Raw genomic sequence first — 1,153,433 nt, forward strand, 5'->3', positions numbered from 1 at the left:
CACACAGCTGTCGCAGCAGATCAACCGCCTCAGCACTAAGGGCAATTTGTGTCACAGGGGCAGGGTCAGCGGTGCCTGCACCAAAGGCACCCTGTTCCCCCTACTCTCGCGAGCACGAGTAGTACTTTTTGCAGTTGGTGGCAGTGTGGGGCCAGTGTGCTGTGTACCGATTGAAGGTGTAGATTGTCCACTCCCTGTGTCTACCAACAGTGCAGACTCACCACCGCTGTCTGAAGATGAGGACGATGGTGTCTCCACATGTGAGTCCTCAGGGATAGCTCTGTCCCCCTCTCCGGGGCTGCTCTCTTCCATCTCAGTCTGTGTTTGTGTGGTCTCTGATCCGGATGCATTGCCACCACTTCCCTCCGTCGTTTGTCTGTCAGTGCATTCGTCCAAAGCTGAAGGAGAGAGATCAGAGGTATACCTAAGTGCCACACTCACTAACTGCAAATTACAAAATCCAAACTTCCTTGACTGCTGGACAACATGTTGCACCCATCCTGCACATGAACCACCCCTCCCAGACATCCTCCTGTCAAAGAATTAGTGGGCCCTGTGACACATGTACATGAAACAAACAGGGCAAGTGCATGCAGACCACCACACATGTGATGCCATGGGACCACAGACATGAATGGCATGTCCTGGGCCCCTGCACTACAATGCAACTGGTATATCCAGCTGGCTGACATGGATGCTGACTCTCACTCCGCTAATGCCACCAACATGCAATAGCAGCACACCATATACACCATGGATGTCACTACTGTGTCTGACCAGCAGTACATGCATACACTCCCAAGTCACAAACCCATTCAGTGTGCTCACCGCTAGTTTGCTGCTGCTCCCCTCTCAACCGTGCGGACAGGTCAGGATGAGTCACAGCTATGATACATAGCATTAGAAGGGTCATGGTACGTCGTGCAAGCTGGCCTGATCGATCCATCAACCCCAGTGTCATCTCTGCCACACTCTTGCTGAGCCTGGAGATGTCGTCCCACCGCTTGTGGCAGTGTGTGTGTCGCCTGTTGCACACCCCCACTGCCCGTACATCACGTGCTATGGCCCTCCACACGGCCTTGCAATGGTGCAGCTTGACCTACCATAATGGGAGACAAGAGGGGGCAAGTCAGTGAACAGTTGGCCGTTCACACATATAGAAGGTACAGGTATCTGTCAGCAGCCATGCACAGTACACCATATGTGACTGACAGGACAATATGGCAGTACTCCCTCATGGAAACCAGGTGAGGCACACACCCACAAGATAGCTGTGATCGGTCGTGACCCAGCACAGCCACAAGACTACACATGTCATGTTTGTAACCCCTCAAAGATAACATTGCGCAGCATAGAGGTCAATCAGTCAGTGACAGAACCAGGAACATATCACAACGTGCCTGGCCTGCTGGGGCATACCCACAGTGCCTCCCACAGAACACACCCCAGATTGCAGACACCAGGAGTCAGGGACCACCTCATGCACAGCAACATGTCCCCCACTGCACTTACCACCTGTCCTGGGGCACCGCAGAGCCGTTCATAGTGGCTGAGCACACCGTCCACAAGGACCTCCAGCTCCTCTGCACTGAAGGGACGGGACCGGATCTGTCCAACTCCTGGCATGGCAAGGTCCAGGACACTGGCACAACAGCAGCAGTTGGTGAAGTGGACAGCAGCAGCAGGTAGAGGTGATGGGTGCAGGCAGCAGTGGCTGGAAGGGGCCCTGAGCTGATATCAGTGGCACACGTCTGCAGCAATTGGTGTTCCTGGGCTGCCTCATTCAAAATGAGCCAATGACTGGCCCCGCTGTGGCTTTGCACGGCTTCCGCATTTTTTAAATTTGCTTACGCGTCCCGCGGTACCTGTTTCATTTGGCTACATGTGCAAGGACCATCACGGTCACACACCGCCAACCGCATATGCGCGCTATCGCGATGGTGCATCATTTGAAAATCATCACTCGCTGGCATCGCAATGGCGGAGCACGCATTCCGCGGGGTTGTCGGGCAGGCTGAGAGATACATTTGAATGTGCGAGTGGCAATGGCAGTTGGTATCCCCCCATTCAGTCACATAGCGACACCCACCGCCCTGACCCGGCGGTGGGTGCCGCTATGTGTCTTGATGTTACCGTGGCATGGATGGCCATGGGCGGTTACCCACCGCCCGGACCCGGCGGTGGGTAACCGCCCATGGCCATCCAAGCCACAGTAACATCAAGACACATAGTGACACCCACCGCCGTTCCCCGGCGGTGACTCAACACCCATGCCCATTCAGTCTAGGGGCCCGCCATGCAGATAGCGGTACCCACCGCCGTTCCCCGGCGGTGAGTCACCACCCATGGCCATTCAGTCTAGGGGCCCGCCATGCAGAAAGCGGTACCCACCGCCGTTCCCCGGCGGTGACTCACCGCCAATGCCCATTCAGTCCAGGGGCCCGCCATGCAGATAGCGGTAACCACCGCTGTTCCACGGCGGTGAGTCACTGCCCGTGCTCATTTAGTCTAGGGGCCCGCCATGCAGATAGCAGTACCCACGGCGGTGACTCACGGTACAGCTATCTGCATGGAGGGACATACCAACTGCCATTTCACAATGTAGATTTAAATGTTGCGGAAAGCCTGCCCCGCCCCCGCGGTATGCGTGAACCTCCATCGCAGTGCCGGTAACTGGATGCATTTGAAAGATGCACCCTAGCGGCAGCACACGCATGACCGCGCCGGTGTGTCCCCGCCATGGCGCCCTATTCAACAGCCAATGGGAAACGCATTCATGGAGGCTGAATGCAAGTTTTGTATTGCGGCAGGTGTGCACTGCCAACGCGAGGCCAATTACTGCATGGTCAGGCACACCTACCGTGTTGGCAAGGGGACATGGGTGGCTGAGCAGGTACATGGTACCTGCCAACACATCATGCTGTGGCAAGGGCGCTGTCCAAGGGTGTCCATTGGCCACCATGATCATGCAATAGGGCAGTGCAAACATTGCAAGCTACCCACCCAGACCAGTGCTGAGTGCACATGCCAGGCAAGTGCACATCTGTGACAATGTAGTGATGTGGTGGCTCACATGTGACATGGGTTGTTGGTTAACATTTACACAGTTCAGTGTTACCATGGACCTGCAGATTGTGTTACATATGAGTCTGTGCCTGTTGCCTCACCTGGGTCCTAGCCCGGATACTCTCCCTGCTCTCCTGGGATGTGGAGGGTGTTTCATTGTCCAATGGGGCTGGGAGGGTGGCACAGGGAAGACTTGTTGCAGTGGTGGTGGTGGTGGTAGTGGCAGTACAGGTCCCAATGGCAGGGGCCACTGTTGGTGTTGTGGTCAAGGTGGTGGTGACAGCAATGTCCTGGGACCGTGAAGGCACTGGCGACACTGGTGTACTGGCTTCATCCACAGCATCCGAGGCGTCAAGGTCATCTGCTCCAGAGAGTCCATGGTCTGAGGGGGGTGCCTGGTATTGCCGGTTGCTGACATTTCCTGCCAGTTCACGATCACCTGTTGTACAAAGGATAGAGAGTCATTGATGTGTACTGCACAGGTTGGTTGTTGTGACAATTGGGATGTCATGTCATGCAGCACAAGATTGGCGAACTCATCACATTGTTGTGGTACGGGTTAGGGTGGCATACGCCACTTGGCTAGGTGTCATACTGTGCTGGTCCCTCAACCAGGTACACCCCTCCCTGTGAAGATGGCTACCTACCTGTTACTTTGGTGAGAGGGGTTGCATTGCTCGCACATGGTGGAGGGACTCCATCTTGCTGGGCTGTGGGTGAAGGGGGCCTGTTGGGAGTTGTAGTGCTGGCCCCTCAACCAGGTACACCCCTCCCTGTGAAGATGGCTACCTACCTGTTACTTTGGGGGGGTTGCATTGCTAGCACATGGTGGAGGGACTCCATCTTGCGGGCTGTGGGTAAAGGGGGCCTGTTGGGAGTTGTCGTGCTGGCCCCTCAACCAGGTACAGCTCTCCCTGTGAAGATGGCTACCTACCTGTTACTTTGGTTAGAGGGGTTGCATTGCTAGCACATGGTGGAGGGACTCCATCTTGCTGGGCTATGGGTGAAGGGGGCCTTTTGGGAGTTGTAGTGCTGGCCCCTCAACCAGGTACACCCCTCCCTGTGAAGATGGCTACCTACCTGTTACTTTGGTGAGAGGGGTTGCATTGCTCGCATATGGTGGAGGGACTCCATCTTGCTGGGCTGTGGGTGAAGGGGACCTGTTGGGAGTTGTAGTGCTGGCTGCTTAGCCACATGTGACCCAGGAAATGGTGGTTGCTCCGTGTGTGGGTGGTCATGGTGGATGCATTTTGGCCCTGGCATTCACACATTTGGATGTATTTGTGCTCAACATGCATGGTTTGAGGCCTAGGCGGAGTATCTTAGCAGTTGTGCAAGGCAGTACTTGGCATTGTGATTGTGGTCATTAGGTTGTACTTACCAGCCTCCATTCCCTCAGCTATTCCTTCCAGGCTCTCCGGGTGCAGTATTCCAATCACCTTCTCCTCCCATTCAGTGTATGGTATTGGCTGGATGGGACTGCCGGCGCCAGTACGCTCGGCCCGCTCGAGGTTCTTGGCTCTGATTGACTTCACCTTTGCCTTGAGGTCGTGCCACCGCCTCTGGATGTCTCTTTTGTTGCGTGGCGCGGTCCCTGATGCGTTCACTCTGGTGACTATCCTTTCCCACATTCTGGTTTTGTTGGCCAGTGTGGTCTGTTGTACAAGGGTTCCAAACAGGTTGGGTTCTACACGTATAATCTCATCCACCATGACTTTCAGCTCACTCTCTGTGCATTTAGGCTGTTTCTTGTGGGCCATGGTGTGTGCTGGGCAGGGTGTTGGGGGTGAAGGTGTATGATTTGTTGGGATGGTGTTGTGGTGGATGGTGAGGTGTGTGTGTTGATGTGCAGGTTGTTGTGTGGCTATTGGTGTATGTGGTGCTGTGCTCTGCTGTGTGCCTCTTCCTGTCAGTTCTGCTGTGATGCAAAGGATTGTGGGGATGGGAGGGGCTCCTTTTATTTTCTTTTTTGTGGCTGTGTCCCAATGGTATCTTGCGGTCAGGTATGTTGTGGGTGTGGACCCTTGCCTGTCAGGTGTTCCACCATGGGGGTGTGTTTTTGATGTGGGTTATTGGGGGAGGGGTGTGTTCATGGTAGGTTTGTGTCCTGATTTGCTGGATTGCATGGTACCTTGCAGCCGTCATTTTTTTGGGGGTCAGACCGTCGAAGGGAATTAGCTTTGGCCCTTCCGCTGTTACTTACATTTGTCGATGTTATTTTCCGCGACGTTCATGGAGAGGGAATCTTTACGTTGCCCTGGAGGTGTTATCCTAATTGTGCGGCCAGTCACTCCGCTGCACTGTCGGTTGGGCCTGTTACCGCGGACACTACGTCCGCGGCGGTCGTTTTTTTCAATGGTTCCGTCCGCGGTCGGCGGTCTTTGGTGGCATCCCTCTGCCGCGGACGGGTTTTCTATGCTTCCGTCCGTGTTTGGCGGTATTTGGTGACATCTGTCCGCCGTGGTCGGGTTTTGCTGGAGGGGAATCCTAATTGCACCGCCGGTTTCCCCACGGTGCGGTCAATTCCCGCGGGACTGGCGGTCAGGACGCTTTCCGTCTGCCATCCTAATCTGCCCCAAAGTTTGTGCAGGTGGTCGGAATTTCCCAGCCCGCTTGTAGTAAAAGGACTTTAGATCTTGAGATTCTGATTCAAGAAAGTGAACATTTCACTAACAATTAATGAGCCTTGCTTTGAACTTGGATTTTTAATATTTCAACCTGTGAGAACATGTAAGTCGCAAATGACCTACTTTTTCGAGAAAAAGTGGATTTAAGCCTTGTGAACAAATAAAGCGATATGCATCCGCCTGTTAAGAGGTGTAAAAGCTTGTAATGTATAGTGTGCTTCCTTATTTTACAGTAAGGAGTTCTAAATTGTTCAAGCGACATTCAGATAATGACTCTTCATTCTCAAAATACAATATGGCTGTGGATTTGCTACAGAGTAACATTTCTAAGGATGTAGTTGAATTTGAATTCTCTCAAACTGTCTCATCACAAAGGAAGAGGAGGATTCTGTGTATCCAAGGCACAAGAAATAATATACAATTATTAATAGCAATGAAAAATGCTGCTTGTCATCAGAAAGGTTGTATTTCTCAAATGGTTGTCTACATTGCACAGCATTTATCTTTAAATGTAAGCTATGCAACCTAGAGTTTAAAATTGTACAATGAGATATTACTGGTCTCTACCAAATGATCTATGTGTTTTATTGTTCAATACAACATGAACAAAATATTGTGTTTAATGTACAAAGCCTTTATTCATGTCAAGGTGTCCGTGCCCACAAAAAGGCAATTTAGGATTCACAAAATAAGTTCAATTTATAAAAGTAAACAGGCATTCATAACTACTCTGTATGTACATGCCGAAGAAGGAGTTAGTATTGCAAATGCACCTCATTTTGCAGATAAAAAATGGAGAGGCTACGAGTGGTTACTGCAACCCAGCACAGCAACCAGAAGTCATTGTGTACTGTCTAGCATTGGATTTGCACTGGAAGAATACCCTTCCAATAAAACGTCCTATACTTAGACAGCACACAGCCAGTGTGTGTGGTGTTTTTGAGAAATGAAAGCATTTCTCTTTGTTAGCATCTGATTCTAAGAGGCATTAGGTTTTGACCCAAAGCCTGGTCTGGCTTTTTTAGTTGATCAGGCTTAGTGTCAAACGCTATCAGTTTTCCCCCTTGATGCAAAGCAAAGCAGAGCTGCGCAAAGCACTTTTTGTGGTGATAAAAGTGCATTTCTCCAGCACAAAATCCCTTTTGCACTGCAAAGTACATACCAATGCATTGCTGTTTGCCTTTGTGTGACTTTGCATCACTTTCCAACGGCACCAAGAATGACTAAATCTGGGCCAAAATGTAACAAATCCCAGAAAATTGTTTACTGAGTCACATTACAGAAGAAAAAAAATGTCACCATGTTTTCCAAGGTTGTCAGTTGATTTTCATTATTCCAATCATTTGGTAAATGTTAAAACCATGTTATGTTATGAAAGGCAGTGCTTAATTTGTAAAGGAAAGAGTCCCAGTGCCCAAAGCTCTGCTTAGAAGCCTGCAGCTGTGCAATTAAATGTTGGTGCGTTGAATACCATGATTGATAGATTTAAACCAGCTCATGCTTCTTTAACCCAGTTACAGAAACTCCCTGACCGTTTATCTCTCTCTTGCAGGTTTCATGCTTTCTCCATTTGGGACAGTTTTCCCATCTTTCTCTTCCTACATCTTTCCAATTTGTATCTTCTCGCCCCTCTTTCTCTTGATAAATAGCTGATGAGGAAAAATAAGCAATGGTCCCCAAAACTAAGTGCCAGTGGCCCCCGCTGGCATCCACCGGCTCATATTAGGTACTGTGAAAGTATTGACATCCATACGATCCTGGTGCAAATTTCTCGAAGGGTGAAACAATCAGGCAGATTTTTAGGTTATTCTTTCTGAATACCATAAGATTTTCCTCCACTTTCAAAGTTTATGATAGAATATTACAGAACTGTACTCCTGGGCAATGTTCACTGTAATTTTCTTCCTCTATGTGGAGCAATAGAGTTGCTCCGTGCATTGCAGCTAAGGCTGCCTGTGCTGAAGGCAAGCAACAACTTAATAAGCAAGCATGTGCGGAATGCAAGCTACCAAAATTAGCGCTTAGTAAGGGTGCTATGGTCCCTAATGCAAACAAGAAAAAATGCTCCCCTTACCCCAGGGTTGCTACCAAAGGGGCACAGTGGGCTTCTCACACCCCTGGCCATGGATGCCAAAGCAACTTTTGCCCTAATTGATCTACCTACAAGTCCTCTCTATTTGATATCTCCATGTCGATCTTATCTCCTCCTTGCACCTTTCCTTATCCCTATCCACTACCACTCAACCTCTCTCGCATGTCCTTATCTCTTTTTTTGTTTTTTCTTTCCTTCTTGCTCCTCTTTAGCTTGCCCAGTTTTCTTTCTCTATTTCTGTTCTGCTGTACTTCTCCCTCCGCCTGTCCCTCTCTTCCATCTACGTCCTCCTCTTCTCTCTCCCACAGACTCCCTCTAATATCCGTTTGCTCTCATTCCAACCTTACTCTATGAAGTCTATATCTTGAATATGTTTCTCTCTCACGTACCTCATTCGTTTTCTTGTCTCCAACCTCCGTCTGTTCACCTCTTGGTCTACCTATCCCTTTTTTGTTGTTTTATCGTACTTTGCTTCCTTATTCCTTTTTCTCCCTTTTTTCTTTCTTTTCTACATTGAACTCCACTTTTTTCCCTCCATATCTTGCTTATTCACGTGTTCCTTTTTCTATCTCGCTTCCATAGCTCATCCTCTCCATATATGCCTTCTTTTCTCTTTACCCTAACGCTGTCTCTCCTCTTCCTTTATTCTCTCTACTTCATATTGTAATCTTGCCCCTCCATTATTTCTCTCCTTAATATCTAACCTCTGCAGGTGCCTTCCTCCTTCTAATCTCATTCTATCCACCTCAATTTAATCTCACCCTTTCTTCATTTCTGCTGCCTGTTCACCTCATTCATCAGCTTCCACCATGTCTACTTGTCCTCTTTTCGACACGCTCCTGCACTAGTCATTGAATGAATGTTTGGTCTCTGCCCCACTGTATCCCTTATTTTTAGTTTTACCAGTGCCTGCCTGGGACCGGGTTCATTCTCTTTTTGAACAACTCTTCCTCAACCCCTCCCAGAGGAAGAGATCACACAAAGCTAAACCCAGGGGGACACTTCAGAAAAGTCTTAGCAAAATCAGGGCAGTCTTTGGCAGCTTGTGTTCATGTTCAGGGAGAACTTGGCCTGGCAGTTTGGCTGGACTGTTCCTATTGGAACAGAGTCACAACAGATTTGCATATGGCTGGGTCCAATCTAAGGGGCCGATTATGATAGCGGTTTTCCCGCATCCTCTGGGCCAGCGGAAGCCACCGCCGGCCCGGAGGATGCGGGAAAACCGCTGCGGAGCCTCGAAAGACCCATCGCCATATTAGGATGGCGGTGGGTCTTGAAATCTGTCCGCAGCTTTTCCGCCGCGGTCGCCTTCTGACCGCGGCGGAAAAGCTTTAACATGGCTGGCGGTGTCTATCAGACACCGCCAGCCATATTAGGATGGTGTAAAATGTATGCTTTTCCGCGGTGGCTTTTCCGCCGAGGAAAAGCATACGGACCGTCACTTCGGGGGCCCGTTGCGGGCCCCCTGGGTGAAGGGGGCGTGGGAGGTGCACATGGGGGGTACCTCTGGTACCCCCCTGCATTTGCGTGCATGCGATGCATGGTTTTTAACATTGCGGCGGGTGCAGCTTGAAGCTTCACCCGCCGCAATGTTAAATATAGAGGATGTGACCGCCACCCTGGCGGTCACATCCTAATCTGAACGGAGGGAACGCCGCAGCCCATGCGGACGTTCCCTCCTCCACTTGAGTCCATCCGCGATCCTAATCTACCCCTAGGTTGGCATGGTGGGCAAAAGAACGATGGTTTGGAATGCTACCCCAAGTGATTGCCAGTGGTTAGACAGGGATGTGAGCCAAAATATTATGTCTCCTGAGGCAGACATAGCAGTGGAAAAAATCTTAAAAGTCTCCATATTTTTCAAACTTTGCATGTGTGTTGCACTGTGCTGCACACATATAGTGGGACAAGTTATAAAGGATATTTTTGCCACTAGAAGGATCCCCTTCCAGTACAAAACCTATACTTTACAGAACCCTTACACCCCTATACTAAGGTCAGGACCACAGGAATTATGCAAGGTCATGGCATTTTCCACATAACTTTGGATTTGCCAAATGTGCCACATTCCATCATCTAGTGTATGAGCTGCAGATTTTAAATCCATAAAATTGTTTGTAGCTTTAATGGATCGAAAGGTATTAAAACCATGACTACCTTTATTGCTGCGAAGTGGATGATCCTTCTCAAAGGTTAACTGATCACCTTTCTGTTGCTAATTGTTGTATTTGGGTGTTAAATTGGGACTAACGAGATGTAACATTTGTCCAGACAGTGTTAGCATATGTGAAAATGCCAAAATAATACAGTAATACGATCACAAAATATGCCACATCGCACTACAAAATTTGAATTTTCTTGCAGCGTAATTAAACCCTGATGCATAATTTGGTCCTCTCCAGCTGCATAATTCCTGTGGCTCTCACTTTGGTGGAAGGTACAAGTGGGCGAGACAACAAATTAACAGGGACAGCTGAGCCAAGGGTTGGCTCTAGCTCTTAAAAGCCCATGCCCAATCCAAGCCTTGAAAATATCTGGCATGTCAATCATGCAGCACAAATCATGTAAGAATATGGTATGTTGTTTTCAAAATGTAAAAATTAATATGTGGAATCGTTTCATGTTAGTCAGGGCCACTAGAATTATTTGATTCAGCGGCAGTGGCTTTTTTCTCATAATTATGGATTTGCTGTACTTGCCACATAAACCATCATCTGCTGCATCACCCGCAGATTTTGACAAAAAACAAAATTGCTTCTAGGTTAATTGGATCAAAGGTTACTAAAATGTGGCCATGTGTGTTTGTATGCAGTGGAAGGCGCTTATCAAATGATAACTGGTAATCTTTCAGTAGATTATTTCTGCATTTGGGTGTTAAACTGGTATTCATGTGTAAAAATGACAAAACAATGAAGTACTACAATAAAAAAAGACTGCATTATGCTTTGTAATTTGCCTTTTCTTGCAGCATAATTTAGTCAAACCTGCTGCATTATTTGGTGCTACTTTATAGCACAATTCTTCTGCCCATGACCTTAGCACCTGAGATTGTGTGCTGAAGGATTTATTAAAAGTGAGTTTTTAAAATAAACTGAGAAAAATCCTTAAAGGTTTTATTTGTTGTTGCAGTTTGATGTAGCAAACACGGCCAAAAAGTATTGGAGCGCTTTACCTGAGATTCAGACTGGTACATGTTTGCCCAGTTCCAAAGTCAGCAGCTCTGGCAGTAATTCTTTATACTCACCCTCTCTTTGGCATGTGAAACACAATCACACATGTTTATTTCACACTGCCTGCTGCCCCTCTCATAAAACGCTCCAAAGTTAAATGAAAGAAACATTCCCTTTTGTCACAGATGCATTTGCTGAGCCTACTGGTGCGCCTGCCATGAAAAGAGATTAGAGGAGTTTTCCCACCTCTGTTCACTATTACGTCTGGCAATGACTGGCACGCTCCCTGCGAGAGTCTGTGCGCTCCAAGTTGAAAGGCTGCGTGTGCGTGCAAGCGCGCAACCTTCAGGGAACATAGCTCCTGGGACCGATAATGATCTTCCACTACAAGTGGACCTTTCACTCCTCAAGCCACTACTTGGTACTTTATTTATATATTACAGACATTTATATAGAAGGTGCCTTGCCAAACTGGCAGCGCAGCACTTCACAGAACACATAATACGTTTTTTTTTTTTACCTTATCTGGAAATTCACCAAATTCAATTAGAATCTGAGATGTTCAGGAAGATTATTCCAGGTTCTGTAATCATGGCATGAGTAGACCTGATTGAGAGTTCTCAATTGTTTAGTCTTTGGGTATCCCTTAGAAAGCTTTATTTGACTCCAGTATTGCCCTCAACAGCCACTGTGCATAGATTATTTTTGAGATTATTTTTGAGGCAGCTGGTCAGTTCGAGGTTGAGAGCTTTATGTGTAATGCAGGCCATTTTGAAATTTATTTTGGCCTTGACTGGAAGCTGGTGAATTTCTTACTAATTGGTTGTGGTGTGCTCAGATTTTTTTCACACCTTGGATGAGGCAAATGGCTTACGAAATTGATGGATCAGAAAGAATTTGATTGAGGAGTAGAGAAAATAACCACTATACCCCTCCCCGAGCCACTTGCATCCCCGGGGACCCCATACCCTGGGATCTGATGTGTTTTATAGAGGATAGGGGGCCCACCCGGTTCCCCTTTCTGAGCCAATATTGCCTCCAGGGACCACATCCCCCGGAACCGGCTCACATGCTGTGTCCTTGAAAGCCCACTCCATGACACAGCAGTTTCCCTGCCAGCATGTGGACTGAAACCTCTGTTTGCTCCCAAACGGCGGGAGTATTTTCAAATCTCCCACCATGCAGGGGAAAACACAAAGACTGCTCCCAGTTGGTGGGAGCTTTAAAAATGCTCCTGCTGGCTGGGAGCAGACTTTTGATCTGTTTCCTTGCTTGCTCTGATGCGGGCAGGGCAACAGATCTAAATATTGCTCCTATTTGGAGGGCACTAGTAGCTTCTCCCTGCAGATTGGTGCAATGCGGGCTCCCACTGCATGTGGGGAGACGGATGGGGCTGCAGGAGCCTTGGGACTCTGCCTGTGGAACCCAACAACTGTATGGTGGGTGCCCTGGGTGGGCACTAGGGCACCCACCTTTATTGTAGCAGACACCAAGGGACGGGGTCCCCAGGGCAGATAACGGCTCATGGAGGGTGGAGGGGGACTGTGTGGATCCCCTTCCCTTATTTTAGAGTGGCCCTTTGTAATGGGTTCCTAGGGCCTAACAAAGCTTGGGTTGGGAGGTTGCGTGGCCACCCTACACGTTATTTTAAGGAGTGGCCTTGGGAGATGGGGTCCCCAGGGCCTAACAAGGCTCGGAGAGGGGGCCACGAGGCCCCCGTCCCTTTTATTGAAAAAAATGGCCCTGGGGATGGGGTCCCCAGTACCTAAAAAGCCTCTGCAAGGGGTAGGGTGCAAACCATAGTTACCTTGGGTCCTGAGTTATAGTTACTTGAGACAACTATAACTATATTCTCACCAACAGTTCGCAAAGAACTAAAAGGCACTCAACAGGTTTCCAGTGAAAATATATATATTATAATATTATCTTAACTTTTATGCATATATTTGCACAGTCAAGATATGAATTCCGCAGTACAAGATGTCTCAGGGACACAACAAGGTTTTTTACCCAGAGATAATTGAAAATCTACCCTTTTTTTTGTACTAGCAGACACTATTTTATGCACAAGAATGAGGTTTCATATCTTGCTTATTTTTAATGTCATGGATGGTATTTTACCGATATTTATTCTGACATTATGTTGACTCCGCTCTATATTTGCACATTTGCGTATTTGTACAAACATGTAAAAATTACAAAAAATGCAAACATTGGCGATACGATAAGCCAGAGTATGTTGTCTATTTCCATTGAGGTATATGTCAGTTGAGGGATTTGAAATGTGCACTTTCACTTTAAAAATGCCTTCCATTGATCATTCATTGTCGAGTGAACAAGCGGCGGGAGCCGCGAAACGCGTCTCTGACTTTGGGCAAATAAACAACGTAAAGAAGGAATTTGGGTCCGTGTCCTGTTTTCTGGTTAATGCGCGATTAAGGCGTATACGCTAGTCCTTTCAGGAGTCTAAAATATATATATATATATTCACTGAAAAAACCATAGGTTTCAGCCATGTAATAGTTAGGAATTAGCATTTAAAAAACCTTAGGAATTCACTGAAAAAACCATAGGTTTCACACATGTTATAGTTAGCTGGACATTTCACTCATACAAAACCATTGAAATTCCCCCGTTATAGCTAGTTCATCAGTGATGTCATTTGAGATGTCATGAGTGAAGTCATGAGTGATGTCACTGACCATGTCATGAGTGATGTAATATGTGTCGTCATCAGCAGTGCATTCCGGGCACGCGAGTTATAGTTAGCTGAACTAACTATAACGGGGGAATTTGAATGGTTTTGTATGAGTGAAATGTCCAGTGAACTATAACATGTGTGAAACCTATGGTTTTTTCAGTGAATTTTTAAGGTTTTTTAAATGCTAATTCTTAATTATAATGTGGCTGAAACATATAGTTTTTTCAGTGAATTTGTAAGGTTTTTTTAAATGCTAATTCCTAACTATAACGTGGCTGAAACCTATGGTTTTTTCAGTAAATTACAAAGGTTTTGTAAAGGATAATTTTTAAATGTATTAATTGTTATATTTTTTTAGACTGATTTACTACATTGTTTTAAACTATTTATTTTTAGATATTTTATTTTTTAAATTACATTACATATTTTTTATATAAATTGAAAAAAAAGTGTTTTAAAATATTGAAATTGTAATATATTTTTATTTTTTTATTTTTTACATTTATATATATATTTTATATAGCAGGCAATTATATCCTATGGAAGGAAATTCAAGTTACTGCTAAGTACAGTTAAAATTACTTTTGAGGATCAGTACTGGGCTGAAAGATGCAGCACTGAGGTCTCTCCTGATAACAGGTGAGTAAATTGGAATTCGTAGTTCTGCTGATTTTAGAGGAATTTTTTAAAGTTCCAAAACTCCACACTTAGAAGAATTTCCAAGTGAAACCAGTCAATGTTTGCCTATGGAAGAATTTCAAGTTACTGTAAATACGGTTAGAATTACTTTTCAGGATCAGTAGTGGGCTGAAAGATGCAGCACTGAGGTCTCTCCTGATAACAGGTGAGTAAATAGTTATTTGTTGTTCGGCTGATTTTAGGTGAATATTTTAAAGTTCCAAAACTCCACACTTAGAAGAATTTCCAAGTGAAACCAGTCAATGTTACCCTATGGAAGGAAATTCACTTAGCAGGTAAGTAGTGTTATCGTTACTTTGTCTTACTCAGTGGTGGATCCTAGATCCAGCACGGGTGCATCTCCTGTAAACAGTTGAAAGAATGCCTTTAAGTCATACAGGCAATTTTTAGGAATGCTTGTAGTTTGTGAAAATAGACACTTAGAAACTTTTCTGGTGATAACCAGACAATGGATTCCTATGGAAGGAAATACAAGTTACTGGTAAGTATGGTTAGAATTACTTTTCAGGGTCAGTGCTGGGCTAAAAGATGCAGCATTGGGTTATCTCCTGATAACAGGTGAGTAAATCGGAATTCGTTGTTCCGATGATTTTAGGTGAATATTTTTAATTTGCAAAATTCAACACTAAGAAGAATTTCCAAGTGATACCAGTCAATGTTAGCCTAGGGAAGGAAATTCAAATTATTGGTAAGTATGGTTAGAATTACTTTTCAGGATCAGTACTAGGCTCAAAGATGCTGCACTGAGGTCTCTCCTGATAACAGGTGAGTAAATCGGAATTCGTAGTATATCCAGTAAGCGCCACAGAGCTGCGTAGCAGAAAGATGTAAAAAGGGGCACGGCCTGCACCACCTATCTGCAACGCAGCACAGTGGGCTTCCTGGAAGCACCTGGTGGGCTACTTGGCCCCCATGGTCCCTCAGGTTTGAAGTGGAATTTTTTCCCCAACTTAAAGCGCGGCACAGGGTGTGTTTGCACACACCACATCAGGCCCCTCCCCTTCCTTCTCCACTGTGTAAAGGCGCCCTGTCACCGTTCTAAGTTGAGAGATTAAGTCCCCTTCAATCCTAAGGGTCCCTAGGGTCAAACTAGCCCACTAGGTACCTCCAGTAAGCGCCACAGAGCTGCATTGCAGTGAGGTTTAAAAAGGGGAGTGGCCTCTGAACACCTGTCTGCAACGCAGCTCCCTGACGCATACCGGAGATACCTGTTGGCCTATTTGCCCCTCAGGGACCCTCAGTGTTGAAAGACAATTAATTCCCCAAGTTAAAAGGTGCCCATGGGCGCGTTTGCACAGTGGTGAAGGAAGGAGGCGTGGCCTATGGTGATATGTCTGCATGCACACCCTGTGGCGCGTTTTAAGTTAGAGAATTAATTCCTCCTCAATCCTGTGGGTCCCTGGGCGCCAACTAGCCCACCAGGTCCTTCCAGTATGCGCCAGGAGGCTGCGTTGCAGAGAGGTGTTCAGAGGCCATGCCCCTTTTTACAACACTCTGCAATGCAGCTCCGTGGTGCTTACTAGAGGTACCTGGTGGGCTGGTAAGCGCCACAGAGCTGCATTGCAGTGAGGTTTAAAAAGGGGAGTGGCCTCTGAACACCTGTCTGCAACGCAGCTCCCTGACGCATACCAGAGATACCTGTTGGCCTATTTGCCCCTCAGGGACCCTCAGTGTTGAAAGACAATTAATTCCCCAAGTTAAAAGGTGCCCATGGGCGCGTTTGCACAGTGGTGAAGGAAGGAGGCGTGGCCTATGGTGATATGTCTGCATGCACACCCTGTGGCGCGTTTTAAGTTAGAGAATTAATTCCTCCTCAATCCTGTGGGTCCCTGGGCGCCAACTAGCCCACCAGGTCCTTCCAGTATGCGCCAGGAGGCTGCGTTGCAGAGAGGTGTTCAGAGGCCATGCCCCTTTTTACAACACTCTGCAATGCAGCTCCGTGGTGCTTACTAGAGGTACCTGGTGGGCTAGTTGGTCCCCAGGGACCCCCTTGAAAGTATTCAAGGGGAATTCTTTCCCCCTCTGCAAACGTGCCAGGGGGCGCGTTTGCAGAGTGGTGCAATGAGGGGGCATGGCCTCCAGCGCAATGCCGGTCTTTTTTTATTTTTCAGTTTTAAGAAGGGGGCTGTGTAGCCCCCCTACTTTTTTAATTTTTTGGGCCCTGGGGACCCCATCCCCCAGGGCCTGCCCCCAATTTTTTATTTTTTTTAAAACAAATCGGGAAGGGGGTGCCATAGTCTGCCCTGGGGACCCCATCCCCCGAGGTCGGCCATTTTATTTTTTATAAACTTTTTTTGGAGGGGGGCCACGTGGCCTCCACCCGGGCCACTTGCAGCCCCGGGGCTGTCCCACTCCATTGGGGACCGTGGGTCCCATCCTGCGGAAGCCGTTATTGCTTTTCTACATGGGGAGCAGCTAACATGCTTCTCCCCATATAGAAAAGCAATTGTCTTTGGTTTTTGGAAGAGAGAGCAGGTCTCCTGCTCTCTCTTCCAAAAACCAAAGCAGTTTTCTGCGAGTCTCCCACCCTACCATAGCAAACTACAGTGGCCCAGCGGTGGGCACCCCGAGACACTGCAGGAGCGGGCCGTGGGGGGTGGCGGTTCCCAGGGCCACCACAAGGCTCCAGGGGGGGCCCCCTCCCAACATTGAAAAGCCCCGGGGGTGGTGGTCCCCGGGCTGGGGGGTCCATCCCGGACCCCTCAATTTAAAAATGTAGTGCCCCGGGGAGGTGGCAGTCCCCTAGGCCTGTGGGGGGACTTGAGCCCCCCTCCCCCTCCCCCCCCCCCCCACACAGGTGTTTAAAATTTTTTTTTAAAGAAGCCCCTGGGGGTGGTCCCCGGGGCTGGGGGCTCCCGGGGGTGGCAGTCCTTGGGGCTGCAGGGCGGCCGTGAGCCCCCCCGAATAAATAACATTAAAGCCCCGGGGGTGGCAGTCTCCAAGGCTGGGGAGACACAAGATGGCGGCCAACACTTCCTGGTTTGGAGTGTTGACAGACAGTTGACAGCCAATTAGCATGCAGCTCGTGCTCGCAAGGGTACGCGTACCATAAGCGCCCATAGATATATCTATGATTTTACTTTTGTTTTTCTCACGGATTTACACCATTTAACAAAAAGCGTGAACTGTGAGCCAAACTCTACCCTTTTGGCAAATTTGGTGTAATTCCGTTCAGCAGTTCGGGCTGTAGCCGCGGCTAAATGTCCCTATGGACAATTGCAGAGGGAAAACAAGTTTTGGGACCCCCCTTTTTTCTCGGCCCCCACTTGACGAATCACCCCGAAACTTTCAGGATAGGAGCGGAACGGAGCGCCCCATCTTCTTGGAGAATTACGCGAAGATTGGTCAACCGGCGCTAAAGTTATTATAAATAGAATGTTGCGGATTTCCTATGGAAACTAGGTCCTAACTATAACTAGCTACTGGCGACCGCCAGTAGGTAATACACACACACACACACATATATATGTATATATTCTAGAACATCAGCCACAGTTGCAAAGTGTGTGAAATAATTTAGGAAGAATTTTGCCTACTGTTACACCACCCTCCCCAATCCTCCAATGGCCCTTACCTGACATCCTGCTCTCCCATTGCCCCACAATCAACCCATCCCTCCATCAACAGCCAATAAATGCTGTCTTGCCACTCCCTCAAAACAGATTTAATACATGGATTCCTACTACTCTCCAAAACAGATCATCATACGTAGAATTTCCTACATCCTAAAAAATACTGACATATACCACACTCCAAACCAGATGGTGTCCTATCACTTACATTCTCTCCTCCATAATGTCCCAACCTGACATCCTCCTAGCCACTGTCCTTCAAAAACAAAACCCATACTAGGTGATACACTACAGCCACTACTGCAGACAATCAATACCTGCCTTCTTTTTCCTGATATTTAAAGCTGGCACCTTTAACCATCCACCTCTCTCAAATTGCCTTTGACTTTTGTACCACTCAATAACTAAAGTAAACTCACATAATCTCTATACTATCATCCCTCCACCTCATATCTGGTGGTCCCCATAATAGGTTTCTCGTCATCCCCAGCTGTCCCATTACCGCCTAAATTTGATATCTTGCCACCCCTTAAAGCAGACCACTTACCTGGTGTTGTGCAATCGCCAAATAGCCATTATACCTGGAGTTCTGCATCCCCACCCAAACATGTCCCTAGTCTTGATATCCTGTCACCCAAGACCATAACTGCTTGGCACCATCCAAAAGCAGACAACTGTGTTCGCACCATCTTTTCTAAACCTGGATCTACATCTGCTAGAACACTTCAGCTATGTAACCCTCAGTGTTCTTTTCGTACCAACTTCAAAAAGCCTGTAAACTGCATCCAAGTTCTTACTGCAAATATGCAAATATCTAAAGCCAGAATCCCTACATTTGATGACAGCATACTTCATTGCCTCACCTGGGACTATGAATTCCCTGCTGCTGCATCGCCACTAAGAAGTTTGTCTTATTTAGTTTAAGAAAATGATGAAAAGTTAACTTGTTTTTTTAACCAGTAACCTACAAGCCAGTTCTATTGACCCCCTTGTAATTGATTTTTATGTTTTAACTAAAGTTATGAAGTTGAGTTTCTAAATTGCCTAAAGAGCCTTTGAGAACGTATGCTACATAAATAAATTTAACATAGCATAACTTACCTGGGGGAATGGTACCCCCACCCAAAGCAAACGCCAATATCCACACTCCCATATATTCGCCTCAAACATACATTTTGACAGTCCCATAATAGATTCCCATATCAGATTTCTTGTCACCCTTCTCCCAAAAATAGACTTGCTTACCATCAACCAAAAATACAGATTGCTAAATATGGCATCCTTCCAACAGACAGTCGCGGCCCGTGCAGGTAAGAGTGGTGGAGCCTTGTGGGGTGGGTTTTGACGAATGACGACGAGGGGAAATTAATTATTTATTTCATTTTCCCTCGTCGTTTTCATCTGTCGAAATCTCTCCCCACCCGGCCCCACCGCTCCTACCTGCATGGACCGAGGCTGCCAACAGACCACTTAAAGTTTGTGTCTGTCAACACCCAAAGCCACACAACAAAGCGTTATACTTAGCGCCATGTTGATAGTTTTGTTGGGACTAATGTTGAATAAATGCACCGATATTGTTAATGACATGTCCTATGTAATAGTTTGGAAATGCGTAGGATTTATGACTGTGATTGAAGTCTTTGAAAATCAATAAAATATGGTTGCAAAAAATATACTTATCGCCATGTTTCAGCTCTCATATAGAACAGAACCACACACCTGAGATCCTGCTACCCCCAACCTCAAAACAGTCCTATAGATCTTGTATCCTGTCACCAACCTTTACTCAAAGCAACAACTGTCTTTTTTTAACTTTATTTGTTCAATTAATCACAGACCCATAATACAAAAAAACAAACTCACAAATTCCTAGTTCTAATACAATAAATAGTAAAGTTCAACATGATTCTTGGTTGCTTAAAAAGGATGTCTATATCAGAATAGTGAAATACATAGAATAGACAAATTGTAATGAGAAATATAATATACTAAAGTTGTTCTATCTACCACTAGTTATCCTAATTTATTAGCTACAGTACCTATAGATTTTATTTTTTTTATCTTTCCCCCAGATTTGTTAAAATTTCTGAATAGCTCCTATGCTAAGGGAATATAGTTCTTCTCTCTCTTTCGTACTTCTCATTTGACTACCCAATGTGCGAATTTTGGTGGATCCGGTGATTTCCAGTTTGGTAAAATCAGGGACCTGGCTATTAAAAAAGCATTAAAAACAAACTGTTTTTGTCACATACTTAAAGTTAGATTAGAGATCCCAAATAAAATAGACATAGGATGGGGATCTAGGCTATGATTAAGTTGCCTACTGACAGACTGGAAGATCCTAGTACAATAATCTTAGGGCAAGAGAAGCAAATATGAAGCCAGTCCCCTCTTAGAGGAGGATGTTAAGTTGGTTGCAGAAGCAGTCCACCTACTGTGGATGCGGCTTGCGGCCAGCTCATGTTAGCTCCCACATTCCCCCTTACTAAATAGTCATGATAAGCAGTAACGTCTACTCAATGAAGCGCATATCAAGAGATCCTACAGCAACAAAAAAGCGCATCACAAGGAGGAAGAAATCTCATTTAAAGCAAAATATTGAAGGAAGTGAATTACACTCCTCCAATCATTCAACTCCCTCTCCATCTCCAGATACAGCTGGACACAGAGCCTTGTGGACCAGTAGAACGAATATGGATCCGGTAAAAAAATTATAAACAAGGTCAGATCGTCTTCTGTGGATATGACACTCAAAGCAGGAGCCAATCCCAATTTAGGGGCCCATTAGGATGGCGGGCGGATTGCCCCCGCCAGGCTGGCGGTAGCCACCGCCGGCCCGGCGGGGGCAATCTGCCCGCCATCCTCACTGAAATGACCCCCCTGCCACATTAGGATGGCTGGGGGGTCCGCGGCGGACAGGAAGACCGGCTGCTGCTTTTCGCTGGTCGCCTTTGCGACCGGCAGAAAAAGTGCATACATATAGTTGCGGTGTCTGCGAGACACGGCCAACCATATTATGATGCCTGCGGTCCTATGCCTTTCCACGGCGGCATTGTCGCCGTGGAAAGGCATACGGTCTTTGCTTTGGGGGCCCGTTGCGGGCCCCCAGGTGAAGGGGAGGGTGGGGGGTGCACATGGGGGTACCTATGGTACCCCCCTGCGTTTCAAAGTACAACATGGCAGGCATTGCGCGGTGCCTGTCATGTTGTTCTTTGAAACGCACAACATGCATTTTTAGCATTGCGGCAGGCGTTGCTTTCAGCACTGCCCGCCGCAATGTTAAAAATGGGGGATGCACCCGCCACTGTGGCGAGTGCATCCTAACTCCACGCACGGGACCCCCGCCCTTATGGCGGACGGTCCCTCCATCCTAATGGGCCCCTAGGTGTCCATGGAGTAGCCGACTCTCAGCAATCAAGACAAGCCACAGGATATACCTCAGGAGATAAGAAAATTAACATACCCTCTCTACTCTGTGGGAGGGCCAAAGGGGGTGCACAATCCCAATCGCCTAGTGCCAGCCACCATACAATCGACAGCTATTGGAGACGTCTCCCATGTCACAGCCATAGAATCAGGTCTACCTCATAATAATACACCTGCGGTCACAATAGAATGAATTGCGCCAGAGGGAGATACGACAGAGGCACCTGCCCATTTTTTACCATCCACACCTATTAAACCCATGCTAAATCAGATACTACGCAAATTATGAGAAATTAAGCTTTCTCAATAACTGACGCACCAGAAAACCAATGAACAATTGGGCCAGCTTAATGAAAACTTTCAGCTTTCAATTCGTCTGACACAGGCCAAACAGAAGGTCTCCTCTTTAAAAAATAAAACATAATGATTACTGAAGTAATCTGATTAAATTGCAACAGGAATTTGAAGATCTCCAGCTAAAATTGGACAATATTGAAAACTGTGCTCGCCATACTAGCTTAAGGTTTATCAGCATACCCAAAGATTGGGAAGCAGGCAAAACGGTACACACACAAAATATTGAGTTTTTAATATCGAGTTACATTAATATCGGTTAAAAATATAGAATGGACACAATATCGAATAGACAGAATATAGACTACAAAAATATCGAATAGAATAGCATTAATATTGAATCAAAAATATAGAATGAACAAAATATCGAATGGACAGAATATAGACAACACAAATATAGAATGACAGAATATAGACAACAAAAATATAGAATGGACAGAATATAGACAGCAAAAATATCGAATTTGAGGTAAGTAAGTTAATATAAATCTTTTAAAGTTTTTTTATGTTAGTATATGTGTGCAAAGTGTATATTTATTTTATAATTATTTTAATTAATTAATTTTATGGTATTTAATTTTTGCGTAATATAATTCTGTAGCGGGTTGTGGGTTTATAGCGGAATAAGGTGGAAGTAATTTAATTATAATTAATTAAATATGTTAATTTATTTATTGGTATTTATTTTGAATTAATTGTTAATTAATAATTAATTGGTAATTAATTAAAATATAATTGGTAATTATTTTAATTAATTGAGTCATTGATAATTATGTTAATTTTATTAATGTATTTTCTGTAGCAGGTTGTGGGTTTATAGGGGAATAGGGTGGGAAGTAATTTAATTATAATTAATTAAATATGTTAATTTATTTATTGGTATTTATTTTGAATTAATTGTTAATGAATAATTAATTGGTATTTAATGAAAATATAATTGGTAATTATTTTAATTAATTGATTAATTGATAATTATGTTAATTTTATGAATGTATTTTCTGTAGCGGGTTGTGGGTTTATAGGGGAATAGGGTGGGAAGTAATTTAATTGTAAATAATTAAATATTGTTATTTATTTATTGTTTTGTTTTGTTGTAATTTTTAATAATTTTATAATTGTTAATTAATTAATTGTTAATTGGTAAATAATTTGTATTAATAGGTAATTATTTGTAATAATTATTTTATTTTTGTATTTTTAATTTATCAATTATTATATTATATAAAATTGTTAATTACTTTTAATTAATTTGTATTTGGTATTAATATTTAATGTATTTGCATTCATATATGAATTATTTACTTTCCTTACTGTTGCACTCTCTGGAGTGTGAATAGTAATTTTTACCCCTACGCTATCCAACCCTTTCCCTACTATTGCACTCACTGGAGTGGGAATAGTAATTTTTACCCCTACGCTATCCAATGCTTTCCCTACTGTTGCACTCTTTGGAGTGGGAATAGTGGTGTTTACCCCTATGCTATCCAACACTTTCCCTACTGTTGCACTCTCTGGAGTGGGAATAGTAATTTTTACCCCTACGCTATCCAATGCTTTCCCTACTGTTGCACTCTTTGGAGTGGGAATACTAATTTTAACTCTCCTGCTATCCAACGCTTTCCCTACTGTTGCACTCCCTGGAGTGGGAATAGTAATTTTTACCCCTACGCTATCCAACACTTTCCGTACTGTGGCACGGTTTGGAGTGGGAATAGTAATTTTTACCCCTACGCTATCCAACGCTTTCCCTACTGTTGCACTCTCTGGAGTGCGAACAGTAATTTTTACCCCTACGCTATCCAACACTTTCTCTACTGTTGCACTCTCTGGAGTGGGAATAGTAATTTTTACCCCTACGCTATCCAACGCTTTCTCTACTGTTGCACTCTCTGGAGTTGGAATAGTACATTTTTACCTCTACGCTATCCAACGCTTTCTCTACTGTTGCACTTTCTGGAATGGGAATAGTAATTTTTACCCCTACGCTATCCAACGCTTTCCCTACTGTTGCACTCCCTGGAGTTGGAATAGTAATTTTAACCCCTACGCTATCCAACGCTTTCCCTACTGTTGCACTCACTGGAGTTGTTATAGTAAATTTTACCCTTTCCGCTATCCTACGGTAAAAATATTGTACATTTTTTATTAATATTACGTTTATATATATATATATATATATATATGTATTAACAAATCAATTTGTATTTTTTTTTACTTACATTAATTATTTATTAATTTTAAGGATATTTAAGTATTTTAAGTAATTATATATTTTTTTCCATTAATTTTTAATTAATTTAAAGTATTTTAAAAAATTCGATATTTTGACTAACTATATTTTTTACATCGATATTGTTGATTCGACATTTTTGTGCTTACCTGTTTGGAGATAGGAGGTCGATATTTTGGTATTCTATATTTTTACCTGGATATTTTTGTAACTCGATATTCTTGACATCGATATTGTTACTGTGATCCAGGCAAAACGCCAGGCCAAATCATAAATGAACTGATATAAAAAGTAGTTCGTCCAGATAAAACAAAAGATATAGGGGATTTGACCATCAATAGAACACATCGAGTAACAGCGACTCGCTGAACTGTCTACATGTCCTTTAACCCAAGTAGACTGGCCACCTCTGCACTTCTACTTCAGAATAAGGAAGAAATACTGAGGGACCTGCAGCACAACATTGAGGAGGAGAAGGAAATGTCAGAAATGAATGTTGTCCGCCATTGAGGCCTTAATGGGACCACTTAAAACTCATATCTGGCTGATTCCTGTCTCCACAAATGTGGGTGGGTCATTGTCCACCACATTTACCACCCTTTTGGGTGGTGTGAGCAGGCTAGACATTGTGCAGTGTGGAGATCAGGAGAAATAAACAACTTTAGGATCCTGGTTTTCTTTCTTTCCTTGAGCCCCTCAACAATTTTGCCTGGCCAACACTAGTGAGTCAGATGACAAATTATGTGGAAGGATTTGGGTTTCTTCTCATTCACTACGTTAGAAACTAAGCCACCATATCCTGAGCGAAGGGTCTGCATGTTTCCTTCCAATCTGCTGATGACACAATAGGGTGCGCCTGGTACATCCCTGTGTAATCTTTAATTTACAGTCTCAACCAGATTTATTTTCCAATTCCCTTCTCACAACCATTTTAAACACACCTTTGTGCCATGTCACATTCTCGCTATACAAGGCTGCATTTGCATCTTTAAAACAACGTTCTTGCTGCTCATTTGTGAAGCTTCTTTTTGCATTCTCTGTGTATTGAATAAATGCGCACCTAGACATCCTGAATGATATAGAATTCAATTCTTCATATATTCAGTCATTCACTTTTTTCCTCCCTTTTTGGCAAAATGCTTTGGATACGAACACCCCCACCAATCTTCAGGCTTTCAACAGATTTGGTTAGGAAAGAAACCCTGGACCCACCCATCCTTGGGCGAACTGGAGCACAGAACTGATCTGGCATGCAGGCACATCAGTATTTTGTAGGGCTGATTCCATCCCTAGCTTCACGCTCCTAACCAAGGCACACGGATTTCGCCTCTGTTAACCTACACACAGACAGTAAAAAGCAGTGCACTCTGTGACACAGGGCAATCTGCAGCTTTCTGGCAGGCTCGCGCTAAAGGTTAGTTCGTCCTGAGCACAGATCTGGTGCACTTCTATGAGGTATGTATGAGGGTCCTCGGAGCCTGCTTTCAGGCCGCAGCTGCCTTTCATCTACTCATCGCACTCAGCAGAGAGAGAAGTAAACAACTCTCCTTCCATTTACTGTTACCTAGGTCAGGACAGGCACCAATAAAAGACACGGGTAGCATGGGGGCTGTTGTACCTTTCACAGGCCCTTTTGTGAAAAGAGCGGCTTCTTTCACAAAAAGTGACGATTTTACGATTTTAACGAATCCTTACTTCGAAAAATTCTGGAGGTGAAGCTGTGCTTTACCAACTGTTCATGGACGAATTACATGGTCTACTGATGTGTTTGCCATGCAGCTAACTGAAACCATATCTTTTAATCATACACTTGTTATCGTATATTAAGGCTATGTGTGTGTTCAATGACAAATATAAAAACATTCTTTCTTTTTCCCCATTAACCTTCAGACTCATCCTGGGATCTTGATCTATTTTTAGATCTGATGTTACAGCACAGCTGTCTGCAAGGCCTATTGATACCAATGTTTTTAAACATACATTGATTGGGCTTTGGTTTCACCTCACTCTATTGGCAATTTGATGTATCATTCCTCTTCCTATTGAGGGCCTATATATCATTGTATGTGAACGCATTTTACATCTCAAAATTACACTGAAATATCCTACATTAAATTATTTATCTCATATATTTATTTTATACACAAAGCAATCATTTAGAATAATATTTTAGCAGAGACTGAAAATGCAAGTCAGATTATTAGCTTTGCCAATGCTTATTCGATATGCACTCTTGTAAATACACAGAGGACTATTTTTAGGTCTACTTAAAAAAATGATAAGTTTGATTTGACTATAAGAAATGGCGCACAGAAAAAACAGCTGTTTTTAACTGGGGGCCTAGATTGATTGAAATTAATGGAAGAAATGTTTCACCGTTGCCAGAGCCATCCACAGCAACTGAGCTGCACATACAGTTGCAATACGTTTCAAAATCGGCTTGTTAGGAACAATGTTTTTAAATGGATTTGTTTTCAAAGTGAATATTCTTTTAGTCATTAATTCGGCATTTTATATTCCATGATTTTAGAGATTTCATAAAGAAACAGTCAATGTTAAATAGTCCTTGTTTACCAAAATAAAACAATTAACTTCTTCGGTGCTCATGGTGGCTCCCGGCTGTCATGAGCCACTGTAGGCTTGTGCTCATGATGGCCGGGAGCCGTCCAAACTTTTCCGCTCCTCCCACACGATGGTAATTCCCCGCTTGTGTGGGAGAAATAATCTGTGGGGGAGTTCGACTGCTCCAGGCCGTCATGAGCACACGCCCACCATGATTTATGATGGCCGGGAGCCGTCATGAGCACCGCAGCGCCATGCCCACCCTCTAGCCCCCTCACACTGAGACGGAATACGCGCCGTGGCGAAGGGGTTAAAGGAGTATACCCCGAAGAAAGAAGGAATCAACGAGATATGGAGAGGACGAAAAAAGGTCAAATTTTTCCTTTTTAAGAAGACTCCTCCTCACCAACCTAGTTGGTGACATGCTTCTTCATTGGGGCCCACCGGAGTAGCCGAATGCCACCCGAGTGTGCTTTAACACCTGATTACAGTGGAGTGGGTTTTTATTTCCAACAATTGTGCGACTGAAAAGTGAATTAAAAATGTCTTCATTGTTCTCCCTAAAGTTTAATATGGAGCAATAAGACAAGATTAAAAACAAGGTGTGACACCTAGACAGGTTAAATTGACCTGAGGTATCTATATAAAGTGGTGGTCGTGGCGGTCTACATGTTTCAACCTTTCAAGAATATTACTAGGTTTTCTTCAGGACCTATGCAAAGACCCAAGCGGTATGCACGCTCTAAGGTACACCTGTCCCTGGGCCACACATGAACCATGCCGTGTACGTACGGTATGGTAACCTTTCAGCCTTCTCTGAAAGGTAAGCAATCTTAAAGACAAATAAACAATCACACACAGCTCTATTATTAATGAGTGCTGGCCAATTCATTCCTCTCGTTCATGTCTTCATTGTGAAGTCTTTAACGTGGTATGTATAGTGTTACACACACACCATGCACGACGTACAATTTGTGCGCTGTGAATTCACATAACAATAGTGATTATTATTCAGAGACAAACCGGAGTGCAAATTCACCCCTATTCCATATAATATTAGCCAGTAACCACTATGTTGTTTATGCTTTATGTTTCATCCAGTCCTTTTGCAATAGACGGTCCCCTGATGAAGGCAGTAGTGCCGAAACGCGCGTAGTTCCTATTCTGCCGCCATCATCAAGTTGTCATCTTCTGCATGTCCGAGTAAACAAACTAAGGATTACTACTTATTATTATTCTATGGTCTAATTGGAGAGTATTGAGATGAAATTTCCTTTGTATATAATTATATTACCTTTAGTATAGTAATATTTATAACAATCTTGATTATGGTGTGATCAAAATGTATTCAGTAAAATGAGCCAATCAAGCTTTATATATAAAAAATTAAGAAAATAAATTAAAAACAGAATTTCCTAAAACTATTGTGGGTATTTCAAATTTTTTATTGTGGTTACTGTGTTGCACCTAGATTATGCTTTTTTGAAAATAGAAGCTTGCTATTGGTATTTTTACACAAAGTCATACCCACAACCCACAGTAAGCATATTTCCAAGTGGGTGTCACAATGCTCACCAAAAAGTGAGCATACTCTGCGGTCTGAGCTAAAACACACATGTGCACTACTCGTGCCAATGTGAACAGACTAACAAACATATAGGAGGAGAACCAGGAATCAAGCTTACTAGAGACTAACTTCTGTTTCGCCTCATGGAGACCGTGGGAGAGTGGCCGGTTATAGTCATACACTGTCAGGGGTCTTCTTAAAGAGGAATCATTTTTCCTTTTTTTCGTCCTCTCTATATCTCGTTGATTCCTTCTTTCTTCGGGGTATACTCTTTAACTGTTTATTGCCATTATCCCAAGGGGACTGGGAGATTCCCTCTAAACCATTTCTCTCTATTTGTTGAATATACCAAAATAAAGTTCCAAATACGATTGGTCCGTTTTTCAAGTTCACCCATCCTTTTTTGGGGTTCAAACAGGGATGTGCTGCGCAAGCTTCAGGTGGTGCAGAATTCTGCAGCCAGATTGCTGTGCAGACTTCCTAGAATGTCCAGCATGTCTAATGCCCTGAGAGAATTGCACTGGCTCAGGGTGAGAAACCGTACAAAATTCAAAGCCCTGTGCTATATGTTTAGAATCAAGAATGGCTCATCACCCAAATACTTGCAAGATCTGGTACGCCCCTATCATCCCGAGAAATGTGAAATTCCCAGGATTAAATAGGTGAAAATGGGAGGTCGCTCCTTCTCTTTTCTTGGACCAACCCTGTGGAACTCTTTACCTGATGTGATGCGGAAAGAGAATTTGTACCCCAATTTTCGCAAGCAACTAAAAACTTGGCTATTTAACCAATTATTCTAATCTAGGTTTTTGGAGTTTCTTTCAGGGCCTGCGCTGGGAAACCCTTGTTGGGTAGCTGTGCGCATTAGAAAAATAAATTAACATAACATAATATAACACTTGATTGGTGTCTTATGTCATTTAGATATCAAGAAGTGACCATGGAATAACACATGAGGATATATGGCATTATAGAAATTATTGAAATATAGAAAGTAATAAAGGGGCCTTCCAGTGAAAACCTTATCCAATCTTACGTTTCCAACAATGACCAGCAATGAGGAGTCTGGAATGTCTCTCTGTTTGGTGATATCTGGGTTGTAGACCTAATGTGGTATTATTCACCTGATGGCCCTTTCAATTGTTTTCAGTAGATTTGGGTGATTTTAATGTCAAATTTAGTAATCAAAGAATGTGTCAATTTCCAATCACAATATGTTCTAGAGGGTATTTTGCTTTTGTTACTTTGACGCATTTAGAAGCTTGGTGGTGAATCTGTCTGACGTACGCACAAAAATATGGACTCTGGTGTCCATAGAAGGTGCCACAAATGTGAAGATGAGGCATTTCTTCTCAGGAAATGGGAAGCACAACTGGGTAAGCTGATGCCCCACCAAAGAGAATGGAAGAAGAAAAGCGAAAAATGTACCTGGATCTTAGAATCTTGACCATATCTAGGAGCATTGAATTTCCTTTATTAAGGAGAGTGGTGTGGTTGAATGATTATGGGCCCAGATGGGGAGACAGGCCATGAGACTTCCAGCCCTAGTCAGAGAGGATTTTGAAAACCAAAGCCACAAATTTTGCCCATCTAACCCCCTCTAACTGCAGCTTGACCCATGCAGCAGGGTCCACTCTAATTATTCGTCTCCTGCGGAAGCCAAGGGAAGTATTGCAACTGGATAATTGTGAAGTGGAAGGAAACATTGGTACTTGGGTATATAGGACCAGTCAGACAAAAAAGAGGGAATTCGTGAGAAAATGGGTGATAGGACTAAGCGTGGATAGTAAACTCCGCTCCACGGCAGAGTTCAAGGAGTTTTTATCACTCCGCACTCTGCTTGGAGGGCGGAGCTTGGCAGAAACTCTGCCCAGGCTGCGTAGCACAGTTTAGCGGCACCAATACGAGCCCACACACTAATCTGTGCACTTGTAAGTCGCCGACACCCGCAAGTCACACTCACCCCATTCGTATCTCCTCCAGGTGGCAGCCTGGTGCATACATACAGACACTCAGAAGGGAGACAGTCCAGGCGGAAGTCAGCAGGAACACTATCTGCACTCAGCAGCTGTATGGGCTGGAGCGCAAGCAGCAGATCAGGTGGCTTGTGGCGGTTGTTTGCACCACCAAAGCTGCTGCAGGGCTGAGTAAATGGGATGATCTCGGGCAGGAGCACCGCCCCAGTGAAGCTGCTCTTTCTTCACCTTCTGGAAGAGCTATACACTGGACAGTGGGATGACGCTAGACCGCAGCACTAACTGTTCTCCAGGGCGGATGGCAGAGCAAGGAGCCGAAGGTGCATTACCTGTAGTGGGACTAGGGCCCATCTTCGTTCAGTAAGTACTAGTCTGTCTTCCTTTATTTGCGGCTCATCGTCCTGCCCTGTACCGGGTAGGCAGGCACCAGGCTGACACAGCTTCTTTGGTTCATGCAGTGTGAGCGCCCAGGAGTATGGCCTTCAGCAAGTGTGCTGGGCAACCCCTCCCCCCCGGCAGGGCTCATAAAGTTCACCCCCATACTATTCCTTTATTGAACACCACACAGACAGTTGGGTCGATGCCGCACAGCCAGTGGCTATAATAGCAATCTTTCGGTCTGGTTGAATAATGGTCTCCCACTCACACATTGACTAGAGGCTTGATATGATTGTAGCAGCATCTCATGAATCGATCCTTTCCCGAATGTTGTAGGACCAAACTCTTGTTGTTGTTGTGCTCACCAAAGAGACTAGAGAGCAGTAGAAACCGGGCTCTCCCAGGGACGGACTGCTGTTGTATGGTGTCAGAGAGAACAGTTAAAACTCCTGCTCTAGAGCCAGAAAGTGGAGACAGTGAAGAGAGGAGGGTATCTGCAGAGAACTGTGGGGGGGCTGCCAGAGAGGGCCCCCCGCCTCTGGCTCCTAGACAGCAGTTGTCGAGGTCTAAAGGGCAGCGTTTGCTCGGCTCAGCACTAGGGGTGGGCGAGTGGAGCAACTCCGCCCGCTCGTTGAATTCCATGGAATTCTACAGAGCTTTTATGCTACTCTGTGGAATTCAATGTAGTGCAACACTGCGAGCTCTGCCCACTCCTAGATAGGACACACATCCGAGTGGTTTGTACAATGCTTCCACAAGGTGTTGTATGTACCTAATAGTGATGCCTCACCTTGGAACACAGAACCTTTTGATACAAGCATAGATATTCCACCTGTTGTAAGACCCAACAGGAGGAAACCATATCAAGACCTTCCATTAACCTCAATTAAAATCGATTTTTCTGCACTTACTGATGTGTGCTCCCTCAGTCAGTATTGTCTAGAAGTCAATAAACTTATTTTTGAGAATACTTTAAACTGTCTTTTGTAACGTAAACTTGGCTTCATGGAGATTACTCAACCAATATTCAAAAAGCCATACCATTAAGTTAGCCAATAAAACATATGGATCGCCAAAAGCAGTGTGTTTTTTAAAAGACATTTTGAATATCTCCACTTGTAATGTTCCACTTATCACTACTATAGACTATTTTAGTCCTTACAATTAAAATCTCAGAACAGAAATCTTTCATATACATTTTCATCGACGGAGCACCAGGGCCTATACATAACTTGATTCCATCGCTCTGAGCAACACTGGTTAAATACAGACCACCTAGTAGTCCAGAGGGACTACAACATTCATGCAGATGATCTATCTAACAAAGAAGCACAATACTAAGTTGACTCCTATACCATAATGAGTATGTTACTAATTCTAAACGGCCCTACACATTGGCTTTTTAGCCCTCCCACTATAATACAACCGAAAAGTATGACACCCGTTATATGGTCTGATGCAGTTTACAATCAGTTTCAAGGAGAAAATCCTGCAAGATAAACCACAACTTTCAGTCCTAGGTAGAACTTGGAGAAAATTGAACTTTTGCAGGCCTGATATATAACTTCATAATTCCAGCCCTCACTTTATAGCTTCAAATCCAGTAATCCACTAGGAAAAGGTGAATTTCATCTTCTAAATTACTAAATTTGCAAAAATATTCTCTCTTTCAGCACTTGTGTCATGCCTGCAGCTGCTTACCCCAACTTCTTTAAGATAAATGTATTTCCGTAAGCTCTGCAAAGAACCACCAGCATCGGCTTGATGATGGCACCGGGTGACTTTGGACACTCCTTATGGTAATAATATCTTACTTTACATTAAACACACCTCAGAAATGCACAGAAAAAACTAAAGGTTAAAGTGACGTTACAGTTAGGTAAAAATGCCATTTAAAATAGAACATTTTAAACAAAAAAAAACACTGAAAGTTAACAGTTATAGTTTATTGAGCTAAATAGAACTTATCCCCCATGACTAGTGCTGTAAAAAATGATATAATTTGAGACGTTATCAGTGATGTCATTGAACATGTATGAGTGAATCAATTTGTGAGGCCATAAACAGAGCATGGTGGGGATATTCACTTAATCACCAAAACTGATCGCCCTGTTAGCGATAGTTTTAGGTAGCCGTGGTGAAAGTCGCCGCTAACCCTAGCGTGAAGGTGATACAAATTATGAATAGAGAAGGCGGAAACTGACGAAAGACCCATTAGCGGCAAAAAAACCTCATGTTAGTCAGCCCAACGTGACTTTTTTGCCTCTGTAGGCAAAAAATAGCCTATAAGTCCAGCTGCAATGAAAAATAGGAAATAAAACCAATGCAATGCAGAATTGAGCAGCCAGGGCCAAGTGCAGCACAGATCAACAATCTCCCCAAACACCCCTACAGCCAAGATGATGAGCCAGAGGCCCAGGGTAAGAGGAAATTCAGGAATACATACCAAAAAAGAGGCGCATCGCTGGGCAAAAGCAGTGAAGCGTCACTTGTCATTGAGCACTCCTTGCAAAACTATGGCATCCAAAACCTTGAAAGCGCAGACAGTCCTCGGGACCTGGAGGCCTCGCTGGGCCTGCTTCCGGGACCTAGAGTGGGATGAGGCAGTCCTGTGAAGTTGCTGGGCTGTGGTGGTAGACATTGGGGCGTCGGCAATCACCCTTACCTGGTGATGCCAGGTCACATGGAGACACGTTGCTGACCTGTGTGAGAAGACCGCCTGGCACCCCTTGGAGCTGTGAATGGTAGAGGCGCTCCTGCACACCAAAGTAGGGAGGTCTGCATCGCATACCATGCTCCATCACTACACCGGGGTGCACAGAGAAGATTACCAATGGTGGGCCGCGCCTCTCTGCATCACAAGCTGGAGGATGTTACGCTGGCTGGACGCTGTGGAGGGTGGGGCCCCTTAGCTGTGCCAAACTTGTGTGGCGGGAGCGCTGCAACTTCAAGCCTAAGGGGGCCCTGTTGCATCACATGCATCTGGAGGTTCCCCAGCAGACTTGGTGGCTACTGCTGTACCCAGGCTTGTGGAATCCCGCCATGCTGAGGCTCCTGCTGCCTGAGTCACAGTTTTGGAGAGAGTGCAGCGGATTGCGCCACAGTGTCAATGTTCAGGTGAGGAGAAGGTGATACACGTAGCGGAGGACGTCCGGGGGGCGAATCGTCCCCCAGCTTAGCACCTGTGGGTGATGCGCACCCCCAGTGGCGGCTCTTCCGCTATGGCTGTAGAGCATAGCCCCACTGCTGTCAAGCAGTGCAAGAAGAGGAAACATACCATGATGATAACTTTCTGATGTACTCATGCTATGTTTCCTTTGCGTTGGGAGGGTGGGCGGGGCTGCTCCACTCGCGTAGCAGGGCAGGAGCGTAGTGGTATGACAGTCAAGTACGCAGTAACTGTTTGGTCGGCCCTCTCAGGCACCCCAAAGCAGTCATGCGCACATCCCTGTTCGCAATGCAGGTTCATTACAGCCTGCATGGAGAGCATGCCCACCCCTCCAGCTACTGGCTGAACACCTCACGGTGCTCAAGAACAATCACAACGTTCCTGGAAGCAGACAAAGGATAGCAGGAGCACAGAATATGCATGACCGGGCCTCGAGGTAAGAATTTAAAAAAAAGTATTAACAACTTCTGCTCCCCCCACGTCCCGCCCCTTCCAGTGTCCTTTCCCGTGTTTCCTGTCTCCCAACTGTCCAGTCCCCCCACAGCACTACATAATGGCAGCCCCTGTGCGGCTATGTACAGCGGGTGTGCCACTAGTGCGCCAAAGGTAAGCCCTTCTACGTCTGTCTGCCCCTGGACTGCACCCAGCACCAAGGACCCTTCCTCTCGGACACTCCACCACTATGATGCCAGCACCCTCCTCACCATCAACCTTGGACGCCATACTGCCTGTCATCTAGCAACCCTGTAGAATTCTCTGGCATCCTACGCCTGTCCAAACTGCATACACCTTCTGCCACATCAGCACACCAGCGCCTCCTGCCGCCTAGCTGACCAACAGCTCATCCGACCGGCTTAACTGCATTTTCCTCAACATGCAGTCCCTCCACAAACACACAACAGAAATATGGAACCTCCTTGAGACACTGCCTTCTTCACAGAAACCTGGGACTAATCTCCACTCCCGGACCAGACATTGCCATCACCATCTCGACGGCTACAAATTCAGCCGCCTGGAATACCCCGAGCGGCCGGGAGGAGGCATTGCCATTCTCTGAAAAAGCACACTCTGACTGACTATGTACTCTGATGACCCGATGGTGAGGATGAAACACTTCCACCTCCAGATCTGGACCAAACCCAACACCGCTCTCTATGGCACCCTCATCTACAGGCCCCCCGGACCACAAACCCCCATTTACTGATGGCATTGTAAACCTCATCGCATCCCCAGGCTCTACCAACTACCGACTAAATCCTAATTGGAGACCTCAAATTCCACTGGACAACCCCAGTGACCTGAACACCACCCTCTCCTGGGGAACCCTGCCAACATCGGACTCATGAAGCTAGTCACACCACCAACCTACATAGCCTGACACACGCTCAAGCCCGTCTTCTCCACCAGCGGGAACTTCAACTACAGCCACACCACAGGACTTTCTTGTACTGACCATCATTGTTTACATCACGCCTTCACCATGCCCAGCGTACACCATCCCCATCATTACCGACCCCCCTAGCAGCTGGATCAAGGCCACTGAAGAACTTCCCGTAAACTCCCTCAGCACCACCACTCCCCCAACGTTTACAGATGCCAGCACTGCACTGCGCAACTTCCACCGATGGATCTATGCCTACACCCTGGCACCCCTCAAGAAAAGTGCAAACAAGCAGCACTCCTCGAAGGCCAACTGGTTCTCTCCCTCCCTCCATTAGTCCAGCCCCACCTGCAGACATCTCCAGAAGAGATGGAGCCACAACATCAATCAACTCAGCAACACAGTCACCCTTGCACCATAGCACAAGGGGGCCTGTGTTGGCGCATGGCAGCCATTGTGTGCCAACATAGGGGAAAAAGACAGGGGGCTTCTTAATGAGCCCCTTCTGACAGTTTCACCCCGCCGTGGGTCATTTTCTTAATGTACTTGCAGCGTGATTCTTGCTCCACGATGCGCCCTATTTGCAGTGTAATGCAGCTAGGCATATGCGTGACCTTGTGAAGCCCTGTGCCACATTATTCTCGTGTGTCTTCATCCACAAATCTGTGACAACATAAGTACTTGTATAGAGAAGACGACGAGACTGCAAAGTGGTGCATCACCAAACAAGGGTACTTCCTCCTAACTATATGAAGCAAGTATTTCTTTGTTTGGGGGAGATGTCCTCATAGTTCTTGGCATAAAATATGTGTCACCAAAATCGGTAAGAAGCACGCTAGGGGAGCCTTTTGGGAAGCTGTCCATCTACCTGGGAAAAGGTGAGAAGTCCTTTGCACACTACCAAGGTGGATAGGGTGAGGCCAAATGGACGGAGCTTCTAGGTGATTTTGCACATTTGCATACTCGTAGTAATTTAAAAGGAGAACCATTGATTCCGTTCTCTCTAGGAGATGACAAGGATTCATTCATCGCAGTCAATACAGATTGCGCTCCAATAGATCAACGATGCATTCACCTCCATCAAGGATGTTAGATTGTTTTTAGGTCTTGGATAGAAAGCGAATGTCAAAGAGTCATTTTGTGTTTAATCTGTGGGCTTCAGCCCATGCACAGGCTCCCATTTGCTTCCTCCATCATCTGTCTCATATTCTTTGCCACCATTTACCACTCGCATACATGGTCATGCCTCTGCTTGTGTTTAGCCCTCCCCCCAGAGCATGGACCAAGTGCTTGCAAACATCCACTGCTCCCGTTTTTACAACCATTTTAAGACCTTTCTTTTTCAGCACTCCACACAGTGCTTCTGCTTTTACCAGCTCCATCTCCTTCCACCCAACCTCATGCCCTGTCCACAGATCATCCCTTCCCCCTACCCATTACAGCTTTTCCCTTCATTGCTGCTTTCTGTTCCCCCCACCTTCTCCCTCCCATCTCTGCTTGCTCTCTCGAACCTCCCAGTGCTTGGCCCATCCACAAATCACACCTGTCCCTGACCTCATCACTGCCTTACACCCCCATTGCAATCTGTTTTGTTCTAGTGAGTAGTGGTGTTCTGCCTTTTAATGTCCTGTTAGTGTATAGCCCACGTGCTGATTGGAGCATGTATGCACGGCTGCCATTACTTGGCACATGGGTAGCCTTTCTTTATTTTCCACGCATGTGGGTACTAGGTGTTTGTGTGTTTACTCCATATGTGGTTGTTCGGCAATGATGTTTATAGCTAGAAAATCACACCTCAAGTGAATCAGGTGTGCATTGTCACAAGGCATGTCATAGCTTGTAATGTACCTGGTCTTCTGCTGTAATTGCACAGCTATGTTTCTCCTGTGCGAAATGATTACATTTTCATGTCTCACCTTGTTGCTTCTGATTTCATGGGGTTGCTTCTGATTTCATGGGGTGGGACTCTATTTCTTGAATTTTCCCGTCAGGACACTTTCTTACTTTTTGCACATTCGCCGGTGAAGGGTTTCCCTGCGCCATTATTGCGTACCTTGAATTATCTCCAAAAGGGCCAGGCTGAGTCTTGATGTCATCAAGGTCTGCTTGCCCCTCAGTGTCCATGGCAAAAGTAGTCCTTTTAATGTGGTTGTTGATGTGATGTATTCCCTCATGCTCACAACTGTAAACCAGCCTAACACTGTGATTCTTTCAGTTTTTTGTGTGCAGTTTAATATAGCCCCAACACCACCCAAAGGTAGTGGAGCGCTTTTCATTAGCACCAGTTGCTTTATTTGTGCAGTTTTACATAGTGCCAACACCACGGCAGGTATTGGAGCTCTTTACATTAACACCGGTTACTTTTTACGAGGACACTGTAAATGTAGGCAAATCACTTATTCTCCCCATGGCAGCCCGTCCCGGCAAGCTCTTAGTGGGACCCCACTACCAGGTCCAGGGAGTCAGGGTATTCCTATCTGCCCCTTTATTGTTTTTTGTGCATTTTTTCCCTGGGACTTAGATGAGCTCAAGTCCCAAAATGGCTGCCAACACTTCCTGGTTGATGTGATCTCTCATATCCAGGGTGGATTCTCGTCCCTATATATGCAAATATATTTTTTCTTAAATAACTCCGAAACTACTGAAGGAGTTTACATCAAAGTACAAATTTTTCTGGACCAAGAGCTAGCTTGCTGCCAAATTTGGTGTAATTCTGTCCAGCGGTTTGTGCTGTGTTCAAAATCCCGATTGGGAAATTGCATGGGGAAAATGCATTTTGGGACCCACCCATTTTTTAAGCCCCTGCTTTATGAATCACCCCAAAACTTTCCGCACAGCACATGAAGCGAGTGGTAAAATAGTTTTGAAACTTTTGCGGAGATTCGTCACAAGGTGCCAAAAGTTATTAGCAAAACAAAAATGCTTTTCTCATGGAAACTAGGTCCTAACTGTCACTACTTACTAGCAGTCTAGATTACAATTGTGGCTGAAGTGGAAAAAATATAATGTAACCTGTAGTAAAGTGAATATATTTTAGAAATATTCAGGAACTAGCTTTGCATTAAGTAGTTACATAGACAAAAGATTTAGGCTTCCACCCAGTTAAGAATTCTTTGGGTTTTTTGTTGTTGTTGATTATTTTATGTTTTCTTCTTTCTTTCTAATAATAATAATATGTTTTCTATTTCTTCTAATTTTTTTAATTTGTGGTGTTTTTTTCACCGGTGTTAGGTCATAAAATGCTAAAGAAGCAGATATACCTATTTAGAGAATCAGTACAATACGTGGTTTGGATTTCCTCATGAGTATAATTAAATTACCCACTTGAGTAAGATTGTAGATGTAGTACTTTGCTCTAGATCAGTCTTCTCCAACAAGTAGCTCACAAGCACTGGTAGCTCTCAGATTCCCTGTGAGTATCTCTCCTGTGTGCTGCCTGATGAACTAAATTAAAAGATTTTGCTTGGCTGAATTAATATATGTATGCCAAAATTGGAAAGTGTGATTTCAAGATAAAAGTGTGAAATTTCAGAAAACATTTTTCCCAAAATGTATTTAAAGCTGATATTTGAATGATTAATCTTGCAGCATTGGTATGTTTATTAATAATACAATTACATTGGTGCCACTAGCATTGCAGCTGTGGCTGCTGTGTATTACCTTTTAAGAGGCATTGCAAATTGACAAAGCTTTTTTTAGGTTTCACCTGCACAGTTGTGAAATCAATTGTTTTTAATATATCTTGAAAATGGGCTTACATCTAGCCTTCACTTTTTATTGGTCTGTATGCTTGCCACTTTACTTTGTTCTGTTTCTATTGGTTGTAGTCTGTTGTGTGTCTCTCTAATCAGTTTCCTGTGGCCTAACAGGTCATTCCCATCTGTGTTGGTGGTTAAAGATTTTTTTCTTTTGGTTAAAGCTAGATACCCTTTAATGTTTACATTTTGTCATCTTTCCCTCTAAACACCAATTATTGCTATATTTTACTCCTAAACAAGCAGTCACAATTGCAGTTACCTGGCAGCTAAAAGGGATTTGGTTTGAATGGTGCAGAAGGGGCAGTGGCACCGGGGCGGAAAACTCTACGGGCCCCACTAAACACAGATTATTGTGACATTTAACCATCAAACAAAAAACTACAAGTGCAGTTATCTAGCAGTCACTATGGTTATGATTAGAATGATGCAGCAAGTGCAGTGACACTGGAACCAAAAGCTCTAGGCACACCACTTAAACACTTAATATTGCCATATTTTTCAACTAAACAGGCAGTCACAAGTTCAGTTACCGTGCCGGAAATAGGGTCATGATTGAAATGGTGCAGCAGGTACAGTGGCACTGGAGCAATAGTTGTCATAACGCCTCCAAACACCAAATATTGCTATATTTTACTACTAGGCAGGCAGTCACAAATACAGTTATCTTCCATGCACTGGGGTATGAGTTGAATGGTGCAGCAGGGGCAGTAGCACTGAGCCAAAAGTTGTCAGAACTCCTCTAAACATCTAATATTGCTATATTTCACTACTAAACAGGCAGTCACAATCGCAGTTACCTTGCAGTTAAAAGGGGCCTTATTTAAATGGTGCTGCCAGTTCGGTGGCACTGTGGTCAAAAGCTCTAGGAACCCTACCAAACCCAGATTATTGCTAAATGTTACTTCTAAACAGGCAGTCAGAAGTGCAGTTATCTAGCAGGCTCTAGGGTCATGATTTCAATGGTGCAGCAGGTGCAGTGGCACTGGGACCAACTTCTCCATGAACCCCACTAAACACCAATTATTGCTATATTTTACAGCTAACCAGGCAGTCACAAATGCAGTTATCTTGCAGGCACTAAGGTCAAGATTTCAAGGGTGCAGCAGGTCCAGTTACACTGGGCCAAAGCTCTAGCATTCCTTCTAAACACCAAATATTGCTATGTTTTACTTCTAACCAGGGAGTCAAAAATGCAGTTGTCTTGCAGGCAACAGAATCATGTTTTGAATAGTGTAGCAGGTGCAGTGGAACCATGCCCAAGAGTTATCAGAACTCCTCCAAACAACAAATATTGCTATATTTTACTACTAAACAAGCAGACACAAATGCAGTTATCTTGCAGGCACTAGGGGCATGATTTGAATGGTGCAGCAGGATCAGTGCCACTGTGATCAAAAAGTCAAGGGACCCCGTTAAACACAGATTATCACTAAATGTTACTACTAAACAGACAGTCACACATACAGTTATCTATCAGGCACTAGGGTCATGATTACAGTGGTGCAGCAGGTGCGGTAGCACCAAGACCAAAAGCACTAGACACATCACTAAACACTGATTATAGCTATATTTTACAAAAGAAAAGCAGGCAGTCACAAGTGCAGTTATCTTGCAGGCTCTAGGGCCATGATTGGAACGGTGCAGCAGGGGCAGTGGCACCGGAACCAAAAGTTTTCATAACTCTTCTAAACACCAAATAATGCTATATTCAGGGCCACTCGAATTATACAGCAGGGGAGGGTCAAAATATCCTGCAGGGTTGAGTAAATTATGCAGCAAGAAAAGGTTAAATATGTGGCATTATGCAGCACATTTTGCCATTGTATTACTTAATTATTTTGTCTTGTTTAAGCTTGTTAACACTGTCTATTCATAAGTTGTACCTCATTAGTACCAGTTTAACATCCAAATATAGCAATACGCTACAGAAAGCTGATCAGTCAACCTTTGCAAAGGGCCTTCCACTGCGCGGAAACACATGTTGGTGCATTTTTACCAACTTTTGAACCATTTGAGCTAGGTAAAACACATTTTTGGGTTGAAATATGCAGATTATGCAGCAGATAAACAATTAAGTGGCAAATGCTGCAAATCTACAATTATGCGAAAATCACTGTAACTGCACAATCATAATTTCAGTAGCCCTGGCTAGATTTTATTAATAAACAGACAGTCACAAATGCAGTTATCTTGCAGGCACTAGGTTCATGATTACAAGAGAGCAGCAGCTGCAGTGACACCAATACCAAAAGTTATAGGCACACCACTAAACACCTAATATTGCTATATTTTGCTACTAAACAGGCAGTCAGAAGCGCAGTTACCTTGCAGGGTCATGATTGAAATGGTATAGCAGGTGCAGTGGCACCCAGCCCAAAAGTTGTCAGAACTCCTCTAAATACCTAATATTGCTATGTTTTACAACAGGCAGTCATAAATGCAGTTATCTTGCAGGCACTAGGTTCATGATTTGAATGGTGCAGTAGGTACAGTGGCACCGGGTCCAAAAGTTGTTAGAACTCCTCTAGACACCTAATATTGCAATATATTACTACTAAACAGGTAGTCACAGTTGCAGTTACCATGCTGTTAAAGGGGGCTTGATGTAAATGGCATAGCAGGTGTCAGGCTCTGCTTTTCTGGCCTCTTCGGGGCTGTGCTGAATTACCTGTAACCTCCCCCTGTGAACGTCCTCAGAGTCTGAAGTATAAACACAGACTATTAAGTTAGTCCACCCGGGTAGGGAAAGGAAGGGGACAGCAGGGAGGGAGATCTGCAATGACAAATGAGAGATAGTTAGAAAACACCCCCCGTAACTCTCAATACCAACCCAACCGCTTTTGTCCCTTATGATCAAAACAACTCAAAAGAGCCCTCTATTACCTGTAAAGGAAAATACAAAGGACTACTTCTTAGGAGACACAAAGCGAGGTGGTACTAGAGATTCTACCCAGCTGCAGGAAAACAGAAAGACATACAATGAAACATGAAACTTAGTGTGGGCTGTGCTATTGCTAAGGAGGAGCTCCTCACATACCAAAGTTAAGAAAGAACACACTTCAATGGGGTAGATTTAATCCCTCTGAGTAGTACCTCTCATGTCTCCTGCTTAGGATGAAAAGAAAAACAACATTGTGGAAAATAGCAGACGGGGTTAATGTATTCTCAACACAGGCTGCTTGAGTAGTTGTGCAATATCCATGGGTGTTACTGTCACACCTCTAAAGTCATAGCGTAGTCAGCCTGTGACTGAAATCCGCCTTCGTTTGCATGCAGCTTAAAGCAAACGCGGGAGCGCCAGGGTAAGGCCAAAGTTAAGGGGCACTCTTCTATAGCAGGAAGAGCCTCGCTATAAAGATACCACAATGTCCGCATTCACTTGCGGCTTCCCAAAATCCCTCTCAGCCGAAAGGAAACACAGTAACCCAGAGCGCCACACAGGAAACGTGTAACAACACTCCAGCAACTAGAAGATCGAAAGCGAGACCTCAACAGAGTATCGCTGCTCCCTATGGGTAAGAACCCTTTCTCTTACCGCTTGTCCATGATACCAACCGACAGCAAGGCACAGGAAGAATTATCGGCACTGCCGATACCTTAGGCGTCTCTTTATTTCCGGGAATGCGCACGTGCCTTGCGTCACATGCGTCGCATGCGTGATGTGTCTCCCGGCATGCTGGTAGTTGTAGTTTGTGGCCCTTCCAATGTCTTCTAGGAGCACGCTGACCGGGTCGACGCGCTATACCCATGCAGGACTTGACAGTACATCTCCCTTCACAAAGGGCGGAAACCGGCAGGGGGCTTGGCCTGACACAAACGATGGTACCTGGCAACCAACCTGGGAGCATGCACCGCGCCCGCAGGCTCCCAGGAATTCTCCTCCGGACCATAATCCTTCCGGGAAATCAGGTAGTGCAGACGCCCCTCACCCACTTGGAATCAAGTATATCCTGCACCTCGTACTCCCTATCCTGCTGTACCCAGATAGGCAAGGGTGCACGGCAAACCGGGCACCTAGAGGGCTTCAAGAGCGATACATGGAAAACAGGGTGGATTCTAAAATGCGCAGGAAGGCGCAGCTGGACGGCCACAGGGTTAATGTGCCGCAACACCCTGTAGGGCCCTATTAACCGGGGATTGAACATGCTATACCTCTTGAACTTGATGTGTTTGGTGGACAGCCACACAAAGTCCCCCTTCTTATACACTGGGCTCGGCCTGCGGTACTTGTCAGCCTGTGTCTTGTAGCGGGCCTGGCTCGCACCAGGTTCTTGCGTGTGGCAAGGAGCACCTTGCATACACGCAACAATCTCTCCCTGACGTCTGGCAGCTTGATACTGGTGTTTGGTAACAACATAGGGTTGAACCGGGGATGATGCCCGTACGAACAAAAGAAGGGTGTGTGAAGAGTGGAAGAGTGTTGTGTACTGTTGTAGGCTATTTCTGCTACCCACAGCCAATTCACCCAAGAATCGGAGTTGTCTTGAACGTAACAACGGGATATTGTTTCGTGTTTGGTTTAGCCTCTCTGTCTGGCCATCAGTCTGCGGGTGGAAACTGGTTGACAAGGATGATGTGATCTGTAGCTCTGAGCATCACGTTCTCCAAAATCGTGCAGTGAATTGGGCCCCTCTGTCTGACACTATATCTCTCTGGAGACCGTGTAGTCTAACTATATTCACTAGAAGAAGGTGAGCCAGCTGCCCTGCCGTGGGGACCTGATCGCACGCTATAAAATGCCCCATCTTCGTTAAATATTCAACCACCACTATTATAGCTGTTTTCCCCTGATCTTTCGGGAGACCCACTATGAAGTCCACCGAGAACCTTTCTCACGGGAGTTCAGGTGTGGGCATGGTTTGTAACAGCCCCTGAGGTTGTTGCCGATCAGTTTTCATTTGATTGCACTTCGTACATTCGGTCACCCATCGACGTATGTCAGGCCTGATGGAAGGCCACCAAAACTGTCTTAGCGCCTTCTCGAGAGTTTTTACGTATCCCATGTGCCCGGCGCAGGGGACGTCGTGACACCAGGAAAACACAGCCTTACGCAACAGAGTCGTAGGGATGAGGGCTTGCGTTCCTCTCATAGGTATTCCCTGCTTTACTTTCCATTCAGGATGGTGTCGAAGCCAGGTTCTCCACACACAGGTCTGTACTCCGTTCCTCACTCTCATCAAGAAATCACTGGTTTGGGTAATACATACGACCTTGGAGGGTTCGATGATGGCCCTAACTGGTTTTGATGTATGTAGTGTTGGATTTTCTTGTCTTGTTAGAGCATCCGCGTTCCTGTTAAATGTTCCGGGTCTGAAAGTAACTATAAACCGGAATTCCTCAAAAAATAGCATCCAGCGTAGTTGTCGAGGTGTAAGATGTCTTGCGGCCCGCATGAACTGCAGATTTCTGTGGTCGGAGTATACAGTGACTTGGTGTTTCGCTCCCAACAGCCAATGCCTCCATTCCAAAAAAGCATCTCGAATGGCCAGTAGCTCCTTCTCTGCGATTGTATAATTGAATTCCGCCGGACTGAGTTTCCTAGACATGAAGGCAATAGGATGTAACATACCAGATGTTTCTTCTCTCTGTGACAACACTGCGCCCAACGCAGCTTCGGATGCATCGGCCTCCACTATAAAAGGCAGTTCGAGATTAGCGTGGGTTAGCACCGGCGCCGTGGAAAATGAAACTTTCAACTGGTCGAAGGCTTCTTGTGCTTCGTTGTTCCACACAAAAGGTTCATTCTTCCTTGTGAGCCTGGTCAGAGGGGACACCATACCAGAAAATCCATCAATAAAACGCCTGTGAAAGTTGGCGACCCCCAACAGGCTCTGGATATCCTTGACGCTACAGGGGCGGGGCCACTCTTTTATTGCCTGGACCTTTCGTTCCGTTATCACCTGTCCAGAGGGGGTGAGCATCACTCCAAGGAATTCTACCGTTGTCACATGGAATTCACACTTGGTGATTTTGCAATATAAGTGATGCCTCTGTAACGCTTGTAGCACTACACTTATGTGTTCCACATGTTCTTCGGTTGAATTGGAATAGACAAGTATATCGTCTATGTATACAACAACGTGATGGTCAATAAACTCCCTCAATACCTCATTTAGGAAGAATTGAAATGCGGCCGGGGCATTGCATAATCCGAAGGGCATCACCAAGTACTCATGAAGCCCATACCGCGTCTTGAATGCCGTCTTCCATTCATCACCTCGACGTACACGAACAAGGTGATACGCGCCTCTCAGGTCCAGCTTAGTGTATATTTTAGCTGCTCGTACCTGTTCCAACAAAACAGGGATTAATGGCAAGGGGTATTGATTCTTAACAGTGATCGTATTCAATGCTCTGTAATCGATACAGCATCTCTTCTCTCCATTGGCCTTCGGGATAAAAAAAACGGTGAGGCGGCTGGAGACCTAGAAGGCTGTATGTATCCGATGGCAAGGTATTTATCCAGATAGGCCTGTAATGTTTCGTTCTCAGGTATTGTGAGAGCATAAATTCGACCGTTGGGTATCTCCGCCCCTGGCAGAAGGTCAATCCGGCAATCATATGCCCTGTGGGGAGGAAGTACCTCAGCTTTCGTATCGCTGAACACAGCTTCATACGCCTTGTAGCATAGAGGAAGAGACATATCCTTTTCTGCGGCCGTGGCTATCCGCTGTGTCGAGGCCAAAACTTGCGAAGGGTTAGGTAACTCCGGGAGGCAATGTTCCAGGCAGTAGGGAGACTAAAACTGCACTGTTTTGTTAGTCCATTGTATGGATGGATCGTGCTTTTGTAACCAAGGAAGCCCCAAAATAATCCCATATTGAGGTGTTTGGATTATGTTGAACATCATTTGCTCATGATGGGTTCCATTGTAGGAGAGCTTATATTCTGCAGTGTGTTACTTAATAGGCCCAGCTTCTAGTTCCTTCCCGTCGACTGCATATACAGTTTCTGGATGAGTCTTGGTAACCAGACGCACCCCCAGCCGCCGGGCTTCTGTGTGGTCCATAAAACAACCGGTAGCCCCTGAATCCACCATTGCACGAATACCTTTTTCCTCGGAACCTATCACCAGAGTCATGCCCAGAAATAAGTGATTTCGCTCCTGGTCGTTCCCAGGCGTTATGGAAGGGATGATGTTCTTGCTTGATGGTTCCCCTTCTTTCACCTTCAAGCTTTGGAGTTTTCCGGCTCCTTTCCAGCAACTCCTGCTGTGGTTTGTCCAACTCGAAACCTACCAGGTTTGGGTTTCACAGGGCATTCCCTTAGGAAATACCCCTTCTTGCCGCAATACAGGCAGAGTCCCTGTTTGCGACGGTAGTCCTTTTCGCCCAATAATAAGGAAGCCCGCACTGTACCTATTTTCATTAGTTCTGGCACTGCGGATGGTCTTTCCCCAAGGCTCGGGTGTTCGTAGGGCCTAACCGCCCATTCTTTCTTCTCGTAATCCCCCTTCCGTTCCTTCATCCTATGATCCAAGCGTAGGGTGAGTTCGATAAGCGTCGAACAAGTACAGGGTTGGGGGTCAATGTGTGCCAATACGTCCTTCAGCTCGTCGTTCAGCCCTTGGTAGAATAAGGCCGTTTGTTTGGCTTCTGGCCAATCCGTTTCCGCCACCAACCGACGAAAACTATTCAGGTATGTTTCTAAATCCTAGTCACCCTGTTTGAGTCTCAGCAATTCCCTGTCCGCGGTGAACATTTCGGCCCTTCTATCGAAGGTCTTTTCGAACTCTGCACGAAAGTCATCCCATTCATAGAGAAGATGGTCATCTCTCCTGACAACCGGAACTGCCCATTGCGCTGCTTCACCCCCCAGGTATGAGACTAGAAAGGCTACCCTAGCTTGGTTGGTGGCAAAATCTTTTGGCTTACACATAAAGTGTAGCAACACTTGTGTCATGAACACCTGCACCTTTTTATTATCCCCGTAAAACCGTTCAGGAGGAGCCACGGGTATCTGAGAGGGCATTTCTACCACAACTGAGGTAGAGGGAGCCTGACTACCACCTGCCCCTGTTGGAGGCGCGGGCAACCTATCCACCCTGGCTCGCAATTGTGCATTCTCAGCTCTAGATGCTGCCACTTCTCTATTGGATGCTGCTAGTTCGACCTGTGCTAACGCTGCCAGTACGTCATCTAAGGTCGCCATTGCAGATTTCAGTCCAGCCAAGAAGTGGATAAAATTCTTGGGCCTATAATTCTGTCAGGCTCCGCTTTTTTTCTGGCCTCTTCGGGCTGTGCTGAATTACCTGTAACCTCCCCCTGTGAACGTCCTCAGAGTCTGAAGTATAAACACAGACTATTAAGTTAGTCCACCCGGGGAGGGAAAGGAAGGGGACAGCAGGGAGGGAGATCTGCAATGACAAATGACAGATAGTTAGAAAACACCCCCCCCGTAACTCTCAATCCCAACCCACCCGCTTTTGTCCCTTATTATCAAAACAACTCAAAAGAGCCCTCTATTACCTGTAAAGGAAAATACAAAGCACTACTTCTTAGGAGACACGAAGCAAGGTGGTACTAGAGATTCTACCCAGCTGCAGGAAAACAGAAAGACATACAATGAAACATGAAACTTAGTGTGGGCTGTGCTATTGCTAAGGAGGAGCTCCTCACATACCAAAGTTATGAACAAACACACTTCAATGGGGTAGATTTAATCCCTCTGAGTAGTACCCCTCATGTCTCCTGCTTAGGATGAAAAGAAAAACAACGTTGTGGAAAATAGCAGACGGGGTTAATGTATTCTCAACACAGTCTGCTTGAGTAGTTGTGCAATATCCATGGGTGTTACTGTCACACCTCTAAAGTCATAGCGTAGTCAGCCTGTAACTGAAATCCCCCTTCGTTTGCATGCAGCTTAAAGCAAACGCGGCAGCACCAGGGTAAGGCTAAAGTTAAGGGGCACTCTTCTATAGCAGGAAGAGCCTCGCTATAAAGATACCACAATGTCCGCGTTCACTTGTGGCTTTCCAAAATCCCTCTCAGCCGAGAGGAAACACAGTAACCCAGAGCGCCACACAGGAAACGTGTAACAACACTCCAGCAACTAGAAGATCCAAAGCGAGACCTCAACAGAGTATCGCTGCTCCGTATGGGTAAGAACCCTTTCTCTTACCGCTTGTCCATGATACCAACCGACAACAAGGCACAGGAAGAATTATCGGCACTGCCGATACCTTAGGCGTCTCTTTATTTCCGGGAATGCGCGCGTTCCTTGCGTCACATGCGCCGCATGCGTGATGTGTCTCCCAGCATGCTGGGAGTTGTAGTTTGTGGCCCTTCCAATGTCTTCTAGGAGTGCGCTGACCGCGTCGACGCGCTATACCCATGCAGGACTTGACAGCAGGTGCAGTGACACTGTGGCAAAAAGCTCTAGGGACCCCTCTAAACATAAAGTATTGCTACATTTAGCTACTAAACAGACAGTCACATGTGTAGTTATCTAGCACGCACTAGGGTCATGATTTGAATGGTGCAGCAGGTGCAGTGGCACTGGGGCATAAAGTTGTCACAACTCCTGTAAACACTAAATATTGCTAAACTTTACTACTAAACAGGCAGTTATAAGTGCATTCATCGAGCAGGCTCTATGGCCATTATTTTAATAGTGCACCAAGTGCAGTGGCACTTGGACCAAATGCTCTAGGCACCCCACTAAACACTGATTATTGCTATATTTTACAACTAAACAGGCAGTCACAAGTGCAGTTATCTTGCAGGCACTGGGTTCATGATTACAAGAGAGCAGCAGCTGCAGTGACACCAATACAAAAAGTTATAGGCACACCACTAAACACCTAATATTGCTATATTTTGCTACTAAACAGGCAGCCACAAGCGCAGTTACCTTGCAGGCAATAGGGTCATGATTTAAATGGTGTAGCAGGTGCATTGGCACCCAGCCCAAAATTTGTCAGAACTCCTCTAAATACCTAATATTGCTATGTTTTACTGCTAAACAGGCTGTCACAAATGCATTTATCTTGCAGGCACTAGGGTCATGCTTTGAATGGTGCAGCAGGAGCAATGGCACCGGGCCCAAAAGTGTGGAACTTTTTTCTTACATAAAGGCTGTACAGCATTTACTATTTACCGATACTTATCTTCCCCTGACTTCACACATTTTAAACATGCTTGTTTAACTCTGCTTTAGTGGGTGAAAGTTTTATCTTATTTTCACATTCTTTATGATATTGTTCTGCTAATAAAATTGCATTTTTTTTGTGGCATGTGTTTGTCGCTAAATCGTTTTTTGTTCTGTCATGTGTTTGTTGTTAGTGCATTATGTAGCGTAACCCCAGTTGCCTAAAGTAATTTAAGCAGCCTCCTATATTTCTGTTGTTATATAATATAAAGAAAACAAACTGCACCAACTGCCATTCCTAAAGAGGCAAAATGTTGTTATCTAGCAGACACTAGGGTCATGATTGTAATGGTGCAGCAGGTGCAGTGGCACCAGGGTGTATTATAACAAATGCCTTGAAGAAAATTCTGTGTTTGTTACAACATACAAACTTCAAAGTATAGAGCACAATAATTGAAAATATCACAGTGTACTGTTTAAATAAAGAAAAATTGTAAACCATAAGTAACATAGTGCCAATGACAATGCAAGTGCAAATATTTACTATATGCCTATTATTATTTCAGAGTTTATGTTCATGTTTAAGTTTTTCGCAGTAACAAAAAAAGAAATGGGCAGTGCAACATAAAAAAAGATTTTGCAAGAGACATCTGTAATAAAATAAAAAACGTGCCCGTCTCAATAAAACAATAATCTCACTTGGTGTGTTTCTTTCACTTATATTGCACAACTTCTCAAATGCTCATTTGAAAATTGTAAAGTTAATTTTCACGTGTTTATCTTGACAATGGACAATAATCAAACTTGGGGAGGGTGGGAGGGAGGTATATAGTTACTAGATTGTAAACAATCACCTAAGCCCTGCCGGACACACAGGGGAAAAGATTTTCTGTTTTACTCAGGCACAACAGCATTGTATATTTGGACATTATTGTTATGATATTATGTTCTCTTCTCTTCCATCATCACCCACTAATTCTGCCTTTCTTTCATAATGCTCAACGCAATGTCACATTTGAAGACAATGGGGCCCATTTGGATCACGGGCGGATCGCCACCGCCCGCATGGCGGCGGCTATCCGCCTGTGATCCGACCCCGCCTGCCACCCATTTCCTCCCCGCCTTTATACCATGGCGTGGGGGACGACGGCAGACGGAAAGACTGTCCACCGGTTTTCCGCCCGGTCAACTCGTTGACCGGGCGGAAAAGGGTTTAATATGGTGGCGGTGTCTGTTAGACACTGCCAGCCATATTACCATGGGGGCGGTAACATGCCTTTCCGTGGCAGTATTGTCGCCACGGAAAGGCATGCAGGAATAGTCCTCTGGGGGTGCACATGGGGGTACCTATGGTACCCCTCGCAGTTCCATGCACAACATGGCAGGCACGCGCGGAGCCTGCCATGTTGTGCATGGAAGTGCACGACATGCCTTCCTGGCATTGTGGCGGGCGGTGCTAAGTGCACCGCCAGCCACAATGACAGGAATGCAGGATGCGCCCGCCACTGTGGTGGGCGCATCCTAATTGCCCCCACGGGACCCCCGCCCTTATGGCGGGTGGTCCCGTTTCCCGATAGGATGGCAGGCGGACAAAGTCCGCCCACCATCCTAATGACACCCAATGTTTGGTTGTAGATGACAAAAATGGCAATAAAGTTTGTTTAAAAAATGGAGAAGAACCAAACTACACCTTTTCATCTAGTTTTTGTAATCTTGTTTTTATGCAAAAACAGCACTAACGCTGTACAGGTATGGTTTTTCATCCCCCCTTTACCTATTCTCCCCATAGCTGCACCACTTTCAAGCCTACAATCAGGTACATGTTTTTTTTATATTTGTCCCCCAACATTTATGTAATCTCCTCACTTCATAATACCACTAGTAGGAGCACAATACATTGCCCTTTTGTACATAAACAAGTCATATCACTTTAACACACTTTCTGTAACTTACATTGTTCAGTACTCAGCAAGCTACAATGTACAACAAAAAAGCTTACTATTAATCACATAGAAGAAACCTAATGTATTTACTAATGCTGTTACATTACTGCTGGTAATCCTGCACTGAGGTTATCACGGCTGGTAATCTTAGCATAGGGAGCCACTAAAGTAATCTTGTCTAGTGGGTACAACACAACTAATATTAGTAGCTTAGGATGATTTTCATTGATTATAAGTAGTTCCTAGTACTGAAAAGGTTGATGTAAGTAACTTTTTCTTCTAGGAATACCAAACATGATGCATAGTTATTTTAGGGTCTGTGGCATGTGGAGGGGAAGTTTTGTGTCATTGTGAATTGTCATCTGCAGTCCAAAATTGATACCCTTTGCAGAAGTACAGACAGTGGAACAACAGCTGGTGTGCTTTCCTGAATAGTGAGCTTACTGCTGGCTGTTATAAAGCATTTGAGTTGACTGGACCTTGCCCCGTAGGAGGCTGTGCCAGTCTGATAATGAGTTCACACCTTCCCTATCAATAAAAAGCATCAGCACAACCGTATTTTTGCAATTACTTTTTTTCTGTGAAAGATTTGTTTGCAAAAGGTGCTAGATTTGCAACATGTACATTTGTCCGAAATACAACGATGCGTAGGTTTACTTAAACACTACTTCTGAGAGCAGGGTACCCTGCGGGTTACCTTGGCATCGATTCCAGTCTGGGACAAGCACCTTTTTTTGACAAAGATAAGAGATTGGCATGATGTACCGTACATAGAATTGCCCGGTGTGGTTTGCTGCTGTGCTTTCCTTTCCTTTCATCAAATGAGCGCGAGAGACAGAGTCAATGTGTGAACCTGTCTTCAGGCAAACTGTCAGAAAGGTAAAACAGAAACATCGATTCTCTAGAAAGAAGGAAAAACAGCTGAATAAAATGAAATAAAAAAGATTGCTCTCTGCACTACTCGATGAGTGCAGCTGCAAGAGAGGAATCTGTTTGCACCCGAGCGAGTGTTTGCAGATAAATAGAAACCCAGCCAGTTTATAAAGAAAGATTTTTTTTATCTGTCAGGTAAAATCTTACTTCGATAATGAGCTATGCATAGTGCTGGCACCGCCCAGAGGTTAGTTCAGGTCCCAATTATATCACATTAACAGTGGCAAGCCGAACGGAGAGCAGAAACCGCGCATTTCTTCCCTTCTGCTTCCAGCATCTGTGCAGTCCCTGCGCCTTTAAACACGGGGAGGGGAGGCTGTGAGAGGTGGGCTCGGCTCCGCTGGGGAGCAGCTCTCAGAGAGAATCCACTCTGCCTGCCAGAGCTGCACTGTTCTTCCCGGGAGTAGTGCAAGAGGCTGCCTAGAATTTAACACCGGTTGATTCAAAGGGGAAAAAGAAAAAAAAGAACAATATCCAAGCACAATGTGTGTGAAGGAGAGAAGTAGAACGCATCAGCTTCCAACCTGCTCTTGTTTTCACTTTTATCTTTGACCTGGCACTCTTCTTTTTTTGTTCTAAAGACTTTTCCCCAGATCCTCTACTCAACCAGTAGACCTTACTTAGGGGGACGCTCTGAAGCCCCCAGAGGACCAGCAATGAATGAAAAGTTCAACTATTCGGTGGACCCTGAGGATTTTTACTGTGAAAATGTCAGCAGGGAATGCGTCCAGTCGGGAATGGATGGCGGCGTAGCGGTGGTGATTGTTCCTGTGATCTTCGGGTTGATATTTCTGCTCGGGATTATCGGCAACACGTTGGTCATGATAGTCATTGGGCGGATCAAATCCAGGCGATCGCGGAGCACCACCAACATTTTCATCCTGAACCTTAGCATCGCAGACCTGCTCTTCCTCCTCTTCTGCGTCCCGTTCCAAGCGACCATCTACTCTTTGCCAGAGTGGATCTTTGGAGCTTTCTTCTGTAAATTTGTGCATTACTTTGTGATGGTCAGCATGCTGGTGAGCATTTTCACCCTAGTGGCCATGTCTGTTGACAGGTACATCGCTGTTGTCCATTCCAAGCGATCCCCATGCATCCGAAACAAGAGGAATGCCTCCATCGGGGTGAGCATCATCTGGATTCTCTCTTCGGTGATTGCCATTCCAGTGGCCCAACACCAATCAATCATGAGTGAACAGAAGGAGGCTCCCAACAGCTCTTTTTGCTGGGAGTACTGGGGCGACAATATATCAGCCAAGCAGACCTACAAAGTGACTATCCTCCTCATCGGCTACCTCCTGCCTTTGATGATCATCACCTGTTGCTACGCCAAGGTAAAAAAAAGAGGAACCCTACATTATGAAAGTTGCATTCCCCAAAGCCCCTCAGACATATTTATCCACCACTCCTCTATCCTTCTGCTATCATTCCAAATCCAAATAACTGACTAACCTAACCACCACTTAAAATGTACTTGCATGTTTCACTCTACTAATTCAACACTATTCCTCTATGGGTCCCGGAGTAGAGTGCTACTCACCGAAAAAGAGCTTTGATGCCTCGTCAGGGGTAGTAAGCACTATATAAATGCAATTACAATACAATACAATACAATATTTAGTTATTATATGCCGAAAGGTTATACCTCCTTTTTTTAGTCTATTTTCTGAGTTATTTTTTAAAAACAAACACAAATAGCATTTTGATATGTAAAAATGCTGTTGACTTTTATGTTTTAAACTTTGTATTTTAATGTATAATGTTGGAGAGTAATTTATTTGTGTCATTCCACTACTCATTTTTTTGTAATCTAGAAGTACTGCTTGTGAGTTTAATGTGCAAATACTCCACACACACTTTACTTAATTTTTTCTCTTGGCGAATAACCACTTGCCACCCTCTTCCAGTTTGCCCGAAAATTCACTGTCCTACGTTTTTGCCTTCTAATTTGCTGAGGTTTTACTGGTGAACTTCACAGAATAAAAACTTCAGTGAATATTAATATTTTGTTTTTGTTCTGTGTAGTTTAGCTGTCATTGACAAGACTGTATACTGTTTTACTAATCACTGCATACAATGTCAGTGAGTGGGGTGAAAGTAGAACTATGTTCTTGTTGATTGATGGGGTCTTAAATGTACATTTTAATATAAGGCACCTACATAAGCACTTTGGGAGAGAATATCATCTTGAAGATTAGTGAACTGGTGAACAACTGGTAAAAACCTGTCTCAGAAACCCTAATTAGCATATTGTCAAACATACAAAGCATTTTAGTCTAATTACATCCAAAATGTAGCACTGCTTGACCAGGTTTCTCTCATGTCTTGCGTGAACTGTCCCAAAGACCTTTGAAGAAGCAATAACTGGAGCCTGAGAGGCGGGGCTGCTCTCAGTATTGATTTAAAAAGCTGACGGAGATACTGATTTTATTTTAAAGATGGCTTGACTCCAGTGCTTTATTTGAGCCGGTAATTTCTGGTGCTCAGCACTGGCACTTCATCATCAACACCGGTGCTTTTCATGATGCCGGTTCATTTAAGGTAGGCACGGGGAGATTAAGTGATTTGCCTAGAATCACAGGATGTTGCGCCAACGCCGAGACGCGGACTTGGTTCCCGAGCTTCAAATATGGCAGCTCTGGCCATTATACCACATCCTCTCCCTACTTTCATGGTTAGTAGTTGGCTCTGTGTTCGACAGCGCCTCACAGGTGAAATGGGCTGGTGCAAGCTGCCTCCTGACAAGAGCCCCAGCACTTATTTATTAACAAATTAACCACTGCTCGACTCATTTGCAGCCTGGGTTGAACAGCGGCCACCAATATAATGAGAGTAGAGGGTTGCAGCGACTTAGTTACTTCGACACTTAAAAGCGGTTTTCTCTTATCCAGTGGAGAATAATGTTTGTCATTCATTTAACTGGATGTTTCTAGGTATTTTTGCTTATCACAGACGTGCAAGGGTAGTTAAAGAAATGTAAGTGAATGAGGGTCAAAGACACTGAATATTTCAACTAGTTTCCTACCTACACATTGACGAACACTTAGAAATGTGAATGGCCATTTTGATATAATTTTTACAGATTTTCTGGATTTTCTCTGCATATGTAAAAATATAAATGAAAAAACAGACATTCCCATTTTAATCTACAGACATAGGCTATCTAGAGACATCAGATTTCAGATAGTGTCTGTTGTGTTGTTTTTCTGTAATAGTCTTGGTGCATCCATCCCTTAGTGGCTTGGTGTGTTCTATACATTATTGACATGATGGATAGAGGAATTATTTTGGAATACTGTGCACTACATGCCTTTTGGTACTAGGTACCAAGTTGCGTCAAAGTTGCAGAGGATAGATGGGTGGCAAGTAATAGATAACTTAAAAAATAGACTTTCGAAGGAGGAGCAGAATTCTAATAGTGGCCCTCCAATCACATATTATTGGGAGGTCATTACAGTACCAGGTCCCTAGGATCAAGAAGATTCTTCCAGCCATTTTTGCCTCTGGAAGCTAATCATGTGCAGACAGTTATTGTTCTGGTTGATTGAAGTCTTCTGGATTTATAAATCCTGGAGCAACACTTTATATACTATTATGCGGCAAGTAAAGGATTTCAAATTTGATACGACCCTCTATTTTCAACCAGTGTAGGGAAAGGTGTTCCTGGGATATAAGATCATACTTTCTGAGTTAGCACTGGCCCAGCATTTCAAGGCAACCATACATTATCTTCAAGAAGGTTGGTATCATAAACTAGCCTTAAGATGATTACTGCTTCTTTCACAGTAGAGTAATATTGAAAGGGGATGAAATGTATAATTTCAGGTAAAAGGGACAATTGGAAGAAAATGCTCAGTGGAAGTTCTACTACCTTCTGTCTTAAGGTCAGTTCACTAACCAACTTGATGCTCAAATTTATCATAAAGGGCCTGGATTCGGGAATCCGGCCGAGTAGTCTGGGGTTATGTCCCTTGATAGACTGTCTAGAAATCTTGAAGCTTAAACCCCCCCCCACAAACTATTGTCTGCCGTGGCTTCATTCAACTGAAGCCAACAAGAGTTCACCCGTCAACTGCATTTTAGAGTGGCCCTTGGTTAAGTTTCCATTCTGTCTGTAATCTCCATTGAGTTTGGCTAACATCTGTGGATCATCAGCTTCGGTCTAGAAGCTTAAACGCCTTTGTGTGATCATATCTAATAGAGGGTAGTTATAAACATTAAGCAGTATAGGGATAGAAATGGGAATAGATGTGAGCCCTATGACACCATACAGCTTAGACCTCTCTGCTTAACTTTCAAAGAACCCTGTTTGTCCAGCCCATTAGGAATGACTGGATTCAGGAGTGCCCAGGACCAATCATCTGCCTCACTTTTCCATCGGAGGCCTCATCAGGACCCATTGTGTGAAAGGCTGCTGAGAGATCAAAGAGGAGTTCCAGGGCACCACCATCAGCTGTTTTCTCTAATGAAGCAACAATGTACAAGACCACAGTTTCAGCCCTCTGTCTAGGGCAGAAACCATGGTGGTATCATCGCGGAGTCCATGCTAACCTCCTGAATCTGTAAAGTAACTGTTTTATTCAAGGATTATACATAAACTGGGAAAATCCATGGTGGTGCTACAGTTAGGCACTTCATATAGACCAAAAGGGTCTTTCTTCAAGAAATGAAAAACAATGGCATTTTTCTAACTAGCAGAGGAGTCCAATGCTGTAGGGAGGCAATCACTAAGTATTTTGACGCTGTGTACAAAAAGGTCTGGTCATCACCTACCTGGGGAGACCATCATATTTCTTATCTGTGAGCTTGATCTTACCCATGAGGTTTAGAATTAGGGGGTCTCCCGGAAATAAAACTGGAGTATATTTGTACATTCTGCTTAATTATTAAGTGTGCTTTTACTACCCAAGAATCTACTCTTTGTGGTTGTGGATAGTGCATTTAAGGTGGCACTGATGTTAGTAGTCGCCTGATTACCAGACTTGTTAATCTCATTATTGTTGGCAAAACTTGCACCAGTTTATTTGCAACTATTTAACGATCACTGCTTGTGTTCATTATGTCTGGAAGGGTTGATGAGATCTAAAACCTTTGTAGAGAGTGTCTGTTTCTGGCCGAATTGATAGTTTTGGCCGATAAAAAAGTGTTTGCACCCAGAAAAGAATTATCATAGGGGACTACTGTTAAACAATATTGAACTATTTGCTAAAGGTTGCAATTGTGTCTCCATTTGGTTACTTCTCACCTGATGCTCTTTACGACTCGTTCTAGTCTGGGGAAACCCAGTGAGTGCTGTGTGTTTGAATATGTTTCTATTTTAAGGGTGCTAGACGGCTAATCATTGTAGAAACCTACCCTTCCATGTTGTTAGCATGTCCCTTGTCTGCAAGGATATTTGTATAGCATTAGCTATTTCTGCCAGTACATTAGATGTATTAGATATATTTCATTCGCTGCCAATGTTTATATTTTTTTTAAAATTACATTAATTGTTGGAGCTCTGTACAAAAATGTCAAACATTGAAGGACCATGGAACAGGAATCAAACATTCATCTTCTCTTTGAGATTTTTAGAAGTTTATGAACCTGCAGCTCATGGAATCTTGTGCTTCGGCAATAGATGCTCTGCCTGATCTGTGATTAGAAAAATGACGTCACTTCCCAGCCTTCGTAAATTTAAAAATATTTATTTTGAACATTTTAAGAAATGTTTATTAAAGAGCCATCAGCACGTCTGTTGCTCATATCATATTCATAGGGAGAAGTGTTATCTAGCGTGTAAGACATCATTAGATCCTCTGTCTCGGACCTCAGTTTAATAACTGTGCTCAGGCAGGGCCGGCTGGAGAGGGCACTCACCTCGGTCGGGGTTGTAGGGGTGTGGGGGGGGGCTATGTTTAGCAATAACTTACAATTTAAAAGCACCTGCTGAAGAGTTCCCTGTGCAGCCAGCTTGCAGGCAGAAATACAGATGTCAAGATAACGCTGCTTGTGAGTAATGCTTCTGCTAGAGAGAGACTGGAGTTTTGTCTAGTGGCAGTTTTGACTTGCCATAAAGTAGCACAGAGGGTTAATATGCCTGCTGCAAAGAGCAGATCTATATTTTATGTGGGTAGGTGAGTGAGTTAGTAAAACCAGCCTTTACCAGTGCTTTAAAACAAATGAAATGTATGTGAGATGAGGGGCACTTTTGCCGGCAGGTGGTGAGGGAATCTGATGAGGAGGTCATGCTGGCAAGGGTGCAAATAAAGGTTGTGGCACCAGGCGCTACCAGTGCTAAAGCCGGCTCTGAATGTGCTCATAATGATATCACGCAAGGGTGTGACCTCCCCGTCCTTCAACTGTATATCTGGAGTACTAAAAGGAAAAGCTTTCTTGTGTGAAGTGGGACACAAAGTTAACAAAGTAGTACATGGCATCTCTCCAGATTATCCCCACCAAGGTTCTCCAGTGCTGCCATCTGCCCAGAAACCCTAGGCTTGTCTCAGAGAATGTACTCCCCATGCCCAAAGCCAGGTATAAAAAGTTGATGTTATTTCTAAGGTTTCTCACGCTCCTGAGGACTAAAGACTCACCTTTTCCCAACCACATTTCTTTAATGATTCATTGGTTTTCCACACTCTACCACTATTGATAATCACTTTCACTGAACCTGAATGCCCTTGTCTAGCTCAAAGACCCATTCAGCACCAGGCGCCATAAAAACTCTTGACTTCTCCCCACCTACCAAGGCTTTACCACCTCATCAGAAGACTTCAAGGCATTAAGTACTATAGAAGACACTACATGGAACGGCTTGCAGTCCTTGGATTCACACAACAGTACACATGAACAATCATCATGCACTGCATATTCTGAGCAGTAACGTACTGCGTTCCACCATCTTTTAGAGCCATCTGAGGCACCTTTCAGACGAGACTGATCTTTTCAAAAAAGCCAAAATAACAGATAATAACTAAAATATCTGCTAGCACACTTAGCTGAGAAACAGAAAAATAGATTGTGAGCACTGAATAGTCTTCAATATAAGAACTCTTTTAGGAACTTAATCAGATTTCTATTTCAAACACCAGTGAGTGAATTAGGTGGACATTTTCTAAAGGGTGGGAATCCTTTTTGCCATAGATGAGGGTGACTTGGGAACAGTTCTGTAAAAAGAGGGAACAAGCCAGATCCGAAATCCAGACGCTATTATGGATAGGATCTGGGATCAGCAGGCCCTTGGAAAATGTGCTGACTTTGTCCTGGTGCAGTTTCTTGACCCTGGGATGGATTCAGCAGAGCCTAAACTTAGCCTTGTGTTCAGTTTCAGCTCAGCCCAACACACATGGCTCCTATAATGGGTGATCAGTACTCCTTTTGTTCGTCTGTTATCCTGGTTGGATGCCAATTCGAGCTTAACAGCTTGCTGTCGATGCCATTGAAGAAACAAACCCACTCAGCTTGTCACTTCACAAGTACTTAAGAGATAAAATATGATTTGGAGGCAATTTTTTATGTTTACAAATACTTTGCAAGAGATTATCTTTAATTGTGAGGAGATCAGACATATCTGTCATTATGAGTAATGAAATTAATGATCATTTATATAGCACTTACACTTACTTTTTATTTACTATCAGCAACCTTAGGATATCGAAAGATTAAGATAAACATTATGATGCTAAGCTAGTGTCTTGCCTCTCCTTGATGCAGGTTCATAACTAACTAAGCCATGTTACAAGAGTTGTAGACTATGACCTGCAGGTAACACAAGAATCTCCTTGGCAAAAACAGTAACTCGCTGAGCTTTTTGCATGAAATACAGACATGTGAACTGCATGTTAAGCACTGTGCCTTGCAGCAGGCACCCTGACCATCTTTGTAATTTGTTGTTCAGTTTCCGGCCTGCACACAGTTCTTTTCAGCAAGTACATTAACCACCATATGTATGTCCTTGTTATTAGATAGTGGAATTTGCTGGCTACACAAATACCTCTGTAACAGGTACCTTAGTGACATAAGATATTTTAAAAAGTAACCTTTTGTGCATGAATGTCGATTCACTAAAATTCCAGGGGTAATGGAAGTGACACCACACACCCTGTGACCTTAATGACAACACAGGTAGTAACATCAAATGATTTTTTACCCTGAATTTTCCTGTGAGGTCATATCACATTACCTTAACCCTGAAGGCATCACAATAAGTAACATCACTGAAGTTCCATATTAATTGCATGATTGCTTCGACAACAGCACACACACGTCTATTCTAGTTACCACCTATATTGCGCTGATGACATGATCTTTGATAGTTCTGGGAAGTACTTCTAGCATGGAATTGCAGCAAGCAAAAATGAGCCACGCCTGTTCTAAGAGGGCCTGGGGGGTCCTACCCCAGAGAAGACTTTAGAAAATGGGGTAAAATAGTGCACTTTGAAACATGAATTTCACATAAATTTGGTACCACGCCAATGGCACTGAAAGTGCACTCCTTAAATATTCAAGTCCTTTAATGGGGTACCAAACCAATCAGCGGTGGCCAGTGTAGGTAATCGCGCTGGTGCCAAGTGGGCGGATTTTGGCAGAAAACGATAAGGGAAAATGTATAATTTATTTTTCTCTCATGGTCATCCGTTGAATCCCCCCTCATACCGCCCCACCGCTCTTACCTGCGTGGGCCATGGCTGAAACCAATGAGTTCTGACACTCCCCAGGTGTGGACCACATTTTTTCCAGAATATGGTATGGGAGCACTTATATGTCAAAAGTGACCTCCATTGTGCCAGGGCCTGCATTTAGTCATGCATACCTTCTTAGACAAAAAATTATATACAATTTACCACAGCCAGATTTTTGCCATTAATACCATCCATATACCATGGATGACCCTCATGTATAAAAGCAGCTTGATATGTGAGGGCCAGCATGTTGTCATGGTTGCCCCCCTCTCATATGTGACAGTTGACCTCCTTCAAAGAAATTATCAGGTCAAATCTGCTACTGTCAGCATTATGCTATGTGTGCCCCATGCCAATAGCATTTTTCCACATGTACCCTATATGCAAATGCATAGGTCTAGTATGCAAGTACCTGCATTTTACAATTATGGTAAGAATAACCTCCAGTACTAATTACCTCCAGTATGCTAGTACCAGTATTTTATCATTATGCCCCAAAAATGTCTTTAAGTCTGCCCCTATTTTGTCACAAGTGCCTTTCAGGCTAAGGATTGCCATTGCCAGTATTTTGCCATGGGGCCTTCATAAGATAGGAATTACCTTCTTTTGGAAAACGAGGCAGCATCTGTGAGGCCTGCACAAATAACATGACTACATTTGTCCTTCACTGGGTACCAAACACCCAATTGTAGTGCCTGACTCTCAGAGGGTAGCGTTGCAGAGCAGTCTGAGGCTTACTCAAGGGAAGTGGTGTGGGCTAGGAATCGCCATTTGCAAGTGCGCAGAAATAACACTCAATAATTGATTGTCCAGTCTGTACTTTGCTTTATAAAAGTAAGAGTACATTTATTAAACACACACACTACTCAATACTATGCACCAATTTACAAATATACATAAGCTGTAGGAATTCCTTTGTGACATTGCATAACATCTCCACCCCTCCCGCAAGGGGGGGTTGGGTCTAGTACCACCACTCCCATGTATGCACATCATCTTGCCCCCAATGCAGTTAGTGGATAATAACCTGGAGCAAGGGCCCTGCGCACAGGCACCATCCCAGTGGCGACCAACCCCAGTACTTCAACCAGCATTTAAAATAGGTAACCCTGCCTTGGTGACACACAACCCTGACCGAGTATTTCCTACTGACCATAAGGTATGCACCTCTATATCTTAAGGGCTAACAGTCTGGGTTCTTCACCTAAGCGCAGCAGCAAGAATACATGTTTAAGCATCACTTTAGAATGATTGGACTCATAACATTTGGATATCATTAAAAATGCATTACAATTACAGCCTCTTAAGGCATCACAGATGATCACAGGATTAAGTAAATACGGTCAGACACCCTAGCAAGAGTGTCTAGCCACTTAAATCCACTTTGCTTATGACATCACCTTACACCAGTACTTCACATTACACATGTAACCTTCAGTCCCTCTAAAAGAGATAACATTAGTAAAAGCATTTCCAGTGCAATTACACCTCTTCACCTCCAGGGGATGCCCTTCTCCTGACATCCCCAACTCAGCCCTTCACCCCACGCTCACTCTATGATGCACTTCTAAATCCTCCTCCAGCTGTAGAACAAAAGTTCCAGCCCAAGAGAAGTTAACATGTTGGCTGAGCCCTTGAGGGGTTATTCTTTTTAAGTCCCCATGTGATTTAGAGAGGGACTTCCAGTTTCGTGCTGGGGGAGACTGCACTTCTCAAGCAGCTCCCCCTGCACCTTAGCACAAATTTGGCGGCGACCCCATTCTCCTGGGGCCACCACAAGTACTAAAATGATGTTTTCCTCATGCCTTGCAAGGCATTAAGGGGCGCTTCAGGCTCCTTCCCTGCGCATATATAGTAGCGGCTCCCCCTCTGCTTCGGAGGGAGCCGTGATTGCACTGTGGCCTTCGCCGCATCTCTCGTTCTCGATGGGGGGCCCGGTCCCACCCGGACCCCCAGGTGACGGGCTGCAGCTGGGCCCGGTCCCACCTGGACCCCCAGGGGTTTCCTTGCAGCTCGGGGAGCCCACCCCCGGCTGCTCCTACGAGGGATTGCCTTCCTCTCTACTTCAGGGAGGTTCGGTCCAACCCGGACCTCCCGCGAGGCCAGCGCGCAGACAAGCAGCCCGGGGAGCCCACCCCCGGCTACTCCGGCCGTCTCCTCGCGCTGCCCGCACCTCTGTGTGAGGCCACGGGAGCCGATACCTTCATTCTGGTCTGCCCGCTCCGGCCGGCAGACATGGAGGTTCCCGCTGGTGCCAGTGAACCTCGGGGGAGTGCGACAGCACTCCCAATGCCTCCCTCCAGCTTCGGCCGGTCTTCGGTCCCGGGGATGGGGTCCGGGGCCCCCTCCGTGACTTTGGGGAAGGGATCCCGGACCCCCGGACATCTTCGTGGGGCACGATGGCGCTCCCCCGCATCCGCATCAGCGGGGGGCCAGGGTGGGCTCCGGGCGCCCCCTTGGGGCCATTTTCATGAGGGGGGCATGACGGCGCTCCCCCGTCGCTCTCCTCCACATCGACGGGGGCCAGGGTGGGCTCCTGGCCCCCTTCTGGCATCTTCACGGGGGCGCGATGGCGCCCCCGACTTTGCTTCCTCCTGGCGCAGCCCCCCGGGACCTGACCCACCCTGGGGGCATGATTGCAACTGGCGTGGAGTCCCATGCACTTCACCGTTGGTCCCAGGTGGGGTCAAAGGTCGCCTACCTTCTCAGGGGCATATCTCGGCCCTCTGGAGTCCGATTTGCGATTTTAAAGTAATAAAATTTGCCCTGTGTAGCACTTATTGCCCAGCGTGCAAGATATTTAAAAGTGGGGCATGTAGAAATTATTGTTGAACATGTCCGTACAGTGAAATATTCCCAAAACCGATTTTCAGTGTAGCAAGGCTGCTGCAGCCATAGGTAATCATTGGGTTACCTTGTTATATTTAATAAATGCTAAATTCTGATTGGTAACAGCTACAAAAATACTTCCACTCTTTTGAATTGTATTCAAACCCCTTTTTATTAGTGGGATCATATTTAATATATATCTTTTTAGAAATGCCACTTTTACAAAGATAAGCAAAGAAAGTAACGGGCACCACAAGAAGCCCTTGCAGGTTTGGGTCGAAGTACACAGTAACAGCAAAAACTGCAAACAAAGGGATACTTTAACAACAATCTACACAAATACAAGGTTTTTTTTAAGATAGAGATGATCATTCATAACAAAACTCAATCACATCTTGTCATCATTATTTATTGAGTCAATTGAGTAAGGAAGCTATATCTAGAGGCGTAGATATGAAATACATTAATTTACTATTTTTTAACAAATACATTAACTAGTTATATTGATAACTCCAACCCAGTCAATGATGAAGGGCCTATGTTTTCCAGCACTCGTCACTCCGATGTCCCTAAAGGAGTTCTTTAAAACAGTTTACTGCACAGGAGTCAAGTGACTGCTGCTCCACTCTTGCCAAACCAGAATCCATCTTTATGACAACTCGTTGGTAACATCCACAGATTATGTCAGTTTGGTTGGCGCTTTGAGGTGGCAAGTAGTGGAAACACGCTGACGTGTTTCGGTCTCTTGGTTAATTAATCGGTGAGACTATTCTCAGGACTATACTTACATCATAATTAAGCACCCTGTGGAGTATGATTCATAGATTACTTCACATCTGGGGGTGGAGATATGCGGCCAAGAGCTATCCAAAGACATCAATCAATGCTAAATTGTGATCGAGAATAGATCCAGTGAATCTGAGTTAGTGCCATCAGCAATTGTTCAAAGTTCAGTTTGGCACTGATCAGGGACCGAAGTACCCCTCCAAAAGAAAAGAAAACACTAGGCTATCCCAGACACAGTGAGAAAGCTACTAATAAAATACTCCCTGCTCCGGCTGGAGCGCCCCATATTGTGCTGCAATGGCTTAACTATCACACCTTCTTCTTCTTGTGGTTGACCGAGAAGAGCAGGGAAATCACCAATGTGATTTTATAAATATATGGAGGTCGCAGGAGCTTAGCAGCCCCCACCCCTTGAGAAATCTTAGAAAATTAACCCTGTGTCTCTTCGGTCCCAAAGTGCATGACCTGGGGAGACATTACATAATTTTTGTAAGCATTTCTAAGACTTGAACTAGTGTTCTACAGCCTGGACATGTAGGGACTTCTAATAGTTGATTCTATAGTTGCATTCTTTGTGGCTTAAAGTAGGACAAGAAAAAATCAGACACCTTATATTAATTTTAAATGCTGTATTGACTGTATGCTGCTGACAGTGTTTTTTTTATAAACACTGCAATGCTTTATTGGCAATCATGATTGCAGGTTACAGATTTACAGACATGATGGTGCTTTTTAACATTTGGTCTTTTAATGTGGTGACCACTTGACAATGCCAATAGGTTTCTCACATATTATAGTGCTGTGACCCCCTTTACAGAGCTAATTGGCTTGCCTTATATTTTGATGTGGTGACTGCCTATAGGCTTGCTCATAAAATTGTTCTCATGAACCCTTGACAAAGCCAATAGGCTTACCTTATATTGTAATGTTGTGATCCCATGATAAAGCCAATAGGCCTGCTTATTTTAACCCCTTGTGCGAGAGGGGGTAGGGCTGGGTGTGGCACTGCCATACTGAGAACGGCTCCCGGCCGTCATGAGTCACAGTAGGCGTGTGCTCATGACAGCCGGGAGTCGTCCAAACTCCGCCCACAAATTAATTCAACCGCACAGGCGGGAAATTACTCACACGTGGGCGGAGCTGCAACGGTCGGACAGCTCCCGGCAGTCATGAGCACACGACAACCGCGACTCATGACGGCCGGGAGCCGTCCTGAGCATCGATGAGGTTAAAGTGATAACCCCATATATTGTGATGTTCTATCTGGTGTAGGTGGGGGTTACTGTTATTTTGGGGATCAAATCTAATTTTAGAATTTCACCAAAGGTATTTCAATCTGTCTGATGTACATATTTTCATATTAATTCATAGTATTTAAAAAAAAAGCAGTGACTGGACAATCATTCCTTGAGTATTATTTCTACATGCCAGCAAATGACGATTATTAGCCCACACCACCTCCTCTGAGAAGCCTTTTGACTGCTCTGCTTTGCTTCACTGAGAGAGTCAAGTGCTGCAATGGAGTGTTTTGTTCCCACAAAGGAGACAATTGTGGACCTATTACTTGTGTAGGCCTTGCATCCTCCACAACTAATGATCCGATTTCTTGCACCAGAATAAATGGCAGATTCACAAGCATAATACCACATTCTCACTCACGCTCACTAACATTCACTCACTCAGTTGCACTCGCTCACTCTCACGTATTCATGTTCACTAACTTTCACTTATTCATTCTTACTCACTCTCTTGCCTTCGCTTTTACTCTCATTCGGTAATTCTGACTCACTCTCACTATTATCACTCACTCTGATTCACACGTTCTCATTCATTCACATTCACTCAAATTCACTCGTACTCTGACTCACCATACTTTCTGACTCACACTCACTTGCACTCACTCTTACTTTCACTAACTCTTTTTCCTCAGTCATTCACATTTACATTATCTGTCACTCCCTCAAACTCATTCATTTTCACTTTCACTCTTACTTTCACTTAGTCTTATTCACCATGACTCACTCATATTCAGTTACTGACACTCAATCTCACACATTATCAGTTACTAAATGTCACTGATGCTTACTCACTTTCACACAAATGGTGTTACACACAGACATACACTCTCACACTTACCTGCAAGCACACACACAGCATTAATATAAAAGTATTTTTTAACTTACTTTAGCTTTCAGCAAAGGTCACATTCCACCTAGTGTACTACATCGTTTATGTCACTAGAGTGAAAAACATAGTATTATTCACTATTAGTGTAAATAAAAAATGGCAGAAAACAAGGAGAGTGCATGCACAAACTCACATCCATAAGGAGGAGCTGTCCCTGAGTTCCTGGCACTGATTTTGCCACCTCTGAAGGCAGAGGTCTCAAAGGTTGTCTTTACTATCACATGTGTCCTTGTTGCTTCTTTGGGGCACAGCTTTCAAAAATATAAATGTTTAAGTTGCCTGCAATACTCTGGTATTCCACCCCTCGTGTTCTACCCCCATTTCTGTTGTTACGCCTTAACCCCACTTATGGGATGTCGCAGTGGTTAATTTGAGCCGGTGGTTTCCGGTGCTCAGTACCAGCACATAATTGTCAGCACCGGCACTTATGACAGGCTGCCACATAGCGGCGATGTTTGTCTAATTTAGAGAAGAACACAACAACTGCTGGTTATTATTTCAATATACATTCAAAATTACTAATACCGGCCTCCCAAGGCATTCTTATAGTTTTGGGGTCCTGGCATGGTCAGAATTGTTACACTAGTAGCAGTGTGATGGTCAGTTGTAGTGTTGGTACTGTCATTGGCAGTGCTGGCTGGGGCAATGGGTGGTACATGCAGCAGTGGCCTCCTGACGAGGGCCCTGGCACTTATTGTTTTACAAATTAAGCACTGGGATGTCGGGGTATTTATGGTATACTTCCAGGACTGCTTTGGAATGAATCCTGCCTGTACCACACTTTTCCTCCCAAGGCAATCGCGTTGATTCCAGGTGACTTCATGTATACTGGGAGACAGCAGTTTACAGGAAGGGTGCACGTCGAGTTCAGTGAAAGGAATCAGCCCTAATCACTGAAGCATAATAGCACTTGATGGGTTTTGCTGTAATTAATTGGCGTAGGTGATTAGGTTACCTAGCACGTGCGCTGAAAGCATATGGAGGCGGGTCACCTGGTTACACACCGCCTCACTTCGGAGAAGAGGCAGCAGATGAGAACAGCGCCTGCCATGCTTGTCTGGGCTCACATTTTGCTTTCTGAATTAGCAATGAGAAATATTTTGAGCATTAGGATTCTAATGCCGTCTTTCTGTTTTTAAAGAAAAGAACAGATACAAGAAAAGTTTTTTAAAACATGTGGCGTTCTAAAATCCGGTAGGAAAATTGATGGCCAGGGAAATACTGTTTAAGCACAGTATCAGGGTCACTTTTTCGCCTAATTCCAACTTTCGCCCTTAACGATGGGGAATAACGAGTGAAGAGGTCTTTCTGCATGCTATTCCCCTACTTCGCACTGATTGGCAAATGTAATAACCCACAGCCAGGACCAGGCCGAAATACTTTTTATATTTAGGCTGGCACGTGGGCCATATTGACCTTTTCGGGTGTTTCAACATTTATATGTAAAATCTTTCCATAGCCAAAAGGGGAACTGTATGGATGCATCAGTTTACATGGTGAAGTCTGAAATTTGGTTTTACGGATTTATTTAAGATTTGGAGAAGAAAAATAAACAAAGCGTCAGAACCTGATTAATACTGTATGCAATAGGTGAATACAATGTACAGCGAGCAGGTGTCATGTGCCTCTGTAGTGTTTTGCATCACAGTACAGCTTGTACTGTCGACATTTTATTAAAGGCATAATTAGTGATTTGGAGCTTAACAATTACACGTTGGGAATAATACCCACTGCCACGCAGTTGTAGATTTTATTTAAATGGCACCAAAATAGTGAACATCACAGTTTATCTCTTTTGAGGTTTGATTTTTTTCCCTCATTTTCAGAAAAAGAGGCAGGAACGATGTTAGATCTGGGGGTCTCTAGTTGCCAGAGGTATGTACCAATGTCCAAATAGGGACCCTTGCTTCTAGTTAGGGTAAGGAGGATACAATCTTTGGATAACCCCTGCTCATCCCCTTGGTATCTTGGCACGAGCAGACAGGCTTATCAAAGGCAATGTGTAAAGTATTTGTACCAACACTCACAGTAACACAGTGAAAACACCACAAATGGACTCCACACCAGTTTAGAAAACTAAAGTATTTTTATCTAGACTACACAAAACCAAAACAACAAAAATCCAACATGCATGTTCAAAAATAATACTTTAAAAAGAGTTCAAGGGTTTGCACCGAAATAATCCACAGGTGCGTCACTTTCAGCCCAAAGCACCTGTAGATGCGACAAAAGTTCCAAGCTGCAGCTGCAGCATCAGAAAAGAAGCAATGCGTCACTCCTGAGTCCCTGGGGAGGCGATGCGACAACCCCCCTGCACGCAGTGGGCGGGTTGCGTTGAATCCGCTCTGTATGGGGGCAATGTGATACCTTGTACCGATTCCAGTTTGCAGGTTCTCCTGTAGGAAGCGTCTCACACAGGTACGATGAGATTATCTCAGGGGCGGTGATGATCTTCGGTGTAGCGGCGATGCGTGGCGTACGTTTGATCCTCTTCTGTCGCGGCCCATCGTTGCGTCGGTTCTCGCAGCGACGGCAGGTTCTGCAACGATGTTCGCAGTGACAGGAATCTTCCTGCACCGGGGCGATGCACTCCGTAAGCGAGCGACACGTCGGGTCTTGCAGCGACAACAGGCGCTGCGGCGATCATCGCGGCAATGGGAATTTTCTCGCACTGTCGCCAATGCGTGCAAAATTGTAGATCCCCAAACAGCAGGTAACAACCTCCAGAGGCCCCAAAACTGGATCAAGCACTTTAGGCAGGTCAGAACTCACACAGAGAGTTCAGGGGGGAAGCTGGGGGTGAAGTCTTTTTTTTCCTGGGACTCTTAACAGGAGGCCAGCTCTCCTCAGGCCCTTGGAGATCTCTTCAAGCTGGGGACGCAGCAACAGCAAATGTCCTTCCCCTCTCCTTGGCAGAATAGCAACTGCAGGACAGCCCACAAACACACAGCAGGTCAGTCCTTTCTCTTTAGTCTTCCAGCTTTTCTCCTTGGCAGAGGTTCCTTCTTGATTCCAGGATGATCTAAAGTTCAGGGGTTTGGGGCCCTGTAGTTATACCCCAAAAAGTATTTGATCCCTTTTGCAGGAGGGCTCTGAGCCCTGTCCAAACCATTTCTGGGCGCTTCCTGCCAGTGGACACCTTCTTCCTTTAAGAGAGAGGTGCAGGTTCATCAGACGCCGAGCATGAGGTGGAGCCAGCATTGTGGAAGGCAGGCACAGCCCTATTCAGGGCCACGTGCTATCCCCTCCCCCCACTCAAGATGCAGATGGAGCTTTTCAGCCTAGCGCTGACTCACCAAGCCTCCTGGAGCCACCCCAGTCCCTATCACTCACAAACCAGACAGGCAATTCACAAACAGGCAGAGGCACACAGAAAGGTCAGATAAGAAAACAGCCACTTTTAAAAAGTGCTGTTTTCAAACACAGGATTTGAAAATCATCCTTCCTAAAAGATGGGTTATTAAATTCTGAGTTCAGGGATACCACACTTCAATTTTCTATCTTGCTCCTACGGGAAGATATGCAGGTAACCATTATACACAGCATTCCCCATTCTAGCCTATGGGCAAGATAGCCTTTCAATAGTGAAAAACAAAATTGGCAGTATTTCACTACCAGAGCATGTCACCCACACTAGTACATGCTCTACCTTTCACATACACTGCACCCTGCCCAGGTGGTTATTTGGGCCTTCCAGAGGGGTATCACATGTGCACAGAAAGGGAAGGGTTAAGCCTGGCAAGTGGGGACACTGGCCAGGTCAGGATGGCAGTTAGCAACTGCACACAGGCACTGTGGTAGCAGGCCTGAGACACCATTTTAGGGCTACTTGTGTGGGTGGCACAATCAGTGCTGCAGGCCCACTAGTAGCATTTGAATCACCAGCCCTGGCACACTCAGTGCACTTTACTAGGGACCTACTGATGAAACAAATCTGCCAATCATGGATAACCAATCATAATAGCAATTTACACAGAGAGCATTTGCACTTTAGCACTTATCCGCAGTGGTAAAGTGCCCGGAGTCCTATTGCCAACAACCACAGGTCAGGAAAAACAAGGGTGAAAGAAGCAACAAATTTGGGGATAACCTTGCAAAAAGGGCCATTGCCAACAAACGACAACAGTTTTTTAAAATTTAAATGTGATAGTTTGATGACTGAAAAAAATTGAAACAATTGACAAAATCTATTCTGTAACATTGAACATAGAACACGGAAATATTTATCATTGGATGTTAGAGTATGAACCTCCTAACAATAACGGTAATCTGATTTATAAAGTGCATGGTTATGTCCAAATGGCATGTCCCCGCACTGGAGAAAAACCCAGAAACAGAAACCTACAGCTCAACAGTCCTCACCTATAAATAAATACGAAGCCTGTGAACTGGTACAACCTGTACCTTACCCAACATGACCTTCTTCCAGAGCAAACTGAAAGAGCCATGTTTTGAACTTTTTACAAAAGTCCTTTTCCGAAGGTTTCCTCCTTAGGATTAAAGGCAGAGAATTCCACAACTTCGCTGCTAAGAAACCAAAAGAGCAACCACCCATCCTGGCCCTCTTCACCCGAGGAACAACCGTCCGGTTGGTACACGATGACCTGAGACTGCAACTCGACAAATGGCATTTCATCATTGATACCAAGTATCGTGGGCACCTGTCATTAAAAATTCTGTGGCAGAAGCTCAAAGCTTTAAACGAGGTTCTCTCACTGAGAACCAGCCAGTGCAAGATTGCAAGAGCTGGCACGTCTCAAGGCATGCCGCTGCATTTTGAATCCTCTGCAATTTCTGCAGTCTCCCCTTCATTGCCCCCAAACAGAGGACATTACAGTAATCTAACTGTGCAGGCACCAATGCCTGCACAATGGTTTTCCTAGCAGTTAAAGGGAGTAGGTCCATGATCTTTCTTAACATTTTGAGAATATTAAAACATTTTCCTGCGACACGGGCCATCTGGTGCCCAAAAGACATTTTAGAGTCAAACCAGAGTCCCAGGTTCCTAACCTTTTCTCTAGACACTGGGATTAAGCCTAATACATCAGCCCACCAGGCTGATGTCCAGCTGGAGGGAGACTTACCAACAATGAGGACCTCGGTTTTGCTGGCATTCAATCTGAATATTAAACAACACAAATGCCAATACTGTTCCTTGATTTATAATCAAAATCAATGCAGCCATATTGCAACTCTGAACAACATGTGCCGAAGACTACTAATTCTGTCTGAATGAATCTATTTTATTATTTTTTCTATCAACATAAGAATTTTTTGATTTTGGAGAACATTTACATTTTTACATCATAATTCAAATTTGGTTTAAATATTCTTATGGCTAGAAACAATGGTCTACGCTTAGAACTCTTGATGGGTGTTTAGTACTCTTCAGGACCAAAAAGCTTCTCTTGAAAAATGCTCAAATCAAACCGACGTTGGAACAATCATTTGTTTGGACCAACGTCCTCTTCAGACTCTTTGATTTTTGCCTGCTGCACTTGTATCTGTAAGATGCGTGCCTCGCAGGTCTTTTCTTTCTTATATTAAGTAAGCCACTTTTGGGGAAACCTGAGAACAAGATCGGGAGCCACCGTTAATCTATTCCGGCGTTCAGCGCGTCGCAATGATTGCGACGCGCTGAACGCCGGACTTGTTCTCAGAATATTTAAACCGAATTTGAATTATGTATAAAAAAATGAAGTGCTGATATTGGTTATTGGATATTGGTGCTTAAAATAGGTGATTTTTGAGGAGTGACAGAGTATTAAGAGAGATTGAGTGTTTGCATGGAGATACCAGGAATTTGTACATGTGGATGTTTTAATGTGATATTTGTGTTGCAATTATGATGTAAAAATTTAAATGTTCTTTAAAATCAAAAAATTCTTATGTTGATATAAAAAATATTAAAATAGATATATTCAGACAGAATTAGTAGTCTTCAGCACATGTTGTTCAGAGTTGCAATATGGCTGCATTGATTTGATTATAAATCAAGGAACAGTATTGGCATTTGTGTTGTTTAATATAGGTCAGTGGCTTGGCCTTACTGTTGGGAGCCCAAACCCAGTAGTGGTATTAGGCATTCAATCTGAGGCAACTGCTGGTCATCTAGTGAGCCACCTCTGCTAGACACAGCTTAAACTGGGCAGCCGCATTTCCAACCTCCTGGGATAGAGTGATAATCAGTTGAGTGTCATCGGCATAAGACGCGATAATCACATTGTGTCGCTCAATGATATCTGCAAGGGGGCGCATGTATAGATTGAAAAGCGTAGGGCTCAAAGTGGAGTACTGGAGTTCCCCCTGAAGCAGAGGAGAAAGGCGTTTGTACTAGATGGAAGGTGAGGTCTTGAAAAAAAGGATGCCAGGCACCTCAGAGCATGGCTCAACAACACAGTCCCCAATCCGATCTAAAAGAAGGCTATGAGACACGGTGTTGAATGCCGCGCTCGGGTCCAACATTATTAGCACTGCCATTTGTCCTCCATTGGTACAGCATCTATGGTAATCAGAAGCCAGCAATAAAACTGACTCTGTGGATGATATACCCGGAAGCCTCACTGAGATGTGTGTAACAGGTTCTTGGCCTCTATACATTTAATTAACTGTCTTTCTACAGGCCTTTCCGCCACTTTAGCAAAAAGGGGCTGTAGCAAGATGTGTCTTAAATTTTCCAGCTGCGAGGAATTTAAAGAAGGTTCAGCATGGGCACAACAATAGCATGTTTCCATTTCAAAGGCACTTGGCCCAGACTAAAGGGCATGAAGATCAGATTGCTCAAATGGAGCAGGATGGATTCCATTCCCTGCCCTACGATTTTAGAGGGGGCAGGGTCCAAAAGGAACCCGGACTATATTTTATCCAAAAAAAACCTAAGTGTATCCCAGGAAGGAACATTAAAACTAAAAAGACCATCTGCTAGGGGAGGAGCGTCAAATCAAGCTTCAGGAAAGGGAAAATATCTGACTTCCAAAGGAAAGGATTCATAGATTTTAGACACTTTATTCGCAAAGAAGTGCGCAATCACATTGCAACTTTTGATCAAAGGATTATTGCAGACCACTTCATACTCCAAAGAGGACATGGAATTAATTATAGAGAAAAGATCTCTTGTAGAGTTTGTTGAGGCCTCAATTTTCTGAGCGTAAAATGCCCTGCATGTGTTGCGTATCTGCTTATGATGGTGTTTGAGTGCCGCTTTATACTTAGCCTTACCTTCGGCTCTGTACCGCTTCCAACATACCCGTTCCAGGCATTTAGAGACTTCTCAGATCGTGGCAATAGATGCCACTCTAGCCAGGGCCGCAGTGATCCAACCCTCAATACAAGAGGTTACTTCATCCACATCTTCTCCTGCCACACGGACGGATTGTAAAAGTGCATTCAGCAGAGCCTCAGTTGCTAAATTGGCCCATTTACGAGATTCAAAAGATAAAATGCCTTTAGACACAGTAGCAGGCTTTGGTAGAAGTACCTGAAAAGGTATGATAAAATGATCTCACCAGATGACCAGAACTTAGTCTTTCACAGTGATTAAGGTAGAGTTTGAGAAAATCAGCTTTAAAGTATGCCCTAATCGATGTGTAGGTCCAATAATTATCTCTTTCAATTGCAATATTTTAAAATCCTCAATCAGAGAATTAACCATACTACGCGCTTTATCATAAAAGTGCAAGTTAAAATCACCTAGCACTAACAGGTGTTTGTAGCACGGTGAAGAAGATGGTAAGAAATCCGCCAGTGCCGAAATAAGTTGATCTGGGAGGGCAATATACTAAAAAAACAGCTAATGTAAGATTACAAGACAGGGTAAGAGTTGAAAAAGTTGCTTCACAGTCGGCTATGACCATATCCATAAGTGAACACTGGAAAGACTGCTTAAAAATAATAACAAAAACAAACCAGAGCCCAGCAACCCCACATCAATCAAGAAACCTACACTTTTTGAATGGCGATACTGGCGAATGCAAAATAGTTAAAATATCAACACAAATTAAAAGGCGAAATCAAACATATAAAATAAAGGGAGCCAGGCACCTCCCCTCACCATGCGGCACTATAAGGAAACCCAATAGTGTGCCAGACACACACAACAGTCGTGAGAATATAGGCTCCTTACCGGCCTTACCGGCCTTCCGATGCGCGTCTCTGCATCGAACATCCGTAAATACCTGCCTTGTTTAGGGTGGGATTGAAAGGTACTCCCCAGTCTGAAGAAAAAGTAGGCTTGACAAATCAAAACAAACCAGAGCCCAGCAACCCTGTGCCAAACAAGAGGCTAACCTTTTAAGTGTCGATACTGGTGAAAGTGGATTTTCATTTAGTGATGGATGTTGTCATGCCCTTACATGACATCTAGTGTAGGAAGACACAAGAACCAATGATTCGAAAGTCACATGCTGATCGCTTCTACCACATTAAACTTAATGGAACTGTGCTGGGTTATACAAGATGTAGGATAAAGCAGACCCCCCAGTTTCTGGGATATTCTGTGAAATTTCTGGAATACACCGAATATCAGTGGAACAGCTATTGATCTTTCTCCTTTGTACCAGGCAAGCTTCTGAAGTGAAGAAAAGAAATTCTGGCTCTGCCCTATTACACATTAACTCTTTCAGTGGCATCTTCACAGGAATGCATTCCAAAACTTTGTGCTAGCTTTCCAGAGCACAGGACTAGTCTGCCGGTCCCAAATTAGGATTGAAAAAGATGGCGCATACTAAGTCAGCTCTACGGTCACTCAATGAGTTGTGACTTAATCAAGGGGTGGAGTTTTAAATCTTATACCTTGACTTACAAGTGCCACAGACCAGACTACTTTTCCCAGCCGGTCAGATGTCTGAGGATAACCTCAAGGAAACAACTTTTACCACAATCGATTTTCAGTCTCACAACTCCTCACTCTGGAACTCTCTTTGTCCCTTGTCCTAGAGGCAGACTTGCAAAATGTCAAAAAGTGTTGAATGACCAACTCTTCCCAGAAGCATTGGAGCGAAGTGAAGTCTATGCCTCCCTCCTTCTTCTGTTCCACAGCTCAGATGTAACCAATAGCATGCATACAACAGTGGTTTACAATGATATTATTAACAACGAAATTGAAGAATTTTGAGATACAATGAACTATCCATAAGTAATGAATGAATCATTGGCCTGTAAGTAAAGTGTTTTTTAATGAATGTTTCAATAGGTACATTAAAAAAGCCAAAGAGTTCAAGTCAATACACAGGGATAGCTCATGTAGTAAAGAACAATTGCGTAAACAGTTGAGGTAATCAGATACATTAAAATTAACAATGAGGGGGAAGTCCTTACTACATAATCATGGCTTTTCAGACTTAGTTCGTTATCCAAATAACCCCATGTCTCATCAGCGTTTTGATGTTATAAAAAAATATAAAGGTCATCATCAGGATGACTAATAATTTAGAATCCAAGCACCTTGGTCTGCAAAACTGAAGAATTTCAAATAACCCACAAGAGCCAGATTATGACAGGAGTGATCCAAATTATAAGGGTTGGTATGGAGTACTTGGTGAGATGAAGGGTAGGGTACTTACCGGTCACACTTTGACCTAAATATCAGGGCAAATGTAATTAATATAGGTGCAGAATAATGTGAGGAAGTGCAAAATGAGCCACTTCACACAAACAAAAAGACTCACACAAGTGAAATAAAAAGTGAATCTGTATTTTATTTTCGAAAATGTACTAGACTAACACATGGATGACTACAAATAGGAGTAAATTGTATGATTAATAACGGGTCAGTCATAAAAGTGTCCACTTAGGGCTGTGCTTACTACAGAAGGTAGTTTATCAGCCTGCAAAAAAACATGAAAGACACGCAGTTGATGGATGGAATGTAGAACAAATCAAAACATTCACCCCCGCTCAAGAGATCTGAGGTAAATCCATCATTCTTTTGCTCACCATGCCATCCCAGTTTAGACTTGGCTATATGCAAATCAGTCTCGCCACTGAGCCTCATGGGACCAGTACAGGCCAAACTGCCAAGCCAGGTCCTCCCTGGAGCAGAAACAAGCATCCTAGGACCGGTTTTGGGGTTTCACTCCTCATCAGCCAGGATAGCTTGAATCCAGTGGCACAGTGAGCCCAGGACCTATATCTGGGAATACCCGCCGCACTTAGGACGAGAAAGCAAAAGACACACAGTTGATGACTGAATGCAGAACAAATCAAAATATTCACCCCCAGTCAAGAGATCTGGTTTAAATCAATCATTCTTTTGCTCACCGTGCTGCTCCAGTTTAGACCTGGCTATATGCAAATCTGTCTCGACCCTGTGCCTCATGGGAACAATCCAGCCCGAACTGCCAAGCCAGGTCCTCCCTGGACAGGAAACAAGCATCCTAGGACCGGCTTCTGGGTTTCACCCCTCATCAGCCATCTTTGCTTTGGAATATTTATTATCTTATAAATACCTCAGTTTCTTTATAAATAATACCATTGTAAGTCACTGGCATATGGTCACTTCAAATGCTCCCGCCTTCTGTTTGTTTTGATGGGCAGCTCCTGTTTTATTTACACATTTATTTACACATATGTAGCCAATAGGCAGTATGGATACCATATGAATATGCTAATAAATAAGTAAATATTATACAATAATAATCTCAACACTTGTGTGTCATACAGTTCCTACTATTTCAGTAAGACTGTGCGTTTGGGCAACATAAGCATCAAAACTATGTGGGATTGAGTCCACGCGTATCATGAAACGATGTTGACATAACTCCTGGCAAGTTCACAGTGCACCATCTGACTGCTGAATCTTTCAAGGTACCGAATGGTGTCTGCAACCTCAGAACATGACACACCCTAGTTCCTCAAGGATAGAGTGAAAACAGATCTACCCTTTCATTGTTAACTCAGGCATGCCCAAAGGGGAGACGCAAGATGTACACCAATTGGCCTTTCAAATATTTATTGAAGCAATTGGACCCATGTGTAAAATATGTGCGCTTTAATGATTAATAGAATGAAGCAAAACAAGGTTACAGGCATTACAAGAATGGTAAACAGAATAAACAATTCAACCATTGTACATTTGCATTGGATTATACAAATACATGTAACTGTACTCCTACCTGGCGCTGGTTATCCTCTAAAGCACAGAATATGCAGATCTGCCAGAATACCTTGGAGTGGTGTAACTCCCCATTTACCTGCGGGTGTGTGTCATCTGGTAGCCGTCTCAGGACAGGGACAGGATTCAGCTTGGCCAGAATTCTGTCATGTGGTGACCTCAACAACCCATCAAACTGTTCCTCTGTCTAAACAAAGGCTTGGTACTATTTATAGAATGAACTGGAACCATTTGTTCTGTACTGGGGTGAATGTATGACATTGTTCTGCATTCTGTCCATCGACTGTTGTTTTTGCATTTGTCACCCTGAGTGGGACGGGTATGCTCAGACGTGAGTCCCGTGCTCTCCACACCACTGGAGTCAAGCTATCCTGGCTGAAGACGGCTGATAGCCAGAAACCGGTCCTAGGATGCTTGATTCCAGTCCAGGGAAGACATGGCTTGGCAGTTCAGGCTGGACTGTTCCCATGAGGCACAGGGTCAGGGCTGATTTGCATATGGCCATGTTTGAACTGGGGTGGTATGGTGAGCAAAATAACGATGGATTTAGGCCCAGATCTCTGTACTGGGGTGAATGTATGACATTGTTCTGGATTCTGTCCATCAACTGTTGTTTTTCCATTTGTCACCCCGAGTGGGACGGGTATGCTCAGACGTGAGTCCCGTGCTCTCCACACCACTGGAGTCAAGCTATCCTGACTGAAGACGGCTGATAGCCAGAAACCGGTCCTAGGATGCTTGATTCCGGTCCAGGGAAGACATGGCTTGACAGTTCGGGCTGGACTGTTCCCATGAGGCACAGGGACAAGGCTGATTTGCATATGGCCATGTTTGAACTAGGGTGGTGTGGTGAGCATAAAAACGATGGATTTAGGCCCATATCTCTGTACAGGGGTGAATGTATGACATTGTTCTGCATTCTGTCCATCAACTGTTGTTTTTGCATTTGTCACCCCGAGTGGGACAGGTATGCTCAGACGTGAGTCCCGTGCTCTCCACACCACTGGAGTCAAGCTATCCTGGCTGAAGACGGCTGATAGCCAGAAACCGGTCCTAGGATGCTTGATTCCGGTCCAGGGAAGACATGGCTTGGCAGTTCGGGCTGGACTGTTCCCATGAGGCACAGGGACAAGGCTGATTTGCATATGGCCATGTTTGAACTGGGGTGGTGTGGTGAGCAAAGAAACAATGGATTTAGGCCCATATCTCTGTACTGGGGTGAATGTATGACATTGTTCTGCATTCTGTCCATCAACTGTTGTTTTTGCATTTGTCACCCCGAGTGTGACAGGTATGCTCAGACGTGAGTCCCGTGCTCTCCACACCACTGGAGTCAAGCTATCCTGGCTGAAGACGGCTGATAGCCAGAAACCGGTCCTAGGATGCTTGATTCCGGTCCAGGGAAGACATGGCTTGGCAGTTCGGGCTGGACTGTTCCCATGAGGCACAGGGACAAGGCTGATTTGCATATGGCTATGTTTGAACTGGGGTGGTGTGGTAAGCAAAAAAACGATGGATTTAGGCCCAGATCTCTGTACTGGGGTGAATGTATGACATTGTTCTGCATTCTGTCCATCAACTGTTGTTTTTCCATTTGTTCTGTGCCTGAGCTCTGGTCCGGCTGTTATTGTTGATTCTACCCACCCAGAGCTGTCGCCAGACACACAACAGCAAACAATAACATGCGGATTTTGGTGTTTTAACACACCAAAATCAGCACTCTCCAGTAAATATATTATGATTTTCCCCCATTAAATTTCAGCCAGTTTGACCTGCTCAAAATTAATGAAGGTTGGGGTATATGACACATCCAGTAATTCTTGGATGTGTTAAATACCTACCAACTCTTACTTCCAACCCATGCACAAACAGGGGTTTATGCAGAGGTTGGACTAAATTGACCGAAGTCATAATCAGGGGAATAAGCCCTGATTGCAATTTTTGGTGTTATGTATCGCACATGATAAATAACAATACCACATGGTATGTTATTTATTGTGTGTGGTAAATAACACATTACAAGTTTGTGGGGAATAACAAGCAGATTTTGCTGTTTAACGCACTAAAATCCATGTGGTACTGTAAATACCATGCAATTTTCCTTGTTAAATTTCACCAGGTTTGACCTGCTGAAATTTAATGAAGTTTGAGTCATTTAAAGCATCTCATCAAATGCGCTAAATAAAACAAAACTTGTAATTCCAATACTTGCGTAAACAGGAGTTTATGCACAGGTCGGAATTAACTGACCCATTTGTAATCAGGCCCTTTGAAGGAAGACACCAGCATGATACCCCTCAGAATTGGGATGTTCTAAGGGTCAATAAAACACAACGTGTTGGTGCCTTTTTCTTTCAGAGGATGGAGATCCTCACTTTCCAACACCTTCGCACAGCTGTTGTAAGGTTCCTGCTTACCACTGCAACAACCCATATCAGAACAAGTACATAGCTCCTATTCTTAGGTCATGGATTTTGGTTTTAAGGAGATCTGGGTTGTTATGCCACACATGGCTGGATCTAGTTGTTTATTTATTTAACAAGCCTGTATGTATGGAACATCTCTTCACAAGTGTTTCATTTTAGGCAGTGAGTTACTTTGCTAGAACACTTGAATCACCATAGCAAGGCAGAGGCACGTTATAACTTATTTTTTCCCAAGCTTGTGCTCTGTCTGACTAAAAACGACCAACAACAACAAACAAGCATTTGCAATGCAATAGGTCTAGCATTACAGAAAGGTTAAGCTAATGGCGCTACATTATTATTTACAATACAAATAGCTTATGCTTTTAGTATTGCAAGACTTATTAAATGGTGAAGGCTTGGTTTGTAAAAGCCCCCTATGCCGCATTTTAATGGCAGCCACGCGCCTTTCTTGATACAGGGCTTATTTAAAGAAAGGGGTGCGGCTGCTAGTAAAGTGAAAGTGTGGCACGGGGTGCTTTTATAAAAAAAATCTTTTGTTTTTCAACTTGATAAAAGAAATGCATTTTTTTAACGCGCCCCATTCCACGCTGTCACTTTAATAGTGCCTGTGCACCTTTCATTAGAGGTGCCATGTCTAAAGAAAGTGCCCCCGTCGTCATTAAAGGTAAAGCGCTGAATGAGGCGCTTGTAAGAAAACAAAATAGTCCAGCTAAAGCCTACAGTGTAAGCAAACTGTAATTGCCTGGTGCTCCTGGTTTAAAAATGGAAGTGATGAATTGGGAGCACTGGCCAATAAGGAGCAGCGATGGAGTTGTCAGCCAATGGCAAGCAGCAGCTGTAATTTCACTCCTATGGAGTGATTACAGCAGGTTTTGCAGACAGCGTACGCGCAGTGATGCTCGCCCTAAAAATAGGACCCACATGGTGCACCAACCACACTGCTAAATAGTTTGGGGTCCCCAACGTTTTCTTAGGATTGCACTGGCATTTCCTACCTCCACTGTCTTCCACTGCATCAAGAAACTACTAAAAATGTTGGACTTTCTACATCTGATGGACCTGGCCCTTTTTAAAGGGTTTCCGTCAGAGTTTTTCATTCTGTTGGTTACACAGCCATAAGCCTCTTCCCTGTATGTAAAATTATATTTTTCTATATACAATAAAGAATTTCTGAAATAAAAAAAAAAAATAATAAAAAAAAAAAAAAAAAAGAACTAGTAAGGAGAAATTAAGCATTAAGTTTGTATTGTGATTGCATGTAAACTCAAAGCCGAGAAGGAAAGTGTACGCACATTACATGTAAAATATTTATTTACAAAGTCTTCTGTGGACACTACTTCATGGTGTTGTTTAATTATTATCTCTGCATAGTCCTGTTGGTGCTCTCACGTATTTCCTGAGTGCTCCAAACATCAACGTATGTCACAGGAATAGGGTACAATCAGATTTATTTCATCTGCAAATTTCTTTATGTTCACCACCAAAGGACTTTGCTTTGGCATTCGCGGATCAGCACTCCCCTGACTTTTGAAGAACTGTTTCTTATAGAAATTTCTTAGGGCCATCTAAATGTGTGTGACAGAACACATAACTCTCTCATCATCTACTGAATTGGAAACAGGTCATGCAACTTCACTTGTTTAAGTTTTTGTTCCTTTGTTATATTCATTGTAATCTGTAAAACGGTGTATTTTACATGTACGTTTCTGGGTACACTCTCCTTCTCTTAATTGAATTTACATGCAATCATAACAAGAACTGAATGAGTGATAGATGCTTAATTTTGTCTTAATAGTTATTCATATGTGTTGTTTTGAATATTCCCCTTGTTTGCATCTTCTGTTTTTTCTGTGTATACAGACTCAAGTTCACGCGGGGTTATTGGGCTGTCCCTTACTTCTTTAACCCATTTTTGTTGGCATACGGACTCTTTGAACTTAACCAGTAATAAAATGTGTGTGCCCTCTTCTTCAATCATGATCACATTGGCTTAAACCTAATTGGCATATTCAATTTACTAATAAGTGCCTAGTAAATAGTACTACATGTGTTCATAACTTGTAAATTAAATGATACTAGTGTTTTTCCAGTACTCATTGGGTCACCCGCTAAAGTATCCTTTAAACACATGTCTCAGGCCTGCCACTGCAGCATGTAGTGAAGTTCAAAACTGCCATTTTGACCTGGCAAAATAAATCTTCTTTTTTTATTACTAGTTACCCCTAAGATAGGCCCCAAAGGCCCATAGTGATTTGTATTTCAAAAGTAGGACCGTTGTTTTTAAGTTTAACAGGTCAAAGCAATGAAAAACTTAACGTTATTTTTCACTACTGTAAGGCCTATCTCTCCCATTCACTAACACAGGATTGACCTTATTATATTTAATAAGTGATAACTTTTATTTAGTAGCAGATTGAAATATGGTGTCTACCCTCAATTGCAATTTAAACTCCTCCTTAATGGTACAGTCAGAACTTAAATCACAATTCTAAAAATGCCACTATTAGAAATCTGGCATTTTCTAGTCCTAACCAGTTGTACCTTCTACCAGTATCATGGGTTCACATGATTGTGAATCGCTCTGCTGTTGAGGTTTGTGTATACATCCCAGTCAGTGACACAAAATGGACTAGCTATGGGCAGGATGGGCCATCCTGCCAGGATAGCTGGGGTTAAAGTTGTACCTCACCCCAGTCTTTTGTTACCCCAGACTTCTTGGAGCCTTGATGGGGGAAATAAAGAAATTTCCCGAACCAGAGGTGGGGGAGGTATGGTGAATCCCCACCACTTCACACTTCAAAGGCGTGTACCAGCTACACATATTGGCAATCCAGAGCCACTCTTCTGTACACTCCTGGATCTGTGGACATTACATGTGCTGCTATCAGAGGATCACCCTGCTGCTTAAGGACAGCCTTGTTCTCTGAGAAGGAAGGCTAGATGTGCTCCTTTCATCCCAGGCTAACCTGATTGACTCCAAGGGTCAGTTTGCTGACCTCTTTTTTGAGCTATTGGGACACAACAAGCTCCAGAGGCTTCCTTGCAGCTGCTAAATTACCCTGCTGCACTAGACCTGCTTGGGTCGTGCTAGCCTCTAATGTAGTGCATTACTGATACCCAAGAGGAGCCTCCTCAGGGTCCTTGATCCTTGTCTGCATCAGTTGAGCGACTCCTGTAAAAAAAGGTGTAATCCTGAAGTTTTGGGCTTGTTGCCACTGTGAACAGGCCCCTTTGTGCCAAGGCTCTGCTGCCGTAATGACTGCCAACTTGAAGCTCAAGTGAACCCAACTCTTCAATTTATAGTAACTGCAAGTGACAACTGTCAATGCAAGATCTGCTCTTCGGGCTACAGCAATGGCAGCCCACGGTGATCAGCAAAGTGAAGCTCCAGCAATAACTGCCTGCGACACCCAACCAGCTCCCTGCACTACGATGATGGTGGGTCATGCTGCCCAGCATGCTATTTGAACTACAACAACTACCATCCATGATGCTCTCCTGCTCCTCATGGCCTCCTCCATCATGAACAGACCTCTTTATTCCGGGCTTTGAGAAGGTAACGTACTCAGTGAAACTAACCTAGTCCATGTATCCAGCTTGCACTCCTTCGTGATTGACCTGAACTTGTGAATTTCCCCCATCTACCAGGACCAGATGACCACAAGTGGCGCTTTGTGCTTAAACCCCTTCGGTGCTCATGACGAGCTCAGCTCGTCATGCAGTACAGTGCTCCTGTGCTCATGACGAGCTGAGCTCGTCATGACCACACCCATTTTTATTATGCCCCAGCACAGGAGAGGAATGATACCAGCAGCGATGGTGTTAAGGCACTATATTTACCTAAAACGTTTTAACTGAATATCTTCGATTTTACTTACATGATTTGTGTTGTTTTGGTATACATTTTTTTAATAAGATCTACTTTGTTTTTCTAAATTGGTTTGGGATTTTTCCTATGTGGTGTTTTCACTTTATTACTGTTTCTGTAGTGCATAAGTACTTTACAGCGGTGCCTCTAAGCTAAGCCTTACTGCTTTTATGCCAAGCTACGAGAGTGCTAATCAAAGGTTAATTTAATGGCTTTTGTGGCTCATCCTGACAAGGACATATTGGACAACAGTGGATATATTGTGTAGAAGGTACAAAAGGGCACCAGATCACATGTGCAAAGTCACATGGTAAAATTATTTAAAGTCTGTATCTAAATGATAGCTCAGGATTTGTTATGATAAGTGGGAGCCTGGCTGCAGACCTAACGTGACTCAAAGAGAGACCATGTACCTCAAAAGCTGGGTGTCCAGTACAGACCCCACCAGAAAACCCTGGAGGTAGGCAGGCAACTAAAATGTGGCAGCAGGTATGGAATGACTTCACTGCCATTTGTACACTGCCTGAAAATTGTAACTATATGTACTGTTCATGCTCACTGTACATCTTAGTGTGACAATTTGATGAACAAATCTAGGGCAATTGTGGCGCATTGCATGCTAAATTGACTTGTTTGAACGTGTTGATTAAATATAATACAACCATATGCTGAAATGGGAATTAGTCAGAGTTCAAGTGGCTTAAAAGATCTGTTTGCATATCTTTTAGGACTATTTAAAGTAGGTGGAGTATATTTGAAAGGACGATGACATATATGGAACATATAGGCATACGTCAAGAACTTTATCATAGACATGAACATGTACACTTAGCAACAATATAGGCTCCTTGCTGCTGTACTACTGAGTCCAGTTATGTAAATTCTAAAGGAGGAGGACTTACTATAGGTGCTTGCATCATAAGTCACCAATGGGGTGGACATGCTCTCATTAGTACCTGCATGGAGCCTTACAAAGAATACATCAGGACTAGCATCAGCATTTGTGGCTTTAATCTTACATGCAGGAAATCCTGTGCTTAGGTGCTTTATTCACTGTAGAAAGGCTTTAATCTTGAGGGACCAAAAGGCCATCAAATCGTAGGCTCTCATCTGCGGCTCTGTACATTCCTCTCTCTATCCGATGTACAGTCTTCAGTACCAAAGTAGAAAAATAGTTGCTGCTCCCCTACACTTTGCCCTCTATTGGGTCTTTTCGCTCTCTTTTCTGTGACTTCTATCAGGAACTGAGCGCAGCACACTCTCAGCAGCAGATAGGGCTCTCAGAAGTTTTGTTCATGTACAATCAATGACTGCAACCCACAGAGGGAGGAGCACACCATTGTTATGTGTGCGGTCAGCAGCAACGACCATAGCCAACACAACTTATTATTGCCTACATCACCACATCATCAGTGGAGACAGTACTTAATTTGTTAAGAAATAAGTGCCAGGGCCTTCGTCAGGAGTTCACTGCAGCTTGTACCACCTATTGCCATTGTCAGCACTGCCAATGACAGTACCTACACAACTACTAGCCACCCCGCTGCAAAAAGTGTGATAGTTCAGACTGTTCGAGGCCCCAAAGCTATAAAATGGTTTAGGCAACAGGTATTAATTCTTATAATATATATTGAATTTATAAAGAACTGTTGTTCTGCTCATCTCTAAATTACATAAATAACACCACCATAAGGCAGCTGTCATAAGTGCCGCTGCTGACAAGTAAGTGCCAGTGCTGAGTTCCGGAAACCACAGACTCAAATTAAGCACTGAGTGGAGAAGATTCCATGCGCAGATGGACTCAGACTGATGTACTGCTGTAGTGAGGTGGGAGGGCGGCTATGGCTTCAGTCAGAAGGCAAGTGGTATCTGGACTGGGCTGTGCCATGCCAATCTGAGGCAGGGCACATGCAGTTACAGTGGCAGGTAGGACAGGCAGGACAGGTTGAGTCAGCCCATTAGGGGCCGGCTGAATATTATTAGCACTGCGGGTCCTCAGCAATTGCATGGTGTCCGTTATCTGATGATGTGAAGGTCTGTTGACAAACTAACTACTTTGTGATAGGATCACATTTTCCATTCATCCAGACTGCCAAGTATCCTCGCCTCCTAACAAGTAATGTTAATGGTGTGCACTAATAACCACCTGAAAAACATTAAGCACTGTCTATACCTTGTTCTAAAACGTCACTTTAGGTGAACCAGCAGGAAGGCTTGGCATGTTTGTCTGTTTACAAAGTCTTTTTTTCTTGCTACCTTTCCCACCACTACACTGCTGTGTCATTGTACGCTTTGGGTTAAAGACGCCTATCTGTGGTCATGCCATGGCCCTTGCTCCACCATGGAAACCATTTGTGTGAATAGCCGGTCGGAATCTGGGAACTCACTACTTTGATGTCACCATAGTGGTTAACATCTCTCAGGGGGAGCACTCGATTCCCTTTGTTCTGCTGCCTTGCCTGGTTCTCCATAGACCAGAACATGGTGGGTATATAGCAGTTGGCCATCTTTTCTGGCTTCTACTGTCTTTTCCAAGTATTTACAACCTGAGGGAGGCGGAAGAAAACAGGCCGAATTGTCCCTCTGCTAACTGCTTTCTCCCCAGGGCCGGACTGGGAACCACATCCGGCCCTGGCAAAGTGCTCGGCGGGCCCCCCCGCCCACTCGGGGAGGTTGGAGGTGCCGCCGAACTCTTTGCCAGGGCCAGTTTTCGGCCTATTTTGGTACAGGGCGGATTTTGCAGCTATACTGTAAAAACAGCCCTGTAACAAGAACGGCCCCCAGGAGCCCAAAACCGGCCCCCACCCGTGCGGCGCAATGGGGGATTGCCCGTGCCCGCTATGGCCAGTCCGGGCCTGTTTCTCCCCTATCAGCAAAGGTCTCTTCGGACCCTCGCTGAGAGGGGAAAATAAAAGCCGCACTGACACGTCGGCACAGTGCTGGCTTTCCACTCTCAATGTGAGAGCAGAGAGTGTGGCTTTGGGCTGTGGGGTTGGGAGTGCACAGAGTGGTTCTGGGTAACATGCTAAACAACATGAGATACCCTCTAATTGTTTTTTTGATGTCATACAAGACCCCACACTGCAAAAATGGGGATTTCCATGTAGGTAATAGGGGTGGGTCTAACTCGCATAATTTGCTGTGGCATAATTACATAAAATTACAATATAGGTATGTAAGTTTATGCAGAATTATGCAATGGTCTTAGTTCTGCGCTTAGTGCGATATTCGTGGTGCAAAATGCACCCTTGAGTCCATAACGCTACGGGTAATGCATTTTCCACTGCGAAAATAGGTCTAAATGATCAGAAAATGAAGAGAAACAGTCGCTCGTACTCTGTTCCTGTGCTCTTGCAGTAGGCATTTTTGCCCAAATTACGCAAGTTCATTTGCAGAATATTTGTTAATTTTGCACCATAAAAGTAATACAAAATTACTCCAACTACGCCAGTCCTACTAATCACAAGAAACCAAGTGCAAAAGACAAACATAAGTAGGGCCAGACTGCGTTACAGGGGTGGCTCCTCCGCAATAGCGGAAGAGCATCTCCCCACTGCTCAGAGCCAGCAGATGATAAATAAAATGAAAATAAAACAATATTATTATCATTTTATTTATCACTGTCTGACTGAGCTGAAAGATGGAGTCTAGGGCAGAACAGGCCATGACAAGGGGGAGGAGTGATGGGCACTGTAAGTGCGCATGTCGGTTTGGCTGGCCGTCTTAGGGCAGCTAAACTGACATGCGCATTTATGTTTCTCCAAACCAGCTGTGTTGCTGGAGAAAAGGAATAGGCTCCCTGCGCCTGAGGGAGCATCAGACCAGCCCGCTCTGGGCAATCCCGGCACTTCTCTCATGCTACGTATCGCATGACAGCAGCGTGTGGATTGGGTGGGGTACTTGTACTTTGTGGCCCATGGATTGTCAGACCGAGAGGAACACCAAGGCAGCCGGCAGCGTCAGTGGGAGCAGCAGGTAAGTCTTTTTATTTTATTTTTATTCCCCAACTCCCCTTCCCCCCTGCTCTGCCCTACCACTTTACATTTGCAGCAGCTGCCACTGTTGGGGTCCCAAAAGCAGCCCTTGCCAAAGTGTGCAAACCAGGCCTATCAGTACCAGTGTCTGATCTATCACTTTCTTACCATCCATCGATTGTCTCTGTCTTTCTCTCCTCCTCTCTTATCTCTCACTCTCTCCATCCTTCTATCCCCCTCTCCCTCTCCTCTCTGTCTTGAACCCTCTGGCCTCCTGTAGTTAACCACAGTGACCTGGGCGAAGTGACACACACACCAGCAGCAGCGCTGAGCTTCCATAAATAGAAGGCTGGAACAAAAGGCAAGTTCAGCTCTAAATATAAACACAATACATTATTGAATTTGTGAAAAATAACATGAAAAAGATGTTGGATTTTTGCATGTTATTGTTCACTATACAACAATGGAGGCAAATAAATTTCACTCATGCCTAGTGTGTTTTTAGATGGAACAGGCTAAGAATTTTGCAGCCTGAGCAAATAAAGAAGAATGTGAAAAGGAGAGCTGGTTGGGCAATGGATTTTTTATTATTTCATAGAAATCGTGTCTCAGAAGCTCTGCTGCTTTGAGTCCTGGAGGTTTCGTGATTATGTTTCATGGTCGTTTTTTGTCACGCTTGCTAGGGCAGTTAAGTGAAGAACTCCCTATTAAAAACATCATGCATGTGGATATATTTCATATTGGTGGCTGGCAGTGCTTAATTTGTAAAATAATAAGTGCCAGGACCCTGACCAGGAGACCACTGCAGCTTGCACCACCTGATGCCCCCTCATCGCTGTCAATGATGGTACCAAAAGAACTAATAGACATCTCTCTCGACAGTTTAGATGATTCCAGGTCCCCAAAGCTAAAGGAATGTCTGGGATGGCAGGTGTTAATATTCTTTATTGTAAATTGTATTCGTAAACAACTGTTACACTGCTCATCTCTAAATTAGATGAGCAGCGCCACCATGTGCAAGAGTGTCATAATTGTGGTGATGACAATTAAGTGCTGGTGCCGAGCACCTGAAACTACCGGCTCAAATTAAGCACTGGTGACACTATATGAATATAGTGCATTCCTGTACTGTGCTCACTCTCACCAACAAGCCTTGCTGTCCACTATTGATATGTTCAAGAAGTGTTTTTCAAACTAAAGCATTTGACTATGACAAATAGCTCCATTCCTACGAGGAGATTGGATTTCTCATTACGAACTGGAAACTCAAGACCACCAGAGGACCTTTTGTTGGTACATGCTCCACAATCCAGCCTTTTCAAAATACTTAGCTCATCAGACAATCACAAATAGTAGCAGGAGAGTCTCACCCACTGTTTTCTACAAGTGAATGATTTATTACTTTGACTAACTGAAAGTAATGGGGTTTATCATTTTATTATCGCCAAGAATTGAAAAGTAGAAAGCGTTGTCAAAGGATGATCTTTGCTACTATTACTTTATACTACTGAATTTGCTGGATGTCCGTCTGCAAGCATTGCAACAGCAAGAGCAGTCCAGTACTGCTGAGTACTCAGAGGACCTGAGAGAAAAGACAAAGCAAACCGTGTAGTGCTCTAACTTCCACACCCTGACACACAGTGCCCTCAGCGACTCAAGGTATCAGGGGGAGAATACAGAAACCCTGTGTTTCTGTGCAGGAGAGACACAGTAATTGGGTATCTTCTGTAACCCTTCCGACCCCATGCTGCTGCCTGCCTGTCGGGGCAGTGTGCGGGCCTGCAGGGACGACATCTCACACCTCCTAGCCAATGGTGACATCAGTGTTGTGTTGTTTATTGCAAGAAATAGCATGAGAGCAGAGCCAGGATTGGCCGGGCAGACAAAGCGAGCATTTCATCAGCAATCAGAGGCTGTGTCCCTGTTCTCACCTGGTTCCCTGAGAGAGAGCTGGTTGAGAAGGGCTGACACATGCATGTTGGGCTCACCATGTCAAAACACCTGTCAGCTCAACATGCACATCTCAATTCAGTGCCTTGCCTGACTCTGTTTTTTCAACGCACATGATCCCAAGTAGGATCACTGCAGACCTCCCCCTAGCCAGCATTAAATGGAATGTGGTACTGAGGGAACAGTTATATTAAAGAAACAACACTGAAGGAACAATAATGTCTGTGGGATGTGGAAGCTTGTGGGTGGCCAATGCCCTAACACCCCTATGAATGAATCACCAATGGAAATTGACTCCCACCTGCTCTTTCTGTCTCTGCTTATAGATTGGATCCCTGAACACAGGGCAGGTAATTTATTGCTATTATTTTTCGCAGGTGCTATCAACTACTCTTTACTACCATTGCATACTTTGGAACATACTTGAATGTATTATCTTTTTTAATGGAGTCTTGTTTTATACTCCTTTCCATTGTGCTGCTGTCATGATTTGGCATGGGCTCCTGAGATACAAGGGCATTCCTTCTGGCAAAAATCCTAGAGTGCCATATTTCAGAGTCCATGAAAAGATGTTGCCACCCTATATATTTTGGCACAAAATCCACAATGAGCACCGATTTTTAGCAGAGAAATATATATGATATGTACAATTGCCTGTGACTCTTCAGCACAAATCCTATTCTGGCGATATTCACTTTCCACACTAGTTGAAGTAATTTTTGGTGTTTCATATTCTTTTAAAGGTTTTGTACCATCTTCACAAAAAAGTAAAGAACATGTCGAAGAAATCAGAGCGATCCAAGAAGAAGGTAAGAAAAAATCCTTAAAACTCACGGGGTAAAAAATATAGATAGATAGATAGATAGATAGATAGATAGATAGATAGATAGATAGATAGATAGATAGATAGATAGATAGATAGATAGACAGACAGACATATATATATATATATATAGCGAGTATATATGCAGATGCACATAGTGTAGTATGCTATTTATTGCAAAAGTGCGGGGAGAGAGCATGATTCAGGAGAGGCGAAGCTTCAAGTGAGCTATGATGCCTCTCCCCTTCCTCAACAATGATAAGAAATAGCATGCTATACTCAGCACATCTAAATATGTGGTCTATGCCATGGTGTTTTATTTAAGCAAAAGATATTTAACCAAAAACAGGATGAAAGGGGTTAAATCTGTGCAGTATGATAAATTCACATTGAAGAGACCTCGTGGTTATTAGGGGAGTTGTTTCCCCTGTAAAGTAATTGTTACATGCAATCTGTCGAAGAGTAAAAAGTGTTTTTCTCATGTGAATGTTACTCTATTGAGGTAATGAACATGGATTTGATCTTTGCACTGAAGTAAGAAAGATGTGAATCTACGATTATTAATGCAGTTGTTACATATTAGTATGATATACCTGTACAGTATATCAGTGATGGTGTGTGTGTTTGTGTATATATATGTAGGAAGCCGAAACGCATCGGTCCTGGTCACTTGTTGTATTTGGTGTAGACCACATGAATTTGCAATGTTCATTTACAAGTACAAAAGAAAATAAAAATACTGGATGGTTAAATATCCTGAAGAGTCTCCGATCACCTTTATCCGTCTGTGCCGCTGCCTGGTGGACTTTCTAAAACGTGCCGCTATTGAGTGAACATATATATATATATACATATCCGCATCGTACCTTCTCTGCCTGCCTGCTGGATTTCTGAACCAACGAGGAAGTCCAAGTCCCAGCCGCCTGAGTGCCGCAACCGCCCTCATCTGTGCCTGCACTCAGCGGGGGCTATATCACGCCTCGCCGCTCCCGCTCCGTGGTACGCGTGCAGGCGCGCAGGCACATGCCGGGCAAAGACCGGGCCAAGGGCGGACCCGTCTGAGCCCGTCAGAGACCGGAAGAGGTCAGGCCGACCCCCCCCCCTCTAAGTCTGTTCATCACGCAAGGTCAGTTTTCTCCACATTTGTTAGTCCTTGGGAGACCTTTATATTTGCTAGTTGACTTTTTGGGACTAGTTTCTATAGTCACATCAAGATGAGCAGACATGAAGGAAAGAGGTTAGGCACCCTCCAGGGTGGGAGTGTGACGGGGACGCTCGACCCGTTTATATTAAGGGCCCGCATCTTTCTGCAATTTCAGTGATTTCTTGGAATATTGCAGGTTTACTCCACAAAACTACGTCCTCTGATTGGTCTTGTTTGGTTGAGGGGTATAACTTTATTGCCTTCCAGGAGACCTGGTCATTAGACACAATTTGTCGTCCAGGGTATCTGGCCTTTGCCAAAGCGGCAACCGCAAAAAGGAAGGGAAGACCTAGTGGGGATTGACAATATGGGTAAAGCAGCAGACATCCCTCCAAATAAAGGAACTACCCATAGATAACCCTGATATCCTTCCCATCAAGACCTGCTCTGAGGGTGAGCCGGACTTGATACTAATCAATGTCTATGCAAGAGGGATACCGAGTGGGAAAGGCTCATCAACCATCGCCCTCCTAGACACGTTTATGGATGGCCTACCTGGCTCGGGTGTTGTGGTTATTGTGGGTGACTTTAACTGCACTTTTGAGCCTCTAGGCCTGGATGGCTGTAGCCTTAGCATGGAGGAGGATCAAAACTGGGGGATACCGTCCCTTTCGTTGGCACCAATTAACAAATGGACAGAGGCAGCGCTCCAATTGAAAAGCCTATCCTTAGGACGGGGGATTAGGGCTTCCAATGGGAGAACTCCCTCAGATATGGAACGTTGTGCCACATTTTCTAATGGGATCAGGAGTAGTAGGATCGATTACATATTTATAAGTTTAGAGCTCTGGTCTAGATTAGTGGATATGGTGGTACTCCATAGACCGGAGAGTGATCATGATCATTTACTACTGACCCTAACTAGTGTTAACGCGGGGTTTCTGGTCTCTAGTTACCTTACCAGATCCCTAATCATGTCGACTGAATCTTTGGTACCTGTCATTGAGTAAAAGACAATCTACTACTAGGTTAGTCAATTAGGAACTTAAACCACTCTAAAGAACCACTTACCACTGGGAAAGGTTAAAAAGTTTTAATTCAAAGTCAAAAGTATCTGGAGATACAAACATCTCAGAATAAGATTCAAAAGGTATACAGGTATTAATACAAAAAGGTACTCTCTAAATATTCTCAATCGGCAAAAGGAAATTATCAAAACTATCTCAAAAAACATAAGTGTTGCAAGAATCGCTGTGAGTTGCAACCTGAGAGTCATTTACAGAAAGGAAAAGTACAAGTTAAATCTGTCCCTACACTAGACTAAGTGACATCCCTACTTAACAAGATCTTTACCTAAAAAGGTGTCAGCAGTGGTGACTTCCAAAGAAGATCACACACTTCCCTTAGTCTTTGTTTCCAAATTGAAGTCTGTTAGTTCTCTATCTGCCTACCCATCCGCTCTCTTAGGCTCCTCAGATCATCTGCTCTAACTCCACCCCGGGGTGCTATCCCTAATACCAAATCACATTTCCAATAGGAACGCCCATGTCGACGCCTCTCACGTGGTGCAGTTTTGAGCGGCAAATTCCGTCCTGGTGCTCCTCTGGACTCTTCATTAAAGTTGACCTTGCTTTCCAGGCTTCTCTCCGTCCAAGCGGTACCCCCTAAAATTCCTGAAGACTCCTACAGGCCTGTGCCTGGCACTTCTGAACAAGGGCCTATTCATTATTTCTGATTTAAGTTCCCCTTGCACCTGCAAACAGACACTCTCTCGGTAGGCCCCAAATTCCAATCTCTACCATATCTAAGAGTCATAAAACATCTTGTACAGACCTATCGTTCGTGCTCTGTGCGACTTCTCCTTAACGAGCTCTGGCAGATCAAAGAAGCAACTTTCTCTATTCAGGCCTACTAAAATTACATGAAACGGGCCTCTGCAATATGCACATTTAATTTCTTTGTTTAAACGATATTTAACTAACACACATATACTAAAATATAACACATCTATGTAAAACATATATTTCAATACTATGCCTAATAATACATTTGCACTCAAATGACATTAGAATCCACGTCACTAAAAGTGTAGCAGCATCTTTCGTTTCCTGTGAAATGCCATGTGGCCTACACATTTTCATGGTTTGCAGAATTACATTTTGTTTTCACTTAGTCATCTAACGTGTGACTCCAACATCATTTTAACATTTCTACAACCTCTACATTAGTTTTCCACACTTATATATGCATCTATTCTAATTAAAACAAACACTCATATTTTTTCACTATATAAGTTGACACTCTTGTGCAATACAATTTAAACTAACACTACGTGCTTGTAAATATGGTGTACTTATACATTTTTCAGATTTGTGCTCTCTCAGTCCCCCTTTGATGACTTTCAGGAGTCATCACCATCAAAACACCATCTCTAAAATGTAGGATCTTTCAGACTGAAGTTGTTGCAATACCCCCACGTTTCATTGTCTCTAGAGCCTTCAGACTCTTATATTGTGTATCCTGCATCGCAGTCAGTCTTTTCTCCTGTTCCCTCATGGATCTCTGCAACCTGTTTGCTCTATACCATTGGTACAGTCGCACCAATCCCCACAAAGTGATCACACAAATCACAATTATGATGATGGGTTTCAATATGTACCAAATGATACCCTTTCCTAGGTTGGCAAACCAACCTCCAACATTACCCATTCCTTGGCCTACTTTTTCCCACACATTTATCTTTGTCAGATCCTCAATTTCATGATGAATCGCAGTAATATTTCGTATGTATTTCTCTAGAGGTTTTGAATTGTCTGGAATGTAAGTGCAACATTCCTGGACCTTCAAAGCCTTACAGACTCCGCCCTCCTTGGCTAACAGAACATCTAAAGCAAGTTGGTTCTGAAGAACCATTGCTCTTATCGATTGCATCTCTCCCTCCACCAGCATTAAGGATCTAGCAGTACTGGCAGATAACCTATCTACGACTGTAGCCAATCTTCTAATTTTTATGTCATTCAGTATCAATCCCAAGAGAGGGAATGCAGCACCAAATACATCCCCAACTACCTCTTCAGCACCTAGATCTCTCCTCCCTCTTGTCGGTATTCCTCTCTTTGTCGTTTCTAGATTCTCAACATGGTATATTTTGGGGAAGACAATTGCTAAATAGCATGATCCGTACCAATTATCTGGTAACTTCACATATGCATTTCTTCCACATACAAAATATACATTTGGAATTGCTTGCATCTCCTTCAAAAAATCTTTGGAGTAGTACTCCAATTGGAAAGCATGTTCACAACTGACTTACATACATATTCTCATAATAGGAGTAACTCCTGTGAATGCACAGTTTCCCCCGTTTCTCCTTGTCTAAAGCAATTGGACCAAGGCTACCCTTTCTTTGATGTATCCTTTCTTCCTTAGTCCATTCTGTTTCCCACTGTCCTGAAGCTTTTAGAATCTTTTGCCTCCTGTATCTAGTATCCACCTGCCCTATAAACTTTTTCTCAATTTCTGACACTTGACAAGTCAGATTATTTCTTCGGGCATGTGAAGTATCTAACGTTTTCCATGGAATGAAAAATTTCTGTAACCTGTCTTCGCACTTGTAGTAGTCCCATTTATTCAGATGCTTATAATTTGGGACCTCTGGCAATGTCGAGTCAAAATTCGAGAAATAATACTCGAACCCATCTCGTCCATAGAATATGCTCAACAACAAACTACATGTGATTCCATACGTCAATGGAAGATGATGGTATCTGATACCCTCATCCACAGAAGCTGGCAATTGCATACAAACGTAGCAATTCTTCGCCTCCATGACATCAATGTATTCGTAGAGCAACTTGGCATAAGCATTTGACCTAAAGTTCCCCTGTGATTCGTCAACATGTAATCTTTTGATCTCAGCATCTAGCAAAGCCTTTTCTTTCTCAGTGTTTTCTCCTTTTACCTCAGCCACAGTGATAGGCTTTTGTGTTGATGCTTTCTTTGTTTCTGATCTTGTCTTTGTTTCGTTCTCATGTCCCACTATATATGATACAGTAACTACTAAAACTATAAGGGAAATCACTACCACTAAAAGTGTGCCTACTATGCATTTTGCCCTGCGGTTCGGGTTGCCAGTCTCCATGATCTCAAACAGTGTAGCTCTGTTTGTCGTTCTCAGCAATGTCTCCTACTTCTTCTCAATGTCTTTGTTGCTTTGCACAAAGACTCTCTTCATTTGAACCACAATGTCTTTCTTTGAACCACACTTGGAAGCTGACAATTCTCTCCCGCAAGAACAGTCATTAAGTTCTGTAGCAATAGACAACTCTAGCCCTTCTTCATTCACTAAAATGGAAGTCCATAGTTTCTGTCTTCTTACATTTGGCACTAGGTTATCCTTTTGATCTGTATTAACAAATGTTCTTTATCAAAGTCTTTTTAGCAATCTGAAACTATGCGTGTTCCCAGAAGTTCCACCACTAGCTCAAATATTTCCATACGGAGAAGGACTCCCTCCAGTATTGGACTCCTTGAACAGCAACACGGAAACTCAACAGTCTCAAATATCAATTTTCTTATTCCACTCAGGAGAGGAGGATAGACGATGTTGAGTGTCAGCAGTCTTTCGACCTCCAATCCTGGCAACAGGAATCTTATTTCCACTGTGATGATTGGGTCAGTTCTGGTCAGTGTCACTTCCCTCACCCTCCCAGCTCTGCGTCCCTCGGACATCTGCAGCGAGGTAGGTCCACTCAGGTGTAGAGTATCTTCTGCTAGGCACTCGTACTCTCCTTGATCTCCTAGACCCTCCTGCTCTTGGTCCGATACACCTTCTTCCAGATCCGAATCTTCGGATATAGGAGCAAGAGTTTCTTCTCGAGCTAGCTTCAGGCTCGGCCTCCTTCTTCTTTCAGGCCAAGTAGCTGCCCCACTTCTTGTTCTCCTATTGCTTTCCCTCTTGCTCGGTTCCTGATCACTCTGTTCCTGATCTGTTTCCAAATCACATTCACAACTGCTCTCTCCTTCTGTTGCAGCTTCAGTTTCGCTACCGCCTTGCCCTTCTTCTTCTGGATCTGCAACGCTCCCAACTTCTTCAGACACCCCCACGGCTTGACTGATCCCCTCTAATGGTTCACTGTCTTCAGCTGGATTCTCATCTGTGAGAGGAGCTGTTTCTTCCAGGGGTGCTGGAACTCTTCGGATGTGGGAAGCGTGTATCCAATTCGGCAGGCCTCCACACTTGATAGCCGTATTCGTGGTCAGCATGACCTGAAAAGGTCCTCTCCAGCGCACGTCTAGGCAGTTTTTCCGGACATGTTTCTTCACCAGCACCCACTCTCCTGGGCACAGGTCATGACACAACTCTCTTGAAGATGGGACCTCAGCAGCCTGCACCTGGAAGGACACAGAATGAATGGCGTCAGACAGTCCTTTGCAGTAATCCAGGATCAGGTCATCTGTAATGTTTAATAGTGTCGCAGTTGGTACAGAAGGAAGCCTCATTGCCCTCCCCATCAGCACCTCGTGTGGAGAGAGACCTGTCCTCCGGTCGGGTGTGCTACGCATGCTCATCAACACTAAAGGCAAAGCATCTGGCCAACTCAAGGAAGTTGAAGAACACACTTTGGCAATTCGACACTTTAGTGTCCCATTTATCTGCTCCACAATTCCTGAAGCCTCTGGTCGATAGCTACAGTGCAACTTCTGATCAATGTTCAATGCGGCACAGAGCATCTTCACAATTTCACTGTTAAAATGTGTTCCTCGATCAGATTCCAGAGAGCCTGGCACCCCGTAGCGCGGGATTAATTCTCTAAGTAACAGTTTTGCTACGGTGAGTGTATCGCACCTACGTATAGGGTATGCCTCGACCCACCTGGAAAATATGCATACGACCACCAACACATACCTAAGGCGGTTGACTCTAGGCATTTCAATGAAATCTAATTGCATTCTGTTGAAAGGCCCCCCAGACCTCCCAATGTGACTCATGGTAACTGGTGTTCTTTTCCCTACATTCAGTTGCTGACATGTGACACATCTCCTACAGACTGCTTCTGCTGCAATCCTGAACTTTGGGTAATACCAAGTTTGCCTAAATACTCTCAGCATGGCATCCCTTCCTAAGTGTGTTGGACCATGTATTTGTCGTGCCATTGGACTCACTAATTCCTCTGGTAACACTGCTCTTCCATCTGCTGAAACCCAAAAATCCATTTCACTTCTCACATAACCTGCTGCTTCCCAGGACCTTTTCTCTGACTCAGGTGCATTTTCTTGCATTTGTTTCAGATCTTCCCATGTATCTACGGTCTCTAACATCATATTGACTTCTGTTTTTTCCTTTGCCCCGCCTACTTCCACCTCCGTGAAAGTATACCCTTGCTCCGCACAATAGCGGGCAACTTCATCTGCATATCTGTTTCCTTGTGACACAAAATCTGTATTTTTAGTGTGAGCTGTACACTTGACCACTGCAATTTCAGCTGGTCCTTGCAATGCTTCTAACAGCAGTCGTACAAATTCCCCATTTCTGATTGGCGAACCAGAGGAGGTCATGTAACCCCTCTGAGACCACAATTGCCCGAAATCATGAACTACACCGAAACCATATTGGCTATCGGTATAGATGGTGACTCTCTTTTTGCTACCTACTATACAGGCACGTGTCAATGCAATGATTTCTGCTACCTGAGCGGAGTGTACTCCTTCCAGGCAAGCGGCTTCCACAACTCCAGTAATGGTGCAAACAGCATAAGCTGCTCTCAACCGACCAGTATCGTTTCTTAAACATGAGCCATCAACAAAGTAAATTTCATCAGGGTCGATCAATGGCTCATTCACAATATCTGGTCTGGGCTTCGTGCATAGTTCAGTCACATCTAGGCAATCGTGATCTTCACATTCTTCGCCTTCTATATCATTAGGAAGTGGCATCAATGTAGCAGGATTCAAGACCGAGCACCTCTTAAGGGTCACGTTCTCTGCAGCAAGAATAACTTGCTCATAGCGCGTGAGCCTACTATTGGTCAAGTGCTGCGTCTTGGTCCTTGTCATTAACAATTCTACAGAATGCGGTACATACACCACTAATTGATGTCCCATTACTATGTTCTCACACCTCTCAATGCTGACACCTGTTGCAGCAACGGATTTGAGACATCCGGGCAACGCTGCGGCTACCGGATCTAATGTAGCCGAAAAATATGCAACTGGTCTACGGGCATTTCCGTGTACTTGCACCAACACTGATAACGCACATCCTTCTCTTTCACAGCAGTATAATGAGAAAGTCCTCTCATAATCTGGCATTCCCAAAGCCGGAGCACGACACAAATCCTCTCTCAGTTGTAGGAACGCCATTAGGCACTCGTTGTCCCATGGTCCCGGATCACTCACCTCCTTGTGCGTCAGTTTCTGTAAAGGTTTTGCTTTCAGTGAAAAGTTAGCTATCCACTGTCGGCAGTAACCAACCATTCCTAAGAACATCCTAACTTCTCTCTGTGTCGTTGGCGCATTCATTTTCATGATGGCCTCTATCCTGTCTGGAGACACCTTGCGCTTCCCCTTCTCTATTCGGTGACCCAGATACTGTACTTCTGTCAGACAGTACTGTAATTTGTTCGGAGATACCTTATGTCCATTCTCAGATAAATGATTCAGTAAAGCAATGGTGTCTTCCTTACAAGCTTCCTCTGTTTCTGACGCAACAAGTAGGTCGTCTATGTACTGGACCAGAACCGAGTTCTGTGGCAATACCAGACTTTCAAGGTTCTTCTTCAACAGCTGACTGAAGATCGAAGGGCTATCTGTGAACCCTTGTGGAATTCGACACCATGTTAAGGCGCGATCTTCCATTTTAAATGCGAAAAGATACTGACTGTCCTCATCTAATGGGATGGAAAAGAAGGCTTGACAAAGGTCTATCACTGTAAACCACTCAGCTTGGAATGGTATTTAAAACAGTATCACTGATGGATTCGGTACCACTGGACAACATGAAACCACAATGTTGTTAATCTTTCGAAGGTCCTGAACTATTCTGAACTTCCCACTAGGTTTCTGCAAACCCATAATCGGGGAGTTACATGGACTACCCATGATTTCTTTCAGTATTCCCTGTTGAATCATTGAGTCAATCACTGGTTTTATTCCTGTAATCGTTTCCTGGGACAGTTTATACTGAGGCGTTCTTGGAAATTCAGCGTTTGGTTTTATCATGATCTTCACTGGTTCCACCCCTTTGATCAGTCCTATCTCTTCCCCAGTAAAATCCCATACTTCAGCTGAGACAGCATCTCTTAGGTCACAAGGAAGGTCTTCCACAGTCAGAGTAGGATACAGTTCTATACATGTTCTCTCATTGGCAATCTTAAAGGTAGCATCATCATCTGCGGTCTGTACCTCCACACCCTGAGGGGTGCAGTATATGGTGCAATTCAATTTGCACAACAAGTCCCTCCCTAACAGACATACAGGACTAGAATCACATACCACAAACTGATGTTCATTTGTGTAATTCCCTATTTTCACTGACACTGGTTCTGTCAAAGGACTAGTCATTCTTCTATTTGCGACTCCAACCACCTGAATTGTTTCCCCCGACATTGGTAGGTCAGGAACCACTGCTGATCTCAGAGTTGATCGAGTAGCTCCAGTATCCACCAAGAATGTCATCGGGCACCCTGCTACCTCTGCCTCAACAAATGGCCCTCTCTGATCTACTTCTAGAACTGCCCCGAGGGTACAGTCCTCTTCTCTGTTCACACGTTGACCGGTCATTGGGTCAATGTAATAACAATTTTCTTCTTCAATAAAAAGAGGCATTTGTTTATAGACTTTTCCCCCTGTCGCGATCTTTGGTGGCTGTGGAAACTGAGCTCGTGGAGCCGAAGTCCCCCCTTTGACCACCTTGCTTCCTGGGACTGTCGCCCTTTGAACTGGAACCTCCTGAACTTCCTGTTCTAATTCTAGTTCTCCACTTTCAGGGTTAAAGGGACACGCGCGTCTCCAATGTCCCACCTGGTGACACTGGTGGCACTTTGTCGTTTTCTTTAAAGTGGCAAAATCTATTCTAGGTCTCTGACTTTCTTCACTATCCTTGTTCTGACCATTCGACTTCCGTCCCATTGTCCCCGTTCCCTGTTTCTGCTGTCCGCCCTTTCCGGCTGACTGCATCTGTACCACCATCAGCTTCTCCTTCATTTTCTTTGTCTTGGAATCTATCTCATCGCTACAGTATCTGGCATACCTCAAAATTTCATCTAGTGGTTTGTTTTGCCAACAAATTAGATGTTGCTGAATCATCAAACAAATATCAGGTCTCAACCCCAAAACAAACTTTGACACAAACTGTCCTATATCTTTGGGATCCATTACATCGAGTCCACTGTATTGTTTGAATGTTTTCAACAACCTTTCATAGAACTCATGAACTGTCTCCTTTGGTTCTTGTCTTGTTCGGTCTATTTTTACCCAATCTATGTCCTGGGGTGGTACCTTATCTTTCAGCCAAGTTATTACCCTTTCATACTTTTGCATGACAATTTCAGACGGTCCATTTGTCTGAGCATCCCTCACTGGTTCAGTAGTTGGCCATTCAACACTAGTCTTGCACGATGTCCACAAGTCAGATGGGACCACAATGTCAAACAAAGTGTTCAAATCAATCCACAATACTTTCGAGATCTTTACAAACCTTTCTACCTGCTTATACCACTCTACTGGATTGTCCCTTAACTTCGGAAATGAGTTGGTAAATGCAGCTAAATCTCCTCTACTCCAGGGCACATGTACATAATTCCCATTTGATATTTCTCTCAAAGGGAATGCCTCCATCTGCATCACCCTTCCTTCCGGAGACATCACACTCATGCTCCGTCTGACAGTGCCCCTTTTGGACCACCTCTCTTCCCATTTGTCCAGATCCCTCCACGCTCTTATTCCTGCTATCAGTTCCCTTATGTGTGTTTTCAATCCGGTTGTCCTTTTTTCATCTAAATCCTGATCTGAGTATTGTAACCTATGGTTACTCTGTAGGGTCTTTGTTCTGGACAAATCTACCGTATACCTGTCTGCCAATTCAGACAGTTTCTCATGGGTTGCTCTTGCCTTCCGAGTAACATCTTTTGCTATGAACAGCAGCTCATCTTGCTCTTATAACTCAATCCTTTCTAATGGCAACGTACCATCTATAATCTCATCCAAATCAGATTTTAAACTGGTGACATCAAGTCTTTTCGCCTTTATTGTAGCTTTCAGTACGCTAGCTCTAGGGGGTCCATTCACATCTTTCCCATCCCAGCTCCGAGTCCTACGTCTGGGCTCAGGTGAGTTACGTGGAGTCCTCCCATGCTCCCACCCCTCCAGGTCCCATGCTGTTCCGTCCTCTCTAGGTGGATGATGAAACACTCCATTGTGCCTCATAGTCCCACCTTCCCCTTCATGCCTGGATTCTCTGGGTTCATGGTAAGACATTCCATTACTCCCCCTTTCTTCACAATTGGTCTGTGACCTCTGATCACCCGATGTATGGCAAGATCTTTCATTGTTCCCCCTATTCCAGTGTTGCACATTCTCCCCCGGCGCGTGATGAGTGCACCTAAACCTATCTCTGTATGCTAGTACCATTTGGTCTCCACCCTTTTCAAAGAGCCGAGACATCTCTTCACACTCCATGCTTCTACCATCTCGCTCCTGCTGGTCCCTCCCATCATTAGGACGTATTACTCCTCTGTTCTCCTGGCTTTGACCCTCACGTCCCTGACTGCTTTCGCTAGCCCCGCAGTGAGATACTGTCCCATTGCCTCGATTTCCCCACTCAGCTTCTGCTCTTGATCTACTGCTCTGCGTTTCTGCGGACCCATCCCATTCTCTCAAGTCGACTCTTAACTCTTTAAAGGATTTCGGACGTGGTCCCCTTAGGTCCATCAGTCCTCTTTGACCCCCCTGCTCTGTTGCTGGACTCACTGTTGAATCGAATGGGGTGTTCCACGTTACCAGTCCTGGCAATTGCTTCCAGGCATTTGTCGTGTTATTCCTCCTTTCCATCTCAACCTTCTCTCTGTCTAACCGTATCTGTTCTTCCTCTCTCCCATTCTCTGGGTTGTAAATCGATACTATGGGTCCTATGGTAACGGGTACTTGGAGAGCATCTGGCAATCTGCAAGGTTCCGCCCTCTCTGCGGTTGGCGTTTTCTGTACCACAAACCTTCCGACTACACTCTGTGCGGTACTATGTTGAGGTGTCTCCCCACCTTTGATAGGTGTCCATTCCGATATAGGAAGTGGTACATACCCCTCTATGGCAGCCCCATCTTCCCTTGCGAGTCCTCTACTTTCTATCTCCCCAACTCTCGGAGGCGGTCTATCTATCAATAATCTATTTATCAAGTTGTCCTCCGAGTCGCTCTCCTCATCTTCTTCCATGAGTGTCTTTTCACCTGCCACCTCTCTCACTGTGTACAACTTATCCACCTCAATAGTCTGTACCCTCCACCTCTTGGCGTCCTCATCCCATTTGGAATCTCTCACTGCTCTTACTGATCGCGTCAGCCTTTCTTGACGCCTATTCAGATTCCTATCGTGCGCCGCCCTTATCCATGCGTTAAGGGCCTCAAACTGGGTCGGTCTAGGCGGAGGTTTCAATGCAGACATGGTTGCTTTTAGCCGATGTAACACCTCTAACTTAAACGTCCCATACTTTGGGAACGACATTTCCTCATTCCCTTCTGTAAGCTTGTTCCAATCCCCAATCCATAATATAGTGTGTAGCCCAACATTCGCTGCCATATAATGAGCTGGTGTACCCTCCGGCGGTGCCTCCTGCCCGTAAAAAGACTCTCTCCTTTTTTTTTTTAAAATATCCTTCAAGCATTTAAAACACTTCATTTTCAATCTACTAGTTTCTGTTTTCTCCGGTTTGTTTACTTCCTGATGACAATCCACCAATCTCAGCTCGGTTCTCGCCAACTGGCCTATCAGAACGCGACTTCTCACTGACGTCGCACCAGCCGCCCAATCCCGTCGCGGCTCTTGCCGACGTCACACCAACCGTCCTATCGCGTCGCGGCTCTTCACTATCCACCCTATCTCAGCGCGGCTCTTGCCGACGTCACTCGTCCCCCTTTGCAGCAGTTCCCCTCCTTTTTCAGCTCGTCTCCGCGTTTATGCATGCGTCCCATTCATACTTCGAAAAATGATTACTTCCGTCCAAGCGATCACTTTTCTTTGACTGTACGCCCACAGTCAATCTGTAATTGTCACCTTAACTGGCGAAATGTCTTTCCGTTTACGTCCAGACAATCGCCTTCTCTGATAGGTTACTTACACACAGTAACTTTCGACCAGCGTCCGTTACTCACACACTCACTCTTGCACTCCCCCTATCTCGGTTCTGCGGCGGTCAATGGTACCTCATGACCTCCTTACTCTGGTCGACAATTACTCTGGATGTTCGATACACCCGAACCACTTAAGCTCTACCCCGAACTTAAGATTTTTCAAGGTTGCGCGCTCACAACCTTCTCACACTCACGCTACAGGCATTCAACTCCGCAAGACATTACAATACAAATACAACACAAAACACCGCAATCTGTTCACGCATGACCCTTGTTATACTCACTCTCCTCCGATACTGCTGCTTTTCTCCCACCGTCAGCACCCTCTTCGGCACGCGATTCTTCCGCTGCTCATCTCTCGATGTCTAGCTCTAGGGGCCTTGGGGTAAGCTAACGTAGTCTAGATTACCTTCCTCAAGAAGATAACCATCCTACTCTGCTACCAACTGTTAACGCGGGGTTTCTGGTCTCTAGTTACCTCACCAGATCCCTAATCATGTCGACTGAATCTTTGGTACCTGTCATTGAGTAAAAGACAATCTACTACTAGGTTAGTCAATTAGGAACTTAAACCACTCTAAAGAACCACTTACCACTGGGAAAGGTTAAAAAGTTTTAATTCAAAGTCAAAAGTATCTGGAGATACAAACATCTCAGAATAAGATTCAAAAGGTATACAGGTATTAATACAAAAAGGTACTCTCTAAATTTTCTCAATCGGCAAAAGGAAATTATCAAAACTATCTCAAAAAACATAAGTGTTGCAAGAATCGCTGTGAGTTGCAACCTGAGAGTCATTTACAGAAAGGAAAAGTACAAGTTAAATCTGTCCCTACACTAGACTAAGTGACATCCCTACTTAACAAGATCTTTACCTAAAAAGGTGTCAGCAGTGGTGACTTCCAAAGAAGATCACACACTTCCCTTAGTCTTTGTTTCCAAATTGAAGTCTGTTAGTTCTCTATCTGCCTACCCATCCGCTCTCTTAGGCTCCTCAGATCATCTGCTCTAACTCCACCCCGGGGTGCTATCCCTAATACCAAATCACATTTCCAATAGGAACGCCCATGTCGACGCCTCTCACGTGGTGCAGTTTTGAGCGGCAAATTCCGTCCTGGTGCTCCTCTGGACTCTTCATTAAAGTTGACCTTGCTGCCCAGGCTTCTCTCCGTCCAAGCGGTACCCCCTAAAATTCCTCAAGACTCCTACAGGCCTGTGCCTGGCACTTCTGAACAAGGGCCTATTCATTATTTCTGATTTAAGTTCCCCTTGCACCTGCAAACAGACACTCTCTCGGTAGGCCCCAAATTCCAATCTCTACCATATCTAAGAGTCATAAACCATCTTGTACAGACCTATCGTTCGTGCTCTGTGCGACTTCTCCTTAACGAGCTCTGGCAGATCAAAGAAGCAACTTTCTCTATTCAGGCCTACTAAAATTACATGAAACGGGCCTCTGCAATAAGCACATTTAATTTCTTTGTTTAAACGATATTTAACTAACACACATATACTAAAATATAACACATCTATGTAAAACATATATTTCAATACTATGCCTAATAATACATTTGCACTCAAATGACATTAGAATCCACGTCACTAAAAGTGTAGCAGCATCTTTCGTTTCCTGTGAAATGCCATGTGGCCTACACATTTTCATGGTTTGCAGAATTACATTTCGTTTTCACTTAGTCATCTAACGTGTGACTCCAACATCATTTTAACATTTCTACAACCTCTACATTAGTTTTCCACACTTATATATGCATCTATTCTAATTAAAACAAACACTCATATTTTTTCACTATATAAGTTGACACTCTTGTGCAATACAATTTAAACTAACACTACGTGCTTGTAAATATGGTGTACTTATACATTTTTCAGATTTGTGCTCTCTCACTAGGATTGGTCTAGATCCCCCAACGGTTGACATCGCCTCTACGATAGGAGAGGTGATCATGTCTCAAGACTGCCGCCGGTTAAAATTGGCAGTGATCTTAGAGGACAAAGATCTTCTAAAGCAGATTAAGTCAACCACGGAAGAGACTCTAGCACTGATGGGTTTTTTTAGAGACAAATTGCAATGGTCCCTCAGATCTTATGAAGGCTCATGAGGATCATTATGCTAAATTGAAGCTACTATTTACAAAAATTGAAAGCCGCATAAGCCCCTTCTCGAAAAATAGGCTGAGGGCTATAATGAGGAATGTGGAGTTGCGTTCCGGCACCTCTCAAATTCAATTAGGTTGGGAGTCCCCTAGAGGTGAAATCACCAAGGGCAAATTACAAGAAAGTCCAACTAAAGGTGAAAAAAGATTTTGATGAAGACAGATGGGCTAGCCTAGCTAATGCCAGTAATGGGAAGAACTGGACTCAATTTTGGCAATTGGCCAAATGAGGTAGCAGTCCGACTGGAACTTCACTAGTTAATAACGTTCCTCCCAAAATCTGGGTCCAGCATTTCGAAGGCCAATTATCTTGCCCTCATAGTTTATGTACTAAGTAACCTGAGGTTAATACTGAGGCAGTTTTACTATCTAGCAAAGGAGAGATTGATAGAGTGTTAGACGGGGTCCCTGCAGGGAGGGCGCCTGGTCCAGATTGCATTCCAGTCAACCTGTATAAAAAGGATAGGAAGACCTGGATTGAATATATTTTTATCATCGTAAATGCTATAGCCAGTGGTGCGCCAATAACTGAAACTTGGCGAGGGGCTGAAATTATTCCCATATATAAAAAGGGAGACTGTGCCAGTCCCAGCAGTTATAGGCCGATAAGCCTAATAGATACCTTACAAAAGTAGTTGTGAGACTTGTGCTAGGTAGAGTTAATGAATGGATTATAGACCAGGTTGTCTTATCTACCTATCAAGCGGGTTTTCAACCCCACGTCAGCACCATTGACCAAGTTTTTAGATTTTTGATGATCTATTGGTCCACAGTGATTTTAGCAGGGGGAACCCTCTATGCATCATTTGTTGATTTCAAATCGGCATTTGATTTAGTACCCCGCCATAGGCTGGGGGACTTGTTAAAGGTGGACGGGATGCCCAAAGAAATCCTTGGCTTCATTATTTAACTGCATGAGGCAAATTATGCTCCACTAAGGTGGGGGCAGCAGGATGAATTAACTGATTCCTTCCCAGTTAATAAGGGTGTGCGGCAAGGGTGCATCCTTGCCCCCACCCTATTCTCCCTATATATAAATAAGGTCATCACATATTATTCCAATTTCACCCGATGCACCATTTCTTGGCGGTTCAAGGGTACCATTATTAATGTTTGCAGACGACACGTTAATTCTATCCAAAACCCAGTCGGGTCTGCAACGTGCCCTTGGTCGATTTGTAGTTTTCTGCAATGACCATGAGCTTGTGGTAAACGTCGATAACAACCAAGTTCATGGTATTGCATAGGTACAAATGTGTCAAGGGTTGGGTAGTATTGGATAACGCACTATTGTAACAGACCGATACATTTACCAACCTAGGAGTAACTATAGGTAGGAAGATAAATTGGGTTTCCCAATTAGATGTCTTAGTTCTCAGGCGTAATCAGTTGGCTGGAGCCCTAATAAAGGAACATCGACTGTCACATACAAAACCTATAGGGCCAGCAGTAGCTATCTATAATGGGAAAATTAAAGCTTCCATTATTTACGGTGCCGATCTCTGGGGAGGTTCGAAAATCTATTACCCCTAGTACAAGCACAAAATAAATTCCTGTGATATCTGACTGCCCTCCCACAATCTACACCTATGAAGCCTTTGCTCTTAGATTTGGGCTGTACCACCCTTGATGAGATCGCAGGTTTTAGACCCCTAGCTTATTGGAGGAGGCTTTGGACCACCCCAGAATTGGCACCGTATGCTAGTGCATTAATGCACATCAGGAGTGCTGATTTATCTTCTAAAATTAAATGGCTGCAGAAGATCAAGTACAATCTGAAGAAAATGTGGCTTAGTCACTTGTGGGACGACCCAATAGAAAACACTTTTCTCACTAAAAATGATTTTAAAGTGCTCTATTGGGATATGATTACTAGAAAGACCCTGTCAGTGGTGGGTAGTACCTCGCTTACAGGTATCTTCTTAGATCAAAAGTTTGCAACAAAAGCAGAACCATACTGGAATTTGATCACAAAAACTAGTGATAGGAAATGATATCACCAATTCCAAGTGGGTATTCTTCCCCTAAGATATTTCGTTGCTAAATGGAAAAAGACCATGAATGTCAATTGCCCTTTTTGTTATACCCAGGAAGAGTCAATAACTCACGTACTCTTCGTCTGTCCGGCTTATAAAGGCCCCTGTTGTAGGTGGCTTAAGCCATTGTGTTCCAATCTTGGCACTAGATATTGTATTACAGCCATGCACATCCTGATAACGAACACGCGTGCACACATTGTTTTTGCCATGGCGAAATTCTTGAGTTGGTCCTCAGCACTGAGGAGGAAAAAATTGGAGGCTGTTGGGGAATTAAATTTAGTGCCTGAGTGTCTAATGTAAATTGGCCTTCCCCCAGAGACTAATTGTAGGGAAACCTTATATCTGATTGATTTTATTTATTTTAACTATTATCGATTAGTTAGGACTTCGATAATGTTTGGTATTATTTTGTATGAAATGTATGTTTTTAGGGTGTAACCCCTTTTATTGACACTTTTATGTATGTATTGTGTCTTTTATGATTGTAAATTATCGAATAAAGACTAACTGATGATGATGATGAAATACACTAGTCACTTTATGAATTCGATGAATAAAATTAGAATGTAATCCAATAAGTGTTGGGTATTGAGAACAAAAGCTAAAAAGTACTTTACAGTGAAAGGTTCACATACACATTGCCTGAGACCATAAGAACACGTGTCTATTCAAATCTAAACAGTCAATGCCTGATGTAATAGATCGTAAGACACATACTGAGAAAATTGGAACAACACATAATAAGAATTCTCCCGTAATCGGGACTCACTATTCCTAACTCACACTTTAAAGTAAACAAAATGAATCTACTTGGTTGCCTCAATTTATAAATGATGGATTATTGTATTTATCAAATCTTCATTTTAAGAATAGAATTGATTCCTGTCTAGTCGGTCTTCACTTGTATTATGGGTAATTGCACTAGCACTTTAAAAGAGACACTCTGGGCTCCAGGACTCTATGGTCCAGTAGAAGGCTGGGAGCCAAAACGCGTAGACCGTCTTCTACCGTTCATGTTTGCACTAAAAAAGCACTGTTTTGGGGAAATACTTAACAGTTGTGGTGCTGTGATCCTTCGCCGAAGCTCCAGGATTGGGAAGGTGGCTTGGAGGAATATCGAATATATATATATATATATATATATATATATATATATATATATATATATATATATATATATATATATATATATATATATATATATATATATATATATATTTATATATTTAAAGCAAAGTAAGCCAATTATTGTAAGATTTGTGGAAACATAATGTCTCATACAGCACAAGACGACTTCAGGGTGCTTCATGACAGAGCTTTCGAAGACTAGTAGCAGCCACCATTGTCATATTTGGAATTGTGATATATATATCCACAGTTCCGGCGTGTTTCCTAGCAGCAGCCTAAATGCCGGTGGTGCTTGGAATGCAGCGTTTCACTGAGCGCTGTGTAAAATTGTAAAAATGGCTTCTCAACGTATGAAGAAGAAACCCCCAGCACTCCAAGCTGTTGAGTAACTTTTATTGTTACTTAGCCACAAGCATTAGCGCCAACACATTGGTCACGGACATTTAGAATTGTGATTTATGTATGTGTGTGTGTATGTGTGTCTGGGTGTGTGTATATGTGTGTGTCTCATGCAGCACAAGACAACTTTACGGTGCTTCGTGACATAGCTTTCGAAGAAAAGTAGCAGGCGTAATGGGTAAATTGTAAACACTTTCTTGAAAAGCTCCTGCTGAAGTGCCTTTCAGAACCATGCAGGCGGTTACTGGTCCTCAGGGAAGGAAGTCAGCATTTCCGAGCAATAGGATGTGTTTTGGAAGACACTGGCTACCATATTATGCTTGTTGATGTAGAGTTCTATTAAAGGATTACTACTTGTTGATCGCGAGCTCTTGAATATTTCAGAACGTCTGCGTATGACTAAGCTGTGAAACTCCCATCTCCACAATTGTTTCTTTGTTTCCCCATCGACATACTTACTTTTGAACTAGTCGCCAGCAGATGTGAATAGTCAACAGAGAAACCTGAATTCTATATCACTGTCAAATAGCCAAATTACTGAAGCTGGGGCATAGAGCTGCTTGATATGGGTGTGTTCTTATTTTTATTACAGGTTTATTCAAAACAGGTGAATGCCATAATACTTGGTTAGCACAACCTTTTCAGCTAAATTAAGTTTTCTAGATATTAATAGTTTATCGCAAGGAATAAACCAGATTGGAAAACTGTGCTATTCCAGTCGAGACAAGCATCTTTTATGTGAACATAAGAGTAGTTGAAATTAGCTTTCACACTACGTAGATCTGCTAGAATGTTTTCTATATATTGCTTCTTTAGTAGAAATCTGCTTAGATAAGCATGACTAACTATGAAATTTACGCAGCAAAACTCCAGGGTGAGAGCATTACAGATGGCTGCTTTCATCCATAGAGGGCGAAGGACAGATTAACAAGTGAGCCTGTGTTTTAGTCACAACAGATTAGGGTTGACAGTCAGTCAGCATGACAGAGAAGCGTGGGAGGGATACAGAATTTATTGAACATGGGTAGAATGACCCAGAAGGTCGGCTAGAGCTTTGTGTGGATATTAGCCAGAATACAACAATTTCTGAGCTCTCAGTTGTGTATGGTGTATGGCACAGCATTGTACAAGGAGAGGTGCTGGAATCAGAGCTTAATTTGAGCTGGTGGTTTTTGGTGCTAGGCACCAGCACTTAATCATCAACACTGGTGCTTATAGCATGAACTCACCTCAAAGGTATTGGAGCACTTTTCATGAGCACCAGTTAAGGACACATTCTTTTTTTGTAAGCACCTGGAGATTAAGTGATTTACCCAGAATAACAGGATGGTGAGCCTATGCCGAGACTCGTACCTGGTTCTCCAGGACCAAAGTCAGCAGCTCTGGCCATTATGCCACACCTTCTCCCCACTCGTAAGGTTTCATGGTAAGTAGTAAGTTTGGTTATAGACTGAGCTCATAGGACCAAAGAAATGGTGCAAGTTGCCTCCTGACGAGAGCCTCGCTACATATTTTTTTCACAAATTAACCACTGACTGGAATACCCAGAGGAACCCCTGTACTTTTTCCCTCTCCATCTGTAATAAGGGCTGGCAGGCAGTGCAAAGTTGGAGAGCAAGTAGCGCAAACACTGGTAAAGTTACGCCACATCCTGCAGAACCAGGTTCTGACCTCCTATGCAGTAATTGCCTATGTCAAGTAACAGGACAACCTATTCATGACATGTAATAGATTTCCCTATTCAAAACGTCTACCGGTCACACAATAGCCAACCAAACCAAGATGGCGATTGATCACATGATAGCAAACTGATCCAAAAAGGATAGTGATAACGTGACAGGCAATCAAAGCAAGATGGCTGTCCCATGAGAGACAGCATGGACTCTTCCATCCCAAAATGGACACTCCCACGCATTAATACAGCTAAATTTGTAATTTTTTATTGTGTTTCCACCTTTCTCTTGTAACGTAACTAGCTCTATTGTACAGCGCTCTGACACCTTCGGGCAATGTCCGCGCTTTGAAAAAATGCATAAAATGAAAAATAAGTAAATTCACTTTATTAGGAACATAAAAACCAACTTTTGACTCTGTTCTGAGAATTTGCAACTCGTGTTATTAGTAGCTCAAAGCACTGCCTGATTAATTGTTTGTGGTTTGTTCTGGACTGTGTGAATTACCAATCATTTAAGATTTTTGGGAAAGGTTACGGGAGGCAGGTTCTTTCGTGACACCAGGGTGTATACATCTTCTGTCCAGTTATTTTCTTCAGGGCATGATACCACATCTCACCTACTTACTTATTTCATTATTTCAGAGCTGTGGAGATTGGCCACCATGACTCATCTTTACCCTGTTCCTCCTTCCGATTTTTGGATTGGCCTTGTTTCTAGTGGTCACTGCACCTCATTGTTTGTTACTGCAAGACAATAAGGTGAAACAAATTGCAAATCACAACACTTTACATGAGTCTACTTACTTTCCACTTCTATTTTTGAGAATGAGGCCTCCAGAGAGGGCACAACAGTTCTTTTCAAACAACGCTATCCGGACCGGCCATTACCAAAATTCGAAGCCCTATTCTGGAACCCTTTCCTTGGTATATCATAAAATAGCAAACAATGATCAGACAGATTTTAATAAAAAAAAAAAAAATTCCAAAAACGCTTCAAGATGCTGGTCTTCAGAATGGCAGAGATAGCAACTCAGCCATATATAGCATAGCTGGCCAGAACAGCAAGATCAGTGGTAACCAAGACAACAATGTTATCAAACGTATCTGGAATTAATGTTCAAACTTATATACATGAGCCTGTATTATTGAGAAAGTTCCTCTGTAAATCAATCAGAGCAAAATACATGTTGACTGTTTGCATTCCTATTGAAAAAAGAAGCATTTGCAACAACTATTTGGATTGAATTTTGTTGATTTCAGCACATGTGCGGGCACATGCATCAACGATAATTGCATTAGCAAACAGTGCGAATTGCAATTTTCGGCCGTTTGCAAATGCAATTATCAAAAATGCAATGCATCATGTATTGCGCAATTTTAGGAATCGCAATCATGTTGCGATTTCTAAAATTGCGATTGCATTTCAGAAATCGCAATTTCAGATTTCTGAAATGCAATGCATGAACATTTTGAAATTGCGAATTTTCAATTTGGAAGGGGTAAATTAGCATGAGGTTGAACCTCGTGCTAATTTACCGAAAACCTTCAAACATGCAAAAAAAATAATTTTTGAAAGTTGCATTTTACACACACACATGGCCTTGGGACATGTGTGTGTGTAAATTGCAGGTAAGTTTAATTTCAGGGGTGCAGGGAGGGGTTCTTTGGACCCCCCCTGCACCCTTGAAATTGCATTTTCAATTTGCGATTCGCAAATTGAAAATCGCAAATTGTAAATGCCTTCCCATTGATTCCTATGGGCCTCTTGGCCCATGAGAATCAATGGGAAGGGTTTTCCTTAATTGCGATTCGCAATTTGTGAATCGCAAATAAGGAAAAATAAGAAATCGCTAAAAAAATGAGATTTTTTAATGCATACCAATTTGCTATTTCTTAATTGCAATTCCTTAATTTTCGCAATTAAGAAATCGCAAATGGGCACTTTGATGCATTTGGCCGGTGATGCTCAGAGGGGTTTGCCAAGTTTTCAACTTCTGCATGATAGAAATGCAGAATACATTGTGTTTTGGACTCAGTCTGAACCAATTACCTAGATAAAAGTAGATAGTTACCAGGGCTGACTTGGTCAGAGGAGACCTAGGCGGTGGTGCCCACTGTCTCGTTTTTTTCTCTATTAATAGAGCCGCAGTTATGAAATCCCTCTTCTCTGAACTAAATCGAAATTGATGGACTTTCTCAAGTCATATCGCTTAAAGCTCATGATATTTAACAATGTGATCTCGAAGGCTTGCCTTCCATCAAATGCCTGAATGGAGTTCAAATTACAGAAATTAGATATAATCTTTATTGTACTGGCTACCAACTGTGATATATCTAATGTGAGGAACACTAGAGTACATTTTCCGACATCCCATGAATTACAAACAGTACTAAAGTTGTGGTGCAAGCTACATAATATGCAAGCTAAGTCTTCACATGCAGGTTTAAAAAAGGGACCGCAGGAGAATAAGCCTATTAGAAGCCATGGAAAGTATATGGCTGAATAACTGATCTCAAAACACGGGGGCATATTATTAAGGGTGGCGATAGGCAATTATCGCCGGCTTAGCGGCTGTTTTCGGCCGCTAAGCGGCGATAATTCTATCGCTCTATTAGCAATCTGTCGCTAACTGATGTTAGCGACAGCTTTTAGGCGATAGCGAACGGTTTGGGGCCCACTTTGCACGTTAGCAATATTTATCGCTAATGACATGCAAATTGGGCGTACCCAACCTGTTAGCGACTGAAATCAGTCGCTAACGTCGCAATCGCCTATTAGCAAGGCAGGCGTAGCGATGAAAATATTCCCGCTATCGCCAAAAAACAACGCCTGCTCAGACCAGTTCTTAGCCATGTTATCCAATGGGCAGTGGATAACATGGCTAAGAGCATGTCGTCGCTAATGCGTGAATATCGCTGTATTCTCAGCGATATTCACGCATTTCGCCGCTATTGCTGGATATTTTAGCACAATGGAGAAAAACGTTGCTAATAGCATGTTTTCTCTGCTAACATATCCAGCGATAGGCAGCGATAAAAAAATCGTCGCTAAGCCTATTTAGCCATAAATATCGCTACTTGTTGGTAATATGCCCCATGGTTTTAGAAATATATTCACTAAAAAGAAGGTAAATACAAACATAATGCATTTTTCTTTAGGTATACCACGATACCAAACAGCTTTAGACTGAAAAGTAGAGGAAACATGCAATTACCCATCAAAAACCTAAAGTGCTCATAAAAAATAAAAAAACACTTAATATCCACAAAAAATATTTTGTGCCATTTAAGAAATCAACCACATCTGACATGAGTTCCCTGCTCTTTCTCCCATGGGATGCTGACAGAACTCAAAAGTACTCATACCCTTTGCCCTGCTGACACTGCAGACTCAGAAGATAGCTCAGTAGATAACTGAAAAACAAATCATGAAAGAGCCAATATAAATCATAAGAACATTGGATAATCTAATCAGCATAATTAGGGAATATACAAGTCAAATGTGGTCATAAAGCTTAAGAGGTTTGGCTTTAGGACCTAATGTCACTGTCTTAAAATTGACATGTCTCAATAGATATAATGCAACTTTCAATATAGGTCTCAAACTTCTCCTACCTGGCAGCCAAGACATGGAACTCCCTCCCCACTCACCTACGGCTGACCCTGGACCATCTCTCCTTCAGGAAACAACTCAAGACCTGGCTGTTCGAGCAGTAGCGACCCCCCCCCCTCCTCAGCGCCTTGAGACCCTAACGGGTGAGTAGCGCGCTATACAAATTCTATTGATTGATTGATTGATTGAAACTAAACCAGGCCAGTGCAAGTGCTTAAGCTGCTGTGTAATGGCATAGTCTCTGGATTAGATTTGAACTCACTGAAGCTTTCACTTCAAATGGGATGGCTTTGCATCGGTATCCAAGGCCTTGAACAGTTGCTGTGTTGCAATATATTCCAACGTTACTTTTGGAGAGCTCTTGGGTTAACTCATAGAAATTATATTTAATACTTTGAGTTCACAGGAGCTACATGTTGGTCATCATCTCAAAAGGCAAAGTATAGAGGCCTGTGACCAATTAAAGTACTGCATAGAATACGCTTCTGAGCATCTAAAATAAAGGATGTGGTAGGATAATCCTCCTTGAGATGCTACTCGGAGCAGCACTGTACACCATAATGGAATACAAATCAATATTGTCTTCCAGGAGTAGTACAAGAGTTTGACCTCCATTGGCCATTTGTAGTAAGTAGGCACAAGTTTGGGTTTCAAAGCTTTGAATAAAAAGGGGAGAGGATGTGGCCCAATGGCTACAACGGTCGACCTCAAAGCTGGGCAACCAGCTTTGAGTCTCGGCAGGGATGCTCAACAGCCTGTGATTCTGGGCAAATCACTTAATCACCCCGTGCCTAACAAAATGAAAGTGTCCATCTGTAACACAACTGGTGCTCATGTAAAGCACTCTGATATCTTCAGTTTGAGTTTGCGCTATATAAAACAAAAAATAAAAAAGTGGAAAATTGAGAAAAGTCGCTTCCTCGCACATTCAAGGGTAGCAGCTGAAGTGTGGAAGGCATAGCCCAAGATTCTGATGAGACAAGAAGGGCATGATGTTTATGAAACTATTCATTTCTGGGCAGGAGTTTGAACATGCATCTGTGCATTTCCCCTAAGTGGATGCATCGATGCAGTGATCCATTTGTGGCTGAATAACTAATAAGGAATAGATAAAAACCTGCTTGGACACGCACGTAGGCCCGCACACATAAGAGAGTATCTGGGAAAGATTAATTTAAATTATATTTCAAATCGCACAAAATTAATCTTCCTGATTGTCTGTCATATGCAGTGGTGGTGCTCCTGTTTGTTCTTATATTTAAACAGCATCCTTTAGTCTAGAGCATGGGTACTCACAAACTTTCTCTTGGGGGCCACATTTACAGTGTGGTTTGAGTCCGAGGGCCACACCGGTGGGGGGGGTCAGTGGAGGAGGGGGCGGGGCTAGAGCAACAATAAAAAACTGTGACCATGAGGTTGATTACAGGTTCCCTGCAGCGGACGCCTACATCCACTGAGCCACCAGACCCGGCAAACACACATCTCTCTCTCTCTCTCTTCTCTCTCTCTCTCTCTCTCTCTCTCTCTCTCTCTCTCTCTCTCTCTCTCTCTCTCTCTCTCTCCCTCTCTCTCCCTCTCTCTCCCTCTCTCTCCCTCTCTCAACCTCTCTCAACCTCTCTCTCCCTCTCTCTCTCTCTCGCTACCACTCTCCCTCCATCTCTCCCTATTTCTCCCTCTGTCTCACTCAGACTGTCTCACTCCCTCTCACTCCCTCTCTCTCCCTCTCTCTCTCCCTGACTCCCTCTGTCTCACTCACTCTGACTGTCTCACTCTCTCTCGCTCTCTCCTCTCTGTCTCTCTCTCTGTCTCTCTCTCTCTCTCTCTCTCTCTGTCTCCCTCTCTCTCTCTCTCTGTCTCCCTCTCTCTCTCTGTCTCCCGCTCTCCCCTTCCCTCTCCCTCTCTGTCTCCCTCTCTCTCCTTCTCTCTCCCTGTCTTCCTCACTCTGTCGCCCTCCTCACTCTGTCGCCCTCCTCACTCTGTCGCCCTCCTCACTCTGTCGCCCTTCTCCCTCCCTCTGTCTGTCACCCTCCTCCCTCCCTTTGTCTGTCACCCTCCCTCCTCCATCCCTCTGTCTGTCACCCTCCTCCCTCTGTCTGTCACCCTTCTCCCTCCCTCCCTCCTCCCTCCCTCTGTCACCCTCCCTCCTCCCTCCCGCCCTCTGTCCCCCTCCTCCCTCTGTCAGTCACTCTTCGCGCTCCCTCCTCCCTCCCTCTGCCGGTCACCCTCCTCCCTCCCTCTGTCTGTCACTCTCTGTCTCCCTCCTCCCTCCCTCCTCCCTCCGTCTGTCACCCTCTGTCTCCCTCCTCCCTCCCTCTGTCTGTCACCCTCTGTCTCCCTCCCTCTCCCTTTCTCTGTCTCCCTCACTCTCCCTTTCTCTGTCTCCCTTCGTCTCCCTCTCTTTGTCTCCCTCTGTCTGTCTCCCTCTGTTTCCCTCTCTCTCCCTCTCTTTGTCTCCCTCTGTCTGTCTCCCTCTGTCTCCCTCCATCTCCCTCTTTGTCTCCCTCTGCCTGTCTCCCTCTGTCTGTCTCCCTCTCTTTGACTCCCTCCCTCTGTCTCGCTCCTCCCTCTGTCTCCCTCCTCCCTCTGTCTCCCTCCTCCCTTCATCTCCCTCCTCCCTCTGCCTCTCTCCACCCTCTGTCTGTCTCCCTCTCTGTCTCCATCTGTCTGTCTCCCTCCCTCTGTCTCCCTCTCCCTCCCTCTATTTGTCTCCCTCTGGATGTCTCCCTCCCTCTGTCTGTCTCCCTCCCTCTGTCTCCCTCTGTCACCTTCTCCCTCCCTCTGTCTGTATCCCTCCCTCTGTCTCCCTCCCTCCCTCTGTCTGTCTCGCTCCCTCTGTCTCCCTCGCTCTCCCTCCCTCTCCCTTTCTCTGTCTCCCTCGCTCTGTCTCCCTTTCCCTCCCTCCCTTGTTTTCCCTCTCCCTCCCTTTCCCTCCCTCCCTCCCTCTCCCTCCCTTTCCTTCCCTCCCTCGCTTTCCCTCTGTCTGCCTCCCTTTCCCTCCCTCCCTCGCTCTCCCTCTGTCTTACTCCCTTTCCCTCCCTCGCTCTCCCTCTGTCTGGCTCCCTTTCCCTACCTCGCTCTCCCTCGCTCTCCCTCCCTCTCCCTCCCATGCCCTCCCTTCCCCTCCCTTTCCCTCCCTCTCTGTCCCTCTCCCTCCCTCTCCCTCCCTCACTCTCCCAATGTCTGCCTCCCTTTCTCTCCCTCCCTCGCTCTCCCTCCCTCTCCTCCCTTTCCTTCCCTCCCTCGCTCTCCCTCTGTTTGCCTCCCTTTCCCTCCCTTGCTCTCCCTCCCTTTCCCTCCCTGTCTCCCTCCCTCTACCTCCATCCCTTGCTCTCCTCTGTCTGCCTCCCTGTCCCTCCCTTCTCTCTACCTCCCTTTCCTTCCTTCCCTCGCTCTCCCTCTGTCTGCCTCCATTTCCTTCCCTCGGTCTCCCTTGCTCTACCTCCCTCTCCCTCCCTTGCTCTCCCTTCCCCTCCTTTTCTCTCCCTCTCTGTCCCCCTCCCTCCCTCTCCCTCCCTCGCACTCCCTCTGTCTGCCCCCCTTTCTCTCCCTCCCTTGATCTCCCTCTGTCTGCCTTCCTTTCCCTCCCTCCCTCGCTCTCCCTCCCTTTCCTTCCCTCCCTCGCTCTCCCTCTGTCTGCCTCCCTTTCCTCCCTCCCTCGTTCTCCCTCCCTCTCCCTCCCTTTCCTTCCCTCCCTCGCTCTCGATCTGTCTGCCTCCCTTTCCCACCCTCCCTCGTTCTCCCTCCCTCTCCCTCCCTTTCCCTCCCTCCCTCGCTCTCCCTCCCTCTCCCTCCCTCCCTCTCCCTCTGCCTGCCTCCCTTTCCTTCCCTCCCTCCCTCTCCCTCTGTCTGCCTCCCTTTCCTTCCCTCCTTTCCCTCCCTCCCTCGCTCTCCCTCTGTCTACCTCCCTTTCCTTCCCTCGCTCTCCCTCGCTCTACCTCCCTCTCCCTCCCTTGCTCTCCCTTCCCCTCCTTTTCCCTTCCTCTCTTCCCTCTCCCTCCCTCGCACTCCCTCTGTCTGCCCCCTTTCTCTCCCTCCCTCGATCTCCCTCTGTCTGCCTTCCTTTCCCTCCCTCTCCCTCCCTTTCCTTCCCTCCCTCGCTCTCCCTCTGTCTGCCTCCCTTTCCATCCTCCCTCGTTCTCCCTCCGTCTCCCTCCTTTTCCTTTCCTCCCTCACTCTCCCTCTGTCTGCCTCCCTTTCCCTCCCTCCCTCGTTCTCCCTCCCTCTCCCTCCCTCCCTCGCTCTCCCTCCCTCTCCCTCCCTCCCTCTCCCTCTGTCTGCCTCCCTTTCCCTCCCTCCCTTGCTCTCCCTCCCTCTCCCTCCCTCCTTCGCTCTCCCTCCCTCTCCCTCCCTTTCCTTCCCTCGCTCGCTCTTCCTCTGTCTGCCTCACTTTGCTTCCCTCCCTCGCTCTCCCTCCCTCACCCTCCCTTTCCTTCCCTGCCTCGCTCTCCCTCTCTGTCTGCCTCCCTTTCCCTCCCTCCCTTGCTCTTCCTCCCTTTCCCTCCCTCCCTCATTCTCTCTCCCTCTCCCTCCCTTTCCCTCCCTCCCTCGCTCTCCACCCTCTCTCTCCCTCCCTCGCTCTCACTCCCTCTCCCTCCCTTTCCCTCCCTCCCTCGTTCTCCCTCCCTTTCCCTCCCTAGTTCTCCCTCCCTCTCCCTCCCTTTTCCTCCCTCTCCCTCCCTTTCCCTCCCTCCCTCGCTCTCCCTCCCTCTTCCTCCCTTTGACTCCCTCCCACGCTCTCCTTCTGTCTCCCTCCCTTTCCCTCCCTCCCTCTGTCTCCCTCCTCTACCTACCTCTGTCACCCTCTTCATCTGCCTGTGTGTGCCTGGGCTGAGACAGCTTCCGGGCACACACACACACACAGCCGCACCGAGCACTTCACTGGTCTTTAAAAGACCATTTGTATGTTAATGAGGCTTTTGTATTTCACCTCTTAGCGCCCCTGCAGCTCGACTCTGACTATGACTGGAATGCCCGGGCCCCCACAGAGCAGCAGAGTCTGTCAGAGTCCCGTGCAGTGTTTGCTGACACTGTTTAAAAAAAATTTTTAAACCCAGGTAAGATGCCTCAAGGTCCGCGGGCCACCAGGGAAGGCTTGCCGGGCCGCTAGCGGCCCGCGGGCCGTACTATGAGTACCCGTGGTCTAGAGAAACATTTTGGTGAAGCTTTGTACTGGCTCTAGGCTAATCCCTTAGCAAAAGTAGACCAACAAGAAGAACTGGATGTTCCACTAGTAAAACAACAAATGGCTCTAAACTCACGGTTAACATTTGAAGTTTAGGTCTAATTTCTGGATTTAGTCAAATGGTCCTGAGCTGAGAGATGCATACTTATTTAGGATGGTGTTGGAGATGTGTTGTAGACAAAATGGGCCATTTTTCTCAACACCGTAAAATATCTGTGAGTCAATATATAGTCATATTTTCTTTCAACACTGTAAAGCAGTTGATCTTATTTTTGATCGTCCTTTACAAATACTTCACTGCTTTAATCAAGCAACCTGCATGTTTATAGAAAGAACGCACTTCTAAAGTCAGTAGGTAGTAGCAAAGGAAGTGTTTCATCTATGGCAATTGGTTAGGAGCAGCAGTCCATTCTGTTCAACATAGACTTGCATCAGAGTCACATCCAAGGGCCTTCCCAGTCCACAACTGCTACCAACAGTACTGGAAATAATGCCAGGCTAGGTAAGATCACCAAACAAGTAGAAAGAAGTACTGAGGATGGAAAGCAGAACAGTTTCCTCGCATGCTAACTTTATGAAAGAGAAATTGCTGCAAGTGGGACATTTCTCAGTGGTGAAGCTCACATCTTCAGTTATGACTCTAATTACTGGCTTTTATAATTACGAATTAAGAGGAATCTTTTCGGAGAAAACAGGTAAAGGTAAAGTCAAGAAGAACTAATTTGGGTACCTTCTGTTATTTACAAGGTATGACAGTCAACTGCTTTTTAATACTTGTATTTTTACTGTTATTATTATTATTTGTAGTAGTTGTAGTAGTAGTAATGGTGGTGGTGGAAATATTGGCAGTAATAGAGGTTGTTAAATTAGTATTAACAGTAGTGCTATTGTTACTCCAATTGTTAAAGTAACTACAATACTTTTCATTCTTGTTGACGTGTTATGTTTTAGTTCATGTTTTCCCCTCATTATCCCTGTTGTTTCAGCTGATGGAACTGTTGTTGTTGTTCTTGTTAAGAACAACCTTGACCTGGATGATCTTATGCAACTGTAGATGTCTTGGCATTGCTGAAAACAGTCTGCAATACATGTTGTGTCTTTGAGGATAACAGCTCTGTATGAAAACAGATTTTATGTACCATTACAGGGAACATAGGTATATTTAAAAGCAACCGGTTTGAACCGCGTTATTGTTGTTTAGTGGAATTAACTTTACAGTATCTTAATAGCATCACCAGAAGTTGAGGACAATTAAGAAGATATTTAGCCATGATGCAGCTAACTTCAAAATCCATAAAAGCGCGATTAGCAAGACTGTAAACAAAGCATTGTGGTCAATGAAATGAAATGAAATGTGCCTGGTACTCAATAATTAGCACAACAAAATTCCAAATGTCCCTCAGCATATTGTTTATAAACCCTTTAATTGTTCCTTGTATTTATTTATGCATGAATGCATTTATGCAAGAATGTATATATGAATGTATATAAGAATGTATTTCTGGATGTTTGTGGTACTCATACAGTACACACCCATATGCAAAGCAGTGCACCACTGTACAGGGTCCAAGGTAGGCACAGTCAACATGTGATTGGAGGAGTAACTGGTTTCTGAGAGTGAAAATGGACTTGCATCGGGTGTAGTGTTGTTCAAGGGTTGCATTTTCAGCTCCTTTTTAAATCACGGAATTGCAGCCATGAGGGATAGGGTAATTTTGTTTCAGATCCTGGGAATATAGATGGAAAAGGTCTGCTGTCTTGCTTTTTTGCTTTTTTCACTCTTTGTTTCCATCCGGATCGTGTCTTTGCTGCGCATTTGCTGATACGCACCAGCGACAGTGAGCTTGTCAGACAGGCAGGAGTGTTGGCTACGTGAGCTTTGTAGATGATGCAGCTAGTTTTAAAGATGGTGCAGGATGACAAGGGCAACCAGGGGAGTTCCATGAAGGTGTGTATGACATGGTTATGTTTTCAGGCTTATGATGAGGCATGCAGATTCATGTACAGGCCTAGTGGGAGTTTGTGGAACAAGGTTTTGCCCCACATAGATGTCAGAGTAAGAGAGTTTCAACAGGAATTATAAAGTTGCTTTCTGGGAGAAAGCATATTACTTTCTTTAGAAGAAAGATCTGGTACTAGGTCATTTTTTATTTTTTTTTATTTTTAAAGACCTTTATTGTTCCAGACAATCCGTGTTACATTCACACAGCATGTAGCCTACAACCCACTGGGGCCGGCTGCGTCGGTTGTTAAACATGGAGTATTAGGCAAGATGACACAGCCATTCAGCCGACAACCCGGGGGTCCGGCGGCGTAGGTTGAGTAGAGCACACAGTCATAATATCACATCTAGTACGAGTATTAAGCAGGTTCATAGATTTTCCCATTTTCTACAACCATTCTTGTAGGCTCGTCAGCGCGTCTACGACATTCGTGTTAGCTGGGCAACAGCCTATATCCACGATGGGTGTGTAGCGATAGAAGGGAATGCGAGGTATAGTGTGGATAGGTTACCGAGGGATTAAAGACACTATGCGTGTGAAGACGCTATGAAATGAGCGCCTGGTTATGAGTATAGCTCACTAATGCAAGGAAGTGAGCTCTTGTCGCCGGTGACGGCAGAGCATGTCCATTACAGTTAAGATTGAGATACTCGGCAGCCTAATACCCATGGTGTCCCTCAGTGTCAGCCATGTGGGTGCACACAGCAGAGGTGATTGGTTGTTCTCGCGCTTGGTCCCCCAGCAGCAGAAAGGGGGATCCTTCCTCGCCGCAGTTCGCAGTGTGCGTGTGCAGGGGATGACCAGATGGCATCGCTTCGGGAGTGTATCATGTCATGAGGCGTGTGTTGTCCTGTAGCAATATCACTGCGTGTGGAGTGTCGTCATCTGCAGCAAGATAGGGTTCGGTCGGGGAACATGACCGATGCGTAAACAAAGGTAGATACAAACGCAACAGTGGAATAATAGCGGGGCGGGAGTGGGAAGGCGGCAGTGTTGTCAGCGTGGTATGTGATGAGAGGTCAGTAGAAGATTTGGTACTAGGTCATGTTTCTTTTCTTGGTGATGTATTTCTGTGAGAGTGAAATCACCATTAATAGTGAATTAAAAAATCTTGGCTTTTGGATGAAAGTCGGAGTTAGATCACTCAAGTCATTGAACCAGGTTTGACTAATAGACTAGTGCTAGTACAAAGTATGTATTTGTGGGTTTAAAAGTCCGGTAGGTGTTGGACATCCAGCTCTGGGTGAGCTGCACAAGATGCCTGGTGCAGAGGAGATCAACAGAGTATATTGATGAACATTGCTGTTATTTGTGAGTTGAGCACCAAAGGGCTATATGTAGAGGTTGAAGATAACAGGGGACAATGTGGAACCCTCAAGAATGCTGTAGGTTGTAAGGACCATCTGGGACCCAGAGGTCCCTATGTGAATGAACTGGTGTTTGTTGGCTAGGTAGGAGGAGAACCAGCAAATAGTGTGAGGCAGGACTCACCTTCATATATTGTGAGGAGGGTATCAGCTATAATTTGTAAGGTAGCTGTCTGCATGCTGCAGCATGTTCTGAAGCCACAGTGATAGTTATGCATGAGATGATTGGTGCTGGTGAGATGTTGGGACTATGCACAAACTGATTTTTCAATGACCTTGCCAATAAAGGTCAGATGTACGATGGGGCAGAAATTGGCATGGTCGTCGGATTCTAATGTGGGCTTATACAGGAGTGTAAAGGTCTGTAGTGTACTGAGTACTTCGAGGAAATGTCTTGAGTGAAGGAAACATTGATGATGCTGAGTAAGAATGAGAGAGACTCTCCAGTAAGAGCTGTGTTGATGCACAAGAGTAAGGGCACATCTTCATAGGTGGTGGCCTTTAGGGAGTCGAGGATGTCAGTGAAGATGTTAAGAGGCAGAACGTTGAATGATAACATTGCGGGATACAGCGAGAAGGTGTGAGTGTTGCTATGCTGTTGGATATTCCCATGGACAAAGTGGTTGATGGCATTGCACTTGTCAGTAGAATATTAGAAGGGTCAAGTAATGGGTTGATTCAATAGTTGGTTGTTTTTTGAAAAATAATTCTGCTTATGTTTGTAGCTTCATTCTTGGTTTTAGTATAGTAGTTGGCTTTGGATCATATTATAAGTTGTGTGTGTGTTACTCAGAGGGACCCCGGTAGCACAAGATAGTTGAGGGATGTTTTCTACTATTTTTTTTGTGATCTGCAGTTGGAGTGTTTATTGTCTACAAAAACCTTGGAGTACCATTGTGCCGAAGGTTTCAGCTTGCACATTTGTGTGTTAGTTGGACCATAAGTATTGAGATGGGTTTCCAGAAATGTGCTGAAGGTTTTTAGCAGGGTATTGAAATCATACCTGGAGGTGCAAGCATGAGAAATTAGTTCAATCTTTAGCTTGTCTCTGGAGAAGTCTTTGAAGGATCGTAGAGTGTGTTCTCTTTTAGTTGATTTCGGTGTGATGGTTAGATGAGGTGCCAGATGATGGGGCTGGAGAGGTGGTGAGACTAATATGAGGGTCTGGGAGGCACTGGATGGTTTGTTGTGTTTTGAAGAAGACGTTCATGATTTGGTCTTTGGAAAATGTTGATTGTCTAAGGTAACAACCGTTTGCAAAGCCAAAAGGACTGATTTGCATTTTGAGTCTTGTCTAAAATATATTTTAAAAAATCTAAAAAAAAGTCTGCATTCATGTAAAAACATAATTGTTTTCTGTACACAACACACGTATGAGAGAAATAATTTAGTGTGTGATGATTCATACTACTTTTGAGATGTACACAGTTCCTCATGTATTACAATGCAATCACTCCATAGACGGAGGAATGATACTCTAAGCATTTAATAGCATTAGGTTAAAGAAAATGTCCATATGATCGCAGCCAAAGTCCTCTCTATTGATATGTTATCTATTAAGTAACAATAGGTCTTGCACACAGCTGTGCTGTCGACCAGACCACACAATTGTTCTGTATGTGGGTTGCTCGCACAATTGCAAACAAAATAGTGTTTTTTGAGATTGACAACATAAAAATTTACGAGAATCTTCCAATTACTAGCAACATATGCTGTTTATGACCACGCATAGAATAAAACGAAATGTCTGATATGTCCCCAGAAGATTAGACAAAATGACAGTGTTACAGTTTGTTCTTGCACAACCTGCACCATTACAGTATTGTTATACAAGTTTCATTAAAGTGCATCATGTTTACAATGTCCATAGAAAATCTCTGAATAACTTTTCATTACAAGAAATAGTCCATTTTGTTATGGAGCTCGGCGTTGCATCGCTTGCTTACCGCAAGACAGGTAGCGAATTTCCATTTGGCGGAGAGGTGTATTACAATCATTTATCGTTGAATAAAGCATATGTGTTTTTATTGACAAACATCTCAGTTATAAATTTGGAAAGGTTATGCATGATACTCATCACTACGTTACTCAGTGTGCTGGTGTCTAGGCAGGTGTGTGTGTGTGTGTGTAGCCTCAGCCATGGATTTAGTGTGGTAGACATGTTAGAGGAATCAGTCAGCTACAAGGGATCTTCTAACTTTCACTTATGACATTGAACAAGATGTGAGATGTGGTGAGAACATATTCTGTGAACATAACCAACTGTCTTCAAGACAGCGCACTATCTCTTATCTTTTGATCAACCACTCAGGATAATGACCTAGACTCCACTGTGGATACTTGTCTCTTGAGCTGATTTAGTAGCTCAGAAAAAACTAAATATGGGGCTAATTGTAATAACTTAGAGATGCTCCTGGATATGCATAGCATTGCTATGCTATGGAAGACGCCGGCGGCTCCCAACATCATTAAATGGCGTAGAGAAATGCAAAAATGGAGTACTGTCAAGATAAATGTTATATCACTATTGCAACAATGAAGGCAGTTAGGAGTATCAGTTACAGAGTGGGACACTATCTTGTTGGAGCTACAGGCTAAGACTGATGCCGCCATAACAGACGAAACAATTTCTTCTTAATAATTGTTCTGATTGTTCAGTGATGATGATACTTCTGAATAATCTATGTAGTTGTGGAGTTATGGTGACTGACTATGATGCTTAAGCAGCCAAAAGCAGGAATAGGGGGAGATGCACAATGGTGGTTGCACATAGCGTTTTCTGTTAGTTTAAGTGACTACACTGTTTGACCTGAACGGTAATGGTGGTGGAGGGTGGTGGTAAAAATCATCACAGACAACTGTTAAAATGCATAATTGTGTTTTATTCATTAGTTTGTTACACGCAATGAATTGTTCTACTAGTTCCACTTTCTGAGGGCAGGAGGATACAAGCATATGGAAAATAAGAGTTTTAATTCTTTTTTGTACCTATTGGTGGTATTCATATGTATTACTTTTATGCTGACTTAAAAATATGCAATAAAGAGCTTTTATTAAAAAAAACACTTTGGCTGATGTACCAACCTATTCTGCAGTCACAATCCTGGTGATTTGCAAAACAAGTGTGTTTGCTACCCTAAAATATGTTTTTACTATATACTAAACCCATTTTCGGATTCAGTAAACTTTTACTGATTCTTATAATGAGATTACAAATGGATTTGTGAGGTGTCAATGTTGTGCGACATGAACATTCTTACAAAACATTGAAAAATTGCTTAATCCAGAGTAGGAGAGGATGGATTTACGCATGTGCAAGCTGCTTGCCACACAAAAAGCCCACGCGAACACATTTTACTGCGACTCAAGTCTGTTAATTTGGAAATTGTAGCACCTGAACTTAAAGATGGATGGTACCTAATTTAATAGGAGGTAAACTCACAAGCCTTCGAAGTTTCCCCTCACAGCAGACCTGCAAAAACGTGTAAAGTGAATTATCTGGGCCTTGTTAACAATCCATGACGATTCTGAGCGCATGACGCCTTAGATGGATGAAGAGCACATTGTGCCCATTCCATTATTGAATGCTATCTGTCCAGGAGCTATTTAGGAGCCTTTTTGAATTGAATAACATTTTCGCAAATTGGATTCCTTTGGAACCATACTATTTAGGCCACACACAGTCTAGTTTCACTTATCCTGAAGAAGACCCCCGTTTGAAGCTTCTATCTAGCACAGATACACAGGGGTCGAAACATCAACACAAAATTAGAAGCTTTGTATTTCATTGTGACCAGTAAAAATGATAATGAATAATTTCTAGGTCATTCTGAGAATAATTACTTGTTTTCCTAAATTTGTCCAAATGTGTTTTTTCATCATGGCCTAATGTCAATGTTGTTTATGTATGTATGTTATGAATCTGATACACTTTGTTTCACATTGTCTCACCTTTTGCACTGGACAATGATGTATGTATGATCTGCTTTTAGGAAAATACATAAATTCTTCCTTTTTTTGCTTAACATAAATTAATGATTAACATAATTAGTTTGTGCTATTTACTTTGAATATGTGTTTAGACTAATATGTATAGCATTTACTGATATCCCAACAGTTATCTAACTTCATAAAGAGGTATGTGGCAGAACCGCTGTTCGTTTCATGTAATTGTCCCCAAGTTCTGCCCTATACTGGGTATCCCCATTGCCGGAGTTGGGGCGGGAATGTATTTCCAAAAGGGAAGGGGTCTTCACGGGAACCCTTCCGCACTGTGAATTAAAAGTTGATTGGGGAGCAGGCGGTGGTCCAGGCGGTGGTCCAGGGGACCAATTTTCAAATGCTGCCCTGTTTTAATTTAAAGAAAATGGATGCATTTAAAATTAAAAGCTCACATTTTTCAAATTTGATCACAGCCTTCGTGGCCTGCTGACCTCAGAAGTAGTCTGCTGAGCCCAGAAGGTCACCATTCCTGTGATGGCATCCAATTGGAGTAAGTTACAATTTGCATCCTGCCTAATTAATATTCATGAAGTACATTAGATTGCGACCCACTCCAAATGGGAATTTTGCAAATCAACCTAATAATATTTAATGTTGGTTTGCAAAATTCAGCTCTGCTCGTAAACATACTGATCGAAATTTGTGACCAGTGTGTTGTGACCAGTGTTTTATACATTAGGCCCATTGAGTGGTGTCTCATGTTATTGTACATCTATGTCTAAAGCACAAATTCTGCAAAGAATCATAGCATGATGACCAGATTCAGAAACGCTTTGTCTTCTAAATAGATGGTACAACAATAAAATCATCATATCAGGACATGCTAGCTGGATTCTTTCACATGGTTCTGGAAATCTCAGTTACTCTTCTTGTAAAATTAGTAAAACTGAGCAAATATTTTCTTGGTTACAGAATTTCATCTACATGATCAAATATCACTGAACCATGGTTTCTGGCACAAACAACAGTCATTGTCTGATGGAAAATCTATTCAAATGATGACAATTGGTGATTATAATGTTAAAAAGCGAAACATGTGAAGGTATAGTTCCTCTAGGACTTTACACACCTTCTTGTAGTGCCATGCATAACAATCAATGTTTTTATATTTGGGAAAGCCATCACCATAGCACATTATCTAGGAGCACATGATTACACTGCTTATTGGTGGGTTTGTTGTGTCTAGCCCCATGTTTCACATCTGACTTAAACAGACCTGTTTGGAAAGCCAAGTATGAATTCATTGTGGTGCGGAGGGAATGAGGGGATAGGTTCTAATGGCTAATTTGCAGCATGGGAATCAAGAGTGGCAAGTTCTAGTTAAGGTCTACTTGACTTATTGTGTGATGCTGGTCAAATCAATTTCTACTTTTTCAGTCCTCTTATCAGCCAAAACTATGTGCAATAAGAAACGTGGTCACACTGTGAACTGTATGTCACAATGTAGAGGTCAATAATATTGATCTCACAAATATCAACTTCACAATATGGACTAAAAACATATCAGGGTTAGCATACATAGGGAAGAATAGATTTACTAATCTGATCTCTGTTCTGAGCGGACTCAGTGAGAGAATTAATGAACCATTTGGGGAGGTGTTCAGGTGTGGTTATTAATGGTTGGGAAATATTGAGAAGTTCAGTTGAATATTGTACACTGATGAATAAAGACGTAAGCTACGGGCTCTGTGTGTGGCGTGTTCATTCTGGGCTGGGGAGCTCCAGATCTACTTACCTTGACCACACATTACATTGAACATTGAATAAATGGAGCAGGAAGAAGGGGAGGACCTTGGGTCTCTGTAGGAAAATAAATTATAGCCCAAGGGAAGGATGCCTTTAGAAACAATGAACTATGGATAAAATCACTCAGCTTTACACATCACCTTATTTTAGAGTTGTAGAATTCTAAATTGGCCAACAACATGTAGCCTTTAGAAGCTCTGGCTTCCACCAAGATATTGTTTACCCAGTCAATGCATTTTCAGCATCTCAGTGCCAGGATACCCTCCCGGGTGAGTTGTGCGCTGTACAAGTACACATACCATAACAAAACAATTCACTGGTCCTGCTGTCTTGTGACTAATCAATCAATCAATCAGAGGTTTGTAAAGTGCGTAACTCACCCGTGAGGGGCTCAAGGCGCTGGGGTGGGGTGGGGGGTGCAGCTCCAGATTAGTCGAAGAGCTAGGTTTTGAGGCTTTTAATGAAGATGTGCAGAGTGGGAGAGCATCTGATTTTGACTGGGAGCTCGTTCCAGGTCTTTGCTGCGACGTAGGAGACGGCTCTTCCTCCTGCTCTGGTTTTGCGGATGCGTGGGGTCTCTGCCGGGCCGAGATCGGCAGAAGGGAGGTTCCTTTTGGGTACGTGGAAAGAGACTCTTTCATTGAGGTATTTGGGTCTGATGTTGTGGAGGGATTTGCAGATGTGGGTAAGTAGCTTGAAGGTTACTCTCTTCTCAATGGGGAGTCAGTGGAGGTCTCGTAGGTGCTGGGTCATGCACTTGTGACGTGGGGTTCTGAGGACGTCCCAGGTAGAAACCTACCCTCTGTTCATCTTAATCATGTCTCCTTGCCTATGGTTCACAAGAAAAGATGGGGTGGTAGAGCGTGCTCAACAGTGGTGGCTGGCATGGCTCGCGAGAGGCAGGGTCTCACAGGGGGGCGGGGTGTGTGAAAGAATGTGCATAAAAAAATTACTTACCTTCCCGCCGGGTCTCACGTCTCTGCTTTAGGATTGGGGGGCACCCAGGCTCACCTGACTAATCACAACACTGCAATGCAGCGTTGTGATTGTTTTTGAGCATCCTGGTTTGACACTCAACCAGGCAATGGGGACCTTGGCATGTTCTCCATGCAGGCTGTAATGCAGCCTACATGGAGAATGAGGAAAGTGTGCATGACTGGTTTGGGCGGCCGCAAAGGGCAGATCAAACAGTCATTGCACACTACGGAGTGCAAACCACTCCTGCCCTCCTCCAAGAGGAGTTCAGCCCCGCACACCCGCAAAACAGCAGAAACATAAAATGATAATAACTGAAAGTTATTATAATTTTATGTTTGTTCTTCTCGCACTGCTTGGCCAGAGCGGAGGAGCCGCCACAGGTTCTCAGTTGTGGCAGCCTGCATATGGAATTCGCTTCTCTTTCCCTTTCGGCGATCATGCTGCTCTCTCTTTTTAGAAAGGCTCTAAAGACATGGCTGTTTATTTTATAAAGTTCCCTTGCACTTTAATAATGTTATCGATCTCTAGGTTCTTCTATACCTCGGGACTTCAGCGCCTTGATGCCTTCGGCATTTGCTGTGCTTTACAAATCAGGCTCAAATCGATTCAAATCACTTGCAACTGTTTGTCCTCCAACCTTATCATGGTCTGGTTCTAAAATCCAAGTACGGTAAACCTTCCCTGTACAAACTTGTGTTCCTTGATCTATTATACATTATTTTGTCACCCACTCTGCCTCGTTCTCTAATAACTTGAAAGCCAAGCACCAGTATTATTATTCACACACTTAAACTAACTCACCTCTGCAGGGAGCTGGCAAGTGACTCGATTAGAGATGGAAAATTACAGGAGCAGGCAAGCACCCTCCTCTAAATAGGAACAAAAACACATTTTCTGTGTTGCGTCTGTGTTTATTGCAGTTATGCAGCACTGCCCCCACACCAAATCAGCAATTAAGAATAATTGTGACAACACATGAAACTGTGCTGTAGTTCTGTGTGTGCCTCTAAAGTTCAAATGTGATATTTTCTGAACAAAGGGGAAAGACAAGAAGCAATTAAATTAAACCTGTCAGCAAACAGAAGCATAATTCAGACTCGCATTGTGAGGTTATTAGTAGCTAGATTCTCTTGTTTACAAGAAACACTGTGCCTGCCAAGCAGGTTGTCATTTTGTAGAACCTTCGGAAGCATTCAAAGGGAGTGAATAGGGCAATTAAGTGAAGATTTGAATGCACACAGAGTGCCCCTGCATGAGACTGAGGTGAAGAACTGGATCACATGTGGTTTCATGGAGACTGGGAAAAGAGGTTGGCATGTGTTTGTTTGTAACAGGCGATACACTTAGGGAGAGGATGTCTTCTCTTAGATACCAGCCGCTGACATAAATCACTTGTTGGATTTATGGACAAACTGGGAACCCCTATAGGCTGGCTTCTACCTTGCTGCAATTCACAAGGACACTGAAGGGATATCTATTCAAAGTACACTACGACTCCACACCACAGGAACTTATAAAGAAGGTTTGTAAAAGCTCTTGAAACATATCTCAGGGCTAAAGCCTTAGGCCGGACCACTATGTCCATCTAGGCATTTCCCCCGTGAGCTGGAGCTCCTGGAAGCCGATTTTGAAAACCCAAGGCCCTTTCTGATGTCTCTGTCACTTTCTCCATCTCCCCGAGGTTAATTGCAGCAGGCGCAGGGAGGCTGAAAGAGAGACGAATGAGAGGGAGAGAGGGTGGGGGTAGAGAGACAGAAATTTTAGAGGGAAAAGAGGTAAAGAAGGAAAGATCAAGGAATGGATGGTTGGAAAGAATAAGATTATTCGAGGAGATGAGGGAGCAGGGCTGGCTGTAGCATTTGTGCTAGAGTTTCTTTTGGTTTCCCAGTCCAGCCCTGGCTAAAGCCAGCAATTCAATACTTTGTTGCCCCCAGCATGGTTTCTGCTATATAAGTACGACTACATTCATAAATATGACATGTCTCCGTTTTTTGAGACACTAAAGTACACAAAAAGGGATGCATGGAATGCGTGAGGTAATCTCAGCCACTGGTAATTACTTGGGCCGCAACCCAGCCTATCGTTATTTTGCACACCATGCCACCTCATCCAGACCTTATGTAAATCAATCTTAACCCTGCTGCAATGGCTACAGTTCTGCCTGAATTGCCCAGCCAGGTCCCGTCTGAACTTGAATACAAGCAACCCAGGACCTTTTTTATGGACTCTTCAGCTGGGTATAGCTTGGTTCCAACTGACACATTGTGCACGGGATCCACATTTGGGCACACCCATCACACTTACGGCATCAACTGCAACAGCAATAAGGTGATGGATGGAATGCTTGAGTTCATCTCAGCCACTGGCAATCACTCGGGCCACATTCCAATCTATCCTTTTTCGCCCGTCATTCCACCTCAGCTTAACTGTTCCATGAGGAGCAGTGTCAAGATCGAAATCAGAATGGGATGCGGCCCAGAACTGTGCCACTTGATTCAAGGTATACCTGGCTAATGAGGACTTATAAGGGCAAATCTAGCCCCAGGTTGCTTGCATTCCCGTTCATGGAGGACCTGGCTTGACAATTTGGGCTGGACTGTTCCCATGAGGAGCAGGGTCAAGGCTGATTTTCGTATGGCAGAATCCAAACTGAGGTGGCTTAGTGGGCAAAAAACGATGGATTGGGATGCAGCCTGAGCCATTGCCAGTGGCTGAGATTAATTCTGTTATTGTTTCAGTTTAACAAGACATTCTCAGCCATCTGTCATCTTGATATCGAACGGGCGGGTGACTCTCAGCAGCAGTGTCTACACTCGTCCTTCTTGATTTGACTCAGTTGACCATAATATTTGGTTCATTGGCAGGGCCAAGATGGGTTTGATGATAGGTTACTTCACCGGTTGAGTTCTTAGTTCTCAAACCTCTCGAAGCCGGGGCTTTATTGTCCTATTCCTTCCAGTTTCATCCTCTGACACGTCAAGCACATCTCTTGTTACCTCCTTCTAACTTATTCTGTTTCAACGTATTTGGGATCTTCCTGCTAATAGATAAAAAACGTTTGACTTTCACTTTTGTACTTATATACACGATTTTGGTTGGGCTATGGAAATCTTTGATGTTAGGCCAGCCACTAACCTCAAAGGGTCTGGGCCACAAAAGGATTGGGAATCCTCTGTGCAAGACTTGTATTTAGAAAAAGTTTCATTGCCAAATTATATTGGAAGGGAATCAATGATGCTCTATTAGGGAAAGGGAAATGTTTACGTATGACGTATCACCTAGTGGGTGAGTGATGGTTCTGAAAGGTGAGCCCACTAGAATTATAATAAAAAATAATAACTTGATTTATATGTCGTGCATGATACCGCACTTCTACTGTTTGTAAGTACTAAACGCTGCCATTTCTACTGCCCAATATAGTGTGAGCATTCCCTTGTAAACAGGAATTGACAAATTAGTTCACTTCAACATTATTTATTTATTTTATTTATTTATTTAATGGTTTTATAAAGCGCGTAGTAACTCAATGAGCATCCCAGCGCTGACCTGTTTCTCCTGGGGCTTTAACATTTATGTTTATTTAAAGGATATGTCTCTTAAACATTAAATATAAACTGGTCGTAAATACATTATAATACCTCTCACATTCACAATTTAAAATATTTTAAAGCCATAGAAATCTAGCTAAACTACTAGTAAGATCCATGTACTGCACTAAATTTCAAAATGCCACAGCTAACAATCTAAATCTTATGTTATACTTTAAAAGAATTGGTTTTAAAAATGTGCGTTGCAATCCTAAAAAAAAAAGGCAGTCTAACACAATATGAACTTGTGAACACTGCTGTTGCAAACCACAGCCGCACAACCCATCCAACTTCTTTCAAGAGCTTAAACCAGTCTAGTGTGCATAGAGGGGATGAAGCCCTATTCTAAATTTTGGAATATGTAAAGTAATACACACAGAGCCCAAGGAGAGAATGCGAGCATCCCACGATGGCCACAAGCAACAACGGAGCTTACAGCCAGATTCATCAAACAAAAATCCGCTCGCAAAGGGCCAGATTCTGAGAATCTGGCCCTTTGCGAGCGGTATTTTTGCATTTGGGATGCATCATCCCAAATGCAAAAATCGCTAATAAGAATTCGCTAAATTGCGATTCTTTGCATTTAAGGAATCTCAAATTGAGATTCCTTAAATGCAATGCATGAAAGTGAAAAAAAGCGAATTCGCTATTAGGGCACGCAAATTACCATGAAGTACAACTTCATGGTTATTTGCAAAAACTTTGAAAAAGTTTCATGTTGCGCACACACATGCCCTAAGGGCATGTGTGTGCGCAACATATGTGCACACATCATTTCAGGGGTGCAACAGGGTGTCCTTTGGACACCCCTGCATCCTTGAAATCGCAATCTCAATTTGCGAATCGCTAATTGCGATTAGGAAATTGAGATTGTCTTCCCATTCATTCCTATGGGCCTCTAGGCCCATAGTAATGAATGGAGAGATATTCCTTAATTGCGACTCGCAATTTGAGAGTCGCAATTAAGGAATTATTAGAAATCGCTATTTTTTTAGTGATTTCTTGATGCATAGCATTTTGCTATTCCTTAATAGCAATTCGGTATTTTTCGCTATTAAGGATTAGCAAAATGTGTTCTTGATGAATCTGGGGGTAAATCTCAGCGGTCACATTTATCACCAATGCCCATGGAGAATGGAAAGAGCGAACCTTAGTTACAAAAAAATCTTATTTATTAACTGTCGGTGCTGACCGGGTTCAGAGTGAAGAGATGGGGCACACTGGCGCCCTACTGTGGGACATCAATGGGCTTTCTGGAGCGAGGTGCAGTCAGAAATGGAGAAACAAAGGGTAAGAAGTGCCTTCCTGCTTGAGGCAACAGGGATGCTCTGCCCAGGATCAAACAATTGGGGCAAAGGCAGCACAGCTCTCGCCCATTCTCAAAAGCAGCCAGCTACCTAAAGTTAAGAAATGGACACAATTACCAAGTAAAAGCCAATACTTTGAGTATTCCAAATCACTTGCGAAGGGTGTTTTCGCCTTAAGCTTTCTGACTTAAAAAAAAACAAAATGTAAAATTACTATTGAACACAATTTTAATGAAACAATACCTATGCTTCCAGGCAGGGATGTGTAGTTAAATCAGGTAAAGAAACCCTAGCTTTAAAGCACATCACAGGAAAATATGATTCTAATTGGTGGAAAGAATAGGTAAAATTGGCTTTAAATTATGATTTTGTTTGGCTAATTGAGGCTGGAGACACAACTTATGCAGTCCCTAAGCCAGACCTAAAAATAGTTGTAAATCCATGGGAAAACAATAAGTGTGACAAAAAAAAAAGCACACCACATTGTACAGTCAGTTTCATCTGTTTAGTTAAGTCGTACACATTAATACAGCACCCACTTTACCATTAATATGGCCTGCCAGCATTAGTGCGGTTGCGTTATAGGGCCTTTAAGGAAAAATAAGGTGACGAAGAATTCGCATGTTATGTTGAGGATTTAAGGACTGGCACATTTTGAAAATTACTTGAAAGATTTACCGAATTTGAAATGACTTTTTCTAACATAGTTTTTATATATATAGGTTTAATGTAGAATTAATTCTTCTGCTAGAACGGCGTGAAAGAGTTATGCCAATGTGCTGTGCTAGTGAAGGCCTAAAGCTTGAACAGTGTTTTATAATTACATGTTATCACAGCACCCTCCAGATGCCTTAGGATAGTATCTCAGCTAAAATCAATAAATGGTGCATCAATCACGCTAGATTACCGGAGAGCCCGCTGCCAAAAACAAATATAGAAGGTTTCCCAGCCTTAGATTTCGGATAAACAGGAAAATATTTTTCTTTGATGCTCTTCTTCTGACAGGCTACTGAGATGGAGGGTCGATGACGGCATTTGTTCTCCCGCCATCTTCTTTCCTAAAGATGGCAGAGCACGGGGTGCGTAGAGAAAGGGTAGAAATGGAAATGTATCTTCGACAACAGATGTGTAACATAAGACGACAATTCACCCAAAAAATCCACCTTTGTGAAAATGCTGGGCTTCACCAAGGTGAGGCTAGTAAATCTTCCCAGCTGATGCTGCAAAAAATCACTGTTATTCCCCACCCCCATGATACAAACTTTATTGACCTTTCCCAGTGGATGCATCTCCGGGAGAAGGCAGCAGTTTCTCTTCTGAGAAACTATTTTCGAGCCTGTACCTCCAATTGGTCGAGGTCTCCTCCGGCCCATTTCATGAATCACCGTGGCGCCAGCGTAGACATGAAAGAAGCTGAAAGTAAAAACTAGTGAGGTGTTCACTGAGTTTTTGGATTTAAAATCTGGTACTCCTAGTTCTGTGTTTTTTTAATTAAAAGCACAACTGCAAATATCAGACTAAAACAGAAACACAGTTGTTTGATGATTCAAATTACAGCCAGGGTTTATGTTGCAGATTAGTACCTCACCTGGGGTCATTTTATGACAGTGCCTTGGGGGCGCAACAAGCATTTGCACTTGCTTTGCGCGTCCCCGGGCCAATTTGGTACTATAGAAGGGGCTGCATATGCTTATGTGTCCCCTTCTGTAATACTGAATGTGCTGGTGCACATACAGAGCAGGTGCTTTCTCAAGAATGCCTTCCCTCATTTTCAGTGGGTGTGGCCCCATGCAAATGAGGTTATCCCTTTACCTCTGCTCCTGTGCCACCTCTGGTAAGGCTGCTAACACCACCACAGCCTGCCGCTGCCCAGAAATTGTTTTTAAAAAAGACGACTAGGGACTTTTTTAAAATTGCACTTACCCCCACTGTACCTCCTGCACTGCCTCGCTTCCCTCGCTTTCCTCGCCCCGTTCCACCGTGGCTATGTGCCGTTTGTGTGGAGGGCGTTCCAGGAAGCAGGCAGGCGAATCACCACACACCTCCAATCGGGAGGGCGGAGCCAGGCTCACTCGATCGCCGGTATTTGAGACCTGAGCAACATTGAGCGACAACGCTACCTCTGGTAAGGCTGCTAACACCACCACAGCCTGCCGCTGCCCAGAAATTGTTTTTAAAAAAAGACGACTAGGGATTTTTTTTAAATTGCACTTACCCCCACTGTACTACCTGCACTGCCTCGCTTCCCTCGCTCCGTTCCACCACGGCTGTGTGCCGTTTGTGTGGAGGGCATTCCAGGAAGCAGGCAGGCCAATCACCACACACCTCCAATCCGGAGGGCGGAGCCAGGCTCACTCGATCGCCGGTATTTGAGACCTGAGCAACATTGAGCGACAACGCTACCTCTGGTAAGGCTGCTACACCACCACAGCCTGCCGCTGCCCAGAAATTGTTTTTAAAAAAGACGACTAGGGACTTTTTTAAAATTGCACTTACCCCCACAGTACCTCCTGCACTGCCTCGCTTCCCTCGTCCCGTTCCACCGCGGCTGTGTGCCGTTTGTGTGGAGGGCGTTCCAGGAAGCAGGCAGGCCAATCACCACACACCTCCAATCGGGAGGGCGGAGCCAGGCTCACTCGATCGCCGGTATTTGAGACCTGAGCAACATTGAGCGACAATGCTACCTCTGGTAAGGCTGCTAACACCACCACAGCCTGCCGCTGCCCAGAAATTGTTTTTAAAAAAGACGACTAGGGACTTTTTTAAAATTGCACTTACCCCCACTGTACCTCCTGCACTGCCTCGCTTCCCTCGCTTTCCTCGCCCCGTTCCACCGTGGCTATGTGCCGTTTGTGTGGAGGGCGTTCCAGGAAGCAGGCAGGCGAATCACCACACACCTCTAATCGGGAGGGCGGAGCCAGGCTCACTCGATCGCCGGTATTTGAGACGAGAGCAACATTGAGCGACAACGCTACCTCTGGTAAGGCTGCTAACACCACCACAGCCTGCCGCTGCCCAGAAATTGTTTTTAAAAAAAGACAACTAGGGATTTCTTTTAAATTGCACTTACCCTCACTGTATTTCCTGCACTGCCTCGCTTCCCTCGCTCCGTTCCACTGCGGCTGTGTGCCGTTTGTGTGGAGGGCATTCCAGGAAGCAGGCAGGCCAATCACCACACACCTCCAATCCGGAGGGCGGAGCCAGGCTCACTCGATCGCCGGTATTTGAGACCAGAGCAACATTGAGCGACAACGCTACCTCTGGTAAGGCTGCTACACCACCACAGCCTGCCACTGCCCAGAAATTGTTTTTAAAAAAGACGACTAGGGACTTTTTTTAAATTGCACTTACCCCCACAGTACCTCCTGCACTGCCTCGCTTCCCTCGCTTCCCTCGCCCCGTTCCACCGCGGCTGTGTGCCGTTTGTGTGGAGGGCGTTCCAGGAAGCAGGCAGGCCAATCACCACACACCTCCAATCGGGAGGGCGGAGCCAGGCTCACTCGATCGCCGGTATTTCAGACCTGAGCAACATTGAGCGACAATTCTACCTCTGGTAAGGCTGCTAACACCACCACAGCCTGCCGCTTCCCAGAAATTGTTTTTAAAAAAGACGACTAGGGACTTTTAAAAAATTGCACTTACCCCCACTGTACCTCCTGCACTGCCTCGCTTCCCTCGCCCCGTTCCACCGCGGCTGTGTGCCGTTTGTGTGGAGGGTGTTCCAGGAAGCAGGCAGGCCAATCACCACACACCTCCAATCGGGAGGGCTGAGCCAGGCTCACTCGATCGCCGGTATTTTAGCCAATGTGTCAGCAACCGCGCAGCGGACGCGCGCAGCGGTCGCGCCGCTGTCGTGCCGAAATTGAGCCAAAAACTAGCCCGTCTGCGCCCGTCCGCGGCCGGCAGGGGCCAGAGGCCACAACCCCTGCACATTTTTCCAACTCAATCAGGAGCTATAGCCCCAACTCTCTCCTTAAAATACGAACAACCACACAGACCGCCAGCCTCCTTTCCTGCCACCCACTGGACCTACCCACCATTTGCCCCCAGTGCAATCTCGGGCTTAGCTCAATTCACTCCAATAAAATAGGGTCGGAAATAAAAATGTACCTTCTGAATTGCAGATCACTACCCAAACATTATATAGAAATCGCCATACTCCTCGAAGAACTCTGCCCAGATGCCCTCTTTCTAACAGAAACATGTCTAACTACAGAATCGGAACCAGACCTGGTGCAAGCCCTCCCTCAAGGGTACCAGATTCTGCGGAAGGACCACTCGCACGGGAAGGGGGGTGGCTTGGCAATTATTTGTAAAGACCATTATACCTGCCGCTGCTCCTCTGACCCAATTCCAGATTGCGAAAGTCTGTCCTTCTCTATTGACTTCTCCCCTAACAGCAGCTTCTCCCGGACACTTATTTATCTCCCACCCGGAATCTTAAAACTATTCCACAATGTTTTACCTTACATCATTGCTGACTTAGCCACCAGTCCAGCCAATTACACTCTACTGGGGGACCTCAACATTCATTTTGACGATAATTTAGATCATCCCGCATAGGAATTGACAGCCAGTCTTTCCGCCCTACAATTAAAACAACTTGTTCTCACCCCCACCCATTCCAAAGGTCACCTTCTTGACCCCGTCTTTAGTAACCGCACAAAACTCACGGTGGGCTCCCCTTCCCCGCTCCCTTGGACCAATCATTTCCTGATCCCCCTCATCTGGAACACCCATATCTACCCTCTCTCAAACACAGCCACACCAAAATCGTGCAACTGGTCAAAACTTCCTCTGGAGGACTGGATAACAGCTCTAGAGACCTCCAGACCCCGAAAATTCAGGACCCAACCGTAGCTAAGGAAAACTATAACAACTGGATCTCAAACTCCCTAGACTCCAAACTTCCTATACGCTGTACCAAATCCAAACGACATTTCAAAACTGCACCATGGTACTCCCCCGAACTTCGGGAAAGGAAACACCAGTGCAAAAAACTGGAAAGGAAGTGGCAATTAGACTACTCCCCCTCAAACAAAATCATTAAAGGGAAGCGATAAGGTCTTATAAAAACGAGATCAAAACCACACAATCCTCCTTCTACACGGAAAAAATCAGTGCAGCCTCTTCCAAGTCAAAAGAAATATATCAGATTGTTAAAACCCTTACTAAGCTCCCTCACAACTCTTCTCCCACTCATAACGCACAAAGCCATTGCAACGACCTGGCGGAATTCTTTTTTCAAAAGATTTACACCTCCTTTTCCCCACCGACACTGATCCCGACTGTACACCTATGTGCCTACCGGAACACGATCGGCATTCTCCAAACACTCTGGAGAACTTCCCACCTCTGGACTCAGGGATGCTCGACCTCATTATGCAACAAGTAAAGTCCAGCTCCCCCTGTGACCCTGTACCCCCACGTACCTTGGTGTTTGCCACTCATAGTATCCTCCCTATCATTTTAGACGTGCTCAATGCTTCCCTCTCCACAGGCATCGTTCCAACTCCTTGGAAACAGGCAATGGTCAGAGCACTTATGAAGAAACGAAATCTGGACCCTAACAACCCCACTAACTATCGCCCCATCTCTCTGCTTCCCTGGATGAGTAAAATCTTGGAGAAACATGTCAATAAGGTCTTGACTGAGTTTCTCAAGACTAACCACCTACTCGATCCATCTAAGATGGGTTTCCGCCCCAAGCATGGGACAGAGACCGCTTTGGTTGCTGTGACAGAAGAAGCAAGGGGGATCTTGGATCGGGGAGGATCAGTGGCAGTCATCCTCCTCGATCTAAGCACCGCCTTTGACACGGTGAACCACAGAATACTATTACATCGACTCCTCAGTCTGGGAGTCTCAGGGACAGCTATTTTCTGGGCAACCGGTCATTTCAAGTCTTCGAGGGTGACACCATCTCCCCCAGCAAACCCCTGGGCTGTGGGGTGCCGCTGGGCTCCTCTTTGAGCCCGACACTATTTAATGTGTATATGAGCCCATTAGCTGAGATAGTCCGTCCGTTCGGGATAAAGATCATAACATATGCCAACGACACTCAGCTAGTGGTATCTTTCAACCAGCTCGATTCTCATAATGCACAGGCCAACCTAAGGGGTTGCTTAGAAGAAGTCAACAGCTGGATGACCTCTTCTTGCCTGAAACTGAATGGAGACAAGTCAGAGCTGATGCTCCTCGGCAACTCCCCTGCCTCCTCGATCAATTCAATCTGGCCTGTCTGCCTTGGCCCCTCCCCTACACCTAAGGACACAATAAAAAGCCTCGGTATTTGGCTGGACAAATCACTCAGCTTCAATTGTCAGGCAACAAAACTTTCAGCTGCCTGCTTTGGGATTCTCAGGCTCATTCGGAAGATTCTCCCCCTGCTGCCCTTAGGGGCAAGACAGATTGTAGTCCAAGGCCTGGATTTTGGTAATGCCCTCTTAATAGGAGCCCCTGAAAACACCCTACGAAAGCTTCCGATAATACAAAACTGTGCAGCACGTACTCTGCTGCAGCTTCCCGGTCGTCTCTCAGTTAAATCTGGCCTCAGAAATCTTCACTGGCTTCCGGTCAGGGAGAGAATCAATTTCAAGACCCTCTGTATTTCCCACCAAGCGTTCTGGAGAACAGGTGCGGCTATTAATCACTCCTTATTTACCCCCTACCACCCTACTAAACAGCTCCATTCTGCTCAGTCCTTCCTTGCTACAGTCCCCAGGATTAAAAGATCAAGATGCGGGGGTCGATCTTTTTCATACAACGCGGCTAAACTGTGGAATTCCCTCCTCCTCCATCTGAGATCCCAGCCCAACCTACTCCTGTTCCGCAAACACTTAAAAACTTTCCTCTTCACAAAAGTCTGATAATCTTTCCTGTTAACAGTTTGACCAGAAGGCACAGCTTTTCTAGCGCTAGGACGCCTCAGGGCAGCTACCGCGCTTTATACATTTTCTTTTCATTTCACTTTTCATTTCATATTACAGACGTGGGTGCAGAGGAAAAGAAGTTGTCAGGAGGCGCACTGACAGCGCGCCTCCTATAAGGTAGTGCGATTTCAGCGTGCCCCTTTAAGGCAGCCCTCAGGAGGGGGGAAAGGTTGTCCCATGGACCCCCCAGACATCCCCTTGGAGGCGGGTGCAGTCACTCACTGCACCCGCCTGCAAGGGGATCACTAATTCCCTTTAAAAGTGCAGATGGGTTACTGCCTGCATAGTGAAACACGGAGCGGCCTTTTCACCTGAATGCGCTAGCCCCAGAGCAGCACGATTTCACGCCGGCCCTGGCGGCAGTGCATTCACCATAAAGTGGTGCATTTTCCTCGTTAGCGCTGGATGCATCTTTTAAAAGATGCACCCAGCGCTAGCCAAGAAAGTCCAATGCATATGCAATAAAGCCCCTGGTGGCGTCCCACTTCCTTCAGACACTGTGGTAAGGACTCAGTTAACTAATGAGCAGTGCTTAATTTGTGCCGGTGCTTCTCGGTGCTTAGCACCAGCACTTTTTTCTCAGGGCCGGGTCTATTAAATTTTTCTTCCCCGAGCGGTGGGCCCAGTAATTGTTAAAAAAGGATCCTAAGAACAAAGCATGCTTTGCTACTCTAACGCAATTCAGTGTGGTGCTAAATGCATTTTCACGCATATTAATGCATATTTCACCTATCAAAATACAAGCGCTGTTGCTGAAACTGATTCCGTGTGGCCTGCGTGGCTGAGGCTTGGGGTGCTCGGGGGCAGCAGCTGCGGGCTCAGAGTGCTGCAATGTATTATTTAGTATTTAATTTCCTCAGCGCTGCTGAGTCACCACATAGCCTGAGGTCACGGCCCGCCTGACGGTAGTACATTAATACACACACTACATGTGCAAACATTGTGGCTGCGCAATGCATTACACGGCACTACTTTAAGTGAAAAGGCAGCTCTGTGTGCTGAAGCTGGGCCTTCTAAGCCACGCACGCCCGCTGCCTAGCAACCAGGCCCCTTCCCGAAGCATCTCTTTTGAGGAGTCACAACTGACTGCTAGGAGAGATAACGGGATGCACGGAACAAGGGTTAATGAGGGGGAAAGGGCCCGTTCCAAAAACACATTCACGCAACCTGGTCAAATCCACAGTCTCAGTAAACAAGAAAGGACAAAACAGCCTACGAGAATCAGTACAAACACGATGAACCGGAAATGACGTATGACTTCTGGGCAAGGCGATCTCGGTCAGGCTAGACAGTGGGGCCACAGCGTTGCACTCTATGGTATGGTCAACCTTCAACCCATAAGAATGGCTCCTAACACACAATCCTCTCTGATGGTAACCAGGGCCGTCAAGGTGACCCATGTATCCAATAGCTACTATTGAAACCCGGGTGGACCTGCCCCAGTCAGGTTGTGTGTTATTGCAGCGCCGCTTGGGCGAGACGAAAGTGACTTCACATCCTGCTGCCTACCAGTCTAGAGCGCATAAGAAGCAGAGGTCAAGTCTTGTGCTTACTGCCAGTTGGGGTGGCGCCAGCTGCGGCAATAATGGTGTTCTGTGCTCGGAGGTGCTTCGCCAGCACTGAGAATGTGCTCGCACCTGCAGCTCGGCCAGACATCCCACACTGTGGGGATCTTACGTTGCAGTCACTGTGACTGAAGTAGAGAACACAGCTGGCCGCAGCTTCGTCTGCACTGACCGGCAGAAAAATGCCGGGGGAGTCACTGGCGGCCAGCTTCTTGACTTAGCAGAGTTGCAGGCTTGAGTCCGATCGCCCACGCGCCAGACCACACTGCAGCTGGCTGGTTCTGAAGATGATTGAAGTCTGCCCACTGAACCCGGCCTGCCTCTTCACTTCAAGTACATGTCACAACTTTTTGAATTTTCATTATACACAAATAATGCTATTAATGTCGATTACATTTTGATGTTGTTGTGTAAGAGCGCGCAATCTCGTTAAGGCGGTCCGCCGCCTATTGGGGAACTTTAAGCCGTCAGCCTACACAGCCCCCTCCCTCTGTGCATTTCTTCCTTCTTCCTTCATTTGTTCCTTAGTATTTTTTCCTGCTGCTCCCTTCATCCTTTCTTCCTTTCTTATCCTCAACCCTTCCTTCTGCTTTTGTTCTCTGTGTTCATTCATCCTACAGAGTTTACTTCCTTCCTTCCTCTATACGTTCATTTCTCCCTTTTACATTCTTTTATTTCCTCCTTCATTCATCCATTACTTCTATTTTTTCTCACTCCAGTACTCCCCTTCCTGTTTGCATTTGTTGCTACGTTCTTTAATATATTCATTCCTTCATCCTTTCCTTTCTTTCAAACAGCGCAGTACAAACACATTCTCTTCAGTTTGCAAAGCTGCCTCAAGTCCTCAAATAACCTTTCCTAAAGCTGCATTTTGAGATATACACACATTCTCTAATTTGCGTTCACTTTTAAGTTGTGGTCATACTAGCTTCCCATATGTTATGTTATATTGATTTGATTAGCGCACTAATGACCTGAGAGGGTGTCCAGGTGCATCGGCAGGTGTGAGTACCCCTAAGTGCTTATGCGAAGAGCCAAGTCTTCAGCTTCTTGCAGACCTCAAGGAGTTAGGAGGTGGCTCTGATGTGTTGAGGCTTGTGGGTGTGGGCGGAGCTGATAACAGAAGTGGGTGGAGCCACTGGAGGAAGTGGGCAGAGCCATGGAGAGTGGGTGTGGCATCCTAAAAAATTGAGAGCACCTGCACTTAATATTTTACAAATTAAGCACTGCTAATGAGTATAACATGAACCCTGCTGCCTTCTCAGTATACCGCACTCACTCATCACTCTCTCATCCCTTGGTGATTTGTGGACCCCGGCGCATGTACGTAGTCTATTAAAAGACCTGAGGAGAGACTAGTGCAGAGCCACAATGTTCCTGACATTGGGGCAGTACTCTCTCCATGGAATGGGTCCTCAGTACGGATTCTGCTGTCATTTTTGAAAATGTCTAGACAGTACAGAGCCACAACCATTTGCAGTAGGGAGAGGTGACCCACCCTCTATAGGTCCTCTGCTGTCAACTCTTCTGACTGTTTACAGTGCAGGTACATGATCCATCCTCAATAACCTTGATAGGTTATCTTTATGGAACAAAGAGAACAACATTATTTCTGAGTAGCAATATGGGTTCAAGCCTGGCCTCAGTTCCATTGACCAATCACTGAGCCTTTAACTCTTAACTCAGAAATGTACCATAGCCAAGTGTAGTGTAGTTCCTATATTCCCACTAGGCTGTGCACATTGGAATAATATACACTATAGATTGGACATAGGACTGAGGTCAGTATGTCTCTATCGATCATACTAAACTTAATTGTGTGTGCCAGCTAGCTCAGAGGTTACTAGAAACTTTCTTGAATACACAAGAAGGGATTAGTTCCTGACAACAGCAAAAACATGACAACTTTGTTTCCCCAAGAATCGAAACATATCTTCAGAGTCGTGGAAACAATAGATAACTATTTCACTCAGTCAATCGTGCATGCTTCGTTTCTACAGAGCTGCACAAAAATAGAGAGACAGGCGTTTCAATAAAAGGGGTTTATTGAACAGTCTTCTTTCTCATGCAAGAGAGGTGAACTGCTACAATCGTTAGACAGAATGCAAAGTATAATGCGTACATCGAGAACAGTCATATAAAATAATACTGTAATAGCATTGTCTGTTGCTATGACATGTAAAAATACATACATAAATAACACAGGCTAAAATACTCACCTTGTGCTTCTAAAATACGCCTACCCCAGTGTACCTAACCTAGGTTTAGTACCAGGGAAGAAGTAGGTGTTTGTTTTTGAGCATAGGTTTAGTTCTGTCAAGAATTGCCAAAGATTTCTCTAGGTTCTAATCAGCTCCATACCTCAGAATGAGAGAGGTTGTTATCTCTTTCAGGGACTCGATTTCCCAACACCCCGCAAGGGGAGTCAGAAACACTGGAGCTGGATTTCTCGGCAGGAGATGACAGCTTCTGGTCAGTGCCTCAGCTGGAGAGTTGGCTTCCTTCGGCATTTGCTGTAGCGAGCTGCTTCGTGCAAGTAGGTAATCGAACTGCACCGAACAACACCGTGCTTTGCTATAGCAAGTGAAGGTATATTTATTCGCAACAATGGAGAGAGAGAGGGATAATAATAATGACAGGCACTATGTGAGGTGGGAACTCCTGGTCCCCCAATTAATATGAAAAAACAATAGAGGAGTAACCCCTCGTGGGTAGAGAGAAATAACTCTCTAACAATGAGCACAAGTGCTCTGGTCAGCACATTTTGCCCCAACCTGTTGCTGGATAATACATATCCTTATAGAAGACCCCTCACTCACCAACCTGGTTGGTGACATGCTTCATCATCGGGGTCCCACCCCATAGGCCGAGTGCCTACAGGGTGTGCTGCGACACCTGATTACAGTGGAGCTGGTTTCGTTTTTATGTGTTCAAGACTATCAAAATTGTGTTTAAAAAGGGCCAACACTACTCACTTCAAGTATTTTATTCTTGAGTGCTTGAACCCTTGGTAAAATTAAAGTGTGGCACCTTTGCCTAATTAGGAAGGCTTTGGTGTCAAAAGTCGTATTTAAAATATATAAAAATAGCGAAAGTGTGCTATGTGAATGTGAATATACAAAACTATTGTTTAAAAAGGTCTACATGTTTCAACCCATATATGGATTCAAGGGTTTTCGTCAGGACCGTGGTGATTTGAACTGGGTGGTCCGCCCACGCTAAGGAGCGTCCTGCCCTAGTTCAAGTTAGAGACCATAAATAGTGATCTCGTGAAAAAAAGTGCGTTTTTCTTTTTTGAAAAAACCTGTGAAAAGACAGGGAAACAAAGAACAGGAAGGGGTCACACACTGGGGTAGACAGATTGGATTATACCACATATAACACATACGTTCATGGTCAGTAGCACAATCGTAACATCCACATGTGGAGTCATGCCAGCATATCAATATCGTGAGTAGAACATATCTATTGCGTGGATGGCAACAGAACTACAGTGATAAGTTGCCGGGTAGTGCCTTTCAATCGAAGGGCAGGCGCCAAAATGAGGGGTGTCGAGATGGTTTTGGCGTCTGGAATATGTGAAAATCAGGGGTCGGTAAATGGGAGGGTGACCTATTAGCGTGCTGCGATGTGAACGGCTGCCAAACATTTGTGAGCAGTCGTGCAAAAAAAACGTCTCAATTGCATGGAGGCGGCTAGTTTTTTAGTGCTTACGCTTAGAAGCGGAACTATCGCTTCATGGGCACCAGCGTTACCAAGTTGACAGGATTCCGTCTCCTGTAGGTAGAAAAACATGTATCTAGTGTCAGCTCTGTGATCACTGAGCGCTGACAATCGAATATTGCCTCAAGAGAAAATGCGGTCAATCGTTACCGCATTACGATCCATCAAGTGTACTTACTTGTCGCTTCTGCTCATCAGACCGAAAAACCTACTTGGTTCTTGCTCGGCGTGCCCCGTGGAGTGTCTCCGGTACCTGAATGCTGCCGGTAATGTGAGCACTTCCTAGTTGGGCGTGGCCGGGTCACGTGTGTTAAGCACGTGGTCCAGTGATAGCCATTCACGGTGTTTTGGTTAACATAGTTAAAGGACTACACTTGCCCAAAAGAGTCATTGTGTACATCGCTATGGTAACGATGTATTTAGATCTCGGGCGAGCAGCGCTTTGTGAGCGCATAGACAGTTTGAGCTGAGGCATAATTCTAGGGTTTTTTTAGCGTTTGTGGGGACACAAACACAAAATCAGATTGGGACATAATTACAAGGTATTATTTTACAGAGAATACTGAGAATACTTCAGGACAGAAAAAGCGGGCAGGATTGCCGCTTTTTTGAATATGAATTAAAACAGAAACGGGCACATAATGATTCAGTGCGGTGGAGTCTGGATTCTGATGAACCCTCTTATGTCAACACATTATTCCACGGTATATTGTCGTTTAAACCGGTTTTATGCGTGGAAAGTCTGTAGACCCACCTCTGTTCCTTTTCAAATAAACGTTTGTTCAAGTTTGTACCTGGTTGGACTTGTTCAATAATTGTCCATTTAATGTCATCGGCAGTGTGACCTATGGACAAAAAATGTTCAGTGAGCTTTGTATTTGTCTTCCTGCACCTGATGGTGCTCCTATGCTCTCCGATGCGTAGTTTTATCTTCCTACTGGTCATTCCTACATAATGTAGGTCACAAGGGCATGTCAATCTGTAGATGACATTTTCGCTATTGCAATTGGTCTGCCCTCTGATTGTCCACACTTTATTGGGTTCCAGCAGTAATGTTTTTGTATTTGTGGTAAAGGGGCAAACACTGCAACTTCCGCATTTGTAGTGGCCAGTTACCTTCGGTAGACCCCATAGGTTTGTTTGTGTTTCTTTCCTTGGGGATACCGCTAGGGGTCTGGTATTGACCACTGCATCCTTTATGCTTCGTGCCCTTTTAAAAGAAAATAAGGGTTTGTTCCATCTGAGGTTGCCTGTGTTCAGAATGTTCCAGTGCTTTTTTATTATCCTTGCAAAAAACAACAAGTGATGGACTGAATGTGGATCAATGTCACACACTCCCCCAGTCAAAAGATCTGGGCCCAAATCCATCGTTTTTTTGCACTCCACACCACCCTGGGTCAGATAATGGCTTTATGCAAATCAGCTCTGACCCTGTTGCCCCATGGGAACAGTCCAGTCCGAACTACAACAGCCATATCTTCCCCAGACCGGAATCAAGCATCCGAGGACCGGACCGGTTTCGAGGTAACACCTCTCTTCAGCCCGGCTAGCTTGACTCCAAGTGGTGTGGAGTGGCTGGGACCCACGTCTGGGCATCCCCAGCGCACTTAGGGCGGCAATTGCAAAAAACAACAAGTGATGGACTGAATGTGGATCAATGTCACACACTCCCCCAGTCAAAAGATCTGGGCCCAAATCCATCGTTTTTTTGCACTCCACACCACCCTGGGTCAGATAATGGCTTTATGCAAATCAGCTCTGACCCTGTTGCCCCATGGGAACAGTCCAGTCCGAACTACAACAGCCATATCTTCCCCAGACCGGAATCAAGCATCCGAGGACCGGACCGGTTTCGAGGTAACACCTCTCTTCAGCCCGGCTAGCTTGACTCCAAGTGGTGTGGAGTGCCTGGGACCCACGTCTGGGCATCCCCAGCGCACTTAGGGCGGCAATTGCAAAAAACAACAAGTGATGGACTGAATGTGGATCAATGTCACACACTCCCCCAGTCAAAAGATCTGGGCCCAAATCCATCGTTTTTTTGCACTCCACACCACCCTGGGTCAGATAATGGCTTTATGCAAATCAGCTCTGACCCTGTTGCCCCATGGGAACAGTCCAGTCCGAACTACAACAGCCATATCTTCCCCAGACCGGAATCAAGCATCCGAGGACCGGACCGGTTTCGAGGTAACACCTCTCTTCAGCCCGGCTAGCTTGACTCCAAGTGGTGTGGAGTGCCTGGGACCCACGTCTGGGCATCCCCAGCGCACTTATTATCCTTGACACATCATTGGATATTGTGTTATATGTTGTAACACACGTCAAGGGAATCTCTTCCGGGACCCTTTCTTTCGGTTCCAATAAAGCTGTGCGAGGTTGATTACGAGCTCGCTTCTGGCTTTTCTGGAGGATTCTGTTTGGGTAGCCTCGGTTTTGAAGTTTTTGGGAGAGATCATTGGCTTGTCTCTTGTAGTCTTCTAGTTCACTACAGTTCCTACGGATTCTAAGGTATTGCCCGTATGGTACATTTTCGCGTAGGGGTCTGGGGTGGAAGCTTTCAAAGCGGAGGAGGTTGTTTTTCGCAGTTGGTTTGTAATGGGTAATAGTAGTCAGTTTCCCATCTTTTTTTGTGATTTTTACGTCTAGGAAGACCAGAGTGTCACTGTTTTTTTCATATGTGAACTTCAAATGATTGTCTCAGGTATTTATCCAGTTGAAGAAAGAGGTTAGCGATTCCTCTGAACCTTTCCAAATGGTTAGCACATCGTCGATGTACCTACGCCATATTAGGAGATTGGAGCTATAGGGGTTTGTATCACTGAGAATGTATTTCTCTTCAAAATCAAATACGTACAAACCCGCTATGCTTGGAGCAAAAGAACTGCCCATGGATGTCCCACCCGTCTGTAGGAATATTTGGCCTTCAAACTCAAAATAATTCCTTTTGAGTGCTAGTCTCGCACACTCGAGGACAAAATTTTTCGGTGTTCTTGATGTCCATGTTTCTTTTTCTAGAGCTCTTTCTAGTACTTCTAGTGTTGCATCTTGGGGGATGCTGGTGTACAAGCTCTCAATGTCAAAACTCACCAGGATGGTGTCACTATCCACGGTGAGTTGATCTAGAATTTGTAAAAGGCTCTTTGTGTCCTGTAGGTATGTGCTAGTTCTTTGCACCATGGCTTTGAAAAACACGTCGCAAAATTGCAACAGTGGTTCGAGGACTGATCCCAGACCAGAGACAATTGGCCTACCTGGCGGTGGTGTCCTGTTTTTATGTATTTTGGGGAGGGTATAGAAGTAGGGGATTTTCCCTTCACTGTTGCAAAGGAAATTTGCCTCCTGTTTAGATATAAAACCCTCGGTTTCTCCGTATTCCACTAGCGATGTTATCTCGCTTTTCAGATCTTCTGTTGGATCCACCGGTAATCTGCGATAGCTGTTGTCATCTGCTAGAAGTCGAAGACATTCGTTTTGATAGGCTGTGCGATCTTGCACAACAATTCCTCCACCTTTATCCGCAGGTTTGATCACAATGGTTTCACAATTCCGCAGAGTTTCGAGGGCGACCCTTTCCTGGTTGGTCAGGTTCATGAATTGTTTCTTTAGTTTTGTGTTCTCGATTTCATTGAATACCGCCTGCTCGAATGTGGAAATTTCCACAGGAATCAGGTGTGGCGGAGGAGTGAAAGTGGCTTTGTTCCTCAGACCTGTTTCGTTAGGGTCTGGGTTCTCCACTGTGATTGGTCTTTTTTCGAAGAAGGCTTTTAACCTGAGTTTTCTAAAGAAAGACGAGAGTTCGCAGTGAAGTCTGAATTTGTCCAGATTCGCTGTGGGTACAAATCCTAAGCCTTTATTCAGGACTGATTCTTCGTCTGTGCTCAGTGGTCTAGTTGCGAGGTTAGTTATCAGGTTCTCCGGTTGCTCGGTCCTGCTTGTTGTGGTCTGGGCTTGTTCTGGTTCGCACTCGGATCTTCCGGTGCCCAGTGTACATGAGCTCCCTGATTTTGATTTCTTCTTTTTCCCCTTCCCCTTCCGCCCCGGTATAAAAAAGGCGGTGTGTAGGGGTTTGGTTGGAAAAATTGCTGCTGAAATGGTGGTTGCCAGCCATACATTGGCATATTTTGTAGGTGGTAGTATGGATCAGGTGGTCCTTGCATTGGTACTGGTGCGTAGTGTGACCAATTCCCTTGACCTCTACCCCGTCCTCTCCCTCTTGGTTTGGAGTTGCTTCCACCAGAATTCATACTTGAATTAGAGGTATTGCTTGAGGCATTACTGGAGGCATCTGAGTTGTCTTCTCCTTTAGATTGAGGAGTAAACTCTGAATCAGAGTATGGGTATGCCTTGGTATAGGAGAATTTCTTTAAATCTTTCTGGAACTTTTGTACTTTCTGCTGGGTCAAATTATCTTTGTAGTCTGTCATTTCCTTGTTTAATTCATCAAGCTTTTTCTTAAAGCCTGTAATCGTAGTTTTCATATGACCTTCTGTCACCTGGATCTCTACTTGGATTTTTTCTGACAGTCTTAAGGCTGTCTTTAATATCAGTACTATCCAATCGTGCGTGCAGTGCCATGCTATGGCTGCCCAGTCTTTTCGAAAAGCTTCGTCTTCTAGGAAAATGCGGGGTGCATTTGAAACCAATAGCCCTTTTGGTGCCATGCTGTTACTCAAATATTCTTTTAGAATTGTCCCATGCAGGATAGTCCTGATTCTGCTTCTCTTCATCTCTGTAAGATTTTCCCAATCTTTTGTTGTTGAAATACTTTGTGCTATATTTGCATCTGCGAACGCAGATAGGTCACTCATGATCTCATCAACCTCTGCAGAGGTATATGATAGACCCTGGTTTTCGGCCATGTTGACAAAGGGTTTGACCAATGTTGTGTGGTGTCTTACGTGTTTTATACAACTCTTGCAGCTGTGCGCTGCCTAAATCTTCGCAACAATGGAGAGAGAGAGGGATAATAATAATGACAGGCACTATGTGAGGTGGGAACTCCTGGTCCCCCAATTAATATGAAAAAACAATAGAGGAGTAACCCCTCGTGGGTAGAGAGAAATAACTCTCTAACAATGAGCACAAGTGCTCTGGTCAGCACATTTTGCCCCAACCTGTTGCTGGATAATACATATCCTTATAGAAGACCCCTCACTCACCAACTTGGTTGGTGACATGCTTCATCATCGGGGTCCCACCCCATAGGCCGAGTGCCTACAGGGTGTGCTGCGACACCTGATTACAGTGGAGATGGTTTCGTTTTTATGTGTTCAAGACTATCAAAATTGTGTTTAAAAAGGGCCAACACTACTCACTTCAAGTATTTTATTCTTGAGTGCTTGAACCCTTGGTAAAATTAAAGTGTGGCACCTTTGCCTAATTAGGAAGGCTTTGGTGTCAAAAGTCGTATTTAAAATATATAAAAATAGCGAAAGTGTGCTATGTGAATGTGAATATACAAAACTATTGTTTAAAAAGGTCTACATGTTTCAACCCATATATGGATTCAAGGGTTTTCGTCAGGACCGTGGTGATTTGAACTGGGTGGTCCGCCCACGCTAAGGAGCGTCCTGCCCTAGTTCAAGTTAGAGACCATAAATAGTGATCTCGTGAAAAAAAGTGCGTTTTTCTTTTTTGAAAAAACCTGTGAAAAGACAGGGAAACAAAGAACAGGAAGGGGTCACACACTGGGGTAGACAGATTGGATTATACCACATATAACACATACGTTCATGGTCAGTAGCACAATCGTAACATCCACATGTGGAGTCATGCCAGCATATCAATATCGTGAGTAGAACATATCTATTGCGTGGATGGCAACAGAACTACAGTGATAAGTTGCCGGGTAGTGCCTTTCAATCGAAGGGCAGGCGCCAAAATGAGGGGTGTCGAGATGGTTTTGGCGTCTGGAATATGTGAAAATCAGGGGTCGGTAAATGGGAGGGTGACCTATTAGCGTGCTGCGATGTGAACGGCTGCCAAACATTTGTGAGCAGTCGTGCAAAAAAACCGTCTCAATTGCATGGAGGCGGCTAGTTTTTTAGTGCTTACGCTTAGAAGCGGAACTATCGCTTCATGGGCACCAGCGTTACCAAGTTGACAGGATTCTGTCTCCTGTAGGTAGAAAAACATGTATCTAGTGTCAGCTCTGTGATCACTGAGCGCTGACAATCGAATATTGCCTCAAGAGAAAATGCGGTCAATCGTTACCGCATTACGATCCATCAAGTGTACTTACTTGTCGCTTCTACCTTGAAGGTGTTTAGGAATGCCAGCTTTGATGTAAAGTCGGGCATATGAACGTCATGAATGAACCCCGAAGGAATAGTTGTTCATGCATAATAATGAGTTTATTGGAGAAATCAAAATCCATGATAGGGTAAGTCCCTTCTGCTTAAGAGTCTGGTTTTCCAAGAAATCGTTGTGACATAGATGATTGGATGGAAGTACCCATGCCTGTATTTGGGTTGCATGTGCTATGCCTAAATAAGGACTGGATTTCCATGCCTATATATGGACAATGTGAATTATGCCTATAGAAGGGCATGAATCGGGAAAAATGCAGACGGAATCTAAATCGATACACAACACCCACTCCACTTTCTTATGTACGGCGTTACTAAATTATGAACATGTTACACATATCTATAACATAGCTACACAAGAAGTGTGAAAAAACCCACCCGAAATACATAAAAATGCATTTGAACTTGGTTGTACACATAAAAGATGCATTGGTGCTGTACGCATTAAAGCAATGTTTCTTTCGAAGCATATATTCACATTTTGAATGCTAAATGAATGAATCTTGAAAATATACATTTATGAAATGGCTCGTGAATACAGAAGAAAAAAGGCCAAAACCATTTTATGTCAGATTACATAAAACTGCTTGTATGTGGACAAGGTCAAATATTGTCTCTTGGAAGTATTCAAATAATTCTTGTTCTCTATGAGTAGTTCTACTATAAGCAGATTACTTTGTGCCAAAAAATGAAAAATACAAATTTGGAGAAAAAAAAATTAATCATAGGAAAAGTTCTTTGTTTTTTAAAAAGGAAGGTCAAATTCAAAGTTTCTCAGAACACTGTGTGCCAAAATCAAATGTCAGTGTTAGTGCTTAGAGAAAACATGAAATCTTCTAAGTCTGTAAAAAGTCGTCTATCATTGTAGGTGACAGTTGGATTACCTTGTTTAGAAGATTAACTGCACATAGATGTGAAGCATTGCCTTCAGTATTGGTCGCATTAGCAATGCTCAAATCGGATGGTACCTGTGTGCCTGAAGTTTCCTCTCATACCTCAGCATCAGCATTTTGCGTCTGTGGGATCTCAATGAATGCCGTCATCAGAATTGGTAGCCGCTGGGGACAACACTGAGCATGGGCTGTTGGCATGGCTGATGGGAGTGTTAGACAGATGTCTAGCCCGCATTCTTCTCCGCGTAGAACAGGTAAGATGCAATCGTGCCAGATTGGTCTGTATGATAGAAACCATGTGGTATTTAATTCTCATAAATGAGTTAATCCCAAAATGTGGACGATGCGCTCACAACACTTCATCTCCAATAGAGCTCTCTCTATGGTGCTTGGAGTGGCGCTGGTGATTTGGCTTGCCATATCGTAGCAGTAGGAGCAAAAGTAGTATCCCCACAACGAGTCCCAAAAGGAGAGGCGGTCCCCCAAACACAGAGTGCACGAAGTTTGGAAATATTCCTAGGAACGCTTAAAAAGGTGCTAATAGTCCGGAACATACGTTCTTAAATAGATGTACTATACCGCTCGTATCAGACATGTTTGAGATACGACTTAACATTTCCGAGAAATGTATAGGGCAGTTTGTAGTTAAGAGGGCATGTATCTCAGCAGAAGTCCTTGCGACGTGCAGATCATAGGTCTCTTTGGCCGAGGTCAGTGGCACAGTTTTTTGCAAAAGAATGGCTTTCATTCGTCTTAAAGTATCAATTCATATATTTATTTATTTATTTTATTTTATTTTGAAAGTTTTATATAGCGCGAACAAGATCTTTGCAGATATCAGAGCGCTTTACAAAGCGGGGAATACAAACATGAGGGTGCAAACAGGCCATTCGGTATAGCGCAATTGTAGACAATAGGTAGGTATATGAGGGAGCATGGTAAAGCCGGTACATTAATAAGGCAAATAATACATAAGTGTGAGCATAGACAGTCAGGTGAGTAAATAAAAAGTAATACAAATCATCGAAGGGATCGAGAAAATAATACAGATCGGTGCAGAGACTTTAAGAATCACGTTAATAGATCAAGTGTATTTGGCTATGAGGATAGCTTTTACTTCTTTCTTAAAGAGTGCGACGGAGGAGATGAGTCTGGTTTCAGGAGGGAGTGAGTTCCATATCCTGGGTGCCATTCCTGAGAAGGAGCGTTTATACGTTTTTTCCTTCCTGAATCTTTGAGGTTTTAGCAGAAGATTTTTTGTGCCTCTAGTGTTTCTAGAACCGCCAGAGATTGTCAGCTTCTGGGTGAGGTATCCGGGTGAGCTCAGGTGTAAATAAATAAATAAATCCACATTTGTAAAGCGCACAATCACCCGCAAGGGTCTCTAGGCGCTGGGGGCCGTCGGGAAGATTAAGCAAGCTATTGCCCAGAGTCACATGGTGCTGGGCTAACCTGCCACCGGCGCCGGGGATCGAACCGTGATCCCCAGATTCCAGCGTCAGTCGCCCTGGCCGCGGCGCCACACCTCTTCTAGAGGTGTACAGCCTTGTGAGTCATGCAGGCGATTTTCAAATGTATTCTGGCTTCAAAAGGCAGCCAGTTCAGAGATTTAAAGTCAGGGAAGATATGCGAGTGCTTTTTTGACCCAGTGATGAGTCTCGCTGCAGCGTTTAGAGAAGCTCTTAGGGGTGCGGTAGAAGTTAGCGGGAGCCCGCAGAGGGCTGTGCTGCCGTATTCTATTCGAGGGAGGACTAGTGCTTGTACTGCAGTTTGGAAGTCTTTGGGAGGAAGGGTTTAAGTTTCCTCAGGGTATTGATTTGGTAGTTCGCTCCTTTAGTTGCCTTGCTGATATGTTGCTGCATGTTGAGGTTGGTGTCGAGTGTTATGCCTAATGATTTTGCTGAGTCCACGATGGTGGGTTGGACATTGAGTGCAGTTAGGTGATTTAGCCAAGTTTGAGTGGTGGAGATCTTCTCGGGAGGTGAGATCAGAAGGAACTCTGTTTTCTGAGCATTAAGTTTGAGATGATTATCTGCGAGCCAGGATTGGGTGTTTCTGATTGTTGAGTTCAGGAGTACAATGTCTTTGGGGGATTGTAATTTGAGATATAGTTGGGTGTCATCGGCATACATGTGAAAGAGTACATTGGATGCTTGTAGCAAGGTGGTGAGAGGTTCCATGACTAGGTTGAACAAAGTTGGGGATAGGGAGGATCCTTGGGGGACGCCTAACGATACAGGTATTGGCGAGGACATCAGGTTGTTGTTCTTGAATTTCTGCGTCCTGTTGTGTAGAAAGGAAGTGAACCAATTGAGAACAGTGTCAGATAGACCCATTCTTGTGTTTAAAAGTTCAAGTAGCTTCTCATGTTTAACGGTGTCGAATGCTGAGGAGAGATCAAGAAGGATGAGGAGGCAGGTGTCGTTTTGATCTAGGATTTGTAGGGCGTCGTCAATAATATACAAGAGATGTTCAGTGAAGGTCATAAAGGCGACTCCCTATCTTTCTTAGCTTTAGGAAACAATACTTGCATACAGCAAGTGACCCTGGCTGACACAGTTACTAGATATGGTAAACCTGGCAACATGCCACAGCAGCTGTGATCGTTCAACATGAAGTAACTTCCATTTGAAAGTTGTCCAAAAATTGGATCAATCACTGCAGCTGGTGAACCTTGCAGGTGGCAAGATAGGTTGTTAGAGGAACCATCACGGGCCATGTGTAAGTTTATACCCTGACAAAGGAGGGAACCGCTTAGTGCGTTTTCACAGTATTTACTGCTAAGAAACACTTCACGTCCCCCACTCCAACATCTATGTGTGTACGGTAATTCCCAGGATATCTTGATGTATTCTTTACCCAACCTTTCATATGTGCCTGCTGGTATGTGTTTTAGGCAATACTGAAAATGGAAATTTGTAACAGGCAGAGTGATTGTTCCATGTATCATCCATTCAATAGCTGTTTTTTCTGCTACCGTAAATGGCAATCTTTTCAGTTTTTCAATGCTCAGCACCATATAGTCTGCTCCCCTCTGTGCCAGTTTGATCTGTTCATCAGTGAGATTGAATTCTAAAAACAGTGTTGTAGTATTGATTAAACGCCTAGGCACATAGCCTGAACGAAGGTTTTGCAACGTCCAGCCTAATAGCACGATAGAACGTAATTGTGACTGACCATGTTGCAACATGACCAAGTCTTGTTCCATGATGTCTATGGCAGAAGACACTATGCTGTCCAATGAATATATCCTGAATGACAGAGTCGTTAACCTATTGTCGCAAAAACAGTTTAGGAGGACCCTTACTTATCCAATACGGGACAAGGGGAATTAAACTACAATACAAAATGTCCCAGTTTGAAACAATCATCAGAAATGCCTACCACATTAGTAAAATTTATACACATTTATTGCATCAATACATTATATTATTTGTTCGATATCTCAGATATGTACAAGCATGGTGTATTACATTACAATCATCACAATATAATTTAAAAAAAGATAAAAACAAGTTTAATAAATTCAGCTAAAAACAAGTGTTGACGCAGCGTTTCGGTTAACTTGAAGATAAAACACCTTTTTCAGGACAGTTTCTTTTAGCATCAATACAACAACATCCTATGATCTCCTACTCGTGGTTTATAAAATCACCATGGGCCAGCTGAAATGGTACGGCTCCTATGTAGAGTAGTCACTCTTTGTTGACCTGTGAATATATTATGGAGATTCTTCAACGTGAAGGGGTAAATGTCCCCTTTTTAAATTTGGGTTTTTTGTCCTCGAACCTGGGAAGCAGGCGGTAGAGTCCAGAAAGAATTTGTTAAAAGCATTCTTAATACTGCTGCTTAACTGGACTGACGATATGCGGGGGATGTCCTCCCGGTGTTCGTCGTGTTTCTAATTGCAGTCTCTGTCTCAAAAAGAATTCAGCCTTCCTGCTTCTTTCGATCGCACGTCTGGTGGCGTCTTGCGTCACCCCTTCGAGATTAAGGTTGCTTTTAACAAATTCTCCTTTCAGAGGGCTCCTTTTGAGGAGACCTACCTCTAGAATGAGAACGCTTCTCTTTAGAAGTTTGTTTGCTATTTTCCCACTTCTTTTTAGAAGAAGTAGGAGTGTTTTTAGTAAAGACCTTTTCAGGACTTTCAGATAGTTGTGGTTTAACTGGTTTCCCACCCAAACTGTCTCTGCCTAATTTTTCATAGGGTTTTTCAATTATTCTGGCTAGTTCTTGTGTTTGTTCTGTTACATCAAATTCCCTCAACTTCTGGCAGATCGCCACTGATGCTGCTTCTCCTTTAATATTAGCTAATATTATTGCTGAGGCCTGTTTGAAATCTTTCAGTAGTTTCATACCCAAATTTAAAGCAGGCTCTGCCCCATATTTGTTTTGAATCTGTTACAGGTCATCAGGTATTACCGCCATGGACGGCACACCATGTGTTTTAGTGTAGATTGCAGCGAAGGCTGTACCCCAAGTGGTGCAGTCCTCCAGATGTGGTGTGATCCCCATTGGTAAGCAGATCGTTAAAATTCTGTGTTTCTCATGAGGGCTAGTATTAGGAAATACTGCTTCGATTTGAGTAATTTTTTGGGCTATCCAGAATGGAATTTATTCCCTCTTTGCAGGTAACTTACCAATGACTGAGTGTAAAGTCTGTGGTGTCATTTTTAGTGCATTCCCCTGGTGTGATGTATGTTGTGGAATCACTATTGCAGGTTGGACTCTGACAGTCCGCAGGACATATTGAACCAATGGTCTATAGATTTTGATTAACTCTTTGAGTTGAGCTAGTAAGTTTATATCTGACATTTCATTAATGCCAGGATGTGGTGTACAGCTGGCTAAAACCGGCCATGTTGTTCCTGGTCTACCTAGTAGACCAAGCCTGGTAATGTGATTTAAATGTTTTAGGGCGCCTTTAAACCAGAGCTCATGCTCCTGGTATGTGAGTGGAATTTCTATATCCTCGAAAGGAATGTATTCCTCCGGTGGTTCATCTTCTTTGTAGAAGTGAAACACATGTGTTACTGGATTTGCTTCAGGGAAGACTATCCAAGAATAGAATACCTCTTTCGGGTGATATTCATGTGCCTCTATCACAAAAACTGCCCTACCACCTCTCGATGTTAGGCCATGTTTTGTAAGTTTTATAGTGATGGCTTTCCTTAAATTTAGAGGAATGCATATAGCATCCTCGTCGGTTTCTTGGAAACCTGTGAAGTTAAAAGTTGCATCGGCTGGATCAGCCGCAGCTGCACCAGTTTCGGTGTTGTTGCCGTTATTCGACATTGTTTAATGAAAAATTGCAGAGCAAGTTTCAAGGAAACAAAGGAAAGGTGCACAATATTTTGGAAGACTGTATCCCTCAACGTTGAACAAACCAAAAACTATAGGATTTTCGTCCTACTCAGCTATGGCGGATATTATCCTTTTACCCACTCCAGACGTCTATGGGAGTATTTACGGGAAAAAGGGTCTCTGAGAAATGCATGACTGAGTTACTTTAGTATCTAGCGTTAAATTAGTGCCTTACCAAACGTTGGGCGCCATGTAGTGTAGTTCCTATATTCCCAATATGCTCTGCACATTGGAATAATATACACTATAGATTTGACATAGGACTGAGGTCAGTATGTCTCTATCGAGTATACTAAACTTAATTGTGTGTGCCAGCTAGCTCAGAGATCACTAGAAACGTTCTCGAAAACACAAGAAGGGATTAGTTCCTGACAACCGCAAAAACATGACAACTTTGTTTACCCAAGAATCGAAACATATCTTCAGAGTCGTGGAAACAATAGATAACTATTTTCCTCAGTCAATCGTGCATGCTTCATTTCTACAGAGTTGCACAGAAATAGAGAGACAGGCGTTTCAATAAAAGGGGTTTATTGAACAGTCTTCTTTCTCATGCAAGAGAGGTGAACTGCTACAATCGTCAGACAGAATGCAAAGTATAATGCGTACAGCGAGAACAGTCATATAAAATAATACTGTAATAGCATTGTCTGTTGCTATGACATGTAAAAATACATATATAAATAACACAGGCTAAAATACTCAACTTGTGCTTCTAAAAAACGCCTACCCAAGTGTACCTAACCTAGGTCTACTACCAGGGAAGAAGTAGGTGTTTGTCTTTTAGCATAGGTTTACTTCTGCCAAGAAATACCAAAGATTTCTCTAGGTTCTAATCAGGTCCATACCTTAGAATGAGAGAGGTTGGTATCTCTTTCACAGACTCGATTTCCCAACACCTGCAAGGGGAGTCAAAAACACTGGAGCTGGATTTCTCAGCAGGAGATGACAGCTTCTGGTCAGTGCGTCAGCTGGAGAGTTGGCTTCCTTCGGCACTTGCTGTAGCGAGCTGCTTCGTGCAAGTAGGTAGTCGAACTGCACCGAACTACACCGTGCTTTGCTATAGCAAGTGAAGGTATATTTATACCTTGAAGGTGTTTAGGAATGCCAGCTTTGACGTAAAACCGGGTATTTGAGTTTCCTGGAGAAATTAATATCCAGGCTAGGGGAAGTCCCTTCTGCCTAAGAGTCTGGTTTTCCAAGAAATCGTTGTGACGTAGATGAACGGATGGAAGTAGCCATGCCTGTATTTGGGTAGCATGGGCTATGCCTAAATAAGGACTGGATTTCTATCTATGCCTATATAAGGGCAATGTGAATTATACCTATATAAGGGCATGAATCCGTAAAAATGCATACGGAATCTAAATCGATACACAACACAAGAAGAGTATTCTGTTCCTCAGTTTCATGGACCTTACCTCCCCATTCAACCATTTTATCCATTCTAATCTATGGGCGCTGATGTTGTCCTTAGGGGTCTTTTCTGGGGGCTTTACTCAGAGACTTGTCAGGATCCATCAGGTTTGGTGCTGACAGCCGCTGTACAATGTCCTTTCCTTTTATGCCGGGTGTCAGGCAGGGATGAATATTGGCCTCTTTTTTGTTTACCATTCCTATCAAACGCCTCAAGGAGGTAGACAAATGGAAGTATTCTAGACATGTGTTGGAGACAGACACACATAGCTGAACTGGAATTGGAGACTGATGAAAGTGGGTTTTTTGTTACCACATTAGAAAAATTAAGAAATAGTAAGAGAAATTTACCAGCCGAGATGTCCCTACTTTTTAGACAGATGTGCACATGTGAGCAAGCACATGTGAGCATGATGTCAGTCATAGTACAAGAGACCCAATATATGAAGTAGGCTAAGCTAATGCCCCATTCCATATGCAGTAGTAGGCAGGATTAAAACGGGAATGATAGTTGAAGAAACCAATATATGAAAAAGGCTGGTAATCCTTCTATGTTTAAATATATGTATGTATTTTTTTAATCTATTTTATTGATTAAAAGAGGATGGCGAGACATCTAAAGTCATCTGTAGACCAGACTCAAGAAAATGGCTGTTCTCGGGATCGGGTCTGGCCTCATTTCGGTGTATATATCTCCTATGTGAAGGGATGCACTGGCTTTTCAAACCCATACATCAAAATTAGATGTGGGCCAATTTTGGTTTGCACAAGTGAGAGTGTTCATTCACTACACCCGAGTACACCGTTCAGCCTCACGGGGGCATGGCACTCTTAGATCACATGAGCGATGGACCACAGTTTTTATTAGTTTTACTTCTTTGGATTTTCCTACACCCATCCATTTTCATGATGAAGTCTTTCTTTCTCTTTCATCAGGGAATTTCTCCAGCAGGCCACTGTGCCATCTAGCAGAGCTAACTGAAATGTAGTAGTGGACTATGTGCCCGGCTCTTGCATTGCATATTTGTTATGCACAAAATAAGCATTGCCGCACAGTGTTGCATGCTTACTCAAAAGTACCCTTTATTCGCCTCTGACTTGTGCATATTGCTGGTGCAATGCATACTTATATCAATGTCATTTTTTTCCTTTTTAAATGGTTCTAAACTATTCTGCCCCGAAGAACAAAAAAAAAAGCCTGTTTTGGTACAAAGCTCACCTAGAAACCAAACAAGCTAGTCCACTCTAGTAAATGCCATTTGTCGTTGTGCATACTCACACAAGGATCACAGCTGCATCTGTAAAGTCTGCAAGATTTTAGTGTGAAATAAAGTACCAAAGGTTTTACAACCTTAAATAAAAAAATGTGGCCTTCACAGTGATGCTTATGGCAGTAAAATAAGCTTCCCTTTTCTGCTCTGTATGCCTCTCCATACACATCCAACACTCCTTTTGCCCCCAGGTCCACAGGGACCTGTGACATTATCTATAAGGCTCACAAGCAAAATTGCAGTGTGTTGTTCGCTTGAGCCTACACTTTCAGTGGTTTAGCGGTCTTTATTACAGGAGCAGGAGGTGTTTATTTGCAATTACAGTGCCATCAGGATCCCTCTAACACGAAGGCTCTTCCATAAATAATAATTTGCGCTGCATCTAAGTGTTTATTACAGAGCGGCTGCACACCGTCAGAGCCTGAGATGGACAGATGATGGCCTGCTGTCATAAAGCGCTCTTACACCAAACGATGGCGCAGGCAGGGTCCAAGATTAAATGAGAAAGGACAGCAGAATCCAAAAAATAAATCATCCATAGAAACAAAGAAGCCTCCCTCGAGAAACACCATATGAAGACGCTTTTCAATCATACTTGCCAGATGACGTACTACTGCAGCGACTGAGTACTCATGTGCTGTGTTGTTATTTTACAAATCTCTGGTCATATGTGTGCTAGTTCAGATAGATCCACCTAAGAGATCCCAGACTGCACGTGCCAGAATATATTAGCTTGTTAAGCAACTACCGAAATCAGAATCAACGACTACTTGTTGACATGGGAGTCACCTGATATCCTTAATTTCAATATGTTGTCAAAATACACTATTTTCATACTAGAGTGTCCAGTGCCAGATTAAACACCCTGGGGGCCCCTAGGCAGTCGATTATTCGGAGGGCCCCCTCGCAAATTATCTCCTAATACGTTTTGAATTTTACCAAACAATTTTAATAAACCCATTTTATTACACAATTATTCCTAAATAAAATTTAAACAAATTTTAATAAACGGACAAAACTTTAAATATTCACTTTCCTCGTTTGTTTGTGATGAAATCTTTCAGGATAACTTGGAAGTTTACCTTTTGCAAAACGTCGATTTCAGTGGCTATAATGGCAATTGAGTTCACTCGTTGTTGTGTCATTAACGATTGGAGACATTGTTCAGTAGTTTAACATATTAAGAAAGCTTGATTGTAATTCTCTTTCAAGATCAAATCAATATAAATTTGATCCATTGTTGCGTGCCACTAAAAGGAGTGGGGCCCATAGGTTGGTGCCTACTTTGCCTATTTGGTCATCCGGAACTGAGAGTGTCTGCTTCATTGGTCTGGTATCGCATGGGTTTGCACCGCCTGTGGCTCTCTTCTGAGGCTCCCACGGTAATCCCCAGGCAACAATATAAATAATGAACCTCAGTACAATATATTCTGAAGGGTCTCTTCCAAAATTGGTTGGGTCAACCTTAATCCAAGTCAAGCCGGATAAATCCTTTGTTGTGCACTACGCAGCGACATCAGATCTTGAAATGCTTCCGTTGAAAATTGATGAAAGGAAAATGTAACTCTACGCCTTTTACACTATGCAGAGCATGGCAAGGCTTTCATCTGATGGCGGGAAGCAGCCTATTTCCTTAACTGGATCTGAAGGGTGATCAGTCTCCTTGGTGACGTTGAGGTTGAAGGCTCTTGAGAGGAAGAGGACAAATTGATTGCCTAGTAATCATGGCGGTGTGTGTCATTGTTCTGTTATGGAGCAGCATTGTGCACCATTCAGTGTGTCTGATTTACAGCTCTGCCAGGCAGAAAATTGTTTTGCAATAAATTAAATGATCAGCCTGCTGATTGAAATGAGCGCCTCCTGCAAGCGGGCAGCACAAGCAAAGGCAGAAACATGCCCAAACCATGAGGATCATACAGTGTCGCTCTTCAGTCAAGAGATACTACTATCACATAGCAACACGTCTGACTGCCCCACTTCGCCATAATCACCTTCATTCAGTTATGACTTTTTAGTTTAAGAACATGGATACTGGGTGGAGGAGAAGGAACCACCATCTCTGCTCAGGGGGATTGGGAAAGGGAGAACAAGGGAAACATGAGACATGGAGCAGTGGCCGCGCAGCTGACACGTATATCATCATGTTTGCAATATAGGTAGAAAACATTTTCCCTCTGCTCAGCTGTTAGTAGTATGTCAGGTCACCTGCTTTATTGCAGCATGATGTGGAGGAGGTCGTAGAGCAGCAAACAGCTGGACATTGGAGACCAGTGGACCCTCGTGGCACCATGTGATGAAGGTGTGTCCAAACAGGCGGTATCACTGGCGTTCTCGAAGTGGGTTTGGCCTGCAAACTCCTCCCCCCACCCATGATGTGCGGATGGGCTCAGGGAATCAGAGATTGCACCTACTGGAAGAAAGTACAGAAAAGGTATTGAAAAGAGGAGCCATTCAGAAGCTCAGTGTCAGAGGCACAAGGTTAAGGGCCCGATGTAGGTAATTTAATTTTACCACTTCTTAAATACCGAATCATACCGATTCGGTATTTAAGAAGTGGTAAAATGGAGGGGGGGGATGTAGGTATTTCAGAATCGGTAAATACCGAATCGTTGAGATTCGGTATTTACCGATTCTGTAAATACCGATTCGGTAATGCCCATTGATTCCTATGGGCATTGAAGCCCATAGGAATCAATGGGCATTACCGAATCGGTATTTACCGATTCGGTAAATACCGATTGCAGCAAGGGTGCAGGGGGTGTCACTTTGACACCCTCTAGCACCCGAAATACAGGCATGTGTGCCATGTGGCACACTGACATGCCCTAAGGGCATGTCTGTCTGTCACATGGCACAGGTGTACATGCGCAGATGTGCATGTACACCTGTATTCGGTATTTTATCACCCAATAGGATTGGGTGGTAAAATACCGAATTCTGAAGGCCTGTAGCACTGTAAACAGTGCTACCTACATCTGGAATTTACCGAATCGGTAAAATTACCGATTCGGTATTTTACAGAATCGGTAAATTTACCGATTCGGTAAATTTACAGATTGTGCAAAATATTGCCTCCCACATCTCAATCACCAAATACCGGTCGGTAACGGCCGAATTCGGCCGTTACCGACCGATATTTGGTGACCTACATCGGGCCCTAAATGTGCACCTAAGTGAGAAAGGGACTCTGGCTATCATTGGCACTGGCTGCGTTACTGAAAGTGACACCTCAGAAGGCAAAAGGTCATCTAGAGTATTGCACTCCATATCACAGAAAGGACAAGGATACAAGATAGCCCAGGGACCCTCTGCCACACAAAGGAGACAGGGATGTCACAGTTAGATGATACTGCTGGGCAAGAATCGACTCCTTTGATGCCGTTGCCTCCTGGGAAAGAGTTAGTGAGCATAAGTAATTGAGATGGCACCTCAGAAATGGAGTGTTGAGGCTTTCCGTCCGGGGTCCCACATTTGGAAGGTTACGTGGTGTGTGTACATCCTTAGCGCTGTAGACACCGTTGGTTAGCAGGGGTCATCAACTTCTAAGGGACAGAGAGGGCGGAGGCATTGGGCACCCCCTGCCACAACAATACTGGTGTAATAGATCAAAGAAGGCACTGGACAACAGAGTTAGGGAAGCGGGTTGAGGGGCCTGGTGTTGCATTTAAATATTCTGTGGTCATGGTACACAAAATGGACCTTGCACAGAACAGATTCATAAAGCAGAAGAAGACTGTGGGACAGCAGAGTTTCTGCCTGCTAAGTGACACTGGGGAACTGCAGGTAGATGGTGAGGTGACTATAGACAATGAATACTTGGTGAATAGCAAGCTGGCTAGAACAGGAGGTGGAAACAGAGGGAGGCAAACAGGCAATATAGTAGCAGTTACATCTCATTGTGGGCAAGGGGCCAATGGAACATCAGTGGAAAGAAGGAGCAATCAAAGTTCTGAAGATGGGATGTCACTGTCAGACAGAGGACTCTGAGATACAGCCAACTGATGGGCATGAATGAGATGGTGCGAGGCAAGCAGCAGCTCTCTACCAAGAGAGATGTAGCTCAGGAAAAGAGACGCAGAGAGTTAGTTCCAGAATAGGGAGGAACCTGAAAGTGAGTATGCAGGTGTGTGGTGGGACACGTGACATGAACAAGATAGACCTGGAGAAATTAGAGCAAGGACTGTGTGGGTAACAACCAATAGGTCGAAAGACTGAAATCTGAGTGGCGGTTTTGAGTGATTTCAAAGGGCATGTTTGCTCTCCTGGAACAAGTTCTTAGAGAAAGGGGTCAGTCCAACATTGTAGTTGTCTCCACATTCCAACTCAGTGAGACAAGTCATAGGAGAATGGTTGAGCCCGAACAAGAGTGCCGGAACTGGCCCTGAAGCAGAAGTGGTAATGGGGATAGTACTTCTGGGGCACAGGGACCGAGGAATAAACAACATTTGAGGCAATTGCAGTGGGGACAATAATCAAGAAAGGGGGGGGGGCTTGCTCAGTGAGGTCTAGCTTCCTTACATTGAAGTGGGGATCCCTTCACGAGATCATGTGAAGTTGAGTACCAAGGAGACAATATGGGCAAACATGTATATCTACATACTTAAGTTCTTACTAAGTGAAAATAGGGAACTAATGCAAAGGAGAGAGAACTGGCTTAGAACCCCAGGGCTCCCACTAACATAGGCACCTGGGGACTGTCCTGCTTCCCACTCCCAAACAGAGGCACACACATGGCGAAGCAAGAAAACACCTGGAAAGAGGTTTCAGTCTCATAAAATGAGGGACATCAAAAGACAGTTTTCAGAATAAAGCGTGGGGTTTTATTTTTACAACAATCTCTAGCAGAAAGGTTTTCCCAGATGTCAAATGAAATCTCTTATATATATATATATATATATATATATATATATATATATATATATATATATATATATATATATATATATGTGTGTGTGTGTGTGTGTAGTCCAACACAGAGGTCATGAAGTAAACTGGCTTGTTGTGACTTTTGTATCTGAGGGACCGAATTTTCACGACCTGCCTACTCACCTGAGGGAACCGAGTACCGGCCTCTGCTATGTGGGCCAACATTGTGTGGAGAGGCGCTTCTATTCAATGGTGTCTCCAGTCTTGGTGCCGACGTGTGGTGAGGAGGCTATGAAGAAGGGGACACAAGGAAGTTTGTTCCCAGTAATTCTGACGGATTTTCCTACTGTGGCTCGAGGTATTCCAAAGCATTGCATGGTGGTATTGGTGGTTCGTGGCATGGAATTAGTGGCGCATCAGCACTTCTACGAGTTGCAGCTGGGCCCTTCACTATTATGGTGGAAGGAGCTCTATAAACATTTTTGCAGGCTACTCTGGGATGGACTGAGGCATTTGAGGAAGGCTGATTGCCGAAACTGGTCATGCCGAGTTCTCTAATAAACGTCTAGTGAAGCCCCGCAGTGTCCCTTTCTTCTGTTCGGAGCGGAATGAAGGTGTTTGTCATGTTGTTGTGCACAGCCCGTGGTCCTCTTAAAGGGACCCTTCTCATCAAGAGGTCGTGAAGTACACTGGCTTGTTGTGACTTTTGTATCTGAGGGATCGGATTTTCAAGACCTGCCTACTCACCTGAGGAAACCGAGCATCTGCCGCCGCTATGTGGTCCAACGCTGTGTGGAGAGGCGCTTCTATTCAATGGTGTCTCCAGCCTTGGTGCCGACGTGTGAGGAGGCTACGTAGTAGGGGACGCAAGGACGTTTGTTCCCAGTAATTCTGCCAGATTTTCCTACTGAGGCTCGAGGTATTCCAGCGCAGTGCATGGTGGTATCGGTGGTTCGTGGCATGGAACTACTGACGCATCGGCACTTCTACGAGTTGCAGCTGGGCCCTTCACTATTACGGTGAGAGGAGCTCTATAAATATTTTTGCAGGCTACTCTGGGACGGACTGAGGCATTTGAGGAAGGCTGATTGTCGTAACCGGTCATGCTGAGTTCTCTAATAAACATTTAGTGAAGCCCAACAGTGTCCCTTTCTTCTGTTCGGAGTGGAATGAACGTGTTATATATATATATACATATATATATATCACCCAAAAATGCACCAGCAAGAACAAAGCCGCACTCCAACTGCAGTTAAGAAAACATCCTTTATTTTATGGTAGCAAGCAGCTTCTCATTCCGTTACTCGTGTCCCCTGGCCTTACGCGTTTCGAGGAGTCTGTCCTCTTCATCACAAGCCTTTGAAGTGAATCGGTACGTTCTGTGCATGTCCCATATTACCCTGCGCGCTTTTCATTTTGAAATCACGGCCTCAGGTGTGCCTTTAGTATTTATCTTTCCAAATGCACGCTGGTAATTGTGGTCCTTTTTCCGCACTCTTTGCACCCTCCAGTGGGCCCCAAACAAAACAATTCTTTAGGGACCATTAACAACCCACATTGGGCTCACGAATAGGACACTGCTCACTAAATTGAAAGTTCCTGCAGCGCCATAACATGAGGAGAAGGTTCGCCCCACATGGCCCCTTTTGATGTTGCAGTGGGGGGTGTGTCGCTTTCACGGCCTGGAGCGCACCGTGTTTATAAATCACCCAAAATTGCACCAGCAAGAACAAAGCCGCACTCCAACTGCAGGTAAGGAAACATCCTTTATTTTATGGTAGCAAGCAGCTTCTCATTCCGCTACTCGTGTCCCCTGGCCTTACGCGTTTCGAGGAGTCTGTCCTCTTCATCACAAGCCTTTGAAGTGAATCGGTACGTTCTGTGCATGTCCCAAATTACCCTGCGCGCTTTTCATTTTGAAATCACGGCCTCAGGTGTGCCTTTAGTATTTATCCTTCCAAATGCACGCTGGTAATTGTGGTCCTTTTTCCGCACTCTTTGCGCCCTCCAGTGGGCCCGAAACAAAACAATTCTTTAGGGACCATTAGCAAACCCACATTGGGCTCACGAATAGGACTCTGCTCACTAAATAGAAAGTTCCTGCAGCGCCATAACATGAGGAGAAGGTTCGCCCCACATGGCCCCTTTTGATGTTGCAGTAGGGGGTGCATAGCTTTCACGGCCAGGAGCGCGCCGTGTTTATAAATCACCCAAAATTGCACCTGCAAGAACAAAGCCGCACTCCAACTGCAGGTAAGGAAACATCCTTTATTTTATGGTAGTAAGCAGCTTCTCATTGCGTTACTCGTGTCCCCTGGCCTTACGCGTTTCGAGGAGTCTGTCCTTTTCATCAGAAGCCTTTGAAGTGAATCGGTACGTTCTGTGCATGTCCCATATTACCCTGCGCGCATTTCATTTTGAAATCACGGCCTCAGGTGTGCCTTTAGTATTTATCCTTCCAAATGCATGCTGGTAATTGTGGTCCTTTTTCCGCACTCTTTGCGCCCTCCAGTGGGCCCGAAACAAAACAATTCTTTAGGGACCATTAAGAACCCACATTGGGCTCACGAATAGGACTCTGCTCACTAAATTGAAAGTTCCTGCAGCGCCATAACATGAGGAGAAGGTTCGCCCCACATGGCCCCTTTTGATGTTGCAGTGGGGGGTGCGTCGCTTTCACGGCCTGGAGCGCGCCGTGTTTATAAATCACCCAAAATTGCACCAGCAAGAACAAAGCCGCACTCCAACTGCAGGTAAGGAAACATCCTTTATTTTATGGTAGCAAGCAGCTTCTCATTCCGTTACTCGTGTCCCCTGACCTTGCGCGTTTCGAGGAGTCTGTTCTCTTCATCAGAAGCCTTTGAAGTGAATCGGTACGTTCTGTGCATGTCCCATATTACCCTGCGCGCTTTTCATTTTGAAATCACGGCCTCAGGTATGCCTTTAGTATTTATCCTTCCAAATGCACGCTGGTAATTGTGGTCCTTTTTCCACACTCTTTGCGCCCTCCAGTGGGCCCGAAACAAAACAATTCTTTAGGGACCATTATCAACACACATTAGGCTCAAGAATAGGACTCTGCTCACTAAATTGAAAGTTCCTGCATCGCCATAACATGAGGAGAAGGTTTGCCCCACATGGCCCCTTTTGATGTTGCAGTGGGGGGTGCGTCGCTTTCACGGCCTGGATCGCGCCGTGTTTATAAATCACTCAAAATTGCACCAGCAAGAACAAAACCGCACTCCAACTGCAGGTAAGGAAACATTCTTTATTTTATGGTAGCAAGCAGCTTCTCATTCTGAAGCCCATAGGAATGAATGGGGCATTACCGGTCGGTATTTACCGAATCGGTAAATACCGATTTTGACAAGGGTGCAGGGGGTGTCACTTTGACACCCTCTAGCACCCCCAAAAAAGGGTCGGGCCATATGGCAGGCATACCTGCCCTAAGGGCAGGTCTGCCTGTCATATGGCACAGGTGTGCATGCACACATGTGCATGCACACCTGAATCGGTATTTCACCATCAAATTGAATTTGATGGTAAAATACCGATTTCTTAGGCCTTGTGGGACTCATAAGAGTCCCACCTACATATCAATTTTACCGATTCTGTAAAAATACCGGTCGGTAAATTTACCGACCGGTATATTTACAGAATCGGTAAAATTACCGATCGGTAAATTTACCGAACGGTAAATTTACCGATTCTTCCCCCTACATGTCAAAATCCTTTTACCGGTCGGTAACGCCGAATTCGGCCGTTACCGACCGGTAAAACCCTACCTACATCTGGCCCTGAGTCTCTACTTGTTACTCCAAATGCACATAAAGCTCCTCGTCGAAGTTCATGCCTCTCGGAATTTTGGTTCTTACTCTTATAATGTACCTTGATTCCAGCTGTCGGAGTTTCTTTTTTCGATCTCCCATCCTCTCATGTTCTTCCACACAGTCAATTGCAAAATAAGTCATTTTTCTCCAGTCTCCCCCTTGGCAAGTTGAAAGATGTTTCACTGTTGCATATGCCATATCTTTATTTTTGACCGCCCTGATGTGCTTCAGGATTTGTTTTTTCAAATTGCAGATTGTGCTGCCTATATAAAGCATTCCGCATTTGCACTGGATGGCATATACCACAAATTGCGTCGAACACGTGATCTTTTTCTGAATTTCGATTAATCTTCCTTCTGGGTCTCTGATGTTTTTCTTATTAATGCCAATTTTACATGCTTTGCAGACTTGACATTTGGTAAAGCCATTTTGTTGTTTCTTCAGCCAGTTCGAATTTTTATTCTTTTGTTGTTTTCTTTGGCTAAAGTGGCTCTGAACAATTGTGTCTTTTATAGATGGTGCCTTTCTGAACGTAATCAGAGGATTGGGACCCATTAGGTTAGCCATGTCTTTATCTTGTTTGAGGATGGGCCAGTATTTTTGTACTGCTTGACGTATTTTGTGAGACTCCTTACTGTATGCCAGTATTAATCTTGGAATTTGTTGGGTTTTTTCCTCTTCTTTTTGTTTCCTGGTTTTATTTACTAGGATTTCTGTTCGTGATATTCTCTCGATCTTGTTTGCACATTTTTTTAGGTCACGTTCTCGATATCCTCTTCCTCTTAATCTTTTGGTGCTTGCTGCAATTTCTTTTTTCACGTTCTCATCATCTGAACAGTTTCGTTTCATCCTCACGAACTCCCCATAAGGAATGTTCCGAATTACTGATTGGGGGTGAAAGCTTTTAGCATGTAAGATGCTGTTCGTTGCAGTTTTTTTCCTATATAAGGTTGTTTGGATTTGGTCTTGTTCTATGTATACGCAGATGTCCAGGAAGTCAATTTTTTGGCGACTCATTTTGTAGGTGAAAGACAACCCAATGTCATTGCTGTTTAGCTGATCAAAGTATTTGACAAAGTCTTCCTTGGTTCCATTCCAGATTAGGAAAAGATCGTCTATGTATCTGGTTCATAGTACGATTTTTTCTAAAGCGTCGTTGTGCTCTGTGTTCCAGGCTATCTCCTTCTCCCACCAATCCATGGTTAAATTGGCGTAGTTGGGGGAAAAAGCCATCCCCATGGCACATCCGCATATTTGATGGTAAATTTCATGGTTAAAGAAAAAGATGTTATTGTTTAGGCACATTTTTATCATAGTTAGCAACATCGCAGAATGTTCCAATTCAGTAATGCTCCTCTGTTTTAAAAAGTACGCACAAGCATTTAAGCCGATTGAATGTTCAATAGACGTATATAGAGAAATAACGTCAATTGTGACCATTAAATACGATGGATTCCATGATGCATTTGAGAGAGTTCGTAGGAAGTCCCCCGTGTCTTGAATGTACGAGCTAAGTGTCGCTACCATGGGAGCTAGGTAGTGATCCACATAGGATGCGATATTTTCATATGCAGAATCGCATGAAGACAAAATAGGTCTGCCCGGTGGGTTTATCATAGTCTTATGAATTTTAGGCAAGAAGTAGATGGTTGGAATGGTAGGATTCTCCTTGAGTAGAAATTTATATTCGTCTGTATTGAGCAGTTTGTGATTGTGCCATTCATCAAGATTTTTCTGAATGTCAAATAGCATCTTGTGTATTGGATTAGACGTCATTTTTCTGTATTTTGTTTCATCCTGAAGTTGACGATAGGCCTCTTTTTTGTAATTTTCCGTGTTCTGTATCACAATGTTGCCGCCTTTGTCCGCGGGCTTTATTATTATTTTGGTGTTATTTACAAGATCTTGAAGTGCTTTATTCTCACAGGTCGACAGATTTTCTCTTGTTTTACACGAGTTTCTTACTTTTTCCATTTTGCTTATTTCATCCATGATGGCGTCGGAGAAGGAGTCAATTTTATTTCCAGGGTTTAATTGTGGACAGTATTTAGGTTTCTTTTTGTATCCGCTGCTTGTGTGTTTTTTGGTGTTTATGCCTTCATCTTCCAATATAGAGATTGCTGTGCTTTCATAATCTGATATATCATTTGCTAAGTCATACAAATTCTTCAAGTGTGGTATCATTTCTATTGTTTGGCCTTCATTTTCATTTGTTAATGTTCCTTCAGTTGTGCCAGCTTCTGTGCTTGGTGTTTTTTTTGTTTTGATTGGCAAAAACCTTAGCAAGCTTTAATTTGCGAACATATTTGTAAATGTCAATTTTGGTGTCCACATAATTGAAATGTTTTTGTGGGCAGAAAGAGAGGCCCTTATTTAGTACTTGATGTTCTGTTGTTGTTAACATATGGTCTGATAAGTTTATTACCAGGTCCTCAAACATTATGTCCTCTTGGTGCGGTTTCTCATAGGGTAAAATCTTTTTACGCTTTGATCGTCTGGTTTTCCGGTGGCTTCTAAAGATTTTGTAACGTTTGTTCCAAACCCTCTGCCTCGGCCCCTGTTTTGTCCCCGGTTCCGTGACATACTCTGGTCCAAATTGACCAGTTCCATCTCCTCTAAAAAAGAAAGAGAAAAAGTAGATGCTGAGGTTGATGTTCCTCCCCTTTGGCTTTTGCTGGTATCGCCCTCTGTTACGCTTACATCAGATTCACTCCCAGATTCCGGTTGGCACATTCCCTTTGCATAGTTTCTTTTTAGAGCATCGAATCTCCTCGCAAAAGTTAAGATTTGACCATTTTTATAGTCTGATTGGTCTCTAAGGAATTTTTTGCTGTTTGCGCTGTTGAATTTCATCCTCATATTTTTCCAACCGCTCTTCCATTTCCTTACGTAGCTTATCTGAATCATTTTTTTCTTTTTTTGATGTTATTTTCTATTTCCTTTATTAGGGTATGTATTTCTTCTAAATCCTTCTCAGCGTGTTTTATCAAAATGCGCATCATGTTCTTGCTGCATTCCATGTTGTTTATTCCCCATTCCTCCAGTAGATCCCTTCTTGTGTCTGGGTGTGTTGGCATTATGAATATTCGTAGCCCTCGTGGGACTCTATCCACTTCTAAATACTTTTGTAATGTCAGGATTTCCCAGCTTTTATTTATTTCCCTTTTGTATTGTTTCTCTGCTTGGAAATACAATTGTTTTAAATTGGGATCTGAGGTTGTTTGCTCCACACTTTCTGTGTTCCTCACTGCCTGGCTCTCACTTCCTGGCAAGAACATCGCTGCAGCCTTCTGCGCACGTTTCACTTTGCGAGCCTCCATTATTTCAAAATGCACAGCCCTTGTTTTCTCTCGTTTCCACTTTGTTTATATAATTGCAGAGTCCGTGTTTATTATCCCATTCAGAACCCAGGGCACACTGTATCAGTTCGTGAAAGTCAGAGGTCGCTACTTTCGTGGACAGGGAAAACGGCAATGACACGCTCTCGTTTGGTGCGGCGTTCAAAAATGCTCGATCTCCTTTTGTCACCCAAGTCGCTTCGAGGAGAATTTTACTGCCAATCACAAATCACACGTATGTCAATACACACGCCGTCTCACACTTACCCGGAGGGGAGACTCCTGTCCGAGCGGCGCTTTCTGCCCCGATCTCCAGCGCTCAACCCTGCCCGGATGTCAGTGCTTGCTCGGCGTTTGTTTTCCAATGGCGAATATTCTCACTCGGGCGCCTCCCGTGTATAATCCAAATTCATTCAATGTGGTCTGCTCACAGGATCGCTCCACAGCGGGTGCTGGCGTTGGGCCAGACCAATGGCCAAAAAGACAAATTCTTGTACAAAGGACCCCGCACACAGCAACTTCTTTTTACAGGTTTATTTCAGTGCCCAGTCTAACACCAACGCGTTTCAGCCTGACGGCCTTGCTCACGGTAAGTGCAATTACTCTCTTGCAACTGTTTATACTTTCTTTGATTTCTACTATTCCCATAGACTTCTGGGATATGTAGTCATTGTTTGCATACAAGAATCCACTTTCTGTTAGACAGTGTTCTCAAATGTTTCTTGGGATACATTTTATCTTTTATCGCAATGTATATCAAAGGTGTGCATTTGGTCAGACATGTTTGCATGTTTATCAAAATTCGATATTTAAATGCTATTAGTGACATTTACATTGAATATAGCAATGTTGCATTTATACATTTTCAAAAATTTTTATGTATATGAGGCAAACTCATTGCACCTTGCATTCGTATATATGTCCTGCGTACTGGTATAGTACCCATGTCGGATTAGTTTTACATGATAATTCCATGCTGCATATTCTTATCCCTTGTGAGGGCAGATATTGTTAAGGCCTTATGTCTCTACTTGTTACTCCAAATGCACATAAAGCTCCTCGTCGAAGTTCATGCCTCTCGGAATTTTGGTTCTTAGTCTTATAATGTACCTTGATTCCAGCTGTCGGAGTTTCTTTTTTCGATATATCAATGCACCCTCCTCAGCAACCAAGGAATGACGACGACATGTCTTGACAAATCCTTAAGTTTTTATTTGTCGGCTGATCGGACGCGTTTCACATGAACCACATGGCTTGCTCACCAGCCTGCTGGTTCAGGCGATATGCGTCCGATCAGCCAACAAATAAAAGCTTAAGGATTTGTCAAGACATAGCGTCGTCATTCCTTGGCTTCTGAGGAGGGTGCATTGATTTTACGGACTGAACTTGGGTGGTCTGTTTGACGACACGCCGGCTGTTCAGGAGATCGCGGCGGCTGTACACAAGCATTTTGGAGTATATACATATATATATATTCACAGAAAACAATAGGTTTCAGGCAGGTTATAGTTAGGAATTATCATTTAAAAAACCTTAGATATTCACTGAAAAAACTGTAGGTTTTAGGGGTGTTATAGTTAGCTGGACATTTCACTCATACACAACCATTGAAATTCCTCCGTTATAGTTAGTTGTACTAAATGTAACTCTTGCGCCCGCAATCCATTGGTGATGATGTCACATATTACATAATTCATGACATGGTCAGTGACATCACTGATGACATCATTGATGACATCTCAAATGACATCACTGATGACATCATCCAGTGAATGTGGTTTGGATCCATATGTCAATTTGTATTATATATATAGCAATCTGCATTTTAGAATAAGTGGATGTATGAGTGTCTGAATGGACAATTTAGTAGCAGTGTGATTGACAGTTTACTTGACTAATTTATAGTGTCTCACTAAATATATTGAGTATTGACTGAATTGTGTGAATATCTGAATTACTTTCTCAGTTGTTGTATAAACTACTGCACCATTTGGTTACTAGCTATGTGAAAGTCTATATTAGTTATTAATTAGTTAGCTGATTCTTTGTATGGGAGAGTGAATGTGTGTGTGTGATTCGGTGGGGGGTGTGTGACTGCCCAAAGATGTGTCAATAGTTGATTCAGTAGGTATATGACGTTAAGACTACATGTTATAATAATTGTTTGGGTGAATGAATATGTATATGGATGTGCTGATGAGCAAATAGCTCTCTCAATGGTACATGTTCAACAAACTAGAATAAAAAAAGGCAGTGTATGTGACATTTATTCTATATAAATAAGTATACATGAGTCTCAGTGATTGCATGAGTGACTGTATGGATTTCTGTATACTTGTAATAGTGATTTTATAACACACTAAGTATGACTTACTATCTATATGAACAAAAGAAGTGGTGTTTGTATAAGTGTGTAGCTCAGTAAATATAAGTAGGATCCATTGTTTGCATAAGTGAGTAGGATGACTGCATAAGTAAATAGGATGTGTGCCGGTGTGTAATGTCAATATAGGTGTATAAGTGTATCTGATAGTGTTCTAATGATCATTGACAGCATGTATGAGTGAATCTATAGGTAATTTTAGCAGAAAAAGTAAAAGTCGCGCACCCACTGCAGCGATCAGTGCGGCACTCTGGAGTGCACGCGCTGGATGCAACACTCATAATCTGTAGGGTGCGCGACTCCAGCACCTCTGGTGCACAACTTCTACACATTTGGGAGCCGGCATTACTTTTCCACATTGGGAGCGACTAACATGCAGCTCCCCATGTGGAAAAGCAATCTGATTCAGATTTGTAAAGAGAGAACAGATTTCCTTGCTATGGGATGGACACCCCGGGACACTGCAGGTGCCGGCCCTCCCACATTGCATAAAGCTCCCGGGGAGTGGTGGTCCCCGGGGCTTTGGAGACCTTACAGCCCCCCGCCCATGTTTTTTTTTGCAGCCCTGGGGGTAACGGGCCCTCAAGTGCTCCAGGAGGGGGCCATGCAGTCCCCCTCCCACAATACATAAAGCCCCTGGGGGTGATGGTCCCCGCATCTTTGAGGACCTTCGACCCCTCCCCCCACCATTTGTTTCTTTTTAGCCCCTGGGGGTGACTATCCCCGAGGCTGGGGGACCCCTCTGGGCCCCACATAAAATGTAATAATTTTTCCCCCAGTATTTAACCCCCAGGGGACTAATTATTAAAAAAAACCTCTGCTTTATTTTATTTATTTTACGGCACAGTCCACGCACCCTAAACGCACCTGCCGGGTTTTTAAAAAACAAACAATTGTGGGCCCTGGGGGTCCTTCTGGGACCCCCTAAGCAGGTCTTGAGGGTAAAATTAATAGGTCTAGAGGGTAAAATTGACCTACAAAGTGACTCATTAGAGGGCGTTCTCTCATTTGCATGGGGGTATGGCGCCACGCAAATGAGGAATTTATTCGCCTCTGCACCCGCGCTGTATTACCTACCTGACCGCAGAGACAAACATGCCTTTGGGAGGTGCACTGCAAGTGTGTCACAAAAAAAAGGTGGTGCAGTCTCAGTGCACCTCCTAAAGGCAGCCTTCTGAAGAGATGAAAGGGAGTCCCATGAACCCCAAAGGCGTCCCCTAGCAGGCGGGTGCAGTCACCTACTACACCTGCCGGCATGGGGATCTCTAACCCCCACTGGGCAAAAATGCCCCCCATCTCTCCAATCACGAGTTATTGCTAAACACAGAAATCCACATATTCCTTTATCACGCATGCCTTTACAATGCAATTTTGTTGTAAAGGTATGTGAGGGGAAGATCACCACTACCCCGACCCCACCCTCCCTAACTAAAGTCCTAAAATGATATCCCCTTACCTCACCCCCCACCCTGAGGCCTAGACCCTGCCCTTAAAACTAACCCTGCCATGAGGTCTAAAACACTTCCCCCTACCATAAACTACCCTGACTCCAACCCCCCTCCCTGAGCCCTAAAACTCTCCCCTGCGCTGTCCCTGAAACTATCCCAACCCCTTCCACTGCCCTGAGGCCTAAAACCCTGCCCCCAGTTAAAAAAGTACCCCAAACCCCCCCACACTGAGTCTTCAAACTGCCCCACTCCTGAAAACTCCCCCCAAACCCAGCCCCAGCCCTTAAAACGACCCCACCCTGTGTCCTAAAATTCTGCCCTCATCCCAAAAGCACCCCGACCCCCCTGACCTGAGCCCTAAAAATGACCCCACCTCCTCCCAGACCATCCCCACTTACCTGTCCACGTCCAGAGATTTCTGTTCCGATGCATCCTTCTCTTCTCCCCACCCATCCTGAATACTAGACCGCTATCTGCCTTAATCTAAATTACTTTCTCAGTTGTTGTATAAACTGCTGCACCATTTGGTTACTAGCTACTTGAAAGTCTATATTAGTTTTTGATTAGTTAACTGATTGTTTGTATGGGAGAGCCTAGTTAAGGCAGATGCATTGTTCAGGCAAGCGGGGTTGCGCTTGTGTTGGAACGGCATGCGAGGCTTTGCGTGCATTGTTCCAGCTGTTTCCCACTTTACACAAGCCGTGAGTTCCATTTCTTGTGTGTGATGAGAGGTAGAGGAAGAGAGATGGCACTCAATTTAAAAAGCAATACTGCAGCATGTGTGCATAGTCCTAAGGGTGACATTATATGCCGTCTTCCCCCTTTTCACCTAAACACCTATAATTGGGAAGTAAAACAGGAGAGAGGAGGTGAAGTGTTTGTTTACGGAGGACAAGGTAATATCATTGCAGTGTACATTGTGTGTTTGCAATGTGCTAATGTAATTCGCCTCCCAATCACTTTCACAGTGCCACAAATTAAAATAAGGAAACAATATTTATAGTGCTTCTGTTTCACTTATTTGTAAGCACCTATTTGTGCTGGGTTAAGGTGGTGAATTAGTGATTCGGCAAACATGATGCCGAATGTGCAGCACAGAATCACTAGACAGTGGCTGTCTCAAAGCTTCCAAGTGTGTGCAGGGAGCACCCGATCATTAGGGGACAAGCCTTTATTGGACCACATATATTTACAACAAGGGGTGGTGAGGGACAGAGTCTCTGAATTAAGCAGAATACTCTCACCCAGTCAAAAGATCAGGGCTAGATCCAACACCGTTTTTTAACTCATTGCACCATCCCAGTTTCAGAACCTGGCTGTATGCAAATTAGTCTGTTCCTGTCCCAGTGCATGATGGGAACAGGGCAAACCAAACTACAAAAGCCAATTCTTACACTGGGAAGGAAACAAGCTTCCGGGGACCGGTTTCTGGCATTACAGCCGTCTTCGGCCCGGCTTGCTTGAATCCTGATGGTGCAATGAGCAAGGGACTCATGTCTGAGTATACCCTTCCACGCTTAGGGTGGACAAAAATATTTATTGGACCACAGCATATGAGAAACACCCACGAGACGAGCTGCGCGGCTGGTTATGCCGTTAGTCGGGATCAGCCTGGGGCTCCCTTTGCGTGAGGAGCTCTCTTCTTGAATATTGGCAATCAGCCTCGTTGGTTTTGTCCCCATGATTTTTCCCCCATCTTCACGAGGATGAACACTGGAGACAGAACGCGGAGGAACCCATATGTGGGCATTCAATAAATTGAGATCAATCACTTCCACTGTACTGTCGCTGAAGTCTGGGCGACTTTGGACAGCTGCGCTGAGGCTGCCAGTTGGCTGTGAGGAGCGCTACTTTTTGAGGCCGTTTTTCATCCCCTCGACGTTCTCCTCGGAGATGGTGCCTGACCCCAAAATGGCAGCGAAACGAGGACTACTCAGAGCATCTCATCTTCTCCTGGGTGCTGTGCTAGGAGACCTGGGCATGCAGGATGAGTGTTGCTGTACCTGTGCCCACTGTTTGGGAGATGCCTATCATTGTGGGGCCACTTTTGTTCTCCAAGACAATCTATATATAGCAAATGGCTCTAATTGTCTCTGCCCTAGCGTTTTCAACCGAATCTTAAGATGGCTGCCCTAACACTTAGAGATCCATGGGGACTGACTGTATCTGAACTTGCAATGTCACGTAACCACTGCCTGAGATCTTGATGGCCGACTCAGAGAATCTGCAATGGGTTTTTTTTAGGTTTTTTTTCCTCCCCTGGTCTTTAATCACTGATCACTGTCGGGACCTCAACCAGCCTTCGCCCGTGCCTCTCCCCGCCCACCCACCAGGACCTTTACCCTGCTTACTTCCCTAGACAGCTGTGACCTAGCTACTTTTGTCTGATGCCTGGTGGAGCTACCTCGCTAGCTAAAGGGGAGATGGACTTTGGACTCCTTCCTTGACCATCACCTACCCAGTCGGACTTTGGGCAAACGCTCCTGCGTCTCTCCTGCCCTTATCTCCCCCTTCCCTTCCCCCACCCTTCACCCTATGTTGTTTTTATGGAGATTTCTTTCTTTCTTTCAAAACATACAACGCCAGCCGACACGTGTTTCGTCAACAGGAGAGATCCTGTGATTCTTCAGGGCTGCAAGGGCGTGATGTGGATCTATAAACCGGTGATAGTTCCAACCCGGTCAACGGGTAAACTTAAGGCTGTGTCGCGTCGAGGCTCGTCTCTAGGGTAATTACCCTAGAGACGAGCCTCGGTGCGACTTGAGAACCCCAGGTCCTTCATGCACAGACGCACCCGTCTGTTGCCGCATCTCCACCCTGGCCTGACCGTACCTACGGCCTTAAGTTTACCCGTTGACCGGGTTGGAACTATCACCGGTTTATAGATCCGCATCACGCCCTTGCAGCCCTGAAGAGTCACAGGATCTCTCCTGTTGACGAAGCACGTGTCGGCTGGTGTTGTATGTTTTGAAAGAAAGAAAGAAATCTCCATAAAAACAACATATATTTCACACCACCGGTGTCAACCTAATTCTTATGTGTTAAACGTCATAGTATCTGTACTATTTATCTTACACGTGTGCCCAGTATCTGCCTAATGTGTTTTCTAGTTCCAAGGTCTTGACTTTGGCTCCTGTGTGAGGTTTAGGGTTTTCCTCAATACTGGTTGCACCGTGAGACATTTGTCTATCCTATCATTCACCGACCTACCATTCACACTACTGTTTGAGCGCCAAAGTCATGTTTTCCCTTTAACCCTTCGCAGGCCTTCAATCCAGTAAGAGAGAGACTGAGGTACAGAGTAGTATGTTCATATTCTCAGGCACAATATTCTCTCACATATGATGCAGTACAGTAGTTGCTTTGTATTGTACAAGTATTTACACTTAATAGTCAGAATTTTCAGCACACTTTAGTATCTCTAGAGAGTAATACCCTTTTCTGCTAATGAAAATGTAAACCTGGGCACCAAGTATGGTATGCCATTTCAGATCTGGCAGGGAAACAAGATCTCAACGGAGAAAGAAGGAATATGCTAAGAATGATATGAGTAAGAATACAAATAAGGAAAAGGATAATATGTTAAAAGTCTGCTCCTTTCAAGCCATGTCAGTGGTGTTATAGCATTAACGTGTTAGGCCTTGAAAATATGTTTATTTTCTCTTGTTGTCAAATAAATTCAGCTACCATTTCAAATCTACAAGGTCCTCCGATGGATCTTGTTCTGTGCTGAAAGGGACAGGAATATCTTAGGGGATAAGCAATTATCATATGAGGACCTGAAATAGATAATTGCTAATATTCAATAACAGGAATAATGTTCATGTAAAACCTACTATCAATTAGTTAATCATGAAATCAAATTTACAATTTGACTCAACTAAAATAATGAAGCAGAATCAGCAGAGAATTTACCATAATATATTTCGATTTAAGTATAGAATGATAAGCATACTGTCAAGTAAGCTCAGGTTTAATAAGCATTTGGAGGATCCGTGAGATTCAATAGCAAGAGAACTATCTTCCTCAGCTGGGGAAGAATGTCCTAAGGAAAATCAATGTGTAGGAAATCAATCAAATCTCATACCAACCCTTTAGAAAAGTTATGCAATTTTCGAATGACCAGTTTCAGTTCATAGACAGAATTGTCTGCATTGCAGCATCATTGACACACTGCACTGTTATGAACCCTTTCAGCCGAAAAGTTTCCACTACAATAGCATACCAGCCGGCAGAAAATGCATTATTTAGTCTGGAAGTCTCACATCTTCAGTCTCTGTACCACAAGATGGGTAAAGGAGATACATCCCTTAGTTCGAAATTGATGCCAGGTTTACACCCCTTGACACTCTTGATAGGATAAGATGATGTAGTAAGTAAAAGTATACATATCCGCAAGAATTAAGTAATCCATTACTCCCTATTTCCTTAGGACCACTGTGGTATTGTCAAATGATCATTTGTTGCATTTAGAAAGTAGGTGAGTTCATGCTCTCATCTCTTGTCAGTCCATTCTCAAGCATTGCTCTGGGAAGTAACATTTTTGTTGCTCGTATAGTCAAGCAAGCTACAAACTGAAAAGAGATGATTGAGTGTTAGAACACAAGTGGAAACTTCACAAAAGTTCCCATAGGCTTCAGACTATTCAATTCATAAGTTCATACTAGGAAAAGAAGCAAAGTTAAAGGCCATCATGAAGTACAATTTGTGCACGATGAATTTGAGCTAAAATATAAATCACACATACATTAATTCCCCAATTAAGCATATTAATGTCACTTCCATATATTTTGCAATTAATTCATGTAAGTAAGGTACTCATAAAATGTTTAATATCCACTATCATCTCACATTTAATTTTGTAAATCTCTTTTGCATGCTATACGCTAAAACATCATAAACCACATCAGAAATAAACTTCTACTAAGTGCAAATCATAACATAACCTCGTGTAGCACCTACTTTCTTGTCAATGTAAGGGCCCACGTTATACATTCTGGTGTTATTATCTGTTTTCTAACACATTAAGTCATTTTTACTTTTACATAGAAATTCCCTGTGTTATCATTTATTTGTCACGTTTATTTAAGCATAGGAACACTTATCAATAAAATGTCAAATTTCACATCTGCTCATTGACTGCCAGGTGTTATCCAAAATCTACTTCTAACATTCTGCATGTTTTCACAATGCAATATCTAAATCAGAACTTTATTGGTGTGTTTCTTGGTACATGGAACCTAACACACATTTTGTAATCATCAGGTAATATAGCATGACAATCTATTTCTGTTGAAAATTGTTGTAAATAGATGAATGATAACATCTCTGCTTCATCAGTGGCATTTTTCCAATTTCGATGCATTGTAAATAATAGGTGTTACTGTTCCACATCTCAATGGATCTACAAATATTTATATATTGTCCTGTTCTGTCTATCTTGTTTCAGTAACAACATAGACACATGATCTAATTATCTCAGCATTAATGCCAGGAATCATAGGAGGAGAAAACACCAAGCTATAGTTTTGCACCACCGGCCACCTAGATGACTCACTTAAACATTTATGAAACACAATATGCAGGCCAAAATATGGCTTATAACTATGGTCCAAATTAAACAACTGAAGTACAAAATTAAAGAGACATTAGGGATTGGGAAGATCTCTGGTAAACTATGTGACAGTTCACATCTAATTTCCAGCCTGATGCATATGGCCATCATGCTCAACCACAAGTCTGACAGAGAGAGAGAGAAAAGGTTCAGCCTTTGTGACTGGCTTCCCCACAGCCAATCAACTTGCCCTAAATGTAGTGCAAATTCTGACTGTTAAAGAAAAGTCTATGAAATGGGCTAAATCTCTTTTTCAGCTAACCTGATTGGGTTACCTACAATCAATTAGATTTCGCTCTGACTTCAGGCCTCTCTAGTTGACCTCCGAGTGTCCAAACAGAATGGCTGAAACCCTTTACAATCTGCCTCAGCATATCAAGATGACCATGAGGTGTCCTAAGCGGGATGGTACACTCATGGGACAAAGGATTACAGTGATCTTTGTTTTTCCTCTGTAAACATAAATCTTGGAAATTGGGGCTTTTTACTTGTTGTATCCGCTTCCACCTTCCACAGATTAGAAAAAAGCTTCAGGGAACTGCTTACTTACTTGGTGGCATCTCCATGGCTTCAGGAACCTTTGGAGACCAGGCGTATTTAAAATTTGTTTCATAAAGGATGTTTTTACACAGATAGACTGAGAAATTATTTTTTTAAAACACTTATATTTAGCCTCAATTGATGTACCTTCTAATTGGAAAAAAGATACAAGCGCTTCTCAGGTGTGTAAAAATAATACAGTTTTCTTTTGGTTCCCATTGGTCAATTATACTTTTTTTTTCCTTTTTTGTTATGCAGGATCAGAGTTAGCTTACCTATCATGCTTCCTTTCGTTTGAACTGTCTTTAATACATCAGAACCTGTTGTTTACATTCAAGCATTACTTAATTTTAACCCCACTGCTGCTGGCCTGATTCCCCTGCTGTCTGGGGGGAGGGGGGTGCGTACAGCGCCCCGGTGCTCATGACGAGCTCAGCTCGTCAAGAGCCACGGTTCTCGTGTGCTCATGACGAGCGGAGCTCGTCACGGCCACGCCCGTTTCAATAGAACGCTCAGCACAGCAGGGGAATTATCCCCGCGTGTGAGCGTTCTAACGGCAGTGACGAGCTCAGCTCGTCATGAGCACACGAGAACCGTAGCTCATGACGAGCTGAGCTCATCATGAGCATGGGAGGGGTTAAAATAGTTTTATTAATGACCAAAAACATCTAACAATACAATTATGACGTGTGCAGCATATGCTCAAACAATATTCTTCGTAATATCCATGCAGGGGGTCCACAGCAGATATTTTTATCTTTATAGCTTTATATGGTATATTTATACAATTCAACCTGACGAAATCGGTGGTACAGAATTGCACATCTGGGGCTGTTAACCTCTCCAGGTTTCTGCTGATCTGCACACGTTTTACGTGGATGATGCTTAAAGTGGTCTGTCATCAGTGGTGCATGGCGACCTCTGTTTATATGTCCCATACTTGTCTGGAAGTCTCACAGCCTCATTAAGTGCTTTATTTTTAATAAATGTCATTTGGAGTTTCTTTCAGACATGCTCTGTCTCATTTCAAAGTGCTTAGCCGTCATAAAAAATACCTTTAGGGCTAGAAAAAGACTATCACACTAACTATCACACAAGCTATTTGGCCAATGCCCGATGGAGCTACCTGATAGCTATAGAGGAGATGGGTCTTGGGACTTCCCCTCGACCGTCACCTACCCAGCCGGACCTTGGACAGACTTTCCTTTCGTCTCTCTGGCGCTTCTCCCTCCCACCCCTTTACCCTTACCACTTCCCCTCTACACCTCAATTATCTTGTCTCCTATGCTCTTGTTATTGTTTGTCTAGCAACTGATGTAAATTGGAACTGATTTAATCTTGTAATGTCATTTTTGTGGAACCTCATGGAAAGCGCTCTGATACCTCTGGGTCTAGCCAGCGCTATATAAAACTCTTGAATAAATAAATAAATAAATTAATTAATTAATTAATTCTACCTTTGCATATATAACCTTTTCATTTGATTAGTGTAACTTACATCTCTGCATTATCTTTCAATAAAAATGCCATATCTTTTTTATTTTGGTATATACACCAGCACATACGTTTCTTCTATATCAGCATTGTTGCTTCTATTAACTGCTTCAGCGCTACCGCGTTTACCTGCTGTGCGCTGAAAAAGTAGTAAATGGCTTGTTTGTGACAAAGCCAGCTCGTCATGAGCGCAGGGCAGGTAACGCCCATGACGAGCTGGCTTTGTCATTAGCGTCGAAGTGGTTAAGGTGAAATATGTGCTCTGATTTATGCCACTAGCTTCAACATTTTCTGCTTTTTTTAAGATGTTATAATTTTTAGAGTTATTTCTTTTATGCGTGTCCTCTCTGTGTTTCATACAAATGTGTATCATACTGCCATACCACCCTTTACTCAAAAAGCCACCCCATACCAACATGTTTACGCAGTTTTTAGGTCTCGCTGAGTCCGCACGCATGCGCTGCCCGGAGAGACATTTAGTAGGGGAGTTTTGAAAGTCTCGGAGAGACATTTAGTAGGGGAGTTTTGAAAGTGCTGCTGGCTGGCCTAGTGCTTGCGTTCACGCGAGCATGCACGTGCGAACCGCCAGCTTTCAGTGCCATCTGTCTTTCCTCTCGCTTACTCCCTGCCTCCGCCCCTCCGCGCTCCATTTTCTCTCGCTTCCATGCCTCCTACCACGATCCACACTAGCTGCGTGGAGATCACAATAGCAACCTTGCTAATACTTTGATGATTGCCAACAAAACACAACCACACACACACACAACCACACATACACACACAACCACACACACAACCACACACAACCACAACCACACAACCACAACCAGACAAACAACCACACACACAACCACACACACAACCACACACAACCACACACACAACCACTCACAACCACACACACAACCACACCCACAACCACTCACAACTACACACAAACACACAACCACACACACAACCACACAAACAACCACACACAACCACACCCAAAACCACACACACAAACACATACACACACAACCACACACAACCATACAACCACACACACAACCATACTCACAACCACACACACAACCACACAGACACACAACAGCACACACAAACACACACACAACCACAAACACACACAACCACATACACAAACACACACAGGCACACACACACAAACACAACACACACACAACCATACACACACAACCACACACACAACCACACACACACAACCACAACCACACACACAAACAACCACACAATCACACACACAACCACAAACACAACACACACACAACCACATGCACACACACAACCACACACACCCACAACCACACACAAAACCACAGCCACACACACAACCACAACCACACACACAATCGCACACACAACCAGACAACCACACACACAACCACAAACACACAACAACACACACAACCACACACACAACCACACAACCACACACACAACCACACACATACAACCACACACACACAACCACACACACAACCACACACCCACCCACACAACAAAACAAACACACACAGCCGCACACATAACCACACACACAACCACACACACACAACCACACACAGCCACACAACCACACCCACAACCACACACAAACACACAACCACACACAACCATACATACAACCACACACACAAACACACACAACCACACAACTACATACACCCACAACCACACACACAACCACACACACACAACCACACATACACAGCCACACATACACACACACACACAACCACACACACACACATTCACACACACAACCACACAGCAAGCTTGCACGCGTGAACCACCAGCTTTCAGCGCCATCTGTCTTTCCTCTCGCTTACTCCCTGCCTCCGCCCCTCCTCGCTCACTTTTCTCTCGCTTCCATGCCTCCTCCCACGATCCACACTAGCTGCGCGTACATCACAATAGCAACCTCGCTAATACTTTGATGATTGCCAACAAAACACAACCACACATACACACAACCACACAACCACAACCAGACAAACAACCACACACATAACCACACACACAACCACACACACACACAACCACACACACAACCACACACACAACCACTCACAACCACACACACAACCACTCACAACCACACACACAACCACACACAACCACACACACAACCACTCACAACTACACACAAACACACAACCAAACACAACCACACACACAATCACACACAACCACACACACAAAACCACACACAAAACCACACACACAAACACATACACACACACCACCACACGCAACCATACAACCACACAACCACACACACAACCACACCCACAACCACACACAACCACACAGACACACAACCGCACACACAAACACACACACACACAACCACACACACACAACCACACACACACACACACAAACAAACACAACACACACACACAACCATACACACACTACCACACACACAACGACAACCACACCCACAACCACACACACACAAACAACCACACAATCACACACACAAACACAACACACACACAACCACATGCACACACACAACCACACACACCCACAACCACACACACAACCACAGCCACACACACTACCACAACCACACACACAACCACACACACAACCAGACAACCACACACAACCACAAACACACAACCACACACACAACCACACACACAACCACACAACCACACACACAACCACACACACACAAACACACACATACAACCACACACACACAACCACACACACAACCACCCACACAACAACACAACCACACACACAACCGCACACACAACCACACACACAACCACACACACACAACCACACACAACCATACAACCACACACACAACCACACCCACAACCACACACACACACAACCGCACACAACCATACATACAACCACACCCACAAACACACACAACCACACAACTACACACACCCACAACCACACACACAACCACACACACAACCACACACACAACCACACACAACCAAACAACCACACACACAACCACACCCACAACCACATGCAACAACAGACACACACAACCACACACACAAGTTCAACCACACATACACAGCCACACACACAACCACACACACACACACAACCACACACACAACCACACACACACACAACCACACACACAACCACATACACACAAGTACACACACAACCACACACAACCATACACACCACACCCACGCCCACCCACACACACAACCACACACAACCCCACAACCAACCACAAACACACACAATCACACACACACACACCCCACCCCCAGACACTCACTGCCTATCAGCCTCCTCTCAGCCAGGTAGCCCAATCGCGATCAGCTTCACTTTCACGCTATTGCGATCAGTTTCACTTTCACGTTTGCCATGAAAGTGTACGCGTTTCTACTTTTATACTGCGTTCACTCTTGTTTCCTAATGCTTGACAATCCAATCTCTACAATATTTAAGCAGCCTGCACATCTCCTGTCAGCCATACCACTCCATGCATTTTCTCCGAACCACATAGATATCAGTGGCACAGACAAAGGTAACAAGGTTTCTTATCCTTCCTTCAAGCAATAACCAGAATATTAAACGGCATTCGTGCCCCACTTACTTTTAAATAGCAAACAGTTATTCTAATCGGTTTGTTTCACAGAGGTAGTGTCTTAGGAGAAGGGCAGTGGCACTCGCATGGTACTATACGCAAGCATGTTCAAAAGACCTGTTTAAAAAAACAATTATGAAAAATTTACTCTTTTACAAATTCTGATTCGACCAGAATCCGAGTCCTCCACAACACCCTGTTTTTATGGCTGCCAGCTGTGAAAAGGAGACCAATATTGCCCACATTTTTATTATTCTGTATCCTCGGTTCAATTCTGGGATGCTTTTTCAACTTGTTGCTAGTTCATTGCGAATCTTACCATTACTAATTCAAATTGTGTTACCTTTGGCTTATTTGCAATGCAAATTTCATCTCAATAAGTAGCTGTAAGAAGCTGCAAGTGCGCTACATAAGCCCATTTTTTTGCTAATTATTTTCCACATAAGGTTGCAAGACCATAAAGTGGAGTTTTCAGGATTTTGAATAGTTTCTTGTTTGAAGATGTTACTCTCTCCTGCGCAGCCCACTCCTGTACTAAGGTTACGAGTGACTTGGCACCCGCCTTTCAGAGGTTCTTGCATCCACCCAAGTCTGGCCTGGCACTGGTGTGTCCCAGCCTGGCACACACCGGGTGATGATCTCCACACCTCCTTCTAGACCCCAACTCACTACTGCTTGCAGTCTGTCACTCACCCCTCACCTCCCTGGCACTCACCCTTCACTCCTCAGGCCTGGCAGTCACTCCTCGCTCCTGGCACTCACCCTTGACTCTCGGTGACACTCAACTCTCACCTCCCTGGCACTTACCCTCGACCCTCCTGGTACTCATACTTCCCCTCCCTGGCACATATCCTTCACCCCTGACACTCACCAATGTCACTCCTGGCGTTCACTACTCGTCCCCTTGGCACTCACCCTTCACCTCCATGGCCCTAGCCCTTCATCCCCCTGTCCTGGCAGGTATCCTTCACCCCTTGCACTCACCCTTCCCCTCCCTGGCACTCGCCTTTGACCCTCCAGACTCTTACATCCCACCTCCATGGCACTCAACCTTTATCTCCCTGGCACTCGCCCTTCATTCCCCTGGCCAGGCGCTCAACGTTCACCTCTGTGGCACTAGCCCTTCACCCCCTTGGTCTGGCAGCTACCAATCACCCCTGGCACTCACCCTTCCCCTCCCTGGCACTCACCCTTGACCCTCCAGACTCTTACGTCTCTTCTCCCTGGCACTCACTCCTCACCTCTCTGGCACTCACTGTTCACCCCATGGCCTGACAGTCACCCTTGTCCCTCCTGGCATTCACTCCTCACCATGCTGCCACTCACCCTTGACCCTCCTGGTTTCTGTCCATCTCCTGTCTCTCTCTTTGTGTCTGCCTCTACGCTCGATTGCCTTTCTTCTCTCTGCTCCTTGCATCTCTCTCATTCTTTTTATGACTCTGTACCTTTCCTTTCCCTCCCTTCGTCTGGGCGCCCCTCTCTGTACATCGTTCTGTATCGCTTTCTACCCTTCTTTCAATTATATTGCTCCCTGTTGACCTGTTTATTCAACCTCCCCGGTGCCTGTCTCCAGTGTCTACCCAGGTTCCCCCATTAATGCCCCCTCATAAACCTGTGAATCTCACCCTCTGCTACTTCTCTTACTCACACTGCCGTTTCTCCTCCCTACCCAGATGTTTGACTTATTCTTTCATTTTCCCTACTCGAAGGTGATCTTATCTCTGCCGTTTCTCTTACTCATCTCGATGTGTCATTTCCTATGCTCTTTAAAGGGGATCTTCCACCCGCCGGTTTCTCGCACTCTCTTGCTCGAGCCCATGTTTCTCTTAGCTCTTCTGCAGCCAGATGGTTTGCTTATTCTCCTATTTTCTTTACTCAAAAGTGATTGTACCCCTACCCCCTGTTGTTTTCCTTATCATCCTTTAATACTTTTCCGCCTCTCGCTGCCCCCTTTAACATGATCTTTCTAGTGCCTATTTCTGCCTTTTCGTTATTTTTGTCTCTGCCTCAGTTGGCATTGCTAATAATAATGCAACACTAGCACCTGACTGCCTCAAACTAACTACACAACATAAAACAGACCACAGTTCTTCAAATCAGCCACAATACCTGAAACTGATCTCAATCCTTGAAACAAGCATATGTGGTACTGAGGTGTATTATGTTGAGTGTAGTTATGGTGTATTGAGTAGAGTGTAAATATGTTTTGTAAATAATTGTTGTGTACTTATGTGGTATTGAGTGTTATGATGTGGAGAGTATTTATGTTGCATTGATTAGTGTGTAAATATGTGGTTTGTAATTGTATGGTACTGAGTGGTATGAGGGGTGTATTTATGTTGCATCCAGTAGAGTACAAACTACACTCAACATAATACCACTCAGTACCACATAATTAAACATCACATAATTACACTGTATTCAATACAACATAAATACACTCAACATACCACTCAGCACTACATAATTGCATGTCACATAATTACTGTCTACTTAATGCAAGATAAATACACTCCGCACAATACCATTCTGTGTCACATAATAACACAACACATAATTACACCGTACTCAATGCAACATAAATACACACCTTTCACTCAAGTTCGTGCTATACAAAAAAAACACACAAAAAAACAATTGCAATGCAATAGGTCTCATATTACTGAAGATTTGAGCTGCTAGTGTTGCATTATTATTAGAAATGCCAAAAGCTCAAACTTTTATAATGCGAGACCTATTGCATTTCAAATGCTTGTTGTAACAGAGATGTGCAGCTCATATTTGGGTGTCGCTTCCTGTGTGTGCAGCGCCTTCTATATAAAAGGGGGTGTATGTATTCTTTTGACACTTTCCGTGCAGCATGTAACAGTTAAACTTGTTTCTGTGCTCTGATGCTTTTACTCGTTCCTGGTGGCGTTTACCTTCAATAAATGTGGGCATCTGGTTGTTTTGGCAGTGTTTCCGGTAATAACAATGTTCACCCCTGGAATGCTCATGACATTGTTAATACAGCACAAAGATTATTGTCTCAGATCAAGTTTCCATTTTATTTAACACTTTCAGTGTTTTCCTTTGGTACACAAAAGTAAAAAAGTTACGAGAAGAGATACGTATACAAGGATCAGGCTGCATAGTACATAAAAGGTGCAATACTTGCAGTTTGGAGGAGTAGTTGTCGACCGTGTTGCAGGAAGGTGGGATGGCGATTATGGTAGTATGTAAGAGGGTGCGTTGTAGAGTTTGAGAGTGACGCTAAAGTTAAGGGAGCTGATGAAGTTGTGGGATTAGTTTTGGAGGGAATGACAGGGTGGATGTTTTTGTCTTATGTGGCCTTTACCTGATCTACAAGAGGTAGAGATTTTGCAGAGGCATAGCTTCAGGAGGAGTGCAGGGTTCGACCCCCCCCCCGCACACACACACATTAAATGAATGCATTCTTAGTTTGGTATTTTGGACTGGGGGCCCAGAATTGGCTCTGGTGCACTTGTGTTGGTTTTCCCCCACTTGTTTAGTTGGGAATAGTAAGATTCACACCCGCTAAATCTCACCGACTAAGCTATGCCCCTGCGATTTTTATGGTTCACCCATTTAGCGGAGACAGTTGCAGATGGGTAGTGTGTGTACATAGTGGTGAGCTTGCTGCAAGGTTGTGTTTAGCAGCTGCTGTTCTTAGGGTTTGTCTGCAGCATGCTTGTGTTGCCACATGGTCTAGCTGTGCAGCAATGGTGGTTTAAGGGTTTCTGTATGGTACACAGCTCGATGCTCTTTTAGAGTTGTGTTTTAGAGGGGTCCTGTAGTAAGGCGGGGATTGTATTTGGGTGATTTGGTGAGTAGTCAAGTAATTGGTCTGTGCTGAGGTTTGTCAGTGCCCCGCACAGCTGAAGTATGATGGGATTCTTAGATAGGAAGGCTTCATTCGAAGAGGTGCCTTTCAGGTAGTTGCTCATGCTGGACTTCCTTTTGATGATGTATTACAGTGGAGTGCTTGCAGTTTTCTTTTCTATGGAGGCATATTTATTTCCAGTATGTTGTGGTTGTTGATTGAGGAACAATAAGTGCTTTTTCAATTTACTTCTCACTAGTCCACCAATAGCTGACAAAATCAATTGAGGATCCCCATATCCCTGCACTGTTGCATACGTTGTCACCAACTTTGGGCTGCAGAGCTGCTTCTAGACTTTTAGGTTCCACGTTAAAGTATTTTACGAGAACCTTTGTACGCTGTTGGGCTGTTGCTACTGCACGTCCAGGTGGTTTTTGCAGTACAGCTGGTTGGATATTTTCAGGTCAAGATTTCTGAAGATATTAACTACTTTAGTGGGCTGGTTTCCCTGGGTTGGAGGAATAGTAAAAATCTTCCCTGACCTGGGTCCCCAAAACATGGCATTATTTTGTTCACAGCAGTAAGCTTCCACTACAGTCAGTTGGAGTTGTAAAGTGTTTTTGTTGCATGCTAAAAAGATGGAGTTATTGGCATACAGAAGCAGTAGATTCTGGATATTGTTGCTACTCGGGACAAATTTGGAGGTCTCCTGATTTGCTTTCTACATATAATTTGGGTACAGATTGAATACGTATGGGTCCAGAGTGCTTGTTGCTAGAACCCTATTTTGGTTCCGAAGCATCTGCTTCTTGCTCCATTTAGGCATTCCATGACTTGAACTTTGGTGCCTGTGTAGAGACCGATATTATCCTTAACATGGCTGGTGGAAGGCCCATGTTTTTCAGTTTGGTCCTGAGTGGCAGTTCAAAGGGACTGAAACAAGCCCAGAAAAGCTGCAAAGGAGGCCTTCTTCTCTTCAATGAGTAATCATAGATGATGTGCTGGAAGTTAATAGTGTGTTCTATGGTGGAGATATTGTGCCTGTAACCTCCCTATATATGGTTCAAGATGTCGTTTTTTCAGGCCATGAGTCCACATGTTCCAGTATGATTTTGATGAATATATTTATTTTGATGCAAATAGGAATTATTGGTATATAGGAGTTTGGGGAGGAGTCCTTTCCCTTTTTTGTTCAGTGGTATGAGCAAGCATGTTTTCCGTGATTCAGGAAAACATATGTTGTGCCTATGTATGCTTTAGTGAGGAGCAGTGACCACTCCTGTACATAATGTCAGAAACATTCTGGTGGTATCATATTGGAACCTGATGCTTTGCTCTCTTTTAGCTTGTGTTATGTCAGCATCCTTGTCAGGTATAAACAAGTTAATTGGTTTATCTCAGCTTCCTCTGGTGGGCCTCAGTTACTCTTTTTTGCTCATTGAGGAGCTGTCATGTAGCATGTGCTGTATTAAGAGAGGAATGACACTAGATTAGTTCTCACGTGGAAGGATGCCCATGTTAAATGATTGGGTGCCCCATGCTCTCCTGGCCTGTATGAAGTTTATACTATCCCAATCCACTTACCAAGTTTTGCATTTAGATCTCCACTGATGATAGTAAGGTGTCTTGCATAATCAGTGGGCTCATCCGGGAGTGCTTCATGGAACAGGTTTCTCTGAACTACTATTTGTTTTTGGATGGAGCACAGATGTTTCATACTATGATGTACTTGTCAGACTATGTTCTTATCCATATAGAATTGTGTGGCGTGCTGATTGAGATCCATTAGGATGAAGTCCCAGCACAACTCCATTCTGCAGCTCATCTATAGCCTGCTTGAATGTGTCCCACTCCTGCTCATGGTGGCTTTAGTTGTGAGGGCCAGGTTTCTTGTAGGGTGATGATTGCATGTGTTGTCTCGAGGAAAACTAATTGAGGATCTCTGGGTTTGTTGCGGATGCCTGTGATGAGCCCTGAGATCAGGCACCTTGTTTTGGAAGCTGTCCCATTTTTCCACTTCATTTCCACTCTCGTTGCTAGTAAGGAACTGGTTGCATTGCTTGGAAAATTTAGGCTTGGTGACTGGGCACTTGCTCCATACTGAGTTTTGGTGAAAATGGTCATTGTGGGTTCACGCTGCTCATTGTTCATGGCATGCTGGCTGGGCATGCAGTGTTTTGCCTTTCATATTTGTTTTGCCCCAATCCTTTTTGATATTAATGTCTTGAGTGCAGCAGTTTGCTTGTATATTATTTCAAAAGGTGTGGTTGATCTTCCAGGTATGTTGGACATTCCTTGGCTGCAGGGCCCTTTCCCAAGTGACGCTTCTTGACTAAAGTAGTCTCCTGTTGATTTAGGTCTCTCTAGGGTGTGCTTGTGAACTCCTCCACTGGTTCACTTTTGTGTTGGGGTTTTATACCCTTTTTTTGCGAATGTGGAACTAAGTGATTCCTTACTTAATAGCCCTGTTTTTCAATTTTGTTTATGGTTTGGGAATAATGTGCATAGCATAACTATTCTGGTTTCTGATGATGGGTGAAAGTGTGTTTGCTTCATGTAGTAGGTATGATAGGCATGGAGCCTGTTCCTATCATAATGACAGAGCAAGAGGACGGAAATAAGGACAGTCTTCTTTGCTGCCCTGCACAGGAGGCACTTCATTCTTGAACTGTCCCTGGATCCAGGAGGGAACAGTTGCAATACCGGACTAACACAGTCCCTAAACCTTCTTCTACCTTTTATAAAGACCTACTACCTTAGTAGTCTTTCTTCATTTTTCAAGCCCTGATGAAGTCCACACCAGTTGAACGAAACGCATCGGCTGTTTGGCTGTTGTTTTGTTAAACAAGAAGAATAAAGGAACAACTTGTGTAATATCAACAGTGGATGGACAAAATAATGTTTTGGTTATGGTGGTGCACTGCACATTTCGGTTAAAATTGACATTGGTCTTGGAGACTTCTCCTTGGAAATTGCGAGAGCAGTGGAGATGCACACCGTTTGAGATGTAAGACTCACAATTTTGGACTATTTTGGGAGATTGTTTTGTGGGGACGTGCATCACAATCACACAGTCTGCTTGTTTGGCTTGCTGTTTCAAGTTTTGGAGTTTCCCATCATAATGTTGTTGTTGTTTTTGCTGCATTCATAGTTGGCTACACTGGGTATCATTTTGAGAACTTTCACAAGGGCGATGTCGTCAGCAAGTTCCATGTTTAGCCAGTTATGTAGCTTGTTTCGGAAGGACTACTTACTTTCTGTAGCTTTATTTTTCAGTGAAGATGAAGTTTCTCGGATCATTTTTGTTTACGATTTTATTCATGTTTATAGTGGTGAATGAGCTAGCAAGCTCTTCCCATATCAAGATTAATCTTAAGTCTTTCATGTTCTGATGAATCCTCAGAATTCATTTTCACATTGTTTAACCTTCTGTGTGAATAAGTGACTGCAGGGGTTGTACATTCCTGTCTCTGGTCTTTGATCCATCTTCCTCCCATGGGGTATGTTTGCTACCATTGGCTGGTTGGCCTAACTGGTATTTTAATTTGTGCAATCATGTGTAGTTTTGACTGCAGCATGTAGTTTGTGTGTTTGCCTCAAGTGCCTCTAAATCGGGATGTTGCATTTTATTGGGTTCGCTTCTTATGTTTCCAATACATCTTCAAGGATTGTGCGAGGTTTGATAGTTCAGCAATGGAAGGTTCAAGCCAATCTCTTAATTTTCAGTAGTTTGTCCGAGATGTGCTTTGCGTTATTTTCAGGTCATCTGGGGCCAGTTGCACTATGATAGGATTATTAAAAAATGGTCGCAATTTGAGTACTAACTATTTGCGAATATCTGTTGTTTTTTTTAACCAACCTATGTACTAATAGGTCAATTTACAAACATACTGAATTAGAGTGGGTCGCAATTTGACCATGCTCATGAATATTAATGAGGTACATCAGAAATTGCAACATACAAGGATTCACTGCACTCCCCCGGGTGGTGACATGCTGCAGTCAACAGCCCACCATGCCTGTGATTGCTTTTAAATAAAGTAAACTTTTATTTTAAATGCAGCTAGTTTTCTTTAAATAAACATAGGATGTGTTTGAAAAAACAAAACTATTTTGTAGGAGTAGGCTGTAGTCCCATGGACCACCTCCTACTTCCCAAACATTATTTTGACCATTCACGAAGGGGAAGGGATCCGTTGGGGGGTCCCTTTCCGTTTTTGGGTGGCTTACCTCTACCTTTCTATAGTCAGTAAAATATTAATGTTTTGCGACCGAATTTCATTTGGAAAACATTATTGAGTACCATAAAGAATCATTATTTATAAGGGACGCCCTAAACACAACCCTTCCAAATAGCAATTCCTAAAGGTTTCTTTAACACCTTCCATGCTCATGACGAGCTCAGCTCGTCATGAGCCGTGGAACGCTCACACGTGGGGATAATTCCCCTGCTGTGCTGAGCGTTCCACGGGAAAGGGTGCAGCTGTGACAAGCTCAGCTCGTCATGAGCACCGGAGCGCTGTGCCTCATGACGAGCTGAGCTCGTCATGAGCATGGGGGCGCTGTGCGTGCCCCACCACCCCACAGCACAGCAGGGGAATTACCCCCCGCAGCGAAGGGGTTAACCCATATAGTGATTCAGTAACATGCTACTGAATCACTGAATGGGTTTAGCACACTTGAAAACATATTTTCTTGTCACAAACACTGTGATTTACCGAATTGAAAGGTTTGGAACCAGAAAATGCATTCGTAAATTTGGCCCTTAGTCTCTTGTGGATAGTGAGGAGTAGATTTTGTATGTTTTGCATTCTGAGTGGATGCTCCCTTCTGCTGAGTGTTTGCTGTGTAGCTGCTTTTTCTACTATTATCAGGTAGTCCTCAAGTGTGGGAGTGGAAGTTGGGGCAGTGTGAAATCAAAACTCGCTATGTTGTAGTATGTTTCTATATTTGCTGCAAGTGTATGGGTTTCTGATGAGGTTCTTCAGTTTGGACGGCAATCATCCTGTTGAAGCCCGATGTGTCTAGCAGATCTAGTTGTTCCCGAATCCATCTTTCCTGTGATGAATTGGGCCATATATTTTTAGTGCTGGTATCCACAGCTGAGGTTGAATAGGATATTATTTTATAATTGCCACTAGTGGTACTGTTGAACTCAATGGTCTATGGATTCTTACAAATTTCTGGGCTTGCCTGGGTATTTGCCTCCTCTTTTTGAGCTGCTTTGGAGGTGATGTGAGGTACTCCCACTTGCTTAATTGCTGGGCAAGTTCTGTTTGGTTACTTGTTCACTTTGCTTCCTCAGAAATGCTCCTTTTCAGGCAAAAGTCTTGATCCTTGTTCCATAGGATCTAATGGTTCACTGTCATCCAAGGTTATGTTACATTACTACTGCGTGGAACTATTTGTGCCAGTGATATCCAGTTTTGTTTCTGGATGGTGGAGTTGTGTTGTAGTTGCTGCTGGAAGGCATATGTGATCTCTGTCTTTCATCTGAGCAATTTTCTGGTCCTGGTATGATTGATCCCAGGCAGAATTCCTTCCGTGTTTTTGACTACGTGATTGCTTATCCATGCACCTTCACTGTGGTCATTGTTTTGTTCATCGTGGAGTTTTTCCCTCTTGCTGTTGTGCTCTGTGCTAATTTCTGAAATGGGAAGGAGTGTGTCCACATGTGCCATCCCGTACTGGTCTGTGTCTTCCTTCAAAATATTTTCCCCAGACTGGCTGACTGAAATTCTTCTGCTACTACAATGGTACACTGACTTTCTCTGTCCTCAGTCAATGATCGGGTGAGTGTTGCTGCTGGTCTTTTCCTTCCTGCTGATATATGTTCTCTAATGCTGCCTGTGTGGCCACTGACACTTGTGCAGGCAGCGTTCAGTCAAACAAGGGCCACCCTACTCACATGGAACCAGGCTTTCGATTATATATCAAGGAACAATGGCTCCTGCGGACAATGTATGGGATACGTAATAATAGTTATGCACAATGGCAATAGTCATGGGTAAAAGTATGCCAAAAGAGAAAAACAATCATACAGAACATATATTAGAGCCCAAATGCTGTTCATGTAAGTAATACAACTGTATTATGATGTAAATAGAAAGTTCTTGGTGTCCCAAGTGAACTTACTACCTACATATCAAAGAGTGACAATTTGTGACATACAGTAAGGTTTCATAATGTACAAAAATGACCATCCAGTAAGTATACACTAATTATTAACAGCCTTCTGGCATATTGTTAGGGGCTGAAAAAGGTTCCATTTAAGTGCCTGTATAATTCTGTTTCTCTTTTGGCATACTTTTACCCATGACTATTGCCATTGTGCATAACTATTATTGAGTATCCCATACATTGTCCACAGGAACCATTGTTCCTTGATATACACTTGTGCAGGCAGGTCCTGTCTGTATCTTTGGATATGTTTTAGAGTGTGCTCTGCTATTGATTTAGCATCTTTTAGTCTGGATTGATTATTAGTCTGCAAGTTTGCTCTTGTGTGACCTCTCAGGAACATTGTTGGTTTTTCTCCATACGCCTCATGGTCCTCCATGGTTCACAGGCTAATGGCACACATTGGGGCCTGCCTTTCCCCCTGATTTCCACTTTTACTGATGGCAGCTTCACTGCAGGTCCAGGGCCCTCTGCAAGGTGGATGGGACCAAGGGACAGAATGCACATCCTCCTCCTCCATCATCTTGGCTCCTCCTGATCTGTCAGCAGACATGCCCTCCAATACAACCTATGATATCATCACCATTGTTAAGGGCTGAGGGCACCATCAATTTTGGTTAAACTCAGACTCCTGCTTGCTGATGTCTAGTCTCTGGGCTCTAGAGGGATTCATCTCTTTGTCTCCATTAGGGCAGTGCAGGCCCCACCCGAGGCCAGAGGTGAGCCCCGAGCTAAGGATGGCATGTTGGAGGCAGATATGTGAACATGAGGGTTACCCTGGCCCTTGTGGTCCACTAGTTTGCTTTTCAGCCACTTTTGTGTCTGTTGCTTGTACTCTTCCCAACTGAAGTCCCTGTGCTCGGGGCTGGGTGAGAAACCTTTCAGTATCTGAGAGGGAAGAGTGGTCTCAATGCTGGAGCTGCTGTGGGAACAGCCCTGGTCACCCACTGAGGAGCACCGGTTTTTAAAGTGTTACATTTTAGTGAGTTGATTATGACGTCATGTGTATTTAATGTATGATTTTATGGTGAAAGCTGCTTAGTCTACCCGTTCCCCAGACTGCTGCAGCACCAAGGAATCTACTCACTGCTCAGGAGTGCCATGATCCTATCACCACACTAGGTATTTGAAGGAAACTGAAAATTGATACTGAAGGAGCATTGAATCTTATGGACTCCTTTGAACTGCCCATTGGGACTCAGAATAACAGGTGCACACTCCTTTGCTGCGGATAACAATAGTGCTGCGTGTTAATTGTGTTTTTCGCCTGATTGTGACAGTAGGTTTGAGCACTATCTTGACTGGACTGAGCCTAAAGACCTTGGTATTTTCTTCTGATCAAAGTGTACTTGGCCAAACGGATAAGGACCTCTAAAACGCAAGGATTTGTGAAACTGAATGCAGGAGCGGTCCGTGCAGGTAAGAGCGGTGAGACGGGGTTAAGGGGGGGGCCTCAAAAGGCGACGACCAAGGAAAATAATTATTTATTTAATTTTCCGTCGTCTGTTGAGTCCCCCCACCCCACCCCGCCCTGCACGGGCTGCTGCTAACTGAATGTGGAGGTTGAGATACAACAGTGCATTTCATGCTTTTCTGTTCTAAAACATTAACTCCTCAACCTAAATGGCTCATACATATATATTTTTTTTTTAAAACAACGTTTATCAATGCATTAAGTCTCTGCTAGAGGACAAATGATCATTTAATATATTTTTATGTATCCAGATTTATTTGGGTAGCTAAATTTTAAAAAGTAGCTCACATGGATGCACTTCCTGCGAAAATCCAGAAGTGATAGGCAGTGATGAATTTTAGTGTCGAGAGGCTGTAATTAGTATATAGCTCCTTCCTATTAGGCATCTTCACATTTGTTTTTTTAATTATTCATTAGATTAAGTGGTATTTGGAAGTGATGAATCCGAGAATGGAAGTTTGTAATTAGTGTTTTTGCTGTTAAGTATTTTTAGCAATTATACTGCATTTACCTCACTTGGATTGGTTTATGAAATGCTCATATCTTATATATAATTTGCAGATCTGCCATTTTAAATGCGAATGATATGGCTTATGCCAAAAACAATAAACCTTGTTATAACCTTGGTGGTAAGTAAAGCTGAAGTAGGCAGCTCTGGCCATTACGCCACATCATACCAACCCTTCTCCCCATTTTCATGGTTAGTAGTTGGCTCTATTTTAGATGGCGCTAACAGGAGAAATGGGTTGCTGCAAGCGGCTCCTGACTCTTATTTTAACAAAATTAACTACTGTCAATAATAGACTAGTAAATAAAGTTGCAAATTTGCATTTTCTCTTGTATTTAAAACATAGGACAAAATGTAATAATAAAAATGCTCGCACTATGCCGCTTGTGTCCTGGCTGTCCATCTTACTGCCAAGCCCATAGCTGCACAATTCTACCACTCATCTTAATCCCAACCCCTGGTGCTCTGGCTGCTCCATCCTACCACCTGCTCTAATCACAACTGAGCCTTTCCATGGTATGCACTACCCTACTATCCACCCTAAACCTACCCCCTACCCCCAATGCTGCAGCAGCTCCATAGTACAGCCTAACCTAAACTCAGCTACCCCTTTCCCTAGATGCACTATCTTATCACTTGTCCACCCTAAACTGGCCCTTTCCCTGGACGGTGGATCACTCCACGCCATCTCTTCTTTTGGACGCCATCTCTTCTTTTGGCATATGGTTTACCTGGTGTGTTTGGCAATTGGGCATCAAGGGTCATTTGCCTCTGTAAACCTATGACTAGTACTACATCTATTCAAATACCGCTTTGCACCAGCCATGTTGCTACGAAACCACATTTATAATGTTTTCCGATGTTATACTAAGATGAGCAGGCCTTCTCTTCTGTCAGGCCAAACCCCCTGTTTTCATCTTGACACATGTGAGTGAGAAAGTTAGATTCTTGTTAGCTCAGTAGGCAAACGTTTGTTGTGTATTTTATTTCGAAGATCTTTCAGCTTGTTCTCATGATAACCAGAGAGGCACCTGCTCCAGCTCCTATTATCAGTAGTTTCTCTTTCTATCATGTGATTACTTCCTTTGTCTATGTGAAGAATATGTATGAAGTTAAAAGCGAAATTGAGATGTATTAGCATCAGATTTTAATTAGCATTGTGAGGGTGTAGCTACATTGGTTTGTTTTGCAATTACTACCTTCTTTGCTTTTTGTTAATAACATGTTCCAGATTTGGAGTAGGCTGTGAAAGAGATTTTTATTTTACTTCTCCATTATCCTGGACTCTAAAACTAGAGGCATCATCTACCTCTACCTATCAATGAACTTGATATGGCCTCCAAAACCTGCAGCAATCATGTTGTCAGTAGAGATATCTTCTGTGTCTCCATATCTACCACCCGCTGTGCCAGTTCCGGGGGTGATTCTGCCACAGGGACACCCGCTACACCATAATAGGTGCAACAAATGTGTTTGCATGGGCTTATTGTCGAGGGACTTTCAAGCCCTCCATTTTCAGCTAAATCTTGAGCAGTGACATCCCACACTATTGTCCCGCTCCTGGTGGCCTCAAAAGCAGATGGTTCATCCCCATCTCCACACATTGATTTCCACTACAGAGGGGGGCATAGGCAGAGGTAGTGGTTGCACCTGAGGCGGTGACAGCTTTGTTGTGGTCAGGCTACTTGCTGCACTTTCAAGGGCCACAGGTGGCTAACAGGTGAAAGGTCCCCCATCCCCATTGTGTCCTCTTGACTTGAATCACCTCAAGGGGTGGGGCAGAAATTAGTCTGCACCATATGTGCACTCATGCCCTTCACACTGAGTCCTACTTATCAGTCTGGTCTGTCAGCACCACAGGATATGCCTTTCTACCCTTGACCCTGCTCCAGGCAGGTTGCTCCCCACACTGCAAAGCTCCACCTAACCGTGCCCGTCTCCCTGCTCCCTGATCTCACTGCTGCCGCTAGTTTGAGGCCCTCCTCCACCTGCAGGCTCCCGCCTGCACCTCATCCCTGGTGGCCCAGTGGTGAGCCATATCTGTCTGCTCTCTCTGTTCCTTTTCAGCCTGCTTTTACTTGTCTGCTGTTTTATTCTATTTTCTTGTATTCTGCTCTTTCTGTCCGTTTTTCTCTCTGTAGCCCTTCCAGCGTTCCAGCCTTTGCCTTCCCTTTACCGCCTCTGCATCCCCTGCGGCCCTGCCCCCCCTCACTCACCCATCTGTTCCCACTCCCGCCTCCGACCTGTTCCTCCCTCCCACCTCCTCTTTTTATGGCCGTCGCGCCTAGCGGGCGTGCCGCTGACGCACCGAAGGCTCGCCAAAGGCAAGCCTGTCAGCGCCCGTCCGCGCCTGGACTGTGCCCAGTGCCAGACCACCTGGTCCCCGTGAATGCCACGACACCCACCACCGTTTCGATGCCAGCACCCTCCACGAACTCAATGCCGGTCGATCATCAACCTGCTACCTGGCCACCTCGAAGCGCTCCCACACACCCTTCTCCTGCCGGAGCTGCAGCTTCACCAGCCTCCAAGCCACCACCCGCCCACCTGGGTAGGATGCAACCACCTCAGATGCATACTACTCAACACCCGTTCCACCCACAAGCACGCCATCAAACTCTGGGACCTACTGGACTCATCCTCCCTGGACGTCGCCTTGCTGACGGAGACCTGAATGAACCCCTCCTCGGCACCCGACATCGCCATAGCCATCCCGGACTGCAACAAGATCACCCGCAGGGATCGCACCAATGGAGCAGGAGGAGGAATCGTTATTGTCCACATGAATACCCTCAGAATGTCGACCAGCACCGAAGACACCCTCAGCGCTGTCGAACACCTGCAGTTCCAGATTCACATCAATCCCAACACCACCCTCAGCGGAACCCTCATCTACAGACCCCTCAGACATGGGCCACAATGCAGTGACTCCATCGCTGACTTCGTCAGCAAGCAGGCCTTGCATCCACGGACTAAATCCTCCTCGGAGACCTAAACTTCCACCTCGAGAATGCCAACGACAGCAACTCCACCACCCTGCTCGACAACCTCGACAACCTATGACTCAAACAGCCCGTCACGACTCCCACCCACTCCACCGTACACATGCCCAACTCCATCTTTTCCACCAGCAACCACGTCACCTTCAGCCACACCACTGAACTCTACTGGACTGACCACTGCTGCATCCACTTCACCTTCGAGAAACCCACCACGCACCACCACCCACAACGGACCTCCCACCGCAGCTGGGACAAAAGTCACCGAAGACCAGCTAATCACCAACCTTGCCCGAAACCCACCAACAGATACCGCCGACACTGACACTGCCACCCGCAACCTCAGGCAATGGATCGACGACTGCACCAACACTCTCGCCCCGATCAAGAAACCCTCAAACAGACACACCGACAGAAGAGCCATCTGGTTCACCGCAGACCTCCAGGCTTCCAAGCAGACCTTCCGATGACTCGAGAAGAAGTGACACCACGAACAGACACTGGACAACAATGCAGCCCACAAGAACGCCATCCGCAGGCACCACCAACTCCTCCGAACTGCCAAAAGGACCTCCTTCAAGGAACGCATCGAGAACAACGTACACAATGACAAAGAGCTTTTCAACATTGTGAAGGAACTCTCCAACCCCAGCTCCAACTCCAACGACATCCTGCCGTCGCAAGACCTCTGCGACTCACTAGCGATCTTCTTTCACTGCTAGATCGCAGACATCCACGACAGCTTCAACAACCAGGCCCCCCGACAACCGCCGACACCTTAGACCCACCGCTCCCCAGCCACACCGACCTCCTGCGCTCCTGGACGCATGTCAATGACAAAACACCATCAAAATCATGAACACCATCCACTCCGGCTCTCTATTCGAAACCCTGCCTGCACCACATCTTCAACAAAGCAAGCTCCATCATCGCACCCCATCTCCGGAAGATCGCCAAAAACTCCTTTGAGACCGCCACCTTCCCGGAGAGTTGGAAGCACGCCGAGATCAACGCTTTATTCAAGAAACCCAAGGCAGACACTAAAGACCTCAAGAACTTCCGGCTCATCTCCCTGCTCCCGTTCACGGCAAAAGTCATCAGGAAGATTGTCAATAGGCAACTGACCCGCTTCCTCGAGGAGAACAATGCTCTGGACCCGTCCCAATCTGGATTCCGCAGCAAGCACCGCACTGAAACTGCCCTCATCGCCGCCAACGACGACATCAGGGCCCTGTTGGACAATGACGAAGACGCGGCCCTCATCCTCCTGTACCTTTAAGCCGCCTTCGACACCATCTGCCACCATACCCTACGCACCACCTCCACAACGGAGAGATCCGCAACAAAGCCCTGGACTGGACCACCTCCTTCTTGACCGGCAGAACTCAGATTGTCCGCCTCCCTCCATTCCAATCTGAAACCACCAAGATCATCTGTGGCATACCCCAAAGATCATCCCTCAGCCCAACCCTTTTCAACATCTACATGGCACCGCTCACCAACATCATCTAATCGCACAACCTCAACATCATCTCATACGGCGATGACACCCAGCTGATCCTCTCCCTCACCAAGGCCCCCACCACCGCCAAAACCAACCTCCACGAAGGAATGAAGGCCATCGCCGGATGGATGAAGAACAGCCGTCTGAAACTGAACCCAGACAAAATGGAGGTCCTCATACTCGGCTCCACCCCCTCCGCCTGGGACGGCTCCTGGTGGCCGCCACACTGGGAGCTGCACTGACACCCACCGACCATGCACACAACCTGGGGTTCATCTTAGACTCATCGCTATCAATGACCCAGCAAGTCAACGCAGTCTCCTCCTCCTGCTTCAACCCCCTCCGCATGCTCCGCAAGATCTACAGATGTATTCCCACTGGAACCAGAAGGACGGTCACCCAGGCCCTCGTCAGTAGCACACTGGACTATGGCAACGCCCTCTCCGTGGAAACCACGGCCAAACTCCAGAAACGACTACAACTCATACAGAACGCCTCCGCACGCCTCATCCTCGACATCCCCCGCCACAGTCACTTCACAGCCCACCTGAGAGACCTGAACTGGCTCCCCGTCAACAAGAGGATCACCTTCAAGCTCCTCATCCACGCTCACAGGGCACTCCACAACACAGGACCAGCATACCTAAAAAAACTACTCATCTTCTACACCCCGAATCGCCAGCTTCGCTCCGCTGACCTCGCCCTCATTCCACACATCCACAGAACGACCGCCGGCGGCAGGTCATTCACCCACCTCGTGGCCAAGACATGGAACACCCTCCCCTTCCACCTGGGGCAGACCCAGGACCTGCTGACCTTCAGGAGACATCTCAAGACCTGGCTATTAGAGCAGTAGCAGCACCCCCCAGCGACTTGAGACCCTCACGGGTGAGTAGTGCGCTTTACAAATGTTCATTGATCAATTGATTGATTGATTGATTTCACACTATGTTTAGGTGACATCTAAATTACACCAAGCATATTTTGCATAATTATGCACATTTTGTGCTACTCATGTTAGGTGAAATTCCTGAAATTACGCAACTTTGTACACTTACGTGCCATTCATTGTAATTTTGTGAACATGACATTCATAGTAAAAATTTGCCGCAAATGCACAGGAACAAGAGAACATGGGTGGCTGTTACTTGCTCAACTTTTTTTTTTGTTTGCACTATTATTTTAGTACACTATGCATTTGAATGACTGAATGAATAATTTTAATAAGTAATTACTTAAATCGCTGCAAATTGCACCTCACTATCACAAAATGAAAATTAAAAGACAAGGCACAATTCTTTTGTAAACAATAATTATGTCCTAAAATACATGACTTAAAATTACAATACAAAATTGACTGTGCACCTTTTGTAAGCAATGACTGTGTGCAAAGAGTCGACATGCTACACATCAATGTGTCCTATGACCCCCGTACCCCAGCTTCTGAGAGAGAAGCCTTGGTGTTCATGCCCCACTATGCCAGCAATATTCCTGACTTGTGTTGTTTTCCAGCTTGCTATTGTCAGTTATGTTCTGCAACCTCCAATCCTCTTACTGACCAGGCTTTGCCATACATGTCCAGCGTATCATGATCTGAGTTTGATCTGTTTCGGCAGCACAGGTTGCATCTGGTTTTATTTTATTTAGACCCCTTCGAGCAGTTCCCATGAATTTGCCAAATTTAGCCTGATCCGAAGGCCCTGTGCAGAACAAGAGCAAGGCAACTGCGTCCGCGCATCTGCTGACCCCATACCTTATAAACATTGGTTTTAGCAACTTGCATTGTGCCATCCAAATTTAACATGAGAACGCATTTCCTACAAAAATGTAGCACCAAATGATGAATTTGCCGTTTGCATAAACATGTCGAAATGTTATGTAATTACTGGAAAGCAAATGCAGCTAATTTCGCCCACTTTTTCTAGTTTTCAGCATGTCATAGTCTAACCCATAGAGGTGCAAACTGCCCAGTTACTGCTTAAACCCCTGAGAATGTGATATTCAGTGACCTTTACGTCTTACATACATGCGTTTTCTGGGTATTTGCTCAGGTGCTGCAAGTGTGCAGTAATGCTGAGCTGGCCTCGGACTACTACACTGGCAAGTCATTTTACAGAAATGGCTCGTTTGGTCTTTGTTATGTGTTTTATTCTTGCTTCCTCACTTTAAAATGGGTAATTCAATGCCAAAACCTCTGCACAAGAGGTAAGAATTGAGGAAAAAAATCATCAAAGCTGAGATGTTAAAAGATGACGTTAGAAAGTTGCTACCAAATAACGGCAATAGTTTCTACCCTCTTGTTTTAATTGTGTCTCTCTGGGCCATGATAAGCAAGTTGATGCGCTTTTTTCGAATAAACACCAAAGAGGAAATCTATTTTTGTTTTTCAAATTAAAGATCATATGCAAGGCTTTGAAAAATAAATACAAGCTTTAATAAATCATCTATTTGTTTCTCCTTCCAGTGAGACATGGATGTTTTTTGCAGTTTTATCCAGGGCGAATTTAGACACTTTACAAGAGAACCAGGCTACATAATCATTACACATTTTTGTAGGGACGGGGAGATTAAGAACCCTATTCACAAATATAAATTTACATGTGTAGATTAATTTACATGTACATTTTCTCTTGTACCTAGGTGTAAATTGATACGTTTACGCTCTTCGTCATGTGTTAGTGTAGATTGACACCTACGTGTAGACATGCATGTCTCCACCTCTGAAGAGCCTCATATTCTCTGGCTTCATGTTACAGGACAGCTCCCACATGACCAAGTGCTGCCTCCTATACCTATGTGCAGCCTCCTATGCAGACCTACCTTGATCATATTCCTGAAAATTGTGTAAAATGCATCCTCCCATGCCCCATACTCACCCTTCTGCCAGTAGATCTACTTCTGTTACAAATAGTAGCAAACCTATGTAAGTGGTTGACAGACAGACTGCTGTGTGATGCTGCCAGCAGTATTCACCTGGGCTCTAGTACACTGAAAGAGTATACCTCTTTATGGTGTCAATAAATCAATGGAAACCGGCAGCTGTGTCAGCCAGGATAACAATGGGACGGGCATGCCACCAGCAAGGACCTTGCCCAAGATGGAGAAAAGTCAGTGAAATGCCATCATGGGGCTCTTTATCTTCTGAAAGCGACTGCTTTGAGGGTCTGTGAGCCATCCTTTGGAAGATCCTCCTACCACCCACACGTTCACACCTTCTCCAGTAGACTGATTCTACTAAATAGAGAAAATGTCCTGGAAAAGGGATGTGCTTAGCTGATTTTGACCAAACCTGTTTGCAAGTGATTGTGGTATAGAAATGCACCATTGCACTGGGAAATCCGTAGCACAAGTCAATGGTTTGTATTTTAATCTCTGCCTTTACACACATGCAGGGTGCATATGTAGTTGGACATATCTTAAGGTATGACACACCGAAAACAGGAGACTTTTCAATTGTGATGCTTGGATCCCAAAGAAGAGAACCCTGGCAGACTGTAAGTAGCTAAGCTGATTTCCTAAAATGAGGTCGAACAATCAGTTTAGTTACTTATTCTACATTCCATTTGCTTCAGTATGGTGCTCACATGGTCTTAATATTTATACATTTGTGTCAGATATGGAAAACAAAAACCATTTGCTGGTTCATTATAGATACATTGGCTGAAGAGATGCAAATACCTTCCTTTTGATGTCATTGTTACAATTATGCAGATTCAATATTGTAGGCCAAAAACATTACTGAACACAAAAACAGGACAAGCCAGAATGGGCCTCGTCAATTTCTCAGTGCCACAAAATAACTTGCATATGTCTCTGTAGGTTAGTGTTAGGACTCGTGTACGTAAAGAACCATTTGGTTATAGAACATGAGGAGTCCAACATGCAAAGCTTTCTGCTGAATGTTGTACTAGGGCTCCTGACAACACTGATTCACTGCTTCATAGCATTTGGGAAGAGAGAGAAAAAGGGTTCACTGGCACATCCTCCAAATTAGAATATATATAACACAAGTACAGTGGCATGGCTTCAACCAATATCGGAAGCTCTTACTGGCAGATGCATCAACGTAGCCTTTTGCTATTCCTAAATAGCGATTTTTAAGGAATCGCTATTTAGGAATAGCAAAAGCCTATGCATGTAGGAATCGCTATTAAAATAGCGATTCCTAAACATTCCTTAATTGCTACTCACTAATTGCTAGTCGCAATTAAGGAATGCTGTACCATTCATTCCTATGGGCCTACAGGCCCATAGGAATGAATTGAAGATTGCATGAGCAATTTGCGAGTACCAGTAGGTACTCGCAACTAGCTCATGCAATTTCAAGGGTGCAGGGGTGTCAAAATGACACCCTGTTGCACCCCTGAAATTGATATCTGCACACATGTTGCACACACACATGCCCTAAGTGTTTTTTTCAAAGTTTTAATAAATTACCATGAAATTCAACTTCATGGTAATTTGCTCCCCCTATTAGCGAATTCGCTATTTTTTGGACTTTCATGCATTGCATTTAAGGAATCTCAATTTTGGATTCCTTAAATGCAATCGCAATTTAAGGAATCTTAATTTAGAGATTCCTTAAATTGCGATTTTTGCATTTGGGATGATGCATCCCAAATGCAAAAATACCGGGAGCAAAGGAGAATCTGCCACTTTGCTCCCGGTATTTAGTTTGATGCATATGCCTGTTAGTATGATATAAAGGGATCCACGATTCACACAGAGAAAGAAATAGGAATGTTTAAAAGGACACCCCAGACTGTCTTTATTCAGGATACCTCCAGGAAGATTAAAAATCAAGGTCAGATGCCAAAGGATTATTATTATACTTGCATCCTTTAGTCAACATGTTTCAGCAAACGATTAAGCTGCTCATTGTCAGTGTTCTTCATTCAGACTTTCAGATCCCTAAAAATACTCTCTGCTAGAAATTAGGTTTCTGGTTGACAGAGAGATGCACCCTGTCCAAGCAGGAATAACAATCCTAGTCAGGGTATGTGTAGTCTACAGTAAAAGCTTACCTCTGCCCACACTCTGGTCGCTTGGCACAGAGCAGCCAGTCTAAACTAAAGAGGAAATGTGTAAATGATTTGAGCACACACATACATTAACACAATGAAAACACCACAAACATACTCCACACCAGTTTAGAAAAATAGACAACATTTATTGGAGTAAAACACGACCAAAACCATATAAATCCAACATACACATATTAACCACTTGGATGCTAAGGCATGTCCAGCGATATGCATGTAATTTCCATTGAAATGAATGGCAACTCCATGACGAGTTACCCTTGTCATTAGCACCGAAGGGGTTAAGTTATGAATTTTGCAAGATTAAACAAAAATGCAGTGGTTAGAAATCAATAGTTTCAACTGGGGCTATCTGGTTGTGCTTGACAGGGGTCAATCCAAAAGTTCAGTTCGTCCTCAATGGAGCACGGGCCTGTTTCAGGAGTCACGCAGACCCACTGACAGTACCTTGGTTGCATTGAAGCCCGGGGCGATGTGTTGAGCAAAGGAGGGGATGCCTCGTTGTCAAAGGCAGTGCGCCATTTCCGAAGTCAGTCAATGTCGTAGATGCATTGATGTCTTGCAGCGATGTGCACCGGGCTGATGCCTCGATGTTGAACCACTGGGCTGTTGGTGATGTGGGCAGCACACAAGCGATGTGTTGGCATGAATCCGCACAGGACTGGGAATGCATCAAAGTCCGGGGAGGGTGCTTCACATACGCCAGCAATGCGGTTTCTAAGGCTCATGCAGCAGCTGATATGCCGAAGCGCTGCATTGAAAGTTGTGGTTGTTGCGTTGCACATTTGACGATCGGTGTCCATGGCTTCGGTGCAGGCAGCAGTGATGCATCAATATTGCAAAGAAATCTGCTGGTTCCGAACGATGCGGGGCGATGCATTCGTTTCTTGGGTTGCAGCACCAAACACTCACTTCCAAGGGCTAAAAACTGGATTTTGCAGCCCTTCGCAGAGCAAGACTCACAGCAGAGGAGCCTAGTTGCTCATAGCAAGATGCAGGTGAAGCCTTTGATATCCCTGAGACTTCAGAAACAGGAGACAAGCCCAATCAGCCCTTCCAGAACCTTTAGAGATGCAGTATGTAGAGAGTCAGGTCCAGTCCTCTCACTCACAGGCAAGAAGCAGCAGTCCAACACAGCAAACCAAGCAGCAAAGTGGCAGTGCCTTTTGGTACCATCCCACAGATTCGCAGAACCACCACCGGAGGAAGATCTTTCTCCTACCTGGCGGCCAAGACGTGGAACTCCCTCCCCACCCACCTACGGCTGACCCAGGACCATTTCTCCTTCAGGAAGCAACTCAAGACCTGGCTCTTCGAGCAGTAGCAGCACCCCCCCCCCCCCTTTTTCCCCCAGCGCCTTGAGATCCTAGTGGGTGAGTAGCGCACTCTATAAATGTTGTTGATTGATTGATTGATGGTAGCACAACAGCGCGTCTTTCTGGTACAATATCCTCAGTTCTGGAAGTTTTCTGAGTAGGTGGTGTCAAAGGCCCAGTACTTATACCCATTTTAGCCTTTGAAGTAGGGAGACTTCAAAGAAAGGTCTTTGTAGTACACAAGACCCTGACCTTCCTGCCCTGGATCCAGAGTCACCAAAGGGGGTTATGCAAAAACAAATGTAAACAGTATTTCACTACTAGGACATGTAACACTTAAACAGTACATGTCCTACCATTGAAGTACAATGCGCCCTGCTCATGGGCTATCCAGGGCCTATTCTAGGAGAGACCTCTGTGTAATGATAAGGAAGGTTTAGGCCTGACATTTAGGTTATCTTGTCAGGTCAAAATAGCAGTTTAAAACTGTACACACAGGTTCTGCAGTGGCAAGCCTGAGAAATGTTTGAAGCTCTAATCATGAGGGTGGGACAATCTGTTTTGCAGGCCCAGCATTAGCATTTGATGTACCAGGGACTTATCAGTAAATCAAATATGCCAATCACAGAGAAACCAAATTACATTACATTTTAGACACAGAGCACATGCACTTTAGCACTGGTCATCAGTCAGTGAAAAGGTGCACAGAGCACTAAAGCCAGCATACGGGAAGTTCAGCACAGTCAAAAACAGGAGGTCAGAAGGCAAAAAGTCAGGGGAAACCATGCCAAAAGAAGCCTGGTCTAACACTCTCCTTAACTGACCCCACTCTTTATGCTACCAAAATGGACAACACATTCATATAATTGCAGTTTTTTGTGAATCATAGAATTTTCCTAAGGAAAAAGATGCAAATGACGATTATCATCCTCATAAAATATATTGAGTGAATGGGCACAGTCATTCCATGAAGAACTTACCGACAAAGTCGATCCTTATATTTCTGACAACTGACACTGCTAAAACGTTTGGCGAAGGTAAGAGATTGTGATTGCACAGTCAGCCATAGCTGCAATAATTCAGTTCTTGAGCAGTTAATAGTCAGTTTGTTCTTCTTCATTTACTTAAAAACATCTAAGAAGCAATCCTGGATGAGCACCCTAGTATAATTACCGTTCTTCAGCTGCACTGGTAGTGGGCGCTCATAAGCATCCTTCGAGATCTCCAGCTGGTACATTCTCTTCACACCCTGCCCCAAAGAGTAACTTGTATTGTATTATATTATTTTGTACTGACTTGTAATTACATCTATATAGTGCTTACTACCCATGATGAGGCATTGAAGCTCTTTACGCTGGGCAGTAGGCAGTCCTGGAAGCCAAAGTTAGTAGTTCATTCAATGGTTATCAATTATTGGAGGTTATTGAGCTTAGTCTTCTACTCTCAAGGAAACCATTCTATTCATTTGATCCACTGTCTTTGTGGTGGATCAAATTGGAAGGTGTTAGGTGTGATCATTAGTGGGGGCAGGTGAGTTCATGCAGCTGATTGGTGGGATTCGTAGAAATACCAGGGGAAATTGAGTATTGCTAGGTTGCAGGGTATAACATCCAAAAAAAGACAGGTTAAGACCTTTGATATGACGTGTGAGCATATTGCAGAAATATAATAATGGAGTTGAAGGCAGCCATGCAGTCAGCTGTACTGAGAGACAGGAGGCATGCAGTGGATGAAAAGTAAGGGTAGGGGCATTCAAAGAAAAAAGAGAAGCGGCATTACGAAGGTTTAAGCGCTTAAAAGCAGGAAAGGCTCGTGGGGATCTTAGATTGCTACCATTCACTCCTGAGGCTTGAGCCGGGAAGTTATCATTTTAAAATTGTGATTCGATCTTTTTAACCTTTTCCCTGTGTGTCCGCTCCCTCCCCCCTACAATGACTTACAATTGTTCTGCTTTGCCACATTAGCGCAGATTTGACGAAAATAACTGTCAGACTTACATTATTGTCAGGCTTCCTACTTGCTTGCCCTGGGAGCACGGTCGATTCAATGACCGGTTAAAGGCAGGTCTAGGCTAACTCGAGAGTCAGGCAGCGGCCATATTACTGTGGGCTCACGCTGCACGTCGCGCTACCGAGCGCTTAAAAGCAGGAAAGGCTCGTGGGGATCTTAGATTGCTACCATTCACTCCTGAGGCTTGAGCCGGGAGGTTATCATTTTAAAATTGTGATTCGATCTTTTTAACCTTTTCCCTGTGTGTCCGCTCCCTCCCCCCTACAATGACTTACAATTGTTCTGCTTTGCCACATTAGCGCAGATTTGACGAAAATAACTGTCAGACTTACATTATTGTCAGGCTTCCTACTTGCTTGCCCTGGGAGCACGGTCGATTCAATGACCGGTTAAAGGCAGGTCTAGGCTAACTCGAGAGTCAGGCAGCGGCCATATTACTGTGGGCTCACGCTGCACGTCGCGCTACCGAGCGCTTAAAAGCAGGAAAGGCTCGTGGGGATCTTAGATTGCTACCATTCACTCCTGAGGCTTGAGCCGGGAGGTTATCATTTTAAAATTGTGATTCGATCTTTTTAACCTTTTCCCTGTGTGTCCGCTCCCTCCCCCCTACAATGACTTACAATTGTTCTGCTTTGCCACATTAGCGCAGATTTGACGAAAATAACTGTCAGACTTACATTATTGTCAGGCTTCCTACTTGCTTGCCCTGGGAGCACGGTCGATTCAATGACCGGTTAAAGGCAGGTCTAGGCTAACTCGAGAGTCAGGCAGCGGCCATATTACTGTGGGCTCACGCTGCACGTCGCGCTACCGAGCGCTTAAAAGCATTCGTCCATGGCTCCGCGCAGCGGACGCGCACTGCGAGCGCGCCGGTCGCGCGCCGGAGTCAAGCCAGAGTCCTGCCCGTCTGCGCCCGTCCGCGATCGACCGGGGCGCGGGGCAGGACACTCTGGCTCCTCCATCATCGATATAGGCTCTGCTGAGATAGTGGACCAGCCGAGATTCCACTATTCTAGCGCGACTCTACGCAATTTGGGTAAGACCGCCAACAAACCTTGTGTACATTCCATCGACCCCAACTGTATTCCGTTATACTGTCATATATGTAACTACTCCTTCAGCAAGGCTCCTCTATACAAGGCCCCTACACCCAAACTAAGAATGCTGCTGCTAAATTGTAGATCGATGGTAAAACACAAGACGGAATTACGAGAGATATTACAGTCACGAGAATATGATGTGCTGTTTCTCACAGAAACATGGTTAGACGAATCCTCAGCCCCTGACATTGTAGAGGCGATACCTTTGAGTTATAGCCTCTTAAGAATTGACAGACCTAAACAACGTGGAGGTGGAATCGCACTAATTTGTAAAAAAGATTTGCAATGCACACTCACTGATACAGCCAATACTCACAGTGAATGTGGGACCTTCTCAATAAAAGTGACTCCATTGATGACCATTACCGGTCTCCTCATATACCGTCCCCCTGGAAATGCAACCTCTTTCTGTAATCAGCTTATAGAATTAGCTACTCAATTAGCGATAAAACATCACAATTTCATGATTTTAGGTGATCTGAACCTTCATTTAGAAGATAACAATGCTAAAGAAGCTCAAATATTCAGAACTGCTTTACATGCGATAGGAGTTACTTTGCTGTCAAACTCCCCCACGCATCAACAGGGACATCTTCTTGACCCGGTCTTTTCTACCTGGGAGGACATTGAAATGCTCCCCCCAACACCCATCATATGGTCTGACCACCACCTGATCACTTTTAATATTCTCACTAACAAGAGTAAGCCAGCCACTAACAAACCTTTGTTTACTACACGACGAAATTGGAAAAACTACACCCCTGAACGCATGGTCAACGAATTACAGAAACACACCCCGCCCATAGGATATTCCTTACAAGATACCTGGAAGAATTATGAAACATGGCTGAGCAAGGCACTAGATACTATTGCACCGTGGACTTCCAAACCCCCTGTTAGAAGAACCAAATCTGAACCCTGGTACACGGAAAAATTAAAACTTGCGAAAACACACTGTAAAGCAACAGAACGCAAGTGGAGGAAAAACTACTCTCCTGAACTTAAGGAACTATATAAACTAGAGTTAAAATCTTATCAGAAAATGGTTAGAGAGGAGAAAAGTTCCTTTTTCCAGACAAGAATAGAAGAGGCAACGAACCCCACGAAAGAACTTTTTAGCATTTATAAGGAACTTACAAACACCACCACCTTAGATATGCAGGACACATATTCTGATGATATATGCGACCAGATAGCTGACTTCTTTGTCCATAAAGTCGAGAAAATACATGCCACTTTTTCAAAACCTGTCATAGAAGGAAAAGAACCATTCCTTACCCAAAAAACTATTCTCACACACTTTATCACTCCTGACAAAGAAAATTTGGTCAGCATTATCAATAGTATCCACTCAGGCTCCCCTAATGATGTGTGCCCTTTAGTTAAAATTAAAGACATTATGAACAACGGTCTCATTGATCAAATTAGACACCTGATCACTATGTCCTTCCAAGAATGCTATGTCCCAGAGGCATGGAAGACAGCACAAGTTATCCCTCTCAAAAAAAAAACTAACATTCCGGTTACTCAATATCAAAATCTTAGACCGATCTCCCTCTTGCCACAATGCGCTAAGATTATAGAAAAAATAGTCAATAAACAACTGATGACCTTTCTAGAAGAAGGAAACATACTTCATCCGACACAATCAGGTTTTAGACCTGGATACTCCACGGAGTCCGCGGTTCTTTACTCCACGGAGTGCATTCGCAAGATGGTAGATGAGGGGGAGACAGCTGCACTTGTCATGCTTGACTTAAGTGCAGCTTTCGACACTGTGCTTCATGACACTCTGATATCCCGACTATCAGACATTGGAGTAAGGGATCATGCCCTTGCCTGGCTCAAATCTTTTCTCTTTAAAAGATCATTCCAAATACATTGCCCACCCTTCAAGTCATCATCTCGCGACATCAGCTATGGGGTCCCTCAGGGCTCTAGTTTGAGCCCTACCTTATTCAACATCTATATGGAACCCCTAGCTCGAGTCGTAGAGAATTTTGGGGTGGGCATTGTCAGCTATGCTGACGACACCCAGCTCATGTTCAAGCTCACTCCAGACAGCGAAAAATTTTCCATCAATTTTTCTAGCTGCATGGCGGCGGTCGCCACCTGGATGGATAATAACTGCCTCCGTTTAAATGGTGACAAAACGGAGGTGCTAGTGGTAGGGAATAAAACCTCAATATGGTCCCAGGCTTGGTGGCCTACTACACTGGGCGAATGCCCCCACCCAGTCGAAAAGGTCAAAAACCTAGGAATAATGATTGATTCAGATCTGTCGGGAAGATCACAAGTTAATAAAACAATCAGCAAATGTATGGGCACGTTAAAAATCTTGCGTAAAACTATGGATCTTATTCCCATGGAAGCAAGGAAAACGTTAGTGCATGCATTAATAACGCCCCACCTGGACTACGGAAACGTTCTCCTTTTGGGTGTGAACCAAAAACAACTGCACCAGCTCCAATGCATTCAAAATGCGGCTGCCCGCATGGTATTGGGTCTACCAAAAAGAACATCCGCTACAGCAATCTTGTCCAAGCTACACTGGCTGCCAGTCAGAGAAAGAATTAGATTTAAGAGTCTTTGCTATGCTCATAAAATTGCACACAACAAAGGACCTACCTATTTGAGAAATCTTCTAACTATCCATCGCCCTACCAGAAACCTCAGATCCTTGGGTATGTCACAATTCAAACTTCCCCGGATCAATAGAGCAAAACTGGGTGGCCGCTCCTTTCGTTTCCTTGGAGCAAAACATTGGAATGCCCTCCCAGTCCATCTGAGAATGGAACCATCAGAAATCCTTTTTAGAGCTAAACTAAAAACTCATCTCTTTCCCCATTAACATTTGTCTGTTTCTCTGTCTCGGTGAGCTGTAAGGAGTTTTTGTCAGCAATTAGCGCGGGGATACACAGTTGTGCAGCCATGCGCTTTATAAAATGTTTTATTATTATTATTATTAAGTCAAGTCTACATTTTTAGGTAGGATTTTAGGAGCATAGAGTACACTTTTGAGAGACAGCATATACTGTTAGGATGTTAAACTGTGGTAAGAAACATCATTATTTGCAAGTGAGGTAGTGCTATATTCAGTACTTTAACAAAGACTGTTCACCCCTAAGCTTCTTCTAGATCAACTCACCAATTCAGCAAGGATAGCTCATCATCCCAGGGGTTGGTAGCATATATACTAGCTAAATCTATATATTTGAAAATACTGAGAGCTTAAGGTTGCACTCATAGGAAGCCGTAGCATCATGATCATAGCAAAATGAGAGAATATACAGGATAAGAAATGCAAACATTGAATAGGAGATTCTGCAAATGCTATAGGGATATCTGATGTTTATCCTTAAAGTTGGACACACAGTATTAGTTAGAAACGCTATCTGTGATCCCTTTGGATGCCTCTGGCTTACTACGTTTCAAGAACGAGGTTGAGGAAAGCTTCCACAGACAATAGGTAGTATATTTCCTGCATTCCTGTAGTTGGAGGGAGGAGTCCCAGGCACTGAAGTGAGGATGGAGAGACCAGGTTGTCTCTGGAAATTCAATGAGGCATAGTGTTTAACTAGGATATTCAGACTAGTCTTGCTGAGCTCTGCGATTTGGTGGATGGTAGAATGAAGGGAGAGCAGTAGTTTCTGCTGTTCAAGGTCAGTAAGTTTCTAGACTGGGTGTACCCTTTTCACTGTTTTTATTGCTTCTTCAGGAAGGATGATGACAGCCAGGTGCTGAGCACACACTTCAATGTGCTCATGTTGTCAGTGCTCCAGCTTGGAGCCCGCCTAGTGCTTAATTTGTAAAAGAATAGGTGCTGGGGGTCACATTTGCTTCAGAAGCTTGCCGCTTCTGAAATCCTGGGTTGTTTCTTTACTGGTCGATGTATGTTTGCGGAGAACCATGTTTTTGCTTTATGTATGCAACCACAGATGATAATATAATCAGAGCTACACTTTTTATTGTCTAGGTTTATGGAAAAATGAAATGCGATTCAGATGTGCACTCAAAGAAAGTGTCCCTCCCCGTCCCATTTAGGTAGTAAAATACTGGCATAATTTGGGTGCTGAGGCCCTAAAGAATCCTGGGCCTCAGTGTCACTGTACCTTGTAATTGTGAAGGGTGATGGAAACAAAGATTTTAATAGGATCAAATCAGTGCACTTGGTGATGCACACATGCAACAGTCACATTATCGTTTGTGCGCTGCATAGTTTTATAAGTAAAACTGTATGTCTGTGCAAATTTAGTGCCCATTTCTATAGAAAAAGCTACTGTTTGCTGATGACCACCCAACAGTTTAGTAATATATTTGTTACAGTGCGCCACAACTACGCTCTCCTGCAGAATGCATTTGCCACACTTGTTCTTTATGTCACAACCACTATGACTTTAGTGACTTAATATTGATAGTAGAACCCCCCCCCCCACCACCACACACACCCTCTGTAAAATGGCCCATCATCACTGTTGGCAATGGACTCAGCACATAAGGAAAAATACCATTTGTTTGGAGTTACTCAGCTGTCTAGCGAATAAATGACAATGTGAGATTTACTGAATCAAATATCAGAGTACATGTCACCCTTCACATCCCACAGTCTCACTAAACACTTGACATATTCGTCCCATGTGTACTGTACCAGTATAACCACTCTTGTTAAATATATCCTGACCTGTCACTGCAGCCCATAATTGGCATATTTTCTGTGCATTCACCCATATCCACCACTTGTTCCCGCATTTACCTTGTCGCTGTTGCTTTGCCCTCCCAAAGCAAGCCCTGAGCCCACATGCAGTAGGTGGACAGACTGTCTGCTTAACAATCCTACCGTGTTCATCATTCTGCCAGAATGATACCACCCTTTGCTCTTGAATGCGTTCCTTACTGTAATTGTTGACATTCGTGAAATATTTGATGAGGGAAGGGGAATCATAGATGAAATGGAATTGCAAATTACTTTCGGAACAGTGCTTACACTTGACAGCTATCTGCACCCTCCTTTGATGTAAACAGCCAGTGGAGAGGAGCTAATGTAGTTTCAAAAGAAATGTATATTATTTTTTATTCTCTGCAGGAAAGGCTCCTGATGTTCTAACTGTGACATAAATACATTAAAAGGAAGCATTACTGTCTTCGTTGAAAAGAACTCAGGGCCCAATATTTTTGGGAGCTTGCGAAAGGCCCAATTTGCAGAGCTGGGCTGTTTGCACCACAGAAAAACATTTTGAAATGTACAAAAGTCAAATTGCGATTGGTTAACTTTATACCGAAACGCAATTTTGTTTTGCAGTTTAGTATTTGGAAAGGGTGTGTTTACGGCGTCCCTTCCAAATACCGAATCTCAGTGGTATGTATTAATATTTTGTAACAGAATTACGATTGCAAAACATTACGTTTTTTACCAACTATAGAAAGGGAATGACAAACATTTGCAATTGGGAAGGTGTCCCCATGGGACCTTTTCCCCTTTGAGAATGTTTACCAATATATTTTTCAAGTACAGGCAGTGGCCCTATGGACCATTTGTCTACTCTTAAAACATTAAGCTTAGTGAAAATTAAACTTAAACATTTCATTTTTTGCCTTGAAAAGTATCCTGTTTCCCTATAAGGAAAACGGGCTGCATTAAAAAAAAATGTTGGTTTATTAACCCTATCAGTGCTGCCGTCGACCGCTGAACGTTTAGAGCACTACCTGGCTGGTCCTGCGAATGTTCAACTGCCGACGCGGCCCCGCCCACTCTCTAGAACACCCGCACTGCGCCGTAATAACGGCCGCAGTAAACGGGTTAAAAAGACATGGTTGTCTGCTGACCCAAGCAGCCCACCATCCCTGCGATGGCTATCATTCCTAATGGTTCACAAACTGCGATCCACCTCATTAATATTCATGATGTAGGTCGATTTCCAACCCACTAGTAATTGTGAAGTTAATTGTTCAAGGTTTCTTACAATAGGAATTGCTTTTTTCTAATTGCGATTCGGTAAGAATCGCACTTTGGAAATCACAATTCCTAATTTTGTCTGTCTAACCCCTTTGTCTATTTATTATGAATGAGTTACAGCTATTTACAGTGAAATAGCGTGAACTGCTGAAAATCACACAGGACCTTTGTGGATGAATTAAAATTCTAACTCCGGCATTTCTACCTAGTGGTTCTGTCATTGGTCTCACTTGTCAACACCTGGGGAATAACAGACTGCACTGGCTCAGCGCAAGGCAGAGCACTTGTTTTTATGCACCATGAGATTGTAAAGTCAATTATTTTAGTCAGATATTTCTCTAACTTAGTGCATTTGAGACAGCACGGCTCAGAAGCAAAGATAGGCAGATCATGCTTATTGTTTCCCAGCCGTACTGTCTTTAGATGAAACCTTACCTCAGAGAAACATCGGATTATATGAATGACCTTTACAAGCACATGCAGCTTGTCACTGCACTGAGCCGGGGCAGCCTGTCATGAAATAACTACTGGACGCATACTATGTTATTTGACGTAAAGCTCTGGTCTTCATCACAGCAGCAGAGCGGCCAGTGTGACCAATTACAATTAAAAACATGCACTATCCCCATCTCATGCATGAACTTGTCTACACTTAGACAGTGCTTTAGTGAAAGAAGACACTACTTTTTCAAACTACCTCACTGTTTCTCACAGTGCGCATGATGCACACTAGCTTGATTTTAAATAGAGGTATACGTCACTGGCATAATTCGCTCTAGTGTAATTACTCATAATTACTGCAACATTATTTGTAGTTACATGAGAAGCATAAACTATACGATAAATACTGGAGTGTGTTTGAATCCTAGTCTAATTTTCTTGGATATTTATTTTTAACCACTTCTTCTAATATTAGTCTGCTAGATTGTTATTGGATTATCATTTTGCACACTGCACTTTATAAGTAAGTTTTAAACCGTTGAAATTCTGAACACATTTCTGTATTTAAAATAAATTCAGTGTAAGTTGGGATTGGTTTTTGATTTTTCATTTTCTTTAATGTAATGTAATGTCTTTCTTTGTAATCATGCATATGCACTTTACTCCGTACTGTATTAATTCAGCTGCTAAATGTGTCATGTAATGCTTATTTTGTGTCCATGAACTCTCGATAAAAATATTTGGGGAAAAAAAAACTGCACATTCGCATCCAAAATGGGCCAGTAGATTTATTTGTGCACCAAGAAAACTGCGCTAAATGCTAAAGGACAGGAACAGCAGCAGCCAGCAGCCCCTAGCTCTCGCTTAGTTTGTTGTTCCTGTGCTCCTGCAGTAGGATTTTTGCCCCAAATTACCCTTAATTCCTCAAGATTGCATAACTGCATATTTTCGACAATTTCACATTACAAGAGTAGTAATGTAAATTTTTCCCAGGCCTTATTTTAAAGAGGTGGCAGAGACCTTCCCACACACAGAAGCTATGGAGAACACCAGAGACCTGTAGGGGCTGTTCCTGGGGTCCCTAGGACACCTGTAACTCATGCCAAAAGTCACCTTAGGTCAGTGCCGCTGGGTTTATGCGATTTTTGCAGCTGAAGCATTTTATGCATAATTATGGGTTTGCCGCATTTGCCGCATAATTCATCTGCTGTATAATCTGTAGAATTCAGAAAATAAAAAATGTTTCTAGTTTAAACAGATCAAACTTTACGAAAAACACAGCAACATGTATGACCGTGCACTGAAAGGCCCTTGAGAACGGTTAGCTAGTCCCCTTTCTGTTGCTTATTTCTGTATTTGGATGCCAAAGTCATCTTAATGAGGTGAAACCTTTGCCCTAAAATGTCAAAATAATGAGGTAATACTAACACAAAATATGCCACATTTCGTCGTATAATGTGCCTTTTCTAGCTGCATAATTTACTCAACCTTGCCATATAATTCCAATTGCCTTGCCTTACGTCCTAGAATACAGAGATGCCCCTGGAGGTAAAAAGCAGAGGCATTGCCCACTGGACCCCTGAGACGTTTATGTAATTTGACCGCTGGATTCTGTTTTTGCTTCTGAGACTTTCGCCTCACACCCGGTTAATTGCCTACAAGGAGAAGAGGCTTTGCCTTCACTTCTTTAAGCAATGAAGACCGTACAAAGGCAATAATTACTATTAAGTTCACAGTTTCTATGTCACAAGTTACAAGATGGCCTTGTTCTTCTGTTTGAGTCAATCATTTTAATCTCTATGCTGGAAATTAAGTCTATGGACCAGGAGCACTGTAACTATTAAATGAAAAGTCTTGCTGTAGAAGCCTAATTGACATAATAGCAATCAGCATATATGATAAAGTAAATTTATTATAGAACACAAGATAATACAAATATGTGCAGCACGGAGACAGTCAGCATAGCCACTGAGTGTCCGAAGAGGTGACAGCTTTTATTGGTACAAACCACAGAGGAAAGAGCGTCAAAATACATATAACACAAATATTCCAGCAACGAAGACCGCAGAAAGGCAATAGTTAATATGAAGTTCACATTTAATACCACAAGTTACAAGATGGCCTGGTTCTTCTATTTGAGTTATTAATTTTAATCTCTATGCTGGCAATTAAGTAGGGTGACCAGGCGTCCCTGACTTGCCCGGACGGTCACGTTTTTTCACGAGCTGTCCCGGAAAATTTCAAGAAATTAAGCTCATGTCCCGGGTTTGAGAGAGGGACAGCTGAAAACGCTGGGAGGTATATTTTTAAATGTTGCAACGCAGGGATAGTTAGCTCCTGTTATAAGAAGTCAATTTAATTAACAGGCATGCTACTGGCTTAACAGGCATGCTACTGGCTTTTAAAATAGCTTTTTACGTACGTTCTTACTGCCTCTTCTGTAATTCTCTGTTAAGGAGCACTGCCACTCGGTGCGTTGTGTGGAAGTAAAATTGTAGTTCTTCTTCTATTTTTGGGAAATGTCCCGGTTTTTGCCTTTAAAATTCTGGTCACCCCACAATTAAGTATATGGACCAGGAGCACTGTAACTACGAAATGAAAACTATTGCCACCCACCATTTATGCTTCTTCTGTGCCCTTGAGAAGGTGAAACAAGGGGTCATGATAGCACAGCATCCTGTCATCAATGGTGCCTGGCTTCAGAAGAGCTGGCAGACAGCAGAAGGTCGGGAAGAACTAGCAGCCTGCAGCAATCAAGCTGTTGTTATGGTGATTGCCTCTTAATGTCCTGAGAGAGAGGCCAAGAAGAGGCCCAATGTTGTGCTTGGAGACGGATGTGCAGCTGTGGTCCAAGTGAACTTAACAAAAACGGCGAATTGGGTAAGCAACATTACTGGGTCATCCTGGGCAGGGTGTGGTGAGGATTCAGCTAATCACTGCACACAGTAACATCCTTTTACACTTGTATAGAGAATGAAGTTACGTTGTCTGTTGTGTTGTGTTGTCTGAATTGAAGTTACGTTTTCCATGTCCGCCATTTTTTTTTAAAATTAAATTGCGGATTTTTACTAAATAACCACAGGGCCCTGATAATGAAAGGCTTTTTTTCGGCGCAGGGCAGTGCCGAGAGCCTGTTATGTGCGGCTGCAGAGTAGGAAGTGAAGTCATTTAAACCTCTATTTCTTAGAGTTAATGCCTCGCTCTGAGCTGGGCGCTCTAAAATAATGCACTTACTCGGAGAAATACCTGGATAAATGCATTTACTTTTCACAGTGGAGGGGTCGCATCATTGTGGGCTTTGCTGGCGCAGTGCAGAGTGCCATTTTTACGCACCCGCAGGGGGTAAAGTGAATTCATTTAACCCTATGTTTCTCTGAGTTAGTGCTTTATTTTCAGATTGCGCAGCTCTGAAATGGAAAGTTCCAAACCTGCTCGCTGTTCTTGAGCTATTCTATCTGAAAATGCAGCATTAACTCGGAGAAATAACGGGATCAATTAATTCACTTTTGCAGACGCATAAAACATGCGCTCAGCTGTGCGCCAGAAAAGCCCATCATGGTAGGTCCCAGATCATTGAACCCTATGATGCCACAGTAATGACAAACGTGCGCCATAAAAATCACTCTGACGTATCACACGTTTTTATTGAGCATTTCTTCAACCGGCACTGACGTCATCAGCAAGAGTTTAATACTCACAGTTTATTAACCAGAGTTTTTATAGCTCAGGGCCTTTATGTCTCTCTGTGTTAACAAGTGCTGACAGGGCCGGTCCTAGGAATTGTGGGGCCCTGGGCGAAATGGAAGATGCGAGGCCCCTCTAATTTGCATGTGACATCACAAGAAGTGACATCATAGAAAACCGACATCCAGTGGCGGAGGAGGGTCGCTACATTATTATTTCATTTTCATTATTGCTGCAGCTGTAGAATTTGTCTTGTCTCACTATACAGCAGATTTGTACTCTTTAGTCTAATGCCAACTTTCTCATGCCTTAGACATTACAAATGATATAGCTGGTGTTTAGGCCTTAGACTAGGCATGAGGAAGATTCAAGGCCGGCGACGCTGGCGTCACGTCACCACCAGGGCACGCACCACCACCACCAACCAAGCTAGGTGGTGGGGGGTGCGTGCAGGCGTCTTTGTGTGCGTGCGCAGACAGTGTTGTTCCCTGTATTGTGCAGGAGGTGCTGACTTAAAAGTAGCAGCAGGCTCTGCTCAAAGATGGGACGCAGAGACCCTAGGTGAAGTAAGAGAGAAGAGGGGGCCCAGGGGGCAGTGATGCCTAATGAATAATGGCTGAATGAATACAGAGCTCTTAGAAGTCTCCTCTCGCACTTTCTTTGCAGCCAGCAGACACCACAGAAATGCCGATTGTAGGCACACCCGGGTCTCCCGGCCACGTGCAACAGAGTGTGGAGAACGAGGCCTGGTAACTGCAAAATAAACACACTCGATATTATTGGACGGAAGAATGCATTCATGTAGAAATAAATCTGAACCTTTGATACCAGAGCTGAAGCAGCCGGCCCTCTCTACCTTCAGCTCCAGCCATCGTTCATAAAGACTGGACTAGCCTGCCCTAGGGGCCTCGCATTCTATGCCCCTATCTTTAATACCAGAGCTGGACACGCCTCCTAGCACCTCGGATCACTGTTCTCCGGTCCCACTGCCTTCATAACCAGAACATTGACTTCTCCCAGGCCTCCTTCCCTGCCTTAGTTAGTTACTGCCTGCGGGGCCCCTGCGCGAGTGCTGTGCTCACTGCACTGGCAGCGCTTTTCCCCATAATCATTTATTTATTCCCGCAACTGCATGGCCGGCGGCGGGGCCCCCCTGAGCGCGAGGCCCTGGGCAGCTGCCCATACCGCCCATGGCTAGGACCGGCCCTGAGTGCTGACGAGGCCCAGCACACAAGAGGGACAACATTGCACGTGTATTTAAAAGGAACAGAGGCCTGGGAGTGAGTGCTGAGGCACGTACAGAGCCCTTAGTGCTCAGGGAGTGTTTTGTGAGAGGTTCCACTTAAGGGCAGAGGCACGATCAGAGGTCTTAGGCCTCCAGGAGTGTCTAGTTACAGAAGCACAGGAAGTCTGAGGCAAGTGCAGAGTAAGTAGTCTTCAGGTAGTTTAGACAAGCACATAAGGTCTAAGGCACAGCTTTCCAAACTTTTCATGTTGGTGACACACTTTTTGGAGATGTATCATTTTGGGACACAGTAAGGCAGTGTAGCGAGTGAGCGTAGCAAGCGAGCATGAACCACTTAAGGTGGGTTTGGGGGGTTCTCCCACAGGAAGCACATTTTGAAATAAAAGTAGGCAAATGGTGCATTTCCAAGCAAATTCGAGACCATGAGGTTGAACACAGGCCCCTGCAGTGGATACCGTTATCCACTGAGCCACCAGACCCGGCATACACACATCTCTCTCTCTCTCTCTCTCTCTCTCTCTCTCTCTCTCTCTCTCTCTCTCTCTCTCTCTCTCTCGCTCTCTCTCTCTCTCTCTCTCGCTCTCTCTCTCCCTCCCTCCCTCTGTCTGTCTCCCTTGCTCTCTCTCTCGAACTGTCTCCCTCTATCTGTCTCCCTCCCTCTGTCTACCTCTCTCTCCCTCTGTCTCCCTCCCTCCCTCCTTCTCCCTCTGTCTCCCTCCCTCTTTCTCCCTCTGTCTGTCTACCTCCCTCTGTCTCCCTCTTTCTGTCTATCTCCCTCCATCCGTCTCGCTCCCTCTGTTGCTTTTCTCCCTCTGTCTGTCTCCCTCTGTCTGTCTCCTTCCCTTTGTCTGTCTCCCTCTGTCTGTCACCATCTGTCTCCTGCTCTCTGTCTCCCTCTGTCTCCCTCTGTTTCCATCCCTCTGTCTCTCTCTCTCTCTCTCTCTCTCTCTCTCTCTGTCACCCTCCCTGTCTCTTTCTCTCCCTCCCTCTCTCTCTTGCTCTCTCTCCCTCCCTCCTTCTCTCTATCTCTCTCTCTCTCCCTCCCTCTCTCTGTCTCCCTCTGTCTCACTCACTCTGTCTTTCTCCCTTGCTCTCTCTCTCGAACTGTCAACCTCTCTCTGTCTCCCTCCCTCTGTCTCCCTCCCTCCCTCTCCCTCTGTCTCCCTCCCTCTGTCTCCCTCTGTCTGTCTACCTCCCTCCGTCTCCCTCCATCCGTCTCGCTCCCTCTGTCACTTTTCTCCCTCTGTCTGTCTCCCTCTGTTTGTCTCCCTCCCACTGTCTGTCTCCCTCCCTTTGTCTGTCTCCCTCTGTCTGTCACCATCTGTCTCCCGCTCTCTGTCTCCATCTCTCTGTCTCCCTCTGTTTCTGTCCCCCTGTCTCCCTCCCTCTATCTCCGTCCCTCTATCTCCCTCCATTTGTCTCCCTACCTCTCCCTCTCCCTTGCTCTCTCCCTCTCCCTCTCTCTCCCTTTGTCTCCCTCTCACTCTCCCTCTGTGTGTCTCCCTCTGTCTGTCTCTCTCTGTCTCCCTCTCTCTCTCTCCCTCCCCCTCTCTCTTGCTCTCTCTCCCTCCCTCCATCCCTGTCTCTATCTCTTTCTCCCTCTCTCTCCCTCCCTCTCTCTGTCTCCCTCTGACTCCCTCCCTCTGTCTCCCGCCCTCTGTCTCCCTCTCTCTCTCTGTCTCCCTCCCTCTGTCTGTCTCCTCTCATTTCCTCTATCTACCCCTGACTCCCTCCCTCTGCCTCCTTCTCTCTCTCTCCCTATGTCTCCCTCCGTCCCCCTTTCCGTCTCCCTCTCTGTCTTTCTGCCTCTCTGTCTCTGTCTGTCTTAATCTCTTCCTCTGTCTGTCCATGTCCCTGTCTCTGCCTCTGTCTGTCTCTCTCCCTGTCTCTGCCTCTGTATGTCCATCTCCCTCCCTCCGTCTCCCTCTCTGTCTCTCTGTCTGTGTCTGTCTCTGCTTCTATCTGTCTGCGTCTGTGTCAGTCTCTGCCTCTATCTGTCTCTGTCTGTCCCTGTCTCTGTCTGTTTTTGTCTCTATCTCTGTCTGTCTTTGTCTCCCTCCCTCTCTCTGTTTCTCTCTCTCTCTCTCTGTCTCGCTCCCCTCTCTCTCTGTCTCCCTTCCTCTCTCCCTCTCCCTCTCCCCCTCTCTCTCTCTTTCTCTCTCTCTCTATCTCCTTTACTCTGTCTCCCTCTCTCTCTGTCTCCCTCTCTCTGTCTCATTCCCTCTCTCTCTCTGTCTCTCGCCCTCCATCTGTCTCCCTCTATCTGTCTCCCTCTATCTGTCTCCCTTTATCTCTCTGCCTTTCTCTCTCTGTCTCCCTTCCTCTGTTTTCCTCCCTCTGTCTTCCACCTTCTGTCTCTCTCCCTCTATCTCCCTGCCTGTTGCCCTCTGTCTGTCGCCCTCTATCTCCCTCTCTCTCTGTCTCCCTCTCTCTATGTCTCCCACCCTCTGTCTCACTCCCTCTGTCTCCCTCTCTCTGTCTGTCTCCCTCTCCTTCCCTCTGTCTCCCCCTGACTCCCTCCCTCTGTCTCCCTGTGCCTCCCTCTCTCTGTGTTCCTCTCTCTGTCTCCATCTGTCTCCCTCTCTCTCTCTGTCTCCCTCCCTCTCTCTCCCTCTGAGACCCTCTCGCTCTCCCTCTGTGTGTCTCCCTCTGTCTGTCTCTCTCTCTCTTTGTCTCCCTCTCTCTCTCTATCTCTCCCTCCCCCTCTCGCTTGCTCTCTCTCCCTCCCTCCCTATCTCTATCTCTCTCCCTCTCCCTCCCTCTCTCTATCTCCCTCTGACTCCCTCTCTCTGTCTCCCTCCCTCTGTCTCCCTCTCTCTCTGTCTCCCTCCCTCTGTCACCCTCCCTCTGTCTGTCTCCCTCTCCTTCCCTCTATCTCCCCCTGACTCCCTCCCTCTGCCTCCCTCCCTCTGCCTCCTTCTCTCTCTCTCCCTCTGTCTCCCTCCGTCCCCCTTTCCGTCTCCCTCTCTGTCTTTCTGCCTCTCTGTCTCTGTCTGTCTCAATCTCTGCCTCTGTCTGTCCATGTCCCTGTCTCTGCCTCTGTCTGTCTGTCTCTCCCTGTCTCTGCCTCTGTATGTCCATCTCCCTCCCTCCGTCTCCCTCTCTGTCTCTCTGTCTGTGTCTGTCTCTGCTTCTATCTGTCTGCGTCTGTGTCTGTCTCTGCCTCTATCTGTCTCTGTCTGTCCCTGTCTCCTTCTGTTTTTGTCTCTATCTCTGTCTGTCTTTGTCTCCCTCCCCCTCTCTGTCTCTCTCTCTCTCTGTCTCCCTCCCCTCTCTCTCTGTCTCCCTTCCTCTCTCTCTCTCTCTCTCTCTCCCTCTCTCTCTCTCTCTCTCTCTCTCTCTCGCTCTCTCTCTCTCTCTCTCTCTCTCCCTTACTCTGTCTCCCTCTCTCTCTGTCTCCCTCTCTCTGTCTCATTCCCTCTCTCTCTGTCTCTCTCCCTCCATCTGCCTCCCTCTATCTGTCTCCCTCTATCTGTCTCCCTTTATCTCTCTGCCTTTCTCTCTCTGTCTCCCTTCCTCTGTTTTCCTCCCTCTGTCTCCCTCTCTCTGTCTGTCTCCCTCTCCTTCCCTCTGTCTCCCCCTGACTCCCTCCTTCTGTCTCCCTCTGCCTCCCTCTCTCTGTGTTCCTCTCTCTGTCTCCCTCTGTCTCCCTCTCTCTCTCTGTCTCCCTCCCTCTCTCTCCCTCTGCCACCCTCTGTTTCCCTCTCTGTCTCTCCCTCCGTCTCCCTCGCCCTCTCTGTCTCTCTGCCTCTTAGTCTCTGTCTGTTTCAGTCTCTGCCTCTATCTGTCTGTCCCTGTCTATGCCTCTATCTGTCTGTATGTTCCTGTCTCTGTCTGTCCCTGTCTTGCTCCCTCTGTCTCCGTCTCTCTGCCTCTATATGTCTGCCCCTGTCTCAGCCTCTATCTGTCTCTGTCTGTATCTGTCTCTGTCTCTATCTCTGTCTGTCTATCTCTCTCCCTCTCTCTGTCTCTCTCTCTCTGTCTCCCTCCCTCTCTCTCTCCCTCTCTCTACCTCTCTCTCCCTCTCTCTCTCTGTCTCTCTCTGCCTCACTCACTCTGTCTGTCTCCCTCGCTCTCTCTGTCTCCCACCCTCTCTCTCCCTCTGTCTCCGTCTGTCTCCCTCTCGTCTGCCTCCCTCTGTCTCCCTCTATCTGTCTCCCTCTGTCTCTATCCCTCTGTCACCCTCCTCCCTCTGTCTGTCTCCCTACCTCTGTCGCTCTCTGTCTGTTGCCCTCTGTCTCCCTCTCTCTGTCTCCGCCACTCTGTTTCGATCCCTCTGTCTCCGTCCCTCTGTCTCCTTCCCTCTGTCTGCCTCTCTCTATCTCTCCCTCTGTCTCCATCTCCATCCCTTTGTCTACCCCGGACTCCCTCCCTCTGTCTACCTCTCTCTCTCTTTCTCCAACGGTTTTCCTCTGTCTGTCTCCCTCCCTCTGTCTGTCTCCCTCTGTCTGTCTCCCTCTCTCCCTCTGTCTGTCTCCCTCCCTCTGTTGCCCTCCTCCTTCTGTCGCCCTCTGCCTCCCTCTCTGTCTCCCTCCCTCTCTCTGTCTCCCTCCCTCAGTCTCCCTCCCTCTGTCTGTCTGTCTGTTGCCCTCTCTTTGTCTCCCTCCCTCTGTTTCAATCCCTCTGTCGCCCTCCTGCCTCTGTCTGTCTCCCTCCCTTTGTCCCCCTCCTCCCTCTGTCTGTATCCCTTTGTCTGTTGCCCTCTGCCCCTCCCTCTGTCTCCCTCCCTCTGTCTCCTTCCCTCTGTTTCTCTCCCTCTGTTTCCCTCCCTCTGTCTACTTCCCTCTGTTTCTCTCCCTCTGTTTCCCTCCCTCTGTCTCCCTCCCTCTATCTCCTTCCCTCTGTCTTCCTCCCTCCGTCTCCCTCTGTCTGTCACCCTCTGTCACCTCACCCCAGCTTCCCAGGCACACACACAGCCGCACCCAAGCACTTCACAGGTCTTTAATAGACCATGTATTTATAAAAGAGACTTTGTTGTGAATCGTCCGTCCCCTATAGAGCAGAGTGTCTAGGAATGCCTCTTAATTAGCAGCAGTTATGTGCTAAGTGCCCGCGACACACCCACCATTTGCAGGCGACACAGTACTTTGTTGGGACACACAGTTTGGAAAGCTCTGGCCTAAGGCATGTCCAGAGCCCTGAGTAATAAGGGAGTGTCTTGTTAGAGAAGCTCAAGACTCCTAAGGCTCATGCAGAGCGCTTAGTACTTGGAGAGAGTCTGGTTAGAGAAACACATGAGGGCTGAAGCATGTGCAGAGTCTGTAGTCCTAAGGAAGTGTCTAGTTAGAGAAGCACCGCATCGGAAGTCCTCAGGGAGTTTAGAGAAGCACAGAAGGACTGAGGCATATGCAGAGTCGTTGTCCTCAGGGAGTGTCTAGTTTGAGAAGCAAAGGAAGGCTGAGACACCTACAGAGCCCTCAATATTCAGGGATCTTAGAGAAGTACAGGAAGACAGAGGCACATGCAGAGCCCTTAGTCCTCAGGGTGGGTCTATTTAGAGAAGCACAGGAAGGCTGAAGCACCTGCAGAACCCTTAGTCTTCAGGGAGATTCAAATACACTGCACATAAATGCAAACTATTTTGTGCCCTCTCAATAAGCATATGGAATTTGTACATAGAGACTTCAGCATTTTAGTCCTGAACTCTTGCTCCAATCACTAAGCATTTGCTCATTAAAAAGAAAAAAGCTTAGTTCATATGTGGCAAAGCTGATTGATTACCAAGTACAACAGGGGAGGGGCGTAGGTGAAGGGGACTATGGGTGAAGTACATCTTTATACAGAAGTCCAAGACCTTTTAATCCAAATGGCTGACTAAGTTATTTTCTTCCTAATGAGCTTTTTTTTTTTTTACATTTTATCAGGTTCCGAAGAATAGTTGATCTTGGGTAAGAGGAAGTCTGTTCATACCACCCACATCTATCTATATATATAAAAACGAATGTCTGTCTGTCTGTCTGTTTGTCCTTTATGCATTACTACAACATTCATCCGATCGCCATGAAACTTTGGGAAGTTGTTGAGTACACTCCCGAAAAAGGTTTCTGGCATCATTTTTTTAAAAATATCGAAGTAAGATTAGAAGCTGTTCGAATACAAACTGATCAAGCCCCTTCTTCTCAAAGGAACGCTCAGAAGGTGAATTCCTCTAATGTAACCCGGCCCTCCTCGAGCGCAGCTACGCGCATTGAGGGGGCCGGAGAAGCTGCTCAAACATGTCGAATCAGTCTTCATTGTGCCGAGACGGAGTGTTGGCGAGACGGTGCGGGATCGGGAATGAACTCGAGTCGTGATGGGGGCGAAAGGTATGAGGTGCAAGCACTGTGCTCTCGCACTCGCGTTCAAAAGTATATCTGAGCAGCAGCAAACATTCCTTAATTCTGAGATCGCAGCAACGCGCAACGGGTAAGCTAGTATATATAAAAACGAATGTATGTCTGTCTGTCTGTCTGTTTGTCCTTTATGCATTACTACAGCATTCATCCGATCACCATGAAACTTTGGAAAGTTGTTGAGTACAATCCCGCAAAGGTTTCTGGCATAATTTTTTTAAAAATATCGGCCCACCAACGCACTCATAATCTTTCAAATACTGATGTACGCACCAGACGGAAAAACAACAAATCGGATATCCACAAGCATGCAAATAAATAAATAGAATTAAAACACCATTCATCCGATCGCCATGAAACTTTTAGAAGTTGTTGAGTACACTCCAGTGAAGGTTTCTGGCATAACATTTTTTTAAATATCGGCCCCCCAGGGCCCTCATAAGCTTTCGAATACTGATGTACGCACAAGACGGAAAAACAAAAAATCGTGTATCCACAAGTTCTCGAATAAATAAATAGAATTAAAACAGCATTCATCCGATCGCCAGGAAACTTTGGTAAGTTGTTGAGTACACTCCCGCAAAGGTTTCTGGCATACATTTTTTAAAAAATATTGGCCCCCCAAGGCCCTTATAATCTTTCGAATACTGATGTATGCACCAGACGGAAAAACAAAAAATCGTGCATCCACAAGCACTTGAATAAATAAATAGAATTAAAACGACACTTTGGAATGTTTTCCATATTAAAACGAATACGTTTCAATAAAAATGACACAATGTAAATTGAATGTTATCATAATGAGTTTCCTTGAATTTCCTTTCTTCGGAGATCGCAGCAACATCCTAAATAAAAATATTGCCTTTGTGGCACTGACTATTTGGTGAAAAAATTCCTGTATTTCTTCAAGGACAGCACACTTTAGTATCCTATAGGAAAAATCATGAACCATATAATACTTGTCATCTTTAGTCTTGTTTATAATGGCACTCAATATTAGGCAGCCAATCAGGCTGTAGGAACATGTGCACTTTTTGAATATTGTTAGCTCACAGATGAGCCACAAATATCTGACATGTTTGGCCAGCATAAAAATGCCCTAATCCTATTTGTAAACATGGCAGATGTGCATTTTGAATATGGTATAACTCTGTCCATGACTACACTCCTATGTGGAAGGGCCACCAGGACCATCCAAACACCTTCCGAAAGGTGCCTTGCCTTGGGGCGCACTTCACCTCATTGATGGTGATCTTTCAGTGCGCCCCCATGTTCCTCTTAACACATGTCCTTGCTTCCTTCTAGCACAGCACCTATAAGGTAAATATAGATTCCTTCATTTACATGAGCACATATTACCATGCAAATAAAGGAAGCTTTTCTTTTGAAAGTGTTGCCCTTTCAGGATAAATAGGAAAAGATGCAGCACTAGTATTTTTCAGAGCAATCCCAGTGAATGCTCTTACTATATATTATTTGATTTCTACTTTTAATCATATTATTATTAACGTGCCCACTGTAAATTGCAGTGGCTGTATTTTAGACCTTTATTTAACTTTTTCTTCTATACAGTTTTTTTCTACTACTATGTTATATATTGTCTTAGCTCTAGATTTATAGATCTAGGATTGATTGTTGCGAAGCAACTAATAACCAAAAGATGGAAGCACACTTATCCGCCAGCAGCAAATAGCTGGAAAAAAATCCCTCTTGGTATGGGCACAAGCAGAAAGTACAACACCACATAAGGTGGGAACAGCCGGGCTGTGTAAATACCCAATAGTGCAATATTGCGACACTATCCTCACGGAATAGGGAAGATAGCAACATCTCTTCACAGGACTACGGTGGGGATGACAGGGCAGTGCACACATGGACACATTATACCCAAAACCAAAGACCAGAACCAGACGCCCACTAACGCATGATATGCATATATATGATGTGCTAAACGCCGTTGGCGGCAACTCACCACCTGCCGAACTAGATCCCTGATGACACAAATGTATCAGTAAGCCTTCCCAGTATGATAGCGGGTTAGACACATACATGTCATACATACCTTGACCCCGTTGTGATAAGTTGTTTATGGCATTTTTTAGTTAGTTTGACCAGTTTTAAGAACACATATATCTTATTTTGCATCTTCCACTAGCCACACAGCCACACTTAGATGCGGCCATCCATGGGTCATCCTTACAAAACACAGAAATAACCGTCCATACTGCAGTTGGAGACACATGCATCCCAAGCAACTGTGCGTCACAGTGACACTCCCACCCGGACATCATGAAGTGACATAAAACGGAATGGAGATTGTGTATACTTGTTCACTTTACTATGTTGTACGAATGTCAGCTTTAACGAGATAGGCAACTGTGATTTTGTCGTGAACCAACAGTGTGTACTTTATATGATAAACTAAGTATATCTACAGTTCAAGACGACCCTGGAAAATTAAAAAAATTGCAATAAAAAAAAAATATATATATATATATATATATTGTTTTTTTTTAATGATATACATTGTCTTGGGACATAGACATTAGCCATGAGAGCAGAATCATGTTCATTGATAGCAGCATTGCTGAGTCCTTTTCTTGGTATGACCTATGCCATCACACTCACTTATGAAATTGCATAATGCAATGGAGAGATCCTAAAGTTTTGTAGAAGGCTGAAACCACATCGTTTTTGGGCTGCCTATGACCTGGACAGGGGCGGCTCCTCCGCTATAGCGCTATGGCGGAGGAGCGTCGCCCCACTGCTTTTGAGCAGTGAAGTAAAGGAAATATAAAATGATAACTTTGAGGTATTATCATTATACATTTCCTTTGTGGGCGGGTGGGTGAGCGGGGCTGCTCTGCTCTCGGACCAGGATAGAGGAGGAGTGGTTTGACTATTCTTAAGTGTGCAATGACTGTTTGGGCAACCCTCTCTGGCCACCCAAACCAGTCATGCACTTTCCCAGTTCTCCATGCAGGCTGCATTACAGCCTGCATGGAGAACAGGCCCAGGCCCTCATCCCTGGTCGAGCGTCGCACCAGGATTCTCAAAACCAATTGGTTGTGATTGGTCAGGGGAGCCTGGGGGCTTAACAATCACAACGCTGCCATGTAGCATTGTGATTGGTCAGGGGAGCCTTTTCTCTGCTTCCTGTGCCTTTGTCTGAAGAGCAGAGCAGGAGCAGAGACGTGGGACCGGCGTGGCAAGGTAAGTGCTGCTTTTTTTTTAACCATTCCGCCTATCCCCCCTCCCCCGGCACCCGCATCTGTCCCGCTGCCCACGAATAATGCTAGCCGCCACTGGACCTTGTGGCCCAGGAACCATTGATGGCCCTCTCACCAAGACCTCAGATGAAAGACCCTGCCCCACCACATGTATGCACATGTGGCCAGTTAGACCTATAACCGACCCTACCACAGCCACTCAACTGTCAAGGGTATGATGCTAACTTCACAAAGCCTGTATCCTAAAACTCTTGCTACCTACTTATCGTTGTGGAAATTAAGAAAGCACCCCCACCTCTTCCTCATGAGCCTACCAGGGCATATGTCTACTCCCTGACAGCAGGTGTATGATTGGCAGGTTAACGTGAAGTTCCCATGGACATTTACCTGTGTCTGCTCAACTCGAATGTTTTTTACGTATTCCGACTCAAATCACTCCCTGAAGCAGCTACCAGCACTATGCAGGCTTTTACCAGATCCCCAGCACAACTAAATAAATATAAACATTATAGCCATAAGTTGGTGAATAAGAATCGATGGACACCCCCTGCCTAGCTGTAATTGTGTTGCCAGTTAGATATCCCGGTGAGTTAAGGTGCCCTCTGCTGATATCTGAATACAGGTTTACATCAGTTTTGCATGCCTTTGTCTCAAATAAAGTGAGTTAAATTGAACTGGACTTTATTAACACCTGCTATTTTTATGTGTCCCTATTTGTAAGTCTGCATAACGAAGTGCTTATGCTTAAAAAAAAGAACACAACCACTTTATCAAATTTCAAGCAAAGTAACAAGAACAAAGCGTGCTCATGGAAAAGCAGTGTACTCGAAGTCATAAAAGTAAAATGCAAAATGAAAACTGAAAGACTGTATCATATCCTTTCTGGGAGACAAGAATGTTCAAGGTCGTTAATGTTCTTCACATTGTGCTTCCAACTATCAGAGAAAATACCATGGAGCAGTGGGTAAGCCCACTTTACCATTGGCTCCTTTCACTTTGAGAGAATGCTCAAAGCTCGTGTCACATTGTTCAAAACCGCTTCAAAACAGTGCCTTCTTATTCAGTCACAAATCTCTTTCAACGTGTTGTTTTAATTTTACTTGTGCAAACTATCTTAAAAATAGCTGTGTATTTCTCTTACACATCAGGTGTCCAGTTAGACGGTGAATTATTCCGTCTCCTTTTTTTAAGTTACTAGTATGGTATAAAGAGTTTACATGACAATATAGCTGTCTTTAATTTAAGTGCTTTGTTGAATGATGAAATCTTGTCATCCTCATAGAAAATAATGGTAAAATGCATTTCACAACTAAATGGCTTGTTTAAAAAAATGCTACTTGTAAACTTGCCACATCAGTGGATGTTTTTAAATGTAACACTTTTTATTGCAAGCACTTGGTAGACACATTTAAGCGGCAAACTCTTTTTTCCCTCCCTTTCCATTTTTGGGCATATGCTTGTGTTAAAATTATAAACCAAAAAAAACCATTGCACAAGCATGCTGAGGCCATACATATTGCCTTTGCCAATGCTTGTTGGTTTTTCTATGGCTTGAATTTAATATGGTAATTCTCTGCCAGACTATGGGTTCTTTAAGCCTATGCATACTTTAAGCTACTCTTTTTCCTCACTTCATGAATTAAAGATATGTTTCTGGCATCAATTAGGGGTCCGGTTATTGGAATCGGGGTTCTAGGGAGTCTGCCACTCCCACAACATTACCGGTTAGAGGAGCTAAAGCAATTGTCTTGTTCACTTTGATCTATTGTAAAAGACTGATTACAATCGATAACTGCATGTTCTTATTGTTTTGATAGGCACATGTGTTTGGCAGCTCATTCCTGCATGGATTGCCATTGCATTATTTTTCTTATGCTTTGGTCTGGGGTTTTGCTCCCTTTCTGTTCCTGCTGTGCTAAGGTCTGATAGGATATGGTGGGAAAGAAGTGGATATGCATTGGCAAGCACAATATAGTCTTTGGATCCAAGAGTGTTTGTGATTGTAGCACGTGCATGCACTACACACAGTACTAGCTTGTACATAGAGGTGCAAGGGCCCCCATCACCCAACAAGCACATCCTTCCCTCTTAAGGGGTACAATACAAATGTCTGCATATGAGAAATGCTTACAGTAATAGCTCATGGGGTAACCCTGTATCCCTCAGAACCTGAACAAAATAAGGCTCACATTAGGCACTTGTATGTGTAAATGTCAGAAACCATGCAAACCATCAACTTACCAAACCTCAATAAAGTCTGGGTTCAACACATCCCTAAGGGCTTAAAAAATATAATAGACATTCAGAATTGCTTGACATGAATGCAAAAAAATCCATACAAGGGACTGAAATGTCACTTTTGCACCATGTAAAGTGGTACATGTTACGCAAGGGTCTCACTTCGCTTTATGAAGCCTTGCATGGCTTTGAGTGGCCTCATATATCATGAGCAAGGCGAGGCAGCGCAAATGGCTGTGCTCAGGGAGGCATTCCAGGGGCATTGCTGTGGGTTTTCCCCCGCAATGCCCACTGAAGTTGACACTGCCCTAGATTTACATACCCAAGTAAAAGTGGGGAAGCGCCAAATCCATACGTGTCCCCAGTTGAGATGTAACAAGGAGAAATATGGTTATTTCTCCTCGTTTTTTTCCTTTTTCCATGTGTGCTGCATTCTGCAGCAAACATAAAAGGAGACCCATTCCTGCACAAAAAAATCCTGCATGCAACAGAGGCACCCTTGTACCATGGTGCAAGAGTGCCTACATTGACGCTAGGCTGCTGAAATGACCCCAGTGCAGGGAGAAGGGACAGGAATGCACAGTATTGCTTAAAAATGGTGAATTCCTGCCCTTTTATTTGGGCATAGGGCAGCGCATCAAGGCACCCCTGAATGTGGAATAAGCTACATGAACTGCATCCATAAATAAAACCAGTCCAGAAGCCATGTCAGTGTGCATGCTACAGTTTCATTAAAGGCCATTAAAACTTGCCTGGCTCAAATAAAAATAAAGAGAAAAGGAGCTCGCCAATGCAAACATTTACATACCATTCAATGTGGAAAATATAATTAAATTATTAATTCCACCTCAAAGCTAAGATAGAATTAAAAAAAAGACTAATGGATAAATACTGCTCCATCAGTATAGGAAACTGGATTCTGTTGCAGTAGTCCCCCCACTTTTTTGCCTGGTATTTGATGCAAAGTTGACTAAAGTGCACTGGGTTCCTGCTAACCAGATCCCCAGTGCAAGTGTTCCTTCCCCAAAACAAGACAACTGGTCACGTGATCCCCAAGTTATTAGGCCTTTAGCACCCCTGTAAGTTCCTAGTAAGTGGTACCCTTGGTTTCTAGGGAAGCCATTTAAAATACATGTTCTGGACACTGGTCAAAAACGGGTTTCCCAGCTACATGATGGCTTCACTGAACGTAAAGATGTTTGGTATCAAACATCTCATATTAATAAGCCCACACTGATTCCAGTGTTGGGTTTGTTAATACATGCATGTAGAGGTGCTCCCCGAAAACCTACCAGCTTCTGGTGTGCTGTTTGACTGGTTTCTTGCCAGCCTGCACCCAGAGACAAGCTTCTGGCCCCCAAGGGTGAGGGCCTTTGCTCACAGGAGGTCAGAAACAAAGCCTGCTTGAGCAGAGGGTGTTTACACCTCCTCCCATGGGAGGATTTGCTGATTTATTCCAAGGCAGGGAAGCTTCAAAGAACCCACCACCTTTGGTGCACAAATCTGGTTCCCTTACAGAAGCCAACCCCCTTTGTCCAAGGTGACCAGCAACTAATCAGTGAGATAAGAGTGACTGCCCTCAAACTTGTACCACCCTAAGGTGGGCTACCTGAAGTGGATACAACTTTTCAGAGTTGGCCATGTTGTTGATGGCAAACTTAGGAACTCTGGAACAGGGTTATGCCCATTTTCCATAGGAAGTGTTCATACAGGGGGCATGGTGACCCAAAGGGTATGTATCCCATTGGCTACTACCCTACACTCCACTAACACCCATAAATTCAGTATTTAGGGGAGTCCTGGCCAGGAAATCAGATCCTGCCAACCTGAAAGAAGAAGATGGACGTAAAAAGTCGCAGAGAGCAGGAACAAAAGATCCAGACACTGACTTGGTGCCAACCCTGCCAGCCTGCCTGCTGACTTCACCTATTGCACCAAAAGACAACTTGTCCTGACGCTGCTGTGTCTCGAATGCCGAAGAGACCTCCCAGCAATACACCTAGGAACCAAGAACTCCTGTGAAAAATCAGAATTGCTCCCCTGCATCTGGCAGTTACCAAAGCCTAAGCTGTGATGCTCCAAACCACAAAAACACATTGCCTGAAAGCCCCACTGCACCCGAGGCACCTATTCTGAGCTGAAGTGGGCTAGCTGTGTCAACGTGGTCCCCAGACCCCCAAGACTCGAAGCCCACCTTAAGTTTCCCCTCTGTGGACTTCTCGCCACCACCTGCAGCCTCTCCTGGTTACAAAGACCCGATGCTTAAGGACACCTCTGCACCCGTTTCCCCTGGCCCATGTAGAAGAGGACCAAAGATGTCCCCACTTCCCTGAACATCATGAGGCCTGAGCCCCTCGGTTGGTTAATTCCGACTGGCCTCCCATTCAAAATTTACAGCCTCTATTCCTGCAGACCGGTTCCCATTGACTAACATTGGGCACCCAATGCTGTCTTGTACCCCTGCACCCAGCCGGCCTAGTGCCCCTGGAGGTGACTTGCTGATGTTGCATTGAACCTTGCCCTATACTCACCTTAAGTCCAGGAGATTGGTCTCATAAGTCACTTACTGTACCTGAATGCCTTACTTGTTTTTCCTCCCATAGGATAATATTGCAGCTTCTAAAAAATGCACTGTCGACTTTTTAAATGTTCAAGTATTTCTCTTGCAAAACGTACTTACCCGGTTGTATTGATTCTGGTGCCTAAACATATATAACAATACGTGTTATTTTTATTAATTGTTGTGGATCTCCTTATTAAGTTGTATGCATCATTTATTGACCATTGTGTGTATTTGCAGATGGCTAACATTCCTCTCTGAAAAGCCTAAGACTGCTCGACCCCACTACACCCTAGAAGAGCACTTTGAGATTGCTAGAGCAAGCTCCTGCCCACTCACAAGGGAGCCCTGGGCTCTTTGCACAATATACCTCATTTTGGTATGTCATATAAAGAGCTAGTTTCCTACAAGCTGCAGCAATGACATAGAACTTACTGTTACAAGGAAAATCTTGATACAGAAAAAAGTCATAATATAGAAAAAATCTAGAGTGAGCTGTAAAAACTGCAAAGCTATCACAGTCACAAAAAGATAAGAGAGTAATTCTGGCTTATGTAATGTTATGTGGATTTGTAAAGTGCGCTTATCACCCAAGGAGTATCTAACTGCTGGAGTAGATGAACGGGCCGAGGTGGCTCCTAGTTGAATAGCCAGGTCTACGGTTTCTTGCAGAACTCAAGTAGGGGTGGAGAGGTCCTGATGTGGTGTGGAAGATGTTCCAGGATTTGGTGGTGATGTAGTAGAAGGAGCATCCTCCTGATTTGCAACTCCGTATGTGGGGTATTTGTGCGAGGTGGGGTGTGCTGACTGTATTTCCCTGGTGGGTTGGTTGAAGTTGAGGTGGTGGAGGTAGTCAGGTCCGACATTGCGCTTTGTATGCACTGATGAGCAGCTTGAATTGGCATTGATTCTGGAATGGTAGCCAGTGTACCTCTCGGTGGTGGAAAGCGATGTGTGCACTTGTGGTGGGGAGATGTTGAAGTTGAGTCTAACAATGGCATTCAGGGTGGTCTGGAGTCTTTGCATGCGTTGATTTGTTATATAGGCATAGAGTGCATTGCCATAGTCTAGTCTGCTGGTGATGAGGGCCTGGGTGACCGTGCATCTGGTATCAGTGGGGAGACATTGGAATATTTTGCGGAGCATACATAGGATGCAGGTGATAGCGTTCACTTGTTTGGCCATCGTAAGTATGTTGTTCCATCATGTTTGGGCTGTTTCCACAGATCTACTGTACAACACAAACTGCATTTTTTCCGACAGACACCTGCTTCACTCCTCATATCTATTCAGTCATTAGATCACAAGTGAACCATCAGGATCCCATTTTAGTAGCATTGTGGGAAGTGTGTTGTTCCCCAACACTCACAAGGAGAGTGCCAGGTAGGGCTGTATTAATGACTGAATGATAAGAGTGCACTGTCTGTAATAAGATCAGTTGCCTCCTTATTACTTCAGTGAGGAGAGCTAGGGAATAGTACTGATCACAGAAGAAACGACATTCTGGGCCCTATTACAAGTTTGGAAGGCCATGAACCGCCATACCTACAGTCGTGGTCCGACCGCCCCTATTACGAGTTGGACGGATTTCTATTGAAAACACTGTGGCTGAACCGCAAACACCGTCAGCAAACCACACACCGCCGGGGTCACGGTCAGGGAAAAGCAGATGCCATAGGGTGGTACAGAGGAGTTTAACCGCTGTTCGTATTACGAGTTGGCTTTCCGTCGAGCTGACCACAGCGTTGGGACTGCCAGCTTCAACTTGGTGGAAACTAAGGATTTGGAGTGGATACTCACCCCTTTCCTGTTCTTCAGAGTTCGACTTGCATCCCTTTTTTCAGGTCCCCATTTCATAGCAGCATCTTCACCCCGAAGATTACAACCCATTTTGTGGCATTATAGAGGGGAGTCCTTTTTGTGCCATATACCCATTGCCTGGACTGCCCACATACGGGCCAGTCTCTAGAAATGGGTAAAAGGTATTGTGCGACATTTATCATGCAGATGTGTGCATTTGACATATATGCAGCCAAAATGTTTATATAGGCATCGATACATATGGAAACATAATCAACACCAACGCAAGGTCTCCACAGCCACACAACCTGCATGTGGTAAACTTTTGATATCGGGAACTGAAGACCACCAGCGCTGTAGTCTTCTGGTGGCCGCGGATGTGGCATTCGGACCACAAAACACCTTAACCAGGCCTTCTGTGCACACATAAAAAGATTTCACTGAAATCCGATTGGGATATATACCAGAATTGGTTTCCGACTGTGATTTACACAAGTTTGTACTCAATTGAGAATAAATTGTCTTAATGTACTAATAGCACGCATTCATATACTGGATCACTATACCTGTGATTGCAGTGAATTCAAACCCAAACCAGATTCTTTATTTCAATGTGAATGTTTGCCGGAAAAGGGAACATTTTAATTATCATTACAAGGAGCTCATTCAGAGTGGGGATTACTTTATCACTTCGATACAGAAGTCTGTGGGATGCACTGAATGATCATACATATATTTTTATGAAGAGTTTCACTTTGAGGGCAATTCATTTAGGGATGATGTTCGTAAAAGTGTGGGACTAAATAGATTTTCACTCATCACAGGAATTTCATGTAGGGGTCTGAGTACTGCACTTTCATAAACTTTAACCTAGTTCAATGGAGCTGAATAGGCAGAAGCATATTCAAGAGACACAAAACTACGTACAGAAATTCACATCAAACAATTATATGGGCAAGACAAAAATATCATTGCAAGGCCTTGGCATAATGATGACAAATTCTGACATATTGTGGGGTAATTGCTGAGAATATGGTAGACATTCCTGGCAAATGGAGGACTTCGACCATTGTTTTAGCTGCCTCTATCATAATGGTGCCCAACCGTAACATATTTTGGCTACTCTTAGTGTTAAGTCTTCGTAAAGGTAACTATTCCCTACACAATGTTAAGCCTAACATAATCGTGACTACACCTTTTATACAAAGACAATACATGGCTACTGCTTGACACCCCTTATAGAAGATGTGCACCCCTGACATCTGATGACTACTATTTGTTTTTGTAGGGCATTTCTGGTACACAATGGTTCCGTAAGGATATCTGGACAAGAAATGACCAAGTGGAGGGGTCAAGTCTGTAACTTCTTGATGAAAATGGGAATCTAGTGGGGACCAAACTTGTATGTTTACTAACAATAAAATAGTTGATATTTGGGGAAAACAAAATATAGATTTTCAAAATGTCAAACTGGTGATTGGTGACAAAATTAATGCCTTTCGTTAATATGTTCATAACTTGTATTTGTGTGCATTCTCTTTTCTGTGTCCTTCTTTTGCTTAACAGTGCTGTCTAAGGTTACTATTCCAATCTTGTTCATTGAAGTTGACCAATACAAGGCTGTGGCTAGGATACTCCTGTTTTGTACACTTAGGGTCTGATTTAGATCTTGGTGGATTGCTACATCACAACGGTGACGGATATCCTGTCCCCTGAAATGTTAATCCCATTCTATCCTATAAGATTTATATTTTGGCGGACAGGCTATCCGTCACCGTTGTGACAGAGTGAAATATCCACCAAGACCTGAATCAGGCCCTAAGTCTTGTTTTTCTGAATTGGGAACACCTACAATTGTTGAGATTTGCTTGATGACAGAAGGCAGCAGCTGCTATTGTTTCTGTTTAATTAATCATGTAGCATTTCCTCGACTATATTGACGTATAAATGTATGTTGTACTCATTACTAATACTTTCTGAAGATAGAATTTGTAAGACTGGTGTGACCTAAGGACTATGGGCCTGCTTACGAGTCTGGCAGTCCTTCACGGGGCACGGCAGTGGTGGTCCAGCCATTGCTGCACAGGCAGTCCGACCGCCGTATTACAACTTTGGTGGTCAAACCACTATTGCACCGCAACAACCACCAGCAAACAACATTTCCTGGTGATCCTGCATTGGTCAGGGCTTACAACATGCTGGTGATGCTGCTCCGGCACCACTAAGCATATTACTAGTTTCAGTATTGCCAGTGATGTTGTGGCGGTCCTTCCTTCATGAAACTTCTGGCGGTCATGAAACAAAGGGGACCCTACGGGCCCCCTAGTGCCCCATGCATAGGGGTGCATACTGAGAGGCACATGTTTTGCCCCCCTGTGTGCATACACCCAAGTTTCAGCACGCTAGAAAAACTCGCAAACTGATGAGTGGGCAGCGGCCCTGTTTAGCGGTCCTGGAGTGGGGCAGTGGCATGGCGGCCCGCTCCAGGACCGCCTAGCTCATAATCGGGCCCTTTGTCTGCTCTCTAAACCTGTAAGGCCTCGATAACCCGAGTGAGAAATGCTTGCAACTGTGAAATGTAACATTTGATGTACTGTACTTAAAGTGGAATTGTGACATCTGAGTTACATTAAATTTCCCATCTAGCTCTTCCAAGTAGATTGTCAATCATATCATATGACTGAGAATCTACTTGGAAGAGGCAGTATGGAAAAAGGCATGTATGTGGAAGGGAAAAGTAAAAAATAACCTCACATGTATCTTGAAAAGTGGGGCCATATCAAAATAAATTTCCAGATTGCTTAACCTGTCTATAAAGTAAACAGCTTTTAGGTCAATTTGTTCAGCAATTAATTTGAAAAATGAACTGTTTTGCTACTATTGAGGTGTGTCAGCTTACTTGGCATTCCATGAAAATATTGGAATACACCATTGCTGCTTCTCCTTAAAGTCTGTGGAACCTATGGCTTTTTAACCAAAATATTTGTCAATTCTGTAGCAAAATTCACAACTTGGTCCCATTTTTTCAAAAATATTTTCAGTGAGATCATTCCCTCCATGGGTAAACACAAACTAGTTTGCTTTGTTCATTGCAGTTTGAGGCTGATGTTTACGGTCGGCAACCAACTGCCATTAATCATATTGACCTGTTACTGTAGAGCATAAATTCAGTTTCAGGTGGTTCTCCAATACTTGTCATTATTATGTTATTCTGTTTGCTAGAATCACTACTGGTTTGGAAGTTCCACAGTCTCAAAGATGGGATCTGGCAGTAGGGTAGTTTGTTAAGGTAAAGCTGTTTGCATACTGTTGCTGTGCATATGCTAGACAGCCCAAGTTTGCATACCGACCACTGAGTCTTCTTTACATATGTTCAGACAAATGCTACTATGACATTTGTGCACCTGAAGCTTGACACCTGTAGCAAATAGCTATGATAAACTATTTTAGCTATGATAAACAAACACTCGCCTCGGCAGCTAGAAGTTCTACCAATTGAGTTACATAAGCCCGTTGGTTGTATTGTACTGAAATTTGCATAGAACTTTCTGTATCCTTTGCGAGCCCTAAATCACTTTTTGCCCTATTAGTCTATAACTGAAAGTGTTTTGCCAAGGGTTTTGCATGGAGCTACAGGAGCCTGCCATGCAGGTACATACCACATATATATGTAGTATACTATATATGGTTTGCTGTAGATGGTATCTGTGTAGTTGGATCAGCATATTAATCCAGACACAGATGTATAACAGAGTCAGGATCCCACCAATAATTTTCTTGTCTATCAAGCGGCGCATTAGGCATAACACTGCAATATTTAATACCACCAAACAACATTTTGTTCTGTTTGATGTTAAAATAGCATGTGGTCTTCCGGAGCTTGTCATGTTTTGGGAAAAAGTCTAGCTTTTTATTGCTTTCCTAAAATATTTGTGGCTACTAGTCAGCCATATATTCTTAAGAAGGGTGTTCTACAGTTTGCATGCTTCTACTGAGAATGATTTTCCACCAATACTGTTCCTTTTTAACCCCTTCGGTGCTGATGACGGCTCCCGGCCGTCATGAGTCACGGTGGGCGTGTGCTGATGACGGCCGGGAGCCGTCATGACCAAGCCCGCGACCGGAATGTCCAGCACCAGCGCGGAATTCCAGCCGCGGCCAAGGTGTTAAAAGAGAGATGATCAGTGGTGGTGCTAGTCAAGATCTAAGGTTTCACTTTTGGGTGTAGGGTGGGTTTGGTTATTTACAATGGGTTTCTCTATACCATAAATCTGTTTATTTATAATAAGCACTAAATATTATGTAACCTTTACATAGAGGACTTTACTACATACTACTGTTGGAGCACAGGCTTTAGTTAAATAATATGGGTTAAATAATATGGTTTATGGTATCAATCTTACTAATTCATTCAGAGGGCGGTTAGACTTTTGTAGTATTTATTCATCACAGTTCAAATGTATTTCATAGGATTCAATGTTGAGAGTTTGTGTTAGTTCCAAAGCTTTATTAATGTCTCAAATCCGTTAATCTTTAGTAGAATTCTTAATAAATCTCTTCAATGTTACTCAGAGTCAGTAAGATAATCATAGACAATTAATATTCAGCAAAATAGAATTCAGGTTTCTATTCTAATATTGAGCAATACGTGAAAAGTGTTTAAAGGAACCCACAAAGAGCTCTAAATTGACAGGTGAAAGCATAAAGTTCTTAACATCAAATTTCACTCGGAGCAGAACTTCCCATAAAGAGAAATTAATAAAACTCAGTAGAATCTCAGAGCAGCATAAATTCAGGCAGGGAAAATAGATTGGGTCTCTTAGAGTAAATGTGAGAAGCATCAGCAAAGGACTCGGCAAGGAAGTCAGGATCATAAGAGCAGAAAATTAGGGTCTCTCTCTACTCTAGGAAACCCCATTTATATAAAATGTCTCATATCTATAGTTGTAACAATCTTCTTCATCTGGCACTTGAACATTCTGTTGGTTCATAATGTCTTCATGGTAACAGACAGTTTCCCTACTTTCAGCAGTCTAAAGGAGATATCAGCATTTCAAAAGCAACATTACATGAAACATTGGTAGGATTCTCATCATTGAGGTTCACTTAAGAAACTACGCGGGTCATTAGGATAGCGGGGGAATCGCCACCGCCCCTATGGCGGTGGCAATCCAGCTAAAAACAACCACCCGCATTGAAATATCCCCCACCACATTAGCACTGCGGGGGGGACCCCAGCGGACAGAAAGGCCGTCCGCCGGTTTTCCGCCCGGTCGAAGAGTCGACTGGGCGGAAAAGCTGTTAACATGGTGGCGATGTCTCACAGACATCGCCATCCATATTAGCATATCAGAGGGGACATGCCTTTTCGTGGCGGCAATGCCGCCACAGAAAGGCAGGCGGTTTTTGCATATCTAGGCCCGTGGTAGGCCCCCAGGGATTCTGGGGCATGGGCGGTGCACATGGGGGGTACTTATGGTAACCTACTGCAGTTCCATGCACAACATGGCAGGCACCGCACGGTGCCTGCCACGTTGTGCATGGAACTGCACGACATGCCTTGTTGGCAGTGTGGCGGGTGGTGCTGAGAGCACCGCCCGCCGCAATGTAAAGAATGCAGGATGCGCCCGCCAGTGTGGCGGGCGCATCCTAATGTCACCAACGGGACCCCCGCACCAATGGCGGACGGTCCAATTCAAATGGGAGTTCTGGGGATTTTCTCCTTCATATGAAATTGGAGATATATTTTTGGAGTGTGGGAATTTATGCAAGGAGTAATGCTGTTGTTATTTTTCTTTAAATTATATATGTTTTTGATTGGTTTAAAATGTAAAACATTTCTTTTTTATTTCTTGGTCTTTGGAGCAGGAAGCTAGGATTGGAGGTGACAAGGGTTTTAAAAAAAAAAAAGTTATTGTGGGGTATTTATTTTTTTAGGCATCACTTTTATTTAATTTTTGGGGTGTGGTTATATATTTTACAGGTTAAGCTGTTATTCTTTGCATCATAAGCATAATTTAAAGTAGCGGGATTCTAGAGTTTTAGGGGTTCAGGGTGGAGATTTTCTTATATTGTGGCCATTTATTTTTGCATTGTGCGTATTTATTTATTGGGGTTTGGTTATTTATTTTAGGTCTTATACTAGACTGTCATCTGCAATTATATTTTTTAAATATATTTTTATTATAAGAATATGTAGTTTTGGACATACGTTCTTAAAAGCAGAGTGCTGCGGTTTTAGGGGATAAGGGTGGTAAATGTTTTAAATTGTGGCCATATATTTGGGTTGTGTTTATTTATTTATTGGGGTTATTTTAGGGGTTATGATCTTACTTTTTTCTTTGCATTATAATTTGTGAAAATAGACTTTTATTAAAAAAAGTATTTTTAGACTTTAGAGGTGGAATTCTAAGGTTTTGGGAATATGGGTGAAGAGTTCTTTTCAACATTTTAGATACTATTTTTTTATGGATGGGGATTTGTTTTTTGGTGGTGTGGGTATTTATTTTACATGTTATACTGTTATTTTTTTCTTTGCATATTTGCTAAAATAGATTTTAATGTAAAAAATATTTTGGACTCAAGTTCTTAGCAGTATGATGCTAGAGTTTTGGGAATAAGGGCGGGGAATGCTTTAAACTGTAGGCATATGTTTTGGGGAAGTGGATGTATTTGTGGGTGTGAGTATTTATTTTACGGGTTATGCTGTTGTCTATTTAGTTTTTGAGATGTGTTCTTATTTTAAGGATCATTACTTTTTTAAATAATTTTAATATTCACATATGCATTTTTATTAAGCCTTATATAGTAATAATGCATGTATAATTCAAATAATCTTTGACAAATAATCACACAGTGTTTAATACAAATTAAGGAAATACTGTAATATGAACACTTAAAAATGTTATTAAATCAACATGTACATTATTTGCTAAATATATTCTTTATAAATCATTATTCACAACATGTTATTCAAATATTTAAACATTTGAAATCTGATTTCTGATTTTGATTCCTTCAATTTCCCATTCATTACTGCAGAAGAAATTTGCCTTTTTTCCATTTTTACTGTGTCCATTTTTTATGTCTTACAAGTTGTGTGTGTTTTCGCAGTAAGCAGTTGTTCGTGGTCGAAGATGAAGGGTTCTGGTAGTGATAGTCAGGTAAGAACTCTGGGCCTGATTATGACTAGGGTGGCCCAGTGGACCGCTGCAGCCACGGTAGCGGTGTGGGCACTGCCGCTCCGGTGGTCCGACCATTTTATTACAAGTTAGACGTTCAAACCACCATGGGACCGCTGCTAGACCACCAGGGATCGCGGATTCCTGGTGGTCTTATAGCGGTCTAAGGCCCGCAATATGCTGGCGGTGCCACTCCGTCACCAACAAACAAATTACAAGTTTTCTCATCATCACAGTTTTCATAGCGGTGAGCCCCCAATAAAAACTGTGGCGGTGAAAAAATTAAGGGGGCCCTAAAGATCACCTGGTGCCTCTGGGCCACAGAGATGCATGCAGGGGGGCACATGGTGTGTCCCTTGTCTGCATGAATGCCCAGTTCCTGCACGACATGGAATTAAAAGTCCATGCTGTGCAGGAACTTGCATTCGCATTTCAATTGCGGTGCCTTTCTAAGGCTCACTGCCTGGGACCACCAAAGCACCGCCTTCTCTAGCAGGCGGTGTCAGTGCACCTTTGGCGGTGTGGCAATGGGACACTGGCATGGCGGCCCACTGCCACATCACCAAAGTCATAATCAGGCATTTAGTTTGGTGGGTACATTTATTGTAAGGAGAGTCTGAGGGGAGTGTGTAGTGATATTGTTAGTTTCATGTTGTTAGTGCTAGTATTTCTTTGTGGTTTTAACCATTATGTAAGTTGGCAGGGATGGTAAATCCCCAGGACACTTTTCTTTTTATTAGACTAATTCCTACCTTTTGTAAAGGTAACATTACTCCAATATTTATGAATTTATTTTAGGGGTTTTTCAGCTTCTTTTTTTCAACTATTCCATATTGATTTCTTTTAGTCATTTCAGACAGGATGGCTATAGAGAGGTGTATGGGTTTTTTCCCGGCCTACTTGTACCTCCCTATATCATTATACCCATTTTGAATGTGCCAATTTTTTAATACATATTTGTTTTCACAAAAACTGTGGTTTTAGAATTTTTCTTGAACTTCTATTGGGTTTAAATTACGTTGGTTATGTAAACCAGTAAAATTTGTGAAGCTACTGCTTTGGGATTATGGGTATTCCGACTCTTAGGGGCCAATTACAATGGCAGAGAGACCGCCACCGACAGACCAACGCAGACAGGTTTCCCGCCTGCCATATTACAATGGCGGAGGGCCTCGCAATCCTTGCTATTGTGGCGGTGTATACTAGGCACTGCCATAGGGATTACGATGTCCCTCCCTGCCAGCCATTTCATGGCGGTTTACCCACCATGTAAAGGCTGGCGAAAAGGGACATCGGAGGCATGTAGCAGGCCCCCCTTCCTCCACTGGCCCCTTGATTTTGGATTAAGGATTTTGGATTTTGGATTTAGGGAGCACCAATGGTGCCCCCTACATATCCCTGCCCCATGTGGCAGGCACCACATGGTGCCTGCCGCGTAGTGCAGGGATTATGCTCCATGTCTCTTTCTTGTACTGAGGCATGTGCTGCAGCATGCAGCACCCGCCGCAGTACAAGAGATAGGGAGTGCAATGGTCTTGGAGGCAGTCGCATTGTAATACAGTTTACAAGATCGGCGAGAGCAAGTCGGGCGGTCCCGTTGTCTGGATTGCCACAGGGTGTTGGGGAAAGGATATAAAATGTTATCAACACCTAAAGAAAGAAGACAGGTCCAGGTTTGAATTATCTTCAATTATTACCTTTCAAGAAATATGGGAGAAAAAAAGTATTTTTAAAATGGAGGATCTAACCAGAGGGTATCTAATTTTTATTTTTAAGTATAATAATGTAAAACAGGTTGTTAGTGATTATTTCGTGTTAGAATTTTCAGTAACGTAGCATGTGTGCCATATTTTCCAGGTAGTCTGAGCATTCTACATTTTTTCCTTAACAAATTCATTCATCTCTTTGTGTTCTTTTTAGTGACTCTCACCTCCAGGCTAACTGTAAAAGCTTGTGTACATCTCACTTCTTGGAAACTTTGCTCCTTTTAAAAAGTTCAAGGGAATGTTAGAAATTAGAGCTGTGTTTTCCTATTCAACTAGAGAAAGAGTAATGCCAAAAATCAATAGCATTGTTAGTTTTGGCACCTCCTTCCAAAGAGGCTTTGTAGTAGTTCCTCCAATTAATGTTGTAACATGGTTTTCTTCTGGGATTCAATCTGTTTAGATGGCAAATGGCTATTTATTCAAGATAATTAAACAAGGGTGTTAATCGTTGTTCATTTATAGCTGTGTAGAATTCATCAATATGTTCCGGGGTTCAAAAGACAAGGCCACTTTATTTTTTATCCTCAAAATGTAGTTTGCTGTCAGACACTTAGTCCCAGCTAATGATGTGTTTTGCGTTTTTTTCCAAAATGCTAGGGAAAAGTGAAATAGCAATCCTTAAATTTGTGTCTCAGGATAAAGTTTTCTGATTACCCTGAAATCAGGTATTATTTTCCTAGAGCTTTTACCCAATGTTATTTTTTTATTGCTAATTAAAACACTGTAGTTCAAGATCTCCTTCTCTGGCAGCAAAGCATAGAAAAGAGGCTTTGTGTTATTGTTTATCTAACTATATATAGTATACACCTTGATGAACGGATGAGGGTGAATATTTTCTCATATAAATGTAACAGAAACACAATCCCACTTCAAGCTCTCCGTCCAAAGGCCTGGAGGGGTGGTAATGATTGAACCTTCCTCCCTCCCATCCCACCACGAAGAGCACTACACCTATGTCCTCCAGAAGAATCAATAAGAGACCATCCAGGTGATTATAACTCTCTACAGTAGATCACACACATCCCCCTCCTCAGTCTGTCATAACCCAGACCCTGAGGCCTGGTTCAATCACAATGCACAAAGCATTTTGGGCCAGATGGGCTGGTACTGAACTTTGTTGATGGTCAGTCATGGTCTATGTGGTCTTGAAATATTTCCACATGTTCTGCAGATCATGAGTTATCATTTCTAGTGCAATACGTGACCAAAGATTTCTGGCCCCCTGCGTGATGTCTTCTGAACTTTTTTTCCCAATCGACCGCTAGTTCTTGTTCAGGAGCCAGCAACATATGAAAGATGAAAATCCATAGAAGCAAGAAAAGGCCATCCTATTGTGAAGGCTGCATGCCTATAATTGTCACCAGTAGGTCATCAGGCATAGGGAACACCACAGCATCCCTGATGTGACAGAGATTTTCTTTTGAGCAAGATTTTTGGGGATGACCACCAAATATGTACCACTGTCCCCTCCATGCGACTCTCCTGTAGCGGTCATCAATAATGGGAACATGTTCTTGAGTCTGCTCAGTGTACTGTAACAACTGAACATCAATTTATTACATGTTTTCTTATTCTGTATTCTGCATGTCGTCTTTGGTATAACAGTCCACATGAATTCCCATTCACCACTAGAAATCCCCTCCCCCATCATTTTCTTTCAAATGTTTCATGTATGGGGGACTTATGGTTGTCCGAGGCTGTAACTAACGTATCATAAATTGCAGAGACCTGACCTTTAGTACATTTATATTGAGTAAAGAGTTTCTCAAAGTCTGCAAAATTGCTAATTCCTGCATTTTTACAATGGCGGTTCATTGCCAAATGTAGCAGATGGAAATATCTAAATCCTTCATCTTCATCCACAACAACTTCCTGTTTACATTCTTGGAACAACTTCATCATCTGTTTTTCAAACAAAATCGACCACATTGTAGAGTCACTCATCCGCCACGTAGCAAATTGCTTTTCATCTATGGCTGGCTTAATGTCCGAGTTACCATGGAGCAGAGTGAAAGGAAAAGGGAAATGTCATAGGTGCCCCTGTTTTAGTGACTGTATTTCATACATCTAGTGTTGATCGAAGTGCGTCTGAGACATACGTCACCACTGGATGAGCTCATTTAGGCAACTATTTTCCATTCTATAAAGGCCCAGTTTCACTGTTTCCCTAGGGGATCATTCAAAGGTCACTCTTTCCTGTGTGGGATGCAGTATTTCTCTATGTTTGGGATATCCAACCCCACCCCCGATCTAAGCCTGCTCTAGAGGACCTTTTTTGAGATCCATGGTTAGGTCCTTGTGCCACATACATTTGTGACACTCATTCTGCAGACAGTTTAGATCTAATTTAGGGAGTGCCACCAGTAATGCCTGTAATAACTACAACAGACACAGTAAGATATTCATTTTCAATGCAGTCGTTCTGCCCATCCATGAAATGAAAAGGATGGGCCTCACCTCTGTAGATCATCTCTGATAGCCTTAATGAGTTTAGAGTAGTAAGCCCAATAAAGAACACACAACTTTGGTGTTATTCAGATGCACAAATACTTGATAGTAACCTTTGCCCCCTCAAATGAAGTTATGGTGTTGAGTGCAAATTTGACTGCTTGACTAAGGTGGGTAGCCATCATCTCAGACTTAGCGAGATTAACTCAGAAGCCCAATACCTTCCCAAAACATGGCATTGCTGTGGGTATGGAGACTACGGGGTTTGTCAGCATTAGTAGAATATAATTTGCGAATAAGTGTATTTTATGTAAAAGTTACCCAAAGTCCATGCCTCTGACTTTCTGTATTTGTCTAAATGACTACATTAAAGAATTCATAGTGAACACATTCAGCAGGGAAAACAGTGGTCACCCGTGCCTCATTCTACAGGATAATTTGAATTCCTAAGATTTCTCACTGTTGACTACAATTCTTACCAAATGTGATCCATACCCCCGATCAGATGTAACATTGTATATAGAGGTCCATTCCAAAAAGATCCAGGACCTGACGAATAATAGCCCACTACACTTGGTAAAAAGAATTTTTAGCATCAAGCACACGATTTTGTAATGGTATTACCCGTCTCTTAGAAGAATCCACCTGATGCTATGGAGGATTGTTTTCAATGTTTTATCAATCAATCAGGTTTCAATACTTTCTGGAATTCTAGAATTGCATGTTATGAAGTATGGCAAACATTAGTATTCCTCTTTGAGCGTTTTGGTTATCTTAGTGAAGGAGAGATTCATGGCTGTAGGTTTCTGTTAGTTCAGGGGGAATTTTCATCTCGTTTATCTTTGTCTACTTATTATTCTTTTAAAATTTTGGAATGGTGAGCATATCTCCAGTTACATGCATGGAAAGATTTCATCCAACCTGCCTTAGCACTGAATCACAGGGCTCATTGCATGTGGCTCCCATAGCTTTTCTTTGTCTGACATTTTCCCTTACTTTCAGTTATGTTGCAGAGGCTGGGTGGTTCATTCAATAAAACCTCTTATTGTAACCTCTTTCCCTTCCTATGCAATGAGTTGAGAAGTAGTCTACACATCTCCAAAGAGCCGTTGTTTCAAAGAGTCTTGACTTATACTAAAGGTACCCTCTTGACAAGAGTTCAATTGTTACCTGCTTAAAATCAGAAATAGCTTTTTTACTGTTTTGTTTCACAATGTTTTGTTTGACATATACTTTGTTTTGGTATAATTCTTATTTCAGTCTCACCAAATTTCATTTGGCCTTTTTTGATTATGTGTTTCCTCTAATATTGGCAGGAAGAAATGTTATATTTTGTCTGAAATAGAAAGAGAATAGTGATATTGCATTATTTACCTATTTCTTTAATGTGTTAATTTGTGTCAGTTCTTCCTAGCTGCTTAAAACAAAAGAGAGAATTAGTAAGAGCTCTTAAAGGTATTACCTGATTTTGGCAGGAAAACTAGTGTTTTTATGTTCACACTATTTTTGTTTTTATTTATCTTGGCATTCTTTTAGTGATGATTCTGAATTTTTGTTGACTGTTCTTGTTCACTTCAACAGGTTATTCATGGTATCTTCGGTAGATTGCTTTCTTGGGTCCGTTAATGCTATTTATAGACGGTGTACTTTGGTGTACTTCCGCATAAAAGATTTTGAGAGCATTTTAACTTCGGAATGATTTTTAAATCATGTATCTTGTTCTATTTCATGTTGTATATTTATTTCATTGTCACGCTTACCCTTTTCGGCTCTTGGATGTTGAGGTACGTTTCTGTGCAACAGTATGCCATCAGTGTTATGTTGTCACTTCAGAAGTTGGCAGTAATTGACAACAAAATTGTAGACACACAAATATATAACTTTTATGCACAGTGATGTTTTTTAAAAACAACACGTCCCTTAATCTACGTTTCTTAAATATGTATTGTGTTACTGAACCATATTATTTGTGAAAACGCTATAAAAGTAAATTCTGACCTTCTCTGATCCAAACAAGTTGGTTCCATCTTTGTTCAGAATTTGTTTTCTCCTGGAAGTTGAGAAACATTTAATTTATTAATGTGCATTGTTACTTTTACCTAAGGTTTCGTTTAGGACTTTATTTTGTAAATAAGAAATAAGAAATGGTTACAAAATGTGTGATAAAGACATGTATGGTAAAGGTAATGTACAAGATTAATAATATATTGCATGTTAAAGATACGTTTGTCAAAGCACACATTGAAAAGTACTAGAACGTAAAGAAATGCGTGATATTCAGGGCCGGACTGGCTACCTGGCGTTTTGGTGTGCTGCCAAGCTGGGGGTTGATTTTGTTGATGGGGACCTGCGTGAGCTGAAAAACATTCGGTTTCCTTTGTTAATTTCGAAGCACACACAGGTCCCATCAACAAAATCAGCCCCCACCGCAGTGAAATTAGCCCCCAGCTCGGCAGCACACCGGCAGCCAGTCCAGCCCTGGTGATATTGCCAGATATTCACACTACATTCATATTTCAAGCTGGCATTGCTGTGATTGGTTCTTGAAGTAATCAATGGCTGCTGCTCAGGTTCCAGATTAGCAAACACAGGACATGCAGTTAGCTCTGCCTTGGCCAGAATGTGGTGTGATCCTTGTATCTTGATTCCTTCCTATAATGCAACAGTATGGGTGGTGGCTGGTGCATTGTATGTATACCATTGGATAATGGCATCACCTTCAGCAATAATCCTTGAAGCAGTTTATTTACTGTGGCTAGTTCAATGTTTTTTCAAAAGCATACGCAGTGTGAATTTCGTTTTTGCTTTATGAATGTTGGTCTCCTGGCTAACTCATTGTGGCCAATTACAGCACTGCCTGGCTTCAAGGTGACTGTTTAAACCCTTGAGATTTAATGAATGTGCTGCTACCTGCAATTGTTTGCACAATGACAGAATAATAACAAAATTACTTCAGTGTTTCAGAATATTAAAAGCTGCTTTTTTTTCTACGGCGCTTCCTACCACAGTTGTGTTGGCTATGAGTGCTGTAAATAAATATCTGCTTTTTTTTTTTATCGTGCTGTATTTTAGATAGAAATATCAGAGGAAATGAAAGGCAATTCCCATTTTCCTTTTTTAAACTGAAGCAATCATTATGCTCTGTGTCCTGTCTGTCACCCTGGCTACTGGCCCTGGCAGCAGGCAATGTGACGTCAGCAGTCAGCTGTAATGACCTATTATAGTTGAGCAACTATGCCATTTCTTTATTACAGTAGACTAGATGCATCACAACCAGCCTGGAATAAAGACATTAGAGACAGCCTTGAGACCGAGATTGCAGGCTCCCATGTATTATAGTGCAATTCAGCGTTGTGATAGTAACACCTGTTATTTACAGCACTCAGAACAGCAGAAGTGAGGTGTAAAGAGTTATATAAAAACAAGTTATTATCATTATCTGTTGGGTATGTTATTTCAGGCGTCGTTGGTCCTCGTTGGATCCACCAATCAAGGTTTCCTGGGAGACATCAGGTGCAAGGGTGGCAGTACTAATGTTTAGTCCTATAAGGGGCCATCCAGGTTCTGTGCCTTCTACAATACAGACACATGCTCAAAGAATAAGAATTTATCAGTGAAAAGTAAAAGATAAAATGATACAAATGAGCAGGAAGTCATTGATTCATTCATTCATACTAGGGCACTATGCCTATTTTACTGACATTCATATGGAATAGTTTATGTAGTTGTCTTATCATAATGATTGCACTGTAGCTTAATTCCTTTAAGTCATGAACCAGATTGGCATGTGACCTCCATCGGCAGGTGAGATTGTCATACAAGGCACTACCACTTTCCATGTTGCGCCCGTGATTTTATACACGCGAAACAGAAGAGGTTTAAACGTATGTCAATTATTGTATTAGTAATATCAGGAAAATACCCTTCCCCCTGTAGTGGACATTTCATTAACACACTTAGGGATTCTGTTAGCTCCCTAGTCACATAAGCAGGACAGCTATGTGACTGGTGGAATGTGTGAGATGACTCTCAGAGAGTTGACTACCCAAGAGTGAAATGGACAAGAAGAGAAAACGGTTGCCTTTTATAAAATAATTTAACTGCGGTATATTTACTAAAAGGATATCCCTCTAAAGTGGATCATTAGAAAATTCCTTATTCCAACCCCTATCATAGTTGTCAGTATTACTATAAATCGGCAGCACAAAATATTCTTATTTACCCATGAGACAATTTTGTGTTTAGTAGAAAGATTAATGCACAATAGAAGGGTACTTGCACACCCAGGAAATAGGTCCAGATGGGCAAAGAAAGAGGTCTCAATTAGTGTTAGCAATCTGCGCTTGGACTATTTGCGACCTTTTCGAAATTTTGGAATGTGATTTGTTTACTATTAAGTACTAGTAAGTCACATTACAAAATCTCCAGACAGAGAGGGTCACAGCGCAACCTGCTTAATGAACAGTAATTGGTCACCTCACAATTTGACTCCCCTCGTGATTAGGTAGAAACAAAGGAATGGCGGCCTGCAAGTAGATGCAATTCTAAACTGCTCTCAAAAAAGGAATGAGGCTTGTACTGATGGCAAGCTCCCCTTAATTACATAAATAGTCTTTTAGAGTTTAATGCGATGGGTGAAGACCTGGAAATTGGCAGATGTCCGAAACCATCAAACTTACAGTTCGACTCTATCATTTATAGATGGGAGAACCATTGATTTACATCCCGCAGAGCCATCGCTGTGGTGCCAGGAGTCACTCAATCTTGGTAGTCTGTCAGTCACGGCATCCCCATCTTTCATACACTGGGAGATCTATCCTACTTAGAGCTGTCCTCAAGATTTTCCCAGTTTGGATCCAGCATGCGGTGTAGGTGGAAACACTCGATGGCCCCCATGAACAGAAAGAAAATCCCTGTAGAGTTAATTCCATAGTTTTGAACTTTTTTGCTTCTCTGCGAGATATTCCATATGAAGACAAAGCAACACGGAGAACATATAAATGCATCCCTTCCTGTATTATGTAGAAAAACAGCCTACTCTTTTTCAAGGTTCTTGCAGTTATACCTAGGAGTTCGATGAGGTATAAAATTAACAAGAGGACCTACAATGTACCTGGAAAAAGGCATATCCTATTTGCAGAACCGTAGATCCCATAAGAAAACAATGCTGGAGGCTGAAACTAGAGGATGCCATATTCATCATCATGAGAAAATCAGCAACTGGGAACATATGTCTTCTATAATCAACACATATACCTCAACAGCCATGGTCACCCATTTGATGGGATTTTTTTGTCACATATCTACCCTCATATTTAGGGACGATTGCAATCACCTTAATCATCAATACACTATCAAAACAAATCATTGTGTACCATTTGTATGCCTGTTCTCAACCAAAGACTTAGCATATATTGCTTATTTTCACGACTGAATAAAAATACAACTGATAGTTGAACCCATTTTACCGCTTTGATTTGGAAGGAATTAAACAGTGTGGTAGACACACACTCAGATTAGACCACCACGTGGTCCCAAGTAGAGCGGCAAACAGAGTGACTTCAAAGAAATGTTCAGCAGTATATCTATGCTGCTATACCCATGAACAACAAGAATAGTGCAGGTCCCAACCTTACTTATAATTAAGGATGTTGCTTTATTCCTATGCCTACATCTCAGGTTTCCTTCCACATAACGTTTCTTTCTCAGACACACCAGGAGCTATTAGAGTACATTGTAGCAGTTTTATAGCACCTAATGCTCCTGATAGGTGTGCGCTTTGCTACTATTTGCATTGGGATCATTCACGCTCATTTCAGAGTGCGGGGTTGAGCAGATTGTTGGTTGTAGAATAACCTATGTGGAAGGTATTAGGTGATGCACATGCTCTAAACAATATGTGCCATCTTTGCTGTGTATAAGCATGAGGTGTTAAGGAATAGAATTAAAATAGATGTAGGTATAAATACATCTATTTGAACACTATTCCTCCTCTGATATCTACTTATTTAAGGCTAATTATAACATATTAGAAAATTTGAATTTTGGGAGCTCCGTTGACAACAATGCAGTGTTCCGGGCCTCTAAGGCTGGTAAAAGCATGGAGCTCCAACATTCCAATGTTTGTTCACAGCTCTTGGCTGTGAACAAAAGCCCCCTTATAGCCCAAGGGGATTTCAATCCCCTTGGGCTCCGTGAGGCCTTTGTTTTAAAATTTCGAACATTTTGACCTCTAGGGCAGAATTTTTTAATAGCCTTAGAGCCCTCGGTTGCGGGCTCTACTGGCTATTAAAGGCCCACTCCTTGTTAAATGCTGGAGCGGGCCTTTAATGGCTGGTACTGCTGGTTCTAAGGCTATAGTAGTTGTCACCGGTAAAGAGACAGGTGTTTAGCTGTTTGGCTGTGAAGGTGTTTACTCCTATATAATATTTGTTGAAGGCAGAGAAAGCATACAAGTGCAGTACGCAGGTAGGGCATCACTTGGCAATCAGAGCTAGACACAAAGCAGCACAGAACATAATACAAGGAATCAAAGATCCTGTGTGGGGTGTGGTTAAAGATCCTTATGGAATTAGAAATGCCTTCCGCGCATACTATCAAAAGCTATATCAAGAGGATTCACCCGGGGACCTTGGAGAGGCTAAGGCATATCTGATCTCAATCCCTGTGGAACGATTCTCCCAGGAAGAACAGCTACTGTTAGACAAACTCCCACAATGGGTTGAGATTTTAATATGTATCAATAGCCTCCCCAATGGTAAGGCTACAGGCCTGGATAGCATTCCTCTGGGGTTTTATCAAAAATTCTCGTTGAAACTCAAAGATTGTATGACACAGCTATTTTTACATATATTTTAGGGTGGAAGACCTCCAGATTCTTGGTCACATGCAAAAATTTTGATTTTCCTAAAAATAAAAATAAACCACCATACGAGCCTGGCTCATATCACCCCATAACACTGATTAACAGTGACAGTAAGATCTACTCAAAAATCCTTGCCAACCTTATGGCATCAATTATCCATAAGGTAATCTCTGTCCGACAGCATGAATTTATCCCAGGGCGGGGAACAACAGACCACACAAGGAGGGTTATCTTACTTTTAGGTGCCACTAGCATATACAAGGACCCAATGGCATTAATACTGCTAGACGCAGAAAAGGCCTTTGACCGGGTCTCCTGGTCTTTTCTATGGGAGACTCTGTCAAGGGTGAGAGTTGCAAAATGGTTACTGCAGGCTATTAAGATGCTGTATTTCCACCCTACGGCAAGGCTATTTTTAAGAGAGCACTTTCAGATCCCTTTATAATATCAAGAAGCACCCAACAAGGATGTCAATGCTCACCGTTGTTATTTGCAGTCTATATCAACCGTTTTCTTCCACAACTAGAAAATAACAAGGTTATCAGGCCCTTTGTAACACATGGCTGGGAAACTAAAGTTCTGGCATATGCCGACAACATTACCCTTGTGACCCCAACCCTGATACTGCTCTACATGAAATTGAACAAGGAGCATAGAGGTATGTGACATTTTTGGGATATACACTTAATCATAGCAAGACGCAACTAGTGGGCAATGAGAATGCAGTGATTAATGATACCAGAGTGGTCAAAAATACAACCTACTTAGGGATTGATATATCGGCAAACATGGATAACATTGTTAAAGATAATATTGATCCCCTATTAGTTAAAATCAAACAGGACCTATTGAGAATACCCAATCTTCATCTATCTATCATAGGCAGATGCAACATTATTAAAATGCTATTTTTTCCAAAGTTCTTATATTTTCTACGGGCAATTCCACTGGAATTTTCAGCTGATTGCATAAAGAAAATAGAAGATCTTTTTTCCTGGTTCATATGGGCTTACGCCAAACCAAGAAGGGCTTACAAATTCCTTATATTACCAAGGTAAAGAGGGGGATTAGCCTTCACCGAATATAAGATTCTACTACTCGGCTACTACACTGTTACACAACCTAGTATTAATACAAAAGAAGCCAAAAGATAGAGACATTGAAGAGGTTCTGGCCCCACTAGAACTTATAATGGGGTGGAAGCTTGGGGATGGCTTTGGCAGCACTTAAATGACAACCACTACAAAAAGTTTGCTTCAAAACACTACAAGGGGGGTTTAAAATCTAGAAGTCTGTTCGAAGACTGATAGGAGTCGGTCGACTTAAATTTTATACACCACTTTTTAATAATCCAAATCTGCCAGAAATCTTCAGAGGCCCTGTAGTTAAAAGGTGTGGCGAGGCAGGACTGACAAACCTTGGAGTTTTTTTTTCTCCCCTTGGTCTTGTCTCTTTCGAAAATCTTAAAGAGTGGTTTGAGATATATCGAAGGGATTTCTATAAATACCTCCAAATAAGGGACTTCCTAAACAAGAAAGCTAGCGGACCAATAGGATTCGCTAGCAGTGATATAATTGATACACTGATAGAAAATAAAGATCTGTCGATATTGGTAAGTAGGTGTTGACTCGGGGACCGAGCTTTACCCAAGTAAGTAGGGACTGTAAGGACTTGCTGACTCTCGAGGCCACGGGAGATCCTCTATTTGATCTCAAGGCGACTTCACTCACCTTTTTGTAAGTCTCCTCTTTAACTTAATAGAAGGCGTTTCTAAGCCGACTCCAATGCCGGATACTCATGAAGCTTTGCTCTCATAATCTCAAGAGTAAGCATTTATAATCTTTTAACAGTCCGCCGCCAATTCGGCAGCATGGCGTGATTCCGCTATTGATTATATGCACATATAGCTTTTACCACCGACCAACTACCACGTCACAGTCCGTACCGCGCCACTATTTTAGCATTATGGCTACTACACGGACACAACAGCATTTAAGCACATAAGATACATGTGCATCCTGGAAGGCTAATTTCCATTCATTTTATGTTTGTTTGTATTGTTTTATGTCCTTTCTTTTTACAGGTACAAAGCACAGAGGGAAGCACCCTCTTACCCAGTTTGCACCTTAGCAAGTGCAACACATAGCGGGGCACTTACACTCAATTCCTGACCCTGCCTTTTTTTAAATCACTTCACGAGCACTTCAGACATTCATAGGTCCTGAAGAAAGCCAGCTCATTACCATGGCCTGGCTATAACATGTTGACCACACAGGATGTGGGAGACCATAGACAACTCCACAACACATCCATTGACTTGTTTTTAACACTTCAAAGGGGCCGCTTATAAAATTACCTAGTATAGGAATTGGGACCCGAGGACAGTTTTTAATTCACACTCATACGCTATCCCTGCACACTCATTCACCACGAAACCAGCTCCGCTGTAAACAGGCATTGAAGCACGCGCGGGACACATTCAGTGTCACCGGGTGGAGCCCGATGATGAAGCATGCTACCAACTAGGTTGGTGGGTGGGGGCTTTCAAAATAAATAATATTTTTTTCTTCCTTACAAATACACTATCTCAAAGCCCTTTGAGGCTAGTTCCCATTGATAATACAAACTTTGGATTCCAGCCAGTTTTCTTTAGATTAGGTTCGATGCTTGCAAGGGTACGTTCTCCTGGGAATAGGCCAAACTCCAAGTAGCCGCTGATGATAGGTCTAGCTGGGAATACAGCTTTGTTTTCATTAGGATTACTTTAAATATATGGGCTGGACAAAGAGATGATTTAACAATTAGGGTTGCTGAACTACGAAGAAGGGCATCCTTCCCCATTACAAAGGTGAAAGATGGGAAATACTGAGAGGAAAACGGATTCAGAGAATAGACATGGAGAACAAGCATGGAGTGGCTCAACATATTAAATTGCTGCATAAGCAAGACAAATTCCTCCCAAAATGTGTTTGCCTATGAACCATTGTCAGTGAAGGTGTGCACGTGGGAATTAAACTTGCCCTACCCTTTCAATGGAAGAGCCTCCATTTCCTCATGCCTCTCCTAATACTAGTTCAGAAAAGTGTTGAAAAATCTATGCCCCATCCTCCTCTAGAATTTTTGGTTCTCACTTTATCTATCATGGCTTCTGAAGTCAGGACTACGACCCTGAAGACTGCACAAAAGAGATATGCCAATGATAGCAAAGTGTGTGCTTTCTACATGTATCCTTCTAAGCTCGCCTTTGCTGGGTCCATTCAGACATTTCCTGCACCCTGCCATGAGCACTATTGTCTCTTCATGATGAATCTTTAGCTCTTTCTGGAAGCATGTGGTATCTAACCATGAAAGGTTACATGTTGCCCAGAAAATGGGACGAGATACAGCAGAATACACGCATAAACACGGTATACAAATTGCCACGGATTGTGCCGTTGGGGGTCTTATGATTGAAAGATACCCCGTAAATTGTGGGGAGCCAGTATAACTACTGTGAGCTACCACCTGTCCCCCATGGTCTAAACTTGAAATCCAGTGAGGTGAAGTCTGGCCCGAGCCCTGATGAAATTGCCGTAATGGAAGCTTAGCAAAGAAACATGTTGGCCCTTCTTAAAGTAGTCTTAAACATGCAATTTGTTTTTAACCTTGAGTAGGCTCACTCCATGGAATAAAATTAGGATCTTATACATGTGAGTCAAAACTCGATTTTAGTTTAAGAAAAGTGTTTTTTTTATCTCACATTACGGGGTCTTGTTTGACACAAACACGCTTTGTGCATATTCTTATTTAAATGTTTCTTCACCTCTTGTGTTTTACACTGGATATTTCTTCCTTTTTTTCTTTTCACGGGTAAGAAAGTTACAGATGATGAGAAACGTGGGCAAACTGGCGAGTACCTACCAGCAGCTCCTCCGGTGATGAGTATTTGAGGTACATTCTCCCCTCCACACATTTTTTTGTATACACCTTTCAAGAGGGGGTACATATACACGGGTGGACTGATAAACGTGTTTTTGGAAGATTTCTTGTGGGACATTTAGGACTGGATACGACTGGCAATTGACTAAAGCCAGCGGTTGGGTGGAGAGAGTAGTACCCTACCCCCGGTTCAGAAGACATTTTTAATATGTCTTAACCAGTCAGGTCTATTTTGTTGATTGTCGCCCAGAAAATGGAAACAGCTCTATGGGAAGGGATACACACTGGTCAATGCTGCAACAAAATGATCAATCAATCAATCAATAATATAATTTGTAAAGCGTACTACTCACCCGTGAGGGTCTCAAGGCGCTGGGGTGGTGAATGCTGCTACTGCTGGAAAAGCCAGGTCTTGAGGAGTTTTCTGAAGGTCAGCAGGTCTTGGGTCTGCCGTAGGTGGATGGGGAGGGTGTTCCAGGTCTTGGCGGCGAGGTGGGAGAACGATCTGCCGCCTGAGGTCGCTCTTTGGAAGCGGAGGACTGTAGCGAGGGCGAGGGCGGCGGAGCGGAGCTGGCGGGTGGGGGTGTAGAAGCTGAGTCGTCTGTTTAGGTACATTGGTCCGGTGTTGTGGAGTGCCATGTGTGCGTGGGTGAGGAGCTTGAAGGTTATAATCTTGTTGACCGGGAGCCAGTGCAGGTTTCTCAGGTGGGGTGTGATGTGGCTGCGGCGAGGGATGTCGAGGATCAGGCGTGCAGAGGCGTTCTGGATGCGTTGGAGCCGTCTCAGGAGTTTGGCCGAGGCTCCTGCGGAGAGGGCATTTCCATAGTCCAACCTGCTGCTGACAAGGGCCTGGGTGACTGTTCTTCTAGTTTCAGTGGGGATCCACTTGTAGATCCTACGGAGCATGCGGAGGGTGTTGAAACAGGAGGAGGAGACGGTGTTGACCTGTTTCGTCATGGAGAGGATGGAGTCGAGGATGACCCCTAGTCTGTGTGGATGGTCGGTGAGTGTTGGACCGGTTCCCAGTGCGGTTGGCCACCAGGAGTCGTCATCATGGTAGCCACCACATGCCTAGGATGCTTGATTCCGGTCCAGGGAAGACATGGCTTGGCGGTTTGGGCTGAACTGTTCCCATGAGGCACAGGGTCAAGACTGATTTGCATATGGCCATGTCTGAACTGGGGTGGCTTGGTGAGCAAAATAATGATGGATTAAACCCAAATCTGTGACTAGGGGTAAATGTTTTGCCATTGTGCAACATTCCGTCCATCATCTTGTGTGTTTTGCTGACCACATGGGTTGTAGCAGTTGTGAGGAGACAGAGGTATAGGGACTAGACTACACAGCTGTAGTAACCCATTGCACATGTGGAAACACAAACAAAAGATGTATTTTTACTTCTATGCTTCATGAACGAAAAGAGACTGAATGTGAGCTTCATGATCCACCGCTCTCACTTGTGTGCTTGGGCAGTATAGTAGACTGCTGTTCCAGTTTTTCATCATATAACAAAGCTGCCTACAACCTACCTCCTAATGCCAGCTGCCGGCAGCAGCTTTCTTTCACTGCCACATTCCAGTTTTAACGTATTTGAAATGCTCAAGTCTGTTTGACTTCTACAGTACTCACTATCAAGCATACAGTCAGGTCTACAGTCATCGTGCAGGACAATTGGCTTATATTTACAGAATCTTCTAGAAGCCTGTTCCTAAATGCTGATCATAAGGAGCCCTCAAACGTTTGTGTTGTCGTCAAGCACATGCACACCTACTAGACCTCAGGTAATCTGTTGTCACACTGTTTCACACCCAGACCACACAAAACGCCTGGGAGCAATCCAGTTTTACATGGTTAATGCTAAAGGTGGCAGAATACCACACACTAATTTGGGGTACCGGTCTCCTTCCGCTCTCCCATCTGTTACTCCCATTACCTTTGGGCTTGAAATTGGATGTTCTATGGTACAGGAGTCTGCTGTCTACTAATTCCCCAATGGGGAAAGAATCAAGGATGGCTAAGGGGAGGAGTGAAGCAGAGGCTCCTGTTAAGGTCTGTGGAGAGAGACTAATTAGGGTCCTTCAGCCACACTTCAACTGTGCTTCTACTGCCACCACCTCAATCTCCTGTTATGGTTTGGGAGAGATGACAATTCCCTGCCTCACACGCTGCCTTCAGTTCAGCAAGTAAGAGGCTAACTGATGGTGTTACAGTCAAGGAAAGTTGTGGGCACTGTCTGCACAGAGCAAGCATGGCCTTAAATAGACCGCGTGTGCTATAAGCTGCATTGGTTGCGCAAGGCCTTCTAGTATAACAATGCTCTACATTGACGTTTCTAGGCATCTCAAGGTGGGCATAAGGTTTACTGTTGTGACCCCTGCTGACTGATTAGAAATGCCTCTGTTGCAGGTATTGCTCCAACCCATCAGACCCTTCCTGGTTCCTATGAAAGGAGTGTGATATTTAACACACTAACACTTCTATTCCCATACTTACAAGTGACTTCGAAAGGAAGTCTCATCTGGAAGTGTTTGGCGCAGGTCAGGTGTACGGGTCATTAGGAAGAACTTAAGGGTATTTTATACAATCAAAAGGATGCTTAAGGGTTCCCAGAGAGGAAGGGATGGGATGAAGAGCACTTGTAAATCTAATAGATATGGCTTTTTGTTAGGAAAAGTGTTTGGTAATGGTTAGTTGACTTTGAGTGTCTGTGTTTCCCAAGTTCTTGTACAAATAAAATCCCACAATTAATTATCATCTTAATCTACAAAAATATTGAAGCGGGTGTAGCACCCCTCTGCTGTGCAATTCCTTAGCGGGGTTAAGATATACCCCCAAATGGAGTCAGAAGATGAAGATTGTATGAGTGGTGATCCTAAAAAAAGACACACAGCCTGGTGTAGAGCCCCTCTGCTGTGCAAACTCAATTAACAGAGTTAAGATATACTCTCAAGTGGGGTCTGTAGATGAACATGGTGTAAGAGGCGATCCTAAAAGAAACACAGAAAAATATTGAATAGTAGGCATTGTTAGTAGCGGGGCAATTTTTATGTTGCCCCTTTTAGAAATACAGTTTGTGTACACAGCTGTACATTGTGAACAAGCAAAGACCCTAAATCCAATAGAATGTTGTTATGACAGCAACGTATAAATAGTAAAGGTGGAAAGGCGCTTAGTGACTTGCACTGTTTGTTTATCACAAGCCAAGGCCTTCATACAGCACACACCTCTTGTACAAAAAAGCAACAAATCAGCAATTAAAATGTAGTTGTGATAGCACATCACACCACTGACTCCCAGTTGTAAGCCATATGTCATATTGAATCTTCAATCAAAGGATAACTTGATGGCCCAGACCCTCATCATAATAGGAGCATACTTCCACAAATTAATATGGCTTTTCTGAACACCCCATTCAATCACAGTAAAGCCTGGAAAACAGAGGAAAGCAAATGGCTGATAGGGACTGACCCAAGGGCCACACTCCTTCTTTCCGTACTTCTCTCTATTGTAAGTTTTTTTTTTAAATTGATGACAGGAGGTCCTTAGACAGCTAAAGATGCCTTTAGCGAGACCAACAAACCGGATAAAACTGCTGATGGAAAGCATTGCAACATGGATGAAAGAGAAATTAAAATGTATTTAAAAATCCATTTGTGAAATGAAATTAAATGAAATGTGAATTTATAAAGCGCACTACTGCTCGGAGGCGTCTAGGCGCTAGTGTGGCCATAGTCTGAAAGCTGTTTAAACAGCACGCCTGCTTTGATAGATTTTCTTTAAAATCCCTCATAAATTAAACAATTTTCATGTGCAAAAACCTGGTGAAGAACCTGTAAACACATTGCCTTCACCTGAATGACCCCCAGCCTTTGCAAAAAGGATGTACATTAACTGCCAATTACACGAGGCATCTGAGGGGGCGGCAGTCGCATAATTCTGCCTAATTCAATGATCCACTGCTACCGGGGGAAATGTGACTAATGAAATGCATTTATCTTTTATCTAATGAGAGAGCTTCTGAAATCTAGCTTACGACTTGGTAAATCCACATGAGCCAGGAATGTTGCTTTTGTCATCAAGCAAAGCAGATAATGGGGTTACTGGATAATTCATAATTATATGAACAGAGTTAAGAGTTCCAGGAACCCTCTCAGTTTAGAACAATTAAATTGTTTGCTGACTTAGAAAAGAGAACATTAAACATGGAGGGAGACAGCATCCCTCGTTGAGTTAATGACATCCATTTAATTAAGTGCTGCATGTCATGGTAGGTGAAATGTGCAACTGGCATTTATGTACTGAGCTTAGGAAAACAAGATGTGGAGCTGATGTCGATTAGGGGGGGGGTTGAAAATCGTCTGATACCTGGAGGAGGCCAAATCCACAAGAGAATACGGGGGTGGTCATCCTACAGGTTCAGCACTTCTGGAAGAAATCGCGAGATGCCATACACTTCTAAATCGAGCCCTCAATCAGGGTGCTTGGCAGCCGCGGTCGGTAGTAGGAGTTCCTGCAGGGTGGTGACGTGGGGAGGGGCAGGGTGGGGAGTAGTAATGTATGGATCACGGAGTTTAACAGGTAAGTAAACATATAAATAAATAAAACGAATTTCGTTGCGTGCACTGCATCACCAAATACAATGCAGTGTGCCCAACGAAATTCGTTTTATTTATTTATATGTTTACTTACCTGTTAAACTCCGTAATCCATACATTACTACCCACCACCCTGCCCCTCCCCCTCCCCACGTCACCGCCCTGCAGGAACTCCTACTACCGACCGCGGTTGCTGCTTGGCCCCTCCTCCAGCAACCATAAGAATTGAAATTGTGTAAGTAACACTGTGAGCGAGAACAACGAGTAATCCAAGAGAAATTGCAGAACCCTTTTCAACAGGATTTGGCAGTTTTCCTCCAAAGAAAATTTCAGAACACCTTAGGAGGAAGGATGCATTTTGCAGCACACTTTTTCAAATATATTGTACAAAATGTCAAGAATTCGAAGTCTGTTGCAATACCCATGAGCACTTCATCAAAAGTAGCACAAACATGCACATGGGATGGATTAAACCGAGGCCTTGTATGGAACCATTTTGTAGTAGCAAACCATACGATTTGCAAAATCACAGGGCCATGGGCGAAACCCCATTTATGATCAGGAAATGCTTTTCCGTGTTGCGACTTATCGCAATAAAGAGGGGGCATGGAAGAGATGTCAGTTCACAAGTTCAAGTCAGAAAGGCATGTGTCTATGGTTTGTGACCTAATTGTAAAGTTACTGATTACTTAAAGTAACTGGTAACTGGTTTGTAATGGAGAATCTGTACCTATGGGACAGCTGCACATTTGTGAATCCTGAGTACTAGGGAGTGCAATTCGTGGACCAGGACCCTTCATTGCTTCTCCAATGTCTTTCCAAAGCAGAAACACAGTGGCGGCTGGTGACATTTGAACGTGGTGGGCGGAAAATGATTTCTGCACTGTAGCTCACAAGCGCAGCGCGCATGCCCGAACACCCTTGAGAAAAAATGTGAAAATCGAGTGGTTCATCACAGTACCCTCTGGTTCACCACTGCCACCCTCTGGTTCATCACAGCACCTCTGGTTCATCACAGCACCCTCTGGTTCATCACTGCCACCCCCTGGTTCATCACTGTCGCCCTCTGGTTCATCACTGTCACCCTCTGGTTCATCACTGCCACCCTCTGGTTCATCACTGTCACCCTCTGGTTCATCACTGCCACCCTCTGGTTCATCACTGCCACCCTCTGGTTCATCACTGCCACCCTCTGGTTCATCACAGCACCCTCTGGTTCACCACTGCTTCACCATTGCCACCCTCTGGTTCATCACTGTCACCCTCTGGTTCACCATTGCCACCCTCTGGTTCTTTACTGCCACTCTCTGGTTCATCACAGCACCCTCTGGTTCATCACTGCCACTCTCTAGTTCATCACTGCCACCCTCTGGTTCATTACTGCCACCCTCTGGTTCACCACTGCCACCCTCTGGTTCACCACTGCCACCCTCTGGTTCACCACTGCCGCCCTCTGGTTCATCACTGTCACCCTCTGGTTCACCACTGCCACCCTCTGGTTCATCACAGCACCTCTGGTTCATCACAGCACCCTCTGGTTCACCATTGCCACCCTCTGGTTCACCACTGCCACCCCCTGGTTCACCACTGTCACCCTCTGGTTCATCACTGCCACTCTCTGGTTCATCACTGCCACCTCTGGTTCATCACTGCCACCCTCTAGTTCATTACTGCCACCCTCTGGTTCATCACTGTCACCCTCTAGTTCATCACTGCCACCCTCTGGTTCATGTCCCAAGGGGTTCAACTCTGGCACAATTATGTCCACTGATGACATACTGGCACAGTAATGGTCAATCTTGGCATATATAGGGCATCCTTGGGTGAATCATAGCATAAGGGTCGCACGGCTATCCTCATCAGAGCATGAGCACGCGGGGCTAATTGTGGCCTTTATGTCACATAACAGTGGCTGTCATTAGAATATTAACGTCCGTGACTGACACTGTGTGGTGTTTATGCACGAGGGTAGGCAGCCGCTGCACACTTGTGGCGCTGGTACAATGTTGACATCCTTGGCACGTCCTGGTAACACCTGTTCTGACGGCGCAGAATCAGACAATGTGATGCAATTGTCTATGGAAATTGAAAGCTGACATTTGGGGGAAAATAGATGAAATCGGATTTTTGAAACAAAAATGTACTTTTCTTCAGAAAAAGGAAAGATTTGTTTTTGTGCGTTCACCAAAAATGGAAAGTGCATAGTGGATAGAGCACGTGTATTTTGAGAATCTGTCATGCTGGTGTTTGAAAACAGAATGATAAATGAGCAATCCCCATTTACAGCTGCTCTTTGAAGGGTAGTTGGGGGGGATTTACAGCTGCTCGTGTTTCCTCTGTGCCAGGGGGCACTTGCTGCTGTCGTTGTTATTGCCTTGGTCGTGTGGGCGCATCCTATCCCCGCTCCATTAGGAGACCGGGGGCTGCGGCATGAGGCAACCCCCGGTCTCCCAAGGGGAAGGCAGATGCGCATGTCCGCGCCGGGCAGGAAAATGACCTGTCCGAAAGAGGACACGGCACTAGCGTGTCTGCACAGCCCCGCCTCCCCCTTTTCCTGATGGTTTCTGGTCCGGCATAGTAACCGGCCGGCCAGAAACTCGTTCCTGAATGTGTGATTTAGGCACACATTGGCAGTCCGGATGGCGGCGGTGTGCATTGGGAGGGCAACGCCCCAACGCCCCAATGGACGCACCGCCGCTGCAGAAACATTGTTTTAACACAGTATTTGTTCCTTTAGGGAAAGCAAGATGCTTACAAATGTTGTTTTCCTTTTTGGAAATGCAAACATCTGGATGGAGATGAGCACTCCCTGGAAGGCCGCTATTCCTGAGTTGGCACCCATTGCTGGGAGTTCACGCATAGCAACCTGGCTGATTAATATTCATTAGGAAAGTCATTTCACAGTCCCCTGAAATTGGGCTTTTTGTTGTAATGTGGCCTATTAGTACATAGGTCCCATTGCAAAGCGACAGTCAGGTCGCAAAAAGTCAGTGCCAATTTTCACCCACTAGTTGTGATGATCCTGTTTATAAGCCTGGCACTTGCTGGGCAGCAGGGAAATACATTTGTAGCACAGAAATGTTGGTGCACATCCTAAGCACTAGAACAAAACAAGGATCCTCAGAGTGAATGTCAGGACTGATTTTCATCTTGCACTGCTACCTCATTACTGAGGTTCCAGCGCAACATCTGATGTGTTCCTTCCCTGAACATCTTCAGGAAGACGTACATGACATGGCTCTTCGACTGAACGGAGTTGCTTACCCCCCCCCAGCGCGCTGAGACCCCCACGGGTGAGTAGTGCGCTTACAATTCCCCTGATTGATTGATTGATTGAGGCATCAGTAATCCTTTCACAGCACTCTTCTATTTCTTTGCACCATACACTGATATCTGAGTACTGAGACATTTTCAGAGCTCTATTAACACATAGTTGTCCTGCAATGGGCACTGCAAGCCTACGTATGGGACCAGGGCCGGACTGACTACTGGGCAGTTTGGAATGCTGCCGAGCTGGGGGCTGATTTCACTGCGGTGGGGGCTGATTTCGTTCATGGAGACATGCGTGTGCTTCGAAATAATTTAGCAAAACGAATTTCGTTTAGAACACGCAGGTCCCCATGAACGAAATCAGCCCCCAGCTCAGCAGCATTCCAAACTGTCCGGTAGCCAGTACGGCCCTGTATGAGACATCCACAGAGCTCACTAGATGCAGCAGTTGTGGCTGGTGAGTTGTAAAGGAAGTGCAATCAACATTCTATTGCAGTTGCATTGAGCAAGCCCGTGATGCAAATAAGCCCAGCTTGAAAAATATCAAAATATGCAATGTCACATAGCCAAATATTTCCCAAAAGGTTTATAGCACATTTTACTTACTCATACATTTCAATTTAGACTGCCAGTTCCAAGTAGATTCTCAGTCATAGTTCCAATGAAGATTCTCAGTTCTGGGTTCTGAATGAGAATCTACTTGGAAGGAAGAGGGTGGTAAATGTGTTTTTACAGTCTGAGGCCATAAACAACATAGCTAGGCAAATCAAGGAGACTCTTGGGGTAGTAATATGTTCCAGATTACTGGCTCACATATAGCAGATATGCTCACCAGTATTATAAGCTCAGGCCCATTATACATCGGAGTACTTTTCCTTAAAGCAGCAAAACTTCCATTTACCACCACCACCACTACAATCATGCGTCAGTTAAAAAACACTAGGGGCCTAGGGCTGATTCTAAAAGCGCCTCCACGCTCATGGCACAGACCCCGCACTCCTGGGGGCGTCTCCGTACTCGAGGTGAGGCCCCGCAGTTGTAGGGGAATCTCCGCATTCGAGGCAGAATCTCTGCAATGAGAATTCTCATTGTGAAGATTCCACCACGAATGTGGAGACTACCACACGACTGCAGGGCCTCTGCCACGATAGCGTAAGGCCTTTGTAAATCAGGCCCTGGGTATACAGAATGCAAATGCATGTGTGCCATAAGAAAAGATAATGGTGTAAAACATTCTCAATATACATAATAAAATCCCTACCAAGAGGTATGAAATAGCGCCAAGCTCTAAGAAGTACCTCAGTAATAAAGCACCAGAACTCATCACAAGTTATCACTAAAACATTAGCTTTAAATCTATTTTAGATAATCTTTTTCCTAAACACACATTGTCAGTTTATGGCCGACTTATGTTTAGCTGTTATATACAAGGCTTTCATTTTGCATAAAGTATCATTTGCATTGCCATGAGCTCCAGGTCGAGCACTGGGTGTCTCCCACCTGCTTAGGTCTAGAGCCAGCCCGTACTCAACGTAACCCCGGTTAATCTCAGAGGATACGACGCCTCTGAGTGCTCACAGGTCCAGGGTTGAACACCAGCTCCTCTATTTTTACAGAAACAAATAAGGGACTACCGCCCCTATAAGTCCATATTAGATGCTTTCTCACCACCAGGAATGATTTCTGCTGCTACACTTTAGTCATCCCTACCATGTGAATCAGCTCTTCTGCAATCCCAGCCTGTATGTATTCTCTCATTTACACCTTTAAATTCAATCCGGCTCCACCAGACCCTTAATCGATGCCATTCTTGCCTTCCCCAGACGCCAGGCAATTTCAGTATGGATGAGACCCTTTTATCCTTCCAAGGGTCAAAACGCTGTTGACACATGTACAAAGACATTCAATTCTGTATAATTGTGATACAATGATTAATTCCCTGTGTCTTAAAGTATACCGAATATAAATTACTGTCTTTTGATATGAAGCTACCAATACATCATATATGTTCATATCTTACTTCACTTTTTCTTCTTTGATTTCTGTTTTGGTTTGTCTTCAAACCTGGGGTCTACACATTCTTTCCTTTTTTGCCTTGAATAACACTTCCATATTGTCTATTTAAATAATTTATGTTTAATAAAACTCGGTTCTGCTCAACCGCAGTTACTCATAAATACTGGCTGTGCTGTAATTTTTGTCACAAATCCTTATCGAGATCAGTGTTGATTGAATCGAATATGCTGTTATAAAGATTGATTCTACACAGAAAGATCTGTGAAACTATAGCAAAACTTTCCAAGAATGAGTTCCATGTGAACGCTTGTTCCAAGGATAACCTGATACCCCTGTTCACATGGACATAAGGGTTGCTCCTGTTTTCGTTCAAACTTGTTTCAAGTATGTCCATGATCTGTGAAAGATGGTCACCATTATACCAAGCCTACCACATTGCCACAGATGGATTCCAGATATAGAGGATGTCCACATCATGCCAAGGAGATCCAACATTATTATAGGATAAGCTGCTATCAAGCAAAGAAAAGTAACACAATGTCAGAGTTTGCATAATGCTAAGGGTGGTGCCTACTATCTTCCAAGAATGTTGATCACATCAAAAAGGGGGACTCATCATGTCAAGAATATCTATTATGAAAGGACTTGATTTACAAAAAGAGTGAGCTGTATAATTCCAACAATGTGTTGGAATGCTACCCTCAGTAATTGTTAGTGGGTAGACTATCTGTAAGCATTGCTTCATCTTTTATGTTTTTATGTACCACCTTAAGTGGACAAGTACATTACCAAACATGGAACCTTGCTCACTGTGACATAGGATCTAAGCAATACCTCACTGGAGAGTCCTAAAAATGAGGAAACCAGTATGAAGTTGCTTGTGTTCCCTTCAGAGGGGGGAGTCACCTGGCAGTTCAGGATGGGCTGTTCCCATAGGGAGCAGGGTCAGTACTAATTCACATAAGTTGGCTCTCTGTCTACAGTGTCACAACAATGGGTTGGAGTGCTATACCGTGATTGCCAGTGATTAAACTACTTGCAAGCATTCCTCCCATCAACGTTTGTGTTTAATGCCAAGGATGCCCGCTATGTGCAAAGGATGGCTTTCATTATGGCAGCTGGCAAACCATCACACCAAGGATAGAGACAATATGCCAAAGAGAGACAACCATTTAGGTAATGGCAGCAATATGCAAGATATGGGCTTCAAAATGCCAATGAGTGACCACATTATGCCAAGTTTGAACCCTATTATACCATGACCAGCAGTATGCCAAAGGAGTACACCATTTTGCCAAAGATGCTTATAATATGCACTGAACAAATGAACACTATAATGCCAGGTGAGGGTCTCATCATTTTAGCGATGATTTTTTATTCCCAAATGGCATATGGTGACTCAGAATTTTTTTGTTAAAAAAGAAAATCGTGTGATGCAAGACTCCAGCCTTGGTTGGAACCGTTGCAATGGTGGTTCCCGGCAATGCTTTAGAAATGACCACCAGCTTGGTGGTCATTTCTGAAGTCCGTGAGAGGCATCTCCATCAGGGTGAAGGAGTAATTTACTCTATCATCCTGGTGGAGAAACTGGCCACCCACTGAAATATAAATGAGGCCCTACATCACTACCACCAATCTAGGTGGGTTTGTCAGACTTACACTGGCTTCATAGTCTCCAACTATATTCCATTGCTGAAGAAGTATGACATTTAGAGTGGTAACTAATGTCTTTCCTCTAATGGGAAACAAGATTTAGTTAGAGGAATGACCCTTACCAACCATCAAGACAGGTGAAGGCAGTACATCTATACATGGGCGGTTCCTGTATAGGGGCATGGGGGATTTGACCCCCTATTGGGAGCCCCCATAGTCAGACAGACTCATTTTTAACATATTTTTCCTGCCAAATACTTATGTACCATCATTTTTTCCTATCCATTGAGGGTAGAGCTCCATCTCTCTCTCCCGGTCTCTCTGATTCATTGGGACGATCAGGAACACCTCAGGCACATTTTACTGAACTGCGCATGTCAGATTGGCAGCTGTGTTTTTTTTTACTGTGGCCAGCCTAACATGCACAGTTCAGGCTTTCAGAAGCAATGCTACCAGCAAGCTGGAATAGCAGAGACACATCCCCATCAGTCTCCAATCGAGCATTGTGTCTGCCTGACCCAGCCATTCCTGGCAGTGCCCTTATGCTGTTTAGTATTATGGGCAACATGAGAGCAGTGCTTAGATTGGCTGGGAAGCTTGGGGCTTATAGTCTCTGGGACCAGCATGCTTTACAGCAAGGCAGCGTGATGCAGGAGAATTTAACCTCCGGTGTACTGCAAGCTGACTAAAGGTATCAAGATAAGACTATCTTTAATACTCAATGCTTACAATGGATGGTAAATGCTTTATATATAGAATGTGCCCTTATCACCTCTGCATTACAAATTCCATTTTACAGTTATGTTATGCTTTAAAATGGAATTCGTACAGTTGAGGTGATCCGGCCATATTCTATTTATAAAGCAATTACTGTCCGTTATCAGAATATTTACCTTTTACATGTCCTCTCCATTTTCAAAGGTCATCAGCCGCTACTGCATCTATAATTATTAGAATATGACTGGGCTATCAGAGTTTCCATTTCTTAAGGGCAGTAAAATCCCAGAGGATTGAATTTGCCTTTAGCCTACCTCCGGATTGCTCAATTGGTGAAATGGCCAGTCTGGAACTGGTCTTCACTAAGTGTCCTTTGATTTCATGTTACATTTACATTCTTGCGCTCATTAACAAGAACACTTGTAAATATATACCCATCCATATACTCCTGCATGGTTCATCTGAAAAGCTATGCCAGTCTGAGAATTCCAGGCTTACTCCTGGGAAAGTTACAGGACTTTTTATACATAGACATTACACCAATGTGGAATTGTGTGCACTGTACATTTCTGTGCATTGAGGAGAGGCAGCTGTCACATTTTCTTATACTTTTGTGGTTTTTCACCATGGGGAAAACATTTCTTCCTGTTGAGAAGTGCCTTCCACCACACAAGAGTGATTGAGATTGTTCTGTTCCCCTGCCCAACCTGGGAAGGGATGTAATCCTGCAGGTCGATGTGTAAATATATGACCACTGAAGGTGACACATGGTTGAAGAGTAGTTTATGAATCTTCACCAACTGAAGAGTTTTTGGACAAACCAAATTGCCACTTATTTCTTGCTCCTTGTTTGGAATTATATCCATTTAATGTTAGGTAACTGTGAGCCATATTACACAGTAGTAAATGGGTTTACACCTGCAGAGTCATCTTTGGCCAGGTATGCATAGATCCCATTTGTGTTGCCATTAAAACTTTTATGATGGGAAAATGCCATAGTAAACCGGTTTCCAGCAATGAACAAACTGATGCATGTCAGGAGCTATAGTAAGACATATGGCTTTCATGGACTGTTTTATCCAGGGATAGGCAAAAGTCTGACTGCCTTTGGTGAAGGTTTCAATCCTGTTTACACTTTCAATTTTTCCAAGCCTCTCTCTACCTCAGGGCTCATTTCCAGATATCATTTACTTCTACTTATTGTATGTTAAGAGTGCTGCATACTCAAAGCTTCATGAGCGTGATATGAACAAAACACATATCACACATTAAATATCATTTTTACCAGTTCAAGGTTAAAGATGTTTTCTTAGCCCACTTGTCAACCGCACTGGCAGATTTGTCTCAATAACCCTGGCTCATAGAAAGGGACTTCAATGCAGTACTGGACGTAAATCTGGACCACACACCCCTATCTCCCACTGTAACAAATGAAATACACCAAATTAAGGGACTGTGTTGATGGGTAGATGGGTGGGACCAGATAGATGTATGGTGGGATCATAACACAGTACTACGCGAATACTCCTTCCATTCATACCCCCACACATTACACTCTTGTTTGGACAGGTTCCCCTGTATAGAGCACCTACCCTCATCTGTCACTCACCAGGTATCTAAGAAAAACAATGTCTGATCATAACCCACTGGAACTTACACTTTCTTGGGGATGGGTCCCTTCTCCCATACCAATTGGCGCTTTCAGCCTCCACGACTTGAGGACTCAGTGTTTCGGGACATATTGGCTACAACCATCACCACATACTTTTACAAGAGCACAGCCACAGCTTCCCCACAATTGATGGAGTGGGAAGCCTTTAAGATGGTAGTTCGAGGTGCCTCAATTGGCACGTTGGTAAGTGCTAGACAGGAAGTCATCAGGGACCTCGCGAAACTGGAGGATATTACTTACGCAGCACTGGAAATCCTCTCAAGCTCCTGGTGGGGAGAGGTATTACATCGGGGTTTGGCAGAAGGTGAAGCACTGTGGCATGAAGAGTAGAGGGGCCTCCGAAAGATTGGAACGCGCTTCTTGAGCAGTTCTGCACACAAGTATTTGAGGTATAATAGATGAGGCGAGCAGTTTTTTGGATCACCACCCACGGTAGAGATTATAGTACAGACCCACGAGTAGAGGGTATCATAGCTAGACCATAACTGAGCCACAGCTAGAGCCTAGTTCTGATTCGGCTGCAGAAACATACCCTCCTATGGGGTACTCTGGCATCCCTGTCATTGAGACAACCCTAGATATTTCTACCAGAGGGCTCCAACTGCAACTGTTCGATACCTCCCAGGAAACATCCGCCCCCCTGCATACTCTACTGACTATGACTCTGCCAATACTATGACCATCCAACAATGTTTTGGGGGTGGATTAGGGCGCTTGGGGATTGTCACATCTCAATTTGTCATTACTAATCTGTGCTCTTGTTATCCATTTTATTGCAAAGCATGTACTGCTAGTCATTTGTATAACTACAAGTATAGTCGTATTACTCAAAATGCGCACTGTGGCACGTACATGTCATAACTTTATTGTTAGACGTGGCTTGCCCAGTGGGTTTATCCCCAGACTTTTTGCTTTTTGGCCTCCTGTTTTGGACCCTCTTCTTGTTGGTTTTATGACTCTGGGAACTTTACCACTGCTGATCAGTGCTAAAATGCATATGCTCTCCCTGTAAATTGTGTTTGTGGGTTGGTGATTCCATGATTGGCATATCTGATTTATTAGTATGTCCCTAGTACAGTGCACTGTGTGTGCTCAGGGCCTGTAAATCAAATGCTGCTAGTGGGCCGGCAGCACTGATTGTGCCAACCACATGAGCAGCCTGTAAATGTAACTCAGACCTGCCACTGCAGTGTCTGTTCGCAGTGTGATACTGCCATGTTGACCTGGCAAGTGCACCCAATTGCCAAGCCCTAACCTTCCCTTTTCTTACATATGAGTCACCCCTCAGGTAGGCCCAAGGTACCCAAGTGGGCAGGGTGCAGTGTATGTGAAAGGTAGGACATGGCCTGATGTGTGTGGAATGCCCTGATAGTGAAATATTGCAAATTACATTTTTCACTACTGACAGACTATTTGTCCCGTAGGATAGAATGGAGTTTATTTATAATATCTTATAAATATAACTTTGCATTGGGACAAGATGGCAAGTTGGAGTATAGTATGCCTGAACTCAGAATATAAAAATGCATCTTTTAGTAAAGATGATTTTTATATTGTGTGTTTGAAAATACCACTTGTAGAAAGTGTGTATTTTCTCTTCTAAGCCATCCTGTGTGGCTCTTCTGGTCTGTGTAATAACTGTCATGGCTTTGGAGTGACATGGGCAGGGAAGGTGCATTCTCTCAGACAGCCACCGGGGGGGGGGGTTGTTCACGTGTGTCCTGCCTTTCCTCAATGAATCAGGGCTCGGCTGAATAGACCTGGGCTGCATTCAGAGTAGAGGGAGGAGTTCTCATTAGCACCTGAATAGGCCGGGTCTGCATTTAGAGTGGTGGGAGGAGATTTCTTTTGCACCTGAATAGGCCCTGTCTGCCTTACACAATGCTGTCTCCACCTCCTGCTGGGCAGCTGCACCAGTGAAGACAGAACTGGTTTTGGCTGGGCAAAGAGCTTCTTTGCCATCAGAGAACAACTGAATTTGTGCTATAAAAAGTGGGGCCCAGACCCCTGAACTTTAGACTACTGCTAAACTAAAGAACCTGCCAGGAAGAAGAACCAGGAAAGCTGGAGGAGGAGTACTTCCCATGTGCTGTGTGCTGGTCTGCAGTGGTTGCTTCTGTCTTGGGCAGGGAAAAGGTTGAACTGTGCTTTTCATCATCCTGGTGTTCGATTTTTCTCCAAGGGCTTGAAGTAGAGCTTTTCACCTGTTGGAAGTCTCAGGGATAGAAAATACTTCAAAGATCACTTCTGGGAATCAAGAGGAACCTTTGCCAAGGAGAAAAGCTGGATAAACTAAGGAGGAATACTGCCCCTGTGCTGTTTGCTGTCTGTTGTCTGTGGTTGGCCTACAGTGGCTACTTTCTGCAAAGGAAAGGAGAAGGACTTTGCTGTGTGCTGTGTCCCCAGCTTGAGGAAGATCTCCAAGTGCTTGAAATTGATATTGCCTCCTGTTCTGACATCTCAGGGAAACAAACACTTCACCCCAGTCCCCTCTGAACTCCTTTGCTGGGGGTTTTGACCCGCTGAGTGGTGCATGCCAGTGTACTGGAACTCTGGAGGTTGTTTTGGGACTGGAAACTGCAAGAACTGTGAAAAATCGATGCAACGCCTGTTTCCGATGCATCGCAGGGGTGCGAGAAGAATTTTTCCAACGCATCGCCGCCAATGAAGAATCGACACAGTGCCTGCTCGAGGCTGAAGTGTCTGCTGTGCGACGAATCCCGTGCATCGATCTCTGACGTCCGAGATCACCACACCGATTCTGACGCAGGCCCTGTTGTGGAAGAACCGACGCATGGAGGGAACGCGGCTGAAATCAACACATCACATCCCGGGTGTTCACGCATCGCATCATACAGGATCGTGATGCATCGCATCGAAGCATCAAATCTGTTGCATCGTTGAGGGACGCAGTATGAAACCGGCGCATCACCTCCACATGCAGTAAGAAACCGACGCATCACCTCCACTCCAATAAGGAACAAAGGCATCACCTCCCCTGCGCAGCAGTAAGGAACCGATGCATCACCTCGCCCGGAGCAAGGAACCGATGCATCTCCTTCCCTGAGTTTAAGGAACCAACGCATCACCTTCCCTACGACCCTTTTTGCTTGCATTTTTCGAGGCATCCAAGGTACTTTATGTAAAAGTGTTTCATCCCACATTTTCTTAGAACAGAACTGTTTCTACCTCTTCTCATGCCAAGCTGCCAAAGCGGTGAGCAGGTAAGTGTCCCCCTTAACCTGACTAGGAAGAAGGGTCCCTACTTGGACAACGGTGAAACCATTGCCAACTAGAGACCCCTATTTCTAACATGTATCATCTAAAAACTGCAATAAAATATGTTTGAAAAAAAAGGTCAAAGATGTTTGAGCAATATTTAGGTACAGCAGCAGAGCATTCCGGACGCAAAAAAATTGTGCTGGAATACATATGTTGAAATGGTCCTAAAAATTGAAAATGGTCTCTTCGTCTCAGTATTAATGGACACTTATTGTACAAATTTGAAGCCAAGATGTGTCTGGAGCATGTAAAAGCTCTTGTGACTTCCTCAGTCCATGGATGTTACTTACTTGTGTTGGTGGTGTTTGACTTTTTTCTAGGACAGGGTTATCGGGGAGTAATACATTTGTCACTCTCAAATCCAAGCATCACTTCATGGTTCTCCCCCAAAAATCAGGAGAATTAGGTTCCAATTCCAGTGTAGCACCGATGTTCCACATTGTTTTCTGCTATGACATATGCAGGTTACTGTCTTCTGACATTGCCCTAATAAGGGGTGTGTGTGCAGCTCAGAGGTGGATTATGGCATGTCAAGTAGGGCTCTGCGTATGAATGATTGCCGCCCGGTATACCCCTATGGCTGGGTGTAGTTGTGTCCAAGGTGCATTTAAGGGCCTGCTAGATGCCCCTACATTCAGTTGCAAATTCAAACCATACACAGATGTGTTCCCTACATTGAGTTTTTGAGCTTGACATTGCAATTTACACGACCATTTTAGGGCCATAATGATAAAACTAAGTGGAGGATTTTGTTACGTTTTCGGGTTGTACTTTTTATTTCTATTAGTAATATAAAATATGTTACTGATATATATCTAAACATATGTCTATACACAACAGTAGCCACATCAACAACACGCTTGTGAATTTCAAAGTCAAGTGGAAATGTGTCAGACACCACAATTTATCATTCCACTACACAATAATCCGAGCTCCTGGTTTACGATACTTGTTGTAGTCTTGGACCTTTCCTCTAGCTGGCCGTGGCTCGTGCCAGTGATGCATCCCGACCCTGACACAAATCAAAACATATACATCCACCATTGTCCACATTGTTGTCCCTGCCCTGGTTTGTCCCACCAGGGCGAGGGAGCCATCCCCTGAGACATGCACAGGTATATGGTGAACAATGTGGGAGCAGTCAACTAGTACTTGATGGAGTGAGTTAAGATGTGGGGTGACTGCAACTGCTGAATAAAGAAGAGAGTCATGGGCACCAATTACCTGCATATCGAGATACGTGATGGTTGACCGGAATCACTTATCCTATCTGACTTATCCTGAGTGTAGGAATTTCACCTGCCCTTGTGGGAACTCCAAATATTTTACCGTTTTCTGTACTAAATTTTGAATTTCCAATGAGGATATGCCCTGAATATTGTTTCTGACCTTCTCATTAAGCAATCTGCAGGTCACTTAGATTATTAAAAGTATGGCCTGACTCCAACCAGTCTTAATGGTTGACATGTAGATATTCAATTTTTATTAATAGTGCGCCTATTGTTTGCTTTACTGGCCGCTGACTTCTCTTCCGTTGCTTTTAATAGAATTAGAGGGAAACAGTCCCTCAAACTTTTGTCTGCCTGTGTGTTGCTCCATGTAAGCACTTTACATACACAGTGAGACCTAGCATGCCTAAAGGTCAAGGAAGTGCTAAATCAGCAAAGTCCCTTAACAAACAACCCCTAATGTCAAGGGGAACAAACTCCCATAGAAACTCAATACCCATGCATTTTTCTAAAACAAATACATAACAGTATGATCAATACAAAGGCCTTTGATTGTCCACTCCTCAAACTCACAACATACATTTTGAACAACCCATTATTCATAACATACTCATGGAAAAGAAGAAAAAAGGGCATAATCTGACAGGTTCAGTCATGTTCAATATCTATGTGAAAGAGAATGGACAGTGTTGGTACCATTGGGGTTGAGGAGGAGAAACCTAAGATGAAACAACTTAAATCACAAGTCCACACGTAATCAACGTGCAGCCTTTCCTTCTACTATTTTTACTTCCTCCAATGTCATCCTACCCCAACATTCCAAAAACCTCTGCATTAAAGTAACCTGATTTATAGCTAGGGAATATTCTCTCTCATTCCTTCCAATTAGAATGATACTCTCATTGCACTCCATCCTCTGCATGGCTCAGTGCCTCTGAGGTTATCCTATCCTTGGACACGCCTGCCTTCTTACTTTATACTGATTTCAGTAAAATAACCAGACCCCTCCTTACAAGGCATACATGTATCTTCAGTAGCATAAACACCTAACCTACTTACTCATCCTGCTCCCATAAATCACAATATTTCATTCTATAAACTCTGTTATCTCACAATATTCAATCTTCTCCATCCTATTCCCCCACCCCTCTTTTTCATGTACATTATCTCTCTCTAATAATTGCACCTAACTCCTATGAACAAAATACAGTACCTTTTGAAAATTGTGGAAATGTTTCCTTTCCCTACAATACTAAAGCAACAACCAACAAATCTACAACAATAATTAATAACCACTGGATTAACCGAGTTTGGTATACGGAGTAGCATGCTACCTGTCATAAAGTGCTTCTATGTACCATCAGGGTTAGTAAGCGCTATATAAAGGCAATTACAACACACGACAAATTTGTTTTAATTAGATCTCCGTTTAAATGTACACATTTCGGAGCATCTTCCTATTGAAAGTTCTTATTTAAAATATTTCGATGTACATGTAAATGAACAAATCTAAAAAAAAATTGACAAGTTCTAGCTTCAAAATAATATTTTATCAAAGTAAGTTTGAGTCATCCATACCTTGCCTTCTTGTCTGAAGCAAGGGTATACAGCTGTACGCAGACTCATCTGTTTGAGAAGTTATACTGCCAACACGTTCATGCTTTATGAAGAAAGAAAAAGTTTACTTCAGCATCATTTTATTAAAGCCGTGATTAAGAAATGCCGCAACACTGTTTACTTTTGTTTAAAATAACGAATATATACGAACACTTAGGCCCAGATGCATGAAGCTAAAAACCGCTCGCAAAGGGGCAGATTCTCAGAATCGCAATTAAGGAATTTTAAGAAATCGCTATTTTTAAAGTGATTTCTTCTTGCATACCATTTTGCTATTCCTTATTAGCAATTCCTTATTTTTCGCTAATAAGGAATCGCAAAATGGATGCTTGATGCATCTGGGGGTATATTGTACAGCCATTTCTTTTTTAAATCTTGTATCTTAGAAGTTCGTGAGAAAAGATATTGGTTAATATATTTAGAGGAGCAGAAAAAGGGGATCCCTTCAACCTAGCTTTAGACGTCTGGTCAGCAAAAGATAGAAAAGACATTCTATATGGTGCAATATGTCAAAAGGAATTGTAAAAAGAATGTTGTGTTATGTTATGTTAAGTTATGTTGGGTTATGCTATGTCTAGGAAGGTTGCAAAAGGAGAATTGACGAGAGAAGCCCTCCATCACAGTGGTTGGCAACCAAAATATTTTGCTTCTTGTACTTTTTAAAAACCTTTGTTTCTTTTTCACCACTGCGACGACCAACCAATCGACTTCATGGAATTCTCCTACGGTAGGACCCATCCCAGTGGTGACATCTATGTTACAAAAAAGAACACTTAGATTCACACGTGCTCTGTTGGGACGGGAATGTCCCCTCCATGATGTGCAGTTGTGTTCCCCTGCCCTGAAGGCCTGTCCGTGAGTATTTAGTATCCTGTCTTTGTTTTATTGGCCATAGCCACACACTTATGCACTGTGTACATAGGACTAAGCCTGTACCTTGACAGGAGGGAGGTCCAGGACCTGTCTTGTGACCTGCAGAGGCTCGACAAGCATGCCCTCATAACATTGATAGTGGACTACTGTCCCTGTCATGGGTTTAGCATGCGGAGAGTGATGGTGGCAGTGAACTGAGTTTTGTGAATCCATGGTTGTGACGTGAACTGTCTGTGTCACAGGGGTGGAGCCCTACTAGCCTACTCCTGTAAAGTTCTGCTTCTATGCACTAACCCGAGCCTGGCACCAACATCCCAATTGTATGTTGTTACATGTTAGCATATGTGGCCTGCATGGTACACACATAATGGAGGTCTGTGGGACCCATTTCGATGCACCTGGCTTGGCCATGTGCAAAAGATCGGGGTTAAATGTTTTCCCAGACTTTGGAAATGTATTGCTGATGTTCCTGAATCTAGAAGGAGGAGACCTAGATGCTGGAATGGTGATAGAGTAGACAAGACTCCTATAGTAATTCAATTGAACCTTTTGTTGAGAGGAACTTTGGATTATTCTTCCTGTAGCTCTACCATTTGGAAGATATTGTGTAGGGCGGTACTGCCATCTCTGTTGTTCAAAACGAAAAGAGCCCCTTACTTGAGGTCAACCAGTTGTCTTTACCCTGATTTCTGCACAGTGTGGCTGATGAAAACCAGCTACAGAAAGTTCACATCTTTGTTGGAGGGGCTTCTGACTGGAGGCTATACTGCTGTTAGGACAACTACAAAAAGTGATTCTGGAAAGCAGCCTGGAAAAGACACATGAAAGGAGACCCACTCTAAACTGGTTCTGAAAATGCAGACAGTGTATCAACATCTGCAGTCTGCTTTTACTGCATTAAAATGGGAGCTATTGAAACATTTGTTGTTCTGGTTCCAAGGGTGTGCTCTGCATGGTGTATAGAGGTCTGCTGTGCAACCAGAGCAGGTGTCTGCCTCACAGCCAGCTTCCCATGGGTGAAGGGCCGTTCACTGGAAATCTTGCACTTGCTGGAAAAACCTGCCCATCTGACTTGAAGTGCCTAGAAGCCACTCTGCCTGTTGAGAGATGTAAGGAGCCCACCATTCCTGCAGGATGAGTGGCTATCCAGAAAGAGCCAGAAGCAGCGAGATTCCAATTCGAGTGGAATCTGTCAGACGAAGTAGGTTGGAGGAGAGCAGTTGGTATGCTCAAGGTGTCAGTCTGTATTAGACTTTCCTGAGCCATGGTTTTGGGCTGGAACTGCAGATCTTCGGCTGCCTAAACTAGTACAACCAAAGGAGGGTGCACAGATGTCCACTTGACTCTGACTAAGAGAAATGCATACACAGCTGTCCATGTCAACGTGGCCAGAAGAACTGCTCCCAAAGCTGCCCAGACTTCTGTGATCAGAGAAATGGACCAAAGGGTTGTGTAACCCTGTTCCATTGCACAACACTGACAGTGCCCATAATTGGGCAAGAAATCAACCGGGATCTGCCTTGTGCCCTGGTGCCAGCTCAGTGATGTCCTATATCCCAACCTCTCATGTAGGCTGCACCAGCATGAAGAGCATGCCATCATCCAGAAGGGGAAGTGAGAGACTGAGCATTTTCCCAAGATTAGTCAAAGGACCTGAATTATGCCTTTCCCCTTTTGCAACGATCCCCAGGGTAGCGACTCAGATTAAGTGACAAGTAGCAGAGGTGGGGCTTATCTCCCCAGTGTGAAAAGTTCAACCTTGGTTCCCATTCCTCTTGGAGTAGACATACAATCCCCTCTCCTTCTTTCTTGGTCTCAGAAGATACTCCAAGGGCCCTAAGAGGGAACTATATGCAGTGATGGTATCGGAGTAGTTGTCCCTGTTGACCTGGAGGCTTTCTGGCAACAGTGGAGTTTGGCAGGCATTTGGGATGCGTCTTCAGAGTTCATTGAACAGGCCTGGGCCCACTCCACCAAGAAGAGGTTTTCTTCAGCATGGAGATGCAGGATGGGTTGGTGCTTGGAACGGCATGTGGATCCAGTGGCAGCAGAGTTATCTCACATAGTGAATTTTTTGTTCATACAGCAACTGAGGGTTTATCATACAGGTTGGTGAACAATTTTTGTTCTGCTATTTCAGCAGTACATGTGCATGTTAATATTAATTAGGTATGGATGCATCCTGTTATCTGTAAAGTTCTTATAGTTACCAGGGTTACCAATCCTCCCAAGCCTAAGTATTCCTTTTTATGAGACCTGAATTTGATCTCAAGTCTTTTTGAAAGCTGGCCGGTAATGATCAATTGCTTAGGAATCAATTGTGGGCTAAACTAGCCATGCTCTTATGTCTCACCACATGTAGAAGGACTTCAGATGTGAGAGTTCTGGACATTGCAGGTAGAGTATTTACTCCTGAAGGTGTTTCCTTTACAATTACTGGCAGGACAAAAACTTTTTCGAAGTGTTTTGAGTATCATGCATTTCCTAATAATAATGCATTGTGTGTGGAAATATTCTTGAAAGCTTATGAGGAATGTATTAGGACATTGAGAAATTATACCTCTGGTGATTGCTGATTTACAGCAACCTTTTAAACCAGTGTAAAATATTTTGGGAATTCACACTTTTATCTCCAAACATCATCTTATTAGTTCTGACAATACACACATTTTCATCTCAAATACACTCTTTTCAATTTTGGTATACATGTGTTCAGCAAAGTAAAGCTCCTCATTTAGTAGGGTGGGGCGCACTCAGTAGAGCTACTCACAGGTACCTGAAGATCTACCAGTAGCTCTCAAGCTACTAGTTGAAGAAGCCTGGTTTGGTTTATAATTAAGGGAGGTGGGTGGACCTGCCTGCACCACAGTTATGCACCAACAGAAAAAACTAATTAGACTTTTTGGGTATCTGAGTTTGTTCTGCACATGCGGAATTCATGGTCAGGCCCACTGTCTGCGTCCCGACCAGCTAGGTGCCCCCGAGAGGTGCACAACGTTGTCATTTCGCTATGAACTCTGGTCTGAATCTGAATGCTGTGATTTCTGTGTGCAGTGTTTGGATAAAGCACAAAGAGATGGCTGAAAGGTTTGCCGCGTGCACCAGGGGATGAAAGTCCTGGGTCATGGAGCTCCAGACAGGGCCCTCATGTTTCCATAAGTGCATGAACTGAGGTTTTAGTGGGATTAAGTACTTTAGTAGGTTATAATGACACCGCGAATGAAGACAGAGTTCCGCGGCTCATGAACAGTGGGAGCTCATATTAATCTCCTTTAAAGAGCAGCCTTGACATTTCTAAATTGTGGTTGCAGTCTGAGAGCTTTTCATTACTGAACCCTTTGTGCAGGTAATGCTGCCTCTTCCATCTAGTGCATGGTGCAGAAAGAGATAGATTTACTTCAACCAGCCATGTGTTAAATGGCCCAGTTTAGTCTGTATGAAAGGAAGACACTCGCTGCATAGGCTTCTGTTATCATGCAGAAGCTCGTTAGAAAAGCAAAGTAGGTTAATGCACATGCCGTGGAGCCCTGTGCGCAACATGATATTCAATGGTTTGACTCATGGTGGGTTGACACAATTCTGCCAATGTCAATAAAATAAATACCAGTGAATTGTATAATAACATCTGTTACATGTGCCCTTGAAATATAACTTTTCATACCTATATAGTAGTGGTCACTACCATTATTGTCTCATTATATTAAAACTACATTACCGATTCATAAAAAGTTAGCAAAGGTCTTTTTCCCATTTTGAGTACCATTGTGATCCCATTGCATGCAGGTCTTTTGGTTTAAGGATGAAATATTTTCTTTCTATCCAAGTGAAAGACTTGTGCTACGAATAGAGGTCATGATGTAAGGCTAAAGAAGGGAGGTTGAGAAATATAAGTGTTTTACCTCAATGGTATTGGTTTCAAAAAGCATGGAAGGACCTCTGAAGTCAAATGGCTTCCACACAATCCCCAAACAGGATGTCTTCAGATATGGGCTCTTGTGGTAGAGCCAATGAAAATCTCAACAAATGTACAGCAGAGTTTTCACGCTGTTGAGTGAGTGGGTTCATGTCTCTGAGAAGAGTTTGCAACTGCACGTGGTAGTGGCTGCTACATTTGTGCGCCTTGAGAAAATAAAAAACCTAAAGCCCCCGCTTAGGCAAGCCACCGTGCTGTATTTAGGGAGGGCAGCATGGTGGGTGAGTCCCAAGCCAAGAATTATTGATGCCTCATCTATACTCTGCAGAATGTGAGTTTTGTCCATTAATGGGATTTCCACTATCCAAAGAACTCCAAATAGAATGTAAGGTTGTTGAAATTTAGTGTGAAGTATCTGTTTTTGGCAGTTTTATTGTTACCATCCTCCTCTAAGACAGGCCGCTTGTCTTTTTTAAGATATAGTTTTAACAAAACATTGATTTTATTGTGAGTGACATATTGTAGCTGAGTATGAAATTTACGACCAGCTTCTAGAGTAACCTGACTGGCCGACTTACCTACAGATCTTGGGGCTGGGGAGTAAGTGGTGTATTTATTCAAAAACATTGAGGTGCAACAGCATCTAAACTGAAGTGATGTAAATGGTACCCACCATGGGCACTGCCCCAGGATCCTGAGAAAATGCCTCACACTAATGACATTCTATGTGAAGAACCAGAGAACCCATGGGGAAATGTCTACCGAGTATAGACCATAGCTAAGTAGCAATCCAAAGCACTGTACCTCAAATAGAACCAGAAGCGTTTTGGGCACTGTGGTTCAAGATGGACAACAGGATGTATATTGGAGGTTAGTGGCATCCAAAGAGATGGCCAAGTGAAATCTGCAGAACATTTCAAACTGTTGAAGGTCTTCTCAGGAGGATGATATTGTAATGTTCAAGTGTAGAGAGGCAGAAATGTTGAGCGGTGGAAGGAAATATCCTGCAAAACTGATTGTGCTATCATTTTTAAATAAGCAGATAATGACGTTTGTTGACATTCCTCCAGCGTGAGATGTGTACAAATATAAGGATTGGAATACTATATCACAATTATAGACAGAGTTCTGGTTGAGCAATATGGGAAGTATAGCAATCCTAGTGTGCTTAACTCACGTGTGTGCAAGGAAGAAAATACTGGAAGCACTACTTTGAACTGGGTGGCTCAAAACACTGTTGATAACCTTCAATAAACACTGCATTGAGTGTTTTTGTAGTGCTCATACTTATTTCTGCACCCCAAATTGTGTATGTCTTATCCCACCAGTCATAAATGTCAATTAGAGGACGTAGCTTTAGCTAACTGCTGGTACTCCTAGCTTGCCTGTTGGTACCCTTGGCATGGCGTTTGCCACCTTTTGCATCATGGCCCTTAGCACAGAACAGAAAGAAAAGGGCCTCTGAGACCTGTTTACTTTCTGTACTTTGCAATACTGATCAATTATTACCCACTTAGTTGCACATATGAGCCTGTTTATTGGTTTCTTACTCCTGGAATGGATCTGTAAATGGGCAGAAAGTTTAAAATTGATTTAAATATATAAATATGATCATTTCATGTCATTGTTTATTAGGTCAAAATGAAAAGCCATATTGTATTTTTGGGTCTTGTGAATCCTTTTAAGCAGTAATCATTTTTTTAAAACTATTGTAGACACTATCATAGTGGGGTTTTATACAAGTGATTAAAGCGATGTGGCATACCAACCATAAACTCGGTTTCTTGTTTTATCTGGTGTATTTTTCATTTATCATCTTTTCTCTCTTAACCCCTTCCATGCTCCCGTTGGCCGTTGGCCGGGTGAGCACTCCCTCCCCAGTGCTGCCGACAGCCAATGACCGACGCAGCCCCGCCCACCCTTTAGAACTCCCGCACTGTGGCAGAAAAACCGCCGCGGTTAAGGCGTTATAGGCCACCGTACTGTTTAGGTTACAAACAAGGATTGCTTGTAGAGGACCTGGGCATGTGGGCACATTTATGTGTCCTGCTGGCGTGCCGCAGCCAGAGTTGCCGTTGAATTAAGACCCCCCCCCCCGCCAGAGTTGACTTGAGGCACCAGAGACAAAGCATGAGACATCATGAGCACTGCACTCCATGACATCCTTTGGTGACCCCAGGCATGTCAGACCCCACGGGGCCCGTGAGAGTTGCTGGTGCTGTCTCACCTGTGGGAGCAGTAAGTCACGTCTTGGGCAGAGACAAGACCCTCAGGGAGCAGCATGAGCGTCAATTCCCCAAAATGCAGAGCGTAGCAGAAGTGACATCACATGCCCTTTGACCTTCACTTTCACTCACACATACACATGCTTACTCATACACATACACGTTTTCACACATGCACCCACACTCACACATGCACACACACTGCCTACACATACACACATTCACACACTCACACACTCTCTTACATAAACACACTCAAAGCAGCAAGCACGCATACAACATACATACGTTTAAAAGCATTTTTATTTCTACAAACATTAGCTGCCAGGGTAAGTCATATACCAGCTACTTGTACTCCATTTTGTATTTAACTAATAGAGAATAATGTAATAATATTCACTATTAATTTAAGAAATAATTGACAAAAAATAAGGAGAGTGAAGCCCCCACTGGCGTCCATAGGGACGAGCTACTTCTGTTCCTAGCCACTGATGTTGTCACTGCTGATGCTAGGGGTCACAAAGGCATTGACAGGGGTCTCAGCAGCGACCCTTGGGGACTCCTAAATGATGTCCTTGGAGAGCAGCTGCAAAACAAGAGCCACTTGTGAGGTAATCAACTTAGTGGTGTACACCCACCTTATATGATCACTGGCACAGCCATAATGGTGGTGGGTGTTTTGATTTACCGACCCCCTGTACCAGATAATCAGGCAAGACGTTCTTCTCCCTCAGTACCCAGAGCGGACATCTTGGATTGGGATTACCGATCTTGAATGATGAATTGCAAACAGTGCAAATAACATTCAAACGCTGCCTGCTGGCATTTGGTACGGATTATAAGCAGCTGCTGATCAACAGCTTGGATTGTGTTCTCTATAGGGAAGCAAAAGCTGTCAGGAGGCAGAGACAAAACCTAAACCTCAGGTCCCCAAGTAGGTTCCATACTGGACATCTTTTCAGCCAGAGCTGTTGGGGTCATCACTGAAGAGATTGATCTGGCTGAAAGACAACTATCTATGGACCTAGATGCCCATCTGATTGTCTCACTACCATACTCCTCTTCCCAATGCCTCAGTGCAATTGGCACCCTAAGTACACCAGCAGATACTCGACCAGAATTATTATACTTACGAGCTCCCTACCGGAGATTTTTGATCCTGACTCCTCATATATCAGTGAAGGGGGTCCAACTGCTAAGCGAATACGCAAAGGTAAGGGTGCTTCCACTAACAGAACAGGGGCACCAAGGGATCTAACCAAGACCAAAGCATACCTCGTACACATTCTTATTAACTCAGACCTAGGACCAATATTTTGGACACGGTAAACAAAACTTTACAACAAACGGTTTCAATTGTATTCCATTGATGGAGGTGATTGAAGCTGTGGTTAATGCTTAAATCTCTCCCCTGGTGGAGGAATTGTCAACGTGGAAATGATGATTGTAAGGTTAATTGACCATATCAACACACTCCCTAAATGGGTAAGGGGCTGCTGGGAGAAAACATTACCCCCACACCAGTTGCACATTTGACGACTTGGGTACAGGAACAGTAACTATTCTGCCTCAAATTCCATCTATTTGTTTACTTGCCCACTTGAGCAGAATCCCATCTACTTGGGGTGGGGAAACCCAGCAAGCTGCTCCAGGATTCATGAATTTTTGCATGTCATTACAACAGGAGGGCCGCCTCTAATGGAGGATGCCTCTAATTTTCATCTTAACCTTCCGCCGGAGTGTTGCCCAAATGTGGCGATCTTGACGAATGATCCCTGTTTGGCTGAAACCTGCCCCTGAACTCGATAGTGATCTGAAAAATAAGGTGTGTCATTGGCTAGCACGCAACATTGACTTAAGTCTTTTTTTTTTTTTAAAGAATTTTTTATTGAGCGGAACAGAAACCAGGTACAGGACGGATAAAAACCAATCTTTACAAAAATGGAGAAGAAATCACAAGAAAAATACAGCTTCTTCTAAAAAACCACAAACAGTCAGGCAATCAATGTAGCTATTACTTCATAGAAAAAAGGTGCAAAGTCCATATTTTGCTTTTCCAATCTAAAGTGCAAGTATACAAACCATGAATACGTTTTTCACTTTCTAAAGTGCAAGTATAATACAGTACAATACAGTCGATCCAATAGAAGCAAGTTACAGGATGAGTAAAAAGGAGCCTCCTTTTTTAAAACCAAGAGCAATCAATATAGCTGTTAATTCACATACCAAACATATATGCACAACCCATATATTACTTTTCGATTCTAAAGTGCATGTGGAAAAACCATTCATTCATTTTCAATTACTACAGTGCTAATGCAATACAATACAGTACAGACCGTCGAATTAAACTAAACCTCTGCTATTTAAACCTGCAAATATAATACAGTACTATACTAATTTAATTTAACAGTCCTAAAGTGCAAATTCTGAAGAACCCTAAAGTGCTTAATACCCCAAAGTGCTAGTGCATACCGACCCATTACATTCAGCTTGCCCCAGCCTCGAGACTATTTAATACTCCTGGTTTAAGCTCGCAATTGAGACCCCCTTGCATCCTCCAAATAGTGCCAGTTCCTTTCAAATCTCCTAATAGCCCCTACTCTGCTTGAATATGCTTTTTCAAAATTTCGTGCCCTTCTCATTTTGTTATGCCATTTCAGGTGTGATGGGGCTTCTTTAGATTTCCAATTTTGTAGGATTAATGATCGTGCAACTGTGCAGGAAATAAAAATAAAGGTTTCCTCATCATCCTTGAACCACCCTCTATTATGACAAATCCCAAAAAGGGCCATTTCGGCTGAGGGCAAAAGTGCTTTCCCCAAAGCTGCCTCAATGTCTAGAAAGACCGTCTCCCAGAAACGATTCAAGTGGGGGCAGGTGTAAAAAATATGGAGCCAACCACCCTGGCCGTCGGCTAGACATCTAAAACACTTATTCCCTAACTCCGGAAACCTCTTTCCCAACGCCTCCGGAGTCCAATATGCTAGCCAACGAGACAAAAAGGACATTCTCTTAAAATTACCGGCACGCAATGACCTATTACCCAGCCGACTAATCGTTTCCCAATCTTTACGTGTTAGGTTGCATTGCGTTAGGTCATTAATTTTAACTAAATGGCTATCTATAATTGGGAGTTGTCCTTCACATGAAAGCTTCTTGTACCAGTTTCCTATCCCACAGCTTTTGGCTTCATACAACAATTTCATCATCCCATTTATTGAATCTAAATGATCACCTATATTATTCCGTAGAAAATGTGCAATTTGTAGATATTCAAGAAGCAGCGAAGACCCGGGGGTACTTGCTCTACACAGAACTTCTTGCCATGTAATTATTCTATCCTGGACAAAGAAGTGCCTTATCTCCCGAAATCCCATTCTTTCCCAGTTCATTATGTGGCTACTGCTATTTGGAGGCCCAAACCGCCACATTCTCGAATGCTTAGAAACTAAGAAGATGAGGAGCTAAGATTTTTTTAAAAAAAGACTGTAGTCGAAATGCATAATCTTTAATAGTCTTGTATCTTGTCCTTTTCGGTAGCTTTGCCACCTTTAAGAATACCTGGACTTGTGAGTCAGCCTCCTGTACCATTTTTACCAAAAAGAAGCTATCATGATTATTCTTTGATCCTATCAGGCCTGCCACTATGTCAAGAAAGGCCGCTTCATAGTATGTTTTTATATACGGAAGAGCAAGACCCCACTGTTCAGCTGAAAGTTGAATTACAGATAATTTGACCCTCGAAGCTTTCCCACCCCAGATGAAACTCCTAATCAATGATTCAATTTCTTTAAAAAAGCGGGAATTAAGTTTAATTGGAACGTTACTAAACAAAAATAATATTAAGGGTAAAATTGACATTTTTATCAGTGAGACTCTGCCGATCACTGTGAGGGGAAGAAGAACCCATTGGGCAAGGAGATTCTTAATTTTATTTTTCATCCTCTCATAGTTTAGCAGGAAAAGCTGATGGTAATCACTGGTTACATATATGCCTAAATACCTTACAGGATCTTGCTTTGAGGCCTGTACACGTAGCCAAGATGGAAGAGAACTAAGGCTGGTATTCAAAGCAAGAACCTCTGTTTTCTTGGCATTTATTTTATACCCTCCTATTTGTTCATAGGCTTTAAATTCCCTTAGAATATTTTCTATATTTCCTTTATCTGGTTTCAAATATAGGATGACATCATCTGCGAAAAGTTTGAGTTTCGCCATCCCTGGAATGGGGGGGGTGATAACAGGGCTGTTTCTAATCTTGATCACAAGGGGTTCAATAAAGAAAGTAAACAGTAACGGAGACAGCGGGCAGCCTTGCCTCGTCCCACGGTTAATTTTGATCGAGCCTGCCTTACTTGAGTTTATTATTACCTGTGCTGAGGCGTTTTGATAGATATTCCGCAACATTACAATTACCTGCTCCGGAAACCCGAACATAACCAAGGAGTGGAACAGCGTTGCCCAATTGACAAGGTCGAACGCTTTTTCCGCGTCAACCATTGAAATACATGCTGGGGTTGAATTTATGTTAAAGTAATCCAAAGCCTGAATCAAGAATTCCGTATTAGAAGCCATTGAGCGGCCTGCTATAAATCCTGACTGGTCATTGTGGATAACTTCTTGTGCAGCGCACACTAAACGGAGAGCCCAGATTTTCATAAGGATTTTATAGTCAGAATTTAGCAGGCTAATCGGTCGGTAGGAATAAATGTCCTCAGGATTTTTATCTTTTTTGACAAAGGATATAATTGTGGCTTCTTTGAATGATGAGGGTACCAATCCTCCTAGTTTTATATGATCATATACATTCTTTAAGGGAATTAAGAGATCTTTTAAAAACAATTTATAAAATTCGATTGGAAACCCATCTTGGCCACAGGCCTTCGCCCCAGCCATTGAATTAATAGCCAGTGCAATTTCCTCTATAGTTATTTTGCTTAAGTCTTGCAGAGTTTAAAGTTGTCCTCGTTGTCCGGAGAGTCAAGTGGATTGGTCCCGTAGCCAAACAAATCAGCGGGACTTTGTGGTGATTAACTGCAGGAATCCATATTTAGCCAGCCGGCTTATCTCACAATGTGCTCCATGGGCGCAAGTGAATCTCCAAAACGACCACATTATCAATGTACCACTGGGTTGCTTTTATAGACACCTTTCTCTCCTTCAGCCAATTTGGTCTGTTTTGCCCCCTTAACATTCTGAATTTGAATTAATATCCCACACAAATATCCCCACCACCAACAGCTTTTCACTCCTAACAAGCCTCAAGGATGTTGAATAACTATCTAGTATCTGTCCACCATCCATAGCAGAAGGCTCGCAGCAACCTGGAAGAGCACTTATGTGTGGGGTCTTACCCAACCAATAGGGCACAATATGGATTCAGAGAAGTTTTGGGGACACAGGAACAGTGCCTCAATTTGAGATTACTGATTGGAAAGTATACAATAGCAAAAAAGCTTCTCTCTTGCATGCATTTATGGACCTAAGTAGTGCTTTTGATTGTGTAATTCACTTCAAATTGTGGCATTGACTAGCTGAGATTGGTTTCTCTCAGCCTTTGATCGATTTCCTACGTGCACTACATTGCGGAGTATCGGCTAAGGTTAGGTATGGCATGGAGGTAGAGTCTACCAATACCTTTGGGTTGTCTCAAGGCGCTGTGTCTTGGCACCAATTTTGTTCCTTTTGAACAGAAACTTTCTGACACCCTTTTTATCAGCTAAGGAGATGGACCTCCCAAAGGTAAATTCGACCCCTGTTCCAGATGTGCTCTATACAGACGATGCAGTTCTACTTTCCCACACGCCCAGTGTTTTACGGGGCTAGTTAAGAACTTTGCCCTGTTTAAGGACAACTTGGTCCTCGAAACAAATATATCCAAAACCCACTGTGTGGTGTGTGAACAACAAATTATCAAGTTCAGAACCATATTCAACAAGGAAAATCTCATTTCAATTTCTTGAATTAACCTTTGATTCCGGAAGTAGTTTTTTATCCTGCATCTCAAATCTCTGCTTTCATTTTAACCACTCACTTGGGGCTTTGTATGATGTGTGTCGAAAAGTCGGTGGCAAACCCGTTTTACCCTTCCTAGAAATATATAAAATGAAATATTTTCCTATTCTGACTTACGGGACAGGAATATGCGGCTTCCAGGAATCTACTACACTGAAACAGGAAGAGAATCGTTTTGCAGGCACCTGCTGGGAGTAGGCCCAGGTTGACCACATTATTTTTTACATGAGGAACTGGGCCTGCCCTATAATGCTGACCTGGTGTGGACCGCCCCCCTCCTTATTTGGACTACTTCGATTTGGAGCAATGAGAAAGCATTGCTTAACCGTGAAGTTGTTACTGATTATTTTGCTTGTGATTTTGGGATTAGGAAGCCGTGGCTGAGATATGTCAAGAAAACTGTAGAAGCCCTAGGCAGGCCTGAACTGCATGCATCAGCATACACTACTACATGAGGATAGCGAATCACAGTGAGGGAGCTGTACTTGTGCTTAGGGCATCTAATAGAGAGAGCTGACCAAGTCTACTGTGAGAGCACTGAACCATACCGGTCTATTGTGAAAAATGCTTGTGAAGGGGGGCTTCTAGCCAAATTTTGCTCCGGCTGAATTAGATGCTACCTATACTTTCTGCTAGGTCTGTTTGGCATGAAATGTATCTTGATCTGCCAGTGTGATGAAATTTGGTCACTTCTATTTTTTCAGAAAATTTTATCAGAGAGCCAGGCATGAATAACTGGCACCTGTTTTAAAACATAAAATCATGGATTTTACCACTATAGACCTGCTTTTTCTTTTCTTCGTATGTTGTCTGATTCACAAGTTTGTTATGCTTGGGGAGAATCCTTGAAAATGGCTCTGCGCAGTAGAAAACTAATGGACATCCAATGATGCTTCTTAACTTGTCTGTGCCACTATCTTCTCTCTTGGAATTTGTTGTCAAACACATGATCTTATTGGTTGACATTTTAACTGTAGAAGGCTATGGCTTGATCAAATGCATCCTAGATGATGTATTTGTAATCAATTTTAGTCATGTTATTTTATAAGTATTCGAATATGTCTCGTGTTTTTAAACAGGTTCTTTTAGGAAAATGACCCATACGTAAGATACTTTTTCATATCTAACATGGATTTATCACAAGAGTTTGTGTCATATGTTTTATTCTTTCATGATTATAATTTACCTGTAAAAGGATTTTAGCATTGGACAACAACTGCCCCAAACAGCATGTACTTTCTTGAGTTCTTCTCACCCTTTCTCCAGAGACAGAACACACACAAAGAGTCTAGATCCGTAGCAGTATTTGAATCTTTTTGTAGGAGTCAGATTAGTGAATAACATTAAAGTAACAAATATCACAATTTCTGTTGCAGCGTAGAATGAACAGAACTCGAATAATTGGCTAAGAAGTAAATTGTAGTTTTTGATAATTTTCCTTCCTGGAGTCTCTACTAACAGTGGCGGCTGGTAGGGGACAGTGGCGGCGAGCGGGGGAAGGTAGTGGGGGGGTTAGGACATTTAAAAAAACTTACCTATTGGTCACTGTCGCCATCGCCAGCCGAAACCTCTCCTCGCAGGAACAGGAAGCACCAAGGCTTCCAGACTCCCCTGACCAATCAAGACGCTGCTGATGGCAGCATTGTATTTGGCCTGAGCGGCGTCGTTTGGTGCTCAGAGAGGAAAAGGGAGCCTGGGCATGTTCTCCACCCAGGCTGTAATACAGCCTGGGTGGAGAACATGCAAAGTGCACATGACTTTTTGGCCGGCCCGAGACGGCCGGCCAAACAGTCATGTACACTTTAGATGCAGCAGCAGCAACTCCCACGTCACGGGACCCTAGCCCCGCCCGCCCTAACCTGGCAACAAGTATACAAAAAAAGAAAAGATGAAACATCTTTTATTATCATTTTATTTTTTCAATTGCACTGCTTTAAAGCAGTGAGGCAATGCTCCTCTGCCTTAGCGGAGGAGCCGCCACTGTCTACTAATAAGAATTAGCATCTAAAAGACCTGCTACATCATTACACACCTGTCTGGTAAGGGCAGCAGTCCCTAGCTCGGTAGGTCAGATCAGACTTTGTGAGCCCACCTGCCTTATTAGATTGTGTCCTTGATATCCAAGCATATTAGTTTTTCTGCCTGAGACCGCACAAAGCATCGTATTTGTAATGTTTCACAAGACAGCCTTGAGAAGGTGCCTCTTGTGATACCTGATGCAGCATGTGACCAATAGAAAGGCAGTACAGTCTTCTGTGTGAATAAACATGAGAAAGCAATAAAACAAACAGTGTATCATGTGCAAATGTATGGAAATACTAACAAGAGATAGACTGGCATAATAGGCGAAACACAAGAATCACAAGCAATCCTTTGTTATAATAATTAGCATACTGTAATGAAATATTCTGCGTTATAAATAGAGGCTCAGGCTACAAGCAAATGGAGGGCAAGTGAATGGTGGATATTCGTGCAAAACATGTAGGGCCAGATGTAGGTAAATCTCATTTACCGATTCTTAAATACCGAATTTTACCGATTCGGTATTCATGAATCGGTAAATGAGATGTAGATAAAAAATCGGTATTTTTTACCGATTCTGTAAAACTCGGAATCGGACTTTCGGAATTTACCGATTCTGTATTTACCGAATCGGTACTTACCGAATCGGTATTTCCCATTCATTCCTATGGGCCAAAAGGGCCATAGGAATGAATGGGAAATACGATTCGGTAAATACCGATTCGGTAAATACCGAATCGGTAAAATCCGAATCGGAAAGCAAGCAAAAGTGAAACTTAAGAAAACAGCCAATAAGGTGCTACCACCCTCCCCCTCCCTACCAGGAAGTGGCTACCCAGGCAGCTGCAACTAATTAGAAGGTTCTGGAGAGGCAGTCGGAGCTGAGCAGCGACACAGTGCAGCAGGGAGAGTTTTTCTGAAACTTTACAAACTGAAAAATCGCAAGCAGCAGTGAAAGCCAGAAGGCAGACAGAAAGAGGAAAATAAAGTTCAGCAGCATGGAGCTGCAGGTACTTGTGGAGGAGGTAGTGAGAGTGCACATCAAACTTTTTGGCAGGCACTCCCTCACTGTTCCTGAGTCTGCCAAACAAAAAATCTGGCTGGCAATTGTTGAAAAGGTGAATGCTGTGGGAGTCACACCCAGGAATACTGAGGATCTCAAAAAAAGATTCTATGACCTCAGGAGCCTCACCAAGAAAGAAATGGCTGAAATCCACAAGCAGGCTGGCCTAACCGGTGGAGGCAGGAACCCAGCGCCCCCCTGACTGACCTTGAGGAGTTGGTGGCCTCAACCATTGAGGCAGACAGCGTCTGTGGACTGGGAGATGTGGACAGCTCAGCAACAAAAAAAGGTAAGACGCATGCGCTGCTTTACACCCCATACCAACCTGCTTCCCTTAACCCTTTGTGGACAAGCAAACCCCAGTCCAGTACTGCTATCACTACACAGGAGCAATGCATTATGGGAAATGTAGTCAGCAAATGTAAGACCATGTGTAACAGCGCAGACATCAGCAAGTTAGTGAAAGTAATGCAGATAAATGAAAGTTAAATGTGTAAAGCATTTATTGTAGTGATTGTGACACAGTAGCACTCAGTTGATATACGCTTTTTCATACCTAGGGGCTAAATCAGGCAGTCGACCCACTAACACAGAAGGGACTGCACCAGCGAGGGAGGAGAGTGAGGAAGCAGGTCCAAGCCAAGTGCAAGCCTCGCAGGAGGAAGGTGACACGACTGGCATCTCCCATGAAGATGACAATGTTCATACCCCAGTGTTACTGCACTCCCCACAGCTTTCCCAATCCCCTTCCTTGGTATTCTCACCAGAAACTTCACCAACACTGCTCCAGTCCACTCCTGCAACCCCACCAGCCAGGAGGCGTGTCGTGGCCCCACTGCCAGTAATGGAGTCAGCAGAGGGTGAGGGGGAGGCTCAAGTCACCGTAGATGTGAGTTCAGCAGCACTGCAGTCCACAAATGAGACAGTCACAGCTCGCAGGAGACAACGCAGACCCAGCAGTGCAGGTGGACGTGGTGATGGCACTGTGTTCCGTTGGCAGGAGGGCAGCATGGTGCGCATTCAAAGGATGCAGGGCAAATCCATCCAAGCCTGCCAACACCAATTCAGAACCCTGAATGTGCAAATAGGAGACATGGGGAAAGGCACGAGAGACATTGTGGAGGCAAATAAAGAGGCTTCAAAAAAATCAACTGACATGGCAGCAGGGATGCAGCAGATGAGCAACTCAATTACGCGGCTATGCTCAAAACTTGACAGTCTGTCACACACAAGGCGCAGGGATGCCCGTGCCCACAATACGGCCATCAATCGCTTGGCCACTGCCACATCCCTGCTATGCAGGAGGGGCATACATATGCAGGAGGCTTTGACACAGAATACAGCTGAGGTCACCAGGGGCATGGCAAGAATGACAAGTGCACTAGAGGCAATGTTGATTTCACAAACAGCACAGAATCCTGCCCTGGACGTGGCAGGGGCTGAAGACACTAGTAGCCGGGGCAGTCTATCAAGCACTATTGTGGAGACACGGAGAAGTACCAGGCGCCAAGCTGAGGCTGCAGGGCACGCTGAACAAAGCGAACAACATCCTAGTGGCTCAGGGAAGCGCGGGCGCAAGTGACATTACCGGTCATGGGTGAAGTAACCCGGGACATACAGTCCCAAAATGTATAATGTTTAGTTTGTTGCACTTAAGTGCTTGCACGTTGTGGCACCATTAAAATACGTTGGTCGCATACACAACCTGTCTGTGTCTCATTACTTACTCAGAAATAGTTGCGCGTAATCACCTCACGTCTGTATCTGCCATCACTTGGTGTTGACACTCCAGCAGGTTGTGGTTCAGGCACAGCAATCTCATCGTCATGATCATCAAAGTCTGACAACTCCACCTCAGTGCCCTTCTGCACAGCAAGGTTGTGCAACATAGCACAGGCAGCCATGATCTTACAACAGGTGATGGGGGTATACTGCCGTGCACCTCCACTTTTGTGCAGGCACCGGAACCTGCTTTTCCAGATACCAAAGGTACACTCTACCACATTACTGGTGCTCTTGTGGGCCCTGTTATACCTCCTTTGGCTGGGTGTTGAGGGGTTGAGGTAGGGGGTAGGTATGAAGGAGCAGAGGGCATATGCACTGTCTCCTAAAAGGAAATGGGAATACATTACTCACATGCATACATGTACTTCTTACTGCAATAGGTGTTAAAGGGGTCGCACACTGTGTCTTACCTAGGAGGTATCCTTCACCAAATTCCCCTGCTGTCAGCCGTGAATAGATTCCGCTGTTCTGGAATATAAAGGAGTCGTGGGTACTCCCAGGAAATTTTGCAACAAGGTCAGTGATGGCGCACTTGGCATTGCAGATCACCTGCACATTGATGGTGTGAGTGGACTTCCTATTTCTGTATATATACTCCATGGCAGCAAGGGGACAAATCAGAATGTGGGTGCCATCAATGCAGCCAATGATATGGGGGAAACGCGCCATCTGGTAAAAGTCATATTTTGTTTGGACCAGCTCTGCAGGGGTTGCAGGGAAAGATATATAGTGGTCCATCCTCTGTAACATGGCGTCAAGGAACTTGTGGAAGAACCGTGACAGGCTGCTCTGGGTCACCCCACCTACCGCAGCAACCACACTCTGGTAGCTCCCAGACGCAAGCAGGTGTAGGCTGCACAGCACCTGCACGTGGGGTGGAATAGCGTGTGCCCTTGGGGTAGTGTGCTCCAACAGTGGTTGGAGGTCCCTGATGAGGTCCAAGATGGTGTCTGGGGCCAACCTGCACCTCTGGAGTATCTCTGCCTCTGTGAGCATGAACAGGGTGATCCTCTGCATGTAGACCTGCTCCTGTCTCTGCCATTCCCTCTCTCCTTCCTCCTGTAGCCGTAGCCATCTTGCAATGACATAAAATGCTGCCATTGTGCAAGAAGAATTGCATTTTGGGTCCATTTTTATAGGTTGCACCTGGTTACCACCTGATTTCAATCCATGGTAAATACCGACTCTTAAATACCGAATTTGAAGCAAATTCTGTATTTAAGAGCGTACCTACATCTCAATATTCAATGTTACCACTTCATAATTACTGATTCAGTATTTTACCGATTTGGTAAATTTACCGATTCGGTAAATATACTGATTCAGTAAATTTACCAATTCGCAAACCGTTGCGATTCGGTAAATTTACCGATTCAGTAAATTATCCGATTCGGAATGATTACCGATTCGGTAACTTTACCGATTCGGTAACTTTACCGATTCGGTAAATTTACCGAATCGGACGATTTTCTGTCTCCTACATCCCGACTGCTCAATACCGGTCGGTATTTCGGCCGTTACCGACCGGTATTAGGCTACCTACATCTGGCCCGTAGTCGCAAAACATGGTTCCCCTGAGGAATGCATTTGGATTATTAATTGCGCTACAGTCCATTCACTTGGGTTTTTCAGAGGGATCCTCACTAAACCAGGCCTGCTGACCCTGCAACAGATGTTGAGGAGTCTAGAATTGATAAGATGTTGCAAGCTTTGGGGTTAATAAAAAGCAGAACTTCTGGAAAGATGGTAGGTTGTATGCTGCAAAATTTAGGGAGCGCATCTGCATATGTTCTTTGACATTCTAATTAAAAGGGAAAACATAAAGGTGTAAACCTGAGGTTCTAGTTATGTATAGCTCTTCCTAGAGAACTGTTGGAGCTTCTATTTCTATGGTAGAGTTGCAATGACCTATCACCAATTACTTTGCAGCACAGATGGTTAATGACTTTGTAAAATTGGATAGGCATGTTGGGCTTTGTAAGTATGGGTCAACAGTCTCAGGATGGAAGTTGAAGACTCATCAGCTAAAGAGATATGTTGTAGGATTATGTGCCGTGCTTGTTGATACACCAGATGAAGCTTCAGAGCTCAGGTTGTGGAGCTCCTGATGTCATATCTGCTTTTGATATGTACAGTGTTGTAAGCATGTGAAAATAATTGTACCTCTCTATTGAGAAGGCCAGGGCAGTCAGCTATTTCCCAGTCACAAGCCTTACCTTTCATAAGGGAGTACACTGGCAAGAAACTGTGGTCCATCTGAGCATTACGTCTGCATGCTCTGTGATCCAGAGTTCAATTGCAGCCAACACATTTTGGACGTAATCATCAATGAAATGTGTTCTCTTCTGAAGCTGGAACAAATCACTTAGCACACAAAGGCCCAGATTTATAACACTGTCTTGCAATGCAGCACAGCACCCAAATATGCTGTCCTGCATTGTGTGAGAGGGAGATAACAGTGAATCACTATATCAACTAAGATATAGCACCGTCCTGCTCTCTCCCTAGCGCTGGCACACAATCAGTCTGCCTAGAGCCATGCCCACACCTTTTTGACAATAGCGCAAAGGTTTCTGCATCACGTTTAGCCAGGGGCGGCTGGTGACATTTTACAGTGGTGGGGCACAAACTGATTTGCGAGTGCGGGCCCCAGGCCACTCAGGCCGGCGGCGACCCCCCCCCATCCACATACACAACACTCAAAGAAATGTATTCACACACGCATACACACAAACACACCCATTCACAACACTCTCCACCAAACATTCATGCATACGGTCACGCTCGCACCAAACACTTTAAAATAAAAGAAAAACACACACTCTTACCTTGCTGCCGGTCCCGGTCCGTGCCACCTCTGGGCTCTGCGACCCACACGTCACAGGCTCACAGCGCCCCTGGCCAATCCTGGCGCCAGGGGCACAGGTACCTTCTCGCCCGCAGCACGCCCATTAGGGCTCCTATTGGGCATGCGCAACGCCCCAAAAACACAAGTGCGCATTCGTGGGCACGGGTAAAAATTCACCCTCCGTCCCCACTCATGCGCACTTGTGTTGCCGCCTGTACAATCATGTCAATCAATCAACATGACGCCCGCCCGGCAGTCTGACGTCATGTTGATTCACTGTCATGATTGTCACAGTCTTAATTCAAAAACGCCGAGGGAGCTGCGGGCGGCGCTTCGGGCAGGGGGGGCTACGCCCCCACGCCCCAATGGACGAACCGCGCCTGTGGCTAGCATTGGTTTGGTATTGGAAGTGTGCCACTCTAGTACAAAATACTATGCCTAGACATGCTTTAAAACTTTTCCGACTTTGGATATTTGCCATGTACTGCAGCACATATGCAAAGTCAGAAATGTTTGGAGAAATAAAAGCATTTCTCCTTTTCATACCTGCCTCAAAGAGACATTAAATTATGGGGCAAAATTCTGTCGACTATTGTTAGTAGATTGGGTTTTGCATCAAAAACCATGGGTGGTTGCAAAAAAAATCCATGTGCCACCCACGGAGCGCCCCCTTTGACGCAAAGTAATTCAAAGCAGTGTAAAGCCCTTCTTTACATTACTTTCAGGCAGCTATTCAGCAGAAAACTCTTCTATAGAACAACTGTAACCAACACACTTATAACCATGACCCAGAAGGGCCCTCAGAAAGCAAAAGAGTGCTTTATTTGTCCTTCAAGAGCAATGTGAGACCATCTAAATAATACATACGGAGTAGCCACTTACTCAGCTTTCAGGTACCTCCAAATTATAGATGAAATCCACCAGGCCTTTGTTTGTCTTACCCTCTTTTGGAGACTCAGTATTAGCCCATATACAACATGTCTTCTTTTCCAAACTGCATTTCTACACCTACAACATGAGCCCAGCTCTCCTTATTCTCCTAAGATCCTCGTTCACTCTCTCATTATGTTATGACCAAGAGTACCGGTAGATATGAACATTATCCTGGAAACATTCCACACCATCCAAATTCACCAATACTGAATCCATAGCCCTCTGGAACATGAATGCCATGGATACAAAACCAAAAGGCATCCCTGGGAACTTATGTGGGTGCTTGAGGATAGCAGTGCAGTTTAATCTGATAGTATGTGGATGGTAAATCTAGCATTATAAAATACCTACCTCTGACAATGTGGACATCAGTTCTGCTTTGGTAGGCAGATGGAAGTTATCTACTCTACATCCCTATCCAATTCCCTGAGGAACATACCGAGTTGTATATCTCCATTCACATTTCAGGCCACATCAACTGGGGTAAAGCACTCTGTGAATTCCACTGGAGCAATCTTTCTCCCTGCGCCAACCTATCCAATTCAGCCGTGACCACCTCCTGCACATTCAATGGCATTGTTGTGTCCCTATCTGAAACAGCTACAGCATCCTTTTTCTGCTTAATCATGTGTGCATAATTCTTTAGACAGTCTAGATCAGTCTTGAATACATCCAGATAGCCACACGTAACATTATTTCATCCCTCCATCATCTGACATACTACACATACTTGAGGCTAAACATTTAGATAAAAAATACTCACAATTCATTTCGGTGAGGCCATCCCAATATGTATTTACCGTTCACAGACGCACAGACTTTACCTGCCACTGTTCTCCTTCTGAGGGCAATCAGAGCGGGAAAAATACCCTTTCAGATTTATGAATTCTCCTTGATAACCCTTAGTTCTGATGTCTGTGCTGCATAACTTAACACGGTTCTCTAAAAGTTGCTTAAACACTTCCACAGCGCATTACCTTCAAACTAAATACAAATCTAACATCATCTCCATTTAAGTGCCATCCACTAGTGCCATATCGGTGGGATTACCCACAGATTTTCCACCTTCTTGGAGTACTACTTCCCCACACACTTTTTAGGTCGAGCATCCGTGAACATGTACTGCTTCAAGACCTGCTGTAATCTATACTACTCCTCTATTCCCACCTGCTGCTTACCCATGTGCTCAGTGCAGCGTTGGTCTTCTTTCCTGCCTCCTAATTTGTTCCTGCAGCCCATACCTCACTTCTGTTTAAGGGTGGGGAGCACCGGCCAATTACAGTTCCCATACGCCATCTTTCTTCATGTGCTGTTTGCAAGAACTCTTTTTAAAGGCGTTGCTGTCTGCCGATTACTGCCTGCATAGCTTGCCTTCTCTGTTCCACATTGTGTTAAAAGCCCTCCCCCATTCGCCGCGTATCCAGAAGTGAGTGAATAAACAAATCCCTGTCCTTTCACTGCTTCACCCGTGCAATTTTCAGAAGCGAGTGTATAAACAAATCGCTGTCCTCTCACTGCTTCAGCCGTGCAATTTTTTTTCTTAACTTTAAAGTTGAGCGTTTCACACGCTCACTCATAGACTCTGCACACTTTTGCCTGTGCCTTCTTAATTTTTTTTTTTTACTTTTAAGTTGCGAGTGATCCAGCGCCCCTATAGAAAATATGTCATAAGCAATGCTACCCAACTCCACAATACTCACCATTAATCATAAAACACTCACAAGGCCCATAAACTAACTAAACATATTTTTGGGCAACTGAATCATGTGACCTAATTAATAAAACCTATTCATAAAATATATACACATTTATATACAACTGCAGTATACTGAATTCACCATGGTTTTTGTAAAACTTGCATTTAATTAAGCCACTTAGGCAAATGGATCTGCTGATGGTAACGAATGTGAAATAACAAGGCCAGCTTGTCTTTTCAGAATCTTATTTATTAACTAATTATTCAAGGAAAGTGCATTTTTAGAATCTTTTTATTATAGCAGCATTATTTGAGGATTGGCAAAAAATAGAACAAACAGTTTCAAGCTAAATTAATTAGCATGATTAAAGAAGAATAAACAGTTTTCCATCACCTAAACCCTAACTTCCCTGTCTAAAACTCACTTCACCTAAAAGAATAAAGTAAAAGTCATTTAGCCCTATTGATCCTTACGTGCTCCAAAGAAAGTCCGTCAGCACGTCACGCCTAACAGGTCTCAGGAGAAGATGAGCAGCAAGCGCCCCTCCCTCCCATGGGGACAGTTTTTATACCTTTTCTAACTAGCTAAAGTAACATTATCGGACGTTTTTTCGAAAATCTAAACTCACAATTGGCTGAACCACGTCAGCCCACTATTAGGTCATTGTCCTTTGACCAAGTCCGGGGCTTCATCACAGCCCTTATTGTTCTTAGTTTTACCATCCTCTTTGCTTCCCCAAAAAGTTACATTTCTGGAGGAGAAACCATCACTTCCTAATCTTGGCAGGTCCCACAGCATCCTGTCCTTGGCAAAGGCACCAAGTACACATTCAACTCGACCACGTTTGTCACTGCTTAAACGTTGTTTGTTCAGCAAAAAGATGACTCTTTCATCTGCGCGACTGCGCATGGGTAAGACTTTCACTCTGGTCAAGTGTTCACAGACTGCAGGACCGCCATCCATTTTGTCAGGCCCATTCGTAAAACTAATGCATAAACAAACACAAAACATTGATTAATGAAAGAAATAAAGTTCGTTCTGTTACCCACCCACCTTTGCTAATTATTAACCATTAATTTATGTTACCTAGCAGAAGCAAATAAAGCAACAAACAGAATTGTGCAACAAAGAGACAAAAAGACAAAATAAAAGCACACAGAAATAAGCACATACCATTAATAAAACAACCGCATTTAATTCTGACAAAACCAATAGACAAAATTAGTTTATTATTTTACACAAACATGCATTTGCAACATAAAGCACAAATATGAGCACACATATTAGTTTCCCGCGTGTAATGATTTGCAATTTTATTCTAGGTTGGTTAATAATTTTCACTTCAATCACATTAGTATAATTATTCATTATGGAAGTTTAACTTTGCGAGTTGAAATAAATATATTTCTAAATCTCGCTCCATCACGAGCGTATAACCAAATCCCTGTCCTTTAGCTGCTTCAGCGGTGCAATATGTTTTCTTCTTAACTTTAAAGTTGAGTGCGACACATGCTCACCCATTATCTCTGCCCACTTTTACACGTGCCTTCTCCTGCGCTTGTTCCGCTACCACATGGCGCCAAGCAGAGGGAACAGCTACACAGGGAACTCCGTGACTTAAGATGGGGCCTAAAAGCCCCCAGACGGCAGGTACTGCAGCATAGCTGGCCCGAGGCATGCTTAGAACAGCAGCACCATGCTCAGTCTTGATAACTTCAGTCGTCTCTGCCCTGCACCAAACTCCCTTCGGCTCACCTGACGCCCGCTTTTACTCCGTTTTCTGACTATGGTAATTGGAAATAGGCTGATTGATTTAGGGCTAATTGATTTGTTTCCTGACAGGTTTAGTCATATTTTAACCCCTTCGACGCTGATGACGAGCTGGGCTCGTCATGAGGTAGCCTCCTGCTACGCTGATGACGAGCCCAGCTCGTCATGGAACATGTGTTTTTGCATTTTCCAGCACACAACTGGAAAATGCACCGCATCGATGCGGTTAAATCCCTTTGTTTTTGCTCTGAGTGATAATATAAGGTTAGAAAAACTTGAAATCACTCTAAACTATCGGTTTTCAATGTTTTTATTTGTTATATTCTATCTTACCATGAACTCATGTATTTTGCAATTAATATTAATTCGTAATAAATATTAACTACAACTTCGTAACTGTCGTCTGTCTGTGTGCCTTTTCTTCCCCTCACATCCAAACCTTCCCCTGTCTTCCCTCTACCATGCCCCTCCACGACCCCTCCCGTAAACACCCTTCCCTTCTATCACAAAGATTTACTGACCAGCGAGGGCATATATAGGCAGACCCCCCAGGATATAGCCGCATGGATTAGCAAATTTAGTGGCACAAATATGAAAATTTAGCAGCACAAATATGGAAATTTAGCGGCATTTTTGCGCCACTTTATTTTACTCATAATCATTCATTCTCAGCCTTAAATCAATGGAAACTGTTTTAGCCCGGGCTGAGACACAAATGGGATTGGGGGAGGGGGCGGTTGGGGCTGGGAAGCCCTATGGGTGATCCGAGCCTGGTGAGTATGGCATTGGTGCCATCTTTCTGAGGAAAAGAAAATACCAGTCTGATGAAAATACGAACTGCGGGAAACTGAAAATAAACTGGTTAAAATCTAAGCATTTATTTATAAGTATTCTTCTTTTTGCTTTAATAACCATTTAGAATTACTTTAAATAGCTCTTCGAATACGCTTCATTTCTTCATGTACCTGGTACTTAAAGTTTATAAGCCAAAAATATAGACCAGAACGGTAAAATACAGGCCAGACAGCTAGTCTACTCTCTGCACCGCACCCCATCCACAGCTAACCTGATACAACCTGTTCAAAGGGAAGAAATGTTCAGCAAGGTAAGTTGGCAAGTTCCGAGTTCAAGGAGTTGCTACAGAGCTGAATCTGCTAGCGATCCGAATGAGCTGCCTGGGAAATCTGCTTCTTATCAACTCTGATATATTTAACAAGTCTTTTGGCAGTTTCGATGGCAGGGAGCCAAGTTATCAAGTTGTCAAGAATATGCATGACCTTGCTTTAACACTGGAGCCGTCAAGTGATACACTGAAGGAAATACTGCAGTGGGCAGATACTCACAGGTGTACTGAGTACCTGCACTGCTTTAATTTGAGAAAGGAGAGTACCAGCACTTCTCAGTGGGCGTCCAATACTATTAATGAGAGTGTACCAGCACTTCTCAAAAACCCACATCCAGGTAAGTTGTGAACCCAAGCTTTATCAGCTACAGCAGGGCTGGGTTCTTTAAGGGCCTCTTCTGTCTGCTACTTGGCAGACAAAAGGTCATAATTATGCTATAGAAGAATGCAGCCTCAATAGAAGAGCAAGGAAGAATGAAAGATGGGTACACAGGAAAGGGAAAGATGGAAGGAATATTGAATGGAAGGGAGGAAGGATGGATGGATAGATGAGTGGGTGGAAGAATGAGTGGGTGGGTGAAAGAACGAATGAAGGGATGGGAGAAAGCAAGGGGGCTGGCAGGGAGGAGTCAAAGTACACAGGACCACACGGAGGTGAGGGGAGACGGAAAGGATAGAAGGAGTGCAGAGCGGCAGGTAGGAAAGAAATTGGTTGCAAAGAGGAAAAGCAGAGCAAAGAAAGGGAAGCAGCCCTTTTCAACACTGAAGCTTGTCACACACTCGCATAAATAGGCCGCACACGAAACTGTAAAAGGCAAAATGTGGTGAATACATTTTTCGTAGTATCTGTTTTCGTATGTGTCTTTGGCTATTTTGTGTGTGTATTTGTTGGGCGTGTTTTATGCTTTCAGTGCGTCTGAAAATGTCAGCATGTTTGTGTGTGTTCATTTTAACAGCCTGTGAGTAAAAAAGTGTGTTTGGCAGCTCCAGTATGTGTTTTTGGAGGCCTGTATAGTTGTTATGAACGAGTGTGTAGGAGAGCGAAAGAGCGAATGTTTATGGCGTGTTTTTCCTCAGTGATAGTCCGTTAAAATTGCTTGTATGTCGTGTTTGTTTAAGTGCACGTGTTTACATTTGTTCTTCACTGTGATGCGGCGGGCATTTTACTTAATCACGTGTGTGTGTTTAAATACGCAACAGAGGCCCTAGATGCTTCAACAATAATGTATTCGAGCAGCGGTGCACGTGTTTATGTTCGAGTTTTCTACATGTCGCTTAAATGCTAGTTTCAACCTCGTGTAGAATATTTGCATAACAGAACGACACAGACTGCTCGAAGTCACACAGGATGGCGTGTTTTCAAGTAATGTAAGAATGTGTTAGAGTGGACAGACAGGTAGCAGTGAACGGTACCCCAGGGTCAAATCTTCCCTAGTCAACGGTGTCTCCTTCAGTGCCCTTCCGATTTCGTATGCACTTTTGTGAAAATACGCGGCATTTTTACAAAAGTGCCGATTTCGCAGCAAAAGAAATCCTGGAGGGTCTGTATAGCGCTTGAGATCTCTCTGCGCTTGCCCCATGGTCATGGAGGCTGCCAGAAGTCAGCATTTAAAGTTATGATCTGTTTTCAGGCAATGAAGGATATATGCCTGGCTTGTAGACAAATCACAAATTACGTATTGTAGGTAACCTCAAATAAATCAATGAATAAGCAAACATTTGCAGAACCCTCGCAGCCATTACCTATTCGTCTTTGCCATGTCATTGTTTTTATTTAAAATAGCTGCAACTGTTAGGCTTTATTCATCTTTCTATAGTAGTCATGCAAAGAAGCCTGATATTTTACAGACCCGCTCCCCCCCCACCCCCCCCCCCCCCACCCCCCGCATTACCTTCCGGTTCTTCCTAACAAGAACCTGTTCCTAGAATATGTAAACCTTCTGCCCTTTTAAGAGTTTATTTAATAGGCATTTTTTAACACAATTCATTGGTAACATTTTATTTTCGCCAGAAAACAATAACCATTAAAAATATGTTTAAGTAAAGTTGCTCTTATGTCCGGATACGACTTTTTTTAAAAAAGATTTGTTTATTTTCTACGCTCCAATCCTGTTATATTTGTAAAACATTACATGATGCGAATGATAAGTTGGAGCCCGCTTATTTTTGGCGATTAGGTGAAACAGCGGGCTGTATGTGCTCCAGTGTGTCGTTTTATTTTGCCCTTCCATTGCCCTCCATTGATGGGAAAGTGAAATATTGCGCCTGCACCAGCAGAAAACCCACGATCTGCAAATTGCACAAAATCGAATTTACAGTATCACCGTCATTTGTAAAATGACGTCGAAAATCGAGACTACAATGCAAAACGTTCAGGAATATAGACTAAAAATAAAGATAAAGCATAATCATCACAGCAAGCCTTTGCAATGCAACAGGCCTCACATTTACGCGAGATGGAGCTATTGGCATTGTAAATGACAATGCCTTTATTTTATGTTTTGGTTTTTAAAACATAAATAAAAGGCATTGTCATTTACAATGCCTATAGCTTAAATTCTCGCAAATGCAAGACCTATTGGATTTCAAACGCTTGTTTAATGTTTCCCATTCTTCCTCCTCTCCCTAGGTTTCTGCAACATTTAATGGATTTTTTTTTATGTCCTGCATTTATTGAATACAGGTTTGAGAGTAGGACAATCTTTGTGTGAGGCCAATGAGATCACATCAGAAGCATTAATCCTTAAAATTCACTACACTGTACTCCACCGCTTTTGTTTCTACCACACTCACATGATGTCTCCTCACTCCTTCTTTTCTGAATTCTTCCACACAATTTAACGTGTTCCACACTTTTTGCAGAACAATGATCTTGCTAAAAGGTGGCTTGTCCTTTCATATTAACGCTTCTCTTATTTTGATACTCTTACAGTTCAATAAAGAATTATCCCCCAATGTATTCATCTGTAGGGGCCCCAAACGTGCATGTAGCTGCCAGGTTCTGGAGTATTGTAATGTACTCTTTCATCATTTCACCTTCATTCTGCATCAGGAGCTCAAAATTATGTCTCTCCAGTATCATGTTTGATTGTGGTAGGATAACCAAATATAATCTCATATTAGTTTGTGGTTACTCTTTCAGGCTGATGTAGTAACCACACTTCAAGTTTAAAGATGTTTGCTGCACCTGCAGACATCTCTTATACTGGCAGGAGCTGCCACCACGGGGGTTTCTGGTAATGTCTTGAAAGTGTGCCATGGTGGTCCATCAACATGACGGAGTCATACGGAACACTTCCATTTTTTTTCTTTTCAAAATGAAAATACCAAAGTGAGATTTTCTTTCTGTAAATAAAAGAAACAATGGCCTCGCCATGGGAGTGTTCTCCCATGTTGTGGGACATTGAAATGTTTTCTCTTTCACTTACCGGCAAATTTTGCATGGCGCTAAGCAAAAGTAAAAACTTGCCATTTGTTTACCCACTCTAAATAGGGAGGTAGGGCAAATGGTCCAAACTCCAACGGTCCTTACTCGGTCGGACCATCTGAGGTGTATGTCAGAGGTGGAGATGGAATAGTCTCTGCTGCTGACATCCTGGATGTCTGCTCGACTCACAATGAGGTTGGTGGCCTTCAGTATGGCAGAAATGGTACTCAGCTGCCTTTGCTACAGAGTACCCTTTTCAATGCACTCTAAAATCAGGCCCTTAGTTTTTAATCACATCATATTATTTTCAACCGCATCCTTTGTATTGACTCAATTCTGGCAAATTCGCTAACTGTTCTGTCCCTTCGACCCCACATTATGTAATAGTGGTGAAATATTCATCCCTGTGCCCACGTTTGCAACTGTCCCTGTGCTTGGCTCTGGAAAATGAAGAAATGTAAAGATGGTTCCTTTGGATGAGTCAAGAAAAACAGTGGCAGGGTGACCCTCTGCATTTCACAGGCCAGGCTTTTATCCTCCATAAGAAAAAAAACTGTTGCTATAAAATACCCAGTTGCAATGGTATATTTGTCCAGAGGACCAATAGTGCCTCAGATAAGTAATCCTTGTTAGACCCCCCCTCAAAATGTAGTTACTGAAAATCAATGCAAATAGAAGATGAGCCAAGTTCAATGGTAACTCCCACAGTTAGGCACAGCTTATAGGAAGATGTTTGATTGTTCATTGAGGGGTGTATATCCAAAAAGAGTCTTCTTTAGGCGTGTCTGTCATTAATGTAAATAGGACTATAGACACAAAGGCAATAAAACATAACAATGACCAGAAATATTTCTAATTCAGAACACAGAATGGGCCTTAGTTGTAACCAGTTCCCTCAGAGGTGCCATGAACACCTCTCTGCTGATCCTCAAACATCACTGCCCATGGCGTGTGGGCCACCAGTAAAGAAACTGTTCTCTCTTTACAGAAAGCACTTCAATTGGCCATGCGCTCCACAAGCCACCTATTCACAGGCGTGGAACACATTACCTTTGTTCCAGTGAGACTGTTTTTCTGATGGCCTTGTTAAAAGTAGACATGAACTTCAACTGCTACTTTCCACTTGGGTTTGCCACAAGTTAGACCCCATTAATGTCACAGTGAACTCCCAAAGGACACCACGGCGGACCTGTTATGGAGGTCAAAGGACAACTAATAGACAGCGACTTCAGTAAGTCTGATCACCAGTTACATGTAGAGATTGACTTTCACAGACCAATCTGTCATTTCATCTAATTACAAAACTCATTTAGTCAATTCCATTTGCTTTCTTATTCAAGTAAATATTGCATGTATATTAAATTTGGCTTTCACATCAAGTCGATTTGTAATAGTCACATTTCTTTAACTTTTTAAAGTAAAACGGGGAATGTAAAACATGTCATTCTGTTTAGTAGTGCTACTACTAAAAACATTTAGTATTTTCCTACATTTACTTGCACAACTTTTTCTTGGGGACACCAAAATTACTTCAATTCACATTCTAATTATTAATTCACGTGCTGTTGATTGTACAATTGATAGTAGTGGTGCACAAGGAACTCCAGCTGGTTCTACTACTATATCTGTCCTCAATGTTACCACTGCTTATGGCCCTACTCCATGTTCTATGTCTATAAGTCGTACAACAAGTACTGTTAGTAGAATTATTACTACCACTGGGACTAGTATTATCACTACTTCTTCTTTTATTATTACTGGTATGTCTAAAATATGTCCTAATACCATGACTGTACTACTACCCCGCCGCAAGTAGTCCCAAAAGAGCTACTACTACTACCACTACATGCACTTGTGCTAAGCCAACTACTAATACTACTAACGCTCATTCTGATGAAATACTTTATTTCCCACTGCTATTTTTAGTACTACTGCATATGCTCTCAGTGAACTGCAACTACTGATAATACTTATACTGCTACAACTAATCATATGCTACATACACTAATATTTTAGCACTAATACTAGGAACTACTACCAGTAAGTTTTCAACTTTGCCTAAGCTAAACTTCCATGCTCAATCTTGTCCTCTTTCTGCTCTCATGATTCTCAAATTGCATGAAAAGGTAACTACATGAATATGTAGCTCAGTGAGTCAGTCTCTGTATGAAATTGACTCCATAGGCAGTTACTACCTTGTGAACCTAATGAGTTGATCCATTTCCCGCAGAGCAAATACCATAGCACGGTCAATGAACAGCAGTTCCCACAGGCCCGCATCTGGGATAATAGAAATAGCTGGAGGCGACTGGCGGCCCTTTTGTGTCAATTCTATTATTTTTTGTCCAGGATGAACTGAAGAATGTTCTTATTCATCGAATGAGAGGTCAGTGTTTGAGTTTATTGCAAGTGAAAGCTGAGGTGCTCATGGTGGCATGTGCTGTGTGAGTGTGTTAACTCTTCTGTGCTGTGTGAGTGTGTTAACTCTTCTGTGGTGTGCGAGTGTGTGAACTTTTCCTGTTACCTTCAAGTATGGAGACTAAAAGCAATTGAGGTGACCAGCTCAGTCCATTTTCTAGGAAGGCAGAAGCACCATAGTAAACGGACACTGTGGGTATAGAGGAGAGCTGTAATATACAGGTCAAGGGTCACAGAGGGCTGATTGCAATGTGGGATTGCAAGAAATGACGACGCTGCTATTTGACACCACTGAAACCTGCATCCCAGCACGTGCCAATGAACGTGATTTATTCTCCAAAGAGTTCATAAAAATCATTTCTTCTGGTACAACTTAGTCTTCAACCTGCAGATAAATTGAAAATACAAAACGACGGGTCGAGTAATGATTTTCTTGAAGAGATGACAACAATCAGTGCAGTCTGTTAAATCCTTTATACAGCCAAAGGTCTAATCCAATATCACATTTGCAGCTTAGAGTTGAGCAAATGAAAACAGACCTGAGAAATAGCTAATCAAGGATTTCACCATTCCGTGAATCAACAAGTCTAGATTGCATTATGGAGTCCAGCCGCCTGAGGGACTTGCAGTGGTAGGATAGCATCCAATGAGCTTGAAACAGTTATTCCACAGAGCAGGCTTCCTGCGGATTCTTGTTGTGTAGCCAGAGGAACATATTTAGATCTTAACGCAGTAGTTGAATTTAGAAAGGCTTGTTTGGGTGTGAAGTCTCCCAAATCGCGACTTTACATTTTTCAAATGTCCCAATCTTCGCAAGAAGCTTGCAAAGTTTAATCAAACATTGGCAAAGCCAATAGTTCTGGTCTTGGCAAGCTGGCATGAGGGTTAACATTCTTTTTGTATTTTTACGGTACTGTATGCCACAAAAAGATTACATTAATTCCTGTGACCATCTAAGCATGATCATCATATGCTTCCTATAAAAGGGCCGGATTCACAAAGGGCCTCCGCACTCATGGTGGAGGCCCCACAGTTGTGGGGGAGTCTCTACACTTGGGGCGGAATTTCCAACATGAGAATGCTCACTGAGGAGGTTACGCCCGAGTGCGAAGACTCCCCTATAACTCCGGGGTGTACACCACGAGTGTGGAGGCCCTGTGTGACTCATGCCCACAATGTTTAATTAAAAAAAAAACATTCAATGATATCACCGCTTTACCAGTTATATTTTTTAATGGAATCTTTTTCTTTTCAGTTTGTCCATGCTACATTAGAATATTTAATACATACCTTATAGTAGCACTTAATAAAAATACACAAAAAAGAAATCACTATAACCTGGGTACTTAACGATCAAGCAAAATAAATAGACGGTACTTAAATTTAACATAGGGGAATAAATACAATAGTCGCTTTGAACCTGATACAACTCTGAAGATTAGGTGGTTGGGGAAAATGTGCACAAGTTTTTTGAAGTCACTTAATGTAAAGGAAGCCAATGGTTAAGGCGAGCCGACCCATTGGCCCCATGCGGGATGCTGTGGTGGGTAGAAGCAAAATGTCAATGACAGTTGAACAGACCAATGAATAAAGTCTGCTGACAAAATGTCACTTTTTGTTAGTATCTTGAGTACGATTTTTTTTGAAATGACAATAGTCTGAAAGAATTACTAAAACTGTCTCCAATGCCAGACCTAAAAAAGGACCTCTTCAGTAGCCCATCTCTACAGCAGAAAACGGTTCCGAATTCTGGAAATAGATGCATACATAAGGCAGAAAGTGGACTGCCACCTTTTGGCATCAGTCCTTGGCCCCCTGTTTCACTCCAACATTTGGCATTTTTATCCCATCTAGGGGATCTCCACGAATACATGTTTCACATACCTAGAACAAATTCTCTAAACCCTGAGAGAGTAATCTTTGCAAAGAACGGGAATTTTGTCACGGAAACCCTCATAAGAGCGGAAATGGACTTGGATAATGAGGGTGTGTGTGTCTGGAGGTATATCAGTACATAAATGTGTCTCTTAACAAAACTGTTTTGTGGCCACCTTCCTCGCTACTCCAAATGTCCAGATTGAGATTCTAACATCCTCATATCATAAAAAGGACTGGAACTGGGTGTTTAATCGATATAGCACACAGACTTCACGAAAGATCTCTAGGTTTGTGGACAGCATACCTCATAAAGATTTATTTAAAAATGACTTACCTTGTTCATATTAAATGTCACGAAATGTATACTACTATTGCCACTGATACGGCGGGATTTCTGATATATTGCTATAGATCTAGATCCCAACTCAGGTCGACTGAACCGTTGATACCTGTCATAGAGTAAAAGGCAATCCACTACTAGGTCAATCAATAAGGACTTACACCACTCTAAAGAACCACTTACTACGAATAAGTTTAAAAGTTTATTACAAAGCCAAGGTTAACTGGAGATACAAACATCTCAAAATAAGGTTCAAAAGATATACTGGTATCAATACAAACATACATTTTCTGAATGCTCTGAGTTGGCAAAAGAATGTTACCAAAACCAATTCAAAAATAATCAGAGTTGCAAGAATAGACACAAGCTGTAACTTGTGAGTCATTTACAGAAAGGAAGAAAATCCAGATTAGACTGTCCCTACACTAGACTAAGTGACATCCCTACTTAGTAAAATCTTAACCTAAAAAGGTGTCAGCCGTGGTGACTTCCAAAGAAGATCACTCACTTCCCTTAGTCTTCGTTGTGAATCGGTGTCTCGCAGTTACCCTATCTGCCTACCCATCCGCTCTCTTAGGTTCCTCAGACCATCTGCCCTAACTCCACCCAGGGGTGCTGTCCCTAATACAAAATCACATTTACAATAGAAACGCCCTTTAGAGACGCTCCTCACGTGGTGTCGGGTCTGGCATTTTCCATGCTGATACTCCTCTGGGCCCATCGTTAGCGTTGACCTTGCTTCTCAGGTTCTTCTCCGGCAGGACGGTACCCCCCAGGAAATTCCTGAAGCCCCCTCCAGGCCTGTGCCTGGCTCCCTGAACAAAACTCTATTCATCACTCTCTTGATTGGAACCTCCTCACACCTGCAAACAGACACTTGTACAGTGGGCCCCAAATTCCGGCCTCCACCGTATCTTCTAAGTCGTAAACCTTTGAGCAGGCTCCGCAATTTATGCTTAACATGACATTCCTCTAACTAACACATGCAGATCAAAAGAAATGACCTTATCTATTCAGGCCTATTAGAATTACATGAAACAGGCCTGTGCACTCTGTAAACCTTTAATTTCTTAGTCTAAACAGTATTCTAACTTATTACACACAATGGTTATATGAAACACTTCTATAAAATATATATTTCAGTCTTATGATCAATAATACTTTGAATTACAACAACATTAAAATCCACATCATGTGAGAGTGTAACAACACCTTTCATTCTCTGTGAACTGCCATGTGGCCTACACGTTTCTTCGTTTAGCAGAATTACATTCTCCTCTACAACAGCCACATAACATGGGATTTCAACATCATTCTAACATCTCTATATTAGCTTTTTCACACTGATATATGCACTCTATTTAATTAAACACTCTTATGTATTTTCACTCTATAAATTCGACACTCTTCTATAATCTTTACTAAACTGATGAAACGTGCTTGTAAATATGGTGCACTTCTAATTTTTTTTCTTGATTTGCGCTCTCTCAGTTCCCCCCTTTGATGACTTTTAGTAGTCATCACCATCTCAACACCATCCCTGAGGTATGAATTGAATCAAACAGAACTCGCTGCAGTACTCCCTCGTTTCATCATCTCTAGAGCCCTCAGACTCCTGTACTGATTGTCCTGCATCGCAGCTAATCTCCTCTCCTGCTCTCTCATGGATCTCTGCAACCTATTTGATCTATACCATTGGTACAGCCGCACCAATCCCCACAAGGTGATTATACAAATCACTATTATGATAATAGGTTTCAGTATGTACCAAATGAAACTCTTTCCTAGGTTGGCAAACCAACCTCCAACTTTACCCATTCCGTGACCTACTTTTTCCCACATATTTACCTGTGTCAAATCCTCGATCTCATGATGAATTTCAGTGATGTTCTGTATATACTTTTCTAGAGATTTTGAATTGTCTGGAATGTAAGTACAACATTCCTGAACCTTCAAAGCCTTACAGACTCCTCCCTCTTTGGCTAACAGAACGTCTAGAGCAAGTCGGTTCTGAAGAACCATTGCCCTTATCGATTGCATCTCTCCCTCCACCAGCATTAATGATCTAGCAGTACTGGCGGACAACCTATCTACAACTGTTGCCAGTCTTCTAATCTTGACATCATTCAGTGCTATCCCTAAAAGAGGAAATACAGCACCAAATACGTCTCCAACTACCTCCTCATAGTTTACATCCCTTCTTCCTCTAGCTTGAGTTCCTCCCTCTATAATTTCTAAATCCTTAGCATGGTATATTTTGGGGAAGACAATTGCTAAATAACATGATCCATACCAATTATCCGGTAGTTTCACGTATGCATTTCTTCCACAAATAAAATATACATTCGGGATCACCTGCATTCCCTTCAAGAAATCTTTTGTATAATATTCTAATTGGAAAGCATGTTCACAATTAATTCTCCCACAAACACATTCTCATAATAGGTTTTACCCCTATATATACACAGTTTCCTCTTTTTCTCTCGATCTAAAGCTATTGGACCATTACTACCCTTTCTTTGGTGTGACCTTTCTTCCTCAGTCCAATCTGTTTTCCATTGGCCTGAAGCCTTTAAGATCTTCTGTCTCCTATACCGATCATCCACCTGCCCTATAAACCTTTTCTCAATTTCTGACACTTTACAAGTCAAATTATTTCTTCGGGCATGTGAAGTATCCAACGTTTTCCAAGGAATGAAACATTTCTTTAATCTATCTTCACTCTTATAATAATCCCACTTGTTCATGTGCTTGTAGTTTGGAACTTCTGGTAACACAGCATCAAAATTTGAAAAATAATACTCAAAACCATCACGTTCATAAAATATACTAAGCAACAAACTACATGTGATTCCATAAGTCAATGGAAGATGATGATATCTAATACCTTCGTCTACAGAGGCTGGCAATTGCATGCACACGTAGCAATTCTTTGCCTCCATAGCATCAACATATTCATAAAGCAATTTAGCATATGCATTTGATTTGAAATTTCCCTGTGATTCATCCACATGTAATCTACGAGTCTCTGCTGCTAGTAAAGCTTTATCTTTCTCTGTATTATCCCCCCTTTTACCAGCAGTAGTAGATTTCTGTATCGATACAATTTTTGCTTCCTTTGTTGCCTTCTCTTCATTTTCATGTCCCACTACATATGATATAGTAACTACTAAAACTATAAGAAGAATTACTCCCACTAAAAGTGTGCCTACTATGCATTTTGTCTTGCGGTTTGGGTTGCCGGCCTCCATGATCTCAAGACAGTGTAGTTCTGGTTTTCTTTCACAACACAAAGTCTCTTTTCTTTGCTCATTCAGTCTTTCCGAACCACACCTGGAAGCTGATAATCCCCTCTGCAAGATCAGTCTTTGAGTTCTATAGCAACAGACAACCCTAGCCCTTCTCCGTCCACTAAATGGGAATCCCTAAATTTCTTCTTCTTCCACTTGGCGCTAGGTTATCTTTCAATTTTGTTTATTTACAAAGTCTTTAGCAATCTGGAATGATACGTGTTCCAGCGGCTCTAATCACATATTCTAATATTTCCAAACGAAGAACGATCTCCTCATGTGTTGGCCTCATTGAACAAAAAGTCGGAAATTCTATTCTGTTTAAAACCAGTTCTCTTATCCTGCTCAGATAAGGAGGATTAGGGATAGTGAGTGTCAGCAACCCTTCGACCTCCACTCCGGGTATCAGCAACACTACTTCCAATGTTATGTTTGGGTCCGTACTGGTCAATGTCACTTCCCTCACCCTCCCGGATCTCCGTGCACTGGACATCTGCTGCTAGGTAGGTCCACTCAGGAGTAGCGTATCTTCTGCAGGGCACTCGCACCCTCCTCGATCTTTTCGGACCTTCCTGTTCCTGTCTTTGTGCACCTTCGTCCAGATCCGAGTCTTCAGATATAGGAGCAAGAGTTTTCTCTGGAGTTGGCTTCAAGCTTGGCCTCTTCTTTCTTTCAGGCCAACTAGCTTCTCCACGCCTTGTTCTCCTATTTCTTGTCCTCACACTCGGTTCTTGATCACTCTTGTCTTGATCTGTGTCTGAGCCGTATTCACAGCAACTTTCTCCTTCGGTGGCAACTTCAGTTTCACTGTCGTCCTGTCTTTCTTCTTCTGGATTTGTAGCACTCCCAACTTCTTCTGACACCCCCTCAGCTCTACTGATCCCCTCTAGTGGTTCACCGTCCACAGCTGGATTTTCATCTGTGAGAGGAGCTGTTTCTTCTAAGGGTGCTGGAACTCTTCGAGTATGGAAAGCGTGGATCCAGTTTGGCAGCCCTCCACACTTTACAGCAGTATTCGTTGTCAGGATTATTTAATAGGGCCCCTTCCAACGCACGTCTAGGCAGTTCTTCCGGACGTGTTTTTTCACAAGCACCCAATCACCAGGGCACAAGTCGTGACATAGGTCTCTTGAAGATGGAACTTCAGCAGCCTGCACCTGAAGAGACACAGAATGAATGACGTCAGAAAGTCCTTTGCAATAATCCAGGATCAGGTCATCTGTAATATTCAACAAAGCTGTAGTTGGAACAGACGGAAGTCTCATTGCCCTCCCCATTAAAACCTCATGTGGGGAGAGACCTGTCCTCCTGTCTGGTGTGCTACGCATACTCATGAGTACCAAGGGCAGAGCATCAGGCCAGCTTAAGGACGTCGATGAACATACTTTGGCTATTCGGGACTTTAGAGTTCCATTTATCTGCTCCACGATACCTGAAGCCTCTGGTTGATAGCTACAGTGCAACTTCTGATCAATGTTTAATGCAGAGCAAAGCATCTTCACAACTTTGCTGTTGAAATTAGTTCCTCTATCTGATTCCAAGGAGGTCGGCACCCCAAAGCGCGGGATCAACTCTCTAAGCAACAAGTTTGCTACTGTGAGTGTATCGCACCTGCGTGTAGGGTATGCTTCGACCCATCTGGAAAATATGCATACAACCACCAGAACATACCTGAGGCGGTTGATTTTTGGCATTTCAATGAAATCCAATTGCATTCGGTTGAAAGGCCCCCCAGACCTCCCAATGTGACTCATTGTAACTGGTGTTCTTTTCCCTACGTTTAATTGTTGACATGTAACACATCTTTGACACACTGCTTCTGCTGCAATCCTAAATTTAGGATTGTACCAAGTCTGCCTAAATAACCTCAGCATGGCATCTCTCCCTAAGTGTACTGGACCATGTATCTGTCGTGCCATTGGACTCACTAATTCATCAGGTAATACTGCCCTTCCATCTGCTGAAACCCACAAATCCATTTCGCTTTTCACACAACCTGCTGTTTCCCATGCCTTTTTCTCAGAATCAGGTGCGTTCTCTTGCATGTCTTTTAAATCCTCCCAAGTATCAACTGTTTCTAGCATCATGTTTAACTCTGTCTTTTCCTGAGTCCCACCTACTTCCACTTCCGTGAAAGAATATCCTTGCTCCGCACAATAGCGAGCGACTTCGTCTGCATATCGATTACCTTGCGACACAAAATCTGTATTTTTGGTGTGGGCTACACATTTAACAATTGCAATTGCTGCTGGACCTTGTAATTCTTCTAACAACAGTCGCACAAATTCCCCATTTCGAATAGGCGAACCAGAGGAGGTCATGTAACCTCTCTGAGACCACAATTGCCCAAAATCATGAACTACACCAAAACCATATTGGCTATCGGTATAAATGGTGACTCTAATTTTGCTACCTGCTAAACAGGCACGTGTCAATGCAATGATTTCGGCTACCTGTGCGGAGTGTACTCCTTCCAGGCAAGCGGCTTCCACAACTCCAGTAATGGTGCAAACAGCATAAGCTGCTCTCAACCGACCAGTATCGTCTCTTAAACATGAGCCATCAACAAAGAAAATTTCATCTGGGTCAGTCAACGGCTCATCCACAATATCTGGTCTTGGCTTGGTGCATAGTTCAGTCACATCAAGACAATCGTGATCTTCACATTCTTCGCCTTCTATATCATTAGGAAGTGGCATCAATGTAGCAGGATTCAAAACAGAGCACCTCTTAAGGGTCACGTTCTCCGCAGCAAGAATAACTTGCTCATAGCGCGTGAGCCTATTATTGGTTAAGTGCTGTGTCTTGGTCCTAGTCATTAACAGTTCTACAGAATGAGGTACATACACCACTAATTGGTGTCCCATTACTATGTTTTCACACTGTTCAATGCTGACACCTGTTGCCGCAACGGATTTGAGACATCCGGGCAACGCTGCGGCTACCGGATCTAAAGTAGCCGAAAAGTATGCAACTGGTCTACGGGCATTTCCATGAGTTTGTAATAACACTGACAAAGCACAACCCTCTCTTTCGCAGCAGTAAAGTGAAAATGGTTTTTCGTAATCAGGCATCCCCAAAGCTGGAGCACGGCACAAGTCCTCTCTCAGCTGTAGGAACGACATCAAACAATCCTTGTCCCATGGTACCGGATCACTCACCTCCTTGTGCGTCAGTTTTTGTAAGGGTTTTGCTTTCAGGGAAAAGTTAGCTATCCACTGTCGGCAATAACCAACCTTTCCTAGAAACATCCTGACTTCTCTCTGTGTCGTAGGCGCGTTCATCTTCATTATCGCCTCTATCCTATCTGGTGACACCTTGCGCTTTCTTTTTTCTATCCGGTGACCCAAGTACTGTACTTCTGTCAGACAGTACTGCAATTTGCTCGGAGATACCTTATGCCCATTTTCAGCTAAATGGTTCAGCAAGGCGATGGTATCTATCTTACAAGCTTCTTCCGTTCCTGACGCAACAAGTAGGTTGTCTATGTACTGGACCAGAACCGAGTTCTGTGGCAGTACTAGACTTTCAAGATTTGTCTTCAATAGCTGGTTGAAAATTGATGGGCTTTCTGTATACTCCTGTGGGATACGACACCATGTTAAGACACGATTTTCCAGCTTAAAAGCGAAAAGATACTGGCTCCCCTCATCTAATGGAATTGAAAAGAAAGCCTGGCAGAGATCTATCACTGTGAACCACTCAGCTTGGAATGGTATCTGAAACAATATCACTGATGGATTCGGTACCACTGGACAACATGAAACAACTATGTTATTAATCCTTCAAAGATCTTGTACTATTCTAAATTTCCCACTAGGTTTCTGCAAACCCATAATCGGGGAGTTGCATGGACTACCCACGATTTCCTTTAGTATTCCCTGTTGAATCATAGAGTCGATTACGGGTTTTATTCCTGCAATCGTCTCCGGGGTCAATTTGTATTGAGGCGTTCTTGGATATTCAGCATTTGGTTTTACCATGATCTTCACTGGTTCTACTCCTTTGATCAATCCTATCTCTTCTCCAGTAAAATCCCATACCTCTGATGACACTGTATCTCGTAAGCCCCAAGGAAGCTCCTCCACAGTCAGGGTAGGATACAGTTCTACGCATACTCTCGAATTTGCAACCTTAAAGGTGGCATCATTGTCTGTAGTCTGTATCTCAACTCCCTGAGGTGTGCAGTATATTGTGCAGTTCAGTTTGCACAATAAGTCTCTTCCTAACAGACACACAGGACTAGAATCACATACTACAAACTGATGTTCATCGCTGTAGTTTCCTATTCTCACTAGCACGGGTTCCGTCAAAGGGTTAGTCATTCTCCTATTTGCGACTCCTACCACTTGAATTGTTTCCCCCGACATTGGTAGATCTGGAACCACTGCCGATCTCAAAGTTGATCGAGTAGCTCCGGTATCTACTAAGAATGTTGTGGGACACCCTGCCACTTCAGCCTCAACAAACGGTCCTCTTTGATCCACCTCTAGGACTGCCCCGAGGGTACAGTCCTCCTCTCTACTTACACGTCGTCCCGTCAATGGATCAACGTAGTAACACTCTTCTTCGTCTATAAAAAGAGGCATTTGTCTATAGGTCTTTCCCCCTGTCGTAATCTTTGGTGGCTGTGGGAACTGAGCTCGTGGAGCCGAAGTCCCCCTTTGGCCACCTTACTCTTTGGCACTGTCACCCCTTGAACTGGAACTTCTTGAACTTCCTCCTCCTCTACTTCTAGTTCTCCGTTTTCAGGATTATAGGGACACTCGCGTTTCCAATGTCCCACCCGGTGACACTGGTGACACTTTGTCGTTTTTTTCAATGTAGCAATGTCTATTCTAGGTCTCGAGTTTTCCTCGCTGTCCTTATTCTGACTATTTGATTTCCGTCCCATTGTCCCTGTTCCCTGTTGCTGCTGTCCACCCCTTCCAGCCGACTGCATCTGCACCATCATCAGTTTCTCCTTTAGTTTCTTTGCTTTGGAATCTATTTCATCGCTGCAATACCTTGCGTATCTCAAAATTTCATCCAATGGTTTGTTTTGCCAACAAATTAAATGTTGCTGAATCATCAAACAAATATCAGGTCTCAACCCCAAAACGAACTTTGATACAAACTGTCCAACCCCTTGGGATCCATTACATCTAATCCACTGCATTGTTTGAACGTTTTCAACAATCGCTCATAAAACTCATGAACTGTCTCCTTGGGTTCCTGTCTTGTTACGTCTATTTTTACCCAGTCTATATCTTGTGGTGGCACCTTCTCCTTCAGCCATGTCATCACCCTTTCATATTTTAACATTACTATTTCTGACGGTCCATTAGTACTAGCATCCCTTTCTGGTTCTGCAGTTGGCCATTCGACACTAACCTTGCATGCTATCCACAAGTCTCCTGGGACCACAATGTCGAATAAGGTGTTCAAATCAATCCACAATACTTTTGAAATCTTGACAAACCTCTCCACCTGCTTGTACCACTCTACGGGATTTTCCCTTAACTTCAGAAATGAGTTGGTAAATGCAGCCAAATCTCCCCTACTCCAGGGCACGTGTACATAACTCCCATTCGGTATTTCTCGCAAAGGGAATGCCTCCATCTGCATTAGCCTTCCCTCCGGAGACATCACATTCGCGCTCCGCCTAACAGTTCCCTTTTTGGACCACCTCTCTTCCCATTTGTCCAGATCTCTCCATGCTCTTATTCCTGTGATTAGTTCCCTTATGTTTGTTTTTAATCCAGTTGTCCTTCTCTCATCTAAGTCCTGATCTGAATAATGCAACCTATGGTTACCCTGCAATGCCTTTGTTCTGGACAAATCTACCATATACCTGTCTGCCAGTTCAGACAGTTTCTCATGAGTTGCTCTTGCCTTTCGAGTAATATCCTTTGGTAAAAACAGCAGCTCATCTTGTTCGTACATGTCAATCCTTTCTAAAGGCAACGCACCATCTATTATCTCATCCAGATCAGATTTTAAGCTGGTCACATCGAGTCTTTTGGCTTTTATCACAGCTTTCAGTATGCTATCTCTAGAGAGTCCATTTACATCTCTCCCATCACAGCTCTGAGTCCTACGTCTGGGCTCAGGCGTGTTATGGGGAGTCCTCCCATGCTCCCATCTCTCCAGGTCCCATGCAGTTCCATCCTCTCTGGGTGTATAGTGAAACACTTCTCTATTTCCCATAGTCCCACATTTCCCATTCTGCCTGGTTTCTCTAGGTGCATGGTAAGACATTCCATTATTCCCCATGCCTTCACAATTCGCCTGTGACCTCTGATCACTCGACGCATGGCAAGATCCTTCGCGGTTCCCCATGTTCCCACGATTCCAGTGCTGTACGTTATCATCAGGTGCGTGGAGAGTACACTTAAACCTATCCCTGTACTCTTGTGTCCTTTGGTCTTCCTCACTTTGAATGAGACGAGACGTCTCTCCACACTCCGTACTTCTGTCTTTTTGCTCCTGCCCATTTCCACCGTCAATATGACGTGTAATTCCTCTACTCTCCTGACATTTACCGTCCCACTCCTGACTGCTTTCGCTAGCCCCGCAGTGAGATAATATCCCGTTGCCTCGACTTCCCCATTCAGCTTCTGCTCTTCACCTGTTGCTCGGTGTTTCTGTGGACCTATCCCATTCCTTCAAGTCAGCCCTCAACTCTTTATAGGATTTCGGCCGTGGTCCCCTCAGGTCCATCGGTCCTCTCTGACCCCCCTGTTCTGTTACGGGATCCACTGCTGAATCCAATGGGGTGCTCCACGTTATCGGTCCTGGCAATTGTCTCCAGGCTTTTGTCGTGTTATTCCTTCTTTCCATCTCAACTCTTTCTCTGTCTAACCGTACCTATTCTTCCTCTCTCCCTTTCTCTGGGTGATAAACCGATACTATAGGACCTATGGTGACAGGTACTTGAAGAGCATCTGGCAATCCATAAGACTCAACCCTCTCTGCTGCTGGCATCTTCTGCACCACAACCCTTCCGACTACTCTCTGTACAGGACTATGTTGAGGTGTCTCCTCACCTTTGGTAGGTACCCAATTCGTTATAGGGAGTGACCTATTCCCTTCTGTGTCAACCCTATCTTCCCTTGGGAGCTCAGTACCTTCTATCTCCCTATTGTCCGGCGGCGGTCTATCTATCAACAACCTATTTATTAGGCCATCCTCCGACTCGCTCTCGTCATCCTCTTCTATGGGTCTCTTTTCTCCTGTAACCTCTCTCACTGGGTACAACTTATCCACTTCAATCGTCTGTACCCTCCATTTCTTGGCTTCTGCATCCCATTTGGCATCTTGCACTGCCCTTACTGATCGCCTTACCCTTTCTTGGCGTCTGTTCAGATTCCTGTCGTGCGCCGCCCTAATCCACGCATTAAGGGCCTCAAACTGTGTTGGTCTAGGCAAAGGTCTCAATGAGGACATAACTGCTTTCAGCTGATGCAACACTTCTAGTCTAAACGTTCCGTATTTCGGGAAAGTCAGTTCCTCATTCCCTTCTGTAATCTTACTCCAAGTGTCAAGCCACAGTATAGTATGCAACCCAACATTCGTTGCCATATAGTGAGCTGGTGTACCCTCTGGCGGTGCCTCTTCCACGTAATAAGATTCTCTTCTTTTTCTTTTAAAGATCGCTCTTAAACATTTAAAACACTTCATGTTCAAATTCTACAAAATTTCTATTTTCTCCGCGTTCGTTTACTTCCTGATGACAATCCACCAATCCCAGCACGGTTCTCGCTAACCGGCCTATCACAGCGTGGCTCTCGCTGACGTCACACCAACCGGCCTATATCAGCGCGGCTTCACACCAACCGGCCTATCACAGCGCGGCTCTCGCTGACGTCACACCAACCGGCCTATCACAGCGTGGCTCTCGCTGACGTCACTCGTCTCCCCTTCGCAGCAGTTCCCCTCCTTTCTCAGCTCGTCTCCCGGTCATGCATGCGTCCCATTCATACTCTGAAAAATGATTACTTCCGACCAAGCGATCACTTTCCTTGACTGTACGCCCACAGTCTAACTGTAATTGTTACCTTAACTGACGAAATGTCCTTCCGTGTACGTCCAGACAATCGCCTTAACTGATAGGTTACTTACACACGGTAACTTTCGACCTGCGTCCGTTACCCACACACTCACTCTTGCGTTCCCCCTATCTCGGTCCTGCGGACGATCAATGGTACCTCATGACCCCCTTTACTCTGGTCGACAACTACTCTGGATGTTCGATACACCCGAACCACTTAAGCTCTTCCCCGAACTTAAGATTTTCCCCGTTTGCCAGGTTGCGCGCGCTCACAACCCTCTCTCAATCACACTACAGGCATTCAACTCCGCATGACATTACTATACAGATACAACACAAAACACCGCAATCTTTCGACGCATGACCCTTGTTATACTCACTCTCGTCCGGCCCGGCTGCTTTTCTCTCGCACCGTCAGCACCTTCTTCGGCAGGCGATTCTTCCGCTGCTCATCTCTCGATTTCTAGGGACCTTGGGGTAATCTTAACCTAGTCTAGATCACCTTCCTCTAGAAGGTAACCATGCTCTCTGCTACCAACTGATACGGCGGGATTTCTGATATATTGCTACAGATCTAGATCCCAACTCAGGTCGACTGAACCGTTGATACCTGTCATAGAGTAAAAGGCAATCCACTACTAGGTCAATCAATAAGGACTTACACCACTCTAAAGAACCACTTACTACGAATAAGTTTAAAAGTTTATTACAAAGCCATGGTTAACTGGAGATACAAACATCTCAAAATAAGGTTCAAAAGATATACTGGTATCAATACAAACATAAATTTTCTGAATGCTCTGAGTCGGCAAAAGAATGTTACCAAAACCAATTCAAAAATCATCAGAGTTGCAAGAATAGACACAAGCTGTAACTTGTGAGTCATTTACAGAAAGGAAGAAAATCCAGATTAGACTGTCCCTACACTAGACTAAGTGACATCCCTACTTAGTAAAATCTTAACCTAAAAAGGTGTCAGCCGTGGTGACTTCCAAAGAAAATCACTCACTTCCCTTAGTCTTCGTTGTGAATCGGTGTCTCGCAGTTACCCTATCTGCCTACCCATCCGCTCTCTTAGGTTCCTCAGACCATCTGCCCTAACTCCACCCAGGGGTGCTGTCCCTAATACAAAATCACATTTACAATAGAAACGCCCTTTAGAGACGCCCCTCACGTGGTGTCGGGTCTGGCATTTTCCATGCTGATACTCCTCTGGGCCCATCGTTAGCGTTGACCTTGCTTCTCAGGTTCTTCTCCGGCAGGACGGTACCCCCCAGGAAATTCCAGAAGCCTCCTCCAGGCCTGTGCCTGGCTCCCTGAACAAAACTCTATTCATCACTCTCTTGATTGGAACCTCCTCGCACCTGCAAACAGACACTTGTACAGTGGGCCCCAAATTCCGGCCTCCACCGTATCTTCTAAGTCGTAAACCTTTGACATTCCTCTAACTAACACATGCAGATCAAAAGAAATGACCTTATCTATTCAGGCCTATTAGAATTACATGAAACAGGCCTGTGCACTCTGTAAACCTTTAATTTCTTAGTCTAAACAGTATTCTAACTTATTACACACAATGGTTAAATGAAACACTTCTATAAAATATATATTTCAGTCTTATGATCAATAATACTTTGAATTACAACAACATTAAAATCCACATCATGTGAGAGTGTAACAACACCTTTCATTCTCTGTGAACTGCCATGTGGCCTACACGTTTCTTCGTTTAGCAGAATTACATTCTCCTCTACAACAGCCACATAACATGGGATTTCAACATCATTCTAACATCTCTATATTAGCTTTTTCACACTGCTATATGCACTCTATTTAATTAAACACTCATGTATTTTCACTCTATAAATTCGACACTCTTATATAATCTTTACTAAACTGATGCAACGTGCTTGTAAATATGGTGCACTTCTAATTTTTTTTCTTGATTTGCGCTCTCTCACCACCCTCAAACTCACACATGTTGGCCCTGAATAAATTGCCCTTTGACAATTTACCAAAAGGCTGTTTATTTTCCATAAACCTAGACTCCTGTTAGCAACCAATACTGAAGAGCATTTACCACAGTTTGTGATCTTTATAACAACTTTAGGTGAGAAGGACATGGGTCGGGAGGGACCTAATTGACACTTTTAAAGAGAAATTCTCTATAAAAACTCTCTGTGGTAGCTTTGTCTGATTGGAAAACAGCTTTTTTCAGCCATACAAAATCTCCTGGGGGGAAACTCCAGGCTGACACCCAGAATACTTACTTTCCTTCTCCTTCATGAGACCAGTTTTAAACGAAACACCACCATAATATTTAAATTCACATAAAGCTAATGAGTTGCTTATGTTTGGAAAAAGAATAACATTCACTTTCCAAGTATTTCAGTTTTCAACTGTGCATGAAATCTCAGCATCCGATGTAGCCTGCTACTCTTAAAGCAATGGCCCAGGCCCTTCCTCCCAGGGCCAGGGTATTAGCGGGTGTCCAATGGGGAAGACCACTTAGCACTTTAGTGTTAGCAAATTGGGGCAGGGCTGTCCCAAGATCAGGAAGAACTTGTGCCAGCCAGGTGGGCGTGTTGCCCCCAGGCAGAGGACGAATTGGCACCTACCCCCTGTGAAGTCGGGCCACTTTTTAGGTTGTTTGTAGCCTCCTTGGCAGGATGAAGGGGGAGGCAGAGGGCATGTAAACCCTCACCGCCTTGCTGGAGTTCCTCGTGGGATTCCAGAAAGCCGGCATAAATGGAAGAGGAAGACTGAACCCACTGTATGAGGAAGACAGAGACCCCCCTCAACTGCCAAGGAGAAAGTTGAAGGAGTGTCCAAGATGGGAGCAAAGGGTCGGGCAAGCTCTCCAAGTGGGACTAGGTAGGCAACCCGTACTGGAATGTTCTGGTCTGGGGGAGGCAGATAGAAGCTGGTTCTAACTGGCTTACTTCCATGCCATCTGGGAAAGGAAGCTGCTTGGGGGTAAGGAGTTCGTTTTAGGACCTGCTATTTTTAAAGCAATGTAAAGGCTTCACATGTGTTCCTTCTATGCTGATCCCATTTATGGCATGTCTAGGTAGAAATGGCACAGAAACCTCTTGTTGAGAGGGAAAAGCAGGGCAGTTCTTAAATTATGTCTTCAACTAGCTAAAATTCACTAGTTGAAAGACTGTTTAAGGAAAGGAATGATAGCATGTATGTTAAAGGTCTGGCACAAGCAAAGTTTCTAAAAAACTAAACTGCACAATGAATAACTGAAAAATGAGCAAAGATGGATGAAATCTTGTGATAACACCAATAAAAAGATCTCCGCTCGCTCAAATCAACTGGTACTGTGTTATCCTCAATAACTAAGGAAAATATACCCTTTGATGGGAATGAATTAAAATAATGGGAAAGGAGGAATATACGCTTGCAATCTTTGTTTACCTTCGTTCTTTAGAGGCTGGAGAGGTCCAGAGCCTTGAGCTAACTTTCCTCCAAGAACAAACTTCTTTGGTATTCATGTCCAGTCTCGGGATTCATGGGCCATTCTGTCTCTTCCCCCACAAGCAAAGTTTCAATTATTGAAGGTAAGAAAAATCCTCAGGAGCTGTTTTTTCTTATATTTTGGTCAATCCCTTTTCGCATAGTACCAGAATATCATGGTGTAAATAGCGTCTGACAAAAAATGTGTGTTCTAAATGTGGTTTGCAAAATGATTGCCCCTTGGATTAAAGAATAGAAAATCTACACCCAGTGAGTGATATATTTGTAAATGATTTTTAGACCATGAATTTTATATCAGAAGATACTTTCATTATTGACATTCTGACATGCAACCCCCTCCTTCATTCAATGGTTGTTTAATAAAAGGGCCACTTCCATCTTGGATCGGTCCAGTGGGGCATTTTGTGTTCACCAGCCGCCAGCTCATTTCTCTGGTGCCTTAGGTGAACCACCTACTGAGAAGTCAAGACCCGGAACAACAGATTAGAATTTAGAGGAAGTGCAGCACTCATTCTATTTTTTCAGCACTTGTCTTGTTGCCCCTGAAGATATAGTATACGAATGATAAACAAACAATGTCAAATGATGGCACAAAGCGACTGAAATACATAAACAGGCTAGAGTTTTTTTGTGATCTCTCCCCATTAGCTGTCAAATATTTTCATTGCATGCTCTTCCATTCCGTGTCCATAGGAGGCATTCTTTTTGAGCCCCAGTGAACACATGCCCTCACATATTAACCCCTTCACTCCTCTCAGGGCATATGTATATGCCATGAAAAACATTGGGATGCAAATTAATCACTCTAATGCTGTTTATCTTTTTCATGCTACGTTATTGTAGTGCACATTTAAACGTCAAGCGGTATGATGCAGAAGTGTGTTTTGTCATGCGGTGAGTGCACACCGCAAGTCAGATCCACGCGCCTCTACTCATTAGTTGTCGCCCCTGTTGATTGTTTGCTGGCATTGCCCTTGAGGCCACTTGGTCTCAGTACTAATTGACACCTTTTATGGCTGGCCATGTTGCTAGTTTGTGTTTGGAGTGTGAGCCTTAATTGTGGATGTCGCAAGATTTGTTGTCATTTTCTGACCCAATGAAAATAAAAATAGCAATATTTCTCTTGCAGAGAAAGGTCAGGGTCAGAGAAAGAAGGGGGCGGTCTACTCGTATAGATGGCATTTTAACAAGGTTGAATGTCGAAAAAATATTGACTGTTTTGCTTTACAGAGAAAGTATATAATATCCAACGTTTTAGAAGGCAGTGCACAAAGGCAATTGATTGGAAAATTATTTTTGTGACCTCTTTCCACTAGCAGCTTCAATGCAGGCCAGTTGGAAATAATGAAAACCGCATGATACTTGCTTTATAGTGCCTAGAATGTGGGTATTGAGTGTTTTCCAAACGTGCTAAAGTAGTCCATGTTCAAGTTTGCCTGGTGAATTATTTTATAAATTCTTTTTCATCGCCCATCAGGGGTGCTTAATCAATTAATGAGGATTTATTAAGCGTGGCTTATCACCCGATAGGGCATCCAGGCACTTCGAGGTCCCAGAGGCTTATTCGAACAGCAGGGTCTTTTGGGCCATTTGGAATTTGGGAAGTGAAGTGATAGTCTGGAGTTGTGTGGAGAAGCTGTTTCAGGTCTTTGTTGTGATGTGGGAAAAGGAGCTTCTCTCTTTTGGTAGAAGCGGGTAGGATGGGCAAGTGAAAGGGAGGTGGAGCATATCTTCTCGACGGTTGGTGGCAGTTGAGGGGGTGGGTAATGTAGGTGGGTCACTGATTGTATAGAGCCTTGTGTGTGCGGGTCAGCAGCTTGAATTGGTATCTTTTTTATACAGGGAGCCAATGGAGTTGCCTGAGGTGGGGTGTTATGTGATGTGAGTTTGTTGGATAAGGCAGAGGATGAGTCTGGCCTGAGCATTCTGTATGATCTGAAGCCTGTAGGAGGTGTGCAGTTATTCCTACATAGAGGGTGTTGTGATTGTCTAGCCAGCTGGTGATGAGGGCCTATGTCACGGTGTGTCTCATGTGCAGGGATAGCTGCTTAAAGGTCTTACATAGCATGCACGGAGTGAGGAAGCAGGCAAAGGAGACGGCGTTGATCTGTGATTTCATGGTGAGCTTTTAGTCATTGATGATTCCAAGGTTTCTGGCATGGTCGGAGGGTGTGGGTCCTCGGTCAGATAGCCACCAGTAGTCATTTCATGTGTTGCTGCCGTTGCTGAAGATCAGTACTTCCATCTTGTCTGTGTTCAGCTGCAGGACATTGTTCTTCATCCAGTTGGCTACGCTTGTCATGCATCTGTGGAAGTTGGTCCTGGTGGAGGTGGGGACATTGGTAAATGGGAGGATGTGTTGGCTGTCATCTGTGTAGGAAATTATGTTGACACCATGGCATCTGATGATGCTGGCCAGCGGGGTCATATATGCTTTGAAGAGAGTGAGGCTGAGGGATGAGCTCTGGGGGCCGCAGCGGGTGATCTGCTTGGGTTTGGAGGTGAAAGGTAAGAGGGGGATCTTCTGGGTTCTTCTGGTGAGGAAGAAGGTGATCCATCTGAGCGTGTCCCATTGGATGCAAATGTGGTTGAATCTTTCGATCAGCGTGTGGTGGGATACAGTGTTGAAGGCTTCCGAGAGGCTGAGGAGGATCAGAGCTTCTGTTTCTCCTTGGTCGAGGAGAGTTTGGATGTCGTCAGTTGCTGCGATCAGGATTGTTTTGGTGCTGTGATTGCTGCAGAAGCTGGATTAGGAGGCATTGAGTAGCTGGCTCTGCTCCAGATGTGCCACGAGTCACTTGTTGATGAACCTTTCAAGTACCTTTGCTAGTAATGGGATTAGGGAGATAGGCTGGTAGTTTTTGAATTCACTGGGTTCGGTGGAGGGTTTTTTGAGTAGTAGCCTGAGTTTGGCGCATTTCAAGGTATCGGTAAATGTTGCGGTGGTGATCGAGGTGTTGAGCAGGGTGGAACATTCCTGGCCGTTCCTTTTGTTTCCGAGGTTGAAGAGGTGGCGTGGGCATGGGACTGTGGGAGCTCCTGAGTGGATGGATTTCATGATGGAGGTGGTGTCATGGGTGGAGAGGAGGTTCCAGGTGGTCAGTCTGTGGTTTGTGGCGGTTGCAGTGGTTTTGTATCCCTCGAGGAAGTCCGTAGGTGTGGGTTAGGGTTCAAAGTTTCTGTATATGGTTGTGATCTTGTTGTGGGAGAAGTCAGTACGTTGTCACACAGCTCCTGTGAGCGTGTGATGTTGTTTTTGTTGGCAGATGGGTTGCAGAATTCCTTAAAGATATTGAAAAGTTCCTTGGTATTGTTAGTGCTGGTTTCAATGCATGCAGCTAGGGCTGTCTTCTTATTTGCCCTCTTCGGGTAATGGTAGAGGTTGAGGGAGGTCTTGAAGGCTTCCCTGTCATAGGTGTCCTTTTTGGTGCACCATCTCCTCTCCAGCTGTTTGCTGTCTCGTTTTACTGTTCTGAGTTCATGAGTTTTCCAGCTAGCCTTTTTTGGTGGATTTCCTCTGGATGTTGCACCTGATGGGGAAGATGCAGTCGGTGCAATTGGTGATCCAGGCGTTGAAATTCTTCACTCCCTGTTTGAGATTGGTGGCAGTAGCGGGGTTGGAGGTGTTGAGGGCATTCGTCCAGCTGGTCTCTGAGATTTTGTTCCACCTTGGGTGAGGGCACTGGTCATCTTGGGTGTGGTCGTGCGGGCGCTGGAGATACTGAAGTGGATGATGGAGTGATCAGTCCATGTGAGTTCTGTGACATGTTGTATTTGAAGCAGTTGCTGGAGGTGAGAAAGGGATTCAGCGTGTGTCCTGAGGTGTTTGTAGGGTCGTGGATGATCTGGGTCAATCTGAGGCTGCTCATACTGTTGAGGGGTGTGGTTTTGTTGTCGTTGGGGTTGTCGATGTGGAAATTCAGGTCACTGAAGAAGATGTAGTCCTTGGAGTCTAAGGCTAGGGGCGTAATGAAGTCTGCCATAGTGTTGCAGAACCTGAAGCATGGGCCTGGGGGTAGGTATGTAAGGGTGCCTCTGATTGTTGTCTTATCATCCGTGTAGAGCTTGAAGTTGAGATGTTCGATGGGGTGGAGTTGTTGTGCAGGTGGTGGAGCACTGTGTGATCTTTGTGGATGATGGCTGTTTCTTGTGCCAGCTTGTTGGTGTAGTCCTCTTGAGTGATTTTATATCCTTCGGGGATTGACATGATAATGTATGGTGCCTGTAAGAAATGGAGGTACCCAAATCTCCAAGGGGGTAGCATGGAACCAAGCAGGCAGGCCAAACTTCGAGGACATGTGAAGCACTCACGCAGTACCCACAGACGACACACCAGGCACACCACAAAAGAGGCAGGACACCAGTTTGAGTTGGAAAATTAAGAAGTTTAGTATCTCCAACCTGCAAAGCAAAAATGCATAACAGTGGTATCATCACATGGCGCCAACTGGCACCAGAGCCAAGTGTATCAAGGGGGGGATTATTTACATGGGAAGTAAGGGCTGAGTCTGTAAGTCCATACCTGGAAATAAAAATGTGACTAAATTAACATTGAACCTGGGGCCAATATGGCGGGGCCAACTCAGGCTCTCATCCTTAGTGATAGGCTGTAATGCAAAATACCATCAGCATGAGTACACACCGTTCACTAAAACTCCAGACCGACCCCTGTAAAGGAAACGTCAGGGCATCACAGTAAATCCCAACATACAGGAACACCTGCAATAAATCAGCATAGGGATATCAAACATCAGGCAGGAAGCATTAATATGCATTGGTATCAGTAACATTAACAACAGGGAGTACCGTTAAACATTTCCTATCACCTGGTCACTGTGCAGGAATAAACATTTCGTTTGGATGTCAGGCCTAACCATTTCAGGGAACATCAGGCAACAAGTAAAAAAATGTGCTTGTCATTAGTACCACCCTAAGCAGGAGTAAAACATTTCCTTAGGGCAAACCTAAATGTCTCCTCAGGCGAATAACACTCCCTCGGGAGGGGGGGGTACAACTTTTCCTTGGGGGGGCCCCTAGGACATCTTATATTTCCCCCTTCGCCTTCTTGATAAGCAGGGGTCTCTGTCGGCAGTTCCAAAGGGGCCTAAGTAGAATCCTGGCCCACTGCAAAGTACTTCTTAACACTGCCAAAGGCGGCCTTTACCCGGGCTCTGGGCACTCGGGCCATTGCCAGTTAACCGGGGGGGGGGCGGACACCGACCCTGTGTCCCGTTGCCCTCTCCACCCTTCACTCAGTATACTTAAGGCCCCACTCACAGGCTGCTCCTAGACTCTTTTTCTCTCGGGGACCTCAGCAGGCACGGAGCTTCACCAGAGGAAGGGCAGGCATCGACACTGTGCCTCGATGCCCCCTCCTCTCTCACTACAGCCGGGCAGCAACACACAGGGCACTCTGCGGTTTTGAAGCGAAGGGGGGCAGGCACCGGCAATGTGCCTCCAGGGCCCCCCTTTCCGCTACGTTACCCCGGCCCCTCCTCCTCACGGGGGCCCTGGGGGTTCAACACAGCCTCTGGGCGGCCACACTCGCCTCACTCGGGCCTCCCTCAGCACAATCGGGGCTCCCTCGTCTGCACGGGAGCCCTGCAGGCACTCGGCTCCTCCGGCCGCTTTGTTTTGGGGAGGCGGGGCTGGCACCGACAGTGTGCCCCGGCCCCGCCTATTCCACCGGCCCCTCACGCGGGGCACAGACCGACGGGGTGGGCTCTCGCTCCGGTCACTCCTGCTTCGGGGCTCCCCCCTCGACCACGGGGGCCCCGCACCGGCGCTTCACCCGGGTCCCCCTCCTACCTCACGGGGACCCGGGGCTTCAACTCGGCTTCTTCCTGCCTTCCCGGCCGACCGGGCCGGCAGCCAATCCCTGCGCGGGGTTGGCGGGGGCGGGCCGATGACGCGGCCAGGCGCCCCCGTCACGTGATGGGGGTGAGGAAGGCTTCAGGGCCTAGCGCGGCCCTATCTTCACTTTGGCGGCACTCTCCTGGCACCGGGGGCCGCCGCAACGGTGCCCACAGCAGTGGGGGGTCCCCACGACAGCGCCGGGCCGCGGCGGTGATTTTGCCTATTTACAACGAGCGCAAGGCAACGCCAACACTCCTCGGGCTGCGGCGGTGATATCGGCGGCAATAAGGGGTAGGCTCCCTTCTTAATTAATTAATTATTTGGCGGACAGAGCGCCAAAACGAGGGTAGGCTCCTCCTGCGCGATTCTCCTCAGCAGTATGGCGCTATTCACAGGGCACTGCTCCTCCTTCTGCCCACAACCTCAGCTCCTTCCTCAGGCCACGCAGAGGGGGCAGGAAATTAACTCTTCCTCAGCGCTTCGCAAGTATAGCGCTTGACAGGCAGGCTTTACAGCACTAGGGGGCCACAACAGTCCCAGGGCCCAGCGCTTTCACAGGGCCTCACAGCACCTCAGCCAGCAACAGTTCTTTTGGGGGCACAATCTTCCCCATGGTGCTTCAAAGGGGCCACAGCTTCTCAAGGGGGGTAGACAGTCCCACTCCTCACCTCCTGGGCGCTTCTTCCTCACAGCGCTGGCGTAATTCCCGGTCCCCACAGTGTCAGGGACCTGGGTAGGGGCCCTCCCTTGTCAGGGGCCCAGGGGACAGTAGAGTAGGGGGTTTTAGGGGTGCAGGGCCCAGCTCACAGGCCCATGTGGCGGTAGCTCCTCGCAGCATGTCCCCTCTCTTTCTTGTCCCAGCGCTGACTGACTCTCTGGTGGCACATCCCCCTTACTTATACCCTCCTCCCAGGCAGTGCCAGAACCTTCTAGAATGTTGGCAAAGCTGGCCTAAACTGGTTCAAGGGGAGGGGTTGAGCACCCTGGGTGCCAGGCTTTCCCTCCAAAAGCTAGGGGTAGCTGGGTAATATTATCAAGATCGCTGACCTATGGCAGTCCAGTGGCAAAACCCATGGCCATGGCATCCATTTTAAACATAGGACATTTCAGTCAGGTGCATTTTACAATGGGGGGTATTTACAAGTGCTCACCATTACATAGCATTACAATTTAACAAGGTGTCTCACACCACTCATGGCCTATACAGGTATAACCCCTTCCATGCGTCAGACGGCCGGCGGCCGTCCGACGTCACGGTGGGCATGTGCGGAGGACGGCCGGGGGCCGTCCGAACTACGCCCATGCCATAAATCACCCGCACCGCGGCGGAATTTTCGCCGCGGTCAAGGGGTTAATCCCATGGGGGAGACATTCCAAATTAGGGGGGCAAAAGCGAAAAATTTCAGGGGACAGGCCAAGTCTAACAGTGCCGATGTGGAGTTGAGACAGATCTCAGTGAGAAAGAGGACTTTGGGGGCAAGGATGGCGATGAGGTCTCATAATTCGGTGGAATGCTTGCATAGTGAGCGTGTGTTGAGAAGGGCACATGCAAGTTGGTGTTTTGGTTCAGGTCATGTCTGTGGTATGTTCGGGTTTGAGCTGGTTGGCAGGCTGGTGTGTGTGTGGTGGAGCAGGTGAAATGGCAATGGGTGCAGGTGAAAGGTCCTACCATGGAATAAGGGTCAGCATGGTGTCAGTTTGTTGCGGCGCCCGGGGTCGAGGATGTCGAGCTCGATGTATCTTCAGGGTGTGGGAGGTCCAGGGGTCGTGGCGCTTGGTGCGGTCCAGACATGCACGGGGCAGATGGGTGCAGATGCGCTTTTCTTTGGTGGGCGCATTGCAGGCATCCACACTGCATGATTGTGCTACTTGGTTGCGATGCACGGTCGCGCTGCATGGTCGTGCAGCACGGTCACACTGCACAGACGCCCTGCGGCCTGCATTAAGTAGGGACTGGGGTGGGCGGGGCTTCTGTTGGTGAGAAGAATGTGAGTGGAACAGTGAGTGGGGAAAAACCCAGCAGAAACCCCCAGCGGAAAACCCAGGCAGCGGAAGTGTTACTGTATCAGTCTGGAACAAGCAGGAAATGGAGGCCACAGGCAAGTAGCAGGCTAAGTGTCCAGTTGACTACAGATGCGGTACCGTTGTGGCCTACATTAAGGAGGTCCTAGGGGGGGCAGAGCTTCTGTTGGCATGAAGAACGCTGAGCGGGAAAAACCTGGGCAGAAAAACACTGACGAGAAATTCTGAGTGTCACTGGATCAGTCTGAACCCAGCATTAACTGGAGACCATAGGCAAGTGGCAGGCTGGGTGTCCAGGTTCCTACTCATGCAGTTGCACTGCGGCCTGCATTAAGTAGGTCCTGGGTGGGCGGGAATTCTGTTGGCGGGAAGAACGGTTAGTGGGAAAAACCCAGGCGGGAAAATCCCAAGAAGAAAACCTGTGCGCTGGCTTTTAATCCCTAGGAAATTAGTGCCATTGATTATTATACTCTTCTCTTTTACATTGTACTTTATTGTAGTAAACATGTCCCAGGCCTGCCATTGCAACATGAATTACATTCTAGAGTCCTATATCAACTTGACATATACACCCCCTTGCAAAGCCTTAAACTCCCCTTTTATTACATATAAGTCACCTCTTAGGTTGACCCTAAGTAGCCCATAGGGCAAAGTGCTGTTTAATGAAAAGGTTGAACATGTACTTTTAAGTTTTACATGTCCTGGTCGTTTTTCACTACTGTGATGCCTGCCTCTCCCATGGGATAACTTAGGAGGTACCTTATTACATTATATAAGTGTAATTTACAAATGGGACCAGGTAATCATTTCATGTTTGGTGTCTCTGGAATTCACTTATGGTGAAGTAGGGTTTTAAATTACAACTTTGAAAAAGCCACTTTTAAAAAGTTGATATTTTCCGAGCTTAGCCCTTTTGTGTCTGTAGCCTGTCTTGGGTCACATGAAAGGTGTAACTGACAGACTTTTTTAATTCCACCCAGACAGTTACACAATAGAGGGATTAGGTGTGCTTGGATGGCCTATCTGTTGACAGGATGGGGGGCGGGTCTTAGCACAACCCCACTTACAACTGAGTAGCCTTTGCTCTTCCTTCATAGTGCCTAAGTGCCCTGAATTGTTACTGCAGGCAGATTGGAGCCAAGGCAGGGGAAGCAAGGGTTTCCTTGCACTTCGAAGTCACTGTCTAGAAGCTTCTCCCACCTCCATTACCAGGGCACCAGGGTATTAAAGTAGGAACTCAGACATCAACTCTTCAGTAGACTTCTGAACCTGTGGATACTCTCCCAGGAAGAAGGATTTCTGTGCTGCTATAAGGACTGCCACTCTACTGGACTGCTGCTCTAAAAGACCTGCTGCCCACTGTGCTGACTGGCTGTCCTCTTGCCTGGGGAAGAAGACTGGACTTGGCATACCTGGAAAGGCGCAGTGGTGAGAGTGAACACATTTAACCCCTTTTTTAGGCATTGTCCATAGGGTCACGATTGGCTATCAAACGCCGCGGACCCCGCCCCTTGCCACACATCTTTCTGTCTCATTGAGGACAGAGAATTGGATTCCCCTTAATATACGGGTAGAATTTTGATCAGTGGTAAGTGGCTCTTTTATATCCTGTTGTATGCGAGCTTAAATTCATTGGTTGCATACGAGTAATTACCTGTTTTTTCCTCCCCCCCCCCTTTTTTTGCTTACGTACCGCAGTACCCGACCAGGGCACATTGTAAGTACTTTAATTCACTCAAGTTCACCCTCACCACTGCGCCTTCCCAGGTATGCCAAGTCCAAAACGTTTTGATACAATCAACGTTTGATACTATCCCTGTTTCACTGAATATTCCCTCACACTTACCCTGCTTCCTTCTCCACCCTTAGATGTCCCACACACTATCCCAGTCCTGAAGAGACCCGTTATCCACCCCCGGGTTGAAACGCCGTCGACGCCCCCAGGGAATGAACCAGTCCAGCCAGTGTCTATGAATTATAATAGCCACTGTGTGAATTATTATTGTATTGTTGTTGGTCATTTGTCCCTTTCTTTGTACATATTCCTCACAAAACCTTGTAAATATGTTGTCTATGTCACTATTCTTATGTTTTAGGTTCACAAATATCCACTTGGGACACAACTGCACCTTGTAATTATGACTATGTATACAATGTTATCAAATGACTATTACTTTGATTGAAAAAATACAACTTTATTAGTTTTGCAACAAACTCAGATGTGTAGAGATTTGTCTCTCTATTAGATATCCCTCAGTAATTCCTCAAATAGGTTTCATTGCTATTATGCTTAATTTTATTATATATTGTCGGTACATTTAAATGCTCCACTGGAACCATTGTTTTTGATATCATGTAATGATAAGGCATTGTTGCTAGTTTTCTAGGATTCATGCTTGGTTGGCAAGGTTAATTGTTCATTTTAATTACCTTGGATCAGTGAAGCAGTGACAGTGTCAGTTATAATGTGCTCAAAATGCAACTGTGTCCCACATTTATTTATCCAAACGCTAGAAGTCTTGTTTGTTTCTTTATAAAAGAAGACATCTCTTTTCAAGAAGATAAATCATTCCTTGTATAGTACTTACAAAGGGAAAACATAGCTGTCATTCTTAATGTAGTTTCATACCAAGCCATGTACCTTGCATTCTGTTATTCAGACATTCATCCATGGACCCCATCCATGGACCACCCATAGACTTTTACATTCTCCCATACACTCAGATATTAATTATCCATGGACTTGAACACTCACTACATCATTCGTGCACTAACTCATCTATCCCACTGTTGACTGATTTTTACATTCACCCACTCACATAACAAAACACTATAAGACAGTCAGACCTAATGGCATTGCCAAAGCTTGTTTCTTTTAGGAAAGAGGTGTCCAACGTAGGTCCTAGATGATTGCATCATGGTTAGAATTTGATAATATCTACAAAAAAGGAATTCTTATATAGTGAATCAAAGCGGAACATATTTACAACTTCAGTGGTTCTTCAGAAAGTCTGGCATAGACCAGACCACCAGGTACCGAATCTGGACATCCATATTTTAGAAAATAGTGAAAACTTCACTTAAGGCCTCTGTGAAAAAAAATAATAAAATAGTTCCCTGAGAATGGTTTATATTCCGTCCTCTTTCTTTACTTTAATGTGCCATAAGTGGATGATGGACGAAATGTTGCACAATGGCAAAACATTCAGCCCCAGTCACAGATCTGGGTTTAACACATCGTTATTTTGACTCCAGTGGCCTAGTGAGCACGGGACCCACGTCTGGGCATACCCTTCCCTTGCTCTCCAAGCCACTGGAGTCAAGCTATTCTGGCTGAAGACGGCTGATAGCCAGAAACCGGTCCTAGGATGCTTGATTCCGGTTCAGGAAAGACATGGCTTGGCAGTTTGGACTGGACTGTTCCCATGAGGCACAGGGTCAAGACTGATTTGCATATGGCCATGTCTGAACTGGGGTGGCTTGGTGAGCAAAATAACGATGGATTAAACCCAGATCTGTGACTGGGGTGAATGTTTTGCCATTGTGCAACATTCCGTCCATCATCTTGTGTGTTTTGCTGTTCACCCTATGTGGGAAGGGTATGCCCCGACGTGGGTTCCTTGCTCACTAAGCCTTTGGAGTCAAGCTATCCTGGCTGAAGACGGCTGATAGCCAGAAACCGGTCCTAGGATGCTTGATTCCGGTCCAGGAAAGACATGGCTTGGCAGTTCGGACTGGACTGTTCCCATGAGGCACAGGGTCAAGACTGATTTGCATATGGCCATGTCTGAACTGGGGTGGCTTGGTGAGCAAAATAACGATGGATTAAACCCAGATCTGTGACTGGGGGTGAATGTTTTGCCATTGTGCAACATTCCGTCCATCATCTTGTGTGTTTTGCTTCTTAGATTCTAGCCATAATGGCAGCCACGTGTTGAAGGGGCAATTAAGAAAAGTCAATGTTTCACACAAGTGTATAATCTAACAAGGCGTCAATGAGTGTGAGTCAAAAACTCTCTTTATTGTATAATTATTTAAAATAATTACAATATATGTGCAAAAAGCAAAATTCAAGCCTTAGCATAAAAAGAGTACTGTAAGTTTAAAGCTATTAGCATCAATGAGTGTCATAATTATTTCTGCTTTCGCTTGAATCAGGAAATTATGCTATTCTCAAAGTGACAGTGTACCTAATAATAAAACACAACATTTCAAGTTTTAAGGGGACCCTACTTCAGATTCATAAACATATTTATTAGCAGTAGTTTTAGCTCATTCATGGACACATTTTAAGGATGAACAGAGGCTCAGACGGAAGCTTTCAGAGAGGCTTTTGTAGGGCAGATCAATGTATTCGAACTTGTCAACTTTCCAGAATCTGTTCATACTTGGCAGCAACCCTGCAGGGTAACAGAGGTCTAAAGCACAAGATTATCCGGTTACAGTGGATGGTGCTTTTTTAACCATATTGTTGGCCTTCTTGGTGCATCCGCCTAAGGTGTGCCCTTAAATGCCAAGATCACTCCCTACCTAATGCTAAGCTTTATCTAGAAAACCTGACATTTTTGTTTTTTTAGGATTACATTTATGGAATCTCTCCATCTTTTGTCTAGTTGGCCTTGGACTGGAAAATCAGTAACAGACTGATTGCAAGAAATCCATGTCAGGCTAAGAGTCAGAGTGCCACATATACAAACAAGGGGGATGAGAGGTTGGCAAGTCTGGCATAAATCCTCTCAAATCCTGATGCATATAACCAAGGTAGGACGTTCTGGAACTGCATCTGTTTACAGGTTATTTTTTATTGAGCAGCCTTTTATAGGCTACTTAAAATGTGGTCCTTGATTTAGGGGCATCCCTTGTTAGGATGCAAGGACCCTCATCTACCAAAGTGGCATGATCCATCATTGGGTTCTGCTCCTCAATGGGTGGGAGTTCAGTACCCAATAGAGATCCTTTTGGAGCTCTTTATGGAGATCGTTTATCCTAAGTTCAACAAGTTATGGTGGCCATTAGAATTCCCACCATGTGAAGCGTCTCTTCTATACAGAGGACAGAGGGTTGGTGAAGGGTGAGTGGGCCAAATCAAGAGATGATGCTTAAAATTACCAAAGCAAATTTGTGAAAGGAGAGATTTATAATCAAATGGGTCCATGGTAAGGTTAAAAGCAAAAGAGGGACTCACGGAACATAATAATCCTTAGAGTCTCAATTGGTACGACATGTTTCTTGCCCTTGATGGCCCGTAGGGTCAGTGGCATTCAACAGGACCGATTCGAAGCCCTAATCTACAACTGGCAAAGGAATTTATTATAGTGTCAGTTCGAGACATGTGTAACATGTTAGTGCAAAACATAACTTACATGCAGTTCTGCGGTTGAGCATAGCCTGGTGAAAAGATAACAAACAAAAAGACATTACAACAATATACACAAGCTTATCTGTTCATATATACAGCCTGTAAGCAAATGTTTCTTTAAATAACCATGGGATATCATTGGTATCCATTGTGAGTTGTAGTTGCCACAGCACAGCAAACATAGCACTCATACCACATGCAATTTGTGTGCATTTTAGTTTAAAGAAAAATCTCTGAGCCATAAAGAGCAAATAAGTGTCTCATCCTAGCTAAAACTAACCAGGAACCAGGCGGTACGTGGGCCTGGTTATGTCTGTGTGGAGAATTCAGAATAAAGTAAACAGTAGTTATTGCTCTAGTGATGCCTTATGGATGTGGTTTACAACGAATATCTACTTCTCCTTTGCAACAGGCTGGTGTTTGCACCGGCTTCCGCGTTTGGTAAACATGGGAAAGTTTTTACCGGTCTTTGAAGGGGACCTGCCAACATTTATAATTTAGAAGCAGGATCTCACAAAACTGCGTTTTAAAGAAGAGCAGCATGTGCATTTATATTTGGTTATGTTGGGGTGCTACCTGGTTAACTTAATTAAGAGCACATAAGCAGGAGAGTGGCAATAACTAGCCTTATTGACCTGCTCTTCAGTCATTAGTGCTGTTAGCACAGTGTCAACCTGGGGGGTTAGGCCCATAAGGACAAGTGGGTAAGCTGGACCCTATTCAAATAAGAACAGGAAAATTGCCTACCCACCAATATTTTTGCACAAAATTCAAAAGGTCAAAAAAGCCTTTGTCAAGTTTGACGCGGTATTTATTAGTACCAGCTATTTATGTATATTTTACATTTTTATGAAAACATTTTTTCAACAAATAAGGGCACTATACATCCATATATTTACAGTATTGTACATTGTAATTTACAAACAAAAAATGACAAATGCAAAAAAACTTAGAAAGACATGAATGCTAACATCCTACATAAAACACAAAACAGTCAGACAAAACTGTGCATGATATAATTATGTATCTTGAAATTGAACACCCAATGAGGTATACTTAAATGAATTCAAAACAAAAAGGAGTTTGGTCAATAAATGACACCTATTTAGACCTGCGATTGCTGGTGTAATGCTTTGAATAACAAAACAAGTCCTCCTTGTGAAATGCCGCAAGGAGGACTTCTTTTGTTATTCAAAGCATTACACCAGCAATCGCTGGTCTAAATAGGTGTCATTTATTGACCAAACTCCTTTTTGTTTTGAATTCATTTAAGAAAAGAAATATATATCTAACAATTTAACATAAAATATATACACATATATTACATACCTATATCCATATAAATGTGTAATATTTATTTATAGTATATCCATGTGTATTCATATACATATGAACACACAGGGCCGGACTGGCTACCGGGCATTTTAGCATTCTGCAGAGCTGGGGGCTGTTGTCACTGCGGTGGGGGCTAATTTCGTAGAGGGAGACCTGCGTGTGCTTCGAAATCAACAATGCAAAACGAATTTCGTTTTGCACACGCAGGTCCCCATCAACGAAATCGGCCCCCAGCTCTGCAAAATGCTAAAATGCCCGGTAGCCAGTCCGGCCCTGTGAACACACACACACACATATAATGCCAAAGTAGTTTCATTAATTTAAAAACCACCCTATGAGATGTTATTTTATTTTCCTGCCTCCATTATTTTGTATGGGAATATTTTGCAGTACCAGTGGTTGACCAATATTCTTCAACCTCTGCATGCTTCATAACATATCAAATGGCTAGCCTGATGCTCAAGATGTACCATCACCCGGGCCCTCACCTCCAGCTGACTGGACTACGGCAAAGATCTCTACGCAGGAATCGCTGCTCACCTCTTCCGACTACAGACGATACAAAATGCACAGCCAGAATCGTCCTGGATCTCCCTAAATGAACCCACATTGCCCCCGTCACAGGTAACTTCACTGGCTCCCTGTACAGAAACAATGCCAGTTTAAGCTCTTGACCCATGCATACAAGGCCCTACACAACTGCCGCCTACTTGAACCACCACCTAAACTTCCATCAGCACACCAGACACCGGAGCTTCACGTCCATTTCTTTAATCCTCACCCCGCATATCAGACGAAGCAGATGCGGAGGCCTCTCCTTCTCCTACTGAGCAGCGAAAAAAGAGAATGAGCTTTCCTTTCATCAACGGACCTCCCCATCTCATCCAGAGTTCCAAAAGTCTCTGAAAATCTGGTCATTTAGTTAATCAACTGGATCCTGCCAGTGCCTGGATACCATCACAGGTGACAAGAATGGCTCAACAAATCTACTGATTGATTGATTGAGGTGTGATGCTTGAATTACTGCAACCCTGAGCTGGGTACATGTGCATCTCTTCTGACACTTTGAGTGCATTTAGAACTATAGTTTGTAAATAACAACGGTCTTACTCTTTTGTGGGTGTTGGGTGGATGTTTGTGTTAACATGGCTCTCCCAAAGACTTTCCTTAAATTTCCCTAAACTCCTCCACTTTAGTAGAAGATAATCCTCATTTCTCAAGCATTCCGCCGGTCCCTTTCACATTTACTAACAAGTAGTAAATGTTCATGTGCATAAAGCTCCACAGAGCAAAAAATATGAGATGCAGAGACGGAGAACTTCACCAGAAGGTTTGTGAATTGCATTTTGTCAGTGGCGGCTCTTTGAGGGAGTGCTGCGGGGCAGTGAGGCGGGGCGGGGGAGGGGCACGGTGGGGGGTTGTAAACTCCGGCATATGGCTGAATGGAGTTAAGTAAATAAATAAATAAAACAAATTACATTGTGCGTGCTGCAACGCCAAATGGCGAGGCAGCACGAGCAATGCAATTCGTTTTATTTATTTATTTATTTTCTTAACTCCGTTTGGCTGTATGCCAGAGTTTACTACCCCCCACCCTGCCCCTTTCCCTCCTTTCCCCACCGCCCCACAGCACTCCCTCGAGGAGCCGCCACTGCATTTTGTATTACTACTTTATGTACTACAAAATGGCATTTGTGAATCATGCCCTTAGGATAGATGCAGATACTATGCTGTTAATTACCATTGTTGAGTAGGAGGGTCCTGATAAAAGCTCAGAAATCAGGTAAGTTGTAGAAGGAGCTTTAATGTACAACCATCAACAGGTAGAAGTTACAGCAAACTGATTCTTCACAATTGGAATGTAATCATTCCATCAATGATGTAATCAAGTATGACACTCTTAAAGATACAGCAACATAACACATCCCCTATACATAATAAAAGAATAAAATGAAATCTTTTCTAAGAGATAGAAAAAACAACAACAGGAGAAGATAGTATAATAACAGAAAGATATTAATGCATCACATAATCATTGAACTTCTTGGGAAGTTGTAAAGACCTCCTAGGAGTATCTCTCTGGAAACTAGTAGAGGGAGAAATATCAGAACTACTGGAGAGACTGGAATTATCATTGAAGTGATTCCTGACATCATTGCATTTGGTTAGTTTAGACATGTTCCAAGTGCAACCATTGTCTAAGGTGAAAACATTTTTCCTAATGGAAACAATGGTGAAAGGACCAATGAAGTTCGAAACACCCTTGTGACCAAATTTCGGTTTTTTTACAAGAACGCTGTCACCTATGTTCCATTTCTTATGTTTGACAACCATTCTAGCATCATAACGTTGTTTATACTTCTCCTGATAATTTGTCAATACTTCTCTCCTCCTTATTTCTCCTTCAATGCTGTCACCACCAACTTTCTCCGGAAGCCAAGTAGGATTGAGTTTAGAACAAGCTAATCTACCTCTCAAGGCTTCAAAGGGAGACCTCTGCATGACAGCATTGGGAGTTGTGCGGTGTGCCCACCACGTCTCCCGTAAAACACTGCTAAACGAAATCTTGGACTCTAAAGCCCTCTGTGCGCAACTTTTCACAACCCTATTCATCCTCTCCGTGAGACCATTTGCTTGAGGAGAGTAAAGAGCTGTTTTCTGATGAATAATACCCAGACTTTTTAAGAAACTATCCATCTCACAAGAAGTAAATTGTACCCCATTGTCAGTGAGTAAAAACTTGGGAACTCCCTCCGATCCAAACACATCTTTTAAGAATTCAATTATAGTTCTGGAGTTGACTATACTCATGCATTTGGACACTACCCATTTGGAAATGTAATCGACCAATAATACAACATACCTCTCATGTGAGGGCATAAGCTCAAATGGACCTGCAATGTCTAAGCCTAATTTTGTCCAAACAGCAACAGGAACTTCAACAGGTGACAATGGAGATTGACTGGTGGTACGTGATTTGTCATTGACTGCACACAGATGACAATCTTTGACTACAGTTTCCACCATGCGATCCATTCCAGGCCACCAGTATCTTTCCCTGACGCGAGCCTTCGTAAGATTTCTACCCAAATGCCCTTCATGAGCGAGATTGACAACCCTCTCTCTCAAATCACTTGGAGGCACAACTCTGTCACCCCTCATTAAATTGTCTTGGAAGAAGGTTAAGTCATCTCTCACAGACCAAAAAGGCTTCAACACACTCTCAAGAGTATCATAATCTGGCCAACCGTTCCTGATAACATTCTTCAGCAATTGAAAAACAACATCATCATCAACTTTCCGTGACCATTCTTCCTCGGGAATGCTAGACTCCAAAACCCAATTTATACAGGTAGCAACATCTGTAACACAATCTCTATCAATGGGAAGACGTGATAAACAATCAGCAGGTTTATTATTCAACCCTGGAATATACTGTACAATAAAGTTGAACTCTTGCAAACCTTCACTCCATCTTTTCAACCTTGGTGTCATATGATCACTTTGATGACATAAAAAAATTGGAACAAGGGGACGATGATCAGATTTAACCACAAAGGGAATCCCCCATAGGTAAAATTTGAAGTGATATATAGACCAAAATACTGCCAACGCTTCTCTTTCGATACAAGAATAATTATGCTCAGCTTCCTTTAAGGCACTTGAAGCGAAAGCAACAACAACTTCTTCACCATTAACAACTTGGGAAAGCACAGCACCTAATCCTTTAAGGCTGGCATCAGTTGTTAAAATGGTTTTGAGTCTGGAGTCAAAATGACCTAGAGTTGGCATCTCACCTATCTCTTTCTTAACCATTTCAAAGGCTTTCTGGCAATCACTAGACCAAGAAAAATGTACTCCCTTTTTTTTAAAAGAGATCTAATGGGTTCAACAAGACTGGCAAAACCCTTAACAAACTTGGAATAAAATTCCGCCATTCCTAAAAATGACTTGACCTGATCTTTGTCAACTGGAGTTGGTGCCTTAACAATGCTCTCAGCTAACTCTAATTTGGGTTGAATTCCACTCCCAGAAATGACATGTCCCAAATATGTGACAGAATCTAAACCAATACGACACTTTTCCTTCTTCACTGTAAGCCCACTCTCATTTAACTTATCTAAGACAGATCTTAACACTTTGTCAGGCTCACACATGTCTACACCATGAATCAAAATATCGTCCTGAAAGAACATTACATTGGAGAGACTGCCCAAAACCATCTTCATCACTCTTTGGAAACACGCAGCTGCCGAAGCTAAACCAAAAGGCATTCTTAAAAATCGATAAGCACCCAAGGGTGTAACAAACGATGTTAAATGCCTGCAATCTTTATGCAGAACAATTTGGTGGTAAGCCGAAGAGAGATCAAGAACACTGAATATCTTTGCACCCTTCAACATACTAATACTCTCAGCTATGTTGGGCAATGGCTGTCGATCTACCCAGATCCATTCATTCAGTCCGCGAAGATCCACACACATCCTAATCGACTTCCCACCATCCTTGGGTGCAAGAACCACAGGACTCAACCACTCAGATGATTCAATCTCTTCGATCACTCCCAAGTTTAACAGTTTTTCAATCTCAAGTTTAAGTGGCTCCAGCATCATGTTAGGTACTTTCCTGACTTTGTGCACACATGGTTTGGCAGATTTTTTAAGGATGATTTTGTGCTCAAATCCCCTTAAACACCCCAAATTGTCAGAAAAGACATTTGGATAATCATCAAAATATTTGTCTGACCCACACACAAAATCTACTTGAGAGGGAAGAATACTAGAAAGAAAATCTTCCATCAGCATGACTTGATTTTTTGGATCTTCTGCTCCCGGATTAAGAATTATCCCTAAATCATGCTGATGTCGCCATCCAAGAAGATTGTCACCTCTGACGGCTACGTAAACCTTACCAGATATACTCTTACCATTGAAGGAAATGTTGGCTACAGTGTACCCCAAAATCTCTATTTTTGACTTATTATAGCTAAGAGGAGAGATATCAGGAGGTAACAGTTGAACATTTTCCAAACCAACCACTTCATCCCAAATCTTATTTCCAATTAAGGTAAAAGGAGACCCAGAGACTGCCATAAGTTTAAATACAAACTTGTCAATCCTTACTTCACAGAATGGCATAAAAATATGTTCTGTGTCAACCATTGCACCATTAACAATGGAAACAACAAGTGTACGTACAATATCAGAAGTAGGTTCACTGATTTCCCTCTTTTTACCAGACCTACATACACGTGCATAGTGTCCTTTGATACCACAGTTATTGCAAATACTGTCCTTAGCGAAACAATGAGGAAAATTTGAAGTGTGAGAGAAACTCCCACACCTAAAACAACACATTTTTTGGTTACCTAAAGAACGTTGTTGGCGAGAATCACGTTCTTTAGAGAAATTAGACTCTTTGGAAGAAGAGCGATTTTCAAGAGTGTTTTTCTGAGAAAATGTCTTTTGGATAGGTTTGCCCTTATAACTTACACTGACTTTAGCAACTTCCTCATGACACTCACCAAACAGCTCAACTTCCTCTATGTACAGAGTCAGGGACTTTCTTTTTATTATCACTGACAGTGTGACTATCATCTTCTTTATTTTTCCGTATCTCTTTGACCCATGTAGAGGTGTTCTCCATTCCTTCTACAATATCTAAAGCTTCTTTCAAAGAAGGATTTTTGGACAACAACTTCTCTTGGACCCTAGAACTGTTCGTGCATCGAACAAGTTGATCCCTAACAAGAGATTCAGATAAATCCCCAAAATCACAAGTACGTGAAAGAGTTTTCAGAGCAGCAACATATGTCCCGACACGTTCACGAGAACCTTGGACACGAGTAAAGAATCTATGTCGTTCTAAAACAACATTAATTCTTGGACCAAAATATTTTTCTAACATTGTCATAGACATCTCGAACACATCAGCAGGCTCACCATCAGCCCCACCCACTGGTATACTGTCCATACTATCATAAGTGTGTCTCCCTTCAACTCCTAAATTGTGTAAAAGGATGGCTTGTTTTCTAAAAGCTGAAAACTTTTCTCCACCAATAGCAACCAAGTATGAATCGAACAAGTTCCTCCATCTCTTCCAAGGAAGAATGGGTTCACCTTCCTCTGAAAGGAATGGTGGTGGTTGTAACATACTAGATGTAGTAGCCATAATGAAGAGTGATGCAGTATACTACAACTGTTGCTAACGTAACACAGAATGTAAATGTAAATGTAAATGTATTTCGATTTTATATAGCGCACGAATCACCCGGGGGTCTCAAGGCGCTTGCTTAGGGAACCCGTCCTGGTATTCCCCTGTGAGATACCCCGGCAGGGTATTCACAAGGTGAAAGCCAGGCATCCCGCCGCGAGGGGCCGTAGTGGAGATTAAGCAAGCTATTGCCCAGAGTCGCAGAGTGTGACCCCGTGAGTCGAGTAGGCACCGGAGCGAGAATTGTCAAGTCCGTGAAATTTTTGAGCCCGAGACCCGCCGAGGCGGGGAATCGAACCCTGGTCCATGGCTGATCTCAGCTTCCGGGTCTGCCGCCTCTAACCACTGAGCCACGCTTCTCCACATGAATGAATAACCTCAGATATAAATACCTCAACTATAAATAGGTTGCTACTGCTCCAAAATGCCTGAATTTCCAAAGTGTAATCCTGGAGAAGAGGACAATTTACTGATGTGTGAAGTACAATATAGGAAATAAGTAGTACATAAAGAAGTAGTACATCAGTATAGTCCAAACCTTAAGATTGAGAGTGTAATAATAATTAATAATCCAAAAAACAAAATGGCAAATAGCTGTGTGCATCAGCGTGAAATTAAGAATATGCTATTGATGCACAACCGTGTGCATCGGCGTATAAGAGAGTAATTGATGTGCAGCCGTGCGTTATGGAGACAGTTCTAAGTATAATAAAGTCGATAATCCCAACAACCTATGTTGCTGCACCTTGTGTATCCGCGTTGCAGTGAACACTTTTGTCAATAATTCAATATACCCTATTTTGCTGCACCATGTATATCCGCGTTGCTGCTGCACTTTGTATATCCGCGTTGCTGTAAACAAACATCCGTTTAAAAGAAAGTCAAGTGATCTGCGCTGCCGTGCGCATTAGCGTCGTTATGGTAACCAGGATAAACAAAATGGCCGCTGCTTGCGTCACGACGCTCCACGCGATTTGCGTGATGACGCTGAGGTCAAAGTTCTGTAGTGAGGGAAGAGCGAGCGAGAACAGAAATGCAGCGAGACACGCGCAATGGCATCCGCAGCTCAAGCCACACGCGATGGTACTCAGACAGGTTTAAAAACAAACAGCAGTATAACGGTAAGCGCCAGAAAGGCGGAAACGATACCTGTCTCTTCAATTTTTCCAATTCGATTTCCAGTACATGAGCACGATATTAAGAAATAAACTCAATGCTGTCCAAAGTAGAGTTGTTTAAACACAGCAAGATTTCCTAAGCTCTTCAATAAGCAGAAGAGAGTTTAATCAGTCAATCCAAAAAAGTGCAGGTTAATCTGACAAGGTGCAGATAAGAAAATAAAAGTAAATCCATGAATGAAATCCAGGTAGACCGAAACCAAGTGATTAAACCGAATTCAGGTTAATGTCCAAGGTGTAAAATCCAATCCAATGCTCAAGAAGATAATTCAAGCAATTCTAAGTCCCAAACGAAATTCCAATGGTAGGGGAGTTGATGGTTGTGAGTGCTTGTCCCCAATCAAGCCTTGGTCCTCGTCGCCAGTGATAAAAGCTCAGAAATCAGGTAAGTTGTAGAAGGAGCTTTAATGTACAACCATCAACAGGTAGAAGTTACAGCAAACTGATACTTCACAATTGGAATGTAATCATTCCATCAATGATGTAATCAAGTATGACACTCTTAAAGATACAGCAACATAACAGGTCCATAACTCAAGATAGGCACATTTCTGTGGGAGTCACAACGCCCCTCTCCTTCTCCTAACCCATGTGTTACAATATTGCTCTAAATCACAAACTAGCATCCACTAAGTTAATAAGGAAATATGAATTCCAGAAGCAGATGACAGATGTAATGGCCAATACTAGCATGTGGCTGGACATTTCCTGATTTAAATGTATTTACTTGGGCAGCCCAGTTAAAAAATTGTGATCAGTGATAGAGATCTCCACAGAATGTTTTGAGATGGCATACTTATGTCCATCCATATTATCATAAAAAAATCAAACTTCTAAATATTCCCGCTATATCTAGTATTAAATGACTTATTCATCCTCATAAATTAGATTGCTTCTCTGGTTCTTTTATAATAGAGACTGGCTTTGAATAACAATGGAGTGCTTGCACATCTTTTTATTCAAAATCACATATATTAGATTCCGTCTTTCTGGGAAAATAACATATTTATTAAAAGCTGGACCACAGCAAAGCAGTATTAAAGCAATCTTAATGATTTCGAAATTATTTCAGACCACAACCTGTTAAAGTTAAACCGTAAAAATCAGTGAGAAGAAACTTAGAGTGACACTTAAGGAAAAAGAGCGAAGCCGCATTAAATCGCTTTGCCCTCTCACTTCATTTAAAAAGTAACAATTTCCTCGGATGCTCAAGCCTGGGCTCGTTTGTATGAAGCTGGGATTGCCTCCTCCAGTGTTCATTGCCCTATGTTCCAGACATCCGTTTGTGAAGCGATGAAACTCAATTGAAAGCATGAAATATTATGTGGTCATTTTATGTAATTTTTATTTAATTATATAATGAACTCCTCTTCTGCATAATTTACTGGAAAAAGTAATTAAATGTAAAATAATGTTTTCCTCTAATTAATTAAGACATTAGCGAGATCATTCCAGTCGCTCTAATGAGAGTTCCCGGGTTCAGTTCACTGGGTTTAATGGGAAGAGAAACGTTGTTGTTTGCATTTGTATATAAATGAAGCTTCCAGACGATTCCTGACACCCGGGGGCATCTGTAAGGACTTCAGTGGCACAAAGAGTAGTAATGAGGTCTTCCAGATTGTATACTCTTACAGCATTCCGTGTTTTTTCAAAGACAAAGACAATCACAAGTCAGCAGACTTTAGGGAACAATGTCACCCCTCATGTTGCTGCTTATTCTTTGATTTACAAACCTGTGTTGACTTTTGTCTGCAAAGCAATGTGTGTGTAACTTGAAATTAATGACAATCTTGCTATGGCCAGGAAGAGTGTGAAAGAAGGATGCCATGTCAACGCAAAACACACGCATTCTTGTACTTACACAAATTCTAAACTTTACAAATGTTTCGAAACATTTGAACATAACGAGGAGTACAAATTGTTTGTTAGAGTCTAAGGGTGAAGAAAAATACAATGTATAATAATAGCTTTCTATTCAATTTGTCTGCTGTTTCTTAGCGCTGTAAATAATAGGTGGTCCTATTATGCAATTTAATGGTACTCAGTTGATCAACTTTCAGAAGGATGAAAGGCTGGGTGGGCATTGCTGGAGCTGACATTGTAACCTTGCAGATCACAGCATCAGGCGTAAATGTTCCACTCATTGAGCCATCCCACACACAAGGGCACAACCACTATAAGCAATCTTGCTTTAATTATCTAATTGTGTTCAATCAAAATGTATGCAATCATAGGATCCCTTCCTCGGGAAGTCCCATGCGTTAATTGGATCCAATGTCAATTATCTACACTCTCAGATGTTGGATTATCGTCTGTCTTGCTGATGTTGAAGCTTTTACATTTTCAATGCATTGTTGTTATGTTACACTTTAGTGTTCTCTTACACTGCATCCACCTTTTATCCCCGGTATTTACCCCACTTGTAGGCTCTTATGGGTGCTTGAACAGCAGGTCCATGAGCTCACTGATCCACTGTACCATTAATGAATGTTCACGCCTGGCTCCAGGTACTGGCTTACTGTCTGACAAACTGATTAAATGTATAGAGTACACACCACTGAAAAAAGGTCCCTCTGTATGTGTGTCTTATATGAGAGAAACAGAGTGCCAAGAATTGTACTGGGTCAAAGGTATGAGCTTGAGTGGAGTATAGGAACTATTGAGTTACTTACCCAAAATAAAGTTATACACATCCAGTAAAGTGAGAGCCTACACACACATAGGCAGCTGTATGTAGAGATTTGTGGGATTCGTGTCACAAATGTGGACCAAATGGATGAACATGCACACTGTGAGGTGCTACACACAGATGCTTCAGGTAGCACATACATGCACCTAAGGCTCAGTTAGCACCATAAAGGTAGCTGAAAAGAGTTTGTCTTGGTTTATGTTACACATATACATTAGCCTGCTCTGTGAGGATGAGTGCTCACAACAGGGTCCTGGTCAAATATGTGCACCAAATAATAAAATGTGGAGTTGCTCTACATAGATGCCCGCAGAAGCCAGGTTACCCTTTTACACCAAAGGGTGATTTTGCACCCTTGAAGTGGTTACACGCAATTCTATATCTGCATTACAAGATAAGCCTGTATCGTGGAGGTGGCTGCACCCAGAGGTTTGTGGGGGAAGTGGTCATATGTGTGCATCAAAAGGGGAGGCAGTATCCTGCAGTGGCTAAACACAAATACTTGGGTGGAGTCTAGTAAAAAATATGCAGAATCAGTCTTCATCCTTGAGAAATGTGCTCTCCAAGGCCATTAAGACTATAGTCACACACATATGTAGCCTTATAACTTGGGATGACCGCATATAGAAGCTTGAAGTAATACAGTTGCATTGTGTTTCTTATTAAATGTCTCGCAGTAGCTGAGCCTGCACCGTTGTGTTTTGGAAATAAAAATGCATGAGAGGCCAAACCTGTCCACTGAAGCTGGGTACACATTGATGGTATCATTAGACAAAGGATGGTGTAGTGCAAGTAGCAATTACATTTTTTATACTCCTTTGTGAGTTTTGGGCTGTCAGTATGACACTATGTTGACAGTCACTTGGTAAGTGATTGGTGACCCAAATAAACTGGTATAACACATGTGCTAGCGTTCATCAAATTATGTATATATATATGTGATCAAGGCCGCATGCCTGGCAGCCGAAACGCATCATTTGGACCTTGATGTGGGAATAAATCACAACAATATCATTGCCTTTGGAGTCTGTGCCCTGGGGTTGCGCCGCTGTGGTTTGGATGCTTTGGGATTTTCTTTTAGCAATATATATATCTATATATATATTGATGCCAATCCTGTTGAAACCAATGAATAACACAGGCGCTGACTCCGTGGGTATTATTGCAAGGATAAGTGTTTATTCCTTCGTGATGGAGGACGCATTTCTCACAACAGCTTTATTCACTACAGTGTGGTATAAATTAGAAACAAGGTGTAAACCAAAATCTGATTGTCATGGAAACTGACTTGACGACCACAGCAATGGAAAAGAAAAATACAGTTTAGAAAATGCATGGTCATGGTGAGTAGATGTAGTATTTCTTCTAGTTTTTAAAAATTAAATTTGGAGTAAATTATATGTTGTTTAAAATAAACATATAGAACTAATCACAATATGTTGTATAATCACAATTGGAAACTAAAGTAAAATAAGCCCTTTAAAACGAGTGTTGTAAAAGAGATTTATAAAAAGAATTTCCCACCATATTTATTTCATGTACCTCAACTTCTGCCTACAAAGTAGTGTAAATTGATAGCATCTTCTATTTGATGTGTTGTGCATAAACATGTTCACTGGCTGGTGATGATAAAACTCTAGGAGTGTATACCTAAGTGGTGATGGCAAGTATCATGTGGCGAACTGCAGCCGCTTCACTTCCTCTAACATGCCGGGACACTTAAACAGCGGTGCATCACAGGGTCTGAGGATTCCCTGTCCATATACTTTTCCACCGAGTATAAACAAATACGCTGATGCACTCCCTCCAAAGAGGGAGTGCATCGGCATATTTGTTTATACTCGGGGGATAAGTATATATGTACTGGTATTTACTTGTATCAACTAGTCTATAATGTATTGACAACAAAATTACGGAAGTAATACTTCTATGTTTATCATGACATGTGTTATGGCACTTGCACTTTAAATTGGGTGAGTCACTAAGTTAACGCTGTCATGTGATCAAGGCAGAAGGAGCTGCCGAAACGCGTCATGGCGGAGTGCTTATATCGGCAATAAATAAATCTTAAGCACCTACTTGGGTCCACGCTCGTTTGTTTGGTGATGAAGCGGGAGAACGAGGATTCTTTGTATATATATATATATATATATATATATATATATATATATATATATTGTGCAAGAAGACCTTCACAAATATCTAAAACAGATATGAATCAAATTTTAAAATCTACTAACTACGGCAAGATGTAGAAAAGTAAGGAATGGCAATTTCCTAATTACGATTTTTGGAGAATCGTAATTAGGAAATTGCTATTCCTCTTGTATGAAATTCTTGAGTTTCATTAGCAATTCATATTGGGTCACAAATAGACCTACCTCATGAATATTAATTTGGTAGGTCGCAATTTGTTACCCACTATGATTCGCTGCCATCACAGGGATGATGGCCTGCAGGGGTGGGGGATTACTTTTTAAAAAAGCAATCTTTTTTTTTTTTTTTTAAAACATAGCTCATTTTCCTCAAAGGAAAACGGGATGCATTTACAAAAAAAAATAAACTTTGAAGATTCAATTTTTATGAGTAGGCTGTCATATAGCTACTATATATCTTTATAATGCGTTAAGTTAGCATAGGCACATTACATGTTTAAACGCCATTTTTCCTTTTGCTGCTTCTGCACACAACACTTAATTGTTGATTTAGCTTTCAACCTAGTAGTTCGTTGTGATTTACATGAGAATAATATGTTATTACTCTGATATCAGCTTTGCTCAATAAACTAGGTCTGTACAGAGAGTGCTGAAGCTTCAGGAACAACAAGATACTGAATTGTTATGAGGTCTGATCTTCCCGCCTTCATAGACATAACATAAGTGCAGCTTCTGCCAACTTTGGCTTTAAGGCGGGTTTTATATTGCTTTGCTTGAGGCACACATAACACACTTGATGCTGTTCGCATGCAGAGAGAGCTGGTGTATGCTGATGTGATCCCTTCATTCTAGGACACTGAGGTATGGGCCCGCCCTAATTCAACCCAAAGAGACCTTCTTAGCTATTAATATAATATGCGAGTTAGGGTGGGTGAGAAATAAGTGTTGTTAACCCTTATTATTTTACAGCATGGTAACATGCTGTCACCGTTCGCTTTCTATGGACTAGTAACTATGCTTGTAGCTTTGTTGTTGATAATATGTTTACTTGTATTATCTAAGATACTGCGCCTGAGAAGACGGCATTAGTAAATAAACATTTCAAATGCTCACGTGTTCTTCTTTACTCCATGTTCTGGTTTGTAATGATTGTATAACGAAAGAGTGCTCATGTGTTCCACGTAACCTGAGGTTGGTGAGTTCATGTTCTGGTTTGTCTAAACATTGGGAGTTGGTTATGACCAATGAGACACTGTAGCTAGCTCGGTAAGGGGTTTGTTGGGTACTAAGGTGAGTTTTGGGTCACCCTAATTCGCTGAGGTTCCAATCCTCTGTGCACAGTTCTGTGGGAGAACAGAAACCCTGCTACATGGCGCCCGTACGTTGGTGGTCTTATATCATGGCACTCGAGTAGTATATCGTTCAAACCTTAACCCCTTCACTGTCGTTTCCGGAAAACGGTGGTGTCGGTGAAACCTACCTGTTTTTTGAAATAGGTCTTTTTTCAAGCTTGATTCTTTCTAAACGGTTTCCTTGAATTACTACCCAGTTGTGCTACAAAGTTCACTTTGTTTTTCAGTAGTTCCGGTGGAATAATGGCTGTGGCTGTGGCCATTGCGCAGCATAGTCGCATTGCGGTGCGCACCCATCTACAGACATACCAGGTCCCGTTGGAGGGCATGGCTGTGATTTTAGTGGTGTGTGCGGATCCGGCGTACGCATTCGAACTGTTTTACTCATGGGTAACGTTTCCGGCAGTGGACGCAACTTCTGGTTTGTTCCACGCCTACACACCCTCCCCTGTACCGGCTGAATATACACCGTACAGGGCACTGGAGATACCTATTGATCATTGGCAGCATCGCGTTTGGTTTGATGGCGCCCTCCCCCACTCTTTGTCCGCTGCGAGGTTAGGTCCACTGTCCATTCCAGGTACGAATTGGCCTGCATTGGGTGGCTTCACCCCGCACCCGAATCACGGCGCTTGTCCACTACTGGATATTCGCAGGCTACACGTTGTCTCAATTGCCGTGATTCGTGCATTAGTGCAATACATTGGTCGACATCTCCCGGGTGGTCCCCCGGGGGGTCCGGCCGTTCAAACGGAACGTGGTGGTTTACGGCTCAATCCGGTTATGGTAAATTCGGTTTTTGGTCAACGCCCTGATAATAAGGATGATTTTCCTTTTTGGCTGGCCGAGAAATTTGACCAACTGGAAGCCGTGTTTCCAAATTCTACTCCTGCTGATAAACATAGAATGTTGACGATTACTTTACCTAAGGATATCACTCCCGAACTCGTTGACTGTGAAAGTTGGGGTAAAACTTTTGCGGCTGTTTATGCGAGGTGTTTCGGCACCCCATCTATGGCTGTACTGCCTACGATCATAAAACGTGTTCAGGATGATCACGGTCCAGAGGCAGCGGTTGAATTGGGTATGCGCCTGTGTGGTTCTTTTGAGATTGTAAGTGATCTCATACTCTCCAACATCAAGGGAGATGCTGTGAACTTCCAGGTTTTTAATGCCTTGGCGGCGTTACCTGATGCCGAAAAGCCCCGCCAGTTGGCGAAGATTGTGGTGGCCGCTTATAAAACAATCGGTCGCACAAGTAAGGGTTTGAAGTACTTCGCGGTTAAGGAGAAGAAACAACCACAAGTGCAATCTGCTGCGGCAGATGTACAACCCAAGTCCAAAAAACAGAATTGGCCTCAGAAACAGAAACAGGGGAAGCAACAACAGCAGACTCAGGAATCATATCCTGCGTCACAGGTCCCTGCGCTGGCTGAGAAAGTTTATGATTTGCGCGATCGCGCGATGATTAAATCACCTGATCGATTTCAGGTTTCTGATCAACGCTCTCCTCGTTCCTTTCAGGACTCATCGGCCCCGAAGACCGGTGGAGGAGGAGGCCAACAAGGACGTGGCCAGCCCCGCCAGACAGAAGGCGCAGGGAAGCAGGAGGATTCTACGCCAAAGAGACCGCAGTTTGCGAAAAAGAAAGTCGCAGTCTTAACAGCGCATCGATATGCCACAGATAGTGAGAACGCGGCTTCGGAATCTGACGTGGGCTCTGACCTTGCTGGACAGCGCGGCGGAGATTACCATAGTCAGAGAGGCGCTGCGTCCACTACTGAGGGTGACAGCGACTGATGTCTACGTTGTAATAGAAACAGCAGATACGAGACTAGCTCCCCCTGAAAGACTTTATGAAATTGTCCTGTTAATTGAAGGTGACATATAGCGTACCGTAAAAGGGGTATTTTGGGAAAATCTGTCTTCTACGTATGATATTTTGCTTTCGGAGGCTGACTGGCCCCCACCTTTTGTGCTCGCGGCGCCGCGAGGGGAGGAGGTAATCCTCCCCAGTTTCGCGAACACTGTCTCGAAAGAGCATGCGCAGCATTTTGCAGAAGAGTGGGCTCGGGCTCTCGCGCCGGCTCTGTACCGTAACCAATGTGGTTGGGATAAATTGTCGCCTTGCCACGAAATTCCGTTGCGGTCTCAGCCGCAGCCTCAACCTCAATATCCCATTCGGCGTGAAGCCAAAGCTTCCGTCGCGGAAATCCTTGATCAATTAGAATATCAGGGAGTTATTGAAACTTGTGTGTCACCGATTAATAATCCTCTTTTTACTGTAACCAAGCCTGACGGATCATATCATTTGGTATTGGATTACCGGCATTTGAACTCGCATTGCCGTAACTGCGCAGTACAGAATACTCACGGCTCTGCCATTGTGGATAGTCTCGTGCGTAAGCGTTTTAAGACAACGCTTGACATATCCAACGGTTTCTATGCCCACAGATTGGACAGCTTTAGCTCCCAATGGACCAGTTTTACGTGCGCTGGGGTCCAAAAACAATTCCGGCGTCTCCCAATGGGCTATAAGAATAGGCCTGGTATATTTACCGCTCGCATTGTCTCTATTCTGGAGGCACTCGACCCAGATGCTTGTTTGTATGTGGATGACATATATCTCACAGATGACGATATTTGGGAGCATCTGTGTCGTGTAAATTCTGTTATTTGTAACTTTGCAGACATGGGTTACAAATTTAACTTTGCAAAATCGCACATTGCTGAGCACACAGTGTTGTTTTTGGGCTATGGGCTCAACAATGAAGGTAGAGGTTTGGCTCCTCACTTCTTGGAGAAGTGCGCACAGTTGCGCGCTCCTACTACACTGAAAAAATTACAGTCTTTGCAGGGTTTTTTAAATTTCGGGAGGACATACATTCCGGAATATGCCCAGCGTATCAAGCCTTTGTATGCTTTGATACAACCAAATTTTTCGAAATCATGCTGGCTGCCTGAGCATTCAGCCGTTTTGCAATCCTTGCAGGCTGATTTGCTCGCTTCTAAGTTCTTACTGACTCGTGACAACCATACCAACCTGGTGATAAGAATAATACCAGGGACAGTGGGTTTCACGTACCTCACTTTTAATGAAGGAGACACAGTACCTATTGCTTACAAGTCGCACTTGTACACTTCGGCTGAGATGCGGTTTCCCACTGTGGAAAAGGTTTTAACAGCTGTACAGATGGCTATTCTTAAAGAACGGGCTCTGTCACAAGGGAAACGCATGTTGGTTGTAACACCCTGTCCTCATTTGGAGGCAGTCACGAAAGCCAGTGTACCAAATTCAAAAGCTTTGCACCCTCGGTGGATTCAGTGGGCTGCGTCCTTGACGTCCACGGATGTCACGTTTATTTTTGACGCCTCGTTGCAGTCGCAGGAGTACTTGCAGTATGAGTTTGTTCACCCTGCTCCTCTAGCTATGCAACCTTTGGAGGACTTCCATTGCATCATTTACACTGATGGTTCGGCGCAGGTTGCGCACGGCTCTAAACATGCCTACGTTTCCGCATGCGCCATTGTGGTAGGTGCTATGTTGAACGATGAGTTCATATCCAGGGAAGTGCACACGTTGCCACTGGGAGATTGCACCGCACAATTGGCAGAGCTTCGTGCTCTCTTACTAGCGTTGGAGTACGCAGATCCTAGTGTTACTACTCTTATTGTAAGTGATTCTTATTACTGTGTCCAGTCTTACAATGAAAACTTGTTCTTTTGGATTCAGAATGAATTTCGTGATTCCAAGGGTAGCACAATAAAACACAAGATGATCTGGGTTCGAGTGGCGGAACTTAAGGTTAAGTTGCCGCTCGTTTATGTGATTCATACTCTTGGCCACCAGCGTATTGGGGTTCACGCTGTTGGTAACTCGCTTGCTGATGAAGCAGCGAAATCAGCAGTGTCTACATACTTAGTTGCAGCAGTTACACGGTCCAAAAGTAAGATTGATAGTGATATCTTGGCAGCAGTTGCTGCCACTGAGAAGGGAGGTAAAGATCCTTCGGGGTTCCCTTCGAAGTACACATACCACTTAAGTCCCGAAAAGGTTCCTTTTGTGAAAATACCTGATGTTGGTGAACGTTTGATTCCCAACGCGGATCGCAGGGCAGACTTGATTACTGCGGCTCATGTAGGTGTGGCGTCTGCGCATGCGGGCGTCTCAGCCACTGTAACTCAATTACAACAACGTTTCTGGTGGCGGGGACTGTACAAACAGACGCGTGATTATGTCCTTCTTTGTGACATATGTCAGCAGATTAAACCTTCGACTGCTGCGCGTCCGCCACAGACTCAGTTGTACATTTCTAATAAAACACTAGGTTGTGTTTATTTAGATCACTGCGGTCCTTTTTCCTCTGATACTGCGTATAAGTACATATTAGTAGCAGTTGATTCATGCACACGCTTTGTGTGGGTCTGGCCCCATCGCAGCGCTGATTCACGGACTGTCATTAGAGATTTGCGTGTCTTTTTAGGGATTTTTGCCTGTGGTACCTTCCATTCGGATCAGGGTCCGGCTTTCGCCTCTAAGGCGTATAAGGACGCCATGAATTGGATGGGGGTCCAAGTCAAGTTTTCGTCTCCCTACAGACCTGAGGGTAACAGTGTAGTGGAGCGAATGAACCGTGATTTAAAGCAATCTTTGACAGCTCGAGTTATAGGCACTGGCAGAAACTGGCGAGCCCACCTCTATGGCGGGCAGCGTGCTCTTAATAATCTCCCTAGAAGGTCTCTGGGTGGGCGGACCCCATACGAAATGCTCTTTGGCATCAAGATGTACGTCCCTGACTTTGACGGTCTAGACTGTGTGGTTCGCGCCACTTCCTTTGACGCAGATGAACATTGCAATGTTTTACAGAATCTACAAAAGACCAGAGACGGTCTTGCAAAGGAACATTTGCCCTCCACGTCGGATGTTGCATTGCAGATCCCGGTAGTCGGCTGGCTACCCCAAGTTGGAGAACTGGTTCGTGAGAAGATCGATAACAAAAAAGAATTTGGTCCGTCCTATCGAGCTCCGGTTCCAGTCCTTGGAGTGAAGGGCACGAGAACAGTAATTTTACCACCGCTTCCTGGTCGTAAGGAAAACAGGTTTATTTCAATTGACAATGTCAAGATACACAGAGTGGCCGATTCTTCTTAGTATGACACCAGCAGTTTCCTGTCCTTCCATTGTGAGAAATTCGGTTGTGCCCACTGCTTTTAATCATGAATCAGAAGTGGCCATTGAATTACCTGCAATTTCCAGTCCTTTATTGAGTACTTTGCCAGGTGCGGATCAAAATGAAATAAACTATACATATCCCACTGATTTGTCCATGCCTGACCTGCAAGCACGTTTAGCCACGGAATCCAGATTTTCATTTGACTCTGTTTCCCTTGCCTCGAAGAAACCCTCTCGTTTTGCAGTTTATGCTACCTTATTCAAAAAACATTTTTTGATTCCCCCTTGGACATATATCTGGCTGGTGCTTTTTTCGATATATCTTTTTATGTCAATTGGTTTTGTGTTTTATTTTTTCCGGTTGGTAAATGGACACTATGTCGAGGAAAGAACATGCATTCGCCATCTCAATGGAACTTTGGCTCCCCTTTCCTCATCACATTCTGCACATAGACTGAGAAGAGACTTAACATTTGTTAACATCACTGCTTGGCCTGTCCTTGATGGGATCGTGTGGGATGCCGTTCGATTTCAAATTCATGGCCCTACGGAAGTTGTTAATGTCCCTAACGTGCTTAGAGTTAATATAGGGGATGTGGTGAAACAAAACATACGTTCTGATGATTGGGATGTTCAGGCCGTAGAGTCTTTATTTTCTGATTTGAAATACTATGCTGCCTTTGATGCTGAAGATTTATATTTAGAATCTGCTAATTATGGTGATTTATTTTGCTTTCAACATTTTGGCAATCACTTCTTACATAAAACGACATCCAGAAGGAATACTGTGAATTATACACAATGGGAGCATTGCCCAGCTCCTATACAAGGCAGTTCTAGTACTATTTTGAAAAAGTACATTTATTTTACTGACTTCAATCAGTCTAATCCCAAGTCCTTTTATTTTAAAATGACACAGAAGCCTATGTCCAAGGTTAGACTTACCGATACCAAACTATAGTATTCGAAGTCCTTTCTAGATCAGCTGGCTATTGGCGGTTATGAAGTATGGAAGGAATTAATTGACCTAAAATCAGTTTGGGGTTCTAAGGACTGGCAGGTACAAGGCGCTGAGGCTTTGCACCGTGCATGTCTCATCCCTAATCAGATTTTGTTTTTGAATTCTACTATTTCACAAACGACATGCTTTGGATTGGCTACTGCTAAAAAATTCAATTTTCCTTCTATCCCCGAGTTAGAGGAATATTCAGGCTGGAGTAATCATACTCAATTTTCGATTAGAGAATTACAGACCCTGTTGCTGAATTCTTCCTTTAACATCTCCAGTATAGACCCTAAAGGTTGGCTAGTATGGCACAAGAGTGCTGATTCCTGCCAGCGCCGTTTTCTGGGTTTGTCTGACGGCTTTGCTCAGGTTAAACCAGATTCACGTTTTGAAACTGAGCATTCTGTCACAACTTACTCTGTGGGTAAATTATGTCAAACTTGGCTGAAACATTCTAAATTATCTGCAGTTAAATTACATCAGGCAAAACTAAATGATGATGTAGATTTAAATGATTTCATAAAAGGCCCGGCTAGTGGTAGGTCAAAAAGATGGATATATGCTGTCTACAATGAAATCTGGAAAACATCACAGATTGAGGCAGCAACACGCCTTAGGGCTATAGATCAAGCAAATCTAGAGAAAGTCCTTGCAGTGGTAGACAATAGTATTAACATGCTTTCTTCACGCATTTACACTTTAGATAACATTGTGTCTTCTGTAGTGGATATTGTGCATGATGAGGTATCTGTTTTGTACCATGGTCAGAATCAATTACGTTCTATCATGCAATTTGCATGGACCCTGCAAACGCTTAAATCTGGCAAGGTGCCATGGGGCTACATGAACGTGTCCTCTCTCTTTGCACCCTTTTAATTTGACTGACAAACAACGCTTGCTTTCTATGCGAGATGCTTCTTTTTCTATGTTACATATTGAGAAATTGGAATCCTTGCCTTTTTCTGTGGCAGAAGCCTCAGCTGCAACGTGGCTTATCCACGGTCTGTTAACATTACCTTTTGCTTTGTATAAATTTACTAACTGTATGAAATATGTTGCCATAGGTCGCTATGAGCCTTTGGGTAGTGGTTTTCTCCATGAAGTATGGTCCCTTCCTTTCACTTATAGATGTTTAAGGGACGGCCAAGAAGTTTATCTAAATGGGGAGGAATGTACAGAAACTCCAGATCATTCGTTAATGTGTAGACACATACAATTACACGGTTCTTGCAATCAGGACCGACCAAACTTGGCCTGTGTTTTAAAAGGCACTCCTGTACCAGCAATTACCCCGACTTTTACCTTGTTGGGGAATGGAAGTTATTTACTTTTGAATAATGAAGATTGTTGCGGGTTAATTAAAGGTGTAGCTTATGTGGTAACAGTAAGTGAACGTGTCGTTGGCTGCAGAAATGTCCTGTACCCACCCACACATGAAAATAGGGAGGTTTCCATTTGGCCACGCATACCAACCTTGAAGGCAGAGTTCAACGGCATGACTAGACTGAGGGCTCTATTGTCCCAGAAAGAAGTGGCCTTGAGTTCGGCTCGGGAAACTTTCGTGCTTCACATAGCTAACACCCGGACCGAGGTTCAGGCCCTTTTAAATACTGATTTACCGTTGCATTTTGGCGAAATGATACATTCTATCTTTAACGCGTCCTCGACATCTGGGCTAGCGCATTTTTTTAAAGCAGTTAGCAGCGGCCTTGTGACTTCATTTGAAAAAATATTTGGAGTAATCCCTAGTTTCTTTCATTCCATTTTCTCGAGTCTGTTTGGTGGATTCCCGGTTTTAATTGCGCTAGCGGCAGGCGTCCTAGTTGTTCTCTGCTTCCTTAAATATGGATGCCCCACATGTGGAAGAAGCCGCCCAGCCCCTGCTGCCGCTGTTTCGCAACCGGATGCTTGAATATTTTGGCACACTGCCGCTTGCGTTTTTGAGCACGGCATATGGATTATCGTTTCGATTCTCCTACTTCACCTGTGTCCAACCTGTGTTTCACTGCCTGAGTTGTGATTTTGATTGGGCCATTGATTTGTGTCTCTGCGGACCGGTTTCTCCTGACGTTGATTTTAATCAGCTGATGAGTCCTATCACTGCTCACGAGTTGGTTTGTTCTGACGAAAGGATTATGGCCTTAGCAGCGGTGCATGGACTAATGGGTCCCTGGGACTTATTCGCAGCAGCGCAGGATTTCTTGGAACTGAGCTTTCTTGAGAACCCACCGAGTTGTCCTCTGATGGTAATAGAGGCTCCAATACTTGAGGAACACGTATGTTCTTTTCCACTTTTGAATTGGATGGCTGAACTGTTTTCGGATGAAGACGGTGATTTCATGCTGGAGGCTGTTGCTGCATATTTTGCTTATACGGTCTTGTCCTAAAAACTTTTCCATGGTTTATTTCCGGCCATTTGACTTTCAGCTTACAAATTTTGCAATTTTTAGTACATTGATTAATTTCCCAGACCTATTGACTTGAGCAAAATATTAGAATTTTTAAAAGTATTTTCATGGCTCGCAGTTCTTGAACTCTGCTTTCATGAAGTTGCCCTTATCTTATCTTATCCGTCCTCGGATCATGGGGGGGTGTCATATAGCTACTATATATCTTTATAATGCATTAAGTTAGCATAGGCACATTACATGTTTAAACGCCATTTTTCCTTTTGCTGCTTCTGCACACGACACTTAATTGTTGATTTAGCTTTCAACCTAGTAGTTCGTTGTGATTTACATGAGAATAATATGTTATTACTCTGATATCAGCTTTGCTCAATAAACTATGTCTGTACAGAGAGTGCTGAAGCTTCAGGAACAACAAGATACTGAATTGTTATGAGGTCTGATCTTCGCGCCTTCATAGACATAACATAAGTGCAGCTTCTGCCAACTTTGGCTTTAAGGCGGGTTTTATGTTGCTTTGCTTGAGGTACACATAACACACTTGATGCTGTTCGCATGCAGAGAGAGCTGGTGTATGCTGATGTGATCCCTTCATTCTAGGACACTGAGGTATGGGCCCGCCCTAATTCAACCCAAAGAGACCTTCTTAGCTATTAATATAATATGCGAGTTAGGGAGGGTGAGAAATAAGTGTTGTTAACCCTTATTAATTTACAGCATGGTAACATGCTGTCACCGTTCGCTTTCTATGGACTAGTAACTATGCTTGTAGCTTTGTTGTTGATAATATGTTTACTTGTATTATCTAAGATACTGCGCCTGAAAAGACGGCATTAGTAAATAAACATTTCAAATGCTCACGTGTTCTTCTTTACTCCATGTTCTGGTTTGTAATGATTGTATAACGAAAGAGTGCTCATGTGTTCCACGTAACCTGAGGTTGGTGAGTTCATGTTCTGGTTTGTCTAAACATTGGGAGTTGGTTATGACCAATGAGACACTGTAGCTAGCTCGGTAAGGGGTTTGTTGGGTACTAAGGTGAGTTTTGGGTCACCCTAATTCGCTGAGGTTCCAATCCTCTGTGCACAGTTCTGTGGGAGAACAGAAACCCTGCTACAGGCAATGGTCCCTTGAACCACTATCTGCTCTTAAAAATATATTCACAACCATTCTCAATGGGGGAGGAGTCCCTTGGAAACCCCTTCCTATTTGCAATGGGGTACAACCAACTTTAAATTAGCAGTAAATTGCAAATGTATTTCAACTGCAGTTCAGTCGCAAAACATTTGTAAATACCGTGCCAATTCGATATTAGGAAGGGACGCCCTCAACACACCCCTTCCAAATACTGAATCGTAAAACTCAAATTGTGATTCAGTAACAACTTATTGAATCGCAAATTGGGCTTTGTACAACACAAAAAGCATTTTTGCGGTCACATATGCCCGATTCACAGAATCGGGACGTTTATGAATACAAAAATGCCTTGAACATTTAGACCTAAATCAGCTAAGTTTCAGCAAGGCAAGTTTCTCTGAGATCTGTCCATGAGAAAAAAGTTAAAGGGGGCAATTAAGTGTATAATTTTCCATTTTAGGTCCTACAGAAAATTTGCCAAAAGACAGAGCAAAATCTGCCGAACAGATTTACACTATATTTGACATAAACAAAGAACGTTACTCATAAGGTGGGAATTTTTTGATTTTGTGTAAATCCGTTCAGTAGTTTTGAGATGTTTGCATTTACAAAGGTGCTAGGCAGGAATCAAAGGGTTAACACTTTTGTAAATCTTGTCAGCTAAAAAACCATTTGTAAATGTGCTTTTAACTTTGAGACCGTTTGACGAATAGGCCTGAAATTTGAGCTACACTCAAAGTACTATTGGTATTTTCAAATTTATGAATATCCTTTAATGCGGACCTAGTTAAAAAAGTGGGACAAAACACAGTTTTTGCTAATAAGGTTGGCACTGTGGGATGAATCTGCACCGAATTTGACAGAAACTAGAAAGAAATAATTTTCTACTGGTATGGCAGGTTTTGTGACAGTCCGTAATGGAAGGCATAGCCAAAGGGGAGTTGTTAGAAATGGAGGATTATAGTTGGCAATGGTTTGCACCTTTGTCTAAGTGTGGATCCTTCTTCCTAGTTAGGATAAGGGGATACATTACTGATATAACCCCTGCTCAACCCCTTGGTAGCTTGGCACAAGCAGTTAGGCATATCTCAGAGGCAGTGTGTAACGCATTTGCACATAACCAACAGTAATACAGTGAAAACACTACAAAAGGACAACATAACAGTTTAGAAAAATATCCAATATTTTCATATATCCAAAAACAAGACCAAAACGATAAGAGCGCAACATACAGTACTTAAAAATATATACTTTGCAAGATATCCTTTAAAACAGCAGAAATATATAAAAAAACTCAGTTCTTCCGAGTCGGTAGCTCCGTCCAGGGTACTGCGATACTGAAAAAAAAACAGAATCCAACTGTTCTGTCCGGGGGTGTCAGCAGACTCGTAAACAGTACCTTTTTCATTGTGGCCGACACATTGGTGCAAGCCGGTTGTGGCAACTGTTGAGGTTGTGATGTGAAGTGAAGCGGTGCAGTCTGCAGTGTGCAGTGTCCTCAAGGCGCGGTGCAGGTAGCGGCTTGGTAACAATTGTCCAGGACACAGAGTCGGTTGCATTTCCCTTCTCTATGGCAACTGAAACAACGGTTTCAGAAACGGTACCCAGGGGTCGGGGAAGTCTTTGCAATGCCTGAGACTTCAGAACAGAAGGCCTGCTCTACTTCAATCCCTTAGAGATACTCAGCACAAGTAAAGAAAGTTCAATCCAGTCGTTTCAATGCCCAAGACAGAAGCCGCAACTGCAGGCCAACCCAACAAAGCGTCAACACAGCAAAGGGGCAGTACGGTTCCGGGCCGCTCTGCCAGCTCTTCTTCTTGGCTGGTTCTTTGATTCCAGCGAGTTCTCTGAAGTCTTGTATCTCCCTGAGACTTCAAATAGGAGGTAAGCTCTACTTCAGGCCCTTGGATAAAACTCTAACAGCAGGATGATGAAAGTACAAGCCAGTCCTTTCCCATACCAAGTCAGAAGCCGCAAGCTGCAGGCCAACACAGCAAAGCATGTGGCAAAGTGGTGGTTCCTCCTGACAGCTTTTCCAGCCCTTCTTCCTGGCAGGTTCCTTAGTTCAGCAATAATCTAAAGTTCTGGGGTCTCGTCCCCAATATTCATACTCAGTTTCTCTTTGTTCTTTTGGGCAGAGACTGTCTGTGCTCAACCCAAACCAATTCTGTCCGTTGTGGTCCAGCTTCCCGACAGGAGGTGGAGACAGCATTGGCCAAGGCAGACCTCCCACCACTCTAATGCACACCAGGCCTATTCAGGTGCAGTCAAACAATCCTCCCACTACTCTGAATCTAGCCCAGTTCTATTCAGCCCAGTCCTGATTCATTCAGGAAGGTAGGACACACATCAACCCCCCCAGTGGATGTCTGAGAGAATGCACATCTCCAGCCCCTGTCACTCCAAAGCCAGACAGTCAATCCACAAACCAGCAGAGGCACACAAGATGGCTAAGCAAGAAAATACCCACTTTCTAAAAGTGGTATTTTCAAACACAGAACATAAAAATCATCTTTACTAAAAGATGCATTACTACATTCTGAGTCCAGGCATACTAAACTCAATTTCACTATATTGTCCTAATGGGAAGATATGTTTATAAGATGTTATAAGTAAACTCCCATTCTATCCTATGGGACAGACAGCCTTTCCATAGTGAAAAACTAATTACACTGTAATTCACTACCAGGAACTGTCACACACACACACCAGTATATGTCCTACCTTTATTATATACATCACCCTACCCACAGGGGTACCTTGGACCTACCTTAGGGGTGAATTATATATAAGACAAGGAAAGATTAGGGCCTGGCAAGTGGGTGCACTTGCCAAGTCGACATGACAGTCACAACTGCGCACAGGCACTGCAGTGGCAGGTCTGAGTTACATTTACAGGCTGCTCATGTGGGTGGCACCGTGCACTGTACTAGGGACTTACCAGCATCCATGGCAGCTGCAGGTAAGAGCAGTGGGCCAGTGGTGCCAGGTGAGGGGGGGTTTTGAGAGATGAGGGAAAATTAATTATTTATTTAATTTTCCCTCTTGGTCGTCTCTCAAAAAGCCCCATCGCTTTTACCTGCAGCAGCTGTGGCTGCTTACCAGTAGATCAAATATGCCTATCATGGAATTGCCAATCCATAAACACAATGTACAGGGAGAGCATATACACTTTAGCACTGAATAGCAGTGGTAAAGTCCCCAGAGCCCTAAAACCAACAAAAACTGGGTCAAAAACAGGAGGCCAAAAAGCAAAGGGGCAGATTTATGATGACTGGCGCATCCCCAGGGATGCGCCAGTTATCTTGCGCCGCTGCTCCGCCACCCATGGTGCGCCGCATTTACAATGCGGCGCACCATGGGGCAAAAACGGCACAGATGCGTGACGCATCTGTGCCGTAAAGGCGGCGCATTGCTGGAGTTGCGTCGCAAGCACGACACAGCTCCAGCAAGGCTCGGGGGTGCCCTATCTGACCAATGCTGCATCAAGACCTACGCCTGCTTCAAGCAGGCGCAGGCTTTTGACGCAGCATTGGCCTGAAAGTGACTGAGTGAAATCTTATAGATTTCACTCAGCCAGTTTTGCGAGGCGCACCTGCCCCGGAACGCCCACCCTGCGCCGGAACACCCACAAGCGGCGCAGGGCTTTACAACGTGACGCATCTGCCTAGATGCGTCACGTTGTAAATCATTCGTAGGGATGCGCCACGTTTACGCCGCCTTGCGTGACGCAACAGCGGCGTAAACGTGGCGCAAGGGCCTCATAAATCTGCCCCAAAAAGTCTGGGAGTAAACCAGTTGAAAAAGCCAATAACATTTTTACTTGCCTATATCTTTGCTACTATTTGATCAATCTGTGTCAAGTGCGGTCAGTAGTGAGCAAGTGATGCCTAGTGCATGCATATTATGCTTTATAAAATTCCAATGAAGGTGTAAAATTAAAGGGGGGCATCAAAAGGGATTTACCAGTCATTTTTGCAACATTTGATAGATCTCTATGACATTTGACAGGCCCTTTACATGTTTACCCGTTTTTATTCTTATGTTCATGTAGATCCACGGGCAGGGGGAATTTGAGTTAAAAAAGGGGACACAAAGTGTTCATTTTCTAATAACATTGGCTCTGTGTGATGAATCAGCACAAAATTTGTCAGAAGTTTGAAAGGTGTGTTTGTCTGTCAAGCTTTGTGGAAATCTTTTAAGATGGGTCCCATTTAAAGAGGAAGCAATAAGATGGTGAATTGCTAATAACTTTAGCATTATTTGATGAATCTGCATCATATGTGGCAGGCAATTAGAAAGTGACACCCTGTGCAGAAATGTTTAGGTTTGGTGCTGATCTAGTGGGGGGAGGAGTTAAAGAGGGGGTTAAAAAAATGTGATTGGCAATTAACTTTAAGACCGCCTGATGGATCTGCACAAAATTGTCAGAGACTTGACATGTTTTGCCTACTCTTGATTTTCTTCAATTTCATGCAGACCCATCAATGCATGGGGAGATTTCAAGGGGGCTGAAAGGAGTGTTCCTTTAGCTCTGTTGATGAATCCGCACAACATTTGGCAGATGTTTAGAGGGTTTAGCTTATGGTTGGTTATGTCAAGTTTTGAGCTGGTCAGTTGGGGGCAAAGAGGCAATCAGAGTATCATTCACTGATAACTTTGGGTTTCAATTAATCTGCATTAAATTCAGCAGCTAGCAAAGTAAAACTAGTGCAAAGTCAGTCACGGTCACTCCCAAACCTCGCTTATATAATATATATATATATATGTGATCAAGGCTGTGGTGTCGCAGCTAAAACCCGTCATGCTGACTTAAGATGGTGGAATATAGCACTTTCAATAACGTATCCAGCGCGTCTTTGGTCTGCACCTGTTTCTTTGCTACAAGCTGAAGCTAGAGCACAGGATTATTGGAAACATATATATATATCAAGTCAAGTCAATAAGTCTTTATTGCGATTCTTCATCATAAAAGACAATCTAAAACAATAATACAAAATCCATTCAAGATAAAATTCATCAAATACAAACTAAGAGATTATATTCTATCTAAAATCCAGTAATACACTGGTACATAAATATTTAAAAAAATGCTAAAATAGAATTAAATGTGCAAATAGGCATAGACTTAGACATAGCTAAAATATCTCTAATTTAAAATCTCAGTGAGGGTCACAAGTCCTGTAGTAGTGCCCAACTATAGTTCCTACTTCGGATAGCCATAGAGTCAATCAATCCTACAGACTAAGCCCCACCCTTTTTGATCCGAAGGACCCATGCCCAACTCAGAAATTTTGCTACACCAATTACAACTGGGTCAGTGGTGTCATTTTTCAGTATTCTGCTTGCAACCTATGCTGATCTTGTTCCCATAAGCATACAAACAGGTTTTAACCATACACGCCTGGGTTGTTGGCACGCGGGGCAAACAAATAAAAAATGATCGATGGTTTCAATGTGATCTAAACAAAATACACATTTATCACTGCCAGCAGGATTCCATCTACTAGATAACCATCGTAGGGGTAGTGTGCCTACTCTGAGCTGATGATACAATTTGCAATCTAGAGGCTTCATAATAATATCCCAGTACTCTTCCATATACTCTTCTATATATATATATTTTTTTTTTTATTTTTTTTTTTTAGTGTTATACTTAGAAAAACAGCTTCATTGTAAGAATAAAGGATGTAATGTAAAATATGTAATTAATACATGCAAAGACACATATATCCTTTTAATTTCCCGAATCCTTTACGCTATATAATGCTGCACTACATGAAAAGAGAATAATAGGAATGTCCTATAGCAGCTAGCTTAGCTAGACATACACATACAACAATGAGCCCATTCAGGGCACAATTTTGCTACCGCAACAGGTTTTGCGACAACAAGAAATTGATCCAAATGTTTACAAATTGAGTAGATATTAATTTGATCTTTCTTTGTTCCTGTTGGGATTAAGATTAATAACAGAGAATGTGTATAGCAGGTAATGAATTTTTTCTGCTTGCAAAATTACACCTGTTTACAGAAAATGTTTTTAAATCCTTAATTTTGGTTTATATTTCCGTTAAAGTTTTCAGCACTTGCACTTTACAAATGAAATTGATATCTTTGCATTTTATTAACCCACTATAAGATGGCCACCACATAATTGTTATCGTTGGGGCTGGTGAAATGTCCATCTTCTGTTTTCATGGCTATGATGATGTATGGAGGGTTTAAAATGGTTGTGTCACTAAAGGGTAATCGACATTGAAAAAGCCGCGAGGCGAAACGCGTCTGTCGATAGGAGGGGAGAGGGCTCAAGCACCGAATAAAGCATTTCCAGCTTTATAATCAACTCCGAGTGTGCTTTTCATTGCTGAAAGCCAGAAAATTGTTTGCCAAGCGAAGTAATATATATATATATATATTTTTTTTTTTCACAGGAAAAAAACCAGAGGTTTCTGATACGCTATAGTTAGTTGGACATTTCACTCGTACAAAACCTGAGAAATTTGGCCCTTATAGTTAGTTCAGCTAACTATAACTCGCGCCCCCGCAATGCTGTTGACGTCACATATTACATCATACATGACATGGTCAGTGACATCACTGATGATATCACTGATGACATCTCAAATGACACCACTGATGACATCATCCAGTGACTGTGTGTTTCTCTAAATTTGTTATATGTTTTATATATATGAGAACCAACAGAGGAACAGAAAGTCCTCCTGTGCACCCAAATTTTTGCTGACAGGTACTGGTGGTAACTGACTCTAACTAACCAGGCCTAGAGCCAGTGCTATGCTAAAAGACACTTAAAATACAGTGAAAACACCTATATACATTAGGGAACACTATGCGTTGGGGTACCCCTGTGATTAGCATGACCTCCTCTGTAAGGCCTTAGTACATAATAGGGCAGGGGTATTAAAACTGCCCCTAAGTCAGAGGTGTAGAAAGATGCTTCTTTAAGTAGTAGGTAGTAGTCAGGTTTGCAGTGGTAGAGATAGGGTGGTGGTCCTCCAACCAGTGCTCAGCAATTCTGCTGAGTAGGACTTACAGGAGGTACCAGGAGGGCTTCTTGGCCCCCAACCTCCCTCAGGACTAAATTGGACTTCATGCCCATCCCGCAGTCTGCCAGGAGGCGCTTTTGCAGAGTGGTGGAGAAAGGGGGGCATTGCCTCCGTCGACGTCTTAGCAATCCCACTGTGTGGGACTTACTGGAGGTAACAAGAGGTGTAGTTGGCCCTCAAGGGCATCCTTGGGGGCCAACTTCCCCTCCTATTACCTCCAGTAAGTCCCACACAGCAGTATTGGTAAGTACTCGTACCAGGCCACTCCCCCTTTGCCCACCACTCTGCAAACGTGCTCCCTGGCGCGCTCTTGGATGGGGATTGAAGCCGCCTTTGCTGCTGGGAATCCTTTAAGAGCCATCTAGCCTACCTCTTACCTCCAGTAAGCCCCACACAGTGGGATTGCTGAGAGGTAGACAAAGGCCACAGGGTCCTCAGGACACAAGTGGACCTCATCGCCCCACCAACAGTGCACCAAGAAGCGTGATTGTAGAGTGGTGTAAAAAGGGGCGTGGCCTCGGACCACCTCTCTGCAACGCAGCTCTGTGGCGCATATTGGAGGTACCTGGTGGGCTAGTTGGCCCCCAGGGATCCTCAGTATTCAAGGGGAATTAATTCCCCATCTAACAACGCGGCAGGGGCGTGTTTGCAGAGTGGTGGAGAAAGGGGGCATGGCCTCCGGCGAGATGGCAGCTTTTTTTCCCATTTTTTTTTAAGAAGGAGGGCTGTGTGGCCCACTTTTTTAATACTTTTTTGGTGCCCAGGGGACCCCATCACCCAGGGCCTGACCCCTATTTTTTTTTTTTTATGGAAAGGGTGTCGCGTGGCCCCCCTCCCGAGGCAATTTCGACCCTGGGGACCCCATCCCCCGGGGCATGGCCAGACTTTTTTTTTATTTATTTATATGGAGGGGGCCGCATAACCCCCTCCTCAGGCCAATTATGGTCCTGGGGAACCCATCTCCCTGGCCGGCCTTTTCGTTTTATTTTTTTTATCAGAGGGGAGGGGGCCCTCTCCCTGGGCCTGGCCTATGTGATTGAGACTGTGGGGGGAGCCCCAATGCCCCCACGGTCCCACCGGCTACCCACCTCCTGCGGGAGTCGGAATTGCTTTTGAGCAAGGGGAGCTGCTGACATGCATCTCCCCTTGCTCAAAAGCAATTCTGCTTTGCTTCATTGAAGCGAGAGCAGGTTTTTCTGCTCTCGCCCTGGGGGGTGGTGGTCCTGAGGGCCATCGAGGGCTCGAGGAGGGAGGACGCCCTTCATTTTCAAAGCCCCAGGGAGGTGATGGTCACCAGTGCTGGGGGTCCGTAACGGACCACACTACTTCAATATTTAGTGCCCCGAGGAGGTGGTGGTCCCGGGGGCATGTGGGGGGGGGGCTCGAGCCCCTCCACACAACTATTTATTAAAAAAACAAAGCCACAGGGAGATGGCGGTCTGGGCTTGGGGTGGCCCACAAAGCCCCCCAACCTAATTATACAAAAGCCCCGTGGAGGTGGCTGTCCCCAGGGCTTGGGGGGCCTTGAGGTCCCCCCACACGTTTTGCACAATGCCCCGGGGAGGTGCCAGTCCCCGGAGCTGTGGGGGGACCGTGTGCCCCCGCACATCGTAAAAAAAGCCCCATGGAGGTGGCGGTCCCCGGGGCTGCAGGGGCCTCCGCGGGCCCCCACCACATAATTAGGCATGCTCCAGGGACCTGGCCCACCAGGGGGCTTAAATACAACAAAGCTCGGCCAAATTCGCGACCCCAGCACGAATTCAGACGATTTCTCATTTTTTTAAATGCTTTTTTAGGGGCCCTGAGCAGGCCTAGGGGGTCAGGGTGTTTGTACCCTGTCCCCTTTTCATGTTTTTTATCTTTGTTTCACCCTTTTTCTTGTGACTCGGTTACCGAATCACTAGAAGGCTGCCAACAGTTCCTGGTTTGAGTGTTGGCAGCCAATCAGAATTGAGCTCGCGCTCGGGAGGGTTCGCAACTCCTCCTTGGTGCTCAGATATCAATATTTAAATGTTTTTAATTTCTCAGGAACTACTGAACATATCACCATTTGACCATAAGAGCACAGTCTAAACCAAGACGTACCTTTTTGCCAATTTGGTGTAATTCCGTTCAGCAGGTCGTGCTGTAACCTGTAATACAGTTCCTATGGAAAATAACATGGAGAAAACGCGCTTGGGACCCCCCTTTTTTCTCGGCCTCCGCTTGATGAATCACCCCAAAACTTTCAACACACAAACTGAGCAGTCAAACCCTATTTTTTAGAAAATTTCGTGAAGATTCATCAAACGGCGCCCTGACTATAACTACCTACTGGCGGTCGTAGATGTGTGATGTTTGATTGGTCAGTCCATGGTAGATTTGGTACAAGTGTGCCTCTGCCCAGTTACATATCCATCCCTCATCTCTCTTGCTTCTTGGATTCGCCATGACTCAGAAGCTCTGGTACGGCCTTCTCTGTAGCTGGAGGCACCCACTCTGCTGGTGCGAATTCATGTCTCAGATGGCTGTAGAAAGCGTTCTTGCAGACAGGGATAGTTTTCCTCGCAGAAGTGTGGCTCACACCTAGAACAAGTTGGCAGGCGATAGGTGCAACCCGCTGAGGCCAAGTATGTCCTGGCCATACACAGGCTTCAATTTAAGGGCATTGTGGCCACACACAGGTTTATCTCAGCTGAACAACCAGGCCACTCACTGCCCTCACTACTCTGGAGCAAGGCGCCTCAGATCATGCCATCATATCTACTGTTATGGTGTGTAAGGTCAAGCTACAATTCTTCCGGCACATAGCCTAAAGCCAAGTTGCAATTTCTTGCAGCATGGTAGCTATGATCAAGCTGCAATTTCTACTTGTCATGGAAACTATGTACGTGCCACTCTTTGACTTGAATGACAGCGATATAGGACACACCAACTCAAATCTTAGCCGACTGGGCTTTGTTGATATTTGAGTCACATCATCACAGATCCCACTGGGAACCACAGGTGGAGAGTCAGCTATCTGCCGATAATGATGTAGGCAGATCCCTCTCTGCATTCCTCCTCTTCAGGCAGACTCCACCAGCATCGGGATCAAACAGCACGTTGCCATTCCTGACAGTCAGTCCTCCTTCAGAGACTCCTTCCCTTTCTCAGCAGGTAGGCTAGCTGGTAGGCACTTCTGGTCAGGTTAATAGCTCTTCCAGCAAAGGGTAGGCTCGATGAGGCCCCCTCCACTCTAGGAATCTGGCTGCCAGGAAGACACCAGCTCTGGTTGTGAGCGTGTGATCTGTAAGCAGATCGCAGCTGCAAACAACCATCATGCTGAGCCATCTTGCCAAGAAAAGAAAAGGAGGGTCATAAAGGTTTTAATCACTAAGTTTGCTTATTATTCATAAATCGTTTTTTTTGTCAAGACCCTGTATAAATGCATGGAAGATAAAGTAGTCATCACATGTTATTTTGCAATAAACGGCGCAACAATTAGAGTGAGAGAATTGTGACAAATTGTGCATAAGTGATACAAAATAGGTGATTTATATACAAGTGAGTGAAAGGGAAGGCTGTTTTCAAGGCCAGTTTTCCAACATTCAGTAATCATGTAGTTCAGTATGCCAAAATATTTAGCTTTAGTATGCTGGATTCTGTCCACTGGTCCTATAATCTAGGAGCGGGTCTTCCTCAGGACAGGTGAGGGGGGAAGGTTGTGGGCACCTAATAATCGCCGGTATATACCAGCCCGTTTGCCTCGAGGACGTAGCCTGGTTGCAGGCTACGTCCTCGAGGCAAACGGGCTGGTATATACCGGCGTCCCGACACCGGGATTCTTCATTGCAGCCAGATACCTTGACGGAGTTGGACCGCGAGTGGGCTCACTAGCGGACCTTGAAATTACCGGACTTAATCGCCGAAAACAATGCGGTCGAGCTCTGACTAATGATGAATCAAACATCAGCAGACACCGAGAAGGATTCGATCGCCTATTAACAAGCGACCGGCTCTTCATCACTAATTTTAAAGAACAAATCTCATTTGAAATATCCGGACAGGATTAATCGTCTGGCTTGATGACAACTTGATAGATACTTCTCTAATAATAACCCGCAAAGGAATATTAGGCGCCCACAACCTTCCCCCCTCACCTGTCCTGAGGAAGACCCGCTCTAGACCCACTAACTAAGCGTCAATAGGGTCGAAACGTCGACGATACTAGATTATAGGACCAGTGGACAGAATCCAGCATACTAAAGCTAAATAATTTGGCATACTGGACTACATGATTACTGAATTTTGGAAAACTGGCCTTGAAAACAGCCTTCCCTTTCACTCACTTGTATATAAATCACTTATTTTGTATCACTTATGCACAATTTGTCACAATTCTCTCACTCTAATTGTTGCGCCGTTTATTGCAAAATAACATGTGATGACTACTTTATCTTCCATGCATTTATACAGGGTCTTGACAAAAAAAAGTTTTATGAATAATAAGCAAACTTAGTGATTAAAACCTTTATGACCCTCCTTTGCTTTTCTTGTTTGGATTTGCGTGTGCTGATTTATCTTTTGTAAATAACCTCAATTAATGTAAATATGACGATGCACAGGTTGTAAGATTTGTAAGATGTATACATGATTTAAGGCAACTAGGTTCATACCCGACAGAACCAGTGTTTATTGAAAATATACCGCCCAGGTTCTGAGGGATACTGGGTTACCCCATAAGAAATTTGTTGAGCCATCTTGCCAGCTTTATGGGTGATGCATCAGAAAAGGTGTACTCTATTTTAACGGCCAATGCAACCACTTCTCAGTGTGCCTGCTGTAATTGTCAAGGACATTATTTATAATTCTCGCTGTTCTCTTTCGGACGTTATCCGCACTCCTTTGGAGGAGGTGGATAGTTTGTGAGTGATAAACAAGCAGTTGCATCTCCCCGCATCATACAAAACATAAAAAGGCAGAAACTGAGCCCTCTCTCTCTCCTCGCACTGCTGCACCAAGGCTCAAATTCAGTTGTATCATTCATTCTGAGCAGCCACATATGTTTTTAAGGGAGAAGTATAATAATACAAGTGGCCCAGGCCATAAGCATAGTGGGAGCAGGCAGTAGAATAACTGTTGAACTATCACTTTGGTATTATTGCTACACTAATAAGAAAAAGTGCCTAAGGGCCATATATATATGCAAACAGTTGTAACCTACATGATAAGTATGTTACACTAAAATGCATGGGTGTAAATTATGTCCGTGTTTAAAGTTATTTGTAAAAAGTTACTAAATTACGAATGAATGGGTGTTCAACACATATGCATCTGATTTTTGGCAGCTTTTCTGGCATACCATTGGGAACGCCTAAAGTGTAAGGGAAGCAAGAAAACTACGGCCTGTCAAACAACATGTTGTGCTCCAGATGGCAAAATGTGTCATCAGTAGGCATCAATTTCAAATAGTCAGACACCAAATTACAATTTGTAAACATTGGATGTGCAGATCGAAGTTATGGCAATAAAATTACTGTAAACTCTGAAACAAGCTAGGGGAAGTGTGCAAATATGGAACCTCAATTCCCCTAGCTTATTCATACTTTACGGTGGTGATAGATGAAGGATTTCTTCTCATGGAGGAATATTCTCCCTGTGCAGTTTATTTTTTTCAAAATTTCATTCGCAAATCCAATTTTGTGCAATTCTTCTGGCTCCACTTTCTGCAGACATTCCAAATAGGTAAGCAAACTAGAGATCGAAATATGTGACTTGCATAGATTTCTATGCATTCTACTCGGGTTTAGAGACTCCCATACAATGCAGCAATGTACGTAAAATGAACAAGGAAACATACAATGACTGCATTGGCACATTTTGTGAGGATCTGTGTGAATTGAGCCCAATTCTCATGGGCAAGTAAATTATGCACATGTGTGATGAATTCCTATGGTATGCTTGCGCAACTAGCACAATCTTACAGACGCAAGTAAAGGCTTTTTTACCTGTAAATGCTCTGAGGTAAATCATAAGGAAAGTGCATAAAAATACTTTGCACATGTGCAAAATATTATTATACTAACATGCTCACATTCCCTTCTCACCAGAATTTTAATGTGTGGCCAGGCAGTAGAAACGTTAAAATAGCCTTATAGTCTGCTAATGATTGCTACAGCGGTTAAAGGCCCTGAACCTGCGTTAGAGACCCAAGCCGAAGACAAGGCCCTATAATGAGGGAGAAGGCCATTAATAAATGATATTGCCTCAGGCAGAATACCTAGTTGAACATTCCATCCACTGAATGTTCTACATTTAAATGGGAGAAACAGAAAGACAAATATTGGAATGTTGGAGCAGAAGGCTTATACCAGCCACAGGGACATAACTCAGGCCCATGCTGCCCTGCAGCGCAAGGTGGCCCGAGCCCGTCAGAGGCCCTCCAACTCTTTTGGCGGCCCAGTCAGCCTGAGGCCAATGAACGTCTGAAAGATTTGGGAAACCCAGGTCTCCTTTTATCGTTCTGCTGGGTGGCCCCATTATTTTGCATTACACTACTTACCAGCCATTATGACCCCTGAGCACTTCATTGACTTCAATGGAGCTCCTGACATTCCAATGTTCTAAAAATTAATACACCATGCTAAAAGAAAGAGAAAAGGTTAATATCTTAGATAAATTTAATTCCCAGTTTGGGGATGTGCGGGCTCTGCAGGGCTACACTCATTCTGAGGAGTTTGCATCTTCGAACTGTTATTATTGCCTTCATTCTCGTTCCTCTAGTGGTCCACCCTGAAACATTTGGCTGGTCACACCCCTGGAGCCCCATCTCCCATGTCGCTATCCCTTGAGAGTGATAAACCTCAGCTGGAAGATCCTTCACTGTGAACATATCATGGTTCCCTTTTCTGAGCTGCGCAGACGCCAAAGAGATCAGTGCATTTTTTTACCATCTTTTGGATATTCCTTAACTCAAAAATTCTCCATGTTAATGCATGTTTTACTGCTTAAAGAGCTCAGAAACACATAAAGGCAATTATTGCCCTGTGATTCAGAGCTTTACTGTCAGCAAAACATGTGCTAACTCAGAGATCCTATGGGTCAATGTAGATGTAAAAGACGCCAAAAAGAAACACTCACAGATCCCTTCCATGTCGCGCAGAAAACAGGATCATGGTGCAGGATCCTTCTGTACTATTAACATGCCCTTCCAGGGATAGCTTTAGAGCTGTTGGAACCCAGTGCGAAATCCATTTTTAGCCCCCCCTTTGATCTCCTCCTCAGATTCCATCACTACCACCAGACAAAAGTGCCCCTCATCTTTCCATAGTCCTTCTCTCATATACATTTATTTTGTTTTAAAGCAATAGTAAAGGCTGACTTTGCTAATAAGAATGTATATCTACCCAAACAAACCCTTTTCACCAACATTAGGAGTAGATAATGAAAGACTGGGAAAAAAACATAAGTTCCTAACCTATTTCATACAGTTTGCATCCAGCTCTTTGATGACAGTTCGTAACAGTCACTGTTCTATATTAGGATTGTATCTCACGAACTGCTGTAACAAAAGGATCTCAGTGACAAAAGTAGTAATCCACTTAGTTATCCACATAAAAAACAGATCTGTGATCTACAAGGTACGCATTCTTTGCATCAGGCATATTAACCTTCTGCACTACTTCATGGCGAGTCCAACTACCACTAGTCAAAACTCTGACCTCTCTCTCTCTAGCAGGAACATTAATAATAAGTGCTAGGTTGACATTTGTAATGCTGCCCGTAAAACTGGGCATTCAAGGAACTCTGCCTCAGGTGTTTTTAAATCATAAGGTATTGCTAAACACAGAGTCACCCCTTGAGGGCAGAGCCCCTCTCCCCAGATCAGCGCCCAGTGCGGCCGCACCGGTCGTACCCCCTAAATCAGGCCCTGGGCCCTCTGGAGAAAACAAATCAGATTCAATTCTGCTGAAAAAGTCCACAGCCAAGGAGACTTGTCCGAAAAATGTTTAGCACAGGAGTTCACATTACCATTCATGTCAAAATCCATCCCTCAGAAGTTCACTTTCCACGCAGAAGGACAGCCAGGGAACTGCAGATTTCCCTGGCCATGGCTTCGTGGTGATAGTTAAAATAATTTCCCTTTGGATATAAAATACAGGGGCATATTTTCAAGGACCGGTGTTAAAATTATCGCTGTTTTATTGGCAGGAAACTGCTGATAAAACAGCGATAATGGGCTTGATAATACGCCCTTGCTAATTCCCAAAGAAGCCCATGTTCTGGTGTTAACATGCGATAATTTTAACACCGGTCCTTGATAATATGCCCCACAGACTTTTGTTACCAGTGCTGCCTGACAGTAAAGCAGACCTTCTTGAACTGCTAAATGAACGTGGCTAAAAATGGCCTCTCAAGGAGACCAGTTGCCGGTGAGGGCAGCCTGACACCTGTCATGAGTCATTGCTGCCTTGAACACTTGCATCTTTGTTCTACAATAGTCCCCAAGAAATTCACTCAGAAACTGCATTTCCTCTGCACAGGCAATTGAAGGGAAGTGGATTCGAGGGTCCGGCAGCACGACTCGGGCTTTGATGTTCTAGCTTTGGACATTTCTGATCTGATGCAGGCAAAAGAAGATACATCGCGACATGTCGTGACCCACGTAAGAGGAAGTAGCGGTCCGTGGCAAATATGTGGATTTACTGAAAAGCTACAGGAAGCAGAATTGTCATTTTCACCCTTTCACCGCCAAACTCTTTGGCCTCTTGACCAAAAGGGCCAAGGAAAGGACAACGAGGCAAAACTGCAGAAGATAAACACTGTATAGTTTCTGTTCCTGTCACTGCCATTATAGCCACTGAGATTAAGCATAGTAAGGAGAAGGCCAGATGCACAGGGACGTGCTCCAGGGCCTGTGTGGCCCTGTGCCTTCGATGCTCTGCTTCAATCCTTCTTGTGGTTGTCAGAGATAGGCCACAGCACTCATTTATGCGGACCCGGACTTTTTTTTTAATCATCAGAGTTTGATAGAGAGAGAAAGGCAGCACTGGGGGAAAGAACGAGGGACAGGAAGAGAGGAAAACAGGGATAAAGAAAGAAAGCAGGGATGAACAAGAATCTGACAGCAGTGAGATACAGAGACAGGAAGTATCAGGTGCTAGAAGGAAGAAAACCAAGATGAGGCACATTTGCTGTTCAGCAGCCCTAGTGGTTAATTTGTGCCGGTGGTGGGCACCAGCACTCATTTGTTGGTATTGAAGGTTAAAAAAAAAAGCTAAATGGGAAGCCACAAAAGGGAAAGAGGAAAGTTGGAAAACAGTGTTAAATGGAGAAAGCAGGGGTGAGCATGAACCCAACGAATGCGATGATGGGATAGGAAATGGTAAGCGGAAGAAGAAAGAGGCTTTATGTGGAATCAGGTCTTCGCAGTTGGCAGCTACGGCTTTATGCTGTTCTAGCGGCTGGCTGCTGAGTCAGACTGAGGGCCCCAGCACTTCTTTTCACAAGTTAAGCACTACTCAGTACCCATTCCTGGACGTGGTGTGTGCTCTGTTGCTAAGCTCCTAACCAAAGAAAGAAATTGCATCAAACCTCAGTGGCTTGGATGTTAATTTGTAAAACCATAAGTGCCAGGACCCCAAGTGTTGCTCAGAAGCCTGCAGTCGGTCTTACGAATATGTGGGTGCCCAATACCAGGGCTTTGTATTCTTTTTTTTAAGTTTCAAAAAAGGCTTTTCATTCTTGACTCTTCCTCATGCCTCTTTTTTCCAACACGCTTGCTCGTTTCTCTCAATCTTGCCGGTTCTTTTTCAACTTTCCTTTGTCTGTTTTGTTGCTATTTTTACGTTTTTTCTCTTTCTCTTGCTTTCTATTTCCACCTTTTGTGTTTTTCTCTCTCTTCCACTGAGTGAAAGTTTGATCTGGAAAAATAAGTGCCGGTCCGCGGTCCCCAAAACTGAGTCCCACCCCCACCAGCTCAAAATAAGTACTGACTCCACTTATCGAAAGCGCACCTACCACTGACACATTTACCCGTCGAGCTGCCTTGTCGTAAACGTACATAGGGCCAGGTATATGAAGGCCCTGTTTTGCGATATCCTAAATGCAAATCTTTGCAATTTGCAATTAGGAAATCGCAAAATGGAATGCATGAAAATGTGTTTAACACTTTCTGTGATTCATAGGGGATCGCAAATGACCTACCTCAAGATTTTTAAAAAGGTAGCTTGCAATTTGCGACCCCCTAGGAATCGCAAAAATCACAGGGATGATGCCCTGCTGGGCTTAGCAGACCACCATGTCTGTAATTGCTTTGAAATAAAGCAATTAAAAAAAAATGCAGCCTGTTTTCCTTAAAGGAAAATGGGATGCGTTTAAAAAAAAAATGAAAAGTTTTCTTTCCTTTTTTTAGGAGCAGGCAGTGGTCCGTGGGACCACTCCCTGCTCTTAAAAAAAATATTTTACTAACATTCACAAAGGGCATGGGTCCTTTGGGGACCCCTTTCCATTTGCAAATGGGTTACCGCCTACTTGAAGTAGGTGGTAATATGTAAATGTCCTGCAACTGCATTCACGGCCACAAAACATTGATACATAACGAAGCTATTTGGTATTAGGAAGGGATGCCCTAAACACGCCCCTTCCTAAAACCGAATGGCAACCCAAACTGCGATTCGATAACAGGTTACCGAATCGCAATTTGGGTTTGGTACATTAGAAAACCCTTTTTTCCGTTCGTAAACGGGCCGATTCTGCAAATCGGCCCATTTGCGAGCTAAAAAAAGGCACATACATCTGGCCCTTAGACAATCAGAAGGCTCAGACATGTGTGTGGTTAAAGCAGATGGCAAACCATCAATACTGGAAATACAGGCCTTCATTTTGAAAATGTCCAATCTTACTGTGCTGACACCTGCATTTAAGTATCAACGTGCCCCCCCCCCCCCCCATTCTTCGTTGCAATATGAATCTCATTCAAATTCACAATAGATTTGTATCAAATCTCACATTTCTTCACTTAGAGACACCTGTTTCTGCCGCTTTGGCTGCAATTGGGGTCGCAGGTGTTCAGAGCAAGAGCAGCAAATTAGGTGCAGACAGCAGAGGCCCCCACACAGATGGAGAACAGTCAAACCCTGGTTTCAAACAAAGCACCATCACGGCCACTGACGTCAAGGTAATGTTGGCTATCATTAAATAATAATTCATACTGGTTTACCCCAGTGGGTCTTAGCTGCTATAGAACACAAATGCAAATATGATTAAATTAACTAAAGCGTGTCGTGCGCCGCTGAGGTGGCTGTCTCACAGTTGTTCATACCCGCCTCAAGAGACATGTTTCAGACGTTATTAGTCCAGGCATGACGGGTGTCTGCGATTCCAAGTATAAATGTCCTGCAGGGAAAGAGAACACATAGTCCTAGTTATTCATACAGCACATGGCGCCTCCTAGTGGCGTTCCCTTGCCATCTTCATCATCATTGACAAAAACACATGAGACTTCCTTTTTAAATCTATATATTTTAAAGCAGAAGGGTGGGAGCCTTCAAAGCCACTGTGTCTACGGCACATGCCCCCTCTGACTCCGCCCCCTCTTGTGACATCCTGCATTGGGCCTCATATGGTGTGGGCTTCTTCTCTGCCCTGGTCAACTTGGTAATCAGTACTGACTGACTACATAATCTGAGCCAGCTGATTCTCTCTAATACTGGCATCAAAGGCATGCAGCAAGAGTTGGTGCAATGCTGTCGCTTGTTGTTTGGCTCTTTGTGAGTAAGTTGTTTCATCTGTAGTTTCCCAGAGTGCAGAGTAAGCTTCCTATTTCAAAGAAAAACACAACTCCCCAGGAAACCGAAAACGATTAAGTGTGTATCTTCTTATATTCTTTCATGTATACATTTATTTAGTTATGTGTTTGGTCTTTTATTCACTTATTTATCGAATAATAAACACACATTTACACAAGAAACATTTTTCATAGCAACAAAATAATATTACAAAAGGTTGTATAGTCTGTGTGGTGCCCAGCTGCGGCCTGTCCTTATGAGCGAGAGCGCCCCCATCTTTTTCCGGACAAGCATAGTGTCTGTCAGGCTGAGCAAAGGTCAGCCTGACACACACTGCTTTTGTTCATGTCAGGCAAGCAGGAGCTAGATATGTGCAAAATGTGCAGGCTTATGGCTGCTTGAGCTGGACTTTGACAGGCTTAGGATTTCACAGCTCTGTGGGCGTGACTTCCTCAGTTTCCAAAAGTGCCTTCAGGCCCTCCCCCTTGTGATGAGCATCAGGCCCGGACTGGCCATAGCGGGCACCGGGCAATCCCATGGTGCGCCGCAAGGGTGGGGGCTGGTTTTGAGCCCCTGGGGGCCGATTTTTTTACAGGGGCCGATTTCGGCCCTGCAACAAAATCGGCCGAAAACCGGCCCTAGCAAAGCGCTCAGCGGCACCTCCAACCCCCCCCAGGGGTGAGGGGGGGCCGGCTGAGCACTTTGCCAGGGCCGGTTTTGGTTCCCAGTCCGGCCCTGATGAGCATCACTGACGGCGTCGGACCTAGGTCCCTCTGGTTTCATCCCTGAACTGCACAGGGCCGACTGTCAACCAGTGACACCTCATCACAAAGTCTCACTGACCCCATCTCACTTTGTGACGGGTGAGGGACTGCTGCCGCAGCCCCAACCCTCTTAGGACCTCTGCGGCTTCTGTCTCCGGGAGCTGCATCGCAGGTAGGTTTTATGTTTCGGAATGTTTGGCGCATGCATGCGTGTATGTTTGAATGTATGAATTTGTTGTGAGTGAGTGTCGCGAGTGAGGGTGTGTGTGCGCGCTTGTGAATGCCTGGTTATGAGTGAGTGTATATGTGTCAGTGTGTGGGGCACCTGCCCAACTCTCTGATAAAATGACCAGCCGCCACTGGTAGAACCTCCAAACATTAGTAACCAGAGTATGCCATGAGAGGCAATGTGGCTTCTTTATCTATCCAAATCTTTCTGTGGAAACCAAATCCTAAAATGTGCAACGATTTTCAGTACTCCAGGTAAAATATATTCTGCCTCCTGTCTGATTCTTGCACACTGAAATAACACGTTTTGGGACATTTTGCAATAATTCAGCAGTACCACTGAGTGGCACTCAGTGGCTGCTATCTTACCTTATCTAATGGGAAGGCCCACCCTGGGTGTGACTTCCTTACTCTCAACATCTTGAACAAATGTGGCCTCTCTTTTCTTGAATGACCTGCTTTTAAACCCGAATCTGATGAAACACGCAAGTGAGTTCCTTTCATTCCAACTACAAATTCAAACCCACTGCAAAACATGTCTACCTTCTCTCTGCTCTCCTAGCATGATACAGAGGTGGTCTTTACTTTTTAAAGAAGTCTGTCCCTTTCAGGCAGCATCAGAGATTGTGTTGTTCCGATATAGCTGCATTTTAGAGCTTGTAGTGCAAAATGCCTCTTGTGTTTTCTCACCTATCGCACTAGGGTGCAGGGCTTCACATCTCTGGCTTGTCGCTTCTTTTTGTGCTGTTCTTTTTAGATTTCCACTTTGTAAACACCAAGCTCTCAAGATCTGTCTTTATTATGTATTTATGTCACTGGGGAGGCAGTCTTCACATCTGTAAGTCATGTGTGACTGGGCTTAGCAGTGGCTAATGTAAATAATTATTTGGTCTCGATCTTTTTACTTGAAATGATTAACTTTTAGCATGTGGTGATTGTTATTTGTTCTTTGGGCGCCTGGTGGTGAGTTAATGTCAGTTTTATTCAGAAGGACGGAACCCTTGCCTGTCAATATCCGGATGCTTTGCAGCAGATGTAGCTGTCACAGTCTTGTTTAGATGCCATTAACCAGAACATTTCTGTGCACCCTTTTGCAGAAACCATGCCAAGGATTTGGGTCACTGTAGTCCCCATTCTGTAAGTTTTATTCAGTAGAATGTGAATAGGTTTTGGTGGGGTGTCCAATGTGTCCAGTGGTTTAGGAATACTGTTGAATGCATGATTCACCCTTAATTATAGTAATATAGACCTTTGGCCCATCCAATTAAGCGCTAAACCTTTCTGCCATAGGACCTAACAATTGGCCAAAGAGAGTTGTTGTGTACCGCCCACTCTTACTCCTATCCACCCCTGATTTGCCCGAGGGCCAGACACAGTTTTATGCCCTTATTGAAGGTCGTGTTTTCCACCTGGCCTTGCCTAAGCGCAGGAAACAGTTGTCTTGCTTGTCTCTGTCCCATGTACAAATTCTCCTCCAGCTTTGTTGAAGAGCTAGGGTGGGCTGTGTCTCTAAAAATACCTTTCCTCACCTTGGCACTTAGCCATGCACTGTCATAAAATACATGCATTTCACCCCAGCCTTGACCCACCCCCCGTTGTCAAATACTCTCCGACATATGATGCCTTACTTTTCTTGCACAAAGGTTCTGATACTGGCCTTAGTACACCCCCGCAGCTTTGCCCAAGGGGATGGAAGGATTCCCTAACCAAACAACACTGGTGCATGTGACAGCTGTTCCATTTTCATGTTCACAATTGTGAACATGGCATGGGAGGAGCCCTGGCCATCCATCTCCTCATGCTTTTAAAAGAGAAGTAAGACCATGGAAGAAGGCCTTCATGGGTAACTAGATGTGAAGGCTGGTAGAGGCTGTATTATGACTATCAGGGTATGTGAGAGCTGAGATAATTGGCATGGTTTTCCCAGTCTTTTTGGCCTCTGCCTCCTGTATTTATTGGTGTGTACTGGATTTCGTTGTTGATGGTCTAGATGATTTGGACACTTTGCACTGCTGATCAATGCCAAAGTGCAAGTGGTCCCTATGTAAATGGTGGTTATGGATTAGTGTTTCCATAATTTACTTATTTGATTTACATTTAAATCGCTAGTGCACTGCACTGTGTGTGCCTAGGGCCTGTAAATCAAATGCTCCTAGTGAGCCTGCAGCACGTGCTGTGCCACTCACACAAGCAGCCCTTCAAAGGTTTCTCAGACCTGCCACTGCAGTGCCTGCACACAGTTGTGACTGCCATGTCGACCTGGCAAGTGTACCCACTTGCCAGGCCCTATCCTTCCATTTTCTTACATGTAAGGCACCACTCAGGTAGGCCCAGGGTACCCCCATGGGCAGGGTGCAGTGTTTTTGAAAGGGAAGGACACACACTAGCATATGTGACATGTCCTGGTAGTGTAATGCAATGTATTTCATTTTTCACTACTGAAGGGCTATCTGTTCCATAGGGTGGCATGGGAGATACTTTGTCACATCTTACAAGTATAACTTCCCATAGTGACAAGATAGAAAGACGGAGTTTAGTATGCCTGAACTCAGAATATAAAAATACATCTTTTAGTAAAGGTGATTTTTATATTGTGTGTTTGAAAACACCACTTTTAGAATGTGGCTATTTTCTTGCTTACAACATTACGAAGTGGGGTGCCATATCGTCCCAACCAATCGCACTGCTAACTTGCACCATTTTGGATGTAATTTTATCTCTACGATAATCCATGTAATCCATTTATTCAAACTCTTTCTTGCTTAGCCATCCCGTGTGCCTCTGCTGGTTTGTGGATTGACTGTGTGGTTTTGGGGTGACAGGGGCTGGGGATGTGCATTCACTGTAGACAGCCACTGGGGGGTTGAGGTGTGTCCTGCCTTTCCTGGATGAGTCAGGGCTTGGCTGAATAGACCTGGGCTGCATTTAGAGTAGAGGGAGGAGATTTCCTTGCACCTGACTAGGCCTGGTTTGCCTCATACAATGCTGTCTCCACCTCCTGCCAGGAAGCTGACCCAGGGAGGACAAAACTGGTTTGGACTGAGCGAAGAGACTTTCTATCACAAGAGAACAAAAAGAAATGCTGTATAAATATTGGGGCCTAGACCCCAGAACTTTAGATTACTTCTGGACTCAAGAGAAAACTCTGCCAAGGAGAAAAGCTGGGAAAGCTGAAGGAGAAGTACTGTCCCTTTGCTGTGTGCTGTTTAAGGTTTGCCTGCAGTGGCTGTTTCTGCCAAGGAGAGGAAATGTGTGTATATCCTGCTTGAAGAAGATATCCATGGGCTTGGTGTAGAGCTGACCTCCGGTCCTAAAGTCTTAGGGACACAAAGATGTCATCCCCTCTGTCTTCCTGCACCTGAACTACTGTTTCAGCTGCCACAGAGAGTGATGAAGCAACACTGATGCCTGCGAGTGATGCTGTGACCTGAACAGAAGCCGTGGGCACCGCTTGTGAAGTGCACATCGCACCACACCGACTTGCACCACAGCCTTGACTCCTGCCGACGCCACACCTTATCAACTCCGAAGCCATCACCAAGGCCGCCGCCTGCCCCAGAGCTGAGGACACTGCTCATGATGCTCACGACACACCGCCCGACTTCCACCACAGCCCCGACTTCATCGCCACCAGCGCTTTATCCTCGCTGAGCCGATACCTGACGTGGGCGACTTTCTGAATTCATTGACCCGCACCGTCATAAGGAACTGATGCCTCAGCGCCACTGAAATGTCACTTCCCCGGCAACAGTATGGAACCAACACCTCACCTCCCCTGCATCACAGTAAGGAACCAACGCTTCACTTCCCCTGTGGTCACAAGGAACAGACGTCGATCGGCGCCAATGAAGCATCACCTCCCCGACACTGTGCACCATCTTTGTATTCATCGCTTACCAAGGTGCTGTTCTTTGGGGGTCTGTGTGACTTCGGGCGCAACTCTGCGTACCTCGCGATCAGCTCCATACTTTGGGATGTTAATCTGTTATGACGTAATAGCACCAGGTGGAGTTATTTATTGCTACAAACTTTATTTGTGTGAATAATCTATTTTTGGTGATATCTGAATATATGTATTGTGGATTTTTATCATTTTAGTCTTGTTTGGTTTAGATAAAGAATTCTTATTTTTCTAAACTGGTGTGGTGTCCATTTGTAGTGTTTTCACTGTGTTACTGTATGTAGGCACTAATGCTTTACACACTGCCTCTGAGATAAGCCTGTCTGCTCCTGCCAAGCTACAAAGGGGATGAGCAGGGGTTGTCTAAGTGCATAACTCCCTTACCCTGACTCGAAGCAAGGATCCCTACGTGGACAAAGGTACAAGCTATTGCCAACTAGAGACCCCCATTCCTAACAGGACAATTCTTAGAAACTGGGTTACTTGCTGACTGGGGTGTGAGCCCTGGTCATGCAGCACCCATACAATCCTAATCAGGGTAAGGCACAAACAAACCACAAATTAACCTGTGCTCAACCCCCTGGTAGCTTGGCAAAGAGCAGGTAGGCTTAACTTAGACGCAACGTGTAATGTATTTGTGCTGCTATTTTGTTTGTACGCGCACAGCCAAAGTGTAATTGTAGTTTATCAGCTGTTTACATTTTCATGTGCAAATCACTTCCATGAACAGCATCACAAACTTAGTCAATTAAAATTTATAATCTTAGAAGTCATCACGAAGGTGGAGGGTCGTGATAATAATAAGCACTTATTACAACGAGAAAACATTTGGACACTGGAGACCTTGCAACCATTTGGTATGAACGAACGTATGGAATATTCATGTTATGTTTAAATTCTGACTGATTGAACTTTCGTTTCAAAGCTGTTCATCTTTAAAATGTCTGTTATCCTTTTTATTTTGTACTAGACATGCGTGTGCATCATCCTAGTGGAAAGCCTTAGCTATTCAAGTTTTATTTTTCACTTTTGCATTTTTCATTTCTCACTTCTGTATTCGCTACTCACCACGTAATCAAGTTACGTTCATTTTTTGACGAATTACTACCTATTTTAAGCAGGACTCATCTGTGTTAATATGGCCGCCACTCGGTCTTTTTATAACATGGCCACTGAACGTTTTGCGAGTTTATAGTCCTATTTCTATGTTTAATACCATTTCACATAGCAAGTTAAATTGCAGACACAGAACCGGCGTCTTTCACCTTCGGATTGTACAACACTGTTGTGAGCGACTGCACTCGTAATTAGCCTTATCATACACATTTGGGCTATCACTTGGCACATGTCTCCGAATAATGTGTATGAACCATACGCGAGCATGTTAACTCGATACTCCGTTATGACAATTTCACGTAACCGCCATTCACTTAGCTTTAAGATCATGCTGCACTCGGTTTTTCTTATTTAAACAGCACATCACCCACTGATATTTACAACCGACGTCACAGCCGTGTATCACGGATATTCATGTTTTAGATGGTTTGTGTTGGTGATAATGTTCAGGATCACAGTGTTTACCTTTAGATACATCACGTTTTTTTTAGATAAAACATGTTTTTACCAACACACCAGAGTAAACCATCATATCACCATCCACCACAAATTGTACATGAACTAATGTACAGATTTTCATTTAAGGAGATCTCCTCATAGTATATTATCATTAATTAATTTTCAGCCTGTTCCCCAACGAAGGGTACATTACCCAAAATGCATGGGAACATCAAAGGGATAGTCGCATAACTAATGTAATATGGAAGATTTGTGGATTGAGAACAATCTAATTTAACATAGAATAAAGTTTCATTTTCAAAGAACACAATCATTTTGTTCTCACTACTTTGGAAACTGAAAAGTTCAGATTTATCAACCTATAACAGGACCCATTAGTGCCCAGGGGGACTCATCCTATTGTAGGATACACAGTTCTAAAGTATTTGTGCAACACTGTGAAAACACCTCACAACAGGTTTAGAAAAATAGAGTAATTTTTAGTAAATGAAACAAGACCAAAGTGACAAAGATCCAATCAGTCAAACCAGAGATATTCAGTTTTAAAGTTTTAGGTAGAAATAGCTCCAAAAAGCAAAACTCGCTGAACAAAGTACCTTGGATCATCATTGCTGAACGTTGCATGGATCTGTGTCAAAGGTGTGCTGTGCAGCCAAAGCAATGCGTCAATTCCGAGATGCCGCAAGGCTCCAGTGTGAGGTCCTGTTGCGTTATCATTGAGGATCCCATCAACAGGGCTTGTGATACGACGTCCTGGCATCGGGGAAGCGATGCGCAGCTGGTGATGTATCAGTTCTGAGGAGCTACTATGAGGCTGCAATGCAATGCAGAGTCCGGCGACATCGAGTAATGTGAGGACCTGGGCGGAGATGTGCAGCGCCGTCATTGATTGGTCAGTTCTAAGTAAGGGCGAATTTTGCAAATTTCGCGAATTTGTGCGAATTTGCGGATTTTCTTATTTTTGTGTGTTCGCGGGGCGCTTTGCGTGTTCGCGGGGTGATTTGCATGTTCGCGGGGCGCTTTGCGTGTTCGCGGGGTTTTTTTTGTGCGAGACCGCTCGTTGTTGTGCCCTTCTACCCTCTGCCCCACTCGTTTTTGTGCCATTCTGCCCTCTGCCCCACTCGTTTTGTGCCCTTCTGCCCTCTGCCCCACTCGTTTTTGTGCCATTCTGCCCTCTGCCCCACTCGTTGTTGTGCCCTTCTGCCCCACTCGTTGTTGTGCCATTCTGCCCACTGCCCCACTTGTTGGTGTGCCCTTCTGCCCACTGCCCCACTCGTTGTTGTGCCCTTCTTCCCTCTGCCCCACTCGTTGTTGTGCTCTTCTGCCCTCTGCCCCACTCGTTGTTGTGCCATTCTGCCCTCTGCCCCACTCGTTGTTGTGCCCTTCTGCCCTCTGCCCCACTCGTTGTTGTGCCCTTCTGCCCTCTGTCACACTCGTTGTTGTGACCTTCTGCCCTCTGCCCCTCTCCTGTTTTATTTTAGAATGGCGCCGGCAAGCTGCCAGCGCCATTCTAAAATAGTTACTAAGTTAGCTTCATCAGGAAGCACTAATAGATAAAATAAAGCAGGTGCTCGAATTCAGTTAAACTCGAGCACCTACTTCTATTAGTGCTTCCTGTTGAAGCTAACTTAGTAACTATTTTAGAATGGCGCTGGCAGCTTGCCGGCGCCATTCTAAAATAGTTACAAGCTTGAAGCTTGAACTTTTGCCCCCCAGATCCGTTCCGCTCGCGGATTTGCGGATTTTCGGCAAATTCACGGGAATTCGCGGATTGCGAATTTGCCGAAACTCTGCAAAATCCACGAGCGGAACGGATTTTGCGCCCATGCCAGGTCAGTTCCAAGGACTGCAGGGGTGATGCAAGTCTTTGTGACAGGCCCAAACCACGTAATAGAAGCAATGCGTCGGTTCTGCTTGAGGATGCACCGCTCAGCTGAGGACATGCATTGGTTCTACTTAGGGATGCGCTGCTCAGCAGAGAAGTTGCATCAGTTTCGCTGGCAAGCCCCTTAGGCCCACTTCAGAGGGTCCAGGAATGTCAGCACTTGTCAGGATAGACTCACAGATGGCAGAGTTCAGGTACAGAAGCAAGGTTGTTGGAAAACGAAGTCCAGCAGGGCAAAGTAGGAGTCTGGCAGAGTGGCAGTCCACAGGTCCAGAAGTGTACTGAAGTGGTGTGTCTGAGGTCCTTCTATTAAGCACATTTGTGCCTTTGAAGTGGGGAGAAGCTTCTAGAGGCATGCCTTTGTATTGCACAGATGCCGTGCCTTCCCTGCCCTGGCCCCAGTCTAAATATGGGGGAGGCATGCAGCCCTTTGTATGGAAACAGGACTCAGTCTATTCAGTTGTAAGTGAGTGTAAGGAATGTTATTTTCGCTAAAAGAACACACCCTAACCCACCACCCCCAAAAGGCAAGGCAAGACTCAGGACTTCCTTAAGGCGGGGTAAGAAAACACACCTAAGTGTAGGTAAAATAACACGTACACGTTTATTAATGCAATATTTCAGAAAGGCAGGCCGAATATATCAATCATGGCAGACTCCCACATATCAAGTAAGTAATTAAAATAAACAATTGAAATGAAATGCAATATGTACACAGGTAGCAAAGAATAGAAAATATATACAAGAGAGAGAAAGAGAGAGTGTGTTTAGGAACACCTCACCGACTGATTCTGCAACATCCTTGCCAACTCTAGCTGTGGGAAGTCCTTTTCAACAGCCCAGGAAGGAGTTCGGTCGGGACCCAAGTTCCAGCACCAATCCACAGCAATACGTCTATTCTGTGGTGAATTTCCACCTGCCTCACGAAAGCTTCCAGCTTTAATACCATTATTCAACGTGGGACGAAGCTTCTAGAAATCCCTGCCACTTTCTCATTAGAAAAAACCGAGCTGGTTGGTACCAATCTGCGTCAAGGCCAAGACAGTGGCTGGCCAAGCCTCTGTATTTTGACTTTGAGGCAAAGTTGCACATTCTACACATAATATCCAGTTCACTCTGGTCGGTGAGGAGCCAAAAACAAGTGAGGAGCAGAAAAACATGCCCTCCCCACTTTGCAGCTACGTGCGAGCACAGAACATGGCGTCAGTTATGAAAATGGAGTCAGTTAGGCAAACGCTGCCATGCATACAGAGAAGCTTAAAGCAAGGTAGAATTAGGAAGCAAGATGACATGAGGCCATGTCAAAGCCAATAGTAAGCACTGCCGTGAAGCGCAGTAAAGTCAAAGAGCAAGAAGACATGAGGCCATGTCAAAGCCAATAGTAAGAACTCATAATATAATATACTGTTCTACTCTGTGACGGTTCCCACGAATACAAGGCTGTCCTACATTAAGGTTAGGATAAAATAACACACTAAAGGCAGTCAAAGATGGTGGTATTCGATGGTCATCATGGGATGCTCAACCACAAGAGTGGCTCTTTTACTACAGCGAGGCATGGCTCAGCTCCTCCCTCTATTCTGCCAATGATCGCCCACCAAGTCACACCTAAACTCCTATTTTGTGTGGCTGTCTAGGAGGAATACACAAAGCCCTATTGCCAACTACACCTAGTCATGTGACCAGAGACAGGCCGCAAGTACCAAATGACAAAGGCTAGAAATTGTCAACTTTGTGAAAGGGGCCTTTTCAGAATTGCAAATTAAAATCAGACATCACCATAAGTTAGGATTTTAAATTGTTATTCCAGAGACACAAACCTGAAGGGCTTATCTCTTCCCATTTGGAAATTACTCTTAAAAATGTAGTAAGGCAATCCCAATGTTATCCAACGGGAGAGATGGGCCTTGCCGTAGTTAAAAACAAATCAAAGAGTTTTTCACTATCAGGACATGTAAAACTTAAATGTACAAGTCCTGTTTTTTTTAATATATTGCACCCACACCTCTGGGCTGTCTAGGACCTAACCTGGGAGTGACTTAAATGTATGAAAAAGGAAGGTTTGGGCCTGGCAAATGGTTTATTTTGCCAGGTCAAAATGGCAGTTTAACTGCACACAGGCTCTGCAATGGCAGCCCTGAGACACGTTTAAAGGGCTACTTAAGTGGGTGGTACAACCAGTGTTGCAGGCCCACTTGTAGAAATTATTTCACAGGCCCTTGGCACGTGTAGTGCACTTTACTAGGGATGTATAAGTAAATGAAATATGCCAATTGGGTATAAGCCAATTCTACCATATTTTGAGGAGAGAGCATAAACACTTTAGCACTGGTAAGCAATGGTAAAATGCACGGAGTCCTACAGCCAAAAAAATGATGAATTCAGAAAAAAAGGGGAGGAGGGAGTGACCCTGCAGAGAGGGCCAATTCCATCAGTAATGCTTCACTATTTTCTCATAAAACTTGAGTGGTTTTTCACATTGTTACCAAGAATCTCTGTACCTGTTCAAAAACAGATTGACCAGCTTCTTAAACTTTAGATGCTGAGTGATATACACAACAAAGACATTCAAGATTATATAATTTATATATTTTCTCAGTGTGTGTTTGATAATGTACTCTGTAATTGTGGGGCTGTGGTTCTTACTCCCCATCTAAATAGGAACACACAGTAAAACTCCAGAACGATTTCAATTAAATTTGAACTTTCTTTGGCTATAAGCAGTAGCCATGGATCAGCATTTGATACAGCAAATAGGCAAAGACTGGAGTTTGATACAACAAATAAGCATGCTGTATTTCTGTATTGTAGACATGTCGGCCTCCTTTGAGCAAACTAATTTTAGACATTTAAATGTATTCACTTAACTGGTGTTAGACTGCATCACATTAGATTACCTATGTGGACATTTGATGAGCACTCAATTAAGGTTGCTTTAATTGGAACCTTTTTATTCTTCACTACAAACAACTACTATCCTTAATTTTGCCATTACTGCAGCTTGTTAAAAATATCCACCTTCAGTGATTTCCCTACGAAGCCTCTAGGTGAAGGATCTGCACTAAGCTACTAAACCTTACTAAGTGGTATGTGTATATATGTGCGTATAGGTTAATTTCAGTTTGTTAAAAAAGACTACAAATTATCTATTCCCTTCAACCTTTGTTCCATCCCTCCTCCATCACAAACCTTTCTGAATACTAAGAACTCCCAAGCGCCCTTTTCAAATGTCCCTCTCCTTTATAGCTAATTCACCCAACTAACAATTAAAAGTTGTACATTTCCACTACTCCCAAACATTATTTTCAGGCTTCCCTCCTTTTCAGGCAATTCACTCAGCTAGCAGGTGCACATCTTCACTACTCCCAATAAAAACTTGCAACTTCCCCTTTTCTAATCCATTCCATCATTGTATTTCTTCTCAAAACACTACTAAAACAAACAAGAACCCAAGAGCACAAACTTACTAAAACTAATCCATAAGGAAAAAAGAAAGCTCATATCACTAATCTACTAACACCTCACCAGGGGTCGTAAGCACTGGATAAATACAATTACATTGTCATGTTTACAATTCCTATCATGACTATGGGGCATCTGTCAGGAGTTTTGGTCATATGTCTCTAGCAAAACAATAGGAAGGGATGGGGAGGAAGACGTAGAAGCACGCTGAATACTGCCAAGGGACACCGGATGAGAGAGCAGAAAAATAGAGAAGGCAAGAGGTCGAGAAGGCAAGGAAGGGTAGAAGGGAGTAGTAATGTTTAAAGGGTGCAGAGCTCTCGCATGGGAAATTTAGCAAGGTGAGAGATAAGAAAGAAGATACGAATGTGCTCTACCAATGGCTGTTTAAAGTAACTTGTTATTGAAACCTAAAAATTAAAAATAGTTTCCTAACTCAGATAATCAGAAGGTTGTGGGACCAAAATGGCAGGGCAAACAGAAGAATAGGGAGGAAAGACATTACATTGAGAACAGATACGGAGATAGACATCAAACAATCCATTCATGAGCTAAGGGCTGACCCAGAGTCCACTCTAAGTACATGGTATGTATTGAAAACAGCAGGTCTGGGACAGATAGCTACAGCTGTCTGTAGTGGAGACCCAGGAAACACCGTTGAGAGTGCCAAACTGCAGCACACTCAATTGGGATAAGAGAACCACAACTGTGTCTCTTATACCTTTAGAGTTTATCAGTTCTAATAGATGTTCCTTTTTTCAATCGCTCTCGCTGGAAGGAGAGTAGAAGCAGCCTGAAAAGATGCCTTTAGTAAGACTATTAAGGAGTCTTTTAATAGTCTCTTCTAATAGTGCACTGACAGACAGGAATGGTCTATTTGTGGCTAGAAAGCAGAGTTTATCGTCTCCACTTCATCGCAATCTTTCTCCCAGTGACCCATTTATTCCTTTCAACTTATAATGAAAAGCCTTGGGAGTACTTTAAAAAATAAGTATGATCACGGATGCAACTTCTATCTATGGCCTACTGTGCATCATTTTAGACATAATATAACCGCGAAATCTAATGTAGGAAAGAAAAACCTGGAATTCCTTGAATTTTCTATTTCTTTACCTGCTTTACTCAGTTCGTCTATGAGTGATGAAGTGGTTAACACAGCTTCTTCAGGGAAAACACTAGAATAACTATTTGCAAATGACACGTATATAGGAAATTAGCTTCATGTATTCCATTGTGGCCAGATCGATTGTGACCAGAAGGTGACAGATCAATTAAGTCTAGTTTTCCTTTTATGGACTTGTACTCAACACTTCGGGGCAGATAAATCTAGATAGGAATGGCTCTGATAATCAGACATTAAATATGAACTCATTTGGAGGAAACTGATACCTGACATCTCTTTAGCGGGTTATGTACTGATCAATATTTAACATTCATCATGACACGGAACCTGGAAACCATCCAACTGGCACTAGTTTGGCTTGGGAAGATGATAATGGGAATTTGATAAGTTATTATATACAAGGGGCAGCAAATTAAAACAAGCATTGTCTTAGCCAATAGGTCTCGCCTTTGGGATCTTATAAGTGTTTAGCCATGCAGCACGTTATCCTGGGTTGGGTGCTGCCAGGGATTGAATAGCTATACAATCACTGCACACTGGATCATGCAATCTGATTCAGGAATACATGCTTGCCTGTACCGTGCACTTCTTCATCGTGGGCGGCATTATGATAACAAACACTGGGAAGGCTTGTGCGACGTCAGATGCAATGAGCACCAGAAGCCAATCTAACCAACATGTATATCTCTTTTCCAGTGTGGTCTTTGAATATCCATTGGCTTAGACCGGTGGTTCCCAAACTGTGCGCCGCGGCTCCCTGGTGCGCCGTTAGGAGTATCCAGGGGCGCCGTGCACAACGTGGGAAAGAGCTTGTATCGCGGCATCTTGTAATCATGTGACAGTGGTGTAGCAGTTTTAAAAAATGTGCAATGTGTCTCGAACTATGTTTTTGTTCGTACAAATATGAGTGTACATACTTGTGTATATGCGCCTGTGTGTTTGTGCACGTGTGTCTGTGCGGGTGTCTTCATGTGTTCCTGTGTGTCTGTCTGTGCATTTGCATGCATGTGTGTCAGTGTGTGTGAGTGAGTGTGCCTGTGCGTGTCAGCTCGTCCGTCTGCATGTCTCTGCACGTCAAGCCCCGAGAGGAGTGCATTATCCCGGGACATTTTCAAGTCATTAAAAAGATATTTAAAGTCCGCCATGTAGAAGCGCACCTTGCCGTCGGTGCTGGGGGAGCGGGGCTTAAACATTAACTGCAGCCCGGCACGGAAAGGCTTGTGGGGGAGGAGGCGACATAGGTCAGGCACTGAGGGAGCAAGAGCAAGCTTCACACAAGAAGAAGGCGCTTTCTCCCTTCACATGGACTTTTCCAGGCGCTGAAAGGAGCCGAGTTGTAACTACAGTAATCTCAGGAAGATTTGGGATGGTTTGGGGAACTAGAGGGCCGACTTAGCCATTCATCCTTAATGTGTTGACATTATGATTAATAAACTGGTTTCTCTATTACATGGCCTGGTCTCCTTATGAGAAGGGCCTGGTAGTTATGCACCGGGTCTAGTCCGCTTATGTCCTGGTATGGTAACCCTAAATGCAAGGTCAGATAAACTGTCTTACACAGAAGCTCATGCACCGCACACAAGCCTGGTCCCTGTTACCCTTCAGTCGGCTCACTCACTTCTAAAGTTAACACCAACTTATAACAATGTACAGGACGGTGAGGGGCAGAAAGACGAGGCTGGCAAGAGATGGACCAGCTGGGCCAGCGGGTAGAAGGTGGCGAATGGGAAGAGGTACTCTTCCCTCCCTCCCACTCTAGTCTGTATTTGTTTCCGTCTGCATTATATTTTTTCCTAATTTTATCTGCAGTTATCCGTATTTAGTGTTTTCTGAAACAATGAACCTGGAACTAGAATGTTTCCACTTTTCTTTCACCGAAAAAGGTACACTTGAAATTGGATGGCTGATGGGTTTTACAGATGCTATAAGAGGCCATATATAATGCATCACTCATAGTTAAAATATAGATATGCTACTAGAATTTTGGTACAAGCACACCTGCAACTGTTTAAAGCTTCACTGGAAAAACTGTCCCTTTTTTTAAATTAATTCCTCTCGTCTTCTCATTGGTCTGCACAGCTAATGGCATTGTGATGGGCAGCACAAAAGATCCGAATGTCTCTTTTCTGAGTTTGTTTTCATATGTCGCAATAACTGTAGACAGAGAAATTGTGTTCTCTCTGTATTTTCCGTTGAAGGGCGGTATTGTACTTCGAAGTGAATGACAGAATCACATCCGCCTTGTCTATTTTGGAACAGATGATTACATTTGCGGCAATCGCAGGGGTTACTTTTGGCCGGTGATTGAAGGTGGGGCCCATAGGCACACATATTTTTGGGGACTGGCGCCTGTTTTTCCTCAAACTTTTATACGGGGCAAGAGACAGAGAGAAAAACGTATCCGGGGCAAGAGACAGAGAGAAAAACGCAAAAGGGAGAAGAAAGTGAAATATGGAAAAGCCATAGCAAAGGGAGAAAGTAGGGATGAAAAATAACCTGCGAGTGTGAGCTAAAGGGGGAGCCACGGACAACTGCCAATTAGGTGGAGGGAGCCACAGGTCTAAAAAGTTTGGGAACCACTGGCTTAGACAACAGAGAGTTAGTGGAGATGAGGGGTGGATACCTAACCATGAGGGAAAGGTGGGGTGGTACACTGATTAAGGACATGCCTATAGGAAGGTGGGTCACTAGTCAATCGAGGGTCAATGCAACGAACAGGAGTCTCTTTTGAGGGAGGGGGTGAAAAGGAACACTGTGAATATAAATAGTGACTGGAATATTGGGTCACTGCTCACCTTTTTCAAAGCTCCTACTTAAGTCTGTAACCCTTGCCCTTTGCCCCGGATATGCCCTCAACTGCAACCTTCCCTCTGCGCCGTGAATCTTCTTCCTGGGCGGCATTATGCTTTGCCAATGCTTGTTTGCTCCTGACACGGATTTAGCAGCCTTTGCCATCAGAGGCCATGGAGGCAGGAACATGAATAGTGAGAGTCTAAGAGTGGGATAAGGGTTCATCTCAGTGATGTTATCAAGGCCAAGGGGAAACGATGTCACTTCCCTTACAACTTGCATTTTGTTGCATGAAAGATGGGAGACGTCACTGGGAGACGTCACTTTAGACAAGACTGGTGTGACGCAGCCGTACCCGGTGTGATGTTACTTGTGGTTGCATTCCAGGAGGAGTGGCTAACAGCAATGCTTTATTCAGTGATTTACCATATGATCATTTTAGCAACGCTTGCAATTTTCCTGGGTAACAAATGTTTGTTTGGGCATGTTTATACACGTGACATGAGCTTAACACGGGAGTGAAGCTCCGTTATGCCCTAGATGACTTCATTGGCGTGTCAGGCAATGACCACTTTTAAAGACCAAGGCCCTCCTTACACTTGGACTAGTAATCCTGACGGGTGTAAACGTGTGTTTGCACACTCAGGATTACTATAGGTGTACACAATCTGAACCCACCCTGGTTGCATATTTCGTCTGGTGAAACGCTGTGAAAAGTGTGTGCGAAAAAAAAGTGCAAGAACTGGAGAAATCGTTTGTTACCGCTTTGATACACGGTTCGACAGGCAGAACTATGGATGGGGAAGTAATTTATCACCTAGGAAAACTTGAACACTGCAATATTAACACACGTTATTTCACCGAATTAGACAATGAACATCCCTAATGAATGTTCCATTAATATTGCCTGGATATTGGCCAGTGGTTTCTGTGCAATGATTAATGCTGCTGCCCTGCACGTGTGGTTTGTGTTCTGTCTCTGGCCACATCTGTTTCACAGTTGGAATTTGGCAAGGCAGGATGATTGAAACCTTTAAAATGGACCATTTACTTTGTATCTAATTTAGGGGAAACCTCCTTTAAAGCCTTTTTGTAGGTCTCGCCTAGGATTGCAGCGCAAAGCACTGATCGCTTGGCAAGAGATTTTGTGGCTGAGGGGTTTTCAGAAAGAGACTCGAAGCCCGCCCCTCATTCCAATTGGCTTGCATCACTGTTTATGCTAAACAGTGGCCTGCCATTGGAAATGAGGTTTTGGAGCCGCTGCCTTTTTGCCTTTTTGTCCGGCCCATTCGGACTGTCTCGTCTGCTTTGCGGCTGTCCCAACAAACACTCAGCCCCATGTTATTTTTGCATTGCCCTTTCAGTGAAAGTGAAGGCGCAATGCAAATATAAACAAGCGGCTGGATGAAAACAGATGGCAAGCGCTTGTTTTTTATCTAAACAATGCGTGAATGTGCACATGCCCTTGGAAGCGTTTTTAGGGGATGTCCGTAACATTAGCATCCAGACGACGGACTCAGCATAAAAGTTAAGCTTTTGTGGATGAGGGCTCGGAATAAAAGGTAAGTGGATTATGCGTTTCGGGTTGGTCTATTTATGGCTTTTTTTTTGATATCGATTATGCTATTAAGGTGCGGTCTCTTGCGTGGGGGATGTATTTTATTTATTCTACTCTACTTGTTGCTATATCTTGTATGTTTTTATGCTACTTTGTTACGAAATGCTTAAGGTGTGGTTGATGTTTTCTTTATCTAAAGAATGGGTGAATGTGCACATGCCGCTGCTGACACACTGCTGCTGACGTACCACTGCTGACACACCACTGCTGACATGCCGCTGCTAACACACCAATGCTGACACACCCCTGCTGACACACCATTGCTGACACACCATTGCTGACACACCACTGCTGCTACACCACTGCTGCTACACCACTGCTGCTACACCACTGCTGACACACTGCTGACACACTGCTGCTGACACACCGCTGCTGACACACCATTGCTGACACACCATTGCTGACACGACGCTGCTGACACATCACTGCTGACACACCACTGCTGACACGACGCTACTGACACAATGCTGCTGACACCACTGCTGATACACCACTGCTAACACACCACTGCTGACACAGCACTGCTGACACACCACTGCTTACACGCCACTGCTGATACCCCGCTGCTGACACGCCACTGCAGACACCACCGCCGACACACCACTGCTGACACACTGCTGCTGACATACCACTGCTGACACACCACTGCTGACATGCCGCTGCTAACACACCACTGCTGACACACCCTTGCTGACACACCATTGCTGACACACCATTGCTGACACACCACTGCTGCTACACCACTGCTGCTACACCACAGCTGACACACCGCTGCTGACACACTGCTGCTGACACACCATTGCTGACACACCATTGCTGACACGACGCTGATGACACATCACTGCTGACACACCACTGCTGACACAACGCTACTGACACAATGCTGCTGACACCACTGCTGATACACCACTGATGACAGACAACTGCTGACACATTGCTGCTGACACGCCACTGCTAACACACCACTGCTGACACACCACTGCTGACACACCACTGCTTACACGCCACTGCTGATACCCCGCTGCTGACACGCTACTGCAGACACCACCACTGACACACCGATGCTGACACACCACTACTGACATGCTGCTGCTGACACACCGCTACTGACATGCTGCTGCTGACACACCGCTGCTGACACATCGCTGCTGACATATCGCTGTTGACACATCGCTGCTGATACATTGCTGCTGACACATTGCTGCTGACACTGCTGCTGACACTCCACTGCTGATACATCACTGCTGATACATCACTGCTGATACCACTGCTGAAACGCCACTGCTGACACGCCGCTTCTGACATGCAGCTGCTGACACGCCACTGCTTACATGCTGCTGCTGACAGGCTGCTGCGGACACACCTCTGCTGACATGCTGCTGCTGACATGCTGCTGCTGACACATCGCTGCAGACACATCACTGCTGGCACACTGCTGCTGACACACAGCTGCTGATGCACTGCTGCTGACACACAGCAGCTGACAACTCACTGCTGACACATCGCTGCTGACACACCGCTGCTGACACACCACTGCTGACGCCGCTGCTTACACATCACTGCTGACACTGCTGCTGCCACACCACTGCTGACACACCACTCCTGCTACATACCACTGCTGACAAACCACTGCTGACAAGATGCCACTGACACAATGCTGCTGACACATCACTGCTGACACACCGCTGCTGACACGCCGCTGCTGACACGCCACTCCTGACATACTGCTGCTGACACACCATTACTGACACACCATTGCTGACACACCACTGCTGCTACACCACTGCTGCTACACCACTGCTGCTACACCACTGCTGACACACTGCTGACACACTGCTGCTGACACACCGCTGCTGACAAACCATTGCTGACACACCATTGCTGACACAACGCTGCTGACACATCACTGCTGACACACCACTGCTGACACGACGCTACTGACACAATGCTGCTGACACCACTGCTGATACACCACTGCTAACACACCACTGCTGACACAGCACTGCTGACACACCACTGCTTACACGCCACTGCTGATACCCCGCTGCTGACACGCCACTGCAGACACCACCGCCGACACACCACTGCTGACACACTGCTGCTGACATACCACTGCTGACACACCACTGCTGACATGCCGCTGCTAACACACCACTGCTGACACACCCCTGCTGACACACCATTGCTGACACACCATTGCTGACACACCACTGCTGCTATACCACTGCTGCTACACCACAGCTGACACACCGCTGCTGACACACCGCTGCTGACACACCATTGCTGACAAACCATTGCTGACACGACGCTGATGACACATCACTGCTGACACACCACTGCTGACACAACGCTACTGACACAATGCTGCTGACACCACTGCTGATACACCACTGATGACAGACAACTGCTGACACGCCACTGCTAACACACCACTGCTGACACACCACTGCTGACACACCACTGCTTACACGCCACTGCTGATACCCCGCTGCTGACACGCTACTGCAGACACCACCACTGACACACCGATGCTGACACACCACTACTGACATGCTGCTGCTGACACACCGCTACTGACATGCTGCTGCTGACACACCGCTGCTGACACATCGCTGCTGACATATCGCTGTTGACACATCGCTGCTGACACATTGCTGCTGACACATTGCTGCTGACACTGCTGCTGACACTCCACTGCTGATACATCACTGCTGATACATCACTGCTGATACCACTGCTGAAACGCCACTGCTGACACGCCGCTTCTGACATGCAGCTGCTGACACGCCACTGCTTACATGCTGCTGCTGACAGGCTGCTGCGGACACACCTCTGCTGACATGCTGCTGCTGACACATTGCTGCAGACACATCACTGCTGGCACACTGCTGCTGACACACAGCTGCTGATGCACTGCTGCTGACACACAGCAGCTGACAACTCACTGCTGACACATCGCTGCTGACACACCGCTGCTGACACACCACTGCTGACGCCGCTGCTTACACATCACTGCTGACACCGCTGCTGCCACACCACTGCTGACACACCACTCCTGCTACATACCACTGCTAACAAACCACTGCTGACAAGATGCCACTGACACAACGCTGCTGACACATCACTCCTGACACACCGCTGCTGACACGCCGCTGCTGACACGCCACTCCTGACATACTGCTGTTGACACACCGCTGCTGACACACTGCAGCTGACACGCCACTGCTGATACCCCGCTGCTGATACGCCACAGCAGACACCACTGCTGACACACCACTGCTGACACACCACTGCTGACATGCTGCTGCTGACACACCGCTGCTGACACACTGCTGTTGACACACCGCTACTGACACACCGCTGCTGACACATCTCTGCAGACACATCGCTGCTGACATATAGCTGTTGACACATTGCTGCTGACACTGCTGCTGACACACCACTGCTGATACATCACTGCTGATACCGCTGCTGACACACCACTGCTGACACGCAGCTGCTGACACGCCACTGCTGACATGCTGCTGCTGACATGCTGCTGCTGACACATCGCTGCGGACACATCACTGCTGGCACACAACTGCTGACACACCGCACCGCTACTGACAAATCGCTGATGACACACTGCTGCTGACACACAGCTGCTGATGCACTGCTGCTGACACACAGCAGCTGACAACTCACTGCTGACACATCCCTGCTGACACACCCCTGCTGATACATCGCTGCTGGCGCCACTGCTTACACATCACTGCTGACACCGCTGCTGACACACCGCTGCTGACACACCACTGCTGCTACATACCACTGCTGACACACCACTGCTGACAAGATGCTACTGACACAACGCTGCTGAAACATCACTGCTGACACGCCGCTGCTGACACGCCACTGCTGACACATGGCTGCTGACACACCACTGTTGACACACCACTGCTGATACACCACTGTTGATTCACCACTGCTGACACACCACTGCTGATACGCTGCTACTGACATGCCACTGCAGACACCACTGCTGAAACATCCCCGCTGCTGACACGCCACTGCTGACACGCCATTGCTGACACACCGCTGCTGACACACCACTGCAGACGGCACTGCTGACACACCACTGCTAACACGCCGCTGCTGACATGCCGCTGCTGACCCACCGCTGCTGACACACCACTGCTGTTACATCACTGCTGAAGCCGCTGCTGACATGCTGCTGCTGACACACCACTGCTGACACACCGCTGCTGACACACAGCTGCTGACACACAGCTGCTGATGCACCAAAGCTGACACACAGCTGCTGACAACCCACTGCTGACACATCATTGCTGACACATCGCTGCTGACACTTCGCTGCTGACACCGTGCTGACACACCACTGCTGCTACACTACTGCTGACACCACTGCTGACACACCATTGCTGACACACCATTGCTGACACACTAATGCTGACACACCACTGCTGACACGACGCTGCTGACACATCCCTGCTGACACACCCCTGCTGACACATCGCTGCTGATGCTGCTGCTTACACATCACTGCTGACACCGCTGCTGCCACACCGCTGCTCCTTCACAACCACAGAGGCAACCCACCAACCTGAACCAGGGGCAGTAAATAGGTAATCCGAACAACAGTTCAGGAGACAAATAATAAATCACAATGTCAAAAACAATAAATTGCGATTTATAGAAAAAAGTCAGAAAATAAAGAGAAAAAGAGAAAGAAAGAATAAAAGACAGGGAGACACAAAATAAAAAATAGAAATTAAAACTGTCAACAAGGCATTAAAAAAGTTATCACAAATTTATTATAAATAGTGCGGTCAAAAGAATAAGGGCTGGTTTATACAACAATACATAACATACAAACAAAACCAAACATGTGGCAAACAATAAATATGTTCCAAAGAGAGGTACAACATATACAAAACTCCTGTGTCCACTACAATTTATGAGCCACAGATACGTCGACAGCGTTTCAACCGCTGTTAGAAGTTGCGGTCATCATCAGGACAGGAATAATTCATAGAGCGACAAGGTTCTGCAAATGTAATTACAATAATATTAGTTTTTTGGACTCCCTTAGAGAAACATAGGAAGGGAAAAAAGAAAAAAGAAAAAGGAAGAAAGATAAAGAAAAGAAAGAAATAGAGTGCTCACCACGTGATTAAATCAAGAACGAAAAAGCAAGGATAAATACCCGACTTTGTTCCAAAGAAAATTACAAAGAAAATTCCACGTGAAAGATGCTACCAACACCAGTTGAACAAACCAATATGTAACACCTACATTTAAAAATCCAGGCCAAAGCTATCACGTTCTAATCACGTATGCTTACAGAAATTCCAAGGTTGATTTACTGTGAAAAGAAGAACCTAGTTAGTGTCCTAGCACAGTCAAGAGGGGATTAAAATCTATTGGCTAATTGAAAGCCACTTACTTAAAAAGAGATTGCAACAACCCACAAGAATGTTTTGGGGGATTGTAACTTGAATGCTTCGTATAAAATATGTCAGGAGAAAAGGGAATTCAGTCCTCCTTCTGGGGCTTTTCAATCAGGAGCCTGTCTTAACGACCAGCGGCAGGTCTAGAAAGGTGGAGAACACATTTATAATGGGAGTCACCAGATGTACAAAGCGAGCCCCATATCACAGAAATAATTACTAACCGGCTCTGCTTATTACAAGATAACTGCTAGGGCGGCACAGACCGTGTGTAAAAATGACTGAGCAAGCCGTGTAACATGCTCAAGAGTAGTTACACATAATTCTATTCGAATAAATTGTAATAACTCGTGTCATTTCAGTTTAACAATTCGAGACAATCACCATCGGCATAGGAGCTCCAAGCAAAGAGGCACACCCACGAAGGCTTAAGCGTGGAGTATGTCAGTCTAATGACTGCAAGTCCAAAAGCTTCGCGGTGGGGTATGTTGGCATAAAAGCTACAAGCACTACGGCTTAGGTGTACAGTATGTCAAGTAATGACTTTAACCGTATTCGTGCAAAAAAATGCACAGAAAGACACTCATTAATGAAGTCTTCCGGTTCGCTGGTAGTGAACATATGAGTCTATAGAATGCCCCATAAGCTCCTAATTACGAGGGCACACGTAATATGCATGCTCCAACCAAGTATCTATTTTTGGCGAAATTATTGAACAAGGCAAATGCGGAAAGCTAGCCTGACAATTACCAACCGTGTGAAAGGACATGGAAACAGGCGTGCGGGCATCTCACCTGAAAAATCCTGCGGCGTGGTTACTTCAATGGAAAGAGCCGCTAGTGTCTGCACGCCGGTATTTGAAGAGCGTGCTGGCGACATAGTTGGAGGACTACATAGTCTCAAAAGACGTGGCCGCCATATTGAAAAAGTAAATAAGTTTGGCGGACCACCAACCATTACAAAAGAACGGACTGAACATTTAAAGCCCGTAGTCAATTTAAGACATAAATATAACATGTTGGGAACTACAATTCAATTACCAAAAGAGTCAAGCAAAATACAGGCTAAATTAATATAACGCAATAACGCGAAACTGAAATTATATTACCACAAGAATCAAGCACAGTGCAGGCTTAGTTGGTATAAAGCAATTGAAAAAAGGGGAGAAAAAATATTTTCTGTAGGAGAGTCCAATTATAAATAAGTAAATAATATACAAGGCAATCAGAATGTTACACATGGGTAATCATTACATTCTACAGTGCAGTCACAATATGATAAACATCACTTGTACAGTAATAGGGATCACAATACATTAAAGTCAGTCAATATCATAAAGGAGTGCAGTTTTTTTCAAAAGAAAGCCTGAATATATGCAATCGGTTCACCCATAAGTCAAGGAGTGGCACTCCTCTAATGAGTTCAGACCACAGTTTATGCTATTATAACGAAGCATCCAGCGGCATTCCGCTTTATTGAAAATCGCAGAAATGCTACCACCTCTCGCAGGGACATGTATAACCTCAATGACCTGCCAACGCAACTCAGAGGGAGCATGTTTACATTCCAGAAAATGAGACACCAGGGGTGCATTTTCAGTCTGGCAGCGGATACGGCTTTTATGTTGGGTCAAACGCGTCTTGATTTTTTGTGTCGTTTGCCCTATATAAATTAGATCACAGGGACACCAAATCGCGTATATAACATTTTGGGTGTTACAATTGGAGTAGTCTTTAAGATTGTGTACAATATTAGCATGCTTGAATTGTTTGGGGTTAAGACTAGAGTCACACATTTGGCAGCCGCCACATTTGTAGTGACCAAGTAATTTATTGAGACCCCAGAGAGATGTGAGACTAGGGTTCTCAGTTTTGGGAAGAGCAGCCCTTACAAGATGATCACGGAGGTTTTTTCCTCTCTTGTATGAGAACAGAGGGGCTTCCTGTGTAATGCCTGTTGCCATCACTAATGGCCAATGTTTTTTAATGATCGCAGTCACTTTATTGCTCTGTGTTCCAAAAGTTGTCACACAGGGAATACGGCTATTTTGCTTTTTGGCTTTCGGGGTTAGAAGGAACTCCCGATGATTGTACCACGCTCTCTTCATGGATCTCTTGACTAATTTGCGTGGATAACCACGCTGTCTTAGGTTCTCAGACAAAATTTCAGCCTCCTTAAAGTAATCCTCCTTAAAAAAACAGTTTCAGCGAATGCGCACAAACTACCCAAAGGGCAAGCCATCCCTTAGCCCCCTTGGGTGATTACTTGAGTAATCCAAAAGTGTATTACGGGCTGTAGGTTTAGTGAATAGTTTTGTGGTTAACTTCCCTTCATGAGGAAAGATTGTTAAATCAAGAAAATCAACATGAGTGTTGCTACAGGTCGATGTAAATTTCAGGTCAGGGGAACAAAGATTTAACCAGTCCAAAACAAAAGTAAATAAGTCTCAGTTCCAAAAAATATCGTCAATGTATCTCCGCCAATGACGTATAAAGTCAAAATGAGGGTTAACAGTCGGATCATAGATAAATCGTTTTTCAAAATCGTCCACATAAAGTATAGCAAAATTGGGGGCATAAGAAGCCCCCATGGAAGTACCTTTCACCTGTAAATAATATTCTCCATCAAACTAAAAATAATTAAGAGTCAAAGAAATAGTCAATAACTCAATAATAAAATCAGTGGGGACAGGAACAGGTGCTGGTCGGGTATCCAGGACAGTGCGAACCACCTTAATCCCTTCATCTTGTGGTATGTTGGTGTACAAGGATTCTAAATCCAAGCACACCAACAATTCGGAGGCGGGACAGAAGTCCATAGATTCAAGTTGTGAGATGATGTCACCACTATCCCGTACATAGCTGCGGGTGTTAATAGAAAAGTCCTTAATAAACACATCGATATATTTGCACAGGGGCTCCAGGACCGACCCACATCCAGAGACAATGGGTTGGCCTGGAGGATTATTTAAATTCTTGTGCACTTTGGGAAGTGTATAAAGGACCGGCGTCCTTGGGAATTTGCAGTTTAAATAAGCAAATTCTTTATCACTTAAATACCCAACAGTTTAAGCATTAGACGTCACATTGTTAATAGATGTTTGGATATCAACTAAAGGGTTTGTTCTCAAATTCAAATAGTGATTAGCATTACTGAGCTGTCGTTTTATCTCAGCTTTATAATTGTCCATAGATTGTACTACTATCCCACCGCCTTTGTCGGACGGTTTTATAATTACTTTCTGATTTTGTTTGAGAGTCTGTAAGGCCTTCCGCTCATTTAGAGAGATGTTATAGGGGATATATTCAAATTCTTTGAGTAATGCTGAAGATTCTTTTAAAACCAAAGATTCAAATGCCAGAAGTTCGACTGGCATTCTGCCTGTTGGTGGATTGAATAAAGAAGGTGGACGTAAACCAGAAATGTTGGACACAGTATGTGTGGTTTCTTTGAGAAAGAAGGCTTTCAAACGTAATTTGCGAAAAAATTGGAATAATTCCAATTGTATATCAAATAGACAAGTTTTTTCAGTGGGCACAAAACTAAGTCCCTTCGTCAAAAGTGAAACCTCAGCCGAGGACAACAAATGTTCTGACAGATTAAAAATAGGTATTGTTTCAGATGTCTCAGGACCCATATTGTCTATTGGGGAGGAGGGCCCCACTGATAAAATTGGCGTCGCGTCTGTCTCTCTCCCGATTGGAAGTTCCACGATTGAGGTGGTGTTTGGGGTGGCAAAGGTCGTGTTTTCCCTCTCCCCCTCCCTCGTCCGCGCTGGTCTAAAAAAGGAGGGTAATTATTATTTGATGGACCAGGGCGGGCGTTGGTGTTGGAATCAGCCTCGTCTCCAGAACTCATCGAAGAATCTGAGAAAGAAATTGCAGTGGTTTTTTTTAAACGTCCCCATGTGGGGTAGTTTTCAGAGTACTGTTGCCTAGGTTGGGTAAAAAACTCATCAACCAAATAAGGATGGAATTTAGTCTGGTCAAAATTAGATATATCTTTCTGTATCTTATTGTTTTTTTTATTTCGTTCAATTTTCTCAAATTCATCAATAGTTCTGCTCACTTTCTCGAGTGCTGCTTTGGCTTCAGAAACTATATTCCCTTCTGACAGCCGTTTCTCTAGGTCAGCAATAATTTCGAATTCCTTTTTGCTGTGTTCCATGGCCGTGTCAATACCATGGACGAGCCAATGGCGTGAACAAGTAACGCCTATATGACTAAAACCTTTTCTAAATTTTGGGTCGTTGGTAAATATAACAGGCACATTCCGCACCTGCAGACCCGTAGGTATTACATCTCTTTTCAGATATTCTGTCATCATTAGTGCATGTAGAGTCGTCCGTACATGTTTTTTACGGCATTGCTCAAGTTCATCCAGCAATGCTTGGGCTTCATTTACCACCGGCTGAGTAACTGCTGATCCCAGCAGTGACAGACCATTCTTTATCCTTTAGATATACTCCTCTGAATAAGTAGGGGCATCAACATGTGTCATTATGACTTAAACATAGTGTCAGGGCTTAACAAAGCCTTCACAGTCAAGCGACTGTACTCAAATCCTTCACAACCACAGAGGCAACCCACGGTTCCCACCAACCTGAACCAGGGGCAGTAAATAGGTAATCCGAACAACAGTTCAGGAGACAAATAATAAATCACAATGTCAAAAACAATAAATTGCGATTTATAGAAAAAAGTCAGAAAATAAAGAGAAAAAGAGAAAGAAAGAATAAAAGACAGGGAGACACAAAATAAAAAATAGAAATTAAAACTGTCAACAAGGCATTAAAAAAGTTATCACAAATTTATTATAAATAGTGCGCTCAAAAGAATAAGGGCTGGTTTATACAACAATACATAACATACAAACAAAACCAAACATGTGGCAAACAATAAATATGTTCCAAAGAGAGGTACAACATATACAAAACTCATGTGTCTACTACAATTTATGAGCCACAGATAGGTCGAAGGCGTTTCAACCGCTGTTAGAAGTTGCGGTCATCATCAGGACAGGAATAATTCATAGAGCGACAAGGTTCTGCAAATGTAATTACAATAATATTAGTTTTTTGAACTCCCTTAGAGAAAAATAGGAAGGGAAAAAAGAAAAAAGAAAAAGGAAGAAAGATAAAGAAAAGAAAGAAATAGAGTGCTCACCACGTGATTAAATCAAGAACAAAAAAGCAAGGATAAATACCCGACTTTGTTCCAAAGAAAATTACACACCACTGCTGCTACATACCACTGCTGACACACCACTGCTGATAAGACGCTACTGACACAACGCTGCTGAAACATCACTGCTGACACGCCGCTGCTGACACGCCACTGCTGACACATGACTTCTGACACACCACTGCTGACACACCACTGCTGACACACCACTGCTGACACCACTGCTGATACACCACTGCTGACACACCACTGCTGACACACCACTGCTGATACGCTGCTACTGACACGCCGCTGCAGACACAACTGCTGAAACACCCCCGCTGCTGACACGCCACTGCTGACACGCCGCTGCTGACACACCGCTGCTGACACACCGCTGCTGACACACCACTGTGGACGCCATTGCTGACACACCACTGCTACCACGCCGCTGTTGACACACCGCTGCTGACCCACCGCTGCTGACACACCACTGCTGATACATCACTGCTGACGCCGCTGCTGACACGCTGCTGCTGACACACGACTGCTGACACACAGCTACTGACACACAGCTGCTGACACACAGCTGCTGACACACAGCTGCTGACGCACCAAATCTGACACACAGCTGCTGACAACCCACTGCTGACACATCACTGCTGACACACCATTGCTGACACATCGCTGCTGACACCGCTGCTGACACATCACTGCAGACACATCGCTGCTGACATATAGCTGTTGACACATTGCTGCTGACACTGCTGCTGACACACCACTGCTGATACATCACTGCTGATACCGCTGCTGACACACCACTGCTGACACGCAGCGGCTGACACGCCACTGCTGACATGCTGCTGCTGACACACCTCTGCTGACATGCTGCTGCTGACATGCTGCTGCTGACACATCGCTGCGGACACATCACTGCTGGCACACAACTGCTGACACACCGCTACTGACAAATCGCTGATGACACACTGCTGCTGACGCACAGCTGCTGATGCACTGCTGCTGACACACAGCAGCTGACAACTCACTGCTGACACATCCCTGCTGACACACCCCTGCTGATACATCGCTGCTGGCGCCACTGCTTACACATCACTGCTGACACCGCTGCTGACACACCGCTGCTGACACACCACTGCTGCTACATACCACTGCTGACACACCACTGCTGACAAGATGCTACTGACACAACGCTGCTGAAACATCACTGCTGACACGCCGCTGCTGACACGCCACTGCTGACACATGGCTGCTGGCACACCACTGTTGACACACCACTGCTGACACACCACTGCTGACACCACTGCTGATACACCACTGTTGATACACCACTGCTGACACACCACTGCTGATATGCTGCTACGGACACGCCACTGCAGACACCACTGCTGAAACATCCCCGCTGCTGACACGCCACTGCTGACACGCCATTGCTGACACACCGCTGCTGACACACCACTGCAGACGCCACTGCTGACACACCACTGCTAACACACCGCTGCTGACACGCCGCTGCTGACCCACTGCTGCTGACACACCACTGCTGATACATCACTGCTGAAGCCGCTGCTGACATGCTGCTGCTGACACACCACTGCTGACACACCGCTGCTGACACACAGCTGCTGACACACAGCGGCTGATGCACCAAAGCTGACATACAGCTGCTGACAACCCACTACTGACACATCGCTGCTGACACATAATTGCTGACACATCGCTGCTGACACTTCGCTGCTGACACCGTGCTGACACACCACTGCTGCTACACTACTGCTGACACCACTGCTGACACACCATTGCTGACACACCATTGCTGACACACCAATGCTGACACACCACTGCTGACACGACGCTGCTGACACATCCCTGCTGACACACCCCTGCTGACACATCGCTGCTGATGCTGCTGCTTACACATCACTGCTGACACCGCTGCTGACACACCGCTGCTGACACACCACTGCTGCTACATACCACTGCTGACACACCACTGCTGATAAGATGCTACTGACACAATGCTGCTGAAACATCACTGCTGACACGCCGCTGCTGACACGCCACTGCTGACACATGACTTCTGACACACCACTGCTGACACACCACTGCTGACACACCACTGCTGACACACCACTGCTGACACCACTGCTGATACACCACTGCTGACACACCACTGCTGACACAACACTGCTGATACGTTGCTACTGACACGCCGCTGCAGACACCACTGCTGAAACACCCCCGCTGCTGACACGCCACTGCTGACACGCCGCTGCTGACACACCGCTGCTGACACACCACTGCGGACGCCATTGCTGACACACCACTGCTACCACGCCGCTGTTGACACACCGCTGCTGACCCACCGCTGCTGACACACCACTGCTGATACATCGCTGCTGACGCCGCTGCTGACACGCTGCTGCTGACACACCACTGCTGACACACAGCTACTCACACACAGCTGCTGACACACAGCTGCTGACGCACCAAATCTGACACACAGCTGCTGACAACCCACTGCTGACACATCACTGCTGACACACCATTGCTGACACATCGCTGCTGACACCGCTGCTGACACATCACTGCTGACACGCCGCTGCTCACACACCACTGCTGACACACCACTGCTGCTACACCACTGCTGACACCACTGCTGACACACCATTGCTGACACATCAATGCTGACACACCACTGCTGACATGACGCTGCTGCCACATCACTGCTGACACACCACTGCTGACAAACCTCTGCTGACGCACCACTGCTGACACGCCGATGCTGACATGCCGCTGCTGACACCCCACTGCTGACACGCCACTGCTGACACACCGCTGCTGACACGCCACTGCTGACACACCACTGCTGACACATCACTGCTGCTGACACACCACTACTGTGCACTTCACTGCTGACACAACACTGCTGACACACCCCTGCTGACACACCACAACTGTGCGCCCCAGTGTTGAAGGCAGAATTCAATGCAGTCAAATTTTGAAGAGGTGGGCATACACAGCACAGACCCACGTCATCTGAAGGAGTCAGGGCATGGCAGAGGGTGAAAAAAGCTGCCAGCACAGCTACGATAGGAGGAACATTAGACAGGTGCATGAAGGATAAGGACGAAATCCATTTGATCCAAAAGCGGAGTCACATGGGTGGGGGATAAGAAGGTGGGTGCAACTAAAAGAAGTGGAGTAGGAGGAGCCAAGAACTCTGTTGTAAAGAAACAACTAGCTCCATAGAGCAGTTGGATGACAAGGGGTGCTACCGGGTGGACGAGGCTTGACAGAGCAGATTAAGGCTGCTCGGCCCTCACTAAGGATAGTCGCAGGTGAAGGTAGAAGGGATGTTTGAAAAGGATTGTAGGGGGAGAGGACATGGGAGAGTTACACGAATAGAACAAGCTTTGAAAATACAATAGGTCTTGCCTTTGATTAAGTTAAAGCCATTTGCTTTGCTAATGGTATTGTTTAGCAAAGCAAATGGCTTTAACTTAATAAAAGGTGAGACCTATTGCATTTGTATTGCTTGTTTCTTTTTTAACGTTTGAAACATACTTAATGTATAGCTGAATGAATAGAAAACATGACCATACGAGTGCCTCGTTAGTGATGTTTTACACAAGGCGCTTAATTGATGAAAAGCTACACATTTTTTGTCAGTTAAAACCATAAAGTGTCAGCCCAATAAACAAATACGCACGTAAGAGGGGTTATTTGGCCCAACTGGCACAGTGCTGAAATATGATATTCCTGCAAGTTACCTTATACAAATTCTAGCAGTATAAACAATGTAACGAAACGTTTATGGCAGTGTGTGATCTTAAACATACTTAGTTTGAAAGGGAGCACCAATTTTTATTGTTGGTATGATACTTTAGTGAGTTATCCTGTCAGACAACCCCATGAACACTTCAGGCGATAGAGAAACATAGCCTTACACTTGAGTAGGATGTCATCAAATAAGCACATTTATGGGCTCTACTACTGTCTTTTCAACTGAGAAAAAGATATTCAAAATTCAAACAAGAGAGAAAATTAAGTGTTGTTTACATTATAGAGGGTAAATTTAATGTTTATTTGTGACCCTCCTTAAAAGGTTAGTTTGCGTTACACCATGGTTAAAAAGCAATGCACCTTGTTTGTATTTGTATTGCTGATAAGCAACATGTTATCTTCTTGGACCGCCCGTGCTCCCTACAAACCACATGAGTCCGAGAAAAAGCAACATTCTAATAAATTACACTGTGCTTAATCTGTTCATATGAGCTGTTCACAGGCACAGTCTGTAGTACAGTTCCCAAGAGTGGCAGCAGGCAAAGATTGGAGACCTTCAGCGAGTACTTGTCCCCTCACAGCCCAAACTCGACCCCAAGGGTATTGGAGCACCTTACATAAGCGACAGTTACGTTACAGACAGACACATTCACTTTTTGTAGTAACCGGTAGATTAAGTGATTTGCCCAGAATCACAGGATGTTGAGCCAATGTCAACCTCCGATGTCAACGTACCACTTTAACTAAACCACAGTCAACATAGTACTCTGGAACCGGAAGCACAACGACCCTAGAAATGGTACTAAGCGCTATAAAAATGCAAATTGTAGAACAGTTAAAACAGTGGGCAAAAATCCTTTATACCTAGGACCGTATATCCTCCCAGTACATATGGAGAGTCAACCCTTGGGATTCTTTTAGACTCACAACTCTCTATCCATGCTCAAATTGGTTCAGTTGTTTCCTCCTGTTTCTTCTCCCTAAGAACAATCAGGAAAGTTTCTCGTTTTTTTTCCCTCCCTGCTTTAAAAATTATTGTGCTGGCCATGGTACTGTCCCGCATCGATTACGGTAACGTAATTTACAACGGGGCCCACGCCTACGCAATCCACCGCTTGCAGCTGGTTCAGAATCAGGCTGCTCGCCTGATTCATGGCCTTCCCAAATATCATCGGGCTAGCCCACTGCTTAAAGCATTACACTGGCTGCCGGTGCGAGAGCGCGCCCTCTTCAAACTCGGCTGCCTCACTTTTCAGGCCAGGTCAGGCACTGCCCCTAAATTCATATGCTCTGCTGTCATGCCCTATCTCCCAGGCAGAGAGTTACGCTCCTCTCATAAGGCCCTCCTAGTTACTCCCCGATTTAAAAAACAGAAAGCTGGTGGAGCGAAGTTCGCTGTCCAGGCTCCTGTATTCTGGAACTCCCTTCCTGTTTCCCTCCGCACTTCGCCCTCCTACCCTCAGTTCCGGAAGGATCTTAAAACCTTCCTTTTTACGCAAGCTTACTCTGTCTAACCTCCTCCTACTGCTGCCGCTCACTGCAACACAAATAGCGCCATGAAACCGCTGGGTAAAAGTGCGCTGTACAAATGTTTTTAAATTCAAATTAAATTCAAATTTTGATTTGTACGAGGGCACAAAGGAGAAGACGTCGCTGGACATTTTATGCCACAACGAGATGGATTGTCCTGCAGTAGTGACAGCAGGACTGTACATAGCAGGCCGAGGCGCACCACAGAGTGGAGACTGACACAAAAGCGGTGGGGGCGGGGGTTTTACAGATGATGAGTTTGGGGGCTGTGGTGGTAAAACGGCCATGGCATAAGCTTGACCGGTAGGTGTTTGCCGCGCGGTTAGTGGAACTTAGACCTCAGCTTCCTATAGATATTGAGGAAGTGCATGCGTGCTTTCAGGACTGGCTGATTGCTGGTCTGGATAGCTGTATCCTGGCCAAGCAGGGAGGTAAGGGTCGTGGGCCATCAAATCCTTGGTTCACTGACCTTCTAACGCAGGCAAAGAAGGGGTGCAAGCAGTTGGAACATGTCTGGCCTCGCTCTTATGAGCCGTCGGCCAAAGCTGTATATCGCAAGGCAGTAAAGGATTATCACAAGCTTATCCGTAAATCACGGGCAGAGTTTGTCGCTGATCAAATCTTGACAAGCTCCAATCCCACAAAAACCATCTTTAAACTGCTTAAAAACATGAAGAGTGCTGGTCAGGCCAGGATTTCCCCGGTAGCATCTAATCATCACTGTGAGGCATTAGCACTCCACTTTGTGGAAAAAGTGGGGCAGATTTACCTGGGCCTCTCCACGGGGAATACCCACACTGAAAACGCTGGGCTAGTAGGGCCACACAATGGGATGAATAATGGCGTGTTGGCTCTGCCATTGCTGTTGCCTGATGAGTTTCAGATCTTAAGTGCTAAGATTAAGTCGGGTTCGCCGGATGACCCACTGGCGGCAAATCATTTTCGCCAGCTCTTACTTCTTATCCCCCCGGTGGCTTTAGAACTGGTTAATCTATCTTTGAAGTCAGCCTCCGTCCCTAGGGCGTGGAAGCATGCTAAGATTATTCCTTTGTTAAAAAAGCCATCACTTGACCCGGACGACCCAGGCAATTATCGCCCAATATCTCAGCTCCCTTTCATGGCGAAAGTGGTGGAGGCACATGTAAATTCCATCTTATCTAACTACATTGATGAGCACAACATCTTTGACCCATCCCAACACGGGTTTCGCCCCGCCATAGTACGGAATCCGCTCTTCTGGCGGTCACGGAGATCATCCGTAGTAGGTTGGATGTAGATGATTCTGCGGCCTTGATCCTATTGGATCTAAGTGCCGCATTTGATACGGTGTCCCATGACATTCTCCTTCATCGTCTTTGGACGATTGGCATTAGGGATGCTGCCCTGGAATAGTTTCGGTCCTTTCTGGCTGACCGATCGTTCCAAGTGTCCGTGCCGCCGTTCCATTCTCACGAACATGCCCCGGGCAGGGGGGTTCCTCAAGGTTCCATCCTGAGCCCACTTTTATTCAACCTGTATGTGGGACCTTTGGCGGAGGTGGCTAGAGGCCGGGGGTTGTCCTTGGTGTCGTATGCTGACGACACCCAGCTGGTGATCGGCTTTATCCAAAAAATGCAGTACTAACCTGGAGAACTTCAAGGAGGACCTATTGATTATCTCGGACTGGATGAAGGCTAATTGCCTTTAACTAAATGCCAGCAAGTCCGAGATTCTACTGTATGGGAAGGACCAGGGACTCTGGTCAGAGCAATGGTGTCCTGATCATCTGAAACCTGCGCCGTTGCCGAAGGAGACGGTGAAGAACCTGGGTGTTTGGTTCGATACCGGACTAACATTCGATAAGCAGACAAAAGCTGTAGCCGCAGCCTGCTTTGGGCTTCTGAGAGGACTTGCTTGGCTTCTTCCCTCCCAGAGTACGCCAGACCATCCTGCAGGTTTCTATCCTTGCGAGGCTTGATTATGGCAATGCCTTATATCTAGGTGCCAATAAAGCTAGCATCAAGCGCCTGCAGAGGGTCCAGAACGCAGCCGCACGTATGTTAGTGGCTCTCCCTAGATCTCATTCAGTGGCCCGGGTACTTTTGAAGCTACACTGGTTGCCAATCGAAGCCCGCATTCAGTTTAAGGCGCCATGCATTGCACACAAAATTCTGCGGCTCCAAGCCCCTGTGGGGTTATTGGGTCTACTGAAGCCATACTTGCCTAGTCGCGCTCTGCGTTTGGCTAATCAAGGTCTGGTCTGTGTCCCTCGAGTTAAGAAAGCGAGGGCAGGGGGTGGTTCGTTTGGCCTCTTGGCAGCCAAACTGTGGAACTCCCTTCCAGCAAGCATTCGAGCCACCCCCAACCTTCTGGAGTTTCGAAAATCCTTGAAGACCTGGCTTTTCTCTACTATGTGTTATCTGTCGCTCGTTGTGTTTCTCGCTGTTCTTGTCTGGTTTCTGGTTGCACTTGGACGCCTCGTCGCTGAGGCAGCCATGCGCATTACACATCCTGTAATAAATAAGAGTTCGGCTGGCTGAGTGGCATTAACCTAATTCCTATAAACCGAGGGTGGTGGCTGGGGACAATGCCTTCCTGCCCAGCACGTCAACAAACCAAGTTCTGCTCACAATTGAGCAATTCCATTAGGAGAAACACAACATTTGCCCCCCCACCCCCACCCTTCGCGACTACCTCTCCCAAGGGCTGCTTTCATTTCACCTTCCCTTCTAAGAAAATAAACCTGTGTTTAAACCAGTGCCAAGTCGTATCAATCAGTCTTTACTGCTGCTGGCAGGCTCTGGATCAGCGTACTGCCACCATTTGCCACTGCTAAAACATATTGACCAAAACTGTTGAAAAGTGACCGCAGTAAAAGCACTACAACAAAAATGAAGCGCCGTCATCTTATTAATCAGTCTTAACTGCTGCTAGACAGGCTCTGCAGCCGGATACTGCTTCCGTTCGCCACAGCTAAAACTTATTGATGACAACTGTGGAAAAGTGACCGGAGTAGATGCTCTACAAAAAAAATATGAAGCACCCATAACCATTCTTAAAGTGACCGCGGTATGGGTGAGCTGTTTTTTGGGGGGAGTACAAGATCCCCATGCCACGCTTTCTCTTTCTTTAGAAATGGCTTGTGTAAAGCAACAGAGTTGCAGGCTAAAGAAATAACAAGCATTTACAATGCAGCAATGCTTGTTATTTCATTGGCCGGCAACTCTGTTTCTTTAGACGCAGCTCATCTAAAGAAACAAGCATAGAAGCATGGAATTGGGCACTTATAAATAAAAAAAAGAAAAGCATCCATAACCCAGAAGATAAAAACCTGCAGTGTAAGGAAACTGTATTTGGCACCGACCAATAAGCAGTCAGGAAACAATAGCAATAGAGTTTTTAGCCAATGGCAAGTAACAGGTGTAATTACACCCCTTAGAGTGATTACAGCCGGTAAGGCAAACAGCGCACGGGTGCCGATGCTCGACCTAAATAGGCACTGATTTCATCCTTCTTGCCTCCTTGACATTTAGAATGAAAACAAGCTCCCTGTGATTACTGCTGTTGTCTTGAAACGATTAACACCAACCTGTTTACCCGTTCTCACAACTGTGTATCTCTGTCCAGACCAATGGTGTGCATGATCATGTAATCCCATGCGGAAAATTAATTTTATTTAGAATTTTAATGTTTAACATATGTTTCGATCACTTGACATAAACTGGCCACACTAGGCCACATTATTTAAAGTGCTTTTCTAAATGTTGTGCATCAGCATGGTTTTTCATCGCTTTTCAGAAAATCATTAACATTCAGCTTATGCCACGGTCTGTCTCGGTGCATGTAATGTAACATTTTTCTCGAGGTTCCTCGGTCAAACAGATGTTTTTTGAAACATTACAAGGGTATGTGCTGAATCTTGGGTGCCGATTCTGTCGCTATGGTTGTGCAGAAGAATCCAGCAATCATCAAAGCTTTATTTCGATATACAGAATATCATAAAAGCACATAAAAATATAAAATCACAATTCATTAGCAATACATTTTAAAAAGATTATAATAAAAATCATTTATGTTACAATAAATAATTTAAAAAAATATTAAACTTTAGCAGCTTTGTGTAGATTTGTAAATATAAAAGATTCAGCTAAAACTTAGATCATCTAATAGCCTTCAGCCTAATTAACCAGGCCCAACTAACAAATTTGGCCACCCCACACACTAAGGTTGTGCTAGCATCAGCCTTAAGTATTCTGAGTGCGGCGGAGTGGTCCCTGGTTCCAAGCAACAGGCACACAGGTTTAAGCCATTTCTGTCTAGGTTTGGCGTAGGCTGGGCATACAAAAAAGACATGAGGGATATTTTCAATGACACCTTCACAGAAAGGGCAGTCAGGAGAGGTTTGGTGCGGGGGCTTCCACTTGCTAGTATGATCACGAAGGGGGAGTGTTTCCAACCTAAACTGGATGAAAAGGGATCTATCTCTTGGTTTCTTAATAAAATCTAGGTAGGAGTCCAAACGAGGCTTTAATTTATGCTGTCGAAACTCCTCAGTCAGCCTACCTAGATTTGGGTCCCTCTGTTCTTGATCGTCAACCGATGACCAGTAGGCTCGCTTGGTTTCAGTCTTGGATAACGATACCCCAGGCTCCCAATCAGTTGGCAGGCCCGTAGCGAGCAGGAGCTTCTTTATATTTCTAATCCAACTAATTTTGTGGGGGCACTATAAAGGTTCATTACTTCTCTTAGACCATCTGCATACCTTGAGAGCTCCGGGGTCCGCCATAGCCGGGCCCAATATAAAAGAGGGCGTAAAGTGGCTGAATCCTTAATAGAGCGGCGACCCAGATCACTCAAAAGTGGTTTGGTGGGAGTACCGCTCGGGAGCGACACCAGCTCCTTAAAAAACGTATTCTCTGCAGTGACTAGGGCATCAACACAGTCAAAGCCCCAAAGCTCTGCGCTGTAAAGGGCGCAGCCTACAGCTTTCGCTGCGTAGATATCCAGAGCAGGAGCAATGGGCTTGGAGGTGAATGCACGATGTTCCCTCCCTAATACTCCAACTACCCTTTTGTGGCTTAATGCCATTTTATCTATGTGTGGCTGCCATTTCATTTTATCCGAAATTCTAATTCCCAAGTAGTCGAATTCTTTTACATGTTCCAATGGCAACCCATCCAGGGAAAGGGTGGATCTTGACGACCTACTTGGGTTAAAATAGAGGAGCTTGGTTTTTGAAGTATTTATTACAAGGCCCCTAAGCTTACAAAACAGGCACAAATGGTCCAACAGCTTCTGCAACCCTGCGGGAGTTTTTGATACCAACAGCGTATCGTCCGCAAAGAGAAGTGCGGGGATTCTATCGCCTGCCAAAACCGGGGCATCAGCATTGATTTCGAGCAGGAAAGAGACTACGCCATTCACGAATAACGTGAAGAGTGTTGGGGCAAGTACGCAGCCCTGGCGTAGCCCTCGGTTCACAGGGATTTTGTCCGTTTTTTGCTCCTGTGATCCCCATCTAATACGGGCATAAGTGCCGTCATGCATGCGTGCCAGAAGATTCACAATGGGTAAAGGAATCCCCATCTCCTCCAGGATCAACCATAGGCGGTCTCGGGGGACCAGGTCAAAGGCGGTCTTTAAATCAATAAAAGCCAAATAAAGACCGCCTTTGCCAATGGTAACCACCTTCCAGTGTAGGAGTACCAGCCTAAAAGCCTGGTCTATCGTGCCTGTGCAGGCCCTAAAGCCCGCCTGATAGGGTGAGATGATGTTGTTCTAATCAGCCCAGGAAAGAATCCTCTCCAAGAGTACCCTGCCAAGCAACTTCTGCCCCACATCTATAAGACTAATTGGACGGTAGTTGGCAGTGTCCTCCCTGGGGCCCTTCCTGTAGATAGGGAAGAATCCATTGTATTAATTTGACTTTCTTGTTGATTTCCTCTGTGCAACTAAATTGTGCGAATTAAAAGTCCATGAAAATTATGTGCAAGTAGGTGTTTTATGGTATGGCCTGGATGCTAGTAGTTTGATAGGTTTGCTGTGCAAGTAACAATTTTGTGCTGACTTTTTAGTACAAATTGTCATGCTATAAAATTGTGTGCTTTAGCTGGCTGAAACATTATAAAAGATGTGCTATTTGGAGAAGAGTTGATTCATTCCTTTATTCTGTCACTCTTACTTTGTCATTCTTCTGTTGTACTAGAAAGAATTGGATGTTATTTAGAGACGGTTAGATACTACATAGCTCTTTTGTATTAGGGCTTGTTACTATTAATTAAGCTATTGCCATATGTGCTGTTGCTACCTAATTTATTAAAGGCATGTTGTATTATAGCATTTATTGATGAATTTGGCTTCTAAATTAACTACCCATTTAATTTTGGTAATGATTAACAAGCCATTTGAATAAATCTACAAACTGAGAACTGGATAAAACCTCCTTGTGCACATTTTTTCTTAATGGCCTTGGATGATTATTTAAAAACAGGATTCTCCCTTTCCTGAGTATTGGCACTACATTATGCTTATTGAGTTTGAGCTTCAACACCCAGAAATGATCTAGTGTGCAAATACTACACTACTACTAATCATCAATCATCATCTACCATCACCATCAAGCTGCACATCAGCCCTCAAGGTCACAGTGATATGCCCAAAAAATATAACAGGGCAAGCCAATCTCGACATGGAAATAAAAGATTAAAATGAAAGATTGAAAAAAAACATATGTCCGGCTGAGTCATAGCTGAACAAAGAGGGTGAAAGTTAGATATTAAACGTGATGACTTCAGGGGCGGCTCCTCCGTTGGAGCAGAGGAGTGTCACCCCCCCCCCCCTTAAATTACCCCCAGAGAAAATAAAATGGTAATTTATTACCATTTTATTTTTCATGCCCGGTCCCAAACAGAACGTCAGGACAGGGGCGGGGCCGCTGCTGAGTGACAGCAGCATGTCACTCAGTACGGAGGAGGGTGGGCTGGCACAGCACTGTTTAATGGGTACATGTCTTTTCGACCAGCCGTCTTGTGATTTCCAGCCACACATGCGCACTGTAAACAGTTCTAACTGGGTTAGAGCAAGCCAAAGCCTCCACAGCACTATGAAGCGCAAAGTCAGGCCGCTCCCACCAATCTTAGCGCTGCTCTCATGCTGCATGAGATCAGTGCCAGGATTGGCCAAGGGAGTTTCCTGTTGGTCGGGCTGCAGTCTGAGAAAGAAGACGTTGGGTGCAGACGACGTAGTGTTCATCTTCAGGTAAGTTTTTAAAATTATTTTCACCCGAGCCTGCCCACCCCCCTCCCCCCACCCCCGGTTCCAGCCACCACTGAATGCCTATATGAAGGCAAATGATCAAAAGCAAAGAATCAGGTATGACTAAAGAGACATCGAATTTTTATAACCTCTTCATTAACAGAGATCTCAGAGATCTATCTCCTGGAAAAAAACGGAGGCAGTGCAGAGCTAAGAATCTGCTTTCATGTGCCTGCAGTGCATAAAGTCAATTCATTTAACCTGATATTTCTCAAAGCCAGTGCACTGTTTTATACAGCACAGAACCAGCAAGAGGAGAAAACCTTGCTCACTGTTTCTAAGATGCACTGTCTTAAAACCAAGCTCTTCCCCATATGGAAAATGAATTCAGTTTAAGCAATGCAGGTGCATAAAAACAGACAGCCAGCTTTGTGCTGAGCCAGCACAGCACACCATGTTCCACTTCGATTAGGTCCAGCCAGATTTACCAGCTCAGGTTCCTTTGGCGTTTTGCGGGCAGAGCTTGTTTGTTTAAAGGAATCGAATTCCTTCAGATTAGTATGCTAAGATTCTATTGGGTAATTTGATTGATTACTGATTACTCATTGGTCACTATAGATGAATTTTAAATGGTATTGCATTTGGAAATTCAAGTCTACAAATTAAAGGAAATGCCATAGGTCTGGCGAAAGAGTTAACCATATATGCGTATCTAAGAAATCTAAAGTTTGCAGCTTTTTTAATTGTTCTTGTTCTGCCATTTTCCATTAAAAAATCGGAATGTGTAGCATTTACTTCTAGAGTTGTGTTAAGCTATATCAACATCTTTCATTTAAGTCTACTGCCTATGATTGGTTGAGGATGAGGGCCTGCAACAACCGTCATAGCCCAAGGTAGAAGAGCAATATAGCAATTAGACCTTTCCATCAACTGGGAGTAATATGTTATACATTAAAAAAGTAGAAACAGAAAGGCAAACATTGAAATTTGGGGGAGATGGTCTATACCAGCCATGATGGGCCTGGTAGTATTTCATTGTCTTTATTGGAGCTCACAGTATATCAATGTTCTAATACAAACCAAGATGAACAGCTGAGTTTCAAACTCAAAACTTGCATGTAACATGGTAGTGTCTGCCGCAGAAGGTCAAGCCACTGATATTTCCATTAGGATTCATTTGGTGACTGAAATTCAACAAGTAATTTGTTACAAGACATAAATGTGTAGTGCATGGGACATTTTGTAAAGTTAGTGTTTGTAAAGTTAGTGTTTTTGCAGGGTCATCACTGAACTTTTTGCCTTCCTCCTCTAGTTTGTCTGACCTGTTTTTGTTGGTTTTATGACTGTGGGCATTTTACCAGTGCTAATCAGTGCTAAAGTGCATATGCTCTCCCTATTGTAAATTGATGTATGGATTAGTGATTCCATGATTAGCTGATTTGGTTTACTAACTGAGTGCACCCAGGGTATGTAAATCCTACCATCTTAAGTATAGTATTGTGGATTTTTGTCGTTTATGGTCTTGTGTTAAATCTATATAAATAATACTTATTTTTAATATACAACTGTGTGGTAGCCATCAGTAGTGTTGTCACTGGGTTACTGTATGTGGTCACAAATGCTTTACACACTGCCTCGGAGATAAGCCTGTCTGCTCATGCCAAGCTACCAAGGGGGTGAGTAGGGGTTATTTTAGGAGTGTACCCCCTTACCCTGATAGAGGCATGGGTCCCTATTTGTCACAAGTACCTACCTGTGCCAACTAGAGACCCCCAAGTCTAACAGTTACGTTTTAGGGAACAAAGTGGACTGACCCATGATCTCTATACAAAATGTTTTTTTACTAGATGCTCCTTTAGACCCTCAATACAAGAATCACCAATTCCAGCTAGTGTACCCACACAAAATATTGGGTTTGTCATATTGTTCCACTAGAATGGTGAACAACATTCTGACTCAGGAATACAGAATCCTTTTCCAAATAGAGTTCCACTTTCTGGGTCAAATAATGTTGGTACCTTTTCTGGTGCCATTTACCACCAGCTTTAAATGGTGGCAGGAGACGTCTGCTGGTTGGATGTTGCAGGTGGTGAAGGGGATTGGACTGCTCCCTGGAAAACCTAGGCAACAACAAACTACTCTGAGAATATTCCTCCCCTGATATCGCTCTGGGCTACTCATAATTAGGCCAATAGTGTGCTCATTCTTATAAATTGTCTTATATCTTTGATGTTCATGTTTCATAGCTTAATGGGGGCTCCCTAGTTAACTAACTGGAAGCAGAACCATCAGCGAGGCCCCCTGTGCTGTTCTCTCCCACTGTAATTCTCTGCAAGGGCCTCATCCAAGACCCATTCATTCCAAGTCACAGCTTTGAAACCCTGGTTGGTGCTAATAATCTCCTGATTAACTCATCAGTACCTCATCTTCCACCTGGGACAGTGTCAAAGTTATATTTAAGGAGATTTAATGTCTTCTGATATCATCATCGGAAGCTGCTAGCTCCTTTTTGTGGACTTTGAGTATGTGGAAAGCACAATTATTGCCACAGCAAGGCCATTGCTCTACATGCAGATACATTTGAGATCCAAGTTGGGCTACAGACTCTAACTATATATATGACAGCCATTGATTTTAAACTAGGTTGCTTGAATCCTCTGGTGTACTTGGCAAAGGGGGATGTGAACAGCTTAATGCATCATAGAAATATCTATCAGTCAGCTTTGGCCCTTTTATGTGGGATCCTCCTGCAGTCAAAAGGTGTAGGCTGCAAAGACGTTTGCATTAGCCAGGCTCCTAATATCAGCTTATCAACCACAACTGCAGATAGTTTGAGCGTCCAACAAGAACCAAGGCACCCCACTGAGTCCAGTACCCCCTTATCAAGAAAGAATAGTAAAATACTCAAACACCCTGTAAAAAGGAAACTAAAGTAGATTATTTAAAGTAGGTTGTGAGCAATCAATCAACTGTGATAAAGTTTTCCCAGTTTACGAGACTAGCAAAAAGGGTCCAAGAAGCTATTGCTTTTCCTAGACAATATTGGTTGTTAACATGAAACCCAAGACCAAGACAAAGAACCCAGAATGGTAGGGAAAGGGCAGTCCAATAGTAGATTTCGATTCAGAAACCATTAAGCAATGGTACTTGAGACCAGTATTCATATAAAGGACATTTCAAACCACTTTACCCCAAGCATCCCTACACCCAAGGAGGTTGATCTCCATCCCTTGCTCCCATTCCATGATTGGGTTCCTAAAGGACGCCAATCCTTGCGAAACCGCATAAAGGAATTAAACAGTACTGATATTTGTCCCCAAATGCCCCATAGTTCACCCCATGACCATAAATGTAATCAAATATGCCTCACTATATAATACTGGTTTAGATGGCCTTTTTAAAAAAGTTAGGGATTAAAAAAACTCAGAGCCCAACAGTCTTCCCACAACTAACACTCTGTTAAGGTCTATCGATGGCTGTAACCCCAACAAACTCCACGCTTGACTCACAGTAGCTTGAGAGCTTCAAAACTACTTACCCTGAGTTACATTCTCTATCGGCAAATGGGAATAATGCTTGCTCTAAACAAAAGATCAAATCAAATTAACAAATATTTCACCCCGAATATTTCTTTATAAAATATGTGGTCTTTCGAGTGTAGGTAACATAATTAGACTTTTGAAGGTTCACCCAAGTCTAGACTATTTGGAATTAAAATACATACTTTTGATTGTATTTAGATCATGAAATGATGGCAACAAATGGGAGTTAACAGATTATACCAGGGCAAATTCTACAATTGCTGACTTTAGGCCTGGTTTAGCATCAAGGTGGTGATGGACATTACCACCGCCATTCTGACAGACAATATGACAGACTATTGTCTGTCAAAATTAGACATGATTGCAGTCCCAGTACACTGCAAAGAACCCTCAATTCTAAGACCCAGTTTGACTGGAGCTGGTTAAGCCAGCTGTCAATAAAGCTAAAATAGCTTTTTGCACCTACCTTTAAAATACCTCCAAATCTGTCAAAGACGATGCCCAACCTCTTAACCACTGTTAATGGTGAATTAGTGGTGTGTAGAAGAGCATGAGAACCTCTCCTGCCTGTATTTCATCAGGTCCTGTGATATCAGTTATTTGCAAGAAACCTTAGCTACACAGAGATTGTCCCTCGGCCATACTAAAAATGATAAAACTATTAAAAAAAACGGTGTGGAAGGAGGTGTTAACTATTTACATCCTCAATTCATTAGATATCAAATTCAAGCACCTTGATGTCTCTTATTGGCAATAAGTCTAACCATGCCTACTGATAATGGAACACAAAGGATAGGCTGTTTATTGCTTAATGTTTATATCAACCTGCCAAGATTGTTAAGCCTTTCTGTGCCAACGACATAACGTTTATGTCCTCCACCAAGGTAGCCGTGTGCAGAGGACGTAACCATTCTGTCCTCTGCACACCTCCAGGAAATCCTTCTGCTGGTTTGCTGTTTACAGCAGGGGGATTTTTTTTTCAACCTTCGGAGCTGGGAAAGAGCATTTGCGGCCGCCAGAGGCATTTTTTGTTTGTTGGTGTAATACCAATCGGCACTCATGTTGCTCTGATATCATTACATTGGAAGTGAAATGAGCTGATTGCTTCATAGGGAAAAAGGTCAGTTTTCAGTGGAAAAAAGGGCTGGGTCCATGTTGCGTTTTGGGCCATTTCCTGCTCTTGCTATTACCAATTGTCCGGGCTCAGAGAAGCTTGCCTTGTGTGGCCGGGTCCAGGAGCTACGACCGGATCTGCTGCACCGCCAAGGGCTTGTGACACGGGTCATGAAGACTGTGCCCTTGGTCCTGGGTCCTGAAGCCTAGGACCCAGGTCCTGGGGCCTGGGTCCCAGGGCTAGGGTACCTGTCCTAGGGCCTGGGTCCCAGGTCCCGGGCCCAGGTCATGAGGGCTGGGTCCCAGGTTGTGGGCCCATGACCTGGTGCTTGAGTCTTGGGTCTCGGCGCCTGAGTCCTGGGTTCTTGGTCTTGGTGCCTGGGTCTTGGGGCCATCTGGTCCCCTGCTCTGCCTGTGCATTAGGGTGCCTGTGGGCCAGGGGTCGGTGCTTCGTCAGGGTGCCCCTTGCAGCCCCGTGCCTGAGGCCCAGCTGGGGCTCTGAGCCGCAGGTTCCCCTGAACCTGGCCATTTGGTTGCACACCATGCTTTCCACTGGGGCGATCAGCAGGCCGGGCTGCCCTGGAAGTTCCAATAAGGGCTAATGTGATGCCTTGAGCCCAGCCAGAGCTCCAAGAGGTCATGTGCATTCACATCTTTGGACCCCTCTGTCACTAGGTGCTCATGGATTACAAGAACGGGGGTATTTTTACTCTAGATTACTAGGGAAGGGTATTCGGGACCCCCATGTATTCTGGCGGTTCTCAGCCAGCTACCAGATGGCCCTGGACTGGGTCCTCCATCCTGATCTCCATCCTGATGCCTGCATGGCAGGGCCTGGGTCAGGGGGCTTGGGTCCTGGGCCAGGGACTTGGCTTCTGGTGCCTGTCTCGTGGGACCTGGTGACAGGGTCCTTAGTCCTGGAACCTGGATCCTTGGTCCTAGGTCCTTTTCCTGGGTTCTGGGGCCTAGGGCCTGGCACCAGGTCCCGGAACCTGGTGCATAGGTCCCCCCTCCTGGGGCCTGTGTCATGGGGTTGTGTCCCGGGACCTGGGTCCTGGTTCATGGGGCCTGGGTCTTGGGGCCTGGGTCTTGGGGCCTGGGTCTTGGGGCCTGGGTCATGGGTCATGGGGCCTGGGTCATGGGTTGTGGGGCCTGGGGCCTATTGCCTTTGTTGCTGTTCTTGTGACCCAGGCCCTGGGCTGGGGCCTTGGGTCATGGGTCCTGAGTCCTGGGTCCTGGAGCCTGGGTTCTAAGGCAGGGGGCCTGGGTCCTGGGTCCTTGGGTCAGAGCTTCTAACACACCGGTGGGACACGGCAGGGGGGCTAGACAGTGGGCAGTCACCCCAGGGGCACGTGATCAGAGGACGTGTGTTCCATTGTGAAGACGGTTGTAGGTACGAGGAGGCTTCGCAACCGCTAGGTTTTATGTGAATCTCGAGTGAAGTTGAGAATTGGAACCCCTAACAGCCCTGAAGAAGTTGCGTGATGATTCAGCAACGAAACATGTAGCCAGTACAGAATTGATTATGGTTTGATAAAAAAAAAAAGTTTTTTTTAAACAATTTTATGGCAGTGCATAGGTAACATGTCTGCATGGTATCCAGATAAACATTTCAACATTCTGTTTACGCTCTTTTTTACAATACTTCTGAAATAGAGTATTAGGCATTAACATCAGTCTGTGTATCCCTTGCTCCCGATAACCATACATTCGACACAGACCTATTGACCCCTCTTTTTCATATGCTAGCATCCGATTCGGAGTCCTCCACCTGGGGTGCATCACATATATCACCTCTATAGCTGTTCCAGCCTCCCCAAACCTTTGCCCATTTCTTCGGACATCCTCAAAAGATATATACTGATTTTTCCGCCATCATTGCCATATCCATATCCTTACACCATAGGCTGAGGGTAGGGCCATCCCTGGACCCCCAGCGTTGTGCGATGTTACGTTTTGCTATTGTCATGCCTAACGTCACCCAGTCTTGGGCCATCCCGGTGAGATCTGTGGGCTTCCAGATGTTGAGCAAGCAGCACCTCGGTTCTGGCAATACTGTGACATGTGTGACTTGTGAGAGTGTTTGCATCACCACCACCCAATAAGAAACAAACCTGGGACATTGCCAGATAGTATGGAAGAATGTACCTGCTTCCCCGCATTGTCTAAGGCAGAGTGGTGTGTCCGCGCGGTGAATTTTGTGGAGAAGGTTCCTCGTGTAATATGTGCGGTGTAGGATTTTAAGCTGCACTAGCATTAGTCTCGATGGGATTGCTACCTCTCTGGGAGACGCAAGCGCTTACAGCCAGTCAGCCTCCTCGATGTCTCCTAGATCCCGCTCCCATGTAACCTTCAGCATTGCTGTGGGATCCGAGAAATTGTTAATTATCTTATGGAGGTCAGTGAGATCGCTTTTGTGTGTAAGTGATCCGTTAAGAGTCTATCCTCTAGCGGCGAGGATTCTTCAGGTCGTGTCCCTGGCAGTAATAGGGATTGAAGTGCATGCTGATGAAAACCATTTTTAATTGGGGAAGCTTGCAGCATTCAATAAAGCTGTGTCAGGCTAGCAAGCTTCACCTGTTTTTAATGGTGAGAATGACATTTTCAGATCTCACAGGGGTCCAATTGGCACATATAAAAACACTAGGCACTGATAGTCTACTTCTATCTAAGTTTCACTATCACTCTTTACTATATTGGTTTGAGATTCTTCCAAAAGGAGAATACGCACTTATCTTTTCTCTACACAGAGAGAGAGTAATCTATGATGATAAGTGGGTATGCTGGCGAGTACCAGCCAGCATCCCCTTTGGTGTTACTACCGTGAGGTACTCTCTCTCTTCTCTCACACTTTTTTCACATTTCCTTTGCTCATCTTTAGGTGGGATTTAGCCTTGGATGGTTTTTATGATATTGATTTGATACACCATAACAATCTGAGTAGTGATAGGGAACACACTCTAGGGAATTGAGAAGAATATTGAAAACCCTTTAAATTGTCATATTTCGAGGATTGGGTGCAGTGTAGGTGAGTCCATTTGTTGTTTATAATACTTTGAGTGGGGGGCGGCCTTACCCTTTTTCTCCCCCTGTGACTCCTAGTGTGTCCTTGTGCCTGGGGCCTTGATCCTGGGTCCTTGGTCCTAGATCCAGGGGTCTGGGTCCCGGGGCCTGGGTTAAGTCTTGGGCCTGGGACCTGGGTCCTGGTACCTGGGTCTTGGTGCCTGTGTCCTTGGGCCTGGGGCCTTGGTCCTGGTTCCCAGCCCTGGGTCTCAGGGTCTGGGTCCCAGGCGCTGTGTCCCGAGTCCTGGGTCCTGGTGCCTGAGTCATGGATCCTGGGACCTGGATCCTGGGTACTGAGTCCCTGGTCCCGGTGCCTGGGCCCCATTGCCTTTGATTTAGTCCTTGTGGCCCAGGCCCTGGGCTGGGGACGTGGGTCCTGGGTCCCGAGTCCTGGGTCTTGGTGCCTGGGTCATGGATCCTGGGACCTGGGTCCTGGGAAGTGAGTCCTTGGTCCTGGTGCCTGGGGGCTTGCGTCCTGGTGCCTGGGTACTGGAGCCTGAGTACTAGACCAAGTGCCCGGGCCCAGGTCTTGGGTCCTGAGGCCTGGGTCCTGGGCCTGGGCCCTGGGCCCTGGTGCCGGAGTCTGGGTCTTGGGGCCTGGGTCCTTGGGCCTGGGACCTTGGTTCTGGGTCCTGAGACCTTGGGCCCTGACCTGGGTCCTGGTGCCTGTGTCCTTAGGCCTTGGGCTTTGTGCCTGGGGCCTTGGTGCTTGGGCCTGGGTCCTGGGGAATGATCCTGGTTAATGGGGCCTAGGGCTTAGGTCATGGGTCCTGGGTCCCGGGCTCTGAGCCTTGGTTGTGGTCCTTGGGGTCCAGGCCCTGGTCCTGGGCTGGGGACATGGGTCCTGGTGCCTGGGTCATGGATCCTGGGACCTGGGCCCTGGGAAGTGAGTCCTTGGTCCTGGTGCCTGGGACCCATTGCCTTTGTTGAAGTCCTTGTGGCCCAGCCCCTGGGCTGGGGATGTAGGTCCTTGGACCTGGGTCCTGAGTCCTGGCTCCTGAATCCTAGGTACCAAGGCCAGAGGCCTGGGTCCTGTGCCTGAGGCCCAGGTCCTGGGTCCTTGGGCCTGGGGCCTTGATCCTGGGTCCTTGGTCCCGGGTCCTGGGTTGGTTCCTGGGCCTGGGTCCTGGGTCTTGGGGCCTGCCTCCTTGGGCCTGGGGCCTTGGGTCTGGGTCCCGGCCATGTATCTCGTGGCCTGTGTCCGGGCCCTGTGACTCTGGTCCTTGGCCCTGTGTCTTGGGTCCTGGGTACTGAGTCCTGGTGCCTAGGTCATGGATCCTGGAACATAGGTGTTGGGTCCTGAGTCGCTGGTCCAAGTACCTGGGTCCTTGGATCTTGGGCCTGGGTGATGGGTCCTGGGGCCCGGATCCCATGTCCTGAATCCTGGTTCCTGGTGTCTGGGTCATGGGCCTGTGACCTTGGCCCTGGTGCCTGTTCCTGAGTCCTCGGGCCTTGGTCCTGGGACATGATGTCTGGGTCCTGGTGCCCGGGGTTTGGGTGATGGGGCCTGGGGTTTGGGTCCTGGGGCGTGGGTCCCGGATCCTGGGGCCTGGTGCCTGTTTCACTGGCCCTTGGGCCTGGGTCGTGGAGCTTGGGTCTTGGGACCTGGGTCCTGTGTCCTGTGGCCTTGGTCCCTGGTCCTGGTGATTGGGTCTTGGGACTCAGGTCCTGGGTCCTGGTGCCGGGGTCCTGAGTCCTAGGGCCTGGGACCTGGATCCTGGTTCCTGTGTCCTTGCATCTGGGGCCTTGGTCCTTGGACCCGGGTCCTGGCTAATGATCCTGGTTTATGGGGCCTGGATCCTGAGGCCTGGGGCCTGGGTCATGGGTCCGGGTTCCCTGGGCCTTGGTTGTGGTCCTTGGGGCCCAGGCCCTGGGCTGTGGACTTGCGTCCTGGTGCCTGGGTACTGGAGCCTGAGTACTAGACCAAGTGCCCGGGCCCAGGTCTTGGGTCCTGAGGCCTGGGGCCTGGGCCTGGGCCCTGGTGCCGGAGTCTGGGTCTTGGGGCCTGGGTCCTTGGGCCTGGGACCTTGGTTCTGGGTCCTGAGACCTTGGGCCCTGACCTGGGTCCTGGTGCCTGTGTCCTTGGGCCTTGGGCGTTGTGCCTGGGGCCTTGGTGCTTGGGCCTGGGTCCTGGGTAATGATCCTGGTTAATGGGGCCTAGGGCCTAGGTCATGGGTCCTGGTTCCTGGGCTCTGGGCCTTGGTTGTGGTCCTTGGGGTCCAGGCCCTGGTCCTGGGCTGGGGACATGGGTCCTGCTGCCTGGGTCCCGGAGCCTAAGTACTAGGACCAAGTGCCCGGGCTCAGGTCTTAGGTCCTGAGGCCTGGGTCCTGGGCCTGGGTCCTGGTGCCTGAGTCTGAGTCTTGGGGTCTGGGTACTTGGGCCTGGGATTTTGGTTCTGCGTCCTGAGACCTGGATCCTGTAGACCAGGTCCTGGGTCCTGAGTCCTTGGGCCCAGAACATGGGTCCTGGTGCTTGTGTCCTTGGGTCTTAGACCTGGGGATTTGGTCCTTGGGCCTGGGTCCTGGGTAATGTTCCTGGTTTATGGGGCCTGGGCCTGAGGCCTGGGGCCTAGGTCATGGGTCCTGGGTCCCAGGGCCTAGGTTGTGGTACTTGTGGCCCACGCCCTGGTCCAAGGCTGGGGACATGGGTCCTAGTGCCTAGGTCCTGGAGCCTAAGTACTAGGACCGGGGCACAGGTCCTGGGTCCTTGGGCCTGGGGCCTTGATCCTGGGTCCTTGATCCTGGATCCCTTGGCCCAGGTCCTGGGTCCTGGGCCTGGGTCCTGAGTTCTTGAGCCTGGGTCCTTGGGCCTGCGGCCTTGGTCCTGGGTCCTGTATTCCGTAGCCTTGTTCCCGGGTCCTGATTCCTAAGTGCTTGGGCTTGGGTCCTGGGGCATGGGTCATTGGGCCTAGGGCCTGAGTCCTAGGTCCTGGGTCCTGGGCCCACGGTCTGGGCCCTGTTGCCTGAGCCATCTGGTCCCCCGCTTTGCCTGCGCGTTAAGGTGACCGCGGGTCCCAGGTCGGAGCTCCATCAGGGCTGTGTCTGAGGCCCAGATGGTGCTCTGAGCACCGGGGTGGCAGGGTCCCCTGAGCCTGGCCATTTGGTTGCATGCCATGCTTTCCACTTGGGGGGGCAGATGGCTGGGCTCATTTGCTTCCTTGAGCCCAGCCAGGGTTCCAAGAGCTGCGGTCCACTATTCACTCAGACCGCATGGATTACAATAAAAGGGAGTAGCCTTCCTCTGGAATACTAGGGACAAGGTACTCTAGACCCCTCATGTCTGGAGGTTCTCAGCCAGCGACCAGATGGCCCTGGACCGGGCCTCCAATCTGATCTCAGTCCTCAGGCACTGCACCGGACATTGCAATGGTGTAACATTTTTTACTTCTTTTGTAGATTTTCAAACCACTTTTGATTGCATGTACCAGGCCAGACAATGATGAAAATTGGCAAGCTGGGGAATTTACTCCCACCCAAATGAAGTGATCGACATATTTTGGTCTGTAGAATGCTGAGGACGCAGTTTTATTAGATCAAATATCTGTTGGTTTGCAGAGGGCTCTTATGCATTCAAATCCCTACTGTAATATTATAATATTAACAAATTAGCTATTAACACGGATAAAACAAAGATAGTTGTTTCTGGGTATGCTCTAAAGAAAAATTAATGGAACCCAGAGGAACCTAAACGGGAGTGAGTAAATGCTCAGAAATATTTGGGTATTTGACTAAATGATGGTGGTGGTGCCAAATTAAGCTTAGTGCAAAGTCAAGGGCAATAGATTTTCCCTCCTCATTTTACAGGAATACTGAAGAGGAGGGCTTTTGGGGGCAGCACTGTTTCTCACAGCCAACTATGGGGAGGGATGAGAGAAACTATAGTGCATATTTTGAGCATTTGCCATAAAAAGGTAGATGACCGTAGCTATTTCTTACGGCCTGTTATCAACAGTTTAGGATGCAGGAAAGGCAACAAAGCTGTGTTGGGGGGGGTCGTGCGGGGGATAAAAACAAACTTACCTTGAGTCCGGGTCCCGCGTCTTTGCTCCTGCTCTCCTGCCACCAACTTCTGGAAAAGGAAGCAGGCAGCCAGGCTCTCTCCCCATAGCCAATCACAACGCTGCAATGCAGCGTTGTGATTGGTCTGAGCACCGTGCATGGCGCTCAGCCAGGGGCTGGAGGGATGGGCATGTTCTCCATGTAGGCTGTAATGAAGCCTGCATGAGGAACGGGGAAAGTGCGCATGACTGGTTTGGTGGCCCGTGAGCGCCAACCAGTCATTGCGTACGTAGGAGTAGGCAGACCACTACTCCCCTCCTGTGAGAGCAGAGCAGCTCTGTCCACCAGCTCGCCCTAAAAGCAGCAGGAGATGAAGTATAAAATGATAATAACTCCAAGTTACCATTTTATGTTTCTACTTGGCACTGCATAAAAGCAGTGGGGCGACACTCCTCCGCCATAGCAGAGGAGCCGCCGCTGAAAAAGTGTCCCTCCAATTGATGGTAAAATATATTCAATCCTCCCTCTAGGATTTGTGTCGCAAAATGCCAACAGAGGATCAGCCAGTGTCTTCGGGGTTCAGATGCCAGCCTCAAGATCATTTTCACTGTGTGATCATACAGAGAACAGGGCAAGACCTTGGCAAGAAAGAAGACGGTAACATGGTGAGTGCGGCTGTGGATGCCCTGCCCTGTCTAAATAGCCCCCTTTGACTCCACACTACAAGAATACATTCATCCAAAGCCACCTCTCACGTCCTGGAGAGGTTTTAAGGGGAACCCAACTGTGCAAAGCATTCCCACCTGAGCTGGAAACCTATACTATGAAAGGTTTTCCAATACTTAATGCTCTAGTGAAATATAGGCGAAGCCTACATGCAAGATGCACTGTTCCTAGGGAGAATGTTATTCTCACTGTTTCTTACATTTATATGTTAACAAATATGTAACCAAAACATTGACTCTTAAAAGAAACAAATTTTATTTCAACTAAACCATATTATGGTTTCTCACCATAGTTCTATAATTGATTATAGTTACAAGACTCTAATTTTATGATTTTTCACATCACATAAATTGATCAAGATATCTATATTCAGATCACCGTTCTGTTGACGCCGCAGCGTGAACAGAACGGAGATTGCTCTCAGAATAGGATTTTGCTTCATAGTCGTGTTTTAAGCCCCTGGTGAAGAACGACCAGCGCCGTTCTGGGTCGCGTGGATGCTGTTGAGACCCTTGAGTAATTGGGCTTCACCGTGAAGAATTCGAGCCATATGCGACTTTTTTAGGTCTCGGCTTATTTCCATTCCGCAGGAATGGAATAGGACGAGTCTATAGCAGTGAAACCAAGAGTTTCACCATGAGCCCAAAAAAGAGGTTTTTCACGAGTGCATGTGCTCTCGTGCACGAGCTTGCCCGAGCCTTCTGCCTGCCTCCTGCCTTGAAGGCAATCTGCTTCTCCGCCCCCTGCTGTTCCCTCCCACTCGCTCGCACATCAAAGGCTGCTCACTCAAACACCATATGCCTGCTCCCCACCCCCGCCCCCCACCAGACTTCATTGGAATGTGCTACGTGCATTCTCCCCTCCCTTTCAGCCCTTTTAGCCTCTTGAGAACTGCTCCGATGGCTTCTTCATACCAGGTTTCTAATGCAATTCGCAACTGTAGTTGGGCGTTTTGGCTATAGAATTAACACCTTTACAGACAGACTCTGGGCTAGAAAACGTCATTTTTTTCTGCCACCCGGCTTTCTTTCAATTTCGAATTGCGGAGACATGTAAAATGTACAGGAATTGCATTTTAATGAGTGGCTGATTTGTTAGCTTAGAAAAAGAACTGTCCATTTTAGAATGATTACACCGTTCCATGGTATTATAGATGGATGATTTTCCCAACCGATCTATTAAAAAATATTAAGGCTTAAAATTATCTTAACACTAGTGCGATGGACCTACTTATCAACCATGTCTTCTGAGGCAATAGAAAATGCTACCTTCTCTGCCTGCAAAGCGTCTCTTATTATAAATTGTATCTGAAATTATCCAGTTTCTATAAATCCACCCATTCACACTTTCATCCATCTCCGTGTGCTGCCACTTCTACCCATCCACCCTCGCATGCAGGCACGCCCATCCAACTATATATTCATCCAAGTATACACCTATCAACTATAAACGTATCCATGCATCCATTCACCCACCCATTCACATTTGCATCCATCCACGTGTGCATCCATCCACCATCACCTCCAAATCCACCTCCACATCCACCTCCACATCCACCTCCACATCCACCACCACATCCACCACCACATCCACCACCACATCCACCACCACATCCACCACCACATCCACAGCCACATCCACAGCCACATCCACCACACCCACCACCACTACATCCACCACCCCATCCACCACCACCACTGCATCCACCACCACCGCATCCACCACCACCACATCCACCGCATCCACCACCACATCCACCACCACCAAATCCACCACCACCACCACCTCCAAATCCACCTCCAAATCCACCTCCAAATCCACCTCCAAATCCACCTCCAAATCCACCGCCACATGCACCGCCACATGCACCCCCACATGCACCGCCACATGCACCGCCACATGCACCGCCACATCCACCACCACATCCACCGCCACATCCACTGCCACATCCACCGCCACATCCACTGCCACATCCACCGCCACATCCACCGCCACATCCACCGCCACATCCACCACCACCACATCCACCACCACCACATCCACCACCACCACATCCACCACCACCACATCCACCACCACCACCACATCCACCACCACCACTGCATCCACCACCACCACTGCATCCACCACCACCACTGCATCCACCACCACCACTGCATCCACCACCACCACTGCATCCACCACCACCACCGCATCCACCACCACATCCACCATCACCTCCACATCCACCATGACATCCACCGCCACATCCACCACCACATCCACCACATCCATATCCACCACATCCACATCCACCACCACTACATCCATCACCCCATCCACCGCCACCCCATCCACCACCACCACCCCATCCACCACCACCACCCCATCCACCACCACAACCGCATCCACCACCACCACTGCATCCACCACCACCAACGCATCCACCACCACATCCACCATCACCTCCACATCCACCATCACCTCCACATCCACCATGACATCCACCGCCACATCCACCACCACATCCACCACATCCACCGCATCCACATCCACCGCATCCACCACCACCACATCCACCACCACATCCACCACCACACCCACCACCACCACATCCACCACCACATCCAACACATCCACCACCACTTCCACCACCACCGCATCCAACACCACCACATCCACCACCGCATCCACCACCACCGCATCCACCACCACCGCATCCACCACCACCACATCCACCACCACCACCGCATCCACCACCACCACATCAACCCCCACCACCACATCCACCACCGCATCCACCACCACCACATCCACCACCACATCCACCACCACATCCACCACCACTTTCACCACATCCACCACCACCACCACCTCCACCACCACCACATCCACCACCTCCACCACCACCACATCCACCACCTCCACCACATCCACCACCACCACATCCACCACCTCCACAACCACCACCACCACATCCACCCCCACAGCCACCACCATCACCACCACATCCACCATCACCACCACCACATCCACCACCACATCCACCACCACCATATACCCCAGATCCACCACCACCACATCTATGTGTGTGTGTGTGTGTGTGTGTGTGTGTGTGTGTGTGGCTCTGTGTGTGTGTAGGTGCAAATGCAATGTTCTTGGATTTTCGTCACAATAAAATACACTGAACATAATCTTCACAAAAGTTATTTACAAACGTTTAAGCTATTGCCATTATAAATTACAATAACTTTTATTTAAGTATTAATTATTTACAAAATTAAAAGCCATTGTTATTTGTAATATCAATACATCTAAGTCACGTAAATACAACACACATTGCATTACAAATGCTATAGGTGTCACATTTGCGAAAGTTAAAACTATTAATTTTGCTATTTTCAAAACCAACACATAAATAAAACAAGCACTGGCGTTGCCAATAGGTCTCGCAGTAGGAAAGTTGGAGCTATTGGTTTTGTAAATGACAAAGCCCTTTATGTTTTTAAAATGAAAACAAAAATAAAAGGCATTGTTATTTGCAATTGTAATAGCTCCAACTTTCCTACTGCGAGACCTATTGGCAAAGCCAGTGCTTGTTTGAGATACTCGTGGTTGGGGCACTCTCCTTTAAAAAAGCCCCCGTAATTGGGTAGGTGCGGGACCTCCGGCTAATTTGTACAAACGATTCAGACTGCATTTGTATGTATTTGTGGGGAACACGCTATCTCTTGCACAGAAGTGCCTACCTGAACTTAATTGCGGAATCCTTCGTTGCTGGAGCCCTGAGCCTGTCCTCTCTGCCACGGACGCTGCTCCTTGCCGCACCTGCTGCGCGGGTGCCGCTGCGTGCTTCTCCCGTTGGGAGAGTGCGCCTGGCGGACCTTGGGGGCAGTGAGGCGGTGAGTCATCGACAGGGGTGAAGCGCGGCAGGGACTCGCTCTACCAGGAGTCCCTGCGTGGCCTACCAACATCCGGCCAGCGCCCCCTGCTAGCCCCGCCCCCCGCCCGGCAGAGCGAGTGGATAAAGAGCCTTCTACCCGGGGACCAAGTGGGAACACGCTATCTCTTGCACAGAAGTGCCTACCTGAACTTAATTGCGGAATCCTTCGTTGCTGGAGCCCTGAGCCTGTCCTCTCTGCCACGGACGCTGCGTGCTCCTCTCGTTGGGAGAGTGCGCCTGGCGGACCTTGGGGTCAGTGAGGCGGTGAGTCATCGACAGGGGTGAAGCGCGGCAGGGACTCGCTCTACCAGGAGTCCCTGCGTGGCCTACCAACATCCGGCCAGCGCCCCCTGCTAGCCCCGCCCCCCGCCCGGCAGAGCGAGTGGATAAAGAGCCTTCTACCCGGGGACCAAGTGGGAACACGCTATCTCTTGCACAGAAGTGCCTACCTGAACTTAATTGCGGAATCCTTCGTTGCTGGAGCCCTGAGCCTGTCCTCTCTGCCACAGACGCTGCGTGCTTCTCTCGTTGGGAGAGTGCGCCTGGCGGACCTTGGGGGCAGTGAGGCGGTGAGTCATCGACAGGGGTGAAGCGCGGCAGGGACTCGCTCTACCAGGAGTCCCTGCGTGGCCTACCAACATCCGGCCAGCGCCCCCTGCTAGCCCCGCCCCTCGCCCGGCAGAGCGAGTGGATAAAGAGCCTTCTACCCGGGGACCAAGTGGGAACACGCTATCTCTTGCACAGAAGTGCCTACCTGAACTTAATTGCGGAATCCTTCGTTGCTGGAGCCCTGAGCCTGTCCTCTCTGCCACGGACGCTGCTCCTTGCCGCACCTGCTGCGTGGGTGCCGCTGCGTGCTTCTCCCGTTGGGAGAGTGCGCCTGGCGGACCTTGGGGGCAGTGAGGCGGTGAGTCATCGACAGGGGTGAAGCGTGGCAGGGACTCGCTCTACCAGGAGTCCCTGCGTGGCCTACCAACATCCGGCCAGCGCCCCCTGCTAGCCCCGCCCCCGCCCGGCAGAGCGAGTGGATAAAGAGCCTTCTACCCGGGGACCAAGTGGGAACACGCTATCTCTTGCACAGAAGTGCCTACCTGAACTTAATTGCGGAATCCTTTGTTGCTGGAGCCCTGAGCCTGTCCTCTCTGCCACGGACGCTGCTCCTTGCCGCACCCGCTGCGCGGGTGCCGCTGCGTGCTTCTCTCGTTGGGAGAGTGCGCCTGGCGGACCTTGGGGGCAGTGAGGCGGTGAGTCATCGACAGGGGTGAAGTGCGGCAGGGACTCGCTCTACCAGGAGTCCGTGCGTGGCCTACCAACATCCGGCCAGCGCCCCCTGCTAGCCCCGCCCCCCGCCCGGCAGAGCGAGTGGATAAAGAGCCTTCTACCCGGGGACCAAGTGGGAACACGCTATCTCTTGCACAGAAGTGCCTACCTGAACTTAATTGCGGAATCCTTCGTTGCTGGAGCCCTGAGCCTGTCCTCTCTGCCACGGACGCTGCTCCTTGCCGCACCCGCTGCGCGGGTGCCGCTGCGTGCTTCTCTCGTTGGGAGAGTGCGCCTGGCGGACCTTGGGGGCAGTGAGGCGGTGAGTCATCGACAGGGGTGAAGCGCGGCAGGGACTCGCTCTACCAGGAGTCCCTGCGTGGCCTACCAACATCCGGCCAGCGCCCCCTGCTAGCCCCGCCCCTCGCCCGGCAGAGCGAGTGGATAAAGAGCCTTCTACCCGGGGACCAAGTGGGAACACGCTATCTCTTGCACAGAAGTGCCTACCTGAACTTAATTGCGGAATTCTTCGTTGCTGGAGCCCTGAGCCTGTCATCTCTGCCACGGACGCTGCTCCTTGCCGCACCCGCTGCGCGGGTGCCGCTGGGTGCTTCTCTCGTTGGGAGAGTGCGACTGGCGGACCTTGGGGGCAGTGAGGCGGTGAGTCATCGACAGGGGTGAAGCGCGGCAGGGACTCGCTCTACCAGGAGTCCCTGCGTGGCCTACCAACATCCGGCCAGCGCCCCCTGCTAGCCCCGCCCCCCGCCCGGCAGAGCGAGTGGATAAAGAGCCTTCTACCCGGGGACCAAGTGGGAACACGCTATCTCTTGCACAGAAGTGCCTACCTGAACTTAATTGCGGAATCCTTCGTTGCTGGAGCCCTGAGCCTGTCCTCTCTGCCACGGACGCTGCTCCTTGCCGCACCCGCTGCGCGGGTGCCGCTGCGTGCTTCTCTCGTTGGGAGAGTGCGCCTGGCGGACCTTGGGGGCAGTGAGGCGGTGAGTCATCGACAGGGGTGAAGCGCGGCAGGGACTCGCTCTACCAGGAGTCCCTGCGTGGCCTACCAACATCCGGCCAGCGCCCCCTGCTAGCCCTGCCCCCCGCCCGGCAGAGCGAGTGGATAAAGAGCCTTCTACCCGGGGACCAAGTGGGAACACGCTATCTCTTGCACAGAAGTGCCTACCTGAACTTAATTGCGGAATCCTTCGTTGCTGGAGCCCTGAGCCTGTCCTCTCTGCCACGGACGCTGCTCCTTGCCGCACACGCTGCGCGGGTGCCGCTGCGTGCTTCTCTCGTTGGGAGAGTGCGCCTGGCGGACCTTGGGGGCAGTGAGGCGGTGAGTTATCGACAGGGGTGAAGCGCGGCAGGGACTCGCTCTACCAGGAGTCCCTGCATGGCCTACCAACATCCGGCCAGAGCCCCCTGCTAGCCCCACCCACCGCCCTCTTTTTGGGCTACTTAAGAAGGAGCAGAGACCGCTCTGCAGGACGCGAGCGGGACGCCCGGAGCGAAGCCCGGGCAAAGGGCGGGCCCTCTGAGGCCCTCAGAGGCCAGACGAGGCCGGGCCACTTCTCTCACACCGGTCAGGTAACTAGCTAATTAGCTACTGCCCGTACAGTGCTCTCTATCCTTATACCTTATCTAGTGTCCATCTCTGCATCTACCCCAATACTGGTCTTGCCATTCTACCTGCATATTCTCTTCCTTGGCCAATTGATACAGTATGAGGAGGGGTTTGAAATCTGGAAGAATGCCTGTTCTTCGATCGAAAACCAAATTAAAGGAATCCAACCTTCAACCAGTCCCCACCCTTACTGCAATTGACATTATGTTACAACAGACTATAGGGGCAGTATCTTCTGCTATAGCCAGCACAGAAAGGAGGCTATCTCTACCTCCATCAATACTTGTGCACGATTCTCAGGAGGTAGCAGTCGACACTCTGGCTATATTTCTAGATGTTGCTGATGATCTGGACTTAAGCCTTGGAATCACTGCTTCTTTTGCTGAGCTCCCGTGCGGTCAGCCTTCTACCGAGCTCTCAGGGTCTTTTCATAATACCCTTCCTGATTTTAGCCCCACAAGGGATACTGAAATGTCAAATAATCCAACTGCAGGAAAAGAGAGCGCAGGCACCTCAAGTAGCGTCCACAAGAGCAAGAAAAAACCTAAAGCTAATGTACGCAATCATAATTTAGTGACTCCAACTTCCAACTCCTCACCAGGCATACCTTGTTGGGTTGCAAACATGGTATCCGACCTGAAAGCTGATCTTGAAGATACGATTATAGCACACATCAAGTCTCTTATGTCAAAAATTGACAGACTGACATCATTAGTCAACACTAAAGGGTTTGGGTCAAATAAGCAAAGTGGAAATGCGGGCATAATACCTCAAGAGGGCACCAAAGTGGGGTCTTCGGGGGGACCATCCAGCAAACCTGCAAAGGATGTTCTTTCTAAATCTAAACCAGCCCCAGTAAACTCAGCGCCAGCCACGCATCATTCGACCCACATTGGGAAGGAAGCTTCGAATGTTGTCTCAAATTCTATTACTGCCTCTAACCCACAGCCCCAGCAGGCTTCTGGCACAAGCAAACCTCCTAAACAGGGAGGCAAGGACGAACAAAGCACCAGGAAACATACAACATCAGTCTCTACACCTACTATAAATAAAGAGGCAAAGTCCAAACCAACTCGCTTCAGGACACTCAATCTACCACCAGAAGCATCACCCTTTGTGGTGGTTTTGACGGGTGTACCACCGCTGAAGGAAGGAAGAAGGGAATCCATTGCCGAGCTAAGAAATAAATGCGCTCAATGGTTACAGATAAATAGACCTTTACCCCCATACATGACTGGAGAAATACTAGCAGTCAGAAGAGGAGAGTGGATAGGTAGTAACATCAAAACAATAGCAGGGGATGTCATTACTATTAATTTTAAGAACCCAGTAGTAGTGAATTATATTTGCAACACACACAACAGTGGAGTTAGCACCGGAATCCACCCATTCCCCCTTTCTTACTTCTATACATTGGCTCCTAGACAACATACCCGAGGTCAGGTTTACCAATCAATAGAGCACACTTACAAGCTCCACACCATAGTTTCCTTCAATGGCAACTACCTTGGCAGGCCCCTCCTGTAGCCGACCCCTTTTTATCCCAGTTTGTACACTGGAATAGGTTTTGTGCCCTTGAAGATGTAGACTGACTTACTCCTGAAGCAACCAGCACCCTATCCTTGGACCCGAAAAGGGGGGAGGTGACATCCATGATAGTTAGCTCGCAATCCGAGTGCTCTAATCCTATAACCAGCACAGTTCCCAGTAACATCCAGCCAATTTTCCATAACCACAAAAATAATGGACTGGGAATACAATTTAATACTAATACCAAAAATAATTGCAACTTTGATAAGGACGCTATAAAAGTCCTTAGCTGGAACCTTGCAGGGATCCATAGGAAACTGGGTCTGCCAGAATGGAATGACTTGGTCGATGCGCACAAAATTTGCCTGTTTCAGGAGACTTGGAGCGTCGAACCACTCCATAGGTTAGGTTTTGTAACTCATTTCATACCCGCTGAGAAAGCAATACGGGGGAGGGGACGACCCTCGGGGGGGCTCCTTATCTGGGTAAGCATTTCTCTTAACTGCTGTATATCTTCTAAGCAGGGTAATAGCCCAGATATACTTGGAATCATACTGAGAAACCCCAGTAGGGGCTTAACCCTTGTCCTGTATAATGTCTATGCTAGAGGCACTAAAAATGGGGCCGCATCATTGGTAATAACTAACCTTGAGGCACAACTTAGAGACCATGCTGAAGGTGACCATACCCTAGTAGCGGGCGATTTTAACTGTACCTATGAGCCTCTTCCTATAGTTGATATTCCAGACCTAGATGAGGATGACACTAAATGGGGTATTCCACCACTAACCATCCCTCCGATAAAAAGATGGTCCCGAAATGCTATCCAGTTAAACGCGATGACTTTAGAGTTCGGCCTAAGAGCTACCAATGGCCGCACTTTGTCAGATCGCCTGGGTGCTCCCACATTCAATCGAGTTAATCAAACCTCAAGGATTGATTATATCCTGTTGGATTTAAAACTTTGGGGACTGTTGCAAGATATGATAGTTATACCTACTGTCGAAAGCGACCACAACTCGCTATCCCTATCTCTATCTAATCCCTGGTCAAGTAAAACAATCATGGCCCCACCGAAATGTGCACATAGTACAATGGTTTCCTCCTGCAGTAGACGCCTAAAGTGGTGTAAAATCTCTGCTGACGTGCTTAAACTCTCCACCATAATTGATTTACTAAAGGCCTCACAAATGGAATTAGATACTACCAATTTGGATATGTCAGCTGAAAAAGCTACACCCATTTTTGAGGCGGTCGTAAAATCCATAGGGGAGGTATTTTTGGTAAAAGGCCCCGCAGGGAGGAATCTGCTCAATCACAAACCCAGGGGAAAGCATGACTGGTACACGTCTTCATGTAGACGGGCAAAATCTCTTTTAATAGAGTCCGTTAAGAGTAAATTTCAACCCCTAATCCAGTTGGCTAGAAAAGATCACAAGAGAATACTAACACTTGCAAAAAGAGAATGTGAAGAAGAGTACTGGCGTGTACTTAAAGAGGCCAGCTCTAAAAAAGATCCAAAATGTTTCTGGGACACAATCAGAGCCAGAAATAGACCAGACAGTGATCTTATAACATGTAGCACCCCAAGTCAGGCATGGGTTAGCCACTTCTCCAAATTATATACTCGTCAAGTTGACCCCACTGACATCTATGCCTCTAATGCTGTTGAATGGAAGGGAAGGGCCCTGAGTAGATGCCCATTGGTAGGGGAGCCCCAATTCGAAAGACTCGATTTTACACTAAAGGAGGTGGAGTATGCCATAAGTACCATCATTCCCCAAAAAGCTGCTGGTCCGGATGGCATTCCTGGGGATCTCTTAAGATCAGATATCCCGAGGTGGGGCAAACTTATCCACTGCTTACTTACTGCCATCTGCAGGGGAGCTCCGATTCCTTCATCTTGGAGGGGGGTGGAGGTTGTTCCCATCTATAAAAAAGGTGCCAGGGAAGATCCGTCTAACTATAGACCTATCAGTCTACTGGACGTTAGCCAAAAAGTAGTTGGTAAGGTACTATTGATCAGAATCTTAGACTGGATAGACGAAAACAAAATCCTTTCAGACTATCAGGCAGGATTTAGAGTGGGAACAGGCACAATTGAGCAAGCCTTCAGGTTGATGATGGTGTATTGGAAGGTTGTGGTCATAGGCAAAGGCAGTCTTTACCTCGCGTTTATCGATCTAAAGACTGCCTTTGACCTAGTACCGAGGGAAACCCTATGGAGAGTTCTTGATGATATGGGGATGCCGCCCAATGTTCTCTCGTTACTTGTTAGGCTACATGAAAAAAGTTTTGCTCAGATAAGGTGGGGAGCAGAAGGTGAAAAAACCAGCTGTATCCCGGTTGAGAGAGGAGTCCGCCAGGGATGTGTTCTAGCTCCCACCCTCTTTTCTCTTTACATAAATGGGGTGGTCGAGCATCTTCGAAAACATCCTTCAGACGAACCATCCCTGGCTGGAGTGCGTATACCGACCCTCCTCTTTGCGGATGATACGCTTTTAATATCTAAAACTCCAATGGGACTACTAAGACTATTAAACAACTTCCAATCCTTCTGCTCCAAGCGAGGCCTGGTAATCAACACTGACAAGACAAAATACCTTGTGTTGAACCCACCTTCGAAAACAGTACACCCGCCTACCCTGAATGCAGAACCTTTGGGGAGGGTAGAAGTTTTCGACTACTTGGGCATTCGTTTGTCTCACAAAATGCACTGGGGCCCACACCTTGACAAGATGTTGCTTAATCACAAGAGAATAACAGGAGCCCTGCTGAAAGAACAACGATCTTGTGTATCTAGACCGATAGCTGCTGTTCTTGAAATTTATACAGCCAAAGGGGTGAGCTCTGCTCTCTACGGGGCAGAGCTATGGGGTTCTTCTATCACCAATGAATTGCCCAAGTCCGAGAGGAAATTTTGCAGGGCAATTATGGCACTCCCGCAAGGCACTCCCATGGTCCTATTAATGTTGGATTTAGGCTCTCGTCCCATTGACGACCTAGCAAAATTACGCCCACTTTTGTTATGGGCACGTCTGTGGCGAGTTCAGGAACTTGGTAAATACGCGCAGGGCCTCTCAGAAATCATGTCTCTACCAGGGTGGCACAAAATCAAATGGCTGAGAGATATGAAGTCTTTGTTAACCAATTTGGGCTTGAAGGAAGCCTGGGTAGATAGATCTTCCCCCCCAAAAGCAACCCTCAAAACTCTTTATTGGAATTGGGTTACATTACAAAGGAACTCTAATGAATCCCTGGGCAGACTCACCGAGGATTTTTTGAAATTTAAGGACCTACCGAAACGGGAATTGTACCTGGACATTATTGAAAAACCTTTTGATAGGGCCCTTTATTTTAAATTTAGAGCTGGAACTCTCCCTCTGCATGCCTTTTCATCACGGTGGAAATCACCTGCTCAAACTACTGAATTTTGTCCAGTATGTATAAATAGACCTGAGACAGTGGCGCACTTTATGTTTGAGTGTGGAGAGTATGCTCTGCCTAGGAAGAAATGGCTCAAACATTTGTGTCGCCAGCTGGGCACTAGACGTCATGTGGAGGCCTTACGCATATTAATGTCTGATAGTCGCACCTTGTATGCTTGTGTTCTAGCCAAGTTTTTAGCATGGGCTTGGTCTATTAGAGCCAAAAGGCTTAAATTAACTGTTTAATTCTTTTTTAAATAATTTATGAAAAGCCTTTTTTAAGTGAATAGTTACATTTTTCTAAAGTATTTGCACACAAACTTTTTGCACATTTGTCTTCTTGTGTTGTTTTTAATGTAAAGCTTTTATGATAAATTTTATCGAAATAAAGCCTTTTTGACTTGACTTGACTTGACTAGCATTTGTATGCAGGAAATTCCCTCTCCTGTATAAAGTGCGCCACCGAAGAAAAACCCACCTGCACTGGCACTTCGATGGTCTGTCAGTCAGATTCAAATGCTTGCGTTTCCAAACTGACTCAAACTATAACTGATATCCGCCCCTGAAGAAGGGAACAGGGTTTCCCGAAATGCATTGGGCGAAATCTTTTCTCAAGTCTAGGAATTGTTTAATATAATGATGTAATGTCTTCGCACGATTATTCACATATGAATACCATGAGCTAATGCATTTTTTTAGAAAAACACTTGTGATCTGAATATAGATATCTTGATCAATTTATGTGATGTGAAAAATCATAAAATTAGAGTCTTGTAACTATAATCAATTATAGAACTATGGTGAGAAACCATAATATGGTTTAGTTGAAATACAATTTGTTTTCTTTTAAGAGTCAATGTTTTGGTTACATATTTGTTAACATATAAATGTAAGAAACAGTGAGAATAACATTCTCCCTAGGAACAGTGCATCTTGCATGTAGGCTTCGCCTATATTTCACTAGAGTATCACTCACACTGTGCAGCCAACACAGTTCGCAGATAGCACCCTTGTAAGACAAGAAGATTAAGTTTGGCACTATTGTATAGAGAGTGCTCCTCTTACCCCCTCTCTGGTTACCATTACTTAATGCGCCACTTTTCGGATCACTATGTGATGAGGAGTGTCACACGGTAGCACCGATAGCACCATGTGCGTTGACAGGCCTGGTTTTATGATACGGAAATAATTTGATATATTCACTTAAAAACGCGAAATCCAATTCCCTAGCAGGCGCCTTTGCAATCTGAAATTGTATATTCCTAACAACGCTCAAGGAAAAAGCTTAAGCTAAAAGACTGCATTTCGACCACATAATGTAAGTTTCTATCCTCCCCCCGCAGGGTGCTGTGGTTCATGTTTTTCAGTGTATCATTCTGTTTGCTTCCTGAAAAGCTTAACTAATGATCTCTGTAAAATAGTCGCTGTTAATGAAGAGAAAGGGAGCATGTGTAGGAGGAATTATAATGCATCTCCAGACAGCACGGTGGATGCTAATGTCTGCTGTTTGTTGCTGTAGAAACCAAGGCCCCTCATTCAAGTCATATAAAAGAGCATCGCTCGAGTGTATAAAGTAACAGGGGTAATGCTTTAATGCATGGGGGGTCTTACAAAGGGCACAAGCTAAGCCCACAAAAGAGTGATTGGCTATGCATGACTAGTCATGTTTTGGAAAATGTCAGAGCTGCAATTGACTCCCACTTGCTTAAACAAACCATCAGTTCATTTCTCCCATATTCTATGGCCACTTAAAGTGGCCCAGACAGGTTTGATCCTAGCGAGGGACACTGTGGGTCATGATTGCTGTTGTCGGTTTCCTTGGCTTCTGAGAGCCACTTGACATTCATTCCAATAAGGCTCAAACGAACAGTCAGCTTTCTTCCAATTCTGCTACCGTGATGCTGCCTAGGCCCCTTTAGGAGCATAAAAGAAGCACTGTCATTGCCATTAGGTTTGGCTTTCATGTGCTTACGCATGCAAACACAACAAAGGAGCACAGTTGCACACATACTGTTACACTAGGCGGGTCTATCTTGACAGCACAATGCCAGCAAACATCAGTTTGTGTGCTTCTTCCATTTTATATACTACTGACCCGAAAATTAAAAGGTCATGGCGTAAACTGCACGTGATGCTAGGGGATGCCGCCTCAGTAACAAATATTTGACCACAGCCACATTCTTTGTGCTTGCCTGGTATTGAAACACCTTAAGGTCAAATTAATTTGTCCTTTTAAGGATAGACTGCTTGCAGGACTATTGACTTAGCCGTAAGAGGGGCATATTTACATGGGGATTGCGCCACTAGAACGTCACTTTCACAGATGCTCCGGTGGCGCAATGCCCTGCGCCATATTTACAAAATGGCGTTAAACCACTTTTTGTGGCTTAACGCCGCTTTGTAAATATGGTACCCCTTTATGCAGGTATCTGTGTGAAATGGGCGTGCAATGGGTGTTGCTGTGGGCGTTCCACCTCAACACCCATTGCTTTTTGACGCTGAGCCAAATTTACAAAGATCTGTAAATCTGAGGCAGCGCTAAAAACGAACACCATGCAATAGCAGGCATTAGAATGGCGTAACAAGGAGAAATACCTTTATTTCGCCTCGATTTTGCTTTTTCTATGTGTCCTGCATTCTGCAGCGCACATGGAAAGAGCAAAACAATCATTAAATAATGGTGTTTTGCTACTTCTTTGTGTGCAGCAGAATCGCCATTATCGATTGTTTATGTGAAGGAAGGGACACCTTGCTGCACATAAACAATCATCCCTGCAACGCAGGCACCCTTGCACTATGGTGCAAGGGTGTCTGCATTGGCGCTAGGCAGCTATTTTTAGCACCAGCACGAGGGAACACACAAGGGTGCGCTGTATTCTTGTAAACATGGTGTATCCAAGCCTTTTGGAAACGGCGCAGCACGGCGCTGCAAAACTTCCCGCCATGCTACGCCATTTCCTTGTACATATGCTACAAAGTTTACATGAAGTGGCACTTGAACCGTGCTATTGGTTGTGTAGTAAAATATATTAAAGGGTGGTTTAACAGTTTGAGCAGAAATTGAGCTTAATAAGTGGGAATAGTTTATTACATGTTTAGAATATTAAAACAGACAATGGCTTCCAAACAAACTCTAAAATTGTAACTACCTGTGTTACTGTGATGTTAATTGAATATAAGTCAGCCAAGACTAACAGGGTTTTTATATTTTGTAACTTGAAGTGATCACCCTCAACTAGAAATGAAAGTAGAACTCAATTTGTTCATGTTCTTCTTGTCCACATACCGTCACCTTACATGCCTCTTAATACAGAATGTAAAATTGACACAGTCTCGATGCATTTAGGGGTTGCCACTCGCTCATTGTAAAATCACTTGTAATAATCCCATAGGCCAAACCTAGTGCATTTACCAATGCTTGTTTATATTGTTATTGTTAAGTGAAAGAGTGTCCTCCTTCTGTTATAATTATTGTAAATGATCCTGTTAGTCAATACAAAAATGTTTTAACTACGTACTTGCTTACATACTACAAGAACATTCGGGGCATATTACCAAGGAATAGCGATATTTATCGCAAAATGCGCTTAGCGCCTTTTTTTTTTATCGCTGGATATGTTAGCGGAGAAAACATGCTATTAACAAAGTTTTTCTCCATTGTGCTAAATTATCCAGCAATAGCGGCAAAATGCGTGAATATCGCTGAGAATACAGCGATATTCACGCATTAGCGATGAAATGCTCTTGGCCATATTATCCACCTCCCATTGGATAACATGGCTAGGAACTGTTCTGGGCAGGTTTTAGTATTTGGAGATATTCGCGCTTAGTGCAAATATTTCCATCGCTACGCCTGCCTTGGTAAAAGGTGATAGCGACGTTAGCGACTGCTTTCAGTCGCTAACAGTTTGGGTACGCCCACTTTGCATGTCATTAGCGATAAACATCGCTGACATGCAAAGCGGGCCCCAAACCGCTCGCTATCCCCTAAAAGCTGTCGCTAACATCAGTCAGTGACAGCTTGCTAATAGGGCGATAGAATTATCGCCGCTTAGCAGCCGAAAACGGCCGCTAAAGCGGCGATAATTGCCTTAATTAATTGGAAATGCTTTTGGAGGAACGGTTTACATAAAAGCATTTATCACAGTATGACACCTGTGGAAAGCAACTTTATGCAGAGTCTGAGTCAAAAACGTTATAGAAGGCAGAGCAAGGGGCCTAGGGAAGGGTGCCCCCTTCCAACTTCCCCCCACCAACCCTTCTCATGAAACTGCAGTTGAGATGATCATAGAGCTAGCAATGACCTTGGCACTGTGTCTTTGCAATAAATGAAAGTCCTTATTGAGGGGGGAGGGGGTGATATTGTGTGCAGATATCCCTCAATAGACATATTATTCAAATTCAAAAATAACCTGCCAGGGACTATAATCATCAAAATTTCTCCAAAAATACAGGGGTGCTTTCATTTGGTTTAAGTACTGTACAAATGCAATTTCACTGTGATTTGCTGAAGTTCATCTTGTATGGAAAAAAGAGATTGAGTCAAGAGGGTGAGATTTCTTTGGGATTTATTATATTTGAACATTTGGACATGGCTTGCATGCAGAATGCCCAGAGCATTTTACAAAGAGTTTTAATGGGTACGCATGGTCTCAAATATCTATTTTCAACCCCATCAATCTTTATAGAGAACTGATTGTGAGTATCAATATTTCCAAAGATAGCTTGAACCACAGGCTTTTGATTAACTTCTGACCACAAACAACGACACCATCACTAAACTGCCAATGTGCCCACTCTGCCCCAATCTCATCATTTTAGATAGGGGGTACCCCTATGTAAGAATTCTTATAAATGTATTAATCAAGACAAAGCACTCACAGGTTTTTCAAAGCCTAGTTGGAACCATGTTCAAGTTAGGACAATTCTGATAATCAGTATATCTTTTTTTTTTATTTATAATGTTTTATATAGCGCAAACATGACCCAAGTGGGTATCAGAGTGCTTTACAGGTGATACTAAGTAAGTCACATATAAGAAACAGTGGTACAAACTGTGAAATATAGCACATTGTGGAAAGTAACATAAATACATATGTTCAACAAGGCATATTATATACATATGGTAGGAACAAGAGTCCAGGACAATGTAATTAGGGTAGCCATTTGTTCATAAGAAGTGATTTCACTTCTTTTTTGAATGATGCAGTAGAAGGGATCAGACTGATTTCAGGTGGTAGAGAGTTCCAATTTAGGGGCAATACCTGAGAAGGCTCTGTTGCAAGTTTTCTTTTTTATAGAATATCTGTGGGTTTATCAGCAGGGAACTGTTACTTCTAGAGGATCTGTGTCAGCCTTATAGTTCTAATTTTTGTGCCTAGTATTTTGGTGTGTTGTAGTGTATGGCTGTGTAAGTTATGCAAGCAAGCAAGTTAGATTCTTGCCTCATAAGGTAGCCAGTTCAGGGATTTTAGATCAGGGGAGATGTGTTTGTTTCTTTTAGTTCCAGTGACAAGTCTGGCAGCTACAATAAGCGAGTCCTTTAGAGGCACCAGCATGGATCTAGGTAGTCCACAAAGAGTTGCACTTCCATAATCTATCTTGTAATGACTAAGCCTTGGACAACTGATTTGAGGTTGTCATAAGGGAGGAAATGTTTTAATTTCCTTAGAATGTTCATTTGGTAGTTTGCTCTTTTGGTGGCAGCACTGATGTGCTCCTGCATATTCAATTACTTGTCTAATGTTATCCCCGGTGATTACACAGACACGATAATGTGAGGAGAACAGTTGAGGGCCGTTACATGCTTCATCCATAAATCAGTCTTGGATTTGTGATTGAGTGGGGCTGCGAGGAGGAATTCTGTTTCGATAGCGTTTAGTTTGAGATGGTTTGTGTTAGCCAGTTTTGAGTATTTTGTAGAGTTGTATTGAGAGACCTGATGTCATCTTGGGGGGAGATTTTCAAATGTTGTCTGTGTACATGTGATATTGAATGCTGGAGACATTCAAGGAATCTGCTAGAGGCTCCATGAAGAGGTAAAAGAGAGCAGGTGAAAGAGAGGAAACTTGTGGAAACCCATGGTTGACCGATGTAGAGAAGGACAGGGATTAATTCACCTTAACTCTTTGGGATCTGTTGTGGAGAAATGAAGAGAACCAGTCTAGTACGGTTCCTGACAGCCCCATCCTGTTTTCAAGTAAATCTAGTAAACTGTCATGTTTCACAGTATTAAATGCAGAAAATAGGTCAAGGAGGGTAAGTAGGCATGCTTCATTTTTATCCATAATTTTTAGAACTTCATCAACTATGCGCGTGAGTACTGGTTCAGTGTTGTAGCCTTGGCGGAAGCCAGATGGGAATTTGTCTAGAAGATGAACTTGATTTATATAGTTGTAAAGTTGGATCTTAACACACTTATCTATCAGCTTTGCCAGGGTGGGAATGTTGGAGATGTGCCTGCAGCCATCTGTATCAGGTTTTTAGGATGGAGGTTACCTGCCCTGCTTTTAGGTAATCTGTGATAGTGCCTTGGCGGAGGGAGGCATTAACTATCTTTGTCCAGAATGGGAGTAAAGAAGATTTGATCTCCCTGAAGATATTCGGAGGTAACAGATCTATGAAGTGATTAGAGGGTTTTAATGCTGTAAGAAAGGTGTGGATGTCGCTTTCATTGAGGGAAGTGAAGCATGCCAGGAAGCATTGTTTTTGAGGGCCTGCAATGTGCATACCCCAGGTTCAATTAATGATAAAGGGTGCGGATTGGTGTGAGGCATGCTCGGAAGGAGAATCCTTGCTGTCTTCAGATCATCCTCGATTTTTTCAATTTGCTCTTAAAGAAGGAGGCAAAATAATTGCATTTTGGAAGAATGTTCGACCCATTGCAAAAAGGATTGGGATGATTGATCAGTAGTATGAGAAGTTCAAAAAGATTTTTAGGATGGTTTTTGGCTGGATCCAGTTGGGTTCTGAAGAAATTAGCTTTTGAACTTCTAATTTGTTTATTGTAGGTGTTCCTCACTGATCATAGGTTTTTTTAGGTGATCAATGGATGGCGAGGATCTCAAAGCTCTTTTTGCTAGTCTCAGGTTGTGTTTTCCTGCATTTAGGCTAATATTGAATCAAGGTTTATAGTCTTTGGTAGATATTCTTTTTAGTTGTAAGGGCACAAGTGAGTAAAGAATGTTCAAGATGGCAGTGTCATAGTGATCAATGAGAACGTTGACGTCTGCCATGTCCACTTGTGCGGGGGATTCGGGAAATTGTTACTGAGGGCAGTCAGGTCATTACGGTTTAGGTTCCGCAGACTTCTTTTCCATTGAATAAGCTTCTATAGTTCAGGCTTTTTTTAACTCACCAGTAATGAGGAAGGTAATTCAGTGGTGATCTGACCAATCACAAGGGGTGCCGCTCGTCAGAGGTGTTCCTGAATTGCCTGATACCGCCCTTCGCTACAGGAGTAGCTCTCCAGTCTTTCTGCATTCACAGAAACCCGTGCGGAGAACAGTCCATCCCCGTGGCCGCAGAGGAGGTGTGAGGCGTGGCCCCCGGGACTGCGAGGACCAGCATTCACCATCAACAGCTGGTTCCTCTTCCCGCCCGAGCCGCGCCCCCTCCCAGTGCCACGCCTCTACTCTTCCTCTGCGAATTTAAGCAAGTCCGAAAACGCACACCGCGGGACGCGCGCGGGTAGCAGCCCGGGGCGAAGCCCGGGCCAAGGGCGGGCCCGTTGTTGCCCGTTAGTGCCCGGGAGGGACCGGACCGGGCCAACCTCCTTGTCTGTTACCATCCATTTCGACACGCTCACGTACTTTGCTGTTGCTTTTATCCATTATGCCTGGAAGAACCAGGAGTAAAACAAAATCTGCACTAGCTGTAGCCCACATCACAGGCCCCATAGATCAATTCATCTCACGGACCAATGAGGCCATCGAGCATAGTATTTCGCTTCTGGAACGTAGAGTATCTTTGGACCTTATCAAAGCGAAATGCTCCTCCCTGGGCCTCTTGGCTACTGCGCCCTCTCCTATCCAACAAGCTCCTAACGCAGCGATTCTCTCACCATCTGTCGCTGTAGTTGATACTCACACAGTACCATGTTTAGTGGATCTATCCGTAACGGAATTAGAGTCTGACTCTCTTCTGGAAGCCGATTAAGAGATCACCCCGGATCTAGAGGCTTGCCAAACGCAGCTTACACCGGAATCTACTGTGGATAAACAAATTCGGGGACTGGGGGAAGGAGCCATTCCTAAACGAGGAAGCAGCAAGCCAAGCGGTAACGTAGTGGTGCCTGACACCCCTTTGGAATCTGGGAGGGATTGGTCTTTACAGCCCATTCAACCTAGCATCAATGCTCCAATCGCAAATAACTCTATACCTCCTACCACCACTGTAGAGGAGACAGATAATACATGCAGAGTTTGTAAATCCACCTCACAAATATTAACTATAATCAAAGACCTTTTTTCCGAACACTTAAAACCAATACAAATAAGTGTAAGGAACATAGAAGCCCAACTAGCAATCCTATCATGCACTCACCCTACCGTCTCGACCTTGCATCCATCTAACCAAGGGAAGGGAAACCCCATCCATCTCGCCAAAGTTTCACAACCTTCGCAATCTGGTGCAGGAACAAAACAGTCTTCCCTGCCCACCCTATCTCTATTAAAACCGACGGATATCGTTCCACCAGCAAAACAACAACAACACTTAGTGCCCGGCATGCAAAAGGCCAAATCATCTACTGACTTCCCCCAGACTGTGTCAGGATTAGAACCTGTAAAAATTCTAAAAGCAGCAAATATTACAAATACCACAATAGATACAAATATAAATCAAGTCGTAAAAAACACACCAACAGTCTTACCAAAAAACACAACGATTACACAATTCCCAACGGCACCTAAAAAACATACTAAGACCCAGACGACCAGTGCACCTCGCTCCGGAGGCAACCCCCTATACGGTCATTCTGACAGGTGTTCCCGAATTAACCGAAGGTATGGATGAAACTGCTCGGTCACTCAAGAATAAGGTCCTCCAGTGGCTAAGCCTAAACAGACCACTAGAGCCCTACCATTCTGGTGGGATTTCCACTGTCCGCAGAGTAATTTGGATAGGGAACGAGCCTAAATCGATCCACGGTGATTGTATTATAGTAAACTGTAGGGACCCAACCACCGTGGAACATATTTGCTCATGGCCCTCTCTGGAGAAAAAGGGCGTTATTGACGCCCAACATCTTTCTTTCTTTTATCCTCCAATGCATACACATCGACATCCTCCCATTTTAAACTGGCAGCATCCCCAGGAAGGACATTGGAACCAGGTGGGATACAGCCACAACTATGGGAACAAAAACAGGAACAGAGACTGGTATAACCAGCCCTGGCAACAAGGCAGATCCCACTACTCAATGGAGGGTTGGCAGGGTCTATCAACCAAAAACAGGTATGATTGCCTGGAAATGGTGGATTGACCGTTAAAGCCCAATAGAATCCAGATCCAGGCCTCAAAAACTATGGTCGCTCCACTAACGCCCGGCTCGCAATCATACCTGTCAAATTCTCAGGCCCAACCAGAACCAATCCCGCTCATCACCATCAGTTCCCACCTTGAGTCTCCCGCAGAAACTTGTAACACCATTCTGAATGAAAGGATGGTCAAATTTCCAGAAACCTTAATGGATGTAAGTGACCCCAACTTAAACCATCCTCATGACCTGAGTATCACTACTGTAGCCACCACGACTCTAACAGAGCGCTTACAATCTCAGCCTCCCGTCCCCCAGTCACTACCTGACTTAAACAGCTCGAGTTTATCAATAATGTACTGGAACGTTGCAGGCCTGCCCTCCAAGCTGACATCACAGACGTGGCTTGAAACAGTAAGGGAACACCAGATAATTTGCCTCCAGGAAACATGGTCCATTATCCCAAACCACCTAGTGGGTTATAGAACTTTCCATATTCCAGCAATTCAGGGAGCCATGGGTAGACCAAAGGGGGGTCTTGCCATTTATATTGCTAATACTGTCCCCTCAATATCCATTCGGAAGTTAAAAGAACATCTAACTTACCAAATCCTGCAATTAAAATTCGCAAAAGACTCTACTTACACTTTGATCAATTATTATAATAATTCAACTGCAACGGATTGTCTAACAACTTTAACTGAAATTTTTACCTTTTTAACATCCTTGCAAAATGATTCCCATTTTAACTTGGCATACATAATCTGGGGTGGTGATTTTAATCTTCCACTATGTTCCAACTATAAAAATGGTAATTGCGGCCTCCAGGATGAACATGGCAGTTCCCTGCCCCATTTCGCCCACTCTACCTGTGGCAATAAGTTAAACGAGTCTTTATTTTCTTTAGATCTGGACTTTGTAAATGATTTAGTGGAACCACAAAAAGATTTCTCTCCAACTTTCCATGGTAGAGGCTATCTAACCACGATAGACTTCATTCTGTCTTCCCAGAACCTCAAAGGCCAAGTGACTAATTTCACTACTGGGACTGATCCCAGCAGCGACCATTTTCCAATTAGTGTAAGAGTTAACCCAAAAATGGCTAAACCACATTCCTACATTTCGAGTCATCTAAAACAAAATACACTAACTATGAATAAATTAAATGGCTACACAGTCAAATGGGCCAAGGTAGACCCAGAGGAAGTAACAGAGAGGGTCCTCGGAAAAACTATACCATGGGTATTTGACTGCTTATCATCAGACGCCACTCCCCAGACAATTGTAAATAGCTTTCAGAACATCTTGCAGACAATTGAAAAGGAACTTTCTGGCAAACCTAGGAACAATAACTCCACCTCTCCGAGGTGGTTTGACACATCTTGCCGTAAGGCCCTCTCGTCCCTAAAAGAAGCCCTTCATAGACCTATGCGAGACCCAGTGGAAATTTCAAATTTAAGGAAACTTTATAATGCAGCTAGACGGGAACGAAGACTAGAAATTAAGAAAAACCTCTGGGCTCAACTTCATGATAGCTGCCAACTTAAGGACAGTGCTCTATTCTGGCAAGTCATAAGAGCCCCCTTTCTGGCCGATACTAACAAAGGGAATCACCTAGATGTTGCAATTACGGCAGACGATTGGGTCATGCATTTCTCTAAAATCTTTGGCCATTCTCAATCGGACAAAGGAGGAACAGAACATACTGGCGCCTACAATCTGGAAAACAACATTTACCCGATAAACATCCATTTCAATTGCACGGAAGTCATTAAAGCACTTAAGGAGTCAAAACCAGGTAAAGCTCCTGGGCCAGACGGAGTCCCATTGGACATTTTTCTTCATAACATCGAACAATGGTCACCAATAATCACACAGGTTCTGTCAGCAGTAACATCTGCTGGACTGCTTCAATCATGGTCAACGTCAATCCTCCTTCCCATCTTTAAAAAGGGCGACCGAAACGACCCGGCCTGCTACAGGCCAATCTCCCTTCTGGACTCTATGGGCAAAATTGCAGGTCGAGTGCTCTTGGACCGTTTACAACTCTGGGCCCGGGAAAAAAACATCATGACCGACCTGCAATATGGCTTCCAGAAGGGTCTTGGGACTGTTGAGCAGGCCCTGAACCTCGCCCTTCTGGTTGGAAAGTACGCAGGTGCAAAAGGGGGAAACATCTTTCTTGTCTATGTCGACTTGAGCGCGGCATTTGACTGTGTCCAGCATGCGAAACTTTGGTCAATACTTAGTGAACTAGGAGTGGACCCCCCCCCTTATAGTATTTTGACGGGAACTCTACTCCGACGCAACAGGCTGCGTCAGATTTGGCATCAACGGCGAGCTATCCCGCTCCTTTTCAATAGTGAAGGGAGTCCGACAGGGCTGTGTGCTGGCTCCCTTCCTGTTCAATCTCTATACAAATGGATTAGAGCAGGCCATGTTGGAAGGGAGCCAGGATCTACCCCAGATAAATCATCGTCCAATACCGACACTGCTATATGCAGATGATTCCATGATCCTAGCCCGAACGTTGAATCAACTACAAAAACAACTTAACAAATACAGTAGTTTTATGAGTTCTCTTGGCCTGAAAATCAACATAAAAAAGACATTCACCATGCATATTGGACCTAAGGTCAAGCATCCTAAACCGATATTGGTGAACAATGTAAGATTGGAGAAAACCTCTGTTTATCCATATCTGGGCATTCTCGTGGATGACTCCCTGGATTGGCGAAAGGCAACGGCCAATAGAAACCTTCTCTTTCAGCGAGCAACATCGGCCCTGGTCTCTTTTTCGAGGAAGCTAGGCAAACCCGCTTCACCTGAACTTTTGAAAATTTATTACGCTAAGTGCCATAGTGTGGCTACCTATGGTGCTGGCGTTTGGGGGTATGGCCACGTAGATCCCATACAGATAACAGAGAACAATTTTATCAAATACCTGCTGGTCCTTCCCCAAAGTGCTCCGAACTATGCTTCACATAAAGAACTTGGCATAGATTACATCATAGACACAATCCGCTCCCAACCAATTTTATTGTGGCAACGTATATGGTCTAAGCTAGAGTGCCACCTGTCACGATCTTTGATCACAGACTGTATCGCCCTAACCAACTGGCACAAGATCCCCTGGCTGGTTTACGTGCGGAACTTTCTCAACGACATTGGTCGCAGGTCTTATTTTGACGAACCACCTAGCATTGAAGACATCTCCAGCAAAGAGCTAAAGAAGATGTGCATGGTCCACCTGAGAGAACTGCGCAATCAGTCGGAGATTGTAAAAACTTCGAACACACAAATCTGTGCAATCCAAGTCACCAAAGGCATTCAACCCTATCTGACTTACTATCTGTCTAACTGTGAGAAATACCTCCTGACCAGGTTCCGTTTTAACACCTTTTTCCGCCTAGTTTCTTTCCCTGAAGTTCAAAACTGGTCCCGCACTCTCATGAACTGTCCATGTGATGGAGTTTCCATACAATCCACAATCCATATTACTTTTTTCTGCAAATACTATAGATCAATACGAAAACCCTGGATTCTTCCACTTCTTCAATCCTCAGGCCATAGATTATGTCACCCTGCATTTCTTTTCCTGCAGTTTCTGGACTCACCTCATGCTGCAAATTACATAGCCACTTTTTTAAAAGCTAGCATCAAAATACGGCAAACCTTGTGATGAATATGACATTTTTCTTTTAAGATTGATGTATTTTTCCTTTACGATTCTTTTATGTTTCAAAACGTTCAAATTTTTTTATGCCTACTGTATTTTATGTGTACTTTTCATGATTACAAACAAGTGGTAATCGAATAAATGTTTATGAACTGAACTGAACAAGGGACAAGGATTCAAGTTGGTTGTTGTTCCTTTTCACAATGATTAAGTCCAAGGTCTCGCCATTGATGTGAGTAGGGGTGTCACAGATTTGGAACAGCTCGAGGTCTGATAAAAAAGGTTTTGAAGCTGTTCACTGCATGGTCATTCAGATAATTCCAGTGCAGGTTGAAGTCTCCCAGGAAAGTCTCGGTAGCTTGCTGATCAGTGTTGGTTAAAATGATTTCCATGATTTGTTCAATAAAAGGGAGGTTGCCTCCAGGGGGATGGTAGAGCATGTGAAGTTTACAAAGTGGTTTGTTGTTACTAGCAGTATCGATGCCGAGGTATTCACAAGAGGGAAGAGTAGCGGTATTTGATTGCTCCTCGTCAAGGGTGTTATGGAAGATGTAGGTTACTCCACAACCTGGTCTGTTTGCTCTATCTAGCCTAATGATACCATGACTAGGGGGAACTAAGAGGTCTAGTTTAGGAGCAGGGGCATCATTAAGCCAGGTTTCTATAAGTATTAGGATGTCCAGCTCATGAGTGAAGATGAGGTCAGAAATATCTGGCACGTTCCTAACCGCTGATCTGCTGTTGAGGAGCATGCATTTAAGATAAGTAGAGGCATTAGCTAGGAGAGACTAAGTGATGCTAATGCGCTCAAGATTGTTTTTGTTTGGGAATTATGCCTAGGTTCACTGTGTGGTTTTGCAGAAATAGTTTGGATTTGGCCCCTTATACCAGTTTTGGAATTTTTGGGGAGGTTATAAGAGATGAGGAGGACTTTGATGTCAAAGTCAGTAAGTTGCTCAGCCAGTCTAAAAGGCTGAGAGGGGGCATTCGATAAGGGTATGGTTTTCCAAGGTATAAGAGGACTGTGAGGGAGGTGAGAGGATTGCTTAGAGCAGAAGTTAGCGGATTGTGCATGGGTAACCGTAGGGGTCAGTTGGAACCTGTTGGGCATTTGAATGCCCACCAACTCTGTGGTGATGGATGTGAGGTTTTAGAGCTCTGCCTTGAGTTGACAAAGGTTGAGTGAGATCTCATCTAGTCTGGATTCCAGAGAGGCGTGGAAAGGTGTGGTTTTGGTGGGAGGGCGAAGACCAGTAGTGGAAGAGAAGCCAAGGTTGGTGGTAAAGGAATTTTGCTGGGCAAGGATGTCCAGCAGAGGGTATGCCTGGTAGGACTTAGGTGGTAGTGGGCTAAAGGAGTGGTTCAAGAGCTGAGCGGGTGTCGTAAGCGACACAATGTTAGTTATGTTAGGGGACTCGGAATCCGAAATATTCGACACGTACCAAGGGAGATCTGTGGGGAGTGCAGACAGGAATCACTGCGGAGAATTCAGAAAAGCGTGGTATAGTCATGAGGGAGGGCTTAGAGTCAGGCCTCAGAGACTCTGTGCTCACTATTCTGGGAGCACAGACTGAATAAGGACCTGCTTGGGGCATCAGTGCCATTGTTGTATAAGGAGATGGTAGCATCTGCTCTGCAAGGGGAGAAGGGGCTACCAATAGTCTGGGACCATATGGCTTTTCCCTGGAATTATTGATCAAAAGCAAGGAAAATAGGGCTTTCCTCCATTGCACTCGTCGTTTAGTGAAGGAAACGAGGTCACTGATAATAGTCCCTTCATTAGAGCAGAAATATGAGTCGGAGATAAGAGTTTCTGGGTGAGATTTGAGGAACCTATGTTTTAGTCTTTTAGAGACATTTTTGGTAAGATTAGGAGGGTACATAATTATGTAGGCATTGCATCTTGTTTGTTCAACTTTAAAATCCATTACTCTTTGTGAATTGTGGCCCATATTACACGAAAAGATAGGTTAACCAGGGAGGAGGGTTCCAGAAATGAACCGTGCAGTATATCAGATAGAGCTTTGGCTGTGAAAAGTGAACAGTGTTAGTATTCTCGCCTGTTTATTCATTTTACCCTCTTTTCCTCTTTCCTTTTTTTTCCTTCCTTCTTTTCTTTTTCTTTCCTTCTTTTATATTTTCTCTAGTCAATTCTTCCTTCCTTTCTTCTCTTCTTCCTCCTTTTTTATTTTCCCTTTTTCCTTCACCTTTTTCTTCTCCTTTCTTCAGCTCTATCCCCCCGATGCATCAACAACCCAATTTGCAATTCCTTAATAGCGAAAAATACCGATTCGCTATTAAGGAATAGCAAAATGGAATGCATCAAGAAATCACTTAAAAAATAGCAAATTCTTAGAATTCCTTAATTGCGACTCGCAAATTGCTAGTCGCAATTAAGGAATACCTCCCCATTCATTCCTATGAGCCTAGAGGCCCATAGGAATGAATGGGAAGACAATCTCAATTTGCGAATCGCAATGAGCGATTCGCAAATTGAGATTGCGATTTCAAGGGTGCAGGGGTGTCCAAAGGACACCCTGTTGCACCCCGGAAATTGATATGTGCACATATGTTGCACAAGATTTAAGTTGCGGTGGGTGCACAGCCTTAGATTGTGACCAAAACTTGATCCTTTTTGTTCGTTTGATTAATGTTTAGTATTATATAGTTTGGGTGCTCCTTAGAGTGATGCGTCCATCCCTTCGCATCTAAGAAATGTAAGAACCTATAACGCGCCACCAACCATTTGGAAGCCTCCTCCTATAGGGCACACCTTGGGTTCCAATAATAGGACTCCACTCCTTTTAGTAACAATTATTTGTTTATTTCTTCTTTAACCGGTAATTGTAGTATTTTAATGTCGTTATTTTCACTTCATTTTTATACATTTGAATTCTCATCTCAATTTAAATTGCCCTTAGGGCATGTGTGTGCGCAACATGAAACTTTGAAAAATGCACTTTAGTGCATTTTTCAAAGTTTTTGCAAATTACCATGAAGTTGTACTTCATGGTAATTTGCGTGCCCTATTAGCGAATTCGCTATTTTAAAAACTTTCATGCATTGCATTTAAGGAATCTCAATTTGAGATTTCTTAAATGCAAATAATCACAATTTAGCGATTTCTAAAATTGCGATCTTTGAATTTGGGATGATGCATCCCAAATGCAAAAATACCGGTCGCAAAGGGGCAGATTCTGAGAATCTGCCCCTTTGCGAGCGGATTTTTGTTTGAGGAATCTGGGCCTTAGTGCCTTCCTTCTCACTTTATCCACCTTTTTTCCACCTTTCTCATCCTTTCCTTTTTTCTTTGTTTCTTTCCTGGGGTAGACCTTATCAAATGAAGTGAGATGTGGGTACTGCCAGAGCCACCATCTTAAGTTTGGTCCTCGAGTTTGGTCCTCGAGTCAGATGATGAAGAGGGAAAGCTAAAATGTCAAGAGAGAGTTACTACCGATAGCTTGTCCAAAACAAAGAAGGTATGAGTGGGTACAAAAAATCCAGTTAAAGCCAGTTATGAGAAAAAATGTTAAAGGTGCAACTAAATGTAGCTAGATCTGTTGTCATTGCCATTATAAATAGGAACTTATTTGAGATTTGAGGCCACTGATCAGCAAGCTGAGCTTTGTGGATTTTGAATATCCTTGTAGTACCCTCCAACTATTATCCCAGCACGCTCATGGTATGAAAGACATGAACACAGCTGAGCATGTTATTGGTTCTGCTACAGTGTTCTATTTGCCACATAAGTGGTCACCAATTTCAATCCTGAAACTGTCAATCTATCTTTTCATCTTTTTATGGTTGATGATATATCAATGAGTATGTGTCAGCTAGGCAAATCCTAATGATCAGTTTGTAGCTCAAAAATGTCAACATCTCGATAGCCTCAATTTCGAATGGTATAATAGCGCAGAATCTTGAGGTGATCAAGTGAGGGAAGGGAAGGAAGGGAACAGCGGGGAGGGAAATCTAAAAGGAAAAAGACTACATCAGTGTTTCTAATTTCTAGTCCCAAATAGATACTATTTCATTGTACTATGCATGATACCTTGAAAGTAAAATACAAATCCGGCCTCTTGGCTATGTAGGAAGGAGGTACAATGGGCTTTTCCAGAATCTTCTATGATGCTTCTCTGTAATATTATGATGTTGGGGAATAGCATTATTATACCTATCTGTCAATCTAGATGAGTGCTTAACATCAATGGTTTAGTGTGCTGGTTTTAATTCTGAAGCCCACTTGGAGGTCTGATAACATGTGATTCTCTGTAACCCAGTCAGAGAGTTTTCTCATTAATTGCTGATAGAATACCTTCTGAAGACCATCAATTAGGCTGAAAGGTCTATAATTGCAGGTGTCGTCCTGCTGGCACTTCTTGTATACAGGGACAATCTTGGTGCTTTGCCATGATTTTGGTGTAGGGCCGGCATTCAGGACTGCATGTGAGAGGACATTGAGACAAGGGACCCATATACCTGGCTCAGCTACGCATAGTTCACCCGAATAAAATCTGGGCCAGGAGCCTTCCTTGGGACTATGGTCTTCAAGGTCTCAAGAGACTCCTTATTGGATACCTCAACTGGCTCTAGTTATGAAATTTGGTGCTTAGGCAACATGCTTGTAGCTTCACTTCGCATGGTCCATTTTCAGAGTGCATCCCCTTAAAGTGCTCAATACCAGTGGTTGAATATGAAGGTCCAGTGGTAAAGCAGCTTGGCAGCTGCCATGTGCAATTATCCCCCAAAAGTTCTAGGAATTGCCTAATTTGGCTACATGCATAGGTAATTTCAAAACTCACTCTCACAGCTTAATTTACCAAGGGCAATCACCTCCTTGTTCTTACTCTACGCCATGGTGATCCCGCCATGGTTTTTATATTTTATGGACTTCACCAGCGTGCCCTTCGCAAGTCTGCACTGATCATTGAACCAGGAGTGTGAGGCAGCTTTATTATTTGGAATGTTGGTCTCCCTTGGTAGCAGGTCTCTCAAGGCTGAGAAAGTTCCTCATGGCTTGCTAGTATGTAATTGGGAGTCTAGACCATGGGTTATGAACTGCTAATAGTTTCCAGTGTTTTGGCTACCTTGTAATAGACCTATTCCATTAGGTTGGGGTGCCCAGATACATAATCCCATTTTAGTGCTTTTTTGTTGTTCGATCAGGTAGCATCACAAAGGAGCCTAGATTTTATTGCTACTGGATCAGGAGTCATTCACCCTTTCAGGTCTAGTTTGAGAGCATTATTGTAGCTGTCCTCCCTCTTGATGTCTGTCATCTCCCCCATATACGACCACAGCTGATGGGTAATAATATATAATCTATTCTGCTAGATTGGTTATAACTCCTTGGTCAGACAGGAATCTGCCAGTGCAGGTTCCAAGGCCCAAGCTCAGGCTCAGGAGTTGGTTTGATTAGACAGAACATCTTTTAACTAGGGGAATATCTAGCTTTGGGAGTCACCATATTGCATCTTCTTTATCAGTTAGGTCTACTCCTGAATTGTCAAGGGGTGTGACTGTTAGATTGAAGTTACCAGCTATTATTAATGGCTCGCCTGCTGGTAGGATGCCTATAGAGTGCTCAAATGTGGTAAGAATAGCTGATTCCTTATAATGCCCTAATGGCCTTTTCTATACATTAAATACATAAACATGCTGGTTGTCCCTAGATAGTGAGAGACCAAGTAAGTCAGGCAAGTTCACACAAAGCCTCCTGACTCTGTAGTTTAAAGCATTCTTCACCCATATGATCAGACCTCCAGTAGGACATCCTCTCCCTTGCATAGTAGATAGACAGCAACAATTTGTGAAGCCTGCCCTGAAGTGGGGCTCCGTGAACCAAGATTCCTTAAATAGGTAAGTATCAAATGTGTCTGTAAAGGTTCCACATGATGGATCAGAAATCTTGGATTTCAGCAGCGAGGGTGTTTCAGCAGTGGTGTCTGCAGTGGCGTGTCAGTAGCAGTGTGTGGTGTGTCAGCAGCGCTGTCATCAGCGATGTGTCAACAGCGATGTGTCAGCAGCAATCTCCAAGCTGCTGACACTGCTGGCATGACGGTGCTGACACACCGCTGCTGACACGCCGCTGCTGACACACCACTGCGGACACCATTGCTGACACACCACTGCTGACACACCACTGCTGACATGCCGCTGCTAACAAGCAGCTGCTGACACACCGCTGCTGACACACCACTGCTGATACATCGCTGCTGACAAGCTGCTGCTAACACACAGCTGCTGACACGCCACTGATGACAAGCCGCTGCTGGCACGCCGCTGCTGACATGCCGCTGCTGACACGCCGCTGCTGACACATCGCTGCAGACACACCACTGCTGGCACACTGCTGCTGACACACTGCTGCTGACACACCTCTACTGACACACAGTTGCTGACACACAGCTGCTGAGTCACCAATGCTGACACACAGCTGCTGACAACCCACTGCTGACACATCGCTGCTGACACACATCTGCTGACACACCGCTGCTAACACATCGCTGCACTTTGCTGCTGAAGCCACTGCTGACAGTACAGTATTATGTACTGGAAAACAGTTGTATGGGGAAGAGGCACTTGTATGTGTTTTTTGTTGATTTAAAATCAGCATTTGACTCGATTCCCCACTGCAAGTTATGGGAGGTCCTGGACTGCATTGGGGTCCTAAAACATATTCTAGCAATATTAGTCGGACACCATGAAGCCAACTATGCATGTGTTAGGTACTGGAACAAGGGAGAGCTATCTGATTCTTTTAGACTTGAAAAGGAGTCCAGCAGGGCTGTGTTTTGACCCACTTCTCTTTTCTTTATTTATTAGTGATCTAGTCCAGTTTCTAGACTTCCCCGTCAATGATGCCCCAAAAATAGGTGTTTCTAAAATCCCCATGCTCCTCTTCGCGGATGATACTCTCCTTATATCCAGAACTCCAGTAGGTCTTCAGGGTTTACTTGACAACTTTTTAGTGTTTTGTGCTAATAGAGGGCTTGAGTTAAATTTCAGAAAAACTATGTTTATATTGCTAAACCCATAAAAGGCTATGAGAACTAGCATTTTAGTGCAGAGTGCATCACACAAGCAAGTCCAAGACTTTCTTTACTTTGGAGTGAATCTGACACACACTCTTAGCTGGAGACCACACATAAAGAGCACACTAAAACTGCAACAGTATTCAGGGGCCATTCTTAAATTAGCAAAGAAAATGAAATCTAGAATTCTTTCCCCAGTCGTTGAAATATATAATGTCAAAGCTAAAAACTCAGCCTTACACGGCTCGGAACTGTGGGGCTGCATAAGAGATAATGGACTGGCAATGGTGGAAAATAAGTTCCTTAGGTCCTTATTTAACCTTCCACAGACCACTCCTCAAGTTCCATTGCTTTTAGATATATGACAGTATTCGATTTGCTTTACTGTGAAACTGAGACCTTTGCTGGTCTGTCATAGACTTAGGTCTGTAGAGGAATTAGAGGCCTATGGATTACCATTAAAGGAACTTCTAAGCATCAAGGGTCATCTAAGAATTCCTTGGTTAACCTACATTAAAAACATGCTATTCAGCTTTTCACTTCTTTTGAGATGCCCCAGAATAAGCTTTTGCAATATCCAAACAATTTATTAGGTAAAGGTTAAGAGAAAAGATCTGGGGGAGGAAGCTTAGAGCTGCAAGGTAGGCACCTTGACTGATAGATTTTTAGATCATATAAACACCACAGGACATGACGCATTCTTTGTCAGTATTCTTGGCCTCTTACCCAAGCAGCTGTATCTAAAATTCAGATATGGGGCTCTTCCTATCCACATCCAGGACACAAGTTGGAGTCCAAATCCTTGCAACGTCTTCTTTTCTTTTGTAGTGCATATACATCTCAATGCAAGAAGTAGAACCAAACCAGTGTGCCAATTACAAGGATTTAGATAATATGCGATTGCACTAAGAAATGTGAGTACTGATACTAGAGGTGTGATTGCTATTAGTGTTGCCAAACTACTACATGCTGCATGGCTCCCACAAAAAAGACACCTTGTGAGCACTTACGGCAGCTTCTCTAGTATCAATTGACACACTGGTGAGCCTTTTATGCAAATGGCCCAATTTTTTCAGGAACATACCTTGTTTGTATATTCTACATAGCTAAGCTATCCTATAGATATTTTCAGGTTTAGTTACACAAGGTAGTGCTCTGTTTTATGCTGACTGATTCACTTCCCCGAATTGTATCCCAATGCACTTTATCTTTTAATTTTTTTAATTGTTATCTTTAGTGCAATTTTGCCCTGTGTGAATTTATCAATTTTCTATTTTCCAAAGTACTCTGAAGTATCAATCATCGTCCAAATTTTAGATCTTTTTTTACTCTGTTAATGATTCACAACATGTGACGTTTTACCATTTTTAAAGATATTATGTTTTTTATTGCATGTTTTATGGATCGTGAATCCGAACTAAACAGATTTGATGATGATGAATATCAAGTCACCAATATCACTTTCATATATGCTTTAATCTCAAATAAACAAAGCAGTACCTACTTTGAACTCCTAAACTATATAAAACAACAACAAACAAATAACTGCTACCCCCCAAAAATAATCATTGACTTTGAACAAGCCATGATTTAAACAATACTTAAATATACCTCCACACATTCATAATAGGCTGTTACTATCACTTTAATCAATGAATATGGCGACACCACAAACAATCTACACTAAGGCCCACATTACAATGGATAATAACCGCAGAGGTCGGGGGGGTCAAAGATCTTGTTGAGATGGCGGTCGGATTCCTAAACCAACACTGGAGAGGGTGTTTGGAATGTCCCTTTCCGACTGCCTTTTCATGGCTATCCTACCTTTTCCTGGGCCACAGCATAAGCAGCAGTAGAAAAAGGCACTTTCTGACCAGCTACATGGTGGTCTTATTGTAATAGGGCAGGTGGATTTGATTCGTTGTCGGACGGTCACCTGCCATATATAATGGTGGTCCATGGTCCGGCCGACCACTATCATAATGAGGGTATAAGTGTAAAATATTCCACTAACAGCCAAATTGCCTTCGAAGTCGAAAAATGTATAGCACTAGCCTATGTCCCTGTCCCAGAGGTAGTCAAACACTATATCTAACTAATAGAAAGCCATTTCTACCAACAAAATGAAGACAAATTTACTCTCCTGATAGACTATTTCGAAGACACTTGGGTTGGCAGAAGGCATCGTCAGAACACAGATGACAAGCCAAATTCCAGATACTGTGGTGGAATGTCTATGACAGGGCCCAAGCACTGAAGGCAAAAACAAACAATACAGTGGAAGGATGGCACAATGCCTTCCAATCCACACTAGGCAGAACTCAATCTAGATTATACGTATTTATCGACGCAATGCAAAAAGAACGAAGCTACCAAGAACTGGGAATGGAAGAATCTGTTACCCAAATTTACCCTAAATTTAACAAAAAAAGCTAAACAATTTTACCGCAGCTACAATGTAAATTTAAAATCTTCATAAATAACAAAGGACTAGACAACATAACATATTAACCTACCAAAAACTACAACATACTCTAAACAGAACAAGCCAATGTTCTTTTTAATAATGATATGAATATTTTATTACATCAGTGAAAAAATTATATAAAATCAAAAAATGAATAATCACTGATACAATATAAATATAATACTAAACAGCTAACCCACTTAAAAAAAATTAAAGTCATTACATCAAATAAGTACACCATATAATGGAAACATTTCCATATAATAATATCTACTTAACATAAACAATACAATATCACATTTCCCACCCACAAAAAAAGTATATAAAACTTACTGTTTTGTAGCTGCAGATCTCTTGCAATCCCCACATAACAAAAAATGTTAATCCACCAAAAAATGAAGACAACAAATACAAAAAGCCCCCCAAAATGCTAAAATAATAACTATCCAATCGAAATCCCTCAAAGCAATCCATAGTCTGTAGATTCCATAAAAAAACTCTGAAAAAATGTTTTTTTAAAAAGCACTCCAGGAAACCCCAAAAAAGGAACTCTAAGTAAAAACATTTGGTTAATAATAAACCAAAACATATTTCCTTAAGAAAATAATTATAAACTCCACCTTCCCATCCAAACCATTTGTAGACAAAAACCACCTGTAGAAGAAACATTAAACACCCACCCATACAGTCCCAAATATACATTTTTCATTACACTTAGGGCCTGATTACAAGTTCAGCAGTCCTTGGGACTGCCGAACCCGTGGTGGATGTGCGGTGGTGGAGCATTTTGGGACCACCGCAACCACCAGGGATCCTCGATCCCTGGCAGTGATGTCACGGTCTGAGGAAGCAATATGCATAGAGGAGCAGGTGCAACAGTGCCATGCATATTACGAGCTTCCCCACCATCAGTCTATTCATAGAGGTGAGCCCGCCATGAAAAGGCTGGCGATGGGGAAACAAAAGGGGCACTACAGGGCCCCCTGTTGCCCCTGTGCATGGAGGGGCATGCAGGGGGGCACATGTTGTGCTCTGTTGTATGAATGCACCCCTGTTCCTGTACGGCATGGACTGCTCAGTCCATGCTGTGTAGGAGCGTTCATTGGCAGTCCCGCGGTGGTGCAGTTATAAGACTCACTATGAGACATTAAACTGTGCTGCCACGGGACAGCGAGAGACACACGCCCACAGACAATTACTTACTCGTAATCTGGTGGGTCAGTCAAGTTTGGCAGTCCTGGAGTGGGACGCTGGGCCCGTAATCTGGAAAATATTAGTAACATCACATGTTTTAAAATAACATAATCATGTATTAAAAATACAATGTGAAAATACGCGATGACAACATAGTGCAAAACACTAAAAAAAGCAACATTATAGCCAACTTTTAAACAACCATCCAAAATCCCCCCTTCTCTTAAAAACTCCCTAAAAACTAAACAGTAACACCTAACTGCAACTTGGCTCCTGGAAAAAAGACCTAAAATAACATTGGTAGCCTGCAAAATAGAAGCTAGTGGTAAAATAACATGGCCGCCAAATTAAACAAAAAAAAAGGACATCTCCCCATAGAAATTAAAGGGAACAATAGTATAAATGTTTATTAAATGCTAAAAAAATAAAACAAATATTTATCATGTAGAACATGTCAAACAATGTTGTACAAAATATTTGAAAAATTGTAAAGTATAAAATAAATAATTGTATAAAATATATATGAATAATTCTTTTATACTAATTATAAACGTTGAATTATGTTTAAAAATGTATATAAAAAATGTTAAAATCTTTAAAAAAACTATTAAAAATGTTAAACATGTCAAACAACATTGTAAAATATGTTCCAAAAATTGGTAAGTATAAATTAAATAATAGTATAAAATACATACAATTATTAAAAAAATATGTATACAAAGCTTAACAAAATTACAATAATATAATGAATGACAAATAACAGGTGAAAATGTTCATCATACAAATATGTATAAAATCTGATTTTTTTCTTTTTTACAGCTACAAAAAGAAAATATGTTATTTACTTCACTTCAAAATTGCTATTATATATATTTAAAATTGTCAAAAAATAAGATTTTAAAAATATGATTAACATCTTTTTATTATATAAAATAGGGGGAAAATCTTAGACACTAAATGGATAAAATTGACAATTCCCAGACCAATTTAAACCAACTACGGGAAGGTGATAGGCACTAAAGGGGTGACATTTACTATTCACACTACAATCTAAACCAAATTGGAGAATATGTAGGACACTAAGGGGCCCATTAGGATGGAGGGCGGACTTTGTCCGCCTGCCATCCTGTCGGTGAAAGAGACCGCCCGCCATAAGGGCGGGGGTCCCTTGGGCAGCATTAGGATGCGCCCGCCACAGTGGCGGGCGCATCATGCATTCCTATCATTGTGGCCGGCGGTACACACAGCACCGCCCACCACAATGGCAGGAAGGCATGCTTTGCACTTCTATGTACAGCATGGCAGGCACCGCGTGGTACCCCCCATGTGCACCCCCCACCCCCCCGGAGTCTCCGCATGCCTTTCCGTGGCGGCATTGTCTAAAGCCCATGCTAATATGGATGGCGGTGTCTGATAGACACCGCCACCATATAAACCATTTTCTGCCCCGGTTGCAAGGCGACCGGGGCGGAAAAGCGGCAGACGGTCTTTCCGTCTGCTGCGGACCCCCCAACCATACTAATATGGCGGGGGTCATTCCGGAGCGGATGGCAGGGGGATTGCCCCCGCCAGGCCTTCGGTGACCACCGCTGGCCTGGCGGAGGCAATCCTCCCGCCATCCTAATGGGCCCCTAAGGGCCTAATTACGATGTTGGGCAGACTTACATCCGCCTGACATTGTTTCGGTCGTGGGACCGCCCGACCGACCAATTAGTATGCAACCGAACAGTGTTTGGTAGCACTTGTATTCTTTACAATGGGAGCATGCATTCTGACCAGAATGCATGCTCTCATAGTAAAACAAGGAAGTGCAGTTCATCCCGGCACCCCGTGGCAAACATCTCAAGGTGCCTGCCAAGGGGTGCAAGGATCAACAGCTGCCACCAACCAGAGGATGTGCACCCATGGGGGCCCTACTGGGGGTCCCCAAAGTCGACTTCCGACAGCCTTTCTGTGTCGGAAAGGCCGGCAAAGAAAGGTTGTCAGAATCCAATATTGTAATCCCTCAGGTGGGAAGCCGAGCCCTTGGGATTACTGAGGTCATTAAGACTGGCAGAAGGGCTCTCCAAGCCCATCGGAGGCCAGTCGGAATGACCGGCTGGATTCCTTTCCGACAGACACCATCAAAATAGGTCTGTCGGAAAGGAATCCGACCGGCTGATTACGATGCGTTTCCTAACGCATTGTAATCAGGCTCTAAAGGGGTGAAACTTACTATTTCCACTCCAATCTTAACCAGCTTAGGGAAGGTGTTAGACACAAAAGGGGATGGCATTTACTATTCCCACTCCAGTTTAAACTTGGGGAAGATGTTGGACACTAAAGAGGTGAAATGTACCATTGCGAAGCCAATACAAACCAATTTGTGGAAGGTAATTAACTCTAAAGTAGAAACATTTACTAGTCCCACTCAAATCTAAACCAATTTGGGGAAGGTGTTGGACACTAAACGGGTGACATTTACTATTCCCAGTACAAAATAAACCAACTCAGGAAAGGTGTATTGAAACTGGAGGGGCAGCATTTACTCATCCCTGTCCACTATAAACAAACTTAGGGAAGTTGTTGGACTGTCTATTTCCACTACAAATATTAAGGGGGTGATATTCACTATGCCTATTCCAATCTAAACAAATGTGACGAAGGTGTTGGGCACTAAAACTGTGAAACTTACTATCTCAACTCCAATCTAAACTAACTCTGGGAAGATGTTGGACACAAAAGTGGTGGTATTTACTCTTTCCACTACAATCAAAACCAACTTGGGGAAGAGGATGGACACTAAAGGGGTGCAATATACTATTACCAAAACAATCTAAACCAAGTTGGGAATGTGTTTAACACTAAAGGAGGGACATTTACTATTCCCACTCAAATCTAAACCAATTTGAGGAAGATGTTAGACATTAAAAGGGTGGCATTTCCTATTCCCATGCTAATATAAACCAACTCAGGGAAAGTGTTGGACACTGTAGGGGTGACATTTACTATTTTCACTCCAATATAAACTAATTTTGGGAAGGTGGTGCACACTAAAGGGGTGTAATTTACTATTCATACTCCAATATAAACCAATTTGGGAAAGATGTCTGACACTAAAGGGGTAGCATTTACTATTCTCCCTCCCATCTAAACAAACTAGGGAAGGTGTTGGTCACTCAAGGGGTGACATTTACTATTCCCACTCCAATCTAACCATCTCAGGAAAAGTGTTGGATACTCAAGGGTGACATTTACTATTCCCACTCCAATCTAAAGCAACTTGGGGAAGGTGTTGGACACTAAAGGGGTGACATTTACTATTACCAATCCAATCTAAACCAATTTGGGGAAGGTGTTGAACACTAAAAGGGTGACATTTATCAATCACAATTCAATATAAACAAACTCAGGGAAGGTGTTGGACACTAAAGGGGTGACATTTACTAATCCCACTCCAATCTCAACAAACATGAGGATGGTGTAAAAAACTTAAAGATGCTAATTTATTCAATTCAATTTAAAATACAACTTTTTTCCTAGATTATTATAATTTAGAAAGACAAAATACACAATTAATACTACACATTATCACACTTTTGTAATATATAAAATAGTCAAAACATTAGATTAAAAAATAATATTTTAAACTACTATTATTTTTACAAAAAATCTAATTAAAAAAGTCAAATGTATATTTTATTTAGTAATATAATTTCCAAAATGTTAATTAATATTTTCTACCATTCATGAATTTAAAACAATACATTTTGGTTCAAATAAACAAACTTTCTAAATATGTTTTCATAAAGGTATTTAAGTTTTTTACATTATAACAATTCATAAACTATATTTTTCTTTCTTAATATTAGTTTTATGTTTTGATCTAATTACAACAATTTAATATAAAACATTTAATCATTTTAATTTAAACATCTATATAAAATCAAATCTAATCATAAAAATGTATGAAAATATTTTGAATATTTTTAACTATTTCATATTTTATCTTCAAAAACATGTTACAATATATCTTATTTTACATACATTTAAAAATAAAATAAAAAATGTAATACGATAAAATAAATTTTACAATTAATAAAAAAATAATCTCTTACAAATTATAAAATAAAAAATAAAATACACCTTTTTTAATAATCTCCTCACCCTTATCCCCTATTAGCCGAACAATCTGCTACTAAAAATAGTTTAATAATTAAAAGAAATAAAACAATGAAAAATTACAAGTTATAACAATTTGAATAAATAAAAAATCTACAATGAAAACATATAAAAAAGTAAACACATAGAACAATAAAAATACAATATATATTACATACTATGTAACACTAAAAACAATATTATATCCAATTATATTTACTACATCAATATTTTTGGAATTTTATATTTAAAATAGCACTCAAAACAATATTTTTACCTCTGCTATTCCTGTCCAGGATTTTTTTTGAATTCCCGATATTCTTGACACAATATTTCTGCTACACAATATTTTGTATTCAATATTTTCTCCAAACAGCCCTCTGGCAATAAAACTGAATGCATTTTGTGGATCAATACGGTGCTAACATCAAGCAGTTCAAAATGTACCACAGACAAATGTTATGTCATGTCATATTACATCATGTTATGTCATGTTAACTGGGTTCAGGGTTGGACTGGGACTGAAAATAGGCTCTGGCACAAAAATAAAAGTTGCGTCCTTTACCTGATAAGATAGTTGAAAAGGGTGGGACACATTTGAAAATTGGGGCAGTTTTAAACTTATAAAGACCCATTTTGTAAGTGCTTTTGGTACTATCATGGGAATCCACAGTAGAAACCAGCCCGCCATACCTAAAAACAGGTCCACACACATCCCAAAAACCAGCTCACACACTTCAGGCACTGCCTGATTGCCCTAATGGCTAGTCCGACCATGACAGGATTTATTCGCTCACCCTCTGCGTTATCCTAATGCTAAGATATAGCTGCCAGACTGAACTGAGATGGGGAACAGGGCTAGAATAGGAATCAGTCTTACATCCTTTGGGAGATTGTTCCAGCTGGTGGCTGTCAGATAATACAATGAAAAACCTCCAAGCCTGGTGAAATGAATTCTGGGGATAGCTGCCAGGTACTTCAGATAAGAGCAAAGGAGCTGAGTAGGTCAATGAAAGAAGATTCTTTTAGAGAGATATCATGGGCCAGTGTTGTGAGGTGCTTGATAAGCATTGCTTAGAAGCTTAAGAGGGTGCTTTCCCAAACAAGAAGCAAATGCGAGACTTTGAAATGAGATGTAGAGTTCCACGATGGCAGGTTGAGAACGGGTGCATTTTGGATAGTTTAAAGTCTTTTAGTGAGGTAAGATGAGAGGCCGACATATAGCGAATTGCTGTAATCAAGTCAGCTGGTGACAAGGGCCTGAGTTAATTTTACATGATTTGATGAGGATCCATCTGAAAACTTTACAGAGCATTCTCGTAATGCCAAAACAAAAAGCAGAGACCGAATTGAAGTTGTTTAGTACAATACTCAGATTTCTTGTGGTGTTGGCGAGACAAAGGGTGTCCTCTTGTCTTCAGCCCAATAGGATGTAGTTTTGCCAAACCGCAGCACTTCGATGTTATTACTGTTTAGCTTAAGGTAATTGTTTTGCATCTATTCTGAGACTTGAAACATGCAGTCATTGAAGAGGGTTTGGGTGGCCGCGATGTTGTCAGAGATGGATATAATAAGCTAGGTATCTTTGGCGTAAGAGATCATTTCAAAGCTGTAAGATGTGTCGACATCAGCGAGGGGTCTCATGTACACATAAAAGACTAATACAAAAATTATCAGCAGCTTTTACCACTGACAGGTTCAAATTACACCAGCAGCTTTTACTTCAGACAAATTCAAATACTGCTGGTACAAAATATTTACATATCCCATGGAAAAACAAATTAGAGACTTCTCACAAGAAAAGAAATTACTATTAATACATTTTTAATCAAGAAAAATAAATGGTCATTAATGGCTTCCCATTGTATTAAAATACTAACCATGTCTGCAACACTGAAACACAAATGTCTACAAAGAGTAATTGAGGATTTGTGAGCAAAAGGGGCTGTATTACATTAACGGCCCGATTACGATTTTCGGAGGTGCGAGGGCATGCGGTACTCCACTACCACGCCCCTGCACTGCCGAAACTCACTGCAGCCCACCAGGCAGATTACAAGTTATTTGTAGTCTGGTGGGTGGCGTTGTATTCCCAGCACGGTGCCTTTTTCAAAGGCTGTGGTGCCTTTGAAAAATGTACCGCAATGGGAACGCCTCACAAAGGTTCCTCCACGGCATGGACTGAAAATTCCATGCCTTGCAGGAACAGTTTTGCGTGCAGACAGGGGAGCATATTGCAGCCTCTGACCACCGTGCAACCTCCAGGGAACGGTGATTCCCTGGCGGTGGCAGCAATCTGACTGCCCAATTTGTAATGGGTTGGTCAGACTGCTGTTGCGGCAGTGGCTGAACGGCCACGCCATCACAAGTCTGGAGGTCCTCGGACCGTCAGACTAGTAATCAGGCCCTAAGTGAGCACTGGAAGTGCTAAGCTAAGAAAGGTTGCTGCCAATGGTTTTGTCCAAGTTAGTTGAAGAGCAGAAGCAGCGTGTTTATACCACCATAAACAGTGATAAATGATTGCTTCACCCATGCACTTTCAAGCCATGGGCTTCTTTCGGCTGAAAATCTATAGCATGTGTTAATATATATTCAAAGTACACAATGGAACATAGCAAAATAACATAAACAAAGCAGCATAGCACAATTACAGGGCACAGCTCAACAAAACAGCACAAATGGAACAAAACACAACTATAGTACAACCCATCACCTTGGAATTGCTGGAGCAGGAATCAGTTCACATAATACGGGCTAATTCCCACTCTGAATCCGGAGCAATGGATCTTTGCCATTGTTTTAGAGAAGAGCTGAACATTATATACATTAAAATCACAATATCTAATCCAAGTTCAGCTAATAAAGAGAGTTTGATATGTGTTAAGGCTTTTAATATAATGTTTTTGTAAGTCATCTTTATTTAGATTACAAGTCAATTCATCAGTTTTAGTCATTAGTCAATGATCAATTATCATCAATAAGCAATTAAATATATTCGAAAAAAGCAATAAACATGTTCCTTAAAGGAAAGAATCCCTATTCTAAGAATCGGGGGGCATGGTGTTGGTCAAAGCCCATAAAGGGTTCTAGTTTGAGAGAGTGGGAGTTTTAAGCATAACGCTCAGGTATATAAGCAGTTCAATAAATCAAACATACATCAAAGTCAAAGTCCCATAAAGAGAGGTTCAAGAAACTCAGTAAATCTCAGAGTAACATGGAATGATGCAAGGTAGAATGGATCTGGAAAAGTGTGTCTGGGTAAGTCATAAAGTCAAGTGGGTTGTGGAATAATGGTAACTTACTCCAGGAACACAAACTATAATAGGCATCACATTCTAAAGCTTTGCAATATGTTGCTTCTTCTTCGTTCATCAGTCAATCTGCGTTCAATGTTCTCCTGGGAAGAGGATCACTCCTCTTCTTCTCAGGAAAATACAATAGTCCACAGACAGCAATGTTAAGTTTGAAACTACGTTGTAACAATTCTACACTCCTGTGGGACATTTTCTCATACAAGACTGGTTTCCCACATAATAAACTAAGGGGCAAATTTATGAAAAAGTGGAGCAGCTCCACTGCATCATTGGAAAACGGCAGGAATGTGCCGTATTTAAGGCATACATCGCATTCCTGTCCTTTCCCCCTGTTCTGGCGCACAATGGGATGCTTAGTACCAACACTGGCACCCCTGCTCCATAGTTCAATGGGGCCTGCATTGCATGCAAGATTGTTTTTTGTGCAGGAAGGGGCACCTTCTTGCACAAAAACAATCATGAGAGGCTTTTTCCTCTTTGCATGTGTATACTCATAGGAAGAGGAAACAACAAGGAAAAATAAAGATATTTCTCTCCGTTGAGCCTCTCCTGGAGAGGCCTATCTTTTTAACGCATTCCCAGGTTTGCAAAACCTTGTAAATCTGGGAAAGGGTCAACAAACATCAGAGCTGTGTGGGAACACCCACACAACGCCCATGGAACACCTTACCAGGGCAGAATAACACAATTTGCACTGCGTTACTCCAGATTTTTCGAGGTATGGCTTCAAAAATCTGACTTAGAGGTTTGCGTCACATATGTACCATGTTGCTTGGTGCAAACGGGATGCAACCATCTCATAAATATGCCGCTACATCTCTAACCTTCTAAACATCAACTCATTCAAATGATTGAAAATGGTCTATGTAGAAATCGAAACATCTGATTAATGAAAAGAAAACATTCGGCATAAATCCATTCATCGGTAAAGTATAAGTAAGTTAAAAAGGTCAATTTCACATTTAAATGGTTCATTTTTATGTAAGCTTTTCTACATTCCTTCATTAGAGGATAATTTTGAATCATGTGCCAATAGTGTGCCTATGTAAGAGGTCACATTTAGCTGATTTTTAGATTTAAATATTTAGGCAACTATTATTTATTAAAAAAAAGTGTTCATCGAAAGGTGAAGAACTTAACACTTTATGTGCATTTTAGATATTATCTGGTCAAACAGCTTGGCAAGCAAGTTTGCTTTGCCATTTGAGGCCCAGTACACATGAATGTGACTGCATGCTACAAAATTTCGCATTTTTAAACACGTTTATTTTTATTAAAGATTGCATGTTAATTCTGCACATTTATTATAAACTATATTGCTGTGTGTTTTATTAAAAAGTCACCTACACAGTTATACAACATGAAAACACAGCAGCACAAAACCAACAGAACACATCACCACAATAGCAAAATGACTTAGAACAACTATGCACAAACATTCCTTTCTCAAAGTATCACCTCAAGAATTGACTTACCACCAAGGTCAGGAAACAGCTTGAGTCAAAAATGTCCCAGACCTAGGCTTTCAAATTTACTAATTAACTTTCTGATTTTTCAATGCCTAGTGTAACTTGAAAGGCAGGCTTTTTATACATATATTTTTTTTATTGTTTTTTTTAATCTAGTAGCATATAGCAACAAGACAAATTGAGTTTTTACGCAGGTGCATTACGTAATCCAAAAGTATGAGAATCATCGATATTCAAACACACAATAGGGATTCGAAGAACGAGAGGAGGGGAAGAAGAAAAGGAAGGGAAAGGGGGAAACTAGAAGGAGGGGATTCATCAGAGAGTAACCAATAACATCACCACTCAATGAAAGTCATATCTCACTATATTATAAGCTGCAATCCTTTTCAGGGGCACTGTTCACTTACCAAACACTGAATGCATGGGTCTGAAAGGTCCTTTGTCATTGTGTTATTTTGTTAGAAAATAAGATGATATGCAGACCTGCAATCACTGTGTGTCATGTCCACTGTGGAAGTCTTGGAGTTAACAGTTTTCACTATAAATCATCTCATATCAATTTACATTTTTAAGATTATGTTCAACTCTCAATTCATTACTCTTCCAACAGCAACGTATTGGGGATCAAATGATGAGCCTTCTCATATGCAATATACCTAGCAATGCATATTTGAGCAAACAGAGCATGTGAGTTTAACGCCTAGACCAAGCTAATGTTCCTCATTTACACAAGGGCCATGACCATTGTCAATTTCCTAATGCCCCCTAACTCACTAGAACATAATAATTAATCAACAGAAATCAAAAGTTGATAGTGAGTGGATCTCTGAATTGTGGCAAACCCCAAATGACCCAACTGGTTGTGGATACAGGACCCCTTAATTGGTACCTGCATGTATTTTTAGAAAATGTCAAACAAGCATCCCTGTCTGGGTGGAGGGGTGTGGCGGTAGGCTCGAGGTACTGATTTCAAAACTGTGGAACCACATTCGAGTAACAGCATCTGCTCAACATTCTCTAATTCCGGGCAAATCACTAAGGGCCAGGTGTACAAAGCTTTTTTGAGGTCGCCGTTTTATTTGGTAGCCTATTACCGAATCGCAAATTAAGTTCATGATTCAGTATTTGGACAGGACGTTAACCTGACTTTGTGTAATATCACTTTTGCTCATGTAAAGCTCCCCAATGCCTTTGGGTAAAGTATGCGTTATATAAAACGGCAAACAAATAAATAAATAAAACAGCTCAAGCACTACACAGCACCCATTTGAATAGGAAAGGACGAAAATGACACCCACACATTTATTTCCAATCCACATAGAATAAAAAAATGAGAAGCCTGAAAATGGTTACAGGCCACATGGAGTTTTATCTATGAACAATTTGCTATAAAAAATAGAGGCTTTGAAATAATGAAAATAATTTATGATTTGAACTGAAATTGGTGGGAGGAGGTTTCCCGGCATATCGTCCTCGACACATGCTTGACAGTGGCAACAGAGCTAGATATATTTCCATTGGAAAGATGAAGGTGGAGGTTTGTGTTTTCATTTAGGCTGTTGCTGTGAGCCACACAGTGGTTTACCTAAATACTTAGGTCAATATTGTTTAATCTGAGAACAAAAATAATTAGGCTCATAACGTGTCTATCCCAAAATCTTTCAGTTACTCGAGGTTGATGGTTTCTAATGGTATCATTACAACCCTTAAACTAAATTTGACAATTCATGACTATTTAGATTCCTTAACAAAAAAGCTCAAACCATGCGCCTACAGCCTCAGAAACTAAGACCATGGAAATTAAATAAATATATTTGTTCTTGACACCCATAGAGTTAGAATCTTGCAGCACACCAAGGGGCCGATTAGGATCGCGGACGGACTTGAGTCCGTCCGCGACCCCTGAGGAGGAGGGAACGTCCGCAGGGGCTGCGGCGTTCCCTCCGAGCAGATTAGGATGTGACCGCCAGGGTGGCGGTCACATCCTCTATCTTTAAAATTGCGGCGGGTGCAGCTTCAAGCTGCACCACCGCAATGTTAAAAATGCATGCATCGCATTTGCATGCACAAAGCGGCAGGCGCCGCGCGGTGCCTGCTGCTTTGTGCATGCAAATGCATGGGGGTACCATTGGTACCCCCCATGTGCACCCCCACCCCACCTTCACCCCTGGGTGCCCGCAACGGGCTCCCAAACAAAAGTATGTATGCCTTTCCACGGCGGAAATGCCGCCGTGGAAAGGCATAGAACTGCAGACATCCTAATATGCCTGGCGGTGTCTAATAGACACCGCCAGACATGTTAGAGCTTTTCCGCCGCGGTCGGAAGGCGACCGTAGTGGAAAAGCTGCTGACCCCCCAGCCATCCTAATCTGGCGGCCCGGAGGATGCGGAAAAACCGCAATCATAATCGGCTCCAAAGTTCTAACTGGTGACATCTTGGCTCTTGATATCATATTTCCTTTAAACTCAGAGACATCACCAGAAGTGATATCACCAAAAATGTACCCTTACACCATCACAGGCAAATATGTATAGGTATGTAGAAGACATTACCTGGTGAGTTTTGCACCATTAAAACTATAACAAAAGTAATATTATATGACATGATATTTTTATTATATTCAACAGACATAAATCTGACTATTTTTGACACTCGACGTGTAGGCAGGACTTCAAGTGTTTGTACATTAACCCCTTCGGCGCTGATGACAAAGCCAGCTCGTCATCAGCGTTACCTGCGCTGCGCGGATGACGAGCTGGCTTTGTCACGATCAAGCCATTTTTTAAATTCCTGCGCACAGCGGGAAAACGCGGTAGCGCGGTAGGGGTTAATTATAAGAAGTTTGGTAAAGTTTAAATCTGCAAATATTTTGGCAATGATTTTAGTTACATTCATGCCAAAATCTTGCCCCATCTCTGTTCAAGATAATGGACTTGCTGTACAAAGTCTTTTTAAGATCACAAGCCCAGCGATCCTCAAAATCATAAGTTTTGATACCAGAAGAGAGTTTTTCTTAATGTACAAAAGACCTTTTACGAGGTGGAAAATTCTTTTCAACTTTCAAAAGGGCATCAACCTTCTATTTCCAATTTGTAGAGGAATTTATCAATAGTCGATGACCAAAATTGCGGAGGGAAACCATTGTGTGAGTGAGGTGGTAACAGATTTACATATCTTCGGGGACCAAACAGGATTTTTTTTGTTTTAAAGCAGCATTGGTCATGCAGACCGATGTCTGTTGTCCCTTTCAGGCACCGCTTTCTGCATGTGTAGTGAATCACAAGGGGTCGCAAACTGTGATGTGCCTCATTAATATCTATTATACAGGTCGTTTCACAACCCCGCACAAATATACAAATAGTAGTGTAACCTGGTAGTACATTGGCCGCATTGCAAATTACATTCCCAATATTAAACCAATCGCATTGCAAATTGCACATCCTTGATTTGTGAATGGAAATAGATAATGAGGTCCTAAGAGTCATTGCTGTCTCAGGTACACATTGAAACTTCTGGGATTGAACATAATTGTAAAGTTTAAGTTTAGTTGTGGTTGAAATGGAAATGAATACTTTATTTGACCCTGTTTTTTTTTTATGTTACTGCAGTAATCTTCTCCTTTTACACCCCAGAACGTCCGTGGCAGTGTCACTAGGTTCAAGTTATAAAATTCCCCCACTTCACTGTCATAGAAAAATAACACTGATATTCATGTTAAAATAATTAGTGGCAGTTTGCAAAGAAACCGATATTTGAAACCTGTCTTCAAAAATACATCAAATTCTCTCAAAAGAAAAACACATGAAAGGCTTCTTAGTTGCTCTTTGTTCATCTCATCTCTTTCATGGTTAACTGTGATGCTGCGGGACCTCCCTCAATCCTAGATGCAGAACTACATTCGTCCATTGCTTTTTAAGGGCTCCAATAATGGACTTCAACTGTAGATAAATCAACCAGGATGATAAAATCTGATTCCTGGGGGACTCCAGAAGTCAGAACTCACCTGAAATTGATTAAATTAACGTGTTTGACACCAATCCATCACGATGGCCCACAGCTATGTCAATGCTTCACCATCAATCCCACCCCTTTGAAGCCCGTTGAAGAGGATGCACTCGTTGACTAGGTCCAACAGGACCAAAGTCATGGTGTCGTCTTCTAGCCCTGGCATCCCATGCTTGGATTCCCCTGATATTTTGACCTTCAGACTTGCTGGTTTTGCTGACTTCATTTTTGCTGTCCTTAGGACTCTGGACACTTTACCACTCCTAGCCAGTGCTAAAGTGCCTGTGCTCTCTGCTAAGAACATTCTTAAAACATGCTTAAAACATGCTTAGAACATGCTTAAAACATGGTAACATTTGCATATCAAAAATTGGCACACTTAATGTACTTACATGTTCCTAATAAAGTGCACTGCATGTGTCCAGGGCCGGCAAATTAAATGCTACTAGTGGGCCATCAGCGCTAATTGTGCCTCCACTTAAGTAGCACTTTAAACATGTCTCAAGCCTGCCATTGCAGAGCCTGTGTGCTGTTTTAAAATACCATGTCGACCTGTCAAGTTAACCCTCTTGTCAGGCCCAGACCTTCCTTTTTAATATGTGTAAGTCACACCTAAGGTAGGCCATGGGCAGCCCAAGAGCATGGTGTAGTGTGCTTAAAACGTAGGACATGTCCTACATGTTCTGGTAGTGAAACACTCTTACATTTGTTTTTCATAGGTTTCCGTCCAACTGCCGTATTATGATACTGGTAGTTGGAGGGAAACCCGCAGGGGAATTCTGCTCCAGTTCAGACTGGCTACATCGGGGAGGGGAGCGGAATCTTAATCCCAAAACAGCAGCTGAGTCAGCCTCAGCTCATCCGTTGTGATTACAATGTTGCTTTCCGCCTTCCCTTTCATGGTGTTCCGCCCACCGTGAAAAGGCAGGCAGAAAGTTACCTTGGGGATCCTTAGCAGGGCCCCCTTCTTCCCTGGCCCTCCACTATGGGGGTGCTCCCCTAAACATCCCGATACAAAAGGGGATGATCACCACCCCCCTTTTGTACTGCTTTTGGCCGCCATAAGTGTGGCAGGGTATGCTCAGACGTGAGTTCCTTGCTCACTTTGCCACTGGATTCAAGCAAGCCGGGCTGAAGACGGCTGGAATGCCAGAAACCGGTCCTCGGAAGCTTGTTTCCGGTCCAGGGAAGAAATGGCTTGGCAGTTCGGGCTGCACTGTTCCCATGAGGCACAGGGTCAGACTGATTTGCATATAGCCATGTCTGAACTGGGGTGGCAGAGTGGGCTAAAGAACGGTGATGGATTAAACCCAGATCTTTTGACTGGGTGTGAGTGTTTGATTGATTCAGATGCTCCGTCCATCACCACCCCCTTTTGTACCGCTTTTGGCCGCCATAAGTGTGGCAGGGTATGCTCAGACGTGAGTCCCTTGCTCACTTTGGCACTGGATTCAAGCAAGCCGGGCTGAAGACGGCTGGAATGCCAGAAACCGGTCCTCGGAAGCTTGTTTCCGGTCCAGGGAAGACATGGCTTGGCAGTTCGGGCTGCACTGTTCCCATGAGGCACAGGGTCAGACTGATTTGCATATAGCCATGTCTGAACTGGGGTGGCAGAGTGAGCTAAAGAACGGTGATGGATTAAACCCAGATCTTTTGACTGGGTGTGAGTGTTTGATTGATTCAGATGCTCCGTCCATCACCACCCCCTTTTGTACCGCTTTTGGCCGCCATAAGTGTGGCAGGGTATGCTCAGACGTGAGTCCCTTGCTCACTGCCTCTGGATTCAAGCAAGCCGGGCTGAAGACGGCTGGAAGGCCAGAAACCGGTCCTCGGAAGCTTGTTTCCGGTCCAGGGAAGACATGGCTTGGCAGTTCGGGCTGCACTGTTCCCATGAGGCACAGGGTCAGACTGATTTGCATATAGCCATGTCTGAACTGGGGTGGCAGAGTGGGCTAAAGAACGGTGATGGATTAAACCCAGATCTTTTGACTGGGTGTGAGTGTTTGATTGATTCAGATGCTCCGTCCATCGCCACCCCCTTTTGTACTGCTTTTGGCCGCGATAAGTGTGGCAGGGTATGCTCAGACGTGAGTCCCTTGCTCACTTTGTCACTGGATTCAAGCAAGCCGGGCTGAAGACGGCTGGAATGCCAGAAACCGGTCCTCGGAAGCTTGTTTCCGGTCCAGGGAAGACATGGCTTGGCAGTTCGGGCTGCACTGTTCCCATGAGGCACAGGGTCAGACTGATTTGCATATAGCCATGTCTGAACTGGGGTGGCAGAGTGGGCTAAAGAACGGTGATGGATTAAACCCAGATCTTTGGACTGGGTGTGAGTGTTTGATTGATTAAGATGCTCCGTCCATCACCACCCCCTTTTGTACCCCTAAACATCCCAGCACCATGTGGCAGGCCCTGCATGGTGCCTGCCCTACGATGAAGGGATGTTTGAAAACATACATTTTTCAATTGCAGCTTGTTTTGCGGTCTTTTTCCAGCCGCAATAGAAAAATTGATGTTTCGGACCGCCCTATCCTAATACTGCTGGTGGACCCGCCATCTAGTAGTCAGGTGGATTCCATCTACCTACGGTGTTGTTGGACGCTCGTCCGACTGACATCGTAATAGGGCCCACTGTTATTAATAGCACTAAGTTACATGTTTGTACACTATTTTGCCACATATTCTTACGATGTAACAATAAATATTGCAGGTATAATATATTCATATTTTTGAAACACTGTGAGAAAATATTTGTGTATTAGGTCTATGCATGTTTTTGCCTTCATTGATGTTTACAACAGTGTCACTGTTTGTTTTTCAGTTGCATGCACTTTGCAAAAAGGCAAAACCCAAAAGTGAAATATTTGACAATGAATAAGTGTAATTGAACTTGAAAAATGGGACTAAAAGTATTTAATACATGCTTGTTTCAGAGAGAAATATCCAGAAGCTCAAGCCACTCCTACCCCTCTAGTGAGAGTTCAAGGAAAATATAAATATAATTCATGTTTCTCAAAATGCTTTCAAAGGCTTCCATTTATACTGTAATTTTGTGTTTGTCTTTTTAGTTGTGTGGTAGAATAGTGAAGGTCCGAAATTAAACAGGGCGTTTACAAACCCCTGTGATACCTAATAGACACGTGTGTGATCCCCTGTCCTCTTTCTACAATTACTTAGAATCTATTCTGAATGGCCAGTTATTTTTCTAAGGCGACACTAAATCGACAGCATATTCCTAGTATTATCAGAAAACAATCATAATGATAATGTGTTTTCTGCTGTCTCTGAATGTATCTGGTATTTAGTTAAGCAACAGTTTAACATGGCAGAAGGCTGTAGAAGTGGTTAATAAAGTGAACTCGAATGGGCATTGATGATTCCTGAGAGAGTGACTGAAAAAGCTACAATTACGGTTGTGTATATAAGGTTTCTGAGACAGTACACCAAGATCCAATTTCATGCAGACAATCTATATCTCTACATGGGCCATTCTTAAATTCTGAAGGATTAGATAGTATTCAATCACCAATGAAAATCTGTCTTTTGCTGTAACCATTTGAGAAATCGTGGTGGAGGTTTATGAGGTTGTGAAAGTAACCAGGGTAGTTTTTGCATCTTAAAAAGAACTAGAAAAATCCCCGATTGTTGTATTTGTGAGAGGTTGACTGATAATACATGTTCATTGCTGATCATACTACACATTTATTGAGGTCTTTAAAAGCATATCAAGTATATAATGACTTAAACCTATACAGTATGGACAAGAAATTGTAGGTTAATTCAATAACGTGACTCTTGGGGAGAATTATATACATTTTTGGATTCCCTCATTGGCTCTTCACACTAACTAATGGGGACATTTTGCAATTATGATGATGATATGTGTTTTAAACCATATGGATGAGGGAATAATATACATTTGTCATGCCCTGAAGGAAAAGATTTTAAGAAGTAAATTTATGAGGCCACCAAAAGTTACATCATTGATCAGCACTGCACAATTGTATGTGAATGATCAACTCAAGATTGCAAAGTCACATAAATGTTGGTTTTGTATATTTTTTTAAAGCGTAATACACAAACTTGCATTTCAATATTTCTTCCTCGGGCAGATGGTGTTTGTTTTTATGTGATGTTTCATTGTGGCTAAAAGGTATATAGATGAGGATATTTGTGAACTAAAATAAATAATTAATGCATAATTTTATGTGGATTGTGTTCACAGTGCTTTTGAAATATATAGCCCTGTCAGTGTGGTACAAAAGGAGGAATATAATGTAAGGGTGAAGTAAGGTACATACGTTGATTTGTGATTGAATACTGTCTAAACCTGGGGGAAATTATTTTACTTCGGTTTTAAGAAAATCCTGTTCCTTTGGATTCATGAGGTGTTACTCTCATTGTTTACCTGTAGCATTTGTATAGTATGACCAACAGTATTTCACAGGCTGTGCCATGTGTGGATTCGACACAAGGTGCAGTTCTTAAGTTTACTAAAAACAAATTCAATAATCTTACTGTAAAATATAGAATTATAGCTTGCCAGCTATTAGTAATGGGTATGTTTTTCACCAAAGAGTCCTGAGTCACATTACAGGCAACAAGAGTGGAGCTTGGGTTGTCTATTTCACCTAGAACTCCTTTGGTTCTGCCCAATGGGAATACAATACTCTATTTACATTTTTAGAAAGAGGGTGACCACTTGCCTATGCCCGAGTTGCTGTTCTCCCCCAAACACCTTCCATGGTGCCTTGTGGGTAGATTGTTTCATGGAAATCACCCTTCTGATTTGATGCAGATGTGCTGAGATATGCCTTTGAGCAACAATCAAAGTTAAACCAGCCTGCACCTGTTCCTTTTTTCCTGCCATGGACGAACTGTTCATATCTACCATATTGTCAATGTACTGCGGTGGACATAAAGGATTGTTCCACTGCAGAAAATCGGTGAGGTGTAGGTTTTACTGTTGTTGATCTTGTTAGATTGTTTTCAGATATTCTGTTTAGAATGTTGGAAATATTGTTTTGTTTCATCTCTAACAACACTGAGTAGTTATTGCTACAGTGTAGGTTTGGTCCATTTCCTTTTCCCAGACTTTTAAAAACTTTTGATTTGCAACTATTGTTTGGGTCGTATTTCTGTAATAATTGTGTTTCTCTCTGCAGATGGTTTATGGATATTCTATGCCTATTACATTTCTGTCTATGCTACCTAATATACCTTTTATTATTGATTGTTCATATTCGTTCTATTTTGCTTTTTGAAGGTACAGTTAAAGTTTGATGTGAGTTCATCCAGCTGTTCAATGGTATGTCTTTTATGTTTCTTGTTGAAAATACTTTGCAATATTTTTATGTCAATTAGTTTTTAGGTCTCTCCTACCCAGCGTGTGCGCTGCATAGGAGGGCTTTTAGCCGTCGCTCTGCTCATTTTCAAGCACACACTTGTGCTTGTGGCGGCATACACCTTGTGGGAGCCAACAGGGGCACGCCATAAGCACGAGTGCAGTGCTTGAAAATGAGCAGACTGCTCTCCCGAGTGCACGCGTGCACCACTCGCGGGCTCACCTCCTGCTCCCTACCTCATCTCCCCTTCTCTTCTCGCCCACACGTCCCGGCCACTCACGCACTCCGCCCTCTCCGTCTCACACACCACCCACGGGCTCACCTCCTGCTCCCCCTCTCTTTAGCGACTCGTCACGTCAAGGCTCATCTTGTGTTGCTATCCTTTGATCTCTGACCATAGAGTCTGCAATCTGATCCTTTCTGCCCCTTCATTGTTTGGCTTCTCACCTTCCCACATCTCTTTTGTCATTCGCGCTCTTCATCTGCTGCATGTTGCTGCAGTCCACTCCAGGGACCTTACTGTGGCCTGTGCCGCCATTTGCACCTCGGATATGTCACAGATCAAGTGTTGAATCTGCCACAACACTTTAGAAGACGACGTTTGTTCAATGCTGCCCATTTCACCTATGGTTTTCACCGCTCGGTGCCGCTTGCACCTCGTTTCACCAGCTGCGGGAGTGAGTTCACAATGTGTGGCTTGAAACTTGTGAAATATTTTGCGCTGGTTTAAGTTTTTAAAAACACAACCAGTGCAAGCAATGTGTACGCCACAGGTATCACTTTTAATGTAGAATTATGTTTAGTTAGCCCGGAAAAAGTATTGTCAAGCGGACTTATGTACAGCTGTGGCTTTCAAAAATACCAAAATTAGCTGTACATAGTGCTGTCTGTTTGGTATCTAGGCACTGATATGTACATTGCTACCCAACTTAGTGTTACTTATTTTTTCGACCTCTGAAGGATGAAAGACTGAATTTGGAGCCCGTCGTTATTATTTTGAGATCTGTATGGATGTATGACATTACAACGCATACTTTTACCACGCATACCTTTACAACGCGGTTTTTATATCGCAAACCTTTACAACGCATAGCGCTTAGAGGTGCTGGATAGTGGTAAGTATAATTTTCTATTCCAACTCCAGTCCCCGTGGACACTAGGGAAGGTGTTGGATAGAAAATTAAACTTATTCCCTACCCTAGAGCGCCCCCCAGCGCAATGCGTTGTAATGGTATGCGTGGTAATGCCTGCGTTGTAATGGTAGTGCGTTGTAAAAATGTTGTTGTAAACATTGTTCACCATCTGTATAGTACTAGCTGGACCCGAAGGTATCGGAGCGCTTTACACGTTGTGATCGCATTTTTACTCTACAGTGGAATCATTAGTTCACTTGTCTCTCATCAGCTTCCAAGCTGAGAAAGAAATCACCTAGCTCTACAAACGTGCCTCAAAGAAGGATGCTAGTGTCTCCAGGCACTTTTGAATGAATCAGCTTTGTGTTCTGTAGCATTCTGAGATGGCCCCAGCTCACCACAGAAACAATGAGATTCGCAAACTTTCCTTTAAAAAACCGCCCATCTGCTACTTTCATCAAATTGCTCGGAATCCCACATCTCGTTTCGAAATAGTGCGGAACCAGCGCTGGGGCACAGCTATCCGAAGTGCAGCAGGTACAGTGGCACCAGGAACGACTGCATCCCTTATACGGCTGATTTTTATTTATTTTGTATTTTTAACTTCCGCACTATGGGATGGCTTTTTTTTTCCCTACTTGCATTAGGGCCGAGGGCACCCTTGTTAGGCTCCGGAATCACTGGTGACCCTAGCGTCACATGTTCTAGTTTCAAGGATGAGCAAAGATCATTCTCTGTGAATGGCTTTTCACACAGTAGTTAAATGAAGGGATTGGACTCCCCGCTGCCTTGTAGGTATGGTTTTTCCTGGGCTCTTTTCTGATGACAAACTGCTCGCCCCTTGTGCCTAGATCATTCTCTGTGAATTGCTTTTCACACAGTAGTTAAATGAAGGGGTGTTGGAAGGGGTGTTAAGGAGAAGCAACCATGATGCACTTTCAAATGATTGGCTGACTTTTCAAGGTGTTGTGTGTAATTTGACCCCAATAAACCTGGATTACAAGCTCCTGTGAGTGCTGTACTTTGTACTTTGCAGCTAAGACAAAAAATATATATATATATATATATGTATATATCGCATAACTCCCCTCCAAACAAGAAAGGGCAGAGGCCAGAGGGGATTCCAAAGAAAAACCGGCTTTATTCGGCAGACAAAGCAATGCAATGGTGGCGTATGCATTTCGGCGTTGTGCCTTCCTCAGCGTCTTGCATCGCGTGAACCGCTTTCACTTGAATAATCCCATTCCTGTGCCTTCTTGAAGTAAAAAGTCCGGATGCTCCTCCCCCTAGCTGAATTGGCTCACCTGTTGGTTACCGTGGCAACGTGGCAATGAACGGACTCCAACTCCCAGAATGCAAAGAGTGAGTGCATCTGGGTCAGCGGTGTGGGGAATGTGTGATAGACTCACAGGAGCAATGTCCAGTTGGTGCAGGAGTGAAGTGAGGCTGTGCACCAAAATCTGCCAAAGTTCACCAGCTCCTCCTTGGGTTCCCTCGGTCCGCTGCTACCTCGAAGTCCAGGTAGGCAATGTAGGCAGGGACAGCCGTAGGCTACAGCGTCCTGTTGGAGGTAAGATACCTCGCTCCACCCGTGCTGTCCTGAACTGGGAGGTGGACACTGGAGCTCTCGGCACCCCGAGTAATAATATGTATATATATAGATAGATATATATATATATATATATATATATATATATATAGAGAGAGAGAGAGAGAGAGAGAGAGAGAGATGATATAGATATGTATATATATCAGAAATTCCACCTATTTGAGCAACAAGAAACCCTAATTAGATCTTAAAAGTGCTACAAACACCAGAAATCGAAGGTTCTTATTGTCGTTGGTGAGACAAGTCTCTGCGAGTCACTGTCTGTCACACTCACTGGCTCAGCCGGCAGCAGACACTCTGTCTCATCAATCACTGGAACAGCAGTCAGTCTGTAGTCACGAGGGACGCAGGTGGGAGGACCTCTCAGTTGCTATAGTCTGCTCTTGACTCGTTTTTATCCTGCTGCAGCTCTCACTAGCACACACTGCAAGTTTTCAGAGGCAAGTCTGCTGGTGCTTTTTAACTCTACAGCAGCCGGGACCCCGGATGCAGCCAGATATATGAGCAGATGCATAGCTGGCAAGTTTTCAAACTGCTTATGTGTGACGTTCCTGTGGTTTCAGAGTGCTCATATCTGAATTCTACTGTGAAACGGGTGACTCTTTGAGTGACACTTTACCACAAGTAAATCATAGTAAATAACTACAATTTGGGAGCTTTTCTGTAAGTGTTCCATTATTTTATCTAGATATATCACAACAAATGAACATACAACTAAAATGTGCCAGATCTATTTGTGTTGCTAACGCTTGTTAATAGTATCATATAAAAGAGTAATAAAGATTTTGATGTGAATGATTAGAATCGAACATGCTTCTTTGAATTAATCTTTCAGCCACAGAGCTCCTGATCATTCTCCATTAAAAGGTGCATACGCATAACCTTTAAATTAACCAATCATGCATAAACGACTCAGTTCACGATATGTACTGCACAAAATTCATGTTTTTTGAAAATACTACAGAAATAACTTACAGCTAGATTCATGAAAGGGCCGTTTTGCGAGTCTTTAATAGCGATTCATAAGGAATCACTATTAAGGACTTGTAAAACAGGATTCATGTAGGAATTGCTAAATAAATTGCGATTCCTACACATTCCTTATTTGCGATTAGCAAATTGCTAATCGCAAATAAGGATGTGATTTCAAGGGTGCAGGGGTGTCCAAAGGACACCCTGTTGCACTCCTGAAATGTGAATTTAAACTGATGTTGTGCACACACATGTCCAAAGGACATGTGTGTGTGTAACATGCAACTTAGAAAAATGCATTTAAATGCATTTTTCTAAGTTTTAGCTATTTACCACGAGGTTTGACTTTGTGGTAAATAGCGGTCCTAAATTGCGATTTCGCAATTTCAAAATGGTTCATGAATTGCATTTAAGGAATCTCAAATAGAGATTCCTTAAATGCAATTCCTCGCAAATGTGCGAATTCTTTATTAGCGAATTTTGCATTTGGGATGATGAATCCCAAATGCAAAAATTGCACTCGCAAAGGGCCAGATTCTCAGAACATGGCCCTTTGCGAGCGCAATTAAGCTTGATGAATCTAGCTGTTAATCTGAAAAATGCTAATATTCTTAGGGAATGCATGATAGGGTCAATTGTTTTTCTACAGGTTTGCGTGTCCGATAATAACTAACTATGGGATGGCGCCTGTGATATTTAGTCCAGGAAAGGTTTGCACCACTGGCGTAACGAAACTTGAGGCCAGAGTACTGTGCTGAGAGGGGCCACTGGAGCTTGGGCCCCCCGCACTGCAGGGGCTGTGGGGGCCTGTGTTACGCCAATGGTTTGCACTGTGATATATCGATTTCTGTATGGCACCAAAACCCATTGCCAGCGGGTGTGAATGGTATGGGATGCCTCAAACAAGGGAAGAGTTAATATTGCCTGTCAGCGCATGTCTCAAACATCCCTCCGTCTTTGCCCACAGCAAACACATGCCTGTGCCTTGACAGGAACCTATGCACAGCAGCTTCAGCAGGGTGGCACAGGTGGCAAGGCAGAGTACCATGGAGAAAGCTGGCACCCATTGAACATTTAAATCTTTCTCGAGGATGCAAGATAAAGTAAAACATGATTGCATTTCTGAAACAGTACCTTGAGGCAGCTATTCCTTTTAACGAATGTCAGGCCCAAGAGCTGAGTGCAAACACATCACCATCACAGCCCACAACTGCCCTCTGAGCCGGTGATGCAAAGACAACACCCGCACAACCGTCTGATCACCGGGAACAGTAGAATATTCAAATTGTGCAAAATTGTTCACGTCATGGTTGATGCCTAGGTGTACACTGCAGCGATAAAAGACATTTGAAGTGAATCTGTCATGCAAAGCCGACCGGGGTCCCTTCATCAATGGATCGGTGAGTGAGACGAGGGTCAGGAGGCAGCTTCGTCCTTGATACTTTGTATTTAATTCAGCGGAAGCACCAATCACTAAAATAAACAAGTCAGACCCAGGCTGAGATGGCTTGGTAACCAAGGCAACCAGTCACCTCTCCTCAACCTGGGCCCGGTTCACACTCCAACTAATTGCACAGCAAGTGCATGCTATCCACATCCTCTCTTAGCCCTAGAGTGCGTTTTTGAAATTCTGAGGCACTTCATTAGGCGTGAGATAGCATTTTACTGTGGCGATGAGGGCACCAGCACAAAAATGCATCATACTAACCTGTGATGCGTGGCAGTTGGCAGAGCTGGCAACTAGGTTTTCAATTAACCTTTCAAACCTTGTCATCAGATGTTTTTGAAGAAGGTATACATTATTTGCCTTGCGTGATAGTCATGGAAGCGGCACATACAATGGCAGACAACGTGGCTTAAAGTAACGTGATTAACCTATAACACATCATAACTTGGGTAAGGAACTTTTGTAACCTGTTGTTGTGATGTGCTAACGCTATTCATGTTAACAATTGAGTATTTATTCTATATACAACAAACACTTTTCAACATTTTCATAACTGAGGAAGGAATAAAGATGGCTACATTGTTCAAATACAACTTACCACAACTGAGCTTCTACTCCCTCCAATACTTGCCTTTCTCATGGTGATGAAAGCTGTGGTTTTGAATTTAAGTGCGTGGCCTTGAAGTGAGTGATACTAATTATTTTTTTGTGGTTCAGGCCAGCGACCACTGTAACTGATTGACTTCGGTATTGTTGGTGGCAGAGGTTTTGGCCTTTCCATTTTATCTGTCCTACGCAGGCCAAGAAAGCTTGCAATTATTTTGCACATGTTATGTTATGTTATGTTATTGATTTTTATTATGCGCACAGCTGCTCCAGCGAAGGAGCGTCATGGCGCAGTGACAAGGTAGGACACAACATAACAGAAGCTAAACATTAAGACCACTGGAGAGCAGATTAAAACAAGAGAGTCTTGATAGCTTTCCGAAAAAGCATGAGGTCCTCCAACAGGCGAACTTCAACCGGGAGGGAATTCCAGATGGTTGCAGCTTTAACACTAAAAGAGCGTCCGCCCGCCCGGCAGAGCCTAAATCTGGGGACTACAGCAAGAGCCTGACCTTGAGAACGGGGGGTACGTGTAGGTACATAAAAAGACAGGAGGCTAGACATGATTTGAGGGCCTATGCCTTTCAAAATTTTAAAGGTCAAACAAAGGACCTTAAAATGAATTTGCTTCCTCACTGGAAGCCAGTGCAGGGAGCGGAGGACATTTGACACCGGGCAGAACCTAGGCAGGCCAACAATTGCTCTGGCCGCAGCATTTTGTACCCGTTGTAAACGGGTAATTTCTGCCAGGTTAGCCCCTACCAGGAGAGAGCTGGCATAATCCAGGCACGAGATGACAGTAGCCTGGATTACCAGCTGCCTAGGTGGGGCATCAAAAAACTTAAGGACAGGTCTTAAACCCCTAAGGAGTCCGAAACAGCATGCTGCTGTTTTCTTAGTGTGGCCCACAAAGGTAAGACCGGCATCCAGCCAGACTCCCAGATTTTTCAATTCCGATACCGGAGTTGGGGTTGGTCCCAACTCTGCCGGCCACCATTGATCGCCCCATAATTCCACTCTCTTTCCGATGATCATCACCTCAGTCTTGGTGGCGTTAAGCTGGAGACAGTTTCCTGTCAGCCAGGTGGCCACCGCCTTCAGTCCATTCTGGAACCTGGGGGCATCATGTTCCGCGTCCCCGCTGAGAGTGACCGCCAGCTGAGTGTCGTCGGCATATGAGACCAGGGTTAGGCCCCACTGCCTGACGACCTCAGCCAGCGGTCTCACGTATAGGTTGAATAACGTGGGACTCAGCGAGGATCCCTGCGGAACCCCCATGGCCAGCGGCTGAAAATTGGACTTGAAGGGAGGGATGGCCACACAGAAGGAACGACCATCAAGAAAGGAGCGGAACCACTGCAAAGCCTGGCCCCCGACACCAATCTCCTCGAGCCGGTGCAATAGGATGCTGTGGGACACCGTGTCAAAGGCGGCGCTGAGGTCTAATAATATCAGCGCCGCCGTCTGACCAGCATCCAACACCGCTCGCAGATGCTCTACCATCACGAGGAGGGCGGTTTCCGTGCTGTGCCCAGCACGGAAGCCGTTCTGTGTGGGGTCAAGGGCATTGGTCCGGACAAGATGTTCCGACAGGGCCAGATTGACATGAGCCTCCATTATCTTCGCCGGCCAGGGTAACAAAGAGATCGGGCGGTAACTTTCGGGCTTCGAGGGGTCTAGGGTGGGCTTCTTAATGATTGGGGAGACCACCGCCTGCTTCCATTTCGTTGGAACCACACCTGACTCCAGTGAAAGGTTGACTAAAGAACACACAATAGAGTGTCCCAGGAAGGCCTGATCTCTAAAAAGAGTAGATCTTACTGGATCCAACGGAGAGCCAGATTTGACCTTCGACGCAAGTTTGTCGAACCCTTCCGGGAGTAGGGGAGGGAAAGAATGCAAGGTAAGGTGGCTTAAAGCCCCATCTGAAACTCCCAGGTCAGTCCCTGTACTAGGGAATGTCCGATAAATAGCCTGGACCTTTCCCAAGAAGTAAGAGGCCAGGGACTCACAATGGGAGGTAGACCCCAAATCCACAGAGGAAGTCCGCTTCGCCAACAGATCTTTCACGGCCTTGAATATAGTCTTTGACGGATTTAAGCTGTTACGAAATTCCGCGGCATAAAATGCCACACGGGCCCGACAAATAGCCCGGTGGTAGATCTTGACGGAGGCAACATATGCGGCTTTCAAATCAGCCTCATAAGTCTTCCGCCATGCTCTTTCCATCCGTCTGCAGATTCCCTTCAAGGCACGCAAGGCACCGTCATACCAGGGGCTCGACTCTCTGGTACATCTCAGAATCATTCACTTTGCATGGTATGAATACTCAGTTTAGACCTTTTATGAGGGATTTCCTCTCTACCATTGTTATGCTATGTTACTGTATGTTACGTCATGTTATGTAATGTGGATTTGCATAGTACGTTGATCGCCCTTACGGTGTCCAGGTGCTTAAGCAGATGTGTAGGCACGAGTCCATGCAGAGTAAGTCGAAGAGGCAGCTCGTTAGTTTCTTGTGGAAATCCAGAAGCAAGATGGCGGCTCTTATGTGTTGTGGGATGTCGTTCCAGGTTTTGGATGCAATATAAGAACATGAGTGGCCTCCTGTTGTGTTTTTGTGAAAGCGGGGGTTGTGAGCAAGTGAGAGTGATGCTGAGCATTGGTGCCTGGCAGGCTAATGAAAGTTTGTTCGGCTATTCAGGTAAGTAGGTTCAATGTTGTGTATTGCTTTGTATGTGTGCAGGAGGAGTTTGAATTGGCTGCCTTTGTGAATAGGGAGTCAGTGGAGCTTTCTACGGTGTGGTGAGATGAGGGTGCAACATGGGTAGTTGAGGATGAGATGATTCTTGCGGCGGTGTTCTGGATGGTCTGGAGTCTGTGTAGGAGCTGTTTGGAGATCTCGGTGTAGAGTGTGTTGTTGTAGTTGAATCTACTTGTGATGAATATTTGCATGACGGTATGTCTGATGTTCTGGGGCAGTTATTTGAAGGTCTTTCATAACATGTGTAGGATGTGAATGCACTAGATTTTGTTTCTGAAGATCAGGACTTCTGTCTTGTTGGAGTTGAGCTTCAGTCATTTGGATCTTATCCAGTCTACTACCATGATCATGCAGTTAGTAAGGTTGATTCTGACAGTTATTGTCTTGGCCATCCGTCCGACTATTAACCTTGTAGTCTGTTAAATGCAATTAGGAACCTGCAAATACATGGTCCCACCCTTGGTAGTGAAGAGCTCGCTCCTATCAGTTGTTCCACCGTCATTGGAAGCCTTATACCATAATGAGAAAGTAATAAGGCACCTGCCAAAGGGATATACACGTTCATTTGCAATTATTTCAAGGGGGTCTTAAAAAGGAGAAGAATAGGGCTCTTCTATCAAGGAGCCATGAAGGCTAATGAGGTTCACTTTAAAAGCTAACTACTTTGGTGCAGGTTAAAATTTCTCATTTTCATTTGGCAAAATGCACAAACTTTATAACATTTAATTAAATAAGTTCAACAACTATGTTAAAATATAGAGATGAATGATCTCACAAAAAATGAATGCATTTATGGTAATTGTAAATAAGATCTGCAGATTACGAATCGCAACAGCAGTTGTCACAAACTTGTACAACTGCTATTTTTGCAACTTTGAGAATAAGCTCCTTTAGTAAATTGTGTTATTAGTTGTGTGGCCTGCACCAGAAATAGGTCCACAATCCTCTTACTAGGAACCAAGCACCCCATGGTAGCGCTTGACTCTCAGGGTAGCAAGCCAAAGCAGTCCATGGCCTACTTTGGGGAGGTGATGTGAGCTAATAATCACCATTCACTGGCACAGAATAATAACACTTAATAAATGAATGTCCAGTCAGTACTTTTCCTTTAGGAAAAAGAGACGTATGTTTATTGTACACACTACTAAATACTACGCAATAATTGGCAAATATGTACATTGGCAGATGAATAATACAATCAATGACATTGTATAACCCCCTTTGACCTCCTAACGGGGTCACACAAAAATGTCAAGTGAGTCTATTGGTTGTATTAAGGTTCAAGAGCAAGAATCCACATTAAAAACATAGGAGGAGGAGCTTCGCGCGCACCCAAGATGGTCGCGTGAGTACAGGGCTCCCGGACCCTCGCCACCTCCATCGACTATCCTGTCCTTTATCCTGGTTCAGACGACGGGTGTTTATTGGCACAGTTCTACTGCTCATTTATTTGTTTCAACGAACTTTTTTGGACTTCGGGGTCCAGAGCTACAGACTGTCGCAGTTTTCAGGCCTGCTCCATGGCGACGCCCCGCGCTCTCTTGTCTCGCTTGCCGTTCAGTAAGTGAACAACAACGGACTGCCAGACTTGTGTGGGCTGGCGATTGCTTTCGGTTTCGATTTCTGTCCGGAGCTCAACCTGACTTTGTCGGCTCCGTGGGCGGCCGGACACTCCTGCACCCTTGGTCTCTCCGTTCCTACTGCCGATCTGTAGCGGTTTCCAGATCTGAGACTGGCACCACCTTCGCCCTTTTGGTCCTACATTTGCCACCGCAGTCACCATTTTTACCCGTCAACGGGCGACCCGTGCGGGTCCAGGATCCAAGATGGCCACCAAGCCTGAGGGTGGGAAGCGCGGGCCTAAACCAGGCGTTCGAGGGAGTGCTCTGCAAACGAACATTATGGACCGGTATACCCAAGCTAAGGGATCGCCGGGAGCAGCAGCTAAAACCTCGACGACAATGCCGGAGGACTCATCGATTGAGGACGAGCCCTCGCTGCGAGATCTCATGGGCGCCATCACTGGTATGAAGGCCTCATTGGGGCAACAATATGAGGCCTTGACTCTCAAACTGGATACGGTGGCGATTGACGTCAATCTGATCAGGGCGGACTTGGCGAAGACAAACGAAAAGGTCAAATCCTTGGATCTTATGACCTCTAGCCTGGTCACCGACGTCTCTGATTTGCAGGCTGAAGTCGGGAATCTGAGGAAAGCCAATGATTATTACTCTGGGCGCCTAGAGGACTATGAAAGCCGTGCCAGGCGCAATAACATCCGCCTGATTGGGGTCCCGGAATCATCGACTGCTGCCTCGACGGACCTATTGGTGGAAGACCTGGTGCTGAATCACCTGGCGCCCAAGGGTCTCAGCAAGTTTTTCGCTGTCGAACGTGCACATAGGATCCCCGGCGGCACACCTAAATCGGGTGCTAACCCTCGACCTATCATTGCGAGGATTTTTCATTTCCGGGACAGAGACGCTATCCTGCAGGCTTCGCGGCAGTCAGGTCCCATTGCCTTTGAGAACTCCACTGTCAGCTTCTATCCGGACTTTACACAACAGGTCCAGAAACAGAGGCTGGGGTTTCAGGGGGTCAAGAAGAGACTCCGGGAAAGGTCAATGAAGTATGCCATGCTCTTTCCGGCCCGTCTGCGGGTGGTACATAAGGATCGTACTTTTTTCTTTGACCATCCTGGGGTTGTGAGTGACTGGCTTGACACGCTGCCTATGGATCATGAACCTTTTGAGGACTCTGGCAGGTCGGATCGGGCGGAAGATGGCCCGACGGAGCAAGAGTAACTGTTGACTTTGACCCCGTACCCTTCCCGTTGGCTTTGAACTGTGCTATGCTGTGTTCTTAATGTTTGCAAGTAATAGTCTCTTTTTTGGGGGTGGGTGGGGGGTGAACGGGTCCTTTCTCCTCCTGGGTTTTCTTTTCGTAGATTAGTTGGGTGGTTGGGCGACAGGCACACTGCGAGTTTATGGGGCTCTTTGGTCTTCAGCAGGGGTGCGGGGTGGGGGGTATAGTTGTTTTGACATTGTTGGGGGGGCTGGGTTGTTTGTTTGAATTTTCTTGTTACTTGCAAGGCGAAGGAAAGGCGCTCTACTGTTTTTTGCAGTTGCTCTGGGTGTGGGGCCGGGGAGGGGCTGGGCACGGGGATGGGGGGTAGGGGACTTCGGTTATTGTGTTGGAACGTGAACGGGTTGGGGGATGGGATTAAGAGGAGGGTGGTGTTACAATTGCTGAAACGTTTGACTCCAGATGTTGTCTTACTGCAGGAGACTCATTTGCTCGGCAACAAGTGCTACGCTTTGAATAGGCGTGGTTATCGCCTTGTGGCGCACTCGGGTTTCACTTCGGGCTCCAGGGGGGCGGGCATTCTGGTTCGGGCCTCCCTCCCCTTGGCCATTGATGATGTCATATTGGATGATAAGGGACGATATGCCGCCATTGTGGGGCGCTGGGAGGGGAAGGTTCTTATTCTGATTTCTGTCTACGTGCCCCCGGGCCTCTAGGCCACCACCTTTGCTGATCTGAGTGGACTTATCCTGGGCCTCCCCGAGGGTTTGCTTTTGGTTGGGGGTGACTTTAATGCGGTGGTCTCGGGAATGCATGATCGTCACCCTCCCAGGGAGCTGCCGAGGGCCCAGACTTGGTTGAGCGACTTCCTGGAGACGTTGGGGCTCACTGATTGCTGGTGGTTGCTTCACCCGGGACAGTTGCAATATACCTATCATTCTGGTGCTCATGGTAGTCTCTCGAGGCTAGATCACGTTTTACTGCCCTCGGCCCATGAATACCTCATACGGGAAGTTAAACATCTGGCACGGGGTATCTCGGACCATTCTCCGCTTTGGCTGGTGGTTGATGCACGGCAGGGTTCGGCGGGCCGAGTGGCCCCGATCAACCCCTGGTATTTGAAGGACCCCAGGGTCAGGGATGAGCTGGTTAAAGCACACGATTGTTATTTTGAGGAAAATGTGGGCTCTGTTTCCTCCCCTAGTGTACTTTGGGAAGCTTACAAGACTGTCATTCGTGGCCAGGCCCTCTCATTGATTGGTAGCGTGAAGTTGGCCAACCGTGCTGAGACGGTTCGACTTGAGGGGGAGGTCACGGCCCTGGAGGAGGGCTTGGAATCTGGGGTTACCGCTGAGGGGTTACATCTACTGGAGTTGAAACAATATGAATACAGAGCTCTGGTCACTGAAGCTGCTAAGGAAATGGGGCGGGAACAGCAGGGACGCCTGTATGATGTGGGTGATAAGGCTGGGAAACTGCTTGCTTGGTTGGATAAGAGGGAAAGTGCGAGTCGTGTCGTCCCTGTGATTGTTGCGGAGAATGGAGAGTGTTGTACGGACCCTGTTGATATTGTCGCATGTTTTGCCGATTATTTCCGCGAGGTGTACTCCCAGGTGTCTGATCGATCGGAGCAGGACTCCCACCTGTTATTGCGTGATATTGCACTTCCCCGATTGTCTGATATTGATAGGGATGCTCTGGATGCTCCGCCTACTGTGGACGAGATTGCCGCTGCTGTCCGTTCGGTCCGATCCGGCAAGGCCTCGGGCCCTAATGGGCTCCCCATTGAGCTATATAAATTGCGCCCGGATTCCCTAGCTCCTCATTTGCGCTCTATGTTTCTTGAGTCTTTGGAGGTGGGGTTTCTCCCGCCAGACCAGAGACTGGCCACTATTGTTGTCATCCACAAGGATGGTAAACCTCGGGATCGCTGCGCCTCTTTTCGACCCATTTCGTTGATTAATGCGGAACCTAAAATCTTGGCCAAGCTGCTGGCGACACGTTTGGCGTCCGTTATTGGGGACCTGGTTCACCCTGATCAATCCGGCTTTATACCGCATCGTAACACGGCGCTTAACCTCCGAAGGTTGCATGGAGTTCTGGCACGGGCTGAGACGCTGCGTGAGCCCGCCATCTTGGCGTCCTTGGACGCTACGATGGCGTTTGATACAATAGAATGGCCGTATTTGTGGGCGGTTCTTGCTAAGTTTGGTTTCGGTTCGGACTTCGTTCGATGGGTCAAATTGCTCTACGCCGGTCCCATGGCCCAGGTGGTGGTCAATGGTCGGGTCTCTGCGCCCTTTGCACTGAGCAGAGGGACGCGACAGGGCTGTCCCCTGTCCCCCTTGTTGTTTGCTCTTGCCTTGGAACCGCTGGCGGCCTGGTTGCGGTGGGAACCGTCCCTGAAGGGCATTAGATGGAATTCGGAGTTTGAGGACCGTGTATCTCTCTACGCTGATGATATTCTGCTTTATCTTACATCACCCCGTAAATCCCTCATTGTGCTGTTTGATGTCTTGACGTCCTTCCGCAAAAACTCAGGTCTTGTCATCAACTGGTCGAAGTCCTGTGTATACGTCCTGTCGGGTACCGCCCCCCTTCTGCCAAGCGGCTGTCCTATCGCGATTGTGGAAGATGGATTTAAATATCTGGGCATTTTTATCTAGCTGAGCCCTGCACTGCGGTTCGACCGTAATTTACTGCCCCCTCTTCAGCGCCTTCGGGCGGATGTGGTCGCCTGGGGGAAACTTCCTCTCTCTCCCCTGGGTAGAGCGGCATTGTTTAAGATGATGTCACTGCCCCGATTCCTCTACGCATTGCAAAACACGCTTGACGTTGTCCCGGCTACATATTTCCGTGAGGTCGAGAGTTTACAGAGACGACTGGTGTGGGGGGGTAGGCCCCGGATTGCCATTGCTAAATTGTCGCTCCCGTGGTACGACGGTGGAATTGCTTTGCCTGATATTCATCGCTATTATTGGGCGTCTCAACTGGGGGCAATAAATCATTGCATGTATGGCCCTTTGCCAAATCCGGCCTTCGCGATGGACAAATGGTTGTTACCGGGGGGCGACTACAATAGAGCCCTCTACTCGAAACTCACCCCTCGCAACGTGACGGGCCCCACTAGGACGGCCGTCCAGGTATGGCGACATGCTTCCATGGCGCTTGGGTGGACTGATAAATTGACTCGTGCCACCCCCCTGTACGCCTCTGATAGACTTGGCTCACTTTGGCAGTCCCGGGGGTTTGATAGGTGGGACTTGATTGGTATCAGCAGGATTGATGATGTTTGGAATAAGGGGAGAATGAAGACGTTTGAGGAATTGAAAACCGAGTACGCTTTGAGCGATCGCGAATTCTTTCGCTATGCACAGATCCGCCACGCGGTGCTTTCGGTCTTCCCTTCGGGTGTGGAGATTCCGGAGTCGTCCCCGCTTGAGGACAGGGTACTGGACGGACATGTTCCTGATAGTACGATTTCGCTTATTTATAAAAAGTTAATCAACTCCAGGTCTGACCTCCTGTCTCGACTTAGAGAGGTCTGGACTGGTGATGGGCTGGAGCTGGACGATGAGGACTGGCAGGCGGCGATCTCCTCCCCTAAAGAGGTGGCCATCCAGGCGCGCCTTAGATTTGTGCAACTTAAAATCCTGCATAGAGTGCATGTCACTGGTCCCCGTTTGGTGCATATGGGCTTCTCTGTGGATGGTTTGTGTCGGCGTGGCTGTGGTCTCCTGGGCACCTTTTTACATATCATCTGGGAGTGCCCTGAGATAGTGCGATTCTGGACCCGTGTGCACGAGGTGATGAGTGAGGTTACCGGGGTGCGATCGATGCCGGAAGCTAGGAGATGCCTGCTGAACGTATGGGAACCGAATGATTACTCCGTGTCGCAGCTTCGGTGGGTGACCTTGGGCAACATGATTGCCAAAAGAGACATTGCGCAATTGTGGGGCGCTCAGGGCCCGCCCAGACTTCAGAAATGGAAACAAAACATGGACTGGTGCATGTTCCGAGAAAAAACTGTGTATATTTCTCTTGGTACCCCCCGGAAATGGGGAAAGATATGGACTCAGTGGAACACTTATCGTGGTGATATATGTGCCTCTCCTCTCCCTGACCCTGATGTTGCACCTATGTCCCCGTAACCCGAGGGTTCCTCCACACACTATTGTATACTGACTGCAATTTGTTTCTTCTGCCCCCCCCCCCACTGTGTAACTCTTTCTCGATAGAACGAACGCTCATTGGATTGTCCTTCCCGCCCCAGCACCATGTAATGCAACGTTGTGTATATTGATGTCTCTTTTTCTTCTTCCTTGCAAGTTGTTTGTGTTTGTGTTATAAAATCAATAAAAAGTTTTCAAAAAAAAAACAAACATAATTTCGCACATAAATGCAATCATCAAACCAATAAGACTGTGTAAATGCACGTATTAATGCTAATAAAATATCTACACTATGTGCTGTAATCATTGTCATCATTGTGTAAAACCAGTAAAGGATTTATATTAAGCAAAACACGGATTTGTGTATTTTGCTTACATGTTTTTCAGCATAAAGCTGCAATTATAAAAGCTGCCCCTAGATGTCATCACATTGTAATGACATTGCATTGCAGCCATAGACTTGGGGCCAGATTCATCAAACCAAAATCTGCTCGCAAAGGGCCAGATTCTGAGAATCTGGCCCTTTGCGAGCGGTATTTTTGTATTTGGGATGCATCATCCCAAATGCAAAAATCGCAATTTTAGAAATCGCTACATTGCGATTATTTGCATTTAAGGAATCTCAATTCGAGATTCCTTAACCCCTTCCACGCTCATGACGAGCTGAGCTCGTCATGAGTTGTGCCGCTCGCATGCTCATGGCGAGCTCAGCTCGTCATGTAACGCGGCTTTTTCAAAACCGCCGCGCACAGTGGGAAAAGTGCAATGCATGAACCATTTCAAACTTGCGAATTCGCAATCTGGGGCCGCTATTTACCGCGAAGTCTAACTACATGGTAAATAGCAAAAACTTGGGACATGTGTGTGCGCAACACCAGTGTACATTACCATTTCAGGGGTGCATCAGGGTGTCCTTTGGACACCCTGGCACCCTTGAAATTGCTTCCTTATTTGCGATTCGCTAATTGCTAATCGCAAATAAGGAATGACTCCCCATTCATTCCTATGGGCCTTTAGGCCCATAGGAATGAATGGGAAAGCCATTCCTTATTTGCGATTCGCATTTAGCGAATCGCAAATAAGGAAGCAGTAGAAATCGCAAAAAATATTGCGATTTCTACATGCATCCCGATTTGCGAGTCTTTAATAGCGAATCCTTAAAATTCGCTATTAAGGACTCGCAAAACAGGACTTTGATGAATCTGGGGGTTGGTCCCTAGAGAGCACATCAAACATAGATTTACTTTAACCCCTTCCAGTCCTTTCAGGCCATAATAACCGCTATAATAAACACAACCTCTAGAGGGTGTAGCACTACCAGCTGTCGAGCAAAGGCTCCAGCCTTGGGAGGGCTTGAAAATATTAGGAGGGGTCATGGGTTTATTGGCCCTGCAAACTTAGGGTCAGTACTTTGAAAACATTGTTTAGGGGGATCTGCTGTGCTCCTTCAGCCCCCCCCCACACACACTTCCTGTAATTCATTGGTGTGGCCCCTGCTGTCCTGGGGCTACCACAAGGAGTGAAAATGTGTGTAATGGAAGAGCCCCAGAAGGTATTATTGGGCTCTCCTTTCCTTGGGCAGTGAATATTTTAGCAGCGGCTCTCCCTCTGTGCTAGGGGAGCTGCAGTGTTTTTCTTCTTTCATTTTTCTGGCAGAGTCTCGCACCACATGCCTCTTTCCTCTTCCTTTGGGGTGCCTAGATGCACCTGTGCTCCTCCCCATGCTCAGGTCATGGGGGATGCCCACTCCCCCCAGACACAGGCGCAGGGAACAGGAGCGAGGCCACCATTGGGGGTTGCAACGGTGCTCCCCCAGAATTGTTGCGTCAGTCACCGAGGACGATAGTGAGGATGGAGAGGGCGCTCCATGCATTCCCCCTTCTTGCTGAAATTAAATAAATATTTGGTGCGCTGACTCCCAGGCCCTGGCCTACCCTTGGGTAGAGTTAGAAACGGTGGAGGAGCCCCATGCACTTTATCACCAGTAAAAGGTACCCAAGCTTTAAAAGGCCATACCTCAGCCCAGTTGGGCCGATTGTGACAATCTAGGGCTCGCTTTACACCAGGGGCAGTTTCAGGAGACCTCTTGACCTTCAAAGCGGTGCAGTCCTCAGGGAGCTGGTACTCTTGGCTTCCTGCACCAGCCTTCGTCCAGTACAGGGATTTCCTCCAACTGGTCCTCAGGGAATTTGACGGGGCTAGCCTTACTGGCCCTTGAGGGAGACCCACAGGTCCTGGGGTCAACTGGGCAGAGTACTAAGTCCTGCCTGATCCTCAGGGGGCTCCATCTTACAGTTCTCCATGGTGACCCAAAGGTCCAGCAGTGAAGCGCAGAAAAATCACCTGGCAAGAGTGCAAGGGTTTTTAAAAGGGAGAGGAAGGTTCCAGAAGGCAGGCACCCCTGGCCAATCCTAGAGTGCCACATCATCCCAGTCCCAACCCTCCTGCACAGCATGCTGGGACAATTCAAAATGGTATCATCCAGGTATCAATGGTCACATCTGCTGCTGAGGTCTCAGCTCTGCCTCTCACTGGCATCACTGCCAGGATCCTGCACACCAAAGTTCAAAGAGAGTCCCCTCCTCAGTTGGCTCCAGTTGTCTGGGATCCCTCCTTTGTTCAGAGGGCTTGGGAAGACCCATCCCTAGTACAGTGTGACAGCTGATTGATTGAGGAAGATCATTCTGCCACACCCCTTCCCTCCTCAGGACCTATGTGAAGTACTGTTAAGTGGTCCCTTTGTGTGGGGAGGCTTTTTTTTCTGCTGCTGGAGAGAAATGAAATTTACTGGGCACAGCCGGGTGACAAAAGGCCTGGGCTCGGCTCTAATCCTGAGTTTAGCCAGAGAAATTCCGAATGGCCCATAAAGTGTACAGATATAATTTTGGGAATTACAGAATTGATTTTCCTGCCCAAGTTATATCCAAAATAAAGACGTTAATGGTCTCTGAAGGCCAAGAGAAGCAAAACTGCACTCTAAGACAGTTCTTTCCCAATTATGACTGCTGCGGGGGAGCGCGAGCAAGACCTTTGACCCTTGGTCTGAGATCTGCTCTTCCCCAGCAGCTCTGCTGTGCTCTGCTCTGCCTCCGAACCCCACCCAGGTAGGGTTCAAGACCCGTTGCAGCTATTACCATTTTTTCACAGCCATACTATATTTTAATTCCGCGTGCCGTGCTTGCCCATTGCTGTTTTGTTTTATTTTTCTACCTTGTGTTCTATGCCCATTGTTGATTTTATTTTATTTTTACTTCCTTGTGCTGCCTGTACTCTGTTGCCATTGTTGTTCAGGTTCCAGTGCCCATTCTATTGACTTGCTATTGACTATCTATCTTGCTATCTTGCCTGGGCCCTTCTGTTATTTTGCTGTTTGTTGTTGACTTTTTCTCCCCCAGTTCCCTCTGACACCTCTGCCACTGTGACCCCTCCCCCGCTCCCGCCTCCCAGCTGCACGTCACTCCACCCTCCCCTACTTAATGGCGGCTGCTGTGCGGTCGCTCCGCTGGCGCGGCAAAGGCGCGCCTAAGGCAAGGCCATCTGCGCTTATCTACGACCCGACAGCGGCCAGCACCAGGAACCCTGGATCGACAATCTTCCACCACTACAACTCTGCCGCTCTCCACGCACGCAACCCCAGGAGAACCAACGACTGCCAAAGCACTTCACCAAACACCACTCACGGCCAGTTCTCCTGCCGACACTGATGATAATCCTTCACCACCGACAGCGGCCCCACAATCGCGAACCAACGCCAGCACCACCGAAGCCCTGAAGTGCATCCTCCTCAACGTATGCTCCCTACACAACACGCCGTAGAGATCTGGAACCTGCTTGACATACTCTCTTCCAACGTTGCTTTTTTCACTGAAACCTGGACCAACACCACCTCCGCCCTGACATCGCCACCGCCATCCCTGACGCATACAAGATCCAGAGAAAGGACCGCCCCCACCATCCAGGAGGAGGACTCGCCATCGCACTCAAGAGCTCCCTCCGTCTCTCCACCTCCAGCACGAGCGAACCCCTCTCTAACACAGAGCACCTCCACTTCCAGATCCAAACCAGCACCAGAACCACACTGCGTGGGACCCTTGTATACAGACCCCCGGACCTTGTGCCTCCTTTGCCACCACCATAGCCAACCTCGTTGCACCCCACGCCATCGCCTCCATGGGCTACATTCTCATCGGAGACCTGAACTTCCACCTCGACAACCGCAGTGACCCAGACTCAACCACCCTCCTCGACAACCTTGCAAATCTCTGACTGAACCAGCTCGTCACCACCTCACCCACAGAGCCGGACACACCCTAGAGCCCATCTTCGCAGGAGAGACAAACATCATCTTCAGCCACACAATGCAGCCCCTCTGGACCGACCAACACTGCGTGCACTTCACCTTCAACACCACCATTGCACACAAACCGCCCCGTGCCTGCCGCGAAGAAACTGGAGCAAGATCACAGAGGAACACCTCAACGCCACTTTCCTCCATGACCCCCCTCCGCCACGGCCAACACCAACTCAGCGGCCAAAAAACTGCACCGCTGGATCGCTGGCTGCGCCAACAAGCTCGCACCCCTCCGCCACCCTGGCAAACAACGCTCCCTGAAGGCCGCCTGGTTTTCCACCAACATTCAAGAAGCCAGACGCTCCTGCAAACTCCTCGAGAAACTCTGGCGGAACAGGAAAACCAGCAAAGACCAGAACAACTACAGGAACGCAATGAACGAATACCACCAGTGCATAAGAGCCACTAAGTGGACCTTCAGACCAATGCAAGCAACTCAAAAGAACTTTTCAACATCATACAGCAGTTCACCAAACCCCCAGCGAAACCATGGACGTCGCCCCATTGCAGGACCTCTGGAACAAGCTCAGCTCCTACTTCCACCTGAAAATCAAGGCCCTCTATGACAACTTCAGTGAACAGACTTCGGACACCACCACCCTCTCCACAACTGACAACCAGCCGACCATCACCACCTGGAAACCTACCACCACTAAAGACACCACCACGACCATGAAGAACACCCACTCGGGAGCTCCCACGGACCCCTGCCCACCGCACATCTACCACAGAGCCACCACCATAGCACACAAACTAAGCCAGACCATCAACGCCTCCCTTGAATCCGGCACCTTCCCTGATGAAGTGGAAGCCGGCAGAGGTCATGCCCCTCCCCAAGAAACCCTCAACCGACCCGACGGACCGTAAAAACTACCGACCCATCTGCCTCCTTCCCTTCACAGCCAAAGTCACTGAAAGATTCATTAACGCTCAGCTCACCACCTTCATCGAAGAGAACACCATCCTCGACCCCTCTCAGTCTGGATTCCACAGCAACCTCAGCACTGAGACCGCCGTTCTCGCCGCCATCAACGACATCCGCATGCTACTCGACCAGGAACACACTGTGGCCCTCATCCTACTAGACCTCTCAGCAGCCTTCAACACCATCTGGCAGCCAGACTCCACAACGCTGGCATAAGAGGAAACGCCCTCAACTGGATCCGATCCTTTCTCGCCGGCACAACCCAAAGGATCCGACTCCATCCCTTCCTACCCGAACCTACAGAGATCAACTTTGGAGTACCCCAGCGATCCTCACTCAGCCCCACGCTCTTCAACATTTACATGGCCCCCCTCGCCGCCATCGTCAGACAGCACAGGCTCAGCATAGTATCCTATGCCGACAACACTCAGCTCATCCTCTCTCTCACAAAGAACCCAGAAGTCACCCGACTCAGCTTTCAAGAATGAATGAAAGACGTTGCAGCCTTGCTCCATCATTTTCACTGATTGACAGGTGCAAAAAGCATCTGCAACTGAAGGACTGATGCAACATGTAATATTTGCACTAATAGTTTGTGGGAAATATCAGTGCGCAATTGTCCAAAATCCGCACACTCTGGGTAATCCAATTATCAAAATTTACATAATTCAATATTTCTCTAAGGGTAGTTGTCTTAAGTCCATAATTAAAGCCTTCGCTTTGCTCATAAAAGTACCACATTGACATATTTAAGTTGTCTTTACTATCATTTGAATTGGGGAAAAGGACACGATCGTTTATGTAGTGCACCTATTTGCCTCTATTTAATTATACAATGTATGTCCAAGAACTGTTCCATTCAGCCAAAATTCTCCAAGAAACTCTTTAAAGGAATTTTGCTCCATTGTACTTGAAGTACAGAATTCACTGCCTTTTTGAACCTTTCATACAATGCTCCTTGCTTATACAGTTCCACACTGTAGGTAATTTCTGATGTAATTCCTGGAAAAAAAGAATGTATTACTTGGCAACTCGACTTCATTTCATCTTTTAAGGAGATTCGGGGCAGCCATTGTGTCCTCTGCTTTACACAATAGGAGAAAATGAATGTTCTTCTATACACTTTTGTCCCAGTAAGTATGACACTTGTCTGTTCTCGTCATATTTATGATTTCTCCTCCCCATATGGCAACCATCAAAATCACAGAATTTTATGAGTTCAGGTGACCTTAAAAAGGAACGACACCCTTCTTTTCTTCATGACAGCATGATTCTCGAATATGACCATTGTGAAAAGATAATTAACAAGTACTGGTAAAGCCAATAAGTCTGGCGTGTGGCTTGCCAGTGACTTTTTGCAAATATATGCAATAAGGATTAAAAGTGCAAATCAATAAAAAGTCAAAAATGCCACTGGTTAAAGGTGTTGTGCACATTATTGCAATAAAGAGAGTAAAAATGACCCCTCCTACAATAAATAAATAAATAAATAAAACTGAACTTGATGAAAAACATTTCTGTGGGTCCCGGGTAATGGCACCCCTTGCAGTTAACGGTGTTTGCAAAGGGAGATGCTGAATCTGAAAATATTGGCTGGTTTCTCCTCATCAGAGCATATCCAAGATGGGGGTGGGATCCATCAAATACACAACAGCAAAACCTTGGTGGAAGTGCAAGACCACCAGGGCTCATTGCCTGGACAGAATATGCATCTGAACCGGTAGCGCCGGAACCATATCCTCGCTAGGAAGTCTTGCAGCTGAATGTACCATGTGATCCCCAATCCATTGGAAGGTCTGCCATTTCGCCTCTGGGATGCAGGGCAGGCTGGCAGATTGAGCCTTCTAATAATTTCAGGGAAGTGCAGAAGAGGCCAGAATCATTGGTTGTTTAGAACACAAGAGGCTCAGTCCAGATGACAGCTTAGTTCCACAAAACTGGGGGTATGAAGGACAGTTCTGGAGCACAGGGCAGCGCACCAAATGGAGAGGTAGCTGATCTTTCCTGAGGCTAGAAGGTATCGATGACTTGCCTCGAGGCACTCAATACAATGATAGATGGTGTGAACATTAAGATGACACAATGAGGCAGTGTCTAGAGGGAGTATCCACCAGGTAGAAAATGTTGAATTAGCGACCAACACATTTGAGACCTGTATTAGTGAGCAAAAAGTAAAAAATAGTCAGGCTACTGAATTTCATCATTGTGTGATTGCCTCTGTGTTGAATAGGAGAATAGATTGGAAAACCTGTAGAATGTAATCAGAGCATCCAGTGTCTGCTTGCTAGACTGTTCCTGGGTATTTCCTGAAAGGGCTGCAGACTTGAAGGAGATTCACCTATCCACATCCCTATAATGTGCAGTAGGCTTACCTGCGAGAGGCAGGTTGGGCACCAGAGGCACAGTCTTGATGACTTTTAATGATGAATCACACTCAGTCAGGAAGCATGATGTACCTAAGTCAGGGACTGACATTTTTTCTGTGCGTCTGTCCCTCAACTCCTTAGTTAAGAATGAAGTTACCAGAGCTCCGTAAAGTGTTCATTACCTATGGTGCTCAAGTGGGCAACAGCCATTACAACGTAGTCATAATCACGCAGGTCCATTGCCCCAAATCATTTACCACGAATGTCTTTACCAGGCATTCCATTACAACGAAATTAGACATGTGTGGTAAAAGCATGTTCATTGTCAAGGATTCATGGTAATGAACATGTGTGGTTATGACTGCATTGTAATTTCTGTTTCGGTTTGTCATGCAACTTCTGTTCCCATCCTTGTTTCCCGTACTCTACTTTACTCTATCTTCATCTGAGGACTTTTTAACTATGCGGCTGGTTGGGCGAGAGGGCTCAACAGCTCTGTGTTGTAGCGTAGGTGTGTGTATTTGTGGCCTACAGAGGGGTTGCTCGTAGTCTGTGAGGCTTGCACATGGGTGATGTGATACTCTACTCCGGCCGTATTGCCTCACACGTGCCTCTGGATCAGCACTTTTTGTTGGGTTCACTGTACCAGCAAAGCACCTGATGTGGGTTTATGGGGGTTGCGTTTTCATCCAAAAAGGCTTAATTACTTGGAAGGACAGTCCTCCTGCTATCAGGGCCATGTAAGCCCCCTCTGCGACTCCTGGTCTCGAGGTTTCACCCTCCACTCTCCGGATGCCTGAGAACGCTTACATGATCCCTCTGGTCAGCATAATCTGCCCTCATGACATCAACATCCTCTACTACGCTGATGACATGCAACTTACCCTCTTCCTCAAGGATCCGACGGGCAGCACCCTGAACAAGTTTACAGCATGTATGACGAAAATTATTAATTGGATGAAGTCATACTGATACTGTCTGTAGGTTTCACTGACAAGACCAAAGTTTGTGAAGAGCTCCTCACCGTGGGCACCGTATCATAGCTGGGAACAATACCAACTCAATCACCGCCGCCAAGAACATCAGGTTCATCATCAACTCCAACCTCAACATGACCGCCCAAGACAATGCTGCCACTGTTTCATGCTCTCGTCACCAGCAAGCAGTACTATGGGAATGCCCTCTATGACGGGATCTACAATTAACTCCCCAGGAGCCTGGCGGGCATTCAGAATTTGGTGGCCAGATCAACCTCGGATGCCACACACACTTGACACCACACCTCAAGGAGTTACACAGGCTACCCCTACTTAACCAAGCATAATCCAAGCTCACCCACACTTTCAAAGCACTACATGACTCTGGCCCAGCAGACCTCAAATATCACATCTGCTTTCACAAACCCTCCAGACACCTCTTGTTTGCCAGACTCCTACTTGCACACATCTCACACATTCAGAAAACCAGATCTGATGCCACGCTTCTAATCCTTCCTACAGAATTAAACGAACTGCAGCTACACATCCAAACCACCCCCTAACATTTTGAATTCTATAATAACCTGAAGAACTCGCTCTTTGAGTAATTATATCAGGCCCTAGGCTTTAGTAGACTCATGCCTGCTCAGTGTCAAGATACCCTCCTGAGTGAGAGTGCTCTTAAAAATCAACATACCATAACATAACATAGCATAACATAACATAGCATAGCATAACATACATAACATAACATTACAAGCAAAATGTGACTGACATTTGGATAGATCAATGGATAAAGATGGCTGGCTGCAAGCCTCCGTATGTTTGTGTGCTCACTCATCCATACGTCCATTCACATAGACACTTAATCTACAATACAGCCCCTCACACACCACTTCACTTAACCAGCCACTTATGTAGCCAATAACTCACTCATACAGCCATTCGGACACCCACTCATTCAACCATACAGTCACTTACACACCCACTTACTCACCCAAAAAGCCACTGAGACACCCATTCACTCACCAATACAAACACTCACCAATACAGACCCACACACAGCTACTCACCCACCCACATATACACCCATATATTGAGCCACACACCTACTCACACACCCATACAGACACCCACTCACACATGGATACAAAGTCACACAGCCACTCACATATTCTATGTTAAAAAATTGAATCTATCATTAGCAGTACAGAAAGTATACTATATTAACTTTTGAGGTACCTTGGTATATATGTTTAACACTCATAAATCTTTAGAAAACACTCACACTGACTCGATGATGTCATCAGTGATCTCATATGAGATGTCATCAGCGATGTCACTGACCAGGTTATGAATGATGTAATATGTGAGGTCATAAGCAGGTCATTGTGGGCGGCATAAGTTATAGTTAGCTCAGCGAACTATAACCGCTGATTTTCACTGGTTTTGTACGGGTGTAATCTGAGCCTAACTATAATGTCCCTGTAACCTTTGTTTTATTCAGTGACATTCTAAGGTGTTTTATATTCTATTCCTTAATTAAAATGTCCCTGTAACCTTTGTTTTTTTCTGTGTATTTGTACATTTTTTAAAGCAAAAAGAGGTTGGCCTCAGGTCCTGGGCTAACGGCCCGTATACAGCCAACCCCACGCCACACATGGCCTTTGGCAATGCGTGGTGGGCGCTTGGGCATAGGGCCTCTGTGGCCAATCCTGCAAAGGTGGCCAGCCATTTAGGAGGGTATACAGCCCCCATCGCTGGCCTGATTTCAGCGCTATGGACCCCATTCCCCAGGGCCCACCACTATTTGTGAGGGGAAAGTGGTACGTGGCCCCCATCACTGGGCCGTATTTCAGCTCCAGGGACCACATCTCCAGGACCTAGCCTTATTGTGAATGGGGGGAGGAGCATGCAATCCCCCTCACTGAGCCATTTTGGCCCCAGGGACCACATTTCCTGGGACCATGCTAGGACGCACACCACCCCCTCCCCGGGGACAACATCCTCCATGGCCCGGCCAGTAAATGGTGGGTGCCCTGAAGCCCATTTAGGGCACCCACTGCATATTTAAAAGGGGGAAGGAGGCACGCAGTCCCCTCCCGGTGCTAATATTGGCCCTTGGGACCCCATCCACCAGGGCCTATGCAATTAGTATTTGAGGAGGGAGCCATGTGGTCTCTCTCCCTGGGCCGATTTTGGCTCCTGGACCCCGTCTTCTGGGGCCCGGCCATATTATCAATGAGGAGGGGTCATGTAGCCCCATCCCTGGACCAATATTGGCCCTCTGCACCCCATCCCTGGGGGCCTGGGCAATTATAAATGATGAGGTAGAAATCCCCTCCGGGCTGATTTCGGCCCTGGGGACCCAATTAACTGGGGCCCGGCCAGTAACGGGTGGGTGCCCTGAAGACCACCTAGGACACCCACTTCCTTTTTATTTGGCAAACAAAGCAAACACAAGGGAGATGATAGACGGAACCCAACCCAGATCTGTGACTGGGGTGAGTGTCTGGAAAGTTTCAGCGCTCTGTCCATCATCTCCTAGTGTTTGCTGTGTTTGCCCTAAGTTGGCAGGGTATGCCCAGACATGGGTCGCTTGCTCACTTAGCCACTGGATTCAAGCTAGCCTACTGATGAGGGGTGTTACCCCGAAACCGGTCCCATGATGCTTGTTTACGGTCCAGGGAAGACCTGGCTTAGCAGTTCGAGCTGGACTGTTCCCATAAGGCCCACAGTCAAGACTGATTTGTACATAGCTGGGTCTGAACTGGGGCGGCAAAGCGAGCCAAAGAACGATGATGGATTCAATACAGATCTGTGACTGTGGGTGAGTGTCTGAAAAGTTTCAGCACTCTGTCCATCATCTCCTGGGGTTTCCTTTGTTCCCCCTAAGTGGGCAGGGCAAGACCAGCTGTGGGTCCCTTGCTCATTTTGCCACTACATCAAGTTAGCCTGGCTGATGAGGGGTGTTACCCCGAAAACAGTCCCAGGATGCTTGTTTCTGGTCCAGGGAAGACCTGGCTTGGCAATTCGGGCTGGACTGTTCCCATGAGGCACAGGGTCAATACTGACTTGCATATAGCAGGGTCTGAACTGGGGTGGCTAAGTGAACTAAAGAACGATGATGGATACAACCCAGATCTGTGACTGTGGGTGAGTGTCTGAAAAGTTTCAGCACTCTGTCCATCATCTCCTTATCTTTGCTTTGGATCCTGCACAATAGCCCCTGGATCAAAGGAATTGGAAGGAAGGCAAAAAGAAGCTTCCGGGTCATTTCAAAGTTAGCCCATCCATAGCCCAAGCTCCCTCATCTAGGAACCTAGAGCAAAACCTTGCAAAAAGAGTGAGGAGTCTGGAGTCAAACAGATCCTGGAATGGAAGACCAAACCTCCTGCAAATGGCCTTGAATATGGACTTTTAAAGTTGTAGTATCTGGGATGGTGAAACCTCCGATTCAAAGTGCCTGCCACCACATTATCCAGACCCTTGATGTGCACAGCTGGCAAAGAGAGGAGACGAGTTTCCGCCCAAAGACCCAACTGCAATCCAATTTGTTCAGTGGTCAGGAACGGGTACTCCCTGATGGTGGATATATGCCACCGTCACTGCTTTGTCCGATTTTATCAACACATGGAGGTGGAATAGGTAAAGACTGAAATAATGAAGATCACGGAGAACTGGCATCAATTCTTTCCAATTTGATTACCTCCATCCTTCTGTTCCAGACCATTTTGCTTGAGCTGTCAGGGTTCCCAATGATGCTCTCCAACCCACAGGACTTGCATCTGTTGTAATAATTATTCGAGGATCTGAACACATAACTACACCCTTGCAAAGGTTATCCTTGCCCATCCACCACTGTAGAGAGAGTTTTACATCTAGATGGGAACCACAAAGTTCAGGTTCTTGATTGACAGGGCACCATGGAAAATAGGATGGTACAGCGAGGTCTCATATGAAGCTTGCCCATGGACCTGTAAAGAAAGCTCTTGCCATATGACCCTGTATCTTCAACCATTGGAACAGGGGGCATAATTGCTCACCAGAATCTTCCGCAAAACTCCTGGAGCTGGATCATCCTGTCAATAGGTAGAAACACCTTGCCCAGCTGAGTGTCAAACCATGCACCAATGAACTGAATCTCCCTGGAGGAATGAAGATGCCATTTTTGAAGGTTCAGGAGAAATCCATGATGGTTTATAGTAGCAATGATCAAGGATATATGATGTTTGAGGGTCGAAAGTGAAGGACCTTGGACCAGCTAGTAGGCTAGTTATGGGAATATCAACACCCCTTTGAGATGAAGATGCGCAACTGGGGGGCACCATCTTCTTGGAGCGGGCCAAAGTCGAAACTGAAGTACCCTGTACTGCCAATGCTTGCCCAAAACACAGAACCAGAGGAACCTCTGATGGCTGGTACACATCGGGATATGTAGATAGGCGTCCATCAACCAAGAGTGGCCAACCAGGCTTTCAGTTCCACCAAATTAACCATACTTTACAGAGTTTCCATTCTGAAGTGTTTTTTCTTCGCAGAATGTTCAATGATTTCAGATCTATGCCAGTCCCAAAACCTCCATAGGCCTTGGGGACTAGAAACACAATTGAGTATGTTCCTTCTCCCTCATCTGCTTTAGGAATGGGAACAATTGTGCTATAGCTCTCTTCTTGAACAGTGAAAGAATGCCTTCCTGCAAGGCCACTTTTTTCTCGAAGGATCCTGGAACAGGAGTGATGATGGTTCCTTATTGGGCTCGAGGGGAGATAAACTCGATATTCTATCCTCTCTGTAATACCTCTAGAACCCACTTGTCTGAGGTTGTCGAGCGCCATGCTTGCTGTAAATACTGATTTCTGTAACCAACCTCGTACACTGGCCATCTGCTACCCCCAACCTGAAATAGCCAGGTGCACTGATTGGCATTGTGTGGATCTGGTTCTCCCTGATGCTGAAACTTCATGAAGGAGAATCCGGGTTGGTACCCTGATCTCCGCTCCATATTCTGCTGTCTCCTCAAAGGCTGCCTGAAAGATCATGCCTTAAACAGGAAAGAGTTCCTCTAGACAGTTTGCATGCAAAAGGAATGCTTCCTTTCTTTAAATATCCTATGAAGCTTTTCCTCCAATAAAGAACCAAACAACGTATCACCTTTAAAGGGCTTTCTCAAGACCACAGACTTTGGAGCAGAGTCTGTATTCCAGTCCCTCAAAAACAAATTCCTTCTTGCAGCCATAGATGCTCCACACGAGAGTGGAACTGCACGGACAGTATCAAATGAGATATTGAATAAAAGCTCGGCCTACTCGTCCATTTTTTTCAACAGTTAGGGACCTTATACACTCTCCTGCATAGATCTGAAAAGTTATTTAAAGTCAAACAATAAAGACTGTGCTATGTAAGTTCCATATGCCTATGAATCCCACTACAAAGGGCCAAGTGGGAACCAGAGTAAACCTTCTCGTGGGCTCTATCAACCTTTTCTGTGGGAACCTTGTGAACACTATCCTCTGCCATCGAGAATCAACCTACAAGGCTAGCCATGACAGAATCCACATACATTGAGCCAGGAAGCTCCTCCTCCTCCATCCCTTCCAAAGGATACAATTGTGACGTAAAGTGAGGAAGATTAATCTTATCAGGGTCCTTCCACTCATTGAGGACACATCAAGGAGGTGCAGATGGATAGGAACTCCCATGTTCACAGGCTTCTTAAAATGATGTAGGACAGAATATTTGGAAGTCTCTGCCACATCCTCAGAAGGGAAACCCATGATGCTCCTTATGTGAGATGTTTATTCAGGTAACATCTCCTTCGAAACATACTTTCCCTTATGATCATCAGCAGGGGTAGAGGTAGATCCTCGATAGTTCTAAGTCCGAACGAACAGATTACAAGCCTTCCTCATCTTCTTGATGATTGGTCTCCTTTTTATGCTTTTTTAAGGATACCAGTGTTTTCATCAATTTTCTGATCCACTCAGCATCTGGATTGGGTTTTTTCTTCTTAGAAGGAAATGGAGAAGACGGACCCACTGGAAGAAGATCCATCAGGAGGAGGGGACACATGCCACCTCCTCATCAAGCATTTGCACATATCTATTTCCACCAATTCACTCAAATGTCTAATCTCACTATAAAGTCCCCATGAAAATTCACAAGAATTCTGGCCCTAGGCTCACCTTTTTAGGAAATGAGCAAATAACGAAAACTGTGCTAGCCCTAGGGTGTGGTGGAGCTGAAAGACAACTAGTTCTAACCTCTGTGCCTGCCAAGCAGATTGTGCACAGGTGCAAATTGAAAGTAATCTGGTAGAGAACATGCGCGGTAAACATGCTGCGCATGCCCAGAGAATGGCTTAATAAGCACAAGGCTCATAGAATACAAATTTGTACGAGCGCAACCCTGATCCTCTGTCTGCAACGAGTGCAGAGGTGATTTTCCCACTGATTCAGCCATCACTTACTCGGATAAGCTTAAGAAATATTAATGAGACCCAGAAGGCCCATACCTCACCATGAACCAACCACAATGCCCGAGGATCCGTTTCAGAAGTTCCTCATCAGTGTAGCATTAACAGGATCAACATCCACAAGCCAGGCAGGAAGAAATAGACCCCAGCAATGAAGGGAGCTAATCCCCAGCAAAAAAGCCATCGCATTCAGTATCCAAGTCTGAAGAACAGGAAACAAAACAGGAAGTATTAGGGGAGGGTTACACTCTTGGAGTTCCCAGTTGAGCGTGGGTGTGGCATAGTAGCATTTCCTGTTTTGTTTCCTGTCCTCATTGGGTAACTAACCGCAGGTAAGAACTGGGTCGAGGGCGAGGGAAATAGAGGTAATGGGTCTATGCATCAAAGATAACGTGTAGATCACAGTTTCCAATTTGCAGTTTGCTCCAATTATATCAATACTGAGCGTCTCTACAGGGGCATCAGAAAATATGACACTTAGGTTGACTTTTATTACCTTGGTATTAACTTCAAGTGACTGCATGAATTGCAGCAAATGGCAATGTCCCAGGATGCATACATGCTTTGTGGGTGTTATAAATTTCTAAATGTACTCAAGTGCTCCAAACTAGCTATTCATGAGAGTTAATTCATTTCACAGCATTAGGAAGATAATCCCGATAGTCTGGGAGGATTACAAAGCAAATGTCACAGACACAGAACACCATATGTTTGATAAAATGAAATGCTAAAGTTGTTACTGATGTATTATAAAAAATATCCATATTCCTTAATTAAATACCAAAATATTGTACGATAGATTGCACTGGGACAACAAAATGTTCCTTGATATAACTGAAGAATTGTGCTAATTGTATTTCATTTCCCTTCTAATAAGGTGAACCCTTATATATAGTCATCCGTTTATTTCCTCCCTTCCTGCACATAAACAATCTTTAAATGCCGTTTTGGAACTTCTATGTGAGCTGCTTAATGCAGCCAGTCTGGGAAACATTATGGGAACATGAATTGATGGATCATCTCCACAAAAACTGGAAGGGAGTGTCAACGTCAGATGTAGGTAAGCAGGAACTAGTTTGCAAAGCTACTGTGTATATGCAAAGCTTCATGGAGCGCTTTGAAACGTGGAATCTCACCATGTTTTCCATTTGTCTCTGAAGTTGTCCCACATTTTGCTATTTCAGAAAATGTAGTACAAGCCTGTTTAGTGTTTTGCTACAATGATCTAATAACTCATGGATGTGACAAAGAAATTTACAAATTGTGCAAATTGTATATTACGAATCATGAAGAAACTTGCATTGTTAAAGCCAATAGATGAGATGTTGGCCAGTAACCTTTGACATCCACAGACATCAGGAGAGGATTAATTTGAGCAAGATATGGTATATCAAATGTACTGGACAAACATAAAGAGCACATAGACTCTCATCAGATACACTTCAGCAGCAGCTACATCTGCCATGTAAGTGTTGCCGATTAATAAGATAGGTCATCACCTTAGTCAACTTGGCCGGGGTGGTGTCAATACATCTGGACCCAGAGTTACTAAGATATGACACAGTGGAAAGCAACATGACAACTTGCTGCGCTGCATCAAATGGAGGGAGCTGGAATGTGCCATAATTAATAACATATGGTGCAGTCTTGCTCTCTCTCTGCTCTGCCAAACTTTTGGCTGCCAAATGCCAAGATAGGCACTCTTGCTCCATTGCGCAAGTGTGCCTGCTTTACAGGTGGGATTACTTTTGTGCAGGATACTCCAGATTCACTCTGTCTCATGGGGTTCTGTACATATCAGATCTTGAAGATGCCCTTGTGGAAATCAATAGTCACCCACCATCGATTGTTAATGAGGAAATTAGGTGCCTTCAGTACGCCGATGATTTAGTACTCCTAAGTCAAACGCAAATTGGTTTACAAAGAGGAATGAATGCCTTAGCCATATATTTACCAGTACAAGGGCTAGAACTGAATTTATAAAAAACAATGGTCGTACGGCTAGTAGATGCCAAAAACAAAAACAAGAAATATACATGGTATATAGAGGGGAAGAAAGTCGAAATAGTTGCTTCCTACAAATATCTTAGATTTATAGTAGAACAAAAATTAACCCACAAATCACAGCTCATTTCAATGAAGTCAAAATCTCAAAATCTGATATATGGCTTCAATGTATTAAAAAAGAAATTAAGCTGTCCATCATATGGCAACTTATTAACAGTTATGCAGGCACAGTTAATGCCAACAGTAACCCATGGCACTGAAATAATGAAAGGATGTGAAATCACGGTTTTAAACAAAATACAAACAAAAGTATATAAAAAAGTTTTCCATATCCAGCAAAAGTGCATCGCCTGCTCAGGTGCGGCTAGAGTTTGGCTTATTAAGCCAGGAATTTCGCAGCAAAGGAGCTTTTATAAAACTGTGCTGGAGGTTGCGTGCTTCTGCAAGTGGAACTATAGATCACCTATGCTGGAAAGAAATAGAAAGACAAAAAGGAAAGAAAACCCAAGGATCCTGGGGTAGTTACTTAAACCAGGTGATAATGGACCTCTCCGCCCTAGATATTTGGAATCTTAGCATAGGAAAAGAAGGCATTCATCAAACTAATTAACATCACAATAAAATGTTTGTCTCACTCAAAGGATGAGAACACCATACTGCAAAGACAGCATGCCTGGACAGTTATTAATTCATATGGGAAAAGGAAGCCTCAGGAATATTTATCAGCGTATTTCTCATGTACTTTAAAACATTAATTTATGAGGTTGCGTCTGGGCATGTGGGAAATAAAAGACTTAATCCCAGCATGGAAGGATAAAAGGGAAAATCTAGTCAGCAGACCATGCGGATATAAAGACGAATCTATTCAACACATTTTTTGTGTATGCCCTATGTTACTAAATGAACGGAAAGCACTTTTAAAATCACTACTGAACAATTTGAATATACGCTCATGTAGAGAAGCGGTAACTACCTGGCTCGGCGGGACCTCAATCCCATTAGTATGTAGAGGGGTGAAACTTTTAAACGTGTATCTATGGGAAATCAGTTGAAACTTTGTTTAAAAAACGAAAATTTAAATATTAGACTCATAAAAGTAACTTATTGATAATTTTTGTATGATTAAGCAAACTATTCTATGTGTATAAATGTAGTAGTATTATTTTAAAACTGTTATTTGGTGTAATGGTTTTTGTTTTAAAAAAAAGACCGATAACCCAAAATAAAATCTTGAAATCTTGAAAATCTTGAGTCACACAAGGTGGCTCTGCGTTGCTTAGTAAATCCAATTTAAGGGCTTGCATTGCCTTGCACCACCTTGCATGATGCAATGGCAAGCCATTGATAAATGTGGGCCCTAGTGCGTGTCAGTCACATTAGTGAAATAATCCTTTGTATTACCTACCTGATAAAAAGAGTGCTTTTTTTAACATTGTCTTCAGAGTACTGTGTATCATGCCAATCAAAAGTGAAAACTATAATTTTATCTATGAAACACAAAACCGTTTTCATAGCCATTTGTTTGCAAAACCTCATCCTGACTCAGCATCTTTCACATGCTTAAAATGTTCTCAGTGCTACAAACATATCATGGGTACACGCGCCACATGTTTGCGTCAATGTGGCTTCAACCATGTGTACGTGTGGTTGAAAATAACCTGAGAAAATGTTATCCACCACTTCCTGCCTCAGTGCAATGCACACTGTGACAGTGCTGTCATCTTCAAGATGTGGGTGGTGGCTGGGGCTGTTACTCATCTGAAGAGTTACCACATTCCAAAAGCTCATGCAGAACCAGCACACGGCTATATTGTGCAACAGCTATAACTTTACAGCATGTGGTGGAACTGCACCATTTTATCTGTGAAGACATTTGGTGCATGGCTTCTGCTTGCTAAATGTTTATTTCCCAATAGCTTGCATGGATGGCGGGCCTTTTAGTGCATTCCTTCGATTGAGTTATTGGGGGTGTAAAGCCTAGTGATACTGGACTGAACGTGTGTCGTAGAATTGATGCCCTGTTGCAGAAGATTCCAATAACATGAAAATGGTGTACTTAAGTACAAGCAGTACTGCATGAGCTACACTCACTAAAGCAATCATCAATCTCCTAGAAACCCATTTGCAAGTCTGCAACTAATGTCACTGCATTGGCGAAAGTAAAATTCATCTGTATTTCCCTTGAATTTAGCTACTAAGTCAAGCATAACAAGTTTGGCATTGAACGTGACATACAAATTCATGGAATGGCGTCACTGTATTTATAGCACTTGGGGATAGTGGACACCTTGGATGCTTGTGCTACTTTTCATACTAACTTTGTTTTGGAAAATTGCAGTCTCCCGAAAATCTACTTTCATGTCCTGCTGTTCTTATATGTGTGGAAGAAGCATGACACAACACTTTCCGAGAGAGACACTCCTGCCTGAGCTGGTAGAATCCTGAGGAAATGACCACTTGAAACAAGCCAGCAAATTAAAAAGTAAACAAACAGATAGACAAACAGATAAATGGATGGATGGATGGATGGATGGACGGACGGACGGACGGACGGATGGATGGATGGATGGATGGATGGATGGAAGTAGTGACATGGCTCGGCTTGCCAGTCCAAAATTGGGATCAGGTCTAGATTCAGATCACACACAAAGTGTTTAGGAAAACTCGATTCTCAAAAATCTGCATTATTTCTGTGAAACAATGTCCTCTAAATATCATCTTTCTTCTCGGAAACCCCCCTCCCGCATGTGTCATCATTTCCATATATCAACAAACAATACTGTTTGACTACAACATTCTGTCCTGCCATTGTGGTCCCTACATTGCACTTAATCTTTGAATGCCTGTGTAGGCTAAGTGATTGAGTGAAGATAAAAAGGGTAAATTGTACTTTTAGGTTCCTGTTCTTTGCTGGTACTAAAAAATAAAATGTTAACTTACTATTCTATTGTATTTTTTTTTCCATGTGGGTTCATGCAAGCTATAATTTCCAGATTCAATGTCTGTTTGCAAACACTATTAATTAATAGTTACTACTTGATCGTTGCTGCCTCACTGCATACAAAAGGCACCTTTTCTGCTTTTAATTACACCTGAAATTGGTGTTTGTGCTTGCTCAGATATTACAAACGAACAATCCTGTTCATTTAACTGGCTGTAGATCATTTGTGGCTGAACACTTTTTGCATTTGGCTTCTTTCGTGCCTTCACAAAAGCTACTTAGGTGATTATAAAGAGACCTTAGAGAGCTTATTCACATCTTTGTCTATGAATAAATGAGTTTGGGCGCTCTGAAACTCCAGGCATAGGAAGTCCGGAGAAGGAATGAATACAAGTCAGATTCTAGAATATAGAATGACAGGAGGAAAGATAGAAGGAGACAAAGGGCAAAGAGTGGAAATAGAAAAGAAAGAAGGAGAAGAACAATATTACATTTTTACAACCTTACTTATCTGTAGTTTCAGCGACCTCCTTATAGCTTACTTTAAAGAATAAGAAAATCTTGATCATGATACATATTTCACAGTGGGATGGTTCTGAGAATTCACTTTCTGTTTCTAGCCCCTTCGAAATTAAGAGTCCTCGAATTGAGGCTCCATGGGAGGTTTATAATAATGGGCTCAGAAAAATATGTTTTGGGATGCCAAGAGGCTAACAACCATTTACAAGTAGTCGCCCCAGGAGGTAAGCTCTGCGATGATGAAGATAAGTTTGATGGCTGTCATATGATATACTGATATATCTTGAAATATGCTTTCTTGACACAAGCTCTGGCCTAAGTCTTCAGAATGAAGCCCATGATCCAGCAACTTGGAACGCACATACAAGAGAGAAGCGTGGATCAATGGTTAGAGCGGCAGACCCTGAAGCAGAGTTCTGGCTGGGACCAGGGTTCAATTCCCACCTCGGCGGCTCTTGGACTCAATTTCCCCGGACCTGATAATTCTCGCCTCGATCCCTGGTCTAATCATGGGTCCCATTCTGTGACTCTGGGCAATAGCTTGCTTAATCTCCACAACGGCCCCAGCAGCGCTTGGATGCCTGGCTTCACCTTGGGAGTGCCCAGGAGTGGACATTTCACAGGAAAGCCAGGATGGGTTCCACAGTGGTATGAATACAGAAGCTACGAGACCTCTGGGTATAAGTGCGCTATATAAATACAAACACATACAAGGGCCAGAAACAGGGCTGTCTGCTTCGGAAAGTTCTGAAGAGAATTCTTAGTCCAAAATTCATGAGAGTTGTTCTTACCCTTAATGGTTAATATACCCCATTAGGGAGACAGCTAAGATGGCAACACCCTCTCTCTTAATAAGGGTGAAACTGGTCCTGGGTTGCTTGTGTTCCGGTTCAGGGAGAACCTGGCCTGGCAGTTTGGGCTGGTCTGTTCCCATTGGAGCAGGGTCAAGACTGATTTGCATATGGCTGAGTGCAAACTGAGGCGATATGCTGGCAGATGCATCAACGTAGCCTTTCGCTATTCCTAAATAGCCGTTTTTAAGGAATCTCTATTAAGGAATAGCAAAAGCCTATGCATGTAGGAATCGCAATTAAAATAGTGATTCCTAAACATTCCTTAATTGCTACTCGCAAATTGCTAGTCGCAATTAAGGAAGGCTGTACCATTCATTCCTATGGGCCCGTAATTGGAGATTGCATGAGCAATTTGCGAGTACCAGTAGGTACTCGCAAATTGCTCATGCAATTTCAAGGGTGCAAGGGTGTCAAAATGACATCCTGTTGCACCCCTGAAATTGATCTCTGCACATATGTTGCACACACACATGCCCTAGGTGCATGTGTGTGCACAACATGAAACTTTAAAAAATGCACAAAAGTGCTTTTTTAAAGTTTTAGCAAATTACCATGAAGTTCAACTTCATGGTAATTTGCTACTCCTATTAGCGAATTCGCTGTTTTTTTGACTTTCATGCATTGCATTTATCCCCTTCGACGCTCATGACGAGCTGAGCTCGTCATGAGTTACGCCTCTCATACGCTCATGACGAGCTCAGCTCATCATGTAACGCGGGTTTTTAAAAACCGCGGCGCACAGCGGGAAAACCTCTAGCGCGCATGCGGTTAAGGAATCTCAATTTGGGATTCCTTAAATTCAATTGCAATTTAAGGAATCTCAATTTAGAGATTCCTTAAATTGCGATTTTTGCATTTGGAAAGATGCATCCCAAATGTAAAATACCGGTCGCAAATGGGCAGATTCTGAGAATCGGCCCATTTGCGACCGGTATTTACTTTGATGCATATGCCTGTATGTGTGCAAAATAATGATAGACTGGGATGCATCCAGGGTAATTGCCGGTGGCTGAGATTAAGACATGCATTCCATCCATCAATATGGCAGTGCAACAGACATTCCCCGGACAATTACAGACTCTCTCACTGGGCAATAGCATGTACGTGAATACAAGCAACACCTTCACAATGTTTGTTTCTTAATGCTATTGTACAGCATACAGAATACTGCAAGGTCATGTCTCAAGGGAGAACGTCTGCTTTTTAGGTCTCGACCTGGAATTAGCATCCAAAGGATGCGTCCAGGGTTGGAGACGTATAGTTAGCTGTCTCGAGGGAAGGACGGACGAGAAGGTGCACGAGTTTGTCCAGGCTGGATTCCGTCCTGCGCCGCCCTCCCATACTCCCAGCCTAACGCGCATGCATGCATGCACACAGACAGACACAGACACACACACACACACACACACACACACACACACACACAGGCGCGCACTCGCACTTACACAGACACGCAGGCACCCAGACAGGCAACCCCCTCCTCCTCCTCCCCCACAGTCACACACGCATACACACAGACTCCAAGACACATACACACACGCACGCTCACACACATACACAGCCCGCCGCCGCGCGCGCGCCCACACATGCCCCCCTCCCGCCCTCGCAGGCCAGCCACAAAGCGAAGCCCCACTCACCGGCAGCAGGACTCTTCCTCCATTCTTCGGCATCGGGGCGCAGGGTAGGCTCCTGCCTGCTCCGGTGCTGCAACCAATCGCGGCTTTTCCGGCTCTTCCGTGGGAGGCGGGGTAGGCTCCCGCCCTCCTACTTCCTGTTTCCTGTTGTCGCGCCGGCCTGCCTGACTTCCTGGTCGCAGGCCGGCAAAGTGACGGCGGTGATTTGCGTTATTTATATTTTTAGTTAGTTATGCATTTTTATATAGCGCGGACTTTACCCGAAGGCGCTATTTATTTATTTATGTATTTAAGCATTTTTATATAGGGCGGACATGTAACAGGCAGCAACCGTTGTAGTGCAACACCAGAGTAAAGCAAAGGATTATTTGTGACTCTCAGCTAAGATGAAAACTCCATCACGGCAGCACTTTAGTTGAGCAACATTCATCCTTCTGCCGTGTGCGTTTAGTTAACTTAGGTATAGAAATACCCGGTAAATGGTTTGCCACCATATAGAAATGTAGATAGCAACTTGCAAGGTTTTGCACTTGTATCTGCCGAAATGACCATTGAGGGAACGGTCTTGATGAACTGTAGTTTATTTTTTCCAATCAAAATTGGAACTCAAGGTGACAAACCTTAATGTACGAGGTCTCACCGAATCCCAGCACACGAGCAGCTGTTCTTTCCCTTTCAGAAAGGACGGGCATCCCATATGCCTCCTACAAAAGTCCCATCTACTCTCCAAATATGTTCCTAGGATGCAATCAAGATGGTTCCCACGACAGCTTTGGTCTTCAAGGTCCATGAAGCGGGCGGGGTGGTGATTCTTTTTTCCAGAGGCGTAAAAGTCGAGATCCTGTTTAAGGTAGATGAAGTTAGGAGATGACTCATGGCCATTAGCTTTCGGGTAGGCATTTTTCATTTTACTCTTGCCAACATTTATGCACTCAACAAACACCAAGAGGCATTTCTTTTTTTAAAGTATAGGTTTTATTGGTATTTATACATTACCAAGTCAAAATAGTAACACAGATCGGCATAAGCCAGAAAAGATACATAGAATAAATGTTGAGCATCAATATACCCATCCACCCCGCACTCCATCTCCTACCCCCAGTCTCTCTACGACATAATCAGAAGCTTGTTATATCAACTTTCCAAAACGAAACCCGCACGTCCTCCTTCCCAAACTCCTGGGGACTCATGCCCCTCCTCCTCGGGCTTGGGGCCCAAAAACCCACCCTTCTCCGCTCACAGAAGACGAGTATCCATGGGTCCAACAGCTTAGCCAGCATCACAGCCCAAACCTCCAAATCATCTGCTCGTTTATACTTTTTGGGGATTGCGCCTTAAGCACTATTTTATAGCCTTGCTGCTTTCACATGCATCCTTGCTGCTGCAGATTGCCCTCACAACTTCTATTGTGAACAACAGAATCTGCACTTACTCTTCCAAGTCACATTACTTGAATGATTTAAGGCAATACATTCAGGTTACATTATAATTTGTAGGTGTTGGTTTCAAATGCTCTTTCTGGCAGCATCTTCCAGTTCTATGTTAGTAAATATCATTTGAAACGCTGCAGAGGGTCTTGTCCAACCATTATGTATTTAACAATTTTATTCAGTTTCAAAAGCTGCTATTTACAATAGTTCGATTTCACTTTTCATTAAAAACAATCTTACTGCGGCTTATACAGATCATGCGTACTCTGCATAATTTTAAGAGGTGTGCCAGCGTAAAGTACTCAAACAACAATGACGTCTGTCTTATAAATGTCACAAAAAAATGTTAATATTTCACTTCTGTTCTTGGAGTTTCGTGAAAATACAACACATATTGCATTACAAATGCTATAGGTGTCACATTTGTGAAAGTTAAAACTATTGGCATTGTAAATGACAAAGCTATTACTTTAGCTATTTTCACAACCAACACATAAATAAAAAAAATGTAATTTACAATACCAATGGCTCAAACTTTCCTAATGCGAGACCTATTGCATTGCAAATGCTTGTTCTCTGTAGTCTCCCGGCTGTTTATTTTCTAATCACTGGCTGTTCTCCTGAGCAGGTGGCAGCCATGCTCCGTTCCGATCTGTCCTTCGATGACAGGCGATGATTAATAGTCTCATCTTTAGTATTCGGATCGCACAAATGGACCATTTTTAGTATGCTTAGCAAGGGAGGACAAAAAACCTAGGAGCAAACAGGGGCCATTTAAGGTAATGGCCTACTCAAAATAAACTTCATCCTGCTCTTAAAGATGGTGGCGGCACGGTGAAAAGTTTCCCAAGTTTCATCAAACTTCCTGTTTTTGGGAATTTGAATGTTTTAGGTACCTGAAAGCCATTTTGGTTGGTAACTAAACCTAAATAGATAAAATCCTGAGCTCTTTGCTAATGACTAGAATCGATGATGATTTAATGACAGATCAGAGGCTTATATGAAATTTACTTTACTTGCTTTAATAAAAGAGCAGTCGTGGAGGAGCAAAAACTACATGTCCCAGAAGGCTTTGAGTAGCTACTGGCAACCAGTCGTGGGAACCAATAACCGATTTTAATAGTCCATAGACTGTAAGAGGGTCCCCACCTGCTACTTGCCGTCAAGAATGAGTACTGCTTTCCCTTTCAAAGATCATTATCATTGCATTTTCAACAAAATCGTTGTGCTTACTGTATTGCTTTTAGAAGTTCTTTCTTTTCATGTCTATTTTTTAATTCAATCAGGGGTTTGTATAGCGCAAGCTACTCACCTGGAACGGGTCTCAAGGCACTGAGGTAGAAGGAGGTATGGGGGGTTCCATCAAAGAGCCAGGTCTTGAGGTCCTTTAGGAACGTGGGTAGCGATGCAGTCTGTCGGAGGTCGAGAGGGACATTCTGCAGTTTGTGGGTGAGGTTCTTGTTGATCCCGGCATAGAGTGTGTTGCTGTAGTCCAATCTGCTACTGATGAGGGCATGTGTGACTATTTTCCTGTGTTCGGGGGGGATCCACTTGAAGGTCTTGCGAAGTAGGCAGAGGGTGTTGTAGCAGGAGGACGGGATGGTGTTGATCGGGCGGTCCATTTTGAGTTCGGAGTCCAGGATAATTCCGAATTTGCGTGCGTAGTCCGTGGGGGCGAGATCCCCGATGGCATGGGGCCACCAGGTGTCGTTCCAGGCATCGGGTGTGGGCACATGATGAGTATCTCTGTTTTGTTCGTGTTGAGTTGATGGCAGCTGTTCTTCATCCATCTGGCGACGGCTTCATTCCATCTTGAAAGTTGCATTTGCTGATGTTGAATTCGTTGGACAGGGAGAGGATGAGTTGGGTGTCGTCTGCGTATGATGTGATGTTGAGTCTGTGTGCTATGACAATGGCCGCGAGCGGGGCAATGTAGATTTTGAACAGGGTCAGGCTGATGGAGGATCCTTGTGGGACTCCACAGGTGGTTGGAGTCGGAGCGACCTCTGACCCTGCCTTCAGACTAGGTCGCCCCCACGCCGCTGCCGCCTGCTCCCTGGTCTCCTTGCCGATTTTTGCCGATTTTCCAGCCGCTGCCTCCCTGCGGGCCCGCCCCCCTGCACACCTCGCTCCCCATTCGCCGCCCCGCTCCCGCCACCCAGCTGACCCTCCCTCCCGTCAGCACTCTTAAGGGGCTCGCACAGCAGCGCAGGGAGCGACCTCTGACCCTGCCTTCAGGCTAGGTTGCCCCCACGCCGCTGCCGCCTGCTCCCTGATCTCCTTGCCGATTTTTGCCGATTTTCCCGCTGCTGCCTCCCTGCGGCCCTGCACCCCGACGCACCTCGCTCCCCATTCGCCGCCCCGTTCCCGCCACCCAGCTGACCCTCCCTCCCGCCAACACTCTTATGCAGACCACGAAGCGCCAATGGCGTGCCAAAGGCAAGCCCGTCTGCGCCCGTCCGCGCCTGGACCGCACCCAGTGCCAGGACCTCTGGCCCTCGACGACGCCGCCCTCCACGCACTCAATGACGGCCAGAACCCCACCTACAAATACACCTGCCTCCGAACCTGCACCGCTCCCGCCAAGCCGAGCACTGGCAACAATCACCTCAAGTGCATCCTGCTCAACACCCGCTCCATCCACAGGCACGCCGTCCAACTCTGGAACCTCCTCGACAAAACAGCGCCGAACGTCGCCTTCCTCACAGAAACCTGGATGAACGCCTTCTCAGCCCCCGACATCGCCATAGCCATCCCTGATGGCTACAAGATCACCCGGAAGGACTGCGTCAACCAAACCGGAGGAGGCATCGCCATTGTCCACAGAAACACCATCCGCATCATGACCAACTCCGACGACACCCACACCGCCGCCGAGCACCTTCACTTCCAGATACACACCGACCCCAAGACCACCCTCAGAGGCACTCTCATCTACAGACCCCCGAGCCATCGCAGACTTCGTCAGTCCGCACGCCCTCACCTCCTCAGACTACATCCTCCTAGGAGACCTCAACTTCCACGTGGAGAACAACAATGACAGCAACACTGCCGCCCTACTGGCCAACCTCGCCAACCTCGGACTCAAGCAACTGGTGAACACCCCCACCCACTACGCCGGCCACACACTTGACCCCATCTTCTCCTCCAGCAAACACATCTCCTTCAGCCACTCCACCGGACTACACTGGACAGATCACAGCTGCGTCCACTTCAACTTCAAGAGAACCACGACCCACCACCACCCGCAACAGGTTCCCCGCAGAAGCTGGAGCAAGATCACCGCCGACCAGCTCACCACCTCTCTCAGCCAGAACCCTCCCACCAACACGACAGACTCCAACGAAGCAGCCCACAACCTCACTCAGTGGCTCACCAACTGCGCCAATGACCTTGCACCACTGAAGAACCCTCCCAGCAGACCCGGCAGCAAGAAAACCTCGTGGTTCACCAACGACCTCAAAAACTCCCAAGAAAACCTGCCGCACCCTCGAAAAAGCCTGGCGCCACAACCAGACAACAGAAAACATGACAGTCCTCAAGAACGCCACCCGCAAACACCACCAGCAGATCCGCACCACCAAGAGGACAACATTCAAAGAACGACTGGATAACAACACTGTAGTGTTGGCTTTCTAGTTGTTTGAAGAAGGTGATAACATTCCAAATGATGACTTATGTGAAACGGAGCTGAGGATTGAGCTGACTGGTGACAGCTCCTGGTGGGGATTTACTAGGGAATTTACTAAGGAATTTACCTGAGGATTATTCTTACTGTCTTATCCTATATGAACTACCACCTCATGTCAACTTAATTAATAAATACATCTTTCTACAAGAACCTACGTGACATGATCTTCATTTAACATCACTACAATTGGTGACGTTTTGGACTTCTTTCTTCATATTTACAAGCAACTGAAACATGAACTTTCTTCAAACAAGGTAACCAATTAAGTTTCTCCTTCTTCAAACAACTAGAAAGCCAACACTACAAACACCCACAAGAGCAAGGAACTCTTCAGCATCGTTAAAGAGCTCTCCAACCCCACCGCCTGCAACAACGACATCACACCCTCGCAAGACCTCTGCGACTCACTCGCCTCGTTCTTTCATCGCAAGATCGCCGACATACACAACAGCTTCGGCGCACAGACCACACACCCAACCACTGAACCAGCCCCCCCCACCACCACCCTCTGCACCTGGACCTCGGTCAGCACAGATGACACCACCCGCATGATGAACACCATCCACTCCGGCTCCCCAACCGACCCCATGTCCACACCACATCTTCAACAAAGCCGACTCCATCATCGCACCCCAACTCCGTGACATCATTAACAACTCCTTCGCATCTGTCACCTTCCCGGAGAGCTGGAAACATGCCGAGCTCAGCGCCATCCTGAAGAAATCCACCGCGGACCCCATGGACCTGAAGAACTTCCGCCCCATCTCGCTCCTCCCTTTTCCTGCCAAGGTCATCGAGAAGACCGTCAACAAACAACTCTCCGCCTTCCTCGAGACTAACGGATCCTTCGACCCCTCGCAGTCCGGCTTCCGAGCAAACCACAGCACCGAGACCGCCCTCATCGCAGCCACCGACGACATCCGGTCCCTGCTCGACAACGGGGAAACAGCTGCCCTCATCCTCCTGGATCTCTCAGCAGCCTTCGACACCGTATGCCACCGCACCCTGATACAGCGCCTCAGCAACACCGGAATCCAAGGAACGGCCCTGGAGTGGATCATCTCGTTCCTCTCCAGGAGAACCCAGAGAGTCCGCCTCCCCCCTTCCGATCCGCGGCCACCAAAGTCATCTACGGCGTTCCTCAAGGATCCTCACTCAGCCCCACCCTTTTCAACGTCTACATGAGCCCTCTCGCAGCCATCGCACACCAACACAACCTAAGCATCATCTCCTACGCTGACGACACCCAGCTGATCCTCACCCTCACCAACGACCCCGCCACCGCCAAAGCCAGCCTCCAGGAAGGAATGAAAGACGTCGCGGAATGGATGAAGCTCAGCCGCCTCAAACTGAACTCAGACAAAACGGAAGTCCTCGTCCTGGGACCAACCCCCTCTGCCTGGAACGACTCCTGGTGGCCCTCTGCGCTGGGCGCCGCACCCAAGCCCACGGACCATGCACGCAACCTGGGCATCATCCTGGACTCATCCCTCACGATGACCAAGCAAGTCAACGCCGTCTCGTCATCCTGTTTCAACACCCTACGCATGCTCCGAAAGATCTTCCGGTGGATCCCCACCGAAACCAGGAAGACGGTCACCCAGGCCCTCGTCACCAGCCAACTGGACTATAGGAAAACACTCTATGCTGGAGCCACGGCCAAACTCCTGAAGAGACTCCAGCGCATACAGAACGCTTCTGCACGACTCATCCTGGACATCCCTCGTCACAGCCACATCTCTGCCCATCTGAAAGACCTGCACTGGCTCCCCGTCAGCAAGAGGATCACGTTCAGACTCCTCGCCCACGCACACAAGGCTCTCCATGACATGGGCCCCAAATACCTCAACATCCGCCTCACATTCTACACTCCCACCCGCCAGCTCCGTTCCGCCTGCCTCGCCCTCGCCACCATCCCACGAATTCTCAAATACACCGCCGGAGGAAAATCCCTCTCCTACCTGGTGGCCAAGACTTGGAACTCCCTCCCCACCCACCTACGGCTGACCAACGACCATCTCTCCTTCAGGAAAAAACTCAAGACCTGGCTGTTCGAGCAGTAGCGACTCCCCCCCCCCAGCGCCTTGAGACCCTAGCGGGTGAGCAGTGCACTTTATAAAAAATAAATTTTGATTTGATTTTGATTTTTGGGGTTCTGAGAGGAATGGAGGGAGTCCGACTTGTTGCATTCTGCCGGAGAGGAACGAGAGGATCCAGCCGAGGGCCTTGTTCTGGATTCCCGCGTCATGGAGTGTCCGGGCTAGGGTGCGTTGAGAGACAGTGTCGAAGGCCGCGGAGAGGTCAAGGAGGATGAGGGCCACAGTCTCTTCTCTGTGAAGAAGGGCGCATATGTTGTCTGTTGCTGTGAGGAGTGTGGTTTTGTTGCTGTGGTTCTTCCTGATGCCTGATTAGGAGGAGTAGAGGATGTTGTTCTCTTTGATGATGGCAGCAAGTTGACTGGGGGCAGGGGTCCATGGGGACCCCGGAGTGGGTGGTCTTCATTATCCACAGAGTGTCTTCACTGCTGAGGGTGGTCCAATGGTTAAGTGTCGGTTGCGTGCCTCTGGTAGCAGTGTAAGGGGGTTCCTCGTGGGGGTTGCTGCCATTGAAGTTGTCATAGATGGTCTTGATTTTGTGATGGAGGAAAGCGCTGAGTCTGTCGCAGAGGTCCTGGGAGGGACAGATATCTGTGGACTAGCTGTTGGGTTGGGCAAACTCTTTGATGATGCTGAAGAGTTCCTTGCTGTTATGAGCGTTGGTGGAGATTCTGTCCTGAAGTGCTTTTTTCCTGGCGGGTCTGATGAGCTTGTGGTGGGCCGCAGTAGCTGTTTTGAAGTTGTCGAGATCAGTCGTGTTTTGGAGTTCCTCCACAGTTTTTTTAGTTGTCTGCAGGTGCGTCGACGTCTGGAGTCTCGGAGTTTGGTGGAGAACCAGCTGGCTTTCTTGGAATGGGCCTTGGAGGCTTTCTTGAGGGGAGTGATGGTGTTGGCACAGTCGGTGATCCAGTTGTTTAGAGTGCGGGCGGTGGTAGTGGGGTCATCGTCTGTGGTGGTGGGAGCGGAGCTGGCAAGGGTGGCGGCGAGCTGGTCGTCGGAGATCTTGTTCCAATTCCTGCGTTGGAGCTGATGTGGGCATTTGCGAGGGATGTTGTATTTGAAGTTGAAGTGAACACAGCGGTGGTCCGTCCATGGGAGTTTGGAGGTGTAGCTGACGGTGATGGAGTTCCCTGCTTTGAAAACGGGATTGAGGATGTGCCCAGCTGAGTGCGTTAGTTCGGGTATGATCTGCTTGAGTCCCATGGTGTGGGAGTTATCCGGGAGGGTGGCGGAGTTGGGGTCCCGGCAGTTGTCGAGGTGGAAGTTGAGGTTTCCTAGCACCGTGAAATCGGTGAAAGTGATGGCATGTGGCGCGTTGATGTTAGTGATGGAGTCGGAGAAAGGAGTGCGGGGTCCGGAGGGTCTGTAGATGAGTGCACCTCGGAGGGTGGAGGACGGGTTGGTCTGCATCTTGAAATGGAGGTGTTCCATCAGGTCTGTGGGCCCGTTGGAATAGGTGCTCAGCCAGAGATTGGTCTTGTGAGCGATGGCGATGCCTCCTCCAGGGCAGTTGGGGTGATGCTTCTGGGTGAACTTGTATCCTTCAGGGATGGCGATCGCGATTACTGGGCCGGAGGCGGCGTTCGTCCAGGTTTCGGTGAGGAAGGCGATGTACGGGCGGTGCTGTCTAGGAGGTCCCAGATTTCCATGCCGTGTCTGTGGAAGGAGCGGATGTTGAGGAGGATGCATCCCAGTGATTGGGGTGCGATGGAGTAGTTGCTGGAGGGAGGTGAAGGGCCAGAGTCTCGGCTAAGGTGAAGGAATGGTGGCAGTGACGGCAGGTGAAGGATCCATGGGTGTCAAAAGGTGAGGAGAGCTTGCAGTTGAGGTTCTTGCCAGCATTGAGATTGTGGCGAGCCGAGGAGCTGGAGCGCTGGCAGGCCGGAGGACCAGGGATCCTGGTGCAGGTCGTGGTTGGGTCGCAGATGGGCTTGCCTTTGGTGCGCCAGCGGCACGCCCACTGTTTGTGGCTTCAATTAAATAGGGGAGGAGGGAGGGAGACGCAGCTGGGAGGCGGGAGCGGGGAGGGGTCGCTGGGGCAGTAGCGGTGGGGAAAAAAGCGGGTAAGATACACGTGGCAAAACAAGCAGAGGGGCACCATACAAGTGCAGGAAGAAGGCAAAACAAAATACACAAGAAAAATAAATACTAAACAAATACCAAAAAATGCAAAAGGAATACAGTGCAAAATCAGGCAGAGATGCGAGGCAGGGCGGACGCCAGCCTCGAACTAGGGTCAGTGCAGAGCGGGAGAACATAGGCAATTCAGGTAGAGCTGCATGCCTGGGATAGGAGTGTCCTGGCCAAGGTCAGGGGACTTGCTCACTTGGGCGTGCAGGGGCCGCCATTAAATAGGGGAGGAGGGAGGGAGATGCAGCTGGGAGGTGAGAGTGGGAACCGGCAGGGGGAAGGGGCCATGGGGGCAGCAGCGTCGGGGAAAAAAGAGGGGAAGAGACGGGTGGCGAAACGGCCAGCGGAGCACCAGACAAGGGCAGGATCAAGGCAAAAGAAAATACACAAGCAAAATAAATACCAATAAATGCAAGAGGAATACAGAACAGAAGCAGGCAGAGATGCGAGGCAGGGCGGGCGCCGGCCGCGAACCAGGGTCAGCGCAGAGAGGGAGAATGGAGGCACTTAAGGTGGAGCTGCGCACCTGGGAGAGCATTGTCCTGGCCAAGGTCAGGGGACTTGCTCTGGTGAACATTTGCTTGTTAATGGTTTCTTCTGTAACACACAGCCCTCTGTGAGATGTCAGCATCCCATGAACACATGCATCTATTTAAGAGGAGTAGGACAAACAGTGGGCACCGGCTTACTTGACCAGTGTTTCATGTGGTTGTCTTTGCTACAGAACACTGCCTTCCTACTGCAACTTGATCTGTAAAGGGGTGGATGAGTCACTGAAGGTTCAAGCCAGGATCGAGTCTGATGCCTAGCTCTGGGTCAGCTGGAGATCCTTGTGGTCCCTCGAGCCCAAAATGAACTGAGTTTTCATGAGGTTCATTCCTGTCACCCACACTCTAACCTCGTGATCCAAGAGGAGAGAAAAAGCGATACCCATAAAGTGGCTGATCTGCACAACGTAAAAGCAGAAAACCTAAATTATTCCCGGATTCCTGATTGACCAAAGTGTGCGATCCTAGGTAAATAATATATTTTGCGATTATTTCATGAGAGCATCTTGAATACGTGAGTTTAGGATATGTACTCTACAAAAACATCTCTTGTGTTTGATGTATTAGACAATAAGTATGTCTTATGTATAATAAAAATCTAGGCCATGTAAAGAGTGCACATGCCAAATGACTTATAGCCAGTAGAACTGTAATCATTTTCGGAGTGGGAGTGCTTCCATCAATGTTAAATCAGTGAATTCATAGGGATTGTGAAAAATCCTAGCATCACACAAAATCATTTGTAGCAAATAAGCCAAGCTCATATAGCTGGAGAGTGGTATGGGTGTAATATGTAGCTGGTGGTGAATTTTGGAGGAAATTGTCAGGAATATATTATTAAAGCATGTTGTGGAAGGGCACTGTATTTTACAGAGAGAATATTTGCTGTTGAAATGGGCACTACATTTTCACTGACCTGCAGTTATATTGATAAAATCATATAGCACACAAACAATAATGTGTGGAAATCGGATTTCAGCTAATATTTATAGCAAGATAAAGTGCCTTGATTTATTCTGATCCTATTAAAAGTCTTGTTTCCATCACCCGTAAAAATGACAAACAAAAGCATTGCTTTGTTTGTGCTTTCCAAACCCTGGATATGTTTTGAAATATTTGTGTTATTCATTTACAGACATTTAATGTTGTTTGTCAGATAAAAAGACTAACAAAAAAAACGAACATGCTACAACCTTTTCTTTCAAACTCCTGGCTCCCCAGCAAAATGGTCAGATTGTCAAATAGTTCACTTTACAACATGCCCTAACTTTCCATTCAGAGAACGAAAGGTAAACACCCATCTCCATGTTAAAAAATAAGCAGCGGGCGTGGCCAAGATGGCGACGGAGTAGGACGTGTGTTAGAGTCCCTCCGGCGCCACGCTAATCTCAGCTTTGTGTAGCACCCTCTCGGGGCACCGTTTCCACGCGCGGCAGTGTCACCTGCGGTCGCGCTGCTGCGGACGCCCTACCGGTGGCCTTGGTTCTGCTCCCGGTGCCCGAGAGGCGGTGATTGGTGACGCGGCCTTTCCGCGGGCCGGCAGCCGCGTTGAGCCCTAAGCGAGCATTGGGGACGGCGGAGCCTGCGCCTGCGCCCGCTGATGAGCCCGTACGGACCCCGGCTGGGGCCTGAAAGGAGCAGACGCCAGCAAGCAGCATCTGTGGGGAGCCCGCCTATGGGAAGAGTGACCTCAGATCCGGCGGCTGAGCGGGAGCGCAGTGGTGAGCCACGAGAGACCGAGGCTTTGGGGCCTACCCGGAGCAAAATGAGGCGGGGCCGGGAGCAGGCGCTCCTTGCCGGCTCTGACCGCCGCAGTCCCGCCGGCTGTGCAGGCCTGCCCTGGGGCGCTGGATTGCCTTCTGGGGCTTTGACCCTGGGCGGGGTTCTGGAGTTGCTCTGAGGCCTTTGCTGTCTGGCCCGGAGGGGGCTCTCCCCCGGTCCCTGGGACCTTGAGGCCTACCAAGGAGTCGAGAGCCTGTTGAGGGCTGGCTGCCTCGTGAAGATCCCTCGCAGTGCGGATCCTGCTGCCTGGGCCCCCCCTCCCTGGACTGTGCTGCCTGTCCGTGAGGTGGCGGACGCAGCGTGGGGCCCTGTATAAATCGCCGAACTGGCGGCCTGCCTGCCGGGGTGAGTTGCTGGGCCCCGTTCCCCGGGGGTGTGTGGAGTGCACTGGTGTGTGGTGGTCGGGGGGCCTAATGCCCCGCTCCTATGGACTGCGGCTTGAGAGCCATTAGCGGCCACTGCTGCCTGCCTTTTGGGGGGGGGGGCCCGCACCTCTGCACTGAGGCCTGAGAGACACTTGCACCCACTGCTGCCTGCTTTGAGAGGTGACCCTGCCCCGGGGAGCTGACTGGAGAGCGCTTGAGGGGTGCGCTACACCTGGCACCTGGATTGGAGCGTGACCACAGATCTTGGCGCGATGGCTAACAGGCCCCGTAAGGAAAAAACAGGCAAAGAGGGAGTCCCGAAGGGGTCGCAGTTGGCCGCGTCGCCGGGTACCATTGCTTCCCCCAAGCGGAACGATGACGAAGCCCCCGCTACCAAGGCCTTTATGTTGGAGCTCTTCTCTGCCATCAAGGAGGACATCTCGGAACTCCGCTCCCAGCTGGCTTCGGATCTCAGAGAGGTGAGGAGAGACGTGGATGGCATAGGCGAGCGGGTGGCAACGCTGGAGGAGCATGACCTAGGGCTGGCGGGGGATGTGCACCAGCTCCAGCAGGACGTGCTCAGGCTCACAGAGCAGAATTTGGACCTCCAGGCCCATGCGGAGGACTTAGAGAACCGGTCCTGCCAGAACAATATCCGCATTCGTGCTGTGCCTTGGGACGGTGAGGCAGGAGACCTGCGAGGCTATGTGGAAGCCCTCTTCTTGCAGGTTCTGGGAGAGGACGATGTTACCGAGATCCGGATGGACAGGGTCCATAGAGTGGGGCTGCCGAGAGGGGGGACTGCTCCACCTCCTGACATCTTGGTGTGTGTACACGACTTTCAGCTTAAGGACCGCATTCTTCAGAAGGCGAGAGGTATCACCGCCTTGCAGTTTCGGGATCATCACCCCCAACTCTTCCAAGATCTGGCGGCCTCCACGCTGCAGAAGAGACGCGACTTTAAACCAGTGACGACCTTTCTGCGCGATCGCAATGTGGCGTATTCCTGGGGCCTTCCCTTCCGCCTCATTTTCAGACGGCAGAATAGATTGGTCCAGCTTCGGTCCCTGCAGGCTGCCAAGGACCTTCTCGGAATGGACGACAAGGCCCCTTCTCCGAGTGCCGGGCGCTCGCCGGCACGGCGCAGGCGGCGTTCCTCTTCCTAATGGCAAAGGGTGGGGCGGCCCACAGCGCAGAATAGGCTGGACCCTGCGGCTAGCCTGCAGGAGAGAAGTGGGGCAGTGGCCTCTGTGGTAAGCGTGACTACAGCACCGTCGCAGGACAGCTCGTCTGCTGCTTGACTCCGGAGGGAAAAATCCTCACTCAGGTACCGAGGGTAACTATGTACTTTTTGGGAAGACGCCCCGGTCCGAGGAGCATATGGGGCACTAACTGTGACATCAGTCCCCGCTCCCTGAGGGTCCTAACGACAGCCCTCCTTGTGGAACTATTTCTATTTCAGAATTTTTCTGTTTGTTTTCGTTTTGGGGCTTTTCAAGTACGAGTCGGGAAGGTATTCCTGTTGAGGCTCCTGTGTCCTGGGTCTGGGGGGAGGTGGGGGGGATCGACTGGGGGATTTCCTTTTCTCCTTGTTGCCTCTCACTGTTCTATTGGTTCTAGAGCGGTACTTACTCTTCTTGGGGGGAGGAGGGTCTCAAGGGGGGTTGTTGGGGGTAGTGGGAGGGTTGGGTTTGGGGGGGAAGTGGTGGTGACCGGGCTATGAGGTTCGTTGCGACTATTAATATGTGGTGTGCTGTATGTATGTGTTCTGCCTGTTCCGATCTGGGCCCGTGGGCTCTAGGTGCTGTCTGGGCCCTTGGGGTCCCTTGCTGGGGGGTACTGACGCGGACTGTCCTGGGCGGCCCCGGGTGAAGGCGGTGGGGGGTTCCTTTGACAGTGTACATGTAGCGAGGGGGGAGTCACTATTTTGTAATGCCTCTTAGTATTGGCACGTGGAATGTGAAGGGCTTGAACTCCCCACAAAAGCGCCAAAAGGTTTGGAAATATCTGATTGATCACCAGCTCAATGTGGTGGGTCTCCAGGAGACTCACCTAGCACGCAGGGATGAGCTCCGCCTCAAACACAAGAATTTCCCCCTTATTTACAGATCTTCTGCTTCCACAAAACACAGGGGGTGGCCCTTCTCTTCCGTTCAACCCTTCATTTTCAGCCTATGGGGGTGCCAGCGATAAGAATGGCAGTTGGTTGATGGTTAAGGGTATGGTGTGTGGTAGGCTGTGCACCTTTGTGGTGCTGTATGCCCCGAATGCAGGACAAATGGGTTTCTCCAGGGCCTGCTGCGGGGAGTGGAAGATTTTGTTGAAGGAGTCCTGATCCTGATGGGGGACTTCAATCTGGTGTGGAACAGGGAAATGGATAGCTCTCACCTTCAGAGGTCTACTACTGGCTTGTACTCCTCTGAGACACAGCGACTGCTAGGTGACTTGGGGTTGGTTGATGGAATACAACTTTGAGGTTTTTTTAGGCTAATCCAGAATTACTGGGCGCACTGTCCTATTCTCCGCTTTGTTTGAGAGATGAAAGTCAATAGGTTGGGCAAAAAAGGCGAGCGGAAATTACCTCCTAACCGCTCAATGTCGACTAGTAAACTAGCCTGACTTTTGTTCTACATATGTATACAACGTGTTTTTTACCTTTCTCAAAAGAGTCTTCATCTGTTGTAACTGCTACATAAGATATTTGATTGTAAATTTGACTATACTTGAGATACTAAGTGTTGTAGTGCAGAGGCATTGTAGTTTGTTGGGGTTGGTTGATGGTTGGCGCTCCATGCACCCACATTCTTGGGATTACACCTTCTTCTCTCATGTCCACCACTCCTATTCACGTCTCGACCACATTTTCTTGAGTCAAGCCCTCAGAGGGGATGTCCGCGACTCCAGTATATTCCCGCTCTCTGTCTCTGATCACAGCTTGCTGGTGCTCGGACTGCATTGGTCTGCGCAAGATGTTGGCCAACGCAAGTGGTACTTTCTGGCCTCGCTTGTAAGGGATGAACCCTCATGCAAGGAACTGAGGCAGGCCATCCGGGACTTCTTTGCTCTTAACCCCGTATCTGACACGTCAGTTTTCACCATCTGGGACGCCTTCAAGGCGTCCCTGAGGGGCACCTGTTTGGCCCTCAACGCTCACCTCAACAAGTTGCGGCGGAAAGAACGTGAGGAGCTCGAGGAGGAACTCGCTGCTCTAGAACAAGCGCACAAGCTTAACCCCTCCAGATTGACCCTTCGCCCACTGACTGCTGTAAGGGGGAAACTTAGGGCTCATTACAACAACAGAGCGGAGTTTGCCCTGCTTAGACTTCGGCACGTCTCCTACTCCCAGGGGAACAAGGTGGGGAAGCACCTGGCCCGACAACTTAGGGATAAGAGGGAAAAGGACTACATAGGGGGTATCCGGGATGCGTCGGGGACACTGCAGCATCGGGATGAGACCAAAGCTACTCTATTCGGACGCTTCTATGCCGCACTTTATGCAGGAGAGTCCTTGGACTCTAGGGACCAGCAGGATTATTTAGGAGATCTGCCCTTACCTCAAGTGTCCAAGGAGTGGAACAAACTACTGGCTGCCCCTGTTACCAGAGTGGAAGTGCTAGATGGCATCAAGGCGTTGAAACTTCATAAGGCCCCTGGGCCGGATGGCTATACCGCTCTTTTCTATAAGACATTGGCGGCGGAGATATGCGACTATTTGGTCACTCTTTTTAACACCATGGCAGAGGCCGGGGAAACATCCGGCTCCATGGCAGAAGCCTTGGTTTCAATTATTCCGAGGGAAAGACCCGACTAAATGCTCCTCATATCGCCCGATAGCCCTCCTTAACATAGACGCCAATCTATACTCCTCCATCCTTGCAAGTCGGCTCCAAGACTTGCTACCAGCGATCATTCACCCAGACCAATCTGGGTTCATTAAGAGGCACCAGACCCACGACAATACGAGGAGGATTATCCACCTGACCGAGAAGGCCAACAGATTTCGTATACCAGCGGTCCTACTTGGTCTTGATGCGGAAAAAGCCTTTGATCGGGTGGACTGGGGCTTTATGTTCCACACCTTGGCCGCCTTCGAATTCTCGGCTAAGTTAATTTCAATGATCAGAGCGAATTACAACAGCCCCCGCTCTAGAGTGGTGGTAAATGGCCATGTATCAGAGTTTTTTTCGCACTCCCGGGGCACCAGACAGGGCTGCCCTCTCTCCCCCCTGCTCTTTGCTTTAAGTATTGAACCACTGGAACTGGCGGTGCGGGAGCATGAGGGGATAAGAGGTCTCCCCTTCTCTGGGGAACAACACAAAATTACCCTTTTTGCCGATGATGTCCTGCTATCTGTTGTTGATCTGGCTACCTCTCTTCCACACATCCAGGAGGTGCTACTGCGCTTTGAGGAAGTGGCCGGTTTCAAGGTCAATTACGATAAATCGTATGTTCTCAATCTAACACTCTCCTCGGCGGAGGTTGACAGAGTGCGGCCACTTATGCCACTCCCTTGGGCCTCCCACTCCATCCTATACCTAGGGGTCCGGCTGACACCACCGATGGGGAAATTATACTCTGCCAATTTCCCCCAGCTGCTGGCAAAGACCCGTGCAGAATTGGACCGATGAAAACCAAAGTATATCTCATGGCTGGGCAGAATTCACACGCTAAAAATGGTCCTTCTGCCCAAGTTTTTATATCTTTTCCAGGCCCTCCCTATACCGATGGACTTGGATTTCTTCCGGCGCCTCAAGACCCAGATGCTCCGCTTTATTTGGCAAGAGGGTCGGGCGCAGTTCTCCTTTGCTACTCTGCGTCGGCCGCGGAAGGAGGGAGGAGTGGGCTTCCCCGATATGCACCTATACTTCAAAGCCGCGCAGTTACGGGTTTTGGTGGAGTGGTCCCAGCAATTCTCGGAAAAACATTGGCTGCATATGGACAGGAGTGTAGCGGGGAGGTCGATCTGGGATTTGGCATGGAAGCCTAAGAAGGACAGGCCCAAAAACGCGTACATCAGTACCCCCACTGGCACCACCCTGAAGGTTTGGGACACAGTGTCGCGTGATGAACGCTGGACTACGTTCCCGTCCCCCTTTACGCCACTACACTTTAACCCGGCCTTCCCACCGGCGTTGCATGAAGGGCCTTTCGAGGTATGGAGGGAAGGAGGATGTAGGGCTCTCACGCACCTGTTTCATGGCCATACCCCGCTTCCCTTTGCCAATTGTATGCGGGACTACAGAGTCCCTGCTTCTGAGAGATTCCGCCACCTCTAACTACTTCATTGGGCAACGACGTCTCTGGTTAATGAGGCGGCCACAAGGCCCCGCTCTCCCTTTGAGGCCTTCATCTTGTGGACCACTGTCATGAGGGGTGCTATCTCCTTTCTCTATAGCTTGCTGCTTACCTCCGCCGTATCACCTCGCCCCAGGTATATGGGCCATTGGGAGGAAATCCTCGGACGAGATATCTCTGAGGTTGAGTGGTCGTCCCTGTGGCGGGACATCACAGCACATAACCAGTCGGTGGCGTTGACGGAGGCCCATCTCAAAACTCTCATGGACTAGTATCTGCACCCGGCCAAGTTACATCGCATCTTCCCATCTACGTCGGACAGATGCTGGAGGGGCTGTGGTTTGCTGGGAGATTTCCGCCATATCTGGTGGGACTGCCCGATCATCCGCCCATACTGGGAAGAGATCCTATCCCACATCAAAGAGATTCTTGGTTACCCAATAGCTGACTCGATGGCCCATGTACTACTGGGTCTACGAGACCCAGCTCTCGAACACCAGACCCGAGCAGACAAAAACATCTTGTGGCTATGTCTCGGGCCGCCAAACTTACTTTGGCAGCGGCCTGGAAAAAGCCAGAGGCCCCGGCCCTGTCCCGGTGGCATGCGAAGTTGTGGCAGCTTCTGAGCATGGAACGAGTAGCGGACATCTTCTAGGGCAATTTCAAGAACTTTATATTCCGTTGGGGACCCTTGGTCCGCTTCCTTTCACACGGGTTACCTTCTGCCGTGTACCCGTCTACGGCGCGGGCTCTCCATTTATTTCAGGTTTGAATGTGGAACTAGATTGAATGACTGATTGTGTGATGTCACCACCACCAGGGGGGATGGGAAGGGTGGGGTTAATTTCTTGTTAGTTCGTTCTTGCGGCGCCCTCGATGATAAATGCATACAAGTGACTTGTATTGTGGCGATGTGTATGGGTTCCACTGTTCCGACCTCTTGGAGCATCTCACCCATCGAGATCTTGAACTGTGGCCAGCGTTGTCCCGCGCTTCACTGCCCTATCGCCTCGATGAACTACCTGCTGGGCTACAAGGACTCCGCTCTTTGGGACTCATCATCTTTGCTTTTTGCCTCTGCTTATGCCCCCCTGTGTGGGAAGTTGTGCGGGATTGTCGCTTTTCTTCTTTCTGTTTTCTCCAATAAATCAAATAAAGATTTTAAAAAAAAAATAAGCAGCAATTTGTCTGAAGGCACAGCCTGACATTTGACCTCTGCCTTTGAAAGCACAGCAAATCTGAATTTTGAATAGTCTATCATATTTGTATATGATGTTTGTTATATGATTTGCATACCATACTTTTTCATGGCTCAACTCAGGCATGGGCTCCTCAAGCCGAACCAAATCTTTGGCTCAGATGTGGCTTGGCGATTCCATTAAATTTGATGGCTCACCGACATTTAGGTTGCACGCACATAATGCAACGAATTTTCAGATATCAACTGGTCAGCAAGCTAGACCGCACATGTGAAAATATGGTCTGTTGTTCTTTTTTGAAGGCGTGCATATCGATCTGTAGGCAGACAACCATTTCATTTGCTCTACAAAACACAGGGCGCAATTTACAAAGGCAAACTTAGACCTCAAGTCTAAGTTTAGATTTGAAGTCTAAGTTTAACCTAAAGTCTAACTTTACACCTGCAATATAACTTTGCACCTGCAGTCTAACTTTCAATATAACTTTGCACCTGCAGTCTAACTTTCAACATGAAGTATAAGTTCAGACCTGAAGTCTAACTTTACATATAGTCTAAGGATCTGATTCACAAAGTAAAGTTAAACCAAAAGTCTAACTTTACTATTTTTCGGTATTCACAAAGGTAAGTTACTACTAGTAAACTAACTAGTAGTAAAGTTAATTGTAGTGAGGTTACTAGTAGTAACTTACCTTTGTGAATCCAGAAAAGTAGTAAAGTTAGAATTTTGGTCTTACACTTTTGTCGAACTTTACTTTGTGAATGGGGCCCCCCTTGTTTTCCTCAAGTACTGGTGTGAGTTCCTGGTAGGGCTCACATTTATTTCCACACCCCTGTAAGCGCTGGCACTGGAACTAAAGGTACAGAAGGTGCTGCAGCACCACAAGATAACCTAGTTAGTCTTTGATTACACAGCAATTGCTACCAGAAGAATGAAAAAGCACTACATAGGGCCTCTTGTTGGAGATTGAGCAATAATAAGTTCACTTGTATGTTTTTTTCTTTCTTCTTATACCATTCACTGTGTATTTAATGACAGACTGTCAATATCAGGTTACATTTGAGATCTTATCCTACCAAACAGTTTTGACTGCTTATAGGTGAAAGCCTACTGTGAACATCAACAAAAACCTACAGTGAGGTAAGAGCCTGCCCATGGCTTATCTTTGGTTGGCTTTATTGTTGTTGTTAGTTGCTTGCTTCTTATTTGATGGCTTGGTTTCACTTTCCTGTGTTTGTCTCTCCCTTCTTTACCATCCATTTTGATTGGCTGACGTGTATCCTTCCACTGCTCACAATTCGAAAAATACATTATTTTCTTTTCTCTTAAGTACTCCAAGAGAGTGCATGTATTTTCCAGCTCTCTCCCTCTTGCGTTTCTTCCCAGCAAAAACACTGCCCTGCGTGTTCCACTTTGCTCTCCCCCACACTTGCTCTTTCCTTCATCTGCTGCTGTCCCCATTAAGGGCATCTTGTTCATTTCTCCGCCCACCACCCTGGTCTTTTCATTTTTATACAATTCCCCAACAATTCAATGTTGCCCCCACCTGTTTCTTTAGCGATTCCCCACCTCTTGTGGTGGATTTTATTTTAACATTTTATGGTGGGTCCAGCAGCTCCCATTGGGTGATATGGTACTTCCCTTTCAGAGCTATGCCGTTGCACAAGTGAATTTTTTTATTTATTTTGACGTCCTACTGGAGTCTGTCATCTTAGATCATTGGTTTAAAAAATTAAATGACATGCACATCATTCAGTAGGTCCGCACATGCTTGGTAATGCACTAATCATCAAGCATTTGTTCACCTACAAAGCCGACCGCGGCGGAAAAGCGGCGGACGGAATTCCAGACCCACCAGCCATCCTAATTTGGCGGTGGGTCTTTGGAGTCTCCGCCGCGGTTTTTCCGCATCCTCCAGGCCGGCGGACACTTCCGCCGGCCCGGAGGATGCGGAAAAACCGCCATCCTAATCGGCCCCTATGTGTGAAATGAAAAGGATACAGACTGACCAATATTTTCCACATCAAATGTTAATGGAAACTGTTGCCTACAAACTAAACTTTGTAAGTATTACCAAATAATCAGGGAGCAAGATAAACATCAACTCATAGTCCTGAACTATACCACGATAAAATATTTTAGTATGGTAAAATCAAACCATTGTCCATTGATTTTTGTAGTGCAGAAAAGGTTTACAAATTTAAATTAAAATTAACCCAGTTATAAACCCACACATTAGCGTATTTTTAATATAACAAGTATATCCTTTATCTTGCTGGAATGCATTTCCATATGCCTTCCGTCATGTATATTGTCCCTTATTTATAGTGTCAAGCAATATGTGCATAGTCCAAATAACTGCACTTGTATTCATTCGCACCTAATATTCCATAATGAGTTTAATAAGTTCAAGTTCAGAAATTTATATAGCGCACTACTCACCCAGAGGGTCTCAAGGCGCTTGAGGGATGGTGGGGAGCTTTACTTATCGAATATCCAAGTTTTTAGATGCTTTCTGAAGGAGAGATGGTTCTGTGTAAGGCGGATGTGGGTGGGGAGGGAATTCCAGGTTTTGGCCGCTAGGTAGGAGAAGGATCTTCCTCCCATGGTGGATCTATGGATGCGCGGGATTGCGGCGAGGGCTTGGTTGGACGATCGTAATTGGCGAGTGGGGGTGTAAAAGGACAGTCGCGTGTTGAGGCATTCGGGTCCTAGGTCGTAGAGGGCTTTGTGCGCGTGGGTGAGGAGACGGAACGTTATTCTCTTGTTGACGGGGAGCCAGTGGAGGTCTTTCAGGTGAGCGGAAATGTGAGCTTGACGGGGGATCTCCAGTATGAGTCTGGCTGAGGCGTTTTGGATACGTTGGAGTTTTTTCTGTAATTTGGCTGTGGTTCCGGCGTAAAGGGTGTTTCCGTAATCCAGTCGGCTTGGGACTAGTGCGTGGGTGACCGTCTTTCTTGTTTCGGTGGGGATCCAACGGAAGATTTTTTTGAGCATGCGTAGGATGTTGAAGCATGATGATGAGACGGCGTTGACTTGTCTGGTCATCGAAAGGGAGGAGTCCAGGATGAAGCCCAGGTTGCGTGCGTGATCCGTGGGTATGGGTGCGGTTCCCAGGGCTGGAGGCCACCATGAGTCGTCCCAGGCAGAGGGGGATGAACCTAAGATGAGTACTTCCATTTTGTCCGAGTTTAGTTTTAGACGGCTGTTCTTCATCCACTCGGCTATTTCTTTCATTCCTTCGTGTAGGTTGGTTTTGGCGGTGTTTGGGTCTTTGGTGAGGGAGAGGATCAGTTGGGTGTCGTCTGCGTAGGAGATAATGTTGAGGTTGTGTTGGCGCGCGATGGATGCGAGGGGACTCATGTATACGTTGAAGAGGGTGGGACTGAGTGATGATCCTTGAGGTACTCCGCAGATGACTTCGGTGGCTTCTGATCTAAAAGGGGGGAGGCGGACTCTCTGGGTTCTTCCGGCGAGGAACGAGATGATCCAGTCCAGTGCTTTTCCTTGTATTCCGACATTGCTGAGGCGTTGTATTAGGGTGCTATGACAGACTGTGTCGAAGGCAGCGGAGAGGTCAAGTAGGATGAGGGCTGCTGTTTCTCCGTTGTCTAATAGAGTTTGAATGTCATCTGTTGCTGCGATGAGGGCGGTTTCGGTGCTGTGTTTGGCTCGGAAGCCGGACTATGAAGGGTCGAGGGATTTTTTGGATTCAAGGAAGGTGGCGAGCTGAATGTTGACGGCTTTCTCAATGACTTTGGCTGGGAATGGGAGGAGCGAGATGGGGCGGTAGTTCTTAAGTTCAGAGGGGTCTGCTGTGGGTTTCTTCAGAAGGGCGCTGAGTTTGGCGTGTTTCCAGCTTTCCGGGAAGGTGGCGGAGTTGAAGGAGCAATTGATGATGTCGCAGAGATGGGGTGCGATAATGGAGTCTGCTTTGTTGAAAATGTGGTGGGGACATGGGTCGGTTGGCGATCCTGAATGGATGGAGTTCATCAGACGGATGGTGTCTTCAGTGGTGATTGGGTTCCAGTCGCAAAGGTTGTTCGAGTGTGGTTTTGGTTCGGTGGTGGGTGGAGTGGGTTGGTCTTCGGACTGGTTTTTAAAGCTGTTATGTATGTCGGCGATTTTGTTGGGGAAGAAAGAGGATAGAGAGTCACAGAGGTCTTGGGAGGGAGTGATGTCGTTGTTACCGGTGGTTGGGTTTGAAAATTCTTTGATGATTTTGAATAGTTCCTTGCTGTTTTGGGCTTTGTTATTAAGGCGATCCTTGAATGCTGATTTCTTTGTGGATCGGATCAGTTGGTGGTGTTTGCGGGTGGCATTCTTGAAGGTGGTCATGTTGTCGGTGGATGGGTTTTTTCTCCAGGCTTTCTCGAGGGTGCGACAGAGCTTCTTGGATTTCTTAAGCTCATCGTTGAACCAGGGGGATTTTTTGCTGCCTTGCTTGGTTTGGTGGTTTTTCAGGGGTGCTAGTTCGTCGGCGGTGTTGGTGATCCATTGTGTGAGGTTGGTGGCTGCTTGGTTAGGGTCCGCTGATTTAGCAGGAGGGATCTGATGGAGCGATGTGAAGAGCTGGTCGGTGGTAATTTTGTTCCAATTTCTTCGGGGAATAGGGTGTGAGGGGTTGTGGGTCGTGGTCTTTTTGTAGTTGAAGTGAACGCAGCTGTGGTCCGTCCAATGGAGAGCTGTGGTGTGATCGAAGGAGATGTCCTTGCTGGAGGTGAAGATTGGGTCGAGCGTGTGTCCGGCAACGTGGGTGGGGGAGTCAACAAGTTGTTCGAGTCCGAGGTTGGCCAGGTTGTCTAGGAGGGTGGTGGTGTTGCTGTCGTTTTTCTTTTCCAGGTGGAAGTTGAGGTCTCCCAGTAGAATGTAGTCCTCGGAGGGGAGGGCGTGTGGGCTGATGAAGTCGGTGATGTCTTCGCTGAATTGTGTGCGGGGACCTGGTGGTCTGTAGATGAGGGTGCCTCTGAGTGTGGTCTTGGGGTCGGTGTGGATTTGGAAGTGAAGGTGTTCGGCGTTAGCGAGGTTATCGTCGGAACTGGTCGTGATGCGGATGGTGTTCTTATGGACGATGGCGATGCCTCCTCCTATTTGGTTGGTGCGATCCTTTTGGATGATCTTGTAGGCGTCCGGGATGGCTATGGCGATGTCTGGCGCTGATGAAGCGTTCATCCAGGTTTCTGTAAGGAAGGCGACGTCCGGTGACGTAGTGTCGAGTAGATCCCAGAGTTCTATGGAGTGTCTGAGACCGAACGGGTGTTGAGTAGGATGCACTTTAGGTGGTTGGTGTCGGCGTTCTGTTTGGAGTTCGTGAATTTGGTGTGGGGTCTGATGTAGTTGGACTTGCAGGAGTGGCAAGTGAAAGGGCCATGGGTTTGTCCTGGGGCGGCTAGGTAGCAGTTTTGGAGTCTGCCGGAATTAAGTGCTGATAGGGATGCGGCGTCGTACGTGCAACGGGGGGAGTGGGGTTTGCGGGGGCCAGGGGGTCTGGCGCTGGGCGCAGTCCAGGCGCGGACGGGCGTAGACGGGCTTACCTTAGGCGCACCTTCGGCGTGCATAGGGCGCGTCCGCTGCGCGTGGACGCTGCGCGTGGATGCTGCGCGCGGCGGCCTCTGTCATATGTGGATAGTGGAGGGGGGAGGGGCGAGGGAGGGTCAGCTGGGAGGCGGGAGGCGGGGTGGAGAGGCGGGCTGTGAGGCAACAAACAACAACAAAATGGCAGCAGATCTAGATCGAAGCATGACGAGATTGGGGCACAGGCAGAAATATTGCCAGCAATGCAAGCCTTCACACAAAGCGCCACAAAGTCACAGAGGCACAAACACACAGTGCGCGCGATGTGGGCTATGAGCTAACAGCGTTATAGAAAATACAATCAGGCAAATAAATGTTATTGATGCGATCAGATGTCGAAATCAGCAGAGAGCAGCAAGCGCTACGATACCACAGTGCAGAAAAGCGCCACGAAACCAGAGAGCAGCAAAGCGCTACGACACCAGTAGTGGAGCAGGGAGCGTGGGGAGCGACCGCCTCAGAGCAAGTCAGGACGGTCACAGCGTAGGTGCGGAGAGGTCAGCCCCTAACTTCCAGTGGGAGGGAGGGTCAGCTGGGAGGCGGGAGGCGGGGTGGAGAGGCGGGCTGTGAGGCAACAAACAACAACAAAATGGCAGCAGATCTAGATCGAAGCAGGACGAGATTGGGGCACAGGCAGAAATATTGCCAGCAATGCAAGCCTTCACACAAAGCGCCACGAAGTCACAGAGGCACAAACACACAGTGCGCGCGATGTGGGCTATGCGCTAACAGCGTTACAGAAAATACAATCAGGCAAATAAATGTTATTGATGCGATCAGATGTCGAAATCAGCAGAGAGCAGCAAAGCGCTACGATACCACAGTGCAGCAAAGCGCCACGAAACTAGAGAGCAGCAAATCGCCACGACACCAGTAGTGGAGCAGGGAGCATGGGGAGCGACCGCCTCAGAGCGAGTCAGGACGGTCAGTTTAATGGTAAAACTACTTGTGTAATGCCTCTTTAACAACATTAGTGGCAGGGTTAAACTGCAGCAAAGTACGCAAAAAGTGGGCCTTCGTTACCACATGCAAATACTTGTGGTAAATGTGGAGGTAAAAATGTGAGCTAACGGTGCTACCACGCGTCATGTCCTATTCTTACAACACAAATATTACAGTGGAGGGTAAATGCTATTTCTGCTATCACGCTTCACATAATATTTCAGCATTGTGCTCTACATGAGCACCAATGTATGTTTTTAAACTTTGTGATATGGATGTTGCCTATTGTCTATGTATTATGTATTAATTTTTTATTTCTGGTATCTGGTTTGTCCTCTATTTATGGTACTCTGCTCATTCTGCATTCTACTCATAAGGTGCATAAACCCACTAAACTATTCTACCATTCAAAAGGTGCATTATCCCACTAAACTATTATAACATTAATGTGCACTCATAGTCATTTTCTGGTCCATTAATCCTAAGCTTACATGACCTTAGTCCTTTGCTAGGGCTTACCAAACTCTGTACACTGTTAGGTGCTACAAAAACAAAACTAATTAGCACTACTATTTGACTATTGTTGTATAGAAATTTACAGAGATACTTCGTGACATAAAATATACTGTTTAATAAGGACCACATTCACACATACAATGTTTTGGTTACCACAATTTCCAATGCTTATTATAAATGAATACATATTATATAGCACACAACCAAGTATATATATTTCAACCTACAAAGCTGTATCAACCGTTTAACTTGCATTTAGCAAAACTCACATGAGAGATGGAAAGACCCCCTAAATTGATAAGTGACAGGCTTGGTGCAGCTTACTTTAGCAGCTTAGTGTTAGAAATTGGGTTACTGGTAGACTGGAGTATGATCCGTAGTCAAGCAGCAACCACAATCCTTGTCAGGGTAAAAGGTAGGTAAACCCTAAATAAACCTGCACTCACCATCTGGTGGATGTATGACTAAACAACTACTACCTAACCCACGACTTCCTGAACCACGAAAGCTAAACAACGATCAATGCTAATCCACTACTTGTTTTACAACTACTTCCTAAACCACAAAATAAAAACCACCTCGTAACAGGCCAATAGATGGCACTATTGTAAAAATAATACTTCTACAAAATATGTTTTAAATTGCTTTTTACCTATTTCATTTATTTTCTATTCTATGTATGTTTCGCAAGTCGATCCCTTGTTTTATTATTTCGGGTTGTTCAATACTTCTTTCGTCCATTTTCTACAGCTCCACTCGGTGCTAGGCTGTATTTCCCAGTGAAAACATAAACAACTAGCCTGGGCACTCGAAAATGATAGACCTGAAGGGGCGTCTCAAAAAGATAGTCATATACAATAAGGTACGAGTTGCCCATTAATGACATTCTATGTGGGTTTACCTGGGAGAGGTAATAGGGTGCCTCCTCACTGGGGGTTCACATAAAAAGACATAAAAAGACAAGCACGCACTGCTACAATTCAGCTGCCACAAACCCTCAGTTGTGTCACAGCAGTCACCGTTGTTTAAAGGCGTACCTCCTTGTGAATCTATCACTCTTCAGCTGAGCAGCTCACCACAGTAATGAAAAGCAATGCTCTGCAGATGTCTCGAATGGAATAATACTGGGTCTTCGTGAATGATGAAATGAGGAGCAAGTTGTCACGTGGACACTGCGCGAGGGACATGTGAACAAGGGCAACTGCAAATGAAACGCATTTAAAACGCATGGTTTACCAATGAATTAAGAATGAAAGAATTCTCTGAGTTGTCAACACAGCTGAGGAAATGATGCCGTTTAACAAGAGGCCATAAATGCAAGACGATCCATTCATGTCACCCTGCCTCATATCTACCTGGCACATTCTTTAAAGGAACATACATACACCCTCGAAGGCTAGGCCACACATGAAAACTATGAAGGTGGGATCTTATGAACTTAATACTCTGCCTCTTCCTCCGAGTACTATGCCCTGCCACTTTTCTACAATATTTCCCCTTCTCCTGAATACACGTATTTTTTGATTCAAGCTCTACTTTCACAGGAAGCTCTGATTCGTGTTTAAGAACGTCGTGGTTCAGGAATTCGTTGTTCGGAATTCCTCGTTGTTCCGACTTCGTTATTCAGGTAAGTCGTAATTTAGACTTCGTTGCTTAGGATGTTTCCCCCATCTGGTATCTTGGCACAGAGCAGTCCGGCTTAACTTATATGCAATGTGCAGAATATTTGTGCAAAACTTCAAACAGTAAAACAGTGAAACACCACACAAAAAGAACCCACACAGGTTAGAAAAATAGAACTGACTTTAATAAATAAAACAAGACCAAAACGACAAAAACTCCAATTAGTAGACCTGGAGTTATTGAGTTTTAAAGTTTATAGTAAAAAATAGCACTAAAAATGCACAAAGCGCTATGGAAGGATATCTGGTCATGCTGGACTGGGACAAAGTAACAAGTTCAGGCCAACTGCAATGGAGCACGGGCCGGCAACAGGGAACCAGTTAGGTCTGCTGAACAAAGTACCTTAAGTCCTGGTTGTAGAGCATTGCATGGATCTGCATCGAAGATGTGTCACGCAGCTGAGGTAATGCATCAGTTCCAAGATGCGTCAAGACTGCAGTGCGAGGTCCTGATGCATCAACATCAAGGACCCTGTTGATGGAACTTGTGATGCGAAGTCCGGTGTCGTGGATGCGAGGCGCAGCTGAGCGGATGCATCAGTTCCAATGAGTGGTGAAGCTTGGATGCGGAGTTTCGCCTGCAAGGCTGCGATCAATGAGGGATGCGGGGAGCTTGCGCCAGGAAAAGCATTGCGCAACTGCAGTTCCAAATGCGATGCTTCGGTCCCAAAATGCGGGTTGTGGCAGCAATACAAGTGTTTTGCGATAGGTTGTATCCATGCAGCGATGCATCAGTTCTGCTCAGGGATGTCTCGCTCAGCAGAGAAGATGCGTTGGTTCCACTGGCAAGTACTTAGGCCCACTTCCAAGGGTTCAGGACTGGAGAGGCACCATTTGACAGAGTGGACTGCCTACTGGCAGACTCCAGGTGTAGGGATTAGAAGTCTGTTATGTCCCTGAGGCTTCAGCCAACTAGCCCTTAAAGTAATTCTGGGTTCTGGGGTCAAGTGATGCAGGTCCAGTCCTTCTCACCCAGGCAGAATGGCAGCAGGCCAGCAGGTCAGCACAGCAAAGCAGGGGACAAGCAGAGCAGCAGTCCAACAGGGTGACAGGACTTCAGCAGCACAGCAGTCCTTCTTTCTGGGAGAGTATCCACAGGTCCAGAAGTGTGCTGTTATGGTGTTGTCTGAGGTCCAGTACTTATACCCAGTAGTGTCTTTGAAGTGGGGAAGACTTCAAAAACAGGCGTTTGAAGTGCACAGAGTTCCTCCCTTCTTAATCTAATTCCTGACCCACTACAGAAGGATATGAAGCCCTTTTTGTGTGGACAGGACATCACTTCAGTTGTACCCAGCTCTTCCTTCCCATCCTTCTAGAGATGGACCATTGAGACACACCTATGCTCGCATTGTGTGTGGCTGTCTAGGAGGAATACACACAGCCCAGCTGCCGACTACACCCAGTCACATGATCAAAGAGAAAGCTACAACACCAAATGACCAAAGCACGCAGTTGCAAACTTTCTAAAATTGGCATTTTCAGACCTGCAATTTAAAGTCTGACTTCAACAAAGTTTGGATTTTTAATTGTGATTCCAGAGACACCGGACTTCAAGGGTTTATCTCTTCCAAATTGCAAATTACAATTTAATAAGGTAACCCGAATGTTATCCTATGGGAGATATAGGCCTTGCAGTAGTGAAAAACGACTTTGAGAGTTTTTCACTACCAGGACTTGTAAAACTTAAAGGTACATGTCCTGCATTTTACATACATTGCACCCTGCCCTCTGAGTTGCCCAGGGCCTACCTTGGATGTAACTTATATGTATAAAAAGGGAAGGTGTGAGCCTGACAAAAGGGCTACTTAAATGGTTGGCACAAGCAGTGCTTCAGGCCCACTAGTAGCACTTAGTTTACAGGCCCTGGACACATGTAGTGTACTTTACTAGGGACTTTAGAACAAAATGAAATATGCCAATTGGGTTTGAGCCAATAATACCATGTTTAGGGAAGAACGCACAAGCACTTTAGCATTGGTTAGCAGTGCTGAAGTGTGCAGAGCCCTAATACTAGGAAAAACTAAGTCAGAAAAGTTGTAGAGAAAAGCAAAATGTTGGGGGAGACCACCCTAAGGCTGTCAGGTCTAACACTCACATTTAAAGCACATGAGTCTGCATCATCCTATACATGTACACTGACATTTGCAACTGCCAGCTCTTGTTAGTGTGGGAAAAAGTAAATGATTATGCTGCTGAGCAATTGTCATGTTTTGCAAATGCCTTGCCAATTCTGACAATTTTAAGGATACTTTTGTCAAATCACTTCATGTTGACAAGATACCATATTCAACGCCCTTAATCTTACATTTAAGATATCAGTATATTTCTTGATTTGTATTCAATATTTGCTTTCAGTGGAACCGCTCGGACAAACCAAACTAGGAATGAATTGTGAAAGGAAAAGACAGGAAATATGGTACCAAGCTAACATGGAGCAACAAGGCAAGCCGAGGCAGAAACCACAAAATGTCTTGGGTTGGCCAAATCTGCTTGGTCGGAACCTCCATCTGACACAATATTATGTATGCTAATTCTTGACCCAATATTCAGAGAATCTGAAATCCATGATATTGTGCTGCAGGTTGGTGCTATCTAAATTCATAGCAGCCCATGGGACACTAGTTTACTTAGAGATCAGTATTTCTAACAGCAGTATTTCTCTTGATCAAAGGAATTCTTATGTTTTATTTTCCAATAGCATATTTTTGATGTCCACTATTTCTCCTGACGCATTATTTCATTTTTGGTTCAATGTTTCCAGAATAATACAATATCTGAAGTAACACATCAAGTGAACAAAATGTTTCTAAAGCAAGTATAAATTATTGGTTTTGGGAACTATTGAAGGGTAATGTCACTTGACTATTGTTGGAATTGCGAAATGTTGATGGATAACTTGGAATCCCATCTTTTTCTACTTTTTGGGACCTTTGTGCTCCTTCTTACCATATCCCATATTACTGATAGGGTACACTCCCCTGATCTGTGCCTTGGAACACCTTTCACCGGGTACACCAGGTGCAAACCAGGTCACTGCAGCCTATCGTAATGAATGTACTGCTCCGAGCACAGTCATGAACTCATGCCTAGGGGCAGTGGAGTAGTGACATGTGGAACGGCTGTTTTTAGTTGCTGCTCTGTGTTTCACTTTGTAGACAGCAACTGGAGTATATTTCAAAGAAAGCAGAGATTGCTCTGCAGGAAGGTGCAATGAATGACTGCACCAAATGCAGGAGGATGTTCAGGGAGGCCCATTCCACGGGCACACTCAGGTTGGGGGCACTAACTGTGCACTACACCTCTGTGGCGCTCAGTCATTGCACCCCTTGACAACTCCTTTGCCTCTGCACCCATATCTGTAATACAGCTCACACAGAAAGGCAGACCATTTTCTAATTTGCATGGGGCCATTCTACCAGGTAAATGAGGACCCAAACATAGTTACCCATGTGTTCATAAAAAAGACTATCACCACATGTTTAAAATTCAATTAAGTCTGTGCTTTTCCTCAGGCCAAATTCAGTTGCTATTCCCCTGGTTGTTTTGGTGATTTAGTTGCACAAATAGGCCATTGTGATGGAGCGTGAGCTGTCTGTCAATTGCATTAATTCACCACACTATGTTTAGCTATATATTGGATAAAATGAGTACAAAAATCCTCTGCCTGCACTCTGCTCCTAAATTAGTTTAGACTGTTTGGTACTCTTGCGTCTAACTAGCTCTTGAATTTCTCAAAAACACAATGCCTTTGGTGTGAGGATGTTGATGTCCAGCACCCCCACTCTAAGAATTGTTCATGCGCCACTGCCAGTTAGTCACAGCATTAATTCTTTCGAAAGGTTTATCTGCATATAGAAAGGAATGACTCGCACAAGTATAGAAATAACTTTCACAACTGTAAGTGGCGTTTGGTAAGAAGAAGCCAAATTTACTTATGGAACTTCCACACTCAGATATATCCCTCATATATTAGCTTTAAACTAAAATTTATTTAATATTGCCTCAATTATAAGCTTGACGGTTTCTCAAAATATAGACATTTCACCATGAAAGACAACATTTAAATTTTGCATAATTTCTGTGCCAACAGCATCTTCTAATTTTCATGAAAACACATTATTGTGTCGTGAAATACCAGATTTTAATTTTTAGTAAACATATGTTTGGCCCCCAGATATCAGCACGTTATTTCTCCAAGAACTCAAATATACAAATGTCAAACAGGAGAGCTTCGCATTATCATTTTCATCAAAAATCAATTTGTCTTTATAATAAAACAGAATGGGTTCTGTAACCGAAATTAAGAAGATGTGTCTCTGTTCAACTTTAAGGGACCTCACACAATCCTTTGAGGTCAACTGAACGGTAGGTAGGAGGGATAATGTATGTATAATATTCTCTTTCCTCTTTCAACCCAATATACGAAATAAGGACTTGAATGTCTTCACTCAATTCACCTCTCAAACTAATTGACAAAAATGGGCCATATGCACACTTATTAGGTCAGAATTTGACCTAGGTAAAAAAAATTCTCGGTTGTCACATTCCACATTCAACTGAAATAATAATATTGTCCCCCATGAGAGCACTGACTATTGTTGTAAATGTGTACAGGAAAAGTACATTAGATGCAGGGCATCAATCCCATGTACCCAAAGGCAGAACATGAATGGTCTTTTCATGTGTGGACTCGAGAAGCAGTTGCTAACTGGGACATTTTAATATATTGATATTTATGCTCGGATTGTGTCTGAATATAAGAGTAGGGCAAAGTGTATGAACCAAGAGTGAAAACCTTCGAAAGGCAGAGCTGAGAATATAAAGAAATGTGGCTTTATATTTTTAAAGCAGCACCTTGTATAAGACTCACATTTCACATTGCATTCTCCTGACAGCAAATTATGACCTATTTTCCTGAGCATTCTGTTCTCTGATAACATGATATTACAAAGGGATGAATAATCTACTAAACTAAAAGCAGGAATATGCACTCTGTAATCATGTCTGAGTGCAGAAAAGTAGCATGAATCTAAAATGGGATTAAATGGCATATTTGGGACTTGTATTAAACTTTAATGGTGGCGAAGGCTGTAATCATATTTTTCACTGACCAGTGAGTTTTGTAATCCTACTAGTATGATGGTAAATGGATTGCAAAAACTTTATTATATGCTTTTGATTTTCCAAAAATGTATGCAGTGAACCGTTTTAGCATTTAAGATTGGCAAAGTATTATATTGTACCTTAGAGGACCTAGAGAACATAGAGAAACGGCTACACAAATCTAGAGCCAGGTAGAGTAAAAATGGATTCACAAAATTGGAAGCAAATTGTTCACCAACTGTTTTGCCAATCAGTTTTGATTTTGCAAATCGACATATCTACTATTTGGTTGGTTTTCAAAATCACCATTCAGTGTGTGTCGCATTTCGACCTACCTCATTACTATATATAAGGTTGCAAATTCTGACTCATTTCATTTGGATACCATCACGTGGATGGTGGTCTGCTGAGGTAAGCAGACCACCATGCCTTTGATTACATTTAAGTAAAGTTAACTTTTTGTTCAAATGCAACACTTTTTTCTGTAAAGGTATTGCTCTAGTTAGAACTCTTTAGAAAAACGGAAGACAACGGCGTTTGGCAAAACAGGAAGAGTTTGTTTGATTACATTTTACGGCCAGGAGAACAGTTACAGGTACGAGGGATGAGTATTGTCTCAAATTACAATAAGTAGGTGTCCTTCTTTTATACAAAAATTGACAGGTAATAAAAGTTTCCGGCATACCTACATGGTGAGGAATGTTGGTTGCTGCCTTTGAAGTAATAAATTAATGGTTAAATGGTTACTACAGGTGGGTGTCGACCTCACGTAGACACAATGTGTCCAGTGGATATAGTGTTCAGATGCCCGGCATGGGGAGCGCATGATCACTACCTGTGCTAGGTACTTATTGGCACTGTGTTCCTAATTCATATGACATCTGACTTTATGGTGTTTTAGGAGCGCCCGCAACCCCTCCGGCCATGTGTGTTTTATTGGGGAAATCTCCCCTGACCATTATAATGTTGCTGCGCTTAGCTGTGGGATTGATAAAGAGTTTCCTGCCTGAGTGTTTGCTTGCCAGCTTCACATCCTTCCACCTGTGATCTATCAATCAGTAATCCTGGGCCTAGGTCTCAGGGCCTGTTTGACTATATATTTGCAAGTCGAGGTTGATATGGAGTTTAGAACGGGCAATCCTATTAATAAGGATGAGATTTCATTTTTATCCATAAAGGCATCACTTTCTATCTTAACATTGGGAACAGAGCTACCTATTTTTTTTTTTACTATTTTAAAAAAAGTGAGCTTAAGAGTTAGCAGTGGTCCCCTAGAATACTACCTTCAAACAAACTTTGTTTTTACTTTGCAAAGGAGTATAGGTTACAATGGAGCCTCTTTCCATTTGTGAATTAGTTACTATCTCCTTGAGGAGTTGATTACCTATTGATGGATTGCAACTACCATTGCAGTAGTAAACTATTGATAAAGAGCATTCTGAATCCTAATTTAGAAGGGAATGCACTAAGTACGCCACTTCCAAATTTCAAGTCACTATGCATTTCTCAACCAATTTTACGATCCTGTAAACACCAAATTTCGAATTGTGTTTAGTGTATACTTCTAAGATATTTAGGGGTTGCAAACCATGTGATTTAGTGATGTCGGGTTTGAAACCTCTAAGTGGTTTGAAACATCTGGGCCCTAGAGCTGCCTCCATCTAAGTTTCTAAAGAGATGTAGATAAATGCATACAAACTAGGTCCAGGAGAGCTAGATCCATGCCATGTACCCAGAAATACCACCCAATGTTTTAATGAGTTCTATTTAGATTTGTTGCATGCATATGTATTTTATCTGCATATCTTAAAATCACGGCATAATCCAACCCTCCTGGACCTATGTTGAACACCTACAATTTTATGTAATCTCCTAACTCTTTGCCATTTATCTGGACTAAACAAGAAAATCAGGCCCAATTTGCAATGTTCTGTGTTGTACTTTAAACAACCTCAAAGGAAGAGACCACATTTTATGTACTTTTACTGTAATACTTTTTTATTCTGCAAGCCGAACAATTTGGAGTCGGCAACCAGTCACAAACTGGTTGGCGACTGCTAAATAGGCTGTTTGCACTGTATGTAGCCTCTCTACATTATTGTTTCATAATATTGCACACCACGCCAAATAAATAATGGCTTCATATTTTAGCAATACAAATTAGTGAATTACTAAAAGCGATTTCCAAATAATGATTCACTATTTTGATTTAAACGCGTTCGCATTAGGAAATTCATAAAAATACTGCGTTTTGCATGTGCAAAATACCATGGATTTGAAACAGGTGGCAACCAAGTGCAAAGTATAAAAAGGGTCCCAAAATGCCTTCCAATCTTTAACAATAATGACACTCTAGTCTGTAGTTAGTAGGATGTTTGAGGCAGAGGAGAGATAGGATATTTAGGCAGATGGTGAATTCAGTTGAACAAATCGACGGGAATGTTTATGCTAGATACAGGTTTACCAAACAAGTTATTTGGAGCTTCAGTAATAAACTAGTCCCTGTATTAAGCAGGCCTACCAAGCACAGTGTAGCAATACCTAAACATATTCAGGTATTGTGTGGTTTACAATGGATATATTTTGGTAGCCAACAATAGAGTGTGGCTGTTTCAGGCAGAATTCCGCACAGTACTTTATGTACGGTTTTCAGCAATTTCTAGAGACAATGTTGTCTTAAATTAGCTCCCACATTTCTTTCCCTAACACCACTACAGAGCTAGAAAGTAGTAAAATGTTATTTTATAGAGTGCTTGGTTGTGTAGAAGGTACACATTTTTTTATAAGTCAGCAATCATTTCCCATATAAGTAGTATAACATGAAAAATGCCTGATCATAGATCTAGATGCACAATGTCATGGGGAGCACTCATGACTTCTATATATTTAGACACTGTGGACTATATGAGCGGCTCTCCAGAGGAGAGTTTGGAGACAGCTGATTGTTAGGTACTTTTTATGAACATGTTTACATATTTCTTCAAATTTATTAGGGTACAGGCACTAAACCACTTTGTTAATTTTCAGGTGACAGTGCATACTCCTTAAGGCCTTGGCTTATGACTCCATACTTACAACCTGAATTCCTAGACAAAGAAGATACAATGCTACTCACAGACAAACAAGGAGTGTTATAGATAGAACTATTGAACTTCTTAAAGGCAGATTTAGATCTCCTCATTAAAAGTGGGTGTTCCCCCTGAGTATGGCCCTACAATATGCTGTAAGTTTAAAGCCACATATGTTAGTTTACACAATGTAACTGTGCATAGGAAGTTACCCATGGAAGCAGCAAGTAATGATTCCAAACAGAATGAAGAAATCCTTCCTCGCATGCCATCTCAAAGACTGGATTCTGCAAGAGTTGCAGAGGGAAGTGGACATCAAGATGATTTTCCAAATACCTATTTGTAAGGTAAAATATTCAATGTTTACCAAATGAAAAGAAAAACAAAACTCAAGATGTGATACTTACTAAACAAAAGATATTCTATTTTTTTCACAGATTTTGATAACAATGGTGAATATATGCAATCAAATTTAGATTTTTCATTACAAATGTGTTCATAACTTTTCCAGAAATAAAATAAACAAATAATGCGTAATTATGGTATAAAGCTGGTCAACGTTTTTGTAAGTATTTACTACTTTGATGTCCAGTACTTGGTAGTTATTTAAACTGGTTGGTCCTTCCTTATGTTTCCACATTTTGACTTCTGGTGTTCCTAGATATAGCAGACTCAATAAATCATATACCGCTCACATTTGAGCCCTCCTCAGTTTCACCTACAGACCGTAGTGGCCTATTTTCTGTATTAGTAGTTTTTATTTCTACAATGGTGTTAGGCATTTTTGCTAGGTTTTTTTCAACATCACCACTGGAGTGTACTAGCTCAACCTGCATGTAATCTGTTCTCTTATATATTGTTGCTGTCACTATACCCAATCTTTCCACAGAACATCCAAATGTATATAGACAAATGTTTGTGTGCCTCTGTTGTTGCCTGTGTAAAGCAGCATGTGAGTGACCGGACCTTTTATAGCCTTTGTTAAGTCCTCAAAGCCTATTTACATAACCTCATTCCATTATTTAATGGCGCTCTCTAATCTTTCTATTATTCTACTTAATTCAGAGGTTGCTCTGCGTTACTTGCATTTTATTTTCAAAGATGGTTCTGTCGGATAAAATACATCATCAATTTCCTCAAGTAGTATTTGCACAAAGGCTCATGAAGTTATGTCATATGTGAAAACAAATCAATAAACGTGAAGGGCCAAGCAAAACAGTTATTGGATGCATGAGCACCATACGTACTAAGTGAATAACGTGCTCATGCAATGCATCGAAGACACATAAGTGACTGTACACATACCAAAATAAGAACAATTCACATTATTTGATGGGCCTGCCCATTATATCAAAGTTATTAAGACTCTCATAGGTGAGCTAATATTTATCTCTCATTAGGTGACCAAAAAGGTGAAGTTTCGGTACAGGCCACATATGAACCATCAATGTTTCGATCCTCTTAAGAAGTGTGTACTTTGTATGCGTCTAACAGGGTCTTCATCAGGACTAAATATGGAACAACCTGGAGTCAAGGAAAGGCATGCATGGCCTTCTTTTAGTCCCACCATAGAGCATGTGTCCCTATTGCATAAAAAGGTGTGTTCCTCTATAAATCAAAAAATGATGGCTTGAATTGCTCGTCATGTACATTGGTCAATTGCAAGGAAGATTAGAATTAAGGATGCACTTGAATTACTCATATTTGTTGCATCACAATCGGCATTGCTCCTTCCCCCCGAAATGGTCTTGTGTGTGACAAAATACTGGAAATATATGCCACTAAGAAAAGGAAAACAAATAGAAAACATGCCAGTGCCTAAAGGTGGCAATCACATACAGGCAATGGAATATAGAATGAAAAGAGTCTTCCTACATAATTTTAATAGAACAGTACAGGTGCTTCATTACAGGTAAGTGTACTTAGAGGGGGAACAGAAATCTTTTTCAGTTTTAATGCACATCACATGAAAATAAGATTCTTATTTGCTCAAATAAAAGGGAATACAGATTAAACACATGAGAAAGGCTAAATAAAAGAATACAAGAGAAACAATGGGAATACAAAAAGTAAGCATTGACAAAGAGTTGTATTGGCCAAACAGTGCTGTCAATGAAGTGCACTTATTTATTGGTGAATGTGCACATGTGGTCAGGCAATATGCTGTCATTCACTGTGCAAGTGAGCCAGTAATTAATGCGTACATACCAACTGTGCCTTGATAGTTCAGATGACATTTTCATAGGGAGGGCAGATGTGGGCACGCATCTTAGTCACTTGGGTATTTGCTTCCATCATAAGCATTCCTGACAGAGATGATTCTTCCAATGTTACTAACAATAGTATTAGTAGATTATGTAACAGTAACAGCTGTTAAAGTGCAGAGGCCTGTGCAGTTGAGTCAACCATGATCTTTTCTTAATTGTTTTTCTGGAATAGTGTGACAAGACCTGTGTCCAGATGCAATAGACACCTCATACGAATGAGAATTTCGTTTGTTTTTCTATATAAACATTTACAAACACATGATACTGTTTACTTTGTTTTCCTTGCTGTGTGCTTTCTCTCCTTCGTTGTGTCTGCAGGAGCATTGCAGGTGAAACCTATTCTGAACAACAGGCAGGAGTTTTTTTATTACACGAGATACTCAAGTTTTACCGTTTCATAAAAGACATGATATACTATTAGATCCCTAAATTGATGACCTCCAAAAAATTCACCAAACTTGAACTGCGACAGACTGAATACAGTTCCAAATAGAGGGGATGAGGAGTGACCTCATTCACTGGCATTTTTTTTTCTCCATCGCTTGAGCATGCAGATGGAAGCATTGGGGTGAGATTTGGGCCTGTGGCATCACTTTCCGACACATCATGGCCTGTGAGGTCAATAGGCATTGCTTATTCCAATTAGTCTATTAACCTTTTTATGTCTTGTGCCCGAGTCATGGCCTAGAACCTGTAGTGATTAAAAGATGATGCTCACTAATGATGTCATTGTGATAGCTTGGCTAGAGGAGCTTGCAGGGTTTATGCCATCATTCAAAGAGGGGGGGGGGATACATCACCTCCTTCAGCCACTGATGGGTGCACATATCATGCACATGTGGATCCTCTCAAATTATACCAATTGGTGGGTGTAGCAGTCACTTATGATTAATGAAGTGTTATCTGAGTGCCTGCATTGCTAAAGTCATTTGCACTGTAAGTGTATGCCAATAATTAACAACATTATGCCACTGGTCGTTGTGAGCATTATGGATGCCCACTTTGTGAAAATACTTCACCATTAATGGCAGTCTAGAGCTGAGTGCGGAGGGGAGTAAGACACAGACTAGGGAGAACTAGAGCTGACCCGGAAGAATGATGTAAATAGGGTAAAATGAGTGGAGGAGAGTATCGGGGATAGAGGAAGTGATACCTTTTTGTTATAATATGAATAAGGGCTGCACAAAGTGTGCCCCATAGGGTCTAGATGGGATACATTGTGGAGTAGGACATGGAGACCGGACTTAATAAATCCCAAGCTATGTAGGGATTTAAAACAACTCCCATTCCCATGCACTCATTCATTCATCAGTATCCGGAAACTAATCCATTTTGGTAGCCACCTGTCCAGACATTGACCCACTCATTCCTTCAGTGTTCTGTTCATTCTTCTACACAATCGTCAGCCGTTGTGTACTTCCAGCTTTCACCCACTCATCCATTCACAAATCTATATTCAGAAAGTCACCAATCAATGGTGAAACACTTTTACTTACAAAACAGCCAGACATGTGGCATTGACAATTCTCGTTTCAACTGTATGAGGTCCAGAGATTAACCATCTGTGTAAATTGACTACAAGAATGCCCAACATTGGAACCATCCATTATGGGACCCTTCAACTGTTCCTATCGATGACAGTGTGACGAAGTGCCTAGGTTGGAATAGTGAGGGCCTGGGCGGCGACTGCCATCGCTGAGAAGCCTCTCCACTATACAACAGCCAATGTCTCTGCTAGAGTTAACAACCCGCCGTAGACAAGTAACGAGGTTTTGTGTTCTCATTACTTCATGCAAGGGTGCTTCTAAAACTATTGCAGTCCAAAGGTTGTTTTCATCATCATTTCTGGGCTGGGTGTGCAAAATAGTGTCCCATTCGTCAACATGGACATTGCTTCCTCCTCTGGCTTCCTAGGAAGGGGGAGCTTTGCCCTCTGTCTCAGCCTATTTTAAAAATGTGGATTCCCACAGAGATGTTTTCTGGTCACCCTTCAAGGGTGGCTTTTAATTAAAATTGTGATTAATGCAATCATATGCCACATATCTTATTTGTCTAAAATTTCAAATAATTGAGGCATATCTGACAATGACTACCAATTTAATCATCTTTCCTTGTCTGAAAAGCACGAATCTGTATGGTTATTTATTTACCCTTTACATCCAGAGATGCAGTGTATAAACTTACTGTTATTCTTGTACGAATGACTAGGTAAACACAAATCGTTATGTTTACACAATCAACCATAGCAAGCAAATATGTTTTTCTGTAGATTTAGATTTTTGTTAGGAAGTTACTCAGTATTTCAGATTTACTATGACGTGTGGCTAAGGCCCAAGTCACAATTCTACTAGCTCTGATGGGCACTGTATGTGCAATATCCTAGTACAATCCCTGTCTAATGGAAGTTGGAGGATATTCATCTTTTGCATGGCAGAGCCCAACAAAGATCTCAGATGCTCACAACATCTAAATTTACTGACTGGGTCTTAATGGGAAACCCTTTTTGGGTAGCTGTTGCGCCTTACAAATAAAAAATACAATACAATACAATGGGACGTACTCTGTCTCTGAGCAATGGAAAGCTAATCAATACACAGCCAGCTGGAGAGGGAATCTGGTAGTAACATTCTAAATCCTGACAAAAGATTGAAGAGCTTTTTCATTCCACCAACCCTGGTGATGCCAGAAATGCAGCTCCCACTGCTAGGATACATGAAGCACCTTTGGTTCCTTAGAGGAGATTCACCTTTGAGCAGCGTGCCATACAAAAGCTCTCAAGTGTTGCTCCAACTGTTATGCAGAAGTCATAGAGGATCTGGCATGGTTGGGTCAGATGATCTATGATCCTGCTGCCCATTAGAAAGAGTGGAGTTAAACTCAAGAGATTGTCCTAGGAAGGCTGAAGGTATCACCATAAGAGATGATTACAGACACCATCAGCCCTGCCCAGGCAGATGGGTCAAGCTGCACCCTGAAGCTCCACACCAGAGGACCGAGACCTGCAACTCTTGTGTATAGTGGGCAGTGGAATAATGGAGGATTCATCGACCGAGTTCATAACTATGCTGGAGCCCATGAGACATTTGGCCCAGCAAGGAGACAAACTTGGAAGGGTCATATTTAAATAAACAAGCTTCAGCTTTCATGTTTAATCTGTGTGGGACTAATAAAAAAAAGTGAGTGTTAAAGACAGGAGAAAGGGTCTATAATAGGCCCTGATTGGATAGGAAAATCACATGATCTCTTGGCTGTCTGAGAAAGGCACACGGGCAAGTGGTCAGAGTGCCCTTCTTTATTCACCGAAGGGGTGATTGAAATTTCTGATAAGAGGTGATAAAGATGTCTTCTGATATTGTCATTGCTACTGGGTACATCATGTGGAGCTTGAAGGGGGCAACTCTGAAAAATCCACCATCTGACAGGATCCCTTTCCCAAAACTCGCCCTAAGGGACTACCTGTCGTTTTGCACCAGTGTTGGAGAACTTAGATTGCCTAACCCTCTCTAGGACTTTTCCCTAACGAGGGATCTTATGAAGTTGTAGGTTTGGGTAGTTATTAGTATGGTTGTATCACCTTATAGGTATTTTATCAGATGATTACAATGTATTCCGGCCTTTGGCCCAGGTTTACTAAAGTGTGCCCAGCCCTGCTTGTTAGTCTGCCACGCTCCCTTGCAAGAAGAGTTAAAACTTATAATGCACTATATCTGCAGGGTTGTATGCTGATTATGTGATTGGCCGCACTCTTGACAAAACAAAAAATGTTTGCAACGCCAATTGTTCCTGGGCGCAGAATTTACAGAATGGTATCTTGAGAGAGATTTGCACTTCAGGACAGCCTCCAGTTGCAAATTTCTACATGTAGATAAACACCCATGGAAAAATCGCATTAATATGTAGATTGACATGAATTATGCATAGGAAAATCACGTGACTTTGCTTCTGGCCAATGTTTATCCTGGTATCCACTTTCTGTTGTGCAAGCACATAATAATAGTATATCTGAGCCTCATTTCCTTCAGTTTATTGCACATTGTTCAGCATCTTCAGTGATAAAGGGAGCATGTAATTTGCAACAAACTCCTCTGTTCTTGCTGGCATCCCTCGTACCGTGAATCAATAGTGCAGTGGCTTCAAGTAAATTTTCTAAATAAGGGCTCCTGCACAAGGATGTTGGTTGCCATGGTGCTAATGTCCTCTGCATTTCTAACATTCGCTCGGTAAGGTCCACTGCTGTCCGACCTTGTTAAAGAGAAACTCAAGATTCACAATGTCACTCAGAGCAACGTAAATGAGCACATTTTAACTGAAGATAGCCTCAATGTTACTCGACTTTTCATACAAGTTAGAAGTGTGGCTGTTTTGTGAATTACTGACCTACCTGTTGATCCCTCCACAGGCACCTCTAATATTTGTTGTCCAGGACAGTCATTTGAAAAACAAAATCTTGAGTTGCTCTGTCATAGCAAGAAGCGACTAAAAGTGCATTGAGAGGGACTTGACGTTACAGATCAAGAACTTCCATTAATATACGACTTTGAAGGCTTTCTCATTCACAATATCAAATGTAGGGGGGTCGCCCTAGAGTACCCTTAACATTTCAGTATCTTTAATATTGCACTACAGCGCCAAGTGTAGGTTTTAAACCCATATTGATGTGTGCAGATCCAAGTGCTGACACATTAACAGAATTATGGAGCCAATGTACTAAAAGATTTTGCAGACTGCAAGTTGCATAATCATAGGCTTTGAGATTGCAGTATTACTGGTCTAAACTTCCAAAGACATTTTAGGAACTGTAAATGTCTTTTCTACTGGCAAAATGGATTTAGTGACCTATTCCAACTCAAAAATAGGAGGAACCATGAAAAGGACATTGACCCCTTCCCACAAACACACACACAAACAACATTATTGAGTTGCAATTCTGTTATCAGTGGCTTGTGAACACACCATTGAAGGAAACACCATCAGACTTGTGGGGTGGTCAAGAATTCGTAAAATGAAAGCTGTCCCAGTGAGAAAGCTGACAGGCAGGGGAGAAGATAATGGTCCAGAAGAGTGGTCCACAATCGATCGATGTGGTTGCTTACATGCAATCATTTTCATTTTAAAAGCAGCCACCAACTGGATCGCAACGTGGGTCAGTATATAAGGCCTCAAGGTCTTTGGGCAAAACAGTCTGCCCATTTTAGAAAGGAGTAAAGGCAGGATCCAAAGATGATACCTGTTTTTGCATTTTACACATGTTGTGGACATTGATATCTGAACCTTGTACCTTGGCTTGAACACCTCTTTTTCTGGTTTCACATTGCCATGGGAACATTGTAGTACTTTGATTTGCAGTACATCTCTTACACCACAAGGGCACCCAGCCCGGGGTTTGGATATTTCAAATGCCACATTTCATGGTTTATTGTCATGATCGTTATTCATGTGATTATACATTTCCTTACATGTTCCTTAATGAAACTCCTGACATGCTTCACTGCATTTGCAGCTCGTCAGGGGAGTATGGAAGTGCTAGTTCAGAAGCAGTTAAATATTCCTTCTGTATCATTTAGTACCTATTCCAATAACAGTCTGTCGAGAGGTTACATAGGCCCCGGGCACAAACACTTCCATTGTACATGCTCATTTTTAAAGTTGATGTCTTTTTAGATGATGACTTTTAACTCAAATTTCCATGTGCGGCCTCATGAGATAATATACCCAGAAATGGTTTGCATACAGTAACATTTCCTCGTAGGCATATTATCTGGCCTTAGAATATTGTGTACAAGGACTTAGTACACTGCGCAAAATTCAATTGTTTTTATTATCCGTTCAGTGGCAGCTCTGGGTGGATAGGATCAACAATGACAACAGGACCGGGACTCAGGCACGGAATGAATGGGTGTAGTTTATTATATGAACAAAACTATGCCTCTGTTTAGACAGAGGAGCATCTCAATGGATTGTCGAAAGTCGCTTCATGCCTGAAATCTAGCCCAGCTGAGTTGCAACACCATCCTGAAAAAGATGGTGGCCTGTTCTACACTAAGGCTGGCTGCCACAGGGCACACGCCTGCCGGCAGATAGGGAATTAGACCACTCAAAGGTATTCTGGCAGACTTGTACTCCCTATGCTTTACAGGATAGGCAGAGCAACATAGGAGTGCAATTATATGTCTTCATATAATCTAATGCAAAGTCACAATGGTTGAATTATTCATTCTGTTCACCATTCCTGTAATGCTGGTAGCATTGTTTTGCTCCATTCTATTAATCATTGCAGCACATGTGTTTTACACAAGAGTACAATTATTTCAATAAATGTTTGAAATGCCAATTTGTGTACTTCTTGTGCTTCCCTTTCGGCATGCCTGAGATACTAACCATGCTTGTCAGTTAAGGGGTCCAGATGGAGTACTGTGTGCTAGCCAGGAATTAAATTAATATATTATGATGGTATGAGTGGACTCTGTTGTTTTTGAAGCTTTTGCAGCTTATGTTGCATAAATGCGCAGTCTTACTGAGAAAGTAGGAACCGTACAACAAGACTACAATGAACTTGTCCTCTGGTGCATGGCCACCAGCTAGTAGAAATACAACATTGTTTTGTGGGAAGACTCAAGCCATCCAAGTATCAATTTCTCTTTGGAGTGTACCTTGATTTTAAGGTTTACCCCGCTGTCTCTCTCTGGTCTCCTATTGTATTATGAAATGTATAGCTGAATGAACTCATTTGATGATTTTGTTACAGTTTGCATCCGGTAATCCTGGGTGTCAATAGCCCAAATGTACATCTCCAAATGCATTTTTGTCATTGTAGTTGTTCATACAGCTTACATTTCTTCACATTTTGTTTTATGGAACTCTTAATGCCTTTTACCTCTATTTGGGGTACCTCAGGGGAGTATAATAATGCTGATTCTTAAGCAGCTGCATGTCTCCTCAAAATAATGCAAATATTATGGCCTGAAGTGTTCGCCCTTGGTTGCTTCTGGATGTCTGGAGCTCACAAATATCTAATGCCAACAAAACCAAATTCAGAAAACAGGTGAAGGTAAAAAGTTTGTGTTAACCATGCAGGTGCAGCAATGAGTATGTGGTGAGTCTATCTGCTGCAGAAATACTCTTTTGAATGCTGAAGATAGTTTCTTTAATACATTGGCGCAGAATTGTTTGAGCTTTAATTTCCACTTTTCTTTGCATGATTTCACAGGTGGCTGAGTGGCTGAAAGAAAGGCTTTTGTTGACTAGGTCACTTGTGAACAGTCTGAGTGATAGATTCACTGCTTAAGTTGGTTGCATCATCCCTCTTTATAAGATGTCCTATGAATATCTTTCACTTTTCTGCCTTTTTGCCTCTTGTGTTTCATTTTCCCCATTTCCATATGCAGGATATTATCAGTTCTAAACCAAAAAATTCAGGACAATCATACTTCACATCTCCATGTACGTACTTGTCTATGCATTTATGATGGTTTTCACTGGCATCAGGGAACCAACATGTAATTTGGTAGGGTTGTAATACAGTTGAATTGTTGTCCAGTATAATGATCTGAGCACAGTGGTTCCCTTGCAATACTGTGTGCGTTTTCAGAAATAGTTCACTTAGTTCTTTCCTGGTTATTGTCTATTCTCTAATTTGATACTTGTACCTCAAACAACATTTCAGAGGGGAGCAGCCTGCTCCACATAAACTACAAACAAGTTCCTCTTTCTGACCAGCTTGAATAGCCTCTTCCATTCAAATGCACTCCCATAAGTTTATCGACTTGCATTCTGTGAGAAAATGGGCTGTGAGCCATAGCAAGCAACAGTGGCACAAAGGGCAAGAAAATGCCAACTTTCTAAAAAGTGTGATTTTCAAAATTTTTATGAAAATCTCAACTTTACAATTAAAGAGAGTTTATTATTGCATTTTTTTTTAGGTACTAAACATGAGATATGCATCTTCTCCCAATTATGTATTACAGCATATTAAATGTAATAAGGAATCCCCAATGTTATCCCACAAGGGGGGCAGTCTTTACTGTAGTGAAAAACAAACCTGAGAGAGTTTTACTACCAGGACATGTAAAACTCAAAAGTACATGCCCAACCTATTACTTACACAGTACTCTGCCCTATGGCTACTTAGGGCCTACCTTAGGGGTGACATGTGTAATAAAAGGGGAGTTTACGGCTTGGCAACAGGGTTTAAATGTTAAGTCAGCATTTAGTTGCATTCAGGCTGCAATGGCAGGCCTGGGACATGTTTTATAGTGCTACTTAAGTGGGTAGCCAAAATATGTGCTGCAGACCTACTGGTGTTTGTACAAGGGTCCCTCATGCATAGCATATACATATCTGAATGTATTCAGGGATACAAAGAAACCTATATAGGTTGTCCAATGGACAGTTCATAAGTATTTATTGTGCATCAATATAAGACAATTGTATGGGGACAAAAACCAAACTGAAAAGACGGTAAAGGCTCAGGCATATAAGTGTGACAGATTAAACACAATGATTGTAGTCACAATTCTGAAGTACCAATGCTCATGTGTACAACAATATCAACATTTTATAATTGTGTCTGGGTACTAGAGTCAACAATATTTCAATCCTTAAGAAAATCAAAGGATCATCATCAGGACACAAAGTGGTACGCCTGAGAGAGAGTTAGAATTTTTGAAAACCAGCATAAGCTTGGAGAATATAGAGCCTAGAACTGAAAAGTATATAGGCTGGAGGCCTAATACGAGGGTCGTGGTTCGCGCAAGGTGTAGGTTGCGATAGCACACGCTGTGAGCAGTCACTGCCAGAGATACTTAAAAAGTATCAAGCAGCCCGTCCAAATGTACGCTATGATTAACAACTCTGCGATAGGGGGGAGGGACCTGCAGCCACACAGGTGGCTTGAGCGTAATCAAGTTTTTGCAAGTAGAGTGGAGGTTGAGCTCTGAAATGGAGTACGATTGGGGGGGGGAATGAGCAGATGCGCAGACCTTACTTAACGTCCCACTGGTTGAATTTAATTTACAAGACCTGTTTAATTGGTATACCTCTTTACAAGGAACTTTCAAGTAAAATAAAGATGGCAATTAGGCAGTGCTTAATTTCTAAAGAAATAAGTGCCAGGGCCCTCGCCAGGATGCCACCTGAGTTTGCACCACACATTTCCGCTGCCAGCACAGCCACTGACAGTACTGAACATGTGATGTAACAATGCGATCAAAATGATCTCTGTATGTTACATCACAGTCTTTACAACGACTTGCACTGGAGGGCGCTGGAATTAGGAATAGTAAGATTTACTATTCCAATACCAGTCTTCGTACAGTAGGGAAGGTGTTGGAATAGTAAATCTTACTATTCCTTAGGTTATAGCACCATCCAGCGCAAGTCGATGTAATGCTTGAGTTGTACCGAGTGCGTTTCAACTGCATTGCAGTGTAATCACCGCGATGTAAAGGATGTTTCCCGACAGTACTTATACAACTACTAACAATTACACTGCTACAAGTGTCATAATTAAGACTGTTCGAGGCCCCCAGATCTTTTAGAATGGCGTGGGTGGCAGGTATTAATTGTTTTTAATGAATAATGAATTAACAAACAGCTGCTTTTCCGCTCATCTTTAAATTACATAAACAGCACCACCATGTGGCAGCTGTCATAAGTGTTGTTGTTGGCAATTAAGTGCTGAGGCAGAGCACCGGAAGCCACTGGCTCAAATTAAGCACTGAAATTAGGTGTATGCCAGTCAAACCATGTTCAGGGGAGTGACCACACGCATTTTAGCACAGGTTACCAGTAGTAAAGTGCACAGAGACCTATGGCCAACAAAAACGGATTTCAGCAAAAATTGGAGGTAAATAGGCAAAATATTTGGGAGAAGACTACCCTAAGGCCGACAGATCTAACACATACACTTCATTTCCTAAATAGTAAGTACTTCTACATGCATCTGCAGGTTTTTCCTGCAGTTCGGTGGAAGCCTAATCCAGCCATCTACCATGATTTAACCCAAAAGATTAATTCTCCTAAAGGCACCTATTTTACCACCCTCTGATACTTCTGATAGGAGCTGTGTCTGAAACCTTGGTATTTTTCTTATTTATGTCACCAACCAAACATTTTGTATTTGAACTTGATTTATCTCAAAGCAAACGTTTTCAAATATTTTATACGTCCAAATTTGAATTTGTATGATTGTAGGGATCTTTCATTGCTTGAGTAACAGAGGCCTCTGTACCCATGGATTAATTGGGTTTGCTTTACACTGCCTATATTGACAGCTAAGTAATACCTTTTGAGTCTCATCCATTTTCCAATGGTCTTGAAATTATTGGCAGACACTCCTCATCATGACTTCTTTAATGATGGAAGAGCTTGCAAAAAATCTATTATCTATAAATCATATGAATCCAAATAAAATGTTCCTCAGTTTTGTGGGAACAGTGCATACCTTCTGCAGGATATGGATAAAGGAGTGTCCCTTTTGGAGTCATCAGTTAGTGGAGGGGATATTGGGTTATGTTGTAAGATAGGTGCAAAATGTATTTTAGTCAATTTCCTCAAAATTAGTAAATAATGACTCAGCTGGAGGTCTATATCAAGGGACATGTTAAATGATGAGGAGTTGGGGTCATCAGTCACATGAATTCCATCACTTATCGTTTAACCTGGTACAAAATATAGATAAACCTACAGCTGTATTTATAAGATGTGATGCATCTCTACCACAACACAGCAATGCGTCAAAATGTAATGCGCTGCCATGCGACAGAGCAAAACGCTACTGTTGTGCCATATTTACAACAGTGGCGTAAGGCAGTAGCCTGCGCCTTATAAAATGACATAGGTGCCGCAAAATAGCCACAAGTCAACCTGACGCAACTGTTGTAAAAGTGGAAGGCAGACTTGCGCCACGTAACACAAGTTTAAACCCCCCACGACAGTCTGAATTGCATCAAGCTGGAAAAATATTGGAAAAGTGGCACCTTTCACCCAAAAACCATTTGGCGGATTATGCTGGAGTATGCAGTGGATCAGGGAGCACACTGCAGTACTCAGGAGAACCAACCAAACAACCCCAATTCCAGTCCTGATGCACACGCAGACAGCAGGGAAAGAGGAAGAGGAAGCCAAACCTCAGTGAGGAGGAACCCGAGATACTGGTCACTGAGGTCACCAATCATCAACATCAGCTGTTTGTGAGCTCCAATTTGCCACTATGGACAAAAGAGGCGATATAGTAGTCCATTGTGCAGAAAATAAACTGTGTCGGCCAATCAAATAGGACAGTTACAGACTGCAAGAAACAATGGCACGATTATAAGCGCAGAACAAAGACCAAATAGTGTCAAAACTCAAGGCAGCATTGTAGACCATAGGAGAAAGATCAACAGACAAGGAGGTGTTGGATGCCATGGAGGAGTGGGTGGCAGCTGTAATCCCAGAGGAGTTGGTGACTGGAATCTCGGGACAGGACAGGACAGTGAAGCACATGAGAGCCAACAAGAGTCTTTGGGTAAGTCACAACAACTGTAAATATGTACATCATAGGTCAAGATGTTGATTTCAGACAGCTATGTACCTGTGCCCCAGTGAGCTGTGTGCAGCTTAATGTTTTGCACCCTGGGTCTTCTACCTTGAAACCCTACATAAAGTAAATGACACAGGCTAATCACACATTGTACAGGCCACGTCATGCCCCTACCTACCATGTTAAAAATGTTCCACCAGTCTACGTCCCACTTGGCCAACTGACTCTTGTCGTTGAATGTACAACAGGATTAACCAGATCTACAACTATCTGAATACAATGGACTATACACGATGCAGCGCAGCACCACAAGGCATTTGGCTGTGCCGCGCTGCATTACTTCCAAAGTAAAGCAATGCGTCTTATTCACAACAATATGAGCTCTCCCCTGCATTGGTACACATTTGGATTCCATGCGCCAATGCAGGCACCCTTGCACCATCGTGCAAAGGTGCCTGCGTTGGTGCACAGCAGGCCATTGTGCAGCAGCGTGGGGGGAAAGAAAAGGAATGCCCTGTTTCTCATAGATACAGTACATTCCTGCCCTTGTCCCTTGTAGGGCAGCGCAGCAGCAGAAAGGCCTGCGGTGCTGCCCTACGGCAAAACTCCTAAATGAGTCTCCAAACAGCTAGGAGATATAAAAGTATCGCTCTTCATTGCGCCTTCTTACGCCTCCCTTGGGGAGGTATAGGAATCAGACGCATTCCGATATTCTACAAATGTTGTAAATATGTGAATGTGAATGGATCCATGTGTGTTGTGTGGGAACACCCACAGCAATACCCATGGCAGAGTGATGCGTGATAAAAGGCCTCATTTACAAGGCCATGAAAAGTCACCTTGCATGGCTTTTCATGGCCTTGTAAATGAGGCAGCACACTGCACCGCCGGTGCGTCACAAAAAGAGATGTACCGGTGGCACAAGGGGCTAGTAAATATGGTCCTAGGTATGCACCCTAAGAAAGAATGCTGTGTTCGCCCAAAGTGCTCAAAATCAACAAATATCCTTGTGAAGTAGTGGAGCCAACTCTATCCCAATCACTCTGAAGCAGCAGTAACATGTCTTTATCTCATTGCAGACGATGCACCTATACCATCTGTCCAGGTACATGATCCACTGAAATTTCCTGACATTGATAAAAGCCTGTCCACCCTTGATCACGATACCATCTACCAAATCCTGGACTTCATACAGACTCCTTCCCCAGTTGCTGTGAGGTACACCAATGTAGTAGGGTCTCACGACGATTCTGACACAAGTGCACCCACAGCACCTGCCATCACACATCCCCCACCAGTGGCGTAGCTAGCCTTATGGCCGCCTATGGCGGTTCCTGCTTTTGCCACCCTGCGGCGGCCCCATTAAAGAGCGGGAGGGGATGCTGAAAAAATTCGGAGGCGATTGCTGCCCCGCGATGGCTGAAGTCGAAATGTGGAGCTGGGGGCAGGGGGTGATTGCCACCCCGAGATGGGAGGTAGGAGCGGGAGGAGTCCGCCGCCCCCAAAAATCATGCCACCCGGGGCGGAACGCTGCCCCGCCACCCCCCTTGCTGCCCACTGTCCACCACTGGACTCTGAGGACATGCAACTTTTGTTCCAACAGGGTTCTGTTGGATTCCAGCGTGATCTTGTGAATGAGGTGCATGTGGTGATGGAGACCATGGCAGTTAGCCTACAGGCCATGCATAGATTAATTCTTTAATTCCAATGATGAGAACCTGGAGGATACACAAGGAAACTACCCTCCACACCATGGCCTTGTTCAATACCTGCCAGCCATTGCTGGTGACATGAGGCAGACGCATGAGCAAATGCCCACCAAAGTGGCACCAGCGAGGTAGTGAAACAGCTGGTGGAAATGCGTGACATCCTAAAGTCAATTGAGCGGAAGTAGGATACCTACATTGCCACAATGGCTGCCTACCACTGGGATGTAGTAGCTGTCCTTAAAAACCAGTAGACCATCCTAAATGCACTGCTGCCTTACCTGTTGGCACAGGGAAATGCTGTTGCAGCCTTGGCTTCCACATCCTCAGTCCTTGATGTCGGTGTTCCTCATCCAACTCAGTCACCCACGGCAGCCCTTACCGAGCAGCCAACAAACACATCTGAGGAAGAGGATTTTTATGAGATACAATTCCAACATAAGACTGCCCCCTAACATTTCCCTGTGTCACATGTGCTGTGAAACCTTTGAACTTTGTTCAGAACTGTGCCAGCGTAGTGTGAAAACAGTAGATACTGTTCTCCTCTTGCTTTGTCCACATGTTACACTCCACCATTGCTGTCCTGTTGTTGTTGCAGAAAATCGTATTGTGGCACTGTCATTCACATCCTAGCTAGAACACTACTTGACCAGTGGGTCTTCACATATCTCCCTCCTGGAAACATGGCTGCACAACCAAAGTTTTGCTTCATGATTTATAGATTATTGTTTCAAGTACTGCCACTTACCCTTTGTTATCTTTAAGACGTGTAAATAACGATCACCTGTGTCAGTGTGTGGAATGACTCCACATGTGTCTCGAAAGGACTTTGATGTGCATCCGTCTACACCATGTACAACAACAGCCATCTGAAGCAAAGTTCTTATCACGGTCATATTAGAACAAAGCCACAGTGAGAAAAGTAGTTATATCAGAACCCACGATGCATGCTAAGTTGTTCTTTTTGACACCAGTTTTCATTCCTGCTCTGCAACATGTTTTCTTCGCAGATATTGTGAGGAACAGTAGCATCAATTGACCATTTGTTTGACACTATCATGGTGATCATGCAGCAACACCAAGGGTAATCATCACAGAATAGGGCAATGTGGAATGTGGTTGGCATCTGTGTATAAGTCAATACCTAATGATACAAATGCAACAGTCACCAACAGTAATCCTCATAATTCATTTAGCAAAACATGCACATGCACTTAGACCTGCAAGGTGCCAAACGATATGAGCAGTTTGTATATCACCAACCTGTGTATGGGCTAAAATGTTGTATCACAAGTGTTAAAATCACAAGAAATCTGACAGAAATGTGACGATGATCCATAACAAATGTGCCATAGCCACTCACAAATACCTACATTCCAAATGACACTGCATGGGCTCAATCCATCAAAAGCATACGTGTCAGCTGTAATACTGCACAACAATGAACAAGAGTGTATCTGGCAAAAATATTTTTTAATAACTATTAAAAGATACAAATGAATCTTGAAATGAATCTTGAACATTTACTTTTCTAGTGTACTAATCCTGCACCTAATATATCCCTACAAAACTAACCTATTCTAACTTATCTATAAACAACTTTAACTAACCTAAACTAAATCTAAGCTACACAAGTATCACATAAGACCACTAAACCAGCTACCCTCCTCCACCCCCATTTAACACATCGCTGCACACTGAACATACATATACTTAACTTATACAAGATCTAACTATACATCGAAATCTACACAAAAATATATATATGTATTTATATATAAACTATCTATCTCTCTCTCTACATATATATATATATATATATATATATATATATATATATATATCAATAACAAAAAAAGGTTCACGCGGCACACTTCTTGGCAGATAATCACGATTTATTCACACAGGTCTCTAGCAAAACTCCTACGCGTTTCGAACAAACGTTCTTGATCACGGCAGTGTTCTACAATTAGTCCTTCTTTCATTTCCTCATTTTATACTTTCACTTTTTGCCTGTTGGCAGTGAGGCATTGTCGGCGATGTAGTTTCTGTGTGGTTGAGTAACCTTTGAAACTTTATTTTCAGTTTTTTGAATGGGGCTTTCATGTGGGGAAATTTCTAAAGACACATCCCCAAATGATACGTTTTTATCCTTTAGTAGGATATTCATTACGTGTTGTTTGTTGAAAAAACTATTCTATATATTTGTATCGTTTGCGCTTTTGAATGTGCGCTACGATTTCAGGGATGTCTAATCCTTAGATTAAGTTATTACTAGGGCTGAGTGCCCTTTGCCCCACATGTGTTCCCATTCTGATACATTAATATCACAAGCCCATGTTATTATTTAAGTAAATTCACCAACATCAGTGGTCCATATTGTGAACAAAACATACTATATATCCTGTCAAGGAATCTGCAAATTATTTTACAAGTGAACATGCATTTCTTCATCTGCATTCAAGCCTTTCGGGTGTTTCGTTTTAAATTTGATTATCAATTTAGACTCCAATCGTCTTAACTTGAGTAGTCTGTCACCCCCGCGTTCTTGGTTTGGAATTGTCGCCAGTCCCAAATATTTTATGTCCTGCCATGTTTTTCCTTCATGTTGTTTGATGTGTTTTGCCATGGCATAGGCATTATCATCATTTTGTATCGCCCGAATATGTTCTAATATTCTTTTTTTCAAAGGGCATTTTGTACTGCCTATATATTCTTTTCCGCAGTAACATCTCAGCATGTATACTACAAATGATGATTCGCAGGTTATTTTTGTCTTGATTATGAAGTCTTTTCCGGAAGGATCTTTTAATGTGGTGGTGTTTTGTCCTATTTTGCAGGCTTTGCAGGTCATACACTTTGTAAACCATTACTTCTCCTTTGAAGCCAATCTACCGGTTTACTGGATGTAAAATGACTTCGTACCAAATGGTCTGTGAGGTTTGGCGCTCTTCTGTATGAGATTAGGGGACCAGTTCCAATGTCCTTTCCTATATCTGGATCTTTTGTCAAGATGTGCCAGTATTTTGAAAGAATTTTCTGAATCTTGTGACTTTCCTTATTGTACGTAACAATCATTCGTGGTTGTTCCTCTTTCACTTTTTCAGTGTCTTTCTTTTCATTGTTCAGTGTTTCCAATCTTGTTTTTTGTCTGGCTTTTGCTTCCCCTTGTGCTATGTCTGTGTAATTATAGCCTCTTTCTAGGAATCGCTCTTTAGTATCTTTGAACTTTTTCTCCATTTCCTCTGTTGTTGAGCAATTTCTCTTCATACGAAGAAATTCTCCGTAGGGGATGCTTTTTACCAATTTTTTGGGATGGAAACTCAGACCATGGAGGATGCTATTTGTTGCTGTTTTCTTTCTATGAGTGGTCGTTTCGATTTTGTTGTCCTTTATGAAAACTTTAATATCCAAAAATTCAATTTCTTTTGGATTGATGTTAACTCAGACCATGGAGGATGCTATTTGTTGCTGTTTTCTTTCTATGAGTGGTCGTTTCGATTTTGTTGTCCTTTATGAAAACTTTAATATCCAAAAATTCAATTTCTTTTGGATTGATGTTATATGTGAATTTCAAACCCACATCATTTTTGTTTAGAATATTGAAAAAGGTCTCGAATTCCGCTGTGGTGCCTTTCCACAGCAAAAACAAATCATCAATAAAACGCACCCATAGCGCTACTTTTGCCATGTGTGGGTCGTTTTCCTCTCTCCAAGCTATGCTCCTCTCCCACCACCCCATCATGAGATTCGCATAGCTTGGAGAGAAGGAAACTCCCATTGCTGTTCCACACTTTTGCTGATACATCTTTTGATTAAACAAAAAAACATTATTGTACAGACACATTCTAATCATGTTTGTTAGCATTTTGGAATGTTCACGTTCAGTAATTGGTCGCTGTTTCAAAAAGAATTCTATTGCTTTTAATCCAATATCATGGCTTACAGAGGTGTAAAGTGACACCACATCAATGGTGACTAACATATAAGACGGTTGCCGTTCTGTGTCATTTAGTAGTTTGAGGAAGTCCCCTGTATCTTTTATGTAAGAGGTTAGTGTGGGAACCAGAGGAGCAATAAAATAGTCAACATAGTTAGCTACCTTTTCATATAAACTTCCGCAGCTGGAAATTATTGGCCTTCCAGGTGGTCTGTTCAGTGTCTTGTGTACTTTGGGTAGAAAGTACATCGTTGGTATGATCGGATGTTCCACCATTAGATATTTCTTTTCATTTTCCGTGATCAAAGTTTTCTGTTGCCATTGATTCAGTTTTATTTCCAAGTCAGATATAAGTTCTGGAATCGGGTTCTTCTTTAGTAGTTCATAATTCTTTCCATCACTTAGTTGACGTAGTGCTTCATCTATATAATGTTGTTTGTCCATTATTATGATGTTACCACCCTTGTCCGCGGGTTTGATTTCAATCATTGGATTGTTTTTTAATGATTGTATTGCTGCTCGTTCTTTTTTTGTTAGGTTTCTTTTTTGTTCGCATGGTTGGTATTTGCCATTTGTTCTATGTCACTTACAACTAAATCATAAAATAAGTCAATTTTATTCCCTGGATGGAGCATGGGATAGAATTTCGATTTGGCTTTGAATGGAGTTTTCATACTTTTATCCGTTTTCACTTCCATTTCTTGCAGTATTTGAGTATCCGTTATTTGGGAATCTGTCACATCATGTGCTAATTCGTATGCAATTCGCAGATCAGGAACATCTTCAATATTACATGTTTCACTTCGATCTTGGTTGAGGATCAGTGTGTCATCTCTTTGTTCAGATGCTCTCTGTTGGTTTTCTACAGTGTCTTCCTGTGTTTCAGTCCGTTTTTGATTTGGCATTTGTTTGGCAAAATACTTTTTTAATTTCAGTTTTCTTATATATTTATATAAGTCTATTTTTGTGTCAACTTCTTCATGATGAATTTCCGGGCAAAATGATAGGCCCTTGTTAAGTAGATCGATTTCATCTTTTGATAGATTATATCTGGATAGGTTTATTACCAGATTGGGCATTGTGTTTTTCTTTTTTGTGATTATTTTCTCACTGGTCTTGATCTTAGGTTGTATCGACTTCCTTTGTCTTGTGCTTCGTCTTGTTTTGCGTTTTGTCTTCCTGGGAATTGTGATAAACCTCTTCCTCTCGTTCTTTGTCTTCGTTGTCCGCGTCCACGTGCACCTGTGTTGTATCGTGGTGTTTGCTGCTCGTGATAGAGCAGCTCCATCTCCTCTAAAAAAGAGAAGTTACGTATGCCCATTGCTCTTTGTTCTCCTTCACTGATTTCCGATTCAGATCCACTTGTTTGTTGACTTGTTCCTTTTTTAGTTGTTTCATCCCACTGTTTTTTGGCCAAATCAAATTTCCGGGCGAATGTAAGAATTGTTCCAAATTTATAGTTGTCCTCATCTCTGTGAAATTTTCGTTCTTTTCTTTTCTGGACCTCATCATCATGTTTGTCTAGATTCTTGTCCATCTCTGTTCTCAGTTTTTTAATTGTAGCACTATCCTCCTTTAATGATGCTATTTCTTGTTCAATTTCAGTTATTTTCTGTAGTAGTTCTTCTATTTCTTGTCTGGCATATTTTATGATTATTTGTATCATTCTTTTGGAACACTCCATATTGTTATTCCCCCATTCCTCCAACATTTCAGGTTTAGTGTCAGGGTGGTTTGGAAGGGTGAATATGCGGAGACCTCTAGGTACCATGTTGCTTTCCACATATTTTTCTAAAGTTATTATCTCCCATCCTCGTGAGATTTCTTTTCTCATCAATTTCTCCAGTTTTGTAAATAATTGTTTTGTTGTATTAGTATTCTGTTGTGGTGCCTTTTCAACCTCGCCTTCAGCGCCAATTGTTTTAGCATTTTCATTTCGTTGGAACATTGTTTCCGGTTTTAATAGTCTCTGCCTTGTTCTTTCTTCCATTTCGGTACTTTATTTGTTTAGTATAATTTGTCGAACACAATCGGTCCTCCCGTGTGGTTGCAGTACTGTGTTTTTACTGGTGAGGAAGGCGTTTTCGAACACTCTTGCTTTACGATGTTATTTTAAGGATACGGGTCTTTTATGTTTACCCGTTTGCTTGACCTGTTGCACTGCCAAGAAAGGTTCAGTGATATTTGTAATTTGCAATGTCACTTATGCTTACTCATGCTCAGTAACAGTTGCTTCACATGCAATGAACCCCACACGGCTTAACCACACTATTTCACTGCTTTGCTCACACAGTTACTCACCCGGGAGACTCCCGACCGTGTTCGCGTCCTCCGACTGAGCACGTCGACGCTCGACCAGGGTGTCCGTGAGTCGTTGTTGTTCCTCCGGACTGCTGTTCTTTTTAGCAAAAACTTTGAAGCGTTGTGAAGATATGGAAGCCGGGTTCTCCTCTGTATACTTATTCCTCTCAATTGTCCCTGTCACAGAGGGAACGCTTCTGTTGGTGCCCGCGTGCTAGACCGGGAGCGTGTCTTTGTTAATTCCAATAACAAAAAAAGGTTCACGCGGCACACTTCTTGGCAGATAATCACGATTTATTCACACAGGTCTCTAGCAAAACTCCTACGAGGAACAACAACGACTCACGGACACCCTGGTCGAGCGTCGACGTGCTCAGTCGGAGGACGCGAACACGGTCGGGAGTCTCCCGGGTGAGTAACTGTGTGAGCAAAGCAGTGAAATAGTTTGGTTAAGCCGTGTGGGGTTCATTGCATGTGAAGCAACTGTTACCGAGCATGAGTAAGCATAAGTGACATTGCAAATTACGAATATCACTGAACCTTTCTTGGCAGTGCAACAGGTCAAGCAAACGGGTAAACATAAAAGACCCGTATCCTTAAAATACCATCGTAAAGCAAGAGTGTTCGAAAACGCCTTCCTCACCAGTAAAAACACAGTACTGCAACCACACGGGAGGACCGATTGTGTTCGACAAAATATACTAAACAAATAAAGTACCGAAATGGAAGAAAGAACAAGGCAGAGACTATTAAAAGCGGAAACAATGTTCCAACGAAATAAAAATGCTAAAACAATTGGCGCTGAAGGCGAGGTTGAAAAGGCACCACAACAGAATACTAATACAACAAAACAATTATTTACAAAACTGGAGAAATTGATGAGAAAAGAAATCTCACGAGGATGGGAGATAATAACTTTAGAAAAATATGTGGAAAGCAACATGGTACCTAGAGGTCTCCGCATATTCACCCTTCCAAACCACCCTGACACTAAACCTGAAATGTTGGAGGAATGGGGGAATAACAATATGGAGTGTTCCAAAAGAATGATACAAATAATCATAAAATATGCCAGACAAGAAATAGAAGAACTACTACAGAAAATAACTGAAATTGAACAAGAAATAGCATCATTAAAGGAGGATAGTGCTACAATTAAAAAACTGAGAACAGAGATGGACAAGAATCTAGACAAACATGATGATGAGGTCCAGAAAAGAAAAGAACGAAAATTTCACAGAGATGAGGACGACTATAAATTTGGAACAATTCTTACATTCGCCTGGAAATTTGATTTGGCCAAAAAACAGTGGGATGAAACAACTAAAAAAGGAACAAGTCAACAAACAAGTGGATCTGAATCGGAAATCAGTGAAGGAGAACAAAGAGCAATGGGCATACGTAACTTCTCTTTTTTAGAGGAGATGGAGCTGCTCTATCACGATGAGCAAACACCACGATACAACACAGGTGCACGTGGACGCGGACAACGAAGACAAAGAACGAGAGGAAGAGGTTTACCACAATTCCCAGGAAGACAAAACGCAAAACAAGACGAAGCACAAGACAAAGGAAGTCGATACAACCTAAGATCAAGACCAGTGAGAAAATAATCACAAAAAAGAAAAACACAATGCCCAATCTGGTAATAAACCTATCCAGATATAATCTATCAAAAGATGAAATCGATCTACTTAACAAGGGCCTATCATTTTGCCCGGAAATTCATCATGAAGAAGTTGACACAAAAATAGACTTATATAAATATATAAGAAAACTGAAATTAAAAAAGTATTTTGCCAAACAAATGCCAAATCAAAAACGGACTGAAACACAGGAAGACACTGTAGAAAACCAACAGAGAGCATCTGAACAAAGAGATGACACACTGATCCTCAACCAAGATCGAAGTGAAACATGTAATATTGAAGATGTTCCTGATCTGCGAATTGCATACGAATTAGCACATGATGTGACAGATTCCCAAATAACGGATACTCAAATACTGCAAGAAATGGAAGTGAAAACGGATAAAAGTATGAAAACTCCATTCAAAGCCAAATCGAAATTCTATCCCATGCTCCATCCAGGGAATAAAACTGACTTATTTTATGATTTAGTTGTAAGTGACATAGAACAAATGGCAAATACCAACCATGCGAACAAAAAAGAAAACCTAACAAAAAAAGAACGAGCAGCAATACAATCATTAAAAAACAATCCAATGATTGAAATCAAACCCGCGGACAAGGGTGGTAACATCATAATAATGGACAAACAACATTATATAGATGAAGCACTACGTCAACTAAGTGATGGAAAGAATTATGAACTACTAAAGAAGAACCCGATTCCAGAACTTATATCTGACTTGGAAATAAAACTGAATCAATGGCAACAGAAAACTTTGATCACGGAAAATGAAAAGAAATATCTAATGGTGGAACATCCGATCATACCAACGATGTACTTTCTACCCAAAGTACACAAGACACTGAACAGACCACCTGGAAGGCCAATAATTTTCAGCTGCGGAAGTTTATATGAAAACGTAGCTAACTATGTTGACTATTTTATTGCTCCTCTGGTTCCCACACTAACCTCTTACATAAAAGATACAGGGGACTTCCTCAACCTACTAAATGACACAGAATGGCAACCGTCTTATATGTTAGTCACCATTGATGTGGTGTCACTTTACACCTCTGTAAGCCATGATATTGGATTAAAAGCAATAGAATTCTTTTTGAAACAGCGACCAATTACTGAACGTGAACATTCCAAAATGCTAACAAACATGATTAGAATGTGTCTGTACAATAATGTTTTTTTGTTTAATCAAAAGATGTATCAGCAAAAGTGTGGAACAGCAATGGGAGTTTCCTTCTCTCCAAGCTATGCGAATCTCATGATGGGGTGGTGGGAGAGGAGCATAGCTTGGAGAGAGGAAAACGACCCACACATGGCAAAAGTAGCGCTATGGGTGCGTTTTATTGATGATTTGTTTTTGCTGTGGAAAGGCACCACAGCGGAATTCGAGACCTTTTTCAATATTCTAAACAAAAATGATGTGGGTTTGAAATTCACATATAACATCAATCCAAAAGAAATTGAATTTTTGGATATTAAAGTTTTCATAAAGGACAACAAAATCGAAACGACCACTCATAGAAAGAAAACAGCAACAAATAGCATCCTCCATGGTCTGAGTTTCCATCCCAAAAAATTGGTAAAAAGCATCCACTACGGAGAATTTCTTCGTATGAAGAGAAATTGCTCAACAACAGAGGAAATGGAGAAAAAGTTCAAAGATACTAAAGAGCAATTCCTAGAAAGAGGCTATAATTACACAGACATAGCACAAGGGGAAGCAAAAGCCAGACAAAAAACAAGATTGGAAACACTGAACAATGAAAAGAAAGACACTGAAAAAGTGAAAGAGGAACAACCACGAATGATTGTTACGTACAATAAGGAAAGTCACAAGATTCATAAAATTCTTTCAAAATACTGGCACATCTTGACAAAAGATCCAGATATAGGAAAGGACATTGGAACTGGTCCCCTAATCTCATACAGAAGAGCGCCAAACCTCACAGACCATTTGGTACGAAGTCATTTTACATCCAGTAAACCGGTAGATTGGCTTCAAAGGAGAAGTAATGGGTTTACAAAGTGTATGACCTGCAAAGCCTGCAAAATAGGACAAAACACCACCACATTAAAAGATCCTTCCGGAAAAGACTTCATAATCAAGACAAAAATAACCTGCGAATCATCATTTGTAGTATATATGCGGAGATGTTACTGCGGAAAAGAATATATAGGCAGTACAAAATGCCCTTTGAAAAAAAGAATATTAGAACATATTCGGGCGATACAAAATGATGATAATGCCTATGCCATGGCAAAACACATCAAACAACATGAAGGAAAAACATGGCAGGACATAAAATATTTGGGACTGGCGACAATTCCAAACCAAGAACGCGGGGGTGACAGACTACTCAAGTTAAGACGATTGGAGTCTAAATTGATAATCAAATTTAAAACGAAACACCCGAAAGGCTTGAATGCAGATGAAGAAATGCATGTTCACTTGTAAAATAATTTGCAGATTCCTTGACAGGATATATAGTATGTTTTGTTCACAATATGGACCACTGATGTTGGTGAATTTACTTAAATAATAACATGGGCTTGTGATATTAATGTATCAGAATGGGAACACATGTGGGGCAAAGGGCACTCAGCCCTAGTAATAACTTAATCTAAGGATTAGACATCCCTGAAATCGTAGCGCACATACAAAAGCGCAAACGATACAAATATATAGAATAGTTTTTTCAACAAACAACACGTAATGAATATCCTACTAAAGGATAAAAACGTATCATTTGGGGATGTGTCTTTAGAAATTTCCCCACATGAAAGCCCCATTCAAAAAACTGAAAATAAAGTTTAAAAGGTTACTCAACCACACAGAAACTACAACGCCCACAATGCCTCACTGCCAACAGGCAAAAAGTGAAAGTATAAAATGAGGAAATGAAAGAAGGACTAATTGTAGAACACTGCCGTGATCAAGAACGTTTGTTCGAAACGCGTAGGAGTTTTGCTAGAGACCTGTGTGAATAAATCGTGATTATCTGCCAAGAAGTGTGCCGCGTGAACCTTTTTTTGTTATTGGAATTAACAAAGACACGCTCCCGGTCTAGCACGCGGGCACCAACAGAAGCGTTCCCTCTGTGACGGGGACAATTGAGAGGAATATATATATATATATATATATATATATATATATATATATATATATATATATATATATATATATATATATAGCTATATATATAGCTGTATATATAACATGTATCATACAAACCAATAAAACTAAGCCCACCCACTCAAAATCTAATCACATTGAACAAGGACAATAAAAAGTACCTAAATATTAGCTAGAACTACAACTGCACTAATCTAAACCTAACTCATCTAACCTTAACTATTCTAACACTATTCCTATCATAAAGCCAAACAAAGAAAATAAGCAAAACTTGTGATTACTTTCTATGAACTACAGCTGCTGTAGGATGCAGTCCACGGACTTCTGCAGCGTATCCACCTTCTTAAGCATTGTGGCCATCTGCATCTCCAGACCGGCAAATTTCAATTTGAAATATGTCACATCCTTGGTAGTCATGCTCTGGCCACCCGATTGTCCTGCACTGAGTAGTGGAGGTTGTCCTGCCACCAGTGTTGCTGCAGATGAAGTGCCTGCTTGAGACTCCTGCCCTCCTTGATGTCCCATTCCCTTGTAGGCCCTGGTGTCCATTGGAATCATTGGCACTTTACTAGGATCGGAGGAAACCTAGGTTTTGGCTGCTTTTTCTTTTTCATATCTGCTGCCCACCCTAGTGAACCCCTTGGTTGGATATGCTGCAGATGTGCTGGTATTGGCTCTTACAGCTTCGGAATACCTGTTCGCCCTCAGCAGTCATTTTGTCTGTTGGAAAAGAATGACACATGTCTCAGACATTATGGTCATAGATGACAATCTCTCTTGTCCAATTCATAAGAACATTGTAGATCCTGAATTCTAAACTAGTGCCAAAACTTCCATTTCTGTGGGACAACCACATAACAAATGTACACCTCCAGCTTGTTCGTCACATCCTGTGTCATCACATGAACAGTCTGGATTTGGCCTTGTGGTTACATGTAATGGAAGTGACTGTCAAAAGTCACATTGAGCCCTGATAATCTCCAAACTTAGTGGGTGGAATTGTGTGCATAAACATGTACACACAACACCCATCTAGGCACCATCAGTACTCCATAGGGAATAATATGCAGCATGCAGAAGGTACCAGCAAGAAAAACCAACCTATGTGTCAAGGGTTTAGTCAATCATGTCCAGACCTTTGACACAATGGTCTTGTGCACTGTGTATATCCCTCACCATTTAAAAATTCTAAAATTGTTAAACTGTCAGGGCATATGCATGCTATCTATACCCTCTGCGCAATAAGCCTCAGGCTGATTCCACACTACCTCACTTGCTCTACACTATCACATGACACTCACATGCAGGCAATCCTGATGTAGGTTGATGTCAACAATATACATGTTGCATGTGGGTAACAAAGTCCCACCAATAAGATGATTATATGCCACAATGGGATCATGCAGTTACAGATATCTATGAGGTACCAGTTGTACTAGACTTCTTTTTACTATCATGACTGAATAATTGATACAATGTCACAACAGCCTAACATATTCCTGAACATATTTTTAACCATGTGAACTTGCTCACATGTATTGATGATAACAGTTCTTCCTGAAGCCGTCCTGGATGCTCACGTACAGTGCACAGACAGCTTAGGGTAAGACGTGAACATACAATTTAAAGTGAACTATCCTGTTGCTTCAAATGCTCAGGATCTAACTACATGGTTGAGGTTGACGTACATACTAAGCAGACATTGCCTTGATAGTCAGTACACACACCCATGAAGCAAGAAGCACGGAAATCAGCCCTGCACACCGCTACAGGTCACTTCATACATGCATTAGGCGAAGCAAAGTAGGTTTGCGATTAGTACTCACACAGCTTTCAGCCCTGTACCAAGCCTACATACATGAATTGCCATCACATACTGACCCTGTTAAGTCCCAGCCATTTCCATACAAATTTACTCTAACATTAGGCCTCATACATGGTGCCTCTTTTATGAGGCCACTTGCGCCTCTGTAATGTCACTTTTATGACATTCTGGTGGCACAATGTGGGCCAGCATATTTACAAGGCCACATGAAGCTACTTGTTGTGCCTTTCCTGGCCTTGTACATATGGGCTCTTTTCACGCAGTACTTTGCGTGAAAGGGGCATTCAATTGGTGTTGTTGTGGGTGTTCCCATGCAACACCCATGGAATCTGACACATTCCCAAATTTACGGCAAATTGTAAACCTGGAAATGTGTCAGAATCTAACCTCACTCCAGGGGTGGTGTTAGGGATGCGAAATGATGAGAAATGTTTTCAGTTCTCCTCTTTTTCTACTTTTTGTATGTGTGCAGCAGAATGTAGCACACATAGAAAGAGGAAATTGCCAGACTGCTTTGATTTTGTGCAGGAAGGTGTTTCTTCCTGCATAAAAACAATAACAGGACTGTAACGAAGGCACCCTTGCACCATAGTGTAAGGATGCCTGTGTTGGCTCATGGCAGCCCATTGTGTGCCAGCGCAGGGGTAAAGGACAGGAATGCACTTATCTCATTGATAAGGCACATTCCTGCCATTTTGTTTGACAGAGGGCAATGCAGCAAGATTCCTTGTGGCGCTGTCCTATGCCAAAACCTCAGAATTGAGGCCCATTGTGCCTTTAACAATCAGTTGTGTCACAATCCAATGTTACAGATGCACAGCTGCCCTAGTAGCCTTGGTATTGAGTTGCAATGAGTGAAGAGATGGCTACAAAAATTGCCCAAGGTTTGTAACTTCAACTCTGCGCTAGCACACAATGATTTGCCACGTGGCAATCCTGCCAAGCGTGCACAATGGTGTAAAGGTGTCTGCATTATAGGCAATTTTGTGTTAGTATGGGTAGGTACACCCTCCAGCTCATTTCTATTGTGTGATGGCATTTTCCTCCTGCTGTGTGTGCTACACAAAGCAGCACAGGTGGTAAGAGCAATACCGAAGGTCAAATAGGTGTTATCATCCTCTATCACCTGTTTTTGTCCAGGTTTACTCATCGTACATTTTGGGCCCTATCCCGCACCTTGGAAATATGGGTCTGTGTCAATACAGCAGAAGGTGCTGAACTTGAATTTCCCCTGCAACAACCGTCGCACAGACCTTCCACACTAAACTGTGCGTGAATAGGGGCATGACCTACAAGGTGGCTTGTAGCCACATTAACTGGCTTATCAGTCAAATTGTGATTCATGTAAAGGGGTCAATGCCACCAGAATGTTTAATACAATGATGTTATGGGGGTATTGACTCGTGAATATGCATGTAAGTGTGGATTGATGGCATGCATTGGGAATGGATACATTTTCCACAGATGGATACTTTGATGTGACATCTACCAAGATGGCACATGTATGGTACTATTTATATGCACATGCTGATGTCAGTTGTGGAATAAGTGAGTGTTTACATTCCATGCAAAATATTAGTAGTTGCCTACTAGATCAAACAAAATAAGACTTGATACTCACTGGTAGCATTAGGGTACTGGAATGAACCCATCTCTCCTCTTGTGTAGGCCTGGCGTCCACCTATGAGACATAAACAGAGGTACATTGACCTGTGAATGCAAGACGTGTACAGTGAATGCATGGAGCATAGTACACAGCCATTACACAAACATGAAATTGCCATACAATTTCATTCTCAAAGCTATGTTGTAACACCAGAGTGATGGTCATGGCATGTCACCATGCTATGTCAGTATATAGTGACCATATCAGCCATGTGTAGCACTGAGTTCAGTGCAGGTAGAAGAGGTAGCATAGCTTCCTCCATCTAGGAAGATGCGTCACTTTGCAAGGTTTTGTGCTACAATATACCTGCGTCAGGTCTTATGTGTCCAGGGTCAGTGTTACACAGTGAAAAAGCCTCTTAGTAATGGCACAGTTAAAAATGAGATGGGTCATTTTACAAGCCTCTTGCGCCACCAGTGCGTCACTATTTTATGATGCATCGCTGGCGCAATTTGGTGCTCCATATTTACAAGGACACATAAAGCCACCCTGTGTAGCATTTTGAGGTTTTGTAAAAAAGTCCCCTTTTCAACCAGCACTTTGCGTGAAAGCAGTGTGCCATGGGTGCTGCATACGATTTAGCTGCATTTCCAGATTTTCAAGGTTTTGATAAACAGGGTGTGTGTCAAATTCCTATGTCTCCCCAGGGGAGGTGTAAGGAGGCACAACGTAGAGGAATTCATTTATTTGTATTAATTTTTCCCTCTTTCTATGCATGCTGCATTCTGCAGCACGCATAGAAAGAGGAAAACACTTCTTGTGATTTTTTGTGTGCAGGAAGGCCGCCTTGCTGCACAAAAACAAACCTTCCTGCACAAAAACAAACATCCCCGCAACACAGGCATTCATGCACCATGGTGCAAGTGGGTCTGCGTTGGCGCATGGCAGTCTCTTGTATGCCAGCGCAGGAGAGAGCACAGGGTCAGTCATATTGTTGTAAATATGACGCCTCCCTATGCTCTGACAGCCAACCGTACTGCGTTAATTTCACGTAAATAATGCCCGAGTTTTCTCTGCACCACTCATATGACTTCACTCTGTCACAATCCTTATGCATGCTTCAAGCAGGTGTAAGGAGTGACATAGGGCTTCACACATGAGAATTGCCCTTGTGGAATGACACATTGCTGGAGTTGCGTCAGTTGCCCTAACTATCAAGCAATGCTTCATCAGCGCACCAACAGATATGTCCAGATTCCTGACGGATCTGTTGATTCACTGTGACATGGTGCTCCATTAAATAAATAAGGCCTATCCAAGGTGTTGCAAGGATGGTGCTATGAAACGTTTTGCATTGCTGTTTATCACCAGCAATGCGTCACTTTTCACACATGAGGCCCATCGTGCCTCACTAATTGTACATGTCATTATTCCACACAATGCATATGTAAGTTGTGATATGGATGTTAGGTATGCATTTGCTTACCAAGAAAGCCACCGACTTCCAGGCCGAGATGGTCCAGCAGATCAGCCTCTCTAATTACAAAATCCTGCCAGCAGTGCTTTAACTGGTGGATGGTCCTCTCCACATCAAATATGTGAACCAACTGGTACCGGACCTTTTTTCACCTTTGACAGCGTTCTCAGGGTCGGAAATGTACAATGAGCCAAAGTAGGCCCCCAAACTATTGTGGCAACAGGTTTTTTGACCTGTCTGATAGCACTATAACTAAATACAAAATAATAAAAACAGAAACCTAAAACCTAACCTTACCCCTAACCCTACAAGTATTTACCCCAAAAATGCATTACATCCCAAAACAAGTCAATATGAACAACACAATTTTTACACAGGACAATAAACAGACAAATTGTACAAAACTTTCATAAAACAGACACTAAAAACAGCACAATACAGCTTCCAAACTCTCTGACCCACATAATTGCGTCCACCAGCAAGCACACTCCTAGAAATAGTAAGTTAAAGAGAAACTAGCTGGCTACTTCCTGTTATGCAGCATTGTTGAGTCATTGCATCATTTCCTGTATGGAATTGTTGCGTCATATTTTCTGCCTACTCGTTTTTTTTTTTTACGTAACATCCAATACAAGGTGATTCATGTCACAATATTTGCATGAGCGATGTTTGTTGTTGAAGCGTTGTTTTTCCATATGAGAGTTACGCTTAGTGAGGAATTAGTCATTTGTACAGGAGATGCCTGTGTGGTATCTTTAACACGTTTCGTATGCCAAAGTACTTCTACCAGGAATAGTGTGAAAATCTGAAGTGATGCATGGATTTTTGCTAGTGATGCTTCACATAATGCTTAGGTTATGTTACCTTACCTCAAAATACATGACATTTACAATGCAAAAGTCACTTTTGGGACAGACGTCCACGTACGGGCTAGGGATATGTCACCATTAGTTCTAATGCATCACTATTGTTAAGTTGGTGTGCTAACTAGTGACACTTTGCATGAGAAATGTCCAATGCACTAATGTGACACATCCGATTTTTGTGTACTATGCACTGTGGGTTAAGCTTGACATTGCCTATTGGAGTACTGTTTCACTACCTGGGGCACTATTATGTAAAGGCCACATTTTCTCTGTTTGTGCCAGGAACATCTTGAGAAAGGTGCAACTGACTCAAAAGGTAAATTGCCCACAGTGGAGTGGTGTGGCTCACTGGTTAGAGACGGCAGACCCGGAAGCAGAGAACAGCCCGGGACCAGGGTTCAATTCCTGATGCGGCAGGGTAGTGGACCAGGGTCAGGGACTCGATAATTCTCGCCTCGGTGCCTACTCTAACCAGATATCACACTCGGCAACTCTGGGCATTAGCTTGCCTCATCTCTACAACGGCCCCCCACATTTGCCGGGGATGCCTGGTTTCACCTTGGAGATACCCAGTAGGGACCATCTCACAGGGATAGCCAGGACGGGTTCCCCAGCGGTCTACAGCACCACGACGCCTCAGGACAGCAGTGTGCTTTACAAGACACATACATTTACATTTACATTATTACATGGAATGCGCTGACCCCAGATCTTTTTTGCCTGTGCGCCTGTTATGCAGCACGGGTGCTGAGGCAAGGGAATATACTTTTCATGCAGTACCCTTCTAGGTCTGCTTTTATGATCTGGATCAGGAAGCTTATAGAAAATGGCACTGTCATATAGTGGATAAAGTACATAGTGGATGTGAGCTATTAGAGTAAGCACTTCTCTTTTCCTTGATGACATTGCATTTGTGGCCTATATTGCATGCAGGAAAGGAATCCCCTGTACTGAAGCCCAGAGCATACACAGTAGTGCTAAAAGCCATGGGGAATCCTGCTTTGCTCATTTTTCATGCTGATACTAAAGTACTCTATGACTAGACAGCAGTGAGTGGCTGGGAAGGCAGAAATTAGATGTTCATGGAGGGGCCCACCAAGCAAGAGACCAAGGTTAATGAGACAGAGGTGGGCTGCAGCTAAGATACAGGTGTAGCTAATGTTTGATAGGGTATAGAAGACTTGAAAAATTATATCTAGCCCAAATGAGGCTGGACTTATTTGCACGGAATATATTACAAATATCTACTACTTTTGAGACAGGCAGTTCTAAATTAAGTATTCCCAATACAAAAATCAAAACAGGCACCAGTGGCACCTGTGAAAAGCTAGAACAGCAAAAGCTTCCAACATGGTTCCATCAAATGCATTCCAGGAGATGTTTCAATTTGAAACCCAGTGGACAGATGGTATGGATCGGAATGCATGCAGGGCCGGACTGGGAACTTAAAACAGCCTTGGCAAAAAAGATAAATTCAGCCCCCATATGCAGATGTGCTAATGCACGCTAGAACCAGAGCAACTCTTTCAAGTTGCCGCTAGGATTGCATAACGTGCACCACCACTCCTGGAGGCCGCCTTCAAGTGTCAAAATCAGCCAACTGGGCTCCAGCTCCCGGTGGATTGCCTGCTTGCCCGGCTGGCCAGTCCGGCCATGAATACAGACAGTTAACAACAGTGGTTGGAACATAAGGATTAATTAATGTAGGCTCGAAAGAGACTGCCATGTCAAACCCAGTGATGGAAACAGGTGGTTGCAGATAGCCAGTTTACACCATCAGGGGTCCATTCGAAAATTAACTTTAGATTAATTATTCAAATCAAGGCAACTTTTTCATGAGGACAGAACTCCTAACATAGTTTTGGGAGTGGAGCTAGTAATGCTCTGTGCTATCGTTAATACATTTTTAATTACTTAACACTAAATCATTGCTCCATCTCTGGTGGGTGTGGGGTCATCCTACTGTTACCTGAATCATGGGTTGTCATCATCTCCGCCACATAAAAATGTAGTGCCACTATGGGTACAAACAGTGGGCCAGCTCAGCAAACACACCACAGATGTGCCAATGGACTACTTAGTGCGAGTGCCAATGGAGTGCTCAGTCCAGTTGAGTCCTGTCTGGGCCAAATATCCGGCTTTGAATTCAATTCACAGATTTAAGCTGCAAAGTTAAAGAATTGGCAGATCGTACAAGTAGATGTTCCAATTATTCCCAATTTTTAAAGAATTACCTACCCACAAAAACAGCATATAATTACGGCTGCTATGCCAAAACACAAACAAGGTCATTATCCAAGGTTTTGCAAGTAAATATATTGCTTAGCGATAGAAGCAGGAAGGGGATGCCTCCTCCAGTATCCTTCTTGGGCAGTGATTTGGGTGCACACTAAAAGTGTAACAGAGAACAGGCTGACACTGGGGAAGAGAATGCTGCAATAGGTTAAATACAAACTGCACAGCATCGTGCCCATCAACACAATTGGAATGAATGGTAGCTATAAGTCCTGTGATGATGCTGTAAAATATATGGGAATAGGGTTTGATGACACAAAACAACATGTGACCAAACATCTGGACATTATATATGTGCTCATCTCAAAACGTAAGGCAAGGTCAGAATGGTTGATGCTTAGTCAATGCTACCTCATAGCAATGAGGGAAGTTGGGAATAAGCTTACTGAGTGTGGCAGCCCTATTGTTGCCTACAATAGATCATCTGAGAAACATCCCTGGAACAGCTAGATCATGAAGGAAGACATGCCCACTCAAAACTAACATGACATCAGAAAGAGTACCACTAAGAATGTGATGATGCTGATGAACACCTCATACAACCAACATCACAGGTTCTTTTTTTCACAAGTTGTTGGAAAATTAAAATCCTGCACTTCCCACCTTCCAACAGAGACTTCCATGTTGATAGCCCACAACTAGATACCAGCAGTCCGGCGGACAGGTAACACAAGGAGAATAAGAGTGATATTCCAAATAGATTTACTAAAGATCAAACAACAGTATAAAAAATGAATAAACTAGACAAGAAGGGACAACACACACTGGATTAAACAGCAAACAAGCTGTATGTAACATGTTTTTTTTATTGTCCTCATTTCACCATTGTATGCAAATAGCAGCCTGACAGCCTTTCTTTACCTCCACAGGCGTTTGCGATAGTTCAATAGCCCTGCACACGTGCCCTTCCAACACCCTGGATACACGTACCACGCAGGTGTAATCATTGGACAGATAGAGTTAGATTTTTGGTTCTTGAAATACCACTCCAGTTCTGGAAAGCCTCCCAAGTCTTAGCATATGTATTGATCTCCAAATCAGTATCCATTTTACAAATTCTTTTTACTGCCTGTTGCAATTCTATCCCAAGGGGGGGGCAGCTTCAATCCATTTTTTGCAAATTTCTCGCCTTGCGAGGAGAACTAGATAAAAGAGCAGGGCCTGCTTATCATTAGTAAGGGGTAGCTTATCTTCTACTCCCAACATTATTAAGAGTAGGCTTACCTTTCTATTAGTGCACAGAATTTCATTTATGGTATTTTCCACTATAGACCAGTACTCCTTTAACGAAGGGCATTCGTAGAACATATGCCTGACATCTGCGCTCAATACACCATATCGGCAGCATTTTTGGGGAGCATCTGTTACAAAGTTTGCTAATTTACGTGGTGTCCAATAGAGCCTATTAACCATAAAGAAGTGATTTCTTTTTAAGTTCGACGATTTGACTACTTTATAAAGCAGCTTAAAAGAAAGATGCCACAGTTTTTTTTAGCTCAGAAGTCTGCATCGCTTCATCCCATATCTCATAAGGTGCCTTGATTTTTTTCTCCTCTGATGTCAGGAATGTCTGATACCATCCACTTACTTCCTTCTTCATTACAATTTCGTTTTGCAGTTTTTTTTCAAGCTCCCAACAGCCTACCGTCTCGTGCCTATTCGCAACCCCCCAAGACGACAGCTGAAAATACTTAAACCTTGAAAGGGACCCCCCTGTCTTGGTCCAAAGTATTTCCCATGGCACTACCTCATGCATCACCATCAGCTCCCCCCAAGACTCTATTCCTGCCCTCCTAAGTGCTATGCTCAATTGGTCCCAGGATGCTTGTTTCCGGTCCATGGAAGACATGGCTTGGCAGTTCGGGCTGGACTGTTCCCATGAGGCACAGGGTCAGACTGATTTGCATATAGCCATGTCTGAAATGGGGTGGCTGAGTGGGCTAAAGAATGGTGATGGATTAAACCAAGATCAGTTGACTGGGGGTGAGTGTTTGATTTGCTCAAACGCTCCGTCCATCATCCCCTTTTGTATCGCTTTGTTCGCCCTAAGTGTGGCAGGGTATGCTCAGAGGTGAGTCCCTTGCTCACTTGGCCACTGGATTCAAGATAGCCTGGCTGATGAGGATTTTGAATCCGAAACCGGTCCCAGGATGCTTGTTTCCGGTCCATGGAAGACATGGCTTGGCAGTACGGGCTGGACTGTTCCCATGAGGCACAGGGTCAGACTGATTTGCATATAGCCATGTCTGAAATGGGGTGGCTGAGTGGGCTAAAGAATGGTGATGGATTAAACCCAGATCAGTTGACTGGGGGTGAGTGTTTGATTTGCTCAAACGCTCCGTCCATCATCCCCTTTTGTATCGCTTTGTTCGTCCTAAGTGTGGCAGGGTATGCTCAGATGTGAGTCCCTTGCTCACTTGGCCACTGGATTCAAGAAAGCCTGGCTGATGAGGATTTTAAATCCGAAACCGGTCCCAGGATGCTTGTTTCCGGTCCATGGAAGACATGGCTTGGCAGTTCGGGCTAGACTGTTCCCATGAGGCACAGGGTCAGACTGATTTGCATATAGCCATGTCTGAAATGGGGTGGCTGAGTGGGCTAAAGAATGGTGATGGATTAAACCCAGATCAGTTGACTGGGGGTGAGTGTTTGATTTGCTCAAACGCTCCGTCCATCATCCCCTTTTGTATCGCTTTGTTCGCCCTAAGTGTGGCAGGGTATGCTCAGACGTGAGTCCCTTGCTCACTTGGCCACTGGATTCAAGATAGCCTGGCTGATGAGGATTTTGAATCCGAAATCGGTCCCAGGATGCTTGTTTCCGGTCCATGGAAGACATGGCTTGGCAGTTCGGGCTGGACTGTTCCCATGAGGCACAGGGTCAGACTGATTTGCATATAGCGATGTCTGAAATGGGGTGGCTGAGTGGGCTAAAGAATGGTGATGGATTAAACCCAGATCAGTTGACTGGGGGTGAGTGTTTGATTTGCTCAAACGCTCCATCCATCATCCCCTTTTGTATCGCTTTGTTCGCCCTAAGTGTGGCAGGGTATGCTCAGACGTGAGTCCCTTGCTCACTCAGTCACTGGATTCAAGATAGCCTGGCTGATGAGGATTTTGAATCCGAAACCGGTCCCAGGATGCTTGTTTCCGGTCCATGGAAGACATGGCTTGGCAGTTCGGGCTGGACTGTTCCCATGAGGCACAGGGTCAGACTGATTTGCATATAGCCATGTCTGAAATGGGGTGGCTGAGTGGGCTAAAGAATGGTGATGGATTAAACCCAGATCAGTTGACTGGGGGTGAGTGTTTGATTTGCTCAAACGCTCCGTCCATCATCCCCTTTTGTATCGCTTTGTTCGCCCTAAGTGTGGCAGGGTATGCTCAGACGTGAGTCCCTTGCTCACTTGGCCACTGGATTCAAGATAGCCTGGCTGATGAGGATTTTGAATCCGAAACCGGTCCCAGGATGCTTGTTTCCGGTCCATGGAAGACATGGCTTGGCAGTTCGGGCTGGACTGTTCCCATGAGGCACAGGGTCAGACTGATTTGCATATAGCCATGTCTGAAATGGGGTGGCTGAGTGGGCTAAAGAATGGTGATGGATTAAACCCAGATCAGTTGACTGGGGGTGAGTGTTTGATTTGCTCAAACGCTCCGTCCATCATCCCCTTTTGTATCGCTTTGTTCGTCCTAAGTGTGGCAGGGTATGCTCAGACGTGAGTCCCTTGCTCACTTGGCCACTGGATTCAAGATAGCCTGGCTGCTGAGGATTTTGAATCCGAAACCGGTCCCAGGATGCTTGTTTCCGGTCCATGGAAGACATGGCTTGGCAGTTCGGGCTGGACTGTTCCCATGAGGCACAGGGTCAGACTGATTTGCATAAAGCCATGTCTGAAATGGGGTGGCTGAGTGGGCTAAAGAATGGTGATGGATTAAACCCAGATCAGTTGACTGGGGGTGAGTGTTTGTTTTGCTCAAACGCTCCGTCCATCATCCCCTTTTGTATCGCTTTGTTCGCCCTAAGTGTGGCAGGGTATGCTCAGACGTGAGTCCCTTGCTCACTTGGCCACTGGATTCAAGATAGCCTGGCTGATGAGGATTTTGAATCCGAAACCGGTCCCAGGATGCTTGTTTCCGGTCCATGGAAGACATGGCTTGGCAGTTCGGGCTGGACTGTTCCCATGAGGCACAGGGTCAGACTGATTTGCATATAGCCATGTCTGAAATGGGGTGGCTGAGTGGGCTAAAGAATGGTGATGGATTAAACCCAGATCAGTTGACTGGGGGTGAGTGTTTGATTTGCTCAAACGCTCCGTCCATCATCCCCTTTTGTATCGCTTTGTTCGTCCTAAGTGTGGCAGGGTATGCTCAGACGTGAGTCCCTTGCTCACTTGGCCACTGGATTCAAGATAGCCTGGCTGCTGAGGATTTTGAATCCGAAACCGGTCCCAGGATGCTTGTTTCCGGTCCATGGAAGACATGGCTTGGCAGTTCGGGCTGGACTGTTCCCATGAGGCACAGGGTCAGACTGATTTGCATAAAGCCATGTCTGAAATGGGGTGGCTGAGTGGGCTAAAGAATGGTGATGGATTAAACCCAGATCAGTTGACTGGGGGTGAGTGTTTGTTTTGCTCAAACGCTCCGTCCATCATCCCCTTTTGTATCGCAATTGGTCTTGCAAGCATTCCGGAGTGCCCAGTGAATCCCAAATTGGTGCCCCTCCTGAGTAATATTAAAGAATTTCTTTGCCTCAAATTTAAACAAAAACCCTTTCCCGCCCCACTCTTTACTCATCTCCTCAAGCAAACCACCCCACATCCTGTGCCCTGGTGTACATAATAGGACTCTACAAACTGGAATGCCATGCTGTATAACTTTACATCTGGTAATGCGAGCCCTCCATTTGCTAGTTTATGCCGCAGTTTCTTCCAGGACATATGTGCTCCCCTATTTGCCCAAACGAAACTGCCCAGTTTACCTTGTATTTTGGCTATTAAGCTATTCGGGAAGGTGAGAGTTATACAATTAAAAAGAATGTGAGCTTTGGCAGTAACACCTTTTTTATCAGGTTGCCCCTTCCATATACCGTTAGTGGGAGATTTCTCCACCTAATTATTACTTTCTCAATTTCCTTTATAATTCTCTCAAGATTATGTTGTGGTATGTCCTGCAGTGCATTGAGAGCATTGATTCCCACTTCCATTTCCATTTCCATTTTTTACATTTGTATAGCGCATAAATCACCCGAAGGTCTCAGAGAGCTTGCAGAGAAAACCTCCTAGCAGAGACCCAGGCAGGGCAAAGGCAGGTCGAGAAGAGCCATGTTTTTAGCTGTCTGCGGAATCTCAGGTAGTCGGGTTCTGTCCTAATCTGGAGGGGCAGGGAGTTCCAGGCTTCAGGAGCTGTTTTGCTGAAAGCCCTGTCACCGTTTCTGGCCGTACGTACCCTGGGGACACTTAGGAGAGACTTGCTGGATGATCTAAGCATTCTCACCGGGTGGTAGATCTTGAGCTTTTGTTCTAGGTATGCCGGGCCATGCCCATTGATGGATTTATGGACGAGGCAACATAGTTTGACTTTAATGCGTTTTTGTATTGGGAGCCAGTGCAAGGTTTTTAAGCAGGGTAGTGAAGGGGTGCGAGAGGGAAGGTCGAGCACCAGCCTTGCAGCGGTGTTCTGTAGAACCTGTAGGCGAGCCAGTAGGGTGTTATTTGTTGAGGACAAAGTTCGTTCCCATAATCAATCCTGCTGACAATGAGTCCCTGTACTAGTGGCACACGAGCTGAGAGGGGAATCCACTTAAAGATTTTCCTCAGACTACGCATGAGGCCAAAACTGGTGCCTACTACTTTGCTAATGTGATCAGACATGCACAGCTTATTGTCGATTGTTACCCCAAGATTCCTCACTGAGGGTTTGGGCGAGGGGCATAAACCAAGGGAGGCTGGCCACCAATCATCGGACCAGATTTTATCGGCCCTTCCCAGCAGCAGGACCTCCGTCTTTCCCGCAGTCATCATTAGAAAGTTCCTGGTCATCCAGTCATGAATGTCTACCATGCAATTTTTGAACCTCAGTTTAGTTACATCTGGGTTCTGATTAATTGTAATCAATATTTGGGTGTCGTCTGCATAGGACATGGTCCCAAAACCGTGTGCTCGTATAACCTTTGCAAGAGGGAACACATACAGGTTAAAGAGCGTAGGGCTCAGTATAGACCCCTGAGGGACACCCTTATCATTGTCATAAAAGTAGGAGGAGTGAGCACCGACTTGGACCTTGGACCGCCTGTTTGTCAGATAGCTTTTTATCCAGCATAATGCGGAGCCCTCAACACCAATCTCAGCAAGACGTTCTAAAAGAATGAGATGCGAGATGGTGTCGAAGGCAGCGGATAGGTCGAGCAAGACCAGTATGCCAGACTGGTTGGAATCCAGTGTCATTCTTATATTGTCCACAATTTCGAGCAGGGCAGTTTCGGTACTATGGAATGCCCTGAAGCCCGACTGTGAGGGGTCAAGGAGCTTGTTAGCCTCCAGATGTATTTTAAGTTGTTTGTTTATTAGGGACTCCATAATCTTCCCAAACAGGGGAAGGAGTGAGATGGGCCGATAGTTAGGGAGTTATTTAGGATCGGCTGAAGGTTTTTTTAAGATAGGTCTTATTATGGCCTCCTTCCAATGTAATGGGACAGAGGAGTGTAGTAGGGACTGATTTAAAGTTTTCGTTAAGGCAGGGATCCGAACAGGAGCTATTTTTGATAGAATTTGAGGAGAGGCAGGGTCTCCAGGGGCTCCAGACTTCATTTGGTGTAAGGTTGCCTCAACCTCTCTGCTTCTGAGCATGATGAAAATTTCCTTAGTGTAGAAATGCCATCTTTGGGGTCCCTGCAACTGTTAGTGGGCGAGACTGTAGTCTGACAAATAGGAGGTGACTGAGGAAAACGTTTATGGATTTCGTTGATTTTTTCGTGGAAGAATGCTGCCACAGAATCCACCCATTCTTTAGATTCGTTGAGTGGCTGTTGGCTGGCAGGGGGATTAGTGAATTCTTTCACTATACTGTAGAGCTCTCTCTGTGAGTTGGCCGCCTGAGATATCCTATTACCAAGGTATGCCTTCTTTGCCTCGGCGATTCCTTTCATATACTGCCTGTGTGCAGCTTTATACTGATCCCTATCCCTCAGATCTTTAGTTTGGCGCCATTTCCTTTCTACTACCCTGACTGCGTGTTTCATTTGCTCCAGATCTGGCGTAAACCAAGGTGAGTTTTTCTTAGGAGGTCTTGAGACTCGTGCTGGGGCACTGCAATCTAACGCCAAAACAATTGCGGATTCCAGCTCCCTGGCAGCTGTGTTAGGGTCAGTTTTATCGGTGATGGTGGGAGGGGAAAAGTGCCCAAGTATCCAATCTCTCTCTGAACACTCCCCCTCCAATCTAGGATGTTCCAACACATAATCCCGGTTTTCTCCCTATTTACTAAGTAACCTGACAGGATCCCAAACTCGTCAGCCAATTGTTCTACTTTTGGAATAGTGGTACGGGGATCTGCTGTGTAAATTATTAAATTGTCCGCATATAAGGCGATTTTCTTTTTTCAAATGCTCCCACACGGAAGGCCTTAACCTGGTCATCTTGATGGAGCGCCTTAGCAAATGGCTCAATATATATTTAAACAACAAGGGTGAACTAGGACAACCTTGTCTCGTCCCTCTAGTAATCATAAAGCTCTTGGTAAGAGCTCAGATTAAAATAATCCTTGCAGTGTTACGATAGTATCGCACTCTTAATGTAGTAAAGAAAAAGGGGCCAAACCCCATAATCTCCAATACCGCCCATAGATACTTCCAGTAAACTCGATCGAACTCCTTGGCCGCGTCCAATGTGACGACCGACAAAGGAGCATATCTCTCTGTAGCTTTATCAATGCAGCCTATTAATTGCTGAGTCAGCTCGCACATTTGCCTCCCAGGGATAAACCCCTTTTGATCTTCATCTATAAAATGGGGAATTACTCTTGATAGTCTCCCTGCCAAAATACTGACAAAGATCTGATAGTCAGCATTTAGCAGGGAAATTGGTCAATACGATTCTGCCTTAGTCGGGTCCTTAGCAGGTTTTAAAATCAAAACTATGGAAGCTTCCCTCCAAGAATCTGTAACCTGTGCATCCCCTCTATAGATCATGTTAAAAAGACTTTCCCACACCGGTAATATTTCGTTTAATACCATTTTATACACTTCTGATGGGAGAGCGTTGAGCCCTGCCGCTTTCCCATTTTTAGATCTTTTAAGTGCTCCCTTTATCTCTTCCTGTGTGATTGAGGCTTCCATCATATGTTTTCCTTCTTCATTCATTACCGGAAGATCAAGCAAACTAAGCCACTTTTTTAACCTAACATAGTCAGGGGTGATATCTTCTGTATAAAGCTGGGAAAACAATGCTACTATATGTGCCTGCATAGCTCCCAGCTATACAGCTTCTCTCCTACATCGGTCTTTAAATCCTTAATATCGTTTCTTGATCCCTCCACCCTAGCTTTCCAGGCAAGCAAGGCTCCTGCTCTCTCTCTATACTCGAATTCCTTTATATTTGCTACTTGCCATCTTGCCTTGCACTTTTGTTCTATCTTAATTTTAAATTCTAGTTGTACCTCTTCTAACCTCCTTTCGATCATCTCCTTCTCTTCACCCTCACTTATAGAATGCAGAGCTTCCTCTAAAATCCTGATCTCTTTTTCCAAATTCTCTAGTTCCGTCCATTCTTCCCGTTTTTTTTTACAGATGTAAGATTTTTCAAAATCCCCATATCTATCTGTCTTAAAGGCATACCATACAATTCCAGGGGAGGCAGTAACTTTATTATTTGCTAAATACTCGATTACAGCTTCCTTCAGAGCCGCTTCCACCCCCTCTTCCAGAAGCACATCACGCTTTAAGGTTTATCTCTTAGGTGGCTGTGGCCCTGATTCTTGTAAGGTATCCATTACCGGTGAATGGTCTGAAATATGAGCAGGAAGATGTTCGATCTTTCCAACATTCGCTACAAAAGATCTATTGGCTAAAAAATAATCTAACCTCGAGAAATGGTGGTGCTTTTTGCTGTGGTATGTATACCCCCTCGCCTTACCCCTGAAATACTCTATCCACTTTATATTTAGATCGTGGATCATCGGGACAAGTGGTGTTACCATTCATAGTCTTAATATCCTTGTCATAAATTTGTTCTAGCTGAATGCAAGTTGTTTAATATTACCAGTACCCCACAATTCTGAACCATATAAGGCCGCCACCTGTGCTTTATGTTTATAGGTCTCTAGGGCCGGTATAATCAGATTGATCATAGACGCATTATATTTGCTAGAAATAGCCCTGGACCCTTGTATGAGGACCATTGTGAAATAGCTTGTTTGTGGATTCCATGACAGCCTTGAGTCAAGTGCAATGCCTAAGTACGCAAAAGTTTATACATGTTCTAATTTCTTATGGCCATATATTTAGTTTTTCTGATGTTTATTGCTAGTTCTTTTTCATTACAATCTGAATTTAAATCATCCAAAACTTTTGGGAGACCCTTAGGCACTGCTTCCTTAAAACTGAGTAAAGTTAATTGTGTAAAAGACACTCAGCAAAAAACAGGTCAGCATGTGTGTGGTTCACAAAATAAAAGCTGTCTCTCATTTTCTGGTTAAGATTTAGGATCATATGAACAAATGTTAATGACAGCATATTCCTAATTACGATTTTTTGCGATTTGCACTTAGGAAATCTCAATTCCTAATGTATGAAATCCATTGAGTTTCATTTTGTGATTCCAAATGGGGTGGCACTCAACCTGACTCACGAATATCAATGAGGTAGGTTGCAATTAGTGACACATTACGAATTGCAGCTGCCATAAGGATTGAGGTCTGCTGTGGCCAGTAGTCCAACTTGTCTGTTATCACTTTAAGTTTAATTTTTAAGAGGCAGTGGTGATTTGAACCACCGCCTGCCCTTAAAAAACATTTGTTTCAACATTCACAAAGAGGAAAGGGTATTGAAGTGTTGCTAAAAAAACATCGTTCACGTAAATGGTTTACAATTGTAATTTGTTCGCAAAACATTCATACATACCTCTGCGCTTTCCTATTATGAAGGGATTCTACAAACACTCCCCTTCTCAATATTGAATCGCTAAACACAAATCGTGATTCAGCAAAATGTTGTTGAATCGTGATTTGGGTTTTGTACATATGAAAAAGCATTGTATATTTACAATATACATGTATATATATATATTCTAGCAGAAATGTAAATACTTTTCACACTGCACTATGGGACCTGTAGGAATACAACAACAGTCATGTGATGTGCTTACTTTTAAAAAGCGCGCCAGGGCACACCTGCTATCAATAGATTCCTTACCGTGATCAAGGCAGTGCGCCGAAACGTTGGTGAATGGAATCGGTGCTGCTTTCAAACCTGAATAAAAGCCTGCCAGCAGTATTGGGCCTCACTTTGTGGTGTTTTCGTGGTGAAATAATGGGCTGCTCCATGCCCATTTTTGTGAGGCCACTCCGTAGGGTCAGGCTCCAGAACGGGGAACTTGCTGTGTATTCAAATTGAGGAGCCAGACCCACTTGCGCTGCAAACTTACCGAGGAAATGCCACTGAGTGAAAAAAGCAAGCGCGAGGAAGAGATTCTATGCAGGGTGACCTCCTGCAATGATCGTGCTGCAAAACGGACTCTAGTTCAAGTTAAGCGAAAAAAAGAAAAATTATTTCACTTTGTTTTCAATACATCTGACTGTTCCAGGATTGCCCGTTAATTAACTGTGCTTGTGGTTTTGAGAATAAATGCCATTTGGATAAAAGAAAATCGGAGGACTTCTAGCAGAAATGTAAATACTTTTCACACTGCACTATGGGACCTGTAGGAATACAACAACAGTCATGTGATGTCGCCAGAAGGTATATATAGTTAGGATTTTTTTGAATAGGGTTTTCTGAAAATTCTATGTTGAATAACTTTGGCGTTGATGGACGGAATTGGCTGAAATTTTGGGGGGGTTTCGTCAAGCGGGGGCCGAGAAAAAAGGGGGGTCCCAAAACATGTTTTTAACATTGAGTTTTCCATAGGGCGGTTGGACTCACTTTTAGCTCGAACGGCTGAATGGATTTCTATGAAACTTGGCAAAATTGTAGAGACTGTTTGCCCGATGTGCCTTTGCTAGGTCTCAAGATATGTGCTCCAGTGGATTTTGAGAAATTAACGTTAAAAAAATATATATATCTGTGACAGCGTCCCGGTTAGCGCCCCGGTTCGCGTACCAGACGCGTAACGGAACTTCGCGAGGAGAAGCGGATTGGCTCTCCGGTGACTGTCAACATTCTAAACAGTCCGGAGCGGCCGCCATCTTGTCTCTCGGTAGGATCGAGAGACAAGAGGTGGAAATAAACGAAGGGGGAAATGAATGAAAGGGGGCAAGGTAGACCCCTCCTGACCCCCTAGGATTGATGTGGGGGCTATTAAAGGGCCCCGCGGGGCAAAAAAAATAAATAAATTTTTTTTCGATTTTTTCGCGGTGGAAGCGCTACCCGGTACGCGAACCGGGTAGCTCACCGGTAGCGTAACGGGAGTCCGCCATCTTGTGTTTCGGACGAATTTAGTCACAAGATGGAGGATAAACAATGTTGGGAATGGGTATAAGGGGGCACGGGAGACATATCCTGACCCCCCTAGGTTTTCTGAGGGTGGCTGAGGAGGCCCATATATGTAAAAAAAAAAAAAATTTGCACGGTTAGCGCCCGGTCCGCGCACCGGGTAGCGTTCCAGAAAGCGTTAACAAGGGGAAAACCAAGGGAAATATTAAAATAATATTTTAGAGTGCTTTGAGGTGGGGTAGCTCTGAATAGAGCTGTTGTGTTGTGTGGGTGATGTAAGTACCAACATGTAGGTACCAATCAAGAGTCTAAAATTCAATGTACACTGACTGTATGAGTGAGTGATTAAATGTGTCTCACTGAGTGCCTGGGTTAGTGACTAAACTGTCTTAATTTGTGCATCATTATGTCTGTTGTTCTGTAAACTGCTGCATGTGTTGATCAGTAGCTATATGAGTAACTATATGGGTTATTGATTGGTTGCCCAAGTATTTGTATGGGAGACTGAGTGTGTGTGCGGGTGGCTGGGAGGTGTATGACTCTGTGCATAGATGTGTGAGCAGTTGATTCACTAGATGTATGGGTTCAAAAGTGCATGTGGAAACAGCTGTATGGGCGGTTGACTGTGTGCATGAGTGTATTGGTGAGTGAATGGATATCTCAGTGCTACATGTCAAAGTAAGTACATATGTAAAACACAGTACATGTGAGAGTTGACATATATAAATAACTGTGCATAAGAGCCAGTGAATGTGTGAGTGGCTGTATGGATCATTGTGAACTTGTATCAGGGATTGTATAAGAGAGTAAATATGTGTTAGTATATGTTTGAATAAGTAAGGTGTGTATAACTGTATAGTTGAGGAAATGGAGGTGTGATTGATTCTTTGCATGACTGACTAGGTGTGTGAGTAACTCCATGGATGAGTGACAGTCTGTGAGTGTCTGTTTACACTGAGTGTATCTAAGGTTATATTGGAGTCTGAAGAGGTTCATCGTATTATCACATGAATGATGTCATCAGTGATGTGATCAGTAATGTCAAATGAGATGTCATCAGTGATGTCATCAGTGATGTCATTTGAGATGTCATCAATGATGTCATCAGTGATGTCATTTGAGATGTCATCAGTGATGTCATCATTGATGTCATCAGTGATGTCATTTGAGATGTCATCAGTGATGTCATTTGAGATGTCATCAGTGATGTCATTTGAGATGTCATCAGTGATGTCATCAGTGATGTCACTGACCATGTCATGAATGATGTAATATGTGACATGATCAGCAGTGGATTGCGGGTGCGCGATATATAGTTAGTGCAACTAACTACATATGCGAATTTCAATGGTTTTGTGTGAGTAAAATAAGGTTTTGTAAATGCTAATTCCTAACTATAAATGGTCTATAACCTATGGTTTTTTCAGTGAATATATATATATATATATATAAATTCACTGAAAAGACCGTAGGTTTTACACACGTTATAGTTAGGAAGTAGCATTTACAAAACCTTTGAAATTCACTGAAAAACCCGTAGGTTTGACACATGTTATAGTTAGCTGGACATTTCACTCATATAAAACAATTGAAATTTCCCCGTTATAGTTAGTTCAGCTAACTATAACTCGCGCGCCCGCAATGCACTGCTGATGATGTCACATATTACATCACTCAGGACATGGTCAGTGACATCACTCATGACATCACTGATGACATCTCAAATGACATCACTGATGACATCACTGATGAAATCATCCAGTGAATGGGTGTTTTTCTGAAAATTAAATATGTTTTATATATGTATATCTGAAGGTTGATGGAAGAAGAAATGGGTATATAAGTGTATAAATGGCTGCTTTTTTGGTGAAAAATAGATTGTATAACTAACTGATTAAGTGTATCTTAATGAATACATGGGTTAGTGAGTAATGTTTAAATATATACATTTCCGTATCAGTTTCTCACTTTCTGTATAAGTGGCTGCATGTGTTGGTGAGTAGCTATATGAGTGATACATGAGTGTCTATATATGTTATTGTTTGTTTGATTATCAGTAGGAGTGTCTGAGTGTTTGAGTGTCTGTCTGCTTCATTGGGAGGTCTTACGTAGTGCATAGATGCATGAATGAGTGACTTAATGCTTGTATGTGTTGAAGGCAGCATATGTGCAGGACTGTATGGGTGGATGAGGAAGTGTTTGCAGCCATCTTGTGACTCGGCTTGAAACGAGCCACAGAAAAAAAGCATTAAGAAAATAGAAAAGGGGCAGTTTAATAACACATGGACCCCTTAGGCCTCTCGGTGGGGGGAGCCCACAGGAATCTCGGTACTCCAGAGGCAATTGTTTAAAACACTGGTAGCACTCGCATTTTATGGATACATGATATACAGCACCTTGCAAATCCATATCAAGTTGGAAACTGCTTGTTCAAAACTAATTTTCTATTTTGAGGCAGAGATTAAAGAGGGGCTCTCTTATTCTATTGAAAGCGACAGTAACATTCAATTCATTGAAACATATATTTGTGAGATTATTGTTTTGCTATTGAGAATTTTCTGATTCTTTTATTAGAAGATACAATGTAACTTCACAACATTTTATTGTCTTCTGCACAGTGACCTTGAGTGAGACCAGAACATGAAATGATTGTCCTAATAACATAGCTGCCAATGTTTAAAAGAGCATAGTAGGAATAAATGAAAGATGCAGAAAGAATCTTGGAAGCAAGGCCAGGCTTAGAAGAGTTACATTGTGTCTAAGCATAAGGAAGTTCGGTTGAGGGGATGGTTTAACCAAGCCTGTACCTCAGCCCTGAAAGAATTAAAATTGGCACTAGCAGCTAAACCCAGAGACAAGAGCCTGGTTTTAAACCTTAGAGGCCGGTATAAGGAAACTTTGAAACACAGGAAAGCGGAACTCCAACAGGATGCGTGGGATAAATTGGCACAGGCTGCTGAACTGAACGACTGTATCCTGTTTTGGAAAACTATCAATTCCCCTTTTCTTAAAGATGAAAAAATCCCTGAATTAACAACCACTGTTCTTAGGGAAGAATGGATTTCTCACTTCTCTAAAATCTTTGATTCGGGCAGTGTAAGGGAGGATACGGCGGTTGAGTGGCCTCATCTGCCACTCAACATCTCCGTTCCAGAGGTCCTACATAGTATCATGGCTAGTAAAGGGGGGAAAGCACAGGGTCCGGACTGGGTCCCAATCGATGTCTACAAACTAGTTCCCGAGGTATGGGGTCCACTTTTAACTAACATTCTTAATGCCGAAGTCTGCAATGAGGTGCCTCCCACATGGGTAGAATCCATAATTATCCCAATATTCAAGAAAGGCAATCGTGGGGATACAAAGAACTATCGCCCGATTTCTTTGTTGGATTCTTCCATAAAAGTCATGAGGCGAGTTCTCTTGGTAAGATTAGAAGAATGGGTGGAGGAGAATGGTATACTGGCTGACATTCAATTTGGTTTTAGAAAAGGTCGTGGAACGATAGAGCAATGTCTTAATTTAGACTTGCTTATCGGTAAATATACCCTAGCAAAACCAGGCTCTATTTATCTCTGCTTTGCGGATTTAAGTAGTGCCTTTGACCTAGTGGACCACGCCATCCTGTGGGCCAAGCTTATCGACATGGGGGCCCCCGAGGGTATCGTATTTTTCCTGGCACGACTGTATACCAAATTACGTGCCTGTGTACGTTACGGTACCAAAGGGGAATGCACCACCAAGTTTAAAATTGGGCGTGGAATTAGACAGGGATGTGTGTTGGCCCCACTGCTTTTTACTCCTTTTATCAATGAGATAGATTCCATCTTAAAGTAAATGGCAGTGGATGCTCCCACAATACCGCGTCCCTGTTTTACTATACGCGGATGACGCGGTCCTAATTTCACGCACCCCCATAGGCCTTCAACGATTGATGGATGGTTTTTCCCTATTTATCAAGGGAAGAAAGCTAGTGATTAACAAATCCAAAACCTTTGTAATGGAATGTGGGCGGAGGAACGGAAAGAAGCCTTTTTCCAATTTTATCGATGGACAGAAGGTTCAACTTGTTGATAATTGTTCTTATTTAGGGGTTACATTCTCAAATAATAAATTTAATAAATGGTCTAGCGAGCACAATAATGTAAGATCTAAGATGGCCAGGAGTTCAAACGGTATATTTACGTTGGCCACGAAGTTGGGTGACAGGCGTGTCCATGACATGCTGAAAATATTTCAGTCCCGATGCCTCTCTACGGCTCTATATGGAGCAGGTATATGGGGCTATGCCCCGGCGGGTTCGCTTCAAGTAGAGGAGAATACTTTTTTAAAGAGACTTTTGTGTCTACCCAGCTCAGTTTCCAACGTTTTAGTGCATAAAAAACTGGGCATTTCCCATCTTTCCGATTTAATTCTCCTGAGACCACTCATGCTCTGGCGCTCGATATGGATGAAAGAAGAGACGTCATTGTGTAGATCAATTATATCTGATTGTTTGTCCCTGGATAACTATCAAAGGATCCCATGGCTAAAGTATAACGTGGTCAGTTTTCAGGAGAGCTTTGGCCTGGATGTTTTTACCAACCATTGTGGTGCCTCTGATTTAGCTAAATATGAAATCAAGAACTCTTTTTTAAACCACCAAGCTAACAGACGGCACCAAGACAGTGTTGAACTTTCTTCTTGCATTCTATATCATGATTTAAATGATTTTTTAGGCTATCAACCGTACTTATCTCAGGTGACTTGGAAGGCCCATCGGTTTGTGTTGACTAGATTGAGAACTGGGATAGCCCACAACCTAGTGGCCTTCCCACAACAGCGGTCACCCCCTGTTGGCCCTTGCCCATGTGATAATATTTGTGTACAAAGCACTATGCACTTCCTTTTGTTTTGTCAACTGTATAAACACTTGCGGATTGCTTATCTTAAACCTGTGTTTGTAAAGTTTGGAGTTAGGACTGTAAAAGACTCCATGAGACTGCTTTTTAACCTTCATCACCCCGATGTCTGTTTTTATACAGCTACCTTCCTTTTAAAATCAATAAATGCTAGGAAAAGTATGCAGTTTTAACTATTATCAATTCATTTGTATAGTTTGCGTTAGTATGGCCACCGCTATTTTTATTGTATTTTGTATGTTGTGTTTTTATGGACCTGTATCTTTATCGTAACTTGTATGTTGTGCTTTTATGGACTTGTTTCTTGCTCCGAATAAAGCATTATGAAATGAAATGAAAATGAGTCATTTATAGTCATCGTGTTGCATAGAAATGAGCATCACAAAAAGTTTGTGAACAAAGATGTGGCAATTTACAAAGGAATCCCATTTAAAGGACAATGAATTCAAAAGAAAACCAGTATATTGCTATATATGTATATTACTATATACATTATGAATAGGCTTGCCCCATCCTAAAGATGTTTGACTTTGACAGCCCTAGATGAAAAATATTAATATGTAAACAAATAATCCCTTATAATAGACGGATTTAATGTGAATCATCTGAGGAAGAAAAAGGTATACTCTGTATTTGTTGAATTGAGAGAAAAAGAAAACATTAAAATGTCTCCTTTTTGGAAATAAGTTGTCTTGTAAGGCAGAAAAAGAGTAGTCTAGTTAATAGGAGACCAGGACACTTTGTGCGAGTCACATGTTTTTAATGCTAACTCAATTGTGTTATGGATTCTATTTGACCTTTATGCTGCTGTAGATAAATTAAATATTCCTTAAATATAGGTTGTAGAAGAAATAATACTGACGTATTTAAATAGAGTTTGGGAAACATTATCTATGACCTTAAAAATAGTCTGATATATTTCTCCATCAGTATCCTTTATTTATTTAGCTGTTTCTCTCACTGGATAGCCTCTGCTTTCTTGTCTGGATGCATAAATTAATAAGGGAAAATTAATTTTGACTTGAAAATGAGATGCCATGGAGATAGCTGACTTTGTTTTAGTTGCACATCTTTTAACATATTCTTCTTCAAAGTAGCAAGAACTGATTGCTACAGCCATTTCAGGTACAATCTATCTACAATATAAATCATCATTGTTTAGGAGTAGCCGAGAATATCTGGGATCTGGTCTATTTGCTATCATTAGACATTTATTTTCCAGTTCTAATGTTACAAAATGTGTAAAATTCACTTTAGGAATTAGAGGATATTTTAAATATATTAGTGAAGCTAAACAGTTTCACTGAGAAAAATCTTTAGGATATAAACAGACAGGAAGCAGTGCATCAGTTCCTTTTATTTGCCATTTATTTGTGCCCTAAATGCTCTGGAATAGACTTTTGCCAATGTGTTTATCCCGTTTCTAGGAAGGACTTAAGAAATTTGAAGGAATAAATGGTGTTATGTCTAGTAAATAAAAATGTAATTTTGGTATTATGTAAATAATAATAAATGGATCAGCTCTGTTACCAGGATCAGGGCTGTCAGCTGAAGGTGTTTGGCAGTGTTCTCACTGTGCAAAAGTATATATTTCACATTGATCAGTTGATTGATGAATGTAATGATGAGCATAATGATGGAACTAAAAAAATCTTTTGATAATTATCCACGTGTAGAGTAGGGTCTTAATTTTCCATTAAAGCACAAGAATTGTAATAATTAAATAGCTGTTTAACAATTTAAATGTGCCATTTAATTTGCATAAGGACCTGGTATGACAATGTCATCCAATGAAATTTGCTAAACATTTTTTTTTTCATTTTTTATTTATTTATGATTTTGGAACTCGAATGAGATCCACATAAAAGAATAACAAAGAGAATATACATTTTCATACAATCGCAATAAGAGATACAGAAAAAACATTTTATGAACATCTAATATATATCTAAAAAGCTTTTTAAAAAGTTAAAAATTCTGTGGCAGAACATTTCATTGCGTGGATTATAAATGGCATCTATGAATGCCATGGCAGACGAAATACTTAATTGTTGGCAAATTGGTCTTATCCACTTACGCCGATGTAGAAGTAGGGCCGGGCAAACAAAAAGCACATGAGTGATATCCTGAGTTGAATTATTACAAAGATTACACATAGCTGAAGAACCATACCATCTGGACAATACATTATTCAGAGGGAGAAGATCCTGCCTCAATAAAAACCAAAAACGGCGTACTCCATGAGGGAGATTCCAAGTAACATAAGGTTGTACTTTTCTTATTAGGCAAGAGTCAATAGCCAGAGCAACACCTTTCTTTGAAATACGGGCTTCCCTATCCATATTTAAGCCTAATTTCCAGTAAGCCAGTTTCAGAGTGGTCTTTAGCTGATATGAGGACAGTGTAAAGACTACACATTCATCTAATTGTAAAATATCAACTGCAACTCTAAAATATTTTACAATTAAAGAATGCTCTTTTAAAGTTCCTAATATTTCTTTCTGAATAAGATATCTTAGAGTACCGGGTTCTCCCTTTGCGAGGCTTGAAACCCATCGCACTATCCCTGCAAGGCCCTGAACCCAACTACTACGCAGACCAAATTCCAACCTAAGAGCGGCCACAGTACAGGCAGTATTAACTGTGGTTAAATACCGCAAGATCTTGCCTTCCGTTGTATTTAAAAAAAAACATTTTCCTAAATCAAGTAATTCAATGCCATACAGTAAGGAAGCTGGGATTTTAGCACGAAAAACCTCTAGCAAAAAAGCAAAGTGTCTTCTGCCTGTGGATCTATAGAGGGAGATTAAACTTTTGCCTTGAGCCATTGCTTTCCGAGTATTATTTGCTATGTGAGCCTTATCACTTAAATTGCCAACTATTGTTTTTCCTAGGTAGACATAAGATTTTACTACTTCCAATTTTGTCCACCTACAGACCAGGTAAAACTCCCATATTTCAGCTTTTTCCTTCCCGTCATGCACATTACTTTACTTTTTGACACATTTATCTTCAAGTGGTGGGCCTCTGTGTATCCATGTAATGCCTGCAGACGATTATTTAGTCCCCTTGGTGTTAAGTCCAATATTAATATATCGTCTGCATACAGCAGACAGACAATCGATTTACCCCCCAATACAGGGGCGATACCTTCACATAAAGACAGGGCATAGGGGAGTTCGGATATGTACAGGCAAAATAATAAAGGGGCCAGTAAACAACCTTGTTTTAAACCATTAGCTGAAGTAATAGCTTGGGATAGACCTCTTTCCCCTTCCATCAAGACTCTACACCAAGTCTCAGAGTAGAGAGCCCGGACTAACTCCAGAAGGAGGGTCGGCATGCCAAGGTCCAATAATTTCCTCCACAGCAAAGGACGGTCTACTTTATCAAATGCTGTGGAGAAGTCTATGAAGGCTGCATAGACTCTCCCCCCTCGGACCTTAATATATTTTTCAGCTATAACTTGCAAAGCCGTTAGGTTATCCATGGTTCCATGCCTTTGCCTAAACCCAGTCTGTTCGAGGGGTACAGTTTCGCCCATAACCACCCAATCATTGATCAGCTTCAGAAGGCATTTTGCGAAGACTTTACCTATGGCATCCAAAAGGGCAATTTGTCTGTAGTTATGTGGAGCGTCACGGTCTCCCTTCTTGAAAAGGGGGACTAATATGCTCCCCTTCCAAGATGGGAGAACGTTTTTGCGTGAAAAACAAACACTAAACACCGGAAAGAGAATTTTGCTCCACATTTCGCTATTTTGTTTTAGGACCGAGATGGGAAGCTCATCCGGACCCATAGCCCCAGAGGAACGCAAACCCTTAATGGCCAGTTCGATATCCTTTTCAGAAGGCGGACCATATGGAGAGCTATCCTCATTTGTTCCACTACAGCCAACCACCGTTCCGTTACTTGCATACAGGTTCTCGATGTAACCAACCCATATTTGCTCTTCAATGGGTACTGGAAGTGGTCTAGATCTTACTCCACAACCCTCCCCAATGAGAGACCAAAATGTTCTTACTTGACCTTTAATTGCAGCTTCCCGCAATTTAATCCATAAAGTATCTTCCCTTTCTTTTTTCATCTTGACCTTCACCCTACTCCTCCTTCTTTTTAATAATACTATTCTATGGTATCTTTCGGGTGAATAAATCAAATACTGTTCCCTTACTAATTTGTTTATTTCAATATTAAGTAGACGAAGAGTTCTGGGAATTACTTTAGTATTTCCTTTTTGATTCGGTTTTTTTGCAACGAAAATCACCACATTCCTAAAATCAGCAAAGCATGCTATTTCAGATCCTTTCCAGTTAACCAAATTTTTCACAGCAGCGATCTAAGATACTCTCCAAGCCCCTAATTGCCATAATATCCCAATGACATCTCCCCGATTTCCTTCCAAAGCTGACCAATTCACTGTTTAATGACCATGGGCTTGGGCGGATTTAAATTTACAGTGATAGTTAGTACTTTATGATCGCTATATAATGTATTAGAGACCGTAAGATCTTTCAGGAGGGAGAAAGAGGTACTTCCCACTATCACATAGTCTAGAATGGATTCACTATTATTTGATTTATGGGTGAAGTTCGCGGGTGTATCTGATGGTAACCTTCCATTTACTATGGTACCATCAACTTCTGTCAATTCCTCAAGAAGCAATTTCCCACTCTTGTTTGTCCTGATATTGCCTGGAAAAAGGGCTTGAGGAATCTGCAAGGATTCCTCTTTGTCCTTATTTCTGAAAGTCTCTAGGCTGAGGTTGGAGACTTTACAATTAAAGTCCCCTAACAGAATTATATGAGGGGAAGGTTCTGTGTCAATGATTTTCTTTATAAAAGAAAATACCTTCTTTAGAAGTACATTGTGACAAGCATCTGGGGGAATATAAGCGTTTATTAAAATGATTGGTTTACAATTTTCAACATTGTCGAAATTGAACAATGTTATTCCCTGGAAAAGATTGCTAGGATCTATATAGTGAGCAAAATTCCATTTTATCATATTAGAAGTAAACAAGCCACCCCGCCCCTTGCATGGCCTCTCCTAGAGGGTGTAGCTCTGCCATCTAGCGAAAAATAATCCTTTCCCACAATTAATTTCTCTGCACACCAAGTCTCTTGGAGACAAATCACGTTAGCATCTAGTGTATGTAAAAAGTTTAGTTTTTCTGGACTATTCTTTATTCCGGCGGCATTCCACGATATTAATTTTAGATCGTTGCTAAAAATGGGAATACGGTTTGGGATTGTTGTTAGATTTGCTCGACAAGACACCAGGCAACCAATTCCATTGGCGACTCTCTTCTGCAGCATTCCGTAGGGAAGGGAAGGAGAGGGGATTTATATATGTCACATGTCGTACATTTTTTGAAATACAGATTTTTAAGTCTTCGATTTCAGGAGGACAATCCAAGCTGCCCGAGACTGCCTGGAATAGCAGGGGCTTATAAACAAAACTTCCATTTTGTGGTTTCTCTAGAAATGGAGTAACATCAATCCCCCTACTTTGTAACCCTTCTGACCACTGTAGGATATGATTTACAATAAGTTTCGAATAAAACCTTACCCTCGTTAGATTCCCAACCTCTGTTTTCAAAATGGAAACTAAGTCTATGTCATTAGTTTGTATAAGTTTCAGACTTTCGATCTCCCAAAAACATTTAAGGAGCGAAGATCTATTTAATATAAGATCCGTATCAAACAGAGGGAAAAAATCTAAATGAAGAGTATCTATACTTTCCCTTTCAGGGACGTCATTTGACATTTTTGGAGCCTTTTCTCTTCCAATCATATCAGGGAACGACTTAGCTAGGGGATTGAGAGCTACTAATACTTGACTGGCAGAATTCATCTGCTCCACAGGTAGTATAGTGTTTGCAGACTACCCTTGCCGGATCACATCTTGGGATGCATTGAGCATAGATCCTTGAGAGAGGTCTTTTCCAATAGAGGTGTCTAAGTGTTCTTCAAAATTAATTTTTCTCTGCCTCTTTTTTGCAAATCTTCGAGTTGATTTCCTCTTTTTACCTCTGTTCTTTTTAATTTTCCCAATTTTTTCCTTTTTCCCCTCACATGATGAATCCAGAACACCCTCTTTCCCTTCATTTGTCTGGTGTTTAAAAATAGGAAATAGCTCCTTATCTGTCCTTTTTTCAGAGTCCATCGTGATTTTTATTTCTTGGTCAAGCTCAATAACACAGTTAGCTACTGGAGCTTTTAATGGGGTTTCAAGGATATTCCCCAACATTACTACTATTTTCTTTCGATCAGTAGGCTGACAATTCTCATCGTATTCAATTAGGACTGAATATTGGAGAACATTCTCAAGCTTATTCTCTGCCACCTTATCTTTCGTCACTTCCAACCCTACTGGAATAGACTCATATTTTAAGCTAGATTCCTTCCCCTGTTTACTGTTTAATAATACCTTAAGTATTTGGGTTACAGTTTCCAGCACACAATCTGAGCCGCCAACAAATTTTTCCAGTAACAATAAAATGGAAGAAAGCAAATGTTCTAGAGATGTCAGAGAATCGGAGACTGGTTTATCGTGCCTAGTGGGTTGGTTAAGATGGATGTCAATAATGTTAAGATCAGGGCTCATGGAAATATTTGACTGTGATATGAAAAATTGGGATTTATTACAGGGGGTACTACTATATAATTGAAGCCCTGTAGGGGCTATTGCTGCTGGAGTATTTGCTGGGTCTGTGATCTTACTAGAATCGTAGGTGATATATCTCTTGCAGAGCTCTATATCTAGATCTGGAAGAGTAAAATCATTACTTCGAGCCTCCGCCGACTGGGAAGGACCAAGGGGTTCTTTTAATATTTCATCGGGGGAGAGTAGGGGTCTATGCACTGTCACCTCCACTGTTTTAGAAATAGAACCAAGGGGTCCATGGAGGGTCAAAGTACTATTTTTATTTTTATTTTTATCCCCGGGAACTTGCATTGAAAGCACCGAGAATTTCAAAGGATCTAAAGGCCCGCCCTCCCCACAGAGAGAAGATCAGCAGCCTCTACCTTGTTTGCCAAATCCATTGGAACGACATGATTGCTGTACCCACTCACAGTTGTTCGTCCTTCTTCTTCTCCTCTTTCATTAATATCTTCAGACTTTGACCCCACTGTAGGGACTCTGTCCTTTCCCCTTTCCCATAAACTATATAATTGACATTTTCCTTTTAACAGCGTAACAGAAATATCCTTATTTCGTAGGGGATTTGATTTGGTCTTAGAGCAAGTCTTGCCCACCAATAGTCGCCCAGACCTTAATTTTTTAGCAGTCATGATGAGTATCAGTTTATCAATGTAAACGGCAGAGAACAATATATTTCGAAAGAAATAAAAACAGTTTTACTCCTATTTGATCCTCCCTAACTTGAGCACACAGAAGAGGAGTTTTAGTGGCCACGAACAGCCCCTAGATAAACAACATTTACCTTGAATGAGCCGGAGACACAGACCGAATGTGGTCAAGATACAATTGGAATACTTTAAATGACACTAAGGGAGTTGGCCCCAGCCCAGCCTTCTCCAGCCTCGGAGGGCCTCAGAGGGCCTGCCCTTTGCCCAGGCTTAGCCCCGGCTGGGTCCCGTGCGTGTCCCGCGATGCACGGTGGGAATGTGAGTTAAGTACAAAAGAGGGCGGGGCTCATCCGCGAAGAGGCACCAGCTGTGGATGAAGCAAAGTATGCTGGTCCTCGCAGTCCCGGGCACCCGCTGTGAGTCCTGGCAATCAGGGTCCTTCACAAAGCCAAAGCCTCCTGGCAGTCAAAGCGGGAAAGAGCACAAGGATAGTCCGACGTGGACCGGCAAACAAGCAAACACTTTGAGTCCTGCTGCGAGCGGCTCCCGCGAAGCGGGGGCCGCTAGCAGTAATAAGCTGGTGGAGGAAGGCGGGGCTCGCCCGGGAAGAGGCACCAGCTGTGGATGAAGCAAAGTATGCTGGTCCTCGCAGTCCCAGGCTCCCGCTGTGAGTCCTAGCAATCAGGGTCCTTCACAAAGCCAAAGCCTCCTGGCAGTCAAAGCGGGAAAGAGCAAAAGGATAGTCCGAAGTGGACCGGGAAACAAGCAAACACTTTGAGTCCTGCTGCTGCTAAACATATTTATTGCTTCCATAGGATCCAACATTTATATATTATGGCACGTTGCCCAAGTAGCACCATCACAAAATGAATACGCAATGATGTTGACAGCAAGATTAATTCTTTTAATCCATAAACTGTGACTGACTTCAGATGTCGGTATTTCTCACAGAGATGGAAGAAAAACAGCCCATTTTTTTCAGATTTGGATTTATATCGTGACAATGCAATTTCCTGCGAAGGAACAGCATATATATTTGATGTAAACTCATGTAATGGAGATGGTGTTGGGGTAGTTAGACTGGTAATTGATATTGCAGCAGATTCACTTGTTAAAGATGTTGCTTTCACCGCATCAGGATCAGTATACTGAAAGATGATAGTAAAGCTAGAGACTCATTCAGCCCTTAAATTGGTGAAGTGACTTAAACTTTACTAATCTCTTCTTGGGGTAACTTTAGAAGGGAAAGAATAGGAAGAAGATGTACTGATCTAATATGGAGATACTTTGGCAACAGTGGTAGCCTGCTGAACAAAATTGGCCAGCTGATGCTTGTATATGTGATTGATTGACACCTTCCTTGTGTTCGACACATCAGGTAATAGCTGCACAATTACTGAGCTAGTGCCTTCTAAACTAAGAACTGGTACAGGTGATCTATAAGATGACCAAAAGAACTTTCTCAGGGATCCATGTCCTTCCAATTTCGGTACCCATCCATCAAATGCAGCTTTATCTTCAGTGGTGGAGTCAGGTAAACTCTTCTTGTTTGTGTGTGTTTTTTTCTCCTGCAGGTCTTAATTTGAGCTGTTGGTTGCAAGTGGAGCTGAACAGCACACATTTTTCGGGTCCAGGACTTTTTTTTATTATTAGACTTTGACCTAGAACAAGAGAGAGTAAGGCAGTACAAGGAGGACGAAGAAGGAAAAATGAAAGTCTTTTATGACAGTTTGAGTAGTGGCAGACTTTTCTGACCAAACTCACAGTAATGTAAAACAAGAATCCACCTCAACCAGTATATTTCTATTGACTGATGTATTGCAATTGATCAACAGGACCAACATACATGATATCAAACAGTGCATTGTCTATCATGAGTGGGTATGTAATGTTCTTGTAGCAGCAGAGTATTTCATTGACTAACAAATTCATTGCTGTATATTGTTTTTAATTATTTTTTGGTAGATATGGCCACCAATATAATTTCTCTAGCATTGGCAATATAGCACAGATACATGCATGAGCAGACTCTAACCCTTCACAAGCTGCTTTGATAGGAATTAATTTAACTGCTTAGTTGGGAATTCGCCTATCTCTTATTCTTGGTGTAAAAACTATAGGAAATTTGTCATTGATGAAACTACAGATATACTTAAAAGGTAAACCATCAGATTTCCCCCCCTTTCATTGTTATCTGTATTGCATAATATTTGTATCAATCTTTGTTTGAGATCAATTTATAGCCGCAAACCTGTAGATTTGCTCCCCTGCCTGTCCAGGTAAAGCAACCACACAGTTCCCTTTAGCATGAATTCCTTCACTTTTATGCGTCATCGTACCCTGTGTATGGGCAAAGGGTAGCTTGTCCTGGAAGACAAACACCTTTCCACAAACCTGTTATCTTTTATTGGTTTACCTTTTGATTTTTCGAATCTGATAAGGTATAAATGGCGCAGGTTTACATTGTAGCCTTCTGCACAGAAAGCTGAGTCACACACAATGAGTTTATGAACTAATCAGCTTTCTGAAGGGCAAAGTATACTTTAAGCAGTAAGGAAAGCAAAAATTAAGCACTTTTTTGTCATTTTGAAGTGTAATGGAAACAAAGATTTTAATAGGATCAGAACAAATCAAAACACTTTAGTATGCGCAAATAATAAATATTCACTGAATCCAGGTTTCCACACATTATCATTTGTGCGCAATATAGTTTTATCTGTAAAATTGTATGCCTATGCAAAGATAGTGACCATGTCAATTGACAATGTGCTTCTTGTAAATGACAATACACTACCACAGAACGCTTTTGTTACATGCCCCTTAAAGCTAGGCGAGTTCAGTCTCAATTTAAGGATTTTGGGTGGCACGGGCAAGACATATCTTGGGGGCTCCTGTATGGAACACATTTGAATTGCATTGCTTATTTTCTGTTAATATAAGTCTACATGATGCCACACAAAATTAAATTACAGGTTAAACTTTAACAGGGTCACAAAAAATGATGAAATAGAAATTGTTGGGACCCCAAAGATCCTTAAGGTGAAAATGGGTAGAAAGAAAGTCTGAGCTAAATGTAAGCAAAGAGGATAGAGATGTTTAGCTAGAGAATTACAACAGACTGATGTCTAATAGCGATGTCTAATTAACTACTTTGCCCATGCCTTAAAACATCTCCGGCGCAGTTCGCAAACATTTGTTGTACTGAAAGTAGGTTGTAGTTCAGGAAGCACTGGTATAGCCGGTTGATCAAGTAGAAATTCATTAGAAATTCATTTGTATTTTAATGTGATCATACTCAAACCTTATAACATTAGTATTTTGTGTCTAAGAGTTCTAGACTAGGACCATTTTACCTAATGCAGGTGTAATGCATGTGCCTTAGGGATGTTTACTTTAGTAGCTGCCTTTATGGAAGGTATAAAGGGAACTATAATAATCTGTTTTCCCCTATGCTGCTCTGTCTTAACAGCAGTGTGAATGTGCTCAGTTAGATTCGAATTGTTCCTCTGCAGGAAAATATAAATGCGATATGCAGCCTATGGTAATTGTCTGGCACTTATTGAATATACATATTGCCTAAAATACTATAAGTAACCATACTTACTTGCATCTCTTGTTGTGCAAAAAATTTAGATATTTCATTTCTAACATGTATGCTTGCAGTTCACATAGAAGAGCTAGCTGTATGTGTGTCTGTCCAGTTCGTAGAAAAAAAACTGGGAGCCATCAAGTCATAGAGGGGATTGAATTGCTCTGCGTAGAATGGTAGCAAGCGCGTCCAAAAGTCAAGAACCCCATAAAGACTTGTTTTTTTCCAGTATAATTGAAGGCACTTGGTGGCACATTTCTGTAGGAAAACTTTCATCATTCATTGGCCTGCCCTGGATAATTCATACCCAGAAAGGATTCAATTGAGGTAATCAATTTTTGATTTGCTAAAGATTATTTTATAAAAATGTCTGTTTAAAATGGTCACTATCCTGTCTACCTGTCCACTGTATTAAGGTGTTAAATTAAGTAATTGTCAGTAATGTATATGTCATAGGTGTACAAAGACACTTCAGGACCATCTTGTTAGATCTCCATTGTTATTGCTGCAAATGTTTGTGCCCAAGTGGGATATTGAGGACCACCAAATATAAAGGTGATTAGATGTTTAGATTTGGGCACTAGAGTTTGGCTAAATAATCAATTTACAGAGTCTACTCATACTTTTACATAACTAAATTCATGATTAGTTACAAGCAAGTGTGCACGTATGTATGTGTAAGCTAAAATTCCTATTGTCCAGGACATTTTTATGGAAGTTGTCTGATTTTAAAACTAGAAAAAAGAGAACAGTACATGATCTCTAATTGGTTCAGGATGGTGTTTATATCGCGCTTGCCTTTGGCTTTCATTATTGAGACGGGTCCTTATGATGAAATCCCAAGCACTTTACAATCAGGCTCTGAGAAAACAGTGAAAAAGAATGGAACAGGTAGGTAGAAACACTCCAATCAGAACTATATGGAGCAACTTATCACCATCTATAAGTATCAGTATAAAGCAACCAAACTTAAGATATGCTTTACACATAGGAACAGTAAAGCTAAATTAAAAGCAAACATTTGTAATTCCACTTAGCACCTGGCTATGGGAAGCATTACCAACAGCATAAATACAGACGTTCCAAAATGAAAAGGAGCTGAAAGACGGAGAGCAAGATCTAAGTAGAAACAGCCACAGCAATTCATTCCTAACAGAATTACCTGCAGGTAGGTGAGAAAACAACAGGCGTGAAAACAGAAGAAAACAGGGTGTGAACTGGAACAAGAATGCCCACCAACATGCACAGTTGTCAGGCAAAGTCCATCTGAAAGTGCAGTCTACTGGGACCCAGAAGAGGAGCCTGGCTGTCATCTTTGAGTGATATGATCCCTATTCCCTACACAGGTGACATCCACCGTCTTAGAGTGGTCAAGATGCCAATACATACATGCACAATTCTCAAACTGGACAGTAGCCTTAGACCCCATGTCACCCTTCTGTTTTGTGAGCAACCTTTAATTCCTCTGTGTACCATCTTCTCTTGGGCGAGTCCCAACAACTGCACTCAAAATCATGATGGGTCTTTCTCGGTCTACTGACTTTCGCATTTGTCTTTCCTACGATACTCAGCTCCGTTGCTCCTTTCGAATATCCATGAACATCTACTCTTCCCAGAATCCTGCGAATAATAGGAAGAATGGCCATCAGTATATTGACATTGATCTAGTGTTTTCATTTTTCTCACAGTTCTTCAAATTATAACCACTCCCTCTGGAGTCCTGCGTTGGAGGAGATCCAGTCAGTGTTTTTGTTTAGCTCTCTTTCATTTACAGGACATATTTCTGTACAGTAACCCATGTCTCATTCTGGGAATTAGTTGCAGCTGAAATGGACAAGGACCCAAGACATAGTGACCTTTGACTATATATACTTCTGAAATAATTTCGAGTAGTTCAAGTTTACATTATAAAAAAGTTGCTTCAAGTGCTGCCTTCTCTCTGGCATTTTTAAGAACTATAGAATAAACTGTATAAAATGTACCTATTCACTTTATACCCTTGTCAACTACCAGAGCAGCTCTATGTTCATTTGGATTTGTTTCATAACATCCTGTAACACCGATAAAGACAGTGTATCTTGCATAGTTGTATATAACAAGCATACTTTGTAATGTGGTACAACCTTCTGCGTGTGGTGTCTCAATTGGAAAACACAGAGTCAGTATTCTATGCTTATCTTGGGATGTTGTATAAGGATAGACCACCTTCAATTCATTGATTAGTTTTTTGTGCAACCCAAAATGGAATTTCATATTGCTTTGGGGGCCCTTTGCACATAACCGCATGTATAATCTGTGGGCTGATTATTTGCATGGGAGGCCCCTGAACAAGTCCTGTGGCTCCAATGCTAGTCCCTAACATCTGTATTACATACTGTATAAGTCTTCAATAGACAGCCACTCATTTTGTCAGCACTGTTGTACCTGAACTATAGTCAAGTTTTGTCATGTATGTATGATGTGTAACCTGCTAATACTGGCCAGGTAAATCCTGGAATGCTCATGGGGAACATTTCATTGCACTGCACTACATATGTTAATCTCCCATCAAACAATAATGCATGTTCTTTATAGCTAAGAGGCATTTTCGAACAACCATATGGTAAGTCTGCACTGGAATTAGTGTAGGTTTATGGCAGTAAAATGCTGAATAAATGCCTCAACTGGTTGAATTTATATGCACATGTAAAATATCTCAAAATGGATAAGAAGTACTCACAGTAACTATTAGTATTACTTCTTTCCCTGTAGCAAGAAACCACACAGTCAGGAGAGGTGTCAACTGACCAGTAACATTTACTCTTATGTGTACAGTCCAATCAGCCATTTTAACATAGATTCAGATCATGATTCAAAATTAAGTTGAATATAAATTCCTTTTACTGACTAATGTTATCAACCCTTCAGCAGTATAGAGAACACTCATCCACACTGAGCGAAAAAAACGATATTACAATAAATGTCTCCCCTTTGATGATATTTGGCGAATACTTGTGTGTGGCTCCTGAGGGTACTCAGATAGCCAGCCTTTTTGCTGGAAACCACAGTATGTTTTTACAAGTCCTTTGTAAATAATGCCCATTAGATTCACCCTGACTGGCAGGAAAGCATAGGTTTGAACCAACTTACCAGCTTGGGCTGAAGAAATAGCCTGTGGCCCATGCATCTCCCACAACTTACCTGGAGATAATGTGCATTGGGAAATTATCAAATACTTTCGGAGATGGTCAGGAGTAAATTTTATTTAAGTGTGAGTTACTGGAGCACCTTTCCGTGCAGGAAGTACACATGCAAGAAATCCACATCATAAATTTGAACATCTTTAATTCTATATTAATGCAGACCAAAACACACAACTAACAGACGCAGTGCACCCAATCTAGCATACAAACCACTGCAATGTCTGCAATACACGGATGACATTGTTTCTTGGCCTTAGCGGTGAACTCCGATCCATTTGCGGAGTTTGCAGAGTTTTCTGCGCTCCACACTCCACAGAGGTCACGGAGTGCAGAAAACTCCGCTTCGCTTTACGCAGAAGAGTTTTTTTCACCCCGAGCAGCAGGAATATCAGCATGAACGTCAGTTTGTGCCACGCACTGCCACTTGCGGAACTCTGCACAGTTTTTATGTCACTTCGAGGAGCTCCATGTAGCAGAACTTGGTGAACTCTGTCCAGGCCTGATTGTTTTACCCAGTCTGACCCTGGTTGGCCTCCAACGCCTAATCACCAATTTGGTCGAATACATCCAAACACTAGGGCTGTTGCAGGGATTCTGCACAAATACAGTACTAAGAGCAGGAAATGGGACCTTGGTGTATAGGGACTGACTTTTCCTACCACTTTAGTAACCACAAACCCAGGACCAAGTAGGTATAATGTATCACTTGCTCTCCTACTCACTCACCGAGAAACAAATGATTAGACACCCCAGAACACAATACTCCCAGATCTCTTAGGAATCGTGGTAACAAGACACACCCTTTTGCTCACTCTCTTGTACTTGTCCACAATAAGAACTGACAGAGACACAAAACAGATTAAAATATTTATTTTAACTAACGTGCCCTAACATGCAGTATTCATGCCACGACAAGCAAGAAAATTCATAGTACAAATATTGTCAGCATAGCAGTCAGTCTATAAGTCTTGAAGGGGAAGTCTTCATAAAAAGACAATGGAGAAAGGATTATAGTGTCTAACGTCCCTCCCCTTGCTAAGAAGAAGTATTATTATACAATAGAAGATCTCTGAGGTTTGTCAGCAGACACCAAACCTTAGCCTATAGATGGTGGATTTACATCATGGGTGCTCTTCTCCCTGGAAAGGTCCCTCTCCAAGTGTGTGTCACCTATTCATGCACCCCACTAAAACCCAAGTACGCTGTCCAAACAACAGCTGCATCGGTATGTTTTGTCTAGGTGCTAAGGACTGGCCAGAACAAAATAACAAGGGGCAATGTTGTTCGACCTTGCACATAATGTACAGTCAAAATCTCAGGAACATGCAGAGGGCGAACACAGCGATGAGTTCTCACGTGAAAGCAGTCTTTGAAAATATTGCAAAATATAAAGACGTGTAGTAACGTGTGCAAAGCAGCAGGCAAGCTGCAACGTACTCATGCTAAGTTAGTGAAAAACGGCAATGTCCCTATGGGCCACATGACAGGGCTGGAAGTTAACTATGTTAAAACAAAAGTAATCTGCTTCTCAGTGATCCCTAGCTCCAACCATACCAAGTTTAAGTGTAAAACAGCCAAAGAAAAAGCTAGAACTGGCCAAATCGTACAAATACCTGGGAGTGGTGATGGATGCCAGACTATCATTTAAGGAGCACCTATTTCAAAGGAGAGCCCCAGCCAACAAACTACTATTTACTTTTAAAATGCTGCAAAAAAGATCAGAATTACATCACAGCACTACTTACTTCAGTTTATTAGGGCAAAGTTTCTCCCTTCACTCTCCTATGGCTGTGTACTATTAAAGGAGTGTAATGCAATTACTCTAAACCACCTTCAACCTGCCTTGTTCAAATGCATTTTTCGGCTTCCAAAACATACATCACAATCACAGGTGAGACTGGAGTTTGGTTTATGCCATCAAGCATCGGTCAGGATGGGTGCAATTATGAAATTATGCTGGAAACTCAGATCCTCCCCACTGGACTCACTTGCTTCTCCATGCTGGTCGGAAATGGAGAACCAGCCCAACCATAAAACCTCTTCGCCAACAGCCTTCCAGCAAGCACTAAACAATTTAAATTTGGCCAGAGCCTGATACTTAAATAGTGATATTTCTGGCTTCAAAAAAATTACCAACAAGGCAGTCAAACTCCATTATTGGACCATTGACAAAAGGCATGGATGGACAGTTCTGCATTCCTACACCACCCGGAGCAAACAAACATATCTCCCAAACCACATTGCAGTGCCTATTCAACACTCACTCCTTTTATTATGCATGGGTGTCTTTCCATCAAAAGATCAGGTCCCTGTGTGGAAGCACTCTTGGCCGGACCCCACCTCCAGTGCCGCTTATGCGGCCACGTACAAGAAAGTGTACTACACTTTTTGTGCAGTTGTCCAGCTCTTGCTCACCTTAGACAGAAATTGTTATGTCCTGCTCTGAGGGTGCTTCAGATTAGATTCTGTCACCTCACAGTGATGCCTCTCCTAAATGGGAACAGTATCCAGTCTCTGCGCCGGGACGCTCCTTGGCTGGAGTATCTGCGCGCATAATAAATTAATATAACATAACATAACATAACATTCTGCAGGGCCACAAAGTTTCTGCTGAAAGTAAAAAGGTTGCTTCTACAGGAAACCGTGTACCCTTGCAAATGATAAGTTTTTTGCTCTACATCTCACTTTAGTGACTGCCTCTTGCAGTTACTGTTTCAAATCTTAGCACCAGACTCCTAATTAAATGGTGACAGTGTGCCTAAATAGGCACAACAACTAGCTTTCTCGCAGAGCCACAAAGTGTATGCTTCAAGTGTGAAGGAGGCTTTTACAGTAAACGCCAAACCTTTAAGAAACATAGGGGCATATTACCAAGCAATAGCGATAATTATCGCTATTGCTTGGTTAGAGACAAAAATGTACCGCTGAGCTGCGGCGATTTTTATCGCAGATAAACCTTGGTATTACCAAGGTTTATCGCAAATGCGATAAAAAACGGCCGCAAAGCATGAATATCGCTGAAAAGTCAGCGATATTCATGCATTACCGAGCTAATGCTCTTAGCCATGTTATCCACCTACCATTGGATTACATGGCTAAGTACTGCTCAGGGGCAGGTGTTAGCTTTTGGAGATATTCGTGCTTAGCGCTAATATCTCCAAAAGTTGGTAATAGGAGATAGCGATGTTAGCGACTGTTTCCAGTCGCTAACATCTTGGCACGCCCACTTTGCATGTCATTAGTGATAAATATCACTGACATGCAAAGTGGGGCCCAAGATGGTCGCTATCTCCTACTAGCTGTCGCTAACTGGTGTTAGCGACAGCTAGGTAATAGGGAGATAATTTTATCTCCGCTTTCTTGGCTTTTAAAGCCAAAAAAGCGGAGATAACCCCCCTTGATAATATGCCCCATAACTCTTTGCACTACATCACACTTTAGTGACCACCCTTGCCATCCCTGTCTCAAAAGTTTCCTATCTTACCATTCAATTATTTAATAAATAAGTTATAGTTACCTTGCACATTTTAAGGAATAGATTGCTGTTGTTTCTATCATGGTAAATTTAAATTGTAATTTGTGGTGTACATTGCAATGGCTTTTAGTAATCTGCAAACATATTAATACCTTATTATAGTGCAGGATAAAACAATGACACTGGGGTGAATGTATGACATTGTTCTACATTCTGTCCATCAACTGTGTTTTTTGCAATTTAAATCAATGACAAGCCATTTTTTTCATCATAACTACTCTCCAAATGATTTACAGCGCGTGGTTATAGAAAAGGCATTATCAAATACTAATCAAATAAGCGTTCTCCTGGAGAGAGAGAGAGCAACAGTCGGTGTATCATCTAAAACCAGTGTCATAGGACTAAATAGAGAAATACATTGAAACATATTCAATTCTATGAGTTTGTAAATTGGTCAATGATGTCAGATCACCTCGACAATGATTGTTTATTACTGATGGTTTTGAACATGCATGTATATATTTCTCTTGGCTAGTAGATATCCCTTTCAACTAATCCCAGTTGAGCTAAGACAGTCCAATAACAATGAAAATGAACTATTTGACACCATAGTTGGTTCTTAACACATGTTTGCCCAACACATAATTAAAGTGTGGCCGTGCTGACCAATACGTCACAATTAAGTTGTCGATAATTTAGTTTGGCCTGTATACTAATATTCTCTTCACATTCATTAGTTCATAAACAATTTTCTTACATGCATTGATCGATGAATTAGGACATCGTTTTAAAAAAAATCTGAATCCTATACCCAGCATATGAAATGTGGCTGAGTTCAATCAGGATATATTGGGATATCCCATTATATTTCCCAGCAGCAACTGGAAATACCTGATGCTGCACTATAATGTGATGACACAGATGTGCCACTAGCGGCGCATGTGTACACACACACACACACACACACACTCAATCAAATGCATCTGGTGCTAGCAATACATTAGGAAGCTGCTCTCGATCCCTTGTCGTTCATTTATGAAATGGGGAGAATACTTAGGCTTCCGTTGAGTCCACGTTGGCAATTGGATGGTATACATTTACCCTGATAAATTAAAATAATGAGCTTTTGGTGTATTGACTACCTACATATGGTGCTTTCAGTGTTTGACTACAGGGATATGTCACCCAGTGCGCTTAGAAGACCTATGATGTATATAGTCAATTCAATTCAATAAGCTTTATTAAGTTAGGATAAAACAACCATAAAAGCACATTTAAAACATTGTTAAAAGCCTATACAATTCATTATTTATAGTCTTAGGGTGAGACTCAGCAGAAAAGAGGCTACCACATTGTTATCACTCATGTATGCAGTGTTGTGTGTCCCATTTTCAAATGGCATTCTGTCTGTGGTGTGTTAATGTGTTACTGTTTGAACTATGTTCGAGTGAGCAAAATTAAGGAAACTGTGTTGTCAATTATATGTATTAAGTGTGTATATTTCTATTTCACAGGCACTAGCAAGTCCTTACATTGTTCCTGCTAAGTAAGCACAAATTCAATTTTTCTATGCCCTTTACATACAGCACACTTATAGGAAAAATAATAACATCACAATTGTGGTAACCATTGCTAGCAGCCTTAAGGAGATGGCAGAAACACATTGACACAAAAGATGTTAAGAAAAACATATCCATAGGCATACATTACTTTCTCTTTTTAACCTTACCACTGACACCCAAAATAAAGGGATACTGGGGTAGGTATTTTTATTCCCTCAATCACCCCATAAAAAAGAAATATCAAAAGTGCTAACTCCACTGACGTTGAGCTATCCTAATTCCTAGGAAACCAGGATGAGACCCAAATGATAAAGCAATTTCATAAAAATCTTCTGACTGAAGACTAGAGTGCAATTAAGAAGAATGAAGGGGGAACATCCATTACGATGAAACTTTAACAACGCGGTACTGTTACCATGCTACTTTTACAACGCAAGTCGTTATGACAACTTGCGCTGGGGGGCGCTCCAGGATAGTAAATAGTTTAATTTACTATCCAACTCCTTCCCTAGAGTCCACGGGGACTGGAGTTGGAATAGTAAATAAAACTATTTACTATCCAGCACCCCCAACGCAAGTCGTTGTAACGACTTGCGTTGTAAAACTAGCGTGGTAACGGTACGCGTTGTCAAAGTACGCGTCGTACCGTCGTACATCCAGAATGAAGTGTCCTTACTTTGTGTGCATTGTTAGAGACTAAAGCATAGTGTTACGAAATGAGGATGTCATTTACTTTATAGTGCAAATTGAAAACTGAATCACCTCTAGACTCACGCATGGGCATTTGTTCTCTACTCATTTCCGATTCCATGGTTGTACACTCATTGGCCTTGTTGCTGATTGAAAGACACTACAAGCCGCTGTGCTAATTGTGTATTGATTATAATGGTGATTTAATGAGACAAGGTATGGGAATAGCGTCAAATGACAGTCAAACAGATAATAGGGCAACAGAGAGGAATCTGGATTCCCATCCCTTGATGTGTGGCTATAGTGAGACTAGAAGGTGACAGTATATAAGTATCTTTGCAAAGCAAGTGGGTTTTCTGGAACCTACTGTAGAGATTAAACATGTCATATTTCAAGCAGGCAGAGCAACATTTTGGGGCAACATTGGGCATTGAAGGGACATCTCTACAACTGGGCCATTTTGAGGATCGTCTTTAAAATGTTATTTGTCTCTTTTACATGAAAATCAAAAACTACTCTGGTCAAAACCAAGGTAAGTTGATCAAAAATTATAACAGGTATTATCACTGTGGTAGAAGGAAGGATTAGAAGAGTGAGGCAAACCATGTGTGAGTTTAAGCCAGTTGTATACCCCACTGTTGTACAAGGTCAGCACAAACACCAGCTCTATGGTAAAATAATCCTTTGATGCTTGATGGAGGCATGAGCCCAGCTAGGCAATAGATTCCTTTTTCTGACTGCAAATGTACAGCCACATCACCTTTAAGGAAATTGAATACACATCTTGGCAGTTCACACCACTCTGTCAGAGCTTAACATGCCATGGCCATTCCTATGGAAAAAGCATTGCAATGCTTAGGGCTTTGTTCTTTGCATAGTGAATATACAGATATACAATACATAGACAAGCCTTCAAACAGACAGTACTAACATAGACATAGCAACATCCATGGACTTTATGGAAATAGAGGCATAGGCACTAATGTGCAGAAAGACAATACATTTACTGGTGCCTAGACTATTTATTTAGTGTGAAAATGACCCATGCATGTATCAGAGCACTTTACAAGTATACAGAGAGCCGAGCAATTATAACAATAATATCATATTCGAGAAAAATGTAGGATAAAGTAGTACCAAGAAAGGAAGGGCAAGCTTTACAATTTTCAGAGGGCAGAGGAGATAAACAAATAAAAACAAAAATACCATAGTCAAGAAAACTGTAGGATCATGCAGTGTAGAAAAGAGTGAGGGTGGTGTCAGGACTCAGAAGCTTGAAAACACAAACTAGTCGATATGCCATAGTCATGAGGAAAATAGAGGAATCGGGATGGGTATCTTAGGATCTAGGGAAGAAATTTGCTCCTAAGGAATACGTTGACTTCTTTCTTGAAGGATAGAGTTGACGGATTCATTCTGGTTTCAGGGGGCAAAGTGTTCCAAATTCTTGGAACAATCCCAGAGAAAGATCAGTTGTAAGTGTTCTTCTTGTAGAATCTCCGATGTTTCCGTAGTAAGGTATTGGACCTTGTGGATGATCTGGAACCACCAGAGAGTTCTAGTTTCTGAGCAAGATATCTAGAGGTTTTGAAGTAGAGGGCTTTGTGTGTCATGTAAGCAGCTTTTAGCTGGGTTATTGCTTTGTAAGGGAGTCAGTTGAGGGATTTCAGATTGTGGGTGATGTGTTTTTTTGTGGAGCAGTTGATGAACCTAGCAGAAGAGCGGAGCGAGGCTCTCAGAGGAGCTAGTATGGATCTGGGCAGATCAGAGAGGCCTGCACTTCCATAGTCCAACGTGGTAACCAGTAGGGCTTGCACTGCATGTTTGAAGTCGATGGGGGAGAGGAAGGGTTATATTTTTCTTAGAATGTTCATTTGGTGATTTGCTCCTTTGGTGGTGGCACTGATGTGGTTCTGCATATTGAGGTTCTTGTCAAGAGTAAATCCCGGTGATCTTGCCGAGTCAATGATCTGTGGAATGCAGTTGAGGGCTCTTAGATGTTCCAACCATTCTTCAATGACAGGTCACTAGTTAGGTGGGGTGATTAGTAGGAATTCTGTTTTTTGAGTATTTAGTTGTAGTTGACTGGTTGCTAGCCAATTTTGAGTTTTCTGAATAATTGTGTTGAGGGAGCGGATGTCTTCTGGGGCAGAAACATTTAAGTATAGTTGGGCATTGTCAGTGTACATGTGATAGTGGATATTAGATGAACTCAAAATGTCCGTAAGAGGTTCCATGAGCAGGTTGAATAGAGTAGGTATAAGCGAGGAGCCCAGTGGGACCCCTAATGTGACTGCCATGGTCTGCAATAGTGAGTGATTAACCTTGATTCTGAGTCTTGTTATGGAGATAGGAGATGAACAGGTTAAGGACTGTTCCTGATAACCCCAGAGGGTGTTCCAAAAGGTCTAGTAGGTTGCTATGCCTAATCGTATCAAATGACGATGATTTGTCAAGGAGGATAAATAGGCAATAAGACAAAGAAAGGCAGTAGGGCTATAGGACTGTTGCACTAGTATTTATACATATTAGTTCTTAGTTAGACCCAGACACTCAACAGTCTATGATTTTACCGCCAACGAATCACTACAAAAAACTTCTTAGCACATAGAGGACTGGAGTGTCTATTATCTACGCATGTGTTATCATTGATAATACTATTAATTGTTTTTAGAAACTTCACATTTCCATCATTGATGATGCCCAGACATCATAATTAATATAGACCAAATCATAATTACGGGAGTGTACATAAATAATACACACGAGTCACGGAATCTGGATGAAAAAATCTTGATATATTTCTACTCTTTTTGTAGATGTAAACATAAATTCAGCCCAGCCAACGCGTTCTGTCCTAAAAGGACTTCATCAAGGTTTTAAGTAAATGCTCAAAACCAGGTGTATCATTTCTAGTTAGGCTTTGTGTTGTAATTGAGTGGATCCCACTCTGAACCCGGAAGATGTTGCTTTGGATACATGGAAGAGCAATATAATTGATCATAATGATTTCACTTCTGATGAGGAAGATGGAGGGTTGGAGTTGAACATCGCAGATTTGATGACTCATATTTGATACTATGGTATGGGAGCTACTAAATTACAATGCAAAGCCTCACCATAGATGATACACCTGGTTTTGAGCATTTACTTAAAACTCTGATGAAGTCTGTTTAGGGTTGGATAATGTATATGTTTGGTCTATATTAATTATGATGTCTGGGCATCATCAATGATGGAAATGTGAAGTTTCTAAAAAAGATTAATGATATTATCAATGATAACACATATGTAGATAATAAACACTCCTGTCCTGTACATGCTAAGGATTAATAGACAGGATTGGTTCTCATTCAGCATTTTTAGGGCATTGCCCACTATGTGTGTCATAGTCTATTCAGAGCTGTGGCCTGGATGGAAACCAGATTGGAATGGGTGTAATAATCGTAAACGATCTATGAATTCAGAGTTTGATGTGAACACATCTTTCAAGGAGCTTCAGAAGAGTAGGACTATTGAAGATAGGACAGATGTTTTTTAAGTTAGTTTGATCTGATTTTGGTTTTTTCAGGATGGGGGAATGCCTGACCAGACTTTAGGCAGTAAGGGATAGTGCCTTTCAGGAGGGAGGCATTAACAATCTTGGTTCAAAGTGGGAGTAATGTATGTATTACTCTTTGAGAAAGATGGGAAGTAGACGGTCATTGAAGTGGGTTGAGCATTTGAGTGTTGTTAGAATATTATAAGTTGCACTTTCCGGAAGGGGTTTGAAAGAGTTCCATGAGGCATTGTTTTTGGGGAAGTGCCCAGGGAACACATAGGAACAGTAGTCCAAGAGGTGGAGAGGATTGTTTGAGGTGGGAGATGACATTGTTCCACTGTAGTCTGCAGATCATTTATCAAGCAGTCTGTCTTCTGGAGAAAGATGGAGGCAAATTCCTTGCAGTTTGGAAGCAGAATAGATCCAGCAAGGAATGGAATGGTTGCGCATTTCGATTCAGCTTTTATTAGTTCAAAAAGTTTTGTCGGTCGTTGTTGGCTTAATCCAGCTGGTTTCTGAAAGAATTTACTTTGGAAGGTCTGATGCATTTGCAGTATCTCAGTGATCTCAAGTGCTTAAGATGTTCAAGGGATGAAGCTGATCTCCACTGACGTTGAACTACCCTCAAGCAGCATCTTTCTGTATTGAGGCTTCCATAATACAATGGTCTGGAATCTTTTGAGGAGACTCTTTTTAGTTGTAGTGGAACAACTGTGTCAAGGACATTCACCATGGAGCGAGTGTAATGATTTGTAAGGTCAAGGACATCTGAGATCTCTCCAGGAAGGCAGGATGCTTTGGCTAAGAGAGGTCAGATCATTATGGTTGATGTTGTGCATGCTCCTTTTAAAGAGTCTGGGTTTCGTTAGTTGGACTGTGTTAGTTATCACAGCTTCCCTGATGAAGGATGTGATGCAGTGGTGATTGGTCCAATCACAGGAGAGGATAGATTTCAATATGATTGAGTTGGGCTTTGCAACTATAAGTTCAAAGGTTGACCCATTGTTGTGGGTGGGCTTGTCGCAAAATTGGGTCGGGTTAGGGAAGGTTTTTAATTAATTGCAGGATCGTTCAGATCGTTCCATTGGAGGTTAAATTTTCCCAGGTAGATGTGTGTAAAATGTTGATCAGTGTTTGTTACAAAGGTTTCCATAATTTGTTCTATGACACCCAGTTTGTCTCCTAGTGGGTGGTATATTGTGTGTAGTTTGCATATACGTCTGTTGTTTCAAGTGATATTGAGGCAAATGTATTCGCCGGTGGATAGAACAGGGTGTGTGCGTGTTTGGCTGACAGGTTGATGTTGTGTGTGCCGGTGATGCCTCTACCTGGTCTACTGGGTCTTTCTAATCTAGTAATGCCATGGTTAGGAGGGACTAGCATGTCAAGAATAGGAGCAGATGAGTTATTTAACCATGTTTCAGTCAGGATTAGCAGGTCAAGATCATGTGTGAGGATAAGGACTGCAATATCCCCTACATGTATTTAAGCTGATCTGCCGTTGATTTGCATACATCTCGAGTGGGGTCTGTGGTGTACTGGGATGGAATGCCTGACGTTGTGCTTGTTGACCGCTATATGGTTGAGACTAGGAACTTTATGTGGGTTTGTGGGGATAGGATGGATTATATCCTATTTGTCAGTGATATCATGGAGTGAAGAGTTTTATGACAAGAGGAGGGTTTGGATAGGATTATTGGATGAAGGAACTTTCCCTCTAATCGGTCGCATGAAATCATTGATATAAGGTTTAGTTCTATGACTCAATTGCATAGGCGTTGTGGAAGTCCGGTTGGAAGGGATGGGTGTTTGAGATAGATCGGGGTGGTTGAAGGGTTGTTCATGGGTAAGTGTCTTTGCCATATGGTCCTTATTGGGACACTGAATATTGGTCATCTCTGTGGTAATGTGAATGAGCCTAGGTAGGTCTGCTTTAAGCTCTTGCAAGGTATTTGCTATCTCAACTAGTCTTGATTCTAGTAAGGTATAGAGGTGAGTTTTCAGGGCGTGAAATAGTGGGCAGGGGGTGATGATGTCATTGGGGATAGGGTGCTGACGTATTGGGGCGAGAGCATAGGGGAGAGTGGATTATGGCCAGAGTTAAGATTGATGTTAGGAGGGGGAGAACATGGTAGATGGATGAGACGGAGTGCTAACGGTATGACATTAGATTCTAGGGAGATAGTGGTTGAGGCGGGTGGTAGTTAAAATGTACAGTGGGTGCAAGGGTGTTTGTAACTTGGTTATGTATACCTACATTTATTGGTCTGGCTGTGCGGTGAGCCTGCAATCCAGTGTGGTGGGCAGTGGTTTCTGTTCCACCAAATGATGTAGGTGAGTTAGTGATGCCTGCAGCATTAAGAGGAATGAAGGAGGAATCAGACATTGAAGGGAAAAATTAAACAAATAATTTAAGGTTGTGATCAGATGACTGGATGAGGATAATACCGTTGTTGCAGATGGTGATGGTGACTGCTGCTCTGGATGAGGAAGAAGGGGATACCGATATTGGAGACCATGGGGTGTTTTTCTGTTTGTGGAGTACTCCAGTAGTGAGAGCAGGGATTTCTTCCATGTTAACTGTCTTATTGAATAAAAAAATGAGGTCACTAATTATAGCTCCTTCATTAGTACCAAAATTGGGGTCAGAGACCAGTGTTTCTGGATGAGATTTGGGGAGTCTGTGTTTTAAGGACTTGAATACTTTTTTTTATAGATTCAGGGTAGTTAATTTTATCAGCATAATGTCCAGCTGGGTCCTGAATGGTGGTGTTTGTTCTTTGTGGATCTATGCCATAGGCAAGCTGTGCATAGGGTAATGGAAGAGCAAGGAAGAAGTGTGCAGAGGGCAAGGGGAATGCAGGAATTAGGGCTAGAAAGTATAACTGCTGAGGAATGCTATTTACAGGCAAAGGTAGGACATAATGATAGCGATGACCAACTCCTAGGTTCGTCGCAGGAATAAGTGAAGTTAGGTTGGATGATGATGTAGCCAGAAGAGGGCCAAGCAGCAATGGCTGGTGGACAAGGAGGGGTGTTCCTCACCTGAGATTGTGAATGGGTGAGTAGCTTGATAGATCCTTTCTTAAAGTCCACGCAACTGGAAGGTTAGAATGATTTGATGGCTTTGATATGTAAGGTAGCAAGCTAAATTAATTGTGAAATAGAGTCCTTATGGATTGCGTGCGGAACAGTTGATTGAAGAATTGAAGATGACCGTCTGTGATGACGCTTGGTTATACATTGTCCGTGTCTGTATTTGTTCTTTCAGATGTTAGTGGTGGCTGTTCACCTAAAAGGGAGGAAGAAAAGGTGTCTTCCTGATTGCTTATGTTTCTAGGGATGCTTGAGTAGAAGAGCAAGTAACCAATCCTAAATGGTCACCGCTCTGGATGCTTAATGCAGACCTTTTTCCAAATATCTATTCGCACCTACAGGAGATCTACAAAGTTTTTAGAAGGAGGTTGTCATTAAAAATTTAGTCACTAGATGGAGCTCCAAGGCTGTGAATAGATCATAGTCTTCTTTTTCCCTCCATGTGTGAGATCAGGGCTGGTCTTGGGGTCGAAGTCCTATTTTACTTTTTAATGATTTTATGTGGAGTGTTAGAGGAAAGATGGCTGCCTGAGAAAGGTGAAAGCAACTGTCATGGCAGCGGCAATAGAAGTCAAAATGGCCGTGGTCACAGAACACACCAGGCTGCTCAAACGAATGACCCAGAAGGAGGGGAGTTCCAGCTGGTTGTGCGCAGGAAGGCTGTAGGTAGGATGCGGAAGTATGCAGCAGCGGAATTGAAGGCCTCCGCCTTGCAGTCACAGGAGAGTAGGAAGAAACCTGGGAGTGGAGGACCACCACCCAGGTACTCCGCACCGAGCGCTCTCAACCTGCAGCAGAACCAAGATTGTGTGGCCAATGAAAGGGGAAGTGAACGTTGACAGCTCATACTCTTTGGCCATGGACTCCAACTGCCTAGGCAGAAGGCTGCCCAGGGTATTCCCAAGAGGGAAAGCACGGACTTCCGGTCATGTCCTGAATGACTGACTGGGGCTCTTGATGTGGGACTCAGGAGAGAGTGCTCAGCTCAGGGCTGCAGGAGCCGAAGGTAGACAACGGGACAAAGTGCTCACCATGGGGGACGCTGCAGTGTCCCTAGTCTCAATGCAGCCACCCCACTGATGGTAGAGCAACCCAGTAGAGGCAGCACTAGGGGGTTGTTTCTGGGTATAGAATGAAACTTGCTGATGGAGGAGCAGCTGGAGCGGCGACAGCGGCCTCTAACAGCCATCGCAAATTCCCATGCACTTTCTTCACTGTCCCTCCGCCTGATAATGGTCAGTGCTACGATTGTAGACACTCCGGTCAGGATCACTCATTTTCTGGTGGAGTCCTCTGTACCGCCCCCATTTCTGAAAAAGTGGGGTTGATGCCTGGGCATTAGAAGGGATCAACACCAAATGAGATCCCTGGCCTATACTCCAATCATACTCTTCTGTTCATCATATGCCTTTCAGCAAGGTGGGGGGGGGCACAATTACAAGGCATTCATAGGTGTTTAAGCTAAAAGCTATCACTGGCCATGGGAGCTTCTTGAGGGAGCTCCTTCCCCATTGGCCCGCTGCCACAAATAAATGAATGGATGGATGGATGGATGGATGGATGGATGGATGGATGGATGGATGGATGGATGGATGGATGGATGGATGGATGGATGGATGGATGGACGGACAGACAGATGGACATGAGTGCACTGGTTGGTGTATGCATGTATGGGAGTATGTAGATGGATAAATGGAAGGAAAATGGATGTGAGTGGGTGGATAAATGATTTAATGTATGTGCATGGATGGGTGAAAATAAGTCATTGCAATTAACGTAAGTGATTTTAATCATACACATTTTGCTTGATTCAAAGTTCAAGTGTTTCAACCTATTAAATGGTTGCTTCTTGGGTACCATTTGTATCACTTTAGGCTCACCTTTAGAGGTGTTTTTATTTATATAACAAAATAAAATAAAAATAATACAAAAGCGCAATAAATACCACTGAAAAACAAAAATAATTTTGATAAATATTTATATATGTTATTGTGAAATCAAATCCATCCAGTCATGAGGACCGGAGTGTCCCCAGAAGAGCAATTATTGTCATAGGAAGAACAAGTAGAATGTACATAATGTGTCCCCAGTATCAAAGCAACAAAACAATAAATATCAAACAAAAGGGCTTTTTTAAGTAACAGATAACTACTGAGAATTTATTGATACTTCTCCTAGAGAGAATAGACACAGACAACTGTTTGTCCATTAAACCGATCTGCCGACAACGTTTCGACTCTAAGGATGCTGAGGCGGTCTCACAGGACTCTATAATTGCAGGGATATCCTAAATAAAAAAGAAAAAAACAAAATGGGGGATGTGGAGGTGAGTCTTTGTGTAAATTAACATGTATATATAGGACCAGGGGAACTTGAGTGGCAGTGGGTGTGGCATGCAACTGTGAGCATATGCACCGAGTAAAGGGAAAATAAATACCTTACTTTCTGAAAAGTCTTGGAGAAGGTGCATTCCAACTCTCCTGGGAGGGAACATCAAATTCGAGGCTTGGAGGAATAAAGGAGGTGGGGCCCTGGGCTAGTAACGATGCCTGCAAGGAAATGCGTGCCACACCTTGTGTGGGGGAGCGATTAACAATTAAAAACAAGTATTGATGAGAGACAGGTTCCGAGTAGAAGTAGCATGGTAAATTTGGTGAACAACCTTTACAACGAAACTTTTACAACGCACTACCATTACAACGCGGTCATTACAACGCAAACCATTACAACGCATTGCGCTGGGGGGCGCTATAGGATAGGGAATACGTTTAATTTACTATCCAACACCTTCCCTAGTGTCCACGGGGACTGGTGTTGGAATAGTAAATTAAACTTTTCACTATCCAGCACCCCAAAGCGCTATGCGTTGTAATGGATTGCGATGTAAAACCGCGTTGTAAAGGCAGGCGTTGTAATAGCTTGCATTGTAACGTCATACATCCGGTAAATTTAAACATAGCTGTATTAATAGATAGAATAAAAAACAAAACAGTTACCAAAAACGGACAAGGCCGATTATAATAGAATTAAAAGTGACACATGTATGTGCATATAGACAACACTCCAGGATGAAATTAAGGTAACATGGAAATAAAGAAGGTGAACTAGAACCCAAAATTTTTTAGAACTGGCTATTTCTGGTAGGCTAGGGCTGACGCCAAAGCCAGGCAGAAACCACCATTCTAGTCAGGGCAAGGGAGTCACACGCCAAGATAACCCCTGCTCACCCACTTGGTAGCTTGGCACGAGCAGTAAGGCTAAACTCGGGGGCAATGTGTAAAGCATTTGCGCCAGCACACAACAGCAACAACATCCTAGGCACACCACAAAAGGAACTCCACACAAGGTTATATTAAATAACTTTTGTATTGTCAAAACACATCAGATAGAAATCACACGTACATTGTGCCAACTGGCACGGGCAACATTCATAAGGGATTATTTACAGGACAGGGACACATGGGCCCTTGTCAGAATCAACACTTAGTAGGAATGAAATACTGTCAGAAATTAGAATAAAAGGATATAAAATAACAGTTATAAATCACATCCAGTAACTACTAGGAACAGGTAAGTACCACCTACGCAACCCTAAACACCTTAGGAGAATGTCACGCAGGGAACCAGGACCTCACTAGGTCCACCTGTGCTGGAAAGAACAACCACGTAAGAATAAAATACATTTAGGGGTATAAACAAGAACACATTACCCATGATGCATGAAACACATTCAGAGGAGTAGTAAAGGAAAACACATGATGCCTAAAAACATTCAGAGGTTTACGGACAACCACCTAAGTATCACACAGCGTTTAGGGGTCTAGAAAAGAACACATTACCCATGATGCATAAATATGCATTCAGAGGAGTAGTAAAGGGAAACACATGATGCATAAACCTACACATTCAGCGGTGTTCAGAACAAAGCACATGCTGCATCAAAAACACATTCAGCGGTGCAGGGAAGAAAACACAACTCAAAGACACATGATGCTTAAACATTCAGAGGTGCAAGGAAAAACCACACAATTGCGCCAAAACCTACATAGGCCACCACCTGTGGCAGTCCCTAGGCCAACTGGCCTTGTTGGGGCTAAGACGCCCTGTGTCTCAATGTCAGGGGTCTAAACGGTGCAGGTGCCCACTACTTGCTGGGCACCTGTGAACATCCCAAGACCTAAACGGTGCAGCTGCCCACTAATTGCTGGGCAGCTGGGAATCATCAAAAACTGCGACAGGGCCCTCACTGACCCTTAGGCGCAAACTGCGCCCACTGCTGGAGCCACACAGGCTCTGTCACTAAACACTGCGCAGAACGTTGGAGCCACACAGGCTCTGGGACTACCCATAGTCAAATGCTGGAGCCACACAGGCTCTAAAACAAAATAGGCTCCCTGGAGCCCTCAGGCTCTCAAAATACTGTGCCCCCTAGAGCCTCCGTGGCTCTAAACACAAAATGGCCCTCGAGCCTCGGTGGGCTCGTAAATCAGATACGCCCCCTAGAGCCTCCGTGGCTCTAAACGCAATATTATGGGCAGGGGGCCTCTCAACACAAAGGGCGCCTTGAGCCTTCTGTGGCTCGGGAAACAGACGCGGCGCCGTAAGCTGGAGTCCCCCTGCCGGGGACTCCCACAGACAAAGGTGCTCTTCGAGCCTCTCGGGGCTCTCAGCAATAATGCGGCCACCGTCGGAGTCCCTCACGGGTGACTTGGTCACCAGCAATGCCCCTGAGCCAAGACGCCCGCACTCACCAGCTTCCCTGTGCGGCGGCGGCGGCTCTCCTCTCGCTGCAGGGCTCCCTCGGCACACGGGAGTCCTGTTCACCGGCCGCCATGCTTCTTCTTCGGTCTTCGACGTGCGGTGGGGGCGGGCACCGGCAATGTGCCCTGTGCCCCCTCCGCTACTCCTCAGCTCCTCTGGGGCTCCCTCAGCAATGCGAGCCCCGCACCGGCGGCACCGGCCGCCATCTCACGGGCGCCTTCTTCCTCTCTTCCCGGGCTGCGGGGCGGGATTTCCGGCCGGTCGCGCCAGGATTGGCAGGCCGGCCAACCATTTCCTGGTCGCTGCGGGCAGCGCAGCGGCCCCGCTTAGGCAGGCAGGCGGGGAATCATTATCCGAGGGGTGGGCTCCCTCGAGATAAATAAATAAAAAGTGAATACGCGGCGTGGGCAGCCGCGGAAGGCCAAAACAGCGCTACCACGCGCTGAGGGGAAAATTACAGCGCTCCCAGCGCTATAAATGAAATAAATCGCTCATAAGCGCTAGCAGCCAGATAAAGCGCTTCCCAAGCGCTACAGGCGAAATAGAGCGCTCTTAAGCGCTGGAAGCAGGACAAAGCGCACCCAGGCGCTAGGGGGAATCAGGAAAAGTCCAGCAAAGTCCTGGGGGGATAGGAAGAAGGTCCAAAGGGGCCCAGGGCAAAGCAAAGTCCCCCCATCAGCCCAGGAAAGGCAGAGGGGTCCCCCAGAAGTCCTCCAGGCATCCAGGGGCTGGGCAGCGCCCGCCCCTGGTAGTATCAAGTCAGAAACAAGAACATTTTGGAAGGGGAAACAGTCCCTTCTTATACACAGAAAAGTCTTTGAACTCTTTGTGCAGGCAGTGTGAGAACCAGCTAGAACTGGTTATAGGGACTTCCTTTCAGTATCAGGGACAGAGGTGACAGTCGCCCAGCGGGGAGGTGGAGCCTGCATTGTGGCAGGCAGGCACAGCCTCATTCACTCTCAGGTGCTATCTCCACCCACTTCCTTGGCAGCAGATGCTGCCTTTCATCCACGGGCTGACTCAGACAACCTCCTGGGGCTCTGCAGCCCCTGTCACCCTCAAACCAGACAGTCAATCCACAAGCAGGCCCAGGCACTCTGGGCCAGGCTCACCAGCCAATCACACGCCAGGCACAAATTACACAAATATGCCAACTTCTCAAAGTGGCACTTCTAGACTAGACACAATCATGCCGCATACACCATTACGCAGCATTCAATCTCACGAGTTCGCACATATCAAACTCGACCCTGCACTCCCCACACATCAGGAACTACCATGGGCATACATATTCCCCATTCATTCCTATGGGAGGGCAGGTCACTCACCACACATACACAGAGAGCTCACGCACTTTACGCTGTACCACAGTGAAAAAGTGTGCAAAGGCCTAAAACCATCAACACCAGGTTCCAGAAACAGGCTAGGAAAGAGCAAAAAGTTTCGGGGTGAACCTGCCAAAAGGGCCAGGTCCAACAGATCTGTTTACCCTAAAGTCAATAGTAGCAGTTTGAATGCAATTTTGGTCCTTTATTCGCCTCTGGAGTAGAAGGAGAAACCCATTATTGATTGTGTGAGACAAAGTTCCTCCACTCCTCTATGGAGTTCAGACCTTCTGCAGTTACACGCACTGATCCATTTGCATTCTAAGCTTTGCAGAATAAGGGAAAGGTCACCGCCACCTGCAGGATTCTAGCTATTTCTGGCACCTGCCATTTGATGTCATCAGCTGTGTGCCTGTGTGCCATGCAATGAGAAACCAAGGGTGCAGTGATGATGCCGCAACATATCCAGCTGCAGTGCTGTTTAATCCGGTCCTTGAATTGTTGGGTGGTTTGTCCAAGATAGATCTTTTGCAAGGATGCCATATACAATAAGTCATGTTAATGGAATTACAATTTGAAAAGTCTTTGAGTATTACATCAATGGAGTCATGTACAAACCTTTTTGTATTTGTTGTGTATTTGCAAACTGCACAGATGCTGCATTTATAAAGACCTTTAACTGGGATGCCTCCCCTTGCATCGTCAATCATGAATGGCCTAGTTGTAGTGGGTCCAGCTGAGTGTACCAGGTGATCGGTAATGCTCTTGCCTCGCTTGAAAGAAAACATCAGGCGGCCTCATTTATGAAAGCCTTGCGCCACTGGTGCGTCACTTTTTCCCATGTTAAAAGCGACGCACCGGCAGCGCAAGGCCTTCATAAATAAAGCCCAGGGTGTTTAGCGTACGTTCAATGCTCTGTAAGATATGGCAATTTTTTTAAATGCATGCTATTTTGTTGGAGTGGGGTGAAAAGGTGGTGATGTGAATTTTGCACATTCTTGCCTTGCCCTATGACTCAGAAGTGCATCCTGGTAACTATAGAAGACTCTTTTAAGAGTGGTCTTGATGATCCTACGTGGGTATCCTCTTTGGATCACCCTGTTGCTCAGCACTCCTGCCACCCTGAAACAATCTCTTTTAATGTGTGTGCAGTTGTGGCACAGTCTCAGAATTTGGCCATATGGTAGTACGTCTCTGAGGGTGATTGGGTGGAAACTCGAGTATGCAAGGAGGGTGTTCCTGTTCATGGGTTTCCTATAGAAAGATGTTATAAGTTTGCCCTGATCAGATTTTATCAGGAGGTCTAAAAAGGGAATACTAGTATTGTCATAGTGTGAAGAAAACTGTAAGTAGGACTGTGTCTGGTTGAGGTATTCCACAAACTCTTGAAGGCTATCAGACAGTCCAGATGACAAAAAGCTTGTCTAAGTACCTTTTCCAGCATGTAATAGAGGCAAGATATAAGTTGTGGTCAGCCAGGAAATACTTGTGTTTTACCATCTTCCCATATACGTTCTTTACATTTGTGACAAAAATTGCACACATGGAAGAACTGCACTGTTGATAGTAGGAGTTCACAAATCTGAAATACTTGGTGGTAAGGGTGATATAAGAAACTCAAATATGAACTTAATAGGGATATTATGTGGTCTGGAGCGTTCGTCCAGCACTCTTTTGATAATCTGTAGGCTCTCCTGTTGAGGGATATTGGTGTAAAGGGAAACAGTGTCTAAAGTTCATTCTGGGAGTTAAATGAGTGTCCTTCTCTGAGGCTAATCATGTGCATTCTGTCTCTAACATAGTATTCAAGTGTCTGGACCACATCTTTAATGAATACATTAATATATTCCCCAGGAGGTTCCAAGATAGAGCCACAGCCCAAAGGAATAGGTCTACCGGGTGGATGGACTTTGACATTGTGCACTTTGGGGAGTGTGTATAATACCAGTGTTCTTGGGTGTATCATGTTGAGATAGTCAAACTCCTTCTGGGAGAGGTAGCCCAATTCTTTACCTCTAGTGATTATTTCAAGAATTAGCCCTTTAATCTGTTCGAGTGGATTTTGCCTGAGCTTTAGATAATGATTGGGGTTAGCAAGTGGGCTGCACATTTCTGTGTTGTAGTCTCTCACTGATTGGATCACTATACCCTTGCCATGTCCTCTGCTTAGTTCTGAAACTGTTATCCTTTTTGAGATTCTGTAGGGCTTGTCTCTCTGAGAGTGTAATGCTGAATGGGAATCATTATCTTTTATTTTTTATGAGTTGGAGATCTCTCAAAACTAATTTCTAAAATGTAAGGATCTCCGAGGGCATCCCAACCTTGGGTGGGGAGAAAGCGGATGGTAATTTAAGTCAATTGCCTGACGTTTCTGTGGTGCCTTCAGTGTTTGCATTAAAGAAATGAAGGTGGACCTTGAGGAAAAATCGAAGTAGTTCTTCTTGTAGAGTGAAAAAGGCTGGTTTCCTCTGTGATGACAAAAGATAATCCTTTCCTCAGTATAGAGATTTCATCAGAAGAGAGGAGGTGGTCTGATAAATTGAAAATTGGAATGGGCATGTCATAGTCGTGTTGATTTGTCTGGGAAATTTCCTATGGGCCCTGTGGTCCCCACTTGTAGTATTTCCTCCTCGTTGCCCGGTCCCCTGAGGTTTGCCATTGTTTGCCCCTCCCCTCCCTGCTCCTCCCTTCTCTTCCTCTCTGTCCTTCCCATAAAAAAGTAGTCAGAGGGTATCCTTGAGGTACACCTCCATTTGGACCTTCTAGGTGGTCCTAGTCGTTGGATCCCACTGAGAAATCAGAAAATATAACGTTCTTTTGTTTTTTTAATCTACCCCAGGTTTTGGATCTTTTAAAGTTGAGGTGTGTGTTGTAGAAATCATCTCTTGGATAAGGGCATGCCCTTTCTTTAGAAAAGTTATTAATATCCATTGTTACTTTAAAAATTCGTTTTTATAAATGTCCTAGCAAGCATATTTACAAGCCTAGGGCCCTGCCCCCTTTCTCCTTTATTCCTCTGATTTGGACTCTCCCTCCTATGAGGGGTGGAACACACCTTCTCCATGCCTCGATTTAGTCTAGGTCTCTGCCCTCTTTTCCATTAAGTTTCTATTTATTCACCTGCCAGCCATGAGCCCGTATGAGACAGATCACCCGGTGCCCACGTGATGGTTGATCCTTCCTCCCCATTCCAATCATCGTCTCGATAAGACATCCTCTGATGAGCCGCTGTGTCACATTGTCACAAGCGTCAGGAAGGCACCCCTCCTTGGCGTAATTCCCCTCCAGCTCACAGCTACACTTTCATTCAAAGTGCTACCTGTTACCCCAGTGCTGGCTTACTCTCTGTAAGTCACTTTGCTACATTGTTGGTAACCAGTTCAGTATTGTACAACAGTACGTGGCCCTAAGTAGCCTTCACTCATTTTTTCCACAGCCCTTGCAGAGAGTAAGGTATTTATTCTCCTTTTACTCGGTCAGCATGCTCACAGTTGCATCCACACCCACGGCCACTCAGGTACCCCTGGTGCTATATTCATGTTAATTCACATAACGGTCTGCCGTCATATCTCCCTTATTGTTTTTTCCTTTTTTATTCAGGATGTATCTCCAATTATAAAGTCCTGATGAGACACCCTCACCCACTATACTTATCAATAACTTCTCAGTAGTTGTCTGTTACTCAGCAAAAGCCCTTTTTGTTTATTATTTGGGATTATGTATATTATTGTTTTGTTGCTTTGACATTGGGGACACATTACGCAGGTTCTACTTATTACCTGTTCTTCCTATGACAATAATTGTCCTTGGGAGTTCTGGGGACAGTCTGATCATCATGACTGGATGAATGTGATTGCACTACTACACATATATATATATTTATAAAAATTATTTTTGTTTTGCAGTGGTGTTTCTTGTGTTTTTGTTATTGTTTTTTATTTTATTTTGTTATATAAATGTACTAGAACTTATCAAATAAATGTTTTACGTTGTATATAGGGCAAACTCGACTCAAAGGTATCCAAGCACTTTACATGAGCACCAGTTGCATTACAGACAGACACGTTAATATTTTTTAGGAACGGGGACATTAAGTGATTTGCCCAGAACCACAGGATGTTGAGCGTCCCTACCGAGACTCGATCTTGGTTCCACAGCTTCAAGGTCATTAGGCCACATCCACTCCCCTTTGAGCCTAGTAGGTGTCAATGTTTTTAATATTCTTGAGACTTCTTTTGTCTTTTCTTATTGCATTATAACTTTTCCTACGTGACACCTATGTGAACCATTGTAGCATAAGATTGCTGTAAACCAGGTTCCCATTGGTTTAAGGGTTGCTCTTGCATCCAATTTCTTTGACTTGCATATTTCCCGCACAGCGGCATAACACAGGCCCCCACAGCCCCTCTGGCTGCAGAGCTCATTATCGAGCCTGGAGGGGGCCCCTCCATTTGCCGTGTAGGGAGGCCTCCTCAAGTTTTGTTATGCCAGTGTTCCAGCACCTGAACCAGGGAGTAGAGACATCTTCGACCGAATTTAGGTGCGTAAAATTACCACAAGTAAGTTTTCTTACCAATGTGGAGATCTCCTATCTAGGATGGAGACCTTTCCATGGTAAAGCAGCATAGGCAAGATAATAAAGTGATTCAATATTTAAAAAAAATGTGATATAAGATAAAAATGTTGAACTTAAACTAATTAAATACAATGTTGCTGAATATTATCTGATCTGACCAAATTAACAGTTTATTGCATAATTAAATAACTAAACTGTATTTATATAATTTATAAATATTATTTTTAATCAAAGATTTAGAATGTCCTGACTAGCATATTAGTATATAATTACTATTAAGAACATTTCATTAAAAGTAATTTATAATAATTGTTCATTTTTATTAAAAGTTTCATTTAATTATTTAAAAAAATAAGTTAATTAACTTTTAAAATCATTTTTAGGCATATGTTTGCAATAAAAGAATAAGAAAATAAACATTGTCTACCACCTTGTCAGGCAAGGAACGTTTTTATTTGTCGTGGGTAGCAGTGTATTTCTGTACTTCTATTACAATTGTATTGAAAGCAAGCAATGTCCTGGAGGCAGCAGAGAGCTGCACAAATGAAGACACACACATAAAAGATATAACAATTTCAACAAAGACAAAGGAAACCTTCTTTTCATTTGTTAGACATACATACACAGTCCATTGGTCAGGCAAACAAGGAGAGAAATACATTGAACTCCAAAACACATTTACAAAGGTGTGCTTTCAGTGTATTTCTGAACTCACGGAGGGATTGGGGTTGTTCTGCAATCAACAGAATATTTCAGTGCAGTAGGGACCGTACCTGAGAAACATTGATTCTTGGTTTGCCTTTCTGTAAATGTTGGGATTGTCAGGAGCAAACAGTACTTGTTTCTGGATGATCCCCAGGTCCCATAAATGTATAGTTTGCTTCCCATTCAACTGAGAACTTTCAAATAAATAGTTCTGTAGGCAGCTGCGGCAGGAGCAGTTAAGCGCAGTGGGGGAGGATGTTGACAGACGAAGGAATATGATTTATGTATTTCTTTATTTATTTTGACCTATTCCCTCGTCTCTCGACATCGCCCCTGCCCCGGCTCACCGCTCTTACCTGCACTGGCCGCTGCTGCGTGTAGGTCATATGTAACACCGTGAACTGTTATTTGGCCTACCCTAGAAACATTGGAGCTCTAATTAAAGTAAAGCCTGTAGGTTAATTCCTAAACCTGGGTGTACATCCAATAATTGAGGTATGTATGTCTACCCACTATATGAGGGGTGGGGACATATATGACTGAAATAACACTTGGAAAGAGTTGCCAGCATAACTTTACAGTTGTAATTTAGGTGTAAGACTGTAAGCTAGTCCTACATAGTGTAGGCAGAGATCTATGTCTACACTATACAGGACTATGAATGGAAGAGAATAGGAAAACCACCTACACACATCACACACACCTGATAAACATTGCTTTTGGAATCATAAAATCCCAGCCCACACAAGTTGCTCAGACCATTATTTCTTGCACTGTGCTTGGATGCCAGAGAGCAGCTATACCCTCAAGGATGCGATACGTATTATACAGAAGAAACATCACTGAGGTACAGACAGAATATTTGTTTAACTTCGAAGTGGAGCACCATAGAGAACTACATCGTCTGCCTCCACCTGCTGAGTGGTGGTCTTGATGGGGTGGAGGTACTCTATGGGAAGAGTCTCAAACAGATAGGAGGAGGAGAGGAGTCCGGTAAATAAGTGTTTTTTGAGGACAAAGGCTGATGACGGACCAAGAAAGTCCTCCATCTCACTAACCTTAATGGGCATATTCCCCTCACCGTATACATTAAGCTGTTCTATGTCTTGCATGTTCAAAGGAATACCAACACTTAGTCAGATGCAAACAAAACACTTCTTACTTTCGACTAGATTATGACTCTCCAATTATGCGACTTTCCTTAAACAGCACACATCTACTCCTTTACACATAGGAGCACATCCCACACATGCCACTCACACACATCTTGCCCCCATAGGGTGATGACTGATTACATTAATTGGGATGCCTACTAACTATACTTTATACAGTCCCCATGTCTGTACAGTACAAGTGATAGCTGGAGCAGCAACATCCTTTTCAGAGCCAAAAGTAGGTGTGGTATCTTTATTCATTTCTAATATCAAGCCAGGTATGCCTCACTGTTATCAATGTCCCATCTATTCTACTGGAATGGTGTCCCCAATCACCCCTTTACCCTAAATGACACTATCTATGACACCTGACCCTGAAATCATACCATGAAATGACATCACCGGCGATCACTGACCCAGAAATTACATTTGTTAATTTTTACTGCTTATACCGTTCAAATCGCAATGAAAGTTCCACTACTAAAAGCAGAGGTAAGTGCTTATTTTGAAGATATTGGCAATTTTGAAAAAAAATCTTTAGCTGTACCCCTCAATGACATTTTGAAGGTTAAGGGTTTTACAATTTTTAAATGGGCTGTTATGAACATGCTGTCCACAAATCCACGTGAGGAACTATTTCTGTATATGTTTTTTGTTACAACCTCACATGTTGCGAAGGCTGTTGCATTATATGCTGCCCAGACCAATATGCATTCCGATATGAATCAGATCTTGTCAAAAACACTCAGAGAGATTCGGTCTGGTGCCATCCTTAGAGAAAACTAAAGCAGGTACAAGGTCGTTGTTCCACTTTTGTTAAAATATTGGTCAAAAAGTGCTATAGAAAAAGGTGTTTTTGTATATACCTTTTCTAGATTGGTTATCCCCCCCAAAAGCTATGGGTATGTGTCAATGTTACTTATGATTACTTAATTACCTTTTACGACAAGTTGCAGGACAACTGGCAGCAGTCTGACTCGTATGTAAGGCCTGGATACATATACATTGCAAAATTGCAATACCTGCTGCTTAAAGAAAGAACAGCAGAAATACCAAAGGCAGTTTTCATGTATTTGAAATGTTGTGTTCCTCTAGATATTCCACAGTGTAATAGACAAATGTACATGCGTAAACACCTGATTACCTACAAAGGATCAATATTGGTATTTGTCCAAGTACCATATTAATGGATTGACTCACGGTCAGAGTGTAACATGACTTACAGCATTTGCTTGAGGATTATTTCAATAATATGGGATATGTACTATTTGACAGTGAAATGTATGAACTTATGAATGCTGTTAGTGTACTCTTTATAAAAAATTTATGGGCACAGACAGAAGGGCAGTTTATTTTATGATATTAATACCATAACCCAACACAAATAGCAACATTAGTCACTAAAAGCATCTATCAACAGTGCACTGATGAATGCACAAATGTCCTACTCTGAATACAAAGGGATAGGTCAAGTAGCAGGCTGTCTGAATACGGAAGCACCTCTATTATCCACAACCTTTACATTTTAAACAATGTAAAATATGTGTTTCCATTTATTGGTTATCATGTTTTAACTAAGCTTACACAAAGAAATTGCTTTTCATTTTTTCGACTGCATAGTAGAGTAACATGGATGATGCACTGTTGAGGAAGCTTTATTATAATAACAAGGTGTTTGAAAGTTTTGGGAAACATCAAATCTCTGATCAGAAGCGTTGGGGCTGAAAAAGAGCCCGTTGAGAGAACTTTGTCGAAGAAGTGTCAATCTCCAGATGATGCACATTCTGTACATAAGGCTGCTCAGACTATGGATTTTCAACGGTAGGGAGAGCTAATTTGCCTTCATAATCGTTTTAATTTAAAAAAAGGTGCATTATACATATTGACTGCCATATATGTTCTATCTAAGTATACCTTTGCAAAAGGCGCTAAAACTCAATGGTCAAAGTGTTTCTGCAGCCTTTAGTTTCATGTTTAGCAAAGCAAGAGAACCTCAAAAACGTTAAGTGGTTTCTGTAAAAGAACAGCATTCAATCCATTATTTTATTACTGATACAGAAGTGAAAGTGGATCTAATAAAGTATGTTAAAAGAAGAAAGTACAAAATCTAAAATATGTAAGTATTTCACAGCTTACAACACCTTTCACTGCGTGGATATATCACAGTCATGTATAGACGTTTATAATGCTTGTTACCATAGGACTATCAAGACTAAACCTGATTAAGTAACATTTCAGAATGCTTTAGATGTTTGGAGGATATTGTAAGGAGGTCTATTGATGAAAAGGTATAGAAGCCTCTTCTAAAGAAGGTGAGCATGTTGGGATTTGCAAGCTGAAAGATGTAGTTACAGAACGTTATCAGCAGTCTTTGTGCAATTAAATATTTATAATGGCAACGGTTTTGGCTTAAAGAAGGCTTTTATATTTTCTTTTTACAAGAATATGAGGGTGAAGATGTTCAGGTGATTTTAACACGAGTTACAAAAAGTCCTTGATGATCCACAAAGATTATGTAGGGTAGAAAATGTGTTCACATTGAAAGGTAAAGGCGCAAAGAAGCAATCTTTCATGGGATTGCCTGAGAAATTGTAACATTTGGGTAGTGGCTAGCTCAGTAAAGCAAATAAGAATTATAAGCTCTTGAAGTATTAAAAACATGGTGACATCATCACCTTATTTACAAACGCTGCACCAAATATGTTCACCAATCACCACCAATTAGTTTTCTAATTTAATGTGAAATTGGCTGAACTCGTAGATTTAAAGGGGTATTGGAAGGTTGCCTCTCAGAACCCCAGAACCTAGAGTACCTTTACTAGAGCTGAGACTAAGTTTACAGTCTGCAGCAACAGATAGTTTTTTCTTTCTATGTTGTTGCATTTGCATTCGCCAGCTAAGTTGGGTTTTAGGAACAGTGCAGCATGTGAAAAGGACTGTACCAGTACATTTGTCGTGGTCGGATGTTAACTGTGACTTCTAAACTGTCTATGTTTGCAGTGACACTATAGAACCACAGAGGGTTGGTGATAGCTATTGCCTTTTGCTTAGATGTGGGAGGGTCAAACGTGACAATAACACAACCGTTAATATTCAATATGTTAAGCCTGACTATGTGCTAGTTTCTAAGAGTCACTTTGAAACTTTATCAGTTTCGATATTTGATAATCAGTTGCAAGACGTGCCTTTTAAATATGAGAAAGTGGTTATCAAGCTTCCTTTAATCCCATGAAACAACGGCGAGCATGGAAAGGATATTAAGACAATTTTCATGAAAACATACAGAGAACCTTCCCTATATAGGGAATATAAACAAGCAAAATACGGAGCCCCCTTTCTTTCAAAGGCCCCACTTATATGCAGAGCTGGACTGGGGTTGTTTTTTTTTTCAAAGTTTGCTTAGAAGAGCACTGCTTCTTGAGAAAATAATTAGAAATCGCCAAACCCCATGTTAAAGCAGCTCCTGCATACACCGTGCAGAACATATTGCGATTGTTTACATCAGCCATTGCAGAGTGTATGAACCAACACTACCAAGAATGATCTGTGCTTCTGTACCATCCAAGAATTGGTACCAAAAGGAAGCAAAAAGCCGCAGACCGAAGGGGACCCATGGCCCATAGACAAATGGTGCACACTTTAAACGTTTCTCACAAATTAAGATCTGCAAGTCAGAAGAAGACTTCCAAGAATAGGAAAACATCTGCCTGCGTAAATAGGGGCATATTACCAAGCAGGGCGATAGGCAATTATCGCCGCTTTAGGGGCCACTTTCGGCCGCTAAGCGGCGATAATTCTATCGCTCTATTAGCAAGCTGTCGCTAACAGCAGTTAGCGACAGCTTTAGGCGATAGCGAGCGGTTTGGGTCCCGCTTTGCATGTCAGCGATATTTATCGCTAATGACATGCAAAGTGGGCGTACCCAACCTGTTAGCGACTGAAAGCAGTCGCTAACGTCGCTATCGCCTATTAGCAAGGCAGGCGTAGCGATGGAAATATTCCCGCTATCGCCAAAAACTAACGCCTGCTCTGACCAGTTCTTAGCCATGTTATCCAATGGGAGGTGGATAACATGGCTAAGAGCATTTTGTCGCTAATGCGTGAATATCGCTGTATTCTCAGCGATATTCACGCTATCGCCGGAACATTTATCGCTTTGGAGATAAACGTTGCTAATAGCACGTTATCTCAGCAATAATTTCCGGCGATGCTTAGCGATAAAAAATGTGTTGCTAAGCCTAGTTAGCGATAAATATCGCTAATCATTGGTAATATGCCCCATAGTTTTTAAAATCAAATTCAATCTCAATGGCTTTTGTACACTGAGTCTCCGGAGAATGTGTCAAGTCGGCGATGGACTTGTTTTCCCTCAACCCCACTGAGATCAGCATTGAAAGCTGTTTTTTTTCCCATAGGAGTTCCACCTCTAACAACTGTAACACCCCAGGCACCAAAAGAGTCTTTGTATCTGGCTCTTCAGGCATGTATATAGATTTCAACAATTCTCTTTTACACCTGATCTGGGAAATCACAAAAGCAATGTGCTTAATATAGCAGTGGATGCCAAAGGTCCAACAATTATTTACCCCATTGCTACTATTTTTTAACACAGTATCCTCCCTGGTGACCATCTAGATACCCAAAATGATAATATACATGCTTATGGAGCCTAAGTTAAGAGCATTCTGAATTACAGCAATGACGGACTAGATATCCTACTTTCAGCAGGGCTCGTCTAAAAGGGCCCATTTTCCATTTTGAAGATACAGAACTGGAAGGCGACAATAAAAGTGTTTTTAAAGACACCCAACTTTGCATCTAGAAGTAAACAGTTTGACCTCCTCGGCTATATACATTCTGATCTAGTTTTTCAAGATAAACTAATTATCAATAAAAATTAGTTTAACCTTTCTAGCAACAAAATACCTTTTGCCATGTTACTAGAGATGATGGGCAATATAAATTAGTGATACTTTCAGCCAGTTTATTCATAAAGAGGCTGAAAGTGTCGCCCATCATCATCAGATTGGCACACCTTAAAGAACTGCAACTGTCAAATGAGTTACTTTGAGAATATTCAGTATATCTGTAGGGGCACATTTCCCTGACAAATGTTACAACAAATTCTAAAGCTCATAATTATAGGTTTGTTGACTAAACTGCCTTTAGTGGGGTGTATGACTCAATTCAATTTAATAGTATTTCTTTATTTGCATAATTAATTAAAACTGTAATAATTTACATAAAAGTAGAATGAACAAGAAAAAAAGTCAGATTCCTGCATTTTTATACTAATAGAGTTTTGCATAAAAAATTTATAAGAATGTGTTAAGATTTAAATAATATAGCGCCACTAGGAAAGCACGTCATTAGGCTATTGTGGCCTGAGTCCTCTGCATATAGTCAAAATGGGCGCGTTATGAGTGCAAAAGTAACAATAGTGGGATTACAAGAGCCATCTTGTACAATTAGAAAACAATATTAGCAACAGCATTTAATTTGCTGCTATGTTGGCTAATATACTGCACTTTTGATAAGCTCCTCGTCCGCCTGAGGTCGCCTTTAAGTTTGTTTGGACATGCCACTCTGTTGTGGGTTGTTGATTAATTTGTCCACGACAGTCAGGAATTTTACCTGACGGCAACACAGCTGGACAACCTCTCTAGAGAAACTCGCTATCACTGCTTGTCTGCAAGACCGAATGTTTTTCCTGTTAAAAAATGGTCTAAGTAATACTGGACGCTCCCTTTGTAGCTCCCTGCAGATAGTTAGGAGGTGCTAGGATATCCTCCTTCCCTTCCCCCCCACAGTCGACAGGTTGCTGTCATTGGGTGTGAAGTCACGACGCCAAGTGAAACGCAGATGGTAATATACCTAGGCCGTATTTCAGGAACTTTTCTTTGGTGGCCTTTGAAAAGCAGATATGAGGTATGTTTGGAGCATAGTTTTGGTCTAACTCTGAATAGTGAACTGGCCATGTGCTCTCTCTGGCAGGATGGTTTAAACCTTCTATAAGGGAAACTCTTTTGGTGGTATTGTTGACTAGCTTTTTGAAGCTCATGTAAGTCCCAGATGCCTCCCAGAGACTGCAAAGGCCTAGTTGATCGAGTGAGTCTTCTAGGAAACGTCTGGCTGGGCCTGTCTCCTTAGCTCGCAGTTCTTTCCAGAAGTAGGCATTTAGGGTTTCTGTCTCCCCCTTTCTAATTTTATATCAGCTTTTAATGTATGCTCCTTTGGGGGCCAGCTCTTGTCTTTGAATCCTAATCTCTCATCTCAATTGTGCAGATGATGTGTATCTCAGTCAACCGTAAATCATTCGTAGTGCTCTTGCTATGGTGCCATCCAATATTTCTGCATCTCTCCCTCTCATGGCCTCACTTCCATAGGTGATAGATGGTACGCGTTTTGCCTGTATCACCCGAGACAGCGAGGAGAAACTTATGCCAGAGATCTTATATTCCAGATTTCATAATGCCACAACCATCGCTATCCCCCTCTTTTTTATGGCCTCCATTGGGCTTCAATTTAAAACACCATGTCATTACATATGCAGTGTTGTTTCATGATGGAGTTGTGATTCCTGCGATGTTTAATGCACCAATATTTAAAGATGACAATTTTGTTTGTGAATATCTTGGGTTCTTTAAATAACTGGAAAAAAATGCATAGTTTTCTAGTGTTCTTGTAGCTAGATAGGGATATGGGCAGGGTACCCACCGAATGCTTTTGATCTGAGTCTTGTTATAGAATATAGCAATCACTATAACCTTATCAAAAAAGGGAAATATGAAAGCTGACATAGAATTAAAACAACCACTTTAAGCTAACAAAAATACAGGGGTGTTCACTGTCGTTAAAAATGAGCTTTAAATTAATTAACAGACAGATGTTGTTTGAATATTTTAAAAAATTGACACTTTTCAAATATTCAACTTCATAAGCATTCCTGTACATGTAAACAATTTTTAGGTATAAGGTCAATTGGCATGCTCCCTCTCGATTTTGATCTTAAAAAGGCCTTTCACTCTTACAGTGCCTGGATTCTCTCACTGGTGACAACGTTTGCGCTTCATAAATTCATGTTAAATAATATCACATTACAGTACTCTTCTTTTTAATCAAATCAAATCAAATAAAAATTTGTGCTTTATTCGGTTAAAACTTTAAAACCATCAAAGCACGGCACAGTGTTACCTCATACAATTATACATGATTACATACTAACATATAACACCGCTAAATAAGTTTTAATGTAATTAATATACAATATAATTGGCTATAAAAAGTTAAAAACAGTTTATTACCCAATGTTAGTCATTTCCTACAAGTGATCCAAATTTATATAAAAATGACTGTTCAGGAAAGGGCTGGCTGCAATTTATTTCTACACATAATGGCCCCTGTAATGTAACTTGCCACTCCAAAACACACCACAGCGGACCCAAGCATTTGTAGATAGGCCATTGCTGGTCTAACTTGCTCGAAATTGCAGCCCCTTAATAACGGCAAAAATAAATTTCTTGCGGGGCAAAACATAAAACTCACAGAAAAAGATCATATGGAGCATATTTTGCTCAGAATGGTTATCGCATGGGCATGGCCCCAAGGTCCCCTTTTTAGTAAAACCTTTTGGGAAGGATAACAACCAAGGTAGTATGTTGTGTTTAAATCTTAACAGCAGAAACAAATGGAACGGTTTACTTATGTAAGTCAAGTACGGCTGGATGTCTCTCCCTATACTTAACATTACAAAGTTTCTGACTGATGGTTTTAACAATTCCTCTTCTTCCCTTTGTAGCTTTAGCCTATTCAGGAATTGGGACTCTATGGCCTTAATGGCCATTTTGCTTAACGGACTGTGATTCGTGAACAGATCAGGACAGCCCATAAGATCTGTTTGAGATTTAATATAATGAATCCAAGGTATTGCAAGGGCCTTATCTAGGGACAAACAATCTTGGATAATTAGTTGGTTTAAGTTGTGCCCATATTCTCATCCACCCTAACAACGGGGCCACAGCGATCTTATCAGAAATATAGCCCGCCCCCAAGTCTTCATGAATGTTAAAAGAAGATACAGATTGACAACACTTTTCTACAGAAAACGTTTTCCGTAAGTTGGATCTCGTTCACATCAGTATACCCCCACACCTCACTCCCATACAATACCATGGGTACACATTTAGCGTTATGGATTTTCATAAGAGCCGGTAGAGGCTTGCATCCCAAATGTTTCGCAAACCCTAACAGGGCACTTGAGGCTCTCGCTAGTGTGTTCTTTTTCAATGCACATTGCGTAACCCATGACCTTCTGTCATCAAAGACAATCCCCAGGTACGGGAAGGTTGGTACTTTATTAAGTACCTCCCCTTTGCAGAAGAATGATGCCTTTTTCGCCTGCTCTCCACCAATTGACATGGTGTGTGATTTTTTAAAATTAGTCATAAAATCTAAAGAATCCATAAAATTAATAAAACAGTCTAACAGGGATTGTAACCCTCTTGCCGTTCTCGCAATTAAGACAGTATCGTCGGCATATAACAATGCCGGAATCTTTTTTTGGCCAACTTACATGCCCCGATTAGTGTGTCCCCCAAATTAATAATATAGAGCGTAAACAACAAGGGTGCAAGTATGCACCCTTGTCTTACCCCTCGCTTTACTGGCCATGCATCAGTCAAGCTCCCATTCTCATCATAACGGACTGCTGCACTGGTGTTCTTATGCATTTCAGCAAGAAAAGAAATCAACACCAGGTCCAGCCCCAAGTGTAACAGGGAAGTCCACAGTTTTTGTCGGTTAACAAGGTCAAATGCAGTGGACAAATCCATGAATGCTAAATGTATGTCCCCCTGCTTTGCCACTGTGTACTTCCCTATGACAAGATGTAAATTGAGGCATTGTCCTACAGTGCCTCTTCCCTTTCTGAACCCGTACTGCAAGTCCGAGACGATAGAGTTATCTTCTAACCAATCTGTCAGTCGCTGTAATACCACTTTCCCCATTATTTTTAAGGCCGAGTCCAAGAGCGACATCGGCCGATAGCATGCCGGATCCTCTCTTGAACCGTTCTTAAATATTGGGACGCTGACAGCTTTGCCCCAAGATGCTGGAGGGCCAACTTTGGAAGCCGCATTAAAGACAGAAGTTAATACCTTTGCCCAGTAACCTGGATCGGCCCTATACAGGTCCGCCGGGACCCCATCCGGGCCCAGAGCTTTCCCTTAGCAGTGGACTCAATAGCCTCCAAAACTTCCTCCTCTGTAAAGTTGATTTTAACAGCCTGCGTGGATACACCTCGTAAGGCAGAAGATTACTGATTTATTTCCGCATAGAGGCCACTAAAGTGATCCACCCACTTTTCAGGAGCAATGAGACAGTCCCTGATTGTGTTGTCTGTCTCAATGAACAGGGGACTGTTAATCACTATCCAAAATTGAGTACTACTTTTCAGGACACTCACCTTGGACAGTTCCTTCCATGCCAAGTCTTTTAATTTGTTTTTCCACAATTTCATAGTTTTTTTGTATTTTCTTCTAGCCTCAGCAATCTTCTGTGGGTCCCTGCTAGATTCTTTTAATACTTCTAGAAGGACCATGTGAGTATCACTACAAGCTTGATTGAACCAACTTTTCCATTTTTTAGGCCTTGGTTTGCTTTTTCTAGTTAAGTTTACTGCTACATAATCTGTAATACAACTAAAAGCACCAAGGATTATTTTAGGATCAGTAAACATGTCCAAACATAAGCACAAGTCCTCGATGTTACTCCTGAGCAGATTTTCCTGAAAATCTGCAGGGTTAATCACCTCCCACCTTAATCTCCGCCCCTGGGATATCTATTTTGAGTTAGAGATCAGGGCCGATACTTCTTTGCCTCTGAGCGCCCTAATTTTTATATCCATAGCGAGCGGATTATGATCGCTAAGACCGTTATATGAGACACCAAACAATTCTATTGTGTCTTTCAAAAGACATGACACTAAAATATAGTCTATTGTAGAACGGTTGCCTTGTCCAATGAAAGTTGGAACAGTAGAAGAAGTTTCTCCTTGTAATGGAGCACACAGATGGTGTGCAGCTAAGAAACTCTCGAGATACGTCCCACTTTTAGTATGCTCGAAATGAATACTCCCTCTCGAGTCATCGTTAGCATCAATATCCTGCAGACATTTTAGGTGACAAACATGGGTATTAAAATCTCCCAACACTAAAAGATAATAAAAAGCATCATTATCTGCATCGTAATCATCTAGAAACACTGATGTGCCCTTAGATGGTCCAATTCATCGATCCTAGTGAACGAATTATAAAAATTGACCACTAGGATTTTGGGCAAATCATCAGCCTCAAGTCTCACCGCTAAAATGTTTGGGGAGCATGTCCCAACTAACACAGCTTTGTAAAGAAGTTTAAGACTAAATAATAACAGAAGACCCCCCTGGCTCTCCCTGCTGGAGCTGGTATGGCAAATTTGCTAAATGATTGAAAACTATCCAGCAAATAAGATTCTCTAGCATCCCAAGTTTCCTGCAGGGCAATAATATGATATGCTGAAAGAAAGGCCTCCCAGTTCGGGTCCCCTCTTTTTGATCGTAATCCCACAATATTCCAAGATAGGATCATCATTTTATTCTCAGAAGAAAGAGCTCTTGTCTGGATACACTTATTAGCCTCTATAACCCTAGGGATCAATAGTGGTGAGTTGATAACACCGGGTTCCTCTTCCGGCCTCATAATCTGAGCCTCTACGTCCAAAGACAACCCTTCTATCACAGGGTGTAGCACAGACCTATCTCTCATTGCAACTATATCACTAGGTATACTGATTAAAGGTTTTTCACCAAATATAGTGACCCTATCTCTCGCTAAGGTGCGGGCCGTACCCTGTAAGTCAGATCCAGTAAGCGGACGCACTCTACGATCGTCCACTGGGCTAACTGTTCCTAATTCTATGTTTGTCATAGCACGGAGTCAATCATTGGTATTCAGTGAGCTTAGGGCCTCGTAGCTATTGCTCAAAGCAACAACCCCAGTAGAACCGGTTAACTGAGTAATAAAATGGCTACATTCCCCAGTTGCTCTGTTGTTATGAGATGGATAGAAAAACCCCAGTGGAAGTACATTCACATAATCCGGCTGAATCCTAACTGATACGGCCTGATTCAGAATGTGCTCAACTAATCTCGGGCAACCAAAGCTTATGACGACACAATCGCCCTTAAGCGTCTTCCTAGTTTTTCCCACCCATGATACCCTTCTAATCATTTTAAAGTTATTAAACAAGTGGTCACCTAGAACTGTTTTAACACTCAAAAAGTGGAGGGCCTTATTCTTAAGGGTGGTCCAATGCTCCTCTCTGCCATCCTGGGGTTTCGGGACATTTGCCAAAATTATCGAATATGGGCAAGCTCCAGGTGGAAGGTGCAACGATGGTTCTTGCGCACAGGCCTGCACTGGGGGACTTAATCTCCCCACTGGACCCGTCGGACCCAGTTTCGGACCTTGATTAGTTCCCACTCCTACGCCTGTATGGATGGTTAATGGTGCTATGGCTTCGGGTACTGGGGTCATCATTGAATCTACCAGGTCAGATACTCTAGTTGTGAGTGCACTTACAGAATGCCCATCCGTTTGAATCGCCCCAGGTTTTGGAGTTTCTCGGGTTGTGATATATTTTTCAATGGTATTTAATCTGCAATCTATTTGTTCCAATTTATCCATAACTGGAGAGATAAATACCCTCAGACGATCTTCCATGGTTCTCATAAATTCACACATTTTAGCCCCCAGGGTGTCTTCTATATTTTGTTCATGAAACTCTATGACTCCCTTAGGCCTACCCTCCCCAACCTGTTTTGTGCTATTTTCATCCGGTCTACCTCCCCCAAATTTAGATTTTATATTTTTATAATTCCTGGGCTGTTTTGCTTGTTGCCGACTTCCTTTAGGGGCATCACTTGCCTTTCTTTTCCCTATTAACACATTACTGTTGGTAACAGAGTTGGACCGTAACTGCCTGGTACATGTAACTAAGGGGGTGGGCGATACGTTAGTCACATTAGATGAATCAGAGGAAATAGATAGGCTTACGTCCAATACTGCCCCATTCGGGGCCCCAGGTATGCCCCGGGATACCGAGGAAACAACAGTGTTTATAGACGCCTCTGTAGTTATTAGCGGGCAAAGTCTTCTTTCCACCAGTTCTATTTCTTTAGACACCACAGTTTCCGCTCAATTCAAAAAAGCGTCCAGGGTTGCTACCCCCCCACCCCCAGCGCACGCTTTTGTGATAGATTTGGGCATATTAGAGATATATATATGATAGGCACAGTAATCCAAACAGTTGTCCAACAGATATAAATGTTCTGCACCTTACTTCTCAAATGTAAGAGGGGGGGCCCAGTCCAGCCTCCTCTGGCCTCTGACGGCCACAGACGGCCCGCCCTTTGCCCGGGCTTAGCCCGGGGTGTCCCGCTCACGTCCCGCGACGCGAAGTTCACCTTCAAATTTAAAGAGCCTCCGGGCGCGCAATTGGTGGGGGCAGCTTCCTACTGCAGAGACTGGTGGTAGTTGTAGTCTCCCCCCCACTGCGGCTGCAAGTGCCAGGTGACAGAAGGCACGCAGCGGCAGGAGGAGACCGGCAGAAAGAAACAGGCAGGAATGTCTTAGCTGAAGGGCAGAATCAGGTACGGCGTGCGGAAATGCAGGGAAAGTGCTCCCAATAGTCAATAAAGCAACCCCTTTTTAATCAAAGACATCTAGTATATGGAAGAAAATTATTGGGCACATTTGTTTTTAAATTTAGAAAAGGAAATTGTCTTTGGCAGTTTTACAGCTTTTCCGGACCATCGCATATACACCTGTGGCCCGATGTACTAATATTTCACGCAACGCAGCAAGACATATTGCTGCATTGCATTTTGTGAAAGGAAGAGAGCAGAAATGTGCCATATCTACTACGATAGGCACACTTTTGCTCTCTCCTTGCCCTGGTACACTGTGTGCCAGTAGATCTATAACTTTAAAGTCTGCTCCATGAGGCGTCATCTAAAGCAATATTAAACAGGTGGCCATATCTCCATCTTGAAACTTTTCTACTTGGGTCTTAGAGTTCAACCTTTCTCCTCACTTAGAGGTGCTGTTTGCGGAAAGAAAGGAAGGTGACGTGAGCATCGATGAGTAAAGCTGAAAGATAAATGGTACAGGCTTTTTGGGCTAACAAAAGAGCGAGAGCTAGAATCCTTTAAAGAATCTAAAACCTGTCTGTTGGTCGCATTTCGTACAATGGAAGAAGGAATGTTGATTTTTATAATGGCCTGCATTAAAAACCTCCCAGCCTCTATGGGTTTCTGCTGAATGAGAGCCTGTGGGTGTGTAGTGCCACAGATTAGGTCAAAGAGGTTGGATCTTTAAACTAGTTGCCCACAATAAAAAAAACTCCTTTTTCATTCCATGAGTCATTGTCTTTTTGATGAGCATTTTATTTAGCAACAGTGCGGCATTTTTCTGCACCACTGGGGTATATTCTTCAACAATTCGTGAACAAAAGGGTCTAAGAATGCCAAGTGTTCTTGATGGGCTGGTGGCCATAGAGTTTTCGAGTCAGACATATATAAAGTCTGCTCATGATCTTTCTTCCAATCCCAGTAGAAAGTAGTTTAAAAGGTCAAGAAGAACAATCAAATGCAAGGTGGCTTTGCTGTGCATGTTAAATGTTTATGGTTTAGGATATTTGTCATTTCTGAGTTTCCATCTCTGGATTAGATTTTTCCTTATGTCCCAGTCTGCCTGTGTTGTGGTCCCCACTCTTGCACCTGATGCTGGGGTGCTATCTTTTGGATGAACTGTTAAACTATGTGTAAAAGGCTGACGATTAGCAGAATAGCTATACAGAACAAAGACACTCTAAACCCTCCAAATTGAGTAATGAGTTTCTTTTTAGAAACTTTTCAAGTCTGGATGCTTACCTGTAATCCAGATCGGGTCTTCTACTGTCCGATGTACGGGCAACTATTTCCGGAAGTCAAGAGGCCATTATGTTACCACACACTGGAATATAGGTAAACAAGGGCCAACAAGAAGATTCCTCCTTCTCAGGACCTCCTGCTAGATGAAAACTTTAAAGGATTGGGGAAAAAACAGGAATCTGTAATCTCATAGTGGAATTCTATAGGAGCGAGGATTCAGGACCAACAATTGGAGGAAGCTAGGAAACAAATGAAGAAACACAGCTTTGTTGACTGAAGCCTTATATAGTAAATAATAGGAGGACATTTACATCAAATGGAAACACAAATGGTTGGGAAAACCAGAAAGGAATCAAGAAAGAAACAGGAAAGAAAACCTGGTGGACAGGCTGTGGAGAGTTTTTAAAAGGCAGCAGCAAATACTCAGGCAGGTTATTGCCATTTTGGAGCTGAATGAGCAAGGATCCACAGCTGGGAGCCCAGGAGTATGAAGGAAACCAGCCCCAGGTGAGTTAAACTCAGAGCGCATAAAACTCTGTGCTTCATGCTATGGTTCCATGAGACCAGCGAACAGCAGAACCACACAAGGTACCACAGTTCTTGGATACCCAGGCTGAAATATCGTGGTTGCAATAGAAACTAGAACTTTTTCACTAAGGTATTAAATAGGATGATTCTTCTTCTTCAGAGCTTGATACTAATGATCTGATATCAGGACATTACTTTTTTTTTATAGTGTTTGGGGCAACCTCTGAAGTTGCAGCTACGAAATCTTTAGAAGTGGAGCACAAAATAGCCTTTCTTTGCAGCGTGCTCGACATGACTAACAATTTTAAGGGGGCTAGATTTCAACGTAAAAATGCTGATATAGTGACCCATATTATAGCATTCAGATTGTAAAATGCTACTAGGGCCTCTCCAGCAATTGTTTTGATAGGGGTTGGACTTACTTTTGAGTTTGTAAGCAACTGCGAGATAAGGTGGAAAAATACCAGTTGGATGTCTGTAGTCTACTAGATGTGGTTGTTTTTGAACCTACCAGTAAGCAATCGGATGGTTTCTTCATGTCATTAAAGGCTTCCAAGAAAAACCTGGTATTTCCAGGATTCATTTGTTTTTAAAAAAAATAATTGTTATTTGTTTGTCTCTAGGGATTTTACACAACACTTGACAAGATGTGCTGTGAATTATAAGTTATGAATGGCTACTCTTGACCTTGTAGAACAAATTTTGAACTATGGAATACATTCTTAGATCACAATGGTGTGAATATTTATTAAAGCCTTTATCTATTTCTGGGATGTTCTTGGCTTCAGTCATTAAGTCATCTAAAATACCCATGCTTATGATACTTAGACGAAGCAAATCATCATCGTTGAGACTAAGCGATATTGCTTTTATAAATTATATATATGGGAATATAAAGGTGAGCTCTTTTTTATAGATTTGTTCAGCATGAACTAAGCCATACCATATTGAGTGGGGCTTGGTTTAAAACACTGGAAGTATTTTATAAAAGCATGTTTACAAACTAGCTTTTACCATAACTCGAAAGACCTGCTAAAATACAGGAAATTGAATGCTGCAGTCTGTTGTCCATGACATGAGTCAAGTGACTTATGCCTACCAATATCCAAAGGGCAATATTTTGTAATCCTCTGTCACTACTCCTTTATTAAATACTATGTGTAAAGTTGTATGCAGTAGTCTTGTTATTATTTCCCACAGTTTTGGGACTTCACAATACTAGGTTTTTCTCCTGCAATAGTTTAATTACATTTAAGGGCATTTCCACTAGGGCAATCACTGACCAGATCCTTTAGTCTCTTAAAACTAATTTTGATCGTATTGTTAATATTCAGTGTAATTTCTTCACACCGTAATTTTTGGATGTCTGATAGAGTATATTTGAGCATGTGCTGACACAAACTGTCCACTGTGTTCTCAAGGATCTAGTTCACTTGTAGTTCTACTGGGTGATCACCAACTTTATATTTTTAAAGTAATCAGGTACTTATTTGTATATTTTAAACACAATGTAGCCATTTTATCATTTATGAGCTCACAACCGGAGACCAAATAACATGAGTAAAAAAGATATTTGTACAGCTCATCATAATCTGTTATTATTTTAGTGTTTGGCAAGTTTGTACGCTGGGAAGATTTTCCTCATAGAGAACTGAGACAGAGATTAGCTAACTGACGTCAAGTAAATTAACTTTTAATATGCTCCAGTCTTAGTTGAATACCTTCATACATGAAATAATTGGTAATATATTCTTGCTTTGTTTTCTTGTTGATAGATCAGTTTGGAAATCCTGAAGCCTTCTATTTATATCTGAGAAATAATTTAATGCGCTCACAAATCATTTCTGTCAATCTGCTCAAAGTACCATATCTTGTGTATTTTTCCAAACTTGTAGCCTTTCTCCAAGGCTGCCTGTACCTCTATGCTACACCAAGTTACTGTCATTCAGCTTTCTTCATTAGTATGTCTGCATTTACTGGTCTCTTCATGACTGACATAGGAGAAACATTAGTTTAGTTTTTCCCCAAATCTGTGTTGGACATCAGGAACATAAATCCTCGTAAGAAGATACATCTGACATTGAATTTGACCAAAGTGCTCACGGATGTCTTCAAAATCTTGATAATTGATGTGTGGGTGTGCTAGCGGTACAGTACAGCTTCATCTTGTATGCATAAGCCCCAAGGCCCGCTTCCCTTCTCATGGTGGTGCTCCCTCCACGGCCGGGCCGCCGTGAAAAAATGAAAGCTCCAAAGTCACCCACAGGCGAGGGAGCACACGAGCTGCAGCGAATCTCCAGTAGATCAAGCGCAAGGCAGGAGCAGCCTGACGCGTTTCGGGATGGTTCCCTTCTTCAAAGGCATAGTTCACCAAAGACACAGCGTTTTAACCACACCCTTTATTCAAAGCAATACTGCCTTCTGATAGGCTGTTGAAAATAGACAGGTGATCCATAGTCCCGCACAGGATTCTGGGACCTGTAGTGCGGTATTGCTACCTAAATGGGTGCCATGTCCATGGTGTCCCCAATGCTTAGCCCTGAATGGGCCCCACAATGCGCTTGGTCTGGCTTTCTCTGGCGCTGCACTCCACAGGAACTTGGCAGGATACCAAGCCCCAAGGCCCGCTTCCCTTCTCACGGTGGTGCTCCCTCCACGGCCGGGCCGCCGAGAAAAAATGAAAGCTCCAAAGTCACCCACAGGCGAGGGAGCACACGAGCTGCAGCGAATCTCCAGTAGATCAAGCGCAAGGCAGGAGCAGCCTGACGCGTTTCGGGATGGCCTTTGAAGAAGGGAACCATCGGTACAGTGGTGAGTGGGATATAGCGTAGTAGAGTGGAGTATAGTGGAATGCAGTACACTTGAGTGAGGTAGTGTAAAGTAGAGTAAAGTGTCATAAACTGAAGTGTCATGTTGTGCAGTGGAGTGAAGTGGTGTGTCGGGCCGTATTGGAAAATGATGTAGGCTATTGCAAATTAGAGTGGCATACAGTCTAGTTGAGTTTTGAAGAGTGGAGTGGAGTTGGGTCCAGTACGGTACAGTGTTGCAGAGTGTGGTATAGAGGATTTGTATACAGTGTTATAGAGTACAATGGAATAAGGTGGAATGGTGTACAGAGGAGTAGTAGAGTAGAGTGAAGTACTGTGTCATAGAATACAGTGGAGTAAAGTGGGGTGCACTGGCATACAAAGAGTTGCGCATAGTGTTGTATAGTGGACTAGAGTAGAGCACCATAGCGTGGAGTACAGTGCTGTACATTGGCATACAGTATAGTACAGTTTTATAAAGTGGAGTGTAGGGGTAAAGACAGGAGCAAAGTTTCAGAGAGTGGCATATAGTGTGGTAGAGTGTTTGTAGAGTAGAGCTGCTAGAGTACAGTATTGTGCCAAACAGTGGAGCTGCATAGAGTGGATTTTTGTATAGTAGCGTAGATTGAGGTAACGTCTTGTTAAATGGAGTAGAGTCAAGTGGAGTGACTTAACATAGTGAGGAGTAAAGTACGATGGAGTGTATCAGTGTGTCATAGAGTATCCTCAAGTCTAGAAGTGTCCTGTCTTGGTGGGGTCAGATACCCAGTACGTATACTCAGTTGTGCCTTTAAAGTGGGGGGGACTTCAACGAAGGGTCTTTGAAGTGCACAGATGTTCTCCCGTCCTGCCCTGGTTCCCAACTCACTACAGGGGGGTATGCAGCCCTTTGTGTGTGGACAGGACACAGCCTATTCAGGGTTAAGTTTGAGGCTGTGCCCAGCTCCTCCCTGCCATCCTACCAGGAAGATCCATCAAGTCACACCTAAGCTCCCTTTGTGTGTGACTGCCTATAGGGAATATACAAAGTCCAGCTGTCACTGACCCCAGACTTATCAGAGACAGGCTGCAGGCAGAAAAAGGGCTAACAGTTGGAAAATGCAAACTTTCTAAAATTAATTTGAAAATTGGGGACCTGGTTGTCATTTGCCTTTTAGCTAGCTATTTGCAGCAAAGATCAAATATAAACATTACAGTTTGCTCTGGTTATTTATTTAACCTATTTCATATATAAATTTAGATATTTATGTACATTCCTAAACATATGAATAGGAATTGCCACCTATTCATTCCAGAGAAACATACAAAAGTGGAACATACAATGATGAAAAGTCAAAACAATCTATGGCCAGCTAGTACATTCCGATACCCACTAAATAAGAGCCTCCTTGATGGAGAAAATCGCCCTCATCAGTAAATTTGTGCCCTTTTATATATGAGGTTGGACAATAGGAGAGTATCAAAATGAGTTTTCATTTTGTGTTTATTTATTTTATAAATTACACCAGTATTTGTAAATCAGAAGCCCTGATGAGAGCCTCTGGAGTTTCACCGGGTCTCGAAATGTGTTGGCATTCTCTTTAACACTGAGGAAGTGCAATGGTTGGGTTTATGTACAGTCTGTGGGAAATGTAATGAAAATTCAACCCCTACTGTTTTGCATAAATTGCTCCCAGTTTTAGACATTCCCCTCATAAATAATATGTATTAAGGGGGTGTTGCTTTTTTAATTTGAATTGGGGTATGAATTTTTCATGTCTTGTGTTGTATGTAGTCATGCGTAAACACATATAGATTGTTTTGACTTTGCACCATAGTATGTTTCACTTTTGTATGTTTCTCTGGAATGAATAGGTGGCGATCCCTATTCATGTATTTAAGAATGTACATAAAGATCTAAATTGATTTATGAAATAAGTTAAATAAATAACCAGATCAAACTGAAATGTTTATATTAGATCTTTGCTGCAAATAACTAGCTAAACGGCAAATGACAACTAGGTCCCAATTTTCATATAACGTATTACGGCCCTACCTGGTGTCGGTCTCCTGGGCCTAACCCCCCTTGTTGCTAACTTTCTAAAAGTGACATTTTCAAAGTTGTAATGAGAAATTCGACTATTCCATTAAAGAGGATATATCATTACAAATCCATAGATATAAAGCATGAAAGATCTACTCCGTCTCAATCAGGAATGGCGCCTTATTAAGTGTAATATATACGGAATCCTCAACGTTATCCTATGAGAGGGGTAAGCCTCAGTGGAAAACTAATTTGGGTGTTTTTCACTACAAGAACAAAACTTAAAAGTACATGTCCTACCCTTTTATTACACAGCACCCTTCTCTATGGGCTACCCAGGTCCTATATTTCATTAAAGGGGAGTTTAAGGCTAGGCAAGGGGCTTTAAATGCCAAGTCGAAATGGCAGTGTATACTGCACACACAGGCCCTGCAGTGGCAAGCCTAAAACATGTTTTAAGGGCTACTTGACTAGACAGCACTACCAGTGCTGCAGGCCCACTCGCAGAATTTAATTTACAAGCCCTAGGCACATGTAATACATTGTATTAAGGACTTATAAGTAAATTACTTATGAGAATTGTGGATGTATCAATCAAACCATGTTTGGGGAGAGAGCATTGGTTAGCAGTAGTAAAGTGCTCAGAGTAGTAAAGCCAACAAAAATGAATCAACAAAATAAGGGAAACAGTCAAAAGGTTTGGGGGAAGACCCCCCTAAGTCTGTTAGGTCTATACGCATTTTATATAGATGTATGTGAAATTTATCAGCAATGTAGATTATAGTGTGCAGAGTAATGCAAAACAATGAATTGCATTGTCTTGCATTTTTCCAGATTTACCAATCAACACAGGGCTATGCATGGTGACCTTGAGTTGCTTTGTAAATGTGATTTAAGTATTGCAATGCCCATGCAACACCATGGGTGATGCAAGGGTACCACAATCCAATATTACAGCTATGCCCTACTTTTATTTGGGCCATGGTATACCGCTGTAACTTTGCAGTGTACCATAGTACATGACGATGACAAACCACTGTATATTTGGGTAATGGCTATTTTGAAACCTATGGTTTTTTCAGTGAATTTCAAAGGTTTTTTAAATGCTAATTTCTAACTATAACTTCCCTGAAACCTTTGGCTGTGTCAGTGAATTTCAAATGTTTTTAAATGACAATTTCTATACATAACGTCCCTGAACCCTGTGTTTTTTTCAGTGAATTTCTAAGGTTTATTAAATGCTAATACCTAACTGAAATTTCCTTGAAACCTCTGTTTTTTTTAGTGAATTTTTATATTTTTGTAAATGCTATTTTTAACTATGCCTACTTAGGTAGGACATGTGCATAGGGAGGGAGAAAGGTGCATAAAGAAGCAAGAGAAGTGCAGAAAGAGGCAGGAGAGGTGCAGAAATAAGAAGAAAGGTAAAGAAAGAAGCAAGAGATATGCAGAAAGAACCAACAGAGGTGCAGAAAGAGGCCTACTTTGACTGTACCTTATAACAGACTCATACAAAGTACCCGAATCACTAATCCTTCTCTGAAGATGTTTTAAACCTCACTTTTGTCTTGAAGGTTCACTATTAATCGACTGCTACGAATGTTAGACCTACCAAATATAAAAAAGTAGTACTGGGCGTGGCTACGAGCCGACCGTGATGGCTGCGTAGCGCCGCGGCTTTACCGCAGTGTAACCTCGCTGCACACCCACACTGCTCTGAGGCTGAGATACCTCACGGAGGGCCTGTAAACTGCTTTCCAGCCAACACGAAGCCTGGAGGAAGATAGTGTGACTCGAACGATCGCTTTGCCTGGCTGCATTGCTCAAGTAAGGACACTGCTTGCTGAACTGGTTACGTTGCACAAGTAACGCTTTCAAGTGCCCGCGTGTAACAGACTGTTTGGTCCCTGGTGGAGCGCCCTGAGGCGGAGAACCCATCTGACCGGCTGGGCGGGCGGACCGAGGAGTGCCGCCGGCCCCCACATCGGCCAAAGGTGGCATAGCCGAATATTGTGCCAGCGAACCCTGGGTGCGGTGCGCGGAGGCGGCTGCACTTGCTCCTGTGCCTCAGGAGCCGGCGATCATCAGTATTCAGAGGCGCATCCTCCGCCTCCATGGACGCTGATTTTCCGGTCTGCGCCCTGCAGTGAGCTGCGTGAGTCAGTGGTGATAACATCAGGCAGGAGGTCGTCGAGTACTGCCCAGGAGCGTGAGGTAGGGGGTCCTGCGGATTTCCCTGTGAGGAGGTGGAGGTCTGGCTGCACGCTGCTTCCTGCCCAATAGCGCTGTTGACCTGCACGCCTTGTGAGGTGGTGGAGCTTTGGCGCGAAACGCCATCTTGTTACCGAGGCCTTGTTACCGAGGCGGAACGTCTGTGCCGTGGAGCTGCCCCCAACGTGCTGTCTACCGGGCGCAATGGCAAGCAGAGGTCACAGGGGTGCTGCGGCGCAGGCGAAGCTGGAGAAGTATGCCTTCGACAAAACTGCCACACATCATTCGGAGGGTCGCCCTTCCGCGGGCAAGAGTCCAGAAGGTGATGGCACCAAGAGAGTAACATTAGAGGATCTAATGAAAATGCTCACGAGTGTGCAGGCGACAGTGGGAGCAATCTCTACTGATGTTGGACTACTGAAGGCGGATTTCCACAAAATGACGGAGCGTGTGGCCCAGGTGGAAGTGGTCACTAAATCGTTAGTGGAGGACACTTCTGAACTGCAGTTGGCAACTGAACGCCTGGAAGCGGTCACCAAGAAGCTGCAAGAACGACTGGACGATCAAGAAGGGAGGTCGCGGAGGAACAACGTCTGCATCCTGGGCATACCGGAGTCGGAGGGCAAACGCACGATGGATTTGTATGTAGAAGAATTAATCACGACGAAATTGCAGCCGAAGGGCCTCTCCCGTTTCTTTTCAGTTGAAAGGGCGCATAGGGTCCCCGGGGGGACACCGAAACCAGGGGCGGCGCCGCGGCCGGTGTTGGCTAAACTCTTTAATTTCAGGGATAGAGATGCCATACTTCAAACTGCCAGAAATTCCGCCCCTATCAAGGTACTGAACTCCACTATAGCTTTCTTCCCTGATTATACAGCTGAGGTGGCCCGACGACAAAAGACTTTTATCGACATCAAAAAAAGCTTGCGGGCCAAGGACATACCATACTCCATGTTATTCCCGGCGAGGCTGAGAGTCGTGGACAATCACAAAGCGTGGTTCTTCGACACACCGGAGGCGGCGAGGGACTGGCTGGACGGGTGGCGGCGTGTGGAGGCACCTAGGCGGGACGGCAGAAGTCAACGCGATCGAGGAACAATGAATCAGTCGGACCAAGTGGCGTCACAAGGCCATAGCCAGGACCTGTTTGCGGAAACGGGTCTGGAGGAGAGAGAGTATACGGAGGAGTGAGTGCCGGCGGACATGTGCAGTACACTGACTGAGAACACTCTGTGCTGGGCGGCTGAGGTCACATGGAGCTGCCTTCGGATTGCGGAGCTTCATATCCCCGACAAGCAAGTACAATGGGTTGGGTTGGGACAACGCGCTCTGCTAAGTTGGGGGAGGCGGGCGGTTTTCGACCCGTGCAGCAGGTGTTAGGAATTAACATTGGCAAGTGTGCTTCATTCTGGTTCGTGCATTTTCAGTTGAACCCTTAGCGTCAAAATCCGTACTTTCCTGACGCTCCCTAAGTGGGATAAGGAGGAGCTGGGCCCTCCCATCATTGCTTGGCTTACTTGCTGTGACCACGCCCCCTTCCCACTTCCTGGTTCCTGTTCGAGTTGCTTTGCTGCCGTCTAGAGCTCTGCTGGGCTCTGTCTTCTAGTCGCCTGATACCTGATTCTCCTGACCCTCTGCTACTCGCTTTTCTGCCCTGTGAGTGTGCGTGTGGTGTCTGGTTGTGAAAGCGGTATTCTTTGCCGCTTCGTTTTCAGTGAACGCGACGCCCTGCTATTCCTCACGCATTTTGCGGGCGTAATCGGTTCACTCTCTGCTTTATACTGGTTTTGCTACCACTGTTACCTCTTTGGTTTGCCCCTTTGCTTTAGTGGTTTTTCCTCTTGAGAGTGAGCGCTCCGCCCTATCCTCCTAGGGGCCGGGTGTCTCACCTCCTGAGTGGGTGCTGCTCCGCTGTATTCGCCCCCTGTGCAGCCGGTCGGTGCCCCTCACTCCTTTTCTGTTTTGTGTGTGTTTTGTCTGGTGTTTTGGTGTTACTGCTCCGCTGGCCTGGTCCTCTTTAGTCAGCCGGCCAGTTCACCTCACCTACCCTTACCATTTGCTTTGCGTCAGAGGTGTGTTGAGTCCTTCGTGAGTCCTGTTTGGACCCCTCCCTGATTTTCTGGACTCATCGTTGACGCCGGCCCGATCTACACTTGGGGTAAGATCCATGAGTGATCACACTTGTCAATGTTTTATGGTGTTTCATGTAAGCATAGGAATTGTGTCTATTCCTAACTTGATCTTTGTTTCCTAGCCTGGACCACCCCCCCCCGGAGACGCCTTTTCTACTATTCTGTTACCCCACGTATGAGGAGAGTGGTGGACACTCCTTGGGTAAATTCCCTCATACTTTTAGGATACAGCAGATAGGAGTGTGGTCTACCTTGTTAGCGCATTCCTGCTGCTGTGTCTTGGAGGTGTGGGGATTTGTCTTCGCTCCCGTGGAAGTTGGCCCTTCTCCTAACAGAAAGCCAAGCCCACGAATTTTCCTTCCCCTGAGCGAGGATGAATTCCGACACATCTATGGAGGCGTCAGGCCCTGTCCCACAGACCCTTTCCATGGAAGACTTAATGGCAGCTTTTGTGGCCCTACAGACAGAAGTAGGAAGATTAGGTACAGAAAATCAGAGGTTAGTTGCGGAAGTCCATCAATTGAGAACAGGCACCATCCCTAAAGTCCGCAAAAGTTATATCCAGCCTGCCAAATTTACACTTTCCCCAACAGAACAAGACCCACGAGCTAGCCCTGATCCTCAGGCCTCCCCTGTGCAAGTCACGGTAAACACCCCTAACCCTGTGCCCCTAGCCATGCCCGAAGGATTTACAGGGGATAGCTCTAAATACGAAGTTTTCATGAACCAGTGCCAACTCCAGTTCTTGTGCAAAGCTGCGTCCTTTCCGGACGATTCTGCTAAGGTAGCGTTTATCATATCCTATCTAGTCGGGAATGCGGCAGAATGGGCGGTGCCGCTGGTACGGAATAACGATCCCTTGTTATATGACCTTGACCTGTTCAAAGAAAAAATGAGAAGTCTTTTTGCTAAGCACGCCTACATGCAAGCCAGTGACACTGAGTTACTAAACCTTCGACAAGGGTCGAAGGATTTGCTCTCGTACATAACACAATTTAATCGCCTAGTAGCCGAAACCCACTGGCCTGAAGACAAGAGAACTTCTTTGTTTTACAGGGGGTTGGGTGAAGAACTTAAAGACCTACTCTCCCAGATAGTAGATCCACCAGAGGATTGTGCTTCCTTTATTGATCTGGTTGTTAAATTAGACCATAGATTGCATGAGAGAAAAGGAGAAAGGCCTCGCACTGTTGGGCCCAAAATGGTTTTCCACAGAACTGAGAAACCCATAACCAGAGACGCCCCTGAGCCCATGCAAATAGGGGGAATACGCGGGCCTCTATCCTCGGAGGAAAAAGAGAAAAGAAGGAAGCTCAATCTGTGTCTATACTGTGGCAAAGGAGGGCATTTTGCTCGAGAATGTCCTGTGCGTCCAAAAAATCCAAGGCAATCAGTAAGCAGTCTTACTAGTTCGGAAAACTCGAAAGCTTGAGGAACAGAGAGATCGATTCCTTAAGCTCAAAACCTCCACAGATCTCCTCTAAACCTGTCCTAGTGGTTAAACATTTTATTGTACCCATTACTCTCACGTATTTAGAGAACAAACCATACAACATGTCAGTTCTCTTAGATTCCAGTGCTACAGGTAATTTTTTTGACATCCACCTAGCCAAACAATTGGGGCTTGCCTTTGTAGCTAAACCTCAGCCTGAAGCCATTTGGGCTGTAGACGGTTCGGAATTATCCTCTGGAATGATTAGTTACCAAACATCTCCACTGACCATTGTGTTCAATAACGGACATTCCGAGTCCCTTGTATTTGACCTAATTGATGCTCCCAATTTTGGTGTCATCTTGGGTGTCCCTTGGTTGCAGATCCACAACCCTGCGATAGATTGGGAAAAATGAACGGTTACATTGGGTTCTTCTTTCTGTAGGCAACACTGCTACCAAGAAGCCCAGGAACCAGATTTGCCACTATGTTGTGCAGTACAAGCAGGGGTGGATGCATGCTTACCTGACCAGTATGCCGAATACTCAAACGTATTCAGTGAGCAGGAAGCCACCAAATTGCCTCCACACAGGAGCTATGATTGTAGGATTGACCTGATACCCGGTGCTGACTTACCCTGCAGTCGCATTTATGCCTTGACTCCCTCAGAAAATGACTATCTAAAAAATTATCTGGAGGAAATGCTTGCTAAAGGCTTCATCCGTCCTTCCTCGTCGCCTGTTTCTTCCCCTTTGTTTTTTATTGATAAGAAGGAAGGAGGGCTCAGGGCATGCCTGGATTATAGAGCCCTGAACAAAATCACCATAAAGAACAAGTATCCCCTTCCTCTTATTCCTGTCCTTCTCGACCAGATAAAAGGGGCGAAAATCTTCACTAAAATCGATCTCAGGGGTGCCTACCATTTGATCAGGATAAAACCGGGCGACGAGTGGAAAACTGCCTTTCGCACAAAATATGGTCTCTATGAATATTGTGTAATGCCGTTCGGGTTATGCAATGCCCCGGCGGCATTCCAATATTTTATTAACGACATTCTGAGGGAGTACATCGATGTTTTCGTTATAGTTTATATCGATGATATTCTTATATTCTCTCAAAACGAAGCAGAACACATAGAGCATGTCCGGAAAATCTTACAGAAGTTGCAGGAGAATCAGTTATATGCCAAACTGGACAAAAGCACCTTTCATACCTCAGAAGTTGATTTCTTGGGTTTCACCATCAAACCTGGTGGCCTTCAAATGGACCCTAAAAAGGTAGAGGCATTGACACTATGGAAAAGCCCCACTTCAGTTCGAGAAATACAATCCTTTCTAGGATTCGCCAATTTTTATCGGCGCTTTATTGATCGGTTTTCTGACACGGTTTCCCCCATCACAAGACTATTGAAAAAAGGGGTACCGTTTGTTTGGACATTGGAGGCAGAACAAGCATTTTGTGCCTTAAAAGAGAAGTTCACTTCAGCTCCTATTCTCCGTCACGCAGACAACTCTCAACCTTTTTATGTGGAGGCTGACGCATCACAATATGCTGTAGGAGGGATTCTATCCCAGCGAGACACAGATACAGGTCAAATGCATCCCATAGCTTATTTTTCCAAGACCTTGCTGCCTGCAGAAAGAAACTACACCATAGGGGAGCGTGAACTGTTGGCCATCAAATTGTCCTTTCAAGAATGGCAACATCATTTGTTAGGGTCTCCTCATGTGGTCACCATTTATTCCGATCATAAAAATCTGCAATTTTTCAAATCCGCCAGAGCGCTCACGCCCAGACAGATGAGGTGGTTATTGTTTTTTAGTGAATATGATTTTGTGATCACTTACAGGCCCGGCACACAACAGGGGAAAGCCGATGCATTATCCCGGCTAGGACTAGCTGACCATTCCAACAGAGAACAACCGCTTCCCATCATCCCAGAAAATAAGATCCTTGGGGTGGGAGAGAAAGATCACACACTTCTAGAAGACCTCAAAAGCCTACTACCCACCATCCCATCGGATGAATGGTTACAAAATCCTCTTCACACCATCAAGGAAGGGATTTATTACCATGATAACAAGATGTTTGTGCCTGCTTCACCCTTGAGACAAAAGATCATTGTATGGTGTCATAGTAGCCCTTTGGCCGGCCATACGGGTGGGCGGAAGACTCTTGAGTTATGCCGCCGATGGTTTTGGTGGGAGGCATTGTCTCAAGACGTCTTGGAATATGTACACGCTTGCGCCATATGCGCCCGCCAAAAGGCTTCTCATTGTGCTCCTACAGGGCTGTTAAAGCATATAGCCATACCCCCTGCACCCTGGCATACTATCAGTATGGACTTTATGACTGATTTACCACCATGTCAGGGCTATACCACCATTTACGTAGTAGTAGATCTCTTGTCTAAAATGAGTCATTTCATCCCTCTAAAGAAAGTGCCTTCCTCTAAAGAACTGGTGGCTGTTTTCTTGGACTCTGTGGTGAAACTACATGGGTTGCCCACAGTTATCATTTCCGACCGCGGTCCCCAATTTGTCTCTAAGTTCTGGAGAGGAATGTGTGAGGTGTTGGGAATTGATCACAGGCTTTCTACCGCATATCACCCTCAAACAGATGGGCAAACCGAAAGAACCAACCAAACTTTAGAACAGTTTCTGAGGTGTTTGTTAACTACTATTCCATCTACCTGGGTTCAAGCACTCCCTTTAGCTGAATTTGCTTATAATAATTCCAGTCATGCAGCCACCAAGGTCTCTCCCTTTTACTTTGTTCAAGCCCAACACCCTAGAATGCTCCCCATTGTGTTACCCCCTGATGACACAGTACCCGCTTTAGAGGAACAACATGCCCGCATACAGAGCACATGGGAAGCAGCCAAGACAGAGCTAGAAAAGGCTAAAGAAGCAATGAAGAGACAAGCAGATAAACATCGTAGAACGGAACCAGTATACGTGATAGGAGAGAAGGTGTGGCTGTCCACAAAAAACCTTAGAATGGAAGGGTCAAAAAAGTTCCAACCCCGCTTCATAGGACCCTACCCAATAGAGAAAATTCTCTCTCCTGTCACACTTAAACTCCAGCTCCCCCCATGTATGAAGATCCATCCTGTGTTCCACAGTTCCTTGATCAAAAAATACATACCTTCCCTTGTCCCTGAAATCCCTCCCCCTCCAGTACAGATAGACGGAGAAACAGAATATGAAGTCAGCAAAATATTGAATTCCAGACGAATCCGAGGCAAACTCCAGTACTTCATTGATTGGGTGGGATATCCCCCGGAAGAAAGGTCTTGGGAACCTGCTGAAAACATACATGCAGTGCGGTTGATCCGACAGTTCCACAGATTGCACCCCACAAAGCCAGGTCCTGTGAATAGATCTTTAAGGAGGGGTACTGTTAGGAATTAACATTGGCAAGTGTGCTTCATTCTGGTTCGTGCATTTTCAGTTGAACCCTTAGCGTCAAAATCCGTACTTTCCTGACGCTCCCTAAGTGGGATAAGGAGGAGCTGGGCCCTCCCATCATTGCTTGGCTTACTTGCTGTGACCACGCCCCCTTCCCACTTCCTGGTTCCTGTTCGAGTTGCTTTGCTGCCGTCTAGAGCTCTGCTGGGCTCTGTCTTCTAGTCGCCTGATACCTGATTCTCCTGACCCTCTGCTACTCGCTTTTCTGCCCTGTGAGTGTGCGTGTGGTGTCTGGTTGTGAAAGCGGTATTCTTTGCCGCTTCGTTTTCAGTGAACGCGACGCCCTGCTATTCCTCACGCATTTTGCGGGCGTAATCGGTTCACTCTCTGCTTTATACTGGTTTTGCTACCACTGTTACCTCTTTGGTTTGCCCCTTTGCTTTAGTGGTTTTTCCTCTTGAGAGTGAGCGCTCCGCCCTATCCTCCTAGGGGCCGGGTGTCTCACCTCCTGAGTGGGTGCTGCTCCGCTGTATTCGCCCCCTGTGCAGCCGGTCGGTGCCCCTCACTCCTTTTCTGTTTTGTGTGTGTTTTGTCTGGTGTTTTGGTGTTACTGCTCCGCTGGCCTGGTCCTCTTTAGTCAGCCGGCCAGTTCACCTCACCTACCCTTACCATTTGCTTTGCGTCAGAGGTGTGTTGAGTCCTTCGTGAGTCCTGTTTGGACCCCTCCCTGATTTTCTGGACTCATCGTTGACGCCGGCCCGATCTACACTTGGGGTAAGATCCATGAGTGATCACACTTGTCAATGTTTTATGGTGTTTCATGTAAGCATAGGAATTGTGTCTATTCCCAACTTGATCTTTGTTTCCTAGCCTGGACCACCCCCCCCGGAGACGCCTTTTCTACTATTCTGTTACCCCACGTATGAGGAGAGTGGTGGACACTCCTTGGGTAAATTCCCTCATACTTTTAGGATACAGCAGATAGGAGTGTGGTCTACCTTGTTAGCGCATTCCTGCTGCTGTGTCTTGGAGGTGTGGGGATTTGTCTTCGCTCCCGTGGAAGTTGGCCCTTCTCCTAACAGCAGGGAGGCAGGGAGGGGGGTGGGGGGGGGGTTGTTGGTTGTTTTGGTTCTGATTTTCGTATTTTATTGTAGTATTTTATGGCACAACACGAGATACACTGCACTACGTGAAGGTAACACTTTACTTGGCGACGATGCTCTGCTGGGATCGTTCCTTCCTGACTTGTGGGGGGTACCACACCCTGCTCGATGGCGACACACGTGATGGCTACACCTGAGCTCCACATGACACGTCCCTCCCGCTCACCAACACTGACGGCCCTCACGTGGAATGTTAGGGGGTTGGGCGATAAGGTGAAGCGAGGCCTAGTGTTACAATACTTGAAACGCTGTAAACCAGCGATAGTCATGCTGCAGGAGACCCATCTTGTGGGCACAGCCGCTAGAGCGATGGATAGATGGGGTATAAATTCATTACTCATGCGGACTTCTCCTCCGGCTCTAGGGGGACTGGGATCCTTATACCGAAAAACTTCCCAATGATATGTCAACAAACTAAGATGGATACTCAGGGCCGCTTCGCAGCAGTGACGGTACAGTGGGAGGGTCAACTCTTTAACTTTGTGTCCGTCTACATTCCGCCTGGCCTACAGGCCGCGGCTCACACTGCCCTTGCTTCCTTTCTACTGGCCCTACCGACGGCGACACTGGTTTTAGGGGGCGACTTTAATGACGTTGTGGATCATGCGCTTGATAGACACCCACAGGCTGCGACGATGCGGGGAGGCGGGCGACTCGCCGGTCTGTTGGACGCCTTGGGACTGACGGACTGCTGGCGATACAAGCACCCTTACGACAGGCACTATACCTATTACTCAGCGACACATAATTGCCTCTCACGAATTGATCACATTTTAATGTCAGGGGAGGGACTACGCGGGGTGGAGGAGGTGGACATCTGTCCCAGGGGGATCTCCGACCACTCCCCGCTACGACTCACATACACGAACCACCGCTCCCATGGGTACCGTGTGTTTCCGGTTCATGCGAGCTATCTGCAGAGCGCCCCATTGAAAAAATCTCTCTCTGCTACTGCTGAGCACTATTTCCAGGAGAACGTGGGCTCAGTTGACTCTCGGAGCACCCTGTGGGAAGCGTTTAAAACGGTGCTGCGGGGGCAAGCGATTGCATCCGTGACGGCACATAGGAGAACGCAGCAGCAAGAACTTAGCACCCTTGAGGAGGCCCTTGCAATTGCTATCTCTAGACAGGAATCCCATCCATTCCGGGGAGCTGCCCAGGCGGTCCGGCTGTGTCGAATAGAATGGATGACATATCAGAAGGAATTGGTTAGGTCCTCGATTCAGGCCACCCGACACAGGGTTTACGAGTTGGGCGATAAGGCAGGAAAGATGCTGGCTTGGCTCGATAAAAAAGAAAGGGCGGGAAGGGTCATTGCACAACTGGCGCTGCCTGACGGAGGTGCGACCTCTGACCCCGGTGTCATAGTTGACCTGCTGGCTGATCACTTCGAGGCGATATACGCTCCCCAGGCGAGGTACTCGGCGGAGGAGGCTTACGATTACATTAAGGATCTGGCGATCCCCTGTCTCTCACCTAAGACAGCGCTTTTACTGGAGGCCGATATTACCGTGGAGGAGGTGCGAGAAGCGACTGATGCACTGGCGTCTGGAAAAGCACTGGGACCCAACGGTCTCCCGGTGGAACTGTAGAAACAAACAGCCCAGACGACAGCCCCCCACCTCCTTAACATGTTCAAGGACAGCCTGGAGGTAGGAATGCTGCCGAAAGATCAATGTCTGGCCACAATCATCCCGATCCACAAACCTGGCAAGGCATCGGAGGAGTGTACTTCTTACCGCCCCATCTCCCTGCTCAATGCGGAACCAAAGATCCTAGCCCAATTATTAGCGCGGCGGTTGGCCCCCCACCTTGCCACTCTGGTGCACCCAGATCAGTCCGGCTTTATGCAAAATCGTAATACCTCACATAATTTGCGACGTTTACAAGCGGTATTGGCTCGCCGAGAGTATATACAGGAACCGGCGGTATTGCTTTCCCTGGACGCCACTATGGCGTTTGACACCGTGGAATGGCCTTATCTGTTCGCGGTGCTTCGTCACATGGGCTTTGGCCCCCAGTTCTGCGCATGGGTCCGACTGCTCTACACCAGCCCCCTGGCTCAGGTGGCGGCTAATGGCCACATCTCCAGGGACTTCCCGCTCGGGCGTGGGACGAGGCAGGGTTGCCCGTTATCCCCTCTGCTATTTACACTAGTCCTGGAGCCACTGGCGATTTGGGTCAGATGGGAACCATCCATTAAGGGTATCCGGTGGTCACCGACGTGGGAAGATCGGATATCGCTATACGCGGATGATGTCCTGCTCTATCTCACCTCCCCGAAGAAATCGATCCCAGAACTGCTCAATGTTTGCGAGAAGTTTGGGAGAGTATCAGGCTATAGAATTAACTGGTCAAAATCAGTCCTATTCATTCTTACTGGCTGCCCCCCCCCCCCTACCGAGGGACTGTCCGTTGAGTTACACTACCACCCCTTTTAAGTATCTTGGAGTTTACATCACTCCTGACTCTGAAGAATTCCACGCCTTAAATTTGAAACCCCCCCTGGAACGGTTTACAAGAGATGTCAAGGTGTGGCGCTCCCTTCCTCTCACTCTATTGGGCAAAGCTGCCCTATTTAAAATGATGGCACTGCCCCGTTTTCTGTACCTCCTTGAAAACACGCCGTTTCCAGTACCCCCCTCCTATTTTAAAGCCATCGCAGCGACAGTTTCTACTCTGCTTTGGGACGGGAAACCGGCTCGTATTGCTCAGAACAAGCTGGTGAAAGACTGGTACGATGGGGGTATAGCGCTCCCTAGTATTGAATTGTTTTACTGGGCCGCCCACCTTAAGCAGATCAACCACTGGTTGCACGCCTCACAAACGGAACCCGCCTACTTGGCGGACAGGCAGAATATTGAATCCAGGGGCCTGTTGAGAAACCTTTATAGCCGAGCCATCCCGACTGAACTAAGAGGCCCGACTCGTCACACGATTCAAATCTGGTATAAGGCGCACAGACATCTTCAGTGTGCGAACACTATCACACAGATGACACCCCTGTGGGACTCGTACAGGTTGGGTTACATGGGCAATACCAAGGGGTTCAAGGCGTGGGACGACATAGGCATTTCCGTGGTGGGGGACCTCTGGAAACACCACAAAGTCGTAGATTTTGCTTTTCTACAGTCCAAATATGGTATGGCTAGGTCCGAACATTACAGGTACATGCAGATACGGCATGCGCTGAGGGCAGCCATTCCGGAAGGGACGAATTTGCAGGAATCCACCCCTCTAGAAGACAGACTGCTAACTGAACATATGTCCCAAAAAGCCACCTCCTACACATACCGGAAATTAGTTAACAATCTCCCCGACATGCTGTCCAAACTGCGTTCCAGCTGGGTGGCAGATATTGGTGACCTTGACGACTCGGAGTAGCAGGAGGCTCTCCCGTCTCCGCGCGAGTCTGCGATTCCTTCCAGGCTTAAGCTGGTGCAGCTGAAAATACTGCACCGCACATACTATACTAGGACGGTCCTGCACAAGATAGGGAAAACTGAACACGATTACTGTCTCCGTGGCTGCGGAGAAAGAGGGACGTTCTATCACACACTTTGGGATTGTGGGCACTTGGCCAGGTACTGGACAGCAGTGATGCGAACTATCTCCCAGAATATGGCTACCTCCCTGCTGCCCGACCCGCGCTGCTGCTTACTGAACATATGGGAGGCAGTGGACTTAACCCATAGACAGCTGGACTGGGTCATGTTGGGCCTGATGGTTGCAAAGCGAAATGTGGCTAAGCTGTGGGGCTCGCCTGTGTTGCCCACACTGAGAGAATGGTGCAGCGACATGGATGAGGCAATGGTGGCTGAGAAGGCGGTGTTTGTCCAGAGGGGTTGCCCCAAGAAATGGGGTCTGATCTGGGGGGCGTGGAACAGGTACAGGGGAAACATTTGTGAGCCACCACGGGAGGACTCGGATGAGTGTCTGTCGGATTGAGGGTTGAAGTTATACCATGGCTATCAATGGTGACAGGCCTGGCGGCTTTGGAGTCCGCCCGGTCTCTACAGGAGGTGGAGGTGCTGGGGACGGTTCTGGAATGCATCTCTTATGCTAACGACAATATAATTGTGAATGTATGTCTACTTACCTTCAGAGATCGCTTTGTGTCCTATCGGTTTGTGCCTTTGCTTTAATGAACAGTTTGGTTCTACAGTTAAAAAGCAGACCTATGTACTTTCAGGTAATGATAACAGCTGCATTAAGCACAATATGTTCCGTTTGCCGCCGGGCCCCAGGGATGACGGCTAAACGGCTGTGTAATCTTAACATTGTAGATTTAATGCTGGAGTGATCGCGGCCGGCCCCAGAGGTTGTAGGCCCTAAGCTGTGTTCTGATGATAATGTGCAATAAAGGTCTTTAAAAAAAAATATATATATATATATAAAAAAGTAATCCTAAGAATTTCACTGTTGCAAGTCTGACCAAGTTTGTGAAGTTATGCATGAATGTCTATGCTTTTACCTAGTGACATGTTAAATTAAAAAAACATACAAACACTTGAATGCCTGTGTTTCAAACAGCATAGTCTATAAACTTGTGTAAAAAAGGTGTATGTATTTCTTTCTGCTCACAATACAGGGCACATGGGTATTCAATAATATATTTGAAGGACTCTATAATACATATATACATAAGACATGTCTGCCTGTGCAACCGAATGGCAGAGCAGAACTAACAAGATTTGAACACCTATAAAAGAAGCTTCCTGCTTTTTAAGCTACCATTTTCAGATGCATAACACATGTGAGAATACATGTGCAAGTAGACATATACCTCCGTCACGAGAGCAAGCAGAACTTTAAATTTGAGAGCTTGCATTTCCCATTGGCATACAGAAACAGGTGGGAGAAGTACAGAAAAGAGCAAGAGAATTGCAGAAAATAACAGGAGAGGTGCAAAAAGAGGGAACAGGGATACAGAAAAAGTCAAGAGAGGTACAGAAAGAGGGAAGAAGGGTACAGAAAGAAGGAACAGTGGTGCAGAAAGATAGAACTCGTGACTCCTGAGGCGGAAGCCGGGAGCCAAGGGCTTACAATTTTAAAATTGATTATACTGTGATTTCTTGCAATTTAAAAAAAAAAACTATTTGTAGAAAGTTGTGTGATTGGGACACTTCTTTTTTTAAAAGTTATTTCATGTACCCCTAATCCCCACGTGATCCTCCCGAGGTCCACGCGCTCCTTGGTGGCCGATTTGGGTCTCCTGGACCGTGAGACGAGGCAATCGAGCATTGTTTTGCACAGGCGCCATCTTGGGGCAGGAACGGTCGGCGCTCTAGTGTTGCGGGCGATTTGGCCCTCACACTACATATAGGGCTGACAGAAACAAAGCCTCATTGATAGAACTCGCGACTCCTGAGCCGGAAGCCGGGAGCCAAGGGCTTACAATTTTAAAATTGATTATACTGTGATTTCTTGCAATTTAAAAAAAACTATTTGTAGAAAGTTGTGTGATTGGGACACTTCTTTTTTAAAAAGTTATTTCACGTACCCCTAATCCCCACACGATCCTCCCGAGGTCCACGCGCTCCTTGGTGGCTGATTTGGGTCTCCTGGACCGCGGGACGAGGCACTCGAGCATTGTTTTGCACAGGCACCATCTTGGGGCAGGAACGGTCGGCGCTCTAGTGTTGCGGGCGATTTGGCCCTCACACTACAAAATGCCCTCTATACGTCTTACGCGCAGCGGACGAGCGCAGCGGGCGCGAAGATGGTGCACCAGAGGTGCGCAGAGGTAAGCCCGTCTACGCCCATCCGCGCCAGACCGAGCCTAGGGCCTATTACGCCAATTTCAATTTCGCACAACATTCAAGTCTACTCTAGGGACTCACTACTCCAACTGAACCAGCCCCTCCTGTCCCCTTGCGCTTACTCTATCTCAGTCGATGGGCCTGGGAACTACTGTTCCCACTGCCCGTATAAGCTATCCTCCCCTAAGCCCTGCCCTCTAGCCCAGATTATTTTTAATATGGCTATGCTAAACTGTCGATCCCTACCCAGGCACGCACAGGAAGTCTACACGCTCCTAGAGGAACATAAATTGCAGATACTGTTTCTAACAGAGACTTGGCTCTCACCAGACTCTGACCCGGACATAGTCTAGGCGCTGCCGCCGGGCTTTCTAATACAACACTTGGACCGAGTCAAGGGGAGGGGAGGAGGGATAGCCATAATTTATAGAGACAATCTCTCTTGCGGGCTTCATGACAGTCCCCTTGCTGACTGTGAAAACGTCCATTTCGCAATCCAAATCTCCCCATGTAAATCTCACTCGAGAGTCTTAATTTACCAACCCCCAGGTGCAATGGGACAATTCTGTAGTTCCCTTGTGGAAACCTCAATGGCTCTGGCTGGTACTCTCCCCAATCTCATGATCTTGGGGGACTTAAATATCCATTTTGATAACAGTGGAGACAACCAAGCCTCTGAACTATTAGCAGATTTAGCAACTCATCAGCTACACCTGGGGAGCCATATACCTACTCATTCTGAGGGGCACTTGCTGGACCCCATTTTTTCAAACATCTCGGATCTTAAAGTAATGGTACCAATTCCAATACCGTGGTCCGACCACATGCTCATTCCATTTAGCTGGTGGATCCCAACCACGCCTCGCCCCAGGTTAGCTCCCTGTAGGCCAACACGCCCCTGGTCTAAACTTGACCCTGATAAATGGAAGCAGGCACTAGAGTTTTGTCTCCCCTCTTCGAAGCAGAACTCAAAGATCTGGACACCTTGTTCTCTGCATGGATCGAAAACTCTCTGAATACAGTCCTTCCAAAAAAACCTTCCCCTAAACCACGGGAAAAAAACACCTTGCCCTGGTTTACAAAGGAAGTGCGTCTCCTGTAAAAAAGCGGAAAGAGCTTGGACGAAGGACTACGATCTTAACAGTAAGAAGGAATATACATTTACTATTCTTAACTACAAGAAGGCCCTCAAAGCGGCGCAAGTAGTGTTCTTCGAAGAAAGGATAAATGCAGCCTCTAGCTCATCGAGAGAAACCTTCCAAATTGTAAAGAAACTCCTAAAAACCCCGGAGCACCCCCACCTGGTGGATCCTTCGGACAACCGATGCAATGAATTAGTCAAATTCTTTGAACAAAAGATACAAAATAATCTGAAACAACTCCCACCCCACAATCCTGCCAACCCACTCGATCCGCCCTTGACACCACTACAGGATCCTAAAACGGGACTGGATGCGTTCACTCCGATTACTGAGGATGCCCTTCTGCCTATTTTTCAGTCAATCAAGAGTGGCTCGTCGCTAGATCCAGCCCCAGTAAAGGCCTTGAAACTTGTTGCATCTACCATTCTTGCCCCAATGGTGAACGTGAAAAACTCCTCCCTCTCGTAGGGCATTGTCCCCCCCCCCCCGAGTTGGAAGAAGGCTGTGGTTAAGGCCTTACTAAAAAAGACGAATCTCGACCCGCTGGACTTGAACAACTTTAGGCCGATTTCCCTTCTGCCAAGTACCAGCAAGGTGGCTGAAAAATTCATTAACGGCCAGCTGTCTAACTATCTGGAATCAAGCAAATTACTTAAGCCCTCACAGACGGGTTTTCGCCCAGGCCAGGGTATGGAAACGGCGATGGTTGCGGTAGTCGAAGAGGCCAGGAAGATCATTGAGGCAGGAGGATCAGTGGCAGTGATCCTCCTTGATCTGAGTGCGGCCTTCGATACCGTCAACCACCATACGCTGGTCCAACGGCTCAGGGAACTGGGCATCTCCGGACTTGCACTGTCCTGGCTGAGATTTTTTTTACAAAACCGCTCCTTTCAGGTGGCGGAGGGCAATTACATCTCCAAAGTGACCTACGCTCCCTTTGAAAAAATTGTCACTCCCTATGGAATTAAACTGTTGACCTATGCTGACGACACTCAGCTCGTCGTATCCCTTAACCAAAAGAACAATACTGCCACCGATTTGTATTCTTGCCTTGGTGATATAACTAGCTGGATGGACAGGTCCCAGCTAAAATTGAATGGCGACAAAACAGAGATCCTGGTCATGGGCAATCAGTGCCATTACTGTACAGAGACTCTGTGGCCTCCTTGTATGGGTACACCTCCCATCCCAAAGTCCGACATCAAAAGCCTTGGGATCTGGCTGGACCAAGATCTTACACTTAGTACCCAAGCAAGGAAAACGATTGGAGCTTGTTATGGTCTCCTCCGTACTGCCCGTAAAATTCTACCCCTGCTCCCCTTTCAGTCCAGGAAACTCCTGGTTCAGGGATTGATATTGTCCAGATTGGATTATGGGAATGCCCTCTACCTTGGGGTACCAAAGAAAGTGACAGCCAAACTGCAGGTCATGCAAAACACTGCGGCCCGGATCCTCATAGGCACAAACAATCGTTGTTCGGCCAAACCGGCCCTTAGAGCACTTCACTGGTTGCCAATATTAGAGAGAGTACACTTCAAGGCCCTTTGTATAACTCACAAAATCTTGCATGGTAAGGCCCCACCCATTCTCAAAGATCTCATTGCTCCTTACACAACAAACAGAACCCTTCGGTCTATGAACCTCCACCTGGCCTTGACACCTAGGATTAAGAGAGCTCGAGCCGGAGGCCGCCTTTTTTCATACAATGCTTCCAAATTGTGGAATTCACTCCCTCTGGACATACGTGCTCAACCCAATCTGGCCTCCTTCCGTAAACTCCTAAATACTTGGCTGTTCCCTTAATTCTCCTCATTTGTCCACGCTTGTTCTCATCATCAGCGCTGGGACGCTCACGGGCAGCCATGCGCTCTAGTAATCCTTAAACATAAACATAAACATAAACATAAAGAAGCAGGAGAGGTGCAGAAAGAAGCAAGAGAAGTGCAGAAACAAGCGACAGAGGTGCAGAAAGAGGCAAGGGGTGCAGAAAGAGGCAAGAGGAGTGCAGAAAGATGCAACAGGGGTGCAGAAAGTAACAGAAAAAGTACAGAAGGAAGAAACAGGTGCAGAAAGAGGCAAGAGAGTTGCAGAAAGAGGCAAGAGAGTTGCAGAAACAGGCAAGAGAGGTGCAGAAAAAAGGATCAGGGGTGCAGACAGAGGCAAGAGAATTGCAGAAAGAGGATAGAGGGGTGCAGAAAGAGGCAAGAGAGGTGCAGAAAGAAGCAACAGTGGTACAGAAAGAAGCAACAGAGGTGAAGAAAGAGTCAAGAGGGGTGCAGAAAGAGGAGAGAGAAGTACAGAGAGATGCAAAAAAGGTGCAGAAAGGGGCAAGAGCGATGCAGAAAGAAGCAAGGGCAGTGCAGAAAGAACCAGGAGAGGTGCAGAAAGAGGTAAGAGATGTGTAGAAAAAGGGAAGAAGGGTACAGAAAAAAGCAAGAGAAGTGTAGAAATAGGCAGGAAATGTGCAGAAAGAGGGAACGGGGTTGCAGAAAGAGGCAAGAGCGGTGCAGAAAGAGGAAAAAGAGATGCAGAAAGAGGCAAGAGGGTACAGAAAGAAGCAAGTGAGGTATAGGAAGAGCTAAGAGAGGTGCAGAAAATGGCAAGAGAACTGCAGAAAGAGACAAGAGGGATGTAAAAAAGGGAAGAACAGTGCAGAAAGAAGCAAGAGAGATGCAGAAAGAGGGAAGACGATTGCAGAAAGAGACAACAGGTGTACAGAAAGAAGCAAGAGAGGTTCAGAAAGAGGCAAAAGAAGTGTAGAAAGAACCAACAGATGTGCAGCTTGAGGAAAGAGAACTGCAGAAAGAGGCAATAAAGTTGCAGAAGCAGGCAAAAGAGGGGCAGAAAGAGGGAACAGGGGTGTAGACAGAGGCAAGAGAGGTGCAGACAGTGCAAAGAGGGATGCAGAAAGAGACAAGAGGGGTGCAGAAATTGGCAAGAGAGGTGCAGAAAGGAGTAAGAGCAGTGCAGAAAGAAGCAAGAGAGGTGGGGAAATAGGGAAGAGGGGTACAGAAAGAGGCAAGAGAGATGCAGAAATGTGCAAAAGAGGTGCAGAAACAAGCATGAGCAGTGCAGAAAAAACCAACAGAGGTGCAAAAAGAGGTAAGATGGGTGCAGAAAGAGGGAAGAGAGATGCAGAAAGAGGCAAGAGAACTGCACAAAGAAGCAAGAAAGTTGCAGAAACAGACAAAAGAGATGCATAAATAGGGAACAGGGGTGCAGACAGAGGCAAGAGAATTGCAGAAAGAGGGAAGAGGGGTGCAGAAAGAGGCAAGAGAATGTAGAAAGAAGCAAGAGCAGTGCAGAACGATTGAACAGAGGTGCAAAAAGAGGCAAGATGGGTGCAGAAAGAGGGAAGAGAGATGCAGAAAGAGGCAACAGAGGTGCAGAAGGAGGCAAGAGAACTGCACAAAGAAGCAAGAAAGTTGCAGAAACAGACAAAAGAGATGCAGAAATAGGGAACAGGGGCAAGAGAATTGCAGAAAGAGGGAAGAAGGGTGCAGAAAGAGGAGCAATTTAAAAAATAAAAGTTTCAATATCTAGGGACGCGGTGGAGTCGCGACCCCTCCTGACCACGAGCTTCATTCTAATTGGCTGCCAACACTCCAAACCAGGAAGTGTTAGCAGCCAACTTGTGACTCGGTGGAAGCAAGTCACCAGAAAACAGAGAAACAAAGACATAAAACAAGAGAAAGGGGCAGAGTGGAAACACCCTTACCCCACGGCCTGCGCAGGGGATCCCAGAAAGTCCCCCAGGACCAAAAAAAGCTTCTTTATTCAAATTATGGCACAATTCCCGCTGGGGTCCCAAATTTGGCCGAAATTTTAAAAAAAACAATGAAGCCTGGGTGGGTTAGGTCCTGGGGGCATTTCTTAAAAAATAATAGCGAGGGCCCGCTGGGTTCCCTGCAGCCCCGGGGACCACCACCTCCCTGGGGCTTCACTCATGTTGGGAGGGGCCGTGCGACCGCCCTCCTTGAGCTCATGATGGCCCTGTGGACCGCCACCCCCCAGGGCCAGCTCCTGCAGTGTCCCATCCCCGGGACACTGCTGTTTGCTATGAGAGGGCAGGAGCCGCACAGCTCCCGCTCTGTCATAGCAAACTTGCTTCGGATTTTGGAAGCGAGAGCAGGGAAACCTGCTCTCGCTTCCAAAATCCAAAGATGATTACTTTTCCTCACGGGGACCTGCAGCAACTCTAGCGCGATTCTCAGCGCGGACCCCGTGTGAAAGTGATGGATATGCATCTCTCAGCGTGGCCCCCGTGTGAACGCGCTGGGTGCGTGCCTCCAAGCAAGAAAAAAATATATTTTTTCAAAAACTAAATTATATGTTGGGTTATTAGGTGGCTCTAAAAAGATCCCTTGTGTTTATTGGGAGATTTTTGTAGCTACATATAAGTGCTGATGCAGAGCCTTAAGTTGTTGAGAAGGACTGTTTCCCTTATCTGTGAAATGTACAGCATCAATATATAACTTATATAATTCTCTTAAAACATCTCTTGATGTAATATATGTATAATAAACTTGTATGAACATACTTTTAAAGGTTAAATATTTACGATCGATTTGCGCACCCAGCAGTACATCGCAACTCATGTACGTGACGTAGGCCGGGGCGGAAACCACGCACCACTAACTAACATAACGCAGAACGTGCACAACTTAACCAATATGTCAGTGAATTACTTGAAGTCGCGCAGCGACTGAGACAGGTGCACAATAGGCGTGCGAATGTTTTTACTTTTTTTTTTAAAAAAGGTTAATTTAATTTTACAAAGAAAAAAATGTAATTAACAAAACAAATTTACAAAACCATTTCTTGCAGGTTATAGTTACATATTAGCATTTTTTTAAATTATGAATATTACAGAAAAAACAAAAGGATACAGCTAAGTTATAGTTAGAAATTAACACGTAAACAACCATTGAATTTCACTGAAAAAAACATAGGTTTTAGGCATGTTATTGTTAGAAATTAGCATTTAAAAAACCATAGAACTTCACTGAAAAACCCATGGGTTTCAGGCATGTTATAGTTAGAAATTAGCATTTAAAAAACCATAGAAATTCACTGAAAAACCATAGGTTTCAGGAACGTTATAGTTAGTTGGACAATATACTTGTACAAAACCATAGAAATTCCGGTGTTATAGTTAGTTGAGCTAACTATAACACCTACATACACTAGGGAACACTATGCGTTGGGGTACCCCTATGATTACCATGAGGTCCTCTGTAAGACCCTAGTACATAATAGGGCAGGGGGATTAAAACTACCTCTTAAAACGTGCCACAGGGTGCGTTTGCACACTGGTGAAGGGAGGGGAGGGCTGAGGTGACATGTGTGCAAACGCCCTGTGGCCATTTTAATTTGGGGGATAAAGTCTGCTTGAATCCTGAGTGTCCCTTGGGTCCAACTAGCCCACCAGTTATCTCCAGTAAGTGCCACAGAGCTGCGTTGCAGAGAGGTGTAAAAGGGGCATGGCCTGGACCACCTCTCTGCAACGCAGCGGCGCTTACTGGAAGCACCTGGTGGGCTAGTTGGCCCCCAGGGGCTTCAGGATTGAAGGGGAACTATTTCCCCAACTTAAAACACGCCACAGGACGTGTTTGCACACGTCACCTCAGGCCCCGTCCCCTCCCTTCAACACTGTGTAAACACACTCTGTGTTTTAAGTTGGGAGATTAAGTTCCCTTGAATCCTGAGGATCCCTAGGGTCCAACTAGCCCACTAGGTACCTCCAGTAAGCGCCACAGAGCTGCGTTGCAGAGAGGTGTAAAAAGGGGCACGGCCTGGACCTCCTCTCTGCAACGCAGCACAGTGGCGCTTACTGGAAGTACCTGCTGGGCTAGTTGGCCCCAAGGGGCCCTCGGGATTGAAGGGTAATTATTTTCCCCAACTAAAAACATGCTAGAGGGCGTGTTTGCACACCTCACCTCAGGCCCAGTCTCTTCCCTTCACCACTGTGTAAACACGCCCTGTGGCCATTTTAAGTTGGGAGATTAAGTCCCCTTGAATCCTGAGGGTCCCTAGGGTCCAACTAGCCCACTAGGTACCTCCAGTAAGCGCCACAGAGCTGCCTTGCAGTGAGGTGTAAAAAGGGGCATGGCCAGGACCACCTCTCTGCAACGCATCGCAGTGGCACTGACTGGAAGCACCAGGTGGGCTTGTTGGCCCCCAGGGGCCCTCAGTATTGAAGGGGAATTATTTTCCCAACTTGAAACACGCCACAGGGCGTGTTTGAATCCTGAGGGTCCCTAGTCCACTAGATCCACTAGGTACCTCCAGTAAGCTCCACAGAGCTGTGTTGCAGAGAGGTGTAAAAAGGGGCATGGTCTCTGAACACCTCTCTGCAAAGCAGCTCCCTGGCGCATACTGGAGGTAACTGGTGGGCTAGTTGCCCTCCAGGGACCTCCAGTATTCAAGGAGAATCAGTTCCCCATCTTACAATGTGCCAGGGGCGCGTTTGCAGAGTGCTGCAGGGAGGGGGCGGGGCCTCCCACGCGATGCTTGTCTTTTGTTTATTTTTAAGAAGGGGAGCTGTGTGGCCCCCCTTCTTTTCCTATTTTATTGGCCCAGGGGACCCCATCCCCCAGGGCCTGACCCCTATTTTTTTAATTTTATTTTTTTAATTGGAAGGGGGCCGCATGGACCCCCTCCTGAGGTCATAATCGTCCCCGGGGATGGGCAGTTTTTTTTAAATGTAATTATTGGAGGGGGCTGCGTGGCCCCCTCGTCAGGCCATTTATGGCCCCGGGAACACCATCTCCTGGGGCCGGCATTTCCGTGTTTTTATTTTAACTATGGATGAGGGGGGGCCTGGGGCCGGCCCCTCGGGACCGTGGCGGATCCCCAATCCCCCCACGGTCCCACCGGCTCCCCGCTTCCTGCGGGAGCCGGCATTGCTTTTCCACATGGGGAGCTGCTAACATGCTGCTAACATGCAGCTCCCCATGTGGAAAAGCAATCTGCTTTGCTTCATTGAAGCAAGAGCAGGGAAACCTTCTCTTGCTTCAATGAAGCAAAGCAGTTTGCAATGAGAGGGCAGGTGGGCACCCCGGGATACAGCAGGAGCCGCCCCTGGGGGGTGGCGGTCCCCAGGGCCATCATTGGCTCCTTGAGGGGGGCCATGCGGCCCCCTCACAACCAATACACAGCCGCGGGAGGTGGTGACCTCGGGGGTCTGTAACGGACCCCCAAATTAGAATATTAGTTCCCCGGGGAGGTGGCAGTCCCCGGGGCGTGTGGGGGGCTCAAGCCCTCCACACAGGAATATTGTTTTTGTTTTTAAAGCCCCGGGGGTGGCAGTCCCCTGGGCTTGGGGGGGCCTTAGAGGCCACCCACATATTAAAAAAGAAGCCTGGGGGTGGCGGTCCCCAGGGGTGCGGGTGACCTTGTGCCCCGGGGGTGGCGGTCCCTAAGGCTGGGGGCCCCCTTTGGGTCCCCCATTACAATATAAACATTGCCCCCGGGACTTGGCCCACCCGAGGGCTAAATAATTACGAAGCGCGGGAGCCCGCGCTTGAGTTTTTTCTTCTTTCGCAGCAGGATCCGCGGATCCACCTCGCATTTCGGTGTTTAAAAAAAAATGCTTTTTTTGGCCCTGGGGGTCCTTGTGGAACCCCATGAGTAGACCTAGGGGGCCAGGGTGTTTCTATCCTGCCCCCTTTTCGTGTTTTGGCACATTTGTTTTTCTCTTTTCATGTCTTTCGGTTCTACCTAGGCACAAGATGACTGCCAACACTTCCTGGTTTGAAGTGTTGACAGCCAAGTAGCATGCAGCTCATGATCGGTAGGGTGCGCGGATCCAGCACGCCTCTATATATCGATATTTTGATTTTCTCTTTCTGAACCAAGGGCTACCTTTTTGCTAAGTTTGGAGTAATTCCGTTCAGTAGTTTGGGCTGTAGCAGTGTCTAAAATTTCCTATGAAAATTAACATGGAGAAAACACGTTTTAGTAACCCCCTTTTTCTCGGCCCCTGCATGCCGAATCATCCCAAATCTTTCAGGATAGGAGCTGATTGGAGCGCCCCACGAGTTTTGAAAATTTTGCGAAGCCTCGTCATCCAGCGCCAAAGTTATTGGGACTAGAATGTAGCAATTTTCCTATGGAAACTAGGTCCTAACTATAACTACCTACTGGCGACTATATATATATATATATATATATATATAAATATATATATATATATATATATATATATATATGTATATATATATATATATATATATATATATATATATATATATATATATATATATATATAAATATTTCCTCCAAATCACCTCTCCTGTAAAGAAGTTCACCTGGACACTCAGCGCTTGCTTGAAATCCTTTATTATGGCAAGAGAAAAATCACGACGCGTTTCACCATTACGGCTTGCTCATATATAACCTCCAACTTCAGTTCTCCGCATTTCCGTCTGGCAAACAGAGACTCAAACCCAGCAATATGAGGCAGATATTATTTTATTGAAATCCTCCAGCCTGACGTGTTTCGGACACCTAGTGCCCTTGTTCACAGGTCAGTTTGCATCTTGTTTGCCATTTTTTATTTAAATTGTGTCTTTGTGTTACTACCACGTGAATAATAGACATGAAAGACATACTGGCACACTTTCTCTTACATCGAAGAAGTTTTTCTGGCATGTTAGAGCTACACAATAGACGTTCATATACTATGGTAAAAATTACATATAACTGCATAAATACATTACAAATCTTTTCAATTTGACCACCCAATTCCATAAAACTTCAATAATTTAGAAGTTAAAATTTAAACTTAAACTCATGAATGTTTGGGAATGGCTCATCACAGTTAAAAACATATGATAGGCCTAATCCTAAAATTCATAAATAGTACAAAAATCGATAAGTTGCTTATATAAATACAGGAATCCAAATTCGAAGATACTATTGAATATACATTGAACTAATTAACTGTGCAAAGATCGCAAATAACATAGAAGTATCTTGTAACACACAATTCTGTCTATACAGATGCAACTCCTCATATTTCAACAAATATCTGCTTAAATGCATCGAGGAGGGACAGAAGTGCTTAATGTATATATATATATATATATAATTTCATGTTTATATAATTTACCGACTGTGTGACTGTGGTAGAGACCATTTTTGTGCAAATTTCTGAACCTATCTAAAGAAAAAGGAAAACTAGTTTTCCTTTTTTTATCCTTCACATGCTTACTTAGAAGAGGGCTGTTAGACCTGGCCCTTTCGACAGGTGTATCCCCAAACCTTTTGCCTCTTATTTTTCTGACACTGTTTTCATTGGCTAGAGGATTCTGGGCATGTTACTACTTCTGATCAATGCTGAAGTGCCTATGCTCTCTGTATAAATTGGGATAATGATTGGTTATCCATGATTGGCATATTTGATTTACTGATAAGTCCCTAGTAAAGTGCACAGTCTGTGCCAGGGTCTGTAAATCAAATGCTACTAGTGGGATTGCTGCTAACACAACAGTTGATGGACAGAATGCAGAACAATGTCATACATTCACCCCAGTACAGAGATCTGGGCCTAAATCCATCGGTTTTTTGCTCACCATGCCATTCCAGTTTGAACCCAGCCATATGCAAATCAGCCTTGACCCTGTGCCCCATAGGAACAGTCCAACCCAAACTGCCAAGCCAGGTCCTCTCTGGACTGGAAACAAGCATCCTAGGACCGGTTTCGGGCTTTCAGGCCTCATCAGCCAGGATAGCTTGATTCCAGTGGCATGGAGAGCACGGGACTCCCGTCTGAGCATACCCGTCCCACTCGGGGTGACAGATGCAAAAACAAAAGTTGATGGACAGAATGCAGAACAACGTCATACATTCACCCCAGTACAGAGATATGGGCCTACATCCATTGTTTTTTTGCTCACCATGCCATTCCAGTTTGAACCCAGCCATATGCAAATCAGTCTTGACCCTGTTCCCCATGGGAACAGTCCAGCCCGAACTACCAAGCCAGGTCCTCCCTGGACTAGAAACAAGCATCCTAGGACCGGTTTCAGGCTTTCAGCCCTCATCAACCAGGATAGCTTGATTCCAGTGGCATGGAGAGCACGGGACTCACGTGTGAGCATACCCGTCCCACTCGGGGTGACAAATGCAAAAACAACAGTTGATGGACAAAATGCTAAAGTGCATATGCTCTCTGTATCAATTGTGATAATGATTAGTTATCCATGCTTGGCATATTTGATTTTCTGGTAAGTCCCTAGTAAAGTGCACGGTCAGTGCCAGGGTCTGTAAATCAAATGCTACTAGTGGGATTGCAGCACTGGTTGTGACACCCACCTGAGTAGCCCTGTAAATGTGTCTCAATCCTACCAATGCAGTTGTGAACTTCCATGTTGCCTTGGCAAGAGCACCCACTTGCCAGGCCCAAACCTTCCCTTTGCTTACATGTAATGCACCCCTAAGGTAGGCCCAAGGTACCCCCATGGACAGGGTGTAGTGTATGTGAAAGGTACTAGTGTGTATGAAATGTCATGATAGAGAAATGCTGTGAATTTCATTTTTCTCTGTTGTAAGGTTATCTGTCCCATAGGGTTATCATTGGGGATTGCACTGTAACAGTTTTACATGGTAACATTCCATAGGGACAAGATAGGAAAATGGAGTTTGTAATCTCTGAACTCAGAATCTCTTAACGCACCTTTTGCTAAAGGTGTTTTTTAAATCCTGTGTTTGAAAATGCCACTTTTAGAAAGTGATCATTTTCTTACTTTACCATTATGTGTGCCTCTGGCTGTTTGTGTATTCAGAGTCTGGTGTGTGAGTGACTGGAGCTTAGATGTGCACTCACGCTAGACAGTCACTGGGGGTTGAAGTGTGCCCTGCGTTACCTGGGTGACTCATCGCAGGGTTGAATAGACCTGGTCTGCATTGCTTACACCTGAATAGGCTGTGTCTCCTTCTGCATAATGCTGTTTCCACCCCTGTGGTAATGCAGCACCAGGGAGGACAGGACTGGTTTGGAATGGGTTCAGAGACACAAAGAGAACAAAGACATTTTGGGGTATAAGTGTTACACCTAAAACCCCAGGACTTTAGATTACTTTAAGGTACAAGAGGACTGTGCCAAGAAGAACAGCGGAAGGACTGTGAGATGAGCGCTACCTTTTCTGAGTGAAGGGTGGGTTGGCCTGCTGTTGTTGCATTTGTCTATTATGGAGGGAAAGGACTGACTCTTTTGACCCTGCTGTGGCATCCTGCTTGTGAAGAATCTCCAAGGGCTTTTGTGTGCTAGTCTCCTGTTATATGTCTCAGGGATATAAAAGACTTCATGAAAAAGCATCTGCAGGGGAAGGACTGGACTGGACTGTTCTACACCCTGTATTCAAGATAAAAAGTATTAAGGAGCACTTGGTGTTTCCAGCTCAGCGAGTGGTGAGCACTTTGTCCATCACCCCTTTTTGTTTGTGCTTGTTCAAAGCCAAAGCGCGTATTGAGTGCTCCATTAGTGGCCCAAGCATGGAGAATGCTCTCTCCCCCTTGTTCCCAAAAGGGGTACTGAGCAGTAGCTGTGGCTTGCCCAAGGCGTGGGCTCAGTCTACATGCTGGAAATAAAGAGAAGCAATGGCTGCCCGTGACAGCACTGTGGTCGGCCTGCTTTGGTTTTCAATGATCCAGCACATGTGGAGTGCTTTGAGGGAGTGCTGGAGTCCGAGGCGCAGATTTAATCCATGACAGATCTGCGTGGGGAGCGCTGACTCTCTGTCATCAGCGCCGCGCTCCCCAGCAAGGAAGAAAGCTGAGAAGAAACTGAGCGGAGGGCTGACTGTGTGGGTGCCGGTTGCCAAAGCAGAAGAACTCCGTCCTGCTGGGGTGTTGGGCCAGTGACCGCCCCATAGCAGAGTACATAGAAGAGCGAGTGAACATGCCTATCCCTCCATGTCGTGAGGTACGGCAGAAGTTCTTCCCCCGTTGACATTTCTTGAACCAGGAGCATCTGCACCGCACGTTCGCGGGCAGCTGCACTTCGCTACGCCTTACATTTATATGGGAGACCAAGGGAGATCACCTGCCCATTCTGTATTGTGTGTGCCCACCCCTACTGTGGTGATCTACTTAGGGTGGGCGCCTACCGGATGCATTCCTTGCTGCCTGACCGGTCCCGGGGTGCCATAATTGTAACGCACATGAGTGCTACCACGAACTACCGTAATTACACTAGTTGGAGTGCAGAGGCTCCTATGTCCTAATTGGAATCCCTAAGGTCCGGCATTATCCCAACTAGGCCCGCAAAGGCACTGTGGTCTGAACCTCGTAAAGGAATAAGGGGATCCATGTGGGTCGCTCCCTAACCTAACGGCTACAGCTCCTGCCTGGATGTTATGGTACATGTCATTTATGCCTTGTGGAGATAGGGCAACGAGTATTGTAGCAAGATCTGCCTATTATGTAAAGTGATGGTGTTTTACCTAATGTCATGACTGGTGCCACCTGTAATAATTTCCTTTGGTACACTGAAGGGGATGGTATGACCATTGCCTTATGGCAAAGTGCTCTATGGTCTATGTGATTATGACAATTGCCCTATTGGTGCATTGGTTCATGTAACTGCCGTCTGATGGGGTTGATATGCATTTTTATGACCAGTGCCAAGTGGCATAGTGATTTATGTAAGCGGTGGTCTAAATGTGCTTTACATACTACCACATGATTTATGATCTATGTGACGTTGTGACAAGCACCTAGTGGAACAATGATTTATGCGATTGTGGTCTAATGTGCATTGCATACTGCAAAGTAATTTATGGTCTAATGTTTTTTGATGTATAATACAAGTGATATTTTTATATACCACTGTGTGGAATCTATTTTTGTGGTGCGCCTCGTGTGTCACTGATGTGTGTGTGTTGGCAAACGCTTTACACATTGCCTCTGGGATAAGCCTGACTGCTCTGCCAAACTACCATGGGGGTGAGCCGGGGTTATCTTGGGTGTGTAACTAGAGTGTAGGTTCTGCCTGGATTAGGTGTATAACCTAGACAAACAGAAACCCAATTTTTAACAAGGGCACTTTTGTGATGAACGATCAACAGAATGTTCTGTGTTGAGAAGTTATAGTTTGTTTTGCTTTTGTGACACATGATGTCATCGAAGACAGATTCAGTTCCAAAAAATACCTGAGCTCAGTCCTTTGTCTTGCACAGTTTAAAAAAAATACTGAATTCATTTCTAGTTCTTGCATAGGTTTTTTTTTAAGTATAATCTGATGTGTGATAACTAGTTGTATTTTTATGTTTCTTGCACAGTTTAAAAGATGGCCTCATCTAATTTATATGTGTGAAAATGTGTTAATTTGTTTCTGTTTCTTACACTGCTCCAGTGAACAACACAGAGAGCTTTAAAAAGATCATGTTTACATCCTTAAAGATACCTAGACAACACACATATATACCTCACACACTGCACACACAAATCCCAAAACTCACAAATGCACATGCATGCGTATGCATAAGCACACACATGCACGCACACATACCGAAATGTGCACGTTCAAATAACTTCACCAACACACAAATGTACATGCACACCTCCATGCACATACAAACACATATATATGTGCACACATGCACACACAAATACATATGCATGACAGGATGAACACATAAAAATACACACACAACTGCACACACAAATAATGAATTACTTCATATTCACATTTCTCTTTCCTTTCAAAAAGGCAATTGATCATAATTGCTAAGCACCCCTTGTCACAATATCATTTGGACGCGCTGAACAGGAACTCCAGGCTCTGCTAGCCTGCATCACCACACAATCTTCTGCTGCCTGCTGGGGTGGAACTCGGTCCCCCATTCTGCTTCACTTCCTTTAAGGGGGAGGGAGGGTCCTCCCTCCAACAAACACTGCAGCTGCCTCCCACAGCATGGGACGTGCTTGACGGGAACACCAGGCTCTGCTAGCCTGCATTAAAGCCCCTAAAGCTGAGGCCCATCCCTGCCTTCTTGTGGGTGATCTAGACAGGGATCTACAGACCATGCAAGACTGGCTATTGGATAGGCTAAACGATCTTGCCCCGGAAGTAACATCTCGCCCGACACCGAAACGGGTCTCTGCACCTTGGTTTACCGCTGCACTGTCGGCTACGCGGCAGCAGTGCAAGGTAGCCGAAAGAGCCTGGCGGGCGCAATATGACACTGGCGCCAAGTTGACATACAAAACGGTGGTTAAGGCTTATCACCGGGATATCCGTTTGGAAAAAAGAGCCTATCTAGCAAGGAGGATTGATGCTGCGTCCAACTCTTGCAAGGAGATTTTCTCCATTGTAAGAGAATTCACCACACCTTGGTCCAACACCTCGAACCAAAAACCATCTAGCTCCTGGGCCACGGACCTTGCTGTTTTTTTTACAAGCAAGATCCAACGCATTCAGGAGTCATTCCTGGCACCAGTGTCTGCGGGCCAGACTGAACCCGACATTACCACACTGCCACAGGCTGGGCCAGGGGCGACGTTGAGTGTGTTTCCTTCTATCTCTGCTCCGGACTCTCTGGCTCTTATGGGCAATTTAAAATCGGGTTCTCCTCTTGACCCATGCCCTGCCAAATTTCTGGCGAAAGTCGCGGAGGTGATCAACCCGTTGGCTAATCCGCTTTTAAATCTTTCGCTGAGGCTCGGCGTGGTTCCGCAGGCCTGGAAGCAGGCGATGGTGATTCCATTGCTTAAAAAATCTGGCCTAGATCCGAAGGCCCCGGTTAATTATAGGCCCATTTCTTTGCTGCCGGACCTCACGAAGATTCTGGAAAAGCACGTCCAATGCGTGCTCTCCAACTTTCTTGAATCTCATGAGATTCTGCACGCCACCCAATCGGGCTTTCGTCCCCATCTCAGTACTGAGACAGCGCTCCTGGAGGTCTCGGAAACCATTAAAGGGGTTCTGGACTCGGGGGGCAAAGTCATGCTGGTGATGTTAGATCTGTCGGCGGCGTTCGACACCGTTCCCCATGATGGTCTTCTCGCCAGACTTTTCGAGATTGGCCTACGGGGGACGGTGTTCGACTGGTTTTCTTCTTTCCTAGCCGGCCGCCGGCAGTCGATCTGGGCCCCGCCGGATTCCGCCGCGATGCCGCCTCTGGGAGTCGGGGTCCCTCAGGGTTCTATTTTGAGCCCGACCCTCTTTAACATCATTATGACCCCATTGGCGGCGCTGGTGGAGTCGCATGGTGCCCAGATCGTATCCTATGCGGATGACACCCAGCTCCTCTTCTCTTGTAAGAGAGGAGGCGACTTTGATGGGGAGAGCATTCGGGATTGCCTTGGGGCTGTTTTTCACTGGTTCCATCTAAACAGCCTTAAGTGCAATTCCGACAAGTCCGAAGTTCTTTTCTTTGGGTGCGATACAGAACCAGACTGGCAGACCTGGTGGCCACGGGATATGTTCCCTCCGTCCTGCTCCTCTCAGGTCGCTAAGAATCTGGGGGTGAAGATGGATAACAGGCTTTCCTTAAAATCCCAGATCCTGGGGGTGTCGGGCATGTGCTTTGGCATCCTCAGGATGCTGCGGAGGTTTCTTCCTCTGTTATCCGTGGAACATAGGACGCTGACTGTCCAGGCTCTGATCGGGTCCAGGTTGGATTATTCCAACGTTCTTTACCTGGGCCTCCCAGAGTACTTGTTGCAGCGGCTACAAGTGGCACAGAATGCCGCTGCCAGGGCAGTCTTTGGCCTTAGCAGGCGTTCCAGGGCCTCGGGTTTGTTGGCAACGTTACACTGGCTTCCTATCCGCAAGAGGATTGCCTTTAAGGCGCTGACCTTGGCCTATAAAGCCCTTCACAAGGAGGGAGCCAAGTACCTCCAAAAGAGACTGGTCTTTTATCATCCGACCAGGTCTCTAAGGTCGGAAGCCTTGCACCTTGCAGTTGTTCCCCGGGTAAAGAAAGCGCGCCTTGGAGGCCGCTCTTTCGGACTGCTGGCATCTCAGCTCTGGAACTCTTTACCACTGGCCCTACGGGGAGCGACCAGCCTACTGGCTTTCAGGAAGGGCCTCAAAACGTGGCTGTTTACTCAGTAGCCGGTCTCCCGCTAACTTCCGGCCTATTCTTCTGTTAGTTTTTATCTTGGTGTTATGTTTTTTATGTGGCAGCATTGTTTCTTTCTCCATTAAAGCGCCGGGACACTCTTTTTGAGTAGCCGTGCGCTATAGAAATCAATAAATAACATAACATAAATAACATAACATTATTACCACACGCTCTGCTGCTGCCTGCTGGAGTGGGTCTCGGTCCCCCAGCCCACTTAATTTCTTTTGAGGGAGAGGCCTCCTTCCAACAAATACCAAGGGCGCCTCCCACAGCGCAGAACGCATGCGGGCGTGCCCCGGCAAAGCCCAGGCCAAGGGCGGGCCCTTCTGTGCGTGTCAACAACCGGCAAAGGTTGGGCTGGGCCCACCCTCTTTCAAACGCTTTAGGGGTGCAGGCCTGGAGGACTGAGGTGAGTGTATACTCATATTAACTGGACTGGTTACAGCTTGGTTAAAATCCATGATGGGGAAATGCTATGGCCAACCACCCGCACGTCCTACTATTACCCTGGATAGTATGTTGGAGAGGGTGGTCAGCATTGTGTCTTCTGAAATAGAAGTAACAGAGCGCAGACTGTCCCTGGGAAACGAGGTAGTACACACTGGTTTCACACATGGAGGGACACCTGGAAAGGCTTCAACTGATTTAGCATCTACTTTCATACCCAGCCATTCTTTGAACCAGACAGCTGGTTCTAATAACGCCCCGCTTCCCAGTGAAGGCAACCTTGGCACTCAGGGCATGCCACGCCTAGGTCACAGCCAGTTATGGGCACCCCAAATGCTGTAGCTGCAGTTGCTGTGACTACTAGACGTAAAAGGAAATGTGGTAAGCCCATCTGCACTAAAAGGAAACAGCCCCCACGTACTAGCTCCCCCGGCAGCTGTTTTCCATTCTGGATGCAATAATCATCATCACCTGGTGTCAGTACTTTGGGTCTAGTGTCAAGTAGGACCTCTAGCCATTCTATTTGCACCCAAATGGAAGCAGGATCAAGTGCACTAGATCTTGGGGAGGTTTTCATCAATTCCATTTGTTCGCGGATCACAGATATATTATGAAAACCACATCTCTTTGGGAGCGTCTCGATTGCTTGGACACTGTAGTAAATAAACATATTCAACAGGGGGAGACAGCCATAACTAACGTTGCGGTCTACTTCTTCTTTATATAATGTTTTAACAAAATGTAATCCCCCCACTATTGTCACACACTCGCCTGATGATTCCCTAGCTGTGTAATCTTATAATACATGCACCCAATTAAGGGAATGCTTCCTCCTGAAGGTGAACATTGCATCAAAACCTCCTATTTCCGATAATGGCCGCCCAGCTTTGACTGGGACTGATTCATCTGTGCCCCTTATCTATACATTTGAACCCTTTAACAGATTAGTTGATGATCATCCAAACCCGGGCACATCTAGAAGCATTATTCCTGATTAATCGAATAGGACGATCCCCAGTCTAATACAGATGTGCTGGGTCTGCCACCAATTGCACAAAAAAGGTGTGGATTGGCTGTCCAAAAATAAGAGGTTCAATGTGTCAAATACGCAAGAGATTAACATTTTTCATTGAAGAGTGGATGGGTAGGCGATTCACCCAAGAATATTGAGGAAGATTTTGTTGTCATTAATTTCCATAGACCATCTATAGTAAGGTCACTGATTAGAAGCCAGGAGATCACAACAATCAACACGCCAAATATCTGGTCTCTACCACTGGGTTACTTTTATAAACCAACTCCCAGACGTCTTTTAAAAAAGCCTGTTCTCTTAGCCGCCCAAAATAAATTTTAGGCTTTGTCTGACCTGGATTTGCAGGATTGACCATCATTACCTCCCATGACTGATGGGGTCGAATATATACCCACACCCCTCTAATATTTCTGTGATACATGATCATGGTGCCATAACTATCCCTAAGGCTCGTAACAACCCTTATCTGAACAGATTGGATTTTTGCCGGCCTACAATCACATATATATCTAATGGATTGGCTGGAATTGGTAAGACAGCAGGATATTCTGATGTTCCAAGAAACTTGAGCTACCAAAGATATAGATCTCGAAGGGTTTGAATGTTTTAATGCTTTGGTCCCCATTCCTAAATCTGGTCGACCATCTGGTGGTCTCTCTATCAGGGTGTACATTGCCGCATGGGGCAGCATAAAGGTTTTACATACCCAAAGCGATAAATGTCAAGCTTTGTTATTTAAAAGGGGGGTATCTATCTATTTATTCAATTTTTATAATAACGAGTTTAACAATTTCCCTAACATAAATTTTACTAATCTATTTGACTTTTTCGCTACCCTAGAGAGCTGTAATGGCTCCGATACAAAAGCTGGCATCTGTCTGTGGGGAGATTTTAATGCGAAGCTCACCAGTGAAGACACCGTTGCTGAAAGGCCAAGGAGAAGAGGGCAAACTTGTCACAGGGGCATGGTGCTAAAGGAACATTTGCGGAACCATGCTTGGAGTAATGTCATGGACATTGCTGCCGTATCTAATGATAACAACTCACCGACCCAACATTCAGAATAAGGGGTAATGCAACCACCATTGACTATATTTTTATTTCCCCCGCCCTTGAAGACTTTTTAGAGAAAGCTGTTGTTGTTCCTACTCACCATGGCGACCACAATCCTATTCAAGTAGTGATGAAATTGTCCCAGAGGCCGACGTATAAAACAAAATGCAGTGCTAGGCATTTGGTACCTTCAACAGACAAATTAAGACTAGCGTGGCAAGGGACTAATAGTGCTGATCTGTTCCACAAGGTGGTCAGAGATACTTAGGGACTTTTCAAAGCTTGTTGGTCAGGACGGGAACCCAACCCCGAGGTTATTAGCGCATTTGCCCAACTTTGTGAGGCTATAAAATCTACGCTACTAAAACCTGTTGCCGCTATGCAGCATAAACCCTGATGATTCAAGAGCGAGTGTTCAGTGATTAATTGACAACTACGGAAGGCCCTATCAGTTAACCTGAAGTATCACCCCCTAATTATGTCACTCAGACAGAAGTACAAGCTGGTCATATCCCATTGAAAGGGCAAATTATTACATGATCGATATGTTGCTCTCGACAAAGCTGCCAGCCTAAAGAATGGGAAATCTTTTTGGGCTGCCATTTAAGACATGAAAGCAATGGGACAACCACTAACACAGATCAGCTGTAACATAACCAGCGAGGCTTGGGAGGCTCATATTTTGACAATATATGTAGCCCCTACACATGAAGAAGACCAGCCTGGGATTTGAGCCCCCACAGGGATATTAATTTCCCTACCTGAAGTTGAAGAAGCTTGTGGTAAATTGAAAGTCCTTGGAGCCAGGTGTATAAAATATGTTGGATTTATTAAAGCTTAGTTCCAAGTTAAGTTCATTAGAAGAAGATAGGAAGATGGAAATTAGCCCCACCAGGAGCAGCCTCCCTGCCGCTCAGCCTGCCTGCCATCAACTGACACAAGCCGGGCACCCAAACATTCCATGAGGTCATCAGTGATTCTAACACTCATATTAGCTTAGCAACAGGGAAGACACAGCTAGAGCAAGGAAATACACAAGTCAATTATAACAAAGCTATACCCTAGAGCCAGGGCAATGAAGCCTGATGGATTACCCATTGACCTCATTAAGTAGAAACCTTACTTTTGGGCTCCACTTGTGTTAAATGTTTTTAACAGTTTAACCAATGCCCCACTACCTTGTACCTGGTCAACTACCATCATTGTCCCAATTTTTTAAAAGGGTGACCATTCCCAACCTAGTTGTTACAGTCCCATCTCCCTGATTGATAATACCTTGAAAATCTTAGGGAGGGTTTTATATAATAAGATCAAAACATGGACCGAAGGCAATCTCATTTTTACAAGCATGCCAATTAGGTTTTAGAAGTAAAGTAGGTACCATCAAGCAATGTTTAAACCTCAATCTATTAATCGGGAAATACACTATCACACAGAGGTCACCTATTTATTTGGCTTTTATGAACCTGGCATCAGCTTTTGATTATGTTAACCAGTCACGATTATGGTCCATCCTATTAGAATACGGGTTACACAAGGCTTTAGTACATTTCTTAGCATACTTGCACGAGGACCTGAGAACCCAGGTTAGGATCAGTATAGGTGTGGAGGTTTCTAATGACATCAGGGTTGGTAAAGGGGTCAGGCAGGGATGTGTTCTGGCCCCTCTACTCTTCATTATATATATTAATAACTTACACAAAACACTGATCGAACTAAGCAACGACGTCCCCAGAGTTAATGGCAATATACTCTCAGTACTATTCAATCAATCAATCAATCAAAGCATTTATAAATCGCACTACTCACCCGGGGGATCTCAAGGCGCTAGGGGGGGGGGTCCGCTACTGCTCGAACAGCCAGGTCTTGAGCTGCTTCCTGAAGGCGAGGTGGTCCTGGTCAGGCGGAGGTGGGTCGGGAGGGAGTTCCAGGTCTTGGCGGCGAGGTAGGAGAAGGACCTTCCCCCTGTGGTGGCTCTTCGGATGCAGGGGACGGTGGCGAGGGCGTGGCCGGTCAATCGAAGCTGGCGTTTGGGAGCGTAGAAGTTGAGGCGGTTGTTGAGGTATCCTGGGCCTTCGTTGTGTAGGGCTTTGTGTGCGTGGGTGAGGAGGCGGAAGGTGATTCTCTTGTTGACCGGGAGCCAGTGCAGGTCCTTCAGGTGTCTGGAGATGCGGTTGCGACGGGGGATGTCCAGGATGAGTTGGGCTGAGGCGTTCTGGATCCGCTGGAGTCTCTTCTGGAGTTTGGCGGTGGTTCCGGCGTAGAGGGCGTTGCCGTAGTCCAGACGGCTGGTGACGAGGGCCTGGGTGACCGTCTTCTTTGTCTCGGTTGGGATCCACCGGAAGATCTTACGTAGCATACGCAGGATGTTGAAGCACGACGAGGAGACGGCGTTGACTTGTCCGGTCATGGAGAGGGAGGAGTCCAGGATGAAGCCCAGGTTTCGTGCGTGGTCTGTTGGTTTGGGTGCGTTGCCTAGGGCGGAGGGCCACCAGGAGTCGTCCCAGGCGGAGGGTGAAGATCCCAGGATGAGGACTTCCGTCTTGTCCGAGTTCAGTTTCAGGCGGCTGTTCTTCATCCATTCGGCTACCTCTTTCATCCCTTCGTGAAGGTTGACTCTGGCGGTGGCGGGGTTGTTGGTGAGGGAGAGGATCAGCTGGGTGTCGTCGGCGTAGGAGATGATGTTGAGGTTGTGCTGGCGTGCGATGGCTGCGAGGGGGCTCATGTAGATGTTGAAGAGGGTTGGGCTGAGTGAGGAGCCTTGAGGGACGCCGCAGATGACTTCGGTGGCTTCTGATCTGAACGGGGGGAGGCGGACTCTCTGTGTCCTTCCGGCGAGGAAGGAGATGATCCACTCCAGTGCCTTCTCCTGGATTCCGACGTTGCTGAGGCGCTGCACTAGGGTGCGGTGGCAGACAGTGTCGAAGGCCGCGGAGAGGTCCAGGAGGATGAGGGCCGCTGTTTCTCCGTTGTCGAGCAGGGCTCCGATGTCATCGGTCACTGCGATCAGGGCGGTCTCGGTGCTGTGGTTGGCCCGGAAGCCAGACTGCGAGGAGTCGAGGGATCCATTAGTCTCGAGGAAGGTGGCCAGCTGCTTGTTGACGGTCTTCTCGATGACTTTTGCTGGAAACGGGAGCAGCGAGATGGGGCGGTAATTCTTGAGGTCGGAGGGGTCGGCTGATGGCTTCTTTAGTAGAGCGCTGAGTTCTGCGTGCTTCCAGCTCTCCGGGAAGGTGGCGGTGTCGAAGGAGGTGTTGATGATGTCCCGCAGGTGGGGTGCGATGATAGCGTCGGCCTTGTTGAAGACGTGGTGAGGGCAGGGGCCGGTCGGAGATCCGGAGTGGATGGAGTTCATCGTGCGGACGGTCTCTTCAGTGCTGATCGGGGTCCAGGCGTGGGGGGTGGTGGTGGGGGGCGGTGGTTCGATCGTGGCGTGCGTCGGTTGAGTGCAGAAGCTGTTGTGTATGTCCGCGATCTTGTTGTGGAAGTAGGAGGCGAGGGAGTTGCAGAGGTCTTGCGAAGGGGTGATGTCGTTGTTTCCGGCATTGGGGTTGGAGAGCTCTTTAACAATGTTGAAGAGCTCCTTGCTATTGTGTGCATTGTTGTCCAGTCGTTCCTTGAATGCAGTTTTCTTGGTGGCGTGGATCAGTTGGTGGTATTTTCGGGTGGCGAGCTTGAGGGCAGTCATGTTGTCCGGTGTTGGGTCTCTGCGCCAGGTTTTCTCGAGTGCTCTGCAGTTCTTCTTGGAGCTCTTCAGTTCGTCGTTAAACCATGGGGCTTTCTTGCTGCCGGGTCTGTTCGGCGGGGTCTTCAGAGGGGCGAGGTCGTCTGCGCAGTCGCTGATCCATTTCGTGAGGTTGGTGGCCGCTTGGCTGGGGTTCGTTGTGCTGGTGGGAGGGTTCTTGCTCAGGGAAGTAGCGAGCTGGTCGGCAGTGATCTTGTTCCAGCTTCTGCGTGCAGCCTGTTGCTGGTGATGGTGGATCGTGGTCCTTCTGAATCTGAAGTGGACGCAGCTGTGGTCCGTCCAGTGGAGTCCGGTGGCGTGGCTGAAGGCGATGTCCTTGCTGGATGAGAAGACCGGGTCGAGTGTGTGTCCGGCGTAGTGGGTGGGGGTGGTCACCAGTTGCTATTATACGCCGATGACGTGGTATTAATGGGCCACATATATAATGCCCTACATCTTTTAGTGCTGAGTTTTGATGATTTCATGGCCACTTTAGATCAATGGACTAATCCTAAAAAATCTTTTATAATGGCTTGTGGACCAAGGAAGCATCTTTTATACTCCATTTCTGTGGGCAATCCAAGTTTACAATGCACTAGCACATTTCCCTATCTGGGGTTGGTCTTTGCTGCTAATGGTTCCAGGTCTGACCATATGGCATACTGTAGGAATAAGTTCTCTAAAAATATTAACTCGGCTCTTAGCCTACCACAGCCTAGGATGATGGGGCTGTTTTAGCTATTTAAAAAAAATTACAATTCAGTGTATTTTCGGCAACCTATGGTGCAGAGGTTTTGAGGCTTCTCCGGGAGCTGTAGCATTCCGTGTGAAGAAAACAGGTTCTGCCGGAAACTCTTAGGTTCTCCCATCTCTACATTCCAATATGCTTGCCATAGCGAACTGAATTTACATTATATCGAAGACTATATACAGGCCCGCCCTGCCCTATTTTGACTAGCCATTTAGAAAAATCCAGCAGCGACCCTCCACGAGAGATTATAGGAGATTGCCTCAAGTGTGTAAAGGGATTGGACATCCTGTGGCTAGCAGGGGTCTGTTCAAGTCTAAGCAGGCTAACTATGAGCATACTTTTGCAAGCCCAAATGAAATTGACACCGTCAGCAAAAAGGAAATTTGAACGGCACCCTATATGCTTTATAGCAAGGCAAGACTAGATCGGGAGTCTAAGAAATCAACAGAAGCTGCTTTTATGTCAATTGAGAATACTTGTTACCAGCTGGCCAGCTACCTCAGAAAACCTATAGGACGTTGGGAGAAGGGACTCCTTTTCCGCTTAGGAGCGGGCACAGTGAAATTCTTACTTTGTTTTCCCCTTGGTTTTCATGCTAATCTTGATCTACTGCCATGACCGTGTGATGGACATAGAGGGAAAACTACATTCCATTTTTTATTGTTTTGTAAGTTATATATAAAGTATGCTAAATGGCTTTTAATTAAAAAAAATGTAAATAATTCACCCGTCCACCTTGAAGCTTCAAACAGGTCTATCCTCCATTTAGAAGATGACGAACTGGTTTTCCGTGTAGGTGCCTTATGGAAAATCGCTGTGCGTGCTCGCAATACGATGGGCACTTAATGAACAATGTTTTAACATATTTGTTTTTATATCTGATATTATGATGCAATCGTGTAGTTTATATGCTGAAATGTGGTTTGCCCTTTTATGGATAGGTTTTTATCCGAATAAAGTAAATCGAATTGAATATAATTGTGTCCAGCTTACAAATAATAAAATCATATCCACACATGTTCACACACTTAAAAAAAGCATACTGGAGACAAACCTGATTCTATGACTCTTCCAGCATAGCATTTGCATTGCTTATGGAACATTTACATCAGTAGGTATATGCATCAGCACTTATTTGCCCTTGCCTTTTTTTTTTCATTTCTATACCACACGAATATACCTTTGCTGCAATACTCAAAAAAAAATTCTTCCTGGCTCTGTTCTCCACCAACTGTCTCCTGTGGCTTAGTATGCACTACACAAATACAAATAATAAAATAAATAAGAAATTTCATTACAGCATTCTGGAAAGAAGGCCCTTATTGAGGACTGCTTCTGTGCAATCACGGGTCATTTTTTTCGATCTTCTCTCTGACTGCGAGCGTTCCTACTGTATTCATAAATCCTTTCCATTCCATATACTTGAATCGTGTTTTTCATTAGCACTCATGAAAAGAAGAGGGCTCCACTAAAGTGTTTTGCCTTACGGAACAAAACACGAGAAAACACTCAAAGAAAGAGCTCACTCCCGCCTAAAAAGCACATCAAAATGAAGGAAATAAATTGTGTGAGAATCGAAACGCATTTTTTCATAATATAATCAATTCCATCAACAGAGAAAAGACTCGAGCACTATTATCTGAAAAGTCATTAGGTAGTGGTTTGTCACTCTTAGAACTAATCAGAAGATATCTGCAAATGTGAATCTCTTTCTGCCTCTTAGTCGAGTTTCATCTCAGTGCAGCAAGGGCTTTCAATCTACATATTCAGTTAACAAGTGTAATCATATCTCCATTTTCAAAGTAAAATAGCTTCTTTTCTTAAAATTTCATAAGCGGATCTGATTAAAACGGAATGATGGCCCTGTGCGACCAGTGCTTAATTAGTAAAAGAAAGAGTGCTGGTGTTCAAAGCTCTGCTCAGGAGCCCACGCCGGTGCGCACCAAATAGCAGAGGCTGGTAGTCATAAAACCTCCTCATGCCTCTTTAATCCACCATCAGACACTCTCTGCCGCTTTATCTTACTATTGAAGGTTCCTGCTTTCATATGTTGTGATGGTTTTGCCGTCTCTCTCTTTCTTCAGCTTTCCGATTAATGTGTCTTTCCACATCCTGCCCTTATTAGATACTTGATGCAGAATGATAAGTGCCAGTCCCAAAAATAAGTGCCAATGGTTCGCACCGGCAAACTCTGGGACAAATCCAACACTATGGCGCTTATTTACAAGCCCTTTGCACTGCCGGTACATCACTTTTTCCATATTAACAGTGAGGCACCGGCGGCGCAAGGGGATTGTATATAAGTCCATATATGTGACTCTCATGAGCAGTGGCGGCTCTTCCGCTAAGGCAGAGGAGTGTCGCCCCACTGAACAAAAGGAAAAATGAAATGACAACTATCGTTATTATCATTTTAATTTTCCTATTTCAGTCAGTTTCTCTCAGAGCAGGGCGGGGCTGGCAAGAAGCACGGGGGGGAGTGGTTTACACTCCCTCAGTGCGCACGATTGCTTGGCTGGCCAAACAGTCCTGCACACTTTGCATCTACCCCACCAGGCTGCATTACACAGCCTGATAAGGAACATGCAAAATCTCCCATTCCCTGGTTCGGCGTTCAGACTAATCACAACACTGCATTGCAGCGTTGTGATTGGCTCAGGGGATCTTGAGATCCACATGCTTCCCACCAGGACTACCGGAAAAAGGAAGATGACGGAGGACAGAGGAGAGGCGGCGGCCGGCCTTTACGGGTAAGTGATTTTTTTTTTTTCTTTTTGAGTCTTTGACATCCACCCCTCCGCATCCACCCACTCACCCCACCAACCCTGGGCTGGTAGCTGCCGGTAGCTGCCGCTACTGCGCACAAGTGTTCAGACTCAGACTGGAAAGAGGGGTAGGTGCATCAGCCCCATTCCCATGGCACAATGCGCCACATGGCCAGATACACCGTTCTGCAAAAATAATGTGAAAAGCCCATCTCCTTTTTATTCAGTGGATCATTCTCCATCAAAATTCATTTTGTGGATTTAAAGAAGGCCATTGAGTGAACAATGTCACAATAGATCCCCAAAACACAGCTGACCTCATTAAACAAGCATTCAAAAATGCCTGTAGTTGGTCATTGTTAGAAATACAGGACTGGGAAAAGAGTTCTGTTTTTTGTTTCTAAAATTGATGAATCTTAAAACTTCAAGAGAATGTCTTTGATATAATGTTTTGAGGACGTCTACATTTAAGTAAGGGTGCAGGGTGGAAAGGATGGTCTTTAAAAAAGAAAATATGATAATATGTCACACTTTATTGATGCTGAACACATTTATACTTAACCGGTTTTGTCTGAGTAAAGATAGACTGGGGAAATACAATATATTGCAAATATTCCCTTCTGTTCAACTCTCCATTGGGGGATGGTAGGCATGGATCCCAAATTCTCTGTGGCTGGGATCACAAACTATACGTCGCAGAATAGGCCCTGTCATATTTGCCGGTATCAGAATGGGATCACTGAAACAATATCGATGACACAAATATAGAACTACCTAAATATCGAGTATAAAATATAGAATACAAAAATATCGACTTCCTATCTCTAAACAGGTCATTACAAAAATATCGAATCAAAAATATCGTTGTAAAAAATATAGTTTGTCAAAATATTGAATTTTTTTAAATGCTTTAAAGTAATTAAAAATGAATGAAATAATAAATATAATTAACTTAAACATACTTAAAATACTTAAATAACATTAAAATTAATAAATAATTAATGTAAGTTAAAACAAAAAACATACAAATTGATTTATTAATACATATATATATATATATAAACGTAATATTAATAAAAAATATAAAATATTTTTACCGTAGGATAGCGGAAAGATTAAAATTTACGATTACCACTCCAGTGAGTGCAACAGTAGGGAAAACGTTGGATAGCCTAGGGGTAAAAATGACTATTCCCACTCCAGAGAGTGCAACAGTAGGGAAAGCGTTGGATAGCGTAGGGGTCAAAATGACTATTCCCACTCCAGAGAGTGCAACAGTAGGGAAAGCGTTGGATAGCGTAGGGGTAAAAATTACTATTCCCACTCCAGAGAGGCAACAGTAGGGAAAGCGTTGGATAGCGTAGGGGTCAAAATTACTATTCCCACTCCAGAGAGTGCAACAGTAGGGAAGGCGTTGGATAGTGGGAGGGTAAAATTTACTATTCCCACTCCAGTGAGTGCAACAGTAGGGAAAGCGTTGGACAGCGTAGGGGTAAAAATTACTATTCCCACTCCAGAGAGTGCAACCGTAGGGAAGGCGTTAGATAGTGGGAGGGTAAAAATTACCATTCCCACTCCAGTGAGTGCAACAGTAGGGAAAGCGTTGGATAGCGTAGGGATAAAAATTACTATTCCCACTCCAGAGAGTGCAACAGTAGAGAAAGCGTAGGATAGCGTAGGGGTAAAAATTACTATTCCCACTCCAGTGAGTGCAACAGTAGGGAAAGTAAATAATATATATATATATATTAATACCAATTAAAAATGAATTAAAAATAATTACAAATGTAATATAATATAATAAATAATCAAATACAAATACAAATACAAATTGTGTATTAATAATCATTACCTATTAATACAAGTTATTTACCAATTTACCATTAATTATTTAGCAAATGAAAAATAATTAACAATAATTAAAAGTAAATACCAATAAATAAATGTATAAATTTGATTAATAACAATTAAATTACTTCCCACCCTATTCCCCTATAAAACCACAACCCACTACAGTAAATACATTAATACAATTAACATAATTATCAATTAATCAATTAATAAAAATGAATTACCAATTATAATTTAATTAATTAACAATTAATTCAAGATAAATACCAATAAATAAATTGAAACATTTAATCAATTATAATTAAATTACTTCCCACCCTATTCCCCTATAAATCCACAACCCGCTACAGAAAATAAATCAATACAATTAACATAATTATCAATTAATAACAATTAATTACCAATTATAATTTAATTAATTACCAATTAAAAATGAATTAACAGTTAATTCAAGATAAATACCAATAAATAAATTAAAACATTTAATCAATTATAATTAAATTACTTCCCACCCTATTTCCCTATGAACCCACAACCCGCTACAGAATTAAATATACGCAAAAATTAAATACCATAAAATTCATTACTTAAAATAAATTATAAAATACATATACACTTTTCACACATATACTAACATAAAAAACACTTTAAAAAATTTGATATTATTAAAAAATTGATATAGTTTACATCTATATTAAATACTTCGATATTTTGACTTTCTATATTTATGTAAATCGATATTAACCTACTTACCTCAAATTCGATATTTTTGCTGTCTATATTCTGTCCATTCAATATTTTGTCCATTTCATTCGATATTGTTGTTGTCTATATTCTGTCCAATCGATATTCTGTCTATTCTATATTTTTAACTCAATATTAATGTAATTCTATATTTTTTACTCGATATTTTGACTGTATACCATCAGAATGTAAGGGTGGCATCAGCTGTTGGTGATACTTTAATTTGTTATGCGCGATATTGTGTACTGAAATAACAATTTAGCAATGCCAAAACATATTTGGTGCAATATGGTCCTTAACATAAATGGCACTGCATATCTTACTGTAGGCAAAGAAAACACCACTGACATCTTTTACTACTGACAAATTCAAATGCTTCAGCCTCTGATGTTGCTTGTGTTCTTGTGTTGAGAGCACAAGGCTCAGCCTTTCAGATTGATTGCTCCATGGGAATGAGGCGAGATTGGATTGGGCTTCAGTCTGTAATAGAGTAGCTAGCTATAGAATCAATTGGAATGACAATAGTTCTTTCTTAAATGTGCTAATGGGCATGCACAAGCGTGCACAACTCTTGTGTCTGTTTTGGATGTTTCTGTACACCTTCTGGTGGTCCTTGGGAAAGGGCAGAATGCTGTTACTCTCAGTGAAGTTACCAGTGGCTTAAGTGGGCTGATCCATTGCCTCATGCTGTTTGCTGTACTGTGAGGAATAAAATGTGAAGTACAACAACAGACTAGTGGATGAAGTGTGTGATATACATACACTTTAAGTAAAATCATACAAGGTCTTGGCTAACACCAGACTTAAAAATGTAATGCTGGCAGTGTGGTGGTCTCTTTATGTTGTGTGGTGACCTTCCTTTGGGAAACATTTAAGACAAAATGTGAAAAAACACGTAAAAGTAGCCATAAACTGTATACAAGTATGAAAATATTTGATTATATGTGTCAATTTTATATAAATATCTTGTTTTCAAGTAATTCTGATGCTAAAAGTAAATTTTGTGAAAAGATTTGGGAAAGATAGCAATAATAATCTTTAAAAAAGACTTTTAATCGTTGGGGGCCGGCACCGATCGGGGATGGTGGGGTGGGGTCAGAGGCGTGGGAGGGATGTCAAATAAAAAATAAAATAGCAACTTACCTTTTCGCCGCCGCGTCTCTCCTCTGTGTCAGACTCTGCTGGCGTGGAACAGGAACCAGGAAGCACCCAGGCTCCCCTGATCAATCACAACGCTGCAGTGCAGCATTGTGATTGGTATAAGCACAGTGGATCGGTGCTCAGCCAGGGAATGAGGGCCTGGGCATGTTCTCCATGTAGGCTGTAATGCAGTCTGTATGGAGAACATGAGAAGTGCACATGACTGGGGCCGGCCAAACATTCATTGCGCACTTGGAGTGGGCAAACCACACCCTGAGAGCAGAGCAGCCCGTCCGCCCACCCGCAAAGCAGCAAGGAAACATGAACAGATAATAACAAAGTTATTATCATTTTATATTTCCTTAATTTACACTGCTGAAAAGTAGTGGGGCAACGCTCCTCCGCCTTAGTGGAGGAGCCGCCACTGCTAATAGTAAACTTCCAGGATAAACCATGGAGTCTCTTAAAAAGTGTGACACTGGTTACTTGGGAGGATTACTGTTATATTGCTAACATCACAACCCCTTTTAAAGACACTTCAGAGAAGGGGTGGGAAATCATGGCCAGTTAGGTGGGTTACTGCTTCTGCACTAATTAGTCCTGAAGAGATATGTCATGTTGTGTATAACCCTCAATACTAAAATGTCTTCGACATGAATTGGGCTTTTGAGGACAGCCATATTGTGGAATCATCTCCCAGCTACTTCACGCAAAGCTGCTGGAATGCAAAATTACCACTGTACGAAATTGGGTTATTAGTTGAGATGGTTAGAAGCCCTACTCAAGTAATATACTCAATCCTTCTCAGATTGAACCACAAAAAGACACTAAATTAACCCATGCTTAACCCTATGGTAGCTTGGCACAAAAGTAGTTAGATTTAACTTAGAGGCAATGTGTAAAGTATTTATACAGCACTCAATAAAGTCAAAACACAACACAAAAGTGATCCCAAACCAATTTTGAAAAATAGAGTACATTTTAAAGAATAAAAAGACACAAAAACTATCAAAACCAATTAGTAGAACCAAAGTTTTGAATTTTTAAATTTCTTAGTGAAATCTAATGACAAAAAGAAGAAAGTTTCAACTGCTCATATCAGGTACTTCGAGACTAAAGTAAAAAGTTAAGGCTGACTGTAAAGACACTGGTCAAGAACTTAGGAGTTTGGATGGACTCCTCGCTTAGTTTTCAGATCCATACTAAGAGAGTGGCAGCCACATGTGTAGGTTTGCTAAGGGGTCTTAACCCTCTCCTGAAGTTCTTTGAACCAGCAATCCGACAGCTCATTGTCCAAACCAGTATACTATCGCGATTGGACTATGCTAGTGTGCTGCTCTTAGGGGCTGATAAAGCGAGATACAGCGACTCCAACGAGTCCAAAATTCGGCAGCTAGAATTCTGGTGGGACTTCCCCTCCGGTGCTAAGCTAGAACTACGATCAGAAAGCTGCACTGGCTTCCGATTAATGCCCGTATCCAGTTCAAAGCTCTTTGTCTGGCGTTTAAGATCTTAAAATCTAGGAGCCCTGAGCTTTTGTGCTCCCTTCTGACTCCGTATGTCCCTCAACGAAACCTACGTTCGTTGGGACAACACTTGGTGACGGTACCACGGACTAAACTCTGCCGAATTGGTGGTCAGTCCTTTTGGTTTTTGGCAGCCAAGCTGTGGAACTCCTTACCGGGTCATATTCGCGGATTGGAGGATATGCTGTCTTTTAGGAAAGCCATTAAGACCTTCCTCTTTCCTTTAACTTAGTGACGTCGACTATGGATGGTTAGCTCTCAGTTGATCCTGTATCTTTCAGATCTGGTAGCGCCGGGACGCCTCTTCGCTGGGGCAGCTGTGCGCTTTAGAAATTTCTTAACATAACATAACATAACTGTGATGGAGCGCGTGTCGGATACAAGGGGTGGATTCGGCCTGGTCTCAGACTTAAAAGAAATTTCAGAAAAGTTGTTGAGAAGGTAGAGTTTCAACCGGGAAGGGCACCAAGCTGCATCTGAGGACAAGTCGTAGATTGAGGGAAGCTAATGGATGAAGTCTTGTTGAGACTATTGATGATGGTGGGAAAAGCTCTCAGTGGTGAAAGCTGGATTATCAAGTCAACGGGGTCATCATCATCAATGGGGTGCTGGTCATTGTCAAGCCTGGTGAAGATTTCTACCTTCGTACTTAGTTTTTCTGGGGCTTGAAATACCCCAAAGGGACAAGTCTGCAGGCGGTAGCTGAAGAAGTCTCCACAAGGTGTGATACTTTTCTAGGGAGGTCCCACTGAAAGGGATGTGTTGCTGCAGAGAGGAACAATGAGGGAGTTGCGGCAAAACCAATCCCACTGGTGAGGCACCTTCGTCGGATTGGCATGCTGGTAGGTCCCGGTCTACCATAAGTTCTCATGGCAGTTTTTGATGAAAAATCTTTTAAGTCCCAAGTTTTAAAATTTGGTAGGAGGAGGCCACATTAGCATCAAGGGTCCATGACCTTGGGTGGCACCACTTGGGGCTAGGAGTCACTTCAGTATAGACTGGCAGCAGCTGCCAATAAAGTTGCAGGGTCTCTGGAAATTGTTGGCCCCTTAAGCTCACACAGGAGGATAGCCAGCTAGGCCTTGTAGTCACTTTGGCCCTCCTGAGTTCAAGGAACAAATGCAGTCTTCCTTCCTCATGCACCAGGGCAGTCCTTCCAGCAGCAGGGCAGTAGGACGTCCCTTCCAGCAGTAGGCCCACCTTTTATCCCCAGCACCAGCGTTTGTGTGAGGGGCAACACCTGGCCTACTCCCCTGCCCCCCTAGGTTTGGCTCCCAAAGGTCTGGTGTGACAATGTCTAGTGTCAGGTCTTTTGTGAATGCTACAGACAAGGTCTTTTGAAATGTAATTCAGGGCTAGGCACAACTTCTCCGCCAGTCACCCTGCCTTAATGGCCCATCATGTCACACCTAATCCCCTTTTGTCCTCATGCCACAGAGGACTTCACATCCCACAGCAGGAGAGCTATTCAAAGTCATGTGACCCAGGACACTCCCAGTAAGGCACACTGGTTTACGCACAGCAAATGGCAACTCTTTAAATGTATGCAAAAAACAAGGGTTAGCCCAATCTGCTAAACCGGGAACCTGAGGCAATAAATTAAGATAATCAACAAGGTTCACTTATTCAAAGCACCATTCTTTGATTACTTAGTGGGTACCGCTGCTATCCACAGAAGATACATAAATCAAAAAATATATATATGCACAATCTTAAACATTCATTTTTATGACCTGGAATAAGAGTACATGACCTAACCATAGCAAGTGAAAACCAGCACAATTTAATTACAGAATTTCACAGGTAAAATCTGTAATAATTATAAGTGATAAAGTGCTCACAAACGTGAAAAAGTGCCAATGTGCATCAGAATAAAAAGACATGACTCTTGAGTCCTTGAGTGATTTCTAGACTTGAGGTCAAAGGGTAGAGTCTATATAACATGAGTAGTCGATGGCGTCTTGACCTCTGGGCAACAGGAGGTCATCATCAAGACAGCAAAAGAAGGAGAGATTACCAATTATGCAGGTCAAACCTCAGATGAGAAGAGAGATGGAACCAATCCAGGAAAAACCTGGAATTCCTGTTATGTATAAGTAAGCAGAAGAGAGTCTATGGAGTGTTGGTGCTAGAGCCCGACTGGATCAAAGCTGAAGCAGCATATACCTAAAAAGCCCTCACAGAGAATTAAGGTGTGCTCCTTGCTTGGTACAGTGAATAATACATGAGTGATCCTACATCTCATTTATTATTTTTTATTATTATCATGTTATATTTTTATAAGTAACCCAATCCCACCGGGGACATCCACACTTTATACTAGCTACCTCTTCTGGCCCCCATCCAGCACCTATACTAGGTGCCACTGGGAGTCAGCCATCTGGGGCACCCACACCATTATCGATTTGTTGGAATCCATGGGGGGAGCCCCAAGGCCCATGCGGCCCCGTCAGCTCTACAGCCAGTGCCCATGCTAGGTGCGGTAGGAGATAGCTGTGCCACTTGGCTCCCTCCTGGTAGAGAGCAGTTAATTTCTCTGGTCCCACCGGACAGTAGCAAAGCTGTGTTCTAAGTTGGAGAGAGTGACTGCAGGTAATTATATTTGTATTTTTCCTCGCACTCTCCCTGGCATGGAAAGCAGTGTCTCAGGGTATTGGGTCACCAGGACACTGCTCTCTTCAGGTCTCTGGGGATGTGGTGCCCAGGCCCCTAATATGGTTCGGAGATAGGGGCAGGAAGCACCCTCAACCACAATATTTAAATATTTAAATGTATAAAGTTGACCCCAGGGTATGGGATCCCCAGGTCAACCAGAGGCTTGGGAGGGGCCGCAGGCCCTACTTTCCATAACAAGTAAATTAACCTGGGGGATTGGGTCCCTTGGGCTTTTTAATGGCTCAAGGAGTGGGCCGCTAAAAACAACCCACCCAGGAGGGGGATTAAAATTGAAAAGGGTCTGCCCTTTTTTCTTTTTGAATGCACTGTGGATTTCTTAAATGGTTTTAACACTACGCCGTGTTTTAGTTAACAGTGATTGTGATACCTACTTTTTCCTGAAACGCTCAGACTGTAGACTGACCTCGCGGTGCCCGCCTGTTAGAGCGGACCGCCATTTTCGAGGTTCAGCCGTCTAGTCTTTTTCTGCCCTAACCTACATAAGTAGCACGCTGGCGTGGCCACGCAGCAAAAGCTACGTGAGTTTATGTATGTGGTGGGGGGAATGTTACTTGAGCATGGCACATTTTTAGAATTTCTTAAATAGTTTTAACACTACGCTGTGTTTTAGTTAACAGTGATTGTGATACCTAATTTTTCCTGAAACGCTCAGACTGTAGACTGACCTTGCGGTGCCCGCCTGTTAGAGCGGACCCGCCATTTTCGAGGGTAAGCAGTCTAGCCTTTTTCTGCCCTAACCTACATAAGTTCTTTGACGAAAAACAAGGGGAACACAGTAAGTAGCTCAGGACCATGGGTATCGAGTATTTATAAAGGAAACAAGCGGTCCTTAGCATATGAGAATAAGGGTAAAGAGAAATATTATACCAGATCAATAAAAATTCCCTGTCCGGCTGGACAAGGGACTGTGAACTATATACTAGCCCATTGTGGTCTATATAATATTTCTGTTTACCCTTATTCTCATATGCTAAGGACCGCTTGTTTCCTAACCTACAATAGTAGCACGCTGGCGTGGCCATGCAGCAGAAGCACGCAGTGGGCGCACTGCCGTTGCGCTGAAGGCACGCCTAAGGCAAGCCCATCTGCGCCCGTCTGCGCACCGGCCGCGCACAGCGCCAGCCATGCTGCCTGTTCTGATGAAGAGAGTAATCCCAACCAAAAGATTGGCTACTCCAGCAAAGCACTAAAACAGATTGGTAAGTCTGTGAGTGACAGGATCTGTATACCCCATCTTGAGGAAATGGCTTGCCCCAGGCTGACTTTGTTAGGTAAGATGTCCTGGCGGGGGGGCTGCTTAATGTTAGATTCCTACCCAAAAATCATGTAGAGATCCAGCTGCTACTTGAGTCGCACTGCCTAGACGTACTTTTTATGACTGAAACCTGGACACATTCTGGACTGGAGGTAGAACTAGGCCTGGCCTGTCCTCCTAGTTATAAAATCTTACATAAACCCTGAGCCAGAGGAAGAAGGAGGTGGGGTTGGGTTTATATTTAAGGACATCCTGGACTTCGTTCTACTGGATATTGCCGAAGTTGAAGGTTTCAAACGTATGGACTTCTCATTAAAAGACCTTAAAGGTTGCTTACTGGCGGGCATTATTTGCTATAGACCCCCAGGGGCGGTTAGCTCACCTTCTATGCAGGGATTGGTAGACGTAATTTGTAACATGGCCCTTACTCATTCCAATCTGATTATCTTGGGTGATTTTAACCTATGGCTGAACGGAACTTTGGACTCAGGATACAGTAACCTAATTCAGTCCTGTGAGAGCCTGAGCTTATGTCAATGGATCAATGAAGCCACCCACAAGAGCGGAAATTAACTGGACTTGGTCTTCTCTAAGGAACCGGCCTTGGGAGCAGTAGAAATCCTTCCGGTTGGCTGGTCTGACCAATATTTGGTCAAATTCCAGATATTGGACCCTAAGAAGGTACGGTCAGCCACCAGTGAGGTAAGGACATTCAGGAGTACCATCCTTGGTATTCTCCTTTGGTAAGGATTTCAATAGTGGGGGGTCAGTGGAGGACAGCTATATAGACTTTTGTTACCAGATTAAAACTAGGCTTGACCAGATTGCTCCCACAAAGAATTATAAGAAGACCAGCAGGCCGTCAGCCTGCTGGTATAATGATCACCTTAAATCCTTAAAATTAAACCGCCAACAGGCGGAGAGGAAACGGAGGAAGATTTTCTCAGACGAGGATAAATCTCCATGGAAGGCTGCAATAAGGGACTACAGGAAGGGAACTGATTTAGCAAAGTCAGAATACTTTGCTAACAGCATTCTAGATTCTAAAAATCACTCCAGAACAATTTTTAAAATAGTGAATGATATGGCTGTTCCTGAATGCACACAATCCATAATTCTGCCAACCCAAGTTTTGTATGACATCTTAGCGACCTTCTTTACGGAGAAAATATGTAACATCGTTGATGGTTTCAAAGTGAATAATCTCTCCAGGAAAGATGGCCTCACTGTGGAAACTAATGTACCACAAGATAGAGGAAAGGTAAATGGGGCAGAATCAGACTTCCTGATCTCCCTGAACCATTTTGAGCCATCCTCGGAGGAGATTTTTAACAAAATTGCCTTGGGTGTGTCAACAGGTTTCCCTTTAGATCCTCTCCCACCCAAAATCTGGAAGGAATTGGGTTCTGAGCACTTTCCCATTCTGTGGCAGATTTGCAATAGCTCCCTAACTTCTGGACTAGTACCAGCATGCTGGAAACGGGCTGTGGTCACTCCACTCTTAAAAAAAGCGACACTCGACCCGACCTGCACTGGTAACTACAGACCAATTTCTCTCTTACCATATCCGATCAAAATCATCGAACGTCTGGTCAGCAAAACTCTGTCTCAATTCCTGGAATCCAACTCCAGGCTAGATGATGGACAATATGGCATTCTCATTTTGCTTGACCCGTCTGCTGCTTTTGACACGGTCACCCATGACATCCTGCTGACCAAGTTAGAAGAGGTCGGATTGTTGGGGACGGCATTAGAATGGTTCCGTTCATATCTATCCAACATGTGTCAGGCAGTTTCTCTCCCGCCGTTTTAATCAAAATTTTCCAATGTCCACCATGGCGTTCCTCAGGGATTGGCAATAAGCCCTTTTCTCTTTAATATTTATATGAGACCCTTGATTGAAATCATAAAGGTCCATGGTGTGAAATTGGTGAACTACGCCGATGATACTCAGCTCTTCTTCTCCCTAGAGGAGAATCAGTCAACTCCTCTGGCAACTTTTCACGACTGCATGCAAGAGACTGCTCATTGGCTAAGAGCCAACTCACTTCAATTCAACTCAGATAAGACTGAAGTCTTATACTGTGCGGTGGGGATAGTCCCTCCCCCATTTCCTGACAATTTCTGACCTTCTTCAGCTGCCTCTACTTTGGTCCTGGCTAAAGCAGTGCGTAATTTGGGAGTTATGCTGGATGCTAATCTAACTTTGGAAATACACGTAAATAAGTTGGTGAGGGTCTGTTTTTCCCTGTTCAGAGCTTTGAGGAAGGTCCTCCTGCTGTTGCCAAAGACGGCCAGAGCGCTGATCATTGGAAGTATCATCCGTAGCAGGTTGGATTATTGTAAGGCCCTACTATTGGAGGCCTGAATATTTCTAGTTGATCGTCTTCAAAGAGTGCAAACCTTGGCGGCCAAACTGACACTGATGAAACCACGTCGCTCATCAGGCTCCTTGGCCCTTGCAGAACTTCATTGGTTACAATAATGGATAGGGTTAAGTTTAAGTCTTTCTGCTTGGTCTTGAAGGCCCTTCATGGTTGTGGACCCAAACCTCTTCAAGAGACCTTTGCATGGTATATTCCAACAAGGTGTCTTCGCTCCTCCACAGCCTACCTAGTGAGAGCTCCTAAAATTCGCAAAGCTAAGTCAGGAGGCAAGGCGATTAGCTCAGCCACTGCCAAACTCTGGAATAACCTCCCTCTGGAAATCAGACAGTCTATGGATCTTTTGCAGTTCAGGAAAAAGGGTAAATCATGGCTGTTTCCTAGAACCTGACTGTCCGGAGGGCTTTCTGGTAAATCCATTCTTGTACCTTCCACTGATCGATGACTCACGTACTATACTATACTATATACTAGGTAGCAGGGCAGCGGAGGACAGACATAGGTAATCGGCCTTTCCACCACCAGATAACTAATATGTTTCACTAGTGGGGAATACTCCTCCAGCCCTCTGAGGATAAAAGACATGCGATTAGCAGTCTTTTTTCACTTTTCCTAGACACACCCAATGTGGTGATAGTCTCTTTACCATTTAGCGATTTTTGCTCATTTTGGTCACATGGAACGAGGATAGGGTGTGCCTTTTAGGGGGCATACACCGTCCAGCTCCCTGTCACAACGGTCCTGATGAAAACCTGGTACATCCCATCTTTGGTTGAAACATGTAGACCAGTATACACATAAGAGATACTTTTGGTCTTAATATACCCTCACAGTATCTTGTCTCACTTTTTTAATATTGTCCAGTTACTTGTAAATAAAATGTATCCTCCCCCAAGTTAAACCAGGACAATTTTTAACACACTTTTTTCTTCTGCACCTACACTCACAACCTGCTCCACTGTAATCCAGGTGTTGTAGCACACCCTGGCGACGCTAGGCCGCTAGGGTGGACCCCGATGATGAAGCATGTCAACACTAGGCTGGTGAGTGAGGGGTTTTTAACAAAAGGATGAATTTCTTCCTTTTGGAATTTACCATTACATTAGGAATCTTCTCAGATTTTCCAATGATGGTACTCCTCTCTTTGTTTATCTAATCCTTCCACAGGGGAACAGGAGTACTCTCCGTTCACTTCTTGTGAACACTATCCCTTGCTCTCCCCTTTGTTAACGTATATCACGTACTATAGCGCCAAGATACCCGCTGGGTGATAGTTGTGCTCTATAAATAATGCATACAATACAATACAATGCAATCCACCCCATAAAATATACCATATTTGGACCTAGGAAGCTGAGTATCCCTAACATGCCCGCCTATATGTTTTTTAAAATACTTTGTTGATGTGGTTGCAGCCAATCAATTAATATCTTGTGATCTGTGGATCCATGAACCATCCGGGTCCCTGAAGATACATAAATTGTGAAACTTAATTTCTCACAAACTACTGAACAAATTTGCACCAAATTATAAAAAGCACGCTATTTCAACCAAGATCTAGTTGTCTGCCAAATTGTAATAATTCTGTCCAGCCTTTTTTGTGGTATCACTGTACAATTTTCCTATGGAACATTGCATGGGAAAAATGTGTTCTGGGAGCCTGCCCCCCACATTTGTCCCAGACCACTTGCCAGATCACCCCAAGAGTTTCCAGGAAGCAGCTGAAATGGATTAACTTTTTGGGGCCCGGCACCCAACCACCGCGTGTGCCCAAACCACTGCCACGCATGGCTGACTGTGTCATATAATCAACATAAAGGGCGTCATTTTAAGTAAGGTGGACCTACTGGCTTTGGCAAAAGGTAAGAACAGGTGCCCTGTTTGCTTTATCAATGTATCAGCACATCAACATAATAAATGCAGACTAACTGGTATTGCCAAAAAATCACCAATAACCATAATCAAATGTATATTTTGTAAATTCACACATTGCAATGTGTAATCGTAGTGATTGTCACAAAATACAATTAATAAAGCGGTTAGGTTTTTTTACAAACATCAACATGTCATTGAAGTTTTTGTTTTAAACATTTTTCAGGCCACAAAGTGCAGCCATTGAACCAAACACAAGGGGTCCCTGCTCTCCAGCTTAAAAGCATACAGCTCCAGAATACCTAGAGTGGTTATTTTGTAATATTGTTAGGGTGCTGTTGTGCTCCCTGCAGCCCTCCACAACAATAACCACACGTTTGATGGTGCTCATGCCCCTTGATGCTCCTGCCCCTTTTAGGGGGACCATCATTATCCAAAATAAGAATCATAAATGCTTCATAGGGCATTATGGACGCCCCTTACTTGGAGCAGTGAATAATAAAGGAACAGCTCCTACCGCTCATTCATTATTCTTTTTTTAAAATCTATTTTGCTATTGGTGGCCCAGTCCACCCAGGACACCCAAAGTTTATATTAGCTTTGGTACTTCCAGGGGAGCCCAAAGGCCCCTGCTTGATCCCCATCACCTAGAGGATCATGGTATTCCTTCTCTGCCCCTATATGCTTTTTTGTACTTTTTTCCAGTACAGGGGACTGAGTCCCATAGTCCTAAAATGGCTGAAGCTCCATCTTTGCTGATGTGGTGGCAGCCGATCACCTCTTAACTTTAGATCTGTCGGATCTACGGATCCAAACTCATCTCAGAAAAAGGAGAGCTGCCCCACTACTCCAAGAGACAAGGGACCAGATGTAGGTGGCCATTTACCGGCCGGTAACGGCCGATTTCGGCCGTTACCGACTGGTAAATGGGTTTTTGGGATGTAGGGGGCCAATTTTACCGATTCGGTAAATTTACCGAATCGGTAAATTTACCGTATCGGTAAAATACCGAATCAGTAAATTTACCAAATCGGTAAAATACCGATTCGGTATTTTTACCGATTCGGTAACTTCTAGATGTAGGTGGGACTCTTCTCAGTCCCAAAGGCCTTTCAGATTTGGTATTTTACCACCCAATCCAATTGGGTGGTAAAATACCGAATCCTGGTGTGCTTGCACATGTGCGCATGCACACCTATGCCATGTGACAGACAGACATGCCCTTAGGGCATGTCTGTGTGCCACATGGCACACATGCCTGTATTTGGGGTGCTAGAGGGTGTCAAAGTGACACCCCCTGCACCCTTGCTGGAATCGGTATTTACCGATTCTGTAAATACCGATTCGGTAATGCCCATTGATTCCTATGGGCTTCAATGCCTATAGGAATCAATGGGCATTACCGAATCGGTATTTACAGAATCGGTAAATACCGAATCTTAACGATTCGGTATTTTCTGAATCTGTAATACCTACATCTCCCCCCCTCTATTTTACCACTTCTTAAATACCGAATCGGTAAAATTCGGTATTTAAGAAATGGTAAAATAAAATTACCTACATCTAGGCCAAGGTACCTTATTCAGTTAGTGTATCATTAAACTAATTCTCTTGGAGAGATCGACTAATTCAAACATCTCACACTGTGCTGTTTACACATTCACACATTTCATAATATCACTTCAAGATGGGACCCAAAAGGCAATTATAAAAATCTGTTTAATAATGCAACCAATAAAAAAACAATTATCCAATTATATAAAATACAAATCATTTAAAAGACATTCTAAAAATCCATGGCATGCAATATATATAAATTTTGAACCTTAATTTCTCAAAAGCTAATTAACGGGTTTATACGACATGTCTTCTTCACTGCCTGCGCTCTCACAAATTACAGTGCATTGTACAGTGGGGAGTTAAAGTTCATTCACTATAGCAAGTCAGGTGACAAGAGTGGGGATGCATGCATGTGCCTAATATGAATTAGAAACAGATTTTTAATTTACAAAGTTAGTGCATAACTATAACTTTACAATCTCAAAAGTTTGTCTACTTTAAGCTTGGTTTGAGGTGTACAATTTGATGGGCGTGCGCGGGAAAAAAGTCCAGATGATAGAGATATGTTTTTTCTTAAGTTCCTTTATTTTTCAATCAGTATCAAAAAAGCTTTAAATTCCAGCCAACGCGTTTCATTCTCCTTCGGAGAACTTCATCAGGGCTGAAAAGATACATAGACAGCATTCAATATAAAAAAAGACAAAATAGTACAAGGATAATGAGAGGAAAAATAAAAAAACATGTATATGTAAATCAACATTAATACTGACACTTAAGTAAAAAAATATTTAAGCGTACCAAAACAACCACAAAGGACAATGTACCATCAGGGATATCAAGAAAGTAATCACAATGTATAAGTGCACAGTGGGGCTGACCTCTATGAACATCACAAAATGATCATAGAGATGATCAAACTAATTCTCACCAATAACTTTTTCTTACATGACGGGGTCTGGTACCACCAGAAACAAGGCACAGCCATGGGTTCCAGGTTTGCTCACTCCTACGCCTGCCTCTTCATGTGGTGGTTTGAGAGGGAGCATACCTGGGGCAAAGGTGCCTCCCCCTGGATTGAACATATTGTGTTCTGGGGGACCTATGATGATATTCTTTGCCTATGGTCTGGAACTGTTAACACCCTAAAGAATACCTTAAATTCTTGAACACAAATCCGTTTAATGTAAGTTTCACCATGGACTTTAGTCATGAATCAATTAACTTTCTTGACTTACACTTTCATGTAAAGAAGGGTTCTATACAAAGCACCTTGTACCGGAAGAGTACATCATGTAATAGTGTCTTACATGCTGGCAGTGCACACACAACTAGGTTATTAACAACATACCATTTGGGGAGATGGTAAGAATTAGGAGCAACTGCAGTGAGCCCGGGAACTTCACCAAAAACATTACAGAAGCAAGAACTAGATTTGTCACCAGAGGTTATTCAAATAGCATATTAGATACCGCAGAAAGAAAGGTACACACTTTTCAGCGTGAAACAACATTACTACACAAAAATCCGCAGAAAAAGGAGGATGGTGCTAATAAACAGTTACACTTTAGCTCCCAGTATACTAACCACAGTAGTGACATTTTCAAATTATTTAAACACAATTGGCATCTGTTACAAGCAATACCGAGTCTTAAAGGCACGATTTTGAAAAATCCCTTGATCCCTTACAGGAGAGGCACTACCCTTAGGAACAAACTCTGTCCCAGCTATATTACGACCATGAAAAGTCCTGCAACATGCTTCCCTGATAAACCTTGTGGTTTCTATGTTTGCAATTCATGTAATGTATGCAAATTTGGGATAAATAAAACCAAGACTTTCAGGCATAATGGAACTACTCTATATTCAGTGAGGCAATTCATTAATTGCAATACCACGTATGTGGTCTACATCATTGGGTGTCCCTGTGATTTAATATATGTAGGCAGCACTAAAACAAACCTGAAATTAAGAATCTAAGAAGACCGACTGGCCATTTTGAAAAATGACACCAAATATCCCCTGGGAGCATTTCTCGAAATTTCACCCTGGTAATAGCCAGTTTTGGTTTTATTTATTTAAAGATTTTTCTATAGTGCGAACATGACCCTTGGGTATCAGAGCGTTTTACATTACACGAGGTAGGTTAGAGACAAGTCTTGTATAGTATAACGATTCACAGTAATATGACGTAGGTAAGTATACAGCTATAAAGGGTTAACAAAAAATAAAGGGTTAACAACAATATATACAGTGACATGAAGTATCTCATTGAGTTGTCGAACATTTAACTGATGTACCAAATTCAGGATTGATTACCCTCTATGTATCCTTTAACTTACCACCTCATGTATCTCTAACTTGGGATCTCCTATCTCCCCTCTTTTCCTCCTTTGGGAAGTCTTGTCAATTTTGACCTGTAATCACCTTGTCTCTCTTTTTTGGTGACAGTCAATATGTTTATATATTAAGTTTGGGTTCCTAATCATCATGAATTGTTTGCACCCATATTAGACTTTCATATGTGAGCCATCTCTTTTCTTGTAACCTTGCTGGGGCAATGTTTATTATCAATAGATTTGGGTTACCTAGCATGGGCATCGCGTACACTCCAAAACGCGGTTCAGTTTTTACATCAAGCTGGAATTATTGATTCTCGCTTTTTCTTAATCTTTATCTTGTTATTCCTCTTTTCTCATGATTATGACTTGTCTTGGTGACGTATAATATTTGTATTATATGGTCCAGGTATTCTGTTTTTTATTTACTAACCTTTGCTGTAACGATGGTTTAACAAATAACTTTCCCCAACCTGATGTAACTATAAGCAGTGCTTTAAATGGGCCGATACTCACTGGTACAGAGTACCGGCACTTCTTGGATTTGTCACTCTGAGTACCGGCACTTCTCTACTCCCCTAGGAGAGTACCGGTACTCATTAAAAGGTCGGCTCACTGGCTGAGAGTGCTAATGAGCAGAAGTGGAACTGTCTGGCAGCCAAGGCGCTACTTCTGTAGCCCCGATCTGAGCCCTGCTGTGCTATTCAGCAGGGCTCATTTGAATAATGTGCGGTGCTCACGGTCAAGCTGTGCTTGACAGAGCAGGGTGGAGATTCATTTTACCTCCTAGTGTGCTATGCGCGTGTGATTTTCAAAGGACCGCACTTCAGGTAGTGAAAAGTCAGTGCAGGGTAATGCTTTAAAGATACATTTTATCAGTGGGAAGGGCGGCGGATTCTCACACTTCCCGTTATTTCTCTAGATCGGTGGGTTAATGTCCAGACAATGCCATGGAAGAGGCTCCTTGAGTGCTAATATAACTACTTTCTCGTCAAATGCCTCAATGAACCGACTGTACAAAGAAGGCTTTCTCTGATGAGACACCGCAGCAGGGACGCTGTGTGACTCTGAAGAAGAGACAGGCTAGCGATCCACACAGTGCCAGGCCAGCAGCTCCTCTCAGTGGATCGTTCTGACTGCTGTAAAGAGATTCAGCTAAGTCAGATATTCATTTAATAATGTCCTGCTGCTGATCGACTTTTAAAATGTTTGTTACAGAAATGATTAGGGGCTTCAGCATGGCAGAGGGCCTTGCAAATGGGCACACTAGAGTTATAAGTCTGTGCTGAAAATGCGCTACGTTTTGTCTAAGCTAGCAGTTTTCCTGATTTATTAGTAGTGCAAAGTGTTTACCATCCCTGCTTGACAGTGACTACGAAGCAGCACCCTTTATTTTCTCAAAACCTATCGAGACCCGGGTTTTTTTTGGAGTGAGGGAAATACTAGGCGCACTGCTCACGGTAGTAGAAGTAGTACTGATAGGTCAGGGTGCATGCAGGTGAGGGGACAAAATGCCCTAAACCCCTCCAAGAGTGTGTGCCGAGACACACGCCGTACATGTAAAAACACAAAACCTGTTGCACACCAGTTCAAGAGAGTATAGAAAATGATGTCTCAATGGACATTTGCAAGTTCAAGTTTCCACATTCGAAGACAAGGAGAACGATGGGTGATATGATTCCTCTTTTATTGAAAGGATGGCCAGCCGACACGTGTTTCGTCGCAAAGCAATTACCGGAACCATTTTGCAGGAGTACTCGTCCTGCTGGCTTTTCCTCGTGACTTGGGGTTTACGCTGATGTGCCTTCTCACTTTCCATAATTGACCGAGTGGATGCGTTTACCTTCTCACGTTATCGTCTTACAGAAGTCGACTCAGAGCACCATTTACCCCATTTTTAAGCTCTGTTATCGCATGAACTTTCACTGATACTGGACAACCTACCTAGACGTTTTGAAACCACTCAACCTGCTCTCGAGCGGGGCCGGGTCGGAATTATCACCGGCAAAGCGACCTGTGGTTCAGTATCCTTCCACTACAGCCCAGAGGAGTCGTCGAAGCACTGTAATTGCTTTGCGACGAAACACGTGTCGGCTGGCCATCCTCTCAATAAAAGAGGAATCATATCACCCATCGTTCTCCTTGTCTTCGAATGTGGAAACTTGAACTTGCAAATGTCCATTGAGACATCATTTTCTATACTCTCTTGAACTGGTGTGCAACAGGTTTTGTGTTTTTACCCTTTATTTTCTCAGCACAGTTAGACTTGACAAGTCAGAGATAAGTCAGGTGATTATTGTTCCCGCTGGAGAGAGGTCAGAATGTTCTCTACTGGCAGTTTTCACTATCCCCATTAAGTAGTGTAGAGGGTTAATACGCCTCCTTCAAAAAAGCATATTGTATGTACTGTATTGTATGTGGATAGCTCAGTGAGTTGCTGTTTTGTCACAGAGATCCCTTTATTACATGTGGTTTGACCGCACCTGAAGCTGAGGTTTGGTGGAGGGTGCTGATTTTCTTTTTTAGAAATGAAATAATAGCTTCAAAAGAACCTGCTGCAGAGTTTGACTTCCTTGTTGCTCAAATGATTGTGATTTCTGATATTTGTCTATTTCCATTGACTTCATTCCATGATTTTGGAAGCAACAATGTGCCACTCTAAGTGTTACACATCTAGTTGTTGCCTGACTCTCATAAATCCACTGAATCTATGAAAATGTCACACATAAGCAATCTGAAACCTTGACAGCTCTGGGGTCCATTCAGGCCCTGTGCTGTCAACCACATTCACGCTATCCTCTGCATTTGCGCAAACACAGGAATCATGGCAGTCCCCTGGCAGTGGCAATTAATAAAGCCATGGTGAAGAGTATAACATGGCTTTTAACATACCGGAGTCTTTTGTGTGTCTGCTTATGTTTGTGTGTTTGCCTGCATTTGTATGCCTGTTTTTTGTAATGAAAAAGCAAGAGAGAGAGAATCAAGACACTCTCGGGAGGTATTTTAAAGAAAATGAGTGGCACTTTTTGTGTACATGTCTGTGGCGACAAAGGTTCATGAAAAACGTAGTAGGGAGGGTTGGTGGGTGAGCGAGTGGATGGATGGATGAGTGACTAGATGTATGGGTGAAAGACGGTGGATGATTTGATAAAAGGGCGGATGATGGGTGGATAAGTGAAAGATTGGATGGATGAATGAAAGGGAGAGAGGATGGATGAAAGAGTGGATGATGGATGAGTGAAAGGAGGGATTGAGTGAAAGGGTGGATGGAATGAAAGGGTGGATGGTATAAAGGAGTGAAAGGGTTGATGGATAGATGAGCGAAAGGATTGATGGATGATTGAAACGGTGGATAAAGAGATGGATGAGTGAAAGGATGAATGGATAGGTTTAAAGATGGATGGATGGATAGGTTTGGATATGAAGGGTGGACAGACGGAATGGTGAAAAACTGAATGATGGATGAAAACCTGAATAGACAACAGAATGTAAAGGGTAAATGGTGGACATCAGCAGGTAAATGCTTGGATGCAAGGATGAATGGATAGATCGATGGAAGAGATAAGAGAGATCTTCTGTGGAGGGTCATGATGATTTGCTTCATTTGCTTGTTGCCATAAGAGCTTCAGTTTGATGTGGGGGTATTTTCAGTTTCTTCCTACTCACGTGCTCAAAAATATATAGTATTGTGCCAAACAACATAAATTAACAGTATGGCATTAAGAAGGTGCAACTATTGCAAAAAAAGGAAATGTTAACATATTATCACATTTCTCTTTCATTTTGTGTAATGAGTTAACCTGCTATGTTTATATAAACACATTTACCATGTGTTTTGGTGTGTGCTGCAACTATTATGGAAGTTGTTAAGTATCATTATGTTGTGCCCTTAGCCCCGCCCCTAGCCCCGCCCACTCACTACAACTCTAGCTCATTTTAATGAGTACCTGCACTTATTTTTTCCCATTTAAAGCACTGACTATAAGCAGTGTGCAGCACTGTGTATGCCTCTGGATGTTTATTTTTCTACTGGATTATGGGTGTAGGTACAGTTAAAAACCAGAGGTTTCATTTTTCGTTGTCCAAGCCTAGTTTACTAACTTTCGCCTGAGTGATGTTGTTATTAGATCACCTCCGACTTCCGGGTGTAATTAGAGGTAGAGTTTCAGTTCTTTTCATCTTCTTTAGCCGGGTTACCTTCCGGTCCCTCGACAAACCACAGGCAGCAGGTCTAGTTTCCTAAGGATCTGACGCTTGCGTTACGTATTAGCAATGCCCACTACAGAAATGGGGCTCTATTTGAAGATGAGTCCGAGAAGCTTTCCAACCTCGGCACTCCAAAACTACGGACGGTACGAACGGGTAAGTCTGGCATGTGGCGGTGGAATTGGTAGAACGCAGTGTCAGGTTTCTGCCTGTGTAGGGCACGCATGCACATAGCGCCGGATAAGGAATGACCAGGACGCCAGTTACTATTCCCGCGTGGTCCCGACTAACTCCCAGGGCCACGCCTTCTTTATTTTATACCTTACGCGGCGTCCGTACGACACCGCGTATGCGCACGCCTACGTGTGCGATAAACTAGACTGTGAACGTGCAGTCTCCCAACATTACATTCCTTTCAACCTTTATTTGAAACAAAATGTTCACAGTGGTCCTAGAACACATTGCGCAGGAGACATAGCAGAAAATGAAATGTGGCCATCCGGCCTGTTACCAGTCTCTGGATTCAGGAGTGCACGTTCAGCCCACAGCATAGTCTGCCAGTTGTGATGATGGGGCTGGGTTCTTTCTCAGTCCATAGCCGGCTGCTTCTCCACGGAACAGCACTCTCCTGGGGGGCTCGTGACGTGGGAGTCCGACAGACCGGGAGTCCGGGTGGAATTGAGGGCTGGCCGCTTTCGGCGTCTCGGAGTCACATGGACTCTCTGCAGGACTGTTGCTCCTGTGGTTACTTTCACTCCCAGGTGGGTTCTGGTCTGCTTCTGGTCGGTTGGGTGATTCCTGATGGGACTCTTGGCTGGGCTGGTCTTCTGTCGGATTGGCCGCTTTCTTGAAAAAGGAAATGTTTCGAGTGACTCTTTCTCCTCCTCGCTGAGCTGTTACCATTGTCCCAGTGCGGCATGTGACTGTCCACGGCCGTGGTTCATAAGGAAGTCTGAACTTACTTCCTGGATACCTGTCTTTTACATAGACTCGGTTGTTCTCTTTGATAGACGGTTCCTTTGCTCTGCGCCTGAAGCTAGCGTAGTCATTCGATCTCTTCCGATTGTACAGTGTTTTCCGTGAGTTTGCGTTGTCGGGGGTGTCTGGGGAGGGTGTCCCTGACTATCCGTCCCATTGCTGAGGGGCTGGGGGCAGCTTCCGTGGTGCGATGTGGCGTGAGCCGGTACTCCCTAAGGAACGAGTATATTTCTTTCTACAACGGGGCTCCTTCAGCATGGGCAATACGGATAACTTTATTTAGAGTGCGCATAAATCTTTCCACCTCTCCATTGGCTTGCGGCCACCGGGGCGTCACTTTCCTGTGTTGTATTCCCCATTCTGCAAGATAGTCGGCAAATTCTTGTCCCTGGAAGGGGGGCCCGTTGTCAGTCTTGACCCATTCGAAAATGCCATGGGTGGCGATGCCCTTTTCAAACTTTGCTATGACTTCTTTGGCCGTGAGAGTTGCCACGATCTCCACTTCCAGGTATTTCGTGAAATCATCCATAATGACTAGCATATGTCTCCCATCTGGTAGGTGACCGAAGTCTGCGCTCACTTGTTCCCAGGGCTTTCGCGGGCCAGCCTCGGTGATGACCGGGGGTGGGCTGTCTGGTGGTCCTGCCGCTTGGCACCATTGGCACTCTCTGACAGTTCGTTCTACCCTGGGATCCATGTCCGGAAACCATACTTTCGCGCGAAGCCTGCTCTTGGTCTTTACCACGCCCTGGTGCCCCCGGTGAGCGAGTGCAATGGCTTGTTGGGTGAGGCTCAAAGGCATCACGATTCGGGGTCCTCTCAATAAACACCCTTGACTGTCCACTGATAGCTCTTCTCTAACTCTCAGCAGTGCTTCAAGCGCGCTCCTTGCTGATGGTGTCCTTTTGTTCAATGATGCTTGGATTGTCCTCCAGTCGTTGGTACGTATGGCTCTCACCACAAGTTGGAGGATCTCATCGCTTCGGGTCGCCTTGATGATCATATCTATGCTCATGGGCAGTGGCCTTGATCTCTCGATTATCGCTTTCACGTATTCTTCCGTATCCTCAGCATCCTTCCGTTCCCCGCTGGTGGCTGATGTCTGGAGAGATAATCTGCTGGGTTGGTAGCTCCTGGTTTGAATTCCAGCTGGTAATCGTATTCCTGTAGCTGCAGGATCCATTTTCTATTCTGGGAGGGGGTTTGGAGACGGACCCTCGGGGGAAGCAGAGGCTTGTGGTCCCTGGAGACGGTGAATGGGTGTCCGTACACATATTCGTGGAAATGTCTACAAGCCCAATGAATGGCTATGGCCTCCCTCTCAATCTGGGAGTACCGTTGTTCCGTCTCGGTCAGTGATCTGCTTGCGTAGGCAATCGGCGCCCAGTCGTCTTCCCCTTGGCATTGAGTCAGGACAGCTCCCAGGCCGTATGGACTGGCGTCGACGGCTATGTTGGTCTGCTTTGCTGGGTCGAAATACGATAGCGTTTTCTCAGCTGACAGTGCTACTTTGGTGTTGTGGAACGTGTCGTTTTGTTCCTCGCCCCACTGCCAGGGAGTGGTTGATTTGGTGAGCTCCCGGAGGAAGGAAAGACCAGGATGCCAGTTACTATTCCCGCGTGGTCCCGACTAACTCCCGGGGCCACGCCTTCTTTATTTTATACCTTTTATATACCTTTTATTTTATACCTTACGCGGCGTACGTACGACACCGCGTATGCGCACGCCTACGTGCGCGATAAACTAGACTGCGAACGTGCAGTCTCCCAACATTACACGCAGCTTTTAGATGCGTTGTCTTTTTCGCGGTCCTTTGGCGGAACAGGCATTCTGATAAGCCAACAGTGTTTTGGAACCAAGGGCCGCCTTAGGATTGACTTTAGTATGTGTGATAGTAAGGAAATCACACAGGGCACTATAGTGTCATTTAGGTGCAGTATTCTATATGATAATGTATTTGCCGACATCCTTTGCCTCGAGGCGGGGAACTTTTTATTAGGCCGACAGTTATCTAAAACTAGGGGCTGCTGTAAGATCTACTTTAGTATGTGTGTAAGTAATAAAGACACACAGGGTACTATAGTCCTTCAGGTGCAGAAGTTTTTATGGTAGTGCATTTGCAACTTTCTACAATCAGCTTTTGTCTCATTCACTGCAACCAAATTAATTATTGGGTTATGGCACCTTCCACTGGTCATAGCTATATAGAGTATAATGAGCACGGCGTGTGAGAACATTGGGGGACTTTGTGTTTGTGGTTTTGGACTTTTCTAAATAAAAGCACAGGATTCAATTTTAAATTACGGGCACTGTCGGATTTGTTAATGGCTCTTTTTTCCGTCTCTTTTTCAACTAGGCTCACCATAGCCCTGGAAACTCATTCTTCTCAAGATTCCAGAATATTGCCTGGATACATGACCAAATGTGATGATTCTACATTTTTTAACCTTAGGCAAGACTACACATGTCTAGATATGATGCCCATTACCGGTTGTAATCTTTTTTTAATAATGTTTGACTCTTTGGTTACAAGTGCTGACAACTGGCTTTGCTTGAATTTTCTTTAAAGACTTGATATCTTGCTGACTAGTGTGAAGAATTTACATACTGCTGTTGCTTCACAACTGGGGAGTTCTACAGTACGATTTGAATTTTTATATGGACTTCGATTAGGTGCAGGTTTGTAATCTGTCCTAAGTCGCCTTCTCTTGTACCATTAATGGCAAACACTAGGCTTGTTTATTAACTAATCCGGATGTTTGCACTGTTCTGTTTTGTACCTATCAGGGATCTATCTAGGATCCACACCTATACATCTTTGAGCTTCTGGCATCTACTTTCGGCCATTCACAAAGTGATTAAGTACTAGCCAGAACCGAGAATGCAAGTGAAGATCGGGACTGAATGCGGTTGGTCCACTCTAATCTTTCACCCATGCCATAGACAGTTATCCCGAGTCAAGAATTTTTCTTCTTCTCTATGAATGCCTTTCCCCCTCTATGACCATGTTCATTATCAGTGGTCCTTTGTCAATTTCTTTTTTAAGCGATCTCTTATATCTGTTATTTTTCTACGTTGTTGTTTATTATCATAGACATCTCTTCTGGGACTTTATTGTGCAGAGCTTTGGATACCCTATAGATTTGTGAAAGCTACACATTATTAGGCCCCGCACTGATCGGTGAATTTCTATTGAAGGTGAGACCCTATTTATATCTTTGACCGGCTAACACAAGAGTCCTCTTGAGAACATTGAGTACTTGTTGCAGTGGTGTGGAATTTTTGCCCTAATTTTAGGAGTTGGTATTAGTGCCATGATGACTAGTCTTTTGCTCATTTTCATATTTCTTCTATTCCTCCTTGACTATTTCTGATATTACCCTGGTTTGTCACTAATGGCTTGATTCAGTATTTATAGGAAATGCTTTACATAAGTTTAGGTATGACTAAAATATTTGTGCTATGTTTAAGTATGATGTTTTTTGTATCCCTTTCTCTTTTCTCTTTTTTTCATTTTCACTGTAGAGATTGCTCATTGGTATCTACAGGTTATATCACATTTGCGATTTGGAGGATTCTGTTGTATATATTTTATAAGATATCTTAGTGCATTGTGATATCTTTTTAGACAAGTGATGTTGTAATCCTGGGATCTCCATTTAATTGACTATGAGTTGTTCAAAGACCATGCATCAATGCTCTCCCATGCCTTGTTATAATGTGTGGTTAAAACCAATGATTTAGAAGAAATGCGCTCATGGGGATTTATAACTGTCACATTGATATATATATATATCTTTTTAGTACTATTGATATCCTTTTTTCTCTTTTTTGTATTGTTTTTGTGAGTTTGTACACTTATACATTGTGATTACTTTCTTGATATGTGGCAACATGCCGAATAGCGTCCAAACCCGTTCTTATTTCATCAGGTTTTGTTTTGAGTGAACCCTGGTAACACGCCGATGTATGGCGAAATTGTGACCATATTAAATACAAGCTTGCCCGCGTACATTTTAGCACATGCCGATATACGGCTTCATTATGTCATGTTTTGGGTATGCAAATTACACCGGGGCATATGCAAATAGAACCTTTACATCATTGTAATATACAGAATGTGCAGAGGACTGGTGTTGTACTTCTAAACTGGGGTTTGACCAAAACGAGCATGAAATTCACCATGTTAAGATGGCTGCCAGTTTACTTGTAATGTTAGAAGGCTCCTCACCGTCATCGAGTTTGTTACTCGGGTGACGGTAAACAGTTTAAATGGCGTCCTCACAGTGTACAGAGTTGACACTGACGAAGGAAACTCCGAAATGCGTCTGTCTATTGCTGCTGACGGCTGAATAAAGATCTACTACGCCACCCCAGTGCAGTGCTTGACTTCTTTTGAAAATCGAAGGAAAGTTGCTGCAGCATTGATATATATATATATATATATATATATATATATATATATATATATATATATATATATATATATATATATATATATATATATTCTCTCTGTTCCTGTGTCACCCACAGGAACCCATATGAAGTCGCACTCTCACCATTGGTTTTCTCAGCAGCAGTGTTGATTTATTATTTCAATTAAATTCCAAATGAAGGTACAGGCGAACAACCTACGCGTTTCGGTATGCCAATACCTTGGTCACGGTTGGTATGTTCTCAGCAAACAGAGTGATAGATAGATAGATAGATAGATAGATAGATAGATAGATAGATAGATAGATAGATAGATAGATAGATAGATAGATAGATAGATAGATAGATAGATAGATAGATAGATATTACAAAGTGGCGGTTATAGTTATTGTTATCCATTAGAAGGGTGTGTTTTTCACTAATAACTTTACCACTTTTGGACAAATCTATTACACCAAATTAAGTGGAATGTTAGTACTTTACTCAGAAATCATGCTTTTTGTTACTTGATGTAAATCTGTTCTGCTGTTTCTGAGACATTAGCGTTTAAAGAGATGCTTGGGTAGTTATGAAGGAGGTAAATAAAACAGGTACATCTGGACTGGTGGGTTCCTGATATGCTCTGACTGGTCAATTTAAAGGTGAGTTATCAATCCTGATTGCCTGGCCACAACCTGAACAATATGTTGTGGCAGCCATTACAGGACTCAGGGACATGGTCCCTGCATCCTGAAAATTAATTAAAAAAAATATAAGGGGATCAGGTGAGCATCTCCTGACTCCAAGGGGAGTATGAAGGGGTCCAAATGGAACATCCCCTTGATTGGTTAACTATAACATGGAAACATTTTGTTGCAAACATTTACAGGACTCAGGGTATTGCCCCCACTGAAATACATTGTATTGTATGGCAGGCTTTGAGGGTCACAAAACACAACATATAAAAGGGGTGCTAACAGTTTCTAGTCACAATTGAAATCATGTGTTGATGGTAGCATACTCAATTTAGGAATTGCAGATTGTTCGAAGGTGATTTTACTCAAATTTACAGAAAATTCTGTTTTGCTGCTTAGACTTGACGAACCTTATTTAAGAGGAAACTGTTTTCTCATAATTTTCTCACAGAAGTTATGGAAGGTGCTTCAAAATTAAAACTAAAGCACATGTTCTATAAGTTCATACTATCTTTTCCAGCAATGTGAGAATAATTTCTAACATTCTGAGTAAAACATGTACTTCCAACAGACACAGCAGCCTTTCAGAAGTCTTCCCAGCCTCCCACTGTTTTTAATGAACAACCAGAGCACTACAATTCTGTATTTTTGATAGAAGTGTTGCACACCTAAAGCCATCTTGAAGGATTCAAAGCTGGAAAAATTCAAGCAATTCCGTTTGAAATGAACAAAATGAGCTGATTTGTTTTGTCATTGAAATTAAGGTTAGTGCTCTGGATAGCTAAAATGAGGATGCATCTTCTATGAGTTCCCAAACGTATTTCTTATTCATCTCTGTAAAACATTCTGACACGCAGACTGACTCATGTACTTTCAACACGAGCGACAGTCTGTCAGTTAACTCCCCAGTGTTCTACTGCAGATCCCCACACTGTTCTAATGAAAAACAAGAAAGCTACATTTCTGTATTCATGGCTGTAGTGCGGAACACCTGAAGCCATCAAAATGGATTCAAAGCTGTAATATGTAAAACATTTCCTTTAGTAATTAACATAATGAGGCTGTTTGTATAGTCAGATACATTATGGTAAGTGCTCTAGTAAGCTAAAATTAAGACACATTTGCTATGAATTCTCAAATGTAATTCTCATCCATGTCAGTAAAACATTGTAACATTTGGGTTATTGGTTGAGGGGAATTAAAACCCCACTAAGGCAACGACCTCAATCCCTGTCAGGGTGAGCCACAAAAGTCACTAAATTAGCCTGTGCTTATCCCTCTGGTAGCTTTGCACAAAGCAGTAAGGCTTAACTTAGAGGAAATGTGTAAAGTATTTGTGCAGCAAACATAAAGTAATAATGTGAAACCAATTTGGAAAAATAGAGTACATTTTAATGAATAGATGATAACAGAATAACACAAATCCTGTCAGTAGAACTATAGTTATGCAATTTTAAAGTTGAAATGAAAATAGTGCCTAAAAGCATAAAGTCGCAAGTGGGATTATCTGGTCACTTAGGACCAGGACAAAGTCACAAGTTCAAGCTGACAGCAATGGAACACAGGCCGGATATAGCGACCAGGTAAGTGCCGCTAATAGTTGTACCTTATGTCCTTGATACGGGGCTTTATGTTGCATGCTGTTGGTTCAAATAAGGAGTGGTGTGGTGCTGTCATGAGAAGTCTAGTGTAGAGTTGAGGCCCACTGCGTCAGTTCCTGTCAGGAGCTGTGAGGGCTGCGATGCATGGTCCTACGTACAGTTGCATAGTGTTTTGTCTGTTCTGACAGGAGCTGCAAGGGACGCAAATCGAGGTCCTGAGTCAAGTTGCCTTGCACTGTATGGGTTCCGATGAGGCCACAGATCAGGAACTGTGGGAGCTGTGATCCAAAGTCCTCCGCTGAGTTGCCTTGCACTGTGTTGGTTCCAATTAAACCCTCAATTAGGCAGGTAGGAGTACACTCTGATGCCAGCCAAGTATCCAGGTGCTGGAGAGGCACCACCTTGGGATCAGGAACTCTCTCCAGCAGAGGCCAGCAGGGCTTAGGCAAGCCAGTTGCAGGTCTAGACAGGCACAGTGCAGCAGTCCAGCTAGGTAGTTGCAATGAGTCCTCAGGATCTTGTTATATCCCTATAGCTCACACAGGAGCTCCGCCAACTAACCCTTAGAGTCCCTATGGGTTAGCCTGGAATAAAGGTAAGCAGGTCCAGTCAGCCTTTTCAAATACCAGGACAGTCTTCAAGCAACATGGCAGTCCTTCTTCTCTAACTTCCATATGTCCAGCAATGTTCTGAAGAGTGGCTTTATAGGTGCAATATTTATACCTGGTACCAGTATTTGTGTGGGGGAACGCCCTGTGTTACACCCACATCTGGTTCTGGAAAGTTCTTCCCCTTCCCCCATTCAAGGCTCAAAACTCTCTGGGGTGGCAAAAGACAGGGCAGGTATCATGTCAAATTAATTTGTGTATGCAGGACACCCACCTCATCCTCTCAATGACGGACAGGACAACCAATACCAGAACCAACTTCACCAACTGCACGACCATGGCAACAGATTGTAAGTCAACAAACTGCCTAAAGCTCAAATCTGACAAGATGGAAGTGCTGGTTTTTGGTAACAAGAGCTCCCCTTGGGACTTGGCTGTTGGAGATGGAGCCAACACCCACAGACCATGCAAGAAATCTAGGGATCATCCTAGATGACAAGCTCAACATGACAGCTCAAGTCAATACAGTGTGTACCTCCTGCTTCCACATACTACCCATGCTTAAAAAGATCTTCTATTGGTTGTCTTAGAACACCAGATAGATTGTCAGGCAAGCACCCATCACCAGCAGGCTGGACTATGGCAACACTCTCTACACTGAAATCTCCAAACAAGTACCACACAGACTCGAAACCATCCAGAAAACCTCTGCAAGACTCATACTCAACCTCCCATGCCGCACCCACAGCATGCCATACATCAGGAAGCTTCACTGGCTTCCCATTCACATGCGCAGCCAGTTCAAACCTCTCTTGCACACATACAAAGCACCGCACAACACAGGACCAGAATACCTGAACAGCCACATACACTTTCACCAACCCACCAGACACCTGTGCTCTGCCTCACTCTCACTGGCACACACTCCTCACTTCCGCAAAAGCAAAGCAGGAGGTCACTCATTCTCCTACATTGCACTCAAGACATAGAATGCCCTCCCTAACACATCAGAGCCTCCTCCTCACTTCTTGAGTCCTGCAAGAAGATGGGGACCTGGCTCTTTGTAGATGCACCTTGCGGACCACCCACTTATACACCTGCCCAAGTGCCTAGATACCCTCTCGGGTAATTAACGTGCTATACAAATCAACATAACATATCGGAAGGCAAAGCCCTGTAAAATGTAAGTGGGGCTGGGTACAGCCCCTCCTAGTCATCCTACCAGGAAGGCCCACCCTATCCACACCTAAGCCCCCTTTGTGTTTTTGTCTGGGATGAATACACAAACCCCAATAGCAGAGCAATTCTCAGTCATGTGACCCATGACACTGGCAGAAGTCACAAATGGTTGGGGCAAGAAAATGGTGAGGCAGCGTTTTGGGCCAACCTTCTCAACATTCGTCCTCCGATGGACCTTTCTTCTCGACTGAGAGGTAAGGGGAGTTAACATTACATCAATCAAATTTCTATCAACAGTGCAAGCCATTTGGCTACACGCTAACAACCAGGAATCAGAGACTAGGGTTAAGAAGGTTTATTACACATTGGCAATCATGTTAAGGTGCATGAACCTCAGCACCATGCTATAAAGATACAGAATAGCAACTGGGAAATCCAAACTCCAAAAGATGTTTAGGCGTACCAGTCCGAGACAAACAAGAAGTTCAGTCACAGCAATACAAATGATCAGCATTAAAATATGGTGCTTGGAGAAGAGTTTCTGGTCCTCTTTTCTATACTTGTGTACATCTAGAATCATCTAAGTTAAAGTCAAAACTAAGTGGATGGTTCTTTAGTCTAAGGAATCTAAAAATTCAGGGAACTGCTGAAAAATAGAAAAGTATGAAAAAGTGCAGGAAGTAAAGGAAGGTGCCAGCATTACAGAAGCTCAGTCAAGAGTCTTCTTGGGTCAGGGTAGTTGTCAGTTTTAGCCTAAGCTAAATTCAGCAGGAATTATAGGGAATAAGCATGTAGATCTAAACCTCTCACATTCTAGGGAGAAGTGGCTCTAGTATCTGACAGTATGGACTCCAATTATTCACTCTAAAATCACTCAGGTACCAGCCCACTGTTTGCTTCATCAGGGTTCCATTGTCCTTTACCATTCTGCAAAATGTCCCTCACTGAACATGGGAACGACATGGTCCTTGTTCAACCAAGCCATGTCATAACATTGCTGAAAAGGACTCTTCAGTTAGTGCTCTGGCTCTTCATGTTCCTTCATCAAGGTCGTCTCCTCAGGCTCACTCTCTATTGCTAATACAGTGTTGTATCTATTCTCAAGCTAACACTGTTTTTGAAGCACTTGCAAAGGTAATGTCATGTAAGCAGAAATGGAAAACAGTATTTTATGCAAAATGGAAAAGAGAGGTACTTAAGGAAATATTTGAACATTAAATCAATGGTGCACATTTAATATGCGTGTGCACATTTAAACCGAAATAAATATAACTTGTCAATACATTAGATTCATATTGTGTTGCTGGGATTCTGTATAAACAGAACTGTGCCTGGGACCACTGAACGTCAGTATGCAGGGACTAAGTCACCATACCACATCAGCACCTATGAGCCCAAATCCAGACTACCTCATAGTGCTTTACCTGCCCTCCTAAACTTTCTAGAGTAACAGGTAAGTTAGCACCCCAGAACATAACACTCTAGTCCCCTCAGGAAGCCATAGAAACAGATCATCAAACTTTTGTTTTCTCACTCAGCCATTTTGATCATAAACAAAACGACATGAGAACAGTTTAAAATATTTATTGAAACTATTGTGTTGTATTATAAAAACATCTGCGCTGCGATTATAAAACACATGCACCCCAACAGAGTGAGAAGCATTACAAGTAAACTATAAACAATAAGAGGCCCTGCCATGGTGAATTATTTGTCTGCCTCAGCACACCCTCACTATGGAAACACAGTGTTATATTATAGATCTGTGGGTTTAGTGATGAACTCCCTTGGGAGTCCTGGTGAAAGTGAGGGCCTTTAGTTTGGCTCTTCCTGCCTTGCTGCTTTTTCAAAAGCAAACAGCCCTTGGTATAACTACAAGCAGCAATTATGCACTGAAAGCACCCACATACTGTTAATTTGGTGTTAGAGGAAAACTGGAGATTACTTTGAGAAATACCCTGTTGTTTAAATCATGACTAGGTATTATTGTTGGTTATAGCTGTTAGTGCCCCTATTATGGAATCAGTGCATTTTTTCCAATATTGACCACATCACTTAAAGAATGTCAGTGGCAAAACTAAGCCACCGCTTCTAGCAGCCAAGAACTGGCCTAAACTTTATTGTGGTACCTCCAGGTGAAAAGAGCATAAATGCAGGCAATATGTCAATAGGGCAGATAGAGTGTAGCATTCTTGTATGCCCAGGTGCCTCAGTGAAACAGAACGTTATCTATTTGTTCCACTTTGTTAACTGAAATCCACCAAAGTTACACCTGTAGACCACCTCAGACTCTGTTATGGTTGCTGTTGCAGTCCAGACTGTTACTTAGCTGTAGTCTTCCATGTCCTTTCGGGAGGAGGTGCAGTAACTGGTAAGGAGAAAGAATGGGGACAGGACACAAGGAAAGCTATGTACTATCTGTATACTGTTAGGGTAACTAAGGGTGTCTCATTTTATCGGACAGGACAAAGCCTCATGGGGATTGTAGCTTCACTTTTGCCATTTTACTTATGGGTCTACAAGATACAGTATAATTAGAGATCATATCAGTGATAAACTGTTACTGCCTGAAATCCACCTTCATAACATTTTGCTAGTAATGCAACTCTTACATTGAACTGAGGTATGGAATACATCAAAAGTCAGAAGGAAATGTATTTTTCAGGAACGTGCATAGCACAACAGCATCATAGATGGCGTGGAGAACTGCAAAAGCCTATAAGAATGGAGAGCCACAGGATTCTATGGAAATGGGCAAAGCATTTCAAGGACCTAAAATGAGGGAGAAAGTGTTCCAAGAGACTGAAATGGTGGAGAGATTACAGGAGGAGCATGGTAGAAGTGAAGGTTGATGCAAGTACCCAGACAGAGGGATCACACAGGAATCTGAAAGGAGCGAGTGCTGCAAGTGCGCAAAAGATTGGGGCAGGAATTCGAAGAGAGAGACATTTCTGAAGATCCCTTTATTTAAGTAAATAACAATGAGAGATGTGAATATGCTTGCATCAGGAGAGTTGAAGGAGTGAGCTCTCTATTTCTAAGGAGTGATAGAAGTGATGATACTAAAAAACATAGTGCTTTGAGTGCCTGTAGACAAGGATAATAACAGAATTAGAGTGACCGGATGGCTTGTTGTCACAGTGATGCTACTTTTCCATTCTTGGGTGTTGCTTTAACATATCAGTGCATTCTGAGAGTTGTAGTCTTTGTTGATTTTAACTGAGCCAATTGAACAAACACACATAAAAAGCAAAGTGTATGAATGGAAAAGCACTGTCCTATTAGCATGGAACCTGGTCATCTTACACAGGATCTTAAAGATAGGGGGAGTTCAACTGGTATGTTTTAGAAATTTGTATAGCTGCAGAAGCCTGTAGGAACTTTAAATCCTGTGCTGAGCTTGGAAAGAGGAAGCCTGCAGGTTTGAAACAGGGTAAGAGCAGCAAGAATTTGGAGACAGTGAATTAGGGTACAGAACTTGTACAACAAAGCTGCATTTTAATGTTTTTACACAATGCTGAGCTAAGGTGCAGGTTTCAGCCTTGCAGAGGTCAGATTAACAACCCCAATGCATACGCTTCAGATTGAGCATCTCTAATCCATGGACGTCAATTCCCCAAAATGTTAGGGGTTGCTGAAGTGATGTCACATGGCCTATGACCCAGCCACAATGATATCACAAGAAATTACATTACAGAACATCAGGCCTGGTGCACTACTACAGGAATTGATGTCATATATCCTTTAACTCTGATGGTATCCAGAAAGTAACACCACTGAAGAAAATAAAAAGCTACAAAAAGTGCAAACTTAAATGTGATTAGCATAAAATTGCTAAACTAAACATGCCTATTTCGATCACCAAGCATGTACTAATTGTGTGACTGCCATTGTGTGTTAGAGATGCAACAGTCACAGATCCAATGGGGGAAATCAACCCTGTGGCAGTCATGCTAAGCCCAATGACAGCTTCAAATGCCAGCCACATGCCCAAGCACAAATACAATTGGAAGAGTCCTCAGGCACACATTTGTAATAATATAGGCGACATCATTGTGCACCTTCCAGAGACCCAAATAGAGCATAGTAACAGCAGCAGCAATGAGAGCTTCCCTCGCTCACAAAACACATAGGCTTTTGAACAGGACTGTCTTGCTGTACACCTGCAGTATAAAATACTTCATCCCGCAAGTTCCTGCCATCGACCTATAGGTCTAGAAATAATAGCAGTAACATGCTTCAAATGTATACTTTCAGTAAATCTCGGATTACAAAAAGTGTGTAAGCTTTTTGTCCATGTTGCCGTTGTGAATCTGTGTAGTTGGGAGATGAAAGGGATTAGTCTGCTTGCAGGGTCTTTTGAAATGTGATTGGGTAAGACTGAAAATGTTAAGTCTCAGTCCACCAGCATAGACAACGTTCTTCATCAGGCACTGTGAAGAGAAAAGAGCGCCCGTGTGTATTATCTGCCTACACATGACCCATGGTTTTGCCATTTAGGCTATCTTGTGGTGTGCTTTTCCTTAGCAAAATATCCAGCTCTTGTATGCTTTGGTGTGCAGAAAATCTGGAGAAGGCTGAAAGAATTCTTCCTGCCCTCCCTTATACAGGTTCCGGCACACTCTACCGCGAAAATCTTATTATTTGCAGCCCGCAGAAGGCTCCCTTATTTGTTATAATGAAGCGTTTTTCATTTTAATCATGCACTTTTTCTACTGCATGGCCCGGGGCATTTAAATCCAGCTGCCCAGCCTTGACGACTCTTGAGTACTATAGGTACGTCTCCTAAAGAAGCCCTGAAAGTACTTACAGATAGGTGCAGGGTTTTAATGCCGACTCGATGCAAATCTAGTTTTCACTTAAACTCGACACGCACCAGGGCTTTAGATTTGAAGCACATTTCATTTGTATAATTTGCCTCCGTCTGCATCTGATGACGTACAAAACGAGCAAATATAAACATTCTCTCTGTCAGTCCCATAGGCCTTTAGTAACTACTAGGGAGCTGCTGAAAGGCCTACATGAGGTTTGCCAACCTTGTTTCTATTTCTTATTCCCTTAAATGCCCGAGGGAGGTGGAAGGCACGTTAACTGTAGAAATAAAGGTAGTTCTTGACGAGCCTGTTTGCATTTTTAGGTCTCGGCTAGCCGCGCGGAAGCGCATCTCCGCCGAGAACCTATTGCTGCCGTGTCTGCTTCCCAGGAGACAATCCTGGCCACGCGCATGGCGATTTGAAACTGCCACGCGAACGCGTGCTGTGGCCAGGCGCTGTCTCCTGGGAAGCTCGAAACACCACACACGCATGCACATACACACAGACACACACACAAGCGCCCATGCACGCACGCACATACATACAAAGACACACCCCCCCCACACATACACACACACACACAAGTGCACCAAGGCCCCCCTCCCCCCCTCCCCCTCCCCGCCGCCGTCACCGTCGCACACATACATACACACACGAGCATACACACACACACACACACACACACGTGCACCAAGCCCCCCCAGCCCTTTTGAACTTACCTGGCCAATCTCGGGAGACTCTGCTCTCAGCACGCGGCGCACAACCTCCTGCTGGCGCGGCCCCAGGGCTCTCCACCGCTCACAGGAGCCCCGGGGCACGAGACGCATTGACTCCGCCTGCCTCCTCTTCCGGTCCGGACGCGGCCCCGCCCCGTCACAGGCGACCTTGCCTGACTTCCGGTGCGGCCGCGGCGGGATTCCGGGGGCATTTTCTGTTGCTCCCCCACTCCCCTTTTGCTCCTGCTGCTTGTCTTCGTGTACACCATTCCCCTGCTGATCCAGCATTGCTGTTCCCTCCCCAATCCATCTTTAAAAAAATATATATTGTTGAAGAGCCGGGAAACTGCACTTTACAGCCGGTCCGGTCCTTTCAAAAAAAGGAAATATGCTTTGCCACACTGTTTGTTTTGTTTAGTTACAGCTCCATAACACCTCATTACAATATTGCTGCTGCTTCATGACACATACGTGAGCATGCGCGATAATGCATGCGGATATATGTACTGTTGCTGCCACTTCTTGTCCGTATTGGCATGAAAAGCATTGTTTGACCGCTCTTTACCGATGCTAAATAGTATCGGCAAAATTCTCTGACAAAGACAATACGTTTGGTTTGGGAGCCAAAAGGCGACAATTTGAGCCTGGCAAGTCTTGTTTTCTGTCTTCCCTGATCCTTTGCCTTTCCTCTCTGTATTGGTGCTTGTCCTCCCAGGAGCATTGTTTCCTTGCTTCGTTATTCTTCCCACCCCCGAATGCGTCCTCTTCACCCCTCTTGCTTTCCCATGCTCCCCATATATTTTTTTTAAAAATGTTTATTATTTTTATTTTTTAAGAGCCTGGCAGCTGCAAAGAACTACTGGACCGCTTTATCTATTTTCCTCCCTTTTCCCCTATGTGATGTTCACCGCAGTCTCCTTCCCGCTTCCAAAACTGTGTTGAATTTTTTTATTTATTTACTTATTTATATTATCAGGGGCCAGCTGCTTGGTTGGTCGTTTAATTTTTCGCAATTTGCCTGACTTGCATTATGCTCTATTTTATTTCAATTTGCCAGTCTAACAAGGCAGACTGTGATGTTAAATCTGTACCGGAAATTGACAATGTGCATTACAATGCATATGTGTGCATCAGAGGCCATCTTGAAATGGAGTTTCTTTGATAGAAACCCATCCTAACATTGTAGACCATGTGCACACATGCATGAATTTCATTGAAAAAAAGAATACGCAAAGCCAAAAGCCCTTCGCTTTATACTGCCACCTATTGGCTTTGCCAATGCTTCTTAAGGCTTCCTTACTTGTCACTCTGCTCGGTACTCTACATCCAATTGTCAGAAAAAGAATGGGCTTGATTCTACTACAATCACCGGAAACTATGGAAAACTAATCAATTGAGAGAAAATATTTTTAAACTGAAAGCTGATGGTCAAACAGATTTTCATCCAGCTACAATGTGCTTGTTCTGATCTCCATCCTTTTGCTCGATGTTACTTTGGCCTGTCAGTTACATGCTGTCTGTGCATACCCACACACACACACACCCCTGCCACCCTCACTCTTCTCCTGCACAGCTTCCTTCACTTTACCACTACCTTTACTTTAGCTTGATCTGGTCACTCCTCCACCTGTGTCTGCTCCATATCCGCTCTCCACCTATTTGCCTACGTTCCTCACCCTGTACTCTCTCTACTCCATGCGCACCCCCGCTCCACCTGAGTCCCCTCACCAGCACATTTGTCTACTTCACCCGTATACCTGCTCCACCCAAACAACCCCTTCCACCCGTACCTTCCCACTTCTCAACGTCTGCCCTAGCCTCTACTCCGCCTCTCCCCCTAATTGACCTGTTCCCACCCACCGGCACTCTCCCCTACTCCTGCACACTCTACCCCTCTATAACTCCACCTGCACCCTTCACCCTTCCATCCCTCCACCTGCACACTGCACCCCCCATCTCTCCACCTGCTTCCTTCTGCCTCCCAACAAGTGAATCCCCTCTACTCCACCTGTAACGCTGCTCCGTCTGAAGCCCCTCTTCTCCTCCACCTGATGCACCCTCCACCTGTTCCTTTCTGCTTTGAAACAGGCACATCCTCTACTCCACCAGGAACATTCCTCCCCCTGAATCCCCTCCTCTCTACCAGCTCCCGTCCACTCCTGCAGCACCAGTTACCCTCACCTTAGCTCTCCTCCCTCCACTGTTCTTCTCTTTCTTTGCCCACCTAGTTTCCCTCCTCTCCATCTGCACTGCGATACTTTCTCTCCATCTACCTCCATTCGCCCTTACCCTCGGCCTCCCACTCAGCCCTCACCCCGCCTCGCTCTTCACCACCTCCCTCCAACCGCACATCACAGCTCTCTACCAGTGCACATCCTTACCCCCTCTCTTTATCTACATCACTCCACACCACCTACACACACACACTCTCCTGTGATCTCCCTCTGGTCACACTTTCTTCACGTTATTACCTTTCTCCCCGGCAAGGACCGCCCCCCCCCCCCCCCACACACACACACACGCGTACCTCCCTGCCTCTCTGTCACCGCGCCCTGTCAGTCTCCATATCGCTGGCTCCCTATCGCTTTACTTTCACTTATCAGGCACTAATTTATCTAAATTCTGATGGTGCATAATTACTAATATATACTGTATACTTTTTAGAAAAGAACAACATTATAAAAAAGTATATCATTTACAATACTAATAGCTCTAAACATTGTCACTACGAGACCTATTGCATTGTAAATGCTTGTTATTTTTTGTGAAAGTTTGAAATCCTCTAGGGACACATGCATTGATGAATGGGTAAGCCTGAGAGCAGCACAGATGACATGGGGGAAGTACAGCTGAGCTGCCTAGGCTTGTGCATGCATTTTTCAAAAATTTAGTTCACCGCTGCTGCGTGTAACAAAATGTATAGCACCGGCCCTGTAAAAAAAGTGCTGGTGCTGAGCACCGACACAAATTAAGCACTGCCCATACCTGCTATGCATAGGTAGTTGTTCTACATCTCAGGCAGTGGATCTCTCACCCTCATCTGGACCTCTGCCCTGCTAGAATGTCTTCTCTCTGTTTTCAAAATGGCACTTCTCGGTGTATATGTTACAAGGTGTCTTCTTGAAAACATCAGATAAGAATGTATGTTGTGCCTAAGTGTCAAGCTACGTTTACTAACCAATCACAAAAGATCAGGTACAGTGTTGTTTGGCCTTGTACAAGATGTTCAGACAGTCTGAATCCATAACAAAAACATGTGCAGTGCTTTTCTAAAATGATGTTGTGGCACAAAAAGAAACCTACCAAGCGTAACATGTGCAAGGTAAAGCAGCCTAAATGTACAAGCAAACTAAAATACGAGCAAACAAAGTCGTCCCTAAAGGAAACACATGACGATTGCATGTGACATATAGTGAATCTTTAATACACATGTGTAAGTATGGCTCAGAAGAAGAACTATATTTTATATAAAATATATGTGAAACATAAGTGCGCACATTACATAAATCTATTTTAGTTTCTACAGTAAACACATTCTAAATATGTGAGGATGGTTTATCTATCAAGTCCATCTCTAATTTAATACGGTTAAGACACTTTCAGCCAGATGCATCAAGCTAAAAATCGGTCGCAAAGGGGCAGATTCTCAGAATCTGACCCTTTGCGACCCGTATTTTTGCATTTGGGATGCATCATCCCAAATGCAAAAATCGCAGTTTGAGAATTCGCTAAATTGCGATTGTTTGCATTTAAGGAATCTCAAATAGAGATTCCTTAAATGCGATGCATGAAAGTTTCAAAAATAGCGAATTCGCTAATAGGGCACGCAAATTACCACGAAGTACAACTTCATGGTAATTTGGAAAAACTTTGAAAAATGCACCAAAGTGCATTTTTCAAAGTTTCATGTTGCGCACACACATGCCCTAAGGGCATGTGTGTGCGCAACATATGTGCACAGATCAATTTCAGGGGTGCAACAGGGTGTCCTTTGGACACCCCTGCACCCTTGAGATCGCAATCTCAATTTGCGAATCGCTAATTGCGATTCGCAAATTGAGATTGTCTTCCCATTCATTCCTATGGGCCTCAAGGCCCATAGGAGTGAATGGGGAGGAATTCCTTAATTGCGACTAGCAATTTGCGAGTCGCAATTAAGGAATTCTAAGAGATCGCTATTTTTTAAGCAATTTCTTCATGCATAGCATTTTGCTATTCCTTATTAGCGAATCCTTATTTTTCGCTAATAAGGAATCGCAAAATGGATGCTTGATGCATCTGGCTGATAGTGTTATGTTTAAATTCTCTAATTCTACCCTGAATGAACTTCAATAATGATGTCAAGTGCAACATTTCATGTTAATTGTCATTACGCGACACTGGAGACGTGCTAAGAGCAAATGTAGGCTATTTATTTATGACGGGTAAAGGTGGGGTAAAAATTATGCGGCACCAATGGCAACTTTCTAAAAGTATCAGTTAAAGAATTGTGATTTAAAATCTGATTTTACCATTCAAGAGAATTTTAAGTTACAGTTCATTTGCTCCCAATCCAACATTAGCACCTATTAACCATAACAAAGTAACCCAGTGTTAGCCAATGGGAAGGATAAGCCGTACAACAGTAAAACAGAACTTTAAGAGTTTTTCACTGCTAGGACATGTAAAACTCAAGTACGCATCTCCTACTTTTTAAATACTATGTACCCTGCCCTAGGAGCTTTTAGGGCCTACCTTAGCGGTGACTTATATTAAAAAAGGAAGGTTTGGGGGCGTGGCTTGGCCGGCGATGTGAACGGACGTGTGCCTGCGGAGCTCCCGCTGCCGTTGGGCCCATCATTAGCTATTAGGGTGGAATTCGGGAGTCCGGATTTACCACCCTCCTCCCTGGTACCCCTGACCAGCTGGGCACCGCGTCTGACCACGAGACCTCCGTGATCCGCCTGTGCGCCGGCAGGAACGAGCAGCCGGCTTGCTGCGAGGAGGTCCGCCAGGTCCGTCCGCCATCTTGGGTCCGCGGAGGAGGCGACCTGCGGCGGAGCTTTGAGGACCCTGGGGCTGTCGGCGATCCCTGCCCAGAGCGACCCCCACCCTTCCCGCACTGAAACCCAGCGGCGCTCTCACCTGTGGCCGCAGCGGTAAGGAGGGGTGACGGTAGCGGGGCCCCGGAGCGACTTTCAGGTCTGAGGCGCCCCGTTCCCCGCGCTGCAGAGAGTGAGGCGGTGAGGCGGCAGGACCCGGAATCGGGCCCCAGGGAGGGTCGGAGACACTGCTAGCCTCCCCGCCCCAGCGGACTGCTCAGAGTGGCTGTCCCTGCGGAGCCCCGACGGGAGGCAGAGGGGACGATCAGAGCGGCGGACTGCGGCTGAAGGTGCCCCCGGGGCACTTTGGAGAGCGGACGGCGCCAGCCTTCAGTGAGGCGCCGAAACAGCGCGATTTCACGGTGGCTCTTCCTTGGGGGCGAAAACGGGCCTGGGGCAACAGTGTGTGTCCCTTTCTGGTGCAGACCCCCTCTAGTGGACAAGAGGCCCCCGCTGAAGGACCGCGAGTGGACCTGCTATTATACCTGGCTGGACACGCATAGGGGGTGGAGACGCGGTGGCCTACGGTTCCCTGGACTGCCTGCTGTGCCACGTGGGGTGTGCCGTTACGAGGCCGGGACCCCCTGAGTGCGCTGGGACTGTGCGCCGGTGCTTCCTACCGCCTCCCTTTGTGTTTTGTGCTTTCGCCCAAGCAGCCTACGACGGGCGAGGGCCCTGTCGCGGCCTGGAGGACGCCCTGTGGCCCACGCGGAGGATGACGCGCACGAACAGGACCAGCAAGGCGGATTCTGCGCCGGCCTCCAAGGGGAACCCAGTGACGGCCATGTGGGGCAAAGTGGGAGCGCCGGCGGCCAGTGGTGGTCCACCTGCGGAGATGGCGGATTCCCCCCTAGTCACACAGGCGTTCATGGCCGCCTTCATGACCGACCTTAAGACGGAGATCGGGTCCCTGCGGTCGGAGGTCCACTCGTGTGTCACGGAACTTCGGAAAGACGTCACGGAATTGGGGGACCGTGTGGACAGCCTGGAGAGGACAGCGGACACGCGCACCGAGGACCAGGAACATCTGTGGCAGCGCTTAACGGCCCTGGAGCAACAGAACATTGAACTCCAAATCAAGCAGGAGGATTTGGAGAACCGGGGCAGGCGGAACAACCTCCGCATCCGCGGCGTGCCGCTCGGTGAAGAAGGGGAGGACGTAATGGACTTTGTGGCGCAACTCCTCCACGAGGTGCGGGGCGACGAGGATGTATCGCCCCCCACGCTGGACCGGGCTCATCGAGTGGCGGCGCCTGCGGGGAGATCGGGGCTTCTCCCGGACATCATCACGAGGGTGCATTTCTTTGTGGAGAAGGAGGAGATTTGGAAGCGTGCTAGGGACAAGCCAGACCTGCAATACAAGGGCCACAAGATTCAGATCTTTCAGGATTTGGCGCCCAACACCCTGAAGCGACGACGCGCTTTCCGCCCAGTGACGGAGAAACTGCGGTCCCTGAACATCTCGTACCAATGGGGCCATCCCTTTGCACTTATCTTTCAATGGGAGGGTAAGCGTCGATCCCTGCGATCCTACGATGAGGCGGCGCGTCTCCTTAACATAGCGGGCTCTCATCCAGGGAGCCCCTCCAGACACCCTCCGAGCAAGAGGACGCCGCTTACCCCGGACTGGACCACGGTGCCGAGGAGACAGCGTGCGACGCCTGTTGACGTGCCAACAACGAGCCAAGCCAGGCAGGAGGTCATCGCCCACATTAGAGCGCTGGAAGAGGCAGAGATCGACCGTGCAGACCGCTCGCCTACGGGACGGTCCTCCGCATCGTGAGATGGACAGCATACCTAAGTCACTCTACCTGAGGTACTGTTCTCTTATATCCCTCCGGAGGGCGGGGATGGTTGTGGGACGGGAGGGGGGTTGCTTGGACTCCTGAACTCCTTGTGCCGGGCCTAGGAAGGTGGGGGCTCCATACCCTCTAGTGTTCCCGGCCAGTCATGTCCCACCGAGGCTGTCTCCTGGGGAGTGACATCCCGATGGACATTCAAACCCGAGGGTGTAGGATGCCCTACTCTGGAGACAGTGTACTTTGGCCCAGTTGGCCACGTCTTTGCGGCCTAGGCCGTTGGTCCTTCAGATTGCTGAATGTTTGGCTTTCTTGTTCGACTTTCCTTTTTCTCTTTTTTCTATCTTTCCTTCCCTTCTCTGTTTGCTATGGGGGGCTGGGGATGGGGGATGGGGTGGGGTGCGGGGGTGGGCCCTCTGGGTGGGGCTTTGAGATGGTGGGTGCTCTGCTGCGCGATGCTCTGCGTACTGATCTTAGGGACCCCCATGATGGCGAGTGATTTAGCCAGACCCCTTAAGATTTTATCACTCAATGTTAAGGGCCTTAACTCACCCAATAAGCGTCAACAGCTCTGGCATTACTTCCTGCAGCATGACCCGGACATCATTTTCATTCAGGAGACCCACCTTCTCCAGGCAGATACAAAGCGCATGGCGCACCCTAGATACCCCCTCCAATTCTGGGCTACAGCAGATACGAAAACGGCTGGGGTGGCGGTTTTGTGCAAAGCTGGCATCAGGCGGGGCTCTGACAAGCTCTTCCGGGGTGGTGACGGTCGCTTCCTCAAGGTTTCGGTCGAGGTAGGCTCCCGCCGTCTTACGTTGTGCAATGTGTATGCGCCCAACCTAGCACAGGATCGCTTCCTTCGGGACCTTTTGCATGCTCATGTCCTTCGGGGTGGACCCTCGATCATCTTGGGGGGCGACTTTAATCTGGTGTGGTGCCCTGCGCTGGACCGAAGTGCGGGCTCCTTTCACGGGGCGGGGGCGATGTCCTCAGCGCTGCGTAAACAGTTGGGCGACTTGGGTCTCTTCGACGCTTGGCGCTACTTCTTCCCCGACAAACGGGACTACTCTTTTTATTCTAGTGCTCATCGCTCTTATTCCCACATCGATCACTTGTTCGTATCGCATGACCTGATATGTGACGTGGTGGATGTGGACATGTCGGACATCTCCATCTCGGACCATGCGCACGTGGAGTTGCACCTCAGAGACCTGCGGAGTGGTCCCCCTAGGGAACGAAAGTGGCGCCTGCCCCCACACCTCCTCAGAGATACTGCGGCGGTAGATGACATTCGCACGGCCATCACCTCCTACTTTGAGTTCAACGATCTGCCGGAAACACCGTTCCCGGTGGTGTGGGACGCCTTCAAGGCTACTATTCGGGGTCATATCACCTCTCTCGAGATAGCGAGAGCGCGAGAAAGACGGGCAGTGGAGGAGGGCCTGGTGGTGGCCTTAAGGGAGGAGGAGGCGCGAAACCAAGAGGAGTCCACTCTGAAGGCGCGGAGGCACCTAGCGAACCTGCGGGGGCAAACCGCATGCTACGTGCGAACCGAGCGGAGAAATCTCTGTTGGCATTAAAGCGCATACATTTTGACGGTGGGGACAAAGTGGGGAAGCTTCTGGCGAGACGTCTGAGGGTCAAGGCGGCCAGATCCCACATAGCGAACGTGCTGCTCCCGGACGGGTCTCGGGCAACGGCGATGGAGGCTAAAATGCAGGCGTTCAGGGACTATTACGCCTCCTTGTACACGGCGGATCCGGCCGGCGCTACCCCGCCGGAGGAGGTCTTGGAGCACTATGGCGGGACGCGCTTGCATCCCGACGTGGCGGAAAGGTTGGAGGAGCCGCTTTCACTTGCCGAGGTGACTGAGGCCATCAAGGATCTGAACTTGGGGAAGACGCCGGGCCCTGACGGCCTACCGCTTTCCTTTTACCGAATATTCCGGGAACAGCTAGGTCCTTATCTCCTCAGACTCTTTGCTTCCTTCGATGGTGGCCAGGGTCCCTCTCCGGACATGGGGATGGCGGAAATAGCTCTAGTCCCTAAGCCTGGGAAAGATCCGGCGCTTTGCTCGTCATATCGCCCGATTGCGCTGCTCAATACTGATTTTAAAATTTACACGAAGATGCTGGCTAAGAGACTTGACCCCCACAGGCCGGACCTCGTTGACCCTGATCAGGTGGGCTTCATCCGGGGCCGCCAAGGGGCAGACAATGTGCGGAGATTGGCACACTTGGTAGGGAAGGTACATCATTGGCACATTCCGGCGTGCCTCCTGTCGTTAGACGCTGAGAAGGCGTTTGACCGCGTGGATTGGGGGTTCCTCCAGGCGGTCCTCTGTAGGATAGGACTCGGCCCAAGGATGGTGGCCAGGATCATGGCACCTTATGTGGAGCCGAGGGCGAGGGTCAGGGTGAATGGGAGGTTGACGGATCCGTTTGCCATTGGCAGAGGGACACGGCAGGGCTGCCCTCTATCGCCATTGCTGTTCGCCCTGGCGATTGAACCACTGGCGGACCTGATCAGGCGAAACCCGAACATCTGCGGCGTTCAGATGGGGGGGCAGTCTCATAAAGTGGCGTTATACGCAGACGACCTTATCCTCACTCTGACGGAACCGCAACGGTCCTTGCCGGCGCTGCATGAGGTGCTCTGTTCCTTCGAAAGCGCCTCAGGTCTGAAAATTAATCACGATAAATCGTGGGTGCTTAACCTCACGATCCCTCCGACCGAGGTTCCTCCCCTGGAAGTGCTGTGCCCCTACCGGTGGACGGACCAACATATCCGATACCTCGGCCTCTCCCTGACTCCCTCTTTGGACGGCTGGTCGGCGCTCAACTGGGCGGAATGCCGCAAATCCGTTCTCGCTGATCTGCAACGGTGAAAACCTCTTACCCCCTCTTGGCTGGGCAGACTGAATGCGGTCAAAATGTCTATCTTGCCTAAAGTACTCTACCTGTTCCAATGCCTTCCTACGCCTATCCCTCTGCCGAAGATTAGAGCCTTGCAAAAGGACTGTACTAAATTCATCTGGGGGGGCAAGAGACCCCGCTTCTCCCAGGCACTCCTCATGGCCCCGCGGGATCGTGGAGGGCTGGGGTGCCCGAATCTGGTGGACTATTATTGGGCCGCCCACTTGCGGTTTGTCATCGAGTGGGGGATTAGACGGAGTGAGAAGGGGTGGCTACATCTGGACCGGGCGGTCATGGGTCGCACGATCTGGAACCTCGCTTGGACCCATAGGGCGGGAAGGGCCCCTAGTGCTTATATGGCGGTTCCCACTAGAACGGTCCTGGACGTGTGGGACAAGGTGGCGGTGCGAAAGGGCCTGACGACTTTCCCCTCGCCACACACCCCCATAGAGGATAATCCGTGGTTCCCTCCGGCTAACCACACTACCGCCTTTCGCAGGTGGACACGAGAAGACTGCAAAGTCCTTACGGATCTCTTTGACGGAAGCTCCATTAAGTCCTTTGGCCATTGTAGAGAGGAGTTCCATCTTCCCCCAGAGGCTGAATTACAGTTTCTGCAGTTGCGTCACTGGGCCCTGTCGGATGCGATGTACCCGGGGGCCACTCGGGCCTTCACCCCATTTGAGAGGCTGGCCCGCTCCGGTGCGGGCGCGAAGGGCCTTATATCAAAAATGTATCAGATTCTGCAACATCCTTCGACACCCCCTGCTCACCCGTATCAGCGTCGTTGGCAGGAGACTCTGGGTGCTGATATTGATCATGCGCAGTGGTCCCGCCTCTGGAGGGATGTTCCTAAGGTATATCGCAGTGTGCCGCAACAGGAAAATGCGTACAAGGTAATGACGCTGTGGTATTATACGCCCCAACGCCTGCACAAGATGTTTCCCTCTGTGCCGCCCGGTTGTTGGAGATGCCGTCATGTGCCAGGTGACTTCATGCACATTTGGTGGACCTGCCCTGTAATCGCTATCTTTTGGAAGGAGGTGTTGAGCCATATTCGGGGGGTGCTGGGATTTCCCCTGCCTGATGCTGCTAGCACGATACTGCTGGGACTCAAGCCTGTTGACCTGCTGGCCCTGACCCGCAGTGACTGGACCTTAGCGATGCAAATGTTGGGTGCCGCCAGACAACTTATCGCTCTGTACTGGAAGAAGGTGGAGGCCCCCCCTCTAGCTGTGTGGTTCGGCAGACTGTGGCAAGTCATTACTATGGAATTGCTCTCGGCCAGGCTGCAGTCTCGCACGACCCGCTTTGAAAAGGTTTGGAGGCCACTAGTGGCTTACCTTTGCAGGAGCAAATACGCTAGGAATATGCCCCCATCGCTGCGAACATTGCAATTGGTGGAAGATGCGGTGCTCCCCTATACCCCTCGCAACTTGTAACGCCCCCGCCGCGGTGACTGTCTCCCCTGTCTCCCCTACCTCCCCCTACTCTTCCCCTGCTCTTCTTCTCTTCTCCTTCTAACCTCTGCTTTACTCTTTTGACGGCCTTCTCTTAGGCCTCTGGTTGACTGTTGGGCCCCTAGGGCCGGTTATTTGTTTCTGTTTATTATGTTTGTACCTACCCGCTCCGCGGGAAGATATATAAGGCGGGGTATCAATGGGATGTACCGGGCAGCGCTTTTTGGCCCCCTTCTTGACTGACTTCGTGGGATCTTGATGGACTTTGATGTGCAGATCGGCAAGTGTGATTGGACATTTCGATTTATGCAGACTTCGCACCACGAACTCTTTCACGCGGCCGGCCCCATGAGGGTTGTAGGCTTATCGCTGTGTCACTGTGACCCTTTTCTTATGTGTGTCTCCAACTGAGACTTAATAAACAGATGTTGGAATAAAAAAAAAAGGAAGGTTTCGGCCTGGCAAATGTTTTATTATACCAGGTTTAAATGTCAGTTTAAAACTGCACTACAGGATGCAGTGGCACACCTGAGACGTGTTTTAGAGCACTTCTTTAGTCGGTGGCACAATGAGTGCTGTAGGTCCACTAGGGCATTAATTTTACAGGCTCTGAATACATGTAGTACCATTTACTAGGGACTTACGAGTACAGTAAATGTACTAACCAGGTATTTTCAAAGTGTACCATGTTTTACGGAGAAAGCACAGGAACGTTATTACTGGATAGCACGGAAAAAGTGTATGCAGTCCTAATGCCCACAAAAATGGGTTCCCCAACGGAAGACAAAAATATGGGGCAGACCCTGCAAAAAGGGTTAGGTCCAACAGTTGCACAACATACATGCATTCCTCTTCCACACAAATATACCTCTGATACATAAAAAAAAAAATTCTTCCAATCTCTATTCACCACACATTGTCAGGTATCCCTGTCCCATGTGAAGTGATGTACTGTCTCCTGTGGCTAGGTATGCATTATACAAACACAAATAATAACATAAATACATAATTTCATTACAACATTCTAGAATTGAGGGCCTTACTGAAGACTTCTTATGTGCAATCATAATTAATTGTGTTTCCTCTTCTATCTGACTGCGAGCATTTATTTTCTATTCACAAACCCTTTCCAGCTGACAAAGTCGTGTTTTTCATTCGCACTCTTGAAAAGAAGAGGGCTCCGCTAATGTGTATTGCCTCACCGAACAAAACACGTGAAAACACACTTAAAGAAAGAACTCACTCTCTGACTTATTTTTCCATACAAAAGCACTGCCTGCATCACAATGAAGGAATTAAATTATGTGAGAACGGAAACACAGTTTTTTCATAATGAAATCAATTCCATTTTCCCAGACAAAAAGTCTTGAACACTATTATCAAAAATTTCATTAGTTAAAGGTTTGTCACGCTGACTGTGATCAGAAGACAGCTGCAAATGTGAATCCCTTACTGCCCCTTAGCCGAGTTTCATCTCAATGGAACAAGGGCTTTCAATCTTCATATCTCAGCTAACAAGTGTAATAACATCTCAATTTTCAAAGGAAAATTGCTTCTTTTCGTAACATGTCAGGTGCAGAACCTGATTAAAATGGAATGATGTACTTGTGCAACCAGTGCTTAATTTGTAAAAGAAAGAGTCTCAAAGCTCTGCTATTGTTACATCCACCTCAGGCTTCTTTAATGCACCAGCAGACACTCCCTACTCCTTTATCTTACTGTTGCAGGTTCCTGATTTCTAACTTTACGATGGTTTTTGCCCTTTCTTGCACTTAGTGAGTATATGTGATGTGGAAAAATAAAGGCTGGCCTGCGAAAATAAGTGCTGGTGCCCCTCACTAGAAATCACTGAATCAAATTAAATGCTGTGTGCAACTCGCAGGTGTACAGACTCAGAGTGGAAAGATTGGTTGTTGTGTCAGCCCCTTTCCATGGCACAATGATCAACTTGGCCATATACACCGGCCTGCAAAATGATGTCTGAAGCCTATCTCTTTATAATTGTGTTGACGGTTCTAATGACTCTCCATGAAAAATGGTTTAATTGTTTTAAAGAAGTCCTTCTGTGAAAGACATCACAAGAGATCTCCAAAGCACAGCTAACATCATCAAACAAACTAACATTGTAGAGTGTCTATTGTTGGAAATACAGGACTGGGCAAAAATAAATGTGTGTTTCTATACTGGATGGCCATTTAATCTTCAAGAGAATGTCTTTGTAATAACGTTTTAACCCCTTCGACGCTGATGACGAGCTGGGCTCGTCATGAGGTAGCCTCCTCGCACGCTCATGACGAGCCCAGCTCGTCACGTAACATGCGCTTTTGAAAATCTCAGCGTACGGGCGGAATTCCGCCCGCACGCATGCGGTTAAGGACATGTACACCTCTTTTAAGAGTACAAACTGGACTGTTTGTTTTAACCATGTAAGTCACACTATACTGCAGCTGAACACATTTTTGTTTACCCAGTCTTTGATGAAAGGTAGACTGGGAAAATGCACTATATTTTAAATATTCCCTTCTGAGCCAATGGGAGATGGCTGGGATCACAAGCTGCACACTGCCGAATAGGCCCTGTCTCATTTACAAGCAGTGTGTGTTGCTAGTATCGCAATGTATTGGTGGTATCAGCTGTTGGTGATTATCTTAATTGGTTTTGCATATATTAAGTATTGAAATAACACCTTAGCAATGACAAAATATTATTTGGTGCAAAATGGTCCTCACAAAACCTTACTGTTGGCAAATGAAACACCGCTAACAGGTTTTACCACTGACAAATTCAAACACCTCAGCCCATGGTGTCCTTGTGTTGAGAGCACGAGGCCTAGCATTTCAGGTTGATTTGCTCCATGGGAATGATTCAAGATTGCTTGAACATCCATCTGTGAGTACATAAACTACATATTCATTTAGACATTTTTAAAGAATAAGTTGACTATGGAAAAAATGATGCAATCAAAGAAAACTTAAAAAGTAATACATTTGAATAATCAAAAAATCAAAGTAAATAATGGATGGAGACAAGAAAGGGGAGAGTATGTACATGAATCATATAAAACAAACAAATGTCTGATTGTGAGCAGAGGATAAACAATGAAATATATAACAAGCTGCTCATTATATATAGAGAAAATAATACTATCAGAATAGGAAATCAGAGTAATCAAGAAACTGCGTAACTGGTGTCCAAGGGTCTTTTTGATTAAAAACAAGAGATATACAATGCATATCAGCAGTATCTTTGATTGTAGCAGATTGCGTGCCACCAATTATAGTTGACAATTGCGTACAATCCTTCCAGTGTTGAATGATTTGCTGAAAAGCAACTGCTAACAAGAGGTCCAGCATTTTCACATTAAATGAAAGATTTGCCCATGCATCAGATATGTTTCTCAAAAACACATTAATAATAGAATAAGGGATGCTGGAATTAAATATAGAATTGATTTGGTCCCAAACCTGTATCCAAAAAGTGAAAACATTAGGAAATGTAAATAGCAACTATTTCAGGTCAGCTTGTTGAGTAGAACACGTCCAGCAAGTATCTGGAGTGTCTGGGTTAATCTTATGTAGGAATGTAGGAGTTAGAAAAAGTCTATTGTAAATGAGTGGTTGCATTGTGTTTGCTGCCCACAAGGATTTCCTGATTTTAATCCAAATCTGTTTCGATTGAAGTAGATACAGTGATAGAAAGATCATATTTTTTGTGCTTTTGCATGAAGGTTAAGAATTCATAAATGGAAATGGAATGCGTGTTCCAGATCTACCCATAATGGAGTCTGTGTTAAGGAAGGCGTAATCCAAGGCACAAATTGTATTAATAGGAATGCTTTATTGTATTTAGTGAAATATGGAAAATTCACTCCACTCTCAGCCTTAGGTCGCTTTAGTTTAAGTAAAGACGTGTGAGGCTTTTTGTTATTCCAGAGAAAAGAGGATAATAGTGAGTTACATTTCTTGTTAGATTTAAGAGGAATATTCAAAGCAATTTTGAAAATAGTGAAAACAATTATGGGAATCAATATGATCTTGATGGTGTCTAGTCGACCCCACCGGGATAAGGGTAGAGGATGCCATCTACTGGTTAAAGTTGTGATTTTATGACCCAATTCAATTCAATTCAATTTATTGTCATAAATTAATAAAAATCGTCACACTATTACCAGATTATACAAGATAATAAAAGCATTGAAAAGATACTTCATAGTTACTTTTCTGTTTTGTCGGTTTCTTAAGAGTTCACTTTATTATTTCAATGATATAAAATGTAAATTAGTATCCTCTAATAAGAATATAAATTATGTTGTAGTGATATTTAGCTACATTTGTGTTGCACCGAATCTGCTGCATCAATTTTAAGGTGCCAATTTATATACATATGTTGTTCTAACATTGGCACAAAATTGCTATATAATGAAGATCACTTACAGAACTAAAACCATTTAACAACTCTGGTTTCAATGTTTCATTATTCTTCAAATAAAATAGTAATTGACTTTCAACTACGTTATTTTTAAAGTGCCATTGTGCGTGAACATAACAAGTTGGATTTTTGTTTCTGTTTATGCAAAGTACTGGAGTCCCAGGTTTTTAAAAGAATCCTATTGTTTTGCTAAACAGTCCTCTGGTTGTTTTATCACTATGCTGGCTTCCTATCTGGTGCTGGCGCTGTGCCCTTAATGATCTGTGAGTAATTTGTTATGTAATTGCAAGAATTTCAAGATTTCAAAATGTAAAGTCCGTAGGGTCTAGCCGCCTCATTATTGCCGTTCGGCACAAACAAATCCCCCTCTCATTAAAGATACGTTGAAGCAGTGAAAGATGCGCTTTCTTTAATGCAGGACATATGCAGATCAAATGTGTGAAATCCTCCTCGAAGGTGCCACATAGCCTGCATGTTTTAGGTTTTTTGTATCTCCAAGATTGCTTGTCTGCTAAGGACGGCACTACTCCTAGACGAATAGCCAGTAACTTTTTCTTTAGGTACACAGGATAAGTTAAAGAAAGGTAATGGGATGTATGTTTGTTTTGTCATCCAGACATGTGACCGCCGTGAAAATATATTCTTGGCATCCATAAGGGGACACATTTTTGCTGCTTTGTTAATCACACGGCAAAAAGTTGGGTGTGACAAAGTTTTATCCCATAAGTAAACTGTGTTGGTTTTTTCCAGTGACAGATAAACATTTGTTGTAGCTAGAATTTGGGTCGCTCATCATGGACAGCAATAGAGCGCTGACTAGAGGGCTAGACAGATTGTTTCGAATTTTGTGCCATTATTTGATAGCATGGTATCTTCTTGCTATACCGTGCAGTGTCAGTCCAAATTCTAGGCGGATTTGCGCAGGTGAAGCATTACAGGGAAGCCCAAAATCACATTTATAAGTAATTGTTCGGAGTTTATCCAAGATTTGAGCATCTTTACCGTGCATCACCATACTTGCATAAGTTAGCGTGGGAAGCAATTTTGCGCTGATGATGTAATGGCTGAAAAGAGTTTCCATCTAGTTCTTTCACAAGTGCACAGAAGTCATATATTAAGGCATTGTTTTTTTCTGACCATGTACTGCTTGTGTGTCTGAAGGCTGAAAATCTTATCAAAGTATATGCCTAAATATTTGTAATTGTTTACCTCTTCTATAATAGCATTTCCTAGTTTGATTTTCAGAGGATCACTGGATCTATTCCATACTGACATTGTTTTTGTCTTTGTTATGTTGATTTCCAATTTTTTTGTCTTTGTAAATACAGCAACTTCATCAATTAATCTTTGAACTCCCACCCTCGTGTGGGTCAGCAATACAATATCGTCTGCATATGAAAGGCATGATATGGTCAATGGTCTTAATCACGGAGCGTGGGAATTTACCTGATTGAGCTGTGGGGATAGATCAGCCATAAAAAGATTAAGCAAGTGTGGAGCAAGAACACACCCTTGCTTAAGGTCCATTGCTGTGGGTATTCTCTTGGACAAGCGTGTACCATCTGCCACCTATATTTTGATCCATGTGTCAGTAAATATTAATTTAATAGTTCTTAAAAGATTTTCTTGAATGCCCCAGAGTCTTAATTTCCCCCACAGGAGGGTTTGGTTGACCTGATCAAAAGCTGCTTTTAGGTCTATAAGGCAGAGTTGCAGTTTGCTACCGTTAGCATGCTCATGGTGGTTCCGTAACCTTTCTGGAAACCCATCTGTTGTGGTGGAATCAGGTTGTTGGTATAAGACCAATCAATTAAATCTTCCAGTACTAGCAAGGCAAAATACTTGGCTTCTGAATCGATGAGAACTATTAACCTGTAGTTCACTGGGTTTGTTCGATCCCCCCCTTGAAGACTGGGTTTATTATCAACCCCCTCCAGTTGTTTGAGACTGTACCCTTGTGGCCCACCTCTTTGAACAAACCTGTTATCGGGTTGGTCCATTATTTTGGATCTAGCTTGGATGTAGCTTACGGGAAGCCGTTCGGGCCAGGTGCACCGTCACTTCTGCTAGCCTTGATGACTTTTACCACTCATAGCAGTGTATATTGTGCGTATTCTGAATGGATTGAACTGTTACACTGTGCAATATTGCAATATTGCGAAATTATTAATATTGTCTGACTCAATTGCTTTATTTATTATGTACACTGAAGGCTGCTCTTCATTATCAAAGATCTTTGTCAAGTAAGCTGCCCAGTCTTTTTCGATGACATTTGAAGCATTCGTCACCCTCCCTTCCCTACCAATGCCATTTATTATTGCCCAAAAGGCTTTGGTATTTGATTGTTTGCAGTTGTACAGAAGCTTAGTCCAGAAATCTTCAGTTGTTCTTCTTCTGTCTTGCCAGAGATGTTTCTTGTATTTCTTTTTCAGGTTTTTTAATTTTTCCCATATGATCATTTGTGTTTTGGGTTTCATGGCCTTCCTAATCTCCCTTCTCATTTCTTTTCTTAGATCTCTGGTTTTCCCAGTCACCAGACGCTTAGATGTTTTGCACCCTCTTGATGTTCTACTATGAGTGGAATTTATCAACTGTGTTGTAAAATCTATTCAGGCGTTTATTGGAGTGGGGTTTGGGTCTATGCTGGCATCCATAATTGTTTTCACCTTGTCTGCTAGTTTTGGGAGTGAGTGATTTGACCAGTTCGTTTTAGATTTGTTGCTTCACTTCCCCCACTAACTGCAGGCGCTAATGAATGCATGTCAGGGTTTAAATTGATAACCAGTTGCTGGAATGAGTGGTCACTATCCATCGAGCATTTCATTTTCAACTTTGTTGTAATAACGGTAAGGAGAGAATAGTATAGTCAATTATTGATCCTGATGTTGGTCCGTAGTATGTAAAATTTGGAAGATTATCATCCAGTGTTCTGCCATTGACTACTCTTAGGCTGAAGTGTTCTACGTTGGTGACCAGTTCTTTCTTGGTTCTATTGGTTTGTTTTCGTGGATGGTTCGCTTGTGCATTTACTGACCAGATTTTGTTTTCAGCTACAAGCTGCTCATCTTCATCTGGTGTATATATTAAATGTGTGTTGAAATCACCTTTTATAATTATTTCCCATGTCGGCGTATTATATATTACTTCGGCTATCTCATGTATAAATATTTCAAATGTTGCAGATTTCTCTTGGGCGTTTGGATGGGTATAAATGTTAAATAAGATTACGGACCTTGTCCAATGGTCTTGGCCAAGATTGAGCCTAATTATCTGTATGTTTGAGGTTATCGTTGGAAGTTGCTCAGATTCACCCTTTAGGGTATTTGATGTGTAAACAAATAGTCCCACTTTAGGCCTTCCAAATCAATGTATTTGGAGTTGACCTGAAAACCAGGTCTCTCGCAAGGCTATGATTTCATATTTAACCCAGTTGTCTAACAATGCACTAGCTATAAGTTTGGCTCTTTCACCCGCAATGGTCCAGGAAAGGATACAAGGTGTATCTTCTTTCAGGATGCTTATAAATTGATTAATTAGTCATTGTGTAGTTGGCATTTTTAATGCTGACGGTAGCCTGTGCCATTGGCTTTCTTCCATTGCTACATCTTTAGGTTTAATATCAGTACCAGTTGGACCTCAAGCATTCTGCAAAATCGAGTACACCGGGGTGATACCATTATTGATGTTCTGGCTTTGATCCAGGATTGCCAAAGGTACTGGATATCGCTGTAATATGGGTTTTGTAAGAAGTATGCCCCACAGTTCAAATTGATCCTTTACACTATTAGTTTGGTTGACTATCTCCTCTGACTTCCATGATGTTAGGGTTTTCTCCGAGTGACAGTCGTATTTGTTGTACAGGAACCTTACTGATAATAGATCTACTTTTTTAATATGGCCCAGTATAGGTATCTTGGCTAACAGTCTCATGATTTTTCCTCTATTTAGTATGTCCTGCTCACCTCTTGACTTGTATTGGGGAGTTAAAACGATTTGCCAGGTGTCACTATCTGTAACATGCGAGTGGGAACGGAGTTCTGAAGGATTATTCGAGGTTTCCCTTATGTAATCCCATGTTTGCGTTCTGTTTTTAATACTCCCTATATTATTTATGCTACCTCTTCTCGGTTTGCTGCTGTCAGCAGGAGGAGGGGGTGGCGTGATGTTAGTGATGTTGTTTATCGTCAGAGTTACTTTCTAATAAGGGGCATGTGATCAAGATACTCCTGTCTGCCAGGGCTGTTGTTATTATACTTTTGTGTTTTTTTGTGCTGTTATTATTTGAGGAGACCATTGGTATTGTTAAAAAAGCAACTGAATTGTTGTTTGTGGCCCTATCCAAATTATTCCACCTGAAGCAGTTTCTAGTGGATATATTTGATTCATCAAGTTATTGGATTTTATCTAGACATTTAGTATTGTTTGATGCTGTTTTTTCTACTGTATCTTGTTCGTCAGGGATTTTTGTCTCCAGTTGCAATATCTCCAAATGTTCTCTTGTGATCACTGTTACTGCCGTTTTTCTTTCTGGCTTATCTTCACTGTGACTGAGCTGTCTTAGTTAGGCCATGTCGCATGGTCCCCTCACTGATCCATCAGATGGTGCAAGATATGAGACTTTTGTAGGGGCCTTTAAGGTCCTTCTTGCTGGAGGAAGTTGGTGTTTCTGTGTAAAAGTGAACAATGAATATAGGTTTTTTTCTGTGTTCATCTTTTTGCATTGGACAATCTGACCCTTTTATTGCTTGTGCCCTACCAAGCTGATAAGTTACTATTTCTATTTTGGTATGTGAGTTGCCATGATATGCATTAGATCGATCTGGAGGTCAGATTTATCTGATTGCATATTTAATACTGAAATGGACGGTTGTAGATTTTTTAATAAGGAGGAGTGTAGAGATAAAATGTTCTCTGTATTAATTTGATCATAATGCTTTTTGAACTTGTGAGTTTCATGCACTCCAACATTGTTATTGTTCTGCTGTGCTAACAATCAACTTATGTGTTTCCAAGTTTGAGTACAAGATTGGTCCTGCATTGGACTGAGTACGTTATCAATTTTGGAACAGTTTTTTGAGTCAATATAAGTTTGCATTAAAGAATGACTAGGAATTTCTATAATCGAGGAGATTACCAGATATTTTTTGTAGTATCAGTAGAGTTGATTGAATTAACTTGATGCAGTCTGTGTGATTGACAAAGTTTCTATTAGCTGTGTGACACAAGCTGCTTTGATGTTTGCCTGATTGATGGTTTTAATCTCCAGAGCTTTTACAAGGTCCGCATTTAATAATGTAGGCCTCCAGTTCATCCTTTTCAGGTCCAGTACTAATACAAGGCGATCTATCATGTTCTTGCAATTGGTTAAGATCTAGTTTTTGATCCTTTTTTGGGGTAGAGTATTGATGATCCAATATTTTGGACCTTGCCTGTGACTGGATTTCTTGATGGAGTGACTTTCTGATGGCTAGTGTGGAAGTTTGTTTACCTAGTTCTAATTCCGCATTGCAGCTGTTTGAAGTATGCATCTGCGCCTGGACAATAATGTTGCTGTTTCTTAGTTGGTGACTCGTTTGATATTCGTTGCATGCAAACTTATTTATATTAGATATTTGTTGATCTGCATGCTTTTTTTTATAGGTTGATTTTTGTGGTGCAAGGGGGGTGGAGAAGCCCTTTATACTTTCGGTTTCTGGCTGCGACTGGGTCTTTTAGAAAAGAAAAGTTTCCTATGTTTTCTGATTTATCTGAGTTGCTAAAGTAGGCTTCGAAAGATGAAATTAGATAACTAGCCTGTCCCACCACCCCAGTTGATTTATTAACTGCTGTTTTTTCAATTGAGGTTAATTTCTTATGGGTTTTTTTGGGATGCGGTTGCCTGACCCGGCTCTATCTCATCTTTCCTTCCCACCAGTTGGAGTCACACCAACTGACATTGTGGTCTGCCTTCTGGGGGTTTTCCACGTTGGGTTATCACACTGGGTTTAATGTGGGCTTGGTGTACTTCTCAGTTGGCAAGATGGGAGAGCCACAGAGGGGCAAGTTTCACCACCCTTACCGGCCGCACCAACTCCATCTACAGCAGCACCAGCTATGGTCACATCTGCCCCCTTGCCCCCTTCCAGTGACCTGGTTCTCACGTTGTTACCGGGAGGAGCGGGAGGAGGTGGAGGAAAATCGATTGGGCCAACACTCCCCCCACCCCGGCTTACTCACGCTAAAAACTGGTCCCCAATGATGAGTTTCTCCTGCAAGTAGCACAGGGTCCACACCAGGAGACTATTATGGAGTGAAGGGGAATAGCAGAAGGTCACCAGAGAGTCTGGATGTCACCGCCAGCCGCACCCAACGGTTGTGCTGCTTCTGCTGGAGACTCACCTCACCTCTTGCCTCAGACTGCAGACCACCGCTACCGCTCCACACCTCTCTGATATGCTGTGATCCGCTCCGGGCCGAACTGCTGAGGCAAGCCTGGCCGAGTCTATGTACGCACCTTCAAAGGCTCAGAGACACTGCAAGCGTTCTGGGACTGCAGGACAGCAGGAGGCAGAAGGCAGAAAACACAGGTTTCATCTGCGACTCACGACAGGCTCTGGCACTCTGGCACTGTGCCTCAGCATCGTACAGTCTCCACGACAGCAGGACAAGAGGAGACAGAAGGCACAGGAAGTACAGAAAAGACATGTTTCAGCCGCTGCTTGTGGCAGGCTTTGACACAGTCTGTACGTCGCACTGTTTCTGCTTTGTGCATGCGCAATCCTCACAGTCAAAATTGATTTTATGAATGCAAGCACAAATATTAATGGAAATGGTATTATTAAGGTACACCGGGTGAATTGAAGACTGGGGTACTTAAGTTGTTTGGTTTGCCTCTTAAAGTTAGAGGAAGAAAACTTATGTTTAAAAGTGAACTTATTCAAGGGTAAGGTTTCACATTTATCATAGTCCAATTCACAGCCAGAAACTAAAGCATAAGATGCAACGTCTGATGAAAAATCAGGAAGCGAAAAATGGGGTTTTGATAAAAATAACAGAACATCATCAGCATATGCGGCTATGGCTGTTGTGTATGAAGGCATGTATGTGTGTGTTTTGCCTGATCCAAGATAAGGATGGTTCGAGAACATGGGTAAAAAGAAAAGGAGAAAGGGGGACAGCCTTGGTGAACTCCCCTACCAAGGGTAAAATAGAAGGTGGTCACCCCATTGGCACAAATGGCTGCTTGTAGAGAAGAGTACAGAAGAGAAATTAAAGTGGTGATTTTAGGGCCAAAGCCTGACCAATTGAGGGTGAAAAAATGGAAATGGCCAATTTACCCAATCAAAAGCCTTCTCGGCATCCAAGGCAATGACGGTCAGAGATTAAGACACACCAGCGGATTTGGAAATAATGTCAAAGAACAAGCCAGTATTCTCTGAAAGCCATCTGCCTTTCAAAAAGCCACATTGCTTCTTGCCTAAAAGATCAAGAAGAAAGGATTCTCATCTAGAAGCTAATGCTGTAGAGAATATTTAATAATCCAAGTTAACAAGAGAAATAGGTTGATAATTCTTACAGTAATGTGGATCTTTTCCTTCCTTCAGGATAAGACAAATAAATGCATGTAGGACAGAACCAGATGACATGGAATAATCAGTGAAGGAGTGACTAAGAGTACATATTTTGGTTAGAAGGTGTTTGGTAAAGTGTATGTAAAATTCCGCTGTAAAACCATTTGATCCTGGAGCTGTTTCCTTTTTAAGAGAAATCATTGCAGGATGTAACTCTATATGCGAAATATTAATTTCTAAGGATGAGAAAACTACTTGGGAGAAGTCCATTTTTTAAACAGAGGGCAGGTATTGTAATATTTTGGATCTGATGGTGCATGCTCTGGTATGTATAAATTGGTTTAAAAGTTCTTGAATTGGTTTGAAATATCGAAATCTTTATGATAGGTTGTATCAGTGCCATCTGTAATTGATTCGATGAGTAATTAATTATACTTAATTTTAAGATATTTTGCTAATAATTTTCCTGATTTGTTTTAGCCTACTTGGCACTAGATTTAAGAAGGTCGGATGATGTGTTTTCAGTGTATACCTTGTTTAAATATTGCTTAGCATTGATGAGTTGTTGTAATGAGTGGTGTGTACGCAAGGTGTAATATGTGTGTTCCAGGCATTTAATCTCCTCAAACATTTGTTTGGACTGGACCTGAGAAAGTTTCCGGTTCTTAGATACAAAATTAATGCTAAAAATATGAGCTGAGGCCTTGAAAGCATACCATGTAATGTGGAAAGGGTCGTGCTCTGTTTATTAAAAATTGAAGTATTAAGGAAGAAAGAAGTAAAAGGAGAAGTAAAAGTGGTGTCTAACTACAAGGAGTTGGTAAACCTCCATCTTTTGGGAGAGACGTATTTAGGTAAAAGATCTAGATGAACAGAGACCTGAGTGTGGTCAGAAATTAAAATGGAACCAATATCTGCTGTGCGTAAAGATTGAGTGAGAGGATGTGAGAAAAAATATGAAATGAAGAATTTGTATAGCGCTGTATATACCCGGAGGTGTCTAGGGGCTTAATAAGCCTACAAGCAGAGGTCATACAATAGAGGTGCCCTAATATAGCCAGGTATTTTAAGCCCTTCCTGAATTGCAGCAGATTAGATTTTTTTTTAGGCATATGAAAAGGGAATTCCAGAGTTTGGTGGTGGTATAGCCAAAGCTTTTTCCTCCCTATTTTACTTGGTGTGCCATGGGGATAATCAGATTACCACTATCTGAGGACCTGAGTGGTCTAGCTGGGCTGTAGGATTTGAAAAATTCCCAAATTAACATGGACTGAGGTTGTTTCTGGCTTTAAACGCTATGCATAATGCTTTGAATTGAATGCGTTTGCAGATGGGCAACCAGTGTTGCTCCGTGAGAGCCCTGGAGAACAAATCATAATGAGTGAGCCAAAACAGGTCTCTTCCTGCAGCGTTTTGAGTCATCTGAAGTTTATGTATGCTGTGCTTGCTTGCACAGGTAAATAGGGCGTTACAGTAGTCCAGCCTAATTGTAATTAGCGCTGTGACCACTGTTTTCCTTAGCTCAAACGGGGTAAACGGAAGTACTTTTTCAGTATATTGAGAATGAAAAAGTAAGCCGCATAGCATGAACAAATGCTTTTTGTGATTTTTGGGATGTAGGAAGATGAACAGTGTTTGTACAGAAAGAGATCAACAAAATTATCACAATCTACCGCTAAAACTAAGTTATCACTAGAGTGTTGTGGGAGTTTCTGAGAGATAGCAGACCAAAACTCACAATCAGGAGCATTGGGACCATTAACATTAAAAAGGACAATCGTAACATTATCATTTCAGAGTTTAAGTAAGAACCATCTCCCCTCTGCACCATTTCCCTGAGACATCAGTTGAACAAAAAAAGATTTGTGACAAAGAACCTTAACTGTATTCTGTTGGAAGCCAGAGTCCCAGTCCAGCACTACTGTTACCAAGTGCGAGACCCGGGGCTCCCCACTCAACGTTAGGCCAAGTAAGGACACCGTTTGAGATAACCCTGCTCACCCCTTAGCAGCTTGACACGAGCAGCCAGGCCTATTTCCAATGCACGAGTGTTCAGTATGTGTAACCACGTCCACAGCTACCCCATGGTGACACCACAAATGGACTTCACACGAGTTTGATAAAAACAAGTATAAACTTTATACAAAAAGATATATGATCAGACCACACGATACATAAGCCAACATAGAATAAAGGGTAATATTCGTTTTGGCTGGCTGGTAGGTTCAAATCCCAACCACCGCTTTCAAAATGCTATGCTGGGCGTAATGCTAGAATCACACATTTTGCTATGGACAAACAATAGTGCACTGCGTAACAATACAATCCTGTGCTGGGCAAGGGAGAAATAAAACAATGCGTAATTATAGACCCCAATACCTGCAATGGGAGAAATAATGCAATGCGTACCGCTACATTCATGTACTGCGCAATGAAGGAATAATGCAATGCGTCGCACCCCAATCACGTACTTTGCAATGAAGAAATCATCCACTTTCGTCATCGTTTTTAATGGCGGTCTGCTTCAAAGTGCTACTGCCGAAGAAGTGGAAAGTGTACGGGGTGATCCAAACCTGGATCAAAGATGAGAAGAACCTGAAAGCAGAGGGGACAGAGTCTGGGTCACTAGCCAGTCACCAGGGGCACGATAGTCGAATGCCCACAGATGTCGGGTGATTTCAGGTGAAGAAGGTGAAGCTTGACTCTTCAGCCATCAGTACCAGGAGGTGTCGCTGACAACCAAGAGCTGGATTTGAGCTGCCCCCTAAAAGATGTTGAGTGCTGCAGTGTCAGTGCCCAGATTGGACCCAACAAGCCTTGGCAACAGCAACCCATGTAGGAATCAAAGAAATGCTTTGGTGCAGACCAGCAAGGTCTGAGAGACTCACCACTCGGTAGGGGGTCAGGGCACATCTGTAGCAACCAGGGAAGCCCAAGGAAAATCAGAGTTACCTTCACAGAGACCCACCAGTTGACGGACCAGGGATTGCAAAGGAGCCTCGAGCGGAAATGTAAGAAGCAGGCTTACGGAACACTTGTGGAGTGTAGGCCCACAATCTTCAAGGCAGATGGTGCTTGGGGCTTGGGCTACAAGTAACCCAAAGCACAACTTTAGGAGATGTTGAGAAGTTGATGCACTAGCAAATATGCACGGTGTCCAGGAGTTCCGGTTCCACATCACTCACGAGAGCTGCAGGTCTCAGCTATGCTGGGGACTCGGGTCGGCCACTGAGAAGTCTGGAAATCCTCTTCCTGTGTTGCAAATACTTCGGATTCCAGTGGGAGCTTCAGATATGCAGACCAGCAAATGCTTTGTTGGTGCCTGCTTGAGCAGGGAAGTCACTCCTTGACCCCAAGTGAGATTCTTCCATCCTCTAGTATTTAGTAGAGAGTCGAAGTTCCAGGATTCTGTTTCAGAGTTTCATCCAGGTGTAATCTAAAGTCCTGTTGCCAGGGTTTCCTTACTTATACTAAAGAAAGGTGTTAGACATACTCTGGGGACCCACCTCTGGGAGGGTCTGGAAAGAGGGGTGGCTACACCCATATTCTTTGTCCAGTTTAGTGCCAAACCAGTTTGAACTGGACTATGCAGAGGTACACCAAATGTGCCCCCAGTGCTGACTTCAAAGCACTCTCAGAGTGCACCCACCCAGCCCCAATACTCCAAAGCCGGTCTGGGAGGTGGTTACACCTCCCTGTGACAGGAAACTTATTGTCCAGGCCTCCCCTGCTGGAGTTTGGGTCAGCAGCAGGTGGCCAGACTCGTGTCTGTGGCTGCAGCATCCATTTTGTGATGCCAGGGGTCTTTTAAACTATTACCGGTTGGACCTGTGTGTACATGTCTCTCCATCTAGAAGGGTGGAATTCTACCCCCACCACCAGGACTGGCAGGGGGGTAGGATTCCAAAGTGTTTGACATCAAACACGACATGTTTCCATGCAGTCATTCCAAAGTTAGCATGTACCTCGAGGTTATAATGCACTTAAGAGTATATGGTCTGGCTGCATCACTGAACAGCCCCAGAGAATACGTTCCGAAGGCTGCAGAAGGGTCCTGCTCATGCATGGGGGCCCTCTCACATGAAACCAAGCACTCTGCCCTCAGGATTGATAAGGCCTGTCATAGGCTATGTGCAGTGATTTAAAGGAAGATAAAGGTAACCTATATCTTAGTAAGGGGTGCATGCACCACCTTAGCCAGGCTGCAGTAGCAGTCCTGTGGTGCCAATTTGGAAGGCTTCCCAGGGTGGCATAATACATACTGCAGCCCCTGGAGGCCTCTGGGGTACCTATGCCCTACGTACCTGGTGCACCATATACTAGGGACTCACAAAGGTACCCCAGTAACCAAACTGGAGTGTACCTAAAGTACTTGCAATCAATTCAGAAAGGAAAGCAGATAGGCTGGGGCCCTGAATCGCAGGATCCCAGCCAAACTAAGTCAAAAAACATCAAAATACCAGGAACAAAGTGGGGGCAACCATGTAGTCAGATTCCACCTTTCTACATATACCCCTTAATGTCTTTGGAGTTTGTTGTGCTCAGGGGTCCCTGACCCCTTTCTAAATCAATTCTGGGTGTCTCCCTCCCAATGTCACCTTTCTCCCTGTGATACTGGGGATCTGGATCCTTAATCACTCAGCAGGAGATGGGTCAATTGTTTTATAGCAGCCGCCCAGGGCTCTTCACCTTCTGGGGCTTCTCCTCCCCTACTCTCCAGATGCAGGTCAGCCTGGTGCCATCTCAACCCCTCCCTTGGGTCAAGACCTCCCCAGCTCCTCTCACCTCTCAGATCCAGACAGTCAGTCCTCCACGATCAGCAGAGACACACGAAAATGCTGAAAGCACAAAACTCAGCCACTTACTAAAAGAGTGGTTCCTGAACACACAGTGACAAAACTACTTTCATAGAAAGATATGTTATGACACTGTAAGTTCATACATACTAAACTTCACCTCTCCATTATAAACTTACAAAAACCTAGGCTACCAAAACCTAATACCCAGCCTCCCCATTCTGTCCTATGGGCAGAATGGCCTTTCACCAGTGAAAACAAATTGAGTGTTTTTTCACTGTTAGGACATAGCACACACCTCAGTATATGTCTGGCCTTTTACTTACACTGCACCCTGCCCAGGTGTTACCTGGGAGGTACCGCAGGGTGCCCAATGTGTATACAAAAGGGAAAGATAGGCCTGACAAGTGGTTGCACTTGTCAGGACAACATGCTAACTTAGCAAACTGCGCGCAGGCCCTACACTGCCGTCCTGAGTTCCCTTCTCCATGCACCTTTGCATTACTAGCCCTGGCACACACTATGCACATCACTAGGTACTTTACTAGTAAGGCAAACATACCAATCATGGCCAACCAATTATCATTACACTTTTCCCAGGAAACCCTTATACTTTGACACTGTTCAGCAGTGGCAAAGTACCCAAAGCATCTAAATTGGCAACTCTATGTCAAGAAAACGGTCTAGGGGGAAAGCAAAAAGTTTAGGGAACTTTAGCCAAAAAGGCCAAGTCGTACATATTCTTTTTACCATTTCCAAGCGAGAACACTTCACCCACACTTTATGTATTTTCATAGATGAATTCTCTGTCACGTGGGATTTTTGCAAGAAAGTAAAATGAGCATTAAGTTTTGAAAAGATGTGTTAAGACTTTTTGTCTTTTTATTGGTAAATTCAAACCCCTGATGTTCCAAGATATCATTATCAAAACCATTTAGAAGAAACAAAATGGAGAGTACAATCAGATATTCTTTTGAAAAAGATGCAAAGGATAAAAATGACTCTAAAAAGTGGTAGAAAAAACATCACAAAAAGAGTGGGATACAGCAATGGGTTCAGTACAATGTAAGAAAGAGATAGGGAAGAAGGAAATAGAATCAAAGAAATGAGGCAAAAGGAAAGAATGAAAGTACGGGGAGGCGGAAAAGAAAAGGAAAGAACAAAAAGGAAAACATACCTACAAGTACTTTGATGAGGATGAGGGAAAACCTCTTAGAAAAGATGGCATGGCCAAACCTCAGAGGGTAACAAGGTGCACGAAAGGTAGTATAACATGAAACAGGAGAAGGGAACATGGGGTGACAAGAAAGCACTCCTGCAATTCAGATTAACATTTAAGGTAAGTTAACTTAAATATCATTTAACATTGCAACATTATAAAGTCAAATGAGGAAGCAGTAACAGCAACATAACAATCTTGTATAGTCAATCTAATTCTGATATAGAACAAATAGGAATAGAAACATAAAAGTCATTTTGACAAATGGGCTGGTGTGGTGATGATCATATTTTCCGTTCTACATGTTGCATAAAAAACTTATAAACGAGATAGGTCTTCATAAGTTCTCATCTTATTTTTATATGTGACTTTAAAAAGACAAGGTGGAAGAGCACAAAACGTGCTCCAAGAGAGCGAAGTGCCCTTCACATGTTTAAGAAATCTCTTTGTCAGTCTGCAGTACTTTTAGCATAGTCCTGAGAGAAAATATAATGTGTCCAAACCATGAGATACGCTTAAATTGTCTGTAGCTGACCTGATCTGCATTAATTCAGTGTACCCAAAAAATACAGAATGACTCCTATAGGCTTTTTAGAAGTGGTCGGAACCTGAGAGGGATGACCCAGTCTATGTGCCTACTGGATGTTGAGTGGCGAGCCCTCAGGTAACTACAATATCGGGGGCAAAATACTTTTAAAGAATAAAAGAGGATTTGTCCCTCACGGGCCCTCAGGTAGACCACACATTTAAAAGTTGTTCCTTCTATTGTGATTTTCCAGGTCCTCAACCTGTTTGTGCAATGTGGCTTCTTGCTCCTGAAGAAAATTCACTTTGGAAGAAATGTCATTAGGATTATAAATTAGTTTCCTCCATAAAGGGGTGTAGGGCCCTCATTTCCTACAACAGTAATGAGGCATTGGGAGGGCATTTGTGGGGGATGGTGGGTTCTTCCTAACCCTTTTAATTGAGGCCTTGCCATGATTAGATTGCGAAGATTGCGGCCGAGTAAGATGAGGAAATGGAGCTTTAATGCGATGAAGAATCTTCCATTTTAATATGCGGTGAAAAATCAGATAGACGTCAGGCTGCTTCACTTACAAGTGAACACTACACCCATTTCCTTCTTTCTTCCTCATTCGTTTTATCCTCATGTTGTACAAGCAAATGAGGCTGAAAGGCTTGCAAACAAAAATGCACCCGTTCACACTCAGTGTGCGTCATTTATAAACTAAATGGCAGCTGCTTGTGAGGAAAATGAGAGCTTAGGCAAATACCAGGTATTTATACACTCCCAAGCATTGGAAAAAAGTTATGTGGCTGCTGCCACTCTTTATAAGCACTTATACATCCTTGAGAGCCATTTTTAGTGGGGGAAGCTGTCTCTGTTATGCCGCTCCATGCGATGGCCCCCATTACCTCAGCGAGACACCAACATCTCGTCCGGCATCAAAGCATGCCCCCAGCAAATAGGTCATTTTTAAAGTGCTAACACAGTCAACATGCATCCATAAGCATGAAAAGGCTCTTTTGTAGAGTCATGTGAAAGGACAGACTTCTGTCAGTTACAGTGAATTTAACAATTGGCTTAATTGGGTTCACCCATTGTCCCACGCTGTTTACTTTATTGGGCAAAAGATAAAAGTGTATGACACAATAACCGACCACTGGATGACAGGGCTGGCTGAAAACCATCATAAGTAAGTTGTGATGCATATAATTTTAGTAACAACATCAAATGGTATTGGCTAACACAAACCTAAAAATGTAGTGCTGTCAGTTATGTGGTTCCCCCTCTTGACAATTCTTATGCTATGCGTTGACATTTCTTTGGAAACATTTAAGAGGAAATGTGATTAGGAGTGTGAAAAGCAAGTTTCGTGTTGATTTAGTAAAAACCATAACAAAGATAAGAACAATAGAACAATACAATTTCTTAATTAAAAGGAGACATTAGTCAACATCACGAGAGTGGGCAGGAAGTATCAAAAACTATTTCTGAAAACAGAGGTGTTGGGTCACATCACGAAGGACCATAAATCCTTACATGCACATAGGCTGAGCTCTTGTTATTGTAACTTGCCATGGCTAAGGACACATACTTCTTTCTAAATGTCATACATGCTACATATTTAACTGAGAGTAGTATAGAGTGTGCAAACAAAGGCCAATTCAATGTGCAAACATGTAAAAGCCTGCTCTGGCTTGGATTGCCAAGAGTATAAAGTGCTTTTTGCTGCATAGAACATTTTTGGTTCTAATTAATGTTTGAGTGTGTTAAAATGTATATAACAGTTCCATTAAAATTACTTTACAGTCAGTTGGATCATTATCTCAAAAATGTATCTTTAAGAACATCAAACTCATGATTGTTGTGAGAGATCCCCTCTAACCCTGCTGTGTTTGTAACTGCTTGTTTATTTGTTGAAGCAACTTTGTTGTCGTACAGGAAACTTGCAACAACTGGCTATTCAGCAAAGCCATCACAGTGGGTCAGCATGAACTTATATGGAACGACGAAGAGCCGGAACCAGGAGTTGTCGTCTCAGTTGAATGGCAGCGGGGCAAATACACAGGAAATGTTGAATTGACTCTTCCATACTGCAGCAGAGCCGGCAAAGATACTTCAGCCAACTTTTTTCCATGATGGAACCTGATCTTCTGAGGAAAAAACTCCCAAACGGATGAGAAGAAGGAAATGCTTTGTTTTTGGAGGAATATGATTTACGAGATATGGCTGTTGCGCCCAGTTCATATAGGATGATAGGACCATCCATCCAGGTTTTTTCCTTGCTGTCGCAGCTTTGTCAAGTGACCATGCATACTATTTGGCTGCTTTATTACTTATTTTTTTTAATACCGGGAAGCACACTTCATTCTGATTGAGGCCGGTAAGCGCTTGCTGGAGCACAGTTGGCCATTCATTTTTGCTTTTGTGCTGATTCTTTAATTATGACCAACAGTGAGCTGATAAGGATTCTGAGTGTGCCGCTCTCATTCTCCAGCACAGCTTAATTATTGCTGCTGACCTAACCAGCAGTTGGTGAAACAGCCCACAATCCAGTCAGACCTACACCTGAGGGATTCGAAAAATAAGTTTTAACAAGGTGGATTGCTGTTGGATCAAAAAAATTGCATCTTTACATTTAAGAAGTTCTGAGCCATAGGTGAGTGTTGGAAGGAATTTAGTGGCAATCACTTGTAAAAGGTAAGCATTGAAAGGGCACTCTAGTTTTGTTCATTGTGTGTTCAGTGCATAGCGTAATTTGTTTGCCTGGACTCGTCTTTTTGTTAGATGCTCTTTAAATATTAATTTGGAGTTTATAACCATCCCTAGGTATTTGTATGAACCAACCGTCTCTAATTTGTTCTCCGATGTGGACCATTTCAGTTTTGAATGAGGGCAGTTAGCGTTTGCAGAGAAGTACATGACCTTTGTTTTATTATAGTTCAGTTTCAGTCTGAGTTTTGTATTTCCGGCAGCCTGGCATCTAAGCCTGCCATATAGATATTGAATAATCTGGGCGCTAGCAAACATCCTTGCTTTAGGCCTCTGTGTGTTGGGTTTCTTCCCTGTGGTTATCTTGCCAGTATCTAGCTTGACTCTGACCCATGTTTTTGAATACACATTGAGTATGGCACCAAGGAACTTTGACGGGATGCTCCATTTTGCCATCTTTGGCCATAAGCGCTCTCTTGGGACCATATTGAAGGCCGCATTTAAGTCCATCAAACACGTGTACAGTTTAGTGGACTTTTATAGGGCTTTTTCTGCCAGGAGGTTCAATGCTAAGAGATTGGTAGCTGTACTTGTGCCTGGTCTGAAGCCGGTTTGTGTAATTGGAAGGCTCTTACTGGAGGTGACCCAGGCTTCAAGATCAAAAAGAAGGTTTGGGGCATATAGTTTGGCTTCGACATCTATTAGTGCGATGAATCTGTAGTCTGATGCGTCCGATCTGCTGCCAGATTTTATAATAGGATATAGGACGCTGCCTCTCCATGATGCAAGAATGTTGTTTGTTGAAAATGCATGATTAAATAGTGGGGTAAGCTGCCTTGCCCAGAAGGGTTGGTCAATCTTGAATAGTGCATTCACTAGGCCATTCGGGCCGGGGGCCCCTTCTGAGCTGAGTTTTTTTTAAACTTTACTGACTTGGGTTTCATTTAGCCAGGGCCCCTCATCTAAGTTTACGAGAGGATCGTATATCATTGGAGCCGAAGATTGGTGTTGTTCTTCCATTGGGGCTTTTGCATCATTCATCTTCAGATGTTCTATCCAGTCAGTTTCAGAAATGTTTGTGTTATGCTGGTGAAAAGAGCCATTGGCTATATTATTTATTTCGGCCTAAAACTGCTTATTATTATTCGTTTTGCTTATTTGCAACAGCTTTATCCAGATGTTTGTTTGATATAATTTCTTTGCTGACCAGACTGTGTTTTTGTATTGACACCTGAGAGCATTAATCTGTTGATTCATACTTGCCAGTGGCGGCTGGCGACATTTGAAAGTGGGGGGGTGTATTTGAAATACCAGCCATCAGACTCCAGCCTGAACCCAGGATTTGCATGCCTAGAAACACTATGGTATGAAGTGGATTAAACAAAATGGCTGCCAGTACAACTGAATTTAATTCTATTCACACACAACACCGCCTTTGCCCCTGTTCTCAGTCATATTCCTTTAATCCATTGGCTCTGGAGCTCTTTTCCTAGACTCACCAATCACCTGCCACACTCTGTCACCAAGAAGCACCCGCCATGTTGTGTTTCCAAATTGTGCACAAGCACTGATCTCTCTCCTTGTCTAGACGCAAGGCACTCCTGCCTGAGAGGCATCACTCCGAGTAAAGACTTGGTCGATCTCCTTCAGTAAGAGTGCACACAGCATGGGATTTTACTCCCCTCTCCTAGTCAACTATCAGATTTAGAAATTACATCTGGAAATCAGAAAATGAGAATACTCAAAGGAAATGGTGTTGTGTATTTAATTTGAAAAGTGTTTTCCGAAAAAACCATTAGCTGACAAATGTACCAGGAGCAGAAAGGTATTTCAAAACTGTTGGGAAGGTTCATTAGAACTGCATATTAACCACAGCAAACCCATCTCCCTTCCTCATTGCACGGCCGACGACTTTGAATAAATCTTGCACGTGTGACCCCAGTATAGATTTTATTTACAAAAGTGCCTTCTTTTGCTAAACGAAAATGTACAGGCCCACTCGGTGACCCACATAACCAGGAGATGTGGTGCGGCCTTGAGGAGCGCACATATGAATCAAACACTGGAGTGATTCAAGAGAGGGAGTAATCTTTTGTTTGTACTAAAAAAGTCACACTGGCCTGCAGGCCATGCTTAAGGGAGAGGGTGAAACTCAGTGACTGCACGTCTCTCTTTCACCTGGCTAAGCACAAATCAGATAGGGTGACTGTGGATACATACACATATAGCAGCTGCCATTGTTCTGAGTGAGCGCGCAAATAAGTGGGAGAGGAAAAGGATGATAAGAGAGAACGTACAATTGTGTTTGTAGCCGCACTCTCCCTTTTCTCTATGTAGGCTGCATGCAGCCTACATAGAAAAAAGGGCCTCCTATTTGATTCCCGGCTGGGGTACTCTCCGCTGCGCCGCCGCCGCACCAATTACAACGCTGCCATTGCAGCGTTGTGATTGGCGGATGGGAGGGAGGCTGCCTGTGGGTACAGCTTCCAGTCTGAGGAGAGCTGCAGGTAAACTCAGTACCCGAGGGAAGGTACGTTTTATTGGCGCAGCGGAGAGTGCCCCAGCCAGGAGCCAAATTGGAGGCCCTTTTCTGTATGTGGCTGCATGCAGCCTACATAGAGGAAAGGGAGAGTGTGCATGACTGCTTTGGTCGGCCTGAGGCCAACCAAAGCTGTCATGGCCCACAACATTGGGCAAGCCACTTCCCCTCTTCCCTCGAGTGAGACCGCCAGCCCACAACCAGGCACTCCAGGCACTTCTGCTTTCTCGCAGTGCGAGAAGCAGAAACATAAAATGGTAGTTTTACCATTTTATGTTTCTGCTTCTTGCACTGCGAGTAAGCAGTGGGGCGACACCCCTGCGCCCCTATGGAAGAGCCACCAATGGTACTTGAATTGTTTTTTTAAGAGCTTTTCTGGAGTGATCTAATCTCCTTATGTAACTGTCTTTTTTATTTTTATTTATTAAAACGGGTTTGATAACCAAGATGTGTCTTTCCTAAATATATTTGGGTGTTGGGAGTAATTTGGTGAAAAATTTGTTATGAGAGTTGTTATCGGAAGTACTCAATTCTGCCACGATATCTTGGAGTTGGTGTCAAATTTCGAAATTCATTATTATAGATGAATCCTTTCCCTTCCATGTTAGCCTTTTCAGATTGAAGGCACTAGAAAATTCCATTAGGTCATTGCTTGGTGGGCTCTTGGAGGGTTAATGAGAAAACTCCATGAGTTGAGGAAAGGGGTCACTCTGTAATCTTGGTATGATTTGATAATCAACAATCATTTGAAACAACTCAATGTCACCAAGGGTATAATCTAAGATGGTATTAGCATATTTTGAGACTCTGTTGGATTCTGCTGGTTGATCTTGAAGAAAGTGGCCATTTAAAGTGTACATACCTATGTTTAGGGCAGTGATACAGATTTTGCCTTAATAGTCTGTGCTGCGATGATTAGTGATTACTGGGGAAATATGTTTTTTCAGCTGGTTTATATGGTTGTGTCCCTTGAATTTTACCGGTTGGCAATAGGAACATGTTGAAATCACCTGACAGCATGATGGCAGCTAGTGGAAAGGTGAGTTGTAATGAATTTAATAATGCAATTAGAGACTTTATTTTTTCTGATTTATCCTTCCGTGCTGGATCGGTGTACACATTGCAGATTAAAATTGTATCTTTATAAATGTTGTTTATTATTTCTTTGCTTGTGTCTTTTCACAGTGAGATTTTGACGCATTGAGCCCATGCTTGGCATAAGTCGATCGGTTCTTGTTGCCACCGTAAGTCACATGTGATAAAGATTGATAGTCCCCCTGATGCTCTTCCAGATTTTGTTGTCTTGCTCGCTTGTTGATAGTACTCCTTGAAGCCAGTGATTGGCATTGCAGACACGGCCCAGGTTTCCTGAAACAACAGTATATCCAAATCCAGAAGAAAGGTATTGAAATCAATCTCCCCGTCTTACTACTAAGACCGTTGATGTTCATCGAGCAGAGTTATTGAGTGTCAATTATTCTTGCTAGTTTTAATATCGCACTTCGGTTTAATACGTCATGGCATCGTCTAGATCTATATTGGGGGATAATTTCTAATGTTAGTGGATCATCGCTGCTTTGTATATCGGGCGGTGTGGGTATTCTTGATATCCTGCTTTGCTTGCAAATAGATTTGATTTTGTGGCATTGGCGGCCGAAAAAGGAGCTTGCTGGTCTTCTATATTTGTCTGACTCACTCCCAGCAACTTTGACAATCTGAGCTGGGCTGTCTGGTTGAGTTGTTCTCGGAGTTTTCGATCTCAAATACATTCACCGGCCACCTCTTTCCTGTTGTGTAAGTTTTTTTTGGTCTGGAAAATAATGAAGTATTTTTGACTGCCCGGACCAATAGTTGCCACAAATTGTATGGGCTGTATGTGATAAATTTACAATGCATGGTAATTGTTGATCGTCTAGGGAGCAAGTGTCATGTAAGGTTTTTGATACTGATGAGTCTATTAGGTTTACATGCTGCACAGTTGGTAGTTCAACTTTGAACATGATTTGTTGGAAGGGCATTTTGTCATTCTAAGGCCCTTATTTTCATATTCAACGGATGAGTTGGGGCTAGCAGGAGATTGGATGTCAGACCCCTGCTGACCTAGTGATTCCATTGACATTCCAGTGGTCTCTTGTTTTTGAAGTGTTATATTCTAAAGTACCTGGATCATTTATTGTTGCTTTATCACTTTATTGTTCCTAGATTTCCTCAACCATTTAAGCTCCCTTTTCGTTAAAATAAGTGATTTTTTGGGAGCCTCCAGTTTACTATCTCCCACTGTGTGTGAAGAGCCTCCACATGGTTGATTAGTGGGTATTATTGTGGAATCAGTAGTTTGTTGAGGTTTGTCCATATGGCCTGATGTGACATCTCCTTCGATCTTACTTGTCAGTATCCTCATGGTGGGGGAATTGACCAATGTACTCTGGCTTGTAACGGCTGGGGTGCTGATTAGATAGGTCGTGCTCCGGGATTTTACGTCTGGTAGGATGTCCGTCAAGATGGTTGGAATGGATTTTAGGTGATCTATAGTACTGGTGCATTGACACAAGTGATATGCAATGGTAGGATTTTTTTGCACCCGCTCAGATAGCAAGTTTAGGTCTTGGAGTTTCCTCTCGATGCCAGAGACATGGGTGGCTAAGATGTGCAGTAGATCAACTTGGAGCTCTAATTTTTCTGAGTGAAAGGTAAGTGCGGCTCAAGTGGTCTCCATAGTATTAACAATGGGGTCCATCAGAGAGCTAAGAGTGGTAGACTGTCTTCAATGTGCTGGATATCATCACTTAGGTGGCTCCGATTGACCTCTGGGGACGCCTTTTCCGGAGGACTACTTTGTCGGGGAAGGTTACTGTACCCCAACTAAACCTTTATTGGTGAAAGTAAAATGTTGTAATCATGGGTGGGTCCAGAGTTCATTATGGTTTTTGGTGGCACTTTCACTTCCTTGGACGCTTCTTGAGTTGGTTCAAATGGACTAAAGAATAATTCCTGTAATTCAATTAAAGCTCCTTTTGGTTTTTCTAGTGTACCACTTTCATGGCAGTCTTGTCTGTCCGCGATTCTACTTCCACCAGATTTTTTCCTCTGTGAAAAAGCACAACAATGTGCTTCCAAATTGCTGTTGGGTTTCCTGTACATGCAATGGCACTTTCACAGTTAGCTGTTGACTAATGGTGTTAGAGTTGTTGTGATTGTCTTTAGGCAGCGTGCCAATCTGTGAGGCTGACGTGTGACATGTTACAGAGTCTTTGGTTTGGGGACCTGGAGAAGTTAGGAAATCAGTGATCTTCACCTTCCTTTTTTCAGTGCTGATGGTGTTGTTGTTTGAGCTTTGAGAATGGGGGCTGGGTGGATCTCATCGATGAGAAGCTCTATGTCCCTCTTGTTCTTCTTCAGACACATTTATTTCCCTGGTTTTGTCTCTTGTCTGGTCCTGCCTGATCTCATGGTTGTGATACAATGAAATACAATCCAGCACGAGGATGGTAGGGTGGTGAAAGTAATTTAGATAACGGTTTTTGTTGATTGGAGGAGCCCAGCTCCCCGGGACTCCATCTGTTACACTTACGCATGCACTTGGGCCTGGCTGGGCCACTTCTGGGCGGCCGAGTTCTTACTCAGCGGACATAGCAGGTTTGACACCCCTTCTGTCTCTGCTAGTGCTCTCGTTCTCCACTCCTCTTTACCCGTGCTCCTCTTCACCACTACTTGACTCTGTCTTTTTGGTTTCGGTTCTGCACAGTGTCTCTTCCTTAACAATGATGCCCTTTTAGGGATTATGAGTGTAGAATATTGAGTTACTGGTTGAAGGGGTTGAAACCGTACTCAAGCAGTAACCACAATTGCTGTTAGGGTGAAGTCACAAGCAAACCCCAAATTAACCTGTGCTTAAACCCCTGGTAGCTTGGCATAAAAGCGGTCAGGCTTAACTTAGAGTCAATATGTCAATATGTAAGGTATTTATGCAGTACTTCAACTTCAAATAGTAAAAAAATAACAAGACAACACAAGAAAAATCCCATCCCAATTTAGAACAATAGTGTAAAATGTAATACATTATTTGACGCCAAAACGACAAAAATTCAATCAATTGAACTGGAGATATGCAGTTTTAAGGATTTAAGCAGAAACAGTGCTTAAAGGCACACATGGTGAGCTATGTTATCACACCAGATGGGGAAAAAGTCACAAGTTCAGGCCAACTGCAATGGAGCATAAACAGATACATGGACCAAGTTACGCCTGCTAAAGAAAGTACCTTAAATCCTGGTTACCGAACGTTGTGCTGCCACATAGAAGATGCGTTTGGCAGCAGTGATACAGGGTTGCAATGCAGCCTCGATTGAAATTGAGGCTGCGTCACACATCAGCGGTACCGGGGAGTGGTGGGACTGTGATGCAAGGTCCTTCTTCAAGGAATGTGTCAAGCAGTGGCAGCTCTGGGGAACTATGGGGCTACGATGGTAGCAGAACAGTTCCTCTTTCAAGCAAGGCATCAGAGCAGATGGACAGTCCTTCTTGCAGCAGAGTAGCAGGGTAGCAAAGCTGTGCTTCTGAGTCTTCCACAGGTCCAGAAGTGATCTGAAGAATAGGGTCTGAGTGTCCACTATTTAAACTGATGCACACTATAGAATGGGAGAAGCTTCTAACGTTTCCCCCTACAAAGGTGTCTGGAATTTCCTGCCTCCCTGTCCTAATCTCAGTCTGTCTGGGAGCACAATAGGCTTTTGTGAAGCACTTTGTGTATGAGCTGAGCCAGTGCCTTTGAAGTGCAATAGTGGCAGGGAACACATCCTCCTCCCTATCAAGTCCGGAATGGCCCATCCTGCCAACACCTATTCTCCCTTTGTTTCACAGTCTGGGAGGAATACAAAAAGACCAGCAGTCAGCTTCGCTGTACAGGCTAGAGGATCCAGCTTCACTTAGTCATGTGAACTAGGATGCAGGCTGCAGGCGCCAAATTGTAAGGGCAAGAAACTGCCACCCCCCTTTTGTACAACTTTCTAAAAGTGGAATTTTCATAATTATGACTTAAAATCCAACTTTACTATTAAAGAGCATTTTAAATTACAATTCTTTAGAGACCACACTCAAATTTCCTACCTGCTCTCAATTAAAAGAAATCACATATTAAAGGTAATAAGGTAACCCAATGTTATCCTATGGGACAGGTAGGCCTTGCAGTTTTGGAAAACAATTTTAAGAGTTTTTCACAACCTAGACATGAGAAACTTAAAAGTACATGTTGAGGTTTTTAAATATACTGCACCCTGCCCTATGGGCTATTTATGGCCTACCCAAGGGGTGACTTACATGTATTAATAAGGAGGGTTTAGGCTTGGCAAAAGGTTTATTTTGCCAGGTCAAAATGACAGTTTAAATCTGCACAACCAGGCTGCAATGGTAGGCCTGAGATAGATTTAAAGGGCTACTTAAGAGGGTGGCACAATGAGTGCTGCCGGCACACTAGTAAAACGCACAAGATGATGGACTGGAATGGGAGTCTGGACTGTTCCAATGAGGCACAGGGTCAAGACTGATTTGCATATGGCCATGTCTGAACTGGGGTGGCGTGGTGAGAAAAATAACAATGGATTAAACCCAGATCTGTGACTGGGGGTTAATGTTTTGCCAATGTGCAACATTCTGTCCATCACCTTGTGTGTTTTGCTGTTCACCCTATGTGGGATGGGTATGCCCCGACGTGGGTCCCGTGCTCACTGCGCCACTGAAGTCAAGCTACCCTGGCTGAAGACGGCTGATAGCCAGAAACCGGTCCTAGGATGCTTGATTCCCGTCCAAGGAAGACATGGCTTGGCAGTTCGGTCTGGACTGTTCCCATGAGGCACAGGGTCAAGACTGATTTGCATATGGCCATGTCTGAACTGGGGTGGCGTGGTGAGCAAAATAACAATGGATTAAACCCAGATCTGTGACTGGGGTGAATGTTTTGCCAATGTGTAACATTCCATCTATGACCTTGTGTGTTTTGCTGTTCACCCTATGTGGGATGGGTATGCCCCGACGTGGGTCCCGTGCTCACTGCGCCACTGAAGACAAGCTATCCTGGCTGAAGACGGCTGATAGCCAGAAACCGGTCCTAGGATGCTTGATTCTAGTCCAGAGAAGACATGGCTTGGCAGTGCGGTCTGGACTGTTCCCATGAGGCACAGGGTCAAGACTGATTTGCATATGGCCATGTCTAAACTGGGGTGGCGTGGTGAGCAAAATAACGATGGATTAAACCCAGATCTGTGACTGGGAGTGAATGTTTTGTCAATGTGCAACATTCCGTCCTTCACCTTGTGTGTTTTGCTGGCACACTAGTAGCATTTAATTTACAGGCTCTGGGTCCATTTAGTAACACTTTACTAGGGACTTACAAGTAAAGTAAATGTATTGATTGGGTGAAAGCCAATTTACCCATGCTGAAGGGAGAGAGCACAGGGACTATAGAACTGGTTAGCAGTAGCAAAGTATGCAGACTCCTAAAAGCCCAACAAAAACGGTTTCAAAGCCCAGGATGGTGAAGGGAAAACATTTGGGGATGACTCTGCAGAGAGGCCTAAGTCAAAAAAGGAGAGATTAAATCATTTGAGGCCTTCTGGGAAGAATTTCGCCTTTTTTCTGGCTCAGAAATGGAGACATATGCAACTCAGCCATTGTTTACACAATGTCCTTGGGGTCCAATCGTGACATCTTTCCGACCCCTGCATCGCACAATATTTGAAAATCTGGGGCACCTTTAAGGGAGTCATGTCTGGCTTGTACAAACATATTGTCCAACACCAATATTGGCAGTCCATCCTGACCCTCCTGCATGTAAAGTGGCAGAGGCAACATCAGTTAGAATACAAGGAGCAGAATTGGGTAGATTAGGGAGCTGGACAAGGGATTTGTGAATCTCTGATAAAGTTTTGCTTTTTTAAGACAGTCCAGGACTTGTATGGGATGCTGCTGAAACTGGTGGCCTCAGGTCTCCTCCACTACTCCAGACATTGGTGCTGTACCACTCCTGACTGCGACATCACCGACGTCCTTTATGATTGCCCAGCTGTACTCTAACTATGGTCCCATTCAGCTCCATACTTAGCTGCTCCAATGACCTGCCACAACCCCTTCCACATATCCTGATCATGGTGCATGACTCAGGAGACCGCCCTGGACTTACAGGCTATGCATGCAGACTACTGACCACTTTGCTAACTACTGCTAAGCTCTGCGTTCTACGGCACTAGAGGGCACCACGACTGACCGACATATGGAAAGTAGAGTTGTATGAGCCGATTATATACACCAATTGAATGTTGCCCAGGAGTGTTTCCAGTGGTTAGGATGTGTTTTCTAAAGCACATCAATTAATTATTGTTTTGTTGCATCAATAAATCTCCATAGGTTTGAGAGAGAAGTCCTGAATTAGCTCTAAAGCTAGCTATGCCTACAGATTCAAATTGTGCCTTGTCTATGATGCCAATTGTATTTGAGACGATCGTCTTTTCTATGGCATTTCCTCAGATGTTTTGCCTTCTTTTGTTGACCCTGTTTTTGCTAGCCATAGGACTCTCCCCACCTAACCAGTGGTATAGTGCTTATTCATTCCTCCATAAACCTGTTGGAAGTAGTATACCTACCCCTAAATGGCACCTTAAATTTACTTGTAATATATGATACCACATGTACACAGGGTCTGTAAAGTAAATGCTACTAGCGGGCTACAGCACTCATTGTGCCACCCACTAAAGTAGTGTTGTAAATGATATTTTCAGGACTGCAACCATAGCATGGGTGGGCAGTTTTAAACTGTCAATTCAACCTGGCAAAATAAACCTCTTGTCAGGCTTCAGCCTTCCTTTTTAATACGTACAAGTCATCCCTGGTATTTAAAAAGTAGGACACACATCTTTTATTTTTCTCATTTACTGGCAGTGAAAATGCCACAAAGTTGTTTTTCACTGTGGCCAGACTGGCTCTCCTATAGGCTAACCCTGATTTACACTATTACACTTATTAACTGCTAAATCCAGTTATAGGTAGCTAGAGAAATGGTTCAGGAACTCATTTTAAAAGTACTTTGAAATACAACTTAATGGCCTAGACAGATTTTAACTCCTATTTTAAAATTACACTATTAGACGGTTGTCATTTTCCTGCCTAATACAAAAGGATCTTTCTGCCAGTGTTTGGAGTCAGCTGACTGCTGATGGCTCCCATGTGATGAGATGTGGATTGCTCTTAGACAGTGGATAAAGGGCTGGGGAGTGGGGAGGTGTTTTTCTTCCTTAAGGAGGATGGCCTGAGGTCTATGCCCAGCCCCTTCCTGAGCTTCAAATGCCTACTCTTTTACTGGCAGATGTAGGTCACACCCACACTTTCCTCCCTTTGTCTTCCTAATGAGCTTTGTTCCAAAACCAGTGGAAGAGGGGAGATACCCCATATCTGGTTTTGCCTGTCTGCATGGGATGGTTTACCCTTTATCAAAGCCACACCTGTCGGTGAGCATGGGGAGCTTTGCACAGGAGGGGGGGTTGTACCATGTTGGTTTGAGGCAAACAGGTGAACTGTGGGATAGTACACAGTAAAACCCACAGGAAGTATTGAAAAGCTGGTGGGTCTCACCCTAGGGAACCCTTACCTCATTGTTTAGGGTGTGGTGAGGATTTTCCCCCACACACAGGCTGGCATTAGGCATAAATGTGGTAACTCCAGTACCCTCCTCAGAAAACTCCAGGACCTATGAGGATCGACGAAGGTCTCTACTGCTGTCTGAGACCTGAAGGAATACCGGACCAGCTTGCCTTGAATGGAGGACCCAAGAAGTATATCTAAGGGTCAGTTGTGTGACCTCCTCTCTGTTCTACAGGGATGTAACAACAAGCTACCAGACACCTCTCTCCCTGCAACTGGTCAGCTGACCAGTGTCAACAGAACCTGCTCCGAAACCTGCTGCTGGCCTCTGGTGGTGTCCTAACACCCAAGTGGTACCCCTCATGTTGTGGACCTGTGTCTGGTGTTCTTTTGTACTCCTCTAGTCCCCAAACTGAAAGATGTGTGACTTAGAAATGTTTTACCAACGTCCTACCTGGAGAACCAACGGAGATTTGGGCTACAATTAAAGCAAAAGTCATTGATGTCAAATCAGCGATCAGACCCAGATTACTGATTTGCCATACTGAAGGAGATCTAACTTCCAGAAAAGTTACTACATCTGTACACAGGAGGCTCCACCCAGACCAACACCAGGGTGAAGCCAATCGACATCAAGGCCTTTCTGGGCACAGACTTTGGACTTCGCTCACACTGAGCTTTCCTACCTTTGTTGACGACAGCACCGGGTTTCTGCTCTTCAGCAATACACCAAAGTCAAGCTGTACTTTGGATCCAGCTTGCAGTTGCCCTGCCGACAACTTACCGATGACCACTTTTTCTCTATAAAAAGGTCTAAATCAACTGTGACCTAGTTTAGCATGACCGGATACCCGCTGTTAGAGCTTTGTAATTTTTGCTGCTGTTTTTAATTAAAATTTAAAAAATTCATATTTCCTGTTCTACGTATTGGATTTTTGTCATTTTATTATGAAATATTCTCTATTTTTATAACATGTTTTCTTATTTTTCTAGTCTTGTGTTTTCACTTAATTTCTGTTTGAGTACTGCATAACCACTTTAAACATTGCCTCTATTAAGTCTGACTCCTTTGTGCTAAGCTACCAGTGGATTAAGCACAGGTTCATTTAAGCACTTTTGTTGTTCACCCTCACAAGGGTTGTGATTATTATTTGAGGTGGATTTCCCCCCTTCACCCAACTAATACTTCAATCTCTTAAAAAGTGCCTCTGAGCCTGGTAGTGTTCCAGCGCAGCGGGGACATTGCCTAGTCAGTAGGGAAAAGCTATTCCTTTTTCAACAGAGACAAGACTGATTATGATAAGATTGGTCACTTCTGTAATTTTACGAATGAGGTAGAAGCAATGAAATAATAAGCAATCAGAAAGTCCATAATGTGAATCTGTGGGCGCCCACAGAGGTCCCAAATTAGGTGTGCCAAGAATCTCAATCTGTACGCCACAGCTAAGTCCCAGTAAGACAGACACATTTAGGGCTGCTTTCTTCCGATGTAGAGGAAGGAGACCTAGCTATTCAGACCAGATTTTAACTTGAGGTGCGGGCAAAGATGAACTATTCAGTTCTGGTTCCATCTGTCAGTGCACAGATGAGCAAAATAAAATTAAATCGAATGCAGCCCAGAAGAATTCCCAGCAGTTAAAATGCTTTGGCTCAAGTGTTTCCATTTTTTTATTCTTTGTCTCAGTGAGTCTCTATGAGTGGAAGCTGTGTGTTCAGACATGGGGTCCAGACTAGCAGCACTATTGGAAAGGGAGGTGGTGTACATGGGCTTGTCTGAAAACAACAGAAGATGCAGAATTAGTCCCAATGTAGAAGAGGCTGGAGATAATGGCCTTTAGACAGGTTTATTAATTGCAGGGGTGCCCGGTATGGCTCACGGGTGGGTCGGCGGGTGCAAGTGTGGGGGGGGCTCGCAAGCTAAAAAAATTATAATATTTTTAAAAAACATACCTTGCTGCTGCCAGGTCCAGCGTCTTCTTTCCTGCTCGCCTGTGTCGACTCTAGGTCAGAACAGGAAGCAGGCAGCCAGGCTCCCACTCCTAAGCTAATCACAACACTCCAATGGAGCGTTGTGATTGAAATGAGCGCTGGGCTGTAGAGGTGGGCATGTTCTTCATGAAGGCTGTAATGCAGCCTGCATGGAGAACAGGGGAGTGTGCATGACTATCTTGGGCGGCTGAGAGGGCTGACCAAACAGTGATTGTGCGCAGGAGTGTCTACCATTCCTTCCCTGCAGCTCCGCCTCACCCCCTCACGCACTGCTGCAGCAGGAGGAAAAAATAAAATGATAACATTCTGTTATTATTTTATTTTTTCCTTTCTTGGCTGCTCCTGGCAATGTGACAATGCTTCTCAGCCTTGGCAGAGAAGCCACCACTGATTAATTGGCAGTACAAAGTTGAGAGTTTGACTGTATGTACTATCTGTGTTGGTTGATAGCCTTTTGAAAACAGAGTTTACATTAATGAATTGACAGGTTTGAGAAGAACTAGTCCTGCCAAGCATCACAGATGCATGTGATATTACCAAAATTAGACTCACCCTTCATTTCTCATTGAGTAGCTGTTTACTCACACATACATTGGTTGTTTTAAGGCTGATTTTGTCATGGGGTTACCTCTGCCAGATTTGAAACATGCAGGTAGAAATAATTCTGCCAGGTGACAGTGTGCTCAAGAGAAGTGTTTCTAAGTGTCTTTTCTGAATCTCTCAACAGAGAAAACACTTTTGGTTTTCATCAGCATTAAAATATTAATTATTCCAGGGGATGGCTGGTATTTAAAAGCACGCCTTAAAGATTAGACTACAGGCAATGGTGTCATTTTAACATCTACTATGCACCTCCTAATTTAAGATCTTCCAAAACAGTAGCTAATGCACAGAGGGAGTTGCCTGCATTCATGATCTCTGGGTAAGGTGTGCACAGCATTTAAGGAATGTCTTACAGCCATCCTCTGTGCATGCAGTACTGCAAGACACCTAATAGGTCCACAGTGCCTGCTGATCTCACTATGCAGCCCTACTCAATAAACCCTGGACTAGGCACATACTATGGATCATAGAGTTCCATGGAGGGACCCAGGAAACTCTAGAGAAGATGAAAGGGGCACAGATGCTAGTTTGAGCAGTGGGCAGAACAGTATCGGACACAGTGAGAGAAACCAGCAAGTTCTGCACCACGGGGCATTCAAGGGTAGCAGGGACCATGAAGAGCAGAGGAGCAAAACCACTTTGCACAATGAGTCCTTTGAATCAAAATGTGTGGGAAATGTGGATAATAGAGAAAAGTGTGGGTACTATGATGCAGCAGGAGAGTCAACGGGCGCATAGGAGAGGACAGTCTATTGTCAACTCGAGGCTACTATGGCATGTGAAGCAGAAGGCAAACACAAGTATAGGGAGTGCAGAGTCGTAAAACTCTCCATGTAGTTTGTGAATAACTAAAAGTGGTAAACGTACACAAAAATGTAAGATTACCTTTGTGACTCAGGCCCTCAGTGTTAATGGGATACCAAATTGTGTGTGGCACATGGTTAAATCTCAAGAGGACAATTTTCATATGGAAATCAGCTTATTAGTGGAATGTTCATTGTTCAGAAAAAAACACAAAACAATGACAAAATGCACTGCATAGACTAGAGCACATTTTTTCTTTCAAAGAGGTAATTATTAAAAGGAATCCACCTTCCATCTCGGTCTTAATTTGTCTCGCTAGCTCATCTTGCATCTGCATTTTTCACTACATGTTTACTAAACGTATTTAAAGATGGCCAATCGTTTGTCCTTCGTTTGTTTCTACTCCAATCCTCCTTAACTTGTCATGTTTGACAATACTCGTCCTTCACGTTATTCCAGGGCCGTGCCGATAAACCGCATGCTCCCTATTTATTTACAACGTGCTTTGTGTAAGAGCTGTGTTGTATATTTGTACTTCCCTTCAATATGGCTACTTGGTGTCAGTAGTCCTTTCTTAGTGTTCCTACCTTCCCTACCTCCCATAGTACCTAAGAGTGTTCTATCTTGTATGTGAAAGTTCCAGCCTTGGCAGTTGATGGTCTGGTCAGCTGTGAGGTTTACTGCTCTTCTGTCTAATTTAATAAATATATCTTAATAACCGGAAGACGTGTCTTGCTGTCTACTTAATCTATATACAACAAGCTGCAATAAGTATCTTTTTTTTTTTCAATTTAACACTGCAGTTGTGTTTTAAAATGCGTCATTTTCTATGGCACGGTTTGTTGGACACTCAGCCGAACTTTTTGTAAATTTGTTTCAATGAGTAACAGATCTTTGCATATAATTGCCCTACTTGTTACATTGTAGCCATCACTTGTAGCAGCTGGTGCTCTGAGTTCTTCTGTTTTCAGTAAGGGTGAGTATCTAATTTGTTTTGCATTCTGCACTAAATGCAAATAATTTGGAAACACGATTGCCTTAGTTTAGGACTGAACTGGTCCTTGACAAGAAGCGAAAACTCGGCAGCTCATTGTTTAATTTATGTCTCCTGAAAGAGAGCACAAAACAATCCTTTCAGTACTATGTTATTTGTAAATTATATTTATATTTAAAAACGTCCGCAATAGATACAAAGTGTTTAAATTACTTATTTGCTGCTTTGCTCGACAGCTCAGGACTCCTGTCCAGTGCTGCTTTCGACCTGCTGCAAAATGAAGATTAGGGGATTCAGGAGCTTCAACAAAACGTTTGAAAAAAGGGGTATTAACACAGTTTCCTTACAGCTAGGGGTGTAGTTTAGTCAATAATGTTAGGGGTGTGATTCTGAGATTTCTCAACAAGCAACAAGGTGTACCCAACTAAAATAGGAATTGGTTGACGTCACTGGCAGTCACTGGGCAGTCACTGGGCAGTCATAATGGACAGGATTAGGGGTGTTAGTTTTTGGTTATTTGGAACAGCAAAGCCAGTCAGTCCAGGTCCACTGTGGAACCATGTGCCATGTGGTCTACTCTAGTTCACTTCCTCCACAGAGCAATGTAGGGAAGGGAGGCTCAGGAAAGCGGGCTAGTATAACCCCATGCCTAAAATCGATAGACCAGGTTTAAGGTGGGGGCAGTGAGGAGGAGGCCATTTAGTAAGCCGGATTGCTTGTGCAAAACCTGAACGTCTTTATGACACACTGACAGGCCCTGTGAGAAATTCACTCTTCCGTCAGTCTCATCTTCAAAGCAGTCACTCGTATGGAAACTCACCCACAACCAGACGTCACCCACCCTCCTAGAAGCAGATCGGTTCACATAAATGAGTCATGCTCCATGAAATAACTACAAAAACACAACATAAGGAGAAAAACCAAATACTCGGAAATGCAAGATAAAGTTCAAATGTAATGTAAACAGGGACTGCATCACTGTTAGGGATTACCTCAAGGTTTTCTATAATCGTTATGAATTTGAGCATTGCTTATGGCCGTAAAGGACATCAATTTACACCCTGACGGGGAATCGATTTCAAAGTTATTAATTACGACTGCTTCTGAGACCTGAGAGGACCCAGTTCACTTAATACCCTGCAGGTGGCACACTGTTGTGGTGTGAGTGACAGACAGGGGTCCAATCGGATCCATGCCCTCCACCCTCCGTGTGCATCACACACATCTTCATTGGTCACTCTGGAATAAGCCCTAGCCTTAAAGATGTGTAAGCTACTGAAAAATTGAGCCACATGCCTGTCTGATCTTTAGGACCTCTTGGACCTTCGAGCCTAAAATGAGGTGAACTTTCATGTCCTTTACCTGCCCCCACATTCTAAGCTCAAACACCAAGAATTAACAGCAAAACAGTGACCTCTGATGTAAATTGAGCCAGGGAAAGAGATATCTTTCTAGTAGCTGAATTACGCAATGTGCAACCAGGAAATCTGGAACCAATCCCTGCTTCCTCATTTTAACAAATTGTGTGATCTTAAGGAAATATTTTATTTCACTGAGCCTCCTTTTTCTTTGATATCAAAAATGAGTGTACTTTTAAAAGCCTGAGTTGATCTCACTGTTGCTGCAGATAGCCTATTGACGGACACTGCCAGGCCAAGAATGACAAATTAAACATTAAGGGGTGTCTCATCCCATAGACCCCCATAATACTTCTCTGTTTTCCACATTTATTAAATGTCCATTTTGTTCTATTTAAGGGGATTAACGTACTTCTACCAGCTCCTAGATATCATGGAGGATAATGGGGAAGTGATCTACTCAGGATCGCATCATGCAATCAAGTGGAAAACGATTTGCAGATTTGCAATGCAACAGGTCAGCTTGCAATACTCTGAGACCTAATATATTTTATATACTGCATGTCAGGGTTAAGGTGATGTGACCTGCTGCTGATATTGCAGATTATTTGGGAATTAATTGTGTACCACTACTAAAATATAAAGTAAAAGTGTATTGGAACAGCCAAAGACCCAGATTTAACCTGGTATTTGGGGTGCTGCAATTTGGAATTGAAATGCAATTAAAACAAACATTAATGCAATTTGTGTATCCAAGAATTAAGCCACTCACCCATGTATTTATCCATGAATTTATAATAATTAGTCCCCAGTTCGTAAAAACACCCATACAAAATTGCCAATTAGTGAAGAAGCTCTTCTAACTAGGCCTGTTGGTTTAGTTTCCAATGCTGGGGTATTAATTATGTCCATATTTAAACTTTAAACCACGACCTTGTTGTGAGAACAAAACTTACATTGTGCCAGGTAGCCATGAATATGTATTGCTCACCTTGAGGAACATCCCAGAGGAATAAAAAAAAAAATGTTTTTTTTTTTTAAAGTGAATCTTTATGTGGCAATGTTGAGGGATCATGGTCCATGGAATTTAGATGAGTGACTATGCGTGAGGTGACCAAAAACAGTACTAGAGGATGGTGAGCTTTACTTAGGCCTGTATAAGCATTGGCAAAATCAATAATTCGGACTTTTATTTTGCATCCCAACTAAAATTAAAAAAACCTGCTGCACTGAAGAAACCAAAAGCAAAAAAAAATGTTTTATTATACAGTGCATCTGTGTGATAGTATATCATACTTTTGACATGTAAAATAGCCCTTTGTGCATTGTTATTCAACCTTTCCATAGGAGATTGAATGATACACCAAACAGACAATAGCATCAGGTAAGTGAGAATTAGACCTCTGAGCATACTTCTCCCAAAGTATATTTTAAAGAATTGGAAACAATAGGTTTTGCAGAGAGGTAAGCTCCCAAGGTAGAGCTAAAAATATAAAAAGTTTGATGCTACTGGTGACAGCAAATAAACATTTGGACAGGATCCACTGTTGTCACAGGAGTCAAATAAACATATAAAGTGAATGGATTATTAATATAGCCGTGTCTGCTGAGGGGAAAAAGCTGTGTACCTACATACCACTAGTGGAGATTTCCGTACTCTTGAGAAGAAATTTCTGTACTGTGAGCTATAAACTCTACTGAGCAGTGGCAGCTGTTACCTGGAAGCATCAGTGGGGCGGGTGGGTGGAATGGTGCGGGGGGATTGGGTTAAAAAAATCACTTACATTCTGGCCAGCCACGTCTCCTGCGTCCTCTTCCTGGATTCTTGGGGGAAACAGGAAGCAGTAAGCACCAGGGCTCCCGCACTCCTCGCAGCCAATCACAATGTTGCAATTCAGCATTGTGATTGGTCTGAGCGCCGTGACAGTGCTCAGCCAGGAGCTGGAGGGGTGGGCATGCTCTGAGAGTAGCCCCGCCTCACAAAAACTCCTCAACGGGAAAAACATGATAATAACCTCGTTATTATCATTTTATTTTTCCTTTTTTTCCACTGCTTAAATCAGTGGGGCAACGTTCCTTCACCTTAGTCAAAGAGCTGCCACTGCTCCTGAGGTGCTAACTGCAAATGCCCAGGGTAATCATGTTGTATTACTGCACAAAACAATACCAATACTGTGGGATTCGGTTTTCATGGGTCCATTGTTATTGCATCATTCCAATTTCTTCAGGTCAAAGTGGAGGATAATCAAATACCACAATATATTTCCCCATTCCCAGTTTAAATAGGGATTATTGTGTTTTTGCCTGTACCAAATTTGGTGCAGGAAAAACTGTCTGGTGTGTTGAGTAATTTTGCATAGGTTAAAATCCCGATTTCAGTGCAGAATTTATTTCTTCCCAAATCACATCACAATGAGGATCACAGTCACTACTGATCACTTGAAAATATTTACTAAAAATAATTTTAAAACGTTTTCATCAGGATTCAAGTTACAGGCCATAATTCTTCAAAAGTCTCAAAAGTGCTGACATACTCAATTGATGCTGACGTTTTTGTCACCAGTAAGTCACAGCTTTGAATCAGGCTGCATCAAAACCTCTCTTCAAAGTGGACAAATCAATTAACATTAAATTGGGTCAATGCAAATATTGGAAAATCCAGTAGGGCTGGCTTCAATGTAGCCACATGTGTAAATACGGGAATGCATACATGCTGTTTATATGTGTAGCATGCACAAATGCTGTTTTTACATTAAAACATTCCCTATTGGCTTTGCCACTACTGGTTAAAAGTTAGCTTAAAGGGATTTCTTTCTGTGTAGAATGCATATAGGGTATAAAGAACTGACAACAATAAACCGCGTGATGATTGTACTTTTCAAAAGCAAAATATTCCCTAATGCATTTCAATGGAAGCACTTCCTGGAAGGCGGAATAATACACCAAATAGCCAATAGCAAGAGACGGTCAGGCTCGTCTAAGTGGATCGAAATCCCACTCTGTATATTTTTTGTAAAACTGTCAAAATACACTATGCAGACAGCTGTGCTGTCAAGCTAAATCCTTTAAAGGTAAAAGCGGTCATATTGAACACTATATTAAAAGCAAATTATTATTAAAGCTGTTTGAAACATAATATCAAAATATATACGAGCTTTTTAACAGGACCTCGAATAACACACTTTGTCATGTTGTGCTATGCTCAATCAGCTTAAGATTTATTCGCATAATATAAAACACCACTTGAGAAAATTGGGTATGCAGTCCTTTGTGAAAGAGTCAGACACATGGTATTCAAGTGTATATGGGGCTGGGTCCAGCTTCTCCCTCTCATCCTGTCAGTGATGGTCAATCCAGTCACACCTAAGCTCCCCATTGTGTGTGGCTGTGTTGCCGGAATAAACATGAACCAAATGGCTCAAGCAAGAGTATGCCAACTTTCCAAAAATCTAAAGAAAGAGTGGGTTGTACTGTGCACTCGTAGTTTATGGATTGGTAATTCAATGTTTTAGAGCTATTTAGCTTTTAACTCTCTATTTAGAAAGGGTGTGCTAGGCACAAACACCAAAGTAAGGGAAAAACAAGACAAGCTGGTCTTCGTGACAAAATATTCCACACAATCTAATCAAATTAAGAAGATAATTAACACACGTTGGGAACTACTGCAGAATGAGGAAGACTTCAAAGACCTTTTCAAACACAAACCATTGTTTTCTTATACAAGAAACAGGAATCTCAAAGAAATGGTCACCAAACAAATAAAGAAGATGGATAAAACTCTCACAAAGAATCCAGGCATGAAAAGATGCAGCAATTGCACTCATTGCAATAACGTTATCATGGGCGATTCTATCGTACATCCACAAACGGGTAAACCATTAAAATCAAAGATCAAGCTGACTAATTCAGCATACGTTATTTACAGCATGAAATGCCCGTGCAGCAAGTTGTACATAGGAAAGACAGAAAAGAAGATTAAAGTGCGGATCACAGAATTTAAGAGTCGTATTAGGAATAAATCAACTACCTCCAGTGTAGCCACTCACTGGGCAGAATTCAACCACACGATACCGCAATTGTGGTTTCAAGTACTTGAAACTATCAAACAAATACCATATCGAAATAATGCTAAAAGGCTTTCGCAACGAGAAATCTGGTGGATCAGATTTTTGGAAACAATGATACCGAAAGGGTTAAATGATAAAATAGATATGATATGCTTTTTATGAGGTGAGGTTGTATTACCCTCTCTTCATATATATTAATTACACTCAGTATTAACTTAGATACCAGACCTCCATGTATAGGTAGACGTTTATAACAATCGAGCTAACATTCAGGACACCCCAATAATTCCAAGCGTTAAATATGATAATCAAATTGAGTACACCGTCAGTTTTTTTAGTATTTATTTATCTATGTTGTACAAAAGTCAAGTTATGTCATTTCATGTGAACCATTGTCAGATTGTGGCACACTTTTTCACTAATGATGTATACATGTTTTTGTTGAGCACGCTATACTTATCACTTTTTTCATCTTTGTTTCTTTCTATGAGGCATCCTGAACACACATCACATGGACTAGATTACATATCCGTCGCTGCTCACAACGGGTCTCACCATCACAAGTACTTGAGCATACGATTTTGACCATAGTATCATGGCCGCGGTGTTTTTAGTTCCGTCGTACATCCTAGTTAGTCCATCCTCAGTGTCGAACCCTGAATGCGGAAGTATTTCAAACTGGCAAAACTCGGTCAGTAAAACCTCGCGTCTAAATACACCGGAGGCAGGAACCTTGTTACAGCAATTTTTCGGCGTCGAAGGTAACTGAGGTACCATGTTAGGGGAACTACTGTATACCACAGGGGATTAGTCACTTTTTAAAGTTGGACAATCTCTTTGTACCTTTACAGGTTAGGTGCATTGGCGGGAGACCGTACAGATTAGCATTTCGATAAGCACAGGATACTTTGCTTCAGGTATTCGCATACATTCACACAGTAGGCTATTAGTGAATAGCTCTCTTTGAACAATTTCTGACGTGAAACTGTTTATTTTCTATAGGCACTTGAACGCCACATTTGAACATCGCGCATCATTTTTTAAAGAACTGACAGACATCGCAGTCAGCTTTGAAGGTAAAAAGGATCCTTCATTAACATCCCTATCCTGTCGCCATAGCACATGATCTTTTCCATCAAACCTTCATAATTGTTTACCCTTACAGGCGCTATTGTTCCATTGCTGTTGTAGATGTTCCATCTAGAGTGATTCAGAGGACGCGCCCCTCATCCTAGTTAGCCAGGTACTACTCCCCTCTTCTTATACACCCTTTTAATATCAACGTCTTGCCATAGTAGAAACTTCTATGCCAGTAACAGGCTTCATTTTATCACTAGTAGGATCCTTTTATAATCAAACGGTCTTGATATATAGTTGCTTGTAAACCTCTAAGCTACTACTCCGTGATCTTATTGCTTTTTTCCACGTTGCAGGTCTCGCATCGCGAGCTAAATATATTCTTTGAACTCTGGTCGTTTATTTATTAGACACATTGGTAAGTGCGTTATTGATCGATGTACTTTGTGCTGTCCGGAGCATGCATGTCAATTTGTCACTTTTCATTTCACACCTGGGTGTAGGTTTTATTGACCTTATTGCATGAAAATAGACCAAGTGCACTCCAGAGAGTTCTTAATGAGCACAAAAGTCAACAGCGACTTGTACCACTTTGCGAACACAGAGTATTGTAAAAAAAAACTGTTTGTATTTCTGTTATATATTTTCAACAGCTCCCCTGAAGGGATCCGACGATCCCGAAACGCATTGGGATTCACAAGGGATATAATACATGTGTATTGTTGAATATTTATTTGTGTGTAATAACAGTAGATATGATTGATTATTATGATTTTTTCAAATTTGAGTGAAAAATGATTCTCACGAGATAGAGAATGATCACAAAATTAGATAAAGAATACATTCTGAAAAATCCACTATATGAAAATTGTGTTGAACTTTTGATTTAGCAACATTAGTTATTCAAAGATTTAAAACTTTATTATCACGGTTCTTGAATTGAGCAAACTCCCAGTTTGCAATTGCAGTGCAGACAGGGCCAAGTGACTAAGTAGTCACTTGCTATATACTGATAACTTTCCAAAAATGGCATTTTCAGAACTGCAATTTAAAATCTGACTTCACCACAAGTTAGGATTTTAAATTCCAGAGACACCAAACATGAAGGGGTACCTGTTCCCATTTGGAAATTGCACTTATAAAATGTAATAAGGAAATGCCAATGTTATCCTATGAGAGAGGTAGGCCTTGCAGTAGTGAAAACAAATTCACTACCAGGGCATGTAAAATTTTAAAGTACATGTCCAACATTTTAAATACACTACATCCTGCACTTAGGGCTGTCCAGGGCCTATCTTAGGGGTGACATATAAGTATTAAAGATAAAGGGTTAGGCCTGAGAAAAGGTTTATTTTGCCCATCGAAATGGTAGTTTAAAATAACACATACACACAGGCTGCAATGGCAGGCCTGAAGATAGGGCCTTCGACACCACCATTCCCAGGCTCCCAGCTTACACTCTCTTTGGGTTGCTCAACGCGTTGACCTTCCACCTGCGCTCTACTGTAGGGAGACAGATGGCTCTAGCACTGAATGCCGCACACGGGGTGCTACTGGCTGGGTGGAATCCGAAGGGATCTCGAAGCATACACAATGGCTGCATCAACTGTGGTATCTCTTAGGCATGGAAAGGCTGTCGATGGCTACCCTTGGGAATAGTTCAGATTGTGCCAAGTTTTGGGCTCCCTTTATCTCCATTCTCTCCTCCAAATTCCGGGAACTGTCCTCTCCCAGATATCCCCGGATTCTGAAATTGATTCCCGAGGATAGTGCAGCCGCTTAGCATGGTCGATCCACGCTGGGCTCCTTGACCCCTTCAGACATTGCATCTAATAGTACCTACAGGCTGGATTCTATTTTTCCTTATTTCTTGCTCACTGGAGAGTGGGGGTGGGGTGGGAGCGGGAGTTGATATTCTTTTTCTCTTTTCTTTGTTTTCTTTTTCAAAAAGCAGACTCACTAGCACTTTGCCTGTTTCAGGCTTTCTGCTCACTATTGCTCACAAGCTTTGCAGCACCTTGGACTTTGCAGCTACCCATTTATTGTGGAACTCGACTTGTCAGTTCCCTCCTTTTACAAACGCGGCCAGCCCTGCCTGGGTTGTAGGCGACATGCTGTGTAAATTACCATACTGTGAGCACCTTCACTTCATTGTCTTGCCCTCCCGGCCTGATTGGGCGTTGGCCGGCCTGCTGGGTTATAGGCGACGCTGTCATGTATTGCCATGCCTTGTGTTCTGCCAATAAAAATTGATTTAATACTAAAGTGCTACTTAAGTGGGTGGCACAATCAGTGCTGCAGGCCCACTAGTAGTGTTTAATTTACAGACCATGGGCACAGGTAGTGCCACTTTACTAGGGACATAAGTAAATTAAATAGGGCAATTGGGGATAAGCCAATGTTGCCACAATTTTAAGGAAGGAGCACAAGCACTTTAACACTGGTTAGCAGTGGTAGAATGTGCAGAGTCCACCATAAATGAAGTTAGCTAAAAAGTACCTCTGAAGGCCAAATGTTAGAGGAAACCACGCCAAGAATGCCAGGTCTAACCGTTATTAACCACCTGAAGCTATTAAGGGTCCAGTGTTAGGATATTGTCTATGGTGAAACCTAAACTTTGAACGCTATATTGGAGGCTGTTGGGTTCACCTCAGTTTGAGAATAAAGGTTTTCATTTTAGAATGACTTAACTGAAATATTGAAATATATATATATATATATATATATATATATATATATATTCACTGAAAAAACCATAGGTTATAGACCATATATAGTTAGGAAATAGCATTTAGAAAACCTTATTTTACTCACACAAAACCATTGAAATTCCATATATAGTTAGTTGCACTAACTATATATCGCGCACCTGCAATCCACTGCTGATGTCACATATTACATCATTCATGACATGGTCAGTGACATCACTGATGACATCACTGATGACATCTCAAATGACATCACTGATGACATCACTGATGACATCTCATTTGACATTACTGATCACATCACTGATGACATCATTCATGTGATGATACAATGAACCTCTTCAGACTCTAATATAACCTTAGATACACTCAGTGTAAACAGACACTCACAGACTGTCACTCATCCATGGAGTTACTCACACACCTAGTCAGTCTTGCAAAGAATCAATCACACCTCGATTTCCTCAACTATATAGTTATACACACCTTACTTATTGGAACATATAATAACACATATTTACTCTGTTATACAATCCCTGATACAAGTTCACAATAATCCATACAGCCACTCACACATTCACTGGCTCTTATGCACAGTTATTTATATATGTCAACTATCACATGTACTGTGTTTTACATATGTACTTACTTTGACATGTAGCACTGAGATATCCATTCACTCACCAATACACTCATGCACACAGTCAACCGCCCATACAGATGTTTCCACATGCACTTTTGAACCCATACATCTAGTGAATCAACTGCTCACACATCTATGCACAGAGTCATACACCTCCCAGACACCCACACACACACTCAGTCTCCCATACAAATACTTGGGCAACTAATCAATAACCCATATAGTTAGTCATATAGCTAATGATCAACACATGCATCAGATTACAAAACAACAGACACAATGATGCACAATTTAAAACAGTTTAGTCACTAACCCATGCACTCAGTGAGACACATTTAATCACTCACTTATACAGTCAGTCATGCACCTACTAAATCCTTCATCCAGACACTTATACATCCACTCATTCTTCAATATGTAAGACATATTTTAACTTTACAGAAGCATACAGTCACTGGATGTTGTCATCAGTGATGTCATCAGTGATGTCATTTGAGATGTCATCAGTGATGTCATCAGTGATGTCACTGACCATGTCATGAATGATGTAATATGTGACATCATCAGCAGTGGATTGCAGGTGCGCGATATATAGTTAGTGCAACTAACTATATATGGAATTTCAATGGTTTTGTGTGAGTAAAATAAGGTTTTCTAAATGCTATTTCCTAACTATATATGGTCTATAACCTATGGTTTTTTCAGTGAATTTTCAAGGTTTTGTAAATGCTAATTCCTAACTATATATGGTCTATAACCTATGGTTTTTTCTGTGAATTTCATTGGTTTTTTAACAGCTAATATCTGTAGCTGTAAAATGTATTCTTCTTTAAATCCAAAAATATATTTTATATGTTTATGAATAATTTTTTTTTTAAATATTTTTTTTTCTTCGTTCCCGCTTCGCGAATCGGGAAGCTTCCCGTTAGCTGACCTTGATGCCGCGAAATAGACCGCGAGCCGGTAAACGTTTCTTTACCGCAAGTGCCGCGTTAGAAAACAACATCGTGACGCCTCCCGTCCGCATGACGTTCCACGTTGTCGCTTGATACGTCATATGACGTGCTACGTTAGCAAACTGGTACGCGAAGCGAGTGCCAAAGCGCAGGTTTCTGGAAGCAAACCGGGAGGCCCTGCAAAGCGCTTAACGTAAACACAGCAAGTCATGTGACTTGGTAATAACACTTTTCATTGGTTCATTTCACTTTTGGTTTCCTAATGATGTAAGACTAGGTCATATAATCTAAAATGAACACTTTTGATTGGTTGAGAACTCTTGTTTTTCCCAAATGATGAAAATCCCTCCTTCTTTCCTCACTCTGACTTTCATCATTGTGAGAGAAAGACCCTTTGTGATCACTGAGCAATGGCTTCTTTAGTAGCTTCAGCTGGTGCTTCCCCACCACCTCCACCACATCCAAGGAAGAGTGGACCACCTGCTCAAGTTGTAATTCAACAAGAAGAAGAAGAAGAGGAACAGGAGGACGAGCACGAAGAGAGGCAGTTTTTGCCTGAGCAGCCCAAGACGTCTCACCGGAAAGAAAACTTCATTTGGCAATTTTTTAAAATTCCCAAAGGTCAGAAAAAAGTAAATGCAAGATACGTAACTTGCCTTATATGTCAAGATAGACTGTCCAGAGGGACCGACAAAAAATACAGTTTCGGAAACTACACAATGCATCGCCATATGACTAGGTGGCATCCTAACAACTACAGTGCTGCACAGTTTCGGAACGACCTAGATAATCTCCCTATTATGGCCAGAAGATCTGTTGTACCGGAAGTAACGGGACCAGAGGGCAGGGAGATGGTGCCAAATATACAAATGAGATTTGGTGAAGTAAAACACACCTGCGTATTTTGCGATGGATTCATTTCCTACGGAGAAAGAAGCATCACTCTGATCAACAGAGCTATTGACTATCATATGCAAGTTTGTCCGAAACGCCCAAAATAATAAATACTTCTTTTTTTTGTTTTGTTGCTCCTGTTGAGCCCTTTACAATGAATCGTTTTCATTGCCCCCTCCAAGAAAAACCCAAAAAAATATAAAACTGTTCCGAAAAATTCAAAAACAGTAAAAAAATGTTCAGAAAAATAAAAAAAAAAAGTTCTTTTCAGAACTACCTCCCCGTTATTAAAAAATTGGTACAATATTTGGAACTGTGCCAACCTCTATTTCTCTTAGTTCGCTTCCTAGTTCGCTCGCTGGTACGCGAACTGGAAGCGAACCAAAAACAGTAAGTATAAGGGAAGGAAACACACACTTATGTTAAAAGAAAGACAGCTATAGGGGAGTAAACTAGAGATACTATTACCCATAATCCACTACTGATGATGTCACATATTACATCATTCATGACATGCTCAGTGACATCATCAGCAGAGGATTGCGGGTTTTTTGGCAACATGCCTTATCCACGGTTTAATAACGCTGCCTTTTGCTTTATATAAGTTTTCAAATTGTATGAAATATATACCAATAGGTCTTTATGAACCTTTAGGTAGTGCTTTTGTTCATGAGGTCTGGTCGCTTCCATACACATACAGATGTTTCAAAGATGATCAAGAAGTTTATCTGAATGGAGAGGAATGCACTGAGACGCCAGATCATTCACTAATGTGTAGGCACATACAGTTACACGATTCATGCAACAAACACCGACCAAATATGGCTTGCGTGTTGCAAGGCACGCCAGTTCCTGCTATCATCCCCACGTTCAAGTTGTTGGAAAATGGTAGTTATTTGATGCTCAATAATGAAGATTGTTCTGAGTTAATTAAAAAGTATTCCTTTTATCGTAACAGTAAGTGAACGGGTTATTTGCTGCAGAAATGTTCTATTTCCTCCCACACATGAACATAGGGAGTTTTCAATCTGGCCACAAATACCAACCTTGGGACACGTTTCAACGGCATGACAAGAATAAGAGCTCTTTTGTCTCAGAGAGAGGTGGCCTTGAGTTCGGCCCGTGAAACTTTCGTACTTCACATAGCGAACACCCGTACACAGGTTTGCCTTTCAATTTCAGCAACATGTTTCCGACTATCTTTAACGCATCCTCCACAAAATCCCTGGCACACTTTTTTAAAGTTGTTACCAGTGGTCTCGTGACTTCATTTGAGAAAATCTTTGGAGTCATCCCTGCTCCCTTTCATTCCATTTTCTCCACTCTGGTTCGTGGATTGCATTTTTACTTGCATTACCAGCGGACGCTCTTGTGCTTTTTTACATTTTTAAATATGGATGTCCCTCCTATGCAACCTCCGACCCTGCAGCTGCTGACACTGTTCCGCAATCGCATGCTAGAATATTATGGCACAATGCCGTTGGCGATATTAAGCACGGCATATGGATTATCTTTTCGGTTCTCCTACTTCACCTGTGTCCAGCCTGTATTTCACTGCCTGACCTGTGATTTCGATTGGGCCATTGATTTGTGTCTCTGCGGACCGGTTTCTCCTGACGTCGACTTTAATCAGCTGATGACTCCTATCATTACTCACGAGTTGATTTGTCCTGGCGAAAGGATTATGGCTGTGGCATTGATGCATGGACTACTTGGTCCCTGGAATTTACTGGCGGCAGCACAGTCTTTCTTGGAACACAGCTTTCTTGAAAACCCACCGAGCTGTCCTCTGATGGTGATAGAGGATCCGGTGCTGGGAGAGCACGTATGTTCTTTTCCGCTTTTAAATTGGATGGCTGAACTGTTTTCGGATGAAGACGGTGACTTCCTATTGGAGGCTGTTGCAGCTTATTTTGCATACACAGTTATGTCATAGACCTTTTTCATGTTTGATATGCTGAGTACTAGCATTTCATTGACAATTCATTGACTTATTTGTCAAGTTTTTATTATTTACCTTGCCTATTGGCTTAAGACTCGATAAAGTACTTGGCTGTTTTATTTTTCTTTAGCATTGAATTTTCCTAGTTTTTAATGCTTTACCTTGCGGACCGTCCACATATAAACTTGCAATCTGCTCTCATGAGATGGCACTTCTATTATCTTATTCAGTTCGTTTCCGGATCATGAGGAGGTGTCATCTAGGTCCTGGATATCTTTACACCGTGTTAAGTTAGCATGGGCTCATTACCGGTTTAAACGCCATTTTTCCTTTTTTGCAACTTCTGCACACGACACTTAGTTGTTGCTTTAGCTTTCCACCTAGTAGTTCATCGTGGTTTACATGAGAATAATATGTTATTGGTCTACTATCTGCTTTACTTGTTAAACTATATCTGTACAGCGAGTGCTAAAGTTTCAAGAACAACACGATACAGAATTGTTATGAGGTCTGATCTCCACGACTTCATACTCATAACATAAGTGCAACTTCTGCCAATTCTGGGCATGAGGCGGGTTTTATATTGCTTTGCCGAACACACATACACAACAGTTGATGCGGTTCACATGAAGAGAGAGCTGGTGTATGCTGATGTGATTCCTTCAAATCTAAGACACTAAAGTATGGACACGCCCTAAACCAACACAAAGAGACCTTCTTAGCAAATAATATAATATGTGTATTAGGGAGGGTGAGATATAAGCAGCCGCGGGCCGTGGAGGGAGTTACGATGGGGCAGGGAGGCGGGGAGGGGGAGAAGCAGGGTGGAGCCCTCTCTACCTTGCCCCTCCCCCTCCCCGCCTCCCTGCCCCACCGTAACTCCCTCCACGGCCCGCGGCTGCTTATAAGTGTTGCTAACTCTTATTCATTTACAGCATGTTAACATACTGTCACCATTCGCTTTTTATGTACTAGTAACTATGCTGGTAATTTTGCTACTGATAATATGTGTACTTGTATTCTCCACCCTGCTTCTCCCCCTCCCCGCCTCCCTGCCTCACCGTAACTCCCTCCACGGCCCGCGGCTGCTTATAAGTGTTGCTAACTCTTATTCATTTACAGCATGTTAACATACTGTCACCATTCGCTTTTTATGTACTAGTAACTATGCTGGTAATTTTGCTACTGATAATATGTGTACTTGTATTCTCCACCCTGCTTCTCCCCCTCCCCGCCTCCCTGCCTCACCGTAACTCCCTCCACGGCCCGCGGCTGCTTATAAGTGTTGCTAACTCTTATTCATTTACAGCATGTTAACATACTATCACCATTCACTTTTTATGTACTAGTAACTATGCTGGTAATTTTGCTACTGATAATATGTGTACTTTTATTATCTAAGGTACTACGCCTGAGAAGACGGCATTAGTAAATAAACATTTCAAATACACATGTGTTCTTCTTAACTCCATGTTCTGGTTTCTAAGAAATATATAACGACCGACTGTTCATGAGTTCCACGTATCCTGAGGTACTATAAGTTCATATTCTGGATTGTCTAAACATTGAGAGTTTGTTATATCCAATGTGACACTGTACCTAGCTTGCTAAATAGTTTTTGATTACTAACGTGAGTTTTGGGACACCCTAATTCGCCGAGGTTCCAATCCTCTGTCCACAGTTCTGTGTGAGAACAGAAACCCTGCGACAGGGGCACCCCCGACCCTTGCTGGAGCTTCATCACACTTGCGATACAACTCCAGCAATGCGCCACCTTTACGGCACAGATACATCACGCATCTGTGCTGTTTTTGCCCCATGATGCGCCGCATTGTAAATGCAGCACACCATAGGTGACGGAACAGCGGCACAGAATGACTAACACATCCCTGGTGATGCGCCAGTCATCATAAATCTATCCCTATGCTTCTTATCTTGTTAGAGATGAACCGCCATATGTATCATAAAAGTTATTTGCATTTCCTAAATAGCGAACTTTAAGGAATAAATAGCGATTCTTTACCATTCCTAGTTTGCGATGAGCTATTTGCTAATTAGCCGAATGTAGCCCAATGAAGCCCAATGTAGCCCAATGATGGCCGCCAGACACACAAAAAAACAAATGTAGCCCAAATATCAGCCAGATGTAGCCCAACTATAGCCCAGTGACAGAATGACCAATCAGCTTCGCAAACCTCCGTTACGCGAAGCGGAGCGCTGTTACAGATATATATCTTTTTTTGAACGTTAATTTCTCAAAATCCACTGGAGCACATATATTGAGACCTAGCAAAGGCACATCGGGCTACCAGTCCCTAATATTTTGCCAAGTTTCGTGCAAATCCATTCAGCCATTCAATTATTATTTTTATTATTTTTTTTTGCCCCGCGGGGCCCTTTTAAAACCTCCACATCAAACCTAGGGGGTCAGCGAGGATCTACTATGCCCCCTTATAGTTATTTCCCCCTTTGTTTTGACCTCCTCTTGTCTCTCGATCCTACCGAGAGACAAGATGGCGGCCGCTACGGACTGTTTGGAATGTTGACAGACGCCGGAGAACCAATCAGCTTCGCTTCACAAAGCTCCGTTGCGCGAAAAGTCCGCGAACCAGAGCGCTAACCGGTCCGCTGTTACAGATATATATCTTTTTTTAAACGTTAATTTCTCAAAATCCACTGGAGCACATATATTGAGACCTACAAAAGGCACATCGGGCTACCAGTCCCTACAATTTTGCCAAGTTTCGTGCAAATCCATTCAGCCGTTCGGGCTAAAAGTGAGGCCAACCGCCCTATGGAAAACTCAATGTTAAAAACACGTTTTGGGACCCCCCTTTTTTCTCGGCCCCCACTGGACGAACCCCCCCCAAATTTTCAAGGGCTGCTCAGAAACAAAATGTGCCATTTTCCTGAAAATTTCAGCCGATTCCGTCCACAAACGCCAAAGTTATTAGACATAGAATTTTCAAAAAACCCATAGAGAAAAAATCCTAACTATATATACCTACTGGCGACCGCCAGTAGGTAATATATATATATATATATCTGCTGCGGTGCCGTGACTTTCTTGCTGAAAGGAGAGGAGGCGGAAGGAATCGAAGTTATATATATATTACCTACTGGCGGTCGCCAGTAGGTAGTTAGTTATAGTTAGGATTGATTTCCATAGGAAATCCGCAACATTCTATTGGGAATAACTTTGGCGCCGGTGGACGAATCTTCGCGAATTTCTCAAAGAAGATGGCCCGCTCCTTCCCTGAAAGTTTCGGGGGGGTTCGTGAAGCGGGGTCCGAGATAAAAGGGGGGTCCCAAAACGTGTTTTCCCCATGTTAATTTCCATAGGGCGGTTGGACTCACTTTTAGCCCGAACGGCTGAATGGATTTCCACCAAAATTGGCAAAATTGTAGGGACTGGTAGCCCGATGTGCCTTTGCTATGTCTCAAGATATGTGCTCCAGTGGATTTTGAGTAATTTAGGTTAAAAAAATATATATATATCTATAAGCACGCCCCGGTACGCGCACCGGGGCGCGTACCGGCGCGCTACGCGAGTACGCGAGTGGAAAGCTGATTGGCTCTCGGGTGTCTGTCAACATTCCAAACAGTCCGGAGCGGCCGCCATCTTGTGTCTCGGTAGGATCGAGACACAAGAGGTGGCAAAAACAAAGGGGGAAATGATCAAAAGGGGGGCAGGGTAGACCCCCCTGACTCCCTAGGTTTGATGTGGGGCCATAAAAGAGCCCCGCGGGCCAAAATATATAATTTTTTTTTCGATTTCCGCGGGGGGAGCACCCGGTACGCGCACCGGGGAGCGTACCAGGGGGAAAAAAAGAATGACAGATTTTTTTTCAAAAAAAGCATTTTTTTATAAATTGGAGGTAGTTCTACAAAGAAATGTTTTTTTATTCTTTTTGTTGTTTTATATTTTTTATTGTTTTTGGAACATTTTGTACTTTTTTTGGCTTTTATAAAGAATTTTATATTTTATATTTTTTTTGTTATTTTTATGGGGACAAACAAAAAACAGGGAATTGTAAACGGCTCAACTGGAGCAAAAAAAAACAGGAAAAAATTAAGGTTTCTTGGGGCACACGTGGTTGTCACCAGCACGGTTGATGAGCTTAATGCTTTGCTCACCATAAGTAATTGTTTGCCCACAAAAAATACAAACAAATTTGAATTGTGCAAACCCGGGTTGTATGTTTGGGACCATCTCCCTTGCCTCTGGACCCGATGGAGTGAGTTGTTTACTTTGGGAGGTGCTCGGAGAAGATTGGGAGGGTTCCTGGCCATTTCTTGGACCTCTGCTCTAGCATAGTTGTTAGGGTGCCGGCGTTGCATGTGGCGAATCATGGTGTTATTGCCAAACGAATATTTTTTGTTAGGGTTCCCCCTTGAAAGTTCAGTGCCACAGATTAGGCAAGTAACCCTTGGCGCATTTACTTTCTCATGGTCCTTTGGGATAGAAAAAAACTCCCAAATAATGTGCTGCTTTGGCCTATATGGGGTATTATCTTCTGGCAGGAAGCTCCTCCCCCCTCCTCCTCCTCCTCCTCCTCCTCCTCTTCTTCTTCATCTCCACCACTGTGGTGTTGTGGAGGTCCTGTTGGTGGTGGTGGTGGTGGTGGTGGTGGCTGAGATGCTCCTGCTGAAGCCATTTTAAAGTACAAATTGGGAATAGCTCTCCAAACAGGTCTTCCTCAGTCAAAGGACAAAGTGAGAAGAAGGAAAAAAGGTGGTGGCTTTCATCATTTGGAAAACAAAACTGTCCTGAACCAATGAAAAGTGTTATTTTCAGGTCACATGACTCGGGCCTTCATCATTTGGAAACCAAAACTGTTCTGAACCAATAAAAAGTGTTAATTTCAGGTCACATGACCCGACGCGCTTACGCTACGCGACCCGGGGCGCGCCCTGGGGCGCTTACGTAGCGCGTTCGTATGCGCCTGGGTGCTTCCGGGCACGCTTACGCCGTGCGTATCACACGGACACGGCTACGTGATACGTCACGATGATGTTTTCGTTCGCGGCAATAGCGCCAACAAGACGCTCCCCGGTACGCGCCTCAAAATTGCGCACCAGGGCAAAAAAAAAAAAAAGAATATATATATATAAAAAATAGTATTACATAAATATACAATATAGGATTCATTAAAGAAAATATTATATTTGATAGCAATAGAAATTTGCTATTAAAAAACCTATGAAATTCACTGAAAAAACCATAGGTTTCACACCAGTTATAGTTAGCTGGAAATTTTACTCGCATAAAACCAATGAAATTCCCACGTTATAGTTAGTTGGACTCACTATAACTTGCGCGTGCAATGCACTGCTGATGACATCACATATTACATCACTCATGACATGGTCAGTGACATCACTCATGACATCACTGATGACACCATCCAGTGAATGTGTGTCTTTCTGAAAAATAAATATGTTTTATATATGTATATGTAAAGGTCTGTATGGTTTGTTGGGGGTATTACTTAGCACATAGATGCATAAATGACTGACTCACTGTTTGTATGTGTTTTGAAGACAGCATATGTGCAGGACTGTATGGGTGGATGAGTGTGTATATGTGTGTGTTAGTGAGTCAATGACTGTCTCACTAGTGTCTTTATCAGTATCTACATATGTTTTAATCTAGTATATGTGAATATTGATGTATATAAGTGAGTATATGTAAGAGTGAGGGATTGTAAGAGTTCCTGTTTAAATTAGTATGTGTTTCTATAAGTGATTGTTTAAGAGAGTATGTGTAAGTTTCCTTAGAAATAAAGTGGTAGTGTGTGTATAGCTGTATATGCAAATAAATGGATGTTCAATAGTTTATTTTCATGTGTGAGTATGTGTGAGAGTATCTTTAGGATGACTGTCGGTGTGTAAGAGGATGTATAAGTGTATCACTACATATTATGAGTGAGTATATGTATGAGTGACTATATAGAACTGTTGGTGAATGAGTGGATACCTGTGTGCCTGTTTCCTCTCGTACCTCACCGTCAGCATTTTGCGTCTGTAAGATCTCAATGAATGGCGTCATCAGAATTGGTAGCCGCTGGGGACAACACAGTGCATGGGCCGTTACTAGTTCAATCAAAGTATCAACATCCATTGGCGTGACTGATGGAAGTGTCAGACATGTGTCTAGCACGCATTCTTCTCCGCATAGCATAGAAGGCAGCGTAGAACAGGTAAGATGCAATCTTGCCAAATTAGTCTGAATGACAGAAACCATGTGGTATTTAATTCTCTTAAATGAGTTAATCCCAACATTTGGACGATGCACTCATGACACTTCATCACCAGTAGAGTTGTCTCCATGGTGAACTGGGTGTCGCTAGTGGATTGGCTTGCCATCCATATCGAAGCAGTAGGAGCAAAAATAGTATCTCTGCAGCGAGTACCAAAATGGGAGGCAATCCACCAAACACAGAGTGCACGAAGTTTGGAAATATTCCTAGGACTGCTTCAAAAGGTGCTAACAGTCCAGAAAATACTGTCTTAAATACATGTACAATACCACTCGTATCAGACATGTTTAAGATATGACTTAACATTTCTGAAAAATGTATAGGGCAATTTGTAGTTAAGAGGGCATGTATCTCTGCAGAAGTCTTTGCGACTTGCAAATCATAGGTCTCTTTGGCCGAGGTCAGTGGCACAGTTTCCTGTAAAAGAATGGCTTCATTCTGCTCAAAGTATCAATTCGTATAGGAGAGATGTTCAGTGAAAGCCATATCGGCAACTCCCGGTCTGTCTTTGTTTTTGGAAACAATACTTGCATACAGCAAGTGACCCTGGCTGACACTGTTACTAGATAGGATAAACCTGGCAACATGCAACAGCAGTTGTGATTGTTCAACATAATGTAACCTCAATTTGAAAGTTGTCCAAAAAGTGGGTCAATCACCGCAGCTGGAGAACCTTGCAGGTGGCAGGATAAGTTGGTAGAGGAACCATCGCAGGCCCCGTGGAAATTAATACCCTGACAAAGGAGAGAACCGCTTAGAGCGGTTTCACAATTTTCACCACTAAGGAACACCTCTCTTCCCCCACTCCAACATCTGTGTGTGTATGGTAATTCCCAGGATGTCTTGATGTATTCTTTACCCAACCTTTCATATGTGCCTGCTGGTATACGTTTTAGGCAATACTGAAAATGGAAAATTGTAACAGGCAGAGTGATTGTTCCGTGTATAACCCATTCAGTGGCTGGCTTTTCAGCGACTGTAAATGGCAATCTTTCCAGTTTTTCAATGCTTAGCACCGTATAGTCTGCTCCCCTCTGTGCCAGTTTGATCTGTTTATCAGTGAGATTGAATTCTGAAAACAGTGACGTAGTATTGATTAAACGCCAAGGCACATAGCCTGAACAAAGGGTTTGTAACGTCCAGCCTAATAGCATGATAGAACGTAATTGCGACTGACCATGTTGCAACATGACCAAGTCCTGTTCCATGATGTCTATGGCAGAGGATACTATGCTGTCCAAAGAATATATCCTGGACGACAGAGTCGTTAACCCATTGTCAACTACAGAGAGAGTTTTCTCTAAATTAATATGATCAATTTCTTGTATTTGTTCTGCAGTCTCTGCTTGGGTAATCTTCCATGCTTCATTATAAGCAGCATAGATACCGGCATATATAAAACGTTTATGACGCGGTGTTCTTGTTCCTAGCAAGAATTCCCTAAGATCAGCGCCATCTTTAAATAAAGATAAGTGTTGTTTTACATTCTTGAGTGTAGATCTATGTAACCATTCAAGGCACAGTTTCCCTACAGTGTATGTTGATACTACTCCTGGATGCTGTCTCTGAACATATCTTGGGTCTGGCCTAGTGAATGTGAACCCCTGTGTTTTATTCAGAAATCTATCTTGACAGTTGTTTGTGTCTATGGGCCAGATTAACCATTTTTTCCCAATCTGGATCTGTTCTGTTGTGATGCAAAATAGTATGTATGTCACCCTGCCCCTCTGAAGTGTTCTCACTATCAGGTGTAGGTGTAGGTATGGACGGATTGTTTAGGTCTTTTATCTTGGCTAACCCAAGACAAGATGTCTGTTGGACAGTGTCATTCAAAAACAATTTGCTCTTGGGTGATGCAGGCTCTAAATAAAGCTTCTATCCCCTGCATTTTCCAATCTTTTGTGCCGCAGACAGTTTTTGTCTCAATGTTGTCTTTCCAAAAGTCGAAATTTGCTTGGTATTTGTCAACATACTTTTCATTCCTGTCTTCTTAACATGTTTAAAGTGATTCTGGATTGGAAATATTAAAACCTGAAAAGTATGGAAATTTTCCCAAAAATGTTTTTGTGCTACCCTTTGGTGGCGTAGGACAATGTTCCCATTGGTTATACATCAATACATATTTAGGGTTTGCAGATCTGTGCAAGAAATGATGACCATAGTGATTATAACAATACATTTGTTCGTAATCTGATGAACCTTCTATGTATTCATGATTTGTAAATACAGCAGACATTTCTAAGTCTAACATCATATTATTAATAGTCTCGAAGTCCCAATCATCAGAAAAGGTACTAGGTGAAACAAAGTAATTCATGGAAATCTTGAACTGGTGTGGGATCTTTAACAGCTCTGCAGGACCAAAAATGTCATAGTCAGTTCTGTCCCAAGCTATACCACCAGGTATAGGAACGGCTGTGATGTTCACTGATGAAACGTCTCTTTGTTCACGATGAGATGATTGAGTAGTAATTGACGTTCTTACTTGCTGTGTCCTTTTTAACATAGCTTCCATTTATCAGCATTCCCAAAGTTATTACCAGAGTCAACCAAAGTAAAAGAAAAAGCACAAGCACATCCAACACAATCCAAAGCTCAATCCATGGTGAAACCAGATAAGTCTTTTCCAGGTGTTGAAAAAGGTATGTTGCTTGTTCATTGAAAGTTCTTTTAGCTGGCGTTGTTTCAAGTTTGCTGGGATCCTCAGAAAACGTATCAAAGTTAATGAAATAGCCAGAGGCTGTTCTGTCAATTGTAGGGATCGCATCAGGATTGGTTGAAATCGCTGGAACAACTTGATCACTTTTTACTTCATTGTAGACAGGTTTCTTGATGAACTGTTATTTGGGTCTCAAGAGGTACAAGTTCCATAGTTTTGTTGCATAGTCCTTTTCGCACTGCAGATTCTTCAGAGGTAATGAGTCTCTCAGTTTGAACCTCTTGGATAGTAGCCAGATTAGGGCGTCTGCTACTTGGTCGGAGTCCACTTGCCTACTGCTTATGATCGGCCACATGATGTGGTTTGACCACGTCTACTGACATGAACCTGTTCTCCTTTCTACCAGCAAGGGGCGGCAGTAATACTGTTCTTGATCCGTGAATTGCTAGGACAGGGACTGGTTGTATGTAAGAAGGCCCAAATTGCTTCTTGTCCGCGATCTTCTCTCTGACTAGATCCCCAAGCTTAGGAATCCAGACAGGCCTTGCTGGGACGGTCGGTTTCTCTTCAGTGGTAGTTGGCTTCAGGAACACGTTACTTTGTTTCTTTCTTATTTCATTTAAGTCCTGTAAAACAGCCAAACGGTCTTTGATATCAAAGGGTTTTTGATCTACCAGTGAAGTCTGACAATCTAGGTCCGATACTAACATTCTGGTCCCAAAAAGGACTTCATATGGAGTGATACCTCCTAGAGAACTTCTTGGCAGATTGTTAAAACTACGTTGGACACTTATTAGATGTTTGACCCACCCATCACCCGAGCCTAATTCCCTAGCTGTTATAGATTGCTTTATGTCCCGTTTTTTTCCCTCCACAACCAAATTTCCCTCAGGATGGAATGGACTAGAGTACCGCAATGCAACACCCAATTTGGCCATGGCCTCCTTGTAAGCTCAAGAGCTAAACACAGGACCCTGGTCAAAATGTAGCGTGCCGACTGCGTATGTGCCGATAAAGACTAGCAAATCTTTTATAACAGTTCGAACTTCAGCCGAGCACTGAGGCCACATCCAAATGAATCTTGAACAGGAATCCACTGCGACCATGATATATTTATAGTTACCATCCCTTTGTAAGGGACCGCAGTGTTCAGGTAAACGCAAGCTAATGGTTTATCTGAAATTAACAGTGGCGTCTGCGCAGGACGTTCCACTGTAGAGACTGTCATCTTTTGGCAGATTTCACATTCCAAAACATAGTTTCTGGTCTGTTTCGTCATGCGCGGCCACCAGTATCTCTGTTTTAATAATGACACTGTGGCGGAAACACCTGCATGTGCAGAGGCAAGCCCTTCATGTGCTGCTAAAATTAGTCCTAATCTATGTTCCATGTTTGGAATTACTCTATCCCTCACTCCAGGGATTCGAGCACACGGAACATTGTTCGCAACAGTTATGTATGAGTATTTGAGTGGAAACCCTTTCGGTAATGGTTTACCACTGTCTTTGCTTGAAGCATTGACAGCTTACATTATTTTGCCGTCAATTTCCGTTTTTGAACGAATGATTGCAGCTACGGAAGCCATTTACACAGCTGCCTTCGCGGCTCCATCAGCCAATGAATTCCCTGCAACGTGAACGCCATCATGTTGATGACTCAGCATTTATATCATGTGAGTTTTTTGTAGTCCCTGACGTAACTGAACTACTTGTTCCCAAAGCAGTTTATGTTTGATTGTGCCACTTTTTGCATCTTTGTAACCGTTTTGAGTCCAGTTCTGCAAGTATTCATTGTAAGAATGAACACAATAATACGAATCGCACACTATGAGTGTGGGGAATTTGCGGTCGGTATTCTCAAGCGCCATCTTGAATGCTTGTAGTTCAGCTCGCTGAGCTGTACAATCTCCTAGAGATTGTGTTTTAGTGACCATTGGTCGAATTTGCCAATGTCCTTTAACGATCGCGCATGCCGCACTATAGGCTTGTTTACCCCTATAGCGGGTTGAGCTGATCCGTCAGTATAAATTATACATTCATACTGCTCTAGAGGCAGAATTTCAGTAGGCAGAGGACATTCTTGTTCGTATTGTAGAAATGCTTGTGTTTTCAAATATGGGTCAAAAACGTATTCAACGTATATTGCAGCAAGAGAATTAACCCATTGTATCCATCTCGGATGTAAAGCTTTTGCATTTGAAATGCTTGCTTTCGTCACTGCCTCTAAGGCAGGTACAGGAGTTACGACCATAATGCATTTACGTTATGCGAGGGCTATCTTTTCGCTCCTGCAGTTTGAACCGCTGTCAGAATTTGTTCTGTTGAAGTGAATTTCATTTCTGCTTGTGTGTACAAATGTGATTTGTATGCTATTGGTACTTTTTCACCTTCGTTAAAAGTTAAGTATGTGAATCCGCATTCTCCTGGAATGATTCGGATCACTAAGATGCGTAAGTTTACGCGTGTTTGTAAATGTTTTGTTGTTAACATGTCTGTTTGCAGTGAACTCAAAATTTCTGTGTGTTTTTGTGTCCAATTAACTGTTTTGAAATCAGGTTTGATTAATTTGTAGAGAGGTTTAACCCTTTCTGCGTAGTTTAGAATGTATGTTCTTCCGAAATTCAGCAAGCCTAGAATCAACTGTAAGTTTTTCAGTGTTTTTGGAGGTTGGAGCAGTGCACATTTCTCTAGAAAGTTTGTTGACTGGCTTTTGCCTTCACTCGATAACTCATATCCTAGAAATAGGACGTTGAGGTGGGCAATTCTCGATTTATTTTAATTGAATTTATACTCTTCTGAGGCAAATCCAAGTATAAAGGTGTTCACCCTGTTCAAGTGCCTATCCAAGTCATCATCTGTGAGATAGATGTCATCCACATATGATAAGGCTTCGTCATCATACGTTTGTAGTAACTCGGTTACTCTCGCTGAAAATAACCCCGAACTATTCTTGAATCCCTGAGGGAGACGACAGAAGTGACACTGTGTCCCCATAATTGAGAAAGCGGTCAAATACCTACTTTCTGGTGCAATGTTTTGACAGGAGAAACCATTAGAAATATCTAATGTGGTTTTATACTTTTTAAGCACAATGTTATTCATTAATGCTGCACTGTGAGCATTTTGTACTGCAACAGTTTTGCAACAAGAGTTTAAATGTCTGTAATCCAAAACTAGACAATATGTATGGTCTGGTTTGAGAAAGGAAACAAAGGATTGTTCATTGACGAGGTACATGTTTCAATCACCCCTTGGTATTCAAGTTGATCTAATATCTCCCTGACCTGTTTTTTAGCTTCTTGCTTAACTGGGTACTGCCTTTGTGCAGTTGGTTGATTTTTTAACTGGATGTTATGGTGAGGAGAATCCTCATCCCATCCTACATGACTTTTATATAATGCAGGAGCCTGGGCCACTGCCCATTTCCTGGCATAAGTATATTTTAAATTAATTGGAATTTGGTTGGAGAAGGCTGACATAATAATGTCTTTGCCATGTGGGCACTCCCTGACAAATTGTGGTGGCTGGTCTTGTTCAGCTAGAAGAATGTCATAACCCTTAGAGAGTCGCTCCTAAACGAGAGCTCTTATCTTTCTTGGTATGTCTCCCTCCATCCGGGGTGTTATTTCATATAACTTATGCGGACAGCTACGGTGACTTCTGCTGCGCTGTCCAACATTGTCTGAACCCATTGCCCGTTCTTGAGTTGTGTCCTCAAGATCCTCGCCATGTCTTATTTTTAGACCTGCTACCTTCTTTTTGGTGAATTGAGGTTTCTTGTTTTTCTGAACGTGCTGATCGTCTTTGGACTTCACGCATTCTTCCTTGTTTGCTGACCGTCCTCTTCTTTCGGATTTCTGTGACGAAGTCTGAAAGGTACGAGAGGAGCGCGTATCAGTATCTTGATATTTATCAGGTTTTTTCAAATGATCCCCGTTCCTGAGGTTATACCTCCTTTCAGAGGGCTCCTTTTGAGGAGACCTACCTCTGGATTGAGAACGCCTCTCTTTAGAAGTTTGTTTGCTATTTTCCCACTTCTTTTTAATAGGAGTAGGAGTGTTTTTAGTAAATACCTTTTCAGGACTTTCTGACAGTTGGGATTTAACTAGTTTCCCACCCAAGCTGTCTCTGCCTAATTCTTCATAGGATTTTTCAATTATTCTGGCAAGTTCTTGTGATTGCTCAGTTACATCAAATTCCCTTAACTTTTGGCGGATCGCCACGGATGCTGCTTCACCTTTAATATTAGCTAATATTATTTTTGAGACGTGTTTGAAATCTTTCAGTAGTTTCATACCTAGATTTAAAGCAGGCTCTGGCCCGTATTCATTTTCAATCTGTTTCAGGACATCAGGTATTACCGCCATAGACGGAACACCATGTGTTTTATGTGTAGATTGCAGCAAAGACTGTACCCAAGTGTCTCAGTCCTCCAGATGTGGTGCAATCCCCATTGGTAAACAGATTGTTAACATTCTGTGTTTCTCATGAGGGGTAGTATTAGAAAATCCTGCCTCAATTTGAGTAATTTTTTAGAATTTGTTCCCGTTCTGCAGGTGATTTACCAACAACCGAATGTAGAGTCTGTGGTGTAATTTTATTTGTGTTCCCCTGGTGGGGGGGATGCTGTGCAATCATTATTGCTGGTTGGACTGTAAGAGTCCGCATGACATATTGAACCAATTGTCTATAGATTTTGATCAGCTCTTTCAGTTCCACATCTGTCATTTCATTAATTTCAGGATGTGGAGTATAGCTGGCTAAAACCGAACATGTTGCTCCTAGTCTACCTAGTGGACGGAGCCTGGTAATTTGATTTATATGTTTTAGGGTGCCTTTAAACCAGAGCGCATGGAATTTCAATATCTTTGAAAGAATGTATTCCGTTGGTGGTTCATCTTCTTTGTAGAAGTGAAATACATGTGTTACTGGATTTGCTTCGGGAAAGATTATCCATGAATAGAATACCACTGATGATATTCATGTGCCTCTATCACAAAAACTACCCTACCACCTCTCGATGATAGGCCATTTTTTATAAGCTTTATACTGATGGCATCACTGATGACATCATCCACGTGACAATCTAATGCACCTTATCAGACTCTTATATAACACTTGATACACCCACTGTAAAATACAGACTATAATATTCAAAACCATAAACATACCAATACCAGTTAGTACATATCCACTGACTAATTCCTATGTCTACACACACATCAATTAATTCACCCATACATACAATCACATATCAATACAACATTATCATATCCCCTCACACATCTGTACAGACACTCAGACACCGACTCTCATTCATAGAGTTATTCACACACCTAATTAGTAATAGAAATAATGAATCACACTTTTATTTACTCACCTGTACAGTTATACACATACCACCTCACTTATTTAAACATATACTAACACATACTTTCACTCTAATACAATAACTAATACAAGCACACACTGATCCATGCAGGCACTCTCACAATCACTCACTGTCACATATAGTCATTTATACAGTGCAACACTCACATATACTGCCTTTGACATATACAGTTACTCACACATGTACCACTAAGGCATACATTCACTCATCAAGACATCCATACACAAGCTCACCCAGCCATACAGCTGTTCACAGATACAGACTTGAACACATATACGCAGTGAATGATCCACTCACACATTTATGCACAGAGTCTCAGCCCCCACCCACGCACCCAGACACTCAGGCTCCCATACAGATACTCATGTAGATCCTCATTTAGCTGCTAACCACACCATGGAACCACTTACACACCATCTGACAACCTAAACTGTGTGAATGTCTGTATCAATCGCTAACACATGCATTAAGTAACACACAATTAATCACTCACTTATACAACAAGTAATCAATAGCCCATGTAGATCCTCATTTAGCTGCTAACCACACCATGAAACCACTTACACACCATCTGACAACCTAAACTGTGTGAATGTCTGTATCAATCGCTAACACATGCATTAAGTAACACACAATTAATCACTCACTTATACAGTCAGTCACACACATACTTAATCATGCATCCTGACTCTTATACACTCATTCATTCTTCAATACACCTTGGCATATATATATAAAACATATTTACATTTTAAAGAAACACATAGTCACTGGATGATGTCATCAGTGATGTCATCAGTGATGTCGTTTGAGATGTCATCAGTGATGTCACTGACCATGTCACGAATGATATAATATGTTATGTCAATCGAAAACAACAAGGACCCCCTGAATAAGGATGAATTTCATGGGACAGGGCAATAAGTGTACTGACAGATAACAATCCCAGGCAAAACTAAGGTTCCACAATACAATGAAGACCAGCGAACTGAGAAAGTAATGAACTAAAAATGAATTTTTGTATAAAAGCAATCAGAATTTTTAATAGTTTTCAAATTACACATTGATAAAAAACATATGTATAATTTGATAACAAATTACAAAATGAACAAAATACATAAAATGCAGTTTAAAAAGATGGTATAGTTGAGGTAGTGACGGTTTCTTCAACGCGTTTCGACACAAAGTGTCTTTGTCAGGAAAATACCATCATATTTTTAAGCTACAATAAAATGAACAGTCTTTAAAAACAGAATTCCAAACTTTATAGTCGTCAACATTATTTATCGCTGGTACAGACATTGTCATTGTTTAGATTCAAAGAACATAGCCGTTTTATGTTTACATAGTGGAGAACTATGGCGAGAGCTTGAGAATAGAAAGCAGACAAGAGATAAGAAACAAAGTGGGTGACAGACATGTTAAGCGTAAATTAAAAACTTTATTTTTATATTTTCTGATAGTTACAGGCACTAATGCCTCTGTGTGGATAAAATGGAGATGGCAGTAAGGCACTCTCATAATTTTTAATGAACAGGTCACCTCTATACACTGCATTTAGATATCAGTGCCTGTACTTTATTGCACCGAGAACAGTCACAGGTTCAAGAAATATATTATTTGTCTCATTTGGAATTTCATGCAGTCTCACCTGAGATGATTAAAAATACCACACAACACCAATCAGGTATTAATATCGCTTCAACATCTTAATGTGACTGAACGTGAGGATCACAGCAATAATGCGAATGTGAAAAAAAACAGAAAAGATGTTGTATTTGTCAATGAGGGCATAAAGAGTATGTACCACATTAGAGGGAAGGATACATTGGGTTAAACAGGGAAATTTACCTAATTAGGCATGTGCAACGTAAATGCTAGCTTCTAGGGGCGCCTCTTGTCAGAGAAAGATAAGACTGGCGCGCTGTCTGAGTTTTCAACTGTGTCCGGATAATGTTCCAACTCTTAGCGTATGGCCTGCGAAGATTAGACACAGGGGAAAAAAAAGGACTGTCAGGGACGATGTGGCTTTATAAATTCGAAATACTACTCTAACGTGACTGAAAGATGAAATAGCACGTACCTAGGTGAAACGTTCGTATCGAGGCGTCTGTGTTTGCTGGTGTTAATGGAAATGACGCTCAAATTGTCCTTTTAGATACTGTGGTTCCGCTAGGGAGCAGTGGTCGAAGTGGGGGAAAAAAAGTAGGGGAACTGTGGGCGGAGAATTAGAGGGCGGGAATAACCCAAGGTTTGGGTCAGTGAGCAGAGTCAGAGGTGTGGCCAGAAAGAGCAAATCATTCTAATTTTTAGTTTTTGTTTGGCATTTCACTACCCATTTACAAATTATTATGCTTTTTAATTCAACCAATGAATACACGGCAATTTAAGGTATAAGATGAGTTGTTGACATTCATAAAGTGGGATATGGTTCCAATCACAAAATGCACCAAATACGCTTCGAAGTGGAATCACAAGCCATTTGTCTCCAAGCATGGAGTTTCTGTCTTCAACACCTCTCCCATTTTCTACAAGAGCAGTTCAAACATGAATGGCAAAATATCCTAGTTTGCAAATGTTTACTATATAATGACGGTTATGCAATATTTGCCACATAATGCATCATCTGCTGCAAAATTTGACAATTTTAACCAATTATTTGTTTGTAGCTCAAACGGATCAAAAGTTACTAAAATATGTGACTTCTGTTTCTGAGAAGTGGAGGGCCCTTTGCAAAGGTTGACTGGTCACCTTTCTCACCACTGCATTTGTATGTTCAACTGATACTAATTTAATAAGGCAAAATCTTCGCAGAGACTGTTAGCATGTGTAGAAATGTCAAAATAATAAAGTATCAGAAAATATGCTGCCCCCAATGACCAACTCCGTCATGGATTCCCTCCAGTGCCGGCTTTAGCGTTGGTGGCACCCTGCTGTGCAACAATCTGTTTTGGCGCCCCTCTTCCCCATGACCTCCTCCTTGGATTCTCTCACTACCATCTGGCCAAAATGCCTTTATCTCTCCATAGACCCTGTCTCACAAACAATTAATTTGTTTTAAAGTGCTGGTGAAGGCTGGCTTTACTAATCCACTCAGCTATCCACATAAACTATATATCTGTTCTTTGCAGCAGGCATATTAACCTGCTGTGCTACTTTAAGGCGAGTCAAAACTGCCACTAGACAAAACTCCATCTCAGTCTCTCTAGCAGGAACATTAATTACAAGTTGTCATGACATTTTTATTGTGCCTGAAAGCTGGAAGCACAAGGAACTCTGCAGCAAGTGATTTTAAATTGTAAGCTGTTGCTAAACACTGCACCCCCCCTGAGGTCAGTGCCCCCCAAACAAGTCAGCACCCAGTGCCGCTGCACCGGTCGCTCCACCCTAAAGCCGCCCCTGATTTCCTCACTACCACCATTTAACAGTGCTCCTCAAGTCTCCATGACCACACTCTCTCTCTCAGATGCATTTAATTTGATGTACAGCACCCCTGATACCAGTGGAGGTTGTCAGAGCACTTTACATCACACACATTACACAGAGACAATCAATCATACATGTGTAAATCACTGCATATGATATATTACATAAGATAAAGGACTAGAAGATGTAGGAGTCCCATGTCAACCATACTGGTAGGCAGTATAGTTTAATATTGGCTGGTCTGGAGAAACACAAACTCTGAATTTATAACACAACACCATGGTTGGGGTTTCTCTTTAATAACCAGAATTGATTTATATCCAAATGAACCATTTTTGCAACATTAGGATAATCAAAGACTGGGGAAAAAAACAATTCTCTAATTTATACCTTGCAGTTTCCATTCAGCTCCTAGATGACAGTTAATAGCTCACTGTTATATGTTAGAATTTCAACTTATAAACTGCAAGTAACAAAAAGATCTCTCTGACAAAAGCAGTAACCCACTGAACTATTTACATTATGTTCCGTTTGTGATCTGCATGGTACATAGTCTCTGCAGCAGGCACATTAACCCTCTATGCTCCTTTTCCATGAGTCAAAACTTCCACTTGACAAAACTCCATCTCTCTCTAGGAATAACATTAATCACCAGAATTATTATGGCATTTTTATTGTTGCCGAAAATTGCTGGAGGCCAGGAAGGAGGCAGCAAGTGCTTTTAGAAACATAATATATTTGCCCATAATCCTGTGAGTTTGCAATCCTGTAGATGACCCCTTTTGAAAATAAAAAAAATACAAATCTTTATCCTTAAACAAGTTTTATATGGGAACATGTATTTTGATGAATTCTCAGACCAACAGGATACAAAAATTCTAAATTCCAAACATCTGCACAGCTGCAGCAACCATGGATCACAAAAGCCTTAGCAAGGATGCTATGGACAACAAGGAACTTCGGGCGTTTAAAGTGGCGGCCGCAGTTTAAAGTCTTGGGAGAGTCCTGTTACTCCTTAGAGATAAGCTGTTATATTTGTTTCCCGGCCTGATTTTGAAACGTGCTTCACTTTTCCTGACCTTAGTGTTCTTGAAAGAGTAGAGCCTCCTTATAAAACCTGCCATGTATTCATTCGGCTGTTTGGTGTAGCGCCTACTCTGAGATGTGAGGCTAGTCTTAAAGTGGTGCTCACACACTGAGGAACCCTCCTCCCCCCATCTTTTTCCGATCCTGAAAGCATGCATGTTTGGGAGATCAGGTGTAATACGGCGCACAGATGTGAGAGCGTCATATGCAGCGTCCCAACAATAAGCATATGTATTTCATCAGCAGACTTTAGGGTGACACTTGGACTTTTTTTTTATAGTCATAATCATTATTGTAATCGTTGCTGCTATTGTTGTTATTATGTTTACTTTTATCTCTGGCTAAGTCAGTGTTTCACTTGTGTATGTTAGGGGTCTCGCAGAGAACCTCTGTAACCCTTTTGCTGCAGCGGCAATTCCGCCGCAGCGCTAAGGGGCGGGGGCGTGCGGCGCTCCAACGCTGCTGACTGAACCGTTCCGTCACGCCCCTCGGGTGGACTGTGCTTGTGACGGAGCGGTTCCGTCACGGCCCCGCCCGCTCAATAGAACACGCCGCGCAGGTGCGGCGAGCGGGCCGTGACGGAACCACTCCGTCACCAGCACAGCCCACCCGAGGGGCGCGACGGAGCGGTTCCGTCACCAGCGTGGGAGGGGTTAACAGAGAGTAGCAACTGTAGCGCAAGGAGAAAGTGGAAAAGGGCTGGCCTATGTAACTCCCGACTCCCTCGAGAGGTGAACTGAGTCCTAACCATTGCCACAAGTCACCCAGAGTTCTCCCTGCAGCAGTGATGCACTGACCAGGCTCAAAGTCTAGCTTTCTGGCCAGTGCTTCATTTTACATTTTGGTGCTCTTTGTCTCCAAGATCTCTTTGAAGCGCCTATAAAATAAATCAATACTTGTTTAGTTATTTTTTCACATTGAACCATTTATTTCTCTTCGTCCCTAGTCTGCACTTTGGAATAGAAAAATGTCCGAAAAAGACATTTCCAGCAAAATTGTTTTTCGTTTTTGGATCCATTTCACGGAGTAACAAGTAAACGGAAGGAGAAAAGAGAGAGTAAGGAACCGTTTCTTGAAGTCATGGTTTCCAGTAAGTGAGGAGAAGCAAGACAGCAAGAGAGGGAGGATGAGCTGTCCTGGCAGAGCAGTGATCGATCCTGACCTTGTCTTCTCTGTGCCATTCCTTCCCTGCCCGCACCTCCCGTCCCTGGATATGTGAGACGTGTGTTTAAAATAATAAAGTAGGGGAACGGAATCAATCAAATTAAAGAAGTAGGGGCACGCCATGCCCTGCCCATCCCGCACACTTCGACCACTGCTATGGAGAGGCAGAAACCAGCGTGTTAATAGCTAAAGTTTAACATGGCATGTATTAGGAATGTAAGCCAGCCTCCAAGGACGAAAAACATACCTACGATGGCTGGAAGGATTTACCGCCTTGGTGATAAAATGTCAGGAAGGGGAGTGAGGCGATGGAAAGTGGATTGCGTCAGGCCACGGGGTTGGCAGATATGGCGCGAATCTAAAGCCAAAGCATGAAGCAAATTAGTGATAAGAATCTCCTCAGTAGAGAAGCTACATGCTATTAATTAAGGCTAGGGGGAGCGCTCGCATAGACATACCTTGAAGGGGCGGCAACAACCTCCTTACAACTTTCAAAGACGTGGGTCTGTAACAAATTGTTGCATAGTCTCACCTGAGTATTTATGGGCTTGGGCTTGCTCGTAATTGGTAAAGCCCATTACGCCCGCCTCTTTTAAAAAGACCAAGCGATGCGGTTTAAAAGGTTTGCACAGTTAACGTGAGTGAATAGCAGAATATAGTCCGTTAAGTAGCACAAGGGGCTGTGCAGGAGTGAGCACATGCAGATTCAATAGATTGCTCAAGGGACAAGGGCACCGGCAAGGCAATTGTACAGCAGACCAGGGTTCGAATCCTAGCAGGGGTAGTATGATCCATATTTAATTAAGCTGTAGCTTTTAATATACTCATGGATAGTGATGACAATGTGTACATGTATTTAGAAAAAAGCCAAAGCAATTAGAATTGCATGAACAAAGGAGTATGCAATATCGGCACCTTATGACATAAGGGGCGTTTAAAATATTTACTCTAGCGATCAGATTAATAGTACATAGGCCAACAAGGCTGATCAGTGTTGCTTGGGCAACAGTTCACTTCCTATTGGAGACAAATAATCACTGGACTATGCTATATCTATCTAGATAATGGCGTTTTCCCATGGAAGGTCGTTATTTAATCCATGATGGAAAGTGTCCAGAGAGAAGATCCAAAAGACTTCTCTCTTTTTGCGGATTTTTTCTCCACCTCTATCATTGGGAGTGGTTATTTTCTCCAACACTCGCCCTCTTATGTCAGTAGGAGTGTGTTGAAAGTCAATTAAATGCTTTACCAATGGGGCTGTCATTTTGGAAGTGTTAATTGCCGATCTGTGCTCGGTGAGCCGAGTTTTGATGGCTCTGGAGGTTTCCCCCACGTAACCGACGTTACAGGGGCATAGAATCAGATAAATAACATTCCTGGTGTTGCAATTCCAAAGTTCCTTAGCCCGGATTTTGAAATTGTTAAAACTCATTTCTTCTCCTGTCAGAATGTTGGTACAGGACTGGCAGGATGAGCACCAAACTGTTATTGCCATCAATAGACTTCTGAATAAATGGTTGATTGGTGTTAGTGGCAATGTATCTAGAGTGAACAATTAAATCTTTAATATTTTTATTGCGGCGGTGGGCAAAAAGGGGTTTAGCAATCTGTTCCTGATTAGGGTCAATGTTAAGGAGGTACCAGTTGGAATTAACAATTTGCTTAATTTTGGAGTCAAGGGTAGAGTGTTTTGTAATACATACTAATTTAGATTCTTTATTGTTTTTGATGTTGTTTAGTAGGTGGTCTCTATCAAAATAGCGTGCTCTTTCATAAGACTCCCTCACCAACCGGTGAGGGTAGCCTCTATCTAAGAATCTTTTCTTCATTTCGTTCGCTTGGGCATCAAAATCTTTTAGATTGGTACAATTCCTCCTGACTCTGAGAAATTGTGAAAAAGGAATACTATCTTTCTGGCATCTAGGATGGTAACTCTGGAAGTGGAGCAGCGTATTTCTGGCTGTTGGCTTGATGTACAAATCCACTTCCAGGCTGCCATGATTGTGTTTGATAAGGATATCTAAAAATTCAACTTGGTTGGTGTCTGTATGTGCTGTAAATTTTAAATTAATGTCTGTCAGGTTGAGCCGTAAAAGGAATTCTTTTAGAGTCTGTTCCCATCAGTCCAGATGAAAAAAATGTCATCTATAAAACGGTACCAAGGGGAAACAGACTCATAAAAGGGGGCCACTTCATTGTAGATGAATTTAGCTTCAAACTGGGACATGTAGATGTTGGCTATAGATGGAGCTACCGAGGCTCCCATGCATACTTCTTTATTTTGAAGGTACAGAGAATCACCGAACTCAAAGATATTCTCTTTTAAAACCAAATTGAGACATTCATGGACAAACGGTTTGGAGCATGGTATTTGATAGGGTTCTATAAACCACATCACTGCATCTAATGCTTCCAGTTGTGGTACATTACTATATAATGACTCGATGTCCAATGTTACTAAGATATGTCTGGCTGGATCAAATGGCAAATTTTCAACTTTTGAGATAATATCTCCTGTGTCCCTGATGTAAGAAGTAGTAAAGAGAATGAAGGGTCGAAGAATGTTATCAATATATTTAGATATGGCTTCAGTAGGTGTACCTATGGTTGAAACTAGTGGATGGTATGGGGATCATGTTGGTTTTTATGGATCTTAGGAACCCCATATATACAAGCCATTTTTTTATCTGAATGGTTGAGGTAATCTTATTCTTTACTGGTAAGGATCCCTAGATCTAAGGCTGCGGTAGTCATTTTTTGTATTGACTTGGTGATTCTTTCAATGGGATTACTTTGGATTTTCTTATAGAAGGTGTGGTCATTTAGCATTTTACGCATGTTAGTTTCATAATCTTCGGAGTCTATCAAAATGATACCACCGCCTTTGTCACAACTTTTTATGACAAGGGTATTGTCATTTTTAAATGTTTGTAAAGAAGTAAATTCTTCTTTGGTGATATTATAGCGGGGTTTTGGGATACATTTCAAAGTCTGTTCCAGGCGTTTGAGGACCACTTTTTCAAAAACGGCAACCTCAGGACATACTTGTTCAAGGGTGGGTGCAGTCTGCAGGTGCAGTCTGCAGTAGTCTCTAAAAAAAGAATGGATGTCTTGGTGTAATTCAAAGATGTTTGCGTTGGTATGTGGGACAAAGGATAATCCTTTTGATAGTAAAGACATGCCTGCATTGTCTAAGTTGTGTGAAGACAAGTTGAAAATAGGAATTACATTCCTTGTTTCCAGTACTGTTTGCTTCGCGTCTCCAGATACTGGTGAGGGTCCAGCGAGTACTGATGATTCTGGTAGTTGCCTCTGGGCTGCGGTTTAAATCTCACCCGTTGGCGGCCCCGTTTCGTACCACGCTGTCCTAAAAAAGGCTGGCGGGTATTCCTATGGTTGTTGGGTGGATTATAAGGGCCTTCCTGTTCATAATAGCAGTGCATTGCGGGGGCGTGAGTTATAGTTAGCGGAACTAACTATAACAGGGGAATTTCTATCGGTTTGTATGAGTGAAATGTCCAACTAACTATAACGTCCCTGAAACCTATGTTTTTTCAGTGAATTTCAAAGGCTTTTTAAATGCTAATTCCTAACTATAACATCTATAAAACCTATGTTTTTTTCAGTAAAAAAAATAAATATATATATATATATACTCAAGCGAATAGACCGACCAAGGAGCAAAGGTTTATTTCCAATATTTATACTGCAACATTTCAGCTTCTGCATTCCTCAAGTAGTACAGTATTGTTTGCTCAGTGACTGCACAGCTGTCCAGCAGTCTCATGTGAAATCCCATAACCATAATCCACATCTTGGTTACATGATTTCAACCCATTGTCTACATTTTAAGGCTTTGGTATTTTTGCTCTCAATGATGGAAACCCTCAATTAAACTTAGCAAGTGATAGGATCCACAGATGAAGTTGTTGACTTTCGCCTTTGTAGGAGAGAGGACATGTCTTACATAGTTGGCACCACAATGAGTTGAATGTTTTCTGCTGATACATACAATGATCTATGGTCTGGGCCCGACGGGGAGTAGCACCCAGCCCTGGCAGATTGCTGCTCGACTGGCCCTGGGAAGGGGGGTCGGGGTGTTTGGGGTTCTAGTAAGAAGCACCACTCCTGCTTTTGTTACAAGGGGCTGTAATTACAGCACTGCTGCAAAACCAGCACTTACAGAATAACTTGGGTGCAGATCACCCTAAAGAAATGTAACAGCATGTGACTAAGTCGGTAAACCAGGTCTTTTTGCATTATTATTAGTAATATAGGCTACTACAATGGTATAACCATGCTCCTGATGGAGCGAGATAGAAAACAAAATTTTGTTTAAACTCGCAAAGTCACATTTCCATAACATGAATAATAATATTAATGATTTGTGATATGTTATGCTAATACAACTTAGATTAAACTTTACACGTGGGGGGACTAACATGTGTGCTCATAAACGTGCATAAATGTTGCATCTTTTTGTTCGTGCAAAATAATAAAATAATTTATTGTTTTCGTTTTTGTCATTACTAATTGCTGCAAACTTAAAAGAAGCATGTGCTTGTTTTGCTTTTCCTTGTCTGTGTGATGTCATTTCTACTATTCTAGGTGCATATGGGTCTCTTGGAAAAACGGAGACTGGTAGATATAAACGCTGCTTTATTTGTTTGCAATGGCTAGGTAACATTTTGATTAATCGGGTGGGTTAATTAATTAGTAAACCATGGGGTGGATACAGAATCTACTTTATTTCTTACATTAATACTTTTCTTGTGTTTGTTTTATACTAGAAAACATAAGTTGCCTGCTTTTGGGCCTAGTCATTTGAACCGCAGAAAAAGAGCTGACATATAATTCTGCAGAAAGTCACGAGACGCCCATTCTGAATTAAAACGTTTATTGAAGCTGCATTCACAAAGCAAAAACTGATGAGCTGACATCATTCTGTCGGACATGGCCAAGGTCGAAAGTGAACATTTTGTCAGTCCTTAACTTGGCATCCGCGGAAGTTGTATTGAAAGTCTATGGACGCTGCGAGAATGACTTAATACATTTGTTGCAATCTCAGGAAGCTTCTGGCTTCACGTGGAAGAGACAATGGTCTTTATGAGACATGATTTAATGGAACTTTTCGAGAATTTGGTGACATGTCACTTGTCACTCTCAGCCAATGGGACGTCGAAGATTTCTGAAAACTTTCCTTTGCTAGTTTAGTTAGCGTAGAAAGGTATAAAAAGTCATGCCCTTAGGGATGGGCTGGCTGCTGCTTTCTGACTTTCCGATGAGGGTGATGTGCTGCTGGACTTTGCGTGGAGCACGTAAGAATCCTCAAAGAACTTTACTTTAATTTCTATCTATTTAGCTCAGTTAGGGAATTAGGTTTTAGAAATGCTAAACTTTATATATTTTCCTTAAAATTGTTTCATTTGCTTAAATAGTAATTTTCTCATATTTCATTATAATCATGCTTGCATTATTGCTAATAAATTTCATTCATAAAACTTTCAACTTATATACCATAAATTAGTAAATAAAATCTTACTTTTGACAAACAAGCTGGTCTTGGTTATTCAGAAGTGTAGGTTACTATTAGCTAGATCACGTCGCCTATGGTGGTCGTTTAAATGGTTGGGTTTTATTCTAATGACAATATTCTTTCTGCAAATGTATAAATATGTATATAGTTTGTAGATAATGTGTATATAGATTTATTCTGACCACCTGATTCAGTAGGCCCAAAATATATCAGGTTTATAAATGGGTCCATATTTAGTTTAGAATTTTGTTTATAGTTTATGAAGTTGGGTAGCGTTGTTTATGATATATTTTCTATAGCCCGCTGGATCAATTCTCTGGTAGCAGAAATTGATGGTTGCTAAGGAGTAACCAAGGTAATATGTTGGTTGCTAAGGGTTGCGTTATGGTATGGAAATAGGATCGATGTTTTAACACTTGTTGAGTTCGTTTTTCGTGCTATCTGTAAGCTATACCGGTATAGATTGTGTGGCGAGAAATTAGTCACGCAAGCCATCTGTTCTGTTTGTAGTGATATCGCCGAGTATCACAAGAGGTATCGCCGAGTACCATAGTGTTGTCGCCGAGCAGCACAGTTTTAGGGCTAGGTCTGAATCTTGTATAGTGAGGGTTTTCTAAGAAATTAAAGCAGCATGAGAATAGGGACAAAGCGCCTTCCATAAAACTCACTGTGATGAGAGTATTAGTTATATCCGAGCTTGAGTGAAGGGTAAAATTAACGTCGGTGCATGATTATCTATAAACAGGTTAGAGTCCTGTACGGGTACATGTTTCATATCTATAAACAGGTGAGAGCCCTGTACGGATAACGTCGTTATTTTGCTAACGGTGCATGATATCTATAAACAGGTGAGAGTCCTGTACGGATTTCATGTGTGTTTGAAATTAGGGAATTTTCCGTGTAAAAGTGCGAGTTTGAATTGTATTTTATGTTCAAGTGGAACTCTTAGAACTTTCACTTCGCGGTGGGTTCAGAGCAAAGCGAGTTCATAATTATACGTGTTAGAAGGGTGGGGTAAGGTTACTCTACTGACAATTGAAAATTATCCTTAGTGTGAATAGCGCCGCCTATTCCGAAGTGTGGATACTTGAATGTATGTAAACTATCCTAAATAGTGAAACGAACAGATGTTGTCTTTATAGTCATTGTTAAGAATTAATTTACACTGAAAAGTGTCCTTAAAATGGCGCTGTGAAAAGATTTTGTGAAGGAGGGGTAAGCGCCAGGAGTGAGAAGCGAGAAACCGCAGCTGCTGTGTACGTCACAGAACCGCGCTGGGATTGGGTGACCTACGTCACAAGCTGTATTCTGATTGGCTCTTAAGTCTCTGACGGCCTGTGAGCTGATTGGTCGTTCGAAAAAACTCTAAATTTATTGGTTGAGCAGAAAAGTGACGTAGCTCAACTGTCATTGGTTTGTTGGTGTGTTTCGCGCACGGATTGGTTGTTTTGCGGAACATCCCGGAAATATTTTACGAACGATTTTGTGAATTAAATTTAACTTTTAAAAATGAGTTATCATTTTAAACATGTTGAGAAAAAGACAACATTATTTCAGAAATTCAAGAATTTATTTTCACCTGACAAGAAAATCGAAACGCGAGGTGGTAAACTACTTCATAAGTATAAAACACCTGCAGCGTATATGGAAGGTGAATACGGATATCATACTGTCTTATGGTTCGACAGTTGGAAACGCTATACTAAAAACGACGGTGTTTTAGCTTGGACTGATGATGGTTCATTTAATGTAAGAGTTTTAAGAAATTTACGAGAGAAAATGAATGCTCTTGTTCCAAAACCGAGACCAACTCAATTTGAAGCTTTAGTTGAGTGGGAAGACGAGATGTATCAGTTACAAAGAGAAGCTAGTGGAATTAAAAGACCTTCTAAAAATCCATCTTGGAAAAGAGAAACTCATGAAGATAGATTGCGAATGTGGAGACAGGGAAACATGAGTGAAGGATTGTATTTAATTCATGAAATGGTAATGGGTTCTCCTACAGGGAAATCTATGGAAAGTGAATCTGAGGATGCAGTTATGGAAGAAATATATACAACTACTAGAAAGAATCAGCCTAATCAGCCTTTGAGACCTCCTAGATCATGGTCTACTCCGGTGGTTTCTACTGAAACTTCACCGAGTGCACCTCCAATTAGTGAAGCTCCTAAACTTTATCCAAATAATTGTGAAATCACTGAAACTCCTAGAAGATCAGAATTCGAGAATGCTCGAAATGAAGGTAGACATTTTACAATGACTCCAAGAGCAAGGGAACCTCCAAAAGATTATGCAAGAGAGACAAGAAATGTTGAAGATGTTGATTATAATGAATATTTAAGATCTAAAGAAGAATTAATTAAAAGAATGACAAAAGGCATGGAAGCTGTCACAGTTCCAGTAACAATTGGTCCTGTTCAGCCTGTATTTGATCAAAAGAATACAAACAAAAATGGATTAACTATTCCTTTAAATACAGAAATTCAAAAGGCTGCTGAAAAATTTTATTCAGATTTAACGGAATTAAACACTTCTAAATCAAGAATGCCTGATTTAACTTTTAATGAGGATTTATCTCCAAAAACACCAATGGGTGCTATGTCAGATATAGGGAGTCCTGAAGTCAGGGTAACCACACCAAAACTTGATGTGGCCAAATTAAAAGCAAATATCGAAGAATTAATAATTGGAACAATTGGCCCAGATAGTTTAAATTACTATCGGGATGATGAACTACTATTCATTTGCAAAAGCATTCAGTGGAAAACGAAAAATAAATATGATCAATTAGAGGATCTAGCAGCAGAACTTGAAATCGATGTGAGTAAACAAAAGAATTTTGCAAAGCATTACAGATTAGACTTTTCAGAAAGTGACATTGAGAGTTTGAACTCAATGGGAAGAATAGTTCACATTAAAGATTTGATTGTCTATATCAAAAAGCTAGGAGAACTGAATAAATGGAGAGTAAAATGGACGAAAAAGAAGGAAGATGAAAGATTGGATAAATTGTCAAAACAATTTCCAATGAGAGAAGTTGCAGGTGGAGGATATGTTCATATCCCGTGGTCGAGACAGGACATTCTGTTATTTACAAATGACTTTCCAAAATTGAGGGAAAAACCAGTCGAGTGGTACAGGCAAGTTGATAGATTTATCAAAGTGTCAAAAGTTCTGTGGATTGATTTAGATGGATTTTTTGACATTGTAGTTCCATCTGATCTTTGGACAGAATGCAAAATATCGATTAGTTGGCCAAAAACAGAACCTGAGCGAATTAAAGAAACAGGTGCCCCAAATCCACTTGTAATGGATTTCTATGAAAAAGTAATCGTTTGGATGAAAAACAAAATTCCACCCAAAGAAGTTGATTGGGTTAAAATAGAAAGAACAGAACAGGAAACAAAAGAATCAGTTCATTCTTTTTATGAAAGACTATTGTTAATTTTTAAACAATACAGTGGTTATGAAAAATTAGATGAAAAAGACATGAGTCATTTTGTCTATAGATTTGTTTATGGACTAAAACCTGAAATTGGAGAAATGATCAGAACTAGTATTGTCGGATGGCAATCACTATCTGTAGATGATATTCTAAGAAAAGCAAAATATTGTAGCGATGAAATAGAAGTAAAACAGAAGAAGCTGAAGGAGAAAGCCATGTGGGCTCAGGTAAAAGTGGCTGAGCAACAGATTGCCAGCATGGGAAATAAGAACACTAATTTTGTTCAAACTGGAAATACAAACCAGATACAAGGAAAGTTTAAAGGTAATAATTTCCCAAAGAAATTTAGCCCAAAGATAGAAGAGCTGAAACAAAGATTACCTTGTTTTAATTGTGGCGAAATTGGACATTGGAGGGACGAGTGTCCTCATCCTCCTAAAAACTTAAAGAATCCCTTATTGAATCCACAGATGCAGAATGGTGTTAACCTGCAGCAACAGCTACAGATGCAACAGGGGTTAAACGAATTTAATATTCAGCGACAGTTACAGCAACAGCAACAACAACAGGTGAATAATCGTCAAGACCAATTGCCACAACCACCTTTTCCGAATAGTGGGGGAGTTCAAAAATATAATCCAAACGTGGGATTTCAGGGAAGTGAACAGGTAATAAAACCACAAAAACAGCAAAAGCAGCAAAGGGTTCAAATGCAAAATGTTTCACAACAATTTTTATTAGCAGAAAGTCAAGACAGTGATTCTGATGATTATTGCTGACGGTGCCCGAGAGAGGAGGAAGAGTGTGTTGTTGGAGCCACTCTTGAGGTTGACCAGTCTGGTCCTTATGTAAACGGGAAAGTTAATGATGTAGACATCACTTTTCTAGTGGACACTGGTGCTACCCGTTCTACTGTTAGATCAGTGGAAATTGAAAACCTACCTCTCTCTGGGGATACCATCCAAGTTGTCGGAGTAAGTAATCAGCAAATTAAAACAGACTTAACTGATCCAGTACCAGTTGAAATTGGAAACTACAGAGATAAACACAGATTTGTGGTTTGTAATAGTAGTCCAGTAAATCTATTAGGCAGAGACATCCTATGTAAAATGAATTGCAGAATATATTGTTCTCCTGATGGAGTTGAGTTACAAACAATGGAGGAAGATGGTTTATACAGAATGACAATGATGATGATGGAAGCAGAAGAAACAAAATTGTTTCCTGCATTTGAAGAAAAGGATTTACCTGAAGAGCTAAAAGAAGCAGTGAAATCTGAAATATGGGATTTTACTGGGAATGAGATGGGTCTAATGAAAAACGTAGATCCTGTAAAAATTGCATTGAAACAGGGAATAGAATTTCCAAACACTCCACAATATAAAATGAAAACAGAAACAATTGAAGGTATTACACCTATAATTGAAAAATTAATCAAGCAAGGTGTATTAAAGGAAATGAAGAGTAGCTCTTGTAATTCACCAATTATGGGAGTTAAAAAGTCTAACGGAACATTTAGGATCGTACAAGATTTGAGAAAGGTTAATCAAATTGTCATTCCATGTTGTCCTGTGGTTCCAAATCCAGCAGTAATTCTATTTCAGATTCCACATGATGCTGAATGGTACACAGTCATTGACCTTTGCAATGCATTCTTTACTGTTCCCTTACATCCAGACAGTTATGAAATCTTCGCTTTCAGATTCCAAGGTAAGACCCTTGGATGGACAAGAATCCCTCAGGGCTATACAGAAAGTCCTTCAATCTTTAATGAATTGTTAAAAAGATCATTAGAAGATTTAGACTTACCAGGTAGGTCTACGTTGGTGCAGTATATTGATGATTTGTTAATAGCTGCAAAGACAAGAGAAAATTGTGTAACAGACACAATAATTCTGTTAAATCGCCTTGCAGAAGAAGGACATAAAGTGTCCCCAGCAAAACTACAGTTTTGCAAACAAGAAGTAAAATATCTTGGTCACAGAATTGCAAAAGGAAAAAGACAAGTAACAATAGAGAGAATAAAAATGATTCAGGCAATGTTACCACCAAGAACACAAAGACAGGTCAGAATGTTCTTGGGAATGGTAGGTTACTGTCGACAATGGATAAGTGGATTTTCAGTAATTGCAAAACCACTACAAAGACTGACCAAATCAGATGTAAAAGATCCAATTATTCTCAATGATGCTGAAATGGAATCTTTTGAGAACCTGAAAAAGAGCTTATGTCAAGCTCCTGCTTTAGGTATGCCAAATTATGAGAAAGATTTTGAACTGTATTGCAGTGAGAGAGAAGGATGTGCATTATCTGTGTTAATACAGAGACATGGAAATTTAAAGAAACCTATTGCATACTTCTCTGCAGTTCTTGATCCAATTGCAAAAGCATTACCAGGTTGTTTGAAAGCAGTTGCAGCTACAAGTATCAGCCTCGAACAAAGTGAAGGAATCATTATGGGATTTCCTGTAAAAGTTTTTGTGCCTCATTCAGTTGAAATATTACTGACAAGAGGTAAGACTCAACATTTAACAAGTAGCAGATTGACAAAGTATGAGAAAATCATACTGGGAGCAGATAATGTTTCGATTTCAAGATGTTTGAATCTGAATCCTTCTACATTACTGCCTGATTCTGAAATTGTTGATGACATTGAGACAGAACATGAATGTTTAGATGTCATGGAATTCTGCACTAAACCAAGAAAAGACATCAAAGACAGACCTTTGTCTGAATCGGATTTTGTCTACTTTGTAGATGGCTCATGCTTAAGATCCGAAGGAGGTGTCTTGAAAGCTTCATACTCAGTTTGTACAGTTGTAGATGTTGAAGAAGCATCATGTCTTGAAGGAGTTCGTTCAGCACAAGTGGCTGAATTGATTGCTTTAATTCGTGCATGTGAAATATCAAAGAATATAAGAGTTACCATCATTACTGATAGTCAGTATGGGTACGGAGTTGTACATGATTATGGACAACTCTGGTCACAGAGAGGATACATGACATCAACAGGATCACCAATTAAAAATGCAGTTTTCATTAGAAGATATAAATTTTAAAATTTATTTTTATTTTTTAGGCTAAAACTAACCTAAAAATGCCTTATGTTAAGGAGAGCACTTCAAAGTGTTCTGTTTTTAAAAGATGCTGTAAGATGACTCTGGTATGTCTGCTCATTTTAATTCTGCTCTGGTTGGTACTAGCTGTGATTATCCCTTTAGAAATGAATAGAGAATTACACAAAGTTAACATAACAAGCAAAGCTCTGGTTAGCCAAACTAAACATAGTACATCTGCAAAAGTTATTGATCATCAGCCTAACATTCATCAAGATAAATCAATAGGTGATTTTTCAAGTAATACATTCACAAAGCTATTGAGTGAATATGTAAAGGTAATGGATGCAAAAGACTGCTATGTCTGTGTTAAGTTACCTGCTTCTGTTTCTGAGGGAGTAACATATAATATGCTTCCTCTCACTTATGCTGTAACATGTAGTGTATTAACTAGTTTATTTTATCAAACTGGTCGTTTAGAATATTACTATTCAAATTATGATGACATTTTTGCTAATGTTAAGATTGATAATGCTTTAAATAAGCATAAGAAAGCAAAACAAATGAGAGAATATTTCCTTGTTACTAACGAACTCACATATGAGTATGCTTACAAGAATAATCTAACATGTAAATTAAGTGCTGAAGGAAAGAAATTTTTGAATATGGTTGAGGAGAGAAGAGCAATTTATAAGAGAAATGAATTAGTCAAGCAGACTAAGTCAGCCTTCTGGCAAAAAGAGGATGAGAAATTAAATGGCAAAATGCTTGAAAATATTGCAATTCACATAGACAAACCAGTTAGTGGAAAACTTTGCATTAGAAGAGATAATACACTTTTTGATAATTATTTTGTAGGTGCAAGTAACTGTGAAGATACTTATCAGATTATGGGAGGTTGGGGATTTAAAGGTGGAAAAGATCCTATCTTTCCTGGGATTTATTTTGTTTGTGGTGACAAAGCCTACTACAACCTTCCAGACCATTGGTATGGAACTTGTTATGTGGGAATTGTTTTTCCTAAAGTGTTTCATGTTGACAGAGATTCAGAAGGATTGTTTAAAATTCATAATTATGTAAATAGAGCTAAAAGAGAAACTTTTACCGAAGTTCTGGGAGATATTTTTCAAGCTGTAATACCTTTTGTTGGTATAACCCTAAATGCTGGGAGAATTAGAAAATTGTCCACTATAGTTGATAGATTATCAACTGACACTGCTGATGGATTTCAATTAGTGAATGTTGAAGTTATTGCAATTAGATCTATGGTAATTCAAGACCGACTTGCTTTAGACATACTCCTAGCAAAAGAGGGAGGAGTCTGTGGCATTTTACATGTCCAACATTGCTGTACATATATACCTGATGAAAGTAAGAATATTGAAATGTATATTAAGAATATTACACAAATGCATTCAGAGATAATTCCTTTAGAAGAAGAAGATTTTACAGGGAAACTTTCAAAAAGGTTTCAAGCAATTAAAAACTGGTTTCATAATATCGGAAGTTCAATTCTTGGCAAGATTCTGGCACCTTTGATTATAATAGTATTCATTTTTATTTTGACCAAATTAGGTTGTTTGTTACATAAAAGAAAGAAACAGTTGAAAGAAAAGAAAAGAATCTATAAACTCAGAAAAGAAGAAGAAAGGGAGATCGAATTACAGGAGTTACATAGAGAGCGTCATGTTAATTGCAAAGATTATACAGAAACAGACTTTTAGGTTTACTGATACAAATGAATTTGAATCGATTTCTTAAAATTTTAATTTACCAAAATTTTGAGTGCTGGTGTGGTGATTTGTTAATCACCAGATGAGGGAGTTGATGGAGCGAGATAGAAAACAAAATTTTGTTTAAACTCGCAAAGTCACATTTCCATAACATGAATAATAATATTAATGATTTGTGATATGTTATGCTAATACAACTTAGATTAAACTTTACACGTGGGGGGACTAACATGTGTGCTCATAAACGTGCATAAATGTTGCATCTTTTTGTTCGTGCAAAATAATAAAATAATTTATTGTTCTCGTTTTTGTCATTACTAATTGCTGCAAACTTAAAAGAAGCATGTGCTTGTTTTGCTTTTCCTTGTCTGTGTGATGTCATTTCTACTATTCTAGGTGCATATGGGTCTCTTGGAAAAACGGAGACTGGTAGATATAAACGCTGCTTTATTTGTTTGCAATGGCTAGGTAACATTTTGATTAATCGGGTGGGTTAATTAATTAGTAAACCATGGGGTGGATACAGAATCTACTTTATTTCTTACATTAATACTTTTCTTGTGTTTGTTTTATACTAGAAAACATAAGTTGCCTGCTTTTGGGCCTAGTCATTTGAACCGCAGAAAAAGAGCTGACATATAATTCTGCAGAAAGTCACGAGACGCCCATTCTGAATTAAAACGTTTATTGAAGCTGCATTCACAAAGCAAAAACTGATGAGCTGACATCATTCTGTCGGACATGGCCAAGGTCGAAAGTGAACATTTTGTCAGTCCTTAACTTGGCATCCGCGGAAGTTGTATTGAAAGTCTATGGACGCTGCGAGAATGACTTAATACATTTGTTGCAATCTCAGGAAGCTTCTGGCTTCACGTGGAAGAGACAATGGTCTTTATGAGACATGATTTAATGGAACTTTTCGAGAATTTGGTGACATGTCACTTGTCACTCTCAGCCAATGGGACGTCGAAGATTTCTGAAAACTTTCCTTTGCTAGTTTAGTTAGCGTAGAAAGGTATAAAAAGTCATGCCCTTAGGGATGGGCTGGCTGCTGCTTTCTGACTTTCCGATGAGGGTGATGTGCTGCTGGACTTTGCGTGGAGCACGTAAGAATCCTCAAAGAACTTTACTTTAATTTCTATCTATTTAGCTCAGTTAGGGAATTAGGTTTTAGAAATGCTAAACTTTATATATTTTCCTTAAAATTGTTTCATTTGCTTAAATAGTAATTTTCTCATATTTCATTATAATCATGCTTGCATTATTGCTAATAAATTTCATTCATAAAACTTTCAACTTATATACCATAAATTAGTAAATAAAATCTTACTTTTGACAAACAAGCTGGTCTTGGTTATTCAGAAGTGTAGGTTACTATTAGCTAGATCACGTCGCCTATGGTGGTCGTTTAAATGGTTGGGTTTTATTCTAATGACAATATTCTTTCTGCAAATGTATAAATATGTATATAGTTTGTAGATAATGTGTATATAGATTTATTCTGACCACCTGATTCAGTAGGCCCAAAATATATCAGGTTTATAAATGGGTCCATATTTAGTTTAGAATTTTGTTTATAGTTTATGAAGTTGGGTAGCGTTGTTTATGATATATTTTCTATAGCCCGCTGGATCACTCCCATAATGGCTGATATATAGAGCTGTTGAAAATCCTGAGAGTGTAATGTCAGAATGGCCTGTAGGCATCACACATCTTCTGAGGTGTAGGGGCTCCCTCCGCGTGAAAGGGAGCATTATCTCCTGATAGATCTGAAGCATGGATCATAAGCCACGTTTACACATCTGGACAGGATCCAGCCTTTGATACAGTGTGGTCTCATGCTGAGATCCAGTGTATAGAATGAAGACAAACAGAGTCCCTGGTTGGACGTATGGATGCACTGGAGATATATCTGTGACATCGGGTGCCCCCGGACCTAGGCCACCTACTGCAGACTTAAAAATGCACCCAAAAAGTTACAATTATCAATTAAAATATCCCCTTCCCTGCTGGACCACTTAGCATAGTTGTGGTGCATTCTGCTCCTGATGGCACACTTCTGTCAGCAGGTCGACCCCCCCAGTGAACTTCTAACCCAGATTATACTGCTTAATGAGGACTTTTCTTCTAATATCCAGTGCTACCCTTTCTTCCTCCTTAGCAACAGCTTAACTACAAGGGCCTACATTAGCAATCCTGACTAGTCCCAGTGTTGTTCTGACCTGACCATAGGTATTCCTCACAGTAACCCCACGTCCGCACAGCTGATCACTCTCCTTGCTGCACTCCCCTGCTACCCACGTCTTACATGACTTGTAAGGTCACTGTGTACTCCATAAGTCTGCACTCTACATGCTTGAATCACTACAACAAAAGCACAGCAGGAGCAGTCTGACATGAGAAGGGGCACCTCCTTTAAGGGGTCAGCAATCCTCCATTGGGCAAGGGAGAAAGTCAGGAAGCTAGTATCACATGGCTTGGAGGATAGAGCCCACGAAGTCCATAGTACATATCAGGGGTGATTGCATTCCCAAACTGCTGACAGGAGTTCAACAGCTACACTAGTCCTTGCTTTCCTCTTCCATGCCCCTTGTCAACTTTTTAAGCTTGCACAGAAACATAAGAAGGAAAAGTGGGAATCCCTTTGACTTTTGGGGAATCCACACAGCCTTGTTTTGCCACATCATCCCTCTACCACTTACAGTGACTAAAAGGAATGACCCCAGTACCTGTGCCATGCTCCATTCTTGATAAATTAGCAAATGGCAACTCAAGCCAAAACTTTTTTAAACAAACATAAAGCAACAGGCAATAACATCAAGGTGGAAAATACTACAATGCATCAAAACAATTTGTGAAAAATCAAACAAAAGTAATGTGTCCAGGGCCATAGACCAATACATATATAATGTTTCAGATCAATCACATACTGAGTCCACAGAATAATACAGTGTAGCAAAACAATATAAAAATCCAAAATGGTTTTACTAGTGCACTTTTCTCCTTATAAACGTTAACACAGTTCTCATTAGGCAAGAGACACATTCTGGTTAATGGTTTGAGACTCTATTAACAAGCATTGGCAAACCCAAGCGGTCTGACATTTTTGTTAGGATGTTAGATAATAGCTGGGTGACTGTGTGTGTTGCTCTCATTAGTCCTAGTAAGGAAATCCCATAATAAAGATCTTCGACTATACCAATATGAAAGTTGGAAGTAGAGCACTTTTGCTGAACAGACTGCATTAGCGGAGTTAATAAACTGTAGCCTAAAAGAAATGTAATGAAAAGGAGTTGGTATATGGTGTTTGCAATACACATGGTGAAATTAAAAGGCATATGCAGCAAAATGTTGCAAATTAGATGCTTTTGAAAAAATTTGTCATTTTTAGTGCATTTTTAATTTTTATTGCATTTTTAAGAAAGCTTAACAAAAAAAGTATATCTAACAACATCTTATCAAGACAGCAAAGTAAAAAAATCTAAAAAGCCTGCTCACGCTAAACAAAAAAGCCATAAATAAGTAATTCAATTATTGTCATATCAACGAAGTGAATACATCTTAGAACACATGCTGAGTCTCAATTAAGAGCTTTGTTATAATAACCATATATTTTTTCTTCAAGGTATTCCCCCTAATCGAATTATATATGCTGGTTAATTAGGTTTAGAGTTTACATATACATATAGATGTATTTATGTTGTTATTCATAATAACTCAACAATTAAGTTTGCTTGAATATATTCATGTTTTTCTGTATGCGCTGAATTTGCTTTTCCAAAGATTGTTTTTAAATAATGAATAAAGTTTCAAAAAGCTGATAACTTCAATGATCATTTATTGTTTTCAAACAATAGACAAGGTTTCACAGGATGTAAGTAAAAGTTTGCCAAGGTTCTTATTTGTTTATTCTGAAATTGTTCAACAATGTTCAGATAAGAGGTATAAACCTAGAATAGAGTGTGATGACATAGAAAGGAACTTCGTATCAGGGACTCGAGCTTGATGGTCATAAAAAGCTGTAATTGCTGTGCTTAGCTGAAGGCTATGGGAAAGGCACATCCAGCTTTCACTATGTGGGCTTATCTGCTTGCCTACAGATGAGAATAACAGATGCAGATGAATTCCTTACCATTTTTTCTATTGTTCAGAAGAAGTATGCAGGTGTGACCTATATTTGAAAGTCAAAGTAGACCGCTTTTGTGCTAAGGTCAGTTTAGTTATCCTAGAGGAAGTTGTGGTTGGAGATATCGACATACAGAAGCTTTATGATATAATCACAGTGACAATATTTTTAATTATTCACACTTCTGAAAAGTATTTTTTGTCACTATTTACTTTTTTTTAGAACCATTACTATTGATATTGAATATATTCCTTGACTCTTAGTGTTCTTGAGTGTGCCTTTCCATGTTGAAAGAAGCTTTATCTTTAGGTATCTTAGTATTTTTGCTCACTCTGCAGGTGCAGCTCCCACAGCTATAGCCATCATAACCCTGATGAGCTCGTACGTGAGCTACCAACTGGTACTAGTCGTTCATTAAAAAAAAAAAAAGCAGTACTGAGTTTATTTACTGTAGGTAGAAAACTAGAGTTAAGGTAGTAGGCTGATCATCTCTCATACATGCTAGTTTAAACCATTTAGAGCCAATCTCAATCTGATTAACAGGCATCTGTTAAAAGATTTGACTGCTGATGCTTTCACCAGTGTAGTCAACATATTAAAATTATGTGATTGATGTTTTGGGGAGGTGTAGGAGAAGGTGAAACCTCCAGCTGTGGCTTTGTGGGTGAGGGGTATATATACTCGTAAGAGTACAGCTGAGAGGTTGTTCCTCGGAGGTAGGTGCAACTGTTGAGGTAGGCAGGTCCGGTGTTCGGTAGTGAATTTGTCTTTGTGTGTGTGAGCAGTTTGAACCGGATGTGTTTGTGTATGGGGAGCCAGTGGAGTTCTCTGAGATATGGGGTGATGTGGGTGTGGCAAGATAGGTTGAGGATGAGCCTCACTGCAGCATTTTGAATGGTTTAGAGCTTGTTTAAGACCTTATAGGTGTTTCCTGCATAGAGTGCATTGCCGCAGTCAGGTCCTCTGGTAATCAGGGTTTGGATAGTTTACCATTTACTTCTATCGTAAAACTACCTTTCAATGTGTTCTCAAAAGCAATAGAAACCCGTAATTTAGTTGCTTTAATGAAGATTGCAGAGAGGGGAACCATTGGCTGTGCTCCACCCTTATCTGTAAACTGTGAATCCAGGGCCTCATAGTCAGATTAAGGACAGAGTACACATTTAAATTCAAGAAGAGGAAGGCAGCCATTAAGAGGAAACCTGGGACAGTTTGGAAAAAGTCTCTAAAGACAATGACACTGGTAGTTTTTGGAACACAGGTACCTCGAGCAAACATAATTTTAACTATTCAAATGGGTTGGAAACTAATACAAAATCTGCCAGCTCAGTAAAGCATTTTAAAATGATATATTCATTTGGTTCTGACAGTGAGGCTGTCCCACATGATACATCTCCGCCATTTCCATTAAGCATAAGGTTTGATGAGTACAGTCTGGGGTGTGGAAATTCGACCTGAAGCCAAGCGGTGCCTATTATAAGTGTGGGAACCCACAGACCTCAACAGCAAGGGCAAACTCTGGACAACACTGGGCCAAATGGTAGCCAAAAGAAACATTGCCAGGTTATGGGGAGCTACTGTGCTGCCTACACTTACAGCATGGCGGACATGGACTGGAGTATGCCCAGAGAAATAACACGTTATGTGGCATGGGGCTGCCCCCCCGCCCAAATGCATGGTGATATGGGATAAATGGAATGTGTAGCGTGGTAATATTTGTTAACCTCCTCTCCTCCCCCCCCCCTTGATGAACCAATAATGCCTTGACTCTTCTGCCATTGTCAGACTCCTCTCCAGTGTGTGTCGAATACAAAGACATGTACTCGAATCCATAAACGAACCTCTGCTGTAGTGACAATTTTCTCCTTGTATTGTAATGACCAATTTGCTCTTGTTAATAAAAATAGATTTTAAAATAAAAAAGTATAGGGTTTGAGCTACCAGAAATTATTTCTGCCATCTCTGCTAGTCCCACACATTAGTCCAATGGCCTAGTTGGGGTTCCCATGGATTTGTATAAGGAAACCATTGACTTCTGGTCCCCAATAATCACACATTTTTTCAATTCAGCAGCTACTTTTGGGATACGTACCTCATGGCAGACGACAGTAATCATACCTGTAACCAAAAATGAAAACATACAGGATCCCCTCTGCTATCAGCCTATATCATTGCTAGATTCAGTAGTTAAAGTAGTGGGACATAAAATCCTGAGGATTGGGTAGAAAATACGAATGCTATAGGCATGGCTCAATATGGGTTCAAAGAGGGGCTTGGCACACAACAGCAATGTCTGATTTTACACTAGTTGATTAAAAAAGATACAATCGCTAAGAGGGGGACACTTTCTCTCTCATTTATGGACCTCAGCAGTGCCTTTGATTGGGTTAAGTAAACCAAGCTGTGGTACATCTTCCTTGATGCAGTCTTACTCTAACGTACCCCGGAAGGCCTTTGAGGGTTAATTGATAATTTTATTATTTTCATGGACAACTTGGATCTCAAGACCAAATCTTGAAAACTCATCATATGGTCTGTGTTCCACGAACCTGCCAAACTAGATTATCTCTAGTAAAGGAAAGCACATATTGAAGGTTACTTATTTTCCTTATTTGGGAGTTACCTATAACTCCAACAGCACATGGCGCCATTGTATCTCAAACAGATCCCCTGAATGTAACCACTCTATCAGCACTCTGCTTGATTTGGCAAGGAACATTGGGAGTTAACCCACTTTATTTATCCTTGAAATTTATAAACCCAATTGTCTACTAGTCTTGAGCTGCTATATGGGATTATTGCAAGAGTTCCAAACTACAGCAGGAAGAGAACTGCTTCTATGGACACCTGCTAGGTCTATCTCCGTCAAGCCCCTACTGTTGCCTCAATGAGGAACTGGGTTTTACTTACAAAGTGTACCATATTAAATTGGCCCCTTTGCTGGATTTCTTTATGGGGAAATCTGTATGCTAGCTTCAACCAAAATGTCATTTTGTACTGTTTACCAGTTGACCAGGGCTATAAAATACCCTGGCAGCAATATATTGAGAGCATAACTAAAGCCATCTGCTGATCAGATTGGTATCATTTCACTGAGCTTTTTGTCAACGTGGAAGCCACAAGCGCAAAAAAAGTTTTTTAGAGGTCTCCTATGCTAATAGAGAGGGGAAGGCGATGGAGAAAGGTACAATGTAACTTTATGACATCACCCAAACATGTGAGGGCATAGAACCCTATTTAACCATGGTTAAAAACTTTTGGGAAGTGTCGCTTGTGACAAAATTTCACCTGGGTATGATTAGGATCTACATTTTCTCAGGAGTGGCCCATGCAGGTAAGAGTGGTGGGGTGGGGTTGAGGGGGAGTTGACTGCCGACGAGGTAAAATATAATAAAACCACTTACCTTGCGCTCGCCACATCACGAGTCGGTGATGCGGCGAACGCAAGGTAAGTGGTTTCCTTTTTTGTTTACTTTATTTACCTCAACGTCATCTGTCGACTTTACCCCCACATCCCCACCCCACCCCACCACTGTTACCTGCACGGGATGCTTCTGCCTTTTCTTCCCACTGGATTAATTTGATTCAGCGTCTATTTTACAAAGCCTTTGTTTGATGAAATCTGCCCTCAGATATACATTTTGTTTTCTTTTATCAATATGATGAACCTATTAAACAACAATATCTTTTGATTAAGGCAAATTCAAGTATAAAACTGCATTTTATTTCCTGCAAACTCTGTGTAATTCAATGGCCTGCTATGAGGTGGGGTGCTTTTTAAAAAATGCAGTCCAACACAATTCAATTAATTATTGAAATTCTCTTCTATTCCTATGTGTTAAATTATAATAAATGTTTTTTTTTGTTAATTTGAACTTATTTATTCTACCTGTTTTTGCTTTTAGGATTATTTAATAATAATCAAAGATTTATGATGATGATGATGATGATGAAAGAGGGTTTGGGTTTCCCTCACTAATCCTGTGATATCTAATAGGATTTATCTTTACTCAGATCGCATCACACTCAAGTAATGCTTAGTGGGTTGTGGAGTGCTTGCCGTCCATCGGGTTGTCTGTCTTTTGTTGGCATATCGACTTAGTCTTTGGTGCCACGGTGTCTAGAAAACCCATTTCTGGGCCATGTTTTAGAAAGGAATCCAGAAGAATATCAGTTTCATGTTGCATCTGTGATGTAATAAAAGGATTACGTGACTCACCATCACCAAAACCTAATCTGAACACAAATGGGACCACCCTTAAAATGCCTTGACATTGATAGACAGCCCATCTAACTAATGGCAAACTACGAAACACAAATGAAAGCAAATGTTTGAAGGAGGCTGAAGCAAAGCCCACACTTGTTCTGTATTCCTCACTGTATATTTTTAAACAATTGATAACAATGGGATGTCTATACAAATAAGCTGTTTCTAGCTGAATCTCATATTTTCTACCTATGTGCTAACATCTTTGCAAGGAGAATCTAAGCCTGTTTGATGCGTGATATATATGCAGATGCACTGTGTAATGTGCTATTACAATTGTTAAATGCAAGGAACACCCATTAGTCAGAAAAACATAACCTAAGTTGGGTCATACCAGTTTAACCTATCCACTGTGGTCATAACAGATGTGTATTAGTACCCTTGCTCAAGATGATTTCATTGTCTAATTTCACTGGTGTAACATAAACATAAATACAGAAAAGGCGTAATGTCTATACTGCAAAATGTATCTGAGCTTAAGGAAGCACATCTCCACATTTTGAACGTAAACGACTCAAGAGTAAACTTCGCAACCTACAATGCACAGAGTAAATGTATTCATGGCAGTCAATTTAATGTTGTTAGTTGCAACATCCTTTGAAGGTTATTGTTTGAAACTATTTGCTGGGCATTCAAGAAAAGTACATGCAGCAGATGTATTCAGTCACAGAAATGTTTAAATGGTAGACAATTTTAAATGTCATGGCTTGCTCTGTACTGAAAGTCTGTTTAATTTTTTCTAACAAAACAGACACTAATTTATTGTGCTATTTGTGTTTTTTTCCAGACGGCACAGACAGTATTGCTTGTGGTTGCTGTGTTCTTGATATCCTGGATGCCACACCACATCATCTCTTTATGGGTAGTGTACAGGGAGTTCCCACTGAATGATGCCTCGTTTATCTTTCGCATTATCTCCCACTGCCTAGCTTATGGTAATTCGTGCATCAACCCGATCATCTATGCTTTTCTTTCGGAGAACTTTCGTAAGGCATGCCACCAAGTTTTCACCTGTAAATTCTTATTACGACCACCCCCTGAGGAGAAAGTGGTAAGAATTCGCATGGAGAACTTTTCAATGACACACTCAACAACTAATGTGTGAACTCCTCGTAAACAAGAAACAAGACCTAATTCAATAAGCAATGCTCTATTCATCTCAACAGAGGATTGAAGGAGGAATGTTCAACCAGGACCATGTTTGGAGATATGCATATCGTTCATTGATTAAGTTGGTGAAGCTCAATTTGTGGCTCTGACCATATAAAACTGGCCTGCAGCACACAATCTGATACATTTCACACACTTCAGAAACAGTAGAAGCATTGGTCTCCTGATTACTACTATGGGTGCAAAGGAACCCAGGATATATGCAGGAAAGGACAGATATCAAGTGGGAACTTCAGAGTTTTCTTCTTAGTCCAATGGTTCTCTTAGACGATCAAACGTTCAGTACCATTAAACAATGAAGTTGATGGTTACAGTATCAAGAATGGCAAAATATAATCATGAGTCATTCTGAATGGAAGCAAAATGTGAAACCTCTAAAAGTATCAATCACATTATGTGGGAGTTGGAGAACACCACGACATGAGCACATGAAATACATTAAAGTCTGTTAAGCTTGTCACCTGTACATTCCTCCTAGAGTGGCCCCCTCAAGGTGTTGTGGTACAATTCAACATGTAGAACCTTTCAATGGCATAGTCTTTGTGTGGAATAAGCAACATTTGTTTATTGGTCAATCAATACTCTAGAGAGCACTCTGAAGGACTGCAAAATAAATATCCAAGTAGGATTTGGTTTGGGGATTGTGCACTGAGGATAACTAACCTCTTAAAAACATGGCACTAAATCATATGTGTGAGTCTATATTTGACATAAAAAAGCTCTAGCCTAATTCAAGAGCTTTTTTAACTGTTATATGTTTTAGATGCTGCTATTGTAATTGCTTTTACAAATGCTTACTCTGTAGATGTGTCTCGTGTGTTTTTCATGGTGCCTGGATTTTAAGTGAGCATTTCAGATTTGGAAGACTGCTGATTTTCATCAGAGGCTTGTACAACACAAGAGTGGAATAAAAAACACATAAGACTGGAGAACCTCAGATCAGTATTAACAACGAGGGACTGTGGAACAGAGCCTGCAAAACGGCTCTAAAAAGACAGTGCTTAAAGGTGTTGCCAGAATCCTTTACGCCATTATTTTTATTGTCAATCTGCTTCACGTACAACTGTTTGCTGTTCTGAGAAAAAAACTGTATAGTTGTTAAATTCAGAAGATATTTTCATCTGAACTGTGAGCTTAATATGTTGTTGGAAATGTTAAATCTCTGTGTTCAAGTTTTGGGGCATTTTGATTTTGCAGGTCAATTATCACTGACTTAAGGATACAGAACAAAGGGGAGTAGCTTCAGCTTTAAGCCATTTAAAATGTAAAAAAAATGGGGATGTCTTTGATTTGCTCAACACCAGTTTTAGGATTTGGCGAGAAATTTGAATTCAAATGGATTATATTGAGTTATTAACAAACGTCTTACTTAATTAGCATTACATTGAAATAAATAGTAGACTTAAAGCAGTAAAAGTCACAGTTTAGTTATGACTTTTTTCAAGAACGTCAGAGCCAAGAAAGATAAGCATCGTTGACAATATATTTCTGATGTGAGTTGTGGACTGTCCTATTGCAATTATGAGGTGTACATTTTTGATAATATTCATAAGAGGGTGGGTTGGCATGGTGTTTATTGGAGTTTAAGGAAGGGTACAATATGGACTGCTGAACCTCCTGTGGTGCTGATTTATCCTTCTGCTGGTTGCTGCTCACCAGGGCCTTTGTAGTTCTGTGACATTGCCCAACCTGGTCAACCTTTCAGGGCTCCTCAGCAAACTTTGCAGGAAGGCGTTCTCATTTTATTTGACAATGTTGACTTTAAGCTCAATGTTCACTGTTATTTCTAAAGGTATTTGTGAATGTGAGGGAATGTCTAACAACAGGCTTACGCTGTTTTCATCTTCAGCCAAACATTTACTTTTGATGACTTGATAGAATAAACACAAAGAAAGAAAATTGTCTAACTTCAGAACAATTTATTAAGGTCATCATTACCAACAAACTCGTAAAGGATATGTTGTAACAATTTTCATTAAAGCAGTGTATGTCATATGTGAAATATCATTAATGCCACTTTCTCATATCACCATAGCGTTTTGTATGATTCACATGTTCACTTTTTGTGGCTCACGCTTTTCATGCCGGGGATTATCTAGATCTAACGTATTTATGGAAAAAAAGGATATCATAAGTTAGTAGCGCAATATGGTACCATACATCTGTGGAAGTTGCAGCACACAAATCATCGTGGATTTCAGGTTTTAAAGAAGTAAACAACTAAGATCAATTTACTGGGTGGCTCCATATCATCTGGGATGCACACCGTGTTCCAGTTAGAGGCTAACAAACCACTGCAATATGATAGCTTAGTCTAAGGGTTTTAATAAAGATGAACTAAGACTGCAACTTCCAAAATGCACTAGGTTGTAAAAGGAAAGCCTAGGACTGTAACATGTCTTAATTACATGAAGTCAACTAGAAACCCTAGTTTATCTAACAGGAATTTGGTATTCATCACCTACTTCTCTTCTCTTGCTAGCTAGGAAAGGACCGAGTCAATGATGGTTTTATTCTTAAGGTACTTTTCCTAACCTTTACAGGTAAATAGAAAAGTCTGTAAATTGTGTTGTAACTCACATCTGTCTAAGAAATGCCAGCTATCATGTTATCCCAAGAAGGGTCAAAGGTTCTGTAGTGGAATGGTCTACTTGTGTTGCATTACCCATTTGTGTCCAAAGTTAAAGTTGATGTTCAAACAGGTTTCAGTCAAAGTTTGTGGTGCCCATTTTGTACACAGATGTCCAATGGCATTGCAGGCATAGGGTAATGAGCAATATATTTTTGAATTCCTGCTATCATGTCAGATGTGGGTTTTTTTGAAATGTCTTAGGCACACGTATGCATTTACGGACACATACATTTTAGAGTATGTAATTAAAATATCATTTTGCAAACTCGTAAAATCATTGAGCACACAATAAAGATAATGCTGCATACTCAACATATATTAACATACAAAATCAAATGAAGGTGCAGATTGTCATAACTTGGGGGAAAGTGTAAAAGGCTAGACGGAGTCTGAAAAAAATGTACATGGAAGCAAGAGTGGCTAAACGAAACATCACCTGAATGTATATGGAATAGAGAATGGCTAAACGATACATCACCTGTGCCAGATGAGACAGAACCAGAGATCAGGGAAAGGAAAATGTCACCAGATATGGTGCAATGGGATTTGCTGGGAGAGGAATGTAGAGTTATTGGTGCTAATGTGAAACTCAAATCAAGATGAGAAAACTCAAATGAAGAGTCAAAGAAAGAAGAGCAGGAATAAATGAAAATGAAACAAAGAAGCCTCTTTTAGAATGTGGAAAATATTCCACGTAACAGGCAGTGAGAATTGCGTTGTGCTTTCAAGTGATGGAAATTATTTGGTGATGGTCCAGTGTGGAGAAAAGGCAGCAAGAGATGAACAAACAAAAGTTACTTAAGGCGTAACCCTAGGTTTCTACACCCACTCCAACACAGAATTGTGAGTGCCATGGACTAGATTAGAGTACATCATACTGGAGTATAGTGGAGTGACAAGACTTGGTGACTAAATATGCATTTGCCATGAGTACACTCCAAACATTTTCCAAATTCATAAGTCCCTTGTAAATGACAGATTGAGATGATCAAACATTTTGGGGACAGCTATTATAGTTTATGAGAGTAACTTTAGGGTTCTAGTTTCTGGATGGAACAAAGATTGGAAAATGGACTGAAAAATAAGGGAATCATAAATTGACAGAATGCATACATTTATTTTGTCTTCTCCAGTTCCTATTAATAAATGAGAGAGAGAAATGACAACAGAAGCTGGAAGGGCAGATGAGCTTAACATAGGCTAGGAATGAGATAGGAAAAGACCGGATATGCACAGAGCATCATTATAGTGGTGGTACCGATATAGAATGGGTTAAAGGAAGGGCAGGCGAGGGAAAGAAGTGAAAGAAGACAGCTGGCAGATGAAGGTACAAGGAGGCATCAGGTTTTTATTTCTCAATTTTGTTTTTATGTTATTTGTTTTTATTGGCACCTGTACTACCTAAAAACACTTTCAGGGTACTCACATTGATATAGATGTGAGGTAGATGGTATCAAGCTAGTTTGTCAGTCTTCGAGAAGGTAATGGTGCTGATGTTAACAAGGCACAGATTCTAACACTTTGCAGAAGAGACACATTTTCAGGTCAACATGGTACTTTCGGAAGTGAGAATCTATATGGAAGACAATGAGAATGGGAAAAGTAATGTGCTCATGAAGGAGTATCTTCCCAAACTGTTCGCATCATACCAGTGTCTAATCCGATGACATGAGAGCAAACAGTTTGCTTGACAGTGCAGTGCTTTGAGTCGGAAATGTTTTCAATTGAATCATCTGCTTGACCAGCCACCAGTGAAACACTCTCAGTTCAACGGTAATGTGGCCTGAGCGTTTCAAGGCAAGTCTTGATGTAGGTGCCATCAGTCTGTGCTTAGCCCTATGGAATCTTATGTATTGTGGCTTTGGTTGTGAATATCATCCTTGACCCACCTTCCAGCCAATATAGTTTCCTAGAAATGGGGGTGGTGCGAATGAATCTGAGTTGCCCAACAAGTTTATCACTGTGCCATGTTTTGAGTTTTCAAAAGCTAGTTAATCTAGTCCAAGAGCGATTTCGTTGCGAAGAGAACAGGTATTCCAGCGGGGACTATGAATTGCAGATAGGCGGATTGGTCAGGTGGCAAAATATCAGTGTTGGCGGGGATACATATGATGCAAAGAAATAATGCAGTGCATTTGAAGGTGACATCTTAAGACAAAGTGTGAGTGCGAGGAGAAGTAAAAAGAAGTGAAGGTAATTGCAAACCCTCTGCCAGTCGTTCCTTGCCACATCACCTCACATATAGAGCTCTCCACCTCTAGCCATCTGACCACCCCCTATCATCAACTATTCAATGAAAACTTAAAAATCATTCACTTTAAGCAGAATGTTCTAGAATTATGCTGATAGTGCTTCTCTGTCCAGACTAGTTCCTTGTACTTCTGCATGTTTTTAATAATTTGACTTTGTGCTGTTCAACTCTCATTTCGGAATATATTAATGTTATTAAATACATTTTTCATTTTTCTTTCTTTTATATCTGTCTGCACATCAACTGTACAGTGCTCTGCTGCATCCATGCTATGTCGTGATATACAGGGGCCTATTCACAAACTTAATTTTGTAATACATTTTGAAGTTCTGCAAAACATACTACAAAATGCAATTCACAAACCTATTATATGAGTAGCTTACACCTCCACCTTTCCAGTCTTTTTCTATGTAAAGATCTCCACCGCCCCCAGTGTGAAGTCTCTGCACAAGTAAATATACATTTCAGAAGTAAATGTGGGAGGCACAGAGGGGAGTGGCTGGTACAATGGGAATATTTACTACTAAAGAAGAGTGTTAACCAGACAAAGTAAGGAAGGGTTAAGGGAGGGTCAGGGAGGGGTTTATGGAGGGGCGTGTACAAAAGCACAAAGTCAATTGCAATTCACAAACTGCACTTCTAAAGTTGCTACAGCCGAAAGGGACCGAAAACAGTACTAAATTGCCTGAGCTCAGAGCTGAAGTAATCCAGCACCACAAATGGCCAGCTACTTATACTGCAACACCATTCCTGAGCAATCAATAGAGTTAAGGACTTAAAATAAAACCCAGTAGGAAATAATGTCAAATGAAATTAAACGGTTATACCTCTACTCCTCAGTTGATCAGAATTTGGGTTAGCCTGCCGTACCCTCCTGAAACCCATGTTTTTACTGTATGGAACTCGTCCCTGCATCGAGGCCTTGTCACTATGTTTTAACTCTGCTGGCATCACAGTTTTTGCCCGTTATTGGAAATTGTTTAACATATTGTGAAGCTCATTCCAGATCAGGAATGAGTTGATAGCTTGGAAGGTCATTCTATAACAAGATCACTGCAGGAAATCAAACAGTATAAGCTTCATTATTGAGACAAGGAGCACTGGTAGTTTGATCCTGAAATGTCGGTTCAATACCCCTCCTGCTTCCATTCAGCACACCGCTGTTACCTGAACATTACAATAAGAACAGCAACAGTTGTATTTTAACATTTAAACCAACTGTGCACTATGAACTCTGAACCATGTATAAGGGGTTTTTAGGTTATGTGAGAAAGAAGCACAGTAGAGCTGTCTTGGATAGCAAGTGATCCAGCGCCCCTATAGAAAATCTGTCTCAGCAACGCAACCCAACACCATGATACTCACCATTAATCATAAATCACTCACAAGGCCCATTAACTAACGAGGACAGATTTTGGGCAACTGAATCATGTGACCTAATTAATCAGAACCTATTCACAAACTATTTACACATTTATATACATCTGCAGTTTATCAACTCTTACCATGGTTTTTGTGCAAATAACATTTTAATTAAGTCACTAAGGTAAATGGATCAGCTGATGGTAACTAGACATGAATAAACAAGACCAGCTTGTCGTTTCAAAATCTAATTTAATTTACTTTATTGATCAAAGAAAGAGCATTTTTGAATTAGCTTTATTTTATTAGCATTTAAGCAGCATTTTATTGAGGAAAGGCATATTAGAGTGACATTTCAAAGAATAATCAATTAGCATGAGTTAAAGCAAAATGATCAGTTTCCAAACCCTAAGTTCTATTTTCCCTGTCTAAAACTCACTCCATCTAAAAAGAAAAGTCATTAAGGCCTACTATCTTTACGTGCGCCAAATGTCCGTCAGTACGTCACGCCCTTCAGGATTCGGAAAACGAGAAGCGCCCTCCTGCCCATGGGGGAAATTTTTATACCTTTCTGACTAGCTAAAGTAACTTATTTTGCATTCTTTTCTGGAAATCCAAACTTGTCATTGGCTGAGCCCTGTCAGTCCACCATTAGGTGATTCACTCCTGACCAAGTCCAAGCCTCATCATAAGCCCCTAGTGTTCTTAGATTCTCCATCCTTTTGGCTTCCTCGAAAATGTTACATTCGCCCAAGCACAAAACTTTACTTCCTAATCTTGGCAGGCAATTCGAACTTCCTGTCCTTGACTTTTCTCCAAGAACATATTCAACTCGACCAAAACGGCTTCTGCATTAGATGTTGATTGCTCAGCAAAAAGCTCTTCTTTTCTGCGCATGAGTGAAATCTTCACTCTGGTCAAGTTTTCTCATTCTTACCGGCACTGCCAACCATTTCTTAGGCCCATTCGAAAACTATTATTTAAACAAACACAAGACATCAATTAATTAAAGTATTGGGATTCATTCTGTTACCCACCCCCTTTGCTAATTATTAGCCCATTAATCAATGTTACCTAGCTGAAGCTGAAGCACATAGAACAGCGTTTATATTTACTTTTCTTCTTTTAGGCCATAAAGAATCCTCCATGAGCCAATGCCACATAAAGACAAAAAGACATAAGATAAGCACACACAAATAAGCACATGCTATTAATTAAACAGCTGCATTTAATACTGACAAAGACAATAGACAAAGTTAATTTATTATTTTTCACAAACTTGCAGTTGCAACATAGAGCACATATGTTAATCCTTTATGTCATGTAATGCATTTTAATCTAAGTTGATTAGTACATTTCAACATACTCTGATTAATACGGTTATAATATGGAAGTTTAACTTTGCGAGTCAGAAGAAAATATTATTCTGAACCTCGCTCCATCACAAGCGTAAATAAATGTTTGGCATTAATTTACCACTTATTGGTTCATAGAAGAACACCCTCATAAGATTCATCACTTCTGTATGTTTTTACTCTGGAATTAATTGTACTTTGTTTTATGTATAGGGGTTTTAATATGTGTGTATTTGTAAAGATTTTAATTATTCATATACAATAAACTACTACTTACGTAAACATATAAAATAATTAAAGATTAACGTTTAGTTATTAGTTATACATATAAAATAAATATAAGAAATTAATTGACATTAATATTTCACATAAAAATAGTTTACAAACGTTATCCACATTTCATAAACTTTTTTGTTTTTCCTATACTTTACTTTAGGGAAAATGTACCTATACTTTACCATAGGGACATCTCCACCGAGAGGTTGGAGATCTCTGCTTGGTAAAGTATAGGAAAAGTAAACAGGGCATTTGCAATGCAATAGGTCTCACCTTTGCGGGAGTTAGCACTTTTGGTATTGTAAATGACAATGGGCCATATGTATTAAGCAAATTCGCATTTGCAAAGGCCGAAATTCGCAGAATTTCGGCCTTTGCGACTGCGAATTTGCTACATGATATGTATTAAGCAAAATCTGGTGCAAAATAAGGAATCGCAAAATTTGTGATTCCTTATTTTGCAATTGCATTTAAGGAATCGCAAATTTTGCGATTCCTTAAATGCAATTAATGAAGCAAAAAAAAGTTGCAAAATGTCCTTAAGGAATCACAAATTACCACAAGTTGCGAATTCCTTGAAAAATGATCATTTTTGCATTTTTCAAAGTGCAATGTGATGCACATACATGTCTTTGGGGCATGTATGTGCGCCACATGTGCACCCATGCATATTTCAGGGGTACAACAGGGTGTCCTTTGGACACCCCTGCACCCTTGAAATTATTCTCAATTTGCGATTAGCAAATTGCGAATCGCAAATTGAGAATAATTTCCCATTCATTCCTATGGGCCTCCTGGCCCATGGGAATGAATGGGAAATTATTCCTTAATTGCGATTCGCAATTTGCTAATCGCAATTAAGGAATTTTAAGAAATCGCCAAAAAAAATGCGATTTTGTACATACATACCCATTTGCGATTCTCAAATAGCGATTTCTTAAAAATCGCTATTTGAGAATCGCAAATGGGTATCTTGATACATATGGCCCAATGTCTTTTATCTATGTGTTTTTGTTTGTAGTGTAGTGATGAATGTGGTTTGAAGTGGAAACATGCGGGTTGAATGGAATTGTTAGTTTAAATATGTTCGGGAGGTAACTGGAGCACTCAAATGAGACACCGTCACCCGTGAGAAAGTGCTAAAACAGTTGTTATAAGAATGAACCACGCCTGATTTTGAGGATACTATGGCACCTTGAAGAGAAGAAGCGAGGCCACCAGATTATAAAGTCAATGAAAATTAAGTGCACAGTCAACTTATGACAACTGCACTCCCCTTGAAGGGATGTGCCTGTGAACACTGATTGACATTAGCATTGTGCATTGGTTTTTATGAGTGATATGGAAAACACTTACTAGTTAAAAGAATCAAACACTTCATTGCCAAGACTAAGTAGCTAAACGAACTCCATTCTGCCACCAAAAGCTGTTCCATGACTGGATGGCCATCAAGGGCACCGACTCATGATTCAGCTTGCAGGATTGTAATTTATACATTCTCAGGTATATCCGCGAGGGTATTGAACAAAGGGTGGCACAGCACTCAAGTATGTAAATTATATGTGAGTGGAGCTTATTTTCCACAAGCACAATATAACAGGAAAGCACAATAAGTAAAAATGTTCTCAATTGAACAAAACACTGATAGATTTTGATTGTAGGTAAATAAATTCTTTATTCTTTTTCCATTGGCAAATTCCTAAAATTCGAGATTGCTGACGCGTTTCGTCCTCATGCGGACTTCTTTAGGGCTTTGCTGTAGTAAAAAATTTCTTGACATGAGATTTCTCAAGTGCAATCAAATCAAATAGCAGAACAAATCAATATGGAGCAAATCACACAAATACCTGTGTCGAAGTCCCTCCTCCTAATCTGAGGAGATCGTGCTTTACTTGAGTTTCTCTAACAGTAGTGATGTGGGATATGTATCTCCTGTGCGTCCAAGACGTCGTCTGGTTCTGATATCTGCGAGTGTAACAACCTGCTGTGCACAGGCACTTTGCCTGCAAAAAGGGTTGCAATATGACTGGTTTTCGACCAGCACCACCGGTATTTGATGTCCTGGATGGTACACAATTAAGCAAACTCACCCAAAGTCGGTATTTTAAGACTTTCTGTGTAGATGCTTTAAAGACCAGATATGAATAGACAGAGTTAAATGTGCTCTAGAGTTGCGTTAATAATCCCTGACCGATAATTAAAGTGAACAAAACGTAAGTCATGTTTCAAATCAATGCATGTGTTTTTTATCACAAGCAGCCTCGCCCCTATATTAAGGGTGGGTGAAAGGCCTACTATTCTCGACCATATACGAGCCAATACCCCTGATTACCCTCAGTAAATTGACTGAAGCCAGCTTCCATTTTGTGTTTTCCACAAGCACAATATAACAGGAAAGCACAAAAAGTCAAAATGTTCTCAATTGAACAAAACACTGATAGATTTTGATTGTAGGTAAATACATTCTTTATTCTTTTTCCATTGACAAATTCCTAAATTCGCGATTGCTGACGCGTTTCGTCCTCATGCGGACTTCTTCAGGGCTTTGCTGTAGTAAAAAATAACTTGACATGAGATTTCTCAAGTGCGATCAAATCAAATAGCAGAACAAATCAATATGGACCAAATCACCCAAATACCTGTGTCGAAGTCCCTCCTCCTTATCTGAGGAGATCGTGCTTTACTTGAGTTTCTCTAACAGTAGTGATGTGGGATATGTATCTCCTGTGCGTCCAAGACGTCGTCTGGTTCAGATATCCGCGAGTGTAACAACCTGCTGTGCACAGGCACTTTGCCTGCAAATAGGGTTGCCATATGACTGGTTTTCGACCAGCACCGCTGGTATTTGATGTCCTGGATGGTACCCAATTAAGCAAACTCACCCAATGTCGGTATTTTAAGACTTTCTGTGTAGATGCTTTAAAGACCAGATATGAATAGACAGAGTTAAATGTGCTCTAGAGTTGCGTTAATAATCCCTGACCGATAATTAAAGTGAACAAAACACAAGTCATGTTACAAATCAATGCATATGTTTTTGTCACGAGCAGCCTCGCCCCTATCTTAAGGGTGGGTGAAAGGCCTACTATTCTCGACCATATACGAGCCAATGCCCCTGATTACCCATCAGTAAATTGACTGAAGCCAGCTTCCATTTTGTGTTTTCCACAAGCACAATATAACAGGAAAGCACAATAAGTCAAAATGTTCTCAATTGAACAAAACACTGATAGATTTTGATTGTAGGTAAATAGATTCTTTATTCTTTTTCCATTGACAAATTCCTAAAATTCGAGATTGCTGACACGTTTCGTCCTCATGCGGACTTCTTCAGGGCTTTGCTGTAGTAAACAATTTCTTGACATGAGATTTCTCAAGTGCGATCAAATCAAATAGCAGAACAAATCAATATAGAGCAAATCACACAAATACCTGTGTCGAAGTCCCTCCTCCTAATCTGAGGAGATCGTGCTTTACTTGAGCTTCTCTAACAGTAGTGATGTGGGAAATGTATCTCCAGTGCGTCCAAGATGTCGCCTGGTTCTGATATCCGCGAGTGTAACAACCTGCTGTGCACAGGCACTTTGCCTGCAAATAGGGTTGCCATATGACTGGTTTTCGACCAGCACCACCGGTATTTGATGTCCTGGATGGTACCCAATTAAGCAAACTCACCCAAAGTCGGTATTTTAAGACTTTCTGTGTAGATATGAATAGACAGAGTTAAATATGCTCTAGAGTTGCGTTAATAATCCCTGACCGATAATTAAAGTGAACAAAACATAAGTCATGTTACAAATCAATGCATATGTTTTTTATCACGAGCAGCCTCGCCTATCTTAAGGGTGGGTGAAAGGCCTCCTATTCTCGACCATATACGACCCAATGCCCCTGATTACCCTCAGTAAATTGACTGAAGCCAGCCTCCATTTTGTGTTGGAGCGGCAAAATGGAGCACGGGCAAAATGTGCTCCAGACATCTGCCCGAGTGTTTTAGCAGATATGGTACAGAAAGCCACTTAATTACAGACGATTGACGATTCCCTGACCCCCTGAGACTGATGGATGGTAAACAAAAGAAAGTAGGATTAGCAAGGGGCATATTGCTATTGGCTGGCTCCGCCCACAGGGGCAAGGAGACTGATGTCAAAAAGATGTTCAAAGAAATGGCCTGTAAGATTTGAAATCAACACCGACATTCACACAATGTTAGCTCACTTGGACCCACAGATTCGCTCCCCCAGACAGGTAGTGTGGCATGCTAATATTACCGAATGCTCCAGATTTTGCAAGATAATTCTGCTTTCCCACCTAATATCTTGAATACAAAAAAGGCAGCAGTCAATAATTTACTTTGGTTGGATTGAGCCTTTCTTTTTAGTTCTGCTCTATGGAACCATTTAACTGACCATCAAACCATCCCTTCCTCTTATGCATGCCAGCTAGATAGTTAAAATAAAATAAAAAACATTTAAGAATAAAAGACTTCATGCTGGCACGTGTCGATGAAAAATCATGGAAAACGGTTATAAAATTAAGTTATACGAAGTGTTTTTAATAAATTACTAAACACAACACTCAGATATCAAATAGATAAAATATTGATCTGTAAAAGTACATTATAAATGCACTATAAATCTAATGTCGTGAGATAAAACATGATTTCAAGTACCAATTCCTTGAAAAGTAGGTTGTTGGAATCCCCAACTCCACAGGGTTGCCAATAAAGCCCACTCATGTGTATGTAGTCGCAATTTAAAAAAAACTAGCTACCACCAAAATGCATCATATTTGCAAACGTTGGCATACACATTTGCCCCTAGTAGCAGCCAACCCTGCATGTTTAATGATTCCATGAAATGAGTTGATTTAATTTTAGTGTTTCTTTTCTACGTGACCAAAAACACAAAACAAACATTATTTCTTTCTATTTAACCTCTTATAGTGTTGAGATCTTTATTGTGGTATGTTTATTATGCCTGTTTATTGTGCAATGTTATAACTTTGATATATTTGTAGGCTGTAAGGGCAGTGTTCCATTGTAGAAGAGCATGGTTAGTACAACAGAAAGAAATGAAAGGACAAACAGGATGGTCAGGACTTGTTTTCTGACAATTAGCTGTTCAGACAACAATTAAGACATAACATAGAGCAGGTAAAATAGAAAGTGTTGGAGCATATGTTACACCTCTCTACTACAGTGCAAGAAGATATTAGTCACTCACTCTCCAAGCAGGTACATATTCCCCTGCCTCTGTGCATGATGCTGAGGCATAAAAATAACTCATGTTTCTTGGTGACAGAATCATTTTCTCTAAGTTGTAGCAAGGTCAGTAGTTTTGCCTCTGGAAATCAATGATGCACATCCAGTGCTTTTCTCCTTTCACTTTGTTAATCTTGCATCAGCTTCTGAACCCTTGCTCTGTAGGCTGGTATTAGAAATGAAGTACAGGTGCTGGGGTAAGTGCAAACCGTCTTTATTTACGAATAATCTGCTCAGGCGTAGAGCTTTGAGCTTTGCCAACAGTGGTAGGCTAAGCATGCTATAAAGGCTAAATACAAGGCAATAATGGTAGCATTCCTGTCTCTTTCAGGGGCATCCTTTCCTCTCCTCATAAATGGCGCACATTAAACAAAGAACAGCATTTCCCAACTCCATGCCACCCCCCTACTACGGCTGCTCTCAACTTGCAAAGTGTTACTGTCCTTGAAAGAGAAGAAACAAAGTGCCAAGAGGTCAGTGAATGTAGATGAAGTGGCACATCTAAAAAACACTGGGTCTGGTACTGTACGTTTATCAGTGCACATTTCTGCTCTGTTCACGCATAAGTGCTAATTGCAACAGGAAAGAGTCTCATTTCAAGAGTGAACATCCTTCCCTCTCCTTGCAAATGCCACACAGTAAACAAGGGTACAAACAGTGAGCAACCCAGTATACCCTTGGGGGCTTGGGTAAGAGTAAGCAAGGGGTAGAGAGTGCCTCCAATGGAGTTTGTTTCAAAAAAAATTTCAAATATTTAAGCTAAGTTATTGATGAGGACAGTTCAATAGTCCTGGTGCAGATTAGTTTGGACAATCATAAAGTATATATGATTGTGCAAACTAATCTACACTAGGACTATTGAACTGTCCTCATCAATAACTTAGCTTAAATATTGAAACATTTTTTGAAACAAACTCCCTTGGAGGCACTCTCTACCCCTTGCACACAGTAAACAAAGCACAACATTTCCCAAATCCATACCACCCCCCTACTAAGGCCGCTCTCAACTTGCAAAGTGTTACTGTCCGTGAAAGAGGAGAAACAAAGCCCTAAGAGTTAAGTTAATGTAGATGAAGTGGCATATCTAAAAGAAAACACTGTGTCTCGTACTGAATGTTAACAGTGCACGTTTCCACTATGTTCATGCAGAGGTGCTAATTTCGACAATTAAAAAAAAAAGTTCTCGAAAAACACAGAATAAAGAATGAAAGAGGAGTAAAACTGTACTTGACCGGTGCTCCTCTGCCTTCAATGGATGTGAGGTATTGGTTGCGGGAATCAATTATGAGGTTGCAAAGAAGAGCAACATTGGAGTCAACCTCAGCAAGCAGTAGGTGGGATAAAAGTAATTTTACTGAAAACACCAGGTCTTGCAGAGAGCGCATGCGCGCTGCCTAAACTTGACCTAAAAAAGTGTATTAACCCCTTTGCTGATGCTGTCGGCCAACGGTCGTCGCGAACACTACCTCAGTAGTGCTGCGCACGTCCGTTGGCCGGCGGGAACCCGTCCACTTAATAAAACGTTCCGCACTGGCGCGGAACGTTCAAAGCAGCAAGCGGGTTAAGATGGAAAAAGTTTGTAAACATAATTATATTATTGTAAATTAGAGTTTATTACTTTTCTCTGGCTCAAATTAAAAAAAGAAAATTCCCAACTCCAATTAAAAAAAACCTTTTAATATTATGAATTAATAATTATTTAAAGAGATGTATAAATGAAGTCAAAGTTATTCAATTATATATAATGCAATGTACCTTTACATTAATTTGATAATTAAATAAAAAATCTACAATTTCTATATTTTTTCCAGCAATAAAAATAAAAAAATATATTTTTAACTATTTTAAATTATTTAATTTAAATTAAAAATATGTACGGGGAGATCGTGAACCCGGATTGGTTGGTTCTTGCGAGAAGTTTTGATGTGATATACCTCCAGGAAACTTGGGCAGTAGAGAACAACTACCATTTGGATAGCTATAAAACTCTCTTTTGTCCCAGTCATACAGTCTAGGTCGGGGAGAGCCAAAGGTGTCGGAGGGTCAAGTCTCAGAACAGAAGATCCAATGTCCACGGGAGCGAAGCATGAATCTCTTCTCTCCCTTGTGATATGACCTCTCCTCACTATAGGTAATACGCAGAAGGAGAAGACATATCCCCCAGGGAGGGAAGAGACAAGGCAGGACCACCAGGGAACAGCTAGGCCACTTGAAGAAATGGAGGGTATGGTTCTGAAAGTAGTTAGCCTGTAGCATAAGAGAGAATCAGAGAGAACAAGATTAGACAGACCTGCTCTGTAATTATAACACATCTATATCTCTAAACAGCATCAGGTTTATGGGTTCTGCGTCCCCACATACTCACTAGGTAACCACTGGTGGGTCTCATAAAATAGCCTCGAAATCCAGAAGGCAACAAAAAGGAATCAGACAAACTCTCTTGGATAAGAGCATGTTTCTTCAAACAGGAAATAAGTGGCCCAAAAGTCAGTCTGAGAGTAGGCAAATGTCTGCCTAAAATGAAATATTCCAAAAGGGGATTGTAGACAGAGTCCGAAGAAAGTCTCTACACAGAATGTCACTAGAATAGTAAGGCAGCTCTGCTTACAAGCTCTATTGCTCCCTAGAGCGAAGACGGGCCTCAGACGAAATGTCCAACAAAAATAACATAAAGAAAAATGAGCAAAACAAAATGATTAAACAGCGCTTCAAACGCACTACAGGAACGAGGCAGAAGAAAAAGGGCTCAATTACAGCTGAGCGCAGAGCCACTCCTACCTCCCGCTGTGGCGCGCTGACTAGAAGTGCTTAATCAAAACAAAAGAATGTAGGGGCGCATTTCAACAAAAAGACGTGATGCAGCGCTCACCCAGAAATATCACCAACCCAGGGTCCCGGTCACTCCGGTGGGGCCCATAACACCGAAGTACAACACACCTAGGCACACAAACACTTTACCCCAGACCCTTGCAAATATATCTATAAACAAAATGGGTTGAGTGAATTCTCTCCTACAGGATACCCTTTAAGCACAGATTTTAACACCAACATTTGTTTGCATCAATAATCCTACTAAACTAATCTATGCATCAATGTACCCTGCCAATTAGGTCGATGGACCAATTAGTTGAGCAAGTTGATGGTGATTGTCAAGACCAGCTTAACCTCACTACAACAATACATTGATTTGCATAATTAATTGACTCACAAAGAACCAAGAACACCTGGAATCATTTAACAGATTTTATGTAACTAATTTGCATAAAAGAAAATTAGCATTTATTCTGTCATTATTAATTCTCACTGAGTATTGCTATTTATTCAGGAAATAAATCAAGAAAACTGTTAATAAAAGACATGAAGAGAAAATTCAGGTTCACATTAATTCCATTATTCTCTAAATAAAAAGATTAATCAATCCTTGGTCATGTAACTGAAAGAACAATTCTTCATGAAAAAGATCAGAGAAACCATAGTTAAAAAACACTTACATCTAATTCTAAAGATTTCCACACTAAAACATTCCTACCCAGCACTAAAACCCAAAACTATACTTACTAACCCAGGCCTCCTCGGACGCAACTCTTTTCCCAGGCATAGTGTCCCGGAACGTTCTCCAACCTACAGGGGTTATCAGTGAGCCTTCTGGCATAGTTTCAGGCTCCCAGCATCTCTGCAAACAGCTGCAGTGCAAACAGCATCTCTGTGCAATCAGCTTCTGTGACATTAAACCCCAATTTTGCTCTGATATTTATACTTTATTTGCTGGCTCTCTACCCTCAAATGTTTCAAGTCTTGTCGTTTACCTTTCCCTGATTGGTCATGACATTGCAATTATTAGCCTCCAGGATGCTCGTTAATCGACAATGTATTTTTTAACTTTCAGGATGTCCATGAATATCTTCCTGATTAAAAAGCTGACAGATACAAATTTGACTGTCCATGCATTTCTTAACTTCCAGGAGGTCCGTGAACAACTTTGTTTGACAAACTGATAAATACAAGTTCGACAGTTCCTGTTCCTCATCAGGCCTTTTTAAATGTTCATTTTCAGTGAGTAAGGTATTTGACTTTTGTCCTTGACAGACATTCAGCTGTTCTCATGGTTATCATTTTGGCCCACAGCCACTCACAAGTGTTCATATCAAATGTCCTCGAATATAGTCAGCTGAAGTTGCAAACTTTTCAGTGAAGCACAGAGCATGGACGAGCTTTCTCTCAGCAAAATGACGTAAGCTTTTCTACTGCGCAGAACCGGGAAAAGCGAAGCCATTTTGGAATTGGCAACCAACCAAAACTACGATAAACAGAAAAAGAAAATGTAAATACACAGTATATATGTGTTTTTCTGTCCCCCCAACCACCAGTGCTAATATTTATCCTTTAAAACTGTTACCTATCACACTGCAAGCCATTTAAAATGAAGCGGAAAAGCAGCATGCAATGCACAATGTACACAGACATGCATTATTATACCACTTAAATGCACAAAATAGATTAAACATGCGTTTTACATCATTAATTAATATCTTAATCAAACCTGTTAAAACAAAGCATTTCCCACATTGGTTAATACACAGCAATCAAAATTAATATATTTACTTTGTTTTAGGGGTGATTGATCTGAATGGGGTACACACAAAATCTTCTGTACCTCGCTCCATCAGACGCACGTACGGCATAACGAACTCAGAAGCTCAAAACCAGCTGTACCAAGAGAGTAGTTCATTACGTGATGTCAGACAAACAAAAAGGTAGCGCGACCTCAAGCTCAGAAATAATATTAAGCAAGAAGGCACGAACAAAGGAGAATTGAAACAGCGCTATTTCGTGCTTCCAAAACAGATGAAGGAAAAAATAATTTCTCAGCAGTCAGCGCACAACGCGATCCATGATTAAAAGGTTAGAAGTCAAATTCAACAAGGAAAAATATCCAACGGATTAGGTCTCTCACCAGAAGGCGTGGTCCTCCCAAGAAGCAAAGCCAAGCACCTGTGACAGGGTGTTGATGGCTTATATGGATACGCAATCAGCTGACCTCCACCAGAGTCTTACGGGAAGACACACAACCCAACCTCTATACTGTTGCATTATGGGAGAGGTAGTTCTAGGTTGTTAGGCAGTGAGAGGTTACAGGATGCATAGTGTCTAACAAAAGGGGGCTCATTACCTTTGTCTCACTGGCTGTCCTCTGCATCTCTGTTATCTCACTATCTGCCTCACCCAATTGGCATGTGATGTTGTTGTCGAGTGGTAAGAGTAAGCTCCTTCTGGCAAATTTTTATACTGTGGGCACCACAAACCAGGATGAGGGTAATACAAGCCAGCTGAGGTCTGTTTTACGGGGTAGTATTGTGAAAGGTCAGAGCTGCCATCATATCTTCTTAATAGGGGATTTTAATACTCATATGTGTAGGGACATCAGTCAAGGAGGAGTGGAAGTCATGGGCTGTGCACGACAAGCAGGTATGCACATGGAACATACTCCCCAGGGTACCGAGCTTAGCTCCATCCTGCTTGTTTTTGACTTATTATCAGTCATGAACAAGGTGCCCCCGGGGAAACAGATGTCACCCCCACCTTTATTGGGAGAGGGCATGAGACCTTCATAGACTTTTCCTTTGTATCTACCCCCTTTTTTTCCTTGGTTACTGATTTTTTTTCCAGGTGAATGAATGAAGTTATCTTAACCCCATCTGTGTTTTTACCAGATGGATGAGTACATGGACATACCAAGGTGGGAGGGCGGAAGGTATCCCTCTTAAATTGGTGGAAGCAGATAGGAACATAAAGTGAGGGCGTATTGTCACGAAGCTATTTCATGAGTCCCTCTTTACTCAGTGAGTTTGCTACCTGTTTTGATGGTGAGGCAAGCACCTCGGTCATCATGGGTGCATTTGGAAATATGTCCTCTGTCATAAGGAGGTTGTTACGGGCCCCAGGCGGGGGCCGCGAGCAGTTAGGCCCAAGATGGTTTGACTTGGTGTGCTCTCATGCTTCTAGAAACCTAAGACAGGACCTAAGTACTAAGCTCAGAGATCTGGAGGCGGTCAAAGGTTTACATAGAGCCTACAAGGCCGCGATAGCAACTCGCAAGTCCACCCTGAGGGAGGAGGCCTGGACTGATCAAGTGGAGGCAAGTACATTGAATAATAGTTCTAAGTTCGGGGGCATTATAAATAGTTCACTATTATCTGGAGATAACGTTAACCTACTGGACGCCCACATCACAGAGGATGATTGGGTACATCACTTGGAGGGTATCTTTCATTCGGACACCATGCTAACTGAGGGGCTGGAAATGGTGGAAGGCAAAGCAGAACTCGTTTTCTCACCCAAGAGGTGAGAGCTGGTATTCTGGGGTTGACAAAAAACAAGGCCCCGGGGCTAGACAGGATTCCCCTAGACCTCTACATTGCCCAAGTAGAATCTTGGGTGCCTGTCCTCACAGCCGTCATCAATGCTACAGTCCAGGTTGGCTGTCCAGACTCCTGCACTTTATCGACCATAGTCCCGGTATTTTGAAAACGGTGACAGGGACAGTACCTCTCGTTGTAGGCCCATTTCCCTTTTGGACTCTGTGCTTAAGGTGGTGGGTCGCATGATACTTGACAGACTTGTATCCTGGGCTGATGATAACAACATTTTAACCAAGATCCAATATGGCTTTCGCCAAGGTCGTTCCACATTGGAACAGTGTTTACATTTGTACATGGTTCTGAACAAGTATACTGTGGCTTGCTCCAGCCCCATATACCTAGCCTTCATGAACCTGTCCACAGCATTCAACTTTGTCAACAGGTCCAAGCTGTGGCAGTAGATGTTCTTCATTGGCATCGACAGCAGTATCATTTTATTCTTAAGGGATCTTCACGAGAATCAAGTGTTGCGTCAGTTTGGCATTAAGGGGCGGGGGGGCATGGAAAAGAGTTACAAATGGAGGCCTCCATTACATGCAATAAGGATGGAACTCATATATTAGGCCGCCTATGAAGGTTATTTAGGTTGGTAATCAAATTTTCCTCCATTAATATGTGTGGTAGTGGAATGCATTTGTATTTTAATTATTATCCACTGATGTCTATAATTATTGTTGGGCACCTTCCAGTACTTCCTCTGTCAGTGTCTCCCATTTACTACTTCGGTAAACATACTTATTCAATTTTGATGAGCTTCTTATATCATTGTTTAGATAATATTATTTTGTGAAAAGTGACTTTTGCCGATATACGCCTGGATAAATGTTTCATTTTGCAAGTTGTGCTTTGCAGTTGCTGAAAAGATACACCAAAACCTTTTGACACGGACATTAATACTTAATTATTCTATTTTCTTACCTCAGTTCTTAACAAGATTTCCAAGCGTGCTACAACCTCACCAGTTAGTGTGGGTTAATTAAGTTAATTGAATCTGGTTGTAAATCCTTGGGGGTACTCTACTACCAATGGCAGTACCCTGTAATTTACCATTTCTTCTTCCAAAGAAAGCAGGGCCTGTATTGTCTATAATCGCTACCCTTTTCAGTTATTGCTCAAATTCCAAAATATAACTTAACTATCATGCTGAGACAAATATATACAAAAAATCGGGAAGCTTTGATTGCCAAAACAGAAGGACTGGCTTGCCAGGTAGTGAATTAGGATTTGCATATTTAAACAGACCATTCTAATTTTGACCCTCCTGATACATATTCTGGATTTTCCAGAACACAACCCAGAAATAAGCTTTCCAGGCCCCCTGGAACTTGGGACTTTGCCAACGTGCCAATCCGAGAGAGAAAACCAACTGGACTGCAACCACCCCACAATCCACTGAGCACTATTTGAGTGAGATGAATTCTAGGTAACAATTAATCAATCCCCTTAAATATCACTGGGTTAATACAACCCAAACCCTCTTTCGTCATTGAAAAGCACACTTATGAATACTAGGAAACCAGGGATATACTTCAAAGATGTTATTTTTTAAATCACCCCCCCCTAGCCTAGTGCATACAATATGAATAGGTACCGTTATAAAAATCTGTAAAATTGTCGCAATAATATTCAACAAATCTGTAAATGACAAATAGTATTGCAACATATAGGTGATATCATAAAGCTTTCTTTATGTTAATATCTCCAACCACACTATCATTTCTGAACTAACTAAGCTAAACTTAGTGCTAAAACAGGGGCCTAATTTGAGTTTTGAAGATGGTTCACACCCACATACCTCTTCTGAACAATAGAACCAATGTGCAGTAAAATAGCAACATCTGCTATTCACATCTCTTTTGGCAGGCTGGCTGATAAGCCCACTGAGTTACGGCTAAATGTTTTTTCTGTAAACCTTCAGCAAAGGACAGTAATACAGTTCTGTATGACCTCTACCTTCCAGTCTCCTGTTCCAAGTGTCTCTCTATCTCATCACAAGTTGTTCTTAGTTTACATAACGAATCTGATCATTTATAAACTTTCAGAATAAACAAGTTGCAGAAAAGGCCTTGACTACCTTTCACTTACTTACATTCTAGGAAACTGTGCTTATTGTTTTAAAATGAAAATTTTTAAATGTAATAATCAGCTCCCATTAAACTTTGTTCATTATTTGAAAATATTGGAATGGAGAGCTCGATTTATATAAAATAACATGAATAAATTAAAGCAAGGTTGACTTTCAAATTGTAATGAATAATGACATGAATAAATGTGCATCTTATACTCAACACTTATGTCTAAAGATCCAGCACATGGAAAAACATGCTCATCATAACACCTTCTTATACAGTGCTTTTACCCACGGTCACAATCGTATTTTCTTCTTACCTTTTTCGTAGTGTTTTATTTTCACTTTTGTAGCCTTTTCCAAGTAGTATATGTTATTTGGTTTAGATGAGAGAAAAATATTAAGCACTCATATATTCAATATCTTCTTTTAACTAGCATTGACATCCAAGAGTCTGAAGGGGATGAATACATAGCTGGGTCATGCAAGGTTTTTTGCCTTGAAACTGAACTTTTTTTGCTCTCATTCGTATTTCTTCCATTCATTTCCCCACCTCTACCTTGAATTTTTTTTAAATTATGTAGCTTTCCTGAGTTATGCTTTAGTCATTCCAAATGATTTTTATTCACTACAACTATGGCTTCCAGAATACATTGAAGTTTTCCTTGCATTAAAAAGAGTTTATCTAGTAGTGAAGAAGATGGTGGGAGGAGTGGGGGAAAAATTCATACTTGAGGTTAGGATGATTAAAAAAGCTTCACTTATATCATTCATCCTTTATTTAACTTGAAAGCTAAACTGTCATTGTTCTTTACCAAGGCTGGGTACGGAGGTTGCCTCCATTTCACCACCTCTGTTCTGAACATCCATCAAATTAGCCTCACTCGTTAAACTATTTAAGCAAGGTAATGAAGCAGGGCATCAAGAGCATATGGGATGCCACTGGGCAGTGTGTCTGACATAAAACATTTAAAATAATACTCATGTTTAATTTGATAAGGATTGGAGATACTGACAGAAACAGCATGGTGGACTGTTGGGAGGGGGAACAAATGCAGCATGAGAGCACACATTGAATGAAAGAACAAAGGAAGGAATGGATACAAATATGGATGAGTGGATGTAAAGATTAATTATTTGTGAGAAGTGGAAGGATAAAGAGGAGGCAGCTAGATGAATGAAATGATGAAATAATAGAAATAAAGATGATTTAAAGTAAAGATGATGGATGGATGGAGAGGAGAGCAGTTATGATTATGGCTAGATGAGATAAATAAGAGAAATAAGGATGATCAATGATGGATTGATGAGGGAAGTAAGGATGGTTGCATTGAAGTAAGGATGGATGGATGGAGAGACGTAAGGATGAATGGATGGAGGGGTATATAGAGAGAAGGAAGAATGAGAAGATGTATGTATGTATGTATAAAAATGGTGTGTCAAAGAAGGAAATAAAGAGTCGATGAAGAAAAGGAAGGATGAATGAGGAAAGGGGAGACAGAGAGGATTATGGACAGATGGATTGATCAGCAAATTCCCTGACAATGTAGGTTGAAAGTTCACAATTTGGCCACAGTGTGTTCAGAATTTCCTCAGGTAAACGACCAAATGAGTTCTGGGCTTTGTCGCCTTACGATCTCACTCAGAGTTACTGGGAATAGAGTTCTTAGTGAGGGGTGTTTTATTTTTCTAGCTACTCCTTTCTGATGAAGGCAGGGCCTTGTTTTTAGGGCAACATGAGGGACACATTTTTGCAGCTTACACTACCACTATTTCTTTCACTGTGTTTAGCAGCTAATTCACTGATTCAAACAGCTTCACTCACTGCTTCACGTGATGCCATATTTAAATGCTTATCATCTCTCTGGGCCTGGCTGGCGCTTTGACTCAATGTTTTGTATAGGCATGGCTAGAGGTGAATGGCATTGAGTCAGATCTATTTGAGACTTCGACAAAAGAAGCCCTTTGAAGGCTAATCTGCTCTCCAAGTTTTCTCACTATTCGTTTCCTCTTTTTTTCTCACTAAAATCCTCCCAGACCACAGGAGTTGGTAGGGAAAGAGTATGATGAGAATACAGACTTTTTATCTTTGAAATGATTACACTTTCTCATATTAAGATTAACTGCTTGGTTTAATCAGCTTCACGCCAACTGGAGCACTGTGCCTGTTCCAGTAAGTAGATAATTGGTATCTTGAGCCATGGGTTTAAAAGATAACATTTAAAGGGTTCAATCTTTTCTTTTTAACTCAAATTATTTTTATTGATTTTTTTTAGAAAAGAACAAATACATAATAAACACAGTAATCAGATAATAATGATCACAAGAATATTATCAAATGATAGCAACCAGGAAGACATACAAAGAAACAAAAATGAAAAACAGCAAATTATACAAGAGCATTACCGTAGGAGTTGCAGTGGAGCTTGAGAGAGTACAGGTGGTCTATTAAAATCATAGTCGTTACAGGTGCAATAAGAGAGGTACAATACAGCCTTAGCACAAAGAACATAGGATTTATAAGCAGTGTATTGTGGGAAATTGAAAAACAAATCCTATACGAAGTGTTCTTGGGGAGGGGTGGTGTATGATTGGAAAACTCCCAATTTAAAGGACGAGATCACTAGGACAACTGTAATTGTGCGGGTAGTCGACAAGATAAGTTTCACGGTGGATCATATGTGAAGGAAAAGCCATCAAGGGACCTCCATAACTTCTTAACTTCCAAGGAGAGGAGTGAAGAGAGATGTTGTCAACCCCTCTGAGAAAGGACAACCATTCTTGCCACATCCTAAAGGATACATCTTTTGAGTTTTTCCACTTAGTCAGTACTATTTTACAGCACAAAGTGAGTATTAGGTCTAACAAATAACGATCATTCTCATCTGAGAGCATTGAGTCCAGAAAGCCTAGCAAGATATAGGAAAATTCCCTTGAGGGGCAATCTTTAAAGTTTTGTTTATACATTCGTAGATTTTGGCCCGTATGTTTGTAGGACGGGGCAATGAAAGAGCATTTGGGCAAGGTTAGCAATGTGACAGTTACAATTCCAGCATGTTCGGTTCTGGCTGAGGGTAGGCTTGAAGATCCTCTCAGGGGTCCAATATGTCCTGTTTATAAGCATAAGCTTAGTTTGGGATAATATTGGTGATATTTTGTTTGAGAAAGGGGTAGTATGTATCTTGTTCCAGTCGAATGGGATGTCTCTGGAGTTAGGTTCGGATTTCCATTTTGCCTCACACTTCAAGTGAGTTTTGCGAGGTTTAGGGGATAAACGTTTGTATATTTCAGAAAAGGTGTGACCTGACTTTAGTAGCAGAAGCATCTTTGAGAGTATCGGTAGGTTTTATAGAACGCAGCATGAGCAGTGACTTTAGCATTAGAAATGTATAAAAAATATATCTATTTTAACTCATGTCTAGACTGAAGTTTTGAGAAAGGCAAGGGGAGATTCCCTGTAAAGAGGTCTTTGACTAGGTTTATGCCTTTTTTTTTACCATTGCTCTCTCCATTCCCCACTCAAAATATATCATGCTAAATACTAAAAGAGCCCTAAAATGTCTGGACTATAGATCCGTGGTAAAAATGAACAAATCCAACGTAACCTCTCTCTGGCGCAATCTGTCCCTGAAGATCGATGGAGAGATGCTCCTCTGAGAACAATGGTTAAAGGATTCAATCTTTAAGCTTCTATTCATTAGTGAGTAATACCATTGAAACTAATAGTGAATAACAGTTGATTAAATGGTCAAGCTATTAAAGTGCATGGATGATGACCAAAGAAGCCAGAACCTATTCTCTGCGAGTTGTGGCATCTGTACGTCTTTATTTCACAATAGTCTAAACAGTTCCAAACAGCAGGGGTCACAAAGTATGAATAGATATCTTTACTTTCTTCCATCCCAACACTTATCCCACAAATACTCCAGACCTCCAAGCCGCCGCTCCACCCTCCTTCCAACCAATGCTGAGCAGCTTTCCTCATAAATTACAGCTGTACCCAACACCAGGGTGGTCACCATCAGGGCAGGCTTACCTTTTAATGCCCTGTTACCAAGTCGACCCACGACCAACTTCTTAAAAGAAAGCAAGAACAGTGGCAATGAAAAGAGCTGCAGTTGATAGCCCAATACAAGCTTACAGCAGACAGGGAAACGACTTGGCCAGTGCTCAAACTGCAGCCAGACAAGCTATGCACCAGCTATGAACCATTAAGAGGCCACATACATGGTTCAAACCTCTGTTATCAGCTATCTACTTCAGCAGACGTCTGGCTGTAGGGCTTAGGCTGGTTAAAAAGAATCAGAGGGCAGGCATGGGCATGACTAATGGTTAGCGTGGGTGCAATGGAGGGAGTGACACAAAGACCTGCAGGCTAGCATTTGTCTCTTGGAGTATTCTCAATTCCAATACAAAATTGTTCAGAGCTCTGTTCTCACAAATAGTTTGACAAGTGTGAGTCTGCATTTTCACATGTTTTGATGATGCTACATGTGTCACAGGTCTTGAAGCATGATTCCATGGTAAATGTCTGTACATGGATTTTGCTTGATTTTAGCTAAGAAAGTCTGCTCAGCCAGAATTTTTGACTATGCTAATGTGTTATTTTTTGTATGAGCTAACAGTTTGTTAAGTGTTAATTGTCACATTTTCTGCTACTCATATTGTAATTGCCAGAACATTTTTTTCCATTCTCTGCTACAAAATTCCAAGTGGCGAAAAGTCTGCTTGCAGGTTTGACATTGTGCACGTTCCGTACTGCTGGAATTGGAGATACATGAAATGTAGCATCTGCGTGTTTCCTATTGAAGTAATTGAAACATTTTTTAGTCCAAAACTGCAGATGGTGGATCTGAGTGTGATGGCCTCCCACGTGCTCTAAAGACTATAGTAGACAAAAGGAGCGTAAAAACCCCTAGCATTTGGACAGGGCAAGTGGACTGATAGGTTGCTGAGGAGAGACGTTGTCACACAGGGACCCAATTTGAAGCCTACTGGAAAACAGCTACGTGGGCCTTTACATGACTCAACAAACATTATGAATTAATACAAGGAGTTGTAAAGCAGCTAAAGCTACTTCTTTAAGGGAATTTGGACTAAAAGGTTATGGATGTGAGATTATCAGTGTTTAGGGTATATCCAGTTGTCACAGTAAATCGTATTTTTAATTACTTACCCCCAGATGCATCAAGCATCCATTTTGCGATTCCTTATTAGCGAAAAATAAGGAATAGCTAATAAGGAATAGCAAAATGGTATGCAAGAAGAAATCACTTTAAAAATAGCGATTTCTTAAAATTCCTTAATTGCGAATCGCAAATTGCGAGTCGCAATTAAGGAATACATCCCCATTCCTATGGGCCTAGAGGCCCATAGGAATGAATGGGAAGAATTTTCAATTTGCGAATCGCAATTAGCGAATCGCAAAATGAGATTGCGATTTCAAGGGTGCAGGGGTGTCCAAAGGACACCCTGTTGCACCCCTGAAATTGATCTGTGCGCATATGTTGCACACACACATGCCCTTAGGGCATGTGTGTGCGCAACATGAAACTTTGAAAAATGCACTTTAGTGCATCTTTCAAATGTTTTGCAAATTACCATGAAGTTGTACTTCATGGTAATTTGCGAGCCCTATTAGCGAAATCGCTAATTTTTAAACTTTAATGCATTGCATTTAAGGAATCTCAATTTGAGATTCCCTAAATGCAAGTAATCGCAATTTAGCAAATTCTCAATTTGCGATTTTTGCATTTGGGATGATGCATCCCAAATGCAAAAATACCGGTCGCAAAGGGGCAGATTCTGAGAATCTGCCCCTTTGCGACCTATTTTTTGCTTGATGCATCTGGGCCTTAGATCTTTATTTGCATGATCCAAATTATTATGATTATGATGGTTTGCAAAACGATAGAACATATTAAATTCGAAATCACTGTTAAATATCAACATTTGTGTGAATAGAGACTTTGAGTGACGTGACAGTTTTTTTATGCTCCGAAAAGGCCACAGCTTCCTTTTTGGAGCTCAAAAAATCTATAGGGCATGTCCACTCTAAATTATCAGGGCATCACAACATGGCACCCAACATATAGCCTGTCTCCTATAGGGTCCTGAGGACTTTGTACCCCCAAAGAAATTGTAGTGCCCAAACTAGTATGGAGGTGCTCAGAGGTATTTTAAAATACTCGCCAGATTTAGAAAAGGTGTTCCCTTGGCCACCTGAGGTTTGCTAGGCACTTATTGGGTACAAAAGATAGTACCAGCATTGTTAGTACCGATTTCTGAGTTTTTGTAAGCAATGGACAATGAAGTAGACATTCCAGAGAGTGTGCAAAACACCCTTACTGCATATTTAACAAGAAGTCGTTATTGTACTAATCGAAGGTGAAATCACACTCATAGAAGGATCAGAGGTGCTTTATACAACTAAAGTGTTTTACTCCTGGACTGCAATAAAAGCTGCCAATGCAGCAAGCATTTACTCAGTATGATACAATAAAATCCTCAGCATGATACAATCCGTCTGGGTACATAAAAGTAGCAATAACGTACACTAAGCATCCTTTCACGCGTCACACAGGCTGTACATTGCGACCCATGGCATTACTCAAACAGACATTTCCAACAACGGTCATAAATGCATCACATCGAGCAAGCAATCAACAAAACATAGATGTAACAACAGACATGTTAAGTGAAGTGATAGGAATTTATCAGCAACTTAGACAACAAGTCTTCCAACACCAAAGCACAGAGGGAACCGGTATACCTCCAACACCACCAACACATGCCCAAGAACATGCCAATAATCTGCAAATTATTAATGCTATAATAGGGCACTTTCCAGCTAAGAGGAATAAGACTACATTTTGGGTTACCAGGAAAACACACCAGCTAGAAGAATTGTATTCCCATTCCACACCACAAGATAAATACATCCAACTGAATATGTGCCTCCCCACAAGGATGGTGCCTAAACCCCAATAATCTCAGTCATTGGGAAGTATTTTTGCAATTCCATATACAGCAACACATGGTATTCCATAAATAGCAGTAGTGCCAAATTCCCGGAAGCAGATTCAAGAGGGGCATGATGCCTCACCACACGTTGGCATTAGCATGAAACCAACAGGTTATAATGTCTTTCACACATATGTTTCAATCGGTGAACTAAGCCACGAAAAAACCCCAACTGAACCTAAACCTGATAAAGAAGTGTGCCTAAAACATACACAGAGATATCAGGGCGCTGGCCCAAAAACGTGGTGTGAATTGCATATGTAAAGTTTTAAGTACTGCTACAGGGAAGAATACCAAAGTGATTATGATTTGGAAGAGAGGAAAGATATCAGAGACCTAAAAAGATATCAGTCCTCTGATAAACATTCTCTGTTGCATTGGAGTATTGGACGTCTGATTCACATACGTGTACCCATTCATCCAAGACACATGAATGTGGATGCTCCTATCATCAAGGAAAAAGTTACAGAAAAGGATGAGAACAGAAGCAAAACTTCCAAAGGAAAAAGACTGACAATACTAAGTGACAAGATGCTTCAGAAAAAAAGGATCCTTTCGAAGAACAACAAGTAAACATTGGTGGTCCTAGACCACGGCTCAGAAATGACAACACCTCACCTAAAACTCAAACGCCTCCAGAACTTGGGGGAAATAAATACCTTTATTTAGGTTGAAACTCCAGATGGGCATTAAAGTGAACCATATTTAATTCATAAAACATACATTTGAATAGAAGAGAATAGTCATTTTCTGGGCTCAAAAATGTATTCCTGTGATATAGTAAGACTGATCCCACAGACTGTAATTGAAGTTCCAATTAGGGAAGAATTAATAATGGGAACTTTTTCTTCACTAGTGGCCTAGAAGCTTAAGCACACAAAATGGTCATAGATATGGAGACAAGGAAGGACCGAGCAGGACACAGCATTGCTACTTCGTCCACCAGGATGCAGGGGAAATGATACGAACAACAGGCAGTGATTTGACGTGCTCCAGAGAAAGGATACTGCAAGAATTTATCAGATTTTACATTAACTTCTATAGAGTTAGATAGATCCTGACTGCAACCCTGTAAAAAACGGTCTAGCTGAAATAGCCTTAAAAGGGTGGACAAAGAATATAGACCGCCTTTATTGGAATAACTTAATCCTGAGGGAATTACCACAGCCATAGAGAGTTTAGATGTTGTTAAGGCCCCAGGTTTTGAAGGGCCTACAGATGATATTTACAAGGAGTATAAAGACTTGATAGTGCAACATGTATTAGAAATGTACACAGAGGCACTGAATGCTGGGACAAGAAGCATTTTAAGGCATGGGCAAAGTGGGCTCTGGCCCAGGCACCCAGTCTTTCAGGGGGCTCCCTGGTAGAGACATCTCTGTTCTGCAGAAAGTCGGGCCCTTGTGGACTTTAATCATTCTTAAATCGAGTGTTTTAAAAGTCGTTTTGCTTTCATTTATTTTTAATATGTGTGATGTGTGAGAGTCTATTACAGATATTTTGCAGAGAAATGTGCCTATGTTTCATGCAACATCCATAAAAATAGTTTCTTCTAGATCAAAACAGGACCTCACACATGCCACTATCCCTGAATATTAGATGTAAATACCTTATAATTTGGACAAGTGTGCCTGGGCACTGTCAGTAACCTGGCCAAAGATGGCATGAAAGTGCTGAATCTGAATCATAAATGCAAAGCTGTTCCAAATGGGGGCCCCAAAATACGTTTGGGACAGGACCCCCAAAATCCTTAAGATGTCCCTGGCTGGGATCCTTTCATCATCCACCGGAAAAGCAGTAGTAGTGTCCTTTCTAAAAACGGGAAATGATGAGGAGAAATGCCAGTCATATAGGCCACTTTCTCTACTTAACATTACAAATTGCATGCTTGCCAGAGTAATAGTGAATAGACTAATCCTACTAATTATGAGGGTATTGCTCCCCTATTAAACCAGATTTATACCTGGTAGAAACATGTTGCATAACCTGAGAACCATCCTTCGTCGGAACAGACCAGACCTGTAGCCCATGCCTATTTGAACAGAATCAGAGAAGGCCTTTGGCTTCTTGAAAAGTTCACACTTCATGACGGTACTGGATAGAAGGGGCCTGGACAGATATAATACTACGCTGATCAAGCTGCTACAAGCCAACCCTCAGGAAAGGTTCCATATCAATTATCGTAGGTCTTATTCATATGCAGTAGAGAGAGGAACCCAAAAGTCTGCCCCCACAGCAAGTTTCAATTTGCTTTAGCAATAGAGCCATTAGTGTGTCGACTACCTGAGTTCCATTCAACCAGAGGCATCTCCTCCCCTCCAGGACTGACCCTCTTAGCTATGTATGCTGGCGATATAATATTGTTTGCCAAAACCTCTGGCACAAACTTACCACCACTCATTAGGGAGGTCAGACAATTTGGCAGCTAATAATCGGTCAAGAGTAAGTGGCAGAAATCTGAGATTGTTTGGCTTAATGAGAGCACATCAAAACTTGATAATGAATTCCAACTAGGATAGATATCTAATTATACAAGTACACTGTGAGTAAGATGTAATTATAAGGTACAATTACAGACTAGCAATTGATACATTAAAATATCAGGTAGATTCTTATTTTCCCCTTCAACGTGGGGTTCGCCAGGGCTGTCCTCTCTCCCCCCTTCTTTTTATCTTAGCTCTTGAACCCTTATTATCCTCAATTTGTAACAACACTTCAATTTCTAGCTTCTCTTATGGTAAGCAGCATTTAAAACTTTCCGTTTATGCGGATGGCATCCTTCTTTTCATTTCCAATCCCGGATCCTCCTTCTTTATTATATGAATGCACTTCATTTTCCCTAGTTTCTGGCTATAAAATTAATTCAGATGAAACAGAAATTCTCCCTCTTCCGAAATTGTGCCTTCCACATTCCTTCTCTTCTATCGGTTTTGCGTGGAATAATTCCAAAATCAAATATTTAGGTGTGTGGTTCTCCAACTCCATCGCCTATTCTGTTAAATTAAATATGACTGAGGTTCTTTCTAGGGTTGACAAACTACTCTTGTCTTGGAATCCTCTCTTCCTTTTGTGGTGGGAGATGATGATAAATACTCCTAAATTGATGTATGCTCTTTCCATGCTTCCTGTCCATGCTACCTGTTATTTTAAGAAGACTGTTTCTCATCTTTCTTTTGAAAAACAAAAAAGTCAGGATTTCCTTATCCTTTTACGCAAGACCAAATCTAATGGGGGTGTAAATTTCCCTGATTTTCGCATTCATCAGAAATCCATTTGCCGGGGGGGCGTGGCTTGGCGCCGTGGAAGATGGCGGCGCTGGCGTGAGGCTCCGGTGAGGCACCGGGAGACCTTCTTCTTTTAGCACGAAGTTCCTGTGCTAAGTTCCTGTACTGCCGTCGGATTCCCTCCGGTATGCGGTGGCGCCAATGAGAAATCTTTTCCGACGTCGGAGGAGGCGATAATTGCCGCTTTTCTCGCAGAGACGCTCTGGTGTCACAGGTGCCATTTCGCGAGTCTCCTCACGGAGCTGTCCTTCGGCGGAGACGAGAGTGGCTCGCCTGCCCGCTGCGAGCGTGTATGCTGTAATATCCTTGGACTACCTTTCCACACCTCATGAGGTACACGCTTGCTGTTTTCTTTAACTGACGCTCCATACCGGCAGTCTACTAATTCTCCACATAGCGCGGCTGCCATTTTGCGCGCTTTGGAGTTTCTTTACCTGCCTCAGCGGTATGTTTCCCTCACTTTAATACCGCCTCAAGGCTTGTGCTATTAATGTTTGGATGCCTGGCACATCGATTTTTTTTTTTTTGCCTCATTTGCAGTTCCCATTCAAGCAGGGATGGTAGATTACTTACTATCCCCACTGGATACTTTCTTTAATTGAGACATATTCAGCATTGCTGTTTCCTCATCTCAGACCTATTTCAACGATGCAGTTATTCCTTACTTGCCAGCTTCTACTTTTGGCACTGTCATGATGATACATTTTTAATATATGTTTTGCAAGTTGGACATTTTCTTCATTCCTGGTGTTCTTCATATATAATTCAATGTTTCATGACTTTCAGTAAGGGTTTTCATTTTTCCTCGTGATGCAACTAACTGCGTGTTCCCGTCCTCAAGAGATGCACGTTCCCTGTTTGCAGTATTTTCTCCATTGACTTATCTCATTAATACTTGCGTAGCCTATCTCTGTCATTGCTCCCTCTTTCCTTCCCTTAGGCTTCATTCCTCATACCTGAGGTGGTTGTCTAGTGCATTTACAGAGTTGTGATTAGTGTTTTTGCTAACTGCTACCGAGTGTTTCCCATTCTTCGTTAGGGCTCCATCCCATGGGAAAACAACAACTTATGTCTCGCCCTTCTTCTAAGACTCCTACCAAAGTGGCTTTTGTTAAGAACTCTAAAGTTTTTTCAGCTTTGTCCCAACTGGAAGCCTCCCTTCCACCCTCGGACTCGGAGACACTCATGGAATCGCCATCTCCTACTTCTTCAGGGAAAGTCACTGTCAAACGGCTAAAAAAACATCCTCCGTCTCCACCTAAATCATCGTCACCTGTATCCATGGAACTCTTATTGGAGGAAATCCGCTCTTTTCGTCCTTTCCTTGAGGAAATTGGGACCTTACGCCCCTTCATGGAAGAAACTAACACCAAACTCCAAGTTCTGACAGACAATTGGTCTCAAATTGAAACGAGAGTCTCTACGGTGGAGCAATCTGTCGCATCTTTTCAAGAATCTCAAACTAAAGTCACACATTTGTCCTCACAGGTGGGTGCTCTTCAGAAGCAGGTGGAGGAGTTGGAAAATAGAGGCAGGCGTAATAACCTCCGCATTTACGGCCTGGCGGAAAATCTTGAAGGGTCCGACCCGCCTGCCTTTTTCAAGTCTTTCCTTCCCAAACTGCTACGCTTACCACAGGATACCTCTCTCAACATTCAACGGGCGCATCGTCTAGGTCGTCTACCTACATCCCTCTCCCTGTCGCAAAGGCCAAGAGGGGTCATCATCTATTTCTTGGAGTACACGGACCTCCTGAAAGTTCTAGCAGCTGCCAAGGCTCTTCCCAAACTGTCTTGGCTGGACTCTCCATTGTTTTTCGCCCAGGATTATGCTAAAGCAACTGCTGCACGTAGGAAAGCCTTCCTCGGCATGAGAGAGCCACTCCGTGCCATGGGTGCCCGATATGGCCTGTATCATCCATGTCTGTTTAAGGTCACATACAATAATAAAACCACCACCTATGAGGATCCTGTGAGATTGCAGAGCTTCATTAATGCACACCGTACCTCTACCATGGATACCTCCGGTCCTTCCTCCTCTTCTCCTGGTTGACTCTTTGCACCACATGCTTGTTTTCAGATTCCAGCTCTCTGATTGATATGTTGTTGTTTGCCTCATGTTTTTGGCTGATTTTCTGGTTATGCTGGCGAAGTTCTTGTTCTCCTAATATGTTTAGATAACGTGTTTTTTCACTTTTTGAAATTTTCTGGTCACTTGTTTATTTTCTTCCCTTTTCCTAATGTCATGTATTTTATTTCATTTCGTTTCCTTCTCCTCACTTTTTGCTACTGCTCTTTATATTATTGTCTCAGTTATACCTCGTCTTTCTTCCCGCAGGAACCCCTCACCGTATGATGTCATCTCCCTGGTTCCTTGCCCGGTTGCCCTCGATTGTGTTGCCTCTCCCACCTGGCTCCTTCCCCCCTCAACCTCGTCTCGTACCTCCCCTTAGTAGGTATGTTATTTTCATGTTTTTTGTACCTTCCTTGGTTTTTGTTCCTCTTCACTTCCCCTTCCTTTACCACTGACTTCATGCTTAGCTTTACAATGATGATTTCTTTCTTCTCAGGTTCTATTACGCCTTTTCTTCCTTTCTTTCCTCTTTCTTTCTTGCTCCTGTCTTCTTTCCTTTGTACTCCTTTTCTGATCCTTACTCATTACTCGTTACTCGTTGATCTCTCTCCTCTTTATAATCTTTTTCTTCATGTATCTTTTTCCCATCTTCCACAGTTTCCTTTCTTCTTTTTTCATCTCTTTTTCCTCGTTCTTTCCTTTATTTATACCTTCTTTTCTTCTATTCCTCATTATTTCTTTGAATCGTTGATTAAGAAATTTATGGCTTTTCTGTACATACTATGTCCCTAAATTTGGTTTCATGGAATGTTAAGGGTATTAACTCTCCAATTAAACGTCAACGCATTTTATCTCACTTAGCTAAATTAAATGTTGACATTGCGTTTCTTCAAGAAACTCACCTTTCAGACCTAGAATCTGGCAAACTCAAAAGAGGCTGGGTGGGTGATGTCTTTTTCTCACAGGGTGATGGGAAACGTAATGGTGTTGCCATTTTATGTCGTAGGTCAATTCCTCTAACGGTTATATCTCAAGAATCGGATACTAATGGCAGATGGATTCATGTCAGACTATCACTTAGAGGTGTTCCAATCTCTCTCCTTAATGTTTATGGCCCCACGGCCGGTGAACCCCTTTTTTGGGCTGATCTTTCTCCCCGCATCACCCAATTCATGGATGATAACTTCATCCTTGCGGGAGATTGTAATCACCCCTTTGATCCATTTCTGGACAGGAAGTCCGATGCCAATTATATTCCTACAAAATCGCACAAATTGTTTACCCAAGCTATTTCGCAACATAAGCTTGTGGACTCCTGGCGTTTATGTAACCCGACCTTGCAAGAATTCACTTTTTACTCCCCCCATCATCGGTCCCAATCACGGCTTGATTACATTTTTGTCTCCCACGCACTCACTCAAACTCTCCATGCAGCAGAAATTGGCCCGATTTTACTTTCTGACCATGCCCCTGTACTGGTTAGTCTCGAAGTTTTACCCAAAATTGATGGTCCTAAACGATGGCGTTTCAACAATGCCCTTCTTTTGGATCCCAACTTTTCTGCTTCTTTTTCCGTATTTTTTGATGAGTTTTTCCTCTTTAATGATATCCCACCTATTTCGAAACATACCCTCTGGGATACTTTTAAAGCAGCTGCTCGTGATTTTATTATTACTTTTGTTGCTAAAAAACGTAAATCTGCACGCCAATTCACCAAAACCCTTCTTTCTGACATTAAAAGATTGGAACACGCCTACTTCACTTCTCACTCCTCAGATAGTCTGACATCTCTGGTTGCTGCCAAACTTAAATTTAATGAACAGTCAACTGAAGATGCCTCTCTGTACTTGCTTAAATCTAGTGCCAAGTTTTATGGTGGTAGGAACAAGGCCGGGAAGATTCTTGCGAATTACTTAAAGATCAAACAAACTAAAGTCAATATTGAATCAATTTATGATGATACTGCCCAGTTACAACATAAAGATGCTGACATTCTTGCTACCTTCTCACATTTTTATGAATCCTTATACACTTCAGATACACCCACTTCTCCTCAGTCTCTTACACACTTTTTCTCTACCATTCAGACCCCCCCTTCCTTCCCTCTCGACTTGTCCTCCTTAGAATCCGATGCCTCGCAGCCAGAATTACTTGCTGCTCTTCATCGTTTGAAACTGAACAAAGCCCCCGGCCCTGACGGGTTCACTGTTGAGTTTTATCTTCACTTCTCGAAGCTTCTTATTCCAAAACTCCATTCCCTTATTTCTTCTTTTACTGAATTAGGCACTTCTTCTGGTACTTTTTCGGACGCCCATATCTGTCTAATTCCCAAACCTGGAAAAGATGTCCAATACTGCAAAAATTACAGACCTATTTCACTAGTTAATATAGATTATAAAATCTTCGCTAAAATGTTGGCAATGAGATTAGATCATCTGCTCCCTGACCTGCTTGGAGATGAACAATCAGGCTTTGTTAAAGGCCGTTACATTACAGATAACACGAGGCTCCTATTTAACATCTTAACAAAATCTTCTCATCTCCAATCTCCCCTTGCAGCCATAGCCTTAGATGCTGAAAAGGCATTCGACAGAGTCGAATGGTCGTACCTTTTTCACACCCTTAATTGGTTTGGTTTTGGTCCTAAATTTATCTCCCTAGTCTCCTTGTTATACTCCCATCCCCGGGCTGCAGTTTTCGCTAATGGCCAACTTTCTCCTTATTTTGATCTCGGTAGAGGTGTCCGTCAAGGCTGTCCCCTCTCACCCTTCCTTTTCAACCTGGCCCTCGAACCTTTTTTATCCAAACTCCGTCAAAACCCTAATATTACTGGTTTTAGTACTACAGAGCTCTCCGTCAAACTAGCTGCTTACGCGGACGACATTTTATTATTTATTTCGAATCCTATTGTTTCCATCCCTGCCTTTTTAACGGAAGTACAACATTATTCCTCAGTCTCTGGTTATAAACTTAATAACGATAAATGCGAAATTTTACCTTTAACAAAGTTTACTTTCAAGAATGATTTCATTGCCTCCAACTTCACCTGGAGTCCTTCCAATATTAAATACCTAGGTTTACATATTGCCCCCTCACTTCGTGACACTGTTTCCCTTTGTTTAACCAAGTGCGTCCAGAAAATATCTGATCTCACAGCTAGGTGGCATCCCCTTTACTTGTCCTGGTGGGGTCGTCTTGATACAATCAAGATGATGATCTCCCCTATTATTCTTTACACCTTATCCAATATTCCTGTTCCCATTCCAGCTAAATTCCTCAAAAAAATAAATTCCGTTTTATCTTCTTTTCTTTGGCATAAAAGCAAACCTAGAATGTCTTTAGCTAGACTCAGCCGTCCTACATCCGAGGGTGGGGTCAACTTTCCAAATTTCTCCGCTTATCACAAGGCCTTTTTGCTACGTCAGTCTTCCTTTTGGTTACAAGACCCTGACTCTCCATGCCCTTTATGGACAAAAGTAGAGCGCCTCTTTCTCTCACCTTTTTCTTTTGCTGAATGCATTTCCTTTTCCCGCAAGCCTGCCTCACTTCTTACCCCTATTCATAAGTTCACCCTCAAACTCCTCCTTTCCTCTCACCCTCCGGCCCCTGCTTGCATTGCTGACTTCCTCTCCTCTACTATATGGCATAATAAGTACCTTCTGATCCGAGGTAAACCCATTCTATGGAAGTCTTGGAGGTCCAAAGGACTGCTTTGGGTTTCCCAATTGTTTTCACAGTCCACCTTCCTACCCTTTTCTACTCTTCGTCTCACCTTTCACTTACCCCTCACTTGTCTCCCCCAATATCTTCTCCTTAAGGCGTCAGTCATGGCCGTGTATGTTTCACTTCCTGCTACTCCTCCTCCTACACCCACTCCAGACCCTATTGCCCACCTTCACTCCACTTTACTCACTCTTCCAAAAGCTTCTGTTCTTTATAAACAGCTTCATGTACACACTATTCCCAGACTTAAGAGCAAAGTTGAGGAGCAATGGGAGACTGATCTTTCCCTTTCTTGGCTGACTCCCCTGTGGGATAGGATCTGGTTAAAGATCCGTAAATCCTCCAGGGCTGCTTCCTTAACGCAATCTCTATTCTTCATTTATAACCGTTTATTACACACTCCTTCCACCCTTCACAAACGTTTTCCCAACACACCAGACACCTGTTGGTCATGTACCTCCCCACATGCTACCCTATTTCACATGTTGTTCCTTTGCAAGAATGTTCATGCTTTCTGGTTACAAGTATGGGCACAAATAAATGTCATTTTTTCCACTAGCATTCCGTTTTCAATTGCTCATGTTTTCCTGGGTAGCCTTTCTCCTTGTTGGGCATGTACTGACCTTAATGTTAAAATTGTTGACCTATTATTAGCGGTTGCTTTTCAACAGATCACGATCAATTGGAAATCTACGTCCAGTATTACTTTTAAAGCTTGGTGGTATAATGTACTTCACAACCACAGACTCGATACTGCTTTTGTTTTTCCTCCACAGCTGGCAACTAAACGTGCTGACTTATGGCTTCCTATTACTTTGTATTTAGATAATTGTGCACTCCGTTCTTTTCGCCCTCGACCTGCGCAGCAGGAAGTACCTAAACCTCCTTGATACCCTTCACATTACTTTCTATATAACCATTCTATTTTATTGCATAGCCATATTTGCATTCTATTATATTACCTATTTACTATGCCCTTTATTTTTTGTGCTTTATCCAAAATGATTCACTTCTATATTTTGTACATTGTATTGATTTTGTTGAATTGCATTGCTCTCCTTTTTCTCAATCCATCATTGTAAGTTTTTATTTCCCTCTCCCCCATTCCCTTCTTATTATTTCTCCACCATAGCTCCCTTATTAGTATTGTCCCTGATTTGTATTATCAACATGCTTTTCTTTAATAAACTTGATTTTGAACTCAAAAAAAAAAAAGAAATCCATTTGCCTCCATCAGGCCTCGAAGTGGCTCCTGTCCGAACCTTCTTCTTTTACTCCCCTGTAGTTTTCCATTGAACATGCTCTGCTATTACCCTTCTCTTTAACTGCTTCAGCGCTACCGCGTTTACCTGCTGTGCGCTGAAAAAGTAATAAATGGCTTGTTTGTGACAAAGCCAGCTCGTCATGAGCGCAGGGCAGGTAACGCCCATGACGAGCTGGCTTTGTCATTAGCGTCGAAGTGGTTAAGGGACACTCTAGCCTTTTCTGTCAAAACCCCTCATACCTCTCTCCCCTTGTTCAAACACACTTGTTCCCTGCTAAAGCCTTTGACCCAACCAAAACTTGTCTCTAGAGAATCCTTTTTAGAATCCCCAATTTGACACAATTCAATTATTACTATTAATAATAAACCCATCTTTTGGAAATCTCGGAGACTAAAGGGAATAATTTGGGTTAGGGACCTATTTGATGGCTTATCTCCGTTCCCCCAATTTTAAACTACTTTTCATTTTCCCGCTCCTTCTTCCAGAAATTCTCTATTCTAATGGCGGTTATTCTTGATACTTTCTACTCTCTTCCCTCTCTCCCTCCTCCCTCTGATCAAAATCCTTTTCTCAAAGTTCTCCTTGCTCTACCCAAAGCATCTCTCCTCTATAAAGTCTCCTTAGCTCCTAATCCTGATCGTATTAAAACTAAACTAGAACATGCATGGGAATCTGACCTGGAATGTGAACGGACTATCAACTTTTGGGACAAACTCTTGTCCCGCTCTCTCAAAATCTCTTGTTCTGCTTCTCTTACTCAATCTATGTTTTTCCTTTATCTTAGACTTTATTTCACTCCTGTTTCTCTAGCTAGATTTATCCACTCTACTGATGCTAATTGCTGGACTTGTGGCTCTTTTAACGCTGATTTCATGCACCTTCTCTTTGTTTGCCCTTCAGTTTCTCTCTTTGAGGGGAAGATATGGTCCTACATTTCTCGCTTGTTTAACATTCTCATTTCTTATTCTATTCCTCTCCTTTTCTCTGGAAGTTTGTATGATTCCTTACACCTTTCCATTCATAAGCATGGTCTGTTTGACCTTATGTTAGCTTTAGCTTTTCAGCACGTAACTCTAAACTGGAAAACACTTGCAAAGCTTTCTGACCAACATTGGTGGAATAGTCTATGCCATTTTCACCAACTTGATATTGCTTTTGCCTCCTCTTGCAAGCCGATGATTAACAAGGAACTCTTTTGGCTGCCACTCATTACTTATTTAGACAAACTGGCATTAACAGATAGTTCTAGTTTAAATGCTGAAAATTTAAGCCTCCTTAAATATTTATCTTCTCTGTTCTTTTCTTCTAAACCTTGTTGGCTTAGTGTTTTTTATTAATCATACTATACTCATTGTTCACATTCTTGTTCACATTCTTTTGTAGATATGCAATTTTCATATTTTACCAATATGTAAGAGTTGCCCTTCCTTCCCCTTCTCCCTTCCTTCCTTATAAAACTTAAACAGCTTTCCTTTTTCTTCTCCCACTAGCCATTTTATTGTTATATACTTATTTCAATATGCAATTCTCTGTATTGCTGGCCTTTTGTATTTTCTGTTATTATTCAAATAAAGCTTTTTAAACATCAAAAATATCAGGTAGAGAAATGGATAAAGCTCCCATTCACTTTATCAGGCAGGGTGTCTAGTGTATAAATGAGTGCACTCCCCAAATTCCTAAACATGTTCACAAACTTTCCCATCTGATTGACTACAGTCACTATTGAACAAGGAGATATTTTCCTGTCCTGCAACAAAGGAGAATATGTGGTATCTGTTTTGAAAGGTACAATCTTGCCGCTCATGCACACTTTGCTTGGTTCTGAACCTCACCAGATTGTCATATGACACACTTTCTGGTTGTCTGGGATGAGGTCAAATCAGGAACGCAGTTATTCTACAGCAATAAAACAATGTCAACCAATGTCTTCAATCCAAATGGCTAGGTGACAAACTGGGTATGGTGGGAAGCTGGTAGGAGAGCAGGCCAGGAGAGATTATTTGCACCGTCTCTAACTCCAGTTCAGAATCCAATTCCTCCCCTCAACCATGGAAACAACAATGATGTAAACACTGCAATATCAATAACACTTGAAGATTTAGAAATACAAGCAAATCCAGCAATAGATATACTTACATACTGTGTACTGAAACACGCACTGCAAGCTGCATATTCAACTTTTCTAGATTAACAACCTCCCTTTAAACCACTGAGTCTAATTATTAAATCCAACATCAACAGAAGGTGGCTTTCGACAGAAGCTCATGAGATGTGATAGGCAGACCTGGGGTTTGAAATTCAAGACCACTTGGGACCACTGCCAGCTCTTAAAAAATATTTTCAATACCAGTCACAAAGGGGAAGAGGTCCCCTGGGGACCACTTCCTGTTTGGAGTGCCTTACCAACTACTTGAAGTAGGTGGTAAACTGTGAGTGTTTTGTAACTGCAATTGCGGTCACATACCAACCGTACATAGGAGTGTGAGTCGGTATTAGGAAGGGACACCCTTGGCACACCCCTACCTAATAGCGGGTCGCAAACCCTATTTTGCAAGTTAGTTATAAGTTACTGACTCGCAAAATAGGGTTTCTACATGGGCCAGACCTATTTTGCGGTTTTCCCGTTTGCGACCACAATAAACAGTCATATATCTGGCCCTAAATCTAGAAAACAAGTGGGCCCCTGACCACTGATAATAGGAGAAGACAACACCAGGGCATAATTAATTAAAGGGAAACAAGGAAAACGTGCTTCTCCATTAATTGTCAAAAAGGTATAGATTAGTAAATAATCAACATCATGAAACAGACCTACTCAAATTATATTTTACAGCTTATTATATTCTCATTTATATTAAACAATTCTTCAATTTTAAATTCTTTTAGGTTCCCTTTCAAAGCAAAACAAAACATACACACACTCACACATCAAGCCAGCTATACACAATAATGCTTAGGAAAACTATCCAATCCATGAATTTAACATTGTTCAGAGTCCTAAACATTCATTATACAAACGTTATTTGGCCAATTTTATGTTGGCATAAGTATCCATTGATATACATATAAAGTAGCTCTTCGTTAATCAACCAGTACATATCTTATACATGTATCGATATAACTAATCTATTGTTGTTAACAATTGTTATAAGGAGAAGTAGAGTTGCTCCGACATGCATTTTGGTGAGAAGAAAAACTGAAGTATTTGTCCCACCTTCCTCAGGACGCTGAACATAGTATTTATGCGGTGGCATAACCCATCCAAGCTGGGAGAGCGGAGCATTCAGGGATCCCCTATCCAATTTTTACACGGGTATATAGGAATTTTGGATACTTGGAATGGCTCTCCTACATAGAGAGTTCACAGGTAGAGAGCACCAGGTGCTCCAGCCAGAAAATGATGAAAAACCCAGTCAGAATACCCAGAGTAAAGAAAGAGGAGCATTTCCTTGGGATATTACAGGTAAAGAAACAAAAATAGAGAAGTTAAGTAGGGCGAATGGAATTCAGGGTATCTACGTTCCCACAGACTAAGAAAGTCTCTGCACGTATTTATCCTTAGTGGTTACGTGGATGTAATCCTGAAGGAGCGAGCGGCAGCGTCCTGTCTTGATCTTGAGCACGGCAGAGCAGAACCCTTAGGAGATTGTCCTACACAAGCTGCAGAATTAAATGCACTACATCTGCCTTTACAAAAAACAGGCCCTTTAGTTCCAACGCTGATTGCTTCTGACTCATTATTATGCGTGTATGCTTATAATGTTAAAATAGGTTTGACACATTGGGAATCCAATAGTCACAAAAACTCATGAGGGGCAATGATAAATGTTTAGAGCTGTGGTACAGATGGGTGCCTTAAAAAGTTAATGTCCATTAGCTGCCATAACAGTTTCTGACCAGAATGAAGTAACACAGCTGCTGAGCTAGCTGCAAAATCTGCAATTCAGATATGTAAATTAGCAGTAGAAATGTGGCCACACACTAAAATTGATACAGAAATATTGTCAGCACTGCAGTCATACAATAAAACAACCAAACCAACTGGCTTCACTGTTAAGTATGTTTACTTTCTTAGAAATTCTCTGTTTCTCAAAGTCACAATACCAAAAGTTGGTGGATGGAACATATCAAATTGATCTACCTGACATGATCTATACAGAGTAACTCATGAAGGGACAGGGTCAGTACGTGCCAGAGTCTCAGCCACTCTGCAACCATTCCAGGAATGTTGCTGAAAGCCATTAATGCTGAAAGCAAGCAGACAACATGTACTACAGCATAAACTACATCAGGTAACTTAAACCTTCTACAATAACATGAACCCCATAATTGCAGCTTACAAAGGCGCCTAACTCCTTCAAATAATGTATATCAATCACATCACTCCACTTCAGCCAGTAATGATATATAAATATGTACTGGAAGTGGTAAACTCCTGCAGTCACTTGGTAACAGTATCAAGCCATGGTTCATACAGGCACAAACGTCTTGTCCTTAATAGCAATGGGTGAGCTGCATACCTTTCACTTGGACAGCAGTCTGTTAAGTATTATTAGAGGCACCTACCAAGGTAGGAGTATTCTACTTAAACCTAATTTGAACAGTGTAATAAAAAGAAACAGGAACATGATTCAATAAGCCTTTATCATGCAAGCTTTAAGTAATAGTTCATCTTGGGGTAAACAAAATACATAGCTCAGCGAGCATATGCTAAACCACATACCTTGTAAAAAGCTAATTGGAAGATGAAGTTCATTCTTGACCTTCCAGAGGGTGGACGTCTTTGTGATCAATCTTGCACTGAACTATTACAGTGTTTTGCAAAAAAATCCCCATATTTTTGTTTTACGCTAAGCCTGCGGTCCCCTCCACCTCTGATTCTGTTAGCTGGTTACTACGGACATGATCATTCTTGCACAATAATTGGCTAAAAAGGAGATTTGGCACACATCTGCAGAAAGTCCATGCCACAAATAGCTACAGACGGTGTAAAAATTGGGTATTTTAGCAAAATTTCCTAGATCGAAGAAGAGGAGAAGGGTGTTGATAGACTGTAAAGTCATTCCATGTGATTCATCTTGCACAGTTGTCAAATGCTGCTGCCGCAAACACCACAGACTTTGTCAGAGCCAGAAAACTCTCTCTGTGATTTTCAAATGAGTCAGAACATACCTCAGCAAACAGTTAACACTGTGGTGGGTGAAAGTGAAACAAAACATGGTGTGCTGTTTACTTTGTAATGATGTCTGCACCACCCACATCACCTTTACTGGAGCTGCAAGATAATTTGAAAAAACTGAATTTAATGATTAATGTTTCAGAAATACACCAGGTGCAGATTCTGATTGAGTGTGAAGTGTCTTTCATAGACCAACAAGCTGAAGAAGTAATTAAAAAACGCAGACTTGCAGTCATACATATTTAATTGGCATATGTCCAGTGCTTAATTTGAGCAGTTACTTTCAGGTGCTCAGCACAGGGCCGGGGCTACAATTTCTGAACCTGAAGGTGGTGGTCTCAATATTAATTGTTCCATTCAAAATAAAAAGAATAACATACATTGCATGGTGACTGGCTGGTAAATGTTCATAGGTAGGCCGGCATATGCCTGTCCAGGCAGGCATGAATGCGTATCACCACGTTAGTGATGATGTCATCACGCTGATCACAAATCCAAGAAGTCATCGACAAACTATGGCTTGCATTCTATTCCCCTAGTCTGCTGCACCAAGGCACTGCCTGAGCCTAAAACTCCCATTGGAATTGTAGCTGGGGGCTGACTCATGACAAAGTTGAGGCAAGGAAGCTGCAAGAGCGCATTTGAAATGAAATGAAATGAAAAAAATATTTAATAAAGCGCACTGCGGCCAAGCGGCTTCCTGGCGCTGGTGACCTGGTCGGGGCTCACAGAGGGGATCTGGGGAACCTAAGAAGGAAAAGCCTGGGTGAAAACAAAAGTTTTGAGAGCCTTTCGGAAATGGATATAGATAAGGATGGAGCGAATGTGAAGTGGAAGGCTATTCCAGAACTGGGGGGCCAAAACAGAGAGACGAGTGCCACCATTTCTGGATTTGCGGAAACGGGGAATGTGCAGAAGAGAGAGAGAAGAAGAGCGAAGGGTACGACTGGGGGCGTGGGATGAGATTAGGGAAGGGATGTAGACAGGGGCAGAGCGGGAGTGAGCTCGAAAGGCAAAGCAGGCTAATTTGAAGAGAGATCTGAAGCGGATAGGGAGCCAGTGAAGGGATTTAAGAACAGGAGTTATGTGAGAGAATTTGGGAAGAGAAAGGATGAGACGAGCAGCTTGGTTTTGAATGGCCTGTAAACGTCGGGACTCGTAGGCGGGGATGCCCACGTACAGGCCATTCCCATAGTCAAGTCGAGAGATGACTAAAGCCAGGACTATGGCTTTGAGTGCATCAGTGGTAAAAAAACGCGAGATTTTCCGGATGAGACGGAGGGATAAGAAGCAGGAGGACACAACAGAACTAATCTGACTGTGCATTGTTAAGTCAGAACTGACTTTGATGCCAAGGGTGCGAACAGAAGAGGAAGGTGTGGGAGGGGGACCAAAAGAAAGGGGCCAGTGTACTGGGGACCAGGGATTAGATCGACCACCCGTGAGGACAAGTTCCGTCTTATCGGGGTTGAGCTTAAGATGGTTAGCGCTCATCCACTCGGAAATGAAAATTAAGGTGGAACTGAACTTGGGGAGAGAATCAGGAGAGGAAGAAAGATCAAAGACGAGCTGGAGGTCATCTGCGTAGTTATACACCGAGACCCCCAGCTCAAGGAGAGAAGTAACAAGGGGACGGATGTAAAGATTAAAGAGAAGAGGGGAAAGAGAGGAACCCTGGGGAACACCACAGGTGACCGGACGGGGGGGCAGAGAAACCGGAGAGGTGAACCGCCTGGTACCTATCCCGAAGAAAGGACGCTAGCCAGGAGAAGGCCGCGCCCGAATGCCCGCTGCGCTGACACGGTCGAGAAGAATGGAGTGGTCGACCGTGTCAAACGCAGCGGATAGGTCGAGAAGGACCAGGGCTTGGGGGAGGTTGGAATCTGCCTTCCCCTTGAGTTCATCCAGAACCGCGAGAACCACTGCCTCCGTGGAATGGCCTGGGCGAAAGCCCGCTTGATGGGAGGCTAAAAGTCCGTTGTCCTCGATATAGGAGGAGAGGCAAGAAGTGACATGGATCTCGAGGATCTTAGCTAAATAGGGGATAAGGGAGATGGGACGGAAATGAGCAGGGAGGGAAGGATCCATGCCGGGTTTTTTGAGAATGGGGAGAACAACGGCGGATTTAAATGATGAGGGAACGGAGCCAGAGGCCAAAGAAAAATTAAGCAAAGTGAGCGGGGGAGCAGAAGAGTTAGTGAAAAGGGTCTTAAGAATGCGCGCCGGGGCACAGTCCATAGGGGAGCCAGATTTAACTTTGAGCGGGTAGTTGTGAAATTGGTCAGGAGAAATGGGAGGAAAAGTGGCGAAAGAGGAAGGAGAGAGAGTAACAGAGCAAGTGGAAATGGGTTGGGGCACCATTGGGATGTTAGCTTTAATCTTCACAATCTTGTCTATAAAAAAGTCATTAAGTGACAAGCAGAGGGACTGAGAAGGAACCAGACAAGGGGAAGACCGATCGGAAGTGGCAAGATTGTGAACTAGGGAAAAAATTTCACGGGATTTGTTTGTACAGAGAGCTACTCTCTCAGTGAAATAGGAGGTTTTGGCCGCAAGAATAGCTTTTTTGTAATTGGTGAGAAGTAGTTTGTATTTAGTGCGCAGAGAGGGAGAGTACTGCCGTCTCCAGAGTCGTTCCGACCGCCTGAGGTCGAGTTTTAGAGCTTTGAGCTCTGGAGAAAACCATCTGTGCGCATCGTGAGGGCGGACCGCCTTGATCTTTTTTAGCGGGGCCACTCGATCACACGAAGTGGAGAGCCATGTACTAATAGCATTGGCCTGAGACTCAAGAGGGAGGTTGGTAAGATCAGAAGCGGAGGAAGCCAGAGAAAGTGAGAGAGAGTCAAGGTCAGTCTGATTCCAATTGCGGACAAGGAGATTTTTAGGTAAAGAGGGCTTGTTGACCACACCCAAGTGAACAGAAAAGGAAACTTGGGAGTGAGGACTCATGAGGAAGAATAAATTCAAGTAAGTGTGGACTTTCCACTTGTTGCGTAGCCAGAGTAGCATATCCGGCAACCCTGCATTGCTGCTATCCTCAATGTGCTCAATGTGGCTGTGGCCCAAAACAACTTTTATGCGCCATGGCGTCACCAGTAGAATCTGGGTGCTGCAGCCCAGCATGGTAATTGCTGAGCCTGAGTGAGTCCAGTAGGCACCACAGCCATACTTACCGGCATTGGCAGCATTATGGCTGGGGACAATGCCTGTGATGTAGCAGGCAGGATCACAGCAAGCTGAGCAGTGGATGTCGATGCCGTCGCCATCCCTGGACCTACTAATTACAGGCAGCACTAACAGTGACATGACAAACTGTGCTCAAGCAGCTGCCTCTTCCGCAATAAACCCAGTCATACCACACTGATTAATATATGCAAAAAAGCATTTTCATTTGGTGTACATTTTGTTTTTGCACTCGGTGTAGGTAAGAAAATAAAATACATCATCTTCCGCTTCTTTAGAAATGACAACAGGAAAACGCGGAGTTCAAAATAGGGACATGTACAGGCTGACGACAGGGGTCACAGTCAGCAGCAATGTTAGAGATGAGAGATAGCAAGAGTAAAGAGGAGAAGAAACAACAAGGGAGGAGAGAGATAAAACGGAGCAAAGTAGAAGAAAAGGAGGAGAGCAAATCAGATACAAAGAGAAAGCAGCCATGATGTGAAGAAGAGAGCATTGAGAAGATAGAATGAAACGATGTGGAGGACAGGACAGAGGAAAAAAAGCAGACAAATGATAAAATGGAGACACGGCTAATCACTACTAGAGAGTGATAGTAAAGAGCTAAGATCGAGGGGAGAGAGAGCAGAGCATGGATAAAAGTGAAGAGAAAAAAGGGCAGGGCTAAAATGAATAGAGGGCAAATCAGAAATACAGGGTGTGACAAAGGTGATAGAAAACAATTAGAGAGGTGAGAGGATAGACTCTTAGAGCAAAGACTTAGGGGACAGACAATAGATCAAGGTTAGAAGATAGAGACTGAAGCAGTGAGAGTGTTGAAAGTGGGGCTCACCGGAGGAAGACGTGAGCGGTGGCCTCCTTGGCAACATTTTCAGCGCCTGCACTTCTTTTTTTACAAATTAAGCACTGCATATGTCTGAATCTAAATTGATGAATCAGGTGGGCTATGTACATGCATACAGTTGGTTGATACATACAGCCCCCGAGAACTTGTATTTGACTAGTTCTTAAAATTATCACATTTGCTATATGGATCACAATGATGGTATTTTTTGTTCAGTCAGAAATCTTTATTCAGCTATATTCCAAGCCATAAAAGAGTACATCATAAAAAACAATTTCTGATTTAAGAGAACGCAATAAAATACATTTTCCTTAAAAAGGAACAATTTACGGATATCCAAAAGACAAACTTGATAGCAACAATTTCAAACATCATCGTCACTCGGAGCATAAGCTCAGATTCAGATTCAGAAAATGCTTTATTTGATTTTAGATACTTGATAAAATCATAAAAGCAGAAGATACAAAAGACAATTCATTTAAAATATACATAAAAAATTACATTACATAGACAGCTAACCTAACAATACATAATTTTACAGTTTAAAAGCTAACAAGTTATGCTTTTTCTTTTCCTCAGTATACTTTTCAAAAGTCCAGTCATGATTTCAATACAGTACACATTATCCAATAATTGTAAAAATAGGAAAGCCGGATGACATTGCCGCCATGCTCCCTGCTTTAAAAAAGGCATAATCCATCTGGCACGTTCCTTAGCAAAACATTTACAAAAAAGGATCACGTGCATTGTTGTTTGAGGTGCTAGGTTATCGCACGGGCAGTGGCGAAGATTCCTGAACCAGTCATTTATATCTGGAAATGAAACCAAGCGATAAAAACAATCAAACATAAACCTAGTCAGTATATATCTATCGTATCCCCCTATACACCACACTAGGTAGGGTTGAATGGAGTTGCTGGCCAGGGTCAATTGATACTGAATCACAGAGATTTTATTAAATTCCACTGCTATTCTGAGAGACTCAAAGTGGTTCAAACATAGGGCTTTAAGCTCTTTTCTAGATATTGTGCACATGGAATCTGGCTTAACATAAAAATCTGGTATACTCAAGTCATTTGACAATTTTCTTACGTAGTTCAGCCAGGGGATTTTTTTTGCCCTGATCCAATCCCATTGAATCCTTAATAATCTCACAGTTCAACCCTAGGCTGGGAGAGGTCCAGACTCTATACCAGAGTAAAATTGGTTGCATTTTGATCACATCAGAGATGTGAGGAATCCCCAATGCGCTGTGGCAATTAAAAACAGATGAACTCTGAGGAACAGCTAAAATAAACCTCAAAAAAGCATTTTCTACCACCTGTATTGGAGAAACATCATAAAAAAAAACGCCCCCGCTCCATATGTAGCAATACTTATGCATTTAGCTTGATACATTTTTAGGGGAATCCCCGGGGGCCTTCTACCCAATTTTATTTTAAAAATCATCACTGCCGCGGTCGACCTCTTAAACAAAAGGGTCCTGCTCTTGACCACTGGTCCCCAGGAACCTGTGTCCTCAAGCAAAATACCAAGATAAGAGAACGTTTTGGTTGGTTCCATTTTACCACACCCAACTGCTAGGCTTCTACATTTATTCTTCCCCTTCCCACAAGACATCACAAATGTTTTCTTTACATTGAGTTTCAGTCCCCTATTGTCCATAAAATCAATGTTAGTGGTAAGGGTCCTCGGTAAACCGAGCTGGGTTCTAGCATTAACACCACGTCATCCGCGTAAAGGAGGGAGACAATCTGCTTGTTATTGAATTGCGGGGAATCTCTCACACTGGCCACCAGTTTCTCTTCCAGAGCGTTGGTATATAATGAGAAAAGGAACGGGGCCAGTACGCGGCCTTGCCTAATGCCCCTCTCCAGGCGGAAAGAGTTTGTGTGCTCTCCCTTTAGTCCGTACCTCACCTTAGCTGAGGCTCCCGCTTATAATTACCTCAAAAATTGCACCAGTGAGGGCTCAACCTTTAGGTCTTCTAAAATGTTCCATAACCTACTATGGTCTATGCAATCTAAAGTGGCTGTAAGATCTACGAATACCACAAATAGTTTCCCTGCCTTTGCTTCGGTGTACTTCCCCTGTAAAATGAAAAAACTTAAAAGTCAATTGTACCCATCCCTTCCCTAAAACCGTATTGGGCCAGGCTCAAAATGTTATTGTCTTTGGCCCACAGTTGAAGTTTATTCAAAATGACCCTTCCTGCAATTTTCATAAACAAGTCTAAAAGGGATATGGGTCGATAGCAAGCAGGGTTTTCCTGGTCCCCTTTTTTAAAGATGGATATTATTACGGACTCCGACCAGGATTTAATATAACCCTTAGCGCAACATGCTTCTAAGGCTCGAGTTAGCAAGGGGGACCAAAGCTCTGTCGTCCATTTGTTCAAGTCTATCGGAATCCCGTCGGGCCTGGGGCCTTACCTCCTTTTCTCTCATTTATAGCCACCAGCACATCACCATGTGTAAAATGAATATCAATCGGCGAAAAAAACAGCATGATCACCAGATGGATATAGTTCCTGGGCTATGGTAATGTCCTCATTAACAGCCAAAAATAAGAACAATCCCTGCGCAGAGATGCCTCGTAAAGATTATTCCAAGCTTTATCTTTAATTTCTTTCTTGCGTTTATTCCTGGCAAGATTGTACGCCTTCCTACACCCTCTAATTTCCTCATAATCCCTCTCTGTTCTATGTTGTGCAGCCTTTAACAAGGAATAGGTCTTAGTGCACATAGTATTGAACCATCCATTTTTCTTATTGGATGGCACCTTATGGGGACAGCTCAGCGAATTTTGTATCGCTAACGTAATTAGGGAAAACGCATTCAGTATGTCCCTATGAGAAGTACCTTCTTGCAGGCACTCTGTAATAGGGACTATAGCCTTGGAGATAATCTTTGTATTCAGTACCTCTGGATCTTTCCTACCCCACCACAGGGAATAACCATTCTGACGGGCCAGCACAATATCTTGGGTCCAAGCCAAGCTTTCAACAATAGAGGGTGTACTCTTGAAGGGAAGCACAATATTAATACTTAACGGAAGATGGTCACTCAGACCGTTAGGATGGATAATAAATTGGCCGAACCAGTTTGCTTAACGATTTGGGATAATAATAAAATCTATCAAAGAATTAAAACCCCGACCAATGAACGTGGCACCAAACTCTACTGGGGGGGAACACAGCTTATTGGCAAAACCAAGGTCAAAGGTTGCCATGACTTTGTTATATCGTTTGCCCCTATCTGAGTGAACGAAGTGGACAACATGGCCATTGTCTTCTGTTTCAATGTCTCCAAGCCCACAATCAATCTGAGAACGAATGCTAGTGTTGAAGTCCCCGCCCCAGATCATGATCACATCCATCCCTGTAGATACAACCAAATTACTTAGATCATCATTAAGGCTTTTTAATACATCGGCAAATTTGACCTTGTCTATGTCATTAAAAAAATTGATTACCACTACCTCAACTTGCAAAAGTAAATAAATACTAACAATTTGATAATAGGAGGTGAACTTAGTCATTTTGATCTTGTGAACCCTCAACATGTTTGAGATATAAACACAAATCCCACCTTTGTGTCTCCCATGTGCTGACTGCAATGCTGGTATATGGAATGTCTTAAAACCATCAATATGTAGTTCATTCAACAACCACGTCTTCTGGAGGCAAAGGATATCAAAGTTGTTAATAAAGTCTATCCATACTGGATTGTTTACTTTGGACTGGAGGCCAGAAATGTTCCAAAAGGCTACTCTAATGGTCCCTTGGGCAGAATCAGCTTGGGAATTTAATGCCTGGTCACTATCACCCTGTCTTTGGCTTCTCCCCATCTGTATTTCTGCAACCAAGCTGCTATCAACCACTACAGTGGGTGTTACATCATTAGGTTCTCCACCACTTAATGAAACGTTCAAAACGGCTTTTAGAGTTCCTGCTGAGGGTGAATCACCCGTGCTTTGAAAACCCATAGAAACATTATGATTAAAGTGGCTAGGAGTCAGTCCACCTCCTCCAGAGAATGTAGGGGCCCATACCTATTTGTTACCTCTAGATTGTAACTCGGGTTACTATTGGGTTGAGTGCTTGTATGAAAGGCAGTGCGTTTATCAAACATTCTGGGCCGATAAAAATAACCCAAAGGAGGAACGTTGATACCCTCTACCATGGAATTATTTGCACAAGTTCGGATTAGAATTTCATGAACTAGGGCAGGGGAACCCAAGGAAAGGACAACACAATCCCCATAGAAGGTTTTTCTGCTAGTACCCACCCATGGGACACGTCTCGCCATTTTAAATGAGGTAAACATCTCCTGTGTCAAACCTGTTTTAACACCTAGGCAATGTATAGCTTTGTTCCTCAGGGTGACCCAAGATTCTTTATCACCCTCAGAGGACGGAGGAACATTTGCCAGGACCTGGGTGTAAGGGACCGCAGCAGGTGGAAGATTTAGGCTAGTGTGGTTTGGTAGGAGCTCTTGATTATATGCCACGCGAGTACATTGACTAGGGCATGTGTCGAGTTGAAATAAGTTGCCCCGTCTTTCATCATTGAAGGCCCTCACACTTCCTATCGCCTTAACAGCCTTGTACAATAAACCACTAGAGGTGGATATCTTCGTAGTCATGGAACCCACGGCCCTACTAGTTCTCTCCCTCTCACTGCTGTTTACTGCATCCGGGAATACTAACTGCTGATGTCTGGCTACAGTCTTTGCCTGATCTATCATCCCCACCGATGTCTGACTGTATAGTTGTCACTTCCTTTAAGCACCCTGCATTAGATATCAGGCCTGTCTCTATTTTATCTAATCTCCTCACCAAGATGCCAATGGATTCTTTAATAAATATAGTTAGGTCGGTTAATAGGCTCATAATACCCGACACATTATTGGTGGTGTGGCCTTTACTTTTACTTTTAAAGCAAGTTACGCGTTCTTTAGCTTTGGTAATGGTTGAAGTGTCCTTTCCCTGGTGTAACTTGGGATTGGGTTTTAAAATATTTGGGGTAGAAGGGAGTCTTGCTTGTGTATCAGTGGTGATAAAATTATGGGGGCATCTTTCTTCTTGGAAATACACACTCTTTTTTTGGGGAGGCAATGGTGCAGCATCAGGATCATTTAGGGAGATCTCATCACTCCCAGTCTGAACACAACCGTTTTGGTATTTCGCAGTTGTCACGTGAGAGTTTGTCTCCCCCTCGTGCAATCTATGAGTGAGGGATAAGTCTCTGCTGTTTTCGGACGAGCCATGTAACTCTTTGTTCAGAGCCTCCTTGACATTAGAAATTTGTTTTTCGAGAGCACCCACGGCCCCGTCAAATATTTCATTAATGACGTACTAGAATTTTTAGCCTTTTTTGTTTTTTGGCAGGAGATTGAGTTATGCAGTTTTCTTTTTCCCATATCGTGGGCAGCAAGACAACCCCAACACAGTAATAGAGAGCGGGCCTCAGAACACAGTGATTCACATACAATACACCTCTTCAATTCAGTTAGGGCCCAGTTTAGATAGAAGAGCAATAAAAACAGTCATAAGTCAATGAATGAATGGGTTTACCACAGTCACGAGCATTGATGTATTAGTCCAAGGAGCCAAGAGCCGTGGACCAGCCCAGTCTCTTCAGGTCGATGACGGGCAAGGACGGGCCCGCCCTTGGCCCGGTTTTCGTCCAGGCGAGCCTGCGCACGTCCCGCGCCGCGGGTGCCCTGCTGGATCTTTATGCACTGGCTGGCGCGGAAAAGGTGCGCGGCTCCTGCCGCGAGGTCGCTGTGCCCCCTGGGGTTTGTAGTCCTGTGGCAGTCCGCGAACCGGGAAGGCAGAGGCAGGAATGTCCGTATGAGCAAGTGTGGTGGTAAGGCAGGTATCCGGGCGTCCCGCGCTGCGGGAGCCCTGCGGGATCTTTATGCGCCGGCTGGGGTCGGAAATGGGGCGCGGCTCCTGCCGCGAGGTCGCTGTGCCCCCTGGGGTTTGTAGGCGCGTGGCAGTCCGCGTGCACCTTGGGCTGGTATAAAGTCTGCAAAAGAACATAAAGTGCAACGTGCTCTGCCTAGATTGTGAATCACATGGACATACGTCCAATCTAATATCAGAAAATGCATTACATGGATACGAGACCAGTAGATGAGAGGTTCCAAACCTAAACTTTATAAGATAATATAATTTAGCATGGCTAAAATAAAAAGAAAGGTATGGCTTGGTACCTAAAGAACAAACTAGAAGTGAGTGCTCAATAACCCTTTTTCAAATAAGAGTACGCCAGAAATTCTTTTTTCAACTTAGCCCTTGGTATTTTGGCAATATTTTCTGGATTGTCGAAACAATCCGACATTCCAAAATTCCTCAATTGGGCTCTACCATCGGAGATCCAAGGGATTTTATTTACCCACTCTAATTTGAAACAATCTGTGATAACGGCATGGTTCAAGACTGTTTCCTCTTTTGCCCAAATATTATACCACAATAAAAGAGGAGCTAATTGTATGCAAAAAGATAGGGGAATCACGCCAAGTTCGCTATGACACATAGTGGTAGAAGTACTTGTTGGAACAGTCAAAAGGTGTTTCAAAAACATGTTTCAGCTCTCTGTAGTCCTAAAGCATTGCAAGAACCCCAGACTCCAGCACCGTACAGAGTGGCAGCACACGTGCGTGCCTAGTAGATTTCAATGATTACTTTTAATGGGCGTGAGCCTAGTTTTTTAGCAAATCTAAAAATGGCCTCCAGATTTTGATTAAAACCCCTGGTCCTTGCCTCCATTAAATGACAACATGAGCTTTTTGTATCAAAAAGGATTCCTAAATAAGAAAAAATAGACACATGAAACAATTTCTCACTGCCTATAAAACATGTCTTTACAGTTGTAGGATGTTTGCCCACCACCATGACGTGAACTTGGCTACATTGGTCTTGAGGGCAAGGTCATTCATAAAATTGTTAAAACTACTTAAAATCCGTTGCAACCCCACCCCGGTTCGGGACATTAAAACACAATCGTCTGGATATAATAAAGCCGGTAGCGACCTTTGGCCTATCTTAGTGACATCCACGTGCCCATTTGTAATAGAAGTTTCTAAATTATTTATATACAGACAGAATAAAAAAGGAGCAAGCACACAGCCCTGGCGAACCCCGCGGCTCATTTTAATTGGTGCAGTAAGTTCCCCGCCTGCTCCGTAGTGAACCCTCCTAGTGAAATCCTGATGCATAGCTGCTATAAAACGCTCTATCACTGGTTCTATGCCCATCACCAACATCTTCTCCCAGAACTTTCCTCTCTGCTCCCAGTCAAAGGCAGATGTCAGGTCCATGAACCCTAAGTAAAGGGATCCCGGCTTGGCTAAGGTATATTTGCCTATGACCAGATGCAGATTAAGGCACTGTTCTACCGTGCCCAGGCCTCACCTGAAGCCATATTGGATAGCAGAGAACTTGCCGTTCTCTGTTACCCAGGCCTCCATCCTTTCTAAGATTACTCTGCCCATGATCTTACAGGTGCAGTCGATCAAAGATATTGGCCAATAACATTTGAAGTCTGCCCTGCCGCCCTTTTTGAAGATGGGGACTATTGTCACGGTTCTCCAGGAGTCAGGAGGTCCTTGAGCAACATAGCAACTTAAAATATTTGTTAGAAGCGGAAGCCAAAGGGTTGTATTGGCCAAGAAAAAATCCGCAGGGATACCGTTAAGGCCAGAGGCCTTATTCCTCACAGTCTGGGTTAAGGCCCTATCTACCTCATCTAGTGTCGGGGAGGATCACTACCGATTTTATAGAGACCCGAAAAATGTTCGACCAAAGTCTCTGGCATAATGGCTGCACCAGTTTTACCACTATTAGACCCATTAAAATAATCCAGGTTGACGGTTTGCCAAAAAAGTTTAGCATTTCTGCTCTGGCAGGCTATCTGCAGTTATTCCCAGGCTTCGTGCCTGATTTCATGCTTGCGTTTCACAAGCGCCTGCTTATATTTGGAGCGCAACTGTTTTACCTCTATTAGATTTTGAGGTGTTATTTTCAATGTCTTTATTAATTTATTGTGACGGAGGGTGCAGTCATCATTAAACCACCTTTTGCTACTCAGTGGCCTAGACCTGGGTTTCTTAATTGCGGCATTTATAGTCTCTATTATTGCCTCTAAAGATGTTACCATGAGTAAAGGATATATGCTTTCTTCCAGGCAGTCTAAGACTTGAGTCAAATTGGTTGTTATAATTTGATGTAAAACCCAGTCAGACTTTATAGTAGACCACTTCCGGAGTAGCCCTTTGTTTTGGTCATAACTTAATGGACACGAACTAACAGGTGCAGATTGAGCATCAGTTTCGGTCACCATTTCTAAGGAAATAGGGTAGTGATCACTGAAATGAACTTTATGAATAGTAAAAACCAAGGAGTACGATTTAAAATAGTATGATAAAGCAATTAAATCAATTAAAGTTCCTTGGCCTCTCCCTATGTATGTTACTACATCAGTTCCTTCCTACTAAGTTGTTTAGATCCACAGTAAGAAAAAGGGAAAATGTTGACAATATTGAATTAAAAATGTTCCCACAGGGATTGTGATTAAAATGACAACTGTCATCTATATCCCCAACTATCAAGCAAGCGCCCTGTTTTGAAGGAAGGCATAATTTGTAATTGAAGTCGCCTCCCCACAGCACTACAAAATCCGTTTTTAATTCCTCTACATGATTTGACAGTGCATATTCCAACTGAATTGAGCAATATTTGTATTTGTAACATTAAAGTTATTGTGATAAAAATTTACAAGCACCAATGTCAAGCTTCGCTTAACGGAGATATTAATAATCTGAAAATGCGATGAGTCACACTTAATCTTGCCTAACCTGCCATTCATTGTCGTTGAAACAAGTGTCAATAAACCTCCTTTTGCATGTCCACCCAAGGAAACGTTTGCTGGTGTATGAATCGAGTAAAACCCATTTATATGTACGACACCGCGCAACCAGGTTTCCTGAAGGCATACTATGCTATAATTTTTAATGAAGGCAGCCCATTCTTTGAGTTCCAGTTTGTGCGACCGGCCTGCAATATTTCAAAAAAGACAAGTGGTCCTATTTTTTGGGCCAGTAGGCCCCTCCACTGGAGAAGACAAGAGTGAGGCATGGCCCTCTTTGGGACCCATATCCTTTAATGCCGCAGGGAGTTCCCACTTTCCATGCAACAAAACATTCAGTGGTAATGCAGTGCTCTCTGATGATACATGAGAAGTACGGCTAACTGAGCTAGAAATCACAGGGGAGACATAATTATCCACACTGCATACGTAGGCATTAGGCATTTCTATTTGAAGACTGACATTGGGGAGGGCTGAAGAACCAACACTGTCTCTCATAGTCACATTGGGTGGGAATAACTTAACCTTCCCTGACACCTTGATATTAGGTAGTATATGTAATAAACCGCACTTAACCCCAGGCAAACTCCGATCCGAAGAATGTAGTCAATCTACATAGTCTAGTGCAGCAAAATGATTAAAAGTTGGAATAGCAAAAACAGATGACATATTCACAGCTGTGGGTTCAGGGCCTGGGACTTTTTTTGTTTCCAGCTTACTAAAATACCTCAGTGGCACTGCCTCAATAGGGCCCCTCAGCTTGCCACCCCGGAAGAGCCTGTCCATCAGACAGTGGACCAGGGACCTATCCCTAAAATTAACAACAATACAATCCCCTAGTTCTGTTTTAGCATGTGAACCCACCCATGATACCCATTCAACATTATTTATATTGTAATAGAGTTCACTACTACTTGGCCAGTCCGCAACTTTTGCCAACCAATGAACAGTTTTATTCTTGAGCAGTTTCCAATCCTCTTCTTTGTCTGATGGCAAGGGTGGGACATTTTTGAGGATGATGAAATAGGGTGTAGCATCTGGCGGGAGGTGGAGTGTTCTTTCGACATTTTCCCGATTGCCACTTGAAAGTGTATTATATTGTCCATCTACAGTACTAGGTTCTCCAGGCACCCTCTGCCTGGATAATGAACTTAACCGACCATTATCCCGTTTTTGCGCTTCAACTGTATGCAGCATTACTGATTGCAGTGCAGTCTGAGGAATGTTAATAGGGCAGACTTTGGCTCGGGTTGCCAACTGGGGAAGCATTTCTTGTGGTGTGCCCTGGTTTGGATTAGAAATCGAGTCAGGCGCAATACCAGGCCGGAGATGAGCTTTGAAGAACTAGAACCAATTAATATTTTCAATGAAGTATCAATGCTATTCAGTACTCCCATCGATGGTTCATGAAGTGACTTGATGGTAACCTCCAATATGCTGGTAAAATCTGTCAAAGGCACAGACCCCCCTGTGGGCTCGATGTTTTTAGTACCTGAGCCAGTATCTGAAACTGTTGCCCTTTCCCTTCTCCTTGTAAATGATGCCACAGTTTTCTTTCTTGTTACAGGGGCAGGGGATCTTTCTTAGCCTTACCACGTGCCTTGGGGGTTTTTTGATGGTGGAGGATATAAAGTATCTAAAAAACCTCCCTGGTGAACAACACTTTTATTCACAACACTCCTGGATGTATCAGAATCAGTTGTAGCTTTGGCCCTCATGACTTGATCACTGTTCCTTAAATTTACGTCAGCCTCAATAGACTCCAGCACATGATCCTGCTCAGAGACTGACTCAGACAGTGTATCGCCATTTAATGCTCTTCGTGTGGCTTCGTGATTTTATTTCACTTGTGATCACCCCCTTTGCTGTGGTCAGAAAGGTAGTGATTGATTGTGCAGTTGGGGGATCCTTTGCGGAAGGCATGACAGTTTTACGTTTCACCATTTCTCTTTACCTTGGGGATGGATGGCTTCACCGATCTGATGTCCCTATTCTTGTGTAGGCTCAAGAGACCTGGCCCAGCCCAGCCTTGTACCCGACCGCTAGTTAAGCGCCTCCTGGCGCGTGCAGTGATGGTGCGATGACGGTGGCAGTGAGCGTGCAGCTTGACATGTAGGGAATTGTAGTTCCTTGGTCCTCCTCACTCCCTCGCGGGGTCAAGCTTTCAGGAATTAGTCCAGTAGCAGGCACAATGGAAAGTGAGCTCCCACAGTGAGGGAGCCCTGACCGCTACTTAAGCACCTCCTGGCACGTGCGGTGAGGGTGCGATGACGGTGGGAGTGAGCGCGCCGCTTGACAAGTAGGGAATTGTAGTTCCCTGGTCTTCCTCGCTCCCTCGCAGGTTCAAGCTGTCAGGAATTAGTCCGGTGGCAGGCAGCAGGCAGTGGCAGGCACAATGGAAAATTTGCTTTTTGTTCAAATGATGCATGGAAGGACCTTGTCAGATGTGGAAAAATAAAGTCCAGTTACACCACAAACAGGAAAACAAGCCATGTTTCTTAATTATACAAAGAGTGCATCTGCTATTACCCTGACAGGGATCAAATTGCAAGATGGTGTCCTTTGTGCAAAGCTAGGATATCAAATTCTAGGACCAGCAGAGACAGTTCTGGTGCCCAAATATTTTGTCTCAACCTTAATTACATTGTCTCACAAGGACCTTTTGGCAGCAAATAAAATAGAGATACAGTCAGGAATCTCCCTCTATCTACAATCCTATCCTTTATATGGTGCTGATCTGTATTTGAACATGGATAAAAACAAGGACAGGTTTAGTTGCAACAGGTATGCAGAGTGCTTTTAACACATATACATATCCACAGGGTAGTTTTTCCATGTTTGCAGTTGGAGCACTGTTGTTTCCAAGTTGGGAAAGTTTACCAGAGTTCATGTCAACATTTTCCTATTTTAAAGCACCATCAAAATACCAATTGAACCCTTACACTAACATTTTAATCAAAAGTAGCAATTTTGAACTCGGTATTTTTGATAGCCATACAATAATGTGTCACTTTATTTATTGGTGTTTATATATAAAAGGGGAGAGATTTAAAACACAATAATACCTATATATAAGATTTGGGGATACTCTTTTTCCTGCATGTTTTTACCAAAGAGAGTTTGTGTTTGGGAAGGACACCAAACAACAGTCTACGTTCTTTTGTTCCATTACTTAGCAGCCTTACTATCTCTTTAGCCACGGTTAATCACGGGTAGCAGTGCGCTTTACAAGCTCAAATACATTTACATTTACATTAGCCAGAGTCACTCATATTTTCCTAATTGAACACAGGAAGCTATGTAACAGCATCAAAAGTAAAAGCATTACTACTATGTTGTATGTTTCACACAGTAACTGAAAAATCTAAGGGAACATGTATTAGATTTTTACACCAACAATTTTCCAAATGGGTTGCAGGTCCATTTGGCAACAAAGCAGAAACTCAGATTTGAGTTGCGTAATATAGTGTCGGTAAATTATGCCAAATGTGGTCTCATGATCAAGCACTAATTGGATCTGCACAATAAATACATATTTCTAGGAAAATACAAATGTGTTGTTTTCCTAAGGAGATAAAATAGATCTAAGAGAAATTGGATTACACTTGCAGTACTGTCCCTTTTGCAAAAATCCTCATATACTTCAAGAGAAACAACTAGGTAAATATGTTGTACTCTGTTTCAGAACTCACATCATCTGCATTTAAGATTGTGAATGAGAAGCTTAGAGAGTCATGCAAAAGAACAAGAATACTACTACATTACAAGCATTCAAGGCACATCCGGTACCATGGAAACTTTCTAAAAACACAAGTTCATAGTTAATTTCAGCCTTATTGGGTACATTTTAAACGGCGTGCCATATATTCTTTGATCCTAGTCTAAGGACTTGCACTGCCTCCCCTTTCACCATATGGAATGTTAAGTATAACCTGGCTCATCTATAGAGTCAGTTCATTACCAATAAATGCGCACAGATTGAAAGATTGTACATAATGAAAGGAAATGCAGTGGTATAATTTCCTATGGAATGTATTTTCAATGGCACATTACATGTTCTGTACACTGTTTGTTAGATGATCAGCTTGTATTTTTGAGCACAGCCAAATGCAGTAGCCCATTTGGAACGTTATTAATTTCCAAACAAAAAACATACTCGGAATGTAATTCGGTATTTCCGGAGTGCAATGCTCATTGATTATGTTGCAAAAGCAAACCATTTCTGAATAAAATACACTTTTAAGGAATGGATAATATCTAATCTAGTTTGCAGAACCAAGCTGTTCTTTAAAAGCATACATACATAGCATCTGTGAATGAAGAAAGTAAATGTTGTAGTTATGAGTTACTATCAGCTTCACAAGAAACAACTACATTGTTAAATTGTCACTACTAAACTGCCACATACTTTTCTACTGCTCGAGTTGTTATAACCAGATAAGAATTCGTCCATTCTCTGCTGTAGATTTCACTGCTGCAAAAACTCTGTTTGCAGATTTAAACTTGTGCAAATTCTCTTTCTGGTGGGATAATCTCACTGTAGTGGATATCAAATAATTGTGGTGTATGTGTGCTTCTTAATAAACTAATAAACGCATTGTTTCTAGACAGTGTTGCAAATGCAGGAGTTGCAAACATGGGCCCCATCTTGCTCCTTAGGCAGTAAAAGACCTGAGCATTTGGGAAGGGCAAGCCCCCACACCATTTGCACTATATGTAGCAGATCTCCACTTTCCTTGCTAGAAATACCCTCATTTTCTCGAAGGATGGTGTGGTTATCATGTATGGACAAAGGGGCCGATTAGGATGGCGGACGGATTGCCCCCGCCGGGCTGGCGGTAGCCACTGCCGGCCCGGCGGGGGCAATCCATCTGCCACCCTCACTCAAATCACCCCCTGCCACATTAGGATGGCTGGGGGGTCCGCGGCGGACGGGAAGACCGTCTGCCGATTTTCCGCCGCGGTCGCCTTGTGACCGTGGCGGAAAAGGTCTAATATGGTGGTGGTGTCTATCAGACACCGCCAGCCATATTAGGATGGGCTTTGGGGAATGCCTCCGCCACGGAAAGGCATACGGTCTTTGCTTTCCCAGGTTGGAGGGGGGGTGCACATGGGCGCTTCTAAGTACAACATGGCAGGCACCGCGCGGTGCTTGTCATGTTGTGCTTTGAAACGCACAACATGCATTTTTAGCATTGCGGTGGCAATGTTAAAAATGCGGGATGCACCCGCCACTGTGGCAGGTGCATCCTAATTCGACGTACAGGACCTCCGCCATTATGGCGGATGGTCCCTTGCCACGACAAAGTCCGTCCGCCATTCTAATTGGCCCCTATGTCTTCTTTAAGGAATTGACTTGGTCCAAATGGATGTAGCACAAATTGGAGTTCAAAGAACACTAACTGAATGTTCTAATTATTATGAACAACATATGTTTTTAATTCATATGTACAAAACTAAAGTTATGGTATTTGGTTCTTAAATATAGCCCTATTCTTGGCTCATTGGTGAGATACAAGTGAAGGATGTTTCCTTCTACAGACACATAGGTATGAATTTTAATAATAAATGAAATTACAATATTCACTTAGACTCTTTAAAATCGTGTGCATTCTCAACAATTACAGGGCAAAGGAATTTCAGAGAAGATTTTGAGGGTCATCTCTAAAGCCGGTGCTAACAGATTAAAGAGCTTTTGAACCACCATAATTACTATATGGCTCAGATACTCTACGCTTAAGTGGGGAACATGACTGTGATAAGACTAAAGGTCATTGTTTAAACAGTCTGCTTTTACCCAAATGTTTTCTATTGAAAGCTGTGAGGGTGGAAGTCAAGTTGATGTTGTGTCGTACAGCCATGTTACAAATTTAAACTTTTTGGAATAAGGTTATAATTTCCGACCAGCATAAAATAGCTTTCCTCTGCAAAGATAACATAATTAAAAGTGAATTAAGGTGTGCTAAGATGCTAAGAACGTTGGTGTCTGTGATGGGTAGGTACTTTCATGTAAATGTATCTATCATAGGCTCTCCTATATTTTATCAAAAAGGAATTGCGTGCTCTCGGTGAAGCGGGCATTGAAGAACCCAGAGATGAGAAATGTATTATTAAAATTCAGAATAGGTTTAAATCCATTGTGTTCCTGACCGGAAAGTGTGCAATTTGTACAAGAAAGTGGAGTAAAGTTTTAATCAGAGGATAAAATCTCACATGAAAGTGGTGGGATTTTATTGTCCTGTTGGTCTGAACAGGGTTTGAGATTCCACACAATCTTTGAAACTCATGGTAGGCTTGTTACTAATCTGCTAGAACTAGCCTAGAAGAAAAAAATAAGGATGTTAATGCTAGCAGTAGTGCTGAATCATTTATTTTATGCGTTATTGTTATGCACTCAACTGGGCTTTTAAAATGAACATTCTAATACACTTTTCAGTTTTTATTGTTCCTTTGGTGCGTGATTCACTTATGAAAGAGGATTTAGGGTTTCACTGATTGTCCCTGTCTTGTCTCCTGGGAGTGATCCTTACCAGAAACAAATCCTATGCATACAGTGCTCAGTGGGTTGTCTATTGGCTGCAGACCAACTTATTTTCTGATTCAGTTTGGCACATCGACTGAGTCCTTAGTGCCAGGGGGCTAGAACATCAAATCCTGTTGTTTAGGAAGCATTCAAAAAGTATAAAACTAGCATATAATACTTTCAAACCAATAGGTGGTGCATTACAAGTAATATAATGCATGAACAAACTAGTATATTGCAAGACTGACTCAATATATTATGTATCCGAACCAAGCAATTCTGCATGTCTACTAGTAAATTATGAATGCAAGCCAATATATAATGCTTTCTTACCAATAGTTTGATATATATCAATACATTATACATTTGCACCCATGTATTACTCCTACAATCAGTATGATAAGTATTTGAGTCAATGTGCATCCCAACGAATACATCACACGTGAACCGGAGTGTTATGTATGCGCAGGTGTAGGGCATGCATACATTTTGCAAGGTTATGCCAATGCAATAATTAATTATAAAGTCAAACCAATAGCAATTGCCTACATATCAATACAAACACATTGGTCAAGCACACCATTGTATTATGCATACAATTTTTGGCTGTACATACAGTAATGCACTAAACAGACACAGCAGTGTGCTCTTGGTATGACGACTTCAACAACCTACTGCCCCGATATGTACCCTCGCGTTCACTGAGGTCAGTCACCCACGACCTAGTTTGTCAACCCAGAATGAAGAGAGCCCGATGGGGAGGAAGGTCTTTTTCTTAGCAGGCGGCTAAAATCTGGAACTCGCTACCCCCAGCACTTCGCGCCCAAAAGTCTAAAACAACCTTCAGGAAAGATCTAAAGACCTGGCTTTTAATCTAAACCGATCTGCCCCACTGCCTTTCCCTCCTTCTTTGTATCTTCAGCGCCAAGACGCCGCGGCATTCGTGCGCTCTACAAATATTTCAGTCAGTCAGTCAGTCAGTCGGTATAAATCAGTATATTGGGAACATAAAACGATTTATTGTGTTTAAAATATGCACACCTTACTTAATCCATGTACTTTCTCACATAAACTAATGTGCTTTATTGGTGTTTCAGTAGATTAGCTTTGCATTAACCAAAGTATTTCTTTCTCAATCAAATGTTTTTGTAAACCAACCAATATAGCGAAAGCAAATCAATAAAACGTGTGTGAACCAGTGCACTAAACACAAAGACGCATCCAATATGTTTCATACTTAAATCAATGTAATTGCGAAGTGGATCACAGCGATTGATATAAACCTGTATGTGTCACATATGAGATAACTGAATGTTGCCCTCTTAGGCACCTCACTCGTAGTTTGCTGCAAGAGTTTCAAGCTAGTTGGAAAGTCAATGACAGTGCATCAATGACAGTGCATCATGCTGCTGTCTGGATATAAGCCTGAAACTCTTTCTAATATTATTTGCCTTTGTCCAGCATTAGCTGTTACATGTCAGCAAAGTTTAACTGCAGGGCATTAAGAACATTTAATGAAGTTGTCAGGGAGTGTATGAAAGGATTATCCGTTTATAGGGTGCTTTGTGGGGTCTGTGGTCCATTTTTTAAACGGTTTACTTAATAATTAAGTTGTCTTGATTTATGTGTAAGTATGAGGCTGATTGTTTATTGGTCTGATTGACTTGTTTTTATTTGAATTAGTTTCTGTTTTTAATGCTGCGGTACATTACATTGCCTTAGTTATCTTACATTACTAATGGTTTTATGAACCATGCAAATGTAATTTCTTTGATTAAACTTTTAAAGTGAAATAATTCCACTGGCACTTTATAGTTGGCATGGAACTCTTGTTTGGGCTGATGGGAATCACATTGCATCTCATTTCAATCAGGCCATCTTAAAGGGTATGATATGTATATATATATATACATGCTCAGGAAACGAGAGCGACGATCGGAATGAGGGGGGCCTGAGCTGATGGCACATATTGGCAGCGTGATGGTGATGTTCTTGCTTCATTTTACCCACTTGGGATAGACATTGGAACATTGTAAGGACTTTGGCACCGATCAAGGATTGTGGCACCCTGAAGTCCCGTAGCTTTCACTACAGAGACCATAATGCTGTGCTACAACCTATTTTGGTGGGACGTGATTACAAAATAAAAACAGGTGTGTTTGAATATGCCGAGTCCTTCGTTGCTTAGCCAGTGATCAAGGGCGGGATTGTAGCATCGCGCTACAAATAATCACAGACACTTATTGTGATTTCTACTAGAGTCTTTATTGCATATATCCAGCTCTCATCCTGTCCCTACTCTAACTGCCCACTAGCCAGTCCCGGCTCCTCCTGTTCCCTTTCCTGGCTCCGCCCTCCCAAACACTAGACTGCACACTGCACAGGACAATGCTACATCTCCCCCTTTCTTAACAAACTGAAATTAACTTCTACCAAGTTCGCAGTTGTCCACTCAGCCCCATGAATCGGCAGACAGTCTGTTTAGGCCACAGGAGGGTGGCTCCATGCATGAGCTCAGGCTCAGTTCTGTCCTCAAGCATCAGCAGGGTCGAATCAGTGATGGGTCCGTCTTTGGTCAATCTTTCGGTCGTCTCACCACAAACATCTTTGACTACAGGAGCGTGTTCTTGAAAGTGTGAGACATTGTGCGTGAACGGCTTGTTCTCAGATTTCACAGTTGTTATGGTTTCGTTCGGCTGTGTGACTACTGACGTCTCGGTGTGGCAGTGACAGTCCGTTCTCCACCGTGACACATGTCTTCCTGAGCATTCGCTTGTGCGTTCACTTCCTATACCCCGTCGGTTAAGGGCATCAATGTTCTCGTGCTCACGATCCTGCATATTGGAGGATAGAGTGCTGGGTGTCTTGTTTCGGTTTTGGGACTCATGTGCAGGTTTTGTTGATCCTCTCAGTTCGCACTCGCATTCGTAAATATTGAGCTCATTGAGCATGGAGTTATCAGGCTCTTTTGATCCTCTCTGCTCCCACTCGCGTTTGAAGATGTTGAACTCTTCGAGTATGGGAGTATGGGCATGTTCCGTTCTCGCCCCTTCTTGTCTCCTCGATGTGGACCCATCTTCGCCAACACACCTTGTCTCCTTGACGGAGTGATGAAATAGTCCTTTCCCACGCCAATGTGTAGTGCCCCATATGGCCACCTCTTTTCCGACAACTCTTGGAGTTAGCCTCGCAAACCCCGTCAGGGGTGATGGTACCCTCCTCAAGTCCGGATATGATCGCGACAGACCGGACAAGTTGCTTGGCGGGGTAATCAAATGTTCCGAGACACCTACGTGCACTATGCTATTTTGGATGAGTGAAGTAGTCTCTGAGTTGAAGGTCCACTCAGGTGGTCGGTGCCATGAATGTTGTCTTGACCTTGATCCTGCTGACCACAGTGATTGTACCGACCTGTCCTCTGAATCGGAGGGATCTCTTGCTGCTTTTCTATGAGACCCTTCTTCCAAATGTGTTTGGACTAATGCACTTCTTGCACTGGTAGGCCGTGACAAACGGCTCTCAGGTTTAGAGTTGTCTGTGGGACACTTCCTGGGGTATGTATCTCGCCCTGTCTTCCATGCTGTTTCAGTGAAATGATTGTCTGAAAGCCAAGCGTGTATTTCTTTTGTTCGATCCCGAGGTTTTTCGTTGCTGCCCTTCTCGTATGATGTCACTGGTCTCCTCCCAGTTCTCTCATTTTCGTGAGTGTCCTGAGTGTACTTGCCTCTCACTTTCTGGTGTCGGAGTGAATCACCCAGTTTTGTGATGTCTCTTTCGTCTTCTGGCTCACTGGGAGCCCTGGTGTCTGTGTCCGGGGAGTGGTAGTTTCTACGATTGCATGTGTCTTCGGATTTGTCTGTGAAAGTCGGTGACCCGTAGATTGCTCGGGTGTGCTCGTGTACCGGCTCCCAGAGTTGACATGACTGGTCCGATATCCTATAGCTTGTCTTTTCGTCATGCTCGTTGAGTAGGCTGACATCAGTTCCATCCCCGTGAGCTGTCTCACTTGACTCTTCTTCAGAATAGCTTGTGTCAATTGCTGTTTGACTCCTTGAAGTTGAGTAACTCCCCGAGGTCATGACTGTGCAGCTGTTATGATTCTGGATCATCCCAGTCTTTCGTCTTCGCGTTGTTGACTCAGAGTGGTTTGTGTCACTTTGCCTCTCCCAATGTCTTGTCTCTAGTCTACCTTCGTCCTTCCGTTTTCTGGTTTCAGTTGCTTCTTGAATCTTATGCTCAGACCTGAGGGAGGTCTCCTTTTTCGCTTATCTTCTCTTCTGGTGTTGATGTGCACCTCTTTTGACACTTTTCTTGTTTCGGCTCGCTCTCCAGCTTTGGCCCTCCTGACGATTTCCTTCAACGAGAATTGCCGTTGAAGTATCTTGCGCTGTGCGTCCGGTTCTGAGCAGCTCTCAATCACCCGTAGGCGGATAGCTTCCTCATTTGTGAATGTGTTGAATTGACAGTATCGCACCAACTTGTGTAACCGCGTCGCAAAGTTTGATAAGGATTCTCCTGATTCCCGCCGTGCTGTATTGAAAGCAATGCGTTCATGATCGACATCTTCCTTCGTGATGAAATGAGCACATAACGCCTTTTTGAGTTTCGTATATGTTCCGGTATCCTTTGCTGAGAAGGTTCTGATCAGGCGTCGGCCTTCATGTCCCACCAATTGGAGTAGTAGTAGTAGACGTTTACTATCTCTTCGCTCTCCGATAACGTCAAGAAATGCATCCAGTGATTCCAGCCACCGGTTCCATTCTGGACCCAGACTCTGGTGACCAGTCTGTGTCACTGGGGGTGGCACTCCAATGCAGGGGCTCGATGTATGTGTTTCTTCTCTCACCGACATGATGGTGGAATGTGCCGGCATGGCAATGTCGCAGGATTGTTCCCTTACGCTTCTTCTTGTCTTCTTTTGCTGACCCTTCCCGGCCGCTAGTCCTTGTTTGGTAGTTTCCTTAGAATTCTGGTAACGTTCACTGCTCCCAGGTGACTATTGTCTGTTGTCTGCTCCTGGCATGACCGTCTCTGTACTCTTCAGTGGGTCAAGCTTGACTCGCCTGACGTCAGATGGTCACCATTCAGCTGCGCCATGTGTAACTCGTGGCTCTGCGATTTTCCACTCTCTTTGGTGTTGCGTGCTAACTGCAGGTACTTTGAAGCTTTTTTTTCGCGATGATATGCGACACCATTGATGCCAGTGATATCTCGTTCCTGTGTTTCTTTCGGCCCGGCTTAGGTTAACCAGTGGTTTCAATGATGGGAGAATGTTTCCTTGATGTTCGTCTACTCCTGTTTCTGGATTATTTTAGCTCCTGAGTTGTTCTTACTGTTGATCGTTTATCTCCGCGTGGTGCTGAAAGTTTATTTTGGGTACTTGTCTTTAGCTCGTGTTTGTTACGTTCGGGATTTGCATTTGCTTGGTGCATTCAGGATTTGCACTTGCTTGTGCTTGCTGACTTCGGAACTTGTATTCATCCGTGCTTGTTTGGTTACCTTTGCCACTGCTTGCTCTTTTGCAGTTATCCGTGTGTGGTCTTTTACTTTTACCAATGCTTGTTGCTTTCCGTATGCTAATGCTTGTTCTCCCGCGCTTGCCAATGCTTGTTGTGCTATTCCTCTTTTTGTCTTTCTCAGTGCTTGTTTTCTTAGACTGCTTCTTGCCTTTGCATGTGCTTGTTGCATCACTGTAACTTACTCTTGCCAATGTGTGTTTCCCTCTTGTGGTCTTTCCACTTGTGTTTGCCAGTGTTTGTTTCTCTACATTTGCCAGGGCTTGTCTTATTATGTTCGCCAATGCTTGTTTATCTCTGCTTGCCAATGCTTGTTTATTTGCTTCAACCGATGCTTGTTGAGCTCTTCTTGCCAATGCTTGTTTGTTTGTTCTGGTCAATGCTTGTTTGTTACTGTGTGCCTGACTTCAAAATGGCCGCTCTACAACAATCAAGGAGTCTGTCCTGAGAAGTGCCTGACTCTAAGATGGCCGCCGTCACTGCAGGCACACACGAGGCTTTCTCTCTGAGTCCACCCGGTCTCCTTTCACGCTGGACTCACCGGCTGACAGCTCCAGAGGGCAGCACACGTCAAGATCGACTTTTCTCCACTTATGGCTGCTATCAGGTGAGGTTGGGGTGGGCTCCCGCTTCGCTAGGTGCGACGTCCACGCAGCGACAGCATGCCAAAACTCACGCATCGGGCGTGAGATTTTCCGATGCCTGCCACTTTGGACGCTCCGGTTTCACCGCGCTCGGCTTCATTCACCGCCGGACTTCTCGGAGGTCACGTTCCTCACTCGGGGCAGTGTTCCTGCACTTCTTGGGGCACTGGACAGAGTCGGAGTGGGCTCCCGACCTCTGTTCTCTTCTCACACGCCGGATCACACGCATCCGGCGGGGTTAACTTTCGGCGCGAACTGCTCTTTCCCTTCGAGCATTCCAGCGCTTGCTTCTGTGCTTCATTTAAGCGTTTCAGCGCTTGTCACCACGGCTCCCCTTCGCTCCCTGACCACTCCTGGATGGACGGGGTCACCGGCTGCTGGCCTCTCTCTCAGGCGGCAGGTCCACTCGGCGGCGTTTTCTTATCTTTAGCGCCACCACGGGACAGGGCACTATTGTGGGGCTCTGCACACAGTGGGCTTGGCTATCCCACCCTCGTCGCCAGTTGTAGCATCGCGCTACAAATAATCACAGACACTTATTGTGATTTCTACTAGAGCCTTTATTGCATATATCCAGCTCTCATCCTGTCCCTACTCTAACTGCCCACTAGCCAGTCCCGGCTCCTCCTGTTCCCTTTCCTGGCTCCGCCCTCCCAAACACTAGACTGCACACTGCACAGGACAATGCTACAGGGATGACGCCCGAAACGCGTATGGCACGAGAAGGAAATGGGGCTTGACAGGCTGTTGCTCTGCTACCATCGGCGAGCTGTGTGTATACACCCTCATGTGAGGCTTTTCCACCTTGGTCAACCTTGTTTTTTGGATATTAAAGCGGCTCGCGGAAAAGCCCCGCTGCTGCTTCTGGTGGATCTGCGCTGCTCAGGAAACGAGAGCGGCGATCGGAATGAGGGGGGCCTGAGCTGATGGCACATATTGGCAGCGTGATGGTGATGTTCTTGCTTCATTTTACCCACTTGGGAAAGACATTGGAACATTGTAAGGACTTTGGCACCGATCAAGGATTGTGGCACCCTGAAGTCCCGTAGCTTTCACTACAGAGACCATAATGCTTTGCTACAACCTATTTTGGTGGGACGTGATTACAAAATAAAATCAGGTGTGTTTGAATATGCCGATTCCTTCGTTGCTTAGCCAGTGATCAAACACGGGATGACGCCCGAAACGCGTACGGCACGAGAAGGAAATGGGGCTTGACAGGCTGCTGCTCTGCTACCATCAGCGAGCTGTGTGTATACCCCCTCATGTGAGGCTTTTCCACCTTGGGCAACTTTGTTTTTTGGATATTAAAGGGTCTCGCCGGGTCGTGGAAAAGCCCCGCTGCTGCTTCTGGCGGATCTGCACTGCTCAGGAAACTAGAGCGGCGATCGGAATGAGGGGGGCCTGAGCTGATGGCACATATTGGCAGCGTGATGGTGATGTTCTTGCTTCATTTTACCCACTTGGGATAGACATTGGAACATTGTAAGGACTTTGGCACCGATCAAGGATTGTGGCACCCTGAAGTCCCGTAGCTTTCACTACAGAGACCATAATGCTTTGCTACAACCTATTTTGGTGGGACGTGATTACAAAATAAAAACAGGTGTGTTTGAATATGCCGAGTCCTTCGTTGCTTAGCCAGTGATGAAGGGCGGGATGACGCCCGAAACGCGTATGGCACGAGAAGGAAATGGGGCTTGACAGGCTGTTGCTCTGCTACCATCAGCGAGCTGTGTGTATACCCCCTCAGGTGAGGCTTTTCCACCTTGGGCAACCTTTTTTTTTGGCTATTAAAGCGGCTCACCGGGTCGCGGAAAAGCCCCGCTGCTGCTTCTGGCGGATCTGCGCTGCTCAGGAAAGGAGAGCGGCGATCGGAATGAGGGGGGCCTGAGCTGATGGCACATATTGGCAGCGTGAAGGTGATGTTCTTGCTTAATTTTACCCACTTGGGATAGACATTGGAACATTGTAAGGACTTTGGCATCGGTCAAGGATTGTGCACCCTGAAGTCCCGTAGCTTTCACTACAGAGACCATAATGCTTTGCTACAACCTATTTTGGTGGGACGTGATTACAAAATAAAAACAGGTGTGTGTGAATATGCCGAGTCCTTCGTTGCTTAGCCAGTGATCAAGGGCGGGATGACGCCCGAAACGCGTATGGCACGGGAAGGAAATGGGGCTTGACAGGCTGTTGCTCTGCTACCACCAGCGAGCTGTGTGTATACCCCCTCATGTGAGGCTTTGCCACCTTGGCCAACCTTGTTTTTTGGATATTAAAGCGGCTCGCCGGGTCGCGGAAAAGCCCCGCTGCTGCTTCTGACGGATCTGCGCTGCTCAGGAAACGAGAGCGGCGATCGGAATGAGGGGGGCCTGAGCTGATGGCACATATTGGCAGCGTGATGGTGATGTTCTTGCTTCATTTTACCCACTTGGGATAGACATTGGAACATTGTAAGGACTTTGGCACCGATCAAGGATTGTGGCACCCTGAAGTCCCGTAGCTTTCACTACAGAGACCATAATGCTTTGCTACAACCTATTTTGGTGGGACGTGATTACAAAATAAAAACAGGTGTGTTTGAATATGCCGAGTCCTTCGTTGCTTAGCCAGTGATCAAGGGCGGGATGATGCCCGAAACGCGTATGGCACCAGAAGGAAATGGGGCTTGACAGGCTGTTGCTCTGCTACCATCAGCGAGCTGTGTGTATACCCTCTCATGTGAGGCTTTTCCACCTTGGGCAACCTTGTTTTTTGGATATATATATATATATATATATATATATATATATATATATATATATATATATATATATATATATATATATATATATGTATATATATATTCATACTCCAAGGTGCCTCTGTTTAAAAGACGCCACTCCAACCAGGAAAAAGTTTTCAAAACTCTTTATTTGCAAGGAGCTGCATATCACAGCTGTTTTTTCTCCATTCCCCAACGCGTTTCAGAGCCTCAGGCTCCTTCCTCATGGGGCTGCAATTAGGCAAATGACGACATCACTAACAGCTTCTCATTTACCAATTTGCATGCTCTCTCCAGTGAGGGCATGCTGGTCGCTGTAGTGCAATTCATCCCCACAGGTAGGGTTCGTGTTCTTTTGCCAATATTTTCAACTTGCACTTACATTGATTGTTCAAAAAGCCCTCCAGTGGGCCCCAGCCGTGATGTGTGGCTCCCCCAATTTTAAGCTTTCCTGCGCCGTTTTCACGTGGGTACAGTCACCCTCGCACGGACCTGTCACCATACTTCAGACAGGCGGTGCATCCTCCGCGGCTAAGGCCGCCGCGCACATAGTCATACTCCAAGGTGCCTCTGTTTAAAAGACGCCACTCCAACCAGGAAAAAGTTTTCAAAACTCTTTATTTGCAAGGAGCTGCATACCACGGCCGTTTTTTCTCCATTCCCCAACGCGTTTCAGAGCCTCAGGCTCCTTCCTCATGGGGCTGCAATTAGGCAAATGACGACATCATTTCTCATTTACCAATTTGCATGCTCTCTCCAGTGAGGGCATGCTGGTCGCTGTAGTGCAATTCATCCCCACAGGTAGGGGTCGTGTTCTTTTGCCAATGTTTTCAACTTGCACTTACATTGATTGTTCAAAAAGCCCTCCAGTGGGCCCCAGCCGTGATGTTTGGCTCCCCCAATTTTAAGCTTTCCTGCGCCGTTTTCACGTGAGTACAGTCACCCTCGCACAGACCTGTCACCATACTTCAGACAGGCGGTGCATCCTCCGCGGCTGAGGCCGCCGCGCACATATTCATACTCCAAGGTGCCTCTGTTTAAAAGACGCCACTCCAACCAGGAAAAAGTTTTCAAAACTCTTTATTTGCAAGGAGCTGCATATCACGGCCGTTTTTTCTCCATTCCCCAACGCGTTTCAGAGCCTCAGGCTCCTTCCTCATGGGGCTGCAATTAGGCAAATGACGACATCACTAACAGCTTCTCATTTACCAATTTGCATGCTCTCTCCAGTGAGGGCATGCTGGTCGCTGTAGTGCAATTCATCCCCACAGGTAGGGTTCGTGTTCTTTTGCCAATATTTTCAACTTGCACTTAAATTGATTGTTCAAAAAGCCCTCCAGTGGGCCCCTGCCGTGATATGTGGCTCCCCCAATTTTAAGCTTTCCTGAGCCGTTTTCACGTGGGTACAGTCACCCTCGCACGGACCTGTCACCATACTTCAGACAGGCGATGCATCCTCCGCGGCTGAGGCCGCGCGCACATAGTCATACTCCAAGGTGCCTCTGTTTAAAAGACGCCACTCCAACCAGGAAAAAAGTTTTCAAAACTCTTTATTTGCAAGGAGCTGCATATCACGGCCATTTTTTCTCCATTCCCCAACGCGTTTCAGAGCCTCAGGCTCCTTCCTCATGGGGCTGCAATTAGGCAAATGACGACATCACTAACAGCTTCTCATTTACCAATTTGCATGCTCTCTCCAGTGAGGGCATGCTGGTCGCTGTAGTGCAATTCATCCCCACAGGTAGGGTTCGTGTTCTTTTGCCAATATTTTCAACTTGCACTTTAATTGATTGTTCAAAAAGCCCTCCAGTGGGCCCCTGCCGTGATATGTGGCTCCCCCAATTTTAAGCTTTCCTGAGCCGTTTTCACGTGGGTACAGTCACCCTCGCACGGACCTGTCACCATACTTCAGACAGGCGATGCATCCTCCGCGGCTGAGGCCGCGCGCACATAGTCATACTCCAAGGTGCCTCTGTTTAAAAGACGCCACTCCAACCAGGAAAAAAGTTTTCAAAACTCTTTATTTGCAAGGAGCTGCATATCACGGCCATTTTTTCTCCATTCCCCAACGCGTTTCAGAGCCTCAGGCTCCTTCCTCATGGGGCTGCAATTAGGCAAATGACGACATCACTAACAGCTTCTCATTTACCAATTTGCATGCTCTCTCCAGTGAGGGCATGCTGGTCGCTGTAGTGCAATTCATCCCCACAGGTAGGGTTCGTGTTCTTTTGCCAATATTTTCAACTTGCACTTACATTGATTGTTCAAAAAGCCCTCCAGTGGGCCCCAGCCGAGATGTGTGGCTCCCCCAATTTTAAGCTTTCTTGCGCCGTTTTCACGTGGGTACAGTCACCCTCGCACGGACCTGTCACCATACTTCAGACAGGCGGTGCATCCTCCGCGGCTGAGGCCGCCGCGCACATAGTCATACTCGAAGGTGCCTCTGTTTAAAAGACGCCACTCCAACCAGGAACAATCAATGTAAGTGCAAGTTAAAAATATTGGCAAAAGAACACGAACCCTACCTGTGGGGATGAATTGCACTACAGCGACCAGCATGCCCTCACTGGAGAGAGCATGCAAATTGGTAAATGAGAAGCTGTTAGTGATGTCGTCATTTGCCTAATTGCAGCCCCATGAGGAAGGAGCCTGAGGCTCTGAAACGCGTTGGGGAATGGAGAAAAACGGCCGTGATATGCAGCTCCTTGCAAATAAAGAGTTTTGAAAACTTTTTCCTGGTTGGAGTGGCGTCTTTTAAACAGAGGCACCTTGGAGTATGAATATATATATACATATATGAATATATATATATATATATATATATATATATATATATATATATATATATATATATATATATATATATATATATATATATATATATACACTGTTGCAGCAGCTGCTTTCTCATTTTTTTAAAATAGGATACAAAGGGCCAGATGTATCAAAACAATTTTTAGCGATTCCCTAATTGCGAATATTTGTGATTCGCAAATAGGGAATCGCAAATGACCTACCTCATGAATATTAATGAGGTAGGTCGCAATTTGTGACTCCCTAGGAATCGCAAGAATCACAGGGTTGGTGGCCTGCTGAGATCAGCAGACCACCATGTCTGTGATTGCTTTTAAAGAAAGCAAACATATTTTGTTTTGTAAAGCAGCCCATTTTCCTTAATGGAAAACAAGTTTCTTTACAATAATAAAAATAAAGAGTTTTCTGTGGGACCACTGCGTGCTCTTAAAAATGCTTTTGGAAACATTCATAAAGGGGAAGGGGTCCCTTAGGGACCCATTTGCATTTGCAAATGGGTTACCACCTACTTAAAGTAGGTGCTAAAATGCAAATGTTTTGCAACCACATTCACAGTCACAAAACATTAATGCATACCATTAGGATTCGCTATTTGGAAGGGACGCCCTATACACGCCCCTTCCAAATAGAGAATCGCAAACCCATTTTGTGATTCGGTAACACGTTACCGATTCTCAAAATTGGGTTTGATGCATCGCAAAAGCATTTTTTGCTATCGCAAATGGCTCGATTCTGCGAATCGGCCAGTTTGCTTGGAGAAAAATGCTTGCTGCATCTGGCCCCAGATGCTACAATGTGCCCAAAGAAAGGGTAAAATATTAGTTTTATGGTCTACCTCTTGTGAAAAAATACGTTTGACACGATCATTAAAACCGGTTATGTGGGTGTCCATAATTTGTACAGGCAGCATTAATGTTTCACTTGTAAATCATGTATTGTTGATTCTGTGTTAACACTGGGTCTCATTTTTAGGTCTCGCTGATCCAGCGCGCATGCGCTGTCAGCGAGATATTTAGTAAGCCGCTGTTGGAAGTGCTTCCAAAGCGGCGACCAGCTTACCCTCAGGCGTACAAGCAAGCGTGCGACGTGCACAGCACTTTTCTTCGTTATTTTGCGGCCCGGCCGCGCGGCCAATGCTTGTTATTAGCTTTTGATATTACATATGGAGAAAGGATTGTTATGCGCACAACCTCACTCCCCGGCTCGACAGACCACGGGGTGCCCTGCCAGCTCCCAAAGGAGCATGGCACTCAAAAATGGGTACAGATGTCACATTACTCCAAATTTGGCCTCGTGGTGTTCGTTTTACTACACACTGTTTCATGTGTCTTAGGGTTCATCGGGAAATAAAAACGTAACTCTCAAAACACTTCACGAGTCAAATGTAAGCACAGATTCGGAAGCATCAGTGTTTGCAGACACCGTTCTTGCCCGTCACCCGGTTGAGCAGAGCGTTGCTGCTTCCCTGGTGTGTGCTTTAAAGCTACGGCTTCAGGTATGGTGGTGGTTGCTGGTAGGGACGGGGTATTGTCATCATTTGTACCTTCCACCTTCACTCCTTTCATTCTTGGCCTGAGACGTGCGCGGACAGCCTGGGGTGCTGCATCCTAGTTTGTACATTTCAAGGTGTGGAGGCCTCGACAGAACTCAACTAGTCCATTGAGAGCAGGAGAGTCGCTAACAGGCCAGCGATTCTATGAGGATGGAAGGGCTGGGGCGAGTCAGTACACATGAATGCGGAAACTTGCATGCTAGTTTCTCTGAAATGTCAAATGTCTTTTTACTCACAAGCGAAGAATGGGTTGAGACATGACTAACTGTGCACCTTCTTTAGGATATCAAGAGCATCAGAATTTCAGGAGGTCTTCCCCTCTGTCGCAAATAATGCTAAGATGCTATAGTCCATATAGTGTATGATGCAGCATGGGGCTAAAAGTAGCAGGTGCCACTATTACCCAACTTCATGGTAACCTTTTTAACCTCTGGAGGATGGAGTGTTGTCAGCTCTTTTGGGTTTCACACAAATGATTTTCAAGTTTCATCTGGGCACACAAGGGATCTATTGGGAGTCAATAATCCAATCAGAAGTGTACTGCTCCCTATCAATAGAAAACACATAAAAGTATGTCTAGTTATGGAAAGATTATTTGTGTACGTGAAAAAATTATTTTCTTTAGGACAAGAACCTTCCTTCACCCAAAGCTCATGCTTCATCACTGGGCTCCCTCCTCACACCAGGACAAATTGGTGTTTTTTGCACACAAATATGGGGACCACAACTCCCATGGTCCCTTCTGTCATTAAACTCACTTGCTCCCTAAGGGATTCAATATTCATGATGGATTTAAAAACGTTACAATACTGGAAGGGCCTATGTAAAACTTTGAAAGCACCACACAGCCACAACACAATCCGTGTTTGCAACATCCGACTGTTCTGCATACGCGCAGCACTAATCAAGCATTGGGAATACATATCTCATGTTCCCACATGCCTCAGTTTGACAATAGGCTGAGCGCAAAGTTAGACCAGCTGACAGGCATCCCTCTAAATGAGACAAGCCTGGCTAGGCTCCTTTCCTCTCGCATATCACGCCGTTTGGAGGATCTGTTTTCTTGAAACAGATACTGCCATATCTATTTCACCCCACAGTTTCTCCGTCATTTACAGGCCATGACACATGGCCTCAGTATCAATGGATTAGGCCAGGGACTGCAGCAAGATTTCTACCCACCTTGTGCACTATGATAAGCATTACGAGATGAGCATTGCTCCAACTGAGCGATGTGCAAGGTCAAATTAAGCGATTTGCATTGACAAGTGTGCATGCAACACTGATGTGCTAATATACAACTTTATAGCCAATAGCTCTCGCCTTTGGGACCTTATAAGTGTTTAGTTATCCAGCACAATATTCGTGGTGCAACAACATCACTGTTGCATGGCTAAACACTTATAAGTTCCCAAAGGCGAGACCTATTGGCTACGCCAATGCTTGTTATTATGACTATCCATTTTATGTTATCCCTAGTGGGCTTTTTCTCCCAGAATGTTGTTGTCAAATAGGAATACTGAATTCTACCCCAGGTGCTCTGCTATATGTATTCTAATTCTAACTCTTCTTGTGGTCATGCCTATATACCAAAGACCACAGGTACATGTTATGGTACAGATCAAGTTCTCATTGTGACAATTGGTGTATTTTTATTGCTCCTAAGAGTTTCTAATTCCACATTGGTAGTGTTGGAAGCCTCTGTGTGTTGATACACACTGCAGACTCTGCCTGGGTAATCATCTGTGACAAATGGTAAACCCCATAATGTCACTGGATTATGACCATGATTTCCAGTGTTTGCTGAATACTTTTTTCACATGGTTCAAAAGTTTGTAGAAAATGTCACTCTAATAGGTAGTGTTTTATTCATCAATCAGTCAATTTGGAGATTTGTATAGCGTACCTTATCACCCAAGAGGGTATACAGGCGCTTGCAGGGTCAGAGGGACTCAGTTGAGTATCCAGGTCTTGAGCACCTTTTGGAATTCCGGTAGAGAAGGGTAATTCCAGAGCTGCAGTGGGGGGGGCATTCCATGCCTTCGCTGAGAGGTAAAAGGAGCATCCTCCACTCAGCGGGTAGGACGCAGGATGTATTTGTATGGTTTGTTGGTGGAAGGTCAGGCAGTGGTTGATGTAGGTGGGTCCTTGGTTGCGCAGGACCTTATAGGCGTGTTACAGCCCACCGGCAGGGCACAAGAAGAACACTGACTCAACGCGCTACAAACATAGACGCATGAGGGAACTACAATTACCATGAGCCTCAGCCCGATGACGTCAGTGACGTCATGACGCACGCGGGGCATTCCCGTCTTAATCGCTTCCAAGGCAGTCGGACGCTGCTGCTTACTTTGCCTGGAGGAGCTGCGCTGTGCTTAGAGGCTTGTGAGGGTGCTCCGGCACCGACCCATTGTTACAGTGCATTGCTCAGTTTCGTTTAGTGGCAGTGTGGGGGTCCAGTACTGTTTGTGTTGTTGCTCTGTTGGAAGAACCGTTGCCGGTTCTTGTGGAGCAGACCTGGCCTGTGGAGCCCTACTTCCGATACCCTCTCAGAGGGAGAGAGTCGTGTTGAGTTCCAAGGATTCCCTCATCCACTTGCCTCATTAACTGTTCTGAGGTTGGTGGGTGCAAGTCACATGAACCAGTTTTCCCTGTTGGCGAGCTACCTAGCTCTTGCAGGGAAAGCACCATTTTTAGCATTTCTTGGAGGGCAGGATTGCCAGACAATGGGTACACGGTAAATATTGGTTTTCTTTATATATCCAGCAACAGGGGTATAGCGAGTGAGCGAGAGGAAAGCTCTTCCACACCCCTGTTCCTGTCTAAAGGATAGTTGTATTGGTATGTAGATATGTCTGTATTCCAATCCCTACTTGATGTTACCTGTACCAAGCAAGTACTTATCATGATGATCTTTCTTTAGAGCTAGCCGCATCCGCCAACTTGAGTGACACTCCCTGAGGTTGCAAAGAGAATTTTCTTTCTTTACAGGTACTACTCTTAGTTATTCAGACTCTCCTTCCAGGGGGGTCGGGGTAGGATAGGAAGCTATTGTGTATACTGCTATTATTTATAATTGTTTCTTGATTGTCGTTACAGGTCTCCCTCCCTGCTGCCCCCTTCCTACCCTTCCCCCGCTTGATCACTCCATTGAGTCTGTGTATACCAATTCAGACCGTGGTGGTGTCAAGAGGTGGACCATTTATTGCAACGTACGATCCTGAGGATTCCAGGCCACAACAATGCGTGGGTCAACAGCTTGAATTATCATCTTTTCTGTACTGGGAGCCAGTCGAGTTCTTTGAAATGAGGGGTAATGTGGGTCCATCGGGGAGGTTGAGTCAAACTGTGGCGTTCTGAATGGTCTGTAATCTCTGGAGGAGGTGTATATATATCATATGCCCCAACAACATCCCTCTTTCTATCAACATTACATGGCCCAACTACCTTGTTTTAGGAAGAGGGGCAGAGGCAAAAGAAGAGGAGGACAAAAGCGAGTCCGGTGGCAAGAATGACCGGAACCTCAGACGTCATTAAAGATTGCAAGACAAACCAACGGAACTAGTGGTCAACTTTTCATCTAGAACCCTCACACAGTTGTAACATAAAGTATTGGAAAAGGATCTAGGCTTTGTACCTACTCTGCATGAGGATACATGCTGTTTGAGTAAGGAACTACACATGTTTTTCAGAAAACTCTGAGCCTACTTTAAGGACAAGACATTGCCCAACACATATGATTCTAGCCTAAAACCGCCTCCCAGATTCACTCCCTCTGAGGGGATGACACCATGTGAAATCCTCACTTTTGAAAAGGCCTTCATGAAAGACATACACCATCTGGATAACAACAAGCCTTTCCATAATATGAGGTCTCAGGAGACCCAGACTGTCAAGTCCTTGTCCAGTGACAGCTCAATCACGATTAAGCCGGCGCATGAAGGGGAAGCCATTGTGATCCTTCAAAATTCCAACTAAAACCAAGAATTCCTCAGCCAACTTTCTGATGGAAGATATTATAACCGCCTTAACAAAGACCCGACAGCAACCCCTCTGACCAGGATTCAATCTCTTGTAAGTTCGGTTGTATCACAAGGATGGATTTCTCACAACAAAACAGACCAACCCCAGAGCACCCTATTTCTACACCCTACCAATAAATACACAGTGGTGTGCTTCCCCCTCCAGTGAGACCAATCGTGTCAGGAATAGGGTTCCTTTTGGAACCACTGAGCACATTTTGCGAACACTTTTTAAAGCCACTAGTAAAGATCCCTTCCTGCTTACAGGATACTAGAGACGTTTGGAATCTGATGGCTGAGATGGGCACCATTGATTATATTACCTTGTTGATGACCTTGGATGTGGAGGCCTTATACACAAACATCCCACAGGAGGTCACACTCAATGTGATTGAAGAATGTTTACTGGCTGAAACATGGACCTCACTGACCCCAGTGATTTTCATAATAGAGTTTGCAACAATTGCCATGAGAGAAAACTTCTTCCACTTTTCAAGACATACTTTTCAATCAGGTGCTGGGTACTTCCATGGGCAGTACATTAGCCCCAAGTTTAGCATGCCTGTGCATGGCTGAATTCTAAATTGACAACATCACTAATCAATTTCTGGCTAACATCAAAACGTGGAGACGTTACATAGACGACATCCTGGTCTCTGGAGTGGTGACCACTGTACCTGTGAAGCTTTTTATGAGTGAGTAAATTCCCTTAATCCTTTCCTAAAAATTACAAAAACAGTCTCTGACAAAGAGGTAACCTTTTTAGACCTCCTGATCACAATGAATGACGGTCACCCAACCACCACCACTTTTAAGAAACCTGCAGACTGCAACAACCTTTTACGTAATAACAGTCATCATCCTAAGACCTTTCTGGACATCCTCCCATTCAGCCATTTTTTACGTCTATGTCATAAATGTGGCTCGTCTCAGGACTATGAGTAAGAAGCAAGGACACTGAACAAGAATTTGGAAGCATGCAAGTACCCGCAACATGTTATCAAGAGAGCATGTAAGATGGCCAAAAACAATCATAGAGAGGCCCTCCTAGACCCCAAAATTAGACAGGAGGAGGAGACCTTTATGACTTGTGTAAACTACTTTTACACCAAACTCAAAACATATCAAGAGAATAATATGCGAACACTGGCGTATTCTACAGTCTGGATCTTTAAGCATCTCTATACCACGCTTTGCATTTAAATGCACTAAAAATCTCAGAGCTCTTCTCGTACATACCAGACAACGTGTAAGAACAACACCTACTCAAAGAACCTTATAGAATACACCACCAGTTGTCAGTGTAGGGTGTGCCAGTTGGCTGAACCATCTAAAACTATCATCTTGGATACCTCCAACTCATGGAGTCGAAGAATCCACATGAACTGTAACACTAGGAATTGCATCTATTTAATATAGTGCCCTTGCAAACTGACAACCAGGCAAGTGAGAACACGAATAACCGAACATCGCAACAAATTTGCTGTAAAGGAGGTTCCACCGACATGAGCTGCCACTTTGTTGAAAAACACCATACCTCAGATGACATGAGATGGCCCATCCTGTAGGCAAACAACCAGTGGAGTAAAAAACACTTTTTCAGCAGGAACAACGCTGGATTTTCTGACTTTCCACCAATGTGGTTGGCTCAATGACGAGATTCCATGGAATGATCTTGATCATTAATATAGATCACCCTTATGTCCGCACTTTGATCTGACACTGATACTGATCGGGTTTGAGAAAAGGGCATATCACATATGCTTGAGTGGTTATCTATCAAGTTATTTAAACAATAGAGCAGTTTGCATCTAACAGTATATAACGTTCTTCACTCCCGTCCTATTATATGCACCCCCATTTGGGCTCACAGTCATCAGAAGCCCAATGGTGAGCCACTCTGTAAAATCCTACCTACAGAGTTCAAGAGGACTGGGTTACTGTTCCCCTTCCTCCTCTAATCAACACAATAAATTCTCATGAATATGAAACTCATTAGGGCTTACAGTCATCCACACCCCATAGGGCCCTCAAGCACTGGGTCATTCTTTTGTTAAATGACAAGTAACACATCTCCAAGATGGCTGCTGGCTTTTCTTTGCTTTCCTTTCACTCTGTGTATGAGGATACGCGAGTTAATGATGCGCCGGTAACGAGAATTGGCCCGACTCAGTATTCGAAAGAATGATTTAACGATTGTCCCTTTACTAAACACGTTACTAACCTATAGGTTAACCTGACAAGGGCCTTCCCGACATCACCGATCAATCATAAAGACGCTACAAAACACGCACAATGATCGAAGCAAGTTTCTCAACAGGCCCTTACTATCGCATCACGTGATGTTCTTTCACATGCCATATAAACCCCTGGCATCCGCCCCTTCGGCACCTACAGGCCAACAGAGGAGGGTAGGCCCAGGGACGCTCTCCCACAACATTCACGTGAGTAGTACTCGATGCTAGAGTAGGTCTGGAAATATCCTGCTTTGTCTTTTTTTTAATGTTTTTTATCTTTTGGGTTGATAGTTTATTACTGTCAGTTTTGTTTGATTCCCACCAGTTTCTCCCTTGGTGTATCTGGAGGACCTCTGCCATAACTAAGGGGTTTTTCTATCCAGATTGTCGGATAAGACTTCTGGGTTAACACACAAATTCCACTTACTGTCACAACACAATTCCTTTCTTAGGGATATAAAGGTCGTCCCTATTGGTAAACCGTCTCTGACCACTTGCAATGAAATGTTCCTCTTTGGGACGCATCAACTATATGCTTTAAATTGAAATGTGTTACCTTCATTTTCTGTGTATCTCTCTTTTGCACCCATGTCTACGCTATTGAATATATTTGGGTAATGAGAGATGTTATCTGAGATGTGTGGTATAATGTTTTTATTGATTGAAACTCCAATTAGGAGAATATGCTCCACTAGACAGGGTGGCACCCTGACATAATGACCATGATTACTAGTGGGTTAAAAATTGTTGGAAGTCTGGAGGTAACTTCCCCTCAAAAGCATTACTTGACTTTCCACTCTCATCCATTTTTTCTTTTAGGTGGAGTCAGTCCGATTGCATTGATTCAGGTGCAGTATGTATTGCTCATGTGTGTGGCCATGACCTTGAGTTGGGCCCACAGATTTATAAACAGTAGGATTTAGTTAATTTAGGTCCTGATGAAATGCCTACTGACCCTCCTGGTAACATAGGCAAAAAACATGTTGACCCCACCTTACTTTTAACATTCTAGCTTTCGGGGTACATTGCGGCCTTAGGGTAGCACCATCGTTTTTACTGGGTCAAGGGACCACTACCAAATAAAAATTCCACCTGGTTCCCTTAGACACTTTTATTCTTGTCTTTCACTTTGTCACCACCCTAGTTTTTGCGACCCCCCACTTGAATTCAGCTAAACAGCGTTACAGATCCAAAGATCTCCGATAATGAGTCCCCAGGTCCGTCAAGCACTGCAGCGCAGCCTCACAAGGCCTCACGAGGAGCGCCCTATGATGAAGCATTACACTTTTCTGGATGTGTGAGGTCACTAAGATCGGACATTACCGTACATTAGCCTAGGAGGAGCACAGGTGTAGGACCTTGTTAAAAATATAGCTCTTCGTCCCCCTCTTTTGTTTACATAAATGAAACAAAGTTCACTTAATTCCTTCCATTTTCAGTATTTTTTCCTTTATTTATTTTTTCTTTTAATTCCATAAAGCAGGTGGTACAGCCAATGCATTTCGTCCACACCGTGGACTTCTTCAGGGCATTAGGTATTCGCTGGTAAGTAACTTTGAAATTCCCTGGTGGCAACCACTCCAACCCCTTGTGAAATGTTAATTTCAAAATTCACATTTTCCGATGGAAAATTCTAGAAATTTCAATCATGTGCCAAACCACGTATCTAGGGATGGATCAAATCCATTACAGGTACCTGAAACTGTGTCTTGTGATACAGCCAGAGAAGCTCCTCACATGCCGAAATCAAAGTGCAGTGCACACCCATTGTAATGCATTCTAAATGGTTTCAGAATACCAAACAAGAGACTTTGGGAATATTTGCCAGCCAATCCACTGCTTCCTTTTGAGCCTTTATTCTAAGCAAGAGCTCTCCCTATACATCCGCAAAGCTGATACCAGCTATTATGTGAAATGTGTCATTTACACCGTTGCCAAGGGAACCAAGAAGACACTAAAGTTGTCAAGCAACCAAATAACCACAGGCGAAACTTACTATACTATACATGGCATGAAGCAGCTTCCTTTCTTCCAATAAATGTATTATTTCTAAGTGCTGGTAATTAGAGGTTCTGGACACGAGGCATGCTCGCAGAGATCAGTCCGAAGAACGTGCTCCAAGCACTGTTTACCATCATTTACTTTTCATGTGTGCTCATGGAGAATAATCCCAAAAGGGATTTAATTATTACATCTCCCATTGGGCTGCCTTTCAAAACAAATGATTGATCAAGCCCGCTGCTCTGCTTAAAGAGAGTTGAATGTGTATATAACACTATATAGTGGATTAGTGAATTAAAGACTGTCATTGCTTTCAAATGTTTCCTGCTGCCCCTGACCACAAAGAAAAGCCTCAGCAGACAGTAGTTTATTTACATCATGTTATGATTTGCTTGTGTCAAATCAAATCAAATCAAATCAAAGATAGCTTTATTCGGTATTTGTTAAAATACCATAAAAGCACATAAAAAGTTTAAAAAGCATTTCATCCACAAAATACAATAGTACAAATTAATTCATTATTTTTCATTAAAAAGTCAACTTAATCATTCGTTAAAAACACTAAGGGAATCCAGAGTAATTGATTTGTACTATTAAGTACATTAGTGTACTGTTAGTCATTATGCCATCGAAGATCTACATCATACTGCATATTTCAAAAATTTAACAGCTGCGACCATAGTAAATTCATCTTGTAGCATATATAGTCTCATCAAGGCTGGTTTACATTGTCTCAAGCCCCACATCATTAGGAGGGGCAACAGATGCCTCTTTCTGCCCCAATCGTAGTATTTGCAGAAAAAGATGCAGTGAATATTTGACTGAGTGGATGAGTCATCACATGGACAGTTTATTAGCATGGGAGACCAGTCATTTTGGGCGGGAAAGGATGTCAGCCTATAAAAACAGTCAGTCCTCATCCTTGTTAGTAGCATTCTAGTATAACTGGAAAGTGCCGGAGCCAGATATGGATGTAAACCTGGGCCATGTAGAATGCGGCGACGAGAGATAATCGTAGACTTATTGCCGTCCAGATACCACCGCCTATCATCTAGCAGCTCAAGGCATTTTTCCTTTAAGGCTTTTTTCGTAATTGATGCACAGGAGCTGGGTGTTACATAGAATTCTGGATGGCCAATAGAGTTCAAGAATTTTTTGACATAATAAAGCCAGGTAAGCTTCCTAGCAGCTGATTGGTTCATGCAATCTTGAATCACATCCCTGCTAAAGGCTGTCTCCTTGGAAGTCCATATCTTATTCCACAACATGCTAGGTCTTATCTTGATTAAGTCTGTGATATGTACCCGGTCTAGTTCCTTATGGCATATGGTTGTAGAGATTGATCTTGGGACAGCTAACAAGTACCTGAAAAATGCGTTTTCCGCTAGTTGGATTTGTGTACAGTCGGCCGTCCCCCAAATGCCAGCCCCATAGGTCGCAGTGGAGACACATTTTGCTGCGTAAATCCTTAGCAGAGTGTCTATGGGTTTTCCGCCCAGTCTCTTAGCAAATTGTTTTACTGCGCCAATGGTGCGGGAAAAAGCCAGATTACGTGTAACGATGGCTGTGGTCCAAGTTCCTCTATTATTAAAAGTAATACCTAAATAGGAAAAAGTTTTGGTCAAGCCTATCTTTGTCTGATTAACGAAGGTTTTGCAATCTATTTTGGAATTGTTTTTTGACGTGCAACACATGGTGAAGGTTTTTCCCACGTTTATCTTCAGACCTCTAGAGCCCATAAAAGTGGAAAAGCCGGTTAATGCCTTTTGAAGGCCCACCTGAGTTTGTGACATTATTACAGCGTCATCGGCATAAAGTAGTATTGGTACCACCATGCCGTTAATTTTGGGATAGTCTACTTCCAAATTAGACAAAAAGTCTGCCACTTCGTTAATATACAGATTAAAAAGGAAAGGTGCAAGGATACAGCCTTGTCGAACGCCCTTTTCAATTGGAAATTTCTTGGTGCGTTCTCCATTTTTACCATAGCGGACCGTTGCCCCTGCACCTCTGTATAGTTCCTTTATAACATTCAAAACAGATGGGTCTATCCCCATCTTAGTTAAGGTATTCCATAGCACTTTGTGGCTTAAGCAGTCGAAAGCCGAGCTTAGATCGACAAACGTCATGTATAGGTTCCCTTTTTTAGCCACCGTATATTTACAAGTTATTATGCCAAATTGAGTCCCTGCTCTACTGTGCCCAGCCCACTCTTGAATCCATATTGGAACTTCGAAAGAACACCTTCCGCTTTGGCCCAAGATTGTAATTTAGTAAGTAAAACTCTTCCTGCTACCTTCATCAAGGAATCAAGCAGGGAGATTGGCCTATAGCATTTGGGATCCTGTCTATCTCCTTTTTTAAAGATGGGAATTACAATGGCTTCCTGCCAAGTTGCCGGAAAGCCCGTTTGACTATAGGAGTTTAGAACATTTGTAAGGAGCGGGGCCCATAAATCCATGTTTTCTTTAAATAAATCAATAGGGATGCCATCTGGCCCTGGGGCTTTGGAATTAGCGCTCTCTCGAATAGCCTGCTCAACCTCAAGTGGAAGAAAGACTATATTCAGCGGGAAGGTAACCATAGTGTAAGACTCTTCAAACTGCGGGGCAGTGGCGATGTGTGATGATGTCGCAGGGCAATTTGCCATAGGCAATTCGTCATTTTTGTATAGTGCCGTGAAGTAACTAACCCACACGTCCTCAGCTATAGCTACCTCCAAAGAATCAGTCTTTCTCTCTGCAAAGAACGGGGCATTAACTTCTTTCCAAAAGGAAATATTGTCCCGAAGGGCGCTAGCCTTTATTAACGCCTCCCAGGCAAGATCTTTAATTTCTTTTTTCCTATTTTGAAGTGCCTGTTTATAGACCAACCTGGCTGCTCTGACTGCCTCGGTATCTTTCGGCAAGGCCTTTACTGCCTGTAAGAGAGCTTAATGGGCTCTGGTGCAGGCAGAATTGAACCAGCCATTCGTTCTGGCCCTATCATCGACTTTTCGCTTCCTGGTCAATTTATCATTGATAGTGGCTACTATCTGGTCATAAGCCACTTTAATCTTGTGGGGATTGGGATATTGTTCCAAACATGTCATGAAGTGCTCAAGGTCTTCCGTGATTACCTCCTTTAAAAAATGTTTGGGGTCGACCTTGGCCCACTTGATAGCATACCCATTTCTTCTGGCCAGGGAAATTGAATGACGATATAATGTTTCAGACAGTTTTGATGCATGGCTATCATAGCTGCCCGCATCAAAACTGATACTAATTGGAAAGTGGTCACTCATTACTAAATCTTCTGTTTTAAAACCCTGTACAGAACCCTGTTTGCTGTTAGACAGCAACATAAAATCTATAATGGTACCTGACCCCCGACCATGAAAAGTCGGTTGGAAATCAACCGTTGGCTCGCATAGTTCATTAACGTAGCCTAGGTCCTTAACAACTTTTACAGCTTGTGTTGGTTTGACGCGAGAATCAGATTGAACTAATTGGGCTGATGTACTAATTACTTTGGGTTTACCCCCCCTGAATTGGTTGGGCCTAATGTTTTCTGAGTAAAAGGTGGTATATTCAGCTTCGCTAATTGTTTTTCAATATTCATTAGGCTTTGTTCCACTGGATGTAGGTGGCGTTTAAAAAGTTCCCCTATGCTCTTTAGCAATTGGGTATTAGATACGCATACTTTGCATGTACCCCCCTCCGCCCCATGATATTTAAATTCTGGGACATTTCTGAGGGATTAATTACAGGAGTATGGCTAGCATTTAGGGGGCGCTGGGTGGACCGGTTTAATCCCAGCACCTGAATATTCGGGGGAGATATACATTTATTTGAGTTGGAATTAATCTTTTTTTTCTTCACCCGTTTTGATATGGCGCCCTCCCTTCTCTCCTTGGCATTTCTTTCCGGGGGTACTACTTGTGTTTGGTACTGATGTAAGTCAGGTGTTTTTTCTAAATCATCGGTTAGATGCAAATCAAGGGAAAGCTGAGTGGCAGAGAGATCCACAGTGCTAGGGACAGTGTGGATCTCTGCTATGGCTTCAGATGGCAACAGCAGGGGGGGCGATTGGCCCAACTGAGTCGGGGTTAATGCAGAAGCAAGGGTACCCATAGAAGACCTTCTCGCTATTGACAGCTCATGAGATACCCTACGCTCCAACAGGATTATGCTCTGGTCTATCACCTCATTTGTCCTAGTGATAAACTGATCTATCAGGCCTGTTATCTGTGCAGCGCTCAGCGCCGTTTTACTTCTGCTCCCTCTAGTCATGGCAAAAACAGGTGAAGGTAAATTGAGCTATGCTGTCACAAAAAAGAAAAAAAAAAAAAGAAAAATTGATGTAGAAAACAAATAGATGTAACAGCAAACTTTGTGACAACAGTAATAGTCCAATAAATAGAAAATAAAAATGCATATGACGTGGCCCAGTCCAGTCTTACCAGTCTATGACGGGCTAAAACGGGCACGCCCTTGGCCCGGGCTTCGCCCGGCGTCCCGCGAGACGGGGGTGATGATGAATTTAAGCGCCTCCTGGCGCGCAAAGCTGACAGTGTGTGCCGCTAGGGCTGCTGGGGCTTGTAGTTTGTATGCCCCGCCCACGCTCCACTCGGCGGCCCGACTCGGGGATGTTGCAAGGAGTTAGGCGGCGGGAGGCGGGCAGGCAGGACTCCAGACGCTGTTGTTCCTCGGGCTGGAGCGGACAGCAGCAGGCAGAACGCAAAGGGCTTAGCACAAAGTAAGATTCCCCCACTCGACCGGGGTGATGATGAATTTAAGCGCCTCCTGGCGCGCAAAGCTGACAGTGTGTGCCGCTAAGGCTGCTGGGGCTTGTAGTTTGTATGCCCCGCCCACGATCCACTCGGCGGCCCGACTCCGGGATGTTGCAAGGAGTTAGGCGGCGGGAGGCGGGCAGGCAGGACTCCAGGCGCTGTTGTTCCTCGGACTGGAGTGGACAGCAGCAGGCAGAACGCAAAGGGCTTAGCACAAAGTAAGATTCCCCCACTCGACCGGGGTGATGATGAATTTAAGCGCCTCCTGGCGCGCAAAGCTGACAGTGTGTGCCGCTAGGGCTGCTAGGGCTTGTAGTTTGCATGCCCCGCCCACGCTCCACTCGGCGGCCCGACTCTGGGATGTTGCAAGGAGTTAGGCGGCAGGAGGCGGGCAGACAGGACTCCAGACGCTGTTGTTCCTCGGGCTGGAGCGGACAGCAGCAGGCAGAACGTAAAGGGCTTAGCACAAAGTAAGATTCCCCAAAGTAAGATTTGCTTGTGTCTATTTACAACCGAGTCAGCCACACAATGAAAAGCAGAAGAGACAAAGGCACATCAAATTATGCCTGTTTGAAGCCTAGGTCAAGACCTCGAAGCGCTTTGCATGCCTGGCTTCCCTGTTGTGGACACTTGAGCATATTTCTTCTGGAAATGGAGGATAAAAGCCATTGAGCTTTTGTGCGATGAGTGGCGTCACAATGTCAATTGGGTGAGCGCACCGTCAAGCTGATGAACGAGATGTGTTTTTTCCAGCATGGACAATGCAGCCCAGGTTGATTCAGAACATGAATGAACTGGCGCAGCTGTTCCCTTCAACAGGTACAAGTTCAAAATGGAACATAAATCAGTGCAGACTAAAAACAAGCATATGCAATGCAATTGTCCTCGCATTTATGAGAGTTTGAGCTGTTGGCATTGTAAATGTTAATGACTTTTATGTACAGCGCTCTGCTTGGCGGAGCAGGGGGGACCAATACTTACCGGTGCTGGGGGGACGAGGGGAGTCCTCTTCCGCTGCCGCCACCGCCAGGAGTCACTTCACTGTTGAGACAGCGCCGCCGCCCCGGGACTGCAACTCCCGGCTGCCTCAGCGGCGGCGCTGCTTTGCCACGCATCGCAAGCGCCAGGAGGCGCCTACAAACAGCGCTCTGCCTCACTTCGCGGGACGCGAGCGGGACGCCGAGCGAAGCCCGGGCAAAGGGCGGGCCCTCTACGGCCCTCAAAGGCCGGATAAGGACGGGACGGGCCATGCCATTTGGCTGTTACATTGCTGGCCCTCCATCAAGAAGGTAATCCCCCCCCTACCCCCAATTGATTCGATCCCTTACCTGTGCACTTGTTTATATTTCGTTTCCCTATTTCCCCCATTCACCATGCCCTCCTTCTTAGATGAGTTAAATCTTTTATGTAAAACCAACTATGCCCCTTTTGAAACTCCCCCTCCGCTCATTAACGCTAGTACATTTTCTGACATTCTTACACCTCTAGATGTTCACAAAACTAGCTGCACGAACACCGCAAGTGTTGAACCATCCCAGGTTCTATCGGCGAAACGGAACCAAGGCGGAAGCAACCCCATAACACCAAAATTGTGCTTAAACACACCCTCCACCAATTTTTTAATTATCCCCACAAATGCTGAGAATTCAGAGGCTTTAACATCTCCTCCCCACTCCTCCCTACTACCACTAATCGAAGGAATGGTAAGCGCTATGCTAGCACCACTGCTTGAAAAAATTAATATGCTGGGGGATAGACTCTCTAGAATAGAGAAATCCATTAAATCAAACCCGCAGGCTGATATACGTAGCGACACACCTAACCTCCTTAGGTCACCTCCCACTCACCCAGCCCCCAAACCCCTTGCCCAGGAAAAAAGGCGGCTAAAACAACCTGCTGGCCCTAGTGCTTCAGGGCAAAAAATAGTTAAATGCCCTAAAAAAGTTTCCCTTCTCCATACGATCGTACCAGGAACAGACAACAACAAAGTCAATTCTATACAGTTACCTCCGGAAGCGGCCCCATTTGTGTGCATCCTTGCGGGATGAACTGAGAGACAATCTGACTTACTTAACAAAACCACATTCTGGCTGTCTAAAAATAGGCCACTGCCTCGTGACTTATTCGGAGCAATAAGGAGTGTCAGAAGGGTGGGATGGTTGGGCTCCCTTCACAAAGATGTTGCTGGGGATTTGATACTCGTGAGATTCAGAGACAGAAACATTGTCCCTTACTTGAAAACTTGGCCGCCTCAAGTAAGAGACGGCCCTATATCCTTATGGGACTTACACGACTTCTACCCCAAATTCCCCAGTTTTCCTCCTTTTTCGAAATCTTTTTCCATGTGGTAGGATTCATATAACTGCTTATGATCGCCGTTTAATCTTGGAGTGGGAAATTCATTTATGATTGAGTCTCTATCTTACTGCCTCTCGGTCACTTAAAATGTTTTATTAATCATATGATTTGTTAAATCTTTACTTTTCATTTTCCAGCGACCAACTCAATTGAAAATGATACGATTATGCCCTGTTACTAAGCTGCTAGGGTCTGTTTTTGACTAGTATAATGAACTGTTGATAAACTTTGTTAGCTTTGTATATATAGTGTCCTTGAAATGAATATAATTGATGTCTGTTTTTATTGTGTCTTTTTATCCTGTATGCTTTTATGAATTTTTTACTGAATTCGAATAAAGCCTTTTGACTTGACTTGCCTTTTATGTATGTGTTTTTAAAACAGATAAATAAAAGGCATTGTCATTTATAATGGCAATAGCTTAAACTCTCGCAAATGCAAGACCTGGTGCATTGGAAATGCGTGCTATAATTTTTTTAAAGCGTTAGGATGGAGCGTATCCTGCCTGCAATAGCAGGCAGGACAACACTATTTGAGTAATAGTCCTCGGAGGCTGTAACTAAATCCTACCAAGCAACAACACAAGTAGCAGGGGGTGTCGCCATGGAAGATTACAAAATGAAATAAAAAGGTACTAAGGAGGGACTACTAAGCCTTTTGATCAATGAACAGCTACAGTTTACAGTGGACAATCACACACGCCAATGAAAAATGAGGGCGGAGCTTCAAGTCACAACCTCAATACAGCATGCCTTGCAGAGCAGAGCAGCGCCTGTGCTGCCCAGGCTCATCCTGACCAGTGTGGTGGGGTAGGGAACGTTTACCAAATAAATCATTGGAGTTGCCTCTGCTGGGTGACCAGTTACAAATGGTTTATACTGGGTGATGAAGAAAAGTCTCTTCGATTGAAATTGTACTCACACCAGTTATTGGGTTCAGTTGGCATTTTTTTTAACAGTGGCACCTCTTTTGTTTCTTTCACAAAACTTAAATACACGATTGCTATCTTCAGAACATGAATGTATTCTCACAAAAACATTGCTGGACTGAGTATAAACATCAAATTTTGCAATTCAGATATTGCAGAAATTAGCAACCCGCAAAATGTCAATCGGAAATTGTAATATGGCACCCCACCCTGGACTGCAGTAACTAATCGGTGTGACTCATGTTAGCAAAATAAGGTGTGGCTATTATCAAATTGATCAAATGAACAAATTGCATATGTCCCACTGGGAGTAGCTGTCACTATAAGTAAACCAGATAATGAGTCAAGTGAAGTGTGAGTGAAGAGAGGAGCAGGGACGTCACGCAAGCCCCCGCAGCCCCTGAGGTTTAGGGGGCCCCCTACCTTTCAAGGAGGCCCCATTCAAACCAAGGTCAATGAATATCCAGTGGTGCAACAATAGCCCCTCCAGACTCCGCAGTGCTGGGAAGGCCTGAGTTCCAGGGGGCCACTCCGGCACTGTGCACAGGTGGGACTCAGAGCTCTTTACTGCGTGAGGGGCCCCCTCAAAGTACTTTGCAGGGGGGGGGGGCTCAAGTTCCGTTACACCACTGTGAATATCTGTGAGATATGGGAGACTCAGGTGCCCCTCATCATATTCTGAGTGGGCCCCATCATTTTGTGTTACGCCACTGGAGAGGAGTGGATCAAAGGTCCTCTGCTTTGCCCAGAGCATCAAGAGTTACCACAATGGCACGTCGTGAGCTTAAGGAAAAGGGTGAATGAAAAAGACAACTCATGTTCAGAATGCAGTGCCTGAAATCTTCGTGGAGCAGTGTGTCGCTGACAATAACTAGCTCTTGGGAAGCCCTTGCTTACTATACCTGAGCCCATCAAATTATTAATCCGAGACTACAACAGAAAAGGAATCAATGCTGTAGGAGTGACCAACAGGACAACAGAGGAACACAAAAGCGTCCTTACAAATTGAGGATTCAAAACAAGAAGAAACTTGCAGCCGGGTGAGTTGTGGCTTGTGCTTTTGGAAGTGGTCCTAGCTAAGAAACCACGCTCTACACACACCAGCAGAGGAGATTATTGCAGCAGGCAGATTCCAATAAGCAGCAGTAACAGGTGCCAGTACTATTGACACTTGAGCTCCAATGGATAGCTCCATCAAGTAAGTCCCCATTGGAGCATGTCTGGCTGGTAAGTAACAAGTAAAGTACCAAGTAGACAATTACAAACAAACATGAGAGGTCACATAATCATGCACACCCGGATATACCTGGGCACACATCTCACAAACAACTCACATGCAACGTGTACTCCATGGCTGGAGTCACAACTTCCACACACAATGCATCATGGGACTTGCCGTGCATGTGTGCATTCTGACTTCGCACAAGAAAAGCGTGACTAAATAGGGAGGCACCAGCAATAGGCCAACAGTCATACATGCCTAACATAACAATGTAGAAAAACTGAATAAGTGAAATCAAAGATCAAAGACAAGAGTAAACTGCACAGTAAGCATGACAGAAATAGAAAACAACTTGGATGGGTCATGTGTTCACTCACATCACAACTCTGCCTCCCTACAAATCCAACTACTCAAAGTGTACAAATGGGCATGCGCAGCGCAGAAGGCAGGGGGCAGAGATTAGTTCACCCTCGCAGACAGACAAGTCTTTGTTGAAATGGGTTTGCATCTAACGCCAATGCACCACCCAAGAGACTCCTACGTGACAAGCAGTGTATCGCAAGGCAGTACAATGCGCAGCCGTGCATTTATTCTATTTTTACAAAGCAACGCAAATAATTGTTGTTGCTTTGTAAATACCACAAAATATTTTGTGTAGGTCTGTGTCAATAAAGTGATGCAAACCAGACGCAATATATTTTGAAAAAATGGCCCTTGATCTGAAGTAGTACATTTTATGCTTATTTATATTTTCTGATTAGATATTTATTTGTTGTGTACCATACGGATAAGGTGATACATCCATGGAATTTTCATTCATATTTTTCCTGATCGCTGTGAATAAACATGAATTGTTATTACAATGCACATTCTTTGTTATTGTGTACACCTTTAGAGCTCTTTGCATCAAGTAAGTTTCAGTAATAGATATTTACGCGATCTACTCTGAGTCGCCTACCCTCTGTATCTCTTACTGCATCTCCTCCACATAGGATCAGGGAGAGGGTGCCTTCCTTATCATCAGAATCTTTTTCCTGTTGTTCTTATTGTTCTTTTGGAAGACTTTTGTACATGGCTATGTTGTTGTGTAGCATTGCAGAAGGTGCTATGATTTTTCAAAGGTGTGAGGTTTACGCTCCAACGCACTCCCATTATTTTGCAAACATTGAAAACTTCACCTAAATCTACCAAAAGGTTCATTCAATCTCTGCTCTGGCCTGCTTGAGCATGTCAGGTTCTGGATTTCTAGAACCGCTGAAAGTCCTTGCCATCCATGACTAAATACACGGCAGTAAAACACACAAGATTATGGACGGATGTTGCATAATGGCAAAACATTCACACCCAGTCACAGATCTGGGTTTAATCCATCGTTATTTTGCTCACCAAGCCACCCCAGTTCAGACATGGTCATATGCAAATCAGCCTTGACCCCGTGCCTCATGGGAACAGTCCAGCCTGAACTGCCAAGCCATGTCTTCCCTGGACCTGAATCAAGCATCCTAGGACCGGTTTCTGGCTGTCAGCCGTCTTCAGCCAGGATAGCTTGACTCTAGTGGCGTAGTGAGCACGAGACCCACGTCTGGCCACGAGGCACAGGGCCAAGACTGAATTGCATATGGCCATGTCTGAACTGGGGTGGCTTAGTGAGCAAAATAACGATGGATTAAACCCAGATCTGTGACTGGGGTGAATGTTTTGCCATTGTGCAACATTCCGTCCATCACCTTGTTTGTTTTGCTAACTACACAGCAAGGCACAATAGAATAGCCATCTATGATAGGGATCAGGTAAAAACAGAGAAGGTAGTGAGATAAGGGAGCAACAGATTGGATCTTACTTTATCAGAGAGGCTATTGTCTCAGTCGAAACAGACAGGTCTTACTGAACCTGCTGCATGGAAGACAGGGGATGACAAAATCGTAAAGACTATTAGCTGGTTTGATCAATATACCCGTGTTTGAGAGGCTGTAGCAGGTGTTACTTTGACAAGCATTAAGCAATCCCACTGAGGGCTCCAGGAAGCCAAAAACAAACTCACTGCTCAGAAGTTAGGAGGCAAGTGGGAGCAGGAACACCCAAACACAGCAACACAGAGTAAGGCCAACCTAAAAGGCAGTATACCAAGGGGAACTAAGAGGGAGAAAACAATGAGGGATAGATAGCGAGTACAAACTGGTATGAAAGCGAAGAGGTGCAGCAATACAGCTCTCCTACCAGTAACGCTGAACTCACCCAGAACCAGGGATTTAATAGACTGATTGTCTGCAGTTAGCGGTATAGTAGTCTCAACCTATTCAATTTCCACTGACCCATCTTCCACAGTCTCCAACTCTGTGCACCATACACCTGATTGTCTGTCTGTGCTTTGTTGTAAACAAGCATGTAATCTTGACGCATTACCCCGATACACTCGTCATCCCTGTGCATAACAGTACTGAGGAAATAAACCTCAGGAGTGCCATAATAGGATCAAATATTGTGACAGGGGGAGAAACAACAGAATGCTTAAGTTCTTTTTTCAAGGGATTAGTTATTATTTTTGAGTCAGTTTGGTTATCTTGACTTTCATCAGGCAAGGGACTGTCTGAACAATGCTTCTTCATCTTCTTGGGACGACTCTTTGGTCCTTGGAAAAAGGAAAACAAGAAAGGTTGAGGACTGTCTCTCCACGCCTCGGTTCTATAGGGGGAAAGGAGTGAGGGGATAGGCTAGCCACCTGTTCCACCACCAATGTTGTTTTAACTGTGGGCGCCTCGCTCTAGGGAGATCCCAATTGCTGGTCTTCCCTCTGAGCTTTCCAGGAGCTAGTAACCACCCCCCCTTATTGTCGGAAGGACCGCCAGTCTCTCCGGAGCCCTTTTCAAATATACCCCGAAACCATGCACGTACCTCTGACAGCCACACTCCTCCTGGAGCGTGGCGGCCAATTTCGTGGTACTGGATTGGGTCTGGCTCCCTCTCTCGTGTTCTCAGGGAACTGGCTTCCACGCATCTGGGCTCAGTCTGGGACGCTTCAGGATTCTCTCCTCTTCCATTCTCCATTTGCTGCCTCAGCGGGTCGGGCGTGTAGTCCTTCCTCGGCTTCCAGTCGCTTCCTCCTTCGTCAGCAGATGCGCTGCCTAGCAAGGCCGGCAGGCCGTAATCCTAACAGCTGTTTTGGTCTGTGACGTGGTCACGTGCAGTTAGTCAAAACCACGGAAGCCCATGTTGGCAAAAGAGACTTCCCAATACCTCCTAGTCGGATCCTGTAAGGAGGAGAGATATAGGAGAGGTGAGACGTAAGGGGGGAATATGTCTCCGCCTTCACCCTTCATCACGGCATCTCCCGGTACGTTGTGACACATCCCCTCCCCAGACTGATCCTGATCGGGGAGCAGAGGGACACTGGAAAGGAAGTCCGCATTACCATTCTCTGTAACTTTTCTATGTTTCACTTCAAAGGAGAAGGGCTGCAGGGAAAGAAACCAACGCAACACACAAGGGTTGTTGCCCTTATTGCGGCTTGCCACTGCAGAGGGGCATGATCAGTGTATAGGACGAAATAGGAGCCTTCCAGGTCGTAGCGTAGTTTATCCACAGCCCACCTAATGGCTAGACATTCCTTCTCAATCGTGGGGAATTTTGTACCATCTGCTGAGGCTTGAGACAGAACAGCACGTAGACCATGTTCTGAGGCATCCGTTTGCAAGATAAATGGCATTGAAAAATTGAGTGAAACCAAAACAGGGCTCGAGGTGATGGCGGTCATCAGCTTCCGAAAGGCCTGTAAGTCCTGAGGGGTATGATGCAGGAGATCCCTAGGTTTGACCTGTTTCTTCAGTAGATCAGTCAAAGGCGTTGCAATTTCTGAATAATTATGGACAAAGTGCCTAAAATAACCCAGGAGACCCAAGAATACCCTGACCTCTCTTTCGGTGGTGGGAATAGTGCTATGGCAGATGGCCTTCACTTTTTCCTGTTGTGGTTCTATTAATCCATCCCCAAGGAGATAACCCAAATACTTGACTTTCCGAAATGCCACTCGGGATTTCTTTGCATTCATGTGGCCACCCAGCCATTTTAAGGGCCTGCATGATTTTCTCACAATGGGACAGATGTTGTTCCCATGTCCGGCTGTACATCACTATGTCGTCCAAGTAGGCTTATGAATAGGATTGATGTTCATGGAGAACCATATTCATGAGTTGGTGTGGAAAAAGTGTTTTTTTTCTTGGTCTCCTGCTCGGAGGGCTACCTGCCAATATCCCTTTGTAAGGTCGAGAACAAATATTAACCTGATGGAGGAAAGGAGGGAGAGAAGTATCCAGATTGGACCAGTATAAGAGTACATCGTCTGCGTAAACAGACATTTTGACCTGATGTGAACCAAGCTAAAATCCAGAGATCTGAGCCTCTTCTCTAATCTTAGTTAGAAAGGGTTCTAATGCTATTACAAATAATAAAGGTGATAAAGGAAACCCTTGTCGCACCCCTCCAAGAAGAGAAAAATAATCTGAGACTTTACCATTAACGAAAATAGAAGCTGTGGGACCCGAATATAAAAATGAAATTAAGAAAATCATTTTGGGGGGAAACCTATCCTTTTTAATGCATGAAACAAAAAATCCCAGCCAATCCTGTTGAATGCCTTTTCAACATCTAAAGCTATAGCAGCAATAGGATAGTCAAGGAGGAAGCTTTGCTAAGAATGTTAAAAAAGACTCTAGAGTTATCAGAAGATAAAGGGTCCTTTGCAAAAACGGATTGTTCAGGTCCTATAAGTTCAAGTAGGATAGGGTCAATATGGAGTGCTAAAATTGTAGCAAAGATTTTATAGTCAGTATTGACTAAAGAAATTGAACGATCATTTTTATATTGGGTAGGGTCTTTACTATCTTTTGGGATTAAACATATCATGGCTTCTTGAAAAGTACCATGAGACGATCCATTTGTAATAAAATAATTAAATAAAAGTAAAAGATTTGGAAGAAGAAGCTTAGCAAAATTTTAATAAAATTCAACAGTAAATCCATCGTGTCCAGGGGCCTTTCCTTGTCGTAGAACCAATATCGCATGGGTAATTTCTGCTAAGGTGATATCGAATTCCAAAGAGGCAAAATCAATATGCTGGGAGGGAGGGGGATTAATAGATTGGAAATATGAGGAAAAATATAAGATTTCATGAAAGGAAACAAATTAATTTAAAATATAATTGTCCTTAAATAAAAGGGATCCAGTAGTACTCTGAAAAGAGTCTATTCTAGTTCTTTCATTCTTTATTTTTAGGTAATTAACCAACATTTTTCCCATTTTATTTTGGCCACCGTAATAACGAGCACTGCTTTTTAAAAGGTATGAAGAAGCGGCTTCTGTAGATAGTCTATTAAAAGTGAGCTTGGCATCAATAAGATTATTTAAAGAAGATTGAGTGTTGGAGTGATAATAAGAATACTCTAATTGTTTCATTTTATTAAGTAATTGAGCAGTTTAGATCTCAAAAGATTTTTACTTTTGTGAGACAAAATTCATTAAAAAGCCTATAGCAGCCGCCTTAAAAGAGTCCCAAATCATTACAGGGGAAAAATCTGGGGTAGAGTTAATGGCAAAAAATTCTGAGGCAACAGAACTGTTTTGGCTAGAGAATTTAGGGTCCACAAGTAATGAATTGTTAAAACGCCGTCTACCAGAATGTGGTACGAAAGGTATCAAATGAAAATCAACAAAAACCGGGGCATGATCCGCAATTAAAATAGATCCTATCTAGGAGTGGAGAACATGTTGAGCTAAAGATTTACTTAAAAAGAGGTAATCAATATGGAACTTTGTGTGGTGTGGAGGTGAGAAGTAGCTGTATTCCCGGAGATCCGGGATACAAAGTCTCCAAATATTGACTAGAGACATACACGTATAGTGGAGGTAAAGTGTGAGTGCATTTTAGTGTTTACAAATTTAACTGGTGTGTGTTTATATCCAATAAGCGGTCATGAATTTGATTACAATCACCACCAAAAATAATATAGTCATCGTCAAACGAAATTAATTTATCGGAGATCTGAGTCCAGAAAACCTTGTCAATGGAAACAGGGCCATATACATTAAAAAGAACTAAGGGTATTTTATTGATAAGAAGTTTAACAATAACCCAACGACCTTCAGAATCAGATTCTTGGTGAACAACAGAAACATGAAATCTTTTGTGACAGAGAATCAAAACGCCATTTTTCTTATCAAGGGCTGGAGATGAAAAAATATTTCCTACTCAGCATTTCTTATGTTTGGAAGTTTCAGCCTGATGTGATTCCTGGGGTAATGCAATGACAGTTTTTAATTTAGCTAAATGGGTAAGCACCCGTTGTCTTTTAATTGGGTTACCTAAACCCTTAATATTCCATGTGGTAACTCGGAATGTAAACAAAAGGTATTAACATGAACATTCATTAAGCATACAGTGATATAACCAGGCATTGACTTGAGATAAAGTGAAAAGGAAAAAGTGTAAAGAGAAAAGTATTGTTTTGTGAGAAAAGGAAGGAAAAGGGAGGCAGCAGGAAGAATAGAGGGAGGAAAAAAGAAAGATAAAGTAATTATATTGGGTGCATGAGAGTAAGGAAAAACATAACAGAAAACAAAGAGACAGTACAAGTCAAGACAGAGAACAAAAAGACAGTATATGTCAAATAAAGGATGACTGAAGGACATACCTACAACACAAACCGAAGAGAGGTATGGCAACACCAGAAAATGACGACGACACCACTGGAACGCCACCGGATCCCAAAAGAACCAAAGGTGAGACATCAACATATGGGAGAAGTCACAAGGGAAGCATAAGAGGAGAAACAATTACACCTGTAGGGATGGGAAGAAAAACAGTTAAAACATCATAACACAATAAGGAATACAGAAATACAAACATAACAAATAGTCAAGAAATTACATGAAAAGGAAACATTCAGCTGTATAAAAAGAGAAAACAGCATTATAGGCAAGAGAATACACTTGAAGAGATAGAAAAGTGAGAGAGTAGGTAAGACACCTTGATGCAAGAAACATTACAAAAATACAAGCAAGACAAGAATCAAGGAATTACATAAACAGGAAACAATTAGATATGTCGAAATAAAATAATAAATCAAGTAGATTTTGAAGTATCCCTAGCCACAGCTCCATATTGATGAAGGAATTCCTGCAGTATGGCTGGTTCATCGAATGTGGTAGTCTTTTCTTTATATGTGACCTTGAAAAGACAAGGATGTATTAGTCCAAATTTGTCATTTAAAGAGCGCAGTTGAGGATGAAGATCAAGTAATTTCTTCAGACGATCAGCTATAACTTTAGCCACATCTTGAGAGAAAAATAGATGTTGACCCTCCCAAAAATTAGTTTTTTGAACTTGACTACCGATAGGACTTGAAGAAGGTCTGTATATTACAGGAAAAGATGATGACTCCACGTGGTTTTGCAGAGATCTTGGGGCCAAGTCTATGAGCTCTTTGGATGTTAAAAGAAGATGCAGAGAAGAACTTAGGCAAAAATGTTTGAAAGAAAACAGGTAGATTCAAACCCTCAATGTTTTTGGGAAGACCATAAATTCGAAGATTGTTTCTGTGGTTACAGTTTTCCAAATCCTCAGATTGTTTCTTAAGCAGAGAAATTTCAGATTCCAGAGTTAAAATGCGAGAGCATGAAACCTGAAGAGAGTCCGTTTTTTGTTTTTTGTTCCACAACCAGCATACGCGACTCCAACGAAGACCATTTATCGTCCAAGTGCTGCAAAGTTTTATTGGTTTCCTCCATGAAGGGTTTTAAAGCACAAATGTCTTCAAGGATTATATCCATGGAGGCAGAAGACGAGTTTACTGGAGAAGGAGGATCTTTTTTCGGTCATTTGGTGGAAATCACAGGTAGTTTGCTTGAAAGATGTGATTTTGGAATGGTGCCTGTCGAGTGATCAGGTTTCTGAAGAGAAATGTCTTCATTGTCGTTGAGAGCAGAGTCAGAGTCCGAGCACGAAGTAAGTTTGGAGGACGCAGTAAGCTTTAGGTTTCTTAGTCTCCCCATAGAAGAGACAAAGGAAATTTGAAAGACAATGTTTAACATTTTTAACTTTGAAAAACAATACAGCTGAGTCAAGTGGACTATGAGGAGAAGAAAGTTTCAGATCAAAACTGAAGACACAAGGTCCACCCTCTTCGTACCTAAGCTCTTTAGAATATAGTACGGAAAATTTATCCAGAAGTAAGGGCTCAAAAAACATTGTTGTTCCTTTTAAAATAAATATGCCTATAAGCAATACGCAATAAGTAAAGGAGAGTTAAAACGCATAAAAAAGCATCAAAACATTGTGTGAAAGAGGTGTCTTCACTGGTAACTATTCGATGAAAACTGAATAATGATCGAAGTCTTTTGTAACGTTGTCAGAACTACAATATGAAGGACACTCAAAAAACAAAACGCAGGTTCAATCCCCAAAAGAGAGTCAAATCATTTAGAAGTCATAAGGTGAGATGAGAGAGTCAAAAAAAGGCAGTCGTTGGCAAATAAAGCACCCCAATTCTCTTGAAGTACAAAGTAAGCATCAAGGTAGGTAGTAAATAAAGGAACTGCACTTGCCTAACTTGAAAAAAAAATTACCAAGCTCTTCCAGGATATATGAGTTGGGCATTTCTGAGACGAAAAATACATCACGATGTAGTAGGGCCAAAATGGCAGCCGTTATGAAGAAAAACCGCTCACCTTACCAAACATGGCGAAAATGGGAGAAAACCAGCAGTTAAGGGGTCAAAATGCTTCCCGCAGTAAAGGAAAGCTAAAAGCTTACATTTTCATTCCATGAGAGAGGCGCCCTCCGTTCGACATGAAGCTTCTTGAGGAACGCTGGCGCGGAGCTCCGGATTCCCACTGCCATCTTGATTGGCATCCAAGCCACCTCCCAAACCTTCCTTTTTAATGCTTATAAGTCACCACTAAGGTAGGCGCTGAAGAGCCCGAGGGCAGGGTGAAGTGTATTAAAATAGTAGGACATGTACTTATAACTTTTAAATGAGCAGGTAGTGAAAAACTCTTAAATTAATTCTTCAATACATCAAGGCACATCTCTCCCATTGGATAACATATGGATTACCTTATTATACTGTAATTTCCAATTGAGAAGAGATAGAACCCCCAAGTTTGGTGTCTCTGGAATCACAAATTAAAATCCCAATTCATGGTGCAGTGAGATATTAAATTCTAATTCTAAAAATGTCACTTTTAGAATGTTGGCTTTTTCCTACCTTAGCCATTTAGTGCCTTTTGCCTGTCTATGAATACACATCTGGGATGGGTGATAGCTGGGTTTTGTGCATTCCTTCTAGACAGCTACACACAAAGGGAGCTTAGGTGTGACTGATGGGCTATCCACATTCTGATGGGCCATCCTGTGCAGGATGGGAGGGAGGAGCTGACACTTATACCTAAATAGACTGTATCCTGTCCCCATACAAAGGGTTGCATGCCCCCCTGTGGTGAGTCTGTAGCTAGGACAGGAAGGACAGGGACTCTGTGCGCCTCAAAGGCCTCTCTTGGAAGTCTCCCCCACTTCAAAGGTACAACTGGGTATAAGTACTGGACCTCTGACACCACCAACACAGTACACGTCTGGACCTGTGGATACTCTGCAAGGAAGAAGGACTGCTATGCTGCTGAAAGGACTGCCACTGCTACTCTGCTAGACTCCTGTTCTGCTCTGCAGACCTTCTGCCTGCTGCCATCCTTGACTGGGAGTGAGAAGGACTGGATCTGCATCTCTCCAACATAGAACCAGAGGGGCTCCAGGGGTTTACTTGCTTGCCTCCTGTTTTTAGTCTCAGGGACATCAAAGACTTCCAACCCATCTGCCTACAGCACCTGGAATCTGTCATCTGAGAGTCTTGCCCTGCCAAGTACTGCCAATCCAGTCCCGGACCATTGGAAGTGGGTATAAAGTGCTGCAGCTGCCAAAATCCACACATTTCCGTCGTTCCACAGCTTGGAACTGGCACATGTCCTTCGACGACGACGTATCGCAGATGCTGCGAGGATTGAGTACATCACTTTGTCATTGGCGCGGTGCATCACCATCTTTTCTGATGCATCTCCTACTTTGCATGGCTCGGGACTGACGTATCGCCTACATCCTATGGATTGCCAATGACTCATCGATTCCTCTGCTCCACACATAGGTTCTTCATCGAAGACACAAACGAGGTACATTGCAGCGGGACAAGGTTGGTCCCTGTATCGAAACCACACTTCATCGCAGCTGGTTGAACTTTTTGATTTGACCCAGTCTAGCGCGACCAGATAGCCCTGGTTGGCACTTTATGCTTTTAAGCACTACATTTCAGTCTATTTTTTTAAAATTCATAACTGCGGTTATACTTATTGGATTTTTGTTTTTCTTTAGTTCATTAAATTAAGCTGTATTTTTCTAACCAGTGACGGTTGGGCCTGCATTTATGATATAAATCATTGCTGTTACCTGAGAAATTGGAAGTTGGTTCCCTTATTAGTGTGCCAAGGTTGTCCTATGCCCAGGGAATATTTGAGAACTACTCTTGAAGTGGGATTTTTCACATTGGGATCCATCTAACTTGGCTAAAAAAACATCACTATGTTGCTCCACCCTTAGCCAGTCTGAAGTGCAGTAAAGGAGGGTAGAGGATGCAGCTACGCACGCATTATGCATACGCTTCACTTCTGTGGTGCATGAACATCAATATGGGTAGAGACAAGTGACACAGGAACTTGCAGCAAACAAAGATGGTTCAGGATTCAACCGGGTGAGCTGTGGAAGGCCAAGGGAGGATGGAATGGAGTATGAGGGCTTGGGTTTGAGACCAGATCCAAGGGAAGCTCAGATCCCAGCACCTATTATAAAGTCCATCTAAACCCTAGGGAACAAAATAGATAATATCTACCAAGAAGTGAACTTGCTATGAGTAGATCTGTGTAAAGTGAGTAACAGATGAAAGGCGACAGAGAAGACAGTTGATGAACTGAATACAGAAGACACAGAACTGAAGTCAAAAGTCAAATCCTTGCCTTGATGTATAGACCATCTTGACTTCAGAGTTGAGGATGTAAAAAGGTATATCATGCAGAAATAATCTATTATTGGCTCCGTGACACACTCGGCCTTTCGAGCACCCTTATGGTGAAAACAGTCCACGGAGTCTTGACTTCATTGCCACTGCCCAGAGCATTACCATGAGATATCATTGTCAAAATTCTAAATTCTAAATTCTAGAGACAGAGACCTGTTGTAAAGCCTTATAAAGAGCTGAGTTCATGGGGATATAAAATATGAAGGCAGCACAATAAGAATATTCCTAGATTATATGCAGAAGGTTCAGAGATCTAGGCAATTTTATGAATCTGTGAAACAAAAACTTAGAGCCATGAACATTAAATATTTGTTACTGTTCCCTGTGAAGCTACAAATGATTCATGAAGGGCAATAACATTGTTATACTTCAATGGAGGAGATGTGGGACTGGTTGGATCTGGGCAGGATGGCCAGGAGGAATCCCCAATTGGTAAGAGTTTTGGGTTCCAGCAAAAACATTTGAAAGACCAACCACACTTATAGAAGTGCGCAAAAGAACATGTGCTTACAAAGAGCCAAGAGTGGTGATTAGGGCTGTTGGCATGATTGACCCTGAGACTCAGGTGGACGCTGCCATAGCAGCTTGCAAAATGGCTGGGGACCTAAAGATCACTATTGAGACTGGAATCATATGTACAGAATTGTCTGCAACATCACCTGGGATACAATGGTTTGGAACTGACACTAGTGGAAAAAGATGCAGACTAAGATAAATATGTAGTACCATATTGAAATGTAATTCTGGATAAACCAGATTTGACATGCATCAAATACTCAATAAGAGAAGAAGTAACAATTGGATAAAGGGGTCCACCAAGGGACATGAGCTTTGGGAGACTATACCCCTTTGGGGTTTGAAACATTACCCAATGGGAGTGGGAGAGACCTTAGCACACACCAACAAGTAAGGAGTGCAAGGCACACTCTATTTCAACCATCTGGCCCCTGATCGGGTTTCAACAGAGGCACAAGGTCTGAAATCCTCTGCAATAACACATCATATAGTTAAGGTTTACGTTTACATTGTTAAGCGGAATGGTGGTCTAGAAAGAGCAGAATTAATTGTTAAGTTTCGTTATTCTGACTGCCAGTAATTGAGTGGGGTTTCAATCACAGTTTAGTGGGAGAGTTAGTTCACAGCATTTAAATAAATAGATTAGGATTCCATAGGATAGGCAACAGAAGAAGCAGCCATCAGCTGTAACTAGAAAAATGGAAATTGAAAATGTATTATTGGTAAGTCAACAAGCACACACAGGATCATGGGAGTCGAGCAACATGCAGAGTGATGGCTAAGACCATTAATATGATCACATGGACTATACCGGGACGCAACGCTTCAATGAAAAGGTATATGGTGCGCACTTACCTCAGGACATGAGCAGTGGGAATAGCCCAACGGATGTAGTGGAGTTCACAGTATAAAAAAAGAAGGGGGCCAATTGTTCTTAGCCACATATTCTGGCTTTGCCTAAGAGGATTTGATATGGATGGCAATTGGAGTGGCATTTCAGCTACATTACTCTGAAGCTGACATAGAGGGGAGATCATTTATGGACCACTAAATGGTAGGGAAGTTTGTCACATAAATATATATTCATCAAACCAGGATGATAAATACGTCTTCTGACTAGTCCGAAGTTTGGAGTTAAGGCCCCCTACAGAGATGCTATATTGATTTGGGCAGGTGATTTTAACTATATTCTCAATGGCGATTTAGACAAGAATCCTCACAGACTGCATACAAAACCAGTTATGGTGGCTGCTGCCACTGAAGTTATGAACAAACGGGGATGCCTGAACATCTGGAGCTTCCTTCACCCCAATGGCAGGAAAAGCTCATGTCATTCAGCAACACATACTACTTACAGTAGACTGTACAAATGTTGGTGTAAAAATTAAAGACATTCAATCCCTACATAGATATTTGTCTAATCATTCTCCTCAATTAGCAGAATATGAGATTATTGGACACCCGCCAGAATCCATTCATGGAAACTAAATCCTGATGCACTGCTTGACTCAGCTTCCCAAGCAAGCATATGCATATCAATTATGAAATACTAGCAGGATGACTTGGATACTACAGACACAATGGCACATGAGTGAGAAGCCATGATACATATGTTGTGTGGTGATTGCATGAATAGAATAAGTGGACACATAAGGTAATTTCAACACAGTTCAACAGTGTAAGAGAGAGGGTTGGGTCACTTGCAGAAGCTGGAGCCTATGGATGCTCAAAGCAAACTTGAATATATGACAGGGAAAAGGGAGTTTGGTAAAATGTGGGATACTCAAAATAACTCACCTTAACAGAAGTGTGAGTGGGACAATTAGGAAAAACTGTTATCCTGATTGCTTAAGAGAGAGAAGCTGACCCAGCTCATACTATCCTTATCCAAACCTAATGGGACCCTAGGGATCACATAGGCTGACATAAATAAAACAATGAAGATGCACTTGGCATCTACTCAGATGCACAGGTGAGCAGATTGTAATCCTAGAACCAGAGCTTATGACAGACAAAATACTTTAAGGAATCAAGGGGATGTCACTGGGAAAATAAGAGAGGGGAGATTTATTTTTATTTATTTATTTTTATTTTTGGGGGAGGTTTTATAAAGCGCTGACCTGACCGGGGGTATCGGAGTGCTTTACAACAGTGTTTCATAATAGTTACATAGTAGAGCAGTCTTAAAAACATAAAGTTCGGCAGATCAAGAGTGCTGAGGATTCTTGAGGTGGTGGTTGAGTCCTGAGGTAGCCTCGTTGAATGCTTTATTGAGGTAGTCTGAAGTCTTGAGGCAGCTTAATTATTTGCGCACTTGTCTTGAAGCGGGCTGAGGTGGATCTGAGCGATGTAGAGTCAGAGAGCAACGGCGTCAGGGATAGCGTGCGGGCGGCGGCTATCCATTCGGGAGGGAGCGGTTGAGGAGGGCTTTTAGCTGTTTTTTAATTTTGTGAAGGACGGGATAGTTCTGATATCTGCTGGGATGGAGTTCCAGATTTTTGGCGCATTTCCAGCAAATTACCTTGCGGCGGTTTTATGTTTGCGTGTTCTCAAGGGGATGAGAAGGAGGGAGTTTGAGCTCCTGAGGTTTCTTGTCTGCCCTGCCCTCTTGAGTTTGGCGGCCAGATAGTCTGGTTTTCCAGTGTGAAGAGCTGTGTGCGTGAGGCAGGCCGTTCTAAAGTTAACTTGCTGTTTAACTGGGAGCCATTTTAGTTCTCTTATTGTTGGTGAAATGTGGTAGTATTTTCTGATTCCTGTGACCATTCTGGCTGCTGCGTTGAGGGTTGTTTCAAGGGGGCCAGGTGGGATTTTGTAGTGCTGGTTAAGGTTGCGTTGCCATAGTCGAGTCTGGATAGCACCAGTGATTGGGTGGCTTGTTTGAGGTCTTTAGTAGGAATGAATGGTTTAATTTTGTAGAGAAGCTTTAGGTTGAGGAAGGCAGTCTTTGCAGAGTTTTTGATGTGGTTGCTCATGTCCAGTTTAGGGTCTAGGGTGATTCCTAGGGATTTTACGGCGTTAGCCAGGGTGAGATTGCCATTTAGAGCATCCATAGCTTTAAGCCATTCTACGATTTGTGGGTTCTCTTCTTTGTTGGAGATGAGGAGGATCTCCGTTTTGTCCTGGTTAAGTTCAAGGTGATTTAGGGACAGCCATGGTTGAATTTCTTTTAGGGTGTTGTATAGTCTGAGGATGTCGTCTGGGGAGTAAGTTCCCAGATAGATCTGGGTGTCATCGGCATATAGGTGGAAGGGGAGGTTCGCCTTTTTAAGTATGGTGGTGAGGGGTCCATGTATATGTTGAACAGTTGTGGTGAGAGCACTGAATCTTAGGGCACACCTCTGCTGAAGGGGTGGAGGTCAGAGGTGAAGTTTTTGATTTTTATCCTTTGCAAGCGGTTCTGGTGGAAGGAGGACCTTCTCATTGGCACCTACCCTTTCTTGTAGGGCCTTGATGAGAAGTTGGTGATCTACCATGTCAAAAGCTGCAGATAGGTGGAGGAGAATTAGAAGGCAGAAGTGATCAGAGTTCAGTGACATATGGATGTCATCTATGATATTGAGGATCTCCGTCTCAGTGCTGTAACCTTTTCTGAATCCCGATTGGTGGGGGTCAAGAAGGTTGATGTTGTCCATGTGTTGAGTCAGTTGTGAAAGAACGCATTTATCGAGGATTTTGGATAGGAGTGGGAGATTGGAGATGGGTCTGAAATTGTTCAGGTCCATGCAGTCAAGGCCTGTTTTTTTAGTAGTGATGTTACTTGGCCGACTTTAAGACATTCAGGTATGATGCCGGATATCAGGGAGCTGTTGATGATTCTGCACCAGAGCAGGGCTATGCAGAGTTTGAGTTTTTTTGTTCATTGAGTGGGTACAGGGTCCAGGGCGTGAGAAGCGGGTTTGGAGGTGGAGATTAGCTTCATAAACTCGGCTGCCGTGATGGGATTGAAGGACTTCCAAGTATTTGTGTGGTGTAGGCATGAGCTTTCTATTAGAGGTGGGGGCAGGCTTTTCCAGGCAGTATTGGTGCTGGTGTCTAGCGAGTGTTCAATCTTAGAGATTTTTTCTTGGAAGAAGATGGTGAAGTTTTCGCACAGTTCCTTGGAGGCCTGGGTGTGGTATACGGGCGGCTTGGTGGTTTGATGCCTGATGATTTTAAATAGTTCATTGGGCCTGTTTTTTGCATTGAGCAGGACGGAGAAGGAAGTTGTTTTTTTCATTACAGATTTTTTTTTGTATTTTCTTCGCTCTAAGTTGTCTCCTTTCGATGTCCATATTGAACCAGGATCTGGGTGGGATGTTCCTGGTTTTTTTTAGTTTCAGGGGGGCTATCTGGTTTAGAATGGATATCAGGGATATGTTGTGGTAGTCAGTGAGTTCTGTCTTGGATAGATCATCCAAGGAAGTAGTAATGAGGGAGTTGACTTTTTCCTCCAGGTCAGTCATGTTGATCTGAGTGAGATTTCTTGTCCATTTGGGCTGTTCTTGGGTGGGGGGTTGTATAGTGGTCGGACAAATCTACAGGCAGGGTGTGATTTATCGTCACCGTTTCACGGTAGGCTATGATGGCATCTAGGGTTGCTCCTTTTTTGTGAGTTGGTTCTGTGCAGTGTTGCGTGAGGTTGTTATTGCATAGTAACTCACTCAGGTTTTGGATTAGCGAGTTGTTATCTTCGTTCCAGTGTAGGTTGAGGTTGCCCAGAATAAGGTAATTTGCGTCTCGTAGTAAGCAGTGGGCAATCAGATGAGACTGGTGTGCGGTGAAAGTGGTGGAGTTGCCTGGGGGTGGTAAATAAGGTGGCAGGTAAGTATTTTTTTGTTGCAAGTGTTGATGTTGACAGTTAGGCCGTCAAAGGTGCTGTAGTTGGAGGAGTCTGTTTCCGTCACGGAAATATTTTCTCTGTGGATGATTGCTAAGCCTCCTCCTCTTTGGTCTTTTCTGTCTTTGTTGGTGATTGTAAAGCCTGGGGGGATGAGAGTGTCCAGGAGTGGTAGGGAGGAATCATTAAGCCAGGTTTCGGTGAGGAATGCTATGTCTATGTTGTGCATGAGGATTGATTCTGCTAGTTCAGTGGCAAGTTTGGTGGGTGATCTGCAGTTTATGAGCATGCAGTTAGTGGGGCTCGTCTCTGTTTTGGGTTTCTTCGTTAGGTGGACCGTGGGGATGTTAGTACGGGTGGTCGGTGGCCTAGGTGAGTTTGGAGGGGCTTGGTCTCTTCCTAGTCGGTGATCACCTGAGTTTTGGATTGGAGGGTGACAGCAATAGGATTGTTGTATGAGGAGGCGAGATCCACCGCATCGCTCTCAGACATAGCATCCCTGGTTCTTTTCGGTGATGGTTTAGGAGATGGTTTCTCCGCAGACTGGTATCAAGCATATCAAGTGCAGCTAATGTATTACTTAATAGAAGTATATGTAGAGATGAAACGACTCAGCAGGTTACCCAATACAATGAGAGAGGTTGTTATTGTTGTGATACCAAAGCCTTATAAAGACCCGAGGGGTCCTGCATTACATAGGCCATTATCTAAGATCTATGATAAACACTGATGTCATAAATCCTATTTAAAGCCCTAGCAAACAGATTCTGCAGAGTAGTGGAATAGCTGGTGTATGAGGAATATAATTTTATTGCAGGACGCAACTAAGTAATTTAATGACAGAATGACAGTACATGATGACAATGTTGGTATCCACCGAGTTTGGCCTCAAGATCCTAGGCTGATTCTTACTACTATATATAGAATCCACAGCAAGGGTGCAAACCAGGGGAATTATCTAGGGTGAGATGTCCTCTTTCACTGCTGCTATTTGCACTTCCAAATGGAACCCCGAGCACTAACTCTTAGGAAGAAGTTGTAGGACTCGGGGATAAAGTGGGTGATAAAGTACATTTAGTCACAATCTACACACAATGTCTCCCATCCAAGTACTAAACCAGCTCCCCCTGATTAGCTTGCAAGATTAGATGAGATCAGGAGCATTGAGGGAGGTAATGCCGCAATCATGGAAGACCCTGATCTCAAGTCTCTTATTCTGACACAGAAACTTTCTTCTAGAGTTGTCACAAACCTTGTTCTCAGATACGTATCCTGGATAAACATTTAAAACTAAGAATTTAGTCTTTGATTTGCACTTTCAAAGATTAAGAACTCTATGCACCGTAGTGATCCTTTCTTGGATTATGAACTATATTGCACCTACTCATGGAGGAGTTAGTGAATCCTCTGTATTGTTCATACTTTGTTTAAATCACTTGAATTATGCATAGCACTAGGGTATTGTCAGTGTTGGAAAAATAAATGCTTGAATCACTTGAATCATGTATGGTGTTAAGGTATTGCCAGTGTTTGAGAAAGGAATTGTATTGGTGACAGTAAAAGCACCATATTAAGGAATACTCTTTATGTTGTATTGAGAATCATTCAGATAACAGAATTGACTTCTAGCTCACTGAAGGTAGTTATAGATATAAGTACATGTAGCACAGTTCAGGTTATTTCATGCATTTATTCGAAAGTTATTTATATCTTTGAGCTCTAGGACGTCATAGAGTTATAAGCAGTACCAGTGTGCGTTATACAAAGATTGGCACAAGGTATTGCAGATCCCATAGTGGATTAAAGAACTATAATATCATTAACTAACTACTATAAGAATGATTTCATGTTGTACATACCAATGACTCAATAGTGCAAGTTGGGTCATGCAATATGAACAGGAGAGGTGAAGATATCCAACGTCTCTGTTTCTCTCTCTCATTTGTCTCATCCTCATTCCTCCTCCCTAAATCTACTGCTGACCAGCACTGATATTCCCAGCATGACCATCAGTGGTTTCAAGGAAGTGGGGATACTAGAATTGCTCCAGCTGGATCTGGACAGCCAGATTAGTGCAAACATGGTAGATAGACTACCCCGCATTATAATTCCAACCCAAGTGATCGATCCAGAATTTACTCAAACCGTAAGTGTAGTTACACAGTTACAATATGAAGTTAGTGTGACAAAATTGAAGACGATTTTACAATGTGAGTTACAGCCGATTCCATTGATCACAGAATCTAAGGCCTCTAGTTCTCCAACATCACCACCCCAGTAATGGACTCAAAGTCTTATATGCATTCATTCCAATCAGTACAACTTGTCATACCATTAGCACCCAGATATAGGCTTTTTTTACTGTTTTTTAATGAAGGGTTAACAATTAATTGCAATGCATTAGCACTAGCCCTCCAGACACCTCAGCTCATCCCGATTCCTATTTGAACACATCCCACGCATACAGACACTCCAATCCTGTGGTCAAGCCTTCTCCTACATCACTCCTAAAGCATGCCACCAGCTATTGCCACTCATAAGAGCTTCTTAAATTCCACAAAAAGTTGAAGACCTGGCTTTGTGAGTAGTCCCACTATGCTCTGGGTTTGGCTAAACTCACACCTGCTCAGCGCCAGAATACCCTCCATGGTGATAGTGCGCTCTACAAATCTGTATAACATAACTACCTGTAAATCCTCCTACAAAATATGCTGGGCTCATAGATTTAACGGGTACAGTCAGATTGTGGTTTGGCTACACATTCAGGATTAACTGCAACTGTAATTAACATGCAGATGATGCAAGTAGAGACAAAGTTAAAAGGCTCATCGCTCATTCATAAGAGAATTAATTGATTAGAAGGAACGCAATCACCTTGTACAGAGTCTGTACAGTGTAAAAACAAACTGAACTGTGTTTGGCTTATGCCAGAGAAAAAGTATTGAAATAATGTAATAATTAATGTATGGACTCATAATACCAGTCAATAATTTAAATCAAACTCTGAACATATGACTGTATTAATAACATTGGAAGTGAATGGAAAAATCATTTGTTTATACAGTTAACTGAAAGGCAAAGTACACATTCCTAAACAGAAGCTTTCATGAGACTACATAGTTCACCAAAAGACTGCAACTGAATTGCTCAGTAACAAATAAGTTACATGAATTATTTATTCATTTTAGAATTCAAATTTGTGCACATTTTAGAACTAAGGGCCTCATTAAGATGGCGGAGGTACCGCCACTGACAGGCCGTCGGTGGCGGCCCCTCCACCATCCGCAACCTCCGACCTGCCCGCCGCATTGTAATCGCGGGTGGATGTGTGGCAGTCAGGAAGACTGACCACCATGGATCCGACGGGCCATTGGAGGGGGAGTAATGCCCACAATGGTGGCGGTGCCTGCCAGGCATCGCCGTAGGCTTTACAATGTTCCTTTCCGCTGGCCTTTTCATGGCGGTGAACCTGCCATGAAAAGGCAGGCGCTATGGGCCCACCTTACCCCTTGGACTTCAGTTTTGGGATCTGCTATGGTGCCCCCTACATATCTCTGCACCATGTGGCAGGCACTGCATGGTGCCTGCCACATAGTACAGGGATATGTTTCAGGAATATTTTATGCCTGCGGTAGGTGCTGCAGCCCGCAGCACCCACCACAATACATAAAATAGACATTGCAAACGCCGGAGTGGCGGTCACATTCCTATTCAGACTGCGGGACCACCGACTCGACTTGTAGTCGGGCAGTCCCTTTTCCGAATGGATGGCGGTCGGACTTCCATCCAAACGCCATCCTAATGAAGTCCTATGTTATGATATAATTCCTTTAATATTTAGGAAGCAATATAGCTTTATTTATTAAATATAACTGCAGAACTAAGAAGTTAAATGTTATTTAAACTATACATGTAGGTGTACATTACATATCTTTCCATAAAGTACTCAGGGCAACTTTCCCTCCGGAAAATGTGTGAAAAGAAGGTCCTTCCCTCCTGTGTTATACCCACATTGCCAATGTACATGAAAGGTGGAAACTCTGAAGAGGATTTATTGGGCAGGCGGGCGGTCAGTAAGAATTTCTGACTAGGCTTTACACATCAAATACCCAGCGACCTAGACTAAATAAAAAACTTCTACTTCGAGCCAAGAACTCTCACATGCATAATAATACATGGCATTATTTACATATGCACATACAATCTCACAATCAGTGGAAAGTGTACTAAAAACCGCATAATATTTCTAGACTAAGTATTTTATTTTATTATAAACACAATAATCCAGGTAAAATATTTTATTGTATTATAAATACAATAACACAAAGAAATAGACAACGTTTGTATACAAAGTTGTGTACACACAATACAAAAATAGAAAAAAAAACAATCTACCTTAAAATACCTTTGAATCACAAATTCACCCATACTTATTTGGTTACTTTTAATCCTAACAAACTAACATTAAACTGAGGTGCGTAAAGTATAAGTTTGTGTTACAACATATGTCAACACTGTGGTATGGCAGATAATGAATTAACTGACATCCTATGCATGAATGACATTAACAACCCATTAGGTATACAGAATCATGCTCAAAAATGTTCTGGAAAGACTGAATGATTGAAATGAAAATGTACGTCTTACTCACAAAATAGATGAAAAATTACAAAATGTAATAAGAACAAGTTCCCAACTACAACATTTTGTCATAGACAATCATACACAGCTGTAATACATTACACAAACACTTATACACTATGCTTTCCAAAACTATCCCATATCTATATCCAAAATAAGTAAATAACATGTAACTTATGTGCCTCTGCTCTATTTTTGTTTAACGAAAAAAATATTACACAATTACATGTGCTAATTTGCATAGAATTCCTAATGTACCGATATGCATAAATATTAAATGCAAAAACTTGCTGGTGCATAAACAAACAGTTATTAAATTCTTTCTTTCCTACCATCTAAAAAAGAGATTAAATACATACAAAAATACACCTTGGTTGGCATAATGTTGATTCTGACAATGAAAGCTTCCTTGCACTCGAATAAATATACCATCATCAACTGAAGACCGTGAAACAATAATCCAATGAGTATTTAAGATTAATATTTGGAAATATTCACCTAAACGTCTGTATCAATACTGATGGTGACTACTAATGATAAATATAAAAAATCTGCTCTTAAAAATACTACTTTTAGTTTATTTAATTTACCTTTAAAATTCATTAACACTTGAAGTGCAGCTACCATGAAAATAAAACTGAGCAGGGGAAGGGCTTATGCAAAGTTTAGCATCCATCCCAACTCCGGAGTATGCAAATAACTATGCTACACATGAAGCTCAGTAATTCACCTCTTTTTTCTTCGGCAAACAACTGTTAACTGAACGTACTGTATCATAGGGGCGTGTTAAGAGTCCAGCGGTCCCTAGGCCGCCAGACTTGCAGGGCTACGGCTACTGCTGTATTAGACAATTGGCTTTCGGCCCACCGCAACAGCCAGGGAAGTGGCATGGCAGTCAGGGGCTCAGAATATGCTGGTAGTGCTCCCTCAGCACCGCCATGGATATTTTGAGTTTCCTGACAGCCAGCCTTACATGGAAAAAGCTGGCAGTTGAGAAACAAAGGGGGCCCTACCGGGCCTCCCTTGCTCCGTGCTGGTAGGTGCATGCAGTGGGGCACATTGCCCCCCTGTGTGCAAGCACCCCCCCCAGGTCCACAACGGCATGGCCTTTACAGTCTATGCCGTGCTGGTACACGCAGTGGCGGTCCCACAGTGGGTCAGAATTAAAGGCTCATTGAGCCTATTTACTGCACCACCACGGGACCACTGCACTGCCTGCCCAACTATTTGTATCATAATCTGGCAAGTGGGCAGTGTTCGGCTTTGTGTGGTGCAGGAGCGGGTCTGTGGTATACCGCCCCGCTCCTGCACCACCAAACTTTTAATGAGGCCCATAGACTTTATTGACCACACCCCAAATACCTCCAACTGATTATGTAACTTTGTAAGGAGTCCGCTTAGGACCACAAGGGTCCTACTGCACATGATCACACACTACACAAAGCATAAAAGGGTATGTACCTGTTAGTTGAGCAAATGGAAGAAAATACAATAATAAAACGTTCCACATATATCACACAGAACTTCAGTGTTTAACCAATTAATTCTGATCTTGTTCTCAATTCATACTCTTACAATGAAAGAAAGCAAGGCCTCCTCTCTTTCTCTAACTTTGCAAGTACGATCAGCATAATTGAGTTTGTCTCACAGTGTAACTAGAATCTGATGGATACTACTAGCCGCAGATTCCTTAACGTAGAATTATCCCCAGGCGTGAGACTGGATCTGGAAAAATGTTCTTTGCCCCAGCATCTCTGCGCGTCGGGGGCGGTACCGCGTGACTCCGCCCTGACGTCATCCACGGTCGTAATGTCAGCGAGGTCACATAAGCCCCACCCTGGCGCACCAACATCAGTTTTTTCCTTTTCCGCGTGCAACGCGGAACCAGTTCGTGTTCTGGGCATGTTTAGGCCTTTCCCTTCGCTATTAAGTGTGTTTCTGGGAACAGTGTGCGGATGCCTTCGGGCTTTAAGACGTGTTCGTCTTGTGGACGTCTGATGTCGGCGACAGACCCTCACCTCATTTGCATGTGGTGCTTGGGGGAAGATCACGGCTCCACTGATTGCGAGGCGTGCCAACGGTTGAAGCCGAAGTCACGGCAGGAGCCCCAGATAAAACTTCTCTCGGCTCGCATGTCCAGGTCGGCTTCGTCTCCTCGATCCGCTTCGGCGGAAGGTTTTCGAAGCAGCTGTCATCGTCATCGTCCTCATCCCTCTCCTGTGCCACAAGAGCGTCGCTCCCCTGTTGGTAAGTGTCGCAGTTTGTCCCCGAGGGCTGGTTTCCGGTCTGTTGGGGGCGTGGGCTCTCTCTTCGGGTGATGCTGCCCCTCGTATCGTCACCCTATCCACCGTTTCCTGGTGAGGGGGCGTCGAGAGCTCAGATGGAGACATATGCGGCGGCTTTGCAGGCCTCGCTGGCTTCTCCTCCTCCTTCCCCTACTGGGATGTCAGAGGATCCCTTGCGCTGTGCAGGGCCGGCATCGCCGGCAGCTCCGGCCCCGGCGTCGACTGGTTCGGATCCAGGCTCGGAGGATGTGGTGCCGTTGGGGTGCGGCCCTTAGGGGGTCCTTCCTTCGGACCACCCACCTCGATTTCACCGAAAACTCCTGCGGGAGTCCCTGTGGTGTTGCGGCAGGTTGCCGGTACTCGGGTCGCATCCCTGAGCCCCTCTCGGCCCTTGGAATAGGTGATTCTGTCCAAGGCTGAGGTGACGCTGCTACAGCGCCGGCAGCTGCTGGCCCTGGCAGCACCATAGGGGTCGGCGGACCCCCATCATGGGTCGAGGCTGGCAGGGGACCCCTCGTCCCTCCCCGGGCCCCTCTCGTCGCTCCACGCAGGCGGCCGCCTCGTTGGAGGTCGAGTAAACCTTGGCGGCACCGCAGGGGTCAGGGGGCCCCTCTTTTCCCCTCGTGGGTCGAGGCTGGCGGGCGACACTCCCCGAGTCGTCCTTGTCCCTCGGCGCAGGCGGCTTCCTCGCCGGAGGTGGAGTCAGCCTTGGCGCTGCCATGGGGGTCTGCGGGCCCCTCTCGTCCTCTCATGGGTCGAGGCTGGCGGGGGGCCCCTTGCCACTCCCTGGGTGCCTCTTGTCCCTCCACGCAGGTGGCTGCCTCGTCGGAGGTTGAGTCTGCGCCATCCCTTAGCAGCCTTGGATCCAGCCCAGCCCCGGTCTCCTGCGCTGTGTGATGTGGCTGAGGCCTGTCCGGCGTCTCCGGTGGCGCTGGACGACGCCGACGCCCTGCTCCAGGTTGTGGACTCTACGGAACCGGACAGGCGTCAGGCGGTGGACTCGTCTTCGAACGTCCCCTCCTCCCCGGAGGTTGGGCGCCTGCTGGTGTCGTTCTCGCCGGAGACGGGCTGTCGCGTCGTGGCTTTTTCCCCGACGTCATCTAAGGACGGCTTCTTGCCGTCGCTGCGGCCGTGGTTTTCGCCAGAGGAGTCACAGGTCCCCCACTCCTTGGTGCCTCTTTCTCCTTTCCAGCCCTGGCCCTTCCTCACTTCGATTGGCTTAGGGGATGGCCGCCTTAACTTAAAGCCGTCACCAACGGAGGAGCTGCTTTTCCCACCGCAGGCCCTATGGAGGCGGGTGCGGCCTTCGCTTGCGCTGTTTCCACTACTGTGGAAATTTTACACATGGGTGGTCCGGCTGCCCATTTCAGCGCAGATCATCTTCTGGAAGTTCTTCACCAGGGCTCTGGTGTGAGGGAGCTGCTGCTTCCTTTTGAGTTTTCAGTCCAGTCCTCTTAAATGGGGACTTGGGGCGGCCCGCCACGGGGGATCCGGTGCCACAACACCTTCTGCACCGGCACCTTCCGGCACCGCATGATCCGGTGTGTCTTTCCCTCCAACCCTCTGCCAGTGGCCCCCCTTTGGGGACCGCCTTTCCCTCCCTGCCGTCGCTGTTGTCCCCACCATCACGGGAGGCCGGCTCGTGGACTCTTGGGGCCACAATATGTTCGCTTCAACCAGTGCGTATCTGCGGGCCCTTAACACCTTATGTGTGTTGGCTAGGGCCACCTCTTGCTTGTGGAACTCAGCAGAGTCCCTTGGATCTGCAGTTTCCCAGGAGGGTGCTTGGGTGGACTTGTGACACCATGCGTTAGATGGCCGCGAGCTGGCGGCGGTTATTCTTCACTCCGCTACGCTAGTATTCTCTATCAGATGTACAACTTACTTACCTTTCGTAACAATATATCTGGTAGAGACGATTCTAGCCGCAGATTCCTTCATGAGCCGCAGATTCCTTCATGACCCACCCTTCCTCTGTTCTGCGAGGGCCCTTAGCTTGCTCTTCCACACACACCTGCCTCTGGGTGCTTTTTCTTCTGCGAGTGCCCTCTTTCACTCCTCCCTAGCGGGATGCTTGTTTGATGCGTTTGTATCCATTCCTCCTTTCTGGTACTTGACTTGTAGATTCATGGGTGCTCCTGCATCCCTACACTCTGCTGTTTCCAGTATGGGACCTTCTCATATTTTCCCTTATCCTTGTTTGAAGTTTCTGAGTCATGTGCAGTCCTTTGAGTTGGTGTCTCTTGGCTGGGCCTCAGCCTTGGCTCCTTTCAGGGGACGCGACTCTTCTTGGTGGTGGTCTTGTCTTGGGGTAAATTGCCGTTACTCTTCTGTCCTTCACTGTTAATGGACTGTGGTTGCAGGCTTCTTTCATCTGCTGCACAGTTTTTCATATGTTTTTTTCTGTCTCCAGGTCGAATGTTGTATTTGTTTGCAGGGACGCTTTGCAGTGGCTGTGCTCTGCTCTTCCCTTCTATGACTTTCGGTGCCACAGTGCCTGGCTTTTTCCTGAATGGGCTGTTCCACTCCATTCGCTTCTTTCCTTTCTGTTTATATGCTGTTCTGCACACTGTTCCCATATTCTCACAGTTTTTGTTTGTGATGGCTCCGCGTTGTGGCGCAGAAAAGTTCTCTGAAAAAAACTGATGTCGGCGTGCCGTGGTGGGGTTTATGTGACCTCGCTGACGTCGCGTCCGCGGACACAGTCAGGGCGGAGTCACACTGTACCGCCCCCCCCCCCCGGTGTGCAGAGATGCTGGGGCAAAGAAAGAAAAATTTTCCGGATCCAGTCTCAAGCCTGGGGATAATTCTACTTAAGGAATCTGCAGCTACAATCGTCTCTCCCAGATACATCATCACCGAAGGTAAGTAACTTTTACTTTTGAAACACAGTGCTGAATGCGTATCTGCTCATCAAGCCTCTTCTATGAATTCAGAGGGCAAGGATTAGCATTGCTCCCTCATAATCTGGGCTTCCCATTAATTGAAGTCAACCAAGGTATATGAAAAAACAATGCTTCATATGGAACTATCGGAAGTTAATACGTGTATTATACGTGTATACAGGCTAAGTCAATGGTATACTTATTTGGGCCATATATTGTCCAAAAAGACCATTTTGTATAGGACTTTTTGTGTGAAAAAGATGTATTATTATTTTTTCATAGAGACAACAGTTCAGTAGTAAAAATTGGTGCATGCTCATATAAAACATGTTTCTGCTGTGAAAAATATAAATTGTTCAACATATCTAGATATGTGATAAAAATAGTTCTTGGTACAAGAAGGATAGAATGTATCCCTAATGTTTAACAATTCACAATCATTCCATAGTTTTGACTGCTCATTAGTTCACTCTTAATAGGATGATATGTCAACGGATACTGGGTAATTAGTCTGTGGATCATCATCAGGACACACATTATTATTAAAATTCAACTTCGCTAAATTAATGGGATAAGAGTTGATTTACTGTTGCCGTAGGAAGTTACACTTGCAGTCTAAGCTACATATTAAACAAATCTACACAAAAGGGAGTGGAAAAACATGTTCAATTTATCATAATGAGCTAAATTGTGATTCCTCATTGTCAACTAAATGCGTGCTGCTTACCAAAGTGTTGCTAAAAGTCCATAGCAAATGAATTACAGAGGACCAATTAAAAACTGGAAGTAAATAATAAACCTGCAATAGAAAAATAAATAATTCATATATGTAAGAGTAAAATTAAATCACCCAGAATATTTTAGCAGCAATACAGAATTTAAGAAATGTAGATTAAAAGGAAGAGAAAAATATTTTATTGCGGGTTCTGTTTCTTGAGCTCAACTTGTGCCAGTGGATTTTGCCAGTGTAGAAAAAATATAAAATCTTACTGCCATATTGGTGTCAGCAACCTCTGACACCTATATCGAAATGTCAACAACTGCACCTTCTGCTCGTATGATATGCCCAACATACTGCACACTAATTTGGCACTTGTTCAAGGAGAAATTGATCCTTTGTGTTTTTTTAAATCTCCATAGCACCTTCAGTAATCGGTTTTTATGTTCTTACAAAGTCCTGCACAACCCAAAGATATCATCAATGTTAGAATTTGGATTGTTGGATGAATGGGGTGTGAACCCCAACAGCCACACTCCCTCTCAGGGTGAACCACGAAGGTCAATAAATTAACCTGTACTTAAGCCTCTTGTAGCTTGGCACAAAAGCAGTCATGTTTAACAAGTAAAGTATTTATGCAGCACCTAAACAATAATAAGGTGAGAACACAACAAAAGCAAAATCCCACACCAATTAAGAAAAATAGAGTACATTGTAATAAATGATTTGACACCAAAATGGCACAAATACAATCAGTAGAACTGAAGTTATGAATTTTTAAAGTTTAAGGTAAACAATAGCGCCTAAGAGATCAAAGCATCAACTGTGAACATCTAGTCACGTGAGACCAGGTCAAAGTAAAAAAAATATGGCTGACTGCGATGGAGCGTGAGTTACAACAAACTGGATATACCTTTGGCAAAGGACAGCTGAACAGGATTTTCTGCTGCGGAGAATATTATAGTGAGAGCTGCCGCAAAGTCAGGCTGACTGGCGATGCACTTTGCGCGGAAAGACGAGCAGTTTTGTGCCAAGAAGTTTATAAGAGACAAGTTTTGGATTGCAGCTATCTGGGCACCTTTCAATCAATCAACATTACAAAAGTGCGGCAAAGGTTCCAGGACTGGAGGGGTACCCTTTGGGGTGTTAGGACTCACTGATGCTGGGTCTAGGTGCGGGTTCAAGATATTTGCTGCCTTTTCTGGCCCTGGGGCTCTGATCAGGAGACCAGCCAAATAGCCCTTAGAGTCGCTCTGGTAGTCCTTGGTTCCAGTGGTAAAACAGTGTTCAAGCAGCAGGGTTCAAGAAGGATTCCAGGAAGCAAAGAAGGCCTTTCAGGTGCAGCAAAGCAGGCCTTAGTAGCAAGCAGTCCACTGGGAGTCCTTCTGCAATTCCAGAATTTGAACTGAAGAGTGGGTCTAAGGGTCCTGTTTTTATTCCTGATGCTGATGCCTTCTTTGAAGTGGGTAGAGTTTCTAGAGGATTCCCTTTGAATTCTTGATGTTTTTTGCCTCCCCTTGCTCCAAGCTTGCTGCATGAACAATGCAGTGGTGAAAAGTCCTTTGTGTGAAGGCAGAGCACATCCTATTTATTTGCAAATGGGGCTGTGCCCAGTTCCTCCTTCCCCATCCTGCCAGTTGATGGCCCATCAAGGCACACCTAATCCCTCTATTGTATGGCTGTCTGGGAGGAATACACACAATCCAACTGCCAACTACACCCAGTCATGTGACCCAGGAACAGGGTGCAGTAACCAAATAGCTAGGGCAGAAAAGTTACTATTTTCTAAAAGTGGCAATAAAATTGTAACTTCAAATCAGATTTTACCATTAAAGCACGTATTAAATTACAACATCTCAGACACCAAACACAAAATGTTTACCTGTTCCCAATCAAAAGTTAGCACTTATCAAATGTAATAAGGCAACCCAATGTTATCCTATGGAAGCCGCAGGCATTGGAGTAGCAAAATACTAATTTAGACGTTTTTCATTACAAGGACATGTAAAACTTAAACGTACATGTCCAACCTTTTAATTATGTTTTTTTAAGATTCTTTATTAGGTATTACATCGAGTTTAACATAGCATTAGCATTTCTTAGGCAGTACAGGAGCACAGGAAGTATTCAGGTCCATCTCTAGGTTACCCAGCAAATTACAGATCTTATATAAATGTGTGGTTGCATATGTCCTCGGGTATTACATTTTGGCTCCTCTTTCCAGCATGGAAAGCCTCCCCATCATACCAATATCATATATTCATACTCCCCTTTCTACATTGGACATGGCAAAGTGTATGGAGCTCCATCAGTTTACGGGAGTGGTGAGTGTGCAATGAGCTATTGCTCAGCAGCAGCATGTATGCACTTTTGCAAAGTTCTTGGTTCTATCCACATCCGCCCCATGTCCGCTTGCTGTGATCCCGTTCTGTTTATGCTTGAGGCCTGAGCCGTATCCTCCCATACTCTCTCCTTGAAGTCAGTGAGGAGTGCCACCCAGTCATTAGATATCGGATGCCTTTGTAGACCCCTACAGTCCTCTGCCTTTAACTAAGTCTCTTTCGCCTGAGCCGAGTGCTCTACCTCAAATCACCACCTGCAATGGAGTGGCCCCTCTGTAGACTTCCAGTGCATGGCCAGGGCACATCAGGCCAAGACTAGTGACAGGTGTGGAAATCTAGCGAATACCTTTGGGCATTTTTAAAGATGATGACAGGCTGAGGAGGCAGACCACCAGTCCCCCCAAGTCGATGGGACACAAGACATTTTGCAGGCCAGACACCACTCCCAGGCAGAATCTCACAGTTCCCTGTCATGACCAGGTCATTTGTATGAAATCAGCATCAGGTGCCTGGCAGCTGGGACACCACTCATAGTCTGTGCCCTTGATTGTGTTAAGATGGTGTGGTGTCAGGTATGTCATATGCCGGAAGTTGAACTGTGTGTAACGGAAGCAGGTGTTTCGGGACACCGTGTGAACCCTTTCCAGTGCTTGAGGGGAAACAGACGGACCACCGTGGTCTGAAATACTCGAGTTCTACCACGCTTGCCTTAAACCCCATATTCCGTAACCACGCATATGTGTAGATAAGGCAGTATGCAGTCTAGCTGCTGGAAGGTGGAAGTAGTATGACGCTGCAGTGAGGTAAGCGGGGTTGGTTTTTTGGGGGGTCTGGGAGGGGGGGTCAAAGTAGGTTTTAGGACAGTGTAAGGGCTTGGGGTAGTGTAATGGGACAGCACAGGGGGTGGCGGGCAGGGTAGTGTAGTGTTTTAGGCCTTAGGGCAGTGGGAGGGGAATCGGTAGTTAGGGTCGTTTTTAGGGCTGGGGGGGTTAGGGTAGGTTTTAGGGCAGTGGAAGGGGTTGAGGTAGTTTAAGGGACGGTGCAGGGGGTTTGTGGGAGCAGGGTAGTGTAAGTTAGGGTTCAGGGTTTTAGGCCTTTGGGCAGTGGGTTTTTAGGGTGGGAATTGGGTAGGTGTTAGGGCAGTGGAAGGGGTTGGGATAGTTTAAGGAATGGCAGAGGGTGGGGTAGCGTAGGGTTTGAGGAATTAGGGCAGTGGAAGGGGAAAGGGTAGTTAGGGTAGTTTTTAGTGTTGGGGTCTGGTAGGTTTTACTGCAGTGGAAGGGGTTGGAGTAGTTTAAGATACAGTGCAGGGGGGCAGGGATAGGGGGTGGTCTGGGGAGGTGGGGTAGTGGCTACCTTAGCCACATATACCCCTTTACTATTCATGCCTATACCACAACATTTCATAGTAAAAGGCATGCGTGGTAAAGGAATGCGTGGTTAAGACACATTTGTGGCTGGTCTTCGAGAATAGTGTTAAGAACATTACAACGCAACCCCTACAATGGTGGGATATCACTACGGAATGTCAAGGACTATTACCGGGCCACTCACTTGATCCTGATTAATGACTGGATGCACACAGCCAGAGACCACTCCACATGCAGATTAGAAAGAGAGACACTAGAACCCCATACTCACTTACACCACCTGTATGGGGTGGGGGAGCAAGTGGGCTGCTCCCAGCCACTCAAGTTACGCTGGAGGTTTGGGACAGGGCAACAAGAACCCAGGGATGGGCCCGTAAGGTCACCTAGACAAAGTCATAGTGGAAAGGGAGTTGGCTCAAGGAACTGGGTAAACTGTGGGTCTTTGAGGTTTGATATTTAATGGGTATTTCCACGATAGGGGACATTGACAAGGGCGCTTGAATTATTTGTGCACCTTTTGTACAGAATATAAGCTTCACAAGTCCCAATTTATAAAATTTGCCCAACTGCAACATGCATGGTTAGCTGAAGGAATAACGGGGGTGGTTTTGCTGGAGTATGCGACGCTCAAAGTGAGATTACTGCAAGAAGAATTAACAAGCAAAGCAGTATCCCTCACATATAAGATGCTTACTAATAATATGCCCAACAAACTTGGTAAACTCCGAGAAAAGTGGGAGACTGAGGTGGGCACCGTGGAAAATGTGGATTGGGTGGCGGCCCTATGACACCATAGAGAGGTAGCGATTAAAGCAGGTTTGCGCCTCATCCAATAAAAGATTCTCCTCCGAACATACTATGACAGAGCGCGATTCCATAAAATGGGACAGGCAGAAAATCCAGATTGTCTTCACTGCCGGACTGCCATAGGGGATTTTCTATGTATGATGTGGGGCTGCCCTATCATACAGCTGTACTGGAAAACAATAATTGAAGAACTGAGTAAAGTACTGGGGGATCTATCCCGGCAGACCCCAGGTTCGTCCTCCTGAGCATAACTAACGATGTAGACATTGCTATACCCCAAGTACTTTTCAGTGCATTGTGCCTAGTGGTGGCAAAGTGTAATGTGGCTAGACACTGGGGAGCGGCAGAAGCTCCTACAAACCAGGAATGGAGGCAAGGGATGGACCTGTATATGACCGCAGAAGGAGTCACAGGTAAAAGTAGGGGGTGCACACATACATTTTGAAAGGTATGGGGTAGCTGGTAGAACTATTATGGCCTAGACTTCCTGGTTGATGCCTCAAATGGGTGGGGAGTAGTACTCCTCGCATATCCCTAAATGTGCTACCGGGGGCATAAATGTAATAATGGAGAATATGTATCTATTGCTTTACCGGTGGGCAGGCTATTGTACTACTCATTTGTAATCCTGATTTTGCATGAAATCATTGAGGCTGCTAATATGTTTCTTAGGCCTGCCCTGTATGTGACCGTTTTTATGGTGGTTGTATTTTTACAATGCACATTCAAAATAAATAAAGATAGTAAAAAAAGCAAAAATCCTGCTTTGTCCATGTACAGTAATGCCCTGGACAATGAGTTGGATTACTGAAACCAATGTTTCTATTAGAAGGCATCGGGAAAATATACAATGCTGTTTCATTGTGTGAATGCTTCTGGTGAGCAAATGGTTATATCATTTGTGAAATTTATTATGTTAATATTTTATTGAATATTGGATAACTGTTTAATATTGTACTCACCGATTTCATCTCATGGGTGGTTTTATCTGTATTTTTAGTTTTTTTAATGCAGAATGATATGTGCATTTTACTGTATGATTTTATTATTCACAATAAATGATCTTTAATGGTTAAAAATGGTTAAGGGCTGTAACAAGGGTCATTAGGGTGCAAATATTCATCCATCTTTTTCCACTGCATATATCAGTGTTTTGCTGTCTCTTAACCACTTAGCAGCATGATGATGAGTACCAAAATGCCAAGCGAGAGATCAGGGGACAACAGGAATCGGGATGCAAAAATTAGGGTATGAGAAAACCAGAGTTGGACTTCTTCAGGTTGGAATAGTCTCAGTGTAGCAAGGAAGCCTATTTTCTCAGGGTTCCTCCAGATTTTCCACCCTCTTCCTAACCTGCAGTCAATTCACTGTTTACATGTCCTCCTAATTCTGATACCTTCCTGGTAAAATATATTGTTCAGATGTTTCCAAGACTAGCAGTTTGGGTTGATGGTGCCTGTTAGACCTGTCATTCTTAGGGTGGTCTTCCCCTAACTTTTTGCCAGCTTAGCTCCACTTTTAGCTGTATCTTTTTTGGGCCTTAGGGCTCTGAACTTTCTACCACTGATATCCAGTGCTAAAGTGCATGCGTGTCTCCCCTAAAACATGTTGACATTGGTATATTGGTGATTGGCATATTTGGTTTACTTGTATGTCCCTTGTAAAGTAGTATGCCATATACTCAGGGCATGTGATGTAAATGCTATTTGTGGGCCTGCAGCACTAGTTATGCCACACACACAAGTAGCTTTTCAAACCTGTCTCAGGTCTGCCATTGCAAAGCCTGCTTATGCAGTTTACTGCCACTTCGACTTGGCATTTAAAACCACTTGCAAAGCCTTAAACTCCCCTTTCATTGCACATAGGTCACCCCTAAGTTAGGCCCTAGTTAGATGTAAGGACAGGGTGCTGTGTAAGTAAAAGTTAGGACATGTAATTTTAAGTTTTACATGTCCTGGTAGTGACAAACAGCTAAATTCATTTTTCACTACTGTGAGGCCAACTACCTCTCATAAGTTAGTATTGGGAATATCTTAAAAACACTTTTGAGCTGTAATGCCTGATTATGAAGGAGAAGCTAAATCATGTTTCATATCTTTGGAATTGTAATTATAAATCCTCTTTAGTTGTAAAGTTGGATTTGGCATTACTATTTTAGAAATACCACTTTTAGAAAGTGGACATTTCACTGTTCCTAATGTATTTCTGTGTGCCTGCAGCCTGTCTCCAATACGCACCTGGGCTCTGAGACAGATATACTTTATGTATTCTCCCAAGACAGCCATAAACACGGGAAGGATGGGTGTGACAGAGGACTTATCTGCATTCATATGCATTCTGAAAGCCATGGGTCCAGGACCTGGGAATGCACTTCTGGGGATTGGGGACTAACTCCAGTAGAATTCAGCAGGGCTCAGGGAGGTCCAGTTGCAGGTCCAGTGGAGCAGATCAACTGGGCAGTTGCAGGGAGGCCCCTGGAGCTTGCTGTATCCCTGCAGCTCAGAACAGAAGATCAGTCAAATGACCCTTGTAGTCATTCAGGTTAACCTGAGATGAAGGGAGCACATCCAGTCTTCCTTCTCAAGGGGCAGGGCAGGCCTCAAGGAGCAGGGCAGTACTCTGAAGAACAATGCAGGCCTTAAGAAGCTGGGCACTCCTGAGGTATCAGCAGGGCAGTCCTCCGTGGAGCAAGGCAGGCCTCAAGCAGAAAGGTAGTCTTCTGGGGAACAAGGCAGTCCTTCCTCTGTAATAAACACAGGCCAAGGAATGCACAGATGAATGCTTCAGGAGGTCCAATATTTATACCTGCTGCCAGCCTTTGAAATGAGGGGACATCCTGGCTACACCCACATCTGGTTCTGAAAAGTTCTTCCCTTCCTTTAAGTTCGAAAAAGTCTGGGGTAACAGAAGACTAGTGTCAGGTATTTTTATGTGTGTGCTGGAGGCAGCCGTTTGAAAGTTTAAGTGGGGCAGCTCCACCCTTATGTTCCTGACAGGATGGTCCATCTTCCTAACATCTATTCCTACTTTGTCTCGTTGTCTGGAAGGTAAGGGTGGAGCTCCCACTGATGCCCACTCCAGGAACATGGGGGTGCCTCCTCGCCTGAGTTCTGCTTGCAGCACACTGCAGGCACCCTTTATGGCATGAAGATACACCCTTCTGATCATAACCATGAATGCCTCCCATTCACCCAAGAGATAAGAGTCCGTGCCCGAATTTGTATGGAAATTGAAGTGAAGAGTGAGGGGCAATGCAAAAAGCTTGTTCGGGTCGATGGTCGGCCCTTTATGGTCGGAGAGTACCCAGGACTGCTTGGGGATGAGATTAGTGTCTCACATAAGTTTGGCTGCTGTTTGTAGAGTCACATCAGGCAAGATGTTGGGTGAGTCCATGCCCGAATTTGTATGGAAATAGCATGTGGCAGTCTTGTGCAGGATGTCGCTAATGACTGGGTCTTTCAGCCATGACGGCTGAAGTTTCCAGGAGGGAATGAGAGTTGGTATCTGTCCCCAAAGAAGTTGCACTTTGAGGGGATTGTGGTTCCAAGAGTGTTTTTCCCAAGTATGTAGCCTGTTTCACTCGCCCCTGGTTAGCTGATGTGCAAAAATATTATCCAGGGGGGCATTCAACTCAAGGAAAGGGAAGAAGAATGAGTATTCCAGCATTACCAGATGTTGAATTCTCCATTAGTCTAATAACGACCAATCCTGGATCCAGGTTTGCAGGGCTTTGGCATTGCAGGTTGCCAAACTTCCCAGCAGTGAAGAGTAGGAGCGGTCCTGTGCTATTTCTAGGACTGAGTTAAAATCACCTCCCAAAAACCACGGCAAACGTGCCCAGTCCACCATTTTCTGCAACAATGTCATCAAGAAGGCCCGCTGATCATCAATGGTGGGGCATAAACACTGCCCAAGACTAATGGGGAGCCAGGAAGTCTGCCCTGCAATACCACATACCAGCCTTCTACTCTAACTTCCTAAGTGTGGAACGGCACAGTTTACTTTATCCAAATCACAACCCCTCTAGAGAAGGTAGAATATGTGGTTTAATACAGGTGAATATGCCACCTACGTCATAGTTTATTGCCCTCCTCTGTCAGTAAGTGGGTTTTCCTGCAGAAATACAATTTGGGCATTGTTTCTTCTCAACTGTGTCTGGAATCTGTAGCTCTTGTTCGGGGTGCCAAATCCCCTCACGTTCCATGTGAGGGCTAAATATTTAACTGGGACAGTGCCTTGAAAGCAATTTGAGCTCTGTTTCCTTGGCCGGAACACGCCCCACCCTGCAACTCCCATCACGCGCCACGCTGACAGACTATGGACAGGACGTGCACAACGTGCATAGCACCAGTGGTGAAGCTGAGGACGCGGGAGAACTGAACCGCGAAATTTCGAATTTTGTACTCGCGAAGCACGGCTCTAATTGCCTGTCCGTGAGCACGGACAAGACGGCCCTTGGGGCCCAATGGTGGCGCTGGCGCTGTCAATCTGATTACTGGACAGGTACCGACGCTGTGATTGCGAGGAGAGGAGTCTCCTCGCCAACTAACCTGTTTCAGCGGGACTCAGCAGGTCATAGCCTATATTTACCTAAAAAGTCACCCAGTGAAGCCCGGCTGTATACCCTCATTGTGGTAATAGCGGCGGGTTGTACGCATTGCAGAGAAGCAGCGGAACAGTGGTGCAGGGTTAGAGTGAGCGTACGACCAGGAAACAGAGGTAAGTGAGAAAAAAAACCACAGAGTTTGGATAAAGAAGTATCAATGGTGGTTACAGATTTATCGAATAGTAGGGGCGAATAAGGACCTCCAGTATTGCCCCCGTGTAACACCCATAGAAAGGACCTCTGGGGAAGCAGGCGTCGTGGCAGAAGGAGAGAAAGAAAGTGATGGCCCAAGGGAAAGTCAAAACCCGGAAAACTTTAAAGAATGCAAACAAATCTGAAAACAAAGGCCTTGGGGGAGAGAGTACGACAGAAATGCGGAAAGAACTGTGAGAGGAGAATGTTGAAAAGACAGTAACGAGGGGAGGGAAAAAACAAACACGAAGAAACACCAATCATTGAATCTGACCCCAAAGACAGTAAAAATTGGGGGTGTAAAAGGAGGTGCATCCAGGTCGACTAAAGATCTTTTTGGGAAACGTTTCAAAGGGAAAGAAACGACCGAAAAGTACTTGAGTGCCATAGAGATCTTCCAAACCCCTGAGGACCCGACAGCCCTAAATTTGAACTCCCTGATTCAAATAATTTCCAATACCTGGAATTCCCCCAGAGCCACGTTTATCCTCCTACCTAAAGCTATTTCGGACCTCATTTGACCAAGAAATCGAGACAGAAATGGAGGAGGACGAGGAAGAGGAAAAGGAAGTCTCTTCTTGTATGTCTCAGCATGCAGGGGTCAATAAGGGCTTGTCCGACTGCTTAAAGTAGAACGAAATATTGGATAGCCTTGATGCTATTGGAACTGACCTCTTGGGACCATCAATACACAGTTTGGAGGTCACGGGATCATCTAGTGCCTCTATGTTAGAGGTGATGGTGATCCTACAAAAGACTTTACAAGGCATATTAGAGGTTTCAATTTTGAATAATGAAATACTAAAGTCACAATCTGTACAGTTATCTCGGAAAATCAAAATTGGGAATGGGCTGAGACAGGGGTGTGTCTTCCTCCACCTGCTCATTTTCCTGTTTATAGAAGATCTGCCACAGATTTTAGGTAATACAGGTGGGGTAAGTCCGAAACAAGATGGGAAACATATTTCATGTCTAAAATAGAGAACAGAGAGGCAACAGTATACAGTACAGTGCATATGTCAAGTGATTTTCAAAAAAAGTATTCATATATGTTCACAAAAAAGAAGAAAGTGGCGGTCCTTCAAGTTATTCTTCAAGAGATTTTTATTGCAGTCTTCAAACACAATCTTGACAGAGATGACAGCCAACGCGTTTCGCCCAAATCGGGCTTCCTCAGGGCAAAATGGTATTTTGAATGTCAATGGGACTTCAGTGTGATGTCACACGAAGGGCGGACCTAATTCTTGAGTGCGGTTTCTCAGCTAGACTGACCACCACGAAGATTCGGAATCGGGTGTTGGACGGCTCTATCGTACCTCGCAACCTAACTTGGTACATCCGGTGACACCTATTATAGTGTCCACCCGGAGAACTATGTATTACTTACCCAGACTTGACCACTATACGTACTAGAGGATAACCCATTTGAAAGCAAACTTTGCGTCAGCACTGAGTTCATGTTTCATGCAGACTGGCATCCCCTTGTAAATAGAAAACGCGTGAACCTTTTCATTCTTTAGACAGCTTTAATTTGATACTCAAGAATTAGGTCCGCCCTTCGTATGACATCACACTGAAGTCCCATTGACATTCAAAATACCATTTTGCCCTGAGGAAGCCCGATTTGGGCAAAACGCGTTGGCTGTCATCTCTGTCAAGATTGTGTTTGAAGACTGCAATAAAAATCTCTTGAAGAATAACTTGAAGGACCGCCACTTTCTTCTTTTTTGTGAACATATATGAATACTTTTTTTGAAAATCACTTGACATATGCACTGTACTGTATACTGTTGCCTCTCTGTTCTCTATTTTTGTCTGTTTAACTAAGGTTCTATAGCAGTGGACCTAAGAGGTGGGCAACTGTGGCAAACAAGGTTTTGCTTTTGACTCTTCTGTATATATTAGGGTAGTGCAACTGTTGATTCCTACTGCTATTTGCTGCTTGTTTGGACCATATTTCATGTCTACTTTATGCGACGACCTGGTAATCATGGACCAGATGGAGATTGGGCTACAAAGAAAATTACATGGGATGTTGAAGAGGGAAACTGTCTGAAAAATCTTTTTTCTCTGCCCAAATCATGAATGGTACAGGCAGTAGGACTTGAACTGGGATCCACATCAAGGGGCATTATAGCTTTGATGGCCCTACTACGCTTCTTGCAACGTGTGGGTTTGGGTCATGACCTTAAAATCTCACATTGGTGTCAGAAGGAAATTTTAAACAGCGATTTAACCTGGGCAAAATAAACTAGGCCCATTGTTAGCAAAGCGTGTGGTTTGTTAAAGATTGAATCATACCTCCAGTCCCTTCAACTTGAGATCGACAAGAGAGAGCTTAAGATGCTGGGAATTGAAGCCTCTCGAGTACAGGATCAAGAGTATCTCTCTAGGAAAAACTCAATTCTCCATATGCTCACTGTGTGGCAAAAAGATCAACATTTTCCCAATATCGACAGGCTACCCAGTTGCTAGTTAAGAAGCGAAGTGCTAAGGCTAAGAATTGGGGTATATCCATTTTATGCGAGTAAAGGGGTAAAAAGCTCTATGCTAAATAATGAAGGGAAATGCACCTGCACTTTGGGAACAACATGCAATATCATACATATTTTATTGGATTGCCAGAAGTTGTTAGACATGCGAAGACATTTTTTATGCCCGATTTTTACAAAGTACGATATTAAGAATGGGTCGCAAGCAGTAAACCTCTTAGTGGAAATGGTTAATTTAGACATTGCCTGTGTCATGGGGAAATATATAAAAAAAAGTTAAAGAGTACCTAAAATGTAATGACTATCGAGAAGTTTAGGTTCAGTGTATGAGGCAAACGAGATATATAAGAATGAAAATCATGTGATAAGGAAGATTTTATATCTTAGGATTTTACATTGTAAGTGTGCATTGTAGAAATTTTTAAAACTTCTAGTTTTTAATGTTTTTCCCTTTAAAGGATGTGAGGATTGTCGGTTTTAAGATGTGTATAGATTATTTTAGAAGCCGTACATCCTGGTTTTATTATGTGGTACGTTGTTTACTGATATACTTTGATGGTTGTATTAGACCAAATAAAGTTTTTATTGAATTGAATTGAACTGGGCTTGTCATTTCGAACTGAGGAAAGTGTAGAGATGGGCCCGGACCTGGCATGACCCCAGGCCCTGGAGGCCTCTGCAGGCCTGCCATCTTCAATCTGTGGTCTAGTGGACCATTTTTAGTACTCCGTCCGGGTGGGCGTAAACTATCAGTTAGGCAGAAGAACTTTGCAAGATCCTAACAGTAGCTGAAAAACTGTCCATTCTACTGGGAGTGGTTTTGTGATGTGCAGCACTGATTGTGCGTAATGCGGACTAAGTGAAGAGTGTGGGCAAGTGTTAGACCTGGCACCATTGGCGTGGGTCTCCCTTCAATATTTGCTGTTGCCTCATGTGTTTTTGCTGGTGTTAGATGCTTTGGGCACTGTGCCACTGCTGTCCAGTGCCACAGTGCGAGGACTCCCTACTGTAAATTAATGTATTAATCGGTGGTTGCATGTTTGGCTATTTGGTTTACTTGTCAGACCCTAGTACAGTGTACTGAGTGTGCCCAGGGCGTGTAAATCCAAATGCTGCTGGTGGGCTTGCAGCACTGGTTGTGCCACCCACAGAAGCAGCCTTTTAAAATGTGTTTAAGGTCTGCCATTGCAGAGCCTGCGTGCTGTCTGGTACTGTCATGCTGACTGGGCAAGTGCACCCACTTTCCAGTCACTACACCTTCCCTTCTCTTCATATCAGTCACTCCTATGGTAGGCTCAAGGGCAGGGTGCATTGTAAGTATGAGGTAGGACATGCCCTGGTGTGAGTGGCATGTCCTAATAGTGAATTACAGCCATTTTTGTTTTTCACTATTGCAAGGCTACCTGTTCTCCATAGGCCAGAATGGGCTGTTAGAATTATTACATTTTATAATCCTAACTGACTCAGAGAACATGGTAGAAAATCGAGTTTAGTATGCCTGGACTCAGAATGATAAAATACATCTTTTAGTGAAGTAGATTTTAACATTCTATGTTTGAAAATACCACTTTTACAAAGTAGGTATTTTTCTTGTCTAACCTTTCAAGCCTGCCTCTGCTAGGTTGTGTATTCCTTGTCTGGTGCTTTTGAGTGACAGGGCTGGGGATTCCAAGAGACAGGATGAGTCAGCCCAGTGGTGAATAGAGAGATCTGCATCTATATGGGAGGGAGGAGTTGCACCTGAACCTTGAATAGGGCTGTGCCTATCTTCCATAATGCTGGCTCTACCTCCTGGGGTGCGGCTGATGTCTCTGCCCTGCACACTGAAAGAAGAGGAGTCCTGTAAACAAAGTGCTCCAGGACTGTACTTGCCTTCCACAATGCTGGCTCCACCTCCTGTGGGGCGTCTGATGTTGCTGCCCTGCACTGTGAAAGGAAAGGAGAAGTCTGGTAAACATAGTGCTTCAGAACTGGCTTGGACTGGGCAAAGGCCTCTCTCCCCTCAGAGAACAAAGGATTTTGGGGTATAAATATTGGAACCCTGATCCCATGAAATTAGATCACTTTGGACTACAAGACGAAACCTTTACTGAGGAGAGGAACCTCAAGAAACTGAGGAGAGACTATTCCCAAGCTGAAGTGCTGCTTGGGGAATTGGCCTGCAGTGGTTGCCTTACTGCCAAAGGAAGGAGAAAGGAACTTTGTGTACTTTGCTTTCAACTTGTGAAGGATCTCCAAGGGCTTGTGTAGAAGCGTGTCGTTGTCGCTGGGCCTGCCGTCGCACTTCTGAACAAGGGTGTTGCAGCTGGAACTGTCGCATCGCACTGCATCGAGGAAAGCTCCTCGCATCCCTGAGAAGCGCACCGCCGTTGGAGCTGCTGCTGTCGCATTTCTGAAAAAAAATGTCGCCGCTGTAGTTGTCGCATTGCGCGGAAGCTTCACACATCGTGAGAGAAGTGTCGCAGTTGGAGCTGTTGCCGTCACACTTCTGAACAAGGGTGTCGCCACTGCAGTCCACGCATCGAACCGAGAACTTCTTGCATCCCCGGAGAAGCGTGTTGCATCTGGAAGATCTTCACGTCTTTATTTCATTGCACCTGAACTTTGCCGCATTTCCCTCGCTGCAACATTGCTTGTCGTAGAAGCGCAACGCATCTTAAGGTACATTGACGCAAAGTGTCGCATCTTAAGAACTGAACTTAACTAAGCTAAATCTACCATCTTAAAGTAACAGCTTTGTGTATTTTTGCAGTTTATGGTCTTGTGGTAAATCTATATAAAGTATACTTATTTTTTATATAAAACCTTGTGTGGTGTCCATCTGTAGTGTTGTCACTGGGTTACTGTATGTGGTCACAAATGCTTTACACACTGCCTCTGAGATAAGCCTGTCTGCTCGTGCCAAGCTACCCAGGGGGTGAGCAGGGGTGTTTTTAGGAGTGTAATCCCCTTATCCTGACTAGAGGCAAGGGTCCCTATTTGTCATAAGTACCTACCTGTGCCGACTAGAGACCCCCAAATCTAACAGCAAGGCAACAAGCTTGTTCGGGTCGATGGTCGGCCCTTTACGGTAGGATAGTACCCGGCACTGCTTGGGGATGAGATTATTGCCTCGCATAAGTTTGGCTGCAGTTTGTAGAGTCACATCAGGCAAGATGTTGTGTGAGTCATGCAGGTCAGAGCTATACGGGCTTGCACTAGACCTTGCTGATTTCAGTGAATTGCCTGGTTCAAATGGTTACCACGGCTACCGCAGAGTTCCTGTCTTATCAAATCTGTTGTGTGGTTGGGCCATAGTATGTGACTCGGATCTCCCGCTGATGGCACGTCTGGGATGCGTCCGATGTCTCCCGTGGCAGAGGGTGTTTTGGGAGTTTGACACAGAGGGCTGCTGATCAAGCCACACCCATACTTTTTGTGGTAATGTGAAAAAGTAAATTTTTTGATTTGAGATCACTTTTAGTCATGCCAGGAAAAGTAGGGCCTAAGTGAGGCCTAGATCCCGCAAGCATTTCTTAACTGATAGGAATGAAGCCCTCTGGTATGTACTGCTAGTGGAAAATCGGGGAATATTGATACAGTTGAGTTATCCCCCAATAGGTCTATTTTTACTGGGCAGTTTTGAGGATGTGGTCCCGGTCCCTGAAATTGAGGAGCTTTGTTACTGTCAGCTTTAGAGGCACTCCCAGCTGGGGGGATTCAGACGGTACCCGGTGGGTCCTCTCCACTGTGAACATGAGGGAGAGAAGGTGAGGGCGTACCTGCAGATGGTGCCATTGTTCGATAAAGAGGGTAGTGTCGGGGCCTTTCGATTGTTCAGGGAGGCCCAAGATATAAAGATCATTGACCCTTGCCTTCCCATCAGTGTCCTCCACTCAGGTGTCTATCAGCTTTACATGCTCCGCCAGGGTCCACAGCACTTTGGAGCTGTTATTTCAGTCTGACGCATTCTAACACTTAGTTTCTTATGGTCGTCACTCCCTAAATCGAGGTTGATGCTCAATGTGTCTACTTTGGTCTCTAACGCCACCTGAAACTCTCCGATCGCTGTTAGCATGTGCGCTGTCCCTCTGGAGAGTGCCGGAGGTTCCAAGGGCTGGGAAGCTGATAACAGTTCTATTCACTCAGCTGTGCGCCACTCGTGGGGTTATCTGCTGGGGTCCGGGTTTTTTGGTTTACTCCATGGTGGGTCCGTGTGCCCCAGTGGGAGGGGTATATACTCAAGGGGTTCCCCCGCTGTGTCCGCAGGTATTATCTCTAATCCTGTCAGCCTGCGGCGACAATATCCTCACCTCCGGGTATGGTGGGAGTGTTGTATCCCGGGGGGTGGAGGATCCGCAGCTGCCCCGAAGCAGCACGAGCTGCCACTGCCATACTCCACCTGCAGCAGAAGTCCTAGATCAGGTGTGGTGTGGCGTGCCCTCTGCAGGGTCAAAGTCAGACCCGCCTATTCCCCAGAGCCCTGGGGCAGCACAGAGCAGCCACTAGGGAGGCCTTTCCCAGATAACTCTCTGGCCAAGGCCCACTGACGCCCTCTTCCTGGGTCAGACTGACTCAGCCTCTGGCCCCCAGGTCAATCAGGTAACTTCTCTGGAGGAGAGGAGATGCGCCTGGCACCATATTGCGAGTGCCCCCCTCGCTGCTGGATTCTGCTCCAATGAGAGTTTGATGGCAGGGGCAATAGCTCAGGGGGGCACTTCTGTCCCTTAAAAGCCCAGGAGGGGAGGAGGATGCACCAGCATCGGGCCCGGACTCCTTACTGCGTCGGCACCGGGCCCTGATCGAGCCTCTGCTCATCCCCCTGATGGTCTTACGGCTTGCCACCTCACGATCCTCAGGGCAGCGAGTCCTTGCCAGATTCAGGGCCTCAATGCCACCAACTGTCGTGCTTGTGGCCGCACCGGTCCTGCCGGACCGGGGAGAGTGATACCTGCTGAAGATCAAGCGGGCCAACTTTGAGAGCCCATTCACCTCACATCTACCATGTTGCTGGCTAGCTATGCCCTCCAAGACTTATGTTTCATGAGCTTTCACCATACTCGCTGCACTGAATCTAATTCCTTGTAGTGGTGGAAGTTAAGTGGGGGCATTTCAGGATGCACTTGTGGTCCGTTCCTTGGGGAGTGTGAGCAAATCTATATTTTGAAACTGGAATAATCATGCTGGGGCAGGCTCTACTAAGTTCCCTAAAGATCACTTCTAGAAAGAATAAGAGTCTTATGGTTTGGTGGACAGGGTGCTAAGTCAAAAAATGGCACATATTCTATTCACCATTATGTGCTGTGCATTGACTAATGCATTTGAATTATGGCAGACAGAAAAATGTCAATGTTTTTACAGAGGGTGAACGTGGCAAAAAACAGCCAAACGCAAGACCAATGTGTGCCTCTTTACTGAAGTCAGTAAAGACCGAGTGGTTCAAATCTAATTTAGGGGGAACAGTCTTGCATTGTACTCCTTATTTCCAAATTAGATGGAAGAATTCAAAAAGCTGCACTGGTACCCAAGTAATTGGCCATGGAAGGTATGTGTACATGAACAGCCATTTGTATGTGGTAGATACTAACACACAATCTGTGTGCTCCACTTCAGTCAGTTTCCCAGAACCTCATTTCTGTGTCGTACAAAGTGAAGCAAGCTGGAATCACAGTTGAGATGGGCACTGGTGACAGTAACATCTTTTCTACTTCCTCACTCCTTGCTGAGCACAAATTCTGCTTCTATGACATTGGTAACTCTTTTGGTTTTTTGAAGGAATGCAGCAGGGAAAGTGCCAATCCTGCAGTCTTGCCATGTCCTCCACAGCAGATGAAGCAGAGGCTACTCCTTCTACAGCAGTAAAGCTTTCAATAACAGCTAATTGAAGTCAAGGCGATACATCAGTCTCCCCATGGTGGTCTGTCGATAGACAACATCAGCATTGTATGTTGCCAATTGAATCAGATGAGTAGCCAAAATCTTATACCTCATGCAAGTTTTACGATCTGCTTTACTTGGTGGTTGAAGAAACTGGTCATTTTTATCCACCCCACTCATGTATTTAGTATCCTCACGTATACAGGTGGGCTTGTGGAGTTGTGCCAACTAGCCCCAAACCATTACTAAAAAGTGCTCTCACGTGAAGTGTAGTGAGCAAGGAGGGGCGTGGCCAAGCCGCTGACCATAATGGCCGCATGGAGGTGAAGCTCTGCCAGCTTTCCTGCAGAACCGAGCCCCGGTGAGGTGTGTGGCGAAGCCACACCGGTATCGATGTCATAGATGACACATGAAATGCCGGCATGATCAAACAGCATGAAGAATCGTGGGCTGGATAGCCTCTGGAGAGCACTATCGGCACTGTCAGAATGGGGCGCATTACAGGGCGGCGTCGGTCCTACTCATACACTGCAGTGTGGAAAGTAAGGCACGGTGGGGAAACGCTGCTTGCTCTCCGAGAGCAGCCTGAGCACCATAACGGTGGCAAAGCCGGCTAGGAGATAAGGGACGGAAACGGTTGCGGCAACCGCGGGGGAGCACAAGACTGTCACTGCAGTGTACTCGTACATGCCTTTTTAAAATGTTTAATTTTTTGCCACTACTGAGTCAATAACACATTCTGCATTCTGCAAAATGTTATACTAGGAAGAGATCATGGCTGATGTACAGGCAAGGCAGCCAGCTTCACCCCAGAAGAGCTGAAGATCCTGGCAAAGGATGCCCTGGCAAAATACCCACAGTGATAAGGCCCATTAGAGAGTTTAGTAAACAGATCACTGCTGAACAAAATGTAGGTCTATAGAGACAGAAGAATATACAATTGACAAAGCTGGTGCTATTAAAATCATGTTTTTAAATCTTTAATTTTAATATTTGATTTGCTGTGCTACATTTGTATTTCTTAATTTTGTAAACGTTTTAAAGAAAGGATGAACTTTCCTGTGCTTCAGTCTGGGATTGTGTTATCCACTTCTTTCTGGGAGGTTTGCTTTGGCCTGTTAAATGAACAACTGTTGAGGACTGAACCTGACAGACTCCAGAGTGGTGCACTTCAGGTTTACCAGTCTAGGGTGCTGCCCTAGCCCCCTCAGAAGTCCTGGTTTACCAGGCAAGGACTCAGCTAGTGGGGGCAGCCCTCTTCTGAGTGTGGTGAAAGGAGGCAGTGTAGACCTCAAGATGACCATTTGAACCTTTCACTGGGAGATCATTGTGGTCCCTGATTAGCCTTCATGTTTTTCAGCATATTATTATGGGCTGTGAAGTAGCTTTAAATGGGGCATGCGTCAAGCATGCCCTACCCAGTGCCTACCAGTGCTTCTAGTTGACCTAGTGGGGCCAGAGGGAGTCTACAGGTGAGGGGTTCCTGTGGTGGGAATTGGCTAGGTGATTCTTGTCTGGAAGCACTCCATGATTGAACTGGGATCCCCTAAGGGGACATAGTCATCCCGAAAGGGTGTGGTGGCATCATAGACCCCAGAGGAAGCACCCACATTCCGTGAACATGCAAGCAATCGTGGACCATCTGGGCCTCTTCATCAATGTCCTCACAAAGTACCTGGGCATTGCTCATGATTTCTTCATCTTCTGTTATTCCACAATCAATGAGGGCTTCCAGAATGGCGAAAAAAGCGTCCCCTGGATATAGGGAACGACCCTCTGGGCACAACTTAAAGGATCAGCAGATCTTCTAATTCTTCAACATAAACTTTAGAACTTAAATTTTCAAAATGAAATCGTGAGGTTCATCAAGTTGAATTTTAATACATCTTTAGCATGGATCTTGATGTTTAATATCACATCCAAGAAATTTCTGCATTCATAAATGTTTTACATCCATAGAAACACTTGAGGCGGCATATTCCCAATGCATTTCGTGCCCATAACAGGCACTTCGTCAGGGGAATCTGTTAACAAACAATTAATCACAATGAGGGTCCATTAAATCTCCTAGCTATTACTCAACATTAATGTCTTTAACAAACAGTACCATATCATTATCATCATAAGGAAACGCTCCTTCATAGCAATAATCGTGAAAATTATGATAGTGGAACCTTACGGTGAAAAACACCACGTGTGACTCTTCATTAACAATATCGAAATAGAGTGAAAACATCACAAGTTTTACCGCGTGTGATTTATAGTCGAAAAATCAAAAAGAGTATGATGCGGTGAGACGCACCGTGATTGCTAACATGCATGCTTCCTGCAAAAGTGACAAAAAATAACGTAGATGATGAGAACAGGTGACCCGGTGTACTCGATAAATAACCTAGCCCATATTGCGTGTTTACCACAATCTGAAACGTGTGAAAGTGCTCGTGTGTCAATTACCATTTCGGCCCGAAAAAACATTTGGATGCTAACTACCCAGTTAAGATATGCGTATCTTACCGCTCAACAAGTTGTTTAGTCTCCCGAGTGTCTCCAAGACGGGTTAGCGTGTGCAATGCATCTGACCTAACGATATACCGAATGCATACCAGGTGACTGCGTATAGTAAAAAGAAATAACGGACTGTCGAGAACAGCACGAAAAAAGTGCAGCCATTTTGAATTGGGTAAAAATAACTCTCAAAAGTGTCGACCTTAATATAAAGTGCTCCCGAATTCACAAAACCAAGTGAATAAATGTGCTAATGTGTAAAATAAATAAAACAGTTGAAATGATAACCAATGTGTCAGAATTATAGATTAACACAGTATATCACTATTAATTCCAAGGTTCACAGGTAACATGAGAGTTCCAAACGGTCATTGAGCCCATGGGGCATCAAGGAATCAAGTCTAAAAATCCATTGTGTCTCTTTTTGTAGTAGTCTCTTGTTTACGTCTTGATTATCAATGTTACATATGGTTTCAAGCACCATAAACTTCAGCTGTGAAATATTGTGTCTCTGGTCATTAAAGTGCACAGCAATGGTTGATTTTTCATTCCTCGTCCTTATATTGCTCTTATGCTCAGTTACTCTTGTTTTAATCTTTCTTGTGGTTTTGCCCACGTAGACCAATCCACATGGGCATTTGAGTAAATAGATTACATTCATAGAGTCGCAAGTGGCTGTTATTTTTAATCGTATCGGAGTACCATGTCTAGAATGGTTGATCGTAATCCCTTTAATGATGGCATGGCAATTGTTACAATTGTGGCATGGTATTGTGCCCTTGAAAATTTCTTGATTCATTGTCATAGTGCCTTTCTTTATCAGATCTTGAATGTTTTTACTGCGAGTGTATGCAAATCTCGGGTTGTTTCGAAAAATGCCTTTGAAATCAGGTTCACTTGATAGAATCAACCAATGTCTTAGGATAGATTGTTTGTAAGCATGACTTTTGGTGGAAAAAGTCGATACTATGACTGAACGTCTCTCTGTGGATTTCGATGAAGTTGTAAGGAACTCTGTACGTGTTTTCATCTTACATTTGTTTTCTGCAATCTCCAAGACCTTGGGAGGATATCCTCTCTCTTTGAATCGTTGAATCATGTTATGTACTTGTAATTCAGATTCCTCAGGTTCTGATACAATCCTTTTCACTCTGTACAATTGAGATATAGGTAGATTGTTCTTGAGGGAGTTCTGATGGAAACTACCATAATGTAACAGATTGTTCCGATCTGTAGATTTCTTGTATAAGGTTGTCCTGATTCCATTGTGATCCATATGGATTAGTACATCAAGGTAAGCAATAGTCTTCTGATCTATTTGATATGTGAATTGAATCCGATCGTTGATGCTATTCAAATCCTCTAGTTGTTGTAGTAATACTTGTTTGGGACCCTGCCACAGAACAAAGATGTCATTTATGTATCTATAGAATGCTCTAGCATGTTTCTTCCATTGTTCACAGTTTAGAATGTGGTTTGTTTCGAAATTGATCATAAAGATATTCGCGTAGCTTGGTGCTGCACAATTTCCCATGCTAGTTCCTGTGAGTTGTAAATAGTGGTGTTCTTGCCATTTAAAATAACTTTGATACAATGTAAAATTTAGCAACTCCATTATAAAGACTTGGAATTTCTGATCCAGCGATGATTGGAGTAGTATCGTTTCAACTGCTTCAATCCCAAGATTATGGGGAATAGACGTATATAACGCCTGAACGTCAATGGTACATAGCCATGTCTCATGATCCTCTCGAATGGTGATTTCTTTCAACTTGATCAAAAAGTCTTCCAGAATGGGACATATGGGAATGGCCTACTGGTTGATAAGCACTTCTCAAGCACATGACAGACCACATGATACTCAAATATGTTGGAATATGTTGCCATATTAATCTTGAGCTGAATGGGACAGTGCATACGTAGTTGTTGTATTATGGCCTACATACTTGTGCCATAATACACGGCATATGCGCAACACAATCCTACAAGTCACAAGTCACACATGTAGAAACCACCTACGCCACTATGGAATACATGCACAAGTGAACTGCGCTGCTAGAGCATTACTGGTCATGATGCTCTGGTGTAGCAGGTCCTCAACTCATATCAATGAGCAGGGGTGGTGCGTCCATTAGGGTGCTGGAGCGTTGCCCCACAAGCCGCCCGCGCCCACAGCACCCTCGGCCTCTCTGAACTTAAGTAAACTCTCAGTTTACTTAAGTTCAGAGACGCTAGGGAGAACGGACAATCATGTCAGTCAGCATGACGTTGGACCGCCCACCACCTTCAGAGTCTCAAGGGGGTGGGCGGTCCAACGTCATGTTGATTGTCAGACCAGGGCAGCAGGCAGCACCACAAGTGCGCATGACTGGGGAAGGTCGGTGAATTTTTCCGCCGTGCCCAGTCATGCGTACCAGTGTCTGCACAGGCTGGCGCATGCCCATTAGGACAGCGAGGGTTGAGCAAAGGCTCAAACCTCGGTCTTCTCATGGGCAGGCGGGTGGAGAGTAACCGTGCCCTAAGTCAATCCTGGTGCTACTGGCAGCGCCAGGATTGGCTTAGAGTGGTTGCCACTCACTTGTTCCGTTCCTGTAGGTTCCAACGGATCCGAGGCGGCGTGAGACCTGCTCAGGTAGGATTTATTTATTTATTTTAACACTCCCCCCCCGCATGACCCCCCCGCGAGCTGCGACTGTCTGAAATACCATTTGTAATTGTTTCTTAATATCAATCTGACAGCTAAGTCAAAATGCTGGTGCACAGTCAAAGAATACTAGCAAGGAAAATGCATTATGAACTTTTTATGGATGTAAATGCATCACCGTAGAAAGATGGCAGGCTGCAGGGGCGTAGGAGACACTACATTTCTGGGGGGGGCAAGGACAACCTTTTGGACTTTCCAGTGACCCTATACAAATCGCCCATTGTCTGAGAGCTGTACACTCTGTTAAACTAATACAATTGCATAGTTTTGTTTTGAAACATTGATAAAGGCAGGCATGTCGTCACAGTTTGCAAGTATCCTTTAATTGTTATTTACATTCACAAAGTAATTAGACCAAATGTGAAAACATGTTTTTGAATCTTACATTTTCATGCACCAAGCAAACAAAGGTAGGACGAAAAAAGGAAGAATAAACTGAATGCTCTTCGCGACATTCCTAAACCTCAAAATGCAATTTGGACTAATATTGGAGTGTATTGGAGAAACACTATAGGCACCGAGAGTTGTAATAGCAGAGAAATGTCCACTTTGTAAAAGTAGCATATCTAAAATAGTAATATGAAATCCACCCTTACCAGTAAAGAGGATTTATCATTGCCATTCCAAAGATGTAAAACATGGGACAGCTACTCCTTTCTAACCAGAAATTACAGCTTAAAAGGGTGTATTATGGGGGCAAGATGGCGGATGCTTGCGCATCTGAGTGAGCAGCGGGTGATGCGGCTTACCTCCACTCGGACCCTTTCCTCCTAAAACAGCGAGTGATAATTGCGTAGCTTGTGGTTGTGCTTCTTGTGGATTTTCGACATTGCCTTAACCCCTCTGACACTTACTCTGGCATGATTGGGGACTGGATTCGTCTTTGCTGGCAGTTTCCTTCTCGACAGCTCTGCTGCTGCGGGTCTCGGAGCTGCCGATCTGCTGCTCAGCGCTTCACAGGTGTGGCTAGTGAGGTGGTGTGTAGGGCGGTGCTAGCTTCTCCCGGTTCGAGGAAGGGGACGGAGGTGGCAGCGATCCGCTCAAGTGTCAAACATTTCTCTGCGGAAAGCACTTACTCGCACAGTGAGAGAATTGGTTGTAAAATTTGAGGCTCACAGCGGTATCAGGAAAAACAGAGCGTGAGCGTGAGGTGTATGAAGATGCCTCCAAAAAATGCTAATTCGAACATGGCGATTAAAGGGAGCAGACCACAAACTCGAGCAGTGGCCGCAAGTGAAACTGATTTAAGGAACCCAGAAGGAAATATTGCTGAGCAGGACCAGGAGTAATGGCTTTGTAAATACCAGCACAGTTGCACCAGAGACTCATTTGGTAAAAAGTGGTTCGTCAGAGGGGGCTGTTCCGAAAATCCCGGGAATGTTTAATAAAAAGAAGAACTTACCCAAGGCCAAGCTGCTAACACCAGGAATCTCAAAGAAAGGTTTAAAAGAAGTAGCAAACTTAACCACTGATGCTCCACATACATCTGATGTAGGCAGCATAATCTTGGATGAGGCACAGTCTAATTTACTACCTGCAGTTAGCATAGTGCAAGGTGAATCTGTGAGCATGATGATGCCGCATGAAAATAATACAGGACATTCAGGGGATATAGTAAATTCAGATATGATAGGCATTTTATCAGAATGTGGTGGAGATACAGACTCTGTTGACTCTGCCGGTAAATTCTATTCAATGTCAGATCTCTCAAATGCTCTGGAAGTGGGGAGCCTGGAGGGGGAGGATGAGTGGAGAGATGATAGGAGCTTGGGTAGCACTACTGGCACGGCAGACTCTATACATGATGAGGAGGAAGAGGACGAGGAAGGGGATGTTACACCAGCAAGGATGGAGGAATGGTTGTCAGAGGAAGGCACAGTTCGTAAAATTATGCACTCCCAAATCCCTTCAATTTCACCTGTTACAACGGATGCTGAGGGATTACCACCTGGGGATCAGCCTGATGATACCAGTAAGAGCAGGAGCGAGATAGATACAGGGTCCAATATCACCCTTGAAACAATTTACCAGGTTATGCTGCAGCACCGTGAGGATACTAAATCAGAGAACTTAAGAACGCAACACAAGGAGCAGTGCGGAGACTTCAAAACACGGTCCGTAGAGTTGCTAAGACCTGTAGTGATCTTGCATCCAGAGTAGTGGAGGCTGAAGAAAGAATTTCATCGATGGAAGATGCAATGACCCACCAGAAGACGCAGATCACCAGCCTACTATCCTTGCGTGATGACATTGACTGGAAACTCGTTGATTCAGAGAATAGGTCAAGACGGAACAACCTACGTGTCCTTGGTATTCCGGAGGGAAGTGAGGGGAAAAATATCCGCCAGTTCATTATAGATCTCTTTACTGAAGCCTTCCCCGAGCTAACCCAATGGCAATGGGATATAGAAATCCAAAGGGCACACCGATTTCCTTTCAACATTAGAGAGCCCAGAGGGTCTGCAAATATAAAACCAAGGGCAATCATGATAAGTCTGAACAACTTTCTTGCGAGAGAAGCGCTTTATGATCTAGCTAGACCTGATCGAAAACGGAAGGGGAAAGGTACAGAATTTTTCGTGCGACCTGACTTCTGTCAAGTGACAGTACAGCGGAGATGGCAGATGCCGCAGCTTATACCCCTCTTCCAGAAAAAAGGAGCACAGGCGTTTTTGCTGAATCCAGCCAAGCTTAAAATTGTTTATAAAGAGAAAACCCAATTTTTCGCAACCGAAAACAGGGCTAAGGAATTCTTAGACTCAATATGACAATACTATAACTGAGTGCAATCATTGAAGTGATAATGAATCTTTGTTGTTTAGTCTTAAAAAAGAAGTGCAGTTTTGCCATCTATGTTTTCCTTCCTTTCTGATTAACTCCTGTGATCGACTTTTTACTGTTTAGCGTTTTTTTCTTTTTGATATGACACGGGAGAGGGGGAACTGGTAAGGGGCAGAACGGGTAGAATTATATTGAATAAAAATGAGGAGCTGTACTGCCCTTAGATATGTATTTCCAGGGGAGGTAGTAATACCTGCATTAAGATTATCATGAGCAGTGTTTTTTATGTTGGGTTTTCGCCCATTTAAGTTATTTGCTGTTTGGGGGATCGGTTATGATTGGAGGTAGGCGCACCTCACTTCTCTAACCATCACCTATGGGGACCCAGCTGTCCCTTTGCCTTTTATGGGAGGGTTTCTGGGTAGGCGTGGGTGGGCGTGCGGGGATGGATGTGGGCGGGGGGACAGGCAAGTACAAGTACAGAGCAGAATTTTTTGAGGTAGTACGATACTATAGGATATGTATCACGCTATTGGAGTTTAACAATGGAGACATGGTAGAAATACTCAGTGTGATAGTTAGTAGAAATGTATTTTACTGTAGACCTATTCAGACACGATACTTGATTTTTGATTATGATCATGGCTAGGCTTAGGATATGCTCATGGAATGTGTGCGGGCTTAATGACCGGAAAAAGAGAGGAATTGCGGCACAAAGTATTCAGACTTTAAGATGTGACTTTCTTGGTTTACAAGAAACTCACCTGGCATGGAATAAAAGACGTGTTTTCACAAAGACAAGGGAACCCGAAAGGTATGCCATAGGGACTTTGGGCAGTATCAATTTACAAAAAACAGTGGTCCCTACATGTGGACAAGATAACATACAAAAAACAATAATCATACACCTGATAAGTAGTATGTCTTTTGTCCAGCCGGACAAGAAAATGTATTTTAAATGTTCTGGTTGATAAAGTGAATTTTAAGAACCATCAGACTGCCGTATTCGCCATAGCGCTCCGGCCATCACAAATTGAGACATCACGCTCCTTTCCTGGCAAATCCATACAATCCTGATGGAAGCCCCGGACTTGATGTGAAAGAAAGCACATCTATCAGCGTTTATTCATCAGTATTCCTGAACCTACGAGGAAACCAACATTAATACAATAATAGGCATTGTGTTAATAACTGTTGTACAAAACAATAATGTTGATAATTCTTGTCCTGATGATGATGTCACAAATGTAAAAAGGCATCGAAACGTCGTCGACTAAAAAACCCCATATGCAATATGATAATGCTATATTATTTGATGCAATGGTATGGTTATGTTTAAGAGATTGAGTCTGTAGCACTGACCACAAGTATACAGACAGATTTTCGCTTTGCCCTTTTGGCCATTTCTGTGTTGTTTTGTCTTGATTGTTGTAGGTCACGGCTGTGCCCACTTGTTATCTTTTTTGGTTCTTAAAATTCACTTTATCAACCAGAACATTTAAAATAAATGTTCTTGTCCGGCTGGACAAAAGACATACTACTTATCAGGTGTATGATTATTGTTTTTTGTATGTTATCTTGTCCACATGTCGGGACCACTGTTTTTTGTAAATGGAATAAAAGACACTTACTTTTGGATCTGGGGATGGAGACTTTAGGAGTCTCCAGACAAGGCACAACAACTAGAGGAGTGGCAATTCTAAAAAAAAGGTGAATGGGTATTTGTAAACGTGTTAAAACTGATGCTTGGGGGAGGTGGGTGATTACGGATTTTTGGTTAGGGGATCAATCCTGGACAATATGTGCCATATACGGTTCAAATGTCGATGATCCCGAATTGTTAAATTTTCTCAGCTTAGAACTCGCGGAATGGCCTGCTCCGCTTATAATGTGCGGGGATTTTAACATTCATGTGGAGGCACAATTTGGTCTTATTTATGATGAAGGATATCCTGGTAGAAAAGTTAAGGTCTATAAGGCCTTAAGAGGCTTAATGACTGAATTTGGTCTGGGTGATGTAGGATTTGCAAAAAATATGGGTGCTCCGGGTTACACTTTTTTTTCATCCCCTCCCCTCACCAGAAGTTTGTACGTCTAGACTATTTTTTTGTAACATTTAGATTAATTAATGACCTCGTCTATGTTATCTTCCCTAAAATAATTTCTGACCATAACCCCATATTGATAGAAATCCCAATAGCCGGCATAGCAAGGTCTTCACACACGCAGTGGACTTTTGAACGAAAATTACTGGCAGATACTTCCTATATAGAGCATATGGGGAATTGGATAAATGATTATATGGGATTTAATCGTGGCTCTACCTCCCCACAAATTGTCTGGGACGCATTGAAATCGGGGATACGGGGCGAAACACTTGCATATTCCATAAATAAACAAAAACTATTTCGAGTTAATATGGCTTCGCAATTTAAAAAGTTACAAAATTGCGAATCTAAGCTTGTAACAGCAATAAGGGCATCATCAGAAATTGAGGATATAAAATCTGAATTAGCAATCCTAAAATCAAAACTGTACGAGAATTTTGCTAAGAAATTAGCTGAACAAATCGCTGTTAATCAGGCTAAAATTTATGAAGTAGGAGAAAATACGGGACGAATCTTAGCTAAGAAAATTCGCCAAAAGGATGCTAACAATTTAATCAAAAGTATTCAGGATCAATCTGGCCAAAATGCGGATAAAACAGAAGAGATTCTTGAAGTATTTAGACATTACTATTCTGACTTATATACGGAGGAAAATCTTATGTACACAGTAGAAAACTTTTTAGATTACAATAAAGCAGAATCTATGATCAGATTAACATCAGAGCAGTCTTCAAACCTAGAAAAAGATATCACGTGGGAAGAAACAGAAGTGGCTATTCTCTCTTTGGCATCAGGCAAGGCCACAGGGCCTGATGGAATACCTCTGGAATTCTATAGGATGTTCCGTAATATATTAAAGAAAGACATAATGTTGACTTTTAAAGAGGCACAGAATGGCAGACCACCAGAGTCATGGAGACATTCAATTATCTTGGCCTTTTTGAAAAAAGACAAACCATCCATCTCACCGTCTTCCTATAGGCCAATCTCTTTAATAAACGCCGATAGTAAGATCTATTCGAAGATTTTGGCCAGCAGAATTTCCAAGATAATATCCCCTATCGTTCAAGCTTCCAACATGGGTTTATCCCTAATAGGGATACCACCGATCATATTCGGCGTCTTATTGCTGTTATGGACTGGGCCCAAGCAACAAAGACGCCCATAGGAATTACCCTGTTGGATGCCAAAAAGGCATTCGACACGGTAACATGGACATATTTGTGGGATGTGGTGAGCCAGAAAGGTTTTGGACCAAGAATGTTGCAGGCCTTGAAAGCCTTATATGTTTTGCCAATTGCCTCTATTAAAATAGCAGGAAATGAATTTGCTCCTCTACCGATATCTAGAGGAACCCGGCAAGGGTGCCCATGCTCCCCGCTTTTATTTGCCCTATATATTGATGTTTTTCTAATAAATTGAATTCAGCAAAAGATATAGAGCCTGTCAAAATCTCTGGGATGAGTTACAGAGCATTAGCTTATGCTGATGACATCGTAGTAATAACCACAAATATTTAAAAAAAAAATCCACTTATAGAAAATTTGGCACGTCAATTCGGCTCCTTTTCTGGCTATAAATTGAACACCTCTAAAACCCAAATACTATATTTAGCAGAAGAGCCTTTACTTCTTATGCATTTTTAAACGGTCTCAGAGGCTACCTACTTAGGCATTAAAATTGGCACCCCATTGTCTGATATCCCGCGTACAAACTTTGAGGTAGTTTTAAAAAAAACTAATTCAATGTTGGAAAGAATAGATCACCTTCATTTTTCACTAACTGGCTGGGCAAATACCTTAAAAATGGTGGTCCTCCCAAAGTTTTTATACATGTTTCGCGCGATCCCCTTAGTATTTCCTCCTAGCTGTTTCAAAGAACTAGAGAAAATGTCGACTAGATTTCTATGGCGTTATAGACGGCAAAGGGGAGCATATAAAAGAATGATTCTACATAAAGAAAGAGGAGGGTGGGGTATCCCTCACTTTTTGTATTATTATTTGGCTGCTGTTTTACAGTACTTAGGTCCATTGGTGATAGGTAATAAAGCTAGATTAGCCCCGTGTCATTCCCCATCTATCTATGAATTTGCCTTGGGCCAGGAGTAAAGAGCTGCTTTAACAAAAATAATTGAACCTAGTTATTTTAAAAAGACCCGATTTAGGGTTTTGAGAACCGCGTACAAGGTTTGGAGTTTAATCAAGCGTCAAAGCGGAATATCAAATGTAACACTATATACTCCACTTGACGCTTCGCACATATTGCCATCGATCTGGCAAGATAATATGATGTCTAGATGGCGTGTAAAGTAAGGGTGGGCGTAGTAGGCGTAGTGGGGCTACGTGAAGCTACGCGAAGTGGGCAAGAAACTACGTCCACCTACGCACTTCGTGTAGCCCCACTACGCGCCACCCGCCTCCCTCCTGCCCTCGCTAAATACTACCCACCTCCCTCCCGCCCTCCCTAAATACTTAAATAACCTTTTTAAAAAGAATAAAAACCACTTACCTTGTCGGCTGCGTCTCCGGGGCTCCCTCTCGTAATTGCGCCGCCATCTTGGATACTAATGCGCATGCGCGGCCCCTCACGCATGCGCATTTCTCGTGAGAAATGCGCATGCGCGGGTGGCCGCGCATGCGCATTAGTATCCGAGACGGCAGCGCGATTACGAGAGGGAGCCCCGGAGACGCAAACGCTCTCAAACTTGAGAGAGCCAAGCTTAGAATCAAGAAGGAACAGTTCACCCAAGATAAGGAACACCTAGAAGTCCCGAGAGCTAGGAAGAATTTGGGATTAGAATCCCATGGTGGCAGCACTAGTGAACCTAGATTTAGAGGACACTCCTTTGACACTGGGAACTTGAGCGGGATAGTTCCTCCTTACCAGGAGGATGATGAAATTCATAAGTGGATTACTGCTTTAGAGAGGGCCAGTCAAGTTCAGCAGGTTCCTCAGGGGCAGTGGGCAGCCATCCTGTGGTTCTCTTTTGCTAACAAAGGTAGAGACAAACTATTGACTGTAAAGGAAGAAGATGCAGACAATTACAAAGTCTTGAAGACTACCCTCATAGATGGGTTTGGGTTAACCACTGAGCAATACGGGGTTACGTTAGCGACACACAGAAGACACTCACACTCAAGACTGGGTAGATTTTGTAGATAGTGCTATTAAGGCTCTGGAAGACTGGCTTCAGAGAAGTGATGTGCATGATTATGAGGGACTGTACAATTTACTTGTCAGGGAGCATATCCTTAATAACTGTCAAAATAAGCACCTGCACCCGTACCTGGTGGACTCGGATCTAACCTCTAGCCAAGATTTGGGAAAGAAGGCAGACGAGTGGGTCCACACCAGGGTAAAACAAACGTCTCATGGTGGTGCCGACCAGAAGAAGCAAGATGCTTTTAAGGCCCAAAAGAAAGGTGGGGAGAAATCTAAAGAAAAGAAGAGCCTCCTGAAGGTCACCTAAAATCTTCCTCTGCGGGTAATACCCAATCCTCTTCCTCCTCTAACATGAAACCTTGGTGCTATTTTCATAAGGAAAAGGCCATAGGGCAAAGGATGCTAATTTTTCTAAGCCTAGCACCAATACTGCTACTACTACTCCTAAACCTCCTAGTGCCTCTAGTAATAGCATTGGTAGTAGTAGCTTTTTGTTTGTTTTGTTTTATATAGCGCAATCTAGACCCGAGACATCGGGTATCAGAGCGCTTTACATGAGCACCAGTTGCATTACATGAGGACACATTCATTTTGTTAGGCACAGGGAGATTAAGTGATTTGCCCAGAATTGCAGGATGTTCAGTGTTGTTGCCGAGACCCAAACCTGGTTCCCCAGCTTCGAGGTCGACCGCTCTAGCCATGAGGCAACATCCTCTCCCAAGTAGTGCTCCTAAGAGTTTAGCTGGGTTAGACCTGGGTACTGAAGTGGGTTCTGTCCCAGTTAGTTAGTCTGTGATGGTGGCACTGAGCTTGCCATCCTTGTCGTAAGTTCCACTATAGTGGGCAAATACAGACAACAGGCTCTCATCAATGGCCAGGACAGATCATGCCATCCTTATCGTAAGTCCCACTACAGTGGGCAAATACAGACAACAGGCTCTCATCAATGGCCAGGACAGATCATTCCATGGCAGTTGTCAATCTCAGCTGGGGATGGGTAACTGGCCCCAAGAGAGTTGTGGTATCCTCAGGCCTACTTGAGGACTGTCTACTGGGCAAAGATTGGGAAATGTCAGCCTGGCCTGAAGGGGAGTAATGTACTTGTGCAGAAATTATGGGAATTTTAGTCAGTGTCTTTGTTGTCACTAGGTCTCAGGCCAAGACGTTAGGTGATAGGGGAGCCCTGGATCTTGAAAATAATGGACCAGCCATCTCCCAAGACAAGGAGCAGGAAGGGTCAAGTGTATCCTCCTCTCAGTTCAGTTTTCCAGTGAGAATCAGCCTCCTGAGGGAGATGGATCTCTGAACCTGAGGAAGGGGTCCTGTTTTCTGAAAGTAGAGGCCCAAGCCTGGTGCCACCAAGAGGGTGTTCGTACCTCAGAAGTTCAGGGGTTTACTATTGACCCTGGCACACAACATTCCCCTTGTAGGATATCTTGAGCAAAGCAATACTTGGTACAGGCATGTCTCTCACTTTCACTGGCCCCACATGTCTGAAGACACCAAGGAGCTTTGTCACTCCTGTGTCAACTGCCAAGCCAATGGTAAGTCAGGTGGCACACAAAGGCCCTCTTAATCGCACTACCAGTGGTTGGGGTTCCCTTTGAGAGGGTAGGGATAGACAATGTAGGTCCCTTAAACCTTCCAACAGCATCTGGACTTAGTTTTATCTTAGTGGTGGTGGCCCGTGCCACTAGATATCCAGAGGCAAACCCCCCTAGGGCCACTACAGACGCTGTAGTGTGCAGGGCCCTCCTGGGAATCTTTTCCAGAGTTGTGTTCCCTAAGGAGTCCCAGTTTTGAATCAAAGTAGCATAGAGGGTTATTATGTCTCCCACAAAGCACATCATGTCACACACAGATGACAGATCTGTATTTTATGTAGATAGGTACGTGGGTTACTGTTTTACAACAGTGCTTGTGATTCATACATTGTAATCCTTCTAATATAGCACAGTGAACTATGATGTAATGCACATGTGACTCCTACACCTTGTAACCCTCACTATCGTATGTAACCCATCTTTTAAGCTTACACACACATGATTTATTGTCAAAGTATAATGTGTATGAATGATGTAAAGCACTCTGACAGCCTAGATGGGGTTGAGTAGGGCTATAAAAGAAATAGACAAAATAGTGGAATTTAAAATGTTATTTGTGTAAATATTAGGACAGACCAACACATCTGACACAACATAACGTTATGTTATAAATGTATACAGCGCACGATTACCCAGAGGTGTATTGGCGCTAGCAGACTGGGAAACCAGGCAGAAAGATTAATCAGTGAATAGCCAGATTTTAATAGCTTTCCTGAATAGTGTCCAAGAGGGTAGACTTCTGACGCTGAACTGGAGGGAGTCCCAAAGCGTAGTAGCACCCACTATAAATCTTCTGCCACCCCAATGGGACTTAAAAACTCTCTGGGAAAGTATCACTTTTGCTCCTTGTGATCTCAAGCATCTATTTGGGGAGTACCAATATAGTGACTGTCTTAGGAACTGAGGACCGGCCCCTTGAAGTGCCTTGTACGTAATACAAAGGGTTTTAAACTTGATCCGTTTTGTTATTGGCAGCCAATGCAACCTTTGGAGATGAATACCCACAGACTGGAATTTGGGAATCCCCAAAAGAAGTCTGGCAGCCGCATTCTGGAGCCTTTGGAGTTGTTTAGTAGGTATGTCAAGATAAAGTCCGTTACAGTAATCTAATCTCGAAAGGATTAGAGATGTAACCACCGTAATCTTGCTTTCTGAGGGAATCAGTGGAAGAATTTTTTTTATGGCCTTGAGGATAAAATAACTGGAAGATGACACGTCTTTGACTTGAGCTTCAAAGTCAAGTCTTTGATCTATGACCACACACAGGTTTTTCACCCTGGGATCCGGGGTAGGTGCTGACCCTAGATCATCTGGCCTCCAGATTTGTGACCAAGACGGAGAGAATTTATCAAATAAAATCACCTCAGTTTTCCCGAAGTTTAATTTAAGACAGTGGGAGCTCATCCAAGAGCTAACTGCTGACATGCAGTCCCTAAACCTGCGTACTGGTGGTGAGGTGTTTTTAGGGATGGTACATGGGCGTCCGCAGGGGGGGCAAGGAGGGGCGCTTGCCCCCCCCCTGGAGCGCACCTCCTTGCCCCCCTGCCAGGGCCGGCATGACCGGTGCCACCGCACCGGGTGCTTGCTTCCTGGGGGCGCCGTGTTTACAACTTAATTATGATTTGAAAAGCACCTGCTGCGCTTTCTTTCCTCCTGCAATTACGGGGCCTCACAAAATGTCAAGATAACTCCTGTGATTAATGGTCTTCCTGGCCAGAGATCAGAGTTTTGTGTAGTTGAGGTTTTTGACATATGTGAAGGTAGTACAGAGGGTTAATATGCCTGCTGCAAAGAACGTGTACCAAGTAGATTAAAGAGAGCATTTAATGTAAATAGATCAGCAGGTTACGGCTTTTAAAAGAGCCATCCTTTTCTTACTTGCAATTTATAACTTAAAATCCTAATATAGAATAGTGAGGTATTAACTTTCATCATAGAAGTGCATACACTTTGCTAACTATAGAACATTGATTAATGTTGCAAAAAGGGTTAATTTGGGTAGAAATTGAGTCTTATTATTAAAGAAAACTCCCAACTATGCTGTTTCTTTTTCGACTCTGAGAAGTGCTTCTCCACACTAAGCACTCCTAAACTATACTGCCTACCAGTATGGATGACATGTGACTCCTACACTTTTAGGGGCGTATCATCAATGGCCAGCGATAATTATCGCTGGCCGTGTGTAGCATTCAAAAAATTAACGCCACATATCGCCGGATTCTATCGCCTGGTGAGCGCACTATCAGCAAGGCACATCGCCCAGACAATGGAAATCCAGGCAAACGTGGCGGAAAGAGTCGAAATCACCAGAATTCCAGCAATAGAAAACCACGTTAGGGAAAATCTAATCTATAATGGGAGACGTAGACTCAGCATAACAATCCATCTCCCATTACAGATATGGAAATAAGTAAGGAAAATAGCAGGCATTACAAACCGGCGAAAAACCCGGTTAGCGCTGATTATAATATCGCTATGTGTGTTAGCGATACACTTTAAAATAGAGAGAATCAGGGTTAGTGATGATATCCCATGTTGTTTCACGGGACACGCCTCCCTTGCATCTCATTAGCGATGCAAGGCAGTGCAATGTTGAAACCAGCGCTAATCCTATTGAACACGCGTTAGCGTGCTCTTGTAAATAAAGTGATATTTTTATCGTTGCATTTTGTCCAAAAACAGATGCAAACACGACGATAAAAATATCACTAGGCCTTGATAATATGCCCCTTTGTCCTTTGACTTATGTAACATTTCCTATACACTGATTAACACAAGTATGATTGATTGTCTGTGTAATGTGTGTGTGATCCAAATTGCTCTGACATACTTTAATGGTATGAGTAGTGCTATATAACGAATTCATTGCATCAGAGTCTTGGTCACTGTTAAAGGGTGCTAGTGAGAGAATCCGTGGTGGAGGTGGTTATTGGGGGCGCCAACTAACATTGTCGCACTAATTGCCACCAGCGTTAAAGCTGGCCCTGCCCCCCGCGGATGCCCATGCCACTATGCATTACACATGGTGCTCCAGCCACGGTTCCTCTCCAGCTCGCACTCTTTGTTCTATTCTGAAGCTCCTCTGTGTTTCAGGGCTCAGTAGGACAAGACGCGGGCTTTATCTTCCTGCACCGTCCCTTTGGCACTCTCTTTTAGGTGAACTCCTGTGCATCTCATCACACATCACATCTAGACAACACCTGGAGACTCTGCTCTTTTCTAAATCTTTCTGAGAACCCTCTGCCCACCCCCTTCCATCTTATAATTTAGTCAGAAGCGCCAGGAGACCTCGGACTTTATAGCGCTCTCTGACACCATAACAAGATTGAGGCAAAGTTTTTAAAAATAATTATTGGATTATAGTGATGGACTGCCTAGAACAGTTACTGTTAAGTAAATTACTAACCAGAAAGAATAGTCACATTTGAATAAAAGAGTAGCGTCTGCCTCTTGCTCCGGTGTTGTTTTTGACCTCAGGTTGCTCCCCGCCCCGTCTCACCTCTCTGAGAGCCAGTGCCCCCTTTGTCCCTCTACCTGCCGCCCACCCCTTCCCCGCCTCTTTTCCCGGTTCACACCTTGGTGCTTTCACACTTAACGTCACCTCCAGCTCGCATTTTCAGAGAGGGCCCGGGCTCCCTATCACCGACATGAGGAGGAGGAAGAGAGAGGGGGGACAGAGGAAAACTTGGTGTGGTCGGGGAGACGGATACGGTGGGGGTGAGAGTGGAAGAAGAGGGGGGAGAGAATGAGAGAGAGAAGCAGTGGGGAAAGAGAGACTGAGAAGTAGGGGGAAGGAAGATGCGAGAGCAAATGGAGAAGGAGTGGGGGTCTGGGTGAGGGAGAGCAGCTTCAGAGAAGTAAGACCTGTGTTCTAAGTCTGCCAGTGAAGACAGCGGGTCCAAAGGAGAAAGAACCAGACCAAACAGAGTAGGTCCAGGCAGTGTGCACGGAGGCAGGCTCGGTGGGTCGGAAGAGGGACAGGGCAGGCAGAACAGCTCCAGAGAAGGGCGAGCAGAATCGGACCAGGGCGAGCTGATCCGGACAAGCAGAACCAGATGCGCGATACACAATCAGAATGTAGTGTTCAGCTTTTGTGGTGCCGGGGGTAACTTGAGAGTTCAGGGTGGGTGTGGGTTTTAAGGTGCCAGGGAGTCATTTTAAAGTTCACGGTGGGTTAGGGATTGGGCTGCCAGGGGGATCATTTTAGGGTTCAGGGTGGGTATGGGATTTGGGGAACCAGGGGTTAATTTTAGGGTTCAGAGAGGGTATGGGTTTTAGGTTGCCAGGGGGACAATTTTAGGGGTCAGGGCGGTATGGTTTATGGGGTGCTAGGGGGGTAATTTTAGGGTTCAGGGTGGGTATGAGTTTTGGGGTGCCAGGGGGACAATTTTAGGGGTCAGGGTGGGTATGGGTTATGGGTGCCAGGGGGGTAATTTTAGGGTTCAGGGCAGGTATGAGTTTTGGTGAGCAGAGGTAATTTTAAGGTTCAGGGTGGGTATGGGTTTTGGGGTGTTAGGGGGTAATTTTAGGGTTCAGGGTGGGTATGGGTTTTGGAGTGCCAGGGGCGTAATTTTAGGATTCAGGGAGGGTATGAGTTTTAGGGAGCTCCGACACTAACCACCTAAAGTACTTCCTGCTCAACACCCGCTCGGTCCACAGACACTCCATCGAACTCTGGAACCTACTCGACACTACATCACCGGACGTCGCCTTCCTTACAGAAACCTGGATGAACGCCTCATCAGCGCCCGACATCGCCATAGCCATCCCGGACGGCTACAAAATCATCCGAAAGGACCGCACCAACCAAACAGGAGGAGGAATCGCCATTGTCCAAAAGAACACCATCCGCATCACGACCAGTACCGACGATAACCTCGCAGCCGCCGAACACCTTCACTTCCAGATCCACACCGACCCCAAGACCACACTCAGAGGCACCCTCATCTACAGGCCACCAGGACCCCGCACACAATTCAGCGATGACATCGTTGACTTCATCACCCCACATGCCCTCCCCTCCGACAACTACATTCTCCTGGGAGACCTCAACTTCCACCTGGAAAAGACAAACGACAGTAACACCACCACCCTCCTGGCCAACCTGGCCAACCTCGGACTCGAACAACTTGTCAATACCCCCACCCACTATGCTGGACACACGCTCGACCCAATCTTCACCTCCAGCAAGCACATCTCCTTCGATCACACCACAGCTCTCCATTGGACGGGCCACAGCTGCGTTCACTTCAACTACAAAAAAACCATGACCCTCAACCCCCCACTACCTATTCCCCGAAAAAACTGGAACAAAGTTACCACCGACCACCTCTTCACTTCGCTTCACCAAAACCCTCCTGCCATATCATCGGACCCAAACCAAGCAGCCACCAACCTCACACAATGGATCACCCACAGCGCCGACGAACTAGCACCCTTGAAAAACCATCAAATCAAACAAGATAGCAAAAAAGCCCCCTAGTTCAATGATGACCTTAAGAAATCCAAGAAGCTCTGCCGTACCCTCGAGAAAGCCTGGAGAAAAAACTCAACCACGGACAACCTGGCCACCTTCAAGAACGCCATCCGCAAACACCACCAGCTGATCCGATCCACCAAGAAATCAGCAATCAAGGATCGACTTGATAACAACGCCCATAACAGCAAGGAACTATTCAACATCGTCAAAGAATTTACCAACCCCACCGCCGGCTACAACGACATCACTCCCTCCCAACACCTTTGCGACTCTCTTTCATCATTCTTCCACAACAAAATCATCGACATACATAACAGCTTCGAAAACCAGTCCGAAGACCTATCCACTCCACCCACCTCCGAACCAAAACCACACTTTAATAACCTTAGCGCCTGGAACCCAATCACCACTGAAGACACCATCCGCCTGATGAACTCCATCCACTCAGGATCGCCAACCGACCCATGTCCCCACCACATTTTCAACAAAGCAGACTCCATTATCGCACCCCATCTCTGCGACGTCATCAACTGCTCCTTCAACTCCGCCACCATCCCGGAAAGCTGGAAGCATGCCGAATTCAACGCCCTTCTGAAGAAACCCACAGCAGACCCCACTGAACTTAAGAACTACCGCCCCATCTCGCTCCTCCCTTTTCCTGCCAAAGTCATTGAGAAGGCCGTCAATAATCAGATCGCCGCCTTCCTTGAATCCAACAAATCCCTCGACCCATCTCAGTCCGGCTTCCGAGCCAAACACAGCACCGAGACCGCCCTCATCGCAGCAACAGACGACATTCGAACTCTACTGGACAACGGAGAAACAGCCGCCCTCATCCTACTTGACCTCTCGGCAGCCTTTGACACAGTCTATCATAGCACCCTCATACAACGCCTCAACAACATCGGTATACAAGGAAAAGCATTAGACTGGATCATCTCGTTCCTCGCCGGAAGTACACAAAGAGTCCGCCTCCCCCCTTTCAAATCAGAGGCCACCGAAGTCATCTGCGGAGTACCACAAGGTTCATCACTCAGTCCCACCCTCTTCAACGTATACATGAGTCCCCTCGCATCCATCGCGCGCCAACATAACCTCAACATCATCTTCTACGCAGACGACACCCAGCTGATCCTTTCACTCACCAGAGACCCAAACACCGCCAAAACCAACTTACACAACGGAATGAAAGAAGTAGCCGAGTGGATGAAGAACAGCCGTTTAAAACTAAACTCGGACAAGACGGAAGTCCTCATCCTTGGTTCATCCCCCTCTGCCTGGGACGACTCATGGTGGCCACCGGCCCTGGGAACCGCACCCATACCCACGGATCACGCACGTAACCTGGGCTTCATACTGGACACCTCCCTCTCGATGACCAGACAAGTCAACGCCGTCTCTTCATCATGCTTCAACATCCTACGCATGCTCAAAAAAATATTCCGTTGGATCCCCATCCAAACAAGAAAGATGGTCACCCACGCACTGGTCACAAGCCGCCTGGACTACGGAAATACCCTTTACGCCGGAACCACAGCCAAACTACAGAAAAAACTCCAACGCATCCAAAACGCCTCAGCCAGACTCATCCTAGACATCCCCCGCCAAGCTCACATTTCCGACCACCTGAAAGACCTCCACTGGCTTCCCGTCAACAAGAGAATAACTTTTCGTCTCCTCACCCACGCACACAAAGCCCTTTACAAACTAGGACCCGAATGCCTCAACACACGACTGTCCTTCTACACCCCCACCCGCCATCTTCGATCGTCCAATCAAGCCCTCGCCGATATTCCGCGCATCCATAAATCCACCATGGGGGGTAGATCCTTCTCCTACTTAGCGGCAAAAACCTGGAATTCTCTCCCCACCCACCTCCGCCTTACACAGAACCACCTCTCCTTCAGAAAGCAACTAAAAACTTGGATATTCGATAAGTAATGCACCCCCCTCCTCCCTCAAGCGCCTTGAGACCCTCTGGGTGAGTAGTGCGCTATACAAATTTCCGAACTTGAACTTGAACTTGTGGGGTGGGGTAATTTTAGGGTTCATGGTGGGTATGGGTTTTGGGGTGCTAGGGGGTAATTTTAGGGAACAGGGCAGGTATGAATTTTGGGGTGCCACAAAAGAAAGAGATGGCTGTGGCACAACAACCCTATGGTGTATGAGATCATATGCGGCTTGCTTCCTGCACCCCATGGCTCCTCCTGCGCCCCAATGTTTCTTGTGGCCCACCTGGCACACATCATGTCGGAGGATGGTGATGACGTTAACATTTTGCCCCCCCCCCCTGGAAGAATTTCTGCGGACGTCCATGGGATGGTAACCACAATTTGGGTATCAACTGCGTATGACATCAGTGCCATCCCAAAAGATCTAATAAGCGATGCCAGTTCCAGAGCATAAATGTTGAAAAGTGTGGGACTTAAGGAAGAGCCCTGAAGCACTCCACAGTTTGGCACTGGGAGACGCGAGATGGGTCTGTAATTCCCTGGATTCAGAGCATCAAGATTAGCTTTTTTTAAAAGAGGCAAAATTGAGGCTCTCTTCCAAATCGAAGGAAAAGTCCCTTCTGCCAACATAGAGTTAAAGATGGAAGTTAACCTCAACGCAAGTACCTCCGGGGCTTGTTTGAAAATCAAGGGTGGAAGCGGATCGTAAGGGGAACCTGATCTTATTTTAGAGATAAGGGTCGTTATCTCAGCTACTGTTACTTCTCTGAATTCTGCAAAAATTGGGTTGTTAGGAGATAATACCTTTGATGTATTGTGCTTATCTAAATTTGGGTGTACCTCATTATCAAAGGTGGTAAAAATTTGCTCAACTTTATTTTGAAAATGCTTGGCTAGATGGTTGCAAAAGGCCTGCGAGTGGTTGCAACTTTCTCTAACTGGTGGCATAGACAGTTTGGTCACCACTCGAAAAAGTTATTTGGAGGAGTTTTCAGCCTCCTTAATTTCCTTTGCGAAGTAAGTAGCTTTTTCAGCTAGTATCAATTTGGCTGAATTGTGCAGGCAGTGTGAAATAGTCAAAAGAGGTCGGGTTAGGGCCAGAGGCGGTTTCTTTATTGGAGCGTGGGGGCGTCGTCCCCCTGTTCGTATTTGTTGCCACCCGGACAGTGAGTAAGCCCCATATTAAAGACGGAATTTGTTTTCATACATTTTTTTTACCCATGCATGCCCAGTTTTCTTTTAACGGTAGACAAACGTGAGTGAAGGGGGAAGACTAGGAGATGGACAGGCCCCTTGGGTTGAAGTGCGCATGTGGGGTTGCACTTAAACGCTCGCCTAGCTAAACTATTGCAGGAGCGCTGGGGACTGCTAGCACAGTCCCTAAGTCTCTTAAGGAGCGCTGGCAGCACCTGAACGAGCCAAAAATTGTGCTGCTCTAATTCTGTTTCCTAACATAAACAGCAAGGGAGCAGTGGCACAGTGTTTAGAAGCTGTCCAGAAGGATTGCTTTTCTTCAATGATGTGTGTTGAAGAGGCCGAGCATGCATGCTGATCGAGATCTGCAGTGTAATGAAAGGCACTTTATCCACTTGATGTTTACAGAATTACATAGGGCCCTACGTTTTGCTAAAGAGGCTGAACTGAGGACACTATCAGTTAAAGCATGATTTTTAAAGCGCTCCACTGTTTTCAAGGGGCTAGAATTGGGTCACGTAGCAACCTTATACAAAGGAGACCCACTGTCCCACAAGCACCACTGAAAGTGTGCACTGCACAGCAAGCGTTCCCAATGCTGCCACACACACACTTTACTATAAACGGACACAGCAGGTTTGGATTGGGATCAACAGTAGGCATGGGCATAGGGCCGGTCCAGCGAGAAACATAACACCTCCGCCCGGTTAGTAAAAGGGAGATAAGAACAGAGGCCCTTCTGGCTGTGGAAAGGCTGTTCAGGCGCCTACGCAGACCTGATCAGGACTGGGGAAGGGCAAGTTGCAGACAGCAATCAACAAACTTTGTCCTGGAAGTGCACAGGCTGTGGCGGCAGTGAGAACGAGGTGTGAATTCATCCCTGGAGCTTTGCAGCATAACAAAAGGGAAGGTCACAGGTCAAGTGCACGGCCATTGGCATATCAAATCACTAGTGATTTGATGTGCCAATGGCCCTGCCACTAATAGAAGAGAGAGGGGAAATTATTTTGTCCCCTCGTCCCCCTCACCCTTGTCCCCCCCCCCTCTATCCCCGACACTAGAAAATCTGGGGGGGGCAGGGGGGAGATATATCCCCCGCGTCCCCTACACTTCCTACGCCCATGCTGGGGCTGCCGAGTCCTTCAACGAAATCCACATAGTCCGTTCGGCTAAAACGAGGGCGTCATTTGTCGGGGTGTTTGTCACCCTCGGAGCCTCGAACCCCAGCAGTTAGCTTTCGCGCAGAGACGTGCTTCTGTGGATTTGGGATTTTAAGGGTTTTCGAGCTTTGAAAGCCCACTATGAAGCAGACTTTACACACAGCCATTAATTGTAAAAGGGGAGTCCTCACGCCGTCAGCGCAAAATCGACTCGATTACTGTTTCCAACGTGCAACTGCTGAAACAAGTGTTAACGCGGGATTACTGGTTACTAGTTACCTTACCAGATCCCAAACCAAGTCGACTGAATCGTTGGTACCTGTCATTGAGTAAAAGATAATCTACTACTAGGTTAATCAATTAAGAACTTACACCACTCTAAATAACCAGTGACCAGTGATAAAAGTTTAAAGATTTAATATAAAGCCAAAGATAACTGAAGATACAAACTTCTTAAGATAAGATTCAAAAGATAAACTGGTATCACTATGAACATAAATTCTTTGAATAGTCTGAGTCTACAAAACAGAATAATGAGTACAAGTTCAAATATCATCAATGTAACCAGAATGGATACAAGTTGCAACTTAAGAGTCATTACAGAAAAGAAAATTCAGGTTAGTCTGTCCCTACAGTAGACTAAATGACATCCCTACTCAACAAGATCTTTACCCCAAAAAGGTGTCAGCCGTGGTGATTTCCTAAGAAGATCACGCACTTCTCTCTTTTTCTTCTCTGATAATGGGTCTCTCCTGATCAGCCTATCTGCCTACCCATCCGCTTCCTTAGGCTCCCAAAATCATCTGCCCTGCTCTTGTCCCGGGTCTCTTTCCCTAATACAAAATCACATTTCCGATAGGAACGCCCCTTGGGACGCCCCTCACGTGGTACATCTTTGCGCGGTAAACTCCATGATGGTACTCTTCAAGACCCTCGTTAAAGTTGACCTTGGTTCCCAGGCTTCTTCTCCAATGCGCCGATACCCCCTAAAATTCCTGAAGACTCCTACAGGCCTGCGCCAAGCGCCACTGAACAAAGCTCCATTCATGTCGACTGATTAGGGCCCCTCGCACCTGCATACAGGCCATCCTACAGTGGGCCTCAAATTCCAGGCTCCACCATATCTATAGGTCGTAAAGCATAAGCGAAGCTCTGTACTTGGCACCTCTCGACTTCTTCATCTAACGAGCACATGGCAGATCAAAGGGACATCACTATCAGTTCGAGCCTACTTGATTTACTTGAAGCGGGTCCCTGCACTCTGAAAACATTTTACTTGATTTAAACAGCATTCTCAACTAACATACGTTTCTTAAAGTACACATCTATAAAGCATATATTTCAAACTAAATTCGATAATACATTTTGGAAGAACCACGTTAACCCCATCTCACATTATTTTAGCAGCACGTTTAGATTTTCTGTGAATTGCCATGAGGCCTACACAATATAACTGGTTTTGTAAAGTTCCACTTAACTCTTACATGATTCCTTTAACATGAGAACGTGAGGTTTTCATATTCATTCCAACATTTCTACATTAGTCTCACACTGTTATGATTATTGTTACCCTACTTGAACACTCTTATACGTTTCACTACTAAATATAAGACACTCTGGTGCAAAGTACATGTTAACTAACTACGTGCTTGTAAATATGGTGCACTTATACATTTTTTCTCAGACTAGTGCTCTCTCAGTCCCCCCTTTGATGACCTTCAGGGGTCATCACTATCAAAACACCATCACAAAAATGTAGGACTCCTCAAAGTGAAGTCGTGGCAGTACCACTTTTTTTCATTGTCTCCAATGCCTTCAGACTCTTATATTGTGTATCTTGCATCGCTGTCAACCTTTTCTCCTGTTCTCTCATAGATCTCTGCAATCTGTTTGCTCTATACCACTGATACAAATGCACCAATCCCCACAAAGTGATTACACAAATCACAATTATGATGATGGGTTTCAGTATGTACCAAACGATACCCTTTCCTAGGTTGGCAAACCAACCTCCAACTTCACCCATTCCATGACCTACTTTTTCCCACACGTTTATCTTTGTCAGATCCTCAATTTCGTGGTGAATTGCAGTGATGTTTCGTATGTACTTTTCTAGAGGTTTTGAATTGTCCGGAATGTAAGTGCAGCATTCCTGGACCTTCAAAGCCTTACAGACTCCGCCCTCTTTGGCTAACAGAACATCTAAAGCAAGTCGGTTCTGAAGAACCATTGCCCTTATCGATTGCATCTCACCCTCCACCAGCATTAATGATCTAGCAGTACTGGCAGATAACCTATCTACGACTGTAGCCAATCTTCTAATTTTGATGTCATTCAGTATCACTCCCAAGATAGGGAATGCAGCACCGAATACATCCCCAACTACTTCGGCTGCACCTAGCCCTCTCTTCCCTCTAGTTGGTGTTCCTTTCTTCGTCGTTTCTAAATTCTCAACATGATATATTTTGGGGAAGACAATTGCCAGATAGCATGATCCGTACCAATTATCTGGTAGCTTCACATAGGCATTTCTTCCACAAACAAAATATACATTTGGAATTGCTTGCATCTCTTTCAGAAAGTCTTTGGAGTAGTACTCCAATTGAAAAGCATGTTCACAATTGACTTGACCTACATACAGATTCTCATAATAGGAGTAACTCCTGTGTATGCACAGTTTCCCCCATTTCTCCTTGTCTAAAGCAATTGGACCAAAGCTACCCTTTCTTTGGTGTATCCTTTCTTCCTTGGTCCAATCTGTTTCCCATTGTCCTGAAGGTTTCAGAATCTTCTGCCTCCTGTATCTAGTATCCACCTGCCCTATAAACTTTTTCTCAATTTCTGACACTTGACAAGTCAGATTATTTCTTCGGGCATGTGAAGTATTTAACATTCTCCATGGAATGAACCATTTGTGTAGTCTGTCTTCGCTCTTGTAATAGTCCCACTTGTTCAGATGCTTGTAATTTGGGACCTCTGGCAATGTTGAGTCAAAGTTCGAGAAATAATACTCGAACCCCTCTCGTCCATAGAATATGCTTAACAATAAACTACATGTAATTCCGTATGTCAATGGAAGATGATGGTATCTGATACCTTCCTCTACCGAAGCTGGTAATTGCATACAAACGTAGCAATTCTTCGCCTCCATGACATCAATGTATTCGTAAAGCAATTTGGCATAAGCATTTGACCTGAAGTTTCCCTGTGACTCGTCAGTGTGTAATCTTTTTATCTCCGCATCTAACAACGCTTTGTCTTTATCATTGATGTTTCCCTTACTATTAACAGTGATTGTCCTCTGTGTTGACACTCCCTTGATTTCCTTAACTGCAGTTGCATCTCTCTCGTGTCCCACTATATATGATACAGTAACCACTAAAACTATAAGTGAAATCACCACCCCTAAAAGTGTGCCAACTATGCATTTCGCCCTGCGGTTCGGGTTGCCAGCCTCCATGATCTCAAACAGTGTAGTTTTAAATGTTCTTCCAGCATCAACTTCTCCTTCTCTCCGAACAAAACTTTCTTTCAAACAATGTCTCTCTTTTGAACACTTAGAAGCTGACAATTTGCTCCGCAAAACAGTTTAAAGTCCTGTAAGAAATAGACAACCCTAGCCCTTCTCCATCCTCTAAAAGGAAGACCCTATCATTTTCTTCTTCCACTCGGCGCTAGGTTATCTTGCAGCAATATTTTACAAAGTCCTTTTCAAAAAGTCTTTTATCAATCTGAATCTATGAATGTTGCAAGGAGTGACACTACGTCTTCATAAATGTCCATACGAAGAAACATTCCCTCAAGTATTGGGCATTCCTTGCAGCAACATGGGAATTCAACTGTCTCTAGGATTATTCTCCTTATTTCACTCTGGACCAGGGGACGAACAAAATGAAGAGTTAAAGTCTTTTCAATCTCCACTCCTGGTACTATCAGTTCTACATCCACAGTTACAAAGGGGTCCGTCCTGACCAGGATCACCTTCTTCACCTTCCCAGTTCTGCGCCCCTTTGAAGACATTTACAACAAGGTATTAATCCACGACAATGAGTGTTCCAAGAACTTCCACTACTCGCTCAAGCATTTCTAGTCGAAGAAGAGTTCCCTCCAACACTGGATATCGTGAACAGCAAACCGGAAAATCAACAGTCTCTAAAATCAATTTTCTTATTCCGCTCAGGAGAGGAGGATAGACGATGTTGAGTGTCAGCAGCCTTTCGGTCTCCGCTCCTGGTAGCAGGAATCTTATTTGCACTGTGATGATCGGATCAGTTCTGATCAGGCTCACTTCCCTGATCCTCCCGGTCCTGTGTCCCACGGACATCTGCAACTAGGTAGGTCCAATCGGGAGTAGAGTACCTTCTGCTAGGCACTCGCACCCTCCTTGATCTTCTAAGACCTTCCTCAGCTTGATCCTGGGTATCTTCTTCTGGATCCGAGTCTTCGGATATAGGAGCAAGCGTTTCTTCCTGAGCCGACCTTAAACTTAGCCTCCTTCTTCTTTCCGGCCAAGTGGCAGCTCCAAGCCTTGTTCTCCTATCCCTCGTTCTCCCACTCGGTTCTTGATCGCTCTGGTACTGATCTGTATCTGAGTCGTATTCACTGCAGCTCTCTCCTTCAGTCGCGTCTTCAGTCTCACTGCCGTCCTGTCTTCTCTCCTCTTCTGGATCAGATGCGTTCCCAACTCCTTCCGACACCCCCTCAGCTGATCCGATCCCCTCTTGTGACTCTTCTTCCACGTCTGGACTTTCATCTGGGATAGGAGCTGTTTCTTCTAGAGGTGCTGGAACTCTTCGAGTATGGGATGCATGGATCCAATTTGGCAGCCCTCCGCACTTCACCGCGGTGTTCGTGATCAGGATTACCTGAAAGGGCCCACGCCAGCGTACATCTAGGCAGTTCTTCCGGACGTGCTTCTTGACCAACACCCAATCTCCTGGGTTCAGGTCATGACACAGATTCCTTGATGCTGGAACTTCAGCCGCCTGCACCTGAAGGGACACAGAATGGATGGCGTCAGACAGTCCCTTACAATAATCCAAGATCAGATCATCTGTAATATTCAATAGGGCAGCAGTTGGAACTGTGGGAAGTCTCATGTCCCTCCCCATCAGAATCTCGTGTGGAGAGAGACCTGTCCTCCTGTCAGGTGTGCTGCGCATGCTCATGAGCACTAAAGGAAGAGCATCTGGCCAACTCAAAGATGTGGATGCCACTACTTTAGCCAGTCTATTCTTCAGAGTGCCGTTCACTTGTTCCACAATTCCTGATGCTTCTGGTCGATAACTACAATGCAGTTTTTGATCAATCTTTAATGTGGAGCACAACATCTTCACTATTTCGCTGTTAAAATGTTTTCCTCTGTCCGATTCCAGAGAGGCAGGCACCCTGAAGCGCGGTATCAGCTCCCTGAGCAACAATTTAGCTACTGTGAGTGTATCGCACCTACGTGTAGGGTACGCTTCAACCCATCTGGAAAATATACATACAACCACCAGCACATACCTAAGGCGGTTAACTCTTGGCATTTCAATAAAGTCTAATTGCATTCTATTGAAAGGCCCCCCCGACCTCCCAATGTGACGCAGTGTGACTGGTGTCCTTTTGCCTATGTTCAGTTGTTGGCAGGTAACACATCGCTTGCATACTGATTCTGCTGCTATTCTGAATTTTGGGCAATACCAAGTCTGCCTAAACACTCTCATCATTGCGTCTCTTCCTAGGTGCACTGGACCATGTATTTGCCTTGCCATGGGATTCGCTAGTTCCTCAGGTAACACAGCCCTCCCATCTGCTGAAATCCAAAAATCCATTTCACTTCGCACACAACCTGCTATTTCCCATGCCTTTTTCTCTGCTTCAGGTGCGTTCTCCTGCATCACTCTTAAATCCTCCCAAGTGTCTACAGTCTCTAACATCATGCTTAATTCTGTCTTTTCTTCAGCACCATCAATTTCCACCTTTGAGAAAGAATAATTTTGTTCCGCACAATAGCGTGCGACCTCATCAGCGTACCTGTTGCCTTGTGATACAAAATCTGTATTTTTAGTATGAGCTACACATTTCACTATTGCTATGGCAACTGGACCTTGCAATGCTTCTAACAACAATCGCACAAATTCTCCATTTCGAATGGGCGAACCAGAGGAGGTCATGTAACCTCTCTGAGACCACAACTGCCCGAAATCGTGAACCACACCGAAACCATATTGGCTGTCAGTGTATATGGTGACTCTCTTTCCGTTTCCTGCTATGCAGGCACGGGTTAGGGCAATAATTTCTGCTACCTGTGCGGAATGTACTCCTTCCAGGCAAGCGGCTTCCACAACTCCAGTAATGGTACAAACAGCATAAGCTGCTCTCAACCGACTAGTATCGTCTCTTAAACATGAGCCATCGACAAAGTAGATCTCATCAGAGTCAGACAACGGCTCATCCACAATATCTGGTCTGGGTTTCGTGCATAGTTCAGTCACATCAAGGCAATCGTGGTCTTCACTTCCTTCGCCTTCTATTACAGTAGGTAATGGCATCAAAGTAGCAGGATTCAAGACAGAGCATCTCCTGAGGGTCACGTTCTCCGCGGCAAGAATAACTTGCTCGTAGCGCCTGAGCCTGCTATTGGTCAGATGCTGCGTCTTTGTCCTGGTCATTAACAATTCTACAGAATGCGGTACATACACCACTAACGGATGTCCCATCACAATACTTTCGCTCCTTTCAATGCTGACACCCGTTGCAGCAACGGATTTGAGACATCCGGGCAACGCTGCGGCTACTGGATCTAATGTAGCCGAAAAATATGCAACTGGTCTACGGGCATTTCCGTGGGTCTGTGCCAAGACTGACAAAGCACATCCCTCCCTCTCACAGCAATAGAGTGAAAATGATTTCTCGTAGTCGGGCATCCCCAGAGCCGGAGCACGACACAAGTCGTCTCTCAGCTGCAAGAACGCCACTAGGCATTCGTCATCCCATGGTACCGGATCACTCACCTCCTTGTGCGTCAGTTTCTGTAAGGGTTTTGCTTTCAGTGAAAAGTTAACTATCCACTGTCGACAATAACCAACCATTCCTAGAAACATCCGAACTTCCCTCTGTGTCGTAGGCGCATTCATCTTCATTATCGCCTCAATCCTCTCTGGGGACACCTTGCGTTTTCCCTTTTCTAACCGGTGCCCCAAATACTGTACTTCTGTCAGACAGTACTGCAACTTGCTCGGAGATACCTTATGTCCATTTTCAGCTAAATGGTTCAATAAGGCAATGGAATCTACTTTACAAGCTTCCTCAGTCTCTGACGCAACAAGTAGGTCATCTATGTACTGGACCAGAACCGAATTCTGCGGCAGTACTAGATTTTCGAGATTCTTCTTCAACAACTGGTTGAAGATAGATGGGCTGTCTGTGAATCCTTGTGGGATTCGACACCATGTTAAAACGCGATCTTCCATTTTAAAAGCGAAAAGATACCTGCTCTCTTCATCCAATGGGATTGAAAAGAAAGCCTGGCAAAGATCTATCACTGTGAACCATTCTGCTTGACATGGTATTTGAAACAGTATCACTGATGGATTCGGTACCACGGGACAACATGAAACAACTATATTGTTAATTTTTCGTAAATCCTGAACTATCCTGAACTTCCCGCTAGGTTTCTGCAAACCCATAATCGGGGAGTTACAGGGACTACCCACGATTTCTTTCAGTATTCCCTGTTGAATCATTGACTCGATCACAGGTTTTATTCCTGCAATCGTTTCCTGGGACAATTTGTATTGAGGCGTTCTTGGAAACTCTGCATTTGGCTTTACCATTATTTTTATTGGTTCTACCCCTTTAATCAATCCTATTTCTTCTCCTGTGAAGTCCCATACCTCTGACGCTACTGCATCTCTTAAGTCTTGGGGAAGATCCTCTACTGTCAGAGTAGGATATAGCTCTACACAGGAGGTTGAATTGGCTACCTTGAAAGTAGCATCATCGTCTGTAGTCTGTACCTCCACTCCCTGCGGAGTGCAGTATATGGTGCAGTTCAATTTGCACAGCAAATCCCTTCCTAACAGACTTACAGGACTCGAATCACAAACCACAAACTGATGTTCGTTCATATGGTTTCCTATCTTCACAGACACTGGTTCTGTCAATGGACTAGTCAGCCTTTTGTTTGCGACTCCTACCACCTGAATTGTTTCCCCCGACATCGGCAAGCCTGGAACCACCGCTGATCTCAGAGTGGATCGAGTAGCTCCAGTATCCACTAAGAACGTTGTAGGGCATCCTGCCACTTCCGCCTCAACAAATGGCCCCCTTTGATCCACCTCTAGGACTGCCCCGAGAGTGCAGTCCTCTTCACTACTCACACGTTGTCCTGTCAAGGGATCAATGTAATAACACTTTTCTTCCTCGATAAAGAGAGGCATTTGTTTGAAGACCTTTCCCCCTGTCGATATTTTCGGTGGCTGTGGGAACTGGGCTCGTGGGGCCGAAGTGCCCCCTTTGGCCCCCTTGCTTCGCGTAACTGTCCCCTTTGGAGCCGGAACCTCTTGAACCTGCTCTTCGACTTCTAGCTCTCCATTTTCAGGGTTAAAGGGACACTCGCGTCGCCAATGCCCCACCTGGTGACACAAATGGCACTTTGTCGTTTTCTTTAAAGTGGCAAAGTCTACCCTGGGTCTCTGCCCTTCTTCATTATCTTTGTTCTGACCGTTTGGTTTTCGTCCCATCCCCTGTTTCTGCTGTCCACCCTTCCCTGCGGACTGCATCTGCACTACCATCAACTTCTCCTTTAGATTCTTTGCTTTAGAATCTATTTCGTCACTGCAGTATCTCGCGTATCGCAAGATCTCATCTAGTGGTTTGTTCTGCCAACAGATTAAATGTTGTTGAATCATCAAACAAATATCTGGTCTGAGACCCAAAACGAACTTTGACACAAACTGTCCTATGTCTTTGGGATCCATGACATCGAGTCCACTATATTGTTTGAATATTTTCAGTAATCTCTCATAAAACTCGTGAACTGTTTCCTTGGGTTCCTGCCTTGTTCGGTCTATTTTTACCCAATCTATATCTTGTGGAGGCACTTTATCCTTTAACCAGGCTATTACCCTTTCGTACTTCTCCATGACACTGTCCGATGGTCCATTAGTTCTAGCGTTCCTCTCAGGCTCTGCATTTGGCCACTGGACACTAATCTTGCACGTTACCCACAAATCCCCTGGAACCACAATGTCAAACAAGGTGTTCAAATCAATCCACAATACTTTGGAGATCTTTACAAACCTTTCTACCTGCTTATACCACTCTACTGGGTTTTCCCTCAGTTTCGGAAATGAGTTGGTAAATGCAGCCAAATCTCCTCTACTCCAGGGCACATGTACATAATTTCCGTTTGATATTTCCCGCAAAGGGAATGCCTCCATCTGCATTACCCTTGCCTCTGGGGTCATCACACTTGTACTCCGTCTAACCGTGCCCTTTTTCGACCACCTCTCTTCCCATTTGTCCAGTTCTCTCCACACCCTTATTCCTGATACCAACTCTCTTATGTGTGTTTTTAATCCAGTAGTTCTCTTCTCATCTAGATCTTGGTCTGAGTACTGCAATCTGTGGTTACTCTGCAATGCCCTTGTCCTAGATAAATCTACAGCATACCTGTCTGCCAAATTAGTCAGTTTCTCATGAATCGCTCTAGCTTTCCTAGTAGTATCCTTCGCTATGAACAGCAGCTCATCTTGTTTGTACAAATCAATCCTTTCTAAAGGCACTGTCCCTTCTATAATCTTGTCCAGATCGGATTTTAGACTGGAGACATCAAGCCTTTTAACCTTTATTGCAGCCTTTAATACGTCGGCTCCAGATGCTCCTTCCACATCCCTCCCCTCCCAGCTCCTAGTCCTGCGCCTAGGCACTGGTGAGTTATAGGGAGTCCTCCCCTGCTCCCATCTCTCTAGGTCCCATGCCTTTCCATCTTCTCGGGGTGGATGGTGAAACACTCCTTCACGCCTCATAGCCCCACGTTCCCCATCCTGTCTAGTTTCACGGGATGCATGGTAAGATATTCCGTTACTCCCTCTCTCTTCCTCTTGCATCTGTGACCTTTGATCACTTGATGTATGACGTGATCTTTCACTGTTCCCTCTTTGCCAGTGCTGTACACTTTCCCCAGGTGCGTGATGAGTGCACCTAAACCTCTCCCTGTATTCTTGCGTTCTTCGATCTCCCTCATGTTGCATGAGGCAAGACCTCTCCTCACACTCCATACTCCTACCATTCTGCTCTTGCTGTACCCTCTCATTCATAGGACATGTAACTCCTCTATTCTCCTGACTTTGACCTTCTCGGCCCTGACTGCTTTCGCTAGCCCCGCAATGAGATACGGTCCCGTTACCTCGGTTTTCCCACTCGGGTTCCGTTCCTGACCTATTACTCGGAGTTACCGTGGACCCTTCCCATTCTCTCAAATCTGCTCTTAATTCTGTATAAGATTTCGGCCGCGGTCCCCTCAGGTCCATCGGTCCTCTCTGACCTCCTTGTCCTGTGTTGGGACCTACAGTTGTATCTAATGGGGTGTTCCACGTTACCGAACCTGGCAATTGCTTCCATGCATTTGTCACGTTATTCCTCCTTTCCATCTCGATCCTTTCTCTATCCAATTGCCTCTGTTCTTCCTCTCTATCTCTCTCAGGGTTATAGATCGATACTATAGGTCCTATGGTAACAGGCACTTGAAGAGCATCTGGTAATCCAAAAGACTCAACCTTTTCGGTGTTTGGCATTTTTTGTACCACAAACCTTCCCACCACACTCTGTACTGTACTAGGCTGAGGTGTCTCCCCACCTTTGATAGGTGTCCATTCCGATATAGGGAGTGGTGTATACCCCTCTATGGCATTCCCATCTTCCCTTGCGAGCCCTCTATCTTCAATTTCCTCAACTCTCGGAGGTGGTCTGTCTATCAATAATCTATTTATCACATTGTCCTCCGACTCGCTCTCCTCATCCTCTTCCATGAGGTTCCTCCCACCTACCACCTCTCTCATTGGATACAACTTCTCTACCTCAATAGCCTGTACCCTCCATCTCTTTGCTTCCTCATCCCATTTAGAATCTCGCACTGCTCTTACCGATCGCGTCAATCTTTGTTGACGCCTGTCCAAATTTCTATCGTGTGCCGCCCTAATCCATGCATTAAGGGCCTCGAACTGGGTTGGTCTAGGTGAGGGTTTCAAAGAGGACATGGTTGCTTTTAGCCGATGTAGCACCTCTAACTTAAACGTCCCGTACTTCGGGAACTGCATTTCCTCATTTCCTTCCGTAAGCTTATTCCAAGCCCCAATCCATAATATCGTATGCAACCCCACATTCGCTGCCATATAATGAGCTGGTGTACCCTCCGGAGGTGCCTCTTCCCCGTAATAATGTTCACTTCTTTTTCTTTTAAAAATCCCTTTCAAACACTTAAAACACTTCATGATTTCTCTTTTTTCCGCGTTTGTTTACTTCCTGACGACAATCTACCAATCGCCGTGCTGTTCTCGCTAACTGGCCTATCCGAGCGCGGCCTTCCTCCTACGTCACTCTAGCCGCCCAACCAGAGCGCGGCTCTAGCTAACGTCACACCAACCGCCCAATCACAGCGCGGCTCTATCCGACGTCACCCGTCCCCCTTCGCAGCAGTTCCCCTCCTTTTTCAGCTCGTCTCCTCGGTCACGCATGCATCTCATTCATACTCTGAAAAATGATTACTTCCGTCCAAGCGATCACCTTTCTTGACTGTACGCCCACAGTCTTCCTGTAGTTGTCACCTTAACTTGACGAAATGTCTTTCCGTTTACGTCCAGACAATCGCCTTCTCTGATAGGTTGCTTACACACAGTAACTTTCGACCAGCGTCCGTTACTCATACGCTCACTCTTACACTCCCCCTATCTCGGTCCCACGGCGGTCAATGGTACCTCATGACTTCCGTACTATGGTCGACAACTACTCTGGATGTTCGATACACCCAAAACCACTTAAGCTCTGGCCTGAACTTAAGATTTGCCAGTTCACCCGTTTACCAGGTAACCGGTTCACCAGGTTGCGCGCGCTCACAACCTTCTCTCATTCACACTACAGGCATTCAACTCCGCAAGACATTACAATACAAATATAACACAAAACACCGCAATCTGTTCACGCATGACCCTTGTTATACTCACTCTCCCGATACTGCTGCTTCTCTCGCACCGTCTACGCCTTCGGCTCACGATTCTTCCGCTGCTCGTCTCTCGATGTCTAGGGGCCTTGGGGTAAACTAACCTCTCTAGATTACCTTCCTCAAGAAGATAACCATCCTCTGCTACCAACTGTTAACGCGGGATTACTGGTTACTAGTTACCTTACCAGATCCCAAACCAAGTCGACTGAATCGTTGGTACCTGTCATTGAGTAAAAGATAATCTACTACTAGGTTAGTCAATTAAGAACTTACACCACTCTAAATAACCAGTGACCAGTGATAAAAGTTTAAAGATTTAATATAAAGCCAAAGATAACTGAAGATACAAACTTCTTAAGATAAGATTCAAAAGATAAACTGGTATCACTATGAACATAAATTCTTTGAATAGTCTGAGTCTACAAAACAGAATAATGAGTACAAGTTCAAATATCATCAATGTAACCAGAATGGATACAAGTTGCAACTTAAGAGTCATTACAGAAAAGAAAATTCAGGTTAGTCTGTCCCCACACTAGACTAAATGACATCCCTACTCAACAAGATCTTTACCCCAAAAAGGTGTCAGCCGTGGTGATTTCCTAAGAAGATCACGCACTTCTCTCTTTTTCTTCTCTGATAATGGGTCTCTCCTGATCAGCCTATCTGCCTACCCATCCGCTTCCTTAGGCTCCCAAAATCATCTGCCCTGCTCTTGTCCCGGGTCTCTTTCCCTAATACAAAATCACATTTCCGATAGGAACGCCCCTTGGGACGCCCCTCACGTGGTACATCTTTGCGCGGTAAACTCCATGATGGTACTCTTCAAGACCCTCGTTAAAGTTGACCTTGGTTCCCAGGCTTCTTCTCCAATGCGCCGATACCCCCTAAAATTCCTGAAGACTCCTACAGGCCTGCGCCAAGCGCCACTGAACAAAGCTCCATTCATGTCGACTGATTAGGGCCCCTCGCACCTGCATACAGGCCATCCTACAGTGGGCCTCAAATTCCAGGCTCCACCATATCTATAGGTCGTAAAGCATAAGCGAAGCTCTGTACTTGGCACCTCTCGACTTCTTCATCTAACGAGCACATGGCAGATCAAAGGGACATCACTATCAGTTCGAGCCTACTTGATTTACATGAAGCGGGTCCCTGCACTCTGAAAACATTTTACTTGATTTAAACAGCATTCTCAACTAACATACGTTTCTTAAAGTACACATCTATAAAGCATATATTTCAAACTAAATTCGATAATACATTTTGGAAGAACCACGTTAACCCCATCTCACATTATTTTAGCAGCACGTTTAGATTTTCTGTGAATTGCCATGAGGCCTACACAATATAACTGGTTTTGTAAAGTTCCACTTAACTCTTACATGATTCCTTTAACATGAGAACGTGAGGTTTTCATATTCATTCCAACATTTCTACATTAGTCTCACACTGTTATGATTATTGTTACCCTACTTGAACACTCTTATACGTTTCACTACTAAATATAAGACACTCTGGTGCAAAGTACATGTTAACTAACTACGTGCTTGTAAATATGGTGCACTTATACATTTTTTCTCAGACTAGTGCTCTCTCACAAGCATTGGAAATGCAATAGGTCTCGCATTAGAAAAGTTGGAGCTATTGGTATTGTAAATATTTTTTTTTTAAAGTTATGTTTAGGTTTTTAAAATATTAAAATAATTAATATTGTTCTTTGAAATGCCAATAGTTATAAAATTAGCAAATGTGACACCTATAGCATTAGTAAAGCTACATGTTTAGGTTTTCCCTGACTTACATGTATTGATATTACAAATCCCAATGGCTTTGGTCTTTGCTTTGAGTGTTGCTGTGGTGGTGCTGATTTGTGTTGTTGTGGTGTAGAGTGGTGCTGTGGTGTTGCTGGTGTTGCGCTGAGTGTTAATGTGTTGTTGCCTAGTGATAATGTGGTGGCGCAGAGCGGTGCTGTGTTGGTGCTGAGTGATGCTGTGTTGGCGCTAATGGTGATTTTTGGGTGATGCTGAGTAATGCTGTGTTGTTGCTGACTGATGCTGGTGTGGCGCTGAGTGATGTTGGGGTGTCGCTGAGTGATGCTGGTGTTGCGCTGAGTGATGCTGGTGTTGCGCTTATTGCTGCTGTGCTGTTGCTAAGTGGTGCTGTGATGGTGCTGAGTGATGCTGTGGTGGTGCTGAGTGGTGCTGTGGTGGTGCTGTGGTAGTGCTGTGGTGGTGCTGAGTGGTGCTGCACAGGAGAAGAGAACAGGGAGTTAAGGAAGGAAGCGGGTGGAAGAGAAAAGCATATTAGCACAGGAGAAGAGAACAGGGAGTTAGAGAAGGAGGCGGGGTGAAAGAGAACAGCAGATCAGCACAGGAGAAGAGAAAAGGGAGTTAGAGAAGGAGGCAGATGGAAGATAGCAGAAATACCATCACAGGAGAAGAGAACAGGGAGTTAGAGAATGAGGCGGGAGGAAGAGAACAGCAGATCAGCATGGGAGAAGAGAACAGGGAGTTGGAGAAGGAGGTGGTGGAAGGGAACAGCAGATCAGCACAGGAGAAATAACAGAGTTAAAGAAGGAGGTGGGTGGAAGAGAGCAGCAGATCAGCACGGAAGAAGAGAATAGGGAGTTAAAGAATGAGGCGGGTGGGAGAGAGCAGCAGATCAGCACAGAAGAAGAGAACAGGGAGTTAAAGAAGGAGGCGGGTGGAAGAGAACAGCAGATCGGCACAGGATAAGAGAACAGGGAGTTAGAGAAAGAGGCAGGTGGAAGAGAACAGCAGATTAGCACAGGAGAAGAGAAAAGAGAGTTAAAGAAGGAGGCGGGTGGAAGAGAGTAGCAGATCAGCACAGCAAAAGAGAACTGGGAGTTAAGGAAGGAGGTGGGGTGGAAGAGAGCAGCAGATCAGCACAGGAGAAGAGAAGAGAACAGGGAGTTAGTGAAGGAGGCAGGGTGGAAGAGAGCAGCAGATCAGCACGAGAGAAGAGAACAGGGAGTTAGAGAAGGAGGTTGGTGGAAGAGAGGAACAGATCAGCACAGCAGAAGAGAACAGGGAGTTAAAGAAGGAGGTGGGGTGGAAGAGAGCAGCAGATCAGCAGACGTTAACAGGGAGTTAAAGAAGGAGGCGGGGTGGAAGAGAGCAACAGATCAGCACAGGAGAAGAGAAGAGAACAGGGAGTTAGAGAAGGAGGTGAGGTGGAAGAGAGCAGCAGATTAGCACAGCAGAAGAGAACAGGGAGTTAAAGAAGGAGGCGGGTGGAAGAGAACAGCATATCGGCACAGGAGAACAGAAGAGAACAGGGAGCTAGAGAAGGAGGCGGTGGAAGAGAGCAGCAGATCAGCACAGGAGAAGTGAACAGGGAGTTAAAGAAGGAGATGGGGTGGATGAGAGCAGCAGACCAGCACAGGAGAAGAGACCAGGGAGTTAAAGAAGGAGGTGGGTGGAAGAAAGCAGCAGATTAGCAGAGGAGAAGAGAACAGGGAGTTGAAGGAGGCGGCATGGAAGAGAGCAGCAGATCAGCACAGCAAAAGAGAACAGGGAGCTAGAGAAGAAGGCGGGTGGAAGAGAGCAGCATAACAGCACAGCAGAAGAGAACAAGGAGTTAAAGAAGGAGGCGGGTAGAAGAGAGCAGGAGATTAGCACAGGAGAAGAAAACAGGGAGTTAAAGAAGGAGGCGGGGTGGAAGAGAGCAGCAGATTATCACAGGAAAATAGAACAGGGAGTGAGAGAAGGAGGCGAGGTGGAAGAGAGCAGCAGATCAGCAGAAGAAAACAGGGAGTTAAAGAAGGAGGCGGGGTGGAAGAGAGCAGCAGATCAGCACAGGAGAAGAGAAGAGAATAGAGAGTTAGAGAAGGAGGCAGGGTGGAAAAGAGCAGCAGATCAGCACGGGAGAAGAGAAGAGAACAGGGAGTTAGAGAAGGAGGTGGGTGGAAGAGAGGGAGGGCGATAGATAGAGGCAGGGAGGGAGGGCGATAAAGTGAGGGTGATAGATAGAGGGAGGGCGATAGATAAAGGGAGGGCGATAGATAAAGGGAGGGAGGGCGATAGATAGATAGAGTGAGGGCGATAGAGTGAGTGAGGGTGATAGAGTGAGTGAGGGCGGTAGAGTGGTAGAGTGAGGGCGGTAGAGTGGTAGAGTGAGGGCGGTAGAGTGAAGGCGTGAGGGCGGTAGAGGGAGGGTGGTAGAGTGAGGGCAGTATTGTGGTAGAGTGAGGGCGTGAGAGTGGTTGAGTGAGGGCGGTAGAGTGAGGGCGGTAGATTTGTAGAGGGATGGCGGTACAGTGAGGGCAGTAGAGTGAGGGCGGTAGAGTGAGGGAGTGAGGGCGGTAGAGTGGGAGAGTGAGGGCGGTAGAGGGAGTGAGGGCAGTAGAGTGGTAGAGTCAAGGCGGTAGAGTGGGAGAGTGAGGGAGGTAGAGTGGGAGAGTGAGGGCGGTAGAGTGGGAGAGTGAGGGAGGTAGAGTGAGGGCGGTAGAGTGAGGGCAGTAGAGTGGTCGAGTGAGGGCGGTAGAGAGGGCGTGAGGGCGGTAGAGTGAAGGCGTGAGGACAGTAGAGTGAGGGCGGTAGAGTGAGGGCAGTAGAGTGGTAGAGTGAGGGCGGTAGAGTGAGGGCGGTAGAGTGAGGGCGCTAGAGTGGTAGAGTGAGGGCGGTAGAGTGAGGGCGGTAGAGTGGTCGAGTGAGGGCGGTAGAGTGAGGGCGGTAGAGTGGTCGAGTGAGGGCGGTAGAGTGAGGGCAGTAGAGTGGTAGAGTGAGGGCGGTAGAGTGGTAGAGTGAGGGCGGTTGTGTGTGGCCAGTAGAGTGAGGGTGGTAGAGTGAGGACGGTAGAGTAAGGGCATGAGTGCGGTACAGTGGTAGAGTGAGGGCGTGAGGGCAGTAGAGTGGTAGAGTGAGGGCGGTAGAGTGGTAGAGTGAGGGCGGTAGAGTGGTAGAGTGAGGGCGGTAGAGTGAGGGCACTAGAGTGGTAGAGTGAGGGCGGTAGAGATTAATGATATAAGCATAAAATATTATTCTTGACTGCAGGAAATAGGTCCTTAACATAAATGTTTAGATGCCATTTTGATTACGATGTGTTTGCCTTCCTAGAGCTGAGCATGCACTCAGTAACACACACTGGAAAAAAGCCAACAACAGAGCATTGAGTAAAATGCAACACAAGGAACAACTGCACTGTGTGTGGTGCACATACAACATGTAAAACCAGAAACTGTGGGCTCTGTTCTTCAATATGTATGTGAATTATTTTACAAGCACTCTGGACATAAATTTTTACCTTCTCATTCTATGTAACTTTTTGGCGACCCAACCCGTGCCCCCAATAAAGCTCCAAAATCGTCATCCATTACTTTTTTTTCAGTTGATCATAATTTTAAAGTGTCAAGAAAAAAACGCACTTTCTCCGTCTCAATGTTGAAATAAGAAATTGTAAGTGTGCATTAAACAAGCTGATTATAATACAGATTTTCTCAGTTCCTGCATCCATCAATGGTTCCCAGAAACTATGTTTCACAATGGGTTCAGAGGTGAGAAGCTGACTCGTCAGACGCTTGTTGATTTAGTGCCCAGGAGCCAGGGGTTGTGTGCTCATTTCAAAGACATCCATTGAGACCTGGGTTGTAGTGTTGGGAGTCAAAAACTAGGCTGCTCTAAAAAATACGTGACTGCTTCTGATCAATACGAATGGAGTGTGATCAACTATACAAAGTGCCGACATTGAGGAGCCATCTTCAGCTCTTGCTACACAAACCCTTATTTTGAGCCCCACTGAGTTTGTCCGAGGCTGACAATATTCTACCAGAAAAGTCTAGAGGCCAAAATGATTCAAACATTAACAAGGTGTGAGCAGGGGGGGGGGGGGGAGCGGATCCCTTTGCCCTTTGAAGTGAAGCTCTCGGCAGAGCACGGCCTCGAGGCCGTGAAAGACAGCAGGGATGTAATTAGGGGGTAGGAGAAGTAAGTGAGGCCGAGTAATTGGCCCCCTTGTTTTTTTCGATAGTACAATGTCCAGAAATGCTCTAAATGTATCCAACAGAAACCACGTACAACTGGTCAAATTACGTTTCTAGCAGAAAATGTGGGTTATTTCACTTCTCTCCTCTATGATTTCAGTGCTGAAAAAAATGCTAATCGCTATGCACAAGTCACTGTTTGAAATCAGTATACACAGAGCACAGTACACTGTCCAGCTTTCCGTTCTGGTAAGGCACAGGGGAGCCTGGAGAGCAAGTCATGTTGCGCAACATAGTACACGCTTCCGGAGAACTCCAGTCAACTTTCAGAACAATGTCTTAGACAGATAGGACAAACCAACATTTCAACTTCCCCCCTGCCGTGCTCCGATAATAATAATGGCGACCTAGTTAGCGGCAAGCAGAGAAAGCTAAGAAGAAGCACGGTCAACTCCAGGCTGGCTTCAAACTCAGCAATACTTACAAAAACGGCCGGGATATGAGAGTTAGAAAGAAAACAAGCCACAGAAAAAAACATGGGACAACATGAGGGGAGCGAGTAATTTACAAATTGAACGGCATGAGGCGGGGAAGGAGGGGCTAAAGGCAACACGACCAGGTGATGGGAAAAGTGAAATGTGGGGCATGCTTGGAGTAGAGAGAAACATGGGAAACAGGAGGGGAGTGGAAAATGTACAACTTGAACGGCATGGGGAGGGGCTAAAGGCAACCCAACACCGACACCGAACACCCGGTGAAAGAAAACAGGCTGCGTTGTATGAAAAGAGGGCAGGCTTGGAGCAGGCAATTAACATTTGAAGCCGAGGCAAAGGAAACGAGTTATGGCGACTGCTGAAAATGCCAACCACAGCCAGCATGACCTCGCATAAACCAGCGTCCTACCCGCTTCAGCAGCACTGCAACTATTCCCTGCAACAATCACTGCTGTACTACAGTGATGAAACGCATCTGTTAACATCCTGTGAGCGGTGCCCACCCTCGGAAAACAGCTCTTGTCCGTTGATGCTGAGGAGAGACATTTGGTTAAGACAGTTGCGCGCTCGGTGGGCAGATGTGTAAAAATGACCCTAATTAAATGAAGAGCAGGGCAGTGGGAGCGCGCTGGTATTACTGACATAATGAGTGTACGCGGATAGCGGAGTTGGAACAAAAGGAGCAGCGAACACGTCTGCCACACCGGGCATTGCTGTGGGGAGGGGGGAGGAGAAATTCGACACGGCCGAAAGCCTTTGATGCTGCAGGGGGCGGAGCGGTGGATACCTTTCAAGTGAAGCTGCTGGCGGCAGATGGCTGGCTTTGATGTGCACGCGCTTTGTATGTCAATGCGCATGCGCATTGGGCGAGCTTTTCACGGGCACTGCATGGAATCGCCCGATCTCGGTAGGCTCTGTTTAAGCCCCTTTATCTCTCGCTCCGCTCAATGTGCATGCGCATTGATAGGTCACGAGACCTAAAAAGGTTGACCAACTGGTTTCAGCTGCTGAAATGCAAGATTCGGGTATTATTTACTAAATGTGTGTGCAGAAATACATAGTTGAATCCTTCTGAGTCTTAGAACTGCCTATTGCTGACTTTCGGTTTTAAATGATGTGTTTTAAGCAGTAGGCCTTCCCGTGCGTGTGTGCTGGGCTCCAATATTCCAAATGCTGAGCATTCCTACGAGTGAAAGGGGATGTATATGTCTCGTATTTTAAGCAAAGTACCCGGAGGCTGTAGGGAGTCGGAGAAGCGGGCACAGTCCACAGAGGCGGGTCAGAGGTCAGATTTGCTCAGAAATTTACTCTTGGTGGAATAGATTGTTGATGTACCACATATGACCCATATGAATTGACACTTATTCACTATTTCACTACTTCTGGGGGCTACCAGAGCCAGAACCCTCCTCCTGTATTTACAGAATACATAACTGAAGAGTCAACCTTTAGAACATCAGCGGCGTATTCCAGAAACTTGGCATTCGTGTAAAGAAAAAGGGGCAATTTAATTTCCACCATTTGGGATGCTTCTGTAAAGGGCAACAGACTGAACAGCGTATGCATGAGGGTACCATTTCACAAACTAATATCGCATTGTTTATGCTTTGTTTACATAATATGAAGGGAAGGAAAATGGGACTAAAGCTGAGATAAATCTTCCATTTTTTCATTTTATATAAAAAAAAACAACCTTAGTGGAAAATTATTTTCGAATGTTTCTACAATACATTTCGTATTATTTTTGCCCGGATGCAAACTCTTTTCTATTAAACAAACAGAGAAAAAGTGCAAATGGGCTTGCCAAGGGTTTTACTTTCCTTCATTGCAATATTACTTTAATGTGGCATCAGGTGGCACAAAAATCTATGCAACAAGCAATCCACCCATAGAACTATCTTTCCCAGATAAATAATCACACACTCATAGTACAGACAGTGTTGTGACGCTGTAAACTAGCACATTGTATCATGCTTGGTGTGTGTGCGTTAACACACTGTCTTACTCCTCTTTCTACGTAATCAATAGCTTTTTTTTTATTTCAAATCATTTTTATTGAGTTTTATAGAAAAAACAATTAAACAAATGTTCAAGGAAAAAACAAGAATAGCGAAAGCAATTACAATGAAATAATAATAATTATAATAATAATGAGATAGGAGATTGTACAACGGTAGGGCTCACTCACATTCGTCTAACAGGTTACCAAGCGTGAAGAACATATTCCACAGAGTATTAGCGGAGGTACGATACAGAAGGGGTGTACAGAAGGCATACCAGTTTCAGGCAAAAATTGAGGTATTCATGGCGATCATAGAATGCATTGGAGGCATTAAGGGATTTCCACAGTTTCTTGTGGGATTTACGCCAGGGGAAAGCATGTAGAGATTCGTTATCTACTCCTCTGAGGGAGGTGAGCCATTCCTGCCATGCTCTACAAGATACTGCACTGGAGTTTTTCCAATTACTCAGGATAACTTTACATGCTAGAGTTAGCATAAGGTCCAATAGGTAGCGATCCTGCAAGTCCTTGATCCTAGGATCCAATATTCCTAGTAAGATGTAGGAAAAGTCCACAGGGAGAGGATGTGGAAGGTCTTATTTATGTACTCGTAGATCCTATCCCAGTATGATTGTAGATTCGGACAGTAAAAGAGCACATGGGCAAGGCTACCAATGTGGGATTTACAATTCCAGCACGTGGGGCTATCGCTGAGTTTAAGTTAAAAAATTCTCTCAGGTGTCCAATATGTCCTATTTATGAGCATTAGTTTAGTCTGCGACAGTATGGGTGATATTTTGTTTGTGAATGGTGTCAAATGAATTTTCTCCCATTCAAATGGGATGTTACAGGAATTAGATTCAGATTCCCATTTTGCCTCACACTTCTTGTGCTGTTTACGGGGATTTGGAGAAAGAAGCTTGTATATCTGAGAAACAATGTGTCCTGCTTTCACTAGTTATGTCATCTTGGGGATTATCGAGGGGTCTCTGGGTTTGATGGAGCGTAGTGTTAGAAGGGACTTTAGTTTTAAGAACTTGTAAAAATCCAGTGATATAAGATCATGACGATTCTGGAGGTCTGAGAAAGGCAACGGAAGTTCATTTGAGTAGAGGTCCCTGACTAGATTTAATCAATTTTTAGACCAGTGTTCCCAATACAGTGATCTCCCATCTATCAATAGGCTCGGGTTATGCCATAAGGAAGTCAACTTGGATTTATTGATTCTGGTTTTGGAAAGTTTGTCTAGGCACAACAGGGCCCTTTTAGTGTTGAGCAAATGTACTTTGAGTGGGGAAAGGTGGAGACATCCATTGTCAGGAGCGCGATCAGTGGTATACCATTTGAGAGTGTTCTTTCTATGTCCAACCAGACCGGGGTGTAGTCTGTCTGGGGGGTTAACCAATTGGAACCTTGTTTACATATATATGCCGCTTGGTAGTTTTTGAAGTTCGGTAGACCCAAACCACCTTTATCTTTGGGGTAGTTGTAGCTTGGTTAGTGATATCCTGGGTTTTTTGCCTTGCCACAGGAACGTGCTAAAAAGCTTATATATTTTCTTTAGAAAATCATTGGACAGCATCATTGGGAGCATGCTGGCTAAGTAATTGACTAGGAGGGTGATCATCATTTTTAGCGTCTCAGCCCTACCCCACCAGGACAGAAATTTAGGGCACCATCCGTCAAGCAGAGTACAGATTTTCTTATAGAGGGAGTTTTCATTAGTTTTTAAGGTGGTAATAAGATCTTTTTCAAAATCCAGGCCTAGGTACTTAAAGCATTTAGGTTGCCACAGTAGACCGGAATCGCCAATGATTTCTTTGCTACAGTGGCTATTTAATAGTTTTACTTCAGTCTTGTCCTTATTTAATTTGTACCCTGAAATCTTTGCAAAATCTCTTATTGAGGACATTAGTGCCGGTATGGCAGAGTCCGCATGTTCGGATACCACCAAAACGTCGTCAGCATAGGCTGTGATTTTGACCGTGTGATCATCAAAGCGAACCCCTGTGATCTGGTCATTATTCCTAAGGTGGTAGAGAAAAGGCTCGATTGCAAGTAAGAATAGAGAAGGGGAAAGAGGGCAACCCTGTCTAGTTCCCTGCTCTAGTTTAAAGGAGGACGATAGGCAGCCATCCGCTCTGACTTTAGCCGTAGGGTTGTGCTATAGTGCCATGACCATTCACATTAAGTCCTTCCCCAGATCGAATTTGCCTAAGGCCGCTTCTAAATAGTACCAATCTACTTTATCGAAGGCCTTTTCCGAGTCTAAGGTGATAGTTACTGTTGGGGAGTCCATCAGTTTAGCCTTCTCCAAAATATGAGACAGTATACGAGTATTGTCACTGGAGAGTCTATTCTTTAGAAAGCCAACGTGAGGGGTGTATGAGTTTGGGTAGACATTTTTGGAGTCGTTTCTCAAGGATCATAGCATATATCTTGCAGTCTAAATTAATCAGGGAAATTGGTCTGTAATTTTTTGGGAGTGTTAGATCTTTCCCTTCCTTAGGAATCACAGCTATGATGGCTTCTGCCGGAGTACCGTTAATTTGGCTTGAAGTGTAGAATTCTTGGTATAAATTTAATAAAGGAAGGGTTAGGACTGCTGAAAAGCATTTGTAAAACTTTGCAATAAACCCATTCGGGCCCAGGACTTTCCCAATTTTTAGAGTCTTGATCGCAGTATCTCTTTCAGGGGAAGCGAGCGGTCTGCTGAGCTCTGCCTGTTCTTGTTCTGTTAGTGCTGGAAGAGTGCATTTGTCTAAGTAGTTTTGTGTCCTAGAGCCTTCAAGATCCCGGTTTCTGCTGTACAGGGTGTTATAAAAGTCTTTGAAAGTGTCTGCGATTTTATCTGGGTCAGAGTGAACTAGCCCCGTCTGGTCCATGATGTTCTGAATTGTATTTTTCTGCAGTTTAAATTTTAGGTACGAAGCAAGGGTCTTCTCTGCCCTATTAGACTCACATAGTTTGGAGCTTTTTTGTTTGTTTAACCATACGCCAGCTCTGTCGCTAACTATCCTATTATATTCATATTTCTTTTGCACAATTTCATTTAGGAGTGAGGTATCCCTAGAGATAATATGTTTCCCTTCATGTATGGCTATTTCTTGCTCTAGTTTTTCAAGGCTGCTGTTGTATTCCCTATTCATTGCCGTTCTGATTTTAATGATTTCTCCCCTGACTGTGCACTTGAGAGCTTCACAGCGTGCAAGGTGCGAGGTTTCACCATCTTTGTTGTTCTTAAAATAATCCATTATTACTCCTTCAATAATCTGTTTGTGGTCTTCTTTTTCTAATACCTCATTATTGAACCTCCATATGTTTTGCTTTTTGGTAGAATTCAGTTCAGACAGGGACAAAGTGATGCAGGAGTAGTCCGAGATAACTCTCGGTTCAATCGAAGTGTCTTCAATTCTAGAGATGGCATTGGCAGAGAGGAGAAGATAACCAATGCGTGAGTAGGTGTTATGTGGTGTTGAGTAAAAAGTGTAGTCCCTTTCAGAGGGATTGTGTAGTCTCCAGGAATCTATCAGGTTAAAGCGTGAGCAGAGGTTAACAAGGGCTTTGTGAGAGTTATTGGGTCGAAAAGAACATCGGGAGTCTCTGTCTAATGTCGGGTCAAGGGGTAAGTTAACCCCTTGTATGCTCATGACGAGCTGAGCTCGTCATGGCATACAGTGCTCGGGTGCTCATGACGAGCTCAGCTCGTCATGAGCCCCACCCGCGGGGAAGGAGCGCCACCGCTCCCCCCGCGCGTGCCAGATTTTCTTCGTTTCTGCGGGGAAGGCAGGGGAAGACCTTTCCCTGCCTCCCCCCGCCCGCGTCATCAATGACGCCAGCGCGCGAGGCGCGCTGTCATCATTAGAGGTTCCCTTTCTCCTCCGATGCGCAGGGAAGCCATTTGCTTCCTGCACGTCGGAGGAGAAAGAGGTAAGTTTGGGGCCTGGGGCGGGGGGGATTTAAACTAAAGAGGCATCGGGGGAAAGGAAAAGGTTTTCCTTTCCCTCGATGCCTCTTCAGAGCATTCCTGCTGCACGATCGTGCAATCGCGCAGCAGGAATGCCCACTAGACACCAGGGATTTATTTTTTGGGGGGAAATAGGCAGTGTTTGTGCGTTCGGGGAGCGGCCCCTTGGGCAAGGGTCGCTCCCCATTTTGGGGCCAAATGTTTTCGCTTTGTCTGCCCCCGGGGGGGGGGGCAGAATTTACATTTTTTAACATTAATCGGCAATATGGGGCAGTGTTTGTGCGTTCGGAGAGTGGCCCCTTGGGCAAGGGTCACTCTCATAATGGGGGCCATTTTGTGCAGCCCTTTTGTTTGTTTTTTTGTTTTGGGGAGCGTCCCCTTGGACAAGGGACGCTCCTCTTTTTGAGGCATTAGAAAATAAATAGTTTTAGTTTTTTTTAACATTTATCGGCATGTACTGGGGCAAAGAACAGTGGATTGGCCCCTTGGGCAAGGGACACTCTCCTTTTGGGGGCCATCTTGTGTGGCCCTATTGTTTTTTTTAGTTTTTGGGAGCGACCCCTTGGATAAGGGTCACTCCCCTTTCGGGGGCAGTAGCATATAAATGTTTTATTATAAAAACCATGCACTGGGGCAAAGAGCAGGGGAGTGGCCCCTTGGGCAAGGGTCACTCTCCTTTTGGAGGCCATTTTGAGTAGCCCTAATGTTTTTTTTTGTTTTAGGGAGCAACCCCTTGGAGAAGGGTTGTCCCCTTTCGGGGGCAGTAGCATATAAATGTTTTATTATAAAAAACATGCACTGGGGCAAAGAGCAGGGGAGTGGCCCCTTGGGCAAGGGTCACACTCTTTTTGGAGGCCATTTTTAGTAGCCCTAATGTTTTTTTTTGTTTTGGGGAGCAACCCCTTGGACAAGGGTCGCTCCCTTTTAAGGGGCATGTTGTAAGCCATTGGCTGCCCCCCCGGGGGGGGGTCAAATTTTTAGAAAAACAACCATATTGGGACCGGTTACTGGCTAATCAGCCGTTATCAGCCAGGTTAGCTTGAGTCCAGTGGCAAAGTGAGCAAGGTACCCACGTCTGCCAACTTAGGGCAATCAAAGGGCACAGGGTCAGTCTGATTTGCATATGGCCATGTCTGAACTGGGTTGGTGAAGTGAGCTAAACAATGATGATGGATTAAATCAATATCAGTTGCCTGGGGGTGAGTAATAGATTTGCTCATGCGCCCCGTCCATCATGCCCTTTGGTATCACCTGAAAGGGCAGTTCTGCTGTTTTTTTTTTTGTAGGGCCACTAGGGTTTATTTTTATTTTGGGGATCCGCCCGATGGTCATGGGTCGTTCCCCTTCCTTTATGGGAGGATGATTGTGGCCTTTTCTGCCCTCTTTGAGTGGCAGAGTAGCAGTATGTGTTTAGTCCCATCTGTTCCCAAGGGGGGCAGAAGCAGTAGACACCAGAATGTTTAATTTGTTTGTCTTGTTGGGAGTGGCCTCAAGGGCAAGGGTTGCTCCCCTATTGATGTTATACTGTTAGGCCCACCTACCCCTTAACTTGGCATGTTGGACTAGTGTATTTTTTGTGTATGGGATTCTAATGTTTTTTTTCTTCTTTTTAAATCTAGTCTAAAGCTTTTGATTCCTGTTTGCAGTTTCGACAGTGGTTGTTCTGCAGTTTTGTGTCGTTGCATTTTTGTAGGTAAGAAAATTATTTTTGTTGTATGTACTCCAAATGAGTAATATTGCAATGTTTGAATTTGTTTTTGTAAGTGGTGTCTTAGTGGCATTTAGTTAGTGTTTTGAGCATTAACATTTTTGTGATGTGTTTTGCATTGTCTTAGGTCTATTCGTTTTCTCTTTCTTTTTTAGTGGGATATTGTTGATCCATACTGTGTCAGTGCAGACTACGTGGTGGTGAGTTTAGTTGCTTCTGGCAAGTGAGTGGTATTGCTTTGCACTGTGTAGGTATTTTTGATAAAGGTGAATTTTGTTCATTGCTTATTTCACAAAGTGATTGTAGTTGTTGACTTGTGTGTCAAGTTACCTTTGTTAGTAATCATTATGGCTAGCCGTAGAATGACTGCTCAGCAGGTGGTAGGTATGCTTCTTGAATCTTCCTCTGAGCCGGATTATGACACTGACAGAAAAGCGGCCTTCACCATTTTGGGTGATTTTAATTTTCACTTTGATGAGGTCAATTCTAAGGACACTATATCATTGGTCGAGTCACTAGGAGCATGTGACTTCGCCCAGCTTGTGAATAGTTCCACCCATATGGCTGGGCATATACTTGACGGGGTATTTTCTAATGATACCAGGCTTTCTACTGGTCCCACGTTACCGTTGGTGTGGACTGATCACTATGCCGTGCCACTGGAACTTTCTCTCCCTGTTTCAGGCTCTACCAATTTGGTAACCTCGCCATTCACCTTGAGGAGAAATTTCAGGAATATCTCGGATGAGGCTCTTGTCCCTCTTGTTTCTACCCCTGAATCTTTATCTTCAAAAGATGCAGCCGATGCAGCTCAAGTTTTGATGGACTCCATCTCTAATGCAGTGGAACAACTTGCCCCCTCATCTCTGCACTTTGTAGCTCGCCGAAAACCTACGGCACCTTGGTTTTCTGACCAGTTGAGACTCTTGAGGCAGGGATGTAGGAGCAGTGAGAGAATTTGGAGGAAATCTTGGGACTTTAATGATCGAGAGGCTCACAAGCTTGCACTGCGGGAATACAAACGGAGAGTGGTAATAGAGAAGCAGGAGTACTTCTCTAACCTTACCAGATCTCTTTCTTCTTCCAGGGAGCTTTTTAAAATCGCTGATACCTTATGCTCCCTGCAACTCCCAGAACTTTGCAATAGTATCTCTGACTTCTTTCATAAAAATTTTTTTGACATACATGTCTCCTTGGAAGCCCATTGCCATGCTCTGGATCAAAGTATCCCGCCCGTCATTTCCAGTCTTGATTCTTTAGGTAAAGGTCCTTCCCATTTACGTATGGAATTTCCATCTCTATCCCTTGAAGGACTGAACCTGTTACTGGACAGGATTAAATCTGCTTCCCCCCTGGATCCTCTACCTCTGAAAAAACTGAAAGAGTGTAGAAACAGCCTTCTTCCTCCTATGCTTGAAACTATGAATAAGGCTATTACCCAGGGCTCTTTTCCGCCCGTATGGAAGAAGGCGATTGTGAAACCTCTTCTTAAGAAACCTTCCCTCGATCCGGCCCTTTTGAAAAACTTTAGGCCGATCTCCCTTCTCCCCGCTCCTGCTAAGATGCTTGAGGCGCATCTAAATTTTCATTTGTCCTCCTTTCTTGATTCCTCTGAATACCTTGATAACACACAACATGGTTTCAGAAAACACCACAGCACTGAGTCCGCTCTTATTTGTGTGGTCGATAACATCCGACGCAAAGTGGACTCTGGCCAAACTACGGTGCTGGTTTTGTTGGACCTCACGGCCGCATTCGACACCATGTCCCCCGCCATCCTTACATCTCGGCTTAGGGAAGCTGGTGTCATGGGGACGGCCCTGAGTCTCCTCAATTCCTTTCTGTTGGAAAGGGAGCAGAGAGTGATGCTTGAGAACCACCTCTCCCCTGCCAAGTCATTGCAGTGTGGGGTGCCACAAGGGTCGGCTTTAAGTCCGACCCTGTTTAACATCTATGTGGCTCCCCTGGCAAGACTAGTTAGATCTCAGGGGATGGAGGTGGTGTCCTACGCAGATGACACCCAGATTATGGTGTCACTGGCTCACTCCTCTGTCAGGACATCTGCCGCCAGTTTTAGGGTATGCATGCAGTATGTGGCAGACTGGATGACTATAAACTCCCTCAAACTGAACGGCGAAAAGACGGAGGTGTTGATTTTTGGGAAGGACCAAGATGTTTGGTCAAATGAGTGGTGGCCACCTTCTCTTGGCATCTGCCCCACTCCTTCCCAATCTGCCAGAAATCTTGGTGTAATATTTGACACCGCGCTTTCTCTATCCCTCCAAGTCAACAGGACCGTGGCCACCTGCTGGGGTGTGATTAGGATATTGAACAAAATCCGCGGTTATCTCTCCCCCCAGGCGCGCAAACAGGTTGCAGTCGCCCTGGTGGGCTCGAGGCTAGACTATTGCAACTCTCTGTATATGGAAGTCAATAAGAGTCTTTTACACCGCCTGCAGATTGTTCAGAATGCTGCAGCGCGTTTTGTTCTGGCTCTTCCGAAAACCTCTTCTGCCACTGCGGCTAGGAAGGACCTTCACTGGCTTCCTGTCCAGCACAGAATTTCTTTTAAAATTCTGTGTTTGGCCTACAGAGCACTGACAGAAGGTTCCTCGAGTGCTATTGGCTCTCTTATTATGCGCTATGTTCCTACAAGAGGTCTTCGCTCCGCGGGACTCTGTCATATTGTTGTGCCCCGTGTCAAATTCGCTAGATGGGGAGCCAAAGCTTTCTCCGTGGGTGCCCCTCAGCTTTGGAATTCTATCCCTATTGAATTAAAAACCCTTCCTTCATTAGAGTCATTCAAAAAGGCCCTTAAAACTTATTTTTTCAAGAGTGCCTACCAATGAGAGAATGCTGCTGAGAGGGGGTCTTAGCTTCTATATTTGATTTAGGCGCCTTGACGCCCATTGGGCTAAGTTTGCGCTGGATAAGAACCGTTTCATTCATTCATTCATTCACAGTGCGTCTGAGGGAGAGGAGGGAGGGGAAGATTCCGGCAGTGAGTTTTCTCTCCACATGGAATCATCGGATGATGAAGGTACTCTCAGTGCAGATGAAGAGCCTGTTTTAGAGGAGGACACTGCTGTGCCGATGGTGCAAGAGGCATCTGGATTGCAGCCTGAGGCTGCTAGTCTTCCTAGTGGAAGTGTTGGACTCTGGGTTGATCCTAACATGGTGCAGCCGGTGTTGCCTGCCTTTAGGGGTGATGCAGGGTGTAGAGTGGATTGTGAAAACTTTTTGCCTATACAGTATTTTCAGTTATTTATGGATGATGTGTTTTTGGGAGAGATTGTTGAGCAGACTAATTTGTATGCTGAACAGTTTTTGAGGGTCAACAGTGACAAACTTAGGCCCCACTCTAGAGCTACCCGGTGGACTCCCACAAATCTGGAAGAGCTGAAGAAGTTTTTGGGATTGACTTTATTGATGGGTTTGTTAAAGAAGCCAAACCTGGCTTCATATTGGTCTACCAGTGGAGATGTGTGGCTCACTGGTTAGAAGCGGCATACCCTGAAGCAGAGGTCGGCCCGGGACCAGGGTTCAATTCCCGACGCGGCAGGGTCTTGGGTCAATGTCCGCGGACTCGATAATTCTCGCTTAGGTGCCTACGCTAACCTTGGGTCACACTCTGCAACTCTGGGCAATAGCTTGCTTAATCTCCACAACGGCCCTTGCAACGCAGGGGATGCCTGGCTTCACCTTGGGGTGCCCTCTCACAGGGAAAGCCAGGACGGGTTCCCCAGCGGTATACAGCACCAGGACGCCACGTAACGAGGTAACAGTGCGCTTTACAAGTATACATACATTACATTACATTACCAGTCCCTTGATGGCAACAGCCATATTTCCAGCTGTTATGACTCGTGATCGGTATTTACTTTTGCTACACATGTTGCATTTTGTGGATAATTCTTTGGCGTTGCCACGTAGTCACCCTGACTGTGACCGTCTTTTTAAGATTCTGCCTGTTCTTGATCACTTTGTTGATCGATTTTCAGAGATTTACATTCCTGGGAAAGAAATTTCTATTGATGAGTCTTTGGTTTTGTTGAAGGGTCGTTTGGTTTTTAGGCAGTACATCCCTAGCAAGAGGGCACGCTATGGAATTAAACTGTATATGTTGTCTGAGAGTAAGACAGGGTATGTTTTTAATTTTCGTGTGTACACTGGTAGAGATTCCACTATTGACCCCCCTGGTTGTCCGTCCACTTTTGAAGTGTCAGAGAAAATTGTGTGGGATCTTGCTAGAAGACTGTTCAACAGAGGCCACCATTTGTACCTTGATAACTTCTACACTGCTGTGAAATTGTTTAAGGAATTGTTTAAAGTGGACACTTTTGCATGTGGCACAATCCGCTCTAACCGCAAAGGTTTTCCAAAGGAGCTTGTTTGCAAGAAACTTCAGAGGGGTCAGTGAAGTTCCTTACGTTGTGGCGAACTACTAGCTGTGAAATTTGTGGACAGGAGGGATGTGTACATGCTGACTACCATCCATGATGAGAGCACTTCACCTCTGCCAGTTTGGGGTCAGGTTGCTGAAGTACACAAACCTGTGTGCATTCTGGAGTACAATAAGAACATGGGTGGTGTTGACAGAGTAGATCAGAGGTTGGAACCTTACACTGCTATTCGGAAGGCTTATGTTTGGTATAAGAAGTTGGCCATCCTTTTTTTCAACTTAGCAACTTTCAATGCTTTTATTGTGTTCAAGGAATGTTCTCCTGGGTCAAAGTTGACATTTCTTCAGTTTCAGCACTCTGTGATATCTAGCCTTGTTGTTGTGGAGCAAGTAAGTGTTCCTAGATTTGGAGTGGTGGAGGATGTGGCTCGACTGAAAGATCGCCACTTTCCTGATTACATTCCTCCCACATCTACAAAAGACTTTCCCACTAGGAGATGTAGAGTCTGTTGGCGAAGAGGTTTGCGGAAGGAGACTCGTCTTTATTGTCCTGGGTGTCCTTCTAACCCTGGGTTGTGTGTGCCTGCTTGTTATAGAGCTTACCACACACAAAAGAATGTTTGGGAGTATCCACTTTTTTAAGGTTGGCATTTGTGCAATGTATTTAGTTACAGATTTTGTGTTACTAGATTTTTATCTATTTGCAATAATTTTTTTTTTTTGTTTAAAAAAATTCAAAATGTGATGGCGGTGTGCGTAGGCTGGCACTTGGCTGGCGGTGTGGGCGGAGTGGTGCTTGGCTGGTGGTGTGCGTGGAGTGGTGCTTGGCTGTCTGTGTGCTTCGAGTGGCGCTTGGCTGGAGGTGTGCGTGGAGTGGTGCTTGGCTGTAGGTGTGCGTGGGGTGGTGCTTGGCTGTCGGTGTGCGTGGAGTGGTGCTTGGCTGTCAGTGTGCGTGGAGTGGTGCTTGGCTGGCGGTGTACGTGGAGTGACGCTTGGCTGGTGGTGTGCGTGGAATGGCGCTTGGCTGGAGGTGTGCGTGGAGTGGTGCTTGGCTGGCGGTGTGCGTGGAGTGACGCTTGGCTGGCGGTGTGCGTGGAGTGGTGCTTGGCTGGAGGTGTGTTTAGAGTGGCGCTTGGCTGGCGGTGTGCGTGGAGTGGCGCTTGGCTGGTGGTGTGCGTGGAGTGGTGCTTGGCTGTTGGTGTGTGAATGAATGAATGAATGAATGAGGACTTATACAGCGCAATTTAGCCCAAGGGCATCAAGGTGCCAACAGGATAATACAGCTTGTGAAATAATCAAATGCGGAACTACAAATAGGCCTCTACAAAGAGCCATGTTTTCAGAGCTTTACGGAAGAGCACGATGGATGCTTGCCTTTTTAGTTCAGGGGGAAGAGTGTTCCACAGTCTAGGAGCAAGAGAAGAAAAAGCTCTCCCTCCCCACCTGACTTTGAGAATCCGAGGGACAGACAGAAGATTTTTATTAGAGGAGCGAAAAGCTCTGCCAGGGGAGTAAGGGAATAGGAGGGACATAATACCTTCTGGGCTTGCTCCATACAAGGCCCCATGGGTAATGCATAGTATCTTAAATGAGATCCTGGCCTGAATGGGCAGCCAATGCAGGCTCTTCCTGGCTAGGGAGGCTGAAGTAAATCTGGGGACATCAAGAACGAGCCTGGCCGCCTCATTTTGCACTACCTGTAGGCGCTGAATGAGCTTATTGTTAAATGCCTGAGTAGAGCTCCTTACAGTAATCAAGTCTCGAGGAGACAAGGGCTACGGTGACCTCCTTCCGGGCTTCAGGAGAGAGATAGTGTGCGATCTTTCTCAGAATTCTGATGACACCACAGCAGGTTGACACAGTCCTGCTGACCTGACGGTCAAAGGAAAGCGATGTGTCTATCAAAACGCCCAGATTTCTGGCCGTGTGAGAAGGCAGGGGGCACGCTCCGAGAGACGGAGGCCACCAGTCACTCGACCAGATGTCAGGTTTGCCCCCAAAAATAAGAACCTCGGTTTTCTCTCCGTTCAACTTCAGGGAGTTCTGAATCATCCACTGAGAGACGGCCTCCATACAGTTCCTGAAGTTGAGAGTGGAGACACTCACCGATTGGGAGAGGGAGACCATAATTTGGGTGTCGTCAGCATATGACAACACCTCCAACCCGAACGATCTTACCAACCTGGCAAGAGGGGCCACATAGATGTTAAAGAGAGTGGGGCTCAAGGACGAACCCTGAGGGACCCCACACTGCACAGGTTTGACGGGAGAAATAAATTCACCCAACTTGACCCTCTGTTCTCTTTGATTGAGAAAGGAGGTCAAGCGGCTTAGCGCTGGGCTCCCAACTCCCAACTCCCTGAGGCGTGTTACCAAGACAGAGGGAGACAGGGTATCGAAGGCGGCTGTCAAGTCGAGCAGGACCAGAAGAGTGGTCTGGCCCCTGTCGACTATTGAGGAGATGTTGTTGACAACCACCGTTAGGGCGGACTCGGTGCTATGGGCTCTGCGAAAGCCATGCTGGGAAGGATCCAACAGGCTAGAATCATCCAGAAAGGCACTCAGATGTTGATTAAGATGTGCCTCCAACATTTTTGCTGGGGCAGGTAACAGGGAAATTGGACGGAAGTTTTTCAGAACCCCAGGGTCCAGAGTGGCCTTTTTCAGAAGGGGTTTGACCACCGCCAATTTCCAAGAGGGAGGGAAAGTCCCTTCAGTAATTGCTAGGTTCATCACCTCTAAGAGGGCGGGCAGCAGTACCTCCCTACAATCCTTGAGGAGCTTAAGAGGACAGGGATCCAAAGGGGATCCCGATTTTATTTTATCAAGGAGCAGGTTTAGCTGTTCAGAGGTGAGAAGAGGGAAATTGAGGAGGCTACTACGAGTTTCCGTCCCAGGCGTTCAAGGGTGGTGAAGGCAGGGGGGGATGGAACACCCAAGTCACGGTTAAGAGATTCAAGAGCGTATAGATATCCACTATTTTCATATGAAAAAAATTAGAAATCTTGTCACACAGCTCCTGCGATCCCACTATGGGGTCCGGTGTTTGAAGATTAGAAAGGGAATCTACGATCTTAAACAATTCCCTGGGGGAATTGAGGGAGGCCATCAAGTTAACAAAGTAGGCCTTCTTTCCCTCTATTACCGCCAATTTGTACTCTTTAAGGAGACATTTATGTTTTTCCTTTTCCATAGGATCGAGAAGAGTCCACCAGCGCCTCTCCTGTTTCCTACAGCCCTGCCTTAACAGCCTAAGCGAGTCGGAGAACCAGGGAGCAGAAGGTCTCTTTCTGGCAGAGTAATGCTGTTTGGCAGGGGCCAAAGTATCCACTGCTCTTGCGATGGTATTTGAGAATTCGAGAGCAGCGGAATTTGTGTCCGTCAGAGTTGAAGGCCTAAGACTGGTCAGGAAAGGAGCAAGTGTCTCATTTTTAATGTTCCTATAGTTCCTTCTCATTTCCCACTTCCTGGGGTCGGACCAGGGGGAGGAGGAATGATGAAATTTAAGTTCCAGCGGAACGGCCATGTGGTCCGACCATACAAGAGGAATGGGGGAGCCTATCCTTAGTCTAGAATCATTAGAAAAGATTCCGTCCAGCGTATGGCCGGCTAGATGGGTGGGGCTGTCGACCAGTTGCAGCAGGCCACAGGAGGCCAAGGAATCCAACAGGGAAGATGTATCCTTGGAATTTATATTTTCCAGATGGAAATTGAAATCTATCTGTAGGGTCATGTTGGGTCTGTCAATAAAAGGTTCTAAGATTTTCAACAGCTCATGACTAAAAGAAGACCTGGGGCCCGGGAGCCTATAAAGCAGGAGGCCCGAGAAAGAGATTGTGGGAGAGGAGTTAAGAGAAAAGTACATAATCTGAAAAGAATCTGAAGAGATGGAAAGGAAATTAGTACGACAGATAGAGGAGCTCTTGTGCAATATACCCAGTCCTCCTCCCCTTTGTCCAATTCTGTCCATTCGAACTAGAGCGTAGCCCTCAGGAATAGCATCAACAAGCTCAGGACCAGCAGAGTCCGATGCCCAGGTTTCCGTACTAAAGACCCAAGAGGGCTTCCTAACGGAAACAAAGTCCCTAAGAGCAATGTTGTTTTTGACTAGGGATCTTGTGTTAATGAGGAAGCCCTCCTTGGTGGTGGGCGGTGGGGGCTTATGCATCTCAGGGGTGGGCTGCTTCTTTAGAGTGCCAGACGTTATGGGGCAGCTGCAACTAAACACACTAAGGAACGCCTCAGGGGGAAGCGAGTGGTGACAGGATAGTCTGTGGGGCTTGAGTGCCCGTAGATCCGGGAGGGTGTAAGAAAGACTTATTTGGGGGCAATTAGAAGTGGAACCAGCCTCCCTGGCCCCTAGCACGAACTCAGCGTGGACGGGCGCAGACGGGCAGAACTTTGGCGCGACTTCGGCGCGCGTCCGCTGAGCGCGTAGAGAGCCATAGAGCTAAATAGTGTTGGGCCTGAGTGTCAAGCCCCGCGTGACCCTCTGTGGCCAGTAAGGGCAAGGACACCTGATGTTTGCCTGCGCCCTCCACAGCAAACGGGAAAACCCATGGTGGACCGGGGCGCTGGCAGGGAGAGTGTGAAACAGGTGAGCAACGTGAGGAGAAGTGCAAAATAGCAGAATTACACAAGGTGTTTAAAAATGCAGCGAGCTCAGAGCAACATCGTAATCATGAAGCAGAAAGGAATTCTTTAAAACAGCAAAGTTAAAAAACAAGGCATCGTAGTCATGCACTCGATTACAAACAAGCAAAAAGAGTGGTGCTTGGCTGTCAGTGTGCGTGGAGTAGTGCTTGGCTGTCGGTGTGCGTGGAGTGGCGCTTGGCTGTCTGTGTGCAGGGAGTGGCGCTTGGCTGTCGGTGTGCGTGGAGTGGCGCTTGGCTGGCGGTGTGCATGGAGTGATGCTTGGCTGGCGGTGTGAGTGGAGTGGTGCTTGGCTGGTGGTGTGCATGGCCTGGTGCTTGGATGGTGGTGTGGGTGGACTGGCGCTCGGCTGGCGGTGTGTGAGTAGTTACTTTCTGTTGGTCACTACATACACTGCTAGTTGAGCGACACTCCACGCAGTCATCACTTTGTGTAGTTGCAGTGTCAGGAATGTGGGCGTGTGAAAGTGATGGGCCCTTGAATGGCGCTGTCTGCTGGTGTGAGTGTTGTAATGTGATGGGCCCGCGGCTGGCGGTGTGAATGTTTTGTATGTGTCACATGTATGAAAGGTGTATGAATGGCCTGTAAAGCGGTTGGTGCCTTGACGTGGCTTTACAGCTCACGAGCTGTGAGTCAGTGGTTCAGTTTCTCATACTTTCAATTATTCGCAGTGCATTTAATTTTTGTGAAATAGCTTGCGAAGACAATTGTATGTACTGAATCATCACTCGCCCTCGTGCCAAATCCAACCAGTATGTGTGTGTGCTTGTGGATTAGATGGTTGTGCAGTAATATTTGTCTTTTTTCTCATTCTGCAGTAGGGTGTACCTTGTCCCTTTTTGTGAATGTTGTAGTGTGTTGCTTTTCCTTCCAGATGGTGTCAATGGTCTGGTGTGTATCAGGTATGAAAGGTGCGTGAATGGCCTGTAAAACGGTTGGTGCCTGGTTGTGGCTTTACAGCTCACGAGTTGTGAGTTACTGGTTCGGTTTTTATGCATTTATTTATTAACAGAGCATTTCATTTCGTTGAAATATCTTGTTAATAAAATTTTATGTACTGAACCATCACTCGCCCTCGTGCCAAATCCAACCTGTATGTGTGTGTCTTTGAGGAATAGATAGCCGTGCTGGAATGTTTGACTTTTGAGTAACTCTGTTAAGGTGTACATTACAGCTATAAATAACTTACTAAATGTAGATATTATTGTTAAACCATGGGAGTATATGGTCATGTCTTTCTTGTGAATTCAAAGTTATTTTTTTATCCACAATGTCCTGCAAACTGGAAATGTCTGTCACAATTTCCATGCAATATTGTCCCAAGAATCTCACGCTGTTGAACTGAAAACTTAATTCAGTCAAAACAATTTGGTTTTGCAATGTGGTTTTGCAAGGGGGTTCCCATGAGTTTTTGACCCGGGGCTCGGTGGCCATCTAGGGAAACCTACCTAACCCACACATTTCTGGAAACTAGACACCCGGGGGACTCCAGCGAGGTATGGCTTGCGTGGGTCCCTCATCTTTCTCCTGCCCAGAATCCACTGCAAACATCAAATTTTGCTACAAAATCGCATTTTTCTCATATTTCTGTGTGGTAAAGTTGTGGAATCTGCGTGGTTCCTCACATTTCCACCCACCCAGCGTTCCCCCAGGTCTCCCAAAAAAATGGTACCTCACTTGCCTGGGTAGGCATTGTGGCTGCAACAGGAAAAGGCCCAAATCGTACAGTGGAGACTTAAAAATTACCTATAGCAAAACTACCTTATTTTTGAGGGGGGGAACCTGAGTATTTGGCCCGAGGCTCGGCGACCATCTTTGGAAAGTACCAAACCCAAACAGTTCTGAAAACTAGTCACCCTGGGGAGTCCAGGGAGGTATGGCATGCGTGGGTCCCCCAACGTTTTCCTACCCAGAATTCACTGCAAACCTTAAAATTAGGTTAAAAAAACACTTTTCCATACATTTTTGCATGGGATCTCCGTTCCGGCACAAATGTCCTACCACCCATCGTTCCCCTTGTTCTCCCGAGTAAAATGATACCTCACTTGTGTGGGTGGGCCAAAGCAGAACAGGCCAAAAATGTATTTTTAAGAAATTGTAGCGTTTGGGATTGACAAATAAAGCACAGAGAATTCTACTGTTTTGGGGTCATCCTAGTCACAGGCCTTTGGCCCACCCACACAAGTGAGGTATCATTTTACTTGGGAGAACAAGGGGAACGCTGGGTGGTAGGACATTTGTGCCGGCACGGAGATCCCACGCAAAAATGTATGGAAAAGTGTTTTATGTAACCTAATTTTAAGGTTTGCAGGGAATTCTGGCTGGAAAACGTTGCGGGACCCACGCATGCCATACCTCCCTGGACTCCCCCGGTTGTCTCGTTTTCAGAATGGCTTGGTAGTTTCCAAAGATGGCCGCCGAGCCCCGGGCCAAAAACTCAGGTGCCCCCCCAAAAAATAAGGTAGTTTTGCCAAAGGTAATTTTTAAGTCTCCACTGTATGATTTGGGCCTTTTCCTGTTGCAGCCACTATGCCTACCCACGCAAGTGAGGTACCATTTTTATCGGGACACCTGGGGGAACACTGGGTGGTAGGAAATTTGTGTGAGCCCAGTGATGCCACGCTTTCCCACACAGAAATGTGTGAAAAAACAGATTTTTTTGCAGCTAAAATTGTGGTTTGCAAGGGATTCTGGGTAAAGGAACGTTGGAGGATCCACGCAAGCCATACCTCTTTGGAAGCCCCCGGGTGTCTACTTTGTAGAAATGTGTGGGTTTGGTAGGTTTCCCTAGATGGCCGTCTAGCACGGGGCCAAAAACCCAGGTAACCCCCTTTGCAAAAGCTGGTGGTTTTGACATAGGCAACTTCAAAATTGCCTATGTCAAAACCACCAGCTTTTGCAAGGGGGTTACCTGGGTTTTTGGCCCCGTACTAGACGGCCATCTAGGGAAACCTACCAAACCCACACATTTCTGAAAAGTAGACAGCCGGGGGCTTCCAAGGAGGAATGGCTTGCGTGGATCCTCCAACGTTCCTTTACCCAGAATCCCTTGCAAACCTCAATTTTAGCTGACAAAAACAGATTTTTCACACATTTTTGTGTGGGAAAGCGTGGCATCACTGGGCTCACACAAATTTCCTCCCACCCAGCATTCCCCCACGTCTCCCGATAAAAATGGTACCTCACTTGCGTGGGTAGACATAGTGGCTGCAACAGGAAAAGGCCCAAATCGTACGGTGAAGACTTAAAAATTACCTTTAGCAAAACTACCTTATTTTTTTGGGGGTACTTGAGTTTTTTGGCCCGGGGCTCGGCGGCCATCTTTGGAAACTACCAAACCCAAACAGTTCTGAAAACTAGACACCCGGGGGAGTCCAGGGAGGTATGGCATACGTGGGTCCCCCAACGTTTTCCTACCCAGAATTCCCTGCAAACCTTAAAATTAGGTTAAAAAAACACTTTTCCATACATTTTTGCGTGGGATCTCCGTGCCGGCACTAATGTCCTACCACCCAGCGTTCCCCTTGTTCTCCCGAGTAAAATGATACCTCACTTGTGTGGGTGGGCTAAAGGCCTGTGACTAGGATGACCCCAAAACAGTAGAATTCTCTGTGCTTTATTTGTCAATCCCGAACGCTACAATTGCTTAAAAATACATTTTTGGCCTGTTCTGCTTTGGCCCACCCACACAAGTGAGGTATCATTTTACTCGAGGGAACAAGGGGAACGCTGGGTGATAGGACATTTGTGCCGGCACGGAGATCCCACGCAAAAATGTGTGGAAAAGTGTTTCTTTAACCTAATTTTAAGGTTTGCAGTGAATTCTGGGTAGGAAAACGTCAGGCAACCCACGCATGCCATGCCTCGCTGGACTCCCAAGGGTGTCTAGTTTTCAGAAGTGTTTGGGTTTGGTACTTTCCCAAGTGTGCCGCCAAGCCCCGGGCAAAAACTCAGGTGCCCCCCCCCACAAAATAAGGTAGTTTTGCTATAGGTTATTTTTAAGTCTCCACCGTACGATTTGGGCCTTTTCCTGTTGCAGCCACTATGCCTACCCACGCAAGTGAGGTACCATTTTTTTCAGGAGACCTGGGGGAACGCTGGGTGGGTGGAAACTTGTTGATCCACGCAGATTCCAGAACTTTCCACCACAGAAATGTGAGGAAAATGCATTTTTTTTGTCAATTGTTTAGCTTTGCGAGGGATTCTGGGTAACAGAACCTGGTGGGAGGCAGTTGAGTCACCCCATCCTGAATTTCCCTGGGTGTCTAGTTTTAAAAAATGTATAGGTTTGCTAGGTTTCCCTAGGTGCCGGCAGAGCTTGGGTTAAAAAACGAAAGGTAGGCACTTTGCCAAAAAAGGGCCAATTTTCACTGCGAAATTGAGGTGCGACCACGTTGCGTTTTGCGCTGTTTCCTGTCGCAGGCACTAGCAGACCCAGGCAAGTGAGGTACCATTTTTTTTGGGAGACCTGGGGGAACGCTGGGTGCCTGGAAATTTGTTGATCCACGCAGATTCCAGAACTTTCCACCACAGAAATATGAGGAAAATGCATTTTGTTTGTCAATTTTTTAGCTTTGCAAGGGATTCTGGGTAACAGAACCTGGTGCGAGGCAGTTGAGTCACCCCATCCTGAATTCCCCTGGGTGTCTAGCTTTCAAAAATGTATAGGTTTGCTAGGTTTCCCTAGGTGCCGGCAGAGCTAGGGTTAAAAAACGAAAGGTAGGCACTTTGCCAAAAAAGGGCCAGTTTTCACTGCAAAATTGAGGTGTGACCACGTTGCATTTTGCGCTGTTTCCTGTCGCAGGCACTAGGCTGACCTAGGCAAGTGAGGTACCATTTTTTTCGGGAGACCTGGGGAAACGCTGGGTGGGTGTAAATTTGTTGATCCACGCAGATTCCAGAACTTTCCACCACAGAAATGTGAGGAAAATGCGTTTTTTGTCAATTCTTTAGCTATGCAAGGGATTCTGGGTAACAGAACCTGGTGGGAGGCAGTTGAGTCACCCCATCCTGAATTCCCCTGGGTGTCTAGTTTTCAAAAATGTATAGCTTTGCTAGGCTTCCCTAGGTGCCGGCAGAGCTAGGGTTAAAAAACTACAGGTAGACACTTTGCCAAAAAAGAGCCAGTTTTCACTGCGAAATTGAGGTGCGACCACGTTGCGTTTTGCGCTGTTTCCTGCCGCAGGCACTAGGCAGACCCAGGCAAGTGAGGTACCATTTTTTTCGGGAGATCTGGGGGAACGCGGGGTGGGTGGAAATTTGTTGATCCATGCAGATTCCAGAACTTTCCACCACAGAAATGTGAGGAAAATGCTTTTTTTTTGTAAACTTTTTAGCTTTGCTAGGGATTCTGGGTAACAGATCCTGGTGGGACGCAGTTGAGTCACCCCATCCTGAATTCCCCTGGGTGTCTAGTTTTCAAAAATGTATAGGTTTGCTAGGTTTCCCTAGGTGCCGGCGGAGCTAGGGTTAATAAACTACAGGTAGGCACTTTGCCAAAAAAGGGCCAGTTTTCACTGCGAAATTGAGGTGCGACCACGTTGCGTTTTGCGCCGTTTCCTGTCGCAGGCACTAGGCAGACTCAGGTAAGTGAGGTACCATTTGTCTCATAAGACTTTGGGGAACGCGGGCTGGGTGGAAATTTGTTGATCCACGCAGATTCCAGAACTTTCCACCACAGAAATGTGAGGAAAATTCGGGTTTTGTTCTCCAATTTTTAAGTTTCAAAGGCATTCTGGGTAACAGAACCTGGTGGGAGGCAGTCGAGTCACCCCATCCTGAATTTCCCTGGGTGTCTAGTTTTCAAAAAAGTATAGGTTTGCTAGGTTTCCCTAGGTGCCGGCAGAGCTAGCATGCAAAAACTACAGCTAGGCACTTTGCCATAAAAGGGTCCATTTTTAACTGCAAAATTGAGGTGTGACCACGTTGCATTTTGCGCCGTTTCCTGTCGCAGGCACAAGGTCGACCCACACAAGTGAGGTACCGTTTTTATCGGGAGACTTAGGGTAATTTAGATTTGTAAATCAACTGTTATTACCAATTGCGTTTTCATGCATTTCTCCCTTCCCAATGAAAGACATTGTGTAAAAAACAAAAATCATTTTGAAAAATGACCAATGATTCTCATGCTATTATGAGTATTCCCAATTTTGAAAATGTGCAAATATATACTGTTTCTAAACTCTATAATTTGTACCCAATTCAGAAATACATAGGTGTCTTTCATATCGATTTTTCCATGTGTACATTTCCAAGAATAAGTTCTCTATACCCGGTAAATAATAAAATACTATTGCAAGTTGCTGCTCAGTTTTTGGCTCTGGGTTCTTGGTGAAACTACAAGTCCTATATATCCCCACAACCAGGAAGGTCAAACGGATGTAACGGTATATTGCTGAAAACGTTGAGACAAAAGGCTGTTTTTTTCAACTAATTTTCAATTTTTCCAATATTTAACTGTTAGTTTCTATACCTTCATGGATTTAGACAAATTACCCCTTTCTGAATTCAGAATTTTGTCTACTTTTCGAAAATGTATAGCTTGCCTGGATCCATTATTGCTTTCAAACTCATTTCTACCATTAACTGGAAGGAGGTTGAAAGCTCTAAAAATAGCAAAAATAGGCTATGTCCCAGAAAAATGCCAAAACTGTGTGAAAAATGTTGGTTCTCTGACAAAAGTCTGTCATTCCATAAAAGCTGAGAAAATGGAGATTTCAGCCCCACAAACCCTTTTTTGATAACATTTGCAGGGAAAAACCCAGAGGCTTTCATTTGCAGCCCGTTTTTCCCATTTTTCTGAAAAAAACAAAAATGTTACTGTATTTTGCTTAATTTCTGGGACCCCTCCACGGGAATCCACAAACCCTGGGCACCTTTAGAATCCACATGATGTTGGAAGAAAAGGACGCAAATTTGGCGTGGATACCTTATGTGGTCAAAACGTTACAGGGGCCTAAGCGCGCACTACCCCAAATCGCAAAAAAAAGGCTTAGCACAGGAGGGGAAAAGGCCTAGCAGCGAAGGGGTTAAAATCGCCAGCAACTATGTGCATTGCTGTATCTGGAACAGTTTGGAAATGGTTACTTAGCTCATTCCAGAAGTCTGGTTCGTCCTTGTTAGGGGCATAGATGTTAGTGACGTAGAATTCTTTATTGTTCTTGGACATTTTTGATGAAACCCACCTCCCCTTAGTATCAGACGTGCTAGACAGTATATCGATATTGAATCTCCTTGCCACTAAAGTCAGGACCCCATTTTTTTACCTAAAGCTTCAGAACCTGCGACCTCGCCGTACGCTTTACTTCTAAGTGAGTTGAATTATTTCGAATCAATCTTCGTCTCTTGAAGGAGAACAATATCTCCCTTTTGTTTTTGGACATAGTCAAGTATCTTTTTCCGCTTGATAGGGTGATTAATGCCCTATACATTCAATGATAATACCTTAAAACTGTTACGTACCAATGGAACTGTTGAGGGTAACCATGTCATAGTTGGGTTGTCAGCTTAATCATGAGGACCCTGTTGCGTGCTATGATATCAATAGGATAATAGGGTGATGCACACTTACAACGCAACTTTTACGTCGTAATGCTGTTACAACGCAGCTATTACAACGCAGGATCCATTACATCGGATGCCATTACAACGCATGGCATTACATCGCATATGCTATTACAACGCATACCATTACATCGTAAGTATTGGTAAGTATATACATTTTTTTTATTTTATTTAATATTATATAATTGATTTAATTATTATTAATTATAAATAAAAATAAATAAAAATATTTATTTATGTTTTTAAATATTATAAATTAAATTTATTAATTTAAGTAATTTTTTAAATAAGTATGAGTATAGGAGTATATGTTTTGGTGTACTGAGGTATATGTTTTGGGGTGTTTGGGTATTTTTTGGTTTTAGGGCAGGATTTGGGTTTTGGGGTACAGGGGTGTTTTTAGGTTTCAGGGCTAGGTTTGGGTTTTGGGGTACAGGGGTGTTTTTAGGTTACAGGGTAGGGTTTGGGTTTTGGGGTACAAGGGTGTTTTTAGGTTTCAGGGTAGGGTTTGGGTTTTGGGGTACAGGGGTGTTTTTAGGTTTCAGGGTAGGGTTTGGGTTTTGGGGTACAGGGGTGTTTTTAGGTTTCAGGGTAGGGTTTGGGTTTTGGGGTACAGGGGTGTTTTTAGGTTTCAGGGTAGGGTTTGGGTTTTGAGGTACAGGGGTGTTTTTAGGTTTCAGGGTAGGGTTTGGGTTTTGGGATACAGGGGTGTTTTTAGGTTTCAGGGTAGGGTTTGGGTTTTGGGGTACAGGGGTGTTTTTAGGTTTCAGGGTAGGGTTTGGGTTTTGGGGTACAGGGGTGTTTTTAGGTTTCAGGGCTAGGTTTGGGTTTTGGGGTACAGGGGTGTTTTTAGGTTACAGGGTAGGGTTTGGGTTTTGGGGTACAGGGGTGTTTTTAGGTTTCAGGGTAGGGTTTGGGTTTTGGGGTACAGGGGTGTTTTTAGGTTTCAGGGTAGGGTTTGGGTTTTGGGGTACAGGGGTGTTTTTAGGTTTCAGGGTAGGGTTTGGGTTTTGGGGTACAGGGGTGTTTTTAGGTTTCAGGGTAGGGTTTGGGTTTTGGGGTAAAGGGGTGTTTTTAGGTTTCAGGGTAGGGTTTGGGTTTTGAGGTACAGGGGTGTTTTTAGGTTTCAGGGTAGGGTTTGGGTTTTGGGATACAGGGGTGTTTTTAGGTTTCAGGGTAGGGTTTGGGTTTTGGGGTACAGGGGTGTTTTTAGGTTTCAGGGTAGGGTTTGGGTTTTGGGGTACAGGGGTGTTTTTAGGTTTCAGGGTAGGGTTTGGGTTTTGGGGTACAGGGTTGGGTTTGTGATTAGGGCTAAATAAATTATAGTTACCATTTATAAATTAATTAAAATATATTTATTAAATTAAATTAATTATATTATATTAATTACATTTTAATTAAATTAATTAAATTAAAAAAATTATTTTAATTAATTTAATTTCATTACAATTTTAAACATATTTAAATTAAAATAATTTCATTATATTAATTAATTAAAATTAATTACAATTTTTATTAAAATTAAATTAAATAAATAGATTTAAATTTATTAAACTAAATTAATTACTATTTTAAAATGTATTTTAATTAAATTAAATAAATTAAATTAATTAAATTAAATTAATTACATTTTTTTTAAAAAGTATACTTACCTATACTTACGATGTAATGCCATGCGTTGTAATAGCATCTGCGATGTAATGCCATGCGTTGTAATGACATCCGATGTAATAGATCCTGCGTTGTAAAAATTCCGATGTAACGGAATGCGTTGTAATAATCCGCGATATAGTGACACCAATCCGGATAATAGAGGCACCTGTTCATGACAAAGTACATCAGCAGTAGTATGAACTTTTTTGGATCAGTCTTTCCATTTATATCTATACACTTCTTGTGAGTTTTCCTGCCAGACCCACTACGTGAGTTAGTAATTAAGAAGAGATATGAGCACTTGAGTAGTGGAAGCAGTGGTATGCAGCGTGAACAAAATAACATAAAACGAAAAGTAAGAAAAGAAAAATAAGTTCCAAAACCCCATCCCATCCCACCCCAGACCCAAACACTCCCATCCCACCCTGAAAGTGTACAATAGGCATGGTGACGAGGGGAGATGGCTCAACTCCCCAAGTGGTTGCTAATAACATTTTAAACTAGTGGAACAAGTGACTAAACAGATCACAACGAGATACAACACTGCTTATTAAAATTGGATAGGTGATGTTCGGCATAAGCTGAAACCTACATAAGCAGAAACATGTGGGTGCAGCTTGAAAAATACTTAGCGAGTTGCATTCATGTAAACAGACTGAATACATATGATAACATACTTAATTGAACAATAGTGTAACCTGGATTATTGGTCTGGAAGCTTGCCTTCTTGGGCACAGTGAAGAGCCCAAGAGCCTAGGAGCCCCAATTAATTGATGGTAGGTGTAGTGATCGCGCTAGATTATTCTAACTAGCTACAAGTAGTTTGATATAACTCCAGAAAGATTCCCGAGCTATTCACTAGCTTGAGTGAAATGACAGAAAGATCTAACTCTAAATGTACTGACTATATAAACCTCTAAAGGTGAGGGAATCAATAAACCTTCATATACAGTAGAGCACGGTGACTAAGAGCCTGCGTTGGAGGAGCTCGGTTTCGCTACGTCCATTACGTTTTCATCTGGTCCATCAAGAAATTTCGTCAGAAGTTGAGGGTCTGTGAAGAATTGAGGAGACCCCTGGATCATCACCCGGAATCTAGCTGGACCTGCAAAGCCAAATTGGTAATTCAAAGAGCGCAGTCTAGGGCGGAGTGCCAGGAACCCTTTCCTGATGTCGACCGTTTCTTTGCTATAGACTTGAGAGATATAGTTTCTATTGTTTTTCCACAAGATATGATTGTTATTGCGCATGAAGGTCAGGATCTGCTCAACGTGCTGATAGCGAAGAGGCTTACAAATAATTGGCCTTGGTGCTTTCTGATGTGGCGTAGGTCTGGTCGGGACCCTATGGGCCCTATCGAATTCCAAGGGTTAGTTGCCTGCGCGAACCATGTTTCCAAGAAGGAGATGAACGACCCAGAGGAATTCTCTTCCCATTCCGGAATTCCAAAAATCCTTAGGTTCCCTCTTCTATTTCTATCTTTCAACTCCGACAGCCGTTTTGTTAGAGAGTCAGTTGTGATGGTTACATTTTTGAGGGATTTACCAACTTTGATTTCTGCATCCTCCAGCTGACTGATTTGGTTTTCTGACTCGTCCGATCTTGCGTTGGTATCTCTGATGTCCTGCCTAATTGCAGAGGTTTCTTCCTTTGTTGACTTTGCAAGGTTGTGGACCTCAGCCAATTTACTCAATATAGTGTCCATTGTTGCCTTGATGTCTCGCCTGCCTTTAGTAGGAGAATCAGGATTTGGCAGTTCTGCTTCAAGTCTCTTCAGGTTTTTGGCCTCTTTTTCACCCATGTTTGCGGCTATAGGGTGATTGTAGTACTTATGTGGCTAGTCGATTGGAGGTATGTAAGTTGCGAGTAGTAAGTTGTGTGCAGGTTGGATGGTGCAGGTTGGATGCTTATTTGTAAATTGACTATAAGCTGAACGTCTTGCTGGTTGCAAGTTATCGGTCGGCTGTAGTTAGGCACAGATCGGATGCTTATTTGTAATTTGACTATAAGCTGAACGTCTTGCTGGTTGCAAGTTATAGGTCGGCTGTTGTTAGGCACAGGTCATCTATTGTCCACTGAAAGTAGTAGTCTGTCGGCAGAGGGTTATTATATTGAGAAGAACGTAGGAACCAGGATGATGTTGTTAATGTCACATTACAGCAGTGGCCATCTCAAGGTCAGGCATAACTGAGTCCAGAGACATGTAGACCTATGGTATTGGCCATTTTGAAGTCAGGCATCAGAAAAGCAGGTTCAAAGTATTACACAGGATCCTGCAAAACCCACATAAATGACAACTGGATATGATTTATTTCCTTGAGCTGCAGACTATTTTCCAGAAACTGCACAGGACGCCTCCCTGGTCTTAATATCGCATGCAGTCTGAGATATCACTTTTCTTGTTTTAGTCCACTCGTTTTAATACTGCCCTCAGCGTTGGATTTGCAGTTAGAGCGCTAGTTAGGCAAACCGCTCTGCATTCATGTGTGTTTAGCGATTTTAATGATTTTAGCCAGAGCGTAAAACAGTAGCTTTTCCTGTTTGTTCCGGCCGGTTAGCTGCTATTCGGCGCCATTTGCAGCCATTTTAGGTAAGCCTCTGTCAGACCTGGTGGCTAGCAGGCATTGATTAAATAGCTGTATTTGCCGCCAGATCGCTGTGAAGTTTACTATATCCCCGTGTATCAAATGGGGCATTTAGTGACATATGTTAGTGTGGCATGAAAACGTAGGCTCTTGACATTAATGCTGCTTTACTCCTCCGGTTGCAGGAACGCCCGCCATTTCGTGCGCGAGCGAACAGCCTTACCGGGAGACAGCACAGAGCAGACTGTCGATGTTGGAGCTGGTGTCACCTTTCCTCTGCCACAGCTCGTCAAGGTCACTCGGCACACAAATCAAAACTCCGGTCGCTTCAAGTGCTGTAATTACGGCCGTGGGACCACCAGCAAGCTGACAGCTCTCGTCAGGTTCGACAGGGCTCCGGCCGCAGTGTCAAGGCCGATGCAGTAAGGTTAGAGGCCGGGTTGTGCAAAACAGTGTAGCGCTTTCGTTGAAACTCCCAGGCAAGCTCAGTGAATTCACCTAACCTTCCTCTGCCTTTTCCCCATCGTAGATGTTATCAGTTCCACGGAATGGAGCTAGAAATGCAGGATTCAGCGACACCAAGGGAGGAGGTGAAGACTCATGCCGCCATCTTCGCTGGTGTCCAAACCACGCCCACCGTAATCAATAGCTTAAAGCTGTGGTTCCCAAACTGTGCGCTGCGGCACCCTGGTGCGCCGTTAGAAGTAGCCAGAGGCACAGCTTGGGAACGTGGAAAAGGTTGCAGGTTAAAGTTTGTCGATTGTCTTTGTGGCACCAAATAACCCATTTGGGACTGTCATGGGGGAGTTAAGAAAGCCCCCCTGTCAGCATCTCACTCACACACATCTCTGGTGCGCCCACCTCCCAGCAGGCACTAATGAGCCATGAATGAGTGTGAAAAGCACAGCACCGTGTCCCATTCACACACAAACACTGCATCTCCACGGAGGCTGCCTCCCAGCAGGCTTACACTGCACCACCCACCCTCTCCAGCCCTCTGATAATTCAACAAGCAGCAAGCCACACTGCTCCTGAATGCCGGACACTTTTTGCCCCAGAGAAGTGCACCACAGTCTGAAACCTCCCCGTACTTCCAGGCCTGAGACCCCCTGTGTTGTCCCCAGGCCCCCTAGCTGCGGCGGTCCAGATTAAAGTGTCAGAGGTGAAGTACCGAAAAAAGAATTACAACCCAATAGAGCTATACTTACAAATAGCCCTAATACCAATTACTAATAATCAGTCAGTTGGCAGTGTAGAAGGTTCAATCATTTATAAAAACAAACAGACTCTGCCAGAGGAGCCTCTCGCGACCTAACCCTTCGAGGTCCGCCGAGAAGACTGCTGGCACATTATCAACAGATCACATATATGCTGTTACATTTCGAAACCGTTACATAAGAAGGAAAAATACAAGTTGGTACATGTTAGTGCAAAGGAAATACCATATATGGAAAACAAAGGATCCTTAGTTTAGCTCAGCTCGTTATAGCAAGGTCGAGGAGGGTGACTCCCCTCTGCCAGCGCTAGGAGAGTCCGCACAGCATCTCATGGAATGTGCTTATCCATCCTACCCCCACATACAACCTTGACAGTCCTAACGGGCAGAAGCAGCAGTTGGCTACATTTGTCAGCCTATTTCTCGAGAGAACAACTCTTACTAAATGCAATGGTAGGTTTCCACTACTGACGTGAGCAGACTGGGCCACAAAATGGCGCCGGTCGAGTTAATCTATATTGCTCGCAATAAAGCGAATAAATGAAATAAGGCATACATTGATCCTTTAACTATTACAGGTGCAAGGTAACTGACACTTGGACACTTTTACTAGACTAATAGATGCATCACGCTAATTTCTAACTGTTATAATACGTGTTACTAGGCCTAATTCAGATTTCAGTTCCTCAAACCCTCCTTTTAGCGTGATGTAGCTAACTAAGAAAAAGCACTAATCCTGAAAAACATCTTCATCGATGGCCATCAACTCACGAATCTCCGGCTGGAGCATCTGAGATGTAGAAGGGCTGGGAGAAGGGACAATCGTAGCCGTCAATTTGGTAGCACAATAAGAGCAACAGGCCAGACCGCATTGCATGCAAAGGCAGCAAGTAAAGAGGATACCGGCAGCTCCAGCAACTATCATCAACAACTTCCAACCCCAGGTAGACAGGAGCCCCCAAAACCATCTGGACAGTGACCAGGACCCATTTTCAATGTGCATTTCGGCAGCAATGCGGTGCAACTTCTGGATAGCTAAATGGACCGTGGGGGCGGAGTCTGGAATGTAAACACAACAGGAGCTGCCGATCACCCGCCATGCTCCTCCTCGATCGGCCAAGATGACGTCAAGAACCATCCGGTTCTGAAGAGAAACGAGTCTTGTTGCCTGAAGCTCTTCAGTTATATTAGTCATAATCTCAGTAGTGATATTTATGACATTCTCCACTATTCTAGACAATCGCCTTATCTCCCTACTATTGAATATCGGTCCCCAGAATGGGACCAAACCCTTAGTAAAATCCGTAAATTGTTGCAAGGAAGTGTCAGTTTGGTCAACTTCAGTCATCCCGAGCTGTCTCCGCTGCCTATTGGTTATCACCTTCGTGTTATGGAGTTGATGTGTTTTATGATAGTCTGACGGTGCTATATATACAGGAGGGTATAGACAGGACAGATAACATTGGCCGGCCCACCCTCACGGCAACCAGGTATAGGCATTTTCTCCACATACAAAGTACACATTCGGAGGCGTTAACAATGGAGGGCTACTAAAGATCTTCATTCGATATGTATAATTGCAGATGCTATTCCCAACCTGTACATGCTCAATCCCCTGCACGCAAAAGGGCGAAGAAGTATTCAAGATAGGGATGGGCAAGACACGTTCACTAGTAACATTTCTGGTAATAAACTGCTGGAAATACTGAGAATGATTAAAATTAGAAAAATCATAAAGTTCATCTTTCAACCAAGTACTGTTTTCACTTGCCGTATATAAGTTCATACAGTCCTCTGGATCCAACGATCCCTCCCCCCCATTTTCTGCTGGATCAAACCTTGGTGTGTTTCAATATAAGCTAAGATCATACTATAATCTTTTTCTGAATATTGTTTAGGGTTTTCCACATAATGGTTATACATGGCTGAGAACAATTGGAACCATGCCTCACAACTACCTAGGTATGATAATGGCAGAGAGAGAAACAAATCATGTTTATGCATAACCGATGGCAGAAGTCCACAAACCCAACAATTGGTCATATTGGTGGTGCTATGGGTTTGATGGAGCATTTCTACAAATACATTCTTAGCGTAAGTCTGACGATGTCTTTCCTTTTGTAGGGCCAAGGTAAACATCAAATGCTCAGGTGGGGCAACGGTGGTGGGCATCATTGCCTGCATCGGATGCTTATATTCTAAATATACGAATATACTCATAAAAATGGCTTATATAATGGCTATTACTAACACAAATGCTATTTTCACACGCATGGTCCAAGTAGAAAACATTGGCTCATAAAATGGCAAATATCGTGGTGCAAAAGGGCGTTCTTCTTCAGGTACAATACGACCAAAAGGCTACATTCCTAACTAAAAGTCCAAAACTAAACTCGGGCAATAGCAGTCCGTCCTGTCAGAGGGTTCTTCTCCCTGTGTCCGTCAAGAGTCTCACAGGCAGACTCCTATCGTTCATCTCAAGGAAATAATACGCCGTTGTCGTGAAAATCCGATGTACAACTTGGCCTTTTACATGCGACAGTCTTTCTTTCTGAACAGAGCACAATACCAAAGTTCCCGCTCTCAACGAGTTCAGTCCAGTGTCCCGCTCAGTACCTCTGTTGTGAATGTATCTAGGACCCTAATTAAATATTCCCGATTCATGCCCTTATGTGGTTATAACAAAAAATATCCTTATGAAGGCATAAGAATCCTGTCCATATTTAGTAATAGCCAATGCAGTCCAAATACGGCAAGGCTACTCCCATAGACTCCTAGAAAGTACAACGCGTTCTTTAAACAAACCAAGCCTCCAGCAGCCCGGGAATTCCCCCTGCTTTTGTTTTGATTTGCACAAGAACTCCTGGAGTCCAGAAAGAACTGTTAGTTCTTAGTGACGTCTTATGTCCACCTTATGTCAAACTCGGCACCTTTCAGGTATAAATATACCAACGTTGCCTTAAGCAAACACAAGGTGGTTTGGAGCAGAGCGGCTATCTACTTGCCCGATGCCCAGCTGATGCGAGTGCTGAAGGAAGCCGACCCTCCCATTTGACGCACTGAGAGAGACGCTGTCTTTTCTCCTGCCGAGAAATTCCAGCTCTGGTGTTTCCAGTCACCCTTGCAGGTTGCTGGGAGATCGAGTCCTGAGAGAGAAATACAAGACCGCCTTCATTCTAGAACCAAGGTACGGAGCTGATTAAAACCTGAAGAGAATTCTTGATTCAGATTCATGGCAAAAAAACCAACTTAACTTAAACTGCAACTTACTTACTCCTTCCCACGTATTAGGCTTAGGTCAGGTACACCGGGGTAGGCGTGTATTAGAAGCACCAGTTGAGTACGTTAGTCAATGTTTTTATGTATGTATATATTTTATCCGTTTTAAAGTATCATATGGCTAAGAAACCATATCAATGCTTTTACAGTATTATTTCATAATACTACTTTTACTGTACGCACTTTACTTCATGATAAGTATTGCAATTGTGGCAACTCATTTCTCTTGCATGAGAAAGAGGACTGCTCAATAAATAACAACTTTTATTGAAAACGCCCGTCTCTCTATTTCTCTGCACTCTGGTGAAATTAAGCATGCACGATTGACTAGGTGAAATAGCTGTCTATTGTTTTCACACGACTCTAGAGATATACTCTTTATTCTGAGGGAGCAAAGTTGTCATGTTTATGCGGTTGTCAGAAACGAATCCCTTCTGGTCTAATCAGGAAAGTTAACTCCTTCCTGAACATTCGAGAAAGTTTCTAGTGACCTCTGAGCTAGCTGGCAAACCTAATTAAGTCTAACATATTCAGTAGAGACCTAGATGACCTCAGTCCTACGTCTAAACTGCTGTTTGTGTTATTCCAATGCGCAGAGCCTATTGGGAATATAGGAACTACACTACATGGCGCCCAACGTTTGGTAAGGCGATAATCTAACGCAAGACACTAGAGTAACTAAGTCGTGCTTTTCACACAGACCCCTTTTCCCCTAAAAACTCCAAAAGACGTCTGGAGTGGGTAAAAGGTTAATATTCGCCGGAACTTAGTAAGAAGAGATTCCTATGTATTAGTTTTTGGTTTAGTCAACGTTGAAGGATACAGTGTTCCAAAATATTGTGCACCTAATCTTTGTTTCCTTGAAACTTGCTCTGCAAAGCAACAAAACTTTCAGTCAGTAAAATGACGGAAAGTGACGATGAAAGGGAGAGAGCTAGAATAGCAGCTCAACTCCTAGCGGATGACACAAGTCTCCGAGATGAAGACCCGAATGCTATAATCATTCCGGTAAATGTAAGGAGAACTATAACTCTTAAACTTATAGAAAATGGACTATCACCAAGAGGTGGTACAGTCATATTTGTGGTAGAGGCCCACGAATATCGGCAGACAGAGGTATTTTATTCATGGATACATTTTCCAGCAGCAAACGCTGTAACACAAGATTTCCACTATTACAAAATAGAGGAATCTCCAGAGGAATACGCTCCTTTCGAGGACGTTGAAATTCCACTAACATACCAAGAGCACCTGCTCTGGTTTAATGGCGTCCTAAAACATCAAAATCACATCACCAGGCTCGGTCCACTAGGTAGACCAGGAGCCACATGGCCGGTTCTAGCCAGCTACACACCACATCCCGACATTGTAAAAATGTCAAGCGAAGAACTTTTAGTTAAACTAAAAGAATTAACAAAGGCATATAGAGAATTAGTTCAATTGACAATTGATGATACAACATATCTGCTGAAATTGAAAGAAACAGATATAGCAGAACAACCATTTGAACTTGCCAGAATCATAGAAAAATCCTATGAAGAACTAGGTAGAGATAGTTTGGGTGGGAAACCACTAAAACCCCAACTAACTGAAAATCCTGAAAAAAACTTTATTAAAAATAATCTCAACACTCCAAAAAAGAGTTGGGAGGGTAATAAATAATCCACTCTCAGAGAAAAACGGTTTCAGTCCAGAGGAAGGTCTCCTTAATGAAGAGATAGATCTCCAGAACGAGGAAGCAAGTCTCCCCAGAGGGAGCCCTCTGAGAAAAGATACAACCTTAGAGATAGGGATAAATTGAGAAAACCTGATAGATATCAAGATATTGATACACGTCCCTCTCGATCTTTTCAGACTTCCTCACAGAAATCGGAAAGAAGAGGACGGTCAGAACACAAAGAAGAGCACGTCAAGTCCAAAGACAAGGAACCTGCTTATCAAAGTAAAAAATTACAATTTCCAAAGAAGAAGGTAGCTAGTATTAAAATAAAACATGCCGAGAATTCTGAGGACACAACTGAAAAACGGAGAATGGGCCCAGACAGTGCTAGACAACGCAGCAGAAGTAACCATAGCTCGCAATATCTTGATGAATCTTCTGGAGAAAGTGGACACGAATGAATACATTCAGGTGGAAACTGCAGACACCAGAGTTAGCAAACCCCATAAATCATACGAAATAACATTGCGTATAGAGGGGGACAAAACAAGGAAAATAAGGGGTCTCTTTTGGGATAACCTTTCTAAGGGCTATGATATCCTTCTAGCAGAAAAAGACTGGCAACCAGAGTTTGCCTGCCTTCTCAAATCATATTCCAATTCATAAAAAATACACATTTGCTAGAAAATGGGCAGTAGCCCAAACCACTGCATTATACAAAAATCATGTAGGATGGGATGAGGATTCTCCTCACCACAAAATCCAGTTAAAAAATCAACCCACTGCACAAAGGCAGTACCCAGTTAAGCAAGAAGCTAAAAAACAAGTCAGGGAGATCTTAGATCAACTTGAATATCAGGGGTTGATTGAAATATGCACCTCACAAATGAACAATCCTTTGTTTCCTGTCTCCAAGCCAGACGATTCATATCGTCTAGTTTTGGACTACAGACACCTAAACTCCTGTTGCAAAACATTTGCAGTACAAAACTCACACAGTGCAGCACTAATGAATAACACCATGCGCAAAAAATATAAAACGACATTAGATATCTCAAATGGTTTCTTCTGTCAAAACATAGCACCTGAAAGTAGGTATTTGACCGCTTTCTCCTGTATGGGGTCGTAAAAACAATTCTGTCGACTCCCACAGGGATTCAAGAACAGCCCAGGATTATTCTCAGCAAGGGTAACAGAGTTACTACAAATATATGATGATGAGGCATTATCTTATGTCGATGACATCTATCTCACAGACGATGACCTGGAGACTCACTTAAAAAGAGTGAACACCATAATACTTGGGTTCGCAGCTGAAGGGTACAAATTCAACTTTAAAAAGTCACGAATTGCTCACTTAACTGTCCTGTTCTTAGGATATGAATGATCAAGTGAAGGCAAAAGCCTAGCAGACAACTTCTTAGAGAAGTGTGCTGTAATCCAAGCTCCAAAAACGCTGAAGAATTTACAATCAATACTAGGTTTCCTGAATTTCGGAAGAACATACATTCTAAATTATGCAGAGAGGGTTAAACCTCTCTACAAATTAATAAAACCTGATTTCAAACCAATCAATTGGACTCAGAAACACACAGAAATTTTAAGATCATTACAAACAGACATGTTGACTAAAACAAAACTGCAAACACGCGAAAACGTACGCAACCTTGTAATCCGAGTCATCCCAGGAAGATGCGGCTTCACGTACCTGACCTCTAATGAGGGACAAACGGTACCAATAGCTTACAAATCACATGTGTACACACAAGCTGAAATGAAATTCAGTTCAACTGAAAAAATTCTAACTGCGGTTCAAACTGCTGTAGCAAAAGAAAGAGCCCTAGCCCAAGGCAAGAGCATATCTGTTTTAACATCAGAATCAGCCCTTGTGGCAGTAACAAGACCACGCATTCCAAATGCAGTGGCATTAGATCCAAAATGGATACAATGGGAAAATTCTCTTGCTGCAGAAGACGTGAAACACGCTTTTGACCGGAAAATGAAAAAACTAGAAGATCTAGAATACGAACATGAATATCCTCTGCCAATCGAAATTCTGCTCTCTCGAACAGTACAGCTGTGTAATCTACATGGACAGATTTGCACAACACTACGATGTGGATAAAAAAATCTTACAATGCAGCGTGCGCGATTGTTAAAGGTCGCTGGCGCTTAGGTAAATTCGGACCGATAATAACAAAAACTGAATCACTCAGAAACTGTACAGCTCAGCGAGCTGAAATAAGATCTTTAAAGATGGCGCTTGAAAATGCCGATCGCGAATTCCCGACACTAATAGTGTGCGATTCGCATTACTGCGTCCAGTCTTACAATAAGAGCATGCAGACCTGGATTCAAAACGGTTACAAAGATGACACAGGTGCCACAATAAAGCATAAAAAGCTATGGGAACAAGTAGTTCTTTTACAGAAAGAACTACGAAAGACTCACGTGATACATACACTGAGTCATCAACGTGATGGGGTTCACGTTGCAGGGAATTCCACAGTGGCAGCGGTTCAACCGGCTTCCGTAGTCACAAAAAAGCGTTCTAAAAAATACATAGATAGAGAAACCATGCTGGCGGTAAAAGCATCATTAAAAGGCGACTATGCAGCATTACCTCTCAACTATCCACTCAGTTATACATACATAATTGATGCAAACTCCGTTCCTTTTGCTCAAATCCCTGGAGTGGGGGATAGAGTAATTCCAAACACGAACCAGAGGGCTTACTTGATTCAAGAAGCGCACATGGGACAGGGTCTGAGGCACCAAGAGATCTTGAAATCTCTAATAGAATTACAATCAGAATACTGGTGGCCGGGGATGAGCCTGCAAATTTATAACTTTGCAATGGATTGTCAGGACTGCAATAGAGATCGCAGTTGTGAACCGGACCAGACAATTGCCAGGACACCTTTATTAGAAAGCATTAGGAAATCTATACGCATAAATCCAGCCGGAGAAATTCGTCCCCATAATTATTAAGACTAGATTCACTTAAGATGTAGGCCCCAGCGCTCGGCTGACGCCAGAACTGTTATAAAAGATTTGCGAGTCTTTATCGGCACATACGCAATTGGCATGCTACATTCTGACCAGGGTCCTGAGTTTAGCTCTCGAGCTTACAAAGAGGCCATGGCCAGCATGGGCATTGCATTACTCTTCTCCCTTCCATCCTGAGGGAAATGCGGTAGTGGAAAGAAAAAACCGTGACATAAAGCAATCTATAACGGCGAGGGTATTAGGTTCGGGTGATGGGTGGGTCAAACATCTAACAAGTGTCCAGCGTAGTCTTAACAATCTGCCAAGAAATTCTCTAAAAGGTATCACTCCTTACGAACTATTGTTCGGCACTAGAATGAAAATCCAGGACTTAGATTGTCAGACTTCAGTGGTGAAAGAAAAAACCTTTGATATCAAAGATCGTTTGGCTGTTTTACAGGACTTAAATGAAACAAGAAGAAGTCTAAGTAACATAAAGTTAAAGCCAACAGCCACTGAAGAAAAACCACCTGTCCCAGCAAGACCTGTCTGGATTCCAAAGATTGGGGATCTAGTAAGAGAGAAGATCGCGGTGAAGAAGGAATTTGGGCCTTCTTACAGAAAAGCAGTACCTGTCTTAGCTGTCAGCGGAACAAGATCAGTAGTACTACCGCCCCTTGCTGGTAAAAAGGAGAACAGAGTTGTATCCATCGACCTGGTAAAACCACAATCATGTGGCCAATAATAAGTAGTAGGCCCAGTGGACTCTCAAGAAATAGCAGAAGACCAAATCTTGCTACAATCCGAGAGGTTCAAACTGAAAGACTAATCACATTTGATAAACCTGCAGTGAATAAAAAAGCACTATGTAACAAAGCCATGGAACTTGTGCCTCTTGAAACCCACATTGCAACAGTTCGTCAAGAAACACCTGTCTACAACGATGTAGCCTCAGACTATGCTAATGAAACAAAGAAAGATGCAAAGACTAATGAGAATCCGGAAGCAATTCCAACAATTGACAGAACTGCATCTGGCTACTTCATCAATTTCGATGACTTTTCTGATGATCCAAATGAACATGAAGAAACGCCAGCAACAAAAACTTTCAAAGAAAAAATTACTGAACTCTTTCATCAACTCAAAGAAACATATCTGATTTCACCATGGATTGAATTTTGGATTGTGTTAGGTGTACTTTTCTTCCTACTTTGACTCATCATGGGTCTATGTTTGGGTAGATTTATTGATGGAAAATATAGTACAATGGACACAGCAAGTTACAACATCAACTTGGTCCTAAAGCTTCACAGATCTTCACACATCGAAAAAAGAGAACTGTCATCATTGAACATCACAGCCAATCCTATACCCGGTGGGGTAGCATGGGACAAAACGGATTATGAAATCTATGGCCTGATTGAGCTCTTAAAATATCTACACCAGTTCAAGGTTTCATTAAGTGACTTTGTGACACCAAGTACTTTCTCTGATGATTGGGACTTTGAAACTATTATTAATATGATGTCAGATTTAGTAATGTCAGCTAAATTCACAGAACATGATTATTTGCAGGGTTCATCAAACTATGAAGAAATGTACTGTTATAATCATTTTGGTCATCACTATTTGCATAAATCTGCTCAACCCAGAAATGTTTTTAATTATAATCAATGGGAACATTGTCCAACTCCGCCAAAAGGCAGCTCAAAAACATTTCATGAGAAATTCCCATACTTCTCAGGGTTTAATAACAGTGATGCAGAAACGTTTTATTTTAAAATGTTAAATAAGACAGGAATGAAAACAATGTTGACAAATACTAAATTGATTTATTCTGAAAATTTTTATGATAAAATGTCTACACTTGGTTTTGAATTTTGGAAAAATAACATTGAAACAAAAACCATCTGGGGTTCAAAAGACTGGCAGGTACAAGGTCTGGAAGCATTACTGAGAGCCTGCATGATCCCAGAACAAATAATATTCCTGAATGACAACATTCAACAAACGTCCTGTCTTGGCTTAAAGCCTTAAATAAACCGTCTATTGCGAAGCCCATACCTGATAGTAATAGCACTACAGATGTGGAGATAGACGTATCCCATATTTTACACCAAAACAGAACAAATCCTGATTGGAAAAAATGGTTGATCTGGCCCACAGACACAAATAACTGTCAAGATAGATTCCTGGACAAAACACAGGGGTTCAAACAGAACAGGCCAGACCCAAGATATTCCCAGAGACAACATCCAGGGATAGTTACAACATACAGTGTAGGGAAACTATGCCTTGAGTGGCTAAAAAAATCCACACTGGCTGAAATTAAGCAACACTTGACTTTACTTAAAGACGGTGCTGACTTGCGAGATTTCATACTGGGACCTCGCAAACAGCGTCAAAAACGTTTCATATACGCCGGTATATACGCTGCTTACAACGAAGCTTGGAAAGTAATGCAAATTGAAACTGCTGAAAAAATACAAGAAAATTGATAGTATAAATTTGGAAAAATCACTTTCTGTAGTGGACAATGGGTTAACGACTCTGTCCTCCAGAATGTATTCACTGGACAGCATTGTATCATCTGCTATTGATATAATAGAGCAGGACTTGCTAATGTTACAACATGGTCAGTCCCAATTGCGTTCTATTGTACAGCCAGGCTGGACGTTGCAAAACCTGCGTTCAGGCTACGTGCCATGGCGTCTAATCAACACAACGTCATTATTTTCTATCTTTAACCTTACTGATAAACAAATCAGTTTGGCACAAAAAGGAGCAGACTATACGATTCTGAACATTGAAAAACTTGAGAGATTACCATTGACAATGTCAGAGAGACCTGTCTTTGAATGGATAATACACGAAACAATTACAATTCCAATAACAACTTTCCAGTTTAAGTATTGCCAAAAATATATACCAGCAGGCCTTTATGAAAGGTTGGGTAAAGGATACATCAAATCAACCTGGAATTTCCCTTATACACATAAATGTTATAGTGAAGGGAAAAAAGAGGTATTCCTTAGTGGTAACAATTGTTAAAAATCACTAAGCGGTACACTTCTGTGTCAAGGTATTAACTTGCATGGAGCCTGCGAAGGGTCTTCAAATAACCTTTCATGTCACCTGCATGACACTCCTGCAACACAGATAGAGCCTTTTTTCAGACAAATTTCCAACGGCAGCTATGTTCTAATAAGTGACCACAGCTGTTGTGGCATGATGCCAGGAAAAGCCTATCTCGTAACCGTTACTTCCAGGGTCATTTGCTGTATACAAGTATTGTATCCAAACAGCAATCCAGACATGGAGGCGGCAATATGGCCTTCTTTGAATATCTCTTCTATTCGAATTGATACTTTAAGCAGAATGAAGTCTATTCTTTTACAGACAACTGTGCCTTTAACCTCGTCCAAAGAGACATGATCTGCAAGTTGCAAGGACAGTGGCAGAGATACATACCCTATTATCGACAAATTGCCCCGTGCATTTCGTAGAAATGTTAAGCCAAATTTTAAACATGTCTGATACCAGTGGCATCGCACATGTATTTAAGACAATTTTTTCGGGACTGTTAGCACCCTTTGAAACAGTTCTGGGCATCTTCCCGAATTTTGTGCATTCTTTATTCGGCGGCCTGCCTTTTCTTTTGGGACTAGATAGCAGGAATTTTATTTTTGATCCTTCTGCTTCGATATGGCAAGCCAAGCCACAGAAAAACTCCAGCTACGATGGAAGAAACGATCCTAGCAATACGCTACCGAGACCGAATCACTAGAGTCCTCGGATTAGCCCGGCTAAGAGATCTGAATACAACTTGGTTTCTTTCATTCAGACCAATCTGGCAAGATTGCATCTTACCTGTGCTTCGATGTCTGCTATGCGGAGAAGAATGCATGTTGGACGTCTGTCTTACACTACCATCAGCAGAACCTATGGATATCGATACTTTGCTTGGTTCGGTAACGGCTCATGCAACGTGTTGTCCCCAGCGGCTACCTATTCTGATGACGGGATTCGTTGAGACTTCACCATTACGACTAGGTGGCGGTGAAGTACGAGATGAAAGCAGCACTACACTGGTACAACCCTCTGTGAGCATCGCCGATCCAGACATCGATGATTGCAATGATTCTCACATATGCGCTATTTCAGCTTTTTAGAATTTTTCGAACTTTCACCTACTGTTGTAGACCAATTTTTCGCAAGTCTGTCTGATTTAATGTTCTCTCCTAACAACGAGAATAACTTTTAAAAACAACGAGCACACAGCGTTCCCTGAACTCTGAATTCGGCCTTCAGTTTTTTTATAAACAACACTACTGAAAACAATTGGAACAATTTTTTCCCCTGAAAGCGAAATTATTTTTTCCATTTCCAAAATATTTACCTTTTTTCTGGCACATGGTACTCTGCTTAAAGTAGAACTATTCTTAGAGAACAAACCTTCTATTTTTAGGAGACTCTAGAGACAATATTTTACCTCAGACTCTAGCACATGTACAGTATTGTATAAATATGTGATGAAATGGTCTCAACCTTCTTTTCTGTATTCAGAGCCATTTCATAAATGTAATATATAATTTTCGCAATATCATTCAGCCGATATTTTTATATGCATTATCTGAATGATACCACTGCTTGAAAAAAGTACAGTATAAATACTCATTTTCGTGAATATACCATGTACCATTTCAAATGCAATTTATGTATTTTGGGGTGGGTTAGAAAACACACATGCATCGTTATATGTTTAGTATTGCTTAGTATTTAGTAATGATGGACATTGTGGGTGTTGTGAATGTATCTAGGACCCTAATTAAATATTCCTGATTCTTGCCCTTATGTGGTTATAACAAAACATATCCTTATAAAAGCATAAGAATCATGTCCATATTTAGTAATAGCCAATGCAGTCCAAATACGGCAAGGCTACTCCCATAGACTCCTAGAAAGTACAACGCATTCTTTAAACAAACCAAGCCTCCAGCAGCCCGGGAATTCCCCCTGCTTTTGTTTTGATTTGCACAAGAACTACTGGAGTCCAGAAAGAACTGTTAGTTCTTAGTAACGTCTTATGTCCAACCTTACGTCAAACTCGGCACCTTTCAGGTATAAATATACCAACGTTGCCTTAAGCAAACACACAGTGGTTTGGAGCAGAGCGGCTATCTACTTGCCCGACGCCCAGCTGATGCGAGTGCTGAAGGAAGCCGACCCTCCCATTTGACGCACTGAGAGAGACACTGTCTTTTCTCCTGCCGAGAAATTCCAGGTCCGGTGTTTCCAGTCACCCTTGCGGGTTGCTGGGAGGTCGAGTCCTGAGAGAGAGATACAAGACCTCCTTCATTCTAGAACCAAGGTACGGAGCTGATTAAAACCTGAAGAGAATTCTTGATTCAGATTCTTGGCAACTTAACTTAAACTGCAACTTACTTACTCCTTCCCACGTATTAGGCTTAGGTCAGGTACACCGGGGTAGGCGTATATTAGAAGCACCAGTTGAGTACGTTAGTCAATGTTTTTATGTATGTATATATTTTATCCGTTTTAAAGTATCATATGGCTAAGAAACCATATAATGCTTTTACAGAATTATTATTTAATACTACTTTTACTGTACGCACTTTACTTCATGATAAGTATTGCAATTGTGGCAACTCATTTCTCTTGCATGAGAAAGAGGACTGCTCAATAAATAACAACTTTTATTGAAACCCCCGTCCCTCTATTTCTCTACACTCTGGTGAAATTAAGCATGCACGATTGACTGAGTGAAATAGCGGTCTATTGTTTTCACACGACTCTAGAGATATACTCTTTATTCTGAGGGAGCAAAGTTGTCATGTTTATGCGGTTGTCAGAAACGAATCCCTTCTTGTCTAATCAGGAAAGTTAACTCCTTCCTGAACATTCGAGAAAGTTTCTAGAGACCTCAAAGCTAGCTGGCAAACCTAATTAAGTCTAACATATTCAGTAGAGACCTAGATGACCTCAGTCCTACGTCTAAACTACTGTTTGTGTTATTCCAATGCGCAGAGCCTATTGGGAATATAGGAACTACACTACACCTCAGGCACCAATCTAGCAAACCCTATTAACTCGAGTCTTTCCTTATCTCCTAGCCGTGGTGTCTGAGGCACCGTGATGTTTTCTTGGCCGTAGGTTGTATCACACATGGCCCGGAGCTTCCTGATCAGAAAATAACACAGAGGAAGGTATGTTTACTTCATCAGAGCCCCTGCTTACTGGAGTATCAGTGACCGGGTTAGGGGCAATTGCGGATTCAACTGAGGCTGTTTCGCCCGATCCCGTTACTCCTTCTTCTTGCCTTGGCTCTATTTCACAGGCGTCAGAAAAAGGAACAAATGCAGCGGCTCTTTCACTTTCCTGGGTCAATATTCCATCCGGTTGCTGCTGATCATAAGGAAGCGGAAGCGGCAACCGTTTAAGGTGAGAGACGTGGATCCAGTGCTTTTTCCCATCCACCTTCACAGCTGTCTGCGTGGCGAGGAGGATTTGATATGGCTTAGACCACCTCGGTGCCAAACTGGTGTCTCGTTCATACTTCTTAACTAGCACCCACTGGCCAGGTTCCAATCGATGTCCGGGGCCCTCTGGCAGGGGCTGCAGTACAGATGCTACCTGCTGATGAATAGAACGGAGGTCTTTAGTCAAGGAATACAAGTAATCAATCAACATAGGATATTCAACATCGGTAAAGGACCGTGGTCTAGGCAGTCCCCATACATTAGCAGGCCGCCCAAAGATCACTTCATAAGGAGAGAGACCAGAAGGTGAGTGAGGGGTAACACGTAATGATATGAGGGCCAGGGGTAAGGTATCAGGCCATTTCAAACCAGTGCTCTCTTGAATCTTAGCTATTTTTAGCTTCAGTATCCCATTATACTTTTCCACTAATCCTGGTGTCTGAGGGTGTCGAGCTGCGTGAAATTTCTGTCGTATCTGCAGCCCGTCACAAATATGTTTGACAAGAGCCCCATGGAAGTGCCCCCCGTTGTCAGACCAAATCAAGCGGGGCACCCCATTTCTAGGGATGAACTCCTTGATAAGAGCTTTTGCTGTAGCCAAAGCGGTGTTATCTTTAGTTGGGTAAGCCTCAACCCACTTGCTAAAAGCACAAACCACTACCAAAACATATTTTAAGTTGTTGACGCGCTCCATATGGATATAGTCCATTTAAAGCACTTCAAACGGTAAAGTTGGAGGTGCAAAATTCCCACTCAACACACTTTCCCCTTTTCCTGGATTATGTTGTAAACAGACCTTGCAGTATTGGACCAAATGGACAGCCGTCCTTTGAATGTTGGGGTTATTCCATACTGGTTCACTTCCAACAAAGCACAGATACCTTTAGCTCCAATATGAGCAGGACCGTGGGCCATAGTTACAACAGCCTGTACCAAAGCATTGGGCAGCAACCATCTTTGTTTTTCTGTTAAATCAACCCAGCAGTTATTTTCATCCAACCTTCCCACTTTCTGTTCCCACCGTGTCAATTCAGCTGGAGTGGTTTCCTTCTGTATTGCTGTCACACTCTCTATAGTATTATTGAACACATCAGATTCTTCCACCCATCTTGCTGAGGTTGTTACATACATAGTTGATAACATGGACTGAGCCGTTTGTTTAGCAATCTGATCAGCAAAGGCATTCCCCCCGCCCACTTCATCCACCACCGCCTTATGGGCGCTGCACTTTATTATTGCTAGTTTCTTGGGCAAGGTGAGGGCAGCAACTAATTTCAACACCAAAGGACCATTCTGTATTGTCTGACCATGGGAGGTGAGGAAACCCCGTTCCTTCCACAGCCGCCCAGAGCTATGGGCCACGCCGAAGGCGTATTGGCTGTCTGTATATATGTTAACCTCGAGTCCCTCGCTTAATTCACAAGCTCGTAACAATGCCACTAGTTCCGCAGCTTGAGCTGATCGATAGGGAACTCAAGAGGTCTCAACTACCGTTTTCAGCATAGTGATTGCATATGCAGCTGTTGTTGTGCCATCTGCTAACTTGAAACAAGACCCGACCACATATAATTCACCTTGGGGGTCAGATAGAGGAATGTCAGTGAGGTCAATCCTCCCCTTCTTTTCTTCTTCAGTCCGAAATATGCAATCGTGTATATCATTTGTAATTTCACTCGAAGGGAGAGGTAACAATGTGGCAGGATTTAACGTGCAATTGCAAAAAACAACAAGTGATGGACTGATTTAACGTGGCACATCGCATGATCGTAATATGCGGGGCAAACAATAACAATTCATAGCCGGTGAGGCATGCACTTGTAAGATGTTGTGTTTTTGTTTTATTTAGCAATGCATCTACTGCGTGCGGCACCATCACTGTTAGATTAGAATTTAGAACAAGCCCCTCCAACTGCCTGATGGCCACCTCAACAGCTGCAGTGGCCCTCAGACAGCTAGGAAGCGCTCTGGCAACATTATCCAATGCAGCCGAAAAATAAGCACAAGGTCTTTGTTTACCACCAAATCCTTGCGTTAACACTGAAAGCGAACAACCGTCGACCTCATGCACATAGAGTACAAAAGGTTTACAGTAGTCAGGAGTACCCAAGACGGGTGCAGAACAAAGAGCAGATTTCAAAGAATCAAAAGAATGCTGACATTCGTCAGTCCAGGGAAGAGGTTCATGCACATCTTTAGTGGTTAAATATAACAAAGGTTTAGCAAGAAGAGAAAAATTAGGTATCCATTGGCGACAGTAGGAAGTGATGCCAAGAAAAGCACGAACTTCACGCTGGGTGCAAGGGACAGACATGTTAGAGATAGTAGTAATTCGCTCAGGAGTCAAACGCCTACCCTCCTTCGACAGTAGATGACCTAAGTAGGTCACCTCCTGTCGACAATATTGAAATTTGGACAGGGATACCTTATTACCTTTCGCCGCCAGATGGTGCAGTAACCGAACAGTGGCATCCTTACAACCCTGCTCGGTGTCGGTCGCTATTAACAAGTCATCCACATATTGCAACAGTACATTACCTGTGGGCAGAACTAAATCATCCAAAAGGGCCTTAAGGGCCTGACTATAGATGCTCTGACTTTCTGTATAGACTTGAGGTGCACGACGAAGATCTGCGGCTATCTGGATGAATCGGGATGCTGAAGAAAGCATTCTTCAGATCAATGATCGAAAAATATTTGGCAGTTGGTGAGATCATTGTGAGGATAGTAGTGATATCAGTTACCACGGGTACTGAGGTACTACAATCTTGTTGACCTCCCGCCGGTCGATTACAAAACGATATGCATCAATATTCCCGGAAGATCCAGAATCGGAGGATTTCTTCAAAATCGGGAGAATAGGCCTGTTACAAATATTGGCAGCGGTTTCCGACACCTCTCCTTTGTCAATTAAATCCTGAATAATTGAAAATAAAGCTCGCTCGCCAGCTGGCGAGATCTTACATTGTGGTATACGTGGCAATTTCGCACCAGGTTTCAGCGTAATATGGACGGGAGGGATGTCTAATTTGCCGACATCCGCATCCCCTGTTGCCCATAATGAATTAGGAATAGCATCGAACTCAGGGGGAAGAAGTTCATTTTTAGTAAAGCACTGTTTCATTTTCTCTGTATATGGCTGTATTGTTAAGTAAACACCATCAGGGGAACAATATATTTTCGCATTCAATTTCTTCAACATATGCAAACCTAATAAATGCTCACCACAATGTGAAGTCAACAGAAAGGGGGAATCAATGGTAGCGGGGCCAATGGTGAATGGGAGGGGTTTAGAGATGGGGCTTACCACCGGAACTCCTGAAAATCCCACGGATACATTATTTTGCCCGGACAGAGCCGCCCCTGGAACCAATGATCGAGCAACAGAACTATTCATCGCTCCTGTGTCAATTAGAAAATTCTCTGAAGTCCCCATCAATTCCCCTTTCACATAGGGTCCTTGCTGATTGACTGGGATCGACACTTGGCCCCTACTCTGTCCCTGGCTGTCCTATGGATGAGTAAACCTATCTTGATTGCCAAATGCATAATCCTCATTAAAGTATTGCCTACCTTGCGGGTTATCAAAGTGGTTTAGTTCAGACCTGCCCTGGGCAACTTCCTCCCTACGCATACCGCTTCGGTCCGGACCACCTCGACCACGTCACCGTCCTCGGACAGCTCCGTTCTGGGCAAGCAGTAACGGACACTGAGCTTTCCAAAGTCCTTCCAGTTTACAATAAGCACACTGATTTAGCTCTTACAGCTGGGCCGGGCCTGCACTTCTTCCTGTCCCCACCCCTCTGGACATAGGTCCTCGGACTCCTCTCCCTCCCCCTTGTCCTCAAATGACTTGCTGTAACAGCACCCGCGTTTTAAGATCCTTAGCCTTTTTCTCTACTTTATCCTTACTCTCATTTTCCCTGTGCTCATAATATTGGGCCATGCTTAATATTACAGAGGGGGTAGAGGTCATCCAGGTACTCTCCGCGGCTTGCAGCCGAGCAGAGATTTCAGGTATCAGGTTGGTCACAAAGCGATTTACAAACAACCGGACCCCACCTTCCGTGGTACCTTCAAATCGAGTGAAGAAATCAGAAACACTTTCATCTTTCTTTTGTTTGCAAGCAGTCAATTTATCCCAGTCGACCTTACGTGGGGGAATTAACGTGTGCATATAGGCAATTATTTTCGCGGGCAGAGTAGTAATTTAATCTCTGGGCTTGTCTCCTGGCTTGCGGTCCCGATCCCAGTCTTTCAACTAATTCCAGGTTCCCCCTAATTCTGCTCCGTGATCGGTGTCATGGACCTGTCGCCATATATCTACAGGGACCAAGAGCCCGAAAAACAATTCGACATCAGCTAAAGTCAATACAGCTGATGCTGCGGCTTCAGTTAACTCTTTATAGTATGCGGTCGGATTTTTACGAGGGTCAGGCAGCTGTGATTTTAGGGCAAGGACTTCACTTCCATGGCGCATATACCCACTGTTCCTGAAACCGCGCATCCTCTCGGGCTCTCGTAACTTGGTTAGCATTATCACGTATTTCAGGTACCTCAGGATGGAAAATTGGGTGAACTTCCCTCATGGGATGTTGAAAATTCCAGTTGGGACTTTTTACAAACATTCGACCTCGGTATTTCACCAGCGTCTCTACATTTTTATACACTTTTAGCGGACTTAGATCGAACTTATGAGCTCGGTCCAAGATGTCATACAATATTTGAGGGACTAATCCGTCTTGGAAACATTGTTCCCATGCGTCAATCAGATATCGAGACATTTGATGCAAGGCATGTTGCTGCATGACCGGCTCAAGATCCCTTATGGTACTCCACAAATCGGCCACTATGTACACATCCTTCCGCATCCACTTTACAGCCTGTTCTGCTATAGCCTCTTTTTCCCCATAGCCCACTGAAGCTCTCGTAAATAGTCGCCTAGTGTTTATCCCACCTGGATCCCCCAAGGGGGTACGATCCCTTTCCTCAGGGGTCGCACCCGCTGATTGAGATGTCCATATAGGACTCGGTGCTGGTAAAATGACATGGGAAGTACCCGGGGGCTGCCGTGTGTCGTGGATAAGGGTAGCCGTGTCTCTCAGTGAGGTAGTCGTGGCACGAGTAGCACCCAAAGGAGTGAGAGACACGTCCGCCTCCAGGGCGGAGGGCGCCATAGCCGCGTGTAAAGGTACAGCGGGATATATGCGTTGTGGCGCATATGGTGGGGGAGGTCGAACATCCAGTAAATCCTCTATTTCATCTTCTGCTTCATTTCAGGTCACATAACTTTTGTCCACCTACAATCTAAACTGTCTATCTAAACATTCAATATTTTGTTCGGTCTGATTCTTATCATGAGCGATGGCTTTCTGAGTTATAGTCTGTCCTTGCTTTATCTTTACTAATTTCTCTGCCCTAATACGTCTCCTTTTAGCTTCTTTCTGCCACTTATTGAGGGTGTCAAACATGGCCTGCCTGCTGCGTTTAGCAAACAGACAATCTTGCAAATACTGGATCTTTTTCTCATCGAAGGAGCCCGTCAGTGGCCACTGCAACTCCACATTGTCCATGGTGTATTTATGCCGTAGGGTATTGAATAAGAGTGGGGCAATCCCATGCTTACAATACATGTCATGGCTGGGGCTTCCCTCCAGAGGGGCCGGCTGGCTTTCGTCCAGTCTCGTACCCCCCGGCAAATACAACCAAAGCATAATTTACTAAAACATGGCATTGCCCCTCTTTATATATATTCTAAATATTGCTAGCTGAAAAGAAAAATGTTATTTACAATACTCTCATACACATGGACATGTCTTACAATTCAGATTCAGTCATACACAAATAATGAACCAACGACAATTTTTACATCAACAAAACAAAAAAAAATGACAAAACAACATATTCCAAACAGAAGGTGGAGCCGGTCGACTCCCACCTATGGAGAACCCACGTATTTTCCAAATTCCAGAAAAGGACAAAATCAAATATCAAAAACCAAACAGTCTTGTCCTTAGACTGCCTAGAGATAGCCACACAGGTTTTTAAACCACAGGTCGACCTACAGACCATCTGGCAGCCTTCATGGGTCACCTCCCGGACTATTCTGACTGAGCCCGCTTTTTCAAGCACCGCTCCAGATCTGTACGAGGGCTACCCAATCTCAGCTATCAGCGTTTCCGAGAGCAATCCGGCCGGGTGTATACTTCTTTCCACAAGTTACACCAAGGCATCTGGGCACAGTCTCTATTGTTCTCCAAAATCCAAAACGGGAGCGTCTGCCCGTGCAGTCTCAATACTGCCCCGTCAGACCTCCTTCTGAGTTCTCCGTGGCATGAAACCACCAAATACCAAATTCAAATCCAAAGGATATCCAACACGAAACAAAACAAATCACTCACCTGGTGCACTCAGGTTTGATTGCAAGCTTCTCCACTGCCAACTCCTGCAGACTCAACATGGTCTGTTCCCGGGTTACACCCGTAGGACTCCGGCGTGGGGTCACTAGCAGCTTAGGCTCTCCTGACCGAGAGAACGGAGCAACCCTCAAATTTTCGGTCGGTCCTCCCCCCTGTTCAAGATCACCCTTCCCAATGTCCCGTTTCGTTCTGATTACAGAGGGACGACCCCAACGCGGAGTCCCGGCGGAGTCGCCAACTGAAGTACCGAAAAAAGAATTACAACCCAATAGAGCTATACTTACAAATAGCCCTAGCACCAATTACTAATAATTAGTCAGTTGGCAGTGTAGAAGGTTCAATCATTTATTAAAACAAATAGACTCTGCCAGAGGAGCCTCTCGCGACCTAACCCTTCGAGGTCCGCCGAGAAGACTGCTGGCACATTATCAACAGATCACATATATACTGTTACATTTCGAAACCGTTACCTAAGAAGGAAAAATACAAGTTGGTACAGGTTAGTGCAAAGGAAATACCATATATGGAAAACAAAGGATCCTTAGTTTAGCTCAGCTCGTTATAGCAAGGTCGAGGAGGGTGACTCCCCTCTGCCAGCGCTAGGAGAATCTGCACAGCACCTCCTGGAATGTGCTTATCCATCCTACCCCCACATACAACCTTGACAGTCCTAACGGGCAGAAGCAGCAGTTGGCTACATTTGTCAGCCTATTTCTCGATAGAACAACTCTTACTAAATGCAATGGTAGGTTTCCATTACTGACGTGAGCAGACTGGGCCACAAAATGGCGCCGGTCGAGTTAATCTATATTGCTCGCAATAAGGTGAATAAATGAAATAAGGCATACATTGATCCTTTAACTATTACAGGTGTAAGGTAACTGACACTTGGACACTTTTACTAGACTAATAGATGCATCACGCTAATTTCTAACTGTTATAATACGTGTTACTAGGCCTAATTCAGATTTTAGTTCCTCAGAGGGGCTACAGCTGAGCCATGTGTTCACTTTCTTTATCTCATTATTGCATTACAGCTTGACCTTGGCCACTCCTCAGACCTCCAATTGCCCTGATGAAATGGCCCCAGTGAGGTCAGATGTCTAAAGGACTTCAGCACCACATTCTTTGTAATCACTCATTCCATTAATTTCGTATGCATGCTACCAAGAGTTGCTGAACATTAAAAGGGGTCATACAGAAGAGGTAATGCAAAGACGTCCCATGCTCCCCCCTCAAATTGTACCAGAAGGAAGACACTATATGACCATGTTAGTATTTGGAGGTTGGGCGATTAGCCAGCGCCAGACTTAGCACACGGACGGTGTGAAGTTTTTACATGTCTGTATTATATACTAATCCAGTATGGTGCAGGTGGAGCAAAATGATAGCAGTGATCAGGGTTACATTGCCAATCGCTAGTAGTAAACAGTTATACAAAATGAATATGATAACCATTATACAAGTAGTTAAGTAGCCTAAAGGCATCTCCCTACAAACCTGCCACAATGAGAATGTGTGGTACCAGAGCTGCATGTCTGTAGTAAGTTGGAAATAACCATTCCGGGTGAAGCCCAGGAGTGTCCATAAGCTGCATGCGTATAGGCTTCACAATAAAGCATCCCCCTCTCTTCTTATTGCCAGATGATCTTTCCTTTTTGTAGTCTCTCTCACAAGGTTACAAACGTGCAAGATATGGTCTGTCTTTCTCAAAATGTGTCTGAGAGCATGGGGTGGGAATTACACAGTTGTCTGGCATAGTTGGCCTAATAAATATACGTAGTATACATTACATATTCGAGCAGCAATTCACCAATAAAATCTTAATGTACCAAGCACCCCATTTGTTTCAGAAGCCCTGAGGAAGATCCTGTCAGTCCTGAAAATCATAGTCTTTTGTACTAGCGATTCCCATCCACAAACAGACAGGATGGTAGAATTTTTGGGTACTAACCTAAAGGCAATATTAAATAAACTGGTGGCCCAGAAAGGAAGACAGTTCTTGGTTGAAGCACTTCACTCTTCAGAAAGCCTATCAGGCATGCACTAGTTTTATCCTCTTGGAGCTCCCCTATATTAAAAAACGCCAAGATGTCATGGACTTCACAAAGGAAGAAGAATGTAGGCCAGGAAAACCTCCCAAAATCCTCAAAACGCTTGTACGGCAAACGACTCAACTCAAGTGATTTAAAATGGGAGACTAGTTGTAAGTGCTTCTTCCTACATGGAACAAATAGTTGATACAATGAAGATGACCATATGCTATTACGCAAGTGTTAAGAGATCTGACTTACAGGGGCCACTAGCTGTACCGACGGAGCAGGTTTTGCATGCAAACTACCAAAAGAGGTGGCACAAAGCTGCCCGCATAGAAGGCATTATGAAGCCCAAAGTGAGAGCTCAGTTTAGGAACCTTATGTGCCTGAATGCTCTGCAGAGTTTCATTTTCTGTTTCCCCCGATGGAATGCTGAGATCAGTTACTGTACCAGAATTTCACAGGCCCTGTTCACCTACGACCTTGTTAAACTCCACTAATTAAATTCTAATTATTCTGGGACAGAGTAGCCGTGCATTCAAGCCATTTGAAATCAAAGACAGTGAGTACTTTAACCATTTCCTTATGGGCCATGGTGGTACATCTAAGCATCTTTAGGGATAAAACAGAGCATCTAGGCACCTTTACAAGAGTGATGGGCCCCTAAGCAAGTTCAGGGACATTGAGTTGAATCAAAAAATCTTAGGCACGAGGGTAAGTCAACACTTCAGAGCTCCGTTGTGCTCCAGTTAGGTCTCTGCTCCAAAAATACCAACACATACGTCCAAACAGAGAGATGCACCAAAACAGATGGAGGGAAAAGGAGGTGAATAGACGCACTAACAGAGTCATGAAGATCACGGCACAGGCACGGTGAGATTAACAGAGGCACCTTAAGATGCAGGAATGTTTCTATGCACTTACAGTCACTTAACACTTAAAGTTTATTATAAACGATTGCTTTCATTTTTATTTTGTTACAAATATAATTATAATATGTTCATCTGCTTCATCCCAATTATTTTCATGGATGAAAATGAAAGTACTTCTGAGTCCGGGCTTTCATCACCCCCACCCGAAAGTAAGTGAAATAATAGGGAGCCGCGGCCAATGGCCAATAGGTCAAGGGAGCCACAGGTCAAAAAAGTTTGGGAACCACTGGCTTAAAGGGACTAAGTCATGCCCACAAGAACGGTACAATCTTCTTGTGATATGTTTTAAATCGAATACTTTTTGTTAGCACACGACATTTCCCCCGGCATTATTATGAGTGCCCACATGTTGCAAAGTGCCTCATGTCTCACCAAAACTATGACTACATTTGACTGTGCAGTCACATAACTTCACAATACACAGCTTACACACAACAAACCCTGTGATGTCTACTACCTTTCCTGTTTCTTTCTCACCCGGTTTCCTCTGTATCCTTTCTTTTTCCTTTTCACCCACCTTTATCATTCATCCCATTATTCTTCCCTCATTTCCCTTCCTTCTAATCCCCACGTCTGTCTCTTTATTTCTCTCTTTTTCTCTCCACTGCTTGAACCATCTTTCTCCCTCCTACCCCCTCCACACACTCACATCCTTCCCTTATCTGTTTGTTCATCCCTCAGTATATAGAATCTCTCATTTCAGTAATGCTCTGGCGTTCATTAATTTGGACTTCACTATGGGTCCCTTGTCTTGGGAGATTTAAGCTTGTATCAAAGTTAATTTGAGCAGACTGCATCCCTTATGAGGAATTTTGACCTGCATCTGATTTTATTAAATGTGCATTTGATGATTGGCTGATAATATTGAAAAATCTTTGTTTCTAAGATCAAGAGAGAGCATCAACACTTTTAGGAATATATTCAATACTACATTAAAGGTATATTTTAGAAGTGCTGCAATATCTTTAACATCACATGATGTCATCAAACCTCTTTAGCAGATTTCCCTATGTTTAAGGGGGCCATTGCCAATACTTGTCAGGTGCAACGAGGTATATTCAGTCGGGCACATCATTTGTCAGTGCCAGTGAAGTATATGTAGTGATGCAGCACCAGCGCCTCCCAGGGATAGTGTAATACATTTAGCGGAGCAATACAGTACTTCTCAGAAGTGACAGCACCGTGCTGGCTGGCGTCGGCGGTTTCTGGGCGAGCAGAGCAAGAGAAGGTGAGAGAGAGGAACCAACAAGCTTTGGCAAAGCGTGAGATGGTGTGTGTGTGTGTATGTGTGTGTGTGTAGGCAGGGATGGCTACTCTTCACTCGGGCCTAGCAGTACGATTGGAGAGGGTGTGTTTATGTGTGTGGGATGCCTGAGTCAGTGCGCGTGCCTCTGGTGTGCGCACTTGTGTGCGTCTGTTTTATTTCTGCTTAAGCGCTGTAATTTGGCACCGGATTTCTTAGCAGAGAGCTCTCTGCCACTCTTGGTCTCACGGCGCTGGTGTTGCATATCGGGCTTTCTTGTATTCAGCAAGCCATTTAGCCCTACAAAGGGGTAAACATAATCACATAAATATGCTTTTGAGCGCTTTACAAAATAAATCAAGCGCTGCCAAATTGAGCCTATTTTTTCTCGGGCACCAGATATTCTTAAATTGCACAGGCAGCATTTGGTGGGTGATCAAGGCTCTTGGGCGAAGTTCTGTTGCCGCTTTGGGGCAGCTATACACAAAATATGCAGCGTTATTTTAGATGGAGGAAGGGGTTAAGGCAAGAGCCCTTACTTAGCTTTAGGTAGAATGGACTTACCAACGACGGCGTCGGTCAGGCTGATGAGGAGCGCGTAGAGACTTTGGCCGTCGTTCCCGGATCCACATTAATTGGAGGCAGATATATTGATGCGAATTACTACACGGATCCTGACCATGCTAATTAATGTATGTGTGGTGTGCCTCTTATGAGTTAGAGAGATTTATTTGCCTGTGCAGATTGAGTGCTGACCCCTCCCTTGTTGGGGGCGGTCCCTGTGAGACCTTCCACGCTCTTGGCTTTGAGCCTTAGTACCCATGTCCTGATGAAGCCTAAATCATCTGGCTGAAACGCAACCGCGACTGCGTCAACACCTTGTCCTTGAAAGGAGTCCCCATTATATTTCAACTAAATTTGAGTGCCTTCTTTTGCACCGTAACAATCACAGGTTGTGTAGAGAAGTTAGTTCTCAGGTGCACTGTGTGGGACTACCTACTGTTTATGTAGTTCACTCGAAGTTAGGAGTGGATACAAGTACAAGTTGTGTATTTCTTCCTTTTTTAGGGTACATAGATTTATACATTGATATTATTCTTGATAGATTGAAATATTTGTACAGTTTATGTTTGTGATATGTATATTGTGTATATGTTGGAATGTTGTATATAGACTGTGTGTTTTGTATTATTATTATCTGAGCCACTCTTGCTGTTCTCATATATGTTAAAGTGAATTAGTATAGACAAATGCTATTAGTAATTTGCAGGCAACAAGATAATGAATCATTTCTTGTAGTCCGATTAATCCCTTTAGTACCTTTTTGTTCTACTTTTTCATCCTTGGATGTTCCCTGCTCAGGTACGGGAGGGTTATGTGGGCAGAACCCCTAACCATTGTTTCTAGTGGACTTACCAAAGAGGCATAGACATGGTTGACATAATGATCCATTCAGTCTGGACACCGTATTCTCAGTCCTTACCTTTAATTGGCAAAATCGTGTCTTGTGGGAGTTGTAGTCCTAGTCTGCGTCTATTAGATTTACACACCTGAGCTCATGGTTTAGAGCTGATGAAAGTTAACAAATTGGGAGTATGTTTTCCGAAGAGGTGCTTGGGTGACTTGAATCAGGAAAACACATGAATTTTCATGACAGCTTATGTCCTGCCAGTACAAATGCATTATGTGTTTTTAGAAACTATCTCCGTGCAAACCGACAAGGAAAAATAGTTGTTTTACTTTACTTTTTTGATCATATTCAGTGTGGATTGTAAGGTAATCTTGTGGGGTTTTGGCTTCTGCTGCAGATTTCTGCGAGACCCCATTGAGTCTTAAGCCATATATTATTGGTAGAGTAACTCAAGTGGTTAATGCACTTTCTGCTGCTTTCTGTATAACCTGCTGGTCTATGGTTTTAATCGACATCTAAACAACGTGGTGGGTTAATATGGCAGTTGCAGAGCATTTCATATTACCCGCAGGTTGCTGGTTATGTAGCTCAGACGGTAAGTGTGTTTGTTGCTGAATCCATTGTGTATTCTGCAAGTCACCAGCTACAATCTGGATAAAATAGCTCAGTGGTGTATGTGCCTGTGCCTCAATATGCGTAGCCTGAGGGGATATTGTTCCTGTTTAAAGCATTGAGGTTCTATTACGGTCCGTTTTACCTGAATAATGGCTTCGTTGTCCAAAGCTCAAACCTATACAATTCCTGTTAACTGGCCTGTCTCTCTGTTCTCAGATGTTTTAACATTAGTTTATCCATGCTAACTAACTTAGGAATTAAAGCATTAAAGAACATCACCAACATGTAGAAACTAGGCTCAGGCTCTCTGCGGGTCACTTTTTGTAACTATCAATGTTCAGGACATCCGATCCCTATGAATATCTGCTGCACAATCACACTACATGCTGCGGTGTAGAATCTATATGTAGTTTTATAAGCAATAAGAAACTGCAAGCATGATCCATATAACCATGAACAGCCTTAAAGCATTGCTAAAACCAAGATGTCCCTGTAGCCGTTAAGATATGCTTTTTGCGTATTACAAATATATAAACATGGAACACTGTGTCTGAAAAACGGTCCTAATATTACCACGATTATTTTATTAACCAACCTAATATTGTGACCTTTTTGCAGACACAATATTAGGATATTTTAGGAAACCGGTTTTATGCAAATTCACTAGACTCATTTATAGTTTACTTTGCTCTTAAGCAAGGCATTTCTGAGCTATTCAGTGTTTTCAGTGGGGTGAGAATTTTTCAGAGGAGGGAGGTGATCTCAAAGAGATGTGACATGGCCAGGCAAGCATAACTGATTATAATATATATTAGAGGTATGGCTTATGTAATTATAAGCTTACCTAAAACCTGTCAATTAGAAACCAGTGCTTGACACAGCTAGCCATCTGACCAGTATTTTGGTACCTCTGTGTTTTGTTAATGCATCTAAAAACACCACACATACACACACACACCAATAAACGGACGTATTGACTTTACCCATGCTTGTTGGCACTGATTTTTACCAAACATCATATAAATGAGTTACCACTCTTAGCACCAGAAAATCCATTGTTGGGTAAAACCGTGCTTTATAAGTTTTTAATTCTTTCAGTCCCCTTCACAACACTATGTTCCTTCTCTGCATTAGTCACTTATGCCTTTTCTCTCTACACATCCTTCTGAAGTCCCTCCATGTGCATATCTCATACTTCATTTCCATCCTCTCCATTTCTTTATTTCACTCTCGACTTATACTTGTGATTGTGAGTGAAGCTTGTACTATTGCTCTCATTGTTATATCCGTGTCACATGCCTGGCTGGTCTCAGTGCTGCACTTTTGTGTTGCGCACACGTGTGTTAGGAAGCTCAGAGCGCTGAGGCTTATCTTCCTGCTCTGTGATTGTGAGCAAAGCATGTACTACCGCTCTGTGTGTTTACGTGAAGCTTGCACTGAAGCGGTCTCTAATGTACGTGAACATAGATGAGATGTACTTGCAAATTGTTGGATTGCGTATTGCATTTCAGGATTTCAATTTGACCAATCTTTTGACTTCTTACCAACGAAATACGAGTGTCTTCCTGGTCGAGGACCACACTGCTTTTTCTCTATCTGTCTTGTATCCAGACCCTGCTGGACTATGGGGTGAAAGAAAGCTTGAATAAGTAGCTACCTATGTTATATGACATTTATTTATTAATGTAATAACTGCACTTTCACAATTGCTTTATTAACCTTCCTGCTTTCTCAAATTAGTTTGAAAATGCACCATTTGTCCACTCTTTTTTCAAAATGTTCTCGGGGGAAAACACCCCTGAACCCCTCTTAGGCTGTTCGGGCTCGCTCGCTATGCTCGCTCACTGCAGTGCAGTAGGACAATCATTTTACGCCCCATCACTTTCAAATGTCACCAGCCACCACTGTCAATGAGGCAATGCAAAATCGGTCTGCGTGCCCTTACATTGCCTCATAGAAATGCAGCATTGATGCACCCTATGTTAAGGATGTGTTCCATGGGCTTGGCGTTGATTTTTCCCATGCAACACCAATGAAGCCTCACACAATTCCACATATCCAAGGATCAGTGACCCTGGGACTGTTTGAAAATAGTGCGCCTCCCAATGGGAGGTGAAATGAGGATACATAATTACATGTCTGTCTGTCATATCCAATTACAATGTGTCCTATATTCCACAGGACACATAGAATGAGGAAATTGCATTGGTTATTAGCTTTTGGTGCAGAAATGTTCCCTTAAATCATTAAGTTATTTGACGACACAATGCTGACACAGGCACCATGTTGCAAAGGGGGTGTTGGCGCTAGTCACTAATATGTGATGGTGTGTATGTGGATGAAGCATGGATGTGCTCTATGTTAGGAATATGGTACATTCCAGTCCTTCATTTTGTATGCAGGTCAGCGCAGCCAGATGGCATCCAGAGCTGCCATGTGGTAACAACTGCTACATGAGGCCATGTGCGTGCTTTCAATTGTTTGAAAGAGCCTCACTAATGCAACACTATGTGAAATGCTGTGCCCAAACAATGTGTTGAAGTAAGGGATTCCCTTCCTTTAGTCTGTGTGTCAACAGGTAATCCCATGGTCATGAGACATCTGATGTATCCCTGATATGTGAAACTGAGAAATGTAGTCCTATTTTAACCTCACAAGATCATGTCTACCATGCAATATTACATTACTCATCATATGCACACATACCATGCTATGTGCACACTGTTTTGTGATGCACAAACCACTCTATCAGGCATCAATCCAAAGCTACAGAGTGTGCAGCAGGGTACAGCCTCATGCACTAACTACATTTCCAACCATGACAGTCAACAACACAGTCATCTTGGGAATAATGTGCCTGTCTTGGAGCACTGCTGCGCATTTCTTGCCAGTGCAGGTACCACATCCAGGACACTAAATCATGTGGAAAATATGTCCTACACTGTCCCAAAGCAGTGTGTTACTGTGGTGTGGTTAGTCTACCAGTAGTACTGTATAGGGCAAGACTCTCGCATAACTCAAACCCCTTGTGCACTGTAGACATAGTGGACACAGTTCACTGCTATGTGTACACTAACATGTCCCACATTGATATCCACACACTACCTTCCCCGTGGCAGTACACATTTAACAACATTGATTTCAACTCTCACAGCCAAATATGTGTGACTGAAGTACACAACATCACCAGCTACAGGTTGTAAAATCAGACATGTATCAGTTCAGAACTGGCAATACTATTCAATAACAGACACAATAGATGAGTGTCAGAGATTTGTTTATTCAGGGGCTAATTGACTCTCCTTACTGGTAAAAAATCATCACCTTCATTGCATTGGTACCCAAAAATATGACAAACAGTAAGTGAATCACAGAGGACAGCACATCTGTATGTGTAGTACAGTGTCTGTCATTTACAAATCCTACTTGCGTGTATGCCACACAATGTCATAGCACATCTCTTATAGTAGGCAAAGTGTACGAGTCATTCAGGACACATAAAAGAATGTATATTAATGTGGGGTCATGACTCTTAACTAATTGTAGCCCTCCTGTCTTTTCAGTTGACAAAGGATATGCTCTGCAGCTGCGGGTGATGACTCCTCTTTAAAAAACCCATATGGAACTACAACGGAGGTACAATCATGCCCCAAACAGGACACGTGCAGCATACTGAAATCCCACTTCATGAGTCTGGATATGTCTGGGGGAAATAGCTTTACTCGCCACCAATGGTATGCAAAATCTCTCTTGTTTGCTGCATATTGCACAATATTTGCGTGCAGACAAATATACCATGGTTGATGCCAATGAGGAGCAGGAACTGCTGGGCGGTGAGGATGAGAAGCTATATCAAACTGTTCCATCAGTAGTAAAAACATGGGGGAGGGACCATATCATTCCCAATTTTTTCACTGATGCATGAGTGACTTACATCATGTCACAAAATGATGACTACATGAAACTGTGTACATATACATGTAAATAAACATATGAGCACTACCAGTGTGTATGCATTTTGATTTCATAGTCTCGGTAAACATCACAACATTCACATCACACCTGCTACTAACTGCCTCAGAGAAAATGTCTGTAGCTATGTGTAACAAACATCATAGTACAACATCAGGTACAAACAAAATAGTGTGCATGCCAAATACCTGTAGAGATAATCCTCCATTGCAACCACAACTAACATGGTGTGATAAATTAGATTGTTTTCTCTGACTGTGAGTGTCTCTCCTACAGCTAGCCATTTGTATGACTTCATACTTGTGGAGGATAATAGTCAACTCATAGTATGATGACTGTGAAGTCATCTACATTGTATGTGCATGGGAACACATTCCCAAACCTACAGTCTACATATGCTACATCAAAAACTGCATCCACACATATAAAATCCATTAGGAGACCTCATATCACACACACAAATGCCACATACTATACTTTGCCAATGCAACAGTATCTACCTAGTAGGAATTTATCCACGCTTGCCCCACTAGGCTATGATGCCAATGGGACAAGCAGTGATGTAGCCTACCATGTTGGTGTATTGCACTCCTTTTATATCCTTTAGTTACTTTCATTGGGCTCTAGAGAGCCAGCCTGTTTCCATTGGATCATTTGGTGGCCTGTATTTGGCTACTGTTGAAAAAGTGCTTGATAAACTTGAGGTGAATTTTTCCTATTTGTATTGTCTTTTTGGTTCTGTAGTAGGGTTAATTGTATGGTTAGAAAGGGGGGCCCCTGACAGGGGATCAAGTGTTGGTAATGTTGCCAGGAAGGTAATATCCAGTGGTTGGTGATCGCTGTCTGCCTTGTCGCCGAGCTGGTTGGCGACCACACTATGGAAAAATTAGATCGAGATCAGAATATAGTCCAGAGTTGAGGATGCCTTTTTGGAGTCAAAAGAAGCTGCAGTGGAGAGTCATCAAAGAATCTGCCATTGAGTGCCCTGAGGTTGATGTCCTCCAGATCTTCCAGCAGATGTCTGGCTACTGTGCTTACTCTGCATAAGGGTTTGTTGTTTCGTTCCGGGATGCTCTAGACTGCAGACTGAGCTTGAGTCTCTTCATCCTCCTGTGGTAAATAAATAAATAATACCCTATTTTTGAATGTATAAATGAATAACAGATAGCTCAATAAATAAGAGTCAAGATTCGAGGTAGTAGGAGTTTCGCAGGTTTATTACAGCATAAAGGACAGGAACAGGACAACCTGCATGGGAATAGGATGGCAGGGCCCAGCAGCGCTGCTGGGGACAGGATCGGGACAAGGGGAACGGAGAGACTTTTAATAATAACAGTGCATGAGCATATATACATAACGCAAACACATAGCATTACATTGCAATAGGCGTAGCAGTGGGTGGAGCAAAAGGCGTGACGTGTAGCAGTCGCGAAAGATAAGGGTGAAAAGAGGTGTAACAGGGCGTATACATAGACATGTGATGCAAACGTAACAGAATATGTCATGAATGGGGCGGAAACCATGGAGGGGGCTACCTAAGGAGCCGGGACCTCTAACCTGATGGTGCGCGCAAACTGGCAATGACGTGTTACTAGGAGAAGCTTGGGGCTATGAACTTTGTGCTAGGAGCAGAGACTGAAGTCTGGAGAGTCAGGGCGACATGTACCTAAACAGTATCTAGTATCTGATGTTTAGAGAACATGTTGATATAAACTAGAAGTCAGGAGGGGAAAGGCTAACTTGATTCTAAGACTGGACCATGCATTATTCTACATGTAGTGCGTGATGAAGAATATTGAATGATCGTTAAATGCAGTATTTCTCTAACGTGGAGCCGAAAAGGCTAGACAATGACGGAAACTATTGATGCAGTTCAGTAGCTGAGGAATGCAGAGAAGGAGGACTGAACTGATAACTGGAATCATAACATACTTTTGGCAGACTCAGAGGCAGAGCCAGCCTGAACCGGGCACTGTGAGGCAGGAAGTAAGTGAAGGGTCGAGGATACAGGTGGGGGCTGTATCGCTCCTTAGCGAGGTTTCAGGAGACAGGAGCTGAATCTGGTGTCCAGGCCCTTTTGAGGCCTAGAGACGGGGACTTTATAATGGAATAACGTGCACACTGAGAAACGTGGCAACGTAGCTTTACATAGACCTGATATTCGTAGTATTCACGAGAACTGGAACTGACATACTAGAGGTGGACACAACTGTAATTGCGTCATTAATCGAACAAAGGGAATGCATATGCATATTTAATCATGCACACATAACATATGATGGAGGAGGCGTAGGGACACAGAACATGGCAAAATTTACTTTTCCACATTCCCTCCTTGTCACTACGTTTCCATCAGGAAACATCAATATTCATGATACCATCTATCATTTCATACAGTATCATTTGCTCGTCTCGAATTATCCTGGAACGGGATTTAGAACGGGGCTTGGGACTAGGAATACAAGAGGTAGCACAAATGCCGCAAATCGCAGGGCCACATTGTATACAGAGACAGCAGCTGAATATGATCGCTACTGCAATACCTAGAAAGGACAAGACTTTCCATCCCCAGGCGGAAATTATATTCCAGAACCAACCGGACCATGTCCAGGTGCCTGGATCTTGGTGTATCAGATGGGCAATTTTATGGAGTCTGGTTATAGCTGAATAAACAGACGGCGCGTTATTTGGAATGAAAATGCAGCAACTAGATCCGATGACTCTACAGGCCCCGCCCCTATCGGCCAGTATGACGTCAAGGACGAGACGATTCTGTAAAACGACAAATCTCATAGCAGATTGCTCTTCAGTTAAATTACCTAGAGCAGAGGCAGTCTCATTTACTACAGCTTCAAGGGTTCTGGTTAACCTGCGGATTAGCTTACTATTCTGGATAGGTCCTATAAAGAAAAAGAAACCTCTGTTGAAATCTGTATACTGTTCTAGAGCAGTTTCAGTATAATCGACAATTGGGGACTCCCTTCTATGTCTAATATGTACTAGATGTGTATTCCTGTGATAATCAGATGGGGCTAGGAAAACTGGTGGCAGTAGGAAGGCAATGTAACAGGTTCCCTCCCAATCGAGGGGCAGACGAACATATGCAGTTTGACCACAAATAAAATAAGAATGACGTGAAGCTTTGAAGATAGATTTCCCACTGTCACTATACTTGACAATAGTAGTACAATCACTATGTCCTACATGTACGGAACCATTATTTCGGACACATAATTCGCCTCTGACTGGCAGTACTGAAATAGCAGGTAAGTCTGGAGTGGAATCAGACTGAACATTCAGGACCATGAAATTTGACGAATAATTACCTAAATTATACACTTCATTTTCTAGATCTAAACCTGTTCTGTGGGGGAGACCTTGCTTGTCTGGGAAACATGTACTGTTAAGAAAAGACATATCTGTTGAGGATGACGTTAACGTGAACCATGCTCCACACGAACCATTATGTGAAAATGGATAAGGAAAAAGTGGCAGAACTCCCTTCGGTGTCTGGAAAGGGGGGAGTCGACCACACACCCAACAATTAGTGGCATTGCTGGTCTGGTGTGAGTAATGTAACATGCGGATGAACGAGTTATTTCGCATAGCGAGGCGGTAAGAGAGTTCATGGGGAGGTAGATCACTAAACGTGTGCTCTACTGTAGCATTAGCAGACATATTTACATGAAGAACTGGGAAATACAAGAAAAATGCATAACTGGTGCAGGAAATCATAATGCTAAGAAATAATATGAAACATAGAAAAATGATACATCGAATTGAGTTTTGACTAACTCTCTCACTATGGGGGTCTAATTTATACATGTCAGAAACAGTCTAACCGTTTCACCTAGGGGAGGACTTAGACAATCAAACTGGCTGACTTATTTTACTAGACCGGAGTTTTAGCTTGTACTCCTGTTGCGGAGTTTTCTCTAACAGGGGAGGGTTTGTAGCAATGTCTTTTGCGGGACAGTCCTTGAGAACAATATTTTGGCAATCCTTCAAATCCTGGGAAATGCTCTTTAAGACGGGTTTCAGTCCATTAAATTGTTTTACATGAGAAAGGTGCACCCAGCCTTTGCGACCTTCCAACTTCACGGCTGTACGGGTGGTGAGGAGGACCTGTCGGGGCTCTTTCCAACGAGGCTCCAGCGGACTTGATCTGTCAAAATTCCTGACCATCACCATGGATCCTGGAACGATTTCGTGCGGTGCCACCTCGGTATTGTCTGGAAATGCGGCGGCAACCTGTGAACGACATGAGTTGAGGGCAGACATCAAGGAAGCTAGGTAATCTGTCAACATATTACTTGAAACATCGGTAATACTTCGGGGTCTAGGAGTACCCCACATGTTAGGGGGGCGGCCGAAAACGACCTCATACGGGGACAGACCTGATCTGGAATGTGCGACCATGCGCATATAGAACAAGGCGACTGGTAGAGCTACCAGCCAGTCCACACCTTTCTCTTTACATACTTTGGCGATTCGGATTTTCAGAGTCTGGTTATGTCTCTCTACGAGACCGGCTGCTTCAGGATGGCGTACACAATGGAACTTCCACTGGTACCCCAACAAAAGGGAAACATGTTTCATCAACTCAGATGAGAATGGCTGGCCGTTGTCAGAATATACGACTCTAGGGAGTCCATAACGGGGGAAGAACTCACGAACCAACTGCTTAGCAGTGGTCGCGGCTGTGTAATCTGGGACTGGATATGCTTCTGTCCACCTGGACAAAGCGCATACAACTACAAGGACATACTTGAAACCTCGACATCGCTCCATCTGAATATAATCCATCTGGAGGACTTCAAAAGGGTGGTCAGGGGGCTGAAATCCACCTTGTTCCACCGGGACACTTTTACCTGGATTAAACTGACAACATATCATACAGGTACGGACTTTTTGCTTGGCTGCAGCTCGTAAATGCTTGTTGAACCAAATGTTCTGGATACTGTCTAACATAGCTTTTTCTCCTAAATGTGCTGGACTATGTGCGGTATTAATAATGACTTGAACCATTGAGTCTGGGAGAAACCAGGTGGCTCTACCCTTCGTTAACCATCCTTGATCTGTCTGGACCCCTCCTTGTTCGGACCATTTCTTGATTTCTTCGGGAGTAGCATGTAACTGTATGTCTATGACATCTTGAGTAGGGTCCTTAACTGTCATGCATGTAATCGGATCTGGAGTATGTGTCTGATTAACTGGAATGTCTGGAGTCTGTGCTGTAAGCTTGGCTGTGCGATCTGCTAGATCATTACCTTGGGAAATAATGTCAGTAACTTTCGTATGTGCTTTGCATTTCATGATGGCAATAGATGTCGGTAAATGTATGGCATCTAACAGAGCTTGAATAAGGAGACCATGCTGAATCTTGGTTCCATGAGAAGTCATGAAACCTCTCTCCTGCCAGAGCACTCCGAAGTCGTGTACGACTCCAAACGCGTAGCGTGAATCTGTGTAAACATTAACTTTCAAGTTCTTGGCGTGTATGCAGGCTTGTGTCAGAGCAACTAGCTCTGCTGCTTGAGCAGACAGGGTGTCAATACAGTGTGTTTCAATAACTTCAGTGTCGGTAGTCACTGCATACGCGGCGACTAGTTCTCCTGTACTGGTTCTCATACATGAACCATCCACATAAAGTGTCAGGTCGGGGTCTGGTAACGGAATATCTGTCAGATCTTGTCTTGGTTTTGTCGTAATGTTAACTACTTCCACACAGTCATGTGTGGCAGAATTCGAAGTAACTGATGGTAACAGTGTAGCAGGATTCAGGATGTTGCAGCGTCTGATTTCTATGTGTGGCTGGAACAGTGTCAATTCATAACCTGTTAAACGTGCAATTGTCAAGTGATGAGTTTGTGTTCGGTTTAAAAGAACTTCCACGGAATGTGGAACTTGTACTGTCAAGGTATGTCCTAAGACTATGGAATCACTTTGTCTGATAGCTAGTGCTGTGGCTGCAACTGACTTGAGGCACGCAGGCAGAGCCTGGGCTACAGGATCTAATGTGCTCGAAAAATAAGCACAGGGCTTGTATTGTCCTGCTTGATCTTGTGTGAGAACAGATAATGCTGTACCTTCACGTTCTGTGACGAAAAGTGTAAAAGGCTTACTGTAGTTCGGTGTCGCTAGAACTGGAGCTTGGCATAAAGCTTTCTTTAACTCATTGAAACTAAGTGTATGTTCAGATGTCCAAGGGAGGACAGTCGATACGGCTGCCTCCTGTGTCGTTAACTGTATCAGTGGCTTGGCTAGAAATGCATACTGAGGAATCCATTGTCTGCAGTAAGAAGTAAGGCCGATAAAAGCACGTACCTCCTTCTGGGTCTTGGGCTGAGGAAGACTCGCTATTAACTGGATACGGTCTGGTGTCAACTGCCTACCCCTCTTGGACAGCAAGTGTCCTAAGTATACCACTTGCTGGACACAGAATTGAAGCTTAGAAGGGGACACCTTGTGCCCCATCTCGGCTAGGAAATACAAGACTGTAAGGGATGCTCGCAAGCACGTTCAGAACGGGCTGTGATCAGGAGATCATCGACATACTGGAGCAGGGCAGTGTCAGTTGGCATGTGAATGTTGTCTAGTTGTCTCTTGAGTGCTTGACTGTAAATACTAGGACTTTCTGTGAAACCTTGAGGAGCTCGTGTAAACATATAGCTCCTTCCATTTAAACAAAATCCGAAAAGGAACTGGCTGTCTGGATGAATAGGGACACTGAAAAATGCGTTCTTGAGGTCTATGACAGTGAAGAACGTGGCTTCGGAATCAATGGCTGTTAATAGGGAAGAGATGTCTGGGACAACTGGGTACTGAGGAATAATACACTTATTAAGCTCTCGTAGGTCAATCACTAATCGATATACTGGGGGTGCATTTGGATCAGTACGTTTCATGACTGGAATGATCGGAGAATTACATACATTGGAGTCAGTTTCTACAACCACTCCTTGAGCCATGAGCTCGTCAATAATTTTGGATAAGGCTGCTACAGCCTCAAGTGGCAATCTGTACTGTCTGATTCGTGGTAACACTACACCTGGCTTGAGAGTCACACGATAGGGTGTGATTTGCATATAACCAACATCAGTTGGACCTTGCGCCCATAGATGCTGTGGAACATTAGACAGTCTTGAATCAAAATCTCGTAATACATAGTGACCCTTGAAGTCACGTAGGAACAATCGTATTCCCTCTGGGGAACAGCATATAACTGCACCTAACTCTTTCAGTGTCTTAATACCTAATAGATTTTCTGGACATGACTTAGTAAGTAACAGATCAGTAGTACGGGACAATGGACCTACTTCTAGAGAAACTGGCTTTGAGATCTCATTTACGATAGGTTTTCCTGAAAATCCAAGGGAAACATTTCTTGAGCCTGAGAGCGGAGCCCCTGGAACTTCGGCGTGACTAATTGTGGTCCTACTTGCCCCTGTATCGATCAAAAACTTTCTGTCTTTCCCTAATACTTGACTGTGAACATAGGGACCTTCTTGATCTACAGGTATCTCGATGAGAGGCAAGCCTACCTCCCTCTCTAGGCTGTTTCATGAATACTGCTGGTACTCAGGATACTCAGACTGTGCATACTGGTACATCTGCTGTGTGACGTGCTGTGTTGCAGCAATAGGCTGCGGTGCTGTAACTGTCTGTGGTGCATTCTGTGGCTGAGGAATCTGTGAAACTTGTTCTTGTCTAGGCGGACGTGGTCTTTCTTTAGTCTTACCAGTAGCTATGTTGTGTTTCAGAACTGCACACTCATTTATAAAATGACCTGGCTGTTGACAATAATTGCAGTTCCCTTTAACGGGAGCTGCAGGATGACTGGCTTGATTTGGACCCCTCTTCTGACTGTCTTGAGGAACAGATTGTGCAACTAGTACTTTCATTTTCGTGTCTTTCATACGTTTTCTCTCGTGTTCTTGCTCTTCCCTGATTCTATTCTGGTGGTATTGGAGCATCTGCAACATCTGGGACGGGGTATTAGCTTGCCAGGTACTTTCGACTTTCAGAACTCGATTTTTTATTTGTGGACTTGAATTCTCGACTAATTTAGTAACAAAAAGGTGAGGGTATGACTCACTACTTGTCTTGAGGCCACTGTTGATGCTAAAACATTTCTCAAATCTAGAATAAAAATCACTAATATCCTCATCTTGCTTCTGTTTACAGGCTGAGATTGCATCCCAGTCTTCCTTTCTAGTTGTTAACAATCTGGGTAAAACTTGAATCAATAATTCAGGTAATTCTTTACATTTATCTCCAAGACCGGTACCTGGTACTCGTGCCTTGTCTTCAGCTTCTAGAACTGCCCAATCGATCTTTTTCTCTCCCACCTCCCATTCTTTTTCCTTGAGCTTTTCATACACCCCTGCGGGTAGCAGAACCTTTAACATTTTAATTATATCTGGATACGTGTATTCTCCCATACGGAGCATGTCCTTTAATTCTCTATGGAACCCTGCTGGATCTTTGTCATGACAGGGAATTAATTTCTTCATCTCGAGGAGTTCCATCTTTGTGATTGGAGTGTATACAAACACTCGTTGCATTTCGCCACCTGTTCCTCTAACTGGGTGGACTTCTCGTAACGGATTCTGTCTGTCTATGTAAAATGGTTTACTTTCTGGGGGTGAGACATGAACAAAATGCGGGTTCAGAAACGTTCTATATTTGTGACGCTGTTCTAGAATGACACTAATTAAATCGGTACCTAGACCTTTCCATCTATACTGGAGTAGCTCGTTCAGGATATCATGTAACGGGCCTGGATCAGAGTGTTGACCCTCATACAATGTAATGAGGTACTGGATCATATACATACCCACCAGTCGTTGCTCGACTGGGGGTAGTTTCAGAAACATTTGTGCCACTATTTCGTCTGGAAAAGTGGTAGAATCAGTAATCCATCGGACCGCTGATCGGGCTAGTTCTTGTTCATGCATAGTACTTAACTCACTGTAACCGATTCGTGATTTCAGAATGTGATCGGTAGCTTGAAACACTTGTTCTAGAGAACCTTGTTCTGGTGCTGGATGATGGAAAATAGACTTGTGTTCTAGGCGTAAATGGCGATCTGGAAATCTAGATTTTCCTACATACGCTATTCTGTCGGAATTCTCGTCGTCTAACTCTTCAGGATCAGAGTTACTTTCTTTCTCGCTTACTTGTGCTGCTTTACGTTGTTCGTGTAACTTTATTATTTCTTTACGGATTTTCTTGTACATACTCTCCATAGCACCGACGGTCTTGTGCTTACCCTCGGCTATATTATCACTCCACCTTGTCAGGGTTCTCATTTCGGCTTGATCTTTAGACGGGTAATCTTGTTCTCTTATTAGACAGTTAATCAGAAACTTTAATATCATGAGCTGGATCTCGGCTTTCCTTTGAGACATGGCCTCGCTAATGCTTTCTGGATCATCCCCTGTACGGATGAAACGATATATTCTGTCTAGATCTTCTTTCATATTCGGTAGGGTGACTAGATACTCGGTCACCTTTCTTACGCGGAATGAATATAAAACCATATTATCCTCGCCTGGGACTGGATCATAGCCGCATTCGGCAAGGGATTTTCTTATTTCTGCTACAGTCTGATGTCTGGGCGTACGCTGTGACGCTTGTGCATGTAATTCGGCTGTCGTTAAACGCTTGTGTGGCGGCGGGGTTTGAGGAGGACCTCCTCCTGCGGCCCCTAAACTAGAGTCGTCTACTGATCCTCTTCGTACTAGTGTGGCAGGAAATTGAAATACGGGCTGAACTGGTATGGCGGGCTGGACCGGGGGTACCGTAACAGGTACTCCGGTGTCTGGAGGAGCGGGAAGTGCCTGATTTACAGGGACTGGCGGAGCGCGAACAGGATTTGCATATTCTGGGACTGTGTCGTCCAAATAGGATGAAATAAAAATATCAGCTGCGGTCTGTTTGTGACGTAGCTTGGTCGGAACTAATGGTGGCGGGAAATTACTGGATGCCTCTGGGGTCGCTTTTGGCAAGCCCTCGGCAAAGAGAGGATACATACCCCTAATAAGGGCATGCCTCTGTCTGTCTGACTGTTCGGCTTTGACTTGTTCACCTATCTCGATTAGTTCTTTTTCTTGTGCTCGTTCCGAGGATTCTCTACTTAATTCTGACTTTCTGATTTCCTTTTCAGTTCTTTTATGAGCTTCTTTGCGCCATAACTCGATGGCATCTTTCTGTGACTGTCTGGCTTTCTTTTTCCATAATGCTTCTTCTACTCGCATGATGCATTCGGCATCCCATGTACCCGATACGGGCCATCTATACTTTTCTTCTAACTGTTTGGTATAATCTACCCATAAATCTAGATACAGTACGGCGCTTATGCCATGCTTCTGATACATAAAATGACCTGGACTGTCCCTAGGCGGAACTGGAACTGCTGCTTCCAGCAGACCCTTTCTGGTTTTTAACTGACGTAATTTCGAAAAGAGCGGCATGACTGAACTATAATCTAGACACAATACAACACACAATAAACACGATACTTATTCCCCATTCATACCACGACATTAAAATACATGAAGAACATTTAAAAATAACAGTTCGAACAGAATACTACCTGGAATACGGAACACAGAATACATGAATTTTCTCGAGAACAGAACTGACTAGAACAGGAACTAGATGCACTGCTGAAACAGTACGAAACTTACCGGTCTCATAAAGAGACACGTCAGGACCCGCATCCACCGAAGTGGACACTTCGTTTGTGGGACTGGGTACCACCCACCCACGGACCAGAGTCAATTAGATTGACCCTGTCTAGATACTACCCCAGTAATGGTACTCACCGGGCAGCAAGAACGGAAAGCCTCGGACTGGACTGGACTGCTTCGATACCGGACGGACGAACTTCGGACTTCAGTTACGGGTGGACCTCCGGATACCTCGGACCTTGGACTCTTGGCTTGGGCTCTGGTCGGGACTCGCCGCGTTCCTCCACCGTCTCGTCTGGATGCTGGACCGCCTCCTCCGTCTCCTCCGTGGGCCTGAGGGATACTTGAAGCAGAAATATCTGCCGGTGCGCAGAAGAGTTCCGTCACGACTGCAGAGGGTCAGGGGGTCGGCGTGGCTTCACCGACGTGTGGGGAAAGGGCAGGTCCCTGTTCGGGCGCCATTATGTGGTAAATAAATAAATAATACCCTATTTTTGAATGTATAAATGAATAACAGATAGCTCAATAAATAAGAGTCAAGATTCGAGGTAGTAGGAGTTTCGCAGGTTTATTACAGCATAAAGGACAGGAACAGGACAACCTGCATGGGAATAGGATGGCAGGGCCCAGCAGCGCTGCTGGGGACAGGATCGGGACAAGGGGAACGGAGAGACTTTTAATAATAACAGTGCATGAGCATATATACATAACGCAAACACATAGCATTACATTGCAATAGGCGTAGCAGTGGGTGGAGCAAAAGGCGTGACGTGTAGCAGTCGCGAAAGATAAGGGTGAAAAGAGGTGTAACAGGGCGTATACATAGACATGTGATGCAAACGTAACAGAATATGTCATGAATGGGGCGGAAACCATGGAGGGGGCTACCTAAGGAGCCGGGACCTCTAACCTGATGGTGCGCGCAAACTGGCAATGACGTGTTACTAGGAGAAGCTTGGGGCTATGAACTTTGTGCTAGGAGCAGAGACTGAAGTCTGGAGAGTCAGGGCGACATGTACCTAAACAGTATCTAGTATCTGATGTTTAGAGAACATGTTGATATAAACTAGAAGTCAGGAGGGGAAAGGCTAACTTGATTCTAAGACTGGACCATGCATTATTCTACATGTAGTGCGTGATGAAGAATATTGAATGATCGTTAAATGCAGTATTTCTCTAACGTGGAGCCGAAAAGGCTAGACAATGACGGAAACTATTGATGCAGTTCAGTAGCTGAGGAATGCAGAGAAGGAGGACTGAACTGATAACTGGAATCATAACATACTTTTGGCAGACTCAGAGGCAGAGCCAGCCTGAACCGGGCACTGTGAGGCAGGAAGTAAGTGAAGGGTCGAGGATACAGGTGGGGGCTGTATCGCTCCTTAGCGAGGTTTCAGGAGACAGGAGCTGAATCTGGTGTCCAGGCCCTTTTGAGGCCTAGAGACGGGGACTTTATAATGGAATAACGTGCACACTGAGAAACGTGGCAACGTAGCTTTACATAGACCTGATATTCGTAGTATTCACGAGAACTGGAACTGACATACTAGAGGTGGACACAACTGTAATTGCGTCATTAATCGAACAAAGGGAATGCATATGCATATTTAATCATGCACACATAACATATGATGGAGGAGGCGTAGGGACACAGAACATGGCAAAATTTACTTTTCCACACTCCGAGGAACCTAGAAGATGAAGGTTAAAGTCCTCTGAGAGCACCGAGTTGGGGGTGTCGTGCTTTTTATGTGTCAATAGGCAGTTCACCAGGAGTTTTGCCTCTTTGAATTTCTTTTTTTTTTTTAAATTAGCACGTCTTTCCGGTTCCCCTTGCAGTTAAGACTGATCTTAGTCACACTGACATTTGTCGTAGGAGACGGTATTTCTTTTATGGCGATTATGCTTGCTATTGATACATATGTTGTTAGCCCGCCATATACGTGGCCGTATTGTGAATTCCTAGTTGCTGGTGTGTGGAAACAGGTATACTCCTGCATTTGAAGTGGTTTGATCATGTTTTCTGATATGCGGATTAAAATCTGGGTCTGCTATTTTGCTCTTTAAGCCGTTCACATTTCATGAGCAGAGATGAATGGTTGAGTTACCCTTCTTCGGAGGCCCTGGATCTTGCATGATTTGTCATTGGGGACCCCCAGACCAGTGAACGGTTCTAGTGATTTACAGAGATTTGCGGAGCCTGAATGATTGACGAAATGGATACAGGGCTTGACTGTTACAATCTATTCTTGCAGGATCCCTCAATGGATTTTGGTCACGGGCTCCCTTGAGTACTGAGGTTTACCGGCACTTTTGTTTCCTTGGTTAGTGAGTAGTGCAAAGGGATATCCTGTGCTCTGATAGCCCGATAAAGTTATGCCCCATGCCTTGAAGGTATCTTGTTCACCGAGGACTTTATTGGCCAGTACCGATGAACCCCACGTGGCCTTGGTGATCTCCCTCTCAGAATGCTGATCTGCCTTGATAAAATTCTATTGAGAGCAGGTTAGTTGTTCTTATATCCCTTAAAGTTGGGATAGTTGATATTAACTGCAGAATGTTACTACTGTTCAAGGGATCATAAGACCCCTTAGATTTGAATTCAGGAGCTTGAAGCATTTGTCAACGTGAGAGCTGGTGGAATTTGCCCCTAAGCAGTCTTGGCCCCACGATAGCCCTCCTGCGCGGTGACAGGTTCTTGCCCCATCGACGAAGTTGGTTTGGACCATCAGATCCAGGTGAGGATTTCTGCAATAGGGCTCAGCGTCCGCTGGCCGGTGACATAAAGATGTTCCTGTTTCTTCCGTTCTTAGAGTTAGCTCCAAGTGACAGGTTGCCGGACTAAGACATCAGGGGTTGACACATAGTTGTCCTTAAGCCCTATGGCCCCACTCTTGTGAATTACCTGTCCTATTGTTGTGACTGTGCTGCCCCTGCTTTGATTTGTTGCTGTTGCTTTCGGTTCTTCTAAATCTCTTGTATGGTTCCCCCCCCCCCCCCCCCCCCCGAGTAATACGAGATTGAGCCTTTAATAGACTGCTGGAAAAGGTGTGTAAAGTTCTAGGTGATGTGGCTTGTGCTCTGATCAAGGGATTTAGGTCCTCTTGATGAACATCTGTGATTGGGCTGTTTGCTTCAGTGTTTGCTTCATCTTGAGTGGTGACCTCAATTGCCTCTCTGTTTGTGCATTTGTCCCGCTGACTCAGGATTGTTCGACTGCTCGGTGTTAAGGAGTTGAGTTTGAATGCTTTCCAGGCATGTGTCTTTTCCCTGGAGGGTATATTGTTGATTGTATTTATTCTGATCATTTGCTGCGACCCTTCCTTCTGAATGGTCTCCTTTGTTTGGCTTTTAGGGCAGTCATGTCTCCGGCTTGAGATGGTATTGATCCCGCAATGGTGACCTTATCGGATAGGCTTCTTGTGTCTTCTGTGTTTAAATTTGTGACATCTGCTCTTGCAGGGTTTTGTGTTTTAAGGGCTTCAGGTTCAATGTTCGGTGGGTTGTTTCGAAATGTTGTTTCTTTTTTCAGATTCTCAGCAAGGTCAGTCAGCATCACTGGAAAGGAAAATAGCTTCTCGACAATTGGGCCACAGCCACAGATCAAACTTGCATCCAGTTGGGGGCGTGTTCTGTTCCTTCAGAATACAACAGTTGGCACGTAGCACGCAACACGAAGAGTGGTAGCCGCCATCGCAGCCGCAGCAGTAGCTGCCGAAACGAGAGCCGGCGTTGTAGCTTGGCGTTCTTGACTTTTGGACGTTCTTGGAGCTGCGGCGTTGCTGAAAGGTGTGGGAGCCTCAGCATTTGGAGCCAACGGCTAATTGCAAGGAGTCTGCACTGTGAGGTTCACCAGTGTTGTAGCCAGTGCTTGCCTCTTGGGAAAGCGTTTAGAGCTGCGGCAGGTCTGAGTGGTGTGGGAGCCATGGTATTTGGAGCCAGCTGCTAGTTGCAAGGAGCCCACATGTGAGGCTCGCTCCCGCCCATCACGGCCACGCTCATCACGCCTACCATTCTCTCCCCTCCGGGTCGTTACGGAGGTGTATGAGGTAGGAAGAAGGAGGCAGTGGGCTAGGGAGGCAGAGAGTAGCAAGTGCGGCAGCCGTAGTGGGGCCCGGTTAGTCGGGTGCAGTTTGTGGCTCATCTGGTGTGCCCCCACTGGCTGCTTGCTTTAAATCTCCCTTGGACTCCCTTGGACAATGGGGGGGAGAGACCGTTTGACAGAGCTGCAGGTGGCCACCACAAATGGAGAGAGGAGATCCAGGTGGTACTTGCATCTTGACTGGACTTCTTCCAGACACAAGCCAGACACAACCCAGATACAAGCCAGAGTGAGTACAACCAGCTAAAGCCAAGCCAAGCAAGCCATTCCACGCAAGCCGAGAAGGACAACAGGACAGAAAGCGGTGAGTGGCGAGGTTACACTATTTCACAGTTCCAAAGTTTAGGGCTAGAAATATAATAAGTCTTGGGACTAAACGTAACATTAATGGTGCACGGAATACGGGCATCAACTCTGCTAACAACTAGCATGCGCTCAGGAAAAGAGAGGGCATCTGGTCCTCCCATAAGAAGAGCAGGGAAAGTTCAGTCGTCAAAAGCAACAAAAAAAATAAAAGCAAGTACTGCCAGAGGGAGACAACCCGCTGACTTTAGTATCACTGACATTTCAGTCTAATAAAATGGAGAACTGCATTGACCCATTTAACGTGATGACTGCCCCAGCAGCTGGAATAGATAAAAAACTGGCTCAGTTAAATAGCCTAATAAAAAGAGCTCAAACACAAGCTGCCGCAACATACCTTGACTGCACATGCGCCCCAACAATTAATAAACTAGTAGCAATACCGGATGTAATGAACTCAATACTTGAAGATGTAAAATTGAGCCTTCATAACGGAAAAAACAAAGATAAAGGGGAAAACAGTAAAATATAGGATACTGTATAATCAAATAATATAAAACAGTAAAGTGATGCTGCCCAACTGAGTTCCCCGAGTGATATAGCTAGCATGGAAAACCCAACATCGACAGCAGGCCAGAACCTACATCAAGAGGGGAAGAGGTCAAATGGTACAAAAAAATCAATAGTCCCTCATATCGAAGATAGCACTGAAGACTTGGAGGTTAAGGAAGCTATTTCTCCACCTTTCAGTATGACAAAGAAACATAGGAAAACATTACGAAAAGCAAGAAATAAGGCCAAACGCATTCAGTAATCAAAACGCAATCTCGAGAAGAAGAACCCAGTGAATTGGGTGTTGACGTCGTAAAACGAAATAAAGAAACAATGGTAAACCAGGAAAAAGAATCACACGGGGAACTGATTTCCATAACCAACGGTAAAAATAAGAAGAATTTTGCCTTATTCAATTATGGCACAAGTGAAAACCAGTTGAGCAAATTACTGAATCATGCAACCACAACAGTATACCTAGTGTAACAAATACAAGTAGAGGAAACTCTTACGAACCTGAGATAGAAGGGATACATAGAAAATCAACGGAAAAAGACGTTATATCCCTAGAAAACCACAGAGGTTTAGAGAAGACACCAATGGATAAAAAAGGCATATTGTGGGAAAAGAGGGAAAAACTAAAGAGTCTATCAAAGTCAAAGTCAAAGCCAAAATTGAACTTTATTCGGTTAGATTTAAACCATCAAAGTGCATGACACAGAGCATTATAATTCAAAAGACAGTACATTGATGCATAATTTAATTTAGTCAGATTCTCACACCGTAACAAAATATTTGATAAACCGTCATGTATTAGGCACTTCTACCCAATGCAATATGTCCTCGGAGATTAAATAAATATATAAAATATAAATATGGAGTAATCAAGAGTTAACTATTTACATAAGACATTTTTAAAAGACACATGTTAATAACTAAATACTTCATTTAAAACACAGTCCACTCTATCGTTCTTTTAGCCTGTTCCTACACCTGATTGCTCCTATTATATAACTTGCAACCCCAAAACACACCATGTGTGATGCCAACATTTGCAAGTATGCCAGCGCTGGCCTAACTTGTTCAACGTTTTGGCCTCTTAGGAGAGGGATAATACATTTCCTACATTACGAGACATAAAAATCACAGAAGAATATCATTTGGAGGGTGTTCTGTTCAGAGAAGTTGTCACAAGGACAGGGACTTAACAACCCTTCTTTGAAAAAAAACCTTTTGGGAAAGCTAGTAGCCAGGGAACCAGATTATGCTTGAATTTAATTAAAGCAAATAGATGGTAGGGTTTATTTATATAAGATAAATACGGTTGCAACTGTCTGCCTAGACTCAGCATGACAAAACTTCTCACTGTGGGTTTTACTAGTTCCCTTTCCTCCCTAATCAGCATTGATCTATCCAAAAACTGCCGCTTCAGGTCTCTAATGGCAGACTTACCCAGAGCTCTAGGGCTCAAATATAGGTCAGGACAACCAAGAGATTCCATCTGAGACTTGATGTAGCTTACCCATGGTATATCTAGTCCTTTATCTAGTGAAATGCATATCTAGTCCTTTATCTAGTGAAATGCAGTCTTGGATGATCAGCTGATTTATATTGGGGGACGGTTGGGCCCAAATTCTCAGCCAGCACAATAAGGGGGCAACCGCAATCTGATCCGAAATGAAACCAGCTCCTAGGTCTTCATGAAAATTAAAAACTGGGGTGGATGTCGGGACCAATAGCAGTCTGCGGAAAAAAGTGTTTTAGACCGCCTGGATTTCTCCAGACTCTATATATCCCCTTTTATCACTCCCGTAGGTCATCATTGGGAGACACTTGGTGTTGTAAATCTTCATGAGGGCCGGGAGTGGTTTAGAGCCAATTTTTTCGCGAACTCTACAATAGCCCCCGATGCTCTAGCTAATCTGTAAGACTACCATCTTCATTGTAACGCGCTGTGGTATTCTCATGAATGGCCGACAGGAAGGAAATAAAATCTACATCTAGGCCAATACTATGCAGGGTCACCCACAGCTTTGATCGGTTAACAAGGTCGAAAGCTGAGGTTAGGTCCATAAAGGCCAGATGGAGATCCCCATGCTTTGCGACTGTGTACTTCCCAATTAATAAATGAAGATTAAGACATTGACCCAATGTACCTTTACCCTGCTTAAAACCATATTGGAGGTCAGAAATGATACTGTTTTGATATTTCCCCATAATTTTGGCCACGGAGTCCAAGAGTGAAATTGGCTCAGAACAGGCCGGATCATCTCTGGCTCCCTTTTTAAAAATTGGAAAAATAACCGCTTTAGCCCATGACGGGGGAAAGCTGACCTGGGTAGCAGCATTAAAAACATGAGTTAAAAATGTTGCCCATAAAGTAGGATCTGATCTATAGAGATCAGCCGGAACACCATCTGGGGCACGGGGCTTTCCCCCTTGATGTTAACCCAATCGCCTTTGTGACTTCATCCACGGTAAAGGATAGGGGATTCAAGACACAACCACTGCCATCCATAGCATAGATCTGTGTCTGACATCGCTAAAGACGCCCCCAAAATGTTGACTCCACCTCTCAGGGGGGATGAGACAGTCTTTTATGGAGTTAGATTATTCATTAAATGTGGGACTGTTCACCACACTCCAAAATCTAGTGCTGTTTGACAGAACACTTGCTTGGCTGAGCTCATCCCATGCCTTCGCTCTTAGCTGCTTTTTCCTACTTTCCACAGCGGCTTTATATAACCCTATCAATAGATGTAGGTTTCCCATTGAGCTCCTCCATGAGAGCTCTATGGGCACTCATGCAGGTTTCATCAAACCATTTTTTATGTCTTGGAGGCCTAGATTTACAGGGCACCGTCAAGTTAGCCGCCACTTACCTTGTAATTCAATCAAATGCTCCTAGGACTTATAATGGATTGGAGTCCTGGTCCGTGCAGATACCAAACTCCTCTGCACAGTCACTAATTAAGTTTTGAATAAAACTGTCAGTGGTAATTAGTTCCCATCTTAACCCACGTGCTTGATCTTTTGGAGCAATATTAATGTTAGATATGTGAGCCATGGGTCTAACTTCGTCAGTAGCAGAAATATTGATATCCAGTGTCAGTGGGTTATGGTCACTTAGGCAATTATATGTTACGTCAAGTGTGCCTAATAAGTCCATCAAAAGAACCAGAGACTAAAATAAAGTCAATGGTTCTCTGGCGGCCTTGGCCAACATATGTAGGTATGGGAGGTGACGTGTACGGCTGGGATTGGGCAGATCAAGTTATGGGTCGATAAAAGACTCTAGAAAGGTCCCAAAGGGAGTATGTTCAAAGTGCGTTAACCCCTGCGGTTAGGACTGCCCCACCCATGCAACTCTACGCACCATTATGATGTTATTACTCATGGCTGCCCTGAAACCTTTGTGTCTAGTTAGCCAGTCAACAGTTTTATTCTCAGTTGGGTCCAAGATTCGGTTTGATCAGGTCTTAGCGAGGGAACACCAGCCAAGACCACAACAAGGGGACAGGCTCCCGGTGGCAGGTCTAAAATGTCACGTGCTGGCTTAGTAATCACGGGATGTGTGGGACTAGGACCATCTCTATGTCGGGCGGGTTCAGCCGTTAATACTCTTTGTTGACCCTCTAACGTGGGCAAGATCTGAACACCTGATCGGGCCACATTTACCTGCCCACCCCTTGGGATCCTGTATTTAATTGCGGGATAGACCCCCCTAAACCTGGCAGAACATGAGACACATGCAAACTATTGGTGCGCACGTCACCAGCACAATTTATCACCGCCCCATAGGTCATATCCCCATTTCGGGTTTCAACAGGGCCACTACTACTTAACTCACACACTCCGCTACAGCACTGCTATAAACCCTGGTCACCTCTGAACTAACCATCGCTTGATCACCCTTTGAGAGTAGAGATCATTTTTCTTCAATCGCCCCCAGTTTGTTACAAAAGGATGCTAAAAGTACGGTAATTAGGGTCTCCAGACGCTTCCAGTAAACCGGATTACCTCCATAATCCAGTAACGTGGACATGTCAGCATTAACAGTGAAAGGCGTGCCATTATCAAGTTTCAGGGACGACCCGTGCCCCTAGGGTTTGATGTTTGAGTTTATCTTTGGCTTTGGCCCTCAATGCTACTCCGCCCCTTGTAGGCTTTGTGGTTGGTTCCCCAATTCCTCCCTCATTATTGGTGCCTGGCCCTGGTTTAAATGCACTTCCCACCCCTTCGTTTTCTTTAACAGATCTTTTGGATCTGGTAGCTCGATCACCTTTATCTACCCGGGGTGGAGGGGTGTGGCCAACAGCCGAGCATGGTGGTTGCCTGTTAACGGAGCTCCGGACCTGAGCCTTCTAAGATCCTGATATATATTGGCCCTACCCAATAAACGGACGGCGGTGGCTGCTCAGGAACACCAAGAGAGCGGGTTTGTGCACTCGGAGTTGGTCAGAAACCGCTGTGAGCCGTGCTTTGCAATAATACGGCCGAGGTCGCATGGCGCAGGGAATAGAGGTGTGGCAGCCCGGATTGGCAGACTAGGGCCACGAGTGACGGCAGCTGATGCACCGGAACTAGAGCAACAATTCTGGACGAAGGGGGCGGCACATCTTGGCACCCGCCGGCTGTGGAAACGCCGGAGTTCCGCTTGCAGTTTCACTAGCAGGTGAGAGGCAGTCTGCGGAGGCAGGCCGGGGCACGCATCTATGCAAGCCCGAGGATGTGGTGAGGCCTGCTTTTCTTCGGCGCTGCGCCCCGACGGATATTGCCCACATCGAAGAGAGGAGAACCCCTCTGTAACACCTGTGGCAGTACGAGGTCGGCGGAGGGGTCAGAGCAGTGCCCTGCTAGCTTACTGTGACAGGAGAGGTCTGGACACATGCCGGAACTGAGGCCTAGTGGGCGGACCCCCGGCGGCGACGGCCATTTGCAATTGGGCCGGCTGCAACTATGGGTGGTTGTATGCGAGACTGGTTGCCCCTGACTGCTCTCTGGGGGCTGCGCGGAATAGAAGGCAAGTACTCAATACCGGAGACCTAATTACTGATGAATGGAAGGTGGTGTGTGGAGGACGGGGGCAACCTGCGCAGGCCTTAACCGCCGGCGCTGTGGAGCAGAGTACTCGGGTGCAATCCTCACGGGGGTGCGCTGTCACGAGTTGTGTGCCTCCCTGGGATGAACGGTGAGAGACCCGCGGGCACTCCACTGCCATTGCCCAAGGACTTGCGGAGGCATATTTGACAACGCCATTAGAGGTCAGTCTTTCTCCCCCGGGTGCAGTTGCCTGGAGCCACACAGTCTTCCCCCCCCTTGTGCGGGCCACGGAGGGGGTTGATACACACAGCGATACTACACTCCACGAAACTGCGACACAGGAGAGGTGCGGGCCCCCCTCCCACGTTATTGGGGTGGTGTCTGCCCGGGTTGGGCCGTGCCCGGTGAGTGACTTGACGACGGCACCACTTGCTGTTGGCGGCTGTGGCCCGGCTGGTGCCCACGTGCGGCCCGGGTGTGCGCCGCTCCCTCATTAGCTCCGTGTCTTTGCTAGTATACGACGAGGAGCCGCACTGTCCCGGCGATATGGGGCGCAATAGATTGAAACAACAGGGATTGTTGGTAGTGGACTCCACGCAGGATGCGACTGACGATGTGGATACTACGCAGAGGTCAGACTGTATCCCCCCTACGGTGGTGCCTGCACAGACAGACAAACTAGACCTTATACTGCAGGAAGTACGTGACTCCAGGAAGGCCATTGAGTCGCAGATAGGTACCCTAACAACTGGCTTAACCCTGCTGACGGCGGATCACACGAAAGTAGCAGATAAAGTGAAAGACCACGCCAAGGCCTTGGCGGAGGTGCTCCCGCAGCGGAAACAGACAGCGGCTGACGTGAAACTCCTACAGACGCAGATGGCGGCCTTAATAGACCGGGTGGAGGATGCGGAAGGGAGAGCAAGGCGCAATAACAGAGTGATCGGCCTGCCGGAGAGAAGTGAGGGGACTGACCCAACAAGTTACATGGAGCAGTGGTTTAGGGACCACGTTATGCTGGAAGGTCTCTCCTCGCAATATTGCATCAAAAGGGCGCATCGCATACCTACTGGCAGACCGAAAACGGGTGCCCTGCCCAGACCCCTTATTGTGAAACTACTCAATTTCAGAGATAGGGATGCACTATTGAGGAAGGCCCGGGAGAAGGTGCCGCTTACCTTCGAAAACACGAGAGTCTCTCTATACCCGGACTACACAGTGCTGGTGCAACGCCAGCGCTCCTCATTCCTAGAAGTGAAGCGAAGGTTACGGGACTTGAATATCCAATATGCTCTCCTGTTCCCGGCACGCCTGAAGATCCTACATGAACAAAAAGCCTACTTCTTTGAGAGCCCCGGTGACGTGGAGGGCTGGATAGAAGTGATGGAGCTGACTGCCGCTGCGCAAGCCACTAACCGCCAGGATCTCACCAAAAGATCTCAGCAGACTGCATCGGTGGGCCGTAAGAGTGGTCACGCCAGAAGGACCTTCCTGAACAAGCGTGTCCCTCGCAGCGGCTGCAACAATCCAAGCAACAGGCGATCGTCGCGACAGCAACCTTCACTAACGTCCCACGAGCTGGCAATGAGACTAAATCCTCCACAGAAGAAGAGTCATCACATGGGTCGGACTCTGAGGGCAGCGTAGCCCTGTTCCCCTCGGCTACACCTCAATCGATTATGGACTTATTTGGCTAAATCACTCACGCAAGTATATACTGTGCTGTATTTTTGGAACATAACTAAAGTACGCTGTTGATCCTTATTATTTACTGTTTATATGATTATTGCAGGAAAGTAATGATTGGGCTCGGGTACCGTTGTAATTTTAAAGTATTCTATTAAGGTGATAAGCCAGAGGTCTTCAAACTTTTTTGCACCAAGCCCCCCCTAAGCAAAATGTTTTGAGGTCGGGCCCCCCTGCAAAACTTTAAGGCAATGATTGGTTGAGCGGGAGGGAGATGTCTGTGTGCAAGGGACGGGCTTATGAGATGATTTCAGGAATACTTTTTCTATAGCTCATAAACCACACTAAGTATGATACTTATAAAACAGCAAATGCATCAAACAAAAAACATGTGTGGTCCCAAAAATACTGCTCCCCATTATTGGTGTGTTGTAGCCCCTCACACTCTTGGAGCCAAATGCAACTACACCTGCTGTATTATTGATAACAGCAGTCCTGAGTATCAGGCTATCTCCTCTACATCTTTCACCTCTTCCCCACCATGCCTGCCCATCACTCCGATTTTGAATAAGGTTCTTTGTCCCTTTCAGAAAAAAGATAAAGCTCCCACAATATGTCTCCCTTTTTTCTGCAAAAGTGCCCTCTGTCCTAATGCTAAAAGGGAAAATAAGCTCCCATGCCTCTTTTTTAGTATTACATATGTTTATTGAAGATACAACATGTGAAAAACAACAGTGGTGACATGAAAGAGTGGAAGATCCATCTGAGGACTGACCCGCCTCGCAGTGGTAAGGAAGGCACAAACCCCTGAGTACGTTATGGGCAAACAGTCTTATACACAGCAAGCCGCCTACAACCCAACCAGGGCCGGCCGCGTCATAAACATAATGTGAATGGGGAGCATCTCCGTGCCTTCACTACTTCCCCGTCTGCTGAAAGGCCGGTAGCCCAGTTCTCTGCATTACGGCTGCCGAATGCTCAACAGTCCCTCTTCGAGCGCCTTCCTATGCTTCTACGGTGTATCAGCCACTGCAGGACCCCCCTCCTCAGGAGTTCAGTAACCAACCCAAAAAGAAACGGAAAGAAGAAAGAAGGGAGGACCCCTCCTAAACAGTCTCAGTTTCACCCAAGCCCTCCTCCCCCAACCCCCCGGCAACCCTCACCCCCCTCCCAAACTCCCACCGCCCCCCTCCCTTTGGTCCGTGGTCCGCTTTTGCCGCTGCCTAGGGCCTCCTCAATCTGCACTGGTAAGTCAGCGTGTTTTGGGCTCTGTGTTGGTGTCTGTCAATCTCAACAGACGGAGGTACTTAGGACAGGTCACCTCCGTGAACTCAGACGCTAGCAGGGACAGGAATGGTTTCCACAACTCCGCATAATTCGCTTCCTCCCCCGCCCTGGACAATGACAGCTTCTCCATGCCCAGAACCATCCATAGACGATGGAGCCACCCCTGATATGTGGGGATGTGTTTAGTTCGCCATTGCGCCACTATGTTCTGTACTGCTGACCCAAGTGCGATCGCTATCAGACGACCTCTTCGTGATTTCAGTGGGTAAGTCAGTGCGTTAGGCAACCCCAGGAGCACGTAAGCGGGGAAGCGGGGGATGTCTGTTTCGAAGTGTGTATCTACCTCTCCCAATATCTGGCTCCAGTATTCCTGTAAAAGTGGGCAGTCCCAGAGCACATGCACTAATGTGCCAATCTGTCCGCAGCCGCGCCAGCACCGAGGGTCCTGTTTGTTATCCATTTCGTACAGTCGTTCGGGGGTGTAATACCAGTAGAACGCGACTTTCGTGAGGGTATCTGTAAGTCCCATGTGATAAGCTGAGTGGCGCGCTCTATAGTAGACTCCCTCCCACTCCTTATGTGTTAGGTTTCTCCCTAGCTCCCATTCCCAACACACCCTGCTCGCATTATAGGTGTATTTGTGTTTCTGCATGAGTGTCTTGTAAAGGTCTGAGATCAGTTGTTTGTCATTGGTGCGAGAGATCAGCCAATATTCGAATTTAGTCAGGTGTCTGTCAGCTGCCGACCTTACTGTGGTATTGAGCGCCCAGTGCCTAACCTGGAGGTAGCGGAGCCTTTCCGCCTCCGGCAGGTCGAATTCCTGCCTAAATTGTTGGAAGGGAATCGCTTTGTCTGCATCATAGACGTGGTGGAGAGCCCGACAACCCGCAGGCCTCCAGCGCGCAAACGACTTCTCGTCCATCCCCGGGTGGAATTCCGGATTCTCGACGATGGGTGTAAGGGGGGAGGGAAGGGTGGTAAGATCTTCACTGACCCCTACTCGGTCCCAAATCTCCAGGGGTACCCGCGTAATGAAGGATGCGTAGACATTGGGAGGCCTGTGTTCCCGTCTCATAAAGGGGATTTCCTGCAGAGTCCGTCCTGCGACGGCCTGGTCTTGAAACAACCAGTGTTTCCCAGATTCCCATCGGACCCACTCCACTAGAAAGCGGAGCTGGGACGCCTGAAAGTATGTTGCTAAGTCCGGCATCCCGATTCCGCCGTGGTCCGGTGCTAGCATGGCGATCTGGCGCTTCATGCGGGGTTTCCTCCCGTTCCATATGAACTGTGACAGTTCTGACTGCATCTGCTTTATCCAGCCTCGAGGTGGTGCAAGAGGGATCGTGCGGAAGAGGTATAAGATTTGGGGAAGAACTGTCATCTTAACAGCCGCCACCCTACCCAACCAATACAACGGATAATATTTCCATCGACCTAACTCGTGTCTGATTTTCCGCTGCAGTTTAGAGTAGTTGAGGTCTACAGAGGCCTGAAGAGAGGGTGCCAGGTGAATCCCAAGATACGGGACCGCGTCCGTTGTCCGCGGTATGGGGAACAGTGCCTGCAGGTGGGCGCGCGTTGTGGGAGCCAGGGACAAGTCGAGGGCCACCGACTTAGTCATATTAACTTTGAAGCCAGAGACGCCGTCGAATCTCTCGAGATCCGCGACGCACGCCGGCAGGGAGCTCCGTGGATTCGCGAGGGAAATCAGCACATCGTCAGCATACAGGCTTATGGTGTGGATGTCACCCCCGAATTTGATACCCTGCACCTTCGGGTCGGTGCGCAAAAGGTGCGCAAGAGGCTCCATATATAGGGCGAATAAAAGGGGAGACAAAGGGCAGCCTTGCCTGGTGCCGCGTTCGATATCGAACCGGGACGACGTGCACCCATTGACTCGAACTGTTGCTGTCGGAAATTTATAGCAGTTGAACACCCTAGTTTGGAATTTAGGCCCTATCCCTGCTTTCAGCAACACCTTCTCTAAGTAGGACCAGTGTACCCTATCAAATGCCTTTTCGGCGTCAATGGCCAGCATCATATATTCACCCTCAGTCCGCGCAGCTTTTTCCAGGAGGTGGAAGGCCCGTTTAGTGTTGTCTGAGGTCTGACGCTCAGGAATAAACCCGGATTGATCCGGGTCAATCAGTCCCCCTATATATGGTCCTAAGCGGGAGGCGAGGATCCCTGTGTAAAGCTTGAGGTCAACATTCAAGAGGGAGATTGGTCTGTAAGCTCCGCACTCTACAGGATCTTTACCTGGTTTAGGTATTACCGCAATGGACGCTTCCAGTAGGTCTCTATGGATCGCTCCATCCTCCGCAAAGGAGGTAAAGAGTTGGGCGAGTAGCGGCGCTACTTGGTTACAGAATGTCTTGTAAAAGCTTACCGGGAAACCGTCTGGACCCGGGGCCTTGCCTAGCTTAAGCCGTGAGATGGCGGAGATGACTTCCTCCGGTCTGATGTCTCTCTCCAGGCAGTCTATTTGTTCCTGCGTCAACTCTGGCAGGGGTATACCCGCCAGGAACTCTGTCTCCGCCTCTAGGCTAGGAGGGTCAGCTGTGTACAGTTTTGCATAAAAATTACTGAAGGCTTCCGCTATGGTTTGGCTCCCGTCTACTGTAACGCCATCGCTCCTCTTTATCTCTCGCACCTCCCTGCGCTGCGTGACCTCGCGAAGTTTATGAGCCAACAGACGTCCACACCTGTCCCCGCCCGTATAGTAAGCGTGGCGTAGTCGTAGTGCTGCGTATTCTGCTCTATCGAGATCGAGGGCCGCGAGTTGTTGGCGGACTGCTTTTAAATGCCTCCATATTCTCGGAGCCCCCGTTCTCCGGTGCATCTGTTCCAACTTCCTGGTCTGCCATGTGAGTTATTCCCTCTTAGATTGACGTTCTGCAGTCGAGAGTGATATAAATTCCCCCCTAAGAACTGCTTTCAGCGTGGCCCATTGCGTGGCCAGAGTGGTGTCATTGTTACTGTTATGTGCAAGATAGTCAGTGATCGCGCTTTGGATTTTTGCGACCACTGCTTTCCTCTGTAATAGTGAGTCACGGAGGCGCCAAACCCTGCGTGAGCGCTGTAAAGGTGGTATGGAGAGGATGACTTTCACCGGTGCGTGGTCAGAAAGTGACGCAGTTCCTATGTCGGCGCTGGTGGCAAGCGTTTTGGTGGCAGTGGAAACTAGCAGGTAGTCAAGACGTGCATATGTTTGGTGGGCAGCTGAGAAATGTGTATAGTCTCTCTCTCCAGGATGTAGCTCGCGCCACAGATCTATTAGCCCTGGGTCCTGCATTCTGGCTTTGCCTGCCGTTGTGAGCACCCCCACCTGTGTAGTGCGTTGACAGGACCTGTCAAGAGTGTTGTCGAAGACCAGATTGAGGTCTCCGCCCAGAACTATGTGACTGTCCGTTGTATCGGTGACATCAGTGAGTGCTCTGTGAAGAAAGTGTTCCTGTCCATCATTGGGCCCATATATCGAGCCAATCGTAAGAGTCCTGTCGCCTACCGCGAACCTGTATACTAGTAGGCACCCCTTGGTCTTGGCCAGCTTCCCCAGCACCTTGCCCCTGAACTTTTGTGCCACCAGGATCGCAACTCCCGCTTTCTTATCGGGGCATGAGGAGAAAAATTGATGGGGGAATTTACAAGACCTCAACCTGTGACAATCTTTATTCAGAAGGTGTGTTTCCTGCAGGAGGCATATGTCCGCCTTTGACTGTTCTAGCTGCAGCAGGATCGCTTTGAGCTTAACAGGATTATTGAGGCCGCGCACATTCAGTGTGAGGATAGTTAGCTCGTCATTCTTCATCTAGGGGTTCCAACCCACTCCCTGCCCCCTGTATAGCCCTAGAGTAGCCGAGCCCGCTAGCCCCCAACCTGCCCCTTCGCCGTGGCTCCTTCCACTCTGCCCCAGAGCCGTCTCTACCAGCAATCGAACCATGGACCAAATTCCCTCCCCAACTCAAACTCCCCCCCCCTCCCCCATCAACTGTAAACTGTCATTGTCTCTCATCCAGGGATGAAAAGGAAAAAAGGATTAGTGTAAGATAGTCTTACTAGTCTGTTCGGGAGCACTCTCCTGCCAACGGCCACGAAGCCAGAACGGACAACCAGATTAGTAGGCGTCTGTAGGGCTCTCATCCCGTGGGACCGGTGCCATTGTCCGTGGCTACTGCATCCACTGCGGCGCGTTGTCCTGCTGCAATCTCCGTCGCCGGAGGCTTCTTGACTCGTTTCCGCCTTCGTTGTTGACTCCATTGCGTCTCCTCCCTTCCGTCTCTTGCTCGGTTCCTTGGGCCCCCGCATCATCCTTGGGTACTTCTATTCCCAACAGCGTACAGGCCTCGGAGACCGATCAAAGCTGGTATTGTTTATTCTCCAGTTTGAAAATGAGGCGAAAGGGGTGGCCCCAGCTGTAAGGAATATTGTTCTGCTGCAGGTAAGATGTGACTGGCCTAAAAAGCCGGCGTTTGTGCAATGTGAGCGCCGCCAGGTCCTGGAATAGCAGCGGTGATGTGCCTTGGAATGCTATCGGGTGTTTCTGGCGTGCCTTCTGGAGTATCTCCTCTTTGGTACGGAAGTCCTCAACACACACCAAAATGTCCGGGGTGGGGCGCCGTCGCTGCGCGGGGCGGGCCAGCCCTGTGAACCATATCTAGTTGTAGAGGAGAGTCCAATGGCCGCCCCAGCACGTGGTTGAAGAGTTCTCTAGCGTAGCAGAACGCATCTTGGGTGGCTTTGGACGTGGCCACATTGCGAATGCGGATGTTATGGCGTCTGGAGCGATTTTCTAAATCTTCCAGATGGAGTTGCAAATCCACCTGCTGGTCGTGCAGGCGAATGATCTCCTGTTGCTGGGCTGCGAGTTCCGTCTCTCTTTCGTCGCCTTTGGTTTCCATGTCTGCCACCCTTTCCCCTATGCCATCCATCTCGCGCCGCACCTCCCGGATTTCGCTTGTGAACTCTGTCTTGAAGGTCTGGATATCATCCTGCAGGGATGCAAAGAGGGACTCCAAAAAGGCCTTCGTAATGGGCTCCCGCACCAGTGTCCGAGGTCAGCTCCATTTTCTTCGGCGTCGGGGCTACTGCGTCCTTCTGTGGGGGGGTCTGTGTTTTTGCGAACATCTCCTTCACTGTTTTGCCTCGGGGAGGTCTGCCCATAGACATCCCTCTTTTCTGGCAGTCGGACCACCTGGCGTTCCAGGTCTCGTTGTCCAATCAGATAGGTCCCGACCTTCACCTTATCAGTGGGTTGGTGCCAGGTCTCAACTGGGCCAGCGCGCTCTCCCGGGTATTCCTAGTGCGAGTGTCCCTCTTTAGCTCGTTGTTATACGTGGTAACTCACCGTTGCGTGCCCGGTTCGGCTCTAATTTGGAAGTCACCCCTGCTCAGCTTCGGTATGCCTCTCCGTCCCTCAGTGTTCCAGCCCCCACTCCGGTTACAGCTATACCCAGGCCGTGAGGGCAGACTACCTCTGGGGCGCGAGACACTGCGCCCCCGATGGCTCCAGCCCTGCGCCACCACTCACTGCCGTTCGCCGATGGCCTTGCAAAGACAGCTGGGCCCCGATCAGGGATGTCGCAGAAGCGCGTCGCTGGCTACACTGAGGGCTGGGCGCCGCACCTCTCTGCCGGGTGGCACTTCCACCGCCGGGCCGACCCGCCTGTCGAATGCGGCTCCTCGTTCGCGGGTGATCTGCGTCCCCGGTTCCGGCCTCGCTGAGTCACCGCTGTGTTGGATTCCTCTGTCTAGTGGGCACAACTCTCCTCCTCTACTCCAGGCCGGGCCCAGTCGTCACCAGCACCCCCTTTCTCAGCGCCCCTCGATGCAACTCAAGTCTCTCAGGGCCCCACCCTGACTGGTGGTGCGTTACGTTGCGTACAGTGCCTCGCGGTTCCTCCAAGCCGAGCCCCCAGGCAGGCCGTGCCGGTCGGCGGCTCCTCAGTTCCCCAGAGACCACGGGGCTCCCCCCGTCCCCCTCAGAACGCCACTGTGAGCGTATGTGCAGCTCACCTGTGGTCCACCGAGGGACGGGGTATCGACGATCCAAACGCCCGCGACTGCAGGCTCCTCCGGTCTCAGGCCGGCTTCGGTTCTCTTGCGCGGGCCAGACTGCGTTCCCAGCGCTGTGGGGGATGGGCTCCACGTGGATTCCGAGCCCAGGCGGCCCGCCGCTCGAGGTGTTGTGCTGCGGTCTCGTAAGGGACGGAATATCCAAGGCTCATAAATCCGCCGATGCCGGGCGTACTGGTTCCTGGGCCAGCTTCTGCACTCCTGCGCGGGTCTGGCCTCTATCCGAGCGCCATGGGGGGATGGGTGCCCCGCGTCCTCCGAGTCCCAGGCCGCCCGCCGCTCGCGATATCGCGCTGCCGCGTCGCCCCAGGCGGGTTCTCCGGTCCCGTTAGTGCTGTCCGCAGTTCCGACAGATCCCGGGACCCGAATCGCGGGTCCCGGTACATCAGAACCGGTGCTGGTAATCGGCCGTCGGCGGGAGCTGAAGACTTACACGTCTGCTCTCGCCGCCATCTTGGCTACGCCCCCCATGCCTCTTTTTTAAAGGTAGACAGTGATAACTGTGATGCAGTGGGCCCCTCAAACCCATGGGCCCCAGTTCTTCTGCATCTGCGTAATTATTGATAATCAGCAGTGGCGACTTACACACCTGGCAGCAGTACCTGCTTCACTAATGAATGGCCTTTTTTAAAGAAAAAAAAAGGCCACTCATATTACCGCATTTGCTACATAATCCATCATCTGCTGCATAGTACTGCATATCCAATTTTTCGGTGCTGTAAACTAGTACTTACAAACATTCTATTCTGGAGGACAGATTTATGTCTTTGATAGTTCTGCTTTATTGTGCAGTACAGGAAGACAAATACATTCTTGTTGCACACTTGTGTTTTTAAGTGAACCTAGTTCTATGTTTGTTGCGGTTTATTTTGCTGCACAATTCACTTCTTTTGTGGTCTTCTGCAATGTTTTTTAAATATGTTGAGCATGGATTCAGCAGCCATTTCATATCCCAAACATACTTTGGGATTGGATCACCACGGACACCTTGTTGCTGTTGTCATAAGATTGTTTGAGCTCAGGTACAAAAAAAAAAAACATCTGCTTATTGCCGCTCAGATTAATATGTCCTCACAGCACTCAAACAAACATTAACTATTCCCTTGGCCGCTAAACAATTCCCACCCCCTTTAACAATTTCAGTGCTGTGAAGCAATTATCACTCCCAAATCTCCCGGGGTGAGGAGGGCAGTACCTACCAATCCACCCAGTGCCCTGCAAGTCCCTTCCTGTGTGGTGTGCATTTAAACCTCATAGGAAATAACAATTGAATTTACCAACACTGTTGTTCTGTAATTACCACATTTCTTATAATCATGATTCAAGCAGAAAAAAACTGCTACCACAAGATTCGGGACTAAGGAAATTTCTGTAATAAAGGCCTCTGGGCTGGCCTTAGTCCTGGTGGCACCCTGTGCGACAATGTTTGGTGACGCCCCCCTCCCCCCAATGACCACCTTGCCACGGATTCCCTCAATACCACCATTTGACAATGCCCCCCAAGTCTCCATTACCACGGTCTTTTAGATTAATTTAGTTTTATAGCGCCACTCATACCAGTTTAAAGAGTCAGAACACATTACATCACACATACGTTACACGGAGACAATCATACAAGTGTTAATCCGTGTATGGGAAATGTTACATAAGACAGCGGCCTACAAGTTGTAGGAGTCACGTGTCATGCATACTGGTAGGCAGTATAGTTTAAGAGTCCTTTGTCTGGAAAAGCACAAATTCAGAATTTAAAATGCAACACCATTGTGAGTGGTTTTCTTTAATAAGACTTGATTTCTACCCAAATGAACCCTTTTTGCAATACTAGGATAAGGAAAAACTGGACAAAAAATATGTAGCTGTAATATATTCCTTGCAGTTTGCAGGCAGCTCTTTGATGACAGTTAATAGCACTCAGCTATATATTAGTATTTTAACTTTTAAACTGCAAGTAACAAAAAGATCTCTGAGAAAAACCATAACCCATTGACCTATTTATAGTGTATGTTATGTACTTTGTGATCTGAATCGGACATGTTCTGTGCAGCTGGCATATTAACCTTCTGTGCTATGATGAGTCAAAAGAAACTTCCACTTCCAAACAAAGGCATTTTTATTGATACTTTGAAAATTGCTGGGGCAAGGAACGTGGCATCAGGTGCTTTGAAAATTATTGATGTTTATGCATCAAATTAAATACAACCAGTTGTTAACTCACTGATATTTAATGGGTTTTGAAGCACTTATTTTGGTACTCTTGCTGTTAGCAGGATGTTGGTTAAATACATTCTTGAGCAATCCTCACATAGGGCAGGAACTGAAATGGGGCAAAAATAAAAATACATAAATGTCTTTTGTTTTTAGCAACCTTTTTGACCCTGCCAGCACACTTCCTGACCTCCGCCCCCATAGAATGCTGATGTTCTCACAAGGGCTCGAAGTAAATGAAGATGCCTAGAAATGCAGCAAATAAACATCGCCGCACTTCCAGGCCATCTTCATTTACATGCAATTGCAGAGGCATTCGCGCCCCCCTGGGAACCCATCCAGGGGGGCGCGCCCCACAGTTTGAGGACCTCTGTATACGCATGCGAGGTGCAGTAGCCGTCCCCCACATGGCGAAGGCCCTTGGTTTGCGATTTTTGCTTTGCTTGTTGCAATGTTACGTTGTGGTCTGGTATGGTTCCGATCCCAGACCGTGTATTGGGAAAGTTGGGGGGAGGGTTGGTCACTTTCATAACGCAGATGCCACTCTAGTCGCTTTACTAGGCGCTAATGTTGCACCCTTAAAGATGTACAGATTGTCACAATGCATGTGCAAGACAGCTATAACATAATCATCTGTAATGTACGAGGTATGGGCACCACACAAACGCCACAGGATACAGGCGCTACTGATTCTACGCAAGGTGCAGATAGCCTGTTTACAGGAATCACACATGACAGCAAAACTCAGAAAGAAATGGAGAGGGCAGGTTTTCTCCACCTCTTACTCAGGCTACGCTAGAGGATCTACGATTTGGGTACGTCATGGGGTGCCCTTTGTAGCACATGATCAAAAAATCGATAAGGATGGCAGATATGTTTTTGTACGGGGGACACTGGACGGACAACTAGTAGTGCTGGGATCCATATACGCCCCTATTTCTGACCAAGACAAATAATGGGACCTTCTTAGCAGAGCGCTTGCAGGATGGGACACATGCCCTTGGATACCTGGTGGGGACTACAATACGGTGGTAGATGTAACCTTAGATAGATCACACCCGCCACTGCGTGGCGCGGGGGTATTTAGACAAACTGAGGCGCTAGTGCGCTGGATGACGGGATGGAGGCTATGTGACGTGTGGAGGATGAGACACCAAGGCCACCGGGAATACTCATTTTTTTCGGCGGTACACTCCTTACACACTAGAATAGACAGGGTTCTATGCTCAGATGATATTGCAGTGCAGGTACTTCGCCCTACATACCTTCCAAAAACATTCTCCGACCACAACCCACTGGAGATCACTATTACATGGGGCAGGGTGCCTACACCGGTCCCCACGTGGCGCCTCTGGCCACAGCTAATGGAAGACACGGTGTTTCGCGCAGATATACTACACACAATGGAATGATACTTCACCGAAAATAGCGGCACAGCGACCAGCAGGTTGATAGAATGGGATGCATTCAAGGCGGTGTTGCGGGGCAGAGCAATTAGCGCGACGGTGGGTGCACGACAAGAGTTACATAAGTCACTGATAGACACTGAAACACAAATGGGCAGACTAGAACAGCTGGCGGCGACTGACGACACACATTCGGAGGCGCTCCAGGAAGTGCGAACTAAACATGCTGAACTGTTAGAGTCTCTTAGAACCATAGATTACCAAGAATACACCAAAAGAACACATGTAGACGCAGATAAGGCAGGCACCTTGCTAGCTAGACTTCTCCGGGATGCTCCTCCTGCAATTGTGATCAATGAAATCAAGAAGGTAGATGACAAGAGTCTATACACATGGAGAGATTAATGAAGCCTTCAAAACGTATTATGCTTCTTTATATGACAAACACGCGGAGATACCCCCCCGAGCGAACATATGCTTTCCTTTCCACCTTGACCTTCCCCACACTACCGGTCCCGGCACAAAAGGACCTCTCAGGGCCCATAACCTCACAAGAAATCAAAACTGCTATGAAGGGCCTTCCTCGTAATAAGACCCCTGGTATTGATGGCCTGCCCATCAAATTTTACACTACGTACGCGGAAACACTTTTACCCAAACTGACGGAATTATATAGAACGATCTGGGAGGAGGGTGCACTACCTCTCACCACCGCACAGGCACTGGTCATCTCATTGCCTAAACCAGGCAGGGACCATACGGATATGGCTAATTATCGGTCACTGTCGCTCTTACCCACTGAATACAAAATACTGAGTAAGGTGCTGGCTAATAGACTACAGCCCCTCTTAACCCACCTTCTACATGTAGATCAGACAGGGTTCATACCAGCGCGTAGCACCTCCCTGAATATTAGGAAATTACATCACTTGATGTCGGAAGTGCCGCAGCACTTCCCTCACGCAGGGTGGTTCTCTTTAGACCTCAAACAGGCGTTCGATTCGATCCACTGGGATTATATATTTAGGGCGCTTTCGCGTTTTGGGATACTTGAGAACTATCTAACATGGCTACGACTGCTTTACACAGAGCCGACGGCACGAGCAAGGACAGGCGACAGGGCTGCCCATTATCGCCTCTGATTTTTATTTTAGCACTGGAACCCCTGGCGATTGCAATGAGGCAGAACTTCCCGGATATGGGAATACCACTCAGACACACCACCCACCTTTTTTCGGCTAATGCAGATGACATAATTGTCTATCTCCGCGACATCCGTTCACCTTTAGCTCCAATTTGTGACTTGTTTCGGACATTCGAGACCATATCTGGCTTGGCCGTGAACATTGCCAAATCACATGCCTTTTTCTTTACGGATCACGCCGACGCCACAGAGGTGGAATTTGGGGACACTCCACTACTGGTTGCCCCTACTACATTTAAATACTTGGGTATCCAAGTGCATAGAACACATGCCGATCTGTTAGAGGGCAATCTCAGCAGAACAATACGGTCCCTGAGATCCAGTATTGTTTTTTGGACCTCACTGCCATTATCCGTTATGGGAAGAGCAGCAATAGCGAAGATGGTAGTCCTACCACGCCTACTATATTACTTTACGAAGTTGCCTCTAATCTTACCACTATCCACCTTTCAAACGTTGAACACGTTGCTAATATACCTAATCTGGGGTACAGGGAGACGGCGAATTAGCTTGAGGAAACTACAAATAGGCACTAGAATGGGGGGGCTGGGAGTCCCAGACTTCAGGGCGTACTATTACGCCTGCCAATTACAGTGGTTGTCCTACTGGATGGCAGGACGTAATCTCCATGAAATAGGATTCACAAAAACTGATTTGGAGAATGGCGCACTGCACACTCTACTGTTGCCAAGTTGCAAAATGCAGAGAGACTTACCTACACTGCTAACCACTGCATTGAAATGCTGGAAGGCGGCGCTCAAATACGCCAAAACACCCTTCACGTATGCTGGCAACATACCTCTGCTGGGCATCCCGCTTGCCGCTGGTTCCATCACTAAATGTACACTAACACCCTGGGCAGAGTCAGGTGTCACTACAGTGGCAGACCTCTTTGGCCACGAGCTTCTACTGGATCATGACACGTTCATGCACGAGACAGGTGCCCCACAACATTTATTTTTAACCCACACCGCTCTGATACACTACATTAAAAAACATTGGCACCACAGGGTCGAGAACTCAACCAAAACGAACTAGTAAAGATGGTGCATTATATGGGGAGAGGGCGGCACCCGATTCGCTGGATAGATCATGGGATCAGTGCCCACACCAGGATGCACCTGGATTCTCTACGAGTTATATGGACGGAAGAGATAGGTAGGGTACTATCGGATACCGAATGGGCGATGATTCTGGAGCACCCCAAAAAGGTATCCCGAAACTCGAGATTCAAATTCATTCAAACTATGATACTGCACCGCGCCTATCTGGCTCCTGACTGGCTGGATAAAATGTTCCCTCAGACACAACACTTATGCCCAAGATGTCGCGCCCCGGAAGCGGGGCTACTACATATGTTGTGGACAGCCCCAACCTGTTAGGCTATTGGGTTCGGATTAGAGAGATCACGGAAATAGCGACGCACCTTCTGTTGCACGATACAGTGGAGGAATGCCTGTTAGGATTGCACAAACGCAGGTCTAAACACAAGGTACAATTTCGATTCATCGACCTGACTCTACTCCTAGCTCGTAGGAACATTACAATGCGATGGAAATCCAACAAGCCCCCTGAGATACACAGATGGCACACGGAAATGGTAAAATGGAGTAGTGCGGAAGGCGCAGCGCTGCGCAGAGAAGAGGCGAGGGGATTGCGTAAAACACCGATAGCCTTAGAATGGGAGATTATGTTAGAAGCGTTCAAGTCGAAGTGGCCTGATGTGTTAATTTGACATTTGCCATGAATGTGTAGTCGACATAGCAAATTGCCCATACCTGGATATCTAAAGGAACGTGAAGTTAGGTTATGCATATGTATGTAAATTGAACGGTAGACAAGGTGCAAAGTATTGATACGGATGATGCTTTTGTAAAGTGACCACAGTTCTCTGGGGTGGGGGGGGGGTTGTTAAGGGGTATTTCTTTCTTTATGTTTACCTGTCATGGACCACTGATATGTACTTTATTGTTATGTATGTAGCACTATTCACATTTATGACATGTCGTAAACTTTACGAGAACATTTTACAGGACTGTAAACGGAAATTAAAAATCAATAAAATATGTTTACAAACAAATCTACCCAGGGGTGCATTCGGGGGAAGCGCTTGGGGTAGAGCAAGGGCAACGGGAGGATCGAAGCCAAGCACTTTGGGAGAACCCACCAAGACCCCATGGACACTCAACCTTGGGGTATGAGTGGGTTCCGGAGCACTCAGATTCACCACATGTCAGGGGTGGGATCCGTGCCAGATATACTAGCCATGCCTGCTTCTATTGACTCTGTATTTGGGTGGATCATAGTTTGCGGGACAACCACTGGTGATTTAACTGTTCTAATAGCCCCCGGGATAATCTTTATTGTCCCACATATGACCCCAAAGAAAGTCATTTCTCTGTTAGCTGGATTTAATGCTGAAGAACAGATTCAGCCCTTAATAAGAATGCATCCAGCGTGCCTACCAGACCACCCCTCACCTTCTGCCCAGTGAATTTATGCTTAGTGGCCATGAGGAAACACAAAGCTACTCAATCAATCAATATCAACACAATTACTAAATAAATATTAACATGGAGTATTTGCAATTAAAGTTCAAAATGCCACTAACCGAGTCCTTGAAAGCACTGGAAGTCAAATTTGAAGGGGGTGGATCTGCCCTGCCTACTCCTGGATTCCAAAAGCAAGAGATCCATGGAAAGATGATGTGGAAGGATATATTGCACCAGCAGTACCAAAAACATTCCTGGTACATCAAAATACAGCTCAAAGTCTAAAACAGAACCAGCAATACTCTCAAAATCAAATAAATAAACCAAATCATATAAATATGACCCGAAATGATATGGTGGAACAAACAGAGGAATATCGGAACACATTAAACATAGACCACTCGTCATCGTAAAGAATAGAGAGGAGAAAGCATTCTCAAATAAAGACCATCTAGGCACTGTAAAGGACAGAAGTGAAAATCATCAGCCAATGGTAAAATACAACTGATCTTTAAACTGGAATATTGTTCTAGAGGCAGACAAGATAAACTAAACAGAGAGTGGAGCATGAACAAGTGAATTCGAACAACCTCAATTTTCTAACAGCTACTATATAAGGAAAATAAACAATCAAAATCTCGAATAATAATTAACTGATACATACACCCTACAGTAAGCTCAAGGAGTAACATGTGCACTACTCTTACTAGTTTTTTTGTTACAGCAAATGATGGAGGACCCATTTGCAGTGAATACATTTCAGAGGATTTTAATTTAAACTTGATTGTGTCCTATTTAAGAGATGACACCATTCAACAACAGGATTATCAATGGGCAATCCCCCAGCAAACAACATATACAGCAATGAATTGCATGCAAAGCAAAGTAGGTATAAGCTTTGTTCAAGATATAGAAGCAATGGCATTAAGAAATTTAAATGGGAGACTCCCCCAAGATTCACCTCCAGCATGGATATATCACTCAAAAAAACACAAATCAAGAATTGATTATACGAAAGTATCATTAAATATTTTTAGCAACATAACTTCTTTCCGTATCGGGAAGGTGTCTGACAGTGATCATAGTCAGCAAATACTTACTACAAATGTATACAGTATAAAACACCAAACATATCTAACCACACCGGGACAGACGGGAACTATCAATTACAGGAGACTTATCTGGAATGCACACACTACAGATGACAAACAAATTAGCCCAAAAATTGGCTAAAGAATGCTTTGAAGAAAAATCTTTATCTGTAACGGAACAATGGGTATATTTTATACAAAAAATAATTAAAACTTATGAGTTAACACCCAAACTTAAGAAAAATCAAAAGATGGAAGCTGGAAAAGGAAATAAAATCAATGTATCTTATACAACACAGTTTATGAGAAGGACTCGCAACAGTCTTAGGAGACAGATAAAAAAAAATAAAAAATGAAAAGTATTAACCAAAATCTGCAGAAGTTAATCTTGAACGAAAGGAACCATGCAAAGCATGATCTCTGGGTTAAAGTTCTACACGCTAATAACCAAACGTACTCTAGGGAATTCTGGAAAACGATAAATGGTTTAGCATGACCTAATAAAACAGCGGTATCATCTACTCTGAGTGAAAAAGATTGGATCAGTTTCCTGACAACACCCCTAAACTCCAACAGTGAAACAACACATCTGGATGATAAAGGGCATGTGACCAATACGTCAAGAAAGGATTTGGATCATGAAATTGATATATCAAAAAATCAATTATGTAAACTAATGCAGAAACAAAAAGACGGCACACCAGGTCCCAATGGTATCCCTTTAGCACTTTTTAAGGAAGACACTGATCTATGGTCAGAATATCTTACAAAAGTGTTTAAAGAAATTGCCAGGACATCGACAATACCCGAATCAGGGAGGGGATCATTATTATCACCAATTTACAAAAAAGTAAACTGGGCCCAGCCTGAAAATTATCGATGTATTACTCTCCAAGACACAGATGTCAAACTATTCACAGGAGTTTTATTATCAAGTCTATCGGTATAGGAAAAGAAGAAACAGATAATCCAGCCCAAACAAACAGGATTTATCAAAGGAATGGGCACCACAACAAATATACTTGTCCTATCAGTGCTAATGGATACCCCTGTGTCTGTGCTTTGTGGATTTTAGATCGGCCTTCGCTTGTGTACACAGACGACTCCTATGGCAAAATTTGAAGGAGCAAGGTATCTCAGTGTCCCTCTTAACATCAATCCAACTCCTTTACTCTGACACTCGGGTCAGAGTTCGGATGGGAGGAGGTTCAACTTTAACAAAGGAAACTCCAACTGCATTTGCACAAGGCAATCAGCTCCTGGATCGGTTTATGACGTGATTTCTTTGAAAATACTGAATAGACCCTCAATTGTCCCCTTCATCTTACCTAGTCTCACCGTCAGTAATTTATCCCATGTCAAATCAGAGGTAAACAAGATACCAAGGTAATTCAAATTGTGCACTCTGGGGATGGGGGTTCCAGCAATAGTATGTAGACGAGAAGGTGTCTTTATGACCTGACAAATCATGGTGTAGGATTTAGTATGATTGATTTTCAAATGTAAGTCCTTCATAAAATTATTAAAAATATCCAATAAAAGCTGTAGCCCACAGAACGGGCTAAGAAAACTTGGCTTTCGGCATAAAGAGGCACTGGGACAACTGTGGGAGATCTTTAGCTTTTAAAATCAATGTTTTCTTTAGGGCATTGATGAAAAAGAGAAAAATAAAAGGAGCCAGGATACAGCCATGTCTGGTGCCTTTATTTGAAGTAAAGAAGGAGGTACAATCACCGTTGGTGTCAAAACTCACCAGTGTTTTTGTTCCCTCCTGTAATCTGTCCAAAAGATAAATTAAAGCTGGGGTTACTCTGGCTTTATCCATCACTGTCCAGAGCTTCTCCCTGTCAACCAGGTCGAAAGCGCTGGACAAGTCCATACCGGCCATATGGATTGCCCCCCTCCTTGGCCTGGACTTATTTGCTAGAGATCACGAGGAGGTTCAAAAATTGTTTGATGGTGCAGACCCCGGGACAGAAGCTAAATTGAGTCTCTGAGAAAAGTTGTATGTCACTAGCTCAGTCCTCAAGATGGTGGAGGAGTACCCCCCCACCCTATGATTTTAGCTTAGGAGTCCAGGAACGATATGGGCCTATAACAGATGGATGAATTTCTATTGTCTTTGGCACAATGATAGAATCCTTCCAAGAAGATGGGATCTGACCTAATATAATGGAACAAAAACCGTTTCTTAAATGAGGTGCCCAGAATGCAGGGTTTTGTTTAAAAACATCAATAGGTACCCCTTCTGGCTCTGGTCCTTTACCGGAGGACGACCTGGAGATGGCTAAAGTTTTCATATCAAAGAAATGTTGTCGCTCAAAGCCAGGACTTTCTCAATGGGAGGGCAGACCATTCGTTTGGCCTTGGATAAACTAGAGTTAACAAAGATTTCTGAGAAATGGTGCAACCAATTTGTGGCTGGAATATGGAATTCAATCATAGGAGTTGGAATCGATAAAATAAATTCTATTGCCAACCTCCCAGAAAGCTCTTGAATCGTGAAACGTGCTTGCCCTAAGAAAATCATCCCATTACTGGTCCCTCACTTCCTATTTCCTAGCCACAACAATTGTTTTATATGCGATCTTAAGAGATTTAATTTGGGCAACATTGTGTGGGGAATCCGTAAGTGATTTTAGAGATGCTGCACACTTGGGGGAAAACCATTTAAAAGTACGACTCTCTTTGGATGCATTCTGGATTAAAAATTGTTTTGCTGCTTGGTTGCAGATAATCACTCACAACTGATGGCTTTGTGTAGAGTCTAGGAAATATGGTATTAAGTGAGAGGAAAAGAACAAAGTCAATTATAGAGCCTTTTCCTTTGCTCGTAAAAGTGTGGCAGAGAGATCCCTTGTCCTTTGAAAAAGCAGAACTGTAATGAAGGTTACCTTTCTTAAAACATATATTCAGGGTATCCCCGTAGAGGGTATGCAAAACGTGGATTAGGTTCTGTGGAAAGGACACCGTACCTGCCATAGATAAACGGCATCCTCGCGCGGGGAGGGGTCCGTCTGACATAGATAATGCCTTGTTCCCTCTCCATAGGTGTTCTTCTCTATCTCTCCCACTGCAGGGTTGCCGAAGCCAGAAACCGGAAGACCGACACCCGGATGCAGTTCAACCTGAACCCGGAAGTCCCGCCCCCGACTACAACCCGGAAGGAATAAAAACCAACGAACCACAACGAAGGGCGTTCCAACCCGCGGACTTGTGGCAGGAGGCAGCAAGGAAGGAACCGGAGCTGAGAGGCAGAGGAGAGGAGCCGGAGCTCCAACCGGAAGACGTGGAGGAGGACGCCGACGGCGACGTGTGGTCTGAGGACTGGTGGAGTCCTCAGGAGGTTGCTGGAGAGCGGCCGCAACTCACCAGGGAGTTGCGGCGGGCCACGTGAGTACCCGTCATCCGTCTCCGTGTGCCGCTTGTAGATAGTTGTAATTTAGTGTAAATAATATAGCGCTGCACCTACTAGAACACGAGAGCACTGTATATATAGTTATAGATAGGCCCCCACCTTCCCACACCTCGAACACCCTGTCAACCCTTGGTCTTCCCTTCTATTCTTCGGCCTCTTTTCACCTCCCCGTCATACCCGTCCCTCACTTTCCACTTTCTGTGTCTCCACCTCCTGGTGTCGGTGATAGTTGTACAGACCGAGAGGAGCGAAAGACTAACGGTCCTCTATTATCTTTTCTCTCGCCCCAAACCTCCGAGGCTCACCGGCAGAAGTCAAAGACCCACGGCATTACAGAGAGGGAAGCTTTAACCTACCCGGAGGACGTCAGGACCAGCCGGAGCCCCTCCGTTACTCCACCGACCGGAAACCTTCTCTACCTCTGGTTCCCCAGGAGAACTCCATCGATTACCTTTTGTTCAGAGACTTATAAGCCATCCCTACCTGTACCTTCAATAAACCTCGCTCAACATAGCACACTATATCTGGCCTCCCCGCCTGTTATTCCGGCCCGCCGAATCCCACACCCCACAAGTGGTGTCAGAAGTGGGATTCTCCGGAGGCATGGAGGCCGCAGTGAAGAAACTGGCCGAAAGCCAGGAGCAACTCGGACAAATGATGGAACGCTTCCTGAAGACCGCCGAGGACGACCGGGGCCAACTCCACGACGTCCTGAAGGGGCAAGGGACTGCACAGGACCAGGCTCTGGGGAAACTCACGGAGGCGATGGGACAGCAGAGGCCTCTGGCTCCATTACCATCGGTCGTTCTCCAGAAATACGTCGCGGGGGAGGACCCCGACTTTTTTTTCACGAATTTCGAAAGACTGGCTCAAGCCGCCAACTGGCCTGTGGATCGCTGGGGTCATTACTTGGGTCCGTTGCTGACCGGGGAGTTACAATCGGCCTATCAACAGGCCAATATACAGGGGCAGACGCCGTATGCCGACATAAAGAAATGCATCCTCGAGCGTCTGGGGATAGACGAGGAATCCTATAGGATCCGCCTACGGCAAGTACGAGAGGGGCCCCAAGAAACACCTCGGGCCCTCTCATACCGCATCCAGGACCTGACAACCCGGTGGCTGAAACCTACTACGTCGACTAAGGAGGAGATAGTCGCTAAAATAAACCTGGAACAATTCCTCGCCTCTCTTCATCCGAGCACCCAAAAATGGGTGCGGCAGCATGCACACCTGACGCTCGAACGAGCAGTCGAGATAGCCAGTGCCTACAGCAAAGCCCAAGAGATTCAGAAGACCAAAGAAGAACACCTCCCTCGGAGCTCGCATGGAAGCCACATCCGACCCCCTCGACCACCCATTCCCCGTAAAGCAGAATCTGCTCCTTTTGTTCCCTATCCGATGATGCCTCGACCAAACCCACCTGGACCCCAATGTTACCACTGCGGTGGTTTTGGACACATTGCCCGTCACTGCCCCCAGAAGGAGGAGCCTATGGAAATCGGGGTGACTCGGAATTATGTGTGTCTCACCGCGGGAACCTCACCTCCACCGTTTAGGTGTCCTGTGAAAATCAACAACCAACCTCTTATGGCGCTGGCCGACACCGGATGTAGACACAGCGTGGTACGACCTCAAGACATGTCGAAACCTGTCGGCCCTTTCACCGGATCGGTAGCCATCAAATGCGTACATGGAGACACCAAAAGCTATCCCACAGCCCGAGTCACGGTACAAACCAGTACTGATCACGGAAGAACCCTGAACGTAGGACTCATCCCTAACTTGCCAGAACAAGCCATTCTGGGCAGTGATTATAGTGGACTCCCCCTTCTCCTAAAAGACACTACCGACTCCTTGGAAAAATGGTGGAAGGAAGCCCCTTTTTCCCAAAACCACCTCTTAAGACCCTCCCCCGAAAAACAGAACAAAACCAAAAACCAAAAGAAAAAGGAAAGAAGGAGGTACACAGAAGCATATCCAGTCCAGGAGGCTCTGCATCCTTGGGAAACGGACCGTGAATTCAGAGCTGCACAGCAAGAAGATCCCATCCTGCAAAACGCATGGGGGCAGGCGCTTGACAACGAGGATCCACTACATGTAGGTCCCTACTTCTTCCGTTCTAGGGGCCTTTTGTATCGAAAAACAGACACCCAGAAACCTTCACAGTTGGTTATTCCGGTTCCATTCCGGGATAAAGTGTTGTTCCTTGCGCATAGTCATCTCCTGGGTGGCCACTTCGGGGAAGAGAAGACAGGACAGGCAATACTCGAAAAATTCTACTGGCCGGGAGTGTATGGCCAAATCAAACAATATTGCAAGGAGTGTGCCATCTGTCAAAAAAATAGCCGCTACAGACCCCCGAGAGCACCCCTCCGGCCCCTCCCTCTCATCGACATACCCTTTAGCAGGGTAGGAATGGACCTTATCGGGCCCATGTTGCCCTCCAGGAGCGGCTGTAGATATGCTTTGGTGGTGGTGGACTATGCCACCCGCTTCCCGGAAGCTGTCGCCCTGAAACATCCCACCACCCAGAACATAGCAAAAGCCCTGGTGTCTATCTTTTCTCGGGTAGGATTTCCACGAGAAATTTTAACGGACCAAGGAACCCCGTTCGTGTCCGCCTTGATGCGTCAGGTATGCTCCCAGCTGGGTATCAAGCAGCTGAGAACCTCAGCATACCACCCACAGA

At 44.1% G+C, this 1,153,433-nt stretch overlaps 1 protein-coding gene across 1 annotated transcript; it reads left to right on the forward strand.

Moving 5' to 3' along the window:
* Positions 1–52,220: 52,220 nt before the first annotated feature.
* Positions 52,221–867,922, forward strand: LOC144797740 (galanin receptor type 1-like). The gene is made up of 3 exons (XM_078668483.1): positions 52,221–53,027; positions 90,233–90,298; positions 865,641–867,922. The coding sequence occupies exons 1-3, from the start codon at positions 52,350–52,352 to the stop codon at positions 865,956–865,958; spliced, it is 1,062 nt and encodes a 353-aa protein (XP_078524609.1). The 5' UTR covers positions 52,221–52,349; the 3' UTR covers positions 865,959–867,922.
* Positions 867,923–1,153,433: the final 285,511 nt, after the last annotated feature.

The sequence above is a fragment of the Lissotriton helveticus genome, chromosome 12, assembly GCF_964261635.1.
Source record: "Lissotriton helveticus chromosome 12, aLisHel1.1, whole genome shotgun sequence".
Lineage (NCBI taxonomy): Eukaryota > Metazoa > Chordata > Amphibia > Caudata > Salamandridae > Lissotriton > Lissotriton helveticus.

Bases quoted from the DNA above. Each gene is read 5' to 3' on its own strand.
- LOC144797740 (XM_078668483.1), top strand. From the start codon at position 52,350: ATGAATGAAAAGTTCAACTATTCGGTGGACCCTGAGGATTTTTACTGT. The intron at 53,028-90,232 runs GTAAAAAAAAGA...ATTCTTTTAAAG, and splicing joins TCACCTGTTGCTACGCCAAG to GTTTTGTACCATCTTCACAA. The intron at 90,299-865,640 runs GTAAGAAAAAAT...GTTTTTTTCCAG, and splicing joins CAGAGCGATCCAAGAAGAAG to ACGGCACAGACAGTATTGCT.